The 979,164-nt window shown below is 41.4% G+C and overlaps 8 protein-coding genes and 1 pseudogene across 59 annotated transcripts; 5 read left to right on the forward strand and 4 right to left on the reverse strand.

Moving 5' to 3' along the window:
- Nucleotides 1–2,422: 2,422 nt before the first annotated feature.
- Nucleotides 2,423–30,887, forward strand: FAM241A (family with sequence similarity 241 member A). Its single transcript, XM_048846831.2, has 2 exons — nt 2,423–2,668; nt 26,953–30,887. The coding sequence occupies exons 1-2, from the start codon at nt 2,567–2,569 to the stop codon at nt 27,196–27,198; spliced, it is 348 nt and encodes a 115-aa protein (XP_048702788.1). The 5' UTR covers nt 2,423–2,566; the 3' UTR covers nt 27,199–30,887.
- Nucleotides 30,888–62,374: 31,487 nt separating this feature from the next.
- Nucleotides 62,375–97,682, forward strand: AP1AR (adaptor related protein complex 1 associated regulatory protein). Of its 2 annotated transcripts, XM_048846829.2 has the most exons (10): nt 62,375–62,796; nt 70,739–70,787; nt 72,817–72,843; nt 77,032–77,057; nt 80,745–80,841; nt 81,662–81,760; nt 84,884–84,945; nt 86,155–86,228; nt 87,225–87,353; nt 95,323–97,682. In XM_048846829.2, exons 1-10 carry the CDS (start codon nt 62,720–62,722, stop codon nt 95,586–95,588), a joined length of 906 nt encoding a protein of 301 aa, XP_048702786.1. In that variant the 5' UTR covers nt 62,375–62,719; the 3' UTR covers nt 95,589–97,682. The 2 variants fall into 2 exon arrangements, with proteins under 2 accessions (XP_048702786.1, XP_048702787.1); XM_048846830.2 differs by lacking the exon at nt 81,662–81,760.
- A 9,465-nt stretch (nt 97,683–107,147) lies between these two features.
- Nucleotides 107,148–115,160, reverse strand: TIFA (TRAF interacting protein with forkhead associated domain). Of its 2 annotated transcripts, none has more exons than XM_048847248.2 (2): nt 114,945–115,160; nt 107,148–109,443 (listed from the first exon to the last, which is right to left on the reverse strand). In XM_048847248.2, exons 1-2 carry the CDS (start codon nt 115,153–115,155, stop codon nt 108,863–108,865), a joined length of 792 nt encoding a protein of 263 aa, XP_048703205.2. In that variant the 5' UTR covers nt 115,156–115,160; the 3' UTR covers nt 107,148–108,862. The 2 variants fall into 2 exon arrangements, with proteins under 2 accessions (XP_048703205.2, XP_074983681.1); XM_075127580.1 differs by lacking the exon at nt 114,945–115,160 and adding an exon at nt 113,725–113,986.
- On the forward strand, nt 115,095–198,579 carry ALPK1 (alpha kinase 1). Of its 3 annotated transcripts, none has more exons than XM_048847247.2 (15): nt 115,095–115,272; nt 149,271–149,419; nt 156,158–156,337; nt 161,500–161,654; nt 175,213–175,411; nt 178,269–178,328; nt 180,666–180,752; nt 181,539–181,615; nt 183,504–183,599; nt 185,414–185,518; nt 185,873–188,054; nt 190,348–190,501; nt 192,085–192,247; nt 194,582–194,768; nt 195,562–198,579. In XM_048847247.2, exons 3-15 carry the CDS (start codon nt 156,217–156,219, stop codon nt 195,759–195,761), a joined length of 3,786 nt encoding a protein of 1,261 aa, XP_048703204.2. In that variant the 5' UTR covers nt 115,095–115,272; nt 149,271–149,419; nt 156,158–156,216; the 3' UTR covers nt 195,762–198,579. The 3 variants fall into 3 exon arrangements, with proteins under 3 accessions (XP_048703204.2, XP_048703203.2, XP_074983680.1); XM_048847246.2 differs by having other exon boundaries at nt 149,271–149,406; XM_075127579.1 differs by lacking the exons at nt 115,095–115,272; nt 149,271–149,419; nt 156,158–156,337 and adding an exon at nt 165,136–165,258 and having other exon boundaries at nt 161,528–161,654.
- Nucleotides 198,580–227,920: 29,341 nt separating this feature from the next.
- NEUROG2 (neurogenin 2) lies at nt 227,921–230,581 on the reverse strand. Of its 2 annotated transcripts, none has more exons than XM_048847903.2 (2): nt 230,240–230,581; nt 227,921–229,671 (listed from the first exon to the last, which is right to left on the reverse strand). In XM_048847903.2, exon 2 carries the CDS (start codon nt 229,668–229,670, stop codon nt 228,942–228,944), a length of 729 nt encoding a protein of 242 aa, XP_048703860.1. In that variant the 5' UTR covers nt 229,671; nt 230,240–230,581; the 3' UTR covers nt 227,921–228,941. The 2 variants fall into 2 exon arrangements, with proteins under 2 accessions (XP_048703860.1, XP_048703859.1); XM_048847902.2 differs by lacking the exon at nt 230,240–230,581 and adding an exon at nt 229,784–229,973.
- A 7,529-nt stretch (nt 230,582–238,110) lies between these two features.
- Nucleotides 238,111–287,183, reverse strand: ZGRF1 (zinc finger GRF-type containing 1). Its single transcript, XM_075127581.1, is given in 32 exon segments — nt 238,111–238,280; nt 243,509–243,560; nt 243,563–243,640; nt 247,228–247,489; nt 249,104–249,238; nt 249,392–249,568; nt 250,340–250,463; nt 251,335–251,462; nt 251,973–252,120; nt 252,790–252,867; nt 254,377–254,536; nt 255,803–256,056; nt 257,352–257,466; nt 260,742–260,888; nt 262,979–263,118; nt 264,899–265,086; nt 265,487–265,671; nt 266,432–266,570; nt 268,585–269,261; nt 270,239–270,379; nt 270,603–270,695; nt 270,781–270,886; nt 272,269–272,358; nt 276,568–276,647; nt 279,197–279,533; nt 279,729–281,561; nt 282,625–282,810; nt 283,726–283,782; nt 283,922–284,002; nt 284,097–284,173; nt 284,900–285,010; nt 286,466–287,183. Coding segments are annotated over 30 exon segments (6,252 nt in total). The 5' UTR covers nt 284,118–284,173; nt 284,900–285,010; nt 286,466–287,183; the 3' UTR covers nt 238,111–238,240.
- An 83-nt stretch (nt 287,184–287,266) lies between these two features.
- Nucleotides 287,267–323,360, forward strand: LARP7 (La ribonucleoprotein 7, transcriptional regulator). 3 transcript variants are annotated; one of them, XM_075127582.1, is made up of 14 exons: nt 287,267–287,519; nt 289,469–289,572; nt 291,438–291,653; nt 293,098–293,198; nt 293,300–293,383; nt 298,048–298,212; nt 299,439–299,547; nt 301,340–301,714; nt 303,860–303,995; nt 309,293–309,450; nt 310,552–310,670; nt 313,661–313,820; nt 316,113–316,204; nt 322,956–323,360. In XM_075127582.1, the coding sequence occupies exons 3-14, from the start codon at nt 291,446–291,448 to the stop codon at nt 323,034–323,036; spliced, it is 1,788 nt and encodes a 595-aa protein (XP_074983683.1). In that variant the 5' UTR covers nt 287,267–287,519; nt 289,469–289,572; nt 291,438–291,445; the 3' UTR covers nt 323,037–323,360. The 3 variants fall into 3 exon arrangements, with proteins under 3 accessions (XP_074983683.1, XP_048702814.1, XP_048702815.1); XM_048846857.2 differs by lacking the exon at nt 289,469–289,572; XM_048846858.2 differs by lacking the exons at nt 287,267–287,519; nt 289,469–289,572 and adding an exon at nt 321,362–321,393.
- Nucleotides 323,361–324,404: 1,044 nt separating this feature from the next.
- LOC125635373 (NADH dehydrogenase [ubiquinone] iron-sulfur protein 3, mitochondrial-like) lies at nt 324,405–328,499 on the reverse strand (annotated as a pseudogene).
- Nucleotides 328,500–357,026: 28,527 nt separating this feature from the next.
- ANK2 (ankyrin 2) lies at nt 357,027–922,460 on the forward strand. Of its 45 annotated transcripts, none has more exons than XM_048846724.2 (51): nt 359,157–359,255; nt 448,105–448,165; nt 693,946–694,047; nt 719,239–719,337; nt 721,830–721,928; nt 756,855–756,953; nt 764,055–764,240; nt 764,718–764,741; nt 766,958–767,056; nt 768,283–768,381; nt 783,585–783,683; nt 786,946–787,143; nt 789,803–789,901; nt 790,056–790,154; nt 793,033–793,131; nt 796,924–797,121; nt 799,797–799,895; nt 800,581–800,679; nt 804,646–804,843; nt 806,339–806,437; nt 806,545–806,643; nt 809,138–809,236; nt 811,895–811,993; nt 820,496–820,568; nt 838,881–839,025; nt 844,543–844,645; nt 845,326–845,429; nt 849,974–850,015; nt 850,944–850,979; nt 865,472–865,696; nt 867,423–867,521; nt 868,664–868,818; nt 870,509–870,720; nt 871,180–871,384; nt 873,661–873,757; nt 878,548–878,776; nt 881,967–882,092; nt 884,551–884,673; nt 887,970–888,002; nt 890,343–890,364; nt 893,702–899,524; nt 900,965–901,039; nt 904,313–904,444; nt 905,093–905,239; nt 906,413–906,689; nt 908,615–908,909; nt 913,523–913,615; nt 914,124–914,207; nt 915,142–915,306; nt 915,936–916,118; nt 920,304–920,467. In XM_048846724.2, exons 2-51 carry the CDS (start codon nt 448,145–448,147, stop codon nt 920,316–920,318), a joined length of 11,730 nt encoding a protein of 3,909 aa, XP_048702681.2. In that variant the 5' UTR covers nt 359,157–359,255; nt 448,105–448,144; the 3' UTR covers nt 920,319–920,467. The 45 variants fall into 45 exon arrangements, with proteins under 45 accessions (XP_048702675.2, XP_074983689.1, XP_048702681.2 ...); XM_048846723.2 differs by lacking the exon at nt 359,157–359,255 and adding an exon at nt 412,837–412,966; XM_048846718.2 differs by lacking the exons at nt 359,157–359,255; nt 448,105–448,165 and adding an exon at nt 357,027–357,498.
- Nucleotides 922,461–979,164: the final 56,704 nt, after the last annotated feature.

Consider the following 979,164-nt stretch of genomic DNA (forward strand, 5'->3'; position numbering starts at 1 on the left):
ACTGTGTGAACTGTGGCCAACTGTGGTTCCTTTAGGAACTATGACCTCGTATTTCTGCTTGTGTTTTATAATCTATTGTGTTTGAAGTTAAACTTTCTTTGAATTGACTGTATTAAAACAAATAACAGAATTCACTTTGTATCAATTACATAAAAAGTTGTTTACGTACTCATGTACTACAAAGTAAAATTGTGTGGGAAAAGAAATCAACAATGAACAGCCATGGCATATGACAAATAACTCTACTTGCTGCTTAGTTGAGTTCCTTGCAATAGAGCACAGATCATATTTTAACTCAGAAATTGTTTAGTGAATCACCTATTCTCCTGTTCAAAACTGTGCACTTATCGTGTGGAGGCCTGTAACTCTAAATTGGCCCCAGTTAACAGAAGTCCAATTCACCCTGTTATATAAAATTGTTCATAAAAGTCTGCACCAAATAGACTGGCACAAACTGGATTTATTACATGATTAAAAGAACTATGGTAAGTGGTCTACAAGACTCCTGGGAAAGTCGTGGGCTGGCATGACAATGAGCTGAAAGATTGTAGAAATTGGAGGAAGGGGACTGGTGGACTGGAGGAAGCAAGATTCATCATAATGGCTGGCAGCCCCTCTGTCTGCTGGGATCCACAATGACACTGTTGGGCCTTCATCATACTGATCCTGGAAGATGTCCTGACCAGACAGGGACAGAAAGAGGGAACCAGATGGTATCACCACTTTCATTTGTTTCTCCTTTTTCTTGTCACTCTCCTTTTACCTTCTATCTAAGGGTATGTCTACATTTTGAATTGGAGGTGTAATTCCCATCTTGAGGAGACATACCTGTGCTAGCTCTAGGAGGGGCTAGCCACTCCAACTATAATCCCAGCCAAAATGCTGAATACATCCCTGGGTGCACCCTCTGCTGCTGTGCTATATTTTTACAATGCTAGTTCCACCAGAGTTAGTGCAGGTATGCCTCCTCAGACTGGAAATTACACCCTCAGCTCAAAGTGTAGATGTACCTTAAGAGTCTGGCTTAGCCACGAAGACAACTCCACCTTTTCAAACAATGCTGTGAGCCTGTGAGTAGAAAGACAGCTAAAATCAGAAGCTGCATTTTCTCTTGTGGGGAGAGGTGTAAGAGAAAACAGGACTGGACTCCAACAACAACTGTTTCGGACCATCTAAATAATAGGTAATACCATTTAAAAGACTGTCAGAGTTTTCTCTGTATAAAAGACTATGTACAGCTAAAAGGAAAGGGAATAAGGAACATTGTTAAAGATGAAAGCTTTATTCAATACTTTACATTTCAAACCTTGTAACTGATTTTTCTTTTTCTCTGTCTAATCAAAAGTTTAAAATATTAATGGTGCTTGTTACAATGGAAGTTGCCATCAATACCTTGACATACAAGCCTGGATCATATATAACTGTTTAACGTTGTAAAGTGAGGAAGGGTTTCATTAAAATATTATCCTTTGCTGGTCCATAGACACTGACGCCCACTTGTCAAAACGACAGATCATCTCCTTTCTCATTCACCATCATTGTTGCAACTCCCTATAGCCAAGGCCAGATTTCCAATTAGGCATAGTAGGCACATGCCTGGGGCACCTAAAAGTTAAAAGTCGGTTAGAAGTTTCATTTTTTACTGAAAACAGGAAGGTCAATTGTAGGTGAGAAGGGGTGTGTCCTGAAGATGCTGTGCCTAGGGTGCGTAAACTGTAAATCTGGCCCTGCCTACAGCCATTGCTTAGATTATAGAAGGTGATAGGAACATTTTTAATATAGTTTTGGCTTTTACTGGGATTTAGAAGCTAGAAATAAGGAGTAGCATGTTGCACTATATAACCATTCAGCTCTCCAGCATATGATCTGATGGCCACCACCAGCAGTGCATGGACTACAGTTTGGAAACTCTAGGGTAGAGCATTACAACTGTGACAAGAAAAATAAAGAAGTCCCAGTGTGTCCAGTGGAGCATTCAGACGACAATATATTAAATTCTGACTGCGTCAGGGCCTCAGGGCCTCATTCTCCCGGACAGTAGGATATGAATAGCTTCCCCTGAAGTCAGTAGGAGTTAGCTAGATCCTGCAGGGAAGGGCTCTAGCGCTTTGTCTTTAATTCTGTGTTCCGACTGGCAGGGCTGGAATATGAAAATTCAGCCTCTCTTCAGACACACACGCCTCCAAAGAAACGCTCACGCCGCCGCTCAGCCTCGCCCACTCAGCCCCAGCCAGCTCCCTCTCCTCAGCTAGACGCACACCCAGGCGGGGTCCTCCCGCCCGCCCACAGACACATGCCGCCTCAGGCAGCCCGCCAGCCCCACGGGTCCCAGCCACACGCCCTTCCCCACCCCGCTCTCTCACACATGCTGGCGCTCGCCCCCGCCCCCCAGACCCCGTGACAGCACAGACCCGCCCTGCCAGGCAGCGGCCGCGGCGAGCATTGTGCGGCTGAGCGGCGCGCTCGGGGCTCGACCCTTCCCCCGGAGCGCGTCCCGGGCAGAGGCGGCGGCGGCGCTGCGGGCAAGGCTGCCCCGGGGAGCAGACGGCGCTGGTGTCGGAGGGGAATGGGCTCCATGGCGGGGCTGCTGCCGCCCGGAGACTGCGGGTGCGAAGGGGACGCGGAAGCAGCAGGAGCCCGGCACAGACACTGGCAGCCAGAGGAGCGGGTCAGTTTCACCTTCCCCGCCTGGGGCACAGGGCAGGGCAGCCGCGCCCCAGAGCCACAGGCACCAGCTGCTGACAGAGAAGGCAGCCGCTAGCCTCTTCCCCCAGCGCCGGGGGGGGGGGGGGTTGTAACCAGGGGGCTGTACCCGGAGCGGCGCCATGTGTGTGAGGGGGTTGTACCCCTTGCCTAACCCTGGTGCAGGTTGGTGTCTCTCCCCCCTGCTCCCCGAGCAGCAAGTGGAGCACAGGGCGCGGACAGACCCAGCGGGGCCACCCCATGCCGTGCTGGAGCGGGCAGGGGGCGCGGCCCCGCCCGGCCCAGGGGCACGGGGCGATGCGGCCTTCGCGCCGCCTCCTGCCCACGGTGAAGGGGGGTGGGCATAGCAGGGAAGCGGAGCCCCGGGGGGCGAAGCGGGGAGCGGCTTTGCCTTGAGACCTTTCCACCGGGGCGGCTGCTCGGTGCAGGGCCGGCGAACTGGTGGGTGTGTTGGGTGCTACGATGTAGTGTAGGATACCGCTCCGCGTAGTAATGTGCTACCGGTAGCACTTATTGATACGTGTAGATTGTAAGAAATCCTATTGTACGGAATTGCTACCTGATTACTACGCAGAGCAGTATCCTACACTACACCGGGCAGCCAGGGAAGCGTAGAGCTTGGAGCGAGGGTGGCTGAGGTACCGGTGAGTGTGCTGGACCTCAGTGTGCAAGTCACCTGGCAGCCTGGTGCTTTGGTCACCTGGTCTGGAAAAGGGAGAGGATGGGTGATCTTTCTGATGAGCTGAGGCTAGTTATTCAAGGGGTTTCAAGATTTTGGTATCTCCCCTGCAAATTTATAAATTATATCAGATTCATCATTTTTTATCTCCCTATCTCAAAAAGATCTTCAGTCACTCCATCTTAAGCAGGAAAACTGCAAACAAGATTTAATGGTATCCAGCTTTAGAGTATGAATCCTTAAAAAATAGTACAGCTTTTGTATTGTGTGTAAGCCATCAAAATCAATTTTCTGTGGTTCCTGCAGCTGTGCACACAACTTCCTCAGTTAGCAATTTCGGTTCGTGACTGGTCTGAACTGCAAGAGAAAATTGAGGAGCGACCAAATACATTAAAGACTCAAAAAGACATTACAATAATGCAAAGTGCATGGGAGGCAGTAAGAAAATTAGGTGATCTACTTGAAATTTATTCTTTAGATTGAGGCAAAAGATGATTATGAAACCACTTAAAGCAAACTTCTTATAACAACTCAAATTGTATATTATAGGACTGCAGATTTTAATCATGTCAACAACATCCTTTTATAAAATGCAGTTACATGGTACAGTAACATTTGTTATGCCCTCTAATAATATAACTACTTATGTGGTGAGGTGGCATTGTTTCCCCCATCACCTTAATAAGAGAAATCAGATTTGGTAAGGAGGAATGTTTAGAATAATTATTGATATCTTCACAATGGTTCCAGTCCTGCATCAGGCTCTGCTAGTACATACGCACCTGAATGTAGTGTTCTATGCCAATAGAATGGAGGCAATAATGACTTTAGATGTAGGTCCTGACAACAAAAAAGCTTTAAAACAAATGTTGCACTTCAGAAAACAGTCTCACATCAATATTTGGTTGAGCTGCCGCAATTAATTAAAAGGACTTTTTAAAATGGCAGTATTGTAGCCATGTTCTCTCAGGATGTTAGAGAGACAAGGTGGGTGAGGTAATATCTTTTATTGGACCAACTTCTGTTGGTGAGACACACTTTCAATCTTACACAGAACTCCTCAGGTCTGGGAAACCTATTTAAAGCGTCATTACTAACAAGGTGGAACAGATTATAGGTGGAATAAATGGTAACTACTCACCTACCTTGTCTCTCTGATAACAATGGGGTTTATGAAAACTGAATAATTATAAGAATTTAACTAATTACTTAGTTTGTTTACGCAAGTTATGCATTTAACATCACTTAGGGAAATTCTGTATTTCACTCAACTAGCCAATGAAAACAGACTGGTTAATTTCATTTTTGTTTAGAGTTACTTTCACAGTGGGTAATCACTAGTGCCCTACCAATTCAAGGTCCATTTTGTTCAATTTCGTGACCTGGAGGTTTTCAAATCAGTCAGTTACACGTTTTCAGATGTTTACATCTGACATTTCACAGTATTGGTAACTGTGGTGGCCCCGACCCAAAAGGTGGTCGGGGGAGGGTCACAAGGCTATTGTAAGGGGGTCATAGGATTGCCACCCTTACTTCTGCGCTGCTGCTGGCAGAGGTGCTGCCTTCAGGGCTGGGCAGCCAGAGAGGAAGGCTGCTGGCCGGGTGCCCAGCTCTAAAGCCAGTGCCACCAAAAGCAGCAGCGCAGAAGTGAGGGTAACAGAGTATGGGGGGTGGATTACCACATGTCTGGTTTTCCCAACAATCTCCTGCCCAAGGTAGGGGCTGACAGCTGGAGCCAGAGCCTCTCCACGAGGGGGCAGGGGTGACAGCTTGACCGTCCTGCAGCCACAGGTGGGTCTGACCCACTCTGAGAGCGGCCCCTGCTGGTTAAGAGGAAGCCTTGTTTCTCCCCATCCCTGGCCAGGACTAGTAGCTGGAACTCTGAGCAGGGTAGGAGCCGCCGGCTGGGCTCCAGATGTCACAGAGAAGATCAGATTTCACTGTCCGTGATGTGTTTTTCACGGCTTTGAATTTGGTAGGACCCTAATAATCACATTTTACATCGTGGCAAAATGTTTGGGTTGCAAGCTCTGCAGATGATTCAAGCAAAGAACAGTGTTCATTACACATTTACAATATTATGAATATATTTGTATTTACATAAGAGTGGCCCTACTGGGTCAGACCAAAGGTCCATCTAGCCTAGTATCTTGTCTTCCGACAGTGGCCAGTGCCAGGTGCCCCAGAGGGAATGAACAGAACAGGTAATCATCAAGTAATCCATCCCCTGTCGCTCATTCCCAGCTTCTGGGAAACGGAGTCTAGGGACACCATTTCTGTCCATCCTGGCTAATATCCGTTGATGGACCTGTCTTCCATGAATGTATCTAGTTCTTTTTTGAACCCTGTTATGGTCTTGGCCTTTACAACATCCTCTGGCAAGGAGTTTCACAGGTTGACTGTGTGTTGTGTGAAGAAACACTTCCTTTTATTTGTTTTAAACCTGCTGCCTGTTAATTTAATTTGGTGGTCCCTAGTTCTTGTGTTATGAGAAGGAGAAAATAACACTTCCTTATTTACTTTCTCCACATCAGTCATGATTTTATAGACCTCTATCATATCTCCCCTGAGTCGTTTCTTTTCCAAGGTGAAACGTCCCTATCTTATTACTCTCTCCTCATATGGAAGCCGTTCCATACCCCTAATAATTTTTGTTGCCCTTTTCTGAACCTTTTCCAATTCCAATATATCTTTTTTGAGATGGGGCGATCACATCTGCACACCATACTCAGGATGTACTGTGGATTTATATAGAGGCAAAATGATATTTTCTGTCCTATTGTCTGTCCCTCTCTTAATTATTCTCAGCATTCTGTTTGCTTTTTTGACTGCCGCTGCACATTGATTGGATGTTTTCAGAGAACTATCCACAATGACTCGAAGATCTCTTTCTTGAGTGGTAACAGCTAATTTAGACCCCATCATTGTATATGTATAGTTGGGAGTATGCTTTCCAATGTGCATTACTTTGCATTTATCAACATTAAATTTCATCTGCCATTTTGTTGCCCAGTCACGCAGTTTTGAGAGATCCTTTTGTAGCTATTCGCAGTCTGTCTGGGTCTTAACTATCTTAAGTAATTTTGTATCGTGCAAATTTTGCCACCTCACTGTTTACCCCTTCTTCCGGATCATTTATGAATATGTTGAATATGACTGGTCCCAGTACAGACCCCTAGAAGACACCACTATTTACCTCTCTCTGTTTCCTATATTTTAACCAGTTACCAATCCATGAGAGCACCTTCCCTCTTATCCCGTGGCAGCTTACTTTGCGTAAGAGCCTTTGGTGAGGAACATTGTGAAAGGCTTTCTGAAAATCTAAATATATCCACTGGATCCCCTTGGTCTACATGTTTGTTGACCCCCTCAGAGAATTCTAGTAGATTGGTGAGGTATGATTTCCGTTTATTAAAACTATGTTGACTCTTCCTCAACAAATTATGTTCATCTATATGTCTGACAATATTGTTCTTTATTATAGTTTCAACCAGTTTGCCCGTACCGATGTCAGGCTTACAGGCCTGTAATTGCCGGGATCACCTCTGGAGCCCTTTTTAAAAATTGGCCTCACATTAGCTATCCTCCAGTCATCTGGTACAAAAGCTGATTTAAATGATAGGTTACAGACTACAGTTAGAAAAGGAGTACTTGTGGCACCTTAGAGACTAACCAATTTATTTGAGCATGAGCTTTCGTGAGCTACAGCTCACTTCATCAGCTGTAGCTCACGAAAGCTCATGCTCAAATAAATTGGTTAGTCTCTAAGGTGCCACAAGTACTCCTTTTCTTTTTGCGAATACAGACTAACACGGCTGTTCCTCTGAAACCTGTCAGACTACAGTTAATAGTTCTGCAATTTCACATTTAAGTTCATTCAGAACTCTTGGGGGAATACCATCTGGTTCTGGTGACTTATTGTTGTTTAATTTATCAATTTGTTCCGAAACGTCCTCTAATGACACCTCAGTCTGGGACAGTTCCTCAGATCTGTCACCTAAAAAGAACGGCTCAGGTTTGGGAATCTCCCTCACATCCTCAGCCGTGAAGACCAATGCAAAGAATTCATTCAGTTTCTCCGCAATGGCCTTATCGTCCTTGAGTGCTCCTTTAGCACCTTGATTGTCCAGTGGTCCTACTAGTTGTTTAGCAGGCTTCCTGCTTTTGATGTACTTAAAAAAAAATGCTATTACTTTTTGAGTCTTTGGCTAGCTGTTCCTCAAATTCTTTTTTGGCCTTCCTAATTGTATTTTTACACTTCATTTGCCAGTGTTTATGGTCCTTTCTATTTTCCTCACTAGGATTTAACTTCCACTTTTTAAAGGATGCCTTTTTTCCTCTCACTGCTTCTTTTACTTTGTTGTTTAGCCAGTTGGTTTGCTCTTTTTTTAGTTCTCTTACTATGGTTTTTAAATTGAGGTATACATTTAAATTGAGCCTCTATTATGGTGTCTTTAAAAAGTTTCCACGCAGCTGCAGAAATTTCAGTTTTGTCACTGAACCCTTTAATTTCTGTTTAACTAACCTCCTCATTTTTGTGTAGTTCCTGTTTCTGAAATTGCATGCTACAGTGTTGGGCCGCTGTGGTTTTTTTCCTGCCACAGGGATTTGATGTTGTGTAAAATATTTCTGCATAATCAAAATTTTGAATTTAAACTATTTGATATTTCCCTTTGTAATTGCTTTAACAATTTCTCTGTTGAAATATAAAACAACCAATAATTCATCCATGTTAGCATACAAAGCTACTTCAAACCAAGATACAATCAATATTGCTTTTTGTTGATTTTTATGAAATTTCACATAATGGAGTGGTGAGTGCACTCAATCATGATTCGTCCTTTTCATCGGTAGAAGAAGCTTGCTTGATACTTATAGAATGTGTTCTTTTCTTTTAATCGTAACTTTAGAGACAAGTAGGAATATAGCACAACTTTGTTGAATTAAACTGACATCAGTGCACCTATCTTTTAAAAATGTTGATCAGTTAGAGGGGCCAATGCTTCCTTCCCATTCTCCTGTAAAAGAGATACAAACAAAACTATGGGTGGAACTGGTGTGTGGTAGGGAGGTATACAACAGAAAGAGTAGTGGGTCCATTGCACACTTCCTCCTCCTACCCTGTAGCCTGTGGAAGGTCCTTATACAGGATACCATAGAATAGGGACAGGAAATAGAAGGAACAGACAGTGGTTGCTATACATATTATGCTTCCCTGGTACAAGAAACAAAATGCCTCTGAAGTTAATGCTGCAGGTTCCAACATTAACAATTCCAGTGAGGAAGGAACTTCTTGCAGACTAGCAAAATAAACCACAGTGACAGAGCCAGTGGTAGAAAGCCAGTGGTAGGAGCAATGCTACCAGGAGATAGCAGAATCCCTTGTGAGAGCACTCAGGGAGATCATGTCCACATGTTTTATCAGGTGCCCATGGCATTTCATCATGGATCCTGAGCCTAAATGATTATGGCCATGCCCTTTCTACCTGTGCAAAGCTGCCATCCTGGAGCCACTAGAAGGAGAGTGTGATGACGACAAGCACATTTGCCTGTTTAAAGCATCTCTGTCCCTCTTTTTTTATGCAGTGATGATGATCTTCATGAAGGGACAGGAATCTTGTTAAAATGAATAGGCAGACGGGGGAGTTTTAATTGCCAGCTAAGAGAAAATACACCTTCATATTTTTTAGAAATATTTCATTCGCTCTAGAGCATGTTTTCTCATGTGTTCAAGTGCTGAACATTGAGCAAATAACAAAGCAGATGCAGCATTACAAAACGCAACAAAATCAAGGGCATCAGAGAGTTTTCAGTAAAATAATAGGAGGAAAAAAACTTTAACAACTTAAATGTTAATAAGCCAAAGAGTCAGCAATACAAATAACTATTTCATATTTTTGCAAATGAGTTAAAAATTTTCTTTGTTCAGAAGAGCCCAGCTGATTTTAAAGTGGGGTGGGCAAACTTTTTGGCCCGAGGGCCCCATCTGGGTAATAGAAATTGTATGGCGGGTCATGAATGCTCACACTACACTGTAGTGTAATGCCCCACGCTACAAGAAGGATGTGGATAAATTGGAGAGAGTCCAGCGAAGGGCAACAAAAATGATTAGGGGTCTGGAACACATGAGTTATGAGGAGAGGCTGAGGGAACTGGGATTGTTTAGTCTGCAGAAGAGAAGAATGAGGAGGGATTTGATAGCTGCTTTCAACTACCTAAGAGGTAGTTCCAGAGAGGATGGTTCTAGACTATTCTCAGTGGTAGAAGAGGACAGGACAAGGAGTAATGGTCTCAAGTTGCAGTGGGGGAGGTTTAGGTTGGATATTAGGAAAAACTTTTTCACTAGGAGGGTGGTGAAACACTGGAATGCGTTGCCTAGGGAGGTGGTGGAATCTCCTTCCTTAGAAGTTTTTAAGGTCAGGCTTGACAAAGCCCTGGCTGGGATGATTTAATTGGGTGTGGGTCCTGCTTTTGAGCAGGGGGTTGGACTAGATGACCTCCTGAGGTCCCTTCCAACCCTGATATTCTATGATTCTATGAAATTGGGGTTGGGGTGTGAGAGGGGGTGAGGGCTCCAGCAGGGGGTGTGGGCTCTGGGGTGGGGCCAGAAATGAGGAGTTCAGGGTACAGGAGGAGGCTCCAGGCTGGGGCAGGCGGGGGTGAGGACTCCAGTTGGGGTGCGGGGGCTGGGGATGAGGAGCTTTGGATGTAGGAGTGTGCTCTGGGCTGGGACCGAGGGGTTCGGAGGGCGGGAAAGGGATCAGGGTAGGGGCTTGGGACACGGGAGGGATAGGGGCTCTGGCTGGGGATGCAGGCTCTGGGGATGAGGAGTTTGGGGTGTAGGAGGGTGTTCTGGGCTGGGACCTAGGGGTTCAGAGGGCAGGAGGAGAATCAGGGCTGGGGCAGGGGGTTGAGGCACAGGGGGGTGGCTCGGATGCGTGGCTTGGGGTGCAGGCTCCAGGCACCACTTACCTCAAGCAGCTCCCGGAAGCAGCAGCATGTCCCCCTCCCTCCGGCTCCTATGCAGAGGTATGGCCAGGCAGCTCCGCTTCCTGCTGCCCCGTCTGCAGGCACCACCCCTGCAGCTCCCATTGGCCGTGGGAGCTGTGGGGCAGCGTGCGGAGCAGAGCACCCTGGCTGCCCATACGCATAGAAGCCGGAGGAGGGACATGCCGCTGCTTCTGGGAGCCACGCGGAGCGGCCCCCGACCCTGTGCCTAGTTGTGGAATATTTCATCAGGGAATATCTGCCCAGAATGCTTAGTTATTCTGAAAAAGCACAGAGCTGTGTGGACACAGTGACACAAGGGAAGTAGCTTAACCTAGAATAAACAAGGCAGGATGAACCCACTCTTTTACTATAGCTTTCTGCTTGTTATAGTGGAGAAACATGAAAAATCTTTCCCATGTAGATGAGGGCTAAATGTCATATTATGTTCTGTATGTATTGTATAAGAGAAAAGATGAGGATAGCAAACAAACTTTGTATTGTTAACTAGCATAGAACTATAAATGCCTGTTACTGATAAAAGTGTTACAGATAGGCAGGCACCATGTTGGTTTATCAAAACTGAAACTAAAACCTACATTAAGAGCTGTAGATTCTAAACGTCTTTTATCATCAAACCAGAAAAATACTGCTTTGTAAAAGGGGGGGAAAAAGTGTGTCATGCAGATTGTACCAAAAGTTCTTTATGTCTCCGCTCAGAGTAGTCCACATTTAAAGTCTTCCTTCACTAAGGGTATGTCTATACTACCCGCCGAATTGGCAGGCAGCGATCGACTCCCGAGCACTCTCCTGTCTACTCCAGTACTCCACCAGCACGAGAGGCGCGGGTGACAGGGGAGCGTCAGAAATTGACTCACTGCAGTGAAGACACTGCGGTGAGTAGATCTAAGTATGTCGACTTCAGCTACGTTATTCACATAGCTGAAGTTATGTAACTTAGATCGATTCGCCGCCCCCCCCGTGTAGACCAGGCCTAACGTATCTGGGATGAGATTCTGGCCTCATTTAAATCAATGGCAAAATTCCCATTGACCTCACTGAGACCAGGATTTTCACCCCTGGTTAAGTGTAGTGAGGTGTAAGTGGCTTCTCCTTTAGCTCAGCCACATGATCACAAGCCTGCATTTCCTCAGCCATCCAGACAGATAAGCCAAAAATCTGACTTCCTCCCAAACATGGTATGTGGTGTAGATGCAAGAATTAATGTATGGCATTTTTGCACATAGAGTAGTTAACTGATCCAGGCACACACCTGTACCAAATGTAGCGTGTCATTTTTTAACAGTATTTTATTTCCAAAAGCATGTTTCTTCTTGGTGTTTTCCTTGGAGAACTTTTTTTTTTTTTTTTTTTTGAGGCAGAGAGATTTCAGATTATAAACTCAGTTATTATTTGTTCAGCCTGTTTAGCTTTTGAAGCTCTGAAATTTTTAAAGAAGATTTCAACGAGCTATGCTACAAGTATTTTTCCAGTATGGAAAAAACAGAGGTTAAGTCAAAGAGGATAATTTCAGTGACTACAGATGTGGCCTTTACGTTTTGCCTTTGCGTGATTAGCAGCACTGGCAACTTCTGCCTTGCAGGATATTTTATAGTTCTCTGATGTTTTAAGTTCACTCTTATCTTGCTGTCTCCAACTCACATTAACTTGACAGAGGCCAGTGTTGTGTCAGCCCACTCTTAGACGTTTCATCATTCGCAGAACTGTAGGATCAATGGACACTAATAGTTTTCCTTTCTCTACCAGAGCCAATGACCACATCATTTAAATCATAAACTACCAGAGGATCAGCGAGTTTTCAAAAGCAAATTTCTACCATTAAGAATAGAAATTGTGGTGCCTCAAGTACTGTTTCTGGTTTATTCCAGACCCAGTTAAATATAAAACCTAATGGTCTCTCTATTTCTCGTCTGCAGTAAATGGGTTTATCTCTATGCCCAATTAATACTGTGTCTGGTCGGACATCTTTTAAAAGTTTTGACTGGAACATTTCCAATACACATTTTAAAGTTGTTTTTGGTTAAAGGGTCTATGGCTGAAATCCTTCAAAGGGGTCTTTCAGTCAACAGAGGACCTTGATTTCTTGGCAATTATGCACATAGAATTACAGCACTGGAAAATTGGTGAAAATGGTATGTCCTCATACATATTTTTCCACTAATTGAATGCTACTTAATTTTACAGAATTCCTACCAAAATTCTAGTGTCCTGATTACTTATTCTTAAAATGGGATTCAGCAGTGGCAGGGAAAAGGGGGAATTCACCTCACCTATTCACTAGAATTTATACAACTTTACATATTGGAAACTACACACAGTAGGTTATAGCCCAGTTTTGCTCTAAATTACATCAGTGTAACTGTAATAGTAGACAATTGTACAAGTATATCTGAGGGCAGAACTTGGCCTTTATATATTAAACAGTTTTCCAGACAGTAGTCCAGTATAGTTTTTTCCTTCTCTGAAATGTTTTTTTAATAACACTTTTTTTGGGGGAGGGGGTCTCAAGTGCTTAAAGGGTGTTTAAATCTGGAGGGTTGTTTTGGACATACAGTATTTCAATTTACTACAGAAAAAAATGGGTAGCAGTAATTTATTATAAAAATATATAAACACCTAAGTGTGGGATGATATGTACATTTCAGTAGATTCCCAAGCATGCAGAGGGACATCTGCAAACGGAGTGGAGGCTTCATCTGTGACTGTAATGGTCTCAAATAAGTTTGTGCTATCGCTATGAATGTCTTGGCTCCCTACTGAAGAGGCTGCCATGTATACAGTAATACAGTGCTCTGTAGCTTCCTCAACAAGGTTTCAGTGATTGTAGCCACATGTTGTTTACTGCAGTAAGTTGTTTTTTTTTCCCCTCACAACTGAATAGCGTGCTAAGTATTAACATGTTCTGTTCACTTTTGTAGTAAACTTCTGCAGATTATAGCTTTTTCCATACACTTAAGAAGTTGTCTGTTGTTCCTTTATAATTTGAATTTGAGAATAGATCAGTGCCAGGATACATATGTGCTAAATTGTAATTCTTTCCTTTAGCTTAGAGTGCTGCTGTGTAAAGTTGACTTGATTTTAGAAGGGGACATCGCTAAAAGAAAAACAAAATCCTGAGGTTATTAGATGCCTCAAGCATATCTGGACATGTTTAAATACAAGAAAAGGCTTTATAAAGAAAGGACCAGCGCAAAAGGGGCTGAAATCAAATATATATTTAAAATAATATGGATGGGATAAATTTCTAATGATAGCAATAGAGGCATCTTAGAATAGTTTGACAGAGAAGGAAGATGGATCTAAAAGAAACATGGAGCACAACTTCTAAAATGGTTTTCCTTCTTGCTGTCTTAAAATTTCCTGTGTTTTGTTTTTGCCCTATTTTAATGTTTTATTTGATGCAACATGATGATAAATCATAGGGTGAGGTGGGCAGGTCTAGCTTTGTGTTTTCATAAAATATTATTTTGATCTAAGTTCCTTTATAGTATACTATTTCACAAAGATCTGAATGCGCAGGAATTCAGACTTGTGGATAGTGTTCACTTGGTTGCTGTGCTCAGATTTCAGTTGCCATAACAACTTGAGGCAGTACTCTTAGATTTCTTTTTTCCTATGGTTTGCATCATCTTATTTGAACTTTAGTTGCCATAACAGCTGAATACAACTTTTGCATAGCAGTTGCTTTTCATTGTTTGTCAGTTTATTCCTTATCTCTTTGGTCAGCCTTACAAGCTTATTCTTGTTTGTTCTTGTTTTTCCTTCTATAAAAACAAGTCACTTATTGCTACTCAGACTTTATTTCTGGTTGTTCAGGCCTTTGTATCTTATTTCTTTTGAATTATATGTAAATTAAAAGCACAAATACTAAACTCTCGGTGCCTGTAACAAATTTTAAAGCACAATCTATAAAACAATCAGCAAATTTTGCAGCTAATCCAGCATAGCAAAACAAGGCTAACAAAAAGGATATTTTAAAACATAAAATAGCTCACGCCCAAATACTACTAACCTAGATTCATCTCCCCTTGGCTAAAAGGCAGAGGACATAGATGAAATTTGCAGAATTCTCTAACATCAGCAAATTCTGTTTGTTTCAGACCAAGGGAAGTGAATTCCAAAGCTGAAAATGCCTAGAGTTAAGAGACCATGATCATGCTATGCGCAGAGGCAAATTATTAGATATTTTAGGACTACTTAGGTCCCTGTCCTGAAAATAGATCCACACACAGAGAGGCCAAGAATTTGAATCAACATGGACTACATTCTTGCTCTTAAAGAGTGTTCTTTCCAGGTTAGGGCTGAAGTACATTTGTGGATGATGTATGGAAAGTTACACTACTCTTGTCAGGGTTGTACCTGTTACATGGATAGATAATTTCAATATCCAAGGCAGGCAACACATTAATACAAAATTTATTTAAAACTTCTGCTGGCATTTTGAAGCTTATTGCTGCTGCTGATGATCTTGTTGGCATGTGTTATCAAATGTGGCATCAACAGGGAGGTAGTATGATTAAGATATGATGGTTTTCATAGTGTGCTCAAGTAAGTCTCTCATTTTACAAAAATATATTCATTTTCAAAATATGAAAGATGTTTATATATTTTTACTGTGATGAATACTGGACCCAGATATCGTTCTGTGTTAATACCACAACATGTGCTTTGTTGAAATTCCCTGTTTAAATTTAGAAAAGAAATCTTTAATGGATACTATTTCCAGAAATACTGGGGGTCTTGGCAATTTTCCTATACAGGAAATCTTTGCTCATTGTTTGTTCTATCATCTGCAAGCACTGTTTAACTGTTCCTCATTTGCTTTCTATCTATTACCTTTTAATTTATATGCAGAAGAATAAATGTTCTAGGATAGTGAACCTGGTCATTTTGCCCAAAGCAGTTTAGATATTTACTGTTTTTCTGCCCAGTATTCTATTGCCTGAATATCAAAATCTATATTGTCACTTAGACCTGCACAGTCAAAGGCACTAATCATCAGTTTTTGAGGCTGCGGGCTGCATTCTGCCATCAATCTGCATGTTAAACTTCAGTGAAAGTCAGTGGGAGTTGTGCATGCGAATTCTTTGTAGAGTATGTTCCTGTGGCTAGCAAGATTGGTTTTATAAAGTATTTTGAGTGAATAGGATGCCAAACTTTCATAAAAGCTAACATTTGATGAAAGGTTACTACATTTCCTGTATGATGCTCCGTTCTAACTTAATGATAGAAGAGGGAGGAAAATAGGAAAAGCAAAAATATCCTTGCTGGTTAACTCTTAGCCAAATCCTGTTGTGTTTAACCAAGTAAAATAATAATAAGTAGTAGTAGTAATAATATTTTATTATTTTGATGTTGTTATTATTCAAAGTTATGTTTGGAAACAGGTTGAAATCCTGACCTTCCCCACAGCAGTGGAAAGCTTAAGAAACAGCAGAATTGCTCTGGTTTGAGAACATACATCATTAGTAAGCCGAGGGCCCATGCATGGCAACCTTGTATGCCACGGAGCAGAATTCAGTGGAGGTAGTCTTCAGGAATGCAGGCAGAGGCTATATGTAGGTAGCCCAAGCGATTGTCAAAGGGGTAACTGTAGCAAATGGGATCACAATCTAGCCAAACCACCATCTTGACCTATCTAGCAGATCACTCTGAGTGCCTGGAAAGTTGAGTATTCTACTCTTCCATTTGTTGTATTAGCAGCTACATATCCAGCAAACATCCGTTATATTTGTGCTCAGGATTCTGTTTCCCAGCCTTGATTGTTGTGTTGCTCTGAATACGTAGCCTGGTTACCTAATTTGGGTCCTTCCATGGGAGGTGAAGGTGCTCATGATTGATTCCTTCATGAATATCCCTGACATCAGCTTTCGTAATCTGTTTTCTCGTATTTTTGGTCTGATTTACACTTAAGAACTTCATTTTACCTTGTATTTTCTAGAGACCCTGCTTTGTCACATCTTTAGAGCTTCCTGTGTTTAATGTTTTATTCAAAAAATTCTGTTGAGTATTTTTCAGCAAATAACTATAAAGCTAAAAAGTCAAGTTTCATAGCATTTTTTTTTACATTAAAGTATGCATGCCATCAGCCATACACACTGCTTCTTGATGTGAAAATAACCCTCAGTGAGATGAAAATTAGTAGCTGGGTTATGTTAAGGCTAGAAACTGCAGGAAAAATTTGTGGCCTTGCTTGGTTTGGGTTTTTTTAATTTTTATTTTGCCATTTATTGGTGGTAACCTTTTTTTTCTTGTGCCTATTAGACATTTATTATTAAATGTCAATTCAGATTTAAATCCAAAGCTTTTTTTTTTTCACATTTAAGGTGAATGTGGTGATAATCTTAAGTGTGCTATTCTTTCCATTATTTCTTTCTTTTGGTAACTTTGTGCATGTGACTTGTCCTCATTTATGGTTTATGCCATGTCTTGACAGTTGAATCAGCTGTTCTGGAGATAGTGCTTCTTGTCTGTAATCTGACAAGAGCTTTTGTTTCTGGTGGAAATAAGGATAGCTCAATGGTTTGAGCATTGGCCTGCTAAACCCAGGGTTGTGAGTTCAGTCCTTGAGGGGGCCGTTTAGGGATCTGGGGCAGAAATTGGGGATTGGTCCTGCTTTGAGCAGGGGGTTGGACTAGATGATCTCCTGAGGTCCCTTCCAACCCTGATATTCTATGATTCTAATGTTTATCCCATTACTTACTGGCAGCTCCCCACCCTGCCCCTTTTTTTAAACTCCCTTTCTCTTCCCTCCTCCACAACCCCTAGTTCTAAGTTTTGCATTTCCTCCCTAACCTTAAAAATACAGTGGTTTTAAATTGGCAAAAGTTTATGGGAATCTTACATTTTCTCACACCACTATGTTTTTAGACATTCCCCCACTGAGGGAATTCACAGTTCTGCTACTGCTCCTTCAGACGGTGCTGATGTTGTACTAACAAGAAGAGAAAAGTGAAACTGATAGCATTCTAGTCAGTTCAACTCTTCTGCTCTTGTGGGACAATCACTCTGTGAGATTTTTTTTTCTTTTTAAATAACCCATCTTTCTGAAATCTGAGCACACAAAAGTGCACTTAAAATCTCTTAAAGCATGAAAAATCTTGGGATATTTTTGTTTTGATTTGTTTTGAAATACTCCAGTAACTAAAAAATGGCTGAGTTGGGTTTTATTTCACAGACTTTAAGGCCACAAAGGACTATTATAATCACCTAGTCTGGCTTGCGGAACACAGGCCATTGAATTTCACCCAGTAATTCCTGCACCAAGCTCAATGACTTATGGTTTTTCCCCATACAAAAAGTCGTTTTTAAACGAAGAACAGACATGGTAGAGGTTGGACCAAATCGTGTTTCTTCAGAAACTTACACGTCTGAAAACAAGGACTTTTACTAAAACTGTAATACCAACCATAATCATTGCTGCAATGCTCTGATTAAGTTAGTTATCTTAATTCATCTGATTTCTCTTCTGTTCATCGTTGACGCTGTCTAACAAACTTGATTTGTAGATAACAGAAAGTGAAAAATGAAAGCCCCTCTATATTAACGTACTCCACCCTGCAATGTGCAGTAGAAAGAACTAACTTCTTGAGCTTGAAAAGTTATATATTTCCTATATGTCCAATTCTGCCATCCTTATTTATGAGTTCGTGCATTACTTTGCAAGTAGTACCATTGAAACTCCATGTGACTTAACATTATAGGCTGCACCTATAATAACTTCAGTAGCAACAGAGGTCACACAGCACCTTACAGAATTGGGTCTTGGAAAAGAGATATTTGCAAACAACGTTGTTAGCCTTAGATTTATACAGTAATCTGTTTTAAATTATTTAGAAGTAAAAGTTCAAAGCTAAATTTCCTTAATCTTGTTTTAATGTTGCTTGAATCATATTATTTCATTGTGGGATTTTTATACCTAAGTTTTATTTGGGAGTTTATCATGTTTTAATGTGCTATAATGGGATCTAATGTATAATATTGACTTTTTAAGTGGCTAAAATGATGATTATCATTGGGTCCCTATTCAGGAGTAAATGGTGGCGAGAGAGACCATTTTAGTTAGAAACAGTGCATTGCCTACTAACAGTATGTAAACCACAAAGTTGTCATGTGGTTTCCTGAAAATAGACAACAGGCAGTCTTGTAAGTCTGTGAATGGCATGGCAAACCTGCCACAAGTAAAATGTAGTGAGACTTCAAATTATTTTTTATACTGAGCGGATACAAAAATGTATGGACATCCTAGCTTGAAAAGCAAGCACATTTGTGACACCAAGGTTAAGTGATCCGATTTAATCATTGTACGATCATCACCTACCTGTACTAGTCTTTATGTAAAGCAATTTCAGAATAGCTAATTAGATAAGGGAGATTTTCAAAAGTGCCTTAGTGATTTAGCAGCAAATGACCTATTGTAAATCAGTGGGATTTGTGCTAAACCCCTTCAAAGCAGTTTACATCAAAGTGCACAAGGGAACTTTTAGTATTTGGTGGCAGGGTCTACATGGACACTTAGTGCATGGCAAACTCATGTGGTGTAGATTTACACTTCAGCTTGCCACGAACTAATAGTTCGTTTAGACAAGCCCACAGCCTCTTAAGTGCCTACATCACTTTTGAAAGTGGGACTTAAGCTCCTAAATCATATAGGTGCTTTGGAAAATTTTATGCAGGCTGTTTTAATACAGTTGATCGCTGCCACCACATCAGATTAATAGCTGTAGAGAGCACAAAGCGAAAGGTTATACTAATTCTTCAGAAGCGTTTGACAGACCTTACCTGGATTACTGGGTATGCCAATATAAGAAAATTTCCTAAAATATTTTAACAGCATGTTTTTATAGTGGTGTTCTGTTCCCTAGAGATAAGCAACTGCAAAAATAAATCATAGACTGAGCTGATGGTGATGTCTATAGTTAAGATCCTGTTTTAAAACTTGACACAGAAATATACAGGTTTTAGGAGAAAATGTGTTATCTACTGGTGAAAATGTAATTGTGAAGCTCAGTTACTAGCAATAAATCGGTTTTTTAGGTGATTAAATGCTGAAGCAAGGTGAGTATATTCTACCACCATGAATATTGTTTCTACAATAAAAGACAAAAGATGGTTCAATAAACTGCAATGTACAACTTGGTTTTCTTAGTTGGTTCTCTGTTGGTGCTTTCTCTGACTTTCCATTGACATTACTTTGGGGATTGGATTCAGGTCAGTAAAGCTCTAATCCTCGAAAGACTCACGCATATTCTTAACTTTCTGTATCCTGAATAGTTGCACTGAAGTTAAGCACTGAAGTTAGTATCTGGGTATTCAGGCAAAAGAGGTAGTGAAGGATGCAGATCCAATGATGGATATCCTCAGCCCCTCTGGACTGGCACATATTTTGCTCTACCCCTCATAAAGGCCATTGCTGACACCACAAAAACCTTGTGGCAGATCCCGGCTTCATTGCCCCCTATGCCTACGCGAAATGAAAGATGCTTCTTTGTGCCGTCCAGGTGCTACGAGCACTTGTATACCCATCCTCCCCAGATTCCTTGGTCGTGGACGCTGCTAACCAACATTAGCACCAGGGCTATTAAGGTCCCTCACCAAAGAATTGGGAGGCAAAACGACTCGACCTTTTTTGGTAGAAACGTCTACTCCACTGGCGGCTTGCAGCTCCGCATTTCTAATCAGCAGGCCATTGTGAGCAGGTACTGCTACAATACATGCGGGGCAATGGCAAAGTTTGCAGAGCTGCTGCTGCTGCAGGACTCCCTTGCTGAATTCTCGGCCCTTGTGGAGGAGGGCAAGCTCATTTCCCGAGCTTCATTGCAGGCCGCTCTGGATGGGGCTGATGCAGCCACTCGGGTTATGTCTACCGGGATTGCCATGAAAAGCCGCTCCTGGCTCTAGGTATCAGGTCTGCCAAACGAGGTCCAGCAAACCATTCAGGAGCTACCCTGTGAGGGTGTGACTCTCTTTTCAAAAAGGTGGATAAAAGACTACATAGCCTAAAAGACTCAAGAGACACCTTCAAATCGCTGGGCCTCGACACCCACACCACGCAGTGGAGGCATTTTAGGCTGCAGCCTCCTCCACGGTTTTACCAACCGCAGAACCGGCAGGACAGCTCAAGAAGGAGAAACAAGAGCAGCAGGAAGAGGCCGCACACATATTCGGGCCAGGGCTCTGGCTCATCTGAACCTTCAGCTGGCCAGAAGCAGGCCTTTTGAAGGTGCAAATGAGGACGGCACACCAGAACTTGGACTGGATCCAAACCGCCTTACCTTCTCGTCCCTACTATCCCCTTTCTACACTGCGTGGACCCGTATCACATGAGACCGCTGGGTGCTCCACACGGTAGAAAGGGGATACTCCCTCCAATTCTCTGCCCTCCCACCCCCCTTTCCCATCCCTCTTCAGGGACCCTTCTCATGAGCAACTCCTCATACAGGAGGTGCATTCGCTCCTATCGCTAGGAGAAGTGGAAGAGGTTCCTCAGGGGCTGAAGGGCAAGGGCGTCTATTCCCAGTATTTCCTAATACCAAAAAGCGGGCTCAGGCCCATCCGAGAGCTCAACAAGTTCATGAGGAAACTGAAGTTCCGCCTGGTCTCTTTGGCCTCCATCATCCTTCCTTGGATCCAGGGGACTGGTATGCCGCCCTTGACTTGAAGGACATGTACTTTCATATAGCAATTCCACTGTCCCACAGAAGGTATATCAGATTTGTGGTGAGCAACAAACACTACCCAGTTCACAGTCCTCCCGTTCGGCCTGTCAGCGGCGGCTTGTGTGTTTACCAAGTGCATAGCAGTCATGGCCACATTCCTACGCAGACGCCAGGTACAGGTGTTCCCGTACCTCAATGACTGGCCGATCAAGGGCCACTCCAGGGCTCAAGTGGAGGCACAAGTCGACTTCATAAGAATGAGGTTTGATGAACTGGGCCTTATCCTGAACATGGGGAAATTGACTCTGTCCCCTGTTCAGTGGAAAGAGTTCATGGGGCGGTGTTGGACTTGACACACACCAGGGCATACCTCCTGGAAGCGAGGTTCTTGGGCTCTGGGTGACATCATTCGAAGTGTCAGGCAGTTTCCCACCACCACAGCAAGGAATTGCCTGAAACTTCTAGGACACGTTGCCTCTTGTACCTATGTGTTGCAACATGCCAGACTCAGACTCTGGCCTCTCCAATCGTGGCTAGCCTCAGTGTATTGGCCGGCTCAGGACAGTTTGGACAGGGTCATGCCTCTGCCTTGCCTGGTCCTCGATTCCCTCCTGTGGGTTGAGCCACCACTGGTAGTGTATGCAGGGGTCCCTTCACTATTCAGCTCAAGCCAGCTATCCCTCTGGCTAGTGTCGAACACGTCAGCCTTGGGCTGGGGAGCACATCTGGGAGACCTCAGGACACAGGGCCTCTAGTCTCAGGTGGAACTCACTCTCCACATCAATATCAGAGAGCTGAGAGCAGTACATCTGCCATGCCAGACTTTCCAAGCCCACTTGACAGGGAGATGATAGACAACACCTTGGCAATGTTCTATATCAACAAACAGGTGCACGCTCCTCTCCCCTGTGCCAGGAAGCCCTCACGCTGTGGGACTTTTGTGTAGCTCATTCGATGCATCTGCAAGCATCGTACCTCCTAGGAGTACAGAATGAGTTGGCGGACTGTCTCAGCAGGTCTTTTCACAGCCACGAGTGGTCCCTACGCCCAGGCGTCCCGAACTCCATCTTCCAATGTTGTGGCTTTCCCCAGATGGACCTGTTCGCCTCGCCACGCAACGCAACAGGAAGTGCCAACAGTTTTGCTCCTTCCTGAATCACAGCCCGGGCACCATCACAGACACGTTCCTCCTCCTCCCCTGGGGAGGCCGTCTCTTATATGCATTCCTGCCCATTCCTCTCATTCACAAGGTGCTCCTCAAGATATGGAGGGAAGAGGCTTCAGTGATATTGATAGCTCCAGCCTGTCCCCACCAACACTGGTACACAAATCTCCTGGAAATGTCCGTGGAAGCCTCAGTTACCTTGCCGCTCCTCCTGGATTTGATAACTCAGGATCATGGCCGTCTCCAGCACCCAAACCTCGAGTTGTTGCACCTCACAGCGTGGAAGCTCCATGGCTGAGCCCCACGGAGTTCTCCTGCTCAGACCCAGTTAAACAGTCATCCTTGGTGGTAGGAAACCCTCCACCAGGGCTACCTACCTTGCCAAGTGGAAGAGATTCTCAATCTGGTTGGCACAGCATCACCCATCCCCGACACTCACCTCTGTTCCACTCATACTAGACTCCTTTCTCCATCTCAAGTAGCAGGGGCTGTCCATGTCGTCAGTAAGGGTTCACTTGTCCCCCATCTCAGCCTTCCATCCAAGCTAAGAGGGCCGGTCGGTGTTTGCCAACCCTATGGTCAGCCGTTTTCTGAAAGGTCTCGGCAGGCTATATCTGCATGTTCGGCAACCAACCCCAACCCGGGACCTCAATCTGGTCCTTTCCAAATTGATGGGTACGCCCTTTGAACCGCTGGCGACATATTCCCTGCTTTACCTGTCATTTAAGATGGCATTTCTGGTGGCGATAACCTCAGCCAGGAGGGTGTCTGAGCTCAAGGCCTTAACATGAGAGCCTCCTTACACCGTGTTCTATAAGGACAAGGTTCAGCTCAAGCCACATCCAGCTTTTTCCCAAAGGTGGTCTCCCAGTTTCACATCAACCAGAACATCTTCCTCCCACTGTTTTATCCTAAGCCACGCTTGAATGCAGAGAGCAGAGGCTTCATTCATTGGATGTCCGCAGAAATGTAACCTTTTACATTGAAAAAACGTTTAGGAAGTACATTCAACTGTTTGTGGCTGTGGCAGACGGGATGAAAGATCTTTCAGTCTTCTCCCAACAAATTTCCTCGTGGATCACATCCTGCATCCTTGAATGCTATAACCTGGCAGAGTTGCCTGCCCCTCTGCTCGCAGCGCACTCCACTAGGGTGCAAGCTTCTTTAGCCGCATTCCCAGCGCAAGTCCCGACCCAGAAAATATACAGAGCAGCGACGTGTTCCTCCATACATACTTTCACCGCACATTATATGATTACCCAGCAGGCCAAAGACGATGTGGCCTTCGGTAGAGCAGTGCTCCAGTTAGTGGACAGCTCCGACTTTCTTGTAACTGTTCTTCAAGATGTGGTGTTCATGTCATTCCAATACCCACCCACCTACCCCTCTGTCGGAGTAGCTGGCAAGAAGGAACTGAGGGGCTGGCAGGTCGGTCGGGCCCGGACCAACCCGACGGGGAAAAGTCTTCCGGCTGCCATGCACACACACACACCTGGTTGGAATGGACATGAACAACACATCTCGAAGAACGGCAGTTACGAGAAGATGAGTAACCATTTTTTTCTCTCTTTTGAAAACATTGTTATATTATGGCAGCACTCACAAAGGCCCGGCCTGATTCAGCAAGGTACTTAAAGACATGCCTAACTTTAACCGTGTGAATAGTCTCATGGAAATCAATCGTGAATAAGGGTCTAAAACAGTGACAGATAATGCTAAGTGTTTGAAAGTTCATTTTTGAACAAAGATCATATACACTCACTAACACTGCAGTCCTACAAACACTGACAATTTATGTAACTTTATGCTGCTTAGTATTCTAGTTAAATTCAATGGGACTACTTATGAATAAATTTAAGCTTTATTTAGTAATATTTCTTTAGCAGTCTGAAGTATCATAACCAATTGTTGGAGTTTTATATTAACAGTACTTCCACTGTAGCTCCACTGGTAAAGAAAGTACTTGGCAAGAATATGGAATGATTATGCAGCATTAGTGAAGAAAAATGTGCCATCTATATTTTATGGCTGGTAATCTGTTTTCAGTTTCACTTGTTTTTTGATACTCTGCTGAAGCAAAATTGCTCATCTCAAAAGTCTTGGAAGCACATTTTCAAATTCTAATTTTAACTCAGATCTGTACAGAGACTAGTTTAGAAATATGTTGAATTACTGAGGAGAGCCCTACATTATTTCTCTTTATTAGATTTTTTCGGTCCAAGGAAAAGATTACTAACATGCTAACTGCTTTAGCAGCTTTCCCCTAGATGAAGAATCTCATTTTTGAAAGTTACTTTATAATCTGCCACAGATATTACAGTATCAGAAAAATGGGTGACATTTATTCTGCCATATTAAACATGCCATACAATGAAGGCTTTTGTTCTAGTTTTAATGTGCTTCAGTATCTATTTTACCTCAGAGATTCAGGAATACAAGATTGTTTGTTTGTATCAGTGCTTAAGAAGTGGGGAATGAAGTAAATGCCTTCATTTAAAAAACATTTCTAGAAGAGACTTTTAAATTTTGTAATATAGGCTATTACAGAATAATAGGATATTGTATTTATTCATTGTTCTGATGTAATAAAATGTATGTGATTTTGCTGGCTTCAACCTTTCAGAGTAAAGTAATACGAGAGAGGCAAGGACTCCAGGCTTTCCCACCAATGGCCTGGGACTAATTCATGTCACATGTATAAGACAAAAGTAAAACTCCAGGCGGTCCTGAACTAAGTTTGATATGTGCGTCTCCATCAAAAATCTGACAGTACTCTGTAGTGTTAATCTATGTTATGGGGAAGAATTCAAATCCATAAATTCAGGGGTGAACTATTATTTAGTGTTTTCAGTTGTTTCCTCCAGGCTATCAAAATTTGTTCAGTCCTCCTTGTGGAGATTGAAGATATTTCAGAACTGTTGGCCTGATGAGGTGATGGTTCACTTAAGGGTCTTGCTGAAGGTTTTGCCTTTGTCCAAAAGGCCAACTGAGCATGCTGTTGCCTGGATCCTGGCTGCTACCCTCCCGTAGTGCAAGTATCAGGGAAGTCATTGCATTACTTGTGGCATTGAACAAACCCCATGGGATGTGGCCCTATCCCATTTTGCGCTGGCCAGCTGTCCAAGACCAGTGTTGGGACAGAAGATGCTGTTTCTCCAGGAAGGAGTAGGAGTTACTCCTACAGGCACTCCCAGAAGTATTCTGTCTGCATCAGCATTGCACATGGAAAGTATCTCCAGCCACGTGTGTGGTGTCTTTCCATGCGTGCTCACTGTGATCCCTGGAGCTGCAATATAGCCCTTAAGTGCAAGTGCTTTACACTAATGGTAATTCAGCGTTTTAAAATTATAGGTTATCAGATTCTGTAATGGGGACCGGATCCCACTATCAGTTACCCAGGTAGTCTCCATCAGGCAGCCAATTACTATCTGCTGTACCCACAGGAAATAGGTGGACTTCTACCCTTAGATATAATTGAAGCTGTGGTTAGAAATTAGCTTTTGAATATAAATCCAGACTTGACACAGTACTCCCTCTTCCATAAACTTTGCTTTATGATGAACACTTAATAACTATAATTAGGGTTTACATCCAGCCTGTTGGAAATATTGATTTGTTGACGGAAATATTGATGCGGAGCTTCGTCTACACTGTGATAGCTACTAATGGAAGCATCAGAAAAGGCATGTGCCTGAGCTACTTTATCATCTTGAAAGTGTGCTTATTGAACATGAAATTCACCCCTCTTCACTCAATTCCCAAGTATTTAGGTTTTGCACAATGAATTCCATGGAGCTGCCCCAGCTCTGCAGCCGCTGTTCCAACCCATGTGATAGAATAGTGACTTCTGCCCCTCTATGGCTCTTGTACAATGGTGTTTGTACCACTGGATTTGCATACGTGAAGATCTGCATAAGTGAAGATCCAGTTGCCCCCCTCCAATCTGTCCCATTTGGAGCTAGTGTGGAGCCCCCTTTAATGGTGCAAAGGTTCTCTGGTACCACTGCTTCACCTGTGATTTTCCTCAACCCCTACTGCAGCCTACCGCTACCTCTGGAAATAGTGGGAGGTTTCCACAACTTCTTGCACCATGTATTCACATTAGTATGAATTTCAGCTTTCCCTGTTGCTAGCCTAGCCCATTGTCTTCCCTGGCCATCTTTCAATAATAAAAATCCCTTCAGTTTCTTTGTCTTGTGCAAAATACCTAAAGGTTTGTAGTCTGCTAGTAGAGGTTATTCATGCAGGTTCAGTGGTTCTAAAGTCTTACTGGAAATGACTTTTTCAATGAATCCACTGTATTCACTGTTGACTGTTAAAATACGTGACTCATATCAGGTATTGAATTTAATGAGTTCCTTTTTACATCTACTTTTTGGTAGATTTTATTTGACTTTTTTTTCCTAATTCTTGAAAGTAGAAACAGCTGAGATGTTTGTAAATTGTAAGACAAGGACAATAATAACAGTATCGTATATAGAAAAGGAGTACTTGTGGCACCTTAGAGACTAACAAATTTATTTGAGCATAAGCTTTTGTGAGCTACAGCTGAATGCATCCGATGAAGTGAGCTGTAGCTCACGAAAGCTTATGCTCAAATAAATTTGTTAGCCTCTAAGGTACCACAAGTACTCCTTTTCTTTTTGCGAATACAGACTAACACGGCTGCTACTCTGAAAAGTATCGTATACATATTCTATATGTCCAAACTATTTCCTGCTTTTGTTTTCTGTCTACAGATCCAGCAAGAACAAAGAAACCACACTGTAGAGCCTGTTATAGATGACTATAAAAAGATGGGGACTCTCTTTGGTGAACTAAACAAAAGCCTTATCAGCATAGGCTTCACAAGGATGTATTTTGGAGAACGGATTGTGGAACCTGTAATAGTCATATTCTTCTGGGTTATGCTTTGGTTCCTTGGCTTACAAGCTCTTGGACTAGTTGCTGTTTTGTGCCTTGTCATTATATACGTGCAACAGTAGAGTATGGTGAATGGCCTGCTGGATAACATATTACAACCATGTCACCTTTCAGTGGATTTATGTGTTTAAGCAAACAGTGGCATATTAAAGGCTGCAATTTTCCAAATCATGCTACACATTACATTTGTGAGACTAAAATGTACATACTCATTTTAAAGGAAGTCATCAGTCCTAGCACATATCCAAAGGGAATGAAAAGGATATGCTCTCAATAATGGTACTGTCCAAAGTAACTTACTCTTTCGAAGGCCTTGTCTACACAGTACGTTAGTACACAGCAAGCCAGGGTGTGAATCTACTGTCAAATACTAACTTGGTGTGGACAAGCCCTGAGTGAGGGTATGTGAGCCACTGCACCCTTGAGGGCTCAGTCCTAGGTTGTCTTTTTATTAAATGTGGTATAAAAACACCTCCATCCAAATGGGGTCAGCCTCTCTTCTATGGTGTGGCTGATATTTTGAAATGACAGGTTCTTGTGTAATGGAAATTCCTCTCTGTTTTGAAGAGTACAAATAACCATGAGTTTTATTTTCTGTTATTTTTACATTGTTCTCCTGTAAGCTTTTTGAAAGCTGGACCCTGAAATCTGTTAACTAAATAAAAATGTGTTCTTCCACTGGCTTGCGCGTGTGTGCACACACATTAGTTACTGTAATGCCAGGCCTACATTAGAAAAGGTTTGTCAGTCTAGCTATACTGACATAACTATCCCAGCTTATACTGGCAAAAAAGCACTGTTGCCAGTATAACTGTATCTACCCTAAGGCTTTTGCCAATATATAATTATGAGAGAAGAATCACACCCCTAACGGACTCTGCTGTGCTGGCAAAGTTTCTAGCGTAGACTAGGCCTAGGTCTACTCGTGTGCTTGGCTTTGGCCATTAATGCCTTTTTTAAATATCAGAACAGTTCTCTTAAAAGAAATAATTTGGGGACTTTTTCAAATTAATATAAATCCCCACCCCTGCAACTACTATTCCAGCTAATGTGCTTGAATACTGACCACAGCCCCTCTACACCTCATGCACAGGAGGGTTGAATTACTAGTATTAAATGTGAATCTATTAACTTTGATGGTGATTCTGGTTTACTGCAGTCTAGGCCCAGTCCTAACTTAGATGCAAGTTTTGCTTGTACAAGCACAGCAGACCCAGGCCCTAATGTAAGATATAAGCAATTACACAAGTAAGATAAGTATAGATAGATTTCAGCTGCAGTCTTACTCAGGAATTTTTGGTGTTTGATTTGGAAATATACCATCTAGAGATGCATGTTGTAAGCTGAAATATCAGAGAATAAGATATAATATTGTATAGAGTTTTAAAATAAATCTGTAAAATCCACTTTGGTAATATAGGATCCAATCCTGAGAAGTGCTGAGCAGAGGAAAGGCCAGAGAAAATCTTCACTTAATAGGCTAAAAATTTAGCACCTCTCAAAACATTGTATTTATTGTAAATACAGAATTGACCCTATCCATATGCATTTTATCATTATTACATTTGTTTAAATAAAGCAGTTTACAATTTAAGATATAAGCTTTTGAAATGCTACTTTACTTTTGTTTTTGCAAATATTTTTGGATTGACGGACCTTAACCATGTGTAGTTTTAGTTATTTACAAACTATGGGCTTCATTTAAAGACCATTGAACACAATGAAAACAATCTCTATTGCCCTGATCCTTTAGTTAATTGGGTCCTTAGGAATATTGGAGTCCATGGCCTGCACACATTGATCCAGTTGCAGGACCTGTGGAGCCATTCCTTGTAAACTTTTACAACCATTGAAACCAATTACTGTTTGTGGTTTTAAGCACTAAGGCCCCAATCCTGCAACATTTCATGTATATGTTTACCTCTGTAAGTAGCCCCACTGCATTAATGAGACTGTTTGCATGTGAGAAGTTAAGCTCAGCTGTAAGTGTGTGTTGACTGGGCCCAGGTTAAAGAATATATCAGTCTGTACATGAGTAAAATAAGTATACTGATGACATAGGAATACTGTACATCATAAAATATTCTCATATATATTTTACTCAAACATTGCTGGAAATCTGGATTTCCAAAAGCTAAGTATGAATACAATTTGAATGTAATGGAAGGAGCTCTGGACCCACAAGTGCCTAAGGATAAACATTTAAAAATCCTTTAAAAAATAATATATACATAGTATGTTTGTGTATTGTTTATATATAGTTGTGGTTTTGTGTGTGTATGTATATATGGGCTGTATTACAAAATTTGCTTATTTTTTACATGTCATGTCTTTTTCCTCCTATACAAGTTATTGTTCAGAGCATTTCATCTGAACCCTTTTGCCTTGTAGGGAAAAGGTCAATGTCTTGTAGGATATTCCCTGTTGCTGAGACTGTGTGTGCACAGACTGTGTGTTGTGATGCAGAATACACTAATTTCCTGAAGTGAAAGGAAACCTTCCATTGTTTTGGAATTTAAGGAATAGCTGGCCAAAACTGGGGCTGCTTGATCACAGACACAGAAATGAAGTAGGGAAGACAGTATAGTTATCTGCATATAATTTGTTGTCTGTGCATAGTAATGATCACAAACAATATGCATATAATCATCCCAGTAGCTCTCCTTCCCACGCGTCATGTAACACACATTCATAAAAAGGTGGTTCTTTCCTTTTGAACTAAAATCAAGTATAGTGTCAGCTATGTCTGTCCTCTTTTGAAGGATACTATATTCTGCCCTACAAGTCTTTCATATCTGCATTTTATGACCCTTTAAAAAAAAAAAAAAGCTCCCTCTATTATTGAAACTTAACGTGGAATAGATGGAGATGGACAAATCTATCATTTGGACGCCTCTCTCCCTCCCTTTTCCTCTTTAAACACCCCCCCCCCCGCTTTCTGTAATGTCCCCTACTTCATTACTTATAGTCTGTATTGTATACAGGATTGTCCGCCTTTAATATCTATATGTTACAGCATTTCCCTTCCCTGTTTTTCTTTGTTTTGGTTGGTTCTTTTTTTTTATTTTTGAGGGTGAACTGGGGAAGACATTCCATTATATTGAAAATGGCTTTAAATGAGCAACGTAACTGAACAAAGATGTGTATCAAAAGAAAATATGTTGTAAAATTGTGTCAAATATTGTGAGAAAATGTATGAGTACCCTTTGTATTGCTTCTTCCACCCACCCCCAAAGTACAGTTTGAAGTCATTGGAAGTTTTGGATATGCAAAGAGTGCAGAATAGAGACCCTACTTCAGAAATAAAGGGAGAATGTAAATTTTGTTTGGATACAAGGGGTATAGTCTCATGCTGAAAATCATTAAAATTAATACAGGCGACTCAGTCTCTCTCTCCAGTTCTAATTACATATCTATGTATGTTTGTATACAGTGATTGTATAAAAGAATTACATCACCCAAATTCTTATTAAATAATGAACTGTGTAATCCTCATTGGTCTTTGGGGCAGATAATAAGAACTGTGTCTCCAAAAGAGTCTTCAGATGCTTAAATGTTTGAATTACTATGTACAGGGAGGAAACTGCACATACAGCAAAGCTGATGGAACCTCATTTGTACTGAAAATTGACATATTGTAACTGTCCATAAGGGGGAAAATGTTGTTTCCTGGAGATATTTGTGTGACATAAGTCTTATTGAAAGAACTTTGTTACTCTTTCTAATAAAATGTATTCTGTCCTCACATGAATTTATTGTTTTTCCCCTCTGTGGTGTTCTGTCTTACATTTGGAAGCAGCTAACTGATTAATAAAATATATCTGATATGTCTTGATAATCCACTGATTTCAACTGAATTTAAAATTATTGTAAATCAGCTATGGAAAGGTCGACAGATGCTCATCAGTGGACTATAGCAGCTGTTGGTAACTGCATACAGCATCACATAACTAAAAGTTAAAATGTCAAAGAATATAAACTGTCTCATTCCAAAAATCTGTGTAATCTCGTTTCAGCTTCAGTGGCTGGAGGGTTTTCTGGTTAAGGGTGCAACCTGTGGAGGAACTAGATTTGGTCAGTAGCATGAGAGAGACTTTATAAGCCCATAATTTGTAGACCTCTAAATAGTCATCTTTGTTTAACACTCGTGAATGATACACAGCCCAAGATATACCAAAGTGTATCCACATCAAACTCTTCTTTCTCATTCATCAACCCAGAAGTTGTTTCATTTCAGGCCATTCCAAAAAATGCATGTGTCTACCAGTGGTTCTCAACCAGGGAGTATGCATACCCTATGGGTACACAGAGATCTTACAGGGGGTACAGCAACTCACCCTAGATGTTTACCTAGTTTACAGTAGGCTACATAAAAAGCACTAGTGAAGTCAGTACAAACTAAAATTTCATACAATAACTTGTTTATACTGCTCTATATACTATACACTGAAATGTAAGTGCAATATTTACACTCCAAGTGATTTATAATTATATGGTTAAAATGAGTCAGCAATTTTTCAGTAATAGTGGGCTGTGACACTTTTGTATTCCTTTGTCTGACTTTGTAAGCAAGTAGTTTTTAAGCGAGGTGAAACTTGGGGGATACACAAGACAAATCAGACTCCTGAAAGGGGTATAGTAGTCTGGAAAGGTTAACAACACTGGTTTATACCACACAAAAAGCCAGAACTGGTAAGGCAACATAGGGATTGATCTGCTTTAGAACAATTGTGTAGAAGGCCTTGGGGCCCAGTTCTGCAAATTTATGTGAATAGTCTTACTTGAAGTATGAGACCGCTCGCATGAGTAATAGGTTGCAGGATCAGGCCCATGGTCATTATTTTCCAGTAAAATTCCTTGCAATGTGGGATGCTACCGATTTCCCAAGCATCTTGGTTAACTTCTCCGTATAAGAATTTTTAGTCCTATGTACTTGTGCCTTTAAGAGTACTTTAGTTTTTGTTTTATATTCTATAGCTTATCTATTCAATGTGTACCTAAATTCCATTCTTAGAAAACTCTAACTTTCTTATAATGGGGACAGAATAGTTTCAAAAGGGAAGCTTACAAATACTCTAATCGGTCTGGTTATTTCTAATGCACGTTTATACTTGGTGTCTATTGTAAGGTAATAAAGGTGGAAGAGGTTCATGTTTCACAACAACACACTGAAAATCTAACTCTTCCTTTCCGTCCCAATGGTGAAAACACTTGTTCACACCCTGCTAATTTCCCATCTTGATTATTGCAACTTCTCTTTTATCTGGCCTCCTTGACTCTCCTTTGGACAGTCTCTCCAGAGTTATGTTCCTCACTCATCTATCAGGCTGTATCACTAGCTCCCTCTTGCCTACCACACCAGTTTTAAACTTCCTATTTCCTTGCACAACTTTGCCTCAGCCTACCTCTTGGATCTCATTTGTTAGCTCCTTTGCTCCATCAACAAAGACAGCCTGATCACCACCACCTTTCCTTCACCTGTTCCTAGCTTTGTCTTTTCTCCATGCTACTTCATGTGCATAGAACAACCTGATGAAAGTTCCACAGACACTAATTTTACTGTTTCAGTTGTCTTCTCTGCTCTAGCTTTATACCAGAGATGCATATGGAAGAGAGGACTTCTTACAAAAAGAACTGAAGTCCTCATTTCTTAGTGTGTTTGTCTTGTCTGTGTCTGCCTTATAGGGTGCAAACTCCATGGAGCAGCAACTGTATTCATTTGTGTCTTGGATGACCCTGATTACATGTTTGGTGCTTAGCAAATTAATGCTGTCAGGTGCAGTGTTTAAAAATGTTTTATCAAGTGCTTGCAAAACATTTTCTCAGAGTGAATAAAGTGAAGAAACTGGAAGAATAGAGTCATCTGTCCAAGGGAAAGTTATTTTAAAAGGTTAAAATGTTATGGGTCAATGGGAGAGAATACCTTTCTGGTGAGGCAGTTGCTGACCTATGTCCAGCTGCAGATGAATTAGCTTCCTTCCAATCCACCAGCTACCAAAGCTAATGGGGAGAAAGGACCATCTCTCCCTACAAGGCCCAAGGAATCAGTGAGGTCTGTTTTAGCAAGATGCTGATGGCAGCTTGGAGTGGAAGGGCATAAAAGAGGGGGGATTGCCTCTCCACTGGCCAGGAATTGGTCCAATGGCATTAAAGGGAAATAGAGGGAGAATTAATACAGGACTGAATGCAGGATCTAGGATTTGTTATATCCATTCATCTTGTATTTTGCTTTCTATCCTGGGTGTGAGAACAACCCGGTGGTTTTGTTGCTTGTCTTTGCTTCCCAGTTTGTGCCCACAACAAGCACTATTTGCAAGCAATTTGTGTGTCTGCCTTTCTAACTTGCCTTGCTGTGTCCTCTGTCAAGGTATTTTAAATATACCCCTTACTGTGTATCTATTTTAAAGCATTAACATTGATTGATCTAATCTCCCAAACCCCATTTTTAGGAGCTGGAGGTATCATTTGTTTTGTGCAGTAGGAGCCGAGTTCATCAGTGAGAAACTGCTCTTGGCTTCCCAGCAAGGGAGGGAACTGATTATTTCAGTATGCCTGTAGCAGTTTGGGTTTCATAGAGGACTTCTGAGAGTACTATGGAGAAGAGCCTGTTGGATGCATACGAGTATACCAGGATAGGAGGTGGACATCAGCCTTCTTCCTCCCTTCATTTACAAAGACTACCTGCTTGGGATAATTATTTCTGCTTTTTAGTAAACCTCTATTCTTTTTCTCTCAAAAAAAACAGCTTGTCTCAAAACAACACAGCCATGCCTCCCTCTGTGCTTGCAACAAAGGAAATGTTAGGAACCAAAGTCCCATTTTCAAAAGAGACAGGCAGTCAGGAATCTTAGGGCTCAGCTACACTAATATTTAATTTGTGGCAAGCGGAGGTGTGGATCTAACCTACCCTAGCCTGCCATGGTCCAACAGTCCATTCTGGTGGCTCACACTGACAGTTTGTTAGTGCATGAACTGTTAATATGTGCCAGCAGGGTCCACACAGACAGACTGTGGGAAGCTAATGTGAGGTAGATTCATGCCTCAGTTTGCCACAAACTAAATGTTTATGTAGATAAGCCCTTTGTCTTACTGACTTTCTGTGAGACTCAAGTGCCTAAGTTACTTTTGAAAATGGAACTTTAAACTCCTAAATAACTTGTTTTTGAAAATTTTATCAGAGTGAAGCTAAATCCACTGATTCATATCTCTTTAAAAATCTGTATAATCGTGTTCTTTTAGGATCAATACTTCCCCCTCCAAATTACTGGTTCTCGAAGAGTGAGAAAATCTAGACAGTGTTTAAGGAACACTGGTGCAGGTTACAGTAAAGCGTTCTGGCATATCTATATTAATGCTATCTTGCTAATGTCACACACTAAAACGAGTTCTCCAGCATTTCCTTTACAGTCACTTTGTGTATTCATGCATCTTGTAAAAGGCCTTGCTAGAGCTGACATCAGCCAAGTATCTGCTTTCTTCAGGCATTTTAGCCCTTTAAGCTCAGGACTGTATGTCCCTCCTCCCTAGCTGATCTTACTTTGTCTGTAGATAGCTGAGCTCCAGAAAATGGCCCTGCTTTTCCCTAAAGAGAGTGGAAATACAGTTTAGCAAACTGCATCCTTTTCCTGGTCTTAATAGGATTAGTAAAAGCATATGATGATGATAAAATTTTTCAGTAAGAATAAAACTTTCTCTGCCCTAAAGCTTGAATTTATTTCAATAAATATCTTCTACAATTGCACTGTTGCTGGAAAAAAGATTTAACAGCTTGATTCTATTACCTAACTCTGATTTCTAGCCCTCTAATTACTTATGCTAAGTGGTGCTGTTTAGTGTCACCCAACATAATTAAATAATATTCTAAGTTTGTACTCTGTTAATCATGATTCCTAGTTTCTCAATTGCCAGCAGCAATCAGAAAGGTAAAAAGGAAACTATTTGGCTCTGTTGTGTTTTCAGTGAAGCATTACCTAACGCCTCATGCTTGATTGATTCTTATTGCAGCTATTCAAAAAACAAACACAAGTTATTGCTAACTGACTCCTTTGTTAACTTAACCTTTAAATCACTCCCTTATTTTTCCTATCTTGTGCAGTAGCCATCACCATTCAGTCCACTTTACACTTGTAACATCTACTGTCTTGGGGAATTCAGTTCCCATACAGGGGCTGCATTTGTCATGGTTATAGAACAGTTGAATAAGGCAGTGGAGGCAGGATTGTATCATAATTTAAGTATTCCTCAACTGTGCTTCAGCATTGGACTTTATCATTGTTCTGTCCTGTCTACAATGCAAGCCTTAGCCAGGTTTTTACCTTTCTTAAATGAATTCTGTGTTATAAGCATGTGGCTGTTAATGTAAATAGGACCTTAAAACAGTAAGAACTTATTTGTGTATTGATTGCCATCTACAGTTTCCCATAGGACTGAGCAATGAACCATAATGGCAATTTTTGCAGGAATCAGCAACAAATAAGCTAAAAAATACTTTCAGGTGAAAAAACAGGGAGTATTTGTGGCACCTTAGAGACTAACAAATTTATTTGGGCATAAGCTTTCATGGGTAAAACCCACTTCATCAGATGCATGGAGTGGAAAATACAGTAGGCAGGTATACACAGTACATGGAAAAGATGGGAGTTGCCTTACCAAGTTGAGGGTCAGTGCTAATGAGACAATTCAATTAAAGTGGAAGTGGGCTATTCTCAACAGTAGAATACCAAGGGAGGAAAAATCACTTTTGTAATCAGGATCACCCATTTCAAACAGTTGACAAGAAGGTGTGAGTAACAGCAGGGGGAAATTAGTATGGGGAAATTAATTTTTATAGTGACCCACCAACTCCCAGTCTTTATTCAGGCCTAATTTGATGGTGTCCAGTTTGCAAATTAATTCCAGTTCTGCAGTTTCTCGTTGGAGTCTGTAATCCTTCACTAATCATTACACTCTGCTGCTCTATTCTTAAATTACTTTCAGGAAACTTAATTCTCTGTTATTAGATCCTTCATTTAGATGTCAAAGTTGGTAATATTGTATCTTTAGTGTTAAATAAGGTTGCCCTTGTCTTACATACAGGCAGGATGATACTTTCTCTGAAAGCTTCTTTAATGCCTTCTTATCCCATTTCCCACTATTCTCTGGGAATACAGACTGTGGAGGAAAATCACTTCAGCTCTCCTTCAGTAGAATTCAATCACTTACACCACCGGCTTCTGGTAGTGCTCATTACGTTCTCCTGTGTAAGAGCCCCAGGTGTCTCATGGGGAAACTCAGAAAGCATTCCACTTAGAATCAGGTCTGTGTATGTATAGTAGTATACTCTGTATATTTTATGTGCTTTATTACTACTATTTAAAAACTAATTTTTGAAAACATTAATAGTTGTTTGAGTTCATCCCCTGCTGCTTATTTTCTATATAAAGTCATAGGACCACATTCATCCCTTGTGGAACTCCCCAGAGGCCTATAGAGTTTTCTACCGATAATAAATTTGGCTCATAGTGCCTGATCCTGTAGCTGCTACTCAGACAAAATTCCCAGGGCCAAATTCAATCCTTAGTGGAAACAACATAATTCTATCTATAGCCTTTATTGGAGCTGCTGATAGTTAAACAGATGAAATTCAATGTTGATAAATGCAAAGTAATGCACGTTAGAAAACATAATCCCAACTATACACACAAAATGTTGGGGTGTAAATTGGCTGTTACCCCTCAGAAAAGAGATCTTGGAGTCATTGTGGATAGTTCTCTGAAAATACCCATTCAATGTGCAATGGCAGTCAAAAAAATGAACAGAATGTTGGGAATCATTAAGAAAGGGATGGCTAAAAAGAGAAAAAATATCATATTGCCTCTATGTAAATCCATGGTACGCCCACATCTTGAATACTGCGTCAGATGTGGTCGCCCCATCTCAGAAAAGATATATTGGAATTGGAAAAGGTTCAGAAAAGGGCAACAAAAATTATTAGAGGTACGGAATGGCTTCCATATGAGGAGAGATTAATAAGACTGGGACTTTTCACCTTGGAAAAGAGATGACTGGGGGGGATAGGATAGAGGTCTATAAAAGCATGACTGGTGTGGAGAAAGTAAATAAGGAAGTGTTGTTTACTCCTTCCCATAACACAATAACTAGGGGTCACCAAACGAAATTAATAGGCAGCAGGTTTCAAACAAAAGAAGTATTTTCACACCATGCACTGTCAACCTGTGGAACTCCTTGCCAGAGGATGATGTGAAGGCCAAGTCTATAACATGGTTCAAAAAAGAACTAGATAAGTTCATGGATGATAGGTCCATCAATGGCTATTAGCCAGATGGGTAGGGATGGTGGCCCTAGCCCTCTGTTTGCCAGAAGCTGGGAATGGATCACTTGATGATTACCTGTTCTGTTCATTCCCTCTGGGGCACCTGGCATTGGCCACTGTCAGAAGACAGGATACTGGGCTAGATGCACCTTTAGTCTGATCCAGTGTGGCCGTTCTTATGTTAACCCTAATTGAATGTGGCCTTGTCCTTGAGTAAGAATTTAGCCTGATTAAGAACTGGAAAGTTAGGTCCAGGACTCTGTTTGTTACTTTTATAACCCTCTCTGCAGCAACCAGTTGTGCAGTCACATACACAGCCGTATGACTTTAGACTGCCACAGGAGCTGATAAGAAACCAGGCTCCTAATGACTAATGCTTTACAAATTTTTCCATTAAGTATTGGCATTCAGTGTCGGAAATTTCCACTCTCTCCTCACTTGACACAGCTTGTGCTTTCATTACCATATTCCTAGTATTTTGTGTTCAGAGAAGAGAAGTTTGAGAAGTGCTGATGTTTGCGCTCTGAGTAATGTGCATCTGGTTCCAAAGCAGCCCTGGATGCATGGGCATTCTAGGGTGGGCAGAGTAGAAGCTGGGCATGGGTGGACCAGAGGAAGGAAGGGGTGTGGCTGGGACAGGCTTACGTCCTGGCTATTATGTCCTGCAAAGACCCGTGGTGGGTAATTGGGTCAGGGAGCAAGTTAGAGCTGTTCTCAGGGTTGCCTTAGTCTGTGCCAAAGGCCACACCAGCCTGCAGCCTCCATGACCTTGAATAGGAGGCACAAACTGCACTCCTGTCCCTTTGCTGGGGCCTAAACAGGAATGATTGTGGCTTTAGATTGGGTGTTACTGGGACTATAAAACTTCTGGCTGGTGATTTGGGATAAATCCTTTGCCAACTGCATATTTTCATGGATTAAAATAGAATGGAAGCTGACCTTTATGTAAAAACTTTTTCCTTTAAAGCTTTTTAAAGGACTTTTGAAGGCTTTGAAAACATTTTAGTTTTTCATATAAGGGAGTTACATTTAAAGTTTAAATTTTAAATGGTTCTTTTAAAACAAAACACAGGGAATCCTAAAATAATCCTACACCCCCAATAAAATCCTGAAGTTTCCATACATCTGAAATTTGTCTGCAGAGCCTCTAAAGCTACACAGCTACAGACTCCTACCTCTTACAAAATGACAGAAGAGAAGGCCAAATAATTGCATTTATAGGGTTCCCAAGTCTGTGTCCATCCCAGGTGTCCCAAACATAGTCTCTATACCCAGTTCATGGCAAACAGGCTCATTGGATTGATGCTGCACCTGCCTTGACAATTTTTAAATGGGCCTTGTGGTGCAAAGATGATATTTCATTGCTGGACTCTGAAAAGCATCTCACCTTAGAGAGAAAAGATGGGGTGCATTAGGCTGAAGAGGTACATGAATACACACATAGAGAATGGAAGGAAGATGGTGTCTCCCTATGCTGGGAGCCCCACGCCAACCCTCACTCAACAGTTTTACACCCCATTTTGAGCTCTGCAAGTTCCTGCAGAGGTCTGTTGTTAGTATTAGTCATGTACAGCCTGGGCTAATTCAGCTCACTGCACAGTCTTCTGAGGCCTGAGTGCCCCAGAGGGCCACATAGAATTTATTCTGAACCGGTTTCAGTTTTGAAATCGTCCCCAAAAAAATTTTTTTTAATTGCTGAGTTGTTCTAAGGTAATTTGAAATGTCATATTTGATCTCTTCTGTCATTAGATTTGTTTTTATGCATCTATTCATATATACTTTTGAGTGTCTTTTATATTCATTTTTAGTACTTATACAGCAACTTCTATTTTAAATATATGATCTTGGAATATGTGTGAATTAATTACTTGAATACCAAATTATCCCCCAAAACATTTGAAATATCAGATGGAATAGAAATTATGATTTTCACTCATCTTTATTTAGCGATTACTCTCCTAGCTTGACTCAACATCCACGTCTCCTCAGTTGGAGACTGTGTGAGGTGCAGCACAGGTTTCAGTGTCCTGTGATGTCATGTTTTTTGTCCTTTAAAGACTGCCAAAGTCAACCCACAAGAAGAGGAAAGCCAAGACCTGATACTCCGAATGTAAAAAAAACCAAAATAATCTTGAATAGTAAAAAATTAAGCTTTAAAGTTCTCTGTTGTCATAAAGAAGCAGTAAGTAGCACAACTCTGTTTTTTCATTATGACTTTGCAGTTCTCCTTGAAGATACTGTGTAAAGATCTGGATGAAGTTTTAGTAATAACTTCACTGACTCAGATGTAGAATGTCAGGTAGCTAAGTGAAGAATTCAAGGCCTACCATTTTAAAGAGTACAAAAACCATTTCACTGTTGTGGTTGTAATCTCAACCTGAGGAAGGACATGAGCAGTGGAAATGTCTTTGATTTTTTGCCCTCTCTGACTTCTGTAAAAAGCCTTCATCTGTGTTTTTTGGTCTTCTCCATTCTGATATTGTTGTGTATATGCTTAAGTGCTCTGGGGCTTATTGCAGCCTCATAAAACAGAAATCAAGTTACCATATGTTCTGTTTCTTCAGGAAGAAAAATGTAAATGAAAAACTTTATAGCTTATGTAGCAGCTAAAAATGACTGCAATGGTACCTTGGAGTCACTGGGCTCACTGATGATATGGAACAGTTGTGAGGCATGGCATGGAAACTATATAACAGTCAAAGATTGTTTCATAAACCCTATGACTTTCTGGCCAAACATAGGTACTCACACAGGTTGTGTTCCACTCCCAACTTTCACTGAGAGCATTGCTGGCTACAGTCCCATGATGCCATTGGCTCCGCTAATGATAAAGGTATGTACATGACTCCTCCAGTCAGGTTCACATGGCACATAGGTCTGATCAGAGAAGAATTAACTCATGTTTTTAATCCTGTAACATATGCTGGAATTTGAAGGCAACATGTTCCACAAAACTGCTGTTCCCCCACTGCTCTCACCATCCATACCTCTTGTAGTTGACATATTACCCAAGATAATGTACAGTTGCCAGGCTTGTTGGTGCTTCCCAGTGGGGATATAATCACATTTGCCCTCTGTGTGCCCTGCTTCCTTTCGCCAGGTGATTTCAGCCCAATTTTCCTATGTTCATTGCATAAGCATAAGGGTTGACAGTGTAAATACAAATAACTAAGCTTAAATAGCAAAATAAAACTGACCATAGCAGGAAATAATACTCTAGTGGCTGGTCTCCATTGTGCACATTAAGGACTGGAATTGGAGCCATAGTTCAGTTTCCTGATGATGTCATGTTGTGGCTTTTGAACATCGCTGTATATATTTAGTCCCTTGAAACCATCAGGGCAAGAGTTCCTGCCATTAGCACAACTGTAAACTGCATTAGCACATCCCCCTGGAAAAATCAAAACTGCTGGCTAAGGGTTAATAATGTTTCAAGGGTAGTCTGCTCTCTGCCATGCATCCTGATCATTATCTTTGTATACTTATTCCTTCTTCAATAACTTTATCAGCTGAGGTGTGCAAAATTCTAGCTCCACAATTGACAGATTTATAATATAGCTATGGCTGCTGTGATTAGAAAATGAATTGTAATATTTTTATCATGGACACAAAACTTTGGTGCAGTGCTCCCCCTTCCCCCCCAAAAAAAGGCTCACTTGCTGATTTTTGTTTCCATGGACTCCCAAACTGACTTAAATAAATCAAGACCACTGTGTTATTGGAAATGTTGACACATTAGCTCTCAATTCTGAATGTCTCCTACTTGCTCACCAAGGCTTAAAATGTAATACCATTTGTGTGAAATAGCTTGTAAAGTTCATGTAGGATCTTACTTCTTGCCTCCTATGTGTTGAAAATAATATGTCTGCTTTTGCATCTGTGCATCACATTTCCTAGTTTTTCATTCAAAATGCTTCGCCCCAGTTGTAAATTTGGGCCTGCACACAGCTCCTTTAATACATCTTCTCATCCCAAAGCATCTTTACAGACACAGGGAGAAGTACAGCACCACCGTTCGTTCCTGTCCATGGCTTATTCCTCCATTAAGCCCAGCCTGATCATGTCCCTACAGATGATGTCCTGATAATTAGTCAGTAGTCAGCCTCTAGGTCTGACTGACCTTGGTTGCATTTGCATTACTTTCTTTGGCATCCTATCATCTATTTGTCTTCTACAGTGTCCCCACCTCATAATATTTTCCATTGCAGTCAATCCCATATCCTGACTTCACATCATACTCTCTTTCTAACCTCTTTTTAAAAAATCATTCCACTTTACACCCGCTATCATCCAAAGAACTCTCCTCTCTACTGCCTCTAGCCTTCTGATGTTTCATTTAATATAACTGCTTCCAAACCATAGAGTAATATCGTTAGTACACAGGTTTGATAACTTTTCGTTTTGGAACCAAACAATTTTTTATCAGTCCATAATTTCATTAATTTCTGTGCAGCACTTGTAGCTAAAGCCCATCTTATTTAAACCTCATACTTGATGGAATCACCAGCACTGCTCAGTCTTCCTCGATAAAAATAAGATTTTACTTGTTCTGTGATGTCACCTCTGCTGCATTTCAACATTTATTTATTATCCCTTTTCCAAGATGCAAACCCTTTTGTTTTCTTGTCATTTAGTGTAAGTCCAAGTTGACTACACTCATTTTCCAAGGGACCAATGAGCAACATAATAAATTCAAACATGTCTGCCAGTTTTCAGATGTCAGATGCATAAGCTAAAGAGCTTAACTCTAGATCACCCAACGTCACACCCTCCAATTTGTCTACCATTCTTAATGTCCAGTTTAAGAACATGATGAAAACCCGCCTTGTTTTACACCAAACTTTGACTTGAACCAATTGCTTAATTTTCTACCAGTTGTTATGGCACCACAGGAGCGGGGAATGGGAGAAGGTTAAGAACTGCTGTGAGATGCACTGTCTGATTATTGGCATACTGTGTGTCCTCACAAAGATGTGCACACAGTTACATGAATTCACCAGGTGGTCAACCAAAAACCAGACTGACCATATTATTAGCAGTAAGAGGCATCGAAGGTCACTGTTGGATGTTAGAGTCTATAGGAGTGCCGAGTGTGACAGCAATCATGAGCTACTAATGGGAAAGATTAACTAAAAAGTCCAAGAAAAAGACAGGTGCAACTGGAGCCAGATTTGATCGTCATAAGTTAAAGGCTAGCTCTCTGAGGGAGGTATATAAGAATGATGCTTCGAGGGTGTTTTGGTCCATTAATTTGCAATGATAAAGAAATCTCACCACTGACTGGATTGGTACTGTTCAAGGAAACAATACAAAATATAATGGAGGAAGTTATTAGAAGGCATAAGCAAACAAGGAAAAGCTAGACAAGTAATTAAACAAGAACATTACAGGAAAAGTGTAAACAATCCAAGACTGCTGGAAAGATTGAAGAAATGAAAGTGTTGCATAAAGCAATGAAGAAATCACAAAGATTGCACAAGCAAAAGGTTTGGAAAGAAGTTCAAGAGCTAGAGGAAGGGTCAAGAAAAAAAATTAAAACAATGTACCAGAAAGTTCTATGGAAACACAGTCAGACCAGCAATACAAGCAGTAAGAGAGACTACCAGAGAACTGACAACAAATACCAAAGAGGTGCTGGAAGTATGGAAGTAGCATTTTGACCAAGTGATGAACCCTGCCATTCGCCAGATGCAAGCAGTCTAGACATGCTAGATGAACAGTGCAAGGCAAAGTGGTTATCACCACTGAACCACCATCAGAAAAAGAAATAGAAAGAGCAGTGAAGCACTTAAAAATGGGAAAGCTACAGGAAGAGACAATATAACAGCTGAGCTGCTAAAATGTGGTGGGACAAGCTCTGTCAAAGCATTAAAGAAAAATATATAAGGTATGAGAGCAGGAGGAGGTACCAGATGACTAACTAAAGGCAATAGTTGTACCAATCCTAAAGAGAGGAGATCCTGTCGATCCAAATAATTGTAGCAGTTTAAGCTTATTATCAGTACCAGGAAAAAATCATTATGATAGTAATTGTCAACAGATTAAGGCAAGTTTTAGAGGAAATGGTAGGCAAGGAGTACTATGGCTTCAGACAAGGACAAAGTTGCATTGATCGGATATTTGCTCTTTGACAAGTGATGGGGAGAAAAGTCAGAATCATAGGACTGGAAGGGACCTTGAAGGGTCATTTAGTTCAGTCCCCAGCACTCATGGCAGGACTAAGTATTATCCTGACCGTCCCTGACAGATATTTGTCTAACCTCTTAAAAATCTCCAATGATGAAGATTCCACAACCTCCCTAGGCAATTTATTCCAGTGCTTAACCACCTGTCTTCCCCATCTTCCATGACTTTTTGAAGATAATCACTAATGGCGCAAATATGTCCTCAGTCAGCTCTTTGAGTATTCAAGGGTATATTTCATCCTGACTTATAGAAGTCAGCTGTATACTTCATAGAAGGGTTCCATGGTTGGTTGGTATGAAGTCACCTGTATAGTCTGTACTGGGACACTCCTTAGAATGAGAAGGAATAATATGCAACAGGACTGAGCATTGCAGGATGTTGAGACCTCCAAAAACTCTAGGTACAATTTAAATTAATTATGTGACGAGTGGCCCACTTTTGAATAGAGAGGGCCAGATCTGCAGCTGGTGTACGTCCACTGAATTCCATGCTGACTGCTAATAATAGGCTTTTGATATTCATATTGAGAAGTCCCCTTTGTCATTTTGTTTTGTTTTTTAAACTCTGTTTCCCACAATTTTCACTCCAAGATCCTCCCTTCAGCACTTCCTGGAAGTTTCAGTTATTTATATTTATCCCTCAAGGTTCATATTTTACCTCTTGAACAGAGTTAGAGTTAATTGACATAAGCCCAGACTTTTATTTTGGGATTTAATAGGAGGTTTTCATGCTAATTTCCCTTTTATGAAGATCACATGTTTGAGACTTCCCAGATGTGCTTCATAAGTGCTTATTCTAGTTTCATATTGCAAAATATATCCACCTAGGGCCAAATTCTGTGCTGACTTCCAGCCTGTACATCATACATTGAACTCATTGGAATTTGCAATGTAAATTAGTGCAGAATTTGGCCCTCAGTGTCTGCTAGTTTATTGTCCTAACTATACTTGGTGTCCTCTTCTAATTGTTAAATCATTGCTACACTCTCTGTTCTGCTAAGAGGTTATCCAACCTCATTCTGCACTCTCATTTTGGCTGGTTTAACTAGCAGATTCATTGCCTATCTGTTATGGTTTGTAATTCTCTTATAATACTGTTCTCTATCTATTTCCCAATATCTGACTTCTCCAGCTTGGAGGCACATAAAGAAGGAGCTATAATACTTTCTACTGAGCAATCTAATTGATTTGATCTATAAGAGTGTGATTCAAGTATAAGGAGGATTAGAGTCATAAGCATTAGATACTTCAAGTCAAGTTCTTGCTAAATTCTGTTTGTCTGCTTCAGTTTCCTCAGTCAATTGTATATTACAGTCATGTATTTCAAGTATCCTGGATTTCAGACATTCAAATATTTGTGAACATAAAAACTAATAAATGTTTGGACAATAACGCAAATAAAAGGAGTACTTGTGGCACCTTAGAGACTAACCAATTTATTTGAGCATAAGCTTTTGTGAGCTACAGCTCACTTCATCGGATGCATACTGTGGAAAATGTAGAAGATCTTTTTATATACACACAAAGCATGAAAAAATACCTCCTCCCACCCCACTCTCCTCCTACCAGCAGGAGAGTGGGGTGGGAGGAGGTATTTTTTCATGCTTTGTGTGTATATAAAAAGATCTTCTACATTTTCCACAGTATGCATCCGATGAAGTGAGCTGTAGCTCACAAAAGCTTATGCTCAAATAAATTGGTTAGTCTCTAAGGTGCCACAAGTACTCCTTTTCTTTTTGCGAATACAGACTAACACGGCTGTTACTCTGAAACCTTAATAACGCAAATAAGTTACCCTTTTAGTTTAACAAAGCAATTGGTTAATATCTACTGATTCTTCCTTTTTTTTCTTTTTTTTTTTTTTTGTATAAACTTTAGTGATTGATAAGTGTTAGAGGAACCTTAATACAATTCAGAGTCTTTCACTTCTAATTTACCAGTTCAAATCTGATCCAAGTAATTTGGGAACCAGATATGTTATCATCTGATGTCTTATTGCAGGACTATCATCTATATGAATGAACTGGATGGGCCCAAGTCCAGTTCTTAATGAGCAGACGTGTATCTAACAAAATAACCATCACAATTGGCGTTATTTGACATGCTTGTCAGCAGTGTGAGCAAAGAAGAGCAGGATTAGAAGGACATGGAACCTGAACTATATATCCTTCCTCTTTCTTATTAATAATTATTTATATTACAGTAGTGCTTAGCAGACCCGGGATTGGGACCCCATCATGCTAGACACTGTAAAAACACATAGTAAGAAACAGTCCCTTCCATGAAGAGCTCATAATCTAAGAAGCTGAGAAAGGCAAAAGGTAGAAGAAAAGAAGTATTATTATTCTCTTTTGTTCCAGCAGGAGCTAAGCCACAGAGCGATTAAGTAACTTGCCCAGCATCACACAGGGAGTCTGTGGGAGAGGTGAGCATTTTTAACCCCAGTTGCCTGCATCCCAGTCCAGTGCCTTTAACTACATGACCATTTTCCCGTCAAATAATAGTGCCCCATGCTTATGCTTTTCTGCGGGTTCACACTTTAGGAGTAGGTTTTAAGAATTGGAAGAATCCGTTTAAAAAGAAAAGGAGTACTTGTGGCACCTTAGAGACTAACAAATTTATTTGAGCATCCAATGAAGTGAGCTGTAGCTCACGAAAGCTTATGCTCAAATAAATTTGTTAGTCTCTAAGGTGCCACAAGTACTCCTTTTCTTTTTGCGAATACAGACTAACACGGCTGCTACTCTGAAACCTGTTTAAAAAGAGTTAATTTTGAACAGTATTGAATTATTAGGCTCAGTCCTAATAATACTAATTAACTTTACCACTGAATGTGATAGGTCATACATGTTCCAGGAATATTCAGCTAGAAAGCACCTGCGGAGCAGCTGCTGAATGTGCCAGAGATAACCTAAATATTCCATTGTTTTCAACAGAATACTGATGAGGGGATAGGAGCACAGCAGGGAGGAGGATGTTAGTAAGTTACACATCATTAGCTCAGTGTAATTAAGTACAAAGTAGTGGGGCTTGCATTCCATCCCTTTCAGTTTTAAAGAGGAAGTTCAGTTCTTTAAGTGGAACATCAGTGCACTTTAGCATATTCCTGTTTCTGCTGAAGTGGTGCATCAAAAAGAGTAGGGATATTTTGAAATGACATTTGAAGAGCTTCACCTTGTATATGGTGATATTCCCTTGCTCTGCCTTTATATGAATAGGCAGAGTATTGAAATGTATATCCACCCTGCTCTCTGATTTAGGTCAACTCCATTATATTTTACAATGTTCATACTTTATCATTATATTCATTTTAAACTCTCTTGCTAATCAGCTCTTCATCTCATCTTAAATTCAGCTGAAAATGTATCTTTGCCTGTACCTTTTTAATTCCTCTCTCCCTCAACTGGCACACATCTCTGTAATGATATTTTATGCCATTAAACATTCATTTGTATTGAATTGGCTCTATTTATATCACTGCCCTACTGGATGGAATTGTATCTTTTGGTTGTATGTCACAGGCCCCATACTGCTAATGCATTATTATTTGGCTCAAATGGCAGGAGGTTATGATTTTTGGAGCAGGAAATTCTAATCCCCCTTTTTTTACTTCTAATTCTGATGTTACTGTCAAGTTCTGAATGGCCAAGATGTCAAGACAATGATAGCGATGGAGTCATCACAGGCCATGAAGTTGTCACAGTATGACTGATGCTATACAAAATAGAGTTGCACTGTTGCATGATTGTAAACTGAATGCTTCTGTTCTGACATATTTCAAGAGATTAACTCTCCAGTTTTCTGAGGACTGGTTACAATTTATAAATGCCTTTCAGTTTTGACTTACTACTAAAATTCTCTCCAGAGGATTAGTCTATGCTATGGTAAAGTGCTAATTCCACAGAAAATATCATCATGAAGGTAAATTCCAACAATCCCTTCTGAAATCTACCATACAATTCTCTTGAGTCATGCTGATGTCTCATCTTTTCTAATTCATTCTCCATCTCCTCTTCTCTTCCACCCTTCTCATTTTTGTATGCAATCACTGTAATATACCATCAAGGCTGACTCATATATCTAGGAAAAAAGCATCAGGGACCAGTTGTCATTATTTATTATATTCCTCCCACCTTCTACTGCTCATCATTATGGTAGCAAGTTCTTTTCCTAGAGTTCTGTCTCTGGTCAGCAGTGTTGACAGAGCTAACTTGGCAACCAGTTAATCCTTCTTAAGAAACACTGGCTTCTTAAGAGAACAACCATTCAAATGAATGAAATGCTAGAGCATATGTTAACTGGCAGACCATATACCCAGCCTGATTTGAAAAGCCCATTTTGTGGATGTACTTGGCATGTCCTGCAGCACTGAAAAGGTTAATTCCTGGCAGAAAATAATATCAGGTGCTGCTTTTGGTGTTGGGCATCAGAAAAAATATGATAGGTACTGTCCTGCTAAAAAAACCTTATCTGTGACTTGTGGGCTCACAGGCACTCTGTGGATCTTTCAAACAATTGCTCTCAGTTCTAAGAAGGTACTTCCCATTCGGTAGCAGCCATGTAATGCCTGATTAGATTACTTCCTGTCAACCCTCCTTCCCTGGTGCTGAGTCACTCTGCCCTGCTTTACTGCCATGCAGAATGGCAAAGTGGCTCATGGTAATGATATTGGGAGGGAGGCTGAGCATTGTGTGCTCTTTGCATGCTAATATGGGGCTGTGTTACTGAGCAATAATCGGGCAATGGAGCAGTGAGGCCTTGAGACCTCCAAAATGTGGGTCACGATGAGATGTTGACCTTCAGAAATAGATATGATATTTTCCCCACTTTCTCTGTTTCTGTATCCCATCAACACTATATCCCTATAAGCAGGGTCAGATTAATGCAGGGGCTTTATGGGCTGCAGACCAGGGCCTTGGGCTAAGGGGGGCCCTGCAGGCCCATGGGCCGGATGCGGCCCACTGCTTCTTTTCATCCGGCCCATGGCAAGTCTCTGTCCCATCGCCCGGACACCAGTCCCTGAGCCTCGGCACCCACCCCCTGGGGCTGTAGCTGTGAACGCCAGCTTGCCGATATGCCCCTGTGGCCCTTGGGTGAGGGGCATTCAGTGAATCTCTGCGCACAGCGCTGGCTCCGCAGCTCCCCATTGGCCGGGTACCGCGGCCAATGGGAGCTGCGGGGGCAGCACCTGCAGGCATAGGCAGCATGCACAGCACAGAGCGGCCTGGCCCCTCTGCCTAGGGACCGGACAAGCCGGCCACTTCGGGGAGCAGGGCAGCGTGGAGCCAGAGCAGGCAGGGATCCTGCTTTAGCTCTGCAGCACCACCAACCAGAAGCTGCCCGAGGTAAGCACCTCTCGGCTAGAGCCTGAACCCTCTCCTGCACCCCAACCCTCTACCCCAGCCCAGAGCCCCCTCCTGCATCCAAACACCCTCCCAGACCCCACACCCTCACCTGCACCCCAACCCTCTGTCCCAGCCCTGAGCCCCATCCTGCACCCAAACTCCCACGCAGAGCCTGCGCCCCAAACCTTCTGCTGCACCCCAACCCTCTGTCCCATCCCTGGCCCCACCCCAGAGCCCACCCCCCCAGCTGGAGCTGCACCCCCTCCCACACCCCAATCCCCTAACCCAGCCCTGAGCCCACTCCCCCACTCCAAACCCCCAGGAGCCCCACAAAATCTAATAGTCCCGGGCCCACAGGAGAGTTAATTCGGCCCTGCCTGTAAGTATAAAGTTACTAGTATGAGTGACTATGAAAATAAGATTAGTATGGGAGTGACTATGCTGATTCTTCTGCAGACCCTAGCAGAAGTGAATGGGGCTTCAGCAGCTTTGTTCTGCTCTCTCTCAGAGATCTTAGTAGGTAGTTGTGGGCAACTGCTCCTCTTCCTGAAGAGTTCTCAAGTGTTGGGTGCCACAAGATGCCATTCTGTCACTCCTCCTGTTTGACGTGTATGGAACTGTTAGAAGGGTTAGTGCAGAGTCATGTCATACAGTGTTGTCAATAAGCTGAGGACACATGCTGGTATATCTCCATTTTGACCAATTTAAGTGATGTGATTCAGCATCTCAGCTGCTATCTGGTTGAGGTAGAGGCATAGACAGAGAGCAAGCTGGCTGAAGCTTAAACCCAGACAAGACTGAGATGAAGACGGGTTGGTGAAAGCAACCAGAGGAGATGGTGGAGGTAATAATTCCCTTTCATTTAGGGAGTATGTTTGCCACTAATTAGAAGTGTTCACAATGTAGGAGGTGATATACAGTTACCATCCGATGATCATCTTACAGGAGTAACCCAGTTACCTCTATACCATCTATGGTGGTTAGGAGATTGCAATTGTTCCTTTTGGATGCAGACATTGCCACTGTTATTCTTAAATTTGTTAACACAAGATTATACTATGGAAAAGTGGCCTGTGTAGGCCTCCATCATAAAATCATTTAGAGACTGAAGCTGGTGCAGAATGAAGCAGTTTGCTTATTCAGTGGGGCTTTTTTGCTGGAGTTTGAGACACCAGTGCTCAGGGACACCCACTGGCTTCTTATTGGCCTTCAGGTGGAGTTTAACATGTTGATTATGACCTAGAAAGCCCTAAATGGCCTGGGACAGCCTACCTGAGGGACCACTTCTCTCCCCATGCCATAATGCCAAAGGTGTGGCCAGCAGTACCATTCAAGCTGGATCCCCTTCATTATAAAAGAAGGGGTGGCTGGGAGGGCTCTAGGACTCTAGAACTCAGTCTGATAATCTGAAATTGGTGACCTTCTAGGCATGCTGGAAAAAATACCACACATTGTTTGATAAGGACTTTGGAGAATGCTGAGAGGGATGATAAAGGGCCTACAAAAATTTTTCAGTGGCTAGCTGGCTGAGCTTTTGCTGATCATTTCAATGCTGTTGAGATTTAAATTTTGATGTTAGTGACTAGAGCCTTGGATAGACAGCTTTTTAGTTAGTTTAAAATCTAAATAAATATGCTAATAGCTTTAAGCCTCTAAGCATTCACAGTGTGAGCTAGATGTTTCCAGACTGAGCAGAGAGAGACTGGTCTGACTGCTACTGCGGTTAAATTGTTGTGCCTCCTTTCCTGACATGCATGATTCTTGAATTACTAAACATCACACCATCCACTTCTGTCCTATCCTCCTTTGTATTCTCATATGCCCCCTCATGCTTTTTGTTTTCTGTCCCTTCTTTCTCTACCCTCAAGCACAGTAGGAAAGCGTTGATATGAAACTCTCATACAGCCAGGTTCACACCCCTCTCTTCGATCAGTGTTCTATTCCTACACCTACAATAGGTGAGCAGAGTGGAAAGCGGAATGGACCCAAACTCCAGTGTTTCCAGCTCTTGCTAGTTTCAGTGAGTCTCATGATACTTAGTGTTTTTCTTAAAACCCTGGTTGGTTGCTAGAATCTTGGATTTCATTTTAAAAATAAGTTTCCAGTCTTTGTAATTGCAGAGAAAAGCTTAAAAATATGAAGCAAGTGTTCAGAAATGTTCAGAAGTGTTCACAAATGTTCAGAAACCAGAAGGCAAATAAAAAGAACTCAACCCAAGATTTTTATTTTTATTTTTTAAAACCTCATGGTTTTTAAGCCAGTCTCCTGATTTATTGTACTGTATTTTGGGTTGTGGGCCCTCATTCATGATTTTTAATGCATTTAGTTGGCAATGCACAAATGCACAAGATATATTGATGATGTAATGCATCACATTCAGAAAATTGGGATATACTGCCAAATGCAGAACTCTCAACAGATATGTGACTGTCATTGTCAAGCCAGTGAAGAATATTACAGATGCTGAGGGCCTGAAGATAATGCTATTTTTCTCCCTAAGACTGAAAATCACTCCTCTCACCTCTGCAATCTGGAAACCATGTCACTGGGTATAGGAAAAGCCACCCTCTTCCAACACCAGTTTTGAGGGTTAGTTTTTTTTAGAGAAAAGTAATTGAAGCTACAGTTGGTCCATGTCTCCACCTGATGGAACCATGCAGGGAGGAGATTACTCCAGCAAGTGCTATGGATTTGGGATCCTTTGAACACAAGGCAATAACCTTGTTTAAACATGTTATGATTCTATCCTAGTTGATATGCTAAATAGCTTGTCCCTGAGCTAAGTGCCCTTCTCATCTTGTTGCTCTTGATTCTGGAGAATTTCAGTTGCAACCTCATTTATGATTCCTGTTTGTTTGCAGGAGATTTTTTATTTAAACACCATGTCATCTATGAACATCATAATCTTTTAAAGCATTGCTGTGCTCAGTGCTGAACAAGACAAAGATAGTCCCTGCCTCAAAGATCTTACAGTTTTAAAAAATGAATCACAGAACTAATTATTCAGTTTTAGTATTTTTTGTAAGTAAATCTTCAATCAGTTGCAGAAGTTAGGGATCAAGTGGGTTGGTGCCTGGATAACCTTTTAAAATCACCAAGATATCTAATTTAGAAAATGGCTATATTTCACAAACTTCAGTGGTTTTTATTACAATATATACTATGTACAACCTGTACAGTATGTGTACCAAAATACATATTACACAATATAACCATTATCTTTGTCACAGACAGAGGTGAAACATTCAGACCAACTGACACAGCTGTTTATGTAAGCAAGTAGCAGAGACCACCAATTTGGTCGACTTAATGTACCCACTCTACACAAACATACATCATACATCATTTGAAAATGTATGTCTACTTTCCAGTGAGGTATAAGAACGGCCATAGTGGGTCAGACCAAAGGTCCATCTAGCCCAGTATCCTGTCTTCTGACAGTGGCGAATGCCAGATGCCCCAGAGAGAATGAACAGAACAGGTAATCATCAGGTGATCCATCCCCTGTTGCCCATTCCCAACTTCTGGCAAACAGAGTCTAGGGACACCATCCCTGCCCATCCTGGTTCATAGCCATTGATGGACCTATCCTCCATGAACTTATCTAGTTCTTTTTTAAACCCTGTTATAGTCTTGGCCTTCACAACATCCTCCAGCAAGGAGTTCCACAGATTGACTGTGCATTGTGTGAAAAAATACTTCCTTTTGTTTGGTTTAAACTTGCTGCCTATTAATTTCATTTGGTGGCCCCTAGTTCTTGTGTTATCAGAAGGAGAAAATAACACTTCCTTATTTAGATTCTCCACACATGTCATGATTTTATAGACCTCAATCATATCCCACTCCTTAGTCATCTCTTTTCCAAGCTAAAAAGTTCCATTGTTATTAATCTCTCCTCATACAGTAGCCATTTCATACCCCTAATCATTTTTGTTGCCCTTTTCTGAACCTTTTCGAAGTCTAATATATCTTTTTTGAGATGGGGCGACCACATCTGCACACAGTATTCAAGATGTGGGCATACCTTGGATTTATGTAGAGGCAATACGATATTTTCTGTCTTATTATTTATCACTTTCTTAATGATTCCCAACATTCTGTTTGCTTTTTTGACTGCTGCTGCACATTGAGTGGATGTTTTCAGAGAACTATCCACAGTGACTCCAAGCTCTCTTTCTTGAGTCGACAGCTAGTTTAGACCCCATTGTTTTATATGTATAGTTGGGATTATGCATATTGACAGGTTTCAGAGTAGCAGCCGTGTTAGTCTGTATTCGCAAAAAGAAAAGGAGTACTTATGGCACCTTAGAGACTAACAAATTTATTTGAGCATAAGCTTTCGTGAGCTACAGCTCACTTCATCGGATGTGAAGAAATCTTCCACTGAATGCATCTAATGAAGTGAGCTGTAGCTCACGAAAGCTTATACTCAACTAAATTTGTTAGTCTCTAAGGTGCCACAAGTACTCCTTTTCTAGTTGGGATTATGTTTTCCAATGTACATTACTTCACATTTATCAACATTAAATTTCATCTGCCATTTTGTTGCCCAGTCACCCAGTTTTGAGAGATCCTTTTGTAGCTCTTCGCAGTCTGCCTGGGACTTTACTATCTTGAGTAGTTTTGTATTATCTGCAAATTTTGCCACCTCACTGTTTACCCCATTTTCCAGATCATTTATGAATATGTTAAATAAGATGGTCCCAGTACAGACCCCTGGGGGACACCACTATTTACCTCTCTCCATTCTGAAAAATGACCATTTATTCCTATGCTTTGTTTCTTACCTTTTAACCAGTTACCAATCCATGAGAGAACCTTCCCTCTTATTCCATGACAACTTACTTTGCTTAAGAGCTTTTGGTGAGGGACCTTGTCAAAGGCTTTCTGAAAATCTAAATACACTATGTCCACTGGATCCCCCTTCTCCACAAGCTTGTTGACCCCCCTCAAAGAATTCTAGTAGATTGTTGAGGCATGATTTCCCTTTACAAAAACCATGTTGACTATTCCCCAACAAATTATGTTCATCTATGTGTCTGACAATATTGTTCTTTACTATAGTTTTAACCAGTTTGCCTGGTACTGAAGTCAGTCTTACAGGCCTGTAATTGCCGGCTGTGACACAGCAGGGAGTGGGGCGGATTTGACCTGGGAATGTTGCAGGGGAGTTTCATTGTGGATGGGAGACTTCCCTTTAGGGAAGATACCTGAGCCTGTAACCTGAGCCAGGAGGGTGGTTGGGGTGAGGTGACACCTTCAGCCTGGGAAACTGGACAAAGGCTGGAGGAGGAGCTGTGGGAAGGCTGGGTGAGACGGCTGGAGGGGTTTCCAGTTTTGGGGAGTTAACTGGGGAAGAGGAGGGAGCCCCAAGGCTGGGGTCTAATCTCCCTGTCCCCCAGAAGGGCCTGACTAAGGGATCCTGTTTATGCCTGCAAGCTCTGGTTTGAACTGTGTTCCTGTCATCTCTAATAAACCTTCTATTCTACTGGCTGGCTGAGAGTCACGGTGAATCGCAGGAAGTGGTGGTGCAGGGCCCTGACTCCCCCTCATGCCATGACACCAGCATCTCCTCTGGAGCCCTTTTAAAAAATTGGTGTCACATTAGCTGTCCTCCAGTCATTTGGTACAGAAGTTGATTTAAATGATAGGTTACAGAGGACAGTTAAAAGAAAAGGAGTACTTGTGGCACCTTTGTTAGAGACTAACAAATTTATTTGAGCATAAGCTTTTGTGAGCTACAGCTCACTTCATTGGATGCATGCAGTGGAAAATACAGTGGGGAGATTTTATATACACAGAGAACATGAAACAATGGGTGTTACCATACATACTGTAATGAGAGTGATCAGGTAAGGTGAGCAATTACCAGCAGGAGAGAAAAAAAAAACTTTTGTAGTGGTAATCAAGGTGTGCCATTTCCAGCAGTTGACAAGAACATGTGAGGAACAGTAGGCAGGGGGAAAATAGTTTTACTTTGTGTAATGACACATCAACTCCCAGTCTTTATTCAAGCATAATGTAATGGTGTCCAGTTTGCAAATGAATTCCAATTCATCAGGACACTAGGACTTTAGGTCGAATTTAGCAGTGTTAAATCGATGTAAACCTGCACCCGTCCACACGATGAAGCCCTTTTTTTCGACTTAAAGGGCTCTTAAAATCTATTTCTTTACTCCACCCCTGACAAGTGGATTAGCGCTTAAATCAGCCTTGCTGGGTCGAATTTGGGGTACTGTGGATACAATTTGACGGTACTGGCCTCCAGGAGCTATCCCAGAGTGCTCCATTGTGACCGCTCTGGACAGCACTCTCAACTCAGATGCACAGGCCAGGTAGACAGGAAAAGAACCGTGAACTTTTGAATCTCATTTCCTGTTTGGCCAGCATGGCAAGCTGCAGGTGACCATGCAGAGCTCATCAGTAGAGGTGAATATGCTGAGCTCATCAGCAGAGGGAACAGGGGGCCTGACGATATGTACCCAGAACCACCCATGACAATGTTTTAGCCCCATCAGGCATTGGGATCTCAACCCAGAATTCCAATGGGCAGCGGAGACTGGGGGAACTGTGGGATAGCTACCCACAGTGCAACACTCCGGAAGTCGACGCTTGCCTCGGTACTGTGGAAGCACTCCGCCGAGTTAATGCACTTAATGCACTTAGAGCATTTTCTGTGGGGACACACACACTCGAATATATAAAAACGATTTCTAAAAAAACGACTTCTATAAATTTGACCTAATTTCGTAGTGTAGACATACCCTCAGTAGTCCTGCAATTTCACATCTGAGTTCCTTCAGAACTCTTGGGTGAATACCATCTGGTCCTGGTGACTTATAACTGTTTAGTTTTCAATTTGTTCCAAATCCTCCTCTAATACACCTCAATCTGGGACAGTTCCTCATATTTGTCACCTAAAAAGAATGGCTCACATTATGGAATCTCCCTCACATCCTCAACTGTGAAGACCAATGCAAAGAATTCATTCAGTTTCTCCGCAATGGCCTTATCGTCCTTGAGTGCTCCTTTATCATCTGGATCATCCAGTGGCCCCACTGGTTGTTTAGCAGGCTTCCTGCTTCTGATGTACTTGAAAAAAAGATGTTCTATTACTTTTTGAGTCTTTGGCTAGCTGTTCTTCAAATTCTTTTTTTGGCCTTCCTAATTATATTTTTACGATTCATTTGCCAGAATTTATGCTCCTTTCTATTTTCCTCATTAGGATTTAACTTCCCCTTTTTAAAGGATGCCTTTTTGCCTCTCACTGCTTCTTTTATTCTTTGTTTAGCCATGGTGGCTCTGTTTTGGTTCTCATACTATGTTTTTTTTAATTTCGGGGATACATTTAAGCATTGAGCCGCTATTATGGTGTCTTTAAAAAGTTTCTATGCAGCTTGCAGGGATTTTACTTTTGGTGCTGTACCTTTTAATTTCTGTTTAACTAACCTCCTCATGTATAGTTCCCCTTTCTGAAATTAAGTGCTACACTGTGGGGCCGCTGTGGTGTTTTCCCTGCCACAGGGATGTTAAATTTAATTATATTATGGTCACTATTACCAAGCGGTCCAGCTATGTTCACCTCTTGGACCTGATCCTGTGCTCCACTTAGGACTAAATCAAAAATTGCGTCTCCTCTTGTGGGTTCCAGGACTAGCTGCTCCAAGAAGCAGTCATTTAAGGTGTCAAGAAACTTTATCTCCGCATCCCTTCCCGGGGTGATATGGTATGATGTGAAGCTGACAAATGGTGCTGTTACCACAGAACCAGGAATAAAAATACACCATCAACATGTTAAAATGACCACTTTGATACAGTTGCATTCATTTGTTAGTTTAATGACTATGTATTATTTCTAGATATAAAATCGGATTTCTTTGTGACCTCAAAGCATCACAACAAGAAGTGAAAGGATAAAACAAAATCTAATAATACATTTGTACTGGTATGATTGCACTGGAAAGCTCTGGTGACATTTCTGGTCAACATGTTTATCATCATCTTGTTCATCATTATAATCTCTGTCATCATCTTCATTGCCTTGGCATGTACATAGTTCTGTGTGGGAAAGATTGTTCTCTTTCATGGATGCAATTTCCACCAGCATGAAGTGGTACAGTTGTATTTAGAATAAATACACTTAACTGGAGTCTTTCTACTTCAGTTTTTGCAGCCCTAGTGATAAACTGCCTCACCTCACCAGAATCAGACTCTATGAAGGTGTAGTATGTCAATTAAATTGCAAGACCCAAACTCACAAGGTAGCTGTGCAGCAACGCTTATTTGCAGTGGTGTGATAGTTTTGGAACTGTAAAAATGCTATTCACTCTGGAATTGGAAGGCACTTCCTTTGGTTGTCTCATTTGTGGCTGAATTATATGCCTCTTTATCAACAAACTCCTGCATCAATAGGGGCACAAAAATGGCTGATCTCTGTAAACTATAACCACTGGCCTTTAGATACTATTCTGAGGCTTTCTTTTTTGACTATTTCAGACTGAAGGATTGAAGCGGCATTATACAAAAAACACTTGTTCATTTGAAAGCTATTCATCAGGCTCACTTGCCAGAAGAACATCCACAAAACATTTGGATGACTAAGTTCCTGCTTCAGATCACTAGCCGATGGTATCCAAGCTGCTAATGTTATTGTGCTGTATAGAATAACGGTAGACTTGCCTTGTCCACACTGTGCATGGAATGAAATTGGAGAGCCACCGTGTTTTTCTAATCTTTCCTGTAACTTCCTACTGGAATAGCTTGCAGTTCCTACATCTGAAGAAAGTAGGACTTCTATGTAGTAACTTGGACAGGAAAAGAGTTTGTACAAAAGATCATTGTCTATCTCTTCAGTCAGGTGATAAAATGCAGTGTCATAAGATGACTGTACTGGTGCAGTGTAACTAGATGGTTTTCTTTTAAGAGTTGTTATACTCAAGTAGGAAGAGAGGCATGTTGAGTGATAATCTGCATCCTTATCAGTTCAGCACGTTATCTCCTCTTTGAGTGCTGCCTTCCTTAGATTGGTTGCTCTCCAAATGTTTCTATTTTATGATGTTTCTTGTCTTGTGTGTGAGTTATTTCCCTCCCTTCCTCTCCCCCCCTCCACCCCCGCAAGCAAACAAAACAAAAGGACCAAACGCTGGACAATGTGCTTGCTCTGGTAGCTATAGAAGAAGGTGAATATGATGCTCTCTGATCAGGTTGAGTCTGTTTTCTTTCCTGGGTTCAATACAAATCTGAGATGTGCCAAATTCAACTTCCTTTTGTATGTCTGAAAGCAACCACTGTGATAGAGTATTGGTAGCACATCGTCTAAACCAGAAAACTCATTCAATAGCCCCCAGTACAATGAATCGCCCCTGGCTTCTGCTGCCAGCATCACAAAATTCTGTCCAACATTGGTGGCTTTTGAAAACTTTGCATTCTTTTGATTTTCTTGACAAATATTTTTGTGGAGTGTCTTTGTGGTTTGATGTAAGCTTTAGGGGGCTTGTATCCTTCAAGTTTTCGTACATTATAGCTTCCGTGTAGAGGTTAATTCCCAAAATATATTGTTAGCATTACCAGCACCCTTCACAAGTAGATAGTCGTGTGCTAAGTTAGATCTATATGTTAGTATCAAAATCACCATTTTTATTTAGGGAGTACTTTGATTGGAGCCCAGTATGAAGCTGTATATTGTCATTTCTAACACTAATACCATCCTGTTCATAACTGTCACTGAATTAAAAAGCTACTTTCTGGAATATTTCAAAGGTTATTACTGCATGCATAGGAAATTACAAATAAAACCTTCTACCAGGTATGTACAAAAGCTTACAACTGGAGAAGCATTACATTGGAAATTCATGTACATTTATATCTACCCACTATACAGTACAAACTATGGGCAGGTAATCTTCTGCTTATGCTGCACTGCCTTCAGTGTGATACTGATTTGGTCAGCAATTTTCAGTTGAAACTATAGAAGTGATTATAAGAGTTTTCTGAGATACTTTGACCATTAAAAAGATGCCATGTGAAAATGTTCCATGTTAATATATTGCAAAATGTTGATATTTGCCATTTTTGCCACTTGCTAAACAGCTTAATCACTTCTGGGGAAAAAACTTGCCCAAGCAAAACCAGTAAAAAATATTTTAATACGTTGTTGTTTGATAGCTTTGACCCATGCATACCACAATAAGATGTTGACATTAACTTAAACAGTAAAACTGTAGTGATAACCATGCTGCAATATTTCTGGAACTTTGCAAAAAGTGACACTTTCTCATTTTGGGTACCATTATTTCACCTTGCCTACAGATTTATGGCAATCCTTGACAGTGCTATGTCATACCTTATCTAAATGTAAACAAAATGAGCTTTCAAATTATATATGATGTGGGAATGTCTAGGTTGGATGCATTAAACTCCAGAATTATGGCCCTTTTTGAAGAATTGCCACATACTTAAATGTGGTGTTGCTGCACCGTATCCAGGACCTTGTAGGGCTTGTCAGTGTTGTAATAAGCTGGTTTCTTTGTTTCTCTCTGACAGATGCCAAAGCATCACGATGGACAGCTGCTGTTTCCCCGGCAGATATTTCACCTGTGAAAAATCAGGACGAGGGGAAGTATAGTTATGTATATAAGACAAAGCCCCTAATATTGGCTCGTCTGGTCACCCTAGTGGTACCTAGGAATGACAACAAGTTAGAGTCAAATCTGGGAAAGATATAGGAGGTACTATTGGGAAGGAGAAAGCATGCTGGAGAAATAACATGTATCATAGCCTCATAGCAGAGAAGCCATAATCAGAATTGAGTCCCCATCATGCAAAGTGCTGCATGAATACATAAGAAACTAGGGCCCTGACCTAAAGGGTGACAAACATATACAACTATTTTAATTTTGGTTTTGTAATTATATAATTAATGGCATTTGCCCACCAGTGCTCAAAGTAGCATACAGCCTTGGGGTAGAGCTGGATTCTTCATTTCTCCTGGATGCTTATTTGCAACATCAGTAAGCTTGCCTTCTTCCAGCTTCACCTTGCAAGAGAACAGCACCCTGTGCAGCAGTGCTTTAGTCATAATGACCCAGCCCGTTACCTCCAGGCTTAACTACTCCTCTACCTGAGATTAAAACGTAAGACCACACAAAAACTGCAGTTTGTCTACGCCAGAGAAGTCAGCCTGCTAAATCCAAAGAAAGTACCAGTACTCTGCAACCTACATTGGACTCTCTTCCACGTTTGGATCAAGTCCTAGGCAGTGGTCCTGATCTGTGAAGCATTCAATAGGTGAGGCCTGTGCTACCAGAGAGACCCTTTCTCCTACATTTTCCTTCCCCACCCCACACACACACACACTTTCATCTGCAATTGACTGGCACAGTATAGCTGAGGCTTCATCTTGAAACCCAGGCACTCTGAGGGGAATGCTTTAGACTAGGATTACCAACCACTGGTGATTAGGATGATCCCAAATGCTGTGATCACCCCTTGTGTAAGTGACATTCCATATTTGATGGCGGCTGTCCTATGACCCTTATCCAACTTGGAGTCTCAGCAAGCCAGGATTGTGAGTTCAATTCTTGAGGGGGCCATTTAGGGATCTGAGGCAAAAAATTGGGGATTGATCCTGCTTTGAGCAGAGGATTGGACTAGATGATCTCCTGAGGTCCCTTCCAACCCTGATATTCTATGATTCTATGATTCAATGCAACAACGTAAAAGTTCATTCACTAAGTGTGATTTTGTACTATGAATAAAGCATCCAGAGTATAGTCTCTTAAAGATGCATTTTTTGTAGTGGATCTTTATTTCCTTGAAAACTAGGAAGGTCACCTTAGCATCGTTGTCAATTCTCGCAGTTTTAGTGCACCTCTCACAATGTGGCATTTGAGACTCTCCTCTTTTTTCATTTCAAAAGGGTTCTTGTTCTTAGCCTCGGAGAGAAAAAGCTTGAAACCATGAACTCAGCTAACCTGAAGGAAGGCCAAATGTATTTTATTTTTTTAAAAGTCTCATGGTGGTTTTAGGCCTGTCTGGTGCCCTAACTCATGATTTGTTGAAGGCTTGGAGAAGGGCTGCCGGTTTTGGTTGGATGTATTTCTGGAGGTTTCACTACATGACACAATCTCTAATTAAAGATTCATTTTTAATTCCTGGAGATTCCAGGACAACCCTGGAGAGTTCCCAACCCTAGCTTGGTTTCAGAGTAACAGCCGTGTTAGTCTGTATTCGCAAAAAGAAAAGGAGTACTTGTGGCACCTTAGAGACTAACCAATTTATTTGAGCATAAGCTTTCGTGAGCTACAGCTCACTTCATCGGATGCATACTGTGGAAACTGCAGAAGACATTATATACACAGAGACCATGAAACAATACCTCCTTCCACCCCACTCTCCTGCTGGTAATAGCTTATCTAAAGTGATCATCAAGTTGGGCCATTTCCAGCACAAATCCAGTTTTTCTCACCCTCCGCCCCCCCCCCCCCCCACACACACACACAAACTCACTCTCCTGCTGGTAATAGCCCATCCAAAGTGACCACTCTCTTTAAAATGTGTATGATAATCAAGGTGGGCCATTTCCAGCACAAATCCAGGTTTTCTCATCCCCCCCACCCCCCTCCAAAAACCACACACACAAACTCACTCTCCTGCTGGCAATAGCTCATCCAAACTGACCACTCTCCTTACAATGTGCATGATAATCAAGGTGGGCCATTTCCAGCATAAATCCAAGTTTAACCAGAACGTCGTGGAGGGGAGGGGGGTAGAAAAAAACAAGGGGAAATAGGCTACCTTGCATAATGACTTAGCCACTCTTAGTCTCTGTCTAAGCCTAAATTAATAGTATCCAATTTGCAAATGAATTCCAATTCAGCAGTTTCTCGCTGGAGTCTGGTTTTGAAGTTTTTTTGTTGTAAGATAGCGACCTTCATGTCTGTGATTGCGTGACCAGAGAGACTGAAGTGTTCTCCGACTGGTTTATGAACATTATAATTCTTGACATCTGATTTGTGTCCATTTATTCTTTTAGGTAGAGATTGTGCAGTTTGACCAATGTACATGGCAGAGGGGCATTGCTGGCACATGATGGCATATACCACATTGGTGGATGTGCAGGTGAACGAGCCTCTGATAGTGTGGCTGATGTTATTAGGCCCTGTGATGGTGTCCCCTAGCGTGGGGTAAGAGTGCTGCCTCCGCAAGGGAGGCGGGGAAAGCGCCTGAGAGGGTCCAAGGGACTGGGAAGGGAGCAGGGAGGCGGAGCGTCCCCGGGCCGGAATCCAGGCAGGAGCGGAGTTGAAGGGGATGGGTAGCGCTAGGGGACAGCCTTGCATAGGATGAGGAGAGGGGAGGAGCAGGTGGGGGCGTAGGGAATAGGGTTTCCCTACTACGCATGCTCGCACCTGCCGGCTCCTCCCGCCGCGGGTCGCATGCGGCACGCAGGGGACGGGTGCACCAGGCCGCTGTTAGGGGCTGCGCGCCTGGGGAGCGGTAGCTGCGGGGCCATGAGGCTGGCGGAGGGGAGCTCCGGCCGGGCGCTCCTTCCCCCTCCGCAGCGAGCGTAGCCGCCGCTTGGGGCAGAGCCGTCCCTTCCCCCGCCCCGGCCATTGATGCAGCTGCCGTTGGGCGGCAGCGGTGGCGCGCGCCGCAGAGGGGCCGTTTGATTCCGGGCCGGTAACTGTCGGTACCGGCCGCTGCCCGTGGTCGGGCCGAGGCCTGGGGCTGCCCCCAGTATGCGATGGGGAACTGCTGGGCGCAGTGGTGCTGCGGCCTCTTCTTGCGGAGAGAAGCGGGGCGGATCCAGCGAGGCGGAGGGTAAGGCGGAAGGAGCAGCCCCCTGGGGCGGGGAGGCGTCGCACCGGCCTGGCTCCGCCCTGGCGCGGTCGTTACCCCGCACTCCCAACCCCGGGACCCCGCGGGGAGGAAGGGCCTGGCAGCTGCACGGCGGCTTGCCGGCAGAGGGGAGGGCGCTGGGCGGGCTGGTCTGTTCCCTCCCTGAGATGGGGCCGACCCCGGGTTGAGCCGGGGGGGCAAATGTGCAGCTGGCAGGGCAGGGCGCGGGGCCTGGCACGGGCGGGGTGTACCTGGGAAGGGTAGAGGGGGGCTGCAGAGGGAGAGGGAAGGGGGCTCGGTGAGGTGCCAGGTGGCGCTGTGGCCTGGCGGAAGCTCTGGGAGGTGACCCCGCACCATGCCGAGGGCCTCCAGCCTGGACAGAATCCCACTGAGTGAAACAGTTTCTTACGGCCACCAGCTGGCTGGTCTGTTAAGCCTCTGTCATACCTAGGGGTGCTAAAACTCACCTAACTTGTGTGAGCCTCGGTTCCCGCTTGTTTGAGCTGGCTGGTTTCCTCCTTCCTCTAAAGAGGTAATGGGAGAACTTGACACCCACGGTTTCAACTTGAAGGCTTAGCAAAACCTTGTGGAAGGCCTGAGGATCTTGTCTACATTTGAAATGCTGCAGTTGTGCCCCTGTAGCGCTTCATTGTAGACGTTACCTATACCATCGGTATAGGTAGTCCACCTCCCTAAGAGGCGATAAGAATTCTTCCATCGACCTAGCACAATCTACACAGAGACTTAGATCAGCTTAACTATGCCACTCAGGGGTGTGTATTCTTCATGCCCTTCAGCAGTGTAGCTTGGTTGATCTTATTTTCTAATGTAAATTAGCCCTAGGACTCTAATACTACTTATGAAATTAAACTGAAAACTTTCTATTGGGAATTGGATCCTTCTGGTACTTTCACAAGCTAAATCCTTTCTTCTCCTGCAGTAATTATGACCCCGGGAATAAAAGTAATCTCTGGTAAAGGTGATTTAGCAGTGTCCAGAGAGGGTGTGAATTTAGAATTCTGACATAGTTCCCAAGTGCCCCTTTGACTGCACAGCTACCATTAGTTTTCAGTAAATTCTTGGAATGCATTGGGGGCAGTTTTTTGTTTCAGAAAGTGGAGGAAGTAACCAGGGAGACAATTTTAGACACGATTCTGACCAGCAGGGAGGAACTGGTTGTGAATGTGAAGGTGGAAGGTAGTTTGTGTAAAAGTGATCATGAATTGACAGATTTCATGATTCAAAGGAAATTAAGGAGAGAGTAGCAAAATAAGGACAGTGGACTTCAAAAAGGCAAAACAAACTCAAAGACCTGCTAGGTAAGGTCCCATGGGAAGAAAATCCCAGGTGATAAAGGAGTTTAGGAGGGCTGTGAGTTTCTCAAGGAAACGGTATTAAAGGCACAACACCTGCAAACTATCCCAATGTGAATGAAAGATCCATATTGGCTTTTTACTATTTTTCATATCAGGAGCTCTTTAATGGACTGAAAATCAAAAAAGAATCTTATAAGAAGTAGAACTATGGATGAATTGCTAAGGAGACGTATAAAAGAATAGCACAAGCATCTCGGAACAACAAAAAAAAGGCCAAGGCACAATAAGGCCTTGTCTACACTGACAAGTTTCTGCGCAACAAGTTATACCACTTTTATTCGGGGTATGCCTACACTGGAAACTTCAAAGCTCTGCTGTGGGAACGCTCCCGCGGCAGCACTTTGAAGCACGAGTACGCTCGTGCATGAGCTTGCTCTCCCAGCGCTCCTGGTAATCCACCTCCACAAGGGGATTAGCTCCCAGCGCTCAGAGCCTGTCTACACTAGTGCTTACACCTAGCAAGGGACGTAAAAGGCAAAAAGAAGAGCTTCTTTACATACATTAGGAGCAAGAGAAAGATGAGGGAAAGTGTAGGTCCTCCACTTAAGGCTGGAAGGAGACCTAATACAAGATGACATCAAGAATGCTGAGGTGCTTAATGCCGGTTTTGCTTCAGTTTTTGTGAAAAAGGTTAATGATGAACAGATGCTAAACACAATTAACGTTTATGCAAGCCAATATGAGGAAAGAATGGGTTAAAGAATATCTAGATAAGTTAAACATACTCAAGTTGGGGAGGCCTGATGAAATTTGTACTTAAGGAACTAAAGGAAGCAATCTCAGAACCATTAGCAACTCATGGAGGATGGGTGAGTTTCCAGAGGACTGGAGAAGGACAAACCTAACTTTAAAAAGGGGAACAATGAGGACCTGGGGAATTATAGGCCAGTCAGGCTAACTTTGGTACCTGGGAAGATACTGGAACAAATTATTAAACACTTACTTTGTAAGCACCTAGAGGATAATAGGGTTATGAGGAATAACCAGTCAGCAAGAACAAATCATGCCAAATCAGCCTAATCTTCTTCGACAGGGTTACTGGTCTAGTGGACAGGGGAAAGAGTAATTGTGATATATCTTGATTTTTAGATTTTAGGCTTTTGACACAGTTCCCACATGATGTTCTCATAAGCAAACTAGGGAAATGAAGCCTAATGCAATTACTATAAAGTGGGTGCACAACTGGTTGAAAGACCATACTCAAAGAGTAGTTATCAATGGTTCGCTGTCAAACTGGGAGGATGTATCTAGTGGGGCGCCGTAGGGGTTAGTCCTGGGTTCAGTACTGTTCAATATTTTCATCAATGACTTGAATAATGGAGGGGAGAGCATGCTTATAAAATTTGCAGATGACGCCAAGTTTGGAGGCGTTGCAAACACTTTGGAGGAGAAGATTAGGATTCAAAATGAGCTTGACAAATCGGAGATTTGATTTGAATTAAACCAGGTGAAATTTAGTAAAGACAAGTGCGAAGTGATATTCTTAGGAAGGAAAACTAAAATGCATAACTATGAAATGAATAACTTTGGCTAGTACTGCCAAAAAGGATCTAGAGGGATTCTAGTGGATCACGAATGAGTCAGCAGTGTGATGCAGTTGTGGAAAAGGCTAATATCATTTTGGGGCATGTTAACAAGCGTTGTATGTTACCCATGAAAGTAATTGTCCCACTGTACTTTGCACTGGTAAGGATTCAACTGGAGTACTGTGTCCAATTCTGGGCACCACACTTTAAAAAAGATACGAATCAATTGGAGAGAGTCCAAAGAAGAGTAACAAAAATACTAAAGGTTTAGAAAACCTGACCTCTGAGGAAAGGTTTAAAAAAAACAAACTAGACACATTTAATCTTGAGAAAAGAAGACTGAAGGGGGACCTGATAAGTCTTCAAATATGTTAAGGGCTATTATTATTATTTATTATTAAGAGCATGTCAATCATTTGTTTTCCATGGCCACTGAAGGTAGGACAGGAAATAATGTGTTTAATCTGCAGTCAGGGAGATTAAATATTAAGAAAAATGTTCTAACGATAAAGATAGTTAAGCACTGGAATAGGCTTCCAAGGGAGGTTGTGGAATCCCCATCCTTGGATTTTTTTATTTTTTTTTTAAGAACAGGTTGGGCATGCACACCTGTGCATGCGCACGCACACTCCCCCAAATTCAATAGCTTTAAACTGACTTGGAATTTAGCTTGATCAAAAGTTAAAACATTTTATGTTTTTATCAACATTTTGAACAACTGTGGCTTTTGGTTGATCAAAAATTCTACTGTGCTTGTATTTAGAAAAAAGTTCATAAATTAATAAACTGACTGTTCAAATTTGTGTTCTTCTGGGGGTCTTGATATCTGCAATGTAAGCCAAATATGAATCAATTAGCATCTGTAAAAATCTAAGTGTAGTCTGTGGGGGAAGGTCTTTAATATATTTCTATAGATATTTAATAAATATTTTCCTTTAGTATATGCTGAACAAATATTTTGCCCAAAGATTAAAAATAATCACCTCTCTGCTGATATCCAACATGAAAGCTTTCAGTCTAGAAAGATTTATTTTTTCCAGTAAGATATGAGCAACTGAGAAAGGGAAAGGTAGACGTTAGAAAGTTGTAAAGACGTTAGAAAGTTGAAAGACTCTTGTAGATGTTTCATAGAACTGGGGGTGGGGAGAGAGAATATTATGGTATAAGTTGAGAAGGTTTAGGAATTCTGAAGACCTCTGTAGCAAATGCTGTGTGAAGTTGAATGTTAACTGATAAAATTGGCAGAAATCCCAGGTTCCAAACCGTACTGTTAATGTACACAGATCCATACTTATGGGATCTGACGCTGCTCTCGTTGAAGGTAATGGTAATCACTTCTGGGAGAAGGTTCAGCATCTCTGAGGAAATTAGTGCTTCACCTTCATTGTTGTATGCAGTGAGGTCTCTAACTATAAAATTGGAGAGATCTCTTGTAATACTGTTTACTTTGCACTTTAGTGCATTTATATATGAGGCTTGCAAAGACGGACACTAATCTAAATTGAATTTATCTTTGTATGAAATTGCAAATTGTATGAAATTTTAAAATAAAATTGCAAATTGTATGAAATTTTAAAATAACTTTTTAGCAAAATGTCTACTATATGAATTACTGTAGTAATTGAATTCTCAGTGGGAACAACAAGAAAGGTTTCTTAAGCTGCCTGCTTAGCTACAGAATTTGGTCCTTTTTAAAATTACCATTTTTAATTGTGTCCTGAAACAAATTTCTGTTAATATTGCTCTTCAAATAAAACTTAATGTCTGTGGCCTCCAGCTGTAATTAAAAAATAGGTCAGGTCTAGTTTGTCCCTGTCCTCAATCATAAGCTTTTTCTCTTTGCTCCTAGAGAGATCACATCGTTCATAAAAGGCAGCTGTGCGGAATAAGTATAATTGGAGCTCCTGGCATTCTTTTGCTGTCATTTCCATGATAAGATTAAAGTATAAACATTTTTATCACTTATGTAAAAAACAAAATCAGTTTAAATTTCCATATGTCCATGTTCTTGCATATCTAATTTTATTAACAAGATTTTAATATAAAAATCCCCCTGCATCAGTACTTAAATAGGATTGTATTTAGCTTATTTACTCCTTCTATGGAGTGTAAATGTGAACACTGTATGTCTTTTTCCCATACAGTATTTTGTCAACTTTAAAGTTTAATTGGCTAACCTGTAATGTCAAAAAGGTCATGATTTTGTATGAGCTGCAAGAGATGGAGAAGTGAAACAATACTGTAACCTTTTCTTTTAAAAGTTCTTTCAAGAAAATAATCAAATGTATCTGTATTTAAATATAGAATATCATAACATAATATACATATGCACACTAATGATGTACTAATCTATTCTTTAATTTCAGCTCAAATCCGACAAATGGTAAGGGGTGATGAAAGCAACATTTTCCCCACTCCTTCCTTGTTCACTCTGGGCCCTACCCTGAGAGGTGCCCAGTGCCCTCGTGTCGTCCATAACCTTAGTGGGATTTCAGGGCACTGAGTTCCTCAAAGGATAAGGCCCACACTTATCATTTCTGTAAATAAGAGGGAGCAACAGAGCCAAGTGACACAAGATGCTTCTTCTGTTGCTTGTTATCCATCCCTTTAGACCAGTGGTTCCCAAACTTGTTCTGCCGCTTGTGCAGGGAAAGCCCCTGGTGGGCCGGGCCAGTTTATTTACCTGCCCCGTCCGGAGGTTCGGCCGATCGCTGCTCGCACTGGCCGCGGTTTGCTGCTCCAGGCCAATGGGAGCTGCTGGAAGCGGCGCGGGCTGAGGGACATGCTGGCTTTCCCCGCACAAGCGGCGGAACAAGTTTGGGAACCACTGCTTTAGACAATTATTCAATTTAAAACAGGAGGTATGCATTCTGGAGACCGTTTTCAAACATGCTGCTATTGTGAGCTGAAAATGAAAGCAACATGGGGGAGCAATTTAAATGGCTTGGGGGTATTTTTTGTTTTCTTTTGGTTTTTTGGTAAAAACAAATCATTAATCTGAGTCTTTTTAAAAATTATTTGCAAAGTTGGTATTGGCAGAAATCAAAATTGAAAATTAAGACCCTGATTCTGGAAACACTTCAGGTACATGACTATGCTCATGAATAGTCCCACTGACTTCAGTCGGCCTGCTTGTGCTTAAAGTTTAGCTTGTGCCTGAGTGTTTACAGCATCAAGGCAAACATTGTATTTTTAGTTAAACAAAAAAAAAAACTTTCTTAGTGGCATAAAATCTTTTAGTTCAAAACAAAATTGCTTCCATGTTAACTATGAAAAGTTATTTAGACTTTAATGTTAAACTTAATATGAACTTTTTTAAACACACAGGCTGAAAATTTCAAAAACAGAAGGCTAAAGTTAGGCGTATAAGGATTTTCAAAGTCACTGAAGTAACTTAGGGCCCTTTGATTTCTAACTGCAAACCCTGATGGAGGCATGTAACCTAATTAATTTGTTTTCCTTCAATATTCTGCCTTCAGTGTGGTCAACATGACAGTTATGTTGCTGATACTTGACTGAGGAATCTGCCTCTTAAGGGCTGCACTCATGGGTGGGAGCTGGGGGTGGGGGTGGCTGGATCAATTACACTTTTTTTTGTATGCAAAAAAAAAAAAGTGGGGTTATGTGGAGTTCTGGGCTGCAGCATATTGTTTGTTCTTTCCAACCCGGTTACATCACTCAAGGAACTGGGCTTTCTTTGGGCCCTCCCAGACTTGTTACAGTCCATTGGGCTTGCTGTAACATAGCTGTTTTCTCACAACCCTGGGAGACTATTCCATAGCCTAGTACATCTCACCAGTCTGGAAGTTTTCCTAGTGTCAGCCTAAATTTTTCTTTTCTTAATTTCACCATTTCTTTTTTAAAGGTGTGGTGTGTGCACATGTGCTCTTTCTCTGTGGTGCAGAACATTTTGGGAGCTGAAGGTCTAGAAAAGCTCCTCTAACAATGAATAAGAGCAGTCACGGTTGGGTTACCCTGGAAGTTATTTCTGGACAGAACAGTAGTTTTTATTTACGCCTGTGCTAGAATTTATAATATATTGATACAACCATACCTAAATCAGCAGTGGTCTGCTATTTGAGAGCCTATATTCTGACTTAAGGGGTGATAGCCTGAAAAAAAAAGTCTTGGTTGAAAGGCTTGGATAAACTTCAAATTATACTCGCCTGACTCATTACTTTGGAGTGGAGAACCTCCTTAAGATATACTTAAGTCAGTTAGTGAATCAAAGAAAGGCTTGGGTTTCTGTAGTTGCTATGCGCAACCACCGTCTGCCAAAAATGTCATTTGGTTCCCAAACTGTGATCCATGGAGAACTGGCAACTCAAATGGTGCTGGTTTACCAACTTGTTTCTTGATGCTTTTTTGAATAAATCAGTAATCTTTCTGCAAAAACAAGGGGTATAAAATGTTAGCCCCTTAGCTACATCAGTAAACAGCTAAAGAATGACACTCTACAAGCTGGCATTTGTTACATAGAACACAGCTAGCAGGCATAATGGGTCATACCATGAGCAATGAGTTTTTCAGAGGCTGGCCAGAATCATCTGTCTTGCGGGAAATAGGCAAAATGTACTAAAACTGGTTAACACAGTTTAAAAATAAAAATGCTCAATGGCAGCAAATGCAAAGCGATCAGCATCCTGATACATAAACTCCTTTCCCAGTGAAGGAGTAATTCTTTTTACACCTTCCAATTTGAAAAAAAAAATTTACATCCTCAGACGCAAGTATTTTTCACACTCCAGTTTGTCTCCCCTGTAATATAGTGCATCAGTTAATATATAGCTCAATTAATAATTAACGATAATAAATTGGCTTAAGCCTTAACATTAAAATGAACTCACAATGGCTTTTGAAGTATTTTGCTCTTGAACTGCTTCTAATTTTTAATTAAAATGGTACTGATGTAACTATCAGACCTGATTTCATTGTGTCATAAATAATTTTTAGAATATTTTGAGAAGATATTTGAACTATAGAACTACTAACCTGCAATGAAATTATGGGTTTATTTTCTAGATCAAAGTATTTTAGAACATGTTCAACTGGAGAACACTTCACTATAGAGGTAAGTACTTTTTTCCTAAGCCTAGAAAACCTTTTTTAAACTTTGCACCCCAACCAGACTTTCTGGCACTTGTCATTGTTTGCGTAAAATGGAACCTCTTAACACTATATCAGACTAAAGCACTAAGTGAATCATAAAATAGCAATTGTCTTGCCACTTCTCTTGGTCAAGTAAAAAGACTTAGGCATGTCAGTATTCTAAACTGTAATGCATAGAGGAATCAAAGTATTAGTTTTCTGTGCCCTGTCCAGCAACAGATGAGACAGTAGCAAAAATTCTCAAGTCCTGACTTTACTCAGCTTCCACTACTGCTATACTGGGAGTGAAATGTATCACATTTTTGCCATTATAAATGCATCCTAATTTAGTCTGCTGGATCACAGAATCTGATCTGATCTCTCAAGATCCACCAACTGTGGAGGGTACTCTGTGTTGACAGGAAAATCCTGACTTTCAAGCAAGGAAGCGTCTCTATAGTTGCACAATCAAAGACTATCAGTTTAGCTGAGGGCAGAGTCTGTCACTTGCCTAATCTGTCAGCTTCATGGGAATAACAGAGTTGAGTGTGTTCATAGAACATGTCAATATAGCACACATGCCCTTGTCCTAAGAACTTGAGGATAGCTCTTTCCTCAAAGGTGGAACCTGGCATTGTTGGGGATAAATTTGTAGTAGCTACAATTGCTACCTTACTTGGTTGTCAGCAAGGGAAATAGAAGGTTATGTGGACCGAAAAATCTCCCCTTCTGCAGCATAAATCTGTCTGTGAGTGTTCCCTGCAGCAGCAGACTGATAATGGAAAGAAGGTTCTGTCCTTTTCATAACCTCCGAGATGGCTTAGACCAGTTTCTCCCTTCCCATTTATAGTAGTCATTTTGTACCTTATAGGAACTCCTACAGTCTGTGCTGGCCACTGATGCTAGTAGATTGACTCCATTAAAGATGTAGGAAACAGCGCTGGATGGCTTCTGTTGGTTTTATTTTGGTCTTTGTGTTAGGTCAATCTACTGCAGTGGCTTGTGCAACTTATAAGACTGCATATATTTTGAATTCAGCCTTCTGTGCTTAGATCCCTTTTTAAAGCATCCTGGTGTTTTTATGGGCTCTTATTCTTTGATATGCAAAGTTGTCATCTTGCTTAGAATCCTGGCTTCTGTTTCAAGTAACTGATTATTCCACCTGAATTTGTTACAGTATATCCCCAAAATGGAAAGGGATGAATCAAGGTCTCTCTGGGGAAGAGATACACCTATGCTTAAGCTTTTCAGGAGGCAGGTTGTGGGAGGGGAGACTGGGACCGTGTTAGGATCCATAACTGGAAGAGAAGATTTTCCATCTTTGGCTGAGGAAAGCTTGTATTTATTTCTTAAGAGATGTCAACAGTGCCTAGAGCTTTTGTATAGGCAATTTATTTGTTTTTATAAGTTAAAATAAACTTCATCATTTTTGCCCTCTGAATATTTTTCAGAAAACATGTCATGAATTTCATTTATTTTAATATTTTAGTGTTAGAGGTAGTTTGCGTTACAGCTTTTGGCTTTGGTGCACTTTTATACTAATACACAGTACTTCTGTGTCTGTAGTGCCTATGACTGATAGTTTTACGGCTCTTATTCATATCAGAATACATGACTGAGAGAATTCATCAGTCGTTAACTAATAAAACCGTAAATTATCCTCCCAACAGAGTTGCTTGGGCACTGTATAATATCAAATGCAACAAAACTTTTTATTCTAACTCTTATCCTCTTAATTATTACATTCTGTGTAGAAGAAAACAACTTACAAGCAGTGTTTGTAGGATAGCTGGTCACACTCCAAAAGCAATAGCTCTTCACAAAGTAGAAGATTTGATAATTGAATATTATTGTCTTCAGCTTTAATTGGAGCAGTGTTTCCACAAAATATGCCTAATAGGTAAAGCTGTTGTAATTATGCTGATTTTTATGTGTTCATTGAAGTGCAGTGTTTGTATCACAATGTCTGCTTGTCAGTAACCTTGTATACTCTGTGTTGTTTTTCTTTGCAGTTTGAGAATCTAGTGGAAAGTGATGAGGTAAGTACTTGGGTTTCACAATACAGCACTCAGTAATTCAACACACTTTCACACTTCTGTTTGTAGTCCCAGGATCCACATCTTGCTAACCCTTCTGGCTGCAGCTAACTTCTGCATTGGTCTCTTCATAGAAGAGTTGCTGGTATTTCTTTGACGCTATCAGGGCTTGATTTTCTTCCTCTAGGATAGTAGTAAATAATATTCCTCTGGTTGCGGGGGATGAAGAGAAGTGGGGCTGCAAAGGGAAGTGCAGGATTATTATAATGGGAATTATGAAAAAAATTATACATGATAAAGATTCAGTCTTTAGGTGTATCCTACATAAGAGTAGGAATACTTGGCTAACTGTAATCTTTTTGATAAACCACAAACATTCCCCATTCCCCAAAATTGAGTGGTGGCAGTACAGCATGCTTTTATACAGAGAATTTGAGTTTGGCACCTGAACTATTATAAGCTCTAACTTGAACTGGTAAAAGTGCTGTAGTCAGTGTCTTTAGTCCCATCTAGGAATGTGTGCATTGGAGTTACTCTTTGGTAATGCTCCCCTTCGTTTCTGAAGCCTAACACAAGGAAGTAGTTCACCAGTGCTACAATTTGTTGCTTTCAGCCCATCCTTCATTGCAACTTAAGGTTTTTGAAGGAAAGTAGTAAAGAGAGGATTTCTGTGTCAACAAGCCTCTTTTCCCAACTCCCTGGCAACTCCAAAAAAATAAAAATAAAGACACAATAAATACCATTCGGGAGGTACAGTTATAGAACTTCTCAGGGACCTGGAGGTAGTTGAACTCTGTCTATGTGACCCAAAATGCATTTGAAAACATGGCACAAGAGTGAAATTACTGCATATAGGGTATACAGACTACACTTGCTCTGCTAGTTTTTGCTATCTAAGAATGAACTTGTTCAGATTTTGGTAGTGCAAAATTTAAATAGTAACCCTTACTGGTCTCTTTTGCACCTTCAATAAACAGGATTGGCGTCCCTTATGGTTCCAATGTCTGTACATAAGCAGTAATCTACAAGGTGTGGGTTTATAATGGATACCAGCACAGTTCAAGTGTTCTGAGGAACTAGGTCAAAAGTGGCATTTTTCAACCATCTGTGAAGTGCAGATAGTTCTGTGACTGCTGCTTAGAAGTGTCCTTGCACAATGGCTTTAAAAAAACGTTCTTTAAAAAAATATGTGGCATGTGTCAGTCACTGGCTTCTGAACAGCTCACCAGTTTTCTCAAATGGAAAATTGGAAAATGGACTGCTTCTGGCATGGCTTAGTGTTTTTTCTTGTCAAGTTTTTAAAAAAAGAATTATAGACCTTTCTAAAATTAATCTAATAGGTTCTTTAGTGCCTCTTGAGGGCTAGTAGCCCTAGAACTTGACAAAACTTGTACGCCATTTTGACTGGAGCTAATCTCTCTCCTGGGGTACTACAGTGGTTAGCTTCACTGCCCAGCCTCAGTAAAGGTGTTATGCTGGACAAACAGCAAAGGAAAAAGCCAAAAAAAGAAACTTTGCTTCTGATGCAATTCTTCCCTCGTGAAATTCCTAGGCAGAAATATGCGCCTTTCAGTGACTGAGGGCAAGTCTACACTTAAAAAGTTTCAGCTGTGCTGCTGCAGTGCTTTAGTGAAGAGCTTCTCCTGTCGGCATAGTTAATCCACCTCCATGAGAGGCAGTAGCTATTTTGATGGAAGAAGCTCTCCCGTTGACCTAACACTGTCTACGCTGGAGGTTAGGTCAATATAACTGCGTCGCTCAGGAGTGTGGATTTTTCACACCCCGAATGACGTTATACCAAGTTAAGTTTATAGTGCAGACTGACCTGAAACAAAGACCCAAGTTGCTGAGGTCACCTCCTCCCAGGCTAACGCAGAATGAGGTAAACATATCACTGATCTGGTTGGTACAGAGTAGAAGATTCTGGTGCTGTATCCAAGCCAGACCAGAATATGAAAACGTGGAAGTTGCTGTCTGGGCAACACAATGGGGGAATGCCGATTCAGGTTTTATGCAGTTCTCTCACCCTGCTTGCATGTAACCCTTCTGCCCGTCAGAGTTGGCAGCAACAAGGGCCGGGTTCAATATCTAGGGGCTCCATTCCAATAACACAATGCAAACCGGCTCGAGCCCCCACCCAGTGACCTGGGACAAATATATACCACCCCCGCTGGGCGCCTCCAAGAGGCAATACTTCCCCTCTCGCAAGCACATAGTCTGAGTGTAGCAAAAGCCTTTTAATAACAGAGAGAAACAATGTGGCATTATGTTTGGGAAACACCACCAACAGGATTCATAACAAAACCCATGAGCAAAAACCCACCCCAAGCAAATTGGGGCATGCCCTTTTCCCGTTGGTTTTTGAGTCCAGCAACCCCAAATCACCCAAAGTCCAATGCCCCAAAAGTCTCTGTCCCTGGTCAGGGCAGCCCCAGAGTTCGAAAGTTTATCTGCGGAGCTTTACCTCCCAACCTGGGTGGAAATGGGACGGGGATAAGAGGCACCTTACATGATCTGAAGCTGACCACCACACGAACTCCTTCGCTCAGCTGCGCTCCGCTCCGCCCGCCGCCCCACGAACTCCTTCGCTCAGCTGCGCTCCGCTCCGCCCGCCGCCCCACGAACTCCTTCGCTCAGCTCCACGGCCCACAAGCAGCTCCTGCCATCCACAAACTGCTCCACCAGCCGGTCCGCAAGGCACTCCAGCCAGCCCGCCAACTGCTCCACAATATATCTTCCGGCTCCCCCACTACTTAACACAACACTCAGTGATTTCAGCTCTTAGGTGAATTCAGCTTGTAGTAGGGGAGCCCCAGTGCTGGTGCACTGTCAGCCCAAAATGAGCTCAGCAGCCTATAACTAGACTTCTAATGAAATCAAAATTAGCTCTGATATTCCACAGTGGAGAGAGGAGGAAGTGCAATTAGCATGTAAGGCCCTCACCAAGGGGCCCATGCCACCAAGTATTAGTACTTGTCCCCAGCCTCTCTCCATTCACACAGTTTTGGAACCCATGACCCTTGCATAGCGAGTGCTACTTAGTTGATGGTGAATCCCTCCATCATAACAAAAGGCCACGTACAGTTCCAAGCACAGTTCCCATAATCAGGGTAATAACAATTTATTCTTCCCGCCCCAATAACAGAGACACTGGGGATCCCACAGCAGCCAAAGTGACCATTTGGGCAGCTATGGTCTCATTCTAGGCGTGGTGGGTGTGCCTATGCAAATGAGATTGGCCCCTGAAGTTCTTTTCCACAACTTGCCACACCTCACCACCAGATGTCAGGGTGGAGCTCATCCTGACACTGCTTACATGTACATAAATTGGCTCAAGCCACAAACCATTCAAAGGACCAAAATAGGCCTCACAACTTCACTTCTGAACAAGCACGTGCTGGTGATGATGGACAATATGTTGGCCAGTCATGTCAACAAACACGGAGGTCGCTAGGTCCAAAATGCTTCAGAGGGAAACTAATGTGTTTTTCACGTGGGCTGAAAAACACCCTTTTCCAGCAAGAGTGCTTCACGTCTGGGAAAAGGGTGACGTAAGGGGAGACTAGCTAAGCTGACAGACTAGGAAGAATGGAATCTTCACCATGAGGTCTTCAGGAATCTGAAGTTTTTCAGGCAGCAGCTATGGAGCTGTCTTCATCCATGGACAGTACCAAAGTTGCCCAGGTTTTACTCCTGGATAAAGAGCAAAGGGTGGTAATAAGTTGTGCTACTTAACAAGTGGCCGATCAGCCTGCTCTGTATGTCCCATGTAGTTTCTGCATGTTGCTGCCTATCATGTAAAAGGGAAAAGAGGGTTGGGGGAGAAACCTAATCCCACAAACTCTTTAATGGCCAAAACAAGGTGGAGACCATAAGAGAGGACCTGCCTTGTGATCTACCTATACAAGAAATACCCTCCTTTCACAGACTGCCAGCATTCTATCACAGTGCAGACAGGCTGAAACTAGCTGCCTGTTACTCAGAAAGGTGAAGATGGAAAAAGAGGATGCTTGTAGCTCATTCTGTTGGATCTCTAATTACATTTGTGTATTGCTGATATTTAAACTGTTGTCTATGAAAGTTTGGTGGTGGTGGTTTTTTTTTTAAATGAATGTAGATGGGTTAGTTTATATATTAAGAAGTAGGTAATGGATTATCTTAATTACATTAATTTTATTTGTAATTTAACAGGGAGAAAGCCCAGGAAGCAGTCATAGGTAAGATGTGTTTCAAGAGCTTTTTTTAGTAGCTTATGTCCTCTTCCACCATGTCAGTCAAGTTACATATGACCAGCAAAATTCATGCTGACTTTTTCACTTAACTGATGCTTGAAAATTCTAATGCCAGACAGTTACCCAACTTCAGTGGATAACTGTGCACTTACAAGATATTAATACTTGTAGTGGTAATTTATTTTAATATAGTTTAAAATACTTTTTAATGGAATTTAGTCAACAATAAATCCCTTATTTTTTGTAACCCACCTGATTTTTATATTTAATTCTGAAATGATGAACCTACACCTTAAATCTACTAGTTTTGCAAAGTTTACATTTATGTGGCATTCACAACCACTTGGATCTGACTAAAACAACAAATAGCACCACAACCACAGGGGGATGTTCTTCTTCACTGCCTTTGGGGCACATGAATAGACTGTGCCATGAGGATGATAGGAAGCAAGACACAGTGATCTTGAATGGGCGAGGATGGAGGGTCCCAGAGCTCGAGCTCCAGCCCCAGCTCAAACATCTACATAGCAATTTAAGACCCACAAGCCCAAATCAGCTGACCTGGGTCAGCCACAGCTGTGCCATGGCTCTTTTATCCCTGAGTAGTGTACCTTTAGAGTGCTCTGTGCAATTGTGGCAGCCTGGAGCTTGGGTATTGAATCTAGCACCCCGGACTCTGCAGTCAGTCACCAGAGTTTGCCTGCTGTCAGACTCTCACTGCACAGCCTGCGGGGGAAGAAAAGCCAGAGAGGCAGTGGCAGAAGAGGACAGAGAGGGAATGCAATGGAGGAAGATCATCTTAGGAAGCAGGTCCAGGCCCAGGTTTGGCCAAGGTAATTAAGGACTTTAGGTAGCTTTCCCAAGACTGATCCTCCCCTTCTCCATGCTTGAGAGTGAGGGTAAAGAATACAATAAGGAGGGCTATAGAGAGGTCCCAGTTTCATGGAGGTGGGGAGGCAGGGTTAGAGGTCCTGGACTGGTTCTGGAGGTGGGGAAAGGGAAAGGTCCCAGTTTCTGGGTGGGGTGGGGGGACAGTCCCTATTGCTCTAACATTCACAAAAGTGTATCTAAAATTCACCACAAGCATTCAAAGTGCTAGACTCGACCCCCTACCTGTATTTACCTTTGGCACTGGCAGCTGATCCAAGCAACATCCTTAATTGTTTTCATAAACACCCCTAAAAAATCTCAAAGCAAGGTTGGCATCTGAGTTAATAGAAGGACTTCAAATAAATCGGTATAAAGCAACAACTTTTTTTCAGTAGTCTAGAACAAGATATTTAAGATTTTTCTGAAGTATCCTTCTAAATTTTAAAAGTTTCAACTTCTTTTAAAGGCTATGACACTTGGCTTTTCTTTTCCTCACAGGTATTCAACTTTGTTCACAGTGTAGATATTTTCTAAAAGTATATTTCAGTGATTATGCATAAAAATATTTTTAAACTTAAATGCATGTTAGTAAATTAATTGAAGGTAGATCTGTATAATATACAGCAAGATTGCTGATGTTTGAGTTTATTAAACATATACTTTAGAATCATAGAATATCAGGGTTGGAAGGGACCCCAGAAGGTCATCTAGTCCAATCCCCTGCTCGAAGCAGGACCAATTCCCAGTTAAATCATCCCAGCCTGGGCTTTGTCAAGCCTGACCTTAAAAACCTCTAAGGAAGGAGATTCTACCACCTCCCTAGGTAACGCATTCCAGTGTTTCACCACCCTCTTAGTGAAAAAGTTTTTCCTAATATCCAATCTAAACCTCCCCCACTGCAACTTGAGACCATTACTCCTCGTTCTGTCATCTGCTACCATTGAGAACAGTCTAGAGCCATCCTCTTTGGAACCCCCTTTCAGGTAGTTGAAAGCAGCTATCAAATCCCCCCTCATTCTTCTCTTCTGCAGGCTAAACAATCCCAGCTCCCTCAGCCTCTCCTCATAAGTCATGTGTTCTAGACCCCTAATCATTTTTGTTGCCCTTCGCTGGACTCTCTCCAATTTATCCACATCCTTCTTGTAGTGTGGGGCCCAAAACTGGACACAGTACTCCAGATGAGGCCTCACCAATGTCGAATAGAGGGGAACGATCACGTCCCTCGATCTGCTCGCTATGCCCCTACTTATACATCCCAAAATGCCATTGGCCTTCTTGGCAACAAGGGCACACTGCTTTATTTAAACTACTGATGCAAAGTTAAAAGCAAGTGGCCTTTATTTAGGCATACAAAGATAAAACAATGCAGAAGCTTTGTCTGCATTTCCTTTACCTGACTTTCGTAAATATTTTGCCTTTTTAAACCTGTAGCTTTGGGTTTTGTACTTTAGGTCAGTTTAAAAAAAAAAAACTCCCCTTCTAACATCCCACAAAAATTAGTTTATTGACAAACATTCCACTAGTTGTGGTGGAAAATCTGGACCACGTACAAGGTTCCAGTGAATTCTCCACTGCTCTATAATCCTACAGGTTTATAGCACTCACTCAATCTTAACTTGGTCCCCTAATATTTGCAAAAGTATATACAAAAGTTACAATAACAAGTTCCTAAAATTATAAAATCTTTCTATTCCATGAATTCTTATCCAACATGCTATAACATTTAATATATCCTGCAACATTGTCACTTGATTCTGCAACTTCATCGGGCGCAATGTTGGCACAACTTGTCTTCAAGAGTGGGACCTTGCTCCCTGTGAAACACAGTGTTCATTGCTTAGTTGCTACATAATGCAAAGTGCACATACGTTTACATAATTTTAATCAACATGAAACAGATCTTCCATTCCAGTTCTTTAATAAAAACATTGTTCTGCTTCTCCTACACTTTGATCTGAGAGAATATTTTGAGCTCTGATATAACTTCAGTTACCCGAGGATTACTTTCGTTTTGAAATCTTTACTATGTATTAAATAATGTGTAATAAAAGATATGTCCAATATTTCTATTAGAGATTAGAAAAAGGGGACATAATTAAATAGGATGGGACAGCAGTGAGTGAAAGGTCATACTGCACTGAGAAATTAGTTGGAATCTTTCAATCTTAATTTTGAGGCTTTTATCCTTCTCTTAAAAGGGGCATAATTTTTATAAAGGGTGAATTCTTTTTTGGGGGAACGTGATTTCATTTAAATACACTTAAATCACATTGCCTTCAATAAAATGTGTTTTCGTGGGGAATATATCTATGTATGTAGAGATAAATAGTAATGCTTGACAAGCTGGGGTGTAAATGTACCTTGCTGTGCATTAACTGTCTGTGTGGACCACACTCTAAAAGTTCCCTAGAGTGTGCTTTGGTCTACTCCCATTTCACTAGGGAAGATTTAATGCACAGTAACGGGGTCCACATGACAGTTAGTGCATGGCATACTAGTATTAGGTAGATTTACACCCCAGTTTGCTCTGCATTAACTGTTTGTTTAGGTAAGCCCTGTAACTTTAAACCTTGTTTTAGATATGAACTGTACTTTCAGCCTGCTCCTGTGTTTGGATTAACTGTGTCTGGCCAATCCAGTTAGAACTTCAGGTCAAAAGGCTGGCTGAACAATTTAGAATTCTAAATTAACTGCTTCCTTCTTTCCCTCATTAGTGTACTTCCATTTATTAGCCTTGTCTTATTAGTTCCCGGTCTAACTAATAATTTACTAAAGAGTGCCTCTGTTTTTCTCCCTCTTCAGACCTCTGACGGAGGAAGAAATTGCTGCTCTGAGAGAGAGACATTATGATTCCATTGCTGAAAAACAGAGAGCATTTGATATGAAACTTCAGTCAGAGGTAGATAATTGTGATGGTTCTATGACTTGGATAGTTTTATGATTACAAATAATGGCCTATTTAAAAATGAAGCAAAACAAGTTTTAACTTGTGGCAAATCATTGTTCTTGCATTTATCAGTTAACAGGATTTTTAGTTGTCCAGGTACTGTAGCTGTGCAATTAAGTGTGTGAAAGATGATCACTTAATTCTTTTACTGCTTAATTAAATGGAAAATATAATAAATAAGGTAGATAATCCTCTATAGAGAGCTATATTAAATTCAAACTATGCCAGCCTTTTTTCTTTGGAAAGGAAAAATGTGCTGTGTGTTTTATTCAGCTTATTTAGTGGAGAGGGGCGAAAACTTTTTTTTAAATGAAAGAACCTAATTCATCATGTCTGCTTTTAACATCCTATCCCATTCACTAATTTCCATATCATATTCCATTAATTGTTATCACTTCCAGATAAACACCTCTTTAAATACAAATGCATCTCATGTTTAAAACTATTTATATAATTTATATGGTCCTCGGTAAAACGCCCTTATTTATTTAAAACAGCTCACTATTTTCCCAGGAGTCTTTGTTTTAACAGGGAAATGTATATCCGACTCAATTTCAATAGTTGTTTGAAAGAAGAAACTTGCAGACTCTCAATACTTTGCATATAATTATGATCAAGAAAATGGTTTCTGACTATACAGTCTGATAGTTTGCTTTTTGTTTGTCTTTTTATGAGTAACTTTTTCTTTTAATTTAGTAAACTTATGTTTTTATTCATAGGAAGATAGATAGGTTCTGCTTTTGTTAACCCTTATTATTTTGTTCATATACAGTTAGCCTTACAAGAGGAGAAGTTAAGAATAGAAGAAGAGGCTTTATATGCTGCACAGCGTGAAGCAGCCAGGGCAGCAAAGCAGAAAAAGCTCTTGGAGGTGAGGGGAAAAAGACCCCAATACATATCAGAGCTTCTGTTCTATATTTTTTTGTACACAGACTGTCGTAGTTTCATTTATTTTCTCAGAAGTAATTTCTGAGATGCAGCTTGGTTTGTAGTAGTGTCTGTTTTCATGCATAGTCCCTGAAGTCTAATATCAAGTATTTTTATAGCAGAGTAGCGCATGTGTTGCATAAAACATTTGTGCCTGTGAATAGTAGCAGTGTTAAATGCCTAGTGCCTGTTGCTATTGAGATTGGGGTCAGCTGATAACACTTAGCCTGGATGTCTTAAAAAAGAAAAATGGCTTCTTGTTTTCTGTTTATCCAGTAGACAGTTGCTGGTCTGTCTTCCATGATACTTTGACTTCTTCATGCAAGTGTGATTATATGAATAATACTGTATTTTAACCCATAAGTGTTAGTACATATATTTTTCATCTCAATTCCTTAGCTAAAAGATGAGTATAAATTGTCTAATTATATGAAGTGTCTGCAAATTTAAAAGAACACTTAGAACTGTATGTCTAACTTTTTTCAACTTCCATTTAAATGCTGTTTGTGGCAGCAGTTACGGTATGCCCAAGAGAACAAAACTTCCCAAACACAGTGTACATGTTAATTACAGACAGTTTTAAAAGCCCCTCGGTAGACTCACTGAAGAAAGTAAAACTCATGAAAAATTAATCCCTGCAGTCAACAAGATATTAGGTCGGAGCCCATTTTAGGACTAACTACCATTCAACCTTTTCTTATTGAAAAGTTAATGCAGTAGTTCACTAAATGAACAGTGTTACCAGCAAGAGTCTGACATGACCATCATGGCCAGCTCACAGTGCATGGGACACTGTAGGGCAAAGATGAGATTTAGTTTTCTTCCAATATCAAATGTTCTCAGATCATTTCGAGATGCCTTTCTGTTCTGCATTTCTTTCCTATTATTGTGTTCGCTATTCTTTCTCAATGGGTTTTTCTCGCCTTCTGCTTTTTCTTATTCTTCTGTATTTGGTCTCTTTCAGGTCATCATCAGTAATTTTGTTTTATGCGTAGGACTGTAAAAGTTCTTTGGGAGAAACCCTACCAAATGCCCTATTCTGAAAACTGGTCTTTCTTATCCAGATCCTAGGACATCTATAATATACCTTTTTGTTTTTAAACAGACTACCTTGTTGAAAAAGGTTGAATGACATTAATCAACGGGGAATGGAGATGGGGAGGAAATTAGTTACTCTTCAAAAAGTCTCTAAATCTTATTTTTGTTTTTTTATTTAAAAATATAGTCATGTGGCTACAATTAGAAGAAAACAGTAGAGTTCTAATCTTGTTTTAGCCATCTTAAAAGCACATTTCAGGGATATGAGCTCAAGTTCTGACATGGTCCAAATAAACTAGAATTCAGTTATATAAAATTCACAATCCAACTCTGCCTGCCTGAAACTCCATGCTTGCGCCAGGCATCAGTCTGTTAATTCAACAAACAGGTGAATCATTGGAAATATGACAACATCTGAACCTGATTTTGACCACTGTTGCTTATGTTAAATACATCTTGTATAGTTTATTTGTTTCCAATAGAAATAGAAGCTAAGGTACTAAATTGAGTACAGGTGGCATAATCGAGTTCTGCAAAACAATAATTTTTAAATACTTGCATATCCTGGGACTTACCTACTAACTTATAGAATAAGTTTAAAGATGGACCTACTTCATAAAGTAGAAACCAGACATCCAGTTTGGCTTAATATATGTGATCCTTTCCTTCCTTCAGTCCACTTTCTCTCATTCACCAAGTATCAATAAGAAATGCACTTTCTCCGTAACTTCCCAGTTCATCACTGCATTCAGAATCTAGTTGTGCTAATACTTTACATGCAAAATACTCCACAGTGGGAAAATGCTTTTGTGCCAAGAAAAGGCATTGTCATATTAGAGTTTTGTATTAAATAAAAATTTTCACTAGATCCATTCAGCCATTCAGAAGGAGCTCTACTACAGCCATGTAGTGCTTGAATGAATCTTTTGTTTTACTACTTGCACTTTTTTGTCCTTTTTCTCTCCTTTATGTACCTGAGAAAATATATTTGCTACACACCAGGGCTCTAGCTACTAAAAATTAAACTTGCTCATTTCATTTCAGCTTTCAATATAATCAAAGTGAAGTCACACAGATTAATTTAATTTAATCCGTTATGAAACTGCCCAGCAGGTACCTGGATCACCTTACATTTTTATCCCCAAATTTTTCTCTCTGGGATTGTGGGGATGTAGATGTTAGTCATCTTAAAACCAAAAACTGTTCAAAAATGAGTGAAACCCTATGCCCATAACATATACATCTTGAGGCCATAAAAGGAATCCTATTACTAGGTTGTATCTCATTCTCAATCTGTTTACACATAAGGATACAAGGAAGGCTTTAAACTGTAGAATTTAAAGGAACCAACAAATAGTAACGTTTTTGTTCATGCAAATCAAACACTTTATCCTGGTATAGAAATATATGTGGCAATATTCCTTGTCCTGAGGTAATGTAAAGAAATAAAATTGCTTCTCTAAAAGTAGATTTTCTTTGTCAGATTAAAGATGTTTTCTATTGAACACATACTAAGGACTGAACAAAACATCCAAATCATCATATCTCAACTGCTTTTAGAAAGTACTATGCTGAGATAAGAATAACTAAGAAGGAAAGACGCTATGGTGAATAACCACTCCTATATTCATGTTTGCAAGTAGGATGGTGCCTCATGATCACATTTCTTGTGTGCAAAATTGGTTAAAATGAAGAAGGCTCTTTCCCTTCCAGTTAGCAGGGACTGATACTGCTGTGGAGAGAATATATTCATCCTCTGAGATTAGAAAGAAAAAGTTATTTTTATCTAACAAATACTTCACCTACTTAAGAATCTGTATTAATATAATCAAAGTCCTGTCTCTTTCACAGCTGAATTGGGGGAACCGGGATAACATTTTTAGGCCTTGTAACAGGGAGGTAGTCAATCACAGGAGGTTGAAACTTGTTTTAATATTTTTAACAATGATACGAAGGGTATTAAGTCTATTTTTTCAGAGTGATTCTTGAAAACTTCCTGATATATGATAACTTACACTTTGTTTGGTAGCCACATAGAGTACAGAGGATTATGCAGCGAGCACCAGCAGCTAATAATGGAGAATATCAAAGGTAAGATGTGAAACAAAATACTGGTTTTTTTTATTAATGACTAGTAGTGGGGGAGTTTTCAGCATCTGAGGATGTATTTTTTCCCATCTTCCCCCAAACATGTCATTTGCGCTCTTCTCCAGAGCTTCAAGATATCTGGCTGTTTCAAGTAAGGGGATATTTTAATTCTGAAAATGCTGTTTTCCGCTCGCCACTAAAAAGTAGCCATTCTTGCATGTCGTCATCATATTTACACGCCATATAGCAAGGATAGATTGCATTCCTACTGCCATCTTCTGGAGTTACTGGAATAATGCATTCAAAATGCTATTCCAGTCTAGAGTTATGCGAGTTATCCCTTCCTCTGATGTCTTTCGTGATTCAAGTTTGAAATCTGCATTATAAATGTAAGTTAATCAAACATTAATAGAATGGTGTCAGAGCTTTGTGCTCTCTGCTGTCACAAAACATTTTGTTTCTTATTAGCACTAGTTTGGGGAGAGGTATGTGGAAGAAATCAAAGAAACAATATTGGGAGCAAATGGGCAAAGAAAGTGAGCCACGCAGCCACATTTTGAATGGATCAGAGGGGAATTATATACTTGTTAAGGAGACCAGAGAGAATATGGTTGCAGTAATCACAGTGAGAGATGAAGAAGGACTGAACTAGTTTTAGTTTTGTGCATGGGGTGAAGGAGTGGGGATTTTTGAAATACCATGGAGGAAGAAAATGAGGATTTGGATACTGGATGTACAGGGTAAATGAGAGAGGGAGGAGTCAAAGATAAACTGCTAGGTTATGGGTCTGAGATGAGTGAGATGAAGGTGGTGACAGAGAATGAGGGAAGAGGAGTGGATTTGGGAGGAAGGTCCAGGGAGTCCAGATTTAGCCATGTTACCTTACCTCCAAATTATCAAAGGAGATGTTAGAGAGCAGGGATGCAGGATTGGAAGGAAGGAGACAAATATGGAATGGATTGTAATTTTGCAAGTCACCTGCATAAAGATGGTAGCTAAAACTGTGTGAGCAGACATGATTTCCTAAGGTTAACAAGAGGGTGCCCTCTACAATGCTCTGTGAGATATGAGAACCTATTGAAAGATGCTAATTCATATAGACTTTTTAAACTGGTGGACCTATAAATATGCTAGAAAACTGTAAATGCTAGGCTTTATCACTGATACATACCTCTGGATGTACCGGTAATAAGCAAAATGTTGTTTTTACAGCTCAGTGGCAGAGGAGGAGTTTGATTGGTCTTTGAGAAATATAAAGATCCACTATGAAGCTTTTCGAAGTAGCAGTAAGTGATTTTCAAAATACATTTTGAAATTAGATGTTCTATAATTAACTGTGGAGCAAATTGTGTTTGAATATCCTTCTCCGAAGAAAAATCTCCTTGTTTTCCCACGTTTGGGTCTATGTCTGTATAAGACAAGGTAGGAACTTCTGTTCCTCTTGGATTTTTGATCTGTGGAGGCATCTGGACATGTACCTCATATACCCTTCAGACAGGTGCCTATACTGTACCCAGTACTCAAAGTTGTTTCATCTAATAAAACGAGTTTTGAACTAGCACCCAAACTGAGCTCCTCAGGCTGACTTCTACTGGCTATCCAGGGTTTTCTAGGCACTGAAGCGGCAGTGTCCCACGGAGACATACAGAGAACACCTAGGTGTTGCAGGAGAAGGTCCTGTATATCGGTGGTTTTCAACCTGTGGTCTGCAGATTCCTGAGGGTCCGCAGACTATCTAAGATTTCCATTCCAAATTTTTTAGGGGTCCGCAAATGAGAAAAGGTTGAAAGCCATTGCTGTATATGGTACTCTCACCCTTGAATCAGTTCTGACCCAATACCCCCTTCTTATTAATTGGCTCTGCATTGTTGGAAGCGCAGTCTCTGAAGTATTAAAAGAGTATCTGGCTGCTTGTAATTCAGGATCCCGTAGAACTCTAGAAATCCTTGTTAACCCTGGCCAGATTCCAACTTGGATAATTGCATTCTACATCTAAATCCCTGTATAGTTTTAATTGGATACAGTATTCTTCACTGTCCTACCTTAATTGTTTAATGTTGTGAACAGTTAAAAAGCTGCTGTATGCCCTCCCAAAGGAGGATACATTTCATTAAATTGGTGGATGGAAGCGATTCATCGAATAGTGATGCTGAGGCTCAATTTTAGTTAGTTTGCAAGGTGCTTAGATTCTAAGTAAAAGTTGCTGTGGATGTGTGATAGTTTTGGCTATTAAATCTTGAACCCAAATACATATTTGAATTAAAAACACCTTCTTGATGTAGGACTTTCATCTGATGCTACCATTCTGACACCAAACACGGAGAGCAGCTGTGACTTAATGACCAAAACAAAATCAACAAGTGGAAATGATGACAGCACTTCACTAGATTTAGAGTGGGAAGATGAAGAAGGTACTTACTCTGTCATACAGTAGTGTTTGTCATACACTCTTATATAGGTCAAAAACTTTAACCATTTCAATGACTTATGCATTGTATGCAGTTTGACAACACCAAAAAATGCTGTCTCTTCTAAAGAAGAAAATGGCTTAAAACATTTTGAGCATGCTTTTTTAAATATGTGCTTTATTCTCTTTTAAGATCACACTGTTGGTGAAGATGATGATTTTGTCATAGGAAGATTAGCTTAAACAAGTTTATTAGAATAACTCTAATATTTTCACCTGTCGGAGCAATGAAAACTAAGTTCCTTAGAGTCTTTAGCAAATTTGCTTCAGGTTTCAACATTGCATGGTAACCTTACTAGTAGTAAACCTGCAACAAAATATAACAGTAAAGAAATACTGCCCCCTTGTGAGCAAGTAGCATCAGGAATCTATTACAGCTGCTTGCTTTTGTTGTTACACTACCTAGGATGTAAAAACAATTAATTTAACGGGTATGCACATGGGTATGCACTGTTTAAAGGTAAATATATTCCTTACCATTTACGTGGGGTTTCCATTCTTCACACGCAACCCAAAAATGTAGTGATCTGGAGAAGATCTACGACTTGGTCTTAAATTCACTTTTGAAAGGCAGAATTTTCTTTGAGCTCTCTAAAAATATCCAGGTTCATATTTGAGCATATTTCTGTATTGGGGAATTTCTGCTGAAGTAACCTGAGCCTAGATGATGATTTTTTTGTATATAGTATTAAGTACCTTGAACTTCATCCATTAGCGGATTGGCAGCCAGTGCGGAGAGTAGGTGTTATTTGCTCTCCTTGGCCTGCCCCACACAGAAGGCAGGGGAAAATTGCATTTTGGACTTCCTCAAGCTTCTGGGTTCCTTTTACAGTCTTTGGTAAAGCCCACTGCTATATCCAATCAAGTGATTACAAAAGCATAGATGAACAAGGTGGGTTACATCTGAAGGGGAGGTGCAATTTTCACCAGCTATAGTTGAGGGGGGAAATGCTGTTGTGGTGACTGAAAAAATGTTGGCAATCTCCAAGCAATAAATCTAACTAGACCACAAACTTGTGGACTGCAATGGTTGGCAGTCTTCAACTGATAAAGCAGTTACAGATTAAGCTCGCATTTTATTGCGACCCTTGCCAGAAACATCACTTCCATTTTGATTGTGTTTGATCTCTAGCCAGCTGGCTAAATAATGGAAAATTTATTCACATATAATTTGATGAAAAATTGCCAACATTCAAAACTAAGTATTCAAGTAGTTATAATTGAGATCCCACTTTTTGCCAGTCATTGAGTGATTCTGCCAATGGTGGTATCTGGAACATATGAAAGGGGAGCGTATATTTAAAGTTGAATGTGATGGCTGATCACACATATCATTGCATGGGCTCCCTAGTCGTGTTAAATCTTGAATAGAAAAAATGGCAGGGTGGATCCTTGAGAAATCCCTGCAAGGGAGAAGGCATAGTTTCAGTGCTCTGAAAACAATTAGAAAAGACTGAGCATGACCATCTGAATGGATTCTATCCACCCCGTCCAGGTCTCTCAGTTGTCAGCACCACTGATGCAGTGTGGATGAATGTCTGAGAAGTATCAGCAAAGATATCTGTCCATTTGCCCCGCATAGGCTGTTTAGGTACTGTGTTCATGGGTGCTATCAAAAGACGTGTGTAAGGGAGAGACTTGATCTCATACCACAAAAAGCCAGAAAGGTTAGAAGGGTATGGGAAAAACTTTGCGTGCTCAAGTTCTTATATATGATCTGGTTATACATTTTTGCTCTTAATGAACAAGGGATTGTTTGATTGTAGACCAAAAGTATACCAATTTTTAAAATGGGTCTCTGCCTAATGGCCACCTAACTAGAATAAACCTTGGGAGGGAATTACACTTTGCGTGACCAAAAGAAGTTTCCAAGTTAGGGAGCTCTGAACTAAGGCTTCTGGAAATGTCTAAGTTTGTCTATGTACCTTTTTACTTCATCTTCAAATTAGATGATTAGTGGTGGTGGTAAATATTTATATTATGATAGTGCCCAAAGACACCCATTGGGATTGGGGCAGCATTGTGCTGGGTGCTCTACAAACACAAAAGAGAGAATCCCTGCCCTATAGACGAAGAGTAGACCAAGGGAAGGAGATGAGGATACATCATAAATCAGATGAGTACCATGAAGAATAGGCAATATAGTAATGTTGTGGTATCACTGTATATATTTGCAGCATATTTAATCCTGTTTGGTATAGTAATTTGGTAAAGTGTTGCAGCCAACGCAGGGGAATTCTAGATAAAGAGAAACTGATCTCAGAAGTAAAAGTTTACAGCTTAGGTACAAGTGATCATGACTTGATCACATTTATAATGTGCAAACAGAAGAAAGTCCAGTCTAGTAAAAAATAAGAAACACACACACACACATATATATATATTTAGTTAGTACTTTAATAGGGTCAATTTCACAAAGCTGAAAACAACTGTGAGCCAAATCTGCTGGGAGGAAGAATTTAATTAGAAAAATGTGAATGATGATTGGGAGTCATTTAAGAACTTTATTAGATGCTCAAAAATCCACAACTGAGGAAGAAGGCTGTCCTGGTTAAAAAACCAGCGTGGCTTAATGGAGAAGTGAAGGCAGCTATAAAAAAAATATTTAAAACAAATGGAAAAAAGGGGGAGGTTCATAGTAATGGCTACAATCAGAAATTAGGAATTGTAGAAAATTTGATAAGGAAAGGTACGAAATTTCTCCTTGTATCCAGGGCCAGCAGAGTTAAGGAAAATAAGGAGTTTTTTAAAGTATATAAAGAATCCTGACAAAGGTATTAGTCCATTACTAGAGGGAAATGGTAGCATTATCAGTAATAATGCAAAAAGGCAGAGTATTCAAGAAATATTTCTGTTCTGAATTTTGGGGGGAAACAGATGATGCAGTTTCATCTTAAAGTTACTCCTGGGGGGATTCTGTGCCAAAAAATTAAGAAGTCTGTGCACAATATTTTAAAATTCTGCATATTTTATTTGTCAAAATAACACAATATAATCACACTAGTTTCAATTATTTTGGTAATTTATTTCAAAATACCTGTCAGCAAGTATGTCTGTAATAATACAGACAACAAAAAAGATTCAGGAAATGTTTTTGGACAAATAGATTTACTGCACATATTAATACAGAACTTTAAGTAATTAATTTAAACTAGAATACAGAAACTTATTTCCTGGACCCCTCAGAAGCAGTGCAAAGACTTAAGGGGAGTCAGGGGTAACGGAGGAGCTGATAGAGATGGAAGTAATTGCTGGGAAGGAGCCTGGAGTTAACCTGGAATGTTGTTGGGTGTGGGTGGGAGAAGTATGGAACGGGGTTTTTGTTTTTGGTGTTTTGGGGGGGGGGGGGGGTTAGGGAGTGGAGGATCCTTCTCTATGCAGACCCTGGCTGACCTGTAGCCTCTCCCATTCAATCAAGCACATCTTCTCTGTCCCCATGTGTCCCTGTCCCCCCCCCATATCCCATGCCTTCTCACCTGGCCCCACAGGCAGGGAACTGTGAGGAATGCAGCCTCTCGGCCTTCCTATCCACTGCTGCCTGTTACATCCAGTGAGCCGGCTGTCCTTTGTTCTGGTGCCACAGCAGCCCCAGTAGGCGAAAGATGTAACTGCAGCGTCTCTCCGGCAGAATGTATTTTCTGCAGGGGACATGAATTCTGCATGTGTGCAATGTTGCAGAATTCTCCCAGGTGTATACAGTGATGGTAACACGCTTTCCATTTCACTAATATCTTTGGAAGTTGTTAAAACAGAAGCTACTAAAGTTGGACATTTTTAAATTAGCGGGTCTAAATATCTTGCATCCAAGAGTTTTAAAAGAGCATGCTGAGGAGCTCATTAGACTGTTAATGTTGATTTTCAATGAGTCTTTGAATACCAGGGAAGTTCCAGAAGACTGGAAGAAAGCTAATTTTTAAAAAGGGTAAATGGGATGACCTAGGTATTCATAGGCCCATCAGCCTGACATCAATCCCAGGCAAGACAGAGTAGCTAATATGGAACTCGATTAATAAAGAACTGAAGGAGGATAGTGTAATTAATGCAAATCAGTATAAGTTTATGAAAAATAGATCCTGTCAAACTAACTTGACATCTTTTTTTGATGAGATTACAAAATTTGGTTGATAAAGGTAATAGTGTTGATGTAATATATTTGGACTTCTATAAGGCATTTTACTTGGTATCGCACAACATTTTGATTAAAAAACTAGAATGGTATAAAATTAACATGGCACACATAAAATGGATTACAAACTGGATAAATGATAGGTCTCAAAATGTAAGTATAAAAGGGGGATCATTGAGTGCGTATGTCTCCAGTAGGGTCCTGTGGGAATTGGTTCTCGGCCCTATGCTATTTAACATCTTTATCAATGACCTGGGAGAAAACATAAAATCATCACTGATAAAGTTTGCAGATGACACAGATTGGGGAAGTGGTAAAAAATGAGGAGGACAGGTCACTGATCACGAATGATCTGGATTGCTGGAGGCCAGTTTACCAAGCAAACAATAACATATAGCCATATTAAAACCCAAAATGTATATGACAGGTTCAATCACAGAAACCCTCTTGGGACTGTCACCTGATGTGCTGACACTACCTCTGAGCCTGTTTTCTCTGCCAGTTTGGGCTTCCAGAACCCTGCCTTGTCGAGCCAGACATGCCAGTCTGCTCCAACATTGTCGAGCCAGACATGCCAGTCTGCTCCAACACAGACCCAGGGTCTGAACCACATGCCCCAAAGCTGAGGCTTAACTGAAAACAGCTTAAGAAGTGCTCCTGTCTTTAGCACTCAGACACCCAGCTCCCAATGGGATCCAAACCCCAAATCAGTTTTACTCTGTATAAAGCTTACACAGGGTAAACTCATAAATTGTCTGCCCTTTATAACACTGATAGAGAGAGATGCACAGCTGTTTGCTCCCCCAGGTATTAATTACTTACTTTGGGTTAATTAATAAGAAAAAAGTGATTTTAGTAAGTATAAAGAAAAGGAGTACTTGTGGCACCTTAGAGACTAACCAATTTATTTGAGCATGAGCTTTCGTGAGCTACAGCGAAGTGAGCTGTAGCTCACGAAAGCTCATGCTCAAATAAATTGGTTAGTCTCTAAGGTGCCACAAGTACTCCTTTTCTTTTTGCGAATACAGACTAACACGGCTGTTACTCTGAAACCTTTTATTAAGTATAAAAAGTAGGATTTAAGTGGTTCCAAGAAATAGACAGAACAAAGTAAATTACCAAGCAAAATAAAACAAAACACGCAATCTAAGCCTAATACAGTAGGAAACTGAATACAGGTGAATCTCACCCTCAGAGATGTCCCAATGAGCTTCTTTCACAGACTGGACTCCTTCCTAGTCTGGGTCCAGCAATCACTCTCACCCCCATAGTTACTGTCTTTTGTTCCAGTTTCTTTCAGGCATCTCTTGGGGGTGGAGAGGCCATCTCTTGAGCCAGCTGAAGACAAAATGGAGAGGTTTCCAGGGCCTTTTATATTCTCTCTCTTGTGGCCAGAAACCCCTTTGTTCTTCTGTGCAAAGTCACAGCAACAAGATGGAGTTTGTAGCCACCTGGGCAAGTCACGTGTCCATAAATGATTCAGCTTTTTGCAGTCCGACTCCATTGTTTACATGTTAGTTTGAACGTTCTCAGGGAAGCTCAGATGTGGATTGACGTCTCCCGAAGTCCATTGTCAGTTAAGTGTTTCTTGATAGGGTACTTACTGAGAATAGTCTTTTCTCAAGAAGCTGACCAAATGCTTCATTGAGGCTACTTAGAATCCAACACATTGAGATACAAGTACATCGCCAATATTCATAACTTCAAATACAAAAATGACACACGCATACAGACAGCATAATCGTAACCAGCAAACTACAGCCTTTCCATAGACATCCCACTTGACCTCCTCTGTACAAGACCTGGTGCAATCATAAGACCCTGTTTGCAATAATCTATACGGTCACAGTTCATGTCAATAACGTCACAGTATACATCTGGAAACAAAGAACATAGGCCATATTTATGGGAGGGGGAACTCTATTCTGGGAAGCTAGGACTCAGAGGGATCCTGTGACTTTGAAAAAGATTTGTGTGTTGTGGTGGATAATCAGCTGGATGTGAACTCCCAATGTGACACTGTGGCCAAAAGAGCTAACATAATCCTGGAATGCATAAACAAGGGAGTCTCAGGTAGGGGTATAGATGTAAAATAACTTTTGTATTTGGCACCGGTGCAACCACAGCTGAAATACTGTGTCCAGTTCTGGTGTCCATAAATCAAGGAGATTATTGATAAATTAGAGAGGATTCAGAGAAGAGCCATGATAATGAAGCTCAATATATTTAGCTTAATGAAGAGAAGGTTAAGGGGTGACTTGATTACAGACTGTAAGTACCTACATGAGGAACACACATTTTAATAATGGGTTCTTCAGTCTAGCAGGGAAAGGTATAACATGATTCAATGGCTGGAAGTTGAAGCTAGACAAATTCAAACTGTAAATAGGGCTAAACTTTTAATGGTGAGAGTAATTAACCCTTGGAACAATTTACCAAGGGTTTTGGAGGATTCTACATCACTGATATTTTTAAAATCAAGGTTTGATGTTTTTCTAAAAGATTTGATCTAGGAATTATTTTGTGGAAGTTCTATGGCCTGTGTTATACAGGAGGTCAGGCTAAATTATCACAATGGTCCCTTCTGGCCTTGGAATCTATGAATTTACTGATATTTTCTATTCTTGCTCTGAATATCTTTATGGTAAACCAGTTATCATATACAGTTAACATGGAACTGCAATAAAGTTACACTGTCATTTCACCCTGTTAACAGTATAACTTGTTAAAGGGTATTGTGTATCTTTATTGATGATCCCTTCAGTGAAGTATCAGTAGCAAAGGAACAAACACATTGAAATATTGCTAAACTTCACAAGTACCCAGTGAGTGTATGTAAACTTTTTCCTGGAATCTCAAGTGATAAAGGATGTTTATTATATAAATAGCATACTGAAGCAGAATCACTGCAGTAATCCAAGTTTAAAATGAGAGGGATTTAAGTAGGAGGGTAGGGTAAACCTGACCATGATGAGAACGGAGGCACAGTAAATCTTGTATTGCCTCTGCAAGCTTTCACTTCTTTCCATTGGCAGAGGAGACCAGTTTATACACCTCTGGAGATGATTCAGCATTGCTAACATCCCTTTCTTTTGAAAAATCTCTAACATGTTATGCAGATTTCTGATCAACTTGGCTTAGTTTGTGTATGTATCTTGAATGTGTCCTTTTTGTACAAAGCAAAATGATATCTATGTCTAGGGAAACACAATTTCTGAACTTCAGAATCTGTTTCACTCGGTGAAGATTTCTTCTGATATCACTGTGTCAGGAAGCTACAAGCAGATACATTACTACAGATCATATGATTTAATAGGAGTTAGTAGCTTCCACAGAAATTTCATGGAACCAGAAAGTTTTTAATATGTTTGTATGTGTTCAGAATACATACATACCTATCAAGTAGAAAGGGCAGCAGATTGGTTAGTGGGAAAGACTGTCAACAAAACCTGATCCTATTTAGCCATTCTTCTTGCTTTCTTTAATTTAAAAAAAAAAAAAGGCTAGAAAATGGTTTCATTATCAAATAGGTAATCAATTTCCTTGGCCAATTAGCGACTAAAGAAGGTATTGATGCCCTTACTTGCATTGACATGAACAAGACTGCTTGCAGAGTGAGGTACTAGTCAATAAGAGCAAAAGTATCAGAATCTGGCTCTAAATGTGCTTTTGTTAGCATTTAATATTTTAGCAAAAATGTGGTGACACATTCTCCTCTTCCCATGGTGTCCTGCCCCCCCCCCCCCCCAAATAAAGTTATGGCTTAAAAAGTTATCTTAAATTGCAGGCATGAACAGAATGATTCCATTGAGAGAGCGCTCTAAAACAGAAGAAGATATACTCCGAGCAGCACTAAAATTTAGCAGCAAGAAGACAGGAAGTAATCCAGCCTCAGCTTCTGATGATTCAAATGGCTTGGAGTGGGAGAATGATTTTGTTAGTGCTGAGATGGATGATAATGGCAATTCAGAGTATGCTGGATTTGTGAATCCTGTAATAGAACTGTCTGTGTCAGACATAAATAAATCCGATGCTGATCAACAAGACAGATAGTGAAATTGTGTGGCTGTTATTAATGGCAAAATGTTTAAAGTTAAATGGAGTGTACAGAATTTGAGTCTTGTGTAAGAAAAGGAAGGAAACCATATTGTAATGCTCTTTAGCAAGGAATTGGAATGATTGGTTATCTGAATTACTTCAGAAATTAAGTGCAATTTTATCATCTACCTTATGTTTATGAAAATACTGGGTTGATTCTGTCTTGTATATTTCTGGAAATTTGGGATTCATATAAAATTATCTGCACTAATTTAAGATTCTCAGCTTGACATAAACTATATTTTAAGTAGCCACTTTGTTTCAATATATTTCTCCTGATTTTGTTTTACATGTTGTCATTGGGCTAATATTTATCTTGAAAATAAATATTTTACATAAGTTATCTTAATACTTGAATGTATTAAGTGGTGGATAAGGTTCTGTGGCCTGCAATATGCAGGAGGTCAGACTAGATTATCATGATTGTCCCTTCTGACCTTAAAGTCTGAGAATGTGAAAGCGGTGAGAGATTACTTTTATAAATTGCCTTTTTCCATTATCTATTTGATTTGTTCTTTAACATAGGGAGGCAGAGTCAATAGTTTATCACATGTGAAATTGTCTATTTGCAATTGGTTTATTACCTCAACTTATTTCTTACCTTTTTTTATTTGAATTATTTTCTTGTACCAATCATAATGATTCCAATGGCATATCCAATAGAAATTTTTTTTACAAGATTTATCATGTAAAATGATGTATTGTGTTTAGTGAAAGTATGCTACCTAAAGATTTTTTATAGCTGCTTTTCTGTACTTTAACAGAAAATTTTGAAATTTGAAAGTTAAAGGAAAATTTAGAGGACCAAAGGTTCAGTTTTTTTCACTTACAACTCATCAAATGCTGCTAGTACCAAAGTGTTTAGAGATATTTTTAACTTGTGGAATACTTACAATTTCTTCAGCTTTGTATGAATAATTCTTAAAGGCAGCATTATGTGAACAGACTTGCAGTATATGGAAAAAGAAAAGGAGGACTTGTGGCACCTTAGAGACTAACCAATTTATTTGAGCATAAGCTTTCGTGAGCTACAGCTCACGAAAGCTTATGCTCAAATAAATTGGTTAGTCTCTACGGTGCCACAAGTCCTCCTTTTCTTTTTGCGAATACAGACTAACACGGCTGTTACTCTGAAACCTGTCAGTATATGGAAAAAATCACTTCTCTGCTAGGTTTGAAAGAAAGAGATCCTAAAACAGAGTTCCCGTGGCTATATTAACACAAACAGGAATACACATCCTTTCCAGTTACAAAGCAGTACATTGAACTTTTCAAGCTTTCCTGTGCTTTGTAACTGGATAGTTACCATCGCTGATATGGGCTGAAACTTAAGCAGGCCTTCAGTTACCGCTGCCCATGTGGAATCTGATGCATAATTTCCCCTTACATTTTGATTATGAATTATATAAAACAAAAACTAACTGGAGAAACTGTGTAAAGCACAACTGTAAATGTGTTTTTTCTGAGCTAGCAGAAAAGCTTTACTCTCCTAATGTAAATTGTATGTTCCTCTATAGCGTCTTTCTGAATAAGGATTTTCATGTGTGGCTCTTTATTTTTAGCATAAAGGCAATGCACTTCCTCAAAGTTACAAAAAGCTACATCATCAGAAATAACTAAGTATATATTGTCTAAAGCGTGTCTAAAGCATTTAGATTTCTGAGCCCCTATAATATGGCAGGTTCATGGCAGTTTGATCTTCCTCATGCCTTTTATCTAAAATTAAAATACCAGACGCTTTGACTAAATATGTACATACAATGACACTTTAGGAAACAGCTAAATCTTTTAATGTATTTAACATTCCATTTCTTAATTTAAGTTGTAGCTATGTTGTTGGAAATATTTTAATGTAATATCTACATTTGCAATGCCGCTAATATGTTTTTTAAGAGTTTGTACGCATCAAATGTATATTTTTGTTTTGGTGTAAGCAACTACTGTGTAATGTTTTTCTTGACATATTCATATATTGAATTCTAAGGAAGGGCAACTTTCTCAAGCTGTAAATAAACTTTTTTTTTTTTACATGAAAACTAACCCACACAACCTTTGTCACTTTCTTCTCTTTAAAAACCCTGTTCTGCAAACCATGGTCACAAGAGAACTACTGTTGATGACAAAGGGTCTTGATTGCTGAGCAAGTAGAAAATCAGCAAGAAGGGGGAAGATATAACTTGGACTACAGATTATTTTATTATAGTGACACACATACTTTTAACCATGGTTATTAGTAGCATTCCACTTTCACAGTTAAATGAGTCACAATCATTTTGACTTAAAAATGACAATGGAGTCAGTATTATTCTTAAAATAATTTAAGAAAGATTGCTGAATGAGACAAACTGCTTTTAAACGGCCATTGAAACAGCTCTGCAATATGTATGCTCACACCCTTGAAACTGTATAAATTTACACAAGTATAATTTAAAATTGATTTTTGAAGGATGGAAATATCTTTACTTCATCATGTCAGTTACTGACTTCCTCCTTTTGTCTCTGTTTTAAGAGTGAAGCTGATGAAGTGGTAATGTATTTCTGCTTTTTTTAGAGAAGTTCTTTTTGTTTGAGAAAGTTACCAAAGTCATCTTTATATATGGGCTTTGGGTAAAAAACGGGAGAGGGAGTTTCCACTAAATTTGGAAAATGAAAGTAAAGTCGCTTTTCACTTTTTTCTTTATAGGTTATTTCAAGTCAACTTGAAAAACTAGTCAATATTGTAAACTTAAGGTTGCAACTAATAGTTTGTGGGGTTTTTTTTAAAAAAGTGTCCATGAGTTTTTATTGTAATAGGAACATTTCTAATAGAAGTCCTGAACTTGGAGTCAAATTTGAACTAGTAGTGTCTCTTCAAGATTCACCCTTCTTCCTGCAGGAAGTATTGTAGGTAAATTAGCCACTGCAGATTAAGAAAGCAGAGGGATTTTAGTGTGTTGCCCAAAATTGCACAGCGGTAGAGCAGTGATGATACACAATCACCTTGACTTGCAATTTCCTTTTGTAACTATTGGACAATACTGCCCCGCATAGTGAGAGAGCTGTTTGTGAAAGGAAAGTCTAACAAGATGCAGTAGTAGAGCAATAAGAGGGAACATGCACAGTCTTAGACTGCAGTGTTCCTTTGTTTTAGTCACTGTTAATACGTCTCATAATTGCTAAAATTCACTGTTGACCCCTTCCCATTTCTCTGATCTACTAAATTCTGCCAAAAGCTGTCATCTCTGCTATTACAGGGGATTAGAAGTAGCCAAAGCGGGTGGATAATCCTGATCTCATGATGCAAATATCACATTGTCCTTACGTTTTTTCTCAGTAGGATGTCAGGTTCACTGACTTAGGTGACTGCCTGAAAGAATTTATGTTGGAGATTAGTGTTTTAGTCGGAGGAGTTTTGTTTTCAATAAGTTAGGGCGCAGGTGATTGCAAATGATCACCACCACCCCAATTTTTGAAGACCATTTTTAGTTGGTGGTTCAAAGGTGGTAGATTTTTACTGTAGAACCACCCAGGCAGCCTCATCAGGACAGAGGATCAGTTGTGTCACTTTGTGGTCAAGTTGCTGCGCAGAATGATGCAAGCAATTCCACCAGTAAACCAAACAGTTTCCGTTCAAAAGGTTTATGCTATGTGCTTTAATAAAATCCCACAGATACCATTAAACCACTGGTCATGTGCACTGGACATATTCAGCACTGTCAACTAGACTTCATAAAAAGAAAAGGAGTACTTGTGGCACCTTAGAGACTAACAAATTTATTTGAGCATAAGCTTTTGTGAGCTATAGCTCACTTCATCAGATGCATGTAATGGAAATACAGTGGGGAGATTTTATATACACACAGAACATGAAGCAATGGGTGTTACCATACACACTGTAACAAGAGTGATAAGGTAAGGTGAGCTATTACCAGCCGGGGTGGGGGGGGGGACTTTTGTGGTGGTTTTCAAGATGGGCCATTTCCAGCAGTTGACAAGAACGTGTGAGGTGAGGGGGGAATAAACATGGGGAAATAGTTTTACTTTGTGTAAATGACACATCCACTCCCAGTCTTTATTCAAGCGTAAGTTAATTGTATCCAGTTTGCAAATTAATTCCAATTCAGCAGTCTCTCGTTGGAGTACATTGGCCAAACTGGACATTCTCTACGTAAAAGAATAAATGGACATACATCAGACGTCAAGAATTATAACATTCAAAAACCAGTCGGAGAACACTTCAATCTCCCTGGTCACTTGATTACAGACCTAAAAGTGGCAATTCTTCAACAAAAAAACTTCAAAAACAGATTCCAATGAGAGACTGCTGAATTGGAATTATTTGCAAACTGGATATAATTAACTTAGGCTTGAATAAAGACTGGGAGTGGATGTGTCATTACACAAAGTAAAACTATTTCCCCATGTTTATTTCCCCCACCCCCCTTACTGTTCCTCGCAAGTTCTTGTCAACTGCTGGAAATGGCCCATCTTGATTATAACTACAAAAGGTCCCACCCCCGCTCTCCTGCTGGTAATAGCTCACCTTTCCTAATCACTGTCGTTACAGTCTGTATGGTAACACCCATTGTTTCATGTTCTCTGTGTATATAAAATCTCCCTACTGTATTTTCCGCTACATGCATCCGATGAAGTGAGCTGTAGCTCACGAAAGGTTATGCTCAAATAAATTTGTTAGTCTCTAAGGTGCCACAAGTCATCCTTTTCTTTTTGCAGATACAGACTAACACAGCTGCTACTCTGAAACTAGACTTCATGTGAGCGAAGTTGTTTGATGTAGTGATTTTAAAAAGCTGCTAGCACTCAAAAGTGTTCAGTATTGGTATTCTTGATGTTGCAATCATCAGTGTAGCCAAACCAAGACAAGACTCAAGAAACTGTCATGTGGACCCCCTATGTTTCTGCATTACTAAGCCAAAAATGTAGGGCAAAGCTTTCCTTCAAGGGGCTTATGGCAGTCGTTAGGGACAAGGATAGGGAGGTTCCATGAGTCTTTCAGATCTCTAACAAAGCTTTTGTAATGTCCGTTGTTACTGTTTTACTTTCACTATTTTGCTCTGTGGAGGAAAAAAACAACTTAGTGTATTTCTAAAAGAATAGAAGAGTATCTTTAAAACAGCCACACATACTCCTCCAGGACAGAAGATTGCAAAAGTCCTTGGGAGTGAGGCAGGGGTGCCCTCGGGGTGGGGCCGGACTGGGGAGGTCAAGCACCCACTGGCACCGGGAGAAGTTGGCGCCTATGTCTGAGGGAGGTACAGCACACCCTTCAGGATTTGCCATTTGAGGGTCCCATTCTTCTTTTCAGAAAAGATGGATGATAGTCTGCATAGCCTGAAAGATTCCAGGACAACAGTGAAGTCGGGACAACTGGTTGGTGAGAGGCCAGTCCCAGTTTCAAGTGCTGTCCAGCATGGCTGTCATTCAATTCACCTTCAATGCACTGGGGCTTTTACTCAATCTGGACAAATCGATTCTAAAACCTGTGCAAAAAATAGAGTTTATCAGAGCACTCTGTGATGCTATAAAAATCAGACTGAGCCCACCTCCACGTTAATCTGCTTGAGTCACCCTCAGTGGAATGGACACGTGCAATCACAGTTACCTACCTTTGTGTAACTGTTCTTTGAGAGGTGCTGCATGTGTCCATTCCATGACCTGCCCTTCTTCCCCCCTCCATGAGAGTCTATCTGGTAAGAAGGAACTGAGAGGGCTCGGAAGTGGCTCTGCCCTCTTATACTGGCACACAATAGCACATGGCAGTTTGTCAGTGTTCGAGCCATCCTGATGGGTACCACTGAAGAAAAAATGTTCTCCGACAACTGTGCATGAGGCATGCACATGCCTACAGTGGAATGGATGTATGCAACACATCTCAAAGAACAACAGTTATGAAAAGACATGTAACCATTTTTTCTCTGCCTGTGGCACATCATAATCTAGTCTCCTGTGGGTTGTAGTACTTTGGTGTCATTTCAGTGGTTGGATTAGTGTGCGGCTGTTGGTGGCCTCTGCCATACAGGAGGTCTCTTCTGGCCTTAAACTCTGTGGAACAGAGGGACCAAGTGACTTGCCTAAGGTCATGCTGTATACCTGTTGTAGAACAGGGAATTGAACACAATTATTCAGAGTCTCAGGCTAGTGGTCTAACCACTGGGTGATCCTTCTTTGAGTTAAGATTCTAGTGAATTTGACTTAGCTAACTCAAGTTAAGAACAAACCATTTTTTGAGTGATCTAGAGACATTTGTGCAGGTGTTTTGACCATGGCTCTGGTTTTCCTTACTTAAATTGGTGAAACTCAGGTTTAACTCTATTGAAGTCAATAGTTACACTAGTGTAAAACCAGTGTCCAGGAAGAATCAGAGCCCTGGTCTCTACAGTGGGATTTTGCCATGACACCCAATAAGAAAATTACTTTCAGCTAATTTTTGTTCTTTAATATCCTGATCCAAGAACAAATGAAGTCAAAGGAAAGACTCAGAGAGTCCCTGGATTCAGCCCTGCAGGTACGTCTCCACTTTAGCTGGGAGTGAGCCTCCCAACCCAGTGAGATAGATTCATGCTAGCTCAGCTCAAGCTAGCACGCTAAAAATAGCAGTGTAGAAGTTGTGGGGTAGCTTGGGGGACACAAGCTGAGAGTAGCTTGCTCAGATGCAGGGTGCTGAGTGGGCATGAGAGCCTGAGATGCAGCCTGAGATGCAGCCCAAGCAGCAACATCTGCTCTGTAGTAGTTAGATCATTAGCTCAAGTCGAGCTAGCATGAGTTTTTCTACCCAGACTGAGAGGCTTGCTTCCAGCTGCAGTGTACACATACCCTAAGACAGGTGTGCTAAACTCCCACACTCTGCTGTGCACCCATCTTACCTATAGAGATGGAGGATAAAGATTTTTCTTTATTACACTTACGTGTTACATCTTTAGCTATTAGAAAACTAGTAACGATATTAAAGATCACTAGGGCATCTAGCAGGCAGAGGAATATGCCAGAGGTGAGCCCAGATTTCACTATGAGACTTCTGCAACTACATACACAGTGTGTGCACCCAAGAATGTGGATACTGCTGTGAACCCTGGTGAAGAATTACAGGTAAATAACTTCTTTTTCTTACTCATTTGGCAGTGCAAAAATAAATGATCAACTATTTTCTAAGTAGGTGCCCTTTTATTGAAGCTAAGTCATGTTCTAAAATCTGCTCACTTTCAAAATGGTTCCATGTTATGCATACCATTTTGTATTCTGCTAATGAATAGACAAGTTTGTTTATGATATTTCATGATTTAATACCAGTATCTCCAGTCTATGGCTAAACTACCAAAGTGCAGCCATTTGTTTTCTTGCTGGCATTTTTCATCCAATTTGTTCATGCAAACTGTTCTTACAGTAAGTTTCATGCAAAAGGTGCTAGGGTGATTTACAATCTTTCTCATGCACCACGGAAAACTTTTATTGAACTGGATAAGTTATGTAAAACCAATGTCATAAACCTAGACTTCAAATACAAATCATGTCTTCTCTCAGATCTTGCACGGTAATTCAAACTAGCCCAAACATTTCCCAGACCACATAGATAAATCTTCTCCACTGAATATTTATTTTATCTGAAATGGTTTGCTTACCTTTAATGTGGGTGGACTTTGAAAATTCACAGAAACAGCATGTGAATTTTGTGCACTGAGGAAAGGACACCAGACCTAAGACAGAGAAAGAAAGACATTTTCCCTGATAGAAGAACTCTCTCTCTTTCACTCTCCTATATCTCTCAAAATCTGTTCATATCATATTTTGTTTTTTTTCCCACACAATTCATAATGAAGTCTGAGCCTTGAGAATTTTGAGATTTTATGTGTACTAGCTGACAGGTGTCAACTAGTAATCTGTAGATGTAACTGTCAGTGTCGGTTGCCTGAGATGCACTCCCTCCCATTTGAAATTTTCTTGGCTAAAATCTGTTAGATAGAACTGATGATCTTAGATTACTGCAATTTCTCTACATTGGGGCCACCAAGTTTGCCTCACAGAAGTGAATATAATTCTTAGATTCTTTGGTGACCTATAATAGAAATAGAAAATGTCATTTTTTCCCTATGATCTGCAGTCCCATTATAATCAAGTATGCTAGCTTTCAACAGAGTAGCTCAAAGGGGCACCCGACCAGTTGAAAGTAGATAAGAAAGAATGGTGACTTTTGGTGACCTCTAATGTTTTTTAACTTGAATGTCCCTTTAGATTTTACAGTTATATAAACACTGAACCAAATTCTGCTCACACTGATGCTGACGTGAAGCCAGAGTGACTCTGATGAAGTCCAGTGTATGCAAGAGAAGGATTTGGACTCCTGTTTATAGTTTTCCTGCATTTTCATTAAAGGCCTGATCCAAAGGCAGTCTATGGGAATCTTTCCATTGACCTAGGATCAAGCTCTAAGACATTTTATCCCTGCTCTTCAGCAGTGGTGCAGCCAGGGCAAAGCAGAGTAGCCAACCACGAATGGCTCGTCCTGGTATAGAAAGATTCTTCAGTAGCAGAGCCACAATGGCGACCAGTGTAAATTGATGTAAACCTCAGGCTGTTCTCTAATTTATGCCAGAGCACTGGACTGTACAGAACTGGCATCTGATCAAAGGAGCAAAAAGATGGCTTTAAGCAATCTTTGCCCAGCACCCTGAATTTCATTGTGCACTCCTTGGCATGGAAGCTTTTTAATTGAATGGTCATAAGTAAATATAACTTTGGAATATTTGTGCTTCAATATTTACACAGCACTTGTATTTTTTGAATGTATTGGCATCCCCTTTGAAAGGAATCTTCACTGGCCACAAAGTGATCTTTAAATGGAACATTTTTCTTGTGAAAAAGTCAATTTGGTATTAAGGACATATTTCCATTTTGAGTCAAGACTCAGATGGCACTGACCAGCTGTAGCCATGAAGGGAAGCGTGTCTGCTACAAGATAAACTTTTTTTTTTTTTTTTGGTGGGTGGGATTCTCATCTGAATTAACCGAAACCTTACAAATTATTTGGATTTGGGAATTTTGTTTCTCCTAAACTGTTTTGCCTGTTTCGAGGGCTGAATTCTCCTACTAGTCAATAGAGCTGGATCTCGACTGAATATTTTGCCTCTGTTCCACAGAAATCAATGGGACTTCCATTGCAGAATGAGTGCAGAATATACAATGAAGCTCTGCGCTGTGGTTTACAGGTCTGCTGTGTAGATTGGAATGGAGAATTTTTATTGAGTCAGCAGGTTTTTTGTGGGGGTGAGGCCTCTCTTTACTCGTCATATAATCTATTTGAATGGTAGAGACCAGAATATCAAATATGAGTTGCCATTTTGTTGAGAATATTAACTTGGGAAATGTAATAAATGGTCAGGAACAATGCAACCGAGTTGAATTTTTCTATGTAACAGGACCAGTAAATAGTGAAGAAAGTAATATCATTGTACAATGCAAATTCTGGCAACCTGTTTTGAAGTTAAGTCTAAGATAGCACCAAACAAGAGTGTTAATATTGTAAATTACAGCTGTAATACATTAGTAGAAAAAACTAACAGGAATACAATTACTTTATGTGGGTAAGTACAAAACAACACTTTCAGGCAGCAAGCGAACACACTAAACATAGTAAATCATACGTATTTTATGACTAGATCTAAGGGCCTGATTTTGAACATAATTGTCACTACCTGGCCTTTCTGCACTCAAGTGCAAATATCTGTGCACAGTTATTTGCAAGTGCATTTGGGTGTCTGTGTTGCATGACTGTGCCCATATATCAAATACTTAGATGTTTAAACTGATAGCAGTTTTTCCTACAAGATAAGGACAAATAAAGCAAAGCTTGTGCCATAATTTTCAAAGATGAGATCCTGCAGTTAGGATCCAAAATCCATATTTATGGAAGCTGCTAGGTGCTCAGGACAGATGAAAATCAGGTGACTTATTTAGATGGCCTAACTGATGGCACCCATTTTTTTTTAAATCATTGTTCAGGTTTTAAAATTCTGCCCCTTAATGTGCATCTAAAGCTACATCTCACTCTTCTCCGGATAAGAGGAGTAAATTTCCTTTAGTATTATAGACAGTATCTGTATACTAGCTGTAAAGGCAAATTTATATCCAGGTGGATTATATATACAATTCTCAGAACCAAATGTTTATGGTTTAAAAAGTCCCTCTACTAAATAACAATGCCCTTGTGGGTCACACAGATTTAAAAACCTGAAACAATGAAGCTGTTAGGTGTCTATCTTCAATTTAGTGTTGAGTGATCCTCCCCACCCACCCAATCCAGTGTAATCCTAAAAGCATCTCTCTCAGTTTTTCTTGTAACATAGTGAGTTAGCATTGCTATGATTTCCAGCATTCTCTCTACCTAAATCCTTTTAGATGGTTCATTTAATCCCTTTAAAAATTAGGAATGTATTTCAATGTTATCCATAACTGTGTAAAAATAGAATCATACTTGATAAGATGGTGGTCAGGGCTCAGTTCTAACAAAGCCTTAGCAGTTTGATCCTCTCCACATTAGCAGACACAACCAGTTGATAGGAAACCCTGGAGGAGCCACGTTAGATCCTGAGGTCTGAATGAGATTCTATGAGGTGGAAGTACAGAGTTTGGCCCCAAGTTTCAAACAGGTTCAATTTCTAGCATAGACATTGCATGCTCTGTGGTCCCATCGTGTAGTCAAAAGAGCAGGTTTGAAATCAACATGTACCTGCTTAGAAATCACAGTTAGAAACTCTTTGCCACAATGATCTATAGTGCAAATTTGTAATTGTTTAAGCATTTCCTTTGCTGCTTCCCCAAACATTCTTTTACCTGGAAGTTGCATCTGAAGTGAGAGTATGTAGTCATTCTAGATAAACCCACTCCTCATATTATTCAGTGCTCAACTTTCTGAGCCCTATTCAATATTACCCTGCAGTCCCTTTGTGCCAGCTAAGCTCATGTAGAAGGGGGACAGCTTAGGCATGAAAGCCACCCAATGTAGGGAGCTTCTGTACCCCTTCCAGAGGATCCCCAGGCATGAGGGTATGCTGGGGATACAGAGGGAGGGGACTGGGATGTGACTGGGGGAGACCTCTGCTTTGGCAATTCTGTGCTCCTGAGGAGACCCAGAGTTTGTTACAGCAGGGGAGAAACTTGATGCAGCCCTCAGGGGCAGAACTGAATTGAATTAAGTAGAGCCAGAACCCTGAAGTTTGTGGGATAAGAGAGAAGCAGCTGTTGGGCAGGGGATTACACACTCTGGGTGAATTAAAATTAAAAATGAGGGTAAACAATGCATAGCTATATGGCTAATGTTGTTGTAGGTCTCCAGGTGGCATTATTTCAGGCACTCTTCTATTTCTCTGAAAGCATGATTTTGGAGCAATGCTCATCACCAGCTGTGATCTCATCACCATCTTTTTAGATGCTGAATAATTGCCAGTAAAGCTTGAGATCTCAGAAAAATTTTCCCTTATATATTTGTGCTTACAAGATATAACCACACAAGAGGACAAAATATTATAAGGCGTGCAAACATTTTTAATAAAACCTCACATTATTCACATTATTTTATTTACACTCACATCTTTGAAGATGTAATAGCATTTTTATTATAGCACATTCTGATCACTTTAGGATTAGAAGAAAAATTATGTTTCTGTGGGGCTACAGAAAATTCTTTCCTGGGTATCTGGCTGGTGAATCTTGCCCATATGCTCAGGGTTCAGCTGATCGCCATATTTGGGTTCAGGAAGGAATTTTCCTCCAGGGCAGATTGGAAGAGGCCCTGGAGGTTTTTCGCCTTCCTCTGTAGCATGGGGCACGGGTCACTTGCTGGAGGATTCTCTGCTCCTTGAAGTCTTTAAACCACGATTTGAGGACTTCAATAGCTCAGACATAGGTGAGAGGTTTATCGCAGGAGCGGGTGGGGGAGATTCTGTGGCCTGCGTTGTGCAGGAGGTTGGACTAGATGATCATAACGGTCCCTTCTGAACTTAGTACCTAGGAGGCTAAATATACCAACTAAATAGCTCTATTTTCACAAAATATGAATAAAAAAGTTTCAGAGTTTCATTTTCAACCCTAACATAGAAGTTAGGGTTGCAAATGGATCTCAGTCTGAATACAGATTGCACTTCAGTATCAAAGTTATTAATGCAATATAACAAGTTTGCATATTAATCTTGGCCATTTGTACTTTATTTATAAAGCCAGAACTTTGCACCGTGTTTTACAGAAATAATTAAACAGAAATATATAGCGAGAGACCCTGTGTTACTGGGGCTGTTAGTGGGACTGGCACTTTCAGCTCCTGAATCGGAGAACAAGCCAACTCAAATCCACCTGGAGGTAATGAAATCCCTATGTGCCTAGTTGACAACTAATTAGCTAATGACCCTGACAAAGGATTACCAGCTGAGTTGGTTTCTAGAGACAGGAAGTTCACCAGAGCCAGGAGCCTAGAAGTGCACTCCTAGACACGGGGAATGCTTAACTAAAGGCTAGGCTGTCAAGCTACATAGTGCTGCAGAGAAGAGCTATAGCTGACACATCTGACTCTGGAGAAAATTCTTCCCAGACAGTGGCAAGAGGCCTGAACTGAGAGAACTGCTGGAGTGGACTGGTGGACTCAGGTGGGATGGATAAATTAAGACTGACTGTCTCCTAGCTAAGACACTGGGGTGAAGGTTTGGATGCATTTTCAGTGGGGCTCCAGTTAATAAACTAGACCCCCTCAGAGGGATGCTATTCCCTAAATAAAGCCTCATTTAACTTACTGATAGCCCACTTGGGGAAAGTGAGGCAGGGAGCATCTACAGGACACCTGGCCAAATAGTAGCACTATAGGGCAGGTACACCCTGTCTGAAAGAGCTTATGATCTATGGCCCCAATCCTACAACTGGATCTGCTACCATGGGCCTTTATGCCTATGCAAAGATCCACTAACTCTGATTGGGGTTTACCACAGACAAACATAGAAGGTGATAACACAGTGGCAGGGAGGAGACAGGATGGACATTAAATAAAGATGATGCAGGACTAATGACATTTGTAAATGAATAAGTTCTGATATGTTTAAACAGAGTGTGCAAGAGGGGAAGAATACATAACACAGCAATGGCAACTATGGAAAGCAAAACAAATGCAGTCTGCTGAGGAGATAAGATTTGGTCCTCTGAAGTCATACTGAATTACATATTGGACACTGTTGAAAGCAACCTTCTCCCTTCTATCACAAATCATTTTCATCCATCTCTACTGGTTTTACTCCTTGGGAATAGACCAAAGAAGGAAAAATACCACACTCGGGTATGGGCTGCAGTGAAGGCAGGTGTCTCTCTTGCAAAAGTGAAGCTTGGGACAACTCAAAGCAAATCTCAAAATAATCCACTGATTCCCCATCTTGTGTCTGCATTAAGAGTTGGTAGTCTCCAAAGCGAATGATGCATTTCCATGGCAGGTCAATTTTATTTAGGTAGTCCAGTTCCACGTTGTCCACAAGTAGCTTGGTCTTTTTGCTCATGTTCTTTATCTCAAAACCAAGTTCTGAGCTGTTGAGTTGCCTGAAAAACTGCAGGGTAAACTGAACCCGGGAAACACGGGTATCCATTAAATTATAATGGCAGACGTTAGAATCTCGGCCAAATTTTGCCACTTCATCTACCCTGCACCGCTCTCGCTTGTGGAATTTTAAGCTGCGAAACACCTGCTTTTCTTCCTGGCAAGGATGGTACAAAGTTATATGGAGACAAGTTACTGTCTCTTCAGTTTCCACTTCTTCCATGGAGCTCATGATGATGATCCTTCTCAGAACTACAAGAAAGAAAGAAACATAGAATTATTGCAATACCAAAAAAATCCACCTGGAACAGCATCATTTAAAGAACTTTACATACTATTAATCAATTAATGTGTACTTGTTTTATAGAGAACCATGGGTAGTAAACATAGTCTAGCAGCTAGGGCACAGGACTGGTAGTTAAGAACTCCAGGTCAATCACAATCAGTTTTGCCATTGACTTGTTATGTGGTTCTGGACAGATCAAAAGCTTCTCTGTGCTTTGGTTTCCCATCTGTAAAATGAGAAACAGTACAGAGACAAGGTGAGTGAGGTAATATCTTTTATCGGACCAAGTTCTGTGTAAGAGCAAAAGTTTGTCTCTCTCATGAACAGAAGTTGGTCTGATAAAAGATATTCCCTCACCCACCTTGTCTCTCTAGCATCCTGGGACTGACATGTCGACAACAACACTGCATACAACCATAAGTACAGGCTGTTATGAAACTTCCTTAATATTTTTAAATGTTTTGAGATCTTTGCAGGAAACTACGCAAATATATTAACTAGTTCCGCCTCTATTATAAGTGTCTTACTAAATGGATTCACCTTTGAAGAAACATTTTGGTGAAACACCACTGGAAGCCTAAGCACTTGTTTTGTTTTGTAGACCTCAGACCCATATTGGAACTATTACATAGTATTTGTTAATTACTCTGAATATTCTATATCACTATATTATATTCCTTTGACAATATGAAATGTGACAAGTACCCTTTACAAGTACAGCTTGCCTGGGATGTGGGAAACTCAGGTTCAATTCCCCTCTTCCTGCCAGAAAGTGGGGAGAGGATTTGAACAGAGGTCTCAGAACTCTCTAATCACAACGCTGTGGGGCATTCTGGTGTAGGGTTTCCTTGGTCTCCTGTTTTGAAACAGTGGCACTCCAGCTAAATAACGGAAGTGTGATTGGACAGACCCCTCAGTCTTGCACTTCCCGGATGGGTTCCCTTAACCCTGGACTATAGAGTCATTCTCCCTCTCCTTCTGGCCTAATGACTATGTCAATATTTATCCATGGTAGAACAGTCAAGTAGGAGCTCAGAAGAACACTAGAGTTTTCAGAACTACCCACTGACACAAACTTTACCTTCTGAAATCTCATTAAGGAGTAGCTGCTGTATGTAATACGTTACAGATATCGAAAATGAATTTAAAGTGCGTGTGAAAATTCCTTTGCTTTCTCCAACAAAAATGGGGTACAGGATTTGCCATACTGCACCAGACCAGTAGTTCATCTAGCCCAGTATCCTGTCTCTAACAGTGGCCAACACTAGTTGCGTTAGAGGAAGATGCAAAAAAAACCTGTAGTTATGGAAGAGTCTGTCCAGAGGGAAAGTTTCTTCCTAAACCCCATTAATTAGCAGTTGGCTCATGCCTGGAAATATGGGGGATATATCCCTTTCAAAACTCCTTGTTATTGTTTTTAATCTGTGCTATTGTAATTCTGGATGTTCTTGTCCACATAAATGTCATATTTAACTCTTGGCCACATAGCTTGTGGCAAAGAGTACCACAAGCTAATTGTGCACTGTGTTTAAACGGTTTTTTCTTCTACATCCAAATAAGATCATCACTTAACTGATATGTACATTTGACTATGAGATGCGTAATCAACGTTATTCATTTCATCTGAGTCATTACTAAAAGCAGTTTACAGTTCAGTTTATTGTATTTTATTGCTACATGAAGCATCATTGTGATATGGACTGACATACGATTGCCTTTCCAAGCACAAGATTGCACAACTTTAATCTATAAACATACAAAGAATGGATTACTGGTACTATGACACCTTTCTGTGATGCCAGTATTTAGAGATACCATATAAATATCTCAAGACCTCTGGAATTATTTTCCTTCCTTGATTGATATTCAAAACAAGGCACAATGCTTTTTTCTTACAAAGCAACAGCTCAGGCACAGAACATCTCCCATTTCAGTGCTGGATAAATCTGGCCAGGGAAATCATACTAGTGAACTCTACTTAAGTATTACTTGCTAGAGTGGTGCTAATATGGTTTTCCTGGCCATTATAAGCAAAACCTAAATGTTAAGAAACAAATTAATTTCAAGTAGATTATGATTTCTAGGCTGTTTATAATACCTGTAAATAATTCTGCTTTTTCCCAGCCCATCTTGAAAACAATATAGTTGATTTTGGGTAAAATTATATTGCAGTTTTATGCAATTATAGTTCTTTCTAAAGTGATTTTGGTGCTTACGAAGAGCAACTTTCAGTCATGCCTGAAAAAGATCAAAACCTTAGAAAAGATCTGAACCTGTAACTTACAAGTGGAAAATTCTACATTCCATCACTCTACTCCTAAATCAGTTGGAGGTGCATCAGTAATGCTTACTGTCTTTCAATTACCAGAGAAGAGAAGTGTATTCGGAAGAATTTGCAGATGTTGTGAATGAGACATGTCAATGCAGGCCTGTATGTTTTGTTCAAAATGTTGCATGTCAAATTTTACAAATGACCATTTGCTTCTGTTAAAGGCCTAAGGCGGCAGGAGGGGATGTCAGGAAGTTCTCTCAAACAGAGAAGCCAGTTCCTAGATACTGGATTACACCTCAGTAAGTGGACAGCATGTAGATTAGACAAGGCTGCAATGGGAGCAAAATCTTTTCCACGGTGCCACAATATATTTTTAAGATATGGATTTTGTATTTTGCATGGAAATATGCACTTAATTAAACTCTTGCCCAGTTGGGGCCAAGTCCTGAAGGAAGCAAAAAGCCCCCAGCCTTTAGCAAGAGTTTTACATACAGAGGACTACAGTGTTGAACTCTTGGTGTCATTTCACATTTGGAATGTGCATACTTGGCTCACTTCCCCTTACATTCCACACAACTCCATCAGCAAAAAATCCACACAACTTCCTTGGGGCACTGACTGTTAACATCACCGTGCATGGGAATTTGTGGATCTTTTGCTGAAGGGTTAGGCTGCCCGTACACCCACCCCACAAAAGAAAATTTCTAACAACAAATTTTTCTCTGATATTCAAACTTTTTCTACTGACAAATAAAACAAGCAGCAAGAGGCCCACAAAGCCAGATTACAAATGTGAAAACACTAATGATACAACTGTTTTGAAAGCAATTCTGACTCCATTAAATCTCAAAACTTAGAAAGGGAACAAACTGGTTAAACCATCAGGTCTATCCTCCCCACGTAGAAGATGTCAGTTCCTAATAGAGGCCATAATAAATGTTTGCATGCTCATTTAACAAATAATTTCTCCACCATAAAAAATCCTGTAAATTCAGATTCTATATGACACATCTTTGGATACTGCAATGATGAGTGTAGACAGGCGGCTGCATTCCACCCTCAAATGCATCCTTGCAACTCTCATTGATTAGAAGGGAATTTGTAGGTCTGTCATGGGGCAGCTGCCCCCTCACTGGTATATAAGGGGTTAAAGCAATCCTGCCTGCATGGGAGGCAGCCAATAAGGAAAAGGCTTGTAGTGTCAGCCAGTTAGTGGAATGTTTATTGGAGGTGCTAATCAAGGCCAGCCATATAAGAAGGGGCTGCTGAGCTAAGCAGAGGCAGTCACTCCCTACAGTTTGAGGGAGGAGAACTGGCTGCTCGGAGCAGAGGTTCTCAACCAGTGGTCTGGGGCCCCCAGGGGGGCCAAGAGCTGGTTTGAGGGGGTCTCCCCAGTATAGCTGGTATTAGCCTTACTAGGGCCCAGGACAGAAAGCTGAAGCTCCACCATGGAGGACTGCAGCCTAGGGGCCTGAGCTGCAGCACCTGGGGCTGAAGCCTGAGCAACTTAATTTTGCGGTGCTCCTTGTGGCATGGGCTACTGCTCTGCTTCCTACCCCTTAATGCCAACCATAGATTTTATACGGAGAAAAACAATTATTGTGGTACAGGTGGACCTTGGTGTGTTTATAGCACGTCGTGGGGGCCACAGAAAGGAAAAGGTTGAGAACCCCTGGCTTAGAGGACTGGAGCACAATGGACAGAGCAGTGCTGGGCAGGGTCAACAGGCTGACCGCTGCCAAACTGAGGGCCTGATACACAGGCAGAGGAGGTACTGGGACTGCAGGGAAGGAGATGGCAGAGTTGGAGGAGGGGTAGCACATGGCTGCTGGCCATGGGATCCCTGGGTTGGGACCCAGAGTAGCGGGCGGGCCTGAATCTTCTCTCCCTCCTCCCTGACTTTGCCTCCACTTGCCACTGAGGGGCATGGCCAGTGTATGGACTGAAGTTTGCTACTGAGATAATCAGCTAAAACCTGGACTGCAGTTCACCAGAGAGGCAAGTGGTTGGACTGAGGACTGTTGGTCCCCTAGAACAGGGGATAGAACCAAGTGGGGCAGAGCTGGAGGGCTGTATCCAGAAGAGGACGACGGAGTCCAGGGAGTGACGCAGGTCCTGGATGCGGAGACAGTGGAGTGAGGATGGGCAGGACACCACCTGGCAATCCCGAGCTAATAGCCAGCAGGGGGTGCCACGGTGGTGAGTAGAACACCTGTCACAAGGTCCAAGAGCAGAATTTCCCATAATGCCTGGGAATTGACTAGAGTAAAGAACCCCCCCCCCCCCAATATCTTGCTATGTTTATTCCTTTGTGATGTTTTTGTTGTTGTTTTTTTAAAGTGAGTAAATTTACTGAGTTGACAGTGCAGCAAGATCTAGTAGAGGCATCCAGGGTCCTGACAATTAAGGGCTTGATCCTGCGCCTAGTAAAGACAATGGCAAAACTTCCACTGCCTCCAACAGCAGCAGGCGCGCGCCCTCACAGCGCGGCAGAGGTGCCCCTCCAAGCTCCATCCCGCCGCAGACCGGGAGGAGGCATCTCTTCACCCATGCAAACAAGGAAGCGACGCTAAATGGGTGAGGGCAGCAGGCGGATGCGCAGTCCCACGCACATCTCTGTCTGCGAACAAGAACCTGCCCCTCAGTGGCAACGGCAGGGGAAAGGTGGCGGCCAAGGGACCGGGCCATTTTTCTCCTCGCAGCTGAAAAACCCCAGACGCCGATTTCGTTGGCCCAGAAGCAGCAGCTGGCAGCGCATCCAACGGGAAACACGCCCACGCCCGGCGCCGCCGCTGGAGCGTCTGGCTCGCCTAGAACAGCGAGGGCTCGAAGGCGCGGCGCGCCGGGGCGGGCAGCTGCGCTACGCCACGTGCGGGCCAGCGGGAAGTCCCCTGCCTGGCGGGGTTACCAGCTGCCCCCCGCGCCAGCCCGCTCCGACGAGCAGCGACCCGCCGGCTGCCTGCCGCGGGCGCGGGTCACGGCACGCCGCCCTCTGCATCCGCAAATCGGCCGCACCCCACTGATTCGCTACACACCCACACACCCACCCCCGCGCGCACACACACTCTCCGCTCGTGGCGCAGCCCCTGCGGACGTCGGCCCCCCCTTTCCCCGCCGCTCCCATCCATCCCCTTGAAACTGCCCCCTCGGGAAAGCAGTAGCGGCAAGAACCAGCGCTCAGCTCTGTGCGCTCACCTCCGCCGGCGGGCCCCAGATCGCAGCCAGGCGGATCCCAGCGGGGTGTCGCGGGAGCGAAACGAGCCTCTCCCGCGCCCTGAGCTTGCTCCTCTCCAGGCTCGGCGTGAACACGAGACTGTTTATGCAGAGCTGGCAGAGGACAGGACTTTTCCCCGCACTCCCCTCCCGTTGCCTGCCCGGGGTGGGGGAGGGGGAGCAGCTGCACCATGGGACTTGTAGTTCGCAGCACTCGGGCGGCGGCTTCAGCAGTCCCAGGAGGGCTTCGCGTAGGACGGCCACCAAAACAAACCCGCTGGACCGGCGGCTTCTCTTCGGCGAGCGTCATGTAAGTGCCCAGCACAGCGGTCCGCAAGGCGGATAATCAAAGGGGCGCCAGCAACTTAAAAACCAGGCGGCGGTCCGAACCTCTGATTGTTGTGAATAACGCCTGCTGATCACCAGATCTGCAAGGGATTACAGAAATGTATTTCCCTCTTCTTTTGTCGCTGTGTTTTCTTTGCGCATTTCGCAGCCCTCTGTGTGTGGCGGACTCTACCGCTTGCTTTGTACACTCGTACAGTCGGTCGGTTTCCTTTGCTGGTGCTGTGGCCTTTCACACAGCAACGGAGCTGAGAAACATTTTAATAAAAACGAAAATGAGTGAAAAGCTCCCAGAAACTGTTATGGGGGAGGCAGGGCAGGTGTACTGCCTGAGACTACATTCCCATATAGGCAATGTCCATATAATCATATTAATTAAAATTGACCCATCTTGTAGAAGGTGTCAACATACCTGGCATGTATGTATTTAATTAAAGTTAAAGGAAGTGTTCTAGCTCCATTCAGATGTTTGTTTCTATCTGGGTTCTTGTACAGGATCTATGAGGGACAGAGTTTATCTAGGTGTATCCTACATGTTGTTTGCATTCTATCAGTGTAAGAAAAAAGTTCTCTTAACACTACCATGATCAGATTTCTGTGCCACTGATTATTTTATTTTGAGCAAAATCTTACTCAATTTACTGTCTCACAGCCCTCACCAAAGTTAGTGGTGATTAATGGGACTTTTGTGTAAGCAACTCTCAGTAGTCCATTCTAAATAAACATTTTTAGATATAAAAAGTTTTAAAGTTATATTTCTAGGCAGCAAAACAGGCTGAGTCAAATGGTCAGTTAATTGCTTTTGAACACCATTCTGCGTGTAAGCCACTGAAAGACACTTCACTAGTTCTCAAGTGTATTTTTCCCCTGTTATTAACCACTTGTCCCCACTAGACTTTATTTAGAAACAAACAAAATATCTGCTTATAATGTGGTATGCCGAATACTTGTCAGTGTTAATAAACTATCGATTTACGTTTTAAAATAGGAAGTAAATTGAAAACTGGGTAGGTTACATCAAATGAACTACCCAACTAAATTATCCTGTACATTTAGAAATGCAATGTGAGACAGGACACTGCTCACTGAGGAGAAGGAGGAATCTTTGTTCATGAAACTTTATGGTTAAGATCGTAAACCCATTGTGACACTGCACTCCATATTCTTCATAGTATAATGATGCATTTTATGCAAGACAGGTAATGTAAGATGTCATTGGAAAAGTTATGATTTGCTGAATAGGATTATCCAGTTTGTATGCATGTATCATTTTTGTATCTGAAGTTATGAATATTGGCTATGTGTCTGTATTTCAAATGTAGTTATACCTGGGTGATGCCTACTAGGCAAGATGCTTTCAGTCTAGATAGTGGGTGCTGAAGGGCCTATTCAGGGTAATGAGCCATTAGGGAAAACAGAAGGCCTCAGGAGAAGCTTATCCATCATTTGGTGAGCCTTCCTGTGAACGCTCCATACAATCTGTAAGTAATGGCTGCTATGACTCAGCAAGGTATGCAAGGGCATGTAACCAGGCCACATGATCCATCCTGGGATGTCGGTGTTTTTCCACAAGCTGAGTTTCAGACAGTTCCCTCCGTATAATAAAGGTATCTAAGGCAGAGAGTGACATCATCTGTTCTTCACTCCCCACATAAGAAGATTCCTGGAAACACCTAAGGAACAAAAACTGAACTGGGGGAAGTGCTGGACCCAGGCTAAAGGGATTTCTAGCCTGTGTGTGAAAGACCTGAGGATTCCAAGCTGTAAACCAAGTACAGCTTGTCCCTTAAGAATCTGCAAGCCTGCTTGTACCATCTCTCCGGGTGAGAGATTGGATATGAATTAGCAGTTTATCTAGTATAATCAGCTTAGTTTGCATTTTTGTTTACTTACTAAGTAATCTGCTTTGATCTGTTTGCTACCACTTAGAATCACTTAACTTCAAACTTACTGGTTTAGATTAAAACATAAAATAAATGTATTAACTACAAAAATATAGATTTTAAGTGCTTGGGAATCCTAGCTCAGCGGGGCTGTTGCATTTCCTCCTCACAGTGGGGGGGGAAGCAAACTGGATAATAAATTTATACTGGTTGGGGTTTAGACCAGGGCAGGACGATACAGCTCTGGGAACTAGACTGGGAAACTGGTTATTTTGGCCATAGCCTCTCTACTGTTGGTTCATGCAGTAGCTGGTCAGAGCCTGCAGGTAACTGCAGCTGGGTGTATCCCTGCCTGTGTAAATGCGGTGGAAGTGTAAGATTAGGAGCGGGTCTGCAGCTTGTCACAGCAGCACAGTGTGAGAGGGAGCCCAGGCTGGTGGGTCAGAGGGCTCAGTGGCACCCCAGGGGGAACCCATCACACCCATAAAAGTCAGTAAAAATGAACATTATATTTCCAAACAATCATTGCATGCCCTCTTTTATAAGTGAAGTATTTTGTATTACTCACTATGGTGATAGCTTTGATCTTATAGTAAATACCACATGTTCAGCATGACTGAATAACAGTTATCATTGTAATAAATATCTGAATTCCTTGACATCTGTAGGTTCAGAATCTCAGTCTACTGTTGCATTAAACAGTGTTTTGTCTTTAAGATCCTGTTAGAGTTGAAAGAAAAAGAGCATCTGTAAATACACGCATGCATATGTCTGAGTGTAGAGCGCATGATGAATGCCGAATTAGGCCCTCTGTACAGTTTTCAGTCTTCCCACATTCATTTCGTAGTACCTAGTTTTCAATCAGTATCACACTTAGTAAAGCACACAAGCTACTTTGGACTACATCTGGTTCAAGTTTAAAACAAAACTAATTTCGAGATCTCCAATCACAAAGGAATTACTGAACAATGTCTTTAAAAATGTGGAAATCACATTTTAAAATCCTGGGATAATTCAAAAACAGACAAAGAAAAATTGTACTAAACTTTACAGTGGGCGGGGGAAACAACAACCCACTTGGGACTGGAAGTGAATGTGCAAACATTAATTTCAAATGGCAATTTTTCTAAAACATTTTCATTTATAGGTGCTTAATGTCTCTTAATTCATAACAATGCTAACAAGCAGTTCCGCTGAAACCCTGGTAACCACCAGAGTTGAGCTTGGAACGTGAGATATGTATAGAGTCTTACCCAGTTTTCTTTATATGTAGTTGTAGGATTGTCTCCAACTTCTCCCTCAAGGACTGGCTTTGTCCATAACTCATGGAGTTGAGAGGATTTCTACATTCAATTTGTTGTTTTACCATAACTGATGGCCAATTTGGTTGTCTGCTTAAGTCACTGAATTTTTCAGTTGTGCCTCTTTCTTTAATAGCTTGTCTCAAAGATAGACAAAATTAGACTATGAAAGCAATGCTCCCAGCTGATAATGTGTAAAACATAAAGTAGATGTATTTATGCCAGTACATATTAGAATCATAGGAATTAATGTGATAAATAAAATTTGTAAATGTTACCCTAATATGATCTAAACACAGAAAAGGGAAACTCTCTTCAGTTCTTAGCTTACAAATAGATATTTGTGTCCTTAATTATGTGTAACTTTCAGCAATCACACCATGCTCAGATCTTCACATGAGGTTTCCTCCAATGTGTTTTCACTTCATTGGGGCTCCAGACAAGATCGAGGATGTATTGCTGTCCTTTAGAATTCAACCTGTGAGCTAAAGACTAAGCCCAGTCGTCTTGTGCTCAAGTCACCTTCAGCTGAGCTCCTAACAGTGTATCCTAGTCACTGGCCCACATGCCCAGTATTGAATCCCTACAATCAAAAGTATTCAGAACTGAACTGTTCTTTGGTGACACTCCAGTGTCACCTCTGCAATGTCTTGGCCACAGAGACAAATGCTCCATCATAAAGTGGTTACATCAAGGAAAACATATTTGTATTGTAATTCCTCTACACAGAAACATTTCCCCCACCCATCAGGGTGTTTATATTATAAGGACTCTGCTTGTTAGGGAAACATTTAGGTTTGTTTTGGTTGGGTTTGTTTGGTTTTACATTTACAGCTTAATTAAGGTATTTGCCAACCAGAATAAAGTAACTTTTCTTATGTTTTAAGGAACAAATGCTGAGTCTGATCAAATTTTACTGACTGTTAGAGAAGAAAAATCCTTTCTTGGCTGGCAATCCAAGTTCAGTCAAAAATAATATTTTATTTTGAGTCCTGATGCAAACTTACTGTATAATAAAAGTTCAGTTATAGCATCTTTCATCCAATGGTTTCCAAGTTCCTTACAAAAATGAGCAGGTGTTAATTACAGATACAGTAACTGATGTACAGAGAAGTAAGTTACTTTCACAGGATCGCACAGTGAGTGACAGGTTTCAGAGTAGCAGTTGTGTTCGTTTGTATTCACAAAAAGAAAAGGAGGACTTGTGGCACCTTAGAGACTAACAAATTTATTTGAGCATAAGCTTTCGTGAGCTACAGCTCAATTCATCGGAGTAAGTGGCAGAGTAGGAAATAAATTCCAGGTCTTTTAAATTCCAGCCTTAACTGTTAGACAATACTGCATCTCCCATACTATGTATGTGACAGTATGATATCTGTGTGCCAAATCTTGTAATCTATACTTTTGCAACATTCCCGTTGAAATCAATGTGTGTTATGCCTGAGTAAACTTTGTAGTATTTATTCACAAGGAGTCAAATCCTGCAATGTTATAAAACACATGCTTAGATTACTATAAATACACAAATTCCATACCACGGATGATTAAACAATACAGTATATTACTTCCTTTTGTATACGAAAGTGCTTAACTGCTTTAGGTACATTTGGCTGGATATGTTGCTTGTGCTCATTTAAAATGATTCTTGTGATGTAACTATTTGGTGTGTACAGTTTTTTGTTTATATATTTTTTAAAAAGCCTTACTTCAGAGAGAATTTTAGATCTTAGTGCTATTGCTTTTAATGTGATAATCCTGAAAAGGATATACTGGAAACAAAGTGAAGGAAAATCATCTCTGTCATACTGTTAGCCGACGGCCAAGGATGTTTGGTGAGATGCCAGCTATACCCGTTTATACCATCCGTGACTTTAACCGCTAGGACGCACTGTCCCTTCGCGGCGGGAAGCCCGGGCTAGGCTGACGGATGCCCCAAGGTCCTAACCACCCGTGACTTTAACTGCTAGAGCTCAGAGCTCCTTCGCAGCGGGCAGTCAATACTGACTGACAGGTGCCCCAATGGCAGCACTAAGAGCCTCTCCACACCTGTGACTTTAACTGCTAGAGCTCAGAGCTCCTTCGCAGCGGGCAGCCAGGATTGACTGACAGGTGCCCCAAGAGTTTGCCCCATGGAGGCGGCACAACTCAACGCTAGGCTCTTAGTACTCTCACCTAATGGCCAGGCTTTAGAGCCAAAACGGCTGAGGTTCTTTAATTGTGTTGGCTGCTTTACAGTAAACCAGAGAAAACAAGTCAGGCTTATGCATAAATGGTTACCAAAATTTATTAAGCTAGATTCTAATCATGTGGTTACAAAATTGCTAGTGCCTACTTATTTAAATGTAGAGATGTTACACACACAAACAGGTTACAAAACTGAAGCCACAATCCCAAAGAAAGAAAACAAAGTATAGAGCTCTATTTCAAAATATGTGTACACTAAAGATAGGAGATCAGGTGTGGGTGCTTCTTACCCTCCTTGCATCTCTCGATTCCAGCGGTGCCAAGCCAGGATCGGTCACTCAATTCCGCGGAAAGACGAATAAGGGACAAGGCGTAGGGACCCTCTTAGCTGCAGAAGCCTTGGGAGGCTGTCACTTATCTGACCAGCAGATAGATAGTGAAAAGCACTCAAAAATCATGATGCTGTAGGTCCCCTACTTATACCTCTGTACTCCTTTATTCTCTTTCTCCTTTCTTATGCCAAATTGAGGCTGGTCTGTCTAGGTGACACCAGCTTTCGCAAGAGTAGTTTACACTTGCAAGGGAGAGAAACAATAAGTTTCGACTACTGGACATTTCTTTTATCAGGGTAAATATTTTCCCACCTAGGATGTTGGTGTGTGTGCATCACGCTATTGAGTAGGGGCTAAGAGCCATGTCTGTCACAGGGCCTCTGCCTGCTGTGAGCTTAATCGTTGTATCTGTTCCCAGAGGCACATTGTAGCAGCACACCTGTGCTTTCACAGCTTCAAAGGCTGTGCTGGAATATATGTTAAGTGCCCTGTTCCGGCTTCCTCCTGTGTTTCCAGCAATGCTGGTCTGAGGGGGGGGCTGGCTGTCTGGCTACACATACATATCCCAGAATGTCTTTTTAGTGCAACAGTCTTGTATTGGTGTGTTTTTCTGTCAAAAAGTATCTTGTTACAGACTGATGGCGGGGGCTGCTGTGATTGGAAAACCCACAGTTGTGCAACTTTTATGTGCTTTTATTGTCTGTGCTGTTTTTCATGTCTCTTGCCTGCCTCTCATTTCCTTGAAACAGAACTAACTTCCAAGAACTCTGTGATGTTTCAGAGGAACAGCCGTGTTAGTCTGTATTCGCAAAAAGAAAAGGAGTACTTGTGGCACCTTAGAGACTAACCAATTTATTTGAGCATGAGCTTTCGTGAGCCACAGCTCACTTCATCAGATGTGTACCGTGGAAACTGCAGCAGACTTTATATACACACAGAGAATATGAAACAATACCTCCTCCCACCCCACTGTCCTGCTGGTAATAGCTTATCTAAAGTGATCAACAGGTGGGCCATTTCAGCACAAATCCAGGTTTTCTCACCCTCCACCCCCCCACACACAAATTCACTCTCCTGCTGGTGCTAGCCCATCCAAAGTGACAACTCTTTACATAATCAAGTCGGGCTATTTCCTGCATAGATCCAGGTTTTCTCACTTCCCCCCCACCCCCATACACACACAAACTCACTCTCCTGCTGGTAATAGCTCATCTAAACTGACCACTCTCCAAGTTTAAATCCAAGTTAAACCAGAATATCGGGGGGGGGGGTAGGAAAAAACAAGAGGAAACAGGCTACCTTGCATAATGACTTAGCCACTCCCAGTCTCTATTTAAGCCTAAATTAATAGTATCCAATTTGCAAATGAATTCCAATTCAGCAGTTTCTCGCTGGAGTCTGGATTTGAAGTTTTTTTGTTTTAAGATAGCGACCTTCATGTCTGTGATTGCGTGACCAGAGAGATTGAAGTGTTCTCCGACTGGTTTATGAATGTTATAATTCTTGACATCTGATTTGTGTCCATTTATTCTTTTACGTAGAGACTGTCCAGTTTGACCAATGTACATGGCAGAGGGGCATTGCTGGCACATGATGGCATATATCACATTGGTGGATGTGCAGGTGAACGAGCCTCTGATAGTGTGGCTGATGTTATTAGGCCCTGTGATGGTGTCCCCTGAATAGATATGTGGGCACAATTGGCAACGGGCTTTGTTGCAAGGATAAGTTCCTGGGTTAGTGGTTCTGTTGTGTGGTATGTGGTTGTTGGTGAGTATTTGCTTCAGGTTGCGGGGCTGTCTGTAGGCAAGGACTGGCCTGTCACCCAAGACTTGTGAGAGTGTTGGGTCATCCTTTAGGATAGGTTGTAGATCCTTAATAATGCGTTGGAGGGGTTTTAGTTGGGGGCTGAAGGTGACCGCTAGTGGCGTTCTGTTATTTTCTTTGTTAGGCCTGTCCTGTAGTAGGTAACTTCTGGGAACTCTTCTGGCTCTATCAATCTGTTTCTTTACTTCTGCAGGTGGGTATTGTAGTTGTAAGAAAGCTTGACAGAGATCTTGTAGGTGTTTGTCTCTGTCTGAGGGGTTGGAGCAAATGCGGTTGTATCGCAGAGCTTGGCTGTAGACGATGGATCGTGTGGTATGGTCAGGGTGAAAGCTGGAGGCATGCAGGTAGGAATAGCGGTCAGTAGGTTTCCGGTATAGGGTGGTGTTTATGTGGCCATTGTTTATTAGCACTGTAGTGTCCAGGAAGTGGATCTCTTGTGTGGACTGGACCAGGCTGAGGTTGGTGGTGGGATGGAAATTGTTGAAATCATGGTGGAATTCCTCAAGGGCTTCTTTTCCATGGGTCCAGATGATGAAGATGTCATCAATATAGCGCAAGTAGAGTAGGGGCTTTAGGGGACGAGAGCTGAGGAAGCGTTGTTCTAAATCAGCCATAAAAATGTTGGCATACTGTGGGGCCATGCGGGTACCCATAGCAGTGCCGCTGATCTGAAGGTATACATTGTCCCCAAATGTGAAATAGTTATGGGTAAGGACAAAGTCACAAAGTTCAGCCACCAGGTTAGCCGTGACATTATCGGGGATAGTGTTCCTGACGGCCTGTAGTCCATCTTTGTGTGGAATGTTGGTGTAGAGGGCTTCTACATCCATAGTAGCCAGGATGGTGTTATCAGGAAGATCACCGATGGATTGAAGTTTCCTCAGGAAGTCAGTGGTGTCTCGAAGGTAGCTGGGAGTGCTGGTAGCGTAGGGCCTGAGGAGGGAGTCTACATAGCCAGACAATCCTGCTGTCAGGGTGCCAATGCCTGAAACTGCTGAATTGGAATTCATTTGCAAATTGGATACTATTAATTTAGACTTAAATAGAGACTGGGAGTGGCTAAGTCATTATGCAAGGTAGCCTGTTTCCTCTTGTTTTTTCCTACCCCCCCCCCTCCCGATATTCTGGTTTAACTTGGATTTAAACTTGGAGAGTGGTCAGTTTAGATGAGCTATTACCAGCAGGAGAGTGAGTTTGTGTGTGTATGGGGGTGGGGGGGAAGTGAGAAAACCTGGATCTATGCAGGAAATAGCCCGACTTGATTATGTAAAGAGTTGTCACTTTGGATGGGCTAGCACCAGCAGGAGAGTGAATTTGTGTGGGGGGGTGGAGGGTGAGAAAACCTGGATTTGTGCTGAAATGGCCCACCTGTTGATCACTTTAGATAAGCTATTACCAGCAGGACAGTGGGGTGGGAGGAGGTATTGTTTCATATTCTCTGTGTGTATATAAAGTCTGCTGCAGTTTCCACGGTACACATCTGATGAAGTGAGCTGTGGCTCACGAAAGCTCATGCTCAAATAAATTGGTTAGTCTCTAAGGTGCCACAAGTACTCCTTTTCTTTCTGTGATGTTTGATGATGATAAGGAATGATCGTCTTCCTGAATCAGATTACATGCTATCATCAGTCGGGTAACCTGTTTTATCTTCCCACCATTCATCTGCTTATTATTTGATAAGCACTTGGGTGTAGGAGGATTTTTCTAGGAAAGTATTGTTAATATGAGGTTAAAGAATCTTTAATGACCAGGTTATGGCTTTTTAAAGAGAGAGAAAGTGAGAGTGTGTGTGTGAGAGAGAGAGAGAGAGAAACCCATTCCTTGGACAACAGCAACTGGGTCTGATTCTCCTCTCCTCCACACCAATTTTACACTGGTGGAACTCCACTGCCTCCAGTGAAGTTACTCCCAATTTACACTGATGTAAGTGAGAGGAGAGTCAGGCCCAGCTGATATTGTCCAAGGAATGGGTCTCTCTCTCTCTCTTTAAAAAGCCATGCTTTTAGGATAGCGTCATTAGCATTTACTGCAATAATACAAAAAGAAAAGGAGTACTTGTAGCACCTTAGAGACTAACCAATTTATTTGAGCATGAGCTTTCGTGAGCTACAGCTCACTTCATCAGATGCATACCGTGGAAACTGCAGCAGACTTTATATATACACAGAGAATATGAAACAATACCTCCTCCCACCCCACTGTCCTGCTGGTAATAGCTTATCTAAAGTGATCATCAGGTGGGCCATTTCCAGCACAAATCCAGGTTTTCTCGCCCTCCACCCCCCCACACAAATTCACTCTCCTGCTGGTGCTAGCCCATCCAAAGTGACAACTCTTTACATAATCAAGTCGGGCTATTTCCTGCATAGATCCAGGTTTTCTCACTTCCCCCCCCACCCCCATACACACACAAACTCACTCTCCTGCTGGTAATAGCTCATCTAAACTGACCACTCTCCAAGTTTAAATCCAAGTTAAACCAGAACATCTGGGGGGGGTAGGAAAAAACAAGAGGAAACAGGCTACCTTGCATAATGACTTAGCCACTCCCAGTCTCTATTTAAGCCTAAATTAATAGTATCCAATTTGCAAATGAATTCCAATTCAGCAGTTTCTCGCTGGAGTCTGGATTTGAAGTTTTTTTGTTTTAAGATAGCGACTTATCTTATGTCTGTGATTGCGTGACCAGAGAGATTGAAGTGTTCTCCGACTGGTTTATGAATGTTATAATTCTTGACATCTGATTTGTGTCCATTTATTCTTTTACGTAGAGACTGTCCAGTTTGACCAATGTACATGGCAGAGGGGCATTGCTGGCACATGATGGCATATATCACATTGGTGGATGTGCAGGTGAACGAGCCTCTGATAGTGTGGCTGATGTTATTAGGCCCTGTGATGGTGTCCCCTGAATAGATATGTGGGCACAATTGGCAACGGGCTTTGTTGCAAGGATAAGTTCCTGGGTTAGTGGTTCTGTTGTGTGGTATGTGGTTGTTGGTATTTGCTTCAGGTTGGGGGGCTGTCTGTAGGCAAGGACTGGCCTGTCTCCCAAGACTTGTGAGAGTGGGAGGAGGTATTGTTTCATATTCTCTGTGTATATATAAAGTCTGCTGCAGTTTCCACGGTATGCATCTGATGAAGTGAGCTGTAGCTCACGAAAGCTCATGCTCAAATAAATTGGTTAGTCTCTAAGGTGCTACAAGTACTCCTTTTCTTTTTGCGAATACAGACTAACACGGCTGTTACTCTGAAACCTGCAATAATACAGTTGCTTGGATTATTAGGGTGCATTTTTCTCATATTAACTTTGCTGCTGGATCTCTGTAGCTTCAGACTTTCCTTAGCTGAAAAGTGGGACTGCAAATAAATGTTGAATGGCAAAATTTTGGAAAGCTAGACAGTGTAGCCTAGTGGTTAGGGTACTGGACAGGGAGTCAGATGATTTGACTTCTGTGACCAGCATAGCCACTGACCAGGTGTGTGACCTTGGACAAGTCACTTCATTTTCTGTGCTTCTGTTTCCCCACACACCTTCTATCTGCCTTGTCTATGTAAACTAAGGTTTTGGGACAGGGACTTTTTCTAATATGTGTTTGGGGCCCTGATCTTAGTTGGGGCGTTAAGGTGCTACTGATACAAAATATCTTAATAGTAGGAACTCTGAAGGGAACCACACACTCAAGATTTGTTTTATGCTGGATATGGATGAAAACAGCAGCACATTAGATCAGAAAAGTAATTTTGAGTAATGGACCAAAGACAAAGTTTATTTGATTCAGACTGGACGTTATAGAATGAAAGATATAAATTTATGATATCTTCTGTTAATTATCCTTGAACTGTCATATTAACATAGTGGGACCTGACATAGATTTTCTGTGATCCTTGCCAGTAATTTTGGGTCCACAGAGAACACATTACTGAATGAGTGCTAATGAAAGGAGCGCTGGGATTCAAGCAATTTTTTTTACATTCATAACTGATGCGGCAAGCCCAGAGGTGGCAGGGCTATGAACTGCTAAGCATAGAGGTGCCAGGACTCAGCCTGACGCAAATTAAGCAGTGACCAGAACTATTCTGTCAAGGAATTTAGCAGCTTAGGGTGCTCTAGGAACTCAGTCCTGCACCCATTGAAGTCAATGGCAAATTCTGAAGTTATTTGCAGAAAAAGGCCCTCATTAAAGAGACGTTCTGGGACATGCCTGATCTTTTGCTTTGAGGACAGTATTGCTAATATCACTGGACAAAGTAAACTGTATTCTATAGGTGATGCATGGGGAGGGGGGTCACGTGCCCTGCAGATTTCTTCCAGGGTTTATACAATTTTTTTTGCAGGGAATGGGTTCAAAATTTTGCCCCCACCCATTATCAACAATTGTCACCTCTACTGTACTGTTAACTTTTATTCTTAGAAATAATACATTTGCATTTAGTTATATGAAATCTGAAAAAATATCTGCACGGGTATGTATTCGTATTGGGCACAGGTTATATATACAGAATGTTCATTTGTTATTTGAGCATTGCTTTTGAGCAACGGGCTGATATTAGGTGACTGCTCAGCCTTGTTTATTCAGATCAACAAAACATGCTTATCTTTGCCACAGATCCTCCAGCTACATTGGAAAAAAAACACAGGCTGTGTTTATCCTACCACTTATGTCAGTATAACTGTCGCTTGGGGCCACCCCACCCTCCCAAGTAACATAAATTACACTGACCTAGGTGCCAGTGGGGACAGTGCTATGTCAGCGGAAGAAGCTCTCTACCACTGCTCGTTGGGGGTGGATTAATTAAGTCAATGGGAGAGCTTCACTGGATTACAGCATGTAAAGAACTTACAGTGGCACAGCTGTTCGGTGCAGTCATAGCCAAGTATAGTCATAGCCACAATTTTGGTACCACAGATGTTATACAGTCACTATCAACTTCTTTAGATCTGAAAATGTGTTTTCCTTAATGGAAGATAAATCCAGTGTAGAGAGAGATAATTATAATCAAGGTACATGCAGAGTTTAGGGAAGGACTAGAAGACCTATCGCCTTCTTGCAGCAGCAAGAGGGGCTAGCATGGGAGAGGATAACCAGGAGAGAGAGCTGCTTCTCACTTCCACCACTCAAATCAGGCAGGAAGAGAGGCTCACATTTATCAGATTCCTATGGGCTTGTCTAAATGGTGCAGCAGTGTGCACTACAAGGATGTGAATTCTAAGGCACACCAATGTAGTGCACGTTAACTGGCTCATGTAGAACCTGCTGCATGCACTAGGGGACTTTTAGTGCACGCCAACAGGATCTGTATGGGCCAGGGTGTGCAAAACACATTAGTGTATATTAAAATTCACATCTTTCTAGTGTGTATTGCTACACCATGTGCACCAGCTCTCTTTCCTATTGGCTACTAAAGATGGAGCCCCTGAACATGGCATCCCTACATCTTCCCAGTGATGTCCACACCCGTACTTTATCTCTTGAGGCTAAGCAAGATAAACTCCCTTAACTTTTCCTCATGGTCTTATTTTCAAATCCCTTATTCGGTCTGGTTACCTTTTCTTTGAACCCTTTCTGTGTCCATGATATCATTTTAAAGTGAGGGCACTAATACTGATATGGTTTTGCTAAACAAATTACTAGGGTAAGTAATGTCTTGTCTCCTCATTATTTCAAAAGAGGAACTTCCCTTCTTGAACATCAGTATTTTGCAACACTCGCTTACAATAATAATTGCAACGAGGCATGTCTAGTGGCTTCTCCACATAGAAAATAAGGGTTGGACTCACAATGGGGACTTGGGCGCCCAACTGGCACTTAGGCACCGTAGTCTCAAAACCCCCAAGCAGCTGCTGTGTAATTCTGTAGGTGCCAAACCTCCCAAGATGCCCATGTTTTCATAGGTAAAGTTCCCTGGCTGCCTATATTTCTGCTGGCAGGTAGGTAAGCATGCAACCACCTCAGACCTGACACCACTGAAGACTAAATAATCTCTGGTTCTCCTTCAGATTTAACTTAATTCAGCTAGTGGGTGCAAAGTTCATACACTTTCAAAATGTCATTATACTCCTGCAAGCGAATACTGGCTGCACCAGCGACCACGTTTGTGTGGTGAACGGAGAGCAAACTGAACTAGAGTTGAAGCCCGACCCCTGAAGTGTAATTAGTGTGCCTAAGAAAATAAGGGCTTGGATTTAGCTGGTTCAACCGCTTGAGCAAGGACTGAGTTTTCTTCCTTGTTTCTCCAGTACCATGTGCACTCCTAATTGATGATATCTTTTTGAGAGATTTAATAAGATGGGTTGGCTTTGAGATGTAGAAAACCATTGTCTTAACTGAGCATTAATAACAGGGCTTATTCCTCACTCACACTGATCAATGAGACTCCGACTCAGTGGAAGTCGGGTGGGGCAGGTTAAGATTGGTGTTACACACAGAAGTGAGACTCTCCTGACTTTTCAGTATTTATATTCTCAACCTTAATTTTGCACAAAGAAGGATTTTTGGCATAAGGGAGTGGGGCTGGGACTGTCTCGTTGGTCCTTCATTGTAAATTAGATTTGGGAGAGTTTCCCATGGAAAATTCCAGCTTTTGGGGGGAAATATTTACTGCTATATATGGCATGGAGGAGATTTCTAAACAAATAGCTGTTGTTTTTTTTTAAATGATGTACCTGCAGTTGAGGCAGTTTAAATATTCCCATGAAATAGTTTAGCAGCCATCTTAAAAGCAAACAATGAAAGACATGTAGTAGGAAGAGAGTAATTACACTCACAATTGTCTGCTATCTCCTTCTGTATCTCACTGTTTACCAGGCACACAGTAACTTTCTTTTTGTAAAACACCACCTGGAACTCAAGGAAATCAAATATTAGACAATACTATTTTACTTGTTGGCTTTAGCTGTCCTTGTATAGCCTCTCTATTCATTTAAATTGCTTTTTGGTATAGAAGTATTGCCATACCAGATCAGATTAATGGTCTGTTACAGTATCCTGACAATGGCCAGCTCCTGTAGCTTCACAGGAAGGTTCAAAAAATCCCACAGTGGAGTAAACCGAGGATTACTGACTACAGCCCAGCCCTTTAGCATGACACCAGCACAGACTGCAGCTTCTAGCCTTGACCCACACCTTGCAGCCAGGATCCTGACACTAACTCATCTCCTTAGAAAGCAGCATAGGTGCCTAAGCCTCCTCACTCCAGGTGGAAGGTTCCCATTTGTGGATCACTAAGCTGATAATAGGCACTTTTCTGTCTCCTGACAGGTTCGGTCACAGAGACCCCCCTTAGGACTGTCACCTGATGTGCTGAGACTACCTCTGAGCCTGTTTTCTCTGCCAGTTTGGGCCTCCATAACCCTGCTTTGTTGAGCCAGACATGCTAGCCTGCTGCAACACAGACCCAGCGTCTGAATCGTGCCCCCAAAGCTGCAGACTTAACTGAAAACTGCTTAAGAAGTGCTCCTGTTTTCCACACCCAGACACTCAGCTCCCAATGGGACTCAAACCCTAAATAAATCCGTTTTACTCTGCATAAAGCTTATACAGGGTAAACTCATAAATTTTTCGCCCTCTATAACACTGATAGAGAGAGATGCACAGCTGTTTGCTCCCCCAGCTATTAATCACTTACTCTGGGTTAATTAATAAACAAAAGTGATTTTATTAAGTATAAAAAGTAGGATTTAAGTGGTTTCAAGTAATAACAGACAGAACAAAGTAAGTTACCAAGCCAGATAAAACAAAACACACAAGTCTAAGTCTAATACATTAAGAAACTGAATACAGGTAAATCTCACCCTTAGAGATGTTCCAATAAGCTTCTTTCACAGACTAGACTCCTTCCTAGTCTGGGTCCAATCCTTTCTCCTTGTACAGACCTTGTTAGTTTCAGCAGGCATCTTAGGTGAAAAGCAGGGGATTCCTTTTGTTCTGTTCCACCGCCTTTAATAGCTTTGGCACAAGGCAGGAATCCTTTGTCTCTCTCTGGGTTCCTACCCCTCCTTCTAAATGGAAAAGCACCAGGTTAAAGATGGATTCCAGTTCAGGTGACATAATCTCATGTCCTGTGAGACTTTATTACCCGCTCTCTGGCACACACATATACAGGAAGTCTTACAAGTAAACAGAGCCATTTACAACCAATTGTCCTGGTTAATGGGAGCCATCAAGATTCCAAACCACCATTAATGGCCCACACTTTGCATCATTACAACAGAACCTAGTCTTAGATACAAGAATAATACATTCATACAAATAGGATGACCACACTCAGTAGATTATAAGATTTGTAATTATACCTTACAAGAGACCTTTTGCATAAAGCATATTCTAGTTACATCATATCCACACTTATAAACATATTTTTATAAAAATATGGAGTGCAATGTCACAGTGCCTACCTCTGAGAGATGGGTGGGGCTTAGCACACACTCTTCTGGTCAGCGTCTCCCACTGGCTAGCTTAGACAGCAAGCTGCCTAGCATACTGGCTTTTGTGGCTGGCATTTGTAGGCACCTATTTCTCCCCAGTCATTGTCTATGGAGCCCAGGTTTCTAACTTGACTTTGTGGATCACAGTGTGGTTTGTCTGATTTTTTTCTAGGTGCTTAAAAGTTAGGCGTTGTGTTGCATCCCCTAAGTCCCTTGGGTATCCCACCCGTAGTATTTTACTGCCAAATATTATTTACTACTGTTAAAGGCCTAAACTTCCTCACCTTGCTCATATATGTGGTACCTATTTGATTCAGGGGAACTATTCCCATGAATAAGGCAAATAAGGTTTGACTTTTAGATGGTCTGTTAAGAAATGCACACTGTGCAAGCAAGAATTTTTATAGGTTTTTCTTTCTAGACAGAAACATTAAATAATTACCATAAGCTATCTTTTTTTGCCTGGGAAGTTCTCCAGCATAAACTTTTGAACCTCACAGAAGATAGGTAAGTTTTTAAGTACTCTTGAAATCAATTTATTTTCATGCAGAATAACCTGTAAATGCAATAAATTTGCTTTGTCTTTGGTGGAGAAAGAAATCATAGATCACATTAAATTATTTTAGAAGAGCGTTTAGATGTAGGGTTTTGTTTCAAAGCCTGTTTGATGAATAAAGAAATTGAATTAGATAACACTTAAACCTGATTATGTAAATTTAACATACTGCCAGCCACTAACTGACAGGGTTTAGGAAGAATCAACCACTCTGGGTAGGTTATTCCATAATTTCTTACTTTGCATTCTTGACTCTTCCTTTGGAGCAGCTGGTTCTGGCCACTATCAGAAACAAGATACTAGCCTAGATGGACCACTAGTCTGGGCCGAAAGGGCAATTCTTATATTCCTCAGTTATTAAAATAAATTAATTTTTGAGGTGAAATCCTGGCCCCTTGAAGCCAGCAGCAAAACTCCCATTGACTTCAATGGAGCCAGGATTTCACTCTATGTCTTCTTCCTTTGTTTGATTCCCAAGGGACTAACTTTGAAACCTGGCTATCTAAACTGCAAATGCAGAATTTACAAGCTTCTATGTGGACAGAGTGGGTGTTTCCTTGCACAAATGAGTAACTGTGCATATAAGCACTCATTTTGCAGGAACTATTTAGTTGACCACTTTGAATGTGTGTGTTAGCTTTCTGACCACTATTAAAATAGCCATTAATTTGTAGGTGGTCTGACCATTTGAGTACTAATTTAGAATAATTGACTGTAGTGACTCCTTTTACTCAGAATCCACCTTGTATAATGCCCACACCAGATTTAAGTGCAGCGTAAAAAGGGTAAATGTAAAGAGATACCATTATTCTGCAAAGCTGCGCTCTCACCACAAGAGGACAGAAATGAACATTAAAGGGCTTAACATTATGTGCCTTAAATATATAAAATAAAGACTACCTAGACTTTTGCAGAAAACCTATGAAAAATGTGATCAGTATGTGAGCTTTTTTCCCCCAGGGGTTGGCTCCACAAACATATTTCAGAAGCCAAGTATTCCTGCACTCCCTTTCACTTCCTCCAACCCTCAAAGACGCATGTCCTACATTATTCCCCTTCACACAGAGCATCTGGGAGTCGGAGACTGAGAACACCTTAAATTTTTCTCCCCTTGCATCTGTAGAGCCTGTCCTACAAACACACATACGTACTAACTTTACTTATATGAGAAGACCCATTAGCTTCTGTTAGGAGTACTCACCTGATTAAAGTTATGCATGTGCTTGTGTTTGCAGGATCAACCGCTGGATAGCCACCCCAACCCACCGAGTGAGCTTATTTTAATGTCTTAAAAATAGAATTCCCTTTTTTAAAGGATATTATTACTTTAATATTACATAGAAAACAAATATATAGTGTGATGGATTGCATTTCAAATAGCTATTTACTATCTGTATAATACCACAGTCATCATGATATTATATAAAAATTTGAACTTACATCACCCTTTGGTCTTAAACTCCTTGACAACATCCTTTGTTTGATTAGCCTTAAAATTGCTTGAGTAATATCCCCAAATTAGATTATTTTTCTGTGCCATTAATTAAATGACCATAAAGAGTGGAATACAGAATCATAACTGCCTCAGCACAGAAGGCTGGACTTGATGACTTTTAAAGGTCCCATACATACATACACTTCTATAATTATTAGAGATAGACTAGACCTATAGTTCACATTGTTCTCCCCTACTAACAGTATCTTTGAGTACTATTGCATTGCATCCTTTTCTTTAATAGGGCATTATTATTGTCTGTTTGGGAACCTTGTAGCTGAATTTCTTCAGTAACTCTCATTGCCATGAATTCCACAAGAATCCATTGAAGATGGGGTGATAACAATGATGAGATAAAGAGTAACTGGGAGCTTTGGGGGCACAATAGCCAGACTTGTGAATATCTGTATACTGGTGGCTAGATGATACCAAGGAATCATAGACAGCTTACATCTGTGAATATAAAGTACTATAAATTGAATTACAATTTTCGTATCTTCTTAGAAAAGAAGATACCTGCCCAAAATTATCTCGCTTTCTACTACTTGATCTAATTCTAGTCTGTATTGCTTCTGGTATGGGAAGTCATCTGAAAACAAATTGTATGCAACTTTACTGATTCCAGATGTATTTCCACTTTAATCGCTCGGGTATGTTCACATATCCCTGTTCAGGCAGGTTAAGATATTAGCCAGTAGGTGGCAATGTTGGGTTATGTTACCAAGTGAGCTGTGGCTCACGAAAGCTCATGCTCAAATAAATTGGTTAGTCTCTAAGGTGCCACAAGTACTCCTTTTCTTTTTTCAGAGTTGTAGTGTAAATCAAGCCTTTGTTTTGTTTTTTTAAAAGACTTTTAGTGCTCGTTAAGATCTTGTGAACACTTGATCCTGAAAACATTTGCAGACATGAGTAACTTTATGCACACGAGTAGTCCCATTGAGTTCAATGAGACTACTCGTGTGTGTTTGCAGGATCAGGGTCTAATGTGCTGGGCAACCTTGGAGACTGAGGGTGAGGTTTCCAAAGGCATACAGGAGAGTTAGTTGCCTAACTCTTTTTTCTGTCCTCAACAATCTCTTCCAAACTCCTCTGTGTATCCAAAGACAGAAGCAGCATCAAGAGCAAATATTATGCCATCTTCCCCTAGCATTGCCCTGCTGCTGTACCTCAAACTTGATAGTGGGGTAGCTATAATTTTTTGAATGTATGAATTAGAATTTTTGAATTACAAGAGCTGTAAACCTCCCTTTGGAAATATCTGGGGGTGATGATAGTGGACTGGAGTGTCTGGGGGTGATGATAGTGGACTGGAGGTTGCTTAGAGCTCACTGGGGAAGGCAGCAAAGCCCTAATAATAATTTACAGCCAGACACTAGTACTGTATATCCCTTATTTATTTATTTTGCAGCAGCCAAAGTGTGCTAATAAGACTTGATCCCTGCCCCCTAAGAGCTTATGATCCAAATATCAGACAAGACACACAGCTGATTCTAAATGGAAGAGGAGAGGGAAGTGGGGAGGAAGGAATAGGAGAGATGCATAGGAAGGAGATGAATTTGCTGAAAGTTTTGAATCCCAGTTCTGGAGCGAGTATCCAGAACCGCTCTAAAACCTGAAGTATTTGGGAGGCATTTCAATGCAAGAACAAAATGTGACTCTCTCCTTGTTTTACTTCCCTCTTCAGTCCTCCTGCCTTTACCTGGGGGATAGGATTCTTCCCTCTCCTGCACTGCTTGGTGCCTGAATCAGTCTTCGTGAGCTTGCGTGCATGACTGACAAGGAGAGCTGTTTCTGGCAAGATGGGCTTTCCCCATCTCTCTCTCTCTTTCGCTCCCCCATCTTCTCTTTTCTCTCTCTCTCTCTCTTTTTCCTGTGTTGTGCCTCCATTCCTGCTCCAGGCCTGTCTTGTTTCTCATCTGTCCTTCCCTCCCTGACTTCTCTTTTCTCTCATTTCCTTCTTGTCTTTTCGCCCTTTCTCCTCTTACTTGCCCTGTCTCCCTCACCTGCCATTCTCTGCTTCCTCTCACTGTCTCACCGGTTCTCCTAGCTGTGTCACCTTCCCCCCATCCTTCACCCATCCCTGTTCTCTTCCTTTTCTCCTCCTCTAGCTCATCTCACCTCTCTTCCTTCTCACTTTCTGCTCTTTCTTCCTGATTCTCCTCTGTCCTCCCTCCCTCAAAAGAACAAAGTGTTAGGGTGCCTTATGTGACAAGTTCAATCACACAGGTCTGGGACAGCAAGACATTTGTAGGGAGGCTGTGAGCTAGAAGGAGCAGATATTTGTTAGGTTGTATAGGGTATGAGCTGACCCTGCTACCATAAACTTGTACCTAGAAAGGAACTCTTCCCTAATCCTTTGATCTCTCCCCTGATTTGGCTACATTGTGGGAGCCACTCAGGCATTCAGCTTCCTACTTTGACAGAGTGGGTGCTACGGCAGTCCGCATCAAGAAGGGATCTGTAGTGGGGTTCTGCCACAGAAAAAGGGCCATAGCATCTCTGTGACCTGGAGGTAGCAGTAGTTCAGTTCCTTAGTCAGTCTTTAGCCTCTCTGTTGATACTGCCAATAAGTCCCAGTGGTGAGGGTATTCTTTAAAATAAGAAATGTTAAATACGTTATACATCACACATTTGTCTAGAATACTCTGCCTCTTTCCACCTTGTCAGAAGCTGTAGAATCACAAAGTTCATTTTTGGTGCTCAGCTGAGATCTACAAATGCACAAGGTCAACAAAAGCAGAGCAGCCTCTAGTGAGTGCCATTTTACATGCTGAGCATTTGCTGCACAAGATAAGTGTTGTAACAGCAGAACCTTCCTGTGGAATTCAATAGAGAATGGTAGAGTTTTCGGTAGAGTTTTAAACCAACTGATAAAATTCCAGAGCAGTGATATGATTCTTCATTATGGATACACTAGTTGCAGCTCCATAATAAATGCTGAGCTGAGTTTTGCACTTGAAGCATAGGTTCAGGTTAAATATGAAGAGCGGTATTACCAGCCCCAAGTGTTCAGAATCGTGAGTTAGGCCCCACAAAATTAGGAGCCTGGCTCAAAATTCATGAGATTTTTAAGAAATAATCAATTTAAAGGATTTTTTTTTATTTGCCTTTTGACTGGGGCCTTTGTGGTTTACATTTTCAGGCTTTTCTCAAAAATCGTGAGGATTAATAATTTTTTTTTCTTTTAAAATGAAAGCTGAAATTCTCACATACTCAGCGAACTCAAGGAGCTGGACTCTAAAATAAACCCCAATGATCATGCATCTAGTGCTCAGATAAAAAGAATTGGCAACACTGGAAGAATATATTGTATCCTCTTCAAAATTACAGCATTAGCTCTTTGGGCACAGAATGAATTTTCTAAGAATTTACAAGTATATTGGTTGGTTAATGTATGGGTTAATGTTAATTTTAAATGGGTCTTTTAAGAAATGTACTTCATTGTTTTTTTTATTTTTGTTTTTTGTGTCCCAAATGATCTCAGTTCAGGCATTGTCTGTCTGCACAAAAATTGACAGGTGATTCTTGAGTAAATTTAGTACAATGGGTAGGGTTTTTATTTTTTATTTATTTTTCTAAAATAAATGTTTAGAATTAATACTCCTCTTCCAATGTGCTTCGTAAGTGAAGACTTATCTGAGGAACAACGTTCTTCAGAGAAACTCCCCTCATTCAAAATGGCTGCCTTCACTCAGTGCTCTCAAAGGGACTGAAGCCACAGATTGCCCTTAGCAAAAATGGAGTCAGAACTGTCAGGGGTTCACCAGCTGATGCAGTTGCTGGAATAGCCTGGTTCCTGATACATATACCGTGTGGTGGAAAGACCACTGGCACCATTTATGCTAGCCCTTCTATCCCGACAGGCACGCTAACAATTTAGCCTAGAATGATCCAGGCTCAATTGGAATTAAATGTTGAAAAATCAGTCTAAATAGCATGGTATGTATGCTGGATAAATAACTGAGAAGACTGTATGTGAATACAGGGTGTTTTACAATTGTGCCAGGGGAACAAAAGTTAGTTAGCACAGTAAGTTTCTCGAGCCTAAGTGACGTCTGAGAATCTGCAAGTTTAACAAATCAGGAAAAGATTCCTCCTGCAGCTTCTCCTGGCGCATCATCCTCCCATTCTTCCTTTTCTCCAGTGGATCATGGTTCTTGTTGAAACATTGTAGAATCAATTCCTGGTAAAGTAGCTATGTAATATGACTGTAAATTAATCATAGCATAGAAGTGCAGAACCAGAAAGAAACAGATATGAAAGTGCAGCAGGAACGTTATGCTCAGTCACTGGGAAAAGGGGGCAACGAGGCATTATCATGTGGCTCTTGCTAATTAGAGTGGCGTTGACTGACTTTGGAGGAAGCCTCATGCAGCCCACAGAATGGGAGAGGTTCACTGTGGTGCAGGGTTTCGAGAATAGCAAAGGGAAGTGAATGATGGAAGAGACACCTTTTTAAAAATGGCAGGTTTCAGAGGAACAGCCGTGTTAGTCTGTATTCGCAAAAAGAAAAGGAGTACTTGTGGCACCTTAGAGACTAACCAATTTATTTGAGCATGAGCTCTGATGAAGTGAGCTGTAGCTCATGAAAGCTCATGCTCAGATAAATTGGTTAGTCTCTAAGGTGCCACAAGTACTCCTTTTCTTTTTAAAAATAATATCATTTTTTAAAATACGGTCTCCCACAGTATTCTTGTCAGCAAGTTAAAGAAGTACGGGCTGGATGAATACACTATAAGGTGGGTAGAAAGTTGGCTAGATTGTCAGGCTCAACGGGTAGTGATCAATGGCTCCATGTCTAGTTGGCAGCCAGTGTCAAGTGGAGTGCCCCAGGGGTCGGTCCTGGGGCCGGTTTTGTTCAATATCTTCATAAATGATCTGGAGGATGGTGTGGATTGCACTCTCAGCAAATTTGCGGATGATACTAAACTGGGAGGAGTGGTAGATACGCTGGAGGGCAGGGATAGGATACAGAGGGACCTAGACAAATTGGAGGATTGGGCCAAAAGAAATCTGATGAGGTTCAATAAGGATAAGTGCAGGGTCCTGCACTTAGGACGGAAGAACCCAATGCACAGCTACAGACTAGGGACCGAATGGCTAGGCAGCAGTTCTGCGGAAAAGGACCTAGGGGTGACAGTGGACGAGAAGCTGGATATGAGTCAGCAGTGTGCCCTTGTTGCCAAGAAGGCCAATGGCATTTTGGGATGTATAAGTAGGGGCATAGCGAGCAGATCGAGGGACGTGATCGTCCCCCTCTATTCGACATTGGTGAGGCCTCATCTGGAGTACTGTGTCCAGTTTTGGGCCCCACACCACAAGAAGGATGTGGATAAATTGGAAAGAGTCCAGCGAAGGGCAACAAAAATGATTAGGGGTCTGGAACACATGACTTAGGAGGAGAGGCTGAGGGAACTGGGATTGTTTAGTCTGCAGAAGAGAAGAATGAGGGGGGATTTGATAGCTGCTTTCAACTACCTGAGAGGTGGTTCCAGAGAGGATGGTTCTAGACTATTCTCAGTGGTGGAAGAGGACAGGACAAGGAGTAATGGTCTCAAGTTGCAGTGGGGGAGGTTTAGGTTGGATATTAGGAAAAACTTTTTCACTAGGAGGGTGGTGAAACGCTGGAATGCGTTTCCTAGGGAGGTGGTGGAATCTCCTTCCTTAGAAGTTTTTAAGGTCAGGCTTGAGAAAGCCCTGGCTGGGATGATTTAATTGGGGATGGGTCCTGCTTTTGAGCAGGGGGTTGGACTGGATGGCCTCCTGAGGTCCCTTCCAACCCTGATATTCTATGATTCTATGATCATTAAAATGAGGCCTAAAGCATCGTGTCGACCCAGGGGAGAAATACTCAGAACTTCCCTTTTTGCCTTTTTGCAATCAGGCACCAAAACTGCTAGGATTATGGGGTGGGGCATGTTTTTGAAGAGGAATTTCTAGTGGATTTAGTAGAGTTGGAAGGTAGAAATCACTAATATTACTTCTAGGGCAGCACTATTGTGACTCGTAATTGTGCACCTAATTCCTTGCTGTAATTGTGCCTCCTCACTCGCTGCTATACAGAAAGGGAGCCCCTTGCATTTTCTCTGTAAAACATCAAATTAGTTGATCAAAAAAGCAGGTTTTACTGGTGGCTGGCCCCAATGGATCTATGCTGATTTACATCAACTGAGGATCTGGCCTACACAATTTAAGGGAGACAACCACCCAGTAAACATGAGTGAAGTTACACTGATTTATTCCAGGTGAGGATCGGACACCATGTTTTTAGGGAGATTGTGTATTCTGTGACTTAAACCTGTATTGACTTAAGTTATAATTTTATGGAGGTTTCCTCAAACTTAAGAGAACACTGATCATATATTTAAGGTTTTCTCCTTGGTTGTGCTTGAATTCTAGTGACTAAAATATCAGAGACATTTTCATTTATACAGGATGAGGCAAATTAAATGACTGTCTTCTAAGAAGGGCTTCTAACATGGTTGCTGACCCCTTCATGGAATTGGACCCAGCTCTCCTGTTCCTGTCCAGGTGTGCCCTAGTCTGGTGTAATGAGGAGGGCAAGGCTCCTCGAGGTTATAAAGGAGAGACACCCCAAAGGCAAGAAAAAGTTCAAAACGCAGAGAAAGAATTCAGAACTCATTGTCCACAAAGCAGGAGAGGCCAGAGTCCTGAATAGAGAGAGCTCGGAGGAAGAGCAGAGCTGGGCTGAGAGCTTCAGGGTGAGGCTGCCACTCCTAAAGGAGGAAGCGGTGAAAATGCCATGGTTGAGCAGTGGTGCCAGATCAGGCTGGTGAAAGCAGAAGGCAAGAAAGCAGTCAGAGGATCACCTACAAACTTCCCAGACCAGAGAGCCATGGCCAGAAAGGGTGGAAGACTGAGAACAGCAAAGGGAGATGGCTTCCGGCTCTCTGAGCCGGAAAACTGAAGCCAGAAAGGGCTGAAGGCTGGGAATGATAGAGGAGTGAGCCCACTGATGTCTCCAGGCAAGAGCTGGGAAGGAAACAGAGCAGAGAAGCTAGGGGGGCTGGGGTGAGGCATAATGAGGAGGCATATAGGGGAGCTGGAGCACAGTGAGAGACACTGGAGCTGTACTTGGTGTGGATAGACTTTTGGGACTTGAAAGAGTGAATGTACCATTCAGATTGTGCTGGGGAAATCTGGATTATGGTTCTGGGACCTCTTGTAATAAATTAACCCCGGAAATGGCTATTTATTGCATGGAGTTACTGAGGACTCCAGAAGAAAGGGGAAATTGAGGCATGTGCGTCTGTCAGCCATGGCCTGCCTCGAGGGTAACTCAGGAAGGGGCCATCTTATCACATATAGTGGATAATGCAGGCAGGAGATCAGCCCCTTGGAAAAGGGGACTCTGTGCAAGGGAAATTGAGGCAGCGATGGGGGAAGGAATATCTTCATTCAGAGGTATTTATGTGAGTTATCACCAACTTCAGGGAGCTTCACTATTCATATGTGATTTGGACCATTTTTCTTTCAGAATGACAGACTGTGGACATTTTTGCATGTAGACCTCAATAATCTTTATACCACCTCAGACTACAGTCTTGTCTGATATCGTGAACTAAACAAAATAGGACCTGGCCAGTACTTGGCTGGGAGATGCCCAAGAGAATCCCATTAAACTGTAGGAAGTGATATTGGTAATTCAGTAGAGTAGATGGTATTCTTTTCCCTGAGTGGGTACAGAATAAGTACAGAAAGTAAGGGGCTCTGGGCTACTGACGGTTTCATCTTTCAAATGAGACGAAAAATTGAAGACCTGACTATAACAGGGACCACTGGAGTCAGTGGATTATGACCCATCATGTGACAGGGTATTAACCTTTGTAACCCTGCTGACTAGTTGTGATCATTAAAGACCCTATGGCACTCTTTGCAAGAACCAGAGTATTAGTCCTGGTGTCCTGGTCAGATTGCAATTTAAGAAATGTGTTCTGTCTGTACCTTCAAATGAATATCGTATTTTTCTGTAGTTCCTGTTCTAAGGTGTCGTGCTGCTGTGTACAGATGCCATATTCCACCCCAAGGTGGCTGCATTTCAAAGGCATATGAAGTGATCATTGTGTATAGTTTGTCTAGGAGTGGGTTACTTTGAATATCATACTGGGGTCCTTATTAATGAAAGGTTCTGGGTAAATGTAAGATATTATTTTTGTCACTTAAAAAAAACCCCTGTTTGGCTACTCTGAAGCAAATTAATTGTGCGTAAAGATAAGTCTTTGGAGTATTTAAAGGCCTGAAGAAATGTCACTGGCTTCAGGAGGCTTTAGAACAGGCCCATAAATAGCATGGTTTTCTTTCTAATTTGATTGTATTGTGTCTTGCGATGCTCACATAAGGTACCTTGTGCACTGTATTGTGTAACAATGTATGTTCTAGTCCACTATGCAAATTTTAAAGGGGCTAGGTGATGTGCATTAGTCGTCTACCTATGTGAGATGTATCTTGCCCTAGAGTTTAATTAATGGACATGTGTGGAATAGCCAGCAGAAGAGTGGCCGGTTGGTGTTGACCAGAAGTGTTTTACCTGGGGTGACTGCTAAGTGATGAAGCTTCCTGGGATGATGCAATATTGACAGTTTTACTCAGCAGCAGTCACTGATCATAAAGCTCTCTGGTGAATCAGTGAGGCACCTGCTGGACTCTTTTCTCTTGTTTTCAGCTGCCACCCTGAAAATAAGAGAAACAGATATGTGTGTGCGTTCACACACAGAAGGCCTGATTTAAAACCCACTGCAGTAAATGGGAGTCCTTCTACCAATTTCAATTGGCTCTGGATCAGGTCCACAGAAAGGGATATAGGAAAAGAAAGAAAAAGAATGTGGATGAAGAAAATGCATAGGAATGAAAAGGATGTAAAAAGGAGAAAGGGAAGTAGGGGGATGGAATAGAGAAAGGGAGAGAAGCATGGTTCAAAAAACATTTCCAGTTTACAACAGTATCCCATATCACTTTCAGATCATACTGGCCATTGCAATTTAGAAGGTGGCCATCAAAATTTGGTAAATTTTAGGTAGCCCACAGAAAACTGTGCTAAGACAATCTCACCCAGAAGGCTGGTTCTCAGTTCATCTCTGTAAATTGTGAATTGTTGTTCCAGCAGCCATGTCTTCTGAATAATTGCTTGCTGTTGAAAGACCAGGTCAACATTTTACTTTAATCTTGTATGCTACAATTATAGATTGGCAGTTAGAAGTAGTGACGGCAGCCTAGCATCTCATGTGCAGTGTGACCTTATTTGGGGGGAGGGAGGTTCTGCCCCTTTATAAAAAATTCTTCATGATGAAAACATTAGGATTTCACAACACAGAGAGCACTGGTTTATGGATTTGTGCAAAGTCTCACAAGGGAACACTGTTCAATAGGCTTCAAAGTGATTCAGCCATGGCATAACTGCGGCTGTGGCCACATGTAATATAGCCTGTAGCTCTTTAAAGAGGATTAGCCTTAGATCAGGGGAAGCATTCATCACTGGATTTCATGTAAAGTAGAATATGCTAATGAAATGGAAATGTCTACAGCAAACATTGCATAATATCGTAGACCCTCAAAATTGAGCTTAGTGTCTTGATATCTCCACTGGAAGTCCAATTTCTTCCTCTCATTATTACTGGGAGAAAAAGTAAAATTTGTGATGTTACAAAAACATCTCTTTTTAGTAAATAAGGTTCATTTTGTTACCTGATTAGCTCACCAAAGTTCAAACAACAGTAGCCAATATCTTAAGGTAACTTTATGAACAATAGTGACTCTTTTAATAAATGTACAGCATTGCCAATAGAAACCCTCCTCCTCTCCCCACCCCCCACTTTTTAATCTGTTTATTTTGATCATATACACATAAGCTTTGATCCTGAATTCTTTGTGTTTCTATACCTCCCATTGGTTTTACTAGCAGATTATGGTATGCAGGAAATCCAGGATCAGTTCTGCAGATGCAAAATAATTCTGTCATATAGATCTACTCTACTGCAGCCTTATAAGCCATTTCCTCCCTTCTGCCTGTACATGAATCTCAGTGCCCAGTTTTACAAAGTGCTGTGGGGTTGAGTCCCTCTCTCTCATATTCCACTTTTATACCAATGTAACTCCACTGACATCATCTGAGTTGTTCTGGATTTAGCCGGTGTTACTGACAGTAAAATTGGGCGCTATGTTTCCATTATATGTCTCTCTGCAGAGCATTTTGTGAATAGTTGGTAAAAAGACCCCATAAAAATAAAGCCCAAGAGTTTCAAAAATTACTAGTGATTCTGGTTGTCCAACTGGAGATGCTTTAAAGAGATCTGATTCTTAGAAAGTGCTGAGCGCCTGCCCTCTGAAAATCAGGCCCTTTTGTGTTGTCTCAAGTTGGGCATCCAAAAATCACTAGTTGCTATTGAAATTCTTGGCCAAATTGTATTTTTTTTAAAAAAGGAATCCATTCCTATAGTAGAAAATAGTATATTAATATACTATTTTCAAATATGTTTAACATTTTAATCTGATTTAATGCATATTATTTTTTATTAATTTGTAAATTTCACGCTGTATATTTTATCATGATGGAAAGCAGGCGAAGAGATGTGAAGCCTTGGAACTCTTACACGTGCAGGTAGTCTGTATTTACATGAGTAATCCCCTTGAAATCAACTTTACTCACATGAGTAAGCATGGGTTCACGTGAGTTTGAGTTGATCAGGCCCACGGTTTTGTATATACAGCCAGTTTTTTTCATACATGTGCAACACATTTGGTCAAATATTTGGTATAAATATAGAGAGAGATGCATAATATACCCCTATGGGGTCATTTAGGTTTTGCACATTTACACATGAAGATGTGAAGTGCTCTATAGGCTTCATCTCAATTTGCTGGGAAATAAAGGTCCTAGGAAAGGCTTTGAGCAGAGGGTTCCTCTGGCTTGATTACCAAAGCGTGAGCTTTCATTAGTTACTAGCATTTCACTCCGCTCAGCTCAGTAGCTTAGGATTTTGTTTTTTGTTGGTTGGTTGGTTGTTTGGGGTGGGGGGTGTTTTATTTTTTATATTGCAGTTTTGAAGGGTTTGTCTCTGCAGACACGGAGGACTGGTGATACATATTCATGAAAGAGAAGTCTTTCCAGCCGCTGTTAACAGTGACAAAGACTTAGCTGTTTCACACAGCAAGCTGACTGGAATTGTGTGTGGGGGGCTGCATGACCAGATTAGTGCAAACAGCAAGCTTATTTCTCAAGTCGTTAGGCCTCGCCTTCCTAACAATTTCCCCAATTGTCATTTGTGACAAAGCTGTCATTAGGTGATGGCTTCTTTTGGCCATTTTCAGATAAAGATAATTTCCTTAACTTCCATTTTATTTGACAACAAGTAGTTTGGAACAGAAAGGAAGTGCTTCAGTAGTTTATGGATTAGGGGTTTGTCACTTCAAAGGCATCTTTGATCTAAAAATATGTGCTGTACCAAATTCATTGTCTTTTTGTTAAAGATCTTTTAAATTTATTGATCTGTCTCTCAGTTATTCCCTCTTTTGCATCCAATAATGGTGTGTGAAGTGGTAGTTTTGGGAGAGGGGGGGAGAGCCAGAATTAGCACTTTTAAAATCACTACAAGAGCAAAACAACAGGTGCTTTTGTACACCAAGTCCTGACACTATCACAATTCTGCATTTAGCCAAAGATCCCTTCTGCTGTTAGCACCCTGTGTTATGCTAGAGGTATCAGTTGGGGGTGGAGGAGGTAAAAAGTTGGGACTTTTGGACTGTTCTTAAGGGAAGTAATGGAAATATTTACACACTTATGTTTCATGAGGAACAGCTTACAGTACACATTTCACATCCACCATCCTATCAGCCAGTTTTATCAAGCAACAAGAACCAATGGCCTATGAATGTGGAGTGAATATAGAGCAGTGTACTGCACAGTCTGTTGAAAATAGACACCTGAGGCACAGAGGATAGTCCAACAGGAGCAGCAGAGCACTTCAAAAATGACTCAGGTTGGGTTTGCTTGCTTGTTTGTTTTAACATTTCTGGTTAATAAGTAAACAAAGTTTGAACAGTTTAGGAATCAGTTTCTGCCCCAGAAGTCCCCTCTCCTTTACATCGCCTCGTACATAAAGTGGCCAATTGCTCTACATTTTTGGTTTACAGATCGAGGAGACAATTTTATGTTCTCCAGAATAATGCTGCTCATGCAAATATTCTTGCAGGCAGCCTTTTTTGGCTCCTATGGACAGTGCAAATGGCTGTGTGAAAGAAATGTGTACAAGTTGTGAAGTGTCTTTATACCACAGTGAAATTGTGCATATATGGCCAAATTCAGGAAAGAACTGCTATTGAGAAAAATACTTAAGTACATGCTTAAAGTTAAGCATCTCCCATTTAATTCAGTGAAAGTTGTGGTTCTCAGTACTTCTGCGTCAGTCCCTTCTTCCCTTATGTATCTTGTTTTGTGGATATAGCTATGGGTGAATTAACTGAAAAGGGAATATTTACATGCAACTGCAAGAAGGACAAGTCTTCCATAGACATGGAGAATTGAGGGAGATTATTTTAAACCCCCACCTATCTTAAAAATGCTAACTCTCAAGGGAAATGTTGAATGAGGATACATTCTGGAGAGCAATGAAATCTAAATTTTTTACTGACAACTTTTTTTTTAAGACCTAAAACAAAGTGCAATGTGAAACTTCACCTGTTAGAAGTTTTCTTTCTTAGGTGCTTATTAGTGTGGTGATGTCTGGTTTTCTCAAATAGAATCGTAGAACTGGAAGGGACCACGAGAGGTCATCTAGTCCAGTCCCTTGCACTCATCATCAGGATCAAAGTTTTATGTAAATGTCTATTGTTTTTAAATTTCATGGATGTTCCCCTAAAATTCAAAAGAATAATCTCTAATGCTTCATTCTGAATAGATCATTTCCCTTAAAGACTTTATTCCTTTAAAAGCCAAAACAGTTTTGAAATAAATCACTTGAGACTTTTTTTTGTTTTACTAATAAAGAACATTCTTGATGTTCTACTCAGTATCTGTACCACACTGAAAAAAATCTGAAGTTCTCTGAAGAACCATATGAAGGATCCTTAAATGTCCAGTGGATATATTTACAATCCATCCCCAAAGCACTGTTTTTCAATAATGGCCAAGGTAGGTAACAGGGATTCTGTCTCCAATCTTTATTACATTACTCACCTGAGCTCTTTTTCTCAGGAGCCCATATGGCTTACAAATAAAGTGAGGCCATGCTGAAAGTCCAGTTGTGAATTAGGGATGTTTGGATCCAGTTTCTGATTCACCCCACTACAGAGATAGGAAGCAGCCATCAAGTTTGGCTCCAGACCTGGATCTAAGCTTTCCCAAAGTATGGGTAAGTGGGGTTAGATGAAGTGTTTTGTTTTGGGCCCATCTCTGCTTATAAGACCAAATTCTGCTTTCCATTACACCAGAGCAAATCTATCTCAGTAACATTACTCTGGGTTTACACTGGTTTAACTGGGGGGCAGAATTTGTTCTGTTTTAATAATATCTAACCTATCCACATTAGCTTTTTCTGTAATGCTTATCTCTGTAGAGCCTAATAACAATTCCCTCACTGCTGTGGGCTGTTCCTGATCCCATTTCTAAACACAAGCACTTCTGCTTCAGTTTTGACTAGGGGTGGCTGTACAGAGGGCGGCTTCCCCCCCCCCCCCCCCCCGCCTTCTCTCCTTTTGCCTGTTAATTGGCTGAGACCACCAGAATTTGGAGGACACAGATGTCACTGATAGTTTGCCTAGGGAGCACATTCATGCCCATCTGTTGCAGTCTAGAAGGCTGTTCGTATATCCACAAGGCCTTCATTTAATTCTTGTCAGAAAGTAATGTAAATCCAGTTTACCTCAGAGGTCACAGCCGAGATTTATGCCAATGAGCCCCCTGCAATTTACACACACTGTAGTTGTATAGGATGAAAAGAAAGCCTTTCATGTTTGTGCATATTAACAAGAAAGCTTGCCTTTGGAGAGGCTTTTTTGATTGAGGTTCTTCCTTATTTTAATACAGCCAATGCCAGTTGGTATACCCAGCTTTACAAAAAGAAAACATCTAATCTTTAAACCAGAGAAGTAAAAAAATAAAAAGCCCCTAGCAAATAGCTTTGCCATGTCTCTTTCATTATCTCTGACAAAGCAAAGCTTCCATGCACCAGAAAAAAATAATACTCTAGTGAAACACAAGTGATTGTCGGAATATTCAGAAACTGAATTTGCCTGCTGCTGGGGTGATAGTAATACTGATCAGCTGAAATGCTCGCTGGTGATATTTTTTAAAGTCTTTGGTTGCTAGTGTGTTGCTTTTTCCACATGTAGAAAAATTCTAGGACATGAGACCAAATCCTCTGCTGCTGTAAATCGGCATAGCTCCATTGAAATTAATGGAGCAACACCATTTACATGAACGAGGGATTTGGCCCCAAAGTGTTCTGTGACAAGTGCATAAATGCATAGAACTAGTAGTATACATTTTCTACTTCTTTTTTTTTTTGTTAAATTGACTTTTCAATAGGAACTGGAAGACTGACAGTGCATATAAATGTGACCCTGACTATTCGGATCTGAAAAGAAAAACAGACTGCTGTAGAAATAAAACCACAACATCTAGACTTCTAAATTTCACAGGTGTGGGGCCCAATCCTGCTCCTGATGGAAGTCAGTGGGAGTTTTGCTACCTACTTCTAAAGGGGACTGGATGAGGCTCTTTAGATTTAATGGATAAAAAATGCAGCACAGGTAAAGACAAAGATTCACAGTGCTCTGCGTAAGCATCTACCTCCAAGTGCTAAAGCACAACCTGTACGTGACTTTGACCGCTTTGCACTTGTATGAATTAGAAGGGAGAGAAAAGTTAAAAGGTTGCATTCTACTAAATGGAATTTACATTTAACTTTAATGCAAATATATTAAAAATAACTATTTTCATATAAAAATAAAGGATCAGATTTTTTTTTAAAGTTCTTCAAGCAGTTGAGAAAAAATATCACCAAATCATGAACATACAGGGAAGAAAGATGAGAATGTTTTGCTACAGTGAGATGTGTCAGGGTGTCTGAGACAGTTATAGAGGGCCTGATTTTTAGAGAAGTTGAGTACATTGATTTAACTGGATCTAGATGAACGTTGAGGGTGGGCCTTTCATGTATATCAGTTTTAGACTGATGCAGCCCCACTGACCTCATTGGAGTTACTCCTAGAATCAGGCCCTAAGTCTGCTTAGTGTAGAAAAGGCATCTCTTCCCGCTCTCAGCAATGTGTCACAGCAGTGGATTTTGCTTTGGGGAAATGCTTTCTGATGTGATTGACATGAAGCTGAGTATCGTGTACACTCTGGAATTTAAACTCAGCTTGAATTTTCCATCACTAAGGAAGGGCATGAGGGAGGAGAAGGAGGCACAGCTGACACAAAAATTAAAACAGTGTTTGATTTCTGAGTTTCAGTGTAGCACTTAAAATAATTAAAATGTTTATTTGAAAGTCAAAACAGTCCCAGTCATAAATAACTACCCCATTTCTCAATTGACTGTGCTGAGTCCGAACTGAAATGCCCCTGGGATGAGGTTGAGTTGCTCCCTGTTGGGATTAATCCATAAACGCAGCCTCCACATGGAAATCATCAGGTCTTCGCTTCCCCTCCATTGGTCTCCCTGGAATTATAGCATGGCCTCAATAAGATCAAAATTAGGGTAATATATTTTCAGAGAAAAAAGGCTCAGAAACTCTAACTGGGATTTCAGGACCGTAGCACCGTGACCATTTTCTAAACATTGTTCACAGCTTCTCGAATTGTTATGATGTTTGCTCCATTTTTGGAGTGTCTGTGCTGATTGCTTTTCAAAAACAGCTTCAAAACTGATTGCAGTCTAGTTAGGCGAAGTCCCAACTTTCCTCCTACCCACAATATAACTTAAAATTCCTTTCTTTTGGCAGATGGTATGCTGTTCTAGCTCAGGGGTTCTGAAACCTTTTCACCGTGCAGTCCACACCTTACTAAAGAGATCATCTCCTGCTGGTCCCCCCCAGCCTCCTACTCTCACTCCTATTGTGTGGCAACTACAGCATTTGTGTAAGTACTACTGGTAGGTATTTTCTGGTGTTTTTAATATAAAAAAGGTTTTGTCCTCCTTGGGAAAAAAATTAATTACACTGTCTTCTTTTGCTCTTCAATTCATCTCCTTCTCCATATTCTTTATTCTCCTACCCACAGCTTTCCCTGGGGCCTGATTGTCTTCTCCTCTTGCATGTTTCCCTGCTGTCAGATCTTCCTTTCTTCGGCAGATGTTGTGCAACCCCCCAATTCCCTTCTCCTCTGCTCCTTGGCCACATTGCTTTTCTGCCTAGTCACTTTCTTCTCTGTTTTCTTGCCAGTGCTAGCCCGGCATTCTGATTCCCTTTCCTCCCTGCATCTTGCTCCCCTGAAAATGCTGCTGAGCCACTTGGTAGCTTCTCCCCTGGGCATTCTCGTTTGAGGCTCTTAAATCTGTTCCCAGATGTTGCTCCTGCTCATAACTGACCTCTCCAGTCCACCTGATGGCTCCAGCCTCTGGGACTGGCTTCTGTTTCTCCTCCTCCTCAGTAGCGATGGAGGAGGCTATAGCGCTGGCTCCTCCTTTTTGTGTTCAGCTGTTCCCAGGATCTTGGAGGAGGAGCCAGCACCTTTTGACCTGCCAGCTTTCTCTGCAATCTGCAGGCAGTCTGGGAACCATAGTTATCGAGCTGCTGGTCTAACGCTTGGGAACCTGATATAGGGACGGATACTGAAATATTGAAGCCAAAGGAAACTTTGCAACTGACTTCAAGGTGGTGCAGGACCGGGCCAGGAAAGAGGCCTATGTTTATAAAAATTAATAAATGCAATTGAAAAGTTTTACACCAGTGAAATATACATTCATAATCCTATTAAAGTCTCTCAGTTGTTCCGCTCTGGTGCCCTAAATCTCCTTCCATCTGCTCATGATAACGTTTGGTCATATACTGGACTTTAGGGTGTTGTATACATAACATGCAAGCTAGGAGTCCCTTTTTATTGGAGGTGAAGAGGTATTTATTTTATTTTTTATTAAGCTACGTAAGAAATGGCAAAAGAGAGCACCAGAATGAACACATGGCTGCTTTCACCCCGGGGGCCCTTCTGTCATTCACCAACACATGGAAGCTCATGATATACCAACAAATCATACAAATATTTCGTTATTGTACAGTATGTAGACTCACTTTGCGGTGGCATCCACCAAAGAAAATCGTGGTGGGTTTATTCTTTCTTGCCTTTCTTTCTAGCTACTGTGCCACTCCTTCTTGCTGGCGTGGCATGACAGGCCCAGATTATTGGCTAACAGTCTATACTGACTATATTTTGCATGGGACAGAGGAGGAATAAAGGGGAAAAAAATCTACAAAGGCCAAGTCAGCAAAGACGGTACCAGGTCACTGTATCAATATCTCAGCGATAGTCCAACGTGGCATGGGAGAATGGTTTGTTGTAGGATGGTCAGCCCAAACTGGGTAGAATCTAAAATGCCAGTGTTTTCATCCTTGTTCCCAATGGCCTGCAGGAACATAAAACATACTTACTCGGAGAGATGTGGGTTTGCAGGCTGATAGTTTACCAGATAAAAAATATCCTGATGCTATAGTTAGCATTGTTGCAGAGCAGCAAGTGGGAAATGTGAAGAAAAATGGATTGGTTTTCATAATCCTGGGAACAGACTACCTGTTGCCCACTAACAACTGAAGAGTGAGCCAAATTGTTTCCCAATAAAAGTTTTAGGACTTATAGATCAAAATCTACACTGTGGTGCTCAAAAACTCAAAGAAAACTTATTCTTCCTGACTATACTCTGCAGTTACTATCGAGGTGTAGATCTTTTATGGGAAACTATTTCTGAAGTGACTAAATATGGAGTTTGATTTTTTTTTTAACCCATCACTCTCCTTGGGGGCATCTTGGAAGTGGACAGCCTGGAAGAGGTGATTGAATTCCAAGGGGAAAAAGTGTTTTCTTGTATATTTGGGGTAGGATTTTGTGGTAACTAGACAAAAATATCCTCAAAACTACTGAAAATCACAGAGTGAGCTGGGGAAACCTATATACACGTTTCTCAAGTCTTACTTAAAGAATAATGGGCCAGATTCCCAAGTCCAGCTGCAATGTATGCAACACAAGTCGGACCATGTTTGCAAAGCTCCCTTTGATTTCCCTGTTCCTTGAACACTGTGTTTAAGGCCAGCTCCCTGTTCTTTCTTGCTCTAGTGCATTTTTAGCAGAAATTTTTTTTTCTGTGAGCATTTATCTGAAGTTGGGATGATGTGGCCCAAAACATTTTTTCTTCAACCAGCTGCTAATGCACGCTATTTCCAAGTCGGTGGGGTCTCTCTCTCTCTCTCTCACTACAGAATATATGTATAAGGAAAAGAGAGAGAGACTGTGTGTAAACTAATACTTGTATGTATGGTAATAAAGTGCTCCCCAGAAAAGCAAGTTTTTTTTTTTTTTAAAGAAATCTATTTACATGCAGGAATGGAACTAGGGCCATATGGCAGGGATGATTTGTCTTAACCGGAGATGTACTCATGGGACTGTCACATGCACCCCTTCACAAACAGGATTGTTTAGTCAGATAAATCAATTGGATGTCAGTGTCCCTAATGGTAAATGTAGCTCTGGTGTTTTATAGTAGCTTGAGTTGAGAGCTTTTTTTTTTTTCTTTGATTGACAGGTAGCCTGTAACTAGATCAATTTCTTTAGCCCTAATGGGACAAGGCAGAGAGTGCTTTGATACTATAAGGATGTACTTTTCCAGCAATGCTACCAGGTTTAGCAAACTGAAGTTCTCACTACTTATCCCTGTACAAAAGATGCTTAGGAAAAGGAATCTCTGTGAAGCGAAGTTGTGATGAGCCTTTTCCAGTGATCTTGACAAATCAGTTTGGCCTACAATTTCACTTGTTATTTAGATTTTAAATTTTTTTTGGAGCGGGGGGAAGAAGAGAGGGTAGGTTTTAACCTCAGGATAATTGTTGTTTGTTTTTAAGTTATTAATAGCTAAATTAGGGTTTAAACATGACTAGCTGACATGATGCTGAACAGGGTTTGTGCCTTATCTATGCTGGATATACTGTTGTGGTCAGTATCCTATAAGTTAATTGGAGTCTTCACTATAATGTTTTGTAGTGAAGACCAGGCCTCCAAGCTAGATTGTGTCATTTAGGTGTAGCCTTGTGTTGTGGGGTGATGCAGACCCTAGAGGGACCACAGTCTTAGGGAGCGTTATAGCTCCCTCTTTCATTGTCCCCAAAGAGCATCCAGCAGTCCCTCTGCCTGGGGAGCTAAAGAGACCACATAACCAGAAAGTAGTTCCTTGCCATTTCCCTATCTTCTGCTGGCAGTGCAGCTCTGCTGACTGGTCTGCATGCTTGGAAGAATGCAGAGAACTGGCTCAGGCCTATTTCGATTCCTACCATCACTGATGAACACTAGGGAGAAGACAGCACTGGTGGAGTGGGGCAATCTTCTATAGGCTTGCTGTGAAAAACCCATCCCTGTTCAGGGACAGCCACCAAATTTGTGAGCATCCCATCCTCCACTGACTCACTTTCAAGCATTAACTGTTACAATGAATGTACTGAAGTCATCATTCCTTCCAGTGGGTTCATGTGAAGTGAACAAAACTCCTGTTAACATAAAGAAGACTAGTGACAGGAGACTGTTCCAGAGGTATAGGATTTAAAACTGAGAATTTGCCACCTGTTTCTGTCCTGAACTGTAACTGCAAAAAGAACATGCTTCATAAATCAGTGAAACCCTGAGTAATGTAGGAGTGATTTAAAAGCATGTGCTTGTTCTTTGCAGCATTTAAGTGCTTTCACCACGAGACCATCCTTTCTCTTCCTGTAATCCCTTGCCTCATTCATTACTCATCTTCCAGCTTCTGCAACAAATGCAGATAAAAGGTTGCACAAGTAACTTTATTCTGGCATTTCCTGACTTTTGAGTGCTCAACTTTGCAACCTTAATAATGTTTAATTGTTTATTACACACATAGTTTATTGTGTGTAATTTCCAAATGGAAAAAAAAAACCCAGAAATTCCATCAGGTGGTATGATATTGGCACCCACACGGGTCATTGGCAGAACTGGAACCTTTAGAGCCACCACACTGACCTCGGCTAGAGGTAGCAGGTTGTCATCCTGTATGTGGACCAGCATTGGCGCAGAATGAGAGAGTTTGCCAGGGTTTCAGAGATATTTGCTGACCGCTGAGGAGTGGGGAGACTCGGAGATCTTGGGTTCCATTCCAGGCTCTGTAGGGCAGTGTTCTGCAGTGGGCACAGACTTTTCTGCTGTGCCCCCCCCCCAAAATGTGATCATTTCTGCCCCATCGTTTCCAATGTGGCCCTGCCCTAATCCTGTCTCTTCCTCACCCCTTGCTCCTTGTCCCAATCCCATTCTCCTCACCTAGCCAGTCCCAGTCTCCACTCCTCAGGGTTTGATACCAGTCCCAGTCTACTTGCCCAGAAAGTCCTAGATCTATCACTGTAGCCTATAGGTATAGGTATGTGCTAGGGGAAGCCTGGGTATAAATGAAGGGAGTAATGCAATGAGCCTACAAAGCCTCAAGGTCTGTAAAACAGTAGCATAGCCAAACTAATTAAGGTATAAGGCCCCAAAATCCTTGGCATAACGCATTATGAAAGTTGTACCCCAGCCTGTATGCTTTGAGAGGGAGAGACGTAGCTCTTGGGAGATACCAGGATGATGACCACTCGTGATGGTGAGGAAGAAGATAACTAACACTTAAGATTGTTTTGCAAGATATGGGGATAAGTATATGGATGCTCCATGCATTTTATCTTATTTCTGCCTGGTTTGGTGGGTTGGAGTGTTTGTGAATTTGCTAATTGTATTAATAAAACTGTTATAAACCAGAGAGTGCATGTTACATTAGGATGTACATGGTTGTAACAGTAGTTCTGATAATACTGGGCCTAATCTTGATACAAGAACCTACCAAACTTCAGAGTGCTAATTAGGGAAACTAAATTAGTAATATAATCAACATACAATTAATAGATCAGGCAACATCGCTTTGGACTTCCCATCCCTGTCTCTACCCTTCTCTTTATCCAGCCATTCCCAGTCACCCCATCTTTTTAACCCAGTCTCACTGACCAGCAAGTCCCAGTACCTTTCCTTCTAGCTCATCCAATCTGTCTGTCTCCCCCAAGTCTGGCCTCCAGTTGCCCCTTCCCCATGTTTTCCAGTCTCAATTTTCCTTCCCAGGCTCCTTGTCCAATCTCAGTGTTTGCCCCCCAACTCTTTGTCCCAGTTACTACCCAGGTTCCTTATGCCAATCTATCCCTCTCTCCCCTTGCAGGTCCAGCTCTTGTCCCCTCTGCATTGAATCAAGCAGCTTTGTCCTCCAAACTGCCTGGGCCTAACAGCGGGGTCATTGACAGGCTTTCTGTTCTCAGTTTCAGGACCCTGACCTGAACCTGGACTCAGCCCAGCCTGCAGCAGCTCTGAGATGCAATGCAGGGAAAGCCCTGCTCAGTCCTGAGTTGGAGCATGCCTGGTGCAACTGGAATCTTTGGGGAATTTCAGCGCTAAAATCAAGTGTCTTCTGAGCAGGCGTCAACTTCAGTTTTTCAGAGGCTTATAACTTGGCCAAAGTTTGGAATATTTTCACAGGGTCATCAGAAGACTCATCCCTGACACAAAGGCCACCCCATGCCAAACTTCAAGTCCCTGCTCCAAAATGGGGGGACACTAGAAGTTCTCAAAGTGAAGGTCACCAAAATTTAACAGGGGCAAAACAATGTATCTTTCTCTAATACGATTCTTGGAAATGGCCAAACCATTTCAGCTGAAATTTTTTTAAAAACTCCAGTCTGAAACAGACTCCCAACATGGAAAATTTCAGCCAAAATGGTTTACGTTCAACAAAGTTATAAGCAACTGAAAACAGGACCTTATAATGGGAAATGTCAGGCAATCCTAATAATAGGCAGTGCTACAAGCCCCACCCAAAATATAAAAAACAGTCCTCTTCCCCCTCTATGTTCTAAGGTGGCTGTTGTAGCTGAATTCCATAGTTTTCTGTAATTTCAGGCTAGATTTTTTGTGTATAGTTTGTCTACGTCACACTGTGTTGAGAGCCATTGAATCAAACACTAGTATCTCTAGATATAGATTCTGAAATCTTGAATGCTGGGACAGATTCCTTTCAAGATATTATTTAGAGAGAATATTGTATTGGGGGATTAGCAGCGTGTGTTGTTGATTAGGGAAGTTTGGTGGGAGGATGCATAGGAGAGAGCTGCATACTACGATGCCCATGAGTAAAAATTATACAGCCTAACTATTCCCTACAGGCTCCACTAAGCATATGCCATGTCACCCAGCAAGTGTTTGAAAATTCACTGTAATTCTGTGTTTAAAAGGTCTACAATTCAGTTCAAACTAAAAGCACTTGACTGCGTGAGTCTCCTAAGTGAAAAGGGATTCAGTACACCCTGGCTAGTCACTTCACTGCTTGTGATTTTACGGCTCCATTGAAAAGCAAGCCCTTTCTCTCTACTCTCTGGTACCTCTGAGATGTTTGCCTTGCACAGTTTGTCACAGAGACCCTGCAGTTATTTCACACACTCCTCTAATAAAGTCTTCCGGGGCTGTCATGTATTTCCCCTATTATCTCTCCCTGCTTGAGTCTCGCAGATAATTGATGATGCTTTAGTTAATCATCTTCCCTCTCTTTTGTTCACCAGGTACCTCAGCCTTGAAGGGATCCTTTTCATTTAGAATTTGTGTCTTCTCCTAGGTAATTGATCACTGCTCACCCAGGGACGCCCGATTCGCAGCAGAGTGGGAGCAGGCATCATGAATAATCAAAAAGTAGTGGCTACGCTGCTTCAGGAGTGCAAGCAAGCGCTGGATGTGCTCTCACCCAAGCTGTCTGATGCATCGGAGGAAGACAAGAGAGAATACCAGCAGTGCAAAGGTGAGGTCCCAACAAGAGGCCCCAGGAACAAACCAGCACATTGTTGTGAACTTCCTTGCCACAGTGACACATCCCCATCCCTGTCCTATTTTTCTTCTCTCAGAAGATCAGTGTCAGGAGCTGACTGGATTTCTAGGGCATGAATGGGATGTGGGCTACAGGCAGGCAGGGAAAGAAGCCCACTTTGTTGCAGTGAATTGCTGTCAGTTCCAATTTTAGGCTTCAGTAAACATGAGCCTATAAGGAGCAGTTTAGTTTGGGAAGAACAATGCCCAAAAGTTTGCTGATGCACATAAATTTCAATTATTAAAAAAAAGATGCAACTTCTGAATGCTAGCACTTATTTACTTTCCTTTCACGAGGAATTTGTGTGTTGCTTATGTATTTAACAGTTTTTCCTCATAAAAAAAATCTCACCATTTGAATCTCTTTCTTGTAAAACATTCAACACCTTTACAAGTGGTGTTCCAAGAAAAAACACTTGCAATATCCATATTGAAAGAATAACCTCTGCCATTTAATATTTGGAATAAATACATGCAAAATGAGTGCTAGGATGGAAGAGTTTTACATTGCCTGTCCTATGGAGAAGCTAGCATTTATTTCAGCATTGTGTGATGCTTGGTGTTTTGAATTATTTCAATTCCAGTGAAATTTAAATTTGCATTAGACACGAAAACCTGCAGAATGTTACGGTTAGTTCTATTCTCTTGTAATAAGCTTTCCAAGGGACTACCCAACCTTACACCATCGTAGCTTTTATTTTGCACTTGAGGAAATCTTTTGAGTTTTCATTACTGAATTTGTTTTCTGAGTGTCTTTCTTTCTGTCACCAGCTGGAGAGTATGCCTCTTCTGTTTTGCCACACAGAAAAATTATTCATGCAATGAATACGAAGGAAAATATTAATAGTTGAATCTGAGATTTTTTTAAAAGCACCAAAACCCTTTTTTTTTTAAAATCGGAGAGTGCACGTGCCTCTCGCCAACTAGTTCACTTGTCTGTAGTTGGTATTATATACATTCAGTGCATTCTCCCCACTTTGCATGAGTGAGTCAATCATAATATTATTTAGTCCATTCTTGACCCATTTTGTATTCTAGTCTGCTTGGAACAGATTTTCAAACCCATGCTCTTACTGGGAGGTCAGCTGGCTATCAAGCACCTCAGTTAGTTTCTGAGCATGGTTGTGTTTGAGGGTAGTGGATAGGTTTCTGTTATAGATACGGGAAGATTTTTCTTTTTCTACAAAGGGCACTTTGTTTTCTCATCACAAATTCCTTTAAGCTTTATCACTCTTTAGAATGGGCTGTTGAACTCCTAATCAGGTAACGCTTTCTTCTCCATCCTTCTCTTCTTCTTTTCTCCTGTTAAATGCCACAAAGCATGAGAAATAATCAGTTTAGTTCCAGATAAGGTAAATCAGTGCCCTTATAGTTACTAAATTAGACATGGCCCTTCAGGTAAACTGCTTCAGGAAGTGAGTGATCAGAGACTGAAGTGAGGCTCAGGCTTTTCTTAGGAACGGCTGCCATGGGCTGGCTAAAAGAAGAAAATCCACTTGCAATGGGGCAGTGATAATAATATTAATACCTAATCATAATTGCTGTCTCTGTGTGTATTCCACTGGAGGGCACAGACTGCAGGTTGGCTGGATGATCTCAGACTGCAGATCCCCTTTCCTATGGCAGGTGGCTTTTAAACAGCAGTAACAATCAGATTGTGATATAACTGATTCATCAAGCCCACATGTGCTTCCAACAGAATGGCATTAGTACAGGGTCACTTATGGCAGCAGTTTGAGCCAAGGGGATTCTCTGAACACAAACGCTGAGGGTTTTTCTTCTCTCCCCTCCCACAGACGTTGCCTTTGTCAAACTGGTTTTCGGACCAAACACAGGAACTGAAAACCAAATGCACACACAAATGGGGAAAAAAAGAATCCTCACCATACCTTATTTAAGGTTTTTTGTTTTGTTTATAAATCCTTCAAATCAGCTTCAGTGTAGTTTCATCTCCTTCTTCAGCCCTCCTAATTAGCAGTGAATTTACATTGCTTACAGAGATAACACAGCCAGGCCATAAAATCGGTGGTGCTTGGATTTTGGCTGAAGAGTACAATATTATTTATAGTTGCCACTGCAATATTTTATGGTTCCATAGATGATGTTCCAATGCACAACACAATACAATAATTGTATTTATTGCAGTCACATCCAGAGGCTCCAGTAAGGTTTGGTGCCCCATTCTACTAGGCACACTACAAATGCTTAAGAAGACCTGCTCCCAAAGACAATCGAAGACTCATTGACTTTCAATGAGACTTAGGTTCGTAAGGCCCAAATTCTCAAAGGTACTTGGGCACCTTACTCCCATTGAAAACTCCCACTGATTTCAGTGGGAGTAAGGCACCTAAGTACCTTTAAGGATCTTGGCCTAATTGCTCAAGTCACTTTAGAAAATGAGACTAAAGTTCCCAAGTGACTTAGGTGCTTTTGAAAATTTTATCCTAAATTCTTTTTTAACTAACACAGAATCGAGGACATTTGGTTAAGATAATAGGAAAGGATGAGGCCATATTCTATCCTTTGTTTTTTATTGTATCCAAATGGGAACAGAGTCCACCTGCAGGATTGGGGCCTAATTAAAATAAAATGTTTAATGCAAACAAACAATAGCAGGTTAAGGGTAACAGTAATACAGTTATGCTCTCAGAGAGCCTGCCTATGAGTGTCCCAAACCACATTATTTACTAGTTTTGTAATGCCTGGTGCTGTTACTGTCCTCTATATGTCGGTATTATTTAATTCAGTGTGCTTTTTTTTTATTGGGGAGGGGGAAGATGAGGAAGAAGAAAGGGAGAGATTGGCAGCATTCGGAAGTTGCAAGCAGTGGGGTGCAGCAAGTCAATATCAGCAACTGTTAAATCCATTAACTACAAATGTCTGAGTCAAAGAAGTCACTCTGGCAGAAAAGTTGACTCTGGCATCTCTGCAGATATTGCTTGCCTGCCTGCCTGTCCTCTTCCTTCTTCTGCTGCAGTTGCGGCTCTGGGCTGAAGGGGAAGCTGGGAGATTAAAAGCTCCTCTGCTGGAGGTGTCAGCCACATGGGACAGCCCACTAGCGTATCTGAATGGCACCTTCTGGGACTCAGTGTCTCCAAGCAGGCTCCACCATGCTCCACTGGGGAGGCGTCCAGGGGAAACTTCCTCTTCGTTTAATAAGGCTACTGTACATAAAAAGGCAGGATCTTAGTTCTGTCTTCTTTGTGGTCAGCCAAGCTTCCCTCAGTCCTATTTATGTGTCACCACAGTTGTTATCATAGAGTTGCTGTTGGCACTGGGAAGAGGTGAGCATGCTACATAGCTGTAATCCCCTCTGTCCATTCCATTGAGCCAGATTTCCATGCCTTTACTCTCCGCCATACTGTACAGCCGTGGGAATAATACAGTCAATGCCCAGACAGTGCTTCAGAACACTGGGGAATCCTGGCTGCTTGTGGGGTGGTAGCAACATATAACTGCAGTGCAATGTCACTTGAGTGAGATAATATGTGCAAGAATTTGGGCATAATTTTAAAGGCAACTTTTGAAAATTTGGCCCTGAATGTCAGGGCTTCCATCATTTTCCAAGGAAAACTATTCTACAGCCCAATACATCTCACTATCAGTAAATTGACTTTAATAAGGATAAGAAATGTAGGTTTTAATTTATTATCTCTAAGATATGATTTTGTAGAAATGTAGAAGTACATTTAGCTCATTATGTCATTAAGCAATGATGATCTCAGAACAGGATTTTTCCTGGGGATCAATGACCAGCTAGAGCTAGATACATAGCTGATGATTGCCATTAATCCCGACTGGTCAATAATCCCTGGTTAATCCACTTTTATTAGCACTGGGAGTCATCAAGTTCTGGTAGTTAGCATAGAGTCTGAGAGTCATGAGACCGGGATTCATGCCTAGTCTAGTCTATTCCTAACTCTGCCACTGACTCACTGTGTGATCTTTGGCAAATCATTGAGGGGCTGAGCGTGCAACATTCCACTTGAAGTCAATGGTAGTGTTGGGTGCTCTTCACCTCAGAAAATCAGGCCTTTAACCTCACTGTGTCTCAGTTTTCCCATCTGTACAATACCCATTTTAAATAGGACTTAGAGATCCTCAGATGTAAGGCACTGCCAATGTGGAATTCAAAAGTGTAAAATTGGCCTAATTCTGCTTCCATTGAAGTCAGTGGTCCATTGGCTCCAGCAGGAGCAGGGTTAATCTATGCACAACACTTCTGAAAATTCTACTGTATATGTTATGGAGTATTATTACTTCTAACATAAACTGAAAATGAAGCATAACAGTACAGGCACATGTTGCCAGATCCTCAGCGAGTGTAAATCAGTGTAGCTCCATGGACTACAAAGGAACTACCCGACTGCATAGAAGATTTGGTCCATGGATTTTCTGTATGGATGATGCAGTTTCAGCTGGTAAATACAGGGCATTTGTAGAGAATTAATTCCCTGTGCCATACATCAGCCATTCAAATGGACTGAATAATTTCTTCTTTGTTTTCCTACATAACTGAGTTTTATTACTCCTTTCATGGTGGTACTGGGAGTGTGTGTGCACGCGCGGGGGGGTGATCCATAATTATTTCTACTACTGCAGGTTGAATAATTCATTACCAATGACCTTTGTGGCAAATGTGGACACTGAAGAATTATTTAACAAACTCTCCCAGCCTTCTAATTATCTTAGTCCTTTTTAGTCATTAGCAGATTTCTAATACAGTCTTTAGCGAAGGGGATAGGTTTACCATGCTGTTGGATTAATTCACTCAGCCAAAAACCCTGTTCTCACTTTGGGGAAAATGTTTCCTACGTTTCTTTCTCTAGTTCTTCACGCATAGACGGCCACCAAAGTGTTTTACTTCCTGCTAAAAACCTTTTTAATGGCTGGCAGCCCCAATTTACCTGCAGGGCATAGCACAGCAACTGATGAGACGCACCCCTCTCATTATTACTCTTGTGACAAAAACCAACAGCTTGTAGTGACTGAGAAGAGGTGCAGGCAAGGGAATGCTTTTTGCAGGTTAAATGCTACATCATAACACTAGAGGCTGAATCGTCTGCAATTTCCTTACCTGCACTTTGACCTTTTCAGCTTCGCTCCCTGATGATCTAAGGACACTTATTGAAGAGGCAAAGGAAATGAAGTGGCCCTTCGTGCCAGAGAAGTGGCAATACAAACAAGCCATAGGCCCAGAAGACAAAACAAACCTGCAAGATATGATCAGTGCAAGCCTGCATGAATTACTGGTATGAAGTTCAACACACCTGTTCCTTTAAAATCTACAAATGCAATTCTTGAATGTATAGTGCCCTAGTCCACTATATTTACTGTTACACAGATGACGCCATTCCTCACTTTAATTTAGCAGACAATGATTTTGTTAATGAACTGATCAGCGGAAGCAGCTATCAGAAAAGGGCCAATCACATACAGACTAGGTATGGGACTCCATCACTGCCCTCGCTGAATTCCCCAGATGAGACGGGGTTCCGACTAGTTTGAACAGCTTAGAATCATTCCCGTTGTGATTTTAATGTATCCGTATTCTGGAGACAGTGGCTTTGTTTCATCACTCTCCATGGAGTACCTAATCTACAGATAGGGTAGACATAACGAAAGGTGGAAGGATAAAGGATAGTATTGCTGTTCAGAAACTGGGAGCCCAGTCCTGCACCCATTGAAATTAATAGTTCTTCCATTGATACCAGTGTGAGTAAAATCAGGCCCTACTGTTATATTTCTGGGCTGTGGGCTAGCTGGGACTCAGACTTGAACTTGAGATCTAAGATGATGTTCACTCCTATTCCCAGCTGGCAACCCAATGAGAGCCTTTATGTTGAATGTTAAGAGACTCTCTTGCTATGCCTGGTAGTGGGGGAAAATGGCCTAACTCAGAGCACAACACATAGTGGAGTAATGAGTCCCAGTGGACAATGCAGGAGATGGGCATCAGAGGGTATGTATATGCTGTAATTAAAAACCCATGGCTGGCCTGTGCCAGCTGACTCAGGCTCGTGGGGCTCTAGCTAAGGAGCTGATTAATTGCAGCATAGATGTTCGGAGCCCGGGCTCTAGGACCCTCCGACGTGGGAGGGACCCAGAGCTTGGACTATAGCCCGAGCCTGAACATCTATACTGCAGTTAAACAGCCCTTTCACCCAGGCCCCGCCAGTGAAAGTCAGCTGGCATGGACAAGCCGTAGGTGTCTAATTGCAGTGTAGACATACCCAAAAAGGCTCCAGGCAGGATATAATGGGTGGAAGCAGTGACATCTCCACGTGTACAATATTTTGCTACTGTATAATGGTACAGGAAAGAAAGTATCTCAAATATTAAAGGAAAAATGTTTGCAGAACCTAAAAGGACTTTGATAGTATTCCCCGTGGCAGGACTAATTATATAAATGGGCAGGAGTATGCCTACATGGAATGATTTGTTCATTAATACAAAACAAAAACATAAAAATAACTTTACTTCATTTATGCTGTTTTACTAATCTTTGTACTTGATGCATTTGGGTCAGGGATGGCCTTTGTTCTGTTTTTGCCTTGCACAATGGGGTCCTGATCCAGGACTGGGGCTCCTAGTTGCTATGGTAATACAAACAATAAATAATAATAATAATAGATTAGTCACTTTCACTTTATTAGCCCCTTTAACGTTCCAGTGATCTTGCACTACTGTGATGCTGTTGTGTTCAGGTTTCCAGCAACAGAGGAGAATGTTTAAATCCTCCCAGAAAACTTTGCATTGACATTTAAAATAAAATCCTGAAATACATATTTATATAATATTTTGTAAAACCTGATTTTAAAAAAATACAGAACTCTTTTAGTTCAATGATAGCACAGAGTAAGGAATCCTCTCATGAGTGAGGTCATGTGGGATTGGGCCCTCGGTTTTGGAACGAAACTCCACAACAGAAACCTGCAAAAATGTGTTTCTGCGTCATGCAAGAAACCCCTTTGATTTAAATGGGGTTTTTCACAAGCGTAAGGGTTACTCACCCAAGAAAGGGTTTGTAGGATTGAGCCCTAAACAATATCTGGTGCATAAAGACCCAAGCCTGGAAGGTGATGAGTTCAAGCTAAACAAACCGGATTAAAAAAAACACTTTTTCTCAGCCTTTTCCAGTTATAGAAATATTAAGTGTTGCTTGTTTGTTTATTTTAAAGTCAAGTGTGATATTTAGGTTCCTGGTGCCTGTTTAAAAACAGAGTTAAAACTAAAGATGAGGTGATGCCAGTTTTCCTCTCCCTTACTGTGAGGTACATCAGGACTAGTGAGCAGAATTACACTGGTGCAAGTGAAAGGGGAGTCAGGCCCAAGAGACCTGGGGAGAAATCCTGGCCGCTCTGACATGAATGGCAAAACTCTTAATGACTTCACTAAGGCAGGGATTCCATTCTTGATCTTGTATACTTCACTGGGAGCCAGGCCTGAGTAAAGCCGACAAGTTTTGGATCCAGGAACTTCAGTCATATTTTTTATACATCAGCGCAAGTCGCTTTAAAAAAAAGAAAATTGGAAGCTTGAGTTGAACACCTTACATGTTACTAATAAGTGGGGAGGGTTTGCTTTCGTACGCTCCACTGATAAGGAGGATTTTATTGTAATTCTGAATTTATTTTGGTATTTTCTTTTTTTCTGTTGGTGTGTGTGGCCCTAGACAGAAATTTATGGCAGAGGCCGACCTCCTTTACAGTCCTCACAAAGCTTTCTAACTTTGGAGCATTTGTCTGCTCTCTCCCAGGACAAACACCTGCAGTAAACTCCCCAAGAAAGCTGGATAGATAGGAGATTAATGTGGCTGTAATAGCGGAGCAGTGTTTTCAGCATTATGCCCGCTCCCCAGGTAGATGGGTCTTTTCCGAGATGATACCAATTATTTATTGCTGAAACATCTGTTGATAACTGCAGCTGCCCTTGTTAAACAAAGCATATCATGGGGTCACAGACTATAGGGACCTAAAATCCTACCGCATGCTAGTTTTAAACCATTCACCAATACCCCCTGAAATCAATGGGTTACCGTCTTCTTCAATGTTTCATCATGCCATTGAAAATACTTTGTAAACACTGTGCTGCCCTTCCCCGTGTGCTTTGAAGTATTATTTCATCTTCATCAGTAATTTATATTCCAGTACTATTGTACTGTGGGGAAAAAAGGGAAAACCTTTTTTGTTTTCCATTTAATTGTAGATCGACTGACATTTTGACCTGTATTATTAGTATTAGTCAGGAAAAGGGATTTTTTTCTCTCCTTCTCATCCCCCCCCTTTTTTTTTCTTAATTTTAAATAAAATTTCAAGGCAGAGCAAGAGCTCCTTCAGCTCTTTGAATCAAAGGCTGGGGGAAAATGAGGCTGAAAAGGAATGTTTACAGTTTGATGAGGAAAGATAAAAGTCTGAACAACTTCTTTATTCTTTTTAACATGGAGGGCAAAGAGATAATTAAATTCTCTGAAAGAAAAATAAGCCTTTGTAAATATTGAGGAAAACCTTTAATAATTTTCATCTCCATTTATGCTAAATTATTATGTTTAGAATAAGTTCTTAAATTTAATGAACTAAGTTTTGTAAAGTACTTTGCGATCTTGAATGGAAGGCGCTTTATTACCATAGAGCGTTGTTGCTATTATGAAGTGTCAGATTTTGATCCCTTTACTCATGTTGTGTAATGACTTATTTGGTGACTAATTCGTTGATTTCTTGGTTCTACTCAAAGGGAGTGAGTGTATTGGAATTTGGTCCTCAGCATTTGGCTTATTCTCACATTTTTAAAACTGGTGTATCAGTTCCTGGCTGCTGAATCTGGAGGAGGCACAAACAGTTTGTCTGACCTATCAAGGTGAGACGGCTTACGTCATCCTTTTAAACTGCTCCGCTTAGTATTTGTTTCAGAATTTTTGCTTTTCCAATGTGACTAAAAGATTATTTCCTTCCCCCACAATTTTTTTTTTTAGTCCTATTTGGGCCAAATTCAATGGGAATCTCCCCTGCATCTCTTAGAAATGTGTTCTGATGAAAATTCACGGGCATATCCAAATGACCATCCCAATTTAACTGGCTCAACAAAGCATTTCTCACTTTTTTTAAACAGACAAACAGGTTTTTAAAGGAGTGGTCAGCTAAAAGTGAGCATATCCGGCAGCTAGCTACAGTGGACCTCATTCTGCAGGCCTTCTTCAGCCAAAATTCCCACAAAGTGGGTATTTTTGCTGAGTAGAGACTTTAGGATGGAGCTCTTTATTTGTATCTAAAGCCTAAAAAATGTTCCAGTTGTCAGTGAGATCCTACTGCTTCCAAACCCCAAACATTTGGAAGCATTAGGATTTTTGTTTTACTTATATGACTGCTTTTGTTTTCCCTTGTCAGACCTTGGTTGCAGCCTTAAATCTGCAGATTTATGCCTTAAATCTGCAGGTTATGCCCTCTCCATAAGAAAATCACACACACACCTGCAGGACTAAGACAGGACTCCTGGCCCTTCTGTTCCAAAACCTGAGGCTTCTGCTGCTTATATTAGCTCTCTGAACAATCTCTAAAAAGAAAAGGAGTACTTGTGGCACCTTAGAGACTAACCCATTTATTTGAGCATAAGCTTTCGTGAGCTACAGTTGCATCCGATGAAGTGACCTGTAGCTCACGAAAGCTTATGCTCAAATAAATGGGTTAGTCTCTAAGGTGCCACAAGTACTCCTTTTCTTTTTGCGAATACAGACTAACACGGCTGTTACTGTGAAACCTGAACAATCTCTGTTAGCTGTAAGCTATCAAAATGTCCCTATGTTCTGCTATCAGCCTATAGAGGGCAACATGCCCACACACACACGTATGCGAGTAGCTTCATTGTGGAACAACTATATGCTCATGAGCAGTCATCTTGTGGCTACTCATGTCATTTAGTGATTTACTGGATTAGGGCCCTATCCTGCTCTTACTGAAGTAAATGACAAAAATCTCCCATGAGATTAATGGGAGCAGGATTGCACCCTGTTATAGGTTTCAGAGTAACAGCCGTGTTAGTCTGTATTCGCAAAAAGAAAAGGAGTACTTGTGGCACCTTAGAGACTAACCAATTTATTTGAGCATAAGCTTAGCTCACGAAAGCTTACACCCTGTTATAGTAATCGTTGTATTTATTATATTAAATATTTGTAATTATCACAGACCAGGATGCTATTTTGCTGGGTGCAGTACAAACACAGAACAAAAAGATAGTCCCTGCACCCAAAGAGCAAGAGGGCAAATGGGTACAGATAGAGAAGGAAATAATGAGATAATACTTGTCACCATAATGGGCAGTGGTCTCATCAGCAGCCTAGCCATTGACAAGTTTTTTGTAGGCATGAGGGCAAAGAAGAGTTACCCTAAACCATCCACAAGAATCATTAAGAACTTTGCTTATTGAAAATCTGTTTTCTTTTCAAATGTAGCCAGCATATGAAGTTTCAAGGAAATTTAACTACATGGAAAGCTGGAAGGGGTCAGAGTAAGCCAGTTTTGACTAGAGGGAAACCAGCCTTAAACAGAAGTCAATTTCAAGTAATGATAACTCTTTCTTATTATTAGAGTAGTGCCAAGGGACCAGCCAAGACTGGGTCCACACATGGTGCTAGGCCCTGTACACACAAGTAGACAGTCCCTGCCCCAAAGAGCTTGCAGGTTAACTAGATAGGAGAAACACAGGATGAGGGCAAGTGGTATAACTCACAAGCAGAGTGAACAATGTAAAACAATATTTAATGACTGTTAACTAAAAATACATTTTCTGCCAGGTTTGAAGAAAATATGTTAATTTATTTCTATGTCCTCACAGTAAATGTGGCAATTTTCAGACCAAAACAATTTTCCAAGGTAAAGTTATTGGGAGATTGTGGGGAGGCAGTCTAAGATAGGCTATTGTAATGGGAACTAGTTGCAACCTTAACTTCAGGAAAGCTTATTCAGTCCTTACATGGGCAAAATTCCATGAAGTTTAATGGGAATATTCAAGTCAATGAGAATTGTGCCTTAATGAGGACTGAATACGCTTTCCTAATGACTTTACCTAATGAAATGTTTAGAGGCTAACATTAGAGAAACAGTCCTGATTAAGATGCCACAGGTGTGCCTGACACTTTAGAGATGGGAACCTTTGAAACAGCAGGAAAGAGGGGGAGCTGAGTATTTAGCTTTCTCCTTTTTGTCCCTGTTGGTAAGGTAACAAAGAGCATTATAATCTAAAGCCCTAACTCTTGGCCCTAGGTCTTTAGCTGTCCAGGCTGACCTTTTGCTACCTGACTTACATTATAAGAGCTCCCTTAGGTAATCCAAGTGTAAGGGAGAGTCAGGTAACTGAGATCTGTAGTTTTGTTTCTGTCTGGTGCTGAGTACAGGGCAAGGAGGAATTCATGCCATCACAGGCTGCCTTTCATTTCTACCGATGCCTACATCCCTAGCATCCCCGATCTTTCTTTCTTTTTTAATTAAGAAATATCACAGAACTTTTATAAGCATCAGAGAATGGCAGCTCTCTAATTATAATCCATGATTTGCAGTGCTCAGGAAACTGAAATAGGTACAAAACCAAAACTTCCCATCTGATCTGTTGGATCAAAGAACAGTTTACCTGTTGGATCCTATGGTAAATTAGCCAAAGTTACTTGTGATAATGCTGAAAGTGTCTAGCCCTGTCTGGTAAATGGCCACAGTATAGCTGTCTATTAGTCTGAATGACCAATGACCATTTTAAAGTATTTAAAGAGAGACAAGGTGGGTGAGGTAATATCTTTCATTGGACCAACTTCTGGTGGTGAGAGAGACAAGCTTTTCAGCTACACAGACCTGAAGAAAAGCTCTGTGGAGCTCAAAAGTTCATCTCTTTCACCAACTGAGTTGGTCCAATAAAAGATATTACTTCACCCATCTTCTCTCTCTAATATTCTGGAGCCAACATGGCTACAACCACATTGTAGGAAACATTTTAAAGGTATGATATCTTGTGTACCTTAAGGGATATAAATTAACCCTGTTAATTCCCAGTTTTCAAATGATAGTATAGCAGTATCTTCAAGCCCTGGTGATTCACAAAACATTTACTGTATCTATTCTCACAACACCCCTGTGGGAAGTATTATTGTCCCCATTTTACAGATGGCCCAGATCAAAGATATTGAGATGCCTATTTCCCATTGATTTCAATTGGAGTTAAGTGACCAAATATCTTTGAGGATCTAGACCTAAGTGACCTGCCCAAGGTCACACCAGCACAGTAGGGAATCAAACCTGCCTCTCCTTAGTCCAGTGGTTAGGGCACTAGCCTGGGACTATCTTTCCTGTCATAGCAGGCAGAAACTTAGCACTTGCATAGCAGTTTACATTTTCCAAGTGCTCCGTGTACTTAGTAACTAATCTTCCTGGGGTTATGGTGAGTGCCCAAAGGGACTCAAGCTTTGTTTTCCTGATTCTGACATCCTCAGAATTCCTCAATGGCAACATAGCCTCAGAGATTGACAAATGAATATTTATCCATGTGTTGTCATGTGTATAAAGTCTATGTGCTGTTAAAGCTTAGAACAGGAAATGAAAAATATATAGTAAATGTAATTGCCAGAGAATTAAGCTGAAAAGAGAGAGTGAGTTTTTGATTCTTGAAAGCTGTAACTGTTCCAGAACTTAGTTCTCATCTGGTGAAGGAAGACATTTACTCAAAAAATAAAGATGTTCCAGGGCTTTTAAATTCCTTGGTATTTGGGGCTACTAATAACAGGCCCAATCAATCAATGGAAAAACTCTCAATGACCTCAGAAGGGAGTTGGGTAGGGCTTGTATCAGCACTCCCAGAAGTTACATAAGAAGTGAGGTAGTGGTGTCTACCAGTTTGAGCAGGGAACTAGATGTTCAGAATCGTGTTCTATTCCAGACTCTGCCACTGATTTGCTATATGACTAGGGCAAGTCATTTAACCATTCTTTGTTTCAGTTAACCCATATGTAAAATGTGTGTTAGAGAACATAGCAACCTCACAGAGATGCTGTGAGGTTTAATTCATTAGTTTTTGTAGAGGGCTATAAGATTGGCAGATAAAGGAACTATACAGAAATGCAAACTATATTATTCTACAGTTAGATTATTTACAAAGATTGACAGAGAAACCCAGTGCAATGCCACATGGTTAACAATTCCCAGCAGATCCAGTCCCCACTAGAGAAGATGGGCTTTGCTAACAGTGCATTATTCAAGTCCTTCAATGCCATATCCTTCAATGCTTTGGCCTTTCATTGATTGGCCCACAGCTGATATAGATGGATGGAAGAAATATAAACAAGTAATAGACAATTTCTTTGGATTTATATACATAGACGAGATGTAAATTGTGTGTAAATTTTGGAAAAGATCTAGGAAATATAACTGAAACCACTGGAAATATGCACCATGAAAATTCCTTCCTGATGCGTTTATTTAGGATCTCTGTGAAGAATTTAAATTTTCACTAACAAAATAAATGAAAGTTGAAGTGTTCAAACATGAGTGCCTACAGCTAGGCACATAGTTCCCTAGTTAGGCACAGAGATGAATGCAGGATGAGTTAATGGTGCTCAGCATCTTTGAAAATTAAGCCGTTTATTAGCTGCCTAAGTTTCTACCCCTTTTAGTTGCAAGGGCATCTTTCCCAGTGTGAACGTTCCTGAGTCTGCAGACGAACACTCTTTTCATGGGATGCTTACCTATGTGTTCATTGCTTTGTAAATAGACAGACAGGCGTGAACCAGTATTTCATTTATTTGTGCTTTTAATTCCTGTTAAATCAGTCATCACGTTAAGGGTTCCCCAGTCTTCTTCCCCTCCTCCTCTTCATTCATTATACACCAATAATATCCTTTTTACACAGTTCCTGCCAGGTCTAGTGCCAGATGGCTCTGGTTCTGAGTTTGTGTCCCGTCTTGGGAACAGCTGCCATTGTCAGTGCAAAGAAGGTGTCATGGCTTTGAACCCAAAGCTGGGACCCAAACTTGAAGCTCTATGTGGGGCGGAGCTATAGCAGTAATGCAAGAAGCCATGAAAACAGCACACACTTCCACTCACTGCTGTTAAGCAAAAGCCCTTCACTTTCAGTAAAGGCTCTTTTGCATTTTTTCCAATCAACCATGTATAGAAATCTCATGCAAACTTAATTCCATCACCACCTGACTCCGCTTCCCAGCCATGAGGTTCCTCTTTGTATCATAAACTCAATTAGACATATGCATTTCACTTCATGGAAACAGATGTTGAAACAAAGTGTATTTTATTTCTCTCTCCCTTTCTCCCCCTAGATCTAGACACATACAGACACTCTCTAAAATGATAACAATAGGAAATATAGTAAATGAGAGAGCCCCCCCAAAGAAGGACAAAGGGGCTTAAGTGTCCATGTCTGAGCAGTAGATCTGAATTTCTGATTGCTCTCAGTTAGGCAGTTACACCTTTGAAGTCAGTGGAGTTACTCTGGGTTTATAATGATGCTATGGAGAGCAGAACTGGGTCCTCTGTCTCAGTCTGTTTAAAAGTAGTTTTGAGAGTTTCTTTGTACATGATTTTGTTTACATACCCAGCATGGCAGTTATCCAGCACTGTCTTTGGATGCTAAGGAATTTTAAAGCCATGTTATTTGGCAACAAATGAAAGAAGTGAGTATTAATTTCTCAGTGTACTGGTAGAAACACAGGAACATAAGGACAGGGACTGACACCAGGCTATGTTACTATATGCCACACAGCGTGCAGCCGTTCCTTTTTTTAAAAAAATAGCGAAGATTCTCCCCCGGGCTTGACTTTTCTACATTTTGAGTCCATTTGGTTTTGGAGAGAGACACAAGAGGCTTCAGCTTTGAGCAGAGAGCTAAATTATGCAGCTGCAAGGCTGCCAGGCCCTCCAGAATAGGATGCTTCGTTTAGATTTTTCACAATGCTATTGAAGTGCTTATTTTCCTCCTGAAGAGACACAAACAGATGCAAACTTCTGTAAACACTTTAGAAATGAATTCAGTGAGTTTGGCCTCTCAGCAGTGCTCAATAGCTGACAGAAAAATGTCTAATTAGTGCAAGTGGAAATAATAGGGCCACTTGGATTCCTTCCATCCTCCTCCAAGTCTACTTTTCCTAGGAACTCAAAGGCCCTTTTGTTTGGCAGGTCACCCTCTCTCAGGCTTTTGTGCGCCAATCTATTAAGAGAAGAAGGGGAGAAAAAATAGATTAGGCAATGCTCTGTGCTTAAATATATGGTGTGTTCATGAGCATTTAGAATGGGTAGTTTGCAGGGTCAGTTTACAGGTGCTTAAAGAGAGGGATTCCTCCATTGTGAGCAGGCAGAAGTAGAGCATGTGCATGCAGGGAGTGGGGAATCCCTTTCAAGTGCCATCCTTTCAGCAAAGACCCTCTCTGGATCAGGAAAAAGTTAAACAAAAAAACAAAAACCAGAACAGCACCTTGAAGTGTGGAAAAGCTGGGAGATAGCAAATATGCTGCTATTGATTGGTTCCATTATCCTATCATATCCTATCCAAACCATCCCTGCCTTGCTTTCTTCATCGCCTGAGAGTTACATAGCAAGCTGTGAATTTAAAAACTGGACAGAGTGGTAAAATCCCCTCTGTGAGCCTGATCCTGATCTCAGTTGCATCAGTGTAAATCGAGGGTAACACTATTGATGTCATGGAGCTACCCTGGTGTAAAAACCCATATGAAAGGAAAATCCATCTCAGTGGCCCAGTTCTCAAAGGTAGTTAGGCGTCTAACTCTCGTGAGTTACATGTACACTTGCGGTGGCGTGTAGCAGACAGACACTGCACAGCCAGCTAGTGCAGATATAAAGATCCGTGTAGATGGGGAGAGAGAGCTTAGGCAAGTAGAGTGGCATGCCCTACAGGCAGGACCCCTAGGGTATATTCCCTACAAACTTTCTATAAGCCCAAGCAGTGCCTCTTATGTCAACAGTGCTGTTTTTAGCAGTGTCGTGGCCCACTGCCTCCCCACAGCCAGAGCCATGGTGAAAGGTTCCAGCAGTGAGGAAAGGCTCTGGCAGGTGGGCCTTTCCCTGCCTGGGCTTTTCTCGACGAGAGCCTTTTCCCCACTGGCTCCTCCCTGCCACAGCCTGTTCTTGCTGGGGAGCTGCTGGAGTTTTCGCTGCTTCTAGAGCCTTTCATTGTGGGGTATAGCTACGCACCACAGGGACAAGTGTCAATGCAGCCAGCCTTTCAGTGTGGCGGAGAGCTAAATGCGTGGTGCTTCTCCTTTATACACTGTTATAAGTGTAGACATAGCCATTGAGTTGGGTGCCTAAATACCTTTGAGGTTTTGGGCCAGTGTGCCTACGAGGAGAGCTAATGAGAGGGAAATGTTGTAAGCCGAGTACAAACATTGAGATAGCTGCCGAAATTTTTTTTTTATTTTTTTTTTAATTTTGCTCGTGATTCAGATAAAGTTCTCTCTTCAGTCACGCACTATCTGACAGGGCTTTGGGGACTGATTCTGCTCTCACTCACAGCACTTTTAACACCATTGATTTCAGTGGAGTTACTCCTGATTTACACTGGTGTGAGGGAGAGGAGAGTCAGGCCCTTTTTGGAATAGAGCTTGACATACTAGATTTTTCAAACACTCATGGCTCTGCACTTTTCACTGTATAGAGAGCTCTTTATATCCAAGCACCTCAAAGCACCTGACAAAGCTGGATAAGTAGCATTACGAGTCTCATTTTTACAAGGCGGGGTAATTGAGGGCTACAGGGAGGTTGTGGGCCAAAGACCTGGCTGGAAAGCATATTCTATGGCTGTGGAAGCACAGGAGGGACGGGTTCCCTGACTATACCATATTGTGAGAGTCTCTTCTTGCTTCCTGAAGTGACCTGCGCTCCCCCTTCTCCCCTCTGTGAAGACAACTCTTTTCACTTTTCTCTTACTTAAGACCGAGAGACCATGTGGCCCATGGGAATTCTATAGAATAGGATCCAGTTAAAAGACAGTTTGGACAAGAAGGAAGGGACAATAACTTCACACTCCTCTACATTCCTCCTACAACCGGTGCTCCCGGGGTGATTTTTTGAGATAGGAAAAGAGGCTCCTGCCATGGTGTAATGTACACATTTCAGTGAAATGATCATTGGATGCTACTCTCCCCATCACAAGACAGGCCCTCAAAGGATGTATGAAATTCCTAATTTGAGCTTGTGAAGCTCTTTTCCTCATTGCCCCATTGTGTGTGGCAGGGGACAATGACTGATCCCACAACTCCCCTGGAAAGGGCATGGTGTTTGGGCCCTAGCCTAGCAGATGTCCCAAGATCTGCATGGCTCTAGACACCCACAGAGTCTCTGTGCATCCACACTGCTACCCTGCTGGCCTCCCTTCCCCCTAACAGCATGCTCCTTCAGGAACTCTGGCTGATTCCTCATACCAGTAAGAAGGATCAGCCTCAGAGGGGACTCCAAGGGAGCTAATACTGCTTTAAAAATCATTAAAGGTGACCTGCAAAGGAAAAAACATTGGACTTCTGCCCTGTTTGCTTCTTTGTGATGTATAAAGGAGTGTTTGATCTTGTAATCTTAATGTTGCATTAATGCCAGTTATTTATATTTAGGGCTGATCCCGCAAAGAGCTGATTTGCCTCCTGAGAGGCCATAATTTCCTACGGGACTTTTAGGGAAAAAAAAGAAAAGAAAATCTGCAGTTAACACTGACCGCTCCCATTTAAGCTAATGGGAACTCCAGCAGTTCAGCAACACTGAAAATTTGGATAGTATTTGGGTAGTATTTAAATATTTATGCATGTGTAAATAAGTGGCCTGATTTTCAGAGGCACTCAAGTTTGAGTTTTCATCTTCACCTCTCTGTGCCTCAGTTTCCCAATTGCAAAATAGGACTAACAGTACTTACCCACCTATGTAAATTCCTTGAAGATTTATGGATAACAGCTGCTGCACAAACTAGATGCAGAGCTCTTGCAGCTCTCAGTGACATCAGATGGGAATTGAGGAGGTGCTCGGTACTTCTCCAGGTCAAGCAGTGTAAGAGCTAGACATTACCATTATGACTATGAATTGGTTTGTTGTTCATTTAAATTTACAAAGCACTTAACTACCATTCTAGGAGCAGTATAACAATTAAAAAGACAAAATAGGGACAAAATCCACATTACAAACCCATAAAACAAACTACCCAACCAGAAGTTTCCATGCTAAAAAACAAATCAGAAAATAGACAGAAGTAATATTTATAATGCTAATAAACTCTATTTAATCACTATCGCCCTTACCAAAAGCCCAGGAATAAAAGAATTGCAAGCAGATTGAGAAATGCATATAGTATTTCATCAACCAGCAGATATTTGTTTTTCCCAATGTCTATTTCTTCAATCTCTGTAAAATTGTATGACTGTCTGATAGCAAATAAGGAAGATTATTTGACTGAAAATCTGGTCTCGTGCATAGTGTTGTACAAGCAGCATCATTTGGCAAAAAGAAAAGGAGTACTTGTGGTACCTTAGAGACTAACCAATTTATTTGAGCATAAGCTTTTGTGAGCTACAGCTCACTTCACTGGATGCATCCGATGAAGTGAGCTGTAGCTCACGAAAGCTCATGCTCAAATAAATTGGTTAGTCTCTAAGGTGCCACAAGTACTCCTTTTCTTTTTGAGGATACAGACTAACAATGCTGTTACTCTGAAACCTGTCATTTGGCAAAGAGTTATTAAGCCTGAGTATTTTCTGTAAACAGTTAACTGAACTTCTTTTACCTCTCCTGTTTGTGCCTGGCTGTCTCCTGTTTTTGGTGTTCTTTTCAGGTTTATTTGAAAGCCTCCATCATGGTCAAGGACTGTGCAACAGCAGCTGCTATCGTGTTCCTGATTGACCGATTCCTATATTGGGTGGATGCCTCCAGCAAACTTCTTCGGATTGCCAAAGGCCTGCACAAGTTGCAGCCAGCCACACCAATAGCCCCTCAGGTGGTTATTCGCCTAGCTCGCATCTCTGTAAATTCAGGTAACAAAACCCTTGTTAAGCACTCGCTCTCTCCCTCTCCATTTTCTCTGCTCAGTTCTAATTAGGAGCTACTTGACTTTCAAGAGGATACTTTGTCCTATTCTGGGGATGACATTCCTATGATCCCAGTGCCATCTTTTCAAACGTAGATCCCACCCCCCTGCATCCCTCCCACCTCCTCTTGCCAGCACAAAGGGCCTGGCATAAAGGGTTTCAGAGCCAAAAGCAGTAGAGAAAATTGTGAAAGGGTGTGGAAAATACTAATTGGAGCTTTTATTCCTTCACAAATCTGGCCTGCTGGTTTCAAACAGAGGTATCTGAATTGCTGTACTTCTGACCGAGAGCCTTTAAAAAGTAGATTAGAACACCGGCATTTTCTCTGCACTGTCCCGGCCGTTTTTTCAGTAGGGCCACTTGACTACACAAACAATGCCGCTGACAGCCCCACTAATGTAAATTGGTGCTTCTTTTCATCATACTTGGAGCGTGGATGGTACCTGAACGGCTTTTAAAGTATCTTCCCTTATTTCAGGACCAAAGGTAAAAGGAGAAGCTGACTGAATCTACCCTGGTTTTAACAATTCAATTTAAATTACGTGATTTTTTTTTTGGTAAAATAATGACAATAGAAACTATAATTTACCTTTCAGAACCATTCTTGTTTCTATCCGTGTGTTTCGAATGCTCCCATTGCTGTGGTGTCTAAGCACCAGAATATTCATACTTTCGGCTGGTGCTGCAAACATATAACTCTACTCACATGAGCAGTTCTGTTGATTTCGGTTGGACTGCTTGTGGAGCCAAAGCTGCCTCAATATGATAAGAGTGGTAAAACAAGGCCTCACAGCATCTCTCTCAGCATTCAAACCTGCCAGTGTGTGACACAGGCCATTGAAACGAGTGACGAATGGCTGAGATGTGGAACACCTGTGTTTTGTTAAATGCTGTGCTGTCATTGGCAGCTTTTACTGTTTTTTTCCCTGTAAAGTCTGTGTGTAGGATGTTTCCTTGCTGCATGAATTCAATACCCATGTTCTTAAATCTGGTATTGAGGAGGGGTAGTTGTCCCAGGCTGCTTAGAGGAGTCGTGGGTTTTAGGAAGCCCTGGGTTTGTTGGGGGATCGTGGGGAGAGGGATTTAGGCTGCCAGTACAATTCAGGCCAGGCCATGCATTTCCCCAGTTGAGCTTTCCTCACCTCCTTCCATCTCCCCTAAAATTAAATCTGTCCTATCACCCTACCTCTCTGTAGCTCACCAGAGCTGCTACCCCTGCTCCTCTCTAGTCCTCCCTTCTAAGGAGCAGAGGGGGAGCCCAGGGAGCTGGTGTGACAACTACACGAGAGAGAGAATGTAGAAGGGCGTGGAGCCGCTCAGCCTGCAAAGAGACCAGCAGCTCAGGGCCTGTTCCCCAATCCTCTTCTGTGGATGATGTAGCAGCCTAACCTCCTCACCCCTCCTCTGTCCAAAACCACATCTCTGTGCTTGTGATCAATCCCCAGGAGCAGCTCCCTATTCCCTGAAGAGGGGTAGAGGGGATCAGGGAACCATAGCTGCTGGAGGACAGTCTTCTCCTTTCCTCCACTATCTGCCACTGTTTCCTGTCCTTGGAGGACACCATCTCAGGGTGGGGGAAGATGCAGGGTGGGTGGCACAGTGGAGAGCTCAGCCCAAAGGGCTTGATTATGCCTGTTCAGAGCAGCCCTACATTATGGGAAGGGTGGAGCACCACAGGCAAGCTGAGGCCTTTTAACGAGTTCAGCATACTATCCTCATTATGACCAGCCGAGTGGCCCATGAGGAGATCACAGCCATGGCACCCGCCTACTCCCTGCCCTCCTTTAGGTGCTGACCCCCTGTAGGGAGCATCTCAGAAGCAGCTCTGTGTAAGGTGCATTTCTCCCTCCCCACAGCTGGGTGGTTGTGCAGGGGCCAGACCTACATGATTGTAAGTAATACTGTAATATCTAGGTACTGGAAGGAATGAAGCAAGGCCCATAACTCTGCTAGGGGTTGTTGTTTCTTTAACAAATATTTTTTTATTTATTACCTCAATTCTACAAACACGTTGTACTGAGCATATCACATGAATGCAATGGGACTATTCGCAGCAGTAGTTCTGCACTCTAGTGTTGGCAGGATGGAGCTGTAGAGCAGGAGTTCTCAAACTGTGGGTCGTAACCCCGTTTTAATGGGGTCGCCAGGGCTGGCGTTAGACTTGCTGGGATCCAGGATCAAAGCCTGAGCGTTTCAGCCCTGAGTGCTGGGGCTCAGGCTTCGGCTTCAGCCCTGGGTGGCAGGACTGAGGTTACAGGGCCCCCCGTCCAGGGCTGAAGCCCTTGGGCTTTGGCCCCACTGATTAGGGCAGTGGGGCTTGAGTGGGCTCAGGCTTTAGTCCTACCTTCTGGGGTTGTATAGTAATTTTTGTTATCAGAAGGGGGTCGTGGTGCAATGAAGTTTGAGAACCACTGCTGTAAAGTAATACATATTAACTCGGCATACAGGATTTTCTAAGTACAAAATAGTGCAAGTGTTCTAGCTATAAAGTATCCTACTTTATCATTTCTTCTGTGTTTCTGTACATGCAAAATTGCATGTGGCATTCAGTATACATACAGGTGTCCTTTATTTCCTGACCACTAGTTCATGTCTAGCTGTGAGTGTTTAACAGCAGTCCTAATTTCAGAAATGTACTTTTATACATTGTATAATTAAAAACCACTTAAACATGAACAGTGAATGCATTAGGAAGATGGAGACTAACTAGAATAGACAGAGTTTTATTCATGAATAGTTCAATCCCATCTAGATTACATAATGCATTTTTATGTTCATCTATCTTTTTGGGTTCTTTTTTCAGGAAAACTTTTAAAAGCTGAGTATATTCTAAGCAGCCTTATAAATGACAATGGAGCAACAGGTATGTCTAAGTCATCGTTTTTGGCAGTTTTATAATTCTTTTAGCTAATTGCACCACTCGCCACACTCACACAAACTTTAAATATTATCATTCACTGCGCAATCGTTATTAAACTCCTGATTTTGCAATGACTTACACCAGGCATAATGCTTCCTACCAATATTAGTCAGAATTCAGTTGTGCTGCTAACAGTAGTAGCCTGATAAGAAATAATACTGATAACTAATATGTGCCTGCAGGATCGGGTCTTAAATTGCGATGTTCTCTTGCAGCTTGATCATGCGTTCCTTGTGCACCAAAAACTCCCGCAAAAGCCCCTTTGTTGTTAGTATTTATTTCATTTTTAATTATTTTATTTTTAATGCCCAAAAATGTGGTAGGCAAATTACATATTTCCCTTCTCTCTGCTCTTTACCATGAGAGAGAGAGAGAGAGATGTGGACAATGAAGCTTACTCTTTTCAAACTTCCCTAATTCATTCAGGGCCCAAACTCTGCGAACCTTTACTTAGTTCGAGAAGTACCCTGCACCTTTGACTGTATCACTGGCACTCTGCCTGCTGATTTCTGTCCGATTCTAAACCTTTGGCCAGTTTCAAACAGTTGACTGATCTTTATTTATTTTCTTTTTTAACTCAGATTGTCAGAGAAATGTTTCTCTCTTTCCTCCCATTCGGGCTTTATGCACAAAATGAGGAATATTGTGTCCTGTGCCAATAATAATTGTTTCTTTATATAGTGACCACCAGAGCTAAAAAATTGGGATTTGTACCAATGGAAAAGAAAGAATTCCATCTTTCACAGCACTGGTTCTAGCCTTGGAAAGGTCTGAAATATTGGACTTAAAAGTCATAATATTTTTGTGCTATTTTAGAACACTGTTAGAATTTTTATAAATACTTCTTTGTTATCATTACTCTCTCTCCCTCAGAGGTCTATACAGTTGGAGTCAGAACTTGCTTTACGGGTGGAAGGATGTGCAGTATTGCCAACTCCAGGTGCTCAGTAATCACGAGTCAGGCCCCAAAAATCATGAGATTTTTTTTTTTAAATTATAAATTTTTGGTGCTTTTTCTTTGCCTTTTGGTTTCTGAGCCTTTATGATTCACTTGGGTCATGTTTTCAAGCTTTTCTCCACAACAATGAGGGCTAGAAACTTCCTTTTTTAAAATGAAAGATAAGTCTCTCAAACATCCACGTAAGTCCAGGAGCTGGGGTTGAAGAGACATACCAAATATCAGAAGACTTGTGATTAAATCAGTGTGGGTTGACAGTTTTGAATATGAACAACATTGCCAGTTTTAAAAAAATTCAAACCTCTGAGATAAGGTTATTTGAATGCTGTTCAGCGAGAATAATTGTTTTATGTAACCATAATTTGTGATATTCATTCCTTAATTATTTTCAGTGATGTGTGTAAATGTATGTCTTGTTTTTAATTATGCCTGGCAAACTTACTTATAAGTTAATAAAGTTTTGGGTGTGAAAGTACAATATGTATGAAAGATGCCATATAACTATCAGACAAAAATAAGAATGTAGATGCCTAAACGTTATTTGATGAAATTATGAGCACTCTTGTTTTAAGATGCATGACATATTGATAAAAGAAAAGGAGTACTTGTGGCACCTTAGAGACTAACCAATTTATTTGAGCATAAGCTTTCGTGACCTACAGCTCACTTCATCGGATGCATTTCCACTGAATGCATCCGATGAAGTGAGCTGTAGCTCATGAAAGCTTATGCTCAAATAAATTGGTTAGTCTCTAAGGTGCCACAAGTACTCCTTTTCTTTTTGCGGATACAGACTAACACGGCTGTTACTCTGAAACCTGACATATTGATGTGTGATGAGAAAACATTTTTTGGCACAGGCTAAAAAAATGTGTTACGCTGCCATTTATACATTACCACAAATAATTAATTTAAGTAATCACTTCAGTTAATATTTGTGATATTTAAATATTATTTATTAATATTTAGCCACCCTTGCAAACCGCTCTGAAATCTTTAGTAGGATATTCCATAAAAGTGCCAAATATTATTATTATTATTTTATTTTATTATTAATATTATTGTATTGCTGTTGTTCTATGGTTTATCTAAAAATAATTGGTATGAAAGCTTTATACTGGTGTATATCTCTCTGAGTTCTTTTACTGTTCCATCACCTTTGTATCTCAGTACCTACAAGGTACCTAAAGCCCTAATTCAAAGCCCATTGAAGTCATTGGAAAGACGCCAGTTGATTTCATTGGGATTTGGATCAGATTTTAAGGGCTCAGGAACCACCAACAGCTGTCACACTCCAGTGAGTTTTTAAACTCTCGTTTCAGGCGTGTGGCTGTATGACAAGGAAAGTGATAGGATTCTTGTTCAGTCAGTCTGTATACAGATCAGAGGACAGATTCTGCAAAAGCTTGGTAAGATCACACTCTGCAGCCAGACACTTTTCCATGCAGTGATTTCACCATTTAAGCGTTAAACTAATTACCCGTGTTCACAACTTACTAAAAAGAAATTCCTGTGTTAAGTAAAGACTTGGCTTATCTAAAATTTCCCCCTGGTTTCCCTGACAGAGAAAGCCACAGAAAATTAGCTCTACTCACAACTGGCTTAGACAGAGAACACTTGCAGCTAGCAAGAGCCCATTTATCAAACAAATGTAATTTACAGATCGTCAGTCTGTTTGCTGAGACCACCAGAAGATATGCACTTGTAAATGCTGTTTCTTATGTTATTTTTAATATTCAAGCAATTCCCCCCTTTTCAACATTCTTTCCTGAATTGCCAGCCAGTAACTTACCCCCATAGAGCTGTCATGAAAATTCCCTGGGCAGACGCAAGAAGGCCCCAGGATGGTGGTTCAAAGAGCTGCTGTATGGAAGCTCTGCCCTTGGTAGGATGATAGCACAGCCAGCCTAATGCTATGCTGTGCCTTCCAAGTGAATTTGCATTTTCATGACTGCTAATCTAGGATCTTTCACAAGCATAAAACTTACATTTATGAACAAACCAAAGCAATATGAAATTAATAAATGTAATGTTGTAACTAAGCTGGAAAAGCGTGGTAGAATGGTTTTATACAGTCTTGAAATCTCCCAGCTCAGGTTAGGTGAAATAAACTCATCTGCTTTAAAGCAATATAGAGCTATGTTGTAACTTAAAGAAGCGGTCTGCTTATTGATCATTTCTCTGCTTTATTTCAGGAATGTGGTATGAGGCAGCGGAGCTGATTTGGGCTTCAATTGTAGGCTATTTCAAACTGCCTCAGCCAGATAAAAAGGTTAGTGTTTTTTTCACCCTGAATACTCTGACTAATTCCACGTTGATTCCAGAATCCATTGTGTTTCCCTCAGTCATATGTCCTGGGTTTATTCTTCCTGGATGTAGTCAGTTTCAGTCACGTGGGGCAAATGTTCTAGCTGAACGTTACACTATACTTGATTTATTTTTACATGCATGTGCATGCGCTTATTTGAAACCAGCATGTCTTGAGCTTTGTTTTGCTTTCTGCAAAGGAATAAAATGATCATTTTCATTCATTAGCATCATCAGAAGTAAATGATCAAATGAGACGATGCAATGTAGTTCTCTGATGGAGTGACAGACTAGTACCAAGATGCATCCATTGTTATACTTTTAGGGAGGGGCCTTAACCATTTAATTGGAACCAAACTTTCCCGAGCTTCAGGAGTGTTCAAATTCTGAACCAGGGTCTGAATATCTATCTATCTATCTGGGTAGTTATACAGTCCCCATCATTGACGTATCTGAATGGCTTACAGTATATATTCATCTTCATAACCCCCCCCCCGTGAGGTAGAGAAATGCTGCTATTTCCATTTTACAGGTGGGGAACTGAGGCGGAGAAGGGGTAAGTGACTTGCACAGAGTCACAAAGGAAGTCTGTGGCAGAGCAGGGAATTGAAGCTTGGTCTACTCAGTCTTATGTTAGTGCCCTAACCATCATAGGTCCTACAGCCATCCTTCATATATTTTGTTATTAACTTTGCAAATAGCGCAGATCTTTATAACACTTCCATGCTTTAGAATGTTTGGAATCTGGATCTCAAGAATCAGTCCTGTTTTTATAATGGACCAAACCAAAACTCCAGATCCCAAACTCCCTAAACTTAGTTTGTTAAAACTCTGGACCAAAGTTTTGCATCTTGAACCTTTGAATCAGAAATACTTATATGAAAGCAGAGGTGTGCAGGGCATTTTACAGATATTTAAGAAGGCAAAGAGGCATCATGTAATGGAATGATTTAGCTGTACTAACTGCAATCTTAAGGTAATCTGTTGGCTGGCATCTGTTTGGGAATAGTGAACAATTGTCCTGTTTTAGAAGGACACAAATGGCAAATTCACCTATCTTCATGACATTACAAATTCTTGTGGTTCACTGACCCCTATTCAAAATTGCTCATTCCAATCCCCAGAGTTAAATCGTCATTAACTGGAGCTCCTGCCTTTTTGTCAAAATCTGGGATTTTTTTAAGTGCTTCATAAAATAGTTCAGGGCAACATTAACTCTTCAGTATCTTGGTGCTCTATCAGCAGAACTGCATGTTGATTGCATTTGATATGGCGCTTGTCTAGACAATTTTTCCTTGTGCCTCGCAAATAGTTTGAGAAAAACTGATCAGTTCTAAATTATTGTTGTGCAGCTAAAGTTAGTAGAGTGTTAAAACTGAGCCTAAACAGATTAAGAACCTGTTTTCCAAAATCTGTTTAGTCAGGATTTAATGTAGCATTTAGTCTGAAGATATTCTTATGTCACATGATGCTGTGCCGTATTTGTCACACCTTGAAAGCTGACAGGCTGGAGAAAATAGGAAGGAAGAATGTAACAAAATTCCAATCCTCATTCAAATCCCTCCTATAATACAGAGCAAGTTCCCTAGTTGGTGTAAATGAATGCAGTTTAATTCAGTTTAGTAGAGCCATACAGACTTACACCAGCCTTCATTTTTTCCCCAATGCCCGCACATTTATAATAATCCAAAAAATATAATTTGGCTAATTTGTTTCCTGCTCTAGATTTCCCCATGTGTCCTCTCTTCTCTGTGTGTCTTGTAGATGTCTTTATCTTTGTGTCTTGTACAGCACCGTCAAAAATAGAAAATAAAATGGAAAAAACACTTGTTTGTTTGTTTTTTATTTTTCAGGGAATTGCTACATCACTGGGTATTTTGGCTGACATCTTTGTTTCCATGAGTGAGAAAGATTATAATAGTTTTAAAAACAACTCTCAAGTTGACCTGGTAAATATTCATATATTAGAAGTCTTTTGCTGATCCTTGTCTAGTTGCACCAACCGCAGCCAAACTTCCTACTCTTGTCCTTGCACTGAGTGCTTGGGGAAGCTCTACAACGCCAGCCAAAGAGTTCGTTATCTCACCTAAACACAAAGTGGGTGTCATTTCCCTCCAGGACAAATTGAAGGAACACTGTGTGAACATTGTTAAGACCAAAATTAGACACCTCTTAAAACTTCCAATGTGATGGGAAGGGTCTCCGGGACACAGGAATTGGTATTGATCAGACCATTAGTGTAGATAATCTAGTATCTTGCTCTGGCAATAGCCCAAGACTCATTAAAGAAAAAGCCTCTTATGGACACAAAACCTGAGAGGTGTTGAGCATCTGCAAAACCCAGTGGACTCAACTAATCAAATTCTAAGGACCGTGCTCTATCCTGACTGAGTCCTGATCTTCACTGAAATCAATGGCAATTTGCCTGAGTAATTATTATGTTTTAACTTCTTAAAGATCTCAGGATTCATCCCATAGGGAGTGGATCATGTTCAGTGCATCTCAGGATTTGTCCTATTATGAAGTCATTTATTTCACATAACTTGAGAGGAGAAATCAGTTTCCTTCTGAACTAGAAGTGCAATCTGAACATAGCATTGCATTGGAACAAACAGGGACTTTCATTTTCTTCCACAGTGTGTCAAGTCCTGTGGTCCTAAATCAGATCTTGCTCAGACAAAATTCCTGTTGAACTATGTTAATGTAAACAGTAAGGCTGCACAGTTAGTCAGAAGAAATCAGGATACCCAGAAGTTAAGGTTCACAAGGCAATTTAATTCATGTGCATTGGCTATATTTAGTATCTTCCTGTTTTCTGGTTAGATATATAGCTTAATTTCTGTTGGACATAAAATGACTACTACAAAATCCATGGCCAATTGAATGTAGTTATAGGAATCCTCAATTTACTGCTTTACCTGATTTTATTTGAATGAAGTTGTAGCATTTCATGACATCAGGCCAAATTATGACTCATGTTCTCAGCAGATGCAGCTGGGCTCTGCAGTCAGATCAGTCCCACTGATTTCAATGGAACTATACTGGATTACCTCAGTGTAACTGAGATCAGACTCTGCCCTTTTATTTCCAACTATTTCCCACCACATTACTATTACCCTCATTATACAGTCAAGTCTTTATGGGTATGCAATGCTACCAATGGAAGCCCAAGATTCAAACTCAGGCTCAAGCCTAACCCCGCTTCCATCCACACAAAAATCACTCTAACCTAGGGCTCAGACCCAGGACCCCAGGAGGGTGGAGGATCTGAGCCTGAGTCAAGCCACGACCCACAGTTCAAGCTCTATTGCTTTGCAATGTAGACACAGCCCCACTAGATCCGTGTTCTGGGAGTCCACCAAAAGTATTCCATGAGCTGACTTCCTTTGTCCTCTGGACCGTCAAGTTTTTCCACACTGTACCACGAATAAAGGGCTAGAGCGGCCACATTTTGGGAGGGTGCTAGGAAATCTGAGATATGGGTGGTTGGACTCAGGCCCGGATAATGTAGTGTAGATGCTCCAGGCCCAGGTTGGGACCCAGGGTTCAACAATTCCTAACCTAGGGTCATAGATGAGCGTAGAGACTCAAGCCCTATGTTAACAAATCCAGGCTCTGCTAACTCAAGATCTACTAACCCTGGACTTACATTGCAGTGTAGACATACCCTATAAGTGTTACTTGCCTTTGTCCACCACCACGAACATGACATTACAAAGATGACATAGTGTGTAAAGGAATTTTTATCCTGCTGTTTTAACAGCGCCTTCTCCAAGAGTTTGACCATCGCTTCCTGTCAGCTGCTGAAGCCTGCAAGCTGGCAGCTGCCTTCAGCCAGTACACCCCGCTTTTTGTGCTCACAGCAGTAGTAAGTATGATTTCAGTTCACATCTGGGACTTGGGCAGGATGCTGCACCCTTCCCAGAACTCCTATCTAAAACCACAGAGGAAGAAAGACAGGCGGAGAGAGAGATCCCCCAGAGTGATAGTGCTTTGCAAGTTAATACCTCACCCCCATGCAACTTTAAGCAAATTTAGAATAAAGCAGCATAATCAGATATATGAGACAATCCTTACCTCATTTCCTAGAAATGCAGAAACGAGCTGTAAGAGTTGGTATCTGTGCCTTGAAATGCATGAAGAAACAGCACTTTTTTCTTTTTATTTGGAACAGAATTCCAGATTTCTAATTCATTGACTTCTCATCCTTTTTCCTTTTCAGAACATCCGTGGCACATGCTTATTGTCCTATAGTTACTCCACACAATGTCCTCCAGAGAAGAGAAAGTTCTATTTGTCTGAAGCTAAGAAATCCTTTGAAATTGGTCTCCTCACCAAGAAAGAAAATGACCCTGTCACTAGCAGGCAGGAGCTTCATAGTTTCATTAAAGCAGCTTTTTGCCTTACAACAGTTAATCGGCAGCTCTACGGGCAAAGCGAGAGACTCTGTGTGGTGAGACAGCTATGTAGCGAAGCCATGGAGAAACTGTACGCTTACAGCACTTCACCTTTTACAGAAGATCAAGACAAAGAAACACTTGCCAAAGAGATCATGTCTTTGATCATGTCTGTCAAGGAGCATTTACAAGTACAAAGCTTCCCTAATTCAGATGCCAGATCTTATGTTCCTGATAGCTACAAAGGTGTAGTAGAAAAGCCTATCTTGCGTGGTGAAGTGAATTTTGAGAAAATCCTTGAAATGCATTCCCAGCATCATAGGTCAGTAAGTGAAGTGTTTGAAAGTACTTGCAGGAGCCAGGAAACCAGGCACAGAGAAGCCAAAATGGGAGCTTGCATCACTGTCTTAAAAACTGACACTAAAAATGTAGACACTATATGTAACACTGAAGAAAAATTATGCGGTGGCAAGGACATTGCCAAAATCTCTGCTTCACAAAACACAAGAAGAAGCCATGAGAGACTCCATGGGCAAACAAGAAGGAGATGGATTAGTTCTAATGCAATGAACGTCTCCCTTGTAGAAGAAATGGAGAGCAAGCCATTAGACAAAGTTACCAATGATGAAAATGGCATTTTCAGCAGTTTGCAAAGCAGGAGTCAAACCACTAGGTCTTTGAAGTCTTGGAGCAAGTTGTCAAAATCAAGTTCCTCTGCTAGCTGGGAGGAGCTAGATTGCAACGCCAGCAATACGCTTCCCAGAGATTGGCAACAAAGGGGAAAGGGCTCAGTGGATGAGCAGTGTTGCACAGTCTCAACTGAATCTACTGAGGGAAATGTTCAAGGCGGGAGCCTGCACTCGTCCTTCCAAACTCATCATCTCTCTCTCCAGGAGTCACCAGGTGGCTGTTCAGATCCTTCTCAGCATTCATTAAAGAATAATATGCTCTTTGCTAATAGACTAGCAGATGTGTCCTCAGCTTCCAGAGAAGGGCTCTTGCAGGGGACAGAACCTGAAAGGGATGCCTCAAAACAGAACGCAGGGGATGCCAATAGTATAGACTTCAGGAACAATGCTATTTCTTTCGTGGACTTAAAGGGTTCCCATTTTTCTGGTCCCAACAGACCTGAGAGGGAGATGATTTCCTCTTCCTTGGTAGAATTAGAATCCTTTGAAATGATTGAGTCCAGAACCGAGGATAGCAATAGAGACTTCAGTGTTATTCACAGCCCTACTCAGCGCAGCAGAGTGGAAGGAAATGTAATAGATGATGAAGCGTATAAAAGAATCACAGAGCCATTATCTAGAAATAGTTATGTGTGGATTGACCCGGAAGGAGATACTGTAGACAGTACAGATGATCTGTCAGTTGAGCCTCATATACCTATAGGTAAGGTAGGTACTACTACATCTATAAGCAACAAGTCAAAAATAGCAAGTGATTCCTTTGTACGTGATTGGATTAATAAATCTTCTGCTGGAAATGGGTCTTTTGAAATGCCTGAAGTTGACACCCAGGCAGATACAGAAGATGAATGGGAGTTTGCTTTCAGCAATAGAGGGAGCTCAGTAAACAACACTCCTGCCATGAATGCTCCAAGGCCTCAACTTAACCACAGGGTTGGGATCAGAATTTCACCATCAGGGAGGAAGAAGCCAGAAGCTGACAATTTTCATGACTGTGCTACCACAGAGGAAGATGAAGCGGAAAAGTACAGGAATGTTCTGAACAGCAGCCACAGCTCAAGCTCCTCTCTGAAATCATGGTACAAATCAGCGCAGTTTTCCAGCAGTTTCTCTGAACTAGAGAGTCCATCTTTTCTGAACTCCAGTGGGAGCTCTTTTGTCTTTGTGCCTGGGAGAACCAAAGAACAAATCCTAAAAGCTCGCTTTCTAGAGGATGATGACTATGAGAAGCTCTTGTCAGGTGTAGAGCATCACTGGCTAGTGCAGAGACTGGAGTCTACTGGAATATTGAAGGCTAGGCAGCTCCATAAAGCATACTGTAAGTAACATCTCCCCTGTGTGTATATGTTATGTGCCATCGTAATCCCAAACCCAGTTATAAGAGGGTAAGAAGGGATTTTGAACTACATGCAGGCTGGCACTCCTACTATGATGATGAACAAGGTATAAATCCCTCAAAGATAGATAGAAATCTAGAGTCTGATCTTGCAATTCTTATTCATATGTGTTTGTACATTGGCCCTCTAATTCAGAGGTTAGAGCACTGCCCCTGTAAACTGAGGGTCACATCTTTGATTCTCATTTTGACTTATGCCAATAATTTAGATGAGAGTAGAGTAGGGACTGGTCCTTTCTGGTCTTGAACATCTATGAAACTATGTCTGAGTAAAGGCTGCAGAATCAGGTCTGTACTTCTTACTAGGATTATATAGATCTCAAGAGTCTGGATATTTTTAGGCCCTCCTCATTTTTCAAAATATTTACATTTAAATGAAAGAAGAGCCAAGCCAGGGCAGCACAACATTTTGGCTTAGTTTACTGTTTTGCTTAATATCGTATCCAGTTTTTTCCTTTGATCCGTTAACCAAACCAAGTAAGACTGTACCTGCTGCCAGAATCTCTCAATTATTTTTAATTTGTCTTAAGGTCCTTGTGAGTTTTATATTTTGTTCATTTCAATAAAACTCTGTTCTCAATCTGTGAGTCTAGGAGCTCTGTCTGCTAGCTCACAAAGTTAATAAACAACTGAAGCGAAGCACTAGCTTAAAGTCTGGCTCTAATCCGAAGAGGGTAAGTTTTGATTAAACATTTTGATTGATCTGATCTGAAAAAAAAAATCAGAAGTTCAGTTTGTGAATATTGAGATTTCAATTTGTGATGGGAAAATTATTTGAAATCTTGAAAATTCTTGTAGAATCATTTCCTGCCCAGCTCTAAGTGCCATGGTCTATCTAGTACAGTATCCACTCTCTGACAGTGCCAGCACCAGATGCTTCAGGGGAAGGTATACGAGCCCTGCAGTGGGCAAATGTGAGAGAATCTACTTCCACATGAAGGTCTCCTCCAATCCAGGGGTGGGCAAACTTTTTGGCTCAAGGGCCACATCTGGGTATGGAAATTGTATGGCGAGCCATGAATGCTTACAAAATTGGGGGTTGCGGTGCTGGAGTGGGTGAGGGCTCTGGCTGGGGGTGCAGGCTCTGGGGTGGGGCTGGGGATGAGGAGTTGGGAGTGCAGGAGGGTGCTCCAGGCTGGAACCAAGGGGTTTGGTGGGCGGGAGGGCAATCAGGGCTGGGGTAGGGGGTTGGGGCATGGGAGGGGATCAGGGGCAGGCTCCGGGTAGCACTTACCTCACGCAGCTCCCAGAAACAATGGCACATCCCCTTCTCCGGCTTCTATGCAGAAGCGCGGCCAGGCGGCTCTGCGTGCAGCCCTGTGTGCAGGCACTGCCCCTGTAGCTCCCACTGGCTTTCAGTTCCTGGCAGCTCCTGGCCAATGGGAGCTGCAGGGGTGCGCTTGGGGTGGGGGCAGCATGCAGAGCCCCCTGGCTGCCCCTACATGTAGGAGCCGGAGGGGGGATGTGCCGCTGGTTCCGGGAACCAGGCGGAGTGGGGCAAAACCCCGACCCCACTCCCCAGCTGGAGCACCAGAGCAGGTCAAGCCCCAGACCCCGCTTCCCGGTGGGAGCTCGAGCGCCGGATGTGGCCCCTGGGCTGTAGTTTTCCCACCTCTGTCCTAATCCTAGCAGTACATTGGTTTTAACCGTGAAGGTTTTATATTCCTTCCAAATTTGTGTTAGCATTAACTAGTATAAGTCTAGATATTCTTATCAGTATAACTGTCCAGTGCCACACAATTTGGTGGTATTCAGGCTTATATATGAGCGAGAGGCTTATGACTGGCTCATAGCAGGGGCATTACAGAGCAGGAGTGAAATGCATTTCATTCTTCCTGTAGATATTTTGTGTTCTCTACTTGCTAATAGTTTTTCTTCTGGACTCCCTAATCATTTAAACTTTTATTAGTGTACAAGACGGGGGCAGGAAACCGCAAAGCAGCCCTACAGTGTGTCCTGCCAAAGCAACACATTTTGCCTAACTATCTTATATATTTCCACTTACGGATGCGCTTCTACAAAAGATGCTGTTTCAATACTGCCCTGTAATAGTTGAGTGTGACAGGGTAGCAGAGCTTTGTAACTTTGTCTGGGCATGGACATCAATCCCAACGAAAAAAACTGATAGCTCTTAGGTTTCATCCTGGGTTACTGGTATAGAACAACATTGCTAAAGAAGCTGTCAGTTTCATGTGTGGGGGTTTTCTTTTGGTAGCTGCTCTTCTTCTGAAATACTCCAAGAAATCTGGGCTGTGGACAGGCCAGGAAACAGCTGTGTATATTGGAGACTACCTGAGCGTGGCGAAGGAAGGCAAACAAAGGACTGCATTTTGGATACACTTTCTGCATCAAGAAGAAACTTTGGGAAGGTATTGATCAAGCACAAATTGCTGAAGTGAAATTTTAATCAGGGCTAATTCTGCACACATAGGAACATGGCAATTGCCATACTGGATCAGACCCAAGGTCCAGCTAGTCCAGTGTCCTGTCTCTGACAGTGGTCAGTACCGGGTGCTTCAGAAAAAGGTGCAAGAAACCCCAATGTTATAGGGGAATTATGGAATAACCTGTTCCCAGGGCAAGTATTTCTTCCTAATCTCCATTTGTTAAGAGCTGTTAATATCCTGAAGCAAAAGGGTTTTATAGCCCTTCCAAAGCTCCTGGCTATTTGATTGATCCTCACTGTTATAGCTCTGGATATTCTTGTTACCCAGTTTGATTCTGAAGTTGCAGCTTTCCATTGGGACAGGTATTTAAAAAGAACCAATTGCTTCATTATTGTTTTCTATGTTATCTGACACTGTGTTACATTTACTGTCCATTTTCCTGTTATGCCCTTGGGCTTGTCTACATAAAAACTTGTGCAGAAGTAAGTGAATGGATTTTATTTCACACCTTTTGTTGTTTCAGATTCTCTCATTTTGCATTCCTATTTCCGATTTAAATATAATCCAGATACAACACTCGTAATCTGAAATGAGAGTTATTCACACACAGACTTGCATAAAATAGGAAAATAGTCAAATTAAAACCAATTTAGTGATTTCAGTGCAAGCTTGTATGTAAACAAGGCACACAGTAGAGTGCAGGCTTGTTGTGTTTTAATATAAATATGAGTAGAGGTTGCTCATGGGCACAAGATTAATTGCCAAGTCTTGTCCTCTGCCTCGAGTTGAGGTCTTTAGGTCTTGCTGTGCTCAGTGCTGTAACGCCCAAGTCTGATTTTTTTTCAAAAATGATTTAGACACTTGGGAGCCTAAATCCCATTTACAGTCAGAGATTTTGGCTCCCAAGTGTCTAAATCACTTTTGAAAGTAAGATTTAGGCTCCTAAATCGGTTAGGCATTGCAATGCTGAGCGCAGCAACACCTAAATGGCTTTAAAAATCTGAGCCTAGCTGTCTTGTTCTCAAGAGGATAAGGAGAGAGCTGGGCGGGTCGGAGCATGGCATATCTGAGAGATGGATAACATTTTATTCTGTGCCGTGGCTTTGTGAAATGGACACCCCTGCCCTAAGAACTGGAATAAGTCTACCAGCTCACTTCACCAAGGCCACAGCACCTAGAGGCATTGCTTGCTGCTTGGCAGAGGGAAATGTGGATTTTGGATCATGAGTAAATGTGGTATATGGGTTATTAGGGAGTGTGGTGGTATTTTCAAAGATGCCTATGCTCCAGTGGAAGTCAGCTAGAGTTAGATGCCAAATTCATTTACACGCTTTTGAAATTCTCACCCTAAGACTAAGATCTTTCAGAGCTAACTTCTGTTGCTCCATCAAGAGGTACAAGACCAGATTTCAGTTGTTGTCATTTTAAATAAGTTACCAATAAATAGCTTTGCTCTTGAACAACAAAGTGGATTTGTGGTGATGATTTGCATCCCAATGAGGATTTTGCTTATTGCTATCTGCCTGAGGAATTGGCTATGCTGTGTGTCTGTTTTTCCCATGTAGGTATGTTGGGAAAGAGTATAAAGAAGAAAAGGGGCTTCTTAATCATTTCATTGATGTAGAGCGACAAATGACTGCCCAGTACTACGTGACAGAATTCAACAAAAGGCTGTATGAGCAAAAGATCCCAACACAGATCTTTTACATCCCCTCTGCAGTACTCCTGGTAAGAAATCCTGAACTGAAATCAACTGAAGCAGGGAACTTACAGAAGCCAGCAGGAAATGATCAGAGAATGTTTCTCCTGTAGAACAGTGGGTAGAGAGAAAGGTATAAAATTAGGAAAGTTACAAGATCTCTGCAGAACAATAATTATTATAAGCCACTTGTGTCCCATACACAGTGGATATGTAAACACAGCATTTTGGAGCAAATGGAAGTGAGCCTCCTGGCTAAGGGTAGACCGCCGCTTCGTAGGCTTCAGAGTCTGAGCTCAAGCCGTAACTTCAAAGCACTGTCTAAACAGCTGTTTTTAGAACAGTTGTATGATCCTCGCTAGGCCAAGTCTGTCGACCCAGAGAGGCTCGCTCGTTCACACTCCGAAACGCTGGGTAGAGGTCCCCTAAGAGGCAAATGCCATTACCTGGTAAACAAGTTTGATTATTTAAAGATGAAAAAACATCTAACATACAAGCACAGATTCTCACTAAAGGGTGCAATGGATGCACCTGTAAAAGTATGTATGTCCTGCCGGGCCACCAAACCCATACCTTTACGTGTGTAACTTGGGCAGGGAAGGGTTCAGTTAACCAGCTGGTAGGTGTAGTTGCCCAACTTGTGTTAGCACCTAACCAGTTTGTGCACAGAAATATGAGGGCTCATGTTTGCCTGCAGGTGCACGTACTATTTTAGTAGCTGCACCTTTAGTATGCTTCTTTAAAATTTAGCCTATACTTCTAATGGTGCTCTCGGAACTACCAGAATTTGGGTAAAATTCTGCTCCATTTATTCACTTAAATTGGCTCATTGATTTAAGTGGGACTGCTCAGCACTGGTGCCAGAATGGGGGGCAGGGAGCCGTGGCTCTCCCCACTTATAAAAGGACCATGCCCCCCACTTTTTAACAAAGGAAACATGTGCTGAGGGGAAAAAATGCAGTCCCCATGTTTAGAACTAAAGTTGCCTGTTTGTTTGTACTATAATTAAATATTATAATGTGGCTACATTTTGTATTGTGGTTATTTATGTTACAGTTGTATTCTGCAGGTTATTTAAATAGTATTTTAATTCCTCTGCCACTTTGTCCTTGGCCCACCCGCTTCGATGAAGGTTCCAGTGGCCTTGCTACTCAGATGAGCCAGGCAAGAAGGGTGTGGCCCTGAGATTGTCAATTCCTTGAGACAGGAACTTGTTTTTTCATTTGATCATTAAAATAATCATAAATAATAATTACTAATCGTAACAATGTTGCTGGAAATAACGGTTACAATAATGTGGGCCAGATCCTCAGGTCCAGTCAGTCCCCATTCAGTGCAGCCTGAGGGTTACCCTAATTTGCATTGATTTGTAATGGCACCCAAGGAGCAGATGGGGATCACCAGGTTGCATTACATCCAGACTTGCCCCCAAGACACTGTCCTTACCGAGAGGGATGGGAGGGGATGGCCTAGAGTCAACATAGCTGGCCATAAGCCATGTGGGGAGTCCTCCGTTCCAGGGAAATCTGCAGCTACCCTGAGACAGTGGCTTTCTGGCCCTCTTGCATCACCTGAATGGTGCACCGGGTCCAGAGCATTAGCCAACATCTATCCCTCTATTTTTTATAAATCTAGTTTACATATTTAACTACATTCTATTAGATTCCTGCATTTCAAATACAAATAGCCAAGTAGACTATTATACACAGTATCTATGTCCTCTATGTCTTTGTCCCTGCATGTGTGGAATATAATTTACTGCTCTGTTGTTCACGTATATGCTATAATGCAATATGCAAATGACCTTGGATCAAAGAGCTTTGCTTTACTGCTTTTGCTAAGTATGCTGTCATTGGTGCTGCTTTACACTGGAGCACTGGTTAGCAAGGCCTAATGCAGTTTTAGCATGAATACATTCAAGCGCTTGAATATGTAGACATAACTACGTCCGCCAACCACAGACCATGTAAAAGATGAACGGCTGCTGGTTGTTGGTCTGCCATCTTCTCATCTCCTTCTCCCACTTTTTATACTGACTTTCTTGCAATATATTTTTCATTTGCTTTACAAGGAAGATACCGATAGAACTTGTTGATCCCCGTGTCTAGTCTCACCAGGCTGAATTAACGTTTCCAGAGCTGATACTTTCTTCTCTCTCGCTAGATGTGAGCTCTGCTTCCAGATGTGTTGTGATGGGACCAAACAAATGGATGGCACAGTGTGGGGGCTCTTTACATCCTTTTAGTGCAGTGGAAAAAAGTAATAGTGCAAATAAGAATTCAGATAGCTGAGCTATAGGACTTCTCACTGTTTTCATCTCTACTAGGATTATTTTAACCTGTTAACATTCTGTTTTCTTTCAGATATTAGAAGGCAAATCTATAAAAAGATGTGTGAGTGTGGAGCCCTATATTCTGGGAGAATTTGTGAAACTATCTAATAACACAAAAGTAGTAAAAACAGAGTACAAAGCCACAGAGTATGGCTTGGCCTTTGGCCATTTCTCCCATGAGTTTTCCCATGGCACAGATGTGGTTGTCGATTTGCAAGGTTTGTATGATGGCTGGTTCTGTTTGTTGTATGTCCTTCCCATTTTCCAGCAGTGTGTGCTGTACAAAGAACAAAACCATTTACAGTGTCACTAAGACAAGGGGAGGCATAGAGAGGACTCAGACTCACATTGTGTAAGAAAATAGGCCATAATTTTTGGCATGTGAAATAAATAACACCTGGCGGCTCAAAGAGACCCTCTCTTTCTTCGTGATGTGAGAGAAACTGTAATCATGTTCCTGGGCCAGATCCTAGTGTGATGCAACCTTGTGTCACTCCACCCATGTGAAAGCTAAACTAAAGCTAACAGAAATGGACCCCTGAGGGGCTTCCCTGCAAAGGGGGCTCCTCAGGTAACACCGAGACAGTGTAGCAGTTCCCATGCCACCCTTCTCCTTCCCTGTGACTGGCAAGCCCCAAAATGGCTGAAAGCATTCATCCCCTCTTTAGCTTCACAGGCTCTCCTGGGTTAGAGCTGATGACCTGACCTTCCAAGCTGTTGACTCAAGTACCCTCCTCCCTTAGCAGGGTAAAGCCAAAAACAAGATGCTATTGGGACCTAATGTCATCTTGTGAATGTGTTCTTACCTGCATATCAGTACAGATGTTAAGGGCCTTATTCTGCTCTCACTTACCCTGGGGTAAATCAGGAGTAACTCCACTGACATCAGCAGAATTCCACCTATGTAAAATTGATCAGACTTGGGGTGGGTGGGGCTTAATTACAGAACACAATGAAGTGAAGGGACTATTGTATGTCATTTTATATTCAGATGTATTCTTTATTCTACAGGTTGGGTGACTGGTAATGGAAAAGGCCTCATCTACCTCACAGACCCCCAGATTCATTCTCTTAATGGGAAAGATGTTTCACACTCCACCAACTTTGGAGAGAAAGGAATTTATTATTTCTTCAATAATCAACACGTGGAGTGCAATGAAATCTGCCATCATCTTTCTTTAACGAGGCCTTCGGTAGCAGAACCTAACTAGCTTTGTGCAAAGACAGCCTGACAGGTGCTGACACGGGACCTGATCCCTCACACATTTATATACATTAATAACTCTGCTTGTTAGAGCAGAGCCATAGAAGTAAAATTACTTCTATTCCTAAGTGTTGGAAGGATCTGGGTCATTGTTCCAGGTTGGTAACACCACGTTACTGAATACAGCTTGTTGTGGAAATTAACAAAACCACATAAAAGTATATTCAAGGAACATCAAGGGTATAACAAACCCACAAGAGCCAGCAATATTGTGAGCTCACACTAGAACTTTGTCCTTATAATGATCAGTCTCATCTAGAAATCACAGCACCAGAAGGAGATACGATGGTACAACCTTTACTCAGGGCTTGACTTCAGTGTGGGTTTTGGCTGAGAAAGGACAGTGGGATTTGTAACCCCTGCTGCTATTAGGAGATACTATCCTAAGGAAGAGGGTGTAGTCAGGATCTGGTATAGTTATTTCAGGTATTTGGGTTTACTTGTATTTATGATTTTCAGAGACTTTTTTCAGTGTTGACATGCTGTGTTACTAAAACAAAAAGTGATAAAAACTTAGCTTCTTTTTTTCAGACCTGAGTGTGTAATTTCTTGCTTACATTGTAAAATGGCAGTTTTAACTGTGCTAGCCACAGAGCAAACCTTGCAGCCCTTATACAGGCAAAACTGCTGTTGAAGCCAAAGGAAGCCGTGCCTGAGGACAGATGGATGGACTTGCTCACAGCTGTGTTTAATGTGCCCACAGGACACTTTCCTATCAGCCTGGCAGTTCTCTCTTAAAAACAAAACAAAACTCCCACTGATGTCTCTAATGGAACTCTGGCTGCCACAAATCTAAAGGCCAGTCTTGCAACCCGTATTCATACAAGTAGTCCCGCTGAAGTGAAGGGAGCTATTTGCCTTTAACAAGTATACTCAAGTACAGTTATAAACTAAGGGACTGTCTATGCAGAGAATTAGTGTGTAGTAAGCTGGAATGTACATCTGCGATGCACCAGCCGACCGTGCACTAACTGATTGCGTAGATCCTGCAGTCGCTGCTGTGAAACTTGTACTGAACTTGTAGCATGTGGTAGTAGGATCCACGCAGTCAGTTAGTGAAAGGTAGGCTAGTTGAACTGTAGATTTACTCCTCAGGTTGCTGCATACTAACTCTCCATAGAGACAAGCCATAAGTAATGGCAAGTTGGTCTGTAAGAACATTGTTTTTGCTTTTTTTGGCTGTCGACTGGATGTGGGTAGGTTTAGGGCATTCCCTGCTGCCCTACACATGTGGAGGAACATTCTGCTCTGACTTACACTAGCTTTATGTGGTGTAACTGCTCCCGAGAGGCGGTGGTGGAGGAAGGTGGAACCTTGGCTGAGCTGGCACAGGGGGATGTGATTTGCTGCTGGTACCAAGGAGGACCCAGGAGAAATTGTTTGTTTCTCTGAGGGGTGTCTCTGGCTAGGTCTACACTATGAGCTAGGGATGTGATTCCATGTCCACGCGGATGTACTCATGCTAGCTCTCATCTGAGCTGCCGTGTTAATCAGAGGGAGTTGGCCGCAAAAGCACAGACAGCAGCAGCACACGCGAGCAGCCCCAAATACGTACCCACAGGGTTCAGGTGGTTTGTACTCAGGGCAGCTAGCACCGCGGTGCTGCCTATGCTCTTCATAGAATCACAGAGCCATAGGGATAGACAGGACCGCAAGGGCCAACTAGTCTAACCCCCTGCCAGGATGCAGGACTTGGGTCTAAATCATCCAAGACTCATGGCTATCCAGCCTCTTCTTGAAAACCTCCAGGGAAGGAGCTTCCACAACTTCCCGAAGCAGTTTGTTCCATTGTCCTATTGTTGTTGCAGTTAGGAAGTTTTTCCTGAGATCTTATCTAAATCTGCTATGTTGTAGTTTGAACCCATTGTCTCTTGCCCTGCCCTTTCTGGCTAGAGAGAACAATTTTTCTCCATCTTTTTATGGCAGCCTTTCAAGTATTTGAAGACTGCTATCATGTCCCCCACCCCTTAATCTCCACTTTTCCAAACTAAACTTACCCAGTTCCTTCAGCCTTTGCTCATATGGCTGGCATTCCATCCCTTTGATCATCTTCGTTGCTCACCTATGGATCCTTCCCAGTTTCTCTACATCCTTTCTATACAGTGGTGACCAAAATTGGACACAGGACTCTAGATGAGGCCTAACCAGCACTGAGTAGAGCAGTACTATCACCTCATACAATGCCTCTGTTAATGCAGCCCAAAATTGCATTTGCTTTTTTGGCAACAGCATTTCATTGTTGACTCATGTTGAGGTTGTGATCCATCACGACTTCCAGATCCTTCTCAGCAGTGCCGCTGTCAAGCTAGTTATCCCCCATTCTGTATTTGTGCATTTGTTTTTTCTTCCCTAAGTGTAGCACCTTACCTTTTGTCTTTGTTGAATTTTGTTGAAATGTTGAATTTATCTTTGTTGGAAGCGTTGTGGCTACACTACTGTTCTTAGTGTCCTAACTCAGATGAGAGCTAGCACTCCTATGGATATGTGAGCTGGGAATCACGCCCCCTAGCGCATAGCGTCAACATAGCCACAGAATAACAATGTCTCCTGGGGACTGCAGCTTACACAATTTTCAGGGCAGTGCCTAAAGTCACATTCTATACCCATGTGCTCATCTAGCATGAACTTATTCTCTGACACTTTGCACTCTTTTGTCACTGATGGTGTAAGAGCCTGTCATCTGTAGCTCATGTCATCTGGAAGTGCCTTCCTGTACATCACAAGCCCACGAAAGCGTATGCTCAAATAAATTTGTTAGTCTCTAAGGTGCCACAAGTACGCCTGTTCTTTCTACTTAACTCCTAGCTGTTTTCAAATCCACCCTGAAAGGATCTCTTTTCTCCCTTGGTCTACATCTGTAACTTCCCTTTTTCTTCTGTTTTCATTTCTAACATGTCTCTTGATTTAACTCTATAAAGAATGAGGATGCCAAACTCCCTACTTGCTCAATGTATCTATGCAGCCCATGATATATTAGGATTTCTGCAGAATATAAGAATATCATATAAATATTAAGTTTCTGCTCCTCATGGTTGTGAAAATAAACTTTCCAATGTACAGTGACCCTGTGCACTAGCCTAGATAAACCTGAAACACCAACTCAAAGAAAGTTGTGAACGGTCCTAATTCCGAGCAGTATGATGTTAACTCTGAACTGTAATGATGCTGGAAGAAACACATTTGTGGATAACTAAGGCTTGCTATTGCACACATTATTTGCACATATGTTTTCTGCAGTCATGCATGCAAATTAGATAATTCCATGTACAAATGATTAAATAAACAAATGGCAGACACAGGGACAGTCCTAAAAGTATCCTGCAGAATTTTCCCACTGACTGATGCTGAATGCACTAGCAATTTTACTAGCTACGTGTTTGATCCATCTCCAATTAATGCCAATGGAAAAATTTGCGTGGACTCCAAAGACTTGTCATAGCCTCTGAAAGTTTAATTATGACATGGTCATATTCTTGTTCATCCTTTGTACAATCATTATCATCAGCGGGAGCTCTGTTGTTGACTCAGGATCGATTCCTGTCCCTGATTTTGTGACCCTGACTCACAGACCATTATATAAAACTGTAATTCTCCACCGAATGGGTTTGATGCCTTTCATTTTGGGGTTTCTTCAGTCAACATAAATTATGCGACTGAAGCAGAAATGTCTGGTGATATTCTAGGGTTCAGGAGATGTAATTTCACACTAACTCCCTCAACAGCCAGTGTCGCTTACCCTGCTGTTCTGCCCCCTGAAAATACTTAATTTAATTCAAGCCACAATCCAAGGACATTTCTTGGAGCTTTTACATGTTTGCTGGGTGTGCTGGGGACATGTTTTAGTATTGCATGTACATGCAGCTGCTGCTTTGAACATTTCCTCTATTTCATTCATTTTTATCTGCACTTTTGTTATTGTTCATGGTTCTCTAGTATACTCCAAGAATCCCTGATTTTTAACACTCCGCAGTCTTTGAATGTCCTGTGGTATGTGTGCTGTCCGCAGGCTTCAATAGTGCTTACCCTGGGTAGAGGCAGCTGCCGCTTTTTACTTTTTATGAAACAATCTTTTGTTTTTTTTAGACCAAAGCTTGTAATTCATGGACATGACCTTCTTGGACTTTTGTGAGTTACCACCTGGAGAATTGGAAAGTAGCAAATGCAGTTATGTCATTCCCTTCTCAGAAACTCACTGGGGATGTATTCAAGGGGCAGAGAATGTCAGGCTTTATCTGCATTAGATTTCTTGTAGGGCTTCTCTTCACTGCAACAGATAGCTCGAGTTAGTACACTCAAGTTCCTGCACTCGAGCTAGCCTTCAGAACAGCACGGGAGTTACACGGAGTGGTTGGATTAGCAGCAGAGACTGATGAGTTGTAACTCGAGCTGTTATATCCCCACTGTGTGTCTAGCGGCAGCATCACTGGAGCTTCAACACACCCTCCTTAAGGGTATGTCTCCACTGCTCCTGGGTCGGGAGGGTGATTTCCAGGCCAGGCAGCCAGACTCAGACTAGCTCCGCTTGAGCCAGTGTGCTAAAAATAGCAGTGTGGATGTTCCAGCACGGCCTAGCTGTCAGAGTCCAAGCCTGCCCAACCCCCTGGGTCTGAGCTTGGGTGGTTAGTCCAAGCCACTGCCTGTGCCTCATTTTTTGCATCGTAGCTCAAGCTGAGCTAACATGAGTCTGTCTACCCTTGCTAGGTATTGCATCCCCCAAGCTGTGGTGTAGACATTACCTGACAGGGCAGCTGGCTTGAGTTTAAAGCACACTTTAGCTAGAGATTTTTGTGTGGGGGCAGGAATTGATTTAGTATTAACACTCTGATTATAGGTTGAGCTAACTGTGCAGTGAAGCCTCACGCTTAGTGCTACTTTGCTGGTGATGTGATTGACCTCGTAGAAAGCGCTGAAAGCCTCTGTCTGTGAAATAGCCAGACAAACTAGGTTCAGATGCATTCAGATCATTGTCCAAACTTTTTTTTGAGCTGTATGGTCTAGTGGTGGCAATGCAGGATTCAGACACGCTTGAGTTTTATTCCTGGTTCTTCCACTGACTTGCTGTATGGCCTTACTCAAGTTAATTAACCTCACTGCTGCTCTGTTTCTCCATCTGCATAATGAATACCTACCACACAGGTTTGGTGAGGATTAATTTGTTACTGTTCGTATAGCACTTTGAAGATGCCACTGCAATGTCTAGTAAGTGCTAAGTATTATCTAAACTGTACCTGGGAAGCAGCTAAAGGCTTTGATCTTGCATATGGTTCCATGCAGTTCAACCCTGTCTCCATGTGGCACCTCATCAATTTCAGTGGGGTTCTGTGTAGGTTTGGGGGAGGTCCACCCAGGGGGAACAACCTCTTGAATGGGGGGCAATATTTGTCACTTCTCAGGGAGCTGCCCCACCAGCTAAAATAGAACACCTCTGACTTTGCAAAGAGTGTGCCCCCTTGTGTTTTGTAACTACGTTTGATTTTCCTGCTAAATATTTAGTTCAAGACTTCCTTTAGCTAAAATACAATTTTTTACAAGCCAAAATAGGTCTTAAAGTTCCAATATCCTGTCCCAGAAAAGCATCTGGTTGATATTGTTTAGGGTATTTTTTTTCCCTCATCTTGAGGGGGAAGGAAACTGGGTACTAAAGTTCCATAAAAATATCGGACCCCCAGTACAAAGTTAGGCTTAACAAAACCATCAGCTTTTGTTTCTCCAGCCAGCAGAGAGTTCAGGCTTTTTGTTACTGTTGTTTAGTTCTGCTATTGTTTTCAAGGTGTTGTTTGTACTGAGTTGTTTGGATATACAGATACCCTATAATTGCACAGAGCAGGGGAAACTAGTTGTAAGGAGTGGGAAGTAAGAGAAAAAAATTAAATCTCTTTATTATGGTGCATAAACCTTCAGTGTTGGGGAGCTGTGCAGCTGCGCAGGGAAAAAATGCATTCAGAAATATAATGCTAGTGTGAATAATCCTTTCTAGAATGCTGTTTGCAGACTGCTCCAGCTTTGTCAGGTGAACTTGAACTGGGCCATCAGATTTGCTCTCATTCCCACTGCACACTGTCTATCACCCCAGGGCATTCACCGTCTTGCCTGTTGTTAAAAAAGAGCAAACAATCCATCATTGAGCCTGGGAGTCACTTTCTCATAGAAAAGTAAAATCGGCATGTGACAGTACACTCAGCTCCAATGTTTCGCAGATTAAAATGATACATGAAAACTCACGTGTTACGGGGAAGATTAAGTCAGTTATCTTGTACCACAGCCAATAAAGAAGAGGATTGTCTGCAACAGTAAAATGCTGGTTAACCTAGTGACAAAAATTGTGTGCACATGGGTTAGTGCTTCTGGAAAATACAGCTACAGAATTTAAAGGAAAAAAAGGTAGTAAGGTTTCAGGAATTAATAGGCTGCAAAAATGTTACATTAAAGCTTTTTTGCAGAACTCTATAGGGTGTTTTTAAAATTTTCTCAAATTAGTTGAAGGGTCCTAATAAATTATAAGCAACTAACACTGCCATGCCGAGTAACTATTAGCACTAATAACACTTTTAATAATTAAAGCTGACAGCATTTTAAATGGCTAATTTACTATTTATATTGTTTGTTTTACTTTTTGATTTCACTCTGGTAGACAGTGAAATTAAACTGATCATTTTCACTATTTTTAGTCAGTTTCACTTTTGGTTATCATGCATGAGAACAAGGGTATTGTTTTCTTTCACAATCTATCCATCTTACATAATTATATGCCCCCCCCCCCATTAGATTAGTATCGGAGTGCCTGACAGTCTTTAATGTATTTATCCTCAAAATACCCCATGATGTCAGCAAGTATAAATATCCCTGTGGGTAATTGTCTGCAGTGATTCTCCCAAGGACTTCCGGAGGAAGCCTGTGATGGAGCAAGGAATTGCACCGTAACCATTTACCCACCTTTCCGTTCTGAGGGGCTGTTACAGAGAAACCAAAAAAAAAAAAATTAAAAAACCTTTTCATTTACATTTTTACAAAATGATTTTTTCTATTTATGAGATTTATTGAAAAAACTTTTTTCTTAACAAAAATCTAAATTTTAAGTCTTAAGCAAGTTGGCAGTATCTCTTTATTCTAACAAATTACAGACCCTTATTATACCTGTATTTTTTCACCGTAAAAAGGCCCAAATATGCAAGTGTTTGTCATAAATCCTTAGGAAAATAAATGTGTATGACACCATTTTGCTGAGTTTTCCCAGTGCGCTATAAAAGATGGAATGCACACCAGATCATTACAGAAGGTTGTATTTTCATGTGTGTCTCTCTGTTGATTCCAACAGGCTTTGGATCAGGCCCTTTAACTGGGTCCCCAGTCTCTTCTGAGATGCTGTGTAACGTAAACCACAGAAGGCCAGAGTCTGATCCTATTAACAACACTGAATAGCTCATCGCTCCATGCGTAACCCCAATGACTTCAGTGTTATTGCTCTGAGGAGTAGAATACTGAGATGCTATGTGCTGTGAGGAAGGAATCAGAACCTGGCCCAAAAGGAGATGATCTAACATTTTAATATCCATTTTTTAACAGTTTTATCTGGTGAGTGAGGCCAAAACCAAAGTTTGGTAATTTTCTTCCTGTGCTTCCCTGGTTGTTCAAAAATAGGCTTTCTCTGTGCCCTGGTTAGCTCTGAGTGGGTTTCTGGCTTATGGTTGCCTTTGAGTTAGCAACAAACCAGACTGACTCAGCTCACAGTGAGCTAGCTTTAAGAAGGATAGCCTCAGCAGCGTGCTCTTTCAGCACATCTTCCTGGCAGTAGTTGTTTGAAATAAGGACACATTGTAATGGTCGGCCTCTGTTGTTTACTTTGGTGCAAGACTTCTGAGTCAGGGAGCTCAGGATTGTAGGAGTCAATGGATAAGCATCTCAGTTACTACAGCCCTTTAATGAGAAGCAGCTAGTATGTCACTCTGTAGTTAGTGGCAATGACCGTGTAGCAGAGCGCCTGCCAGACAAGCTACAACGGCGATTGGCAGCCTAAACAATAGTGAATCACTTGGATTGCCAAAATGCTGCTCAGTTGTGTTAGTTGGGTTCCTTTGGGCATTGCACAGCACTTTGTGCCTGGTCAGTTTTGCTGCTTCCCTTGTAATGTAATCCGGGGACTAGTTACGAATAACAAATACCCTACCAGAAATTAAGTCACTGCTGTTAGCACAAAGAGGTACAAATTGCTCCACTAAACCCAGGAGGATTCACCCCTGAGCAGGGCCATTATAACTTGTGACCAGGCCTCCAAAGGGGCCCTCCTGGTGGAGGCTGCCTGATTATGTGCTGAATCCTGGGTGCCCTGACCATGCCTACCCAACAGCGTAATGCTGTCCATTTCTGAGGCTGCACTGCCAGCCTCAGGGCCCCTCCCCTGTCCCCACCAGTGTGGGGGTTATGGGTACCTTGTGCTACTGAAACCTCCTCCAGGTGGATTTTCCTTTATTGGGAGATCTCCTTGCAAGGCTTCACTAGCCAAAGCCACTATGGCCTAGGACTTGATTCTGATTTCACACCAATGTAAATCAGAAGTAATTCCAGAAGTAACTCTAAATCAATAGATATATAACAGTGTAAGATCCGGGTGTCATCAGAATGAGGCTCAGAATGGCAGCAGGCAGCAACTTGAATCACAGGGAACTGCAACGATTCATTTTATTTATTTATAACATTAACAGGTCCTAAACAGGGGATTGGATGACTCAGGGGTGGGAGCTGGACACAGAGCATTTCAAGTCTATATCTAGATTTCAGTTTGGACGTAATGACTAAAAATCCCAATTCTGCTATTGACTTATGAGGCCTTGGGAAAATCACTTAACCTAATTGAGTCTCAATTATTTTCTTATCTATTAATGGGATGATAAATTACTTCTGTCAAAGGGTGCCGTGGGATTAGTTCGTTAATGTTTATATTGTACTTTGAAGATATAAGCACCATATAAGTGCTAGCATGATCATTCTACAAAAGCTGTTCTGTGTCCTGTGTTTTGGTCTCTATAGAATTTTGTCATTTTATTCATAAGGAAATTAGGTCTGAGTAGGGGGAGAAGAAAATGGTCTCTCTTCTCTGCCTGCATGTTGTTGGCTCAAGTAACAGACAAGGGCCTGGGTTTGTACTCCGTGCTTGCACTCTGGTGCTGCCAGGAGTATGCGGTGGGTGTGCTGGACCATTTGAAGAGATCTTTCTGTCCTTCCAAGGAGATGTGGTCCCTTCTACTTCTCTCTCTGAGTCTCTCTGGGGATCCCCTGGTGCTTTTTATAAAGTGTATGGGGCAAATCTAATAGCCTGGCCAACTAGGTTGTCCCAAATGCAGCAGATTCCAGGGCTTAGGAGGAACTATCAGCAAGAGAGTAGTGATGGCAGTGGACACTTTTCCAGTGCACTACCAGCATTTAACATAATTGCGGAGTACTGTAGGATATTTCCTGTGGAAAAAGAGCTCTGCAGAGCCCAGAGTCATTCTCTTCTAATGATTCATTACTGAATAAAATTGCCTTAGTAGCTTTATATAAATGTTTGCCCTCTACTCTCCTGGCCTGAGACATCACTCAGAGTACTTCACATTAAATGGTGTCAACAATGCATTCGGAGAGACCTCTCCAGGTCTGTGGCAGCCATATGCATTCTTGAATTCAAGATGGTGCACTCCTGAAGATAATGGACACTCGTTTCAATCCAGAGATCTAAATTTAGACCCTGATCCCTTAGACTCCTCAGATCTTACTTCTTGTAGTGGGGCAAATCCCCACTTCTGTCAGGAAGGGGTTAAAAAGCTCCACTGGCACAGTGAGCTTCAACCCAGCAAGCACCTGTGAAGCTCGTCACGCCTTAAAAGGGAGGATCCCTGCTTCGTGCTGCTGCCTGTAGCTGCTCTGAAGGAGCAGGATTGTAACTCAGCACCTCCCTCGCCCTTGGAAGCCGGGGCTGCTGCCTGGCGAAACGCCTTGAGAGCCTTGGCCCACCAGGCCCTCTCAGACAGGTGAAGGGCCGGTATTTTTCCCTGTTCCTCACCCACTCCCCTTTGGCTTCCCAGTGGTGTAGGATTGTGGGTTTTGTTTTGGTTTTTGCTTTTTTTTTTTTTTTTTTGCTTTTTTTTTATATTTCATGCCTTTTAGAAACAGGTCAGGTTAACCATTGTGACAGGGTCGGGCCACATGGCTACAGGAGAGGGATCCTATTGGGATCCAAAAAGTGGGCAGGCGGAAGCCCACCCACTGCTAAAGGATTCTCCCCCCCGCCCCGCTCCAGCCTAAGGGGGGCGGGGGATCCACAGGAACTGGAAGCCAAGTGATTTCAGGGGATGACTAATAAAATAACAGGAACAGGAGTGTGGTCAAAGGGAACCTGAGGGGGACACCGAGCAGAGACAGTGCCCACTGCTCCTCGAAGGCGTCAAGGGAGTCAGTGGACGCCGCCCAGAGGAACTCTGCCTGGATGCATGAATGGATTGAGGATCGGAAATAGGCCCCACAGTCACAGGAGACTCCATTGGCCGACCTCCTCTCCCTGGTTTTATAGATGGCCATTTTAGCCAGGGTCAGGAGGAGGTTGACCAGGAGGTCCTGTGATTTTGTGGGGCCATGGATAGTGAGTGCATAGATAAGGAGGTGAGGGGAAAAGTGCAGCCAGAAATGTAACAAAATATTTGTGAGGAGCCAGAATAGGGGCTGCAACCTGGTGCACTCCAAGTAATCTTGTGCCAGCGTCTCCCTCACGCCACAGAAGGGGCAGGTGTCTGGGACAGGGGTAAACCGCGCCAAATACACGCCCGTCCTCAAGGCCCCATGAAGGAGCCGCCAACTGATATCCCCAGCGGGCCTCGGGGCCAGGGTAGAGTATAGGCTGGCCCACCGGGGCTCCTCACCCTTTGTGTGGGCAGTGGAAGCATACTGACTTTGTTTGGAGTACTTTAACTCCCCCCTGCAAGAAGGCCGACACCTTGAACAATGCAGCAGGAGGGCTGTGCCGAAGACTCTGAGATCACCCCTGGGGGGTGCTAGAGTGGTAATATTACCCATCCGTAAAAATAATATCCAAAAACTCTACTGCAGAGAAGCTTTTTTTCATTGGCTCCTTGTGTCTCTGATAGATTGGTTTGAAATCACTGGAGTAATGTTGCTGAAATACTGAAAGTTTTTTGCAGATGAGGTTAAAAGGGTCCAGCTGGCAATATTAACTCCAGAGCCTGCATGCCACCAGCCTGTAACTGTCATTCCTCCTCTGAATAACACAGCCCTTCATTCTCCACATGGATGACAAACACATCAGTGCATGTATTGCTGCAGTTTCTCAGCAAGCAGGAATCTGGGGTGACAGTTACAAGGAAAGCTGTGTTAATTATTTAACAGAATAGGGGGCAGGATGTAGCTGGAGGACCTGTGTTCCCCTTTGGATTAAACACTGCCTCAGTTAAATCAGTTATGATGCATTCATCACGAAGTCCATCTGCGGGGATGGGAGCGGGGGATAAATGAGTTAGATCTCAGCAGCAGTGCACTGTAGAGGCACTCAGCGGCAACTGCTGCCTGTCTGAAGAAGAGCATCTCCAGACAAGCCTGCCTCGAACAATGCCCACTGTGCAGCCTCTCCATCCAATCCCCCTGCCATGTGACTCACTCCAACAGTGTGAAGGCCTGCTCCTTAACAGAAAACCGGGATCACGCTGGATGTTTATAATGGATTTGTTGAACTGGCCACAGGGCCGTACAGAGGATACAAATCCTTATCCCCTCCAGAATTGCAGAGCTTCGTGGAGCATGCTCTGGCCTCAGCACAATGCAGTTATTGCTCACTGACTGTCTGGTCTTAGCTACCCATTCAATTGACTTTATCTGGATAAGTCTCATATGGGTGCCTTTATGATCAGATTCTCATTCACAGGAGTAGAGGGAGGCGGGAGAGAGGGCTCAAAGGGAAACTTGCTCTCCTTAAAGACAATAGCAGTCCTCCCTTTGAATTCAATGGCAGCAGGAGCAGACATTGAATATTCACAGGAGATGCTACCAAGAGCAGAAAAATAATGTTTCTGCTGAGGTTTCCCATCATTTCCAATCACTCTTTTGTTTCTACAAAGAACGCCATCCCTCCAGAATGACCACAGCTGCACTGGAGTGGAACAGATTTTTATTTTAATCTGGTTTGCCTTCTAATTCCTTAGTTAGATTGTGTCTCTGGTCACTGATTATTCAAAGTAAGGGATATCATAGCCTGGGATTAATCCTTACTGAATGGATGAGCAGGACATCAGCTGCTTCTCCATCACCTCCATAAGGGCTAAGTCTGGCTCTTGGCTCTATATGGTGGTGGATACAGTCAGTGATTGAGTTCCTTTTGACATTGATGGGAGATTGGTATGCAGAGGGCAGGGAGAGCAGAAATAAATGTCAATATCTGCATACGGATCAGGGAGTAGAATTTTGCACTGGTAGAATATTTTAACATGGCAACTGCGAGGGCAATTCTGTCCTGACTTACTGTATAGCCCATAACCCTCCACTGGAATCAATAGTGTTGCACAGCAGGTGAGTCAGGCCAGAATCTAGCACCTTTATTTCACCCAGAGACAAATCAAATAGTCGCCAAGAAAAATACATGCTTTTTTAGCTATATTTAATGCTGCACACACCCACCATGCCACCTACCTACCCATCCAAAGCAGGTGGTCAGAGAATAAGAGGGGAGTGGAGTGGCCAGAGCCTCGGCTCCGCCTTCTTAATGCACCAGCCAGCACAGCAGAGCCAGCTCATGGTGGGTAATAGTTTACTATTTGAATAGATCAGGATCAAGTTTCTATACCTCACCTGAAACACGGGGAAGTTAGGAAGGAATCATGCCTCTGCCCATCCCTGTGCTATTTCTGGGGCGTGGGGGTGCACCAATGCATTGACCTGTGGACAGGGTAAGAAATGAAAGAAAAATCTAGCTGTCAGAAAGTTAAAGGAGAGTTTTCCCCCTAACTTTGCTATTAAGGGGAAAAAAACAAGACATCCACTGCAGGAATAAATGAAAGGCTGCTGTAAATTCTGCAGGGGAGGAGGGTGTAGAGCACATGGAGAGTTCCAGGAATATTTCAAACAAGGGTGGGATTAATATTACAATGCAAAAGACTGACTTTTCACAACCACAAAGAATGTTAATAATCTCTCCTATCTTTTAAATCCACTTTCCTCCCCTCTTTCTGTCCCAATCTATTTTTAAATTGGATTCAATAAATCCCACATAAGTATTATTTGTAGATTACACTCAATGTACATGTTTGAAATGCATCAGTGGGCCACTAATGCAGTTCCCTGCTGATTAAATTCATGCCACCTACTGCTGGATTAAGGTGTAGGAATTATAGGCCTGTGCCTAGTGTTCCAGTTGCTGGAATCCTATGATGAGCTCAGAAACAATTAAAAAAAAGAAAAAAAAAAGTCTCCAGCTCTCATGAATGCAAAGAAGAGTTGAATGTGAGCCAAATAGAAGTGATATCTGCCTGAGTCTGCAGGCAGCCTGAAACAATAGAACAATAGTTCCTAGAGATGTGAACTGCCCTATTCATCTTGATTCCAAAAGCTGCTGCCACCCCAAGGAGGGATGGGGGGGCCATTGCCTAAGCACCATTGTCACAGCGTGGGGGTGGGCCCATGGGAGCTCTAGAATGCGCTGTGCCCACGCTGCTCAGAATGCCTTAATTCATCCCTCCCTGAGACTTCAATCTTACGTGTGCCAGGCTCACCAAATGGGTGAATAAACAGTCTAGGAATGTATGTCTGATCATACAAAATACCGTACTGAAAGATGTCAATCTCTGGCACTGGGGAAGAAATGGTAATTTTGCTTGAGGGAGGCCTGATTAAAACCTGAGGGCCACACCCTGGTTGAGTCAACCATTACTCTGTGATTAGTCCCTTTTACTTCACTGGGACCACTATTTCAGTAAGGTGCCACAACCGGCCTCAGTGGGAGTGGAATCTGGTCCTGACTAAGGCCTTGTCTACACTGGCAAGTTTCTGCGTAGTAAAGCAGCTTTCTGCAGTGTAACTCCCGAGGGGTACACGCTGCCAAGCCACTCAGGGCACAGAAACTGCACAGTTGCAGCGCTGTAAAAAACCCACCCCGACGAGAGGCGGAGAGCTTTCTGCCCCAGGGCTACAGCGCTGCAATGCCAGTGTAGACTGCGTGACAATTCCAGCGCTGCGATTGGCCTCCGGGAGGTGTCCCACGATGCCTGTTCTCGCCTCTCTGGTCATCGACTTGAACTCTACTGCCCTGCCCTCAGGCGGCCAACTGAGAGCCCCACCCCTTAGATTCCTTAGGAATTTTGAAATCCCCTTCCTGTGTGCTCGGTGACGCGTACAGGGGTCTCGGTGCATCTTTCCAGGTGGCCATGCCTGCTCCACGCACCAAGCCATCCCCCGCTTGGAGCAGTGCCGAGCTGCTGGGCCTCACCAGCGTTTGGGGAGAGGAGGCTGTCCAGTCCCAGCTGCGCTCCAGCCATAGGAATTACGATACCTACGGCCAGAGTTCACGATGCAGGACAGAAAGGGGCCATGACCGGGACACATTGTAGTGCAGGGTCAAAGTGAAGGAGCTGCGGAACGCCTACCCAGGGGTGAAAGTAAGTCTAGGGACTTACTGGTATGGGGCTGGGCTGGGGCTGGATCTGGCCCCCAGAAGGGGCGGGGCCTAGGGCGGAAGGGGTGGGGCTGGGGGAGGTCAGAGCCAGACCCGGCCCACCCTGTACCGGCAAGTGCCTCCTTCCCCCTCCCCGGGGTAACAGCGGCAGCTGGGGGCTCTGGCAGCAGTTTAAAGGGCCCGGGGCGGTAGCGGTGGCCGGAGCCCTGGGCCTTTTAAATCATCCCTGGAGTCCCGCCGCTGCTTCCCCAGGGCTCCAGCAGCAGGGCTGCAGGGACAGGGATCCGGCCGCCACTACCATGCCAGGCCCTTTAAATTGTCCCCAGGTGGCTGGAGCCCCTGGCCCTTTAAATTGCTGCCAGAGCCCCGCTGCCGGAGCCCTAGGGAAGTGGCGGCAGGGCTCCGGGGACGATTTAAAGGGCCCAGGGCTCGGCTGCCGCTACTGCACTGGGCCCTTTAAATCGCCGCCCCAGCCCCAGCCCTGCCGCCACTACCCCAGGGCTCCAGCAGCGGGGCTCTGGCAGCAATTTCAAGGGCCAGGGGCTCCAGCCGCTGCTGGGAGCCACAGGCCCTTTAAACTGCGCCTGGAGAAGCCGATCCACCCCAGTACGGCGCACTGGCTCTTGCCGTGCCAGGGCGTACCAGCTTACTTTCACCTCTGCGCCTACCACAAGGCGCAGGAGGCAAACCGCAGCTCCGGTGCTGCTGGTCCTACAAAGAGCTGGACGTTGATACTCTGTGGCAACCCCACCTCCACTGCGAAGGCCACTGTGGATATTTCAGTGACTCGCCTGCCAGTCGAGAGTGGAAGAAGGAAATCTTGGATGAGGAGGGGGAGGGGAAGGGGGACCCAGAGCCAGAGCCAGAGGACAACTTGAAGGTCAGCGATGCATGCAGCCAAGAGCTCTTCTCTACCCCGGAGAAGGCTAGCCAGTCACAGCTGTCAGAACTTGCAAAAGAACAAACAGGAGAGGATGCCCCTGGTAAGTGGCTTTGATTCTGGGAATCGCTGAAGCGAGTTGTTGCGGGCAGGAGAGTTGCAGAAAGCAGGCTTGTGTCTGTATGATGCGCATACCACCACATGCCTAGTCTGAGCAGTGGAACAGGGTGTTGATTGACTCCCTCACTTCATGGGAATCTGCCTCAGAGATCTCTACGAAACTCTCATGGAGATACTGGGCAATCCACTGCCACAGGTTCTTTGGCAGAGCTGCTTTGTTTCTTGCCCCATTAAGGGTAACTTTCCCATGCCACTCTGCCATCACTGAGGAGGGAGGGCCATTGCTGCACACAGGCAAGCCGCATAGGGGCCAGGGCAGAAGCTGCCATCTTGGAGAAGAACCCTTGATTCCCTGCTCACCCTCAGCAGTGAGATATCTTCCCTAATGAACATAGCCTGTGGAAAATGAGGGGACAGGAATGATTATAAAGCCCCCCCCTACAGTGCTGGCTCTCCCCAAGAGCCACGTGTCCAGTGTACAGTACAGTCCTGGAACACTGATTTACCGTGGCCCTGCGGTTCATCACCATTTTGGGAGACTTGTGGCTCATGTGTGCTTGCCTGGGGTCAGCCAGTTAGTGACAGGTATGTGAATACTGGCTATGTTTTAAATCACTGAATCAGTGGTCTGTGTGTTGCAAACAATACTGCTTCTGTAAAATGTTGCATTTTGGTTTCATAGATATGACCTTGGGAGCCCAACTGCCGTCTTTGTTATCACTGGCTGAACAGCTGCGCAGAATTAGAAAGTGGACCCCATGAAAAACTAGGGAAGGACTTTCTGCGTGAGGTCATGATGCACTCCGTGGCCGAAAAACAAGAATCCAAGGAGTGGTGGGACAGCGAGAAGAGGGACTGAAGGGAGAATGCAGCACATCAGAATGAAGCCCTGGAACAGCTCTTAAATGTTATGTAGCGCCAAGCGGACACACTCCAGGTGTTAATAGCACTGCAAACCGAGCAACTCTGCACCTGCACTCCCCTGCAGCTGCTGTTGCAAAACTCTTTCCCGTGTGCCTCCCACGCCCTAGACACTGCCAACACACTCTTATCAACTGCCTGGCTCCAGTCGGTCCCTACTGCATTCCACTCCTTCCCCATCACCGTCCAGTACCAGAGACTCCCAGTATCCACTTCATTCAACACCCGTCCCTCTGCAGTTTAGCCCTGCTGAAGTACAGTACCCACTGCACTGTACTCCAAAGGACAAGGTTGCATATGATACTTGGACATACACAAATCTTTAACCGTCCCGGGACCCCACCTCCTCCTGGGCCCCTCTCTTCCCCCATCCCCAACAGTGCTGATGTGGTTTTTTGTTTGTCTCTCTCCTCCAGTTGTTGTTTTTAAATAAAAGAATTGTGTTGGTTTGAAAGCAATCTGTATTCCATTAATTGAAAGCAAACAGAGCCCTGCAAAGCAACAGGCAGTTTTCTTAAACCTTCATAGTGCATCGTCTGCACCAGCCACAATCATTTCCTAGCATTACAAGCACTGCACTCCCAAGCATAGCAACAAATATTAGTGGCTTTCAGCTTCAAATTGCTGCTTCAAGGCATCCCTGATCCTTATGGCCCCGCGCTGTGCCCCTCTAATAGCCCTAGTCTCTGGCTGTTCAAACTCAGCCACCAGGCGCTGAGCCTCAGCAGTCCAGCCATGAGTGAAGCTTTCACCCTTCCCTCCACAAATATTATGGAGCGTACAGCACGCGGCTATAAGCATAGGAATAGTGTCATCGGCCAGGTCCAGCCTCCCATATAGGAAGTGCCAGCGGGCCTTTAAATGGCCAAAAGCACACTCAACAGTCGTTCTGCACTTGCTCAGCCTGTTGTTGGACCGCTCCTTGCTGCTGTCAAGGTGCCCCGTGTATGGCTTCATGAGCCACGGCATTAAGAGGTAGGATCTCAATGGGCATTTCGACTTCCCCATGGCGATCTTCTGATCTGCGAAGAAAGTCCCGGCTTGCAGCTTCCTGAACAGGCAAGTGTTCCGAAAGATGTGTGTGCCATGCACCTTTCTGGACCAACCTGCGTTAATGTTCATGAAACACACACAGTGATCCACAAGCGCCTGGAGAACCACAGAGAAATAAGCCTTCCGCTTAATGTGCTCGGTGGTCTGGTGCCAGAATTGGAATATGCATGCCGTCTATCGTCCCCTCCTTATTTAGGGAAGACCATTTGTACAAAGCCATCCACAATGTCACACACATTGCCCAGTGTCATGGTCTTTTGGAGCAGGATGCAATTAACGGCCCTGCACACTTCCATCAACACAAGTCCAACGTTTGACTGTCCCACTCCAAACTGGTTAACGACCGATTGGTAGCAGTCTGGACTAGCCAGCTTTCACAGTGCAAACTCCATGGGCTTCTCCAATGACAGGGCAGCGCTCATTCTCGTGTCCTTGCGCTGCAGGGCTGGGGTGGGCTCCTCACACAATTCCATGAACATGGCTTTCCTCATCCGAAAGTTCTGCAGCTACTGCCATCATCCCAGACGTGCATCACGATGTGATCCCACTACTCAGTGCTTGCTTCCTGAGCCCAAAAGCGGCATTCCACTGTGGTCAGCACCTCCAGGAATGCCACAAGCAATCTCATGTCATAGTTACTACACGTGGTGAGACCATTGTCAAACTCCTCTTGCTTTTGTAGTTGAAGGAATAACTCCACTACCACGTGTTAGTCAGAGCAAGCCGCATACTGGTCAACAGTGCGGGATCCATTCCTGCAGACCAATGAGACAGAGCGTGCAGAACACAAACTGTTGAAAGATGGTGCCAAATGTGGACAGAAGCATAAGGATTGCTAAGATACATCACGGGACGGTGGGATAAGACCCAAGATGCCCCACACCCCCTCCACCTTAGCTGCAGAAGAGGAAGAAATGCTTTGTGGGATAGCTGCCCAGAGTGCACCTCTCTGAATGCCGATGCAAGTGCCGCAAGTGTGAACACGCTATTGCGCAGGCAGCTGACGGTGTAAACACACAACCGCGGTTTCCCTTCAGTGCTCTCTGAGCGGCGCTGTAACTGCCAGCGATGTAACTCTGCCAGTGTAGACACACCTTAAGGTCTTCAGGCGTTGGCTCCAGAACAGTAACTAATATAGCTGTTTTCAAAGCTGTATTGTCTGTCCCTCATTCCCATATAAAAACAGGACAATTGAGGATCTGATTTTTTTTAATTTTTTTTTTTGTCGGTGAGGCATCACTGATTATTATGTTGTTCAAACATGAATGTATTATTACTTCTGTTTTATTGTATTTAACCATCTCCTTCTTCCCATCCCCGTCTTTAAAAAAAATATAATCAACCAAACTAATGAGTCCAGCGACGTTAACAGTCAGTTGAGCTATATAACTTGCACGGTCATGCAAGAGGTGTTTTTTGTCTCGCTCCTTAGTTCGGGAGCACCAGTTGATATTAGCAAAGTTGAAGTCCAAACTGCTGCGCTTGATGCTAGAGGCTGAGGGCTGCAGTCCCCCTAGAGTAGGCCATCATGTTAATAAGGGTTGATTTGTAAACGGCGTCTATCCCCACCCCCCTTTGCCTGAGTCCCGCTTTTCTGCTCAATGGCACAGATGCTGCTTTGTGCTGTCTGGGACCAAGCAGCTATTAGCAGCAAATCTAGCAAGGGAAATTAATGAAGGGGACTACTAATAAAAGACAGCTCAGGACAGCCATCCCAACTTGCTCCAAGCGGTAATTAACTTTAAAAAAAAAAAACTCATGAAGGTAAATATGCCATCAGCTTTGGTCCAGTCTCTCTTTCTCCTTTATTAAAAGATGAGAGAGAGCAAGATTGTTCATGGGTAGCTAAGGCAATCAATATTCCTTTCCCGTAAGAACAACTTTCAGTAACTTGCTGCACTATTTCTCAAAATCCCTGGCATAGAAACATAGAGCAATCCTCAGAGACCCAAACCAGAGACTGTCTCTGATTAAAAGCGGCCAAATAAATAAATAGACTAAATAAAAAAACCCTCTGAAGAGAAATAGATTTGAGAGTAAAAATTATTTTAAAAGGAAGAGCATCTCTTTTGCCATCTAATGTTGTTGCTTTTCTTTCATCACATACTCTGAATTTAATACACCATGCTAACAGCTGTAGATATAAAAATGGCAGACAGAATAAAGCTAGATGCTTGCAGACAGATCTCAGAGACCCATTGGCAGTTCAGTTGAGTTTGGTTTTGACCATTCAGCATCAACGACTAGGGGCTAATTTGCCCCCACTTAGCCCTATGCAACCCCACTGAAGTTATGTAATCTTTTATGTTCACAGTTGAATAGACTTTAAGACCAGCAGGAACCTTTATGATTATGGAGTTAGATGCCTAAATATCTTTGAAGATCTGGGCGTTGGTGTCTAAATACTGGGCCAGATCTTGTGACTTATATTTGGATAAAACTCTCACTGAAGACAATGGGATTTTTGCCTCAGTGGGGCTGTAGAAATGGGCTCATTATACAAGAAGTGCACACAGTTGAGATTATGCAGGGGATATTTCTCTAGACCCTTTTAAATAATATACACTAACAATACTGCCTGGGCCAATCAGCTTACAGTGAAAGCTAAATTTTTCCAGGACCCAGTCGGTATAGGAGTTGTTTCTATGGATAGTGTGTCTCCAACTTTTGCATTTATTGATACCCTCATTGACCCATCCCTTTTCCCAACAGCCAAGTCCCTAGTTCTCAAAATGTTTCCTTTTTCAGAGTAATTCAAAGGGTTTATAGTCTATTTATTGTGTATGAAAATTACTGATTGAGGAGGTTATAAATAAAACATTTTCTGTTTGCTTGGGCACATGCGTACATTTGCAAATGTGACCCTTACACTGGGATCTGCATATACTGCCAGTCTGAAAGAGAGTGCCTGTATTTCTGAGTATGATTGTTGTCCTTACCTACAAAAATAAGATTAGGGAAAGCAGTTACTGTCTACTGTTCAACAGCTTGAATGTACTGGTGAATGCAGCTGCCTTGAGCGCTTTGCCACAGAGTCAAACTCTTCCCAATAAGCCTTCTATGCTTGCTTGAAAAACACAGGCTTAGCCTTCATTTAACCGTTAGCCTTGCTTCTGGCTCAGTTTTATTCCTTCACGCTGAGTTTATCTGATTACTTCAGCTGGGTGAAACAGAAGGCCTGTTGACATCACCAGTGAATACTCTGGCCTTGTATATGGCTCTGAAGCAGCCATCTAACATTTCATAAAGACGCAGAAATCAACTTTGGAGAAGCACTGGGAAAGCTTGGATGTAAAGCACATATTAAACAGATTCTACACTCATCTGGCACAAATGAAAGAAAGCAGCACACTTATCTGTATGCAGCAAGTGGCCTTTCAAAAACACACAAATAGCATATTACAAATAAAGCCCAATGTTTTGATCATTTAAGATCTACCTAGTCTTTCCATGCTGCAAACCTCTCATTTGTCAATTTTGAAAAGCACAGCATGCAAGACGGGCCTGAGATCCAAAGTATGGATCCATCTCTGAACTCTCACAACTTTTTGGGAATTTTTTGGATCTGAAGTTTTGGTTCCAGCCCAGTTCTAAACCTGATTGTGATGAGCTGCTTTTCCTATAACTTTATTAGTATTTTGCCACAGTTGGATGGCTGCTTGTGAATTCGTATTTATTAGTGTACTGGAGAATGAAGTTCTTTGTCTCACCACACCAGATGTTACAAAAGCCCCACCATTTCCCACAAATGTGCCTCAACACTTGACCAGGCAAGACAGCTTGCAGGAATAAGAAAGAGTGCAGTCTTCCTGACCATTTAGTCTTTGGGTTCTCTGCAGAGACTGCTAAGAAGGTTGCTGATTGTAATAGTAGTTTTAGCGGTGTGGATACATGCCCTGCTTACGTGATTCCATATCTATTGCTCTTTCTCCATCTCTGAGACAAGACACACCCCACTAGAGTCACCAACAAGGCACAGTTGTCAGGGCTCTGCTTTTTTCTGTCATCTTCTTGGTTGTGTTTTCTCTACTTTTGACTTTAACTACTGCTATAATGTTGATGATACAGAACTATACCTATCTTTTGACACCTCTAGTGACTCCTCCCTGACTAATCTTCTCCAAATAGACTCCCTCATCTCCTGTGCTGGGAAATCTCCTTCCCCCTACCTCAGCAACATCGTGTAACCTACTGCCTCAGCTCCAGCTCTGCTCACCCGTGTCTTTATCTCCTCTTCCCTTGACAATGCATTTCTCTTCTATATGGTCTCCTAAAATTAACACTTCCAGACACCTGTATGAACAGGAAGCGGCCGCTTGCTTTCTTCCACACAAACATCACCACATCAACTTCATCCTCATGGGCTCCTCATTCATTTCTGGGTCAAGTTCAAACCTGTCCTCCTAAAGCCTTCCATGACCTCCATGCAGCCTGTCTCCCAGATGATTAGCCCTCTCTAATCCCCTCCCTAATGCCCCTATTTGTTTTGCAGTGACATCCTCTCAGTCCCTCCCATCCTCCCCACTCTCAATGCAATGGCCTCTGGCAGAATGACCCTTCTGTACTTGTTAGATAGCCTATCCCAAAGGAAAATTCATGGCACCAGGCTACTGTCATCTCCACCAATCAAGAAGCAAGAGGTAAAAAGCCTGATCCGCCTATACCTTGTACAAGGTTAGCATTACCCTTTCCCATCAGCCTCTATACTTCTTTCATTTTGAATTGTACATGGGTTTTCAGCAGTTTGAATTCCTGCTACAGGAATTATTCCAGTAGCAGGCAGCTATCCTCCAGTGGACCAGCCATTAAAGAGGGGAGGAGACACATTGTCAGCTCATTTCAGAAGTGTGAAGAAATACTTCCCTGCCACTTCCTCTCCTTCCACAGAAAGTCAAAAGAGGAAGGAGGGAAAAAAGACAAAAGGAAAGACAGAAAGGGAGGGAAAAGCACTGCAGAGGAGAATACCTCAGTCTTAGCCAGGCAAACCACAGTTTCCAGACTTCTGGTAGGCAAGTGTCCCTCCCTCCTGTTATCTCTCTGTGTTCCAGGTTCCTGAACTCTCTACTCTTCTCCCTGCCAGCTACATCCACACAGCTCGCTGCCTCCCTCTTGCATGTGTTTATTATTAGTAGTAATTATTTTATTTTATTTCATTTATTATTATTCCCTGTCAGATGGGATAAGCAGAAGTCTACAACAAGCTCTTTATAACTTCTCTGTCACATCAACTCTCCGTCTCATTCCAAATATCATATGAAAAAAAAAATTTCTCCTTTGACTATTAGTTGTATGTATGGTTTTCATTACAATAGTGCCTAGAGCCTATTGTGCAAGGCACTGTATAAATACATGATGAGGAAAGTCCCTGCCCCAAAGACCTTACAGTCTAAATAAACAAGAAAGACAAAAAGGTGAGAAGGGAAACAAAGAAGATGAAGTGATTTGCCCAAGGTCACCCAGCAGGTCAGCAGCAAAACTAGGAATAGAACTCAAGTCTCTAGGCTCCCAGCCCAATGACTTGTTTTTGCTTTCCCCCTGTTATTTTAGGGCCCAATCCTGCAATGATTTACTTACATGCTTAACATTACACACTGTGAAAAGTCCTTTTGACTTAAAAGCATGTATACATTTTGGTGGGATCATGACCTTACTAACTACTTAACTGGACTTGTGTGTACAAGAACCCTGTAAATATTTTGGGATAGAGTTTGTAGGAAAGATGGTATGCAGAATTGTGGTGCATGCATATTTAATCACCGTCCCATGTACAATGCCTATGCTGATGTGTGGCATCAACTACACCATAAAGGGCCCCCAGCTTAAGCACACGCAGAACTTTACACCGCTGCCTAGTCCCAATGGAGTTAATGTCAATGGGACTCCTCATGTGTGCAAATTTCCACATGAGCTTTTGTCATTAAAGGACCTGGACCTAGTTTAGGGTTGTCTCAAAGTGACATTGGCACTTTAAGAAAGAAATGGTCTGTGCACCTGTGGCTGGTAAGTTGCTCACTCCCTTTCCCTCTTCACCCCAATTAGGCTTAAAAAGGGCACCTGGGCCAAGGCCTAAATGAAAAAGGTCCCTGTAGGAAGTCAGATGAAAGCTGCCTGGAAGGCCCCTGAAAGAAGTCAAGAGAAAACTGGTGAGTCAGAGCTGCCTAAAAGCATTGACTGAGAGAGATGGAGAAGGGCAGGTGAAAGCTGCCTTAGGAAGAGAGAAGATACCCAGAAAGAAGTAGCAGGAGATGCAGAGACCTGAATAAGGGGTTGGTCCTAGAGGGTGGTTCCCTGAGCCAGGAAAGGACTGCAGGCAGGGAGGCCTGGCTGACTGGAATACTGTAGGCAGTTCTGTCACAGGAGACCTGACCTGGGACTACCAGAGGAGACTTGTGGGAGAGAACTGAATCTTAAAATTCTCAGGGAGAACTCTCTGGTGGATGATGGTGGTGTAGGGGGAATTGGTGACTTTTGAATGGGATTGAAGAGTTGCTGCATTATAACTTAGTTTTACTTTGGGGTTTTGAGAAGTGTTTTACTGTGTGGACTGTGGCAGTTGAATTTCTTGCTCAGAGAGAAAATGTTACTTTGCACTGGTGGATTCCAAGGGGAAACTGAGGCAGGTGTGCACGTCATGCTATGGCCTGCCAGAGAGGGCACTCCAGGTAGGGCCACCCTATGCAAGGGCCTATGTGGATTTTCAGTATCAGTTCTGTCTTTCATGGGTTTGAGGGATCATTGTACAAGTTACATTCAAAGCTGTTAAATCTCATGGTTACAGAACTTCACAAACATTTTTGTGGACAAGTGTGTTGTTTTTTTATTATTATAGAGATGCTACTTTTAGTTAAGTTTTACATATCCTTTCTGAGGCAAAGAATTTTAACTTTGAAAACACAATGGTTGATCTTTTCAATGTAAAACAACTTTGAAGCTGCTGAAATATCAAATATTAAAAATCATGCAGTGATTGCATACCTGTTAATACTGCAAAAATTACAGTGCCATAATAACAATATACTTCCTAACTGATTTACTTGAAAGTACAATTGGATTACTTGTTTCCCTGGCATGATGTAGAACATTATGATAAGCTAATTTAAAAATGACAAATGCAAGACCTGATTTTTGCATTCCTTGTGTATCAAAAACTTGCATGGAGTGCAAGCTTAAGCCTACAAAAAAATGGAAATAATCAAGAATGCAAAACAAATTCCTTATCAATAATTACATACAAAATAAAGGAGTGGTGACAATTCCACAGATTCAATGGAAAATAATCTATTATTGGGAGGGAACGAGGGAGGGAGTGTTGTTCCTGGTTCTTAACTGCGAATTATGTCAGTTCAGATTTACCTGGGAAGCATAAATTGGTTGAATTTACAGTTCTCTTAGATTTTACTGTCCAGCCTCCTACACTTACTTTTGCAGAGTGATCAGTTCCTTGATGGGGCGAGGGTGCGGAACAGCTGATCAACAGCCCTAGCCATTCAAGCCCTAAAGCCCCACTTTCTCTGTCTTTGCTTCCAGACATTTGTCTAAGAGGACCAGGGAGAGGAGAGGATCTTTGTTTAAATTACACAGCCAAATTATGGCTGTATCAGGAACACTTTTAAGTTTATGATGAGATGTTGCAAGATTTATGCCTTACGTGAAAGAAAGCAAACACAGACCCTGGGGATTACGCTTTTGTCACACTGGCACTGCTCTGGCTTCTCGTTGCTATTCTGATGCCAAGGAGGGCAACAAACCCCCTTGAGAGTCCTAGAACTACCCGCTGAGCTCTGATGGTGCCATAATGCAATACACACAGGGATCATAAACTCGTTGTAAAGGGAAGATGACCTCTCTGTCACAAGGAATTACCTTTTTATGGCGAGGTGCTGCTATGGAAACCTGATTTTGAACTGTAGATATCCCAAATCCAGTACAGTATCTGCCTTCAGACGCATGGTGTTTCACTGGTGGGGCATTGTGTTTGCCCTGCTTACCCGCCACTAACTGTAAAAAGGGGCTACTCAGGGTTATTTTAAAATGGTGCATTTCAGAAATTAGAGCCGTGGTAGCATGAAGGCCTGTGTTCCCAGCAGAGGCTCTTTCAGCTGTAGCTACAGAGACATGAGCTGCTGTCAGGCACATGCCCTGCTGGGTGGGAGAGGGTCTTTTATTTGCACGTGACAGAGGCTGATAGGGCAGAGTGGTGATCCCTCCCTCCCCCCCGCCGCCCCCTCTGTATTTGGGCAGAGCGGCTCACATTGTATGTTTACAGACAGTAAATGATAAAAACAGACCTTTCCTTTCATGCTCTGAATGGCTGGATGAGTGGGGAATGCAAGTGAAACGAGCAAATCTCAATAATGGACAGGAACTGTACACCAACTGTAATGTACCGAGTAGGATCCGTTCACATCCCCTTCTCCCCAAGTCTTCCATGCAACCTTAGCTGTGGAGGAATGATTAGCTTTTCTAGCACATGCTCAGCTCACTTTCCAGGGACATGTTTTTGCTCAGTTTAATGGATCTGTGTCTCTCTCCTAATTCAGGAGATTCCTATTCATCCCCAGAAACCATAAATTGAGCTTTCCCCTGGAGCCGTGTTTATTAAAAAACAAAAAAAAAACCACAACTTCAAAGACTGTGTGGGCTACATTATGCCCCCCGATGTGAGGTTCAATGGGACTCATCTCAGCTAGGATTCTTTTTATTGTCTGAATCCAAAACTCAGCTGAACCCACAACGTTCTTGTCTGGATTTGGGTGGAAACCACTGAGCAGATCATAAAATCATAGGACTGGAAGGGACCTCAAGAGGTCATAGAATATCAGGGTTGGAAGGGACCCCAGAAGGTCATCTAGTCCAACCCCCTGCTCGAAGCAGGACCAATTCCCAGTTAAATCATCCCAGCCAGGGCTTTGTCAAGCCTGACCTTAAAAACCTCTAAGGAAGGAGATTCTACCACCTCCCTAGGTAACGCATTCCAGTGTTTCACCACCCTCCTAGTGAAAAAGTTTTCCTAATATCCAGTCTAAACCTCCCCCACTGCAACTTGAGACCATTACTCCTCGTTCTGTCATCTGCTACCATTGAGAACAGTCTAGAGCCATCCTCTTTGGAACCCCCTTTCAGGTAGTTGAAAGCAGCTATCAAATCCCCCCTCATTCTTCTCTTCTGCAGGCTAAACAATCCCAGCTCCCTCAGCCTCTCCTCATAAGTCATGTGTTCCAGACCCCTAATCATTTTTGTTGCCCTTCGCTGGACTCTCTCCAATTTCTCCACATCCTTCTTGAAGTGTGGGGCCCAAAACTGGACACAGTACTCCAGATGAGGCCTCACCAATGTCGAATAGAGGGGGACGATCACGTCCCTCGATCTGCTCGCTATGCCCCTACTTATACATCCCAAAATGCCATTGGCCTTCTTGGCAACAAGGGCACACTGCTGACTCATATCCAGCTTCTCATCCACTGTCACCCCTAGGTCCTTTTCCGCAGAACTGCTGCCTAGCCATTCGGTCCCTAGTCTGTAGCTGTGCATTGGGTTCTTCCGTCCTAAGTGCAGGACCCTGCACTTATCCTTATTGAACCTCATCAGATTTCTTTTGGCCCAATCCTCCAATTTGTCTAGGTCCTTCTGTATCCTATCCCTCCCCTCCAGCGTATCTACCACTCCTCCCAGTTTAGTATCATCTGCAAATTTGCTGAGAGTGCAATCCACACCATCCTCCAGGTCATCTAGTTCATTCCCCTGCACTCCTGGCAGGACTAAATATTAGACATCCCTGCTCTTAATCAGATTACAGCCTCCCTAGGCAATTATTCCAGTGCTTAACCACCCTGACAGTTGAAGTTTTTCCTAATGTCCAACCCAATTGGGCTGCAAATTAAGTCCGTTGCTTCTTGGCCTATCCTCAAAGGTTATGAACAGTTCTTCTTCCTCTGCCTTGTAACAATCTTTCATGTATTTGAAAGCTGTTATGTCCCCTCTGTCTTTTCTTTTCCAGACTAAACAAACCGAATTTTTTTCACTCTTCCCTGGTTGATCATGTTTTCTAGATCTTTAATCATTTTTGTTGCTCTTCTCTGGACTTTCTCCAATTTGGCCACCTCCTTCCTGAAATGTGGCGCCCAGAACTGGACGCAGTTGATGGTGGTTGCTACTGAAATCCATATCTGTTCTCGGCTTTGATCTGACTTATTGCCAGAGTGAACGTGGATGACTGTGGAGCATTTTGAAGCCCCTGAAAGACCCAGCTCAAGTTTCTGGTTTATAAGGAACCCCCAAACCAGGCTTTATAAGGTAATGTTTTCTCACTTCCGTAGCTCCACCAATAACCAGTGCTGGTGTCTATTCTCCCTACTCCTGTTAGGACAAGGCACTCTCTAGTCTAGCCCATGAACAAGGCACTGGAGACTGGAAATAAACAGGGAGAAGAAATGTCCTGCTCCAAGTCCTGTGCTGCCTTGCTGCGAGCTGGAAGGAGCCCGGAAAAGAATAATGAAATGCTAATCACCTTGGCGCGTTGCTCATCATACCTGCGTGGTAGCCACATTAGATGTCCAGGTACAGCCTTTAATAGGAAGAAAACTTCGCCTTTGGGGGCATAGGGCGTATTACCGAGCCTTTTAAAAATGCACGTGGGAGAGAGATTTGGTGGGACAATGGAATCGGTGGGGCCTGGCTTGGAGAGAGAGGAAAAGCACTATCCCCCCCCCCCCTTTTTTTTTTTTTTTGCATTCCTAGAGGTTGGTTATTAAAAGGGGTGGTTAAGAAGAAGAAAGTGAAGCTGGTCTCACGCGCTAGCCCCACACGCTCACTGGCGTGAACGAGTGGGTCTTGTTTTGTTCCTTCAGGCCACTGGCAGATTTGGGGGGGACCCAGCCTGAGATTGCTGGCCACATCAAAGCAGTGATTATGCAAATACCCACTTTTCTTTTTTTAAGGAATTATTTATCCCACAATAACCCCCTGCCAGGGTGGGGAACAATAGATCTGGCCAGATAGGCTTCTAGCCCAAGGCTGCCGAGGAGGGGTTGGGAGGGGGGGAAGAGAACCCCGCAAGTTTTATTGGGCTAACCTAATTTCACTAATTCTCTTTTCACACGTTTTTCTTTCGCGACTGCGCTTTAAGGGCCCGGGTTTCACGCTCCCAGGATCTCCTGGCACCGGGCAAATTCATGGGCTGCGCATTTTATTTAATTAATACATTCAACCGCGCCGAGTCCTTGGTGGGGGATTGGCGCTTTTGTAACGAGTTCCAGGTGTTTGTCCCCAGAAGTCACCCAGTGCTCTCGGGCGGATGATGAAGATGGGACCGACTGATTGCAATTAGTGACAGCGCTATAAATCTAGAGGTAACGCCACCGAGGTCAGGGGACTTAGCAGGCTTTACTGAGTGCGAGCGGATCCCCTCCTGGGACATTTAAATAGGAGGAGGACGCTTGGCTGGAAGTGTGGGTGATTACCCAGCCTGTATCCGATCCCCCTCTCTCCTGGTCGTACACGGGCTGATGAGAGCTTGGCTGCTTAAGTCTGAAAGTGAACCAGGGCTATCGCCCTGTGACTACCTCCGGGCTCTGGCCTGTTGCCCAGCGGCTCCTCCGCCTATCCCAGTCGCTATCTGTCTGTCCCTGGCGATCTGAGCTGAGATTGGGAACGATTCCCCCTGGGCATACGGCCCTCGTGTAGATCCCGTCCATGTCTGTTCCGTGGCGGTTCGCCCCCCTCCTGTCTCCTCCCTGCTCCGCGGCTCTCTGAGCAGACGCTTGTCAGGCAGGGGTGGCCTCGCACTGCGGGACTCGTGTGCTCCGACAAGGGCTCAAGCTGCTGCTCCCACCCCCCCTTCCAGGGCCGTTCAAAGTCGATGAACGAGGAGCGAGCGAGCTCGGGTACCTGCCTCGGTCCACTTCTCCATCCTTCGCCTCCGGCTTTCGGTGGAGAGCAGGGGCTGGATTACTGCCTGTTTCTTGGGGCCCCAAGGCTTGCGTATCGTAACCCCTCTTCCTTATAAAAAGGGTCGCGTGATCTGCCCTCTCCACTTCGTTTCCTTTAGCTTCCCGAGAACAATAACCAAGGACCGGGCTCTGCTACTGCCGGAGACAGGCACGACCAGGGGGCAGAATCTGGCCCGAAGCCTCGCACTTGGTTTAGATCCCCCCCCCCCCCCCCACACACACACACACACACCCCGATTTCTGTCCAGGTTACTTGCTTTTAGAGAAACAGACCCCTAACATGGCACTTCTTGGGGAAAAACCCAGTCGCCTTTCTAGTCATCTGCACACAACCAGTTCCTTCAAGGGCTCACAAGTGAATAAAAAGCCCTGCAAGGGTGGTGATCAGCCTAAAACTCTGGCGTCATGAACGGATCCCGCTGAGGACCTAGACATAGATTCCAGAGTTGTTCCGCCACAAAGGAAAACATCCTTGTAACCACTCCCCAGACTGTACTTTTCTTTTCTTTTTTTTTAAAGCAACTTCAGCAGTGAATAGAAACGAAGCTTGTGCACGCAAAAAGACCAGGATGTCTAGACCCGAATAGTTATCACATAGCTATATGTTCCAATGCACATCTCTCAGGTCTACATTCTGGGTGTTCTCTCTCTCACACTCACACACACACACACACACGTATCTGACATGAGGGTAGCATCAGGGTGGCAGAACCTTCAGTCGCATCGCAAGTGGCCCTACTATTTCACACTATCCCTACGGTGATCTCTCCTTCTGGCTGAAATCCTGCTCAGTGCCACAGAAGGCTATATGTCCGTGTTGGTGTGTGTTTGAGTATTTTATTGTAGTGAGGAGCGAATCAGATTTAATATTTAACGATTTTAAATGGGTATTTCCTTGGTAGGCCTTGGGGGGGGGGGTGTGAATTAAATGAGTGGACGTGATTAAATGAGGGATAAGTGATTGTCGGGAACATACAGAACGATGGCTGCCTTATAAATGCAAGGCCTCGGCAACGCAAGCAGCTGTTACTGTGTCTTAGGGGTGTCTTTTCTTTGAGGATCATCGATCCGCTAGAAACCTCCATCAGAGCCTTCACAGTGCACTGGATGGAGGTGATAAAACTTTCAAACACTGTTCCGGGTGAAGAAAATTTCCTATGCGTGGCCAGCAGCCATTTTTAAAAAGCTGTAATAAATGAATTCTTTCCCCATTTTGTCCTTAAACTAAAACATATGAAGTGAACAAAACATTAGTTAACTTCTATCGATGTAGGGCAAGAACAGGCCTGAAGTCATTCGATTATGCACACCTGGTCACTTAAAAAACCACCACGATTTTGTTCTAAATGTTCCGAGTGTCATTTCCTGGGCTGAGGTGATGCTGGCCTACGATGCAGGCCCGAGCGAAGTTTTGAGTGTTGTGACCGGAAATGATCACTAGCTAGCGCAGATGCTTTGGGTAAATAATCGTTGTGTGTAACGGGCTCTTATGTCCTCCTGAGCCTTACCTGCGAGGCTCTGTTTGGTAAATTCGGTTTCCGTTGGAAACCATAGTGATAGTATAAAATCATAAACCTCTGAGAGGCACAGAGAAAGAATCGTCTTCATACGAATACATTTACTTTCCATTTAACCTGAGGGAGTGATCGGATTAAACGGCTATTTCAACCAGTTTATCTCACTGGATTGGTACAGATGAGAATTTGTCACATTACTCTCTTCTGTGTCCATTCTCACATAGAAAGACACAGCAAATAGCAGGGCAAAAATCTTCAGTACACTTTCGCTGAATTTGAATCAACTGCAAGGTTTAGTAAAAGAGCTCTGTTCTCGCCTTCCTCAGCGTTACATCATGACCGAGTCCGCTCCCCGAGCAGCCCCAACTTCACAGCATCTCTGGATTTATATACAGTAAAAGGTAGTGGATTTATTTTTATGACCCAGAGCCCACTAAAACTGTGAAGATTTAACGTTATGGAAGGTAAAGGCAGTATTTCTAGCTGTACCTTTCAAGTTCTTTGCAATCGTGGGTTAACATTAACTTTGTAAAATCATGTAATTTCGACTGAAGTCTTAAACCAGTAAAATTTATTTTTAGAGCAAGACCAAATTTGATTTCAGGCTTTTTATTTCGAAAACGTAAGCCATTTATTTAAAAGTAGCGTTCAGTTATTTATGGTCTCCTCGTTCACATCTACACCTTGCCTCTCTTTTTAGGGAACTAACTATACACGCTTCTTCTGGGTGTTTTTGTGTGTCAAAGCACTGCAGTCGCTTTGTCATATGTTTCTCTACATGTGAACACGCAAATATACCTAGGGTTTGTATTAATGACAGCGGATCCTATTCTACCTATTCTGAGCGCCTTCGATCGATTGGCTTTCTGGGGGGTTAAGTCACTTAGCACGTCGTAGGATGCCCCCTAAACTTTCGTGGTTACAATAAATGACTCGCCCCTTTTGCTGCCAGATGATACGTAAACATTCCAATCAGAAACGGTACACAAAAGTTATGAAAATTATATACTTTATTTATCGTATCATAAGAACAATCCTTCGCTCTTCAGCTGTAAAGACATACTAGAATAAACTCTGTAAAATATACAAAAAATATACATATCTTCCATGAAATCTTTCTTTTATAATAAATAGATGTGAACACGTGTGTGGCTGATCGCTGTAATGCTCCGTGTCTGTTTAGGTTTTCAGTCTGTTGATTTATTTTTAATCTCTTGAAAGAATGGGGGAGTGCCTCGTCCCCTAAAAGGTCGAGATAAATAATGCATGAGGTAATCCTCCCTCCTGATTCCCCCCCTTTTCTCTACATTTCCCCCCCTTTTTGATAGAGAGTTCAGCCTAAATTTCCACGCTTGCATTCAATCATTACAAAGCCTACAAATTATACAATGACTTCTAACCTGGGCCTCGAACAAAACAACTTTTTCCCCTCTTATAAATCATAAGAGACAGATGGCAAAATAGGGGGAGGGAGCAGGAAAGAGAAGGACGGGACAAAAACGCATTGTGACAAAGCTGGGAAACTGAACAAAGTGCACATCAGAGAGGAAAAGTTTGGTTTGACAGGTGAAATTCCCACAGCCTTGAGGCAGCACTGGGAAGAAAGCAGATGCCAGACATCGCAAATCTGTGGCTAATATGGTTACCGGCCCTATAGTTCAGCTGCGAAAGTACTTGTCCGTCAGACATTAACATGTCAGTGAAGAATCAGAGGTGAGGAGAGCCCATCACGCAGTGGCGCTTCCTTAGCAGATTCCCAGGGCCCGCAGGCTCTCAGCGTGCCCGACGTGTTCGCACCCCTTCCCTCCACTCGGCCGCCTCGCGTGTCTCTGCCCGAGGCTCGCTGGAGGCTCTCCTGCGGGGCGGGGGCTCTTCCTAACCGCAGCGTGGGTCAGAGCCCCTGCGATCTTCCCCCGTCTCTCTCCAGGCCTGCCCGGGTACTACGCCAGCTCTCCAGCCCCCGCGCACCTTATTGCACCAGCACTAGGCGAGCGCCCACCCCCCCCTCCCCGCCAGCAGGGCCCGAGCTGCTGGCCGGGCGACGTTAGATAAAGTCCCTGGCCTGCGGGCGAGGCGGCGCGTAGCGGTGCTTGTCTGGCTGCCAGTAGTCCATGTCCGAGGCGGAGCTCCCCGGCGATAAAGCGCAGCTGTAGGAGGAGGCGGCGGAGGACAGGGGGCTGCCGGTGCAGCTCCAGGAGGAGGCGGGCGAGGGGCTGCTGTCCGTGCTGGCGGGCGCGCCCCCGGGGCTCAGCAGCACTGCCTCGGGGAAGAGGGCTCCCGGCAGGCCGGCGGCGGCGGCGCCGCAGTGGTCGGCCAGGCGCAGGGTCTCGGTCAGCGCCCAGATGTAGTTGTGCGCGAAGCGCAGCGTCTCGATCTTGGTGAGCTTGGCGTCCTCGGGGAAGGTGGGCAGCACCTCGCGCAGCGCGTCCAGCGCCGCGTTCAGGTTGTGCATGCGGTTCCGCTCCCGGTTGTTGGCCTTCAGCCGCCGGCTCTTCTTGATCCTCTGCACCGTCTCGGCTGTCTTGGTCCCCCGGGAGCCGGGCCGGGCCCGGCCGGGGCGCCGCTTGCACTCGTGCCGCCTCAGGCTCAGCTGCAGCCGCGCCGGCTGCTCCTCCGCCGGGCGGGCCGGCGACGGCGCCTGGAGTTCATCGTCCTCCTCTTCCTCGGAGCTGGAGGAGAGCGGCGTGAGCGAGGAGGAGCAGGGCGAGGCCGGGCCCAGCAGCAGCAGGTCTCCCTCCGCCTTCAGCTCCAGGCTCTCCGGCTTCACGAACATCCTGCAACGAGAGCGGGAGAAGCCCCATCACGCCATGTCCCCGCATCGCCCCGGCCTCAGGTGCTGCAGCCCGCCCGCCCCAGGGCCAGGGCACTCCTCCTACGGGCGCTCACCTGGCCTGGCAGCACCGCGCCCCGTTGCTCCCTGCCCACCCTTGGCCGTGTAGCTGCCATGCGCCTAGAGGCACACGCTGTGATCTGCCCACGTTGTGCCCGCGGTCTCTACAGCGCTTCTCCTCGCCCGCTCTAGAGCTAGCCCGGCAAATAGACGCCGAGCAGCCAGCCCCGCTGCAGCGCTGCCATAGAAACGGCTGCCACCCCAGGCTGCTCTCTGCTGAGAACCTGACATCTCTGCCTTTCAAACAGCTGGAGCGGGCCATGCCGGCGCGCAGGGAGAGGGAAGCGGCCGCGGCCGGGCTTAGCAGCAAGATATTTTGCTCTCAGCAACTGGTTTTGTTTTTTTTGTTTTTTGTTTTTTTTTTTTTTTGCGCCACCGCGAGGGAGGGGAGGCGGGGGAGAGAGGAAAATAAAAACTCCAGCAACGTTTGAAGCAGAGACTCGGTGACTTACTTGGCTCCCCTTTACAATGTTTTTGTCTCTTTGCGGAGTGCTCTCTCCCTGCACTGGCCCTCTCTGCAATCGTCAGGGGCAGACTTGCGGGTGTCCCCCGCCCCTCCCTTCTCCTGGAGAGGGTCCCACTGTTGCTGGATAAGGGGTGGGGGTCCAGCTGCCTTTGCCAAAGAGGAGTTGAAGAAGGGCCGGTTGCCTGCTGCCTCTCTCTGTGTTTTGTTGGTGGGGTGTGTGAGAGCGAGTCCTGGTGGGGCCAGCTGCTGGCACGCGCCCCGGCACTCCAGTTAAAGTGAAGCGGCTTGAGGTTCAGTGGCTGCGTGTCTGGCACACGACTCTCCTTAAAACCCCTTATATACCCCGCAGAAAACAATCAAATCTACCCCCAGGGCCCCTTGAGCTTTCCCCTCCCCCTCCCAGGGTTTATTCTTTCTTTTCATTTCATTTATCATCACTCATCTCATTCTTTCTCTCTCTTTTAAAGCCCCCTGCACCCCTTGCCTCCCTCCCCCACCCTCCTTCCCTGTCTTCTTTTATCTGATCCCCATAAAGTGTGTGGTGCAGCCCCGGCTGCTCTGCGGTGTGATTGGTGCCTCGCGCTCGGTTGGAGCGTGCCGCTAATTTATTAATGAATGGGGGTCGCGAGGCGCAGCTGGCCAATCAGGGAGTCCCGCTAGCCACGCGCGCTGGAGCCTGCTCCTTTTCAGCAGCTCATTAGGCTGGAGGGCAGCGAAGGGGAGGGGGACTGTAGTATCCAAAACTCAACCCCCCTCTCCTCGCAGACTCAGATGCACAGAGAGACAGACGTACAGGCCGGGACACACAGACGCACCTATAGAAAAGCTGAAGCATGAGCTGATGTATCAGATTCCAGTGAGAACAAGGGCAGCTCAGTGGTTGATACTCAATGAAATTCTGTGACGCACAGTTTACACCCTACATGGACAACTGAAAGATACAATGTTGGGAAGCACGTGTGTCCGTATAGGTCTATCCAAATAATATCGTGGGCGTGGTGTACTACTATCTTGAGCAAGGCGGGTGGGGGTGGTTCTGGAGAGGTGGTGTGGGGGGGGGGGCGGGGGGAGATGCGGAGTAAGCGACCTCTAGTGTGTGGTAGTGGATGGGGGTGTGGAGGAGGAGGTTTTTAGCTGTGCATGGTGGAGGGCATGAAGTAGGGTTGTGTGCGCGTGTCTGACTCCGTGGGCAAAGGTGTCTGTGTTGCTGGATAAGGGTTGTGTATACAGGGGGTTGCAAGCCTGGAGCAGGATTATCTACGCCTTTCTGGGGAGGGGTGTGTGTAAGGGTAGCAGGTGTGGAGCAGGCTGTGTCTGAGTAGAGGGGGGGGTATGTGGCGTTGGAAGCCCACATCTGGTACATGTTGTGTGTGGTGGGAGAACTCTTGTCTCCAAGGCATAACTACCAGCTCTTCAGTGAATGAGTTGCATTCCCGCTCCTCATCATGTTTACTTGCCCATTTTAGCTTGCTCAGTGTGTTTCGCATGAAGTGTAGACCTGCCCTGAGGAAAGGAGCTGTCCAGAGTCCCCTCAGCTAGCCAAGTGCTCCTCGCTTGCCTTCTTGCAATAAAAACAAAAACAGCGAGGAGTACTAGTGGCACCTTAGAAACTAACAAAGCTCAAAGGTGCCACTACTGCTCCTCGTTGTTTTTGCTGGTACAGACTAACACCGCTTCCACTCCGAAACCTTCTTCCAATAGTTCCCTTCTGGCTTGCTTGTCTAAACAAATCCCTCCCTTCTCTTTCCCTGTGCCTCGGAGGGCATTCGAATCCTGTAGCCAAAAGACACCGGTGACAGGATGCCTGTGTGCTTGTTGGAGGAAGGAGGATCAAAGAGACTGTGGCTACGGATTCAGGGGGTTAGGGGTACACGGAATCATTAGATAGCGATCCCTCAACAACAGAATTGCCAGGAGGACTGGGGGATTTGTAGGGGAGGATTCGCATCTGTAAATGTCCTGAAATGAAATAATTGACACACTATAGCTCAGATGATAAATAGCATTGAAAGTGATTTACCCAGGCTAGGAGAGGGGGAACTTTGAAAAGAACATATAGAAGCCATTGCCAGAATAGCGGCCATTTAACTTTTTTTTAAGGCAAGGAGACTAAAGAGTTTTTGCCATACAAAGGAGGAGAAAAGGGCAGCTAATGTGTCTGTTGAAATTGTTGGAAGGCCCATGCGCGGATAAGAGCTGTACCTCGTGTTCTGGAGGGATCTGAGCAAATGAAATCTTTCTTGGCAACCCATGACACATACGGGAAATAATAAATCCACGAAAAATGGCTTGCGCGAGATTCATCCTTTTTTTTTTTTTTTTGCAGCCTCTTTTTAAAATTTCTGTGCTAACGTATTTTCTCTGCTCTGTGTCCATTCGTGTAGTTTAAGGCTCTAAAACAGATAACAAAAATAAAACAAAAGGCGAGTTATGATTAGCATTGTTTGAAAACTCGGAACAACTTTAGAATGAATATGAGAAAAGGGAAGCCTTTTAAAAATTGTCTTAAACACACAACATTTAATTAATGCCAGTTTATGATGGGGAAGAGAGAGGACAGATTAAGAAGGAATTTGCCTTATGTACATTTATGCTGGATTTTGTGTTTGAAGACTAACAAAGAGAAATCCTTTCCTAAAGAAATGAGAAAGAAAGGGAGAAAAATGATTTGGGGAACAAAAAAGTACATTGGAGATGCATAGTTTTTATTACAACATACTGTAGTAAGATGCTCAAATACATATCTGAAAAATCTTAAATCTGCCTCTCTCTTTTTTTGGCCAGAGTTTCAGCATGCTGAAAGAAATAAACAAATACAACTGAAAACAAGAGGGTTTTCTGCAGCTTTAGGGAGATGTTTCACATACACTTCATAGTTGATCAGATGGTATATCTACTTTTGCCTTGTATTTCCCTCACCCTTCTAAAAGCAGGGAAATTCAGAGGAATGAACGGAAATGTAATTTTTGGCGATGTGTTTATTTTATAATGTGCCATTCGTTCCATCGAGTGACATATTCACCAATTTTAAAACAACAATGTGGAATACAACACACTGACACAATATCCCCTCCAAAGGACTTAAACAAAACAAATCAAACAAACAAACAAAAAACCCCTCATCAGTCCACGACCAAAACTCACCCCCCACCAGGGTGAGTTTCTCCAGACCACCCTCTGAGGCAAAAGTCTTGAGTGAACACATAGGCCTTGCAACATGCCCTGGAGGTCAACAAATTTGGTCTCTGTCGGTCCAACAGGGGAAACGAATTGTGCTAAAGACATATACAATCAAATGAAGACCACAGCATATTTTAGGGTGCAAAATCAATTTCTATGAATATTGTTGTAAACACGATTATTGCAACTTGTGGGGGAGGAAGGAAAACCCCCAAATCTAAAAATACCTAAAGACAAACCTAAAACCTAGATGTTGATACTATCACACACAGAGATACTGTACTTACTTAAAGCTCAATGCAGCTCAACTAACTTCATATTCAACAAAGATATATTTCCAGATTCTACGTGATTTGGTCCTTCATAATGAGTGTGCCCGAATTTCTTTGTGAAAAATGCTTTTTTTATCATTATTATTTTAGCTTTCATGTTTTAGTGCTGAAACCAAATCTGAGAGTTAATGCCACTTTTTTAAAAAAAGTTTTACATTTAAATTCAATTGAATGTAATACACACAAAGTTTCAGGTACCGGTGAAAGACTTCCCATACAGTCCTTGTACATGCTCTCTTAAGATCAGTAAGATAGTGACTGGTTTCTTGCAACTCCAAAGTATTATTAAATGTAGTGGACTGAATGGAAAGTGTCTGCGAATCTGGCAAGTGATTTAAATGAACATTTTAAATATGGTTCATTAGAAGTATGGAAAATCTACATGCTTTCTTAACTGTATGCAAGAGTAAAACAAAGAGAAACTCCATGCAACAGCCCTTAGTTTCCTTTCTCGACCTTATGAAAAATCTTCAATGCAGACTAGAGTCTCCTAGGCTCTCAGTTGTTCCACATTCTTGGATTTCCCCCCCCCCCGCCCATTTACCGAGATTTATTTAACTTTGTCACTGATGTAAAAAGTGATAGACTGGATATGGACAGTATTGGGGTTTTGTTAGAAAAATTAGAAATCAAAAGGCCTTTTAAAATTTTCAAACCCAATCTTTCTCCATGGTGTCAAGTTATCAGAAACAAATAGTTATGGGGGATGCTACAGGGAAAGAAAAATTTGGAGGAAAGAACCTTCATAGCAAAACAATTTTCAGTTGCGTGATTTAAATGCGGGAACGTGGATGTTTCAGTGCTGCAATAAGAATGACTGGAAAGTGTATGTTTTTCAAACTAGTTGAGTTTAACCCAGCCTCCTCCTTGTTCAGCAACTTAGCCAGGTCGTGATGGCAAAAAGCGATTTCAGTTCGTCGTCGATTTTGAGCCAAACGTGACCAAAGAACTAAGCTAGGGCTGGGCTTTCTAGCACTCTTTTAACGTAGCTAAATTCAAGAGGCACTTGTGTGGTCTAAAAAACTGGCCAAATGAAACGAAGCTGAACTGTTATGCAAAGAGCGCTGAATAGCCCCGGGGGGTGGAAAAGAAGTGTCGCCTACTGCCCACGGCATGAACTGTCCCCAAAGGGTCAAACTGTTCAGCTTCAGCCCCTTTGCCAGGCTCAAGCCTACTTTGCAGGAACAAAAGCCCAAAGCAGGCAGTGATCAAGAAACAGGAGCACAATGATTTAAGCTCATCACACAGCCCAGAAATAAAGGGCACTGAGCTGGCGTGTGAGTGAGTGAGAGACCTTTAGAAAGGCTTTGTTCGTTATAAGAAGCTTGAACTCTGAGGCGACCCAAAAGTCCTAAAAGTTTAGGGTAGGTGTTGCTCAGGGACCTTTGGCTCCAGCCCGTGCACGCTTCGACCTCACAAGTTGCGAGCGAGCATTAATGGCTCGCTGCTGCCCCAGGTGAACAGGGGCCAGGGCGGGGGCCTGAGCAGGGCATGGGGGCTCAAAGTGTGTGTGTGTGTGTGGATGTCGCTGTACCGTCACTGAAACCTAGGGCGCTCTGCACGTGCTGCGGATTGCAGGGAGGGGCTGGACGGCGGGAGAGGTGCCGCGAGCCCATGGCGCTTAGCTGCAGCTCTCGGGCCCCTCTCCTGTGTGGGGCAGAGTTGGGAGGCGAGGGCAGAAACTCAGTTCCTGTTGGCATTTCTGGTGTTGAGAGAGGCAGCCCGGGGCACCCCCCCCTTCAGTGTGTTACAGGGCCAGGGCATCGAAATACACGCCACCTCTGGGAGCAGCCCCCGCCCCCCCCCATCCCAAAGACTCGCTTTCCTCCCCCCTCTTGTGTCTGGGGCAATGAAGCAGCGGGCCAGATTGATGTATTGGTTGGGTTTCACCCGGAGCTGTCCTTGCCCCTGTGGCTTCAAGGCTCTTTTCCCTCTAGCACAGAGCCCCCCCGGTGTGCCTGTGCCCCCGTTTTAGGCCGATTGTTCCCTTCCAGATTTGCATGGCAGGTGCAGGCCCGCGGAGTGATTTTTAGACCCATGGCCCCTCCCGTCTCCCCCAAAGGGTGTCTGCGTGCCTGTGAAAAAGGCCGCCGGTCCCCTCCTTTCCAGAAGAGAAGACTCTGCAGCCCGCGTCAGCATGCTTCAGTTTTCTTATTATTTTCTATAGATCTGGGCAAAAGAACAGCCGATTGTGTGGAAAAACCCGGTGCCTGCAAAAGGGACATTGGCCATCCAGGCGAAGGTGCGAGAGCGAGCGAGCGCTAATCACTGAACCAGGAGACAAATACGATTACCAGCTTCGAGCCTTGAGTCAGAAAGTCTCATAGACTTTAAGATGTTAATCCCCAACATAATCCTTCCTTTGGCGTGTCGGAATAGTGCAGCCACAAGAGTTGTTTTGTTATTTATATTGGCGTTTAATAAAACTCAGCCAGTGGTGAATGGGCTGCCCACTCTCCAATGGTAATTAATTCCCTATTTCAGTGACCCAATTGTGCTGGGATAGAGCAGTGGGACAGTCCCGCTGCCCCAACCCGCCTTTGTGCCGCTACACGGCTCTCGTGCTTCAACAGCTATGGAAACTCGTTCTTTTGATGTCATTCAAGGAGTTTTCCTTGGGCATCTTCTAAACTTCAAGGACCCTTTTCTTTCTCAAATGCATGAAAAGCAGGGCTAGCTTGACCACCTCTGTAGAATTTAATGATTTGGTGAAAGGGCCTTTTGGGGGGTTGTGTAAGGGGAGAGAGAAAGAAAATTGGGCAGGGGGCTATCCAAACTTGAGCGCACCCACCTCATTCAGCTCCTAATATATACAGATCTTGAAAGCCATCCTTCCTTATTGCACATACTTCTGGGCTTCTCTTGGCCAAGCCATTTTTTCAAAAAACGATCTGCTGGGAAACGTGTATTATTTTACACTCTTGCCACACATTCGAATAGGAGCACGTTGGCATTGTGCACTCTCAGCCCTGGGGAAAAAATGATTAAGACGGAATTTTCAGCCCTTAAAAGGGAAAGCTAAGATGGGTGGAATCAGTTCGGTTCGTGTTATAACCAAGGATGCGCTATTTGCTTTTATATGTTGGGCTTACGCGGAGCGGAAGAGAAAGTAATAGCTATTCGGTGGCTGCAGAGGGAAGGTGTGAAATAAACACGTGAAGAACATGCAGGGGCGCTGCAAAGCAGTCCCAGCACAAGCAGCTCCTTCTATGTCTTTATACACACTTAAAAAAAAAACACCCACCTTCGCAAGTCACAGAAACAAGTCCTGAATTCAACTAAGAAAATACAGAGTGAACCATATGGCCAGGGTGGCTCGAGTTGGCTGCATTTTCCCCCAGACAAAGAAGGGATTGAGAGTTGAAGGAAAGGAGAAAAAAACCAACTTTCCGGCTGATGAAGCTGTTGTCTGGAGGCAATGATCCCAAATCTCAAGGCTTTATTCCAGGCTCCGACTGAGACGTGATATGTCATATGATTAGCATCTTTCATATTTACAAGAGTAGTATAGGCTGCCAGTCTTTAGAGAAAGGCGAGAGAAAGAAGGGGCATATGCTGAAATGGATTTAGCATTTGAAAGAGTGAAAAGAGATCGGATAAATACACTTAAACGAGGATTTAGTTTTACTCCTGTTGAGTTCTAATGGATTGTTGATTGAGATTTTAGGGAGCCGTAACAGAGGTGTCAGCAGTAATTTAAAGGAACTATTCAGTCGTCTACTGTTTCTTCTCCTTCCACACTTCACTTATTAATGTCTTCAGTCACTCCCTGGGCCCGAAACACTTATCAAATATGATAGTGCGCGCGCTCTCTCGCAAATTTAAGAAAATGGATAGCTGCAAAGTTTAGGCTGTGTAATGCAGTTCTGTTTTTCACTCACAAAGAACAGCACTTCAGCTTCTGCTGGCAGCAGACTTGCATCAGATTTAAGTCATTATCTGTACTGATGTCGTGTGATTATTCAAATGTTCTTTCTTCACTACCTTTCTTTCTTAAACCTTTGATAGTTCAAGAGGATATTCAGATTGGCCTAGCAGAAAGCAAGAGTACACTGGCACCACCTAGTGGACAATCTTTATTTTATCACAAGATCATTTTTAGGCTCTAGAAGAACGTACAAGTACAATGAACAACACATGCATATTATATTAAATCACATTGCAAAACCAAGCTTTCTATATGATATACAAGAAATACCAGTTACTGGTTTCAAGTTGTTTCAGAAACTAGGAAGATTGGCTTGAATATCTTAACTAAGTGACTTTTTTCTAAACAACTAATACTTTCAATATAAAACATTATTAGACCTGGGGCCTAGACTTATTCTTTGATTAAAATATATTTTCAAGAAGCTACAAGAGGCTTCTCTGGTGTTCTTTTTTTTGATCATTTTATAAGAGGCTGTTCTGGTTAGTTTCCAGACTTCTTGCACAGGTTTCCTCTTTTATGTCCAGCTCTGTCATGGAATACCATGCTATGAAGTTGTATTCATATCATTCAGGTGGACAGCAGCACTGAAGAGAAAGAATAAGTATTTGTGGGTGGCTAAAGACACATTCTTCTTTTTCAATTCTCACCATAGATTTTATTTTTAATGGGAGTCACGGAGTGTTTCATTTACTCATGAAGGAAAAAATAAAAAAGCTTCAGTGTCTTATATCAATGGATTTGCAAGTAAGCCAAGTAAGAACTCTTCTAAGATAGGCCATGCTAAATGATGATGTAATTCTAAAGATCAATTAAATACTTTTCAAAGGTTATTTTTAAAAAAAGGGAAAAATGCATTTTTTTTCTTTATAAAAAGCTTACCCAAATTTTGTAGGATTGGCTGAAAGAACCCATGTTCTCAGAGAGTGAAAACACTTTAGTTTTTATTATTGTTTGAAATACTGTGTCTAAAATTTTTATCCACACACCAAAACCACATTTAGGTTACATTCTTATACCCTCAGTCACAATGATTAACATTTCACTCCACAAGTGGTCCCACTGGAAACAAAGCTGCCATTTAATGTGAGTAAGGGTATCATCATCTGGCCCATAAAGAAGATGAGATAATCAGCTTATGAAACAACCACTTATTAAATCATAGTGAAAATCCCTTTGAAGTCACTGGAAGCAAGAGTTGGCCCAAAGTAAAGACTTACTCCATCCTTTGTAAAAATTCATAAAGGGCTGCCAGCACATGTAATAGATTCAGGTGGTGGCTATGCTTTGTTTCCTGGTATTTAGAGCCTGGGATGATGGCAGTAATATCTTAAGTTTTCCAGCACGGCTACATGAAAAATGCTTTTATCACACCAACTCCTGATAGTCACGGTCACATAAGAATGCATATAACTATCAGCAATTAATATAAGGGCAATAGGAGAGGGGAAGACACTGCATTAATGTATGGTCTGCGAATATACCATCTTAACTTAAAAAATTATGTTTTCAGCAAGTATTTAATATCTCAACTACAGCATCAGATAAGGCCGGAAAGGACTTCTTGGATCTACAGAACCTATTCTGCATTACACCCATCACTACGTTATTTGAGCACCCAGTCCAACCTATATGTGTGGTAAATAGCATAAAACACACCATGTGTGAGAGAGATGAATGTTTTCTTTTTCTCCATTAATGATATAGCCATGTGGTATTGCTGGAGATATTGCATATTCTCTCTTCACTAGGTATATTTCCCTCTCAGTTAGTCCTAAACAATGGCTCAGGTCACCAATAACCTGAGTCCTATTTTCAGTGTGTATTTCATTTTGCCCTCTTGCTCTTACCATTGTAATTACTTTCAGTGCTAGATTAAATTACCAGGAATGTATTTAAAACTAGGAAAACAAACTTTAAAACTTCTATTAATTGTTATGTTTCAGAATAGCAGCCGTGTTCTTCTGTATCTGCAAAAAGAAAAGGAGTCCTTGTGGCACCTTAGCGACTAACAAATTTATTTGAGCATAAGCTTTCGTGTGAATTGAGCTGTAGCTCACGAAATGGGCCCATGAAAGCTTATGCCCAAATAAATTTGTTAGTCTCTAAGGTGCCACAAGGACTCCTCGTTGTTTTTGCTGATACAGACTAACACGGCTACCACTCTGAAAACTAAAAAGCCTGTGTGTTGCCAAACCAGCCAGAGCTTTCTCAGGATGCATGGTTTCATTCCTAGATATAAGTGGCAATAATTAAGCCTGGAGGTCACACAGACACAGATAACCAAAGCTAGATCTGTGTTGGATAGGATGGGGTATAATCTTGTGACTATTTGTAAATGGAAATGGTTGTAGTTTGCTGACATGTCTATTTGAGCATCCCACAGCAATAATTTGTTCCGTGTAGGTAGTTACAGACTGCAATCAAATCACCCCCTTAACCTTCTCTTTGATAAGCTAAATATATGTGTGTTACAATTTGTTCTGAAAACACGAGTCCTTCTTCACCCTCCAATCCCTATAGGAATTGTCTGATTTATGGTACAAACTATTTCTTATTTTCAGGTTTTTAAAAAGGCTGAAATTGATCAGGAGTATCAACAATACATGTGGCAAAAGCATATCCACCATTAGACAGATTCCAGAAAATCCCAAACTTGATATTTATGTTAATAAGGAACACATACGATCAACCATAACTCAGTGCCCCCAGCTACTGGGCCTTCTGATTTTGTGTATAAGAATTACCCCATAGGCAAAATCCCATATCCGGAGTCTCCAGGCATTTCTTTTGAAAGGAGGAAACCATTCACTGTAATGTATACAGGATCATGGTTCCAAGCCAAGTACTAGACTCAAATGGTGGACAATCCCAGAGAACATCTGCAGGGGTCTTCCAATATTCCTTCCAGACTCATGGGTACACATATCAGATGCCTGATGGGGTGAGGAGCAAACTTGGGGCACAGAACAGAACAGGGCACTTTGAGCTCCACAGGGCAGCTATGAAGCTCCTAAAGGTTACTTTCTATGAAGGTTCCAGAGACACCTCTAGGGTGACCACATTTTGTTCCAGTCAGACAACACTACCACTGTGGCTTTTCTCAACAACCCAGGGGGAATTTGGGAGCTCGTTTCTACATGTAGAAGCAATGGAGATAATGAAATGGCAGAGAAGAATGTATTTTCCATAAGAGCAATATACATAAAGAGAGAACGGAGTCAGAAGGCAGATGGCTAAGCAGACATGCAGTCAACAGCTCAGATTGGTGTATAAATCAGGACATTGTTAACCTGATTTTACAGAAATACGGCCTCCTGTCAATCTGTTTGCCAGTCAGAAGAACAGAATGTCGACAAAGTACAGTACTTCACATCGGGGGAGCGGATGCCAGGTCCCTGGGGACAGATGCTCTCTTGCACAGATAGCCACAGGACCTGTTTTACACAGTCCCATCTCTTCTACTTCTAGGGAAGGGAATTCAGAAGATAAGGTGAGAAGCAGCAAAAGGTGATAACCCTGGTCTCCTTAACCAGTATGGAGATAGAACTTTCTTGGCATTAGAACTCTCCATTGCATCTACCAGTGAGACTGGTTATTCTTCACCAAGGTCCTATCCTCCATCCAGGCCGTCTACTCAGACTATCTACCAAAGTGATTGGGACTCTCCTCTCTTCCAGAAAGGATTAATTAGTAAAGGATTTCCTCCTTTGTCAGGAAAAGATATAGCTCAAAACAAAAAACTCAAGTACCCTGGCATCTCAGCTATTCTGGACTTTCTTCAGGACCGTATAGACCAATTACTTCAGCCAACCACCACAGTGCATCAGGTGTCAGCCATATGTAGTATCTTACATCCAGATACTTGGCAGGGAATCCTCAAGTATCCAGATTTCTCAGGACTATCAGATTTGTTAGACCTGCAGTTAGCCCAATCTCTCCCAAATGGGACCTACCACTGCTGCTGAAAGCCCTCACCCACCTTTTTGAACTACTGACATCCGTCACTCCCTTCTATTAATTCCATCAAATTGGAATTCCATAATTCCATATTAATTCAATTAAAACCTATTTCCGGTCACTATCACATCTGCTAGATCAGTCTCGGAGTTGGCAGCGTTATCCAAGCACTGATTCATAGACTTTAGACTCTGATGACAAGGTGGTATTAAGATTCACATAATCTTTCTTGCCAAAAGTGAGCTCATGTTTCCATGCCTCACATTAGGGCATCCTACAAAAAACTGTGGCATAATCAGGATGTTTGTAGATCCCTAAAGAGCTATCAAGCATATCAAATGGACAATAAGATCGGGCTCCTTGTTCATCTCCTTTCATCCGAAGTGTGAATGGCTCCAGGTACCCATTTCCAAACCATTTCTGGTCAGACGGATCAAGTTATGCTTTGTAGAGTTGTACAATGCATCAAGAGCACTTGTTCCTGATAGAATCAAGGGACGCTCCACACGGTCCCTATGGTGACTTCATGGGCAGAAAGAGCCTATACTTCCACTGAGTTCTGTAGTGCAGCAACATGGTCCTCTATTAATGCCTTTATTAGACACTATAAGGTGGAATTTCTATCTTCCACAGAGGCTTCCTACATAGCCTTAATCATTCCCATAACTTTCTCTGAGCCCCTTATAATTCTGTGATATGGTTTTGGAGATGGGATGGCCAGTACTGCACACAGTATTCCAGAGGAAGTGACACCACTATTTCACATAATATCATTATAATATTTTCCATCTTATTCTTCATTCCATTCCTTATGCATCCTAACATCTTATTTGTTTTTTATTTTTTCTGACTGCAGCTGCACATTGAGCAAAGGTCTTCATTGAGTTGTCCACAATTATGCCCATGTCCCTTTCCTGAGCTAATACAGTTAATTTAGAACCTGTATGATGTATGAGTAATTCAAATTTCCCCTTCCAATGTGCATCATTTTGCAATTATCAACATAGAATTTCATCTGCCATTGTGTTGCCCATTCACCTACCTATAGTAGGTCACTACGGAGTTACTCTATCTTCCTTGGACTTGACTAGCACATAAAATTTTGTGTGGTCTGCAAATTTTGCTACCTCGCTGCTTCAACTCTCTCTCTCTTGATTGTTGTTAAACATATTAAACAACACTGGACCTAGTACAGAACCTTGAGGCACCCTTGTATTAATCTTTTGCGATGATTAATGATTTATTCCTACTTTTTGTTTCCTGCTTCTAAGCTAGTTTTTGGTACATGACAATATTTTGCTTCTAAAACTACATAGTTTTTGAGTAGTCTCTAAAATCTCTGAGAGATTGTCATAGGCCTTTTGAAAGACTAAAGTAAGTGTCAACTTTTCTCTTCTGTCCACTACCCACTAACATCTTTAAAGAATTCTAATAGATTACTGAGAACATTTTTCTTTGCAGAAACTGTGCTGGTTAGACCATATCTGATGTTCCAGGTGTTTTGTTATTCTCTCTGTAATTATTGTTTCAACCAATTTGCAGGTATTGATATAAGGCTTACTACTGGCCTGTAACTTCCAGGATCACTCCCAGGGCCTTTTAAAGTTAGATCTATCATCTAAACTAGGGAGTTAACAGAGAGAGACAATGCAAGTTACAGTGCTCTTAAATTTAAGGACTTCAGTTATCAAGCAATTAGATGTAATTATTTTAGTGGTTCATATATGGAGTAAATACAGAGATATGCGTGCACTGGAATATAAAAAAATTATGTTACAAATGCTTATTTATTATATTATACTATCTATTTAAAATATTCTTTGGCGTTACATAGAAAAGCACACAATTTTTATACCTTTTTCCTGCTGTGAAAGAGATTTTTTTATTTTTCTTTTGCTTATTCTTTCTTTTTTCTCCAAGTAATATTTAAGAATGTTGTTCAGTTGTTCCTCATACTGGCTTACATGTTGCAATCCATTCTCTCTTCCTAAAAGCAGTCACACAGGACAATTACACCTTACGTTGCAACATCTATCATACAATCATATTGTCGTGATGAAAATATCTAATTCCCAAAACACACCAAAAGGAAATGTTTCCCTAACCTTGAAAACTGGATTTCTGCAAGGAGCCTAACCATTATAAATCAATGGGGCTCTTCTTCTAATGTCAACAGGTAGTTAACTAATTTAGTGGGTAGAGTTTTGGCATCCAACTCTTCTCTTGCAGCAGCTCCTACCTCTTTTCTTTTTTTTTCCCCACCAGCTGAGAACGGCTGTAGCACCTCCTAACATGCTAACTCACTGTTTCTCAAAGTGTGTGGTGTGCCCCACACATGGGTGTACAAAAGCCTAGCTGAGGGTGTCAGTTGTACTTTAGCTTTCAGAGTAGCAGCCGTGTTAGTCTGTATTCGCAAAAAGAAAAGGATGCATCCGATGAAGTGAGCTGTAGCTCACGAAAGCTTATGCTCAAATAAATTAGTTAGTCTCTAAGGTGCCACAAGTTGTATTTTAAAGTCTCCGTTTTCATTTTTAAAAGTCTCTGGCTGTCACTGTTTCAAGGAAAACTTTAAAGATCTGATGATGGGAATATGGCCTGGTCTATGGTGCTCAGGGGCATGAAAAATCCACATCCAAGTGCTGTAGCTATGCCAACCCAACCCCAGGAGGACACACAGCAAAGTCAATGGAAGTTTGTTTCAGTTGACCTAGTTATCGTCACCTGGGAGGCGGTATTCCTACAGTGACAGCATTTCCATTGCTATAGACTGCATCTACGTTACAGGGGTTATACTGGCATAGCTGTCGTGTTGTAGTTATGCCACTAGAGTTTCCATAGTGTAAACATGGCCTATAATTGATTCAGTAATGTCTGCCTGAGTTTGCAGAGAGCCTGAAACAATAGCTTTGAGGTGTGAACTGCCTCGTTTATTTTATTGGGACTAACTCAGATGCCAATGATATTTCAGATGTCAACACAGAATCATAGAACTGGAAGGGACCTCGAGAGGCAATCTAGTCCAGTCCCTGCCCTCAAGGCAGGACTAAGTATTATCTAGACCAGTGGTTCCCAGACTTGTTCCACCGCTTGTGCAGGGAAAGCCCCTGGTGGGCCGGGCCGGTTTGTTTACCTGCCGCGTCTGCAGGTTCGGCCGATCGCTCCCAATGGGAGCCAATGGGAGCCAATGGGAGCTGCTGGAAGCAGCGCAGGCTGAGGGACATACTGGCCGCCACTTCCAGCAGCTCCCATTGGCCTGGAGCAGTGAACCGCGGCCAGTGGGAGCTGCCATCGGCCAAACCTGTGGACGTGGCAGGTAAACAAACCGGCCCGGCCCGCCAGGAGCTTTCCCTGCACAAGCGGTGGAACAAGTTTGGGAACCACTAATCTAGACCATCCCTGACAGGTGTTTGTCCAACCTGCTCTTAAAAATCCCCAATAATGGAAATTCCACAACCTCCCTAGGCAACTTATTCCAGTGATTAACCACTCTGACAGTTAGAAAGTTTTTCCTAATGTCCAATCTAAATGGGCTGCAAATTAAGCCCATTGCTTCTTGCCTATCCTCAGAGGTTAAGAAGAACAATTTTTCTCCCTCCTCCTTGTAATAACCTTTTATGTACTTGAAAGCCGTTATGTCTTCTCTCAGTCTTCTCTTCTCCAGACTAAATAAACCCAATTTTTTCCATCTTCCCTCACAAGTCATGTTTTCTAGACCTTTAATAATTTTTGTTCCTCTTCTTTAGACGTTCTCCAATTTATCCACATCTTTCCTGAAATGTGGCGCCCAGAACTGGACACAATACTCCAGTTGAGGCCTAATCAGCGTGGAGTAAAGTGAAAGAATTACTTCTCATGTCTTGCTCACAATACTCCTGCTAATACATCCCAGAATGATGTTTGCTTTTTTGTAACAGCGTTACACTATTGACTCATATTTAGCTTGTGATACACTATGACACCCAGATCCCTTTCCACAGTACCTTTTCCTTCATAAACATACAGATAAGGGTAGCATAAAATCCCTCCTGGGCAGCTGTACTAAATCTTTACCTGTAAGGGGTTAAGAAGCTCAAATAACCTGGTTGGCACCTGACCAAAAGGACCAATAAGGGAAGAAAATACTTTAAAATCGGGGAGGGGGGGTTGTTTGTGCTCTTTTTGTTTGTTCCCTCTCCAGCCGGAGAGAGAAGCCAACAGGGACAACATCTCCTGAAAATATACCTGGAATAATCCATCTAAGAATTACAAAAATTGTAAGTGAGGCAAGGAAATATGTTAGGTTATCTTTTGTTTTTAGCTTGTGAATTTTCCCTATGCTAAGAGGTAGTTTTATTCCTGTTTTTTTGTAACTGTGAAGCTGAGTCCAGAGGGGAGTCCTCTGTGTTTTAAATCTTTTTATTACCCCGTAAAGTTACCTTCCATGCTGATTTTGCAGGTGTGATTTTTTTACTTTATAATAAAGCTCGTCTTTTAAGAACCTGATTGATTTTAGTGTCCTAAAGATAGAGGGTTTGATCTGTGCTTACATTGTAACCAATTGGTTGGTATATTATTCTCAAGCCTCTCCAGGAAAGGGGGTGAAGGGACTTGGGGGGATATTTTGGGGGAACAGGGACTCCAAGTGACCCTTTCCTGAATTTTTGTGTAAAATCACTTGGTGGTGGCAGCAATACTGTCCAAGGACAAGGAAAGGAATGTGTGTCGGGGAAGTTTTTAACCTAAGCTGTAGAATATAAGCTTAGGGGGTCTTTCATGCAGGTCCCCACATCTGTACCCCAGAGTTCAGAGTGGGGCGGGAACCCTGACAGCAGTCATTTCCCAAGGAACTGGAGTAGACTCTGGGGTAGGAAGCTCCCTTTTCATCACTAAAACTTTTTTTCAAAATCTACAGCTAGGGAATTAGAGGGAAGACAGGGAATATAACCAAAGAGGAAAGCTGCAAGTTTTAGCTCTAATTATGCTGCTTGTTGTGTTGGAGGGGAGAAGAGCCTTAGTTGCCAAAAGGAGAGATTTCAGTGAGTGAGGAGGGAAGATGGACAAGAGGAAGTCCCTGTATTGATAAGAGAGAGCTAAGTGGAGGGACTGATGGCTAAAAGGTCAAATTCGACGGGTGCATAGGGCTGAGGTTTGAACTGCAGAGTCTGTAAGGACTTCAGGCCCCTAACCATATTGTACCTTGTGCTGGGTTTCAGCTGTGCACCCACAGGCCCTGAGGGTTGCCTGGTGTTGGGTAGTTTGGTGGACCTCACTTCTTGAGGATTTCACTTCCTCTTTTCACCTCACTTGACTGAGTGATGTGATTGTTACAGGGGTAGAGAAGACCAATGAGAAGATGGGAGCTGCTCCATTAGAGGAGCTGGCTGTTAATACTTTTGACTTGTTGGCTACCTGCTGATATCAGGAAAAGAAAGAGCAGCCTCATACCTGCAAACTGATTACAGGCTGCTAAGCATAAATAACTGTTTGCAGATACACTGCAGACATTTAAATAAGGTGCAATACAGTTTTATTACAGCCAGAAAAAAACTATACCAATTAAGAGGTGGTTTTAAAATTAAAAATATTAATTTTTACCTTCACAGTGGTGAATTACGCGTCCCCATAGTTTGTTCTTACGCAAACAGGCCAGATTTCCCACAATCAACAAATGCCTCTTTCCTCTTGTCAGAGCAACATTCATTCTATTTTCTGAGTCTATGAACCCAACTTGTTTTGTTCTCACACACGACAAAACAATGATTTCCTTTTCTGCTCCTTGGAATGCATCTACAGTAGACACTTGGATGGCTTTAATCGCAAGAGCATCTGAGTGTACAGCACTAAGTAAATTATAAATCTGTGGACAAAAGAAGTTGATGGAGAGTCATTGGTTTATAAATATACTAGTTACATAGTCACACTCATTCATGTCTCCAATAAAAATACTGATGAGGAGTCTTGAGTCTACTCACATTAAACGAACTAGCAACTCTATTGATTATATATTACAGGAGTACCTCCATCAAGTGCAAACACAAAATTTTGCATTGAGTCTATCCTGACACAACATCCATACGTCTAATGAGGGACAGCATTCCTTCCTGGCAACCAGACAGCGCAACGTAAGACTTTGAGGACAGAGTGACAGGTACATATGACATACAACTCCTCATTTGCTAAATAGAGAGCACCATGTTAGACACAATGATTCCATTCCTGGCATACATAATCAATTCACAATGGGCTTCCCATCCATTAGTTAAAATTAGAGAGGTTCTGATGTATTATCAGTCAGTTTTCTATAACGCTGATTACACCTGGGGGAGGGAATGAACCAAATTTCTGAAACAGTGAATCTCAGCTGTATGAATTAACACAATCCTTCTGAGCAAAGTTATGCAAATTTATGTAAATGTGTTTAACAGCAAAGTAAATGCAAACTTTGGTCTATCTATGATCAAATGTTGTTTAGCGCTCCTTCCTCACTATTGAGGTTTTAAAAATCGTCATTATATTAGTCATTCCGCAATTTCATATTTGAGTTCCTTCAGAACTCTTGGGTGACTACCATCTGGTTCTGGTGATTTATTACTGCTGAATTTATAAATTTGTTCCAAAACCTTCTCAATCTGGGACAGTTCCTCAGATTTGTCACCTAAAAAGAATGGCTCTGGTGTGTGGATCTCCCCCACATCCTCTGCAGTGAAGACTCATGCAAAGAATTCAATTAGCTTCTCCATAAGTCTTCCTTGAGTGCTCCTTCAGCATCTCAATCATCCAGGAGCCCCCACTGACTGTTTAGTAGGCTTCTGATGTACTTTAGGACTAAATCAGAAATTGCCTCTTCCCTTGTGGGCTTCAGGACAAACTATTCCAAGAAACAGTCATTTATGTTGTCTGAAATTTTATCTCTGCATCTATTCCTGAGATAACATATCCAGTCAATATGAGGATAGTTGAAAACCCTAATTATTTCTGAGTTTTCTGCCTTTGTAGCTTCTCTAATCTCCCTCAGCATTTCACAATCACTGTCACCATCCTGGTCAGGTGGTCGCTAGTATATTCCTACTGTTATTCTCTTATTGTTCAAACATTGAATTCCTATCCAGAGAGATTCTCTGGTGTAGTCTGATTCATTGAGGAGTTTTATTATATTTGCGTTAATGCTTTCTTTCACTTATAGTGCCACTCCCCTACGTGCGCAACTTACTCTGTCATTCCATATATTTTTATATCGTGCTATTACTGTGTGCCAGTGATTATCCTCATTCCACCATGTTTCTGTGACGCCTATTATATCAATATTCTCGTTTACTGCCAGGCACTTTAGGTCACCGATCCTAGTATTTAAACTTCTAGCAGTTGTATATAAGCACTTGTACATTTTGTCAATATTCAGTTGCTTGCCCTCATGTATTACATTTCAATGGGACTCATTTACAGTTGACTGTTCATCACTTCTTGTACATACCTTATACATCTGTGACTTATATAGTGTAATCACCCCAATTATGGATCCGTCTATTCCACTTGCAATCAGAGACTGGATAAGCTTGATTATAAAATAAACTTCTGCCATATTATAAAAGCTATTATCTCTTTCAATCTGGAGATGGGAAAGAGATTTCAAATTATGCTCTGCTGAAAGGCTATTTAAAAAAAACATTTAGCCATCCAAGGATAATGCAAAAACCCTAACAAGTAAAATCCCAAACCAAAGATATCTATTGACTACTTTTGAAGTTATTTAAAAACCTACCTGCTCTGTCCCATTAACATTAAAGAAACATAGTGTTGGAAGCCAATCCAATAGTGGACTTCTGTCCATCTCTGAAATGCCATCCAACAGATTTCCTTCATAGAACAGATCATTGACTACAGCACTAATAGCAGGGTGACAGCGATACTGTGTCCTAAGAAAGACTGCATCATGTCCCTAAAGAAATGCAACACAAAAAATATGAAGAAAATGTAAATAGTTGCTAATCACTGGGAAATTGCTTAATAATTTATATCAATCAAGCAACTAATAGAAAAGAGTTATTTAGATCAGTGGTCCCCAACCTTTTTTGCTCGTGCGCCCCCCCCCACACATTTATCTGGTCTGTGTCCCCCCAGAAGCCAGAGTTGGGGGCCTGGAGCAGGACCAGAGCCGTGGTGGGAGCTGGGGCCAGGGCCAGGAGCAGAGCTGGGGGCAGCGTGGAGCTGGGTGGCGCTCCCTTACCACTCCCACGTGGGGGCTGACCCGGGCCTCCCCGCGCACCATCCCCAAATGTTCCTCCACACCCCCCTAGGGGGCATGCCCCACAGTTTGGGGATCACTGACTTATTCTATAGTAAAAAACAAATAGAGATTAAACTATTAAGATCCAGTTGTGTCCCTGGATACATTCCTGAAGCTCTCACTGATGTTTATGGAAACTGTACCTGCATAACTGAGGACAGAAGCTGGCAAGTATACTGTAATTCACTCCCATTTTATTCACACACATGATGTTTTCAAGCTTCTATGAGGGGTTCAATTATTGATAAGTAATACTTATAGAAAAAAAAATCTGGACAAAACGACAAAAAATCACTCTCCTACTAAGATGCATTTAGATTAACTGCCTCAGAGAACACGGGAGTGAAATCCTGGCACCACTAAATTCAACAGGGCCTGGATTTCATCCCATATCTTTTAAAAGATGTGTTTAGCAGCACATACCATCAAGCAAAGCCGGTCAAAGAGAGTCTGCTCCAATCCATTATCATGAGCACCTTCAGACCCTGGAATAATTGGTGGAAGCTGCTTAGGGTCTCCAACTAGAATCAGCTTTTCACACTCAAACCTGCAATCAGTATTCCAATGAAAATCCAAAACACAAACTCTAATTGTTGTTAGTACTGTAATTAATTCATTTTACAATGTGGTTCACTTTATAATTAGCAGTTTGCTTTGTACTGGGCTCCTCTTCTATTAACCCCTTGTGACAGAGTGAACTGTCACATGGGAGAAAAAACAAAAACAAAAAAAACCCCAACCCCACAAGCAGGTGACTCCAATTAACCTCTTAGGGCTGCTAAGAGTGGGAGGGGTCTGGGCCAATATAAACCAGACATAGCTCATTCCAAGGGAAGTGAGAAGGAGAGGTAATATCCAAGAAGACTGAGATGCTGAAGGAGGCAAAACAGTGTCAGAAAGGGGAAGGGGAAGAAAACAAAATCACCTGGGCGAAAATGTTCCCAATTTAGGAACAGTTGGGCACAGGCTGGGGCTTGCCTGAGAGAAGATAATTCATGGGAAATGGGGCTAAAGACTTTGGGTGTAGATGACGGTAAACTCAATAGTGATACACCTCTTTTAAAAGTACTCCCACATTCTCTCTAGTATCTTTTTTCTTCCCCCACCTCTTCTGTGATGGTGAGATCATCCTGGCCCCTCAGGCAATGGCTTAGTGACATGTGGAATTTGGGGCTTAGCTGGCCAAGTCATATTCATGATTAAATTCCTGGAGCTTTTAAGAATCCACCAATTCACACACCTCCTTTGTCAACTGAATTAAATGGGTGTCCACTTAATGCATACTAGTCCAGACTTTGTTTTCTTGATGAGTGCAAATTAATTATGTTCTTAAAATACCAAAGTGTGATCGTTATTTAAAGTTGTCAGTATTAGCTAAAAGTCATTGCTAAACCGAAATCTAAACAGTTGATTTGTACCTTGCAATGGGAAGGAGAGAAACAGGTTCTGTCATCTGACTGCACTCATCCAGTACCACCACAGGAAACTTAAGGTCATTCATGGAAGGGAATGGGCAGGCAGCACAGGTTGCTCCAACCACTCTCACCTTTGTGATGGGGTGTGTGGGGAAGAGATTTAATAACCTACACAAATACATTGCTACTGATTCCATGATAGCATAAGTTACATAATTAAATTTCCATCTCTCTAGGCATTTCTAGTATACCCATCACTGTGGTATACAGACACCAAAAACTGAAGTTCAACTTCTATAACATCTGGTACACATGCTTCTTCAAAGCTGCATTAACAGTTTTGCCCCCTCCCCCACAATTAAATCTTTTATATTACATTTAAGGTTCCAGCGGACACCTCTTATCTTGTGATTCCCTTTCTTTAATACATTTAAAGTAGAACTCAATCATACAACCCTCATTTACTAAAGTATATTGGAAAAAACTTGTCAGGGTCTAGGATATATCTCATTCTATACGAGTATAAGGCTTTGGCAGCATCAGACATCAGAGGGGACTGCCAGTTTATACATGCTTGGCCTCTCAAGTAAAGACTTCTAAACTGTTTATTCTCTCTTCTTTCAATCACTGTGTTTAACTACCTGTTGCAGAATAGCTTTATTGGTTCCCAGCTTATGATGATCAATACTTTTCCTCACATATATTTTTTCTGCTGGAGTTAAATCTTTTTTCATCAAGGCAAGCAGTTCTTTTAATTGTTCATTTTCACTTCCAGAGCCTGCATGTAAGCTTTAAAAATATTTTGAAATGAGTTATGAATATTGAATATAACTGCTTTTAGCACTCAAATACAGGAAGTATATAAAATAGTCATATTCACTACTTCAGTATGATTGATTTAGTTAATGTTTGTAAATCTTCACAATACCCATGTGAGATATGTTTGTTTCTTCCATTATACAATGGAGAGAATCTTACCTAAGTCATGAGTGCCCAAAGCCACGTAGCAAGTTAGCTGCAGTCTGGATTAGAACTGAGGAGCTTGTTTTTCATTCTTATGCAGGCATGTTTATATATGATATCTGAGTGTAACACTCAGCTGGCGATTCTGAGTAATTGAACACTTTTCCAAGCTCTTTAAGTTCATGCTATGCTTTGTTAACTTAAATTGCACAGAAAATGCTATCTAGATCACTTCTGCTTAAATCATACCAACTTTTAAACAGATGTCTAAAACCCAAACCATTTTAGATTAACACAGCCATATAAGACTGTTTGATTACAAACTATAAGCCATTACCACTATTACATTTTCTGTAAAATCAACTGCTCTGCAAGAGATGTTGAAAGACACATTAAAATCATATTTCCATAGCCTTCACAGCCATCACCTTACAGTACCACTTACTACTATCAATCATGTGATCTATTCAGTCCTCTGAAGATCTTAAGCCTTACCTGTAAGGAAGAACTGGCTTGGCAATTTTTCTAACACTTCCAACTCTGATAAAGTCCTCAAATCCAAGATCCAGTAGACTTTGAAAAAAGATGCAAGACACTTATTGTAGAAATGGAACAAAATGCAAAACTTGCATGGAAAATGACTACTCTTAAGAGTGACAGATAATCAAAACACAAACTTTTTTACAGCCAATTTATCATGTGAAGTAAAGCCATGTACTACAAAACATGCACTGGTCATTTATTTTGACAAGAGTAGATTAATGTTGATTACATTTCTCTCAGTGATACTTGATACTTTTGTAATAGTCCTCCCAAAAGCACTCCTCACCTGCATCTTGTTCCTTACTCCTTATCCCTCCTTTCATCTCCATCACTTGCTTCCACAAGCTGCACTAAACCTTAACCTCTCCAACTTCCTTCCCATGCTGGCTCCTCTTGTTGATCCTCTCAATCCCACACTCATGCTCACTTCCTTCTAATACTCATCATTGCTGATGATGTCTCTTTTTAACCCTGTCCCCTTTTATTTCTGACTTGTTCTCCTCTTGTCTTCACACCTACCACCTAACTTCATTCATTCTCTTCTCCCTCTTCCTCCCAACTCTTTTACTCCCCTTTTAGGAGTACTTGCTCCACTTAGCAACAACACGGACTTGGTACACAACTCTTAATATTCTGCTACCTATTTATGTTTGACATCACACAACCTGGCTGTTTTCCTGCATCCATATCTGCCCTTTCCTGCAGTGACCTTGCCTTCTCACACGCTTTGTGTGCTAGATGCTGCTGCTCTCTCCTTTCTATTGTTTCCAGCCCCACGCTCACACAGGGTCACTTCCTTTTGAAGTCTGTTGTGTAACTTCCCCACCTGACTTTAGGTTGCAGTGAATCATTCTTTGACTCTGGATGGTTTTCCCTTTTCCTCAGTCCCCTTGTCTTATTCTTCGTGACTTCAATACTCATACTGACTTCCCCCTCATCCACTTATCCGAAAGCCTCTTGCTGCTCCCACTTCCTGCTGATTTGGTCACTCATTTGACCTGGTGTTCACCATGAATTGTTTACACTCTACCTCTTCTCATCTCCAAATCACCTCTCTCTGACCATCAACTCATCTTTCAGCATCACTCCCTCTGCCTCTTGAGACTCCCAATCCATTAGCCACTCTGGGCCAATAATAAAGGCATAGTGCTTCCTGAAGCTCCCAGAGCACAGGGGAGCTTCAGGTATGGCTGCTGTGCCACACCCCAGGAGGGTGCAATGTGCCTCTCCTCCATGACTGACCATCTGCTGGAAGTTAGTTTAAACTTAGCCTTGCACAGTTAACACTGCTGGACTTACACAGTCCTTGAGCTCAGGTGAGCTGCTCTGGGGAGGAGCAAGAGCCATTACAAGAGAAGAGAAGGACACAGTCTAGCCCAAAGGGTCTATACTGGAAAAAGTAACACAATTAAGTCTAACAGGGCAGATGTGCCACTATAATACATACATACATACAAACATACACACAGACAAAAAGAAATGTCATTTGCTACCTATGTAGCAAAGAGTCTATAATCTTTTTAATTCAATGTTCCTTACCCAAGAAGTACCCTGTCAACAGCAACGTTAGTGGAAGAAGCAATCAGAAGTTTCCATGGGGTTGGTCTTGAGCCTTCAGCTGCTTCACTGTTTTCAAATAACTGTACCAGGAACAAGACCACAACAGACAGCAAATAGCTCTTTCCAGCTCCAAAAACACCTAGTTTTGGGAGAAATTTTGGGAGAAAACCCAAGGTTACAAATGAATAATTTCAAGGAAACATAATTTTATATTTATTGAAATTAGTTTTTCAAGTATTATGGCTTGCTTTTTTTTTTCCCAGTACTTCCTTTGGAAGCAGACAGCTACCCGAACAACCAATAGTTGTGGGGAATCTTGTGGACCTACAATTTGCATTAATTATCTGGAATGTTTAGAAAAAGAAAAGGCTTGAAAGTTGCTAAGGCAGGAATCCCCTCAGAAGCAAATGCAAAGTGACTGTCCACAAGGTGTGTATTATGCCCCGAGGGACAGCATGCAGATGTTTAGAAAGGAGAAGAGAATGGTGACATGGGTTACTCTACAACTGGAATAATAAATTATAAAACAGATGCATGTGCTGACAGCATAACACAATTTTTTTAAAAATAGGCAGCTGGATCCAAACATTATTATAAATGTATTTATTTTAATAGGACCCAACACTAAGAGGTGTGCCTCCCAATACAGATTAAAAATAAGATCTCTGAACTAAGGAATTTACAAACTGTTTGGATACAATACAATGAGAGGGCAAAAAGACTGTAGGGAAAAGGAGATGATCAAGGACAAAGACAGCAGCAAGCAGGTTCTGTGGTTATTTAGCAAGGCCAGTATACAGCACGATGGAGCAAAATCACTCTATATTAGATTGATTGAATGAATAAGCGAAAGAAACAAATCCCGACTCTTCAATTGGATCTGCTAGAATGGAACCCAGAGTTCATGCAAAGTCCTACAGAATTTAGTGGGATGCTGCAAGGGCACAGGTGACTGTGCTGATAATCCTGAAATGGAATCAAAGCCTTAATCAGCATGTTTCCTGTAGGCCTCATGGAAGAAGTGGATCTTCAAGAAAGATTTGCAAGAGGAGAGGGCAGTAGTTTTGTAAACCAGCTGAAGAAAGACATTCCATGTATATGGGCTTCCAGTAACTTCCACTTGGTTCACTTTGAGATTAACCAGCATTAAACTGGGCATAAGGATATCCTGCACTATGGGGTATTGCAAATGGAGTGGAGCCTATGATAACTGTACAGTCTATTATGTTAGCATTTAAAGAATTTAGACATGAATATTCCACTAACAATAGCATCACGTCAACTTGTATTCTTACACAGATCAAGTCATCTAGCATCTCTTTGGGTGCTTGTGTGTACAGTAAAGGGGCTCAAAGGATCAGTCAAAAATAAGGGCTGTAATTTCATGATTTTATTTGCTTTTTACCATGTATGATTGTGATAGGGAAGGCCTGTTTTTCCATTTCTGCATCATTTTCAGGTGATGCCATCATCTGAGCTATCTGAATCAGTGCTGAAGCTTGATCTGGGTTCAGCTGGAATATCTGGATCATCTTTCTGGCCAATCCCAGTGTTACTTCTGGACTGAGAAGTCCACACATCATTGTGCTCTTGGTATTTAAAGCTGGCGGAATAAAGTTTCTTTTGTTGACTCTGTTAGCATGTTCAACTCTGAAAGGCCTAAGAAACACAAGAGTTGACAGATCAGTAAATTCAGACCATTTGCAACGCAATGCATCTATACGTAACTTATAAACACATGATTTTAGGTGTGCGTGCATACATGTAAAATTGCTGCTCTAAGGGGACGGAATCAAAGTGTACTGTAGTTTTGAGTTACTTTCACCGGATTTTCAAGTAAAAAAGGAGAAAATATTTTCACTTTCATCTCTGTATATTTAAATATAATCCCAAATTCATACATTATTTTTCTGAACTTCCTTCTATTTTGAAATATAGTAAATCTGTATATGGCTGCCAAATATTTTCATATTCTGTTACAAATAATCTAAATACCAATTTGGTTTAAAAAACCCACTGTCCTATTTGTTTTTTTTAAATAAACCATACCCTCACTGCTTATCTGGGCCAAAGATTTCTGTTTGCTAAACATAATCTCACCAAGTTTTAAAAGTTACTGGTATGCTTATCAATACAAGCCACCTCATGAGTCTAGGGTTATGGCTGTTAGATTGGCTCTCTTTCCTCCCCGCCCCTCCACCCCTTCTTTCCCACCAGGGAATATATATTTTAAATCTAATCTTCCTGTGATTTCTTAGTCCTGCATGTTTTTTCTGACACTTCTCTTGAGTGAAGGATAGTTATTTGAAATTTGTGGCAAGCGAGTTTGCATATCTATGCATTTGTACTGTACATGTGATTTATAAGTTTATTATTAAAGGTCTATATTTCTATATGGTTAAACAAGTCATTATACATGTGAATGATAACTTTAATGAGATCATTGCAATTATCTTATACACTGAACAATTACTTTGTGACTACTCAGAATATTTTTTACCCTTGGCATGAATTTGTTCCTATGTTACAAATGTAGGGAGGAAATACTGGAAGATTAATTAATGGAATATAAAGGCTGTTCCCATTAAATTAGTATGGTTACTGACTTTGACATTAAACTTGTATTATAAAGTTTCACAATCCAGAAATCATTAAGAAGTCTAATATTAATCTCCAAGTTACAAGAGGTGGGGCACAGGTGTATGTAAATCTAAACAAATACTTCAAACCCTTGAATGAGATTTAAGCAAGGAATTACTTGCATCATAAATTAATGAAAACTGAAGTGTGTCATTAGGTGCTAACTATACTTGATTTATAGTGCCACATTTTCCAGCTTTTTTTTTCACACTTACTTTTTGTCCAGAAAACACAAATGAAAGCTTGCTTGTTCCTGTCACATCTATATAACACACATGAGACAGTGTGCAAGCACAGAGGTTACTTATACTTACATTTCTAGTAGGTACTTCATTAGTGGTAGAGTAGCTGGATTGAAGTACTCCAGCATATTTCTCAAAGTTGTGAGCTCAGTACCAGCATTACAAACCAGCAAGGCATAAACAATCACTGGAAAGATTACAAAGCAGGTTACAAAGTGTAATCAGCCACAGAAAACAGTCTAGTAATTTATTTCTAATGTTGAGTAAATAACTTTCCCTGTTGTAATGGAAGCCAAACTGAGGACTTTACAATGTCTAACCTATGATTCTAGAGCAAAAGATCAATGAGAATGTCCTTTAAGCCCATTATTTTGAGGGATTTCTAGTTCTGGCATGAAAATCCTTCAGGGATGGAAACCTGGATACAAAATCTCAGCATTTCCTCTAATATTTTAAGGAAATTATTTCATTGTCTATGGAGTTTAGGAGATGAACTTTTAAAGTATTATTTGTTCATCAATAAACCAGCTTCATTTCCATTTTGTAAATCTCTTACAGGTGGAGTTTTCTTTCAAAGCATGAATTACAATACATAGCCTGCCTGCCTTATGTTGATTTTATCTAGTACTGTTCTTAGCCCTTTGTTTTAACCCTCAAGAATTAAAATTTATCATACATAGCCTGCAATCTTTGGTCAGCTACATAGCTCGTTCTTTTTAGAATGTGGTGGCGGTGTTTGTGCAGAACAATTAAACTCAGGGTATATCTCTACCACAATTAGACACCTGCAGCTGGCCTGTGCCAGGTGACTCATGCTCATGGGGCTCGGACTAAGTGGCTGTCCAACTGCAGTGTTGATGTTTGGGCTACGGCTGGAACTCAGGCTCTAGGCCCCTGCGAGGTGTGAGGGTCCCAGCCAAGCCTAAACTGCAATTAAACAGCCCCTTAGCTCAAGTCAACTGGCACGGGCCAGCCATGGTGTCTAATTGCAGTGTAGACATATCCTTAGTTTGCAGATTATTTTTAGTGCCTACCTTACTACTATAGACTCAATCTGAGGTGTATTTTACAAACTATGCAATGAAAAACTTTACCCAACAAAAACTACAATAAAATGATGGGAAGATAACAAAAACAAAAGTTCACATTTAAGCATCTTCCAATGTCTTCTGACAGTAGCCCACACAAGACCTGAAAGTTGTTCTATTTTTCTGCAGTAATGAATGCTGCAATTAAAGTCACAACACCTATTTTTACTTTAGTCTTTCTGCAGTCTTAAATGATGGAAAAACATTTTGTGTTTGGTTTCAGCTCAAAAGTGTTTAAGAACTAGAAAATTCATTAAGCTTTTCTGAATTAGCCAAATGGGAAGGAAGAACTACTTTTTATTATGGGAAAATGTAAACGTTGTTGCATATGGATAATATAAAAATAGCTAAACCTTAACATTTCAAGTTTATGTAGCTAGACCTCCATGAAGAAAAATTTGTTTTTTAAATCTAGTGTCTTACAATAACATTATGGGCTATTTAAAAGTCTCTTTAGACATGCTTAATCAGGACCGGCTCTAGGCACCAGCAAAGCAAGCACATGCTTGGGGCAGCACAATTCCAGGGGCAGCATTCCGGCCACCCTTTTTTTTTTCTTTTCTTTTTCTTGGGCAGTTGCGCTCTTAGAGCTTGGGGAGGCAAATCTTTTCCTTGGGGCAGCAAAAATCCTAGAGCCGGCCCTGTGCTTAATTTAACATCGCCATTAGGGTTTTCAGCTTTGTAATTGACCAAAGTAGTATGAAATAGCCCTATTTCAATGCCACAGATAGGGTTTTTTATCGTTTTAAAATCTAAAAGGAAAATAAGTGTGAAACCTTATACTAAGACATTAAAATTGCAAAGCTAGACACAATAGTCAGGGAATGGAAGAGTTAAGGGCCCAATCCTGTGGTTCTCACTCCAGGCAAAACTCCCATTGAATTTTGGGTGCCTGGCTATGATAGAAATGTTTGCTTGGCCACATTGCACATATGTACAGTGATATTTCTTCTTAATCTTCAGTCTATTAAATGAGTAACTTGGTATATAAAGCATGTGCAGTGTACCTGTGTTAACAAAGCTATTGAAAACATAACTCTTGAATTCTTTGTATTTGTGTAAACTCTTAAAGTTGTATCAAAATAGCGTCAACAGGTGTAGGCCTCTATCCTGCTCCATAAAGAACATACGCTGCACTACAAAGAGTTCCTACTTACTTCCTCCTTGGCTTATACTCCAGCAACCAAAAACCATAATCCTCAACATAAGCTTTCCCCCGTGTTTGGCTGTTCCTTGCGTTTCTCTGTAGGACCGCCTCTGCTCTAGCACCCACTTCCCTCTGGTCAAGGAATGCTCCAAACCCTCTAGTATCACTTTCCAAAATGACAGGTTTCAGAGTAACAGCCGTGTTAGTCTGTATTCGCAAAAAGAAAAGGAGTACTTGCGGCACTTTAGAGACTAACCAATTTATTTGAGCATAAGCTTATGCTCAAATAAATTGGTTAGTCTCTAAGGTGCTACAAGTACTACTTTCCAAAATACCACCACAAAATATAACAAACTGATAATGAGTGGGTCTAAATGAGGCTGGGGTGGAGTGGAGAAGAACAAAACTAAAAGAAGGAAGATGGCACTAATTTACTTTTGAAATATTTGGCAAATAATAAATGTCACTGTGTCACAAAACAACTCCAACTCTCTCTCTACTGGCAGTGTTCACTTTCCGAAACATTTACAAAAATAACTCAAAACTGAAAGTCCTTTAAAAATTTATCCAACTTTATTTTTCTGAACATTCCAAACACTTTGATTTTCAAGGTGTACCAGGGTGTGGGAATATAACAACACAGGAAGGAAGATCAGCTGAGCCACAGAATAGATTACAAGAAAAGGAGGACTTGTGGCACCTTAGAGACTAACAAATTTATTTGAGCATAAGCTTTCGTGAGCTACAGCTCACTTCATCGATGAAGTGAGCCGTAGCTCACGAAAGCTTATGCTCAAATAAATTTGTTAGTCTCTAAGGTGCCACAAGTCCTCCTTTTCTTTTTGCGGATACAGACTAACACGGCTGCTACTCTGAAACCTGTCAGAATAGATTAAATAATTCCAAACTTTATTATGTAAAAATACATTTTACCTAGCAAGTTCTTAAAACACTAATGACATACTTCCTCAGTTGTAACTGGTGAGATAATCACTGTCTACCACTTTGCCTTATGGGCCCTTAACTTCTTCAGCTGCTCATTGCTCAACCAGTAAGGAATTGTTTAAATGATTGACCTGAAAATAATACTTTGCACAGTTGGATAATCAAAAAATAATTCATAATAACGTTTGAGAAATAGTCACCCTATTCCTCATTCCTACTCAGATACTTCTCATAAGTATTGGTCTATTAATGTATTAAACAATTCTTTGGGATAAAACTTACTATTTGAGCACCAATTTGAGGGATAATAGCCTTTAAGAGGCAATAATTCAACTTCATTGCTAGATGATGGTCCAAAGAAAGCACTACATGCAATGAAAGTGTCCAGGGATTCAAAGTATAGAGTCTTTGAAACAACCCAAAGGTCATCTGTCAAAACAATAGATCAATTTATTTCACTCAAGTTTCTGCTATTGCAGGCTTTTAAAAAAACTTAACATTCATTATTTTGCAAATTAAGCCATTAATACTCTTTAAAATAAAGAGGGGGAAGGTAGTACAAAATTTAAAAGATTTGTTGGTACACTCATTTGAAAGGGAGTCATCAGATAATTCACAAGCTTCTTAATACCTTCTTTACTTACCGTGAATTACAGTAAGCACACAACTAATGTACTAAAGGTTTTTCCCTATGGTAACTAGTATCAAGTGACTTCCGACTAATCTAAAACATTTTTTTAATGCTTTTCACGCTATTTGGATTTCAGACAAATTGTTTAAAAGAACAGTAATCATTGCCAGCCACTAAACCAGATTACAATTATACTTAGCAGCTATTTTGCTAAAGAACAGTAAAACGCTAAACACAAAAAATCCTCTTCACACTAGATTCTGATACCTTTAGGCTATGTCTATGCTGTGCACCTTACAATGGTGCAGCTGTGTCACTGCAGCTACACTGTTGTAAGGTGCGCTGTGTAGCCACTCCTTATCCACAGGAAAGAGCTCTCCCAGTGACACAATAAAACCACCTCCAGCGAGGGGCAGGCACTCCCGCCAACGAAGTGCTGTCCACACTGGTGCTTTTCGTCATTAAAACTTTTGTCACACCCCTGAGCGACAAAAGTTTTAACAACGAAAGTGCCAGTGTAGACATAGCCTTGGTAATGTTGGACAATACTTTAGTCCACATGTAGTCCCAATGAGGTAGAACTTCGTAAGTAAGGTGCTACTCATCATGGTTTAGGTTGTCAAAATCTGGTCCTTAGTTTTGTATGGTAGACCAACATTTTCCTCTGCTCCCATAAAGGGTACTGTGCTGGCAGAAAAGAGTGATGCAGGATGAAGCCTGCAAAAGCTCTATAAATTCTTTGCCATACATTATGAGAGTAAAATGTAATTACATTCTCAATTTGCCATATAATGGAGAACATAGAAAGGGGGATTATGAATTGTGTTAAAAGTCAAGTTTTCTGAACTGTGCAGGAATAGGCACATAGTTGCCCACACTCAGTTCTGGCACAAAGTACTTCAAGGTGTGCAAGTCAGAGGTTTGTCCACACAGAGTTTCAGTATCTCTCTGTAAATGCAAACCTACACTTCAGAGTACTGATGTACCTAGTGTGCGCAGAGGCAAATGTGCATGTACGCTTCTGAATTGTCCTATAGTTATATTCTACCTTTCAATTAGAAAAATCTCGAAGTGCATAAATTATGTAGATATGAGAATCACCTCATCTACCACTGAAGTGCAGCCACTCGAGTGGAATGCAGTAGCTGTCAAACAGGGGAATACAACACTAAATTTAAATCAAGAAGTGAAAAATACCTTTTCCAAATGAAACTGCAGAGAACTTTAGGTAGGCAGGATGTAATTATCAAAAATGGAATATGATTGTAGCACTAGGGCAGACAACTTCCTTGATCTTGTGAAAAGTTCTTTAATGACCACAGTGGTCAAGAACCTTGGGGTTTTTTGTGTTTTTTTTTTTAAATTAAACGTCTACATTGACAGTTCCTCTAGCAGAACACTAATCCCTAACACGGCAATGGGTCACTAGGTCAGAACCAGTTCAGAGAGAAGAGTGATACCTATTGAATAACCTACACTAATTTCTATGACCTGAGCTTTTCTTAAAGGCTCTCCATTCAAATTTCTTAAAGGCTGACCATTCCTGACTCTACATAGCTTGCTAAATCTAACAAAATCACAGCCCAAGGTGGCATGTCTGTAGACCACAAATACTATAAAATCACATAAGCTTATATTAAATATTTTTACTTTGTACAACATTCACTTTCTATTTTTCTGAACATGGTTTTCAATGTTCATGATTACAAAAGCAAAAGCTGACAATACATCTAGCTACCTTTCTAAAATCAAAACTAAGCATCATTGCTTGCCAGGATTGATGGATCTGAGGTTTTTCTCTTCTGTGATAAATGCTTTAGAAGATCACTTTAGAGACAAAACAGGAACCTGTATTAGACCTGACACTGAGATACTCAGATTCACTTACCTTTGCTGTACACAGAGGAGTATTCCTTTCTGCTCAATTTAAGATATAACTTGCTTTTAGAATCCCCATCAAATCTGTCATTTGCAATCATTGATTTCTTTAGCTTACTACAATGTTTTCTTCGTACATCAAAGGCTCTTCTGTTTTTTTTTTTAAAAAAATCATATTACTTCGAGAGTCAGCATGTAATCTAAGCAAAAACCTGGCAGATTTCTGATTCACAATAAGAAACAAATCAGTCTTGTCAAATAACAGCAAAAATATGAAAAGATTTTAATGATTTTTTCAGTCTTTTCTCTCCTTTGAAGAGTTTATGAAACATTTATACCTACTAAGAAATACTTTCTTACCTTCCCACCTACTTAACCAGGCAAGAAATGGGAATGTAAAACATTTTTCCCCTTTGCTATTAGTTGAGTAGCTGAATATGAAAGCATTAACTTCGAGAACACAAACATTTAGTGTTTAAATTTGTTTTCCTCTGTTATACTACTTCAGTAGCAAGGAACGCATGACATATTAAGCCTAATTTTTAGATCTGTTTGGAAAACTTTAAACATTTTGCAATTTCTACAAAAATGGAAAATATTTTTCACTTAAAATGGTTTGTTTCAAGACTAGCCTTACTAATTTTCTATTCATTATCAAACCTATACATTTTACCTGTAGAGTAACCATGAACTTCCTGAGCAGCTGCCTCTGCTGCTGCCCATAAATTGCAGCAGCAGCAGCATGAAACTTTGACAATTGCCTGCAGGATTTTAAATGGATTGCTGTGAAAGCACTAGAGTTGGCTGTCTGCTAATTCAGAAAACACCATAGAGTCATTTTTTACCTTCAGTTAATATCAGGAAGTTTATCTCCAAAGCCAGGAGGACTAGTTTTCGGTTGTTTTTTTTGTTTGTTTTTAAATTGACAGTGTGAGGTCTGCAAAAACGTATGGCTTAGACCCCCACAACTTCTTAGGGAAAGTTTCACATTCACCACTGGCAAATGGCCAGGTGGAGTTTCAAATGGTAATGACTTTTAGTTACTACCAAGCTGGGCCACAATGAACTTACTGTTCTGAAAACGAAAAGCTCAATATACCACTATTAGTCACCCAGTCAACACTGGGAATTCTTATCTGGTGAAGAGGCTGCAGCAAGTTGCTGGCTAGTGAATTATCCCATTTAAATCACTTTAATGGAGAGAGCACTTGTAGAGGAGCTGTTAAATAGAAAATGCAATAAACTGAGGTGGAATTTTACTTGTCCCACCATAGTCACACTGCTAGGGCAAAGATCTGGGATTCAGGCAATTCACACCTTTATTGCTACACTTTGTTGTAGATTCATGTTAACATTCAGAAGTTTTTCTTTGCTACCTCTCTACTCCTACTCAAGCTGCCCTGTTTATGCATCCCTGATGCAGCTCTTCTGGCCATAGCATACCACTGAGAGCTCTGTTCAGCTGATTATCCACCACAGCCCCCAAAGATGGAAGCTTAAATTCTGGAGAAACTGAATGGTAAGCATGCTTACCAAAGAACATTTCCAATTTGGCTTTATTGAGTGGATTTTTGTCAAATCCTGCTCAACAGAATGTATTTATGGGAAAAGTTACACAAATGGTAACAAACGACAATCAGAAGGGGCTTAAATGATTTATCAGATAGCAGGTACGCAATAACATTTTCACAAGACTGATGAAGAAAGCAAAGTCCTGATACTGACAGTATCTTTCTCAGTCTGAACTTCTGAAAATTTCCCCACAGAATCATTATCTCATTAGAAAAGACGGTGAACGCGGGCTAGATTCTCTGCTGGTATAATTCCACTGAGGTTAATGGGATTACAGCAGCAGAACATTTATACCTGGGTATTTACAAATGTTAACTCTTATAGTGCCATATGAAGTATATTTTGTACTCCACTATACCTCACCAAAAGCTGGCATTGCTCATAGATAGAAATCTTTTGACATCTGAGGTAAGCTCCAATACTCTTTATATCATGAAGCACTAGACTGGGTCTGGATTTTAGCTGTCCCGGGTTCACTTCTTCTATCCACTTGAAAAACTTACACTGGTCAGCTTTTGGGGCATCACAGGTATAAAAAAGGCGACCCTAGAACAAAGATAAGTCATCCAAATTTTATTTTGAAAATGAAAATCTGTAAATTTGCTAGCCCATATTGCATGCTATTCATATAAGAGAACAAATCTGCTTTTTCAGTATGCTCCATAAACCTGCTGGAAAACCAAGCAGCTTCGCAGAATACTCATTTCTGTAATTGTGTACTAACTGTGTTTCACCACTATCCACAGAATCTGATATTTAGCAAATTTATAGATTTAGAAACTCAAGTCTCAACTTAACTACATATGTGTGTAAATAAAATGTTTATAGATAAAGATGTATTAATAATTAAATTGATACTAACACTGATCTTCACAATATTGTAATCCATTTTGATTTGTAAGTGTTAACAGAATATAATCTAAGTACCATAAAAAAGAAACAGCACCTTATTTTGACCTTCTTTTTTAACCATAACAAGCTTTGCTGGATGCTTGTGATTGCAAAGTGGAACACAGTTTTCCTTTCTTTCCTCTTGACCATCTTTCACTGAAGTGCAAAATGATGTGTTCACTTTGGAAAGAGCCTTGTGTAGCCTTTGTGACAGCTCAAAAAGCAATATGTTTAATTGTTCTTTACATAAAAAAGAGAAGGGGGAATTAAGATTACCGTTAAATAATACTTGTGTACATAAATTAAGTAAACAAATGCATCTAAATTTGTTACTATCAACCTCAAATCTAGAAGGCCAATTTTTTCAAAGGTGTAAACCTGACGTCTAAATATGATACCATCTTCTGAGTGTGAACAATCAGAAATTTAGTTCCAACTACCTTATTTCCACAAGTCCCATTTAGGTGTGTAAATTGAAGGATTTACATATTAAAATGATTGCACTTGAAAAAAGTTAAGTACAAATTTTGATGTGGGACTTAAGTGGTATGTGGGCCTTGGGCTAGACAACAGCACAGAGGTGAATTTCGCCCTTAGTCTGTTTTTTTTTAAAAATTGGATAAAAACAGCAATCAGTTTGAACCCACTGTTGTCAGAGTAACTAAGACACAGTCAAATCAGATAGAAGTTACTGTTCCCCACCATGAAAACGCACTACTTTGAGCAAAGCTACATATACCAAGACATGGCATATGACGTTCTTTAAATAAATGGTCAAAAAGTGAAGAGGCAGAGGAGCCTAATAGTCACAACAATAACTAAGTATATGTCAGAATTAAGGTGTGTGGCCAGGAGAGGCAGTCGGGTGCCAAAACAGATAGAAATCTAATATTAACATAACATGGATACCACTTCTTCACTTTGTGAAATTTTAGAAATAAATTAATAGGTTGTAATTTTTTTTTTATTTATTATAGTTTCCAACAGATGTCAGCCGTACCTGTCAAAGCAGCTGTAAAGATCTGTTTGTAATGAACATAAGACTGAAACACAGTAGGTATATATGTCTGCCTTTTAGGAAGATTAGTACATTTTACTTTATCCCCACTCGGAAAAGACAGCTCAGAGATAGATATATCCTGCAAAGTAACAAAATGAGGCATTAAAAAGCCTTGCCAAACCCTGATTCTCCCTTATTCTTTTTATAAAATAAGTAATCCCGAATGGGAGGAATTTTGATTCCTAACTGATATGCAAAAGTGGTCCGATTCACCTTCCGTGGGACTACCCACGTGTGTAAAGATAAGCACATACAAGTTTGCAGTACTGGGGCTTTGGACAGCACTTTACACAGTACTACCATGTTCACTTCCAGTATGCTAAACAAAGTGAAGTTCACCCCTGTACTGAGGGCCTGCACAAAGTCTATGCACAATCTAAGTGCTATTTTGAGAGCTTTAGTGGAAGTGAGGCATAGGCATGGTACAGTTCTTAGCACAGAGATGAATTCCACTCAATCCATGACAAGTACAATTTCTGCACTACAGCAAAACTAGTTTCACTTCTACAGTTCAGAAGACTTTTCGGCATTTCATTGTGCATATACCTTATTATCTGGGGGCTGAAATATGGCCTGCCAGGTTTGTACCTGGAAACAAATATTTTCACCAGTTCTCAAACATCTATTTTCTTGATCTGTAAACTGTAAGACTTTTGTTTTTGGTCCCCCTCCTCCCCAATTCAATCCACTTTTCACTTGTTTTAGACACTGCTTTTTGTTCCGAACTCAAACATCTCTATTTGTATTTCTCAGGAAGTTCTTAGTTTATTATACATGACTCCTAATTGGTTTGCTTTTAATGCTAAAATGGATGAGAACTCATGAAAATTAACTACTGCATTTTGAAATAATACTTTTCAAGCCTTAATATTCTCACTTCTGTGAGCAGTCTATATTAATAACCATAACCCTCAAGCTATAACTATGAAATATTAACTTTAAATCACAAAAAAAAATATTTTTATCTTTCACATTTTCCTATTTTCCCCAATGTTCCTCCCTCCTTCTGCCACTGCTGTGTCAAATGCAGGAAGAAAATGACTAATTATACGGGGGAACGATGAAACTTACTATGCATTTGACTGTATTATGTAGATAAAGTACCCAAACCTTGTTTTAAACAGATGGAATCTTACATTTGTAGTAACCTTAGCTGTCACTTACTACAGTAGTAGGTAAAGTGTGACTTTTTTTTAAGTTGACTGTCACTAAAGATTGCAAAAGCATGAAATCAGCCATTATAGTCTATCAAGTTAATTTCCCCCCTCAAAACATTAACTTCTTTAACAAACAAACTAAAAATGGCTCTTTTCTCTGAAGAAAACATGAATTTAAAAATAAATTTGAAGGGGAACAAAACCGAGAAAAATTGGAGACAATTTTCATAAAGACCACCTGAAATGTACCTATAAGTCTGCTCTGTGCAAAAGTCATATGTTCATGCACAAGGAAATATAGGTACAGCTAAATATCATTTGCCTATAGAATTATGTATTTCCACCTGGTATGTGTGTGCTTGCTACAAACATGTTTTCACTCAGAATAGCCAATTTTTGAAAGTGGCCTTGCCAATTCTGGACAAGACCATAACACCACAAATGGCTTCTTGTCATCCCCCGGCATCAAAATTCAGAGCGTACAAGTCTATATCTGGCAGTGGATTAGCCAGGAGTTCGTCATAATACAGTTATCAGAATAAAAATGTTTGTACCATAAACTGTCTTTGTACAGCAGCTAAAGATATAGGAAATAGTTCAATATTTAGCTCTAATATCCCAAAGGAGATCGACAAATGCAGTTAGAATGCTCAGTAAAATGTTTTTCTATCAACAATAAACATATCACACCATTCAGCCTTGCAAGTTTTTACATGCCAGGACTTTTTTTAAACATAAGTAACATGTCCTTGATCTTTTCTTCATCAAAAGTGTGGATAAGTAGGTGTGTTTTTTGTGCTTAGAATGGTGAACTTTCATGACTATTTTGCAAGGATGTTTTTGATAAGACCTGCTCCGGATAGTACAGCCAGACATGCATCGCCAGTGGATCAAACATGTAGTAAGTGTACACAGTCTGCTTGAATAGTTACACACCTGGGTGCCTCCTATTACACCACGGTGAGTCAGCTGACCTAACACCTTTTGTGCTTCTTCAGCAATAGGAATCTGGTTTAAGTGCAGAGAAAGTATCTTCCCTTCTGAAACAGAATCTTGGCTGCTAAAATTTCGGCCGTGTTTACCAAGTATGCCTTTTATCATTTGCAGATGCATAGAGTCTGGAAGGCTTTTATTCATGGCATCACTCTGACTCTCTCTAGTGTCAGCAAGTGGCATTCCAAAGACATTGTCAGCACAGAAGTAATCAGTCACTTTCACATCTTCTCTGTTTTGAGTTATCAAATCACATTGAGCCGTGTTTTGATATTTCAGCCACTTGCTTTGTCTGTTTTGTGAAGTTGCATTAGAAAACACCGGCTGTATAAACTCCCCTTGTCTTTCTTCCAAGCACTCTACAGGCACAGAAGTTTCATACTTCTTGTCCTCAGGCCCAAAAGCACAGACAGGAAATGATGCTGACTTGTCATAAAAGTTGACTGTTGGAGAACCAAAGGATTGCTGGACTTCCTCACAGTCAATTACACCTGAATAATAAACTTCTGAGTCAGGAATCTCCTCAGTGGCAGGAACAGTGATAAGTGGCATTCTTGTTCTAAGTGTGGACGGGAGTCTTGAGAGGTTGCCATCTCCTGAACAGAAAGACTCCTCTATTCCTATAAGGCAAATATGTCTTTAGCAACCTGCTGCACCAATCCTTCAGACACCATATTAATTTTAAAGACACACAGAATAAGCAAAGTATTCCAATTTCCTCATGCATCTTGACTTTATCATGTCTGTCCTCTTAGGCAGCAAGCCCTTCATGCTGGTGTACCCTGAATCGTACCAAACTAAATGCCAGCACTTAAATAGTCATTTCAAATGTGATTCTTACATAATTTAAATTCCTATTTTCAAATAAAAATTTAGAGGAGTTGCACTTAAGAACTATATTCCCTAAAAATTGTTTTAGTACTCAAGCAGGATAGCCTCTACTACTGCAGTTACTAATAAATATTTGGAACTAATGGCTGGGTCAGCAGCATGCTTTCAAAAAACATTATAGATTGCAGCTTTAACATTTGCAAGAAATAAAACAATACCACAAAGTTACTATTGTCCCATGTGAAAAATAAGGTTCTGGAATTACAAGAATCCTTTTGCCCAAATTCAATATGAGAAGAAATAGTCCAGGTGTTAATATAGTCACTAAAAGTAGGTTCAATGGAAGAAAATTTAAAAGCCAGCAAATAAAAAAAATTACTAAGGGTGAAAGCTTGGTTTTCAGCTTTTTTTTTTTTTTTAAATGCCTTATTACAAAAGGCATTTGATTTGTTGCAGTTTCTTACTGGAGGAAATACTATTTCGGGGAAAAAACAGAGTACATCATTGCTCTAATTAACTTACCCAGGCCAGAGAGATATTTTAGATAATTGCTATTTACAACTTTACAAAAACATACATGAGACCTGAAACAAATGACAGTTGAAGGAGCTTGGCATTTGCCAGGAAGCACTCAGAACATTTCAGGATCTAGACCCAAGCATATAGTAGCAGGTTTATGCAATGGAATTTATTCTGTGTCACAGAACTTCAAAGCTCTGCAGGCAAAAGTAGCATAACCTGTAATTATAAAGAATATTTTTCTCACTGAAAAAGTATGCTGAATTTTCTTTATCACTTGATAAACATCTGGATGTGTGGGACTTCTGTTCTTGTATGTATATCCTATTTTCTTCACTCCTTGGAGTTGGGGACATAGAATCAGAATTCAACGAAGGAACCTGCTGCACTGATGAGAACACCTACATGCAAGGAAGCAATTTGTAAAGCTAAGTTAGGAAGAGAAACAAACGGGAGATAGTAAAAAAAAACAGTAATACTCAAAACATTGTTTACAACTACATGAAACACTTCCTCCAAAACTTTGAGGAAAGGCATCTAACAAAATATAACATGCATATTAGATACTACTGTTATTTCCATTATAGGAAAAGAGACCTAAAATAAACAACCTATTCACACCTTGTTGGGCTCCCAGGAAGTCCACTGTGTCAGTCCCAAATTAAAATCGGAATGAGAAGATGATGTAAAATTCAACATCGCTGCTGGGGGGGAAAAAAGAGGGAAAGACAACATTCAGACAGAATAATCATTCTGGGGGTCAGTCACTATTACTTCATATTTACTTACGAGATGCACTGGGGATTGCGTTTTCAATAAAGTCAAATTTCTTTTGAAAATTATCTTCTGTAATAAAGTTCAGATCATCTTCTGTAAGACTTCTTGAGCCTGGGGACTTCAGAAAAAACTAACTTTATAAAGCTGATAAAATATTATTCATCTTTCAAAATAATCATTTTCATTTTAAATGGGAAGAACTCATTTCCAATCAAAAACTTTCAATCAAAAGCAAAAAAATTTGCGTTAGCAATGTTGCAGTTCTGGAAATAAGACATATAAATGGCTTTCCTCCAGTTTCTTCAGTACTGTAAGGGACACTGTTCTGGAGAAAAGGATGGCACAATATTCCAGGAATCTGAGACCAGATATTTAAGTCAGGACAATATGATCCAGACAGATTTTTTTTTCTTCTCCTTGATTCAGGACTCTAAAGTACATCATATATTGTAACAGGACTGGGCAGTTACAGGTGCCACTGTCAAGAACAGATCAGAATAGAACGTTACACTCCTGATCCCCCCCAAATGAGTGAATTGTAAAAGGCCTTGGTTGCTTTCCTCCAGGAGGAATGTATTCAATTTAATACCCCATGTTACAAATGTGTGTGTTTCACTGATCGGAGACCTTGATTAGAATAAAATTAGAAATTCAGTCTTATAAACTCTTACTCATATGAACAAGGCCTCCAGCAAAGTAAAGATTTGTAGGATCAATCCTCATTATTACTCTTAAGCAAACGTTGTGAACACAAACTAACTTTTTTAGTTCTTAGTGATATTGATATATTTATGGTGGTTTTAATAAACATTTAGGAGGAGAATTAGCTATCTTCACATGATGTTTTCTTGGATTAGACTAAGGAAAGGCAACTAGAACAAACCTCATTTTACCTGTATTAGGCCAGTCACGATAGAACTGCTTGGTAAGTGGGGTGACAATAAATAATTGTCTGTTGTGAGGCTTTCGTGCTCAACAGTATCTGGGTATTGATTCCATTTTAGCTGTGAGTAGGGAGGTCTCCTCACTAACTCACTAGCCGCTGATCCTTGTACCTGGTGCCCTGGAAATTCAACTGGCTATACAACATATTGTGATATTATTAAATGAAAGCAAAAACTGTTTAGCAACAATATATTTACAGATAATCTGTTTCCGATTATAGAAAGGAAAACACAATTTGTTTGCTCTTACAATACTGTATAGGGCAAGCATTCACGCATGTCTCTGCAACTCAGCACAAACTATTTTCCACATCTTTAATTCAACAGAAAATTGTGACATTCTTCTTTCATTTAGTGAACTATGAATTTGCAATCCACAATAAACTGCATACAGAAAGTTATATTAAAATGCGAACAAATTGGGAGGCCTAAGATGAATGTTTGTTAAATATTTTCGATTGGAACTTTACCCAGCATTCTATTGAAAATGGTGAACCATTATCTTAAATTTTAAAGACATATGGCATTGTTAGCACTTGAACTCCTTAGACTGTACCTTTGGTTGGTGGACAAAGGTTTCCTGGCCTGGTACTACAGCTAGGAGAGCAGCAACAGATTTCTCTCCTTTGTTGTTCATGGAAGATTGCTGGATACAAAGCAACAAGAGCAAATTGGTCAGACAGTGCGATTGGCTATTCTGTATATAGTCACTTTTGCAAAGGAGGACCTATTCTGGCTTGAAGTCAAAATTTGTTTCATGGAAAAAGTTCTGTATTTAACATTTAACCCGGATATAGATCTCAAGAGTTTTCTGGCAGCTAATATGTCTATACACTGGAGAATACTGTAACTCAGGCCCACTGTTTGGAAGCCAGAAAACTCGTGGCCCCACTGTTGACTAACTTTAGTACACAACTTGTATGGGGAGAAACAGAAGAATGTGCTTAGAAAGATGCCTATTTCTGTCAGATGGAAGAACATGATAAATTTTAATTCTTGAGGGTTAAAACAAAGGGCTAAGAACAGTACTAGATAAAATCAACATAATGCAGGCAGGCACTGAGCAAATGTCATCACACAGTCTAACCATGAACCTCAATTCAATCAAGCATTGCAGCTCTTAGTAAAGTATGCTAGAAAGCAGTAAGAGAACTCTTAAATCGTGAAAATTAAAAAAAAGTGGGAAAATAGCAACAACAACGAAATGCCAGTAATAATACCAAGAGCTTGGGGAGTTGGGGGGAGATATCAGCATACTATAGCAATGGGAGTAGGCAGTAAGTATTTTGGAATAGGAGATACTTAATCCCAGATTCAGCTCCACTAGAGATCCTTTAACCATTTTAAGAAGATATGACACTTCTTTTCTTCAAACTGCAGTGGGACCACTGGGGGCAACCGTTACCCATCTTTTTGGGCAGGCCCTATTTCATCACACTGTAGTATCCCATTAAAGATTCTGGATATGGAATTGTTAGAAACAAAAAAATCAGTCATTGAGACCGCTTTGCCCAGGCTGGGAAGGGTCAATGCAAGAGAATGGCTGATGGATAGGAATGTAGGAAATAGGGCAGTGTATGAAGAACCTTAAAGAAATATTTATCAGAATGATTGCAGCAAGCAATGTTATGACTGCCATTATTTTCAAAATTTAATAGCATTCTATAACATTTTGCTTTTCAGCTTCCCCATTCTAATTTCCAAACCAGACTGAAAATATTCACTTGTATGCCCAATCCCATTAATCTCTTACTAAGGTGGATGGGAACTTTATCAGGGGAGTGTGGGACTGTAACTATTGTTTGTTTTACAGCACTGAAAAGGGTGCCAGGCACCTCCCACTAGATCGACAAAATAAATGTGCTGCTGTGCTTAATGCCTTACAATCTAGTTTCAGTCAAGACAGAACAAAGCAGGCCCCAGAATAGTAGGGTGTGAAAGAGGAGGATTACATGAACAAGATCCCATGGTTAGCCATCAAAGGCATGTAAGCAGAATGATGAAACAATTGTTCTTTTAAATAGTCCTTAGATCCTTTATATATCAAGAACTGGAGCTGTAAGAGCATGAGATACATGTGTGTATACATGTCATTTCAGAGCAGAACCATTTGGTACATCATATTAAAGATGATAATATAAATGCAATGACATTTTTAAAATATTGAAAATTCTGGAATTTGTGTGTAGAATATTTCACTGTTTGAGGCTGAAACAAGAAGTGTGTTCTTTCACCCTGTAGGGCCAAACTGGTAAATTAATAACAATATCCTCTCCCGCTTACCTTCTCACCCTTCAAAAAATTAAACTTCAACATTATTCTGCCATCACTGATTTATTTGGTATGTTTTTTAAGGCAATAATGATTCAAGAAGGGAATTTTTACTAATACAATCACAGCTCATCCAAACTAAGGCCCCAATCCAACACACACACACACTCGCAAATGTGTAGCTTTAAGCATGTGAGTAGCCCAGCTGACTTCAATATAAATATTTACGTGCTTGATTCTAAACACAAGCATGAGTATTCTCAGGTTTGAGCATAATATCTTACAATGGAAAAACACATAAATATGCTATGAAGAACATATCTTTTAGCCACTCTTATTTTTAAAGACAATCAACCTGTAAAGGTTTAAATGGTTCATCCACTGTAAATAAAATGTCATACTGGTTTCCTTGCAGAAGCAATGGCATCTGTGCAAATAAAAACAGTGATTATCTATTGTTTATTTAATCCTTCGATATGAGATATATTTCAGTGGTTTGTCAGGTGTCTAGTATTCATTGCAGTTAAATTGTACAAAATATAGTTAATTTTTAATAAAATTTCAAATGACATTCACATTTTGTAGACTGTAAACAGGAAAAAAATTGAAGCAGTTTAAGTTTTCCTTAGATTAACTGTGGTAGGAAGGGCAGAAGTTCTCAGTACATTTACAAGAAAACTTGGCGTTATTAGTTCCCCATTTAAAAATTAAACTCGGTAGGAACATAAGAATCACCATACTAGATGGGACAAGTGATCTATCTCGACCTGTGTCCTTCCTTTAAAAGTGGACAGATGCTCTAGAAGAAGGTGTTAAGAGAAGTTAACTTTCTAATCCTAGGCATACTGCGGTTGGCTTTTCCCTTGAAGATGTAGCACTTTTATGGTATCGAATACAACTCTGAATATTTTATATAAATGTCCTGATAAGCTCTTAACCTAAATAATATAGTACAAAATGCAAGATCATGTATTTAGGGTCTAATCATGAGCACAGTTTATATCAGAAATTCTTATCAGTTGGAAGCAACAGAGGAGAAACCTGGGTCTGTAGGTCAATCCCAAGAGGACTACAAACCACCCATGAAGCTGTGAAAAAGGCAAATGCAGTCTCAGGATGTATTAAGTGAGGCATTTCCAGCACACACACACACAGAGAAGTCTTAATGCCATTGAACAAGACACTGTTAAGACCTCATTTGAAATACTGTGTATAATTCTGCTGATCCATATTCTAGAACAGTAGTTTTCAACTTTTTCATTTGTGGATTGATAAATTTCGAATGGAGGTATAGACCCCTTTGGAAATCTTAGACATAGTCTGTGGAACCCCAGGTGTCCACGGACCACAGGTTGAAAACTACTATTCTAGAAAGATGAATTTAAGCAAACAGGTGCAAACAATAGCTCTAGGATGATCAGGAAAATGGAAGACATATGAGAGACTGGAAGAGTTTAGCTTATATAGTCTAGCAAAAAGAAGACAGAGGGGATATGATTACTCTTTATAAATACATCAGAGGAGTAAGTATCAGGGAGGTGAAGAGCTATTTAAGCTAAAGGGTAATGTTGGCAGAAGAACAAATGGATATAAACTGGCCATGAACAAATTCAGGCTGGAAATTAGAAGGTTTCTAACCATCAGATGCTTGAACTTCTGGAACAGATGCATAATAGGAATTGTGGGGGCAAACAACTTCATTAGTTGTGAGAGAGAGCTGGACAAACAGGGTTGCTTGTGACGGTACAAGACAGAGGTCAGAATCCCTGTGGCTCACTTCCGGTTTGTCTTATGTTCCTTAAAGCTCATGCTTCATGGCTTCAGCTAGCAGAAGGTGTCAGGAAAGGCTTTTTTCCCTCCTGTGTATTCTGGGAGGTGTGTGGGTTTTTTTGTTTTGGTCTCTTTCCCTAGAAGCATCAGGGGTTGCCATGACTGGAAATAGGATATTGGACAGTGAGTCTCAGGGCTCTGAAGTGGCACCAAGCATTCTCTCTCTCTCTCTGATACTTGGGCTGGCTGTTTCTTCATGTGCCCAGGGTCTAAGTGATTGCTATACATGGGTTCAGGAAGGAATCTTCCTCCAGGTCCAACTGGCAGTGACTCTGGGGTGATTTCGCCTTTCTCTGCAGTGAGTGGGGGTGGGTCACTTGCTAGGATTATTAGGGTTATCTCTCAATCATTTTCCTGCCATTGTGAGTGTCCTGGTCACTGGCAGACCTCGGTCCCTCCTATTCTCTGCTTGTGACACATAAGAGTCTAATCTTCTGTGGCTGTAATACTATGGTCTAATTTTGGTTGTTGGGTTTCGTGTGTGTGTGGTATTGGTGGCCTGATATACAGTTGGTAGGACTAGATGGTCTGGTGGTCCCTTATGGCCTTAAACCTTATGAGCAATATATTTTGGCAATGAGGATCACAGGTTAATAATGTGTTGAATTAAAAGTATGTAGGTATATTACATTATTTGTTTATATTCCATCCCGCAGCTCAACCACTGTGGTTTCTCAAAGCATCAAGTGGATTTAATGAGCAGCATGGGAGCTGATTTTATTTTGTATAGGAACATGTACATGAACTTTATTACCATCAATTCAGGAGAGTCAAAGTAGAAATAAGATGTCTGCATATCTTCTGAATAAGAGACTTCAGCTAACTGTTGCCTAGCTACAAAAGAAGGAAAAACATAAGTCTTAGTTACAATTTCAATTCAATCAGAAAAAATCTGAACGTTTATACAGTCTGATCCTGCAACCCTTACTCATGTAAGTAGTTATCCCCTTGAAGTCAATGGCACTACTCACGGAAATAAGATATTCAGGTTTGGGGCACATGTTTAAGAAAGTTGCTACCAAGTACCAAAAACTGCAGAAGGTATTTTAGCACACATACTTCTTGTACATGCTTATGTCAGTGGTGTATATAAAATAGTCTGACAATACCACTCCAAAAGAGGCTGATACACTGTCGATACACATTTAAATCTGCAAATTACTGTAAGAGGTCCACTGGAGCTGTTACTACTTCATTCCAAGCATGTCAAATTTTTTTTAAAGCCATTTCCTAGGCTATTCAATGATCATATAGGAAAAAAAAACCCAACATTACAGCTTAATACCCTATCCCTGAAGACATTGGCAACTGCTCATATAAGTAAAGTTAAGCCTATGTCTAAGTCTTTGAAGGATGAGGACCTTACTAATTAATATTTTTCTTCATGTAGTTTTGATATAAAAGCAAGTATATGAAAGTTTCACATGGGAAGAGACAAAAAAAATTGATTGACAAAAGATCCTAACATCTTTGGAACTAATCCAGTGTCAAAACACGCAGCTTCCTTTAAAAAAAAAAAAAAAAAGCCAAACCCAGTGCTTTTAATGTAACCATTTTTTGATGTGGGGGTAGGAGGGTTGGGTGGAACTCTTCAAAAGGAACTGAAAAAGGACAGCTACATTAACTGAAAACTGCCAAAGTAAATGTTTCCGCTAAGGACCGAATTTGTATTTTTCTTTTTTTGTAATACCTCCTTAGATATTTGAAAAGCTTAAAGACTACTTAAACGATATTTAGCAATATCCTTTTTAAATAACTGAAAACAAAATTTAAATTAATCGAGGCCAGCAATTACAGTTGTTGGCACTTGAGGCTTGATATTTGCTAACGTAGTTAGCATAAATTTTTTTTTGGCTGGTTATACCTTTATGTCTGCTTTTTTAAATTATTTTCAGATTGTTATACCACACTTTTCAAATTAGCATCTCTAATTCACCACTGAGTAATCATGTTATCAGGGCCCACTGCTAGAATGGGAAATCTGAAATAAAATTGCAATATACAACAGATATTGCTTTCAGGTGGCTCAAGTATACATTCTCCTACCTGGTTATACATTTTCCAGGAATTACATCTGTTCACCCAGTTGTAAGAGTTGCTTTGTTTCCTCAACTACCACTAAGTTCAGAATTGATCCCCCTTATGTGTTTTCTATTACATATGCGGGGTCTGATTTTTATCATTTTAAATCTTTGTTTAATATACAAATGACAATGGCTTGAGGAAAACACTGTTTATTTTAAATCTCAAAATGAAAGGAAGCCATCTTCAAAAAAAATCTTACTTCTGGAGATTGCTCTCCCTTCACATGTTGTGCTGCTCACTTTAAAAACATATTAGGGCTAAATACTGTCCAATTAGTTTAAATGGCAATGCACAAATAACTGCAGACAGAATTTGACCCATAATCAGATTTTCAATTTTCTTTCAATAATTTTAATGGTATACTTTGATAAAAATTGTCAAATGTCAATGCTTACAAATTACCATGTTGATAAGTTAAATCCTTACCACAGACTCAAATGTTAGTGGGCCCTGCTCTCAAATCCACTGAAGTCCATGTAAAGACTTCAATGAGCTTTAGGTCAGGCCTAGAAGCCTACTCACTGTAGCCAATCACTGTGATGTTAACTAATTATCAGTACAAAATGTTACTCTATTTGTCTTTTGCAGTTTTGTGTAACAAATCATCCATCTTCAATCCTTTTATTTTCTAGCTGTTCCCGCATTCTCTGGCTTGGGGTGGGGGAGTCGACCTCCAACTTTCAGACAATAATGAAGCATAACATTCTGCTTAGTCACTATTATGGTCATCATTTTTCCTACAGACTCTGTTAAAGGGCCCAATCCTATATCCACAGGAGTCAATGGCAAAATCCCATTGTGTTCAGTGATGCAGGACCAGATCCTACATGAAATTAACTGTAAAAAAAATTAAATTGTGAATTTTAATATTAGTGAAAAGTTATGACTAGCAGTTCTGGAAACGGAAGCATTTTATTTAACTACAGCACAGGTACAGTACAAAGTGATAGTGAAAGCTTCCCCTGCAGTATGTTTCAACATGACCTACAATGATGACTTCTAGGGTTGAAAGGCAGTTCAGTCTCCATGCCCATTCAATCCTTGTCTCCTCTGTTGAGACTAGATAAAAATAAGTTTGTTTGTTTATCTGTGCCAAGATACTCATGGAAAGTATAAGATATCATCTGTAGAACATATAAAACTCATACCAAAATTCAATTTTCTGATTGGAAATACTTTTTTTCAATAGAATTAAATCTTTACGGGAAAATAAAGCAGCCAGGTCAAACACTAATGTAGAAATCAAATATTTAAAAATGTAATGCCATAATCCAGTGACAAATGGAATTTGACCTAACCTTCCAATTCTTCAGCTTGTTCACTTTTCTCTTTAGTAGTCTCTCGTTGATACAGCAAACCATTATTTTCCTCCATCATTTGTAAGCTTTCTAATGCTGTCTTATGTTCAGTCAAAGATCGTAAAAGAATAATGCCATTTGCCAACTCAGGAAGCCCTGAGGAATTATCAATTTGAGCCAAATGTTTCAAGCAATCAGTTCCCATTCTTTCACCTTCCCTGGCTTCATGGATAGAAGACATGATGCTTGATCCATTTTCAAACTCCGTTTCACCTATTCCGGCTCCCTTTGAAGATGAATGCCCTTTTGTTAAAGGATAAGTGGCAGTTCTGGAAACCTGAGTATGTTCTTTATCTAATGTATCAAATGCAATACAATATTTACTTGTAATATACTGGCATGGGTCATTGGAATTGCAAGCCCTTAGTGGTAAGGCTAGTAAAGAACTAACTGGTTTAATGTCATCACCACTAGCACCCAAGTAATTTTCTAAAGAATTATCCTGGGAGTTTGTGCCTCCAAGATGTAGAACATCTCTTTCAGGATTTTTGTCCATGACAGAAGTTTGTAAAGTAGCAGGAATATATGAAATAATTTCAGTTTTCTCAAACTTGTTGTTCTTAGTATCACATTCATAATTACTGACTCCACTGTGCACAAAATCATCAGAGCACTTTTTATTCACTAGTAAGTCACTAACAGTACACACTGGTGAGAAATCAAAGCCTCTCTCACTGCCAGTGGTTTCAATATTTAATGTACTTGCACTCATCCCTTTTACAATGTTTTCAGCCTCTGAATGTCCCAGTTCAATCAAAGAAGGAGTTAGAGCATCTTTCACACTCTTGTCAAAACCTTCATAGGTTTCATCACAAAGTTTTAATGGCAGAGACTCTCTGATCTGATTATCATCTCTCTCTCCCAGCATTGCTGAATATTTGACAACTCTTTCCTCATTACTATGTAGCATTACTTCACAGTTCCTGTGAACCCTCCTCTCATCATTTTGTGCCATAGCTCCCTTTGTCAAGCATGCTGAACCCTGTGAAAACATATTACTTTCACATACTACTTTATCTTCTGTGTCACTAAAATCAAAACCATCCAACAGATTGAAGTTAATTTCCATGAACTGTCCAGCTTGATCACTAACATCTCCACATACAGTTAATTCCTCATTTATAGCTCCAGGACCAGCCCATGTTACGTCCCCAGAAATCTTAGACTCATCAACTACACTTCCTGAATTTATTCTTGGCAGAGGTTGACTTTGTGACTGAGCAGAAGAAACTGCTGAATCTTTAAGACTCTCAGTTACTGCATGTTCATTGGATTTGGGGAGATTTATTTCAAAGGTAGACTCATTTGTGCTTCTAGAATAAACCTCTTCTGAAGATGAGACAAATTGAATGTTACTCTCTTTATTTATGTTTGATTCAGATAATACACAAGTATTTGGTTGGTCTTCACCAGAACTTTCATTAATAGTTGACAGTTGAGTTGCCCAGTCACTTCTGCTGGATGCAGAAGCTTGAGAAGCTATTTTACAATCCCAGCTGTATTGCCTCTCATGATCTGATAGTTTCATGCAACTGTAATTTAGCTCTTTTTCAACAGGCTGCACAAAAGCTGTCTCGAACTGTGAAACCTTTGCGTTGCAAGGGTCTTGTAAATCCAAACCTAAATTACTTGTTTTGTCATGTCTCCTTTCTGTGACTTCTTCATCACAAGATAGTTCCGTTGAATTTGGCAGCATATAAACATCCCAACAATTATTAGTTATAATTTTCTCTGTTGTATACTGGTGCTGTATATTCTTGGTGCTTTCTCTGTCAGAGTTATCCATATGTCCAGATAGAGTTTCACTCTTTTGTTTAAATAAAATGCCTGTGCTTTCTGATGGCTGATATCCAGAAAAACACTCTGTGATTTCAGAAGGTTTTTGCTCTTTGCACAGTTGTGTTGGCTTGGATTTCAGAAGTGCTATAATCTGTGCTTTGCTCCTGATGTTCTGTGAGACTGCCTCACCATTGATTATCTGACAATTTGATTCCATCTGTTCAGAAATGGAGATGCTGTGGTTTCTATTGTGTATCACTTCTTTGGGAATGCAAATATAAGAAGTGGAAACCAGTGAGGAGACAGACATACCGTCTCTATCGTTACTTGCGCAAGCATCATTATTAGAGTGAGACGGTAAATTAGTTTTTGCATCCTTCTTGCAAGTAGTAGAAAATAAAGGAGAGGTGATATGCAACTGAGATGGAAAGGAAGACTGAGACCACTTAGATGAAGGGGATATTACTGCTGCATCATCTTCCATTGGCACCATTTTCTTTTCAACTTGACGTGGCCCCTGGAAGCCCTAAGAGAAAAGTTTTTAATTTTAATCTTATTCATAAATCAGCTTTTAAATTTGAAACCTAAACAGTAAAAAGCAACAGGACACCTTTTATGCTGCATGTTCTTATCAAACAATTTGACACATTCATTGAACAATCCCAAATTATGCTTCTTTTGTATTGCACCCTTAAGAGCGGCAATGCTGCTAAACATAACAAATCTATTAAACCAGGAAAAAATAACTCTTGATAATATTACAGTCCCCCCAAAGCACAAAAATGTATCAGTACATTTAATACTGAAACTCTGGCATTAAGCCACTCTGTTCCCAGGCACTGCAACATATACATTATTGTGCAAACCATGTAATGTTTTGAGCCCCTCTGAAAAAAGGTGGTAAGAGAAAAATTGATAGACGTTTAAGGAAAATGGTATGAACAGAGACTGCTGAAATATACATGCATAAAAATTCACAGAATGATATGTATCAAAACAATAGACTTGCTTACATATGCTGAGCAAGGTAGTTTTGTTCATCTGCGGCAGCACAAATTTTAATTACATATTTTCTTTCCAATACATCTTACTTATTTCATTTGTACTACCCAAATATGTACTAATGCATCCACTGGAAGTTTAATACTCTTCATTACTACTTTAATGTTAACGACCTGTAACTAAATCGAACCTAACATGCTGTAAAATAAAGCTGGCTAGGATGACATATTTAGTGTGAATTCAACAAGTCACGGTTCTAAATAATATACTTATATTAATGTAGTTTGCTGCTGAGAATTATACTCAAACATTTTATTTTTATTTTCTTGTCTACACACACCTCACTTGATTTCACTCCACTGGAATTCCTCCCTTACATGCCCAAAACACAGCCTTATTCCTTGGATAAGCAGAAAGCACTAGGAAAGACATTAAGTTGGATGCAGGTACAGGGAATACACAACCAGGAGGAGGGAAACTGAGTACTCTGAAATTGGTTTTCCCTGACACTAGTGCAAATTAAGAAGTTCCATTAATGTTTTAAATTGTATATGAATGTCAAATATACATAAGAAACAAAAACATACAGTATGCTTCCTTTTCAAGCCAACAGGTAGATGTGGCAGAGATAGACCAGTGGGCTTCAAACTATTTCTGTTCAATATAGGAGCTTCTGTTTTCTTTGGCTGCTCACTACCACAGTTTTCAGTAACTTTTGCTGCTTCAATTGTGATCAAATATCGGTCACTTTCTAAGTCATCTCCAGGTTTCACCTAGTCGAGACAAAGAACAAAAGGGATAGTGTGTGTAATGGCCAGTGAAAAAATGACAGTTTATCCTAAACGTTGCAAAACGTATGCATACTGAAAGAATTTTTGTTTACAATATTGTCATAAATGAAAGCATAACACACAATATTCACTCTATCCTAGACAACTGGAGCAGACTAGATATGAAAGCAAACATTAGCCCTTAGTTTCAAATTATGTTTGTATAGGTTTTAATGTAAAAACTCCAATTTGCTCAGACTACTGAATACTGTAGTTTAAAAACTTCATTTTTTTAAAGCATCTAGCTCCTTAAATCCTAATTATTTATATAGGTCCATCAGTGTTTGGCTGTACAATAACTCAGTAATACCAAACAAACAGCTCTCCACCTCAGGAGCTTGCAACATGAAAAGGTACTATACAGATCAAAATCAAACATGTAATGGTGAGAGTACATTGTAGTTGTAATGCTTTCTAGAATAGGTAGGTCTATGAAGGATGTTTTTTTTCTTTTTGTTTTTAAAGAAATGGTGTGAAAGAATTACATACTTTAGTAGGAGGATATTCCAAGCATAGTGGGTTGCACAACCACATGCAGTGAAAACTTACTGTACGTTACTATTCATTATCCACCATAAGCACATTTGTCAGTTATCCACTGAATACATCTGCTATGTACTGCTTTGTACTGCTTTACATATAGTGACATACAGTGACATACAAACAACCTGTCCAGATGATTGTTTTCTAATGCAAAAATTTAACAGCTGCAAGGATCAGAACATTAGCAACGATAAGCTAGACAAAACTGTAGTGTATGGAATTTTGGATCATGTGAAGATAAAAGATGCTGCCTCAACTTACTATCCAAACAAGGATAAAAGCTTTTAAATTATTATAAAAATAATAAAGAAATACCTGAGATTTAACAAATACACTCTCCAAACATTGTCCTCTGTCATCAAATAAGGTTGCCTGTATCAAAATAGGATAATTTTAAACAACACTTGTGTTTCAAAAAGCAAACAGAGTGACACAAATAGAAGATGCAAGAGTAGTACTATATATGATATAGTATTAGAGTATCATACTGTATTAAACCTGAATTCTTCACCTTATTTCCTCCAATACTGGTCTTCAAAACTCCATCTTGCCATACTTTTGATTTCTTTGTCTTCTGATGAGTGTACAAGATCTTATTTTTTTTAAAAAAATGTAAATACAAATTATTTACAGTGGTCCTACATGCATATTTGAATTTTATATACAATTATAAAAATAAGACTCACAGTAAACTCCTGACAAGCCATTGCTTTGGTGAAACAAAGCAATCCAAAGGCTTACTGCAGATATTCAGATCTTCACCCTACCCAAAAGAGAGAAGGGCAGATTTGGAATTCAACTCCGCTGCAATGCAAGTGTCAGACAAAAGAGACACACATCCAGTACTTTCCCTATAAGGGAGTGGGAAGTAAGACAGGGTAAAAACTGGGTGGTGGTTCTAGTGAAGGAATTTTGAAGTTCTAAATACTCATATGGTGAAAATAAGCTAACAAAAATAAAAAATATTAGCAAAAATAGCATTTTTAGTACATATCAAGAAGAGGTCTAATTTTCAGAGGTGTTGAGCATCTTTAACTCATATTCATTTTAATGGAAGCTCTAGCTGATAATATTAGCACATCTCTGAAAAATCAGTTTAATTAATGTTTATGCACACTTTGAAAATTATTAGGCTAATAATTTTCAAACAGAAAACAACATATCCACTACTAACAAATTAAGAAAGACTTTCAAGTCCCTAGTGATTTGGTGGGGCTTCATTTTTGGTACCTAATTTTGAACACTACAAAGGGACCTGATCTTCTGAAAGTGCTGAGTACACATACTGCAAAATCAAGCCTCTTTTAGGTGTCTCAAGTTGGGCACCTAAAATCACTAGTCTCCCATGAAAATCTTGGCCTAAGGCAGTCAACAGTAATCAAAACTTTATAAAACATTTCCTCATCTTCAAACACTGACACACCAATAGAGTAGAAAAGTAAATGTTAAACATAATAACTTGTATTTATATGTAAAGACTTGCACTTACATTGGGATCTTAATCATCATTATCAGTTGCTGAGACTTCAATTAAAACACAACCAAAGGAACACAGCTAACACTGGCAATTGCTCTAACTTCTTGAAATCACTGGCTGGCTCTGTAGACAGCAATATAAGTGTTTAAAAGTAATCAAACATAAGAAAAGGCACATAGCAAGACATAAAACATGGGAAAGCTGTAGAGATTACAGAAAAAAATATGATGATTAGACTAGCTATTAAAACATAGATGAAGGGATAATGAGAATACTTAGTATATTTTAACATTCAGGTTAGGGTTGTTATATTTTAACAGTCAGAGCAGTAGAGACAAGTTGAAATATCTCATAGAATACTTTTCTAGTTGGTCCCCAAAAGGTATTTTTGAAAAATCATAATATGCTGATTATGCTGTTAGCAGATAAACAGATATTAAATTAGAATATATTTTCTTTCTATATAAATGTATTTACAACTGAATCAAAAACATGTATTAGAAGATAAAATATATTCATGCTTTTTCTCATGACAATGTCTCTCAAGCTGTGCTACCTTTTTCATTATGAATTCCAGTTTTAAAGTGTCTTGTCTTTCAACTTCTTAAATTCTACACACTCACCACAAGGTGGCTCCGAACCTTTACCTATAAATTTATTCTTCTCAGTCTTTGTACTGTTTAGAGAGATATATGGAAAATCATGTTCCCAACTGTGCAATTCACAGATTCTGTGGCCCATCACCATTCTTGTAACAATACTAGAAGTCTGCACTTTCCCCTTACTTGAGCTAATAACAATGCTAAATCAAGCCATTTTACACAAAGATGGTTACTTAAGAGCAGAATGGGAATTTTCAGATAGTCTTCATCTCATCCCAAGTAACAAAATGGAACAAGAATAAGAATGGAAATTATAGAATCTGTTGGTGAAAGCCTTAACGACCTAGAATAAATCAGCAATATTGATAATGCCTAATGTTAAAAATAAGACCGTACTGCATAGTTTCTATGAAAGACAGTATCTTATAATGTTTTCATAGTTACAAATTTAACAGCAGCAGAGGAAGAGAGAAATTAAAAGAATGAAAAATAATCAACTTTTCTTTCTGATCCAGCACTAATTCCTAGAAAGTATTATGGTTCTGAAAGGATTTGTACCAGAACAAACTGTACTCATATTTCTGGCAGGGCATGAAACATTATTATTTTGCTCTCATATCACTCCCTTCATATTAAAGGTGATTAACAGCCACCATCTCAAACCATTTACAAGGGAATTTTCAAAAGTATTCCATGTTAGCTAAACACTGATCTTACTGAAGTCAATGGGACTTTTACCACTGACTTCAATGACAGCAGAGTTCAGGCAATACTGAGTGCTTTTAAAAATCCCAATGTTAAAGACTAATACTTTTTACCCTTGAAAGCTGGGTTATTAGTGTAACTGAAGTTCTTAACATTTCAAAGTTATATATTATTTTTTCCGTCTGATAGCAAGACATTAGGTGCTTCACTTTTTAGTGGTTTCTTTGATATAGCAGAGCTTTAAGAAAAAAAAAAGTGAACCAGGACTGACTTATAGCAAATCCTGTCTCTGGGGCAAGCTGATGGGAAGCACTAAGGTGACCTGCAATGGAAAGAAGTTGGGCTTCTGCTCTTTGCCTCTAGAGGCCAGAGTACTGTACAAACATCGACCAGAGGCAGTCCCTGCTCTGGAGAGCATGCATGGAGCAATCCACCCATCAGCAAGTCAACGCTAGCTAGGCTGGAGGACGCGGGTGCCGGAAGGACGAGACAGGAGGCGAGGGTAGACATGCTGCCACGGAGCGGACAGAGGGGTACGCCCCGACATCCGGGGGCTCTTGTTTTCGTCACCAGACGCGTCATGTCACTGACTGACCGTTTCTATGGAGGCGGACGAGCCCCTCCCGAGCCCACAGGGCGAGCGGGCGCTGCACTCCTGCTAGTCCTGGTGTAATAAACAACAAGCAGCCCGAGCCGGCCTCCCCCGCCCCGGTCTTTCCCAACCCCCCTGGCACGGATCGCGAGCCCAGCAGCGCTGAGCCTCTCCGGTCACCCTTAAAAGCGGCGGGGGAGGGAGGGAGGGCTGGCGACGTGAGACCGGACGCGGTTGCGCTAAGGGGCGATCGCTGTGCTGACCCCGATGGGGCCGGGTGGCGCCTGGGCTACGTCCGAGAGATGCGGGGCCGGGGGTGTCAGAGCGCCAGGAGCCGGCCCTCCCTCTCTCTTCCCGCACCTCTCGCGATCTCCGCCTTTCTCCCATGTTCAAAGGTTTCCCGCGCCGCCCGCTGTCGATGACGTTGTTTTCCAGCGCGACAGCATGGGAAGCCCCGCCCCGCCTGGCGGGCGGCGCGAGAGCCGGTCGCCAAGAGGTGGCGTGCCAGCGGCACGCGCTCACGAGCGCCCTTCGGCAGAGAACTGACGCTGGGATCCGGCGGAAGGGCAGGCGGGGGCCTTTCCCTGCGGCCGAGCGTCGCGCGCTGGTGTCGATGCTGTGACTGCTGCTGCGCCAGGGAGGGCAGGAGCCCGGGGAGGAGGCGGGTGTGGGTTCTCTGGCCGCGGGCTTCTGCGTCACGCCGCCAGAAGCCCGCAGGAGTTCGCGGCGGCAGGTGAAAGCCCGGCTCTCCGGACGGGGTGGGGGAGAGACATGGGGATTTAGGGCAACGTGTAACCCCTTCCGCCCCGCGGGCAGGGGGCGCTGCCAGGTGCTTTCTCCGCGCATGCGTCAAGGCGCTTCCGCGCGGCTCGTGCGATGGGAAAGAGGCGTTAGTGGCGTTGGGCGCGCTGGGGCGGGGGGCGCAGCTCGTCACTGGATCCTCCCTCTTGTCTGTCAGGGCTTGAGGGGGTGACTCCGAAGTGCTGTTGCTGTCCCCTGTGTCACCTCCTCCTAGCACTCCGGAGTGAGGCCATTGGCACGGGGAGGGGCAGTTCCTTTGCCATCACTGCAGTGGTGTAGCGAGGGAGTTGACTTCTGCCCTGCTGTGGTCTGCCCTCGCCTCTCTGGCCATGTCTACACTGCATTGTAAACCCGACCCACGCTTGTGCATTGGGTTGAGTATCCAGGCTGTATTGTAAACCTGGGCTTACAGTTGCTGGAGTTGGGCCCACTTGTCCAGGATGTGATACACCGATCTTCTGACTTGGGTCTGTTGCTTGAGCTGCATTCACCCTACAAAATGATAGGCCTTGGACCTAAGTCTCACGGAGTATTAGGCTCTTCCCTCCCCCCCCCCCCGCACTCCTTGGATGGGCTGATTAGTGTTGTGAGTGAATGATAAGGGGGTGGGCTCAAACCTGAGTCTGAGCCCAAGTTTCCAGTGCAGTACAGTATAGAACATACTCTAAATGACTGCAATCTAAGTTCAGCTCTGCAGCCCCCAATTCAGTTTGGTAACCCTACCATACTGCATTTACACCTGCTCAACATTATAACAAAGCTGCCAGTTCTTTTTACATGCAGCACCTTGCACATGTGAGAGTAGAATAGAATCTGGCATTGTAAGCGTTAAACATATCTCTCAGTACCACTGTGACTCGTGAACCTCTGACCCATTTCTGTTGGTTAAAAGAGGGCTTTTTTTCCTGACAAAACCACAGTTGCTTGACAGTCGCTTACATCCTGTAATTCTTGTAAATGTCTAACTTTCACTGAAGTTAACAAAAGCTTATCTGAGGAAGTATAGCATTGTTTGGCCCATAGCTTTTACTGATAAGTTTTGTTATTGTTTGTTCTTTCTATTCTTTGACTCTTTGTACATAATGTGCTGCTCCATTTAAAATCTTTTCTATTTAAATTATCTGAGCAGCTGGTGTGCATGCCAGTTGGAAATTGAACAATAATTAGAAAATACTCTCTAGGTAATAGATGTTAACTGTGAAAATGTATTAATGCTGATTTTAATATAGTTATGTAAAATCAAGTAGTTCTGACCGTTGATATTGTGCTAGAGCCGGATATTGCTATAGCTACTTTGAGTAAGAAAATAGAAAAAATTGGAAAGTACTTTGGTGAGTGCCCTATTCATAAGACAATGATTGAGAGTGCTAGCTTTTTTGATCTTTGAGCATTTTCTATGACTTCACTATGGTTGAAACCCAAGAGACTTTTTTGTACAATCCTTTGTTTTTAAAATACAAATCCAATGAATGTCAATTGTTTGACTTAATGCTGAGGCCAAGTAACCTAAACCTCAGTGGTGAATGACTCAAAGGGAATAATATGAGTTTCTTCTTCCACAAATAATAGTGTTGGTTTCCACCAGTTTTACAATACAGTGTCCAGGTTGTGACCCAGCTAATTCAAAGCATTTTCTTGTGCTGGCTACCAGAGTCATGACTAGCAATGAAAGAGGGAGGATTTCCTCTGTTGCAGGGGTGTCAGTTATTTTTTGTCACAGTCTAAATTTCTTGGTCAAGATATAGTCACGGTCCAGATTCCAGAGAAAATAATAATAATAATGATTATAATAAGTAAATAAAAATTTCTGGGTCTATTCAAAAGCGTCTGGTGGTTCGGATTTCGCCCAGGGTCCACCTATTGACTACCCCTGTTCTGCAGGATCACTCCTCCTCCTACCAGAGCTGTGGCTCTCCCTTGTCTCCCCACAAGTACATCAGCCAGTGCAGCTAAGCTGGCATGTTGAAGAAAGGTTTCTTTGCAAGGTAATAGAGCATTCATCTTCACTTCTCATCCCCTTTCTTCCCTTGAGCATCTTATTGTGACTCTGAGTCCTGGGGCAGTGCATCTTCAAGCTAGCCTTGCTCAGGACTTCTGGCAAAGTCACAACTTGGGACCTGGTTAATGCTCCCAGCGCAATCTAGAATTTGCCTAAACTAAAAGTTGGTTTTCTAATGTCCTTAATACTTGAAGCTTCCTAAATAGTTTACAGATTGGTTGGATACTGATAGTTAAGTGCTGGTGTAGACAAGACAAGCACAGCTGTCATTATGTGATGAGCTGTAGCTTTCAGAGACTTGGGATATTAAGGGGGGTGGGTGTTTGTTTTTCAGAGAGAGGATGTTGTCTGGAATACATCTATAATGCCTGAATATTTTATTTAGAGAATTGGCTTGCAGTCTTTAACTTCTAACTGGATATTCATCAGAGGCATCCTCTATCGGGTGGGAAAAAGTACCTCTAATTAATAGTACAATTTTTCCTTTAGCCTCCTTCCAAGTACTGTATTGCATTGCTGACATTTGTCTTGCTGTGTGACTTGAACTCACGTTGAACTTCTGGCTCAGTGGTCAGAGTATGACCTCACTTATCCTTTCAAATTAATTGACAACTTGTTGACCTTAAATCATCTTGAATGGTCAGATCACAGCAGGGAGATAAACTGGAATCTTGCTAAGAGGAGCCTGATTTACACAATAATCTGAAAACCATTTCCATTTTTATGCCATCTTGTTATAAAGATGAGCTTCCTCTCTGATGTTTCTTCTTACAAGCACCACTTCCTGGTATATTGTATTGCAGTACTAACCATTGGCCAAGCAATGGGAAGACTTATGTAGCTATCATGCATAAAATATTTCAACCGTTGTGATAACTTCATTTTTAGACAGCTTCCCACTTTTTCCAAGTTGTATCTGTTTTTATTTTACACATACAGAATAAAGTAGTCTGAAAGACTGGTCATTCTTAAGGTTGAAAAGTGAGCAGGCTCAAAATGAATTAGAGTTTATAGATGCCCAAGACCAAGTTTGATATTTTCTCTCTAATTATATAAACCCATGTAACTTGTTATCTTTGCTCAAGTTACATTCTGTTTTCTAAGAGCTTTATTTTATTAGTTGCCAAGAGCCCTCAATTTGCCGGTTAGGTCAGTGGGAGTTGAGGATGCACAGCACCTCATAAGATCAGGCCCCAAATAACTGAGAAAAAGGAAAACATTATTTTTAAATACAGCACATCCAGATTATAATGTAGACTTGAAAAAAACAGTATTCATCAATGAGCCCAAAAATATGGTGCTCTAAATCTTTGACAGAATATTAACAATGTAGTGAAAATGCATTTTACTGTACTCAGAAGATGTCGTTCGAAAAATGTTGGCTCGCCACATCCTTTCCTGGTATAAGTACTCGCAGAGGTGTGTTTTAGCTTTTTGATGATCTGGCAAGGACCATTTTCTTACGTGCATCCCATTTCCACCACAAGTCCAATTGTGCTGAATACTACCGTCAAGTGTTAAAATTCATTTTGGTGTGGGATTCCTCTACAAAGAGACTGTTTTTAAACTTGGGGTTCAAACCAGAAACTCATGCAGCCAGATCCTTAGCTGGTGATAAGCAGCATAAACTTCTGGAAAGACAAGGAGGGTAAGGTAATAACTTTTATTGAACCAACTTCTGTTGGTGAAAAAGATGAGGTTTTTGTGCTTATGCAGCTCTTCTTCCTAGGACCAACATGACTACAGCAACACTGCAAACATAAAGCTCTTGGAAATTATTGGATGGGAGGTGCAATAGAAGAGCAAAGCAGTATTGCCTACTATTTTTACAAAGTTATGTTTAATTTTCAGATGACAGAATGACTGGCATAGAGAATGAAACTGTAAGAGGCAAAGCCATGGAAGAGGAAAGCACTGAACAGAAAAAGGAACGAGAGAAAAAGAAAAGGTCCAGGGTTAAGCAGGTGCTGTCAGATATTGCAAAACAAGTAGATTTCTGGTTTGGAGATGTCAACCTTCACAAAGACAAATTTCTCCGAGAACAAATAGAGAAATCTAGAGATGGATGTAAGTTTGCTCTTAAATAATAGAAAAAGTGGTAAACAAATTTCCGTTTTGAATTGTAATTTCATCTGCAGTGGTGGTGGTCTGAATTATTGCATATATAAATTATAGAGGCATTCTGTATGTGTAGCTGCTGTGGAGGAAAAAAGCCCATTCAAGCAACTGGAGCAATGACAGTCCATTCATAAGAGAGATATGGGTACTGCTCATATGAGGAATCTTATTTATTCTTATTCTTTTCCTTCCCTTACAGCCAATTATGATGGTGCTTTTGGAGAATCTTCATGGGTGAAAATTTGTGGTTCTTTTGATTTTGTTTTTGTTTTGGTTGTTTTTGTTTTACATCAGTGAAAATGATAGGAAAGCATACAATCTCACTATTAATATTTGGTTTATAATGTAGCTGGTATGGAATCATGGAAGCTCCCACTTTAATTTTGCTTTTGGTTTTGTTCCAGCTTTTTTTATTTTGTGTTTTAGATATGTTTGGATGAGCGAATGGTTGTTTCTTTGCATGGCAAGGAAGACTAGTGAGAGTTCTGTAGTCTGTCCTTTGATTTTTGTTTGTGTGGTTTATTTGACTTTTACCTTACAAAAGCAAAAAGCTACAGGTGTGTCAGATTTTTTGGTTAGGCTTCTTAAAGAACCACAGAATACCTGTCATTTAAGATGGAAAAGGTTCTTTCCGCTGTATTGTGCTATGTGATGTGATTTTATGATGCTAGTACAGGCTCAAAGGTCCTTTGATTTTTTTGGTAAGGTATTGTGGACATCCTCCTAAGTGGGATTGTATGCTAAATGAATGTACTAGAGTTACTTTATATCAAATGCTATGCAATCTAAAAATGATGTTAAAGCCCTCTTCCAAATGGCTATATTTTAACCTTTTTTCTGCATGTTAATGTTAAATAAACTTGGTAAAAAAATTTACCAGTACATATATTGCAACAGTTTCTGTCAAACTTTTAGCAACATAACTCATTGCTACTAAATAGAGGGAGTGAAGGGATCTTTTGTAATGGAAGCATTGGGTTGAATCTGAACACTAAGTGAGTGCTTGGAGGAAAGGCACCTCTTCAGTACAAAAGATTTTTACATTATAAAACCACAATAGAAAGGGGGTTTTCTTCATTTATTTCCAAAGAGAATAGTTACCAGTGGGAGCTGAAAGAATAGATCAAAATTCCTTTGGGAAGAAAGTTAATGGGGAAGAGAAATAAAATCTAAGCTTACTGAAACCCTAAATTACAGATGGTAAAAATCTACTTTTATGTAAGTTCTTGTCAATACTCAAACCAGAGGTATGCTCTTGCAGTTCTTATGCATGGAAATGGTCCCAGTGGCTTCTATGGTACTTTAGAACACCTAGATAATACTGATCTGCTGCTCATGTGAATGAGACCTAAATATGCTTTCCTTTTGAACTTGTTTTTTTTCCCTCCTCCAGATGTTGACATATCACTTCTTGTATCATTCAACAAAATGAAAAAATTGACGACTGATGGGAAATTGATAGCCCGAGCAGTTAAAAGCTCATCTGTTGTGGAAGTGTGTATTGTTTTTTCATTCTTTTTTAGCTGCTATTACTGTAGTTGGGGTGGCAGATAAGACTAGAAAATGCTGCCCTAATTTGTCTTTGTTGCTCTTAGCTGGATTTAGAGGGAACTAGAATCAGAAGACGTCAGCCACTGGGTGAGCAACCAAAAGATGTGGATAGTCGTACTGTATATGTGGTAAGGTTGCATCCGTTACATGTCTCATGTGTAGAAGGTTAATGGACTATTTTTGTTTTTTATGAAGGTTAATTTTAAACTTATTTCTTACTGAATTGTAGACTGTAAATTCCACAGCACCTGGTCTGTTTCTGTCTTGTAAAGTGCCACGCCATGAGAATGAATAAAGGATTAGAAAGCATGCCTTATAAATATAGACTCAAGGAGCTCAATCTGTTTATCTTAACAAAGAGAAGGTTAAGAGCTGACTTGATTACAGTCTACAAGTATCTACATGGGGGAACAAATCTTTAATAATGGGCTCTTCAATCTAACAGTGAAAAAGGTATAACATGATCCAATGGCTGGAAGTTGAAACTAGACAAATTCAGACTGGACATAAGGCATACTTTTTCATAGTGAGAGTAACTAACCGCTGGAATAATTACTAAGGGATGCATGGATTCTCTGTCACTGATAATTTTAAAATCAAGATTGAATTTTATTCTAAAAGATATGCTCTAAGTATTATTTTGGGGACATTCTATGGCCTCTGTTATACAGGAGGTCAGACTAGATGATCACAGTGGTCCTTTCTGGCCTTGGAATTATGAATCAGTGAACCAGTTAGGATAATGAACAATAAATAATGAATACTAGCTGGTACTTGAGGCAGGTTGTTAATGGAATTAGAAGACTGGAGAACAATGCAGCTTTGGTGAAAGGAAATGATCTTCTTCATAACATAAATATTCTAATGTCCCTTTTACTACTGCTTTTCTTTTGCTGTTAAATCAAGATGCAGCATATAGAGTGAATGATTGAACTCAAATTAACTGTTAGCAAGATAAGCAAGATCTATTTTAACACACAAGGGGTTGTGTTATATTGGAGAAATTTTCATGTATTTTCCTGCACTATTGCTTCCACAGTTTGTAACATAAGAGGAGCTGTGCTGATACAGACAAGTGCTTAAATATATATATATATTCTCTGAGAGTAAACAAGGCTTTAGGATGATGATAAAGATGAGCTGGATGAGTCTGACAGATAATCTAGACCTATTTTATAGGTCATTTATAGAGCGTACAATACAATAGTAGTTATTAGTTTTAGAAGTACCATCATGTTTGTTGCAAATCTGGTTTGCCCTATAGTATCATCAGTCTTTTGATAGCAGAAAGCTCCTAAATTGGTTGGTTTCAGTGTTTTATTTCTGGAAAACCCTTCCAGTATCTATGCACTGTGTCTATACTGAGATCTTTCTGAAAATCGCTATATTGCTACAGCACCAACATACCAGCAGTGCTAGCAATGGCAGTAAAAAATGCTGCTGGCTGATGTAAGCTAGTGCTCCCTCTGAGGAGCTGTATTCTTGGAAGATTTTCAGAAGGAGCTCTGTGTAGCCAGTTCCCATTTCACTGGGGCATTACCTAGGAGTCCCTTGGACTTCAGAGAGCTTTTATGGCTCGTATCAAAGTAGGTATGTAGCAGGAGCCATTAGGGGAATTGAGTTTTCATTGAACTAGCATTTTTTTTATTTGTAGTACCAACTTTTTGTGATGGCATGTATTCGGTAACCACCATGTCGGTATATACATGTGCAAAGTACCACAGCTCTCCAGATCAGTAAATAACGTGGGTTGCTCTGATGATTCTAGAGAATAAAGTATTTATACAGCAGCTCCTTTCTTTAACAACAAATAGTGATGGCTGGGCTTTTGTTAAGTGTGGTGTGATAGTGCTAATAGAATTCCCGAACGCAGTTGTAAGCTCTCCTTATTCCAAAGCTCTTCAAATATTTTGAAACTTTTCTGTCAATATTATTTGAAGTAAGCCTATTTTAATAAGCTATTTTAATAAGCTAGTTAGTTAGGCTTTGATTTGAAATTGTTGTAAAAAGAATCATTGGTGTATATTTTGTAGACCACCAAATTTCCAAAGTTCTTATATGGAAAGTAATTTACAATATATATCTGATCCTTCTTACCACCTACAGATTTTTTTAAAAAGAGAGAGAGACCAATGGTTTTTTTTTTTTTTTTTATACAGAGATTAAGTAAATTTCAAACCCTGCTAAATCACTTCTTTTGAAGCGCAACCATGGGGCGGTATAGTTCTATTAGGGTATGTCTGCACCAGGGGTTATCAACCTTTTTATTTCTGAGGCACCCCCCACCCAACATACTATAAAAATTCCACAGCCCACCTGTGCCACAACAACTGTTCTTCTGCAAATGCAGTAGATTAAAAGCCAGAGCCGGGGTTAGGGAACAACAAGCAGGGCAATTGCCCGGGACCCCACAAAGCTAAGTTGCTTGGGCTTTGACTTCAGCCCTGGGCAGCGGGATTCGGGCTTCAGTTTTCTGCCCTGGGCCCTAGGGAGTCTGACGGTGGCCCTGGTCTCTGATTTATGTCAGTGAACCCCCCCTGAAACTTGCTCGCAGCCCCCAGGGGGCCCCGGACACCTGGTTGAGAACTGCTGGTCTACACAACAATAAAACATCCTGCGACTGGCTTGGTTTGCGGGGCTCAGGCTGGAGGGACTCAGGCTTCAGGGCTGTAAAATCTGTGGTGTAGATGTTTGAGCTCAGACTGGGCCCTGAGCTTGGGCTCCAGTCCAAGCCTGAACATCTGCACCACAGTTTTACAGTCCTGCATCCCAAGCCCAACTCGCCTCACCCCAGCCAGCTGCAGGTGTTTAAATGCTGTGTAGGTATTCCCTAGGGCTATGTCTATACTGCAGTGAGACACCTTCGACTGGCCTGTGACTAGAGTTTTGGGCTAAGGAGATGTTTAATTGCAATGTAGACATTTGGGCTAGGGCCTGAGCTCTGGAACTCTCCCACCTTGCAGAGTCCTAGAGCCCAGGCTGCAACCTGAGCCCAAATGTCTACATCACAATTAAACAGCCCCTTAGCCTGAGCCAACTGACACAGGCTAGCTGAAGGATTTTTAACTGCAATGTAGACACACCCTTAGAGTCCTTGATAAGTTCTGCTTCCATACTAGAGAAGGGGGGAGAGAGGTTTTTGTGCAGGATCAACACAAAGGCCGCTTTTGTAGCTTCAGATGAATAGGAACACATCCTTTGCATATCACAAAAAAATCTGCTACTGCACTTGGGCTCACGGGGACAATAGCGTATTTTTCAGCGTATGCACAATGCACAGCTCCATTTTTGAAACAAGAATAAAGTCCATGTAATGTATTCCTTTAAGGAGTCGCTTCATTATCTTACCTATAAAAAGAAACTTCCCTTAAGGCTTAATTGAAGTTTAAATTTCAAAACAAGTTTTACAAAGATAATCTTACGGTTAATAAACTTTCTCTGCTCTACTTTCGACTCCCTAGCAGTGCGTAATTGTTTCTGGTGCTGTACATATCCCATTAAATATTTTATGTAGTTTTAAATTCACTGACATTTAGATTGTATCAAAACTATAATGGAATGTGCTGCTCAGGCAGGCAGAGCCCATACTAAACCAATCATTTAACAAGAAGTTTCTCTCTCTTTTGGAACAGTGTAGTGTCTTGTCACTAAGTTCTTCAGTTAAAACCTTTTGAGAAAGATAAACCCGTTGGGAGACTAAATAATGCTGATATTGCAATTTTTGTTTCTATAAGTGTTCGAAGATGTATCTTGTCAAAGGGGCCACCCATAAGGGCATCTTTAGAAAGGTATAGGAAGCTATTCCTGAACTAGAAAGAGCTAATAGTTTGGACAAGCTTCCACTGTCAGCAATAAGGGGAAGCTAGTAGGAACTGAGGCAGGCTGTCTGCAAGTTGCCAAAATGTGTGGCATAAAATTGTCAATTCATATGTGCCTATTGCCCAGGTGACTGGCTGAAAACCCCGCACTGGTCATCACTACAGATGGGCAATTAGCATACTAGTGCTCATCATAAAGTTTAAAAACTAAAGAGCTACCAGGTTTAATTTACCAGTTCTTTCACTAGTGCTTGTTTGTTGTTGCAAATGAACACCTATTTGTCTGAACTGTGAGTTACCCAAAGTCAAAAAAACATTGTGTTGTGAACTGATTGTTTCAAGCCAATGAGACTGCACTGGCTCAAGGTTCCTTATGCATGGATGTGATTGCAGAATTGAGTTTCTGGTACAGGAAATGAGAAAATAACATCTATCAAATGTACATTGTTGTTTTTACCAAGGGTACAGTTTAAAGTTGTGGTGGGTAACCTGCGGCCCGTCAGGGTAATCCACTGGCGGCCCGTGAGACAATTTGTTTACACTGACCGTCCGCAGGCACGGCCGCCTGCAGCTCCCAGTGGCCAGGAATGGCAAACTGCGGGCGGCCGTGCCTGCGGACAGTCAGTGTAAACAAACTGTCTCGCAGCCCGCCAGTGGATTACCCTGATGGGCCGCAGGTTGCCCACCACTGGTTTTAAAGTGACATTTCCAGATGAATGCTAAAACCTGCTGTTCCCCATACTGATTAATTTACTATTATTTATCTACCTATTTCATTCAGTAAGCAAACTTGTCTAGAAATGTGAAAATATTTCCTAAATTTTTTTTAGGTATTTCATTGAAAACTCTTAAATAGCTAGCAGTACTAGGCTACGTTGAGCCTCTGATACTGTGATAACTGACTATATGGGAACATGTATATTATATTGCTAAAAGAGATATGTTTCGTCTTTTTTTTTTTTTTTTTTTTTTAGGAGCTGCTTCCCAAAAATGTCAACCACAGTTGGATTGAGCGGGTATTTGGGAAATGTGGTAATGTAGTTTATGTCAGTATCCCACGTTATAAGTCCACTGGAGACCCAAAGGGATTTGCATTTGTTGAATTTGAAACAAGAGAGCAAGCAGACAAAGCTATTGAGGTAGGCCCATCTTTAACACTTCTTTCCAGGTCATAATTAAGACTACGATTTAGTCATGGGTATTTTTAGTAAAAGTCACCGACAGGTCACAGGCAATAAACAAAAAGTCGGAGCCAGTGACCTGTCCATGACTTTTACTAAAAACACCCATGACTAAATCTTAGGTGCTGGGGGAGAGGGGGTTCTCCAGCAGACGCTGCTGATCTGGGGGAGGGTGCTCTGGTGGCCGCTGCTGCTCCAGGGGGGTGGGTCCCCACCACTGCTTCTCTAAGGATGGGGGCAGCCCAGGGGGTCCCGCCGCCACCACTCCTCCGAGCCACGGGGTGGTGTCTGGGACCAGCTGCCTGGGGCTGCCCAAGCAGCGGCCGGTGTGGCTGGTTCCGGGCCAGGCACGGCTGCTTGGGCAGCCCTGGGGTCAGCAGCTGAAGCTGCAGAAGTCACGGAGGTCCTGGAAAGTAAAGGAATCCATGATTTCCGTGACCTCAGTGAAAGACTCACAGCCTTAGGCATAATAGAGTGGCAAACGTGAATAGTCTCTAGTGCTGTAAAGGGAAGTGGAAGGGAAACTTAAATACAGGAATTCTCAGAAATAATATAATTTCAAAGCCTGGATATCACCTTGATTTTTTTTTTTGTCATTTTTTCCCCCCAAAACCTGCAAATAGCTTTACAAACTGTAAAGTTTTCTAATTCAATTAAATTAAGTGAAGCAAATAAGAGAAACACACACTGATATTTTCTCCCTTAATTTAATTGGGCTATTTTTTAGCTCCTTTTGAACCCAGAATAAAAGTGTCTGTTTATGACAGCAGCAAAATGGGAATGAAATGGCCTCGCACAGCTCACTGGAAGAGGATAGTGAAGGTATTAATACTAACTTTTATCATAGCTTTGTGGTGTGGTCTTAAGGTTTTAGAAATTATCATTCCATAGCCCAACAAAAACAAAAGTAAAACTGTTGTATTGGCCAAAGGAGCCAGTAAACTAATGACTTGAAGACTAATAAACTTTTAAGCAGTGCTTGTGGACCAATTATCCAAAAGAAGGTGGTTCCCCCTCGGTTGGATTCTTCAGAGACCACATCTTTCTAGAATGAGTGTAGGGGCAGTATATATTTTTAGTAATTATTTCTTTTTGGGGGGAAGGGTATTCCGCTGTGAATAAATTTAGTTTTTAAATAATATTTTGTTGATCTTAAATACTTCCTATTTTTTTTTTAATTTAAGTTTTTGAATAATCCACCAGAAGAAGCACCAAGAAAACCTGGGATGTTCCCCAGAACAGTAAAAAATAAGCCTGTTCCTGCGCTGAATACAAGTGACTGCAGTGTAGTGGGTAAGTATTTTGGGAGGGGAATATTTTGGGCATAGTAATTTTTAATTCAGACATCTTAAACTCCTTTTGCGTAAACTCCTTAATTAATCTATTAATTTAAAACTTTATTGAAACAGAAATTTGTAATTTTTTTTGTTTTCCTTGGCAAATATGGGTTTAGGAAGCAAAACTGGAATACAGAGATGAAGCATCTCTGTTTTCAGTAGTAAATTTCTGCCTCTCTTTTCTTCCTTGAATAAGGATGAAAATGTCCTTTCATGCTAACCAAGAAGCAACATTGTTTGCTTTCATACTAGCAAACTAAGCTGTACTATTTATTAATCATCATTTAAACAATCACCATGAGTCCCAGTCAAATTTTTCACACTAGCATAAAAACATTTAGTATTGAAGAGAAGGCTATAAATTACAATAGCAAAATTACATTTAAAGATTGTTAAGGCCATTAAAACCAAAATGTGACCACCTAACAGATCTTGGATGGCAATCATCTGGCATTTTTCTTTCTGTTGAACTTGTTAGCTGTATTTCTTTACCAGTTCTTTCACTAGTAGAACCAGAGAAATTTGCCAGAATTTTACTGTCTGAACATCTCACTGAGGATCCTTCACAGTCTTCATAACTCCATTGCCTCTGAGCAGAGACTTCTAAATGTCAGTAGAATGTTTGCTCACAGAAACATGGGAAAATTGCCAAGGGAAAGCCCTTCAATATGCTTGAGCAGTGGTTCTGTAAATGATCTGTAGATTAACTTTGATAGCATAATCTTTCAAGGAGCATGATTATAGTTTCAGTTGATTTGCCCAGCTCATTCTTACCTTGTTTTTGACGGAGGAGCTCACTTTGTCTCATAAAGGGTCTTGAGGCTCCCTCCATTCATACAGTGAGTTTCCCCATCACATCCATCATTTTTCTGGCCAATGACTGACTACTCTTTTATTAACAACAAGGCTTTGCTCCTTAATCATTTGTAGTAGTGATTGGTGTGAATCAAAAGGTGGAGGTGCCGCTTCTATGTCAGGGCCTGACTGTGCTGCTTCTCAGTAGTGTTCCCAGCCCGTGCCAGTCTGGAAGCAAATAAACAGTACTGGGTATCAGACCTAATTTTCCCTCATTACAGTACAGATAACCTCCCTATTAGGTAATTTGGCAGGCATGTAATTCTTGCTATATACAAATTGTGATAGATTCAGTGGGTTCATAAAAGCAGTTATGACATTTTCCCAATATCTACCAAAGGTTGGGTCTCCCCAATAGAACTCATAATTTGTCAGCCAGCTTTCCTATTTACTTGTCCATCTTGACTCAGTAAGGACCCTTCTCTTTCCTGCCAACCTCCAAAAGCAGCCAGTTCCAGGCAATGTTGTAATCACATACAAATCGTGAGGAAGAGCAGGACTTTACCTCCAACCCTTTCAGGCACTCTTGATTCTCTCTGCTAACTCAACAGGAAGCATTCTAGGAAACCTCTTCTCAACCTTCGCTTGCAAGACCATGCCCCCCCTCTATATTGGGAGATTCCAGCAAAAATCCCTCTAGTTTTATCTCATCTCCCTAAAATAATCAGTAAAGCCTTCTGGGACTATCTCTTGCCTCTTTCCAGTAATTGCAAAGAAGTTTTACAGGATGATCCCCATCCCAACTTTCCCAGGAACTGAAAATTGAACTTTGATCTCTTCATATGAGGGCATGTTGTGCTACCTCTATGTAGTTAGGCTCTCTGATCTAATCTAAACTTTCATCAGGAATGCTAATTGACAAAGTTTTAAATGTGGTGTTTTGCTTTATACAGAAGAGAAGAAGAAGAAGAAGAAGAAAAAATCCAAAATGAAGAAAGAGAGCAGTGTACAGTCAGCTGCAGAAATGAAAGAATCAAACATGGACACTACTGCAGATCAAATAAGCAAGTCAAAGAGACACAGAACAACATCTGAGTGCTTGGAAATGGAAGTATCTGGAGTCCATAGGCAATCTTCTAAGAAAGAGAGAAAAAAATGGGATAGAACAGAAAGCCCAGAATTAACTGAGGAAAGTAGGCTAGGGAAGAGAAAAAGAAGCAACTCTGGAGATGTAGAGGCATTAGGTGCAAAAGTCAAGAAAACTGCTCAAAAAGATGATGTTCATTCTGCAAAAGAAGAAACGACAGAAGCTCAAAAGGATTCCAAAGGTAAAAATATTATTGAATTTTGTAACTTTTGTATTTCCTTTTAGCTGCAGAAAAGCAAAATTAAAGAGAGATGGATTTTGGCAATCTTCCAGAGATAGTGAAAGGTGGGTTTGCAGAAGAGGAAGAAGTGGGAATTGGGGAAGAGATTGGGAGCCAAAAAAGAATTTCCTTCTCAGTGTTAGAAATCTTATTGTTAGGGTGTAAGTAAAGGCAAATCAGTTCCTGAAAACCCACTTCCTTATGGAAAGGTGGAATTTTGGATGAGTTAGTACCTTGTGGCAGACAAGTGAAGGAGTGGGGAGCCCAGTAGGAGTCTAGGCTAGAGAAGAGCAGGGTTCCATGAAAGGAGGAGGGAGTGAAGGAGCTGTGCATAGAGGGAGGTGGGGGGTACATGCTCATGGCTTTGGGAGGGATGGCTTCAGAGGTTACTAGGCCTAGTACTTGGACTAGTGTGTATTGGGTAAATTTATGTGCTAAGGAGAGTGGCAATGGATTCAGACATTGGACACCAATTACTTTTTATCAAAAGGACTTTAGTCTTTTGAAGCATTATTAGTGGTATTTGGGCCAATAGCTGGCAGATACATAAGGGTTCAGAGAATGAGTTGAGGAATATGTAGAGTTGGATGTCATTGCTCATAGAAGTTCTGTCAAGTTTAAAGCTAGCACAGAGACATTCCAGAGAGATGAGCTTGATGGAGAATAGCAGAGCGACTAGATCAGATTTGAGGCTCTTCTCAGAAATTAATACGGTTTACAGGGAAGGCTCAGACCTGGTGTGGGCAGCTGGAATGCCATTGAAATTAGGTGTAGATTTAAAAACTCAGACTATGTTGAAAGGCCCCATATAAAAACCTAGATGGGTAGGTTTAAAATCAGAAAAGGAATGTGTTGGAGACGCTTTTTTCTTTTTCTTTTTTTAACTAGAAATAGGAAAGATCTAGTGACACAAGATATCAAAAGCTATGTCAAAATTACATGTGAAGATAAGGATCCATGGTTAAAGCTAAAAGTAAATAGCTAATCACTTAGACTACAGCAATCTTAGTTTGGGGAAAAGGTTGACATCCGCAGGTCAAAAAGTTTGTGTTGAGAAAACAACTTCAGAACAAAAGTCATAAAATCCTGGCAGGGACCTTTTGAGGTCGAGTCCACACACTGTGGCAGAGTGGGTTGCGACCCCGTTTTAATGGGGTCCCCAGGGCTGGCTTAGACTTGCTGGGGCCCAAGGCCAGAGCCAAAGTCTGAGGCCCACCTCCCTGGGGCCAAAGCTGAAGCCCAAGCCCCTCCCCGTCTGGGGCCGAAGCCCGAGGGCTTCAGGTCAGCGGGGCTTAAGTTACAGGGTTCCTGCTGGGGCGGAAGCCCTTGGGTTTCAGCTTTGGCCTCCCCACCTGGGGTGGTGGGGCTCAGGCTTTGTCTTTGGCCCCCCACCCAGTGCGATGGGGGTCGGGCTTTGGTTCAGACTTCAGTCCCCCACCCTCCTGAGGTTGTGTAGTAATTTTTGTTGTCGGAAGCGACTCGTGGTGCAGAGACGTTTGAGAATCCCTAGGCTAGTGGCTCATGCTACTGATGAGGGGGAAAAGGTAGGGAGACAGCAACTATTGTTGGAAATCCGTTAATTAGTTTCTCTTATTCACAGAGCTGGCGATGGTTTTGATGTGAACTGGAAGGGGTGTGGAGAGGAAAAGAATGATGGATTATAGGTGGATTAAGGGAGAATTAAGAATCTAAAATGAAGGAAGCAATGGAGTACAATATCTTTTCAATTTTGTAAAGGATAAACCGAAAACTCAGTGCTCAGTGTAGGAAGGAGTGAGGGGTTGGGGATGAAACAAAGTAGAGAATAATAATAGTCTAAAACAAGCACCATTGCATTCTGCATTGTTTTTCATGTTGGCTGACAGAGACAGTTTGTACTTGTCTGTACTTTTTTAAATATACTGTGGAAATAAATTAGAAGAGACCTCCCTACATTTCACTGTGATATTAGCAGGAAAAATTCAAACGGAAAAAGTTGATCATAAATGTTGTGTCTCAGCAGTGCTTCTTAGAGCAATGTAAATGAAGGAACATGCCATTTCAGTTATGTTTGTCGCTTTAAATATGATATGTCCAATTATCTTTCTTTTGGGGTTTTTCATTTAGAAGTTACTACAGAAGAGGAGAAAGATGGTGATAAGAAAGATACATCCCTTTCAAAATCAAAAAGGAAGCATAAGAAAAAGCACAAAGAAAGGCACAAGATGGGAGAGGAGGTCATTCCATTGAGAGTACTCTCAAAGTACGTTATGATACGAACTAATATGTTTATAACATTCAGAGTAGGTTTCTGAAGTTAGTAGTCCAATTTTTGTGCTGATTGCCATCTTTTTGAATGGTATGGTATATAGTCAATGGTATTAACCTGCTTGAACTGTAGGGCAGTAAAATTTTTTCCCCTCCTAATCAGTTAGCTGCTATAAGCTCTCAGTCAACATTAAGACTGCTGTTTTAGGAGTAGTATTGGGGAAAATATTATTTCCACCATATGGTGGGATGTTAGCTATATTCAGACCATGAAAAATACACAGAACCCTGCTGTCTTTGTGGCAAGTAACTTTCAGTAAAATTTTAAGGGCTACAGTTCTCACAGCATATGTTGATCACAATCAACCCTCCTTCTCTTCCCTGCAATTAGGTTCATTATGGAAGCTTCTTAAACCTAATTAAGAATCTCTCATTGACCACTGTTGGATACTGAACTAAATGAAACTCTGGTCTGTACTTTGATGGCATTATGCAGTTTGCATGAGGCAGACAGGTCTACTTTTTCTTCATGTAAACTGAGAGGACTAAATTACACCAGCGTTGCATAAACCTTTCAGTTTATGGACCATGCTTTTTTCCTTCCTATTAAAGGAATTAAAGTGCCTGAGATAGTAAAAAGAAAAGGAGTACTTGTGGCACCTTAGAGACTAACCAATTTATTTGAGCATGAGCTTTCGTGAGCTACAGCTCACTTCATCGGATGCTCACGAAAGCTCATGCTCAAATAAATTGGTTAGTCTCTAAGGTGCCACAAGTACTCCTTTTCTTTTTGCGAATACAGACTAACGCGGCTGTTACTCTGAAACCTGAGATAGTAAATGTTCAGGATTGAACTTCAGGCTTTCAGTTAATTCTTCCAACAAGTTAAATATTGTTTTTTGCACTTGTTTTCCAATTAATAAAAACTTAGCTTCAGTTATGATTTTACTATCCATGCAGACTGTTGGGTCAGTCATGGCACCAAATCTGCTATTAGAAAGTCACTTTTCTCCTGTGTAGTCCCATGATGTGTGTAGGTAATGTTTCATATATTTTACGTGTTTGTTTGGAAACCATATTATGATACTCTTTTATAAAATTTAACAGGCAGAACAAGCTATGTAGCTTATCTTGTAACTAGCAATAAGTTGAGTCTTGTGTGTGGTAAGTATTTATGGGATAAAAGCATTAAGTTTCCATTTTAAATGCTGCTTTTTAGCCAAGCTGTGTTGCCAGGCCCTTTAAATTTAATGGGATTCTTTCAAAAAGGATACTTTTAAAGAGTTGTGGATAACTATGTTGTACTTTCTTAGATCCTTCCAAGATCAAAATTTGAATTGTTCATGATTGTTGATTAGTATATTCTACAAGTGAACAGACCAAATTAATCCCCAGAAACAAGTTTATAAGCAGGATCTTTTACATGTTTAAACTGTTACCCAAATTTAAATGCCTTCATGTTTTGTCATAATGGTATATGTGAATGTGCATACTACTTTTACACCAACATGCCACTGTTAACTTTGTGTGACATTTTCAAATAAAAATAACTGTCCAATAAAATATCACAAGTTTCTAAAGTTTTACATACTTTATTAAATATTCAATATACAATATACAATGCATCTTTTGATATTTATCTGAGAACATCTTGTTTCTTTCACTAATTTGTCCAGTATTACATTGCTATTTCCTGTAATATCTATTTGTATGTCTTACAGTCCATCACCATTGCTAAAGTGCAATTCCAGCTTTTACACAACAGAGTTGCATATTAGCAACAGTAGTGGCCTGCAGTTAAGATATTTTACAAGAGATATTTACAGCGAACTTCAGATGAAAATGTAAATTGAGTAGTTTTGTTTATTTATATTCCTTCTAATACTCTTAATACCAACATCTCATTGGATTTAAAAAACAGCCATCTGTTGCTCTTTGTGTTGTATGCTACCTGGAAAATACAAAAAATAGGTAGAAAAGCCCCAAAATACAGTACTATCAAATACAAACAACAAACTATCAAACACAAACAACATTCCAACTTGGGGGGCCTCCAGATAATCAGTGTACTTTTAACCAGTGTACTTAAAACAGCATTGATCTGTAAATAAGCAATTAGGATTCACCACAACTAAAACATGGAAGCACTTACTTTTTCAACCATCCAGCAAGTACTTCCATGTTAAAGTAGAGGGGGTCCTTTACAACAAAGACTTAACTATTTTTGCAGGAAGGAGTGCATAGCTGTTATGAAAAGAGAAACTAACCTTGTATATAGAGATGCATTAGTGCTGTGGAGAAAAACAGAGCATTGACTTCCCCCTGCCCCCCAGAGAATTTCAAATTTATGTCATGATGCCAGTCTAAGCCATGGATTCTGTCTAAGTGCTACTTACCTCATATGGGCAGGATTTCTCCCTTAGAGTATGTTTTAAATTACTATGGTAGGGTATTTTTGTATAGTTGAAATCTACAATGCATGGAATGTTTTTGCTACAGATTAATTACAATACTGTAAATCTGTAGTCCTCTTAGGTTTCCACATCAAATGTTTTCTGTGGAAATGGGCATTTTTTTCAGTGTAGATGTTCTGCAGTTGAAAAATCAGGATTCACCATCACTAAAACATGGAAGCACTTACTTTTTCAGGAGCAAAGCAAGTACTTCCACATTAAAGTAGTGGAGGTCCTTTAAGCTGAGACTGCAGACTTCTGTTATGCCTCTTTTTTCTGTAAAATATAACTACATATACGAATTTGTTAAAATATATATATAGCATGCACATTCAGACTGGTATTTTCTAATAGTAGAGTAATATATATAATATAAAATGTAATCTTTAGGCAGCATTATTGTTGTGAAAAATCTGAAGTTTGAAGTACAAACAATAAGGGTTGATATTTTAAAGGACAGACTTGGTAGCATTTGTTACTTTCTGCACATTTTAGTTTTCTTTCTGAGTTGTGATCAGTCTATTTTCTAGAAGTGTCATAAATTCAAGACACTCAGATCCACCACCACTGAAACATAGAAGCACTTTTTCTAGGCAGCAGGTACCCCCATGTTAAAGCAAAGAGGGTCCTTTAAAAGTTGTCAGTAAATACCTCACTTGTAATAATCATTAATATTAATTACAACATACTCTCACTTAAATAAGTTGACCAGCAAAATCATACTAATTTTTTAAAATATAAATATAATTGTTACCTGACCCATATACTGGTCTTGTCTGAACACCAACTATTGTATAATAAGAGATTTTACACAATAGGTAAACATGATTTCTTATTTTTCCTCTTGTTGTGTTTATTTCCTTTTATGGGTTAACAAATCCTGTGACACAAGAGCAGAGGCGAGGTTCCTGTTTTTTCCACATGCATATTCCAGGACTGAGATCAGGATTCACCTCTACTAAAACATGGAAGCACTTACTTTTTATAGTCACAGAAAGCACCTCCATGTTAAAGTAGAAGGGGTCCATGTAAACCAGTACTTTGCAGTGTCTGCTATCCTTTTCCACCAGTTCAGTACACCTGCTGCATGAAATATAACACAAGAATATTACATTTCTGTTCATTATTGCATAGTAGAAATGCTTCAGAAGAACATTATAAACATTGAATTACTTGCCTGGCTCATTCCCCATGGTCTTCTCTTCCTTTTCAGTCTAGTTAACAGGGAGTGCCTCCTCAGGCTCTTATTTATACCATACCTTACTACAGAGTGGCTGTTGCCTTTTTATCTCAAAGAATCATTACATGGCTCTTTTGTTATTTTAATGTCTTTGCTCTGTGAGAACAGTATGATCCTGGGTGAGCTAGATGCTTTTTTGAAGTATACAGTTGTCAATGTTAACAGCTAAAACCATTACCACAAGATATCCTCCTCTTTAAAAATCCCCTATCAGCTTGTTTGATAGCACAGATTAGGGTAACAATGAGTCGTTCTCACAGTGGCACTATAGGCATTGTGTTTCTTTGGAGCAAAGCTCTAGCTGTTTGCAGAAACATCTCCATGTTAAATGTATGTAAATATATAAATTGCTTCCATGCAGTGTGGATTTTTTTAAAAACTCTAATGCATTTGAATAGTAAGGAATGTTCTTATCTCTATAGATTTGGGGGGAGGGTGAGTTTAACCAGTTTTTTTTAATCAGTGAATTTTCTAGAGAAAAGTGACTAATTTTTAATATAGTAAAACTAAAGAGGGCTCAGTGAACTAACCAGTACTGCATTAGTGTCTGTGCTCTGTGTAATTCCAGTTCCAAATAATATGTCTGATTTACCAAAGCATTCAGAATGCTTTCTGAAGAAGATGTAATACATATGGCAATTTTTCAGTAATTTTGTTCTCCTGTTAGTATTTATTGAGGCCATTTAGAAGATAAAACCGAAGTGGTAATTTAGTCAGATAACCATCAGACCCTAGACAGCTATATAAAAAGATGGGGAGGCCATTAAGCGCAACAGGGGAGAGTCTCAGCTGGTATATATTGCCATAGCTCCAATTTACACCAACTGAGCATCTGCCCCCTGATGTCAGCTATAGTTTGTGTATTTTATTTGCAAGTCATTTTGACCATGTCAGCCTATCCCCACTCTCATTCGCTATCAAGATGTTGACTGTCACCTCCAATCAGTCCATGATGCTCCATTGCCTCCATTGCCCACTTGTTAATTTTTCAAACAAGCACCCTTGTGCCTTTTCCATACTGTGCTTTGCGCTTGGGGGGCACTCCCCATAAACAGCTTCAAAGCTACCTCATTATCCTCCTTCAAAACCCTCTTCAATACTTGTCTTTTTCATCATGCCTACAAAAATTTGCTAAGTTAGACTGTTGATATACTGAGACCATGCCTATCATGCTGACCATTGTTTCATGTTCTCTATGTATATAAATCTCCCCACTTGTATTTTCCACTGAATGCATCCGATGAAGTGAGCTGTAGCTCACAAAAGCTTATGCTCAAATAAATTTATTAGTCTCTAAGGTGCCACAAGTACTCCTTTTCTTTTTGCGAATATTGTCTTGTTCTCTTGTGCTACCCCATCTGTCTCTATCTGTTGTCTCTTGTCTTATACTTAGATTACGTTTTTGGGGGCAGGAACTGTCCTTTTGTTCTGTTTGTACAGCACCTAGCTGGGGTTCTGGTCCATGACAAGGGCTCCCAGACTCTGCAGTAATACAAATAATATCATAATTTTGTCTTCATGTTTGCAATGGCTTTTTTAAGTCTAATTATTTTTGCACAAGTATTGACATGTTTATTCCTAAATCTTTGTTTTACATAGGAGTGAATGGATGGATCTGAAGCAAGAATATTTGGCCCTTCAAAAAGCCAGCATGGCTTCCTTAAAGAAAACAATGTCCCAAATCAAATCTGAGTGTGTGGAGAAGATGGAAACAGATAGTGGTGTACAAAAGCGTCCTCAAACAAAAAATGTCAAATGTAAAGGTTTTTCTGATCTTTATATTGTGTGTTTTTATGATGGGGTTGTTTTTTTTTTAATGCAGTTGGTGGTCATTAGAGTTTGATATTCTAATAGAACTGGAGACTAGATCTATATCAAAATAGTTCCACAGTGTACTGACTTCTCTGAATGGAAAAGGCAGAGTGAAATAAAGTTTTTACAACACTTCATATTAAAGGAGCTATCTTATATAAAATAAATTGTATTAATATTGATTATGATTTATTGCATTATCTGAATTAATGAATAATCAAATTATTTAGAAAATAATCCAAGATTACAAAATGATCTTTGGTTTTGAGACGTTTAGTTTAATTTAATGATAATAGTTCATAGTAAACTAACACATGTATTGCGGTAGTTTCCATTTAAGGACTGTCTATATAAGTAGTGCCTCCATGGTAGTCAGAACCATGTTTCAACTCAGTTCTTGACAGTACAATGCTAGCAAGGTTTCTGTGGTGAGTGTAGATGGGATAAACGGTGTTCCAGACAGGTTTACAAAACTATATGGTAGAAACAGATCAGGTTATGATTCACCCTGTTTAGTGACCAAGGTACTGTACACTGTTTGTACCTACTAACTCACAAGAACTACACTAAAACATTTTTCCAACAATAATAAAAGTGCCTTACGCTGTTACTGGGTTGCACTGGATCCCCTGAACGTCTGTCCACAAACTTCTAGCCTAGGAGTGTTAAACCTTTTTCAGCACTCTTCAGGATTTGGGGTGCAAAGATCCTTACCATAGGTCGTGTTTAAAACTGCAAAAGGACTTGTATATGGCCCTTTTTTAGGAGGGATTTCTAATTGATTCATTCATTATGCCTGGTATTGTCACTTTGGTTTTTATCCTTTGAAATACTAGTCACTGCCATCAATAGCCATATATATATAAACTGATCCAAACTAAGTATATATCCATTACAGCAGTGTTTGGTATCTGTTGTTTCATTCAATGTCTGAACACCACCACAAGATTTATTGCATTGTTTGTGTGATTTTTGTAGTTATCTTGTGTTTGTCAAGTTAATACATGTGAACTTTCATTATGCTCTTTTCCTCTTCAAATTAACAGCCACCAGTGAAGATTCTGGTCCCCCTGAGAAAGCTAACACAATGGGACCACAGTTTGTGAATGGAGTAATTGTGAAGATCATTAGCACCGAACCCCTACCAGGCAGGAAACACATCAAGGTAATGCCTTTGTAACCTCAGGGCAGCTGTTATCTTTTCCCCTTATACCATCCTGAAAATGATTGCCATTTAAACAAGTCATATTGAATTTCTATCTGGCAACTAGCTGTATACATATTTCTGAATAGTACCCATTAATGGAAGATTTCATTAAAGCAGAACCAGTTTGAGAGAACCTATATCAAAACCAAAAGGAATAAAAGCTTTGGGCAGAGGAAAGCGCTCTTCCAGAGAAGTCAAGTTTACCATGAAAATAAGTTTTATAATACAGATTTACTTTTTACTGGGGGTGAGTTGTTTTCTCCTTCCATCACCAGCCCTGACTGCTCCACCCTTGCAATATAGGTATGACAGACATCAGTTGAATTCTGTATTGTTAAGAAAACAAACAAAATAACTATTTAAGTTACTGGTAAGCTGTTGTTACTTCATATAAAGGCAAAATGGATGATAGTTGCTTAATATAGAATAATCTCTATTAAAAATAATATACTGTGCCAGTCATTTTTTACTGAACTTTTTTTTTACTTAATAAGGTTTGCTCATCTAAGAGGAACTTGAGGCCAATAAAGTGCTGCCTGAATGAGAGTCATAAAATATTTCCCTAGGTGACTCACAATTATTCTAAAAATGCCATTTATGTTGCATGTGGCTGTATGTAATTTGATAAATGAAATAACATGTAAGTGTTACTTATTTTTGTGCTTGTCAAATTGGTATTTTGGCCTTAGTTTACACAAAACTTGATATAAATTTGCAGCGCTGTGACGTGATAGAGGACCAGCATTCTTTTTTTATTATTTGCAACTTGCAGCTTCTTATGTATTTTTGGTTGAGATAAGAAAGAATAAATAGAGACATGAATTTGTGCCTGTTTGGGGAAACACAGAAACTGATGGTCATTTTTATCACTTGCCCCTAATTTAAATAGGAAACCTCCATTTCAGAAGCCCCGGCACAGTACTATATGAAGTATTAGTGTATGCTGGTTCTTTTTGTGTAGTTAGGGCTCTGAATTATTATATGGACTGAATCAGTTCTTTTATGACACTTAAATCAGAAGGTTTAACACTTGTTTACTGTTTGAAAAGCATTCATTATGTTATATTGGAATGAATACTCTGTAGATCATTTAAGGCAATGAGAAAACTATTTCAGCCCTGGTCTTGCAAAGACTTATGCAATTGCTTAATTTTACAATCCTGTGAATAATACAATTGAAGTCAGGGTGGCTAATCATAAGTGTCTAAACTTCAGCATGTGCGTAAATTTTTGCAAGATCTGGGCCGTATCTCTCTCTCTGAAAACAAATTGGTGATATGCTTTCAACTGAATCAGTCTTATCTATTTAGGTATTTATAAGCAGCTATCTAAGATCCAAGAGACATTAATGAGAGAATGTCTGACCTCCTCCCTCCCCCTCGCTCACTCACCACTTGTAATAGCTAAGCGCTGTTCAATGTTTGTCTGCTCTTACATGTTTTATTATGTCAGGGTTTGTGTTACAACATGATATATATAGTCAAGGGGATAACAAAGTTTTGGTCTTGTTTGTGTAGATGAAATCAAACTGTATTAGACCTTGGTATTTTCAGATATGTAAATCAAATTACTTGCCTGATTTGCGTCAGTCTTAAAAAATAAATGATCTGACCTGTGACTTAGCATGAAAATTCTCAGGGGAAAATAAAGAACTGTGAAAATATGAATTATAATAGAAAGTCACTCCCATCTTAACTGTGGAGTCACACCATGACTAGAGAATAAACAGGGTAGACATAACATTTTACAAAATGTTACACAAAAATATTACTATGTTTTGGCTTATTTTAGGAAATTATGGAAATATTCTGTTGCTGGTCTGGTCACCTCTATGTTGTAAGTCTAGGTTTCAAAGTACATTCTTGACAGATGTGCAAAATATCTTTTGCTGGCTTATTGCATTATTTTTAATGTAACATTATTGCTTAAACATTTCAATTCTTGTTACCAAAATGTTGTTTCATGCTACTGAGTGGAGGCACTTTTCAGAGATCAACCAATAAGCAAATATTCTTGTAAAATTAATTTTGGTGGTCTGAATAATTTTCTGTGGAAATGTTAAGTGGGAATACCAAACTTAGGGGTGAAAAGGTTTTGTTTGGATCACACATGGTCTTATCAACCTAGGTGCTGGGGGAGTTTAAGATTCAGCCTTGCAGCTGGAGGGTTAAAAGTAGTGCCTAATTCTTGCATAGAAACATTTTTACTTGAAGTAAGTACCTGCTGTGAATGAAATTGACTAGGAATGAGTGATACCAGTTAATTTCCCTCACAGCAAGTTTCACAGGTAAGGTATTTGATTGAAAGAGTGTGTGTGACTCTCTTCCTTCTTCGGCTGCTGGTGTCAGTTTTCAGGCGGAGATCATTTGATATAGGAGAAAAGGAACTCCAGTATCCACCGTAGTGTTCCATGTACTGATTTCCTAACTTGTTCACCATTCTTGAGCTTTTTCTTTTCATTTTCCACAGTCCTAACCTTAAATAAAATATTTAGGTGTGGAAGTAAATATATTTTTGTTGGACTAACATATGAAATGGAAATACTATTGCATTACATAATTCTTCTGCTGTCATCCCTCCTAATGACTGTAAAGAACATCAACAAGGGTTAGCTGTTGTGTGGATTCATAACAGATGTAGCCTGAGCTTGGGTTCTTGAAACATACAACTCTGAGGTAAATTATATAGTTCTCGATCTAGTAAAAATTGACTGTTCATGGATTTTCTTCTGAAAACTCAATAAATGTTAGCCAGAAATTATTTGACGTCAGATTCGTTTATTAATGTAATAAAGTTCCACTTTCACTTCCTTGTAACTGACTTTAGAGAATATTTCCCAAGCCATTTCTCCTTTGTGTACATCTTGGATTTTCAAAGGACAGTATTTGAAAATACTGCAGTTTATTTTTGTTCTGGCTAACCTGTCTGAGTTCTCTTTTGTGCCACAGGATGCTCTGGCAATGATAGCTAATGTTGCTTATGTTGACATGCTGGAAGGAGATACAGAGTGTCATGTTCGGTTTAAAACTCCTGAAGATGCACAGGTTGTAGTGAAAGCACATAAAGAAATTCAGATTAAAAACAACTGGAAACTAGAGGTTCTAACTGGTAAGAGGTTTATTAAAATATATGCATAAGAGACAGCTCCTAGGAGCCAAGAGCAGGACTGTTGCTGCATTTTAACTGTATTGCTGATATTCAGTTAAGATACTTTTCTGCGTTGTGTATAAATTACAGAATCAATATTTTGGTTTTATATCATTTTTTCTTCTTGTTGCTATTCTCCCTTTTCTACAAAAACTAAAGCGTCGAAACCTCAAACATAGTATGTCAATTTTTCTTTAGTCTGAGTAAAATGTGTTGGTATTTTAAATTGGTTGCCTTAACCAGGCCACTTAACTTTATTCTTACAAGAGTGGTCATTTGACTTTACATAACTTCAACTGGCAGATCACTTTTTGGTTTCAGTGACAATGGACAATTGTCACTGCGGTGAACCATATTCCTATTCCACTCTTCAGCCTCATAATTACAACGTGATGGTGAAATGCAAGAGTGTGTCCCTAGGACATTTGGAATAATGAATTTTATGGAAATTTTTTACTAGACTTGCTGATGACTATACAGGTATAGTTAAAGTAATAAAACTGTCTTAGTTTGGATGCAGTTATACTGGTATAAAGATGTACTATAGCGTATTGCAGTTAGGGAAGTGGAGCAGATGTATGTTAGTTCTATACTTCTCTCTGCTAGACAGAAGAGCCCATTACTAAAGATTTGTTCCCGCATGTAGATACTTACAGACTGTAATCAAGTCACCCCTTAACCATCTCTTCATTAAAGACAAACAGATTGAGCTCCTTGATCTATCACTATAAGGCAGGCGTAGCTATGCCGATGTAAGTTCCCGGAGTAGAACAGACCTAAGAGCAGAGGTGGGCAAATTATGGCCCACGGACCACATCTGGCCCAAGGGACCTTCCTGCCCAGTCCTTGAGCTCCCGGCCGGGGAGGCTAGCCCCCGGCCCCTGCTGTCCCCCTTTCTTTCCTGCCATGTGGGCAGCGTGGCTGGCTCCTGCTGCTCTGAGCATCGTGGTAAGGGACGGAGAGTGAGGGGGTTGGATAAGGGGCAGGAGGTTCTGGGGGGCAGTCAGAGGACAGGGAGCAGGGGGCGGTTGGATGGGGCAGAGGTTCTGGGGGTGAGGGGGTTGCATACGGGGCAAGTCAGGGGACGGGGGAGGTTGGATGGGGCGGAGGTTTGGGGGCGGTCAGGGGACAGAGAACAGCAGGGGAGGTTGGATAGGCATGGGAGTCCCGGGGGGCCTGTCAGGGTGCGGGGTGTGGATAGAGGTCAGGGGACAGGAAGTGGGGGGGGGGGGTTGGCGGTCCCAGGAGGGGGCGGTCAGGGGACAAGGAGCCAGGGGGGGTTGGATGGGTCGGGAGTTCTGAGGGGGGCGGGAAGCGGGAGGAGGCGGATAGGGGGCAGGGGGCCAGGCTGTGTGGGAAGGCACAGCGTTACAGTTGCGCAACCCCGATGTGGCCCTTAGGCAGGGGTGGGAAAACTTTTTGGCCCAAGAGCCATAATGTAAGTGTTTATTTGTTATGTTAATTCTTAAGCAGAGTTCAGTTGGAAGTTTGTGATCTCCTGAAGGCAGCAATATTTCATTTTGCGATGAAGCCTTGCATTTAAACTGTTCCAGTTCTGAGATCCAAAGACAATCTGAAGAAATACAGCATTTAGTTTTCAAGTTATAATTTTACTATTCTTTATTTTTACTCTGTTTTTTGCCTTCGGTATTTTAGCATTGTCAAGTAAGACCAGAGTATTACAGTTGGGGTTGATGGACCTTGGCTTTGCGGGGGAGATTCTTACTTTACCATAGATCCCTTTCTGGGTTTGTAGTGCTCTCCAAGTCCTGGCTTAGGATTTTTTTTAAAAATCAGCTAATTGAAATGAAAATAAGTAACTTTTAACCATCAAAAAATTTCCCAGACTTGACCTCAAAACAAAGATGATTTTTGGGAAGCAAATTTTCTCTGTTTTTTTTTTTCCCTGGGCCTTCTTCCCGCACATAAAAATATTCTTTTAGATTAACACAAAGTCAGTGGTTGAAGATTTATATGTATGCCTAATTGTGTATTTAAAACTACCTTTATTGCAGTAAGCAAGCTTCCATTTTAAAATAAGGTTTTCCCCCTCTCCTAATGAAAAGCGATTAACCTGTTCTTACACGGAAGTTCCTTCCGTACTGAGAACTGAAGTGCCAGGTTTCATCCACAAATATTGTTCACATGGTTATACATATTCAAATAAGTTGACCTGGCCATGACAGATGAAATGCTGCATTCTTTATATTGGATAACCTTATTAATACACTATCGCTTCATGTGTATGTCAAGGTGATCATGAACAGCGGTACTGGCAGAAAATTTTGGTGGACAGACAAGCTAAACTTAACCAACCTAGAGAAAAGAAGCGAGGCACAGAGAAGGTAAAATAAGTTTGAATAGTGGATTGTCTGAATTTATGTTTATTTTTGTGCAACAGTGATTGAAATATGATTTCTGTGATCAAAAGCCTGGGTGGAAGGGAAATATCTGTATTTTTCCTAAACTTTGTGATCTTCCACTCCACTTTCATCTCTTATCTAATCCTGGTGACTTGGGAGTAGAGTTTACAGTCAAATGCAGCAGTAAAGTAGGGAGCACTTGGTTACTGCAGAGTCCGGTCCAGTTGCTACACATAAAAAATAAAAATGAATGATTTGCCCACCTAGACACAGGTGTTCTGAAGCAGTCACTGCTAATGAGTGTTGTGTTTGCATGTAGTTAAAGAATTCTGATTTATGGTTCTAAGAGATAAGACAGCTTTACATTTAATGGAATAAACTGATTGGTCCGAATAGTATTTTAAAGCTGCAAAACAATGCATTTCAAATGGAATTTAAAAGGATTTATGTGCTCTTCCATGATAAAGTTAAGGGGTCTGATTATACTAGCATTGCCAACTCCTATGGTTTTTATTTGGTGTTTTCCTTAAACCCCTAGCTCATGGTGTCAGGCAATTGCATGAGAATCTCGGCTTTTATTTATAAGTAAGCTCACAGCCCTCATGGTTGTTGAGAAAACCCTTAAAGTCTCAAAAACCAGATGGTAAAAAAAAAAAATCAAAACCTTTATTTTTTTTAAATTATTATTATAATTTGGAGCTTGACTCCATTTTTAAGATTGAACAGTTTGGATTGCATACACTGTGTTGGAGACCAGCGCATGAGGAATACTCCCTGCTACATCTGTGCTCTTGTATGTGCACAAACTCGCACATTTGCTGTCTATGGATGAGATTCTGTGCTACATCAGAACTTAGAGCAACAGGGCATGGAGGGGGCGTGTTCGGAACCCTCACAATTCTATGCTGCTCTGAGGGCCAGAGTGGTCCCAGTGGAACCTAGGCTCTGCCCATAATAGCTATTCTTGCATAACCCCCTAGTGCAGACACAGCATATGCCGACAGGAGGACTTCTGTCAGCATAGTAATACAGTACCATCAGTACCATCTTCCTGAACAATATTAGCTATGCGTACAGAAGCCCTCTTCTGTCTGCATAGCTGTGTCTATGTTGGGGGTTTTGCCAGCACAGGTATATAGCCCAGGGCACGGCACAGCTAGATAGCCCAGCCCTAAGGCCAGGTCTACTTTACAAGCATCTGCCACAGTCCAGTATTGCCAACCCCAAATGATGAAAAGGTCATGAGTCAAGCTCACCAAAAATCATGAGATTATGTAAAAATAATAGATTTGGACTTTATTTGTCTTCTGCTTTTTGAGTCTTTAGGATGCACTGGGGTCACATTTTGAAGCTTTTTCCACAGCCACAAGGTCTAGAAACTTACTTTTTCTTTAAGAATGAAAGATGAAATCATCACATATCCACTTGACTCCAGGAGCTGGGGTTTTAAGAAAAACAACGATTATCATGAGAGTTGGCAACACTGTGATCTGGCAGAGGTGGGAAGAACTGTGTTCCCTGAGTGATATAGCTGTGCTGACAAAAGCCCTTAGTGTAGACACAGTTATATTGGCAAAATTGCACTTTTGCTGGTATAGTTTTTCGTTTGCAGAAGCCGGTATAAGTTGTACTGGCAAAAGTTGAATCCATACGAGGAGTGCTTTGCTGCTATAGTGTAATAGTATAACTATACTGGAAAAGCACTCCAAGTGTACACCTGGGATAAGTTGCTGCCCAGAATCTTTGTAGAACTGGGCACTGGTGCTCCACCTAAAACTCTCCTCCCACCCTGTTGTACCCCTTAAACCCCTGTTTGTTAAGGGGTTCTTGGAAGACTGCTTGTAGCTGTCATCTTCAGTTCCTGCCCTGGGGAATTTCTCCTTTGCCTAGATCTGGGGCTTTTAGAGCCCCTTTACACCGCTCTGTCCCCTTTATCTGGTGTACAAGGGCTGGAGAAGGGGTGAAAATCTCCCCTTACTTCTCTTTTGTCTTGATCCCCATATATCCACTGCAAGTAAAGTCTTGTGTTTGAATTTTAAAACAACCCTTTTGTTTTCACTTGTAAAACTGGAAAATCATCTGGTTTTCTTTACCAGTCTTAGTTTCCCAGTTGCATATATAGATGAAAAGGAAAAATCTCATGTGGCTGTATTGCTGCTTCCTTCTTCAGGTAAAAATGCTATTAGAAGCAGTATTTTTTACATATAATTAATTACTGATGTTCTCTGAGCTCTCACATAGATAAAACCACCATGCAGGGATTTGTTGTTGCCATTTTTGATTAAATGATAGATTTTTAGTTTTATTTTTTAAATCAAGGGTTTGATTTGACTTCAGCTGGGGTTGTGGAAACTCAGCACCCAGGTTTCTAGCACTTCTTGTTGTGAAGATAGTACAGTATTTGCTGTGCAAATTGATGTAAGGTAGCCTGTAATGTGTAACTCATCTAGGATTGCAAAAATAAACTCTCAGTTCTGCCTAACAATAACAGCAGCAAAAGGTGCAAACTCTCACTCCTCCCCCTCTCCCATCACCTTTCAACCTGGAGAGGTGTTAGCTTCAAAGCCTAGTCAGGTCTATTTAAATGCTAACATTAGTAAGCAAGGCTTTTTGAGAGGAATGATTAACGGAAGTCAAATAACTTTAACTCTTTCACTGCTCTTTGATAGTCTGTGTTCCAACTGCAATTTTCAACAACTCTAATATCTGTTTTTTGCCATGCTCATCATTGTTCATTTATAACTGTCAAACCTTTGTTAAAGATCCTTCAGAATTAGTTATGTTTTTTTTCTTTAAAGTCACAATTTAGGAAAGCAAGAAAATTATGGTAGTAAAAACTTTCATAATTAAGGCTGTACAGTTCAAGACATTACAGTTAACTAATATTGGGAATGGGCAACAGGGGATGGATCACTCGATTACCTGCTCTGTTTATTCCCTCTGGGGCACCTGGCAGTGGCCACTGTTGGAAGACAGGTTTCAGAGTAGCAGCCGTGTTAGTCTGTATTCGCAAAAAGAAAAGGAGTACTTGTGGCACCTTAGAGACTAACCGATTTATTTGAGCATAAGCTTGTAGCTCACGAAAGCTTATGCTCAAATAAATTGTTAGTCTCTAAGGTGCCATAAGTACTCCTTTTCTTGTTGGAAGACAGGATACTGGGCTAGATGGCCGTTCTTATGTTCTTAGCATTAAAGGGATTTAAAATCCTATTTCTTTTGTAATTTACACATACAAAATTACTCTTTGAAGATGTTTCTAAAGCACTTTATAGATAAGTGTTAATCGTGAATCTTGTATACAAATACATGCACTTTATATAGTCTGCATAGGATCATAATTCTAGTTGGAAACTCATCTATCATAAAATCAAAATTATCTTCCAATTATATGAATGAATCTGAGGGTGACAGGTTGAATACTTAGAGTAACAGCCATGTTAGTCTGTATTTGCAAAAAGAAAAGGAGTACTTCCGATGAAGTGAGCTGTAGCTCACGAAAGCTTATGCTCAAATAAATTGGTTAGTCTCTAAGGTGCCACAAGTACTCCTTTTCTTTTTACATTGAATACTGAAGATCAGGATATATTGACAAGAGTATTTGTCAGACTTACCTGGTACTTGGCTCTTCTCTAAAGAATTATGCAGTGTTCTTTTTGCTCTACGCTCCAGCTTAGGCTCTGCCTACATTACATAAATTTGCCCCAGTGTAATGTTTGAGCACTGATGTAAAGTGGGGCTTACAAAGCACTACCATCAATTCAGAACAGGGCTGTGTGCTCATGTGGTTTCTACTGCAGTACAAGCATTTGGTGCAAGCACAACAGTGTGAACATGCACAATTGTTTAGTTTAACAATTTTATATTCATATAAGCAATATAGGTGCAACTTTAAATATAGGTAAAGGCTTTACAGTGGTGCCCCAAAGTTAGCTGCATTGGTGTAAGCCCTGCTCTACATATGTGCAGTGTATCTACATTAGGGAGTTAGGCTAGGATAACTGCATCAGTGTCGTAAGTGGTGCAAGTTTCCCTAGTATAGGCTGGGTTTTATTCACAAGAACCTCTGTCTTCTTACACACTTGCTACCTAGACTTGAAAGAAATTGAGGTACTTTTGTCTGTTCCTTGTTTCTTTGCATTTTCTCTGCTTCCTTTACTATAGTTCATCCTACGTATCTGCTATGACATGACATCTGGATTGTGTTCTGGAGGATAGTGAGGGTGCCATGGAGTGAGTTTATACTTCTGCTGTTGCAGTACACAGGGCCTATCTACATACAGACTTGCACAGATTTAGTTAAATCAGTGCATGCCCCAGTATGGATACTAAATGGCATATATCAATTTTGACTCAATATCCTCCAGAACACAAGCAAGATGTCATGTTTGTGTGGACAAGACTGCAGTTTTTTAAAGTTGGTGATTTGAGATAATTGATAAGATTCTGTGTCTTGGGGTGAATCTCAGCAGAACTTGTCATCTGTCTTTTGCAGATTTATTAAAGCCCTAAATGTGTACAGTGTATATATGTAAGATTACTTTTTTTTTTTAAAAAAAGTACATTTCTTGAGGGGAAAAAAAAAAAAGTTTCATAGATGTGAGTCACCATGGATCCAGTGATGGCAGAAATTTCCTGAAATTCTCACTTTTGTTTAAAATAAACAGACTTTTAGGTGTCCCATTTAATTTCTTCAGAATGGGGACAAAAAAAGCTGAATCTGCAAGTTGTTAACTTAACTAGTAGTGCAGTTTGCTTCCCACAAGGGTAACACATGAATATTTTTGCATTTCATACTACCTTGGACTGAGAGCTTTTCCCAGCTATTGTTCTTAATCTCCAACGAGTGAGGGGAAGTTTGCTTTTGAGTTATGTAGTGTGTGCTGTGATAAAAATAAAGGGAGAGGGGTTGAAAGTATATGAGTAGAAATGGAAGAAAATTTGCAGCTCACATGTTAATTGTGGTTTGAAAAACTGAAGACCTCTCTTGGACTGGCATAATATTTTGAGCCTGTGTTGAAGAAGAAAGAGGGCCCTCTGGTCAGCAGCTGGACAGTGGGTGATAGAATTGCTTTTGTAGTGGGAGAGTTCCCTGTGGCAAAACAATATCCAATATTTATTATTATTTATTTTATTTTTAAGATTCCAAGTTGTCCCAGTGTCTTCATGGTGAGGTCTGTGTGCTGCTGTGCAAGAGACTTGGTGTTGATTTCCTGGCTAGGCTCTCGAGGGCTGGGAGTGCGGAGGATATAGCATGCTCAATCTGTAGGGGAGCCACTGCCTCACATTCATTACTCTGCACCAACTCCTGTGGCTCAGCTACCAGTGAGGGTAGAGCTCCAACAATGGCGCTGTCTGTCCTCCCTCTGCAAAGGTGGTAAGATAAGTTACCATGACAGAGAGTCTCAAGGTTAGGGGAAAGGTGCAAGGCCCTTTGGTCAATGATGCAAATAGTTGTTAGGCAGGTTCTGTTAATGCCAGTTAAAATGGGACTCCTTCCCTGGGAATGTTTGGGGTGTGTTTTTTTTTTTTGTTTGTTTGTTTTTTATTATACTATATATAATGTAATATCCTTTTTAAAATTATACAGGCAGCCTTGGATTTTGAGGTTTGTTTGATTCACAGTTTTTAAAAGCTATAAATGGTTTATTTCTAAAATGTACAATCATGTCACATTGAAGGGTTGAGAGAAATTGTCAGTAATACCACAATTTAACATTTATAATTTCAGGTTTCAGAATAGCAGCTGTGTTAGTCTGTATTCGCAAAAGAAAAGGAGTACTTGTGGCACCTTGGAGACTAACAAATTTATTTGAGCATAAGCTTTCGTGAGCTACAGCTCACTTCATCGGATGCTCACGAAAGCTTATGCTCAAATAAATTTGTTAGCCTCTAAGGTGCCACAAGTACTCCTTTTCATTTATAATTTCATACACCTTACAAATATTAACTAATCCTCAGCCCCTATCTTATCAGGGTACTATCTCCATTTTACAGATAAGGAAACTGAAACACAGAGAGGTCATTGATAGAGCTGGCATTTGAACTCAGGATTCTTCTGTCCAAGCTCATCCCTGTGGCCAGTACTGTTTACATTCAGATGAGTAGTTATCTCAATCTAGAGGATGGGCCTCCTTCTGCATTTCAGTCTTTTGTCTCTCCAGAAACTGACTCTAGAAAATGACATAGCATTCCTGACAAATTTATTTCTTTAAGGTTTGATCCTGCTATAGTTAAGTAAGTAAGAGTTTGAAGCCTCAAAGAACTAGTCCATTTAAAAATGGCTATGAAGGTCGTGTTTGAGGTCTTTCCTCCCTCTCTCCCTTCCCCCACTTTTGATGGGACACTGGGATGGAATGTTGAAGGAATGTTAAAGACACTAATCTGTCCAGAGATTAAGGGAAAACTTTGTGCTATTTGTGTACTTTGTGATGCTACTGAGCAAAATAATATCAGGAGCCTCTTCATTTTTGCAAAAAGAAAAGGAGTACTTGTGGCACCTTAGAGACTAACAAATTTATTTGAGCATAAGCTTTCATGAGCTACAGCTCATTTCATTGGATGCAACTATCAGAGAACTATGCTCTGTGCATGTTGGTTCAACTGTTCAAAGATTAGTTATCTTCTGTGAGACCTGCTAGCATGATTATGACTTTGATATAAACCTGTAATCTGAATGCAATTTTTCTTTCACCTTTACTTAAATGTTATGGTTTTTGTTTTTGTTTTTTTGTAGCTGATTGCCAAAGCTGAAAGAATGAGACTTGCAAAGACACAAGAGACAAGTAAACACATCCGCTTCTCTGAAGATGACTGACCCAAAATTGATTTTATTCTATAAAAGGATATTTAAAATAGTCACTGGATATTTTAACTAAACCATAAACTGTTCTTATGAAGAAGTCAAAAACAGTCCATTTGCTTCATAATTCTTCAGTGTGCAATTTTATTCCAAATCCCATTTTTAAATATGCTGAGTGTTTGCTGCTCCTGAGCCTGTAGGTAAAGCTTTCTGGGAAAATGTATCGAACAAGGTCTTGCTTTGTTTTACATTTAGTTTTTACTTCTGATGAATTTTTGTATATTGCAGTTTTATAAACTGAATTACAGAAAAGACCAAATAAAACGTTTTAGAAATTGACCATATTAATTTGACTTTTGTTTTAAAAAGGTCAGCAAAGAGTCATGTGAATAATAAAGCTAATTTATGTTAAATAAATTGAGGTCTCTTTTTCCTCCAGAGTTTGATGGAGGAAGCAAAGTAGAAAGATTGAAATTATAGTAAAAACTGGATAATTATATCATCTAAAATCATATTTAAATACTTTAAGGCTGTCAGAATATTGGATTGTCACAGAGATGGTGGGCAGGCTGAAAGGAAACCTACTGAATATGCCAAAAATTAACTTAACACCTCCTTCCTTATAAAGATCTTCTTTGGAACAAGTTTTGCAAGCATATCTGTGAGGAAGGTAAATAAGAAAACATTTACATTTGTTATTTGAGAATTCTAGTTCCATAAGTAATTCCTATTTATAGCTAAAAATTTATATATTGTCCAATTTATGAGTTAAAGATGCAATCTAGTGCACTTAAATATTTCACATTGCATTGTAGGTTGACAGTATGAAATATTTTATAGCATAATTTTATTTCTGCAGCTTGAGCTATGGGTTTTGGGTTTGGACAGAATAATGGTTAAACGTATGAATGATCAGCCCTACTCCTTTTGAAATTATCTCTCCATTAATGTAAAGAGAAGTTCACACCTTTGTTTGTGCTTTATTGTTGTCTGATTGCAGAGCAAATAAGACACGAACTCGTTGATCTATAAAGTGTGAACACTGCTAGTTGCAATCAGAAGGGTGAACAACTTGTTTTAAAAATAGATATTCCTAAAATATCAGCATAATCTATTTAAATAAACTAAGCCAGTGAAACGCATTGATTTTCTGTGCCCATAGATTGTGTTGTTGGCAAATTACAGGAGCAGTGTAAGTGTTTGTACTAGCCACACACACTGTGCTGGTGATATCAGTATATTTCTACTGTATGTAGCAATGATAGTTCACGGTGCAACACCAAGCCACCCAATTCTGCCATTATTGACAGCCAGTATTACACAGCCATGGATAAGAAGGAACCCAATAAGAGAAGAGCATGGGGAAAATAAAAAGGAGGTGACATTAGATAATACAGAATTTACCAATCGGGGGGGTTTCAGAGAGGAATGAAGCAGAGCAATAGAAGCAAGGAAAGTTTCCTGAACATAGAACGCCACAATTTGCTTTTTCATTGCATGCTTCCTGTGGCGTCCTCTAATGTGGCATACTTGCTCCAGGAGCAGTGCTGGCCTGGTAGTGTCAGGCAACTGTGTTTTTGTTTGTTTGGTTTTTTTTCCCTCAAGTCAGGTTTTATTCATATAAATATTAAGGTAGAACAGGAGGGTCAGTGCCACAGAGGAAGTTCCCAGTATCCTCTCGGTCCTGCTGCTATTTTGCATCTCCTTTCTTGTCTCCTGCTTCTAGTTTCAGGGTCTCTGGAGCTGTGCGATAGGCAGGAAATGTCTCCCAGGGACTATTCAGATCGAATTTGCAGAACTCCTGAACCAGCTCCACAGGCTCTGCCACCACCCGTTTCACCTCATCATCGTACCATACCTCTACATATCAGGAGGGTGGAAAGTCCTTCCGAAATGGGTGGCCCTGAAACCTGTAGTCTGTTAGGATTCGCCTCAGGTCAGGGTGGTTGGCAAAGAAGACTCCATACATGTCCCAAACCTCTCTTTCTTTCATACCAGTTTGCTGCCTGGTGCACTGACACTGCCGAATCAGCAGGAGTCGGCTCATCTGTGTACGTCTTCACACTGATCTGAGAATTGAAGCGCAGAGACAGGAGATTATAAACAATCTTAAAACAATATTGTCAGATTGGGACATCAATAGCAGTCAAATCAGCCAGGGATTTAAATTGGGCATTGGTGTGATCGTGAAGAAAAGTCAGAATTGGAACAACCCCATCAGGAGGGATAAATATCTCCAATTCATTGGAACAGGTCACCTGGTCTTGCTGGATATACTTGGGCAGAATTTCAGCCACATACTCCAAAAGCACATAGCTGGTTCTGGGCCATTTCATCCTTTAGAATCATAGAATATAAGGGTTGGAAGGGACCCCAGAAGGTCATCTAGTCCAACCCCCTGCTCAAAGCAGGACCAATTCCCAGTTAAATCATCCCAGCCAGGGCTTTGTCAAGCCTGACCTTAAAAACCTCTAAGGAAGGAGATTCTACCACCTCCCTAGGTAACGCATTCCAGTGTTTCACCACCCTCATAGTGAAAAAGTTTTTCCTAATATCCAATCTAAACCTCCCCCACTGTAACTTGAGACCATTACTCCTCGTTCTGTCATCTGATACCATTGAGAACAGTCTAGAGCCATCCTCTTTGGAACCCCCTTTCAGGTAGTTGAAAACAGCTATCAAATCCCCCCTCATTCTTCTCTTCTGCAGGCTAAACAATCCCAGCTCCCTCAGCCTCTCCTCATAACTCATATGTTCCAGACCCCTAATCATTTTTGTTGCCCTTCGCTGGACTCTCTCCAATTTATCCACATCCTTCTTGAAGTGTGGGGCCCAAAACTGGACACAGTACTCCAGATGAGGCCTCACCAATGTCAAATAGAGGGGAACGATCACGTCCCTCGATCTGCTCGCTATGCCCCTACTTATACATCCCAAAATGCCATTGGCCTTCTTGGCAACAAGGGCACACTGCTGACTCATATCCAGCTTCTCGTCCACTGTCACCCCTAGGTCCTTTTCCGCAGAACTGCTGCCTAGCCATTCGGTCCCTAGTCTGTAGCTGTGCATTGGGTTCTTCCGTCCTAAGTGCAGGACCCTGCACTTATCCTTATTGAACCTCATCAGATTTCTTTTGGCCCAATCCTCCAATTTGTCTAGGTCCTTCTGTATCCTATCCCTCCCCTCCAGCGTATCTACCACTCCTCCCAGTTTAGTATCATCCGCAAATTTTCTGAGAGTGCAATCCACACCATCCTCCAGATCATTTATGAAGATATTGAACAAAACCGGCCCCAGGACCGACCCTTGGGGCACACCACTTGATACCGGCTGCCAACTAGACATGGAGCCATTGATCACTACCCGTTGAGCCCGACAATCTAGCCAGCTTTCTACCCACCTTGTAGTGCATTCATCCAGCCCATACTTCCTTAACTTGCTGACAAGAATACTGTGGGAGACCGTGTCAAAAGCTTTGCTAAAGTCAAGAAACAATACATCCACTGCTTTCCCTTCATCCACAGAACCAGTAATCTCATCATAGAAGGTGATTAGATTAGTCAGGCGTGACCTTCCCTTGGTGAATCCATGCTGGCTGTTCCTGATCACTTTCCTCTCATGCAAGTGCTTCAGGATTGATTCTTTGAGGACCTGCTCCATGATTTTTCCAGGGACTGAAGTGAGGCTGACTGGCCTGTAGTTCCCAGGATCCTCCTTCTTCCCTTTTTTAAAGATTGGCACTACATTAGCCTTTTTCCAGTCATCCGGGACTTCCCCGGTTCGCCACGAGTTTTCAAAGATAATGGCCAATGGCTCTGCAATCACAGCCGCCAGTTCCTTCAGCACTCTCGGATGCAACTCGTCCGGCCCCATGGACTTGTGCACGTCCAGCTTTTCTAAAAAGTCCCTAACCACCTCTATCTCCACAGAGGGCTGGCCATCTCTTCCCCATTTTGTGATGCCCAGCGTAGCAGTCTGGGAGCTGACCTTGTTAGTGAAAACAGAGGCAAAAAAAGCATTGAGTACATTAGCTTTTTCCACATCCTCTGTCACTAGTTTGCCTCCCTCATTCAGTAAGGGGCCCACACATTCCTTGGCTTTCTTCTTGTTGCCAACATACCTGAAGAAACCTTTCTTGTTACTCTTGACATCTCTGGCTAGCTGCAGCTCCAGGTGCGATTTGGCCCTCCTGATAACATTCCTACATGCCCTAGCAATATTTTTATACTCTTCCCTGGTCATATGTCCAACCTTCCACTTCTTGTAAGCTTCTTTTTTATGTTTAAGATCCGCTAAGATTTCACCATTAAGCCAAGCTGGTCGCCTGCCATATTTACTATTCTTTCGACTCATCGGGATGGTTTGTCCCTGTAACCTCAACAGGGATTCCTTGAAATACAGCCAGCTCTCCTGGACTCCTTTCCCCTTCAAGTTAGTCCCCCAGGGGATCCTGGCCATCCGTTCCCTGAGGGAGTCGAAGTCTGCTTTCCTGAAGTCCAGCGTCCGTATCGTGCTGCTTACCTTTCTTCCCTGTGTCAGGATCCTGAACTCAACCAACTCATGGTCACTGCCCCCCAGATTCCCATCCACTTTTGCTTCCCCCACTAATTCTACCCGGTTTGTGAGCAGCAGGTCAAGAAAAGCGCCCCCCCTAGTTGGCTCCTCGAGCACTTGCGCCAGGAAATTGTCCCCTACGCTTTCCAAAAACTTCCTGGATTGTCTATGCACCGCTGTATTGCTCTCCCAGCAGATATCAGGAAAATTAAAGTCACCCATGAGAATCAGGGCATGCGATCCAGTAGCTTCCGTGAGCTGCCGGAAGAAAGCCTCATCTACCTCATCCCCCTGGTCCGGTGGTCTATAGCAGACTCCCACCACTACATCACTCTTGTTGCACACACTTCTAAACTTAATCCAGAGACACTCAGGTTTTTCTGCAGTTTCGTACCGGAGCTCTGAGCAGTCATACTGCTCCCTTACATACAGTGCTACTCCCCCACCTTTTCTGCCCTGCCTGTCCTTCCTGAACAGTTTATAACCATCCATGACAGTACTCCAGTCATGTGAGTTATCCCACCAAGTCTCTGTTATTCCAATCACGTCATAGTTCCTTGACATCACCAGGACCTCCAGTTCTCCCTGCTTGTTTCCAAGGCTTTGTGCATTTGTATATAAGCACTTGAGATAACCTGTTGATCGCCCCTCATCCACAGTATGAGGCAGGAGCCCTCCCCTCACAGACATTCCTGCCTGTGCTTCCTCCCGGTATCCCGCTTTCCCACTTACCTGTGGTCGAACAGTGGGATGGGTCTCTGTTGTGGAGCTCCTTTCAAAACGAGCTTGCAACAGCACTGCAGGGCATGCAGCAGTTGTAAGGCCAGCCCCAGCACTGCTGCCAACATCCTGCCCCGGGCAGCGAGCCGGGGACACAGACAGACAAGTCATTGGCACAAGCTTCTGTCCTTTGCTCCCACACCATTCAGCTCAGCCACAAGAGTGAGTACATGCCTCAGAGCCAGCGTGGATGTGGCCATACCCCAAGCAGTATTTAGAGATAGCTATCTGGGGAATAAGTGGGGAGAGTGGAGAGGGAGCAAAAATTAGGAGGTCAAAAAAGATTTAAATTAGTTACCAAAAATATGCAGGAAAAATACAAGATAAGTGAAAAATTGAGACTAGAGAGAGAAAATGGACAGAGAAGAGAACATTACTAGTGGTTCGAGGCTATTGCACAGGGGAATATAAGGAGATGTGCTAAGAACCACTGTGTTTTAAATCCTCCTCACACAAAATCAGATCAGCCTCTGAGGTTTCACCAATATTCAGAAGTTCTCTTATTTGCAGCTTTCAGACTATTAAAAATCCTAACAAACATATAAAATGTTTAATTTTCTGCCTGGTAACACATTTCATTCTAAAGCAGGGATATTCTTTCACACAACCTTCCATGTCGGAGATCAGCAACCTTTCGGAAGTAGTGTGCCGTCTTCATTTATTCACTCTAATTTAAGGTTTCGTATGCCAGTAATACATTTTAATGTTTTTAGAAGGTCTCTTTCTTTACGTCTATAATATGTAACTAAACTATTGTTGTATGTAAAGTAAATAAGGTTTTTAAAATGTTAAGAAGCCTCATTTAAAATTAAATTAAAATGCAGAGCCCCCCGGACCGGTGGCCAGGACCCGGGCAGTGTGAGTGCCACTGAAAATTAGTTCACGTGCCGCCTTTGGCACACGTGCCATAGGTTGCCTACCCCTGTTCCATGTTTTGCACAGGGCTGAGATGGCGATGGTCTGTAAAATAAATCATGTACCCATCTTTAGTGCCACTGATTTTTTTATTTTTTTTTACAAGTGGAACCTTCCCTACCCCTTAGTTCCTCTACATTTTTACATTAGACCAAGTGCTTAAACAAGGAGTAGTGTTTTTTCATTTTCTTTATTTAGAGTCCTGCTTATGTATATCATATGCCTTTGTTGAGCTCCTAGCCCCATTGAAATCAATGTCAAAACTCGCATTGACATTGACTTCAGTGAGGGGTGGGGGTGGTGTCAGGATTCCATCACATGCTCTTTTTCTGAAGAAATCAACAGGAATTTTGCCACTGACTACAAATGGACCAGGGCTCATATGCACAGACCAAGTGTGAGCCACCTGCTCTTCCATGGGAAGAATGGATGTAAGTTTGTCAGAATGGCTTACATATTTTTTTAAGATTAAATTTTATAATAGTTGCTCCATTTGTTCTTGTGCCTTGCCATTTCAATAAGAGGATTCTGTCAGAGATATATTTAGCAAGACTATCCCAAAACAAAGATGTAGCCCTCCTTTCACCTTTTTGTCTTACCAGGGAGTGTACTGTCTAACTCCTATCCTACCCAAGGTTGTTTTGGTTTTTTGGTGGAGAATATTACCATCTAGATAGAACTTCCGTGTCCTCACACAATGCCTTTTATTATTTAGAATAATTTGTTCATGGTTCAGCCACACATGGGGCAACTCTAAATTGTGGGGTCGGGTGTTTTCGTTTGGGTTTTTTGGAGCTAAAAAACACTGCCAGTCCATTTTTCAAAAATAATACAACTTGACTCAGAAAAAGAGAAGTCCCTGATGCTTCATGCTGCAAAGTAATCCTTGATCTTTGGTTATTTAACATTTTGTTGAGTCCCCCATCTCCTAGAGTATCTGCTTTTTAGAAGAACATAGTTATTCCGTGTTGTGCCTGGAGCAAAATCTTTAATGGAAACAGCTCTTCTTAGTTCATGACCTCAGTAGGCTTAGGAACCTCTTTCCTTTTACGTGTTCTTTACAAGGCAGAAATAGGACAGTAAGGGCATGTCTACACTAAATCATCCACCAAGTGCTCTCCCGTTGACTCCAGTACTCCACCGGAGCGAGAAGCATAGGCGGAGTCGATGGGGGAGTGTCAGCAGTCGACCTAGCAGAGTGAAAACTCTGCGGTAAGTAGATCTAAGTATGTCAACTTCAGCTACGTTATTCACATAGCTGAAGTTGCGTAACTTAGATCAACAACCCCCCCAGTGTAGACCAGGCCTACGTATGAGTTAACTGAGGCCACTAAGCACTATCAAAATACAAATGTTGTTAATCACTTGGTTCTTTACTCAGAATTAAAGGATGGTAAAAATATGAGTTATTCAACTATGAAACAATTGGATAGTCTTGAATTAAGAGCTTGGATCTTGGAGTCTCTGATGCCTTATGGAGGATTTCTTACAAGCCATCTTCTCTAGGTACCAATCCCTTTCAGACAGTTCAGATTCAACAGACTTCAGCATGGAGGTGGGTTTTCCAGCTACACCATTTGCGGCTGGGGAGCATCCTTTTTCGGAAGGCTTCCCTGTGTCCGGAGCTGTTCAGACCTCCCACGTCAGGACTCCTAGGCACTGTCTGGAAATGCTTTGGGGGCATAGTGGAAAAGGTCCTGCACACAAAGCAATTCTTTGAGTAGCCTTCTCCCTAACAAAGATGGTTAATCATGTTTATTAAAGTAGTGCCTGGAGAACAACCAAGATTAGGGCCTCATTGTGCTGGACGCTGCACAAACAGAGCAATAGGTGGTCCCTTCCTCAAAGAGTTCACATTCTAAATAGACAATATAGTCAAAATATAGGGAAAGGGGTAGAACAGGCAAAGCAGAACACCCAGTGTGATGGCAACAAACAGCATGTTCGTTTTGCAATTTCTTGCTGGGATGGGGAGGTATGTGGAGTAAGGCTGAGGTTAAGAGACTGGAAGGGGTTGTTAGAGCAAACAGCTAATCAGCAGAGGGGAAAGTCCAGTCAAAACTAGAAAATACTATCCATGTCTGTTGGTCTCTGCATAAACTGCTTCTGCAGCTGCTCTGCTGGCCTCAGTCTCTGGTTGGGGCCTTTGAGCAGTTTCTTTCCCCTCTGGTCACATGGCAGGGGGACAGGAGGCACCACCTGGGTGCTAGTGGTCCTAGAGGTGGGGTGCACTCAAGCCTATCTGAGGCAGGAAATTTAGGATAGGAACCACAGCTTCTTTGTCAAATCTGCCATTAAGGTTCAGATTTGAAAAACCCTATGAGCTGAATAAGTTTTTCAAAAACGCACTCCTGACTTATGCTAAGTGAACCTAATATTTGCTCTTGTGGATTAAGGTCAGGGCTCTGAAGGGAGGCAGTCTTGTCATATTTAGTCCTTCAGACACCTATTGATTTGTTTAAATTCCTTCTCTTACATTTTAGAGACGAACCAATTTATTTGAGCATAAGCTTTCATGAGCTAGCTTATGCTCAAATAAATTGGTTAGTCTCTAAGGTGCCACAAGTACTCCTTTTCTTTTTGCAAATACAGACTAACACGGCTGTTACTCTGAAACTTCTCTTACACTGATATTTTAATTCATTATCCTCTTGAGTTCATGACAAAGTAGTGGTTTTCCAGAAGAATTCCATATTGCACAAGTAAGCTACTCAGCTACAGCTTTTTGAGTTTGCCCAACATTGTTTCCAAAAACAGAGCTCCAAAACATCAGTGGATCTCTCCTGTACTTCATAGTTATTAACTGCCATTCACTTATTCATGCCTGCTGTTCTTGAACAGACTGCATACGTATACCTTCACAGTGAATGTTTCACAGTCTGGTCCTTATCAGACAGAAACGTGTGACAGTTTCCAGCCTCTATTTTAAGTGAGTTTAACAAATGCTCATATTTAACTTTTATGTAGTGGTTTCAAGCAATCATTGAACAGATTTTGTTCCTAAATATGAATTCATATCGTACTGGCTCATTTGTTATTTGTAAGCAAAGAGCCCTGATGAGGCAGAGCTGAAGCAGTGGGGCCTGCATGTTCTCTAGTAGGCAGCAGAGGCTCTTCATGTGCACACTTCATGTCTTTTGTCGGATTTTCTGTCTCACATTGTTCCTACTCTTAATGGTGTATCAAAGGCTTTTTATCTTCAATTTTTTCTACCTCACGAATATTCATTTTATAGTTTCTGTTTTTATCTTGTTCTTTATTACTGTATGTACCTTCTGGAGCAATCATGGAGTCTTAAAATTCCACCTCTTCCGTATGGGATTTCCATTGAATAACACTGAGTTTCTGTAAAAAGACTTCCTTGTGTGGAAAATGTGTACTTTGCAGTGAAAGAACACTCTAAATCATTAGTTGTTTCCTGAGTGTGTATTCAGCATCCCCAAGGACTATTTCACTGTCTTTATTATCTCTACTTAGTTCTTTTGCTTTTACTATCTTAATGTTGTTTTTCCCATGAATGCCACCTATTGCCACAGTGTTTTATCTTGCACAGCTAACATCAGTGTTTATGAGTTGTGGTTACAAATTGCATCAGTTACACTAATTTTTAAGAACACACTATGTAGCCAGCTTAAATTGGGATTTAAACTGGTTCTTGAAGGTTGCTAAATAAACTAATCACATTCTCACAGGCTGTCTCCTAAAGCAAATTAAAATATTATCACTATGACTGAAGTCCAGGGGAGTTTGCCCACATAGGAACTGGAGGATTTAGGTCTATATTCTGATCAGTTATTTGTATCACTAGTGCCCAGTGGCCCCAACCAGGATTGGAGCCCATTGTGATGCACCTAGTACAAACACATAGTTAAGTCCCTTTCCCAAAGAACTGACAATGAGTTTAATTTAACTTTCCTGTGAATGTTCCCCACACCCTCACTTCTCCATACAACACATAAATAACGTTATTTTTTCTAATATTAAAAATGTTGCTAAAGTTCTATGAGCATCTCTCCTTGCTACAAATGGGTGATGTCCAGCATAACAAAATCTGACTTTATTTAAACTGATCAAGGTCAATAACACTAGTAACATTTTTTCAGAGGGGGGGAGCTTATTAAGCAATTCACTTGACAGCCCTCAGAAATTAATCAAAATTCCAATCTGTCAGGCCACACATCATATCTTTAAACATTAATATAAATGATGCAATGTATTAACGGTGCTCTAAAACTATTATAATTCTGTGTCTGTAGAGAAGGCAGGATTGGGGTCTAAGTCATGTATTGTATCTAGGGATTCGATTCCTAGGTCTGTTACAGCTAAGTGTTCAGTTGGCCCTACTTGTTCTCTATCCCACTGTTTGTCATCTGGAGGTGCTACCCAACTATGTTGATCTCCATCATTGCTGTAGCTGAATGTTTCACAGATGTTTATTTATCCTTGCAGTACCCCTGTGAGTTAGGGAAGTAGTAATATCCCATTTACACATAGGATATGGGGGCACAGAGAATTTAAGTGAACAGATGTGGCAATACCAGAAAGAGCACCAGATCTTCTGAGTCCCAATCCAGTGCATCCACCACAAGACCATCCTTCCTCTGTATTAATACATATCCACATATAGAATGTAAAATGACAAGCAGTTGAATAAAGACAGGGATTTTCTTTCAGCCATGTATAATCTGCTCATTCTCTGTGATAAAATGCAATAAATAAAGAACCCATTAATCACATATAGTCAGACTATTGATCATCTGCACAAAGCAGTTAGACTATCCCCCATAATAAAATTGTATATTTAATTTTAATACCGTTCTACAGAACTTTGAATACTTTGGTAAATTACCTGAATTTTTATGAATGCTTTGATATGTCCCCAATTTGCCAATATAATGTAGCTAGAGGCACAATATTTAAATATCTGTAAAACTGGTGATGTATAGTGGTAAAGCAATTCAGCAAAAATGCAGTGGGGTTAGTCAGTCAAATATCACAAACTCCTTTTCTCAGAGTCGTATTTTAGTCACAGAAATAAGTTAAAAATCTCAAAATGTAACACAATATTCCCCAATTTGAGGGATCTTAACTCAGACCTGTGGCTCTGGGTTCAGAAGGCCAAACAGTTGCTGACTTCCTCTTCTTCATGCAGCTACTTCTGTGGCCGCTTCCTGGAGCACCTGTGTGAGCCTGAATTCCTTTTAATGCCTCATTTGCCTGGCACAGTGCAGGGATTCTACACCCTACTACAGACCTGGAATCAGGAACTCCAGAGCTTTAATCTCAGGTCTGAGGAAAAAATGCCCCTTTGTGACTTTGAGCAAGTCATTTAGGGCTTAATCTGGCTGCTACGCCTGTTGATTTCAATAGGAGCAGGATCAAACCCTTAAGCTCTTGATTTCTCCATCTGTAAAATAGGGGTGATATTGCAGAGGAATTTGTGAGGATCAGATGGTGTTCGCTTGGAAAAAGGATCACTAATCAAATAAGGGAGTTAAAAATCTGCAAGTAAGATCAGCACAGAAAGTGATTTTTTTAAAGGTCCTATTGATTGTATCTAAAGTTCTCTATAAGCAACAGTCCATTGTACAAGCCAGCAAAGCCATTTGATTTGTAACAATTGCCAATTTATTATATAAGAGTGCTGCTTTGTTACCTCTCTCTAGGATTGTTCTAGATTTGTACTATGTTCCTAACAATCCTGTTACATCCAGATACTCCTTTTTTGGACATTTGTTTTTGGCATGTATTGGAGGATGTCTTAAATGCAAGCACACACACAGTTTTTATTTCTATATTATAAATATATTGGCATATACTTTAGGAATGCATGGAGGACAAATGGTTAGAACTATTAAGTTCTCCCTGTGCTCTGTGAAACTAATCATGTCACTACATCCTTTGTGTTACATTCTGAGTAACTGAATGATGTACATGTAAATTATCTGTATTATCATTCATTCACCAGGAAACTACAAACACACTAAATTATTTATTACTTTGGTTTTGCATAAAGTAGCCGTAACTAATCATGGCCAATTGCACAGCACAAATTGTTGATGTATATCAGATACTGCTTGAACATATAAGAAAACTAATAATATAAATCTTTTAAGTGAATCCCAGTCCTCAAAGGGTCTCTGTTTAATGGAGCTGTAAGTGGAACAGAAGTACAAAGTTGCAGATGTCTGACCATCTCAAAATGCAGTGATTGCTATTATTAGTAGGGCTACAGTACTGTATTGTAGATGGTGCGATGGTACATGGACGCTTTGAATTTAACAAAGGTATGTTGTCAAAGTGCCTGTCTGTTCTTTGGGGAGTATTTGGCAACTCATAGATTTTTTTTGTTAGTTTACAAGCAGAACCAACCCTACTTTCTTATTCACTCAGCTTCTAATTTGCTGGAATCAATATTGATTTGAATACTTAGTATGCATATCTATTATCCAAACAACTAAGAACACAAGAGAAAATGAAGGCAGCATAATATTAGAGCACTTTGCTTGCTGTTACTAAGGTAACCAGTTCCTAGGTATACACGTGTTCAGTCACATCTACAGTTTTACTGCAGCTGTGGCTTTTTGAGAAGCAAACTGTAAAGGGGGTGGGAGAAAGGTAAAGGAAAGAGGGAGGAAAACAACCCAAACACTTGAAAATTAATGACCATTCTGTGAGCAATAGTGGCTTCTTACCAATTAAATGGAGTTCTTGTTTGGGATTTGGGTGACAGTGCTCTGATGTGTGTGCTGGTCAGTTGTAGAGGGCTGCCAGAAATGCAATTGAATTGTTAGAAAAGATTTTTAAGTGGATAATTTTCTCATGCTTGGTGATGTTGATTTTGTGCAAAGGACGAGAGTTGGAATGATGAGGTTACATTTGTTTGGCATCTGTTGAGTCCATCCAGCTTGGGGTGATTTTATTCATGCCCATTTAACTTCCTTTATTTCCACCTACCCTTCTGCAGAGATGGGCCAGACATTAGTGCTGGGGTGGGTCTGTGGCTGGTTCACTGGGCCCTATTTCTGACTTTTAAGCATTGGTAGAGTTTTATATACAGCATCCATTTGGTGATGGGCACATCATGTTTATTTATATGGGCCAGGATCTTCCAAAGTAACTAATAATTTCAGATGACCAACTAGAGACATCTAAAAGGGGTCTGATTTTCAGAGGGCAGAATTTTCTGAAAATTGGGCCCCTTTAAAGGTGTCTGAAGTTGAACACTCAGAATTGAGGCATCCCAAATCACTGGTCATTTTGGAAACATTGGCCATAATGTATAAATACATTGCTTGCATAAAATTATCTACAACCTCTCATTAATGACTCAGCATTTCCAATGTTAATCTAAAGTAATAAATAGGGGCAAAACCTGACTCCCACTTCCATGGCCATAGAGAGCCCCTATGCAATGGAACAAGTTTCGTTCCATGCAACACAGGAGTTAGGAGGTGGGAGGGAGTCTGTTCAGAGTGTCCATAACACATGCACACTATGGAGCTCAGTTCTATAGGGGCTTTGTGCACTTCCACATGCTGTAGGGTTTGGGAGTGGGGCAGAGATGATTCAGAAAGGAGAAAGGCCATGGGCAGGGATCAACTGCTATACAGATCCACTTAGCTTTGCAGAAGTGCAAAAACTTCTGCTAAAACTTTGAGTCTGTGTAATGGCTGTGGAGCAGACAAAGAAGGATCTCCAATAGATGTCTTTGGCCAGTAGAGGGCAAAACCGCTATATAATTCTCCTCCTGAAAAGGTGACATGCAGAGTTATATTTTGAGGTAGGCACCGGTTTCTGTGTTTAATGCCCTAACTAACCTGACTAGGCAGGCCATTCTATATGTAACTTAGAGCAAAAAAATCTGTGAAAATCCACTGCCAGTCTAGTAGTTTTAGAGATCCCCCAAGTACATCATTGTCAGGAATCCTAGATACCAGAAGTCTGCTACATTTGCTGACTCACCTGGTGTCTGTGATCTGTCAGAATGATGTATTCTGGGGCTTCTGTAGTGAATACAGGAGAACAGATTTTTACAAGGAGAAAAAATACATTGTATAAACATTAATCAAAACTCATGTTTGTGCTGAATGCCCCCATGATTCCCCCCGGACTATCAGAAGAGAAATCTGGGCTTAACTCAACACTGATTTTTTCACTGCAGTTCACCTTCATTCAACTCTGAACACCCAAACACATAAGCAGCTGTACATACTTGATGTAAGCTACTGGACGTATACAAAGCTGCAGCGTGGTCAATGCTAAAGGATGCTTCTCTACACAAACCGGACACCGGTTCTGGGAGTTTCATCCTATTGAAACATTAAACTGAGCGTCATCCTATCTCAAAGCAGCAGGTCTACCATTTGGGGGGAAAAAGACGAAGGGCACTAGTAACAACTACAGTGATATATAGGATGTATATTATGTACATTCTTCACTTTTACTCTCCTACTATGAGAGGGCAAAGCTATTACAAAAGCATGGAATTCTCTGAATCCTTACCTCTGCTGGGAGAGTGTATTGTTGTTCCCCTCTTTCCATCGGTAGTATGTGTCTTTCCTCTATATAATACATAAGATCAACAGGGTGCATACCCATTTGCCTAACTAGTTGCTACGTTTTGCTGTTTGTTCACCTTGGCAGACCTTCCCGTTTGTTTCTCTTCTCCTTTCCTGCTGCACTCTTATGTGGTTACAGTAGGAAGAGTGATTGTGTAAAACGGGGGTCTCAAACTCAATTTACCTTAGGGCCAGCACCAGTCCTCAAATCCTCCCAGCAGGCTAATAATCTCACTGAAGATGGTGTTCAGAAAAGAAAACATTTATATTGTATTTTTATTTTGAATTTCTTAGAAATAATAAAATTGTCATACGACTTTATACAATTCTTCGCCTGCCAGAGAGTTTTTAGTGTTTGCCAGACACCTGGGAGCGCTTCAGCTCTGTCAGTTTGTTGATGTTTGGCCTCAGTGACTGAGCAGTTGAAACCTTCAGGATTGCAACAAGGTGCACCTCAGACAAGTGTGTTCGGTATTTTGACTTGTTTATATTCATTGTGGAAAAAAGTGATGCTGCCTCCATGGCTGACTCTGCCCAGCGACTAGTGATAGTATCTTTGTCCCTCTCCCCCAGCCAATGGGAGCTGCAGGGGGGGGGCAGTGCCTGCAACAGACATTGCTGGCAGCATGGCTGCATGTGTGTCTCTTCCGTGGGCCGCAGTTGGGAGGTTCTTGGGCCACAGATGGCCCACAGGCCGGAACTTTGAGACCCCTGGTGTAAAACATCACTCTCTTACTAAGTATGTCTCAAGGACACAGAAGGAGCAGATATATCTGGTTACTTCTCTGAGAGCCTGCTTGCCTTACAAAACAAGTTAGTAACTCCAATGGGATGTCTTGCAGGGGTTTGCCCTAAAATAAGACTTTACTATTGTTGGAAGCACTGAGGTGGTACAGCTCTGGAAGAATAAACTTGATTTTATTCCTCTTTATGTACCATCAAGAAAATGGCAGTTATGTTGCTACCAAAGAATCATTTAATTTGTTACTAAGGCTTTTTCATCAGATCCCCAATTGTATTTTTTTCCAGGTTGACTGGTCCAGGCCAAGTGTTCCAGTATTTCCCTAGTGGGAAATTTCCTTTTGGATGTCATCTCAAGTGGAGATTGTATGAAATAAGGCTTATAGCAGGTGTTTTTATCTCAGTATAATTTAAGGTCTGATCCTATGAAGTGCTAAGGACTCTAAACTCCTTGAAGGGTTGGACTCATAGGCTCAGTCCTGACAGGCAAAACGGGTGTGTATTTCAATCACCTTAACTGAGCTAGCTTAACACAGCTGGAAATCTCTATCCAGATGCAAACTAACAAATTGGAAACCATATTAGTTGGCAGTGTTATAAGCTATGTCCACACTGCATACCACTGGTGTCAGTATGTAAGGTACGTGTAGCTACGTGCTGCAGTGAAAGGCTCTGGCAGGGGGAAGGCAGAGGGGAAAGGCTCCGGCAGCTCCTCCCTGCCCAACTTTTCCCCCTACCAGAGTCTTTACCTGTGTCAAGGAAAGGCTCGAGCAGCAGGCAGCTGTCAGAGCCTTTCCCTGCTGCTAGAACCTTTCCCTGTGGTGGAAAAAGACTCTGGTAGCAGGGAGGTAGTGAGACACTACACTGCTCCAACTAGCCGTGTAGATGGGAAGGCACGGCTTGGGTGTATAGAGAGCTGTGTAGGATCATACCCTAAGTGTTCAGGTGTGTTTTTACTTGCCTCAGCAGTGCCTGTCTTCACTGCTATTTGTACCCATGCTGGGGGGTGTGCAGTGTATGTACTTTACATGCCACCATGAGGCATATGCAGTGTAGACATACCCTTAATCTAGGCTAGAATATGGTCAGTTAATATGGCTTCAAATGTGCCAGCCTACATCTTGAGGCTTTTTATTCCTGTTAAGCTAACTTGATTCATCTAGCATAGTGGCTAAGGCTTAAATCCAATTATCTCCAATTTGTATAATATGTCAAAATATTAATATTACAAATCAGGATTGAATGTTCTTAAAATTATGACTGGCAATGCAAAATGCATACTTTACTTTTGAAATTGTTTTTAAAAGCTTCCCTTTTAATCCTCAAATCCTCTACTGTTGTTCAAGCAGGATGCCCTCAACTGAAACACCAAATGGGATGTTAGATAATTTATTCCCATTTATCCTCCAATATCTATATATCTAAGCAACACTTCTGAAATTTCTTCTCTTGTAGAGGGATTTCACCTCTCTAGCTGGTAATGTCAGACACAGAAGAAGTAAATCATCTCTAGGGCCTGGGACAGTGAACACTGTGTACAAACTAGTCAAATTTTACGGATTTTCCAATTGATTATCGAGTGTTTTGATCCTATAGGGGCTTGTAATCACATGGAAAGCCTGTAATTTATAGGCAAAGTGTGTTTTACATCCCCCTCTAGTGGCTGATCCATTAGAGGATAACCGTCTCCTACTACAACCAAGTTTCAGAGTAACAGTCATGTTAGTCTGTATTCGCAAAAAGAAAAGGAGTACTTGTGGCACTTTAGAGACTAACCAATTTATTTGAGCATAAGCTTTCATGAGCTACAGCTCACGTCATCGGATGCATACTGTGGAAAAAACAGAAGATGTTTTTATACGCAGAGACCATGAAAAAAATGGGTGTTTATCACTACAAAAGGTTTTCTCTCCCCCCACCCCACTCTCCTGCTGGTAATAGCTTATCTAAAGTGATCACTCTCCTTACAATGTGTATGATAATCAAGGTGGGCCATTTCCAGCACAAATCCAGGGTTTAAAAAGAACGTCTGAGGAACAGTGGGGGGGAAAGGAGTAAACAAGGGGAAATAGGTTACTTTTTATAATGAATCAACCATTCCCAGTCTCTATTCAAGCCTAAGTTAATTGTATCCAATTTGCAAATTAATTCCAATTCAGCAGTCTCTCATTGAAGTCTGTTTTCAAAGTTTTTTTGTTGAAGGATAGTCACTTTGAGATCAGAAATCGAGTGACCAGAGAGATTGAAGTGTTCTCTGACTGGTTTATGAATGTTATAATTCTTGACATCTGATTTGTGTCCTTTTATTCTTTTACGTAGAGACTGTCCAGTTTGCCCAATGTACATGGCAGAGGGGCATTGCTGGCACATGATGGCATATATCACATTGGTGGATGTGCAGGTGAACGAGCCTCTGATAGTGTGGCTGATGTTATTAGGCCCTGTGATGGTGTCCCCTGAATTACCAACAGGAGAGTGGGTTTTGTGGGGGGGAGGGAGAGAAAACATGGATTTGTGCTGAAAATGGCCCACCTTGATTATCATACACATTGTAAGGAGAGTGATCACTTTAGATAAGCTATTACCAGCAGGAGAGTGGTGTGGGGGGAGAGAAAACCTTTTGTAGTGATAAACACCCATTTTTTTAATGATCTGTGTGCATAAAAACATCTTCTGTATTTTCCACAGTATGCATCCGATGAAGTGAGCTGTAGCTCATGAAAGCTTATGCTCAAATAAATTGGTTAGTCTCTAAGGTGCCACAAGTACTCCTTTTCTTTTTACTACTACCAAGTAATGGAGTTACTCCTTTAGCTCAAGTGGCAGAGGTCTGTGCTACAGTTTCCAGGTCTAAATTCTGCTGATGACTTGTGCGGGTTTTGTCACAGATGCAGGAAACATCCATGGTTGAAGTTAAAGGGGAGACCTGCTGTTATAATGCAAGTGGAAGTAGCAGATATGGAGAAAGGGGAAAATAAAATACTTTCCTGTTAGACCATATTTTCTTTTGCTTATTTTCCCTTTCCATTCTTCAATTCTCCTTTCCCCTTTTTTCTTTCCTTGCTTTGGTTACTGTTCTCTTCCTTTCTGCTTCCCAATAGTAGTTTTCCCCTCCTTGTCTTTCCTGTGTCCTTATCTCTTAGCATTTTTCTTCTACCCTTCCCTTCTAATCTACCACTTCTAGTTTTGATTAATTCTCTTTTCCCCCTGCATATTAAGGTTCCTTTCCCCAAAAAACTCCTGCTGTTACTTCCTTATGCTTGAAGTCCTAGGGCTTGATTCTTTACTCCATTACACCGATTTTACCGTGGTATGAAACTAGGGTAATATAGTTTGGCTCTTGGTCCCTGATTCTGATTTTTAAAGTTATGTAGGCATCTAAAGCTGCAGAGAGGCAATCCCAGTAGGTATCCATCATAATCTTTAGACCCCCCTTTGCCCCCGAATCACCGGTGGGAGAGGATGCGACTGCTGTGGCAGGATGGAAATGGCGATTAATTTACATACACAACTTCTAGTGGAGGAAAATATATTCAGCAATTTTACAACTATGAAGTAGGTGTTTGTCACAGTCCCACTTTTTATATGAGGTGGGCCAGTGCTGCATTTGGTAAGGTCTGACTGCACGTGGACAGCGTTTTACTTAAGGCAAGGCCCAAAACCAGACATCATTAGTCTGGTTTGGAGTCAAGCCTCAGAATGTGGCTTTTTTACCAGTATTTTTACCAAGTTTTTAACCAATGTTTTGGTTGTTGAAGAGACCCTTCATCTATTTCATTTTCTTCTTAATTATGATATTCACCTTTTTAATCTGTGACACTTTGAGCTCAGAACACTTTGAGCTATTTATGACCTCATCAATGGGTGTTAAAGGATCCCATGTAAGAATGACTAATAATTCATACTTGCTCAAAAATGAATGCAGGATAGCTAACCAGTCCATAGTAGGCTTACTGAAAATTCTCACTGGGGACTTGATGTCTGAAATGTACACATACAACTTCCGTAAATATTTCCACATTAGCTGATGCTGGAAGCAGACAGATAAAACACATTTAGATGATGATTTGGCCGTCAGAAGAAAGGCAACAGTATTTTTGGGAAGTGGATTAACTGGTATAGAAGCTGGTAGTAGATTTCTAGAACAATGTTAATGCTGGAAAAAATGTTTTGTTTCTGTCTTCCTACATTCACTCTCCATAGTATGAAACCAGCGTGACAGCTGACAAATTGATGCCAAGCAATGAGGGCATAATACAGGCATCCTGCTATACTTGGTAAAAGACATCTCTTCTGGTACCAATTATTCCTCTCTGCCAGCACCGGTGACACACAGCCCTCTTTATGATAGAGCATATTTGTTCAGATATAATGGAGATGCAAGAACAAGCCTAACACTGATTCTGTCGAAGCAATCTTACTTCACTTATTCTGCTAATGGGAATCTTCCCAAGATAACAATTGCTTTTCCATCACTCACCTTTCACATTTGTTAAAGAAACACTGATAGGTTCCAAGACACACGTACATTCAGTGCTGCGTGCTGAAAAGTAGATGAAAACACTCCAGTCTTATCGACCTAACTATCTAGATTTTTACTCCACGCTCACCGCCATGGTATCTTCAATCCTGGCTCTCTTAGAAAGATACAAAAGGCATCACCGAAGAGAGTTCTTGAAACAGGCGGATAAATGCCATGATCTCAAGGACTTCTTTAGAGATGCCTGCTCCTTTCAGCTGAGCCCCAGTTTCTCAGGAATGAATTCCCTAGACGGAAGGTTATACTTGTCTTCTCAGTGATCTGTGAGGATAGCCAGAATCTGAAGGTGAAACTCCCAGATCTTTGCACTTTTTCTCCACTGGCACACTGCAGCCTCCTCCTTCATTGTCTGCTCAGACCAATACAATAGTTATTCCTTCTTCAGTTGCAGGAGATGAGGGATTTCAGCCCTTCATTATTCTCTCTGCCATCTTTGCTGGAAGGCTCATGTTGTATGGCAAGTATTCTTGGAAAAGCTGGAAAGAAATACAGTGTAACAAAAAAAGTATAGTACGCTTCGTAAAGACGGTCTGAAAGTGGGAGTAAATTCTGTTTATACATCCACTTTAATACCCCTTTAAGTTGCTGTAGTGATGTAAAGAGCCTTCGTATTAATGAGAATCAGGCCTTAGTCTTTAAGATCCCAGTTCAGCAAGGTACTTAAGCACATTACTAACTCTTTACGCGTGTGAGGCATCCAACTGCAGCAAATGCTTAAAGTTAGGCCCATACTTGAGCATGTTGCTGAATCAAGACCTAAATGTCCATGTATTGCATTTCACCACAAGATTCCAAATGACACTGATGATACAAGAGTGAATGCCAAGAGGGACTCTACAGATTCTTTGAAACTCTTCTGATCTCAAGGGTGAAACAGGAAGAAATGTTAGTGATACCTGATGATTTCTGACCATATGGCGCAGGAGGGATCTTCTCTCTCTGGTACAACCTTAAGTTGTATGGTGAAAAATTATACCTGCTGTATATAAGCCTCATGTTCCAGAGCCTGTAAATGACAATAATGCTGACAGGAAGATCGACATGACCCCAGACACATGGCTGGAGAATCCACAGTAAGGGGCAGGTCAAGGGGTGGTGTTGGGGAGTTGATTGGTGCAGAGATTCCATTTTGAAGAATCATTCTGATGGAATTTATTTTTTTGCTGACTCAGAAAGACACATGAATCTTGAGCATCTGGCCAGCACACTTAGGATTCTATTGTCTGACAAAAAGATTTCTTATATATCTTCTCTTAACGTTTTGTTTCTTGTAGGTGAGTGTATGTAGCAGAGGAGGGGGGATGTAGACATGGATGCGTGTATGTATATGTATACAACATGTCCTGTTGTTCCCCATAATAGATTTGTAGGTTTGTATTTTGTACAGAATATATCTTGTTTGTGTTAAACAACATTTTATAATACAGTAGGTGTGTAAATACAAGATTTTGTTAGCATCATTATTTATTATTTTATTATAGGAGCATGTAGTGGTTACAACCGACTGGGGACTCCCATTGTGCTAGGCACTGAACAAACATTGTAGTCCCTTCTGACCTTAAAGTCTACGAGTCCCTGCCCCGAAGAGCTGGAGTCTGGGTGAGAGCTGGGAATAGAACCCAGATATCCTGAGTCCAGGTGCACTTGTCTCCTTGTTTTGCATATTAATAGATACTATGGTAAGTAACAGTGGTATAATTCTGTTCTCTCCAGTAAAGTTACACCACTGATGAATTTAGCTCGTCATGTAAAATTCAAAATGTTGCTCCAAATTAATAAATACACATACAATAAGAGTTATATGAATAAAAACCTCAGTGATGGCCTCCAAAGCAGCTGTGTATTTTGAAAGTTAAATATGAATTTAGCAAAATAGATAAGCAAATATATATTTATATCAGACTGGAATTACTTGGTAAATTATTACCCTAATACATCGTCAGTCACCTCAGAGATAAATATGCTTTTACTATGGCTTCAGAGTGATGAGATTCTCTGCCATGCAGTAAAATAATGTATACTTTCCCTTTAAATATTTATTTTCTTAAGGGACAAAACAATAGGCCCAGTCCTGCTCTCATTTTTTTTGTATTTCTTCATTGGCTTCAACAGGGTGTAGAACTTCTACCACTGTTACAACTGTGACAGAACAAAAGCCAGGCAAGTCTAAATTAAAGGCTGCTTCCCCCTTATTAAATCACAGCCTTGCGGTGTTTTTGCAACCCCAGCAATGATTTTTCAGATTCTGCAAGTTAAAGGTCACCTTCAGCAAGAATTTTGTTAATACATATGAATGCATAGGAGCCTGTCATTTGCATCTTTATTTGGTTTAAAATCCAGGATCCCCTACATATGACATTGCTATTTCTTGTTTTGCCAGCCTCCTTTTTCTTCTGAGGACAGAGCTACCAAACGAGTCAGATCTTGAGCATTTCCAATGATAGGGATGACCACTAGCAAACAGAGGAAATCCCTCCAGTCCTCACAAATGTGTATCTCTGTTGAAGAATCAAGACTAGAATGAGAGTCTGCAGCTGCAGAGCACACAACAACAATAATACTAGCTCTTTTGGAGTGCTTTTCCACTATAGCTCCCAAAACAGTTAGCACTGAGCTATCAGCACGCAGCCCTGGCTACCCATCACAAGTTGTCAGCTTCAGAAGTCAGATAGAGAAGGACTTGAACCTGAGCCCCCTCCCTCTTTGCAGTGAAACTGAGGTGCCAGGGAGGGGGAGGGAGAGTGAGCACTCCCCTGCACTCACCCCACAGCGGCAGCTTCTGTCCCATGAGGATGGGGCTAGTTTCCCTCTCCAGGTGTTGCGACCCGGTACATGGGGTTGCATCACCACTCAAGCTTGGCCCAGCTGTTCCTCTGTCATGACGGGGCGGCACTGGGCCAAATTTGAGTGAGTGGCATTGTGACCTGTTCGTAGGGTTGCAGTGTCACTCAGCACTTTCAGCAACTGGGCCAAACCAGAGAGGGGTTGTAATCCTGTGCACTAGCACACAACACCACTCACTCAAATTTCATTGGTTTGGGGGCTCTCTCAAAGGAGGGATTCAGAGCAAACTACCCCTTTTGCCACCGCTACCCTGGGGCAGCCCTATAGATATATACATGATTGCTTTGTGTTAAGATTATAACACATTGTAGCTGACTCCTGAAATTGCCAACTTGTATTAAGATTTCAAAGCACAGATGTATGCGTACAGTGGTGCCATGTGTGTATGGACCCTGTCTCCCCTGGAAAGTATCAGGGGATGTGCTGTGAAGTTCACAGGCATTAGTGGGAACAGGCAAGGGAGGAAACTTGTGGGTTACTGCAAATTAGGAAAGGTGGAGGCAATTTAAATAAGATAAGAACCTACCCAATGCACCCTCCAAAACTATGGCCGAACCCTGTTTCAAAACAGTTAATTTTGAAAACAGGTTTTTGCATGATGTCTCCGCGCATTCTGGCTTTAGCCATGATGGGAATTGGAAGTGACAAAATATCGCAGGGAAGGCTGTTCTTGTGGCATTTATAGCATGACCAGAAGTTGGGAGTACCGGAAACCTCATGAGAAAAGCTGTTTTTGTAAACTACTTGAACCTATTTTGCAGATACCAAGAAGTGTTGGTAACTCAGTTCAGATAAGCACCCCAACATTTGGAAGCTTATCTGAAGGACATTTCCAAGCCTGTTGAGGTTCATGTATCCTTATTTATTGCAAATGCCTACAGCCATTTAGCAGGCTAGAGAGAATGGATGGTGGAAGAGCTGGTCAGAAAGGGCCCATCCCCAGATAAACCTGGGGCTGTTTTAAGCCTCCCAACTTCATCCACCTCCTAGGAACAGCCCAGCTCAGCGGGGGTAAAAACAGGAAACCAGCAGCAGCAGAGGACCAGGCAGCAGCACGCCAGTCCTGCCCCAGCAGCCTCACTCCCAACTTCTGACATCAACAGAGACTTCCTGCGGGAGCGACATATTAGTGCGGAAAAGGCCCATTTGCACCATAGATGGAAAAGATGATGGAAGAACCATGTCAGGTCAGGAAAAGGGGTTGGCAGGGAGGGTGGGAATTATATGTAGGAGACAGTTTGATTAGGGATTGGAATTTAGAAGGTTTAATGATAAAAACTAAACAATTTTTGAGAATGGTTATGGTTTGTTTGTTTTTTAAAGCAAGAATAATGATCTTGAAATCTCTTTGTTTGTTTCTTGATTTATTTTTTTAAGGTGAAGGTTTAATTCAAAACAAAGTGAAAAAGTTTCCTAGCATCACATCCTCCCTCTCTGTGCTCAGATACTGTGGTGATGGGCACCTGTAAAAAAATCTACTACCTAATATCTAGCTAGCATTTTCATGTTGTCGAGGTACCTCCAGTTCTGTGTACTGTATCTCTTTGCTATATACTTGTCGCAAAGGCAACATAAATGCATTTTGTTACTATTACAGAATGAGAGTAAGGTGACTTGGGGCTCAATCCTGCAGAGTGCTGAGCAACTGCTGGAGGTGTTGAGTGCCTCAAACTCCCAACGCAAGACAGGATTGCGCCCTTTGTGAATGACTGAATGTGCTGTAACAGGTCATGCAGAAACTGAATAATATTCTTGGCCACAGAAGGCTGACTCATTTGTGAGACTACAGTATCTTTGGAAACATCCCATGTCTATTGAGGAAAACGCAAAGAATATTTTTTCCAGGAAGAAAGGGCATTCATTTGAAGTGGCTCTCTCCTTCCCTCTAGATGCTCTGAGAGTAGCTCAGTAGAGGTCCCCAACCCAATGGAAAGTTTGGGTGTGCTGCTATGATTAAATATAAGTCTACATTTCTAAAGCAACTAACACATAGTTATAAAAAGACCATACACATTAATAGCAAAATCTAAAGCATGCACAATAAAAATCTGGTAAAGGCAGACAGTTGCATCAGCTGTTAGTCTTTTACCTACTTGCTTTTCAATAAAGGCCTAAAAGCTCTTCTGAGTGAGAATAAGTAAGACTCATTGCTAGGGAATTGCTCATGCTAGTGTTCTGATATGTTCTGTGCAAACAATAAGCACTGAATTGCCATATGTAACTTGGGGTAGGGAATAAATAAAAGCGATGTTGTTGTTCAGTTTATTTAAAAGAAAAATAAGTGTAGCCAATTTGAAGCATCATGTTAAAATTAAATTTAGAAGCATAAAGACAGCTAAAATTGCACACACGGCTGCAATATATTTTGAGTGAAAATAACCAGGTTTGCCAACTACAGTTTCCTAACAGAAAGAGATATTGCATATCAGCTCCCAGTTCATGCAAGCTGATTCTGTAGGCCACCTTTATAACCATTATAATCCTTCTCAGTATTAGCTAAAAAGATAAGGAGCCAGATTCTCAGCTGGTGTAAACTGATGTAGCTCCAGAAAGCTATGCAAGATTACACCAGCTAAGGATCTGGTCCACCATGCATAATAAGAGAGAGAACAAATGAATTTTCTCTTCTGTCTCCTACTTCATTATCACCTCCAATAAAGACAGGTTTCAGAGTAACAGCCGTGTTAGTCTGTATTCGCAAAAAGAAAAGGAGTACTTGTGGCACCTTAGAGACTAACCAATTTTGAGCTGTAGCTCACGAAAGCTCATGCTCAAATAAATTGGTTAGTCTCTAAGGTGCCACAAGTACTCCTTTTCTTTTTACCTCCAATAAATTCTCTTTTGATGATAATATAATATTTACAGAAGAAAGCATATTCTTGCTCTCCACTATATGCTGCACCTATCATCACACCATCAGGGATGATGAAATCAATCTTTTGCAGAATCAATATTTGCAAAGTCTGATTCTTACGTTGCATCATATCAAAGAGCAACAAAGACTAGGGCTAAAATCTTGGTCCTCTTGAAGTCAGTGGGAGTTTGGCATAATTTCAAGTCAGGCCAGGATTTCACCTTACGTGAATGGACTCAGTCAAAGTTATTTTCTTGCGGTATATTGCCCATTTCTCAGGTTAGTTGCACCACTTGTGCCTTATCCTGTCTTACTGTGAGTCCTTTGTTCTTGAGCAATTTCCTTGGGGCCATTGCCTTGCCTGCAAAGAGTCTCTGCAGGCTGTACTCTCATGCAACACAATATACAGCGGGATTTTACAGTGTTGTCTTGTAAACCCATTATATTACATTACTAAGTTGTGAAGCTACAGTACAACAGTCGAGAGTTCCTGTGAACATCTTGTTATTTTTTCTAATAGGACCAAGATCCTCAGCTGGGGTAAATTGCTGTTGTTGTATTTAAGTTAATGGAGTTTTGTAGATTTACACCAGATGAGGATTTACTCCAGCCTTTAGCTCGTTGACTTTGGCATATTAAAGTAACAACAGGTGTGCTCATATCTAAGGGGATTTGTGATGGCAATGTAGCTTTGTTGTAAAGAGAATAGGAGAGATAACAGAAGTGATGTCTCATGTTGAATGAGGCAGTCCACCCTACTAATCCCATCTTCGTTTGGCATCTTTAGTGAGGTGAAACTAGCATACCTTAGTGAGCACAGTATCATCCTCTTCACATGAAAGCATGCAGAGAAGACATCTGTCTCATTTATCTAGCTAAAGTATTTATTATCTGATTATCAGAGGTATCTGAGCACTCAGAGCCTGCATTGCCATCAAAAGGTGCTTGTTGAGGACAGGATTCTTGGTGATATGACTGTCCTGAGCTTCTGAACAAGGTCAAAAGGGTGAAGAAATCAGTGCAGCCCACTTTTGTACATGGGAAGCCCAGATAATAACTCTGAATGAAAGAACCCTTGAGTGTTGAGGTCACACAGAGGAACATGCAGAATGAGAGAAGGAACATTATTTTGCTTATATAAATCTGTTGTTTCATGCAAGAAGAAATGTGGAAGTAACTGGTAATGATGTAGAGTTATTATGGCCTGATAATTGAAATGTTTCAGAGAGTAAACTAGCTATATGAATGTTATTGGCCACTTATCCAAAAAGAACAACTGGAGTGTGAAATCACTGCTCAAATAAAAAAGCAGGCAAAAGGGCAGAGTTGTATTAGTGGGAGATTTTAACTCCCAGGCACAGAGAGGAGCGTACATTAAATGGAGGAAATAAGGCTGGAGGTATGTTAGTGGTGAGAGTACAGAAGTGCAATTTAATTCAAAATGTGCAACTAACGAGAAGTGGGACAATATTGGAGTTGGCATGAAAAGATAGACAAGATATAATTGAGGACAGAAAGGTAGGGGGAAAATATGAGATATCATTACAAAGCTCCTTAGGTTTTATTAAAGCTTTCCTAATTAAAGGGAAATCTGAATTGTGTATATTATGGATGGAATAACCCCCTCCCCAAAAAGAAAAGGAGGACTTGTGGCACCTTAGAGACTAACCAATTTATTTGAGCATGAGCTCTAGCCACACAAGTGACTTGTAGAGGATGACAGAGATTTTCAAAGCTGCCTAGGGGATTTGAATGCCCAATTAAAATTAATGTGAACTGGGTATCCAAATCCTCTAGACTTCTCTGAAAATCTCAGCCATTCTCTACACTATAGCTAATTTGTTCTTAAACTTTTTCTCTCTACCTACCATCCATAGCTGCTTTTTCCACAGGCTCTCCTAGGTGGAATATGGTCCCAATAAATGTTAAGAGTTCAGGCTCACCTGTCAAACCCACGATGTTCAAGTGGTCTCGAATGGAGGCAAAAAGAGTTTATCCATCCCTGGATAAGCAATGTTAAGTAGTATCTGCAGAGTTCCAACATTAGCAAATACATATGAATGGGAAATGCCAGGTCATCAGCGGGTGGAACTGCACCAAGCTCCACTGAAGGCAATGCACTGCTCCCATTCATACCAGCTGAGGATTTGACCTATAATATTTACCTCCATTTCTGATACCATTTTCAGGGCTACTGTTAAAATCACAAATTACATATAACCCTGCAATGTATGCATCTGACCAATGCATGTTGCAACCTTCAGGTTACAGGGCTCTCAAGTCCACTAAGGCCACTTTGTGCCATGTAAGCAGGGCAAAATGGCCTTAAAATGGCTGGAGATAACCAGCGCTGTACTCCTCCTTTGCAGGGGAACTCTCTGCTGGCGGAAGTGTGGCATGTGCTAGCCATCTCATTGTCCCCAGTGTAAGGGCATATTGAGGGCATTCTGTTGGGCAGGGCATCTAGGTAACGGGGAAGAGGTGTGGTGAAGTGAAGCTCAATTATGCCTGTTCCTCCATTGATGTAAGATCCCTCAGGAACCATATGGCAGTGGCATAAATTAATTGCCCTTGTGTACCTTTCAATTGCGCTGAGGCTGGGCAGCTCTCAATCAGGGAACTGCAACCAGCTCAATGTGACACTCCCCCCACATCCTTCCCCTTCCACTCCATCCATGTGGAATGTGAACAGATTGGAAAATCAAACCCATGGCATTATTACATCAGGAACATTGCAGGAAAAAAAATCTGGGGCTGATGTTGAGAAGAAATCCAACCTCCCCCATTACACTTTGTATATTTCTACAATATATGGCATTCCTTGACATCTTTCTTTCTTTAACACATTGGGATATTTTTTCCTAAACTAAGCAGATTAAGAGGATCTTCTACCTGGAAAATATCTGGGGGGAAAAAGTTCAAAATTAAAATTCTAAAACACAGTAGAAGAGAAAACAGGAGGGGAATGAAAACATTTTCTGAATATGATCAGATTCATTGGAACACCAGACCATTAACTCTTGGAATCACCCTCCAATAACACCATTAAACACTGGAGAAACAAAGGGGAAAATTACTCAGATGTTATCATCTCCCAAAACTGAGTTGCTGCTTCAAATAATTACCTTTCTCTGAGATACCCATCTCTCCCACTTTAGCATTGCCTCTACCTTTCCACCTGAATCCCACCCGCGCCCCTCAGCCAACCTTCTGTATACTTGCTTCCCAGTCTTAGTCTCCTTCTGTCCCAAAATCCTATCCATAGCCTTAGAGTTCCTGAGCCTCTTAGTTCTTTGCCTGCTTGCAACAACCCTGATAGACCCTTCAAGTCTGTGACTTCACCAACTGTAATTATTAGGAACAAAGCCATCTGATGTGCATTCCATACTTTGGTGATGGGCATTATAAAAAAACCTGAGACAGAGAAGTGCCGATCCATGAGGGCAGGTGGTGTATGGGTTCAGCAGTTCTAGGGATGTTAATGATGTTGGAGGCTGAGAGGATGCTAATGGAATATAAATACAGGTAAGTAGGATGAAAAGAGACATAATTTTGTTCAGTTAAAATTTGCATTGGTGCAAGGTGGCAGCAATGGCCCCACAGACTTCATGCCTTGTAACGAAGGGAAAGTCTATCATGAGCTGTCTTATTGGTTGTGATATGTGATATAGACTGTGGCATGGGGGCTTATTCAGATCTCCCACTGTTTTACACTCATCAAACTGCATGGAATTCAATGGAGTTACTCCTAATTTACACCAGACTCAGATTACATTTGTTGCCTTCTCTCACTTTTCACTTCACACCTTCTTTCATGTCACTCCTACACTTAGAGAAGCTGCCTTCTTTCATGCCAAACAACCTTTAATCTTCTTTCAAATCTGCCCTGAAAACCCAAGTCTTTAATGAAGCCTTCCAACTTTGATCACCATGCCAAGGATAGTCATTCTTCCTCTTCCTTTTGAGTTATTAGCCTACATTTGTCTGGATTAGATTGCAGACTCCTCTGAGCAGGAATCTTCTTTTGTAGGTGTCTGTAAAATATGATGTACACTTGCGGTGCTCCGTAAATAATAACTCATCTCAGTCAACATACCAATGTGTTACATGGCTTTCCCTTCTTTGCTGAGAGACATTCACAAAATCCTTTTGTCCCCTCTCATAGATGATATGAGCAATTTCCATTCTGTGCTCTCACATGTGCTGTTCTGAAATATAATGAAGAATATTTCAATCTTCTATTTAGTAATAATGTGTATTGAATTGTTTTTGAGTGAATTAAATGAGGTCTATTACCAAGACCATACTCTGTCAGTTAACAAGAATGCATATGAATGAGTGTAATTCATTCATTGATTAACAGAGCTAGTATCTCCAAGCATGTCACAAATCTACATTCCTGAGGGTTGGATCTCTGATTTAGCTGAAAGATGTGTACAGCGACATGTAGTTCAGAGAGTTCCTTGCTCTACAGGCATTCCTGGACATTTTTCCTCACTAGCCACTTTCAATATATTACACTGAGGAAATTTGCTTTGTTGTTAGTTTCAGGCACGAGAATGTGAAGAACAGGTGTGTAAGGTTAGAATGTCCCAATGTCAATAAATTAGTGATAGGAAAATCCCTAAAAAGGTGGTTTGCTCAGGATTTTTCCCAAAATTTCTAAACCTGTGAGGACCGCAGCAGGTCCCAGGGACTTCCTTCTCCATGCACCCACTTTCTGAATCGCTATCTTAGCCCATCCTTTACACACAACTATATGCTTCCCTCTAAAAGTTCCTGATTCTCCAACCAGCTGTGTTATCTACTTGTGGTGAGGTTCAGCAGCCCGTTTACACCCTTTGTGGATCTCCTTCCACCTCAAGAAGAGGACTGGGGCATGCTATCCTATTTGTAGTATTATGTTTTCCTAATTAGGGTGTGACTAGGTGTCCCCCAAATCTTCTCTGGTTTATCCCACTTCCCCAACTTCAGTCAAGTGGTCTTAGCTGGATGTGGCCCATTTCCTGTGCTTCTAGTAATCTCTCCAATAGGTCCATTAATAATTCACACAGTATGTAGTGAGGTAGAGGTGTTGGGAAATTCAGAGCCTGCAAGACCACTCCCTCCATTCCCATGAGAGCTGTTAATTTTGTTCCTGAACCAGACGTCTCTGAATCTGCACTAGCAAAAGTCTTCTCCAACTCTAATTTTCAGTCTGTCCTAATACAGCATCCTGAAACAGCAAGAGTTGAGTGGAGGCCTCTCAAAATTAGACACAGTGGCCATGTTGACACAAGGAACAGCTGAAATGCTAAAACATGTTAAAATCCTAGTGTAGCAAAGTTATTTTAACATGTTAGCTGCTAGAGATAATTTTAATGTTAGTTAATGCATATTAGCCAACACATTAAAAAGCATACTTTCTCCCACTGGTAAAAACATGGTCAGTATGTAGCACCAAAAATGCACAAGTCTGAGCTCATGCACAGAGAGAGTATAACCTAACCCAGCTAAAGAATAGTACTTAGGAAAAGAATTGAGAGGCTGCACTACAGTTATGTACATAATGTTTTTGACAGCAGTATAACAAAATAGTGTGGGGGAAAGACTTCTGATAGTAGAAAGCTCTTTAATCCAGCAGACATAGGTATAACAAGATCCAATGGCTGGAAGCTGAAGCTGGACAAATTCAGACTAAAAATAACAATTTTAAAAATGTGAGGATAATTAACCATTGAAACAACTTATCTAGGGATGTAATGGATCTCTATCACTTGAGGTCTTTAAATCAAGATTGATTCTCTTTCTAAAATTTATGTTCTAGCTGAACCAGGAGTTATGTGCTTGATGCAGGAATCACTAAGTGAAATTCTATTCCATAACAATTCCTGTTTTACGCAAGAAGTCAGGCTAGATGATTATAATGATCCTCTCTAGCCTGAACATCTATGAATCTTTGGGGCAGGGTATGTCTTTTATTTTATTTTATGTTTGTACAGTGAGGGCTCCTGACAATACAAATAAATAGTGAAACCAGGTTGTAATATGCATACACATGTTCTATGATAAAGATATACCTAAAAGACTTGGATGTACCATAAGGATAAACGCCAAAACCACTGGTGTTCAGCAAATGAGAAATATAGGCATTCCTCAGCAATCAGACTGTGTTTGTGAATATAGTAAACCCATATGAAAATATGAACTTTTTTTGCATCTTAAAGTAAGTAATTTTATTTACATTTTTATTTAGAGCCTACTTGGAAGGTAAAATTTATCCTTTAGTATTTAAAAATAATATATTTAAAATAGGAAATAAAATTTCTTCCCTGTCATCTTTGGTTTCTTCTTGATATCCAGCTTGAGATGAAGCTGCATCAGTTACAAAGACTCAGTGAACACACAGTTGAAATAAAACATCTGGTATACGACCTGCGTATCACAAGCTTTAGAGTCCTGTGGCCTCCAGAATTATTTTTTCTGAAGAAACCAGAGAAGGAAAATAGCAGAGAAAAATAAAGCTTGAAGATCACTCTCATTGACATCAAGGCAGTTATAAGTGGAGTGGAAAACATTTATATCCCAATATACTCAACACTACAGTAATGGCTATTGATCTCCAGGAACAGAATAAGGGATATTTAAAATTATCTTGATTCAAGTGGTTCTGGGAATCTCCTTTTCTTTGCTGACCCAAGCACCATCTGACGCCACATCCCCAGTTGCCTGCCCTTCTTTCTCTCTCTCTCCCCCCCTCACTCTCTATTTATTTTATTTTACACTTTACTTTATTCTCTCGCCTTAGCTTCTTCTCTTCCATCTCCACTTTTTCCATCTCTCCCTCCCCCACTTCCTTTTTTATCTGTGTGATTGATATGGTACATAGACAAGGTACATGTAAAATAATCAGAATTCATGGACTGTAGCATACAGTGCGTTCTTGTGCCTATTATAGGGAAAGAGACATACAATAGCTTTGCAGTCTGACTGGCTGATAAATTCTACTTTCAAAGTAATAAAAGCTTAAGTGACCTGTCTCTGGCTGAAATATATTAGCCTCTAGAGCATTCAGAATTCTAATGTAGAATCTTTTGAAGGTACAAAAATGGTCACCCTTTAATGAGTGCTCTAGCAGGGACTGAAAAGACAAGCCTGCCAAGGAAGATATGCATTCATTCTTCATTACTTTTACCTAATTAATGAAATTCTGTTAATCCCTCAGTGAGGTGACATGTCAGAATGTAAAGTTTTGGTCTATTATAAGGATACTTAGGGCTTTACAAACAAATATTATAAACACAAAAATATTTATGTTTGCAAAGTCCTAAGTATCATTATTATATTTCATATTGTCTTGATCAATGTAAAGTTCTCAGGGGGCTGGCCTGCTCCCTGCAATGCATAGTACAGCATCACACATTTAAACGACACAGTTCCTCAAAGGTCCTCTAGGCACAGAATTGTATAAATGTGTACCTGTGCAGGACGCTCCCCCGTCCCCCGGTCTTTAATTACAAACATGCTCTGGGTAGACCCAGCCTTATCATGAATGCATTTGTGCTGATTATGTTAATTTCCTAGCATCATTTCCCCAGGGCTCAGAGACAGAAAGCAGAGTAAATCTATACAAACACCCGCTACCCCACCCAAACGCACTTCTCTTTCAGTCCGGTCACCAGAAACTTCACGAACCCGGATTTCTGTAGCTTTGCACTGAAGTACCCTTGCCGTGATGAAGCTCCCAGCACCCAGCTGGCCCGCTAGTGGACTCACGGCACCTTCACTCGAAAGAAAGATCAACAACGTTTTTGTCTCTCCCAAGGCTCACACTCCCCTCCCCGAAGCACGAGAAGGCCCCCAGGCACTTTTCCCATTGCCCACCAGCAGGAGACCTGCTTCCTAGGCCAGTTTGCCAAAGGGCTAAAAGGGAAGCAAGTCACGTATCAGCTCCGCACTGCCTGGGTGAATTCCTGGTGCGGGGCTGCGGGCTGGTAATGGGGTGGTTAGGTGGGGTGCGCGTGTGTAAGTAAGGGGGGGGGACGACGACGACGACTCCCTCTTCCCACTTCCCCACCCTCGGCTCCAGCCAGCAGTGCTGCAGCGAGACGTTATTTCCAGGAGCTGTCCATGAGCTCAATCAGCGGCCCAGCCTGCTGGCTGGCTGGCTGGCTGGCTCGCCGCTCTCTGTGAGGGCCGCTAGAATAATCCCAGCGCTCGCGCCGCTCCCCACCCCCTCGCTCGCGCACACACACACACACACACACACACGGGCTGGAGGAGACTGGAGGCTGGTGTGCGCGGCTGCCGCAGAAGCCGCCCCGCCGCGGAGCCCGAGGGGAGGCACAGCCGCACTGCCGCGGACTTCCACGGGCAAGGTCATGCGGTGACCGGCTTCCAGCCCTTCCCACCCACCGCTGCAGGGCGCGCCGGGGGCCCGGGTTGGCTGGGACGGCGCTGCGGCCAGGGGCGGCAGAGGGGAGGCGCGGGGCTCTGGGATGATCAGAGCTCCCTCCTCCTGCCCTTGGCGCTGTCAGAGGAGAGGCCGGGAGGCGGCTGCGGCGGTCGCAGGCGGAGGCCGGGCGGCAGGGCTGGGGAGAGCACAGTGACAACGAGAAGGAGCCCAGGAGCAGGAAGATGGCTTCCCCCACCTCCCCCGGCCCGGGAGGCGGGTCCTCTCCCCCCGCCAGCCAGGCACGCATTCGCCAGGTGGGTGCACCCTGGAGAGGGCACATAGCTTGGGACTGACGCACACCGCTTCACAGGACCCACTGCACGGCACTGCCACACAGTGCCTCCCTCCACTCACTGCATGGCACTGCTACGCGCTGCCGCACGATACACTGCATGGCACTAGCCTCCACTGTCTCACAGTACACTGCGCGGCTCTGCCATGCAGCCACACAACACTCACTGCATGGCACTGCCACACAGTGCCTCCCTACACTCACTGCATGGCACAGCTACACAGTGCCTCCCTACACTCACTGCATGGCACTGCTACGCGCTGCCGCACGATACACTGCATGGCACTAGCCTCCACTGTCTCACAGTACACTGCGCGGCACTGCCATGCAGCCACACAACACTCACTGCATAGCATTGCCACACAGTGCCTCCCTACACTCACTGCATGGCACTGCTATGCACTGCCGCACGATACACTGCATGGCATTGCTACACACTGCCGCATGATACACTGCATGGCATTGCTACACACTGCCGCATGATACACTGCATGGCACTAGCCTTCACTGTCTCACAGTACACTGCGCGGCACTGCCATGCAGCCACACAACACTCATTGCATGGCACTGCCACACAGTGTCTCCCTACACTCACTGCATGGCACTGCTACGCACTGCCGCACGATACACTGCATGGCACTAGCCTCCACTGTCTCACAGTGCACTGCGCGGCACTGCCACACAGTGCCTCCCTACACTCACTGCATGGCGCTGCTACACAGTGCTTCTGAACACACTGCATGGCATTGGCACAACAACACGCCCTGCACGGCATTGGTACAACCACACATTGTAATAACAGCCTGGCGCACACTGACGTGATGCTGCACAATACACACATTGCAAGGCACTGGCACACAACTCAGTCTGCGTGGAATGCATAACGCAGAGTAATGTATGCTCCCTGTACAAAACAAACACACGCTCACTTCACACTGACACCATGTGTCACACACAGCAGACACACGTCTGACATAGAGAGCACTGAACCAAATACCACAGATGACACTAACCACCACGTGTGTTAAAACATCACAGACCCACACAAAGCCTGACTCATTCATCTCACACACAAAACACTGCACATGAGAAACACCACATAAGCTGGAAGAGTCAAATAGCAGGACATTGTATGACAGACAAACACCACTTGTCTCTTTTTCTCTCTCTCACAGACACAGAGTTTATCATTGTATTCTAGAGGAATGTGGGTTTCGATTTGCACTGTGTCATATAAGAGGGGCTGAAGCCATCTGGGTGTCTAAGAGCTGAGTGGTGTATGCTTGTGATCTGCAGATGCACTGATGACAGGAAGGGTAGCACAGAGGCGGTATGTCAATGTGTGTAGGCGTGAGTGTGATCTTTCTTGGCTGTGTTATTATTGTCATGCTCTGATGAGACACGGAGATAGCAAGGGTGGCTCTGATATAGGAGGAGGCAGGCTGAGGATGAAGTTTGGAGTTTTCCTTGGTTACTGGCTCAGCTAGGATTGGGCTTCAGGAAATGAAGTGGGGATATGTGAGGATAGCAGATGGCAGGTTTTTTTCTCTGTAAATGATCAGAGCTGCAGTTGTTGGGAAGGGGTGGGGGCGGGTGGAGGGGAAATTCAATGTAAACATGGAAAAGTTATGATAACATCTAGAAATGCTCTCAAGTGTTATGCTCACCTTCGGTTTACATCGCTTTCCACATCAGGATCTCCAGGGGTTCATGATTCATGTAAGTTGTAGTATTATAAGGACTCTCAGTTTCTTTTCCCTTCATTCCACTTGTTTGGCAACTCAGTGAAAAATTAAGGGGTTATAGATCTACCTGTTTGTAATCTAATTAAGTTCTGGTGATTATGCTGTACTGGATCTTTCTTTTGACTGCCATCTTGCTGCCTCTGTCTGTTGCTTCTGTTGATTTTGACATGCTGTGTCAAGGGCAAAGATAAGATATCTATACTGTTGAAATCTAATAAATATGTTCTTCAGTGACATGCACTAAATTTTCTAAAATGAATTCAGTTGTAGAAAGCAAGACCCTATGTTGTGATGACGCTCACTTTGTAATGTGGTACCACCCTGTTAAAAAAAAAGAGAGAGATCTGATAGCAATATTCCTATATAATGTCTCTAAATAAAATTCACTGTTGCAATCATTGTGTATTTTTGATATTTACATGGCAAGGATTTGTAAACCTGTTAATACTTCCTAAATAAATATATAGAAAGTAGGACCCTAGTTGCTACTGAATTACATTAAAATTATGACAAAAAACACATGGGCCTTTCCCATCAGTGTGTACCAATCATATAAAACCCCTCCCAACTCAGTGAGCTAGATGATGTCATTTTATGAACATTGATGGTGAGGGATCCAAAAACCAAAGTATCACTGAATTTTAACAGGCAGAAGGACTGAAAGGTAAAGCACTGAAAGCAAACAGTTAATTATTAATCTGTTGACACATCTCTCCTTACCTCTTCACATTCTAATATAAATATACAAACAAGACTATTTCAAATACTATGTAGGTGTGCATGTGTAATACATGCATGTATGTTAAATATAATACTCAAATGTATATATATTGAATTATATCAGGATGCCAAGAGATTAATACAAAGTTACATTAAAACAATTTGAATAACAGTAGCTATACATTCACCAATATTTTAGGGTGTGTTACTATTGTGGGTGAGACATGTTTATTGAAGCACATGAATACAATTCCTAATTAATATAATGCAGCAATTTGCAAAAAAGAGCTGTAAATTGTAGTGACTGGTGCATTTTTTGAATTTTGAAATTGTTTTTTAGAGTTATTTTGCCATTCTCCACCTGGCCTGGTCTTCATCCACTCAAGTAGAACAGAAATACTGCCAACTTCTGACTGCAGGGAATTACAGTGATTCAGACTAACACGGCTGTTCCTCTGAAACCTGTTCTGCAAGTGTTTTTGAACATACTAGAAATAGAATAGATAATAATGGGCGTGTCCTGCTAAGGTCTGAAATGTTGAGATTGCTTTTTATATTAGGACTTCAAAAGTAGCATGATTAAGATGATAAAATTAGTAAATTAAAAACTGTTCAAAAAAGGATTCTTGGTAAGTAATCAGATTAGTGTGCCACATATCTAGTCTTCTTTGTATCTTCTGTTGACAAAGTAGTGATAGTGTTTATGGGGAAATCTCAGCTTTTGGAGTTCAGATAACCCTTCAGAAGTTTGGATGATTATCTGAACTAGCCAAATCTATTATGTATTGAAAGGTCAGGCTGGAAATCTTGGGTAACAAGGCTTTTGTGTGAGATTTCAAGACACATTTGCTTCTGGCCCCAGCTGGAAATACCACAAGAATAGTCTTTTTTTCAAGTATTTTGGCACTTCCTGTTCCTTCCCAGCTGGAAACTGAACATGAGGAAGAAAGTATCCGGGCTTTAATAGTTCAGTCTGAGTTTGATTCTAGAAGTGAGCAAAGTGAATAGGGGACTTTCCTGAATTCATTTGACCCTTTCTACACAGTGAAATCAGCAAAGACTTGGAGTATTGGGACAAAAAGAATTTACAGTAAAGAGCTAGCAAGGACCTGACGAAATCAGACCTTGAAGAAATCAGGTCCCAAACCTAAACACTAGGAATCTTTGAGAAATCAGGCCATAGAGAAACTTGTAGCTTGTTTGCTTATAATTTATTCAGTATGTTTATTTGAACCAGATATGCAGAATCATCCCTTGTAGTGACTGAGAGCTGCTATGGCGACTCACCTCAATAGAAATTTGATTTGATCCTCCTGCACATTTCAACCCTTTGGTGCATTTCTTAGATCTATGGTCAGAATCTAAGTCATGAATATGACTTGAATATTACGTTTCCAGTTATTTATTTTTAATAGCAAACAGTTGGGGGTTGCTGTTGCCACAGTCCATAGAGGGAAGGGAAAAAGAGAAGCCATTCTAGAACCAGTGAGTTGATCTCTACATGGTAATATTAAAAACACAGAGACAATATTGCATTCCATCCAAAAGAAAAGTGAGATGTTACATACCGGGGAAGTGAGACAAATACCATAGGCTTCACTGGGCTGTTACGTGTGCTCAAGTGGCTAGTGGCAGGGGTGGCCTTACCATGAGATGAACTGATGCGGCTGCCTCAGGTGCCAGACCTTGGCGGGGTGCCACTAGGACCCAGAGTGTAAAAATTGTGTCTGCTGCTGGTGCATATGTATTCTCTCTGCTCTAGATGCACAGTGATGGTGGCGTGCTGTGCTGGAGGAAGGAGGGCACAAGAGACATAACAGGCAGAGAGGAAAAAAGGTGAAAGGGAATAACAGAAAGCAGCAGGAACTGCAGGGAGAGAGAGGAGGAGGATCCTCTTATATACCTCCCTAGCACCCCCAGGAGCCTGGACTGATTAACACCAGCTTCTCAGGGAGCTTCCTGTTTCCTACTCCTCCCCTGAACTCCCTTGAGGCGAACAGGCAGTCAACTGAAGTAGTAGGAGCCAATTAGGCCCTTAAGACACTGATATCTTCTCTCACTCAGGCCCTGCTCGTAACCTGCTTATTTGTCCCCTTCAACTGAGTGTAGAGAGCCACTATAGCTGGCACAGAACAGCAGTCATGAGTGAGAGAAGAAAACACCCCTCTGGGGCAGCATTCAGAAAAAGCAAGCAAGCAAAGGAAGCTTTTCTATCTGAGCAGGAAGGAGCTCTCCTGAGCTACACAGACACCAATGTTCACGGTGAGCCTTCCGGCCCCAGTGAGGATGTGAGTGGTGAGGAGATGCCTGATCTTCCCGTTAGTCAGAATGCAGGTGACCTAGCAGCTACTGCAGCATTCATATCTCCATCTCAAATGGATGTAACCATGCACATTCTTGAAGAAAAGTGTAGATCAGAGAAGAGTGTGGTGGAAGCACAAGAAACAGCTGCTGCTGAGTTTAGTTCCTTAAGTCTAGGACTGTAGACCCACTTGAGCGGTAGCCTGAGGGACTTCCTCGTATTGCATGGGCCACAGCAAATGAAAAACTTCATGTTCTCCGAAGACAATGAAAATAGAAGTTTCCATCCAACGCATTACTGGCGTGAAATCCCCAATGGTGACAAAGTGGAGAGGCCATGGCTTATGTACTCAAAACCCCAGAATGCTGCATACTGTTTGTGTTGCAAACTCTTCCAGTCTAATGTTCCAGCCACATTGGGTTCTACAGGAACAAAGGACTGGAAAAATCTGGCAAGAAATCTGGCATGCCAAGAGAAGCAAATCACCAGAAAGCATTCCACAGATGGAAAGAGCTTGAGATGAGACTATGGTTAAAGGCCACCATAGATGATCAGCATCAAGAGAAGATTGCATCAGAGTCTCTTTACTGGCAAAATGTTCTGAAAAGGCTCATTGCCATTGTGAGAATGCTTGCTACCCAAAACCTAGCACTGCGTGGCACTTCAGATCAGCTGTATGTGCCAAACAATGGAAACTTCCTTAAAATTGTGGAGCTGATGGGTGAGTTTGATGCTGTACTCCAGGAGCGTCTAAGAAGAGTCACCACCCAAGAAATGTACACACTCCACTACCATGGAAAAACAATTCAAAATGAGATCATACAGTTACTGGCAACAAAAGTCAAACAGAAGATTGTGGCAGATCTGAAGTCAGCAAGATATTACTCTGTTATTCTGGACTGCACACCTGACATCAGCCATACGGAACAAATTACTTTAATGGTGTGCGTTTTGCAACAACAACAGAACCTAGTGAAAATGTCCCTGCAATGGTGACGGTCAGAGAGCATTTTCTAGAATTTATTGACATTGATGATACTACAGGAGCTGGTATGACAAATGTGCTTCTTAAAAAGCTGGAAGATACGGGAATTGCGATAGCTGACATGAGAGGTCAGGTGAGCAAGAGACTTCAAGGTGTTGACCTTGATATATCTGGAGCAATGGAACAACTGGACAAAGCAAAGTCATACCTACAGTCTTACCGGTCAAATGAGGGATTTCAAAATGTTCTGAAGAGTGCACAGAAGTTGGCAGAAGAACTTCACACTGAGGCTATTTTCCCACCCATTCAAGAATACAAGAGTCACCGAAGAAGAAGACATTTTGATTACGAGGCACGGGATAATTCCATAAGAGACCCCAAACAACAATTCAAAGTTGAATTCTTTAACCAGGTGTTAGGTTGTGCAATATACTCAGTTGAAGAACATTTCATGCAGCTCAAGGAACACAGCAGTATATTTGGGAAGTTGTATGATACTCCCAAACTCCTCACTATACCTGAAGAAGACCTACACCAGCAATGCAGGGCACTAGAGACAGTGTTGACACATGATGACATGCATGAGATTGATGCAAGTGATTTAGGTGATGAACTGAAAGCCCTTTCAAGATACATTTCATCAGGATCAACTCCAAAGGCTGTTCTGGAATATGTGTGCACAAATAAGGTGACCACCCTCTTTCCAAATGCTTTTGTTGCTCCGCACATACTTCTAACACTTCCTGTAACAGTTGCCAGTGGAGAACGCAGCTTCTCCAAACTGAAGTTAATAAAAACACATCTACGCTCCACAGTGACACAGGAGAGGCTGTTTGGCCTTGCAGCCATCTCAGTAGGGCATGAGCTGGCCCAGACTGTGGACCTTCAGGAAGCAGTTCAAATCTTCACAACCAAGAAGGCAAGGAAAGCACCACTTTGATTATTCAAACAGATAAAAATGCTAGGGTTTACTATGCAGACAAAAAAAGTTACATTTACTGTTCAGGCGTTTGAAAGTTAAGTGTTACTTAAAATTTTTGAACAAGGCATTTTAAGTTGTTAGTTTTCCTTTATTGGGGTAGGTAGCAGAGCAGTACCATGAGAGGAGCAGAACAGGAAGAAGGCAGAATTGAGACCTTTCAAAGTTTTGGCCCAAGTGAGGGAGCATGGGGGCGTCATTTGAGCTTCCCGCCTCAGGTGTCAAAATGTTGTGGGCTGGCCATGGCTAGTGGAGTATTCCATGTGTGTAGGAGGATCTTCTAATGTAAATTCCAGTACCATACCCCCTTCCTGACCATTGTCAAAGGGGCATGTGTAGGGTAAAAGGAGTATATGGTTGGGGCATCTCTACACCCTGGCTGTCCTTGGTTACCAAAATGGCTCCTGGGGGTCAGAAGCAACCAAAGGGAAAGGAAAGCAGTCTTCAGACTGTAGCAAAATTAACTACTAACTAGTCAGATGTAAATTTAATGACAAATTTTAAACCTTATTTTTCTGTGCATATCTTTATTTTACTATTTTAGAAAGAGTTATTGCAATGATTTACAATGTTACCTAGCAGTCAGTTTGTTAGCTGCCACAGTTACATGTATCTCCATTAGGGGTCTGATGGATTATTTTTACTTTCAAATCAAGTACTTTTTAGCATTCTGAATTAGTTTTTCAGCATTCTGAATTAGTTTTTAATTCAGGTATTTATTCTGCAATGAACATGAGACAGTGACACAACATTCTGAATTAATATGTAGGGATGAATAATGAAAGAAGTGTTTCATGGCTACAAATGCCTTACATGCTTAATATGCATTTTGTCTACTGTATGTTTAGAATTATTTTTAATTACACTTGGAAAGGAGCCACTCAGCAGTCATGTTTCTGATCTTTGGATATGAGTTTGGTATTTCTTATTTGGACTTTTACTAGGCTGCAATGAAACAGCATCTATACAATGCAGTGGATGCCCCTCACAAACATTTAATAGTACATATACAAATATATAAGCCCCAAGATGAAATCAAATAACCCAGGTTTCAGAGGAACAGCCGTGTTAGTCTGTATTCGCAAAAAGAAAAGGAGTACTTGTGGCACCTTAGAGACTAACCAATTTATTTGAGCATGAGCTTTCGTGAGCTACAGCTCACGAAATAACCCAAATACAGCTAAAATTATTGACTCTCCTTATGTAACCACTACCAGAGTCCCACACCACCACATCTCTCACAGCTCCTTATGAGGAAGGGAGAAGAGAGGCCTTGCAGCATGGCAATAAACTCAGGATGTTGCAGACCAAATGAGTACGTTAACAAGAAGCCATTATGCTGATTACATTTTGATGTACTTATGTTATCACAAAAAGAAAAGGAGTACTAGTGGCACCTTAGAGACTAACCAATTTATTTGAGCATAAGCTTTCATGCATCCGATGAAGTAAGCTGTAGCTCACGAATATTGTCGCCCATACTTCGGATTCTGCAAGTTGGTATGGAGGATGCCAGATTGACATTGAAGATTGAGGAGGAGAGTCCTCTGTGATATTTGGATTAAAATATTTTGAATGAAGAGAAAAAAATAGGAAACAGCTCTTCCTTACTATCTTCCAGGATCTGTTCATCATCCATAAGAAGTGAAGACTGCCTAATACGTTAGCAGGAAAAGAATATGATTTGTAGTAAAATTTAAATTTAAGGGAGAAAAATGGAGTGTTCAGATTTGAGCTGTCTATAAATTTAAAGAGAAACTACTATCGATACCAGAGCATGAAAATACGATCAGACATCCCTTTAAATGGCACTGTTTAACTTTTATTCAAGAGACCAAAGAATAATCTTGGGTAAAATTGGTGGAACATCCTCTTATCAGTGTTGCTGATTCTCTGGAGCACTGAAATTGTAGCTAGTGACTTTTGCTGCATTCCAGAGGTGAAAGTGAAAACAAAACTGAAGCAAGAAGCACAGGTGTCAGAATGTATTCTATAGTGTGAAAAGAAAAGGAGTACTTGTGGCACCTTAGAGACTAACCAGTTTATTTGAGCATAAGCTTTCGTGAGCTACAGCTCACTTCATTCACTGAATGCATCTGATGAAGTGAACTGTAGCTCACGAAAGCTTATGCTCAAATAAATTGGTTAGTCTCTAAGGTGCCACAAGTACTCCTTTTCTTTTTGCGGATACAGACTAACACGGCTACTACTCTGAAACCTGTCATTATATAGTGTGAGAAATTCAGCATGCAGGTGAGAGAGAGATAATAACATGATCAGCAATAGCAGTGAAGTCGGTATTAGAGGTGGTGAGGAAGTAGTTTTCCCATTCAATGAAAATGTTCGCGATGACAAAGATTTTTCCAGTCTATATCAGGATTAACCCAAGACCTTTAAAAATATTTCATAAAAACAGAGAGAAAGAGTCCCCAGAGTACTCACCTGGGATATGAGAGAACTAGGTTCAAGTTGCTGCTCCAAATGAGGGAGAGCAGGGGTTTGTACATCTCAGGTGAATGCCCTAACTTCTGGGGTGGGTCTCTGTGCCTCATTTTGACCAGAAATTCTATACTGGACAAGAGAAACCTTCCTGACAAAAGTGTCATCGGTTCCTATGAAAAGTTTTGGTTTTGACAAAAAAGGGTTTTGGTAAAAAAAAATTGCAACTAGCTCTAGTGAGTATGCACACAGAGTAAATATGCCACCTAGGAATGTGGGAGCCAATCATCAGTAGGAAAATCAGGTTAGCAGCAGTGACTGAGTAATCTGAAATCCTTCTGAAAACCTCTCTATGTTTTTCCTTCTTTTTCAACTGTCTTCATTTTGGTATCTGTAGGGTTTTTTAACATACATATTTTTAAATTTACTGCTCTTGCTGGATGCCAGATTGACAGCCCTGCAGGATGGCATTCTCTCTCTACGGAACAGGTACAGCCAGGCAGTAACTGAGAAAACTTCCTTACACTGCTTTGCCACTTTGCTTTATCCCTGGAGGGCTTCAGTTCTGAGAGTGAGAATAGATGAGAGTTCATGGTAACTCTTCTGGGACAGCCAGCAAGGGTGCCAAAGAGTATTAGTGGCTTTTGTGATGTGTTAACTGGTCTGAAATTACTAGACACATTTCCCATAGGGAACAAACAGCAATCATATGGTAACAGTGCTTGTTCACTACTGAACTGGGCTGGATTTAAACCTGTGATCCAGAGGTGGAAGATTCTTTAATCCATTAACAGTGTCCTAATTTCCCTCTTATCTACATTTTTGATGCAAGTATTTTACTGTATTAAGGAAAAGAACTGCATCTATTTATTAGAAATTAGCCTAGTTGCAAAATTTGGATATAGGTCTAGCTTCCCCCCCCTCTACCCAGAGTCTGAGAATGTTATTTTTTTAGGGATTCAACTGAGGCCAATCTCAGCCTTTGCTCTATCTTTAGATGCAGAATGTGGAATTTTGGACTAGTTAAAAAAAAAATTGTGCAGAGCCCTATTATTATGTACATGCAAGGGATCAAACTCAACCTAGACCTGTGCTGGCTACTACTAGCATAGACCTTTACCACGGCCTGCTGTAGCCAAAGATCCACTGAGAGGAGGTTGCACTGGTATAAAGTGGTCACAACCTCTTCTTTGCTAAAGACTCCACAGGTTGCCAGTGTAGTTGCATAAGACATCCCAGGAAACCCTGTTATGTGCAGAAGCAATTCATCCCCTAGCATTCTGGGTGTTTGTTTGGCTCCAGTCACAGATTAAAGCAGCCTACGTCAGGTGGAATATCCTAAGGGAAGGCAGCAGCAACACCTGTGGCCTCCCAGGGGTGAACCCTGTCAGGTGCATGGGGGATCAGCTGGTGAAGGGAGTTGTAAATTGCGCCTGCTTGTTCCAGTTCACATGAATTTTGGCCAAAGGGGACAGAATTAAGGTTAAGGTTGTTTGGCTATAATCGCCACTTTAATGATATGTTAACTGTTGTTGTTTGTATATGATAAAACACTATCCACAGACGTACTTGAATATATTCATATTGAGAATAATACTGAAAAGTGGAAGATGATAAATAAATAATCCAGTTGAATGAAGCCTCTTTAGAAAAGTCAGGGAAAGATGCAAAGACAATCACCAGAATATTTACATTAACTGATATATTATATGATTTACCATGTGATCTTTATAAATAAACCCGTTTCATTTAATCATGAACAGAGATGGACCCAAACAAAGTTTCCAGTTCTAAACACTTTATCAGCATCCAGAGTTTTGGTTCAATCTTATCTTTAATTTTGACCTTTTAAAGCTATTAAAAAAGTAAAAGTGGTGACATATGAGCTTAGGCAGCACAACATTAAACAAAGAGAACGTCTGCAGAAATGAACAAATATGAATTCGTGATTTCAGTAAACCACGTGTGATTTATTGGGAAAAATGCATGCCAATACAGAGTCTCTATTCAGCATTTTAAAATAATCAAACATAATGGGTAGTGAAACTGTTTGTATAATAGGTGTAAGGAAGGTATAATAGGAAAAGGTAATTATAGTTAATGCATAAATAAATCAGTGTAAATAACTACATTAAAAATATTATTCAAGTTGCAAAGTTAAACACTCAAAAATTCGGAGATATTATATTTAAGGTTGCCCATGCAATCTTAATTCTAACCCTTTCTGTGTCTCTTCCATGCACTTAATGAGGCAGCACTCCTATGGAAAAATAGCATTTGATCATGTAATTAATGACTATCATAATATACAGTAACACTCTTTAGAATGTTCATGTTCAGTATTACTGTTTTGGCATGCTGCTAATATTTTTAAGGCAATGGTGATTTTCAAAAGTTTATAATTCAACCAGACCTAAACAGAATTTCATAGGACAAATAAAAGGCATACCCCTAGCCCAAGGGCTTTGTCTCTGCCAAGCTTCAAAGTCTTGCAGCAAATGAGATGTTAAAGCTTCTAAAGAAAAAGGTTGCAAAGATTCTTTATAATGGAAGGTGATAGGCAAGCTAGCTATGGAGGGCACTATCAGCTCTCCTTATATTGTATATAAAAATACAGGGCGTATTGTATAGACACAAATGTGTACACTATATACTATCAGAAAACAATTTTTTCTTGGATGAAGGCCCAGATCTTCAAAGGGATTTAGATGCTTGACTCCCATTGATAAAAAAAAGAAAATGGGCATTATGATGTTGTGATATTAGTATTAGAATTTATATCACTTAAAAATGGACAAAGTTATAAGCAGTATTAATAAATAAAAACTGTTTGTAAACATAAACTTCTGATTGAAGTTGCTTAGGTCTCGTACTATATGTATATATAGTAGCCAGCGTAATGGGGCTCAGTCACTTTGGGCCTGTAGGCCATAGTGTAGTACAAGTAATAATAAATAAAAGCCTGAGTAGGAAGATGGGAACATCCATTGCTAAACTGCATTATAATTTTATCCTGAAAAAGCAAACCAATTAAAATACAATAGGACTGTAAATTACACTCCACACTAATACAACAACAGTGTCTTCTGGAGAGGCATTCACAATCCTAGTGATATCTCTCGAGGGAGATTAGCCATACCAAGCCAGACTCTGGGATGGGGCTCTTTGAGTTAAATTGCAGCTGAGGTTTTCAGAGTCTCAGCTGGGAATGCCTGCCTGAGCTGAAGCAATCAGGTACAGCTGAGCCTAATTAGGTGCAGAGTCTTAAAAAGAGCTTTGTGTGTAAAAACCAGAATACAGAGCTCAAGAGAAAGATGACCCCCCCCCCCCCCATTGGGACTGTTTAGAGCTGGTTTTGGTGTTTAACCCACATGGAGGCAATGTAGCCAGAGATAGGAAAGAGAGAACTGAATGAGAGAGGAACCCTGTCAAAATAAACCTGAAATCCTAGAGAAAGGGTTTTTGCTCTAAGTTTTCTGTGAAATTTCTTTCTAGCTGAATAGTTCCCTGGTCTTCCACAATGATGAAGTAGATATAGGACACAACCAGAAGTGAGAGGATGTTTGTAAAATAGGGTTAATATAGTTATCACACAAACCCTATGTAAAACAATAGGTGAAACATACCATGACACCAGTTTATAAATGGTGTCAGACTTAATGTGTATCTCCCTCTGATGCTAATTGAAGACTGGTAATTATCTGCAGGACTCATAATCCTTCAGTTTGCTAACAACCTGATGCTATAATCATCTCTAGCTTAAGATGTAGTTATAGACAAACCAACATGTGAAGCACTTGAAGTGGAAAAGAGACAATTCTTAATTGCATGGAAACATTACTATAGCTGGCAATACTGCTGTGACAGTTGCTAAAAATAGGCGTGCACATAGAATATCCGAGTTGGAAGGGACCTCAGGAGGTCATCTAGTCCAACCCCCTGCTCAAAGCAGGACCAATCCCCAATTTTTGCCCCAGATCCCTAAATGGCCCCCTCAAGGATTGAACTTGCAACCCTGGGTTTAGCGCGCCAATGCTCAAACCACTGAGCTATCCCTCCCCCTCAACTGTCCTTATCCTTTGATACAAAAGCCTGAAGACAAATGCAAGTGAGGAGATCTGGATTTGGTGAGTTTTGATTTTGCTCTTGATATTCCTTAGTCATTATAATGTTCCTTGTCGGGAAAGTCAGAGACTTTGGGATAGGCCTATTTTTCCATAGCATTCCATTAACTTACAAAGAATTTATATACGTGCATTGAAGAGGCTATACCATGTTGATGGCTAGACCGCAGGGCTATAACCTGCAAATGCTGTTGGAGGTGGATATGATTGCTTAGTGTAGATTGTTTCACTTGCTGGTTTGCATACATTAGCAGGATGATGCAATGATTGGGTTTTAAATCCCATAGGACAACTCCTATAAAGATAAATTGTTTCCCTTACAATAATATAAAATTTATGGAAACACTTATTTTGATAAACTTTGTAGGTGCTTAATTTTCTGAAACATAATTTTGCGGTCTCAACTGACCTGATGGTATCCTTTTTAAGTATGTGTATGCAATGAATGGAGAATAAACCCCTGGGTTATTAAAGTAAGTAAACTGTGCTGATCTATTAAACTGGATGTTTTGTCTCCCAGTGGAATTTTTTTAAAAACTTTTTAAAAATAGCAACTTGTAAATGGACTTCAGAAGTTGCCAATAAGCTGCTAATTTAGACTGAGAATTGACTTAAACTGAGAAACAAAAAGGCTTTCACAAAATGTGGAACCCATAGCTATGTACAATGCTATGAAATAGACTCTTCCTTATGTTGTACTTGCTTTCAGCCATATCCTGCTTTCCTTGCTCATGAAAATCTCCCCTTGTCCTTAGTGGGCATTTTGAGTGAGTAAGAAATACAGGATTAAATCCCATGATTTTAAAGCAGAAATTCTGTGTGATGTAGCAGATGTCTGTATAATGCTTCAGTAAATGATAAATATTTAAAGAAAAAGGAAGGGAAAAATCAGCAGCCTTTGTTCATTTTCCTGCAGAATCTTGTAAGCCCAGGAAAGATGCAAGGTATTTTCATAATCCATTGTTACACCAAAAGAATCCTGAAACAAAGTCAATGAATGTGTGGATTAAATCATATGAAAAAAACCTGTCTGAGAGCTCACCACTAGTTTAAGTAAATTTTACCCTCTTTCAAAGTATTAGGAATAATATTGAAAGGCAGAGGGGCAATTAGAGATGAGACAAGAGAAGAATTACTGAGTGAAAAAGAGCTAATTAAAACGAATGTTGCAAATTAGCTGTTTTCAGAACTAAAAACTCATTGTTAAGGGAAGCTCCCCTTAAATTTAAATTGTAATGATAGTCTCCTTTTTGAATCATAATTTTAAATGAGACACTATCCAAAGAAATTGAAGTATTGTGAATGAATGACCAGCTATATCTGAAGGTTATGTCAACTGATAAAAAATATTGCTAGTTACCAACTCGTATGCAATATATGATGAGTGGTTACTAACCCTTGATGGACAATCAGTGTGATAGCTATGCTAATGTCAGAATTGCACTTCCCCTGCCAGCCTCAAAATACAACTCTCAGATCTGAAGGGTTTGTCAAAGTCGCTCTGGGGAGTAATGTTTAAAAATGTTCTTCTAGTAAATTGTCTGATAATGCAGTGGATAATATTTATATCTCTTTTTCCTTCATCTGTGACACACACTGCTGGTCCCGGTTATGTGCAACTGCTCTACATTTTTGGATGTAATTAAATCAAAGTCTTAGTCAAGTCATACATCATAGCTGTGATTGCCAATATGAAGAAAAACCCGACCGCTGATACTGGACAGTAACAGAGCTTTAAAAAGTATCTTTCACTGCCTCCAATTATGCAGCTCATTTTTAAAAGTCGATGTGGTTGTCAAGTATTTGAAATTATCTGTGGGACTTAATTACTCCCATAGAGTATCAAGAGTACAGTATATAATGGGGCAGTGACTTGAAACTTCCTATAGTAAAGGAATCTTTGTTTATGCAACAAAGATTCATTCATCAAAAATTCCTTCAAAACATTTTGGAAGAGTGTTTGCTTTGTTAATCCATTGGATCCAGTTTTGCTTCTGTGTCTGAAGTGTGGCCTACAGCAGATCAGGCTGCTGACCTTCCTATATGGCAAGGGTTCCCAGTCAGGGATTTGTGGCCCACTCTAGTCTGTGGAAAGCTGGCTAGTCACATGGTGGTGTCTCCTCATTTCTGGCTGCTAAAAGCCATTATGATATGTTAAAAATGCCTTCCTTTCCTAATGTAAAAAGAAAAGGAGTACTTGTGGCACCTTAGAGACTAACCAATTTATTTGAGCATGAGCTTTCGTGAGCCACAGCTCAAGTGAGCTGTGGCTCACGAAAGCTCATGCTCAAATAAATTGGTTAGTCTCTAAGGTGCCACAAGTACTCCTTTTCTTTTTGCGAATACAGACTAACACGGCTGTTCCTCTGAAACCTTTCCTAATGTATTACTTTCCCATTCAGGCAATAGCTTTAGTCACAGGAGAGGTGCCTGGGTATGTGGAGGGGTATAGCCGGAACGAGCCTCTGGCTTTCTGAGAGATCTGTACCCTCCTTTGCCCACCACCTCTCTTCGTTTAAGGTTATGGGGTGGTTGCCCTAAGTGTGCAGAAAGCCTGAGTCCAGGATCCTGTTGGAATAACTCAGTTGTGTCATTATTCTTCATTGTCTTAATACTGTATCTTCTGTAGGAATCCATCGTTATCATCCTCATACAGTTCTCCCCGCAAGCAATATATTCATCAGTACTGCCAACCCCAGAGATTTTAATAAAAGATTGAATCATGTGGGTTTGTCTCTTTGCTCTGCCTTGTGATTATTTCTTGTTTTAACTCCCCCAGCATCCAACAGAAATTTGCATGTGGAAATGTTCTGCCAAACATATCACGAGTAATGCAATTTTGACCTCTGCTACAGGAATGTTTGCTAGAGGACCCAACTAAGATCGGGGCCCCACTGAGCTGGGCACAAACACATGGTAAAGAGACAGTCCCTGCCCCTAATAACTTGCAATGTGTAGTGCAAAGCATGGCTGAGAGTTTGTTATGGGAACTAGAATTGTGACTCACCTAACTCTTCGCATCGAGGTACTACAAACATCCATTAGATGGGAACAACTTTCAATCTCTTCCAAATTATGCAGGATTCAAACTGATGGCCTAAGGGGCAGAGGTTCTCATATTCTCTATAAAGCAATGAGAGAGCTCAGCTGCTACTCTGAAACCTCTCTTTACATCTGTTTTTTTCATTAATATATGTACTGATTTAGTTTAATTTATGGGAATCTGCCTGTAAGGATTTGGCTCTTCCTTTCCTGCAAATTTTACGTATGTTTTAAAAATTGCATACATTTTTTGGACATTAAGTAGTCTGTTTCCCCCCTAAATTAAGTAACATTATCTCAGTTAAATACAACCCCCTCTACCTCTCAAGAAAGCAACAAAGGCCTGATCCAACTCTGAATGATATCCATGGCAAAACTGCCCCTATAGTGTAGGAGTAGGTTGAGTATGTGTAATGTTGTTCAAGGACAAACTGAAAAGGAGTACTTGTGCCACCTTAGAGACTAACAAATTTATTTGAGCATAAGCTTTCATGAGTTACAGTTCACTTCATTGCTTCACTTCAAGGACAAACTGTTAGCTCTGACCAAGAAATCCCTTTCAGCTAAGTTCTGATTTTTGCATGTTGGGGATTAGTTCACAAAATGCATCTCATTGTTTGTTGTTTGATCTCATGACTAGGATACTTCTGAGCCACCCTTTTATATACTGAGTGTAGCTACATGAATCCTCTGAGGCTATTTTTTGTTTACCTTTGCTTCTTAACACTCTAAAATCTAGCTTTCCCTCCCCACTCTGGGATAGAAAGAGTATAGAAAGCCTGCTAACGTGGTAGTCTGGCTGCTGCTCTGTTCAGGAAGGCATGCTTAGCTTTAGTAGCAGGGTAAGGCTGAGATTGTAATTCCCTGTGTGTGTTGGGGGGGTGGGGGTTTCGGGGAGAGAAATGTTTTGTGTGTCATGAATAGGAAAGGTCTCATGACAGTGCAAGAGAGATCTATAAACTTGCATCTATATCTTTGGAACATTCATATCTTTGGTTCAAGGTACTGTAACTTTCTCGGGGAACAGATGATCAGTGCACAGAAGCAAGAAGCCAGTCCGTTCACTTGGGATATCACACCAGCCCATCAGCTGCTTAGATGTATGCCAGCCTTAACCTTCTTTTATTATTTTATTCATGATCATGTGATATCTTCTGAATCACCGTGGGTACTCTCTTGTCATTGTGGTGCTGCTAGTTATCAGGACCATCTCTGAAAACTTTTTTTTAGTGGCAATAACATTGAAACTCTGTAAACTCTAACTTTTTCTCGGCTTATTCCTGGGATATTGTTGTGTGCTGGTGCACTTTCTCAATTAAGCCGTTTGGTAGACTGGGATTTATTTGGCAGAAGTTCCTCATCAGTTTTAGAGTGTGGGGAAAATAAGCTTGTCTGATGTCAGAGGTAGGCTTAGGGAACACGAGAGGTTAGGACCTACTCTGTTTCCATGGAATAGCAAAACTCCCACTGATTTCAGTGGAAGAAGGATTGGGCCCTTACTGAGGGCTTTTCCACATTCTATCTTTGCAAGAAGGTCAGAGACTTGAATCCAGCAAGGCAGAAATGGAGGGCCAAATTCGCCTCCCCCGACCCCCCCCAAGCTCAGATTTAGTGGCCAATCACATTTGTATATGTATCTGTAAAAACTCCCTACTATGCACAATGTGAACCCAAGACGTTTAGCCCTGAAGCACAGATCTCTACCCCTTGAGCTAAAGTAGCACCATTAGCAGTAGCAGTAAGCTATCTTCTGTGTGGAATAGCAGTTAAAGTGGAGCACAATGAACACTTTGCAAGTGTATGACATATACATAAGCTAAATTGACATTTGTGCATACAGATAAAACCATCAAAGGGGCCTGATCGGTTGTATTCAAGGGATTTCAAAGCATTCAGCACAATGAATCAGTCTCTTTGGTTGTAAGTTTCCTGAACCAGGATCATAGCTTACTGTGTACATTTATGGTGCTATATAAATAATTTGAAAATTATTGCCAAAATTTTGTTGGCCAGCTCGGAAATTTGGCGCAAGGGATTTAAAGAAATTAAGGGACAAAAAGTCCAAACAGCCACTGATTTATGCATAACTATACACTTTTTTGCATTACTCTCGGAAGCTGATAACTATCCAGCAGAAGGGTGGTAAATGAGATAAAATCGTATTCCTAGAGCTGTTGATAGCACTGATGTTATTGAAAACAAAGTGGTAAACAAGAGGTTTAGAGGAAATCAGTGTTTATTCGTGGAAAAGAGCAAGAACAGCAGAGGGAAGAATGTTTGAGTTTCTAAGCAGACTTTAAAAACAAAAAGGAAAATTAAAAATAAACAAATGTTGCAGCATTTCTTTAACAATGACAGTGAAACAGTCAGAGTAAATAGAAGATAGTGAGTGTAAAACCTCCAAAGCAAAGTGCTCCTACCAGACCTCTCCTGCAAAAATCCCTTTGGCTCCAGTGGAAACAGGCTCGTCCTCAATATATTCAGTTTGAAGTGAACATATTGGAACTTATTTTGTGTAAATTTTCCTCACTGAAGTTTTTTGTCTGAGAAGAAATGCTTCACTGAGAGGTTTAGAAGTTTACATACAGGGACCATTGGAAATCAATAAATGCTCTATTTTTGTAATATGAAGTTGCATATTCAGCTTTTGCCAGTGGGTAATGGCAACTTAGCCCAAGGCTAATGATGATGATTAGTTAGCAGGGTACAGGGAGCTGATTTAACTGATTTCCTGCTGGTCATATTGGGAGCTACACTGAAGAGGGTTTACATCAGTAGGAAGGAAATGGTTGGGGCTGACAGAGGGAAGCCAGTGGAAATTCTTGGAGTAAAGAAAGAGAGAGAAAGTAGCAGCAGGAGGAAGGGAGTAGTCAGGAGGGGACACACTGTAGAACAGAGAGGAAAGGCAGAAGTGGAGGCCAAAGGTTGGAGGAGTGAAAGTTTGAGCCCCTAACCCTGTAGTCTTAAGGCAGAATAACTTGCCAAATGCAAGGATTGTGTGACAGTCAAATGTGTTGATTTGATGATATAAAAACATATGAGATCACTGCTAGGGTTTAGTGATAGAGTACGAGTTTGATGAAGAAGGGGTATGTATTGCTTTTTTGGTGTCTGCTGAAGATGGAAGTGGAAATCTTGTAGAGTACTGGAGCGTGTTATCAATAGCATTGTAAGCTAGAGTGAGTGGAGCAGCAAATGGAATTTTGCAAGGGAGGTCTTCAGGTAGAGAAGCAGTATGGCACCCTTGCCTGGTTTAGTTTATCTGTAGTGCTTGCTTGCCATGTGCCAGCTTGATTAACGTTTATAGTGTGGTCATTTTGGGGGCTGTGTGCTAAGTTGAGTAACCTACTAGGCAAGACTGAGAGCCTCCTAATGAGGCTCTAGCCTGCTATCTTTTGACCACTAACCCATTTAGGATCCCTTGGCAAAGGGGTGCAGTTAATTCAGGGAGAACAGAGATTGAAAAGGCCAGCTTGCAAGCGACCAGAGGAGCTAGCAAAGAAGCAGTGAAGAGGGAAGTTTTGTGACGGAGTTTAGAGGGGGAGCATGAAAGACAAATACACCTAATAAACATTCTCTAAACTTAGGCTAATAACCACCTCCCCTGCAAACCACCTCCCCCACAAGGAATGAGTGAACAAACCAACCCACGCACGAGTATAAACAATTCAGGCAGAAGTCCATCAGCACAGTGTGGGCTATCCAGGTGGTGTGTGTGCTTTCCGGGCAAGCAGCTCATGGCCCTTAGAAACTGAGTATGAGCTCTTGAGACCAGAGTGGCTAAACTGGAGGCACCAAGGGAGACAGAGAGGTACATACAGGAGACTTTCTAGACAGTAGAGCAGTCTCTCATCCAGTCTGACAGCCTCTGTGCTGTTAAGGAGGATGAAAGTCTCAAGGAAGGAGAACATTAAGCTGGAGTGGAGGGAAGTGATCCCATAGTTGGGACCCACCTTCCAGATAATGCCATAGTATCCTCTCTCACGGAAGATACCTCTATAGGGAGGGGACCCCTGTTATTATGAAGAGACAGATAATAGTAATGGGGGATTTGATTATTAGAAATATAGATAGTTGGGTTTGTGATGACTTGGAGAATTGTCTGCCAAGTGCAACGGTTGCAGATCTCACAAGACTAAACCTAGACTTATGTGTAGTGCTGGGGAGGAGCCAGTGGTTATGGTACATATAGGTACCAATGACATAAGGCGGGGTGGGGAACCTTTTTTCTATCAGGGGTCATTGACCCACAGAAAAAATCAGTTGCTGGCCACATACAGCCCCACAGGGTGGGAGAAGGTGCAGAGGGGTTGGGGCCAGAAATGAGGGGTTCAGGGTGTGGAAAGGGGCTCCAGGGCAGGGGGTTGGGGTGTGGGAGGGGGTGAGGGCTCCAGCTGGAAGTGCAGGATCTGGGGTGGGGCTGTGGATGAGGGGTTTGGAGTGTGGGAGGGGGCTCAGGGCGTTGGGATGCAGGAGGAGGTTTGGGGTGCAGGCTCCAGGAGGGAGTTTGGGTATGGGAGGGGGCTCCGGGATGGGGCATGGGGTTGGGGTGCAGGCTCTGGGAGGAAGTTAGGGTGCGGGAGGGGGTTCAGCCTGGAGCAAGGGTTTGGGGTGCGGGCTCCAGCTGGGTGGTGCTTACCTCAGGCAGCTCCCGGTCAGTGGCGCAGCAGGGCTAAGGCAGGCTCCCTGCTTGCCCAGGCTCCGTGCTGCTCTCAGAAGTGGCTGGCATGTCTGGCCTCTAGGCGGAGGGGGCAAGGGACTCAGCTGCCCCCGCAGCTCCTGTTGGCCATGGTTCCCTAATAAAGAGGGAGAAGATAGATGATGATAAAGTACAGATAGGAACTTTAGTACTAAAGTACAGTCAGATGAAAGAGTCCCATTCAATTACATCATTTGAAGGCAGACAACGAAATATTGACAAATTTTATAAGAGTTTGTAAACAGATGCAAGAAGTCTAAATACTAAGATGGGCGAACTTGAGTGCCTGGTATTAAATGAGGATACTGATATAACAGGCATCAAAGAAACTTGGTGGAATGATAATCAATGGGACATGATAACACCAGGGTACAAGATATATAGGAATGACAGAGTAGGTCATACTAGAGGGGGCGTGGCACTGATGAAAGAAAACATAGAGTCAAATATAGTAAAAATCTTAACTGAATCAAACAATGCCAGTGAATCTCAGTGGATATAGAGTACTTGGGCTTTCAGAAAGCCTTTGACAGACAAGGTCCCTCGCCAAAGATTCCTAAGCAAAGTAGGCAATCATGGGATAAGAGGGGAGGTCCTGTCATGGATCTGTAACTGGTTAAAAGATAAGAAATAAAGGGCAGGAATGAGTGGAAAGAGGTAGATAGTGGGGTCCCCCAGTGATCTGTACTGGAACCAGTGCTGTTCAACATATTTATAAATAATTTGGAAAAAGGTGTAAACAAAAATGTGGGAAAGTTTGCAGATGATACAAAATTACTCAAAATAGTTAAGTCCAAAGTTGACTATGAAGAGTCACAAAGGGATCTCACAAAACTGGGTGACTGGGCAGCAAAATGGCAGATGGCAAATGGCAGACTATACGTACAAGATGACAGGGTCTAAATTAGCTGTTACCACTCAAGAAAGAGATCTTGGAGTCATTGTGGATAGTGCTCTGAAAACATCGGTTCAGTGTGCAGCAGCAGTCAAAAAAGAGAACAGAATGTTAGGAACTATTAGGAAAGAGATGGAAAATAGAAAAAATCATAATGCCACTATATAAATCTATGATACGACCATACCTCGAATATTGCATGCAGTTCTGGTCACCCTATCTCAAAAAAGATATATCGGAATTGGAAGAAGTACAGAGATGGGCAAAAAAATAATGAAGGGTATGGAACAGCTTCCAAATGAGGAGACATACTGGGACTGTTTGTCTTATAAAAGAGATGACTAAGGGAGCATATGATAGAGGGCTATAAAATCGTGAGGGGTGTGGAGACCATGAATAAGAAAGTGTTGTTTATCCTTTCACATAACACAAGAACCAGGGGTCACCCAATAAAATTAATAGTCAGCAGGTTTAAAACAAACATAAGGAAGTACTTCTTCACACAATGTACAGCCAACCTATGGAACTTGTTGCCAGGGCTGTTGTGAAGGCCAGATATATAACTGGGTTCAAAAAAGAATTAGATAAGTTTCTGGAGGATAGGTTAATCAGTGGCTATTAGCAAAAACGGTCAGGAACCCAACCCCATGCTCTGCGTGTGCCTAAACCTCTGACTGCCAGAAGGTGAGACTGGGGATGGATCACTTGATAAATTGCTGTGTTCTGTTCATTCTCTCTGAAACATCTGGCACCGGCCACTGTCAGAAAATAGGATACATTGGTTCTGACCCAGACTAGCCATTCTTATGATCTTAACACAGAGGGGGGAAGAAATGCACTAGTCATTCCCCTTAACTTCTTATTTCCATGCTTTTCAGGTTAGGGTGCATGGAATGTTTTCCTGCTGCAACCTTAGTTGTCATTAACCACAGGGTTTTTTTGTAGTCATCACCATAGGTATTTGAGACTTTTTGTTATTGTGCCCATTTCTGAAAATGTGTGTGCCGATATGGACCTTTGTCTTCTTGAGTCAACCATTAACACACAAAGGGCTGATCTTCAGATGATGGAAATTGTCATAGTTCTATTTAAGTCAGTAAGTCATTTGGAAGTCATGGAAATCAGGGGTATGAAAAAAACCATATTATCCTGACCAACCTAGCTAGGCCAACATAACCCTACTGTACATGCTGCAATGTCAAAGAAGAGGGCTTCCATTGACCTAGCTAACTTTATTTGGGGAGGTGGTATTCCTGCACCAAAATAAAAAACGTCCTCTCGGTGTAGGCTGCATCTACATTACTGGCATGGGTATACCCCCATAAAGTCTCCACAGCGTAGACATACCCTGCAGATTGTAGTGGCTCTATTGCCATTAAATAAGGATATCTTCTTACTCATCTCTGTAGTGAAATCTGGCATGAAAACTCCCATTGACTTCAGTAGGGCTAGGATTTCACCCTGTGTCTCTGAGACACATTTGCTTACTAAAAAGAAAAGGAGTACTTGTGGCACCTTAGAGACTAACCAATTTATTTGAGCATGAGCTTTCGTGAGCTACAGCTCACTTCATCAGATGTTTACCGTGGAAACTGCAGCAGACTTTATATACACACAGAGAATATGAAACAATACCTCCTCCCACCCCACTGTCCTGCTGGTAATAGCTTATCTAAAGTGATCAGCAGGTGGGCCATTTCCAGCACAAATCCAGAAGTCAAATCCACAAATCCACAATCCCAGAAGTTACCTACTACAGGACAGGCCTAACAAAGAAAATAACAGAACGCCACTAGCGGTCACCTTCAGCCCCCAACTAAAACCCCTCCAACGCATTATTAAGGATCTACAACCTATCCTAAAGGATGACCCAACACTCTCACAAGTCTTGGGAGACAGGCCAGTCCTTGCCTACAGACAGCCCCGCAACCTGAAGCAAATACTCACCAACAACCACATACCACACAACAGAACCACTAACCCAGGAACTTATCCTTGCAACAAAGCCCGTTGCCAATTGTGCCCACATATCTATTCAGGGGACACCATCACAGGGCCTAATAACATCAGCCACACTATCAGAGGCTCGTTCACCTGCACATCCACCAATGTGATATATGCCATCATGTGCCAGCAATGCCCCTCTGCCATGTACATTGGTCAAACTGGACAGTCTCTACGTAAAAGAATAAATGGACACAAATCAGATGTCAAGAATTATAACATTCATAAACCAGTCGGAGAACACTTCAATCTCTCTGGTCACGCAATCACAGACATGAAGGTCGCTATCTTAAAACAAAAAAACTTCAAATCCAGACTCCAGCGAGAAACTGCTGAATTGGAATTCATTTGCAAATTGGATACTATTAATTTAGGCTTAAATAGAGACTGGGAGTGGCTAAGTCATTATGCAAGGTAGCCTGTTTCCTCTTGTTTTTTCCTACCCCCCCCCCATATGTTCTGGTTTAACTTGGATTTAAACTTGGAGAGTGGTCAGTTTAGATGAGCTATTACCAGCAGGAGAGTGAGTTTGTGTGTGTATGGGGGTGGGGGGGATGTGAGAAAACCTGGATCTATGCAGGAAATAGCCCGACTTGACTATGTAAAGAGTTGTCACTTTGGATGGGCTAGCACCAGCAGGAGAGTGAATTTGTGTGGGGGGGTGGAGGGTGAGAAAACCTGGATTTGTGCTGGAAATGGCCCACCTGCTGATCACTTTAGATAAGCTATTACCAGCAGGACAGTGGGGTGGGAGGAGGTATTGTTTCATATTCTCTGTGTGTATATAAAGTCTGCTGCAGTTTCCACGGTAAACATCTGATGAAGTGAGCTGTAGCTCATGAAAGCTCATGCTCAAATAAATTGGTTAGTCTCTAAGGTGCCACAAGTATTCCTTTTCTTTTTGCGAATACAGACTAACACGGCTGTTCCTCTGAAACCTGTCATTTGCTTACTAAATTGCCCTAATCAAATGTTACGATTCCTGGCACAGTCAATACAGCTAGAGAAAAACAGTTTGATTCTTAAGGCAGCAGGATTCTACTTTGCCTCATGAACTCATTGGTAAAAATTATCAGCTAGGTTCTAATAGCAGAATCATCACCGGTAGTGGTTATTTAGAAATATGCAGACCCCAGGCTGAGTTTACGTTGCAGCAGTGACAGGTAGAAAAGTACTTGAGCTGTGTATGGTGCAAACATAGTTGTTGAGAGAGTTAAAATGCTATCACAAAACTCTCTTCTGAATACAACAGCATTTCAAATGGAATTGCTAATGCAGTTTTTCTGTACTGGTAATTCATTCAACGTAACCAGAAGAACTCATTAATTTATCTCAATATGTGGGGGGAGATTCACTGCTTTACTCTGTGTATCCCTTATTACTGTCTCCAAACACCTGGTGCTTGGGTTAATAAACCTCCCTGGAGAAATGTCTATATGTATGCACACAAGTAACATTCTGGAGGTGAGAATTTACTCTCAAGCTGAACCCTTTTTATATTCTGTTAAAAAGGGATATCTCAGTCATCTTCAACACAGTATTTTTGTTTTTTAGTTGCAAGATGAACAATTCACACATGGTGTCTAGTTCCTCTTAAACAAAAATGAGCAAAGCCCCAAATCTAATATGAAATTTACCTATTAAAGTCTTCCTGGTCAATGGAGCGATTAAAATAATCCCTATAGGCTTCTGATCTTTTTTTTGAGAAGAAATGGATTGGTGACAAGTAATGACATATTTACGTGAAAGTTGAAAAACGTTTGGATAAAAGTACATCTTAAATGAAACACTTCCATAGAATTCCAGACTGTACAAGACCGGAATGTAGGGATTGGAGAAGATGCTCAAAACCCCCCAAACAAACAAACCAAGCAAACTTCTGTAAATTATTATGTAACTATAAAAGATAAAAGGGTAAAATGCAAAACACAGTCAATGGAGTGGCTAGTTCATTGAACAGTATTTTAGTGTTCACACTGCTTTGTAACAGGGATGATTAGAGTAAGAGTTGTGACTAGGTTTTTTAATATCTGACACCAAACTGTTGCCTTTTTTGAAATGCCAAATTTAATCAACTGATGATGAAAACAATAATATAATCCATGCCTAAATAAAATTACAAAGGTAGACATGCATTCAGGGCATTATTTCCTCTTTAGAGAAGAAATAAAAATTTATGTTTTTGGACTTATGCAGAAAGATGAAAATGTGTATGGCCTATGCCATCAAACACCACAATACCATAGGGTAGTTTATTGTGGCAGAAACATTTGATACATTTTGTCTGATTATTTTTTTTCAGGGTCCAAAGGTAGCCAGGGTATAATTGTGAACTAGAGAAGCTATTAGGCACTCAAGCCATGTTCTGTCATAACAACATGCACCACTCAAGGGTGCCCATTTTATGTGTAATTAAAATAATCAGTTTTATGCAATTTAAAAGTCATATTTAGAAGAGCATAAATATGCATATAGAAATCCACAAGTGTAAAGAGAAATGCTTCTGTCTTTAAACATACAAGTACTGAAAAATAAGGTTTAGGTCCTTAAGGGTCAAATTCGACCCTCAGATATGTGCACAACTCGTATTGAAGTCAGCGGAAATCCCGCACAAATGCAGCTGAGAAAAAAATGTGGCCCTTGGGTGATATCCATGAAGCAACTATTGAACTGTATCCTCCCGCGAGCAGAAATGAGCAGTGATCACATAAGGTCATACTTATATGCGTATTATTAGAGCTGGCCGATTTTTTTTTTGACAAATAGTGTATTTGCCCGAAAAAGCAGTTCTGGATTGACTGAAACTATTCACAAATTTGAGTCCAATTCAGAGAATACTTTTGGCTGCGGGAAAAACAATTAAAGTCAAAATGTTATGTTTTAACATTTTCTAAATAAAATGTTTTGACTTTTCATTTCAAAATGAGTTTGTTTACAAATTAAGATTTATTTAACAACATGAAGGATAAACACCCAAAAACAAAACAAAATGAAAAAAACAAAAAAAATCTTGTTTCAGGTTGAACAAAATGTTTCATTTGACCTGGCCCAAAGGGTGTGGGTTTGTTTGTTTGTTTTTTGGTGTGAAAAACCAAATAACTACTGTTTTGAGTCGATCCCAAACAATTTTTATCTCTGTATTTTTTGGTTTGGCCACTGACCTGAAAAAGCAATCATTCACTTAGCTCTACATATTCTACATATTTGAAATAAGGGGAAAGAACAGATAAATTGTGAGAGGAAAAAAATAATAATGAAAATTCAATTTCAGTGATTTCAGAACTGTTGAGAGAAGGGACAAAGGGAAAAGGGGCATCCGTTTCCTCCCTTTTGTGTGATCACATGGCCAGGTCTCCAAAGGTTTAGGAGGAGATGGCCAGATGGACGGGGCATGAGTCAGGCTATGTCTATGCTACGTAGCTTTTAGTGACAAGGCTGTGCCATTACAGCCAAGCCCAGTGATGAGCTGCCAAAAGCTGAAGAACCGCTTCCTTCACTCGCTCCTGGTCTTTGGCGGCACTTCGGCGGCAGGTCCTTCAGTCGCTCCGGGTCTTGAGCAGCACTGAAAGACCCACTGCCGAAATGCCGCTGAAGACCCAGAGCGAGTGAAGGACTTGCCGCCGAGATGCCACCAAAGACCCGGAGCGAGTGAAGGACCCGCCGCCGAAGACCCGGAGCGCTGCCGGATGAGTAGAAATTAAAAAGGGATTCTCAGGGGAGCCTCCCCAGCTGAGAGGTCAGGCGGGCCGGAAAGGATGGAGTTTGCCCACCCCTTTAACAACCAGTTCTAAACCGGCTTCAAAATTTAACAACCGGTTTGTGTGAACTGGCTCCAGCTCACCACTAACCATGCCCACAGGCCCCAATTTTCTAATGTGCTGGAGGGGGTGCTCTGACCTAGGCCCCACCCTCACTCCACTCCTTCCTCCAAGGCCCCTCCCCACCTCTATCCCTGTCCCACCCCATTCTGCCACCTTCACCAGCGTGCCGCACCCTTGCTCCTCGCCCTCCCTACCCAAGCTGCTTTCACACCAGCGCCTGTCATCGACAAAACTTTTGTCTTTCGAGGATGGGGGGGGGAATTTTTTAACACCTCTGAATAACAAAAGTTTTGTCTTTCACTTGCCAGTGTAGACAAAGCCTAAGAGACAGCTGTGGCATTATCCTGGCATATGCATGGGAATGTTCCTGTGTGAAATAATGACAACGGGCTTGATTCTGCCATCCCCTTCTCATATTAACCCAGGAACCTGTCCTTGCGACAAAGCCCGATGCCAACTCTGTCTACATATTTATTCAAGTGACACCATCGTAGGACCTAATCACATTAGCCACGCCATCAACGTGCAGCCATGTTCACCTGCACATCTACCAATGTGATATGTGCCATCATGTGTCAGCATTGCCCCTCTGCCATGTACGTTGGCCAAACCGGACAGTCTCTACGCAAAAGAATAAATGGACACAAATCTGACATCAGGAATCATAACATTCAAAAACCGGGAGGAGAACACTTCAACCTCTCTGGCCACTCAGTAAAAGACTTAAGGGTGGCAATTTTGCAACAGAAAAGTTCAAGAAACTGACTCCAAGGAGAAACTGCTGAGCTTGAATTAATATGCAAACTAGATACCATTAACTTGGGTTTGATTAGAGACTGGGAGTGGCTGGGTCATTATACATATTGAGTCTATTTCCCCCGTGTTAAGTATCCTCACAACTGTCTGAATGGGCCATCTTGATTATCACTACAAAAGTTTTTTCTCTTGCTGATAATAGCTCATCTTAACTAATTAGCCTCTTACAGTTTGTATGGCAACTTCCACCTTCTCTGTGTGTATGTGTGTGTGTGTGTATATATATATATATATATATATCTTCTTACTATATGTTCCATTCTATGCATCTGATGAAGTGGGCTGTAGCCCACAAAAGCTTATGCTCTAATAAATTTGTTAGTCTCTAAGGTTTCAGAGTAACAGCCGTGTTAGTCTGTATTCGCAAAAAGAAAAGGACCTTTTGTGGCACCTTAGAGACTAACCAATTTATTTGAGCATGAGCTTTCGTGGGCTACAGCTCACTTCATCGGATGCATACCGTGGAAACTGCAGCAGACTTTATATACACACAGAGAACATGAAACAATACCTCCTCCCACCCCACTGTCCTGCTGGTAATAGCTTATCTAAAGTGATCATCAAGTTGGGCCATTTCCAGCACAAATCCAGGTTTTCTCACCCTCCACCCCCCCACACACAAACTCACTCTCCTGCTGGTAATAGCCCATCCAAAGTGACAACTCTCTACATAATGTGCATCATAATCAAGTTGGGCCATTTCCTGCACAAATCCAGGTTCTCTCACCCCCCTCCAAAAAACACACACACAAACTCACTCTCCTGCTGGTAATAGCTCATCCAAAGTGACCACTCTCCCTACAATGTGCATGGTAATCAAGGTGGGCCATGTCCAACACAAATCCAGGCTTTCTCACCCCCCCTCTTTTTTTTTTTTCCGGGGGACACACACACACAAACTCACTCTCCTGCTGGCAATAGCTCATCCAAACTGACCACTCTCCAAGTTTAAATCCAAATTTAACCAGAACGTCTGGGGGGCGGGGGGGTAGGAAAAAACAAGGGGAAATAGGCTACCTTGCATAATGACTTAGCCACTCCCAGTCTCTATTTAAGCCTAAATTAATAGTATCCAATTTGCAAATGAATTCCAATTTAGCAGTTTCTCGCTGGAGTCTGGATTTGAAGTTTTTTTGTTTTAAGATAGCGACCTTCATGTCTGTGATTGCGTGACCAGAGAGATTGAAGTGTTCTCCGACTGGTTTATGAATGTTATAATTCTTGACATCTGATTTGTGTCTATTTATTCTTTTACGTAGAGACTGTCCAGTTTGACCAATGTACATGGCAGAGGGGCATTGCTGGCACATGATGGCATATATCACATTGGTGGATGTGCAGGTGAACGAGCCTCTGATAGTGTGGCTGATGAAGGTCGCTATCTTAAAACAAAAAAACTTCAAATCCAGACTCCAGCGAGAAACTGCTGAATTGGAATTCATTTGCAAATTGGATACTATTAATTTAGGCTTAAATAGAGACTGGGGGTGGCTAAGTCATTATGCAAGGTAGCCTATTTCCCCTTGTTTTTTCCTACCCCCCCGCCCCCCAGACGTTCTGGTTAAACTTGGATTTAAACTTGGAGAGTGGTCAGTTTGCATGAGCTATTGCCAGCAGGAGAGTGAGTTTGTGTGTGTGTTTTTTGGAGGGGGGTGAGGGGGTGAGAGAACCTGGATTTGTGCAGGAAATGGCCCAACTTGATGATCACTTTAGATAAGCTATTACCAGCAGGACAGTGGGGTGGGAGGAGGTATTGTTTCATGTTCTCTGTGTGTATATAAAGTCTGCTGCAGTTTCCACGGTATGCATCCGATGAAGTGAGCTGTAGCTCACGAAAGCTCATGCTCAAATAAATTGGTTAGTCTCTAAGGTGCCACAAGTACTCCTGTTCTTTTTGCGGATACAGACTAACATGGCTGCTACTCTGAAACCTGTCATATTAAATAGTACCTCATTTTCAAAACAGCCTTCAGCTTTGGCTTAACTGTGCTCCCACTGAAACAAAATGGGAGTTTTATCATTGACTTCCGTGGGAGCGGAATTAGGCTAAAGCTGAGCATTTTGAATATCCCATCCCTACTACATTGTTTATATTGCAGTAGCACCCAAAATGTGCTAGGCATTTTCTAAACCTCAAGGAAGACATGATTCCTGCTCCAAAGAATTTACAGTCTAAATTTGGACAAAGTGTTGGAGGTCGAGAGTCAAACAGTAAGCAAATGTGGGTTGTGTGGGCTTTAGAGGGTTCCACAGACTATTTATATAGACTCCCTAATAAACTGTCCTCCGAGGTAGTTATTATTTTGGGAGTGGGGAGGGAGTTGTAGTTGGGATTGGAGGAGGAAGAGGGGATGAATGGTAAGGGAGAGAAGACTGGATAGACTGGAGGGAGGAAAACTTTGTATTTTTCTGTAGCGTTTTAGCCACTTCAAAAGTTTCACATCCCTAAGAGGCAATCATCACTTATGTATGAAGAATGATACCATGCAGGTACCACAAGTTGAAGCAGTTTGCATAGAGCACCTTTTCTGCAGCATGAATAACATTTATTTTCCTGACATTTCAGAAGGTGAAGCAGTGATATAATGCACCTTGTCCAAAAAGAACTTCTTACCCACAGGAGAAATATTTTAAAAGGATGCTGGCAGGTGGTTTAGGCTCTGAATTTCCCTTTAAAAGACAAAGTTAATAAACAAAACTATTGATGTTTTCATCATTGTATTAATTGGAATGAAAATAGGCTTTTTGTTTGAATTTAAATATTCCTTTGCAATATTCTCAACATAATTATCAATTATTCAAAAGGCCCCTTAGAAACAAATTTTAAAAAAGTCCCTGCCCAAAGAACTTACAATGTAAGATTCCAATCCTGTAAACAAAGTCACATGCACTTCATGTTAAGCACATGTCAATGTTTGCAGGCCCCAGTCCTGGTTACTGGCATGGTTCCCTAGGTTCATTGGAGTCCCCGGGGTAAAGCTTCTTGTTAGTCAATACCTATGTAAGATCAGGGTACAAGAATAGATAGGATGGACCATGGGGGAAGTGAAGGGCAAGAAGGATGGGGAAGATGAAGGTCACAGTGATATGATGTGATTACAAGTTAGGTTTATCTTGCATGTTTCATGGTGATTGCAATTTTCATTTTATGTAGATAACAGATATGTGAAAGAACTAAAGTGATGCTAAAGTTTGCTGAATGTACATGTTTAGATGTGGGTGGGTGTATGGGAGGAAGTGTAGGAAGGTAAATGGCGGCTCGGAGGAAGTGAGAGAATGATATAAAGTAAAGGGAGATTAGGAGGGAGGAAGGAACAGAAGTGGGTGAGAGCAATGGAGGGCAGGGAAAGATGAGGAAGGGATCATGCAGTGAGATGGATAGAAATTAGAAACTACTTGTAGTGGTGTGAGGAAGCTGAGGTTGAGAAGACTCTTTTGGGTGCTGTTGGGTCAGTAGCTGTTGGGAGAGATCTCTGGGAGTCAGCCATCTTCTGTGGCTGCCTTTGAGTCTGCAAAGGACTGATTCTGCTCTGTCCGTGTCAGAGGTAGTGGGTGTGTGTGTGTGAGAAGCAACTGTGATCAGGCCCTCTCAGAGGTCCAGAGAGGCCCAGGCCACTTCCAGCTTTTGAGGCCCCTAGCCATAATAAAAATAAAAAATGACGACACATGAAGGTGATCTTCAGTGGGATTCTGCCTGTTCCTAGAGAACGGCAACAAAGGTGTGACAAGATTATGATGCTTAACAGATGGCTCAGGCACTGGTGCTATAAGGAGGGCTTTGGGATGTATGGCCACTGGGAAGCATTCATGGACAGAAAACTGTTCTCTCGGGATGGACTTTGCCTGAGTAAGGAGGAAATAGACTTCTAGGATGGAGGATGGCACAACTGATCAAGAGAGCATTAAACTAGGAATTCGGGGGAGATGGTTGGGAGATGTCCAGATAATCTCCATGCCAGGTTTCCTCTGTGAGAGGGAAGAAAATGAAGTAAGAAAGGATATAGCCGTGGGTAGGAAAATGGACATAAGGCGGAAGGGCAGTGTACATACCAATCTAATAGGTGATACTGGCGGTAGAACGTCTGTGCCCAATCGGGTAAAGAATGTGAGTGAGGCCAAGCAGCAAAAATTAAGATGTTTGTACACTAATGTGAGGAGCCTAGTAACAAAATGGAGGAACTAGAGCTACTGGTGCAGGAAGTGAAACCAGATATCATAGGAATAACAGAAGCATGGTGGAATAGTAGTCATGACTGGACTACAGGTATTGAAGGGTATGTGCTGTTTAGGAAAGACAGAAATAAAGGCAAAGGTGGTGGAGTAGCATTGTATATCAATGATGAGGTAGACTGTAAAGAAATAAGAAGTGATGGAATGGATAAGACAGAGTCTGTCTGGGCAAAAATCACATTGGGGAAGAAAGCTACTAGAGCCTCCCCTGGGATAGTGCTTGGGGTGTGCTATAGACTGCCTGGATCTGATCTGGATATGGCTAGAGACCTCTTTAATGTTTTTAATGAAGTAAATACTAATGGGAATTGTGTGATCATGGGAGACTTTAACTTCCCAGATATAGACTGGAGGACAAGTGCTAGTAATAATAATAGGGCTCAGATTTTCCTGGATACGATAGCTGTTGGATTCCTTGCCAAGTAGTTGCTGAACCATAAAGAGGGGATGCCATTTTAGATTTGGTTTTGGTGAGCAGTGAGGACCTCATAGAAGAAATGGTTGTAGGGGACAACCTTGGTTTGAGCGATCATGAGCTAATTCAGTTCAAACTAAATGGAAGGATAAACAAAAATAGATCTGTGACTAGGGTTTTTGATTTCAAAAAGGCTAACTTTAAAAAATTAGGGAAATTAGTTAAGGAAGTGGATTGGACTGAAAAATTTGTGGATCTAAAGGCAGAGGAGACCTGGAATTACTTTAAGTCAAAGTTGCAGAAACGATCAGAAGCCTGCATCCCAAGAAAGGGGAAAAAATTCATAGGCAGGAGTTGTAGACTAAATTAAGCTGGGTGAGCAAGCATCTCAGAGAGGTGATCAAGAAAAAGCAGAAAGCCAACAAGGAGTGGAAGATGGGCGGGATTAGCAAGGAAAGCTACCTTACTGAGGTCAGAACATGTAGGGATAAAGTGAGAAAGGCCAAAAGCCATGTAGAGTTGGACCTTGCAAAGGGAATTAAAAGCAATAGTAAAAGGTTCTATTGCCATATAAATAAGAAGAAAACAAAGAAAGAAGAAGTGGGACCGCTTAACACTGAGGATGGAGTGCAGGTTAAGGATAATCTAGGCATGGCCCAATATCGAAACAAATACTTTGCCTCAGTCTTTAATGAGGAGCTTAGGGATAATGGTAGGATGACAAATGGGAATAAGGATATGGCGGTAGATATTGCCACATCCGAAGTAGAAGTCAAACTTGAACAGCTTAATGGGACTAAATCGGGGGGCCCAGATAATCTTCATCCAGGAATATTAAAGGAACTGGCACATGAAATTGCAAGTCCATTAGCAAGAATTTTTAATCAATCTGTAAACTCAGGGGTTATACCGTATGACTGGAGAATTGATAACATAATTCCTATTTTTAAGAAAGGTAAAAAAAGCGATCCGGGTAACTACAGGCCTGTTAGTTTGACATCTGTACTATCCAAGGTCTTGGAAAAAATTTTGAAGGAGAAAGTAGTTAAGGAATTGGGACAAAATACAACATGGCTTTACAAAAGGTAGATCGTGTCAAACCAACCTGATCTCCTTCTTTGAGAAGGTAACAGATTTTTTTAGACAAAGGGAATGCAGTGGATCTAATTTACCTCGATTTCAGTATTGTATTTGATACAGTTCCACATGGAGAATTATTAGCTAAATTGGAAAAGATGGGGATCAATATGAAAATTGAAAGGTGGATAAGGAACTGCTTAAAGGGGAGACTACAGTGGGTCACACTGAAAGGTGAACTGTCAGCTGGAAGGAGGTTACTAGTGGAGTTCCTTAGGGACTGGTTTTGGTACCAATCTTATTTAATCTTTTTATTACTGACCTTGGCACAAAAAGCAGGAATGTGCCAATAAAGTTTGTGGATGACACAAAGCTGGATGACCTTGTAAACTGGAGTAATAGTAATAGGATGAAATTTAATAGTGAAAAGTGCAAGGTCATGCATTTAGGGATTAATAACAAAAATTTCTGTTATAAACTGGGAACGCATCACTTGGAAGTAACAGAGGAGGAGAAGGACCTTGGAGTACTGGTTGATCACAGGATGACTGTGAGCCGCCAATGTGATATGGCTGTGAAAAAAGCTAATGTGGTCTTGGGATGCATCAGGCGAGGTATTTCCAGTAGAGATAAGGAGGTGTTAGTACCGTTATACAAGGCACTGGCGAGACCTCATCTGGAATATTGTGTGTAGTTCTGGTCTCCCATGTTTAAGAAGGATGAATTCAGACTGGAACAGGTACAGAGAAGGGCTACTAGGATGATCTGAGGAATGGAAAACCTGTCTTATGAAAGGAGACTCAAAGAGCTTGGCTTGTTTAGCCTAACCAAAAGAAGCCTGAGAGGAGACATGGTTGCTATTTATAAATATATCAGAGGGATAAATACCACAGAGGGAGAGGAATTATTTAAGCTCAGTACCAATGTGGACACAAGACCAAACGGATATAAACTGCCCATCAGGAAGTTTAGATTTGAAATTAGAGGAAGGTTTCTAACCATCAGAGGAGTGAAGTTCTGGAACAGCCTTCCAAGGGAAGCAGTGGGAGCAAACAACATATCTGGCTTCAAGACAAAGCTTGATAAGTTTATGGAGGAGATGATATGATGGGATAGCCTAATTTTGGGAATTAATTGATCTTCGACTATTAGCAGTAGATATGCCCAGTGGCCTGTGATGGGATGTTAGATGGGGTGGGATCTGAGTTACTACAGAGAATTCTTTCTTGGGTGTCTGGCTGGTGAGTCTTGCCCACATGCTCAGGGTTTAGCTGATCGCCATATTTGGGGTCAGGAAGGAATCTTCCTCCAGGGCAGATTGGCAGAGGCCATGGGGGTTTTTCGCCTTCCTCTGCAGCGTGGGGCACGGGTCACTTGCTGTTGGATTCTCTGCATCTTGAAGTCTTTAAACCATGAGTTGAGGACTTCAGTAGCTCAGACATAGGTTAGGGGTTTGTTACAGCAGTTGGGCGGTGAGATTCTGTGGCCTGCGTTGTGCAGGAGGTCAGACCAGCTGATCATAATGGTCCCTTCTGACCATAAAATGTGTGATTCTGTGAAAACAAAATAAGACACCAAAAAAAGAGTGAGACATAATTTGAATATTTTTTATTTAACAAATGCTTTTCTAGCCTTTTTCTGTACAATGCACTAATTATTGAGGAAAAATCGAGCTTTTGTGCAGTGTCACAGTTGATATTAAGCATGGTGAGCCCATTCAAAGGCTCTTTGCCATCAAAAATGATATATTTTTAATATTTATGAACATTTTAACTCTTTAATATGACAAAATCTATACCAGTTAACAGAAATACTATGTCTTTTACCAAATCACATCTCTTATTTGCTTAAATTTGGAGCTTTAAGCTGAGTATGTGTGTCACATTTTGGTCCGATAGGGGTGAGCATAAAAACAAGTCGTGAAACTTATCAAATGCCAAAAAGTTAACAAGTATCTAAATTTGAGGCCCCCTTTGAGCTTGAGGCCCAGGCCAAATGGCCCTCCTGGCCCCCCTCTGATTGGCCCTGACTGTGACCCACTGTTTTGAGCCTCTATTGGCTGGTCAGGTAGTGGGGAGACAGCAGCCAGTTCCTTCCGTGCATTTCTGCTTGATGTCTAGAACCGGTGGGAGGAGTCACTGAGTGGGTCAGGTTTTGATGACATGAGGACAGGAATGTCTATGAAGATGTGCTTCTGGTGGTGGTGAGTGGCTGGGCCAGGATGCTAGGGACATCATGTGGGGACACCATTGTGCTAATGCATGAGAAACAGAAAGTGACATAGTCTAATCCAGGGATCAGCAACATTTGGCCCGCGGCCCGCCAGGGTAAGTCCCCTGGCGGGCCGGGCCTGTTTGTTTACCCTTGGCCCATGCCACTTCCTGCAGCCCCTATTGGCCTGGAGTGGCGAACCACAGCCAGTGGGAGCCGCAATTCGCCGAACCTGCAGATACGGCTGGTAAACAAACCGTCCCGGCCCACCCAGGGGCTTACCCTGGCAGGCTGCGTGCCAAACGTTGCCGATCCCTGGTCTAATCTTTGCCCAAACTGAGCAAAATATAAACACAGACCATAAATAGTGAAAAGTAGATAGAATTTTTAAGCTTCTTTCAGTTTAATTAAAGTACCTTAGGATGTATTTGATAATATAGATAAGACAGCTTATTAGTCCAAATATGCTTTTAGAAAATATTCCTGGTGCAACTTCACTGAAATCAATGGGAGTATTTGTGATCTGCATCTCAAAACCAGGCCCCAAGTATCTGAAGTTGGGCACTGAAAAACCCAGGCACCCAAAACCAGTGGCCACTTTAAAAAACGTTGGCCATGGCCACGCTGCCTCATTTTAGTTATCTGCAAAACTGGCATCATAATACTGCCCTGCCTCACAGGACTATTGTAAAATTTGGGTCCAAAATTTGGGTCCAGCCTCAGCCGGCTGAATTTGGCATAGCTCCATTGAAGTCAATGTACACAGATCTACCCTTGCTGAGAATTTGGCTCTTATGGTTTAATTGTGTGCAAATTGTCTGGTGAAAGGCTCTACAGAAGTACAAATTGATATATAAACACTTACACTAGCAGGTAAAGCAGTCTACATCTTGTGTTAAATGCTGTTCTCAAGATACTTATGTGCACCTTTATTTTTCCACATAGTTGTCCACTGTCTGGGAAGAACAGCCTGTATTTTTGTTTACAATTTTTTCTCTCTTCCACATTTCCTTCCCTGCAACTTGCACACATACCAATCGTCACCATTACATATAAACACTCCTACACAGTGGCATTAATACCTGCTATCAGTAGCAGCTGGAAATGACAGAACAGGGGCATCTGATTATGGCTGCTACTGAAGGAGTGGCATCGCATTGTACTTAGAATGGACAATTGAAGCTCTATGCTTTTCCTTGCAGTCTGTCAGATTCAGAGTAAACACAAATTGTCTGGATTGCACAAAAAATAAGCTAATGTAAACCTTTGCATTGTCTGCCAAAACTGGAATGTATTCTTTATTGCAGTAATACCTGAGGACACAGTTGGAGTTGTGCCTCCATTGTGCTAGGTGCTGTACAAACAGGGCTGAATTGCCAACAGTTGATTGTCAGAATTTACATGTTCTGAGTACTCCAAAATGGGAATTTTCTTTAGTACCCTCAGAGATTCTGTTTCCTACTGCTTGAAAAAGAGCTATATTAAAAAAAAAAAAAGACAGAGAGAGAGGAGGCTGTGGGATGCTGTATTATTTGTATTTCTAGGTGAGGTACGTTCATAAATTGTAAGGGCTACATCATGTGCTCTCTCAAACAAAATCGTGGGGTTGGGGGGCAGAAGTTAGGCAGAAACTCCATGGCCTTGAGGTCAAGGACTTACTTGCAAATCATCCTGTAGTATGGGGGAGAAGAGAGGGAGGAGGTTACTCCTCCATGTAGTGGGCATCGGGTGTAGCTCTCCAATCCTGCACATGTCTTAAGAACGCTGAGGAAATTCCACAGATCTCAGGGTAGCTGAGGAGGGATGAGCCATTTATGCAACTTGTGTAAATCATCTCCAACCCCCTTCCCCTGTCCCTCTTGGCAAAGCAGTTCTCTCAGGAATATGAGAGAATCTACAGAGGTTTGCACAGGGATGCCTCTGTGGAGATAGGTTCTTCTCTGGTTCTGCTTGTAATAAAAAGTAGTGTAAAGTAATGTTTTGTTACTGGGACTCTCAGATACTTTTACAGTGCAGACTACAAATTTAATACATAAATTGTCTCCTGGATAGGGTCCTACCAAATTCACAGTCCATTTTGGTCAATTTCATGGTCACAGGATTTTAAAAATAGTAAGTTTCATGATTTCAGCTATTTAAATCTGAATTTTCATGGTGGTGTAATTGTAGGGGTCCTGACCCAAAAAGAGTTGTGGTGGGGTCACAAGGTTATTGTAGGGGGTGTGTGTGTTACCGCTACCCTTACTTCTGCACTGCTGCTGGCGGCGGCGCTGCCTTCAGAGCTGGGCAGCTGGAGAGGGACAGCTGCTGGCCGGGAACCCAGCTCTGAAGGCAGAGCCACCACCAGCAGCGGTGCAGACATAAGGATGGCATGGTATGATATTGCCACCCTTACTTCTGTGCTGCTGCCTTCAGAGCTGGGCCCTAGGTCAGCAGCCACCACTCTCTGGCCCAGCTCTGAAGGCAGCAGAACAGAAGTAAGGGTGGTATGGTATGGTATTGTCACCCTTACTTCTGTGCTGCTGCTGGCGGGGTGCTGCCTTCAGAGCTAGGCACCTGGCCAACAGCCACCACTCTCTGGCTGCCACGTTCTGAAGGCAGTGCAGAAGTAAGGGTGGTAATACCGCAACCCCTAGAAAAAAAACCTTGCAATCCCCCTGCAACTCCCTTTTGGGTTAGGACCCCCGTTTGAGAAATGCTGGTCTCCCTGTGAAATCTGTATTGTATAGGGTAAAAGCACACAAAAGATGAAAATTTCAGGAGTGGAAAAGAGATTTCACGGTCTCTGACACTTTTTTAATGCCCATGAATTTGGTAGGGCCCTACGCATGGGCATATTCTTGCCTATTGATGACCCCGTGCACCACCTCCGCTCCCATAACACTAGTGACAGTGTCAGCAATTGCTTTCATGGCATGGTAATATTAGGAAAGTATTTGTGTTTAACTGTCTTTAGTGCTTTGTTCTTTTTAAGGTATTTACACAGTCTCCTTTTGATGTTACCAGCCAGCTGTCCAGTCCACTAAAGGTCCACTGACCATAGGCGTGAGAACTCTGGTGCCTTAGCTTAGTATAAGAGCTCCTTCTAGTGGTGATAATGTTATTATATTTGTGTAAATTTAATGCTGCATATTAAAGACGTGACTGAAAATAGCACAGCTTCCTGGGTTCACCAACTCTTACTAGCTCAGCCACATACTCTGTCCCACAATGTGTGTAGGGACTTCTGTTGAATTGGAGGAAGAATAATGTTATATTGTCTCAGCTAACACTTTACTGCCCCCAAAACCACAGAAATTTGGCTAAAGGAGCAGATTTTCTGATCTGTTTAGGTTTTCTGATTTCGGTTCTTGTCAGCAAGACTAGAGGATGGTAGGGCCCAAAGAAATGATGATCAGATTAAACAATACATTAAACATTTTTATATAGAGAAGGGATCTTTAGTTCCTGATGCATATTTGATTTCTAGCTTGACAAATCAAAGATTCTGACTTGGAAATATTTCAGATTGTGAGCAAAGAAAAAAAGCATGATATTGAGAATGGTTTTCACTTCGTTAAAACACACTACTTAGTTTTATTTTTATATTCCTCCACAAGTGTATTTGGAATTAGAGAAAAAGGAATTTCTCTACAATGTGTTAAAAATAAATGTGATCTGATTTTTTTTTATAGCTTTGTTAGAATGGATTCAGGAGCAAAATGGTAAGGAATATAGACAGAGCTGATGGGGAAGAATCAGTATTATTTATTAAACATTTTTATTTGAAATAAATGAACTTTTATCATTTGGTTTGAAATTTTGCATGATTTTGGCAGGGGTTGATTAAAAGTTTTGTTGAAATGGGAAAACAAACACTTTCTATCACAGTTTTACTTTTTTCCTCTGGAAAAGCAAGCAAGTGGGGGTGGAGAGAATAAAAATGTGAAAGAAGTATTTTCCCCCCCCCCGTTGAAATGAAATAAAATTGTTTACTGAAAAAAAAATTCAAAATGTTTCATTCCAAAATTTTTCACCTAAAAATTAAAATTTTCTACTGAAATTTTTGATAGACATTTTCATTTGGATCAAAACGCATTTTCTATAGCAGGAAAAAATTGTAAGTAAATTTTCAATCAGCTCTAAATATAGATCCATTTCTAAAGTCCATCCTCAGGCCAAACTATCTTCTTCATTAAAGGCCAGATTATAATACCTTTCCTCACACTTAGTACCACTTTACTCCTCAGGTAGTCCTCTTCAGCACAGGCAAGGAGGTCACAATCTGGTCCTAGGCGTTTAGCCTGAGCAATGACTTCACAAATGGGCCTTATGCTGCAGAAAGGAAATGAGCCCTTTCCCAACGTATGAATTAATCTTTGAATTTGGTTAACTTTTCTACTCACTCATCCATTATCAAGCAACTCTGCACTTCCAGGTTTCAGATGAGGTCAAAATTTTATGTATTAAATTGCTCAGAAAGGCAGTTTTTGTGGGTTTTTTTTTATCTTGGGAAACCACAGTTTTCTATACATTTTCTTTGCCTCATCATCCCAGAGGAGTCCAGATACTCTTTGAATACATGTTTGAAGTTTTGTATGGTTATCTGAATCAAACCTCTGAAACTTGTTGAGGTTCACAAATCACTTAAAACAAGATAAAAACTTCACTGTTGTTCTCCCTTCTGTTATAGCTTTTAGGATTATTAATTGAGGCTTTCAGTGTATTTTATCATTGAGACTAAATTTGGCGTATTATGATCTATGATTTCCAAAATTACTCACTAGAACCATATCGAGGCCTTCCTTGGACAATACATATTAAAAATATTGAACATGATTTATATCCCCACTCCGCTCCTGTTAATGATTGCCAGTGGTAGCCTTGTGTGGCCCCATAGTCCTTATTTTAGGAAAGAGTATTGTTAAATGCATACTGGCCAATAGGGGAAGGATCAAAGTGAGGTTGAAAAAAAATCCTTAAGAGCTTTTTGTAAATCTCCCCCTCACAAATTATTTCAGATCAGAATGGCAGTCAGGAACTCTGTAGCAGCCCCTTTGCTGTCCGATAGTGAGGATTAACTTTTCATTAAGTGCCTTTATTTTTGGCCTTTGACTACCCCAGACAGCCCTTTTCCTAGCTATCTTCATTGTTTCCACAATAAAATAATAAACCAGTGGTGTTGTAATTAAAGTAGTGTTGAGAGACCGTTCCAGCAAACAGTAAATGGGGAGTTTAATTCTAAACATGTGGGTTTATTTAGAACAAAATCTGTAGAAACAATCAAGATCACACCCCAACTTCAGATTAAGTGGAAAGGCTTGTTGGCACCTGTTGAATGTATTAGAAGAGTCACAACCAATTTGTAAATTATTAAAACTGGGACCAAGGTTATATAAACTTGCACACTAATTAGCTGGAGAAAAAATAAAATCAGTTTTGTTGAGGACAGGAGAGACAGACTGGACGTAGTAATTGTAATCCCCACTAGCAAAATGTGGGTCTTGATTTGCCCATATACTGGTGAATATGAGGCTATCAGTCTACTTACAGATCCCAGCTAAGGGAGTTACACCTCTTTAGCTCAAGCAATAGTGGTTCATGCTCTTTAGCACTTAAGATACTGGTTTGAAAAACCACAGATGACCAAAGTGAGGAGTAGTGGAATAATGATGATAAATGGTTCTTGAAAAACCACAGATGACCAAAGTGAGGAGTAGTGGAATAATGATGATAAATGGTTCTTGAATGATTCATATCCTTATGGTTCCTTTCCGTTGTTTTGAGGGAAGAGGTGGAATATTTTGTGAATAGGTAAATGGTGAGTCCTGAAAAGACATGAGTTTAAAGTACAGAGCCACCAAGAACAAAGAAAAAACGATCTAAAGGGGAAGCTGTTAAGTACAATCTGATGTACTTTAAAATGGAGTGAATGTTTTCTGGATTTGAAATACTTATTGGTTGTTGGCTTTGCTTTTGGAAATCCACAATTCCCAGGAATAGGGGGCAGAGTGTTGCTGTGCAAGGCTTTGAGTCTGGGAGATGTGTGTTCAGATTAAGATTGGCTCACTAGTGAAGGAGCCAGGACTTTAGAGGGAGTTTTTCAAAAGCACCTAAGAGACACAGATGCACAAATCCTATTGGAATGTCAGTAGAGCTTGTTCTCCTACATTTCTTAGGAGCTTTTGAAAATCTTCCTCTTAAAATATATTAAAAGGAATCTGACCCAAAGTGATGGGATCAGTACCATCAACTGCAGTGAATAGAGCCTGCAGGTGCAGGGCCATTAGCAGAGAGGAACCTGCCACTCTAGGTCACAGATGAAGATAGTTTTGCCTCAGTTTAATCCTTAGAATTTTCCAACTGTAAAAAATAATGCAAGGTAAAACTGGTGAGAAAACCATTTTTGCTTTGAAGCTTAAAGTGTACTACAAATAATAGAAAATGCAAAAAGTAGAATTTATTTTTAAAGATAGTTGGTGGAGTCGTAGCTGTTTTAATAAGAAAAAAACAAATAACAGTTTGCTTCTATATTTGAGATGAAGTGTCATCAGTCATGATTTTCTGTCAGGCAGAAGGACTAACCTGTGAAACAAGGGATGTACAGTAATGCTCTGTTGTACCTGACAGCCACTCTGCTCAGCTGCTCTTGATCCTCTGTGCCAAACAGAAGTTTGAGCATATTGAGTGTCAAAACTACCTCTGGTAAGTGAAGAAAGAGCAGCAGGTCTGTCAGCTGCTAACTGAAATGCAAGCTCCAGATAGGACATTTCTAATTAAGGATGCAACAGGGAAGCCTGATTCTTTAAAGCTTTGAGTACAGAAAAACATTGAAGGTTAATGGATGATTGATTTTTTTTTTTTAGTGATCAAAAATGGTTTTAGAAAGTCACTTCTCATAGTCACTGCTTGATTACATTGTCAGAACACTGTAAAGGGCATGATGATAATCTGTGCATGTGGTGTGAGACGGTAACTCTTGGATTGTCATCCCAAGATTACCTCATTTGAATTATTGGCTGCCTCATGAGTCATTTGAACACCGCAGCAGAGGTCTGATCAAGTGCTTCTATCAGACGCATGAACATCAAGAAGTCATATAATTCAGCTAGGTCAAACCTAGCAATGTACGTACTTATAAGGCACAGCTTTTAACCTAAATTTCAGCTATGCAGTGTACACATGTACTAATACATAATCGATTCTATGTTCCATGACATCTCCAAATCTTTTCGTATACAAAGGAATGGTCTATTGTTAGATAGGCAGCTCTATTGCATGAGGAACCCTCTGGCATATGGATAAGATTAGGTTTGTTCATGCAGTCAGGGAGTCTCTGAAGAGCTTAGCTTTTCAGTAGGAAAAAATACATTCTGCTTCTGAGCTGCGGAAATTGTGCATCTGGCCCTAAATGCTTTTAAATCTCATTTACTTACAATTAGTACACACTTTCGTATATAGTGCACTGATATGGGAGTCCATTTGAAACCATCAAAATCTGTTATAAGCAGAGCACTCTGAAAATGATCCTGAGATATTAAAATAGTGTCACAGCTATTAGCTGGGTTGCCAACTTTCTAATTGCAGAAAACCGAACACCTCTTCCCCGAAGCCCCACCCCTTCTCCAAGGCCCTGCCCGCTCACTCCATTCCCCCTCCCTCTGTTGCTCACTCACTCATTTTCACCGGGCTGGGGCAGGGGGTTTGGGTGTGGGAGGGGGTGAGGGGTTTGGGATGCAGGAAAAGGTTCCAGGGTGGGGGCTGGGGCCAAGGGGGTCAGAGTCTGAGAGGGGGCTCCAGGCTGAGGCAGGGGGTTGGGGAGTGCGAAAGGGTATGGGCTGTGGGCTGAGATGTGGGAGGGGGTATGGGCTATGGGCTGGGGGTGTGGGCTCTGGGGTGGGGCCAGAAATGAAGGGTTCAGGGTGAAGGAGGGGACTCCGGACTGGGGTAGGGGTTTGGGGTGTGGGAGGGGGTGAGGGGTCTGGTTGGGGATGAAGGTTTTGGGGTGCAGGAGGAGGTTCCAGGCTGGGGCCAAGGGGTTCAGAGTTCAGGAGGGGGGTCAGGGCAAGGGGTGGGGTGGGGTGGGGTGGAGGAGGGGATGAGAGGTGTGGGCTCTGGGCAGCGCTGACCTCAGGCGGCTTGCTGGAAGCAGCGTCCTTTCTCTCCACTGCCTAGTTTTCCTACAGGAAACCTGACTCTAAGAACTATCTAATCTAATCAGAAGACAGAAATATGGCACGTGACCTGTGGGGTCTAATAACTGCTCCCCCAAACTTTAGACTTCCAGTCCAGAATATTGATGATAAACTATTCATAAAAGACTTCAGACCTAGAATTATTTGAGGAACTAATGATCAAATAGTAATTGTGATCACTGGCAGACAATCTGTGAACAGAAAATGAGTTGTAATTCATTGAAAAAATTGTTAATTAATGATACACCTAGCTGTACCCCAGATAATGTACTCAATTGCCATAATCACACCCTAACTTTTTAGTTCAGTTAGCACTTAATAAAATGGGATGAGACGCATTATATAGTAAGAACTACTATGAACCTTTCAACAATAAATAAAGAACTCCCACTGGAATGCTGGGAAAGGTTCCATATTATGGGCCCTATCCTGCAGCCCTTATGTGTGTCTAACTGCACTGAAGTCAGTTGGAGTTTTATATGTATAAGGGCTGCAGGATTGAGTCTAGTATAGTTTTGGACCTGCACTTGCTTTGTGTTTTTTCATTACTTTCATTTAAACAGGTTGTTTGTTCACCCTTGCCCTTCACTATTCCCCAAAAAACTGAGGTCTGAAGAACTTTCATTCAGTAGATATAAACTGGTTTATCTCAGTGTTCATGCAGCAGACAACTAAGCAATGGATTTCAGTTAGACAGGAACACAGAGAGGGTGCCTCCAGATGTGAATCATGTTGTCATTCAAATTACGGAAGCAATTCTACTTTAAATGATTTGTTTGAGGGGAAACTGTTTTTGTAACTTCTTCCTGTTTCTGATAACCCTTTAAGTGCTTAAAATGGCAAGTGAGTTTCTCCCAGGTTACAGCCTCATGGGACACAACTGTCTGAGACAGGGCACCATCTCGCCTGTGGAAATAGAACTTTTTTGATCTGAGAGGTGCATGTAAATTAAATGAATTAAACAAAACCTCTTAACCTCTGTGAGCACCCATCACGGGAGCCCAAACAGGAAGATTTGGGATTCAGAAGGGGCCAGCATGCCACAGTTCTTTGGGAGGGAAACACCAGCCATTTGCAAAGGAGCATTACTGGAGCCCAAATCTTTAGAGTGAAGGGAGATGGTTTTGGAATGCTTTCACGAGGCCTGACTTGTGCATTATGACGGAACAAGTACATCTCTTCTTGCTCTCCGTACTCAATCTTGGACCTGCATATTGCACCAGCAGCAGACATCTGACTGTCATTGCTCAGCATTACACACAATTTCGGATGGATAGGTGTAATTATTGGCCTTAGTGGGACCTAGGACTTCCAGCACTAGCGTGAACTGTATTGCTAACCCCGTGCATTCAAAAATCATTATATTTTGAAAATATTTTTATTGTAATTATTTGTCTTCTCTTTTCTGACTTTTATAGCTTCTTGTTTTCATGCTTTTCTCCTCAGCCGTGCAGGCTAGAAACTTACCTTTTTAATGAAAGCTGAGATTCTCAGGTAATATGATTCCAGCAGCTCAGGCTTTGAGACAGGCACTCATGATATTCATGATAAAATCACAGGAGCTGGTGACATTGAATAGCTCTCTCCCTCTGTTACAAGCCTGTAGCTGCACAGCCAGCCAGCAGCATGGACAGTACAAAACTGATTGCTGCAGTCTACAAGAACTGGGGTGGGGAGTAGAGGCAGGCATGGGTGATGTGGGTTGCAGTTTGAACATATCCAGTATTCAAGCCCAGAAGCAAGAGGCGAGGGAAGTTTCCTCGATATCTTCTACAGAGTACTTACGAAAGCCTAGGAATTTTTCTGTATTAAACAAAAGAAACATGGGTAGGGAGAGAAGAGAAAAGCAGAAGATAAATTGGAAAAAAGAATGGGGATGGGGAAAGGTATGCTGGAAAATAAAATGGAAGCAAAACATTATTTATTAACCTGGTAGGTCCTGTGACTTTTTTTAAAAAAAAAATCCTAGATGCCTATTTAGGTTCTTAAAGTGCAACTTTGCTCTGAAGAGTAACTGTGTGGAAGTGACACAGAACATATACGTTCACTTGGTGTGTTGAGAAGCAGATTAGCTGACTTCATTGACAAACATACACTTCCACTGGTTTTTATCCCGCCGATAGCGCCGAAGGACCATAAAAGTTTCGTTGTGGTATTAGAGCTTCCTTGTGAAGTGCTTTACAGTCTAAGGCTGACTAGCACCATATAAAAGCTAAGTGTTTTTTGTGAGTTGATGTTTTGTTAATTTTCATAAAGAACAAACAAAAATTTCAGAAAGGTAAACGATTTACAGTTTGTATATGTTACCAAATACTGCATGTTCCATGAATTCTCAAAGATAATTGCTAACCATTCTGAGATTGCTTCAGCTGATTCCTTAAGTACCCAAGGATGCATTTCATCAAGCCCTGCCAACTTGAATATATCTAACTTATCTAAATATTCTTTAAACTGTTATTTCCCTATTTTATCTTGGGTTCCTTTCCCCTTGTTTTGTTTTGAGTATCTGATCACCATTAACCTTTTTAGTGAAGACTGAAGCAAAATTGACATTAAGCACCTCAGCCTTCTTGATGTCATCCATTATCATCTCTCCTTCCCCCCTAAGTTTAGTTTTAACTATGCCTATATCTAGACTACCACTTATGTTGGTATAACTTATGCCACTCAGGGATATGAATAAGCCGCTCTCCTGAGTGACATAAGTTATACCGACCTAAGCACTATGTCATAGTTGCTGTCACTCGTTGGGGATGGATTAATTAAGTCGACAGGAGAGCTCTCTCCCTTTGGCTTAGAGTGGTTACACTAGAGATTTACAGCAGCACCGCTGTAAGCTCTCTAGTGTAGCCATAGCATTATTTGGCCTGTGGAATCATTATTACTGGTGATGAGGTGTGAATAGAAAAGAACCAAGACACTCTGAGCTCAGGCTGAGTATGCAGGGTTGGCATCTTTGTAAAACATCAGATTGTCATTCAATACAAAAATCACTGAAATAAAATAAACATGGAATCCCATGATGCCATGTTTTCTGGAGTTACTTTTCAGTGTAGAACTGCACTTTAAGAACTGACCAGTTCCATATTCATTCTTACTGGTCTGTACGCTTGAGCACTCCAAGGTGTAGTGCAGGTGGGCCTTGCAAATTCTGGATGCAACCTGGGCAGAACATCACTGTCAAATCTGGAGGCCCTGTTCAGTGTACCCCTTAATAAGATGGGCCGGGAATATGGGGACAGAATTGTTAGAATTAACTGCAAGCTTCTAGTGCTTTATTTAAATCATGTGAACGTGATATGTTCTCCCACATTGCTTTTTCTCTTTTTTTTTCCCCTGGGAACACAAATTCTTCATATTAAATAAGTGTGTATTAAATTTAAAAGCTAGACATGTCAAGCATGTTTGCTGATGCACAGTGCACAGACGTGTGCAGTGATAGTTCCACTCAGCTGCCCTGCCCTCCACCCCTAAGTTCATGCTCTGCCCTCAATGTGAACCGTACATGGTGTGGAGGGCATCCATGCCAGCAAGAATTTCACCCCAGTGATTTATTTGTGAGTGTTTATGTATGAATCATCCTTAGTCTCCACACTTAGAGACACACTAAATACATCAGTAAGAGACGCGTGAGTGAGTTTGCTGTTCCAGTTCACTGTCTGTGCTCCCTCTCTCTTTTAGTTCAGTCCCTTGAACAATCACAGTCCAGTAGTGTGTGTAGTGGAAAGGGAAAAATCTGAGATTTATTGTGTAGCTCAAGTTTCTGTTTTCACAGAAAAGGAGCTTTCTTTTAATTGCATTCAGCATGTTCCCTTTCTCACAGGAACCATGCCAGAAGATGGCATTGCTGTGCACTAAGCACCCATCTCCATTGCAACAAGTCATTAAGAGCGAGTGGAAAAACTGCAGTTTGATAGTCCATTAGTGTGAGTCAGGCTGACAGGAAATAAATGTCTTCATATCTCCCATCAAGGACAATCTCATTAAAGGATCCAGAACACACAATGTTCTGGATAGTGATATTTGCTTTTTGTATTATTGGTACACTAATAAGAAGCTCATATTACAAAATACAGTTTAGCTCTTAAATAAGCTGAGCAGAGTGCTTTAAAAACTATAGGAAATGGAAAACAAACACAAGCTGTAGATGCTATAACCTTTCCCTCCATCTTTACTGCATGGCTTCAGCATCTGCAGATTCCTGCCCCAGAAAACTCCCCCTCCAATCCCCACCAGCCCAAGAGGAAGAGGTATTCAGTAAAATTCTAGTTTTTATGAAGATCTTTACGGGCAGTGGCATTTGAAACCTTCAGAAAATATGGAGTTCTTAAAATCCAGAACTTCCCTCCAAGGAGATCTGTGTGTAGGAGTGAAGATTCAGTGTAATCCTAAGTGATATTAATCAACTTTTGGTAACTGGAGTTCTGGGGAAAAAGCAGGACTGCAATGAACTGGTATAAAATTTCATTTTCCTTTTTCTGTTTCCTATCATTTTCTAGGGTAACAGAACATGTTAGCTCCCACTTCCAAATTGCATCAGAACATCTTAACAATAATTAAAATAGAATGACTGATCTTTGGTCAAAATTTGTTAATCTCTTTAACTTTTGCTTGATTCAGTAAGGCAAAGAAACCATACATTGCATCAGTCTATCCTGTGTGGAGCTGTGTACGTTGCAATCAGAATTTTATTGGTCTGCTGCTTTTCTGAGATTGATTAAAGCTACTTGCTGTGTTTGGAGTTCCTCACTGGATCACTGGATTCCTTAGAAGGCTCCTGGTTACTGTCTTGATTCTTGGAAAACCCTTGGCTGGAATGTCCTTGCCTCATGCTGGTGCCTGAACACTATGGAGCACATTTCCTAATTATGTCCAAAATACAAAGTAGAGCTGCACAGAACTGTAATAATAATAAAAAAAATCATACTGCCAGAAATTAACAAATACCAGAGAACTTCATTCTGTCTGTGCTGAAAATAAGGTTACATTCTTTAATAAATTTTGTAAAAAGAGACGTGGCAATGAGACTGTTCAGAAATACAGGATCACTTAGTGATCATTTAGTTATCACTTTAACCAGCAAAGACAGTGCTTGGTAACTCTCTCTCTTTATAGTGGTCCAGATCATTGTCCTGTGAGACTTACCGTAGAATCCCATGTAGAAAGGAAGAGGTTCAACTTGGTTGCACCATTTCCGCCCTCCTTCCCAAGACATTGTGCATGGCGTTTGTATCTATTGAGGGAAGAAAGGGTACAGGCTTGGTTTGGGGGAGTTGGTAGCATTTTATTAGGTGGGGTCACAATGGACAGGCACACATCGAATGAATGGACAGACATATATCATTCTCCTTCCAATCCCATGGAAGCTCCTTCAGGAACATAATGCAGCCTGGGAATCTATTATCTTTCAAAAGGAAGTCCTCCTCCATGGGTGGGAATACCCCTTTAAGAGGGACCTTGGAGGCAGCTGTGCATAGGGGAAGTCACTGGTAGAGGAATTTGTTTCTATTGGTAACATGCTCTAAGGAACAGAGGCATGAGGGCCATCAAGGGCACAGAGCCATTATGGAGGCACCTGGCCAAATTAATGTTTGGCATCCTGCCGTGGCTCATTCTGCAGAGTAGGGACAAACCTTCCCTTATGTGACAATATGGGAGTCACTCCACGAGGGACTCTGGTAGAGTTGTCCTCTCCTTGAGCTCCCTCAGCAGGTGGTGTTGTGGGAAAAGGCATTCTGACCTGACGTTTTGTTTGCTGCTTAGAAAAACAAACCTCTAGTTTTATGGTGAAATCCCCATAGTACTATTCTTGTCTGAAGAAGCAGATTGTGTCTCTTCTGTCTATTCTTAATATTGATTTTTTCCCCCTTTTTTGCCTTTTTCACTCATTAAGAAATCTTAGAATAGTTTTTCATTGTTACGTCTGTTTAAAGTTCAGCTAATACAAATATCCCCTTTGAAACCAGTTATGTTTGGATAACATTCTGATTTTTCATCTCTGATGCTGACCTGAATCTTACTGTATCACTTTTGAAAATACATAGGACCCAACTCACTGCTCCATTACTGTAGTTTCATACTTGTGTAGCTCCACTAATTTCAATGAAACGACACACCCATAGTCAAACTGGATTAATCTGATGATGAGTCTGCAACTATCACTCAACCAAGTCTCGAGGAACAACTCTAATAGTAAGATAAGCATAATGGCTTGCTTTCTCTTTAAGCAAAAAAAAAAAGAGAGAGAGAAGATAGCCGCTTGCCCAACACTCTCACATAAAATACACTTTGACAGCCTGCAGGTTCCTTGGGAACTGTTACAATATCACCACCTACACCTACCTCCATTGTGGTACGACTGGATTATGATATTGCCATTTTGAGCATGATCCAGCATTCCTTTGGCGCTCACTGAACTCAGTGGGAACTTTGGCTGTGCAAGGAAGTTGAATCAGGATCAACTTTGTTTTTACTCTATACAGCTAAAAGCATTATTGATTTCATTCGCAATGATTGAAAAAAGTGATTTTTAGGTGCATCAGAAAAAATGGGAGCAGGAATGGGGAGAAACAAATAAGAGGTTCCATTATAGACATTTTCTAGGTTTCCTCCTCACTTGTCTTGCTTGTGCATGTTTTGCATAGCAAGCTCCCAAATACTCATGCTTTCCCAGCTGCATAAACAGTACTGGAGTCTATAATATATTCTGAAGTCAAACTGAGTGATTTTAAATCCACGACGGGAAATATCAGTCATGTTGTTAAGTTGGGGCAAACCATGTTCACTTATCTATCTTCTCCCACAGAACCTCAAGGTTTCATTCAAGAAGGGGTCTGTATAACAACTATGCACAAACTCCAGCAGCCATAACTGTATTTATTTTTGTTGTTTTTTATTTAATTGGGTTGATATTTAGCATGATCATTAGAACTATGTCAAAATGAAAACCCCCTAGATCCAAATACCCCTTGACTGGCAAGTGAAGCATGCGCTGATGTGCAGTGTCCCAGTATAATCTCCTTATATCCTTTTATATATTTCTGCATACTAATTATTGTCCTTTTCCTTTTAATAATACGTTATAATATCCCACCTTCTGTCAGTTTCTCAATTTTTGGGGTAATACTTCCCCACTAAAACCTCCAAATCCAGTATGGTTATAACAATTAAGGGCCCAGTATGCAACGTGAAAGGACTACAGGATTGGTTCCTTTATGTAGAGTTGCTTTTCTAGTCTTCCTGTAAATTTTCACTTGAAGAAAACATCAAATTCATTTCACTCTTAGATGTTGTTACAGTGAAGAACACTATAATGACGAGAGTCTTACTACTCTAATGTTAAGGCCGCATTGAATTGTCTATTACTACGTAGAAGTGCCATTGGCATTTTCTCTGAATCACAACACAGTGCTGTGTTCCTAGGCATCTATAGAGAATACTGTCTGTGTTTTGCTGACTTACATTTTTTTATTTACAAGTTTTTATTCCTTAGCCGGTTTCAGAGTAACAGCCGTGTTAGTCTGTATTCGCAAAAAGAAAAGGAGTACTTGTGGCACCTTAGAGACTAACCAATTTATTTGAGCATGAGCTTTCGTGAGCTACAGCTCACTTCTTCGGATGCAAGGTGCCACAAGTACTCCTTTTCTTATTCCTTAGCCAATATCCTACAACGGTTTGCGTTGGTTTATTCTTTGGTGTTCCCTCATTTCTGAGAAATGAGGAAGGAAAGGAGCAATCTGCACATGTACTGTGAAGGGTCAAATAGCTTAGTAGGTCTACCTGAGACGGGCACTGATTTCAGTAGGTGTACCACGTGTGGATTTAAGGTCCTGGCCTCAACACCTATTGAAATCAATGGAAAGACACTCTTACTTTGAATAAGGCCCCGAGACAGAACTGGGCCAGAATGTGGTCTCCAAATAATCCATGCAGACACTCAAATTAGTTTCTGCCTTTTATTAAACTTGGTCCTCTAATCCTTTATAAACTCAGTTCTCACTAAAGCTTATTGGACAAATGTGAACTTGCAGCAAGGCATTACAAAATTTCCATTGCAAAGAGTTACCAACATTGAAAGGACTCCATTCAAAGCCTCTTTATAAGATTAACCTTCCTTGTAGACTGCAGATGGCATCTGAACTTGCTATGCTAAAAATGTGAGAGGAGGGTTTAAACTAGTTTATTCTTAAGTATCTATTATGCTTGCTTTGTGATAATCTAGGCAAATTACAGTATGTATTTTCACAGTCCATATATATTTAAAAAATATATTAAACCACAGATGGCAATTACATTTTAACATAGATATTTAATAAATAGTTCCAAAGGTACTTTTTAATGGTATCAAGGATTTTGTAGGGGATCTCATCAGAAATGCTATCCAGATGTACGTCAGAATACCTACTTCAATAATATTTTGTAGTTTGGCCAGACTCAGCCTGCAGTATTTGAATTTCACCATGCAATCGAGTGCATACCTTAGAATTTGGTTAAAGTATTTCAAAAAGTAGCAAGTCATCACCTTGTACATATTTTTACTGTTCATACAACGTTATTCATAATTTGTATTTTCTACTTGGAATTAATGCTATCCTAACCCCTGTCGATGCGCATGCTAAAGCCTTGGGGCAATAAAATCATCTGGAACATATATACATATTACTCAAAGATTCTGAACCAGCTCCCTCTGAAATCAATGGCAAAACTCCCATTGGCCTTTTAGAAGGATGATTTTAAGGGTAACAGAACCTAGCTTTCCACTTTAAAGTGTGTGGGTTTATTTGTTTTTGTCTTTAACATATTGCTCCATCCATAGGAATGAAGTACCAAACACTCTCCTGCTTTTTCATTAGTTTTTACCCATTTAATTTAGGACAAAAAAAGTCAACAGAAAAAGAACTTTCAATTTACCTGAGGTGCTTTGGTTACTATGATATTCTTGTGTACAGTTTCCATGACCACAGCTGTCAAATGAATCTCTTACTGTTTGCCAGACTGTGCTGTGTTGTGCATACATCCTATCTTATCTTACAGCAAGAGTGTCCAGTCACAGATGGATCCCAGCAAACATGCCCATACTCTGAGACTATGCTGGGACACCATTCAGATCTTAGAGCTTACTACTCTGTGTGTGTGTAAAAATCCTTGATGTTATTGTTCAGTAAGTCTCAAGTCAACTTTACATCTTGTACCCGAAAGAAATCAAATAGGCCCAAGGGGATCTGGCAAGGCAATGCGGTCTAAGAAGCATAATCTACTCACATATTTTGTTTTACCAGCTATGCCAGCTTTGACCCTTCCATTTATTTCCTTCAACTGCTGTTGCTGTGGATTTTTCCATTCTTCCCCTTCCCACCCCTCTGGCCATGTTGTCAAGCCACCACACTCTTTCTTCTCTCATTCAAAAAAACCCCTCATTCTCCTCCAATAGTGCCCACCAGAAGCAAGTTTATAGATAATGGACCTGATTCAATACTTCGTTACTCCAGTTTTACACAAGTGCAACTTCGCTGATTTCAGTGGATTTGCACTGCCATAAAAAGCAGTAGTGCATTGGGTTCTCAATCATTTTAACAAAACTAAAAGTCTCCCTTCTCAGCTGGCCACCTGGACTAGCAGTTTTCCTCGTAATTCTGAAGCAGCTGCTTTCCTCCAGAGGCTCCTTTTTGCAGCAAAAACATTACCACTGTAATTTTGTTTCAGTTTTTCTTTAAGGATGGTGATTTTGTGTTGGAGGTTGTTTGCATATGAAACTACATGTACATTCCTGAAATCATCACCTTGTGTCTACTTTACACGTCAGTCAGGAAAGAGAAGCTCCAGGTGCTCCTGTTCACATAGTGGTGGTGATTATTCGTATGATCCTGGCATCCAGAGGCCCCAGTGTGCTAAGTGGTTGACAGTAAGAGGTGGTCCCTGTCTCAAGGAGCTTATATTGTACATAGAGAAGGCTGCCAAGGCTGGCACAGGGAAGGGGAGTAACATGCAAGTAGAGTGATGCTTGTCACATGATAGTTACAGCGGCTGTGAAATAACTGTGCTCCCTGGGGAGGCTTCAGGTCAAGAACGTCTGCCTCCCTCAGCTCATCTGGCTGGGGGAAGGGTAGTGCTTCATCTGGGGATTGCCACCCGTTGGGTCCAGGTCCAGTGCTGTGTGAAGGGCTTCACACATTCCCTGCCACTGCTGTTGGTCCCCTGGGCTCCTGCTAGCCAGGGGCGTCTATCTCCCACCAGAACGGTAAATTCCTGACATCAAAGGAACTGTAGAGTCATGCTGTTTGTTACGCTCCCAAGGGGGATCAGCAATCTCTGGAAGAATCTGTACAAACTCATTCAGAGCCCATGTTACCTACCAGCTGTGATACCCAGGAATCTAAATGCAACTGAGGAGAGCAAGTTCTTGTGGGCAGATGGCTTGGAGCATTCAGGAGGTGGGGTTGTCAGTTTTGGTTGGACGTATTCCTGGAGTTTTCATCACATGATATCTTTAATTAAAGATTAATCTTTAATTCCTGGAGACTCCAGGGGAGTCCTGGAGGTTGGCAACCCTACCAGGAGGCTCTAATATTGCCGTAGTGATCATGTGGTGCTGTGTGGGCTATAGGCACTGGCCAGCAGCAAGCACATGGATTACAGTCAGAAGGCTGTAATCGGAAAGTCTGTTCGAGCTAGAAGAGACATCAGTTTGCAGCAAAGCTTGGAGGCTCGCTGACTTGTCCCCTGTACAGGGAGGGAGAGAGCCTGGTGTTGGCTGTGAGTGGCTGTATTGTATCGTTCTACGACAGGGATGCTGTAGGGGGTTGAGGCTCCTTAGCTGAATTCCTTTTGTGACTTGCAGCAGGGAAGTGCTGTGTGTTACCAGTGGATTTGCAAACTGCAGGAATTGATGCAGACAGATCCTCATCCTTATCACTAATGTTTGTAACATCCATGTACCACAGGCTCACGGCTGCTTTGCTCTGCACTTGCTGTTGTAGTTGGATGCAGAATTATGACTGTTCTTGATTTATTTCAGATTTCCAAACTAGTCTTGAATGGACTTAATGATTCTCTTCTCTTCGGAGGTTTCCTTGCAAAAAAGCAGTGTTGTCTCTTGCAAGAAACAGTGATAGGATATTTGGATTTGTGTCTTAGAGGTCGTGGCGAAATGAATGGTAGTTTTCTTGTGGGGTGGAGGGGAGAGAGTTGGGGGGTGGGGAGGTAAGAGTCTCTAAAATGTGTTACTGAGAAAGAAAAATGTATGTGTATGTGTTGGCCAGACCCTTCCTCTGTCCAGAACAGTTGTAGGGTTGTTAGTAGAAACCCTAGAGTCTGTGTTATATTGTGTGAAAACTATTGAAATGCAGAGCTGCAGAGAAGGGTAGGAGGACTGTAACCAGTGTTCTTCAAAGAGAACAGGAAATCTGCCTTTTGGGAAAAGATATCTAAAATAAAAGATTTCCCCTATTGCTTGGGGGCATCAGAAAGTAAATTTCCATTTTTATTTGAAGGCAATGGTTTGAAAGTGAGTTTTGCCCCAAGGTGCAACTGCTTTTCTACTGAAGTGTTTTTAAAAGGATAAGAAGAATGAGCTTTTGAAAAGACACACTGGGAGGTTTATTAATAAAATCCTGCATGATTTCTAAAAGGCCCCCAACCCAAAGGATTCTTGTGTACAGGTTAGTAGGGAGTTTTATTTCTTCCTCCCCATATAAACATGTGTTTTGGGGTAGAAAGCGGCTGCTCTCCATAAGATTGTTTTCGAGCAGTGCAGAACAATAGACTATTGTGAGGTGACTCCACCCCTGATTCCACTTTCTTATCAAGATAATGAAGATCAGTTAGTAACTGACCTTTTTTAGTGGTGAGCTATTGAATTAAGGTAACCATACTTTTTGTTAGAAATGATTAGTCAGAGAATCACAGGTGTAGGGCACTGCTGAATTTTATCTGAGTGAAGTATGAGTAAGGAGTATTAAATAGGGTCCTTGGGTGTTTCAGCTGTTTACAAATCCAGATTGTAGTTACCTTGCTTTGGCTCTGGTTTTATGCTTTTCACAGGAAAACGGAAATCACCAATATTACTTCTTTATCTCCCCTGAAACAGTCTCAGTTGTGCTAAGGTATCTGATGTATTTTTAGTTGCTTATTCTGTGGGGGGAAATGTTTCAGAGAAATAAACCACACCAAAGTACACATTAAACTCAAATTATTACAAGTAATTTTATTATGGGAAACTGGGCAAAAATATTTTAGCTGTTTCCGATTTTGTTTTCCTAGGGCAGATGCATGTGTTTGATCTTTATAGCTGAGGTATGGAGGAGGCCTTAATACTTGGATCCCACTTTGGTTACAAATAATGGCTGCTTAGAAGATGTTTACAGTCATGTTCTATTGTATTGTTTTTGTGGGATGATTCACTTTTACTGTTAGCACATGTTGAAAGAGCAGGTTGATACAGTATTGTATGCGTGCAGAAAAACAGATATTTTAAAAAGTTCTTTGCTAAACTGCATTTCTTTTGCTAAGCTATGTTCAGGTAGCTTTTGTGTTACATTTTTTTAATCACTTATGTTCGGTCATGTTTACTTCTCTTCATCCCCCATATTTTCTTAACCATTCAGATGAGTGAACAGAATTGCAGTGCCCTCTAGTAAATGTAATGTGATTTCAAAAGATAACCTGGTATTAGTAGTCTGTTCAGTGATGGTGATAGAGGGCCTGATCAAAAGCCTCTTAAGCCCCCCCCCCACACACCCTACTCTCCTGCTTATGCTCAAATAAATTGGTTAGTCTCTAAGGTGCCACAAGTACTCCTTTTCTTTTTGCGAATACAGACTAACACGGCTGTTACTCTGAAACCTCTCCTTACAATGTGTATGATAATCAAGGTGGGCCATTTCCAGCACAAATCCAGGTGCTGGAAATGGCCCACTTTGATTATCATACACATTGTAAGGAGAGTGATCACTTTAGATAAGCTGTTATCAGCAGGAGAGTGGGGTGGGGGGAGAGAAAACCTTTTGTAGTGATAAACACCCATTTTTTCATGGTTTGTGTGTATAAAAACATCTTCTGTATTTTCCATAGTATGCATCCGATGAAGTGAGCTGTAGCTCATGAAAGCTTATGCTCAAATAAATTTGTTAGTCTCTAAGGTGCCACAAGTACTCCTTTTCTTTTTGCGAATACAGACTAACACGGCTGTTACTTTGAAACCTGAAATTTTTTAAGGTCACTGTTGTTGTGCATAATGACTCTCTCATGGTTCTGAAAACAAAAACATGATTTTGAAGTGTAAATGTAAATTGATGCCCATTTGGTTTTGTCTACAGTGGATAGCTTTTGTCACATACTGTATATTGCTGTGTACAATGTTTGAGTCTCTTTAACTGATACCATTTAGTCATAAAACACAAGCAGATATCTCATGTAGTAAACAAAGCAGCAGATTTAAGTTAATGCTAATGTGTTCCCAGTCAGAGCCAAAAACATTTCAGGGTTGTTGTAACACACTAGGCGCACATTCCGTCCATCTAAATGTCTGAAGGAGACTAAAGATATAGATTGCCCTGTTGTACAAATCAGCTCACATGAGAGCCAGATGCTACTGTTTATTGTTGTTAATAAGTTAGCTGAGTGAGTCTGGGAGTGGAAGGATGATCCTGTGGTTAGGGTGGTAGCCTGGGACTCGGGAGTAGGACAGAATGGATAATTGATATTTTTGGTTTGCTGGCCATTCAAAACAATTGTTTAAAAAAACTGGTTTGGGTTGAATTGAATGGAGGAGGAGGAAGTGGGTGACTTCCTTATGAGCTTTAGATTAGTAGGGCACTCACCTGGGATGTAAAAGACCTGCGTTCAATCCCCCTCCTCTGCCTTGCTCTCTCTTTGGCACCACTAATATTTAATTGTTTAAGCACAGTGGAACAGATTCAATAGGAGAGATTGAGAGCAGGGGTGCAGGCTCTGGGCAGCGCTTACCTCAAGCAGCTCCCGGAAGCGGTGGCATGTCCCCTCTCCGGCTCCTACGCGGAGGCGCGGCCAGGAGGCTCTGCACGCTGCCCTGTCTGCAGGTGCCGCCCCCACAGCTCCCATTGGTCACAGTTCCCGGCCAATGGGAGCTGCGGACCTGGTATTTGAGGCAGGGGTAGCGCATGGAGCCTCCTGGCTGCCTCTATACCTAGGAGCCGGAGTGGGGACATACCGCTGCTTCCGGGAGCTGCATGAAGCCATGGCAGGCAGGGAGCCTGCTGTGCCACCGACTGGATTTTTAACAGCCCAGTCAATGGTGCTGACCGGAGCCGCCAGGGTCCCTTTTCAATCAGGCATTGCGGTTGAAAACTGAACACCTAGGTAGGTGTGGGGGAAACTGATCCCTGTAAGTGCCTATAGTGCCTTGCCTATGGGGGAGCATGGGGTTGAACTTGAACTACTAACCTGAGTTCATTGCCATGTCTTCACCGCTATTTTAACCCAAAATAGCCAGTGCAGATTAGCTAATCCAAGTTAAGAACACACCTTTTTGCAGTGTAGACACCCTCTGTTTCTCTGTAAAATGAGGATAATAGTATTTCCTGACCTCACGGGGTTTTGGTGAACATAAATATATGAAAGAATGTGCAGTTTTCAGAGACTATGTTAATGGGGACCAAATAAGTACTGTAATAGAATATGAAATTGATATTTGGAGGTTGGTTTTAGATGTATTTTACTGGTAATGTGTTATGTCCAATTTCTGTCAATAATTCTTAAATATAGATTTGGCCAATTAGTTAGCATAGACCTTGAAACCACTTGTTGTATTAAACTGATTGCCTAACTTGTGTTGATGCAGAATTCCAGTTACTGAACATGACATTGAATATTTGTTGCCATGGCTGTGGTTGAATTTTATCTGTTTCTTAACCAGATCAAGGAGCAACAGACATTTTAAAAAGTATGGTCTTGAGCCATCAGCCTCTATGCTCTTGGGTCACAATCCTGCAATCCCTAACCCTGCAAATACATATTAATGTGAGAAGTCCCATTTTAATCCACCATTGTTCAGGTGCATACATGTTTGCAGAGTGGCCCCTGAATGCCAGTGGTCCCACTTGAATGGGACTGCTCGAGTTGGGGTCATTAGTACATATCAGTTTATCATGAACTAGAACAAATAATAATCTGGTATTTGGTTTCATGTTTAGGCTGCTAAGTACAATCAGTATTGAAGTTATTACAATGTAAGAAGTTAAAGTGACATCTGTCTGCTCAGAAGCTACTTGTAAATATATGGCTCTGTTTTCCTAGGACTACCGTAATGAGATAATCAATAATTTGTTAAAAAAATAACAAAAACTAAAATCTTTCTTGAAAACAGTACTCAGCGTTTAAATGAAAGTAGACATGGATATGCTTATTATGCACAGCAATTAGACATAACTTTTAAAATAAACTCTTCAAGAAAGTTTTTTTTCCTTTTAGTTTTAAAGACTCGGTTCTTGAAATATGGATGTCTGCATTAATGTGATACAGTAGTAACATCACCATGGTGCTAATGTTACAGTTTTCAGGAAATCAAAGCAGAGCAGGTCTGTATTCTATCAGTTCTGCAACATCTGCTTGCAAATCTATAGCAATTCTTCATACAGCAACATCTCTAGGTTCTATTATGTGAGTAAAATACGTTTATAATAAATCAACTATGTGTTGAGCTTCATTGGGGAGAACATAGTTCAGTTTCTGTGGTAGAAAACATACACAGAAATATTGAAATATATTTTAAATTACTTTGCACACCGCCTAAAATTTACTTTTAATTGGATGTTGAATACTGTGAGCATTCATAATGTATGTTTGCAAAGTTACAGACTTTAGGCCCCCGTCTCCGTTACCCTGCACTTCATGTATTTATTTATGCAAGAACCAAATGGGTATGAAGTGCTACCAAATCAGAATGATAGTCTTTTAGTCTCACCTCGTAGTCATGAAAATAACTACACATGATGCAGAGCAATGGCAAATCAGGCTCTCTTTACATTCTATTTTTGCCTGTACTCTTAATTGTATTTTTCAAAATGTTCAGACAATTATAAAAATATTATTTAGAAATTATTCAGCCAGATATCAGTTTCTTAAAGGGTATGCTGAATGTGATACACACTGCAAAAGACAAAATGGCCAATCGTTAGTAGTAAAACCTCCAGAAACAATTCTGATGGTAATAAAATGATATTTCCTATGAAATCTCATATATTTTTTTATATGCTTGCCCACCCACATAGGGATTTACAAAAACAAATAAACACGTCTTCTATTCTATTGACTAAGTCTGAAGAGAACTGAAGTACACCGGACCCTTGCTAGAACGCGGGATTTGGGATCCATGCAGGTACTGCATTAATGCAGGGACCGCGTTATAGCGGGGACCGTGTTAAAATGAATTGCAATTAAAGTAATTAAATTTGGGATCCATGGCCACGACTGCGTTATATGCGAATTCGCACTATATAGACGCGCGTTCTAGCGAGGGTCTGGTGTAATTAGAAACTGAACAAGAAATTGAAGTTCCAAATCATCTGGTACTTAATATTCGCAATAAAAATAACTTCTCAGACAAAGTTCAGAACCAGTACTCCATCCTCATCGTCTGAAAGCTGCCTTTGACATAGTCAACTGCGCTCTCCTTGAAATCTTGCCCTCCCTTGGCTTTTGTGACTCTGTCCTCTCTGAGTTCTCTTTCTGCCTCTTTAATTGCTCCTTCAGTGTGTCCTTCTGAGGATCCTTCTCATTCCTGTTCCAGCTTTCTGTGGGCTCTGTCCCACAGGGCTCTGTCCTTGGTTCTTTTTTCCCTCTACACCACATCTCATCAGCAAACGCAAACTTAGCTGTCATCTCTATGTTGATGTTTCCCTTTGTCCAAACTAAAATTTTGTCCTGTCTCTCTGACATAGATGTGCAGTCATCAACTCAAACTCAACATGACTAAAACAGAGCTTTTAATTCCCTCCACCCCCCCCGCCCACCCCGAGACCTCTTCACTATCTCCTTCCTCTATCACTGTGGACAACACCGCCATCCTGCCTGTCACTTGGACTGATAATCTGGATGTCCTCTTCAACTTGGACCTCTGGCTAGGTCCTCGCATCCAGGCTATGTCTAAATCTTATCAATTTATTCTGCATAAAATCTGTAAAACACAGACTTTCCTATCCATCCCCACAGTTAAATCTATGTCCAGGCTGTCATAATCTCAAATCTTGATTACTATAACATTCTTCTCTCTGGCTCAGTGGTGGAGCCAAGATTTGCAACAGAGGAAGAGGCAATGGGTCACTGATGGTGCCACCTGCATTTATACGTATTGGCTTTCTAATTACACGTTACCATGCCTGCTGCATTCTCTGCCCCAGCACTGCAACCCTAATCCTGGCCTGGTGTGGAGGGGAGGCCCCAGCCAGGGTGGGGTGCTGGAGCTGGAGAGGGAGCCTGGCCTGCACTCACCCAGTAGTAGTGACTTCTGTCTCACAAGGATGGGCCCAACTCCCCACTCTGGATGTTGCAACCTGGCATATGTGGTTGCAGTGCCATTCAAGTTTGGCTCGGCTGCCCCTCCATCAGGATAGAGGGGTCACTGGGTCAAATTTGAGTGAGTGGTGTTGCAGTAGGGTGTGCAGGGCCACATGACTCTGTGCACCCTGGTTCAACACCTGGATCTGGGAGCTGTGCACAGCCCTATGGAACAGGAGCCACCATTGCTGAGTGAGCACAAGGCAGGCTCATTCTCCGTACCCGTGTGAACGTTTGTGTCATGCACCTCCTTTAGTCAATTGCATAATATATTTGAAAAGGTGCTAAGCATACACCTAAAGGCCGCTGAGGGTGGGGTGATGATCATCCTCCCCATCCCACCCCCTATTAGCTTCACTGCTGCTCTGGCCTTGACAAATGCAATCTTACGCGAGACATATCATTTCAGAATGATGCTGCAAAGATCATGTTCCTAGCCCGTCTCTTTGACCATGTCATTCCTCTTTTTGCATCCTTCTACTGCCTCCCCCTTCTGTATTGCATTGAACATAAGCTACTTGTTCTTCACTTTCAAGGCCTTCCAAGGCCTATCCCTACCCTGCCTATCATCTCTCATTGTTAAATTTTCCAACAAGCACCGTCATACTTTTTCCAGTGCTGCCTGTCATTTGAGAGGAGCTCCATGTAAATAACTGCAAAATGAACACATTATGCTCCTTCAGAATCCTCCTTAAAACTCTCCTTTCTATGATACCTACAAAAAACCTAACAACAGTTAGGCTGCTGGTGTGCTGAGACCACTGCTTAACGTGCTGACTAACGTTGTCTCATTATTTCCTTGTACTGTCTGTCTTTTTTATACTTAGATTGTTAGCTCTTTGGAGCAGGGATTGTCTTTTTGTTCTATGTTTGTACAGCACCTAGCACAGTGGGGTCTTGGCCTGTAACTGGGGTTCCTAGGCACTACTTGAATACAAATAATAAATAATATCTCATCCAGCGTAGCCTTTGTTATAACATATTTAATACTATTCATCCGGTTGTGCTAATTGTTAATAATGGAGTGTACATGGCTTATATTACTCCTCCTTAAGATTATAGCTGATCAGTAGGCCTGAAAGCAATGAGAACTTTGCCTGAGTCAGAACTGGGGATGGGAACAAAGGAGGTGGTTTTCTGAAGCCACAAAATATACCCTGCTCCTACGAAAATGATTCTGTTGCACTGTATTCCCATTTTTGTAATGAGGGTCAGAAATGCAACCAAGTGCTTGGTTACTCTGTAGAGATGTTTTCTCTCAGCTTGAGTTAATGTTAACGCGTGCTAGGCATTTTGAATAGCAGGTGAAATGAATACTACTACTGTTTTGGGGGATTTTTTTTTGAGTGGCTGTCATATGCTATTGAAGTATGATTCAATTCAAATGAATGCAACAGTGTGCTAAAGGGGGGTATGTGGGATCTTTCCAGCCTTCTACAGAACTGTACTGTCTCTTCACTATATTGCACACTATGCAAGCATAGAAAATCACTGGAAATATGAAGATTATTTTATCTTTTAGAATTAAGTTTATGACTGAACAGAGCAAAGTCAATTTTCTACCAGGGTATTTGAGAAAATACTGACAAATTTTGTGATGAGAAATTTATAGCCTAACATTTTTAAATACTCATTGTACAGTGTGTGAGTCTAGTTATTAAACCTGGCCATAAGACTTCACTGGAGCATCTGCCTTCACTTTTGCTGCAGCATTTTTTGTTCTCTCCTATTCCCTCCTCCCACCCCACTGCCCATTTTCACTTGTCGCCATGAAAGCAGAAATTGAAAATTTTTGTCTGCCTGTCTTCCTGTATTTTTTTCATAGGTCCTCCATCTGGAAGCACAGGCCAGGGATCTCAAGCATCTGTAGGGCTAGACAAAAATTAGACTTCAGTTTTCACAATATTTTGAAAGAAATGGGATTTTTTTTCTTCAGTTTTTTTCAGGAATCTTTTCATGGTTTTGATGGAAAAAATAGAAAAGAAGCATCGTTTTTATTTTAATTAAAAAAAACTGGTTTTCATTTTTTGTTTTGGTGGGGCTGATTGCAAAGCCATTTTTCGTTTGAAAAATGAAAACTGTGATTTAAAAAAAATCTTGACCCTAGTGAGCACTGCTTCAGCTCAAGCTGTCAAAGATACTACAGGAGTTCATTTGTTGTTCAGTCCTCTCTCACTCATTTGTGGTTTTAATAACCTTGCATAGCTATTCCCTGGTTTCCAGATGTAGCATCTTCTGATAGTCCTATGGTAGTTATTGAGCTCATCCACTGCATTTGCAGCCATTTGTTTTTTGTAAGGCAGTGGCAGGAGGTTTCCAGGTCAGATATTGTCTCCTCTACTGTTTTGAAGCCTTGGAGAGAAGGCTGCTAGTTGGTGTTAACTGGCAACTACACATTTTTACAAGATTGAACTGGGGAGGATGTCTGCAACACCACTGAAATCAACTGAATATAGTTGGGCACAACCAGGACGAATGATCCTCTGTTTTTTGCAGAGCCAAAGGCAGTACTGCAACGAGGGAAATGACAGTTTCTTTGAGGACAGATTGCTAAGGGACATAGTGAAAAGCAATTTGAGGTTGGTGGCATTCATGGAGCAGCAGCATCTGGTGGAGAACCACTTCTAGGCATGCAGAATGGTCGGATCACATTGTAATGCAGGTTTGGGATGACAAGCAGTGGCTGCAGAACATTTGGATGTGAAAGACCACATTCCTGGATTTGTGTGCAGAGCTCACACCAGCCCTCCAAGGTATGGACATCAGGATAAGAGCAGAAGAGTGGCCATACTGGGTCAGACCAGTAGTCCATCTAGCCCAGTATCCTGTCTTCCAACAGCGCCAGATGTTTCAGAGGGAAGAAAAATAAAAGGGCAATGATTAAGTCATCCAGTCCCTGCATCTGGCAGTCAGAGGCTTAAGGACATTCAGATCATGGATCCCTTATGATCTTGGCTAATAGCCATTGATGGACCTATTCTCCATGAATGTATCTAATTCTGAACTGATGGGTGAGAAGTGAGTGATGATCGCACGGTAAATGCTTGCAATTCTGGATTGCTACAGGCAATCTTTTAGGAAATCTTTTAGGAATTGGAAAATCCACAGTGTGGGCTGTTGTCATGCAAGTGTGTAGGGCCATTCATTTTATCCTGCTGCTGAGGACTGTGACTCTCGGCAACGTGCAGGACATCATGGATGGATTTGCAGTTCTGGGGTGCCTGAACTTCAGTGGAGCGATAGATGGCACACACATTCCCATTTTGGTCCCAGCCCACTTTTCCGCAGAGTATATCAACAGGAAGGGTTACTTTTCTATAGTTATGCAAGAGTAGGTGGATCACTGGAGATGTTTCACCGATATCAATGAGGGCCAGTCAGAGAAGGTGCATGAGGCTCGCATTTTTAAGAACACAGGGCTGTTCAGGAAGCTGCAAACAAGGAGATTTTGTCCTTACTGGTGGATGCCAATAGTGACTTTTGGGGACCCAACCTACCTCTTGCTTTCCTGGCTTATGAAGCCATACACTGGCTACCTTGACAGCCCCAAGAAAGGATTCAGCTTTCAGCTCAGCAGGTGCAGAAAGGCAGTTGAATCTGCTTTGAGCAGTTGAAAGGGAAACTGGCAGTGCTTACTCACTAGATTAGATTTCAGTGAGAAAAATATCCCAGTGGTTAGAACTGTTATGTCTTGCATAATCTGTGATGCAAAAGGGTTCAGCACACACTTGCCCAAGGTTCCTTCCCTTGGATCGGGCTCATCCGGGCTTGGCTGTTGGCATGGACTAGAGTGTGGTGGAATCTCATACAGATCCTGGTTTGTGGCATAGCTGGACCTCTCCCCACCCCACTGTCTCATGTCTCTCTTCCTCCTTGCTGTTCTCAACAGGGGGCTCTCTTTCAGGCTTTGCTGAGCTATCCGTGGTGGTCTGTGGAGTGCTGGTGGAATCTCCACCAAGTGTGGCATGCAGTTCATTGTAAAAATGGTAATTCTATGGCTCAGCACCAGATTGATTGACTGACTGTTCACCTCCCTGGCTTTGCAATATGCCTGCACAGTTCCTTGGCTTTCATACAGCACTGCTGCTGATTGCTGTCATACCACTTTGACTGCATCCCCTATGCAATCTTTTCAAAGGTGTCCACATTTCTATGACTGGTTTGTAGCTGTGCCTGCATGGCCTCTTTCCCCCACAGGCTCAGGAGGTCCAATATCTCCTATCTACTTCAGGCAGGAGCATGTCTAGTTCACTGAGCTGGAACGGTTGGTTGAGCGGTAGCAACTGTCCATTGTTGTGCAAGGTGTGCTCACCAAGCTGGGAAATCAGGAAAAGGCATTTCAAAAATATGTGGTGGTTTTAAAGGGAGGGATGGCTTCCAGTCTCCATGACCCTTGGGCAGGGGAGTTCACAATTGTGACCAGAGCGGTCGTTATTGAGGAGTGCGGAACAGCTGCTGGAGGACTGTTAAGGTTGATGTAGGTCATGCCGGTTCTAGACTTGCACTGCATTGCCGTAACAGGGCACTTACATGCGGGGGAGACAAATTTAAGTGTATAAACATGCATAAATAAGTCGATGCAAGGTAACTTTGTAGTGCAGGCCAGGCCATCGTCTCTCCACTAGGTGTATAGTCCAATCCCCAGTGGACATTGCAATATAGATTGGAGCCCCTGAATAGAAAAATGGGGTTCACACTTGGAAGTTTTCTACTCTTGGCTGTGCCTGTCCCCTTGATGTCAGAGAATCTGCATATGATAATGTTCAGGGCATACTGCAAAGTCATCTCTTCTCTCTGGCTTTTCTGAGGCCGTGGTTTGATGGATATGGAGTGGTTAGAGGGTGACTCTTTCTGTGCCATTATGGTTTTATATTTTTGGGGTAAATATATTGTGTATGGATCAGGGCAGACTATTACAATATATTGTGATCTGTACTTTTTTGCATTGTACCTTTTTAATGCTGTAAGATTGTCTAGAGCTTGGGATAGGTGCTGTAAAATAATAAAATATTTTTTATATATAGCTTTGGGAGTTGAGGCAGAGATGGAGGACCTGATTCTGATACCTTTACTGACAACAAGGAGCACCTTACTCCACAAATTGTCCCGTTTGCTTCAATAGGGCCATTTGCTCAGTAAGGTACTGCCTGTGATACCTGGGGACTATGCCTTTGAGGGTTGAGCTTCCCAGACAATCTGGGTTGGAGTGCTGTGCAGCTGTTTTTGCTATGCACTGCCAGTTGGAAATGGATACTGAATAAAGCAGAACTCTTGGAAGTACTTTAAACACTGAGTGATCATTGAACGCCACACTACCCAGCATGAGTAAGGGCATTCAAAGGTGTCCTTATGTGATTTACCAAAGACAACATGGCATGCCTGTCAACAGGTGGGGCTAGAATAGTAATCAGGACTCCTTACTTTCTGCCTTAGCCACAAGGCCCTCTTTTGCCTTTGTTTTTAAAATCAATTGCAGTATTTCCCTCCATAATGACTGCAACATTTCCCCCTCATTCCCCTGCCAGGGAAGCTAAGAATCATAGAATCATAGAATATCAGGGTTGGAAGGGACCTCAGGAGGTCATCTAGTCCAACCCCCTGCTCAAAGCAGGACCAATTCCCAATTAAATCATCCCAGCCAGGGCTTTGTCAAGCCTGAGTTGGTGTTGGTGTCCAAGAGATTTGGAGTTGGTGATATATGATGATGATATATATAGGTGATATATGTTTTAAGTGGAGTGCTACATTCATTTTAAGGAGCTGGGGGATAGGAGACTTTAGGTAGATAGGTCCCAGGTCTTCAAGGAATTGAGAATTTCTTGTGGCAATGGAAGCTAGGAGAGCACAGCATTTTGTAAGATCAGGCCCTGAATAAAGTGCTCAATAAGGCCCCAAGCCTGAAACTGGCTCTGCACGGGCGTCCCTGCACCCACAAGGAGCCCCACAAAGGGCTCATTTGCAGGTTTGGGGCGCAAATTAATAACATGCTAAAAGGTAAAAGGGACTTGGATATTATTGTGATGGATGAGAAACCTACATGGAGAAAGAGTTCACATATAAAAAGCAACATTTCCTTCACAACTGTTTCTTTGACCAATTTTTGTCTTGTGGTGGCATTTTAGAACAAGATTTTTTTCAGTGTTTGTTCTTTTTAAACTTTTTTTTAAAATTTTTTGAACATTCAGTTCAGTTTTCAACCCATCATATTTATCGTAAAAGAAAGCTTGAGATTTATGGGCATTCCAACTTTCAAACTCCAGTCTTCTTTGCTGTAGCCTGGTCTTTTTAATAACCAGATTTCCCCCCCCCCCCCTTTTTAACATTTTTTTAAAACAGTAAATGTGTGGGGTAGAATTTTTTTTCCAGGGGTGGGAGGGTGGGGTCAGGGAAAATCCTTTTCATTTAACATAAAAATAGATTGAGATTTTAACTGAAGTTTAAAAATAATGTGTCTGTCTGACATTCAACCGTGGAAAATGGTGAACTACCTGATAAAAGCATGGAGACACACAATTGTGATAGCACTTTCTGTTTTATGTACTGTGATTACCATTAAAAAGTCAACCCCACAAATTACATCTGTGATACTGTAGTTATTCCGTGTACCTGCAATAGGAAATAATTGTTATCTCAGATACTTGGTGTGATAACTGAGGTATATGATGACTTTTCACATGACAAATACTGCAGTATTAATAATGCATATGCTGTGAGATACATGCAATATATGTAGTATAGTTTACTAGAAGGAAAATAAAGGTACACATACAGGTATGGAATTTCATATTACTTTGACAGAGCTCCATAAGCTTGCTGCAGACTGATCTGCTCTTGTACCTTTTAGTAATGAGGTTCTCAGGTTACAAAAGCATGGATCCCTCAGCTTTGAGGGAAACACAAACGCATGTTAAAAGGAAAGGAGTACTTGTGGCACCTTAGAGACTAGCAAATTTATTTGAGCATAAGCTTTCGTGAGCTACAGCTCACTTCATCGGATGCATTCAGTGGAAAATACAATGGGGAGATTTATATACACAGAGAACATGAAACAATGGGTGTTATCATACACACTGTAAGGAGAGTGATCACTTAAGATGAGCTAATACCAGCAGATCCATCGGTGATCTTCCTGAAAACACCATCCTGGCCACTATGGATGTAGAAGCCCTATCGCAAGTTGTAGAGGCTGTGGATGGCATTGTGTTCTGCACGGCTGAGGTTATGGGGCAAGTGATGCTGCTTTTCCACAATTTCAGCCCGTGCACGCTGGCGAAAGCACTCTATGTAGAAGTCCAGTCTGTTGTTTCGACCTTCAGGAGGAGTCCACCCAGAATCCTTCTTTTTGTAGTGTTGGTAGGAAGGTCTCTGTGGATTAGTATGTTGTTCAAAGGTGTGTTGGAAATATTCCTTGAGTCGGAGACATCGAAAATAGGATTCTAGGTCATCACAGAACTGTATCATGTTCGTGGGGGTGAAGGGGCAGAAGGAGAGCCCCCGAGATAGGACAGATTCTTCTGCTGGGCTAAGTGTATAGTTGGATAGATTAACAATATTATATATTATATTATTATTATAACATTCATAAACCAGTTGGAGAACACTTCAATCTCTCTGGTCGTTTGATTACAGACCTTTAAGTCGCAATAGTACAACAAAAAGACTTCAAAAACAAACTCCAACGAGTGACTGCTGAATTGGAATTAATTTGCAAACTGGATACAATTAACTTAGTCTTGAATAGAGACTGGGAGTGGATGGGTCATTACACAAAGTAAAACTATTTCCCCCTGCTTTTGAAAATCCCCATGAGGTTTCTCTCTCTTCCTCCCCCCCCCCGGCATAAAAGTGAAAGTGTATTAGTATCTTTATCTTCAGTCGACATTAATAATATTGGGAGAATCTACTGTAATTCTTTTCTTGAGATTTAATTGAAGAATGTAAAAGAACTGTCTGAGAAGAGACCTGAACAGTCATTTGTGTTATACTCTCTGAGTGAAGGCAGGATTTGATTATTTGTATAGTTTTCCTTGCCAGTACAGATTAGAGCTTCAGTTTCTGGAACATTAACAAAAGCAGCTGTACTCCAGAGTCCCAGTTGTTTTCCAGTTGTCAAAAAATATATAAGCTAAAATTATGAACATGTTTTTGAGGCACACTGATGAAAACCCTCCCTTTCAAATTTTAGAAAAGAATCTATTTTGAAACTATATCTGTACATACAATTAGATTTTGTGCATAGTGCTAATGCTAAGGTGAGAAGGTATATCTTAAATTTATTCTGCATATTGATTCCAAACATTTTTAAAGCATGAAATAAATGTTTCTCTTCTAGATAAAAATGGTGATTAAAATATTTACACAAGAAAGTGTGGCGTGTTCCCAGTCTTGCTTATAAATAAAGTCCAGATTCTCTTCTCACACCAGTTTGGTAAAACTATATGGACTTGAGCGGAGATACTCCTGACTTATATCACTAGAAATGAGATCAGAACTGGCCCATTGTGGTTAAAGATAAAATTTTGCCAACTCTTCCCCTTCCTAGGCTACTTTTTTGAGCTTGTTTCTTTTCATATTCTCCCTCCTGCCTTCTCTGCTCCACCAATAATGCCATCCTAGATCTCTGTCTGCTTCCTGCACAGCCTTCCTCTGGGTTTTCTTCCACATTGCCCCTTATGCTTGGGATACCCTTCCTGAGCTGGTCTGTACTCTTTGAAATTCTTTTTCTAAACCTATTTCTTCTGTGACACCTACAAGAAATTAGCCAATGCAGCCCTTGATGTGTTTTATTCCGCTAATACAAGGAAAACAAAAATTTCTCCATGCTGTGCAGTAGCACTCACTGAGTTATCACATTATCTTACTGATGTTACTTCCGCTCTTCCTAACCCAACCACTTCCCTACTGTCTCATGTCATGTTTAATGTTGGCTTGTAAGGTGTTTGCGGGAGGGAACATGTCCTTTATTATGTTTAGAGATGTGCTTTGTAAAATTGTTGTGATGATACATCATACATTTTTAGTAGTGGAGTAAAGCATGGAGAAGAGGTTCAGCTTTCAGTCATCATTTTCTTTGTTTTTCTTCACAGCAGGTCAGATTCCAATACTTACAATGAGTAGTACCTTACTCCATGCTAAGCTCCATTGGTGTCAGAGGCTTCTTGCTGGGTACTACACATCATGAGTAAAAGTATCAGGTCTCTCACTGTAATTCACATTTTTGTTTGTACAGAACAACGGAATAGGGATTTATCATGGACTTCTTCGCTCCATTGTCTCTTTGTAAAAAGCGACTTTTTTTCAAAGCACAAAGACTGATAATCATTCGATTAAGAACTTTACAGATTTTTATCTAATTGAAAAGAGAATCCTTGGAAGCTGGCATCTGAACGTCTATTTAGAATGTATCAAATAGTGAATCTCCAGTGTAAGTAATATGCCAAACTATAAACCCAGATGCCTGACCAGTTCAAATTGTGAATTTTAGTATTTCATCATTTATTTTTATATACTGGTTATGCTCATTCTAGGGACTGTTTCACATTGTAGCTTGGTAACTCTTTAAATTTTTGCTCTTTTATGTAAAATGACACTGCTGCTTATCTATAGAACATGCAAAACCCTCTACACTACATTTTTTTAAAGTTTCCTTTCAAATATCAACATAAATTGTAACTTTTGGGCATAAAATTGCTACTGTATTAGTGATATCATATTAGCTTATTTACATAAGAAATGAGACTGGAATATTACTCTAGAGGCATCTAAATAAATAGCACAATTAACATAACCTAGTGAATGATGTAAAAACACTGGGTAGAGCACTTTGATACCTATAACTAGGCAATTCTTAAATAAAACAATATGACCATGAAATCTGATTGGGATTTTGTATATTTATAGAGAGCAGTAAATTTTCCTAATGATGGTAAAAGTTTAAGAGTTATTCTAGATCCCAGCAAAGTCAATGGAAAGAGCTTTGTTAACTTAAGTGGTGATTAGATCAAGCTCTCACTCCTATACTGCTGATCCTTTGGGTTTATCTGTTATGCTGTCGTCATGCAACTCAGATCAAAGAACCACCTGGTACTGTACATTCAGAAGCACAGCAGGTGTACGGGTCCTGGATGTATATAAAACATTTGGCTTTATGCAGTTAAGATCTAATCCAGGAAAAAATACATCTGGTTTCCACATTGTGTAAGTCAATTGTAAAAGTTAATTTTTAGGTGTCTTCCTGGATGTTCAGGCCAGATGTATTTTTGGATAAATGAGTCCTTCAGCAGTTATGAAGCAGTTTTGCCATTTCTCCTAGGGCCTTATTCTCCCTTCATTTACACAGATGTAAATCAGGAGTAACTCCAGTGACATCCCTGTGTCTGCTCTAAGGTATGTCTGGTGCCAAAATAGCCCCCAGTTGGCCCCAGAATTATGGATGTATGCAAGTGTGTGCCAGGCAAAGCTTCAGTGCATCTGAGGTTTGAACCCTAAAAATTGGTGTTTGTGGTTCAGGGACTGAATTTTACAACTCTCCTTCAAAGAGCTATTGTTTTAAAAATCTCAGGTATTTAACTGTGTTCTGTACTGTCAGAGTACACTTAAATTGGATTTCCTTGTGTGTAAAATGTATGCCAATTTTTTCAAACGTAGTTGCTTATGTTAAGGACTTAAGCCCATGTTTAGGCACCTAAATAAGTGGTCAAACTTGCAGATGTACAGAACACCCACCAGCTTCTCTAATTCCCGTAACTCTAGTCTGGATGTAGGTGTTTAACTTGGGCACTCAAATTGGAAAATGTTGGCGATTTGTATATAACTTTATTAAAGTTTTTACATACGGTCCAATCCTGAGAGATGCTGAGTGCCTCCTGAGGGGTTCTAAATAGCCCTCAATTCTCATTGACTTCAATAGAAGCTGAGGGCACTCAGCACATTTCTAGAGGCTGCTTTTTGTGCGATCAGGCCCATAATTGGCAGAAATAAACAAATCAGAAATTCCTTTAGCAAAGTTGGAAAGAATGTCGAAACATTTCACACCGTGCTGAACTCCTAATTCATTAGTGCACTGCAGGCAGCTCTTAATACAGCCGTGCTAGAAATTGGCTGCTGTGTGTGCCAAATAACCTGCTATTCAGGCACATTCTCTGTGTTACACAAGCTAGGCCCCTCCCATTTGGCCAGTGATAAATAATTAATGAGTCAGACCTTATATATATTGAAACTTACACATCAGAGTGATGAAAATGAACATGAATGTCACTAATGCAGTCACACCGGTCACTCTATCACTTACTAAAGACATTTAGGTTTCTATTCTCCTTTTGATTTCATGTATTAATTCATTTGCCTCCATTTTCAGAAGTGTCTGCAAATTTTGGGTGTCTTGATTTCAGGGTTCCCTGTACCCAGGACTTAATTTTCAGAGGTACTGAGTACCCAGAGCTCCAGTTGACTTCACTAGGGGTCTGAATACCCAGCACCTCTGAAAATCATAGAATCATAGAATATCAGGGTTGGAAGGGACCCCTGAAGGTCATCTAGTCCAACCCCCTGCTCGAAGCAGGACCAATTCCCAGTTAAATCATCCCAGCCAGGGCTTTGTCAAGCCTGACCTTAAAAACCTCTAAGGAAGGAGATTCTACCACCTCCCTAGGTAATGCATTCCAGTGTTTCAGTCTCTTTATGTCTAACAGGTTACCCCAAATTATTGGACCCTTTTGAAAATTTAGGCCATTGGAGTTATATGCAAGGAATGAATCTGAACTCTTAATGTTTTATATTCTCCACTGGCAAATTAAAGGTTCTTCACGTTACATTAGTAAATGTTGGTTTTACTTAATTCAGCCTGTTTTTGGCACTAATTTTAGGAAAACATTTCAATGGGACTAATTCTTACCTGTAATTTCAGTGGGATTGTCTCAGGCTTTTATACTCACTTCATTACTTGTTGGGAAGTTTCCTAGTATCAAATAAATTGGTTAGTCTCTAAGGTGCCACAAGTACTCCTTTTCTAGTATATAGTGAGAATTATGAAGAAAATGGCACTGCCAAGATATAACAGAGGGCAAAATTTGAAGACAGTGGGGTTGCAAGGTGAAACTAAGGAAAAAAATTGGCTACAGACTCTGTAGATACAAGAGCAAACAATAGAGCAAAATAGAATCCAGCTTATTTTCAGATCCAGAGAGAGGTCATAGGACTGGCAGTCCTTAAAGGCATCTTTTTATGTGTAGAACAAACACTTTTGCTGTAGAAGTCATTGAGATTCATGTTTTAAGGATAAAAATGGACCATAATGATGATCTAGTGTGATCTCTTCTCAGTTAATAAACCTTACTCAGTAAACTCTGCATCAAGTCCATCACGTATTTGAGTCAAAGCATATATTTTAGAAAGACCTTCAACTTTGATTTAAAGTCTTCAAGTGATGATTCATTGTTCTGGCGACAGAAGGGACCATAGTGATTATCTGGTCAGACCTCCTGTGTAATAGGCCATACAACTTCTCCAAAATAATTCCCAGAGCATATCTTTAGGAAAAACATCCAGTCTTGATTTAAAAATCAAGTGATGGAGAATCTACCACAACTCTTGGTAAATTACTCCAATGGTTAAGTACCCTCACTGTTAAAAATGTATGCCTTATCTCCAGCCTGAATTTGTCTAGTATCAGCTTCCAGCCATTGGATTGTGTTATACCTTTCTGATAGACTGAAGAAACTATTGTCAAATATTTGTTCCCCACATAGGTGCTTATATACTGTAACCAAATCACCCCATCTTCTCTTTGTTAAACTAAACAGTCTGAGCTCTTTGAGTCTATCACTATAAGGCATGTTTTCTAATCCTTAATCGTTCTCATGGCTCTTCTCTGAACACTTTCCAATTTATTAACATCTTTCTTGAAATGTGGGCACCTGAACTTGATGCAGGATTCCAGCAGCAGTACCAAATAAAGCGATAAAATAGCCTCTCTACCCCTATTCAAGAGTCCTCTGTTTATGCATCCCAGAATCCTATTCGCCATTTTGGCCACAGCATCGCACTGTGAGCACATGTTCAGCTGATGATCCACTACTACTCCCAAGTCTTTTTCAGAGTCACTGCTTCCCAGAATAGTGTCTCCCGTCCTGTAAGTATGACCTCCATTCTTTGTTCCTAGATGTATACATTTACATTTAGCCATATTACAGTGCATATTGTTTGCTTGTGCCCAGCTTACCAGGTGATCCTGATTACTCAGTCAGTGATCTGTCCTCTCCATTATTTACCAGTCCCCCAATTTTTGTATAATCTGAATACTTTAACAGTGATGATACTGTGTTTTCTTCCCGCTCATTGATTAAAAAGAGAATCAGCCACAACCCTAGAGAAGTTGTTCCCATGGGTAGTTACCCTCTATTAAAATTTGAACCTTATTTCTGTTCCAAATTAGTCTAACTTTAGATACAAACATTATTATTAATATTACAGTAGCTCCCAAAATGTACTAGGTGCTGTGGAAACACAGTGGAAGACAGAGTCACTGCCCTGAATTGCTTTCAATCTAAAAAGGCAAAAAACTGACCAAAGGCTGGGGAAAGGGAGAAACAGACAATGACTGGTATACACCTAGTTAGACCCACAGTTTTTTGTTGGCTGTATAAACTATCTCAGTTGCTCTAGTACCTAACCTCTACTTATTATGTTCATGAAGTAATTTTTTATAGTCACTTTACATTGTTGACTTTAAAGATTCATAGAGACTGGTTTACTCTGGTCCCTGTTTTTCTGACTTGCATTTCTTAGTACAATATGACTAGGGCTGTGAGTTTGTCATGGAAGTCATGGATTCTGTGACCTCTGTGACTTCTGCAATGGCCGGTGTGCCTGGCTCAGAGGCAGCTCCATGCGCCCAGGCACACCGGCCGCTGTTGCGGCAGTCTCGTGCCACTTCCCCCCTCCCTTCCCCCCGGTACCCTTCCCCCCGCAGCAGCAGCAGAGTTTGGGTGTGGGAGGGGGCAGCGGATTGGGGCATGGGAAGGGTGAGGCGGACTCTGGGCGGTGCTTACCTGGGGGGCTCCCCGGAAGTGGCAACATCCCCCTCACTCAGCTGCTAGGCGGAGGCATGGCCAGGCAGCTCTGTGTGCTGCCTCTGTCCAGGGCACTGCCCCTGCAGCTCCCATTGGCTGTTTGGGGAGGGGAAGCACAGAACCAGGTAGGGGCGGAGTCAGCACCTATGAGGTCACGGGAAGCCCCCTCCCAAGTTTTAGTCACAGGTATTTTTAGTAAAATTCATGGACAGGTCACGGGCTGTGAATGTTTGTTTACTGCCCGTGACCTGTCTGTGACTTTTACTAAAAACACCCGTGACTAAAACATAGCCTTAAATATGACTATTTAGCCAAATCTCCAGCTGTTGTAAATCAGTGTGACTTCAATGGATCTGTACTGATTTTCACCAGGGGATGATCTGCCCCTAGGTCTGTATATGAACTTTGAATTACTAATTCAGTTTGCACAGGTGAACTCATTTTCTTTCACTGAAATTAAATATGTCCTAAAGAACTTTTCCACTGAACTGACAGTATCCAGAAGGAAGAAAGGAAGGCATGGGAGAATGAAAGGCCCCACATTTTTCATGACCAGTCCAGGTAAAAGGGTGAAAGCATCTTGCTTTTCGGTCTTTGCTTAAACTCTTTGACATGTTACACCTCTCTTGGCACTTCTCCTCACTAGCCCCTGATAGCTGTTCAGTGAAAAATTATCACTGAAGAGCTCAGCTGGCATTGATGGATTTCGAAGGAATTTGGAGCCATAAAACATGTCCCATAGTTTGAGGTCTCTTGTCTACTGAGACCAGTGTTCTGCTGCAGCTTTGTTCCTGCACGTGATCATGCATTAGAAGATGATTATTCTAGAAGTTTAATTAGACTCAAAGAGCTCAATCTATTTAGCTTAACAAAAGAGAAAGTTAATTACCATCTGTAAGTATGTACATGGGGAACAAATATTTAGTGGTCTCTTCAGTCTAGCAGAGAAAGGTATAACATGATGGAAGTTGAAGCTAGGCACGTGCAGACTGGAAATAAAGCATAAATTGTTAATGGTGAGAGTAATTGACCATTGGAACAATTTACCATGGTGGATTTTCCATCACTGACCATTTTTAAATCAAGATTGGATGTTTCTTTAAATGATATGCTCAAGGAATTATTGTGAGGAAGTTGTATGGCCTGTGTTATACAGGAAGTCAGAGTAGATGATCACAATGTCCCCTTCTGGCCTTGAAATCTGTAAATTAGGTAACAGTTTTAATTTAACATGCATACTCCTCAATTGCTCATCTTACCTCTACTTAGAACGGTTTACACCTTTCTTTTGCTGATGCTGGGGGCAACATCTGCAAATCATGGGATGGGATGGGAGAGAGCGCAACAGAGGTAACTGACCTTCCCATCCTGAGCAGGAGGTCGAAGATCCTTATATAGAGAGGACCCATTCTACGTGGGTTGTGGCGGGAGCAAGGAGAATATTTCCTCCCAAGGATCTTAGTAAAAATTTGTTAAGAAAATGAAGGTTTCTTATTACTTCAGCACTTCATGTTTTCAAAATTCAGACACCTGCATTCTGAGCTGGAGCATGCACCTTGCCAATCACTAGCACAGAGTATTTTTCTTATTTAAGAAATGTGCAATTAACTCACCTAGCATCTAAATACTTTCCCATCCCTCCCCTCTCCTGATTCCTTCTCTTGAGTGCTCACAGAGATATACTGTCTCTACTCCTGCCAAGCTCCCAGAGGGACAGACCCAGCTTTTGTGCTACCAGATTCTTTCAGTGTGGCACTGACAACACCAGTGGCCCGGATGGATTAAGTCTGATCCAGTGCCATGCACCATAACAAATGCTTTATGGGTCAAGTTAAATGGTGAATCTTTTGCAAACAGGAAAAACTGGTGCCACAACAACGATAGCTGGCAACTAACAGGTATCATGTCAGGACAATCAGACAAAGAAGTCCTGAGGCATATAGCATATAAAACAGAGAGCTAACTTTAGGTACATCCAGATCCATTAAGACTTGAGTGCATTTTTATGATGACTTGTTCAACAAACAGTGGCCAACATAAGAAGGGAGAGAATCTGTCATCTCTTCTTAATGGGGAGAATATGATCTCTTGGTTTATGGAGAAGCCTGTAAACTGCAAAATTACTCTGATGATGTATGATTTTATGATGGTGTAAGATTTGCAACCAGATCTAATTTTTAGTAACTTTGATTAAACACAGGTGTGACTTCCACTGTGTTAAGAGGAAGGATACTTAAATTTCTTGAGAACAGGTGAAGTGACTGCATTGATGAGCTTTGAGGAAAGACCCCCTCTGTTCCTCTCAGCAAGAAAGACTGTGGCTATGATGAGAGTGGGGGTGAAATGGGATAGATGGGGATCTTTGAGAGTCATAGCATTTCAGGTTACTGGGGGTGTTTTCAGTGCACTCATTTACTTTGAGATCATGTGCATTAACTGAGCGTGTGCATCTCACCTGGCAATACATAGGGTCCAGTTGTGCAATGTTTGTGTCTTCTTGCAATGTGCTAAGCATGCTCAGCTCTCAGTGAGGCCAGCACCTCACACATTACTAACTCGGATTCCTAAAATCCTGTCCCAGCATGCACTGGGATCACTGTTAAATTCAGGATCTTTAGAAGCAAATTCTTCTTTGGTTATTCTAAAAACTTGGGCCAGAATCTGGAGGGGAAGGTGGGAATCTTTTACGCCGCTCTTCCCCTGAGAGAAGAGAGAGAGGAGGGGAGTTTGAGAAGGTTTGTTTTAGAGTTGGATTCACAACCCTGTATTGGTGTCAAAAGTTTTTCATTGTTTAGGCCTTCATCTTTTCTGCAGATTCTCAGTCAGCTGTGTTATTTATTAAAAGATGATCGGGAAAAGAAATCAAGAAGCAAATTTGGTTGTTTTTTCCTTAGATAACTGAGCTTAAAAAAAAAAGGCAGGTGATTTCGTCCTTATCCTCGTCTTTTTTCCTATCTTTTTGAAAAAGGAGAATATTGTGGGCCAGATTCAGTACTCCGCCAAATTTATGCTCAACACAGAGAGGTGGCAATTAGGGAGCTGGTTATAGCTGGCCCTGGTGCAAGGTAGAACAGCTGAGAAGCCCGCAGTGGCTCCCAAGAGACCAAACAACGGCCGAGCATAGCCAGAGTGCAGCCTCCTCCCCTCCCCTGACATGTCTTTGTAAAGCAGATGGTCTAGTTGAATCACTAGTTGTTGGGCTTGATGCCGAAATCACTGGGTGAAATTCTATGGTGTCCCTTGTGCAGAGAGTCAAACTGGATGATCATAATGGTCTGTGCTGGCCTTAAAGTCTAGGGGTGAAATCCTGGCCCTATTGAAGTTAATGGGAATTTTGACATTGACTTTTGCAGGGCCAGGAATTCACCCCATGAATCTACTGAGCTGACCGAAGGATGACAGTTTCATTTTGTCAACTTCATAGGTTTCAGAATTGTTTTAATTCTGCACTGGAATAAAACAAACTCTTTTTTGAATATTTTTGTAAAAACAGAATTATGTCAAAATATGTATTTGCAGATCAAAACCTCAGCTTTTTAATTCTGGAGGGAAGAGGAGATTTGTACCTGTGTCCATATCCATTTGGTTAGGGCACTAGTCTGGGATGTGAGAGACCCAGGCTCTAGTCACTGCTATGCCTGATTCGGAACAGAATTTTTCATCCCACATCATTCTGATCTAGGCAGATGAGGGACTTGAGCCTGGGTCTCTCACATCCCAGGCTCATGACCTAACCAAATGGACATGGACACAGGTGCACATTTCCTTTGTCTTCTGGAAATAAATGAGTGCCCTCACCACTAGGCTGTAGAGCAGGGATCTCAAACTCGAATCACCAGGAGGGCCACATGAGGACTAGTACCTTGGCCTGAGGGCAGCATCACTGACACCCCCCACTCCGCTGCCCCCGCCCCCACTCCACCCCTTCCATGAGGCTCCGCCCCTGCCCTACCTCTTCCCACCCCTTCCCTGCCCCCATTCCAACCTCTTCCCCACCCCAGCTCCGCCCCCTCCCTGCCTCTATTCCAACCCCTTCCCCAAATCCTCACCCCTGCCCACCTCTTCTCCACCTCCTCCCCTGAGTGAGTGGCACCCCACTCCTCCCCCCTCCCTCCTGGAAAGCTCTAAGCGCCACTAAACAGGTGTTTGGCAGCGGGAAGCATCTGGAGGTAGGCAGAGGAGCGGGGACGCGGCATGCTGCAGGGGAGGGGGGAAGGAGAGCTTGGTGGCCCGCAGGAAATAACTCTGGGTGGGGGAGGGGTGCAGGCGCTTGGTGGGCCGCAGGAAATAACCCCGTGGGCCGCGTGTTTGAGACCCCTGCTGTAGAGTGAGAGAAAGCTAGTGCACGCTCTCTCAAATCTTCCTGCTGAAAACTGTGTTGAAACAGTCTCCTTTAAACGATATTCTGACCAACTCTAGAACCCATAACATGGCCCCTATACTGAGGATATAGGGAGAGTAGCACGGAGCTGGCTACATTGGTTCTTTGCCCGCTGGGAACTCCTCTATGCCAGTGAAATCCTCAGCAGTGGAGTTAGGAACAGGTTCCACCCTCTTTGTGCTACAGGAGTCTCACAAAGGAAACAGAGGAGGGGGCAGAGAATCTGTATATTTTGTGGGTCTGATTCTCTGTACCACAACATACAAGTAACTCTCACTTGTGTCCTTTTGAGGAGATGTGCACCAGGTATGTGTGTTCTTTCTCTTTTCAAATATAACAAAAACTGTGAAAATAAAATGTTGGATGCCAAACAAATGAGGTAATGCTTTAAAAGTGCAGTAATGGCTCTGGCCAGCTGGACTGCTCTGCCTCATAAGAAACCTCCCCAGACAAATAAAAGCTTCTTTAAGCATATCATATTGAACAAGTAAATGAGCAGAAGAAAGGTCACAGGTGGCTTGAGCCCTCAAATTGCGTTTTCTAGAGCTGCCCTTGTGATTTTAATTTCATAATGTGTTAATGGCTGTCGGATTCTACTCCGCTGGTCAGTGAATGGATGAGAAATTTAATGCATCTCAGACAGGAGAGCACTGAAATGGTCCTTAACATAGCACACCACAATCACTGCATGCTTTAATTACGAATGTCTTTTCCTAAGCTAGAAATGGCTATGTGACTTTCCATTCTGCATCTCAGCTGTCAGGGAACTGCTGCAGCTACAAAAGTTTTGGGAATTATGTAACTGACACAATTTCTCCCCTTCTCTGCACAGCCAATATTTTTGGAGGCTATCTCAAAATATTTGCTGGCAGGGCTCTGTAGGGGGACAGTGTTTTCCAGACCGCATTCATATTTGGATTCTTTTTTTCTTTTTCTTTGTTTTTAATTGGATCAAAATTTTAAAATTTGTGAGAGAGGAGGAGGGGGAAAATGATTTCATAAACAGGTAGCAAAACTTGTTGGAAGGAGGTTAAGCAGAAACTGTTGAGCCAGATTTTCCAAAGTGCTCAACATCCACAATTTTCAAAAATGCTCACCTCCAGTTTAGCTTTCTGAATGAAGCGGTCAGGTTTTCAAAACTGTTCAACAGCTCCCACTGAGAACAATGGGATGTGTTGCGTGCTGAGCACTCTCTTGGAGTGTAAGGGTATGTCTACACTTTGAGTGTGATTCTGATTGAGCTAGTGTGCTAAAAGCAGACGAGTAACTGTGTGAGCAGCAAGAGGGGCTAGCTGGGGATCTTTTAGCTAGCTCAAACCTCTACATCCCTTTCATAATGGAAACTTGTACTGAGGTGAGTATGCATAACTGCTATCACATGATTTAATTGGGGATGGGTCCTGCTTTTGAGCAGGGGGTTGGACTAGATGATATTCTATGATTCTATGATATTTGTGTCAAAACACAAGCAGCATTGAAAAGGCATATTCTCATAAGGCCACAGTCAGTGGATGACATAAGTACAGTATTTAGAGAAACCTTGATATCCTTTGCCATAAGGTTATTTCCACTTAGTCTGTGGTTTTCATTGCACAAACTTACATTTAATTAAAATAATGATTCTAAGCAGAGGCAGAACTCTCACCTGGATTTTTCATATATTTAGTAAATATATATTTATATATATTTAGTATATATTTATGATTATCTTGGCTGGTAATTTCACAGAGAGCTGCTTTTTAAAGAAGGATGCAGTGGGTTTCTCTTTTTATCAGAGAAGCAGAAATATTCTCTCTTTGTTCCTACAGGGAATTAAATAGATTACTGCACCATTAATGCTCGGATTTACTTTTACAGGCACCTTGGAGACAGATGATATAGACTTTGGCACTTCAGTGCTTTTAAGAACACTGATGTAATCACAGCAAATGAAAATATTGCATTATAACTTATAAACAATCAGGTTGTATAAGGCTGCATCAGATTGCCACTTGGAAATTCTGATTTGAAACTCAGAAAAATCAGGATTTCTTATTCACTGTTAAAAAGATTTAGAGTCTGATCCTGCATGGTAGTATGCACCCGTAACACATTGCAAAACTGACCCCATAGGAAGGTATTTTGCGTATCTTTTTTGGGTGATGAGGGTGAGAGGAAGAGAGAAGAGACCCTGGGCCCAATCCTGCAAATCCTTACATGATGAGTACCAATGATTTCAAAGGCTTTACAGGATCAGGCCCTATGAGATGTCAGTTTAAGCATTTATTAAGCTCCTACTAAATAGCAGATCAAGAGTGATTTTTTGTGTGGTACTTCTGTAATGAAAACCTTTCAGAAGACTTTTTGACTCCAAGAACATGTGTCAAAGTGAAAGAGTTCATGCTGTCAGTGCTTTAATATTGGACATATTGTGTAATGTACACTGTCTCTAATTGTATTATACTTATGAGTCAAACTCTCACTGTGTTCCAGAAAACCTGTACAAAGGCAGCATTTGTTCTCCTTCTTTCTGACCTTTGCTGATTCCGTTCCAGGCCAGTATGCTGCAACTATCTGACAGAAAAAAGGAGCTAGCTTTAGAAGGGGAATATCCAGTGCCAGCTGGCCTGCAAACTTTAAGCAAAGAAATAGGTATATAAAGGCTCTCCCTTTAATTTAGGATCCTAATTCCGTAAAGACTGCAGTTGGGTACTGCATTATTGTGTTATAGCTAAAAGCTGCAATTTATATTCAGTGGTTGTTGCTCCGGGTGGTGTTAGTGCTGTACCAATATTTTATCCCATATATTTGAAATGGGCAGCAGGTGAGAATGCTGAGTGCAGCGGGCTTGTGGAGAGAGCTGAGCAACACTAGGATAGATAGAATCTCACTTGTCTTTAAAAAAAAAAAAAAAAGTGTTGTGAAGTCAAAGCAAAATGTTTTGATGGCCAATCTACCCTGTCTCTCATGTACAAATATGGTCAATACTTTGTTTGAGCACAGGCCCAAACACCAGAGAGTCTCTCCAGGAGTCAGCCAACCAATCCCAGAACCCTACATGTAACCTGTGTGTTTCTCCTTGTAGGTTTATCACTCAGGTTGGTGGCTACTGACCTCGCTCTCTTGTTTTAGCCACTGACCTTGCTACAGATGTACGAGCCCTTTGGAGTTCAGAGTGAGAACCCTTCAGGTTTTAAAGCAACCTGTCTGAGCAAGCCCCACTACTCCTGTGCCCACTACAGGGATATACCCAAGATCAGTAGAGGTAAAGAAGTTGTGTGCTCCCATTTACCCCCAGAGGGAGGCCTATAAATAGGCATGGCAGAATTCTGTTTTGATTTTTTTATAATTTTGCTCCTGTATAAGAATTGTTGTTAACAACGTTTATCAACAAATTGTAAATCCGGACAAGTCACTGGCTTTGTTGCTTATCCGGATCTGGGCATCCAAGAGATACTTTTCCAAATGATTCACTTTGATTATCAAATCCCAGAGGGGTAGCCCCCTGCTCAATAGGTTTAGGACTCTTTTCAGTGGGGTGTCTTCCTTCACTGAGTCTGTGGTCTGAGTAGGGTCACATAGCAATTCAGCCAGGTTTGGAAGTAGCTGAAGATGCCACGTATACCTCCTGTACTGAAAACCTTGATCCATCTCAATCATATAGGATCTCAGAATATAGACAATAGCTGGTGTTTCCAATATTTCCCCTCATCCAATTTTACCAAGACTGGGTCTCCTGATTTAAATTTGGTGAAGCTTGAGGTTGCATTCTGACCATGAATGAAAGACAGCCAAGACATCTTAGGCATGGCATCTCTCAGCTAGGAATGGCCCTAGCCATTTGGCCAGAAAACGTTTTTGATACTACATCCCCCCTTCCTTCCCGCAGCTGCTGAGACAACCCTGCCCACCTCCCCCAACCCACAACCACTCAATCTCCCACCTGCCTCTAGAACAGGTTCTACTCTCAGCTTCCCAACCTTAAGCAGGGCCACTTAGCACCAAGTTTTTATTTTACCTGTAAGATTGGTAGCATTCTGATCTGTTGACTTATAAGAAGCTGAGGTGGGCTTCTGTAGTGACTTGCCCTATAGCTTGCAGGCTTATTTCTGGGTTGCTCTGTAGTACAGCAGAGCTGATAGTTGGGTCTTTTTGTTGTAGAATTATCTTAGCCATCTGCACTACTATCTTTGCCAGTACATTCCCTCATGGATGGTGAGAGCTAGAAATTAGATGCTTGAAATCTCACTTTATCCCAAAAGCTTGGAATTCAGAACTGGTAATCTGTGTTAGTGTTTGTCTGTTTCTTTTGGAATGCTGAAATGGGAAAAAATGCCTTTTAACTTTTCTATGACCTTTTCTAAACCAGTTGGCTTGTTGGTTTAGTGAGAAACAGAATTTTGGACTCAAATTTGCTTATGGTCCATAAAAATTTAGTATCCTTTTGTTGCTGCTCTTGTAAATAGTTCACATGAGAAATGCAAATGCATGAAACTGATGTTATATAATATGTTCTATAAACTGGCCATATCACAGTGGTATCTAAGATTTGATAGGGTTTATGATAAAGAAATTAATCCCACATTTTCTGGTGCTTTGTGACTTGTTTTATGTTAAAACCTTTGGGGGCAGGGTCTATTCTTTGTATTGTACATGTGTGCACAGAGCCTCACACAATGGGGCCCTATTCTGATTTGGGGCCTCTCGGTGCAGCTGTAATATAAAATTAATTTTCTTTAGACCCTAATTTTGGGTGGCTTTTCTTATTGTGGGTCCAATTCTTTGGAAGTTAGCAGGTTAATCACACAATATATGTTGCTGTTAGTGTTTCTGCTGATGTGCCTTAGTTCCATTTTATACCTTTTCACCTTCATAGTGATCTGAAATTGGTTCTGATAAAATGAGCTTTATAAACAGTTGGCCAGATTTATCCCTGGTGGAACTCAATTGGCTTAGTGTGCTTAGACCAGGTCTGAATGTAGCTGATTATTATTATTAAAACAAATTGCTTTTCTCTTATACTATAAAGAGACAGTGAATTCAAGTTCAAACTGCAAACTGTGACCAACTTAATCGTTATAAACTTTTGGAAAGATGTCCCTTCCTTCTCCTTTTAACTTATTGTTCTTTGCTGGAAAAAAAAAAGCTAGTCTTTTATAGGCCTATCCCACCTTTCATTGAAGTCAATGGGAGTTGGAATGGAACATAAGCGAGAACACTCAAATATGTTATATTAGCTCCTTCAGCTACCCTGCAATATGGTGGTCAAGTGCAGGTGAATTAATACCCACTTCCTCAGAATTGTGCAGGGAACTGCAGACCTTAGTGCTGGCTGTGTTCCCACATGGCAGTGCTTGGGCAGGGTGGTGCACTCGACAGCTTTCCAGAATTTTGGCCCCCAATTCAAGCACTTGCTTCAGTGCTTTCCTCAACAAAGAAGAATTTAACATGCTTAAGTCCTATATAAGCATGTGCTTAAATGTTTTCCTGAATAAGGATGCTTTCCTCAATTGAGGCCTTTAAAACGATGTCATTGTCCTTGCTAATAGAGGCCTTGACACTGACAATACCTGACATATGCATAAGGGTCTGAGGAGCAATAATGTAAGATGGGGGTCTGCCTTCTGTACAGGTGTGCTGGTAGAAACAGTGCTTTAGGATGTTTTTGGCTTCGTGCTGTACGAGAGGGAGAGGCCAGAGGAAATTGTCTCACTGAATACAGCCTGATGGGGGGAGGAGATTACATCTTCTGCAGCCCTAACCAGTTTGAGTCATGTGCAAAGCCATACATCTCAAATTGCCTACACCCAATGTGGAAAGTGTTGTGTGACAAAGACCCAAAATGAAGGATCCCACAAAATTCTATATGTAGGAAATGCTGTAGGATTCATTCCATTAGTGTGAATCACCTTGTCTGCATCCTCAAGTTCACAATTCTTCGTTTCCCATGTACATAAATGTCAGTGATAAAATGTGTAAACAGACCAAATTTGTATAGAACATTTGAACTTTGGGACTAAAGTAAGTTATATCACTCAAAATGAGGTATGGATGAGAGAGATATGCATTCCTGCTGACACAATGATTTCTGTTCGTGGACAATGAAAGACATCTCTGTTGGTTGCAGCTTCATTAGAAGACGATCGGGGTGAAGAATCAGCATACTGTTTGCCAAATGGCAAAGGACAAAATTCTTGAGGAACTGAATTGTATTTTCTGAAGCTTTCTTGAGGATAGAAGGCCTTTGTACCAGTGCTTTTTGGTTTTAGGTGATCTCTAATTTTTCCAGCTTCCCATAAGGTGTTGAAAACAATGGAGAGAAAAACCACATGGGTGCAGATCATTGCATTGCTGTTCTCATCATCTCTACACTGAGTAGCTATTTATTAAGGTCAGGGAAAGAAGTTGTAGAGGAGTTTGCTCCGAGGGGCATCTGTGCCATACATTTTCATTTGGTAGACAGAAAGGAGTTTAGTGTTGCCTCTCTGCTAAGCTTGAGGCACACACTCCTTGAAAAGCGGGGAAGGGGAGAGGAGGGGGCAGAAAATTAAAAAGTGGTGCCTTTCATCACCAGACAGTTGTTCTCAGTCAGATGCCAGGAGAACATTGAATTGTCAGTCTGAAGACTGAGTACAAAGAAGTACACTTTAAATCCAGCTAAGTACATTGCACAGTTAAGATACAATAGCGTTATAAAATTTGAAACTGATCCAGGCACTGGAGAGGTCCGTGAACTGTAGCTGGCAGTTACGGTTCTCTTGGAGAAGACTAAACATGGGCATGAGGACCAGAGGACTAAAGTTTTCTTTTTCAAAAGTGGATAATACAAGTTCTGCTGGCGGATCTGAGCTTATTCAGAGGCAGAACAGAGCAGCCCAACGGGAGATGGAAGCAACGGAATTTGTGCAATAGATGTGTGATTTTGGCAGTGATGTGAAATCCGTACTAACATAAAATCAGATGAATGCAGGCAGTTTTACAATTCAGCTTCTAAACTCTTCTCAGAATGCAGTGAAGAACATTTGATTTTTGTGTTTCTTACACCACATTGTGTGAGTTGTTCAAATCCATTTCCAACTTTGCAGAAAGCTTAGGAAAAGGTAAATCTGGAAAACACAACGCATTGGTCCTGGGAACAACCCTTCTCTAAGAAATTCAAATGCATTTTTGTGTTGAACGAAGAAGCCGTTGAGCAGGCTTTTTTTGGCCTGCATTTCTTTCATTCTGAATTTGTGATGTTCCATCTTCCTAGGTCAGGTGGATGGGGAGAGCTCCCAGAAAAACCCAGCATGTTGCAGAAAGTGGTGCTGCTGATTCAGTGCATAGCATTTTTCTCTTGGAACCTGTGCGCCTACTACTTCTATTATTGTGTGTTCATACAGTGGCTAAAATGACAGAGACATGTTATAAAATGTTTTGAAGATATAGCCCCTACTCTAAGGAGTTTATGATCTAAGTATAGGCAAGAAATAGCAGACAGACTGTAAAAGAGCAGGTGAATGAGAGGACCAGGATTATATCCACAAGATTGTCTATTTTTGTTGTTAATGTTCTGGGATTATGCTATCTAAGATTGTTTTTGTTTGTGTGTTTTTTTTGTTTCTTTTTTATATGTGGTGAATGTGTAGGGTGGGAGACGTGAGATGTTTGGGAAAGTGGTGAGTTGGTAGGAGGAAAAGAAAAGGGGAAATGAAGAGGAGAACGGAGGCAGCAAGGAAGAGGAGAGGGAGTAATGGATGAAGGGCACGGCTAAGAAGGAGGGGTAAGGCAAGGAGAGGTGTCATGTGGTAACTGGAATGAAGGCTTTTATCCAAAATATATAGACCAAAAATGTTCATTGTCCTGGTTCTGAAGCTGCAGGTACCGGTTGGTTGGAAGTCCATTATAGGCTGCCCTTCTGGTCTGGGTCCTGCTCTATATAGATAGTCAGACATTGGCATCTGGGGCCCAACTGCCACTGCTCTTGGGTCTGATGGGGGAGGAGGAGAAGTGTTGAGAGATTCTGTACTCACCCTTTGTTGGGGGGAGGGATAGCTCAGTGGTTTGAGCATTGGCCTGCTAAACCCAGGGTTGTGAGTTCAATCCTTGAGGGGGCCATTTAGGGATTTGGGGCAAAAATTGGGGATTGGTCCTGCTTTGAGCAGGGGGTTGGACTAGATGACCTCCTGAGGTCCCTTCCAATCCTGATATTCTATGATTCCTCATGGTATTGTTGGGTGGCTAGCTGGTTTAGAGAGGCTTCCATGAGCAAGGGCATAACTTGTGATGCTGCTAATGTAATTGTTTCTGGGGCATAGAGTTGATCCCCATGGTGCTGCTCCTGCAGTCTGGCTACATGCCTTAGAAGTAGTTGGTGATGCACCAAGCAGTCCCCGGCACTTGTTGCCTGTGGCTGTTACTGGCTGGGTGTTTTTTTTTTCTCCATTATCAGTGTTGGAGGGCCTACGAACTCTGTGCTACTGAAAGCACATCCTCAAGATGAGACCAAAAGGTCAGTCTTGCCAACTCTCATGATTTTATCATGACTCTTCTGATATTTGGTGACTTTCTGAAAGCTCCAGCTCCTGGAGTCATGTGGTTATGTAAGACTCTCAGGTTTCAATTAAAAATGAAAAGTAAGTTTCTAGCTATTATGGCTACAGAGAAGAACTTGAAAATGTTAACCTTAAAGGCTCAGAAGGAAAATACAAACAATCCAAAGCTTATTTTTTTAAAAAAACTCTGATTTTTGCAGTATAGATTTGTGAGTGCTTGGATTGGGGTCCTTGCAATATTCCAGTTTGGGAAATTAGTTACTTCCAACCTATCATTTTAATTGCATAGGTTGTGATATTCTTCACTTTTTGATCTAAATGGTTTTGTACTGTTGCTAAGTACTTTTAAACAGTGTCAATATTCCACCACGAAAGTAGTTACACTTCAGTTTTGATATAATTCCCAAAAATAGTGTGTAAGGTTCTTTTGGATTCATCTTTCCCTGATAATCTATGAGAGGTTTGTGTACATACATGTATAGGGGATGGTAACAGGATTGAGCAATGGGTTATTTTGTTTTATCATCTAAACAAAAATGGTGTATAATTATGATTTGTGAAAAGTTCATCTGAACTGTTTTTGTCCCTCTGTAAGTTTGGCCATAGCTAAATGTTGTCAAAATTACCAATAATGAATGTGAAGTTTGAGTACAGGTAATTCATCATTAAACAGTACATTCTTTTAAGCACTAAACTAAATTAGTTTAACATAGATGTTGGAGTGTAGTAGCCATATTAGAAACTCTTTTGTTGGGTTGGGAAATAAAGGGGAAGGAGCAACATAGCAGAGAGGGGAGAGAAAAAGATAGTTTACCTCTTCATATGTTTCTTGCTAAATAATATAATGGTCAGCAACAGAAAATATTTTCTTCTCCCAATTCCTCATCAACAACCTATTCCTCAACCACAAATTCTAGCCTGCATAATAATACTTAGCTCTCATTTAGCATGTTTTATCCCCAGAGCTCCAAGCACCTAAGAGAAGTTGGATATTATTATTCCAATTTTATAGATAAGGAAACAGATGAGGGAAGTGACTTGCCCAAGGTCACACTGGAGGCTGGGTTCAGAGCAGGGAACCAATGGTTTGAAACGTTGGCACTATTGAAGTCAATGGCAAAACTTCCATGGACTTCCAAAGGGCTGGGATTTCACCTCAAGTCTCCTGATTCCTGGTTTAGTGTCCTATCCACTGGAACATATTGACTCTAATAGATTTTTCTGAAGTATCTATTAAAAACTTGAACAGACACAGAGATAGTGTTTTGTAGTGTACCTATTATTAAGGAAGACTTACTGAAGGGGAATCCAGATTTGTGTTCATGTTAAATGTATTGATGATGAGAGGCATATTTAAGGGTATTGGAAAATTCTGATTTTTTTCCTTTTCTTTTCTAGGTAAGTAACTGAACAGGGACATGAAGAATTGGCATTTCAAATGACCACCATGTTGCAAAAGGTACTTTGGTAATTCACTTTAGTAGAAAGGGCAGTGTCTGAAGAATTCAGTTGTATGCGTATTATGGTTAAATTTTTATTTTTTAGACACTAGTTTGCTCTGAGGAAATGAATTAAGCACAGATCAAAAAGCCATTTTATGGTTTTCTTAGTTTAAATGCTATTCTTAAATTAATTTTAATATTTAAGGGAGTCTACTCTCTTCTTAATGCATGTATATAACTCATATTAATGGACCAAATTTTATCCTTTGTTAGTGCTTTCCAGACCTGTTGATTTCAGTATATTAGTAAACACTGAGGTCAGTGCACAAGTAGAATTTGGCCCACTATAGAAAGCTGTGCGATTACTGCAATGGTGTATCACTAGAAGGAGTCAGATGGTTTTAAGGAAGAGTGGACTGTTTAATTAATGAGAATCAGTTGTGGGTGGGAAGCCCTTTAGTACACTCAGTTCCCCGCCCCTACTTATGGACCTCTGTAAGCTTCAGTGTGCTTACCCGTTCTGACTCTAAACTGAGCTCCAAACTGACTTTTAATAGGGCAGGAGGTCTGCTTTGGGTTGTCACACTATGGAGAAGAGAATACACTTTTTCAGTATTTTTCTTTATTCTTTAGCCAGTATGTTGAAATGGGTTAATTTGTGATAGTTGAAAGACTAATAGGAAGACGGGAGTGGTGACATGAAAAGTGGACTGTTTAAGCTTTTGTTTGACTTCTTTTCTATCTTTCAAGATTTTCTTTCATTTTGAATGAGGTCATGCTGTATTGCTCCTTTGCTGGTACTCATTTGAAAATCTGTCTTATGCTGATTGTAAAATTGATAGACATGTCATGTCTGACTCTCTAAGAGATGACATCACTGAGTAGTCTTGAAAAAGCCAAATGGCTCCTTGTTCTCTAGACAGTTCTGTGCCAGCCAGATGGTTATTAAAGTGTGTAAGTGCTTACAAAGCGATGGAAGGAGGTATCTGGAGAGATGCTGTTAACAAAATGATGAGATTTGTTCATATAACTCCCCTCCACAGGTTTGGAAGCCTACTCTGCTATATTTTGTTTGCAGCATTTGTCCTGCTGGTTATCTTTGAAATAATTCAAAGCAACTGACTTTACTTGCATAGAATGTTTGTTGTCAAAAGTGACAGTCTGTGGAATCCTCCAGAAATGAGAGCCTGGATGCTGAGGAAACAACTGTCACTCAAAATAAATCAAGTTGTTATCCTTTTATGAATGCTAATGTTTAATTAATTGGCAGACTTTTTAGGCATTAAATGCTGGCTGCAATTAACCTCTTTACTTAGCCGCACGTTTCCATTAAGCCCCATTTTTCGTCTTCTGTTTTACCCTATTGGGCCTTCATTGGGATGTTCATCTTATACAGATGTGGTACCCTGTGTGGCCTCTTCTGAAACTGATGTCATGGCTACCTGGAGTTGCTTTAAGAGGAGTAGTTCAGCTTGCTTTTTACCACAGCTTTTCCTTAGCTGGAAATTAATTGCCTTATTTTCCAAAGTGCTGAAGAACCCCAGTTCCTGATTATTCCAATGGGTGTTATAGGTGCACAGCACCTCTGAAAACTAGGACATACAATTAGATTTCTACAACATGAGCTGAGAAAGAAGATGAGTCAAATTTGTTCCCCCGAGACTTGCTCTTTCTTAGGAACACCAAGAACCTTTAGAACAAATGTGTATATGTGCAAAAGTGGTAGGGTGACACTACCTAGTTCCCAGTGAACAAATGCTCAGCTTCCCCTTCTGTATGAACTGGTGTTCAACTCCACTGTTGTATACTAACATATGAAAATGGAGTATGAATTGAAGGTACATGCTTTCCTCCCATTGATAAAGTCTGCAGATAAGACTCAGTTGTTCAGTTTTGCTCTGTATTGAAGTGTGTAATATTTTCTGATTAATGTATATTTCAGTAATGGTAGAAAATAAATTGGAGAAAGTAGAGATGAGACACACAGCTAGACCTTTTCATGAAATTAAATCTGTATTCAGACAAAGTAATTCCTTCTGCTATATACAGACAACATACGGTAATTTCTTCTGGTTTGTGCATGGAGTACGAATCCAGGATGTGGGTTAAAATGTTCAAAAGTGCCTAAATGATTTATAAGTGCATCCCCCTAAATAACACTGTACTGACTGGAGCATTGATTGTATTTATGCGCATCAGAGGATGTTAGAAGAAAGGAAATATAACAGTTCTGACAAAATGTGTGTACTCCTCCTCCAGCAAGAAGAGGAAGAGGTTAATGAACTGGCTTGGTAGGGAAGGAAAGTATGTATCGTATCATCCCTTCGGGGTATAAGATATCTTTGCTAGAGGGGGTAAAGCTGACAATTGGGCCTCTAAAAGGAAGGGTTTTGGCCATGCAAGAGCTCTTTGGCCAAGATTTTCAAAAGTGACCAGTGGTTCAGGGATCCTCAGTTTGAGAAACTTTAAGAAGAGTTGGGGATGATATTTTGGCCCCACTGAAGTAAATGGCAAAACTTGATTGACTTCAGTGGAGGAGGATTTCACCCTTCATTTTAAATGGTGGGTTCTCAGAGTAACCTTTGGATGGGCTAGTATTTACTTTACTACTGCTCTCCCAGTGCCTCAACACAACTCGTATAGAAAGGTACGTGGAGACCCAGAAATCAGCCATTGAGGATTTTCAGCAATGATTGCACAGGGTCAGCCTCCCCACAATCAAGTCTAAAAAGAACAAGAGGAATTAACTTAAGTACCAACTTTGTAAAATTTTATAATAAAAACCAAAATAATAGCTTAATTGCTACTAAATAACAAGGCGACTTCATAATCCACATACATTATCTTCAAAGTGAAGCGTAAATATAAACAAAAGACACAAATTAAATCTAAACAGGTCAGTTCCCACAGAAATACAGTGAGAAGTAAAAGAGTTCCGTTAGCTTTAGGTTGAGTTCGTTAGAGTCTCTGTTCATCACCTGAGTCAAAACGTACTGCAGTGGTATCTTTCCTTCTCTTGCTTGCAGAAATATTCAAATGGAACCCCCACACGGACTTTCTCCTCCTCTGCTGGAGTGTGGAATCACTTAATTAGCTAGTCAGCTAACTAATAACCAGCGTATTGGTATTAATTGTGTAAGTGAATAATTCTGCTGCAAAATGCTTCAGAGTTAGAGGAAAACAGCCTCTTTCTGTTCCTGTGGCTGAGCTTCTCCCGACCCATCACACAGATTACGTGTCTTTGTAAAGCAGCTGCCCTGGCTACTTTTCCTCAATTAATTCTTATTAATCCATCTATAAGGAGCCTACTGAGCATGCCAAAAACTACCACAAGCAGTTCCAGAAACTTTTGGATATGGAACAGAGCAACAGACACCACTCATTCCTCCTCTATCCCTTCTCTCTAGATCTCTTAAAGATATATCTCTCCCTGTTAGGCATGCGGGTTACATCAGCACTTTCTGAAAATCAGACCTCTTTAAGATGTCTAAGGTGAGCATCCAAAATCCACTGCCCACTTTTGGAAATCTTGTCCCTTGCTGGACTCAGGGAGAAACACACTCTGCATGAACTCAGACTTGGGGGCTCTGCCTGGGGAGAGTGGGACACTGGCAACATTGTTGTGAGTTGACCTTTTCAAAGGGCTGAAATAAAATCCTGTTTGACTAAAAATGATGATTTGCCTTTGAACCCTAAATTTAGTAGAACACTTGGTGGCCCAATACAAAAGAAATGACTATGGGAGGACCACAGTATAAAACCTCACATTACTGTGCCTGTCTTAAGTGTGTATTTGGGAATTATATCATCTGTGCAATGTCAGTGATGCTATTAATTTATTCTTTAGTTTTATAAACAGAAGAAAAATATTAGGACAACTGGTACAGTGTTTGCATGTTGAATATCCCTTGCAGTTGATAAGTGTAAAATTAATAAAAGTTTATCCTGGATAAGGTTTGTGTCTCATGGGTTAAATTAGGATCAACTGCAGGGAAACAAATGTAATGATATAAAAAATGAAATTACAGTGATTCATTTCAGACAATTTAATCTATTACATCTGACATGTTATCAGAGCTCTGAAATGTAACTACAAGCTTCCTGTTGGAAATGTATTTTGTCCTGTCTCTCTGTGCTCCACAATGATACTCTGCAGTGAATTATCACTACCTCACTGCAGCTGTGTACATTCTACTAGAAGCCAGTGCAGACTGTCTGCTGATGAAGAAAACAAAATTCCTTTAATATTTGTGAAACAAACTAGCCAACGTTTTATTATTGTATCTTTAGAACTAGGGCTCAGTACACTCCTTGCTGTTCCAATGGTGGACTGTGTCATAGTCTCATGCAACCTAGGATATTAATACTTGATATTTTAAAAGCATTGTTTCCTTCCATAGCTGTTCTGTGACACTCAATTCTGTCCATCAAGCCATATACACTAGACTAGAAAGGTTACATTTTAAACAATATACCAAGGATATATGCTACATTCCGGTTGTGAAACTTCAAAGGACATACTGTAGCTCAGGGGTTGTCAGCCTGTGGGTTACAACCCACTGGGAAGTCATGAACAGGTTTCAGGGCAGTTGAGATGCTCTTATCTTCTCCCTTTCTTACACTTCCATTTAAAAAAAAAGTGTTTCTAGCCCTTATAATTGCAGAGAGAACCCCCCAAAAATGACCCAGGTGTAAACTGATCTTGTGACACCTGCCTGAATCTTCATACAGCCTAAAACAACAAACCTAAGAGGTGTATCTTGCCCCATTTATCATAGTCAACATCCCAGAGAGGCTGCAATTCTGCAGCCATGGAATCTGGCAGCTTCTATTATTTCATAGAATGGAACATGGTAATTATTTGGCATTTTGCTTCCGTCAGCCAACTAACATTTTCAGTTGACTCCTTGCCCTGCTGGGACCTGTCTGCAGCTGCCTCTTGCTCTCCAGCTTCCCCCTCAAAGGGAAGATAATTAGATTTTATAGTGCATGCTCCCTGCACTGTTTCAAGGAGCCAAGCAGCGAAGCAGTCCTGACCACCCTCCTCTTCTCCTCAGTCTATCTGCTGCCTTGCGGCCTGACTTTCCTCTCTGGTGGACTCCGACCAAAACACGAATGAAAATGTTTAACTACTGCAGTACTTCAACATGTTGCATTAGGATTCTGCATAGAGCCATTAGAGCAAGAGCCAGTTGAAGGCCAAGCATCCATCTTTACAAAAAAACCTACTGAATTATTGAAGCAAAGTTCGTAGTTTTTCAGAATTGTTTTATTGACTGGCCGTGCTGTAAACACAAAAACATTCCCAAGTACCACAGTTGATGTCACTGCGAATAGTAAAATCTGCTAAGCCTTTTAACTGGGAAACATTGATTGTGCCTTATACCTTAGGTCTCATTATAGTTAAATTGGGCTCTGATGTAGCAAGTCAACTCAAAGCAATTGTTGTCTCCAGTGATGCAGTTGCTTCATTGACTTAAAATGTTTAGTGTTAATAGAAATTCTCTTTGGCATATTCTTTGTGACATCTTTACAAATCTAAATGGATATTAAAGCTGTCTAGATGAAGAATTATGTCTTGTTTATAATATGGGTAGCCAACTAGTAAACTGCTATTGTTACATCATAATTTAATAGACATATTAGGAAATGCTGACGGTTCTAAGAAAAAATATACAATTTTAAAAATACTTGAAAGGATAGCAAATCTTACTAGAGTAAGCAACTTGGCTTATTCTCCAGATGCCAAGGATTCCAAAAGAGGTACTTGTTGAGTCCAGAGAGAATGAGTTCTTCAAGGGACAGAGAGTACTGAGACTAACATCATGAAAGAAGTTGTGGGTGTGCTAATGGGCAGAAACTCTGAAACAGTGTGGAAAGAAGATATACGTTTGTATTTAACCATGTGGTTTGCCTTTTGGCACTGACCTAGTCCTTGAAGAGCACTGCACTATAACTGGCAGACTTGACAGGTGTACTTAAAGTCACATATCTGAGTACTAACAGTAGAACAAGGCAGGAGATTTACTGCCTAAGAGCACATTTCTCAGAGAAGAACTGTCTGGAAAAACCATGCACGGTGTGTTCTTTCTACAGCCACTACTTTGAGCAGAGTGGTCACCACACCCAGTTTGTTCCTCATTCATTCTCTAAGCTGAAAGCTATTTCAACCATAGCTACATAAGTATCTTAAAGGGCCTAAATATCCACTCACTGGGCAAGTAATACACAACTCCCACTCATAACAAGGGCATTGTGGGTCTAACCCGACAAGGTGGTGATCATTTCTGAAAGGTGCCTTCAAGTTCCACTGGCTTCAGCACCTCAAAGAATCAGACCTGTTGTGTGCATATTTATTTTAGGGCTTTTTACTGCTACCCATCACCACAGTTTCTGGCAGTCTTCCACATAAATCAATAGCAATAGTTAAGTCCTTAATAGACCTCATGGAGCCAGTGGCTCGTCTCTTTTTCTGGGGTCAAAACAATGCTTGGGGGTCAAAGGCAGTATACCACCCTATGGTTTTTCCACTTGCTCATTTTAGTTAAAGTGAATATATATATTTTCTTACATTTTCTTTAGAATTTTTAATGCAAATGCAATGATCATGCTAGAGCCCTGCAGAATGAAGTCCTTTATATAGCCAGTAAATAAATGCCAACATGATCAAATTTCCCCATCCTGTTTCAACCCTGACTATATGGTTCAAAGGGTAATTTATTCTCCATGCCCAGTCAGACCTTCCTGTCTTCTGAAATTGCCAAGCAAAGTGCCAATTAATATAAAATGCTATGGTGGTTATTCAGATTTGGACACCCCTCCATTGGAAAATGAAATAAAATAATTGCAACAGCCAGCATATGGTAAGAACTTCATGTGATGAGGTACCTAGTACTTGTAATCAAATTCTTGGTGACGATAAGCTACCAACTCCCTACCCAAGAAAAATCTCCAGGCCAGAAAAAAACCAAACACACACGCTTTCTTCATTTTATTATTCTAGTTTGTGGTCATTTCGTCATGTTAAAAAACGTTTTTGTGATCATCATCATCTTCTTAAGATCCAACGCAAGTAACCCAGAAAAAACAAACTATGGCAATACAATAAATGGAAATTGGCAAGATAGGAGTAATACAACAACAAGCCACCACCCGTTACAATGAAAAAGAGTAAGAGAAGACAACAATGATCTCAAAGTACAATCCTCATGACTGCCAATTGAAGTTATATTAAGTTTTAATGTAAACAAAAGGGAAAAGAAAACCAGAAGTGCTATTTGCACATTTCAAGAAGGAGAGAAATCTAATTATAGAACGATAAAGATAAAAAGTGCAGACATGAGATCATTCTGTCAACTCAGGAAGTTTAGTTGCTGACTGTACTAAATCATTTCTAACACAAACATACAGGCCTTCTACTTCTAATCTTTGTTACTAGTGCGAGAGCTTGTTTATCTACAGCAGAACACTACCTGCAGAGTGGTGTGATATTTCAAAACAAACTGTAAAAATATTTCGCATCAACCTGAATTAGTGTTCAACCCTGACTCAAAAATGTTTGGCAAATAGATTAAGCTTGTTCATGCAGTTGAGAAACCAGCATGTTTCCCCATTCTTATCCCTAGTCAACCAGCCAGTTCCTTACCTCACCATTCCCATCAATCTCACCCCTGAAGCTAAGCAGCTGGGTTGGGAGTAGGGAGAGACTGTCCGGAGCTTGTTGGGTTAGAGAGAGAAAAGTGCTAAGCTACAGCACACTAACAGGTGAGTACATCAAAACCTAGGATAGATATGGTAGGCACAGTAGTTTGTGGAGGGCTCTTCGTGGAGATTATCATTCATCAAACATGAACTCCAAGTGAATCTGCAGAGACTGGGTCAGTTCTAAATCCTCTGAATCAAACGGAAGGATTCAGTCTCGTTCTGGGTCTCTGAACGAGATCCTGCAGGGCTCTCAGTCCTCATTACCCACACCAGACAATGATCCAGTCTTGGGGGCTAGCTACATGTACTAAGACTCCTTGCTCCCCCCGTCCCTTTCTTCAAAGAAGAAATTGCTTAGGGGATTGACTGTAACGGAATGGGAAATGAACTGATTATTTTTCCCCTTGGCTCAAGCTTACTGAAGTGCAACAGGTTCCAGAGCTGTCGTCGTCTTGGCATGCAAAGCCACTTTGCTGGCTCCACAGGAGCTGAATCAGTCAGGCCCATTTCCTTTTTGTCTGGCATCACATGGAGCAAAGCCCACTATACCAGAGCTGCTTTATTAAAACTAAGTCTTTAGACTCCTTCAATTTGAACAGGAAACAATCGCAAGTTGTCTCCACCACACACATGCCTGTAATAAATGCTTTACCCTTTTAAAAAATGAAATGTACATGATTTTGAAAGATGTCCTGTCAAACTCTACAGCATGTGTGTGTGAATTGAACATTTCAAAAACCAAAACACAAAACGAACACAGTTGTAACTTTTAAATGACTTTTAGAAACTAGTATAAGCACTTAGCCTTTTAATCCTGTTGTCTGGATGCTCTGCTGTAATTTTCCATTACTGCCAGCCATTAAAATATATACATATATCAATCCTTCCCAATATCAAATTACCCAGAGAACATCTCTTCTAGACTATCAATCTGTCTTGTCTTTAACACCATTTCTCCCAGTGGACAAAAGGGATTGTGAGTAGGATCTCCATCTCACACATGTATTATAGTGCACTGACTGAATTAACCCATTGTGCAGGAGTTCCATGCTGATATATAGACTATATAACTGGTATACAAAAAAATACCTTTCAGCTTTAGGCAAACGTCAGAGAGACAATCCGAGTAAAACATGTCAACATGCATTATACTTGCTTTACATCAGAGAGCATGTCACTATCTCCATTGCTATGTGTTGTCAGTCCCATTGGTTATGGGCATTAAACGAATGTGGAAGTGTAAATGCAAGGGGGAGAAATGAAGGAAAGGACTGAGATAGTTTTAACTAGACACAATAGCTAGATTTTCCAAAGTTTGCCTTTGAAGCTTCACAGTAGTGGAAAAACACCAATTTTCATTTGAAAAAGTTAAGGGAATTATAATTATTTTTTCAGTAATAAGAATCAAAAGGCAGAAGAAGCCATTACTGATGGGCTGAAAGCTACCAAAATTACTTCCTTTCTCCTATATAAAGAGGTCTATAAATCTAAAGGGAAAAGCTGATAGGGTCTTAAAACTGTCCATGGCTCTCTTTTCAGTCTCCAAGTGAAATTCCACATGTGAACTGTTGGCTGCAATGAGCAACGTGCTAGCTGCCAAATTTTCCCTCTTTTTTTTTTTTTTTGTCTGTCTTAACCTTACTGCCAACAATGTGGGGTTTTGTTGTTGTTTTCTGCATTAACCTTGCTGCCCAAACCCCTATTTTTCTTTTATTGCAAGTATGGCAGTCCAAAGGGCATTATCGTTATTTGTCTCGAGCTTGAGAATGGGTAGTTCTTGCCAGCCAAATACATTTTATAAGGTACTTGTAAGGAATTCTGGAAATTTATGTCTGAGAGTGAACCATTTTCCTTAAAGCAGTTTTTACAATTTTTCTTTATAACATCAGAGGGGATGAAAAAACTGTTCTGACCCTGTCTTCAAAGCCACTTTTAAAGATGTTCTCCTTGCATTGATATTTCTCTTAATTACAGTCTTTCATCTTTTTCCACACTTGATTTCTGAAGCTTCCCACATATGGCTGCACCAATAAAGGACCCTTCCCAAAGCAAAAGAGCACTTTTGTAATAGGCTTTGTACTGACTTGGGAACTAAATAGGGACAGGAAAAGAATGTTCTTTTCAAGTGCACCGATAAGCTACCTAGATAATAGTAGATTTCTGGTATTCTTTATTTCTTTAAGTTTAAGCACTAAAAAGTAGCCTGTCAGTCTCTCAACAACATAATAATAACCACCCAACAGCACTAAAAAAATCTTACATGGATAACACACAAACTCACCCCACTAGGGGCATTGGGTGTGAATGCTTTTCCAGTTACCTGGAGGAGTGCAGTGATCAGGCATGCGTGCACGGTTGCAGTGAGAAGCAGTATAAGGACATGACAAGAAGACCAGGGGCATGAAGCTATCAGAATTGTTAACTAATCAACTCAGACAGGCAGTAAATCAAAACATGAGTGAAATCTTCTTTCCACCACTCCCATTACCTTCAGGAATCCTCGAAATTCCTGTCAAATAAATGGCTTTTGTAGAATGGCTGCTGGAAGGTCATGATGTTTGGGCTATTTTAGATTAAGAGATGGAACAGTTTTCAGAGTTCCAGAGGCCAATTTTCTAATTTGTGAAAACCAAAAACTAAGCGTCAGAAGCTCTCCCACCCCCTGCTCCACCTCTTCCCCCTAAGGCCCCACACCTGCTTCACCTTGTCCCTCAAGGCCCCATCCCCACTCCTCTTTTCCCCCTCCCCCATCATTTGCTGCTCTCTCCACCTCGGTCCCCAACCAGCTGAGCAGGGCTCTAGGTATGGAGGGGGTGACTAGGGCAGGATGTTTGAGAAAGAGCCACTTTCAAGGAGTGGGGGTGGGGTGACTGGGGCAGGACAGGAGGCAGCACATAGGGGGCTAGGCATAAAGGAGGCTGAGAAGGGGGCCCAGGCAGGGGGCCCAGCCACCGGCCCCACTCCTCAAATGCCATGCGCTTCAGGATCCCTCCCCCAGGTGCCAGCTTCTGGTACCTCTTTCTGCTGGAGCCAGGCAGTTCCTGAGTGCTCCTCCAGCTCCAGCAGCAGCAGCTCTTCCTGCCCTCCCAGCAACAGAACAGATGGTTACTCAGGTAACTGGACTTTTGGTGTCAGGTCAGTAGCACTGACCGACGCTATCAGGTCCCCTTTTTTGACCAGTCTTTCCAGTCCAATACTGGACTCCTGGCAACACTATCCAGGACCCTCACCAAAAATTTTATAATGAGAGGATTCATTTTTATCTCCTTTTGCTTTGTGCTGTATTTGTGGACAATAAGATTAGTAACAGCTGAAAATAATCATGATTAGTAGAGCAGGTGGAAGTATTTTTGAACATTTTCCTTTCAAAAAATGGGGTTTTGTCAAAATTGAAATTATCTGCAGGAAAAGATTTCAAGTTGACATTAAGCACTGCCTCTGCCTTAGCTGCCCCAGTGCCTCATGGGAGTTGCAGGTCTGGGTCCTTAGCACCCCCATTCTCCCTATGTGCCATTCTCCCTAGCTCGATTACATCTCCCATTATGCATTGCAGTCCCTCCGCTTGCTGGTATATATGCCAGTGGTTGGGAACGACTATTCTAACATATCAAAAGTCTAAGGTTGGACTGACTGCTCTGTTTATGGTACAGGTGCAAATTCAAGACGGTCTAAAGCTGTGAAATTGGGATCTGGATTTCAAACACCACCGGAGAGTTTGGGATGTTCAGAATCAGCATGTTTTATTTGAACTGCATCCTACTGGTGCTCATTACTCTTTGAGTCCTACTCATAAATGTACATCTCTGTTTTGCCAATGCCTTTAAGTGCTTCACCAGTGTACTCTTTATCTCAAGAGATAGTGGTTTCACTGGCAGTATTTCAAGAACCAATGTGGAATCAATTTGAAGGGAGATTTGTGTTCTAGCTAGTAGGCTGAGCAGTTTGCATTGGACATAAATGCTAATGGCTTTTTTTCAAAATACCGGTTGTAATCAGTTATCTTGACATAAACCACTGGGTTCTCTAGGCTACTGCTTTGGGCAACCACCAGTTGTGAAATCAAATGATTTGTTAAATTCCCCCATATTATACCAAATCACTTTTCTCCTGTAGAAACAACATCAGTGAAAGCTGTAGAAGACTATCCTGTTTTCTTTTCAAATTAGGCATGCGGAGTTTTCATGAACTGCCACGTAAAGGATCTGTGCTCTCCATTATGGGATCTATTCTGCAAACTCCCAGGCTTCTTTTGAATTTAGATAAAAACTCTTTTTACATGTTTAAACATAGTCATTTAGTTGGTATTGATTTAATTTTTGTCTTTTCTATTGGTTAATTTATCATGTTGCGATTTAGGGTAAGGTTGTAAAACATGGCAATTTCCTGTTTCCAAAGAAAAAAGTGCAGTCAAGAACAATTGTATAGTCTTTGTTGTAATCACAGCAATTGTTTCTAAATTCCTGAGAGGCGAATGCTGTCATCTGTGGCCCAGTCCTTTACCCGCAATGCTTCCAGTGGCCAAGTAAATGGTCTTTGCACAGGGAACTCACTGAGTTTGGAGGGGATGTGGGGAAACCCTCTCCACACCTCCGGCATCAAACCCATTGGCACACTGTAGTGGCTGCAGAGCTGCTATGGGGTTAGTAGTGTAGCCCACATCTATAGTCAGATGGGAGTCCTTTCACACGCCTCTTGTGGGGGGTGTGGGCTGGTGAGTGCGCATCGCTGCAGATATTCTAGTCAGTCCTCTCTCAGAAACACCCTGCACTGCAATGGAGAGACAAGGGTGCAGACTTCCTGTGTCACAAACAATAATTCAGCATTTCTTCTTAAGGAAGACTTTGAGGAGGTATTGTTTCATATTCTCTGTGTGTATATAAAGTCTGCTGCAGTTTCCACGGTATGCATCCGATGAAGTGAGCTGTAGCTCACGAAAGCTCATGTTCAAATAAATTGGTTAGTCTCTAAGGTGCCACAAGTACTCCTTTTCTTTTTGCAAAGAATATTATGCAACTCACATAATATGCATGCATAGTTGTTTGAGGCCAATTTCCTTAGGAAATTCCTCGTGTTGTTTTCCATGCCCAGAGCCATTTTGCCTAGCTAAAAGCTGGGCCTCCTCCTCATCTTCACTTTTTTGCTTAGACCAGAATGTCACTGTAATTTGTCTATGAACAAATGTCGCCATGAGAATGAACTATAATCTGTTGAATCAGACAATTACTTTATTCACTCAAAAGGTCGTAAAAGATAATAGTGGAGGAAGTTCTTGTTTTTTCCCTGATATCTGAGTACTATAATGAGCGTATTTTCACAAAAGAGTTAGTAAAAAATAATCAAAGGATGTCTAGTTAATTTAAAGGAGAATGAAGGATATGTTGTTTGAAATTAATGAATTCCCATTCCAAATAAAGAATTGGACTTTGGTACAAACCAGCATGGCTTTCGTAAAGGAAAGCTGTGACTCTGCTATTCTAGGAGAATTCTTTCAGGGAGTCAACAAAATAGTGGAAAGAACAAAGATGGTTGATATTGTTAATGTGGACTTCAAAAAATCTTTGACAGACTTTCACAAGAGGATGTTAAGGAAACTAAGTAGTCTCTGTATGCAAGTGTTAAAATGTCTGTCGTTGGTTAGGGCCAAGAGAGAGTAAACAAAAAGAAAGAATAAATGGTCTTTTTTTTTTTTTTTTTAAGGATCCAAATGGAAGGATCCATTCCCAATCCAACCTAGATCTGGTATTTAACTTAATGGTTTGAATAAGGAGGTAAACAGTGAAGTAGTAACAGTCACAGGGGGAGGGATAGCTCAGTGGTTTGAGCATTGGTCTGCTAAACCCAGGGTTGTGAGTTCAATCCTTGAGGGGGCTATTTAGGGAACTGGGGCAAAAATAATTGGGGATTGGTCCTGCTTTGAGCAGGGGGTTGGACTAGATGATCTCCTGAGGTCCCTTCCAACTCTGATATTCTATGATTCTAGATGATACAAAACTCTTCATGTTAGTGAATGCTGTGAGGAACTACAGAAGACCTGTTGATTGGTATATCTGAGTACTGTGGCAGAAGAAAGGAACTGTAAGTGAGTGTAAGGTGATCCATGATGAAAGGAAAGGTTTGAGCTACTTACACATGTTGATGGGTGTAAATTGGGTAACTGTTAAGGAAAAAAAGATGTCCATGTCACTGTGCACAGCTCAGTGAAAACAAGCAAACAGGATGTTCGGGTATATTAAGAATGGGACAGCTAAGACTCAACATATTATAAAATTATATAAATGGATGGTACATCCTGAACATGAATCATGTGTTTTAATTCTGGACACCCATTTTAAACAAAAAATATATAGAATAGAAATAGAAATGGTCCAAGAAGGGCAACAAAACTGATTAGAGGCATAAAAAGTCTTCCTCAGGAGGAGAGATTAAAGGGATTCAACCATACAGTTTAAAGAGGAACATGAGGGGAAGTGCTCGAGGTAAGTAAGGTAATGAATAGTGTAAAGAAGGTCAACCAGGAATTGCTATTTCTCATTCTTGTAGAACAGGGGTTTCTCCATCAGGATGGTCACAAACAGATTTCAAAGTATTCCAGTCACCCTTTCATATCTTTTCATTAAAAAAAAGTGCTTCTGGCCCCTATGATTGTGGTGGTAACTTCTAAAATGTGAACTAAGGATAAATCAATGCAGTGCTGCCTGCCTGAATCTGCAGACAGCCTGAAACAATAACTGTAAAATAGGGGTTCTTAAACCTTGGTGTTGCCTTGTTCTCCACTGAGTATATGCAAGCTGTGATTTTTTTTGGAGGCTTGTGTCTTAGTCAAATTTGCATAGGGAAGGCAAAAAGTACATCCCTGAGACTAGGGTGGGTGACCTCTTGTGCCAAATTTCAAGTCTCTATTCCAAAGCGCAGAGGTGCTAGAGCAGGGGTAGGCAAACTTTTTGGCCTGAGGGCCACATCTGGGTGTAGAAATTGTATAGCGGGCCATGAATGCTCACAAAATTGGGGTTGGGGTGAGGGCTCTGGCTGGGGGTGAGGGCTAGGTGGGTCCAGCAATGAGGCGTTTGGGGTGTGGGAGGAGGCTCCGGGAGGGACGGGGGAGGGCTCCGGCTGGGGGTGTGGGCTCTGGGGTGGGGCTGGGGATGAGGAGTTTGGGGTGTAGGAAGGTGCTTCGGACTGGGACCAAGGGGTTTGGAGCATGGGAGGGGGATTGGGGTTGGGGCACAGGAGGAGACTCAAGGGTGCAGGCTCCGGGCAACATTTACCTCAAGCAGCTCCCAGAAGCAGTGGCATGTCCCTTCTCCAGGTCATACGCGGAGGCATGGCCAGGCGTCTCTGCTGTGCGATGCCCACTCCGCAGGCACCGCCCTCACATCTCCCACTGGCTGCAGTTCCCTGCCAATGGGAGCTGTGGGGGTGGTGCTTGGGGCAGGGGTAGCTTGCAGAGCAGAGCCCCCTGGCTGCCCCTTTGCATAGGGGCCGGAGGAGGGCTATGCTGCTGCTTCTGGGAGCCGTGCAGCCGCTGACCCTGCTCCTGGGCTGGAGTGCTGGAGGGGGCAAGCCCCAGACCACACTGCTAAGTGGGAGCTTGAGGGCCAGATTAAAATGGCTGGCAGCCCGGATCTGGCTCACGGGCCGTACTTTGCCCACCCCTGTGCTAGAGCTTCTTAATTAAATGGATGTAAGAATATTATTTAACATGGGCAATAATGTATTTTCCCCTAATCTTGTTCTTGAAAATAAAAATCTCTCCTCCCCCCCCAAAAAAATCGGCCTCAGGTAGATACCCAGCATGGAAAATTTCAGCATGAACATTTAAATTAGGCAACATTATAAGCCACTGAAAACAGGATGTGATGGGGTGTTTAAGCCCCACACTGGCTACCAATAGGTTAGCAGGCCCCTGAGCCCAATTAGACCCTGGGTGGTACTTAATTAGTGATGAAACCCAGCTGTGAAGGAGCTTGGTCTTCATAAAGGAAGGAGCTCAGGGCCATGGGAAAAAGGGTCAGCAAGAGTCCTATTAGAGAGAGCATTCTGCATTTCCTCTCTCTGTCTAAAAGCAGAGAGGAGCCTGGAGGCAGAACCACAGGGTTCTAAGTCAGGAGGAAGTCTGGGAGGCTGGGGGCAGTGAAGCCCGGGGTCAGAGGCAGGTTGTTCTGAGCCAGGAAGAAGCTGGAAGCAGTGAAGCCCAAGAGTCAATGACAGTAGAGGCATTTGGACTGAAGTTTGAGGCGCTACAGTGACTCTCTTGATACTAGGGTAGTAGAGACTGGAGAGACTGGTGGGGAACAGGGAAGGCTCCTGCAGGGCTAGGAGGAAGCTTGTACAGGGTAGGGGCGGAAGAAAGGAAGACACAGGGTTGGAGGAAGCAACTGTGGCTGACTCTGAACAAGGGCTGGAACCAGACTCTGGGCAGAAGCATGGGGGTGGGGGGGTGTTGCTCATTGCAAAAGGCCCAGGAAGGGGCTGTGGAAAAGGCCAGATGAAAGACTAGTGGTGAGAAGGCGTCCAAGGAGCCAGTGGCAAGATGTCTGATGGAGCAGAACGTGGTTGCTTTTCCTAGGGTCCCTGGACTGGAACCCAGTGTAGTAGGGCAGGCCTGGGCTCCTCTACCAGCCACTGAGGAAGGTGGTAAGTAGAGGTTTCTGAGAGGGAATAGATGAATGAAGATCCTGAGAGAAGAATGTGAGGACTACAGGGCCCAGAGTTAGGGCCAAAACTCTGTTGAAAGGATGTTGGACCTATTTGGAAAGAGCTGCTATCCTACATGCAGCCACAAGGTGGTGCAGCACCAGTGGGTCGACTCTTCTATCTAGCATCTTATAATATAAGATTTTGGACAACCTTAACTTTGTGTTGCTACTTGTGCCACCTAATGCGTGTGACCTTTAAAGGACATTGTGTTTATAGATTTATAGCAGACTTCATGCATTCTAATGCTGTTCAAGAGGCTCAACTAATTTCTGCTACACAGATATTTATATAACACAGTATGTGTTTGGCACAAAATTCAGAGGCTATTACAAGGTTGCAGTGATCTCATATGACATACCTATAGAAAATAAAATTCTAAAGAAGCCTCTTCCCAAAAATACATGAAAAATATTATGAACTTGTGGAAACTGCTAGCTTTGTATGTAATTCCAGTCCATGATAACAGGAGAGGGGAAATTTGGAGGTAACCATCAAGGGAGTTCGGACAGCAGGGAAAAACATGGTGGTGTTTTAATCCCCAGCGAGTGACACCTGAGAAATATTCCGAAGAATTACTGAGTTTTCTGTGGGATTTGTTATTTTCATATAAATAGCATTGCTTGTTGCCAAGAAACTGTAATGACAGGTGATGCCATTATTTGTCTCCTTCCTTTTCCTCTAAGGGCACAGTTTTGTGCAAGAACTTAGCACAAACAGTTTGCAAATAACCTGGAACAATAGCTTTAAGAGAAGTGTTAATTGCTGCGATTCCTCTCAATGGGGTGTTAATTCTGAATCCCACCTCTGACAAGTCAAATCTCCACATTAACTATTGCATTGATAATCACTTTAGTAGAAACATCAAGCCACTGTGCTTTGCCCGTCATTGTTGGAATTAGCGGGAAGGGGCAGGTGGCACACATCCTAGCCTGAGGCAGGTTGATCAAAATAAAACAGGACTGGTAATTAAAGTAAGGATCTGGAAATCATTAGATTAGCCTGTAAAATAGGAATCCCTCTGTGGAGGGAACGCAGGGGACTCAGTAAAAATACAGCCAGTCCATCTTTGCCAAGGTTACATTCAGAAAAGAAGAAGATACGAGGGGGATAGGTGAAAAGAAGGGGCCAAAACTAAGGGAAGGGATAACAGTGGTATAGAGAAGTTCCTACTCTACCTGTGGTATTTATGTGGCCCCATCACCATAGTATCTGAAAGCCTCACAATGTCTAACCTATTTCTCCTCAGAGCCCCTCGTGAGGTAGAGCAGTGCTGTTATCCCCATTGTACAGATGGGGCACTGAGGCACAGAGAGACTAACAGCCAAAAGGTATTTAGCTAAAAGGTATTTAGGCACATAGTGGGATTTTCAAAAGCACCTAGAAGGTTAGATGTTTTGTAAACACCACTAGATGCCTGGTTGCATCTTTGGGTGCCTAAAAGGCTTTGAAACTCTGAAACTCTGTCCCTAAGGCACTAGCCTGAGGTGATACAGGAAGTCCATGGGCAGAGCAGAACCCAGGTCTCTCGGGGCTAGCTCCCTACCCACTGGATCAGCCTATCTCTCTGCTGCATGATGGAGAAAAAAGAGGACTCTGACAGATGGGAGCAAAACCAAGAAGGCCAGTTCTCTGAGACTCCAGCAAATGGTCCCAGGCGACTGGGAAGGAAGTCATGGTTGAGAAGCATGAAAAGCAGCACGGGGGCAGGAAGGATGAAGAACGAGAGAACAAGCGTCAGATGAGAGGAAATCACTTAACCCCCAAGGGTTGGCAGGTTCTGCCCAATGCTGGGTGGAAGCTGTGAAATTTTACATTTTAACTGAAAACCATTTTGTTTTGTCATTTTTTTTTTCTGAGTTTGAGAATAGGAAGGAATGAGAAAGTGTTGTATGAGTATCAGATGTGTTTATGCCTCAAATTCTTAGGGTTTCAGCTGTATTCAGGCCAATTCCAGAACAAAGATCAGAAATTGCATCCACAGCATCCTTAAAGTTGACAATTATTGTCATGATTTGTATTATTCTCTGGGCACCATCTGTGTGCTCAGCACTCTTCAGAATATGCCAGAAAATATAGTCCCTGAGCCAAGGCATATACAATGTGTAGCCCTGGATAAGACTGCTCAGATATTTAAGTATGAAGTGTATAGTTATAGAGCGCATGTTAATATCTATGAGTGGAAGTGGTGATGACAATAGAAGTTTTGCCTGATTAAGGACTGGAAGATTTGACCCTCCCAACTTTTTTCTGAGCTGCCCAGAGCTCCTGTGCCTGTTTTGTTTTCCTTTCCCACCTGCTGTGGCCCTGATATATCTCAGAAAGCTCATTTTTTCCCTCAACTTTAAAATGTGTAATTTTCTAGGTATTTAGTTTTAAATATTCTCTTGTGAGAACTGCAACTCAATCACTGTGTTTACGAGCCTTTTGGAAAGTAACTAGCCTTTAAACAGAAGTGAAAGCAGTGTCGCCAACTCCCATGAGTCTTGTGATAATTGTTGTTTTCCTTAAAGCCCCAGCTCCTGGAATCAAGTGGATATGTGATAATTTCAGCTTTCATTCTTAAAGAAAAAGTAAGTTTCTAGCCCTTGTGGCTGTGGAGAAAGCTTCAAAATATGACCTCAGTGCACCCTAAAGTCTCAAAAAGAACACCAAATCTATTATTTTTACATAATCTCATGATTTTTAAGCCAATCTTATAATGTTTGGTGAGCCTGACTCATGATTTTTGAACATTTGGGGTTGGCAATACTGTGAAAGTGACTTGCAAGTTTCATTCCTGTTTAAAGTCAGTTTCTAGTCCATTATTTATAGTATGGTAACACCCATAAAGCCCCAAGTAGGTGCAGTATAAATTCACAGGGCCTTGCCCAAGTAGGATGTTTCCAAAAGCTAAATGATCTATTCCTTGGTGAACTGTAAAAAGTAAGTAGCCTAAATGATGGAAAGTAATCTAGATTTTTTTTCTACAGTTGTTTCAATTGTTGTGTTCAAGAGTCAGTAACAAAGAATATACATTAAAATTTTAAACCTAACCAGTGTCCCTTAAATGACTTGACACAAGATGTCAGAACATGCTAGTTTTAGAACTGAGTGGGTCTAATATTTATTTGTCTTTCTTTATACTGGATTTGGATACAGTGTTCCTGTCAACTAATTTCTAAGTTATTATCTGCAAAAAACCTGGAGTTTTCAGGAGCCTAAATGGCCTCTGGAATCACAGTTAAAGTCCATCTCTTCCCCCCACTTTACCAAAGTCTGAAATGGTGCCCCTGGGATTTAGTAGTAGATTTTGCAGTGAAATGCAGCAGGTCAGGTTGTTGGAGAAGATGGAATTCAATCCTCTCTTCCCACAAATGTAAAGTTACCTTCACCCTTGCACATAAGGGGAAAAGGAAGAGGAGATTTATTCTCTCTCTGGTATCAGAGTCTTCATTGCTTGGTAACCAAATTCTCCTACCATGCCTCCCCTAATGCCAAAATCCCTAACAGTCCCCTATCCTGCCGTCAAACCTCCAACTTCTCTTTTCTTTTCCCCAGCAACTTCTGCAATGCACACACATTCAGTTTGAAATAGAATATCTGGGCAGTATAAAATCTCTTAAATTTGATTAAAAAATGATCAATCTGAGGAATATTGTACTGATTTAGGGGTGTGTTGGAGGGCACAGTGAAGAGCTATTGTCCTATATAGCATAGAAAATGTGGGCCATGACCCAGGGTTGTAAGAAGTGACTAGTGATTTTGCATGATCCAATTATTGGGTTCCCAACTTGAATCACCATGAAGGGGTCTTATTTTCCAAGGCTGTATGCTTAGCACTTATTGAAAATCAGGCCACTTCATGATAACTCAAGCTGGGCATCCAAAAAAACAGAAGCATCCAAAATCTTGCACTTGCCTATAGCCTGTATGGCAGGATCACTTCAATGTAGACTTATGGCTGAATGAAATGAATTGATACTCATGAGAGATGGGAGATTTAAATAGAGTAAGGTTTCAGAGTAGCAGCCGTGTTAGTCTGTATTCGCAAAAAGAAAAGAGTACTTGTGGCACCTTAGAGACTAACCAATTTATTTGAGCATAAGCTTTCGTGAGCTACAGATGCATCCGATGAAGTGAGCTGTAGCTCACAAAAGCTTATGCTCAAATAAATTGGTTAGTCTGTAAGGTGCCACAAGTACTCCTTTTCTTTTTAAGTAGAGTAATAACTTTCACACATAGCTTTCTAGATAGATGGGTGACAAGTATGTTTATGTACATTCATTTTCTCTGCCCCTCTCTTATGTGTATCTAAGTTGACTGGAGTTTATAGTTAATGTTGCTCACTGAAGTGTGAAAAGGACAACACGGAATTAATTTCTATTAGAGGTCATTCTTTCAGCTCAAGCATAGCTGCCAAGTTTCATGTAATATAATGTGTGGCATTTCTAACTAGTAAGAACAAGTTGATGATTTCCTCCTCAGAGTTCCTTGAGCAGTGGAAGCAGGTGTGCATGTGGATGGCCCAGTCAGAAGCCTGTCTCCTGCACCCAGGGGTGAAAGTAAGTGTGTACGGGCTGGTACGGCATACCGGTAAAAGGTAGCCGCCAGTACCAGCCCGTACTGCTGACTTTAAAGCACTGCCTTGGCAATGCTTTAAGAACTCTGCTGTTTTAATGTCACTGCCCCTTTTGCCCCCCCACCAGCAGGGCCACCAATGGAAAGGCACAAAAGGGGCAGCGACGATCCAGCAGTGCTGCCGATGGGGGGGTGCAAAAGGGGCAGCCCTTTAGTGTTGCTGCCCCTTTTGTCCCCCTGCCGCCGACAGTGGGCTGGGGGGGAAAGAAGTAGCTGCCCCGGGGCTGAGATTTAAAAGGGCCTGGGGCTCCGCAGCGGCCGGAGCCCTGGGCCCTTTAAATTGCAGCTGGAGACCTGGGTGGTGCGGGCCAGGGAGTGCAGATGGACTGGCTCGGGGACACTGACCCCTCAGCCTCGCCCCTTCCACCCGAGGCCCTGCCCCTTCCGAGGGGGAATGGGGGGTGAGCAGCCCCGTACCGGTTAGAGCTGCATTTTACTTTCATGCCTGCCTGAACCCCTCATTGATAGAGAAGGTTTGGAAGAGAATGGCAGCTGTAAAGAGCCAAGGTGTTGAGGGGAGTGGTAGGGGATAGGGTTGATCAGGAAGCCTAGGACAGACAAAGGTTGGGTTTGTTGGAGATGGGGTAGGAACCTATGTGGGTAGGTTGGGAGGGGTTAGGAGAGCCTGGAATAGCCTGGTTGGGGGATAGCTCACCCTCTCTGCCCCATCCCATCAACATACAGCCAGGGAAGCAATGAGAGTGGAAGAAAAAAGGCAGCGTTCCTCCCTGCAATTTCTGCACCATGTACTCCTGCGGGAATCCTGTGCCAAAAAATGAAAATTATACACACAATATTTTAAAATTCTGCAATTTTTATTTGTCAATAAATATGTCTCCAGCATGGCATTGGGGAGCACAGGCCACCACTGGCTGTACTGAGGTGGGAGATCACCCTGAAGCCTGCACCTACCCTAGTACAGGGACTTTGCAGTGAGGCTGCACCCAACCCTAACACAGTGCAAGGGCAGGGCCTGGCCCACAAACATCCTGGGGCCCTGCCTCTCTGCGCCAAGTGCACCAGGTGTGGTGGGCAGGCTCAGCCCAGCAGGATCCAAGTGTGGAGAGGCTTAGTGTTGGGGGATCCAGGTGTGGGGCACGATGGGTGTGGGTAGCTCAGTGGGAGATCTGGATGCACAGGGTCTCATTTGGGGTTGTGGGTGCAGTGCAAGGGGACTGTGCAGGGGATCCAGGTGACTCTGATTGGAGCTCCGCAGGGGGGTCTGGGTGTGGGGAGATGGGGCTTGGCAGCGGGGGTGGTCTGGGTGCTGGGGGAGTGGGACTTAATGGGGTGGGAGTCCAAGCGCAGCTGGTTGGGGCTCAGTGGGGTGGCAGTCTGGATGTGGGGGGCTCGTCTTGGAAGTTGAGGTATAGGGGGTTAGATCTTGTCAGGATGAAGGTTTGATGGGCCCGCTTAACAGGGGAGCCACAGCTGCTGCCTAGGGGGCGCTGCATGCCGGGCTCCCACTTCCCTCCGTGATTCCCCTATCCCCCTTTCTTCCCATCTCATCCCCTATCTCCTTTTTTTCCTCCATCTCATCCTCCTGCCCCCTCCCTTCACTTCCATTTTTCTTTCCCCCTACTTTATTCCACCCCTTCCTTCCACATCCCACTTCCCTCATTTCCCATGCCCCTGCTTACCCAGCCCTACTGCAAGGACTCACTGTTGCACAGAAAACAGGAAGGCTTCCAGCACACAGAAGGGGAGCATGGCTGGCACTAGGACCCAGGAGGCGGTGTTCAGCTGCAGAGTCAGTGGAGCCCTGAAGCCACCTCTTTCAGCTGGGCAGCTCTGCACTTGCAGAAATGAGGGGGGAGCAGGGACATGTAACCTCATGTGCCCCCCATGCCTTGCCTCTGTTGTGGGGACAGTCCCCCGCAAGAACTGCGCCCGTGGTTGGCCCCCCGCCACGCGCTTCCTTTTGCTTCCCTGCCATTTTCTGCAGGGAAGCACAGGAATTCTGTGGAGGCGCACAGTCCTGCAGAATTCACCCAGGAGTAACCATGGCAGGCCCTGTGGACGGAAGGAGCAAACTTCATGGGAATATCCATTGTCTTTCTGCTTGCATGAGAATCCAGCGGGGGTGATGATGGTAGATGCAACATGGCTTTGAAATGTGTGATTATCAGGCAATTGCATGAAAACAAGTGAGGGCTGCAATGAATTCAGATCTAGTTTTGATTTTTGTTTTTTTTAAATGTAGATCATATTTGACTCTCTTTAACTCTTCTATTCTCTCCAGTTGTAAGAAAAAGTCCACATACCCCCAATAACTCACCTGACTAGGAAAAGTGAGTTTTGTTACCATCAAGCTACTCACAATGACTCTTATGCAAAGTGGAGATACTATTTGAGGTCACATGATCTGATTTCTGGTCCTATCTGAGATGTAAAGTAGCTAGCTTTTCAAGGGAGAAGACCTGATAGAGAGCAACATATCTATGCCAACAGGGTTGCCACTAATAGTGAGGTTACTCTTTCAGTGGCTTTTAAAAAATATTGTAAAAACAGTTTTCCTTTGATAGAGGATTGTTATTTCCAGTGGGGAAGATGGGTACAGTGCTCCACAGAACATGTTTATAAATAGTATCAGCTGTATCAAATCTATTTTCCATAGAAGACTCTCCAGTGTCACTAAAGATTTTACCTATGTCAGGTCACTCAAAAATTTTGGGATTTCCAGACCTTCATAATAACTATTTCCAGATCCGCAGTAGAATGCTACATAAAATTAATCACATACCTGTTTAGTTACCATGTGAATGAAGTATGCATGAAAAGACTGCATGCTGTGGCTGATATTTTGCTGAGGGACATATGCAGCATCATTCCATTGCCCAAATTGGATAGATTGTTTGTTACTATTTTAAATTCATAACTGTACAGCTATTGCTCCAGTTTGTGCAATGACGCTGTTTGATGACTATGTAATAGTACAATGCAGAATCAATTTTAATATGCTAGTGTTATCTAAAAAGGTGATCTAAGGTATGTGCTGGTTATAAACATGGATAAACAATAATAACATAGATAAAGAATGATGGTCATCCTGGAAGTGGACTTACATTTTCGGCATAGCATATAACAAATAAAATAAACAGGTTGTACCAAACTTTTAGCCTGTCCTGGTCTCATGTATGCTGGTATAAATCAGGAGAAATATCACTGAAATCATAGGAGTTACAGTGGTACAAAACTGATATAAATGAATGGACAGTTAGGTCAATTAAGGGGGACTAAATCAAAGCTCAAAATAAAAGAAGCATTTTTTTTGCTTAATACAAATGTAATCTCGTGCAGCACAGTTCATGACTTCAGATACCACACTGAGGCGTTGGGATACCTTGGTATACAAATCCATACGGATGACCTGTCTAAGTCGCACCTGATTCAGTAAGATACTTAAGCATGTGCCAATACGACTAACCAAGCTCAAAATTAGGAACATGCTTACGTATCTTGCTGAATTAGGGCCTAACAGTTAGATCTTGCTATAGAAAAGGGTTAGTCCTAAATCGAGCCTGTTGAAGGCACCCCAGAGAATAAAAGGTTGCTGAAATTAAAATGTTTCACAATCAGTGTACTAAGCAAAAAAGTCAGTATCCAGAAAACTTCTCCTGAGCCACTAGTTGTGTTTCTGATATAAAATATGAATCCTTCACTAAGATATTGTCAAAAGGAAAGGAGTACGTGTGGCACCTTAGAGACTAACCAATTTATTTGAGCATAAGCTTTCATGAACTACAGCTCACTTCGGCTTATGCTCAAATAAATTGGTTAGTCTCTAAGGTGCCACAAGTACTCCTTTTCTTTTTTTGCGAATACAGACTAACACGGCTGCTACTCTGAAACCTAAGATATTGTCAGTGTTGTCTTTTTTTAAAAAATAAATAAATAAAACTGTGCCCACAAAAACCTCCACTTACGAATCAAGGGCACAGCCCTAAGAGAAAAGGACAGTCATCTAAACATAAGCAATGTAGAGAGAAGCTTAGTGAACATCTGTTGAATTCCATATCTCATCTGTACTCAGCTGTAAATCATTTAACAGCACCTGTGCTTTAATGTCTTTGAGGAAAGCTGGCAACACAGAGGGAAGGATCCCTTGATGTGCAGTAAGCAGATAAGTTTAAAAGCTAATGCCCTCTGTGCATCTCCACCTCCCCCATCCCTTTAAAGACGTTTTGGAACTCTTTCAGTCATCATGAGACAGCTTTCCTTTAGCTGAATAGTGTTTTAGAAACAAATCTGGTGCTTTGTCAGCACTAAGTAGGATGTGAAACCAACAATTTTATTAACAAAATAATGCAATAAAACAGAGCCTAATTTTATAATCACTCTTTTATCCACTGGGTTCTTTTTAACTCTGGTAAACAAGGGAAGTACAAGGACTCAGTACAGTATACACAAAGGGTCAAATTTTGCTTTCAGTTAAATAGCTTCAACCTTACTTGAAGTTAATGAGGTGGTACCTGTGTAACTGAGAGCAGAATATGGCACAGTCTGTATACGTTATCGGGAAAACTTTATCTTCTGTACTTCTCTAGTACTCAATATGTTTCTGCCTCATATCAACCATCTGTGTAAGAGCTGCACAGTCTATTTGCATGCAGCCTCTTTTCCAGCAACATAAATTTCCCCTTTCAAGTTGGCTGCCAGTATCATAAATGCTGTTGACCATGAATTAAGCTTTGACACATCTGCCAAGAAAGTTGGCTTCCACTGAGTTTGTAAATTAATGATTTTGTAAGTAACAACTTAAAATGAAAGCTCATTTTACAGTTTGTCTGAGACACTTAAGTCATTTTGTTTGTTTGTCATTTCTATATTAGTATTATTACCACAAGCCTGGACAAAAGATTGTCCAGAGGTTTGAGAATAGACAAAGGAAGACCTCTTACTCATTGACTAAAGATTATCTTCACTACTAAAATAACGTGATGTGTTATGACTTCCCCTTGCAAGTTTTTAAGTTAGTTCTTTGAGCTATTTAGCATGTAACAGTTTGGAAGCTAAAGGAAACATTTTAAATTTACAGCTCCAGAAAACAGTTTCACCAGCTGGATGGAAGAACAGAGTCTCTAATGGGCTTTTGTAAAGAAGGAAGGGGAATAATTGAATTTGCAAAGTGTAAGAAAAATGCAGAAATTCCCTTAATGACAGAGTCCTCTTGTCCTCTAGATCCTTCAAATTGACAAAGGCCCATTGATAGTCATATGGGGTAAAACTTCCAAAAGTGCCGCAAAAGATGTCTTCGCTGCAGAGTTAACTCAGGTGATTGGCACCCGGATTAGCATAGCTTGGGTATGAGCCGCTACACCTCAAAGCTATATCTGAATTGCTGTCCTTACTGGTGCTGCACTCACCTGTGTGTGTTGCTAGGATTTCTGGGGGCATATCCCATGGTTCTTTGTGCTCCAGTAAGCTGAGACACTTTTTGATTCTTTCCCAGAGAATTTTGGGTAAACACCTGTCCTCTGGCATGCAGGGGGAATGGTGGGAAGGCACTGAAGGACTATCAGCACTCAAATGGTCTAGCCTGTGTTCTCACTGAAAATGGAACGAAAATGAGAGAGAGCCTGTATCCACAGATGATTCAGATAGCCTGGCTTGAAAGCCCCATCAAACTCAGGTGAGAGGGCTAGAGCAATACCCAAGTAAGAGCCAGAGTTAACTCTGCAATGAAGACATACCCTCAGAGTATGTCTACACTGCAATTATACACCTGCAGCTGGCCCAACTGGGGCTCACAGGGTTTGGGCTAAGGCACTGTGTAATTGCAGTGGTGTTGTTCGGACTCAGACCTTGCAGGGTCCTAGAGCCCAGGCTGTAGCCTGAGCCTGAGCCTGAACATCTACGTTGAAGTTAAACAGCCCATTAGCCTGATTGCTGGCAGCTCAAGTCAGCAGGCAAAGGGCAGCTGCAGGTTTTTAAGTGCAGGGTAGACATACTCTCAGTGACAAAGGTGTCTAAGTCCCATTTTTAAAGATGACCTTTGGCTGTCAATGAACCTCCCCCCGCAGATTGGATGTAATTGCTGCCTTCAAATGTGAGGAATAAGCATACACTGTATACATTGTGTCATAGAAAAAATTAAAATAGGCTTAACATCACACTTCTATGTGAAAAATTTGGATTTTTTTTTAATATTTGACAGCACTTTGTGTATAATCCGTTTCACTGCTTCCACGGTCTTGTCAGTCACTTTTACCCTAGCTAAGAAGAAACTTATAAATACACAGCGGGGAAGCAGAAAAATCCTAGATAAATTTTGTGTGTGTTTTTTAAAGGAAATTTCTTTAAAAAATGGTGGTCCTACTATTTAGAGGGTGCCTGAACAGAATGTAGTTTAAAAAAAAAAAAGTCTTGAGTGTCCCTTTAATTTGACTCTGATCTTAAAATGATCAGATCATCTGAACATATGCCTTTAAAGGCATTGCCTCAAGGATACTTATGTAGATTCAAGAGCAACTCTTCTCTCTGACAAAAGCCCATATCCTGGGATGAAGGTTGAACAGGAATTGACTATCCCCTGCCAATCCGCCTGTAATGGAAACAGGTCTCTAGAACTCTGTCACTAATCCAGGCAACAACCAAGGGCAAAGAATAGTTTCTGAATAGTCTCTCATCTGTGAACCAGTTGGTAAACTGCAGCCATGATACCAGTGAGGTAAAGTTATTTAAAAACGAGTGTTAATTAGATCAGCAAGTGTTGGCTGCGGAAAGTACATCCCTCCAATCTGTGTAGCTGACCTTTAGGTGTAATATTAAAACATGTTCTCGAGTGAACAGTTTCTCCTTCTTACTTTTAAAATCTTGTCGTCATTGCTGTGTATTGCCGGATAATGATAGAAAATAACCGACATTCGAAATGAGTCAGAGTATGCTTTGTTCTGAAAGTATCTGTTAATATTTTTTTCTTCATAGCCCTTGGGGTTTTTAGATGGTTTCTTTGTATGTAGTTTTTAGCTCACCAGGCCAATGGAAAAAGAAATCTCTCTGGTCTGGGAAGGAATTTTAAGGTGAATGATAACAGTGTGATCTTGAAATATCTTTTTCCAGCATTAATAAAGATATTGGTCTGAATGATTTTGTCATTTTTCCCTGATGCATGTTGTTCTGATTTATCTGAAGACCAAAAAAAAAAAGTTTAAAATATTTTATAGATTTGAAAGCCTTAGATTTAAAGTAAAACATTAAAGGATGTGAAACTGAGAGAGCAGCACAAACTTAGTGGAAAATAATCCAATATATATGCTTTGGACTAAATCCATGAAACTATGCAGATTTATAGCAGCTGAGGATTTGGCCTTTTAATTCCAGAATACATGTACACTAATGCAATGAGAATGTGTAACAGGTTTATGAAAGAAGAAGCTTGAGTTATTTGCAATCTGATACAAGTGACTCTGATTGAAGTCAGTGGGAGTTGCTGTGGTGGAAGAATAGGGCCCTGCACAAATGAATTTTCATTTTCAGAAGTGCACAGCACCCATCATTTCAGCTGAAGTCAGTGGAAGCTGCAGGTGCTCAGTTAGGGTGGCCACCTGTCCAGGTTTTCCTGGGATTGCCCCTTGTTTGAGGTAGCTCTCCTGGGAAATCTGTAAGAGTGGTCAGTACGCTCTGCCAGCTGTCCAGGTTTATAGGCTCAGGATCATCCCAGATGTCCTTTTTCTTTCCTTTTTTTTTTGTGCCTCAAAGGAGCAACCCTATGCTCAGTCAGTACCTGTGAAAATCAGGATCTGAATGCCTTCACCCATCAGATATCTAACATAACAACTGCACTTCTTACTGTGTTTCATTTAAGCTTATATATACATTTTGTTACATTAGTTTAAAAATTTTGTTCTAAAGTGCAATTACTAACAGAAATATCTTACATTAAAAAAAACCCCATGAGCATATTACATAAGAATACCTATTTGAAATGTTTAGATATATTACATTTTCTTCCAACAATTGTTTTATGAGCATGTACCTGTATTTTATTTTTATATAGAATAACTGCATATTTAATACGTTCATCAGTTAATCAAATGACTCTTTTTTATGAATGCCCAGTTTAATAACCATAATCAGTCCATATGTTTGTGTTTGAAATGTAATATATATCATAGCTATACAAAGGAGAATCAGCTTTCACAAATACACTTAATTGTAAGAGCTTTCTTGGTTGCTTTCTGGTATATATCATGCTGTTTTCAGAGTAGCAGCCATGTTAGTCTGTATTCCCAAAAAGAAAAGGAGTACTTGTGGCACCTTAGAAACTAACACATTTTATTTGAGCATAAGCTTTCGTGAGCTACAGCTCACTTCATCGGATGCCATGCTGTGTTATTGTTTAATCTCAGCTGTTAATGTGTGTTTGAGTACATTATACATTTTTAATTTTAAATTTATTTGAATTGGGGATTTTTTGGCTGGAAGAAAAACTTTAAACAACAAACAAACATTTAAAGAAATCCCTAGCATCTGCAACCTAGCTAATAATCAGTTTGCTATTAACAAGCACACAGTGCCACCCTATGGACATAAAGTAAATGAAATCAGAGCTGGTATAATCACGGTTTTGAGGTTCACCACATTAAGGGAAGTTTTGTTTACTTGCCCTTTTGTGTTATATTAATGGCGAATTATGCATTTCTGAGGTTTACTTCAGCCCAATAAGTTTATACAATGCTCCAGCTTTCAAAATGTTTGTGATTAACTTTTTAAATTATATTTTCTAAATGTTAAATTACAATGCTAAAAAGTTTGTTAAAATCCTTACCTTTCTTGCAGATGGTGAAAACATTACAACTGAAAGAATCTTTAAAAACCCAATTTACTTTTATTCTGGTTGTTTTACTGTTGTGCATTTTCCCCGTGTGAGATGGGGTGTTCACCCCACAGAAGGCTTGAAAGTGGCTAGGTGGGCCAAGTAACAGCCTAGGCTGCACTTGAGGAAGAACCAGGGCGTAATGAGGGTTAATTAAAGAGGAAGCTCAGCTGGACAAGAACAGGAGGGCCCTGTATAATGGCCGGTAGTTGAGAGTAGAAGGGATTGGCAAAGAGATTGCATTCACTCTGAGGTGGAGAGAAGGTATGGTAGGAAGTAGCTCAGGAATACAGCAGTAAGATTCAGGACTATGCAGACCTTGACTGCTTGTTGTAGGGCCCTTGGGCTGGAACGCAGTGTAGTGGTTGGGCCTGGGTTCCCCTACCCTACCATCCACTGGGCAGTGGTGCCGTTAAGGAGCAGTGAGAGGAAGCATGTCTGGGACAATGGGTCCCGAGAGACTGATACCCTGGTATGGGTGCACTGTAGTGATCTGGCTGGAGGGCCAAGCCATGAAGGGGAACAGTCAAGTCCCAAGCGAGCAAGACAGGGAGAATGGTGGAGTGAGCCACCACAGGAGGAATGTCGGCCTGGAAGAGCTAATCCCCAGAGAAACCAGGAGGCAGGTGCCTTTCAGTGGTGAGTAGAGCACCCCGTGACACCATATCAGAACTGTAAACAGATGGTCAGGTTGTTTTTTATTCATAGACAGTTCAGGTTCTTATTGTATTGCCATAATACTGTGGTGTTTCAGTTTCCAACTCTACAGGGGGATGTTTGAATAATTAAAAAAACAAACAAAAAACCCCCCTGTTTTCTTTGACATTTAAAAACATTTAATGAAAGCTTTTCTCTTTATTTTGGGCCTAACCTAAGTTAATAGTGTCCCTTTAGGACATGCTCTTTGGAGAAACTTCAGTTCAGTTCAGACTGAAGAGCCAGGCTTTTCAAAACTGAGTGCCTAAGGCTGGGCTCTTAAGGGTGAGATTTTCAAAAGTGCCTTATAGTTTGGTGTCTACCTCCTGTTGACAGTGGGAGTTTAAGCACCTAATTCAATTAGGCATGTTTGAAAATTCCACTCTGTCAGTATTTACACACCTAAAAAAAGTGGCCTGATTCTCAGAAGTGTTGAGCAACTTTTGAAAATCAGGCCACTTGCTTATGTGCTTAATTATGGACTTAAAACTAAAGTTAGATACCCCTGACTGAAAATTGTTTGTGCGTATGTTTATATATGGTGCATGCATGAGCTCTCTTTGCATATATATTTATACAACTTATGTGGTGGTGATATTCTTGTAGTAAATTGTATTTACCATGCAACTTTGACCACCTCACCTGTATTCAGCCTACTAATCCACCTCAGCTGGGACTATTTTTTAAATATCACACCTCTGAACACCTTTAAAGAGCTAACATTTAAAACAAACAATTATTTCACACAAATGTGGAGTCCTTCCCACCATTGATCTGAGTTGCAGAAAGGACAGCATATTTAGTCTTGGAATAACGATAGGTTTAAAGTCTGATATTTCATAACTCACCAGGATTAGTTATAGCAGCTTTAGCTATTGGAGAGTTGAGAATTCATCCTTTCTGGTGGGTATAAAATACTTTCCCCAAGCCCTGGTCAGAGGTACTGAATCACAATATTATTTTAATAAAAGAGGTATTTAAAATTATTTTTAGATATTTACAAACAGTGCACTTGGTACAATACATAAAAATAAAGACAGTCTGTAAGGTTGGTAGACAAACAGAAGGTGAGACACACCAAGAAATCTAGAGGCACGGCAAAATTAAAATGTTGTTTTCCAAACTATAACAGACTCACTTCTTACAGGCATTGGGGGAGGAAGTGGGCTTTTCAGAAGGGACTTGACTGAGAATAGGTTGGTCTTAGATAAAATATATTAATTACAATTCTCCTTTCCCTGCAAGACCTCTGGAGTTGGATTTATGCTACTCAGGCAGTCTAGCTTTACAAGTAAAGGGATACAGAAATTGTAATTGTTGTTTATTGGTAAACTCTTTAAAACTCCTTTACAACAGTTTTTCTGTAAAATACTGACATAGAAAGTACTGACATTCCCTGGTATACAGAGAATTCAAAAAATGTCTGATTGTCATTTGCATGGTGGATGACTTGCATACTTGTCTTTTTCACTTGACTGTCATGAGCAATGTGGTCACACCAAATTCATCCCAATAAAACTGTTAGACCAAAGTATATTGTATTTTGTTTGTACGTATCTTGACACCTGCATTCTCATGCTTCCCTGCTTTTTTTTGGTGATGGCTAATACTGAATTTCCAATAGAATCTGATACATATTTTGATTGGGAATTCCATGGGTCCATGACACATTTTAATATTACATTTTACCATAGAAATTCTAGTAATGGTACCAGTTGTTTATGCAGTGATTAAAATCTCCGTGTCAGATGAAGAGAAAACAGTGTCGACTCCTCTTATGAGTTCTTGAATATAAAAGCCCTGTTTGAAAAATACACAGAGAACTTGAAATATAAGGAAGATCCATGGCACATTTTTTTTAAAACTGAGATTTAAGCTCGCTCTCCTATGTGGAGTGACTTTGGTGTGACTTCAGTTAGCTTAAAAGTCCCTGAATCAGTAAATTACAAATGCAACTAAATGCTTAGTATTTGTGAACCACATCAAGAAACATAGGGTTTATGTGACTACTCTACTCTAAACCTTTGAACATTTTTATAGGGAATAGCAGCAATTTAAATTCTGACTAGTTAAAGTGTATTGACTTGTCCTGAAGGTTTCCAGGTGGTGGTCTCTGGGAAAGCATGCCAATAAAGATTTAGTATGCCAGCATTCATAATTTATTTATTACCCAGGACACTGCCTTTAATGCTTGCAGTTCCATTAGGAACTCAATATCTATTGGCAGTAGAGTGGAAGAGATACTTTAAACTACTTCGCAAGAGCACAGGGAAAAATCTTGCTTTTAAAAAGACTAGAATTTTATATTGCACAATGAAATTGTACTAAAAGAATTAAGGGGCATATTATACAGCCCTGTAGTAAAACTTGTGTGGGAATAGGAACAGAAAGAATCGTTGTAGTGTTCCTGACAAATGTGCTCATCAGTGGGACAGGTCTCAAGGTGGCTATAGTGTAGGAAGGAGAGGGGCTTCCGAACTTCACAGATCCAGAGATCCGCAAGAAAAGGGATCTGCTGTCCCCTTGTGTGACAGTCTCCTCTTCTACCTCCTCCCTCTTTCATTGTGGCTTCCTTAGGCCTTCCGTATTAAGTTCTAATCCCTAGACGTGCACAGTACCCTCTCTATGGGAGAGAAGAGTGTGTGGAACCAGATGCAGAGAAAAAATTAATACTGCAAGAGCAATGTCCTGGATATATGGCTGGTTCAGAGGGAAGCATGCCACAGAGAGCGGCTGCTCCCCAGCCATGTTCTACCCTGAGATACAGATAGAGCAAAGTGGGGTCAAAAGGGCTTCTGTAAACTCAGCGTAGGGAGGAACAGGCTACAGGCGTTGCTCCCCATGCATTTCCAGCTGTGCATGTGCCATCTCCCTCTACACAGGGAAAGAGGCTCATTGATTCAAAGCAAAACATGCATGCATGCAATGATAAGCATGTGAATAGTCCCACTGAAGTTAATGAGGCTATCTGTGCTTTAAAGGAAAGGAGTACGTGTGGCACCTTAGAGACTAACCAATTTATTTGAGCATAAGCTTTCGTGAGCTACAGCTCATCTGATAAGTGAGCTGTAGCTCACGAAAGCTTATGCTCAAATAAATTGGTTAGTCTCTAAGGTGCCACAAGTACTCCTTTTCTTTTTGCGAATACAGACTAACACGGCTGTTACTCTGAAACCTATGTGTTTAAAGTTACTCAATGACTTCAGTACTTTGCTGGGTAGGAACCTTATTTAGGTTGATTAAAACACTAAAATGGATCTCCTTGACATTTAAAATGGTAGAAGCATATATGATTCCTCATGGCCCTTGTTCAGCAAAGCTTTTAAACACATGTTTAAGTTTAAGCATGTGCTTGAGTGCTTTGCTGAATAGCGATAACTCCATATATTTTGTGAAGTGAGTAGTGTGACGTGTAACATATAATTGAACTTGATTCACCAAATTGCAGAGACGGTTTAATCTGAAACACTTTGTTTCTGAAATAGAGTTAGAAATAGCTGTTGCCTCAGAGTTGAAATAAAACCTATAATTATTGGTATTAATTAATTGGCTTGCACATGTTTTTGTGGGAGGGATAAGTACTGGTGTAGTTTAAAAAAAAAAGCCATGGTAACATCTATATTAAAAGTCTAGAAAAGAAGGGGCAAGAACAACTTAGGGGGCAGGGGAAAGAGGATTTCTTTCTTGGCTGCTATAATATCGTAAGAAGTGTTCTGCATACTTAATTAAGCCAACCAGCTGCTGAGTTCAGACATATTAATGAGTTTCTACAGTAACTCAGAAGAAATGTGGTGGAAGCACATGGGCTTTGTCCATGTCACCAAATATTTGCAGATAGTTTTCCACATAGTCCCTCATAATGATTGCCATGTTAAAGGATCATCAAGTTTTAAAACTACAGACAAAAGATGAAAGGCAGTACCTTCTTACAATTAAAAAGTGATAAAAGAATTTGGACTAAAGCAAACTCAGTTGTTTGTATTAAAATATTTTTACTGAAAACTTGGAGCCTGATTATATGAGGGGTTTAGTGCCCTCAACTCATTGAATTTGCATCCTTTCAAAGGGACACTTCTCTCTCACAGTCAAGATCACCTGGTGTTTTTTAATTTAAATCTGACATCTGCTTTTTAAATTCTGTCCTCTGACAAATAACCTAGGAAGACAAAGGGATACTAATACAAAAGCTGAGGCATAACTGAAGTATATATTTGAGTTTCTATCAGGACAGAAGCTGGACTAAGTATTGACATCAGTGGGACTCACCTCTTCTTTTATCACTTAAACATGAAGTCGATAACATTTCTCACATACTTAAGTGCTTTGCTGGGTTAGGATCTCAATCACTTCTGTCTAATCCAGGTTTTACACAAACTTGCACCAGTTTAACTAAAAATGAGTTTTTAAATTGACCTAATTAAATTGGTGCAAACAGATTTAAATATGGTTTATATTAAGTTCCACTGCATGCATCCGATGAAATGAGCTGTAGCCCACGAAAGCTTATGCTCAAAAAAATTTGTTAGTCTCTAAGGTGCCACAAGTCCTCCTATTCTTATTAAGTTAGCTTAATTCTGTTACTAACTGATTTAAATTGACATAGAACTTCCCAAAATAATTATTGTGTGAACTAGATTATATCTTTTAGAAAAATGTCCAATCTTGATTAAAAATTGCCATCAATCAGGTTTGCGTCCATTCAGAGGGACAGTTTCTCTGTGAGAGAATTTCTTTCCGGGGCAATACTCTGCTTTTGAAAAGTTTTTTTTAAAAATTCAATCGTAATGTTTGTAAGGAATAGATCAGGCCTTGTGTATCTATGCTCATACATGGATGCTAATATCTGTTTGGGATATGCAGAGCTCTCCTCATGCTGCACTTCTTTGATTTCACAAAGTCTGATGGTTAATCCGTCCAGGTGTTTATATTACCTCCTTGTAATGTGCCTCTCCTTATCCACACATCCCAGTAACTGGTATGCAACTTCTACCCAGCCAGTCAGCACTCAGCATGAGATCCTCTTTGTGACAGTTGGTGACAGTTCCTGCTCTTGTTAGCCCGGTTCCATCTTGTCCTCAGCCTGCTGTGGTCTCCAGTGCTTTTGTTTACCCTAGCCCAGTGCCAGCCAACTTGTCTCTCCTATTTTTCAACTCCCAATCATGTATCTCTTCTGCCATTACCTGGCTTCCACCATCCACCTCCTGCTCCCTGTCTCCATTCCTGTCCAATCTATCATCGACTTCCCTCATCCTACCTCCCAAAGGCCCTTCAAACCTCTTCTAGTGCTTCTCCTATCTACCTCTCCCTTCCACTTTGGTTTTTCAATTCCCTTCATCTTCCTCCTGCCTGAATCCCACTTTAGGAGCTCCACAGCCTAATCTCTGCCCCATTCCCTTGAACATGCAAAGGGCAGTGAAGAGGTTAATTCATTCATGTTTTCCGTAACTAGCAGGTATGTAGTATGAAAGCAGCCAGACTGAAACAGCATATATTATAAGTATTAGGTGTTGTGTTGTCAAATGCTGTTAAAATAATTAGTTGTATAATGTTACCAATGCTTCACTTTTGAAGCTGTTTAGGATTCTAAGAGGGTTTACAAGATATTACACAGAAGAACCGGAAAATAGGTCAGCGTCCAAGACAGGCTGTTAAGTGGGGAAACTGGACTCCTAAAAATACATGTGAGTTTTAGGTATTTGTGCGTGTTTCTTATTTGGTTTCTGAGAGACTCAAGGCTTTTATAAAGAAACTTGGTGGCTTTTTGAGTTTACTTGAATTATTATTTGGTTTATTATAATGTGCAGTGAAACTGAGAGAAGTATTTTTATAAATATGCTCAAACAAAGAAATATATTACTCATCAGAATCTGTTGCACTTTGTCCTTGTCAGTTTCACCTCCCATCCTTTCACATACAGCCTTGTATTTGCAACAGCCCAGAGACTTGAATCATTGTCCCATAAGAAGGGGAAAACCACAGTCTTTCTTTTGCATCCTGCACAATGTTATGCTTGGAATTCTGCTACTTTCTTTAATCACTCATTAATTAGGAAAAGTATTTATTATTATTAAGACGTGCAGCATTTCAAATGGACAGCATTTCAAATGCAACTTATTTTTCTTATGATATTATATTTCAGGGTACACTGTCCACCTAAAGCCTGAGCTAACACCAAATGAAGTCAATAGGACTATTTGAATGGGAATTGGATCAGATCCTTAGGTTGTTTGTTTACTGAGATACCACCACCTGATGGTGCTGCAGTTTTAAAATGTAAATAACTTCTCTCTTCTAGTGACCACTATGTTTGTTTATACATTAAGCTTATCTGTGAAGTTTGTAGGTCTTCATGTCTCCTCTTTTTTGGGGAATCCACCAAGCCACCCAGGGCACAAAGCTGCGGGGGTGGAAAAATGGGGTGGAGAAATGGAAAAAAAACAGTGGGGGCTGCAAATACGCTTGCTCACCCCACGTGCTACAATGCTGTAGTTACAGCTGTGCAGGAACCATGGATGAACTTGCACCAGGGAAGTGGAAACCATCTTGTGAGAGGTGATGTGGAGTCTCCTTTCTCTGCAGAAAACTTCTGCCTATGCAACAGCTTCCGGTGTTGACAGCCTTCCAAATATGGCTAAGGCTTCAATCACATTTTCTAGGAAAAGAGGAGGAGAAGGACCAGTGGTGACTGCCAGTCAGTGTGGGTACTGGAGTAAAATAATGAATGAGGAGGAACAGAGAGACAAAAGAAGAATGGGGTGTGGGACCAGCCCTAATAATGGTGGAAAAGAGAGGGCATGCAGTAATTGGAAGTAGGGCTACAGAAATTAAGTTGGCTCCAGAGGATTGTGCAAAGGTGGGCTATTTGGAAGCTAGGATGACATCCATGTGGGGGATTTTAAATTTCTCCAAGCCACAACAGTTGAATCATATTTGTCCCCTGTCCTGTACAGATCCACCAGAGACCCAGAGCAGAATATTGCTTTTCTCCTCTAAGAGATGTATATCCTGAGTGTACTGCTTTTGCACCGTTCCAGAACACTGTTTTTATAAAATTAAATGATCAGCCAGACATACTCAAGTACAGTTCAAAGTTACACACATTGTGTAGTATTCAACATGAAGCTTTGCTGGTCAAAGAATCCTTTGACAGAAGGGGCTTATTTGTGTATGTATTACTTTGAAGTCCCAGTGTCTTTAAAATTCCATTAGATTCACAGGGTAGTTCTTTCCCTAAAATGTGAATTCCTTGAATAACATTGATGAGTCCTTTTGGCACCTTAGAGACTAACAAATGTATTTGGGCATAAGCTTTCGTGGGCTAAAACCCACTTCATCAGATTCTCATAAAAAAAGATCCTTCCTTCCTATGGGATAGGTGGGATTTTATGGCTCCAGAAATGCAATAGTTAAGGAAGATGCTAGAGTGTGTGTGTAAAATCTACATAACTTGCCTCTTGAGCGGTGACAGTCTGAGCTTCTGCAAACAACCTCATTAGAATCCACCAAACCTGAGTGGAGCACCTCCAGGCCTGAGAGGATAACTCTATTTCCCTGCTTCCCTACTCAGACCACCAACAAGGGTACCAGCTGTGGAATGTTATGTGATATTCACACCTGTTCACTGGGACCTAGAATGAACCATTAAACATGTAGGCCACAGAACAGCCTGTCAAATGGTAACACGAAGAACATTGTTGCTTGACATTTTCTTCTTCCTTTTCTGATTTCCCTTCTCTTCCTATTGTATCTTCTCAGCAAATAATCCTTTCTTGGGTGAAGAGGTTAATGAAACATCATTATTTAACAAATAATACTTAAACCCTCAAAAGGTTTGGAGATTATCTTCCATTACTCACTCATGTGTGAATTGTGAGCGCCTTAGTTATTTGTTTGGTGAGAAGGGATTACAGATGTTTTGTTTATATTAATTATGGAGCTATGTCACTAGTGTTTCTCATATGGGACTCCTTTTTTGGCTATTAATTTCCTGCTAGCGAAATTAAACTTTTGGTGCTCTTTCGAGAGACAAATAATTGATTTTGTCTGCCTCCATAGTCCACTAGACAGTACCCTCTTAATCTGCCTATCATTGAATGTTTCCAGGTGAATTTTATGTTGAATCACTATTCTTGACATTTAAACCTCACAATTTAATTCGACTTGAGTTTGTCACAAACTGTAAAATGAATGGGGATCACAGAGAGAAATGTTGGTACATACACCCCCTTTGGCAATATCTGAGGTCTCAGAGGACTATCAAGGGATGTGGGTTTCATTCACATAATGGATGATGGTATTTTTTTTCTCTCTTCTAATTTTGAAATGTAGCATCACCAAATATATTTCAATAGTTAGTCGTCACTTCCTTGGTTTTTGCAGGTTATTCTGCCCTTGAACTTAACCTGTCACAGTTTAATGGAGGGGTGACATTTAGTCACGGTTTGACATTTTTCCACCAGTAGAAGTTAAACCATAATTTGTGAAGGTGCATTTCTTTGTATCACAGAGTCTGTTAGAGGGTCAGTTTCATTTCCAGTGGAACTGATTGACTTTGTCAGTATAATTACATCAGGGTCGAACTGATCTCAGCATGGGGATGAAAGATATCCCAAGCATTTTGATACCCCAAAATGGCATTTTGCTTTTAATTTTCACACTTTAAATCTTTTATCACCAAAGTAGAACTCTGTGCAAGAGTCCTTATTGATCCTCCTCTAACAAAAAAGAGGAAGCATTTTTGTCATGACATATACCTAATGTTCCAATCAGTGCTGTAAAAATACAAAGAGCATTGTCTGGCTTTTAAATTATTTGGCATGTCTCTTTTTTTCTTTATTTAAAACCCAAATAGTGTTGTGATCTAAAAGGCCCAATCTATCAGAAAATATATGCAATTTCATGGACTGATGGAGTTTGGCTCTGGAGGACTCCCAAAACCATCATAACCCAGTGCGTGGTGGAGTTGTGGATTAGCTTGTTGAGAGAATTTATGAAAGTTTGTTCCTCACTTCCTGCATCTCACATGTACATAGTATGGACATATTCATCTCCTTGGGCTATATGCCGTCCCAAGACAGAGAACAGTCCACAACTTTGAATGTCATCTTTATTTAAAAAAAAAAAGAAAAGAAAGAAAGCCTTTTCTAATTAAATAACAAAACAGAGAAACTCGTGCAAGCCCCTCAACTCCCAAGGAAGGCTGGTGAGTGCAATTCTCAAACAAGGATAAGGGGCTTATCTCTGCGATAGTGAGGGCTATCTGTAATCATTCAAGGGAAACCCTCCCTCTTTATCACTAACTTTATCACACTGTTTGTGTAGTGTGTGAATCTTCAGTCCAGTGGGGTTCTTTCTGTTCCCTGGCTGAATAGTACTAACAGACGGTGCACCAAATTATAGTGTGGTGTCATTTGAAATGGCCTCTGTAATGGAAACATGAGATTTTAACTATAGTAACGCTATCAAACACCTCAATAAAAATAATTTATGTAAACAACTTGAGCTGGAGGAAGTGAAACCAAAATGTTCACAAAGGTGATACGGTACTGAAGCTTTTCCCTATATTGTATGCAATGGTCAGGGTATGTATTATTCTAATGAATTAAAGAGGGAAAATAAAGAACTCCAAGAATATGCTTACTCCTGGGGGAATTCTACGCCAAATAATTGAAAATTCTGCGCACAATATTTTAAAATTTTGCAAAATTCTGCATATATTATTTGTCAAAATAACACTATATAATCATGGCAGTTTCAATTATTTTGGTAATTTATTTCAAAATACCTGTCAGCAACTATGTCTATAACAATACAGACAACAACAAAAATTCCCCCAGGAGTAAAGTTAAAGAGATCCCTATGAAAACCCAGTTCCTGTTTCTCTATATCCTCCCCCCACCGCCAAGCCCAGCCCTCCCCACCACCAGAGCCCAGCCATTGGGCAGCCTCTCAGCCCAGAAACTCGTACCTCTTCCCCCTAGAGGCTAGGGAGCTAGAGGGAGAAACAGTCTGATGCTGGGTGTTGGGCTTATACAGAGTTTTCTGCACGCCACCTCCTTCCTTCAGGGCATGCAGGGAACTTCAGCCGCATGGAACCCTCCATCTCCCACAACCCCCACAGTGTCCTATATTTTGCAGTTGGGGAGTTGGGCTCTGCTGGGTCCAGTGACTCCTAGTGGTGGCCAGCACCTCTGCAGAATCAATTCTGCAGAGAATAAGGTGCAGAATTCCCCCAGGAGTAACATACTGTAGATAACTACTGTGGGCATGGTCCCTATGAGCTTATTATAATGCAGAATGCACCAATGGCTATATGAAAACATTATTTTGGGGCACAATAGCAGGGATCTGATGGTCATAGCTAGAATTTAGGCAGATCTTCATTAAATGAAGTACTAGTAGCTTGTGCTGGCTCTTAGTGCATTTCCATAGCACTCAAAAGAGATGACAGAAATGGAGAGGTGAGTTTACAGCTGTTTCTCTTCTTACATAACCATTGTGTGAGTTATTTAAAAATAAGATTATTTCAGCGAGTTGAAGAATACACATACAATAAGGGATGTTAAATAAAATATAATTTAAATAAAGACTCCCTAAATAGCCTGGGATTGGTAATGTGATATGCTTCTATATTACTGCTTTGAACCTGTAAACTTCAGTAATAAATTAAATTAGTTAATATCTCATGACTGTTTAATGGCTGAGTTTGCTGGTCTCAGTTCAGTTCGTAGTAGCCAGGTGTCTATATTACAAAAGCCACCATCACAACAAACTCGGGATAACTATTTTTTCCTGTTGTAAAGGAGGGTTGTGAGGCTTAATCTTTAAGTGCTTGGAAATCAGGGTTGGTTTTGGGTTTTTTTTATTTCAGTTAAAAAAAATAAAGAAAATTTAAACTCTAAATACTATGTTAATGTAATGTCAGAGTTAAGAATTCAATCTCCCCAAAGTGTAATTTATCTACATTGCACATATGTGCTAAGGCTAGAGTTTTCACCATTCAGTTGTAACAGAAAAACAAAACACAAAACCAACGCACCCTACAGTATTATCAGTTGTAACTGATAAACACTGGAAACTCACACTGGCTGTATCAGCAAATATACCAAGTTGCAGCCAAGTTCTAGCAGAGCAGGCCACATCTGAGCATGGATGCTGTGGAGATCAAAAGCAGCTGATGAATAAACTCTCTTAAGAGCAAAGAATTTCTTGTAGAGAAGGTGCATGGTAAGCACCATACAATTGTTACATTTTACGTTTTGAAAAGTGACTGTGCCAATAATTATTGGAAAGATTGTCAGCCAAAATTGCTGTAAGTGTTTTATCTAAAATTTGCATTAATTTATGGGAGTTGGTACAGAAAGATTAAACTGGCCTTTAAAGATGTATCTTGTTGCTGACATGACTTGATTCAAATATAAAAGAGAAGATGAGAAAGAGAGCACCCGCATTCAATCCAGAGTCAGTTTAAAATATGGCAGGTTTCAGAGTAGTAGCCGTGTTAGTCTGTATTCGCAAAAAGAACAGGAGTACTTGTGGCACCTTAGAGACTAACAAATTTATTTGAGCATAAGCTTTCGTGAGCTATATAGCTCACTCCAATGAAGTGACCATGCTATGACCATGAAATTGACCAAAATGGACCGTGAATTTGGTCGGGCCCTACTGATAGAGGCTATTGCCGGGCCAAGGAGTAAACTGCCACTTCTTTGACAATCGCTCCAGGGCCATCCCTATTATAGCAACTAACAGGAGCAGCTCAGTGGTACTCCAGCCAAAGCTTTTGTCTCTGCTCTCACCACCCAGCTCTGCTGCAACAGAACAGTGGACACCTGCCCCTGAGCTGTATGTAGCTGTGGATGAGTGAGGGGGAAGGAAATAGCAGAAATCAGTAGATATGGAAAGAAAAAACAAGAAGGGGGGAAAGAGCAGAAACAAAAGGAAGAGGAGAGAAAAAAGTAGATAAAGGACAGTTGTGCCTTGGCATCATGCAAGAGGATACAGTGCGGGGTGGGAGCCCCCACACCAGTGCATCACAGGATAGGCCTCCAACAGAAATAAAATGGGGAGCCATTGGATTAGATTTATGTCAAGGCTTGAGAGCAAAAAGAAAATATTTTAACTCGGAGGTTGTCAAACTGTGGTCCGTAGACCACCAGTGGTCCGAGAGCTCCATTCAGGTGGTCCATGGATAGGTCCCTCTGAGGTGTGAGCCTGGGCGGCCGCACACAAGAGAATGAAGAGCTACCCACCTAATTAGTGGAGCTGGGGAGAGACCGCCCTCCTTCCCAGCCCTACCTAGGGGGCTGCCGTGGCATGGGAGAGAGGCCACCATCCATCGCATTAGAAAGGTAACCAATATTAAAATATGAGTTGTGTGCTTTTATTTGTAGAACCAAAAAAAGGTCAATTATGTGTGTTTTTTTTTTTATATAGTGCTTTTATCCAAAGCGCTTTCCAGTAGTTAGCTAACATTCCAAACAACATTTGGAAAGATCATTAAGTGGTCTGCTGAGACCCTCAGCAATTTTCAAGTGGTCTGCCGAAAAAAGAAGTTTGAGAACCACTGTTTTAACTTGTATCTTAGTATAACAGTTTTTAGATGCAATTTATAAACCTACATAAATTAAAGTATTTTTCTACACTTTATCAATGTGATGTTTTATTGGGTTTTGGGCAAAGAGTCCCAACTTAAAGTGAATCATCATTACAGTGATAGATACTGTGCTGGCAATCTGATGTAAGCCTTAGAGAAATTTGTACCAAGCAGAATGAATAAAATGAGATCCCTGGAAAACTGACTGCAGCAAAATACATCTGCTGTCAGCTGTTACAGTGCAAATATATTCTTTTATGGCTATGAACAAGTCCTTTCCTTTGTCCTCTGTGTGAGTTCAGGTCAAGCAAATCACTCCATTTCCATAGATGTGATTCCCAACTTGACTGTCAAGATTGGAAATCAAACTGTATACTCTCCTGGGCAATTACAACCATTTGCCTTAAGAGGCTCTATGTGTTGTCGTATTTGCTGAAACCATGTGCTGCTGGTGAGTTCTCCCGTTTTTGAAAGCAATATGGGCAAACAGTCATCCTACATTTTTACCAGTGAAGCTTGTTTTTTTATCCATTAAGAGTCAAACAGTGCATGTAGTTAGTAATAAACTCTGACATCTGTTCTTAATCTGTGTTGTTTGATACTGTTGAGATTTAAAATATTTTTTCAGCAACATGGATGGGATTTTTTGGTACAATGTTTTAATCTGTAGGTGGATTTACATATTGCACTGCAGCTGTCTACAGCTAGCTACAGTAATGAGTCTGCAGTTTAGAGGAGCTGCAGAAAGCAGACAGCAGGAGAAGAAAGGAGTGGCATTATTTCATTATACTTGGGAGTGACAGAGACCAAATGCTTTATAACCTCCACTTTCCACTGATCAACTGATCATGTCCCTGAGGGGCGTGGTTAGCACCAGTTAGAACCTGGCATACAGTTGAACACAGTTCCAGTGCAGCACAATCCCAGACTATTCCTTCTTTGCAATTTCAGCACAAACCTCCACTTTAACTGAATAGACCATTTTTGTCCCTGATTGTATGGTTGACAGCGTTTTTTCTTCTTCAAAGCTGAACCCATTTCCTTATTCACAATCTTAAGTGTTTGAAAAATACTTGATTCCTCATTCCACAAGCTGAATTTTTAATGATTCTGGGATTGTTTCTCACATTACAGCTTGTGTTTTGTAAGCCAAGAACATTCTTTTCTGGGAAGTCAGTTGGCTCCGTATTCCTTTTAGCCCTTTACAGCTGCCAGCAGTCAGATTATTGTAAGTGAGATTGTAGGTTTAGTGTCAGGTGGAATAATTTTAGCAAACAACATGGGGTCTAAGCCCCATGTTTAAGTTAATAGCAAAACTCCTATTGACTTCAATAGAAACAAGACTATACTGCCATTTAGTTTTTTCTGCCTTGATTAATAAAAATTACTTAAACTAGTTTTTGTGTAAGCAAAATGTTTTTATACAAATATTTGTACTGTGTCCAAACTGAGATCTACAAATATGCATTCCTAATATTTTATGTTTCCCGCCTCCTGTACTTGGATATCTTTTTTGTGTTCTCATGATCTAACTCTTCAGGGTTACTTAAAAATATTTTTTCCCTTACCACTGGGCAACATTCAATTGCCATAACACTGATATGGAACACTAAGATATGCTAGTTACGTTGCCTTATTCGGTAGCTATATTTAGAAAGAATATTTATTCCTAATGAGCTTAATCATGCACCAGTGTACATGCCTGCACGACGGAGTTAGTGGGTATAAAATACTTTCTAAGAGCTTGATCCTGTGGCCATGAAAGTCTGTAGTAAAGCTTTTATTTACTTTAGTGGTGCAGGATCAGCTCTTATTCCCCAGCACTGGCAACCTGCATTGCAGGTCACAGTGTTTTGAGAAGAACAGCTGTCACTGGACCATTAGTTCCCCACTTGTGTCGGACAATGGGGACTGGGTGCAACTGAGCTGGTGTGGAAGGAGCAGTAAACTGCACCAGGAAAAATGTTGGCACAGCTTAATCTCTCCAGGGAACAATTCATTTCCTGCTCTGCTCCTGGACCAGTGCAGCTGTTTGCTGTCCCCCACTCAGGACAGACTGCAAAGTGCCAATCTTGGCCATTGTATTTTTGCAAAACTGATAATTTTATTTATCTATTTTCATATGAGAGTATCTTTTCGAGTGGAAAAACATCTAATGTCATCAAAGGACACTTAATCTTCCACTTGTGATTTTTTTTATTAAAATCAGACCCTAGACAGACAACGCTGTTGGATCTGAACAGTATTCCTCGGTGGTTACATTTAATTTTGGCTGAAGGTATTTGATTTTTTTTTTTTTGCCAGTGCATTACAAAAATAGTTAATTTGTTAATGAATTGTTAATTTGTTATCAAGATTTAAGATTCTGAAATGCTTCTGTTAAAAAAACTAATATCGATGCCCTTGTAAAGTTTATTTTAGTTAAGTTTTTTATTAATCTTTTACGAACATATGTGTGAGACTAATGGCCAGAAGCTCGAAAGGGGAAAGAGCTTTCTACTCCCACCATTGATGGAAAGTACTGCCAGAGAGAGCTTCATTGCCTAGTCTACAATCCCACGGTTCCTCTAGTGACACATGGAGGGTCACTGTGATACTTGAATTTTGGGCATAGTAGGCTCCCAGAAACTCTTGGATAGGTGAAAGAGCTCTCTCACCTTTATTTGCATATATATTCAGTTGCTGGATTTTCCCAAGTTTTATGACTGTGTTCCCTTTCTCCTAATAAAGATTTCCTTGTCTGTATGCAGTCTTGGAGTGCTCGCGACTGGGGAAGTCTCTCTTGTAAGGGCACCTAGAGGGAGTGAGTTTAGTTTCCCCAGGTTTCTGGGTGGGGGCTCAAGTCAGTTTAGTTATTTCTCCAGGGGGACCCTAGATATACTGAACCCAGCACTTTTTGCTGCCGCTAACCACCTGGCAGAAGGGTTACATAACGTCACGCAACTTTAGAAGTGATAGCTACCTTAGTGTGCCCTAAATATGTGTAGCACTTGACTTCGCTACCTATCTAGTAAACAAATAGTTTACTAATGTTTTGTGCTATGGGAGGTCTCAACACACTTGACAAATGTAAGTTATTTAGCCTTGTTACAGTCTCTGTGAGCTAGGTACATAATATCTCCAATTGGCAGGTGAGGAAACTGGGATGTGGAGCAGCAGCATGCCCAATCTGAGGCAAAGAACTTGGGTCTCCTACCTCTGGTCTTGTGCCTTTACCACGAGGCCATGCACCACCCTCTTAATTTTGTGACAATGGTAAAAATGTTTAGATTCCACAAATAAATAGTAAATGTCATGTGTAAAATGCAGGTACAGATGCTGGACCAGAATCTCATCCTGTTGACACCTGTGGAAACTCAGAACTATTCCACTGAGATATTCAGTGAAGTTACCCTGGATTTACGTGGTATAACTGAGATCAGAACCTGGGCCTCTGAGAACAAAATGAAAATAAACAAAGAAAGGTCCCAATTCCAGATATTATTTTCAACTTGGATGAACAGCACCAGTAATGGCAGGATACATTTCAGAGGATCTTCTGAAGGAAGCATTAGACAAAATGCTGGATTTCATTGGGCCCATTCATCTTTTTCAGGATACATTTAGCTGCTTTGAGAGTTGTTTGAGGATGAGGGCTGCACAGAAGGAGTGGCTTAAAATTTTCAGAGGCTGTCAGCATAACCCATCCATGTATATCAGTTTGCTTCTGTTATATTCAATATACACCAGGGGTTGGGAGATGCTTGTTTCTGTAGCATCTGGGCTGAAGTCACTGCTGGAGCTCTTGTTTTATAGGCATGACATTTGATAAATGGGCTATCCAGAAAGGGGGATATTTGATTAACTCTTAATTGTCAAATTCTCCAGTTTTTTCTGATATCTATAATGTAAAGTTTATACTTGACAGGAAAAAAATATTGTTGTAAAAATGCTAAATGAATAGTCATGTAAAAGAATTACGGTTCAGAAAAGTCCAGCATATTCATTGTATTGTGGAAGATTTATTTTTGTTTAATAATTAAGAGCTTTACTCTTGTTTCTTTCAAAACACTTTGAACGGTTTTGAATGCAAGAGACCTACTATGGAAGGTGGTAACAGGAGGACATGGTGGCATGTATATTTGTTGCTAATTTTAACCTCTAGCTATCTTCTCTCCTAGGATGCACTATGCAGACAGCAAAGCTTGTGGACGGTTAGGGAACGAGTGTTCTTCACCAAGAAAACTTGCCTGGTTGGAATACATAAATCCATCATTCTAATGTGGACATTTGTGTTTGGATCCACACTGTATATTTCTTCTCACAGAATCACAGGGTTAGATAAGACTGCAAGGGTCATCTAATCTAACCCCCTGCCAAGATGCAGGATCTGTTGTGTCTAAGCCATCCAAGACAGATGGCTATCCAGCCTCCTTAGTCTGTTCCATTGTCTTACTGTTCTTACAGTTAGGAAATTTTTCCTGAGATTTAATCTAAATGTGCTATGCTGAAGTTTGAATGCATTGCCTCTTTCCTGCCCTCTTTGGCAACAGAGAACAATTTTTCTCCATCTTTTCTGTGGCAGCCTTTTAAGTATCTGAAGATCAGTATCATATCCCCTCTTAATCTCCTCTTTTCCAAACTAAACATACCCAGTTCCTTCAGCCTTTGCTCATATGGCTTGAATTCTGTCCCTTTGATCATCTTTGTCACTTGCCTCTCGATTCTTTCCAGTTCCTCTACATCCTTTCTATACATTGATGACCAAAACTGGACATAGGACTCTAGTTGAGACCTAACGAGAGCTGAGTAGAGCGGTACTATTGTCTCCCATGACTTGCATGCTATGTCTCTGTTAATGCAACCTAAAATTGTGTTTGCTTTTTTGCAACAGCATTGTTGACTCATGTTGAGGTTGTGATCTGCCAAAACTCCCCTGATCCTTCTCAGCTGTACTGCCGAATAGAGCCTTACTCTCTGAGTAGTGTCACTGAAATAAGATGTGACTTAGTGTGAGCAAGGGTGTTAGAACCGAGCCTTTAATCTGCATAGTTTATACCAGGGGTCATAAGTGCCGACTTACCAAGTTGCTGTGGGGTGCTCGACCCACACTCTGCCCCCAGGCCCCGCCCTCACTTCACCCCTTCTTCTAAGCCCCCACCCCCTCCAGCTAGCACTTACGGCTCAGCAGGCACGCAAAGATGAGGCTGCCCGGGGCACACAGGCTGTGGAGTGTGCCCATGGGACCTGGGGGAGCCCCCTGGGGCTTGAGTTCCGTCCACCCCTCGCGACCCCAGCTTGGTGTCTGGCCGTGTCCCTCTCCTGCTGGTGCCGCACACTACTGCCCTAGTCTCCAGCCTCAGCTCTAGCTCCGCCCAGACCCGCCCCCACGAGGCACACTCCGGGCATGGGGCTGGAGACTGAGGCAGCAGCATTCGGCGCCGGCAGGAGAGGGATGCAGGCGGGCAGACAGACACAAAGCCAGGGTCAGGAGTCCTAGCCTGTGGATTCAGGGGGCTCCAGCCCCAAATTGGGTGGGCCTTGTTGGATTCTAAGTGGGTGGGCTGTGGCCCATCAGTAGCTATGCCTCCCCGGGCCCCCGCCTCTTTCCATCCCATCCCCCGGCCTCCGTTTCTTCTCCACCAGTGCCATGGATCAGCTGATCAGCGGCGGGCAGGAGGTGCTCAGGAGTGGGGAGCGGGAGGCACTGATCAGTGGGGCCACCGGTGGATGGGGAGGCGCTAGGGAGAAGGGGAGGCACTGACCCGTGGGGGGCTGCCAGTGGGTGCTGAGCACCCACTGTTTTTTTTTCCTGTGGGTGCTCCAGCCATGGATCACCCACGGAGTCGACGCCTATACCAGGGGGTTCTCAACCTTTTTCTTGCCGAGGCCCCTCTCAACATGCTATAAAAACACCAGGGCCTGGCGGGGAGGGAGGGATGTGCAGGGCTCTAGGCCTTGGGGTGGGACCCTTGGGCATAGGCATAGTTTTACTTCTATTTGGGGGTGGGGCAAGGGCTGGTGGGGCTCGAGCCAGTTTTACACAGTGGGGTCCAGGGAGGGAGCGCAACCTCCACCCCCAATTCACTCAGGAGGCTACCCAGACTGTCTGGGCTGTGGGGAGACGCAACCAAAAAATATAACTCAAAGTGGTTACTCAGTTCAAAAAGTTTAAAAATGGCTCAGGGTGCAGGCAGAGGGTAGCTAGGGGCTGTGTGTGGGCAGGGAGGTAGCTCAGGGTACAGGCAGGGCGTAGCTAGGGTCTCTGTGAGGGCAGGGGGGGTAGCTAGGGGGCTGTGTATGGGTGGGGAGGGGCTCCCAGTGCGGCTCCCAACTTCAGCGGAGGCGTGGTGGTGCTGGGGCTCCCGGCTTCAGCCCCACATCGTTCCCGGCTTTGGAGGCGTGGGGGGGGCCGCCCACTTTAGCCCTGTGCCACTCCCAGTTTCAGCGCTGGGGCTTGGGGCACTGGGTTTCAGCTGCGTAGCTCTGCGGCCCCCCTGAATGTGTTTTCGGACCACCATGGGGCCGCAGACCCCCGGTTGAGAACCGCTAGTTTATACCATACAGTGACAAACAGATACTGAGTTCAGTCAGAGGAACTGCATATTCCAGGTGTTAATTGCTTTCTTTCTAATACTGAACTTCATTTGTTAAAGAGAATTATAGAATATCAGGGTTGGAAGGGACCTCAGGAGGTCATCTAGTCCAACCCCCTGCTCAAAGCAGGACCAATCCCCAACTAAATCATCCCAGAATCTATGTGTTCTATTATTGATTCCATGGATAATGTTCCTACATTAAATTTACATTCTGGGGGAAATGGATAATTTAGAGAATTTCTGTTGAGCTAAACAATAGAGCCTTTTCCCACTAGGTTACCTTTACCATAACCCTGGTTAGTAATTATTAGAGCTGGGGAAACCATTTTCAACGAACAATTTACTTGGTGAATTAGTTCTTCTTGATTTCAAATTGTCTGCAAACACATTGCAACGTAAACAAACTTGTTTGCCATTTGTAATCATTTTTTGCATACTAATTTCATTCTACAGACTGCTTATTCGTTACTGGTTGCATGAAAATCACTTCCTACAAAAATTTAAATTAATTTACTACTACTGCTACTACTTACTCTTAACTCCTCATCTGAGGTCAATTCGTCATGCAGGCATCTGCCGTCTTCATCTGAGGCAGCTCTGAGGTACACCTGCTTGCCATCTTCTTTGATGCAATTCACCCACTGTTTCCTACCACCCTTATCTGATGCTGAAAATTAATTTGCTTTTGTTGTTAAATAAATCTCAGATGCATTACTGAAATTCGCTCTCTGCAAGCCATGTATGAAAAACAAATAAAAAAGGGGTGGAAACATAGCTGAAGCAAAATTATGTTTAGAAGTCACCAAAATGTTTGCGTATAATTTTCCACACCATATGCCATGCTGTGACAGTGAGTGAAAGTTGACACTATCTGATAGCTGTTCAGTGGCCTGTATAAAATGAATCTGGTGGTCTCAGGTGATTTCCCAGTTGACAGGTACCCATCGCCAAAATCATCACCCCAGTGTATGGTAATTGACAACCTTGTCACTTGCTGAAGAGAGGGTAAGTAATGAAAGGGCATGGAAAATCTGATCAGTTTTGGATGTGATTTCCTTCAGGACTAAGATGGGGCACAGTGGGGGTTCAGTATGGGAAAGCTTGTACTACTATACTTCCTGCTAAACTAGTATGTGCTCGTGCAACAGTCTTTGGGGATATCAGTATGAAACTTTTCACGATCAGTTCAACTTGCGCGCGCGCACAAGAATTCTGTTTTCAACATAGGGATCATACTTGCAGTATTCTCTAGATAAAACTGCATTACAATGACTTTTTAATGCTTGTGATTGGTGCTAGATTGACAGACTTGAAGACTCAGATGATTCCACTATTTATCTGCAGAACAAACAGCTCACAAAGTCTTGACTTGGCAGGACTACCGCAGAGGTTAGAGGGTAGTTCACTTTTTATGTGATCTCCCTGCTAAGCCTGCCACTAGGGCACTAATTGTAATGGAGTTTTTATGATATGGTTACTCTGCTAGTAGTAATTGGACTGAGATCACCAACTCATCAGAGGGTAACGAGTGTCACTATGTTCGTGGGAGCAGCTTTGACCCAGTCACCTGGAAGTGGAAGGCTCTACATCTAATTACTAATTTGCTGAAGTATCCAGTCTCTCATAGATTTTCTTTTTTTAATCACTGTTCTCCTGTATGAGGTGTCAGCGAGTCAGGAATGACTAAAATTATATTAGGAAGGGTATGTTTTGTTATACTCCCTGAATCTTGTTAGATTCTCAATTTGGGTTGTCTTGATAGACAACCAAAACTATGGACTGAAAAAAGGCTAGGAGACCCATCTGCTAAAAAGAGAGTTATCTGTTTCTAATTACAGTCTAGTGAGCAGAGCCTGGGGATAATGACACACCTTTCTTCCAAGTGAATATTTTCATGATCTTTGCCTGTCTCTGGAGACTCCTGCAGTGCTCTGCTAAATGGGGTCATTTGTGTGTATACAAAGGAAAGGACGCAAGATGGGGTGTATGGTACAGTATTACCTTCAAACAAATTATTGTAGAAGAAAAGGGACCTTCTTCACTCATGATTAAAATAAATACTAGAGCAAAAGACCCTCTGTACTTTGCTTTTTTTGTACTTGTTTGTATTTTAATGTAGTATAGAGCGAATGGGACTGGAGAATGGGAGGGTTTTTTTAAATGAGCTTTCTTGCTTAAGCCTCATCTTATTAGTTCATTTAGTGCAGACACAGTTATTTTAAAATGTCTTATTAAGGTATTAAAAATTCTCACTAAAATGGCCATTACTACATATTTCTCTCTGTCTATCCATTTCTAATTCATCCAACTCAGTACTATCTACATCTAATGCTGTTTTAATTCTAGCTTCAAGCAAATTTGCAATTGCAGGACACCTGCATTTCAGCAGTGTAATCTAACAGTTCAATACTGATAATGACTAAAACAAAAACAAGAAAGGGATTTGGAGTGCATTTTGACCTCTTCGTTTGTAGTAATTCCCACAACTCATAAATATTCTACTACAGGCGGAGCATCATGAACGTATAACGTTTCTTCTAATGATAAAAACAAAATAAAGTAGCCATGAAGCATTATCTTTTGATTGAAGCAGTCAGTTACCTTATTTTGTAACAGGATTAGTGAGTGGGTCAATTTAAAGAGCCCTGGAAGCTAACTATTATTGACATCAATGCTTCCTCCTAGGATGCAGTTGCACTTGGTGCTGATCAGTTGGGGTATGGTTTTAGCTTATCCCAGTGTTACTTAAAAAGAGTCACAGCTGCAATAAAGCAGTTTCCAATCTTCTTGTGTTAATGGATCAAATACTTAGATCATATGATCAGAATAGCTAATCTGTCATCCCAGTTTGTGTGCTCTTGATTCTTGCTCTGTTTCTGGCATCCTTCTGCTCATGTCTGCTCCTGCAAGAATACTCCCACAGCAGCACTTTGGAGGATTTTCACTCGTTTCCTCTCCACCCAGATTCTAAGTGTTAAGATTTTCTTGTTGCGCACGAGAGGAACACACTTTGTATTTTGTAGATGCCTTTATAATACTGATTAAAAGAAGGGAGTGATTAGAAATGCCCATTGAAAATCTGTCCTAATCTTTTTACCAGCTGAGTTGTGATTGACGGTGAAAGGAGTTTAGTCTGTTTCCATTTTAGCTGTATTGGTTGTATGACTCTAATATTTTATTCATCTTTTGGTCTTCTGTGAAATCTAATTCTGCAAGTTCCTGCTAATCTTATTATAAATGTTTGCCTTTGGAATAAAATTTAAAATATAAACATATTTTCTATAAGAGTTTTATACCTTTCCACATATTTTCCTTCTGTTTTTATTTCCTGGTCACTTAAAATTCAGCAGACATTCAGGTCTGTGTAGCAGAAAGGGAAGGTTTTTTTATTGTTTTAAAGTTATTTATAAATCATTTGCATCTTGAGGACAGATAAAAAAGGGTAAGTAGAATACATGGAAATTCCATAGTTTTACTTAAAAGCATCATTGTTCTATATAGTTAACACAATTCTAATTGAAAAAATGAGCTATTTGACTGATGAAAGTAAAATGAAGAAAACAAACAATAGTTTAGAGTAGTATAAACAGATTTCCCTAGTGTAGGGCCAGCATTTGGGATTCCACATCCCAGGACAGTACCTTAACCACCCAGCAGTAGTGTCTCTTTCTTTCTGAAACTTGCCCAAGAAAAGTTTCATCAAAACTGATACGGGCTTGATGAAACAGCATAGTTTGACAAAAATGTTCTGACCAGCTCTGTTGTATTATAATGTCCCTATTACTGAGGGTCTGATACTGCACAGCTTACTCACGCTGAATAGTACTTAAGCAAGTAGTCCCATTGTCTTCACTAGGGCTGCTTTCTTCAGTAAGTAACATGCAGCATATGTAAGGTTGCAGCATTGAGCTCCTAGGCCCTGATTCTGCAGCTAGCTATCCATATGGACCCCTATTTCCATGCAGAGCAGCAGCAGGATTGGGCCTATGGTAAGTGAATCTGTTTACCCTTCTTTAGTCTATCATCTGTTTTTTTCATTTTCCTCTCATCAGTCACATCCTATGCTAAGTCTAGAAGACTTTTTGAGGACAGTCATCTCCATTTTCCACAAATTAACTGCAGTCTTGAGTGCCTGTAAAGTTGCTGATATAGCCACTGGATAAGGAAGTTTGAGCACACCTGCCAAAGATGGTGATGCTACTCCATACTTAATTCTGCTTTATGGACAGCTTGCTGAGAAAAGGAAATTTAGAATCCTGGGCATCCGAACCCTTTCTTTTGAGCACTATCTCTGATGCAGAAATATTTCTGAAGTATGAGTGTGCACCATGGTAACTGGTGCGTCAGTCTCTCTAGTATTTCACAGAAAACCATCTGAAACGTAGCAACACTATTCAGTATACAGTAATGCCAATTTACAGCAGTGGCATACCTGACCTAGAGTTTCTAGAGTGTCTGTTTATTACAGTATCTGAGTGCTGAAAATAATATTTTGCAGTTTTATAGGGATTTTATGTTCATAAAAATTAGCTTTATGTAGCACCGCACCTACACTTTAATGAAGAATCATACAGCCCTTCTGCGAGGTAGGTAAATATTACCCCCATAGTTTTAACTGCTTGGAAAACTCTTGCCTGATGCCACAGCAGGAATGATTGTCAGAGCCAGGAGTAAAACACAAAAATTCCTGCATCCCAGTTTTGTGTTTAAACCACTGGCCCATGCCTCTGTGTCCCACCAGATGACACCTTCCCCTGTGGCAAAGAACAATCATGCACACCTGCCCTACTCTTCAAAAAGCCTGGTTTTAGGAGTTTTTGAATGACTCCTTAACCCTTCAAAAACACGCTTGTCTTGTATTGCAAGAAGTTACAACAAACTGGAAAGAATAGCTAACTTTTTTAGTATTTTAAACGTAAATAAACATTCAACCACAGAAAATCTACAAATGTTAAAGTAAAGCACCATGTTTCCTAGACTGAAAGGTTCTGCTACCTGATGGGGAGAAGGAGGTGTGGATGCAAGTGCAGTGACTTGGATGTGACAGTTCTTTTCAGGGTTTCTCTCTCTCTTTTTTTTTAAGGTGGTAGTAGGGGGCTAATTAGTTCTTTCCGGGTTAATGAACAAGGTGCAACAGACTGTAAACATGCACTCAGTCCTTGTTATAGAGAACAGGTTTGATATTTGTACACATCTTTTTGTTCAGATGAACTACATGTCTCGATGCTCTACTTAATTGGGCAACATTTTAAAAAATATGAATCAGGGAAAAAACTAGAATAATAATAATTAAACCTTTTGAGTATCAATATGAAGAGACAGAAGCTCTGAGCTTCCCCCTACCATGGAGAATGGGGGAATGTGTGGGGCTCTGGGAGCTCATTTTAATTGTAAAAGAGTTGCATGCAGCTCATAAGCTACAGCTTGGCCACCGCTGGACTAGTCAATGTACTGAAGTCTATTGTGTATAAGTAAAACTGAACTTTCAATACATTATCTGCTTGCTGAGAAGTGGGGAGATAGCTTTTTTTATTAACAAATGATAGTGATAACAAATAGAAAATGCAGATTAATGAGGTTCTACTGTATTGGGTTCTAAATAGGGCATTTTGAGGACTGGTTGCTAAGCTTGAGCTCCCGTCAACAGCCATGAAAGGACGTGACTCTGACCACGGGTTAGATTAACTCCAGGGTCTGTAAAGCTTAATGTGTGGGTGTGGGGTTTTGAGGGGGAGGGGAAAATTAAGAATTTTAACCTATCAACTCATCACCCCTGAGAAGGACCCCATTGTCAGCAAACCCATTGGCTCCACAAGTTTGTGAAGCTTGGTCAGTCTTCCTTTATTTTTTTTTTCTTAAGGGACTTCCATAGGCTGGTGAATTTCTGAAGGAATCAGCGCAGCAATTTCTGTAATCAGGCAGTAAAGTGGAGTGCATGTCAATTACTTAAAAGAAAAACGGCAGTTGCAAATCTGAAGAAAAGAAATTCTACAGGCACGTGCTTATGAAATAATGACCTAAAATATATGAGCTACCAAGAAGATGGCACTGAGCTGCACAAGCCTCTCAAATTTCCTCTCTTTTTAGTTTTGTACACATAAGTAAACTTGCTTATGGAAATAGAAAGAATAAGCAATTGTCTGTCTAGAAGAGGCTACAAACATGGACTTTTATGGTTCCTGTTATAAAGCACACCACTGTAGCTTTTCAAGTGTTTAAAAAGAAAACAACAACAACAAGAAAAACAGTAGTACAACACTTTTAAATGAACAATGCTAGCAGAAGTCTTGCAGCTCTGTTAGGGAATCTCTCAACCTTGTGTAATGACAAAAATTCAGTCAGGGGAAAGAGGCCTGGCATACTTTTGTGAGATTTTAATGGGACATTTCTTTCCACTGTGCATTTAGCCCTGCCATGAGGGAACTGGAAGAAATGCAATAATAGGTCAGAGGGCTTTGGCATTTTGTTCTAATTTAGAAAAGTCACACAAGTCCAAATTTGACAGCCAAAAGAAAAGACTTTGAAAAAGTAAGATGGCCTATGTGGATGTATTAAACTTTGAACATCCCAGAACATAGCATGTCGAGGGCTGAACATTTTTGAAGTTAATGTAGAACATAAGGGTTTGGAAGGTGATAAAATATTAATATATAAGGCAGGCAGAGGAAAACAGAACAAATTAATATTCTACCTTTAACTGATTAGACTAATACATTTTTTTTAAAATATAATCAATATCGATTTATACTGGCTTTTTAATCCACAATATTTTAAAGCACCTCACATTGGCATTAGGGCCAGCTTTTCAAAGGTAGTTAGGGCATCTATGGTGCCTAAATACATATGAAAATCTGGCCCTAACAAGTAGAGGAATGACTTTGTAGATTAATGCAGCAGCTCTTATGTGACTCAAAATGATGCACAGCCTTAGACATTGCTAACTGATTATATGAAACCAAGATTATCCAAAAATAATAGAATTTAATAATTTTGAATTCAAATTGTATAATATAATTAAAATTGTTTAATGAATATTAATTAAAATATTGCTTGGTAGCCAATAAGCTTAAAGCTGTAAGTATGAAAGTGCTTTGTCTTACATCTCAAAGCTTGTCTCAATTAATTTCGAGATGGCATCTCGATACTCAGGAAGACTCTGCATCCCAGCATGGGTCTCTCTTCTTTATAGGAAAGCAGGTTCCTTTGTTATCCAGAAAGTCCCTTTTTTCAATCTGGTATCTAAGAAGCCCATTTACACATTTTGTCATCTTCTCAAATCAGTTCAGGTCAGCCTAAACCTTTATCCCAGCCCCCAACAGTTACAGACAATAAACACTATCTTGCTGATTGCCACTTCACAATCCTCCATGCATAGCCATTATTCTTAATGACTTTTCAGTAACATTTTTGTGTCCCTACGGAGCACTCCCAGTGGGTCGCGGGGGAGCGTATGTCTGCATACATTAGCTAGGAAAGTCTTTGTGAACAGCTTGCCCCAACCTACCAGTGAGAAATGTCCAAACAGAAAAAACACAATGTGCAGATATCCTGCACTGTATCACAGCCTCAAATAGATTAATTTGTCATGCAGTGAATGAGAAATTCAAGGCCAGGATGGCTTCTTGCATCGGTTGCTGAATAATGAATTCTTCTTAGAAAGTGAACATGTTATGATTTGTTCCTTGAAGCGAAAAGAAAAACAGTTGAGTTTTCCCCTTATTATCTTACGAGAATCTGGTGTAGTTATGAAGAGTTCATTGATTAGTACCATTGGTATACAACATCTTTCATTTACTCTACAAGGTTTCACTTTACCTTTCAATGTAATGGGGATGCACTACTATTGTGAGGCATGTGTAAAGGATCAGGGGATTTCTTGGAAAATTGTGAGAAATTGCAGATGGATGTTAAAAGGAGAAATACAGAGCTTTTATGACCTGTTATCAAGCTTCTAGTGAAGTTTCTAGTGTTTTGTTTCTAGTCTCTGTCCAGGTCTGCACTAGAAAATTTCACCAGTATAGTAATGGTGATTAGCGGTGTGATTTTGTTTTTGGGTTTTGGTTTTTTTTACATTTATTTTATCAGCATAAGCCCTAGTTGGAAGTTATACTGGCAAAAAGGGCATTGGTCTGTTTTTTAGAGTGGACTTTGTTGGCATGTAAAAAATACATTGGTTGTTTGGGCACCCAGATGGCAGTTGTTGTCCTGGGTCTGACTTGGAAAGAATCAGACCAGATTCAAAGTTTAATCTTCCCTCTAGCAGCTCCTTTTTCTATTGGGCCCAATATAAAAGGGCAGACAAGGTGACCTTGAGGTTTCTCTAATTTAGGGAAGTCACTGGTCAAGCTGTGCATAGGTCAAACAGCAGCAACAAGGTGTCAGCTATTTACGGAGTCTGGTGGCTGTGTCAGAACTCAATTTCAGCAATTAAAAATATGATACTTTACAGCACTGAAAATCTCCTGACTCTACTCTTAAACGCAACTGAAAGTGCAGCAGAAGTTCCCTAGAAGGAAATGCAATTCTAGACAAACCCTGAGCAGAAAATGAGCACAGCCTTGGTGTAAATCATAGTGCCTTATATCACACAGCTGGACATGATACAAATAGCCCAAGGTGAAAGTTTATCAGGATAAGAAATCAGAATTAAATATACTGAACTACAGCTACAAAGACAAATAACTGTACCACTCCCACAGATAAGGGTCTTATTTCTTAACTCAGTCTTTTTTCAACTGGGCATGTGAATTCTGTGTGGAAACATTAGAGAGAATGTTTCTAGTAGAAATGGATTCAAATCAGGATTTCTGATCCAGACCATACTAAACTTCGGGGATATTCAGATCCAGAATGGATCCAATCCACAAAAGGCTAATTTCTACGTCTATGTTTCAAAGCAGAAATTGGGCAGCCTCCTCGCCCTTGGAAAAGCACAGCTTGAACCAGTAGCAACATGCATGGGACTTGGACGTTGGAGCATAGGTTGCAGGTGGGAAGAGTTTGGAGGAGGTACCAGGAAACCAGTTTGTGTGCACATTGCTGAATTGTTAGCTGCAACTGCAGCATCTCTGTAAATAGTTTTCTTAATGTAAGCGGGGGAATAGTCCCGCTATTGTGGGGAACTTTCCTGGCTTCTGCACTACCCTGGTGAAGTGGGCTAGAGAAAGGATCCGAGTCCTCGCTCCCACTTCCTTTACCCAGTGGCCTCTCTGCCCTTGAGGACTCCCCTTCCACTCTCCTGTCTGGCAGAGTCCTCGTAACCCCAACAAGGCTGGGCCCAGGATTCCTGGGGGGCTTGACCCCCCAACCCTGCTGCGGTCACCTAGGACAGGGGCTAGGGTGTCCCCACTTCGGGGTACTCTCTCTGCACTGGGCACTTCTCTGACCCACTGATTATTACATACAATTTGAAGCAAATGCAAGTTATTTAATCAACAATTAATTTTTAAAAAGAATAAAGGGAAATGGGAAAGGTTAAAGGAAACACATCAACCCGCTCTGTGGCAGGGAACATCACAAACAGTGTCTCTGGAAAGTCAGGGCAGTTCACAGTCTGTTCCTTGTAAGTCCCAGGCCTCCTCCTCAGGCTCTGGCTGTGCTGCAGGGATGCTGTGGGTTGGACACTTGCTCTGGGGTGGCCACAGGCTCTAGGTGGCAGGGCTCTTCTTCCCAGCGTTGCCCCCACCCTATCAGGGTTACCAATCCCCTTTCGAGTCTGGCCTGCAGAGCTTCCTGGCTGAGGCATCTCCCTGTGCTGGGCCCACTGCCCAGAGTCCCCCCTCGCTCTTCCCAGCTGCTCACGACACCTGGCTCCAGCTCCAGCTCCACTCTGCCTCCAGCTCCCTGGGCTGTTTCTCTGGCCCCTCTGGCTCTGGTTGCTACAGCTCTGCTCCCAGGACAGGTCTGCTCTGCAGGCTGCTTCTGTGACTCTGTACCCAGCACTGACCTGCTTCCTGGGCTGTTTCTCTGGCCCCTCTGGCTCTGGTTGCTGCAGCTCTCCTTCCAGGGCAAGTCTGCTCTCTCTGGGCTGTGCCTCTGGTTTTGGGGCTGCAGCTCTGCTCCCAGCACAGGGTCTGCTCTCTCTGGGCTGCTTTTCTGGTCCCTCTGGCTCTGGCAGAGCTCTGCTCCCCAGCTCAGCTTGGGCCCCTGCTCTCTCCTTAGCTCCGCCCCACTCTATCTGACCCAGGCAATTCCAGCTCACACAGAGGACGGGACCTCCCTGGCCCCCGACTCCCTGATTAGCCTGCCCGCCCTGTCATTCAGGCTGACTTGGAACATTGGCCTCTCCCTATTGTTCCTGGGGGCTGTCAGTCTCAGGGTACTGATTCCCCATCGACCCTTCGCCTTTGAGTACTGGGAGCTAGCAACTAAAACACCCCCACTGAATGTTAGTAAGGGGGCAACAGTTCCCTTACATTAATAAAGAGCCAGTTTAGTTTTATAAGCATACGGTCCTGTCACAGAGCACATGGTACAGAGGGTTGTCAATTTTGGTTGCACATATCCCTGGAGATTTCGTCACATGACATCTTTAATTCCTGGAAACTCCAGGACAATTCTGGAGGGTTGACGACTGTACAAACAGTGCCCACCTATTCCCAGCCCCAATAACCACGATTTACATCTGAAAGAGGGCTCCGTTCCCAACCCATACTCTTTTAGGGATACCAGCTTGTCTCTTCTCCTACTGCCCCTTTATGGTGGCTGGCAAATCAGGCCGCTTGAAACTCTGAAGAGGCCAGAATGATGGTGGAAACCTGCAGACTCTCTTTCCAGAAGATAGAAATGGCGAATGAAAATCTGGGATAGTGGGGAAATGGGATGTAGAGGAGATAGAACAGCCGTTCTCAAGAGACTTCCATCATTTTGGTTCAAATGCCAGATCTGATTTCAGACCTTGACTGATTAAAAACTAGAACATGAAATTTGATTCTGGTCTCGTTTCTGTTGAGATGAATAGTCTTGCCTTTGGCCCTATCAGCTCACCTACAGCTTGCAAACCTTCCTACAGATAGTGTTTTGCTGCACTCGCCCAACTCCCTTCTGACCATCTGCTATCTGAGCTAGCCAGAGGTGACTGGAAGAGAGCAACAGCAGGCCTGCAAGTGAGGGTGTAGTCAGTGTTATTGTTACTTTGGAGACTAGACCATGGAGAGAGCTCTTGTGCTCCCTCCTTGTCTGTGTGCGTTGAATGTGAAAGCTTTGCTTAGACCTCTTTTAGGCAGTGAGAGGGACAGCCTAGTGCCCGTGCTCCACTGTCATTTACATAAAGAAAAGGAGTAGTAGTGGCACCTTAGAGACTAACCAATTTATTTGAGCATGAGCTTTCGTGAGCTTCAGCCCATTTCAATGCATCCGATGAAGTGAGCTGTAGCTCACGAAAGCTTATGCTCAAATAAATTGGTTAGTCTCTAAGGTGCCACAAGTCCTTCTTTTCTTTTTGTGAATACAGACTAACACGGCTGCTACTCTGAAACCTGTCATTTACATAGGCTCATTCTCAGTGGGAGCCCAGCACAGTGGCAGAGCCTTCTGAGGTGGGTACATATCAGAACACTGTCCTGGCTCCAGTTTAACTCCTGGCTAATGGGGGCAGTTGCTGAGCAGAGCTGGTTGACATTTTTTGCACAACATGATGTAGTTTAAAAAAATGGTCTTTTCACAAAATGATGCTGCATGAAAAATTGTCAGCATTATTAAATTGTGTACATTTTGCAAGATTTTCCTTGACATTGTTGCCTTGATATTTTAATTAAAATGTTTACTGAAATTTTTCATGTGCCCCAAGCCCTCGGTTTGCAATCAGAATATGTATTTTTTTGTAAACAGTAAATGTAAATAACAGTTTTGAAAACAATTTTGATAAAAATTTGAATAAATTTTTGATTAAAAATACAAATTGAAAATGTTGTGGAAAATGGGTCCATTCCAAATCCTGTGAAATGGAAACATCTTGGAAACGTGACATTTTTTCAGCTAAAGCTGCTGTATGTAGTTCATGGTAGGGAGCAGCAGGGGTACCAGATTAACTCCAGTTCTAGGTACCTCATGTGTTTTTCTCCCTGTCCCAACACATGAATGCTCTATGTGGAGATTAGATGAATTGCACAGTCCCTCTTCATCATGAGCAGGATGAATGGTGAGGAGAAAATCACAGTCTGCCAGAAAAAGGTGGTGAACCGTCAGGAGGGAACCAGGTATCTGACATTCAGCTCCTTTTCTTCTGGGCTGTGGGGAGAAAGATCCCCAGCTTCCTACAGGGTAAAGGGTGTGTAAGTTAGGTGGAAAGGGGTTGGTGTATGTTGGACAGCTTGACAAAGTGAGAGGAGTGAATAAGATGGCAGGGATGTGGAGAGTGAGGCATGAACAGCTGTGGTGCAGTGGATGGAAAAGTCTACACCCAAATGGACAGATCTGAGCCTTGGTGTTGGGTGCTGGTCCTGTTTCAGTTTCCTAAAGGCTTGACTTCAGTGCTGCCCCGCGCTGAGTCACCTCACTTTGGGTCAGATGGTGAGATTAATTGGAATACAATCCCCCAACAGATTGCATTGGTTAGAGAACTATTTTACAAACCTAGAATTAAAAAAGAAGAAACAACAAATTCATATAAATAGCTTAAAAAAAAACCAAAAGGCAATGGACCAACCACCTGGGTGGGCAAAAAAAAAGAGGAAGGAGAGAGTTGTTGGAAATTTTGGAATGGGGGATGAGGCCTTCTCATTTTGTCCCAGATCCTCGAAATCCTGATTGTAGCCTTTAACTACAGCTCCCTCTTGCTGTGCTTCGAAGATCTCCTCCTGTGCTGCTCTAGTCTATTGTACCTCTCCTGACTGCTGCTTCAAGGGAATGAAGGAGAAATCCCCCTTTCCCTCTTTTCATTGGCCACCTCACTGATCCCTGTGGCTCCCATTCTGAAGGGCTAGTGGGATAAATCATTTAACTCCAAACTGATTTTTTAAAATGTTTTGTTTTAAAACTGTCTTGAGCTTTGATGTTGGTTATCTGGTCTCTTTCACATACTATGTGCACAATGGTGCTGCTGTAGCAGGAGTATAAGAAGGTGATGACAGGGGTGGTGGTGGGAAGAATAGATTGTTCAGGGGATTGTAAATGAGGGGTGGGTGAAAGGAAAAGAAAAATACTATTGATATTTAGGTACTCCCATTTTCTTTATACAACGATTAACGTACTGTACCAGCACCTGGTTTTTTTTCCCCTAGTTCTGGTCAGTGGTACAGATGTAGGGTGTCTTTTGTAGTCTTTCTAGGTCCTAGACCTGTTGCCTGTCTCTTGCTAAAAATATTTGCCATCTATACATTAACAGCTCTCAGCCTCAGTTCACTATGGTGTGGTTGCTCACATCAGTATCTTTGACCTTACTTACACAGAGTCAGTTGGAGTTATGCCAGGTCACACCAGCTGAGAATTTCAGCCATTACCTTTCTCTACCATTGTCTTATAGCACTGAAGTTAGCTATCTTTTTTACATTCTTTCACTCTCTGATATTAACTCTCATTCTCTTAGCAGGAATGCAAGAGATAATGCAACATTCTGTGAGCTACTACTACTTAGTCTGTATTGGTACTGGAGGAGATGAGATGTTTTGTCTTGGGTTTTAAGAACGTTTAATGTTCAATCACTACAGCATTAATGTAATGATATAATACTCGACCAGTGTAGAACCATGATGGAGAATAACCTTCTGGCAAAGCTACAGGGAACATAGGCAGCCTAATGTTACCCTTAGTCTCCACTGAGCACGAATGTATACAGTCAAAAAACAAACAAACAAAAAATACATGTGCATTAACTGAGGGAAGGCTCAACAGACACAGAAATGGGGGCGGTATCTGCCTCTTTTTGAGGAGTGAGCTCGTTGAACATTTAAAACACACACACACACACACAAGCAGAATGTAAGCAAGCAAACAAGATGTCAATATTATGTGCAAACCACATTGTTCTTTGTATATGTAGGGTCTTTTGCTTCCAACCTTGAAGATCTGGTTTTGTAAACAGGAGACACTGCCCTTTTGAAGGGCTGAAGCAGAGAAATTTGCAATGATTTCAATGATATATTAAAGCTTACAGTAACGATGATTAATACTGGGTGATGTGAGGTAGCTTCTGGCATTAAATGATAAATTATACCCAGTTGTTAGGTTAATACTTGCTTATTGGGAGATGAAATATTGTCATTTTGCTTATTTATTGATCATCACTTTATTCTTTATTACTTGTCTTTCTATTATTTATTCCTATTTTTATGGATTTATCTATGCTGTAAGCCAGAGCCTGTTTTTCTTCTCTTCTCCATTTTTTATTTTATGATCCATGCCGGTAATCACTCTTTGTGGGTGAGCCAATTAAATGAACAGCACCAGCTCATGGTTCGGCCCGCGCTGCTTCCCACAGCCCCCATTGGCCTGCAGCGGTGAACCGCGGCCAGTGGGAGCTGCGATAGGCCGAACCTGCGGACACGGCAGGTAAACAAATCGGCCTGGCCCACCAGGGGCTTTCCCTGAACAAGTGGCATCCCAAGTTTGGGAAACACTGCAGTACAGAACTACATGTGCCATTGGGAACAATCCTGCCAGCTGACTGGGAGATGGAGTAGATGAGCTAAATGGCCTTCTCCATTTTTAATTACTCTGATTTTGTGGATTCATAAATTGTTTTCTTTCTGCGGACTTCATCAGACCGTCTTCTCCTCAGTAGTACATTTATTTCTTACTATTTGCTTAGTTCACAAAATTCTTCATTCTGCAGACCACCACCAAGAGCTCTACAAACCACTGGAGGTACAAATAGCATACTCTGAGAACCACTGCTGAAGTGTCTGGTCCTGGAACGAAGTCCACATGGGCAAAGCCTTGCACCTGCGTAAAGGCATACTGGCTTCAGTGGGTGCAAGTCCACCTGCACGGATATAACTGCAGGATTAGTGCCTTTAAATTTAACTATTTCCACTCATGAATAGCGAATAACTTCAGCCAACATCTCCTACCTGTTCACATTAGTTATGGTATTGATAAACAGTCTGCCACTCTGATTTCTTATGGTCGAAAGGGACAGCAGCAGCAGTTCTGTTAAAACTGATGGACCAGTGGGTTGATCTGGTATGGGAAAGTCTATGCTTCTAATTGGCTGTCAGATTCTGGTATGTATGAACACTGTCATCTTGTCAGCTTATATGCAGCAAGTTCTTCCCTCCCAAAAGAAACTGAGAGAAAGCTTGTACCGTACTCCATCAATAGCCCCATTGGTTTAAATGAGGTTACTTGAATTGTACAGTGCTACTAACATAAGTAACAGTGGTAGAATCTCTCACAGGGTCTGACCCTACCCAGTTGAAATCAGTAGGAATTTTGCTGTTGACTTCAGTGAGGCAGGATCATGATCGAAACAAGTGATAGCAGTGGGATAAGAAATCAGTTTCTGACTCTCAGTTCTGTATGCTTTTAGATCCATGGGGCCAGTTGCAGATGGCATAAGTTAGAGTATGAGGGATGTTCTAAGTTACATGGGGGTACCATCCTAGAATGCAGCTGACATAGGGACCTATTCTGCATGCCTCTGGCCAGAGTGGAGCATCTTGCTTTAGAAAATGTGAAGGTACTTTAATACACCTTTAAAAGACTGGTATGATTTAAACAATGTGAGTCATTATGGGAGTAACATTTTCTGTAGAGAGTTTTACAGAATGATTATTTACAGTATTCTTGTCAGCTAATACTATAGTGTGCAGGTACGTGAATTACAACCTTGGCCCATCCAAATTAAAACTTAGCTTGCTTCTTACATATATAGTACCTGGAGATAAAGAATACTTTTAACTTTTACTGTATCCAAGTTTTATGCACCAGTCTATGAATCCATTACATTTCTTAATTAGGACAACTACTGCTGGAGTTCAATTTCACTTTAGCAACAAATAACAAAAGAACTTGGCCATCTGCTTATAACAACTTAAATTCTCAAATGCTGTAACACCAGTGTAAATCAGAGTAACTCTGCTTACTTCAGTGCAGTTACGCCATCTTTACTGGATTATGAGAGCAGAATTTGACCCTCATGCTGGTTACTAATTATGTTTTCTGCAGCACCTTTTCTTACAGCCACTGACTGGCAAGAAGACTCAGAAAGTGAAAAGAACTACCTTGATGTGAGTCTCTGTCCCTTTAGAAACATCAGAAAATACCCATTAGTATGCAGAGGTAGACCTTCAGGGAAATGAAGAGTAGTTTAATCTACAGCAGAAACGTCTGACCCAAAACCAAATAGTCTTGCCATTTAACCACATCAACTGCAAGCCTTTTGAGTGTTTTGTGATATTTCAATGAGATAGCTAAATGTGGGAGTGAGGAAGCATGGATTACATTTAAAGAACAAAGGATGTCTTTGGAAAAGTTTCAGTAAACATTCAGTTTAGAAAATTATTGCCCTTTAATATCATGTCGTTTCTTTTTTCATAGCTGTTCCCTTGTAAGAAAGTCTTTGGGTGTTACTCCAGACAAAATGGGTTTGTTGATATGGAGTCAGATTGACATCGTTACTTGCACTAGTACTTACACCATGAATAGTCTCACTGTGGGGTAAGATAATTCTCAATGTAAGGATATTACAGCCTGTTCAATGGATACAGTTAGTGGACCAGATCCTCAACTGGTATAAATTGGCATAGCTTCACTTAGGTCATTGGAGCTATGACAAGGTACATCAGCCGAGGATCTGGCTCAGTATCTCCAGATTAGTCCAGTGGTGAAAGTAGTTTGAAGTATGCTCAAGGAGAACCCAACTCCACTGATCTAAGCATCTTCCTCTATCTCTATCCCCTTGTGAGTTGGAGGAATGTGCTACTCTGGTGCAGCAATTCAATCCCTCAGACGCATTTTGCTGTTTTGCTCTTGCGTCCGTCTCTGTGTGATATTGCAGAGCAGTGGCAGCACAGCAGGATGTGCCTGCAGGGCATCAAGCTAAAGGAATCGCAGATGTTAAAACAACATCAACATTAATTGACTTCAAGACAGATTTATTCTTCTTGTATTTCCGTAGAACAGCAAGGGAGCATCGTATCACTGTTATATCCAGTGTTCACATCCTTATACATATAACTTGTTTACGATATCAAATGCAAAGAAAATGTGTTTCAAATACTAACCAATAAATAACAAAAGCAAACAACATTCTAGCACAATGGTTTTCAACATTCTCATTTGCAGACCCCTAAAAAATTTCAAATGAAGGTGCGGACCCCTTTGGAAACCTTAGACATAGTTTGCAGGTCCACAGGTTGAAAACCATTGTTCTAACATAAAGAATCACCGTGATATAATTTAAGAAATCCCATCATGAGGTTCTCTGTACCATTGCATTTTAACAGGTTTCAGAGTAGCAGCTGTGTTAGTCTGTATCCGCAAAAAGAAAAGGAGGACTTGTGGCACCTTAGAGACTAACCAATTTACTTGAGCATAAGCTTTCGTGAGCTACAGCTCACTTCATTGGGTGCATTCAGTGGAAAATACTGAATGCATCCGATGAAGTGAGCTGTAGCTTACGAAAGCTTATGCTCAAATAAATTGGTTAGTCTCTAAGGTGCCACAAGTCCTCCTTTTCTTTTTACATTTACTTGGTGAATTACACATATTGTCTGCTCTGAAAATTTACAGTCTGAAGAAGGCTAAAGGCAAGACTTAGGACACCCACTTAGGAAGGGAGGGGAGAGGATTATTAATACTGAGAAGACAGGAGGAGGGGTTGCTTAAGAGATAATTTATGCTTGCTTTTGTATTATTCCTAATAGAGAGTGCCACAGATACCCACAAAATAGAATCTGTTGCTCTTATTGCATAACAAGATGTGGTGACTAAACTCTGTTCTCTTCAGCATGTTTTATAATATTCATTTTTCTCTATAATCAACTTATTCCTCTGTATCATTTTATGTTTTTATATTATAATTTTGGGGGTTCTTTCTGTTAATTCTTCCCCACCTTATATACCATATCTTATGAGTGGGTGATCTGTGATGTTGGTGTAGTGTACTTATTCATGGGAGTCCTATTATATTTATCATAAAGATTGCTTTCAAAAAGCAGACCTTTATGACTTTACTCAGGCAATAGTCCCTGGGAAGTCAATGGAAGCATTGCCTGTGTAAGGGGTTAATCTTGCAAACCTCACTCAGGGGAGTAGTTCTTTATCACCCGAATAAGGCTTTCCAGGATTGGACTTTATGCCTTTGGTCTCTTAATTTATCCTTTTAAAATTCAAAATGTTGAAACATTTGCAAGTTGCTTGTACTTTAAATGCCTGTTTAAAGTGTTTGGCATTGGGCTTGATTCACCAATACATTACTTCAGTTTTATGGCTGTTAAATGGTAGTTGATAGCATTATAGTGGCATAAAATTGGAATCATGCAGTGGTGTATCTGGCCGTTTATCTTTTAAATACTAATAAATATTAAATGCTAGAAAATGACTTGTTACACGATCTTTTCTTCAAGAAAAAAACCTCAATTGGGATCAAAATGCTGTTGTAGAATTATTGCAGTCTTTCCAGCCCATATTGTTACTCCTGAGGGCATTCTGTGTCAAAAAATTAAAAATTCTGTGCCAAAATAAAAATTCTTTGCACTATTTCAAAATTCTGAAAAATTCTGTACATTTTATTTGTCAAATAAATGTGGAGGCTCCAGCATGGAACTGAGGAGTACAGGCCACTGGCTGTACAGAGGAGGGAGATCACTGTGCAGCTCCCCCTGGGACATGGACTCGTGGTGAGGCTGGACCCAACCGTGATGACACAGTGCAAGGACCAAGCCTGCCCCAGAAACACCCAGGGCCCTGCTCCTCCATGCCAGGTGCACCAAGTGTGCAAAGGCAGGATCCAAGTATGGAGGAGTTAGTGTGTGTGTGTGTGTGTATGGGGGGCAGGGGGGAATCCAGGGTTGAGAGGGTTTTGTGTGGGGCAATCTGGATGTGGGTGGCTCAGGGGCTATGGATGCACAGGGGCTTGTTGGGGGGTTCTGGGTGCAATGGTAATGGGACTCTGCTGGGGGGGGTCCAGGTGAAAGTGGTTGGGGCTTAGTGGGGGGTTTGGTGTGTGTGGGGTAATAGAGCTCAGCAGGGGAATCTGGGTGCGGGGGGCTTGCTGGTGGAGTGGGACTCAGTGGGGTGGGGCTCCAGGTGCAGCTGGTTGGACCTTGTAGGGTGGGGATCTGGGGGCGGGTGGCTTGTTGGGGTGGTCCAGGTGCAGGGAGAGTGGGGCTTATTGGTGGGGAGGCTTCTGGGTGTGTGTGTGGCAGGTGAGGCTCGTGGGGGGGTGAGGCTCGTCAGGAGGGTCTGGATATGAGGCGGTCTGAATGCACGGGGGTTGGGCAGAGTGGGAGCAGCTCCTGCAGAGTGATCCCTCCCCCTGCAGCTGAGGAGCAATGGGTGCAGGAAGTGTGTGTGGATGAGTTTGCAGAGCTTCCTACAACTTGTGGAGACATCTGGGGGTGGGTCTGACACAGCTCCAGATGCCCTGCAGGGGAAGAGGAAGTCCTGTCCTTTCCAGCCTAGCCGGCACTGGCAGCTGAGTTTGGCAAATGTTAGGAAGCCACCAGCCGCGTCTTCCCAAGTCCTGCCCCCTACCCCACAGTTATTTCCCTCTCTGTCTCCTGCCCTGGGCACCTGAAAAATACTGCTGGAGAGGGTCTTGTGGCTTCCCTTTGCTTCCCTGTCAGAAAGCCATTTTTCTGTGGGGAAGCAAAGAAATCTGCAGGAGACATAAATTCTGCGCATGCACAGTGCTGCAGAATTCCCCCAGAAATAATATTGTGCCACTGTTTTTTTTTAAGCATAATTCCCCATTTAAATCAGTGAGGAGTTCTATTTAAAGTCAATTAGCATGATTTGGCCACCTGTTAGCAAGTATATCTAACTGTGATTTTAAAAAACTCTTCTCTGCACTTACTGTCAGTGGCAAACTGCACTTCAGTGCAGCTTGCCTCCCTTACATCTCTCCTTATGATTCATTTCTATCAGGAGGGAATGCACACTAATTAGCTGTTCAGGCTTCTCTCTCTATTTTTGGTATTTTGCCATCTGTTTCATGTTGGGTTTTTTTTGCCACTTGTACGGTAGAAATTTTTCAAACATTTAAGTTAATTTCAGAAAAAAGGAAAAAAAAAGTAAGAAGGCTAATTTTTTTTAGATGGATTTTTAAAAAATGTCTCTCAGAATAATAGGGGCAAACTGAATATGCATTTGTTTCCAAATCTCTGTTTTTAAACCAGGACAAATTTGTTTATCAGTTTACATTGTAATTTTTATTATTTTAACATCTCCATTTTGTATGCTAATTATTGAGTTAGGGCCAGTTTCTGTTGCATTTTACAAGGGTTAAATGTTTTATCCTGGAGTATTGAAGTAAATGGGAGTTTGGCAATTGATTTTAATGATGTAGAACCTGGCCCTAAATTTGGAATTACTCCAGATTTACACTAGTGGAATTGAGAGCAGAATCTGAGCCATTGAGATAATTCATTGTAGTATATTGTACATTTGGCCTGGTGTACAAACTATATAATTTTAACAGGTGTTTTCCTTTTAACAGAATTTATTTTAAGTGGCCTCTGGTATTCAAATGTTTGCAGGTGTTCTAGCTTAGAGTCACTGCACACAGGCTACATATGAGCTTGACACAGAGATAATTTTCCCTTTCTGTGTTAATGATGTGTGGAATCAGTCGTGCTTTTTTGAGAGAGCACTTTATAGCTGCTTGTGTGCAAATAGCAGTGGGAAATATGCTATTGAGGTCCAAATTTGGGTTGCTTGAATTAAATCTCTGGAACCTCATGTATGAGATCTCTGTGGTTGTTTCTTCTGAAAATAAGCACTCGGATTTAATTGACAAATATCATATTGTCTTATAGGCCAAGTTCTGCCCTTCTTCAAAATGGTGTACCCTTACTATTGTTGGTGACAGTGCATATGTGTGAATGAGTCCAGACTTTGGACTTTGTCTGCATTTAAACAATAATACTGTGTGCTCAGCACTGTGCAAGACAAAAAATACAGACAGTTTCTGCCTCAAAAAGTGTATTATGTAAGGGCTCAATTATGACATGGCTGGGTGCCCACTCAGAAAAAGTAAGGGGAGGCATAAAGAGTCCCTTTAAATCTCTGCATACAGTACCCACATCTCCAGACCCTGTACGGGAGTAGGCGAGCAGCTGCTCTTTCTCCCCTACTCATGCAAGTGCATGGAAGTGGTTGGGCAGTAGTGGGAAATGGGAGGGGCCTTGGTATCGCCCACCCCAGTGTATTGGCCAGATCAGATGTCTCTCACTTGAACTAGATGTTTAAAGGTGGGGGGGGTGTGTGTGTTTGTGTATGTATACACAAGCACATAGAGAGAGAGAGAACTGGGTACAATAAGAAGCCTGCAGAAAGAATGACTGAATTTTTTTTAAAGCTTATTATAGGTGAGGCTGGTACCTTCCCATTACAACACCCTGTTTCCAATTACTTCGTGCCGGTTGTCTGCCTCAGGCTGACTTCTTTTTTTTTTTGGTAAGTTTCAGCCAAAATGGTTCAGCTGTTTCTGAGAATGAGGCTAAGGAAAAATACATTGTTTTTCAATGTTAAAAAATATTCTGGCAACCTTTCCTTTGAACAGGTCTATTGGTTCATAAGCTGATTCTTGCAATGAAGACGTTTTCCATTTTTTGGTAAGAAGGATTAATTTTTTTTATATAGTAACAGGGTTTACTCAATTAGGAAAATTATCTATGTTCAGTCAGAATTTTAATTACTTAGTAAATAGGAAATCTGAAGAATGACTGATTTTACTTACCCAGAGACATAAATGACCTGAATAAATTAGATCAGAACTCTCATGATGACACTTCTGGCACAACAGCAGCATCAAAGAGATATCAGCTGTTAAAGCCTCCACTGATTGGCATGTCTTTGGTGCAAAATCTAAATGAGGGCCTTCATGTTCATCAACCTGATATGGCAACACATACAGAGTTGTCTTTGATTCTAGGTTTGAAATACTTTTTTTTTAAAATGACCATGGTTGGGATTCCTACTGATTTGATTTCTGATTTGCATTAAAAATAATAACCTGAAGCACTCACATTCCTAGCACTACACCCTTTATCAACCATATTTTTTAGTTTCTGTGTTGGTAAACACTGCACAAATATGTGCAGTCAGACCACCTGTACTACAGGACCAGACTGTTTTTTCTTTTCTGTGGGAAGGGATGAGATCAAGTGCTTATAGGCAGCTGCTGGGAAGAAATCGGTATCTGCTGTGATTTTCTCTTTATAGGCTGCAGAGAAAAATAATCAGTTATATTTAACCCACTTTAAAGAAATCACAAATTCTATCCAAATAAGCATAAATACAGCTAGATTTTTCACAGCATCATGCCTTGTATCCTCCCAGTATCCACCTTTGTAATAGACACCTGCATTTACCAAAGTACTGTACTAGCTTGCACTCATTGAGTCATCCGTGTCAGTAGCTAAGTATCTAGGAGAATTTTACTTGAGATCTTGATGCCTATAGCACTTGATAGAGGCTAGCTGAGCCGAGATATTGGGCCTAATTCTCATTTCACTCTCTCTGAATTTACCTTGGTGTTTCTCTAGAGACCTCCATGGAATTACTCTTGATTTGTAAGGGCATGAGGTCAGAATCAGATGTATTGCCTTTGTGTGTGTGTCTACTCTGTTTCATTACTTTCAGGTCATGGCTCATTTCATCATGTTAGATGGGAGGAGTTTATTATTAGTGATGGGGAACCCTTTGAAAGTTTTGGTTTGGAAAAACAACTAAAAACATATCTGAACCTTTCTTGTTGGGATTCGGTCAGAATTGCTCCTTGGGCGCAGAGATTGTCTTTTATTACATTTTTTGTGCAACACATACACATGGTGCCTTGGTCTTGAGTTGAGGCCTCTAGCAGTATAAAAAACAGTAATGCCAGAAAGGAAACATGCTTTTGTCAGAGTTGCACTGCTTCTGCTATTAGAAATATTGGCATAAGAACTCCCTTACTGGTATTTCCTCCCAGTTCCATTCCTTTATTCCAGAGCGGTAAGGAATTCATATTTTGTTTATATATTGCAAGCTTTTTGTGCACCTCACAGAAGGTTCTCTTTGGGGGCCTCATTTCACAACCATTACAGAGCAGCAATGTACTCACTTTGAGTTGTCTCTCTGATGTCACAGCAGATGTAGATTTAATCTGAGTGGTTCCTGTGATTGCTAGTTAATGATTCCTTCTCCAGACAAGATCAGTCTCAGATTCAGTGATAGAGGTGGTCTGTCAGTGGTGCCAGTGGGACTACTTGCAGAATAACGTTATGTGAATGAGGGTGGCAGAATCTGACTCCGGGTTTTGCTTCTGAGCAGGGATTCCAAATGTTTTCAACCAGTGCTTGTCTTATCTTAACTGGTTTACCCACCCTTTCTTACAATTCTGGGCCTTATTCTGCACACTACTCCTTTCACAAGCAAAATTCCAATTGAATTTAGTGAAACTTCAGTCTTTATTCTACCTGAGTAAGGAGTGCTGAATCAACATGACACGACAGAATATTGCTTTGGGATTGGGCATCCAGTGCTGATATTTGCCACTCTACTTGTAATGAGTAGCCCCTTACGCCACAAAGAGCCCCCGACAATAGTAAGAGTGGCAGAATCTGGCCCTAAATAAGCTTTTGGAATTAAAGTAAACGAGAGAGGTAACTGGAGTAAAGTAGATATTGTCAGCGATGCTTTTGTATTGTCAGCTACTGCAGTTTGCCTCATTTCCTGTTTATTTTCCACTTGTTCAGTGAGTCCTTGCCTTGTAAGCACGTGTTAATGCTATTAGCATAGCCCATCACATTCTAATCATTCTTATCAAGATCTCTATATTTTGGAAACCAGATTATCTGGTTTAGACTTTTTGGAAGAAACGGCGGAACTCTGGGGGTGGAGAGTTGTGGCTGGTTGCTAAGAATATCTCATCAGATTGCATTACTATAGCAACAGTGTTGCCAAGACTGAAAAGTTTCACTGCAATCAGTTGGAATTCAAAGTGAAAGACATTGTTTATCTCAGTAGCATTTCAAAAGGAACATAGATAGATATACTTAGGCAAAAATCCTAGGATTTGGAAAACAAACCATGTGCTAATTTCTCAGTGATCCATATTGGGTACTTGTTGAATACTGCAGTGCCTGTGAGAAAGAGAATGCCTACATTAAGGAGGTGACTTAAAGGGATACTCAAAAAGAAAAGGAGGACTTGTGGCACCTTAGAGACTAACAATTTTATTTGAGTATAAGCTTTCGTGAGCTACAGCTCACTTCATCTGATGCATTCAGTGGAAAATACAGTGGGGAAATTTATATACACAGAGAACATGAAACAATGGGTGTTACCATACACACTGTAACGAGAGTGATCAGGTAAGGTGAGCTATTACCAGTAGGAGAGTGGGGTGGGGGGAGGGGGAACCTTTTGTAGTGATAATCAAGGTGGGCCATTTCCAGCAGAACCTGTCATTGAAGAGGTACTGTTTGCAATGTTGTAGTCAGGGTGCTCCCAGGATGTTAAACACACAAGGTGGGCGAGGTAATATATTTTATTGGACCAACCTTGAATGCTTGTCTCTTTCACCAACAGAAAGTGGTCCAGTAAAAGATATTACCTTATCTCTCTTGTCTCTTTAAAGCAGTGGGGAGCAACCTGCGGGCTGCATGCAGCCCATCAGGGTAAGCTGATTGCGAGCCCCAAGACATACGTTGGCCATTCACAGGCATGGTCTGCCGCAGCTCCCATGCGGCTCTCCTCACTCAAGCAGGTAGTTCTACTAAGTCAATCAGGATTTGGCTGTGTACAGATTTCATTTCTTATTATCGGTTTGTTCAAATAAAAAAAGTAGTTCACATCTGAAGCAGTGGTGTCCAACTACGACAGCCCATGAGGCAAACATATAATTTCAGAAAGGCTCGCCATCAATGCTTTGTGGCAAATATTCCATCCTGTTTTGCTTCACTGATATCTCCTGTTGGAGGTTCCACCTCAATAGCGGGAGTCCCCTGATGGGTGGAGAGTCACTGCAATCATGCAAATTGTTGAGTTGAATGTGAGGTGGGTAGTGGCCAGGAAGTTTTACACTTCAGCTACCTCTAGCTGGCATATAGTCCTCTGGGAATCACTGGCAGCTTTTGCAAGTTCAAGCAGAGACCCTAGGTTCAGGCAAAGCCAGCTGAACTGCTATCCTCCTTCTGTCTCTTCCCCCTTTTCCCCTGCTAGGCTTCCACAGCCCAGCAGACAATGGAGCAATCAGAGCTACTCTCTCCTCCCTCACCTGGGATGTGCAGTAGCTGGCCAGAAGTTGAGCTGCTGAGCATTGGCAGTAAGGAAGAAACAGCATTTGTTCAGAGCACTCCTGGCTCTCGGCAGACATTTGTGGAGGGGGCGGCAAGAGAGAGAGTGAGAAGTGGCTGGGGAGAGGGTGATGATCCCAACTGCTGTAGTGTGTCTGGTGAAGCCATGTTATGCTGACGGGAGAGCGCTCTCCTGTCGACATAATTACTGTACCTCAACGAGAGGCGGAAGCTATGTCAGCGGGAGACACTCTCCCTCTGACGTAGCACAGTGTGGACACTGCTTTAAGTCAATGTAACTTATGTCACTTGGGGATGGTGGTAGTGTAGACATAGCCTCAGGGGCAATGTTTCAGTTCATAATAAAATACAAATATTCTTAATGCATATGTCTTATTCAATGACCAAAAGTGACCACAAGTGGGACACCACTGATTTACAGGTTGATTCAATTAAATATTGTTTTCTTACTAACATTTACTTTCTTGATCTTTGTTCATGATGGGCTCAATCCTGAAAGGTGCTGAGCACTCTGCCACCAATCCTGTAGAGAGCACTTAAACTGGGCTTAAATTGCATAGGGACTTAACTTCAGTGGTATTACTCATGTGCTTAAAGTTAAACACGTGGTTAATTGCTTTGCTGGGTTGATATCTGAGTGCTCAGCATCTTCCAGAAGTTAGGATTGAAACGGTTTAGGAAAAAGCCTGATTTATTGTGCTTGTTTCCATTTTTTTTGGTGCAAGTGTGTGCGTGTATTGCATAAGAAAGCAAGAAACATGGTTGTGAAAAGAGGCAGGCTTGGGGCAGGCAGGCACTGTACAAAGCAAATTTCCACTATCAGCTCTGCCAATGCACCTCCATCCTGACTTGCAAAATCTTCCTCCTGTTCAAATGCTGGGCCTCTACTGAGCACGAGCTTCATATCATGCTGGGATTCTGTGATATGAACAAACCTCCATGGGGGAAAGAAAGAGACCACTAAATCTATTGCTCCTTGTAAAGAAGAAGGATTTGAACCCATGTTTACATGGGGGAGAGGCTAGCACACTGATCTCCTGAATCACAATCCACCCCCAATTTTAGAACTGTGCAAATGTACCGAATCATTAACTTTATGTCAGCGTCATTAGCCTGCATTAGTAACTGTTAGAAAAGAGGAGCTAGCTGAAAATAACAGTAGAAACACCTACACAATGTCAGGCCCTACTTAGTCCTGAAATGAGAGGTTGAAATTTCTTGATGGTTTAATTTGTGGAATGAGCAGTGGTGGCAAGAATAAGCTATACAGCTTGGATGCAGTTTAGTGCATAGAGGACATGTTGAGCTTCTTAAAAATTAGAAGTTCCAGGTAATTGGGTCAGTTTTTCATACAGTTGTTATGTCTCTTGAATGGACAAGTCTTTGAACTTACAGATTGTGTTTCCTTGGATTTATGAGAGATTCTGAGGTTTATATTGTGCTTACTAGTCTTGTCTCTGCATTTTAGTTTGATTTTTAAAACATGTTTCCAGTAGCTTTTCTCATGATGCAGTTTTGCCATAATATAAATTTGCCATAATATACAGAGGCACTATTAATGGGCGTCCCTTTGGAAGCTCCTTGGCACTAATTAAAAAAAAATGGGTGGGGGGGGGAGAAGAGAGAGAGAAATATAGTAACTTCATTTGGTGGAGGGTTGCCCAAGATCATTGTAACATTAAAACTGAAAAAGGAGAAAAGGTTTTTATATTTTCATCAAATGACCCATTATGAGAACGTACCATAACATCAATTAATGAAGAGTTGCGCTCACATAAAATACTCCTAGGAATTCCTACTTCAGAGCCATTTACCCAGACTAACAGAATGCTTGTTTTCAGTGAGGTCCTGAAATTGAAGGAGCAATGATGTAAACCCTTCAAAGACTAGAGAATGAGGAGATTTTTTCCCATCTCCTAATGAAAAGAAGCTTTTGTTAGTGAAGAGAGAATTCAGAATGTTTTAGTGTCCAAGAACATATCATTCTTTCCACTTACTGTTATTGTCTTCATTACACCAGTACTCGGATTTCAATTTTTATCAATTTGCTGCAAAGGTTCAGTTCTCCTTCCACATCTGCATGTATAATTGTCAATAATGTTAATAGGTTCTTTGCACGGTCTCTGAGAAAAGATGCTCATATGGTGACTAAATAAGTTCGAGTTAAATGTTTTTCTTGTCAATGTTTTGGATGGTTGACTGTGGTAGTGGGATAGCCAGAATCAATTTTAGCTAAAGCCTACTTCACTCAGGACAACTCCTGGCTTTTCACTTGATCAGAACTCCTTGATCTTGAACTTGTGACAACATTTTAGTCTGAAACTATTTTTATTTTCTCTATACAACTGGAAGTTCTAGTAGTTGTTCATTATGTAGAATAAAAATAATATTAGAAGGTTCTGGTAAGTTTCCTTTGATCTCTAACTAATCGCACTGTTAATAATAGAATACCATTTATTTAAATATTTTGGATGTTTTCTACATTTTCAAATATATTGATTTCAGTTACAACACAGAATACAAAGTGTACAGTGATCACTTTATATTTATTTTTTATTACAAATATTTGCACTGTAAAAAACAAAACAAATAGTATTTTTCAATTCACCTCATACAAGTGCTGTAATACAATATCTTTATCATGGAAGTTGAACTTACACATGTAGAATTATGTACAAAAAATAACTGCATTCAAAAGACCTGTCTGCGGTTAGCTCTGTAATAGTTCCTGCCACCTTCACTCTGACTTTCTTCTTTGCATTCAAGCACAACTGTAGTCTGTTTTTCTTTATTGGAGCTCATGATAATTCTTTGGGTTTTGAAGGCTTCACACAAATATCCATTCAACGGACATCTTTAGGTATCTCATCACTGAAGACTGCTTTCATCAAAATATAAAATGTAAAACTTTAGAGCCTACAAGTCCACTCAGTCCTATTTCTTGTTTAGCCAATCGCTCACACAAACAAGTTTGTTTACATTTGCAGGAGATAATGCTGCCCATTTCTTGTTTACAATGTCAACTGAAAGTGAGAACAGGTGTTTGTATGGCACTGCTGTAGCTGGCGTCGCAAGATATTTACATGAAAAATGCACTAAAGATTCATATGTCCCTTCATGCTTCAACCACCATTCCAGACGTGCGTCCATGCTTCTGCTCGATAACTATCCAAAGCACTGCAGACTGACGCTTGTTCACTTTCATCATCTGAGTCTGATGCCACCTGCGGAAGGTTGATTTTGGTTTTTTTTAGTGGTTTCCACATCAGAGTGTTGCTCTTTCTAGACTTCTGAAAGCATGCTCCACACCTCGTCTCTCTCAGATTTTGGAAGGCACTTCTGATTCTTAAACCTGGGGTCGAGTGCTGTAGCTATCTTTAGAAATCTCACATTGGTATCTTCTTTGCATTTTGTCAAATCTGCAGTGAAAGTGTTCTTAAAACAAACAATGTGCTGGGTAGTCATCATCCAAGACTGCTATAACATTAAATAAATGGCAGAATGTGGGTAAAACAGAGCTGGAGACATACCATTCTCCCCCAAGGAGTTCAGTCAAAAATTTAATTAACACATTTTTTTAACCAGCATCATCAGGATGGAAACATGTCCTCTGGAATGGTGGCCGAAGCAAGAAGGGGCATGCGAATGTTTACCGTATTTGGCATGCGAGTACCTTGCAATACCAACTACAAAAGTGCCATGCGAACACCTGTTCTCACTTTCTGGTGACATTGTAAATAAGAAGCAGGCAGCATTGTCTCCTGTAAATGTAAACATGCTTGTTTGACTTAGTGATTGGCTGAACAAAAAGTAGGACAAAGTAGATTTGTAGGCTCTAAAGTTTTACATTGTTTTGTTTTTCAGTGGAGTTACGTAACAAAAAAAAATTCTACATTTGTAAGTTGCACTTTCAGGATAAAGAGATTGCACTATGGTACTTGTATGAGGTGAATTGAAAAATACTATTTCTTTTGTTTATATTTTATTACAAATATTTTTACTGTAAAAATGATAAAGTTAGCACTATATACTTCGTATTCGGTGTTGTAATTGGAATCAATATATTTAAAAATGTAGAAAAACTTCAAAAAATATTTAATAAATTTCAATTGGTATTCTATTGCTTAACAATGCGATTAAAACTGTGATTAATTGAGATGAATTTTTTTAAAGCACAATTAATTTTTTTGAGTTAATCATGTGAGTTAACTGCAATTAATTGACAACCCTAATTTTTATCTTAAGAATTTATTGAAGAGGTTAAAAAAATGGTTAAAAATGCAAACATTTAAAGTGCCTAAGGAGTAACTGAGATTGGGACCTCACTGTGCTCGGCACTATACCAGCACAGAATAATAGACAGTCCTTGCCCCAAAGAATTTACAATCTAAATAGATAATTCATGGGAAAGGGATAGGACATATAAGCAGAGTGTTGGCTGGCAAACAGCTTGTTAGTGCCACAATATTTTTAAATTCTTTGTGTGGGATTTAGCTAGAAAGGGATTAGTTAAATGGAAAGACAGAGGAAAGGAGGGAGAAGGGGGACTAGAACAGGGAAGAAGAGAGAGAGGAAAGGAAGGAGGGGAGAATATAGGGCAGCAAGAGTGAGGGTAAGGTGAAGAGACTGTGAAGTGGAACATGGGGGTGGGGAAGGCTGAAGCAAAAAGCCAATCAGCACAAGAGAATGTCTAGACTGCGTTCTGCACTTTTGACTGAGAACATCATCCATATCCACTGGTTTCTGCTGGGGATACTTCTGATGCTGGCTAGAGTTTCTCTGGCTATTCATCCCTGGATTTTTTTCTTTCCACAGCCAACATGACTCGAGGAAAAGGGGTGCCACACAAGTCCTAGTGTTGCTGGAGGGCAGGGATTCACCCATACATAGTGATAGGTCTGGAGGGAGACATGGCCCCACCCTTCACCCTAATATTGTTTGAGACTATCCATGCTTTCAAAGGGTCACTTCCTGTGTCCACATCTCAGTCTAATAAAACTCTTCAGGAGCAGAGTGAAGTAGCCTATTAAACCCTCAATCTGTTGCTGTTTCTCTCTCTTCCCATAAATGTCTGCCTATCAGATCTGCAGGGCCACTGCATCTGTGGGTACAGGGATCCTCACAAAACCCCTGATGGCTGGTTTGTGTCCCAAAGCTTTTAGCATAATAGTGTCTGAAAAAGGCAAAGGATGGTTTTGTGGAGAAAGCACTGGACTGAACTCAGGAGATCTGGGACCATTTGCCAGATCTGCCACAGACTTCCTCTGTAAACTTGGGAAAGTCACTAAATCTCTGATCTTGGTTGCAAGTGCCTCCCTAATACTAATAAATAATATCACATCATGAGTGTAATATTCAAGCCTCTGAGGTATAAAAGGATGATTAAATGTGCAGGCAAAAGGGAGATGTGGTGTGTGACAGTATGTGAACCCTGCTGCAGACAGGAAGGGGTTAAAGAACAAGACATAGGCTCAATTATCCCCACCTTGTTACACCTGCACTGGTGAGTGGGCTTAATGAGAGGAAAGCCCTGCTGTTGGGGGCCTGATGAGGAAGGAGAGCAGCCAGGCTCAGATAGTGAGTCAGGGCCAGGAGTTGTCTGAAGACTGCAGCCTGCCCAAACCTGTTGGTAGTAGCAGGGGTCTGGACCAGCTTGTTGGTTTGACTGAAGCCCCGAAACTAGTTATTGAGTGTTGAGGCAGGCCATTGCAGCTGGAGCCATGCCTGCAAGGAAAAGGGTTTAAGATTTTTTTGTTCTGTGCATGTTGGATTTGAACGAAAGGACTCCATTACCCTGAAAGGAGCTGAACTCCCTGAAGCAACTTGGCAGGAGGGTTAAGCTACATCTATAGCAAAGTGGGCTGAAAACCAGGTGGGGAAACTGAGGCAGAGGTTCTGCGTGGCTATGCCGCTCCAGGTGGGGGAGCGCTGGTATGGCACCTCTATTACATCGTGAGTATTAAAAGTTTTTGTGTCTTGCAATTATGTTAGAGAAGGGACTGCAAAGTCTAGTCCCTGGGGCATCATGTGTATTTGGGAAACTATCCGAAGGACTTTGGACTTGATTTTCCACTCAGTTACACAAGTACACCACTGTGTTACTCCAATTTTACACTGAAATCAATAGAGTGAGACTGGCAAAAAAAAACTGGAGTGCCATAGTAACAGGCCCCTAATTTGTTTTTTACTGTTTATGCTCTTTGTTTCTTTCAGCCATTTTATTCAGCTTGCATAATACGAAATTGAGTAGTCACATAACACTTTCTGGATCTCGGACATTATCATAACACTGTGAAGTTTTCTGTTGCAACACTGCTGGGAAATGTTTAAATAAAAAAACAACAAACTCAATAATTGAATTAAAAATTACTGAAAGCATTTCTGCTGACACAGAATGTGTTAACAAAGATAGCTTTAAAATGCAAAAGGTACACTTTGGGACTAAGCTTAACCTGATAATACCTCTTTTTAGTTTTCCTTGTAAAATTTAGTATGTATATAGAATCTTAAAATAATGTTAATTAGTAGCTTTACACTTAATAAATCTGACTCCCCTTCTCTTATTTGGAATAACGGACCCATCTGGTTAATACCAAGGATTCCAGAATCCTAGGCACCTGGAAAAGCTATTTAACTATATTGAGATCTGATTCTGATCTCACATAAACCAGCAGGAAATCTGCTGAAGTCAATGGTGTAAAATGAGTGTAAGGTTAGAATTTCTTCTGTTGGAATTAAACCCCCCAATTCTGCAGATGTTGAAACTGACATCCTGTGGGAGGCAAAAACCAGAAAATAAACCCTCCAACAAATGAAAGGAATCATGTTTTTATTGGGCATAGCAACTGGTGGGTAAAGTTAGTACCGCTTTGAGGCAACGTGAGGCTGCTGCATGATAGATCTTTTTGTCTATGCTGTGGTGTTGTTTCATAGTTTGATGTCATATTGTGCATTAAAGTACATTTTAGGCTTTTCAAATAAGGTGAATTTCTGAAATATTTATTAGCATTTGAGACTGTTCCAAGAAGAGAGACACTAATGCTTTCTCATTATGAAAGGCTTATCAGAATGGAAATGTAACAAGTATGGCTGCTACTACCCAAATTAATATGCCAGATAACTGTAAACCTGAATATTTCTCCTCTTCCACCAGTTTCCAGTCAATATATTTGTTTATTGATCTTGTTTGTTTTGCATCTAAAATCTTTTACATTACATCATAGTGAAAACTTTTTGAAAACCAAATTTAATATGATTAGCAGTAACCTCTCTTGCTTACTACAGTAGTACCTTGAAGCCTCAAGTGAGATCCTGGCCCCATCTTATTAAGTGCTGTGTTACAGTTAGTGGGAGACCTGAAGAGTTTACCATATAAGTAGACAAGACAGAAGAGAAGTATTATCATCCCCATTTTACAGATGGGGAGCTGAGGCTAACCTGGGTTAAGTATTTTACCCAGGGAAGTAGGTGGCTAACCTGAGAATTGAACACGTGTTTTCTGAGTCCAATCTAGTGCCTTAATCACAGACAGTTTTCTCTAATTCATCCCTGCTGTTGATGACACTAAGCTGAGGGGAGACGTAGATACAATGGAGGTTAGGGATAGGGTCCAGAGTGACTTAAACAAATTGGAGGATTGAGCCAAAAGAAATCTGATGAGGTTCAGCAAGGACAAGTGCAGAGTTCTGCACTTAGGATGGAAGAATCCCATGCACCTCACAGGCTGGGGACTGACTGGCTGAGCAGCAGTTCTACAGAAAAGGACCTGGGGATTACAGTGGACGAGAAGCTGGATATGAGTCAGCAGCATGCCCTTGTTGCCAAGAGGGCCAACAGCATACTGGGCAGTATCAGTAGGAGCATTGCCAGCAGATCGAGGGAAGTGATTATTCCCCTTTATTCGGCACTGGTGAGGCCACACCTGGAGTATCGAGTCCAGTTTTCGTCCCCCTGCTACAGAAGGGATATGGACAAATTGGAGAGAGTCCAGCGGAAGGCAATGAAAATGATTGGGGGCTGGGGCACATGACTTACAAGGAGAAGCTGAGGGAACTGGGCAGAGGTAAAAGTAAGCTGGTTCGCCCCAGTATGGCGTACCGGCAAGAGCTGGTGCACTGTACTGGGGCAGCCCGGCTTCCCCAGGGGGCAATTTAAAGGGCCTGGGGCTCCCAGCAATGGCTGGAGCCCCAGGCCCTTTAAATTGCCTCCAGAGTCCCGCTGCTGGAGCCCTGGGGAGGAAGAGAAGGGGGGGGGACTTACCTTACACGGTGGGCTGGGGCTGGCTCTGACCCCCTCATCCCTGCCCCTTCCACCCTAGGCCCCGCCCCTTCCGGGGGCCAGAGCTGGCCCCAGTGTACCAGTAAGTCACTCAACTTACTTTCACCCCTGGAACTGGTGTTTAGTCTGCAGAAGAGAAGAATGAGGGAGGATGTAATAGCAGCCTTCAACTACCCGAAGGGGGGTTCCAAAGAGGATGGTGCTAGGCTGTTCTCAGTGGTGGCAGATGACAGAACAAGAAGCAATGGTCTCAAGTTGCTGTGGGGGAAGTCTAGGTTGGATATTAGGAAACACTATTTCACTATAAAGAAAGGGTAATTAGTCTAAATAGAAGTTAGTTACAATCAGAGTCCAGATGGTGCTCAGTAAGATATTTCTGGTAGGGGAATTAAATTTGTTTAAAGCTCTTTGAATCTTCCCCCTGGAATTGTTGACCAGTGTTTCAAGTGGGAGATTGCCTCTGAGATTTCGTATCGCTTCAGAATGTGTTCTCCTTTCCGTGTGTGTGTGTGTTTGGTGATCAGATGAGGAAAATGGCCTAGTAATAAAGCCACTGAATTGGAATCACAGACTTCCTTTCTGATGTTAATCACTTATGGCCAGATTTTCAAAAGCATTAGTGGGAATTACTGGGTGCTGAGCACTTCAAAAATCTTTATGCTCTCTGTTGCTCATCTTTAAAATGGAGATAATGCTTCCTTTGTCTATATTCAGAGTAACAGCCGTGTTAGTCTGTATTCACAAAAAGAAAAGGAGTACTTGTGGCACCTTAGAGACTAACCAATTTATTAAATATGAATTAAATATTAAATAAATTGGTTAGTCTCTAAGGTGCCACAAGTACTCCTTTTCTTTTTGTCTGTATTGTCTATTTAGGGGGGTTATTCAAAAGTGCTTAGCGCTGGTTTAACTCGAGGTAGCTGTTCCACCTCAGGCTTCCCTACAGGCTTTAGCTCAGGACGCTAACCCAAGTTAAAAGATAAAATGCCCTGTCTCCACTGCTATTTTAACCTGGGTTAGCTAATCTGAGTGAAGAGACAGCTTTGTTTTGCAGTGTAGACAACCCTTATATTATAAACTAGAGTTGGGGCAGGGACCGTCTCTTACTATAAGTATGTACAGGATCTAGCACAATGAGGCCCTGACTTCCACTGGGGAATATAAGCATAATATAATACACCTAACTAATGTGAATAACAATTGATGTAATTTAAAAGACAAAGCTTGTTTCACCACCGGAAATTGGTTCATTAAAAAATATTATCTCACACACCTTATGTCTCTAATATCCTGGGACCAACACAGCTGCAACACCACTGGATATATATAAATATACCATATAGAGATACAAGCCTTGATTATGTTGGCAGTGTAATGACAATTAGCAGACCAATTCATAGAGCTCTCTGAAGGCTATACTGTTTTTAGTTGACATGGAGTCCGATCTACAAACACTTGCACTTATGAGTAACTGCTTTCATAAGTGAAATTACTCACCTGCACAAGTCTTTGTGAGATGCTGGCCTCAGTTTATAGTTTTCTTACCAAAAAAATTTTCTGTAGAGGGATTCTGATTTAAGAACTTATCTATTTTAAAATTAGGAACCTAGACAAATTCTAGTTTGTGTATGTTTTAACAGTGAAATTATATGCATTTAAAAATGACAAATACTATTCTCCCAATACTTACACAAATTCTGATGTTTCAAATTGGGGAAAAAGCAGTTTTGCAAACAAACCTATTGTAGCTGATCTTCCAGGAATAACAATAAAAAAAAACCCTGATATTTTAAATGCTCAGTATTGTCGTTGAAAACTCTAAGTTTATTTCCAGTATAGGAAGATTTCCTTATTAATAAACGTTTGCATGTCACAGAACTGCTGTAAAACAAATACTAATCCTCTGTTGCATATGATTATTGATGGATGTAACTTTTCATCAGGCACGTAGCAATTGTGGCATCTTTTAGCAATCCCCAAATGTAGCAGACCTTATATTTTCTGAGCTAAAACTGTGCTAACTACTGATCTGAAAATGATTATCATATTTAAATCCCATGGTTTAAAAATAAAGTAATCTCTTATAGTTTCCTTTTCCATCACCCCATCCTGTTGATTTCAGTGTGTTTTTTGGGGCATATGTGAGGGTAGACTTGTGCTTCTGGTGTTAGATTTGTTTTGGTTTCCTTTTTTTCCTACTTAGCTTGCTCTCTGAGCATTAGTGGCTGATTCCTGACACTGGTGATCCTGGCACCAATATATTTGACACTCTTCCCTCAAGGTTAATTGTATCAGAAACTCAAGTGGTTGCATCAGAACCATACCTATATATAGTAGGGGCAGAGTGACTGTCTCATCAGATTGCCTTGCCCTGGCCCAGAGCTTAGGCTTCACAGCATTAACTCTAGTCTTCCCAGTTCCCTAAATGGGGCTTTTAATAATGAAGTACCACCAAGTTTGCACTGAAAGAAAACAAATCAGTTAACGTTCCAAAATTACTTTAAATCAGCATCTTATTAGATGTAGGGGTTTTGATCTACAGAACATACTAGCTGTGGTGGACAGTAACAATTGTCATGGTGAGATTAAGAATTATGGAGGTGGTAAAAGAAGTGTTGTGGGTGCTATTAATATCACTGGATCAGTTCAGCCCTATTTTTTGGATGCTTACTTTTCTAAAAATGAGATTTAAGCAGGTTATGGTACTCATGAGGCCTATAAAAGTACCTAGATATATGGAGTATGATGACCTCATGGGCAATGCTGATTAGAATTCTGCACCAATATGTACCTATCTTAAAAAAAAAAAAAAAAAAGGGAACAAGAAACACCCAAGGACTTATAGACAGTCAACCTAACTTAAATGCCTGGAAAGATACTGGAGCAAATTATTAAACAATCAAGTTGTAAGCACCTGGAGGATAATAGGGTTATAAGAATAGTCAGCATTGATTTGTCAAGAACAAATCATGGAAAGCCAACTTAATTTCCTTCTTGGATAGGATTACTGATTTAGTGGATGGGAAGGGGGGAGCAGTAGACATGATATACCTTGATTTTAGTAAAAAGAAAAGGAGTACTTGTGGCACCTTAGAGACTAACCAATTTATTTGAGCATGAGCTTTCGTGAGCTACAGCTCACTTCCTTCACTTCACTTCACGAAAGCTCATGCTCAAATAAATTGGTTAGTCTCTAAGGTGCCACAAGTACTCCTTTTCTTTTTGCGAATACAGACTAACACGGCTGTTCCTCTGAAACTTGATTTTAGTAAGGCTTTTGACACAGTGCTGCATGACATTCTCATAAGTAAACTAGGGAAATGTTATCTAGATGAAATTACTATAAGGTCATAGAGTCATAGACTATCAGGGTTGGAAGGGACCTCAGAAGGTCATCTAATCCAACCCCCTGCTCAACCCCCTGCTCAAAGCAGGGCCAATCCCCAATTTTTGCCCCAGATCCCTAAATGGCCCCCTCAAGGATTGAACTCACAACCCTGGGTTTAGCAGGCCAATGCTCAAACCACTGAGCTATCCCTCTACCTGGTGCACAGCTGGTTGAAAGACCATACTCAAACAGTAGTTATCAGTGGTTTGCTGTAAAACTGGGAGGGCATATCTAGTGCGGTCCTGCAGGGGCAGTCCAGAGTCTTGTACTAGTCAATATTTTCATTACTGACTTGGATAATGGAGTAGAGAGTATGCTTATAAAATTGGCAGATGACACCAACTGGGGTGGGGGGTTACAAGCACTTTGGAGGACAGGTTGAAAATTCAAAATGACCTTGACAAATTGGAGAATTGGTGATGAACAGGATGAAATTCAGTAAAGACAAATGCAAAGTATTTTACTGAGGAAGTAAAAATCCAATGCACAGCTACAAAATGGGGAATAACTGTCTAGAGGTAGTACTGCTGAAAAAGATCTAGGGGTTATAGTGGACCACAAACTGAATATGAGTTGTCAATGTGATGCAGCTGCAAAAAAGGCTAATTTGATTCTGGGGTGTTAACAGAAGTATTGTATGTAAGGCACTGGAGGTAATTGTCCTGCTCTACTCAGTGACTGTGATGACCCAGTTTGCATACTGTGTCCAGTTCTGGGCACCACAATTTAGGAAGGATGTGGACAAATTGGAAAGAGTCCAGAGGAGAGCAAGAAAATGATAAAACACTTAGAAACCTGACCTATGAGGAAAGGTTGAAAAAACTGGGCATGGTTAATCTTGAGAAAAGAAGCCTGAGGGAGGACCTGATAACAGTCTTCTGCTATGTTAAGGGCTGTTATAAAGAGGATGATGATCAATTGTTCTCCATATCCACTGGAGGTAGGACAAAAAGTAATAGGCTTAATCTTCAAAAAGGGAGATTTAGGTTAGATATTAGGAAAAATTTGCCAACTCTAAGGGTAGTCAAGCTCTGGAACAGGCTTCCAAGGGAGGCTGTGGAGTCCCCATCACTGAAGGTTTTAAAAAATAAGTTGGACAAACACCTGTCAGGGTGGTCTAGGGGTTTACTTGGTCCTCCCATAGCACATGGGGCTGGACTCAGTGACTTCTTAAGGTCCCTTCTAGCCCTATGTTTTGATGATTCTGTGTATTAGTTGAAATACAGTGACACCCGCACTAATGAGCACCTCCAGTAGGTGAACTTTAACAAATGGTTTAAAGTACCTTTCATGACTTTTTTTCAACATTCTGTTAAAGGCCACTTCATTGCTAAGCAACCAATTCTGGCTAACTCCCAGTGTGGTCATATAGTAGATGTATCCAGTCATATTGGTTAATACATGTGAAACCTGTAACTTTGAGACACCAGCAATTGTCTGTGATACTAGACAAACTCAAAATGGAACTCCGCATCTCAGTCCCCTCAGACACTAAATTCCGATCTGCATTCAAACTCTGGGCCACCTCTCTCCTGATCAGGTACATTCCTTTATTGGAGATTTGCTGAAGGGATGTCAATTAATGCCTGTAAAGTTCGTTCAGATCCTTGTATGATGTAGAGGCTGGGTGGAAGGCTATGAAAGTGCAAAGCCGTTCCAGTGAGAACATAAACTGTTGCCAAATAATTGTGAGAATTTGTCCATTTGAACCAGGTAAAATATTCCTTCTTTGACCAGTAAATACAGAGGATTGCTGAAACATTAGGAAAACTGTATAGTTTCTCCAAGAAAAGTTTATTTTGTCATAAATCACCTCATAGCAAGAGTGCTTTTACATGAACCAAATGGCAGAATGTTACCTGCTGAAACTGCTTGCTTTGGCTTTGCAGAAACCAGGAAAAATTCTTTGCTGAAAGGTGTCAAACAGTTCACTATTGGGGAGAATGATTTTTTCATAGCGCTAACTGTTATTAAACATTGATATTTCAGTGTAGTCAGGATCAGGGTCTCATTGCACTGGGCACTGTGCAAACACAGTGAATATGAATACACAGTCTCTGCCCTAATTTTAACAATCTAATTTTAATTTTAGAAAAAGTTTTGGTTTTGTTTGGCTCTAATCCTATGTGCAGATGGAAGTGCTCTGTTTGATCTAAACATGTAGGTGAATGAAAGTTCTGGAAACAGAAATGGATTTAAGCACCTGGCTTCAACTACTTAGTGCTCCTTCCCATTGTAATCTGTTTATCCCCTCTCAAATACCAAGCATTTAATTGGTCCACTGAGGGGTTACAGGGCACCCATCATTTAACTCAGGGAAGACTCTCTTCAGCCTAACCTGTAGGATTTAGGTTACTTCTGAATCCTCTCACTGCGCCGCTTGCTGCCCTCTCCTTGTGAAGTGGGGTAGAAGGTACCAATGGGAACCTCAGTCTGTGAAGACTTTGGGTCTCCCTTTTGTCTTACAGGCCAAATGTCCAACAAACTTATTCTGGGTCTCACTTACCTCTGGGAGCTGCCTCTTTTAGTCTTTCTCCACACTGGACACTGCAGTCTTATAATCCTTCGAGCACTATCTTCCTATTCTGACTATTTTTAACCTAAACTGGTTAAACCTAAAATGCTGAAAGGAAGGTGAAAAACACGCTGCACTCCTGCCAGTTTAACACAACAGGGAGACAAAAACCTTTCCTGGTCAAAAGCAGGCGATAATCACAGGGAACGCAGCTCAGTATAAGGCAGGGCAGACACCGGGGTGTGTGAGAGAGCCAGTCAGCCTCCCTAATCCTCCCCTCATTGGCCTATGGGAGGCAGAGAAGCCTTTTTTTGTATCCAAGACACATACCCATTTGCACCTTAAGACACACTGAGGGGCTGGCATCCAGTAGTATGGGTTGGCACAAACTCTCAGGAGTTAGATCCCCCTACTGGTCCAACCAAACTCTCTTCCCCACTCCACAGAGATGTGGACGGGCTTTTTAAAAGGCTTCATTCATTTCTCTATATGCTTTAGGCTGATATACTGTAAACAGAATTTATTTATGTCGCTGGTGTATTTGGACTATTCACAATACAGCATATGAAAGGAGGCCCTATTTTAAGCAGGGAGAATGTACTGTATAGCAATTTTCCCTGAACATTTGTTGCTGTTGCTAGAATGATTCACCATTTTACACGCAGTGGGAGTGTTAATCTCCATGTTCTATCAGAGGTGCTACCGCTGCAAAAGGTAACTTAGGGAATATGTGACTGTGATAAACTGTACACCAGGAATAACTTGGAAGAGGTATCAGTTATAAATATTGATTGCTGCTTTGGTTTTTGAAACAGAGCTATATATTGAGAAATGCATTCTACTGCTTAAAATACAGTTTATGCTTATTACTTAAAAATTAGAAATCATCTATCATATATACTTATGTTACTGGCAAATCCTATACATCCAACACAGAGTAGAAAGTGTGACAAAGTTCCTGCTCTACCTTGGTGGGTCTTGCGCTTATTGGCAGATTTGCTTGCCTTGGAGCTTCACGGCAGCCCTCAGCTTGGCCGTTTTTCTGAACCCACAGTCCAGGTCGACTCCTCCTGTGTCTGACCAGGAGTTGGGAGGATTTGGGCCCGCCCTCTATTCCGGGTTCCAGCCCAGGGCCCTGTGGAATGCAGCTGTCTAGAGTGCCTCCTGGAACAGCTGTGCGACAGCTACAGCTCACTGGGCTACTTCCCCATGGCCTCCTCCAACATCTTCTTTATCCTCACCACAGGACCTTCCTCCTGGTGTCTGATAATGCTTGTACACCTCAGTCCTCCAACAGTCTGCGTTCTCAATCTCAGTTCCTAGTGCTTCTTGCTCCCAGCTCCTCACACGCACACCACAAACTGAAGTGAGCTCCTTTTTAAAACCCAGGTGCCCTGATTAGCCTTCCTTAATTGATTCTAGCAGCTTCTTGAATGGCTGCAAGTGTTCTATTCAGCCTGTCTTAATTGTGTCCAGAAGGTTCCTGATTGTTCTGGAACCTTCCCTGTTACCTTACCCAGGGAAAAGGGACCTACTTAGCCTGGGGCTAATGTATCTGCCTTCTATTACTCTCCTATAGCCATCTGGCCCGACTCTGTCACAAAAGGTTAGACCCATTTATATGTTATAAATGGCAACAGATTTTCACACACCAACATACATCCTCTTTGGGCTTTCCTACCCATTGTCTTCATTCTGTCAAATCACATTTAATCACAGGCCTGAGTTTTCCCAATGGTAATTTGGAAGACTTTAAAAACTGTTATTGATGTTGACTTTGTTGAACTATAGGCTGCTTGCAGAAAGGTTTGGCCAGTAAAACACACTCAACTCTACAGAACATTGAAAGGCAGGTCCAAGGAGCCCTGCTAAAGCATTAGAAATTTGCTAGAATACTGGGAATGAATGGCACCAGTATGCCTAATCCTAGTGAGTTTTGATTTCTAATTTTAAAAAAATGATGTAGGGGCAAATCAGTGTCTGGGTCAGGTTTTTCCACACTCTACTCAAGTTTGATATGCAGCATAGGTGAGCCCACCAGTAATACTGTACATGAAGGCCCCACTTCAGCACGAGTGTAAGACCATCCCTATTAGGCAAAACACTTAAGCATGTGCTTAAATGCTTCACTGAATTGGAGGCTAGGGACTGAATCCTCAGCAGCACCAAAGTAAAGACCAGACTCTGCTGAGGAGGAAGATGCAAAGCAGCTACTTGCTGCTCCAGAGTCTGATGCTGGTTTTCTTCCATCCCCCTCCCCATCATAGTTTAGAGCAGCCTCAGGGACCATACGGTCTGTTATCGTGTCCAGTGATCCATAGAGCACAGTGTGCTCTGGCTGAATCCATTTGCTAGAACAATCTCTTCTTGGAGTAGCACAAAGAGAGCTTAGCATGGGCAAGGATTGGTCCTAAACTCACATATCTGAGTATGATTCAGGACTTGCACATAAAAAGGCCTGTTTATGCACAGAAACTAATCTGTGTGTATGTCTACAATTTATGCACTGTATTTTGCTAATGTAGTTGTGTAATTGTGTGCTGTAAAGGCAGTTCTCATCAAAATTAGAACGTGTTACTTACTTGGCAACAGCCAAGGTGAAAACTGGAAACATTATTTATGTTCATTTATTGCTTCAAATGTGTATTTTGATACAATTTTAAAGGACACATCATTTTCTGAAATGATTGATATCCTGTGACTGTACAATCAATTGTTTGCATATATATAAGGCTTCTCCTGGAAGTGCATGTTCAGCTTCCATTGAAATACGGAGGAGTTGTATATGTCTGTCTAGAGGTCAGAAATTGGCCCAGAGATTTGAGTAAAGAGTTTGAAAACAGAGCAATAACACATTAAAGGGGTGAAGATATTAATCCGTTCAGACTTCGGTAAACCTGATCAGTGGAGAACGGGACTAGCTAGGTGAGGAGAATAGGACTGGGACAAGGGTATAAGTGCGCAAGAGACAGCATAATGGACATGCTCTGGGGAAAAATCAGACACTTGCTTCATTTGTTGCAGGAATTGGAAAGAGTGTAGTGAATGAGGCAGGAGACTGCAGGAAGGCAAAGGCAGTTGAATGGTACCCTGCAATTTGGATTCTATCCCTGCCTCTACTACAGAGCTTCTGTGTGATTCTGGGCAAGTCACTTAAACCAAACTTTTCACAGGTGGTCACTAATTGTATGTTCCTCTTTTTCTGGGTGTCTGACTTGAGATCCTGGCATTTGATTAGCAGAAGTGTTGAGCGTTCAGAGCTGCAACTGAAGTCAGTGGGAATTGTGCTTGAATATATAGAGTGCTATGTAATGCTGCATACACTGAAAAATCAGATGCTGGTATTTCAAATTGGGCACCCAGAATTAGTGAATATTTGACCCTTAATCTTTTTGTATCTCTCTATATAAAATGGAGGTAATACCATGCCCTCACCTCACAGGGGCATTGTGAAAATTAATTAATGTTTATGAAGCACTCGGTAACTGTAGTGATGAGCACCAGAGAAAAGCCTGTGAGGAAATAAATTGTCTGTTCAGTGCAAGGTTTTTGATAATAGGCAATAAATAAGACATGGGACCACACGTTGAAAGCTGAGGAGAAAACAAAGTATTGAATAGTAAGCACCATCCATTTTGTGCACTGAATGAGGCAATGGTTTTATGGAAAAAATAGTATGTGATCATGTAGTGAAAGACTAATAATACATATTCACAAAGAGGCCAAATTAAGGTTGTACAAATTACTTTCTAACTTTTGAGTGCTTGGCGTTGCAGTCTTAATAGTGTTCTTCTAACATACTTGCTTGTGTGTAATATCTTAGCTTTACAAAAAACAAACAAACTGAAAAAACAGAAATTCTAAACATGTGGCAATATACTGACACCTATATGGGCCATCAGCAGGGTTGGAATATGTACGTCCTTCACGCAGATCTCTGCCATTTGAATGAATGGAGCAAGTGATAGCAATCTTCTTGCTGCCATCTTCTTTGTGGCTCAGCACTAGAAGGAGATGGGACACATTGCCAGGGTTTCACAGATATTTGCTGACAGCAGAGGAATGGTGAGACTCTGGAATTTAGGATTCCATTCCAGGCTCTGGAAAGGAGTGTCCTCTAATGGGCATAGACTCTATTTTCCCCCAAGAATTCCTCTACAACTTGCCTATCTCCTTCAACCTGTCCTTGACCCAGTTCTCTCTCTTCCCTACCCAGGCTCCTCATCCCAGTACTATTCTCTTCATCTAGCCAGTTTCCACTGCTTGATCCATTCCCAGTCTCTCCCTGTCCAGCATGTCCTTGTCTTACCCCTCCAGACAGTGTCAGTCTCTTTGCACAGCCATTCCCAGCCCCGCCCAGCCCCTTTCTGGCTCCTCATTCCCAGTCCTTACCTCCCCTCACTCATGTTCCCCATCCCCACTGGCACCCAGTCCCAACCTCACCATCCTCCCTCCCAGACTCCTCTTCCAAATCTGTGTCCTTTGTCCCCTCTTAAGTTTCCCAGTCTCTGTCAAACTAGTCCCAGTTCTCCCTCAAAACCTCAGCTTCTTGTCAGTTTTTCTCCTCTCCTCCATCACACAGTTTGGAGTGGCTCACGTGAGTGCCAACCTCTGGGCAGACTGTCAAGATGCAGGGTAGACACCCCAAACTGGTGATATGTTCTATAATTAGATTTCACCAACCCAGTAACAAGTGTGAACTCCTAGAACAGTATACCAGTCTTACCACGGAGTCACAGACAGTCCCCTTGGTCATTTCAGTCCATCTTGCCACTCAGGTAAGCTGGACTTAGTAATAGATGGTTGCTATACCCTAAAGCTCACAAAATATTCAGGTTACTCCCAGTTTCAAATGACCAGTCACTTACCTCAGGTTGATTTGTACCTTAGATTTACACCAAAGACAATGCTTTGTTGCCAATCCCATATAGTAAACTATCTAAGGATTTATTAACTAAGAAAATAAATGAGCGTTAGTACAAGGTTAAAGCAGGCAAATATATCTACACAAATGAGTTAGTCTGTGGTTTCAAAAGGTGACAGAACTGTAGTAATTTGTCAGCTTTGAATGTCTTTTAGGGCGACCCTGTGGATCTCTGCTTCTGTTTCATAGCTCTGGCCCTGAGAGAGTCCAAACAACAACAGATGAAAAATTTTCTTGTCAGCTTGTCTCGCAATGGCGTATTTAGTTTTGATAGGGAAAGAGATGATCCCTCCTGACTGTGTTCACAATTTCAGCAAACATTTTTTACAGTTACAAAGCAAAAATGAAGCAAAAACTATATCAAGTGCTATAAACTAATATTTAAGATATTGTAACTGAGATTAATGCATGCAGCAACTTTACAAGCATTTCATAAAGTCTAAACACATTGTTATAAATCCAGTACCCATCTTAACCACACTAACACACAGGTGAAAGAGACTGGTTTTCCGCAATGAATTTGTCAGTGCTCAGCTGAAGCCTAAGCCTTGGCAAGAGCTGGCACCTGGTCTGCTAGTGTCACACCCTCTTTCCCTTCCATCTTACTGGTTTTGACTCCCAGTCTCCCTGCCCAGCTAGTCCCAGTCTCCCCTCAGTCCAGCTGCTCCCAATCCCAGATTTACTCTCTCCCCTATCAGCCTCTAGTGCCACTTGCCACCTCTTCCCCCAAGCTTCTTGTTTCAGTCTTTTTCCCCCTTCCCCTGGAGGTCCAGCTCTTATGCCCTCTGTATTCAAACCATTCAGCTTCTTCCTTTAAGCTGCCTAACATGTGAGTCACTGAGTGCACAGGAGAGACAAGCTCTCCATTCTCAGTTCAGGTGATCAGACCCAGACCTGGCATGGTCCATTGCAGTTGCATGAAAAGTCCTGTTCAGCGCCAGACTGGAGCAGTGTGGATGGAACCTTCTGGGAATTTAGCTGCTAAAATCTAAGACATCTACTGAGCATTAGCCAATGGCAATTTTTTCAAGGCAAAAAAATTTGGATACATTTGTCAATTTTCATAAGGAAGCAAAAGGCACTTTATAGCACATTTCAAATCCCTGCTCAAAAGCAGTGGGTGAGATAGAGCTTTTCAAAGAAAAGAAAAGAATTTTTTAACACAGGAAAAACAGCATATTTTTCTTAGCATTGTTCTTAGTAACAGCTGAACTGTTTCAGCAGAAATTTCCCTCCCAAAATTAGCCTGAGACAAACACTTGGTATGACAAATTTAATCCCAAATGGTTAAAGTTTGACAAAATTATAAGCAACTGAAAACAATCTGGCAATCAATAATATGGGCTGTTACCAGCCCTTCCTGTAATATTTATATTTTCATTCTGATAGGCTTATTATAATTCATGGCACAGAGACAGAGCTTAATATAAACATTGTTCATTATTTTGTTGTGGTCCTTCTGAGACATTGTTATAAGACAAGACACACTTTTCTCGTAGATAATGTAAATCCAATGAATTGAGATCCTGTGACATAAATGATGTTTTTGCCTCATTCTTTTGCATTAAAACTGGTTTCTGAATTCACTTCTGGTAATCTTTGCCTCCCCAGACAAACACAGTCAGTTCTTGTTCACCCTGAAATAAAACATAAACAAATTAACTAACTGAAAAACCAAAAATCCAAAGCACTTGAGGGAATGTTTCTAGTCCGAAATTATCCACACCAGGTGTCTGGTTACCATAGCAATCGCCAGATGGCATGTGACCAACATGATAATTTTAAGGTGCTTGAGAGCCCAGTCTTTTGCCTCTCTAAAAAGAGAGGCCTATAAGTTTGTCAGCTAAACAGTGGTGTCATGTGACATCATGTAAATTCAACTACAACAAGTGACAGAGGTGGTGCTAGCCCACTGGGGGCTCTAAACAGGAATATTTTGGGAGGCCCCCACACAACACACAAAAAGCACATAGGGGACCCTCTTGAGCTGCTCCGGGTCCTAAGCAATTGCTTAGTCTGCTTACTCCTAGCTTTGGGTCTACTGAAAAGAGTTTATGGATGGATGCTTGATGCAAATGGTTGATTTGCAGCTCTCCCTGTGAAGAAAATGGTGCATTCAATTAATAGGTTTTAATTTATTTGAAGGACAGAATATTACAAGCCCTGAAAGAATTTCCTTTGCACTTTTATGCATTGCAACATGCTTATTGTTTTTGTCTGGATTTTGCCCGGCAATTTAATTGTGTGGGAATCTGTTGTGTACATGTGTTTGGAGGATCTGCAATATATTCACAAACAAATGTTCTTCTGAACAACTTGGCAGCAGTCAGATGCAGCTAACTCTAAACCAAGATCTGATATGTGTAAAACAAATGAGTAATTAATATTCTACTGCAGAGTGACTGGGGCCTTTGTAAAAAAAACAAACAGATCACATTTTACAGTCAATATCAGAATTATTCGAGTTGGTCTAGTGAATCAGGTGGCTTGGGTACTCTAAATTACACCCATCTCTAGCACAGAAGGGACCCAGGTTCCACAATATTTGTCTGCATTATCTGAAGATGGATAAACTCTTTTATGAATGTTGTTACAATTATTTCAATTTATAGCTTTGTTGAATTCGGCATTCATTAAATTGTTTATACATGCTGAGAAGAATCTTATATAAAATCATAGTCCTTGATGGAAAATGTTTCTTTAGAAAGGTTCCTTGATATTTCTGTAGAGTGATATTTACTGTAGAATTAAAACCTACATGCATCAATCCTTAGCAATTCCAAAATAAAAGTTAAATGCCAGTAACAAACTCACAAGTGAAATTCTGATACAGATATGTTTTTGCTTTGTCTTAGTTAGTGACCTCCTCTCCTGCCCCTGCAAATAGTGCAAGCATAATTGTAATAAAGATCAGTGTGAAAGAGAGGGTGTGGGCTAGTGGTAAGAACAGTGGGCTCGGAGAGAGGACTCCTGGATTCTGCTCCTAGCCCTTGCCAATTACTCACTGGGTTTGTCACTCTGTGTTTCTCCAAGATGGAGACCAAACCTGTGGGTTTCTCACAACTGTTGCTTGTTAAATGCCTGTGTTTGCATAATAGCTTTGGAACAACTCTTTCTCCCTCTGATTTTTGTTTTGTGTAATTCAATCTCTGTTCTATTTGGCTAATGAAAACAGAAAACAAGCACACGGTAAAGGGTTAATATACACAAAGAACAAAGGGTTACATACCTTTGTGTTGAGGTCTCCTGACAATAGCAGATACACAGCTGGGGAGATGAGTCACCCAGGTGATGAAGTGAGCTGTAGCTCACAAAAGCTTATGCTCAAATAAATTTGTTAGTCTCTAAGATGCCACAAGTACTCCTTTTCTTTTTGCGGATACAGACTAACATGGCTGCTACTCTGAAACCAGGTGAATTTGTCACTGAAGATGTTTTCTGGCTTTTTAGCATGTTGATAAATGAAGTGTTTGACTCCTCTGCTGCATGACACATCATCATGTAATTTTTTTGTGATTCTGAAGGAAACAAAGGGTGAACAGGTTACATTTAAAAATGTACAGGGAGACAGTTTTTTTCTGTGCTGCTGTCCATTACTTTTGGTGCTGACATAAACAAAGAAAAAAATGCAGACCTGACCAGCATTATTTAACCTACTTACTTTAAAAATAAGTGAAAAGTATATCTAGACAACTTTACTTGTATCTCTTTAGAGAGTGAGGATTGCTGTAAAATGGGGTATGATTTATTGTCTTGAGTTGGATGCACCAGAAGGTTATTCATATCAATATGGTATAAATCCAGAAGGAAAATCATTTCATACCAAACCTTTCCAAGTGCAAGTTAGTTAGGTATGAAATCCAGTCCTTAGGTTGCTTTAAGTTGTGCTGATGGCTGGCCCCAGAATTTGCAAGGTCCAAAGGGGCCTGAATATTCCCACTTCACCCATCCTTTCCTGTGCTGGGCATAGAAAGGAGCAACATGGAATCTGCCCTTTGTGTCTGTATATGGTGATTCACTTGTACCTTTTGATTGCTTTATAATAAAGCCTATTTAATTACTGTTTTTAATGGCTATTTTGCATACCTACTCCTGCATCTCTTCTTTACCTATAATCTACTTTAGTTCTTTCTGTTTTCTGTCTCCTTTTTATTCTATAGTTTTTCTTTCTGACTAAAAGAAATCCACTCCAAAGCCACCTACTTGATCTCCTTTTCTTTCTGTCTTTTTGTGGGTCTGCTATTGGTTCTGTCTGTGCTTCACTTATTGTGGAGAGAATGATTATCGCTTAGGAGACTCTTACATAACAGTGCAGAAGTGCTGGTTTATTAGGTATTATGTATAGTTTAACTTCAGCATTCCTCTTGAGGGATAGAAATAATTTAAAATGCCATTTGTCCAGTATTGAAGATATAATTAAAAATAAAAATAAATGCCTTACCCTTTCCCCTTCTCTCCTACCTCCCATTTTGGCCTGGTTTGATGATTTTAATGATAAACCATAGTTGGTCTGGTCTCCTATACCCCCTAATCCTTCCTCTCTCCCTCCCTCCCTCCCCCTGTGATTTACTCTATTGTTCTTTCCTTATCATTGTGGGACAGATGCAGCCCTCAGGGTTGAGATCAAGGTAACCAGTAGAAACCTCTCAAGGGAGACTCAAGAAACCCCAGAAGATCATCCTGTACAGACCATTTAATAAGTGCAGAACAATTAATGAATATTAAATACAGACACAATTAACAAAATACAACTATCTGCCTTTTGAGAAAGCAAAACATTTGCATTTATTCAAGTGGAACACACAAGTGCTTTAGTGATAGCAACAATTAAATGCATTTTTATACTTTAAATGACAGGTTGGATTCTGAATTCAGTGAAAGATTGATCAGTGGGCTGATATGTTCAGTGTGTTAGGAATTACTCCCCCCTGCCCCACCCCTCTCCAAGAAGTGGCATAAATGTGGATGAAATAGCCCAGTGTTGGCAGAGGAAAGTCCTAATCTGAATATGATATATCTTTCTAATGTTTCTCCATTTCACTATTTTTCTTTGTAATGGCTGAATGCCTGTCATGTGGGATTAAATGGGTGTGTTGCTGTTGACTTCAGTGGGAGTGGATTTGGCTTTACAGAATGATTATTTGTATTGTATTAGTGCCCGATTGCAGATGAGTAACCCACCATGCTTATGTGCAGTATAAACACATGACAGATAAAGAGAGTCCCTGCCTTGAGGATCTTAAATCTAAGTAAGATCTGCATGGTGGGTCAGGAAAGGCTAGGTGAAAAAGCTGTTGGTGTAGTTTAAGCAATAAAACCAATAATATGGATGCAAATAAATCTCTTTAATCTAATTTGCTTTGGAAAAGGGGAGCATCAATTAGTTGATTAATCCTTTGTCTGAATAACTTAGCTAATGAAAGCTCAGCAAATTATTGTGGGTCTTTATCAAAAATACAAAACCCACTTCTTTTTCACATCCTCTGCACCAATGATCTTCACTGTAAATGAAATCAACATTTATTTGATGTTGAAAGGTGGAGTGGAAAGCAAATTAAAAGCCAAATGGGAAATGTCAGTTAACTCAATTGTTTGATCTTTCTTGACTTCATACACATGGGGCCCATTCCTGTTGTTCTTGCTCATGTAAAACGTGATGTCACTTCCTATGTTTTCCCATGGTCAGAGTAAGTGTGGGGAAGGCAGCTTGATCCATTAAAGAAAACAATGGTAAAATGTCTCCTCTTCGAAGTTTTTCTAGTTTGGTGATATATGTAACAGATTGTTTATTCTTTTCTTTATTGCAAAAGAGAAGTGTAGGTGGGGGATGGGCAGGGGGGAGTGAAAAAGGCTTGAGGGAAAACCAGAGAAAATAGTTTGGGATTGTTTCTAGCTTGATCACACGATGATCTCTGCTGCTTGTTGTAGAATCTGCTGTAGAATCTGATTTTTTCCTAAATTCTGTAATAACTAAGACTAGGGATATTATTTACCTTATCTATTCCGATCCCAAAGAAGTTTTTGGTGTTTGCCCATGATTTCCAGGGCTGTGTGAGCTATTGCTTAGTGCACTAATGATTATCCTGTTTGCTTACACAATCTCATTATAATATCGGTTCCTAAATTGTATTATACTTTAAAACACATTGAGGTACACTCTGAAGCAATTCCTGTTTTCAGTGTACTTTGAGAGCAGCCTATAATCCAAATTAAAAGGAGAAGCTGGTAAAAAGTACATTCAGGAATCAGATGAGAACAGTGGTCCTCCCTTCTTAGATTCCTGATTCAAAGAAAACATGCCAACTTTCTCCTGTGTGGGTGGCTGACCTAGTACTCTACGTAGCAGACTGTCATGGATAAGGTTGTCAGCTGCATGCTAAAGATTATTAGTGTGAAAGAAAAGATTCTTTAGCAGGTGAGTAGAACAACACGTGAAAAGAGCTTTCTGACAAGTACTAACTCTCTCACCTTCAAGAACTATCAAAATGCTTTTCAACCATTATTACTATTTTCATAAATTCCTCTCATGCATCACATTTGTCTATAATCTTAGGCAAATCGTCAGATGACTGGCTCCCAAATTGGGATGGATTAAAATGGAAAAACAGGATATATCTGAGAAACCTGATTTCACAGTAAACAAGGAGGATGCAAAGTTGGCTAATGGAAAGCATCCAATTTGCTAGTAGATTCAGAAGAGGCTAAAGTCATGCCCAGCAGTAGACATTCCTGTTGTATCTCGGGCCAAATCTTCTGCTGGTGTAAGTCACTGCAGCTTCCTTGACGTCAAACAGACTCCTTGTTTACTTATTCTTGACTACTTATTTTAAGTGCCTCTGGAAACTGTTCGCTGGCTGAATGATTTATCATTCTTCCATTCTGACATGGATGACATTCAGATGGGCCCAGTAGCTGGTTCTTGGTGGCCTTCTGTTCACTAAAAACCTGACTGAGACCACCCATTTAAAAAGGTTAGCAAACACTGATCAGATGCCAGTGACTTGATCCAGAGGTGAAAGTTTACATATTCTTGTGCCAGTCCCATGAGTCATCCAGTCCCTTTTTTCACCTCCTATGTCTCCATCAATGGTGAATCTCATCTGTTGATATGAAGTCTTTTGTTTAATCCAGTTTAATAACAGAAGCTTGAGAAGGTAGACTTTTCTCTTGCCCTGTTCAATGGTAGTGGTTTTTTTCCTTTGGGTGCTACTGTTGTCATCGATGCCTTAGTTGAAGTAAGTTCCCTTCCTTACTGCAAAGAAATTAAAGTATACTTTAAGCTTTTACTCTCCCTGACCTTATTTTCCCAAACTAAGCATTTTTGCCTTCAAATTCCATGATAGAAAGGACTTCTAAGTTGAAACTTCAGAACTCCTTTTGTAGCAATTGGGTTTCCTTGGGCATATAGTTGGGTTAGTAAATTGCTTCTGAAATGTGTGGCTAATATATTCAAACCTGCGTGTCTGAAGTTAGGTTACTAAAATCATACATAGACAACTAAATAGCAGTGGCCTGATTTTCAAAGGTGCTGAACCATCTGCAGCTCATGTTGACTTCACTTGGAGGTGGGGTTGCTTGGTGCCTCTGAAGATTAGGCCACTTCATATTTAGGCACCTCATTTTAGGGACCTAACTATGAAAATTTGCCCACAATCACAGTTCTGAGAGTGTTGGTGAAGTGTACTATGCCTCTTAAAAGCAGAGATGAAATGGGACTTGCCATATATGGATGTGTTGATATGTTGGACACTGCAATATTTAGCAATAGCCATTTGCGCTGTATCAGGACTACTGTTCCTGACAGCTGTTGGAAATTCTCCCTCAGCTCAAGTAGCAAAGCAAATGTTTTTGGGCATGAAGTTCGTAGCATTGAAAACAAAACAAGCAATTCAGTAAGGAAGCATTTCTCACAAACTAAGAGAGCACTTATCAGATTAAAGGGATTGATTTAATTCTGCTGCAAGAGGATTCTTGAACACTTTCATGGGGACTAGCTGGCATGTTGTTAAGGAACTTTCAAAGAACTGTTCCATAATTTGCTTGCTGTTGTGTGTTTTTAGGGACTTCTGGATGTGTAATCCTTTGGCAGCTTTGTGAACAAAATTGAAACCAGGATTTATTCATCCCCATTAAAGTTGTTCGAAGGGAGATGATTTTATACTGCTCCGTCTCTGTGGAGTACTATTTCCTTTAGTTTTTCATAGATAATTCCAGATTGCATAGGGACTAAAGTTAGCTATAAGAAGCCAACTAGCTAAGTTCTCCATTGTCATAATTACTGGTTTGGGTCCATCTCAAATTAAATAGATCAAAAGACTAGTTACAAGGAGATACGGACAGGAGAGTTTCCTTTCACTGTTCCATCTGAACACCTAAACTCTCATTCATGGGATCTTGGTGATCATGTATTACCAACCACTGATCTCATAATTGTTTTGTGGTCAGACTTCCTGTTGGAAGCTGATGGTTGTTTATCATGTATGTGATTGAACCATTCCACTGTTAGTGAGTTAACTTTTCAGTCCCTGCACCATATAATTTTAAGGGCCTCCAATGTTAAAAGACTGACAGCTTGTATAGCATTTTGCCAGCTAATGCATTGTGCACTGGGAAGTGGACCCCATAAGATATAAACATGGGACCAGCAAATCTCTCCCACCTGGGGCTTCTTCCAGCCATCTGTTATCTAGGAGTATATTAAGCAGGCTGGCAGTTTGAAGAATACTGAGGAATAAGTGGGACATCCAACATCCTTTCTCTTTGACTTTAAGTTATCTGAGCCAAGTGAGGCATTATTAGTTCACATAAAATATGTTCAGTGATAAACAGTTTGACTCCCTATTTACTAAGTTTCATATTCTGTGGTAACAGGATATAAGAAATTGTAACATGTCAGAGTGTGAACATTATTTTCCATGACTGCATGTAAGATCCTGTAGCCAAAAATTAATTCCCAGACTTAGAGAAAACAGGGAAACAGGAGTTAAGGTTAATGAGGATGTCGTCCTTCAGCGAGTTTGTACCCTTCTAGCATTGTCTGTCCCATTAGTAGGTATTTGATATGCTTGTCACAACAAGCTTTTCAATTTATTCCTTTTGGAATATTGTCACAGTATACCCGTGATTTCCCATAAGGGTGATGCTGCACTGCTGCCATTATAAGTTAACAGAACAGGGAAAACATCTGAGAAGAAATGCACACTGTCACTAGCAAAACACCTATTCTTAATATCTAATAATCCTCCTTTGTTTGCAGTCTGGTCTTCTGGCCAGAAGTGGCTGCTTCCCCCTATATTTTTGTGTTCTCAAAAGCTTATGTGAGGGCAGAGCTGTGAGAACTTTTTAAAGCCTACCTAATCAAAGTGAAAATCTCAGAAACCTGCTTCATGCACCCCTGATCTCACAAGCTCTCACTGATGCCTGGCCACATTGCAGTGAAAGTAGCCTTGTTTTTTCCCTAGTCTTTCTCTTTTATCTGGCTTTAGCCTTCCACCATGAATAACTCTTGGGACTTCCTGCCTGTTTCCTTGGCTGTCAGAGTTCTCTGGCAGCCATGTTTTCGTTTTCCTTTTCCAGCTGGAAGATCACAGTAGATGTAGAATATAGAGTGAAATTTGGGATAGCAGCTTCCATATTCTCGGGGGCCTGAGGCAAGCCTCAGAGTTGAAGAGAGCGGTCTTTCTAAGTCAAGCTGCATCACTGCAATACAATATAGTCAATGATTCTTCAGTGATGCAGTGTGCTGTTTTTTCCAGTGTCAATATTTTTTTCTGTCTGGGATTCTCATAGTTTAAAAATCCATGTTTTTAAATTTATCCAGTTTTTGTGAAGTTTGCAAGAGAAATTCATACAGTAACAAAACAAACACTAAGTACCTCATCCCAAGGCACATCAAGGAGCAGTTTTGTAGTTGAGATATAGATGTAAACAGAAAGTTTTAAAAGTTTAGGCCTACAAGGGAAAGGGACCGAAAGGGAAAACAGCTGAGCATTTAAGATAGAGCATTTAAAAATTACTCTAGCACACGGGTATTTTGCTTATGAGTTAAAAGCACGCCCATGTCTTTCTAGGTTTCACAAATGATTCCTGACACTAATAACAAACGACTTCTCCATGATTTCCCCAAACATTTACCATGACAAATTACAGCTCTAATTATGGCATAACAGATGCAAAGTAATATTGTGTCTGCCTTCTTTGAGTTATCCCTCTCCTTACTTCAATATGAAGATTCCTACTTCTACTAAGAAAAAAGTCACCTCTAAGTAGCTCTAAATAAAGAGTTGCAGACTGCTGTTGCATATTGAACATATTGTTGTTATGATGCAGATGTTCATTGTGTTAGCAGCTGATTTAGTCATGGAACTGCACATTCATGCCTTATTGGTTCCTTTCCACTTTCTCACCCCTCCTCCTCCTCCTCCACTGAGTAAGCAGTTAAAGTGACTTCTTCCTTTTGTTTCCCTCACCCTAGCTACTGTTAAGGAAGGAGGGCAAGTTTCGCTGTTTCTTTGTTCAGTAGTAAGTGGAAGAGTATTTTTGTTAGCATATTCACTGGAAGAAATAAAGAACTTTCTTTGCTATTCCTACAAGCATTTACATCAGTCCTTTCAAAACAAGGTGGGGGTGATTTAGTTTAGACTCTGAACTATTTGTTCACACTGTGGAAACCATTTTAGTATGATTTGGACTTAATCTCAACAATTCCACATGTAGTTTTCTTCGTCTATTGATGTTACAGCAGTGACTTCACTAATGTGCATGGGATTCAGGACAAGGGTATGTGTGTTTCTACTGCGCCTAGTACAACATGGAACCTATCTTGACTGGGGCCTCTGTCTGCTACTGTAATTGAAATAATAAATCTTAATTCATGAATTAGAGAGGTTGGATAGAATACTGGAAGGCTATTCAGGGCTCCAGTCCTAACACAGGCAGAAAACTGTTATTGAAGTATTATGGCACCTGGGAATGAGAATTTTGCCCACTTAAGAATTGGATCCAACAAAATATATTCATAAATTTGATTTAGATTCTTTGATTAGAATAAAACAAATCAGGAGTCTGTGCCCAGCAGGCATACCAGGTAAGAGAAGGTCTAGCTTCTAACATTCATTTCTTCCTTTCACACTATCAACTTTTCTTTCCACTGAAAGTACTAGTTAAATATGACTTCCATCTTTGTGGGTTTCTTTTCAAGTGGAACGGAATAATTGTAATCAGAATTTAATGTTCCAAAATTAGAATGCTCTTAGTAACCATGCTGCAAATCTGGAGTAAGAATTAGATGTGGGTTTACACCAGTATATAACTGAAAGCAGAATTTTGCCAAATGCATCCTTCCTTTGCATAAAATGTAATGTACCCCCTTGGGTTTAGGAAGCACTGCAAATTTGCTATAGTGATCTTATGTGCCTTGTATCCGCTCTGCGTTGAAGTGCTCTCACATACAGGGATTCTTGTGCAGCCTTTTCCCCACATCTCGTAAAAAAGGAGATTGTATCAAGCAACAGCTAGTCATCATGCTGATCCCTGCACCCTGTGCTAGACCCTGGCATTCTCAGTTCAAGGCTTTCTTCATTGTAAAGCATCCAGATTCTGTTGTTAATTGGTTGAATCAGATTTAACAATGCAGTCAGATAAACAGTTGTGGCAGCTGCTGCCATGGCAACATCATCATGCTCACCCTCCCAGTGCGCCCTCTTCCCTCCCCCACCAACACACACACACACAGACGTGCACACATACACTCCTCCTCTTCTCCAGCAAGTGACACACTCACTAAATGGTCTGTACAGTTGGGAGGGTTTAATGGCAGAGCTCTTTGCTTCCGAAACTGTTCAAAATGATGAATGGAGAAGCAGCCCAGAAAAGTGATGGTGGGGAGAAGTACAACGGCAGTAATCAGAGGAGGAAAAGACCCAAGAAGGTAATGAGAACAGAGACAGCAAAAATGTTGTGTGAAGAAACAGAGCGAGACTGTAGGAGTGGTTTGGAGACTAGGGATGCTGGAGCATCGAGCTTTGGTTGAAGTGCAGCGATATGTCTATAGCTTTCCACTTTCTCTTCCTCTGTAGATGAGGGAAAGGCAAGCAGTACTGTTTGTTGATAACGTTGTAGTTTAATGTAGAGCTCATAATGGGTGAGCTGGCTGAGATTCTGTGATGTGTATACAGCTAAGGTGTGTGGTGTACATGAAGCTTAGAGAGGGATTTTGTTGCTGCCACTGATGGATGGCTCCATAGCTAACCTGGTGAGAAAGAAAATCCTAGGGTTTTTGGTGTGTCTTGAAAGTGAACTAATAATGTTATGTTAACCAATCTGGGCAGTGAAGTGAAAGGCTTTTTTGACAAGCAGCAGCCTGTTTTGTTGCATTAGTCTTGACTTCATTAGACCGCAAATGCCTTTCAGCACTGGATTCAGTATGTCCCTTTTCGGATAGAGGCAATTAGTTGTGACAGAAGAGATTTTTACACCTGGGCATGTCGTCTCTGACTTAACTTTTATGGGTTTTTTTTTTTTTTTGAATGACTGCAAATTTACCTGCAAATGAATTTACCCACCTTTCATTTAATTTGCCAAGAAAGTTCTGTATTTCTTATGTTTGTTTAAGAAAATGGCTAAACAGAAGGTATAAAATTAATTTAAAAAATACAGTTCAGCATTTTGTATAGATCCCTGTAGCACTTCAGTGGTGAAAACCAATAAGGTAAAACTATACAGCCACACCCAGTTTCCAAGACACTCTTTCTCTACAGCCAGGCTGAGTGACTGATTTAATTTTTACAGCTTCCAGTACCAAACAGTTGATCCCCTGACTTGAAGTAGTGTCCTTGTACAATTAAGACCACTGATTAAATCAACAAATTGCTCTTGACTATTTTTCTTTTCTCTTTCTTTTAATGTGAAAGAGTGCAGATGATCCTGCAAAATTGTAAAATGGCAGGTAAGGCAAAAACTTATCTCAGCCACTCACCCATGTTTTATTTATTAAGGGCTAGATTCTGCCTCTCATTGAGTAACATCTTATCCTCCAAGTAGTCTGATTTAAATTGGACAACCTGTCTAGTAAGGTATTGCTCAAAGTGAGGCAGAATCTGGCCCTTAAAAACAGCTTGCAGTGAATATTCACTAATATATTTTGCAGTTGCCTTTTTTAAACCTGTATAGACTTTATATTGTTATAACATTGTGTTCCAGGAAAATAAACCACTATATTTTTAGAAATTGGATCGTATATGTTGGGTATAATGGAGACTAATTAACACAGGCCTTTAGAAAAAGAAGTTTGAACCGGTAAAGGAAGTCTCCTGATGAATAATAAATATAATATGTACGTTTATATTTCACAAAGCCTGTGTTTGAATAACTACAAGTATGTGACATAAGCCAGCCAAAGCAAGAAAATGGAGAGAAGGCTGAAACATCCCCACCCCACTCCACTGTGCCTGGAATATTGCCTGAGTCTCCACACAGTGGGGAATTTTATATAGCACGTCAGGTGTTAGCATTTCTGCCTCATCTTAACTCTAAATTTTAGGGCCAAATTTTCAAAGGGCCTTTATCTGTGTGTATGTATGTAAAACTCATTTGTGTGTGCACCTGTGAGTATGTACATGCAGAAACGAGGTAATCAAGTGCAATTATATTAGACATTATTACTAGGGGAACTTGGAGCAGTCCTGCATTGGTAGAGAGATGGGCTAGAAGATCTAATAATATAGTTAGGTCTTTTCCATCTCTAACTTTTATGAGTTACATCTGTTAGGTTGTTTTAAAACCTAAGTGTGTCAGACACTTCTTGTCCCTAAAATGCTAATATATTCCAGTCTGCTGCTAGCCAAATGAATGCATCAAAATGTGTGTATTTAAAAAAAAAAAGGTCCAGTGTCTCCCAAGGGCTAATATATCTACATCTTTCAGAAATATAATAAGTGGCCACACAGCTCTTTAAAATAATCTTTTGATAATTTAAAAAAAATAATTTGAGCTATTTCAATTCAAGTACAACAAAATAATCTTTAAGCCTTATCTTCTTGGTAACTTTCCTTACACATATTATAACAATGACTTGCATGCATTAGACATTGAGGCTTCAAGCCTGCAAAGGGTCCTGCCTGCATCCTGGACCCTTGCTTCCATGTGGAGTCTCCATGTGGCAGTATGGCTCAGCACATGAAGATTCCTTTGTCGACTCTGGGGATACATTGCTAGGACTTCGATTCAGTCAGATCCATGCAGGTGGATCTTCATGGCTGCCTGGAGTCCTGCTAAAGTTCCTGGGCCTCCTCATAAGCTCAGGAATCTGACTGTATGGCTAAGTGTGCAGGATTAGGGCCTAAATAGATTTTAGAATTTTTTTTACTCTGCCTAGAAGAAAATATTAATACTAAGAGTTAACTGAAGTCAAAAGCTTATATCAGAGAAAGATGGGATATATTAGAATGGTGGTGTAGGGGCAGCATGAACAGTTTAGCTCCTGTATTCAGCGCAGTGGGATGATTCTTAATGTAAAGTCAGCACTTTAGTAGTAACATACGTCATACGTGGAGCAGCACCTGTTGTCACTGGGCCTGTGCACCTGGTGCCTGTTGTAACACCCAACCTGTACAGTGCCATAGTGCTGATTAATTCCTAAAATTACCCTGATAGCTCCTGGGGTGTCATCCTGTGGCATCGTGAGCACGTTCTGGAAGGTGTGCTAAGGGCAATGGTGAGTACTTACCGGAAGGTCTCAAACTGCCGCTGGCTTCATTGGAGTATGCTTGGCTTGGGCCATGAGTTGTGGGATTCTATGAAGTTAATTTCTTATTATAGTACATTATTGTCCTGGGAAATGAGTCTTTTGGTTTTTTTTAAAATTGTAACACCTCTCTGTTAGGAAAAGCCTGTGGGCTTCTTTGTGGCAAGTTAACTTGTTTCTGTTTCCAGTAATACAAACACAGATGGCAAGAGGGTTTCTAAAACCCACGGATTTTTATTAAACTGGTGATCATAAAACACACAAAATGTATCATTGATGGATGCAGAAATGGTCTGTCTCACTTTAATAAAGACTCCCACTCTGAACAGATGCATTAGTTGCTCTTCAAGAGTGATTAACTATAGGGACTGCCTCTCACTCTATGCTTGTCGTGTCAGGCACAATGAAGACCCAGTCTCAGCTGCGGCATCTAGGCTCCACTATAGTATAAATAATAAGAAAAAAATGTAATTGTTAGTTTTGCTTGTTGTTGTTGTTTTATTTAAACAACCTAGGTGTAGTGTAGAATAGGGAATAATTATTTTGCAGATTGGCCTTATATTACTTAAGAGGACAAATCAATAAAGAAGACACGAAGTCTGGTGTTTGCATTGCAGACCTACATGCAAGGCTCTGGGAGTTCTGAGAGAATGGCTTTTGCAGTTTGTTACATCAGAGTAGCAGCCGTGTTAATCTGTATCCGTGAAAAGAAAAGAAAAAAGAAAAGTACGTGTGGCACCTTAGAGACTAACAAATGTATTGGAGCATAAGCTAAATCTCCCCACTATATTTTCCACTGTATGCATCCGATGAAGTGAGCTGTAGCTCACGAAAGCTTATGCTCTAATAAATTTGTTAGTCTCTAAGGTGCCACAAGTACTCCTTCTCTTTTTATCAAAAAATGGTTATTTGTTTATTTGAAGCTAGCCTGGTGTGATTAGTGTGTTTATTTTTCTAAACCTGAATCTTTCACCCTATTTTAAGCTTAGCCAATAGTTTCACATTTGCCATTTTTCATATTAAATATCTCCTGCAGGTTTGTGCTTGCAAACATTGTAGACTGGCTTGCAGAGGTTGAATTATACTTACAGGCTGTTCAGTTTTAATGACTATAAATGTAGCTATTTAAACACTTACTGTATTAGCTTTGTAAATTACTTCATTTTTCCCTCCGCCAAATTCAGAGGAAAATTCTGTATCGATTGATCTCTATATTTGTGGAATACAAGCTAGTGAGATGTCATAAATATTTATTAGTCAAAGCTGTTGTGAGTGCCATCAGAAGTAAATTTTTAACCAGTGGTCAGTCTTCCTGTAAAATCAATATGGAGATTTCTAAAATAATAGTTCCCATCTGCTGCGTTTTGTTTGCGCTGTTTGTTGCCTTTATTTTCCTTTAGCTCTGCCCCATCCGGTCTTCATCAGTTGATTCTATCTCCCAATCTCTGCCATTGTTCCTGGAAACGGACAGGGTCTACACTACTCTTTGCACCAACAGATAGGCTCTTGCCTGGTTAGTTTAACCCTTTCCCCATCCCACCATCCTAGGAGAGGGTAACCTCTGCTAATGTCAGTGGAATGCTGGATTTTACTGCAAATTTAAAGGGCAGAAGGAGCTGGTGAAGAACAATTATGTTAAATAAATTATTTCTTTTTCTCATCCACATTTGAGTGGCTAAAATCGCTTGTACTAAAACTAAACCAAATTTAGCAGCTCTAATTTTAAGACCACTCACCAGTCTAGTGTGCTGATGAACAATTCTAGAAATAAAAGTACGTTCTTATACTCAGTGGTTCGAATTATCCTCTCTCACCAGTTTTTCAGATCTGTACTTCCATTGGCTTCGGTGGCTCCCACTTTTCATAGGTGTAAGCAAGAGGAGAATTGGGTTCAGTGTTTACAGTGGTGTTACTGAGATCAGAATCTGGCCCCCATCTCCTGTTCTCTGACAAGCTTTACAGTATATTAGATTCTTGGTATGAAATTAACTGCATGGTCACAATTTCATTTCGGTCATATTTTTTCTTCAGGTTTGATTGCTGTTTGTAGCAGATAGAAACATAAAATGAAGAGAGTGTTGTGTTTGTCTCAGTAGGCACTAAGGACATTCACCCATTGCAACAATGAAATTGATGATCATAAAGTTCCCTATTAATTACGACGTACTGTGGATAGTTTAATAACGGAAGTCAACAAAAAGAGAAACTGTAGTCAAGTTTGGTATATCCTTGGAGGTAGGTATGTACATGAGGGGGTTAAAAGAGAACTATATTTTAATTTTAATGTACTATTTGAAAACTATTATTAGCTTTTGATTTTCTCTCTAGGGATGTTATGCTTAAGACAGAGTAAAATTCTCCTCTCTGTTCCACAGAGCAGTTCAGCTCAACTATGATATCCTATTCTCACTACTTGATCCAGTTTGAATTCTGTGCATGAAAGGAGAGCAGAATATTGGCTGAGATCATCTGCCAGGTGAACCTGAGAGGAGAAAATTGTTTAAGTAAAATCAAAGTGACAGAGTTCAACTAATGTTTACTTAAGCGTAAATGGTGCTTTGCATTCAGTGATCTCCAAGTTCTTTCCAGTCAATCCTCCAACCCTCTGTTAACCCCATTTTAAAGAAGGAGAAGCTGAGGCACATTTAGTTAAATGATTTTTCCACAGGTCATGTTCTGGCAGAGCTGGTAATAGAACTGTGGTGTCCTGATCTCCAGTCTCTTGATTTCACTGCTAGATCACAAAGCTGATGAAGAGCATATGATAGGGAACACTTTCCCTTTTGTGACTTTATTAAGAACATCTTACGTTAATTACAAACCCACCCCTTATACAGTTATTGCTAGAGATGAACTGAAAACAAAACCACAATACTCCTGGACTGTTTGATCAAGATTTGGACTTTGCACATCAGGCTCACCTCTAGTTATAGTACACCTCATTTTAGGTACCTATTGCAAAACTTTGTATAAAAATACAAATCTCTGTATACAGTGGGCTTGGTTCTCATTCATACCAAGGCCAATGAAGACCAATGCAGCATTGTGAAGTGGCCTTAAAATAGATGTAAATGTGGCCTGAGAGTAAATGTGTATCAGACCTGTAGTGACTATTGAAGTTGAATTACGTGTAGCTTAATACACATTAGAGAAATTGGCATTGGTGTAACTACATCAGTGGGCAAGTTTCACAGGTATAAGCCCCACTTTGTCAGAGCCACACATCTACATTAGGAATTGGTACTCTTGGCAGCATATTGATATACTTATACCAGTGTACAGAGTCTCTGGCACCAAGGACAGGAACACATGCAGAAGGTAAACAATGAGGACATATGAAGAACAAGACCTTGTACAATGCAGTTCTGGGCACTGTATAAATCATTGACAGCAATGAAAATGGTTATAGCGGAGTTGTACAAGATGCTTCTGCTACTGCAGTCAGGCAATGGGTGTGATATTACACTTTAGGAATGAGAGCATTAGCATGTAATGATCATTGTTAGCACTAATGAAAAGGGGAAATGACAATGGACAGCACAGCTGATGTTCTGACTTAACTCGGTTGTGTGGGAATGCAACACCTGCTACCAAAGAGAACCTAATGGTAGAACCTGCCACCATCTAGGGACTACCAAAGGATAATGATTTAAATCAAAATTTTTTTGTTTAGTGACAGGCCAGATCTTAGTAAAGCATTCCAAAAGTCTTAACCTGCTTCCACTGAACCTATTGGAGTTTCATTATTGACTTCTTTAGATGTATGGCTGGGACCCAATCTAGTAAAATATTTAGGATTACATGAAAATTTCTTTCAGTGCTTAGCAATGTGATATGAAATGCATAATATTCCATATCTAATGGAAAGCAACTCTTTTAGAGTTAGCATTACACTATTCAACACGTCCTCCTAGAGAGTGAATATTTCAACCATGCTACTCTTGCTGCTAGCAGCCTCAGATTGTTTAACCTGGATACTTTCCCCCATAGCCCCATGAGCACTGTTGCAATCTTGTCTTTAATAAACACAAAGCTCTTCTGATGAGCAATACTTTTTACAAACAGTAGAAAAAAGTAGTAAATTTAGTACTGTATATCTGTCTTTGTATGTTTCCAGTCTCCATGTTGTATCTGCCATTTGTACGCTCAGGATTTAAAAATATTTTGTAGTAGTTCTATGCAACACTTTTCACTTTTTACTCCCTGCTTTTATCCTTGTGCTAACTAATTAGTATTATTAATTAGTCACCACAGTGACACATGTGGCTGTAGCATGCCTTTCACTGCGGCATATAGCAATGTGGCTCGCGCTTGTACTCTACATGCCATCATAAGTGTAGACTTAGCCTTAGACAATCCATCCACCTAGATATCCCCAAATATGTGCACCCATTTTGCTCCCCAGACAGCCCCCATTCAGCATCCAGTTACCCACACGCACAGGTCCCAGTCTCAGCCTAGCAACCTCTACATACCCTACAGTATCCCCATCAAGCTGCCAAGTTTTGTGCAGCTCTGTGACATACCCTGCCGCCCCCACAATCGCTACTTGGGGAGGGTGTGCTGACCATAAGGTGAAGTTTGTGGCTCTATGCAAACTTGCCAGTGCATGAATTGGCACATGTATAGCAGGCAAATGTTTAAGGAAAAAATAAGGAACCCTGGACCTTACAGGGTGAGAGGTGCAGAGGGAAGCTTGGGAATGAGAGCTTTTACCTTCTGGTTAAACTGCTGCAATTAGATATTTTCCAGTCTTTGCAAACTAAACAAGTTTCTGGTCTCGGTGAACAGAGGTGTTTTAGATCTACATTTGAAGTCATTGTGACTGCTTCTGAACTGAGTTGTTTGTTATTTCAAGTGCAATGGAAACGTCCCACTATATACTGCATGGATGCATGTCATAGATCATACGGCACTCAGTCACTGTTCACAAACATCAGAATGCAGCCAGAAATGACCTCTACATGATAGACCAATTTTTCAGGTGTATACCAGCTCCTGAACTGCATGGACAAGACTTAAATTCATTGACATAGCCCACATGGTCACATACAAATCTAAGAGTTAGAAATGCAAATACCCAGTTCGCATTTCCATTTTCCCCTTTGCGCATTCAGTAGAAATTGTGGAAATGAGGCCCTGTGTGTGTATTTATTTAAGATTATGGCATTGCTGACTTGTAGGTATTTTAAGCCAGTTGCCTGAACATTGTCCAGAAAATAAAAGATGCCCCTCATAGACTTCTGGAAATACAAAAACGGTCCTTCAGAACAAAGATAAAGTACTTTGGGCAGGGCTGATTTAAACCCTAATGGATGCCTGCTTGAATTCTCTCACCTTTTGTATTGCTGCATCCCGCTGGCTAGCCCCTATGCTTACATACAGGTAAGTAAGCTGTGTCCAAGTTACCTTTGCTCTACAATTTAGCTGATGTGCACATGTGAGCATACACAAACATTTAAACATTCAGTCTCTGTATGAAGTGCTCTCTAGAGAGAGGGTCTATGTTGGCAATTTAGGCTCCGGAGGAAACAGCTAAATAAATTGCCGTAATTGTGGTTTGAAATGATTGTCTAGGTTAAACACCTTACAGGTTTCTACCATATGCTATGTTGCTCAAAGCATAACTGTAGCTTTTATTTACTCCTTTGAGCAATGAATAGTATAAATAGCCTTGCATGACATATTCTTATATACAGTGCTGTAATTGTTGGATCTGAATAAACTGCCTGTGTGAACTTGTGTATTGCTCTGAATCTACAGAATCATGTAAAATTGTGTTTTTTATGTTAAATACAGTCTGTTCACTGTGATAACCTGAAAGATGTGGCAGAACAATGTTCAAAATATAGTTAGACCATATAATCACTGCACATTAGTGTCTCAAATAGTTCAAAAATACGTAAGTATAAGAGAAGGTTAGAAAAATGTTGTGAATTCGTATTCTTTTCTACAGAAACGATTCTGGTCTTTTTGGTGATTCACTGTTATGTTAAAAAAATTGCTCTCATGTAGTTAACTTGTAGTCAAAAGGGTCTGTTATTCCGGTATTACAGTTACATGCTGCAACTACTCCGTGTCTATATCAAAGGAAGAACAGACACCAGAATATGGATTAAAGTATCATGAGTTTATAGCAGGGGTGGCCAAATTAACTGACCCTCTGAGCCACATACGATAATCTTCAGAAGTCTGAGAGCTGCAAGATACAAACAACCTTTACACATCCATTTTAAAAAAATATTAACATCCTACTTACTGTATCACGGCTAATTACTGCAAGAGCTAGAGGCCTTGTGGGTCTCCGTCCTGGTCATAAGTCTTTGGAAATCTGGTTGATATGTTGTCAAGGCGGTACAGAGGAGCTTGGTCAGATGTTGATTTGTAAGGACTGCATGATGTTTTGATTTTACTCACAGTGTCATGGAGTATGGCAATTCACAGCAGTATATTGGGCCAAAAATTGAAATGAGTCGCACGCTCATCTTTTTGAGTTGAGAATACTTCATTCCAGGCCTTGCTTCCAGAACTGGATTGTAAACTGTGATTTATGCAACATCTTTAAAGCCTGGTCTTTGTGGAGTTCCAGTAGTTCCATTTCTACAGTAAATGTTTCTGTAACCACAGTTTGGGAATCAGACAACTGTCGTTGATCACATTAACTATGAATGGGGATTACAAGAAAGGCGAAGTCTTCAAACATGCTCTGAAAGTCATCAAGCAGTCATTGTAATTTACCTCTGTGTTCCTCGAATTTGTCTCTACTTTGATGTTCCAGGGAATGTGTTTACCCTACTCTTGAGATGGGGAAAATGGTTGAAGTCTCTTGACACTGTCTCTTTGCAGAAGCTTTAACTTGTTCTGGAAGCTGAAGATTGTCTGAGTAAGGCCAGAAATAATCTTATCCTTCGCTTGGAGCGCCATGTTGAGAGTTTGCAGATGTTGCCAAGGGTGAAAGTAAAATTGAAAACTTACTGGTACAGGGGCCAACTCCGGCCCTGCCAGAAGGGACGGGGCCTTGGACAAAAGGGGCGGGGGTTGGGGGGCTCTAAATAAAGTCAGTAGGGGCCAGTACTGGCGGCCACTTTTTACCGGTACACAACCGCCTTACTTTCACCCCTGGATGCTGCATAATATCAGTGAAAAACATCAGATCCCGCATTCATTGCTCATCTTTCAGTTGTGGATAGGACTTTTTTCCTTTTCCTTTTCTTCAAGGAAAGCACTGATAGGCTCCAACTGTTCCACAAACCTATTTAAGACATCAGTGGTTGATAACCAGCTCCCAATACAGTAGAAAGAGATGTCGTTAGGTTTGTCTTCAAGATTCAGCTCTTCAATTAAATTTTTGAACTGTCAATGAGTCTTCCCATTCGAGCGGATGAAATTGACAATTTCCAAGACAGTTTTCATAACATTTTCATACTTGAAGTATCTGCCTGTGAGATGTTCATGATGGATGATGCAATGAACAGGGAGAAACTCTGGAAATTTGGGATTGCTTTTCAAAAGTCCGATAAAGCCTACTTTCCCCCTGACTGTTGCAGGTGCTCCATCCATTGCACCACGGTACATCGGCATTTGTCAGTGCTTTGTCAAGTGTGTTCTTTATCAACACCACAGGTTTTCTTTTAGTGCCACTAAGGGCAACATTTCTTCTTTCACAATTAATCTGCAGAAACATAGTGAACAAATGTTGCTAGTTGTGGTTTATCTTGTATATCTGTGGATATACGGATGTGTTGCATGAGCGATATTCCATACCATAAGAAAACTAGTTTCAGTCGTGTCAGGTTCCTTACTGAATGTCAAAAGTAGTGTCTGTTGACTGTTGAGGTGTAATTTGAATGGGGTTAGCTTGTTTTTCCTTAATTCTGATCCAGGAGAGTATTTAGAGGAAAAGTTGTTGTTGTGATTCGTTTTGTAGTGACGTTTTAAGTTGCTCGTTTTGTAGTGAGAGAGCGATGCATTGCATTTATGAGCGATGCAAGGCACTGGGGTTTGCCATCTTTACTAGTGCATGCAAAATCTTCCTCCCATTCTGGCTGAAAACTTTGATTTTCTTCTTCGTACTTGTGCTTTTACGGTATGAAGATGTCATTGTCATCCATAAAATTAACGTAGGGTTAACACTTAAATCTAAAACCATTCCGCTGCGACTTATAAACAGTAAACACAGCCCGTAGTGTGCAGCATGCAAGGAGATCACAGTGCACGAGGTCTGCACAGCACTGCAATGTTACAATTTCCTGTTATAATAAGCATCTGCTGCTGAAGCTGGAGCCTAGGCACCACCTGCAGGGCTGAAGCCCCAGCACCAGCTTGCCTCTTCCTGTGGGGCTGAAGCCCCCAGCAGCAGCGCCTCTCAGCATGCAGGGCTGAAGCCCCAAGCACTGGATTGCCACCTCCTGCAGGGCTGAAGCCCTGAGCATCGGCTCTCCACCTCCTGTGGGGCTGAAGCCTAGCCTTGCCACCCCACTGCAGGGTTGAAGCCAAGAGCACCAGCCCCAATGGGGCTGAAGCCCAAGCTTCGGCTTACCCACCAGCTGGGATGAAGCCCTGAGCCATGGCCCCCACTAGAGGTGAAGCTGCAAGTGCCGGCTCACCCTGCTGCGGGGTGAAACCCCGAGCCTTGCTGCCCTACCGTGGGGCTGGAGCCGCAAGTGCTGGCTCTTCCCTTCTCTCACCCCGCCCCCACTGCAGAGTGAAGCCTGAAGCTCTGCGAGGCGCAGTTTGGCCACGCCTGGTTTATAGTATAGTAGTATAGTTATTTATCATGGAAACAATTATTAAGATTTGACTGATTGCCCTGTTACTTATACTGATCTGGGTCAAAGGAGTTACATTGATGTAAAAATAATATAAATGAGAGGAACATCAAGCGTGCTCTCTCTGTGTAGGTATATGTTGTAATTATAATATATTTCTATCTGCATATCTGTCCATGTATTTTTTTTGGCTAGGCAACTAACCAACCACAAAGGACTAGATCCTCAGCTGGTGTAAATCATTGCAATGGGGACACTGCCAATTTACACCAACAGAGGATCTGGTCCCATGTTGATACATATGTATATATTATAAAATATTAAAATGAAACATGTTAAACATTGGGAAACAGAAGCACTGGAATGCATAGAGCATGTCTAATCCAGATGTGATTCATACTCATTAGCTTTGAAACACTGATGAAAGAAGCTTTATGAGCTGGCTTTTCCATCAGAGCTTTAACTGTTTTACTCAAATTGATGACACTCCATGACTACAGCCTTCTCAAAATAAGCAAGAGTGTAAGCAAAGATTGGAAATACATTCTGTTCCTACTCTAAAGGTCAGTGCTTTATCAAAAGGCTTAATGCTCCAGATAAAGAACAGAGGCCTCCCATTCAGTTGCTGGGAATATCAAGCAACAGGTTTCTGTATGGGAAATGTAACTTCCATTCATACAGTGTAGGTCTGAATGGTGCTTGGCCTTTGCTTGGGTACAGTGCTGAGTGTGGGGAGGGCTGGCACAAGATTTCCCCCCGGCCTTGGACTCCCTGCACAAAGAGCCGGTACTGTTGTTATTTTTATATGTATTAATTGCATCTGGTAGCTCCCACAATGCACTAGGCACTTTCCAAAGAGGTTTCAGTGCTAAGGAGCTCTCAGTAGCAGTCCCTATGCTCCAGTAAGACAGGGACTATTTCCTGGAAGTGCCCCAAGAGGTGAAAGCCCTCGCTGCAGCTAGGAGAGCATGCTGCATCCTCCTGGGTAGTACGGCAGGTGCACTCCCTGGAGTTCTTGAGATGCAGCTCCTCCCAGAGCTCATTGCTGGGGGGAGTGGATGCTCTGTGTCAAACCAAACACAGCTCTGAGGAGAAATTACTAAGTTTGGATTGTAATGTGGTCGGGGGAAAAACCCCCCACAAAACTATTGCTGAAAACCTCTTCTGAATAATGTGACTGTATCCAAATGAACACCAGACAAGGCCAATTTAAAAAGTCATTAAATGAAAGTAGTAAAAGTAATTAGTGAAAGCTGACCTTTTCTTGTAATTAAAGTGACTGAGATACACAATGTGTACAACAGTATAAACAAGTCAACATACTTAAGAGTCAATGAAGCGTCATCTGTTTGGGTTTGATCCTATATAGCAAAAGGTGAATGGACTACGCACGTGGGTAAGAGTTCTAGGACTGGGAACTTTGCTTAGATTCTTCCATCAGTTCTTTTCTGGGTATTAATGAAATGGTGCAATACATGAATAAATAAAATTTAAAAAAATGTTTCTTTATAGAAGGAGGAAAACACGTGACATGTTCTGCTGATGTTTTTACAAAAAAATTTTTTTTTACCTCCCAGACAAAACTTATGTACCATTTAATGAAGGAGCATGAGGAAATGAAACACTGCAGATTGAGATGACTTCTACTCTGTATGCCGTTAAGAAGATAACATCTAGTTTCATGATGCAAGAGTTTTGAAATTAACTTTTGAATGAGAATGAAAGAGATCAGGTTCAGTGCTGGATTTTTTTGGCGTCCAGGATTTAAAAGTGAAATTCTACTTTATGTTATCTATCAGGAAGAACATATAAAACCCATTTAATATTACAATAATTTGAAAATATATATGTAATTGTTTTTTTTCCTTCTAAGAATATGATCCGTAACTATTTATTTATACATACATACATACATACATACATACATACATACATACTACAGAAGTGCATAGTAGTCCCAACTGAGATTGGAATTTCATTGTGCTAGATGCTGTACCAATGTATAAAATACTCTTAAATAGCAGTAGATTTTAAAGCACTTTTCAAAGGATGTCTGTATCATTCTCCCCATTTTACAGACAGGGAAACTGAGGCACAGAGATTAAGTGACTTGTGAAAGGTCACTTAGCAAACCATTAGTAGAGCTGGGAATAGGTCTCAGTCCTGTCGTCTGTCCATTAGGCAACACTGCCTCCCCATATAGTAAGAGACAGTCTGTCCCAAAGATTTAACACTCTAAATAGACCACAGATGTAAGGTCTGAGAAAGGAAGGATTATTAATGTTTATTACAGCAGAATACAATTCTGTTATTAAAGGAAATATAGCTTACCCTCTTCCACCTTTACAGGTAAATGCAAAGTAGGTCTTCCTTCCTGATGATCATCCTCACAGAGTTCATCTATGTTAGTCCCAGGCGCCTTGCAGATTCTTGAAAGATAGTGTGTTCACAGCACTATGAATTTGTGCTGTTTCTCATATGTGTGCACATATAAAAGCAGAAAATGAGGGGACTGGATAGTTGAGACTGATCATGGGATATGGAGCTGTTTACCTCCAGGTCACCAGTTCAAATGTGGCTGAGTTTAATGGTGTTACTGCTTTGCCAAGTGTAGCAGGTTTTGGGGTGCTGAACTGGGCTTGCTTCCCACTAGGACAGGAATTCATGACATAGATTCAGGGTATTTTTAGTGTCATTTATTTTCAATATTTTCACAAATTCTGTTAACTCTGAACAGAAGTGGTCAGAAGTGCGCATGGCAATTCCACATGCAGAAACCCCAGGTAATGCACTGCTGAGTCATTTCTGTTGCCAAGAAACAGCTCCCTTGGCCTTTGTCCCTTTTGCTTTCAGTACCCTGCTTGTTCTCTCTTGCCTGTGCCCTGTACTTTTCCCTTGGAAAACCTCTTAACCCAAAGTCACTAACCTTTGGCAACGTGGCTTCCAGGGATAGTTGAGGTAGACTGGGGGCATTAGCCCAATATTTCTGTGGCTGGTCTGCACAAAGAAACTATATCCGGTGTCCACTGGAGCTGAGTACTTAACCCACAAATTCCCCTTATGGCATGAGCCAAAAAGCACGGAAGCAAATGGAAGGCCCTCATTGACTTCAGTGGTTTTTGGATCTTGCCTTGCATGGCTTTGGGATTCAGTTCAAGGGTAAGCTCAACCTGTGCAAATTGCATCTTTTCTTGTCCTACTGTTAAGGTTTGCAAGACTGCAGCTACATTGATGGCTGAACTGGGGCTAAACATCAGTATAGATAAGGCTAAGGCCTCAGTTTGAGGGCTTTAGCGATCTGTCTCTTGGGCCAGGCCGTCTGTTTAACCCCTCAACAGGCAACTTTCATGTGGAAAACTTATATTGGTAATTGATATCAGGTATTTCATTAACACCTTTACCGCAACAGTAATTACCCCTTGATTGGCTATTCATGGTCATTGGTGAATTCGGCTAATGATGTCAGTCCAGTTCCCAATGAACGGGGGCCATAAAACAACTGTCATCAAAACCACAGATACCTGCAGAAACATACTGGTACATATTATTGAAGCATGTCAGTTAACCTTTAGAATAGTATGATTGCAGCACTAAGCAGTACCACACCTGAAAACATATCCCAGTCTGAAGGGTAGAGTTAGTCCACCTTGTGAAGGCTGGAGGAGCAGCATACTGGTGAATTATTTATGCTAAATAGCAGTAAGAAAAGATCTTCTGGGAAGGGCTGATTTTTTTTCATTGATTTCTGTAGACCAATAAATCATTTCAAACAGCCCTCTTCACTTTTAGCTGCCTAGCTAGCATCGAAGCTTTGTTTTGTATTTGATTTTATGCCATTGTCAAGACTTGGGGATCTGTTCCCCCTCTATGGTCCATATTAAAGCATGCCTGCAGTACTCTCATGTGTGAGGGAGAAACAGCACTTGCCTCTTCGAAGGCATTACTAATCTGTGCGACTTGGCAGAAACACAATTTTAAATTGCACATTGCGAATGTTGTTTGAATGTAAACAGTTAGAAGAAAGCTGGGATTAGGTATGGGCGAGTTTGTTGGTCAACAGAGAAATCGGCTTGCCAGAAATGGTTCTTTTATGGCCCAAGGCAATAATACTTGGACACCTAAATATGTGGCCTGATTTTCAGGGGTGAGGTGCACCTCCTGACCTCCATTATTGAAGTCAGGGAGAGCTGTGACTGTGTAGAACCACTTACAATCAGCTAAAACCTCTCCAATGCATCATCAGTGATCTACAACCCATCCTGGACAACGATCCCTCACTTTTACAGGCCTTGGGAGGCAGGTCAGTCCTCGCTCACAGACAACGTGAAGCATATTCTCACCAGCAACTACACACCGCACCATAGTAACTCTAATTCAGGAACCAATCCATGCAACAAACCTCAATGCCAACTCTGCTCTCATATCTACACGAGCGACACCATCACAGGACCTAACCAGCTCAGCCACACCATCACTGGTTCATTCACTGGCACGTCCACCAATTTAATATACGCCATCATGTGCCAGCAATGCCCCTCTGCTATGTACATCGGCCAAACTGGACAGTCCCTACATAAAAGGATAAATGGACACAAATCAGATATTAGAAATGGCAATATACAAAAACCTGTAGGAGAACACTTCAACCTCCCTGGACATACAATAGCAGATTTAAAGGTAGCCATCCTGCAGCAAAAAAACTTCAGGACCAGACTTCAAAGAGAAACTGCTGAGCTTCAGTTCATTTGCAAATTTGATACCATCAGCTCAGGATTAAACAAAGACTCTGAATGGCTAGCCAACTACAAAAGCAGTGTCTCCTCCCTTGGTGTTCACGCCTCACCTGCTAGAAGAGGGCCTCATCCTCCCTGATTTAACTAATCTTGTTATCCCTAGCCTGATTCTTGCGTGCATAGTTATACCTGCCTCTGGAAATTTCCACTACATGCATCCGACAAAGTGGGTATTCACCCACGAAAGCTTATGCTCCAATGTATCTGTTAGTCTATAAATTGCCACAGGACTCTTTGCCGCTTTTACAGATCCAGACTAACACACTACCCCTCTGATACTTACAATCAGGTAATTTAATTAGGTGTCTAAATGTGGATTTAGGTGCCTAATTTTGTTCACCCACATTTGAAAATTATGACAGTAGCTTAAACAGGACCTCAACCTGTGAGTGGTTTAGCATTATTGAGCTACAGTAGCTGTTTTACCAGACAATCAAACTGAACCTAAATTAAGCTGAATGTAGATTCCATTTTGCACTGCTGAAAATCTTCATTAGAGATTTTTGGTAGACAAATATCATGGAGATGAGCATGGTATAAAAACTTAGATTTGATGTTTCAAGGACATTTGGAGGGCACAATAACTGCAAGAAGTGTTTGAAACAGCTTCATTTATCATAATGATTCTCTTTCGAAAAGCAGATAGTGCATTCCATTTAGTGCATGAGTAATTTCAAGCGTTGTGTCTAGTTTTCTGGTGCTTGTGCTAATTGAAATGTAGCCTGTATTTTATTGTACATCATAAAAATTACAATGATCATTTGCCAGGGTCAGGGAGTAGTGGGAAGGCAGCACATACTAATGTTGGGTGAAGACAAACCTCAAAAATCCCCTACCAGCAGAGTGTGCTGAGTGGAGCAGGACACTCAGGCTCCAGGAGTCATCTAGTCTTGTCTTCTTTATTCAGAAGGTTGGCATCTATAAAGCAGGGCCTGGACCCAGAGGAATGGTGGGGAAATATTCAAAAGCTCATTAATGGTAAAATAGGTTTTTTTGGGGTGTGTCTGAGGAGGGAGGCTATGTGTGTGTGTGTGTGGGGGGGGGCATGTTGATAAAACAAATATTTTAATTCTTGTCCAATATATTTTGCAAAATGAATAGCACTTTTAGACAGATGACTCTGTTAGCCATTTTTGCAGAAAAATTTGGTGATAAACTTCCTCTTGAAGTAAACTCATCACCACATTCACTGTCCTGACTTTCACCATGATTCAAAGGGAGGCTGAAAAGCCAAACTCCTACCCACCTGCACTCTGCCTCCTATTTAATTTACAAATAACAAAAAAATGCCCTTTGTCTTTGATCCTGCTAATGTGCTTATTTGTTCTCTGAACCCAAAAATTCCCTGAACAGAATTGCTCAATATTATTTATTAGGACTGTCGATTATTTGCAGTTAATTTATGCAATTAACTAAAAAAATTAATCACGATTAAAAAATTAATTGATTAATTGCTGTTTTAGTTGCACTGTTAAACAGTAGAATATCAATTGAAATTTATTAAATGATTTTGGATATTTTTCTACATTTTAAAATATATTGATTTAAATTACAACACAGAATACAAAGTGTACACTGCTCACTATATATTATTTTTGATTACAAATATTTGCACTGTAAAAGTGATAAAATAATAGTATTTTTCAGTTCTCCTCATACAATTACTGTAGTGCAATCTCTTTATTGTGAAAGTGCAACTTACAAATGTAGATTGTTACATAACTGAATTAAAAAAACCCAACATTGTAAAACTTTAGCACTTACCAGTCCACTTAGTCCTACTTCTTGTTCAGCCAATCGCTAAGAGAAACAAGTTTGTTTACATTTACAGGAGATAAATGCTGCCCACTTCTTCTTTACCATGTCACCTGAAAGTGAGAACAGGCATTTGCATGGCACTTTTGTAGCTGGCATTGCATGGTATTTACGTTCCAGATATGCTAAACATTCGTATGCCCCTTCATGCTTTGGCCTCCATTCCAGAGGACTTGCTTCCATCCTGATGATGCTCGTTAAAAAAATAACGCGATAAGTACTTAGTGACTGAACTCCTTGGGGGAGAACTGTATGTCTCCGGCTCTGTTTCACCCACATTCTGCCATATATTTCATGATATAGCAGTCTCGGATGATGACCCAGCACATGTTGTTCATTTTAAGACCACTTTCACTGCAGATTTGACAAACGCAAAGAAGGTACCAGTGTGAGATTTCTAAAGATAGCTACAGCACTCAAATCAAGGTTTAAGAATCTGAAGTGCCTTCTAAAATCTGAGAGGGACGAGGTGTGGACCATGCTTTCAAAAGTCTTAAAAGAGCAACACTCTGATGCGGAAACTACAGAACCCGAACCACCAAAAAAGAAAATCAACCTTCTGCAGGTGGCGTCTGACTCAGATGATGAAAATGAACATGCATCAATCCGCAGTGCTTTGGATCGTTATCAGGCAGAACCCATCATCAGCATGGATGCATGTCCTCTGGAATGATGGTTGAAGCATGAAGGGACATATGAATGTTTAGTGCATCTGGCACATAAATATCTTGTGCTGCCGGCAGTAGCAGTGCCATGTGAATGTCTGTTCTCACTCTCAGGTGACATTGTAAACAAGAAGTGGGCAGTATTCTCTCCTGAAAATGTAAACAAACTTGTTTGAGCGATTGGCTGAACAAGAAGTAGGACTGAGTGGACTTGTAGGCTCTAAAGTTTTACATTGTTTTGGTTTTGAAGGCAGTTTTTTTGTACAGAAGTCTACATTTGTAAGTTCAACTTTCATGATAAAGAGATTGCACTACAGTACTTGTATTAGGTGAATTGAAAAATACTATTTTATTTTTTACAGTGCAACTATTTGTAATAAAAATAAATATAAAGTACGCACTGTACACTTTGTAGTCTGTGTTGTAACTGAAATCAATATATTTGAAAATGTAGAAAATATCCAAAAATATTTAAATGGTATTCTATTATTGATTAACAGTGCGATTAATTGCAATTAATTTTTTTAATCGCTTGGCAGCCCTATTATTTATATTAAAAATTTCCTCTTACAAATCTTTGAAAGAACAAAGGAAGAGAGAGGAATTTTCCTTGATTCATTTAGGGTCTGAATAAGTGTTTGTTGCAGTCTGTGTAAAGATTCCATTTGGATCACAGTCCCAAATGGATACTAACTGTTGCTTGATACCTTTGTCCAGTGCATACAAAACTGTGTATAAGTCCTCTCGATACTCAGTAAGTTGTTTCTATACATTGTTAAATGTGTCCAGTGTAACAAACTGGCTGAATAAAGAAACCATTGTTTAGCTGCCCTGTGTGCAGAAATGTCACAGAAGCCACTGGGATATAAGTAGTTGTAAAGTGTCAGAATTGGGCCCTTTGGCCCAGATTTTTAAAGATATTTAAATGTTGTGAGTATTGCAACACTTAACAGACTTAGCAGCCTAAGTCTAACTTTCAAAAGTGACTTAGGCACTTAGCCTCCAGAGTCTCGTTGCAAGTCAATAGTACTTTGGCTGCTAGAGCCCAGATCCTCAAAAATATTTAGGTGCCTAATTCCTATTGAAATCAAGGATTTGGATTAAGGATCTAGGCCCAAGTGCCTAAGTCACTTTTGAAAATAAAACCTAGGCTCCTAAGTCTGTTAGGTGTTGCGACGCTGAGTGGAGCCCCACCTAAAATACCTTGCAAAAATCTGGGCCATCATACCTTGTTTCTGTATATGTTAGAATAGCTTCTTAGGGTAAATAACATGAAATCAAGAAGGGAAAAAACAAATCTTGGCACAGAGTTACATTTTATTATAAACAATAATTTAGTTATCAGCAACACTGTTGTTTCCTCTTTGTTCATTACATGTGATTTTGAAAATGAGATTCCCTTTACTTCATCTCTTCCCCTGACTCATCTTAAGAAATCTGCCTAAAATCTCCATCCCGACAGATCGAAGTGTTTTGTGCAGATTTTATTATGGGCTTTCACTCTTCCATCAGTCATCTTCCCCTTGTGCAGGTGCAGTGCGTCCTCAGATGCACACAACAGCAGGTGGTGGCGGGCAGGACTCTGATAACCCCCGCTCTCAGGATTAATGAGTAATGGCTCAACCATCTGACAATAGCGACCCAGCAACCTTTTGTTTTTTCTGTGACACAGCTTCCCCTGCCCCAATCTTACATCAACTCTTTTATGCTGAGATCTTTATAGACGTAAAGATCTGTGTGACAATCTGTGTATTATATATATGTATATATATTTATGCACACCTATTTATATGTTAATTAGCTCATTACATACCATTTATATGAAATATATTGGGTGTAATAGTGTAGGCTTAATCACTGGTATAATAATGGCATAATGTTCACAGATTGCTTATTGTTGCTCTTCTTGTTTAATGTTTATGGTAGTTTAAAAAACGATACAGCAATAAACATTAGCAGCAGTAAGCCATTCCATTTGTATTATGATAATGCCTGTTGCAACTCCATAGTTAAGGCTGTGCTGAGATGTCTACTTAAAGCAGGATTTAAATCCCTTTGTTTTATACTTTAATGATTAGCACTTCACCCGTATTACTACGAAGAGGTATAGGAGCATGAGAAGTATTGCTACTTAAGAGGGTGACCAGATGTCCTGATTTTATAGGGACAGTCCCGATATTTGGGGCTTTTTCTTATATAGGCTCCTATTATCCCCCACCCTCTTGTCCCGATTTTTCAGACTTGCTGTCTGGTCACCCTACTGCTTAAGAGTTGTATTCCTCTCAATCTATAAAATAAGGGATGATCTTGTACCATGGTGAGCACCTGCCACTCCCATTGACTTCAGTGGTAGTGGGCAATGCTCATCATTTCTCAGGAGTGGGACCTAATTATGCAAGTCATTACTGGTAGTGTACATGAGCTGTTTCTGCAATGGAGTGAGTTTCCAGTAAAGTGTGAAAAAGTTTTTGAATCCCAGGCACAAGACTGAATACAGTATCAGAAACATGTTGTTGTAAAAGTTTCAGGGTCAATTTGTCAGCAATGACAAATCGTGGAACTCTTACGATTGTCAGGGCAATGCTTTCAGATACATATATTTTAAAGAAAAGTCCTTTATTATTCTAACCACTCTGTGCAGTTGGAAGAAATATGGGAGCTGTCAATGCCAAATGTACCCATCTTTACCATTAAGACACTTCTCTTGTCTCAGGGAGAGCCCAGGATACTCTTTTAGTCTGCAGCACTCCTTGAAGCCCAATATATTATGTATTTGTAAATACAGAGCTAGCTAGGATTTGTCTGCACAGCTGGGTATGTGTCATTATCCCCATCTTGCAGATGGAGGAATTGAACCTCAGAGAAATTAAATGACCTGCTCAAGGATACACAGCAAATGTGTGGCAGGAATAGAAACTAGTTCCCCTGACTTGCAGTCCAGTGTCCTGATTGTTGGATCATTTTGCCTCAAATATGTTGGAGAGTCAGAAGGAGTTTTATGGTTTTTAGCGGGGGAAGGAACACTAAACACAGGTTTTAAGTCCTTGTGATTTGAGGGCTGATACTCTTATTTGGTGATAAATATTTATTTTATAAAGTGAAAGGTCATAAGTCCTCTGGGAACACACAGACTTAGCAGAGTGAAGCACCCTATTAAGGTTTACACTTATGGAGGAGAAGACCTGCAGGCCGGTAATGCCACTCTTCATTATTCTTATAACAATCTGTGAGCAGTTGTACAAGGTAATGTTTACTTACACAGGCTGATTGGGAGGCCTAACTCATTAATATTTGTAAAACTCTTATATCCTCAAATGGGACGATCTTTTTTGTACGTTGGATCCACTGCTGTGGACAAAAGTAATAATTCATGCCTATTTCTGTCTAATTCAGCAGAGTGGAGGTAAAATCCTTTTTTCTTAGTTAGATAGAAATGAAAATATCCTGCTGCTGGCATTTTTGCTGACTTAGCCATGCCCACCTGAGCTGCTCAGGTGAAGAACAGTCTCTTCTCCAGTTTGTGAGAGAGAGGCTTTTGAAAGGCATAATTTTGCTTTGGAAAGCAAGGTTCCTTTTATATTTTTCCAGGAATTTTCCATTTTGAGATGGAATGGAATAGAATGGAGTGCTTGAAGTGGGTTCCTTTCACACCAGTCATTTCCCAAATGCTCATTCCCAACTGCCATTGATGCCCTGAAGTATTATTCCTTCTCTTTTCATCACAAGAGTTATCCAAAAGCTCTTAATAAAATAGTTATACCAACTGTGGGCCTCCATCTCCCCACCCCCTGAAAACAACAACACTGTCTCACAGGGCTGATGTGGCCTGTTGAGGTACTACTTGGGTACCCATGACAGATTTTGCAGTATTCAAACTTTTTTGAGCAAAAAATGTAACTTTTAGTCACTGTAGTTGTGGAAAACACCATTGAAATGTTTCTAAACTGATGCAAACCTAGGTGATAATCAGAGTTTTTCTTTTGAATGTTTGGTGTTAGATTTGTAATATTAAAATTAACCTTCAGGAGATGCAAACCCAGGCAGGTCAAAACAGAAAAAGGAAATTAAACCAAGGAACAATGAGTTTTGCCAAGCCCTATATATGGATCTAAGATTAATGTAATTCCTTATAGTTAGAGGCTGTTCATGGATACTGGTAGCTTATTGTACTGGTTTTTTTCTTTGCTCTTCCTCTCTCATAGCCAACCAGTTCACCCTACATAATCTGGAAGGAAGGAAAATTCTTTCTCCAGTATCTATAACCCATACTTGTGATAGAAAATGGTTACAGATGCTGATTACTTGTGTGTATAGTCAAAAAACACTACAGAGACACAGTGTCCAATGTAAACCAGACAGAGCCCAAATGCTCTATTGAGATACAGCACCTCTGCACCACTCAGGAGGCACAAAGAGGTTAATAACTGTCTGCAGATAGCCAACAGAGAATTCATCCCATGGAGGGGACTTCCCTGCTAGTATAAGAATGCCTGGCTCTGAGCCCTGCACCTCTGTTCTCCTCCATTCCTTGTGACACAGGGACAAGATAGACATTTTTAAATCCACAGGGTCAGATAACTTGCATCTAGGAGTTTTAAAAGCACTGGCTCAGGAGCTTGCTGAACTGTTAATGTTGATTTTCAGTAAGTCTTGGAGCACGGGGAAAGTTCCAGAGATTGGAAGAAAGCTAATATTGTACCAGTATTTCAAAAGGATAAATGGGGTGGCCTGGGTAATTATAGGCCGGTTAGCTTGACATTGATCCTGAGCTGATATGGGACTCAATTAATAAAGAATTTAAGGGGCGGGGGGAAATTAATGCAAATCAGCATGGGTTTATGGGAAATAAATCCTGTCAGACTAACTCCATATCTTTTTTTGATGAGAATACTAGTGTAGTTGGTTGATAAATTAATAGTGTTGATGTGATATATTTAGACTTCTGTAAGACTTTTGACTTGGTACCACATGATATTTTAATTAAAAAACTAGAGCAATATAAAATTAACATGGCACACATTAAGTGGATTAAAAACATCCTAACTAATAGCTCTCAATGTAGTTGTAAACAGGGAATTGTTGTTGGATGGGTTTGCTTCCAGCGGGGTCCTGCAGGGATCAGTTCTTGGCACTATGCTATTTAACATCTTTATCAGTACCTGGGAGAAAACATAAAATCACCACTCATAAAACTTGCAGATGATGCAAAAATTTGGGGACTGGTAAATAATGAAAAGGACAGGCCACTGATTCAGAGCGATCTAGATCATTTGGTAAACTGGATGCAAGCAAACAATATTAGTTTTTAATTTCGCTAAATGTAAATGCATACATGTAGGAACAAAGAATGTAGGTCATCCTTGCAGTATGGTGAACTCTATCTTGGGAGGCAGTGACTCTGAAAAAGATTAGGAGGTTGTGGTGGATAAGCAGCTGAACATGAGCTCAGCATGACACTGTGGCCAAAAGAACAAATGCGATCCCAGGATGCATAAGCAGGAATATCAAGTAGGAGTGGAGAGGTTATTTTACTTCTATATTTGGCACCGATGCAATCGCTATGGAAAACTGTGTCCCATTCTGGTGCCCACAATTCAAGAAGCATATTGATAAACTGGAGAGGGTTCAGAGAAGACACACAAGAATGACTGAAGGATTAGAACAGATGCCTTATAGCAGCAGTTCTCAAACTTTAGCAACCTGAGGATTTAAATTTTTTTTTGTGGACCCTCAACCCGCCCGCTCAGCCCAGCCCTTCCCCCCACCTTTCTGCCCCCACATAAAGCATAAACATCTCTGTGACCTCCCACTCATGAGAATGGCAGTACATTACATCAAGGTTTTTAGGGCCCACTCCTACAGTCTTACTCAAGCAAAACTTCCATTGAACTTAGCAGGAGTTTTGCCTGAAAAAAGAATAGAGGATCAGGCTCTTGGTGTCTGTGCATTAGACTGAAATATACATTTCAAAACAGATGCTGAGATTTTTGTAAAGTAATAAATTATGGAAGAGTGAGCCTTGAAGAGCTGCTATATGGCAGAATGTGCTTCCTTCTCCACCTCTAGTTTCATCTGTCATATGATTAGAAACCTAAACTTCCTGAGGTGTTTGTGGGCCGTGTCTGTGCTTGTTTAACCAAAGAACTCAGAAATGTGGAGAAAAAAAGGGCAAAATTTCTAAAAAAGCATTTTAAAATGTTACCTCTGCAAGCTAGTAAATATTTCACTAAAATTATGTAGAATACTATTATTCTCTGAATATTTATTATGCCAGTTGTGAAGATTCAGAGCAAGATTATCAGATCCTATTGATGTCAGTATCAGAGGGGTAGCTGTGTTAGTCTGCATCCACAAAAACAACAAAGAGTCTTAAAGACTCCGGTACTCTACTGGAATGAGAGGAGTAAGGTAAGTCGACGGGAGAACATCTCCCATCGATGCAGCACGGTGTAGACACCGCAGTAAGTCAACGTAAGCTAAGTCGACTCCAGTTACGTTATTTATGTAGCTGGAGTAGTGTAATTTAGGTCGATTTACCCTGGTAGTGTAGACAAGGCCAAAGATGCACAGTAGATTCCTCTAGATTTGCTTAGACTCCCTCTACCCCCTTGTCTCAATACACATCCCTTCTAAGTCCCAGTTGGGGTTCAGAGAAGAAACTAGCAACAATCCTAATGAACAGGAGTTTATAAGAACATATACTATGTAGGCTGCTTCACGTTTTATCTTGCAGCTTCTTACACCTTCTTCCAGTTCACAGTATGTAAGCTGGACCAACTGAGACTCTCTTACGCATTGGTAAATGGGTATAAGTGGGCTAAAGGGGTCAACTTGTACACCATTTCTCAATTTGGCCTGTAGTCTCCATTTCCCTTCCTCTAATCATACGGTGTAAAAAGAAAAATAAGGAAGTCCTCTTTTGTAACATTAGAAAAAACACTACACGAACAGCTTCCTTATTTCAGGTTTGTCGTACCGGCCAATTTTTTATTACAAACATTCATATCACTCCAGCAGCATCTAGTGCCCATGTACCATCTACTACCCCTCCAAAGTAAGTCCCATATTTATACTGTGGTATGCTTTCTAGTACCAAGCTAAAATTAAATATGGCACATTATCAGTGCTTTATTTTATTTTAATAAAACATGCCATATGTTGAAATTTAGCACATTCAGTGAGTTGTCTGTTTTAACCATGTATCCAAAGCTGGCTGTATAAATAAATACAAGACATGAATTTATTTTCAGAGACTTTCATGAATGTTTTTGAAGAGATTTTATTGTTGAAAACTGAGTTTTCCTAAACAATTTGGATGAACAAAAAAAAATTCCATCGTTCTCATTTAAAATGGACACACTTAATCAGGGAAAGACAGTTGGATCAGCTGTCTAAATTTTTTTAAAATTTAAATTAACATTTTATTGCGTTTTATATAAAGATACATAAAAGATTAAAATACTATACAAAAGGCACATATACAAAAATATACAAACAATACTACAACATACGGCCATCTACTGCATTAAGTCTGGTACATTATAGCCCTGATTCTGCAACCAATACTAGTATTAGAGCAGTAGTTATGTAAGTTGTCCCAGTGAATATAGGAGGATAAAACTGAACTCATGGAGACTATTTTTGTATAAGTTACTGTTCAACACGAGTAAGGTTTGTGGAATTGGACTCATTAATGACCCAATCCTATATCACTGAAGTCGAAGGGAGATTTTTTTCTGTTGAGATGATCAGGACTGGGTCACAAGTTACTACTTTCTGCTACAGTAACAAACATTTTTAAGGTACCTCTTTTCCTAACACTGCTTCTGTAGTGGAGCAGCGGGTCTTACTCTGAGTTCAACACCACTTTTGTTTGTTGTAATGTTTTCTTTCTTATAGAGAATTTTGTTTTTTAAACATCAGTTGTAGAAGGATTTGTATTGTTGCGGCGCATTTTTAATAGCGGATCAGCTTTTCATTTTGAGTAGTAAATATTTAGTATGATGTTCAAGGAAAATTGGCAAAGCAACTCTAATAAGGTTACTTTCCTGGTGTTCCAAGAAGTAACTGATGAATAGCACTGATTGGAAACAGGCATGATATGGCTAAGTACTGTGTATGTACATAATTTTGTAAAATCACTGCACTCTGACAGTTTCAGTCCTGCATACGGATGACATAACTGTAAGCTGTATACTGCTATTGTCCCATTCATACAACTCCTGTTGAAGTCAGTAGGACGTTTTTGCATTAAAATCAATAACAGAATATGACTTATTGTGCCAAATAAAGAGACATAAATAAAAACCCAAAGCAAAAACAAATCCTCTTCATACCAATCACAGCACTAGAAAACTGGAACTAGAAAACTAATGACTGCAGCATGGGAATTTTAGTTTTTGTCTCTTCATCTTTAGAAGAGTGAGGCACTTGTGAAAAGGTGGCTGGACTAGGAAATTTGATAGATTAAGCTGTTTGATAGATTAAAGATGAATTTTGCTAATATGCAAAAAGAAAAGGAGTACTTGTGGTACCTTAGAGACTAACCAATTTATTTGAGCATAAGCTTTCGTGAGCTACAGCTCACTTCATCGGATGCATACTGTGGAAACTGCAGAAGACATTATATACACAGAGACCATGAAACAATACCTCCTCCCACCCCACTCTCCTGCTGGTAATAGCTTATCTAAAGTGATCACTCTCCTTACAATGTGTATGATAATCAAGTTGGGCCATTTCCAGCACAAATCCAGGTTTTCTCACCCTCCGCCCCGCCACACACAAACTCACTCTCCTGCTGGTAATAGCCCATCCAAAGTGACCACTCTCTTTACAATGTGTATGATAATCAAGGTGGGCCATTTCCAGCACAAATCCAGGTTTTCTCACCCCCCCCCCTTTTTTCCAAAAACCACACACACAAACTCACTCTCCTGCTGGTAATAGCTTATCCAAAGTGACCACTCTCCTTACAATGTGTATGAAAATCAAGGTGGGCCATTTCCAGCACAAATCCAGGTTTTCTCACCCCCCCCCCCCCACCCAAACACACACACAAACTCACTCTCCTGCTGGTAATAGCTTATCCAAAGTGACCACTCTACAAGCCGTCAAGAACGCTATCCCCGATAATGTCACGGCTAACCTGGTGGCTGAACTTTGTGACTTTGTCCTTACCCATAACTATTTTACATTTGGGGACAATGTATACCTTCAGATCAGCGGCACTGCTATGGGTACCCGCATGGCCCCACAGTATGCCAACATTTTTATGGCTGATTTAGAACAACGCTTCCTCAGCTCTCGTCCCCTAACGCCCCTACTCTACTTGGCTATATTGATGACATCTTCATCATCTGGACCCATGGAAAAGAAGCCCTTGAGGAATTCCACCATGATTTCAACAATTTCCATCCCACCATCAACCTCAGCCTGGTCCAGTCCACACAAGATATCCACTTCCTGGACACTACAGTGCTAATAAACGATGGTCACATAAACACCACCCTAAACCGGAAACCTACTGACCGCTATTCCTACCTACATGCCTCCAGCTTTCACCCTGACCACACCACACGATCCATTGTCTACAGCCAAGCTCTGCGATACAACCGCATTTGCTCCAACCCCTCAGAGATAGACAAACACCAACAAGATCTCTATCAAGCATTCTTACAACTACAATACCCACCTGCGGAAGTGAAGAAACAGATTGATAGAGCCAGAAGAGTTCCCAGAAGTCACCTACTACAGGACAGGCCTAACAAAGAAAATAACAGAACGCCACTAGCGGTCACCTTCAGCCCCCAACTAAAACCGCTCCAACGCATTATTAAGGATCTACAACCTATCCTGAAGGATGACCCAACACTCTCACAAATCTTGGGAGACAGGCCAGTCCTTGCCTACAGACAGCCCCCCAACCTGAAGCAAATACTCACCAACAACCACATACCAGACAACAGAACCACTAACCCAGGAACCTATCCTTGCAACAAAGCCCGTTGCCAACTGTGCCCACATATCTATTCAGGGGACACCATCACAGGGCCTAATAACATCAGCCACACTATCAGAGGCTCGTTCACCTGCACATCCACCAATGTGATATATGCCATCATGTGCCAGCAATGCCCCTCTGCCATATACATTGGTCAAACTGGACAGTCTCTATGTAAAAGAATAAATGGACACAAATCAGATGTCAAGAATTATAACATTCATAAACCAGTCGGAGAACACTTCAATCTCTCTGGTCACGCAATTACAGACATGAAGGTCGCTATCTTAAAACAAAAAAACTTCAAATCCAGACTCCAGCGAGAAACTGCTGAATTGGAATTCATTTGCAAATTGGATACTATTAATTTAGGCTTAAATAGAGACTGGGAGTGGCTAAGTCATATGCAAGGTAGCCTATTTCCCCTTGTTTTTTCCTACCCCCCCCCCCCCCCCCCCAGACGTTCTGGTTAAACTTGGATTTATGCTGGAAATGGCCCACTTTGATTATCATACACATTGTAAAGAGAGTGGTCACTTTGGATGGGCTATTACCAGCAGGAGAGTGAGTTTGTGTGTGGTGGGGCGGAGGGTGAGAAAACCTGGATTTATGCTGGAAATGGCCCACTTTGATTATCATACACATTGTAAAGAGAGTGGTCACTTTGGATGGGCTATTACCAGCAGGAGAGTGAGTTTGTGTGTGGTGGGGCGGAGGGTGAGAAAACCTGGATTTGTGCTGGAAATGGCCCAACTTGATTATCATACACATTGTAAGGAGAGTGATCACTTTAGATAAGCTATTACCAGCAGGAGAGTGGGGTGGGAGGAGGTATTGTTTCATGGTCTCTGTGTATATAATGTCTTCTGCAGTTTCCACAGTATGCATCCGATGAAGTGAGCTGTAGCTCACGAAAGCTTATGCTCAAATAAATTGGTTAGTCTCTAAGGTGCCACAAGTACTCCTTTTCTTTTTGCGAATACAGACTAACACGGCTGTTACTCTGAAACCTTTGCTAATATGGTGAAAGGGAACTGGTTTTGTTATGCTTTTTCATTAATAATATAAAGTTGAACAACACTTTAGATTAATGCACAATTACTATCTATTAGAGTTAGAAGAATATACAAAAAACTGTTGTATGGGTGAGTGCTAATTTTGGGACATGCTCTGATTTCACTTATACGGGTGTAAAACCAAAGTAGCTCAACTGTGGTCAATAGAATTATTATTGATTTATCCAAAGTGAGATGAAAATCTGGGTGGGTGGGTGGGTGGGTAGTGGTGGTGTCTTAGAGAAACAATTGCTCTCTAGTCTTGCCAGCGTTATAAGCCTGATGCCTTAACTGCCAATAGAGAAGTAAATAAAATGCACTTAAAAGTTCTTGAGAAAAACATTATTTCATAATTTGACACTCAAATTCACGGAAGAGTGATTTATGGGGTGAACATCAGATGATTGTCCCCTCCCTCTCCTTTTTTAAAGTGCAAAGCATTCCACCTACATCTTAGTTTCAGAACTTTTGTGCTTTGTGTAAACTCACGCTCCTCTCCTTTACTGAGGTTTTCTCTTTAGTCTTTTTCACTGATCCAGTCCAGCCTTCTTACTTATTCTCACTCCTCAGAGGGAATCAGTATCCAGAATTACCAGATCATATTCCAAATGAATGTATGGCACACTAGGTCCTTTCTGAACATTATCTTCCATGGCTGTAATTCAGTTATTCACATTGCTGTGAAATCTGTTAGGTAAGCAGCAGAAAGCTCTCAGACCTTCAAGGACCTCATTCATCATCAATATTCACACCTTTGGCAAACTAAATATACCACTAATCCTATTCCCAGTGCATTATACATTGGATCATAAAAGCTAAGGTTCAGTTCTAGTTGTAAATAGAAAATAAGTTTTATGGAGCTATTCTTTTGAAATATTTTTTAACTGGAGGGTCTGATCTTACGTTCAATGTAAATAACCTTATCAGTAGAACTCATTTTTTTAAAAACGTTAATTCATTAAATTAATAACTTTTTGCTGATCTGTATGCCAAAGCACAGGTTCCCTGTGTATGGCTTGAATGAAGAATATTAATGCCCTGGCACTTTGATATCAGAGCTCTCATTGTAAATGTGCAACTTACAAATATAGAATTATTTTTTAATATAACTGCACTCAAAAACAAAACAATGTAAAACTTTAGACCCTACAAGGCCACTCATTTCTACTTCTTGTTCAGCCAATCATAAAACAAACAAATTTGTTTACATCTATATATGGGAGATAATGCTGCTTGCTTCTTATTTATTTCACCTGAAAGTGAGACCAGGCATTTGCATGGCACTGTGTAGCCAGGGTTGCAAGGTATTTACATGCCAGATATGCTAAATATTCATATGCCCCTTCACGCTTAAACCTGTAGGCTCTAAAGTTTTACATTATTTTGTTTTTGAGTGCAGTTATATATAAAAAATTCTACATTTGTAATTTGCACTTTTATGATAAGGAGATTTAATAGGCAGCAGGTTTAAAACAAATAAAAGGAAGTATTTCTTCACACAATGCACAGTCAACCTGGGAACTCCTTGCCAGAGGATATTGTGAAGGCCAAGACCATAACAGGGTTAAAAAAGGAACTAAATAAATTCATGAAGGATAGGTCCATCAGTGGCTATTAGCTAGGATGAGCAGGAATGGTGTCCTTAGCCTCTGTTTGCCAGAAGCTGATAATGAGCGACAGGAGGTGGATCACCTGATGATTCCCTGTTCTGTTCATTCCCTCTGGGGCACCTGGCCACTGTCGGAAGACAGGATACTGGGCTAGATGGACCTTTGGTCTGACCCAATAGGGCCATTCTTATGTTCTTAAGAGATTGCACTACAATACTTGTATGGGGTGAATTGAAAAAAATGATTTCTTTTTTCTTTTTTACAGTGCAAATATTTGTAATAAAATAATACAAAGTGATCACTGTACATTTTGTATTCTATGTTATAATTGAAGTCAATATATTTTAAAATGTAGGAAAACATCCAAAAATATTTATTATAAATTTAAATTGGTATTCTTTTATTGTTTCAGTGTGATTAAAACGGCAATTAATCACATTTTTTAATCTCATGATTAATTGTGATTTTTTAAAATCTTTTGACAGCCCTACATATTATCTTTATATACTTTATAAAGTTAAGGACAAAATTGAAGTATTTCATGAGATGTGGGAAGAGTGAAGTGCGGTAGCATTCTGGGGACACCCCTATTTTGTTTGTTGATTATATTTGTTGCTCATTGTCCATAGTTTTTTTTTGTGTATCATTTTGTAGCAATTTTTGTAAATCAGTAGATATTTATTTAAAAGAAACCTACAACCAATGCAGTTGTGCTTTCTGTATGAGAAGCTGCAGAACTATCTGTATGTGATAAATGAAGAAACGTAGTAACAACTATGATTTTTTTTTGTATCTTTTCCAAAAGAAGGAATCAAGAATCAAGGCACTGCAAAGGTCATCTAGTCTAACCCCCTGCCAAGATGCAGGATTTATTGTGTCTAACCCATCCAAGACAGATGATTAGCCAGCCTCCTTTTGAAAATCTCCAGTGAAGGAGTGACCATGACCTCTCGAGGCAGTCTGTTCCATTGTCCTACTGTTCTTACAGATAGGAAGTTTTTCCTGAGATTTAACATAAATCTGCTATGCTGTCATTTGAAGAAACTACTCTGTCCTAAATCTAGCCCAGTGGGCTACTGTTTGCATTCCTCTTATCCTATTAAACACACAAGCTAGAAGGCAGGGACCGATGAGCCATGTTGACTGAACTACTCTTTCATCCCCCTCTATTGAAGTATAACTGAAAATTTCAAACACCTCCAATCGTTGTGGACGTTTAAGGTCAGAACCAGACTTCACAGCTTGGTCCATAACTAGTTCCCTAGAGGTCAGGATTGAGGCACGTTAATAAGATGGCAGAAGGAAGCTGTCACTGCCTATACTGTACCTAGTGTATTTTCAAACAGAGAGCTTAACTCTGCAGGGCCATCAGGGTGGTATCTTTCACCAGCACTAAATTCAAATGTGTAGATACTCAAAGTTAAATAAAATATTTGGTTCCTTTAGAAAGTGCAGGGCTAAAATCTGAACTGTCAGGCTTGTGGTTCTTTTTAAAGATCTGATAGCTGCTGCAGAGAAGATTTTCTGCATTCGGCTGGTGCTGAATCTGGAAGTGCTTTGTTAGTTCCAGCACGCCTGATACTGGATGTAGATGTGTACAGGTTAAAACTCACAGATTAGAGCCTCATATGTTTTGTTAATGCAAAAATCAACCCCAGAAGTTTTTTTGTGGCTTTTGAAATATAATTATCCTTATGCATCTCTGTCACTAAATTGTATGTTGGATTTCCCACGAAGACTACGAAACACATTCTGTGTTCTTATTAAAATGCAAATTTAAGATAAAAGTCAACCTTCCGCTTTTTACTACACCCAAACTGTAATTGGAAGTATCTAGCTGCAGTATGAAAAATAAGCCAAAAGAAACAAATATCATGCAGTAGTTGCTCTGCGTGGGCAGGCCTGACTTAGCAGTGCAGAGAGACTGTACCCTGAACCTTGCTGTCAGTCCATCACTAGTTCCCATCTCTAGAAACTCTGACACATCACCAACACTGCAGGAGATGATAGTAGTTAGCCCAATTTCCAGATAAAACTATTCAACCTAGTACAACAACTTGAGCAAGTTGCAGGATTAATGATTCTGCCACTCTGACATAGAGGTAAACCATGAAGACAGTGTATCTCCATTAAATTTATAAGTAACCAAATGTAACTAAAGCAGAAGTAGAATTGTATATTTTGTAGAAAGGTGCTGTTTTAGTAATTCTGCCATTCTTACTTCATAGAATCACATCTAAGCGACAGATCTTCATCTGGTATAAATCAGCATAACTCCAGTGATTTCAATGGAGCTATGCCAATTTACACTAAGTGAGGATCTGGCCCTAGGTGAGTTTCTGGTGCAATATGATTTAAGAATACATGTGCAACTCCATATGTCTCAGCTCAGATTGTAATGCTACAAATGCTTTGGTATCTTGGAGCTGCATCTTCATCTGTGAACACTTCACTTGTCTACCTAAAGGAACTGTGGACTGGAGTGGCTCCCCAGCAAATTACTGCAAAAAGGAAAATCAGCAAAGAACTTTTTCTTCATATTACTGAATATTTCAGAACAGCTAGCAGTGATTTTTAATCACTGAATTTTAATCATCTTTATAATTGTAAAAGAAGACAACCTATGTGCTGTGGTTAAATAAAGCACCCCAGCGTGGGCCAAGTTAGGCTTGAAAAGTTTAATATTCTTATCTGATGAGTGAAAAGTAAAAAGGAAATGAAAGTGGTTTAGCTGTAACACACTACCAAAAGTTTCCATCTGATGGGCCTTTTGGAAATAATGTGAGCACCCCAAAAACTTTAGATTCATGGGATGGCATGCATAATTTCAGGAAGATCCTTTTTTCGTGTGTGGCAAAGTTAGGTGGAAAGTTCGAAGACTGAGCTTCTAATGAGGAGCTAGCTTCAGCTTTAGCTGTGGGGTGACTACAGCTGTCCCAGAATAATTGCTCATGCATAATACATGGGTGCAAATGCACAAACATGGGGACTAGGTTTACCATGTTCTCTCTCACGGGGATCAGCACAGGCTTGAGTGTGCTCTATCTTACATCTCCAAGGCAAAAAAGCTCATGTATTAGAGTTGCCAATTATGTGTTAATGACTTCTTGCTGCTTTCTCACCTCTATGAAATGCCCTTGGCTTTTGACTGGCACCTCTTTTATATGGCCAAAAACCACACTCCTCCTTGTACTCTTCCTTTTCACTTCATTTCTTCAGGGGCCTCGTCCAAAAACCACTGAAATCAGTGGAAAGACTGACATCAGTGGGCTTTGGATCTGGCCCTAGTAGGGAATGTGTTTTGTCATTTTGCTTCTGTGCCACTTTTTGGGGTGGCTTGGCCCTGTGGGTGCGTACTTGTTTAGAAAAAGATATACCAGGTCCTGGTCTACTGTATGAATGGCTGTGGCTACTGTTACCAGGCTGTACAGGGCATTTTAATTGGGAAAAAAATACCCAATAGTCCACTAAAACTTCCCCCATGTAGATAAGCCCTAAGAAGAAGGATGGAAAGAGGTGATTTTTATTTACTAATAATTTGATAAATCCTTTGAAACTTGGTTAGTGAGCGTATGGAATCTATATTGCTGTTCTTTGTTAATTCTGTTTCAAAGTTATTTTTCTGAATCTATATTCAAATGCTACGAGATTTGGAAAGAGCAGATGAATTACCAGCAGTTATGCTAAACGATGGCACTATAACATTGTAGCCTTAGCTGAAAGGCACTTACCACAACTGGAATGTCAAGGCAATTAAAGTAAATTGAAATAGGAAGAGGAGCTCTCACCTCACCACAGTGCTCTGAGAAACACTGCTCCCCAAAGGTAAGGGAGCAGAGAGCTCTTCCTCTGGTTTTAGTGGTGACGGTAGAGCTCCATTTTCCCTGCAGCCTTTTATTTTGACCTCTGCAATAACATGCAGACTCCAAGAAAGAGAAGAGGAAGTGGAGTGGCTATCTACTGTACGTGAACAGTAGTTACAAAATCAGTGTTATCCTTTGATCAGGAAGAGGGTGGTGATAAGTGTAATAAGCCACCCGTGCTAAAGAAATGAGAAATAAAGGTGAAACTGCAGTTGGGTATAGACTACAGATAAGGGAAAGAGAAAATGAAAAATAGACTAATTCAAAGGAGTTTCAACCACAGGATATTGTGTGTTCTGTACTGTTTTTCAACCCCAGACATTTATTGTGACACATGCAGCTAAACATGGTGCCATCAGAGATGTATAATATATACAGAATCAACAATGTTCTGCAGTTGTACCACCTTGAGGTGTGATCTTATTAAATCTCGTAAGCTAATCAGGGTTTGTCCTGATTAGTATGGGGATGTGAAGGAACACTTAGATTATTCAAGAAGTAGTATTAGGCCCTCAGTAGGTTGCGCTCACACTATTAATAAACGTGGTGCTAAGGAACACTGATACTGGCAGTAAAATCATACAGTTGAGATGTACAAAAGAGGTCCCGAATGCTCATAATCATTTGAAATTCTTAAGGCACTTTCACAAGAGTAGGACTGTGCTGGCAAGGTTCCAAACGAATAATTACATTCTGTGGATCTGAAATTCACCTGCAGTTTCAGCTGGTGAAGGTATTCTTTTACTTTTTGTTGCTTTGTGGTGCAGCCATATTATGTCCCTTGAGTTAATAAAAGTTAACTAAACACGATCCTTGAAAATACAGTGTAGGGAAAAATCCTGTATTGGCGGAGTATGGACAGGATGACTTAAGCAGGAACTTTGCGCTTCTAAATTCAATGATAAAAGTAAGCATATGAAGCTACAAAAATACATCTTGAAAGAGAAATTCGAACACTTTTCTTTAAACAAAACAGAAACTTTAATGTGCCACTCAGATAAATAATATGTTGATAGTTGTTATATATACAAGATGTTCATGATATCTACATAATCAAGACTGTAGCTCAAAAATGAATGTAAAAGCATAAACACAATGGACCTTATATCTCAGAAGGCCTTGGCATGTTTATTGGTTTCTCAGGAGCCTGTCTGGCTGCATACATCCAAAGGAGACAGGTTTTCAATTATTCCTAGTGAACAGGGAGGCCAGCAGTGCAGCACTGCAACATTGATTCCTAGCCAAAATTAGGCTATCCCATCATATCATCTCCTCCATAAACTTATCAAGCGTTGTTTTGAAGCCAGATATGTGGTTTGCCCCCACTGCTTCCCTTGGAAGGCTGTTCCAGAACTTCACTCCTCTGATGGTTAGAAACCTTCCTCTAATTTCAAGTCTAAACTTCCTGATGGCCAGTTTATATCCATTTGTTCTTTGTCCGCATTGGTACTGAGCTTAAATAATTCTTCTCTCTCCATGATATTTATCCCTCTGATATATTTATAGAGAGCAATCATATCTCCTCTTAGCCTTCTTTTAGTTAGGCTAAACAAGCCTAGCTCATTGAGTCTCCTTTCATAAAACAGGTTTTCCATTCCTCGGATCATCCTAGCCCTTCTCTGTACCTGTTCCAGTTTGAATTCATCCTTCTTAAACATGGGAGACCAGAACTGCACACAATATTCCAGATGAGGTCTCACCAGTGCCTTGTATAACGGTACTAACACCTCCTTATCTCTACTGGAAATAGCTTAACTGATTCATCCCAAGACTGCATTAGCTTTTTTGACGGCCATATCACATTGGCGGCTCATAGTCATCCTGTGATCAACCAGTACTCCGAGGTCCTTCTCCTCCTCTGTTACTTCCAAGTGATGCGTTCCCAGTTTATAACAGAAATTCTTGTTATTAATCCCTAAATGCATGACCTTGCACTTCTCACTATTAAATTTCATCCTATTACTATTACTCCAGTTTACAAGGTCATCCAAATCTTCCTGTATGATATCCCGGTCTCTCTTTAAATTGGCAATACCTCCCAGCTTTGTGTCATCTGCAAACTTTATTGGCACATTCCCACTTTTTGTGCCAAGGTCAGTAATAAAAAGATTAAATAAGATTGGTCCCAAAACTGATCCCTGAGGAACTCCACCAGTAACCTCCTTCCAGTCTGACAGTTCACCTTTCAGTGTGACCTGCTGTAGTCTCCCCTTTAACCAGTTCCTTATCCACCTTTCAATTTTCATATTGACCCCCATCTTTTCCAATTTAGCTAATAATTCTCCATGTGGAACCATATCAAATGCCTTACTGAAATTGAGGTAATTTAGATCTACTGCATTCCCTTTGTCTAAAAAATCTGTTACCTTCTCAAAGAAGGAGATCAAGTTGGTTTGACATGATCTACCTTTTGTAAAGCCATGTTGTATTTTGTTCCAATTACCATTGACCTCAATATCCTTAACTACTTTCTTCTACTCATGCTAGCTGATTCCTTAATCATTCTAACATGGAATGAACCGACAAACCTACTTCTTTTCTTCTCCCCAGGAAGAAAATATGCATCCAGAAGTCATCTGGCCTTTATCACACTTGTAGGTGGTTTTATTGCTTACATAATGTATCATTTCACAATTAATTCTAATGACTGATCTCCCAGATTGCGACTTCTTGCAATGGGGACTTTAGTAATGTGGAAAATAATAGAACACTGAGGAGAGTTTTTAATAAAGTGATGCAGGTGCAAGATGAGCATAGAAATCTGATTACCAAGTGAATGTGTCTTGCCTTCAATGCATGGTTTTGGTTTATTTATAAAATACATGCAGGGAGCTGTCTGGAGCTTGAAGTTTTACCTTTGGATAGAAATTGTTCAGGGATGACTTCCTTGTGAGCTACATGTAAGATTTTGAGAAGGATTCCATTAAAATGTGTACATGTTCCAACCGGCTCTAGCCAGGGATCTTAGTGCTGTGATACCAGTTTATGAAGTTATCCTTTTCCTCTAGTAATCCATTGCAGTTGTATTACTTCCAGGGGCAGAGAGTTTACTAGAGAGTAAAAAAAGCTGGTTCTAGACCTGAGCCCTTCTGTGGAACTTCAGGGATCTGCCTGGATTTCCAGGAATCCGATCATTTGAGTATCTTCTCAACAGCTAACTCCAGCAAACCCCACCCCCACTTCCTAGTGGAACAATTAGGGAGGACTTGAGTTGGGGACTCTTGTGGAGATTGCTCCTCCCTCCAGGGTTTTCTTCATGGGGCAGGGGGGAGAGGATGATCTGGGCAATGGTCATTATCAGTAAAGCTGGTTTACTCTGGAAACATTCTAGAGATCATACCTTTTTGCTTTATCTCTATAATCACCTTTCACAATTCTTTTGATCCTTCTCTGTATTGGAGTACAATGGGTTTGGAAAAAGGCACGTAAGCTTCTCTTCCCCAGTGTTAAGGAAATGTTGTTAAACGTAAGCTTTATTTTTGTCAGTGGGACAAAGTACATTGTTCAATCACTTGGTTGCCACATTCATTCTTTAATTCTTTTCAGTTTTAATCTCTTCACACTCGAGTCTTCGAAAGGGTGAGTCAGAATGCACTAATTAAAACCAAGCTTTGAAAGCACACTCTCTTCACTGGAGAACTGAATGGCATAGGAGATCAGTAATGGAATATAGAGCTTTTCACCTCTATGCCACTTGCTCAGTTTCAGTCTGGATCAGTAATGACTAGCGCTCATTGGGAAATGGGTTTTTCTATGCATTAAGTTTTGGTAATAATAGTCAACATTGTTCTTCACATTTTTGGCGGTTTTTATCTATATACCAAATATCCTTTGGCGTTTTTTTTTTTTCAGTGAAACCCTAACTTCTTTCCCTTTTTTGACAAAAATGGACATTTCTCATAAATTCTGTTTTGGCAAACAAACCATTTTTTTCAACAAAATATGTTTCAGTGGAATAGTTTTGGCTAGCTCTAGTGATGACAAAAGACCATTGTGATTTAACAGTATGTGTGAAATGAGCTGGTGGTCTCAGACCACCTTCTCATAGATAAGCCTCTGCCATCACAATGAACTGCCATCTTACCAGAGCTGCCATCTTACTCCTTTCTTTACTCTCCCCAAACTCCTCAACATGAGCTTTCCAAGTCAGAACTGAGGCATGTTGGCAAAGTAGAATAGGAAAGGTTTTCATTTCTGCCTCCCTGGTTGTAACTATACTTTGGCTTTGGTTTATAGGGCTGTCAGTCTGGTTCACAAGCAATGAAAAATTCTCAATTTAAAAATATATTAATTTTGCATACCTTCTTTACATTACAAGTGTGACTGTGACACAAAATCTGTGTTACAGTGCAATCCTAAATGTTGTTGTAAGATAAATGATCACAATAAACTGGATCATAGTGTTCATTGAGCTTTCTGATAGTCACAACTAATTTACACCACTGAAAACATCTATCGTTTTCATCTTCTCCAATTGCAGTATCCAAGACATTTCCCAAGCACATACATTTTATGCAATTTTGTATACATGATTGTAGCTTACATAGTTGTGAATGGATTTCTGGTGAAGAAAGAGATTGTTCCTTCAGAATTTGGACTATTGACTGTATTTTCCCATTAGGAAGTGGAATATTTACAGGATGTTTGACAGCCAGCATGCACTCTAAAAACATAGTCTCTTTAACAGCAAATGAATGTCAGATGTCATGTGCCAATCATAAAGAATGCCAGAAAGTCACTTTCTTTAACATTGAACTAGGAACTCTCTTACAATAAAGAAATCAAGTACTCTTTCCACTTTGCTGTAGAATTTCTGCATAGATTCTTCCCCAGCTCCTCCTTGGCTTCCTCTTGCAGATGTAAATAAACAGTACACAAAACCTTATGGCATGGGTGAACTGACCAAAAGTTCCATTAAAAAGTGGCAGATTATTTATTATAAATTATGTTGTTATTTATTCAGATCCCCGTTATCAGGAATTTATTTGTACAGTGTGTCTGTATTTGCTAAAAGTGGAAAATGTTTTGAGAATAATTCCTCATAGTAAAAATCAAATGGTCCATGATGCAAAATTTTGATCTGGGTTTGAGTTACAATACCTCCCCCCTTCCAAAGTGTGTAGGGTATTCCTATTTGAGGTTCTAATGCTGCCAATTATAAAGGGAAGCCTGAATCTCAAAATCCACTTCAGTCAGAACTCTAATTAAAATATCCTTATAAACTAATGTGATTTTATGGATTAATAGAATTTCTGTCTATTAACATTGCTGTAATAGCCATTTCACAAAAATTGCACACGTTTCTCAAACTATTACTTTTGTGTTTTATGTAGAGCCTTAGAAAAGGCTAGAACATTTCCAAGAATGTTCTAATCCCCAAATAATATACAGTTTAAGGTCCACATACTCCTGAGGGCGAGAGGGAGAGGAGCTCATTTAGTGTGTGGATGTATGCATTTAATTTTTAATTCAATTAAATATTTAATATACCTCAAAATCTCACATGTGTATCTAAGACGATTTCTTTGTAACGAACATTGACTTAAAAACAGAATCTAAATATGTAAAAGGGTTTACATACAATGTTGCAGGGCAGAAGTCAATATAAAACTAGAATAAACATAACTTTAAAAATCTATGATGTATTTATATAGTGCCACTGAAAATTTGATCTATAGCATCACTGTAGAGGCCTTTAAAAAGGACCATTTTTGCTTTCATTCTGGTCATTGGAAGTTCTCTGAGAGCAATCAAATTCATATTCTCCCCCAGAGAGAGACACACACACACACAATCTCTACTAGCATAATTGAGAATTGTAGGCCTGATTCGAAGCTTAAATTATCATTTACAAATACCTTTATGAATCTCAATACAGTGTCTTTCTATAGGTACAGATTGATAGTGCTACCTAAACTATAAAGATTCCTATTCTCCATTTTGAGCATTGAGTCAATTTGCAGTTGACAAATAATGCCTTGCTGGCTTGATGTAACTGATTTCTTCAGTTGAAGTCTGCTGATCATGAGATCAATTTAAATACTAAATACATTTTAATGGGCCAGGAAGTGAGTTTTTGCAGAAGTGGGAACCTTGGTCTTCTGCTGAGCCCACTGTATCAGATTAAAATAGTGTATGTCTTAGCTTCCCAATGCAAACAGCTGTTCAAGAGAAACTGAATTGATTAAAACAAGCAAAGTTTGCCTCCTGACCTTTGCAGTGTCCGGCTGCCTCTGCCTTATTGTTGGTGACTGTTTAGTAGAAATTTTGTGAGGCTACTGGGGTTGTTCTGGGAGGTATCAGAAAATGAACTGTACATTCATGTTCCCACTTTAATTTTGGAATGAAGAAGTGGATGGCTTTGTGTCAGGGGTCATTTGTGTAAAACTCAAGAAAATATCAATAAGTGCCATATACTCCAGTGGGAGATAGGGGAAGTAGTTCATTTCCCTGGCAGTTGGCAAGCATTTAATTTTTAATTCTATTAAATATTTAATATTCCTCATTTAGTATTCCACCGTCTAACATTCAAACTGAGTTTGTTTAAAAATGCATGTCTTCTTTGTACATGCTTATGTTTAAGCATGTGAACAGTTCCATTGCAGATAAGCATAGGTTTAAGTGTTTTGCTGGCTCTAGACCTTAGGGCCAGATCCAAAGCCCATTAAATCTCTCTGCTCTCCACTGACTACAGTGGCCTTTGGATCAAGCTCCTGGATTCTCCTTTATACAATTAATAAATAAGTATTACAGCACTGTACAGTAATGGTCTAATATTATAGTATTTTGGGACATTATAGTAGAATTCTCTGTTTGTTTTAATAAGAGCCTTATTGGGCAGGAGGTTGGTGATACTGGCAACATGCACTTCAATGAGGCCTGCAGCTGCCTGGCAATGTTTTCTTAAAAACCTGTTAGCAATGTTTTAATCCTGCTGGAAAATGGTATGTTTTGCTGACTGACTGTTGCACACGGCTCTTATTCCACCTGAAGATCAGAGATTTGGGAGTGACTCGCTAAAGAGAGAGAACTAGGATTTGGGAGATCAATGGTCCTAGAGGGCAACTAACCCTGTAGAGAAGGCTTTAGCTGGATTATGTGTTTCATCTTGATTTCCTTTGTGAGTGAAAGCAGACTTCAGACAGATGGTTTTGACCCACTACAACTTGGACCAGGATGGGAAAGCCACTCACAGGACTTTCCTTATCCCTCCTGACATCACCACCACTGCATTCAGTAACCTCCACGTACATTGTCTCTCTCCTTCCCCATCTCAGTTCTAGGTGATTTAGCATGTTTCAATCTGTTGGGCTGGTGATGAATTATATCAGGGGTGGCCAACCTGAGCCTGCGAAGGAGCCAGAATTTACCAATGTACATTGCCAAAGAGCCACAGTAATATGTCAGCAGCATCAGCTCCGCCCTCCTGCTCCCAGTGCCTCCGACCCACCAGCAGCCCCACCCCCTCCTTCCCTCCCTGCACCTCCTGATCAGCTGTTTCGTGGCATGCAGGAGGGTCTGGGGGGAAGGGGGGAGGAGCGAGGTCATGGCAGGCTCAGGGGATGGGACAGGAAGGGGTGGAGTGGGGGCAGGGCCTGAGGCAGAGCAAGGGGTTGAGCAGTGAGCACCCCCTGGCTCATTGGAAAGTTGGAGCCTGTAGCTCCAGCCCCGGAGTCGGCGCCTATACAAGGAACCACATATTAACTTCTGAAGAGCCGCATGTGGCTCCGGACCTACAGGTTGGCCACCCCTGAGTTATAGCATATGGTTATTTAATTTTATAACCATGCCAGACTGTTTTAATGATTGCAAACTGCACTTGCCAGATTAGTTGCACATTTTTATCTGCACCCTAGTTTAGGTTACACAGATGTCAAAATCTCTGATTTTGTTAAATCATTACTTATATTAATCCTTACCCACATTAAAAAGCCCCCTGAAGTGAAGAATCCCTTGGGCTTTTGAAGGCTCAATGGAAAGTGTGACCCTTAAATTATATTTAGTGAAGATATGTGGAATTCTTTTTTTGTGTCACAGGGTGGTGTTGGTTCTCTTAACACTTATAATGTAACAAACAATTTGCAAGAGAGAGGTGACAGGTTAAGAAGGGAGGAGATTCATAATGGAAAAAGACAACTTAGACAAGCAATGTTGGAGGAAAATTTTTCAGAATGGTTTGTTTTATTTTGGCTTCTGGGTTTGATTTAAGAGCTCATGCTTCTGGTTTTTCCTACAACTTCATACTTTATGTATTAAACTGATTTAATTAAAACACCAAGTAAAGAATTTGGATGTAGATTTTCAATTTGTCATAATAATAGTTCCCTGAGCAGCTGTTATAAAGAGCTGCTACTCAGTGTGACATTTGATTTTTTAATATATAGTCAATGAAGTTAGTGGAATGTTAAGATCTAGGAGACAGATAGGAAAAATCATGAACTACATTTCACTCACAAACCATACTTTTTTTTCCAAATTCCACTGCCTTTTGACATGATCAGCATAAGCTTGATTGCAACAATCTGGCTCAGTTTGATTGGAGTCCATATTACCCAATGCATGAAAGAGATTTTTTGCTAAAGCAAAGGAGCATTCTTTAATCTGGTGTTATGATTTTTCTACCTGAAAATGCGTGAAGTAGTTTCATATAGCTCAGCTACAGTACATGTACTCTTCCCACATATAACCCACAGAACAATGAAGTCTCAGGAGATATGCCTGTTTACACCAGATTCAAGTGCTTACTTCCAGTGATGAGCTGCCAGAAGCTGAAGAACCGGTTCCTTCACTCGCTTCAGGACTTCGGCGGCAGGCCCTTCATTTGCTCCGGGTCTTCAGCGGCACTGAAGGACCCGCTGCCAAAGTGCCGCCGAAGACCCAGAGTGAGTGAAGGGCCCACCGCTGAAGTGCTGCCGGGTGAGTAAAAATTAAAAAGGGATTCTCAGTGGAGCCTCCCCAGCCGAGAGCTCAGGCGGGCTGGACAGGATGGTCCTGTGGGCCGGATGTGGCCCGCGGGCCGGAGTTGCCCACGCCTTTAACAACCGGTTCTAAACCGGCTTCAAAATTTAACAACTGGTTCGCATGAACTGGCTCCAGCTCACCACTGCTTACTTCTCTTTCTTTGTAATCTTGATATTCTACCTTTCATGAATACCCTTCATAAGAACTGCCATACTGGGTCAGACCAATGTAGGGTTGCCAACATATTTCAAAAATAAGGGACTGTTTTCCCAGCACCCCCAACCTACCCTTTCTCCCAGTATTAATGTTGTTGTTATTATTTATTCATAATAATAATGAGTACTCACCTACATTTGCCACAGGTATTTCTTGCTGCTTTTTGCAGCACTTAGCAACTCTCAGTGTTGTTGTACAGAGATGAAAAATAAGGGACATCCCTTGTAACAAGGGACTGTTGGCAACCCTAGACCAATGGTCCATCTAGCCCAGTATCCTGTCTCCAACGGGGGCCAGTAGAGCTTTAGAGCAGTGTACAGAACAGGGCAGTTGGAAGTGCTCCACTGTTGTCTTCCACTCCTGGCTTCTGGCAGTCAGAGGTTTAGGGTTGCCCTGAGCATGGAGTTGCATCCCTGACCATCTCGGCTAATAGCATTGATGGACCTAAGCTCTGTAAACTTATCTAGTTCTTTTTTAACCCAGTTATACTTTTGGCCTTCACAACATCCCTTGGCAATGGACTTCACAGGTTAATTGTGTGTTGTGTGAAAAAAATACTTTTTTTGGTTTGTATTAAACCTGCTGCCTATTAATTGCATTGGGTGACCCCTTGCTTTTGTAGTATGGGAAAGGGTAAACTCTTCCACACCATTCATGATTTAATAGACCTCTATAATTTCCCCGCTTAGTTGTCTCTTTTTTAGAAAAGCCCTAATCCTTTTAGTCTCTCCTCTTATGGAAGTAATTCCATACCCTTGATCATCTTTGTTGCCTTTCTCTGAACATTTTCCAGTTTCATTGTATCTTTTTGAGATGTGGCAATGAGAACTCGACACAATATTTAAGGTGTGGGTGCACCATGGATTTTTGTAGTAGCATTATATTTTCTGTCTCATTTTTAATCCCTTTCTGAATAGTTACTAATACTCTGTTAGTCTTTTTGACCTCTTTTGATCTCTATGTTGAGTAGTAACAGCTAATTCAGAACCCATCATTATATATGTGTAGTTGGACTATTTTTTCCATTGTGCAAGACTTCGCGCTTATCAGTGTTGAATTTTGTGTGAAAATTTGTTGCCCAGTCATCCAGTTTTGTGAGATCCACATGTAACTCTTCATAGTCAGCTTGTGACTTAACTTGTATATCTGCAGTTAGGCTTTCCGGCTGCAATTGTCAGGATTGCCGCAGGTACAGAGGCTTGTTTCAGCATTTGGTTACATACTGCAGTTAGAAGATCTGCAATTTGAATTCATTCTGAACTCTTGGGTGAATAACATTTGTTCATGGTGACTTCTTATTAAATTTATAACAAAGGAACTATGTCAGGCCATGTGCCATCCCTGGGGCTTCACAGGGGTACTGCTGAGGTTGGACCTCCCAGCCCAGCCAGGGATCCACCTCTGACTCCCAAGAGTGGCAGGGGGCCCTGGCTTCTTCCAGGGCCCTCATTGCCTGAAGCGGCCCCGGTGGCTAAAGAACAAGCAGGTTGACTGGCACTGCAGACACTTCTCCAGGCTCGGCTAAGGCCCTAGCACCTAAGGGCAATCTGGTCATGGAACTGCCCCATAGGGCAGTGGAACACCCTCGGTCTCCGGACCCCAGGTGCAGCTCTCCATCTCCGCAGCCTAGTACCCCAGCACTGCATCTCCAGTCAGAAGATCCAGGTCCCCGACACCGCGCTCTCACTCTGAGGCATGGGACACTGGAGTCTGGACACTGGTCTTCCTGCCAAAGATCACCACTGTACAGGACACGCTTGCCCAGACGGTCTCCCACACATCAGTCCCCATTGGGGCAGGGTCCCTCCCTGTCGTGACACAAGTCTCCATGCTCCCAGTACTGCTCGTCAGGCAGACACTGATCCTCACCTCACCGGTAACCGACCAGGGCGAGTCAGCAGACTCAGGTCTGAACAGCTCCACCATGGTTGGCGGAAGGGAAATGTTTGGAGTTGGAGTGGGAGTTCAGCCCCTCGCCAAGGAGGAGTGATTCGCCACTGACCCATGAAACTAGGGCAGCACCTTCAGCGATGGCATGCCAGAAGGGATAGTGGCCCGCTCAATGGCTGTACTGGAACCCGGGGGTATGCCCATAATGTCAGCCCCATATTCCCACCTGTCCTCCCTGGCCGCTTCTGACAAACCGCCATTGGCACCGGAGTTGGAATATGGTACCGAATCCGATGCGGGAGCAGCACATCGGACTCCAGCACTTAAGGACCCATCCCCGGAGAAGGAAGGGGAAACGGTCCCTCCTCAGACAGTGCAGTCGTTGTCATCGTCTCTGGACGAAGTGGTGGCAGGTCCCTCCCAAACCGGCAGCTGCCCCCCGCCCTCCCTATGACTTCAAGGAACATCAGGCCCTCCTTAAAAGGGTGGCAACTAACCTGAACTTAAGAATTGAGGCTGTTGCAGAGGAATCCGACAACCTCTTTATCATTATATCCTCCTCCACCGTGGCCTGGGTTGTGCTACCCATCCTCCCAGGGTTCCTTAAGATTGCAAAATCGCGGTGGCAGACCCCCCTCTTCAATTCACCTGCTTCCAAGAAGGTGGAAAATAAGTATTTCATCCCTGCAAAAGGGTTTGAATATCTGTATACACACATCCTCCAGCGGTGTCACTGGTCGTGTCTGCTGTTAATGAAAGGGGTAAGGCAGGGCCAAGTCAGTGGTATGCCAGAAAACAAAGACACCAAGAGACTGGACTTATGTGGCAGAAAGATTTATTCGATGGCAAGCCTGCAATTTCAGGTGTCTAAACACCTGGCCCTGTTAGGCAGGTACAGTTTTAACCTGTGGGATTCCCTGAACAAATTCAGGAGGCCCTCCCACAGACCCGAGCCCAGGAGTTTGCCGCTTCAGTGGACAAGGGCACAGCAGTGGCAAGGGGAGCCCTTCAAATGGCCTGGGACGCTACTGATTCAACAGCTAGAGTGGTCAGCTCCATGGTGGCCATGAGGCGCAGCTCCTGGTTGCAGTCGTCCAGGTTATCCCAGGTGATGAAGGCCACTGTACAAGATCTCCCATTGGAGGGGGTGTTTTTCTTCTACAAGCTCACGGGCTTGAGACTCCATGGCCTTAAACACATCCCGTGCCACCTTCTGCTCCTTGGGCCTCCACACTCCTCAGCAGGCCAGGAAGCTGTTCCGCCCTCCATCTCCACAGTGCAGGTCCTGGGGGACTCTCCGGCTGGGCACCTACAGGAGAAAAGATAGAGACAAGGGGTCTGAGCGGTGACACCTGTTGTCTTCCCATTTGTCTGCTCAGCCTGGCCCTTCCAGGAACCAAGGAAGCCAGAAACAGTCATTCTGAGTGTGCGTTTGAGGACGATGCCCCAGTCATTTCCCAGGATCCACCCTCCTGCTCTTTCCTCGACTGCCTCTGCCCTTTCTGGTCAGCCTGGTTTCAGCTGACTTTGGACCGTTGGGTGCGCAAAGTAATATCCTCAGGTTATGCCGTGCAGTTCATGGCCGACCCTCCTTCCTATCCCTCTTCTCCATCCCTCTTCAGGGACCCTTCTCATGAACAACTCCTCATCCAGGAGGTCGAGAACGTCCAGCGCCTGTGGGGTGGTGGGTGAGGAGGTCCCTTGAGACATGAAAGGAAAGGGGTTCTACTTCCACTGCTTCCTAATCCTGAAAGCAAAAGGGGTCCTCAGACTCATTTTGGACCTGCATCGTCTCAACAAGTCTCAAAAAGTTGAAGTTCTGCATGGACTCCCTGGCCTCCATCATCCTCTCCCTGGATCCAGGAGACTGATATGCTGCCCTCGACTTGGAAAGATGCTCGATTCGGGGGTTGGACGCTTTTCTGCTCCCATGGTCTGAGGCTCTGTTGTATGCCTTCCAGTGCCATTGATTCACAAAGTCCTCATGAAAATCAAGCAGGATGGGGCAAAGGTGATCCTCATAGCTCCAGGTGGCCATGCCAGCACTGGTTTGGCAGGCTGCTGGACCTTTCTCCAATCCTCCTTTTCCCCTGATACATTTGTATCCCCTCTCTCTTCCTCCTCAAACTGTTCTAGATCTTAGTTTTGGCTGACATTAATTGATAACTCATCTTTTGGTGGCCTTTATTTTTTCCGTGCACAAATCTTCACTGACAATGCCTTCCTTTTTGTATTTCTCGCACCTAACTTTCGCAGCTATCTTATTTTACCTATCCTATATTCATCACCACGGTATGTGAGCACCTCAGATCTTAATTCAAGATTTTAATTTAGATATAATCTTGTTGGGACGGGGACTGTGGCTTCTGTGTTTGGATAGTATCAAACATATTGTCAATATTCAATAAGCAATAAAAGATATTGCAGTGGTCCCTAGTGAATTTACATTTAGTTAAAAAAGGTTTCTTTGCATGCACACTCCTATTTAGACTGTGTATGAAATATGTTATCTCCAGTTCAGTGTTTCATCCTGAACACACCGAAGTGAACTGGTTTACAGTAAGTACTTAAAAAAAAAATCAGGCTTTGATTAAAGCAGACTTGTAGTTTTATTTTTCTTAGGTTCAGGGACTCTGATACAGTAAAGCACTTAAGCAATAGCAGTGGCGGATTAGCCACTGGGCCACAAGGCCTGTGCCCAAGGGATCTCCACCAACTGGGGGGCCCCCGGAAAAATGCCCCCACCCCTTCCAATCAGGGTCCCGCCCCACTTGCAGTCCCTTCCACCTGCCTGCCTGGTGCTCCTGCCAGGGAGCAGGGCAAGCCCCCGCACCCTGACCCTGCTCCCCAGCAGGAGCACTGGGGGTGTGTGGAGGGGACTGCACGTGGGGAGGGACCCTGATTGCTTTGGCCTAGGGCCCCACAAACCCCTAATTTGTCTCTGAGCAATAGCTTAAATTGAACATCTGAGTAGTTCCATCAATGCCAATGTGTATTAAGTATGTGCTTAAATTGCTGTGCTGGACTGGAGCTTTAGTTAGCTTTTCTGTCACTGACTTCTGCTCTCTCCCTTTGTTGATACATTTGCAAAACCTAGCAGCTGTAGCAGCTTCTGTGCTGGTCCCAAGGTGCTTTGATGAGAAATCTTGTATGTTCTCATACACAATGCTCTGTGATGCATTGCTACCAGGGAAAGCATCAGACCACATGATATCTGAATTCAGAGATTCTGGCTTGGAACGGGAAGTTTGACCCAGTCAGTTTGAGCACAGACCCTGGCTGTGTCTTCAGAGCAGGGCTTGAACAGTGTGAAGTTAATAAGACATGGGTACCACACATTGAATAATGAGGTGAAATCAAATGATTGAATAGCTGGTCATTAAGTGAGTACTGCACATTCTGTGCATTAAACGAGCTAGGTGTGCTAGGAAAAAATAATATGTGATCATGAACTGAAGACTATAATAATTCATACACACAAGGGGGCCAAATAAAGGTTGCACAGGCAATGCCTTTTGACTGACTTTGCAACTTTAATGTTCTTTAATGTAGTTTGTGTGTGTACATGGAGAGAGTGAGCAGAATGCCACAGGAATTGCCTTTAACAAATTCACAAATTCAATACAGAATTTCATATGCTGTGGCAGTAGTAGTAGTTTGGATTTCATAAGCTCATACAAGAGGAATAAAGAGCAGAAAAAATTACTATTAATGACTGGCACTTCTGACCATACTCTTCACACTAGCAAGGCACAAATGGAATTTGGGCTTGCAATAAATCATCAGTTTTGTTCTGCTATTGTCTCTTTGCGTTTGCAAAAATGCTTTTAAGAAAGCTGCCAAGAACATCTGTTGAAGCCTTGTCATGATGCTTCATTGCTCTAATTTTTCACTTAGAGCATTCCACTATTTTGCTCCCAGCCAGTCGGGGGTATTATCCAAGAGGAAATTGTATTGATGCAAAGTTGTCTGAGATCACAAAAGAAAAATAGGTCAAGACCCACCTCTTTTATACCCCTTACAACAAAGAGATTTTTATACAGTTCCCCACACAACCTTTTTATCACAGTTTTACTCCTTTCCTGCTCTACTGTGACACCCCTCACCCTCCAAATACTCATTTTCTTGCCTTTGGTGCAACTGTGGTAATCTGTAAAATACAGATTCTACAGTTAAATTTTCTAGTAGGAGGCAGGAATATGTAGAGAGTACTGCTAACTGATCATTATGCTTGTGTCACACTCTTCTGCTTTTCCCAACACGCTAACCGGTTAAAAATAAAAACAAACAAACAAAGACAAAAAACAGAGTTGAAGGACAAAGTAACATTAAGAAGATCGCTTGGACTCTCTTACATCTAGTTAGTTGCATAAACTTTGTAAGAACTCAATCTGTGCATGTAATCTTAGTATGTTAAACATGCACATGTTAGCAGTGCAGTTGTGTGGTATTTTGCCTGCGCAGTTGTGTACCCGAGGAATTGAAAATTATACCTTTATTACATAAATGCACAGTAGCACCAAAACTGGTCAGAATGGCTCTGATCCAATGCCTGTTGAAGTCAGTGGGAATCTTTCCAGAGACTTCAGTGGCTGTTGGATCAAGCTTGTGGTTTCTTCTCTCTAATGGGCAAACGATGTTTTCCTTGTCTGTAGAAGAATTTGTTTAGGCACCTGTGCTTATGGTTTATAACAATAATAATATTTGGTGTTTTGAATAAAAGTCCTGTTCTCCTTGCGTGGTAATAGAGACACTGAACACAAAACACATGATCCCCGAGAATGAAAGGCAAGCACCTGGTGGTTCTTGTTAATCTGGGAGCTTTCTCCTCAATTTGTAATGCACAAGGCACTCACCTGGGATGTGGGAGGCTCAGATTCTAATCCTTGCTCTGAATCAGGAAGAGCAGGAAATTGAACTGTGTTCTAGGGGAGTGGCCTGACCACATGGCTCTGTGGGGTGACTTTTGCGATGTGACTCTGGTTTTCACCGGAAATTCCTTCCTGGACCTGAGAAACCTTTTGTGACAAAAGTTTAATGGAAACCGACCCTTAATCATGAAAAGATTTTTGGTTTCAACCAATTGGCATTTCCCCACAAAAACCCATTTGGTTGAAAAATCTCCTACCAGCTCTAGTGAAAACTCCTTAGAAATTTAATGCAGCTGCTTTCTGATTCACAGCTTCTACCTTCCTCTGGGGAGACAGACCAATGACAGACCTACCACCTGCTGTGCTGCCAGGGCCCTATGTCTGTGGGAGGCCAAAACACCATGCAGTGAGGCATCTAGGTGCCTGGAGATCTGCAGAATTGATGACAGGATTCCACACAGTCTCTGTGTTTAAAAGGCTGTGCCCCTCCTGCCAACACTAATCCCTCTGCCAAGGGGATAATATGTCAGCTTCTCTGTGTTTCGAAACTCAGAGGTTTTTCATTCTGCACACTTTTGCATGGGAGAAAGATGGAGACTGATTGGTGTGTGTGCGTGCCTCTGATAAGCTGTATTTGGAGAATTATGGGAACACAGGAACTGCCATTTCAGATCATATTAGTGGCCCGTCTAGTCCAGAATTGTATCTCTGGCTATGGCCAATACCAGATACTTCAGGGGAAGGCTTCCCCAGAGAAAGTTTAAAACGAATTAAACACAGTTAATTTTTATCCCATTATAGACAGTGAAACCTACTTAGGTTAACAAAAATCAGTTGCTCGATAGAGACAGTCTTCTAATGTAGTTGGAACAAAATTGTAATTCTAACTTCTGGGACTGAGGTGTTCTCTTATGACAGGCTGCCTAATAAAGGTGGTCTTTAGTTCAGGTTTCGCCGTATTCAGAGCAAGTCATGTTACATTATAGGTCCAATTTACAGCCTATTGGACCAAAATAGATGAGAATCTAAAAATGCTGTGGAGCCACATTGGTCGTTGTTCAAAACAAACAATGCTTTCTGCCCTCAAATTGTTTAAACCTTCTTCTGAGCTGGAGAGAGAAAATTTGGAGAAGAAGCCCGCCCCTATGATCACTGGTGCAACGTGGTCCCATTTTATTTACACTTATTTGAAATATCCAATTACTGTTGAGACAAGGTGGGTGATGTGATATCTTTTATTGGACAAACTTCTGTTGGTGACAGAGACAAACTTTTATGCTACACAGAGTTCTTCATTTGGTCTGGAAAACACACACACACTGTCACAGGTAAATACAAGGTGGAACAGATTGTTCAGCATAAATAGTTCCAAGAGACCATTTGAGGTGAAGTAGCTCGTTAACTCCTCTGCAGTCATAGGACAAAAAAAGGGGTGGGGGTTAGTGGGTTACAGATTGTTGTAGTAAGCCACAAATCCAATATTTTTATTGAGACCACAATTTTTAGTGTTTATCAAAGTTGTTAAATTAAGCACCGAGGCTCATCTTTTGAAGGTGTTATGCAGGTTTCCTTTTGAGGATGAGGACAGAGAGGTCAGGCATGGAGTGATCCTTTTGTGAAAAGTGTTTGCCCATGGGTGATATGGAGCTTTTGTGTCTCATAATTTTCTCAAATGAGCTCACATTGGTTGGTCCAATAAAAGCTCTGACCTCAGTCACCTTTTCTCTCCAATATCCCGGGACCAACACGGCTACAGCAACAATAATACTACTGTTGACTTATACAGAGGTTGAACGTTTGGAAAAAATGCCTCCAAAAAGCTCAGTTCTAGCTGAGGCCATTACATTAGTTTTCCATAATATGTTCATGTAACAATTGGTTGGTTTTCTGAATGATTACAAGATACACTTTATCCTGCAAGTTTTTTAGTTAAGGTGTGGTTAGTAGTCATATCTGTAGCAGGAGTGCCCTCTGGTGGTGGCTGCGACGAACAGCATTACTAGACACTACAGGATGGGGCTGGCAAGTTTAGTTTGGAAAATATAGTCTGACAATTATTGGGCAAGTTAAAAAAATGTGCACTGAATAAAACACTAAAGAAATTCACATTTTAAATAGAATAAGAGAGAAATATTCTGAAACTCTACAGTGCAGTCCTGAAGTTAGCTTGTTACTTGTAGTAGTCAAGGACCACAGAATGTTCACTACCAAAATTTCCGACATTGAAGAATAACCAATAGCCTGGTGATTAGAAGGCTTACTGGGGATGTGAGAGAACCAGGTTCAAGTCCCTGGGCACTTGTACCTCGGTCTTCCACGTCACAGGTGAATGCCCTAATCACTGGGCTATTCTGGAATTGGGTTTCTTTCTCATGTTGACGAGAAATTTTATCTTGAACCCAATGAAAAATTCCAGATGAAAAATTTGTTGAAACTGTTATATTCCCAGGAAAAGTTTCGCCATATCAGTATTTTTCAATGAAAAAGCGTTTCCCCAAAAATTCCTGATCAGCTCTAGTAAGAAATTCCCCATAATTGCCCTTTCAGGATGAATGCACACAGCAGTAGATACATTTTAATTAGTATAAGTGGCAACTAGGCACTATGGATATGTACACCCTAAAACTGCCTTACGTAGATTAGTTTAAAATGGATAAAAAGTAGAACTGTTTCAGTGCTGCAAAAATGCATTGTGAATATTCACTTGAATTCATTTACTGTGCTGTGCCCCTCCGGAATGTGGTTTTACATGAACATTCAAGAGATTTGTGCCAGAAAAATTCATTGTTCATGGAGGATGAGACGCTGACTGTGTACCAGTGACTGCTGAATCACCGGGTGGCACTGTGATCTTACAGAAGGCAGATACATCTTTCAAACCAGTGCCATGCAGGTGGAGGATTGACATTCTGGCATCAAAACTGAGGTAGGGAGAAGCTTGATGTATCACAATAAATATTTCATGGACAGCTCTTCCTGTGGACATATGGGATAAAGACATGCGTGCACAGCTCCCAGAGACTACAATAGTTACTGCCTGTTTGTATCTGGCGGTTTCATTGTGTGTGTGCGTGTGTATTAATTTGCACTAAAAGATAACCAGCTCAACCCTTTGTTACCTTTCTGATAAGAATCTTTTCTCACTTTAAAGTCTCAAATATCTGTTCTAAATCTGTTCATGGGTACAACGCAGTAGCTATTGTAGTCATTAAGGACAAATGCAAAGTACTCCACTTAGGAAGGAGCAATCAGTTGCACACATACAAAATGGGAAATGACTGCCTAGGAAGGAGTACTGCAGAAAGGGATCGGGGGTGGGGGAGGGGGCGCAGAGGGGTTATAGTGGATCACAAGCTAAATATGAGTCAACAGTGTAACACTGTTGCAAAAAAAGCAAACCTTGTTCTATGTATTAGCAGGAGTGTTGTAAGCAAGACATAAGAAGTAATTCTTCTGCTCTACTCTGCACTGAGTAAGCCTCAACTGGAGTAGTGTGTCCAGTTCTGGGCATCACATTTCAGGAAAGATGTAGTCAAATTGCAGAAAGTCAAGAGAAGAGCAACAAAAATGATTAAACATCTAGAAAACATGACCTATGAGGGAAGATTGGAAAAAAAATGGGTTTGTTTAGTCTGGAGAAGAGAAGACTGAGAGGGGATATAACAGTTTTCAAGTACATAAAAGGTTGTTATAAGGAGGAGGGGAAAAAATGTTCTCCTTAACTTTTGAGGCTAGGACAAGAAGCAATGGGCTTAAATTGCAGCAAGGGGAGGTTCGGTTGGACATTAGGAAAAACTTCCTAACCAGCAAGGTGGTTAAGCACTGGAATAAATTGCCCTGGGATATTGTGGAATCTCCATCACTGGAGATTTTTAAGAGCAAGTTAGACAAACAGCTGTCAGGGATGGTCTAGATCAGTGCTACTCAAAGTGGTGGGCCGCGGACCGGCACGTCCGCAAGCCATCGGCTGCCGGTCTGCGTGCACATTGGAAAAAAAAATTGCCGGTCCCCCGCATCAGATGGCTTGAGAAGCACTGGTCTAGATAATACTTAGTCCTTCCATGAGTGCAGGGGACTGGACTATATGACCTCTCAAGGTTCCTTCCAGTTCTAGGATTCTATGATTATTACACACAGTGCTGTTCTCTGTTGTACCCCAAAATCCCCATGCATGGCTCCTGTTGACAGTAATGATAGTTTTGCCCAGGGACACAGTGATGTGTGTGCAACTGATATTTATAGCTCCTTTCGTTTTTAAACCCTACTTAGATTGTAAACTTGGTGGGGCAGGAACCACTTTTTTTATTACATATTGTGACAAAGCTCCTCCTCTGCCTTGGTGGGTCCTGCGCTTATTGGCGGATTTGCTCGCCTCAGAGGTTCACAGCAGCCCACAGTTTGGCCACTTGCGTGGCTCAAATCTGCTGTTTACTCAGTTATCCTCATCACTGGCCAGCATGGGGAAAAGGAAGAACAACAATCCCCGCAGTCTCTGCTGATCCACCTAGTGGATCGGGGAACAGGCCAGAGACCTTCCCCCCCGGTGGAACCCACAGTCCAGGTCAGCTCCTCCAGTATCAGGTAGGTAGTTGGGGGAATGGAGGGATGGGGGGAACCCTGGACTGCCCTCTACTCCAGGTTCCAGCCCAGGGCCCTGTGGATTTCAGTTGTCTACAGTGGCTCCTGTAACAGCTGCGTGACAGCTACAACTCCCTGGGCTATTTCCCCATGGCCTCCTCCCAACCTTTATTCTCACCATAGGACCTTCCTCCTATTGTTTAATAATGCTTGTACTTCTCAGTCTTCCAGTAGTATGCCTTCTCACGCTCAGCTTCTTGCGCCTTTTGCTCCCAGCTCCTCGCACGCACACCACAAACTGAAGTGAGCTCCTTTTTAAACCCAGGTGCCCTGATTAGCCTGCCTGTCTTAATTGATTCTGGCAGCTTCTTGATTGGCTGCAGGTGTTCTAATCAGCCTGTCTACCTTAATTGTTTCCAGAAAGTTCCTGATTGTTCTGGAACCTTCCCTGTTACCTTACCCAGGGAAAAGGGACCTACTTAACCTGGGGCTAATATATCTGCTTTCTAGTATCTGGAGCAGTTTCACACTCAACACGAAAACTGGCTAGTAAAGAAAACTACCGAGGTCCACTTTGAAAACCTGAGGAATGCTCCAGTCCTTGTGCTTGATGTCAATAATGATTTTGAGGATGACTCAGCTGAACAAGAAGAGCTCATGAGGAAAGTAAAGGCTTTTATAGAGACTCTGTAGTTTGAAGCTTTGCCATCTCCCTCCACTACCAATCTAGGATTTCTTATTTATTTGCTGCCAGCTTGGACCTGATTATGCTGCTTGCCATTAAAAGAACAAACAAAATAATCAGCAAATCTGTGTGTCAAACCTGGAAGGCCAAAAATGTAACTGAGGTATTTTAGTGAAGAGAAAAAAATCACTCTCCTGTAGCCATCTGGCCTGACCCTGTCACAATATGTATACAGGGCCTATCACAATGGGGCCCCGATCCCTGACTGAGACCTATGCATACTACTACCATTCAAGTAATAATAGACACACGTTATACACATAAATTATTCCTCACAAGCCAACCCCGTGGGGTAGTAAAAGTAGTATTGCTTTCATTTTACAGATGGAGAAACTGATGCAGACAAGTTAAGTGCTTTGTCAAGGAGCACTGAGGAAGTCAGTGTTAAAGCCAGTAGAGATCCAGGCTGGATCTGAGACTAGAACTTTGCTTATCCTGAAAAGTTCACACTGCTAATTGTTCCTTGTTTTGCATGGTGAAAAGTCATGCTCTTACTCACTTGGCCTTTTGTGTTGATGTAAATGTACTAACATCAAGAGTCAAAGCTGGACTTGTTTTTTCATCTAGCTCAAAACATGCGTGTATTGGATCTGTCAAGCCACATCACAACAGAGCCTTTGTTAAGTTCTTAGCAGTGCTGCTTTTATGGTGTGATACTTTTTGAAGCTCCAAGGATCTGTTTCTATTAACATTACACAAACGTAGCATTAAATCGTAAAATTGAAATGGCAACATAAATGTTATCCAGTGAATATTATTAGTTTGAATTTAATTGAATTTTATCCAGAAATGAGGCTCACTCTCAGTTGGTGAGATAAAGACTGACTCTTGCAAGAAGAGTACTTGCAGTCTATCATCTGGGAGTCTGAAGGGGAGAGAGAAAGGATTAGCAAATCCTTTCAGGGAAGAGGTGGAACTAAATTCTAAAGTATTTTCTTATTTTATTTGATCATTTTGAAAAGTGCAAATAGTTTTGCTTAAACACCTAATGGTTCTCCAATTCCTAGCAAAATAGAGTTTACTGTGACTTCTGTTGCCTTTAAAACCTTACCCCCAATCAACATAAAAATCAACTTTCAGGCAACTGAAATTGTGAGCCCCTGCTGAGGGAGGCAGCGAATAAACTATGTTGCCTGTTTTGGAGTAAGGCCTCTGATAAGGATGAGAAGATTTGATTTTAAGTGTTTACTGCCAAGAAGTAGATTTGTGCCCTTTTCTGTTGCAATAAATCCCATAGGAATAAAATACCAATAATCTGAAAAGAAAATACAATATTATATGTATAATCTTCAGGTCAAACTTCAGCATGAATCATAGAAGTTTAGCATTGGAAGAGACCTCAGGAGGTCATCTAGTCCAACCCCCTGCTCAAAGCAGGACCAACCCCAACTAAATCATCCCAGCCCAGGGCTTTGTCAAGCCGAGCCTTAAAAACCTCTATGGATGAAGATTCCACCACCTCCCTAGGTAACCCATTCCAGTGCTTCACCACTCTCCTAGTGAAATTTTTTTTTCCTCATATCCAACCTAGATCTCCCCCATTGCAACTTGAGATCATTGCTCCTTGTTCTGTCAATCCTTTGGAATGAAGCTCAAAACCATTATTACTAACAGGAGTTATAGGATTAACTCCCCTGTCCTCACATATGGCGCCATTTCACTGAGAATAGAAACAATGAGGATAGATTTGACAGTACAGATTTAAAATCATAATCAGTTTGGACCTCTTCCTAAAATGAACATAGTGAAACATACCCTTTTCCAAGCACATTTCTAAAATGGTGTGTGTGGGGAGTGGGAGAGGGGACCTGTGTTTTACGCAGTTTATGTGGGAATAGAGTGTGATTGCAATACCACCTTAATAAAGAGCAAAACAGAGGTGGAAATTCAGTCTGATTCTGAAAATGTAACATCCTTCTCCTGATTTCTGAATAATAAACTGGCTATTTTTATTTTTGGGTTTCTGAAGAATTCAGGAGTGAATATTGAGTCATAGATTTTAAGACCAGTAGGGGCCGTTATTATAAACTAGTCTGACTTCCTGCATAACACTGGTCAGAGACCCTCATTCATTAACTTGTGGATCAAACCCATAACTTCTTTGAGTTACAACATATCTTCTAGAAAGATAGCTAGTCTTAATTTAAAGACTACAAGTGCTGGCGAATCCACCACATCCCCATGTAATCTACCATGCTCCTTGGTCTGTTGTTGCATGGCACATGTACATGCTCTGTGCATGGGCTGAGATTTTCAAAGGATCATAAGGGAGCTAGAAGCCCAATGCTTATTGAAATTCAACTAGGTGTGGTTACTTGACTTTCTAGGCTCTCTTGAAAATACCTGTTGCATGTCAGAAGTACCTGACCACTGTAGGCCAAGTCTAGCCAGCTACAGCTGAGAGGAAATGGGATCTTAATATAAAAAGCAATCCAACTACATTCAGCTTCAAAGCAAATACATACGATATTGGCAGGTGGCAGGGGTGATATGACACATGAAAATATACCCAGTGTAAGTATGTTCTATTATCCAAATGATGTGACGATCAGGCTACTTCAATCAAAATTAACCAAATTTAGAATTACTATTTGTTCAAAAAATAGAATTGGTACTCTGTTGTGCTAAGCACTGGACAAATACACAGGAAGACAACTGCCCTGACCTGAAGAGCTTTCTTGGGTACTCATCCGTGGAAGAGATGTTTAACATCATTAAGCTCCAGGCCATGATATAGATACAAGTACATCTTTAGGAGTAGGAAGCCAGTGACTAAGGCTGTTGCTAATACCCTTATTTAGGGTAAAAATTCAGATGAAAATGTATATATAACTCAGAACTACGCAAGGCCTTGGCCTACTAGGACATATGCTTTTGGAGAATATATTTAAGTGCTAAGACTACCATAAAGAGCCTGAAAAATCCCACACTCTAGGTTTTATGCCATAAATCCCCTCAGTTGCCTTGTATTCTAGTAGTAAGGGCTTGTGTCTTTTTCATCCCTTTTACTTTCCTAACTTGTTTGTGTTCAGTCCTTCCACGTTTATCACCTGGATGGTTCCAGTGGTTGCCTGGAATGGAGTTGACTAGCATGACTTCAACTGGAGCAAGTTTTGATCACACCCAACTTTCTTTGTCTGCTGAGGAGCACTGAGGACTATACATAGGTGATTGCCATATATATGTGTGATATTTTTCCAAGATAATTGTATTTTGATCATGGCATGGTAACTATCACAATAAAAAATGAAGTAAATGTACAGTGTAGAAGTCTGACTTCTTTCTTTCCACACTGTGAAATAGTAGCTTTTCTTATGCTAAAATGTTTGAAAATTGTAAAGAACTACAAGGTGTAGATTGAACAAAAAGTTTTCATATTTCAACGATTCTTAGCTTTTAAGGGCAAAATTATTCTATAAATCAACATAGACTTAGTATAACTAAATGCATAATTTTATTTCATTCATGGTTGATTAAACAGAAAAAGTAATTCATGTAAGGAACATGTTTTGAAATATATATTTGATAGCTGTTTTGTTTTTAATGTTTGTTTTGACTGACTCATCTCAAGCTCATAACCTGTAAATCAGCCCACATAGGAGGACCCGTATGGACAAGAGGAGCCAAGTGATTTCAGTGGAACTGCATGTCAGCATAAAAGTGGACCTGTGTGCCCTTTGTAGGATCACAGCTATCAGCTGTGATCATTTTAGGCAAGGGTATGTATCCTAGACTGTATTTGTAATGTGCTGTGAAATATACGTCATATCTATAAAGTAGTGTTTTAAAATAACCCTTATTTTAACTAAACAATTCTGATACCTCTTAATTCACCATGAGTTTGAGCCATATCAGTGATTGAAACATAATTGATCCAGAATGATGGAAGACAGTGCAAATGAATATACAACTCCAGAATTATAGATTAGGCTTTCTGGTATAAGTGGAAGTCAAAATGGCTGCTGACTTTTCCATTCCAAGGGGCCAGTTCTCCCCTTGATACATATGCTCCATTATTTATATCATCAAAAGAAGAAAGAGACCATGTGTTTTCAATCTGGTGTCTCTGTGGATAGGAAGGATAATAGTTTCCACTCAGCTGTCCAGCCAGTGGTGCTATTGCAGGGGTCCCTGAGTCATGGGTGCCCCGCCCTAGTTGAGATGCTGCTCCTCTCCAGTGCCACATGTTGTGGAGTATGAACTCACTTTGTTCTGACTGAGAGCTCTGGTGTGATGATAATTTGAGTTCTCTGAGAAACCAGGAACTGTATCCCTTATCATGGCCCTAGGGTACTTTACAATTTAATCATCTCCTCCTCTTTAACAGGATACCTCCATTCACCATTTCTCTCCACAAACACACACTGAAGTTTGAGACATTCCCTAAAGTCACTTCAACCCATGGGAGTAAATCTGCCTGTCTCCACCCACCCCCATGCTGGCATAGCTAGCACAGGCTGAGGAAACACAATGGGCGGGGGGGAGGGAGGGGGGAGAATAAAATCACATTGAGCCTGGCAGGTGGGGAGTGGGGGAAGGAGGGCAGATTTACTTAAATCTGCCATTGAGTTATTTCAAGTCCTTTTGTAGTCTTGGGTCACTTGTAAGTGATATGGTTCAGCTATAAACATAAAATCATGTGTCTGCTGATCTGCATTTGTTTAGAGTTAAAGGGAGTTCCGTTCCCACAGTTAGGGGATAACAGATTTTACTGACTTGTAGACTTCCTTGGTTCATGTGATTCAGTTCCATGGGTGCATGTGTTTAGGGCTTCTGGAAAAGAAGCAGAAGCCTGCTCTGGCATTCAGAAGAGAGGTGAGGAGGAGGGAGAGTGTTAGTGTACTCTTGGTTGATCATTTTTAACACTAATGACTTGATGAAATATGAAATCTCTGAACATATAGTCACAGTCAAAGGGGAACATTTGGAGAGCTCAGCTGAATTGCAATAAGGTTTCCAATTATTTCAGACTTGTCAAATGGAGTATCCTTTCGAAAAGCTACATTTCTTTTGTAATCTCGGCAGTGCACTTTCAAATCTCCATAATAACAAGAGGTTTCTTTGGAGAGTGGTTCAGATGGTGCCACTTTTTGTTGTTGCAAGATTTGTTATTTCCCAGGCTCCCAAGAAGTTGTGTAGTGTCTTTCTCAAATTATTCCTCTCAATAAATCCCTGTTCTTTAACTAAAGATGGTAGTTAATGGTAGTTAGTATTTTCATTTTACCAATGAATTAGGGCCCAGCCCTGCTAGATGTCTGACAGGACCTATTGAGTACCCTCAGCTCCCACTGGAGTTAATGAAATCTAGGGTGCTCCTCTCCTTTTCAGGATCAGGACCACAGTGATTTATATATATTTGGATATGTCAGGCACTCCTCTTAGTGCTGGGGAGTGCACTTTGCTGGTGATGGCGATTTGAATGTTTAGTGCAGCAGTTCTCAAACTTCGTTGCACCGCAACCCCTTTCTAACAACAAAAATTACTACATGACCCCAAGGTGGGGAACCGAAGCCTGAGCCTGCCTGAGCCCCAGGTGGGGGGGCCAAAGCAGAAGCCCAAGGAATTCAGCCCCGGGCAGGGGGCCTATAACCTGAGCCCTGCTGCCCAGGGCTGAAGCTGAAGCCTGAGCCCCATTGCCCAGGGCTAAAGCCCGTCAGCTTCAGCTCCGGGCCCCAGCAAGTCTAATGCTAGCCCTGGTGACCCACTTTGGGGTCCTGACCCACAGTTTGAGAACTGCTGGTGTAGTGTATACGTATGCATGTTATTTTGCTTCCTATAGCAGAGCCAAAGTGAGCAGGACAGGTTCCATCTTAACAGAGAATACTGCGCCCTCCCCATTACACTTCCCTTTCCCTAACGCCTCTTTATCTTGCTTATTAGATCAAATGCAGTAACCTCTGTTCTAGAAGGCTGTTTACAATATTTTTGTCTTAAATACAGACCCAAAATAAGACCAATTGCTCCAATCTGATGTAAACACAGTATATGACCAGCATGCTGATGCAGGAGCCTGTTGTCATTGCCCAAGTCATTTTGATCTGACTCTATAAGAAAATAATGTACTCAGGGCTGCAGTCCTGCTTCAGATGTAGTGCTCTGGAATTGATCAAAAAAGTCCCTTTGACAAGAAACCAAGCTATTTCTTGACAAAGATCATTCAAAATAATCTAAAATTAAGTTCTTAAAACCCAAAGTGGTCTCTTAAATCACTGAATGTTGTAAAACTGCTGAGATAATTAAGAATTCTACTCATCAGTGGGCAGCAGAATCCAGATAAAAGTAATATTCCAAAGTCTTTGAAATCCACACAAGTATTGGAAATTCATTAGTGTGCGTACCAGCACTGTTCCCATTTGCCTTTTAATTGTCTATGAGCAATCTTTTATTGTAAAATCCAATATACACGGAATTGGAACTCAGCTGTTTTTAAAAATTGCTGTAGTCTGGAATTTAGCAAACACTAGGCCAAAGACAAATTTTTAAAAATAGAATCTCAATGCACTTATATATATATAGGAATGCAATAAATCAGACCTTCTGTGGTTTCTGATGTATTTGTGCCTTTATGTGACTCAAAAATGACTTTGTCTTTAAAACCAATATTTCACAGACTAGTTTATAAAGATTACTGAAGGCTTGAAAATATGACCAGGCATCTACTAACCAGAGGACCCAGCCTACTAGCCAAAGACTGTTTAAAAAAAAATGAAGTGAATCCCCTCTAGCAAAGTCCAAGAACAACACTGCCCAAGACCTACCCTTAGACACCCCTGTTCAGTTGCTGGGAACAGTAGGGAGCTGTCCTTACATCCAGCTTAGGGGGAGTTATTTCTGCCCGGTAGGTTTCTGATCAATTTGAAAGCTCCTTCCCATACCTGTCTACCTCTGGGTGCTGGAAGGGGGAAGGAATTTTCTCTATTTCCACCACCCCAGGTACCTCTGGGTGTTACAGGATGTACCTCCAGTCGTTCATGCCACTCTAAACCTTCTGGCTTGTGGCAGGATGGTGGTGGTATTCCCATTCTCAACCTCATCACAAGCCTCCTGATTGCTAGCAGAGGTGGTCTCTGTCAGAACTAGATAACTCATGAAATGGATGCTGGGTTAGAATAATCTCCACCTGCCCCTACTAGTGAATAGCTCCAGTATATTCTCTCCTGTTTTCAAACGGGTAACAGCCAAAACACCAGTGCATACAATTTTAGTCTTGATGATGTAGGTCATTTAAATGTAATTCTTCATGTGGACAGGGGAGCACTCAGATTGTATTTGTATTTGCAAGTGTTCCATGAAATAACTGTACAATCAAGTCAACATATGCAATTGCATTTATCCAAAGCCATATTTCTTTAACAACAACAACATAATGAATGTGTTTGAAACTTTGTGCATACCACAATCATTTAAGTGAGAGTAACTTTATCTTGTGTTCAGGCAGTTCTTCTACCTAGGATTATGTCAGCACTTGTATTTTTAGTTGTGTTTTAGGTAACAAAGGTGTAAAATCTAGTGTAGACAGTACACAAACATTTGTGCATTGTCCTCACTAGAAGTTACTATCATATTAATTAACAAACTGTACTGCTGATGAGATCTCTCAGAACTCTCTTAAAGTTTTTCATGTGGGTTGTGACTAGGTATGTAAATTTACCAATGGGATCCTGGTTGGAACAAACCCTTTCACACAGTTGAGCTACTGATGACAGCACTTCCATCAAAAATTACACCATACGTTAGCCTTGTTATAATCTGCCCCTAAAGGTCATATTTAAAGTGCAGTAATACTGCAAACAGAAGTACCTGCATAACCTGTAACTGAAAAAGCCTTTACTGCCACCAATGTAGTATTCTCTTTACTGACTTAACAGGACTTGCCCAGTAGGGGGCTGTCATTCTCCATTCATTTCCATGGACACATACCAGAGGAAATACACTGTGTTTGTACAGTTTATGTGAAATCACATTTCCAGTGGAGATGGGTTCATGCCACAATATTCAGATATGGATTCTAAACAATTACATTTTCAGGAGGTTTGGATTTGGGATTTCAGTTCAAGTTCATCTTTAATGTCCATGTTCCAATATTAATTTCTATTGATAAAATTCCAAAGACTATTCTTATTCTCCTTGGTCCTTGCCGTTCACAGTGTTTGAGCAGTGAACGATATGGATGGTCAGATATCCAGTGTTCTTTGGGTAGAACAGCATTGTGTGCCATCCCTTATTAATGCAGGTTCTGGTATAACAGGGCCAAATTCTTCACTGTAAATGCAGTCTGCTGAATTCACACAAAGTCAACTACGGTCAGAATTTTATCCCCCTAAAGGGTCAGTTATGCTGCAGTTCAACTTTCTGAAGCATTTTTCAGTTTTCTGTTTGTGATGTTTAACTCATTATATATAATATTACTGTAGAGCTTAGGGGCCCCAATCATGGACCAGGACCCCATTGTGGTAGATGCTGTACAAACACAGAACAAAAAGACAGTCTCTATCCCAAAGCATTTACAACCTAAGACAAGAAACAACAGAGGGACATGGAGAGACAGGGAGTACAAGGAAACGGTGAGATGATAATGGTCAGCATGATATGCAGTAGTCTCAGCACATCAACAACTTTAATACATTTTTATTTGATGGGATTGTGTTTTGTGGGCTCGATTGTGGTTGGCCCTTTGAGGTTGCACAGAGCGTAGGGAAAGGTTTCCCAGGACCTTCTCTCTCTTTCTGTCCACCCCACGCAGGAGCCACTACACCATACTAGCCCTGTCCGTGGTGCTAGCCTCCCTACCGGATAGGTCAGGATGAGGCCAAGCCTACCCAGCAGAGCTTGATTATTACGAAGGGCAACATGTGCTGCACCATTTCAAAAGGTGGCGGAGCTGCAGCTCTAGTGTGAACTACCTGAGAACCTCAGGAACACAGTTCTGCTGAGTCAGCCATATGCCAACCTGGGATTCCCTGTAACAAGGCCATTCCATCCAACTACTGTTGTTCCCAATAAAATGATGTGCATTGAAGGCACAGTCCAGCTATCTACCTTTAGTGTAAGGGAAAGCAAATGAATTCTATATAGTAAATCTAGTCTTTCTGTAGGCAGATTCAGTCTTTGGGGCCTATGAAGCCCATGACCACAGGCCCTTGTGCTTTGGGGGAAATAAAAATGTTAAGCAGTCCGAGTTTTTGTCTTTTTTAAAGTAAGTTTCTCCTCCCATTTCATTATGAAAACTTAAGCTGATACATGTGAATACCTCCGTTCCGATGAAACAAGAAGCTGGACACTTCTACCTACCTACTCACCCATCAACCCACATAGTCTGTATGTGTAACAATGTGGTTAAGTTTGGGGTGTGTCTCAGAGAATCACCTTGATAACTCTCCTGTTCATATGGGTATTAGTAGAAAGGCTGTGCTAAGGATTCTCAGGAATGTGACATAGCTGGGGTTGTGGTGAGCAATGGCAAAAACTTGCTTTGAAAGCAATCCCAAAAATGCTAAGGCAGGCTTTGGCTATAGATATCCTGCAAAGTATTGCAGTACAGCATTTAATCTCTGTTTCATACAGCTTTGCTTGCACTAAACAGGAAGAAAGATTTAGATGTACTGCTGGCTTTAGATCAGGCTGTTCTAGCCATCCTGGATTTATAAGTAGCTTCTGGTACAGCAGACTGTAAATTGTGGCTTTGGCTGCTGAGGGCATGGAGTTGCTGGTGTGTTTGGAACTGCTTTCAGTATTTTGAGTCATACCTACAAGGTAAGAGTTAGTGAGAACTGGTGGACAATTGTGTATACTCTCTGAGGGTGACATCCAAACTAACTACAGAAAGCTCAAATACTCAGACTCTATACGAGTGGACTGTGGAGCAGTTGGGAAGGTAAAATCCACCCCATCATAATCTCCAGTGTTATCCAGATTACTGTGACTGTTACAGTTAACATATGTATAGAGATCACAGACTAAATAAAAGATGCCTCATATATTTGCACTCTGCATTTTTACACATCGTAAACTATAGAAAATTACTAGTTATTTTGTGTCGTCATTTCCTTATTTGGGGAATAATCACATTGGTGTGAATTTAGGGCCAGATTTTAAAAAGTGTCTGCCTGAGTTGTGTGCACACAAATCCTGATTTGCATACATATGTACCGATAAATACTTATTTCAGGGTTTGAATGGACTCATCTGAATGACGTGAGTAGGTCATGTGCAAAAATGCATGCACATTTTTACATGTACAGCCAGGGATTCTTGAGTAATGCTGCCTATGTGAATTCTTCCAAGTTCAAACTGAAAGGGTTTCAATAATCTTTTTATGAGATCTGGGTCAAATGGATTCCCACCTCCTGAAATTTGACTTGGTTCCCATTTGAATGAATCCAGTTTTCCCCTGATGTGATCTTGCTGTGAAGGCATAGGTCAGTTTCAGGTTTGTGACCATTTGTGTGAATTTCCTGGTTTGTCTGACCCTGCAGGACTCAGCTATGAGGTAACAGAGCTCTGGCTTCAGAAAGATAAATATTTCCTGCTAAATTGGGTTATGCTGTACTAACTATAGTCTGAGCCAAAGTACTATACCTGGAGGAATTTCTGAAGATAATTGAGTACTGAGCCACACAAATCCAGGTTAGTCAGACAAACACAGGGGTTAGGAAAAATATTTATTCTGACTTTTCCAGCTTGATCAGACAGTTCAGTTGAAATGCAGCCTCCTTTCTCTGGGAAATCAAATAAAATGGTTTCTTTTTAATCACAAGAGATTGGTTGAGTCAGTCAGGGAAACAGGTGAAATACATAGAAACGACTTTCAGCTTCACTTGCCTCTCATGATCTTCTCCAACCAGTTGTACTTGAAATTGAAATACACTATGTTTCAGCAGGCCTGACAAAGTTAATGGGCATCCAGCTAGGATGCAAAAATTCACAACCAATTTTTGCAGAGACAAGGTGGGTGAGGTAATATCTTTTATTGGACCAATGTCTGTTGGTGAGAAAGAGAAGCTTTCAACTGTCACAGAGCTCTTCTTCAGGAGCTCAGTATAGCTCAAAAGCTTGTCTCTCTCATCAGTAGAAGATATTACCTCACCAACCTTGTCTCTCTAATATCCTGGGACTAACATGGCTAGAACCACGCAGAATACACCAACTTCTGCAGATAGTTTATAGACATAGACAGCATTTACATAGCCACCTGAACCCTCAAATACGTCTCATTATTTGGGTAGGAAAATTGCAAACACTCCTCCCTGCTAGGCTCATGCTCTTGATTTGCTGTCTAGCCGGTCCCTGGGAGGTAACCAGTGTGACTGGCTCCTGCTTCCTATGACCTAAAAGCAGTAGCAGTGAGTGTGGTTGAAAGGACCTGAGGAAAACAGGCATCCATGAAGGGGATGAGAAGGTACATTTATGGCAGTGGTCCTGATCCAAAGCCCATTGAAAGCAATAGAAAGACTCCCATTGAATTTGGATGAGGTCTTAGTTGATTAAGTTAAAATATAATTCAACATTTTCATTGATATGAAAACAAAGAAAAAGCCTAGTTAAAGCTACATTTATAGGCAATGCAATTTTATTGCGGTAAGAAAATTGCAAAATGTGTACTATTGTCAGTGGTATAAACCTACAATTAGATGTGTACCTGGAGAAAAATGATTACTGTATTGTCCCTTTGCTATGCATTCAAAGGTCTTTACTCCACATTTGGGGTAGGATTTTCAAATGCACTTAAGTGACTTACAAATGCAAGTCCTGAACTTGTGCTTCTAAGTCACTGAAATGCTTTTGTAAGGCCTAGTATACACTTAAATATTAAGTTGACATAGATATGTTGGTTAGGGATATAAAAAATCCACATCCATGACCGACATAGCTAGGCCAACCTAATCCTCAATGCAGATGCAGCTGTGTTGTCAGAAGAATGTTTCCATCAGCCTAGCTACTGTCGCTCAGGGAGGTGATGTTCCTACACCAGTGGAAAAACCCTTTTTGCTGGTGTAGGCTGCATCTATGCTATGGGGTTATACTGCCATAATTACAGTGCTGTAGGTATACCAGTATAGTCCCTGTAGTGTAGATATACCCTAAATCTCACCCATGGTGCTTAGATTGTAGGACAGGTATGGAAATAATTTCTCTGTCAGGGACACAGTTTGAATGCTAAGCAAGGTTGATTTTTGAGCACGTTTGTGGTTCGAGTCTAACAATTGCCATCTCATCCCGCTCTCTATTCCTCAATTATATAACTGTGCCTGTGACACTCATGCTATCATTGGCTGGGGGAAAATCATGAAATCACTATCTTAGTTGTGCCATCTATGAAAATAGAAGTAATTTGGAGGCCTAATTAGTTAATGTTTGTTTGTGAGATGATGATCGCTAAGTATGTATGTATTTATTTATTTATTTGGTAATTATTACTATTAAAATGACTGTGCTCTGGTGTACAAGAGATATATCTGTGACTGGTATTAAAGTGAACATTCACCAAGGCACGGCTCACTTACAGCACTGTACAAAGGGAACCTGTGGAGTTTCAGATACCACTGTGGCCAATTATGACCTTTTAGTGCTGACTACTGTAGGTTAGTACCATTAATTGTAGCCCTGTTTGTATCTCAGAGAAGGAGGAAGAGAAGGTAAGACAACCTAATTTCTGTTAAAGATTGTGACATATAGTTTTCCATTAGGCAATGAGTTTTTCCATTTCATGTTCTCTATTGTTTCTGTTCAATTAATAACATGGATTTGATTAAAATACTGAAAAAATTTTGGAATATAGTTTCACATTTACTCTTTTCAGTACATGTTCAGTGATTGTGATTCACAGCCCAGAGCCTTCAGGAACATTTTATGTCTTCACATGTTCAGTAATGTGACAGTGAGAGAGTGAGCCTTGTTTTCTACTTTTAAATATTGCTCTTCCATAAAACATCAAACAATAAAATGAAGTGTCTGCAGGACAATATGCTTGCTAATTCTCTCACAGAGTTACTGTACTTTTAAAAGATGGCACAACTGTTGTGTAACTAACAAGTACATTTATTTATTAGTTTTGTAAGAGTTTGGGTTAAACAGTGGGAGGGGAAGATGGAAAGGAGGCAGTAAACAAATGTACCATGGTGGGCTTCAGAGTCCAAATTTAGACACATTTTTATACTTTTCATTAGAATTAGTTTGAATTTGTCTGTGAAAGCTAGTGGCCATTTGAGTTACTCAATGTATTGATGTATATAGTTAATCAGAATTGCTTTGAATAGCTGAATTAAATACACTGTTAGTATCTAGGAGCCTTCGGTTTCATTAAAGTGCTGTGCACTGGTTATGCTGGATTTCTTATTTAATGCTTCTCCTCCCCACCCCCACAATCAAATGTGTTTGGTTATCTCTTGATTGTGCCTATGCACATTCGTCTCCAAAAAGGAGAGTCCACAGAAGTATCATACCAGTGTTTCTTGATCAAAAGGGGTAAGAATGTCTATCTGGTAGAATAATAGCAGTTAGGCCATGTCTACACTAAAGGGAAAATTCGATCTAAGCTATGCAATTTGAGTTACGTGAATAGCATAACTCAAGTGGACGTAGCTTAGAACTACTTACTGCGGGGTCCTCACTACGTGACGTCGATGGGAGATGCTCTTCTGCTGACTCCCCTTACTCTTCTCGATAAGGTGGAGTACAGGAGTCAATGGGAGAGCGATCGGTGGTTGATTTAGTGGGTCTTCACTAGACCCGCTAAATCGACCACCAATGCATCGATTGCCGCAGGGTTCATCCTCCGGTAAGTGTAGACAAGCCCCTAGTTAGCGGTATGTGTAAGATGTATTACTGCACTGTATTTGAGAGCAAGTCTAAATTTCATGGAGAATTACATTTTACCTTTTTTCTAAAAAGTTGCCAGTCCTTTTTTAAGCCACACCCCTGTCAGTTATTCATTGTTTTCACCCAAACCTGCTTTTTGTCTCTCTCTCTCTCTTCCTGGGTGCTAGGAGGCCAGTGGCTGGGGGGCACTATCCCCATCCTAGTTGGCAGTTGGTGGAACAGCTTCTGACTCCATCATCCCCCCCTCCCCCCCCGTCCCTCACACAACCATTAGAACATTTTTCAGCCCCTCTTCGTCTACCCCACCAGTCTACTTGGCCTCTAGACCCTTCCTCCTCACACTCATCTCCATGATTATTGGGGAGGCAGAGGAATCTTTGATGGGTCCAAATTCTTCCCCCCACTAATATGTTTGGTGCTATGCCCATGTTGATAATCAGGGGATCAAGCCAGGAGGCTAATTATTGGTCCTTGGTTCTAAACCATGCAAGGGGAAACTCTAGCTATAATTAAGTACTCAGACAACCAGTGTATCCCATGACACATCTAGGATCTCTGAAATGCACAGTGCATGCAAAAAACATACAGCAATGTGAACTCTTGGAGCCAAATCACGCTAGGTGAAAACCTATTGAAGCCAATTAAATTATCCCAGAGATGTATCTGGCTCCTAAGTTACGGAGTTAATGATGAGAAATGTGTTTCAGAAAAGACATATTTTTCTCTGGCGTTCTGTTCTTTTTGTCTTATTGTGCATCTGCCTACTCTCCCACTCCCCTCCTACAAACCATTTGTGGCAGAGTTGTGGTATATGCTGTTGTCCTTGTGCAGAAGCCTCACAGTGCATGCCTCCTATGAAGAAATATGTGGAGGAAGATCACCCTATGTAGGAGGTAACCAAAGTTTTATTGAAAAGGATCTGTAATATCCAATCTTTTGATTGATGTCTGCAGAGGGGTTTTTTCTTTTAAGATCTATGAATGCTCCATACAGAAGGCAGTGGCTGATCATTTTCTGCTGTAGTTAGGGAACTCTCCCTACTGTAAAACAAAACATTTCCTCTCTTTAGGGGAGCCAGGTCATGTACTTTGTGTTCCTTCCTTCAGAATTGGATACCAGCATTCGTTGGTTTCAGTCACGATACTCTGTTGAAGGACATGTTTTTGGCATGAGACAAATACAAACTCTGACCTTTGCTTGAATTAGGAGAACTGTTTTTATGGGGTGTGTAAATAATTTAAATGGCAATGAACTCACAGGGTTAGTCTTAAGCCCTGCTTGCTCAAAGGTGAGCTGGAGAATGTGCACTACCCTATTGTCTCTCTCCTGGCATCAAAAATTCTAAACATTAGAGCAGGAAAAGACCTAAATCCTCTACCCGAGTGCTGAAAACTTTTGGAGTGTGCAGCACATTCTCTTGCATAGATTGGATCACAGCCCATCTCCCTCCCATTCACAACCTCTTGACAGCCTGGTACTGTAATATCATGTCGTAATCAGTGCTATGTGCTCTAAAAATACATAGGAAGAGACAGTCCCTGCCCTGAAGGGTTTACAATCTAAAATGTCAAAAATAAACAAAGGGTCGGGGTGGGAAAGGCTACAACATACATATTTGGGAGTTTTATCATTTTTCTTTTAATTTAACCCTCACTGCTTTTTCTCTACTTAATTGTTTTTATCAATGTAATCGTTGCCTTTACTATCTTTGTTCATTTATTACCAATCCCACCTTTTATTAAGATAGGTAAATTGACCCTTATTTATTTTGTGCCCCCTGCCACACACACCCCAAAACCTTTAGTTAACTACTGTGAGGAAGGTTATGGAGCTATCTCCAGCACTCATTTGCAAAAGACCGGTCCTGAGAGTTGTTCCTGGTGAACTGCAGGTTGTCAGCAGTCTTGTTCTGCAAAGTGTGCCCTATCTGCTCTCTGCTGCCTCTGCCTTCGCCTTGTTGTAGGCCATCTCTGGGTGTGGAATCTCTTGTCTAGCATTGTCTGGAGTCTCATAATCTTGAGGCTGGGGGGAGTTAAGGGAACCTGCTTAGGATGTCTCTCTGCCCTCACTGCTTCCTATCACTCTCCAGCCACCTTCCCAGTAGAGCAGTTTCCTTTTTATAGGCCATTTCTGAGAAGGTGGAGATAGGGCTTCATCCACTTCCCTTCAGAGATTATTTCCACAGTCTTATAGATTTTTCTGTATTAATTAGTGTCTGTTTTTCCAGCTTCCTGCAAACAGGCAAGAGAGGGTTATCACCAGAATGAAAGCATATTGAAGGTTTTCTTGGGGAAAAAAGTCTGGTGACTGGATTGATTAGTATTTATACAATCCATAGCATCTTTCATCCAAAGGAGCTCAAGGTCCTTTGTAAACTTTAAGCCTCTAAACATGTCCATGCATAGAGCAATGTCACTTGGTATGCCCAGAGCTTAAACCATTTGCCAAGATTTTCAAAAGTGGCTAGTGCCTCTGATTTCAGGTTTCCTATTTGAGACACCTTGGAAGGCCTGATTTTCGGAGGATGGGTGCTCAACACTTTCTGAAAGCCAGACCCCCTTTTAGGTGCTGTCAGTTGAGCACCCAGAAATTAAAGCAGCCAAAATCACTAGCTGGTGTTACCAGTCTTGGCCAGGATATGTGCTGACTGGTTTCTATATGCTTTCTCATTTATGCTTTCTCCTGATCTGTTTATTGTTTTACCCATTCCCCTTGAATGCCACTTAATTTGCAATGTTTATTATGTCTGAAGGGTTGATGGCTTCAAATTTATTATTCCAATAGCTCAAATTGTAGTAAGGGGATTGTTCTCTCCTTGCAACAGCTCCTGTCTTGCTTTATAAGTAAGGCTATGATTTAGTCATGGAGGTCACGGCAGTCACTGATTCCGTGACTTCTAGGGCTTCAGGAGGAGGAGGTGGAACTGTGGGCTCTGACTTGCAACTGGGGCTGTCTGGAACCAGGACCCTGCAGCCCCAGCCCCGGGCCTTGCGCTGGGTGCTGCAGGCAGGACCTTGTGCACCCCAGCCCCGTGACTTCCACTGGGGCCTACAGCTGGGGCTGTACACCCTCACCCTGCAGCATGTAAGGCTTGGTGAGGCTGGAGCCAGGACCTCACCTCAGCCCTGGGGCTGCGCATCCCAGCCCCACGGTGTCCTGGGCTTGGTGGGTGCTGCAGCCAGGGATGCGTGCCCCAGCCTCGCAGCTTTCACCAGGGGCTGCAGCTGGGGCCATGTGCCCCTGCCCGACAGCTGCACCGGGGCCATGTGCCCCTCTGTGGCTGTGCCTGTCCACTGTGGCTACTGGAGCTGGGGCTGTGCTCTGCTTGTCGGTCCCCGCCCCCATGGGACTCCATTCCTCCCCGCTACCTAGCCCTGCCCCCCATCCACGGTTATTTTTATTAAAGTACCAGACAGGTCACGGGCTCTGTGAATTTTTGTTTATTACCTGTTCGTGACTTTTACTAAAAATAACTGTGATAAATTCTTAGCTTTATTTATAAGCAATGCACTGTTGGTGATATCTGTGGTTTATAAATGTCAAAAAGGAAGTCTAGATTCTTTGCAACCTATTCTCTCCTTTCTTTTGCCTCGTTAACTGCCTCAATGTTTCTCACCCTGTTGGCGGCTGTCGTTGCTACCTCTTATGGTCCAGTTGTGAAGCTACAAAAAGCACTTCCTATGGGCCAGTGTTATGGACAAGGGCTGGGGCTGCAGGGTCCTAGTGGGAAGAACCCAGGAGGGAGTAAGAAAATAAGCCCAGGGTGGGTGGGCCTTGGTTACGTTGCATTTTCATTAAACACAGGGTAAGTGGACACATGTTTATTTTGCACTTTTTGTCTGGGCTTTAAAAGAGAAACTGGGAATTCACTATAGAAGAGGGAGGCTGAAGAAGAACCTGGGTTTTGTGTTATGGTGATGGAATATATTTTGTGACTTGGGGTTATTTTGGAAACATTTATGTTAATAAATTAGCCCCCAGTAAGTACATAATTGAACTAAAGTGCAAAGATGGAGTTTGAGGAACCTAACGATGGGGAAACTGGGGATGGGATGCTTGTGAGGTCACCTTAAGCCACGAGAGGGTGCTCCAGGAAGGTCTGCTCTGTTACACTGCCAGAGAGAGGGATTAGCCGCACGCAAGTCCCCACTGCCTGCTGGCAACTCTTGCTGCGCGCAAGGAGAAGGAGATGCAGTGGGGCCAAGCTGCAGCTGCCCTGAATTGTGTGTGGTTTCAGGAATCTTACAAGTGCTTGTAAGAACTCTGCTTTAATCTCAGTCCAGTTTCAACTGGCTGTACACAGCAATAAGAGCATCACAGTGCCCTGCCCAGAAACTTCCTCTGGGAAGTTCAGCTTTTTTAAAGGCACAACCTCCAATACCAGAAGGGGAAGTTTTACAGCAGCTGCAGCGTGCCTTTATCCCCACCTGGCTGTCCAGGCACAGCCTGAAGTTTGAAGAGTTGGCATTGTGAGGGAGCATAGATCCTCATTTCCTTCCCAACCTCCTACGATAGACAGGGGAGAGCCACTCCCTAATCCATCTACCTGCACAACAGTTAGGAGAGACCTGTCTACCTCAAGAGCCAAGGGTATCCCAAGAGACCATCCACTCCACATAGCCAGAAGGCACCTGATCACCCTCCTGGCCACACTGTTGCCAGCAGAGGATGAAGGATTACCCAGCATCGCTCTTGCTGTGAGGAACAGCTAGAGTTGCCCTGCAGGACCTTCATGAGATAGGGAAACATGGTGCTCTGAGAGTAGTGTGTGAATATTTTTTTGGGAGGAGGTATAAGAATGTTCCCCCCCACCCTCCGAGAAATGTCAGGTGTCAGTGGACCTTAGATACTCTTGTGGGGACCAACTTCCAGAAATGTTGACAGCACACTGCTGATTTTAGGGATGGAAACCCAAACCTTTGTATCTTATGGGCCAAATACTTAGTTGGCTTCAGCTCTGCATCTAATTTGTATTCACAAGTTTTGGATGCAGTGATCATATTTGCATACACACATTGCATATTTAGGCATCCAGCTATATGACTGGCACACACAAATTAATACCTGTTTTATATAGGCATGCATGATAATTATATATGGAAACTATAAAACAACTTTTTGAAAATTTGACCCTTAATATTTGTGGGATCATCAAAGTTAAATGTGGCATATTAGTTCTGCTGTAATAATACTCAATAAACACAATTGAGTTAGAGGGGTATAAACCTAGTGTAAGATTAGGATTAGGCCCAAGATTTGAGCCACTGTCATATGTAACAGATCACAAGACATCTGTTAATGTTTTGGTCATGCCGTTTTATCATTAATTTATAGTGTCTAGTTTTAGTAGTAGTTGGGCCAATTTCATCCTTGGTGAAAACCCACTCAAGTTAGAGGAGATAGACCAGGGATTGATTTGGGCCATCTTGTAAAGAATATTTGGTAGATTATTTCCTTTTCCGTCTTTAATTTGGTGAGTTTTAGTGCTGATGTGAGTGAGTTGCAATGTTCTTTACATAGCCGGCATGGTCTGAGCAAATGCTATGCAAAGATCTCTACTGCACCTCAATGCAGCATCCCTGTTCTTCCAACCCAGCCCTGGGGCCTATCTGGCGCTACCAGTTCTGTGGTGGGTTTGGAATGTGGTCAGATGTCCACAAGAGGTTGCCTGCTCTTTTTCACTAGACGTCTGGAAGTTTTAGCATCTCCTGTGCTTAATGTATTTATAGCAGCAAACTACACACCAGAAGATGGGACTAGTATTGTGAGATGGTGCTTTAGCTGGGTGATAAGCAGCCAGGGGATGACAGACCCATCTGTCCTTGATATTAAAGCTATACATTACTGTCTGTGATGTTCGGGGAGGAGATGATTTTTTTTTTTTTTTGGAATTAACAGGATGTTCTTTCTGTTTGTTTCTTCTTGTCTCTCTCTTTTAGTCCACAACAGTAATCATCCCTTTTTATCCCCAGCACAGTGCTTTGTAAGTCATCTTAGCAACTGGCTGAAAATAGCCTCTGGCAGTGAATAATAATGACCAGTATACGCTCTATTATTATTATTTTTTTTCCTCTGTAGAGTTCAGCTGGCTGGGGCAGGCTGAGCTGTGTGCGCACCTCGCTAACGTCCCCCTCAGAGCAGGGTTTGGTTCGCTGCTTAATGCTGCTCTCCTAATGCAGTCTCACGTGGATCCATAAACGGCACAATGAGGGGACTTGAATATTCCTAGCCTTTTTCAGGCTCAGGCACCCGGAGTTTAGTACACAAGTCGCTACTTGCAGGTGAGCAGGCTGCAGCTGGTCTCCTCTGAACCCAGCAGCTTTTGCTTCGGGTTTTATTTTAATTTCAATTTAAAGCAAGGGAAGAAGGAAAGGAAGAGAAGGGGGAAAGACATATCGTGTGCTCTAGCACAGGCAGTCGCAGCAGCAGCAGCAAGAGCAGCAAGTCATTAAATCAGACTGCACCATTTTATTCTCACCCTGCGTAGAGGTGATGCTGGAAACTGGAAGAAGCTGTCCACCCTTCTCTCCACTTGATGGTTACACAGAGGTGGCTTCTACCTGGCTCTAGTCAGAAGAGACAGTCTGTCTGGAGGAGTCCCAAAACACCTTCCTAATTTGGTGATGTGTGTTTAAAGGATGGATTTTTTCAGCTGATCTGAAGCTTGTCTTCACTGACAATCACTGCAAATGTGAAGTGGTTTCAGGCTGGTATTAGGCGTTCATCTGACTGCTATCTACATATGTGTGTGTGGCTTTGATTTAGAACATGTTTATGTTGTGCTGACTTATGAGTGCTGCAGAGGCTGGAGCAGAGCTGTGACCTATCACAAGATGCTGAAGGAGGAAGAGCTGATTATACTGTGAAGTTTTGGCTCACCAGCAGGGTCCCTGCGGAAAAACCCCCACAAATTCTCTGGATAGCCTTCTGGTGGATATTGATGCTTTGGAGCTGGTGTTTCCCGTTCCAAAATGGCTCATGCTGCTGCGTCTATTAAAAAAGTTCGGGAGGCCGAACTCGATGAGAGGGAGAGAAATCTCGAGAAGGAGAGGAAAAAGCAGCGGAAAATCCCTAGGGAGCGGGTAGATCGAAAACGCAAGGTATGAGGAATAATTCCCACCCATGCCCTTCCCTCTCTATGCAGGACATGGACACAGGTGTCCACCAGCAGCACTTGTAATACTCTCTCCTTTGCTTTTCTCCTTTTTTGGGATCATATTTCCCATTTGCCTCCTTCCCATCATTTCTGCACTCAGACTGCACCTAGGCTAGCTGCAATGAGATGAAAGTGCTACCAGACATGGCAGCCCATAGCCACATAGATATGTGCAAGTAAAGATGGCCAGGGGCGCTAATATTGCCTTCCTTCCTCAATCCCCCAAAGATCTGGAGCTCTGTTTCATCATTCAGGGACCAGGTGTTTCATGTCTCCAGCTGATCTGAAGCAGTTGTCAGGGAGGGAGTGGGTGCTGATTTTGTGCTTTGCAGTATTAAGGTGCATTTTGTGCTTTGTGATATCCCTTCCCCCCTTTTTCTTCCTATTTTCGTTCCATGCCTCCTAAATTATTAGCATACAGCCTTTCAATCAAAGCTGGATGCTACATACAGACTCTGTTCCAGTGCTGGAGCTATAGGATGGGTTGTTATTCAGTCAGGCATCAGTAACTGGTACTGTGTTTCAAGCTGTAATTCAATGTATTTACACTGTACACTGCAGGTGTATTTTTTTAGCTTTGGTTTAAAACACAAGTCTGCAGTCTGTCATTTTCTCTTCCGCTGCTGATGAACATTCTTGAGTCTCTGTGGGAAATGGCTTTGGCTACTCTTATTTCTGATTTTGGAAGGTTTCTATCAATTCATAGTTAGGTACTGTTATTCTTAAAAACTGTATTAGAAATGAGGAGCTAGTCTTAATTGGTTGCATTTAACACCCTCCCCTTCCCCCCCAATCCAAACAACAACACCCAGAATAAGAGATACAGGTACATGATTTATTTGCCAGATCTTTGTATAGTTTGCAACATTTTAGAGAAAAAATTGTGAGAAAAAATAACAAGAATTGAGATTTAAGTACCTTAACAAGCTGTTGTTAAAGATGCCTTTAGGACTAAATTGTACTGAGGATGCACCTGCTGTCAGTCTTTTCTTGACCATTATTCTTTTCCTGCCATATCAGAAATCTCAAGCTTATTGTTGTGTGCATTTTAACATATTTCTGACATTGCCTTTTGATCCATTCCTAAAAAATTGCTTACTGCATCATACCTAAGATGGATAATTTTCTCCCTTTCTTTTTGTATTGCATTTCATGTATATTCTCTTGAGACCCACAGGTTTGTCAGTAAACAGCAAAGAAATAGGATCTCACAGTAGTACATTTTGATTTACAGCTTCTTTTAGCAACCCTTTGGGGTTCCAAACCCATCTATTCCAATGGCCAAGCTGAGAACTTTGGAATTCATCTTATTTCCATATCATTAAGTAGTGGGATGATTTTTTTTCAACGGCCTGTATTAAAATAAATAAATAAATAAAATTACTAGGCTGTTTGACACCTTATGGGACACACTGATATAGTCTCCTAGATTTTAAAAGGGTTTGTTTACAGAGTTCATTAAGTTGCATTAGAATTCTTTTTATCAGAGCAGGAATGTCATTTCTAATATACGTAGTGTTTGGATGCCTGGAACAGAGCTGCTTGGGGCAGATTGTGATTATTTTACTAATCCCCTAAATGGGACACTACAGCATAAGCTAGTTTTTATGATTACATTTTTGATTGTGGCGATTCCCGAAAAATAGCGTCCTTTCTCTGCTTGGTGGGGGGTGTTTGTCCTTGCTGGAGGGCCTTTCCACGTATACCCATTCCTCACACTCACTCATGCACGTACATGGCCAGAACATCCATTATTTTCACTGACTTGCCTTTCAAAAAGCCTTCCCTGGTCTGTACATTTGTTTGTTTCAAACATGGATACTCTGACCTTAATTAAAGCTGGACAGAATTAAAGCTGACCTTCCTGGCATATCCTTTCCCAGAGTGCTGCATAACCCTGATTGGAACCAGGCAGACTCAGGGCTGTCCGCATGTTTGTAATATGGTAATAGAGTCGGTTGATCAGATTTTCATATCTCAGAAGCAGCAGTAGGTCACTGCTTGGGAAATACCAAGCTGCTGTTTGCTTTTGTTCCTTGTTAATATTCAGCCACCGACCTCACTTCTATTTTCCTTTTACTGCAGCTGCACACTCGCTGCTTAGGTTGTGAAACAAACTTGTGTTCAAATGGAGTGGGTGTGGCTTAGATTAACAAATATCTTTTTCTTGTTCTTTTTGTGTGAGATACATAATGACAGAAGCATGATTGCTATGCCGCATGTATATGATGTACGGTATATAATAGATATTTATGCATTTAAATTGACGAAGGAATACAAATCCCTCTACCGCAAAGTGATGAGCATGTCCTGCCATGTGATGAGCCCCCTCAGTTCCCTTCACTGGGAGATGAAAGCCATCAGCATATTGCAGGTCAGGCCAATAATGGCTACAAATAAACGAGTGGTGCTTGATTACTCTCTAGCATCTGGTACTTTGGTAATGGTGAGGATACTGTTTTAGCTTCACTATCTATTTAAATTCCATTTTGTCGGGTTGGCTGGATTTTAAGTACAACAGGGGTCCATTTTGTTTGTGGGATCAGTAGAGGGAGAGAGAATATGATGATAATAAGGTGTTGGAAACTCTCTCTGAAATATCTCCTTTAAAGATTATTGTATACTGGATATGTGGGGCAGTGCTCCATTAGCCCAGAAGGGAATTTCTCTTACTTTCTCACTGGCCCTGAAGCGTCCTCATTTTGCCAGAGGAGCAGGATAAGGTTGACTAATTTAGCTCTCCCCTGCTACCAGGACATGGGGTCTTTACTACTTTACTGTACTTCCCCTGTCTTCCAGGATACTGCCAGGTATGTGTTGTTTGCTGCTTTACTCCATCCATAGCCCTTTTTTTTTTTTTTGGCGGGGGCGGAGAGGAAGGGAGGTGTTGTTGCATCCTCATGAATAGTGGTAGTGTCTGCTACTGCTCATAAGTTTCCCTAGTAGCAGCTGAGTAAAATGATTCAATCTTCTCAGTTTCACCGTGTTTACAGGGTTCTGAATAGCAGAAGTGAAACCAACCAGAATCTTCTTAACTTCACTGTTGCTGTAGCTTGACATAGCTGTGAACAATAACAGAGGCTCTGGAACTATCTGCCTGCAGAGTAAGGAAGATGATATTGCATCAGTGTTCACACTTCCTGTAGTGCAGTTCTTGTTCGAAGGCTTTCTTCACAATCATTGAGCTAGAATGTTAATTTTGAAGAAATTGAAGCTTTTAATTCTTTAGAAATTGATGGGTTAGCCAACATCTCCCCTCACTGGAAGAAACCTCAATTTAGCGCTCTCAGACAAATGAAAACATTTACCCCTCCTCCCGCCAGAATCTACTTTTGTGCATTCTGCTCATCAGTTCTGGGTCTGATTCTCCTCTCAGTTGTACCAATTTTACCCTGGTTTAGCTGCAATGACGCTAAGATTTACTCTTGCTTCACAGTAATGTAACTGAATCAGATTTCTCAGGGTCTTCTGTATATAAAAAAAGTAGATAAGTAGAGCCTAATTCTGCTCTCCTTGTAGTCAAATGGAAGCTTTTCAGTTTTCTATATACAGTGCTTATGTATAGTATAATCACAGATACTGGTATATGCAAATACTGTATGAAATATACATAGGCAAACATGAAAAAACCAACACATGGTTATATTGGATACCTAAATGTCTCAGGTGCATTAAAAGCTCAAAGCCATTACAGGTAATATCTATTATTGGACCAACTTCTGTTGGTGAGAGAGGCAAGCTTTCGACACAGCTACAGTGTCTAAATCCTATTTTCAGAGGTGTCTTAGGGTGTTAAGGGCCGAAGTCCCATTCACTTTCAGTAAGACTGAGGACTAGTCTACACTGGCAACGCTAAAGCCGCAGCCGCACTTTAACATGGCTTGTGTAGTCACAGCAGAGTGCTGGGAGAGAGCTCTCCCAGTGCCCTAAAAAACCCACCTCCATGAGAGGCGTAGCTCCCAGCGCTGGTGCACTGTCTACACTCGCGCTTTACAGCACTGAAACTTGCTGCGCTTGGGCGGGGGGGAGGTGTTTTTTTACACGCCTTAGCGAGAAAGTTGCAGGGCTGTAAACTGCCCGTGTAGACAAGCCCTTAGGCACGAGTCCTTATTTTGAAGTGTTTACAGTATTGTCCCTTTCATCCAAAGTTCTCAAAGAATCTGCAATCATTAAGGCTGTCTCTACACTGCTCCCCCATTTGGACTACAAGGGTGTGAATAGCAGTGTGCACCAAAGTGCTGTGCTGCATCTCCACTGTGTGGGCACTGCGGACGTGAACTAAAAGGTTCCTACTTTGCATTAATGTAGTTCTGTTCGAAAAGGATTACAATCATGTGCACTAGGAACCTTTTACTTTGCACCTGCAGTCTCCATCCTGGGGAGTTACAGTGTAGCACTTTGGTACTGGCTGCTGCTCACACTCCCATAGTTTGAATTGCACAGCTGTATGTGTAGACAAGCCCTAAGCTTCACAGTGCTTTTGCAAGATAGGTGAATATGATCCCCATTTTATAGAAGGCAATCTGTCCCTGGCATTAACCACTACGCAATACTCAGCCATCTGTCTCATTCAGAACCTCCTGCTTTTTCACATTCCAAGCAGTTCTATTTTTCCGTAGGTGTTGTCTGAAGCAGCTTTCCTTATGCCAAACTGTCGAAGGGGGAAAAACACTTTATACTGTACAAATATAATAGTTGATCTGATTCAAAAATATACCTCCAAAAGGCCACCTATAGTGGTTCTGTTGACCTGTTTGACTTTGACAACCTGTCCTAACATCTTCTAAGGCAGCTGGAACATCCACCACTTTTTAGTCAAAGAAAGGGAAATGAAACAGAAGTATCTCAATGGTCCTGTCTGCTACCACCTTCAATACCCTAAGGGATGTAAAAACTCGCATTCTACTGCTGCTAGACAATACACACAGAAGGACAAAGACAGAGGTAGAATCAAAAGTCTGCTGCTGTCAGCAAACTTCAGAAGATGTGTGCTTGCAGCAGAATTTAGCACCACATAGGTAGTCATAGTCCCCTGAATATTTGCTGAAGACAGTGGCCTTGAATTTCCAAGCATTCTCTGCTTTCCCTCAATATCAAGGAGTAAAGAACATGTTTTCCCTTCATTAAACTCCTGGCATGGTGCAGTTTTCGAAACTGCAGAGAGAAATCATGTTTCATGAAAAGCATGTCACTGGAAGGTTTGGAAGGTAATGCACTTATATAACGCTATGCTTAGAAAATCATGGTTCTTCTTTGAGAGATGGTCCCTATTGAATTTCACTGAGGGTTATGCGCATACTCCTGGAGCCAGAGCTTTTCAAAATAGTAGTATCCGTTGGTCCTTTGCATTGCCTTGTGGTTTCGCCTGAGATGATAAAGGGTGGGGCGGACCGACCATGTCTTCAGTTCCTTCTCACTGCTTCATGGTCTGAGTCAGAGCTGCTGGTTGTTTTCGTCCGAGGTGACACACTTTCCAAACTTCCCAGAAAACCTTTTTATTTTCATACATATTCATACATATTTTGGGATTTCACTGATTTTGTAGTAGTTTTAGTGTTCGTAGTAAATTTTATAGGGTTAAGGATTTTGCAACACCACTTTTGGTGGTTTTTCGCCAATCTATTATCCCCTCCCCGCCTTCTGGGTCTGGATTATGCCGAAGATGCCAGGATTCAAGGTCTGCCCTGCCTGCCCTTGTTAGTTTTTTGAGGTTTAGGAACTTGCTGGGCCAGGAAAATGGTAACTTGTCATGTGATGTATAGGCTTCATCCTGGGAATGGTCAGGGAATAGTTCAGTCTCTCTGGAAAGGGCCTGCATTTCCATGCCTTTCCTGTAAGGGTGTGCATGGTAGTGGGATAGTGCCCAATTAATGAATTCCCCAGCATTCTCAGAAAGGGAAGAGAGATTCAGAATGATATGGCAGCCTGGGGAAGATGTATACTTCAGGGAGAGATCCGGGAGTAGGGCTTTCCTCCTTGTTCCTCAGAGTCTTGGCTCATGACAAGACAAGATGCTTATTGCCTCTCACACAGGTGCAGTAAGCTGCCTGGTTGGTGTGTTTAGGACTTGTGTTTAGCTCTGAAAAGGGAAGTGACTTTTCATCATTTGCAGCAAAACACACTTCCCATATGTCTGAACCTTTCTCAGGCACCAGAGTCTTTGGACTAATCCTGTTTGGGCTGGTCTGTTGTGGCATTTACTATGTGTTTTTTCTCCAGCTCAGTGGCTGTATCTTCTTTGTGTCAATGTTCAGTTGATGACCACAACAAACTTCCTTTCTATTCCATAGGATTCCAAGGGGTTCATCTGCTTTTTCGTCAGAAGGAAAAAGCTTTTGGTGTTTAATACTTGGTAAAAAAAAATAGTAATACACCGGACCCTCGTTAGAATGCGGGATTTGGGATCCATGCGTGGTACCGCGTTAACACGGGGACCGCGTTAAAATGAATCGCAATTAAAGTAATTAAATTTGGGATCCATGACCGCGACCGTGTTCTATGCGAACTCACGCTATATAGACGTGCGTTCTAGTGACGGTCCGGTGTATCTTTTTATTTAGATGGCACCATCCCTTAAGGCCTTCGAGCTCATAACTATTTATTATATATTACTTGTTATTATATACTACTTGTAATTGACTTAGTACCTGCAATGTATACGGCATATTACTGCATATCCTTTCCAACAATGTATGAATAAACCTAAATTAGGCAGACCAAACATAAACAGCTAAGTTTCAGGAAAGAGAAAGGGAGGAGACCGTGTCAGACAGGAAATCTAAGTTGAAGAACTAAGTGAAAAACATAACACCGCCATCAGCATCATCCTGAAAAAAGAAACAAGGCCCAATACAGTATGGAAATGGCATAAAACCAGGACGGGAGAATGAGATTGACCTTTTCTGTATCCTCCCAAACTGTATAAAATAAAAAAGGAAACAATAAATTATTAGGCTTTGTCTGAGAGGATGCTGTGTGTGTATAATAGACAATTAAGGAACACACAGTGACTACCTGTGTTTAAATGTACAATAAAGTCAAGTAGTATTATTGCTTATACTAGTTTTTTCCAGGAGAGTTTCATGTTGTCTTTAGCAGTTAAACTAGGAACAACGCACACAACAGCAAGAAATAATAAAAGCCAAGGAATGTAGTTAAGACTGACGATTACTAATTCCCTTGACTATGAAGGAAAAGGAAGTAATTTCCACTTCCACTTGGAATTTCCTGGCCTTTTTATGACCTTTTTTATTGGTTTATAGTCCAACCATAACGGTATTTAAATGTAGTTTTAAAATTTAATTTCCTTGGCTATTTTTAAAGATAAGGTTCATTTTATTGTGACAGGAACATAAATATATGTGGTCAGCTTTTTCAAGATACATATCTATCCAAGTGAACTACTGATCTCTTGGATAAATATGCATTTATGCATCTTTTAAAATTAAATTATTACATATTCAGGCTCTTTCAGAAGGTATTGTGGCAGTGTGAAAGTTTGCAGTAGACTGGATAGTCTATTCACTAATGATATTGAGCCCTGCTATTGGACTCTGCTATAATGGGCCCTGCTATTGACCCCAGGCCTGCCAGGTTCTTAGGCAAAAACCTTAGCTGCTATGCCAGGGAACTGCACTGAACTGGAGCTCCTGACCAACAGCCTTAGAGCTAAAGGCCTACGTGCCCACAGCAGCCGTGTCCCAGCTCCTGATTGGAGGGACGGGCAGCACTGTCATTGGTACCTGAACTATATAAAGATCCCAGCAGGAAGAGGAAGCTGTCTGAGCAACAGTCCAGTACTGCTGATTGCTCCTCAGATGGCTATGCCTTCCTTTTGAGGCCACTTATGACTCTTCCTTGTCGCCTTGCTGCCTCGTCTGACCCTGCCTTGCACCTCATCTGACCTTGCCTCCCCAACTCACTGACCCAGCCCATTGGATTGGATCTTTTGGCTATTGAAACCTTGGAATAACTCTGACTATGCCCTGGACTGCCTCCAATATGTACAGACCTGCTGGCTACCTGCACACACGAGACTACTGCTCTCGCTTGTCCCCTAGCCTGCCTTGGTCACCAGTTATTACAAATGGCTAGATTGTACCTTTGCCTTACTTACGCAAGTAGGGTGATTGTCCTGGGCATGAACTTCCAAGGGATGGTGAACTGCTGTGCAGCTCAGCTTTTTCCCCCCTCTCCACTCTTGATTGGCTGTCTTTTTGGGGCGTGTGTGTGTGTTTTTTCTCTCCTAGCATGCTTATTTGGCTGAGTATGGGAGTGAGGCCTCAGCCCACATCTCTTCTTGGCTGAGTAAGACATACTTGGGCTTTGGGTCCAGGTAAGGTGTGGAGTACAACCTCTGCTCTCTGATACTTTGTGCGATAATGGGTGGTGGGGAAGCGCCAGGAGTAGGCAGATCCTTGTCTTCCGTCCCAACTCCCCAACACAAACCCCCACTCCCTTCCTACTTCTGTGGGAAGGCTTGGAGGAGAAGTAAGCTGCCCCCTTTCACAGGGGTTGCAATGACTCCCCCCACCACTACCCTCAAAGCAAGAGGGGAGCAAGGGAGGAATTGTGCCTCAGAGGGGTGCGTCATAAAGTCTCCTAGAGCTCCTGGTGCAGCTCAAGCACTGCTCCTTTCTTATAGCTTGGCCTAAAGTCATACTCTAGCCATTAAGGTGTAAAATGGTACAAATATCTAGCAATGGCTCCATATTTCATTATTTTACTTCAGTAACACCCAGAGGCACTCAGTCAGGCTCATGGCTTCATTGTGCTAGGCACTGTACAGAGGAAAAACAGTCCATTCCCTGAGGAGCTGAATCTATAGGTTTTTGCAGTGATGATATCCAATTGAATAATATGCCTTCACATTTTGTTGCAAGATTGTTCCATAGTGTTAATTGTTTCCATAGAGAAATATTAGGAAAGAGTTGAGTAATGGAGTCCAAATTTTCCACTCATGTTAATTTCTTTTCAGTAAAGGGAACTTTTGCTATAATGTTGTTTTATAAAAAAAAGAGCCATCAAAAGAGGGAAAACCAGCAATGTGTTTCTTGCACCCGTTGTCCCAATCCATTCTGGGGCCTCTTTGCAATACTTTTACAGATATGGATTCCACTTCAGTAGCTACAAGGTGGTCAAGAATTGAAGAGAGGAAATTTTAAACCTATACAAGAGGCATTCCCTGTAACCTTTTTTGTTTTGTTTTTAAACGACCTTAGCAGAAGTCTTGTAGTGGTAGCATTGTAAGCCAGACTCTACGTTGCCAGAGAAAAGCATCATTGCAAGAAGGTTTATTTCATGCAATTTTTGATATGACATTTTGTGTTCCACAATTAAAAAGAAACATTTTGAAACCATATTAGGAATGAAGTGTCTCCACCTAATAGTTAACCAATCAAATAGTAAATACTGTTCTGCAGTGTTAATTGAATAATATGAATCCATATAGTTAATAATGTTCTATGGACCTTGAGAGATTACAAGGCCCTGGTATACATCTGACAATAAAGAGGGCATCCAGAGCTTGGAATCTATCAGTTGTGTGTTTGAACAAAACATGTAGGAAAGCCATTTTGTTCATAAAACGTGGCTGTTTTTTAATACATATTTTAATAGCACCCTCACTAAGTAAATACTTGAACGTGTCTTCTCTATTACTCAGTGAATAGAGGCGTATTGAAAACAGTACTATTTGTATACAAAGTGAGGAGTTGTCCCATAGCTAAATTGTTCACAGTAACTTTTTAAAACAGTCTGGCAATATTTTATTACTATTGTACATCGGAATAAAACCATTTTAGCGTAAATGCAATAACTGAATGTGTTATTCTGCATAGCGTAGGTCAATGAGATCTACATGGTCATCCCCACCAGCTTCCAGTCATATTCCAATACCCAAATGCAAATTTAGATACAAATGTCCATTAGTGCATACAAAATAACACTAAAAATAGCTTAGAGAATAGGACTGCACTGGGGATAAATCTGCTATCAATAATTAAATGTTCTGCTTTCTAACGTAACTGAAACCTTTTACCTTGAAATATATTTCTTTACTCCTTTCCAATGATTATTTAGGACTTGCTTCTAAATAGACACCTCAACTTCAGTCTTTGCTTAGGGAAGTTTCTGTGACACCAGTGGGAGTTGTCTATGATGGGGACTGGAAGATCATCCCCATAAATTTGTTACCACTAACTTCATGAATTAAGTGATTTTGTTTTTCTTTTTTTATTGATTGTGAAGATATTTTATTTTACCTTACTTTTTTCTCCTACCTAACAACTAACATTTTCTAATTCCTGAAATAATTTTTTAATATTTTATCAGATATTCTGCCTTTGTTATATGCTCATGGCCAACCACATCCAAACTGATTTTTTCAGGTTAGATTTTTACAATTTTATTTTAATACAACTCTAGAGCTAAATGACTGATTTAAAGTGAATTACTTACTTGATTCATTTAGCCTCTTTGCTCACAAATTATCTGAGCAGCTTACAATTTATTAAATAATTTTTTTGTTGCTTGAAGCTATTTTCGATAATTCTTGGTCTGTACATGGTTCATGAGAAGTTCCCTTTTGAGCAAGTGTCATTCTAAATTCAGTCTGTGTTGGTTAGTTTTGTTGAATGTGTGATATGACTGGATAAACGTAACTCGTGGAATCTAGTCTTATGAGGATATGTACCATTTACAAGTTCAAATATCCCTTTCTGAAAATATATTTTAATATGCACTTAAAGGCTTAGGGCCTAACCCAACTCTCATTGTCATCAATGGAAAGATTCAACTTAAATGGAAGCTGGATTGGACCCTCTGTGAACATTCCTGTCAGTAAACTCATTCTCTAGACTATTTACAAAATGGAATCAGACACAGATAAAGCAAATTTTTTTTTGTTTGAGTAAATATTTGCACACGCCTTTCTGAGGTGCTTGTCCATCTCTGTACTATCCAGAAAGAGTGGAAACTAAACCCTACAAACATGGAAGGCCAAATTTTGCTCTCATTTACCGAATTCAATGGGATTTTGCATGTGCAAATGAGAACAAAATTTGCCAATGTGTGTCCAATATAGAAATGGAGATCACACAGATATAAGTGGAAAGGAACAAGAATAACAACCAGACACTTCCTTTGCGACATAATATATAAGTTGTCAGTGCACTTCTATTTCAGAGATTGAGAAATCAAGAAATAGATCTATGAAGATGGGATGATACAGTTAAGGTCAGGAGTCAGGACACACTACGGGTATGGGACCAGCTTCTGAGCTTAGTTACATAGTGGCAAATTCACAGAAGCAAATGAATTTATTTTGAATTTACAGTGGTGTACCTGAGCTAAGTATTGTTATTGATCCAAAGAATGTTTCCCTGTCAGATGATGCAAGTGTTATAATATATGTTTGTTTGCAGTGTTGTTGTAGCCATGTTGGTCCCAGTGAGTTCATTTGTGAGTGTAGCGATTTTCTGGTTTCACCCACGTAATTGACTATGCTCTCCAATGAAAAATGATAAAAGACAAAAACTTTTCACAAAATGTTCACTCCACATCTAATCTTTCAGTCCTCATCTTCAAAGGAAACACGGATAACACCTTCAAAAGTTGAGCCTAGGAGCTTAAATTCATAATGTTGCTACACACTAAAAATCATTTTCTTAAGAAAAACACTGGATTTGTGGCTTATCACAACAATCTGTAACACACTAGCCCCCCACCCTTTTTTTTTTTAAATTTGCCCTGTGACTTTAAGGGTGTCAACAGGCTACTTCACCTTGAATGGTCCCATAGCATATGTGTTAACTATCTATGGTAAACATTTGTACAATTATCTATGGTAAACAAATGTACAATTTGTACATTTATCTATGGTAAACATTTGTATTTAGCTGTCACACTCTTAAGTACTTTTCCCAGACCGGAAGAAGAGCTCTGTGTAGCTCGAAAGCTTGTCTCTTTCACCTCCAGAAGCTGGTCCAATAAAAGATGTTACCTCACCCACCTTGTCTCTCTTATAAAATATTAGTGTATGAAGTATAATATATAGTGCAAACCCTTACTCACCTGAGAGGTCCCATTTCACTTGAATAGGCCTGCTTCCATGAGTAACTGTTCACAGATCCTTAGCAGTAATAGTTATATGAATTGCGTGTGTCAAAGTGAACTGTTAATTGGGGGCAGGTTTCACTCCTTCAGGAGTGATGAACCAGATGAGAAAAGTCTGAGTGTCAGGTAGTTAAGAACTTGGGGGACAGATTTTGGGAGATTTGGGACCAGAAGGGCTATTGCAGCAACCCTGGAAGGAATACCTAGGCTGGAGAAAGCCTAGGTGAAACATTGTGCCTGTAGGCTGGCTGCTGGTATCAGAGCTCTGAGCCATAACGTTAAGGCACCCACAGTTATCAGGCAGGTGGTGATCTCCTAAACCTCACAATGGTTGCAGAAACATTTGTAAATGGATTGTTTGAGACTAAAAGTGAATTATATTTGCAAAACAATCAGCTTACCCAATGTTTTCACTAGCAATGGCATATGGTATGTAAATGACTTAGAGTTTTGCCTGAATAATGCGTGCAGGCTCCATAGCAACTCGATGAAATGAATGATACAGCCTCATTATAGCTACAGGTTTCAGAGTAGCAGCCGTGTTAGTCTGTATTCGCAAAAAGAAAAGGAGTACTTGTGGCACCTTAGAGACTAACACATTTATTGGAGCATGAGCTTTCGTGAGCTACAGCTCACTTCATCGGATGCATTCAGTGGACTGTATGCATCCGATGAAGTGAACTGTAGCACACGAAAGCTTATGCTCCAATAAATTTGTTAGTCTCTAAGGTGCCACAAGTATTCCTTTTATTATAGCTACAGTGATCTCTCTTGAAAAGCCAGCATTTAGCAGCTGTTATCACACCATGACACCTATTCTAAGTATACTAAAGCACTCCAGATACCTTAGTGTGGTAACTCTTGGTAAATGATTACTTTAAATGGTGATCACTATGCTAGAATTGTTTTTAAGAAAACAAAAAGGAATAAAAAACTTTGAAAGACTTACCTTTGATTGTCACAGATGACAAGCAATGGAAAACGGTCTGTAGCATGGTCCAAAAGGTGCAGAAACCCATGTGTACATTTATTTCCTTGTAGTAATTTCCTACCTAGCTCTTTTTACCTGAGAGACACTAATAAAGTCGAGTCTAGGTAGGACTTACTCCCCTGAAATGGTACCAACAAAGAATCCTCAAACAAACGGAGTCTGAAACACTTTATTCCAGGAGTGGGCAAACTTTTTGGCCTGAGGGCCACATCGGGGTTCTGAAACTGTATGGAGGGCCAGGTAGGGAAGGCTGTGCGTCCCCAAACAGCCTGGCCCCCACCCACTATCCACCCCCTCACACTTCCTGCCCCCTGACTGCCCCCCTCAGAACCTCTGACCCATCCAAGCCCCCCTGCTCCTTGTCCTGTGACTGCCCCCTCCCGGGACCCCCCGTCCCTAATCCCCCCCACAGACCCCACCCCCTAGCCAACCCACCCTGCTCCCTGTCCCCTGACTGCTCCCTATCCACACCCTTGCCCCCTGACAGGCCCCCTGGGACTCCCACGCCTATCCAACCCCCCCTGTTCCCCGTCCCCTGACCGCCCCCCCAGAACCTCCACCCCATCCAACCACCCACTGCTCCCTGCCCCCTGGGGGCCCCTGTCCCTTATCCAACCCCTCCCCGCCCCCTTACTGTGCCGCTCAGAGTACCAGGAGCTCGCAGCCCGCTGCCCAGAGCGCTGGCGACACAGTGAGCTGAGGCTGCAGGGGAGGGGCCGGGGGCTAGCCTCCCCAGCCAGGAGCTCAAGGTCCCGGCAGGACGGTCCTGCGGGCCATAGTTTGCCCACCTCTGTTTTATTCCAATGCACAGAACTGAACACTACATGGTAGCAATGGAGAATAGCCTCAAAGAATCCTCATCCATAACTGTCTTTCCAGGGTTAATTTTGAAACCTGAATGGTTACCATAATCTTTCTGGGAATCAGTTAGTGCCTGTCTCCCCCTAGTGGAGAATTACATATTTTATTATTGTCCAGCCATGCTGGTGGATGTGATTTAATTAGGCTGCAACTTCATTCACTTAAAATACCTGGGAGTATCTGGCATCAAATGGTACAGTGTCGGTTGTCATCCTTTCCTGAATCATTTCACATAAACTCCACGCTCCCTTCTCTTGCCTCATCCCAGTAAAAGAGGGCCTCACTAAGGCTACATGGGGTATAAATACCTCTTCTAGTCAGCACCAAGGGCAGTGCAGTGTCCATCCCTACAAAATTCCCCTCTTCTTTTTGTTGCAAGATAGCCCTTAAAGGGCAATGCTCCTGTTCCTCCATCTAGTTGGACAAAACCCCTTCCATGAAGGGCACAGTTGGGCACATTCTATTTTTTTTTTGCCAATTTTTGTACATGAAAGTTTTCCAAAATGGAGCATCTCTGTGGAGGGGGGAAAAAAAACTTTGAACATCTGAGGATCTACTCTACCAAAACAAAAAACTATCTGCCAGATTCTCATAGCTGGTATCAACTGCTGTAATTCCATTGAGTTCTGTAGAGTTACACCAGTTTACAGCAGCAGAGGGTCTGTCCCAGTAAGTTTTGTTTTTAACCATGGGTGCAGAGTTCTAGAGAAGAATTTGTTGCTTGTTCTTGGCCCTGGATATGTGGAATAACTGCATTGAAATGGAAGAGAAAAGCTTTGAGGTAATCTAAGAGAAGCAATGTATTGCTTGTTTTTAAATTTGTACACAGTAAGAAGGATAAAGTAGCCTCAATTCTCTATTTAGGCTTAATTTAACCATATTTGTAAGTTATTTGTGGTGTACTAAGCAGTAAAATGTTCTTTTTGTTCTAGCAATACTTGATATTTTCAGCAATGAGCCCTGGTGCAGTCTAAATCACTGGTGTTTTCTAGCAATCTTCATCAATCCAGAATATAGGAGGAGATCATTGATCACTCACTTTGAACCATCTCTGATTAAACTACCGTAATTGTAATATGCAAGCATGATGCTACAAGATCAAAACAGTTGAGAAGCAATTTTATTTTTAGAATTGATCTTGGAGATAATAACATAAGATTATGGCAAGAAAAATTTGTGATTTAAACAACTGTCAAGATAGGACACACTTAATTAGATAAATAGAAACATAAGGGTGAAATGCTGTCCCCATAGGAGTTTTTTGTCAGTGTTTTCAAAAGGGCCAGGATTTTATCCAGAGTGATTAAAAAGCTGTAGATAATTAACCTCAAGTTTTGTAAGAACTTCACAGTATAATAACACTTTGCACTTTACATCTTTAAACTGCTTGACAATATTAGCTCACGCCTCAGAACACCTTTGTGCAGTAGGTAGGTAAGTATTATTAACCCACTTTATGGAAAACAAAATTGAGATGCAGAGAGGCTAAAAAAAACTTGCCCAAGGCTGCAAAAGGGAATCGGTGTGAGAAACTGATCTTTTGAATTACCGCATGCAGATTTATAGGAACTATAGTGCTACATCGGATGATAATAGCATAACAAGTTATATGGTGAGAAATATGAGACAATAAATGTAACTTTAGTGCCAGGTCCGGCAAAACTATTTTCAGGCAAAACCTTATTCAGCCAACCGAATACAAGTAGTGCCTCTGAAGTCATTGGTACTGGCATGAGTAATGATTTTGCAGGACCAGAATAACGTTTTGTATAGTCCCATTTATACTTACTGTATTCCAAAATCATTTACAGATTTTGTATAGTTACAGAACTAAAATGGTTAGCAGGGGGAGAAAGAGATTAAAAGTTTTAAGGAGAGAGATGTGTGCAAATGAGATGGTGTCCTTGAGGCAAAGAAACACAGGATGGCTATTTCCAACATCAGGAGCTGCAGATATTCATATACTATGAATTTAATGCCATTTAAGAATGTGATTGCTTGTCTCAGCATTTACAAAGAAGCCGTATGTATTTTGAACTCCTTTGAAGATACGTTTCAAATATTCTGCCTTTGTCGGTAGTGATGATAGTTTAAAAAGTAAAGTTCCACGGGTTAAGCTTCCCCCGTACCATGTTCTCTCATTCTTAAATTTGCTCAGGTATATAGGATACAGAAGTCAGCACTAGAATAACAAGAACAAAAGGGATGTTTTGGAAGAATAAACATCTGATAAGACAGGACATGAATCTGAAGACTAAATACTGACTCTTAAAAACATACATTTGGTCTGTGTTAAATTATATCTGTGAAATATGGACATTAAAACAATTAATAATAAAGAAATTACAATCTTTCTAATTATGGATTTAGAGAAGAATTCTGAAAATATCATGGATAGACTGAGTAACCAATGAAAAAGTATTGGAGATAACTGGAACTCAGCAAACACTAGTCAGAGATCTGATGAAAAGAAAGATTCAGTTTGAAAGGCACATTATAAGAGGTTCAACAGGTAGTGCATGTTTACAGGCACTGGACCATAAGAATGGCGATACTGGGTCAGACCTAAGGTCCATATCTAGCCCAGTATCCTGTCTTCCGACAGTGGCCAATGCCAGGTGCGTCAGAAGGAATGACCAGAACAGGTAAACATCAAGTGATCCATTCCCTGTTGCCCATTCCCAGCTTCTGGCAAACAGAGGCTAGGGACACCATTGATGGATATCTTCCATGAACTTATCTAGTTCTTTTTTGAACCCTGTTAAGGGAAGGTTGATTGCAGAAGAAATAGTAAAGTGAGATGTGCAGTAATTTTTAAAATGTGGGGTGTGAAATCCTGGCCCCTTGACTTCAGTGGGACCAGGATTTCACCAGTAGTATGTATGTAAGTTATAATGGCACTAGTGCTTTGTAGTGAAGAGTCCACCTACTAACAGGGTTTACTCAGTATACTATGAGCAAGTTATGGGTGGTCTGCATTGATATACATAGTCGTTTAGTAGTATATATAGTCAGAACTCTACATTTCTGTGCTGAGTTGTTTCTGCCTCCTCAATTCTGATATGAGGCCTTGTGTTCTGCTAACATGTTATATATGTGAGCTGTCCTGTTGGACTGTCCATTATAAATGGTAAAGAAAGGGGTATTTTTTGAGAAACCTGCTTCGACAAATATTGTACCTTGTTGAAATTAAGTTTTCGACATTAGCGTGTTTTGTTTTGTTTTACTTGTAACCATATCTGTCTCTTCTGTTTGTACCTATTATCACTTAAATATCTATTCTTTGTTGTTAAACTTAATCTTGTTTTATTACAAAACATCTCAGTGCTGAGTATTAAAATGAAGGGTGAAGTCCTCATCTGGTGTGTATTCTGTCTCTTTGGAGGCAGTTTACTTAACTTCAGGGACTGGACACTACAGGGGAGATGGTTTTGGGGAGACTTGCTCAGGTACTGAGACTTGCCTTGGGACTGGAAGGGCTGTTCGTGTCACCCTGAAAGAAGTAACCATGCTAGTGGAGACCACTGTGAGGCCATTGTTCTGTGAGCGTGCTGCTGGTATTAGGGCTCTGAGCCAAAGCTGCACAGTACAGAAGCAGAGGGTTACAGGGTAGGTGGTGACAGATCCTCCTCCTGGTCTTGGTGAACCCACAAAGCAACACAGCTTGTTCTTTGGGTTTTTGTCTGATAGTTTATTTCAAAGAATCATAGAATATTAGGGTTGGAAGAGACCTCTGGAGGTCATCTAGTCCAACCCCCTGCTCAAAGCAGGACCACCACCAACTAAATCATCCCAGCCAGGGCTTTGTAAAGCTGGGCCTTAAAAATCTCTGAGGATGGAGATTCCAGCACTCCCTAGGTAACCCATTCCAGTGTTTCACCACCCTCCTAGTGAACTAGTTTTTCCTAATACCCAACCTAGACCTGCCCCACTGCAACTTGATACCATTGCTTCTTGTTCTGTCATCTGCTACCACTGAGAACAGTCTAGCTCCATCCTCTTTGGAACCCCCCTTTAGGTAGTTGAAGGCTGCTATCAAATCCCCCCCACACTCTTCTCTTTTGCAGACTAAATAACCCCAGTTCCCTCAGCCTCTCCTTGTAAGTCACGTGCCCCAGCCCCCTAATCATTTTCATTGCCCTCCTCTGGACTCTCTCCAATTTGTCCACATCCCTTCTGCCACTGTTTTCTTTTTTCTTATCTTGTCATTCTTTTTCACAATAAAATATTATGGGAGTATAAGAGTGAAAGATTTTTTTCACTCCATAAAGGTAGTTTTCTTATAATTAGCTCGTGTAGTACAAGTGTGAAGCCATATTGTGCAGTATAACTCATGGAAGGAATGTGAGAAGAGAAGAGATTAAACATATGCTCTAAATTGAGTGCACTTCTGTCCTTTAGAAAATCCACTCATATCATTTCATTTTGGTTCCAGTTCACCAAGGTGCTGAGCATTTCTTCTCAGATGCTGATTGTCCTTGGCTTCCCTTTGCAATAGAGGACACTTGCCAACACATTAGAATAAGGCCCTAAGCTAGCAAATCTCTGCGTAGGAGGTGGATAACAGAATTTATACTGGGTTCTGCCACTTTTGTTTCTGCTCTTCCTACTCCTATAGAATGTGACTGAATTATGCTACTTAACTCTGAAGTTATGTCTACACAGCAAAGAAAGTCCTGTAGCTGGCCCGTGCCGGCCAACTCTGGCTTGTGGGGCTTGGTCTGCAGGGCTGTTTCATTGCTGTGTATATTTTGGAGCCCGGGCTCAAGGACCTTGGGGGGTGGGAGGTTCCCAGAGCTCAGGCTCCAGCCTGAGCCCAGAAGTCTATCCTGCAATGAAACAGTCCCATGAGCCCTAGCCAGCTGGCACAGGCCAGCCGCGGGTTTTTCTTCACTGTGTGGTCCTGACCTGAGCGGTCAAGGGAGTCTTATCTCTTCTAGGGCCCAGCCTGTTCCAACTGAAGTCCAATTGCAAAAATCCTGTTTGACTTCAGCGGGAGCAGTAGTAGGCTCATAGAGAACATATATGAACAATCAAATATTCACCTAAGCAGGCAGCTACTTTCCAGATATACAGTGGCTGCTATCCTCCTTTTAATGAGTCATTCCTCTGCAGTAATAAAAAAAAAAGTTCTTTTGTCACCTTAATTGCAATAAGGCAATAGGGCTTTATAAAAGTTTCACACATGATCTATTTTCTTGTATTTAACATTTCATTTCATTTACTTAACTTCAGCTCATTAAACTATTTATTATATAATGTTCCTTTTATAGAATAACTTCCATTACATAATATGCATTGTCCTTCATTCTACTTGTCTGCTTTTTTAGCTACAGTTTATAGGGTTGTATAAATGTTAATTTACTGGCATTTCTACTATATCTGTAATATAAAATGGAGAAGTTTATACAGGAACTGGGGTCCAATGGACAGAGCATTGGACCAGGAGTCAAGATTCTAGCCTCTGCCTCTGAGCAGTTGCATTACATTAACTTTTCCTGTACATAGGCCAGTTTCCTCCACTGTAAAATGGGAATAATTATAATTACCTTCCTTTGTAATGTGCTTTAAAATCCATGGACCAAAAGTACTATCCATACAAAAGCCAAGTAGTATAGTAATATGTTAACATTTATAAACTATTATTAGTATTTATCACTATTATTATTTTTCACAGTGTAGTTTGTTGAGATAAACCAGTTTTAAATTTTTTGAAGTCTGGCATGCTGATTTTTTTCAGAATGTGTAGGATGAAGAGAATTCTCATTCATTAATCTCTGTTGCCATAAAGTATTACACTGATAATTACTGTTTTTTTAAAATTTATTTATAGAAAATTGGCAAATGCAGTGCTGTCACTTTAAAAGACTGGTAGATTTGAGGTTCTCTAGGTACTCGTCTCAGGGAGATTGTGCTTTCCATAAATCTTAGATTTCCTTTAGCTGAGGTGGGAGTCTAGGTAGTTGTTTTTAATTTATTATGTATCACAGCTAGTAGCAAACATTCAGTATGGACCAACATGCTAATTTGAAGTTTTAACTCAAATAGTTGGCTGTTAAGGACCCAATTCTTCAGTCCTGTTCAGTCTGATTAACACTTAATCAGGTAATCCCATTGACCACTTCAAATATGCTACGCACCTTAGTAAGTGCTACTCACTGAAGGTACGTCTACATTGCACACTCCTTATGGCAGTGTGTAGAGTACATACATGGGTGTAAATAGCAGTGTAGATATAGTAAGGCATTACTTAGGCAAGTACAGTAAAGACGTGTGACCCCTAGGGTATATACCCTACATGGCTCTCTACATGCCCAAGCAGTGCCTCCCACATCTACACGGCTATTGTGTCCTGCTGCTGGAGCATTTCCTCCACCGCCTCCCCCTTGCCAGAACCTTTCACTGATGCAGCTACACACATGTAGCTACACATTGCAGTGTGGACGCAGCTTGATTTTCACTGCAGTGTCGATGCCAGCGATGTGTACTGTAGATGTACTTTGAGAGTGAGGATCGTAGACTCAGTCCCCAAAAGAAATTAAACATAGCTCTAATTCTGCCCACTAATAATGACAATCATCTAACTGGAAACTTACCCATTTTCCATTATCTGAAATGGAAATTTTGTGACTCCCACTGGGCAGAAGTTCACATCTCACTGGATGCCACTATAAACGTACTGATGGGGAGAAGTCACAAGTGCAGTGTTAAAGAGGTAAAGAAGAATGGTGCAGTGGTAAAGAGGAATGGCTTGTGGAACTCTGCGGCCTGTTTTCACATTGCAATTCCCATGGGCCAAATTTTGGTCCCCTGCCATAAAGTCTGACTAAATCAGTTGTAAGGTTGGTAAATTTGCGCCCTTACAAATCCAGATAAAACCTTAACTCTCCAAAATGGAACACTGCTATAAATTATGAACTATGAACATCATCATCTTAAGCAAGTTATCCTACCCAACCCCCACCTCTACCCACCTGCACATCAGGGTCATGCCCCTTTGGAAAGAAATATATTCAATAACCTTTGCGGGATGGAGGAAAGAAATGTCAGTGCTAAGAATTTCAGGATTGTATTTAAGCTTTCTTCATTTCTGGGAAACCTCAGGATTAATGGAGTAAAAATTTAGTGTCATATTTAGTAATGATCCATTATTGTGCATATCCTAGAGCTTAGAGTTTAAAATATTACTATCTCTGTCCTTTCCATAGGAAGTTAACATTTAAAATTGGAAAGGGTAAAACATATGGCTTGAAGGTCATTTATGAAAGGCTTCCTGCTGTATATACAGCAAGGCCCTAACTTTCCTTAGCAAATGACTCTTAACGTAATTGGGTCCCAATTGGGTTTTATTTATTTATTTTGACCTTTCATTAATGGAGAGAGAGATTTGCGACTAAATTTGGGTTTTTTTATCTGCTTTGTGAGATAGTGGAGCTATGTGTTAAACTTCTTTCAAAGTATGCAGACCAAACTAATGAAAGAAAAATGTTAGTAAAGCTCAAAAAAAAATTGACTGGAAACTAAGGGTCCTGTTTTGCCTCTTATAGATGCACTCCCACTGAAGTGAATGAGTATCTGTTATAGATTCAGAGGACAGAATTTGACTTTGGCTCATTTAAACTCTGTTTTCTGTGTGTGGAGTTATCATGGATCATTTCAGTTGCAATGATTAGTCTTGTTCTGAGAGTGAACCAGGCCACAGAAAAAAAAAAATCTCTTGTCATGAGGAACTATCAAACAAGAAAGACACAATGTGGTTGCAAGGCATGGAATGTTCCATTTAATTAATCATCATAGTATTGCTGGCAGATCTGGAAAATGTTATTTGGTGTCTTTAAAGCTTGATTACATGTAGATGCTTGACTTACTCTTAAATTCATACAGCACAATCATAATTAATTTCATTTAATAAATTTACCTAGGAAATTATAGTTATTAACATTTGTCTACAAATGGTTTGGTAGCTTAGGGTATATCTTTCCTGCAACAATTGGCTGGCCACACTCAAATTGTTCCTGCTTTATTATGCTGGAAGTTTATCTGTGGTCCTTCTTTTCTTTACTGTCAGGAACTGTTTATTTATGTATTTATTTATATATTTCACACATTGCTTTGGGAATGACTTACATTTATTTAAAATGATACAATTTAGGTGTGTGAAAATGTGCATTCATCATCAAAAGTATTTTTTCTGTTTGAAGAAAGTGTAAAAAAGAGGGATCATCCTAGAATTCCTAATTCGCTATGTTCATAACCTTAGCATTTATCTTGCTCCTCTATTTTAGACAGTACTCAATCCAGTGTGTAGATTACACAAAGTGAAACTTGCAAGATTTCCTCTGAAACAGGGATTGGAGCAGAGATTAGAAAACATTGGTTCGGGATTGTACCGGTGCATACCAGATCACTACAATACTGGATACTACATAGACACAGGGGTCTCTTTGGTTGAAGGTATAAAAGATATTAAGAACAAGAGTTTTACTAGGTCAACTGTCCCTAAGCACAGAAACACTTTGATATAGACTGAGACTGTTCTGATGATATCAGTCTTTGGAAAAGAATGGGGTTATTGCTACAGAATGTCTGCAGATGCTGTAGGACCCCAAAACAACAAACTGGCTCTTAAATGATGTAGGGAGTTACGTAGGGAGAGTAAAGAAGTGGTGTTGGTCATTTTGCAGCACTGCCTCAGGGCAGGATGGGTTAAGGTGAGTAAGCAGAAGAGGATGCGTAGTCAAGGATCCAAAAAGTTTAACTGAGGGCCTGACAAAACTCTTGGAGGGATGACGCGTTGGTGGATGTGGTCCTCCTAAAAGTGCTCTCTTGGGAAGTTGGTCAGAATCCTGTTCTGGAGCTATGCAGGTGCATTAAAGGGGAAGAGGCTCCATATTTCCTCTACGTTGCCTTGTGCCGCCATACATCCCAAGTCAGAATTTTCTCCTAAACCTGAAAGTGTTTCTCATAGGGCTGAAACATTTCAGTTACAAACCTATACGTTGAAATCTCAGAGTCTGCCTTGCATAGCAAGAGGCTTACCATAGCAATGAATGAACTTTGAAATTATAGTATAATTTCATATATAACACAAAACACCTCCGCTGTTTTGTGGCAGTGGGCAAAGCAGGAAAAGGCATTCTTCTCCTTGACTAATGTCCTGTGCCCCAGTCGGCCAGCCCAGGAGCTTGTACTGCCCAATGAACACCCTCTTGTTAGAATCGTAGCCTCAGTGGCTGACTGTTGCCACAGGGCAATACAGGGTGTACAAACTGCCTTTCTGATTCCACCCCATCTTGAAGGACGACTGTGCTGCTTCTGTGCTTAGTCCTGGGCTTGCTATACTTTGTCATGGTCAGTTTAGTAAGCATTTAATTCACAGTTTAAGTCTTCATCCTCCTAAATATTTTTAAAATATAGATTTGACATTTGGATTTTCTGTGCTCTGAATGGGCATTTTTTGCTGTAAATCCCACACCACTAGATGCTACTGCTGAGCTACATAATATGTTGATTGAGGATGTTTTTTGAAATGTCTCGTACTGTAAATTCAATGAGACAAAGTAGACTGTATATTTTTTTAACTTTCATTCAAAGGATAGAGGAGGAAAGACCCAGTTCAGTTGAGCAGCGCCTCCTAAAATTTGTTTGATACTCAATTATGCTAATAACTGTGTTAATTGAAATGATCTTAAAACTAATATTTCTTTGTTTGCCTCTGCCTTTTGGGTTTCATCAGTTCCTCCTGGGAGTGCAGAAGTCAATATTAAAATATTTATTCCTTTACCTTTTGCTTAATAATAATGGTGCATACCATATTAATACAGTGCATATCACTTCATCATTAATAACTCGTAAATGGCAATTGTAAAGATTTGTAGTAGCATCATTGTATCTGTAAAGCCTATGAATTAGGCTTGATAGGAAAGTAACATTTTGCCATGTCATTACTAGGGTCCTGGTCATGGATGGGATTCAGCATCAGTCAAGATAAACTTTTTGAAAGATCAAAGGTGTGAAACCTCAGGCGAGAAACAAGACTGAAAGTTTATATTTTCCTCCAGCACCTGAGTTAACAGATTACATTACACATCTACATTGCCTGGAATGTCTGCTTCCATTTAGAAGCAGTACCATTGACTCTGAACAGAAAGTAATTAGCAAGAATAAGTTATGTTCCAAGTCATGCAGTACTTGACCCAACGTGACACTGATTAATAGTTTGGTAATCCTATTCAAGTGTCTTCTCCGTCCTGTCTACTTTACAAATATCATTGATTTAAATAGAGTTGAGAGAATAATTCATAGCAAATACATTTTATTTTCTGTTTGTAAGTTGTCCATGAACAGACCTTGAAATTCTCAAATGTATTCAGAATTACTAGTGAATTTTGTCAGTGACTACTCCTTGGTATACAGATCATTCATGAATTGCACATAGGTTCAATTTGTGCTCTGATATATGTATTCATTTTATATGCATTTGTTCATTAATTCTTGTTCTGTGAATGTGTATGCATCCTCATACAGGAGATATCCAGTTTTAGAGACTCGAGCTTAACCAGGGGAAGAACAGCTCCCTAAAACAGATTACTAAACACAATAGAAAATTTCTTAGTTTTGGATATTAATGGAAACCCTGCTTACGCTAGACATATTTAATGGACCATGAAATAATGGATAGGCACATGAAGCAAAACAAACTAGAAATCATACAGATGAAATACTGCTCCTTATCAGCAAACGTTAATGACAACAAAAGAGTAAAAGCTTACATTATTGGCTGCAATACTTGCAGAAAAATACGTTGTTCTGTATTGACTCCTCAAGAGTGCTCTTCTGACATTTTTGATTGAGTACTGAGATGAAGAGGATAGTGAACATATAATCTGTCTGGTCCTTTTTTCCCCTTCCACTGCTTAAAATGTGACTCTGATAGTACTTGTGTTTGCGTATCAACTTGTATCCCCAAATTTCTTATTAGCAGGACATATTTGGTCCTGATGTGACGAGTGCCAGAGACTCCAGAATTGCTGTTGATGTGGAGAGAACTCCATAGGTTCACCTGACCAGATGTAGCCTGTTATGACTTCCTGGCCCAAAAGACCCTCCCTAGTTTAGATTGACTGCATCAGGCCATCAAATAAAGATTTGAGTATATCCTTGAAGCCTAGTTAATGGGAAAGGGGCTTTCAAAACATTAAAAACTGTACTATTGATCTATGATGAAGACAGATTAAGCAGAAAATTATATTTTGTTAACACTTGTCCCCATGTCGGTTGCAGGGGCCTTGCTAAAACAGACTCCTCCTGGAGGTGTGGGTCTCACAGAGCCACGCTGGCTTACGTGTTTTGGGAGCATCCCAGGATTCAACCCTTTTGGCTAGAAGTAGGTAGGAGGATTAACATGATAATAGCTGCCTCCTTAAAAATTACTTCCCAGAACTGTGTTTTTGGATACATCCCATTATCTGGGAAACCATCCAAAGCAAGGAAAGCTAGGTTCTCTAGGGCAGTGCTTGTATCCAAATGATTCTTGTTGCTTAGATGGAAGAGCAGGCTGCCTCCAGGCATAGAAGCTTGGCACTGCGACTTTGCTGATCTGGCAGCTAAGGAGCAGGTAACATTTTGGAGAGGAGGGACCTCAGAATAGATTAGAAAAGATTTGTTCTGACTTTTTAGAAATCTTTGATAAATTTCTAGTAGATGGAGACTGAGACATCACTCTCCATTAGTCTCCCTGTCTCCCTTCTTTTCTTTCCTTTACTTTTTTGTTCTTTCTTGCTTTTTGTTTGTTTTGTTTTTGTGTTCTCCTTATTTTGGGAAAAAATAAATATAAATAAAAACGTTCTTAGGAGCAATTCTTAAAAGCAGAAGTCCTTGATATCTCTCCTTATCCATGACCAGTAATCAGAATGTCACTCTCATGTCACTAAGATTTCAAAGAAGTTATTGTCACTGGGTGGCAAGGTCTTTTGGGGAAGGCAGAATATGAAGTTCACATAGTTCAAATAATAGAGCAGTATATGAGGGTATTTCATTCAAACTATATTAAAAACCAAGACGCGCCACGAATGCACAGTATGGTTCTAACCACGGGGAAAAGGCAACAATGATTTTTTTTGAACAGCTACTGCCTGTTAATATAAATAGTAATACTATTGTAAGCATTCAGAGAAAAGGTGCAGATTTTGTCATCTTGAAATTTATTTCTGCATCTAGGAGGATTGCGAGTAAAATATTGCTTGCTAAAATCTTTTGACTGTTACAAAGAGCCTTGGCAATTCTGTAATACTCAGTGAATATGGATGAATAACATTTTATTGTAAAAATACTGCTTAGTGACTAAGTAGACTTAGTTGGGACTAAGGATATTATTTATTTTTCCGCTGTGCTTAGGAAGACCTAACGAATTGAAATCAGTAGTATTTGAAACCTTTTTGCACACTGAAAGGCGATGTGCTTACACAGTCTCGTAGATACAGTCTGTTTTGAGGTAGACACAGGTTTTGCAGGAAAATACGAAAACAGTATCTGTGAAAAGCACATAAAATTTACAAGAAGTCAAATTCACCCTTCCTATATCTCAAACAAGAATAAGTTGTTCAGGAAAATCATCCATATCCATATGACATAAATGTAATAGAAAAAACTACCCTACAGGGAGCCTGGTTAATTTTTTTTTCTAAAATAGTGTTAGCAACCATACAGAGAGAGAAGGTGGTGATGGAGGACTACAGCAGTCAGTACTGGGACCATTTTCTTCATTTTACTTCAAGAGCCTGGAAGAAATAAAGTATAATGGTTTAGGCTGGGATTTTCAAAGGGAGTCCAGCACCCAGCTCCTACTGACTTGTCATGCAAGTTGGATGCCTAACTTCCATATTCCCCTTTGAAAATTCCTTCCTTAAGCAGTTCATTGCAGAGAAATATGAGGCAGAGGAGAACCTAGGAGTGAATCATGAAGTAGTCTTATTTGTGCATAATATAGGAACCCGTTTTATTCAGAAGAAAGGCTAGGGTGACTATCTTTGGAGAAGAGGATTTGAAGGTTCCTTACCAAGGTATGCCAAATTCTGGAGGAAGTAGTTTGAAGAAATTATACAAAACTTTTAAGACAGTATCACAGTTATATCATGGAGCAAAAATTGGAGCTAATGAAGGGCTAGGGTTTTGAGGAATGTTTTTAATATTGCATAATATTGCATGGAATTGCATTTAATAGTGAGCAGCTGATTGCTATATATGAAGTGAATTGCCACCGAAAGCAATAAAAGCAACAAGTTTCCAATAAAATTATAGTATTTGATGAACAATTTATTGTGTGTATAGGGGATGGGAAGTGATGTTACATTTATAACTCTGTTGGCATGATGGGTCTGAATTTGATTACTGGCTTTCCCATCGAAATTTCCCTGAATTTCAGTGCAGTGAAGCCTTTGCTGCAGCCATGTTCTTAGATTACTGCTCTTAATAAGATCCAGCAGTGTTAATCAAAGTGAAGTAGGGCACAGTTAAACAGAGCTAAACACTTGTATGTGTTACATAAGTACAGTAAATCTATTTGATACTGCTAGCTTCCATCACTGCTTATGAATAGCTTATGTATGATAAGAATGTACATACATTTTCTAATTACTTATTTAGTGATCAGCTGTACTTCAGTCCAACCACAACCCATTCTCTGTATACACAGCAAACAGAAATATTGTTACATGCTTTTAGGTGAATACCTTTCACGCTAGGAAACAAACTTGATGAAGACTCGAGCCCATAAAAACACGGAAGTTCAGAATGAAGGCTGACATTTTAGCCGCATACTCCATCCTTAGCTCAGATTGTTTTGCTTAGGATTGTGGCATTGTTCTTACAGTGTAACATATTTCAATGCATTTGCTTAAGATTTCTGCAATATGTGAACATTGCACAGTGAATTAAAGAAAATTAAGGTCAGTCAATTAAGTTACATCAAAGTCTGTTTTTTCCCAAAGATTCAGCCTGGAGTTTGTCTTAACTGATTTTTGCTTGTTTTGTGGTTTATAAGTCAGACTGTTTATGATTGCAGTTTCTCTTACGGTTTAATCACTGTCTGAGTCTGGAGTTAACAAGAATGTTTAAAGATTCAGTGAGCCAGGGAGGAAAGAAGAGGAAAAATAATGTATTGTCAGTATTATGATAAACTATATCAAATAAAACTTACAATATGGTTGCAATGTGTGGAATGTCTTACCAAACTAATCATAATAGTGTATATGACAGGCAGTCTAGGAAAATATTTGCACTCCTGTAACGCCTTTCACTCCAAAAGCTCACCATTTTTTACAAATACTAGCTAAGCCTCACACCTGTCCTGCAAAGTAGTATGCATTACATCCATTTTAAACATGGGTGAAGGGAGGCAAAAGCAGAGCTGGGTAAATAACATTAGCATCCGATGAAGTGAGCTGTAGCTCACGAAAGCTTATGCTCAAATAAATTGGTTAGTCTCTAAGGTGCCACAAGTCCTCCTTTTCTTTTTGCGAATACATACTAACACGGCTCCTACTCTGAAACATGTCATTAGCAGTTCAAACTTCCATTATAAAATTAGCTCATACTGAATGATTTTTGGGTAGATTTTTAGTAAATTTACTCTATAGTTTCTTGGAATTCTTCAAATAGCAATATATATATTTTTAAGATGGTAATTTGCTCTTTGTGAGTGGACACATACAGAAGCACAAATGTGGAGCAACATACATATTTTTGAACTTCATGAGAAAAATAATACATCTCTTTTAGTTAATATTGTATATTTGTAGATTGTATGTCCACGTGCTATACATCACTAGCCACAGAATCATTTGATGCAACAATATTTATTAGATATCAAAAGATGCAGCAGGCCAGTAAACTATACCTTTTGACTTGATAGAGTTCAAACGTAATCATCCTCACTTGGATTCTCTCCTTTGTCTCTGCTCTGTTCTGTGAAACAGTGGACACTCCACGCCTCTTCCCCAGGGACGCTCAGTTGCCGTCATATTTGGAAGGGGGCTCCTTGAAACTCATGCTAGACCTTTGAGATTGTACATTTGTATTGGGTTTAGTTTTGAAAAAAGTTATGTTACTGAATGGGAAATTATCTTTCTCTCACCTACTCTCCTTCAGTACTACAGTATCTGTAGATGCAGTGAGTAAAGGAGCAGGTTATCTGTTTTCATATTCTTATTAAGGGTTTAGAAACATATGGTGCCTTCTGGATTAAAAGATCTGTCAAGGTCTAGAGAGGATTATTATGCTTAATATATTGAGTGATTTAGTGTATGGAAAAGAGTGGAATGATCCTTCCTTTTCCAAATGGCTCAGAATAGACCTTTGCAATTCATTGGCTAGTGAACTTGAAAGGATTGTGGTTGTGGTCATTTGATGATTATCTGTTTATAAAAGTAATTGAATCTTCAGGGGATTTGTTGTTTCTATATGTGTGACTAATTATTAATAGGCACCAGAAGAAATATGCAGCTGCATCTTTGGGAGGACAACGATCACATCAGAATCACGATTATAAAATATAAATCTCCATAGCTTCATGATTATCTATTTTAACAGAAGATCTGACCCAGTTTGCTCCCCAAAAGCCCATGAGCCATAGTGTACTGGATCTTTCTACAGAAGAATCCAGAGGAGTGGAGGACTTTGGGTCCAGTAAACTCTGCGTGTTCATCTTCCGTTGATTCCAGCAAATCCTTCTCTTATTGTTGACTTGGGTGGCTATGCAGTAGGCAAAGGATATGTGGCCTTTCCATGGATCCTAGAAATTCATGAGGAAGCAAAACACCAGTGAAACAGAGCTCTTCACACTGTCACTTACCTCATTTTTGACTGGCTTTCTTGACTATAAGAAGATTAACAGGAATTTGCCACACAAGGAAGATACTTCAAAAATAAATGCTAAGGAATTTTATTGATAAGTTTAGTATTGACCGTACTCTGCTGCTAACTTTCTTTCCCTCTCTGTATCTTTATTTATCTCCCTTTCTCTGTCTATCTTTATGTAAATCAGCAACATATATTCATATACATACACTCCTGTTAAATTAGCCTTCTGTGTCAAACATGTCTTGAACATGTCTTGAAATATCCTCAATAGTACAGGCAATTAACCTGTAACAAGTATAGTAGGGAAGATTTCTTCATAGCAGTACAGGGCAGCTTGATTATTCTGGTGCTGTACAGATAAGTGTGATGGTCTCAAATGCTGTTTGAGTTTAGCAGACAGGGAGCTTTGCCCTTCTGGGGCTGACTAGCAGTATTCTGGGAAAGTAAATCTCAGTCTGGAGATTAGATTATGGGCTTGATTTCACTGTTTCTCGCTTATAAGTCTTTGAGTTGCAAGTGTAGAGCTCTAAAAGTAGCCTCAAATCAGTGGTCTCATACGCTGTTCGGGGACTGGAGAGCCAGTGTGAACGGAGATGCCACTGTTCACTAAGAAGGTCTTTGGAAAAGTGAAGACAGAAATCTGTGTCAGTAGAAATACTGGAATTAAAAGAGTAAGTGTTTGTTATTGGCAATAATACATTTTATATACATTTTTTCTTGTTCACATTGTATAATGAAGAATAAACATGAGTCTAACATGATGCAGTACAGTAATATACATGTATGTAAAAGAAAATTTCCTTTGCCTCGTCAGTTTTTTAACCTAAAGAGAGATCTGCTCAAGCACAAAGACATTCTATTTTTTTTCATCTTTTACAATTGCTTTATAGACTCATAGGAAATATCTTCTATCTTTATTGATGTTGCTTTTTATTCTCATTCTTGGAACAATAAACATAAACCCTTTCATGTTATATGCTGTTTATATCTGGATTATATTACATGAAGTGACTGAGGACTAATGTTTCAAATTATGCAATTAGTGTAAAAATGATCTTGGTAATATAAGGAATGCAATAAAAATTGTTATGATGGTTTTAGTCAGGCAAGATTCTTTGTAAATATTAGAAAATATTTGTGACTGAATTTCTTAGAGCAGGGTATGTAATGAGTTCATTTCATACATAGAAGAAGATTGCATGTTCAATGGGTTATAAATATTCTGACTTTAGCATATTAACTAGTGGGTCATTTGTCAATGGAAAGTAGCTGGTTAATAATCACTATTAATAAATATTCATAATAAATGTAAAGAATGTTGGCCCTCAGTCTCCTTAGTGTTCTAGTTGCCTTAAAAAAAGTTAACTGTTTTCAAATGTAGGCAATGTGATTCTGCTCTGTCTTTGATTTTAATGGGAATAGGATCAGCTATATAAGTTAGATTCACTATGCATATTCTGTAAAATACACTTTATAAATTAAAACCATTACTGAAACAAAAAACTGAGTTTTTTTTAAATGAAATATTTGCAGAAAAATGTTTGCAGAGGAATTTAATGTAGCTAATTTGGCAGAAAGCAAACAAGACTGCCCTGCCTGCCTTGGATTGCCAATATTTCCATCAATGTTAAAGTTTGAGGTATACAAGGAATTAAAAATACAAAATATTTACCAGTCTACTCTGAAATCTCAAATTTTTGATTTGGGTTCAGTCTTTTCAGATTTCTTCTTTAAATTTTTATAATCCAAACCTGTTCTCTTATCCCTAATGTATACAAAGCATATATTAAGTTACTACAGTTTTATTATACAAGACCCATCATGATTAATATGTACAAGGAAAAGATAATGTTCATGTTTGATATTTTTGTACTGACCTGTACAGCACTGCACATGTTCTGCTGCTGGATGCATTTAGTAATATAAAATGTAATGATATAGTAGGAGATTGAAATAAACCAAACCATAATAAAATCATAGATTCTGTTGAATGCTGTTGGCTAACTTGCGTAGCTGCTGCTTTTCCAGAAGCTGTCTAACATGAACAACCGTGGTAAACAAGAATGGTAGATGAAATTTCTAACAGGACTAAGTCAGGTTCATTTTTGCCATAGCTGTTTCTCACATGAACACCATGATTCGGAAAAATTGTCTTTATGTATTGTGATTTTTCTGAATTTCCTGGCTGGCTGCATAGAATGTGAATTGACACATTGCTGTTCTTGATCCACTAAAAACTGTGAGATGAAATTCCCAAATAGGCACTGCTCAGGATTTTGCCCATTGTTTACATTCTGGTTTTGGGTTTAAAAGCAATATTAATATAATTGCCCAAGGCTTACTGTGAATTAGAGACAGAAATAGTCTGGTTAGCAAATCCTATAGCATGATTTAAAATAGAACGAATATATTTGATTGATACTAGTCTCGGTGCATTTTCATATTCTTCTCTTTTACCTGAGAGGCACTTACATTAGCAAGACTCTACCCTGGCTTTTTGAACTCTCTGGCCCAGATTCTCTGGTATGATTTGTTCTTTACACTACTCCGTGGCGGTGCCAGTGGGATGGAAGGGAATTCCCTGCTGGCATACAGCTGTTGAAAGCATTAGAGCCATCTCCTGCACCATCCCTGTGTAGGAGGCATGCCACAGGTGGGAGGAATGTGCTAAACTTTGGAGTGGAGCGGAGCTTCACTATGCTAATTGTTCATTGGCATACTTAGAGTAGCCCCAGGGCTGTTTTAAATAATGCTGGACTGGTTTTAAATCAGGGAGGTACCAGTTCCCTGATTCCTCCCACCTTTGTCCTGAACTAAGCAGAATTCAGACATGTGGGAAAACTGAGTCTCCATGAGTCTTTTTCCGAGAGTAGCACTGCTCTCTCACGATCCTACAGTCTGAGCTCATGGACAAGTTCACATGAGGGGCATGGAGTGAGGAGGAAGTGTGCAACGTACACTAAAATAAGATTCCTGTTCTAAATAACTACCTGCTTTTTCAGAGCAACACATTCATAAGCCCCTTGGCAATTCATCCTGACTCCTCTCCAAATGGACAGAATAGATCTTCCAATGCCAAAGGGAGAAGTGACTGTCAGCCAATTACATTGAGGGAGCTCCTGTTTGAGCAACTCAACTGGAGCTATCACATTGGAAGAGAGGTGGCCTCTTTGGTAACCTGTTTCAGAACCATATAGAGTTTTGAAGGTCAAGACCAACACCTTGAATTCCATCCACCGGCTGCCAGTGCTGCTCATGGAGTATAAACAATATATGTCCTCAATATTATATCCCCTTTAATATGTTGGCCTCTAAGGCTGCACCTGTTTCAGTTTCCAAGTAGTCTGTGGTGCAGGGGTTCTCAAACTGGGGGTTGGGACCCCTCAGGGTGTCATGAGATTATTATATGGGGGGTCACGAGCTGTCAGCCTCCAGCCCAAACCCCGCTTTGCCTCCAGCATTTATAATGGTGTTAAATATATTAAAAAGTGTTTTTAATGTATAAGGGGAGGTCGCACTCAGAGGCTTGCTGTGTGAAAGGAATCACTAGTTCAAAAGTCTGAGAACCCCTGGGTGTAAGCCATGGATAGGTGTAGCAAAGTCTGTATGTAAAACACTCTTTGTACCAAGAACAGATGGAAAAAAGTGCTCTTAAGCACAGCTACAACTTTAACATCCAACAGCAGTTTCATGTCCAGAAAAACCCTTATACTGCACACCTTAGTCGCAAATTCTGTACTTTTATGAATGATGGTGACATAATCTTTGCTAATTCTTCTGGTTGCTTCTCCCATTTTATCATCATCATCTTAGGTCAGATCTTAGCCAACAGCTTTCCTTCTCAGCCCTAAACAGCAGAATATAATATAATGGGTTATATTTATATGTGGTCTGGTGTCCTCCCGGTGGGAATGTCAAACACATTCCACTGCTTCCTTAGCTTACTGAGTGGTAGAGGTCTCTCTTTTTCAGCAGAAGACCATGAGTCCTTTTTTCCCCATGTTCTGAACTAATATACTTATATGTGGCCACATACACAGAGATTGGAATAACAAGGCTCTATGAATGACCTAACGCGTTTTCAACCTTTGTGATTTCATTAAAAAAAAAACAAAGAAAACTAATATTTACAGAGGCTGTAGTGTGAATTATTTAAACTGGTTATGCATCTGTTATGCTAGCTACAGAGATATTGAATCAGGTTCTGTCTTCATCTAACAAGGTATAAATCTGGAGTAGCTTCACTGGCTTCAGACAAGTTACTCTGGATTTACACTGGTGTAATTCAGATCCGAGTCTGGTTTATTATTCAGAAACAGGGACTAAGATACTTTAATGTCTACTCCAGAGCTTCATAACTGAAAACCTGGCCTTTGTTTTTGGTTTGCTAGCTGCCGCCTTAGATGATAGTTTTGAAAAACAATAGTACAGTCCATAACAACAATCGCAAAAAGAGTATGGGAACTTACAAAGATATTGCAAATATGTCCCTCCATGAGGACTTTGAATCCTACATCCCAAGATACATACTTTGTTTGACTATCATGCCCTAACTAAGTTTGGCAAAACATGAAAATGTTTGCTTTCTGAGTAATTTGCCCTAATGACTTTGAACCATTTTGACAAACAACAGTAATATTGTTAAAAGGACTCTGGCAGAAAGCTTATCCCTTGCTCTGTCAGATGTCTACACAGATTGTAACTGTCTACATGCGTTATTTCTAAGGAATGCATGCTGCTCAGTATTCACCATCTTTTCCCCTCCAGCTGATACACTGGTCTTTCTTTTTCTTTTTTCTCGTCTTCTATTAATTGACCACTTTATGTCAGGAACTAGTGGAACAGAAAAGCTACCATGGCCAGGGGCTGCATTAAGCACTCACAAGGATGTGTGACAGGAAAGGTGCTAGTTGGTCAAATAGGCTCTTTCGTGTTTGGGCTTTTAATATGGGAAATGAGGCAATTTAATCTTGAAAAAATGTCTAACCAGCTGTCCAGTGAATGGATTGGTCATTTATGTGAAGCTGCTCCTTGGAAATCCATTGTTTTTACAGCTGTAAAATTGATTTCTGAGGTTGTTTATTCAAATCTGTTTGGGCAGAAATCACCATCAGCAGTAAAGCATAATGGATTTAAGCCTTCACACTTCCCCATTTCCAGCCCTCTACAAAAATCTGTGATGTGCTATAACTTCTCATCACAAGTAGATCTTTTAAATCAATACTTAATGCCTACATCCTCTTGGGATCCCTTGGTTTTGCAGATGTTCTTTACTCAGTGAAATGATCTGCCCATGCAAATGGGTCACCTCCTCACACAGCAAAGTCCCAGTGTGTGCATGAAACTATAGAGGAACAATTTTTGTGCTCATTTTAGAACCATTTCCTTTCTCTGTAAATGTAATTGTCTTTCAGACATTAATGACTGTTTTTCTTAGCATTACCACATCCATGCAGTTAGGAAATGAGACCTATGAAAAAGAAGGAACAATGGTCTGCACCAGCTGAGGAGGCCAGCTGATGGAAGAAGGCCTGAAGAAACTAAAGGTCTGAATAAAACTGGGGACTTGTGACAGTACATAGCACAGTCAAGATTTTAAAACAAGATGCCATTGCCTCTGTATGCTGTTCTCATTGACCCTGATTCCGGGGTTTAAAATGTGGAGCTGAGCTGATTGAGGCAAATGGCTTGTTAGTATGTCAGCAAGTTGTGTTATTGCCTGAGAATGTTTTACTCAATATTATAATTAACAGCTAAGGGTGATCTGAAAGGCATTAAAGAGACAATAACATGTTTTTCTGATTTTTTTTTTTTTAAATGTTGCTCTATTTCTGCATTTGGCAGAGCTTCACAGGCTTCCCCTGTTTGTATAGGCCTTCCACACAGCAGGAGGGAGAGAAAAGTTATTTATAAAAAGAGAGGTATGTTTGTGCAGCTAACACAAGGCGACCCATGAGAAGGTGTAATCCCTGAAACCTACCTATAACTCCTTTTTAAAAAATGAATAAATTTCAATTTGACAGTGTCCCTTTAAGATGAAGAGATGCTGTATTTTCTCAGTTTAGGTCTCAGTCTAGCAAAACACATAAATAGCTGCTTACCTTTAAATAAGCATGTGTTTGTGTTTTACTGGATCAAGACCTCCATGCACATGGATTTGTTGCACATATTTATGAATGAGAATCTGTAGAGGTAACTCAGTGAAGGAGAAAATGAATTTATTTACCAACAACTGGAGTACTTAAAATATCCCAATATAGAGCAGATAATGTAACCATAAGAGGTCTAACCTCAATTCCTGAGGACATGATCTTTGTTTAAAGAAATGGTTCGGTGCCACAAATGAGGGAGCATGACCTATTGATTTGGTGTGACTGGATAGGAGGAGGCAGTTCATTGTAGTAAAAAAGCTCTTTTGTACACTAGTTATGTAGATACCAGAATATATACCACACATGTGGTGATGATCTTCAAGTGATAAATTGGAGATCTATGTGAGAAATGAATTTTGCATACAGCTTAATTGTCCCACCTGCCCTCTACCTATAATATCTGCCACCCATGGGCTTAAGTGAACTTTCCCTGAACAATTTCAACTAACTGCAAGTTCTGTTTTAAACCTACATGACGTAACAGTAGTTCCTCTTTCTGCCCCTAATTGTGGGGCAGCTTTTAAGTATCTGAAAGTTAGACTAAAATAAAACCTGTAACTGTCACATCATAGCTATGTGTTGTGTTGTGTTGTGAGCTATGTATTGTACCTGAGATTTAACTCAGTTTTTTTTTTTTTTGATTGGCCTGATTTCAAGTTGACAGTGTCCTTTAAAAAAAAAACCCAGATATGTGGGTGTCAGCGTGTGGGTGTGTTTCTTTTTACGTGTATAAGCCTTGGTTATATGAACTTTGTCTGAGTCAAGGATTTGGCATTTTCTGTTTTTGCTATTTTTGTCATAATAGATGTAACAGAAGGTGGGAGTTATTGTCTGAACCACAACAGTTTATAAATCTTAAGAAGGACAGGACTATGAGAAAACCAAGGCGAACATGAAGAGAATGAACCCGAGACAATGAGGAACAGATTACCCTTGCACATTTATTAAAAGTCCTTAAACACCATGGATGACAATTACCATAGTGTTGTGGGAAATAAATTATGCAATTTTATACCTGGGCTGTACGTCATGCAGTTACTGAGGTGTCAGAGGTCACTCTAATACTTACTGGAGCTTGAACTACCAAGAAACTGCTCTTAGTGTGATGTGTGTGTGTGTGTATATATATATTACGTTATATTATTACAAGCTAGATATGCTGAAAGCTTTTTTATTCATACATTTTTATACTTTAAATTCAGGTTGTTTGGATATGGAGTTAAGAATTTAATCATTTAAACTATTTTCCTACTGGGCTTAAATGGCTGGCAGAAATGTTGTTATTGGGGACATTTTGTGAATCAGATTTTATCTACCTCTGGATAGGTATAAATATAGCTAGGTAAGTTGTCAGGGTTCCCTCCCCACTCTGAACTCTGGGGTACAGATGTGGGGACCCGCATGAAAGACCCCCTAAGCTTATTTCTACCAGCTTAGGTTAAAAACTTCCCCAAGGCACAAATCCTTCCTTGTCCTTGGATAAGTATTGCTGCAACCACCAGGTGAGTAAGACAAAGATTCAGGAAAAGGACCACTTGGAGTTCCTGTTTCCCTAAAATATCCCCCCAAGCTCCTTCACCCCGTTTCCTGTGGAGGCTTGAGAATAATATACCAACCAAATAGGTTAACAAGGTGAGCACAGACCAGCCCCTTGGGTTTTTAGGACACTAAAAAACAATCAGGTTCTTAAAAACAGAACTTTATTATAAAAAACAAAATAAAAGAAGCACCTCTGTAAAATCAGGATAGAAGATAATTTACAGGGTAATCAGATTCAAAACACGGAGGATTCCCCTTTAGGCAAAACTTCAAAGTTACAAAAAACAGGGATAAATCTCCCTCTTAGCACAGGGAAAATTCACAAGCTAAAAAGAAAAGATATGCTAATGCATTTCTACGCTATTACTTACTATTTCTGTAAGTTTAAATGTATCATTCAGTAGGAGCTAGATTACTTGCTTGGTCTCTCTCTTTGTCTCCGAAGAGAACATACACAAGCCCACAACAAAAACCTTCCCCCACAGATCTGAAAATATCTTCTCCCCTTATTGGTCCTTTTGGTCAGGTGCCAACCAGATTATCTGAGCTTCTTAACACTTTACAGGTAAAGGAGGGATTTTATGCTACCAGTATCTGTATGTAGTAATATACTGTTAGCTCTTTTGTACAGAGGTTATCGCTCAAGGGCACTAGTGTATAAATAATACTGCCCAAAGTTTGGTTAGGGAACTGAACCAATCCCATATGGAAAGGCTTATCAATCAAGGGAAAAGTAGAGTCATAAATCAACCTGACATAATGAATCCTATATGGGTCAATATCCTAAAGGGGAAAATATCACTATCTGTTTATAACTCTCACAGATACGAAGGATAACTGGGTATAAATCAAGAGGACACCATGGGGACTGCTGTGGTATTTTAATACTGCAATAGTTTGAAACTTGAAAGAGAAAAATGTTGGGTTAATGCTTCTGGCTTTTGAGGAACATCATTCAGTTTCTGAGGAATTTCAGACCAAGTTCATGTGGCATATACACATTTCCACTCGTGGACTGAATGCATACATCTCAAGATGATGTTTTAGCAAAGATACAGCATGCTCTACTACAAGCCAATATTTACTGATATACTGGCTTTACAGATGCATTTGCTATCTGCTATATTTCCTTGTTAGTTTTGCCGGTTTCAAGCTCTGCAGGGAGTTTCTTAAAGTTAAGGAATAGTGGGCTAGTTCCAAAAGGGGATGCTCCATACAGCTGTTATTCTACCTGATACGACCCTGAAGGTCAATACAAAGGCAGAGGGAAAGCCTTTATATTCTGATTTAAAAAAAAAATGAAAATATGGTCTAGACAAGATTTAACATAAACAAAAGGGTCAGAAACTATTGCTTAAATTACAACTGAATATCTATAAAACCATATACAACATACAAATCAATCCAAAATGAGCTCATCCTGATTAATATATGAGTGAACTTTAAACAACAAAAGAATGATTAATATAAATGGTCATGAAAAATGTGCTTATACATTTTGATTGTCTTTTGTTTTGTTAAATACCAAATAGATGCCATTTGAATTAATCAGGGTTTTCTTGTGTTGGAAACTTGCAAGACATTAGCAACATTCTGAAATTTAGTGCTTTGTATAAACACAGTTAGACGGAGAGCGGTAGGAAAAGAATCAAAACAGTCAAAGGCATGCAACTGGGTAATTCAATAACCCTCACATGTAGAGGCATTTCACACAGTAGGACTTCAACTCTGTGCTAGGCAGGCTGACTGTATGCTGGAAAGCAGCTCCCCCCTCAACTCCATTTACATGCATAGCTGGCCTAGTAGGTGTAAAAATAGACAGGCAGCGCCTGAATTGGAAATGGTCAGTGAACGCTGTCTGCAGTTGCTGGGGTTTCGAGTTCTCTTTGACACAGGCCAGCTAGGAAGGGAGGGAGGGAAGATATTCAAGGGAGCACAGCATAGGAGTGAGTGATCATCTTTCTGCATTGTCTAAGTCAGCTGCCCTTTGGGAACACTGGGCACAGTCCATAGTGAAGGATAAACCCACTTGCAGGAATTGATAGAAGAACTGATATGGGCAATGCACCCGTTTGCCAGTCTTGTCACACAGGCAAGAGTATAAGAGCACAAGGGAACATACAGGATTTGGATAAAATTCCTGATTACTATGGATACAACAATGAAGAAAGCAAAGATCCCGAGGCTCAGGTAAGTCTTAACTGGTGAAAACAGACGAAAGACAGGGGAAAAAGTTAAGAATGCATGTAGAACTATATATCTTAGACTTGAAAGGGACCTCTTTGCTCAAACTCTTTTGAGGCTGCTGGATAGTAGCCTGCCCAGTTAAGCAGTGTGGTAGAAGAGTGTGTGTGTGTCTGTGTGTGTGTGTGTGAGAGAGAGAGAGTGTGTTTTTAAGCTGGTGCTGTTGCATTTGCTATTGTGGCACTAAGAGTAATGAAAAAGATGGCACTATGCTGAGCAGTAGCTTGAATATATTTTCAGGTACCAAGTAGTCTAGGAATGTAGGCAGCAGAGAACTTCATGTGATCTTAAGTGCTATGAAAGCATGGATATACTATAGTATTTTAGCCTACCTTACTGCCATAATCATCCTGCATTGATAGATTAGTCACAGATTATCACTGGTTTCACTGTTCACTAGAAATCTAGCAACATTATTTCTGGGTTTGTGGTTCTACAGTAGGGACCCTTGCCTGCAAATCCTTAATCCCATAAGTAGTCCCATTGAAGTCAATGGGACTACTCAGGCACGTAAGGACTATACAGATGAGTGTTTGCAGGAGCTAGACTTAGGTATACTTATTTCTTGCAAATTATGACTATCAGATTAAAACATACGAGTAACTTTCCTGTATCTAAGAGGAAAAAAGTAATGTGAATTGAATTTCTGTGTTACTTAAGCAGCAAGTGAAGTGCCCTTTTCCTCTGTTGCTCTTATTCCCCATGCTCAGTGTGAATAGAAAACTACAATCAGGGCCAGATCCTGCCACCCTTGCTCTAACTAGTCTTTTACTATACAAGTAATCCCACTGAAACAATGAGAGCAAAAGTGTACTACTCACTGAGTGTCATGCAGACTTAACACCTGAGCTGACTGAGTTACTTTTGCAGCTAGTGCTGTGGTCACCAAAGCTAAATTGCCTTGAGGGATTTAATATTTTTACATATTGACTCTGTTTCACTGATTTGTGTCATGGCCTTCATGACAACTGTGGGATTATCTCAAATGTCTTTTGGGTCGACTCATTCACGAATACATACTCCGGATAAGTTCCTTGGTGTGAATATACCTCTGTCATTGTCTGCTCAGGTTTTCATGGTGAACAAATGACCTACAACGGATGAAGTAGGAGAGGGGAGAGAGCATCCTTGTCAGAAGATCACTGACTCTGACCATATGAATCATAGAGAGGTTTAGCTCTCCTATTCCATGGATGTGATAGAACTCTCAGTTCCTGTCATAAATATAAAGGGAAGGCTAACCACCTTTAAATCCCTCCTGGCCAGAGGAAAAAACCCTTTCACCTGTAAAGGGTTAAGAAGCTAGTATAACCTCACTGGCACCTGACCAAAATGACCAATGAGGAGACAAGATACTTTCAAAAGCTGGGAAGAGGGAGAACATCAAAGGGTCTGTGTCTGTCTGTGTGATGCTTTTGCCAGGGACAGAACAGGAATGGAGTCTTAGAATTTAGTAAGTAATCTAGCTAGATATGCGTTAGATTATGATTTCTTTAAATGGCTGAGAAAATTAAGCTGAGCTGAATAGAATAAATATTCCTGTCTGTGTGCCTTTTTTGTAACTTAAGGTTTTGCCTAGAGGGATTCTCTGTGTTTTGAATCTAATTACCCTGTAAGGTATTTACCATCCTGATTTTACAGAGGTGATTCTTTTGTACCTTTTGCTTCTATTAAAAGTCTTCTTGTAAGAAAACTGAATGTTTTTTCATTGTTCTTAAGATCCAAGGGTTTGGGTCTGTGGTCACCTATGCAAACTGGTGAGGTTGTTTTTTTTACCAAACTTTCCCCAGGAAGTGGGGTGCAACATTTTGGTGAGGATTTTGGGGGGAAAGACGTTTCCAAACAATGCTTTCCCAGTAACCCCAAGAAACGTTTGGTGGTGGCAGTGGAAGTCCAAGGGCAAAGGGTAAAATGGTTTGTACCTTGGGGAAGTTTTAACCTAAGCTGGTAAAAGTAAGCTGGGGGACTTTTCATGCAGGTCTCCACATCTGTACCCTAGAGTTTAAAGCGGGGAAGGAACCTTGACAGTTCCAATCTTGTCATCTGCACAATCTCCTACAGCAGAACTGTTCTAGGGTTTGGGCTATCATTCAGCTGTACTGTCTTCATGAGATTTCAGACAAATGTTTCTTAGTGCAGGGAGCTGTCAGTATAAATCAATGTATTTGGCATAATAGAAGCAGTGGCAAAGAGCAAGGAGCAAACTCACCTTCCCTAATTTACAGCCATTTTCAAGATCAGAGGTTCTGGCTTCACTAGGAGTGTCCAGCCAGCCACCTTTGTGATGGATTCATGCCACTTGTGATCGATGAAAATTACTGAGGAATGCCTAACCCTTTATAGAGAGAGATTGGTAGATTCCTCCTTCAGAGAGAGGAAGCTGCCTGAAACCTTTAAAAACCTTTAGCCGGCGATTTAAAAAAAATCCTTTTTTGCGGATTCTGAACTTTTCCTACATAAGGTGAGGTCATTGAGAAGGTGGTAGCAGGCCAAAAGCAGCAAAATTGTTTTGGATCCTTATCAATTAGGTTTCAGAGCTGCCTGTGGCATGGAGGCAGCACTACCTTCATTGGCTCTTCAGGGCAGTGGACAGAGATCGGACATCCAGGGTGACACTGTCTGTAATACTATTAATCATGAGGTTCTTTTGATTTCTGTGTGGCACTGGCAGGGATGGAGGGAGTCACTTTAGGGCAGGTTTCTCATTCCACTTGTAAAGGACCCAGAAAATTACAAAGGGCAATTGCCTTTCTTGGATTGGCTTGTGGAGTCTCATTGCATTCACTGTTGTCAGTTCTTCATACAAGATAAAAAGACAGCTCTGTAAAAGAAAGTGTCAACCAAGTTTTGTGGTGATGTGGGAAATACAGTGAATATATCATCTCTTCTGAAATACAGGTATGGTATCTGGCACAGTATCTTCTTGTCTTTTTATGGTATTATTTGCTACTTAACCGGGACCTTGTTTACTGTCCTACTTTCAGCAAGATGGAATGTGGGTCTTCGTGACCAATGGAAAAGACTAGCATCAGGCTGGGTTTGGTGGCTCAGTGAAAACTTGCAGCAGATGCAACATCCAAAGTTTAATTCAGTTGGTGTACAGCCATCTTGAACAGCTAAATTGTTTTGATTAATCTGATCCCTTCTAAATTGAAATTAAAAACAGCTTTCTCTGCTACTTCAGGCCCCACTCACTAAAGAAATCATTCAGTGTGTTGGAAACAGTACTTTCACTCAGCTTTCCAGAATTGTCTGTATTGTGCAAAATAACTTTTTCAGGTGAGATGTCAAACTGCTGGATATGGTGTTTTTTTGTTTGGTTGTTCTTTTTAAGCAAGCAGGGCTCATTTTTTAAAAGGCTATTTAAAAAAAATCAAATAAGTCTGTTAAAGATTTTAAGAAAGTAAACTACTCTAGAGTGATTTTTATTTTTATTATGAAGAGATTGGTCTCAAATGGCAGAAAACAGGAGTTTGATGGACTCACAATAATTTTTCTCTCTTCCTTTCATACCCTCCTGGCCTAATCATGCTGCTACTTGGCAGTGTGGTCTGATCAAACATGTGAGTGTTTGAGACTAAGGAGAACAGACTGCTTTCTGACCTTTTTGGGGCATGGCTTTCACTGCATCATTCTAAGGAGGAATGTCTCCTTCCTGTGGTCGGTGTATTGGACTTGGTGCAACACAGCCATTTCCCTTAGATCTTGCTGTGAGGACAGAAAATGCCCCTGGGTAGGCTTATACTGAAACATGTGACAGAAACCCTGTGTGACAACTAAATCCAATGCAAGTGAAAGTGAAACCCACCCTTCATGACACTTTAATAGGCAAATACAAAGCCATAGATAAAAGCATTCCCAAAATGCGGGGTTAAAAATAAAGGTCCAAATCAGAACCAGCTCACATTTTGGACTATTCAGATTTTGTCCATTATAGAGAGACTTGGTGATTTGGATCTGACTTTTTGGCTTGTGGTCATCCAGCTTATCTTAAATATTCATGGTAAATAGGCCCAATGGCCTGTGATGGGATGTTAGATGGGGTGGGATCTGAGTTACCCAGGAAAGAATTTTCTGTAGTATCTGGCTGGTGAATCTTGCCCATATGCTCAGGGTTTAGCTGATTGCCAATTTTGGGGTCGGGAAGGAATTTTCCTCCAGAGCAGACTGGAAGAGGCCCTGGAGGTTTTTCGCCTTCCTCTGTAGCATGGGGCATGGCTCACTTGCTGGAGGATTCTTTGCTCCTTGAAGTGTTTAAACCACAATTTGAAGACTTCAATAGCTCAGACATAGGTGTGAGGTTTTTTTTGTAGGAGTGGTGGGTGAGATTCTGTGGCCTGCGTTGTGCAGGAGGTCAGACTAGATGATCATAATGGTCCCTGTTGACCTAAATATCTATGAATCTATGAATCTGAATATTGTATGTAGCTCTATGAATCTGTGAATCTGAATATTGTATGTAGCTGAAGGAAAATGTTATTCAGGCCTGGGTATGGTACTTGAGATTTGGGTACCATTATGTGCTTGGATAAGACGATGAAACCTAACTTTATATTTTAAAACCGTATTTGGAAATCTGACATGGCACAATGTAGCAGCCTCAGCTTGGGTCAAGCAGCAAGTCAAAATACTGATTCAAAAATTTCACAGGGCTGTCATAGGGTGACACTGATTGGCGCACCTTCCTGCTGCAGGCTATGGCATGACTGGCAAGCCTGCCTCAGTTTCCCCTCTGAGTCCCCAGTAACTCCATGCACACTTATCCTCTAGTCCATCAACAGTATTTATTACCAGAACATAGTTTATAAAAGTCTACAATAAAAGTTTCAGACATGGAGTTCATTTCTCACTCCTGTGCAAACAGTCATTAAAGATCACCTGATGCGTCATCCCACGACACCCCACATATCACAGACCATCACCTTCCACCATGCATGGGCTCTCTATCAGTCCTCTCCTGTTCTTGTAGCAGGACAGCTACCCCAGCCCTTCCAACAGGAGTGCAACCCTGCTCTTTTCGATGGGAATTGCTCTCTGGGGATGCATCCTGGCTAGGGAGCATACTTCATTTCCCCTGGCCCTCTCATAGTTCCCTTGAGTCCTACTCTCCATTCCTGGGGATGTCAGCAGGTAAGCTTCTCCATCTTTCCCTGCCATCAGTCCTCTCTGGCTCCAGATCTCCAGGAAACTCCCTCCGCTCTTGCTAATGCTCCTGCCGTCAGCCCTCAGCTTGGGGAGGCCAGCCACCAAACCCACTCTTACTGCTCTCTTGCCTTCAGCCTTCTCCCAGGAACCATAATCAATTTCTGGCAACTTTCATCTCCTGGCATTCCTGACTGAACCAGTTTGCTCAGACTCACTGGGACTCTCCCTAATATTTTTTTTTTTTTAGCCTCTAGGTGCTGCCCGGCCCTCTTAATTAGCCAAGTGGGAAGGAGCATCTACTCTGGCATGTGGGAGCTGGATCTGCTTCACTTACAGCGGTCAGCCTCCCCGGAACAAGTGCTATATCCAGATTTTTCTTTGCTCTCACAAGTCCTTCATTGACTTAGGGAAAGGCAGCTGGCAGTGAGTCCACTATGCCAGACTAATGAATATGGTGGGAGGACTCCTACAAATATCTGTGGCAGCTAGAGAGCTAAGTACCACAAAGGTTTTATAGAAGACTTTTGCAACTTGGATTCAAACCAAGGTTGATTCTGATGCTTAACAAGTTTTTGCATCAGTGTTGCCTGCTGGTACTGATGATGATATTGGCCCAGATTCAGCAAAGTAATTAGGCATGTGTTTAAGTCCATCTCTATTCAGCAAAGAATTTAAACACTTAGTATAATGAACATGTTTCAGTTGAAGTCAATAAGACTTAAGCAGATGCTGAAAATTAAGCACACACTTAAGAGCTTTGCTGAATAGAGATGGACTTAATTGGTTTTGGAAACACGATTGGGTTAGCATCTATACATATCAATAGGAAGGCAATCTCAAGTCTTCTTGAAAGAGGAACTACTGATGGCTAAGAAAAATGTAAAGAAACATAAGAAAAATATAATCGTTGTATGGTTCTGGAGTCGTGAAGGAGCAAAAAAGTCAAAGGTGTGGAACAATGCCATATATCATTATTGCTTTGAGAGACAATAACAGGGTACAAGGAAACTCAAACATTAATAGTGAACAAATGGGATTTTTCATGTCAGAACCACAAACCATAGCAATTGAAACCTAGATTTCCCCTAAAATATCCCGATGGAAAGCTATTCAGAGCTCCAGAATCCTGAAAAAATCTCCATGCTGAATGCATTATCTCTACCTTGTATAACCTTGTAACACACCAGGAATTATTAGCAAGACTTAAATTTCCCCATTAGTTACGTTTGTTGAAAGAAAAATATATGTGCTGGAAGTTAGAGGAAGCTCAGTGTGTCGAATACAACTTGCTGTGGACCCCTTTATCTTTTAAAAACACAAATCTATGATGAGACCTCGTATGACCTGTTATGAAAGTGTCACTTACACATATTAAAACTACTTTGAAAAAGCTTTAAAACCAGCATTAATTAATTTATCCCCCAAAAGATGCTTGAGATAACAGCATACATGAAAGTTGTACCTTGTTCTATTTTCTCAGCTCCTTTTCTGCAATACCTTGCTAAGCCTATTCTCTTTCATAGCTAAAAATTAGACGAAGGTTTTTAACCATCAGAGGAGTGAAGTTTTGGAATAGCCTTCCAAGGAAGCAGTGGGGGCAAAAGATCTATCTGGCTTTAAGATTAAACTCGATAAGTTTATGGAGGGGATGGTATGATGGGATAACATGGTTTTGGTAATTAAATGTTCATAAATAGGCCCAATGGCCTGTGATGGGCTATTAGATGGGGTGAGATCCAAGTTACCCAGGAAAGAATTTTCTGTAGTATCTGGCTGATGAATCTTGCCCATATGCTCAGGGTTTAGCTGATCGCGATATTTGGGATCGGGAAGGAATTTTCCTCCAGGGCTGATTGGAAGAGACCGTGGAGGTTTTTTGCCTTCCTCTGTAGCATGGGGCCCGGGTCACTTGCTGGAGGATTCTCTGCTCCTTGAAGTCTTTAAACTACGATTTGAAGACTTCAACAGCACAGATATAGGTGTGAGGTTTTTTTTGTAGGAGTGGTGGGGGAAATTCTGTGGCCTGCATTGTGCAGGAGGTCAGACTAGATGATCATAATGGTCCCTTCTGACCTAAATATCTATGAATCTATGGTAATATTTTTTTCTTAGTGACACACTAAATCTTAAATATAATTACACGCTTTATTTCTTCGTGGCTGCAACTTCTTCCTCTAGTAGAAGAGAGCTATAATCACCTCATATACCAAATAAAGGCAAACTATATTCATTCTTCCCATCTCCTTAGGCGATGCATAACTTTTGGCTCCTAGCTATTCCTTAATAGTACTTCCTATGGTATTCAGATTTTTATTTGTAAGCCAATATTAATTTGATACAAATGAATGTAATTTTAATGACTACACAGGTCCATCAAGAAACTGCATCTAATATAGTACACAACACAAATGCAAATATTTTTTCTTGTATCTATTTTCCCTGCATGCTTTTATTATAACAAACAATGTTTTTGTAATAAGTAGCAATAGGCCTGGTACCAGAGTTTGGACCCATATGCCAATCTCTGTGATGGCCAGGGTGTTCAGATGCAGGATTGTGATTTAGACCCAGATCAGTTGCTGTATTGCAAAACTAGCTCCACTGAAAGTTTTGTCAACTTTTTAGTCTACTTCACAACATTCCAAGATGAACTGATCTAATGGCTGCAAATGCCTCTCCAGCGCATCATCAAGTATCTACAACCTATCCTGCAGGACGATCCCTCACTCTCACAGACCCTGGGGAACAGGCCAGGCCTCACTTACAGACAGCTCCCCAACCTGAAGCAAATACTCACCAGCAACTACACACCACAGAACAAAAACACCAACCCAGGAACCAAACCCTGCAACAAACCCCAGTACCAACTCTGTCCACATATATATTCAAGAGACACCATCATAAGACCTAACCATATCAGCTACACCATCAGGGATTCGTTCACCTGCACATCTACCAATGTGATATATGCCATCATGTGCCAGCAATGCCCCTCTGCCATGTACATTGGCCAAACTGGACAGCCTCTACGCAAAAGAATAAATGGACACAAATCTGACATCAGGAATCATAACATTCAAAAACCAGTAGGAGAACACTTCAGTCTCCCTGGTCACTCAATAACAGACCTAAAAGTAGCAATTCTTCAACAAAAAAACTTCAAAAACAGACCCCAACTTGAAACTGCAGAACTGGAATTAATTTGCAAATTGGACACCATCAGATTAGGCCTGAATAAAGACTGGGAGTGGTTGGGTCATTACAAAACCTAAACCTAATTTCCCCAATACTAATTTCCCCCTACTGTTACTCAGACCTTCTTGTCAACTGTCTGAAATAGGCCACTCTCATTACCACTTCAAAAGTTATTTTTCCTCCCTTGGTATCCTGCTGTTAATTGAATTGTCTCGTTAGACTGACTTCACACTTGGTAAGGCAACTCACATCTTTTCAAGTATTTATACCTGCACCTGTATTTTCCACTCCATGCATCTGATGAAGTGGGTTCTAGCCCACAAAAGCTTATGCCCAAATAAATTTGTTAGTCTCTAAAGTGCCACGAGGATTCCTTGTTGTTTTTACCAAAACCTTTTCTGACAGCTGTCACCTCCAGCCTCTATAGAGGGGTAGTAAGTATTAATGGGTCAAAGCCACTGAGATTAAAGCAATAGTTAAATTGTTCTCCAAAGAGAGACTCAATCAGCTGCATGTTGTTAAAGAGGCCTTGGCTTGTGCAAGGACTCCCATACAGGAAAAGTTGCCATTCCATTTTGGCCATCTTTTCAGTAATTCATATGGTTAAGTTCGCGTGCTGGTAATTAGGTTTGAGAAGATGAGATAATTGCAAAGTTTTGTTGTGCCCTTTCCTTATACATGAATCCCATTCAAAGAATCTTTAATAATGTACCTATTTGTTTATTCAGATTGCTGTTTTAATTTTAAATTTTTTTAGCTCTGAATTAACTAATTCTGTACCTTTTATAAGGAAAAGGCATATGCCAGGATGAGTAATAAGAAGATACCTGTGCAACTTGCGTGTACAGAGAAATTTGCACAATTGGTTTGAGCACAGAAATAGTAATAAAATTACTGAGTTATTTGAAATTGACACCTTACATGATAATTGGGCAAGTCACTTAACTACTCTGTAAAACCTATCTCAAAAGAAAGTGCGCTGGAAATGAAAAATGCTACTATATATATAGTGCATATATATAGTATATATAGTTAGTTTGCGTATGAAATCTGCCTACTCTTAATAAAGTTTGGGAAATAACTCTTCATCTCTGATATCATTACTTCTCTTTACTCAGCCGTTTACAGACCTACCAGTGTCAGATCACTGAGCCTAATCTACTACAAGTGAAAGACATAGCTTTGCCAGTAGCCAGCATATCAGAAAGTTTGATAATGTGTTGTGATACTCTTCTCAAAAAATGCCTTGGCATTCTGGCTCACAGCTCCATTTTAGGCTTGCTATTCACAAAGCCATGTCACTGTTCAATGGTGATGCCCTCTGGAGAGCACCAGCACTTTGAGATCAGTATAGAAGATTGTTCTGAACATAGAAGATAAGATGCAAGTGGCTAAGAAATTTGTAGCTCTCAAGGTTTTGCAGCAAAGGTTCTACATACAAATATTTTCTTTTCGAGTCTCATTCATTTGAATATGGTGGCAAAAAATCTGCATATAAAATATGCAGTGTAAGGGTGCAGCTTCTGTGCAGTTTTATAGAGTTACACCCAATTGCATGCTGTCTGGTTTTAAACAGATGGTCTCTGAAACCAGAGATTAATCACATCAGTTGGGACAAAAATTTAGTGGTTGCCCCAAGGATATGATGGTAAATTTAACACTATAGGAAGTCTGGCATAATAAAAAACTAATGAGAAATGTTTTCATGTTATAAAGTGTGTGTGTGTGATATATATATATTCTATATAATATATATATTTCTGCATCTTGTAGCTTGGAAACATCAAAAAAGACAGAAACTGGATCTTATACCATGTGGCTTTACTATTGTGGATGGCTGAACCACATATATTGTGTTTTCCAGACATAACTTGTATATTTTAATGTGATGAACAAGCAAAGAATGAAGGGATTTTTAATGGACTAAATTCCACATTAACAGAGTTAACAAGCCATCAGCATTGCACTATGAAAGCAGCTGGTTTACAAACACTTCTTTGCCATTCTAAACATTGTGAGTGGTTGTAACACTGTCAAATAAAACCAGAAGCTCTTCACAATGACAGTTTCTGTGTTCCTGGACAGAAATGGTGTATATTTGATGATAATACAAGGCCAATTTCATCTGAACATTTTTAGGATTGGTAATTGATTGAATCTGCTGGCATATAACAGAGACAAGTTAATAAGCATATTTTGTTGCTCACCTGTCCATCAGGATCAGAGTTCTTTATCCTCCAAGGTCATATCCAACTAAGTGGATTCCATAAGATCAGATCTGTGTTTTATAGTCAACATTTTAAAGGTGAACTTAAAAGGAAAAAAAGAAAAGTTCTTTGAGATCTAAGATCATCAGTAGAATACATATTTAGACATAAAAGTTAATATATAAAATACATTATTTGCTTAACTGCACAGTACTTCAGTTTTGAATTTCATGCTTTCCCCCTTCAGTTAACACACTGTGTTTAAGGCACAGGAATAGGTCAACAGGCCTGGCTTCTAGTTGCCATTCCTTCATCCATTTCCTTTGTGATTTTGGACAAGATAGTTATTCTCCCTCGTTATTTCTCATTTTCCTTGTTTGAAACACAGGACCTAACTTGCAGGGAAATGGTGAGATTAAATTCCTTAATGTTTGCAAAGTGGTCTTGAGGATGCCATATTTACTGTAAAAGATTGTAAATATTACCTTTAAAGCTGTGCATGGAATGCAGTTCCCTGTGCTATTTTATCTGTTAGTGATGCCATTAACTGTTGCTCTATGCTGTAGTTATAGCAGGTAAAAAGCTGTTAACTTTTATAAATATTTTGTATATAGAAAGGGAATTTTGAACCTCTTTCCCAGTCATAAAATTCCAACTTGGTCCCTATAATAATACATTTTGTTTTGCAATAAAAATGACTTAACATGGTAGACTGGATGGCTTTGGTAATTTAATAGGAAGCCTGTCACCCTGTAACTGAAAAGTGAATCCACAAAATCTATAGGATTCAGACATAAAACTGAATTTTTATTCTAAACTCACTTGATCATGCCCAGCATTCCACCGGGTTCTAAGACAGGGTAGTCCCTCACCATACGTGCGGCAGTTGATAAATACAGGAAGGTGGATTGAGTAGAGAGTTTCACTTTTAACTATGACTTTCCTGGCTGTAACATTTTTAGAATGTCATTTTGATAAGAAGAAGCATTAATAGAAAGCTAAGTAAGAAAATAGGAATCTGAACAGAGCATATGAGACCCAAAAGGAAGACTGCTAACTATTCAAATACGGGATTACTTTCAACAATAGTGTATAGCTCAATTACTAGGAGTCCCTAAATTATATGTGGTTTAACAAGTGTTACATGCAGGCAAAAATTCTGGCATTGGTACTAGTCCTCAAGGTTGAAATCACAGCCAGTGTCAGCCATTCTTTAGCAAATATTATTTCTCTAAAATGTTTTCCTCTTTGCCTTCCTGTGTCTAATATCTTAAGAATTACAGTAGATACTGATAAAAGTAAATTTGTATTTAACCAGTCAAACTGGTTGCCACTACTGTAGTTAATGTTATGTCAGGAGTTTCATAATATATTTATACATGTTCATTGCTTTTGGAACATGTCTTCATTCTGGCTGAAATTCTTCAAGTTCAGTCACAAGCAAAAAGTAACTTTAAAAAAAATCTAACTTTTTTTATATAGAAAGATTGGAGCAAGATCACATCAATTGTTTTTGCACTATTTGACACTGGGTGAAAAACACTTTTCCCACTTAAAGTAAATTTTAAGATCTTTTTTAACTCATACATAACTCAAAACCAACTCAACATTGCACTATGACCCTTTTTTTGTATGAGTAAATAACAAAAACAAAACTATGAGATTTTAAAAGTTGGTTTTGCACATTGTGGCAGTAACTTGTTAACATCAGAGCTAACATCATCAGTTACATGTTATGTTAATTGGGACTATGGAGAGAGTTTTCAACATAACAAGCTTCCTCTGCAGACAGTTTTCAATACAGAAAAAGATTCTGAACGGAAATCTTTATGATCCTGCATAGCTTATAAATTTTCCAAGAATGAATCTTTTTTCTATAAGAGCAGAAAAAACATCATGAAATATTATTGGGTATTGTTTGAGAAATAGTATGTGTTCATGAACATTTACTACATATATATATATATATATACTGTCGTTCATATATATGGGGGCAGAGGTAAAGTTATATTTTACATTTCTAGACTTCTGAACAGGACTATTTCTGAAGCACACAGGGCACAAAATGAGACAGTTTGTGCTCCAAAGAGCTTGCAGTCTAAAAAGAGAAATAGAAGTTGGAATACAAAGGGGAAAACAGGAAAGAAATGTGTCTTTAGTAGAGACTTGCTTGAGGGTTGAAAGGTGTCTTGGCAAATTGGTATGGAAGAGGGTTGACATAGAAGAAACGAGATCTTCAAAACTGGCATAATTGTTAAATGATTAACCTTATTGTTATGTTAAAGAATTTTTTTTTTGTATTTTAATGAAATAATAACGTGGAAGTCACCAAAATATAGGAAGCAGATTTATTCAAAAGTAGTACAAGGAGTGTTTCTATTTACAGAATACACGATACCAAAGCATAATGTACAAAACTAAAATATCTGTTAGTATTACTATTACATTGCAAATAAAGAGGAGAATTAAACAAAACTATCCCAATTTCCCAGTTTTCTAGCACCACAGTTTTACTGGAAGGCCTTTTGTAGTGAAGACCTGGTTTGGGATCAGCACTTGGGAAATGTACCGCAGGACTGTATGGTAAACAATACTGGTTCTATCACAGTTGCTGTAAAAAATACACGTTTCTTCCAGGGGCCGATGAAACATTACAGTAACTACCTGTGATAGAGTGTATTTCCCCACACTGGCCCTAAAAGGGTAAATTAGGACAGGCAGGCCTAATTAACCAATTAAGCAGCAAGTAGGGGAGAGATGTAGGCTGCAAGGAGGCCACTAATTAGAAGCAGGCTCAGCTGGACAGGAACGGGAGGGGCCTGTATAAAGCCCAGGAGCGGAGAGCAAATGAGAAGGAGTCTGTAGTCACTTCCTGAGAGGAGGGAGAGTAGGTTGGCAAACCCAAAGAGGGAGGGGAGCCAGTTATGTAGGAAGAAGCAGAGGGAAACAGCAGCAAGGGCTAAGACAGTACAGGCCTTGGCTGCATGTTATAGGATCCCTGGGCTGGAATCCAGCGCAGAGGGTGGTCCTGGGTTCTCCTACTAGCCACTGGATAGTTACACAAGTGACACAGGGCATTGGAGATGTCAGCCGGACAGCTGGTCTGGGAGGACTGCAGTTTCCCCTGAAGGGGTAGAATTTAGTGACCTGGCCAGAGGGCCACACCGCAGACCAGAAGCTGCAGCTCGGAGAGCAAGAGAGGCTATACGCTGAGAGAAGATGATGGGTAGAGAGACTGCTGAGAAGTGTGCAGCACCTGGCGGAGCTAATTCCCAGAACAGCCAGGAGGAGGTGCTATGAGCGGTAAGGGAACCCCAACACACTACCACTGTATTTTTCACCTCAGCAGAGACCTCTCAAAATAATACGTGTTAGAAGAAAAACATGTTGATGCACCAAGCTTGTCAGTTTGTTACTTTCTACTGTAAAATATCAGTTGAATATTCTTTAATGGTTAAGTTCTACACAAGAAATGCAGCATAGCATCATTCATTTTCATAACATGGGATGACCTATAGCTCCCATGGTCTTATGTTTCCTTTTAATGGCTATAACTGTGCCTAATTCTTAATGGCCAAAATCTCTGATTTGCATGTGCAAATACAGTTTGAGTGTGTGCAAATGAAAGTTTGGGGGCACCTAAAGTTGGGTGTCCATAAATACAAGCTTCTTGGCAACCCAAGACTTTGCTGGTAAATGCTTAAGGCGCCTAGTTTTCTTCTTTTCTAGAGATGGCCTTGATTTTTGTTGGTGGTACATTTTCTTTTATAGAGAGAGTGGAAACTTGACTGTGGTCTGTGAATTTCTACCATCTATTAGAGAGCTCAGAAGGATGTGCATAGGTATGGAAAGTGCATTTGGTAACAAACAGTACAATAAATTCTCTGGGTTTTTTAATCATTTTTCCCCCTGCCCAAAAAAGTCACAGTGACAGGTGGTAACATCATGTAGTCAACCAAAAGTTGAAGAATCAGCTGGACTAATATTCTCAACTGCTGTGCCATTGAGAGGTGTCATGAGTTCTAATGAATATCTGCCCATAGGGAAACAAAATACTTCCCCAAGGATTATTCAAGCGATGGAGAAAGCCTGCAATAACCAGAAACCATGGTTTCACAGAACCTCAAACTACAGAAAACCCTGAGATTGATGAGTAGTAATAACATTTTCAGAGAGTAGATCTGAATTTATGAGAATACCAGTTGGTAAATTATATAGACAGTAGTATTGGTAAAAACTTGCTTCTTTAGACCTTGACAGTTACAAGGAAGGAAAAAAGATCTTGCCTTAAAAAACTGCAGAGTTGGCAGAGCAAGCTGGCACAGTAAATTACACACATTAGTATTCTGACTTAAGTGCGACCTGTTAGGTTGTCCAGGCTTTGAAATGTAGTACTGCATCTTTGAAAAGCTCATGAAAGTGGAATATTTCATTGGTATTTGTGAGTTTATAATTAAGAAATACATAACAATATACTCCATGTTCTGTATTACTATCATGTCTAATATCAGTGTAACAGGGTGGCTCACCACTTAAGGGCTGGAGGGTTAGGCAAGCCTGATTACAGAATGAGCCATACCTGGGAGAGACCAGGTGACTGCAGGCTCCTACTGCTCTAGGGCAATGGAGACAGCTAGGACTGAGCAGGCTCCAGTAGAGAGTCCTGGGAGTTAGGACAGCCAGATAGGGCCCACTAAAGCAGGAAGGGCCCCATGCAGCAAGGCCTGGGAGGAGGATGAGAAACTTGTTTGTGTGGACTTTTGGATGGACTTGAAAACTTTATTTAATTAAGTACAACCCAAAAAGTGATGGGAATGGACCAAAGAGTTTTGAGTTTCTTGAACAGCTCAAGAGAGGAAAGTGAGTTAGGCTGCCTGTAGCATGACCCTAAGCCACATGGGAGGTGGCTGGACCTCTATAAGCAGCTTTCGCTGAATTGCTGCTTTGGATCTTTGTCCCTTGGATGTTGTTGTGAGATATATGTTTCAAATGGATTTAAATGAAGAACATCATTGCTTGCTTCTCCTCCTTTTCTATAATGAAAAATATATTGGCCTACACAAGGGGTGGGCAAACTTTTTGGCCTGAGAGCCATATTAGGGTTCTGAAACTGTATGGAGGGCTGGGTAGGGAAGGCTGTGCCTCCCCAAACCCTAACCTCCCCCTCCCACTTCCCAACCCCCCTACTCCTTGTCCCCTGACCACCCCCTCCTGGGACCCCCTGCTGCTAACCGCCCCCCGGGATCCTACCCCCTATCCAACCCTCCCCGTCCCCTGACAGGCCCCCAGCTAAAGGCCTTTTCAGAATGTGGCCCTGCAAACATGGGCAGAGGACTCAGGAGGAGCCGGGGCAACTGTGCAGCCGGAGAGAAGCGGCAGTTTCCCCTTCAAAGCACCACTTCTCTCCAGCCGTCTGTGTGGCCACTGGTGCTCCTGCTGAGTCCTCCGGTCGTGCTCCCGCCACCTGCACCGCCCGCCTGCTCCCCGAGGCTGCAGGTGAGCCTCCATCCCTGCTCTCCCCTGCCCCTACAGTGCAGCCCCCTCCTGTGCTGGCGGCGCGGCGTGCTGAGGTTGTGGGGGAGGGAGGATAGTGGGGGAGGGGCTGGGGGCTAGCCTCCCCAGCCGGGAGCTCAGGGGCCAGGCAGGACGGTCCTGTGGGCCATAGTTTGCCCATCTCTGGCCTACACCAACAATATGTTCTGTTCTCTTTTCTGAGTGTACTGAGTATAATGCACCTGAACGCTACAAGGGTGTGTGTGTGTGTGTTTGTTTCTGACCATGTTCAAAGATCCACAAAGAGAAGAACGGAAAAATAAACTTGGATAATGTATTGGGGGAAAAAAAGTCCAACCAATTAATTTAGAATTACACTTCAGAATGCAGGGGAGCTCTTAAAGCATCATTATGGTTCTTATCAATGCAATAAATGCCAAAGATGTCCGTGATGGATAAGTCATTAATTTACAAAGCTACTGAAACTTTATTTGACTTTGAGATTCTCCTTATGCTCTTCAGTTGCTTTCCCCAATACCGGAGAACCAGATTCCGTAAGCACTCTCAGGCCCTACTTCCCAATGAGGCAAGTGATGCAGGAGCCATGGGTTGGGGACTTGAGTCTCCTCCCATCCTCTGGAAGGAGGAAACCTGGCAGCAGCAGAGTTGTTTTCATGAAAACAGTAGACTGATGATGTCGTCTAGCTTTTATTACTGTAGGGAGATCAGGGTGGATTTGATTTAAATCATGATTTAAATCACTAGTCAGGAAGACTTGATTTAATCATGGATTTCTACATAAAAGTGCATTCTTGTTGGTTGTTATAACCTTAATATATATTCTTCACAACTCAGAGATAGATGAGACCCAAAGTGGGTCTCTTTTGTGGCCTGCTGCTATTATAAGATTTCCCTTCTAAAGTGAGAGAATGGTATGGTAGATCTCAAATCAGTGAAGGCTACACTCAGAAAGACCTCAAGACTTCTGGAATATGCTGCTCAAACAGTTTCACTTTTGTTTCTACTGCCTGTCCCTCCCTTCTCACATTATCTCCAGACTTCTTCTCCTTGTCCAGATCTATTCCGCCCCTAACAATCTTCTATTCATTGAACTTTTTGAAACTTTTCACTTTTAGAAAGAGGTAAGGGATTGACTCTGTGTTCACAAATTTGCAGAGAGAAAATAGGGTTGAGGTCTGTTATTTCTCACCTCTATATATTAATTATTTATTTTTATTTAAAAACATATTTTGCTGTTAACAATCATGTTATCTCTGGAGACACAAATCCACATTTGAGAACTGCAAAACTAAGCATCTCTGATGGTGTCTTCTAGACTGAGCACTGAGTCCCATTGGTTAGAGAGAAAGATTAACCTAAATAATCTATACGGAAGCCCCTGGAATCCCATAAGATTAGGTCCATAATCCACAAACTATTGGAACTCATTTATAAAACTTTTCTTAAATATTACATGAATATATTGTCTCTTTGAGCTACAATGTATCTTAATTAAAACTATCTTTAGATGAATTTTTTTTATTTAAATCGGATTTTTTTGAGGAAAAAACCTATTTCAGGGTAGGCAGCAGGGATATTTGCTAATTTTACAAAGAAAAACAGGTGTTTTTTTAAAAGAAATTAATAAAAAAAGTTAAGAAAATAGTCAATGATTTTCTATATAGAATAGGGAAAGGAAATTCCGTTTTATGTAAGAAAATTGAAAACAGAAAAACGTAAAAGACAAAACAAATAAAAGAAGATAACAAACTGCCTGTGACTACAGACATGTGTCTTTCAGTGACCTGAGCAGTTTGTCCCTGGCCCTGCAGTCAGACCTCCGTGGCAAAAGGGTCTGCCAGTGTGGATCCACTTGCAGGACCCCGGCCTATGTCTGTATGTTGTATCTGTTTTCCCCCCCACATCTGTTTTTTCCTTTTTATATTGTAAGCTCTTTGAACCAAGGAATGTGTTTGTTGTCCTGAGAGAGCATGAAGCCTGATCCTATTTGAGGTCTTTGGGTGCTACGGTAACACAAATAATTAACTAATTTGTCTTGTGTAGATTAAACCAGGTCTGCTTCCGGTAATTAACTTGCCTTTGGGTATTCTGGACCAAATTCACCTACGATGTAACTCCACTGAAGTCCACAAGATGAAGTTGGCCCATTATTTCAAAGTTTTGGTTGGAATTATATTTTTATTGATACTCTGGAAAACTCTTATTAAAAGAAGAAACTAATTTTGATTCTAATGGGATTCTAGAAAATCTAGTGACCATACTTTGTTGATGGAACTAGCCAGAATTTCATCATTTCCTCCATTATAAGTGATTAAAAGTGATTCTTTCCCCTATTTAGGAGAAATGTGTTCTCACTCTGTAAAGTTACTGTGAAGCCATATCAATTTCCTTCTGAGCAGATACTCTGCTCTACCTGTTTTTTTAAAAAAGGGAGGAGGGTTTGAAAAGGAGAGAATATCAGGGATTTCATTTGAGCTCAATGGGCTTTCACATCAGTGACTTGTAAAGCGCTGAATGGATTGTAATCAACGTACGATATGGTTCCGTGGCAAATACTATTTCATCTGTTTGTGTTTGTGCGTTGACACTATAGGCAGCAGTCACATGCATCTGCACTCACAACCTGTACTATCGTGCTGTTCCATACTTGGCAGAGCCAGTGATAGAGAAGATGTTTAATAACATGAGAGGGAGTACCATAAAGAGAAGGGGAAATAATGTACGTGCAGTGCGTGTGGCAGTGAGGAAGAGGTGAGGGGGGGAAATTAAGATTAGGCTGGGGCTTTCAAAGGGCCTGAGAGATTTATGTCTCAAACTCTCATTGAATTACAGTGGAATTTGAGCAACTGCTTCTATTAGGTTCCTTTAAAAATTTCAGCCCTAATATTTATAGCTGAAGTACATATTTTCCAGAGAGAGAAGTTTTTGTGGTTCTTTCCACGTCACTCAGGACCAAAAACTAAAGTGGCAAACAGTTGGTGGATGGAGATTTTATCTGGCTTGCTATTGTGCGAGCAAAGAAAACAAACTGCAGTTGATCCTTTTAACTTTCAAACTAAAATACGTTCACTACCCTTTGACTAATGATTTCACACTGTGCTTTCACAAGTATGTCCTACAAGGTGTAGAAACTTTTGGTCTGCTTGATCTCCCACTTGACTGGCCAGCCCAGCTTGTCAACTGGTACAGAGAGTACATTAAGCACTGGTTCGTCCTTCAATCCAAATTCAGCGGTAGTACCTGCTCCTTTTCTCTCTGCTGAGGTTTTGATATAAATCCCTTTGATATAATAAATTCCAAACATGTCCGATCACAACCTCTTCTTTTACCATCTCTCTGTAATAAGAGCAGGTCTGTCCCAAAGTGCAGGTGTCACCCTTTAAAATATTTATGCACTGCAATCAAATCTTTCCTATTCTTTTTTTTTTAAAGGCTAAATATGTTCAGCTCTTGAAGTTTTGCCTCATGGTGGAGACCTTTGTAAGGATCTGTAGCCTTTCTCTCTATGCTTGAATCGATACATATATTTTTTTTTCTTAAAGTTCTGACACAAATATAAACCTAAATGTTAGCACTTCTAAAACTTTAATTTAGATTTGTAACATACAAACCCAACACCCCTATTCCAACATCTGGGCAGCTTTGACAATTGTTTAAAATCACAACTAAGCACAAACCAACAGCAAGCAAGCAAACTTTTCATTAAAAAGAAAAAATAGGGGAAAAAAAACCCCCACCAAACACCTCACCCTTTCTAAGAAATTGCTCCTCAACCAACCTCCTACTCTTCAGAATCTCTCCTACAAAGCTCAACCCTGTAGTATGACCTGAAGGTCAACACATCTAGGATATTTGAGACCAAGTGGGTGGGGAGCAAATTCTGAAGCCAAGTGATGCTGGCAGGACATTCTCAATGGCCATCTTTTAAACTCTTCTACACTGGGGGAGGAGGCTTCAGCATGAGCACCTCTCCTGCTTTTAACTCCAGCAGTATCACATGAAGAGATGCAGTCATTCAAGGAGGCAGGTACCACACCAGTTAGGGTTTTATGTGTTTAAAACCCTTTGTCAATGCTTCTACTTCAAGACAGTTGATTTTTTTCAAGGTCAAGTAAAAATTACAGTATAATTTTGCTGTGTGCACACACGTGTAATACAGAAGATGCTGCACTGCTCAAGATCTCCTTTGATATGGACCAACGGTTGTCAAACTTTTTTCATTTCTGGACCCCTAAAAAATTTCAGATGCAGGTGTGGATCCATTTGGAAATCTTACATAGTCTGCAGACCTCCAGAGGTCCACGGACCACAGGTTGAAAAGCACTGTTTTTGGTAACAACAACCTTTTGTGGACCCCTTTCACATAGTCTGCCGATCCCCAGTGTTCCACTGATAATAGGTTGAAAACCACTGATACAGTTTCAAGCATGTGGCAGAGACTGCTGCTGTGTCATGCTTCATCCAATGCCTGATTGGCTCACGCCTCAGGCTCTGTAAATCCAAATTCCTATGCTACCTTTCTTCTCCACCCTGCTGTGTGTAAGAAAGATCGTCTGTTTTCTTAACACCATAAAAGACGTGGAAAATGTACTGAAATTTGCTGAAAGGAATTTGGAAGGAAATTTTTTGTCTTGGCATGAAATACAGTTGCAAAAAGAATAGTTCTAATGATATCCATCTGCTGTAGATTAAAATAGGTAGGAACCAGTGATGTAAATTGATCTCTTATGGAGGGATGAAGAACAGTGGTGGTTGAAATAAATGGATCAATGTGATTAGTATTATTAAGCTGCACAAAAGCTGGCTTTGAGTATTGTGGGGCCTTCAGGAGAATGGGCTTCACAGTCTTGCTCCTAGCAGGGAGATGGGAGTAGATGGAAAATGTGTTTAATGTAAGTGTGAGATATTTCAGCAAAACTTTAAGTAGCAGACCATTCTTATGCCTATTCTTCTGCATCACTATGATCCCAATAATTTCCTCCTGTGCTAGAAAGAATGTTACCAGTCAAAAACATACTAGTAGATTTTTTTTTATTTAGCCTTTCCCTTCAAATTGCATTTTCTGTTCTGCCTGCAGAAAGTATAAAATAGCAAGAATTACTCTCTCTTTCGTTAGGTCCCCAAATCTTCATACATGACCATAATCATACTGATTTAACCCTGCTGCTATAGCACTCCTTTCTTCTCTCTCTGCTGACAGCTGTATTAATTGGCAATTGACTTAACTGCAGGCTCACATATGTGCATCATTGTGTTTGTGTCTGTTGGCCAATCTGAATTCTGTGCTCTAATTAAAGACAAAGGGAGCTGGGCTAAAAGCATTTGATACTCCCTTGGGTTACTGGCAATAAACCTGTTGGACTTTAAATGTGAATATATGAGCAAAAACAGCATAGGAGGGGAATGATGATGGTTTCAACATTATCTTCGATATAGATACTTCACCTGAGTACTTCATCCCCTTTGGGTCTGTGGCCCAAGGTTAAACCTACCTGCAGCACTGTTTTCTTGGGAAACATGTTAGGGCTGTCTGCCATGCCACATTTACACACTCTGTTAATAATTGTTCATGTGTTCAAGCTGTTTTAGTCATGCTCATCTCCGCTGATTACGGATGTCTGCTGGGGCCTTCTCTCATTCAAATATTTTTACTGGGTGTTTTGAGTGAGTGAGTGTTAGCCAGGCACGGTCAAATAAGAGCCCAAACTCTAGTGAGATTTATCTCTCAATAATGGAAACAACAGCAGAAGAGATGATTGGTTGCTTATGACCCAGGCGAAATGTTAGTAAACTACCTTAGAGTCATCAGAGGTTCCTGCTGAAATGTTAGTAAACTATCCTATATGGACACATATATAGATAGAGGGATTCTGTGACTGGCAAGTTGGTTGTACTTAGCTAGACTCTGTTCCTTTCAGTACTATTGTTAATGCTAACTATTAGGATTTTTACTCTCTTCCTTCAGGCTAACTAATTTTTTACCTTTGGCAATTGTTGCAATATTTTGCTCAGTCTGAGACTCGATAGGTCCTTTGTGCCAATTTTGTACTGTTTGGGGTGTATAGGAATCAATGAAGGTAAAATGTATGGACAGTTTTCTTTGCACCATATTGTTACAGCTGCAGCATACAATGTGGATACCTATTATTGTATCAGTGCTGTATTCTCTTTAAAGCAGTAATCTGAATTTTGTTTTTTTCCTCCTCTTGTCACAGTCTGACAGCAATGCAAGCTTCCTTCGAGCTGCCAGAGCTGGCAATCTGGACAAAGTAGTGGAATATCTGAAGGGTGGAATAGACATCAACACATGTAATCAGGTAAGAGAGACTACATGGGCATCTGTTTGCTGTACACAAGTATTGTATGTAACAGATAAGGACCCTGCAAATAGGAAAACCTTACATGGCTTTATGGTTTAGATCAATTTAAGACCTTCACAGTCAAGTTCTGAGTCAGTTTGGGCTACATTTTCAGCCCTGGCCTTTTACTTGGAGCATCCACTTTGGCACAGATGACTACACCCACAGCACATATTTAATAGAACATCTGTATTGTAAGCAAACAAGCCTTTCTGAGCCCCTTATTCCTGGCAGTACCACAATTCAAACCACACTAAAAAAGTACTTTCTAGCTAAATAAATTGGCTTTGGGTGTGAAAAAAATGTTATAATTTAATGTAAACCTTGGATTCCCAGTCATACTAGCTGGGAAGAGTTTGTTCCTGGGCAGTTCTTTCTCATGGATGAGTGCTCTGCAGCTGGCTTACTACTTTTTTCTTCCAGCTCCTCCTCTCGTGTCCTATCTATTGTGGTAGCAGAGTGTAGTGAGGTTCAGCTTCCCAGCTTTAACAGTCACCTATGCAAGCTACCACCCCACCGATATCTGTCCACTAGTTATCCCAATCCTCCTCTTCACACTGCTACTCATGCACTCACTCTTTTTCAAACAAATAAGAGGAACTGATATTTTTCATATTATATGCAGTGGTGTTTAAGGCATGTCTGTCCTAGGATATTAGAGACACAAGGTGGGAGAGGTCTTCAGGACCTGAAGAATTCTGTGTAAGCTCAAAAGCTTGTATCTCTCATCAGCCAAAGCTGAGATTTACCTCTCTCCCACCTTGTCTCTCATTTTTCATATTCTCGTTCCAGCAACCCTGTGTGACTTACAGTGCTTTGCTACTGTAGCTCACAGCATGAGACACTTAGCCAACCTACAAACATGCAGGTCATGCAAACATGCAGCCAGTATGTATTTATTGTTATTTATTTGTACTGCAGTAGCATCCTCATGACCCAACTGGGGATCATGACTCCATTGCACTAGGGATTGTACACACTTAAAATGCAAAGACAGTTTCTGCCCCAAAGAGCTTGCAGTTTTAGTATGTGATCAGACACAATTTGGGAGAGCGGCACAAAGTAATAATGAGACGACTATAATGAATGTAAAAAGCAACATTCACAGCACACCAAGTGCCTAGCCATTGTTAAGTGTTGTGTGGGCATCTTTACAGAGAGCTCCTCACATGCAGAAGAGAAGAAAGTGTGAATGTGCTTGTGTGAAACTTTGATTAAAGAGCAATAAAGGCTGGTAACACTAGCAGAGCCAATGAGGAGGTTGATGGCTCTAGGCCATATAAGAGAGAGGCCGTAATATGGTTTTAAAAGTGAAAAGAAGTAATTTGTCCATGATGCAGTGGAGAATGAGGAACCAGTGGAGGAATGCAATTCAGTTGAAGCAACAAGCCAGGAAGATGATTTCTGCAGCAGAGTTTTGAATAGGTTTAAGGACTGTGGGCTATAAAACTATTTTTGTGAGCTAAATAAATAAGATAGAGGAGGAGATCTGAGAAAGTGAATGTTTGTTTTACATGCATTAATACCATAATTAATAACTCTTTGGGGCAGGAACTGTCGTTTTGGTCTGTGTTTGTACCGAACCTATGACTAGCCTGCTAGGTGTGACAGTAATTCAAATAAATAATAATTAATGTAATTATTATTATTGGTCAAGATTTTTAGCAAATTTGCTATTTTGACACACAGTCCAGGAGAAATGAACCTTGCCAAATTGCAATATATTGTGTTTGTTTATTAAGTACACAGAAATAAACATAAAGATCTGCATGAATCTAATTTACTAATAAGCACCCCAATTTGAGTCCGCATTTTCTTTTTTATATCAAGTTTTTTTTATATCTAGTTTCCCATGATGTTTCCCTAGGATGATCTGATTACATTACTGCAATTTGATTGCTCAGGAGGTGTGGCAAGTAAACATGAAAGAAGATAGAAACAATGTGTTTGTACAATTCACAGCTGTTGTATAAATGCCTAAACTAAATAGATACAATAACTAAAAAATAAAGCTATATAATTCTGCTGTTAGGGGAATAGCATGTTGGTACCAAATTGTGAAGTTGGCAGGGGACCTCTTTACTTTTATGGTGATTCTGCTACGTCCCTAAACCCCCCGTGCACATCTTGCTTTGAATTGCCGTGAAGTAAATTTTCCCTATAAGGCATTTAACTCCTAGAGCAGAGGTGGGCAAACCACGGCCCACGGGCCACATCCGGCTCGTGGGACTATCCTGCCTGGCCCCTGAGCTCCCGGCCGGGGGGGCTAGCCCCTGCCCCCCCCCGCTATTTCCCCTCCCCCGTAGCCTCAGTGCGCTGCGCCCACCTGTGCAGGAGGGGGCTGCACTGCAGGGGCAGGGGAGAGCAGGGAGGGAGGCTCACCTGCAGCCTCAGGGGAGCAGGTGGGTGACGGGAGCACGGCAAACGTGGGTGGAAGGTTCGGGAGGAGCACTGGGTGGCCGCGCAGCTGGCTGGAGAGAAGCGACGCTTTGAAGGGGAAACTGCTGCTTCTCTCCAGTTGCGCGGCTGCCTCTGCTCCTCCTGAGTCCTCCGCCCATGTTTGCAGGGCCACATTCTGAAAGGGGCTTTAGAGGGGGGCTTGGATAGGGGGCAGGGTCCCGGGGGGCCAGTCAGGGGGCGGGGGTGTGGATAGGGGTCAGGGAGCAGGGGGGATTGGATAGGGGGTGGGGTCCCGTGGGCAGTTAGGGGCAGGGGGTCCCAGGAGGGGGCGGTCAGGGAACAAGGAGTGGGGGGGGTTGGATGGGTCGGGGGTTCTGAGGGGGGCAGTCAGAGGGCAGGAAGTGGGAGGGGGCAGATAGGGTTAGGGTTTGGGGAGGCACAGCCTTCCCTACCTGGCCCTCCATACAGTTTTGGAACCCTGATGTGGCCCTCAGGCCAAAAAGTTTGCCCACCCCTGTCCTAGAGAGTCAGGTGGAGGATCTGTGGATGTTTTCCATAAGCAGGGCATTGAGAATCCACTCAGGCAAAAGAAAGGCAATTTATAAGTAGGTTGGGACAGCTACAAAATTAGCCCATCTCTCACCAGGCCACATAGGTGAAAGATGGATATTGAATCTTTATTTCTCAATTATAACAGAAGATGTATACTATCACAACGTAGGGTGCAATCCAGACCAGTGAGGGATTGTGTCACTACTTGCCCAGCAACCCTGTGTGACTTAGTGCTTTGCTGCTGTAGCTCACAGCCTGAGACACTGAGCCAACCTACAAACATGTAGGTCATGCTCTGAGTGTTTGTGTGCTGTGTAGCCAATCCAGGTTCAGCAGCTCTGACCCTAGTAGTATGTCTATGGCCCCACAATCCACTCAGGCTTCCACCAGCCTTGGTTACATCAAGGTGACCCCAGCACACTTCCAATCCTGAATTTTCACCAAATCATGTGCTCTGTAATGTGAAGCCCTCTTCTGGACAGTTCAGAGAAATAACAGAGTAGTTTTATAAAGCACATGACAGCTTATTAACTTAACCATGGTAAATAACCCTTCTCTGTATGGTTTATGGTAAAAAAAAAAATTAAAACAAATATTTTAACAGGACATAGGTTAAGTGATGCCAAATAAAATGAATAAAGTTAGAAAGCGTTACATGTAAAAGTGAAAATATGCATCTAAAAATTTAAAACTGAATCTAGCAAGGTACACGCTTTGTTCAAGATGGTTTCTCACCTATATTCAGTTTCCAGAGATGACTTCCCCACCATCCCCTGTGGTTGAAGGACCCATCTTTCTCAACTTTCAAGAGCTCTGTTGCCTTGTTGGTCTAGTGATGGATGCCAAAGATGGCTTCTACCTTTTCTTATATCGTTCAAAGACTTTGTTTTAAGAGGCAGGATGACCTCATGCTGTTTTTCCTTTCCGGTGGACTTCCCATCACCCCTTTCTGATTTCTGTGTAAATGGGGCTTACATTGTTTTGATTCCACTGTGCTGAATTTACATAGGAGACAGGTAGATAGCTGCCTCCTCTCTTGTCTGAGAGGGAACCTGTTTCCCACTCTTTGGCCACAGACTTTAAAACCTAATATTAAGTATCCTTATTTCCTCATATAGCGTTAGTACATACATTTCATCATGGTATCAATCACCAGTGTGTCATTAGCTTTCAGAAAAGACCTCACTCTGTACAGTTTTATAATACAGTTATATTGTATACAATCAGTTGACACAATTGCTTATCATTTGAGGTTCAACCCCTCTTCCTTTATAAACCATTAAATGTTTGAAATGGATTCTTCTGAGGGTTATCCCTCAAAGTAAAGTTTATTCAGGCTTTGAGGAAGGTGACATGGAGTCTGGTGGTGAAGGACACTTCATGCTCTTTCTTCCCCCACTTGTTAGATTAATAGCTTTGTTTACCTAATGTGTAGAAATGGACCTTCATTGTCTTTGCCTGAAGACAGGGCTGGTCAGAGAATGAAATATACATTCTGTTGTCAATAGCAGACCTGTTTACTGAGGTGGCTGATTTAGTCATAATTCCACTATGTCCATAACTCTTAACACACATTGTGTACTTACCTCACCCAAGAATATTAATAATCAGTGGTGACTTTAGTTTTCAAATGAGACTTCACAAGGCATATTTTATAAAGATTATTACAATAGTTTGTAGGGTGTGAATACAGAGGTGCTTCTAGAAGGTTGGTTCTTCTTATCTGCACTGGGTTTCTAATGCATCTCCAACTTCAGTGGTTGTCATGTGCTAGCGATGACCTCCTTGTTTGCTAGAGAGAAGGAGGCTCCTTTGATCATTTAATTCTCAAACTCTAACCTAGCATCTAAAAATTCAGAAAGCATCTTTTTTGTAATTTTATAGTCAGTGCTTGACCCTCAGGTAGTTTTATGTGGGTCCCGAAGCACTTCATAATTCCAGGGCAGTTTTAAATGGATTCAAATGAAGTAATGGGAGGTTTTACAACTATTGGTGCCACTCCTCCCTTGGGAACAATTGCTGGAAACGTGGACATGATTGTCCCACTACAAGAAAGATAAAACTCCAGTTAGAAAATGTACATGAACACAGTGGAAAACATTCTAGAGGTTCCATGCAATATGTAGACATCCCTTTTTACTGTGGAAAGCAGTAGGATCAGCCACCCCCTTCTTCCTGGCCATCTAAAGTATCATCCCCCACAAAGCATCTGATTGCTATTGACCCAGAGTGCAGAAGTCTGCGGTTTCCCTGGCTATTTCTGTGTGGTATCTGGCTGTAAGCAAACACTCAGTGGATTATTTTTAGCTGAAAGGCTTAAGTGTGTCCAAGCAGATTAAAATCTAGTTGCTCACAATCACCTACAGTAAACAACGTCCCTAGTGCCGAATGCCAATTAGTGCTGTTATTAGAGACTCAAATGACTGGAAACGGGCCAAATTTTTTGGATTTTTTTAACTATATCTACAAAGAGTTGCAAAAAGACTTGTAAATATGGAGTATATGAGAGAGGCCCATTTATCACGTTTTAGTTTGTTTTCCCATCAGTGGTTGGTTGTTTTTACAAAATAGTTGTACAATAAAATTAGCATAAAGAATGTTGAGATCTAGTTTTTCTCCTTGGATTACTACTCACCTTTGGAAATGCTGTTACTGTTACAAAGGGTGCCACTGTTATGCACAGCATCCAGCCCGAGGCCCTCCCTTCCCCAAAGCCTCCCCCCCACTCATTCCATGTCCCTCCCCCTGCCGCTCACTCTTCTCCCACCCTTGTTCACTTTCACCAGGCTGGGGTAGGGGGTTGGGGTTCAGGAGGGGGTGAGGGGTGCAAGCTCTAGGATGGAGTGTGGGTGCAGGAGGGGGCTCTGGGCTGGGGCAGAGTGTTGGGGTGCAGGAGGGGGTATGGGGTGCTGGCTCTGAGAGGAGGATCAGGGCTGGAGCTTGGGATGCAGGAGGGTGTTTGGGTGCTGGCTCTGGGCAGGGCCTCAGAGTGCAGGAGGGGGTTCAGGGTGCAGGAGGAGGTATGGGGTGCTGGCTCCAGGAGGGGGCTGGGGGTTGGGGTGCGGCCTCCCACTGGGCAGCACTTACCTCCGGCGGCTCCCAGTTGGTAGCGGGCTCAGCAAGGCTGAGGCAGTCTCCCTGCCTACTCTGGCCTCACACTGCTCCCAGAAGGGGCCAACATGCCCCTGTGGCCCCTGGGGGGGTGGGCAGGGAGCATGTGGCTCTGCATACTGCTCCTCTCTGCAAGCAGAGGCGGTGCTTGCAGGCAGGAGCAGTGCGCAGAGGGAAACCCTGCCACCCCCTCCTACTCTCAGGGCTGCGGGGCTGCACTAGCTGCTTCTGGGAGTGGCGTGGGGCTGGGGTGTGGAGTCTACCTTGCTGGAAATTGCGATCGACTGGGAGATCCTCTAGGATCGACCAGTTGATCGCGATCAACAGTTGGTGACCGCTGCCTTAGACTTTGGGTTGGGTTTTTCATCAATAAGCCTGTTCCATGAACCCAGTTTGCATCAAATAGTGACAGAAGACCTAATCTTGCAAACACTTAGACACATGCTTAACTTTTTGCAGTTGAGTAGTGCAGTTTAATTTAATGGGACGACCACTCATGCATATGGTTAAGCATGCATATAATTATCTGTAGGAGTTGTGCTCTTTTGGGACCAATACTGCAAGTCTAGCACCCGTGGTTCTCCCACTGAAGTCCGTGACAATTCCATGTACTAAGAACTTGCGAAATCAAGTCATGTATGTCTAATTTGCTGAGAACGTCTAATGAAATTTGGGAAAAATGACCCCTGAATTTGTACAATGGCTGATAGTTTGCAGGAAGGAAGTAAAATTTGCATAAAAGCTGATGTTTTAGATTTTTAAAAAATAGGTAAAGAAAAATAGCCAAACACAAATGTAGCAAATACTTCAACAGAAATTTCATCCAGTTCTGTTTCGGGACTAAAACCCTGCAAGGTGAACTAAAATTCGGTGCACAGACTCCAACAGAGGCTAAAAAAACCAAAACCCCTACTTTTAGAATGATCAAAAACAGCTGCAATGTATTGGCCATAGGACTGGGCTCAGCTTACTGCTGGCAGAACTCACACTGTGGTGAGTTCCCAGTGTCGGTGAATCCGCACGAAGCCGGAGTGCAGTCTTGAATATTGATGGGGCAAGCTAGGAAAGGGTCAGGGCCAGGGCCAGGTCACTGCTGAGTTATTGTGATCCTCTCATCTCCCAGTAACCTTCTAATATCTCCTAAACAGCCTCACTAAAATCTCTTGTTCCCTAGCTGTCCATATGCCAACATTCAGCCCAGAAAAAAAGTCTTTGTGATATACCATGGTCATTGTAGAAAGCTCAGATAATGAAGGTTTAGAAGGAAAAAATTGTCAAAACTCTAACTAAAATTTCACAGATGAGGCCATTATTTTGTTAGAGTGGTTTTAAGAATGAGAACCAAAATAATCACATAGCTCTTCTAACTACTTCAGAAAAGTATCTTGTCTGCCAAAGTAAAATAGGAGATGATTAAGTAGTCAAGTGTCACATCAAAATTTGAATAAAAAAGAGTTGCGGGGGGGGAGGGAGATCCTTCTGCACTTCAGAATCTAATGTTGTACACTCTGTGTTATTGAGAGCATAAAGAGAATTACTGGGTTCTTTTTAAAAGTATTATTTGAGGAGTTTCTATTTTTTTTTTAAAGAAATGGCTTGTTCCAAAGAATTGTCAGTATAATAGGTAGAACTGGGTGAATGCTGAAAAAAAATCTGCAGATACTTCAAAAACATTTTGGCTATGTTCCACCCCATTAGTTACTTTTGAGAGGATTTATGAGAAGCAAATTCTAAATTTAAATATGTGCATCAGAAACCTGCTTCTAAGATTTACGTTCATCCAGTTGGGGAACTTTTGTTCTTTCACATTTTAAGAGGAGCCATGTGTCTGTTTTGTCATGAATTATAACTAAGGAACTGAGATTCTGTGCAGTGACAACAAATAGACTGTACCGCCTAGGCCTGTGGTTCCTCATGAGAGGACATAAAGTACCACAGACATTAAGAAGTGGAATAGTTGCTAGTCACAGTCTAATAGATCATTTGGGAAAGATGGAAACACTTTTCTAAAGACCATGATAGTAGCACTGCAATTACATCAAGATGAGAGTGCAATATTTTATTACTTTTGACAATGTCTAAATGCTGGGGCATTTCTATTAGTTAACGGTTCCTATTCTACTACCAACCATGACTACTGCTGGTACTGTTTTATCCATTCCATGAAGTGCTTCCTTTCTGGAACTGGTTAGACAAAACTCCTCTTTTCTAAAAGTATGTTAACGATATTGGGTGAAGCACTGGATCCATTAACCACTGACAATGAAAAAAGCAGGTACAGTGTGACCTGTACATGTAAAATAGAGAGGTCAAAATAAACACTGCATAATTTTGCAGTTGCTTGAAAGAGATTTGACTCCTGTGCAATACACTGTGGTGACACCAACTTTCAGCATCAGTGGCTTAGGACTGGTGTGAAGGTCTAAACTAGGTTTATACCCACACATGCTATACAACATCAATGGTCAATTATTGTGCAAAGTACTGTGTTTTATGTGTATTAACATGGTCTGATTCAGTAAGTCAGTTGGAAAATGATTCAGAGAGTAGTTATCAGTGGTTCACAGTCATGCTGGAAGGGTATAACAAGTGGGGTCCAGCAGGGATGTGTTTTATGTGTATTAACATGGTCTGATTCAGTAAGTCAGTTGGAAAATGATTCAGAGAGTAGTTATCAGTGGTTCACAGTCATGCTGGAAGGGTATAACAAGTGGGGTCCAGCAGGGATTGGTTCTGGGTCTGGCTCTGTTCCCTATCTTCATCAATGATTTAGATTATGGCAATGTGGATGATACCAAGCTGGGAGGGGTTGCAAGTACTTTGGAGGATAGGATTAAAATTCAAAATGATCTGGACAAACTGGAGAAATGGTCTGAGGTAAATAGGATGAAATTCAATAAGGACAAATGCAAAGTACTCCACTTAGCAAGGAACAATCAGTTGCACACGTACAAAATGAGAAATGACTGCCTAGGAAGGAGTACTGCGGAAAGGGATCTGGGGGTCATAATGGGTCACAAGCTAAATATGAGTAAACAGTGTAACACTGTTGCAAAAAAAAGCAAACATTCTGGGATGTATTAGCAGGAGTATTGTAAGGGCAGGTCTTCACTACCCGCTGGATCGGCGGGTAGTGATCGATCTAATGGGGATTGATTTATCGTGTCTCATCTAGACGTGATAAATCGATCCCCAAAACCACTCCCCGTCGACTCCAGAACTCCAGCTCGCGAGAGGCGGAAGTGGAGTCGATGGGGCAGTGGTCAACTTGCTGCCGTCCTCGTGGCCAGGTAAGTCGACCTAAGATACGCCAACTTCAGCTACACTATTAGCGTAGCTGAAGTTGCATATCTTAGGTCAACATCCCCCACCGCCACCTGTCAGGGATGGTATAAATAATACTTAGTCCTGCCTTAAGTGCAAGGGACTGGACTGGATGACCTCTCGAGGTCCCTTCCAGTTCTAGGATTCTGTGAAGTCATTTTTCTTATATTGGCAGGAAATAGTATAGGAATTTTCTATAAAATGCAAAGTATCTTAAGTGCTTGGAAGGCAATTAGTAAAGACAGCAGTCCTTATAGGCCTATTATTAAAATGAATGTATTTGATTAGCATATTGTTTGGATTCTCATAGTTCCCATACGCCATGGAACTGTTTCCCCATGCATTGGGTAATTTGTGTCCTCAAGACAGTCTGTCATCTGGCTTTGGGACTTTCAACTACAAAGAATTAACTGTGACAGGCCTCCTTCATGGTCAGGAGTAAAGAGTACCATTTTCTACTTTTAGTTTCTTGGCCATGGTCATCTGACAATGTGTGTTCACTCTTTTGCCTGCAGAGATTCTCGCTGTGAGAATGAGTGGTAGTTTATCTTCTTTGAACCAGTCATCTGGTCTATGTTCTGTTAGTTCTGATTTTGAAACAAAATTGCTTGTTTCCATCCTAATTTCCCCCTGGAATGGATTTGTAAATAAAGAAGCATTAAGATAGAGCTGAAAAGGTAAATACATACCTGTTAATGGGGGGGGGGTGGGGAGAACCCCAGAAACCAACATTATTAGAATCTTGAAGTTATGTTATAGTACATAGGTGCAATATTTTAATCATGCTCAATTTATAGTTCTGCCCTGTATAAGAGATAACCCTTGTTGTGGCTAGACTGTGTATGGAGAATAACATGCACCTTTTGACTTTGCCTCATCTCAGCTCCCAAAAGGGTCAAGTCTCTGGTCCATTTCATAACAGGTGGGTGAACTTGAGGATGGTGTGTGTTTGGATCTGCAGCCAATAGAGGGTGGTGGTTGGTGTCACAGAAGTGTACAAAGGGAGGAATATTTAGACACCTTTCATGCACACTGAACTTGGAGTGTAGGGTTTGAGACTCACAATGCATGTGTTTATAATGAAGGTAGAGTGTTCACTTTCCTAATGTGTTTTGTAGATGTGACCACATCCCATTCTAGTTTAATGCAATCTTTCCCATCCTCATTCATCAAATGTCCAGTCTCCCAGCTTCATCACCACAAACCCTCCAGGTGCTCACTATAGTTCCTGTAGTTCCTCCCCTCCATTGCCTTCAAGAGAGGTGGGAGGTGTGGTAAGAAGGGAAGGAGAATCAAGGAACCTTACTAGGTATTCCTTAATGAAATCTAGTTGTGCCTTCAAGGTTCAGGTTGGGTTTGGTTCAGGGATAGAAAGGTTTTATGACATTTCCTCCAGGTTGCCTATTCCCATCGTTTACTAGGGACAGAAGAACTAGCTTGAATCACATCCATCTTTCTGAATGGACTATGCCTAGACAAATATTAATATTTGGAAGTTGGTTCAAATAAATTTATTAGTACTTCTGGTAGTAGCACTCCAGAATGGCACTCCATTGTGTGAGGCACTGTACAAACAGAAGACATTTCTGACATGAAGAGCTTACCATCTTACTAGACAAGACAGATGGATATAGACAAATAATGAAGAGGCAAATTGCCTAATGTTAGCATACAATTTCTCCCCATGGTCCACTCTCTCAACAACCACATATCCTACCCCACCTCTCAGTCCAGTGAAAAATCAAACTCTTTACAGCTCTTATTCACCTCACGTTGTCCTTGCACCCTACTTTGCTCTCACAGAAAAACATTCATTTGAAATTCTGGCTCTGTTGAAGTCAGTGGCCAGTACCACCCTCAGCCTCACCCTGATTGAAGGACTTGAAGAAGAAAAATCCACAAGTGTCTGAATAAGGGGCATGGCCTGGGTCTTCTCTGATGCTCCCAAGCAATTTCTTCCTGTCCCTCTCATAAGTTTGAAAGTGGCATTTGGCAGTGTGCCAACCCCAAGCATTCAAACGTTATGAATTCGGCCCCAAACTCCATAAGATTGGCTTAAAAATCATGACATTAAAAAAAACCTTTTTATTTGCTTTGAGGTGTTTTGAGCCTTTAGGAGTCTTGTTTTTTAGTGTTTCTCTATAACCAGGAGGGCTAGAAAATCACTTTTCTTTTTAAAATGAGATTTGAGATTCCTGAGTAATTGCATGACTTTTGAGAAGCAGGGCTTCAAGAAAAACACCAAATATTATGAGACTAGCAAATAAATTGCAGAAGCTGTGAACACTGTGCAGCAGACTCATTCCCAGTGAAATCCCCTTGCCGTGAGATAGTTTCATCGTTCTCCCTCATCCTCTGTTGCCCTATTTGTACTCAGGCAAATATTGAATCTCTCTGAAGAGCTCTCTCATTTTAAGTCTCATGTAGGACTGGAGCTTGAATTTTTGACATAAGCTTCTTTCATTGTATCAGGGCCTCCAGAATAGTCTTGAAAGGAGAACTCTTCACATGAATCTTTCCCTCTGTGGATCTCTGCTGTCCTGGTCCACTTAATTAGATAAAGTGCTTTTTGGATGCCAGCCAGCCTCTCTTTTGAATATGTTGGACTTTACCCAGCTGACCTTTTGCTGTTTCCACTGATCATTAAGACTGAATAGAGGCTCTAATGCCATCTATGTATTTTTGGGTTATGCTCATTCATTTTATACTGACTTGCACAGTATGCAGTCATACGTAAAGTAAACCAACACTTAAATTAAATCGGCAGAGTGCAGTGGGGAGAGACATGGTCAACTGGTCTAAGCACGGGATTGATCCACCCACTTCTGTGTTCTGATTTGAGCTCTGATACTTACCCATTTACAGTAGTCCCCTTGATCTACTGCTGATTAAAACAACAGGTTAGAGCATTGTAGATTTACTCCCTGGCTTGCTCACCAAGTCTCTCTGTAGACATACCCTCATTGTCTCTCTGTTCTTAAGACTCTGAAAAGCTTACCATTTGCAACATGGTGACGGGCTGGGGTTATAGCCATTAACTAGATTCTTGAGGTTAAGAAAGACAATGAATAAAAGCTAGAATTATACTATTGCCAAGGTTACCAAAAGTTCTGGTAGACCACAAGTTCTAAATTTGTATCTTTTAATTATTCTGTTTGATTTCTAATTGAAGCCATTTGACTATAAACTGTCAGATTCTGCCATCCTTGCCCTATACTGAGTAGTAGCTTATGAGGCAAGTAATCCTAAATTTGACAGAACTGGACTCAAAGTGAACAAGCAGCTGTGGCCTAACATGTGACAGACTTGTAATGTGGAGGGAGACAATACACTGTTTACCATATTTGCTGCATAATGGGCATGGATAGGACCACTGCTGCTTTCAATCAACTCACTGTTATTTAATGCTGTCATTTCCTAGCATCACCATGCTCTCATCTGTCGTCGTACTCTCAGGCGCTTTCCTTAAATATCTATTTGCTCTCTTCAGTCATACCAAGAATAAAACATTTCCTGTGGGTCTCTTAAATGACGGAAGTCATTCCTAGCTAATGAAAAAATCCTACGAGGGGCTAATTCCTGGGTCTTGCACACAGCTAAAATGAAAAATGTGCTTAGTGGAGTTCTGTAGGATCAGAAGGGATAGAATCCTGCTCTTTCAGACTAGGGAATAGTACAGGAGTCATGCTGCAGCTGCTACTTCAGCCTTGATGGTTCAGCAGCTATTTAGCTTTCATTCTGCATGCAATTTGGATGGTGTATTTATATAGTCATGGATCTATGAGCCATATGCAAGCCCCACCCCAACCTGCTTGGGAAAAGGTGTGCCCCCATGCACATTGGACAAGAAGGTATACATTTGACTTTAGGGAGAAAAGCCTGTGTACTGCTTTGAAAATTTAGTGTCACATGTTAAATGCACTGGTGCTCCAAATTTGCCTTTTCCTTTCTTTAAAATGGTATGCTTTGTTGTTGGATAGAGAAATAATTCTTGTGGGTCTATGCTTAAGGTTAAATGTGCTTTTCTGAATAGAATAGACTAACCCCTGGTAAAGTGTTTTCTTGACTTGGAGCCGTTATTTCTCAAGTACTGTGATTTGAATTAGGGAAATAACTAGCTAGAGAATCAAATGTATTTCATTGGTTTTTAGTATTTCCAAAGTTTGATAACAGCTACTGTTTCAGAATATATTGACAGTAGCATTTATTTAGCGTCTTTATGGTGCTTTATTGCATGCTTAAATTATTATAGAATTGTCATTGCTTCCTTTAATGTGAACAGGAGTGCCCCAATGTGTTGTGAAAATCATAAATTACTGATTATTTCTTGGTTTCTGAACAGAAATTTGGAAATGTCAATGGACAAGATTCCGGTTCTTTGCTAAATTGTGCAGACAAAGTTGTCATGTTGCATTCTATCCCTATGAGCTGATGACTGTCTTTTTGAACTGCCAACAACCCCTTATATACCACATGTTTAGGATGATGGCTTTTAAAGATGAACCATTCATTTTCTATTCTATATGAAAAAAGTAGTGGTCTACAGTATATCCATAACCTCCTAATAAGCTACATACACTTTTTTGTTCACATTCATTATGTTTAGTTTAGATATAGTCTTCAGTTTTCTTTACAAATGTTATATTTTCACAGACTATAAATTTTTCTGTTGTGCCCATTATTAAAAGTAAAATTATGTTTTCAATAGGATGGATTCCTACTAAATATTATCTGCTATTTGAGTGTATTTTAAGCACAATTAGGTAGCCTAAGCTTTGCTCAGTTATATGCAGTAAACTGGAGCATAATAGTCGCTTTGATAACTTCAAAGTGTCCTATTACTCTAATGGAGCCTGGAGGAAATTCTTTCTGTGTCTGGGGTGTCTTGTACTGCTTGGGGAATGCTGGCACTGTTTATATAGGGACGATTCTGATGGAGAGCAAGAGGTGTCTATATCTCTTCAGATCATCCATGAGCATGCCTACCCCAGGAGGAAATGCAGAAAAGGTGGGGTGGCTTGTTTGGGGGTTTTCTGAGTGTGGATCTCAGAGTTGAGCAGATCTCTTGTAACTATAAGGTCCGCTGTGCAGGGAGAGGTTGGGTAAGCTGAAACATGGGAAACATACCCAGCATGGTCAACTCTCTGTTTTAACTCCATTTATGTGATTTTTGGCTAGTGCTGTAGCCAATTTTGCAATGAGACAACAAGCGCTAGCCCTCGTGATGTCCATCTGGGTCCAGGGGAAAATCCTCTCTGATTGGCCGCCTTCTCCTCCTCCTCCTGGGGAAGAGCAACCAATCAGAACTGCTCCAGGAGGTGAACAGAGCTCTCTCACCCTCACCTCAGGATACAAGATAAAATTTTGGGTAGGGGAGATGGGAGGAACTGACGTAATTCTGCTCCTCTCTCTCACCTCCCCTGTTTAAGAAACAGTACAGCTACTAAATTTGGCTTGTCCCCACCTCCGACCCGTCCTATAAACAATGGGTCAGTCTGTTGTCCCCCTCTGCTCTTCACCCCTTTCTAGCCTAGGAAGGGAAAGAGGGGGGTGAATAACCCCTGGATCTGCCCCCTCCAGGCCTGGGAAGGGGACCCCATCACAGCTTCAAACACCAGGGCTGGGATGGTGGGTGAAGAGCCCTGGAGCTGCAGAAGGGGCAGAGATGCACTAATGCTCGTGACAGGGGGGAACTGGAGGGACAGAGCTGATGTGCATAAATAATTACTGGGCTGGGAGATGGGCAAATGTGGGAATGGAGTGACACAATTAATTCAATTAGAATGTTAGAGCTTGGAGAGAAGCTGGCAACTCCATACCATAGTGCAGTCAGTGAGAGCTCTTGCAGAGAGGCCAAAATCAATACTGTGTGCGTTTGGGAGAACTGGAAACAGTTTAATTATCACACGTATTGGGAGTGGGCAGCAGACGTTAAAGACTGAAAGACAGACCAAAAACACAAGATAGTCTCAGGGGAAAAAAAATTAACCTCATGACTCTTTTTGGTCATTCTCATAATTTTGGGGGGGTCAGATTCATGACAGAAGGATTGCTAGTTATGATTTTGGCATCCCGTTTTTGTAGCTACTGTGTGAAGTTAGAAAATAAATGTTTTGATTTATAAATATCCAGCATTGACATTTCTCTGAAAATTGCATGGGTGAATGGCAAAGCATGGGGGATGAATGGTGATGTGTTAGTGTCCTTAATAATGTGACTGCATCCATAGACTAGTGGTCATCACTGTTGTGATAGAGTGAAGTTCCATATGGAACAGCGAAAAGAATTAATACATTTTTCAGTTCACTGCCCCCCCCCTCCAAAAAAAAATAAGTTCATTTTGGATCTACCCAATACTAAACTTTTTCAGTTTTCTCAACTAAACAAAACAAAATAAAATAAAGAATAAATAGTTTTGATTTGGGGGAATTCCTAACTGCTGTTTGATTAAAAGCAAATTTGGAAATGCCATTCATGGAGGAGGTGGTGTCCTCTTATATCCTATAGCCCAACGGGGTTAAAGCACTCACCTGGGATATGTGAGACCTGGATTCATGTCCCCATTTTGCCAGATTGGGAACAGGGATTTGAACTTGGGTGTCTCATAGTGCAGGTGATGGGCCCTTCACACTGGTCTATAGCGTATTCTGGTGTGGTCTCTTTCTTGCTCTTGCTGAAGATGTTCTACTTTGTATATATTCTTAAATATTTTTTGAGCAGGGAATTGAACCTAGCTGTCCTTCTTCTCAGGTGAGTGCCCTAACTGCAAAGCTATAGTTATTCTCACCCTCTCTCTCTGGTCTATGAATATTTAATTTTATAAATTACAGGGGCAACCACCACTGGGTTTGTGAATGGCCCCTAAGTCTCCTTGTGAATCTAGTTCCCAAAAATGGTTTTGGATTAAACTGTTTGGTGAATGTATGTTGAATTATTGAATAATTTCAGTCAACCCAAAACTCTGTTTTTCAGCAAATAAACTATTTGTCTAAAAAGTTTCACCCTGCTTTAGTTACACAGCCACATGAAGAGCCTGAGTCCCTACTTTGAGAATAGCACACAGGAATAGCACACATAGCATTGAGTTAGTGTCCAAAACTCAGTCCCCCTTCAGAGGGTTTTCTTTACTCTTAATTTAAGGTCCACAGATGAAGACCTCAGCCTAAGCTTTCTCCTAAGTTTTACTGTCCTCTGCAGGAACTCTCTGTCCCTGCTCTTTTCTTCTAGCTCCTGCTGGTTCACACACAGGCTCAGAAAACTTCCATAATTCTGAGTTGAAGTTAATATGACTAACTTGATCTGGCCATGATGGTGAGTCAAAAGAAGAACTTTTGTTCTCTGTCCAGCATCCTGGCACAAAATGTTGTCACTTCCTCTCACTGGCAACTTTAAATTGTTACTGTTTTGAATGTTTGTATGGTTCAGTTTATAGATAACTATTGCCCCATATACATTAATAATACATTTTAAAACATTTTTATAAACTCTTTCAACAATGAACTCAATAGGATTCCGAGGCCACCTCAGTCTTAACTGGAGTCACTCTGGATTTACACAGGTGCCTTGCATTTGAGATATATGAATGAATGTTAAAAATACTGAATATCAAAACATTATTTATAGTTGGGACTGTAATTTTACAACATAGCTTTGAATGGCACATCAGCTATCTTGACATAGGACAATTCTATCAAAAGACAAAAACTGTAAAATCTGCAAGCACTTGGGGTGTATCAGTTGCCTGACAGTCTTTAAAAGAGATGATAATTCAAAATGGAATATATAAGAATAATACCTGGTTTTGGCCTGAGCAGTTAGCCAATATTTGAGACCTTACAGGTTGATGCCATTAGAAGAAATGGATGATAGTCTGATATTTCTTTCATGCGATCCTGTTTATTTTCAAAGAATGCACACAAGGTCCTGATTTCCTGAACATAATTGGAATGAAACAGGAGGCAGTTTCTTTGCTCACAGTTCTAAGTCTTTTCCTGGCCAGTATTCAGTCCAAAAAGCTTTTTCTCTCAAGGCCATGTTACCAGTGCTGGTCTTGTTGTCTGCTTGGCCTGCTGCCATCTCTGGCTGCTTGTGACTCTCACAGCCTCACAAAACAGCCTCCTGCCCTTGCTTTGCATTCAGACTCAGAGAAAACCCTTTCATACCATATGGCTCAACTCCTACACCTGCCTTGGCATGCAGGCCAGTGATTTATGTGGTGGCTTGTGTTGTTTCAGCTATTACTAAGCAAAGAGGCATTTAACTGCTTCATCATTTAGCCTGAATTGAAGGGAACTTTCAAACCCACCAGCACAGCCCATAGATCAAACACACACTCACTGAGAGCCACCCACCCTCCAGCATAACAATAGTGGTGATAATGGTAGTGTTGGGTATGAGTGGTAAGTCAGTAGGTTCACATAGCTTCATGAATTCACTGGCTGCAAAAGGATTAGAAGGGAGATGTCTGCACTTTCACAGCTTCATACAATTTCCCCCCCCCCCCTTTTTTTTTTTTAGATTTTTCTCCTTTATTTCTTTGAGGTATTTTTGGGGGAATATCCAGGCGGTTGGGAAGCCATGTGCTCCTGTCTACTCTGTGCCTCTCCTTGAACCTTTCCCTCTAGAGGGAGAACTTCTGCACGCTTTGTGCTGTTCCTAACTCCTCATGGCTTTCTCCATGGGTGGGAATGCATGTGTAGTCTTTTCAGTTTTGACCCAGAATGTAGGAAGACGTGTTTGTGAGCAAGATGGTGTTTATATAGATCGTGGACAGAGACGAAACTCATTAAATTCCATAAGAATTATGCTGTGGCGCTCTTCACGCAGCCACAGCATTGAACGGAGTGCAGCATCTGCATGTGGGATGAGCCACAACAGGGTCTTATTTTCCACTGTGTTTACAACTTCTTCAGAATTGCCCTGGTAGTACACAATCCCATAAGCACATGGCTTCAAGCTTCAGTGCATGGGTCACATTCTCCACTGACTTACACCCCATTGAACCTCACTAACTACAGGAGGGAAGTCAGTGACAAATTGGGCCTGATTCTTCACTTTGTCATTCTGGTTTAACACTATCATAACTCCATAGATTGAAATAGAATTGCAAGAAATAAACAGGAGTAACATACAGTGCTGAATCAGGCATAAGTCTTGCATTCTCTTTTGCCATCCCAGGCTGAAACTTGAATTGCAACAGAGCAGGACGTAGACTTTTAATTTTCACACTTTTTTTTTTTTTCACAAAAGGAGAATTTGTCTGTGGTGGGACCAATATCCAGCCAGCCAAATTCCCGCTGGTTCATAAGTGACCAAACCAAAACAACCATTATCAGTGTCTTTTGAGCACATAAATAATAATACCTTGACTTTCTTTAACAATTTTATTCCAAGGATCTCAAAGTACTGTATAAATTAAATAAGCAAGATTCCCAAACACCTTATGGAATATTATTCTCTATATTTTACAGATGGGGTAACTGAGGTACAGAAAAATTAAGAGACTTGTCACAGGTCACAGAATATCAGTGGTTAGATATTGAAATCCAACAAAAGAACTCCCAGTTGGGTGCTCTGACAACTAGACATTTCTGCCTCTGCTGGAAATCTTACAAAGTTTCTTTCTGTTTGAAAAATTATAAAGCCATTTTCATATGGACTAAGTTCACCAGGTGATTCATCCTGTCCTGTTCTATTGGAACCAACAGAACTGCAGTAGTACTAAAACCCTGTTAATATCATACCCAGCAGAGACAACCAGAATGAACTGCAATATATTAAAAGTTAAATGAGAACATCTTAAATGATCAAAATGTTTTGGTTTTGAAAATAGATTTTAGTTTCATTGTTGTTTGCAGTGTTTTTTTAGCTGTGTTGGTCTGAGACAAGGTGGGTGAGGTAATATTTTTTTTTTTTATTGGCCCAACTTCTCTCTCTCTCTTTCACTGACTTCACTGAGGCTTTTTCCACAAATCCTTTCAGCCTTTGACTGATTCTGACTTTGAGGATTTGTCTACCAAGAGACTTAGTGTGTGGCACATTAGCTTGTTAAGTACTAAGTGGCTACATGGACCCTGCACACTAAACATTCCATAGTTGCTTTTTGAGACAGGAGTATGCCAAAGTGCATTACAGAACTTTTAGTGCACAGTAGCAGGGCCACACAGCAACGTAGTGCTTAGCAAGTAAGTGTGCTGTAGATCTACACCCTGGCTGTCCACACGCTAAGTTTCCATGCAGACAAGCACTGAGTGTCCTGAGACAGCAGTGGGCAGTAATAGGGGCCCGAAAGATCCTGAACATCACCGACAAAGTGCCAAACACCCACTGCTTCCACTAAAGTTAATGGGAGTTGCAAGTGTTCATCATTTTGTAGCATGTCAGGAAGTGAAAGGGGTACGTCTATTGAATTACATTTCTGTTTTCTAATGTCATGAAAGACCTAAAGCAAAATGTGTACTTTCAATCTGAAATGAGCACAAAAAAGTTGTTGTTCCTTACGGTAGAAGTAAATATTTACTTAAACCACATAGGCAAATATTCACAAATGTAAGGATGTTTTCTACACTTCATTCAAACTTTTTTTTTCCACAGAATGTATGTTTTGATTTTGGTGACACCTGTCAGTAAACATCAGAAGAGTGGGACTTTCTAGAGTTACCAAGCAACCCTCTGCCCTTCACAGTTGCTCAGAGACATGATTGTTTCATTAGTAAAGAATGATGCTGAATACAGGTTGTCAAACAGGGAACTTTTTTAAATCCTGTGCACTGCTCTGCCCATGTGGCTAAATTGCTTCCAACCTAACCATCCATTCCCAAGTCCCTAATAATCCCTCCAGGCAACACAAACCCTCTGACTCCAGTCCCACTGACCGTGATACAGCGGTAGTTAAACTACCTGTGCCCCGTCTACACCAGTGCTTCTAGTTTGCTAATGCCATTGGAGTTGTACTGGTACTAGGCCATCGCTGCATGAAGTGCTAGTTCAGAGGAAGCCTAAGTCCGGCTGTGAAGAAAGCTTGTATCAACAATCCTTTCATTTGAAGGGTAAAGCATATTCTACAAGGGACCGATTCTACTCCCATTGACTTTGGTGGGAACCATTTCCAGCCGAAAGCTGAGACTTCAGAGCCAATCTCCTTTTTTTAAAAAGGACGACGTTCGGCTAAGTGTTGGAACAGGGTGGCAATTTCTAAGGCTTTCATAGAAACGCATGGGTTCCTTTGTGGATGTAGGGAAATTACTTAAGTAATCACTGCTGAATAGTACTCTTGCAAACTCAGCAGGAGATAAGGGGTTGAAACCTCTTTCTTATAGATAGAGGGAATTAGAATCTAGGAGAGAAGGGGTTGCTGCAGGAAAACCCTTGTACAGCCAAGTTTGAGGAGAAGGTTTAGGGTTATATTCTTTAATTATTGTGAGAGTTAGCAATGAAGCCAAACCCCAGGAAAGAGGTAATTATGCTGTGTACTTACTTTGTCAGGATTAAGACAGAACTCCTTCTGCTTTCAAATATTGTTTAGCATATGACTAGTTTAAACAAAATCCCACCCACTTTTTTTTTTTTTTGACCAGAAGGCTGCTTGTTCATTCATTCCAAGCCTTTAGCACCTCCAACCAGCTTAGAAACGAGAAGTTTCAGAAAGCGCTGTTGCTCCAGCATGCTGGAATTCAGCTGACAGGAGCAGGGGAGCCACTTTGATTTACAGACCTTCCATCGTAAGAAATAGCAGGGATCAGTCCTGTGGGGAGAAGAATAATTACAACATTGACTCTGGATGGGGCGGAACAAAGCTCAATTTAAAAGTGTACAGTTGTGCAGGTACTACTACAAAAGATGCAGTGCTTTCTTCTGATATTTTAGTTAAAAAGAGAACAGAAACAACTGAGCTATTTACGTTTGTACAGCAGATACTGCATAGTCTTTCTCTAATCTTTTCACTGCCCCTTAATAAAGCATTTTATGTTGCAAACATTTTAAATGAATGTTATGCGAAATCCCATACCTTTCAATGAGATTTCACATAACCTATTCATTGTATTGGGGCTGAAGGACCTAATATAATATGGTTAGGCGTGTATCATAAGGTATACATTAAAATATTTTAACCTAGAGTGGTGTAGCTTTTTGTGTGGTGAAGCTGCTGTCCTTCCACTCTGTAGAGTATTAAAATATAGGATATCTTGTTCCTGGCTATTTGCAGTCACAGGAACGTATGGACATATGTCACAAGCACTCACATCACATTCTTTTTGCCTATGCTACTACTTCACTCTTTTTTCATTGTGTGAGGATTGTAGAGGGTTAGCCATTGTCCGTATACTAAGACCTTTCGTTGTGATAAAACAGTTGTATACAACTGTAAGGGACAAAATCTCAATTTCCATTCCTGCACATAGAGTCCTATTGATTCTGAGTCTGTGGATCATACCCAAGTATAATTATCTGACCTAAAATAATTAGAAGAACACTATACTGTCTACTTACAGAATATGTTTTTTAAAACTTTACATTACTGTAGGTAATAATATGGTCCCATGATACCCAGTAGTGTTAGAAAGAAACTGGTGTATATGTAAAATCAACTTTGTGACAAAAGCTCAAGTCACAGTTTAATAAGAAGGCATAGTACCTGCTGCTGAATGTGAGTTAAGTAAACACATCTATCAAGTCTGCAGATCAATTTAGTGTAGCTTCTTCTGACTTTCAGTGCAGGACAGTATATTTCAATGTGCTAAAAGAATTAATGAAACTTGTACAATGCCAGCAAACATCACAAATGTACAGGGTACATTTCCAAAGCTTAAAATCAGTACAGTGGGCCAGATTCATTCCTGCTGTAACTCCACTGAATATAACCTCAAAATCTGCTCACCATCCTCACCTGAACACAGGATCCAGTGGTGTTACTTCAGAAATGAATCTAGCTCTTTCTGTTTACAGCCACTAGGCCTAGTGCCATTAAGTGTCTCCTCTCAGGAGCTGAGTGCTGTCAAATTCCAGCAGGAATTGCAGACCTGAGCTGTCTGTGATTGATGAACGAATAAAGACCAGAAGGCTGCTTGTTCGTTTATTCCAAGCCTTTAGCACCTCCAACCAGCTTAGAAACAAGAGGTGTGATGAATATTATATAACTCTCAACTGACTGTAGACTGAGTGTCGTTTATGATGCTTGCAATATGGCAAAACAGCAGAGTGCTTGAGGGCAGTGGCAGTATTTATATCTGTCACCTGGCTGATGTACTGTGAAGATCATCATAGGACTGTGAAAAATAGGTTTGCAATTTAAGGGGAAGGTTTGGGGGTGAGATGTGGGGTTTTGGAAGGGTGATGTTTTATGGGGGGCATTTATTTGGGACTTGAGCCACGGGGTGGGTTTATTTGGGAAGATGGGGGTTGGGATGGTGGGGAGATGAATGGGGGACTGTGGCAGGAGGAGGTTTTATGGGGTTTGGTTTTACTTATGGGGTAGGGGGCTATGGTGTGTTTATTTGGGGACAGGGTTGCAGGGAGTTGGCGGGTTTTAAGCAGGAGGTAGGAGGGTTGGGGGTTGGATGGGCACTGTGGGAGAAACGGGTTGGAGCGCTATGGCAGGGGCAGATTGAGTGGGGAGCTGTGGGAGGAAAGGTATCTGGGGAAAAGGGGCGGTATGTGTGTGTATGTGAGTGCAGGTTGCTATGTGGCAATGTGGGTGGCCACAGCTGGCTGTGGCTCTGTTTTGGCTCCATCCTCCTCAGTCGCTTTCCCCATCTGCTCTCCTCCATCAGTCTTGCTTGCTCCCTCCCGCCCTTGCAGGCACCAGCCCCGGCTCTGCTCATTGGCACTGGAGAGGGATGGACTCGCTGCCACACTAGGGCATGAAAGAATGATATGAGTTCAGATAATATGGTAATGGGGGCCAAAGAAGTATCCAAGGTAGTCCTGTTAGCGAATACAGAGTTATCAAAGAGGGGGATATTTGCCTGCTGCAAAATATGGTTTGTAATTATAATTATCTGACCTAAAATAATTAGAAGAACACTATACTGTCTACTTACAGAATATGTTTTTTAAAACTTTACATTACTGTAGGTAATAATATGGTCCCATGATACCGAGTAGTGTTAGAAAGAAACTGGTGTATATGTAAAATCAACTTTGTGACAAAAGCTCAAGTCACAGTTTAATAAGAAGGCATAGTACCTGCTGCTGAATGTGAGTTAAGTAAACACATCTATCAAGTCTGCAGATCAATTTAGTGTAGCTTCTTCTGACTTTCAGTGCAGGACAGTATATTTCAATGTGCTAAAAGAATTAATGAAACTTGTACAATGCCAGCAAACATCACAAATGTACAGGGTACATTTCCAAAGCTTAAAATCAGTACAGTGGGCCAGATTCATTCCTGCTGTAACTCCACTGAATATAACCTCAAAATCTGCTCACCATCCTCACCTGAACACAGGATCCAGTGGTGTTACTTCAGAAATGAATCTAGCTCTTTCTGTTTACAGCCACTAGGCCTAGTGCCATTAAGTGTCTCCTCTCAGGAGCTGAGTGCTGTCAAATTCCAGCAGGAATTGCAGACCTGAGCTGTCTGTGATTGATGAACGAATAAAGACCAGAAGGCTGCTTGTTCGTTTATTCCAAGCCTTTAGCACCTCCAACCAGCTTAGAAACAAGAGGTGTGATGAATATTATATAACTCTCAACTGACTGTAGACTGAGTGTCGTTTATGATGCTTGCAATATGGCAAAACAGCAGAGTGCTTGAGGGCAGTGGCAGTATTTATATCTGTCACCTGGCTGATGTACTGTGAAGATCATCATAGGACTGTGAAAAATAGGTTTGCAATTTAAGGGGAAGGTTTGGGGGTGAGATGTGGGGTTTTGGAAGGGTGATGTTTTATGGGGGGCATTTATTTGGGACTTGAGCCACGGGGTGGGTTTATTTGGGAAGATGGGGGTTGGGATGGTGGGGAGATGAATGGGGGACTGTGGCAGGAGGAGGTTTTATGGGGTTTGGTTTTACTTATGGGGTAGGGGGCTATGGTGTGTTTATTTGGGGACAGGGTTGCAGGGAGTTGGCGGGTTTTAAGCAGGAGGTAGGAGGGTTGGGGGTTGGATGGGCACTGTGGGAGAAACGGGTTGGAGCGCTATGGCAGGGGCAGATTGAGTGGGGAGCTGTGGGAGGAAAGGTATCTGGGGAAAAGGGGCGGTATGTGTGTGTATGTGAGTGCAGGTTGCTATGTGGCAATGTGGGTGGCCACAGCTGGCTGTGGCTCTGTTTTGGCTCCATCCTCCTCAGTCGCTTTCCCCATCTGCTCTCCTCCATCAGTCTTGCTTGCTCCCTCCCGCCCTTGCAGGCACCAGCCCCGGCTCTGCTCATTGGCACTGGAGAGGGATGGACTCGCTGCCACACTAGGGCATGAAAGAATGATATGAGTTCAGATAATATGGTAATGGGGGCCAAAGAAGTATCCAAGGTAGTCCTGTTAGCGAATACAGAGTTATCAAAGAGGGGGATATTTGCCTGCTGCAAAATATGGTTTGTAATTATGTCCTTGTTGCCATAAGAGAAGTGTTGTTACTGGAGGAGCTTTGTCACAGAGTACTTGAGCTCAACTATTGTAGTAAGAAATATTGGGGCTTATGCCGACAAATAACTAGAAGGTGAACCAATATTCTGGACATTAATCTTCATTTTTTACTTGGAGAAAGTGTGCGTGTGTATCTTTACAAATGTGGTGTTTTTGACTGGTATGGCCCTTTTGCTTACAGAATGGACTCAATGCCCTACACCTGGCTGCCAAAGAAGGCCATGTGGGACTGGTACAGGAGTTACTGGAAAGAGGGTCAGCAGTGGATTCAGCTACTAAGGTAATCTGTGCATGTTTGTATAGTTCATTTACAAAGCAAAGAGTTGAAAGAACTAGAAGTTGATGTTTCCCCTTGTTATCCGATGGACAGTGCAAATAGTCAGGAAATTTTCAAAAAATTGCAATATAAGAATATAATATTAAGATAAATACCTCTTTGATAAAGTATAAGGTGTGAATTTCTTCCTAAGCCAAAGGACCAGATCTTCCACTGATGCAAATCAGTTTACCTTCATTGACTTCAACTTACAAGTTTGATACAGAAATTAAAGGGTTGAAATTATGTGGCCTGTGTTATACAGGAGGTCAGGCTAGGTGATCGCAATGGTCTCCTCTGGCCTTAAAATCTGTGAATCTATGAATCAGCTGAGGCTCCTAGACTATAAATGAAGATGAGGACTGAAAAGTATGTGTACGGTGGGAGCCCTTAAAGTTTCACTATCATGAAAAAATTTACCCTTTTTTAGTGGCGTTTCTCATTAGAGAGACCAGGAATATAGCTGACCAACAGTAGACTATTTCAGAATAGTGAAAATGTATAAGAGTAACATCTGCAGGTCCCTATGTATGCTGCAATACAATGGGACCAAGTTCTGCAGCCATAACTTCTATAGTATAATTCATCAATGTTATTCTCAGTAATGACTAATTCTAAGGAAGGGTTTTCAGCTGTGCTTTGTAGATACCTGAGCTGTATGGCCTTCAGCATATGTTGTTGTTGTCTAGGTGGTCTGGAACAGAATCTCTTTTCCCTATCCAGTGCGTGCCACAGAATGGGGAACATTGTAGTCAGCTTCAGCAGTTCATTTTCTCAGTTCTCCGGAGCTGCTCTATTCTCTAAGCATCCCAGCTGACCAGTCTGTACGTCTGATTACACCTGCTCCTTTTCTGCAAGCTGGACTCTAGCCCTTTCTCCCTGACCCCTTTCCTATCTGGTTCTGTAGAACAGTGAAAGGAGCATACACTGTAATCCCATAACTCCCCTGCAAGCACGTCCTAGCGGGGCAAAGAGAAAGTAAACAATGCTGAGCACAATAATCCATTCTGCAGCAATAATGCTGAATTTTGTGGATTCTTGGGAAAATGCCCATTTCTACAACTGTACAATAACAGGGTTGTTATTGTGAGTTGTGGTTGTGAGTCAGATGAATGGGGAAGATCCCTCCTCTCAGAGCTATTGTTTCTGGCTCTTCGCAGACTCAGATGCACATTAATTATGCTCGGTTCATATTTCCATGGTTATCTTTGCAACTATTAGAGCTAGAAATTTAATTTAAGAAAAACCAAAAGCTGAAATTCTGGAGCACTATTCTGTAGCAAAAAGTGAATTCTCTGGCACTGCAAATTATGGAGATATAGTGTAACATGGTTATTCACTTATTTTGGCTGATGAGTTGTGACATATAGGGTAATGTTTCTAGAATCTTTGTTAAAATAAGTCTAGGCCCTCACTCCATGCTGCTTCTCCCCACCCCTGTGGACACCTCATTGATGGAGACCTAAAGATTCCCTCATTTTACCTTTCTTTAATCCACCCCTCTGACCCTGAGCCTTACATTGAACCATGTTTTTTTCTAGCCTAGATGGGACTCTTTTAAGAGTACATTAGCATGTAATTCTTCAGTGAAACGATGTTAGATGTGGGATACTGCCTCCCCCAGGAACACCTTGGCTCACAGTGGGGCTGGGAATGAAATGCAAATCTCCAGCAAGGCTCTACTGCTCTAGCTATTTGTTTGATTAGAGAGAAATGGGTTCTCCAGGAAGCCTCCATTGCACTTTCCCCCTCGTAACAGCAACCCTGCCTTCAGCTGAGAAGGGCTGTCTCCAGTGCCATTAATGCCAGTGGGAGTCCCTTGAGGACAATACGAGGTGCTTCCTCCCTGCTTTGCCTGCTGCCTCCACCATTCTTCTAGCCCTGGTTACAGTCGAGTCATTGTGTTCTTTCCTATGCACACTTTACTAAGTGCCAACAAGTAGAAAACAGAGTAAATTCTCTTCTCATTACTTTCACATTTAGGTTTTTTTTGTCTCTGGTAATCTGGTTCTTTCAGCAAAGTACTCGGTATTCAGACTGTTCTTTCAGCCGTGTACAAGGAGATCTCATTTATTGGGTCATGTAGGATGATTTAGAAGGCTCCTAGATCTCTGCTCTCTTTTGGAGAGCACAGCCACTGAGCTGAAGGAAAAACCTAGCTACTCCAGTTCTTTGTTAAACATGAAATAAACCAACAATTTGTTCCATGCACCAGCCAACTCCTATTCCAGAACTCCACCCAAAAGGTTATAAGACTATATCCAGGGGAGTTAACATGACAAAACCCCTTTGGAATGCCCTTTGGTGGCATATCCCAGCTCTGCCCCATGCAATGTCCACAATGCTGTGTACACTATAAGGTAGAACAGTGGCCTATGAAGTAATGCATGGAAGTAGTATTGTGTTCTGAATATCATAATGATTGTTAATGAAGGATCATTTCTTTTACATAACAGAAAGGGAATACAGCCCTGCACATTGCATCCTTGGCTGGACAGGCTGAAGTTGTCAAAGTTCTGGTTAAGGAAGGAGCCAATATTAATGCACAATCTCAGGTATGGTGATGTTTTCCCTCTATTGTAAGTATAATTTGGTGAAGTTTTGTAAAACAAACTTAAGGCAATAGGCAGGCACAATACATGTTTCCCCTGAACCTAATCCTGACAAATCAACCCAGCCTTGACCTGTGTCATGGATGGTATTCCTTAGTATGTGACTGTGAGTATAAGTACCCAACTGTATAGAAAGAATATATACATATATACGTCTGTTGTTTATGTGATGCATAAATTAGGATTGTTGTTGACTGAGATCACCAAAGAGAATTTTTCCTATGTGTTCTAGCAAACCAGGAGCCTCAAATAATACCACTATGCTAAGATGTTTTAAAATAATGTTTGTCTTAAATTCTGGCCCTGTCAAGCTGCCTGGAATGGTTCACAAGCAAGAGTACCCAGCTCAGGGCAGACGGTGAAGAAGCAGGGCACAAACTCCAAACTGGTTGTGAGTTCTATACTTCGATTTCACCAACCAAGAATCAAGTGTAAACTCCTCAAGCACTATAACAGCCTTAACATGGGCTCACAGACAGTGCCCTGGGGTACTCTGATCTATCTTGCCACCCAGGTTAGCTTGCCTTTGTGATAAATGGTCCCTTACTCCGAAAATCACAACAGTGTTCAAGTTAGTCCCAGTCCCAAAAGACTAGTCACTTACCCCAGATAAATTGCACCTACACTAAAGACAATGCTTTTAGCCAATCCTATAATAAACTAAATAGAGATTTATTAACTAAGAAGAGTAAATGTGTTATGTACAAGGTTAAAGCAGGTAAACATACACACACACGGGTTACAGTCTCAAGTTCCAAAAGGTAATAGAAGCTGCTGTAATATGAAAGCTCTGTATGTCTTCTAGAGCTAAAAAGCAGACTAAGCAGCCAGGCATCCTTTGCTTGTGCTTAGAAATATTTTCCCCTCAGAGTCCAGGTAGAATAAAGAAACCTAGTTCCTTCTTGTCCAGAATTTTTATTCTCTTTCCCCAGAGTTAAAGCTGATGAGATGAGTCCATTTGCATATCTCCTATTCGTGGGTATGGGGTGTGTGTGTGTGTGTGTGTGCGCGCAATCAACAAAGGCTTTTGTCCTCTGGTGTTCCACAGTGGCTTATCTGGTGTCTGTGGGCCTTCTTTTGTTGGGCAGGAGATGACATCTCTTGTGGAAAACTAGTATTTCACACATGGTAATGCTTCTCTCATGATGGTAGGTTTCAGAGCAAACACTTAAATATTACCTTGTAACATAGGATATAGATATTATAAGTGAAATTAATGCCTGGCAACTCACAAGCAGCAACTCACAAGCATGCAGCAAGTCACAAGCATTTCATAAAGTCTGAACACAGTCCTATAACTCTAATATACATTTTAACAATACTAACACACAGGTGAGCCAGCCTGGTTTCCAGCTATGCATTTGTCAGTGTTTTTTGAGGCCTAAGGGCCTTGGCATGAGGTGTCATCCGGTCTGCCAGCATGACAACTCCAATACTTACTTTTCGGACACAAGGACTAAAAGCATTGTTTTTCATTGTTAACTATTGGTTAAAAAAGTTTGTAGATGGATTAGTTTCCATTATGATAGGTCTCGGTATTCATTCTTCACATAGAAGGCATTAAATCAAAGATTTGGCATGCACATTTGATCTGGGAAAATGCACCTTATTTTGTAATGCAATCCAACTGTAATAAAAAGATCTATTAATCTCTGGCATGAAGATTGACTACTCTTCCAAAATGTACCAAAGATCATAATGATGTCCTTACAGAATCTGACCAATGGTGAAATGCTTGAAGGTAAACTTCTCTCCACATTTGTGCAAGGCTGTAGTAGCAATGGCTGTCTCGTTACTGCTATTTCAGACTTATAAACAACATGTGTTAGGTTCTCAGTAGAAAAGAACAGACTGCAAGCCATATAGATGGTTTGTTTTCAGAGCTAATCACCTCCACCCCCACAAACAGATTCACCTAGTGGTTATCGTTATATTTTTTTGTAGCAATTTGCAAAGTTATCACAAAACAGTATTTCAAATACTGCAATTGTTTGGAATCCTAAACAGAGGGAAATAATGAATATCTCAGACAGCATTGTTGGTAAATGTTACTCTTTAACGAAGACCATTGTACATAAACATGTATAATTGAAGTGGTGGGGTGGGTGGGTTGGAAATTGATATTCTATATGTTAAAGAATATGGCATCCTTATGCATAAGATCATTATGCAGTGTATAGTGAGCCAGTGGCATTCTCTGAAGTAGGTCATCAAGCTAAATACTACTGCTGAATTTAAAATATGGCTGGTAATGTTTGCACAGTAGCTTTACAAGCGAAGACCATGAGAAAAATGAGTCATACTTCAGAGGGTTAAATTAAAGCCATGTTAAATTCCGCCTCGCTCTTAGTGAACATGGGCTAGATCAGGGGTCCGCAACGCGGCCATTGCGCCCGCGGGAACAGTTGTGTGCGCCCACAGGACACTGCGCCGCCGAAAGGCCGCTGTCAAGCATGACCGCCATGAGAAGCATTGCCATTTGTCTGCAGTATTTTGGCGGTGGCACTTCTTGCCACTGCTGCTTCTCAACAGCATTTCAGAGGCGTGGTGTCTGGCACCCGCCACAGTCTTCTAGGAATAGGAATATGCTCTTCCCACAGAAAGGTTGGGGACCACTGGACTAAATAATGGCCCTCACCTCCATTCCTTTTGTGCTGCACAAGGTGAGGGGGATGGGGACAAAGAAGACAGAGAGCTGCCTTAACAAAGCAGCTGGGGATTACCAGGTGAGTACCCCAGGAAGTGTAAAGCTGGCACAGTTGCCTTTATGCTACATGCTTCCCCTCACTCCAGCACAGGATATGTTTGTGGGCAGGGAGGTGCATAGGTAGAGTCAGAGGTGTCAGTGGATGTGGCCATGTAAATGTTATAGCTAGCGTTAATTAGAGAAGCTCTAAACTATCCCAGGGTCCAACCAGTCCTTGATCGGCTCCAGGATCTTCCCCTGACTGCCCGAGTCGCACACTGAACACAGCTTAATCAGACCTGGAGATCTGGCATTTCATTGTGTGTAATATCCTGTCTGTTGCAGGAGATTGTAAGCATGCAATGACCAGTGATGCAAGCAGAAGGCAGTAGACTAACCGATGTATTTATAAAATGAATAGCTCTGTCCCTACCTTCACAACACTCGCAAAAAGATTAGGTATTTGTTTCTGTTGTTTTCTTCCTAAAAGCTTCTTTGCTAAGGAGCTCTAAGGACAACTGATTATCAGCTACACCCCATACTTCAATTTCATGTAATTGAATGCTGAGGAATGCTATAATGTTTCTCTAATTCAAGAAATGAACAAGTTGCTTTCACAGAATCGTAATTGGATAATTATTACACACTTTCATAAACTTTCATAAACTGTTGGTTCTAAAATTAGGATTTCAGCAATGCTAGGAGAGATCAGGTTGGAAATATAATTGTTTTAAAAATCAGGAACACTTTTTAATATGAAAAAAAAAATGTTTTCTGCCAAATCAGGTAAACATTTTCACAGTGAGCTTATAACAGCCATTGCAGTTTTATGTTCCATATTATTGTTAGCACATGAATGTATCCAATCATGCCAACAAGCATTTGCTCCTTGAATTCTTATTCAAATGGAATTGACTCAGAGGATTAGGACAGGCAATCTGACATGCTTTCATCTCCTGCCCACTGAAACCCTTATGTATACGACAGTAGTTTCAACATTCATAATAATGGTGAGAGGGACTGTTTTACCAAGATATCTGCTGGAAAATCTGTCCAACAAGACATTTACCACTGAAGTCATTTTCAACTTTGTGGAGGATAGCTCTTAGAGTAAAAGTGAGAGCAGCACCAAAGGGATAATGCAACCTGAGACCAGACAAAACTAAGAAAGAGGAAAAGGTAATAAGCGGAGGAGGAATTCACAAACTAGTGATCATAAATAAGGTTACATTTTAGACACAGGTATTTTTATGGTCACAGGTAAAATTCATGAACAGGTCATGGGCCATAAGCAAAAAATCACGGCCCATGACCTGTCCATGACTTGTACGATTTACCCGTGACTAAAACTTGGGCCGGGGCCCTCGGTGCTCTGAGGGGGGTGGTCTGGGGGCACCACGGGTGCTAGGGGGGCTGGGCCAGTACCCCGGCTGGTGCAGAGGGGGTGGGTTGATAGGGCTGGTAGACTCCCTACCTGGCTTCGCGTGGGTCTGCAGCTCCTTGGGGGACGGAAGGCCAAGGGGGCTATGCGCGCTGCCTCCACTGAGCTCTAGTTCTGCAGCTCCTATTGGCCAGGAACCAGAGCCAATGGGAGCTGCAGGGATGGTGCCTGCAAGCAGGGACTGCACCCAGAGCCCCCTGGCTCCTCCACCTACATCAGGAGTTGCAGGGTCATGCCAGCTGCTTCTGGTAAGCCCGCCCTCTCCCTCCAGGTAAGCACCGCCATACACCCCAACCCCCTGCCCCAGCCTTGAGCCTACTCCCATACCCAAACCGCTGCTAGCCCAGGGACTGCCCGATTGTTCAGGCAGCCCCTCACCCAGCCGCACCGGCTACTGCAAAAGTCATGGAGATCATGTAAAGTCACGGAATCCGTGACCTGTGACAGACACACAGCCTTAATCATGAACTAATTTGGAGGCTAGTTATCATGAACCAATCAAATCTTCATAGAAAGAAAGTTAATGGCACTAAAAGATTAAGGGCCAAACCTTTCTCTTCTCTGTAGGTTCTTATATTACACTGATCACTGCATTATTTGAGTGCCTTCCAGAGTCAATATTTGGCACTGGTGAGGCCTGAGAGGGAGTACTGTGTTGAGTTTTGGGCACCACACTTTAAAAAAGATAGGGACAAACTGGAGAGGGTCCAGAGGAGAGAAACAAAAATTAGAGATTTGGACGTATGAGACAACATGACCTATGAGAACAGGATGAAAGTATTGGGCATGTTTAGTCAAGAGAAGAGAAGAAGGACCCTATAAGTCTTTAAATATGTAATAGGTTGTTACAAAGAGGATAGTGAGCAGTTGTTGACCTATGGCTACCAAGAGTACAACAAGAAGTAATAAGCTTATTTTGCAGCAAGGGAGATTTAGTTGAAATATTAGGGAAAACTTTGTTAACTATTGGGATAGTTACCAAGGGAGATTGTGGAATCCCCATCATTGAATGTTTTTAAGAACAGGATGTCCAAGTTGTATTTAATGCTGCTGAGAATGGGGAGATGGAATAGATGATATCTTGAGGTCCCTTCCAGTTCTACTTTTCTGTGGTTCTGTGAAAGCATGAATAACTCAGGCCAGGTCATTGTTGGCCAAGATGAAATGGTGTCTCCTAGCCAACCAGAGATGATAGAAAATATTACTCATTGATGCTGCTTTCTGAGAGGTCAGCATCAGCAAGGAATCCAAGAGTATTCCTAAACTATGAACTAAATCAACCAATTCTGGGTGTACACCTTCAACCAAAGGAGATTACACCATGACGGCAAGCTCTGCCCATTAGCATCACCTCTTTCTTCCTCAGGTCCAGTTTCAGCCACCTGTTTCTTATGCATGAGCATATCTCATCCAAGCACAGGGCCATCTTGGTGGTGGTCATATGTGGTGAAGGATGGGTACAGCTGCTTATCTGCTTGTTGCTGGCACTTGAAGCCATGTCATCCCACCAGTTCACCTAGTGTCTTCATGGAGATGTTGAAAAGGACTGGAGAGAAGCACGAGTAAGGGATCTAGTGAAAGAGTTTCCCATCACTATTTATTGGGTGGATCCCCTCCAAGAAGAACTCAAACCATTTTAGTGCATCACCCTCTATCCCTGCCATCTCTCCTTACATTAACAGACATCCACTTGGTTTGAATTAGAGGTTGACTGTCTCAGATGTGCACATCATTTCCTTGATTATCTACAAATAGACGAGACAAAATACTGAGAATTACACAATAGGAAAGTAAGAAGTAAGAAAGAAATGGGGTAGATGACGTAATAGATTTTTCCCATTGCTAGCAAATTCTTATTATATCTGTGTGTATATACCTCAAGCAGTTAGTGTAAAATAGACTTAAGGATCACCTGGAAAGTGGGTAAAAGGGATGGATGGTCTTTTGGTTAAGCATTGAACTAGGACTCAAAAGCTTCGGGTTCTCTTCCTAGGTTTGCCATAGACTTCCTGTGAGACCTTGGGCAAATCACTTAATTGCCCTGTGCTTCAGTTCCCCGTTAATAAAATTGCTGTGAGGTTCTCAGAAGCATACCTACACATAAATAAAACAGAAGAAGCTAAACATTTAATGAAAGACCTAAATCTCTGGCTAAAAGTGTAGGTTTTGTGGAAAAAAATAAGATTCTTATCTAGAGAATGGAAAAGAAGGTGATTGGAGAGAATAGTACCAAGAGTATACTGAATGATTTGTATCTAAACTTCCCAATAGGAAATACAGACAGAAAAAGGAAGGGGCTAAAAGGACAATGGAACAATTATCTCTAGAAAAGTGTTTTTAATAGACGTATTCAGAAAAAGACAAATCAAGAAATAAACAGGATGAATACAGTGAGTAAAGAGAGCCAGGTTATGAGGCCTCTGTAGTGGCTGAAATTCTGGGGCTCTGGTTCTTAGACTTACCCTGTACTTCATTTTTAAAAATAGGCGCCACATTAGTAACATCTAAGTCTTACTAAGTTGCTGTTATTGAGGAGGGTGTGTAATTCATCCTTAGCATCTCTGCTATTTCACACTTTGTCTTTCAAACCTCTGGTGAATATGATCCAGTGGTAGTGACTTCTTGCCATTGAGTTTCTCAAGTTGCTCCATAACTTCCTCTTTAGAGACATCAGTGTCTGACAAGGTCACACTCCTATACCATAAAAATTGCCTTAGCGATGGAAATTTCCCACTGGTTTCTATATAGACTGATAGAGAAAGAGAGGAACTTTTCAATTCTCTTTTGTCCTTTTTTTCTTTTGGTTTATAGAGTGGCTGCCATCAAAAATGTTTACACTTGCCAAAATTGGTATCTGAAATACTGTAGTTATTTCCTTAAACTTAGAATAAGGCAATAACGAGAGTATCTCAGGAAAATGCGGATTTTTGTTTAAATAGTGACCACAAAAGGCACGCACACAATCTATTGTCCCCCTATCTGGTAGTGACTGAGTCTGTGATTCTAAAGTTTTTGTTCTGTTTTGCCCTTCAGCCTTACAGGACCCATTTTTTTCCCCATGAATTTTTATGCAGAACTTCCAAATTTTAAAATCTGCTACTTTAAAGTTAATAACCATGGCTGTTAATTTTAGAGAAGTGCTCCTCTATTCTGATAAGCCTAATTGTGAAGTAATTATTAATGGAATGCTTATACTCTGACCCATGCATAGTACTTGAGGAGTAATAGATACTGTCCTATAAATACTAAAATGAGTGGCTCTAAAATGCAATCGTTTAGGATATAAAAATTACTAATCCAAACTATGTCCAATTTGTGCCATCCTGTCAATATAGTGTGCAATGGAGTGATAAATTTGCTCTTAATCATACAAATGTACTTTTCCCCCCGGCTTCCTCCCTTGATTTGTAACCATATTCCCCCCGCAGTCAGGATGAAGTCATCCTGCTGACGTTCACATGTGTCAGACCTACTCTCTCCTTGATATGCTATGGGATGGTGTGATCTTTAGTAATGCACATTCCTTTCTCTTGGTGAGCTCAGTGACACTTGCCTACAGCTCTTCTTGTAAGCATAAAGATAGACAATGGTTCATCACTTAATAGCACAGACGTTACTTAGTAACCATCCTTCCAACTTCCCGTCAGTTCATGAGGTAACTGCACAGGGAGGGAAATGAATGACTTCTGATCCAGAGTCTAGTCAATCCAGTAGAAAGATTTCCATTGACTTGGATCAGGTCCTTTGATTGCATTCTAAAACTTAACAATATACTTTGACTTTGCATTGATTCTCAGACTGGTGTTGGAGGCAGTGGTTGCTTCATGGTTATAACAAGGTACATTTTCCTGTTTTATTGTCATGAATAATTTGTATCCAGTGCCAGTAAAGAATGAAACTCTGAGATCAGATAATGTAACTGAATTCATTTGAATTAAAAAGAGAGGTTGCATAAGGTAGGGGATGGAAGAGTTTATACCAGAAAATTGTATATAGCAATACAATAATTGCAGACATAGACAAGTGCACTTTTCATTCGCCAGCACACAAGTGCCAGTTTGAAGAGCTGCAAAGCCAATCTCTAGTTCAAGGTTTATCAAACTGAATTTCCTCCTAAATTTAGAAAAAGTGCCCTGGGTTATGGCTGAATCAGGAGCATTCTTGATTCAGAGCCATGTAAACAGCATGGGCCATCCATTGCACAGAATCGTCGATACTGCCCACCAATTTGCTTCTTCCACAGCTGGAGCACTTCCTCACTCTGCTTCCTCATCTTCAGTTGTTCTTGTGCTTTGGGCATTGCTGAACACAGTAATTGTTTGTCTCTCTCCTTCTATCAGCGAGTGTCTGATTTTCAGACCTATGAGTAGGGCCCTTCCAATATCACTTTCCATTTTGATCAATTTCATGGCCAGAGGATTTTAAAATTAATCAATTTCACGTTTTCAGATGTTTGCATCTGAAATTTCAGTGTTGCTACCTTGGGGGTCCTAACCCAAAAGGTGCCTGGAGGTGGGTCTGATCACTCCCTCTCCTCCCCCAGAGTAGCCGTGCAGGGGATGGACAAGTCCTGTCTCTTCCCAGCCCAGCAGTGACTTGCAGCTAGGAGTCCCCTGGCTGGTGCCTCCTGGCAGCAGGGGGAGATTGGACCCACCTCCACAAGCTACCTCCAACTACATGAACCTCCAGGGCTGCTGCCCAGCATCAGAGCTTCCTGCAGCAGGGGGATGCACTTGGAGATGGGTCTGATCTCTCCCCAAGAGAGGCTGTGCAGGGGATGGACAAGTCCTGTTCCTGCCGAGATATGCAGCTAGGAGTTCCCCCAGGTAGGGCGCTCCCAGCAGCACAGCAAGATCAGTTTTCATAGGGAAGGGCCTATTTCATGGACCGTGACACATTTTTCACAGCCATGAAATTGGTAGGGCCCTACCTATGAGAAGTGTTAGCACCATTTCTTGGTCTTTGTTCAGGTGGCACAGAAGATAACCCATGAAAAGTGCCAGTTGTCTGAGTCAGTTGTGCTTCTAATTGGTAAGCTATTGTAAGCCTCCCACTACCTTCCCGTAGGTCATGTCATGTCACGTGACCTCAGAGGGTCAGAGATAGCGGATACGCATCCACTTCTGCCTGTCCTGAGTTAGTCCTCACCCTCCTCCATATACACCCTGCTCCGAAGAAGAGGCCTCCTCAGGGGCAGGTCCTGGATGCCAGTGCACTGGGGAACTGGCTTTAAATTTCTACATCTGAAACTCTGATGGAAACATTTTTTTAAAATATGAACTGCCAGGCAAAGGGCTTTTATTGGGGATAATGTTGTGCATTTGGAAAGTATATTTTAGTCATGCGGAAAAGAGCAGCTGATTCTAAAATGGCTACAGTTCTTGGCACGTATTGTTCCCCACATGGGCTGAGTTAGAGAGGTTTGAATTTTAGGTGTCCAGTCTTTTAAACTTCAAGGAACAAACTTTCAGCAGATATTACTTGTATATATGCAAATTTCTGATTGTCACCTTTGTAATAGTACCAATTTGAACTAATGGGCATTTCTTCTACATGTGACAAAAAGGCAGATGGACCTATCCAACAATGGACTCTTTTCTTGACAAAACAGTGCCCTCTAGGCTGACAGAGGGACTACCCCAAGCTCTGTTCTGCCGAATGGAGTCACAAATATGTAAAGGGAAACGTATCTCTCCTTTCTTCATTTGTGGATGATTTCTGGCTCCAGTGTGATACAAAGTATGCTTGACAATCACCCACGTTAGCAGCCATTTTGGATTAAGTAGAACCTCACCACACCAAAGAGCCTGGCAGGTCAGTGGAATGATTAACTTGCTACGGCAATATTCCAGCATCTGGTCCTATTGGTCTATCAAGACCAGAGTTCTGACTACAGCAGAATTCACAGTGCACCTACTGTTTCTCTTTTAATCTGATATTAGCAAAATGCTTTCTTTTTAGGAAGGAAACAAGTTTTTGAAGGTGACCATTGCCTTTCTGGGCCTCATATCTTCTAGGTCTCTTGGTATCGTGCAGAAAGAGAGTCCTGTGGGCTCACATCTACGTGAGAAGCCTTCAGGCATAGCTCCTGTCAGGGTGCTCATATTTTATTCAGAGTCTGTTGCATGGGGCCAGTAGTCCACTAACTGTGACAATATCCCTACTGCAGTAGTCCTGATAGATAGATTGATTTTTTTCTGGAAAGAACTCCCCTGGAGCAACAACCACGGATGTCAATCTCCTGGACTGAGGAGCTCATCTTGATCATCACATATGCCAAAGGGGAAAATAGTTTGTCTCAGAACGATGAAATTCCACATCATTATACAGAATCAAAATGAAGAGCTTAGACTTGTGTCTGGTATGAATAGGTAAGGAAAAGCCAGGAATGGAAATAGTGTGTAGTAGCTACAAAGGAATTGTCATATTTCAGAGCCCTTCATCTGATAGGAAAAAGCATCACCTCAAATTTTAAAATTTCTGTAGCAGAGTGTAGAGAAAAAAGCAGACAAGTAGTTTGCTTTAAATTTATAGAATCTTAAAAATGTAGGGTTGAAAGGGTCCTCAAGAACTCATTGAGTCTGGTCCCCTTCACTGAGGCAGGACCAAGTAAACCTATACCATCCCTGATAGGTGTTTGTCTAACCTGATCCTAAAAATCTCCCATGATGGGGATCCCTTGGGACCCTATTTCAGATCTTAACTACCCTTATAGTTAGAAAGTTTTTCCTAATATCTAACCTAAATCTCCCTTGTTGCAGTGTGAGCCCATTACTTCTTGCACAACCTTCAGTGGACATGGAGGTCCAACTGATCGCAACCTGTAACGTGTCTGAAGACCGTTATCAGGACCCCCAGCCCAGTATTCTTTTCTCAAGACTAAACATGCCCAGGTTTTTTTAACCTTTCCTCATAGGCCAGGTTTTCTAAACCTTTTATAATTTTTGTTGCTCTCCCCTGGACTTTCTCCAATTGGTCGTCTAATCACTAGATTATTTAGAGTGACCCAGATACTGAAATTGAGGATTAAGCAAATTGTTCCTCTCCAGAGCCTGATCATGTTGAAAGCCCTCCAATCTCTGCCCTTCCCCGGTCTCCTTTGAACTCACATCAATTATTACTCTAGACCAGGAGTCGGCAACCTATGGCACGCGTGCCAAACATGACATGCAAGCCAATTTTTAATGGCACGCTGCTGTCTGCCGGACCCGGGCAGACAGCAGCATGCCACTAAAAATCCGGCCTGGCCCGCTCTTTTCCGCCCACCGCTCTCTCCTTGTAGGGCAGGCAAGCTTCCCCCTGCCTCTTCCCCCAGCATGCTGGGTTTCTGCCCCTCCTTCTCTCCCTCCCTGCAGCCGATCAGCTGACGGCCCTCACTACGAGGAAGAGGTAAACTGGAGCTGCAGTGTGTGATCTGCTCGGGGACCTTGGGGAAGGGGAGTGGAATCAGGGCATATCCCCTCCAGCCCTTTGTCGTGAGCCGCTCAGGGCAGGGGGCTGGGAGCACCCCCACGACCCCAGCCCATGACCCCAGCCCTCTGCCCTCACCCCTGAACCCTCCTCACACATACCCAGCCCCCTGCCCTGACTCCGGCACCCTTCTCACACATACCCAGCACCCCCAAACCCCATGCTCTGACTCTTGCACCCCCCACATCCCCACTCCCACCCTGAGCACCAAACGGGAGCTCCTGCACACACACACCCCCGACATTGCCACCTGCACCCCTCCCATCAAATGAGGGCTGCCCAGGTAAGCACTCCACATCCAAACCTTCTGCCCCAACCCTGAGCCCCCTCCCTCATTCTAGCTCCTGGCCAGACCATGCACCCCAAACCCCAGCATGCTCCTTCACCCCCAGCCCTGTTCTGAGCGCACTCCCACCCTCATCTCAGTGCAGAGAGAGGAATAGAATGGCTAGAACCAGGGAGAAGGTAGGTACCTACTCTATGTGGACAGGGCCGGGACTCCAGACCGGCAGCGGGCTGAGTGGGGCCAGCAGCTGGGACCCTGTCTGACAGGAGCCGGTGGCCAGAACCCTCTCAGCCCACTGCCAGTCTGGGGTCCCGGCCACTGGCACCGCTCAGCCCACTGCTGGTCTGGGGTTCTGGCTGCCTGCCCCTTGCCAGCCGGGGTCCTAGCCACAGGCCCCGCTCAGCCTGCTGCCGGCCTAGGTGAACAGAACCCCAGGCTGGCAATGGGCTGAGTGGGCCGACGGCGTAAGATCAGCATTTTCTTTAAATTTTAAATGAAGCTTCTTAAACATTTTGAAAACCTTGTTTACATATGACAATAGTTTAGTTATATAATATATAGACTTATGGAGAGAGACCTTCTAAAAACATTAAAATGTATTATTGGCACGCGAAACTGTAAATTAAAGTGAATAAATGAAGACTCTGCACACCACTTCTAAAAGGTTGCCGACCCCTGCTCTAGACATATTCTCATCTAAGTTTGCTGCCCTTATGGTGATCTTTCCAATTAAAAGCATTGGAGGAATAGCTGCCCTAGTCTCTGAATCCCCTTTTCTTTATAAGGACAAGGGAATCCTTAGGACAAAATGTCCAACCCAAGGTGATATCCCAGAGATAAATTTAAGGGGCTTGCTGGAGGCCCATATTAAATTCTGTCATCAAATTGAAGACATGGTTTAGATGATTCTCCTGCCTGTGATGGAGTCACTTCTCTCAGGATACTCCTGAATCTTCTCTTTGAGAGGTTACTTCCCCCCTGAGTTTATAAACAAGCTCTTGAAGCAATTATCTTATCTTTTTTATCTTTGGAATGGACCAGATTGCACCATGTGTTGGCAAATCCTGGTCACTCCACAAGGTGTTAACCCTTCTCCCCCTTTTCTGATTGCACAAGTTGAACAATGTGCTTTACTATCAGTAAACTCAGTGGGTCCACTTCTCAAATAGTGTAAATCCAGATAGATACTTTGATTTCAGTTTAGCAAAGCCAATTGACACCAGCTGAGGACCTGGCCCATTGTCTTTCAGTTTATTTTTCCAGCTAAAGGAGAAACTGGGAAAGTCCCACTGGCAAACCTGAGGATGCTTTTTACAGTAGGTAAAAGTTCAAGCATCTTACTGTTTCATTTGCTTGTCTGGCATGTGTAGAAGATGGGTACATTTATGCAAGTTATTGTACCTGCTGACTAGAAACCCAATTTACCACCAAAAGGTTTCTATTTTAAGAGATTTAAACAAAGACAATGCATTAACAGTGACAAAAGGAGAGATTTCCTCATTCATCCTTTTTTCAATCTCGTCCAGGTTCCAACTGCCTTTTCTTCCTTGCAGCACTTATTGGTTTATACAGAACAATGATCACGAAGGTATGATCTCAGCAAGTAAGGAGGAGGGATTCATTAGAATGCCTGTGAGTAAGAGATACCATGAATATAGGAAATGATGGAGAAAGTGCAGATGCTGCTGGCTACAACAGTACATAGTGGTGGTAAGATAGTGACTGTCACGTAGTGTTAGAGTATTTACACAGGGAGACTGTGAGCCTAATGCAATTCTGCAAATAGCTAAGATATTCAGAAAGCAGCTAAAATGCTAGCTTATGGTTTCATCCACATAACTACCATGCTGATCTGAACTGTGGGATTGGTTGGCTCTATCTCAATTGGACATGAAGATCTTAAGGATAACTGAGGGCACTCAGCCAGTTTTAGTGTGTCTCCATGGGGTCTCCACTGCAGCCTCAGCAGGATTAAAACTGCTGCTAGGCTGGATTTACAGTTTAAAATAAACCATGGGCAAGTCCCAAGTTATTGCATCCAGGATCAATAGAAATCCATAGAGAAGCATCGTGTAACCATCCCTGATGCTTCCTCATTCAGCCTGTGAAATTTTTTTTAAAACTGAATTCTTCAGCGAGTCTTCAGATATACAGTAGCATAGTATTTAGCCTGCTTCGTGAAAAAATGCTTGTGAAAAGATGCTGGTTTATAGTTACACCTTTACCTATATATTATTAGTTACAAGATTCATTTTTTACAGGGACAGGTTGAGGCAGTTTGGGGCCCTTGACACCATATTATAGATCCCCTATGGCCCGGCACTGCTCTTGGGCTGGGAATGGCAAGGGCTTCTGTCCCTTCCGCTGGAGGCAAGGAGAATGATATGAGGTCCCTTTCTTCAATCCTGCAGTAACAGGGCTCACCGCTTCCCAGAAACATCTGGGGTTGCAGCAGAGGGTCTAAGACAGTGGTTCTCAACTTATTTATCATGCGGCCCACAATGTGTTACTTGGGCCGCAGGGGTTGGGTGATGGGGCAGTGGCAGCCCAAACCCAGTCCCCCGACCTCACAGGGCCGGCCAGGAGCCCCGGACCTCACTATGCAGGCCAGCCTTTAGCATACAGCTGAGCTGGGCCACAGCTGTGTGCTAATTGGGCTGCATGCAGGCCATGGGTTGAGAACCGTTGGTCTAAGATATAACACCTAGAGTTGGTGTTGAAAATGTCAATTTATTGAAACAAAAACTTTCCACAAAAACATATTTGTTTTGATTAAACTTTTTTCAGGAAGGTTTTTCAGGTTCAGAATGGAATTTCTGGTTGTGTGTTTGTGAGAGACTCCAGAATAGCAAACAGACCAGTGGCCAGGGTACTCATCAGGGATGTGGAAGAATCAGGTTCAAGTCCTTCCTCCATATCAGGCAGGACTTGGATCTTTCATATCTCTGATGAGTGCCCTTGCGACTAAGCTATACAGTCAATCTCTTTTACCCAATGAATATTTAACTATTTATACAAAGTGGAGCAGCTCCAACAGGAGAGACAGACTCACTGAAGACCCAGGTTCAATTCGCTACTCCAAATAAGGCATAGCAGAGGCTTGAACATAGGTTTCCCACATCCCAGGTGTATGCCTAATGATTGGGCTAATGGCTATTCTGGGATGTGTCTCTCTCTGTTTCATTGTGAAAAATTTCTAATGATCAAAATTGCCTAAGTTTCACTCCTCATCGAAACAGAAACAAATTATGAAACCTTAAAATTTTTCGCCAAATGGAATTTTTGTCCTTTTGGCCAGCCCTAATAACACACCAATCAGACGCATGATACAATTCTCTACTCTCAGAGCAATCATTTCAGGCCACCTGCATACTCAGGTAGATGTTACTATGTCAGTCAAAAGGACTAGTAATTTTGGTTGCTTTTTGTTTTAATGAAAGCTTAGATTTTTATGTAATCATGTGACTCCCAGAGCTGAGGTCCCAGACATAGGCCTAGAGTGCTTACATCTTAATCTGCCCAGATTCTGAATTGTGCTCAAAACATCTATGGAAATACCTGAGACGTATATCCTGGCATTGTGCCTGCAAAATACGCACATGCTCTGACCATCCTAAAATAAAGGCCCACTCAGACCATGCTTGAATAAAGTTTCAGGTTTAATTCTCTACTACAAGTGAACATATGTATTAGTTTGCAGATGTAAATGTACAGTTATATGTTCATTAATTTATTTTGCAAGAGGAACGTAGCTACCTAAGTTGTCTTTTTCAATAATATTTTTTACTGTTTGTAAACAATGTATTGTAGTATAATGATAAAATGTTTATCAGGCTCAAATTATTATTATTATATTTATTATTTAGCATGTATATGACTATGTAGTATTTATATTACTGAAGCACCCAGCGATCCAAATCGGGATTAGGATTCTATTGTACTGGTCACTCTCAGCACACATCCACACAAAGACACCGTCCCTGACTAAAGAGGACAAGTGTCTTATGACTGTCTCCCTTTTCCACCACCAAATATAAACATGTTATACACTTGCAACTTTTTTATATACATGTTATACATCTGCAATTTGGAGGGGGTTGTTATAACTAAAAATGAGTGCCATCTGTCCCTCAGTATAGCCATAATTAATTGGCTGAATGGTCTATGGCAAGCAAAAAGTTAAGTTATATATCTGACCCTGTTTTGGTACCTTATAATCACCTCTGATGACTTAATTATTGTAAGAGGATGGGTTTCAGAATAGCAGCCGTGTTAGTCTATATTCACAAAAAGAAAAGGAGTACTTGTGGCCCCTTAGAGACTAACCAATTTTATTTGAGAATAAGCTTTCGTGAGCTACAGCTCACTTCATCGGTTGAATGCATCCGATGCAGTGAGCTGTAGCTCACGAAAGCTTATGCTCAGATAAATTGGTTAGTCTCTAAGGTGCCACAAGTACCCCTTTTCTTTTTGTAAGAGGATGGAGAGTCTTTGGAAAGTCTTCCATTAACTTCAATGGGTTTTGGATAGGTCCAGAATTACATTAATTTCAAAGTAGGCACATCTTATACATAGATTTAGTAGTTTGTAGATCTCTTCAGTGATCATGTGGCAAAGAGATAGATAGCACATTGCAGTTTTTGTTGTTTATTTTTCTTCCACTTCATTACTTTGCTGTCGCTGCTCTTCCATTGCACAGATTTCAAGCACCTGGATAAAGCATATGAACCCAGTAGGGTTTTTCACAGACCAAAATGGTGTGCTTCATCCTGGGGTAATGTCTGTAAATCAAAGGTATAAAAAATCTAAAATCAAAATACTGTGTGTTCGCATAAGTTTATGATAATATGCAAGTGGATGAGTTAAAGCAAACTAATCCTGTCAGCAAAGAACTTGCCGAACAGTAGTGAAATAAATCAGAACCAAATAGTATAAAAGTCTGTGTGTTTACTTTTTAATCTTATCTTTGTTGCCTCCAACCGCCATAACCTAAATCTAAAATTGATGCTTCTAAAATGCTTTCACTGCGGATCTGAATTAAAACCAAGGATAAAGAACAAATACTTAGTGATATTAATTCTGGATGCTGTCCAGCCTGAAAATCCTGTTCTTTGGGCCTCTGAGTTGCAGAGGGGAAAAGCCAGTACCCAGGGCCTGCTTCTTTGTGCATGACTAATCCATTCTCTTCCTAGTGCCCACCCCCATCAACTGAATTTCTGCTAAAAGGTTCAATCTAGTAAAAACAACATGTTTTCAAGGAGTGGAATATCTTGATTTCTGGTTGGCTCTATTTTAGTGTCTCTCATTAATCGGCTGTTCTGGGGGAAGTAGGAGGGGGATGCAGTTGTGATATTTGAAGCTGCTAAAATTGATGCTTGCACATTTCAAACTGTTCTTTATAAGCCAGAAAGCTCTGATACTGTTGAACACTTTTTAAAAAGTGATCAGTTTCCTGGAGAAGGGTTCTTGTAACCAAAGAGTAGCAGCTGTCTTCTAAGTAGTGCTGCTTGTACCACTTTTAAGGTTCCCTATAAGCCGTGAGGAGTGAGGTCAGTGAATATATCATACACTAAATCTAGTTTGTGTAGACTTTTATATTTATTACTATGGTATAAAAATGGAGCGTAAGTGTACAGGATGCTCATTTTATCAGTAAATTTGTGAGACCATTGAAGAATGGTATTTTCTATATAACTTTCTCTGTCATGGCTTATTTAATTTATTACAGTATAACGTTATTTACATGATCTGTCATCTTAAAAAGACCAATATTCCTTTTATTTTTTTCTTTTAATAACCCAACAACATTAAGCTCTAGTGATTTAGAAACTCTTCCCTTACTAAATCCTCTGCAACTTTTCCTACATGCAATACATTTTCCTGACCTGTAAGACCGAATCCTGAATCAATGGAGCTCCATATGGGTAGTGCATCTGGGTGCAATGAATTAGAGGATTGGAGGCTAAATTCTTAATGAGTAGCAATATCCAGTAGCACTCCAGGATTTAAGAATCCTTTCATTCATAGTATTTAAAGAAACTGAAGGTTGATGGAGAAAAGAGATCATTCTGCAAGTACATTTTTGAGAAATAATTTTTGATCAAATATTGAACAAAAATTGCCTCTGTAAGAACATTTAAGTAGAAGCTTCCACTTATATCATTTTATCAGGTGGATAGTGCCAGGTCTTCCATGTGTTGTAAGGATAAGCAACTTGATAGACAATATTACCCAATAAATGCATTTGGAATACTGGACTGTGCATTCAGAATAACCAAGGCCGAGTCCTTGGTGTGTCAGTACAGTGATGCCTCATTTTAGGGAATTACACTGCACGAAAAATAAACTGCCAGTGCATAGTTATGTAAATGTTTTCTATTCCACTGTCTATTTAAATTCCTGCAATTGCAAGTATTGCACACATGCTTCTAACCGTTGGAACTGAATCTGTGTATAATGTCAGGTTTCAGAGTAGCACCCATGTTGATCTGTATCCAACATAAGAAGAAGAAAAGGAGTACTCGTGGCACCTTAGAGACTAACAAGTTTATATGAGCATAAGCTTTTGTGAGCTACAGCTCACTTCATCGGATGCATGCAGTGGAAAATACAGGGCCTAATCACATTAGTCACACTATCAGAAGCTCGTTCACCGGCACATCTACCAATGTGATATATGTCGTCATGTGCCAGCAATGCCCCTCTGCCATGTACATTGGCCAAACCAGACAGTCTCTACATAAAAGAATAAGTGGACACAAATCAGACGTCAGGAATTATAACATTCAAAAACCAGTCGAACACTTCAATCTCTCTGGTCACTCAATTACAGACCTAAACAATAATGGCAATATTACAAGAAAAAAAACTTCAAAAACAGACTCCAACGAGAGACTGCTGAATTGGAATTAATTTGCAAACTGGACACCATTAACTTAGGCTTGAATAAAGACTGGGAGTGGATGGGTCATTACACAAAGTAAAACTATTTCCCCATGTTTATTTTTCCCCCCTACTGTTCCTCACACATTTTTTGTCAACTGCTGGAAATGGTCCACCTTGATTATCACTACAAAAGGTTTTTTTCTCTCCTACTAGTAATAGCTCACCTTACCTGATCGCTCTCATTACAGTGTGAATGGTAACAGCCACTGTTTCAAGTCCTCTGTGTATATAAAATCCCCCTACTGTATTTTCCACTGCATGCATCCGATGAAGTGAGCTGTAGCTCACGAAAGCTTATGCTCATATAAATTTGTTAGTCTCTAAGGTGCCACAAGTATTCCTTTTTTTTTATATAATGTCAGTGTCTTCCAACTTCCACAATTGGCTATCCAACAATCCAATTTTCCTCTAATTAACTGATGACCAGTATGATACCATATGATACCATACTTCACCTTCCGTTGGACTGTAGCTCACGAAAGCTTATGCTCAAATAAATTTGTTAGTCTCTAAGGTGCCACAAGTACTCCTTTTCTTTTTGCGAATACAGACTAACACGGCTGCTATTCTGAAACCTGCTATTATGGGGGGGATTCTACACCAAAAAATTAAAAATTCTGCATATTTTATTTGTCAGATAATGCAATATAATCACACTGGTTTCAACTGTTTTGGTAATTTATTTAAACTACAAAACAGAAAAAAAGTCACAGTAACTATTCAGCATTTCCTAAACACATGAAAGTTAAGTTACAAACACTTGGTAACCAATACCCGCATTCCAGTTATTATCCTGAATTTTCATTTAAATTACATTACAGAACACCAAATAGCCACACCCACAAAAAAAGTCATTTTAAATTGCTCAGACTTACACACATGACAGTCAGACAGTTTTGCTAATCATTGTTCTGGACCTGGCTGGGTACTTTGGGACGTGCTTGGTTCAGATTGTCCTGACATTTTATTGACTGCTTGGTAAATGTTTTATTTACCCTTAATTTTTTTTTAATGGCTAAGTAAAATAAATCCTGAGCTGTAATCTAACCACATGGGAAAAAAGTGAGAGAGAACATAGATCTTCCTAGCTGAATCCCTTACTGTAATTTATAAGGCTTTACATCACTCTGGCACTGTAGGGGCCTTAAAACTTTTACAGGTTTTATGTTCCTGGGGGAATTGATTGAGAATGGAAACAGTTAACTAACAATAGGAACATTAACAATGTTACTAGGCAGGCTGCTACATTTCTGCCTCACTGACAGAGCCTGCCTCCTGCATAATAAAATAATAAAAAGCCCTACCCCCTCCACCGAGCCAGAATAGTAAGTCAGAGGGACAGTCTCTCTCTAGCTCGCTGGAACTCGCACACGCCCAGCTCCACCCCCTGACGGTGATCAACATCTCCCATGCAGGCACACATTCCTAGCCCCTCTCCCTCTGCAGTGATTTGCATCTCTGAGTCTGCTCCAGGCACACTGGAACAGACTTGCTGCCGGGGAAGAGGCATGTCCCCTCCGCCCCGTAGATTTCTTTCGCATTTTTCTGTGGGGGGAGGGGGCACAAAATATGCGGATCATATGAATTCTGTCAGCAGTACAATGCGAATGAGTAGGGTATTACTCTTTGTGAGTTTGGTTATGAAAATCTAGTCTTGAATTTATGAAGACTCACCACTCAGAACATAAATCACAGAATAACGATAAGCAATACTTCAGCACTAGCTTCTTAGGTTGGAAGCTATGGAATAGATTCCCATAGTCGTACACTGAGTGGTACCTTCTTAGTCCTCAAGTAATTGTTTGAAATTAGTGGGACTCCCTGAGGTTTTAGGTATTGCTCAACATGAATAAGGATATGAGAATTTGTTACCTAATTTTTAAGTATAATTTGTCCTTTATCTGAAGTGTTGCATCAGGTGATGTGTTTAAAATTCAGAGCTCATTTAAAATCTTCTGACTGTTCAGTAGAGAGGCCAAAACTGCACCATTCTTAGGGACAGATCATGACTTCAGGTGTGCTCCCACATGGGGGGAGAAAAACGTGTAGCAAGCCCACTTACTTCCCTATATGTCCTATCCATACCACAATGGAAGTGCAAAGGAGAGAGAGGGGAGAGCCTTTATGCATCTGCTAGTTCCACTCCTGTACAGATATGTGAGAAGGGTAAAGGCCAAAAATAGGCTGATGCATATTACTTCACCTGGAGCAAGGATAGAGCCAGGAATCAGATTGTGCCTCTCAAAGTCGCAGTCTGGTTCCTGGTCTGCGCTGGGGCCGCTCAGCTACACACATCCCATTACTCTGCTCTTGCGGCAGTGAGAAATCCATACAGACTTAACGCCCACAAGATAAAGTAGGTCACTGGATCAAAAATCACACAGAACTTCCAGCAGCTGCAATTTCAGGTCATTGAACACCAACAGGGTCTTAAAATAAAGGATTAAAAGTTAAAATCAGACAATGTGAGTACTTATTCCAAGGAGCAAATTATTCCATTAGTTTTGGTGTGTAAGACCAGAAGGCCGTCTCTATAGTCAATTTTGGACATAGTTTGTTTGTAATTAATAGATGTTGAAATGAACTTAAAAGAAAACACAATTGTATGTTTCTATATGATGCTTTTAAACAACAACAATATAAGTGAATGTGTGAAATAGTTTTTCTCCAAATTTGATCAACTTTGAAATTTTTGTGAATCTTCCACACACTCTCTAATTTTTTTAAATCCACGACTGTAACTAATTTTTAATTAGTTGCTGAGAGTGCATGCACTGATTCTTGTATTTAGCTCTCCTCACATCCCCTCTAAAATTCAAAATACGTATTTGATTTCTCACTTTTTATTTCCCAAATGCCAGCCTATAGCTTATCAAATGTTAATTTAACTTGTGGAATATGATAGCCTAAGGAAATAAAATTATACATGTTTAGAGCAGAGAAACTCTAGGAAGAATGAGAAGTGCTGTTATTACAGTGTCAGTATGCCCTCCTGTCATACTCGGACTGTGATTTAATCATGTCTTGTAAACTAAACAGGATAAGACCTGGTCAGTACTTGATTTGGGGGACTTCTGAAATAAAACCCAGGAAATGGTGGCATAGGTGATTCAATATGTACATTCTTTTTTCTGGCTTAGTACTGAAGCAGTGACCCAATATGCTGTTTAGTGAGTTTAATGCTGCTAAAATGAGAGTCTTTCAGATGAGTTTTAATACTGAAGTCCAGACCTTTTCTCATCATCAGAGAACCCCCAGTGCATTTCACAGGCATGGTCATGCTAGCCCAAGTGTTATGCCTGAATTTCAATTTAAACAATTACATTCTCCTTATCTGAAACACCTTTCTGTTGTTTCAGTCAGATAAGGAATTCTGGTTTGCTTCAATCGTGTCTTAAAAAAAATTGTGTTAGGGTACTCTGTTAACCATCTGTTACATTGTACACAATGACATATAAGTCTGTGGAATGCTTTGTGGCCCTCGTGGTGGAAGGCGTTAGCTATATAAATGTATAGGGTGACCAGCTGTCCTGTTTTTAAAGGGACAGTCCCGTATTTAAGCCCTCCTGTAGGTGTCCTAACTTCTTCTTAAAAACAGGCAAATTGTGCCATATTTTGTGTCTTTCTCCCCCTCCCCTCAGAGTACTGGCTGGTCTTGCTGCTGGCCAGATCCCTGCTGCCCACCCAGCAGTGCTGAGTGGAGGGGTGGGTCCAGACGCCGACGATGAGGATGGGTGTGCAAGGCTGGTGGCAGGGTGAAGATGCAGCATGAGGGGCAGGCCACTGCCCCCCGCTGGTCCGTCAGTGCTTGCCAGCTCTCGGCCAGCAGGGCCCTGTCCCATTTCCAGCCAGCACTGGCTGCGTGCTGCTGTGGCTGGTGAGTGTGGGCAGGCACCAGGCGGCGGCCAGTTACATGTCACCTCTTCTGCCACACATCAGCCCGTTACCTGCTCCCACTCTTGCTGACCTCTCCCTACTTTGCCCCTTTGCACCCCCTACCCCCCACGCCCCACAGACCGGCTGCTTCTCCATATCCCCACCGGCGGGATGCATCCTGCTCCCAGTGCTGTGCAGACACCAGCAGCTGGTCAGAGTGCTCAGCTCACCAACAGCCTGGCCGGCAGGTTCCTTCCTCTCCAGCCCGGGGCACTGGCCAGGAGGAGCTGAGCCCTGCATGTGCCAAAGCCCCGCGCAGCCACTTCTGCTCCTCAGCTAGGCCGTGACTCCTACCCGCACAGAGCATGGGGCTGCTCTGTCCCCATGACACCCTCCTCTGCTGAGCCACCTCTCTGGCCAGGTTTGCTGAAGCCCCTGTAGTCAAGTTCCCTGGGCCCTGGTGCACATGCATCCTTAGGGCTTAACCCCTTCCTGCCTGCGCTGTAGCCGGGGTTGGGGGAAGGAAGGGAGAGGAGGCAGCTGGGTTATGTCAGTGTCGGTGGCCAGCAGCAGCCCGGAGGTGTTAGCTGCCTTTTGACACTGGGAGGGCACGAAGGAGCAAGCTGCTTCCAGCCACAGAGGGGCGGGGGGAAGAGATGAGCTCTGCGAAGACACGGGCCATGTCATGCCTTCCTCCATACTCCCACAGGTGGAAGCAGCTCCTGTCCCTTCCCTCCCGCATAGTGCCAAAAGGCTGCTGGCCACCTTCTGGTGTGAACCCTGGCAGAAATCTGGGGAGGGAGGGTATGTGACCCTGTGTGCCCCACCCTATGTTGCCTCAGGAAGATGTGGTGCCAGGTACCGGGACAGGCGGGTCAGTTGTCCCGGGGGCGCAGCCAGGTATGGTGGGTGGAGAACGCCGGCAGGGAGGGTGGGATTGGTCGGTCACCCCTCCCCATGTGAGAGAGATGTACGATTGTATGTGTCACCTCTCCCCAGGTGTGTGTGGGGGTATGGGCGGGTATCACCCCTCCCTGTGTGAACCCTAAAGCCTTAAAGATCAGAAGGTAAATCAAAAATCCAACTATTCAGTATTTCTTTTTAACAGGGGCTCAGTCAACTTGATGTTAATTTGAACTGCATAGTTTTGAATTGCATAGTTCCGATTGATTGCCGTTGAACTCACTTGAATATGAGTAATTTTACCAGGTGTCCTGTATTCAGCATAGGGAAATGTGGTCACCCTATAAATGTAAGATGTTATGATCTAAATGTGTTTTTTATTTGCATGTCCTTCATTCTTTTTACCTGGCATGGTAACAGAATGTATAAGAAAACATCTTTTCCACATCTCATTTCTTGCTTTATCATAGCAAATGATTTTCATTCCTTGAGGTTGAGAGAAGCTGACTAAGGGCTTGTCTATATGGGCAAGTTTCTGCACAGTAAAGCAGCTTTTTTGCACTCAGATTGTACACACTGCCACGCCACTTTGTGCACAGAAACTCCTCAGTTGCAGTACTGCAAAAAAAAAAAAACCCACCTCAATGAGAGTCGTAAGGCTATTTGCACAGATGCACAGAAGCTTCAGCGCTCCTTTGCCAGTGTAGACACTTGATTGCTTTCTGCACTGTAATTGGCCTCTGGAGCCGTCCCATAATGCCTCAAGTGACCTCTCTGCTCATTGTTTTGAACTCAGCTGCCCCGAAGACATGCACCCCTCTACTGTCAAAGCTCCCTTTCTGACAGCCATTGCATGCTGTGCTGATCTGCTCTGAGATGCAGGTCACCCTATAAATGTAAGATGTTGAACACAGAGGCAGGGGTGTGTGTGTGTGTGTGTGTGTGAGTCTGAATGTGTGTGTGAGAAAGAGAGATTGCTGTGCAGAGAGCCCAGGGAGGGAGGCGGGGGCTGATGTCGGTGTTTCCCCTCCCCCTACCTCAGGATTGGTTGCTTCCTGCTGCTGTCTGAACTTACAAGATAGCATGCTGACACTCTCTGTCCCTCCCAACACATTGTCTCTCTCCTCCTGTATTTGTAGGTTAATGGGAGTTGCTGGTGCTCAGAACTCTTGAAAATCTGTCCACTTATCTAAATAGCTAAGTGTGGATTTAGCTGCCTAATTTCAGGGACTGAAAAATATTTCCTTAATTTATATAATTTACTGTAGTGTTAATCTGTGTGCAGAACTCTGACAGTAAATATGACTGGTAATCTTAAATGCATATTTATCCATAGAGATAATGTGTATTCACAAATTCACCAATTATATATTGGTTTGAATCTAAATACATATCCACTAGTCAAAATGAATATTTGCCTGGGAGATCATTCTCTTGAAAAATAATGTAGGTAATATAACATTTTATGAAAAAAATGCCTTTTTAATTATGGAAAAAGCAAGGAAATAGAACAGTAAAACCCCTGGTGTATCAGATATCCAGATTTTGACATAAACTAATAAAACCCAGGAAATTGAAAGATAAAGTGGGTTATCTGTCCTTAATTCATCCTTTAAGAGAAAGAGAATCTGTCCTGTTGAGATAAAATCTTCTTATGAGGAATTTATTTTTAGATTGGCTGAGAATAATGCCCTAAGTATAATGCAAAACAAAAGTTATCAGAATTCTGAGCATTTTGATTCTTTCATGGAGCCATCCACCACCAATCCCCTGAGTCTATTAAAGAACGCAAAAAGAAAAGGAGTACTTGTGGCACCTTAGAGACTAACCAATTTATTTGAGCATGAGCTTTCATGAGCTACAGCTCACGAAAGCTCATGCTCAAATAAATTGGTTAGTCTCTAAGGTGCCACAAGTACTCCTTTTCTTTTTGCGAATACAGACTAACACGGCTGTTCCTCTGAAACCTATTAAAGAACGGACTCTTCATTTGGCTTATGGTGACATAACATCTGTAGGACTTGTGTTTATAGGTCAAATCGTGCACTCAGTTTTTCTATCAGTGATGCCATGGAGTTGAATGGATGCAGGGTTTGGCCCTACATTAGCATACATACGTCATTAGCATATAATCCCTTCATTGGGATGCTACACTCCCTCCCATGCAGGTGGACAGGAAATGGGCAGGAAGGCATTGGGAATTGGCTAAGCCTTGGTTCTGCCCTCTCCCTACACACACATACACACCCGCCAGCCAGCACAGTTGAGCCAACACACAGTGTGGGAGTAGCTGCCACTAGTATACAACCAGAGCAGATTTCTTCATCCTGTAACTAGGGCCCTACCAAATTCATGGTCCATTTTAGTAAATTTCATGGTCATAGGATTTTTAAAATCTTAAATTTCACAGTTTCAGATATTTAAATCTGAAATTTCACAGTGTGATAACCGTGGGGCTCCTGACCCAAAAGGAGATCGCGGTGGTGTGGGGGGACGGGACACGAGGCTATTGTAGGGGGGTCATGATACTGCCAGTCTTATTTCTGCGCTGATGCTGGTGGCGGCTCTGCGCCTTCCGAGATGGACATCAGGAGCGGCAGCTGCCAGGCGGGCACCAAGCTCTGAATGTAGCACCACCACCGCCATCAGCACTGCAGACATGAGGGTGGCATGGTGTGGTATTGCCATTCTTTCTTCTGCGCCACCAGTGGAGGTGGGGATCTGACCCAGCCCTGGGGCGCCCCCAGTCCTGCCTCTCCCTAGTGCTTGGAAGTTAAAGGGGCCTTGGGCTGCTGTGTGTGTGTGTGTGTGTAATCACAGCACCCCCCTGACCACAGTGCCCTGGACAGTCGCCCACATCACACACCAGTAAGTCCAGCTCTGACCCCCTGAAAAGTGTCAACCCCCCGTGCCACAGTCACTTCTGTACTGCTGCTGGCGGTGGCATTGCCTTCAGAGCTGGGTGCCTGGCCAGCAGCCACTGCTCTCTGGCTACCCAGCTCAGAAGGCAATGCAAAAGTAAGGGTGGCAATACTGCAACCCCTCCCCCCTCCCAGCCAGATTTCATGGGGGAGAGCAGATTTCACAGTCCATGACACGTTTTTCACAGCCGTGAATTTGGTATGGCCCTACCTATCACAGTGTACCAGTGAGGTGCCAGGGAGAGAATTGTGATATATTGAAGAATGGTGCCAGTCAGGAAAGTAACTTACATTGTGAGGTGCAGCAAAACCCTAACAAAATTGTCACAGTAGCAGTTACAGGCCCCAAACAAGATCAGGGCCCTGTCAGGCTAGATACCGTCCGAAACCCATACTGAGAGTCTCTACCCGGACAACATTGTAATTTAGGGCTTGTCTACACTACCCGCCGGATCGGCGGGCACCAATGGATCCATTGTGAATCAATTTATCGCATCTAGTATAGACACGATAAGTCGACCGCTGAGCACTCTCCCATCTTCTCCGATACTCCACCAGAACAAGACGCGCAAGCGGAGTCGATGGGAGACGGTCAGCAGTGAAGACACCATGGTAAGTAGATCTAAGTACGTCGACTTCAGCTATGCTATTCACGTAGTTGAAATTGCATATCTTAGATTGACCTTGTGCGGTAGTGTAGACAAGCTCTCATATAGATACGACAAGTATAGGAAGGGAAATAGGCACACAGAGGTGAAGTGCCCAACTTCACACATCAGGTCTGTGGAAAAGCCAGGAGTAAAACTCCAGTCTCCTGACTCCTAGTGCAGACCATCAGAATACATCAGACATGCCTTTTCCATAGGCAGTATTATGTGGATTGCATCCTTCTTTGAAAATTGTTTTAAAATAGAGTTAAACAGATGTGGTAAAGGTTTTTCTACAGAAAGGATATCATTCATTTTCATTTGAGAGTTTGTCTCAAAGACCTGTCATTAGTTTGATATTGAGCAAAGAACTGGAAAAAATATGCAGTAAACTGGAGAGGCAGAGAATAAGACTAAGCCGAAACATATTACACAGCAGGAATTCTGTTTTATTTGTTTGAATTGCAGCTAGTCTGTAAAGGGCAATCCGATGATCACATTGACCTGCAAATGGGTAATTACTTTTTGAGCATTAATTGAGGAGAAGAGCATTCATTGTAGGCAAACAACTGCATTAGACAACAGTCATCTCCCACTCCCCCAGTGATGCCATTGATCTGCTGTTACCATCTCATACAGAGTCTGTAGGCTTTTAAAGTACATCAGATACATTCATTAGTACTGACAGCATTGGATATTTTATTATGAGAAATGTTATTAACTCTAATATAATATCTCATCTTAAAGGAAACATCAGAATTAGCACAGAAGAAATAGACTTTCCCTCTCTCTCTCTCTCTCTCTCTCTCTCTCTCTCTCATATATTATCACGTGTATAGTTATAATGAGGTGGTAACTCCTCTATAATTACAATTGAGACAAGCTTTCTGGTTAACAGCCAGTTTTCCTAAGTGCTCTAAAATCCATGTTTACTCAGATTGCTTGAACATTGGTGTTCTTCATCAAAGGCATGGGGCAGGTTTAATGGTGCAAATTTAGAGACATAAATATAAAGCCTCAGTAATTTCCATGAGTGACTTAGAGAGCTGTAGGGAACTACTGATTTTCTCAAATGAGCAAGCAAGCAAATATTAGGGGGAGAGGGAGGGAATCATCCAAGCATAATGTATAACAAAATGTACTTCATTTATATAGTTTTAATTCTTCATCATAACTTCATGTTATACTAGTAAATGTCCTATCTTTACTGTCTTTGTAATGATAATGTCAACGCAAATGAGACCACATTACCTGTATTCTGAGAAGTTCAGGGATACCATTAATTTTTGTACTGGAATTATAGGGTATGCAGATTAGCAGGATTCTGTTACGTTTGTGTGCGTGTCTGTCACAGACCTTTCTAATTATCTCATTACCACAGGGTCTAGACACCACATCCCCACCTGTTATTGCATGTAACACATTGCCAAATGGCTGGCCCACATAGAAATGGTAGCCTGAATCCTGGTATCATTGAAATCAATGGCAAAACTCCCATTGACTTCGTTGGTGCAGGATCAAGCCATCAGAGAATACAATTCAAACCTAGGGGAGAGAGTCCTTTGTTCAAGTGGTACTGCCTTGTGCTTTTGCTGCAGGAGGTCAGGGATCTGTCCCTGTTGACTGTTGTAGTTTTGCTACATATGCATCTATTAATATTGTAGAGGTCAGGGATCTGTCCCTGTTGACTGTTGTAGTTTTGCTACATATGCATCTATTAATATTGTAGAAAATGTAGTATGATGTTTTATTGTACTGTTTGAGAAATAGTGTGTGACCTTGTGATATATGACAAAGGGAAGTAGATAAGTTTGTGCATGCTACTTTTACTGTGGCATGTCCTGACTTTAAATGGGAAAACCCCTACATTAAGATTTAAAGCTTCATGGATAAAGACTAAAACATCCAGATATACCAGAGTTAAAGTGAAACCTTAGCTCTGTCGCCTTATGCATAGGCATTATGATTCAGTATTTCATTTCAAGATCACAGGCTGTTTTTTCAAATACCAAAACTAAATTTACAAAACACAAGACCACATTTCAGGCCTTCACAAAGACACAAAATGAAGTGCATTTTCCCCCTTTCCAGGTCATTTTTAAATGGTTATCCAGTTTGGGGGCCAAATCTTGATATAGATTATGCCAGATTAAGGGCCTCATAAACCAGAGACAAGTTTCTTAAAATATGGCTTTATTTCTAAGGCTTAATAAGACATTGGTCTTTTAGAATCCACACACAGATCTCCCATACCACATACAAAAAATGAGGTCCACAACACCATCCTCCTCCCCACCCCCCAACCTCCATGTATAACTCTCCCTGGTGGCTCTGTGGATTGGAGGTTGGGGCAGACCTATTTCATTACCCTTGCACCTATCTGAAACTGCAGAGGAGAATGAATCTATCAAGGGACTATACCAACTTTCCTATAGAGGTCCATTCTTGCTGTGGAACTTCCTTACACGGGAACCCCTTACAGGGATACAACAGAACTGTGGTGCTAGGGATTTAGGGCAGAGATGCAAGAGACTCAGATAATATAGAGGAATATAGCCGGGATACAACAGAACTGTGGTGCTAGGGATTTAGGGCAGAGATGCAAGAGACTCAGATAATATAGAGGAATATAGCCACCCAGCGGAACCTCAAGATCCACAGGGTTTAGGGTGAGATCCCTCAATTTCTTCTGTGAGAGGGCAAATCACACCTAGCCTCTGTGTGATCTCTAAACAAGCCAGGTTTAGAAGAAAATCAGTGCAGTAGTTCTAAAATTTTGAATGTTTAAATGTGACAAACCAGTTTTCAAAACTCAATGGGAGTTATAGGTACTCAGCACCTCTGATGATCAAGCCCTGAAGTGCAAATCCTGACCTTAAGTGAGCTAAGGGCCCTTTACAGCAGAACCAGAGTAAGGCAAAATTTGCACAAGGGGATACCCATATATAAATATATATAACTCTGTCTTGTATTTTACTTACTGCATATTATCTCTGCCAGCTTAGATAATAGCTTTCAAAGCAAGTACTCCCTGTTACATATTGGAGCTGTGAAACATTTTTCATAAACTCTTTACTGGCCAGTGTTTTTTCCAAGGGAATTTATAAAACTGTAAAATGAAATATTTTATATCATATTAAGGCACCATTGTAGTCCACTGCCATGTCTATATGCACAGAGAAGTGGCTAGAAATAATGACCACAGAAGTTAGCACTAAATGTTTCTCTAAGAAGCTCTGAACTTTAATCATATTTAAGGTATTGAGGGTGAATGACACTAGGACTGTCGATTCATCTTATTCAATGGAAGCTTAAGGAAAAAACTAATAAACATAATTTAATGTGTAAGTATTTCCTTCCCCACAACCCCTGTGGCTTTAGCTATGATTATAGCAAACTTACTGCTATGAATGATAGGTTTCCTCAGTGTGATGGAAACTCTGTAGGTCATCAGCAGCAGTATGTGGAGATGTATTATATACCTCCTGGTGCTAAATGACCAGGTCGTGTATGGGATGACTATAGCCTCCTCTAATCCAGAGTTTTATTATCCTGGTTCTAGTCCAGAGCTTGGAAACTTAGTTGGCAAAACCCTTCTGCTGAGCTTTTGGGCAAATCGTTTCACTCTCACTTTAAAATCCTCTATCTCCACACATTTCTAGGAATGTGCATGATGCTGGTGTACATATTTATTAGTATTCCGTAACAGTAGGATTTTACAAATGGCATAAAATCCATGAAAATAAAAAGGCAAGAGTATAATTTTACTGTGTGGGGCTTTAATAAATATTAGACACTGATCCTAGGGTGTGGTAAATTTCCATTAGTTACACCTAATAAGTTGATGCTGTGCGTTTATCCAGGTCTGTGGGGACAACCAAAATGCTTACACAGTATAATCCCCTGCTGCTTTCTTTTGCTGTTTTGCCAAATATAAGTTTTTAAAAACTGTTTTAGTCCCCGTTGCCTGCTCACTCCAACTCTAATCAAGGCCCATTGTGTCATACTAAATGAATGCACCAATAGGAATGACTTCATTTTACTCTGTGAGGTTCAGAGCAGGCTCTGTATGGTGGAATAGGATTGTCAAACAATAGAAGCCAGGAGCAGAAGAGGCTGCTGAGTTGCAGGGCATCTTCTATAGATTATTGTTTGAAATCCAGCTGTGATTTATAAGCATAAGGGATTGCATATCTTCATAGTTTGGCTTGACCTAATGAAGAATGACCATATCCCCAGCTTTGCTAGTTGGTGGACAAAAAGTATACATGTTTGTTATGGTGCAGAGGTCAGGATGGACGCTTGCAAAATAGGAGATGAAAAGGTCAGCCAGGAAATACCCTAGGGTCTCTTCAAAGTATGTTGTAAACTGTTCACTCAAAATTATTTATCTTTAGCCTCTGCCTTTGTTCAGAAAATAGAGAGCTGTAGACTTGTTTCTTGTTACTGGGCTGAATTCTCCCCTTCATTACCCCCTGGAAACATCAGTTAAGTGAATGATGATACATGGATGTAAGTGAGTGGAGAATTTGACCTAGAAGCGCTGTCACTGTTGGTTGCTTGATCCGGAGCATCTGATGCCAGGTGGGACTTCAAAGAAGAACACTATGTTCAGTATCAAGAGAGGTGTCCTTTATTTTTTGAATGAGTTTCTGTTAAATCACTAACCATGGAGAAAGGTGCAGCATAGCTGCAAGACAGTTAAACAAAGTATACCTGTGGTTAGCCCCAAGAAACTTTCCTAAAAACAATAGGAAATACAGGGCTGTAATAAGGGTGAAATGTGGCTCACAATCTAACACAGATTTTTTAGAAGAGCTCTCAAATCATGCTTCCCTTTGCAAGCGTTTTTTATCCTTTGACTCACCTAACCATATGGCATCCAAAGATATAAACTGCTATATGACCATTTTCAGAATATGGACTGGTCACAGGATTTGCCATAACTGATCAAACCAAGAGCACACTGATTATGGTATTCTTTTCCAATGGTGGTCAGTACTTAGTACTAATACTGATCTGACATCCAGATCTTTAATGCTTAGCTCAAAAAATTGAAACCACTGTCACCATGGTTTTCCCCAGCAGCTATGTAAATCTTGAGTCTTGTCTGCAGTAGGAAGCTTACCCGGATGGAGGATGTTTTCATCATGGTTTTGGAAGTGCTGAAAAACTTCTCATTTATACTCTGATCAGTATCAGTTTAGCTATACCATCACTGAAACCATTGCCAGCAATAGGTAATTTTCCTAGTCCAGACAAAGCTTATATGTCTCTAAGACATCGTCATTGTTGGACAGTTCCTAGAGATCCTGTATTTTAGAGCTAAATGTTTCATTTTATGAAAGAGCAAATTCCACTATGTAATCACATCTTAGATCATATAATGTTCAGCGCCTAAATTATCCTGAGCTGCTTTCAGGCAGTCAGTGTGCTTTGCAGAGCAATGTTCACAGAAATTTCAGGTAGCAGTGACAACATCATTTGCTACCGTGCACTTCTTTAAGGCACTAGCCATAACTACATTTAACTTGATTGCAAATCAGCAGATTGGATTGTGGTATCCTTGGCTGAATGCTTTTACCGTGTAGGTCACAAAGATACAAACTTTAAATGAAGCAACTGGAAGGCAAGTAGCATTTCACTAAAAAAATCTTCCAGGATATCAGCTGAAATAGGGATCTGTTTCACAGTGGCCATGTTAACGGACCCAGAGTATAACTAGGAGAGAAAACAATAGAAAAGTAGAAATATAAAAGAGAGGATGGCCAACTGAGAAGACCCTGAGTCATAGTTGTCTGCTCTTAACTCTATCACATTTCTAGTGAATTATGCCATCTTGAATCTCTTTGCTTTGTCTACATATGGGAAGGTTTTACCAGTGGTACTGATATAGTTGTACAGATTTAATTTGTTTGTTTTTTAACCCTCTTCCCAAGCAACATAAAATAAATTGGGAAAACACCCTTCTAATGGAATAAAAATGTCCACATAGTGTTTATATGTGTATAGTTGTATTGGTTTAAATTCACAACTTTAGTTAGATGGCGAAAACTTTCCTGTAGAGACATGACTTTTTACAAGGTTTTCCATTCCCTTTTTTATACCTCATACTGAGCAGAAAAAAGTAGCTCTTTTGGGGATCTGGTAACGGATCAAGCAGATAAGAATCCTTGTTCTTCTCCAATAGAAAAAGCATAGGGGGAGATTGAAAGCCATCAATTCCAGAATCAACTGTACTATTGCCTCTCAGTGGGATGGGCATGTATTTTGCAGAGATTTTTTTGGAATGTTTCCATATGAGGTTTACTGGAAAGAATAATGATAGGTTCTGATACAGGATTCTGAATATCACAATATTTGTGGTACTTCTAATTCATTGTACACATGCATAAGTCTATAATCTAAGGTAATGAATATCACAGCAAAAGTCTTGTGGCTGAAATCTGATTTATGATTTATATTCTAGTTAAAAGTGTTATAGAAGGATGATGGAATGATTTATGAAAAGTAGGTGATCAGGTCCTCTTAAATTACACTGTAATTTACAGAGCTTGAAACGAGCGTTGGGCCTATTTAATGATCCTCAAACAATAATATACATTCACTTTTCACTCATATGAATTTTGAAACTATGCTGAATATTAACATTCAATGTATTTTGTTTATATGGAGGCCTGGTCTAACTAGAAAATTAGGTCAGTTTAACTATATCGGTCGGGGTATGAAAAATCCACACCCCTGAATGGCATAATTAAGCTGACCTAAGTCCCTGTCAGAAGAATTCATCTGTCAAAGTAGCTACTGCCTCTCAGGAGGTGGTTCTATGCTAATGGGAGTGTGTACACTGTAGCGTTTTAAGTTTAGACAAGCCCTGAGATATTTTAAAGTGGAGACAAAGCATATATTTCTGGTATATCAGCCTACAATTATGTGGCCGCCTTAGCTACCAACTGGAAAAAGCCATCAAAAAGACATGCTATTAGCTATCGTGGTTTCTTCTGAGTACATTAGGGCATTTCTAGATGACTTTATACCTGGGCAGTCTTACTGTGTAGTCAATCGGGGCTCTGTAGTGTTGGGTTATTTATGTTTGGTGGTTTGCATTATTTTATATACTGTGAAATTATATGTATTATTTTAAAGCTCTGCCATCTCTGCTTGTCTTCTTTTGAGGGAGGGGTTTTATGGTCTCTGGTGGGAAGCCTTTTGTTAAAAAAAAGTAGTAAATAAAGGAATATTCTTGCTTCCTTGTCAGCTTTCATAGAACTTTATTGCTAATGTTACATTCCTGTTCCGTAAGAGGGGCGAAATAGTTGTGGTAATAATGAAGAGTCCCAATGTATACTGAGTTGATTTAAGAGTATGGGAAAATATTCCAAAGTATGCCAGCTGTAAAAGGATGTATAGATTTTCAAAATCATTGCAAAGCAGCAGATACTTTGATGTTTTAAAATTCCTTCTTAATACTTGTTTTTTGCAGTCCAGACAGTGAAGCCTTTTGACTTTTTAAGTGACCTAGACAATGCATTCTGTGCCCTCTGTATATGCCATTAGTGCAGAAAATGCAACCTTGTTTCTTTTTATCAGTAGAAAAAAGTGTTGTTCTCAGAAGATACTTTTGCTGTGTGGGGTCTTTAACTTGTTTTATGTACAAAGCTCACTACAATGTTTCCTGTTGTGCTTTTTCCTAGAATGGTTTCACTCCTTTATACATGGCAGCTCAAGAGAACCACATTGATGTGGTAAAATATCTGCTGGAAAATGGAGCCAACCAGAGCACTGCTACCGAGGTAAAGCACATACTTCTTTTCTAGAGACTTTCTGTTATTTTTGTTTCCCTCATGACCCAGATGGTTTTAGAATGAGCATGATTTTCAAACCAAATATTTCCAAACTTTGGACCAGATTGTGCCATTGTGATCTGTATGTGAATTTTTCTCTTTCCATGTGTGGGGAAGGGCGAGGGGGGGTGGTGGTGGTGGAGGAGAATCAGTTGTCTTCACAGTGCAGTTCCTTCTTCCCCATGCTTGGAGTCGTGAAAAACCCTTTTTGAATCTAGGTGTGAAATTATGGCCCAATTGAAGTCAATAGAAAAATTCCCTCTGACTTCCATGGGGCCAGGATTTCACCCTACAATCTATATATTGGTCATGCAGTGTACTGTCCCCCCACCAGCCCCAGAGGGAAAATACAGAAAAGTTAATTAGCCATTTTGGGGATGTTCCTACAGCAGCATCTAGGAGAGGAAGATGTGGCAGCTTGGCTTCACTGGAGCTGCACAGCAAGAGGGCTGGTCTGAAGAGTACAGAATGCAGAAGTACAAGGTTTTTGGTGAAACTTTGTGCCTCCAGCAGATTCTGTGACATGCCCACCCTCTTCACCAAGGCAAAAATGCCATGCATGCTTTTCTACCCTAATGACCACATGGTGTGATCTGGGGAAGAATCAGCAAGGGGAACTTTGCAAAGTTTTCCTTCCACTATACCATGTAGTGGGTTTTCATTGGGATGGAGTGGTCTAGAACCTTGATTCAGTCCCTTTCTGAGCTAGAGCAAAATGTGTGAATGTTTTGTGTGTTCCATAACTAGGACTATGAGAAACATGTCTTGAAATATATATAGCAAGTCTTGTGTTGACAAAGAATAGCATTGCACCTAGGCTGTCAGATCCTGCCTCTCAGAGCTAGTTCTCCTTGTGTTAGGAGTCTCCTGAGTTCAGCATGTGCTCATCTTGGGTTCTAATGGGGTCTCACAAAATGAAACCAAGAAAAACAAACAAATATACAGAAAAATAACATTATGAGACAAATTATCTCCTGTGAGTTAGCTCTGCTCAGGGAAGGATAGTGCAGAATGGGCCTCACTGAGCCGATCAGGGTTCTCTGATTCTGAGGTTTGTGCCTAGCGTGTTGAAATAGTCAGTGTTTCTAGGTGTGATTTAATATAACTGGGAAACCAGATACACAACTCTAATGAGGATACAGACTCACCAAGCAGCATGCTGCTTCATCTTCAGATAATACATATTTGCCTAAAGATCACAAGTATAAGTACACAAAAGTCTGATACTCGAGCCCTGGTTCTGAGCTCAGTTAAAGGGGTGTAAATCTGGATAAACTCCACTGATTTCCGTACAGTTACTGCAGATTGACACCAGTGCAACTGAGATCAGAATCTGGCCCTAAGAATATAGAAATTGAACCATGGGACCCTTCACTTCTTTCCCCAAGATCTGTAAATCAGAGAAGTTTTAGGCAATGAGCAAAACTCATATATAACACACTTTGTGTTCACTTTATTTCCCATTGTTCTCTTGATACCAAATACCACTTTCCTCTGTCTCAGAAAACTAAGTGGACAGCTGTTCTGTAAAGCCTGTCAACTTTATTACTGTTCTTTCATATATAACTATTGTGCAGTGTGAAACAGTAAAAGGAAACCTTCCCTTCCCCCATTTTCATTGCTTTTCTCACCCATTCCTTCTTTTGCTTGCACTTGTTACCTTTCTTCCAATCAGTATGGAAACTCACCCACTCTGGGTTACCTCGGCCAATGAACTGATTTGAAATAGTGTTGCATTTATGCTTGCTTACTTTGCGCTATAGCCAAACAGCTGCCTTACTATCCCTTCATTCAACGGATACTGTATCACTTGACGATGGCTCCTAAAATTATCTTTTCTGTGACCTGCATTGATTGAGATCATGTTACCATTGCAGCTTTTCTGAAATATGAAATCCTGTGCGATTGCCAGGCAACTTGGCAGAAACAGTGTTTCCAAATCACAACAGAGTTTTGGGACTCTCAAGATCTAAGCCTAGCTAAAAGTTCCTAATGACCTGCTTTCAGTCCTCCACAGAACTGCTTTGTATTTTCTGTGATCAGGTTTGTTGTAAATTCATTACCTTAGGGGATCTGGAGGCCAGTACCGTTACAATTAATCTACAGATGGGCCTGAACTCAAGCTGTGGATCAAAATATCCTTGGAATTCATAGATAGGTTTTTATCCAGGGTTTCATATCTGACTCTCTTCTGGCTTTTGCATTCTAAACCTGGTAAATGCCAATTTCATCTTCTGGAGTTTGGAAGGTGAAGTCATGCTCAGTTCAATCCCGTGGAAAGGTTCCCAAGATATTTAGTTCCAGCAGAGAAGGCTAGTTCACCCAGGGAGTGGACTGAGTTCCCGCCTGCTCCCTCATGTGTGTTGATTCTGGCTGGTGACCACCAATGGAAAAAAACTAGGGCTGTCGATTAATCACAGTTAACTCACCCGATTAACTAAAAAAAAGTAATCATATTTAAAAAATTAATTGCGATGAATTGCACTGTTAAACAATAGAATATCAATTGAATTTTATAAAATATTTTTGAATGTTTTTCTACACTTTCAAATATATTGATTTCTATTACAACACAGAATACAAAGTGTACAGTGCTCACTTTATATAATTATTTTTTATTACAAATATTAGCACTTTTAAAATGATAAAATAGTATTTTTCAGTTCACCTCATACAAGTACCGTAGTGTAATCTCTTTATTGTGAGAAATGTAGATTTACAAATCTAGATGTATTTTATTATATAACTGCACTCAAAAACAAAACAATGTAAAACTTTAGAGCCTACAAGTCCACTCAGTCCTACTTCTTGTTCAGCTAAGACAAACAAGTTTGTTTACATTTACAGAAGATAGTGCTGCCTGCTTCGTATTTACAATGTCACCTGAAAGTGAGAACAGGCATTCGCATGGCACTTTTGTAGCCACCGTAGCAAGGTATTTACATGCCAGATATGCTAAACATTTCGTATGCCCCTTTATGCTTCAGCCACCATTCCAGAGGACATGCTTCCATATTGATGATGCTCATTAAAAAAATAATGTATTAATTAAATTTGTGACTGAACTCCTTGGGGGAGAATTGTATGTCTCCTGTTCTGTTTTACCTGCATTCTGCCATATATTTCATGTTATAGCAGTCTCAGATGATGACCCAACACATGTTGTTCATTTTAAGAACACTTTCACTGCAGATCTGACAAAACACAAAGAAGATACCAGTGTGAAATTTCTAAAGATAGCTACAGGTTTAAGAATCTGAAGTGCCGTCAAGAATCTGAAAGGGATGAGGTGTGGCGCATGCTTGCAGAAGTCTTAAAAGAGCAACACTCAGATGTGGAAACTACAGAAACTGCACCACCAAAAAAGAAAATCAACCTTCTGCTGATGGCATCTGACTCAGACGATGAAAATAAACATGCATCGGTCCGCTCTCCTTTGGATCGTTATTGAGCAGAACCCATCATCACCATAGATGCATGTCCTCTGGAATGGTGGTTGAAGCATGAAGGGACATATGAATCTTTAGCGCATCTGGCACATAAATAACTTGCGATGCCAACTACAACAGTGCCATGTGAACGCCTGTTCTCACTTTCAGGTGCCATTGTAAACAAGAAGCAGGCAGCAGTATCTCCTGAAAATTGTAACCAAACTTGTTTATCTGAGCGATTGGCTGAAGTAGGACTGAGTGGACTTGTAGGCTTTAAAGTTTTATATTGTTTTATTTTTGGATGCAGGTTTTTTTGGTACATAATTCTACATTTGTAAGTTCAACTTTCATGATAAAGAGATTGCACTACAGTACTTGTACTAGGTGAATTGAAAAATACTATTTCTTTTGTTTTTGTCATTGCAAATATTTGTAATAAAAATAAGTATAAAGTGAGCACTGTACACTTTGTATTCCGTGTTGTAATTGAAATCAATATATTTGAAAATGTAGAAAACATCCAAAGCTATTTAAATAAATGGTATTCTATTATTGTCTAATAGCGCAATTAATGCGGGGGGGGGGGAGGGAAGAGAGATGGTAGTCTGTCCTGGTAGTCCCATTGAAATAGCACTTGGAAGCAATCAGCACTGGTATTAAGTAGAGCACTGTGGTGCTTAGTAATGCTCTCTTCTGAGACAGAATGAGAACCCCAAGACTGGGAGGATGTTGTAAGAAGAAGCAACACAGAGGGGAGGTGCTAGGGAAGAGGCAGAGGCAGAAGGGTGGATTGCCATAGTTTTGTTTCAGGTTCAGGATTCAAATTTGAATCCAGGCCACAATGAGGTTTAATTAAACACTGTAATCCTGGATACTAACTTTGACACGACGCCATCCAGATCTAGATCAGCAAGTGAGGTGTATACATATTTAAAGTGCCAAATTCTGTTGTTGGTTATAACCATGTTGCCCATTGCCTTCAATTACTTAAAAGCCTAATGATTCAGTAACATTGCGTGTAGTCAACCCAGGACAAAATTTGTCCCTATAGCTTTAAATGTTTCAGTGAGGGAGCCACACAACTCACAAATAAGTATTTTTAAAGATACGGGATCCAGTCCACAGGACCAGTCAAACTCTCCTCAGATCAGGACCTGAAGGAGGAGTGAGGTAGCTGTTATATCACCTTGCTCTTCCCCAATCCTAATGGTGACCTAAGGTTGGTTTGGCCCTGGGCTTTATTTAGACCAACCTCCGAATTGCTCCAATTTATGGTAACAGCCCCTAAAGGGCTTTATTTTAGCTGGAAACTGCCAGAGCAGAGCGATGTCTTAGTCAGAGCCCTCCATCCCTCCAACGCATCCCCTAAGTTGGCTCTATGTCACTTGGGGATTCGACTGTACCGAAGGAGCTCTATCAGAGGGTTGGCTCTGGTTGATGGATAAGAAAATATATTTGTGATTGACTGTATTTTTTGTCCACATGGGTTTTGAACAGTTAAATAAGAGATGGGATTAGTATTTCGCTACTATAGAAAAATACAAACAAATCTCTTTCTGTGATGACCTGCATGAAACTTCAGTTTTTTAAAAAATCAGGTGTCTGGCTTTATATGATAGAACTGGACAGATGCTCATTTTATATTTAAGGATGTTCATCCCTTCATCCAAACTTTCAGGAATTTCTAGTTCTTGTCAGTTTTCAACCCTTCATTTAGACATTAATTTTTCTCTTTTTTTTTTCAGTAGTTGTTCGCTTTCTATCTATTTGATGTTAAACTCGGGTTAAAATTAAAAAAATCCACTATTCTGAAATTTCTGTTCTTCCAGTCCAGAGGCTCACTTGAGTAGATACAGCAATATGTATACATGAAATATGCAGTGTTTTTGTGATATTTAGGAACAAGGATGTGACCACCAAACTCAGTTTCAGATGTGTCCCCCAATCCAGGATTTGCTCTCAAGTTTCCAGAGGGGAAAGGTTCCTGCGCTAAGCCATCTCACTACCAGATGTAGCCCCAGTATTAGACTTATCTTTCTGGTTCAGCTGTTTCTTCAGCTGGTCTCCCATTTTACTTACCAGTACAGAATGTAGTCTCTTGAGAGTAAGCTGCTATAATAGTGTAGCTATTGCAAAATCTACTCATAATTTTACACAAAAGGGATTGAAAGGTATTAGTTTAGTGAGGTGCAAGCTTGGTTTGGTGAGTCTGGGCAACACCTCCAATATCTGAACAGGTTCAGGTCTTTACCGTCTCTGATGTTCCCCTTTCTCACTATTCCATCTTTCTCTTTCCCGGCTCCCAACCCAACCAAATTCTTCACTTTCCTGACCCCATTACTCTGTTTCTCTCAAATCTATCAGTCTGCTTCCCTCCCTCACTCCTTATGAAGCATAGTTTGTTTTCCACACTATCAGAAATAACTCTCTAGTTGAACCTTCTCGCCTGGGCATGGTAACGTCCTGTTCTCCATGCCTTTCCCAGTGCTTCTGTTTTCAGTTAATCCTTGTCTATCTTCCTTCCTATCCCCTCATCCATCCATCCATGACCCAAATCACGGTCTCTTTTGTCCATTAGTGCCTTCCTAAGAGTGGGATTTTCAAAATTACTCAGCATTAGCCTAAGTCTGTACCCATTGATGTTAATGGAAGTTTCCTCATTGAGGACAATGACATTTCACCACTGACGTCAATGGGAGCAAAGTTTGGCCAAAGCTGGACGCTTTTGAAAATTATATATGACCAGGTTAGAAAAAAAAACATAAAGTTCCACACTTGCTGAATATCCCTTCCCCTCTCTCTGCTTGCTTATGTAATGAAGTTAAATTATTTCCACTTGGAGGAATGCCTGCAGCACCAATATTTGTAATAGTCAGACTTGATTACATTTCAGCATTAGCAGAACAGGACACCTTTTAGTGCCTGAACATTTCCATCTTTAACTGAATGTAAAGTAAAACTAGAAATGTACTTGAAAGAAAAAAAAGATTTATTTCTGAAATTTTGTTTCCAGAAAGAACAGCTATTGTGATGCTTTGCTACCTAGGATCAGAGTCAATAAATGACACCCAGCTACCTGACAGAATCACACAGGCAGCAAGTAACTTGGGAGAATTAGAAGGAACAATAGTAAATGTATCTGGAGATGAAAAAATTTGAGACACTCTCTCTAAAAATGGTATATTGTGAGATGCACCCCAACAGGGGCTCTCCATCTTATTCATGCCAATACCAACAACTGACCATTTGTTACCAGTTCTTGCAAGTATATCTCCAGAATCATATGATGCACAATGCTTTTAAATATGGTAAGCATTAAAGGAGATAACATAGGAGTCAGTGCAATGACCTATATGAAATGTACTTGACACTGGAAAAGGACCAGTTTGAAAGTGACTAAGTAAGTGCATGTCACAGATATTTGAAGACATGTCTGAGATAAAGTTTGTGACTCCTGTGCCATTGACAGTTGCTGGCCATTAGGTTGGTGGTCACAACCCACAGGCTGAAGTTGACTGCTATATACATTTAACATATGCTTATGAGTGTACAGTACTTATGGGATTGATGATATGTGCCCTTCTCCTTATGAAGTGTATTTTGTTTTCCACTTTATCAGGATGGTTTCACCCCACTAGCTGTTGCACTACAGCAGGGACACAATCAGGCAGTGGCCATCCTCTTGGAGAATGACACCAAGGGGAAAGTGAGACTGCCAGCTTTGCACATCGCTGCCAGGAAAGATGATACAAAATCAGCAGCACTCCTGCTCCAAAATGACCACAATGCTGATGTTCAGTCCAAGGTAAAAAGGCTTTGTTTTGGAGGCCTGGGGTAGTCATGTGACTGGGTGCCTCTGGGAAAGGGACATTAATTCCATAATTTAAAAATAATAATTTAAAGTAACTTCTGTGGTGTATGATAAGTTACTAAAACCAGTATCACCAATAAAACATCTGCTTTTGCAGTGTATAGCTGCAAGACACAATAAATACGAGCTGTGTACTTTTTGACACATCTTGTAAACCCTTTTAAAATCTGTTCTCTTTCATTATTTATGATCACAAAGAAACAAGAATGGAAGCAGAGTTACTGAGTTCTCTCAATTAAATAGGATACTGGTGTGGCCCATGCGTGCATGGGTTGTATTTAATGTTTAATGTATGCTTGAGTGGCTTTTCCCATAATAGCAACATAACTCATTTCAACAAGCAACGTAGTTTTCCTTTTCTTGGGTGATCTGTAATATTTTTCCTCTTTTTTCCAAACCACGCTGCATCAGATGATGGTGAATAGAACAACTGAGGTACCGAGAGCAACATTTTTTTTAATTAACTTTTTCTGCTAAATAGTGGTTACTGCTCTTCCTTATGCTACTGTATTTACTTTCTGTATTATTTAGCACTAGAAGTGAAACTTAAGGAACTTTTTTAAATACCTGCCAGTGACAGTAAAGCTGCAACCCTTTTTTTGTTCTCCCTTTGTCTTGTAATTTCCTCCAGCTTGTGAGTGTCATTGTACTGAGGTAAACTAGAGACTTCCCATGTGGTCAAAAAGAGTTAAGGACTAGAGATGGGGGTAGGTGGATGGATATATTTTTGAACTCAGTAAAATTAATTATGCAAAAGCACTCATTAGTCAAAACTAAATGAAAACTACCAGGGTGACAGGCTAATCCAAAATCCTGGCAAAAGTCAAATGACAAGACCATAAAGATTCTGTCTTCAGTTATATCCATGCCACCCCATTAGCTGTAGTGAGATTGCATAGGTGTAACTTGGCCCAAAGTGTTTTGAATCTGTTTAAAAAATCTAAACCCATTAAGGGGATAAATTCCTCATGCACCAAAAAGTAAAATACAATAGATAATTAATCTGTCACATGTATGCATTTTCAGCTTATCAAAGCCAAACATTTAATACATAAAATAGCATCCTCCAAGATGAATATTTGTTCAAATCATATTTTTATTTGGAGTCACCAGTAGAATGGGACAGTTTGTTTTAACAGAATGTTCAGAAATCCATGCAGGGCAGTGTGTGGGTATATTCTTGCATAATCAAAACGTACCCCTGGTGGGGCCCCATCATGTTTTTCATGTTAATTCTGGAAGTACCAACCCTGAAAACACTACTGTAGGGCATGCAACTGGCTATAACTCAGATATCAACCCTAAAAGTATCACCATCCTTGAGGGAAGAGATTGTTTCCAAGAATCAAATCATTAAGTAGTGTTATCAAATGCCTTTGTTTAGTCAGTTGGGGATTTTACAAGGTGGAGCAGATGGATTTTGGATGCATATGTGTGCAAGAGTGTCTGCCGTTGTTAGGTATTTTCTTGGTAGCCTAAGTCTAGCAACAAGGCCATGAATTTAATGAGTGTTTGATTCTACTTAGACCTTTTTCATCTTGGGGCTGACATTGACGTAAATGGAATGAGATTAAAATAACAGGCTGAGTGCTTTGGGGAACAGTCTTTTGGGAAAAAAGTTGTTTCCAATATGTAACATCTGAGTATGATTTGCTAATGGATGAACAGTTTACTGTGCTGATCCCAATGCAAAAAAAATGGAATCAGGTTTAGAATACAGTATGTTCAGAAACAGAAAATATTTCACTGTTCCTTCCATAATTGATGCAGTGTTGTAAGGACATAATATATGCAACATTAAGGCCTTTCAGAGGAGAGCTTAAAACACCAAGATTTGATCGGCTTCTCGTGAACATTAAAGATTCCATGGAACTTTTTATAAGGCTAGAAGTTTGTTCATTATCAGTATTTCAAATAAATTACCTTGTCTTACACTGTTGTGCAGCATTCTGTACCCTGTGGCAGAAGCAGGGTGTCACACTCTAGCCCACAGCATTGTGACTACATTTTAGTGGGGTTTTTTTTTTTGTTTTTGTTTTTCGGTCAGTATACGGTTTGGGAAGTGCTTTGGGATCCATCAGGATACAGGGTTTAATATAAATATAGAATGTTGTGGTCATTAAACTCTGTCTAATAACTAAAGTATTTTGATGAACCTTGAAGATACTTGCAATACAATATGAACATTTGTTGCTTTCCCAAACCAAAAAAAAAAAAAAAAATGGAATTCTCATGCTGAAATTTGCCATTCTAAGAGAAGATCAGCAAGTAAGAGCCCAACAACAAAACATGATAGGTTGAAAGCCCTGTTTCAGTGTTGTGGAAAGGAGGAGAACACCATTTGTTTGAATGTTTTCTCTGACAGTGTCTGGCCAGCTCTTTCACGTTAGTGACACAGATTCACGAGGAATAGCAAATAACACAAATGACCAAGAACTGAATGGGAAAAAAGAGCTTTTTGTAATCCACAGTAGGGAAAAACTGCATTCATTCTCTGTTCAAGACCCTATGCTATATTGTAGGTGTGCGAGGTTAGAGTAACATAAGACATTTGTTTGCCAAAAGCTGTTAAAATCAGAAGCTCTCTGAGGAGACTGATCATATAGCATTGAAGAAATTCATTCCTTAACTAGGACTGTTTCCTTTTGTAGAGTGGCTTCACGCCTTTGCACATAGCTGCACACTACGGAAATGTCAACGTGGCGACACTTCTGCTCAACCGAGGAGCTGCGGTGGACTTCACAGCCAGGGTATGGATGAATCCTTTTTTCTTCTTAGATGGGATAGTCAGTGGATGTGGGAGTGTATCTTTGCTTAAAATTCCTAATCAAAAGCAGAGTGGAAAGCAAAGTCCTGAGGAAATTTCAGCATTTGCCCAAAGATATCTTTTTGCACAAATCTCTAAAGCATGCTTCAAGGCAACTCAGAACATTCCTTGTGAGCTTAGAAGCAACCAAATAATTATTCCCAATTAGAGAGTAACAGGCCCCTTTGAAGATGTCCAGAATGCAAACACTCTCATGTGCCAAGTCATTTAAGAGTCCTTGCCACAGTCAGGCATACTATAAAAACAAGTATTATTATTATTTGGCTTTGCTCTTTCTCCTTAGTTTTTAAGATTTACCCAAATAAGTTTATTTATCTTTCCAGAATATTATTATATGTGAAAATATCAATATATTAACATATGTTGTGAATATATAAAACAGAATAGGGGTTCTGATTACCTGAAAGCCATCTTTGCATGAAAAACCGCAACCACAGGGCTAGCTAATACAGTCCATTTACTATTTTTTGTCACTTAACAACTGATTGTGTGCATTGCTATAGCTATCTCCACTGGATTAGGAATTTTTTTGTTTCATTTTTTCATTGCCAGAGCCTTGCTGAATTGCTTTATGAGGAACTGCCTTTCAGAGGATTTTATGTTCATGCTGACACTATTATCCTCACTAATGTATACTGATTTTCCCTGAGAGTTTTCCACCTGATGTGCCGACAAGGGCATCCTTGCTGAAAATGAAATTTTAAACACCATCTTCCAGCCTAATTAGGGCCTGGTTTTTGACACTGACTTCTGTTATGCTAATGAGCTTCCTTTGTATCCAAACCACCATGCTGTGTATGTTGTGTGTATGTTGCAGTGATTTAAATACATAAGTTTGCTGTGAATATTGACTAACTTGGGCTCTGATATATGTTTTGTCTTACTGTGTGATCTTGATGTTTGGTGTTTTGGCGAATGTGCTTCTTTGTTACTTAAGAGTAAATCAAGATACATGTCTATAAGAAAACCAAAACACCAGAAGTTCTGTATCTCAAATGACAAGTGCACCTAGCTCTGATGCTCAAAAACATGCTTGTTTATCTTCTATACTGTATTGATGTTCCTCTTTTTGTGATCCAAACGCAAAGGCATCACCATTATACACTTTCAAGTCCATCATGCTCTTTGTTTGTTCTTTTCATGGTGTAGAATGGAATCACCCCACTGCATGTGGCTTCCAAAAGGGGAAACACAAACATGGTGAAGCTTTTGTTGGATCGTGGAGGGCAGATCGATGCCAAAACCAGGGTGAGTGTTTCTATCCCTGAATATTGTGTTATCACTTCTTGGTTTTTTTTTTAGCTGGAGGCTTGGAATGTCAACGTTCATAGACGGGAAAACTCAGCTTCAGAGATTGTCTCTTTCCTTTCTTCCCTTCTGAAAGTGAGTGCAGCTACTGCATATCACAGGAGAGAAAATGCTCAGCTGAACACGATCCCAAAACATTGAGCATTCTCCCCTCACAAATAACACTAAAGCCATTTTTGATACTGTGGGTCAAATTTTCAAAGGCAATTCCATAAAACTATTCCACGCAGCTATTTGCACATGTAGAATCTTCTATGTTTATAGGGAGACAAGATAGATGAGGTCATACTTTTTATTGGACCAGTTTCTGTTGGTGAGTGGGTTCAAGCCTTCAAATAACTCTCCAAGCTTATCAGAAGCAAGCTCCCCACAGACCACGACACACCAACTCAGTGCACCAGACCCTGCCAAAACAACAGATGTAAAACCTGCAGACATATCTCCACTGCTACAATGATCAACACCCCCACAACACCCCTTTCAAGATCCAGAGGTCCTACACATGCCTATCACAAAGTGTGGTGTACCTCATCCAGTGTACTAAATGCCCCATAGCAATTATGTGGGTGAAACTAGACAATCACTACCCTCATGAATGAGTTCACATAGGAAAATGATAAAAGACGTGGGTAAACACTTTTCACAAAGCAGTCACTTTATATCTGACCTGTCAGTCCTCATCCTCAAAGGAAACCTGCACAACACTTTCAAAAGAAGAGCCTGGGAGCTTAAATTCATAGAGGTGTACACTAAAAATCACAGAGAATTGAACAGAGACACTGGATTTATGGATTATTACAACAATTTATAACTCATTAACAACCCCTGCCCTCAGCTGCCTGCCCTCCCTTCCTTTCCCCCTATGATTGGAGGGCTGGTAACAGGCCACTTCACCTTGAATGGTCCCTTGAAATATGTGTTAACTACTTATGCTAAATAATGCTAAATAATCTGTTCCACCTTGTATTTAGCTTTACACTCAGGACATTTACCAGACCTGAAGAAGAGCTCTGTGTAAGCTCAAAAGCTTGTCTCTCTCACCAACAGAAGTTGGTTATATAAAAGATATTATCGAATCCGCCTTGTCTCTCTAATATCCTGAGACTGACATAGTTATAACAACACTTCTGTGTTTATAGAAAATTATTCACCCTAGGGCTAGGATTGTACGCAGCCCTTAGTTATGATGCCATAAAAGGGACTGGGGGCAAAAGATGACCCCTTATTCCATTTTGCAGTCTACCCACATTGTGTGTCACCCCAGGGGAAGGAGAAAACAGATGCTGTGGGACCACTACACTTCTCTTTCTGTGCAGGTGGGCAAGGGGTAGGTGGGAAAGGGTGAGGAATGGTTTGAAGTATTGGCTCAGCTCCCAAAATGCTAGCCAGCAAAGCTGAGTCAGCATTGGAGAAGCAAATAATTTATTGTTGGTCTGTACCAGCAACAGGTTGCTTCCCAACAAAGTATGGAGGAATCACAGAGGTAAATGTGACTCTAAATCACAATTTCTTTCCTGATCCACTCACATGGCTTAACTCTGCCCCTTCGTTGATTGGAGTTACCTATATGAGATCTAAAATACATACGAACCAGCTTATGTGTGTATGATGGGATTTTTTTTTAAGTTGCATTTTTGGAATGACCTCTGAAGATGTGCCTCCTTGTGCTAACTGATCACTCCTTTCTCACACAAGTTGCTCCTTGAGACAATTGACCTGTTCTTAAAGAGCTGTTCATTTTTAAGCCTTGATCCACTTAGTTATTAATCTTAGCCATGCCCACAATTAAAAACTGGTTCAAACTGCAATGTTCATACATGGCTCTAGGTTTTGAAATGACAGCAGTTAGAGTGTTTGAATTTGAGGTTTTGGTTTGACCTGTTGCAGAGATAGGGGATATTTGCATTCAGTTCCAGGGTTGTATTTCCAACACCATCTGAAAGTTTAGAGGGTGTTTGGATACTGGTATTTGATTTGGGTCTATCTCATCAATAGTGTGATAGCACTGGAAAGTCTGAGAAAGTGGCCGTGACAGTACATTTCAAAACCTGTATAGTCCTAATCATCTCTCTTGCTTTTTAGCATGTAGTACACACAGTAAACAGCTCTTGAGATTGACTCAACCCTTCTGCTTCAGTTTGGCTATTAATTAACTAAATCAGCTTTCTATTGCTTCATATACTACAAAGGCTGTAGAGATGATCCCTTAATAGAATCAATCATATGATTGTATGATTAGCATTTGATTTCTTATTGTGCAGGGAAGAGAAATACAATCATCTCTGTTAGTCTCTAAGGTGCCACTAGTACTCCTTTTCTTTTTGCGAATACAGACTAACACGGCTGTTACTCTGAAATCTGTTTTTTTTACTACACCTTATATGGGAAAATGCTGCCTTTCATGAAGCGAGCACTAAGTCACAAAAGGCTAAATTCTCCAAAAGTAGTGGCTAAAATACATGCGTACAATATGCAAATGAAGGCACAAACAGCTAATTGTGCACCGTACACAAGATATTCATGTACATGCACAAGTTGGGAAGTTGTGTGTAGGTGGCCCGTTTTGTGCATGCAATTATAGTTTTGCATTAAAGGTACAGACCCCTGGACATTTTGTGTTAAAAATTCAGGCATCTGTTTTAGAAAAGTTGGCCCAAAATAGATGTAAAAAGAAACTTATGATCTCTTTGAGAGTTATATCTCATATATCTCATATATCTCATATCAAAGTACAGTTCTGCAAGCCAGATCAAAGCATAGTTCTAAACCAAACTAGAGGAACAGGACCACATACTGTTTGTATCAAAAGATCTAATTTTAGGAGACCACCCATTGTCTCTGTTTATCACCCCTCATCAGGTGGTAGATTAGCTCAAAGCTATCAGAGACAAGGATGGAACCTGCAAAGTATCACAAAGTATGCACATTCTGATTTGCACAGACTCAACAGCTTCTTCTTGCTTTAATATTCTACATTCTCTCTGCTAAAAGACACACTGTTGAGGGCAGCTGTGTGCACTTGACAGTGTGGGAGATTCCAGAGCTTTGATTTTATCTGTTGATGTCTCGCTGTGATGATGTCTTCATGCCAGCATTTTATATAGTCTTGGTGTCTTTTTATTTTTCCTTTACTTTGTCTGCATGTCTTGTGTTTTGCTGTGGCTGTGAGTGTGTAGGTAATGAAGAGGTAGGTTGTGTGTCGCATGCCATGCATACATGTGTTTTGCATTTTAAAGGAAAGACTTCTGTCTCCTACTTGATACTAACAGCTTATTTTTCTCCAGCAATGCAGGGTAAAAATGGGAAGCAACAGAATGAAATACATTAGGATGTTTGTTCTGTATTCTGGCAGCTCTGACCTTTATACTTTATTTCTTTGTCACATTAGAATCAGCACTTGGGCCAAGGAAGTATTCATTGATGTCATTCTTTTTATTTTTAACCCTCTTCACTATGTGGCATTTGATGATGCATACATCAGGACAATGTACTTTAATGTATTTTAAATAATAGTTTAATGTATTTTGAATGAGTCTTAAGAACTCTATACGCTGTGCAATAGACACATTATAATCATCTCATTAGAGCTTTATATGTTTGGAAATGTTCTCTAGGATTGATCCCTCTGGGAGTTTTTTCACCTTCTGTCTTAAATAAATGGACAAACCCCAGTTCTCAAAAAAATAGTAAATTATGGGTGCGCACTCACAGCTCTATAGTTAAAGTTGCACTGGCATTTCTATTTAAAGCAGGGATTAAACCTCTTAGTTTTGTATGGCTAGGGTGACCAGACAGCAAGGGTGAAAAATCAGGAGGGGGGGGCGTATTAGGTGCCTATATAAGACAAAGCCCCAAATATCGTGACTATCCCTATAAAATTGGAACGTCTGGTCACCCTATGTATGGCTAATATAAGGTGTCCTATCCAAGCTTAAAGCATTTATTCCTAGAGTTTAGAACCATCTGAGAATTTGCAAGTAAATCTGTTGGTTACAAGTATGAGTTATAATTAAGGTTAAGATTTTGGCACTGGGGTGGGGGGGTATTAAAATTCACAGGACTTGGGTAATGAACCGTAAATCACGGAAGCCGGAGCCCTGCGGTGTGGGCTGGCAGCTGGAGCCCCACCGGCCGGGGCTGAAACTGAAGCAGAAGTTACAGAGGTCTGTTAAAGTCACGGAATCTGTACCCTCCATGACCAAATTGTATCCTTAGTTATACTCATTTAAAAACAATCCCTTTTTGAATTTTATAGTGAATCTTACCATTTTCCAGACCTCTCTAGAAAATAAATTCTTTAAAAGATGTGATTTGGATACTTAACCCACTTACAGATAATTCCAAAATCTAAAATATAGCCTACTTGCAAAGCTTACTAACAGGAATATTTTTGTTAATTAATATCATTAGTCATAAGCAGTTCTCTTTAGATCATGATGTTTGTCATGAGATCTGTTATCTAAAGATCTGTTATCTAGATGATAAAACTTCATATCGTAAAAATTGTATGACTAGAACATTACATGGCAGAATGGATTGTCTCTAAACCTTACATAAATAATGGTTGCAATGACATCAAATTGTCACCTAACATTTTAGATGACAAAGTTTTAGATAACAAAACTTAGGACTTCTAAAATATCATATAATGAAAAGATCTAATGATATATGAGTATATTGGTTTCAGAAATAATTGGACAGATAGTGGGTTATTCTTGGATCTGATGGGCACATGATGATTATCTAAAAGTCCATGGCAATTCAAATTTATGATTACAGGGGGGTCATGTGATCTGGGAGGGTAAGGGAAGAATCAGGTGGCAACACTTAATTCCAATTTTGTTATAAAAAGACTTTGTAACCTTTCCCTCAATGACTGTTTACAGGGGAAATAATCCTAGCATTAGAAAGGAGGCAATATTTGGCATATCAGAAAGGATATTTCTATTAAAATGCATTTCTCTTATATGAAAGAATAGTGACACTGGAGATATGCAAATGATATATTTACTACAGTGAAATGTCACTGTATTGTTAGTAAAGAGTTTGGTAAGACTGGTTGGATCTGAGTGGGAAATGGTTGCCTCATACTGAATAGTTTCAAGAGTTCAACATTTTTTCATATCCCAAATTGTGATGAAAAGTCAAAATCTTAAAAATTTTCATGAACCTAAAAAACAATTGTTTTCAATTTAGGCACCAAAACATTTTGTTTTGATAATTTTGAAATGGTTCATTTTGATTTTGACCTTTTAAAAAACTTTTAAAAAAATCTAATTAGATTAAATGTCTAAATGAAGTAATTTCAAACAGGAAAACACTTTTTTAGAGTCACCTTTGTGTAACAGAAAGGCAACCGCAGGTTCTGGGACTTGCAACTGAAAGATAGCAGGGATTGGAAGCCTGTTATAATGGAGAATACGAATGATACCATGGGACTCCATATCTAGATATGGGGGCGGGAGGTAGAAGTGACGACCGTAATAGACTGAGAGCAGTTTAAATGAGAGGGGAAAATTTCTGCGACTCATTTGAAGTGGAGGGAGATTGTGGAAGGGAAAAGAGACTGAGATGGAGCTGGGAAAATTGACAGGCTGGTCACAGAGAGCTATGAGACTGTGAGGAGAGGAGGAGCAAGGAAGAATCCACAAGCTGAAGAAAACATAGTGAAAGGAACTTGTACAGTTTGAATTTAGAGTGAATAAGCTTCAGACTGTCATTCACACTTTCCTTGGTTCCTGTCCTTAGAACCTGTTTAGATTCCATCATTCATAATAACATTTCCTTTCATAAGCATAGAGCATCTTGATAGATAAGAAAAGGGTTTCCAACATAGCAGGATTATATGGGTTTCCTATCATAAAACCATTGTGATGGGATCTCCACACAATTTCTCTCCACTATACTAGGAGTATGGTGGATTTTCTGCAATAATGGTACCATGACACATTCTCCCAATATAATCTCAGAACAGAGTAACAGCACTAACTCATTGAGTGGCTGTTACCATTTTGAAAACAGTGACAAACTATGAATACCTGACATTTATTTATTTATCCATCCATCCATCCATCCAAAGACCTTCTTAGGATATTTAAATAATTTTTTGAAAAAGGAAAAGAAAAAATATATGTAGGGTGACATAGCTAGTACTGCATACAACATAAATAATACTTTGATATAATTCTACAATTATTTAAGTATAATATATTGTGTCATATTGGTTGGGCAACCCCAGATAAGATTTTTTTCTTTATCTTTTAGATCTGTGTTTTGAAGAGCATACACTGTCGATTACATTAGAGTGTATTTAATTACAACAAGAGAATGAAGGCTTAAAGCTAGAGGCTGAAGTTACATTGACTGTTTTTAATTAGATGAAAATTGGCAGTAATAAATAAAATAACTGGTTTACAGCCAGAAAAGATAAAGTTTAAGCAAATTAAGATGTCCCACACAAAGCATAATAAATGACAATTAAAAATATTAATACCACTTTCAAAGAACAGAGTAATCTGTTTAATGCAAAGTAAATTTAGAAGAAATTTGAATTATTTATTCCACAGTGCTGAGTTAAATCTGTTGCAGAATTAATAATACATGAAAATATGGTGACTGATGCCTTATAAATAGCTGCACCTAATATTTACTCCACAAATCTGGATTAGCACTTAATTTTAATACTGAAAGAGATTGACTGATAAATAAAAGAGGACCTATACAAATGTATTCCAGTGGATATCTTAAGATTCCATGCTCTTAATGCATAGCACATTTTTGCTATTGTTTGTTAGATTGTATTTTAGCATAGAATCTGTATAATGGGCCTAATCTTGTGAGATGCGGAGTGTGCTGAACTCCCATTGAATTAAAAAGAAAAAGAGTGCTCAGCAATTTGCAGTATTGAGCTTAGTATGCATCTTCATAAATGCTAATAGTTTTGTTGATTTCCAAAATTATTTAAATTGGTAAGATGTTTTGGAATACCTATAATATGATTTTTTTTTAAAATTAATGTGTTCAGATGTATTGCTTTCCCTTATCTGGCAAGGAAAATGCATAAAGAGTTCCTGATGCTTCACATACAATTAAGAAATCTGGGTTAGATCTTTAGCTAGTGTAAATCAATGTAGGTCATTGAACCAACTTGACTTACAGCTGCAGAAAGCATGACCCTTTGTTGCCATATAAGCCTATTCATCCACCACAGGTTTTTGGTGTTTTCCTTCTCTCTTTTTTTACTATTGTAGACATCTGTGTGAGAGCCTGATCTTTCTGTTTGGAGGAGTTCATCTATTCTTCTTGCTTCTTTCTCATTTGGAGTATGATCGGCAAGATGCTGAGTGGCTCCTAGAATACTGAGATCTTAGAAGCTGAAGGCATTCAAAACCTAGCAAGATTGTGCCCTTCAAGTCACAGAACTGAATTTTCAAAGGGATCTTCTAAATTTTCCCAAATTTCCATATGCAAACGTTTTATTTCAGGCAAAAAATTGACATTGAATAAAAAATGCCATATGCAACATGCAAATATGAGTTCACTCATGTGCTAATGAGAGTTTTGCAGGTGCAATTTAGAAGACTCCTGTGATAATTTGGCCTATAATATTCATACAATATCATCAACACTTCATATGTATGGGATGAAATGTGCTCTACTTCTTTTAACAAAATGGTGCTTCTTTTCCCCCAATACGACCCCCCCCCCCGATTCCCTATGTGAATGCTTTGTAGTCACAATTTCTTATTTCCAGTCTTGCTGTTGCGTTGGAGTAAAGCATTTAAATAACTATGAAATGACAGAATAATTTGTCATAGTGAGCCTGCAGTGAAAAGCTAATGCAAATGATCCATAATTCATTTACGGGTTAAATAATGGGCAGCAATATCAGCGAGGGAGAGAGAGGCTCTCTGAAGTTCATTTTCAGTTTAGACAGCCAATTAAAAGGGAATGGAGAAGTTCTGGAATTTTGTGGCTGTTAGACTGATGTGATCGATCTTGATGTCATTTCTGAAAGTGAACCTGTCCTGTTTGCTTGGTTACAAAAAATCCACAAATAGAATATGGGACTGATAGAACAAATAGTTCATGGATGTTAAAATATTTATGCACGTTACTCCGTTACTCTCATGAGAACAATATATACAATAGGCCTTAAATTCATCATAACATACATTATTGGGTGATGAGATGAGTATCAATCCTTTAATAGAGACAAATGCATTGTATTTCTTCACTTCTGTTAACCGTTTTATGGGAGCTTTTGTGCTGCTGGAGAACCCGCTGGCTTTATTTCAAAGCCATGATGTTTCAGCCAAGACATGGTGTGTCAAAATGACATGCTTAGTATTTTGGGCAGCACCTTCATGTGTTTTCCCAATGTACCAGGTACACTATATAGTGGTAGAATGATTAAGAAAGATATAACAGGTGAACTCCCACGCTACACTGTAGAGTGTTCAGAACCACCGTAGCTTGCTACATGGTGCTATGGCATACATATATATTATAGGCTATTGTGTCTATTTTAATTACAATCCACTTCTTGGTTAGAAGTTCCTGAAATAAACAGAACAGTTCAATTGCACTGTGGTAGTCCTAATTGCACTATATACTAGTTTCTCTAGTGCAGTGTGCTTTTCCCGGTTCAGTTCTCCTCACTTTTCAACAAAACATAAATAAAAATATAGTTAATTTTTTAAAATAATAAAATATCAATTTAAAAAATCCACATGCAGTTTTCCCTCTGCAAGAGGAAGAAAGAATTGAGGAAAAAGCAACATAGGAATGGATTCTAGTTACATTGCTTAATCTTAATGCATATGGAAGGCGCTCAGATACTACAGTAATGAGAGCAGTATAAGAAACAGGGTAGGATAGAGATACCAATCTTTTATTTGTAATTATTTTTCCCAAGAGGTTAGATCCTGGATAAAAGACAAAAAAGGATTTTTTTAAAGGCTCAGATTTGTTCCTATTTTTCTTTTCACTAAAATTGACCTTTTTAGCTATGGAATTGAGCATCGTTTTGTGAACATATCTACAAATTATTCATCTCTTTGGTTTGAGTTGCTCTCCTTTTCTTCCCTCTGGGGATTTGTCTTGCTTTCTTGAATGCTTCACACCAATCATTACCTTTGTTTTGCTATTTTACAAACTAGAACAATATTGAAGTTGGTAGGCAAGCAACAAATGTGAACCACCCATTCTGATTAAAAAATACAGCACAAAAATCCAGACATGGGAGAGCAATACCAATTACACACCTTTCTCCTGAATCCCTCAGGGATGTATTTTCACTTCAGTACTGCTAATGGGCGTTAGGTGTGTAAATCCCTCTGGCACTGAGATAAGAATATATCTCCATATATGCAGCTGCAGTAGGATACACTGGAACTTCGGAGCAATAAAAACCCAGCTAACCCAGTTATGCTGCATTCCTTTGTAAGGATAAGGAAAAAGAGTACTTGTGGCACCTTAGAGACTAATCAATTTATTTGAGCATAAGCTTTCGTGAGCTACAGCTCACTTCATCGGATGCATTCTGTGGAAAATACAGAAGATGTTTTTATACACACAGACCATGAAAAAAATGGGTGTTTTTCACTACAAAAGGTTTTCTCTCCCCCCACCCCACTCTCCTGCTGGTAATAGCTTATCTAAAGTGACCACTGTCCTTACAATGTGTATGATAATCAAGGTGGGCCATTTCGAGCACAAATCCAGTATAGGGTCGTCCTTCAGGATAGGCTGTAGGTTGTATCCTGAAGGACGATCCAACACTCTCACAAATCTTGGGAGACAGGCCAGTTCTTGCCTACAGACAGCCCCCCAACCTGAAGCGAATACTCACCAGCAACCACATACCACACAACAGAACCACTAACCCAGGAACCTATCCTTGCAACAAAGCCCGTTGCCAACTGTGCCCACATATCTATTCAGGGGACACCATCCCAGGGCCTAATAACATCAGCCACACTATCAGAGGCTCGTTCACCTGCACATCTACCAATGTGATATATGCCATCATGTGCCAGCAATGCCCCTCTGCCATGTACATTGGGCAAACTGGACAGTCTCTACGTAAAAGAATAAATGGACACAAATCAGATGTCAAGAATTATAACATTCATAAACCAGTCGGAGAACGCTTCAATCTCTCTGGTCACTCGATTTCTGATCTCAAAGTGATATCTCAAAGTGACTATCCTTCAACAAAAAAACTTTGAAAACAGACTCCAACGCGAGACTGCTGAATTGGAATTAATTTGCAAATTGGATACAATTAACTTAGGCTTGAATAGAGACTGGGAATGGTTGATTCATTATAAAAAGTAACCTATTTCCCCTTGTTTATTTCTACCCCCCCACCTCCCCCCACTGTTCCTCAGACGTTCTTGTTAAACCCTGGATTTGTGCTGGAAATGGCCCACCTTGATTATCATACACATTGTAGGGAGAGTGATCACTTTAGATAAGCTATTACCAACAGGAGAGTGGGGTGCGGGGAGAGAAAACCTTTTGTAGTGATAAACACCCATTTTTTTCATGGTCTGTGTGTATAAAAACATCTTCTGTATTTTCCACAGAATGCATCCGATGAAGTGAGCTGTAGCTCACGAAAGCTTATGCTCAAATAAATTGGTTAGTCTCTAAAGTGCCACAAATACTCCTTTTCTTTTTGCGAATACAGACTAACACGGCTGTTACTCTGAAATTTGTAAGGATACAATTTTGTGAGATGCTGAGCACCCACAAAATCCATTTAAAGAATTGATCCTGCACCTATTGAAATTAATGGCAAAGCTTCCATTGACTTTAATGGTGCAGGATCAGTACCTTAATTGGTGGGAGTTGAGGTACACTTAGCATTTCATGGGATCTGGAAAAATCTCTGGAAGCTAGCAGCTGAATACTAGAGCAAGAATTCTACCATGCATATTTCAGCTCCTGACTCCAGCTGAACTGTTCTGTATTTTGTGATATTTAAAATTGAGGGCTGGGAGAAACAAAATAATTTTAAAGTATATTCCAGAATCCACCACTGCCCCCATCAGGTTATAACTGGAATAATAAGGTGCAGTGGTTTACCATATATTTATTCCTGGGGGAATTCTGCGGGACTGCACGCCTGCAGAAAACACCCTCCCCCCACAGAATTTCTATGTTTCCCTGCAGAAAATGGCAGGGAAGCAAAAGGAAGCTATGTGGGGGTACGGGTGGGGGGGCTGACATTGGCTGCAGTTTTTAGGGGGATTGCCCCCAACAGAGGTGAGACACACAGGGTTATGTACCACAGCCCGCCCCCACATTGCTGCAAGCACAGAGCTGCCCAGCTGAAGGAGGCTCAGCTCTACTGACTCTGCAGTTGAACACTGCCTCCTGGGTCCTAGTGCCAGTTGGGCTTCCCTTTAGTGTAATGGGAGCTTTCCTGTTTTCTGTGAAACAGTGAGTGCCTGCAGTGGGGCTGGGTAAGAGGGGGCGTGGGAAATGAGGGAAGGGAGAGTGGGGGGAAGAGGCAGTGGGGAAGGAAGGGGGTGGGAGTGAGGGGAGGGGGTGGGGGATGGGATGTGGAAGAAAAGGTGCGAGGGGATGTGGGAGTCCGGCATGCGGTGTCCCCTCAGCAGCAGCTGGGGCTCTCCCATTAAGCAGGCCCATTGAACCCTCACACTGACAAGCCCTACACCTAGACCCCCCCGATGAGTTCCCCACACCCAAGCCCCCACCGCACTGAGCCCCAACCAACTGCACCTGGAACCCCACCCTATCAAGCCCCACTCCTGCAGCACGTGGACCCCATAACTGAGCCCCCCACATCCAATCCCTCCCGCTGAGCCTCATCTCCTCACACCCCGACCCCCTCTGCTGAGTCCCAACCACCTTCACCTGGATTCCCTGGAGAGTCCCATTGCCCCTGCACCCGAACCCCGCAAAAAGCCCGTGTGCATCCAGATCTCCCACTGAGCCTCCCACACAGAAACCTCTCACCCCACACCTTGATCCCCCACACTAAGCCCCTCTATACTTGGATCCTGCTGGGCTGCCTGCCCACCCAAACCTGGTGCACCTGGCAAAGAGGGGCAGGGCCCCGGGTGTTTCTGGGGCAGGCCCAGCCCTTACACCGTGTCAGGGTTGGGTGCAGCCTCACTGCCGAGTTTCTATATTGGGGGAGGTGTGGGCTTCAGGGTGATCTCCCACCTCAGTGCAGCCAATGCCCTGCCATGCTGGAGGCACATTTATTTGACAAATAGTATTTGCAGAATTTTGCGGAATTTAAAATATTGTGTGCAGAATTTTTAACTTTTTGGTGCAGAATTCCCTCAGAAGTGAATATATCGAACAAGTCAGTTGGTGTCACAATGGCGTTTTCTGTTACTTTAAAGTCAAAGATAACATCTCAATCTCAATTACACATCTATATTGAACAGGCATTCAGTGCTCTTCTGAGTACATGTATGGTAATACAGCATTGTGGTCTGTTAAGGTTAAAATTCTCTATATTTGGGTTTACAAGGAAAGTGTGGGCACCTTACTGAATGAGGGAGGCAACCTAGTGACAGACGATGTGGAAAAAACTAATGTACTCAATGCTTTTTTTGCCTCTGTCTTCACGAATAAGGTCAGCTCCCAGACTGCTGCACTGGGCATCACAGCATGGGGAGTAGATGGCCAGCCCTCTGTGGAGAAAGAGGTGGTTAGGGACTATTTAGAAAAGCTGGACGTGCACAAGTCCATGGGGCCGGACGCGTTGCATCCGAGAGTGCTAAAGGAATTGGCGGCTGTGATTGCAGAGCCATTGGCCATTATCTTTGAAAACTCGTGGCGAACGGGGGAAGTCCCAGATGACTGGAAAAAGGCTAATGTAGTGCCAATCTTTAAAAAAGGGAAGGAGGAGGATCCTGGGAACTACAGGCCAGTCAGCCTCACCTCAGTCCCCAGAAAAATCATGGAGCAGGTCCTCAAGGAATCAATTCTGAAGCACTTACATGGGAGGAAAGTGATCAGGAACAGTCAGCATGGATTCACCAAGGGAAGGTCATGCCTGACTAATCTAATCGCCTTCTATGATGAGATTACTGGTTCTGTGGATGAAGGGAAAGCAGTGGATGTATTGTTTCTTGACTTTAGCAAAGCTTTTGACACGGTCTCCCACAGTATTCTTGTCAGCAAGTTAAAGAAGTATGGGCTGGATGAATGCACTATAAGGTGGGTAGAAAGTTGGCTAGATTGTTGGGCTCAACGGGTACTGATCAATGGCTCCACGTCTAGTTGGCAGCCGGTGTCAAGTGGAGTGCCCCAGGGGCCGGTCCTGGGGACAGTTTTGTTCAATATCTTCATAAATGATCTGGAGGATGGTGTGGATTGCACTCTCAGCAAATTTGCGGATGATACTAAACTAGGAGGAGTGGTAGATACGCTGGAGGGCAGGGATTATGATAGAGAGGGACCTAGACAAATTGGAGGATTGGGCCAAAAGAAATCTGATGAGGTTCAATAAGGATAAGTGCAGGGTCCTGCACTTAGGACGGAAAAACCCAATGCACCGCTACAGACTAGGGCCCGAATGGCTAGGCAGCAGTTCTGCGGAAAAGGACCTAGGGGTGACAGTGGATGAGAAGCTGGATATGAGTCAGCAGTGTGCCCTTGTTGCCAAGAAGGCCAATGGCATTTTGGGATGTATAAGTAGGGGCATAGCGAGCAGATCGAGGGACGTGATCGTCCCCCTCTATTCGACATTGGTGAGGCCTCATCTGGAGTACTGTGTCCAGTTTTGGGCCCCACACTACAAGAAGGATGTGGATAAATTGGAGAGAGTCCAGCGAAGGGCAACAAAAATGATTAGGGGTCTGGAACACATGACTTATGAGGAGAGGCTGAGGGAACTGGGATTGTTTAGTCTGCAGAAGAGAAGAATGAGGGGGGATTTGATAGCTGCTTTCAACTACCTGAGATGTGGTTCCAGAGAGGATGATTCTAGACTATTCTCAGTGGTAGAAGAGGACAGGACAAGGAGTAATGGTCTCAAGCTGGAGTGGGGGAGGTTTAGGTTGGATATTAGGAAAATTTTTTTTACTAGGAGGGTGGTGAAACACTGGAATGCGTTACCTAGGGAGGTGGTAGAATCTCCTTCCTTAGAAGTTTTTAAGGTCAGGCTTGACAAAGCCCTGGCTGGGATGATTTAATTGGGGATTGGTCCTGCTTTGAGCAGGGAGTTGGACTAGATGACCTCCTGAGGTCCCTTCCAACCCTGATATTCTATGATTCTTTGTATATCTTATGTGTTTTCCTTTCTTCTGTCATTCAGCACTGATATTTTATTCTTTTTCATCATTTTTCCCCCCTCTCTTGCATTTGCTATCTCTTTCTCTCTAAGGGAAGGACCAGACTGTTGCAGCGTTATCTAGAATGCACTTCCCTTTCTAAGTGTTTCATTGACACATCTTTCTCTAACACTGCTTTGTTCAGTGACTGAGCAGCCTGAGCAAGTGTTTTGGGACAGAATGTTCTTCTGCAATGGAGAGAGAATTTCAGAGTCAGTGCAAGTTTAGCAAAAGATTATTAGATCTTACTTGTCATTGAGCCTCAGAAAGAAGAGTCTTTTCTCTGTTAGTTTCTCTCTTCTGCTCAAAGTCTTTCCTCTCCTCCTGCTTGTTAGAAATTTTTTGGAATACGTTTCCTGGCATGGACATCTCCTATTTCATCCCTGTATCAAAAGCAATTGAAGCTCTGTGGATAGCTGAGCATCCTTCGGCCATCACACAGTATTCAGGGAGAGGCAGCACAATTTCAAAGCCATGCAGGGAGTGAGAGAGGGCAGGAGATGCATGCATACAATCTCTTCTTTGATAATGGTTTTGCATACACAATGTGTTTCCGTTCCACCATTCTCAGAGTGTAACCTCAGAATGTTCTTCACTGATGCAAGCGTGAGCTGGGGTTAAAGCTTCATTCTACTAAGTCAGTTTCATCTAGACATTAATAAAAGGGACAGCTTTTGCTGGAGGTTTGCAAGATTTGCAGGTGCTCAGCACCCACTCAGTATCAGGAACGTGTGGGCTAGATTTCTGAATGTTTGTTCCATAGAAAGCAGTAAGATGGACAGTCTGGATATATGCTTAACACTTTTCTTTTGCTTAAAGGATGGACTGACTCCACTCCACTGTGCGGCACGAAGTGGCCATGACCAGGTTGTAGAGCTCCTCCTGGAACGGGGTGCCCCACTACTTGCAAGGACCAAGGTGAGTATCTCATTCACAGAACAAATTAATATCCATGACAACGCTTCAAAGCAATTACTAGGTACGCTGGAAGGGTGAGGAGGGATATAGGGACATGTCAGTAACCCCCTGGAAACGCTTTAGACTGAATAAATATTTTGGATAGAGTGATCCAAAAGTAAGGTTTTTCTCTTGAAAGTAGGGACTGAACCTACCACATAAGGAGAATTGGCATACATGAACAAAAGCATTCCATTTTCTCTTAGGAGACAGGTTACATGTGTGATATAGACAGTACTTTTTCAGGACAAGTGACCTGTTCTCATCCCATACCACAGGAATTTACTATTGTGGTTTCATGGAATCATAGAAGTTAGAGATGGGAAAGATGGGTCATGTATCCCATTCCTTCAGTCAGGGTAAGATCATTCCCTTTATATTTTCTGATCTTTTATCTACTCTTGTTATATCTCATGAAGCTTTTTTCACTTCCTTTAGTAGACTAAACAATTCCGGAGTATTCCCATTAATGCATAACTATACAACCACCAGATTGTTTTTTAAATTTGTGTAATTAAGGTAAAGCCATTTAATATAAAATCTTTCTTTATTTTGGGTATTCCCTCTTCCCTTCAGTAAAATTCTCTCTGCCAATCAGAGGATACATTTCTCATCCTACATACTGCATCAAAGGCAGATGGAAACAGGTGCTGGACAAGCATACTTATTAAATGATGTGGCGCTCCGGCCTATCCAGTATCTGAATAGAAATGGAGAATGTCACTTTGCCTTTGTGTTCTTAAGAGATTGATATGGTCATAACATATTGCATCCTAAATACGCTAAGCACTTTGCTGACAGAGCTAAACAGAGCACCAAAGAGTTAAGTCTAAAATTAATGTATTAAAATTAATTACTATTAATGTTCCTTAGTTAAAGTTCAGTTAACTAGTAACTAATACTAACAGTTACTGTTTGAAAAATTTTGACCAGCTCTAATCAGCACCTTTGAAAAGCAGGTCACTTTTTTTTAGGTGCCTACACGTGGATTTAGGAGACTAATTGTAGACACCTAAGTTTGAAGATATCAGTCTTGTGATCTATTTTAAATCAATACAAGTCTTGGCTATTTTACATTAAAAATAGCTTCCTTCCTTCACTGCTCTCGGTCTGTGGGCTGTGCCATGGACATATTTGCACTGTGTAACTTTGGATCCCTGTGAGCATCCCGTGTAGGCAGGTTATACAAAGGGTGTCTGTATAGAAGCTGGGAGGGGGTGTGCAAAGGAATCCTTATGGCTGCACTGGTTCCTTTGGCTGGTGTGCTCTTCGTCTGCTGGAAAGAATGGCTGGAAGATACATGCAGTGCTAATAAAATTGTAAATATAAATAAATATTAAATAATAAACATCTTTGTGACTCCACTGCCCCTCTCCCAAAATCTCTCTTGCACTGAGGAGCAGGGGGCCCCCAATGGAGCCAATGTCTGTGGTACAAAAGAAGTCCACACTTCGATTGCTGGATTCCCAAATTTTGAACATATATGTTCCACTGAGTCAGAGCCCTCCATTATGGCAGGAGCTGGTTCAGGGTCTTCCAGAGATCACTTGGGCAATTGGTCTGAAGCATAGCCACAGGTGTGGCAGGGAAGATCTGTACAGCGAATGGATCCTACATGTTAAATATTTCGGTGATGATCAGAGGGCTCCATTCTCCTATCATCAATACACAATTCCTTCCTCCCTTTTGGTACTGACGGGGACTGGGACTCTCTTCAGGAAAAGTAAAGGGCAAAGAAGCAACCAATTCAAGAAGATATTTTGTAGCCTTTTAATTATATTTTAATTAAAAGTAACTTTCAACCATCTGAACTGAGAGACACTCTTCTTCCCCACTGCCAAAATCATACCTCACCTGTAAATTGAAATCTGTGTTAGACAGCTTCCCTTCTAGTCCCCCAGCCCCAGTGGAGCTGTTCCAGATTGGAGACAGAATGAAAAATAGAAATAAGTCACGTTGCTTCAGTTCCTTCCCAGGAACGTCAGTATTTTATAACATTTTCTCTTATTTTAAAATGACATATATAATGCTGAGAGTGGTACAGCAGCCTGCCTGGCGAAGCTCCACCGAGACCCCACTGTATACATTTGTCAAGAGATGGATCAAAATCCCCAGCAGCTGATCAGGCTGGAGCTTTCATCCAAGCCACTTGATGATAATTTCCTAAAAACTAAGCACATCAAAGTGTTACCATATTCAGATACTAGAGCCTGATTAAGTAAACACTAGGAAATGCAGCAGGATTTTTCCTGGTTGTGAGCACTACACTTGCTAGTAAGTGTTTTCAGGATCAGCCCTACATTTGTAAACTCTTTCTTAAGTACCCTTGCCCTTATTTTCAGAGATACGAGGTACACTCAGCTGTATTGACTTTACTGGGAACTGTGGGTGGTCAGCACCTCTGAAAATCAGCCCACATGTCTTTTGTGTGTACTGTAACTTGTGTGTACAGTACCATTTACAATGTTTAGGGCAAGGTTTATTAATAATACTCAACAAGCCTTTTTTCTGTAAACTATGCGGGAAAGCATAAATCATTTGTGTTTAATTCCTAAAAGGCCTATAGAAGGTTCGTAGTTGAGTTCCATACTATTAATGTATAATAGTGTACTTTATGTATTTCTTTTAACCAAGAACCTAAATATGATTACAACTGTATTGTATAACTCCTTGTTGACAGTTGTAACACAGGGTCCATGACATCTTCCCACGTTGGGCTGTGAGAGTATCAGGTCTCATAAACTAAAAAGAGTTTGGTTTAGTCAGTATTTGTTGTTGGGGACCTTGAGGAAAAATAACATGTTCTACAGAATGTTGTTGGTGATTAAGTAGATGCTTTTCCCTCTGAATGAATACATTGCCTAGCATAGGTTTGCCATAGCCTAGGAAAGCACAGTCCTGATGTTAAAGATACCATGAGACTTTTCTCAAGACAACGCACTATAGCTAAATTCCATATTTGGATAACTGTATTCTGCCTGCCTACATTTTCCACGGGTTTGCCATGAGTTTATGGCATTCTTTTTCACTCCCTTTTACAATCTGTGATGTTGCTGTGAACTGTTAGTGTTGTGTCCCATAGGTGGCTGCTTTTCAGTGCTTGATGAAGTTAGTCCTATACGTTTGGTAAAGCACATTGGGATTCTTCTGAATAAATGGCACTATATAATCATGAGTTATTTTTACTGGAAGTTTGATACACTTGTATTTTCTGCTGGCACAGAATGGACTCTCTCCGCTTCACATGGCTGCTCAAGGTGACCACGTGGAATGTGTCAAACATCTACTGCAGCACAAAGCTCCCGTTGATGATGTCACACTGGATTACCTGACTGCCCTACATGTTGCTGCACACTGTGGCCATTATCGTGTCACCAAGCTTCTGCTGGACAAGAGAGCAAATCCCAACGCTCGAGCCCTGGTAAACTTGCCTCACCCCTCTAATGCAACACTGCTGCAGATGGTAGATGTGTGTCACTGTGTAATAAAACTGACTGAAGACCCCATCCTGCAAATACTACTGAGCATAGTGCTTACTTCTTTGAGTAGTCATATGTCAGTAGGATGTAGTGCTTACTGTTGTAAATGGCAGTTACTGTTGGATGTAGGACTTCCACTTCAATGGGTCTACTCGTGGTAGTAAGCACTGTGTTCACTAGCAAGTGTTTGCATGTTCAATTCCTGAGGCTATGCAACCGTTCTCGGAATCACAGTCATTGCCAGCTGACACTATTACACGTTCCAGTGTTTTAATGCATTTTCCATTTGGCCTTTCACCATTTACTGCATGGTGGTGCAGTTCGTATTTGTTACCACTGTAAAAGGCTGATTGGTGTGGTAGGCTTTTTAAAATAAATTGTCCAACATTTTTGCTAGATGGCAGAAAATTAGTCTTTTACACTTATTGAACTTCCATTTTTCAAATATCATTAATCATAGCATATCCATTTTTTAATTTTTCTGAAGCATAAATAAAAATATTATAAATAATTCCTTGTGCTCAGGACCTGACCATTATCCCTTAAACAGGAAGAAAAAAATTCATCTTTGACTTTATGAATTTCTAAGGTCTTTAAGACTTTACAAAGAGCCTGTCAAGAACACTTTATATTTTAATAATCCCTCCACTAAAAGGCACCTCACTGCAGCAAGGTCAACAAGATGAAGTAAAATGAACTAAATACAATAAAATTAACAATGGAAATTTCTGAAACACTACAGCTTCCCGGAAAATGTATCCAGTAATTTGATACAGTATGTGAAATTTGAAGGGTATAGATTTCTTTTTGGGGAAGTTGGGAGGCTTAATTGTTGGGCTTATAATGGGAAGCTACTATCACCCTTAACTATGGAATGACGATTGTTCCTCCATAATATTCATCACAATAAACATTGGTCATCATAATTAATTTCATTTATAAAGCTTCCCCGTCCTTTAAGAAGAACAGCAGAAAAGCAACTGACCAGAGCCTGGTTAAATGACATACTATAGAATTCTAACAGTTAGAGATGCCCGTTTGCAGGGGTGGTGATGTTGATGAAGACAGAAATAACCATTGGGATGTTGTAGGCAAGGTGTACATTTAACAGGGAGACATAATTTTATAACTCAAATTTGTCAACCACCAGACTAGAGGGCAACTTCAGGACATCTGAGCAATGCCTGCTAGAAGCACCGACAAAGCTTGTGTTGAGCTATATCTAAGCCTAGCTATTGCAGGCTAACATTTAAAGCTATCTGGACTAGTTAATTTACTATTCTACACAGTATCTCTAGCAAGTAAAGTGATGGAATAAGCTTTATGAATAATTCATTTTGAAATATATATTCTTGAAGCACTTAATTAGTTAATGTTTGTGCAACACTTTGAAAATATAAAGCCCTACATATATTCTCAGTTGTTTTAATTATTGTGTTGTAAAACATATTAATGTCAACCTATAAGTAACATTTATTTTAACAGAGACTAGCCATGGAGTAAGATGCCACTCTAGCAGCTGCTCTCCTTCTCTCTCTCAGTGTTTAACCAGCTATACTTCTAGTTGAGCACTCGCAATTCTGACCATTTTCATTAGAAAAAAACAATAATTATCTAACAAGTTCTTGCTTTGCATTAAAAAAATTCGTATTTGTATTTTTCAGCAAGTGTCTACTTAAAAATGTAAACACTGTGGTCCTGATCTTTCAAGGCTTTGTCGTCCAGCCTAGGTCCCAATACAGCATCTATCACTACTCAGCAAAGACCGTAAGCATTTGCTTAATGTTAGGCACATGCTTATGCCCCATAGACTTTAAAGGGGCTTAAACACAGGCTTGAAGTTAAGGATATGCTTAAGTCAAATAGGGATGTACTCAAGCACATGCAGAAATGCTTTGTTAAACCTGGGGTCCTAGATCCTTTTACCAGGAGTAGTTCCATGGAAGTGAATAGATCTCTTAATGGTAGTAAGGACTATGCTCAGTAGAAAGTGTTAGTCCAAGCTGCCTCTTAGTGAATGCACGTAGGAAACCGCATATAAAATATACGGTAGATATACTGCATAAATATGGACATACATAGATATAGACACATAGGTCAGAGTGTCTTTTTTTAAAGAAGAATAGAAAAATCAGATGTGATCTAGGAGAAAGGTGAACAGTTAAATATCTTGCCCCATATTTTTTAAATTACTGCAGATAATTTTGAAAGCATCTGTTGGTTTTTATCACCATCATTTTTTAATGTATGTTTTTTTTTTTCACGTGAGGCAGGCTCCACAATATATGTAAGCTGTTCCCAAATGGATGGTTTTATATTTGCTTTCTAGTATGTTCTTGACTGTCAAAAGGAGAAAGTCTGTTTTGTTAGTTATATGTTTGTCTCTGATATGTGGGCAGAAAGCCTAGCACGCTGTCGTGTATTAAGGAAATAGCAGCCCATTAAGATAACTTGGGTTTTTTATCTATGTCTCATACCCTACTATGACTGAGGAACAATGGCATCTGATATTCTAACACTACTGCTTGCAGTGTGCCAGCCTGGAGCTGTGTGGGAACGGTAGCTGCATGCTTTTAGCTAACAGAATTGTTTTTTGCACAGAATGGTTTTACTCCACTGCACATTGCCTGCAAGAAAAACCGCATCAAAGTCATGGAACTCCTGGTGAAATATGGGGCTTCAATCCAGGCTATAACAGAGGTAGAACAGTGTTTCAACTACAAAAAAATTTCCTTCTGTTCTCCCTTTTCTTCTTCTTCCTCTCTCCGTGTCTTCTTATTCGTGTTTTATTTAAATGAAGAAGCCCGTCAGCCCCTGTGCAGAGGAGTAAAACTGCTATTGCTTTGTTTCACAGTCTGGCCTCACACCAATACATGTGGCTGCATTTATGGGCCACTTGAATATAGTCCTCCTCCTGCTGCAGAATGGAGCCTCTCCAGATGTCACTAACATTGTGAGTATGGCTTGGATTAGAATAATCACTGCATCAGCTCATACACCACAGGACTGAGCTGCCATGTAGCCCAGCCCAAGGTCGCCTTTTAATGGTTATTTATTACTAACTGAACTTCTCTGAAAAATAACCTCACATATTTCTCAAACACCCATAAAAGGCGGAAGCTGGCTATATAACAGGCACTTTAACCCTTTTGTGGTAACAATAGTTTTAGGGGGTTTCTCAGCAGCACTGGGACCCTGAATAGTTTCCTCTGAAAATGACCCTTACCAAGGTTTATCAGGGGCACACTGAAGGGAAGATTTTGTGTTTCCATTTTGAATACTGCAGTTCAAATCCAAAAGGGTAAACATTTTGCTGGTGTCAATGGGCACAGCTACATTGACTTCAACAGAGCAGCGCCATATAAACTGGCAGGGAATTTTTAAAAATTTAAACATAGCAGTTGAAACTAAAACCTAGAAGTTTTAAACTAAAACTGTTCCTTTACCAGGCCACGGATGTATTTCCCATTTAGAAGTAATGGATTTACAATTCTAGAGAACATCACTTTTATTTTTAAAGTCCTTAAAATATGACCTTTGAGAGGTAACACCAAATGCAGGACCTGATTTGCCATGGAAATGAGTGTTTTGTGTACCAAACATCCCGCTATTCTAGAATAAATGAGACCAGGGACATTTCCTGGGGTTATATTACATGTGTTTCTTATTGTTTGAGTTTGTTAATATAACAAACTCAAACAATAGTTACTTGCAAGTGTCTGCTTTTTAAAGCAGAATTTTACCAGTAAATAATATTTTAAACTGCTAAATAGAGGTTCTGAGCTAAATTAGTTAGTAATCCATGTACTCTGGACTCACCACCTTTTCTCTACTAGAAAGGTAAACAAATCTACCAGGAGGTTCCATTAAGTATACATACTGTACTATATTTCTTTTTTTATTTGTTTAATAAGACAAATTATTCATGACACAAATGGTCTCTGCTTTTATACTTTTTATATGGAAGCAATATTTATATAACTATTTTATTAACTGTAAAAAAGCTAACAAGAAATTTTGGAAAAGAAACTAAGTCAAGAAAGGATCTGAACTGATAACAGATATTAATAAATATTTGGATACAAAGTTTAACATTTTACAATTGTTTGTGCTTGGCAGGTGTCTTCGCTTTTACTTAGCAAATCTCACTAATTGTTTTCAAAAGTTAAATTGCTTCACTAATACAAGTATAGAATGGTCTTTATAGAAATCTAAACCTGATAATTTGCAAAATGAAAGGCTTATTCACAAACAGAATTAAAACTTTTTAACCGTACATTCTTCAAATGATAAGATTTTTATATGATCAAATCCTGCAATCAAATCCATTAGGACTGCAAGAATTTGCCCATTATCTCTTTACTAAACATAACTGTTGACCTTATGTAGATTTCAAAATTTATATAAACTGGTGGGTTTATATAAATAAATTAACTCCCAATAAGGAGGGTTTAATTACCATATACGATCATCACTGTGAGTAGATTTGGGTTACTTTTTAACTATCTCAGTAAACAACAACAAAAATTGGTCCTTTTCTGGGCTTGATACATAGACTCAGCTCCTAGGTGAGAGGAGAGAAAGCCAGTGGTATAGTAATTACAGTTTAATCTGACAGAGTGTCAACAATAAGAGCCTTCAGCTGGTAGGTATGGTCCATCCATGGTAAAAAGATGAGGCTCTTCTCTTTATACAAGATTATACAAGTAGGTGGCAAATCAAATGATACTCTGTCATCTGCAAGAGTTCATGTGTATGTAGGACGAAAAATGTTAGACCGCACATTTATCCTGCTGTGCTGTCATAACAGAGAAGACAAAATAGGTCTGTCTATTGCTGCACTATGCCAATACCTGGTATGTCCCAGACTAGCCACATAGAGACTCTCTTGGTATATTTTACAGTACTGTCCATAAAGAAGATGGTACAGTGCAAGATTAAGCCAACATCTCCAACAGCAGGGATTATTTATTAATTTCTAATGTTGCTTTGCAAACATAGGGAAAGAAAAGTAACATCCAGAGCTTTTCATATTCACTTTCTTACCCAGCTCTTTATACTCTAAAACACTTGGACTTCCTGAAATTCATGTATCCATCTCAAATTGTGTGGGCTATAAAAGGATTGAGAGGGACTAGCTAGCATTCATTGCACACCCAGTGCCAGGGACCACAGTTTTTAGAACAATATCCAGGGATTCATATATTGCCTTTACAATGCCCTCTAAAGCTGTCAGCTCCACACAATGCATAGGAAGAGGCCATCTGGAAAAATGTCCCCTTCCATTTTGAAGCTCAGGTGCTCAGCAATCCCTTGAGAATCCTAGGCTCAGTATGTTCTTATCCCCTGGCTATTTTGAAGTTCAAGCTAAAGCACCATTATGTAGAAAACCAGGGAATACCTATGATCAGGAGGGAATTTCATGTGGAATGCCATTTAAAATAATTGTTTGGTGAATATTCCCAGGCAGCACTGGTGGGTTGAGATTTATTTAACATGTTGTAAGACTCTAAGTGTCAACTCTTGATTCCATTGAAGTCAATGGCAAAACTCCCATTGACGACAATGGGGCTAGGATTTCACTCTGACCCTCAATGATGCGGTTACCGTTGTCTGTGGTCACTGGGGTGCCAAGTGAAATACAGTCTCCAGTCCCTCCGCCACCCCCCGAAAAAGACATGTATATACACACTCTTCTGAATTTGTTATTATAGTCAGAGCCTCAGCTAGTGTAAGTGATCTTCACTCTACTGACGTCATAGGCATTTACACGAACTGGAAATGGCTTATTTCTCATGACTTGGGACTCTAAAATCTCTGCTTTTCTGCAGCGTGGGGAGACTGCCCTACACATGGCAGCACGTGCTGGGCAGGTGGAAGTGGTCCGCTGCCTCTTGAGAAACGGTGCCCTGGTCGATGCCCGAGCCAGGGTAAGTGTTTCATTGCAACTTCCATACCTTCTCTTTTACATGTAAACCACAATCAAAACAATGGGTTTACTAAGGAAGGATGTTTTTTCTTCAATAGACAATAAAAGGCCACATGTTGCGTATTTATTTGTTTTTGGGGCTCCACCCTAACCAGTTCTTAATCCAGTTCTGTAATGTAACTTGTTTAGTTGTATTATTACTCTCTTCTAAATAGAGCAGGTCTGACTTAGAATTGGAGCGCCCAGGTTCTAACTCAATAACAGATTCCAGAGCCACATGCTGTAGATTTATAGCCTGCTGCTGTGAGGCAATTCTATTACAGGCAGGGTCTTTAGCTCTGTTTGCACTGGAGCTGAAGGTGTAATTTCTAGCTCGGGTAGACATACCTGCTCTAACTCTGATCGAGCTAGTGCACTAAAAATAGCAGTGTAGCCGTGGCGACGTGAGTGGCAGGATGGGCTAGCTACCCCAAGTACAATCCCATCTGAAACCCTGGGTATGTACTCAAGGCGGCTAGTCTGTCTTGCTGCTCTCACTGGATACACTTCTATGTTTAGCATAGACTCATAGACTATCAGGGTTGGAAGGGACCTCAGGAGGTCATCTAGTCCAACCCCCTGCTCAAAGCACGACCAATCCCCAACTAAATCATCCCAGCCAGGGCTTTGTCAAGCCTGACCTTGAAAACCTCTAAGGAAGGAGATTCCATCACCTCCCTAGCTAACCCATTCCAGTGCTTCATCACCCTCCTAGTGAAAAAGTTTTTCCTAACAGTCAACCTAAACCTCCCCCAATGCAACTTGAGACCATTATTCCTTGTTCCTTCATCTGCTACCACTGAGAACAGTCTAGATCCATCCTCTTTGGAACCCCCCTTCAGATAGTTGAAAGCAGCTATCAAATCCCCCCTCATTCTTCTCTTCCACAGAGTAAACAATTCCAGTTCCCTCAGCCTCTCCTCATAAGTCATGTGCTCCAGCCCCCTAATCATTTTTGTTTAATCAGAGCTAGGATGGGTGTGTCTGCCCAAGATGGAAATTACACCTCCAACTCCAGTGCGCACACACCCTACAGCATGCCCCGGGACCTATTTCTGCACCATTATTGGATTCTGCAACACTACATTCTGTTGTGGAATGATAGTTAGTTTTCAGTTTACCTAGTAAAGGGAATACCTGTAATTCCATGTTGCAATATTTACTTTTGAATAGTAAATGTGCAAGATAATTATTGGAGATAGCTTGTATTATCTGAAGTTTACAGAAAGAATAGATAGAAAAAAATGCAGGTTGTCAAGGGAATGATTCTAGCACATCAGGCAGAATTTCTGTACTGTCTGTTTGTTTAGCTCTGTAACCTCACACTGTGCTTTCTCCCCAGCTCCCTTCAGGGCTCCAGTTCTAAAAGACATTTAAACTCTTGAGTTTAAAAAAGTACAATAATGTAAATGCTGAAACAAAACATCAGAGGATTCTGTCTAATCTAACAGCTGAACTTCCACCATTGTTATATATCAAGTGCAATTCTCCCACTGTACACTAAAATCAATCACATAGTCCTGATTTGTATATGCGTAATGTGGTTTTAAACATTTAATCCTGACAATGCATTATAAGATCTAGATGGAACCAGTTAACACACAAAAGACCAAGCTGTCTAACCACTGGCACTTAAAAGAATTATGAGCCAGATGCTCCTTATGTAATCACTTACAAGGTTTTGTGAATATTTTTTCATTGGCTTTAATGGAAGTTGCATAGGTGTGTAAGATGCATGCAAAATGAGTGTAAACCATTTGCAACCAGGATGAGTGGAAAATTCTGGTTTAGTAGTATTTTACACCCACTTTGCGCAGTATAAATGACTATACTGAGAGAAAGAATGGTCCAATGGTTAGGGCACTGGCCTAGGACTTGAGAGACCTAAGTCCCATTCCCTGCTCTTCCTGTGTGACCTTGGGCAAGTTACTTAACCTTTCTGTGCCTCAGTTCCCCATCAGTAAAATGGGACTAATAGTGCTGCTTTTCCTCAAAGCGGTGTTGTAAAGATAAATACATTAAAGATTGTGAGGCACTTAGATACTATAGGGATGAGGGCCATATAAGTACCTGATGTAGGTAGAGAGATGTGCAAGGCAGTGGAAAATATATCTGAACATGCAATATATCTGAATATATGTGATCACGCCTTAAGAACTTTGTCTTTGGTTATTGGGGAATTGTGTTCTGTTGCCATTATTTGGAAAACTGCAAGCAGACAACAACAATACTGTACTTTTACTGGTTATTCATTACCCCTACCAACATTAGTTATATATTCTTTCACAGGCAGGTCTTTCAAAAGAGCTCAGCACCCAACAGTTCTCTCTGTGCTTAATATTTTGAAAATCTGGCCACTTCATTTAGGTGCCAAAATGGAAGCTGATCTTTGTAAAAATCTAGCCCCAATTATCAGTACTGAACACTTGGAAAATCTGTCCCTCTGTGTTTAAAAGAGCATCTATTTTTAGCCTAGATGTTCCTACAAAAATTAAAATTCCTACCACAGAAACACATTAAAGCAGTTTCTGTGGCCACAGTCAATTCAACAAGTCCCAGGGACATCTTTTTGTTTGATTTCTATATTAGATGATGCATATTTTTGACAATATTGAAAAATCAACTGTAGTTGGCCACATGCAAAATGCTTGGTATATATCAGGTGAAAATATTAAGACTGGGTTGTGCTTTAAATGATGGGAGCAGAGGATTCCTGGGGTTAAGATTCCTACTCTGACATTAAACCCTTCATGCAAAAGCAGAAATATCTTTGGATGGTTTAGGGCACTCAAATATTGTGATTTTTTTTGGTGTATCATTAGTGCACATTTAACCTCAGTCTATACAAAATCTATCTTTTGGAAATCAAACTGAAAGAATATTATACAATAAAAGCAAAATATAATGTCTCTGAGAGCCAAACTCATACAAATGTGAAACATTTGCTTTTCACCAGGGCAGTTTTGTGCATATTTTTCATGCCAGTAAAAGGCAAATTTTGCACCAAGAATAGAAATTTCGCTATAAGTTTGTGGGCTTTAGAAAAATACAGTCAGAAAATTGAGGTTAAAAACAACAGCAAATGTTTCTGAGATGTTTCATTGGAAACTGTTCTGTACAGCAGAATCCTCAAATTTGGCACAGCTCCTCTGAAGAATTTGGCTGTTATAGGGAAGGCTTCAGTTACCAGATTGAGGACTTTTTATGTTTCCTCTGCTCAAATGTTGGACCCAGATCTATGGATGGACAGCATGTGAGTGTATCACTGCAGTGCTTCTGGGATTATTAAATATCCAAGGACTTCATTTTATGATGACAAATGATTGAAGAGTTGCATGTAGTTAGTTTACATTTTAAAATACACCTGGAAAGCAGCAAGAAGAGAAGGAATAGCGAGTATCTAGAAATTGCTTCCATAGGGCCTGACTCTGAAACTACTTGTGGAGTAAGGTGCTACTGAAGGTGAGTAAGGGTTTCATAAAGTAGTAATACAAAGACAGACAAGTAGACTATGGTGCAAGTTATCTACAGTCATATTTAAAGAAGAAAAGAAAAACAATGTTCCTCCCTACATTTCCCCTCCATTTGATCTAATAGCAGATTGTTTAATCGCTGCATTGGTACTGAGCATTCCACTGTGTCCCTTATTCTTTTATATGTGGTGAATGTGTAGAGTCTTCCACTGGAATCCATTAGGATGGGGTATTCAGGTTGCTTCTACCGGCATTAACTGTTCACCTGATTTGAGTTGTAGGAGGAACAGACTCCACTGCATATTGCCTCTCGGTTGGGTAAAACAGAGATTGTCCAACTGCTGCTACAACACATGGCTCACCCTGATGCTGCAACCACTAATGGGTACACTCCACTACACATCTCTGCCAGAGAGGGGCAAGTTGACGTAGCGTCGGTTCTCTTGGAGGCAGGTGCTGCACACTCTTTGGCCACCAAGGTAAGATGAGATGCATTGTGCTAGTCTCCCAATAGGAGAGAGAAGACTGTGATGTGGTTACCAAGCAGGGAGGCAGCTGTATAGTGAGGGAAGCATTTTCACTGAGAAACTGACCTGGTTTTATTATAAACAATAGTAAAACAGATTAAAGCAATATACAGGGAATTTTTCAGATTTCTGACACATTTTGTCTTTCTCTGAAGCCTCAAGTTTTGGTTTAAACTGGAGACAAAATACTGGACTTGATCAACAAATGATCTTAACAAATTTAGAAAGTACTAGGTTCCTATGACAAAGGAACCTCTCTTGCCTACAAGGTGCCCTCTGTGTATCCAAATAAACACGTAAAATCATCATCCCTAGCATTCTTTAAACAAACAAGCCTCCTTAAAGGCCGTATTTCTTTTAATTGTTTAAATTAATGAAAGAACTCTGGTATCTAACAGCTGAAATGAAATTCGCAAAATAGACGTTGCGTACAAATCAGAGTATTCTACAACCAGATTGACATTCAGCGTCTTAGTAAATTAGTAAGGTATTATATCACGTCATGGCATAGTTGATTATGTCAAAGATTGTCCTAAAATGTTCTACAGTACTAGTTTTGTTTGCCTGCCTATTAAAGTGTTAACAGATTCCTAACAGAAGTAATATAAAGGAAAAGGGATATGGGGGATAGAGCGATGAATCAAGAAGTCTTTTCCAAACCCATCATCTGTGATTATGCGATTGCAAATATGGTATCAGGTGGAAAGAAGAGCTCCTTATTTTATAGTTGGAGCTTAAACCTTATATCTTCCAGGGTTTAGAAAATTCTAAACCAGTGGTTCTCAAATGAGAAGACCTGGATTACTGGTGGTGCTGGCTGTTTCCAGATGCTAAATCAATTAAAACAAAGCTAAAACTATACTAAATACTTTCCTAATTTTCCATGTAAGCAATTGCTGCAGGGATGTTGTGTAATCATCGCTAAGAGAAGAGGCAATCTGGAAAGTAATCTTCCTTTGTTAACATGTGATCCATGCTATGGAAAACTTGGGGAACCCCTGGTCCAAACTCTATGCAGGTAGCGTAACATAACTTAATGGCAACTAGAATAAACACCACACATTGTCAAAATGTCAGGCAAATATGTGATGGTGGCTCCTTGGTGATGTTTCCAGGACAACAGTTGCAGATCATCTGCCACCTGCTGTCCTTAACCCTTAAGATTTTCTTATCAACCTGACTTTAACAAATTATTTCCTCAGTAGTTTCTTTTTAAGACAGACATTTTGTCAAAGGTCTAGTGAATCCATATTAACACTTAATAGAAAAGGTGTTTTTAATAAGACAACTTTTCACCCCTACCTCCACAAATGTATGTGTTTACAAAAATTAACTTGATACAGTCCTCCTGTTAGACAATATCTATTTCAGTAGAGCTGCAGAAGCTGTATCTGAATGTAGTGGCTATATAGGAACGTGTGTCTTAACATAGTATCATGCTTCTGGGGAGCTGCTACAATGGTAACACCAAGTTCAGAGCTGTTCTCATTGGATTTAGTTTCTTGCAGATTGTTTGGCCTTTCATTTGCTTCCAGGGACAAATCAATGTAGTGGATAAATAATTAAAAACTCTGTCACCTGTGACAAAGTTCCTCCACTACCTTGGTGGGTCTTGCACTTATTGGCAGATTTGCTCACCTCAGAGATTCACGGCAGCCCTCAGTTTGGCTGTTTTCGTGAACCCACAGTCCAGGTCAACTTCTCCTGTGTCTGACCAGGAGTTGGGAGGTTTGGGGGAACCTGGGCCCGCCCTCTACTCTGGGTTCCAGCCCAGGGCCCTGTGGAATGCAGCTGTCTAGAGTGCCTCCTGGAACAGCTGTGCGACAGCTACAACTCCCTGGGCTACTTCCCCATGGCCTGCTCCCAACACCTTCTTTATCCTCACCCCAGGACCTTCCTCTTGGTGTCTGATAATGCTTGTACACCTCAGTCCTCCAACAGTATGTGTTCTCACTCTCAGCTCCTAGCGCCTCTTGCTCCCAGCTCCTCACACTTGCACCACAAACTGAAGTGAGCTCCTTTTTAAACCCAGGTGCCCTGATTAGCCTGCCTTAATTGATTCTAGCAGCTTCTTGAATGGCTGCAGGTGTTCTAATCATCCAGTCTGTCTTAATTGTGTCCAGAAGGTTCCTGATTGTTCTGGAACCTTCCCTGTTACCTTACCCAGGGAAAAGGGACCTAGTTAACCTGGGGCTAATATATCTGCCTTCTATCACTCTCCTGTAGCCATCTGACCCGACCCTGTCACACACCATAAAACGAAATAAAAAATTGAGCTAGTGAAAAGCTAAGTTTTGGATAAAATTTGAATTGGAGCCTCACCACCCATGCAATGGATATTGCTTAGTAAACTTTTTATGTGGTAAAATGTCATACTGTGGACATATGGAAGACTGAAAGAGAGGATATTTTCTTATATGACACACTCCTATCAAAATATTTCAGAGTGAGTAGTGCCATTACTACTTGTTAAGTCTTATTAGTTATTAATGAATAAAAATGGCAGGTGGCTGTAATTTGAATTGTAACCTGCTAAAACATTCAAAGGTTGGTAGAGAAAAAAAGATCATTACGTGAAAGATCCCAGAGACTTACACTAAAATTTTTGTTTCCTAAAAATTTTTCAGAAGGGATTCACACCACTGCATGTGGCAGCCAAGTATGGAAGCTTGGATGTGGCAAAACTCCTCTTGCAGCGTCGTGCTTCTCCTGATTCAGCTGGCAAGGTACAGTCCTCCACTACAGGGAATCACTGGGTGATTGAATAGCAAAAAAGCAATTATGCTTGGTAATTTGGTGAAAAAATAATGTAAAAGAAGGAAGAAGTTGCATTCACTGTCCAACTTAACTATATTAAAAAAAAAAACGTCTCTCTGGAATGATTTTTACATATACATGTAATTGAGGTTACCTTGCAGTGTGTTTAATTTTTTACTTTTATTACAGCAGGACATGTTGGTGCACAATTATAAAGACTGATATGTTACTGTGGAACAAGAAGTGCCCATTTTGTTAAATTATTCAGGTCATAAAAATCACTATGCAGAAATAATGGGGCAAGACCAGAACTATTACTTTTTCCCATGTTGCAAAGGTTGCTCATACTGATGTTTCTCTGACTTGGCGATTTCAGAACTTGGTTCATGATAAATAATAAATACTGGCCAAATAAAATTCATCCTCAGTTGCTTGCCCTGTTTTAAGCAAAGTACATCATACTAACTGTTGGCTTACTATTATTTTCAGTTTCAGTAAAGTTTCTAAAATGAAAATAATCCAGACTGAGTTAAATGTCATTTTGTTTATGTATTTATTGGCTAATCAATTAATACATTTAATATATATTGATTTGTGACTTAATGGTTGCTTATGCCCAGCTAACAACTTAATTCGGTAACACGCCCTTTACAGAATGGCCTCACCCCACTCCATGTAGCTGCTCACTATGACAACCAGAAGGTGGCTCTGCTGTTGCTGGAGAAAGGTGCCTCTCCCCATGCTACTGCCAAGGTGAGATTTCACAGCCAAGCACCGGCAACGTTACACTCTGAGAACCAGGGGAATAATTTTAAAACCACAACAAGAAACAAAGCAATGAAGGAGCTGAGTCAGCTGAAGGCTGGAGCCACAGTTGTGAACTCCTGGCACCCCAGAAGGTGGATATAGAGGCCTCTGCTGGTAGGAGGCTACAATTGTAGCTGACTCCTGCTTGTTCTTGAGCCTCTCAGATAAAGAGTTGGTGGGTGACCAGCAGGGGAAAGGGAGAAAGAATGCTTGGGAGTTGATGCACAAAGAAGCCTCATACTTTTTCTTCTGCCTCCTCTGCTGCCTCCTCTTCTTGCCCTTCACAGCCAGCCACAGTTTGGAGGGAAAGGAGTTCTCCTCCCCAGATAAAAGCTGGAGGAGAGATGCCTCTCCTTTTGCTTATAATTGTCCCCATCATTAGAATTCTCTTAGAGATATTTTACAACCTCATAGCTAGTTTTGTATCTATAGTTTTCAGGATTTTTGAAGCTATGCACGAATTCTGAATAGCACTTCTGAGACTATGCTCAAGCCTATGAATTGTATCTTCTATGCTCAGGGTTTTTGTCTTTTTGATACTCTGTCTCCTCTCCCTGCTCATTCTTAAAAATAGTGCTGTTTTTTTCAATAGAGACTGTAAGAGTTGTTTTTTAAAGTCACTGTAGAGCGTTTTAGGTGCATATTTGCTTTATAGCATAGCCACTTATAGTCAAACCTTGTTACTGAAATGTAAGGACTGCTGATTATCCAATGTATTGAGAAATATGAGGAACTTCAGTCCATGAGGACACCAGATCAGGATGTCCTTGTGTGATTGAGTTCCTGAGTAAACTTTATGGATCACTCACTTGTCTATTGTCCTAAAAGAGACCCTATTCTGATCTTACTGAAGCTGCCCTGTTGCCTGTTCCAGTTAGTGACCAGATGCAAAAAGACTGATTTTCCTTTTACAGATATCAGTCAAGAGTAACTCCATTAAAGTCAGTGAAATTACACCAGTGTAAAATCAACATGCAAGAAAAATCTGGCCAAAGAGTACACAGCCAATTAGAGTGGCATCTCCATCTGATAGCTAGGCTCAGTGTGTGTCCAATATATTATTACAGACTCAGAGTAGACCCCATACAGTCTAAATGCTTTGGTTCTACCAGGTAAACCCATGGTGACATTCCTTGTGACTGAGTAGAAGGAGCTGTGCTAAGCTTCTCTCAGTCATTCTTTGAATATATTGCATATATGACTGTCTGAGTCCAACTCAATTTTAATGAAAAAGAAGCATAATTTAGAGCTTACTTTAGTACTGCATAGCAAGAAACCTGTATTTGAAACTGTGCGTGTAAAGAGGTTTGCCTGTGTGGCAGGATTAGGGCTTGTATCATTCTCTGATATGTTACAGGAGACTGAAAAAGGAAAAGGGGGGAGGGATATCTCAGTGGTTTGAGTATTGGCCTGCTAAACCCAGGGTTGTGAGTTCAATCCTTGAGGGGGCCATTTAGGGATCTGAGGCAAAAATTGGGGATTGGTCCTTCTTTGAGCAGGGGGTTGGACTAGATGACCTCCTGAGGTCCCTTCCAACCCTGATATTCTATGATTCTATGAAAACACCCACACACGTTTTTATTGATTTAAAATTTTCTGGCTCCTACACTCTGCTCAAACTTTCCTTCAAGAAGTGGCCCTTCTTTTCATTGATGTACAGGGGCGCTGCTTTTGCTGGTGTGGAAGCAGAAGCATTGCTGCAGTAAGAAATTTTACCAACCCTCCCCCCAAACACAAATACTACAAACTTAACAAGGATTCTGGATGCCCTACCCCTAATTATGTCTTTGGAAATGAAATACAGGGAATTAAGTGGAACACCATCCTCTTCTTTCCAAATAAGACAGTATGTCAGTGCACTGAGACTGTACATTATGGTTATTTGCTCATGAAAGAACTCCTCCCTCTGACTGTATTTGCAGCCAGTTGCATAACTGACACAGCTATCAAAGTCACAAGTGCAAACATACATCCACCTCTATACTTTTACATCCAAAGAGCAGAGTGCAGTGCAGAACATGCACCCATCAAGCACCAAAAAGTTATAGCTCATCAGTCAGAAGCAGGGTATTTACTCATTTAGCGGGGGAAATTGCGTGAACTGGAGCCAGTGACAGGAAAATTCTAATGTGTGAAGGCTAACGCATAGTTAAATTCCAGCTTGGGTGGAGGAGAAGGTGGATAAGACAAAGCAGTTGCAGAGCAGGTCCTAGTAAGCTCCAAAATACAATTAACTCTAATCTGTGAGAGTAGAAAATAATACTGGCACCTTATTCCAGGCACCTTATTTTACAGTGTACTGGCTTTTCCTCATTTTTGTGTAACTTCCCTCTCTTTTCTCTCTCCACCCACACTCTAGGACTAGATCCTCAGCTTGTGTAAATCTAAATAGTTCAGTGTCAATTTGTATTAGCTGGGGATCTGGATCTAAGTTCTATTGACATCTGCTGACTACAGTATTCTTGTCAGCATCCATATGGGTCAGCCGCTACATGCATGCATTTCCAAATCATTGCATTTCTGTCTCTATATTCCTTGGGACATCTTATTCTTGTAGAATATGTTCTTCTATATATTACAATACTCAAGATTTCCAAAATTTAGAGTTTGTTGCAGTCTCTCAGTCTTCATTTATTAATCAACAACCACTTTGGTATGTGGAGGACAAGATGCACTTTTTTTGCATGATTACAGTTTCACACATTGAAAAGAAAAATTGGATTTAGAGAACTAAAACCAAACTCATTGTAGGATATGCCTTTGAGTTAAACATTAGAACTGATGGAAAATGGAATTTCCCTCATGAGAAAATTTTGATTTTTTTGGAATGACTTTTCATCCAAAATTTCAAACTTTTTCACAGGAGGAAAATATCTGAAAAATTCCATTTTGGAATAACCAAAACAGTTAACTTTCCAGCTGCCTCCAAGGGGTGCCCAACTTCTCAGGCAGCCAACTCCCTTGGGGAATCAGGCACTATAGGGAGACAGCTGCCCAGGGAGCCTCTTCATGTTGTTCAGCTCCCCAGGGAGCTGGCTTCCCCAGGAGGCAGCTACCCAGGATACTGGGCAGCCAGGGAAACCCAGGCTCTCAGGAAACCTGGCAGGAAAGCACTTTGTCCTGCTTTCCTGGTTTCTGTCGAAAGTTTCCATGGAGTTGACAGATCCAGCTGAATCTTTAGATTCTGTTAGTTCAGCATTTTCTGACAGAAAAATGTTCTGTCTGAACATTTTTGACAAGCTCTACTAAACATAGATTTTAACATATTACTTTATAATGTGCAGTTTGCAATTGGAAAAATTAAAATGGCACTCATTCCCACCAGATAGCATTGAGGCAAGGAGCCCAGAGGTTTAGAAAAAGGACTAGATATGTATGTGGATATTGAAAACAACCACAATACACCAGATAGCATGAGGGTTTATATCCTCTTTATGCTAGTTTGGGGCATAAAGTAACTACTAAATGGCAGGACTTAGGAAGAGATTTCCAAATGCATAGGCTATTCCATAATTTTCCACTTCCTTTGAAGTATCTGGCATTGTCCGCTGTTGGAGGCAGAATACCAATCTAAGTGGACAGTTGATCTCATCTGATATAAGAATTCCTATGTAAAATAATTCTTAAGATAAAGAAATGTCGCAATAGTTAGTTTTTAATGGTTTTTCTTTTCAACATTCCTTCATATTTCTCTTTGCCACCATAATCTGAAAAGTGGACATTTTCTATTCCTCCATAATTATTTCCACTGGAAACTGACTGTAGGATTGTTAAGAATGGGAAAAATAATGACACAGGGTCTAGAGACAGATTGTTCCAAATATTTCTATGAAATAAAATGGAGCACTATTTACTGTGTGATGGATTTGTAAACATCAGAAAAGACTATTAACATGTGGAGCCTGGTTTTAGAATGGATATACCCCTCTGCACATTGCTGCCAAGAAGAATCAGATGCAGATAGCTACCACGCTGCTGAGCTACGGAGCCGAGACCAACATTCTGACCAAACAGGGAGTGACCCCGCTGCACCTGGCCTCTCAAGAAGGTCATGCTGACATGGTTACCTTGCTCCTGGACAAAGGATCCAATATCCATGTGGCAACTAAGGTAATAGTTTATCCCCAGTGGTGAAGGGCATCACGGGGAGGACATCCAATGACTTGCAAGGTGCAATACAAGAAGAGAGCCAGCTGCTCAGAAATAGAGTCCAAACTATACATCCCTATACACATGCAAAAGCTCAAGATATGAGAAGTGTTAGGAAGCAAAGGCAGGTGGGTGAACAGCAGTAGTGAAGGTAGCTGGGGCTGGCAGAGAGAGTGACCCTGATCAGAGGCTGTCTTAAAAGCATATCATTAACAGCTGTGTTGGGTAATCTAAGGAGGATCTTCAGTGGTGTGCCATGTTCAGTGGAAAACGATGTGTGCAAGCTCTGACTGAAAGGTGGGCTTGGAGAAGCAGGCAAGCCAGGGGAAGTTGCTGCAGAACCAGCCGTGGAGAAAGGGTTGTAGTGTTTCCACAGTCCTGCAGTCTTGTAATCTCTGAGCTGTTTCCAACATAATACGAAAGTTGTACATCCTGTCTAAAGGATTAAGAAATAATAGAAGGGAGGTTGCACAAAGCTCTAGGTTCTGTGGGTCATTAGGTTGATCCAGCCCTGTGTGACACATGTCAGAGAACAATAGCTTGAGGGATGAACTAGTGGAGTGCTTATGGCACTTATCCCAATATATTGTGCCATCCAGCTTCCTTGCTGGGATGGAAGAAACTAGTAATGTTTGGCAGAGAATAATGCAGCTTTACTAGTTGCGAAAATAATAAAATAATCCTAATGAAAACCATTCTGATCCATCAGGTTTTCTATTGGAAGTGTGCCAAATCTTTCCTAGAAGTACCTTGATTCCCTCCCAAAAACATTACATAAGACTTTCTGTGATGCAGTTTTATCCAGCCAAAAGATGCTGAACAAAATTTACTCTCACAGGCCCTGGTTCTGCAGCCTTTGCTCAGGAGTAAAAGCTGCATGATGAGGCTCTTGATGTATGAGAATAGTGTAATGCGCCATTCTAAGAAATGGGAAACAAACTGCTTTTCCATTCTCATACTCAATGTATATATTTATATAATTTATTTATATAAGCTGTTACCTATTTCCTGTCCATGCGCTATCCATGTATGCTTTTTTAAAGGTTTCTTAAATTCTCTTTTTGGGCCTCAATTCTCGTCTACAGTTTCCTTTATTTTGACTCCCACCCATAATTGTTAAGGCCCATTCTTCCCAGTTGAGGAAGGCTACATATGGCTTCCAGGGGTCATCCTACTTCATTAGCTGGCACTTCAATTTCTCCAGTGACATTACTGTGTAAAGTCCAGGTGTGGTAATCACTAGCTGAAAGCACCAATCTATAGTTACGATTACAGTTTGCTGTGATGAGCTATTTGCTAGTTTTACATGGATAGAGACCAATTCCCATCTTTGCTTAAAAATCTCTATTTTTGAAATTACAGACAGGATCTTGCTATATTTAAAAAATGATAAACTTGCAAGTCCCATTTCTTTGTTTTTGGTAACATTATAGTTCTCTTTCCATTTCATTTGTAGAGTGGATTGACATCCTTGCACCTTGCAGCTCAGGAAGATAAAGTGAACGTAGCTGATATACTGACAAAGCATGGTGCAAACCAAGATGCTCAGACAAAGGTAAACCACATAATGCTACTGCTTTCCATGTGAACAAGGATGTTATTGTTATAATGGAACATCCCATTGACTGCATAGGTTTACTTTTTTGTGTTATTTTATTGTAGCTGGGCTACACTCCTTTAATTGTAGCTTGTCACTATGGAAACATCAAGATGGTGAATTTCCTCCTGAAACAGGGAGCCAATGTCAATGCTAAAACAAAGGTAAAGAATTTTTCATCACTTCTGGTTTTTTTCTTCAGTGACCAAATGATACTAATTCATACTCCATATGGACAGCTATAGGATTGTTTTCCAAGTAGATCTTTTTACAAATTACGCATGCACGCTAGGTGTCAATATCTGCTGATTTGTGGCTGTGGTGGAATGAGTTCCCTCTGTTCTGCTTCAGGATGCCTTACTCACTAAACTGAAGTCTGGTATATTAACTCTGTGTGTGAGAAGGGAGATCTGTTCTCTTGAGTTTATCCTTTATTTTATTTGTACTGGTAACACATCTGAGCCTGATTTTGATCACATTAGTGTAATTCCATTGACTTCAGCAAAGTTACTTCTGAATTATACCAGAATAAAGCCCTCCAAGGTGTGCTATGTGGAGACAACTCTGCCTCTCTCAACCAGTGGTTTCTGAATCTGCAGAATATATGCTTACACTGAGGGATTTGTGACCACAAAGCCTTGTTGCATCACAGATGCCTTCACATCACCTGCACCAGGAGAAGGCCAGCCCACAAGGGCCCAGCACTCCCTGGCTCCAATTCAAACTGGCTTCTTGTTGGTGGCCTGTAGTCATAGCACTACTGTTCACCTTCAGACTCACACAGTTTCCCTGGTGTTTTGGTGTCAGTGCAAACAGCTAAGCTCCGTTGATGGCTCCAACAACACCTCTGGTGTCCTTGACAACTGATCAGAATCACACAAATTTGTAATTCACTGATCATTCCTGCTGACTCCTCTGTCTCCAGCTGCTTACTTATTTGGTCAATCCACTCCTCAAAGTGGGACAGCATCATGAAAATGAGCCCAACTAAATAGCGTGAACTCCAATGCACAAAAAAACACAGAGGCAGGGGTAGTGTCAGGACATTTCCAGAGAAGACGTAGCCCAGACTCAGTAAGTTAAAACCATAGATAAGATTGTTCAAAGAGCTGGTAGGTATAACACAAGAAAAAAGTTGAAACCCATAATAAAAGCAGACAGCTAGAAACTGTGTGCTACCAAGATGGAATTGAAAGGAGTGTCCTAATTGCCCCTTATCTGTTAGGTGTCACTCTGTATCTAAATGTGTGTTGAACTCATTGGGTCAGGTTCTGACTTCAGTTTCCCTGGTTATTCTAGTTATCTGAAATAATTCCATTTAAAGTTAGTTTAGAGTAACACCAGAGTACCTGAAATCAGTATCTGGCTCATTGGCTTTTTGAAAACATCATAAATCTTGGCAGCCTAACAGATAACCAGCATTGTGGATTCACTCAGTTTAAAGAGCAAGTCCCTCCTGGACAGATTTATAGCTGACAGAACATGTTAGAAGCCGAACAACATGCAATATCCTGAACCTTCAGGATATTGTATGCCATGTCCAGCAGAAAGGTGCTGTGTCTGGACTCAATCCCAAGGGACAGCACTGATATTAAAGTAATGGAAATAATGTGATTGTCAGTATAAAACACCACAACCTATAATAAACCCCTGCTCTGTATCCTACCAGATAGATGAATGCGTAGCCTAAATGTCACAAGGGCAACTAGCATACCAAGCTCATTCTCACCCATCTGTCCATATGAAAGATACGTCATAGTCATAGTTTAAGGCACACACAATTCCAAGAGATCAGTAAGAGTCCTTTAGGCTCTCTTATACATACATAAATGGTACAGTGAAATCAAATTGCTATTTTCCCCCAGTTTATTCTCTGCCTGCTTTCAAAGTCAAGTGCAGATAATTTTGTAAATTAGTTGCCTGACTAGATCCATACAATTCCCCCTCAGATCAGCTTGCTGAAGTGCAGTCTGGCTCTGCTTTTGTATTGTAGCATATCATGAATGGATCATTGGAGTAGATAAATATACAGAATTAAAATATATTTATTGGTACGCAGAACATGCAGACATTTCTCACTGTATCTGTGACACAGTTGGGACCTTTTGTAGACCAACAGAAGATGAACTGCACTGACATTCATAATCAGTGAGACTCGAAGTCAAACAGCTGTTTCATTTAAAATGGACTCAATCAGTGCTGTTAGAATTTACATGGCTTTAGAAATTAGCCCAAGTGTTTTAAAGACAGACTCTTCAGGTACCCATTAAAAACAGAGGGCTGGGAGTCAGAAGACCTGGCTCTGTCCCTCTCCCACAATTGCTCTGTGACCTTGGGCATGAGCATTATGTTTTCTGTGCTTCATTGTTTCCATCTGTGAAATGGGGACGGTAATGTTTGCCCACCTTTATAAAGACTATTAATATTGTCCTATGAAAAATGCTCCGCAAGTCAAAATATTATCATGATTTATTATTTCATTAATCCCTAGAGGGTTTAGAGAAGGTTGCTAAGAATTATTGTATGTGGGTGAAAAGCTGGCATAAATGTGGTTTTAAATAAATTAAATGTCTTGATTAGAGGAAGTAAATTGAAATGTATTTTCTAATCACTGTATTTTTCTCTCCTTAAAAATACGGTAATTACCACTAATAACAGAATGGCTACACCCCTCTGCACCAAGCTGCTCAACAGGGTCACACTCATATCATCAATGTTCTACTCCAGTATGGGGCCAAGCCCAATGCCATCACTGCTGTAAGTCTGGAAACTGTCTGTAGTACTACTGCAATCTGCCACCTGCATGCAGCTTGTTCTCCGGATGGCTCCTTTCTTTCCTGAGTCTGATTGACTCATTTGATTCCTCTCCTCTCTAGCCTTTTGCCGTGGTGAATGTGCTTCTCATACAGCTGGTCATCAGATGTGTGTGTGTGACTTCCTGCCTCCTTTCTAGCCCCTTAAGGTAGCTCTGTTTAGTTGCAAAGCTCTTTCCAGATGGAGAGTTTGTTTGAATAGTGAGTTGAGCATGGGATTTGGAAACAGTAATTCCTGAATTATAATTCCGGGTTGGCCACTGACTGGTTGTGTCACAGGCACTCTGCATCTCAGTTTCTCCATGTGTAAAACAAGGGTGGCAATAAACATGGAAGTCTTATTATTCTCCCGGTGCCTGGCCAAGATGAGGATCTGGACGAAGGCAAACGGACTGCAACCCTATTGTGTATAAAATGAAAGGGAGGCTTACTGCCCAGGATGAAGCACTTAGTCCAGACCCAATTTACACTATCCTTCTACCCATTTGTTTGCCACCTCCTGGATTGAGTTCACTGCCACTCCTGGATTCTTAGGTAGCAGTTATAGCCTGTAGCTTCTAACCTCTACAGACAGCCAGGAGTCTGCAACTGTTTTTCTTTAATGCCATTGTTGTAATAGCCATCTATACCACTGACAACTCCAGTGAGCTCTGTGTACCCAGAGGTTCCAGCTGGTTAAAAAAAAAAAAGAAAAAAACAGGCCTCAGCCTAGCTCCTGAGTGGGTCAGACTTGCCATGAGTGCATAATACAACTGCTTAAATCTGCACTGGCTTCTCACTCAGTCCCTGGAACAATACTCTGGGATTGAGTTATCCAAGAATCCATGTCTTAGTTTATATCCTACATCATCAGCTGGGAGGCTTTTATGGTCAGTTCCTGGGGTAAACACCCCATCAGGGCTTACTTAGTTTGAGGGTATGTTCATTTGATTTCAATCACCTTGTAGAGCCGTCACAGCCTGGGTCCATCATACCTCAAAGCACAGTCACTCCAGAGGTAGCCTGGGCTCTTACTCTGGCGTTACCATCCACACAAAAACATCTCATCCAGGTTGAGTGGTGCATTCAAGTGGGACTATCTGGCACAGTTTGGGGAGGTTGGGAGTTTGGTCTGGGTTAGAGCCCCAGTTCAGCTTTCATTTGGGACTTGCCTGAGTTGCAGTGTTAGCTAGAGGTATATGTAATTCAAGAGTTACCCGAGCCTGATTCCTGTCTACACACAAAAATCTCTCACTTGGAGTAAGTGATGCTTTAAACTTGAGCTAGCTGGACCATCAGGGGATGTAGGTTGAAGCTCAAATGCATCTGATGGTTGAGTAAATAATGCAGTAAAGGTATTCTGTGCTGCTAATCCAAACACTGTGCAGCTCAGAGTGTCATTTTGCAGTATGGCTGCTCTCAGTCAAGAGAGCCTAACTCAAGAGGAGTTAACACTCAAGTGAAGCCAAGGCTTTGGGCTGGAAAGTCACCCACTTTGCAGTCGCTAAAACACTCGAGTGCTTATAGTCCGTCCATGTCTTCCCACAATTTTCACCAAGTCCCCAGAAGGACAGACAAGTACTCCCATTATTACTGCTGTACGAAGAACCATGGGATATGTCCTCAGAAGTCCTAGTGATACACACAGGTGCATATAGCAGCAATAAGGACACAGTAACTTGGATAATGCTTTGCAGTGTGGCAGCTCATACCTGGGGCTGATCACCCAGGTTAACTCTGCAGTGAAGACATACCCTCAGACATTCTTACCTGATGTAGCTTGTGTCTGATTTTTTTTTCTGCTTCTCCTGACAAAAAGCACTGATTTTTGGCTACACGTTGTGGATGGATTTATGCTGTGCTGCTGAGCACTTTTGAAATAAATAAACACAGACCAGATTTTGATACTCCTATTGAGTAGCTTCATTAACTTCAGTGGCGCAGCTCCTGATGTAAGATATGGTTCAGTGTGAGTGAGAATATAACAATCTAGCCCTATATAAATAAAGAATACCTATCCACATCACAAGGGTGTTCTGGGGTTTAACTAGCTAATTAATTCTTTATTTGAAGATTAAAAGGACTATCTAAATACTAATTATTTTTAAGGCTTAGATAGGCATTGAAATTAAAAGAATTCTCCCCAGGTCCTAAACTTGAAGCTTGTTTTGTTTTGTTTCCTGTTGCATCATGAGGTTTTGCATAAGTTATATATTCCCAGAGAGAGCATTGTACCTGCTGCAGATGTGAACTGTGTCTGTCAGATGTTAGACCCTAAAACTTTTTAATGGTTTTTGAATAACCTCCCAAATAATAGAGCTTTTGGAAAAAATGCAGTCAAGGCACATAATGTGTAGTGAAATTTGACAACTTTAGGGTTAAAGCATGCAACACATTTTTATGAGGAATTGCAGGCAGATGTAAGTGTGTTGTGTTACCATGGTAATCAGGGCTATAGTCTTAAAGAAGTTACAAAGACAGATTCAGATGTAATGGTAAAACTCAGTGATTTTCCTAAGCTGTGCCTTGTTTTGGATGGAAATGCTGGCTCATGCAGTGCTGAGAGTGATCTCACTGATTCAAATCACAGTCCTCCCTCTCATTTCTCTCTCTCTCTCTCCAGAATGGTAACACTGCCTTAGCGATTGCAAGGCGTTTGGGATACATCTCAGTGGTCGATACTCTGAAGGTGGTAACAGAGGAGGTCACCACCACCACAACTGTGAGTACTAGATGTGTTTTAATGCTTCCATTCTCTATTCATAATGTTGTCTCTGCTGTACTGCTTCAGACTCCCTCTGCCTCTCTCTTCCTCTTTTTAGTTTAAGTTTTTAAGGCCCTCCTTTGCTTGGTTGTTGCAAATGTATTGATGTGCATATAGATGTGCATACAGTACACAGAATTAATATAAATAGCTCTATAAATCTGAGTTTACACTGTTGAAATAACAGGTATTCAAACCAGAATATACTTTTTAGAGAAGGGCCTGAGCGGCAAATCTAAACTTTCCTGAAGTTTGGGAGTCTTTGTATAGGTTCTGGCCCATTTCTCTATTTTTCTTTTCCATTATCCTAGTTCCTTCTTTTCTGTCTCTCCTTATACTTATACGCTTTCCTCTGTGACACCTGCTGATGCAGAACCACCACAGCAGGCTTCTTAGCAATCAGGCTATGGCAGTCCATGAATGGGTGCCAGACTTAGTGGTGCTCACTAGCAGCTCTGAAGCACATAAATCCTCAGGTTGCTCAAATCACTTCCAGAACAAATAGATCCAGTTTTATTGTAGTGTAAAAAAATCCCAGCTCACTTCCTCAGCCCTCAAACTGACTGGAATCAGGATTTTGATTCTCGGGGCTCATGAGTTGAGCCAAGTTGATGCCTGTGGAATAGTTTCATTTTTCAAAACTCTGTTTACTCTTTTTTTAAAAAAATAATTTAATTTTCGGGAGGACAGTGGTAACCAGCCACTTAGTTACCTGGTCAGAATAGATGCAAACTGTTGTTTTTAACCAGAAAGACAGCTATATTCTGATGCCAAGACACAAGGGGGAGGGGTGGTCTCTCTCACTGGTCACATATTGCTACAGCCTGCCACTGTTTTAGTAAGTCAGAAAAGAGGCCTTCAAAAAGCTGTGTATCACTGAACGCAGTAATGGTACCATTTTATGCATGAATTTGCTTTACTGTCTTTTACCGTGAAAACTTATAAGGACAATGTTTATTTTTTAAAGCATAAAACATTATAAAAATAGAAAGGCTATAAGCATTAGGCACCCCATACAGGCCCCATAATGATAAATCCAAAAATTAGTGAAAAGATGCTACCATATGTTATAAGCCAAGAACACGCACCACAATGGGGATTGGGCGGGGGCAATGAACAAGAGAGAGGAAAATAATTTTGCTTTTACATCGCATGCTGACAGCAAGTCCCTGTTGAAATAAACAGAGTAAGATGGAACAAAATTGGCTTGACATGATGTTATAAATAGAGTGAGCTATGGTTTATTAATGAACTATGAGAAACAGGCTTAGTTTTCTTCTCCAAATTTGAGTCAATTTCCAGAAGAATCTTAATAAATATGGAGTATTTGCTTTTGCTGATATTTATTTATTTACTCTTGTAACAGACATACAAGTACATATTTGTATGGTGTGTGAGTTTATTCTCCCTCTCTCTGGGTAACATTTGTCAAAAGTAATTAAGTCCATTTTCAAAACTGACTTATGTAGCCTGTGTAACCCCCCCCCCTTCTGTTTTCCTCATCTTCCTTTTGTCATTTCCCTTTCATGTCTTTTACATCCACTTGTTGAATCTTCCATTGTATTTATATAACACCCAGCAACACCCTGCTATCAGTGGCTGTCCAGATACCACAACAAAGTAAATATTAAATAATATGAATTGCAGTATGAAAAAGGAAATTTATAAACACTTTTGAAATACATAACTTTGATTTAGTTATTTTGGATAAAAGATTTTTAAAAAACCGTATAATATATATGTGAGCAGTGGACTTTTCCTCCAGACATGGCAGATGCTTGAGGCATTTATCTTTGGGCTGAATCAAACATTTGTTGAACCTAAAGGTTTCTGTACAAGAAATCCTATTTCTTTTAGTGTATCTGCATACGCAATATGCAAATTCAAACAAGAGAGAAACAGTGTTTAAAAAGTCTTGTGGGCAAATTCATCCCTGGTGAACTACGCCTGACATAGTTAGAGTTTGCCAGAGATGAATTTGACTCGGCCCTCAAATGCCGCTTTGGTGTATGCAGGTAATGTGGTCTCTGCATCGTCTTAAAGAGATTATTTGGTTGGTTAAAGAGCTTTTGGAACTATTGCCAAAAAGGAAGGATAAACTGTGGTTGCCCCCTGCAATTGAGTTTTCCAGGTGGTGAGGTTGATATTGCTAGTACAATATAACATTCAACACTGAAAAAGATACATTGCCATTACAGTCACAATAGGTATTTTATTCTTCAAGGCCCTGACTAAGATCAGTGATACAACTGAGTGCTGCACGGAGAATGTTAGACAATCCAATGCTCTATTAATATGCAAGTCACTGACATTCCCAAAGAAGAGGAATCTCCAATCCTGGTTTATATATGGAACAATTGCTTCCAAAGGCCCTTGGCCTACTGTAAATGTGCAGAGTCTCATTTCCCTCTCGTTTACATCAGAATAACACTACTGACGTGAGTGGGGCTCCCAGAATATAAAGCAATGATACCGAGAAGAGAGTCAAGTCCCCTGTGTAGAGAAGGATTGACATATATAATGGAAAGCAGGTAGCATGGAAGCACGGTTGGTTCTTATGCTACAGAACACTTGTGATTTCTTTTAAAAAAAATGTTTGTCCTGCCTTCTGATTTATACTTTGCAGGTCCCAAAGTGACAAATTTAAATTGTTAAGCTGCTTCAGAGCAACGGTTAATTTGTGTACACATTTCAATGTAGTTGGTAGAAACAAATATTTTGTGATACATAAATTAGCTTTAGGTAGTGTATGATTTACCAGAGCAATACCATATCAGTGCAACTACCGCAGAGACCACATATGCCTCAGCATTTTAAACTCCACGTTTTACTGGGGCCATTAAACTGTCCACAGATCCTCATCCTTTTTAAAACTGGGTGGTAATTAATGGTTCTTCATTCCATTGTTAAATATAGTGGCAACTCCAGGTAGAAGAGTTAGAGTCAGGGGAGCTATAATTGATACGTTGTAGGATGTCAGAATTAACTAATATGTTTGTGCCAAGGAGACCCAGAAACACAAAGGGGGCATTGCTGTGCAATACTGATACTCCGTCTACACATCAAAGGCAGGATTTGGCTCACTATTTGAGATATTGTGCAATGCTCAAACTTAGGGGTTTACATTTAAAATAACCAATTGCGACATGCAGTGTATAAAAAAATAAACCTGATTTTCAGATGTTTAACTCTACAGTGAAGTTTGGAGGCACATGTACCGGTAAGTACAGTCTGTGTATGGACAAATGATCATTTACACACAGTATCTAGAACATTTGATCTGTATTCCTGTTGAATATGCAAAGCAGGCGCACAAATATATACATGTATGTCTGTGGTGAAGCTTCTGAAAATCTGGTCTTACAGCCAAATTTTCAAATGCAGATGTCTAATGTTAAGTGCATACACAAGTGGCCAGATTTTCACAGGTACTAAGCACCCAATGAGTTTTAGAGGGAGTGGAATGTGTTCAACAACTCTAAAATATCAGGTCACTGAGGATGCTAAATATGGATTTGGGTGCCTAGCTTTAGGTTCTTTGAGCTTATATGTCTCACTAAGCATTAGGGTTGCCAACTTTCTAATGGCACAAAACCGAACACCCTGCCCTGAGGCCCCGCCCCCACTCACTCACTCCAGCCCCCCTCCCACTGTCGCTTGCTCTCCCCCACCCTCAAGCGTTTTCACTGGGCTGGGACAGGGGGTTGGGGTGTGGGAGGGGGTGAGGGCTGTAGCTGGGTTCCGGGGTGGGGCCAGAAATGTGCAGTTCAGGCTGCAGGAGGGGGTTCCAGGCTGGGGGAGGGGGTTGGGGTGTGGGTTCTGGGAGAGAGTTAGGGTGTGGGAGCGGGTTCTGACATGGGGCAGGAGGCTCGGGTTGCAGGCTCTGGCTGGGCAGCACTTACCTCAGGCGGCTCACGGTCGGCGGTACAGCGTGGCTAAGGCAGGATCCTTGCCTGCCCTGGCTCAGCACTGCTCCTGGAAGCAGCTTCCATGTCTAGCCCCTAGGTGGAGACGCGGCCAGGTGACTCTGCATGGTGAGTGCTACCCGCACCCACAGGCACCGCCCCCACAGCTCCCATTCGCCGCAGTTCCTGGCCAGTGGGGGCAGGGAAAGCACACGGAGCTTCCCTGATCACCCCAGCACCTAGGGGCTGGACAAGCCGGCCGCTTTCGCAGAGCTTTGCAGAGCCAGGACAGGCAGAGCCTGTCTTAGCCATGCTGCACCGCCTACTGGACTTGTAACGGCCCGATCAGCAGAGCTGACCAAAGTCACCAGGGTCCCCTTTTGACTGGGCTTTCCGGTCGAAAACCAGACGCCTGGCAAACCTACTAAGTATAAATGTGGTTGTGAGTGCTAATGCTGGTGTTGTGTAAGAGTAATAAACAGACAAATATATAGGTATTGATCATGTTTATGCACCATGGCCTATGTCTCAGGCTATATATTGATAAACTTAACATTGATCTGATGGGATTTTTTCCTAAGTAAAACAAATTTTAGAGCCCCAATAGGCTGTCACCATATTTTGTGTCCACTTATCTGATATAACTAGATATTGGCAGGGGTACCATGTATACAGTATGCTATTACTCTTATACTGTATATTAACATACTGATTCTATTTTGGTATTTTAATTAGTTGTCGTCCTACAAACACCACTGGCCCTATCCCAAATGGGGGGCATTTTGTTTAAATAGATTAAATCCCATCTTGAATTATGATTCCTTCTCCAATTAATGTTGACACTACTGAAGTGCTGAGATCCAGAAGCTGTTGGCCAGAGAATTCTAACTCTCACCTCTGTGTTGTTCTCCTGTGCTTGTCTCTTATTCCTGAGTTCAGTATGAGAACTGGGATTTGGGCCCAATGAATGAATGGTCTGTTGCATTTATTGTAGACAGAGATAAACTTCTTAAGAGTTTTCATATCTGACTCTTACTTAATTTTTTTCTAGGCAATTCCATTTTTTCTCTTTTCCTCAGAGCTCTCCCTCTCTGTTTGTTTGTTGAGTTCTTGGCTATTTTATTCAGTGCTCATACACAGCAGCAGTACAGCATTTGGGTTACTTTCTCGTCTTTTTAACAACTGAGGTACACACACAGTGCTTTGCCCATCACTTGAAGAATATACTGTCCTCCTTCTCACCTTATTCCATTTGTAGAGTGTCAGTCTTTTTGTTTATTTAGCACTTAGTTCTTAATTCATTGCTTTTATTGCTACAAAGAAGGAGGTTGAGGTCACCTGCACTGCTGTGTGAGTTCAGTCTGCTTCAGCTGGCTCAGATTCCCTACTGCTGTCTGACCTTTCTAGGGGAGTGATAAAAAGAGTCGAAGAATTGGCTGAGGAATGTAATGAGTACAAAAGAGCTTGGAACACGTAACACATGCATTGAAAACCATACTTGTTAATTCCTTGAATCATGGTTAAGATGTAATTAAAGATGAATAACTGAGATTGCAGGCAACCAGTTTTGCCCACTCTCTGTCCTGCCCACGTACAAACTGTAGGAAGGTAAATTGAAACGGATTGTCTGCAGTTAATGCATTTTAGACACTTAAACTTAGACAAATTACCAGTATTCACAGATTCAGCAATGATGAGACGTGTTGATATGTATAGAAAAGCATCATAATAATGAATAGTGCTGTCTTCTTCACTGGCTTGCTAGAAGTATGGAAATACAGCACCAGATCTGGAAGTCCTCACTCAGTTTTTACTCAGGCAAAATCGCCATTGACCTCAGTGGGAGTTTTGCCTGAGCATGAATTGAGTAGGGGCTTCAAGGTTCATCCCTCAATAAATATTACAAGAGTTATATGTTGTTTTGCTACTTCCACGTCTGGGGTTCATTTATGCTTTTTAGGGTACTGGCCAGAACTGAGAGTGGAGCAGTGGTGAACTATTCCTGTGAGCTGTAGCTCACGAAAGCTCATGCTCAAATAAATTGGTTAGTCTCTAAGGTGCCACAAGTACTCCTTTTCTTTCAACAGACATACTGTCTCCTGACACTCCCCTGTGTACAAAGGGGTTACATTGGGGTGGGCAAACTTTTAGGCCCCAGGGCCATATTAGGGTTATGATATTGTATGGAGGGCCGGGTAGGGAAGGCTGTGCCTCCCCAAAGAGCCTGACTCCTGCCCCCTATCCGCCCTTCCCACTTCCCACCCCCTGACTGCCCACCTCAGAACCCCCTACCCATCCAACCCCCCCGCTCCTTGTCCCCTGACCACCCCCTCCCAGGACCCCACCCAGGGTGAAAGTAAGTCAAGTGACTTACCGGTACACTGGGGCCAGCTCGCCCCTGGAAGGGGCAGGTCTGAGGGGGTCAGAGCCAGCCCTAGCCCACCCTGTAAGGTAAATGCACCCCCTCTTTCTCATCCTCCCCCCCCCACCAGGGTAGCAGCAGCAGTGCAGGGCTCCGGGGGCTATTTAGAGGACCAGGGCGGCAGAGGCAGCTGGAGCCCCAACCCTTTAAATAGCCCCTGGAGCCCCCGCTACCCCAGGGCTCTGGGGGCTCTTTAAAGGGCCTGCGGCTCCCCTGCTTCTACTGTCCTGGTCCTTTAAATAGTCCCCGGAGCTCTGGAGTAGTGGCAGCGGGGCTCCAGTGGCTATTTAAAGGGCCGGGTGGTAGAAGCAGGGGAGCCCCGAGCCCTTTAAATAGCCACTGGAGCCCCACAGCTGCTACCCCAGGGCTCCAGCAGTGGGGCTCTGGAGGCAACTTAAAGGGCCTGGGGCTCCAGCCACTGCTGGGTGCCCCAGGCCCTTTAAATTTCCTCCTGGGGAAGCCAGGCTGCCCCACTACGGTGCACCAGCTCTTGCCGGTACGCCATACTGGGGCATACCGGCTTACTTTCACCTCTGACCCCACCCCTTATCCAACCCTGCTGCTCCCTGTCCCCTGACTGCCCTGACCCCTATCCACACGCCCGCCCCTAACAGCCCCCTGGGACCTCATCCCCATCCAGCCGCCCCAGGCTCCCTGTCCCCTGACTGTCCCAACCCCTATCATCACACCCCTGCCCCCTGACAGGCCCCGCGGGACTCCCACACTTATCCAACCCAGCCCTGTTCCCCGTCCCGTGACGGCCCCCCCCCAGAACCTCTGCCCCCTGTTCCCTGCTGACTGCCCCCCGAGACCTCCTTCACCGTAACCAACCCCCCTTACTATGCTGCTCAGATCAGCAGGAGCTCGCAGCCACGCCACTGCGCTGCCCGGCAGGAGCAGCGGGCCAGAGCACTGGCAGCAAGGTGAGGCTGCGGGGAAGGAGGACAGCAGGGGAGGGGCCGAGGGCTAGCCTCCCCAGCCAGGAGCTCAGGGGCTAGGCAGGATGGTTCCATGGGCCGGATGTGGCCCACAGGCCATAGTTTGCCCACCTCTGGGTTACATCCACTGTTACACACCTTAAGACATGAAGTGTAAACCCTCCTTCACAGATATCCAGTTCTACAGGCTGGTTGCAGAGTGGATTGTGGCCATGGAGTGGTTGTATATTAGCTAGTGCTGTTCTGACCATGGAATTCCTCTTGAATTCATTGACTTGTCGTCTTGTCTCCATCCATAGAACATACCTGCTGTCATTTCTCCACAGAACCCTTTCATGCCCCACTCTCCTCACAACGCTCTCTTCTTATTGCTTTCTTCATGTCCTTGACCCACACATGACCTTATGCTAAGGTGATGCTCCCTTTGTTGAATCAGTCTCCCTCACTCTCCCAGTCTCACTGCATGGCCAAGTACCTTCTATCTTCCTCTTTGAGTCCTTCATGCAAAGTCACTGATTCTAAAAATCTGTTTTCTAATAACCCCCATGCTCACCCTTACCTGAACTGTTGCTATCATGTATTGTCTCTGGTGGTTTTGCCTTGTATAACTAATCTTGTAAGCTATTTGGTGCAGGTGATATGTCTGAATTTGTGTGTGTGTAAATCACCATGTACATTCACTCCAAGATATAGGGTGATTTGTAATAATTATGAAAAGAGTAACATTAATACACATTGCTATTTCAAGTAAGAAATGCATCATATGCTCTTTCTAAATACTCTTCATCTTTTTCAGTTTAAATATTTCACATCATTCATAGCTTAATTTCCAAATGCTTTACAATAATTTCCATATGTCCCATACAACTTTCTATGGTTCTTCTGTAGACGTTACCTAATTCAATTTAGAACCATCCTGGAAGCATTGATCTGAGTTACTCTACATACATCATCTATTTATATATGTGCTTTTTGTATGTTTTTTTCAGAATAAATGATCATTTGCTGTAGCACAAATAGAAAGCAAGAGCAACAATGGTAAAGATTACACCCTGAAAAATAAAATCAGAGGGAAGAGACAGCATTGTAAAATGTCTGAACAGATTGAACTGCAGCTGTTGTTGAAAATACCCTGATAAATGCCTGCTATTTTTCTTGATGCTTAACTTGAGAGATGATTATTCTGTTTCTGCAGACTGTGACTGAGAAACACAAGCTGAATGTACCTGAGACGATGACCGAGGTCCTGGATGTTTCAGATGAGGAAGGTGAGCAACTTAAATTTCCTTGTTTAGTGTCTTTTACGCCACCTACAGTATAGAATTAAGCTGCTTCAATTCTTGAAATCGTGTGCTGTTTAAAGTCCTTGATTTAATGCCTTTTTGGCTACAAGATTTGAATAGAGGCATTAAAGATGACCCCAATCCAAAAACTCTAGATCCAAATGTCTTGTATGTTTGTAATGGTCAGAACCAAATTCTGAAGTCTAAACACTTCCAAACATGGGAGTTTAAAATTCATATATAAAGCTTTTCCAAAGGTGCACTTACCCACTATAAAGAGAGGTTTGAGGCGCTGAACATTTTGGATCAGGTCCACCTGTATCAGATATGCATATCAGAGAAATAGACAGGGATCTTTGTTTAATTGGAAACATTAGGTAAAGATGCATATGTCTGAAGGAGACGAAACTGTTACCTTGAAGGCCTTTTGGCACTTGCTGACCACAGATTCATAGAGCATGACATAAAGTAACAACACACTGAGGCCATTGGCACCCTTTCAGATTTAACCCCATCTGCTGACTGAAGGTGTATGTTATATCACTTAGCTTAGTCCCAAGAAAACATCTGTGAAATTGATCTGGGATTATTACCTTTGGGCAGTTTATACTGAATAGAAATAAGCAAGCTAGCTTTGGGGGATACATTTTTAATAGTTTATGAAAGAATAGTTGACAAATTTAAAATACTGTGACTTCTGGACTAATGGTGGATATACTTACAGATGATACTTATAGATTCTTTTTCTATCTGAAATGCTGAATAATTCTATAGTAATGATATTTTATGCATGGCATATCTGCTGATTCTTATTGTCTGATGGGAATTGTCCTGATTGTGAGTGCCTAAGAGATTTAGGAACCTAAATTACAATTTTAAAAGTGACTTGAAAGATTAAGTCTCATAGAAAGTCAATAGGATTTGGGTTCCTAAGTGCCTAGATACCCTTTTGAGATGGCTTTTAGGCTGCTAAATTACTTAGGCAATTTTTAAAATTTATCCTGTGTCTAATTTGTGTGTTGAACTACAGATATTTGATTTCTTTTGTCAATTTGCCCATGCTTAACAAGACAGCAGGCCATAAATCAACAAGCATTCAAATCTATATGCAGTCAAGAATATGTTAGGCTTCTCTGCAATGTAATCAATGCAATTATATCTCTAGGGCCTGACTCTGCCACCTCTATTCCCTTTGAGCAGCACTTTACTCCTTGAACAATCCGAATGGGACTACTCATGAGTGACAAAATAAGGCCTTTAACAATTACAGCATTATGTTTATATTTTTCTATCCCCTTTGTTCATGTAAGCTACCATTCAGTCCTCTTTTAATCTGCAAAGCACAGCATGGCTTTCCACTGCTGTATCTGGAGGAGCTAGTTACTGGCTATCCCCTTTTCTCAAGCTAACTTGTATGTTGTGCAGCCTTTAAACACTCTGATGATGAACGCCTCAGTGATGGGGAAGCATATAGTGGCACAGGTGCTGTTAGAAGGAGTTCTTGGAGTAAGACACAAAAACTTTTCTGTTTCTGTTTAATTTGGTTTTATGTATTTATTTTTGTGCTGAGACGATCTGCATCTGCATAATCTGGGTGCCTAATACTGATCCATGTTAAAATAAAAGGAGTACTTGTGGCCCTTAGAGACTAACCAATTTATCTGAGCATAAGCTTTCATGAGCTACAGCTCACTTCATCGGATGCATGTTGTTACTTTTGAGAGCATGTCTGTGTGTATTTTTCTGTATGGAGAAGCCAGAAAATCCGAAGGCAATTTTACCTGTACCATTCATTATTTGACAGCACTTATTGTGGCCTTTTGGCATGACTAATTCCCTCCAGATTATTATCTTAGCATTCTGGGTTTTCTTGTCACCAGCCAACAAACAGAGTTTATCAAAAAGCTAGCAGACTGGAAATCAGCCCTCTTCTACATATCCTCTCAGGGCATAGGCGCTATACTAAGCATTTATGCCAATGCTGCCTCTGTGATCATACTGCTGATCACTGAGCAGAATGATCACAATGATTGCACTTCATGTCACCCTGCTTATAAAATCCATTCTTGGGGGCAAAAGCATTTTGGGGGTATGCAAACTTGTTGTTGTGGGTGGTGACTATAAGAGGAAATTAAAGTCGCTGGAGGCCAAAAGACAGAGACCTTTTATTACAGAGACTCAGCCTTTTCATAATTGTGGATTGTCTGTAAGAGACTAGCAGTAAGGTTCTTGCAGATCTTACCCTTAGTTGTATTACACTGACAAGATATATTTCTGAATAAATAAATGTGACACACTAAACCTTCTAACTTTAATCATATAGTTAAAAAGTTGAACATGACAGGAATACTTGAGCAAGTTAATATTTCAGAGCCCCACTGTGGAGCCTATTTATGGGAGGAGTTTGTTATTTGGTATTTTTCCTGTGAAGCAGTGGTTTTGTTTATGACTGTAATACTATATTAACAATATAATATTCATTTATGAATAATAATTCAGATGCAATATCCAATGTCAATGATGTAAAATCAAAAAAGCCATCTAGTCCATTCATCTCCCTGGATTGTTTCCTGGAGGATGTTTGCTATTGTTCAGGTTTTAAATGTCTCAGTGATGGGGCGAGGCTTCCACTGTATGTGGGTCCATTGGGCTCCCACTTGGTCTTTGGTAATTTTCACCCAGTAGTTTGTACGTTTAGCAGCAAGAGTCCTACTGGGGATCTTTTGCTCTTGAGAATATCTGCAAGAGTTTAGTGCTGAGGGCAGCATTGTTATTCACATAGAGGCAGTAGGCTCGGTATTTTGTGTTTGTATGTTAAATTGGTTTCTGTTTATTTTTAAATAAACATTATGGTTTGTATCATGTATTTTTAAGCACCGGAAATATGTGGTTGGTGTTGTATAAAACAGAGCGAAAGATGGAAATGCAGACACGTGTGGTGTGATGACTCTCAGATGGGTCGCCATCAATAGGTTTGGCAGAAAGAGTGAATGTTAGGCAAGAATTGAATGAAGAAAGGTAGTCATCTTTTGCATCAGAAGGCCAGGGAGTTCCAAAGTCAGGCTAGCATGGCAGAAAGTGAAGTCATGAGTGGAAGATAGAAAGTGGAATGGATAGAAAGGGAGCAGTGAGAGGGAGGCACTGAAGGAGCAAAGGGAGTGACAGATGGAAACTTTTGCAGTTGATAACACTATTACATCAAAGAACAAATCCCACTACATTACCACAAAGGGCCCCGTTACATAGACCTACACAGGCAAAATATCCATTGGCATCAGTGAGTGTTTACCTGCCTCACAAGCTTGATATCAGGACCTAAGACTTTTTGTTACAACCCAGGTTGAAATCAAGTATGTTGCATAATTGAATTGTAATCTAAAATAAGGAATGCTTCTTAAAGACTAATATTAGTTGCTCCATATTTATTATCATTACTATTTGTTTAGCACCAGCAATATGATCAGTGCTGTACATACTACAGAAATAGAGAGAGACTTTCTAGAAGTTCAGACAGATCAAGGCCCTGATCCTGGAAAGACTTACACATGTGCTTAATGTTATGTGTAATCAATGGGGCTACTCATAACTGTAAAGTGAACCATGTGCATAAGCTTTTGCAGGACTGGGTCCTTGAAGATGAATGTTGATGAGGCAAGACATTCTAGACAACTGAGAAGAGAGAACTTTTTTTCCCTTCAGATAATTGATGAGTAATGTCATTATTACTATGCAGCCATTACTTATATGTTATTTTTGCCCCACTTAAAGTAATAATAATTATAATAAAATACTTAGCACTTATTTTAATGCTATACATGCTTAAATGTTTCTACGGACAGTAATTAATTTATGCTCAAAACTCCCTCGAGACAGAGATTTTAACTGTTGTCATCCCTATTGTATAGATAGGGGAACTGAGGCGGAAAAGTAAAAGAACTTAAACCAAGGAACTGCAGTGAGTTTATGTCAGAGAAAGCAACTCCTAATTCTCAATTCTGTTTCCATTGGACTAGATCATGGCATCATTTTGTATTTTGACATTGATTAAATAAAGTTCATTTTTGTTTGAGGAAAGGGGATAAGAAAATATAAAATGCCAGGGTATGATTTTTTATGTGTAGAAGAAATAGTCCCAGAAATCAGCCTTAGAATAACAGCACTCAAAGAGGAATAACCATTATAAAATAAACCCCTAGTGTTTACTGTCTAACAAATTACAAAAGATTCTATCCCATCTTTGCTTTAGAAATAAATTTGTGTTGTCATTGTGTCATTCTTTTAAACATCAACAAATACTAGTCATCTAAAGAAGAGGATCATTAGAATAATGAATTTGCTAAAGCATTGCTAAAAACAGAAATAGCTTAATCATATAGGCTGAAAGTAACATATGTCCTCTACATCTATAAGTACCGTAATATGCATTAAATCGCTACATGTTTTAGTCACTAAAGGCCAAATTGTTCCATCTGTACGCACACAGAGTAGTCCCTTACTCTCAAGGAGTCCTATGGATTTCATACTTACTCAAAGTAATAATAACCATGGGAGAGTGGGGTTTCATATCCCTTCATGAACATGGATTAGTGATAAAGTGATTTCATGTAATCTGTAGAAGTAACTCATCATTGAAGCACAAGAAAAATGTGACTTTAGATTTCATAAAAGCTCAGAGTTAATCCATAACCTATTCCGCCAGATTCCTGATTAAAAGAAAAGTGGCTTACTAGGAATTTATAAACTGAAAATCCTATTTCTCATAAGAGAAACGCACCAATAAAAAGGTTTCTTCATTCGTTTTTGTAGCATACACTAAACTTGAGTATGTGAAATATTGAAACCATTTAATGAACATGGCCACAATATTGCCATATGCAAGAAGAGTTGACAAGAGCTAATGAGGTATTACTGTTTTGTTTAGGCACTGAAGTGGGAATCAACAACCCTGGGTTCTATTACAGGATCTGCCACTGACCTATTTGTGTGACCTTAGGGAAGTCACTTCACTTTCTTGTGCCTCAGTTTCCCCATCTGTAAATTGGGAATAGTGATATATTCCTTTGTATGGCACTTATAGATCTATGGATTGAAAGTTCTATGTAAGAGCAATATTATTATTCATAGATTCATCTATTTCAAGGACAGAAGGGACCATTGTGATCCTCTAGTTTCTAGTCTGACCTCCTCTATAATACAGGCCATAGAACTTCCCCAAAATAATTCCTTTTCAAACGAAGCATATTATTAAAAAAAATCTTGATTTAAAAATTGCTAGTGATAGAGAATCCACCACAACCCTTGGTAGATTGTTCAAATGGTTGATTACTCTCAATGTTAAAAATTTTCATTGTATTTCCACTCTGAATATGTCTAGCTTCAACGTCCAGCCATTGGATTTTGTTATATCTTGGTCTGCTAGACTGAAGAGACCATTACCAAATATTTGTCCCCGATTTATAAACTGTGATCTGGTCACCCCTAAACTTTCTCTTTGTTACACTAAATAGATTGAGCTCCTTGAGTCTATTACTATAAGACATATTTTCTAGTCCTGTAATCATTCTTGTAGCCCTTCTCTGAGCTCTCTCCAATTTATCAACATCGTTCTTGAATTGTGAACACCAGAACTGGATGCAGTATTCCAGCAGTAGTCACACCAGTGCCAAATATGGAGGTGAAATAACTTCTCTTCCCTTACTCAAGATTGCCCTATTTAAGGCAATCCCATTCAAGGATTGCATTAGCCAATTTGTCTACAGTGTTGCACTGGGAACTCATATTGAGCTGATTATCCACCATGACATCCAAATCTTTTTCTGAGTCACTACTTCCCAGGATAGAGTCCCTCATCCTGCAAGTATAGCCTACACTCTCTGTTCCCAGATGTATACATTTACAGTTAACCATAGTAAAACACATTGTTTACTTTAGCCCAATTTACCAAGTGATCCAGATAGCTCTGTATCAATGATGTATACTTTTCATTATTTACCAGTCCTCCAATCTTTGTGTCATCTGCAAACTTTATCAATGATGATTTTAGGTACTCTTGCAGGTCATTGATAAAAATGTTAAATGTCCGAGGATCAAGAACTAATCCCTGTGGGAACCCACTCAAAGCTCAGTGATGATTCCCTGTACAATTACGTTTTGAGACCTATTAGTTAGCCAATTTTTAATCCAATTAATGTATGCCATGTTAATTTTGTGTTTTAGTTTTTTTTATCAAAATGTCTGTGGTATCCAAGTCAAATGCCTTGCAGAAATCTAAGTATATTTCATCAACACAATTACCTTTATATACCAAACTTATATTCACATCAGAAATTGAAATAATCAAATGTTAGTTTGATTATGACATGATTATTGTAATTATATAATGCTGTAGGTATATTCTTTGTTCAAAATACATTATGGCTGCACCTGCCTGGAATTGCGCTGTGATAAACATATTGAAAGGTTGCCTAGTACCTTCTATGACCTTTTCTGTAAACAATGCTAAAATGTTGCTTTGTAGCTTCTTCTGAAGAATGTTCCTCACTGAATCACATCAGATATTCAAGTGCCTTCTATAGCAGCATTAAAGTAATGGGAGTATTATTTGATTATGTGTAGGCTTGGCAGAATTAGATTTTTACTTTTTTATCATAGTGTTTATTTTAAGCAGTTTTTTCTATTACTGATTTAAATTTTCACAGTTGTGAGAAATTGTGGAATGGGTCAGACATTGGGGAGGGTCAGACAAAAATTGCTTAAAGACCGTAGATACTGAGATTCAAATAATTAAAGCTTTAAAACACAACTTCTCAACATCTCACATCAAAATATACAGAATACATATCCTTAAACTCTGATAAGTTCTCAAGCAGTATTTTTCTTAGTTTGCCTGTCTGTAAATGTTGATTATCAGTACTGGAAATATTTTTTCAACCATTTTTGTGTGTGTGGAGAAATGACATGTACTAATAAAAATCTAATCTTTCCAAGCCTAGTTAATGTGTGTGAGAAAAAGGTTGAGCAGACTAGTCAGGGCTAAATTCACTGCTGACATAAGAGCCGCTGTGTATTACGTAGTGGAAAACATAGGGCCTTCCAAAATTATCTAATAGCAGGAGGTGGAGGATGTAAAATCTTGGTTAGAATGAAGAAACACAATTTATAAATACTTCATTATACTTTAAAGCCACATGGCCAAATTCTGCTGTCGCATTACACCAGTGTAAATCCAGAAAACCTGCACTGAAATGAATGCACTTACCCTGGATTTACTATTTTATAACTGAGAACAAGATTTGGCTTTCTGTATGTAGCCAAGTATGGATGACTTACAGAAGCAGGTCAAAAGCCTCAATGAGAAAGAGAGAGAGAAATGTACATTCATAGGAAGTATTTGGTAAGTATACCAAAGCTAATTCCTAAAATCTTATTGACAGAAAGGGAACAATAATACAATAATACCTTTCTTCTGTGCATGCTGTGATAGGCATTGGAAACCAGCAGAGAAATTTAGCCAATATCTCCCCCTCATTTCAAAATGATCTCCATACTCTAGATTTCACACTCTAGCTGTGAAAGAAAAAATGGTTAGCTATTAAATGATCTCTTGCTTGGGCCTATTGAGACAGAGCTATTTGTGTTAAAGTGCAGTACTCTGTATAAATGGCGTTGTTGGGTTCCATGTTTGTAGTCTCTTAATGACTTCCAAGTAAAATGATATTTTTTTTCTAAGTGCCAGAACAAACTCAGTTGTAAATTTGAAAGTCAGGATGGATTCTTTCTGGATGACGCACTGTCAGCGATAAAGATTCTGCCGTCAGAATTTTTTTTGACATGTGAAGCAGATGATCTCTCTCTCTTCCATAGTTGCATTGGCTCTGCATTGCTAAGACAAGCCAAAAATAACAACTAGATCTGGTTGAAAAATTTCAATTGAAACTTTTTTTTCTGACAGAAAATGACATTTCTCAGGAAAATAGAAACCTTCCCTGACCATCTTTAGTAATAACCATATATGTTGGCCAGTAAAATCAGCAGGCATGACTCAAAACACAAGAAACACATTGATTGCATAAGAAAGTGTCTGTTTTCCATAGCTGTTTTGCAGAGCAAAAACTCACTTTCAAGCCAAGAATGATTACTCTACTCTTTCGCAAATGGTCTCACTGCATCTTCTCTCAGTGGAAAAGGTAGCAATAAGAAAAGGCTGGAGAATGATTAAGAGGCACTTATGACATATACCTTTAAAATCATTGTAACAGATGACCTTACCAGCAATTCTGGAAATGGAATTCTTTTTTTCACAGGATCTAGCAGGACCTGATTATATATTAACATAACTGTTTATTGAAGCAACTGCTTATAGTTGGTCTAGTTCTTTTTCTTTCTAAACCAAGATCAGAACATTACAGGAAGGGGCATGATTTCTGTTGAGTCTTACCCATCTGAACAACATGTCTGAAACCCATCTTTAAAGAACAGTAGCTGTCCGAAATTATTTCCACTCTCCACAAGCTTTAGAGTGTACTTTCTTATCTTTCCTGCATGGCTATTCACATGTTGTTTTTTCATTGACATTAATCATCTTAATTAATGGCAGGTTCTCTGGATGCTAACAGTGCCATAAGTCATTAACAGTTAATGTAAATCCCACAAGTCATTAGAACATGGTCCCTGTGTTGAAATAGAGTGTCATGGATGTTTTTCCTTTACTCTCCTGTGAATGAAGCTTTTAGAGCACATATTAGCATGTAACTTTTTTTTTATTAAGGCAAAGTTACAATAAGACATTAACATACTACATCACACATTACTTATTCAGGATCAGGTTCATAATCAAAGAAGCTGGCTAAAGATATTGGCTTGCTGGCTGGGGAGCTCTCTTCCTTTGAATACACTAAAAAGGGTGACCACATTTCTAAATACCTATTCCTTTTTTGGTGCTTCTCTTGTGTAGTACTTAAAGAAAGGGGTTGAGTGAAAGACAGACATGCATTTATCTATCCTCTTGAACTTAGAAGGACAAATGATGCAATACTTTGTACCACTGAGCTCAAGGCAAAGAACCATTTCTTTCCTTCCACCCTAGTACCCACAAAATCTCTGTCAGTGAAAGTATTTGGGTTATAGATGGCCTGGTTAATCCAAGCTGTCTCCACTCAGTGGCTGGCATGAGTTCCTCATGTCATGATAAAATTTCTTGTTTTGTGGATAAAATCAATGAGATTTGGAGTGAGCTGTTTACATCCATATGGTCAGAGCAACATTCTGGTGGGACGTATCTTCTCGCAGTGACCCTTTTCCCCAGGTGAGTTTCTTTTTAAGACATTCCCTGCCCAAAATCTATGTTTAGGATCTGTTCTATCTCTCTGCTGGGAGTCACGCAAAGGAGTTACTAACACCTGAGGCTTCTACTGACTGAATGGCCCAAGGGGAGGAGAGGCATGGAACAGGCGTGGGATCAAACTTGTAGAACAGAAACTTTTGGTGCTTGGGAGCAACTTACATGAGCTTTCTTCTGTTGGCAGCCCCCTGCTGTAGCACTTTATTCCCTTTTTTGGCATTGTACAGTAGACCTACTTTGGATTTGTCAGCCTGCCATTCAGTCAGCATCCATTACTTATCAAAGCTTCTGTGGCATGGAGGGTTGTGAATATTTTATTCTGGTTCACATCCTAAAGAGGCAATGTTTATTCTCTGTCAGGTGACTGCTTGGCCACCTGCCAAATACTAGAATTCACTTTACAGTGGTCTAATTCAGGAGAAGACACATTTCAGTCATCCTCCTCGTCCCAGAATCCCGGGAGGGCAGATTAGGGCTAGTGCACTTGATTACCCTCTTCTCACCAGACAGTAGGGGCATGTGCAGACTTCCATTTGCTCCATTTCCTATCTTTTTGTAAGTGCTTTTCTGAGTGACATATAGCTGACATGATGTGATGTGCATCCACAATCAAGTAGCTATAGAATATTTGGGGTTTCAACTGGCTGAAGATGCAAAAATCTACAGCTGTGTTATGGCAGTTATATTCATTAGCTAAACCCATTGTAGTGCAGATAATTGTTTAATGGGTGTAATACACTGAGTGGAGCATTGACTCTGGGGAATCAAAGGTTTCCAAGCAGATTCTCAGGGGGTGATCTTTAATATATTTGCCATTAAAGATACTTCAGAGTTGAATAAAAAATTCATACTTGCCTTAGGTGCCTCGTCTCCACCTGTTACTTCTAAGATGCACAGCCCACATAGGGAACTGTACAGCATCCTGTGGACCTTACCAACATATAGCAAGGGAAGACAATGTTTTTGGCAAACTAACATAAGTGTATTCAGCTTTAAGAGCTTACATTAAAAACAGTTTTTGGCAGCTTTTTGCACAGCCCCCTTTCTCTTTTTTAATTTATCCCTTTGGCCTTCTTTGACGAAAATATTATGGGAAAAAGACTGGAAGAACAGTTTTTCTGCAGTAGTTTTCCACAGTACAGTTATGTTGCTGGGAGGGGACTGTGATGAGTTAGAGCTTTCCTATTGCATTAAAAGTAATACCATATCCCCCAAATCAGCTGATTTATAGAGTGAATTTCCAGGGTAGCATGGAGAAAATTTCACAGAGCCCCAATCCTGGCTGAAGATGTGGGCATAATGACCAGAGTACCATAATGAAAATGCATTCCAAGCTGATCCGGCTTGTTTTAAAAGCCGTAATTAAATGCTTCTCCCAGAGCCATAATTCCCAAACTAAGAACTGTATGTGGCTTCCCAAATTCTGCTCTCTGTATAATGATATGTTGTACTTAGTGTCTTTCATTTGAGGATCTCAAAGTGCTTTTTTGTTGGTTAACTGATTTAAGCCACACTTCGAGGTAGGAAAGTATCCACCCCCATTTTAGAGTTACATATAAGGAGGGTCAGTGTAATTAGGTAATTTGCCCTATCACTCAGTAAGTCATTAGAAGAATTAGGAATTAGAATATAGGAGCCCATTCCCAGTCTCCTACTCTAACAGTTAGGCAGTATTGCCTCCATGTTCAGCCGGGCTTGCCAGAGAGGGACAGAGAACTATGGTCTCTACACATGGCCAGCCTCTTTTTCAGTCTGTTCACTGATAACCACATTATAATGGTGTCTGAACATGTGAAATCACCAGAATAAAAATTATTTTTGTTTTACTAAGACCCACAAGTTATTAGCAAACATTTTACTTTTTATTCTCTCTCTTTGCAACCAAGCACCAAATCTAGTCCCAAAGCACTGTCAAGATGTTTCCCCTACTGTTTATAGAAACTGCCTTAGCAATTTGAAATTGAAATCTGTTGCCTTATTTTTTAAAAAGAATTGTGATATTGCGGGTTTACACTCCTGTTGTTATAGGGTTATTCAAAAATGTTGAAAATAGGAAATTGAATATATGTTCACAAAACACAGAACTATCAGAATGATTATGACAGAGTATTATTGGCTTAGGCAAAGAGATTACTTTTTTACTTAACTCCTGTTTGAAAGCAGTTTCATGTGGCTGTAACAGGGGTGGGCAAACTTTCTGGCCCGAGAGACACATCTGGGTAGCGAAATTGTATGCAGAGTTATGAATGTAGGGCTGGGGCAGGGGGTTGGTGTGCGGGAGGGAGTGCGAGGTGTGGGAGAGGGTCCAGTGTGCAGGAAGAGGCTCAGGGCAAGGGGCTGGAGCGGTTTGGAGTGCAGAAGGGGGCTCAGTGCAGAGGGTGGGGTGCAGGAGGGGTTCGGAAGTGGCCAGCATGTCCGACAGTGGCTCCTTGTGGTGTGGTAGGGCAGGCGGCTCCGCCGTGCGCTGCCCTCACCTATAGGTACCACCCCTGAAGCTCCCATTGGCCGTGGTTCCCTATTCCCGGCCAATGGGAGCTGCGGGGGGTGGTGCCTGCAGGCAAAGGCCATGCATGGAGCCCTGTGCCCCGCCTCCCCACGGGCCCCAGGGACATGGTGCCGGCTGCTTCTGGGAGCGGTGAGGGGCCAGGGCAGGCAGGAAGCGGTGAGGGGCTGGGCGGTAGTTTGCTCTCCCCTGGGCTATAACAATGGTTGGCAATGGGATTTCCCCTCATTCCTCCACCACCATCAGGCTCTGGACAGACAGAAATCTCCTAGGAACTGCATTTTCAGAGCTGACCTTTGCACCTAATGTGACATGCCCCTTTATCACCATAATGTCAACTCTTCACCACTTTTAATAACACTAAGCACACCAGCAGAAGTATCTACTGCTGGCTTCTCTTCATAGGCTAAGCCAGCTACCCTCCTACTCCTCCACTGTGGTAGGGTGTCTCTCTGCAAGTCCTGGGGGGAGTTCATCAGACCACTAGTATTATTATAATTATGTATTATTTTATTAATATGTAATTAAATAGTGTTCAGAGGCCTCAGTCAGAATGGGGGTCTTACTGGATTAGTCATGATCAAGTGCATCTGCTGATTGTAACAGTATTGATCTCATGTGCGGAGAGAGAATCTCTCAAGTAATCAGGGCCACAGTTTAGGGCTTCAGCTGTGAAAGCTGACCCACTGAACTCCTCCTACAAGTTAATAGGGAGCCAGCAGAGATCATGAAGCACCTGTGTCAACTGGTCAGTGCATCATGATTTGCTTAATAAGTGGTGTAAATTAAATGTCATTAATTTGACAGGTAACATGATGGCACAACTTAATAGAAAATGCTGGTAGGTCAGATTAATCACTTCTAACATGATAAAAGAGGGCAGTTTTTATACGACTACAAAACTACCATCTGAGGTGATTTTTCTGTGGAAATGCACTCATGGTCACCTGAACATCAAGCTCTCCTGAGTCTGTCTTTTTGTATGTTTTTGTGTATCACAATTAGACATCAGTCCTATCGTGGCCCACGGGTGGTGTTATATATATTAATAGTACTGATGTGTAAGATGGAATGTCTGTTTATTACATACAATTAAGTAACTCTCTTTGCATACCTGTAATCCTCCTGCCATGAATTAACACATTCAGGTAATCTCAACTGTATGAGAAGTTGCTTTAAGTTAATCTGTAGACTGTAGTTAGATATGATAAATTAAATAATTTTTATTTGCTTATACTCTAGGCCACAGTATTCTTTCATTGTTATTAAGGGCATGTCTACACTGTCCCACAGTTCCAACAGCCAGACTATGGGGTGTGTGAATAGCAATATGCACTAAAATACTGTGCAGTAGCTCCCCCATATGGTGCTGTGGGCATAAACAAAAAGGTTCCTACTTCTCATTAATGTAGTCCTGTTTGAAGAGAACTACTTTAATGCGAATTAAGAACCTTTTCTTTCATGCCCGCAACATCCAGACAGGGGAATTACAGCACAGAACTTTGGTTTCTATTGCTATTCACACACCCATAGTCTGGCTGTTGGAACACTGGAACACAGTAGACATGCCCTTGGTGTTGTGATAAAAGAGATGGGATGACTCAAGGGATTGGTCATGGTGCCTTGCCCCTCAAGGTCACTGCTTCAAGGATAGGCTAGGTCAGCTGTGTTATGACTGTTCATTGGCGATTGTGAAATGTGTTAATGGTCTCATTACAGTTCACAGTGTACAAATGTCCACCCTAAACAATTAGAACTAATTGGTACCACTATTGGCAGTTGCAGCTCAGACACCAAAGTTTGAATGAGTACGGAGATGGGTCATATTTTGGAAAGGATGCTAGGGGGATGAAAGCTGGTAAGGTTTTGCCTTTGTTTCCATTATGGATGGAATGCTTGGCATGATTGTAAGTTTTTAGTTTATTTGAAAAATCATTTGAAATTCCTTTTAAACAGCTTTCCCTTGATATCTTCCAAGGTTTAAATAAGTCTTGTGGTTTATATTGTCACATTCTCAGGAAGCATTGTTTGACAAAAGACCGGAAATATGCAACAATTAAATGCATTCTCTTGTTTTCTGTGAAACAATGCCCAGACTCTTTTTCTTTCAGTATTACAGATGGCGTTTTAAAAGACTTTGTAGTTACCCTTTAAAGATTTAGGTGTGCATATAGATTAGATGGAGACAGACAGATTATAAAAAAGCTGATTTTATTTGTTTTTGGATGTCGAATTTTCAAATGTTTTTATTTAACAGCTGGAAATAATGCTTGACCAAGCTAGAAAAGTTCAACTGAAATCAAATGTTAAGCTCTTTATGAAAACAAATACCAGCATTTCTGTATTTATGATTAAGCAGTGTTCATTTAGCCTGCTGTCCTAGTTAAATTGAGCAGAAAAGATGACACATTATCTCAAGTATAGATGTTAACAATAATACATTGTCACTATATTTTCCTCTCTTCTTTGCCTTTGTTAAACTAATCAGATTTGCATATTTGGACTGCATATGATAGAGGCATCCAAACTAAGGCCACATGGCAACTTCACTGAGCTCAAAGAAAATGTGCAGAATACAGAGCGCATAAGAGTACTGTCTCCTTTGGTATTAAGTTGTAGTCTCTGGAATGTTGCAGTGCTGCTTCTCGAGCTGAGCAAATTAAGGTGGAGTATCACAGCTAGGACTGGCAATTTTTGCAGGTCCTATCTCGGCATTAGAGTTGCCGTCTGCTTCATTTGATGCCAGTGCAGCTCTGAAATGAGAAAACTTGGAAACTTCTGCAATTTGTAGACTGGTATTACTGGTGAGGGCAACATGGTGGATCTCTGTGGCCTGCATTTAACACACAGAGACACAATGTAGTCATGGAATACCGCACTAAGGAGTTGGGAAAGAGGATGGAAAGATGTCAGGTTAAATGAGTATCTTCACTGAGGCTGGCAGAAACCATTCTCTCCAGTATGGAGATGGATCACACTGGAAATTTATTAAAAAATGGGGGGGAAACTTCCATGTGTCACGTAGCACTGTAAGTTCAGTTATGGTGATTCTCCTGAGAAAAAGAAGTTATTCCTTCATGCATGCATTCTGTGTGAGGGACCCTACTTTCTACATCTCATTTGGTCCCAAAAGCACAAATTTGTTCACCTTCAGGACATGTTGTAAGGTCCATCTGTTTACCCAGCCTTTGGGAGAGAAATGGGCATGGTAATGGCCAATACTTGTGGTAATGGGGGCTAATTTAGGTTTTGATTTCACCTTCGGTGAACTATTTTTTATGATGAGTAGTCGCTCCTGGTTCATTTTTCCACCGCCTGTGTGATTGTATTTCCAATTTATGGCAAATGCGCATGGAGCTTCTGAGTATCAGTTACCGTGTTTTAAAAATTTGAATCTTACGGGTGACCATGCAAGGATGCTTGTTGTCAGGACTGACACAATGTCCTTTGGAGTGCAGTTTGAATGTCTGAGAATTCAAATGAGGACTGACTTGTACCTGTCAGGCACAGGGCCAAAAAATGTACCTTTCTGAGTTGAAACCAACAGTTTGCAATCAAAAGAGAAATTGTCTCAGCATCCACTGTCAGTCCAAGCATCTAATGTAGCTGTGGATAAAGGAACTGTCACACTGTCTGGAGTGGCTTACGACCCTGAGTGCCTATTTCAGGCCAGACTGTCAGAAGCAGGGCCGACAACCCAAACTAGTGGTATGTTCTATGATTAGACTTCACCAAGCCAGTAACCAATGTGAACTCCCAGAGTACTGCAGTAGTCTTATAATGGAGTCACAGACAGTCCCCTTAAACACGCCAGTCTATCTGGCCACCCAGGGAACCTGGACTATGTGATAAATGGTCACTTACACCAAAAATCACAAAATATTCTGGTTTCATCCAGTCCCAAGAGACAAATCACTCACCTGGGTAGATTTGCATCCTAGACCTCACTCCAAAGACAATGCTGGTAACACATTATATAGTAAACTAACTAAAAGTTAGATAAGAAAAAGGAATGAGAGTTACTGAGAGGTTAAAGCAGGTAAAAATATATGTACAGGTGAGTCATAGTCTGTAACAGTAGTCCCCAAACTGTGGGGCACCCCCATGGGGGGCACACAAGAGGGTCAGGGCCAGCCCCCACGGTGGGGGAGGGCAGGAAAGAAGCACCTCGGTTCCAGCTCTTCTCTGCCCTCAGATCAGCTATGCCCCTAGCCTCGCTCCTCCGCTAACCCTGGTCAGTCCCCAGTCCTGTTCTGCCTCCAGGTCCAGCTCCTCCCTCCCTCTTCCTCCCCAGCCCAGCTCTGACCCCAGCTGTTGCTCCACTCCGCCTCCTGGGCAGGACTGCCTCTCATCCCAGCTCCTCCCCCATCTCCAGTTCCACCCCCAGCTCTGCCTTCAGCTGCTGAGGAAGCCTTGGCTGTTCAGTCATGGGGGAGGTGGGCATGGATGGATTCCATTACTGGTAAGGGAGGGTGCAAAAGTTTGAGCGCCATTGGTCTATAATTTCAAAAGGTCTCGGAGATGTAGTAGTCTCCCAGTTTCCCAAAAGTCTATTAGGACTACATAAAGGAATTCTGGAATATCTGTCTTCTTGTTCAGTTATTCTGCCCTGTTAGAATCCAAACAGTTCAGAGATGAATAATTTTTTCCTGACAGGTTTCAGAGTAACAGCCATGTTAGTCTGTATTCGCAAAAAGAAAAGGAGTACTTGTGGCACCTTAGAGACGAACCAATTTATTTGAGCATAAGCTCATCCAATGTAGCTGTAGCTCACTTCATTGGATGAGCTTATGCTCAAATAAATTGGTTCGTCTCTAAGGTGCCACAAATACTCCTTTTCTAATTTTTTCCTGTGTCTCATAAAAAAACAACTTGACAGTTCTAACCAAGTGTTCTCTTTCTTTGATGATGGAGAGAAGGGAATGCATTTAGGGTCTTTGATCTCTGATCATGATACATAATGACCATTTGCTTTGCAAAGCACAATAATTAGCACCTTCCTGTTACTGTCCTTCATTTGCATTACACGGCTTCTTTCTGTTTGGTGAGTCACTTAGATATAGGGATATACAATGTCAATGTGTGATACTACATTCTAACAGTATTCAGATAAGTGATAACTACGCATGCGACATCCCATTAGTTTTCATGAGGTTTAAACACCAAACACATTTGAATCTATTTAACAACCACTTTGATCTATACCAGGGGTGGGCAAACTTTTTGGCCCGAGGGCCACACTGGGTTTGCAAAACTGTATGGAGGGCCGGGTGAGGAAGGCTGAGCCTCCCCAAACAGCCTGGACCCCGCCCCCTATCTGCCCCCTGACTGCCCCCTCAGATCCTCCAACCCATCCAACCCCCCTGCTCCTTTTCCCCTGACTGCCCCCTCCTAGGACTTCCCGCCCCTAACTGCCCCCCCGGGACCCCACTCCCTGTCCAACCCCCCTGTTCCCCATTCCCTCACTGCCCCGACCCCTATCCACATCCCCGCCCCCTGACAGGCCCCCCGGAACCCCACCCAGTATCCAGCCCGCCCTGTTCCCTGAGTGCCCTGACCCCTATCCACACCCCCGCTCCCTGACAGGCCACCCCAGAACCCCACCCCATATCCAACCTGCCCTGCTCCCTGAGTACCCTGACCCCATCCACACCCCCACCAGCCCCGCTCCGGGACTCCCATGCCTATCCAACCCTCCCTGTCCCCTGACTGCCCCCCCCAGAACCTCTACCCCATCCGACCGTCCCCTGCTCCCTGTCCCCTGACTGCCCCCTGGGACTCCCTGCCCCTTATCCAAACCCCTCCTCCCACCCCCTTACCAAGCTGCTCAGAGCAGCAGGAGCTCGCAGCCCCGCTGGAGCCAGCCACGCCGCCTGCACTGACGGGGAGGAGCGGCGGGCCAGAGTGCTGGCAGCGCGGCATGACAGCATCTCTGCAGGGGAGGGACTGGGGGCTAGCCTCCCCAGCCGGGAGCTCAGGGGCCGGGCAGGATAGTCCCGCAGGCTGGATGTGGCCTGCAGTCCGTAGTTTGCTCACCTCTGACCTATACCAATACACAAGTGAATTGGCCTGGCTTCCAGCTGTGAGCGTGTCAGTTTGTAGCTGACACCTACCACCTTGGTAGCTGGCTGGCATCAGCGTTACAGGAACCAAACTAAAAGATAATCTACAGAATGATACAGAAATTAGTCCTTCAGAAAATCTGTAAAATGGCAAAAGATAGAGGACAAAAACTGATTGCTTACTCATCTTGATTTTGATGTGGGCTTTATCCTGCTTGATGTGCCGGTTTTGTCAGTGTATATTAATTGCTCGTAATTTGCAGTGTGGTGCGTGTGGGAATTACCTTCCAGTTATTTGTGCCATCCCGCTGACATGCTACCCCAATCTGTAAATAATGTGGAACTTGTGAGTATACTGATCTGTGTGGATTGTGTTTGTGTTTTGTTTCAAGGTGATGACACAATGACTGGAGATGGAGGAGAATACCTTAGGCCAGAGGACTTGAAAGAACTAGGTGATGACTCTTTGCCCAGCAGCCAGTTCCTAGATGGTATGAACTATCTGAGGTACAGCTTGGAGGGAGGCCGATCTGACAGGTATTTTACCTGAAGATTATATGCTTGTATGATGAGTTAGAGCATAATTTTGTTGAATAGTTAAGCTCTCTGCACAGACCTTCTCAATGTCTTTAATTCAAAATAGCTATGTGATACGCCTATTCTCTCTCATTTCTATAATTATTGTTACTTCTTAGAAGAAAGGAGTAGTCAAAAGGAAGTCATGAGAAGAAAACTACCAGGAACCAAATATATTTGGTACTGGGGAAAAAAGTTTACAACTGGCAGTGACCTAATTTTCTTGTACGCTAATACTGTACATGGTCCTAACAGACCAGAGGGCTTAAGGAAAAGTCTGTCCATGATTCATGGTAGGATGTTAACCAAAGGCATGGTTTGAGAATAAAAGCAATGTACCATCCTTCCTTGTTTTACCCACGGAAAGGAGGAGTGATATTGGCTATGTGGCAGGGTCACAGAGTTATCCTAACCTCCAGTTGGCACAGAACAGATGGCTCAGCGTTAGGGGATAGTTGGCTGAGATATTTTAGTGCTTCAGTAGGATGCTCTAGCCTGTGTTACCAGCCACAGCACAGAAGGAGAAACCTCACTGGGGCTATCTTGCACAGATGGGTGTTGTACCTGGGGTGTGCTAGTGCTTAGGGAAGTGTAACATTATATTGTAAAACCAAAATCAAAAAGAGCAATAGCCCTTTACACTTTGAAAGGGTTTATTGTAATTCACATCAAGTCAGTGTAGTCTACATTACAATACAGGGCCCAGTTTTCAAACTTCGGTATTTAACTAGTGAGCGTCAATGCATAATCAGGTCCCCAAACTGGCAGACAGACATCCACATTTCTAATTCAGAGTTAAGTGCCCAAAGAGGGAAATGGGTGTCCAAGATTAGGCATTTAGGTTTGAAAATTACAGTGTCTAGTATAAATTGTTCATGTCATTTCCAAATCTAGTGCATTCAGAGGTGGTATTTCCTTCAATACTGTCTGCGTCAAGATTTTGGCCACACAAATTGCAACCCATGCCACTGTCCAATGTAGTATGTTATTCCAGCACCAAACAGGATCTGATCCAAAGCCCAGTGAAATCAGCAGAGTTGTTTCAGTTGACTTAAATGGTCTTAGGATCACTCTTGGAACAAAAGAAGCCAGGAAATGACTCAGATTGTGTCATAAGATATCTAAACCCCTAAGCATTTAGGCCTTCCAAACTTGGAACCTTTGCTGCTCCAGTAAATCCAATGAATCCTACAACACAGTGGTTAAAAAAATCAAAAAGCGTTAATAATAATCTGCTGGTGGTGATGATTTTTTTTCTTTTTGATTTTCAATGAGTTGTATAAGAAGGCTCACATAGATTGATGCTGGGCTAGATTCAGTTCTCATTTATGTCAGTGTTAATCTTGAGTACATGCATAGATCTCAGGGGATTTACACGAGCATAGTTGAGACAAAAATCTGGCCCCCTGTTTGCAATATGAAAATTATTTCCTGGTCCTGTAGCAGATCTGTTTAAACTGAAATGCAGCAAAAGGACATCCAGGAAGAAGAATCAAACAAAAATGTGCATTTTCCCATGTCCATCTTTATGCTGCTCTTTCACGAATACAGTAAGGTCATATTCATGGGAATTACCACTAACACTGCCCAAATAAAGTTGCTTTGCTGCAGTACCTGAATCAGAGACGATGCAATGCAATAGAGATTTCATTTTTTTTCTGCTCTAACAAATGCAGCACAGCAAATCATTTAAGCTGCCCATTTTCATGTATTATTATGCATTTAAAATTATATTTAAAAAGCTTATACTTTTCTTTTGTAACCTTATTCCCTGTTTATTATTTCTCTCTCCCCATCATTCTTTTTAATATGCTTTCATTAGCACTATGCCCAGGTAGGTATTACACAGCCTGTAAACAGTGTCATCCCCAGTACACTCGTGCAACACCGATCACTATCCATCCATTTTGCAGGCCTGCTGATGACATATGTGCTGGAGTTGTTGTTTTTCACAGGGCCAAATGAATGGCATTGCTATTGGAGTTAGGTATATTCTCAGACAAGAGAGATGACCTGGTATATAGTAGCATATAATGATCTGTCAGCTAACCTAGGTTCAGGAAAGGCTCAGGTTTGAGATTTGGTGTATGACCTCCACTCCTCAACTTAACTCAAACGTATCTGCCATGTCAGATGGGAAAGATTTCTATCCATAAGTGGGGATCTATTAGGGAATGTTTCCAAGACTGGTTTATATAAAGTTGCAAGGGGCTCCAGTAATTTTCACAGAGTACTCAGGCAACAGAAAACATTTTGTATTTCCCACACCAGGTGTCACCAGTGGTAAGTGCTACATTTATCCTCTCAATTGGTCACTAGCGGGGTGAATGGAGTCCCAGTGATCCAGTGCATCCTGCAATTGTGAATTTGGCAACATTATCTGAACAACCCATGCAGAGAATCTATGTTTTAGTAGATTTCCTAGAGTATCTTGCCTCTTACTTAGTGTAACTTTATGTGACAATATTCCTAAAAGCCTAGCAAAAATAATAATTAGTGTACGTGTCTCTTAATCAGTTCTGTTCAACACCGCTTCCCATTAATAATGAGGTCTTGGTTCCCATAAGCACCCTTGGTTCTAGGTTTACACCACTTAGTGTACTTCAGCACCAGATGCTTTAGCAATCAGGTTGTTCCTTATGTATGCAACTGATATAATCCAGAGAAAATGAGGAATGCCATTTCAGTGTTTGTCTTAAACAAAATTTTAATGGAAATGTTATACTCCTAATTCATCACAGACCTCAGTCACATTTTTGTAACTATCATGTCTCTTAATAATGTCCATACCTTCAATGTACTGGGCATGTATTTATGAGCATGTACCATTCACTGGGCATGTTGTGGGCAAATTGTAGTGCTTGTAATAGTAATGTCTCCTAACCACAGGAGAAAGAGGACCAAATCACTGCAGGATATGTCTCTGCTGCAGCTAGGAGCCTCCCAACCCAGGTAGACAGACTCACACTAGTGGGGCTTGGGCAAATGCTCTAAAAATAAAAGTGTGGACATTGCAGCTCCAGTGGAGACTCGGGCTAGTCAACCAAGCTCAGACTCAGGGGTTGGCAGGGCTTGAGAGCTCAAGCTGCCAGCTGAGCGGCAACATCTATGTTGTTATTTTTGTATGCTACTTCGAGCCCCACTAGCGGAAGTCGATCTACCCAGGCTGGGAGGCTAAATCCAAGCCACAGTGTAGACATAACCTTAGAGACTAGCAGTAGAGCCTAGTACATGTTTCTTTTCACTCAGTAGTGGTCTGGTGAAACCTCACGTTAGCTGAACAGCAGGACCTATGATCTGGATGGCACTGTAAATCAGCTGTGAATGTTTCAAGCATTAAAGCAAGTAAAGGATAGTGGTAAAAAATGGGGTCTGCTACTGATGTTTAATTTCTGATATAAGAATGAATATTTACTGAAGTAATGTTATTATGGAAAACAAGGTGTAGCACTACAAAATATCTGCCAAAGTAACATACTTTGTCTATTCAAAATGACCTACAACCAAGGCTTTATACAGTACATTTTATTCAAAACAAGTTATACATGGACTAAAATGCATGAAATCCTAACCCCATTGGAGTCAATGGATGTTTTGCCATTGCCACTGCCTTCGGTGGAGTCAGAATTTCATCCAGGGAACATATAATATCCACAAAATGCCATATATCACCCTTGCTCAATTCTGTTTGCCCACTCATCGGGGTGAGTAATATTTGATGACGTGCAAATGAAATATCATTCGTTTTTTCACCATCATTATCCTGGTCAGAGTGGGTGAGAAGGTATTCTGCACTAATTTTCATGGCAGTTTTCCAAGGCTGATATTCATGTAATATTTTCATCATCTTTGTTATGATCAATTTTGTACAATCCATTCAATATGGCAGGCATGCAAAGGAAGGGCATTGGTAGCTCTTTTAATTTTATGTATCTCTAATGTAAATGCGCCAGGCCATTTATTTGTAAAATACAGATACTGCAAGAACCGATTGGATGAATGTAATTATATACAGTGTCATTGAACAGGAGCTGTTGCTGCACTATTTTTGTCTGACTTCCAATACGTTTACATTTAATAGTACTTACTTCAATCTGATGTATATAATGCACACTTAATATTTAAAATACTTGAAAATAAATTATCCCATTTTAAACCTACAAATATATTGAATTCTTATGGTACATCCACAATTAATTAGAGTAGAGCTCTGATTAATAGAGACAGATGTAAATTAACCACTAACCAACCAGGAGTAGAAGGAAGCTTCCCGTACGGGCATGTTATTTCAAAACTATCTGTTATGGGGTTTCTTCCGTCTTCCTCTGAAGCATCTGGTACTAACCATTGTCAGAAAGTTTATTGGGCTAAGTGGCCCACTGGTCTAATCCAGTTCGGCAGTTCCAGTGTTCTAATGTTTCTACATTATCATGGACAGTACCCACGCAAGTGCAATCCATGAGAACATAGCTAGTTCCTAAACTTACATGTAATGTGTCCTTAGCTACATAGAATAATAACAAGAAGTACACCTACATGAATGTACAGTGATACCTGTAAAATCTGAAGGGGTGTGAGCTGTTGATTTTTTGCAAAAAAAAAATCCCCCCAAAAATCCTGTATTTACTGTTTTTTTAATATGTAAAGGGCAAAATTAATGGTACTGTGAGGCAGAAACTCCATATTAGCTCGATATGTCTTTGTGTGCTAGGGTATCTTTGTTTTGTTTTGCTTTTTTGGATTTTGTTTTGAGCTAGCAGATATTGCAATTAAGTTCTGAGCTGGGCGCTTGGAAGCAGCTTATTATTGCCTTGCATCTCTCATTGCTACAGCAACCAGTTTTCTGTATTGCTGTGTGTACATACAAAGGAACCTGTGCTCACATTTTGAATTGTTGTTTTAGAGATGCTGCAGGCATGCAGGAGGCACTTTGTTTTACACAGGAAGCATGTGGCTGGCCACAGTTCACCTTGCTGTGTACCTTCCAGGGGACAAAACTGAACCTTACTCATTTATAATTTGAGTCAGAGAGAATGGATCAGAATGAAACTTCAGAGGGACTCATTTTGCTTCTTGTCAGATATTTGCATCTATTTTTTCCTAGACAGTTCACTTGTATTATGGAGCAGGAGAGAGAACTTGTTCAAAGAGCCTCAGCAGGAGTAACTGTTTAGTATAAAGGAAGCAATTAAGTAACATAGCTAATTTAAAGCATTGGTGGATAGAAAATAAAGTAGATTGTGATATAGTTTAGTCTCTTGCGTTCTCCTTTTAATTAAATGAGAGGAGTCAGTCAAAAGACTTTGGTTCAGTGCTCAATCAGAGACCCACAAGACTCTATTTTATACTCCCCCTGGAAGTTGCATTATATTTGCTAATAGCATGCTTTTTTCACTCTTCCGCTTGGTCCTTCATCCCATTTTCACAATACCTTCTCTACTGCTGATATATTGCCATGGCATCCTGCCAACCTACCAGCCTGCGGTCCTTCAGTTCAGACAGGTCCCACACGTTGAGCCATGCCTCCTACCTGAGGGACAGTGCCATGATTGATGATACAGTCATAATACCCAGCCACCAGGTAAGACCTTTCTCTTTATGTTACTGATCAGTTGCACAATATGCATTTATTTTAAACATTCAATTTTGGAAATATGAAAAAGAATCCCTGTGTGGATTCTGTTAACTGTACGACGTAATGTGTGCTGCAGTATTAATTGTACCATAAACTTGTCTAATTTCAAACTGCTATTAAATGAACTAGCTTATTGTATAATACTAAAGTATATTCTGTATGAACCAGAAATGTGTGAATGCATCTACAGTACATCTTTTTAGGGCTTTCCATTGTATCTGATTTTTTAGCAATGTTAATAGGCATGGGGTCACATGTTGAATTGCTGTGAAATCGAAGGAGCTTTGCTGATTTACACCAGCTGAGGATCTGGTCCACTATTCAGAGGGAAGATTTTTGAAGAGATAATCAAGTCATTGAAAGAGGGGTAAATCTGGTCTCTCCCAGTATTCCTGTTCACTGGGGCCAGTAATATTTGTGGTTGTTTAGAAAAAGCACAAGATGTTACAATAAGATGCTTGTAATACTTTGATGTCATTATTGCTCATTTTTATTTGTTGCCTTTTTTAAAGTGTTAATCATTTGCAGCCCTGCTATACAAAAATAACTCTTACTTATGGTTCGTTTGGCTCATTGCTTTTAAATATGAAAATACAAATTAAATAAGAGTTCTTTCGCATTCCCAGGTATCAACTCTGGCCAAGGAAGCTGAAAGGAATTCGTATCGCTTAAGCTGGGGCACTGAAAATTTGGACAATGTGGCGCTTTCTTCAAGCCCTATTCATTCAGGGTGAGTAACCCATTGATATGTACTATGAGGGTCAGAAAAACAGAGAGAGAATAACTGAGGTCCCAGCTGCTTGAGCTAATGCTTAACTTGGAGTTGAATAATACTTCATTACAGTCTAGTATTTAAAAAAATTGTTATAACCATTCAAATTCAGCCAGTCAGAAGAATATGAATATGGGCCCGATCCATTGGCCACTGAAGTCACTGAGAATCTTTCCATTGACTTCAGCAAGCATTGAATCAGGCTTTACATGAGGGATTTTGACCGATTACTACATAAGAACAGCCATACATGGTCAGACCAAAGGTCCATCTAGCCCAGTATCCTGTCTTCTGACAGTGGCCAATGCCAGATGCTTCAGAGGGAATGAACAGAGCAGGTAATCATCAAGTGATCATCCCCTGTCGCCCATTCCTAGCTTTTGACAAACTATTAATACCCCATCCCCACCCTCACCCCAAAAAATGCTTGGGGTTTTTGGAGAGAAAAACATATCATGCCTTTTTTGTTTTCACTAATAATGGAGAGCAAGGGCCTGATCCTGCCACATGATGAGCACCTCTTGTGAGGTCATTTGACATCAGTGAGAGTTTGAGCAACTTTGAGCCCTCAGCACTTCACTGTGTCAGGCCTTGACAGAATGAAATTGCAAAGTGAGAGAAGGGAGGCTGAGTGAACTGTGCAAGTGCTTTTTACAAATATAGTAAACTATGCCCCAGAACAGCAATATGTAATGAAAGCTGTGAAAAAATTCTAGAAATCACCAGTGCTACAACCAGAATCTTGAGAGACTGTCTCTTCTAATGAAGATTATCTTTCTAATAAATAAAGTGAATAGTGGTTGTTTGTGTGATGCAAAAATCCAGCACAGTAAGTTATGTTTATTGCTAATCAATTAATGTCCTCCAAGTAATATTCAAGCAGCCTTATGAACGTTTTGGTTTATACATTCCTGACCAGTTGCCTTCAGCTATCCCCACAACTGAGTATTTTTTGTTAGCATTTTTATTGGCACCAGTTTGGTGAAACATGAACAAGACAGAAACTAAATAAACCAGACCTGACCAAATCAGGGTTTATAAATGTTATCCTGTGTGGGCAAAAAATTGGGGGCTTGTTTGCTTATTTGCATTTTGGAATCAAAAATGAGTAACTCTGAACACTTATATCTAGAAAGAGAGTGTGTCAAGATTTAGATTTGAAAATTATTTTGGTAGATAATTCTAGCAATTGGTGCCAGATAAGTAAAGGTCTTTTTTCCAGATGATGTATATTACTTTTCGCTACACTACAATTGGACTGTCCAGTGATTGCAGGTGATAAGTTATTTACTTTTTATCTTTTATCTTATCTTTTTTACAGTGTTTTCACATTCTCTGGGGCCTGATCATTTCACACTTTTGTTCAAAGATTAATCAGTGATTCCTTAGATCTTTTGTATGACCAAGTCTGAGTTCCAGGGTCAGGCAATTAAATGTAATAGAAGCAACTGCCTCTGTAAAGCCATGGGGAAAATAATTGTATTTAACAAAAGACAGAGGTAATATTTGGTATTACTATTCTGTTTTTGATTTATACTGTTAATATACCAATAAAATATAATACTAAAGGAGCCTTCAAGAACCAAAATCCAACCCTTGAAAAATGTCCCATGAAAGTATATTCTTACCTTCCACTGACTTATCGAAAGAATTAACTTATCTTTTGTATGTTAAAGGGACACATTGGATTAAATCATAGTGTTTAAGAACCATGTGTGCTTAACTGAGTTCTAGGATTAACATCTTATTTTAAAACTGAAGCAAATTTAAAACTCTGCTTTTCTCTCTTAATGCTGTTTGTTTAATTATTGCATTTCACTTAGTTGGAACAATGAAAACAAATTTGGCATTTACATGATTTTCCCACTACCTGAAGTCATTATTAGGCTATCATACACTGGCTGATTGCTGCAATATATGGCTTGCGAACACTACAGGGAAATGTTTAAATCACTCAAAAAAACTTTTTGTTTGCAATTGGAAAACAAGTGTTATGGAAGCATTGATTTTAGGTTGTTTAAAGCATGGGGCTTTGTCCCAAGACACCACAGAAAGAAAGACAAGACACCAGGAGTGTGATTTAATTAGGCTATAACTTTATTAAATAACACACTGGGAATTATCTGGCAATAACTTGTCCAGTGCAGGTTCTTCCTGCTTTGTATGTGAGGGAGGACTGCGGTCAGCCCTCTACTCCCCTCCCCCCCCGACACACACACACACACACACACACACTGAACGTAGACTCAGGTGATGGGATTCCACCCTCCTTTCATATGAGGATTAAGGGGGTGTGAAGAGTTGTTCTGTCCTTGCTGTCCGGGACATTAGGAGCCCCAATCTCATTCCCACATTCTCCTATTCTGCTTGTAATCGTGAAAACCGAACTCCTATTAACAAGCACCTGTACTGGCTATCCGTCAAATTGTGACAATGTGAATTTTAAAACTTACCCTACCCACCAGATCCCTGGGCTGCAGTGGGGAAGGCAAAAAGCCCATCACATTGCCCAGGCCAATATGGAAGTGAGGGAAAGATTCCTTCTGAACACCAAAAAGATGACTGGTATGCTGCCCACACAAGCCTCAAAATCCACAACCCAAAGGAGGGAGAGCTGTCCTGAGGGTGCAGAATGGTACTCTTTAGCAAGAGGAAGGGCTTATAAGCCCTACTTTGGGTGCATACGAGACAATAGGTTTATATTGGGCCCTTCTGTCTAGCCAGTCAGCCAAGAAGCCCCCCTCCTCAAGATGAGAGGCTGAGTGCTCACAGCAAGGAGAGGAAAAGGGGGTGTGGGGCATTCCTTAAATAGCAAAAGGTTTTTTCCCTCCTGGCCCTGATAATGTATCTCACAACTTAGGCGGTGGAGGGTGTGTGTATGTATTTTAACCATACATTTGGGGTACATTTACCCAACTCTGTCCTTTTATAGGCTCATCAATCATATGAGTAAAGAACAACAAAACAAAGGTCAGAGATTCTGATAGCCATCTTGGAAACAAGAAAACCTCCTCCTCCTCTGGGAGCTGACACCCCAATAGTGTGCAATAATTTAGTGTAGAACATTTCCCAATTATTTTGCAGAGTTAGTATTCTCTTTATATTTTAATAAACCGGCTTAAAAGGGAAAAATATTGCCACATTATAATTTTCCGGCAGAAGGACATCTAACCTCCATTGGAGACAATCACAGTGTCCTTCTCATTAGGAGACATGCATGAGATGACATGCTCAGCAAAGTTAAGATTGTTTCAATATGTTAGAGACTCTTGGATGCTGTAACCGATGAGAAGGCAAAGACCTATCGCTTTTCTGGAAATGCCAGAAAATATAGTCTTTATTTTTTTTAACTTCCTGTCTCTGTGTTAGGAGAGATAAAGGTTTTGGACAGGTTTATGCAGGTCTCTTTAAAGAGTTTTAGTCACACAGTTTACAGTGAGTTTGTAATCTCATTGTGAAAGGGGCATAATGTTTTCATTAGGTTGGAAAGTGAAACACTGAATTTGAAGATCTCTTTCCATTTGCAGTTTTTAGATATTGCTTGTCAATAGCACATTTTTGTATCTTTTTCAACTATCAATGTGGTTTGTAGCATTGAATGCAACTGGTACAGTTTTAAGGCATGGTACATATGCAAAATTGTTACATTGTACTTGTTTTGTTGGGTTTTGGTGACATGCAAGCAACTCCAGCTTTACTCTTCTGAATTAAGTGATTACCAAAAATCTTCAAGACAAATGTGTATTTAACAGTTGTCTGTTAAATTTAGTTAAATTTATATTACAAACAAACAAAGAGGCAATGTGATCAAGTGGTTAGAGCATGTGGTTAGATCCAAGAAACCTGGATTCTATTACCTACTTTGTTATTAACTTGCCCCTGTGATCTATGGCAAATTTCCACTTAGGGTTTTTCTACCCAGCAATTTAGTGCACTGCAAGCCAGGGTGCGAATCTACGGTGCACAAACTGACCATGTGGACCCTGTTACAGTGCACTAAAAATTCCCTAGTGCACTTTGGTCTACTCCCATTTCAAATAGTAGTACGGTAAAGCACATTATAGAACTTTTAGGACATGGTAGCAAGCTCTACATGGCCGGTTAGTTCATGGCAAGCTAGTGCACAGTAGATTCACACCCAGACTTGCCACACATTGAATCACTGTGTAGACAAGCCCATAACCCCTTTGTGCTTCAGTTTCCTCTCTGTAAAATTGAGATGATAACGCTTACATTTTATATATAAAAAAGCAGATCCTCAGATGAAATGCACTGCATAAGTAAGTGCAATGTATTATTTTTATTATTACATATACACATACATTTATTAAATAGATATTCTGAAAATAGAAGTCTGATTGGTTAATAGACAATCCAAATGCATGTGTGGGGTTGTGTTGATGAGTTTACCCTCCTGGAAACATTACTTCCATCAGTGGGACTAAAAAACAATAGAGAATCACCAGCTGAAATTGACAAATAATTAGCATTATCATTCTTAGCTGCCTGTCTGCAAAAAAGGAGATTGGATCATTGCTAACAAGGTAAACTAAATAAATTTAAAGTGTTGTATTTTGAATCCCTTAAATTGTTTCCCTAGTGTGACATTCACTTCCTGGAAATAGTTGTGAAAACAGGACATGGCAGGTAGCAGCTGAGAGTCTTTTTCAAATGTACAAAATTAAATGATATCAGAATACACTGATGCCTTTAACAGGTTATTTAAAACAAAACTCAGGTGTGTTTCATTATAGGCAAAGTTTTGCTGATGTCAAAAGAAGTAAATGACACTGGAGACATCCATAATAAGAAAGTGATGTCAGAAAAGTACATAATTGACCATATAATGTATTATCGGGAACATAAATGGTTAGAAGAATAAGTTTAAAATGTATCACTCTGGAGGGGGAATGAAAGGAGGACCAGAAACATGCTAAGTTGGGGTAAGATGGAGGACAGAAGGTTCATGATAGGAGACTTGAGAAGAGAGGGTTGCGATGGAATCTTAGCTCCTATGGAATTGATGTCACCAGAATCTCTTGATGAAATTATATTTGAGACATGTAGATACAGAGTTACTCATGTTATGCTGTGGGCCCAATTTTCAAATTTGAACACCTGAACTAGGGAGCACAGTCCCTTATCTGGGTTTCAGATAAGTATTCAGGACTCCAAATGCCCAATTTAGGCACGTGAGTGCCAACCTGAACACTCCAATTCAAAACTGGGATTAAGGCACACATGTACCGAGGATCTGATGACATCCTAAATCATTCTAATTTTGCTGTTGTAGTAACCCGTGGTGCTTGGTTTATGCTTATATCCCAAACTTACTTTATCCTCTCCTCATATATACTATATATAGATATATATACAAAGTTATATATTTAAGTCAAAAACCTCTTCTGTTTTCTTCTTATATTTCACTTAATCCATTCTTTTTTTTATGCTAAATGATCTATTCTGTTGCAGCCGCTCCTCTCCATGTCTTGATCATGACAACAGCAGGTGAATGTCTGCATAATTCTGTTAATATGTGGCTCCCCCCCACCTTTTTCATCCTTCTCCTTATTTACCTCACTTCAGGATGCTTTAGTATGTTTGTCCACTCACCCTCGGAATGGCAGTTAAACAGAGCCCTATTTTCCCCACCTACAATGTGTACCTTTTCTCCCAACGGCGTTACTCCCCTTCATAAGAAAAATGCTTGATACAAAAAGGGTAAAATTGGTCCTATATTCTTAATTCTGTTTGATTTTATTGATTTAAATTGAATCCTTCATGTTGGTGCCAAGTGCTGCACTAGGTGACTGATTAAATTTTGCTGAGCCACTGATGTGTTTGGTGCTGCACAGAGAATAGCAAATGATGCAATCTCTACCTGAAGGAGATTGTAATCTATTAATAAACTGAGGTCTGATATATTCATTGGAGATATATTCCCTTCATTTTTTTAAAACATCACTGTAATGGCAGTTGAAAGATACTTCTAAATTCTCAGATGAATAAAATTATTAGGAAAGTAATGAATCACAAAATCATTTTTAAAGGATGCACACCAACAGTCCTGCTCTTTGTTTAGCATAATAAAAGTATTATCATCAGTGAAGGGTACATTACTGTATGCAAATTCCAATTGTTTCCAGATGCCTTGCAGCTAGAGCCATGTTTTTTGTCCTCCCAGAATGTATTTTCCCCCCATACTATATATAGCTCAGTTTTGACCTGATTCAGCACTCACTGAAGAAATTGAAAAGTCTCCCGTTAACTTCAGCAGGCATTGGGGATCAAGGCCTTGATTCTTAGTATCTTTGAATGTGACCTTTGGATCAGTTTTCTTGTCCAGTTTTAAACTTGAGAATTGCTGAAGCAGCCTGATAAAACTATTTGTTTCTACTTTTTTCACGCTCTGACTAACTCTGAATGCTGCTATCTCCTTGTTTCCCTGTTTCTTATATTAGTTAAGATGCCTTAGAAAATTTCTTAAATGTACCTACGGTGGATATAGTTCAGTGATGACTGTTATTGTTTCATGCTATATGATGAGAAGCATGTGCCTTACTAACTCAAGTGAAGAATCATTTCTGAACTGACTGTATAATGAGGGTGTATTGCTTTTGCATTTTCAGTTTTTATGTTCGTTTTAACATTAACCACAGCCTGTTTTAGAAAGACTCTTCAGGGAGCTGTGTTTGCATGGCTGTTCAAATGGTTCTGCAGACAGAGATGTGCGGCTGAGCCCCAGCAATCTGGTATTCATTGCTATCTGAAGAGACTAACTCTTAGCAAACAGTTTACAAAACAATGACACTTAGCAAAGCCCCAAAATAATGTCTTCTCTTCCCCCAAATAAAGGTCTAGCCATTCTTTATTTCGTTGTTTATTTCTCTGCTGTATTTTTAAGTGGGCACAGAAATAGTTCGTTTACATGTTATTGGCATACCAAGAAAATCAGACCAGGAAATAACTTAGGGGTTGTTTACGTGAACATTTAATTTGCAGCAAGCCAGGCTGTGAATCTTACCCCACACTAGTCTGCCATGCAGACCATGCTGATGGACACTAACAGTTCCTTAGTGCGTTTTGACCTACCCTGCTTTGAAATTGTTAGTGCATGTCAGTAGGGTCCACGTGGGTAGTTCTTGTGCAGGAGGCTAGTGCAGGGTAGATTTACCCCTGAGCTTGCTCCAAACTAAATGTTCCTGTAGACAAGCCCTTAGTGTCACAGCAGAAGGTGCGCAATACAAAGATTCCTTGGAACCGCATCTCAGCTCTTCATGTTCGCAAGGTAGATACATTGAACACCATGCATTTTGTATGATTCTTGCAAATGAGACTATAAAAAAAACCAACAAGCTGACAAAGGTTTGGTCTGTTTTGTGTGGAAAGCTTTGCAGACATCTTGTGAGAGTAATGGGCTTGCTCTCATGGGCTTAGCCAAAATGACTGCTCTTCCTCAGTGGGGTAATATGTATATATTTGTGAATTGCTATAGGATCCTTTGGAATAAAAGGCCTTATGTAACTGGTAACTACTATCTCTTCCTTACACCACGTTAACATTTGATTATAAAATTTTGGCCTACATTTGTATTTGCATAATTTTGTTTACATAGACCATTATTTGTGCCTTTTTAAAGCACGGTTTATAGGTAGGGGACAGAATTTACATACAGAAATCCCATTAGTCCCAAAGAGTTTTGTATGTAAATTCTGTCACATTTGCCTGAGTGATAGTGTTTGAAAATGGTGTGTGCAGAGTTGCAAGCACAAAGATGGAAGCTTCATTGAGGCAGCTTTAATGATCTGGACCATAAAGCTTGAATATTATATTTACACAATACTATGACCTACCTCCATGAAGAATATAAAATTACCTTTATGGCTTTCATGCATCTCACATATCAACTCCTCCCAAATATAGTTCCAGTCAATTAGGACCTACATAGTGGACAAAATTTAGCAGTTAAACCCCTGTATAAGTGAGGGCAACTTCACTGATGTCAATGGGCTGAATTTGATACATTAAGTAGAGTGGACATTGGTTGGTCTCACCTGTAACTGTTCTTGCCAGAACAGTATGTCTTAGCCTCCTCCCATGGAATACCCAACTTATATCATATTTCCTGAAGAGTATTTGCTTTTCGTCCCTTTAATTGCTTTTCATCTTCTCTTCATCTTTTCATCTACTACAACTCCCCCTAATAGGGAGAATTTCACTATCTTGCCCTGAAACTTCCTTTTCGCTCTGATTTGGGCCATAACAAGCACTTGACATTTGTTTGCAAGCATGATTAATCCTAAACTCTAGGAAGCACAGCTTAGTAACTGTGCTGGTTGATCCAGTCCTTCAAGACTATATAGACGTTAGGGTCATAGCCTACGTTTGCTAAGCTTCATTTCCAGCTTTTTTCTTTAAAACTTTGCCAGAAAATGAAACATATTCAAAAGTTGTCCATCCCTACCTCCAGGAAAGTTTACCTTCTTGTTAGTGCAGTCACTCTTGAGACATGTATATTTTGACTTCATTGCTTTAACTTCTGAATTGCTGCCATCTTGGATCAGGACTCAATTAAAGTTTAAATAGAACATAATTCTAATAAAACAAATACATCTACCCAAACTTAAGAAATACAGTTCCATGAGATGTATTTATTACAGGAGGGACCTTTAAAACATGGTGTGTGACAGATTTCTTCAGCTATATATAGAGATGTAAAACTAGAAAAGATTCATCTAGCCCATTGCTGTGTTGATACAGGTATGTTTCTTTCAGTGTTTTGTGTACTCTAGGGCTCAAAAGAAGGCATTCCCATCACTCACTTGAGAGAGATCTTTCTGAAAGAGTCTTCATGGTTAGAAGTTTCTCTTATATTTGTATTAACTTGACACCATTCAATTTCATCCCATTGCCCCGGCTATACCCCCCAATACCATCCTAATACCTCTCTTTACTGTTTTTACACCCTTAAAATGACTATAGATATTATATCTCCCATATTCATCAGTTTCTGTAAATTAGTTTAGTTCTTTTGACCTTTCCCCATAAATCAATCTCTCCAGATATTCTCTGACTTCCCTTTTACAACATATCTATGGTACTGAATAGGCATGGACCCCAGCCATGAAATTCAGGTTTGGGTATGAATTTTGACCCAACTCCTTTCAAGTTCTGTAAGCTTGGAATTGGGGTACCATTGTGCAGAGAGAGAGAGAGAGAGATTACTAAATGTGGATCTTAAGTTTGATCCAGATTTTGATAGCTCTGCCCACTTCAAAACTTAGGACTCTAGCCCATCTCTAGTACTAAGTGTCCAGAACTGTGCATAATATTTTAGGTATGATCTCACCATAATCATACAGAAAGGTACTATTAACTCTCTAGTCTGTGAAATAATGCATGCATATGTCTAAATTTGCAAAGGCTTTTTATTTTGCTGCGATAACAAATAGCAAAGTCATACATAATTAGCTGTTCTCTATTACTCATAGTTCTCCTTTGGTGTACAGTATTCCAGTTTCTTCCTTCCTATTCAATATCAGTTTCAGATTACTCTTCCATAGATACACTGATCATTAGCTTGCATTTATCTAATTTTGTTATTTCCTGCTCACAGTCTTAACCCTTATTTTATTCTTATGTCTTCACTGGTGTTTGAATCACCTTCCAATCTAGAATCATCTATGAATGTAAATAATATGCTGTTTTCTCATCCTCTAGATCACTAATAAAATATCAAATTAAGCACCATCCCTGCAGCATCTTCCTCCAACTCAGTACATTGCTGTTGATCATTAACTTTTGTTCACAGTCCCTCAGAAAATGTTTAGTCAGTATGACACCGTTTGACTTTTTATGTAAAAGTTTCTGAATCAGAACATTGAACACATTATTAAAATCTGTTACTTTACAGCTTCACCCACTAGTTTGTAATTAGATTTTGAAAAGCAATTAATTTTCCATCATGATTTGTTTTTATTCAACCCCCATGCCTTTGTTTTTACCAAACCCATAATTGCTTATGACTATTATAATCTAGAAGGTTACTGGGTTTTCTTCCTCTTAATATTTTTCCATGATTATACTCTGGATAGAGGTTAGCCTTATTTGATGTAATTGTCAGGGTTGCTTATTTTATTCCCATTTTTAGAAGACTGGTATGACATTTGATTTTTAATATACATCTGCTGCCTCCTTCGTTCTCCAGGATTTTTTTTTCAAAATTATTTACCAGTGATTTAATAAATTCATTGTTTCATTACTTTAAAACTCTTAAGCCATGTAGGGTGAAATCCTGGCCCTATTGAAATCAATAGAAATATCATCCACACTTGCTGATTTGCATATATTCCACTTACCATGTATTCTTGGACCGTTTTAGGTCTGATCCTTTACCATTGAAATAAGTGAAATGTTTCTCATCGACTTCAGTGAACAGGGCTGGCCTTACCATGAGGTGAACTGAGGCAGCCGCCAGGTGCCAGACTGGAAAGAGGGGGGGGCGCCACTAGGACCCAGAGTGCAGAAAATTGTGTCTGCTGCTGGTGCATGTGTATTCTTTCTGCTCTAGATGCACAGGGATGGTGGAGTGCTGTGCTGGAGGAAGGAGGGCACAAGAGACATAACAGGCAGGCAGGAGAAAAGGTGAGAGGGAATAACAAAAAGCAGCAGGAGCTGCAGGGAGAGAGAGGAGGAGGAGCCTTTTATGTACCTTTCTAGCACCCCAAGGAGCCTGGACTGATTAACACCAGCTTCTCAGGGAGCTTCCTGTTTCCTGCTGCTTCCCTGAACCCACTTGAGGAGAACAGGCAGTCAACTGAAGTAGTAGGAGCCAGTTAGGCCCTTAAGACACTGATATCTTCCCTCACTCAGGCCCTGCTACCAGCCTGCTTATTTGTCCCCTTCAATTGCGTGTTGAGAGCCACTATAGCTGGTACAGAACAGCAGTCATGAGTGAAAGAAGAAAACGCCCCTCTAGTGTTCAGAAAAAGAAAGAAAGCAAAGGAAGCTTTTCTATCTAAGCGGGAATGAGCTATCTCCTATCTAAGCAGGAAGGAGGTCCTGGGCTACGTAGACACAAATGTTCACGGTGAGCCTTCCGGCCCCAGTGAGTAAGTGAGTGGTGAGGAGATGCCTGATCTTCCAGTTAGTCAGAGTGCAGGTGACCTGGCAGCTACTGCAGCATCCATATCTCCATCTCAAATGGATGTAACCATGCACATTCCTGAAGAAAAGTGTAGATCAGAGAAGAGTGTGGTGGAGGGGCAAGAAACAGCTGCTGCTGAGTTTAATTCCTTAAGTCTAGATGATCCAGGACTGTGGACCCACTTGAGCAGTAGCCTGAGGGACTTCCATGTGCTGCATGGGCCACAGCAAGTGAAAAACTTCATGTTCCCCAAAAACAATGAAAATAGAAGTTTCCATCCAACACATTACTGGCATGAAAACCACAATGGTGACAAAGTGGAGAGGCCATGGCCTATGTACTCAAAAACCCAGAATGCTGCATACTGTTTGTGTTGCAAACTCTTCCAGTCTAATGCTCCAGCCACATTGGGTTCTACAGGAACAAAGGACTGGAAAAATCTGGCTAGAAACCTGGCATGCCATGAGAAGGCAGCAAATCATCAGAAAGCATTCCATAGATGGAAAGAGCTTGAGATGAGACTAAGGTTAAAGGCCACCATAGATGATCAGCATCAAGAGAAGATTGCTCTTGACTGGCAAAGTGTTCTGAAAAGGCTTATTGCCATTGTGAGAATACTTGCTACCCGAAACCTAGCACTGCGTGGCACTTCAGATCAGCTGTATGTGCCAAACAATGGAAACTTCCTTAAAATTGTGGAGCTGATGGCTGATTTTGATGCTGTACTCCAGGAGCATCTAAGAAGAGTCACCACCCAAGAAATGTACGCACACCACTACCTTGGAAAAACAATTCAAAATGAGATCATACAGTTGCTGGCAACAAAAGTCAAACAGAAGATTGTGGCAGATCTGAAGTCAGCAAGATATTACTCTGTTGAAACAATAGTAAAGAATAAAATTGTCAGACACATAGAAGAACATAAATTGTTGTGCAAAAGTCAACATGGTTTCTGTAAAGGGAGATCATGTCTTACTAATCTATTAGAGTTCTTTGAGGGGATCAACAAACATGTGGACAAGGAGGATCCAGTGGACATAGCGTACTTAGATTTCCAGAAAGCCTTTGATAAGGTCCCTCACCAAAGGCTCTTACGTAAATTAAGTTGTCATGGAATAAGAGGGAAGATCCTTTCATATTGAGAACTGGTTAAAAGACAGGAAACAAAGGGTAGGAATAAATGGTAAATTTTCAGAATGGAGAGAGGTAACTAGTTGTGTTCCCCAAGGGTCAGTCCTAGGACCCAATCCTATTCAACTTATTCATAAATGATCTGGAGAAAGGAGTAAACAGGGAGGTGGTGAAGTTTGCAGATGTTACTAAACTGCTCAAGATAGTTCAAACCAAAGCAGACTGTGAAGAACTTCAAAAAGATCTCACAAAACTAAGTGATTGCCCAACAAAATGGCAAATGAAATTTAATGTGAATAAATGTAAAGTAATGCACACTGGAAAAAATAACCCCACTATACATACAATATGATGGGGGCTAATTTAGCTCCAACTAATCAGGAAAAAGATCTTGGAGTCATCGTGGATAGTTCTCTGAAGACATCCACGCAGTATGCAGCAGCAGTCAAAAAAGCAAACGAGATATTTGGAATCATTAAAAAAGGGATAGAGAATAAGATGGAGAATATCTTATTGCCCTTATATAAATCTATGGTATGCCCACATCTTGAATACTGCATACAGATGTGGTCCCCTCATCTCAAAAAAGAGATATACTGGTATTAGAAAAGGTTCAGAAAAGGGCAACTAAAATGATTAGGGGTTTGGAACGGGTCCCATATGAGGAGAGATTAAAGAGGCTAGGACCTTTCAGCTTGGAAAAGAGGAGACTAAGGGGGGATATGATAGAGGTATTTTACGGGAAGACTTTGACAAACCAGTAAAGTGCCTGAAACCGCTATGGCTTATTGCTAAAAGCAGCCAAGTCAGCAGGCTGTAAATTGATCAAGTCAGCAGGCTTAGCTTAACCAAGGCAGGAGGGGGGGTCTTTAGGTGCCACAGAGAGGGCAGCTTGACCCCGTGTCCTTCCTGATAAGAATTGTGTTGAAGTGGCTGATACATGCATAGAGGAGCAGGATGTGCCCCAGGAATATCTATTGGGGGCCTCAAGGCTGCAAACTCTGGAAAAACCCACACCTGGTTAATCAATAATCAGAAGGAACCTTTTGTTGGACCACTGAAACTGCTTGTAACAAGTTTTCTTTAAGGGGCATGTTTAATGTATAAATAAGGGGAAAAAGTTTGAGGTAGTTGGACTCTTTTTGGATTCTCCCTCTGGATACATCTTGCAGTCCCCATTGTCAGACGAAAGATTCGGCCACCGGAAGCTGGCCGCTGTGCCAGTCGAGAGGCACACTCAGCTTTGGTAATTATCAAGGGTTGGGGGTGTTTTACTAACCTTTTGCGGAAGTGTGTAAGTGCTTGAGACTAAGTAAAGTTTAGCTTTAAGTGAAAGCACTTTTGCGTTGTCCTGTTTGTACTAGCCGGCTATTGGTCGGACGGCCATGTCTCCCATGATTTATTTCCTGACACCACCTCGCACAGAGTAAACGTTACCAAGAGCTTTGGGTTGAAAGAACCCCGGGTAACAGTATATAAAATCATGAGTGGTGTGGAGAAAATGAATAAGGAAAAGCTATTTACTTTTTCCCATAATATAAGAACTCGGGACCACCAAATGAAATTAATGGGTAGCAGGTTTAAAACAAATAAAAGGAAGTTCTTCTTCACTCAGCGCACAGTCAACCTGTGGAACTCCTTGCCACACGGATCCTTGTGAAGGCTAGGACTATAACAGGGTTTAAAAGAGAACTGGATAAATTCATGGAGGTTAAGTCCATTAATTGCTATTAGCTAAGGAATGTTGTGCCTAGCCTCTGTTTGTCAGAGGGTGGCGATGGATGGCAGGAGAGAGATCACAAAATCATTACCTGTTAGATTCATTCCCTCTGGGGCACCTGGTATTGGCCACTGTCGGTAGACAGGATACTGGGCTGGATGGACCTTTGGTCTTACCCAGTATGACCTTTCTTATGTTCTATTATTCTGGACTGCACAGCTGACATCAGCCATACGGAACAAATGACTTCAATGGTGCGTTTTGTTTCAACAGAACCTAGTGAAAATGTCCCTGCAATGGTGACTGTCAGAGAGCATTTTCTAGATGTTGATGATACTACAGGAGCTGGTATGACAAATGTGCTTCTTAAAAAGCTGGAAGATACGGGAATTGCGATAGCTGACATGACAGGTCAGGGCTATGATAATGGTGCCAACATGAGAGGAAAGAACAGAGGAGTGCCGACACGGATCCGAGAGTTAAACCCTCGAGCTTTTTTTGTCCCATGCAGTTCTCATTCATTAAACTTGGTGGTCAGTGATGCAGCATCAGCATCTAGTGAGGCTGCTAAATATTTTAATGTAATTCAAAGCATCTATGTATTTTTCTCTGCATCAACTCATCGATGGCAAATTTTGAAGCAACATCTGGGAACATCCTCTCTGACACTGAAACCACTGAGTGCCACACGATGGGAAAGTCGAGTGGAGGCGAAAAAGCCTATCCAACACCAAATTGGGAAGAATGGATGATGCCATAGTTGCCATTATGGAGGATAATGCTATGACAGGAACTGTTCATGAGAGAACAGTGGCAGAGGGAAATGGAATCACCAGAAACATACATAACTTTGAATTTCTGTGTGGTTTAGTGTTGTGGCATGACATACTGTTTGAAATAAATGTTGTAAGCAAAAGACTCCAAGGTGTTGACCTTGATATGTCTGGAGCAATGGAACAACTGGACAAAGCAAAGTCATACCTACAGTCTTACCGGTCAGATGAAGGATTTCAAAACATTCTGAAGAGTGCACAGAAGTTGGCAGAAGAACTTCACACTGAGACTATTTTCCCACCCATTCAAGAATACAAGAGTCACTGAAGAAGAAGACATTTTGATTACGAGGCACGGGATAATCCCATAAGAGACCCCAAACAACAATTCAAAGTTGAATTCTTTAACCAGGTGCTAGGTTGTGCAATACAGTCAGTTGAAGAACGTTTCATGCAGCTCAGGGAACACAGGAGTATATTTGGGAAGTTGTATGATATTCCAAAACTCTTCACTATACCTTAAGAAGACCTACACCAGCAATGCAGGGCACTAGAGACAGTGTTGACACATGATGACATGCGTGATATTGATGCGAGTGATTTAGGTGTAGAACTGAAAGCCCTTTCAAGATACATTTCATCAGGATCAACTCCAAAGACTGTTCTGGAATATATGTGCACGAATAAGGTGACCACCCTCTTTTCAAATGCTTTTGTTGCTCTGCACATACTTCTAACGTTCCTGTAACAGTTGCCAGTGGAGAACGCAGCTTCTCCAAGCTGAAGTTAATAAAAACACATCTGCGCTCCACAGTGACACAGGAGAGGCTGTTCGGCCTTGCAACCATCTCAGTAGAGCATGAGCTGGACCAGACTGTGGACTTTCAGGAAGCAGTTCAAATCTTTGCAACCAAGAAGGCATGGAAAGCACCACTTTAATCATTCAAACAGATAAAAATGCCAGTGTTTACTACGCAGACAAGAAAAGTTACATTTGCTGTTCAGGTGTTTGAAAGTTAAGTAAAAAGAAAAGGAGTACTTGTGGCACCTTAGAGACTAACCAATTTATTTGAGCATGAGCTTTCATGAGCTACAGCTCACTTCATCGGATGCATACCGTGGAAACTGCAGCAGACTTTATATACACACAGAGAATATGAAACAATACCTCCTCCCACCCCACTGTCCTGCTGGTAATAGCTTATCTAAAGTGATCATCAAGTTGGGCCATTTCCAGCACAAATCCAGGTTTTCTCACCCTCCACCCCCCCACACAAATTCATCCAAATGGGCTATCACCAGCAGGAGAGTGAATTTGTGTGGGGGGGTGGAGGGTGAGAAAACCTGGATTTGTGCTGGAAATGGCCCAACTTGATGATCACTTTAGATAAGCTATTACCAGCAGGACAGTGGGGTGGGAGGAGGTATTGTTTCATATTCGCTGTGTGTATATAAAGTCTGCTGCAGTTTCCACGGTATGCATCCGATGAAGTGAGCTGTAGCTCATGAAAGCTCATGCTCAAATAAATTGGTTAGTCTCTAAGGTGCCACAAGTACTCCTTTTCTTTTTGCGAATACAGACTAACACGGCTGTTACTCTGAAACCTGAAAGTTAAGTGTTACTTAACGTTTTTGAACAAGGCATTTTAAGTTGTTCGTTTTCCTTTATTGGGTAGGTAGCAGAGCAGTACCATGAGAGGAGCAGAACAGGAAGAAGGCAGAATTGAGACCTTTCAAAATTTTGGCCCAAGCGAGGGAGCATGGGGGCATCATTTGATCTCCCCGCCTCAGGTGCCAAAATGTTGTGGGCCGGCCCTGTCAGTGAAAGCAGGATTAAGCATTTTATTAATGGCTGTATTAACAAAATCAGCTATTACTTCTGAATTGTCAATGTCCCTAGTCCGCTGATGCTTTTTTACTCTCGTTATCTTTATATCCTCTCTCAAATGTGCCTTTCTTGGCCTATTTTTTCTGTTTTTGAGGATAATAGCTGGCCTTACTAATAAATATTTGGGATCTTTCTCTTGCTTATTCCAGCTGCTAGATACCCTAAATAAACGGAAGACTGACAAGTTAGTTTGCTTCATGCTTTGATGTCTTTGGCTGAGAAGGGCTGAAGTTAAATAGCTAGTATTTTGCACCTGTGACACTCATTAGAGACACAGACCATACTAGAATTGTAAGTTGACCTTCAGTAGATCTTGGATGTTCCAGTGGATGGAACACAGGGGCTGCTACTATATTACTTGTGAACATGCTGCAAAATTCCAGTATAAATAAGAATGTTGAAAAAAGAGATATTTGTCCTATTTCTAACTTCACTTTTACACCACTGATTTGTTGTCTAAACAAATATCCTCTTCCAGGGCTACTTCACAGGTATACAGGCTGTCTGTTTCATGGGAAAGCATCATAATTTCAGTTCATTTCTCATTTTTTAGCTTATCTGAAAACTTTCACTCCTTAGAAAGCTTCACTTAAAAAGAGAGTACCACCTGTGAAAATAGCAGAGGCCAGTATTGCTATTGTAGCAGGGATTCCTTGATTGGGTACTATGCCATATGCATTATTAGGGATGTTGAATTATTATTTATGGATATTATTATCTATTTATTTGTATTTCAGTAGCAGCCCCAGTGTGCACAGTGATGTTGACACACAATGTGCGATGAATTGCTTAATTTCTAAGAAAAAGATTTTCATTGGGAATAAAGTATTCCCTGAATGAAAGGAAAAAAATTGTTGACTCCATTATCATTTACTATTAGTTGACCATCTTGAGCACTTGTTGAATAATGAAAAAAATTGTATTAATGATTAGTTCACTTGAAAAAAAATGCCAAAATTAATTCAGTAAATTATTTGCACCAAATAATTCAGCCAGCTCTAATAACAGTGGTAGCAGTTTCTGTAGTTGTTCAAAATATTAACACCAGATTGTGAACTCCTTATGCCGTCCCAGAACTTAGGCTGTTGTTAAATGCATTTCTAAAGCATTCTTCATCATTGAATTTTAGGCTGATTCTCAGAGACAAAAGTCACAAACATTTTCATTCATTTATTATAAAGGTGACACAAAAACTGCATCTAGATAATGACTTTGTTTTATCTTGGAAAGACAATCACATAGCATTATTGTAAAAGTTGAGCAACTAGCATCCTTGATTTCCTCTTTCATCTCTATTCATAAATATATATATATATAACACTAAACTATATCTAGAATGGATTAAGATAGGTAGAGTCCTTTCTTCAAAAATGAACCCTAAGGAATTAAAGCTGTAAATACTTGTTCATTTTTGTTTGTTTTTTGTTAAAACCACAGAAACCATCAGTCCCCTGAGGAATGAGATAATAGTTGTACTCCATAGGGTATTACACTAAACAAAATCTAGAGGTATATGAATGGTGGTAGACTAGGAGACTGCATGTGTGGGAAGGAGTGGGAAGTCTCTTCATATGGCATCCATGGTGCATGGCGTGCTTTAGATTGGCAGGTTGTGGCTCCTTCCTCTCGTTCATTTTTATGACGTGACTTGCACGGAGTGTTGGGTGTTCTGTTTTAACAGCATGTGGAATGAATTGTAAATGTTTTGATAATGAATGGATTCAAATATTTGTAATACCAAGTGACCCCAGAGAGTGAAAAATATCTGTATTTGTCTCTCATGTGGTAAGATTTTTTTATTGCAGGTCTCTCCGTGCAGATGTTAGTATTTGTGTGAATCCCTGTCTGATGACTAGTGTAGTCCTAAAAGTAGGTCTGGTATTATCCTGCCTCATGTACTTTTCCCTACTCTCGCTGCAGCAAGCCGGCCTCTCCACCCCCAGGGCAGTGATGATGATAAGTCATGAAACTGAACAATATAAAATTTAAAGTAGCCATTTTTTCTAGGGTTTTGTACGTTTCACAGAAATGGCTTTAATTAAGCTGTGTCCCAGATCGCAGCACAACTATCAAAATCAGCACATTGTCTAGTCATGACTGGACAAAGTGGGCTATAGGTAGGAGAAAGGAAAAAAATAAAGGTAATTTATCTCAAGCCATGAGGGACCTCCTTGCCACAGATGTCTTTCTGCCACTGTAGGGTGTCCTACAGAGACGTATTAACATTGTGTATATATAGTAAGAGAGAAAAAGCAGAAATTTATAAATAAACCCATTACAGAATGGTTACCACCTGCTCACATCTCCACATCTTTCTGTAGTTGTCTTATCCTTATATAACAGAGGCACACTGGGACAGTATCCTAATTGACAACAATCCCATCTCACATTCGATTATATGCCATTCTCTCTGTATAAGGAAATGATTTTAGTGGAAGAATCCCATCCTTATTTTCTCCTGTCCTGTTTTGTCTTTGGAAAGGGTAAGGAGAAAAGTGGGCATCTGAAATGTAGTAAGAAGTAGTGTTTATCTTGTTAAAAGTCAATATAGTCACTTTTTAAAAAAAGCGAATTGAAATCTTGAAGATTATTTTTCTTCTCTCTAGTCAGTTTGTCATGATATCATATAGTGAAAAGTTTTTAAGAAATGCTAAATTTTAAAGAGATAGGGAGACATTTATACTTGATATAAAGAGGTACAACTCCCACTGGTTTTAATAGGAGTTGTAACTGCTTACTCCAGAACAAAATTTGGCTCATAATCTGTGAATTACATAATTTTAGGAGTTTTAGTTACATCAGACTACTAAAAAATTATACTGATCTTTCAAAAAATCAGAATTGCCTTTATATTATTGCATTAGTAAGCCATTTTCTTTTAATAATATATATTAAAATTGTATACTATACATGTGTGTGTATCATGCCCATCTTACATTGCAATGACACTAGTGGTAGAAATATGCCAGATAGCATTGCGGAAAAATATATAATATGAAAATGTGTATATCGATATATATATGTATAAAATAAAGACACTTGGTCGTGACGCTATATTTTATATATGGTATATTTCTTCCATCAGTTGCATTGCAAAATAAGAGTGTTGCTATGAAAAGCTCTTAAGATAAATATTTTTAGTGCAAGCCATCAGGGATGTTAGCATGAATTAGTGCTACATATACAAAAGGGGAGTTGGTTTTTTTAACTGTACGTATTAAGAAAGTGCCATAGATATATAGTTTGTTACATTTTGGAAGAAAACCATTTGGAACAGAACTGAAGTGATTTTGCTTTGGCTAATACACTTTCCAGTCATATCTAATATAAATTTATTTTCAGCTTCCTGGTTAGCTTCATGGTGGATGCCCGTGGTGGTGCCATGCGAGGTTGCAGACACAACGGGTTAAGGATCATTATTCCTCCTCGGAAATGCACTGCCCCAACACGAGTAACCTGCAGATTGGTCAAACGTCATAGACTGGCCACCATGCCGCCGATGGTGGAAGGAGAAGGTCTGGCCAGCCGCCTGATTGAAGTTGGACCTTCTGGTGCTCAGTTTCTTGGGTAAGACTTTCTGTTTGACCTAAATGAAAATGATAGGTATAGCTCCATCTGTTTGCAGATTGCACTGGGGTAGCCCCTGCTTCAAGATTTAAATTGAAAATGTCTGTTTAGTATACTGTTACATACTGATCATGATGTTATAGGGCCCCTAGTGCAAATCAGCGATTAGTTTGTCAGCAATTCACTTAGCTTGTATGCCTTTTCATTTGAAAACACTGATTTTTTTAACCACTAACACTAAGGTTTAGTGTGCTTCCTCGAATAAGTTTATTAATCAGTGCCGTGCTAGTAAAATGGAAATCGCATTGCTATCAGTGTTAGGCAATTCATACTCTATTTATATCATCCACAGTTAAGGCATGAATAACAAATAGCACAGCACTGATCTAAAACCAAATTTAAAGCCTGCTACAGATACAGCACAAGTTAAAGCTACTTATAGTAGAAACTTGTGTTTTGTCTATAGGCCTGCTGTCAATAATTTGGACTATCTGGGAAGCACAAGCTTTTGATTTTTCTGGGGTTAAAATTGCAAGTTCAAACAATAGGACAACTCAGGAATTCTTTAGCAGTTTATTTTGTCCTATGTTGCAATACCCAATAGAAAGATCAGAACTGCAACTACTGCTGTGCTTGTTTTAGCAATTTTCAGCTGAAACCAGCCGTTCTCCACACTTTTGTTTGTTTTACCAGCTACTCTCCTTATCAACTGTAGCATCCAAAAATGGATGATTGAAGGAACCCCTCCAATAGAGTGAATGGCTTCAGTTGGAAACTGACGAATGAAGTTATGAAAAGCAACAGTTTAAATCCATTTTGAGACAATTCAATTGTAGTTAAGTCCTGTCATGTAAAGGTAATCAGCAGAGCCACCTTCTGAAATTATATCTGGAGGAATGAGCTTGAGGAAGAGTGAGAGGTGGTTTGATGTTTTTTAAAAATACATTGAATCAAGTATGAGAGGGGAAAGTATCCATGCTTGTTCCCAATATTTTATTGATGCTGTTCTTTAATAATGGATCAGGAAGGGTTATGAAACACTGGGAACATAAAGCTAGAGGCCAGTCCTCTTCTGTGACAAATAGGGTGCTCCTAGGTTTCAGATGCATCAGCAGAAAAGCTGCCAAACAAAATACTAATTTGATATTCTCTTCTGATCTAGGTCAGTTCTTATCAAAAACCAAATTTAAAATACCAGCAGAATACCTCTGCTGTCACAATCATTATTTCTGTAATCTTCTCTCCTTCCCCACATTCACACTAACATGCAATACCTTTTATTTTTTTAAATGGTCCCTCCATCCAATGAGGAATCTCAATAAAAATTCATTTGAATAACACACATGCATACGTTAGTCAGAGTTTTTGTGTCGCTCCTGATAGGTTTATCCCCTACTAATGGGCATTTTTCTGGGTGGCGTCCTGGCAGTGAAATCAGGTATTGTGTACTGTACCTGCCAACACAAATATTACTGTACTACACTGACACATCCATTCTAAGAGCCGGATTCTGCTCCCATTAAGTTCAATGACAAAACTTCCATTAACATTAATGGAAGCATTTCATTAATTTCTATCAGCAGTGGGACACAACTAGGGCAGAACCTTATTCAGTGTTTCACCTAATTCTACTCTGTTGACCAGACAGTGGCACTGGGGTTCTGAAAAAAACATACATAAAGCTTATTTATGTTCTTTCTTTCACTGCTGCTTTGGATGTACTCAGTAAACTTCATCTGCCTACGGCTCCTCCCCCACTTAATGAGGGAGAAAGCTTGGTCAGCCGAATCCTTCAGCTGGGGCCTCCTGGGACCAAATTCCTTGGGTAGGAGAGACTTAAAACAAATTGATGGATGCTGGCCTCCCCTTTCTTCTCCTTCTCCTGCAATATGATTTATTTTTTTATGTCATTGTGCCCATGACATTGTCCCTTTCTATGATTTGAAATTTTGTATATCTAACCTTTAGTGGACCATTTTCCAATCCTTGTGGTATGTGGTTTTTGTTTTGGTGGTATGTTTATATCTTTTTTGTAAAGTTCTGTGACCTTCATTTTTGTTTTAGCATGAGATCTTCCTAGCTGTAAACTGTGCCAGCTGTTTTGTGCTTGATGTCTGTAGCAAAGCAACCTGGATTGGAAGTAAAAAGAATCTTCTGTGCGTGTGTCTATTTTGCACCCATTGCTACCAAACCAATAATAATATGTTATATGTTGGATATAATATAACATAGTATGAATAAGCATGACACTTATCAAGTACATGATGGCCTATATCATTATGCACTCGTGAGGTATATGTATAGTGCATATTTATATTTTCTTACAGAGTGTAGAAAATACCAGAGTTATGAGTGTGTGTATATATATACACACACACACACACACATATATATTTACGTGTGTTCATAATGAAACAAATTCTTATCTCCTCTACACTAGTAGAAATCCAGATTAATGTTGGTGTAAAATCAGCATAAGTGAGAGATTAATCAAGCCCATTGACTTCAGTGACATTATTCTGATTTTCACTAGTATACCAGATTAGAATTTGTCCCACTGTCTGTATATACTGCAGTGGATTCTCTTTGAAATGAGATTGGACAGGTTAACACACATGGTGGCGACAGCTAAAATGAGCACGAGTTTTAGTAATTTTATCAGTTTGTAACAACACTCTAAAATCTCTGTTCAAACTACTGCTTCCTTACTGAGTGCTGTCAGTGTGTACCTTCAGTGTGTAAAGAGATGTATGCACATCTAAACTGTCCTACCGTACATAATGAGTCCTTATAAAAAGCGAAGATGCTCTAGTGACCCACTGATATGCTGTTCAGGATTGCACCCAACTATACTGGAGAAGTGGGTAGAATTCCAGGTTACTTTGTAACAGACTGAATGGATTGCTGTTACTTCTGTTTCTTCCTTTCTCACCCATATACATTTAATGTGCTGTGTTGCTGTGTCAGGCCTGTGATCGTGGAGATCCCCCATTTTGCAGCTCTGCGTGGGAAAGAGAGAGAGCTGGTAATCCTGCGCAGTGAGAATGGGGACAGCTGGAAGGAGCATTTCTGTGAATATACCGAGGATGAACTGAATGAAATCCTCAATGGAATGGATGAAGGTACTCAGTGCTGGGACAAGGGTGAGGTGGGGGTTGAAGAGGATAACAGAGGAATTAAAATGATCCTTTGTATTATTTCTGTATCTGGGGAAGACCTAGTTTATCTCCTCTCTGATTGACTGCCTCACTACTGACCTTCTCTCCAGAGGCCATGTTGCCACATTCTGCTGATGTTTCACAGGAATCACAGTGGAACATCATAACATGCTTAGTATACATGGCAGTGCTGGGAGTATATGTTTGCTGACATCCTAGCACATTTACAAGCATCAAAGAGGCAAAATATGTCTGGTATTATCTGGTAAAGAGCAGTTCTTCTTTGGGTGCTGGTCCTTAAGTGTATTCTGCATGTGTGCACGTGTATACATGTGTGCCATGCGCCTGAGTCCAGAGGTTGGCCACCACATATGCGCAGTAGGTCTCCTCATGCTCCCAACCGATGGAATAAGAGCCAGTGTGGGCCGATGCCTCTTCAGACCCTCTTTCTCAGTTCACGCTTCTGCTGTGGATGCAGCAATGGTATCTGCAGTACCACAAGCATCTTTGCCTCCGGCTTCCTGGCTCACTCCAACCTCCAGTCTGAGCGCTGCTTGCCAATAACCCCAATGTGGAATGGACATAAGAATCAGCACTTGAAGAAGAAATGGAGGTTACTTCCTGTAACTGGAGGTTCTTTGACATGTGTGGTCTCTATCTCTGGATTCCACTTCCCACCCTCTGTCCCGCTGCTTCGAAACCTGTTGGATTTGTGGTAAGAAGAGGGACTGGAGAGATTTCAGCCTGCGCTGGCTCTTATACCTTCAGTCACAAGCATGAGGAGACACCTACTGCATATGTGGTGGCCAATGGACACTACTTGTAAGAATTTCTGGATTCGGGTGCATGCATACCCACATGTGGAATACACATAGGGACCACACATCTCGAAAAACTTCCAGTGACAGTAAGTAACCTCCATATATAAAACTTCTTAGTGTTTAACTCCCTTTTGGTACATGAATTCCCATGCCCTTTTCACAATACTAAACTAAGAGCTTCCTTCGCAAATATCTCACCATGCTGTATTTTATTACCTTTATGGAAGGCTACTTGTTTGGAGGGGCTGAGTAATCACAGATACTATTGCAACTTGAGGGGATAGTAATAACTCCATAGTGGCACTGACCATGATCTATGGCAGGGAGATGGGCTTTGTGCTGTCGTTGAGGATGTACCTGAAGGATGCATTTTAGTTTTTAGAAAGGCTACTTAGATCTTCATTCAGTGTGGTACTTGAGCATGTGCCTAACATTAAGCTTGTGAGTAATACTGTCGAACTGAATGGGACTGCCTATGTGCTTAAATCACATACTTAAGTAACTCACTGATTGGAGCTTTGTGCTGTTGATGTTATCCTTGGCCTTCAAGTAGGTACATAGTGTAAAGATCAGCTCAAATCAAAGTTCTTGATTTATATGTCCCCCACATTACAGGAAAGTAAAGATCTTGTTCTGAATTAGGTGTTTTGGGCTATCTCTAATTCCCCACTCCCTTCAGAATTCTGACTTTTACTGTTTTTGCTTTAAATTTCAAAGGTCTTTAAAGCTTTTCACCTTTAATTGCTTTGTATGTATAGCTTTTCTTGTCTGGAAATTGCTGTGTTGGCTCTATGAAATTCTCGTTGTGTGAACATGACTCATTTTTCACTTAGTACTTGACACACCAGAGGAGCTTGAGAAGAAGCGTATCTGCCGTATCATCACCAGGGATTTCCCACAGTACTTTGCAGTGGTGTCCCGGATCAAACAGGACAGCAACCTCATTGGACCTGAGGGAGGTGTGCTTAGCAGCACTGTAGTACCACAAGTGCAGGCAGTCTTTCCAGAGGGCGCACTAACCAAGCGAATTCGTGTTGGCCTCCAGGTACAGAGAAGCAGTGACAAGGCTTATTACACCTTCCTCATTGGCTTTTCATTTGAGCCATGACCCTGGTAAAACAATACATTTTCTATATTGCATAGTCAGCAGACAGCTGAACCATTACATCAGCTCACCATTTGCCCACTGCTATCTAAAATGCCACTACAGCAAAATAAAAATTGTGGGAGAGAGAGTCAGGTCTAGAAGCTAGAGCAAGATAGTGAGAGTCAGATTTCTTGAGTTTTATTCATGACTCTGTAACTGACTGACTGTCGGATATTGGGCAAGTCACTTAACCTCTCTGTGCTACAATGGTAATGCTAACGTAGTTCACAAAGGAGTTGTGGGATTTAATTACGACTTGCTATATAACACTGGCAGAGGTCAGATACATTCATTTACATCTTCATTAAGCTACATTTCCATATTGTTTATTCATTTTTGTCTTGTTACTTTGGAAAGGCCCAACCTATGCACAATGAACTTGTGAGGAAGATTTTAGGGAACAAGGCAACCTTCAGTCCTATAGTCACCCTGGAGCCAAGAAGGAGGAAATTCCACAAGCCAATCACAATGACTATTCCTGTCCCCAAAGCCTCGAGTGATGGGATGATGAATGGTTATGGGGGAGAAACACCCACTTTAAGATTACTATGCAGCATAACAGGTAGGCTTAGTGCACCAGAGTTTTGTATGTGATGCAGACTCTTGAGATCACAAAGTGTTGTTGGTCAAATGTATTAAAAGATTACATTGACATAAATCTCTGTAAAATCTTTGCTGGTGGCTGTGATATGAAAATAAACTGCATTCATTCCACTGGAGTGGAACTGATATTTCACCACTTGGGAGAACAGCAGCAGTATTGTATATTTTTCTCCATGCTGTATAGCCCCATGCTTTTCACTTCTTAGCATTTTCTTCATTGGTTCTGTTTATGGAGCACCATATTCTGGTCAATGATGTCCAAACATTCATGACACATAAGGAAACACAATCAATGTCCCAGAGAGTTTAGGGCCAAATTTGGAACCCCTGATTTTCTTTGGTCAGCTCGTCCTATTGAAATCAGTTATGAGTAACTGCTCATTAATATGAGTGAGGGGTTCCCCAACTGGCATATAAAATATAATACGACAGATTTTTCTATATGTGCAAAATATTCTTCTGCAGAATTAATTCTGCTGAAATAAATAGCAAAACTTTAACTTGAGTCTAATCAGAATAATTGGAAAAGGAAGTTCTATACACTAGAAATCACAAATTTATTATGATAATTTCTTCCTCCCAAGTACAACTTCAGCAGAGTTGTTACTGGGATAATTTCCCACTATATGGGTAAAGAATCTGGAATGAGCAGAAGTTATGTTTTTCTCCTTCTTAGCATTTGCACAACATGCCTCAGGTGGCACGTGATCAGGATTCATTACTGAATTTGGTCTGCTGGTTAGATCATTAGCTTTCCTGGCTTGGGCTGGGTACTGACAGGAAGTGTGACATGAATGCTGATCCATGCCCCCGTTATGTTTAGTTATGACATACAGTAACTCCTCACTTAAAGTTGCCCTGGTTAACGTTGTTTCGTTGGTATGTTGCTGATCAATTAGGGAACATGCTCGTTTAAAGTTGCACAATGCTCCCTTATAACATTGTTTGGCAGCCGCCTGCTTTGTCCACTGCTTGCAGGAGGAGCAGCCCACTGGAGCTAGCTGGTGGGGGCTTGGAACCAGGGGGGGCGAGCAGCTGCCCTATCAGCTTCCTGCTCCCCTAAGTTCCCTGTGCGGCAGCTGCCCATCATGCTATCAATTGTCGGCAGTTCAGCTGTCCCTCAGCCCACTGCCATGTGCTGCTCCTGCCCTGTGCCTTGGAGCTGCTCCCGGGAGACTCCTGCTTGCTGTGCAGGACGGGGGGACAGAGGGGAACTAATGTTACGGTGTCCCCCCTCCCCCCGCTCCTGTCCCCCGCTTACCCCTTCTCCATATAGAGCAGGATGGGGACATGACAGGGCTCAGGAGGGAGAGAGCTTGCTGGCCGCAGCTGCTGTCTCAACTTCCTGATATACTTCAAAAGGCAATGTACTTAGAGTGATGTCAGCATACTTAAAGGGGCAATGCGCGTCTCTCTCTCTCTCCCACACAAAGGGTGTGTGTCTCTGTCTGCCATGCTGTCTCTCCTCCCTCCATTCGTGCTGCCTTGTAGAGTGTGAGGCTACATTAACAACAATGTGTTAACCCTTGAGGGCTCAGCCGAATGCTAGTTCATCATTTAGCCATAAGGCATTCCCTGGGAAATATCTTACGCCCTCTAACTTCACCACCTCAACCAAGCTTCACAGTCATCATTGCTGTGTACAGTATTAAATTGTTTGTTTAAAACTTATACTCTGTGTGTGTGTGTGTATATATATATATATATACACACGCATATATATAATCTAGTTTTTTGTTTGGTGAAAACAAATTCTCTGGAACCTAACCCCCCCTATTTACATTAATTCTTATGGGGAAATTGGATTCGCTTAACATCGTTTCACTTAAGGTCGCATTTTTCAGGAACATAACTACAACGTTAAGCGAGGAGTTACTGTACAGAAAATTTTAGCCTCATCTTTTTGCTTTACTATGTCAGAGGTTTGCATTTAGCTGTAAGTCCCATACAGTTTCAGATGCAGTTTGAAAAGATTGTTTCCAGAGCTGTGCTTCAGCACTCATCGTTTGAGAAAATGAATATTGGTTTATTTGGGCAAACTCTCTCCTTGGCTAAATCCATGCAATCCTGTTAACATCAGTGGCGTAACATCAGGTGTAACTGAAGGAAAAACTGGGCCTATTGTTTACAACAATTTGAAACATGCTACAAATTTCCTACAAAAAAGAGGGCTGGGATTTTGCTTGTTTTTAAACTATTATTTTTATTTATTTATTTATTTATTTATTCTTTCAGGTGGAACTACCCCTGCTCAATGGGAAGATATTACAGGAACAACACCATTAACGTTTGTCAATGAATGTGTTTCCTTCACAACAAATGTGTCTGCCAGGTACACACACAGCAAAACATCTCTGTTAAACTGAACCCTTTAAATCTGGTCCTTTTTTCTTCCATGCATTTCTCACTTATATCTAACATCTCTTTTGGAAGGGGTTTAGTTTAGTTTAGTTTAACCATTATCTTCTATATAGCAGAATAAACTGATTATTTTAAACTGTTTAGTGGCAAAAGATAGCCACAGTTCAGCAAGGTACTTAAGCATATGTGTAATTTTACCCATTGAAGTCAATGAGACTACTCAAATGTTTAAAAGTACGGACGCTCTTAAGAACATTGCTATAGCATGAATGATTAGACCCAGAGTGCATCCATCCAACTGGGATGTGAGAGGAGATTTTATAATTGGCCCAACTGCATTCATATGATCTTTTATGCCTGAAGATGTTTTTTTTACAGACATATGTGGGATTTTCAATGTTGTACTTGCTGAATTAAATGGGAATTTTATTGTAGATTTCAGTGGGTGCAGAGTTGCAGTATCAATGAACCCCTTTGAAAACCTCACCATGGTTTTGCCTGATAGGTGCTCCTCGACTGGGCAGCCAAAAGTCTTTTGTTTAAACAGTTAATTGAAGATTCATCCAGGGAAAACCCAGCAGGGGAAAGAGGTTGCTTCTGTACTTGGTTTATAATTTATAAAATAATATGTTACTTCCAGCAAGCTCCAAAGAATCAGAAATCGGAGAGGGAGAACTTGTATAATGACCTGGAAGTGGTCCTGTATGTAAATCACAACATGAGACACAGTCAACAAACTGAGTGAAGCTTACATGAAAACGAACCGCAGTAACACATCCTTCCATTTGCAAACAAAGCAATTGCACATTAACTCATTCTAAATTAATTCAGCTAGAGTATCTGCCTATCTGCAGATTTTGCTGCATTGCAGATACAACAGAGACATGATTTTAGCAGCTGCTCAGTGTCACCGAGATTAAATACTTTCCTGATCAGATTCATCCTTCTGAATAACTATAAACAGAATCTTCAAAAGAATCTATATTTTTTATTAACATGTGGTGTTTATTATTATCTGATATTTATATTACAGTGGCACTGAATCAAAATCTGGTAGGCCCAGCAGTGGAACATTTTTAATAGTGAGGGTGTTGAAAGCCAGCCCCCTTACCTTTGTCCACCGCCGCCTCCCCCGTCCCCCCCGCCCAGAGTTGAGGCTGGCAGCCGGGACACAGGCCCAGGGCCAGCAGCATCCCCCTGCATCCCTAGTTCCCGTGCCTTTGAGGCCCAGACACACATCTAGGAAGATACAGCTCCTGCCCTGAAGATTTTTTAATCCGGTCCTTCAAATTCTTGTGAGTAACTTCACTCATGCAACTTGTCCCATCAGGTTCAGTAGAAATATTTGTATGAATAGAGGTAATAGAGCCACCCTTGCTTCCATCCCGCAGTATAAAGGCATATATATATATAGCACATGGCTAGGGAAAGGGGGGATGACAAGGGAGCAAAACAAAATGTCTGCTTTTCACCAGCAGAGGGCCGGACAGAGCTCTCAGCATCTAACACCCTTTCTACTGAACCAGTGTTAAAATTGGTGGATGACATAGACAAACATTTGGTAGCCAGACCAGGTGCTACCTACTATTTTAATTAAATGAATCTACTGACAAGCAAGTCTAAGCAAAACAATGGTAAAATTGAGTCAAGCTTCTGGAACCTTGTCTAGACAAGGGCTCTGTTGGTAGAACTGGTGAGACATTTCCCCAGTGTAGACAGCCCCACTTGCAATGAAAGCCCAGCAGTAAAGCTTTAAAAAGGTAAGTACCCAAAATTCTCAGTCTCAAATGGATGGGGAATAAACACTTTTCACTAGAGACCAAAAGAGAGACCTCTTCAGCTGTATTTTGTGTCTCAACAGCTGTATGCAGCATTAGTTATGTTAAAGGTCATACATTAAAGACTTCATTCAATAGTCAGCATTGCAGATTAGACACTGTATTTGAGAGATCCAGGTCTAGAGCTGCACTAGGGTTATGGCATCAACAGCAAGCCCAGATGTGGAAGTTGTTAGTGTGTGAACAATGAGTCACAATTGTTTGACGTATAGGCCTTCTTAAACAGGGGTTTTCAAACTTTTTTTCTGGCGACCCAGTTGAAGAAAATTGTTGATGCCCGTGACCCAACAGAGCTGGGGATTAGGGGTTTGGTGTGTGTGTGTGTGTGCGGCTCAGGGCTGGGGTAGGGATGCAGGAGGGGGTCAGGGCTCTAGGCTGGGAGGGTGCAGGCTCTGGGGTGGGGCTGGGGATGAGGGGTTTGGGGTGCAGGAAGGGGCTCCGGGTTTGGGGGGGCTCAGGGCTGGGTAGGGGATTGTGGCGCAGGCTTACCTCAGACAGCTCCCAGTCAGCTGCACAGCAGGGGTGCTAAGGCAGGCTTCCTACATGTCCCAGCACCGCAAACCGTGCTGTGCCCCGGAAGCGGCCAGCAGGAGGTCTGGCTCCGAGGTGGAGGCGCGCAAGCACCACTCCCCTAAGGTCCCATTGACCGGGAACCAGCCTATGGTAGTGCAGAGCCAGTGTTCAGGTGGGCGCAGCGCGCAGAACCCCATAGCTCCCCCGCCTAGGAGACGGACCTGCTCCTGGCCACTTCCGGGGTGCAGCGCAGTGTCAGAACAGGCAGGAATCTGCCTTAGCTGGGCAGCACTGCCGACGGGACTTTTAACGGCCCGGTCAGCGGTGCTGACCACAGCCACCGCGACTCAGTGCCTTACATTCCATGACCCAGTACTGGGTCATGACCCGCAGTTTGAAATCCACTGTTCTATAAGCTCCACCTGCTCTCTTTTCACTCAGCAAGATATTTAAACCTGTGCCTAAAGTAAAATACATGAAGTCAGTGAGCAGTACTGCATGTGCTTTAAAGATAGCCACAGGCATATGTACCTTTCTGAATTGAGGCCTTAAAATGGTTTTACGAGAATCACACTCCCATTCACAGGATTAAGTCCTTCCAGACAATGTTTGGGAAATCGGTACATTTCTCTAGAATACTGAAGAAGTTGATTGGAATCTTGGCCAATTTCCATTCCATCAGACACAAATTTAGTCTCAGATGTACTTTTTGTCTGCTGTACAGGCAATCAAATTTTAAAATGTTCCTCTGTTTGAGCACTGTGGAGGCTTCTCAAGGTAGGTTTGCCTCCCTGGTTTGAGTCAGATACAGTACAGTCTTTCCCCACTTCTGTAAATTAAGGACCTTTGAGTATCAGATTTGCTTCCCCATGTTCAGATGTCATCAGTTTCCACTGTTTAATCAATGAACACATTCAGTGCTGTAAAGAAAGGCACAGAATGAATATCCATTATTGTTCATCTTCAGTTGAGTAAGACCAGAGTAATCACGTTTCAAAGTGCATGGTTTGTGGGACGTTGTACCATGTGATCTACAGTAAGTAATAAGCCCCCTGTAGATTGTATCAACTCTGAGGAGTCTTTGACCCCTCGTGAATTCCTCCTCCTTCCTACGGGTGTCAAACTCAACCACGTTTTCCACCCACTCATCAAATTTTATTTAAATGAAATTCCATCAGCTCCAGAGATAAACTAAATGAAAATAACAGCTTTTATTCCTTTCATTTTAAAATATATAACAGGGCATTTATGCTGCTTCAGCTCAGAACTGTACAAGATAGGATTTTTTTTTTTCACTGCCTTTATTACACAAAGAGCACTCTATTTGTCTCAACAAAGTGTATGGCAGTTGTAATCAAAAATGGTAATATTTCATGTTCTTGCTTTTTGAGAAGGGGTAATGTTGCTGTCTACTGACTAGCCAAAAGAGCAGGTGGGAGGTAAGGTAGTTGGGAAGTAAGGGAAGTTTTCCTTCTGCTCAACTGGTAGAGGCCTGTTTTTGGAGCTGTAGTGCTAGTCCTGGTTTCTGAGGTTTGCATGCAATTTATATAGTGAGCTGTGTCTACTGTCCGCGATACATGGGTCTGTTGCAACATCACATGAATGAAAGCTGCTTTGTGAGAAATAGTGAGGAATGTTTTCAATGAACTCTGCTGGAGGAAAGTGCTAGAAGTTGGTATTCTCTTGTAAGCAGTTTAAAGTAAGTGGTTGTTGAATAAGTGAAGCCAGATAAACGATGGCCTCTCATTGATTTAATCAGTTTATAGGCAGGCATATTATCTAAGAAACTATGTCAGGCAGTTTCGTTTGTAAAATCCAGATAATACCTGAGTTTCCAGGCTTTCATTTCTTGCTCGGGTAAATCTGCCTGGCCATAGTGCAGGAGCTGGTTAGTACTGGGGGATGTTCTCTAGGAAAAGAGTTTCCTTTCATGTCCTATCAGCAGATCGTATGTTCTGTTCACTGCTGTAAAATGCAGTTTCTTGTCTAGTTGACATGGAGATTAGTAGGGCATATTTTGGTTTACAGCTAAGCCTTAATGACAACAGGTTAGGTGAGCAGGGCTTTAATTCAGCAAGTTACTGTTTATTGTCCTGACCCTGCAAAGACTTCCACATATACTTCACCCAAACTTGAAATCTTTGCTGGATTAGGATCTATATCATTTGTTAAAATTTCCTTTCACCAAGAAAAAATGCATTGTGGGTAGCCTGACCCTCATCTCCCAAAATTGATGAGTTTTAATTTTCTATTTTTTTCTGGTTTTTTCATGAATAACTGTGGCTGTGTTACTTGATGTCAGAGGGGAATGGTACCAGGACAGTGTCTACACTACCAGCATGGAGATTTGCATTGCTTACATCTTGCTAGACGGCCAGTTCCAATAACTGCTGTTCATGTTCCTTCACAGGTTTTGGTTGGTAGACTGTCGACAGATACAGGAATCTGTTACTTTTGCCTCCCAAGTGTACAGAGAGATTATCTGTGTGCCCTACATGGCCAAATTTGTTGTGTTTGCCAAATCACATGATCCCATTGAAGCTCGATTAAGGTGCTTCTGCATGACAGATGACAAGGTGGATAAAACGCTAGAACAACAGGAAAACTTTGCAGAAGTTGCCAGAAGCAGGGATGTAGAGGTACAATATAAGACTATAGAGTATCATTTTTTTTGTCTTCATTCACAGTGTCTTGCCACATCTATTTCTAAAATCACAAATTCTGCATGCTATCTGATATAGGAGGCAGACATTAGTATTTAAGAAATGTTTTGTAATTGGATTCAAAATCAAGCTTACATCCTCCAAACCTAAGAATGTGATGGTATATTTTTGTGTGTGGAAATGTATACTGGCCTTTTGAGTCTGCTTTTCTGTTCATAAAAATGAACAGCAATTGCAGAAAACTCTTTTTATACTTTCAAGTTGTATGCATAGTTTACATACCGAGTTGGTTATGTTTTGTAAGCAGAATACTCTGATCTCAGAGCAAGGTGTAAGATAATTCAAAACGAGCACCAAGTTTCAGGCCAGCTCTGAATTGATATGAAACTCTCATGTCATATCAATGGGAGCTAAGGTAGGCCATCACTGAGTGCTTTGGAAAATCCCAGTTGTAATCTTTAGATTAAAAGAAAGCATTGGGACGGTGCTGGAATGAGTGGCCTGTAGATGCTTCATTCTGGAGGCTCAGAGTTCCAAGCCCTCGGGTAAAATTTTAAAAAAACATCTAAGTGGCTTTGGGAGCCTAGATTCCATTTTTAAAATTGACTTAGGCACCTAGAAACCTAAATATTATTGACATTCAATGAGACTCAGGCTCCTAAGTCTCTTTTGAGGCATTTTTGAAAAAATAATCTCTAAACTCATTCCTTTACTACTCATGCCAATAGGGTTAGAGAGTATTATATAGGTGGCACTCTCTATCGAATCCAGGGGAGGGGAGTCCTCAGGATACTGTGATGATCACTCCTATACAAAACAGCAATATGGAAAGGTAATGGGTCCTGCCTTCATCAAACGAACTCTGCTGTGGTGTACAAACAATGCTGAGGGAGACAGGAATACTCCTGCTGAAAAGCTCACTTTGTTTCTTGTCAAGCAAGAGTAATGCTAGTTTTGGGGGGAGGAGGAAAGATTACAGTGGGCTATTTCCTGTGGCCCTTAGAGAGGCAAAACTGTCACTGAAGTTGGTAGGAACGTTGGCTATGAAGGACTGCAGAATTTGGTACACAAAAACAGAGAAATTAGGTCGCTGGGCAGCTACAATGGAGGGAGATCACCCCAAGGGCAGGTGTAGCAGTATTGCACACCGATGCACACACCTTACAATTTTCTCAGAGGAAGAAGCAGTTTTAAACCCACCTGCGCACTCTGTAGGAACCCTGTCTGTGGAATCTGCTTGGAAGATGTTATAAATCAATGCATCTACCAGCCTGCCTCACCCACTTCCTTCCAGCCCAGGGCTGCTCACTTTGTAGCCTGTGCTTTCTGACTCCAAGACCTTCAGTGGAATGGCGGGATGAAGGCAGCTGTGCACTGCCAGTAGACATGGGAGCTGCAAGCTTTGTTCAACACTAGGAAAAGCGCACAGTGACCCTTTCTGTGGTGGTCACAGGAGAGCGATTTAATTTTAATTAGCTTTGCGATGTAACCTGTCAAGACAAAATCTTAAATTCCTTGTTATTTAGATAATCTCCCACTGACTCCTTTAGAAGTTTGCCTGAGGAAGGAACTCGAAAAAGCCAAGTAACCACCTCAGGATTCATTCTTTTGCACTTATTAGTCATGTTTTTGATGTTTAAATGATTTAAGCTTTGTAAGGCACATCAAATTTTATAGAGGATGGCGCTCTGGATTTTCAAAGGCTCTAAGAGCAGTTAGGTGCCCACCTGCCACTTTCCACCGAATACCTATTAATAATCACAAAGATCGTCAACACCTTGACAGCAGTAGTTGGATTTTGTCAGCATGTTTACTGTTGACATCAGTGAGAAAAGCCGTGTTCATCCACCAACACCAAGAAGTTAAATTAGCAGGTTTGATATTCATGTTTCATATTGAACACAGAAAAGCCTTTCTGTGTGGATATTAGCGCTGTTTGTTAAATGCTCTTTTACTGGCTGAGTCAACTCCTTCAAATTTGATGACAAGCGGGAAATGGATAAAGCACAGTGCATTCTGCCTCCTTACAAACACATTTTTCTACTCTAAATCCCAGCATCCATAAATGATTTCTCAGGTTCAGCGTCTGGTGCTAAAGGCGGTGATAGGCAATCTTTTGCAGAGAAGACAGATAAAATAGATGCTCATTACATTGGCATGGCTAAATTCTGGGGAGGTAGAGGTAAGAAGTGCTCTTTGAATGTGCTGATAGTTTGTGTGGGGTGACTCCAAAAGCTGTGATGAGATGAGTTCCCTGGGACTGAGGAAGGGTCATATAAATAACTACCAGGAGATAGAAGCAGTATCCTAGAGGCATCCTAGACATTCACTTGAGGCCTGGTTTTCAGAGGTACTGAAGGCTCATAACTTTAGTGGGAGCCAGTGGGATCTACAAGTGCACAACCCCTCTGAAAACTGGGCCTATGGAGCCCAAGGCAAAAGCCTCAGCTCTAAGACTATTCCAAGTAGATTGGACCGTTACGGTCACCCTGCTGCAGAATAAACAAACTATGGAATTATTTGAATTGACCAAGAAGGTAAAACGTGTAACCTCACGATACTCTCAGCCAAATTTGCTACATGCTAGCTCAAAATTGGGATCCTGAGTTTGCTCATGTACTAAGATCTTTCCTTCAACTGTAGTGGTGAACACAGAGTGACCGACTGCTTGAAGAGGGAACAGAGTTAGTCAGAAAAGGGCAGGTGAGAGCTGAAAAGAAAACTGGGGTAGGTGCACTTGTCGTGCTGTGGCATGATGCTAGCGGGTGCCCTGGGTGAGGGCCACTGTATGGTAACCAGTTTAGTGCAGTATGCTGAAAAATGCACACGTTCTTGTAAATGGAAAATCTGCACAGATTTACGGAACACAAGGCATCGTTCTCATTTATAAGCACTTCTCACTACTCTTAGTAGATGAAACTAGTATGATATTCAAAATTAGAATTGAAGTTAATCATCTGAAATGTGTCTTCACACATTCTGGAAAATGATAGATGGCAACACTAATGCTGAGTGTTGAGATAATTGTATTCTGAAAATTTTAAGATTGGTTCAAATCAATGCAGAATTGTGCTTTCGTAAGGATAAATCAAAATGTGGTAGAAATGAATATTGAATATGGCCATTCATATGATTTGGGGGGGTTTCTTTTTTTAACTCCACATAGGTATTAGAAGGAAAGCCTATCTACGTTGACTGCTTTGGCAATCTGGTGCCACTAACAAAAAGTGGGCAACATCATATATTCAGTTTTTATGCCTTCAAAGAAAATAGACTTCCACTGTTCGTCAAGGTAATGGAATAACTTCAGTTATGGACTGTGGTTTTATTCAGGGCTGGCTCTGGGTTTTCAATACACTTGTCAGTCTGGAAAATGTCCATCCCACAGATTCCCCACCTTCACATGTAAGAAATTCTGAAATAAGTATTTTGTTGATATGAGCAACCACTGCCTCCTGTTGTCTGGTAGGGCAAACCAGACTTTATTGAATGGTCCCAAATCTGGGTAAAAATGCACGGTATGCGTACTAATCTGTGGCTATATCACTCTCATCAGTGCATGGCATACTTACAGTGATGCATTTCAGTCGTTAATGTTGTCTCTTTTGGAAGACTGCTCTCTATCTAATGAGATGAAGGAACAGCTCCGTCAGTCCTTATGTTTTATTTTTCATCCTTTGATTGGTCCATTTGCAAGTGCAGTCCTCTGTTTACAGAAATACATTGTGACAGAAGGAAACACTTGTGCAAGGCAGCAAGTGGATTTACATAATTGGGAAAATCCTCTTAATACTCCTGTATTCGAACTCTGCTATTTATAGTAGCAGATAAGCCTCCGGAGCGCTGATACTAAGTGGTTTGACTGTGGTTCACGAGAAAGCTGCAAATACTGGTCTGCATCACAGACAGGTTGGCTGAATTGTACTGTGCTGGCCTTACTACTTATCACGCCAAAATCATATAAATACAGGTGTAGTTCTTCAATTGTGCCATAGGTATTCTTCATCTCTGGGCCCAAACTTACTCCGACTGAAGGCAATGCAAAACGTCCTTTGACTTTAATGTGAGCAGGAATGAGTCCTTTATGTGTATTTCAAATTATGCTGCTCATTCACTGCCTTCATAGGGTCTCAAGTGGAGGAGCAAGCTGATTGTGATAACAGCTGTAGACCTACTGGCATGGATCTGCTGTGCTTACACCTACCTCTGACAAATGCACTTCTCTCCTTTTAGAGGGAGAGGTTCAGAGGGCTTCAGGTGCAGTTATAAGGTGACTCAATTACTTTTGAAAATTGTCGTATCAGTGGCACTAGAAACAGCCCATAGAAAAGCACTTTCATAGGCAGTGCAGAGCAGATTTTCCCCCAATTCTCTACCAATGGGTTTCAAAGCCATCCCTAAATGACTGTGCCTCGGAGTATTGGGGTAATTCTGTATCACCAACAGTGGTGCCAGGGCCTACTGGGGCTGAGATTGCTAAACCAGTCATTTCACGTCCTTGTTTAACTTAAAAACGTTTAATGATCTCTGTGATGTAAAATTAATTTAGCTAGTCAGCGGTACAAAAGGGGATTACTTGAGAAGTGAATTTTGAGAAAGCACCTACAATTCTAGATAGGTTAGTCATAACCAAGGAACGCCCTTGTGTGTCACCTCCCCCCGCCCTCCAACCCAGCCCACTATTGGAGGAATGTGACTTCTTTCTATAGAACTGATTCAGCTGTGTTTGTCACATACTGCTGGCTTCACATGGTTGTGACCCATCCTGAATTTTCTAATACAGTCCTGAAAGTATGTCGTGTGGCTCTCCATCCTGTAGATTCAGGTTAATAGATGCGTGTAACCACATGGCTATATTTAAGATGAATTTTTATCATTTGGCCTTGGTGAGGAAACCCGTAATTAGGTATAATTCTTTTATTTGTATGTACTTCCCAAGACTATTTACAGAACCTAAAAACACTTCATATTTGAAGTCCTAAATGTTGCATGTCCAGTTCTGCCTTACAGATGTGATATATGGGGATCTTCCAAGGTTTACTTCGAAGTCTCAGAACATCTCATGATCTCATAATCATTTTGTTTCGTTTCAGGGGTTATACATGGTCACACTTAAATAACTTGCAGTTTTTCAGAGATATTCCAGCAGTATTCTCAATGTTAAGTGCACTGATTATGGCTTTAATTGATAAGGTATTTTGAAATGGAAGAAAACTTTTAAGTGTGACCTTTGTCACTCTCTGCCTATAGCAGAGGCTAAATGATCAATTACTGTCTTTTGTTACTAATGAAGTCAAAGAAGCAGCAATTGATGATAATCTACCTAGGAAGATACAAAGGCATGTATAGATTATGGTGGTAGTATGTGTGAATTTTGAAGGTTTTTATTTTATAGATTAATTTTAAAATGACCTAGCATCAATATGTCAATGAAAAACAGAGTTAGTGCCGGTTACCATGAGAGCATAGTCACAGTGCAATTACTGTCTCAAACTGCATTGTGTGAATAAATCGTTATTACTGACTTCAAAGTGTCTAAATTGTTTAGCTGATCTCTCCTGTTTTTCACATATATACACATACTCAAATATATAACAAACAGAAACAACAAGACCATAAACATACATCCACATACATGAAGAAGCTTTTTTCCAGAGCTAATCTCTTCCTGTAACTAGTTTTGACACTGCATATGGAATACAGAGTGCAGCTAAAGTACAGATTAAACTTTTATATCTTTGCTGCATTAGGTACGAGACTCCACACAAGAACCTTGTGGGCGACTATCATTTATGAAGGAGCCAAAATCTACAAGAGGGCTAGTCCATCAAGCCATCTGCAACTTAAATATCACATTGCCACTTTACACAAAGGTAATGTTAACTGTACTATATCAGAGCTTTATAGAAGTTTTTGTCTAGGATCATCAGTATCACAGCACAACCAGGAAATAGGCAGGAGGGCAAAAGATTGTTAAAGACTTATAATTTAGGGCATGTTTTCTATAAACTCAAGTCAGTCTATGTCAGGCTGACATACAGCTGCAGTGGTTCATGTCCACACTGCCCTTCTGTCGTTAGTGCGCATCCTCACCAGGAGCGCTTTCACTGATTTAAGAGGGGCAGTGTGGGGGACTGAAAGCCAGGGCTTTCAGCTCGATATGCGGCTCCCTGCTCCTCACTGGGAGCCTGGCTGCCCGTCTCCTGGCTCCCTTCTCCCCATCAGGAATGGGACAGCCGCACTGGGTTTCTCGATTCCCCGCTCCACACCAGTAGCACGGCAGCTGACCAGACTCCAGGCGCGGAGCTTCCTGCCGGGCACAGCCATACTCCCCGTGGGGAGTAGGGAGCCAAGAGACCGGGGAAGGCAGCCAGGCTCCTCGTGGGGAGATCTGTGCTTGGTGTCCAGTCGACTGCCCCATTCCTGGCAGGGAGTGGGGAGCCAAGAAGCCCGGTGTGGCTGCTCTCTTCCTGGTGGGGAAATTAGAAACCCAGGGGGGCATCCGTGCTTCCAGCGGGGTGATCTGCACCCGGATTCCGGTCATCTGCCATGCTCTCAGCAGGGAGCAGGAAGCTGAGAGCCCAGGCAGCAGCCCAGATCAGAGCACGGAGCTGGGAGCCTGGGCAGCAGCCTGACTTGGAGTGGGGAGCCGGGACCCTGAGGGGGCAGCACGGCTTCCCATGGGGAATGGGGAGACTGGGCAGCAGCCTGAGCCAGGAGCCTGGGTGGCAGCCCAGCTTGTAGGGGAGATCGGGTAGCAGCCTGGCTGGGGAGCCAGGAGCTGGCTTCTTGTCAATTTCATGGCTCCAGTGGACAGAATGATAGCCAGTAGATATAAGTAACGCAGTGTCTACAGGGACACTGCATCACCCTAACTATACTGCCATAAGCCCTCTGTCTCTCATGGAGGTGGAGTTTCTATGTTGGAGCAGTAGGACAATTAAGCTATGTCTACACTACTGCGGTAAGTCGACCTATGCTACGCAACTCCAGCTACGTGAATAACGTAGCTGTAGCCAACATACCTTAGGTCGAGTTATCACAGGTATACACCGCGGTGAGTCAACGGGAGAAACTCTCCCGTCGACTTACCTTACTCTTCTCATCCGGGGTAGAGTACAGGAGTCGACTGGAGAGCAATCTGCTGTGAAATTGGTGGGTCTTCACTAAACCTGCTAAATGGACCGCTGGTGAATCGATCTCAGCTATAGTGTAGACCTGCCCTTACATTGGTGGGAGCAAGGCGATAGTGTGTACACTGACATAATTAGGTCGACATATGCTGCCTTAGTTGACTTAATGCTGTAGTGTCGACCAGGCCTAAGGGTTTTAGTATTAGCAAGGGAAAAATAAATAGTATTCAGAATCTATCAGTTTATTTGAATATTGGCACAACCATTCTTTTGAGAACACACAATGCATATTTGACATATCACTTTGCATGGGGGGAATATATCAGATTTGAGGCAATATATCTTTCTGACTGAATTTCAAATGACATTATTTCCATTCTTTAAGTTTTTAAACATACCCTTCATTCTGGAGATGGAATAGTCCAAAAAACAAAATCTGGGTCACAAGGGATATGCAAAGTGTGATGTGAAGCCCATTGAAGTTAGTGGAAAGACTACCATGGACTTCAGTTGATTTTGGAATGGGCCTAGGCTAAGCTTGATCTCCATGCCAAAATTATATTGAAGCTAATGACAATTCTGTACAGTGTTAAAACACAGAACTGGAAATCAGTGAGTAGACTTAGGTTCCATTCTCATCTTTGCCAAAGACTTCCTATGTGATCTCGAGTAAATTGCTTGACCACTTTGTGCCCTAATGCCTTCTCTATAGAAGTGGAGTTCCCATTCAAGCCCACCTCTCACAGGGTTATATAAGAATAAATTTGTTAATATCTATAATGCATATTACATTCCTCATATATAAAGTGCCAAAGAAGTTCCAAATATATTTTTATTATTTATTACCTGGCCATAAGAGGCTTGAAAATCAAAGTATCTTGCAATGGCATTTCCATGTCACTGACAGAACGATTTCATTGTTCATTCATATTGTTGGACAGAAGTGAAGTTGCAATAGTTAATGTGCTCTACAAGTTACAGTAGTTATAACAGCATCAAAGCTAACAGAATCAAATCCTAAATAGGATTCTAATACAGCAGGAACATTTTTTGCCATCTGTTCAAAGCTGTCAAAAATCTGCCACAGTGTGCTTAACAACATCATACTTTGCAACTGCTCTCTAATCAGAACCTTCTCAAAGGTTTCCTTCACCATATGATATACCTGGTGAAGGAAAGCAGCTAATAGCAAAGGCAAGTAGGAACAAGTCAGTATTTGCTAATATTTATAAATAGTATATTTGAGCCCAATTGGGGTTCCACTGAAGTCCATAAGTCTTTTCATTCATTTCAATGAGAGCTGGTTCAGGCACTAAGAGGAATTCACCTGTGCAGAGGGCCAGCACAATTCTATTCTATCCTCCTTGTACCTCTCTAATAACCACAGTACTTGAGTGCCTTCCACGAGTGCATTAAGCGAGACTAATGTCTGTCTTGTTGCCATTCTTTCTTACCAGATGGGCAGCCCCCTGCCCAGGGGTGAATTTCACCCTTGATTAAACATGATTAGAAGAAATACATTACGTTATTGTGAGATGTGTTGTAACCTGCTGTAGAAGGTGCCTTGTAATAGTCAACTAGAGCACCATACTTTTATGTATATGCTGCATGTCTCTATCATATGCCTTAACACTGCTCGTAACACTTTAGTTTTGAAAGGGTTATTAATTATTAAGTAATTATTAAGTATTTTTAAGTATTTACCCATGCTCCCTTAATATACACAGTATGTACGAGTTCTATGGTGTATACCTACATTCCATCACAGGATTTAGGACACATTAGAAGCCTAATATCCCACAAGCAGCTTTTCTGTTTATAATTTGCTTGACACTGCCACCTTTTATATTTAAACTGACCCTCTGCCATTTTTTATTCGTGACAACTGACTTGCAAAAACTGTGCTTTTTACCTACTCTTTGCCTGTTGAATTTTGTCAGAAACAATACTTTTCCTATCCTTTTCTTCTCAATAGTCCGTATTTTTTCTCCTCTCTTTTTCCCCTCTCTTGTTGCATGGCATTTTGGGGCTGAAAGGAATCGGAATCAGACCAAGAGCAGGAAGAAGAGGTAATTGTGTTATAATGCCACTTCATCATGGCTCTGCTATTGGTTATTTCTACTAACAAGTGAGCACTAGCATAGGTCTTAGAAGACTGAATGTTTTGTCCTTTGGGGCATATTATATTGTCCACTGACCTAGTGCTAATGAGATGGTTCAGTTAGGAGCACCATTCCTTATAGGTTAGTCCTGTTTAAGTTCCATTTTATGAAGTTCAGTGAGATTCATGGTTGCTTGCAAAATTGATGGGTAGAAGGGTGCAAAGGTTTGTTGTTTTTACCTAGGGAAAAAAGGGTGTTTTATCCAACAATAAATACAAAGGACCTTTTTTTTTTTCGGTATTGAAAAGATTTCAATAGTTTTTTGTAGTCTCAAAGCAGTGGTGCTGGAACAATTTGTATAGTGGGGGTGCTGAGAGCCATTGAACCAAACTGTACACTCTGCATATGATGGAAACCACTTCAAGCCACGGGGTGCTGCTGCACCCCCAGCACTTCTAGTTCCAGCACCTATGTCTCAAAAACATGTGGCCTGATTCTCTCTTGTCTCAGAGCTGCTCAGTGCAGAAGATAAAGGATGGTGTCTAGGTGCTAGTTACACCTTCCTGATTCTCATACAGTTTAGAATTGCTACTAGGCAATTCTACAAGACCCCAAGTGCCAATGGAGCATGGCATAGCAGAGCTGTGCTCTGACCCCTTTGGAACAACCCTGACATGCTCTACAACACAGGCACAAACCCAGATCCAGCATAGTTACATCCAGCAGACAGTTCCACTACACCAGGGAAATTCTTGGTGAGGAATTGAAGCCAGATTATGGCCCTTTGTGCCACCTGAATTGCACAAAGGGGCTGTAACCCACTTGAGAATCTGTACCTTTTATGACAAAGTCCATGTATTTGTCTGATGGGTCAGCTCCTCTTATATTTGCAATCACATTATATTCTTCTGGCAATTACAGATATTTCTTAGGCTCTGAGCCTTACATGGAGAAGTAACATCAGAAAAATATTTATGTATTTTTAGTTGTGTTGTATTGACGGTTACCAGCTGGAAACAGAAAGAGAGAGCTAGAATCATATGACCAGCCAGCACCCTATGAACTATTAACATATTCTCCACGAATCACAGAACGGAGTTTGGAAACTACTATTGCAAGAATTTTAGATAACACAATTATTCAGGTTGCCATTTAAAAAACTAAATATTAGGGATTGGAATGATTATAATAGAACACACCTTAGGCCATATATTCCTCTGCCATTTAAATAATTGGGCCATATTTTCAGAAATGTTCAGCACTTGGCAGGTGGCAGGTAAAAGTATGGCCATATTTTTAAAGAGCCTAATAGCGGCTGAGCTCTTTTGGAAATCTGGCCCAGTTATGGGTGTGGAACATTTCTGAAAATCTGTTTCCATTTATCTATCTAATCTGATATCCTGCTTCTGTCAATTGCTGATACACATAGGAGTTACAACTCCCTTCCCAACACCCAACAGTGTTAGACCCTGAACCATGAAGCTAATTGTTTCAGTTTTAAAAATGACCTGCCTGGGTCAATATCCCAACATAGAATTAAAATAGTAGTTTTTACTGATTTTGTATTACTAAAATTCATTATTATACAGACATAGAAGAACACTTGGGGAACTATTGTGAGGTGAATTGTCCAAAAATTAGACCAATTTTAGGGAGTCTGTATTTCCCTTTGTTCATCTGTGGGATTTCCACTAGCAGTGCAGTAATTACACAAGGACATTGACATTAAAATAGTTGCTTACATTAATCTGTAGTTGTTCACCTAAGGTTTACCAATAGTAATGTAACCTACAAGTGATCATAAGGCAGGTGTGTGTCACAATTCGTAATAATGTATTTCTGTTCTGATCACTCCCTTGAAAAGCAAGAGATAGAAGATAAAGATAATAGTTTGGGGCAACATCTTGCATTTATCCACATATAGAATTCTTATTGGCGGATATGGGAATTCTTCACACTTACTGAAGACAAACGGTGGGCCCCAGGGTTATATGCAATATGGTTTTAGCATTACCCAATTCCTTTCCTTCCATTCATTCTACCAGTAGAGTTGACTCTCAGGGTTAAATGTTCAGAATGTAACCCCTAATTTTGTTCACACCATTTTGGATGTGTAAATTCCATTTACATGTGAGATTCTTTTATTTGTGCACAAATAATAGTGCTGTCAGAATTCCACAGACAAAACTGTGAAGACAAAACCAAAGGCGAACTTTGAAAATTTACCCCATATGACCTTATATATACATATATATACATGCACAAGTGTGATATTGTAACCATTTCACTTTGTGTGTTCTCTTTCAGGTTGACATGACCTCAGAAAAAAGTAAGATTAAAAAAATTATAACAACTGTTTGTGTGAAAGCTGATTAAGAATAAAGAAAAGCATGAAAGAGACCGCAAGCTCTAATTGACATTACTAATAATTATAATAGTTTAAAAATGTAATAGTAAGCAATATAATAGGAATGCAGCTATTCAATTAAATACATTTTTAACTTATAAATTTATAAATAATACCATATTAAGACAATTCATCTAAGCATTCACTTTCCTTCAACATCCCTAGAAATCCTGCTATTGCTGTTATGCTTGTATAAATATCCATCCCTCCATTTTTATGTTTTTGTATGTTTGCTGGCATAGTATTGTCACCTCATTTTTATCAGAGAAATGACAGTATCACTTTTTAATAAAAGCATCACTAAACTCCCCAATATACTTCATTACCTTGATTACAAGAAACACAGGCATATGTAAAAGTGATACTGTCCAAAGTAATCAGGCTGTGTAATCCCCATTACTGTGGTGAAATATGATTGGCTATATGGCTTTAATTAGGGCCGTCCCCCCGCCATTATTACTGGAGCCTGACAGTTATTAGTTGGAGTGATAGGGATTAATGGTGGACTAGTGAGAGTGGACTGGCTTGGTCCTAACCCATAACAAACAAAAACAACACGGAGTCTGGTGGCACCTTAAAGACTAACATTTATTTGGGCATAAGCTTTTGTGGGTAAAACACCACTTCTTCAGCTGTTTCTTCAGCTGCACTATAACAAACAAGTGCTCTGCTAAATGTCTCCCTTTAATGAAGATGCAAACCCAGACAAATTTATCTGCTCAATTTGAACAATCCTGTGAGGAGAGCTGAGAGCTTTTGTGTGCAGCAATTTTTCTTACTAACTGCATTTTGGGGGAAAAAATGACTTTTGACTTGTTTCGGGGTTGCAGCCATCTTTAAAAGTGAATACAATTTAATACAGAGGAAAAAGTTCATTTCTGCATGCTGTCTTTGGAAGTTTTGCTATTGATCCATGTGGCACTACACACCAAATTAGAATTAGTTATTTTTAGCACCAAATTCCTGAGACATTAATCTTTCCCATTTCCCCATTTTTTAAAAAATTATTTATTTAGCGCATGGTGCCACTGTGTAATAAACTCCTTTCTAGTGTGAGGGTTTTACAGGATTTAATGGTAATTATTTGCACAATGGCAAACCGATCTTTTCTCTTTTGGGGTTCATAGCCGAGGCCCTGACCCTGCCAAAAGGTCAGGCTCCTGTGCCCATGCGGAGTTACACTGAAGTTAGTGGGGTTCCATGCAGACACAGTGCATCGCAAATTTTGTTTTTATTTACTAGATTAAAAGGTTAGTAGAAAGAAATGAAGCATTTGGAAATCCTAACTTAAAGGATTTCGAAAACAAAAAATAAGAAAAAACTCATCCCTGATGTACCAACCCTCTTCTTTTGTTGCTGAAACGGAGTGATTTTCATTAGAACAAATAGGCTTTTCAAAGAGCCTGGATTCTTAAAATCCCAGTAAAATTCCATACCAGTCAGAAGCAGCTAACTAGACCTCCAAACCTGTATCAGTACCCACTAACCTGGATCCCTGGGCCTATGTGGAAATCCATAAGAATTGTGGCTGCTCTACATAGATAAAGGGGTCCACACTACCTATTCACATTGGACAGTTGAGGGCTTAATGCCAGTATTTCCCATGAACTGACAATTTGTCAAGTATTATGAAGCGTGCACAATGTTGAATTTGTCTCAAATGTCTCCCAGCAGTTCTGGAGATTTCACAAGCTTTCCTTTATTTCCCATCAAACCTTAGTTGCTCTGTTAGCCCTCTCGTTTACCATAATGGGCATTTGGTAATACTATAAAACAACACAGAAATGACCTGTTAGTCTGGGAAACAAAAAAGTCCAGTTTTACTATGCCTACTTCCCCAGTGGAGGAATACTCTGAATTCATGAAATACAAAAAAAGTATTGCAACAGGGTGAATATTTTTTTAAACAAATGCAGATATTTGGTTGCACAGAATCTTTCATTTTGGTTTACTCCATCTTCAATTAATACCTTATGATACCGAAACATATCACTCTTAGTATACTGTAATATTTTTAAAAGCAAGAAAAATTCATTACATTACAAATAACAGTGGTGCTCTGGACATAACTGACATTAATCCTGTACTATTTTATTCAATCAGATGCAGATTTCTTAATAATCCTTGTTCGAATTGGGCCCTGTCACAAAATATTCTCCACAAGCAACTGTGCCATATCCTGAGCTGCCTACAATCCTATACTTTGTATATTGGTTGTGGAGAATAGCTAATACTTCACCACAGTATGTTGTGTTTTATTTTCATGTATTATTTTAATTTATAACCATTCTCCACCTATTGCTTTTAAGTAAGGCTACATACCCAACACCTTTGCTTTGCATGGAAATAACTTGGCTTACATAAACTGTATGTGTGTCCAGTGTGAATGTCTGATTTTTGGTTGCCATACATTACATTTTTTTGAACCTTTAAATTCACATTTAAGTTGATTCAAGGTTATTTTTATTTCCCCTTCTTTTTTTTCCTTCTCTTTTTTTATCCTCTATCTATATGTTATTTGTCAATGAGGATGTTCCAAGGAAAGGACCATACCTCTAGAAGCAGAAGAATGTTTGTTTCATTGTTTAGGTGTGAGATCCCCTTAGATGAAATGCCGGTTTGCAGCTGATTCAGATCTCTCTATATTTGATCATACTTTAGATTACTGCAGAATTAAATACACATAAATATTTTTTATTTTGATCATTAAGAAAAACAAATGCATACTTCTACCCAAATGTTACTCTGACAGTTTGCTACCACTGGCTTTCACTTAGAGGAAATCGAATTTTAATGGGTTTTTTGTTTGTTTGCTTGCCCCCCCCCCTTTTTTTTTTGCTTTTTTCTTGGTTTTTTTTTTACATTGATCTATAACATCAAACAATCTTGAGATGTCTATCTGTGTAATTTCACTGTGTTCCCGCATTGTTTTTTATTTTTAATTTTTGTTGTTGTTGTAATTTTTATGTTGTCCTGATAATTTGGTTTGTTAAGCTTTGGTGGTGTTGTATGTGTGGATGTGCAATAGTGGGAAAATTAAGCAAGTTATTTCCTGCCCATTTTCCTTTTCAGTTTTTTTTTCCTGTTAGCTTTGCTTTGCTCTTGTATCCTCAGATCTTGTGGATCCACCATGCCCAGCCCATTTTGTTGACCTTCCTACCAATGCAACCAAAGACTGTCATTTGCAGTCCTGATTACATTTTTCAATCTCTATTTTTGATTTCCATTTTACTTTCAATGTTTTTCATTCACATCAAAGATGATGACGAGACAGAATCTACAGAAACATCTATCCTGAAAAGCCACCTGGTTAATGAAGTCCCAGTACTAGCCAGTCCAGACTTGCTATCTGAAGTTTCTGAGATGAAACAAGATTTGATCAAAATGACTGCCATCTTGACAACTGACCCTTCTGATCAGTCAGGTTCCATTAAGGTGAAAGATCTTGGGAAAGCCCCTGAAGAAGAGCCAGGGGAGCCTTTTGAAATTGTGGAAAGAGTGAAAGAGGACTTAGAGAAAGTAAATGAAATTCTCAGATGTGGAACCTACACAAGAGAAGACCACATACTGCCGAGGTCCCATTCTGGACGAGAGCTAGTGGAAGAGGAATGGGTTATTGTCAGTGATGAAGAAATTGAAGAGGCCAGACAAAATGTTCCTTTAGAAGTCATTGAACCTGCCTGTATAGAACTTAGGATAGGAAAAGGAACAACAGAGATAAGAAAGACAGACATGACAGGAATGGTAGACTATCTTATCGAGGACTTAAAAACGTATGTGTCTCTTCATGAGGTGGAGCCACAAACATTCCAAGAAGATTTAGTAGGAGAGAGATTTGAAGCTGTTGTTATAAGCAGGGGTTCTGAAAAAGGAGAACAGGGCTCTCCAACAGCTGAAACTCAAGGTACACAGGAACAACGCAAACCAGCCCTGGAAATTAAAAAACCAGTTAGGAGGAAACTAAAAGATAAACAAAGGCAAAAGGAAGGAGAGGGAGAGACACAAAGCAGTGAAGAACAATCAGGACTAACAAAGTTCAGTTCTGAGGAGTCATTAGATGATGAGCCAGGTTTAACACCTGCAGCTGTTCCTGATGTTAGCGCTGTATCCCCTGTAATAGAAGAAACGCCTATTGGCTCCATAAAAGACAAAGTAAAAGCTCTTCAGAAGCGAGTGGAAGATGAACAGAAAGTACGTTCAAAACTGCCTGTCAGAATCCAACCAAAAGAAATCACTACTGAGAGGCCTGTTACAAGGCCAGTGCAAGCTAAAAAAATAGTGCACAAAGCACAGCCACCTGTTTCACCCTCAGCTAAAACAGAAAGACTTGAAGAGACTATGTCAGTCCGGGAGCTGATGAAAGCCTTCCAGTCAGGGCAAGATCCATCCAAGAATAAATCTGGACTGTTTGAGCACAAAGCTATCAAACAAAAGCAGCAGCTCTCTGACAAAGAACCAACTCAGAGAGAAGCAGTTTATTTAGAAAGTGAAACAGGACAGGTACCACCACCTAGGAAAACAAACAAAAAAGAGAGGCTGACAGTCAAACAAACCAAAGTCCTTAAGATAGATAAAGATTCCCCATCAAAAAAAGGACCAAAAGCTTCTTCTGATTACGCTAAAGAGGAACCTGTAGATAGAGGCCAGGTACAAGAACAAAGCTATAAAAGAACTGAACCTTTCTCTCCAGTATTTGATGAAGAAAGTTCCAAGGAGCCAGCAGTTGTGAAGGAAAGTACAGCTGAGGATGACCAAGGAGATACTGACTTCCAGATCAGCCCAGACAGAAAAACTTCAACCGACTTTTCCGATGTCATTAAAGAAGAGCTTGAGAGTAATGACAAGTACCAGCAGTTCCGACACCTTTCAGTCACTGAGGAGGGAGAGCTTCACTTAGAGCAAGTACTGACCAGTCCTTTCAGTGTTACCATCCCCTCAGAATATGTGAAAGATGGCTTCCTACCTGCTCTCTCTTTGCAAAGTGGTGCTTTTGATGGAAGCTCAGAAAGCCTTAAACATGAAGGTGTAGCAGATTCTCCTGGTAGCCTACTTGATGGAACCCCTCAGATCAGCTCTGAGGAAAGTTATAAGCATGAGGGTCTGGCAGAGACTCCAGAAACAAGCCCTGAAAGTCTGTCTTTCTCACCAAAGAAAACTGATGAGGAAATTGGAGAAACAAAAGAATCCACTACAGTGCATAGAGCAGCAGAGACATGTTCTCCAAAGGAACTCTCTCCAATGAAAGGTGAAAGAGGTATTGCTGCAGAACAGCTAACTGCAGATATTGAAGCTATCAAATCTCATCCCGATCATTTATCAGAACAGGTACCTTCAGCCCCTGAGAAAGGGGCAGGCAAACTTACGGATAGTAGCTCAGCTTCCATCATGAAAGATGTTAGCAGTGCAAAAGAATCCAAAAGCACTGAACACACACATGTAACTAAATCTTCTGAAATGTATGACAGCTGTTTAGAGAAAGAGATGACCTGTGAACATCATGTTGTTATTAGAAGTCCCCAAGGGTTGGAACTTTCCCTTCCTAGTCATCACAGTGAAAGCTTTAGCCCAGTGGCAGATGAATCCCTGGCTATAAGTCATAAAGACTCATTGGAAGCAAGCCCAGTGCTGGAAGATAACTCATCACACAAAACACCTGATTCCCTGGAGCCTAGCCCTATGAAAGAGTCGCCATGCCGTGATTCGCTTGAAAGCAGCCCTGTAGAACAAAAAGCAAAGGCTGGCATTCTTACAGGACAGGTTCCCCTTCAGTCTTTCCCTACCAGAGCAGAAATGTTTCCAGAGCTGGCATCTATGCGTTCCAGAATTCTCCGTGACCCTGATGGAAGTGCTGAAGATGACAGTTTAGAACAAACATCCCTCATGGAGAGTTCTGGGAAAAGTCCTCTTTCACCTGACACTCCTAGCTCTGAAGAAATTAGCTATGAAATTACACCCAAAACTGCAGACTCGCAGGCACTGTCAAATATATCTAAGTCAGCCACAATCACTGAAGTCAGTGAAGAGCCAGAGGATGATTCAGAAAGTGAACCAAAGAAGAGGTTCACTCCGGAAGAAGAGATGTTTAAAATGGTGACCAAAGTCAAAATGTTTGATGAATTGGAACAAGAAGCAAAACAGAAAAGAGAATACATAAAGGATAAAAAGCAAGAGGAATCTTCTTCAATTCCTGATTCAGGTGCTGCATATGAAAATGAAGCAACAGAGCCAACAGCCATTGAAGAAAAACATATACCTACAGTAGTGATGTCTTCTGCAGACATTAGGAAAAGTTCTTCCTCTTCTGAAAGTGAGCCAGAATTGACTCAGCTGAAAAAAGAAGCTGACTCAGGCCTCTTAATGGAACCTGTAATTAGAGTGCAACCTCCTTCACCACATCTATCCGGGGTAGACTCCAGTTCCAGCCCTGAAGAAGCAGGATTTCAACCTATTGACCCCAAACAACATGTTTTCAGGATGGAGGAGTACAAAGGAGAATCCGATAAGCCCACAAAGGGAGACAAGGAGGAACCACGTGCGTTTGGTGATAGCTGTAAAGCTTACACTGAAGAATCAAACATTTTTCACTCTGATACTGGTATCATAGCAGAAACAGATGAATCAAAGTGTTGTTATAGTACAGATGAAAGTGAGACAATTAGCCCTAATGGCCCAGTGACACGACTTGATGGTGCTTTCTATCATGCAGTTGGTGATGATGCTCAAAAAGAAGTTTGGGTTCATCAGCCATCCCCAGCACTACAGCAACACTATGCTTCTCAGAAACAGACTGATGCAGCTGGAAAGTTAACACATGAAGACCTCAGTGCTTCAGGGGATGTGTCTGGGAAAGTATTTGGTCCCTTTGGACATGATACTTCTCAGAGTCCTGCATCACAAGATGATGCATTGGCTGAAGATGTTTCCCCTGCAAGCTCTGCTTTGGGAAGTGCTTTGACAAAATCAGACAAAGATTTTGAGACATGCCAAAGTGTTTCTTATAGTGAGACACCTTCCAAAGAATATTCATCCCTTGCCACTAAAAAGGATGAATTTGAAGGCTATGCAGCAGATACTGATGAAAGTGGTGCTCCACATATAACAAGCCCATATGAAAATGTCCCTTCTGAACAATTTTTCACTAGCTGTGAAAGTAGGATAGAAACTGATACAAGGCAGATGACCAGTCCATCACCCAGAGATGCTCATTCTGTTGAAGTAAAAACAATGATTGAGGACACATTAGTGGCAGGTTCCCTTAACAGACATGCTCCTCCAGGTGAAGATCAAACTTCAGAAGAGGTATATATGGAAATAGAGTCAAAACAGAAAATATCAACTTCAGTGCCTTCAGCAGCAGACCCCATACCATTAGATCAAACTTCCCTTCAGTATATAAAAGATGAAGCTGAAAAACTGATCAGCCAAGTAGTCATCACCAAAACAGATGTGGATTCTGACAGGTGGAGTGAAATACGTGAAGACGATGAAGCTTTTGAGGCTCGAGTAAAAGAGGAGGAGCAAAAGATTTTTGGTTTAATGGTGGACAGGCGGTCACAGGGTACAACACCTGATACCACACCAGCCAGGACACCCACAGAAGAAGGGACACCAACTAGTGAACAAAACCCTTTTCTCTTCCAGGAAGGAAAGTTGTTTGAAATGACTCGAAGTGGAGCCATTGACATGACCAAAAGGAACTATGCAGATGAAAGCTTTCACTTTTTCCAAGTGGGGCAGCAGTCTCAAGAAGAAGTTTCGTTATCTGAAGAAATGAAAGAGGCCACAGAGATGGAATCTGCTAAACTAGAGAGATCACCGGATCCATTTGCACCTTCAGAATCAGATGAAACTGATATAGAGGAAAAAGATGCACTTACCCTAGCATCACCAGTATCTGAGCTTTCTGATAAATCAGAGGAAATGAGGAGCACAGGTGTGAGTGTGGGCACTACAAAAGCTGAACTTAAATCTAGAATTCCCATTAAAATGGGTATTTCAGTTTCTTCAAAATCACCAAAGAAAGAGATTGCTGCCTCTGAAGCTTCTGAAGTAGATCCCTTCTCCAAAGTGGAAACTGATGATACATTTGACAGCAGTCAGGTGCCTTGCCCTATCTCTCCAGAGAAGTCTGTGATAGATGTGCAGTTAGATTTTTCCACAGTCACTAGGTCTGTGTATTCTGAACAGGATGATGAGTCCCCAGACTCTTCACCAGAGGAACAGAGATCCGTGATTGAAATCCCTACTGCTGTCCTGGAGAGCAGCGTGCCTTCTTCTGAAAGCAAATCCAAAATTCCTGTCAGAACAACTCCTGCTGCACCGCAGTCATTGCAACAATCAGAATATGAGATCCTGCCCTCAGATGGCTTTCTGGACAGCTTGCAAGATGAAATAAAGGATGACCAAACAAAACCAAAGTCTAAAATTCCTGTCAAGGCAGCTTTCCAAAGAGCCGAGCAACAGTGTGCATACACAGAAACATCTATCAAGAAGCCACAGTCACCCAAAGCTCTTGATATGACATGCAAACTATCTATGAAACAAGATAATCGAAGCAAATCTGAATCTGATGCAAGTGTTCCCATGGATCCAAAGACTAGGCGTTCAATAAAAGCTAGGAGTTATGCTGAGGTGGAAGCAGAGACCAGAGAGAGGGTGGATGAGATGAAGCTTGAGCTAGAATCAGATGATGTGACAACAGCAAGATCAAAGATATTTTCATCAAGACTGCCAGTTAAAGGCAGAAGCACTCCAGCTTCCCACAGTACTGGTAGTCCCACAAAAGAACATAAGGACCATTTTTTTGACCTTTACAAAAACTCCATAGAGTTCTTTGAAGAGATTAGTGATGAAGCTTCCAAGTTAGTGGATAGACTTACCCAGTCAGAAAGAGAGCAAGAATTAATTTCAGATGATGAAAGTAGTAGCGCCCTAGAAGTTTCTGTTATTGAAAATGTGCCATCCATTGAGACCCAACATTCAATTTCCGAAGACATCTTTGACACCAGGCCCATTTGGGATGAGTCCATTGAGACTCAGATTGAGCGTATTCCTGATGAAAATGTCCATGACCGTGCTGAAGGTATTTGCCAGCCACTGGGATTCCTAGTGCTACGCATGTCATGAATTTTATAATTCTTTTGTGTGTGTGTGCGCGCGCGAGTGTGTGTGTGTGTGATTTGTGCATCATTTTCTTTGAGCTTTCTGTGATTGTTAATGTGTTTGTGTAAACTGTGTTTGTTATTGTATTGTGTCTATATTTTCTTATCTTGGAAACAGTCTCAAGATTGCACACTGCGAATGCTTATGGAAAGTGTTAACACAATAAGCAGAAAATCCTTTGCTAAAAACATGATATTTTGCTTTAACACAACTGATTCTTCAGGCCATGTGAGTTTTGACTTTTGGTTTTCCTTTTGCTTTCCTTGACCTCCTATTTTTACTAATAAAATAAAATTAGTAAACTATTTTGCAAATAAACACGCACTGTTGTTGAAACTGGAATAGGTGTATTTTTTTTCTTTTGCAGTTTGAGGCCTCAATACTGTTTCACATCTTAAAAATCATTAAACTCCTTTTGTTTTTTGACAGCCAATTTCTCAAGAATGCTCCACATATCACCAGTAACTTAATATAGTGCATAGTGATTGGTGGTGTTGTTTTCCCCCAAGAAATTTTAACGTTTATATAATATCATTGAGTAGCCTCAAAGAAAATCCAATAGTTAAAACTTATGAACATATACATACATCTGTATTCCTGTAACTAAATATTCAGATGGTAATTTCATGAAATCCATGGGAAAACCAAAACTTAAACTCTGCTGGTCTCAAATTGGATGTGGGGATGGGTCTTTATACTTTTATCACTGAAATATATAAACACTGACAAGTGGAATCTTGTCTTTCCCAGGCTTTCTTTGTAAATATCCTGGGTTATTCTTTGAATTCAGTTGTAATAATCTTTTATGAAATAATCAAATAAAATATATTGCTAAATAACAAATACAAACTGTAATTTGAAATTCCTTGTGATTGAATAACATTTCTTTAAAATAATAATATATCAAAAAGAACAAATTGCAGTACATTTTTGACTTCTCTTTGGCATTGACTAAAGAGAGCTTGGAAAACACAGTTTTTATCCCAGTAACAGTTTGCCCTCTCCTCTTTAGATCTAGATATAAGGGGGCTTATTGTTAAATAGAAGCCTAAGAATAACTTTTTTGGATGAAATGGGTACAGTAGACATTTATATCCTATTTTGGCATGTACATAAGTAGTCTGATTTTCAAAAATGCTGACCAGCCAAAAGCTCCAATTTGAAAATCAGGCCTTTTGGGGCACCTAAATAGGGCTGTAAAAGCCTAATGTTAGGTATCTATTTTTAAACACCCACAGTTTATGGAGCTCCAGAGCAGTTAGAAGAAGAATGCTTTCCTTTCTTGAGATACATCAGTTTTGTAGCTTCTCCTTGACTTGTTCGTAGACAACTTGTGGCTGTTCTGTTTGACCTTATTTAGATCAACAGGATGATCAAGGAAGAACAGAGGAAAGACTGGCACACATTGCTGATCATCTTGGATTCAGCTGGACAGGTAAACTGCATGTAATCTCTTTCAGATAAAGTATGTTTATTCAGAATTGGGTTTTTCTTCCATTTCTATGCTTCTGCCAGATGTCTTTATTAATGAAAGACAATTCTCCAATAGCTTATAGAAACTAGTTTTCTCAGGATATTGATGAACTTACGACCTTGCAGTAAAGAAAAGGAAGAGTATGGGCCAGATACTAGATTCTATGGCCCTTCACTCTATGGCCAGCATAAGAATGACACAGAACCAACATACATAAAACAATATCTCTCCTCCTTGCAGCCCCCGAGGACTCTGGTTAGAGGCCATATCAGGAAGGTGGGTGTGTGGCCAGAGCTGCCTGTACGCTGGCAATTCTGGGCTGCAAAGCAGCCACAGGCAGCTGAGTAAGTCTTCCATAAATGAGAGCAACCCCTTTTTTTTTTCAGAACTGATGGCAGAGTTGGAGGGGATGAAAGGGACCATATTTGCAACAGTGATTTTATCTGCAGAAACCCACACCAGGGTGAGACAGATACATCATTGGTGGAGAGGCCAAATTGGAACTGAGTGAAATTAGTAATTCTACTGCTGGAAATCAGCTGACAACAAGAGGAATTTAAAGAGAATGAGCTGTGCATAGTTCTCTGTCCTGCATTTGGTTGCACATTGTCCAACAAAAACTTCAAACTCAGCTTCCCTTGATATCTATGTTTGCAATGAACTCTGCACCTTTTCTCACTCAGTCCACTGTACCCGGACCATCCTCCCTGGCCCTATGCCATGCAACCCCACTCCCCTCTTGTCATACCTCTAGTCATTTCCCCATGAATTTAGAGAATAGAATCCTCAATCACTTCCAGAGGGTACGCAAATTTACCATGGTCCTTGATGGAGGAATTCCAAAGAAGTCCCATTTTGCTGTAACCCCCTAGGGCAGTATGAAATCCCTGACAATAGGGTTGAAAAGGGAGTTACAAACTGGAGAAAATTTTAAAATCCATCATACAAACAAAATGAAAGTTAATCTTCTGTAGTGGGTGTTTCATAATTTTCCTCACCATATTTGCAAAACATCAGAGATGCTTTTGTTTCAACAAATATCCCCTATCCCTCTACTTTGAACCTGCAGGTAAGTAGATGACTCGTGCCTCCCCATACTGAGGGAGAACAATCTAAAGGGGAGGACATGTGACCGCCCCATGTGTGTCCTCTGCCCAGTGACCTCTCCCCGTCCCATGTTACTTGTGGGGGGACGGACGGGACTCTGTCCTTCTCTCCCTGTGCCTCCCCCCCCTGCACATTGGGCCGCTCTCCCTGGCATCTGGGTGGGGAGTGGGATGGAGTCACTTCTGCTTGAGAGAGCCTGGCTGGGAGGCAGCGTTGCCCCCCTCCGTGCCAGGCTGCCAGGGAGAGCAGCCTCTCTCCCTCCCTGTCCCGGCAGGCCAATCTGGGGCGGGGCACTGGACCCTCCATGCCCCCCCCTACACATTGCTAGAGCTACTGCCATGACTTTCCCCTTCCTCTTCCTCCTCACTGTTCATGGCTAAGTTTCTGTCTCAGGCCCTCTGAGGTATCCACGGTGGTCTCTGGGGTGCTGGTGGGGCCTCTGCCGAGTACAGCATGTAGCTTATTGTAAAAGCAGGAGGCCTGTGACTCTGCACCAGATCTATTGTTGGCCTCCCTGGGCTTGTGAATATGTGGACGCATTTCCTAGGTGTGTGCTCACCAAGCTGGACAATCAGAAAAAGGCATTTCAAAAACAGTTTAAAGGGTAGGTGGCTTCCAGTCTATACAACCTCTGGGCAGTAGAGTTTACAATTGTGACCAGAGCAGTCACTGTCAGAGGGACTGGGGCATTGTGGGACAGCTAGGGTCAACAGAAGTCTAGCAGTGTCTACACTCACACTGCATCGACTTCAATGGGTCGATCATGGCTCAGTGCCATTTAGGGAGGTGGTTTTACTGCATTGTCATAATAGGGATCTTACATAGGCCAGAGACAAATCTGAGTATAGGCGCATGCAACTTTATAGTGTAGACCAGACCCAGTGTTCTGCACAATCCTTGCCCTCCTGCTGCACAGAGAGGAAAAGGGACACTTCGTATCCCAGCGTGGTATTGTAAGGGCAGCTCACCATCTTGCCTTTAATTTGGTCTTTTTCTCATCACAAACTTTGTTTTAGCTATACACAGCAGTGACAAACCTGAATCCTGAGTGGTTAGAATATTCTAATGATGGCAGCAGAGCAGAATGCCTGCCTGAAACCTGGAGGTACACACACAGATAGTGGCAAAGGTTCTTCTTCCCTATTTTACTTTGGGGGTACAAGGAAATTGTTTTTAGAAAAAAGTTCTGCATGACTCACAGCTCTAAGTCTAATTTGTAGCTAAACTGCATTTGTAAAATTTGTTTTTCAATATGTATTCTAGCTGCTTACATTTTGTTTCAAAATTCCAAGAAGGCCTGAATTTACAAAATGGATTCACTCAGGGCTAGATTACCCAATCTGGGGCCTTTGGCACATCACTTCATGGGACCCCCTATGGCCCTGCCATTCAGAATTGCAGTGGCAGGAGGTCCTCCCAAAGAGACAGGGGCATTGATAAAGGCCCCAGTTTTCCTGCCAGGAATGGCAGTAGAGGTTCCCCAGTATTTACTCCAACAGCTGAGTTATATCAGCTTGGATGAGTTGGCTGAAACCCATGCCTTCTTCTGCTACACACTGTCTTATGTTGAAGTGGTATTGGCAGGAGCCTCCCACTAATTCTGGGTGTAGTTCATGTTTCATTGAGAAGAAAGGAGTAGTTCCCTCTCACAGAACTATTATTTGAGGCTATCTGTCAACACAAGCAGTCCTGGCTACACTGATTACTCTCAGTTCACATGTTCAAACTTTGCTTCCAAACTGTAAGCCCTAGAAACTTTTTTTTAAAAAAATCGGAATGCTAAGATTCTGACCATCACATGTCCGTAGAGGCCTCTAGCACTTACACCTTAATCCAGCCCTGGATTCAGTGCCTGCAAAATGTGCCATTATTTAAAATTAACCAGTTCTTCAACTAGATTCAAAAAGCTTCAGATACTAAATGGAAATTGGGAACGATGGATTCTGGAGGATTTGGTGGTCTCTAAATAAAAATGTGTCACCCTAATGTCTGTAGGTATGGCACATAAAATGAAGAGAAGTTTGGTGTCAGGGAAAGTAATCTCTGTGGTTGCAGCTGCCAGCCTGAAAAGGGGCCCACTAATGACAAATGTGAAAGTCTTTACAAAAAATGGCTTCTTGTTCACAGAATTAGCAAGAGAACTGGATTTCACGGAAGAGCAAATTCACCAGATCCGAATTGAAAATCCAAATTCACTGCAGGACCAGAGCCATGCACTTCTGAAATACTGGCTTGAAAGGGATGGGAAACATGCTACAGGTAAATTTTCTGTTATTGCATGAACTGTACTTTCCCAGACTAGTAGGCTAGACACGTGCTCACCCACAGTCACACAAAGGAAATATAGATAGAGTTTAGAAGAGTACGAAGGCAACTGACCAAAGAATGTACTTTCTTTTAAGCAATAGAATCTGCATAATGAGGAATAGCACAGGATTTTGTGTTTAAGTTATTTATTACAGCGCATTTGGAAGGCAAAAGCATAACATCTCACAGAAGGCAGAAATCCCACTTTGTAAGTACCTTGGCCTAGATTTGCAAAGGTATTTATGCGCCTGCCATTGATTTCATTGGGAGTTAGGCACCTAAATATCTCTGAGCATCTAGGCCTTAAATCCTACATTACCCAGCCAAGCAGAAAAATGTGCATTAGCTGAGGCAGCTTTCCAGCCGATGAGGTTAGAATAATTCATGCATGAAACCTTTCCAAAATATCAGGTTGTCTATAATAACGATTTTTTCATTCTGTCCCTTGGTTTTTTTCACATATGAGGTATTTGCATTGTATGTATGATAATGCTGTTTGAATATCTTATGCATTTCTGTGATTTGGGGCATCGGTGGCCCAGGAGTGTATTCAAGACAGAGCTCTCAGCTCAACTAAATGGTCTCTTTCTAACATCACAGATACAAGTCTTACCCAGTGTCTAACAAAAATCAACCGAATGGATATTGTTCATCTAATGGAGACCAGCCATATGGACTCTGTGCAGGGCCATGGCACTCGCACCTATGCAGAAATTGAACAGACAATTGGACTGGATCATAGTGAAGGTAGATGCTTCCTGATGTTAACCCTTTACCTTTTCCAGCAAGTTACTTACTGACAGAGTGATCTCATCTGTGCACCAGATTCCATTCTCAAATGGGTAGTTAGGAGACTCGCCTAACTCTATCATTGTACTTGTGTAGTAGTGGCATCTAACTTTAAAAACAGGACAATTTAATAATGAAGAATGTAGATGAAATAATATGTTTTTATCAAACACCTGCCATAGCCAGTTCTTATAATGTAAGTAAATTAACCTTTGCAGAAATTATTGTACACTGTGGGCCAATCTGCTCACAGTTATATAGGTGATTCCATGAAATCAATGAGGTTGTGCCCATTTAAATGAGAGAAAAGTTTATCTCACATTTAAAAAAATACTTTATGTAGAATATTAAAACTATATTTGTCCCATAGCTTGGAAGGCCTCTGAATACAAGTGGCCATGGTAAAAACTGCATTTGGTGCTGTGATTCTGTTGGATTTCATAAAGAGTTGCAGTCGTTAGATGGAAAGACATTTAAGAAACACCAAGATGTTACACAAAGTGGTTTTCTCTCACCATTCTTTGGGTAAAATATGAATATAAGGTCCTTATATTATTCCACTATTCCACTTTTCATTAGAGTAAGGATGTTAACTACAATGTCTTGATCAAATTCCAATTCAAGATGTTAACTACAATGTCTTGATCAAATTCCAATTCAGGTAATTACATTCTTCTCACCTAAATTCCTCCTGCAGTTTTAGTTAGCTAGAGTATTCTTCAGTCTTCAAAACATTGATACTGAGCACTATAGGACTTGGTGAATGAAGCAATAATCTATATATCCCTGATGTACTGCAAAGGGCTATTGTGGGTCTGAATTAAAATTTCTGAAGTGCTTTCAGCTCATTCAATGGCTGATATTTTAGATAGGGAGCTCATTTGTTTTGCAGGTTACTGTAAAGCCAGCTGTGTGGCAATCCTAGAGATAAGTCCAACATTTCACCAACTACGTTCATCAGTTTCTTCATCTTCCACCCAAATTGTGCACTATAAACCATCCACAGCCCACAATACATTGAGGCTTTGAGAAAATGTGTTTCTTCTGCCTATTGAACCTCTGACTTAGAGTGGCAAGATCATCTTGTTTCCCAGGGAGCATTCTAATTGTGTTTTTTTAACTCATTCCTAGGATTTTCTGCACTGCAGGAGGAACTGTACAGTCCAAGACACAAGAAGGAAGAGGAGCATTATAAAGAGAGTGAGCCATCTGATCACCCTCCCATTGTCTCCGAAGAAGACACTTCTGTCAGTTACTCTTCCTTTCAGGAGGGCACTCCCAGGACTGAGACAGACATATCAGTTGCAGAGCTCCTGCGACAAGCACACAAAGAGCGAGTGCAAGCTGAGTTCTCAGGGAAACTACAGGATCTGCCAGAAGATTCATCACCTGCACAACAGGAGTACTTGTAAGCATCAAAAGATGGCTGGTCAAATCCATAACCGATAGCATGTTGAACAGAAATGCACTTTTATTTATTTTGTATATCTTTAAGAATATGTTTCAGGGCTTACGTTAATCTCTCATTATTTGAAAACAGGATGAAATCTATGTGGGGTTCTTATACAGGAGAGAAAACTCAGTGACGGATTGGCTCATTATTAGTAATAAGGAATAATTTTGTCTCAGTAATTACAAAAGAAAAGAAGATGTAGGCATGAATGGGTGGAATTATTTTGGAGGGCTGTTTTATTGATTGGGGTGCCAGCAATTTTTAAATGACAATTTTGCAACACTTAATACAGTTGAGTTATATTTTTGATGTTAAAACTAATAGTAATAATTTCCTTAATGGAAAGAGTCAGTGACAGAGGGGTGACATTGGTTATTTGCACATTGTATCTTTTACTTTCAGACAGGAATTTTAATTCAGAACGCTAACCGCTCTTCCAAAATCTTTATTCGCTAAACTCAGAACTATATATGAGTAACAGGAACTGTATGTGAAAGGTATACTTCAAATAGTTAAAGAGAAAAAGATGTTTCAGGACTACTTAAAGTAACAATACACTTTAAAATTATAGGCCCAGAGGGAGTGCACAGCACCGGTTGGTAGTGCGTAAAGGTAGCTTTGACTCACATTTACACTCCTTTGATCTTGGTCTGGCTCTGTGCTAGGAGGGCTGCTCTAACTTATGCTGAGAAGGACAAAAAAAAAGGACTTGGATTTGCTTAGAGATAGTAGACTGGAAACATTTGCAGAAGACAAAATGCTCAAGTACAAATACTTACAGTATACAAAATGTCAGTAAGATCTTACATTTTCTGTACATACGGAGTATGAAGTGTAGATTTGTTGAAGTTATTTTGGTGCTGCTTAAGATGATTTTAAATATTGTGTTCAGTGCCAGTCATCATATTTTGGAGAGGATAGTGTTGAGATTGAATAGATGTAGCAATGGCCAGGGAGAAATTATTCCAGCCTTTGATGCATGAATGTGGAAGAAAGATTGACCAGACTTGACCTAAATAGAGTATGAAAAAAAATAAGAGAACCAGGGGTAGAGGAATCATGTAACGGTACAAATGGTACTGAAAGGGAAAAAAAAAACTTTGAATTAACCACACTCATCTGTAAGTTATATTGGGACAGTATTTTGTTAAAGCATAGCCATTTGGAGCCAAATTGTGTAACCTTTACCAATACTCATAAATGTTTACTCATACAAATAGTCCCATTGACTTCACTTGGACTGTTCATATGTAACTACTCACAATGGTGAGTAGGGAGCTTAAACTCTGGGACTTGATTTGTAATTTTTCATAATCTTATTTTTCCAAACCCAGAAATGATTAAGTTTTAAGGAGAAAACTCACAAATTAAAGTAGTCTATGGGTGTTCGCTCCCGAACATCTTAGTAGCAAAGGATTGGATTCTGCTCTGACCTTTTCTCCCCTGTGTAACTTCACTGACACTGATGGAGTTGCTCTTGATTTATATGGATGCAAATGAGGAGAGTCAGCCCCAAAGTAACATTCTAGAAAATAAAGTGCCTGATCCTGCTTTCCAAGTGAGTGAGTCCCATAGATGTGTGTGGAGTAAAATTGGGGGGAATGGGAGGAGACTCAGACTTGAACTGTTTCCATAATGTTTCATGATAAATATTCACTAGATGATAAGCAGAACTAAACCTCCGAAGTCACCATTATTCCCAAGTATACGACAGCACAATTTGCATATGTGTAGGTTTCAGTTTTATTGTTAACTCTTTTTAGTTCTTTGTTTTAAATGGTTTATACTAGCAACTAAACAACAGCAGAGAAATTAGTTCACGGAGCATGTAACCTCATAAAATGCTTTGCAGTTAGCTCCCTTGAATCTGTAATCCACAGTGTCACAACTCCAGGAACAGAAGAATCCATAGCACCAAAGGCTGAAAAAGCAGCAGGCTTTGCAAAGGAAAAATCTAAAGGCTCCACCACAGGATCTGAAGAGCACGAGAGGCCATATCTTCAGACGCCATCATCCAGTGAGCGAGGTGACTCTCCCATTGCACAAGAACTTGAAGACCTCCAGCTCTCCCAAGAAGAACTTTCCCCAAGGAGAACTAGTCTGGTTATAGTGGAGTCAACTGATGAACAGCCAGCAAAGTTTGAAAGACATTATGATGATGAATCTTTTGAAAAGGTAAATACCAACCTCCGTCCCCCACATCATAAAATATTTGTTAGGAAGAGCAAAATTCCTTTGTCTGGAGTCTTTGGATTATTTTATGTTTGTTTTATTTTGTCTTAAGCAGATGCTGACAAAATCAGCTCTCATGGGTATCTTTCAGCATGATGTGACAAATTTAGCACAGATGTAAGCATCAACAACTTGCATTGATGACAATGGGAGCTGTGCCCACTTACATCAGAATTCAATATGATCTTTAGAATAAGACGCATTTTCTGAGTGCAGGCCTGTGAGATAGGAACTCCTGTGTTCTAACTCCAGCTCTGCGGTGACTCACTCTGTAGCCTTGGGAAAGTCACTTAATTGTTTTGACTCAGTTTCCCCATGAGTTAAATGATCCTTTCACATGGTTGTTACAAGGATTAAGTATTAATCTATATGGAGATTTTGAAGATGAGAAGCACTGATCTGATTATGCAGTGCTTATTCTTGTTCAGCACTTATGCAAGTGGTGCCACTAAAGTCAATTGGACTGCTCATTTGAGTGAGAACTACTCTATCTCAATAAGGGTTGCAGAAATAGGCCCTGCACAGGGGGGAGCTGAAAAAGAGAAGACAGTCATGAAATCCAAAGGAAAGTGTCACTGACAGTGTCAAAAGCAGTAAAGAGGTAAAAGGGCCGTAGTGACTCTGAAATTTGACCAAGAAAAGGTTGTTAGGTGATTAGACAAAGGAAACGCAGTGGATCTAATTTACCTAGATTTTAGTAAGGCGTTTGATACCGTGCCACATGGGGAATTATTAGTTAAATTGGAAAAGATGGGGATCAATAGGAAAATTGAAAGGTGGATAAGGAATTGGTTAAAGGGGAGACTACAACGGGTCCTACTGAAAGGTGAACTTTCAGGCTGGAGGGAGGTTACCAGTTCCTCAAGGATCGGTTTTGGGACCAATCTTATTTAATCTTTTTATTACTGACCTTGGCACAAAAAGTGGGAGTGTGTTAATAAAGTTTGTGGATGATACAAAGCTGGAAGGTATTGCCAATTTAGAGAGAGACCGGGATACCCTACATGAGGATCTGGATGACCTTGTAAACTGGAGTAATAGTAATAGGATGAAATTTAATAGTGAGAAGTGTAAGGTCATGCATTTAGGGATTAATAACAAGAATTTTAGTTATAAGCTAGGGATGCATCAATTAGAAGTAACGGAGGAGGAAAAGGACCTTGGAGTATTGGTTGATCATTGGATAACTATGAGCCGCCAATGTAATATGGCTGTGAAAAAAGCTAATGCGGTCTTGGGATGCATCAGGCGAGGTATTTCCAGTAGAGATAAGGAGGTGTTAGTACCATTATACAAGGCACTGGTGAGACCTCACCTGGAATACTGTGTGCAGTTCTGGTCTCCCATGTTTAAAGAAGGATGAATTCAAACTGGAACAGGTACAGAGAAGGGCTACTAGGATGATCCGAAGAATGGAAAACTTGCCTTATGAAAGGAGACTCAGGGAGCTTGGCTTGTTTAGCCTAACTAAAAGAAGATTGAGAGGAGATATGATTGCTCTCTATAAATATATCAGAGGGATAAATACTGGAGAGGGAGAGGAATTATTTAAGCTCAGTACCAATGTGGACACAAGAACAAATGGATATAAACTGGCCACTAGGAAATTTAGACTAGAAATTAGATGAAGATTTTTAACCATCAGAGGAGTGAAGTTTTGGAATAGCCTTCCAAGGGAAGCAGTGGGGGGCAAAAGATCTATCTGGCTTTAAGATTAAACTCAATAAGTTTATGGAGGAGATGGTATGATGGAATAACATGGTTTTGGTAATTAAATATTCATGGTAAATGGGCCCAATGGCCTGTGATGGGCTATTAGATGGGGTGAGATCCGAGTTACCCAGGAAAGAATTTTCTGTAGTATCTGGCTGGTGAATCTTGCCCATATGCTCAGGGTTTAGCTGATGGCCATATTTGGGGTCAGGAAGGAATTTTCCTCCAGGGCAGATTGGAAGAGGGCCTGGAGGTTTTTCGCCTTCCTCTGTAGCATGGGGCACGGGTCACTTGCTGGAGGATTCTCTGCTCCTTGAAGTCTTTAAACTACGATTTGAGGACTTCAATAGCACAGATATAGGTGTGAGGTTTTTTTTGTAGGAGTGGTGGGTGAAATTCTGTGGCCTGCGTTGTGCGGGAGGTCAGACTAGATGATCATAATGGTCCCTTCTGACCTAAATATCTATGAATCTATGAGTGGAGACGAGGCCATGGAGGGCAGATGAGAGTAGGTTTAGGATGGGTTGGAGAGAATCTCAGGGCAGTAATGGTAGGTGGTGTGTTCAATAAGGTTAGAGGTATGGGGGAGAAGTGAAGGTTGGTGGGAGTCTGAGAGGCAGATGGCTCATTGGTGTGTTTTTGTTCATTTGTTAATATAGGGAGCACTCCCCCCCCCCAAACCCAACATGTGTTGCCAGGAGCATGAGGAAGAATGAGAGTGAGACAGGTTGAGGGACATGGTAAGGGTGGGAGGAGAGCTGTCAGTAGGGTCTGGAGGCATTGAGACCAGAGGGTTAGGGGAGAACAGGTGAGAAAGCCATCAAAGTCAGAGGAGGAGGAGAAAAGAATGATAATGGGGCAGAGGACAGATCTCATCAGTATAGTTGAAGGAGGGAAATACAGCTCTGGATTTGTTGTCTTAAGCTAATAATGTATTTTGCATTTTCACATCCAGCTAGGGCTGGGAAGTCTCAGACTCAAGATAACAGACATTAAGTAGGGTAGCAGTGAGAGGGCTCAGCATAAGGGAAAGTAGGCCCCGCCTCTCGCCTGCCACTATACCAAGAGGAGGAGGAATAGCCTTCCTGGCTCTCCTCAAAGACAGTCTTGAACTGGAAAATAATTAGTGAGTGTTCATAAGATCAGATTTACCAAACCTTTTCTGAACAGCCTAAAAAGGTATGAGTCATCAACGATTCAAAGGTTTGGCACTATGCTTATTTGGCTTGGAGTAATACATCCAGCACTACTAAATGCATTACCAATGTGTCAAAAGGCAACCTAAAAGCAAGTTAGAGCACACTTGGATGGGTGTATAGCTAACTTGCAGTGCAGAATTAATTAGTGAAGAATTAATTGCAGTGCAGAATTAATTTGGCATACCTTGGCCTGAATGCCATTTTTTCAGTTTGAAAAAACTGAACACACAGGGCCAGATCAGCTAATATAAATGTGCTTGACGTCAGTTATCTCAGTGGAGCTACACCAGCATCTGGCTCACTGAGCCAAAGTCTGCCCTCGTTTTCAGCTTCTGCAACTGTGTGAACTTCTGGGGTGTTGAGTGGAGGTGTAAGTGATGGCATAGTCTTGCTGACTACACCCCTTCCCCCACTGAAGGTGGTGGAGGAGAAGAAAAGAATGCCATGCCTGGTAGGTTACACAGTGAGGAAGTCACACGTGGGGGCCATGAGTAAGAGCAATGCTGAACAATGTACGTAAATGGGCGGGAGCGTTTCCAAAGTGAGGGCGTCTTTGGAATTAATAGCACCACACATTTCTGTGGGAATTTTTAGTGAGCATTAAATCTGGTGTCATATGTTGTGTATCATCTATCAGTTTGACTACCTAGTTGTTCCTGGGTTTATTGCGGATGCCACTAGATAGAGGGCTGAGCTTGGCATTTCAGTTCCATATCTAATTTTAACTGATCCATGTGTCATAAGAGACATTTCTGACTTCATGAAAAGGCCTTTGTTCTCTTTATGCTTGGTTTATTCAAGATTAAATAAGGATTTTTTAATAAATGGATGTCTTCACCTAGAAATCATTAAAATATTTAACATACTTGCTAAGCACTAAAGGAAATTAAAATCTGCATTCCTTCATTCCTATTGTTCTTTAATCTTTTCTTTTTTACCATCATATTAATTGTTTCCATATGCACTGATATAGTTGATGATTGGTAGGACTACGGGAGACTGCAACAATTTCCCAGTAGAACTCCCAGTACACCATGCACATGTACTCTCTCTGCATTTAGAAGTGCTGTCTTATGCAGGAGAGAAAACTTCAAGACAGGCCACTAAATGTTGTTTTTGACATTCCCAAATCCAGGTGGCAGTGCTAGGAATTAAATAGATGGTTGTTTTCCCCCTAGCTAAATGAGTTAGGCCCAGAATATATATGCCGTGCTGTGCTGTGCAGCTGTCAGAGGATAGGAAACTTATTCTTATATTATTGGTTTTGTAATGTGTCATACAAAAGAGATCTGTATTCAGCACTGATATGAATGGTACCTTATGTCCTAGATTCAGCAGTTTTATACAGCAACACTGCTGCTAGCCAGGTTATCGCAACCTCCAGTAAGTTAGAGTAGGTTAAATATGTTCACCTAAGATTTGTCATCCACTCTAACCAAACAGTGAATTTTATTAAGATAAAAGAGAGACGGCGAAAGGAAAGTGGTGATATGCTGTTCATTGTCCACATATATGTTTCTCAAAAAGGAAATATAGTAGTCAAAAACCTTGAATCAAAACTTTCAGAATAGATTATAACTATGGTGGAAAAGTCATAAATACATCAGTTTGATAAATAGAGCAATGCTTCCATGCTTCTACTAGGAGCTAGCAGAGGAATTAGGTGAGCTAGAGACCAGCTCAGATGAAGAAGAGATGGTAACTACCAGGGTCATTCGCCGCCGGGTGATTATTCAGGTACTGAGTGTTGAACTACTGCACGTGCCACTGGCAATTATGTCCTGGTTACATCTGTAGAAAACCCTCGTAAGGTCTGCTGCTAAGGCAACCACCTATGAAGTTGCCAAGCTCCTGAATAATGCATGGCCATTAAATAACTTCAATAATATTATTCTAATACGTTTTAGGGCGGAGGAGAATTACAGTAAGACTGTCAGCTATAGCCTATATTGTGGAGATGCCTCAGTAAGGGAACAAGGACTTTGTTTTGCTTTTTTTTCAGTCCCACACATGGCCAGGTGAACTAATATTTATTTGCCTGTTGGTTGTGGTATAACTTTCCTGTGCATGTCTTTAAATATTAATTTGCTGAATATTGTATGGAGTTTAACAACTCAGCATTGATGCATCTTGACTGCTTTTCAAATTCTTACTTTAACTAACTAATAATTTTTATACTGTTTATTTAAAGCATCCACTTATATTAAGGCATTGCCTAATAAAGTTCTGTTTTCTTGTCATGCAGGCCGATGATATGCCAGAAATACCACCGGAAACGGTGACAGAGGAGCAGTACACAGATGAACATGGCCACATTGTGGTGAAGAAGGTATTGTCAGTCATACGCTCTGGTGCATTCTTACTGTCCTTAGGTAAAATGTTCAAAACTGCCTAAGGTACTTAGGAGCTGAAGTTCTATTTTCAAAAGTAATTTCAGCTGTGAAGGAACTGGAATGTCTGTTTTGCAGAAAATTCCACTAATTCAAAGTTTGTTATCATTCCAAAAGCACAGCTATATTTATTTGTTATATCTTTATTTTATGTTTGGGGTTGGCGGGTTTTTTTTTTTGTAATTTCACTGACATTTTATTGCAATCAACAATTTTCAGGAATCTTCATTTTCCAACAGAAGAATGTTCTGTTGGAAAATGCTCTATGGAGGAGCATAATGCCAATTCAGTTTCCATGAGACGTAGGTATCTAAGATTTTTCAAAATGGGACTTAAGCTCTTAAATCACTTTAAGGTGCTTTTGAAATATTTTACTTGTCTTAGTGGAGAAAGCACCATCGTGTGGTTATTTTTGTACAGCACTTTCATCACCTAAGGGTCATTAATTACTGTGGGCTAGATATTGATACCTTTTATTCGCAATGAGTAGCACCAATGGGAGCATGATACTATTCAGGTGTCAATATGGATGTCAGAATCTGTCCCCATGGGAACTGGGCAATCAAAATGCTTGAGGTGACAGATTTGGGTTTTGCATCTGCTTTATCATTTTTCAGCACTTAGATACTACTGAGATAGGCACTTTAGAAATAGATGATAAGAGTGTATGTGCTAATAGCAAAATTGCTATTGAGTTCAATGAGGCCAGGATTTCACCCTCAGCTTATTAATGTTTGCGAAGTGCTTTGAGATCCTTGAATGGGAAGGTACTACACATAGTATAGAAGTTTAAGGTCTGTTTTTTATTGTTAAGATAATTCTGTACCTAAATGTTGAAGTGAACCAAAGACAGAAGTAAGTTTATCCCCTTAGGTCACCAGAAAGATTATCAGGCGATATATTTCACCAGATGGCACAGAAAAAGAGGAAGTCCTAATGCACGGAGCACCACAAGAACCTGTTATGATTGAAGAAGGAGATGGGTATTCCAAAGTCGTAAAGCGGGTTGTGCTGAAAAGTGACATTGAACAGTCTGAGGTGATACTTTCTAAGATTTCTTTTCATGGAAGGAAGAGAGCTAGAAGAACAGTTCTCTTATCCCTCCCCCCACAACCTATTCTGTGTCACCACAGTCTATGACTGAAAGTGCTTGACTAGGTGTTTATCTTGGCTTTCGGTGTACTGTTTTTTAAAAAAAGTACTTTAAAGGGCATCAGTAAAAACCAGAGGCAGACTTTCAACCTTGTGATACAAATGAAGATTACATTTTTCTGGCTTGAGCCCCAAAATGAATTCAATAAAGCAACTTTTTATAGGTGGAGCTTCTGTAAAATAATCTCTTATCAATCCATGCTCTATGTTTTGTTTTTAAATAAAGTAAATGCAGCGCTTTCCTGGAGAAGGAATTCTTGTGTTTATCCATAGTCCAAACACACTGTGGGTAGTGACAAATACATTTCCATTCCCCTGCAATCCTTGATTTCTAACAAAGATGTCTGTCAAAGACCTATTCAATTCACCTATGAATTATATTGATTTTCAGTCTCCTTTTATGGATGCACTGAGCGATCTATCTAAGTAGAAAGTGATTAAATAAGAGTATGTAGATTGTGTTAAGGATTTCCCTAGGCTGAAATGATGATCTGCAATCCATATCTTCTTACCAGGTGACATTCTCTGAACCCAGTGTTCAGACGGGTGCCTCAGAATTTCAGGCTGAACCAGTGGAAGGCCGGAAGGTCAGTAAAGTTGTAAAGACCACAGTGGTACAAGGAGAGAGAATGGAGAAGCACCTGGGTGATGCTAGTTTAGCCACTGATCTTCCATCAGCCAAAGAGGACTTTGAAGAGGTAAAGTGCCTTCATTTGGAATTCACAGAAAAGAAATTTAAATCTGGCACTGTGGCTGAGCATATACGGACAAAATCTACCCCCATTGCAGTCAACAAACTAACACCTGGCAGTATCAAGCCCCCACTGTTAGGGAATTTGCTGCTAAATGCTTGAAAATAGCTACCAACCGCTAGGGATATCTAGTGGGCTATAGTTACCGTTTCCTAATGAGCTGTAGCTAACCATGGATATCAAGCTATACCTGCCTACCACCACCAGTTGCTACAGCTAGGTAAGTATAGCTGTCGATATCCATCTACAGCAGGGGTGAGCAAACTTTTTGGCCCAAGGGCCACATCTGGATACGGAAATTGTATGCAGGGTCATGAATGTAGGGCTGGGGGGCAGAAGGCAGCGCAGGGTGTGGGAGGGGGTTCAGGGTGTCAGCGGTGTGAAGGCAGGCTCCCCTGCCTGCCCTGGCCCTGCGCTGCTCCCAGAAGGGGACAGCACCACAGCCCGGGTTCCCCGTTCCCAGGCAATGGCAGCTGTGGGGGAGCGGTGCCTCCAGGCAAGGGCAGTACACACAGCCCTTTGCCAACCCACAGCAGGCAGGGGGCCTGCTTTAGCCCCGTGGGCTGGATTGAAAGCCCTGACAGGTCATAGTTTGCCCTCCCCTGATCTACAGCTAGGTAACTCTATGGATAGCATCCAAAGCTACAGGTAGATATTGTTCCTTGCTGATAGCTCCCAGTTACTATGCATATTAATGAATAGCAAGAGACAGCTACCAACCGCTACAGCGTAGGGTACAAATAGGTATCTGTAGCTAGCTTCTACCTATAGCTACAGCTATGGAGAATTATCCATAGTCACATGTGGCTATTCCTAGGGATAGGTCATTGTTTATAGGAACAGGAAACATTAGCTCTGGCTAGTTAGGAATGAAGACTGCTAGACAGCCACATCGCTATAGCAATCTATACCTACCCAAAAAAAAAAAATTAAAAATGGAAAGCTGGTGTCTTCTACCAAAATCCAGTACAACCACAGAAGTGATCCTATTAAAAAAAAAAGAACTAGGGAACAAATTAATATGTTGAAAGCCCTTGGGGAAATTAGAAAAACAGGAAAATTTCATGCAGCCATTTAGAAAATTGTTTCCCGTATGGTTGTCTCCTAATATTCTATAAGGCCAAGGGTGGGATCCACACAGAGACGTAGGCTCTGTAATGCTGAGCATCACAGAGGCTAGGCCCCAGTTCATTGGACAAGGAGAGTTATGCACCTTCAACTGCAATCCACAAAGCCAGCACATTAGGCAGGAAGCTGCCCATCAGTGTGTCCTAAGCCCTGCCCCCTCTTGTGGGGATGGGTGCTTCAGTCCAGGCTGCAAAGCAGTGGCACTCTCTGCAGGGCCTGAAATAAAATGAGGGCATACTACCTCCCTTATAACCAGCCACAGTATGGGCGACCCCTAGTGCAAGTTCCCCCTTTTCCTGAGGGGGGAGTTTAACAGTGGTTTCCCTGCATTAGGTGAGTGTTTTAGAGTGATGCTACACCTAATGAGTAAGTCTTTCACTGGCCTACTTAATTATTCTGTTCTTTATTCAGAGTGGAACAACTGCAGGAGGAGAAATGGTGGGAGTCCCCCGCCCCAGAATATTCCTTAGCCTTGTAGTTAGGACTCTCACCTGAGAATCAACCAATGCCATTTCAAAGTTAAAAGGGTACACTGCCATACATCTGTAATGATTAACTCGAGAGATTTTTAAGGGCACAAAGGGCCCCTCACTCCCACTCAAAGTCAACAGGCATGTGGCAGTTCAATGCTTGTCATGCCTTGCCTCTGATACCCCTTACAAAAACAGCCTAATGCAGAAGTATTAAAGTGTGCAGTACAATTAATTACCTAAGGTTGTGTTATGTGTTTCACTTTAGGCTTTGAGTTTTACAGGTAACCAAATGAAAGTCCAACTCCCCACTTTAGTAGAGAAAGAGATCATGAAAGAGGATGGATCAGTTATTAAAAGGTTTGAGTTGGCATGGCAGTGAACTTTTAACAAACTAACACTGAAAAAAGTGGACGGGAGATTAAAATGTCTTGAGCAAGACCCTTGGCTGGCAGTGTCTAAAGCAAGGGTAGTCAATAGGTTGACCACAGACCAAATCCAGACACTTTTGAACAGACCCCTGGCCAAAAGTAGAACTGACATACTAAATGATGTAAGCTAATATACGGAGTACAGTGAAGAAAAAAAATAATCAGGCATTGGAAAGCTCCCCTCTAAGACAATGTATAGCTGATTTTACAGGAGATGAGGAATAATGGATTGTAATTAGTCATTTTGAAATTAATTTACACAGCAGCTGAAAACTCAGATTCCATATTCCTTCCTTTTTAACCATTTAGTTTGATGAGTATTTTCAAACATTTGAGTGTGTGTGCGCAAGAATGAGCTGGTTTCTGAGCATGATTAGAGTTGTTACTCTACTATGTAAATCAGGTGCAGAGATGAGCTGTTCAGAAGTATTTGGAATCCAAACCTGGATCTGACTTTTTAACTGAGGGGTTATAGTACCTTGTTCTGAAGTTCCAGGTAGATGTCATCTCTAGAAAGTATCATATGGAGGTTTTTACTGCATAAGGCAGTCTTTGTATATACACCAGTCTCCTTGTGACTATTTTTTGGAATAGGTTAATATTGTGATATTCCCACAAAAGAAATAGAATCTTCAGTTCTAGAAAGTAATCCTATTATATATTTTTGAAAAGTATATTGAGAGCAAAATATGTTTTTAAAAGCATTTTATACAGCATATTCAAAATTTTAGAGAAAAGTCATAATGAATTGTCTTGCTTTGTGACACTTCCCCTATCCCCTAAGAGACATTATGCCCACTGTTACATCCAGAGGTCCAATTTCACTAGATGCTTACTGATGCTAGCAGTGAATTTGGCTCCACCTGGGGTTTGACAAAAAGGTTTGGAGTTATTTAAAATTACACAGAACATGTGTATGAGAGGGAGCAAGTAGGTTGACTGGGCTTAGAGGAATAGATGATAGTAGTAACGGGTCTGGCCCAAACAAGTGACACTAAGTCTGAAATATTTACCAGATAACCACAAAAGCAGATGGATACTGAAGAGAGGGTGTGGGGAGGGAAGGAGAACCACAAGACCATGAACTTCAAATGCCAGCTTAATAAGTCTGGCAGGCTCATGTAGGCTGATTTACTTTTACTGTAAATTTCTCTCTCCTCTTTGCAAAGCACACTGTCCCTGCTTCTGTTAAGAGTGGCCACATAATATTTCCAAAGTATGAATGCAGTTTATGCATAAAGTGTCTCCCAAATGTTTGCTTACTTTTGAATGGGTGGGGACATCAGTGAACATGATTTATAGCCTAGGGCAAATTACTGTCCTTTTGGAGACTGCTGATAAATACACATATATCTCACAAGCAGCTAACTTGGCTAGAAGATGCAAGCATTGAGAGCTAAGTTTATTTGTTCTGTTTGAGAAGGAAAATGAATTTAAGGCCAGAGGGACTCCCAGGTCTACAACAGCACCCGCTCGCTGAGCCCAACAACTGAGATTGTAAAATACCATTATAATGTTTTATAATCTTTTTGTAGCAGGTCATTCATTTAGTAGTGAGTGCCTGTCTGAAGTAGTCAGTGAAAGATGGAACAGTTGTAAGAAGGATAAACAAAACTTATAGTGGGCTTAACTTCAGCATACAGAGCTAAGTAGGAGAGTCCTGCATGGATTTCAAAAGCTGTTGCATGTTGGTGCATTAGAGCATATATTTTTTCAGGCATTTGTTATAAAACTGCATGATGTAATCCTTGTGAAAAAAAATCCAACAACTGTTTTGAGCTGTTTTTTCACAACTATACAAGATTAAATTTAAAAAGCAATCTGGTTTTGGTTTCTCAACTATTTAAGTTTCCAGTCACTGTTTGTTTAGAAACTCTGAGCTCAGTATTTGGGGTCGTCAGCTACAGTTCTTTACCGTCTTGCTGCCTTAAAATTCCACCAGTCCTACTCAAAAGGCAGAATGCCTTTTACAGAAATTCCATGCTATGTAATAATTAATTCTGCAGGAAAGGGGGAATTTTAGCACTTCAGGAGGAGTTTCTAATGCTTTGGGGGGGAGGGGGGCAGAAATGCCACATTCATTTACTTACTCTCATCTTTAGGACAACAATGAATAAATGCAGCTCACAGAAGAGGACCGTGGTGAAGGACCAGTATGGAAAACATGTTCTTGTAGAACAGCTGGAGAATAGACCAGAAGCACAGGATGACCTCCAGCATGACCTCCAGCAACTTCTTAGACATTTCTGCAAAGAGAACCAGAAGCAAGAGGCCAAATGAGAAGCTGCCACATCTCACTACCCCCACCACCTATCCAATATGCGGCATTCACTCTCATCGATATAGACTTACGTAATCTCTGGAAGTCACTGACATTTCTTCTTCAAGCACCTACAATGAATTCAATTTTCCTTTCTTTTCTTTTTGTACCTGTAAGCTAATTTGTGACCAAAGATAGCATCCTTCGTTCAGGATGGTTTATCCACTAATTCATCACCTTTGTGCTGTACTGGGAACTTGTGAACTTTGCCACGTTGCTGTTCCTTTGCTTCTGCACTAGCTCCAATTTCATCCACAGGCCTCTTCAAGTGACTATGTACATGCATCATAAAAAAAAGGCTATTAACATGTAAACTGTACATAGCTAAAGTGCTTGGACTTAAAGACCTCAAAAAACCCCACTGCCCATTAGGACTACTTTTAGCATCGTGGATTACAAAGTCTATTTGAAACTGCTGAACAGCAAGTAACAACAAATATTGCTAACACAATCGACTAAAGATACTCTGGGGAGGAAGCACTGCAGACCTTCTGCATCCATAGGACTTCCAGTTTAGTGAGCTCTTAGGAAAAGACTCTAAAAGTCAGTCTGATTACAGCTGACTGTGGCTATCAATACTTCTAAGATTCTTGGACAGCCACTTAAAGAAGGAAAAAATACCCAATTAGGTAATCAACTTGCTAGCAGCTATATCTATGGCTAATTTGCATATGGTATTAGAATCTTTTAGATCTGGACATGTGGCAGGGTGTATTAAACAGCTACAACTACAATAGTTTCCTGTTTTCATCACTGCTTTAGCAAACCACACTGTCTTACTGGTGGTACTTCCTGCTGGCCACTGCACTGTAGATAATTCTGGAGAAAAGACTTACCCACTATACAAAAGAAAAAAAGCTTAGACTAATGCACCACATTTTATCAAAATTGCCTCTTATCTGATACATGCATGTGGCATTTAAAAATCAAATCCTCTTGTAATCATGTCAGAGACTTGTTAACCCTCTTAGCACTGAGCGAGCAATTTTTATCTTCCAATTAACTTTTCTTTTTTTCAAAAAAAAGTCACTGACTAGGGCCTAAAAATGCTTGAAACATTAAATTTTGTTATTTGATTTATATTTCTAAACTAACCATCTGAGATTAACAGCATCCCTGCACTTTTATTTTGAAAGAAGGGAATATAAAAATCCGAAATATTGTGTGCCCTATTCTTTATTCTACTAGTGGTTGGATTGCTATAGCATTTTAACATATATAATATATATACACACACACATAAATGTACATTTTGAATCTGTTATTTGATAAAGAAAAAGTATATTCACAGAAGATGAAAATGAGTCAAATCCTCCTCGGATTGATATTTTTCCAAATGTATCTGACCTTTTACTCTTGTAGAAAAATGACTCACTCAGTGCTCAGAACGTCCAAAAAAAAAAAAACCCCACCCATCAAACAATGGTACTTCCTCATTAGAGAGAAAACATCTTGGGAGATTTGGCTTCCTGCAAGCAAAGCAACCCAGGGCACCGTGCTAATAGTTTTTTGGCAGTCAGATGGGAAACAAGCATTGCTGGCAGCCAAAATAAAAGAAACCCATGATGCAACATTTCAAGACACACCATGGCTTTCTAATTGTCAAGGACAGCACTGAATGACATTCAGGAACAGGGCTGTAAAGAAATGCATTTCTGTTGTGTTATTTGCGGTGCAGATGATGTTCAGTGTAACAACATAATGGTTATTCACCTTTTGGTTTTTTGCTGTGTTATCAAAGAACTTGAATACTGTGAGAAGAAGTGATTTTTAAGTTGATGAATCAGCATCTTGTTCCCATGGTGATAACACTAATTGAATATATCTATGAGGGCATGTATTAGTTAAATAAACCTACAGCACTAACAATACATAGCTGCAATGTGTACAATGGCTGATTTAATTAAATAAAATGTACAAGTGTTAAATGTAGCAATAATGGCTTGGGTTTTTTACTACTGATTTGACATTCTCTATCTTGATTTTCTGGTTTGACCACCACAAAAGTCACATGAGGAGTATTTTTCCCCTTTTAAGTTCATTTATTTTATAAAACTGTATGGTTGCAGCCCTTAGTGGTGAGCCTGTTACCATAATATGCAATGCAATTATCACTATTTCCTAAAATAAGTACAGGAAACGATGGTAAATGTTGGCTTTAAGAGTGACCATTTTACTGTATTAACTTCACTGAGCATCTGAGGGCACAATTTGCCCTTAAACTGTGCAACATTTATCTTTAATATGTACAGCTGTGGGCCAAAGTATGCCCTTGAGTCCCATTGACATTACATATGGAATTGTAGCAAGTATTGGCCCAAGTGACTTACCCTTAAAAGATTCTGTCCCATCTTATTCCCCTGCCACCCATTGAAAATATGGGGTGTGGCTGAGTTGGTGCAGAATTTGGCCCATAACAACATGGACACAGAGTCCAAGTCTGCTAAGGACTATGTCTGGAGTAACTGTATTGATGTTAGACCAGTGTAACAGACCAGACCCGAGCCTGAAACTTCAGCCCTCACGCCTGACTGATGCCATAGAGAATTAGTTTACATAAAGAATGCAGGACTGGCCAATGCAGCTCAGGTAATTACAGTGCTAACTACTTGGTTAAACACACAATTTTCTGATGCATGCAAAGGAGTTTTGTTCTGGGGAAAAGTGACTAGTGATCTCAAAACAAATTCTGTGAGCACAGCTTGTGCACGATTTCTGTAAATTCCTTTGCTGAGATAAGAGAAAAAGTCTGCCACCAGGGGCTAAGTTTCTTAAAGGATCCAGTTTAAATAATTTAACTCCTAAATTAGTGAACTACAAGCAAATCTGCTCAATGTTCTTTGAGAGAAGAGAATATGTGCTGTAATTTTAGGGAGGATAAGGTTTTTAAAAACAAAAACAAAAACACATACACGAAGAAGTGGAATCCATGCTGTAAGTGCTTAAAAAAAATAAAAAGTCTTCACTATGGAGCTGCTACTCGTGCCCCTCTGGTCACCTATTACAACCAACCAGAAATTTAGCCCTTGAATGTACTGACTTCTTAGTTTATATCTGTCAATTTTAAACAGAAAAGTTTCTCACAGAAGATTCATTTAAAGGATTAAATATACTTGTTAAACAGTCTTATTCCTTCCCCATTCATGTTACATGGCTTCATTGTCAAGTGATTAAATGTAGGCTTTGTACTCTTATCCTTTTTTTATGCCACTGTTTATTTTAAAAAGACTGTGAATGAGATTAATGTACCCTTTTACTCACCTGTATTTAGAGCCACTTGTTTACAAGGTGTCCTCTATCTTCAGTACAATTCCAAAACAAGAAGTCAGTGTAAGTTACCTAGAAGTCCATGAAGCAGCCCATAGTTAAGCAAAATGCAGATTCTTATTGGTGTGAGTACTTTATATTGTTGTAGCATCATTTGGTTATAAGGAGGCTATTGGGGGAGGTCTAACCTGGGTGCTAGAAATAACATTAGCATGCTGTTATGTTTTACAGAATATAAAATCCTGACCTTACTAGATCTCATCAAATACAGGAAAAAAATATGTCCATGGTGACTAAAGCTTTCAGGTGTTCACAATCCTTTTATAACTAACTCTGAACAAGCACAAAATGTTCATTGGAAGAGGAAACATTTGCTCAAGCAACCTGTTGCTTGTACCCTTTAAGTAGTCAGAGACAGAGCGAGCAAGAACACAGCAGAAGTGTTTTGGAGGGAACAGAGTGCGGACAGACTCCTAAATTCTCCTTTTCACCTCCCCATGCCTTGCTCTAAAGTCTAAATACCACTGATGTATGCAACCTGACTGGTTTATAGACTAGTGAAAGCGGATTGTAGGTTATGCTATATCCTGAAATTGTTCCTGGAAGCAGCTCCAGCCAGGCCAGAGACATCCTCCCCTGGCCCTCCCCAGATAAGGTGGGAAGGGATGGGATGGGATGGGGAGAGTGTGGGGGTCCCAAAAAAAGTTTCCCCACCAGTTGCTGTCCTGGCCAGTCAGGGTAAGCAGCTGGTGCGCCAGGACACTTTGTTTACGTAGATTTACCTCCGTGCCTGTGGACGCTTGAGGTAAACAAACCATCTCAGTCCTCCAAAACTTATTCTGATGGCCCAGGAGCCAAAGTTTGCTGACCTCTGAATTATAGGGTCAGCTTACGAATAAGTCATAAAAATTTTCCATTTTTACTTATCCATCTTGGGGGGTCAGCTTATAAATGAACCGGCTTATGATCGAGTATATACAGTACATTGCCACTAGAGAAGGAGTTCTGACATCAGCAACTGGTTATACAAGAACTAGTAGACAACAATTGACCCAGATCAACAGTACTTGCGACTGTGAATCCTTGCCCCTCACATTCATCCGCTTGTACTTCTTACTAAAAGCATAGACTTGTAAGTTTACTTCATGCATTCAGCCAGTGAACAAACATTTAACAAAACACACCAGTTCCCCAGACCTTCACCGATTCACGAAGTAGAGTGTGTATTGCTGGACATCTAGCGTCTTTCCAAGCTCCCTGGTTAATTTTAAGCAATTAAATGGAAAAGGATGTGGGTGTATACACACTGCAGTCCACAGTTAGCAGAACTCAAGTTAGCAGACCTTGGGTTTGTTAACCTAGGACTTGAGCGTCTACACTGCATTTTGTGGGCCTGAGTCCAACCACTCATATCCAAGACTTCCTAGCATGCTCCCAAAATGTGGCTGCTCTAGCCCTTTATTCGCAGTACTATGTGGAAAAACTTGAATGACCACCTAACTTTACACTCCAAAAAACAGTCAGCCCACGGGATACTTTTGGTAGACTCTTAGAACATGAGTTCAGTGGGGTTGTGTCCACACTGCAAAGCAATAGCGCTTGAACCCTGTGTCCCAGTTCGACTCAAGGTCCGATCCTCCATCCCCTTGGGTTAGCACAATTTGTATGAGGACAGAAGCAGTTCAAAGCCTGGGCTTCCATTGTAGTGTAGGCATATCCTATGACCACTACACATGTGCTTAGCATTAGAGAAAATTGACTAAAAGCTCAATTATACACTGTAGCTACATAATCTGTTTTATGCTTCTCTCAGTCAGGAAGGAACCCAGCTATATAAAAGTTTGGGCTCCAATAACATATATAATGTTCTCTTTTGTGTGTCAAATAAGGAAAGGAAATGTTTCCCCAAGCCTTGTTTTCTCTCCTCCTTAAATGGCTTACCATTCATCTCCTCATGAGGATCAACACCCACTCATTTCTTCAGGTGCTCAGTATGTTTTATAAAACATAGGTCATCCAATCAGAGAGCAGAGATTCTGACTTCAATCATAGTGTAAATTCTAAATAATGAATACTCATAGCAGAAAGTTTACTCACAATCTATTGAACGTTTACAGAAAACAAATTAATGAGCTGTTCATTCATAACATAAGGGGACTAAATCCACTGAATAAATTATTCATTCCCAGTTGATCAGGGAGACCTAGAAATCAGCAACAGTAATAAAATTCACTGCAGAGACCTACATGATCTTAGCTGTGACATGACTCTTAATATAATTATTTATCCAGGCCTTTCTGGGCTCTGAAGAGCAAGGAAACATGACTTATGGTTCTCAAATTGCTCTGCTCCAAGGCCCCTCCCTCCAGCAGAGTTATTTTCTAGTCATTGCTGTAATGGGGTATATTTGAGAAACATTTTAGCAAGTGGATAAGCAACACTATCACTGATTTGCTGTCCAGGATTTAAGGAAGCCATTCTAGGATGGATGAGGAATTCAAGTCTGTCTTTCCCGGGGCAGTTTACGCACTGGTTGATAAAACTTTCTTTGATGCCACTTTCAGTTCTACTAAATCAGCCCAACCCACTCCTCCTCCCCACTACTAGAGCACAAACTTTGCTGTTATCAGGCTGCTAGTTCATGCATTCCGCCATCTACCTCTAAGTGAGGAGAGATGGGTTACACAGCTAAAAAAAGACAACATATAAACTGTAAATAACTGGCTGAACTCCCAAGATGTAAGAGGATGCCTTTCATAAGGGCCCTGACCAGCCTGCCAGAATGGAAGGTGTCTGTACTTAAAGGCATTTTACACAGCTGATTTGAGTATATGGCTCCCCTGGAGGAAAACCTGTCAGGGCTAGTCGACACTGAAAGTGCTGCAGCTGCTTCATTGTAGAGCATTTAGCAAAGATGCTCAATGCTGAGCAAGCGCTCCAGTTGGCATAATAAAAGCTACCGCCCCTCACACATGTGGCAGTTATATTTGTGGGAGAAGCTTTCCCCCTGACGTAACAGTGTCCACATCAGCAGTTAGGTCAGAGAAACTTATGTCACTCGGGGGAGGGGGAATGGCTTATTCACCCTCCCTCCCGCCCCCCGAGCAGCATAAATTATACCAATATAAGAGGTAGTGTGTAGAAGCCCGTAGTCTGGTTAATCAGCACCATGCCCATACTGTCAAGGAGTAGGAGGGCAGACATCACTGCAAAGAGATCAGGAAATGAGAAGTGATTTTAAAAATGAAAAGAAGCGTGTTCCCCGCCCCCGCCTTTCTTCTAATTTTCCAGTGAGTTCCTGATCAAAACCTTAATTTTCTCTTTATAATTTTACATGGTCAGGAATGAGAGTCATGCATAGGCTGGGTTCCTCAGATAGCTGTGTTCTGCATATAAATATGGACCCAGGAGACAGTACTTGATAGTGTTGAAATTAAAACACACACTGGACAGCTACTGCACAGTGAAGGGCAGAACATTGAGCACCCACAGGTCCCACTGATCTCAGCTGGAGTCAAACCCAATCTGCATTTCTGACAAATCTGGCCTTAAGGGCATCAAGCAGATTAGACAGGGCATACAAAGATGGCACCTGAAAGATACAACACAAACCCCTTGGTCTGTTTCAGCAACAATTTAAACAAACTGAGTTCAATAAGGGAACGGCAAAGTGAAACCTATTAGCATGCACTCCCTTCCTGCCATCCTTGTATGTTATCAGACTGAATTATCTGGCTGGCATTCCTCACAGAGACAACTTGATTCACATTTGTACTAAGGCCCCTAACCATCGTCACTCTGGAAGCACAGTGGGCCTTAAAAAGGTGGTATGTGGCCCTTGTATAAAAGAGAATCAGGCCCCTCCAATACCTTACTCCCTCCTTCCATTCCTTGCTTCTCCAAAAATATTTTACACTGTCGACCTCTGGGAAAGCATTTGCAGATTACTAGTGAACAACGTAGAGCCATGGTCTCACATAGCGTTAGTAGGGCTGGAGGGTGGGCCTAATCAGTGATGAGCTGCCAAAATCTTAACCGGTTCCTGATAAAAAGTTCTGGTTTAAGGGATGTGCCACAGTATGTATTTTTCGTACCAGTAGGGTTACCATACATCTGTATTTTCCTCACAGACAGCGACTTAAGAACCAAAAAGTATGACCTGGCCGGGAAAATAAGGATGTATGTTAACTCTACCTGAAGTTCTTTTTTAAAACTAGAAATGACCTCCGTTTCACATGTGGGGGTCCTCACCACTCCCTGGGGGGTGTGCTAGGGTGACCAGATGGCCTGATTTTATTAGGAACAGTCCTGATTATGAGGGGTCTTTTTCTTATATAGGCTCCTATTACCCCCACCCCCTGTCCTGATTTTTCACACTTGCTGTCTGGTCACCCTGGGGTGTGCACATGTGTGGGTCCCAGCTGCTCCCTGCCCCCCTCATTGAAGCAGGTGTGCAGGGTTACTGCCCTAGCAACTGCAGGGCACCAGTTCACGTGGGGCCATATAGGGGAGTGGGGCAAGGCTAGCTGGAGGCAGGGTAGGGGGGTGCGGGGCTGGCTGGAGGGAGGATGGGGCTGACTGGAGGCAAGGCAGTGCTGCGGGGGTGGGGGAGTGAGGCAGGCATTGGCTGGAGACGGGGGTGTGTGGGGCTGGCTAGCTTCGGGCAGGGGGGTACGTGCGGCAGGGGCTGGCTGGAGACAGGGGGTGAGGGGGGGGTTGGCTGCGGGCAGGGTGGTGGGTGCTCATGGGGAGAGCGGCTCGGAGCAGCCCGAGCAGAAGGACGCAACCCAGCAGAGCAGCTGGGGACCCACAAGGCCAGGGGAGGAGCAGCAACACCAGGGCTTGTGCCTAGGGCCAGGCGGCAGCCCACATGGCTCCTCAGCGCAGCGCCCCCAGCGGCCGGAGGAGGCATTACATCACTTCTCTGCCGGAGCCCATCAAAGCCTCAGGGCCCCCTGCAGGGAAGCAGGTTAATGACTGGTTCGTGTGAACCAGCTCCAGCTCACCACTGGGCCTAATGGCTAATATTGTCCTTTCCTTGGTCATGGCTTAGCAAGGAGACCCAAAATTGACAGGCTTGAGTACTTTAAAAAAAAAAAAGAAAAGAAAAGGTGCTTGTACCCAACTACCAGTAGCAACTCCAGAAAGTGCCTTTTCCTGCTTCACTGCCCAGGAACATGAGGGAATACAAGGGAGGTACTTCCTCAAATTATCAGGCATCCTAAAAGATTTCTCATTCAAAGCAATGAGGAAAAACTGTGCCCAGAAGAAACTAGAAAGCCACAGAGACAGCTCTGTGCTGCATAAGAGCCTGCCACCAGATCAGGAATGGACAGTCATGATGACAAGTGGATGCAGGGATCAACCCCCTAGTCCAACATCCTTCACCTGACCAGATCATACCTTCTTCTGATGCAGCTGAGGGGGGGTGTCTATCATTTTTGTTCCACTTTGGCAACACCAGTGGTATCAAACTGAACTGAAAATTCTCCTCCTCCCACTGCTATTTCAGGCTGCCAGGGGATCATCTTGGGACAGTGAAAGAGTCTGGAGGAGGATGCAGCACAGAGCATACTAAGAAACTTGCTGAACACTCCCCTCCATTGGTGTGAAGAACCAAAGGGGAATCCAATTTTCCTCCCAGCTTGCTAAGATGGGAAAAAGAAAACATCCAAGGTGACATCTTGATTCTATTGAGATCAACCCTGGAATGATATTGACTTCAGTGAGGCCAGGATTTCAGTTAATTTCTCCCTGAATCTTTCCAGGAAACAGGATCTACTACTGTAAATTTCCTGACCAGCAGGGACACAAGAAGCCCCAGATCACTGGGAAAGCTGACCACATATTTCAGTCTAGAGAGGACAAAACATAGAGCCTTGAGGCGAGACATTAGATGGAGGAGAGGCAGTGAAACACACACAAGAAATGCAACCAGAGGACTCTTTGAGGGACGTGGGAGAGCCTTCACCTTCTCATTGTAGAATTTTTGATGTTTCCTCATTCCAGAAAGTAGTCAGTACCACCCCACTTCCTATTGGCCAACTGCTTGCGTCATACAAAACCAACATCTCAACTGGTAATAGTCTCAACCCTGCTGGAAGTCTCATGAAAAACAAAAATGCATAGCCTAAGGACTTGAAGAGGCAGGAAGAATTACTGTGATTCCTTCTATACAGGGCTGAGGCTGTACCAATGCTACATTATGGTCTCCACTTCTGTCAATGCAACAACTTTCAGAAGCTCCAAAGTCACTTGAAAAATACCAAACACAAACATAGGCAGATTGCGGTTGCACCCAGACTACTAGCATCTAACCTATTGTGACCACCATTATTAAGGGAAAAGAGCTAAAGTTGTTACTCTTACAGATCACTGATTGTACCATAGGAAACAGATCTACACAACTGAAAACTAAGTAATGTTATTTTACAAAATAAAAAACCAAAACAAAACAAAAACCCACACCCACAAATTGTGCCATTCTGGGGACAAAAAGTCAGCCTTAATTGGAGACTGGCCAGGATTCTGTGAAAACTTCAGTTTTACTTGTCAGCCACTAGAGGGGAGCAGTTCACAAACTTTAAACAGAACAGCTGAATAGATCAGATTACTGTTCTCTAGGAGCTAAATGTTTCAGTATTATCAATTCATATTTGATATTTGGTTTGTAAGAGATTAAGCATAGAAATATAGGTCTGGAAGGGACCTCAAGAGGTTATCGAAGTTCTGCCTCAGTGCAGCAGGAAGGACAAGTATACCTAGGTCATCCCTGACAGATGCTTTTCTAACCTCTTCTAAAATGCCCCAATGACAGGGATTCCACAACCCTTGTAAGTACAGTATACATCTGATTATCCAAATAGCAGTGGGGACACAGAGGTTATTCAGCTAATTGGCAGGGCAGGAGTCATTCAGCAGCAGGGTGTCCTCCCCACCCTGGCCAAGTGCTTCTTCCTTCTCCTCATGGTCCACAAGCCCAATGACACCCAATCCCTGCACGTACAAGGAATGGTGAAGGAGGGAGAGAAGGGGAAGCTGCATTCCAGGTGGGGCAGAGCAGAGAACCCAGACCATGAGTCTGCTCTGTCCCACCAAGACTGCAGCCTTCCCTGCACCTCATTTCTGCAGGGAGCCCTCTTCAGCTCCACCGTCACGGCACCACTTATAGACTTTAAGGCCAGAAGGGACCGTCATGCTCATCTAGTGCAGTGGCTCTCAACCTTTCGAGATTACTATACCCCTTTCAACAGTCTGATTTGTCTTCCATACCCCCAAGTTCACCTCATTTAAAAACTACTTGCTTACAAAATCAGCCAAAATACAAGTGTCACAACCCATTGTTACTGAAAGATGCTTAAGTCCTCATTTTTACCATATAATTATAACTCATGTGGCATATAAATATTGTAGTTATATTTCAGTGTATACTATATAGAGCAGTATAAACAAGTCTGCATGAAATTGTAGTTTGTACTGACTTTGCTTTTTATGTAGCCTGTTGTAAAACTAGGCAAATATTTAGAGGAGTTGATGGAAGACCTCTGGTTGAGAGCCACTGATTTATTCTGATCTGCACATTGCAGGCCAGAGAACCTCACCCACCCACTCCTCTAATAGAGCCATAACCTCTGGCTGAGTTTCTGAAGTCCTCAAATCATGGCTAAGGACTTCAAGTTACAGAGAATCCACCTTTTACACTTGTTTAAACCTGCAAGTGACCAGTGCCCCATACTGCAGAGGAAGGTGAAAAAAATCCCCAGGGTCTCTGTCAATCTGACCCCACGGGAAAATTCCCTCCAGGCCCTAAATGTGGCAATCAGACACCGAGCATGTGGGCAAGACCCCCCAGTCAGATACCTGGCAAAGAATTCTCTGTAGTAACTCGGAGCTCTCCCCATCTAATGTCCCATCACTGACCACTGGAAATATTTGCTGCTAGCAGTTGTAGATCTGCTACATGCCATTGTAAGCAATCTCACCATACCATCCTGTCCATAAAACTTATGTTCAGTTTTAAAACCAGTTAGGTTTGTTGTCCCCACTGCTCTCCTTGGAAGGCTGTTCCAGAACTCCACTCCTTCGATGGTTCATCTAGTTTCAATTTGTTCTTGTGTCCACATTGGCACTCCTCTCTCTCCCTGGTATTTATAGAGAGCACTCATATCTCCCCTCAGCCTTCCTTGGGTTAGGCTTAACAAGCCAAGCTTTTTGGGGCATGCTCCTTCCCTGCCATGCCAGTGGGGCTACTGAGGGCTCCCTACACTGCCACAGGAGCCATTCAGCAGCCAAGCCTTATTCAGACAAAGGCGAGAGGAGGGGCTGGAGAGGGTTGCAGTTTGGCGCTGGCTGGGGAAACAGAGGGAGGCCCAGCACCAGGGTCTGGACTCCCAACACCCCTCCTCCCCCAAGATGGAACTGACTGAGGGGTCCTGTTTTCTGTGCCTACAAGCTCTGTTTTGGACTGTATTCCAGTCATCTAATAAACCTCATGGCAGGAGGCTGGAGGATTCCACCCCCTTCCCAAGGCCCCACCACTGCTTCATCTCTGCCTCCTCCTCCGAGCAGGCTGCTGCCCCGCTTCTCCCCTCCTTGGCGCCAGCAAACAGCTGTTCAGCAGCAGGGGAAGCACGGTTGCAGGAGCCTGCAGGACCAAGCTCTGCCCCTCCCCCCACCCACCCTCGAAGACGGCGGTGGGCAGAGAAGAGTGGGCCGGGCCAGGGCCTCTTTGGAGCATGGGTCTGGTCCCATGGTAAACCCAGTACTGCTTAAAAAGGTTTCCATATTCTTCAGTGGGTACTGAATCAGAGTAGATTCAGACCCTTTATTTGATTTTCACCATTCGTGCAACTAGCTCTTTACCTTGTATTCAGGTTGAATGATAAGACCAAATTATGTTCGTGTAGCCGTGTCCATCCCAGGATGTTAGCGAGAAGGTGGGTGACTTGCTGGCATGAGAGACAAGCTTTCACGCTTACACAGAGGTGACCTGAAGAAGAGTTAAGCTCGAGAGCTTGTCACTCATGCTAACAGAAGTTGATCCAATAAAAGTTATTACCTCACTCCCCTTGTCTTTCTAAGAACAGACTGGGCAGTTATGTGTAAGTTTACAGTCACTTTCATTTCCTGAGACTTATGTAGTAGTTCTAATGTTGACATGACAGATTTAAATCCGGAACCAAAAAGTCATTAATTGGTAACCATTGTACAGAGTGTCAGGGTCCCTCTACTATAACATTTTGTAAGCTTTTTTGGTGGACGGTCACAGAATTTACCTCCAATGTGGCCTTAATATATTATATTATAGTATTTGTAGGGGTATTTACAATATCACCTAGAGTCACCAACTGCAATTGGGTACCTGTTTTGCTAGGAGCTGTTCATGCACTTGGAAAGGGACATTCCCTTTCTTGAGGAGCATGAGCGATGTCGGTTTCAGTAACAGGAATTTAAGCCAGGTCTCCCAAGTCCCAATCCTGTGACTTAAACCAGAGAATATGACTGGTCCTGTGATTATCTTTGCAAATAATTTTTTTTCTATACAAGTGCTACAGAATACCAAACACACACAAAATTGTTAAAATATTGACTTGCAAACAGTATAATATTTACTAGTACTAGCCTTTTCTTTTTCACACTGACTCGAAGGATATATATCAGTAGGTAAAGACACTGACCTTGAAAAACCTATATCATTTATGTAACAGAACTGAATATTAAACATGGTACATATGGAGCAGACTGTGCCCAGGCCTGTGCATTCATGGAAGGTGGGAAGGTACTTTATACCCTCACACAGATGTTGAGCACAATTGCAGTCCATGGGCTGAGGGAAGCAAGTTACACCTTTGGTCACTGATCATTAGCCACATTTAGGGTTGCCAACTTTGTAATTGCAGAACACTGAACACCCTTGCCCCACCCCATCCCTTCCGAGGCCCTGGCCCCACTCACTCCACCCTTCCTCCCTCTATCGCTTGCTCTCCCGCACCCTCACTCACTGGCTCATTTTCACTGGGCTGGGGTGAGGGGTTGGGGTGTGGAAGGGGGTGAGGGCTCCCAGCTGGGGGTGCGGGCTCTGGGATGAGGGATTTGGGGTGCAGGACAGGGCTCTGGGCTGGGGCTGAGGGGTTTGGAGCGCAGGAGGGGACGAGGGCTCTGGCTGGGGATGCAGAGTTCGCGTGTGGGAGGGGGGTCCCAACCTGGGCAGAGGGTTGGGGTGTGGGTTCAGGGTGCGGGCTCTGGGTGGTGCCGACCTCAGGTGGCTCCTGGGAAGTGGTGTTATGTCCCTCCAGCTCCTAGGCTGCAGTTCCTGGCCAATGGGAGCTGCAGGGGCAGCACACGGAGCCTCCCTGGATGCTCCTTCGCCTAGGAGATGGAGGGACTGCCAGCTGCTTCCTGAGGCCGTTCAAAGCCAGGCACAGAGCCTACCAGTCCTGCTGCAGCCAACTGGATTTCAGTGCCCTTTTTGACTGGGTGTTCTGGTCAAAAACTGGATGCCTGGCACCCCTAGCCACATCTGCAATTGCCCCTCTTGCCAAACCTCCATGTTATAGTGGGTTGAACTCCAACAACAGAGCAGTGCTGTAGGATGTATGAGCTCAGTATATCTTGCCTTTCATTTTATTCTGCACATTGCAGATATGCAAAGTACCTGTTCTACTGCCTTTAGAGATGCCCCTGCCTACATGATTTGCACTATGATATTACTCATATGACTAACAAAGTAGTTCATAGTCATACTTCACTTGGCCATTTTGTTTCATGATTACAGCTGTGTGGAAAGTAGAATTCAGGTTTTACAAGAAATTCTGCAATTTTGAAATTTGCTTTTTTCCTAATTGCTCCATAGACTTAATAGAACATTTCACAAAAAAAGACATTTCAATATGAAAATCCATTTAATGCAAAAATTCAAAAAGTGTTATGTTTCAACCTTATTGAAATACTCTCCCGCAGCCCTCTCCACCCCACCCCCCCCTTCAAAAAAAACCTAACTCCATAAAATTTCATCCAAGTCAACATGTTTCCATGGAAGTTTGTGATTTTCCAATGGAAAAATGGTTCAGCAGAAAAAATTCCAGCCAGCTATACTATTGACACCTGATTAATTCCTTTTCTTTGTGGCCAGATTACCTCACCTCCTCTGTTCACAGGGCTGCCCTTCTACACCTGGGACCGGTTCACCTCCAGGCTTGACCTGCCCCTAAAAGCTATGCTTGTTTTCACTTTTGTAATAGAGTCATTGCAGATGGGGTTGTATCCATTTGTCAATATTTCTACTATATTCTAAAATATTTCTACGCCTTCATGAGGAGTGCATGACAAAAAACAGTAACCTACCTCTCGTAACTGTTGTTCGAGATGTGTTGCTCATGTCCATTGCAATAGGTGTAAGCGCGTGCCACATGCATGATTGTCGGAAGATTTTTTTTCCCCCCAAGCGGTACCCGTTGGGTCGACTGTGGAGACCCCTGGAGTGGCGTCTTCATGGCAGTGTATATAGGTCACTGCCTGCTCAATTCCTTCTTGCCGGAATACTTCTACAGCGGGGAGGCGGGGTGGTATTTGGAATGGACATGAACACCACATCCTGAAGAACAACGGTTACGAGAGATAGGTAACTTTTGTCTTCCTCGCGTGATTGCTCATGTGCATTCCAATAGGTGCCTTCCAAGAAGTTTCCCTGGGGAAGATGATGGAGTTCACCTGGTTGCTGAATGCAGGACTGCCCTGCCAAAGGCTGCACTGTCCCTTGCCATATAGTGTGACATGAAGGTGTGGATGGAAGACCACATTGCTGTCTTGCATATGTAGTGGATAGGGACCTGCGCCAGGAATGCTGCAGATGATGCCTATGCTCTCATGGCATGTACTGTAAGGGGAGGGGGCTGGAATTTTTGCCAGGTTGTAGCAAGTCCTGATACAGGACATGAACCGTGATGAAAAGCGGGACGAGATCAGGAGCCCCCTCATCCTTTCTGTGATTGCAATAAAGAGCTGTGGTAATTTACAAAATGGCTTTGTGCACTCAGTGTAGAATTCTAGGGCATGCCTAACATCCACGGAATGGCACATGTGTTCTCTGTTACTGGCATGGGGCTTAGGGAAGAACACAGGTAAAAATATGTCTTGGTTCACATGAAACTGGGAGACTACCTTTGGCAGAAACGCAGGGTGAGGACATAGCTGCACCTTGTCTTTATAAAAGACCATATAGGAGGTCAGTGCTCTAAGCTCAGATATCCTTCTGGCTGAGGTTATAGCCACCAGAAAGGCCATGTTCCAGGAAAGGTAGGTCAGAATGCAGGTTACCAGAGCTCAAAAGGGAGCCCCGTGAGTACGGACAGAACCAGGTGGCGGTCCCACTGGGGAACAGGCTGTCATACCTGGGGATAAAGTCTGTCCAAGCCGTTGAGAAACTGGCCCAGCATGGGATTACTGAAGGCTGACCTACCCCCAGTCCCTGGGTAAAAGGCTGAAATGGCAGCCAGGTGTACCCTGAGAGAGGATATTGCCAACCCCTGCTGCTTAAGGTATAACAGGTAGTCCAAAACAAGGGGAATTGGTGCTAGCTGCGGTTTGGTTCCCCTTTGCAGAGGCCAGATGGAAATACGCTTCCCCTTTGCCAGGTATGTGGCAAGAGTGGAGGGTTTCCTACTTCCGAGCAGGACCTCCCTCACTGGGTCTGAGCACTGAAGCGCAAGAGGGTTCAGCCATGAGGTGGAGGGACTCCAGATTGGGGTGCTGCAGACAGCCTTGGTCCTGTGTGATGAGGGCTGGGCACACAGGAAGGGCTACTGGTTTGTCCACTGAGAGGTTCAACAACATGGTGAATCACTGCTGGCGGGGCCACACTACTGCTATGAAGATCAAGGAGGCTCCCTCCCGGCAAGTCTTGAGGAGGACTCAGTGTATGAGAGGGAAGGGTAGAAATGCATACAGCAGGCAACCCGTCCATGAAAGGTGAAAGGCATGCGCTATGGAGCCTGGGCTGTTGTTCAGGAAAGAGCAGAACTGGTGGCACTTCCTGTTGCTCCGCGTCGTGAACAAGTCTATGTGGGGAGAGCCCCACCTCTGGAAAAAAAAATCGCATGTGCGATGTCCGGCCTGAGGGACCATTTGTGACCATGAAATGAGTGGCTGAGGTGACAGGCTAGCTTGTTTTGCACTCCCGGAAGGTGCAACACCTCTAGGTATATTGAGTGGGTGATGCAAAAGTCCCACAGCCTGAGGGCTTCCTGGCACAGGGGAGAGGAGTGAGCACCACCCTGTTTGTTTAGGTAGAACATTGTTGTCCGTCAGCACTGACGCACATGCACCCTCCAGGCGGGCCTGGAATGCTTGACATGCCAGACGAACTGCCCTCAGCTCCCTTGCATTGCTATGCAGTGATAGTTCTGCGTGGGACCACAGGCCTTGGGTTTTGATATTGCCCAGGTGTGCTCCCCAACCAAGCGTGGTGACTCGGGATAGCATAGGTTGGGATTTGGCAAAGGGTACTCCCACACAGACCACTTGTGGTTGCAGCCACCAGTGGAGAGACTTGAGGATATTGGGGGGCGGTAACTATTGTGTCCTTTGGGTCCCTGCCCAGCCTGTACACCTGTGCCAACCATGCCTGGAGGGGCTGAAGGCATAACCTGGCATGCAGGACCACGTATGTGCAGGTCACCATATGCCCCAATAGTTACATGCAATTTCTGGCTGTGGGGAATTGATGGAGGTTTCTGAAAATGTCCAAGAGTGCTTGGAAGTACAGCTTGGGCAGAAATGCCCTGGTCTGTGTGGAGTCCAAGAGAGCTTCTATTAATTCTATTCTCTGCATCAGAGCCAGTATGGATTTGGGCACATTCAATATGAGGCCCAGCCTGCGGAAGGTGGCCCAGGCCAGAGATACATGCTCTGCGGCCTGTGCTTGCGACTCGGTCTTGATGAGCCAGTCATCCAGGTACAGGAACACTTGCACCTGATGTTTGTGGAGGAAGCCTGCCATACACTTGGTGAATACCTGGGTAGGCCACCAAGAGCCCAAACGGGAGCACCCTGAACTGGTAGTGCTGGCCACTCACCACGAATCTCAGGAATCGTCTGTGGGCTGGGATAATGGAAGTACACATCTTTCAAGTCAAGGATGGCGTACCAGTCCCCCAGATGCAAGGCAGGAACGATGGCATCCAGAGAGATCATGCAAAACTTCACTTTCCTTATTAATGTGTTGAGGTCTCCCAAATCCAGGATAGGCTGGAGCCTATCCTTGGCCTTGGGGATGAGGAAATAGTGGGAGTAGAACCCCTTGCCCCTGAGCGATTGCACCTCCTGCAAGAGGAGCTGTTCATGAGAAGGGTCCCTGAAAATGGATGGGGAAGGGGGGGCAGGAGGGAACAGAATTGGATAGAATATCCCTACCATGCTGAGGGTCCAGCAATCTGATGTGATCTGGGACCAAAAACACAGTAGAAGTGGGAGAGTCAATACACAAAGAGGGTTTGGGGGGGGAGGGGGAGGAAGGAAAGGATCAGAGATTGAAACTAATGCTCTGTCCTCAGGCGCATCTTCAAAAGTTTGGCTTCGGGCAAGGGGGCTGTTTGGCCAAACCCCCACCTTGGCCTGAGGAGGACTGTGGTGGGTGCCTCCTATATTTTCTGCCCTGTTTCCTCGACCAGTCTTGCCTGGGAGGCCCGGAGTAGAAATGGGACAGGGGCTGAGGCTTAAAAGCCTTTCTTTAGGGTACGGGGGTATGGATCCCCAAAGACTTCAAAGTCAGCTGTGAGTCCTTAAGGCTGTGCAGGCCAGAGTCCAAATTTTGGGTGAACAGGCCTGCAGTCAAATGGGAGGTCCTGAATTGTGTTCTGGACCTCAGGTGGTATCCCCGAAACTTGGAGCCATGCACTGCACCTTATTGTAATGGCAGTGGCCATGGTCCAAGCAGCTGAGTCCACCGCATCTAACGCGGCCTGGAGGGAGGTTCTGGAGACCATACTGCCCTCCTCAAGGAGTGTGCTAAACTCCTTGCACAAGTTTTCCAGGAGCAACTCCTGGAACTTTGCCAATGAGCTCCAAGAGTTGAAAGCATGGCAGCTGAGTACTGCTTGCTGGTTGGCCACTCGAAGCTGGAGCTCCCCAGTCAAATAGACCTTTCAGCTGAAAAAGGTCCAGCTTCTTCACGTCCTGTGACTTAAGCATGGAACCTGGCTGTCCTTGCCGCTCTTTGTGATTTGCTGTATCGACCAGAGTCCCCACATGGGGGTGGGTGAAAAGATGTTCATACCCTTTCTGCGGTACAAAATAGTGTCTTTCCACCCCTTTAGCAGTGGGTGATATAGAAGCCAGAGTCTGCCAGACCACCTTAGTGGTGTTTTGGATTGTTCTTATTAGGGGCAAGGCCTCTGGGGCAAGGATGTCCACCAATGGGTCAGACTCCTCCGTGACCTCCTCTGCCTGGAGATTGAGGTTTAGGGCCACCCTCCTAAGAAGGTCCTGGTGCTGCCTGGTGTCCATTGCCAGAAGGGTGGTGGTGGTGTCCGCCACTGCCTCATCTGGTGAGGAAGAGACCCTTCAGACAGGATCTTCCTGCCTTTCTGGCTCTCTGGAGGCTGGGTCCAGTACCTCAGAGCTCCTGTGACTGGAGATGGCTCTAGTGTCACTGATGGCGCTGGTTGGGTTGCCGCGCCTGAGCATGAGAGCCCAGAGTCCCTATCTTGTGAGGGGCCTCAGGAACTGCGGGGGTGTGGTAAGCCAGTGACATTGCTGAGTGGGGAGCATAAGGTGCAGATGACACCAATGCCAGCCTGGAGCCCGACCCTGGTGGTAGGCCCACAGGGTCTGTTAGGGGGCTTATTCCTTCACCCGCTTCCTTCCCTGGTCCTTCTCGCATGAACACAGAGCAACAATACCCGAAGTCCAAAAGGTGCAAACAATTCGATGTTTATTGGGGTGAACTTCAAGCAAGCAGGATTCCAGTTTCCTTCCTTAGTGTCCTCCTTCCCAGCTCTGATACCACAGAGCCTTACACCTGTGTCCTTGTTCCCATTCCTGCCCTTAGCAAAACATGATTCCAATTTCCTTACCCCCATTCCCTGTTCCCATTTCCCCCACCTGCATGCCCACCCCCACCTCCTGACTGACTGCAGACTATATAGTCAAACTTGAGTTCTGCTTAGCTATACCTTAACCAATCATTTTCCTGAAATTTAACTAACCAATCCTAACATGATTATGTAACCAATTATATCCTACCCCCTTAATTAGTTTACACCCAGCAAAATTAAATTATACAGCAGACAGGAACAATCACAGAACCAGACAGAGATTATACAGACAAACAATAGTAAAGTGGGAACTATAATGACAAAACAATACAGAAGTGGGGATTTCACATCCCAGCTACTGATAAGTGAGTTCTTGCCAGACAGGATGCTATCAAACTAAAAGAAAAGGAGTACTTGTGGCACCTTAGAGTACTCCTTTTCTTTTTGCAAATACAGACTAACATGGCTGTTACTCTGAAACCTATCAAACTAAGTTTCCTTTTACATTTTCTAGGCACTTCCCTTGCTCTGGAGGGGATAGGAATACTATCCTGTCCTGATAGTGCCTAACAGCCCAATAGCACCTTCTTTCAATGTGACTAGTTTGGAATGTGAGGATGTGACTGTTCACTTCCCAGCTTATGGCTGCCTCTGCTGCTTAGCCTAAGAACAGGGCCTCAGACTGTCACGGTAAGAGAAGGCCCTTACACTGGCAGACAGGGATTTTGATTCTCTTTTATACCTCTATAACTAGCCAAGTGATAAGAATACACCTAAATTCTTAAAGTACAGGCCTTTGCAGACAGGCCTGAATATCTATATCCTAACACTCCACCCCTTTTTCCCCCCCATTTTTCTTGTGGGATCCTCCTGCCCAGGTATCCCTGGAAAAGCATAGGACATATGGCGACACATTTCCTGATAGGGCCAGGCATCAAGGTGGAAGGTGTTGATATTCCATTTGTCCCACTGCCCCTTGTGTAGTATATGCCCGTACGAGAGAAGGTGCAGGGCACTATCACACCTATTCCAATTAGTGTTCCAGACTTCCCATTAGAGTGGACCCGAGAAGGTTGGGTCTGGGTTGTCTAGTACACTGTAGGGTTTGGAGGGCTTATTACATTACTTATAGATTATCTCCGTATGCAACGTAACACAAGTACAGTTAACAATACAAAATCCACAGCACTGAGTCCTGACCACTGCAGTATGGTCCAACATCCGAGACACCCCCAAAACACTGCCTCTCCTCCTTTGACGGGGTGACGATCTTATGTGTCCAGTTGCAACAAGCTGCCCCTGCAGGTTTTGCTTGCTTTTGTCCATATCATAAGTCCATTGAATGTTCAGAGAAATGGGATATTGTCCAAACCAGCTTGACCACTTGGGTATGGAATCAGGCAGTAGGCAGTGGCTTATTTACAGCAATAAGATTCACAGATCCATTTGTGCACCAAAGTCCATATAACAGCATGTAGATGTGTGTAGTTTGGTTATGAGCTGGTGTAATTGTGGCCCCAGTAATATGTACATTCCCAGCAAAACACCTTATACACAGTACACCCAATTGTCCACCCCTTGCAGAGGCCATTGATCCTGCTCCTCTATAGTCATAGGAGATGAGCACATCCAAACATCTTCTCTTGATTTACATTATTTTACACACCCCTCCATTGACTCCCAGTGAGCTCCTCCCCTTCTCATTATTTCCATAGGGCTTGTGGGGGCCACCTTAGTTGCCATTCCATTTCCAGGTACCACAGTAGCTATTACACCTAGCCTCCTAGTTGAGCATTTTGCATTCCCATACACATCCTTCCCCCCCCCCCAGGTCAGCCCCACCCATGTCATGAGGTTTTCTGTTCATTAAAACACAACAATGCTAGTAACAAGACAAACACCACAGACAAACAAAACACAGATCCATGGTATTCTGGGTTATTTTTCCCGCTGGCGCCAGCTTGCTTGTAGAGTGTGTCTGAAAAACAAAAGAAACAATTTCCGTCCCCATGGTGGGGACAGACTATTGCTTAATAATACCACTTTCTTTTACAAATTTCCTTGCTAATTGCAGGAAAAACAGAAGAATTACCTCCAGGCTGTCCTTATTTTGTTCTATAGTCAGACTAGTGAATTACCCCACTCACTGGTCATTTATGAAATTCATGAGGTGGTGTACCTCAGTTTCCCCTCTTGTACAACAGACCAAGTTTGCAATAGTTTCTCTACTGTACCAAGCTTTAAGTTTATTCTCAGGTAATAGCTGAGACAGCTTCAGATTCTAGCACTGTACACACACACCCACCCCCCTTAAGGTTAACCTGTCCCTTATTTTCAGGCTTGACTTGTTTTTTCACCTCCCTTTCCTGGAGGAAATGTGTTGCCATAGTCTTCTAGTAGCTTGTTTGCTGACCAGATGTATTTGTTATTTGCAGCTCCTTTGTGCCCATAAGCTAGGTAATTTGCATATACACAGAGGCTTACTAGCTTGCTTTTGGATCCAAAGCTGTTGGCAGTTTATAGAGTGTCTTAAAAGGGAAACATTCCACTTCCACTAGAGTTCGATTACTTTCCACTTTCATCTCCTGCTCCAAAACACAGATCTGAAAAAGAAAGCACAAACTATTGTGGCTCCTTTTGGAGCCCTATTAGGATTTTAATGAAGTACCATGTTTTATTTGCATTTCTTTTACCCCTTCTCCAATATACACTGCACACATCCTGGGAAAATGCAAATTCCTTCAATATAGTTTAACCTCCATAACATTATATTAGCCATATTAATTCTACACAAGGTGTAACTGCCTCCCCCATGCCCAAGTCATACAGGCTGCCACTCACCTAGTGATGATGCATCTGAGTCAGTCACGGCACCAAGATGTTTGATAAAATCCAGTTAGTGTTAGGATATAGATATTCAGGCCTGTCTGCAAAGGCCTGTACTTTAAGAATTTAGGTGTATTATCATCACTTGGCTAGTTATCTGTGTGTAAATGCAAATTACCTTGGGGGTGAGGAAATAGATGTTAGGGGGCTTATTCCTTCACCCACTTTCTTCCCCGGTCCTTCTCGCATGAACAGAGAGCAACAATACCCGAAGTCCAAAGGTGCAAACAATTAGATGTTTATTGGGGTTAACTTCCAGCAAGCATGATTCCAGTTTCCTTCCTTAGTGTCCTCCTTCCCAGCTCTGACACCAGAGCCTTACACCTGTGTCCTTGTTCATCATTGCACTGGCCTTGCAACTGGGGAGGACAGGCGACCGTGGGTGCCGATGATTCCACTGGTGCCAGGACCAGTAGTGGCTGCATCAAGAGACAGAAGACTAGGACAAGTTGTCTCTGCCTGACCATGAAAGAAGGCAAAGCCCGCATGTGCCAGGGAGTGGTACCGGGGAAGATGGCGAGTGGCGCCATAAATCGTAGACTTGCACAATGATGAACCAGAGGCGGTGCCGCCATTGGTGCCATAGAGGGTGCTGAGCCACATGCAGCACTGGGATAGATGCTACAGCTGGTGCCGCTGACGGTGCTTGGGCTTGTGGTACCAGGACCCACACCTGTGGGGCTGGGGACTGTGCCATCATGGCAATGGGGTCCTGCACTGCCACATAGGTACCCTCAAATCCTCCCGAGTTGGGGAGTCCACCAGGACTGGACTCGATGGGCCTCCTGTTGGCGCTGGAGTCAACAGTGCTGGGTCTTGAGGCCCAGACCGTGGGTGCCCTGCTGGAGGACACACCCCACTGGAATCCCCATGCGGTTTCTTGATGGGGGTGGGGGGGAAATGACCCCTGTCCACCTTTTTTCTTATGTGGCACTGGGGACTGAGTGGTGCCGCCTGGTAGCACTGGCCTTATGAGTTGGGGAGGAGCGTCTTTGCTCCTTGGAGAAGTCCTTTCTCAGGGCTGGGACATCCCACACTGATGCTGCTTCCGGTGCAGACTGTGGGTGGAAGGCTGACTCCATCAGGAGGAGCTTCAAACGATAGTCCCGCTCTTTTACTCCTGGGTCTAAAGCTCCTGCAAATTGGGCACTTGTCTGATGGCCCTCTAAGCACTTGACAAAGGCAGTGTACGGACTGCCTGTGGGCATAGGTTTTGCACTCCTTAAACCCCTGGGACCGAGGCATGCCCCAGGGCCTGGGGAAGGGGAGGGAAGCCCCCCAAATCCAATCCAACTAACGATGTACAATAAAGAAAAGGGAACCACCGGGTAGGCACTTTCAAATGCAAGAGACTGAGCTGCTCCAATGACTGGTGGTAAGAAGGAACTGAGCAGGCAGCGGGTTGGCAGGGACCCGATACACACTGCCATGAAGGCGCCACTCCAAGGATCTCCAGACCCGACCGCTACCGCTAGGGGAAAAACCTTCTGATGATTGTGCACGCATCACGCACACACACCCACCCACCCCTTTTGGAATGGACATGAGTAATCACTCGAAGAACTAAACAACCCACACATAATAGTAACCTTAATGTTCTTTTGAATGTAAGTTAAGAACTCATTGTAATGATGCTGGTTCTGGTGGGACCCAACTGAGAGTGCCAATTCAGGATAAATTGCTTAAAGCAGGGCAGTTACAGCCCAAGGCTGGGGTTTCTATGCACACCAAGGCAAACTAAACCACCCAGACAGAAAGGACTTTGGGTTTTACCCCACTGGTTAACCACAAGTCACACAAGCAATTCCCTTAGACGCTCCAGTTTCCCAGTATCACCACCAATGCCACTTATTATGGGGACAAATGGTTATGAAAACCAGTACCCAAGTAAAAGAAAAAAAGGTTCTCTACCCCAAAGGGCCAAGCCCCAGACCCAGGTCAATACATAAATCAGATCTTACCCACAAATCACGCTGTTGCCAATCCTTTAGAATCTAAAATCTAAAGTTTTATTCATAAAAGGAAAAAAGAAGATATAGATGAGAGCTAGAATTGGTTAAATGGAATCAATTACATACAGTCATGGCAAAGTTCTTGGTTCAGGCTTGTAGCAGTGATAGAATAAACTGCAGGTTCAAATCAAGACTCTTGAGTGCATCCACAGCTGGGATGGGTCATCAGTCCTTTGTGTCAAGCTTCTGTTTGTAGCAAAGTCTCTCCAGAGGTATGAAGCAGGATTGAAGACAAGATGGAGGAGCTGCAGCAGCTTTAAGAGTCTCTTGCCATGTGGTCTCTGCTTTCTTTGTCCCAAGGACAAGCTGTCCATCACATGGCATGGAAAAACCTCAGTGTTCTGTCCATAGGCATGTCCCTGCATACCTTGCTGAGTCACAAGGTGTATCTGCCTTCTCTCAATGGGTCATTGTATAGTTGATGGTTCTTAGTGGGCCATCAAGAAGGCTAGGCAGAGCTGGCACCAACTCATCTGGGGTGTCACCCAGAAGCATAGCACAAGTTTGAAATACAGACAATATAGAGCCAACACTTATAATACAAAAATGACATGCATATAGCTAGCATAATCATAACCAGCAAATCATAACCTTCCCATAGACACCACACGGCAACCTTTGTACAATATTTACTGCAAATATATAACAGTGGTTGCAACAGTGACCTATACTGTTACAGATTGTCAATATCGTCACACTCAAAAGTTAGAAAAATGCCAGAAATAAGGTTGTCTGTGCCATCTTAATTCAGCTTCCTTGTGTGAATGCATTATGATACAGTCTTTAATTACTTGACCACAATGAACTTTCCCACAGGACTCCTGCCTCATTCCAGGGCTTTGGAGCTGTGCTCTGGCTTTGCTCCAGCTCCAGGCAAAAGCCTGCAGCTCCACTGCTCCAGGCTCTGCTCCAAAGCCCTGCCTCATTCAATACACAAGATAGAAGGTGCACACTTAATGAGCAGGTAGATATTCTCTCTTAAAAAAATCCTCCTCATTTAATTTACCACACACTATTCAAACACTACTCTTAAGACAAATATTAATTTCCTCATGGACTTTTCTATGGTGCACTATAGTAGCTGACTGCTTCACTGATATTAATGAATTCATTTTCAGAAAGCCCCTGTGAGATGATGGGGTGGTATTATTCCTGTTTTACATCATGGCCCAGTGAAGCCCAGAGAGTTAGATCTACAAAGAGATGTAAGCCCAGATTTTTAAAAGTATTTAGGCATTGCTGCACTAAACTGTCCAATGCTTAATTGATTTAACAGCCTATAGCTTATGCCCAGAAAAATGTGTTTTGAAAGCCTAAAATCTGTTGGGTGCTGTAAAGCTGAATACAGTGAAGCCTACATACCTTGCTCTCTGTATTTTTTTCCAGAAGAAAGCCAGTTCAGCCCTTAGGCACCTAACTCCAGGAGCAGGTTCATAGATGAGAATCCTAAACAGAGATAAGCATCTAAGTCCCTGGCATTTCTACTGGCTAGCTTAGGCAGCTCCCTGCTTAGCTTGGTGACTTATACAAGTCCTGTTCTTAGGCACACAGGAGGAGCCTGGGTGGCTAATTCAGGACTGAGGATTCTACTGGGAGGCAGCACACCTAAATGTTGGGTGTTACAGTACTGCAAATGCTTAAGCCCCTTTGTGAATCCAAATACACATATTTTGGATGCTCTTTCTATGTTCAAAGCACAGCTTCCATTGGCTTCAGTACTTCTACAAATCAGAACCCAGGGTCAATTTCTACACCCAGAAAACAAAGAGTACATACTTAGTGACCACAAATTAAAAGCTTGGTTTAACGGACTTGTCCAGCATCACATAGGAACTCTGTTGCAGAGGCAAGATTCAGTTCCCCAGGGCAGCACTGAACTGCCTTAAGCCTGAGACCATCCTTTTTCTTCCGGCAAGCCCCAGTACTTCAAATAGTACACTCTTTCCTACACACCTCCAGGGATCTAACAAAGACAATATTCTCTTTTACTACACAACCTTGATTGATCCCTAGAGTAGGTCCCTCTTGTGCATCAAAGGGACAGGTATGCTGTGGAAAAAAATAGTACATAATTAAAGACACTTTCATAATGCACAGGCACAAGGAGGCTAAAGTTAAAGATGCACGTGTAACCTTAATATTGGTATGTAACTTCCAAGTGCTTGAAGTTTGTACCCTTAATATTTAACATAGTGTGATACTGCACCCCATAATACTTTATGGAAATATGCTTATGAATGTATATATGACATAACTGAAACAGAATCATAGAATATCAGGGTTGGAAGGGACCTCAGGTCATATGGTCTAATTCCCTGCTTAAAGCATGGCCAATCCCCAACTAAATCATCCCAGCCAGGGCTCTGTCAAGCCTGACCTTGAAAACCGCTAAGGAAGGAGATTGCACCACCTCCCTAGGTAACCCATTCCAGTGCTTCACCACTCTCCTAGTGAAAAAGTTATTCCTTAATATCCGACCTAAACCTCCCCCACTGCAACTTGAGACCATTACTCCTTGTTCTGTCATCTGGTACCACTGAGAACAGTCTAGATCTATCCTCTTTGGAACCTCCCTTCAGGTAGTTGAAAGCAGCTATCAAATCCCCCCTCATTCTTCTCTTCTGCAGACTAAACAATCTGAGTTCCCTCCACCTCTCTTCATAAGTTATATGCTCCAGCCCTCTAATCATTTTTGTTGCCCTCCGCTGGACTCTTTCCAATTTTTCCACATCCTTCTTGTTGTATGGGCCCAAAACTGGACACAGTACTCCAGATGAGGCCTCACCAATGCCAAATTGAGGGACATGATCATTCGCCTCTATCTGCTGGCAATGCCCCTACTTCTACAGCCCCAAATGCCGTTGGCCTTTTCTGCAACAAGGGCCCACTGTTGACTCATATCTTGTCCACTTAACCCCTAGGTCCTTTTCTGCAGAACTGCTGCCTAGCCATTGGTCCCAAGTCTGTAGCAGTGCTAAGTGCAGGACTCTGCACTTGGCCTTGTTGAATCTCAGATTTCTTTTGGCTCAATCCTCCATTTTGTCTAGGTCCCTCTGTATCCTATCCCTACCCTCCAGCGTATCTACCACTCCTCCCAGTTTAGTGTCATCTGCAAACTTGCTGAGGGTGCAATCCACACCATCCTCCACATCATTAATGATGATATTGAACAAAACCAGCCCCAGGACCGACCCTTGGGGTACTCCACTTGATACCAACTGCCAACTAGACATGGAGCCATTGATCACTACCAGTTGAGCCCGACAATCTAGCCAGCTTTCTATCCACCTTATAGTCCATTCATCCAGCCCATACTACTTTAACTTGCTGGCAAGAATACTGTGGGAGACCATATCAAAAGCTTTGCTAAAGTCAAGACCACCACATCCACTGCTTTCCCCTCATCCACAGAGTCAGTTATCTCATCATAGAAGGCAATTAGGTTAGTCGGGCACGACTTGCCCTTGGTGAATCCATGCTGACTGTTCCTGGTCACTTTCCTCTCCTCTTAGGAATTCAGAATTGATTCCTTGAGAACCTGCTCCATGATTTTTCCAGGGACTGAGGTGAGGCTGACTGGCCTGTAGTTCCCCAGATCCTCCTCCTCCTCTTTTTTAAAAAATGGGCACTACATTAGCCTTTTTCCAGTTGTCCGGGACCTCTCCCAATCACCATGAGTTTTCAAAGATAACGGCCAATGGTTCTGCAATCACACCCGCCAACTCCTTTAGCACCCTCAGATGCAGTGCATCTGGTCCCATGGACTTGTACTCATCCAGTTTTTCTAAATAGTCCCAAACCACTTCTTTCTACATAGAAGGCTGGTCACCTCCTCCCCATGCTGTGCTGCTCAGTGCAGCAGTCTGGGAGCTGACCTTGTTCGTGAAGACTGAGGGAAAAAAAAAAAAAAGCGCCTTGAGTACATTAGGTTTTTCCACATCCTCCGTCAGTAGGTTCCCTCCCTCATTCAGTAAGGGGTCCACACTTTCCTTGGCTTTCTTCTTGTTGCTAACATACCTGAAGAAACACTTCTTGTTACTCAACATCTCTTGCTAGCTGCAACTTCAAGTGTTATTTGGATAAAATATGTTTTATGTTACATATGCCGTGTAACGTCTCTGCAAAGGTTATGATCTACTGAATATATTCATCCTATTTCTATGCATCATTTTTGTATTCACAGTTATGAATATTGACTATGTACTTGTTTAATTTTAAGTTGCCTCAGTGAAGCAGTTGGTCAGCTTCCTGAGAAAAGACTATTCTCAATAAGTGCCCAGTCAAGAAACACTTAAGCCACCAATGAACTTGGAGACACCAATCCAAATCTGAGCTTTCGCAGGAATGTGGCCGGGTTGGTAAGGAACTCAGTCATGCATGGACATGTGACTTGCCCATGTGACTCCAAAAACTCCATCTTGGAGCTGAATTCTGAATAGGAGAGTGGAGGGGGTCTCCACACACAAGAGAAAGTCTATTGAAGCCGCTGGGGCCCCCTCCCTTTTGTCTTCAGCTGGCTCAAGAGGTAGCCTCTGCATCCCAAAGGATACCTGAAAGAGACTGGAACAAAGGACAGTAACCACAGGGGTAGGAGTGATTGCTGGACCCAGACTAGAAGGAGGCTAGTCTGTAAAAGAAACTTATTGGAACATCTGAGGGTGAGATTTCATCTGTAATCATTTTCTTACTGTATTAGGCATAGACTTGTGTGTATTATTTTATTTTGTTTGGTAATTTACTTTGTTCTGTCTGTAATCACTTAAATCCTACTTTTTGTATTTAATAAAATCATTTTATTTATTAACTCAGAGTATGCATTAATACCTTGGGGGGGGGGGGGGGGGCAAACAGCTGTGCATCTCTCTCTCCATCAGAGTTAGAGAGAGCGAACAATTTATGAGTTTACCCTGTATAAGTGTTATACAGGGTATAATGGATTTATTTGGGGTTTGGACCCCATTGGGAGTTGGGCATCAGAGTGTTGAAGACAGGAACACTTGAGCTGTTTTCAATTAAGCCTGCAGCTGTTGGGGGATGTGGTTAAGACCTGGGTCTGGGTTTGCAGAAGGCTAGTGTGTCTGGCTCAAACCTGGCAGGGCACTGAAGTCCCAAGCTGCCGGGGAAACAGGCTCAGGGATAGTTTCAGCCCATCAGTTGGCAGTTCCCAAGGTGTTTTCTGTGATCCAACCCGTCACACATAAGTGGGTGCACAATGTCTGAGGTTTTCAAAAACAAAAAGAAAAATTCCATCATCATGTGACAGCATATTGACATTCTCACGGGTCATCAGCAGGGTTGGATCCACCACCATGCAGACCTCTGCCACTTGAGCTAATGGAATACCCAAGGCAATAGTAGGTTGTCGGCTTCTGTGTGACCTAGAAGAGGATGGGGCGCTTCACCAGTGGATTTCACAGATATTTGCTGATAGCAGAGTAATGGCGAGACTCTGGAACCTTCAGTTCCATTCCCAGCTCTGAAGGGGAGTGTGCCATAGTGGGCACATACTTCTGTTTCCTCATGCCCTGACTTTGCTGGCCTGTCTCTACCCCATCCTTGGCTCCTCCTCCCAGTCCCAATCTTTACACAGGCTTCTCATGCTATTCCCAGCCTCTGCCCAAATGGTCCTACTCTCTACCTCTGGAGTCCTAATCCCACTCCAAGTTCCTCTCTCCTGGTTCCTCATCCACTCTCTCACTCCAGCTCCCAGGGCCTACAGTCACTCCTCCTCCCCTATTCCCCATCTGTACTGGCTCCTAGTCTACCTCCCCAGACTTCTCATTCAATCCCCCATACCCTGTCCCCCAGGGTCTGTCTCTTGTCCTCTCTGCATTTAAGTCAGGCAACTTTCTCCATACAACCTGGGCTAGGGTTGCCAACCCTCCAGGATTCTTCTGGAGTCTCCAGGAATTAAAGATTATGTCATGTGATAACCAAAATTGACAACCCTAACCTGGGCCCAGCAGGGGTGGGGGGTTATTCAGAGCACAAGAGCTTTCAATTCCTTTGCCCAGCCCCTGCCCATAGCATGAAGACTTTCCAGAGCCAATATGAATTTACTTCAGTGCCCAACAATGAATATTTTCTTTAGAACAGTAAAAGCCCTAATTACACACACAGGATTTCAAGTCCCATGTGCCCATTCCCTCTTCATTTATCTTTGCAAGCTGCTTCTACATTGTTAATCCAAGACAACCACTTCTAAACTCATTCTGTGGAGATTTTAATCTACCCTACTTCTACACTGAATAGAACTTCAACTGTAATTGACGCCCAGTGGTTATGCCGCCAACTGGCTTCAGAGTCTCCATTTCACAGAAGAATCTGACATTAGTGCCAGCAGTGAAGACCAAATGGTTAATCTCCTTTTGCTGCCCATTTTACAGGTTCTTGCTATTCTCTGACTCTCCCCTCACTTGAGTTATTTTGTGACATTCACAATAGACATTTTCTTAAATCACTGTAAAATAAACCCATTCAGTGAGCAAGGGGGTCTCGGTGAGATACCAAATTAAAGTGCTGGTACGTGGGTGGAAAGTGGAATAAGTGATGTGTACACAAGCCTTTAAAGCACTGTGTCTGAAGCCTGAGAAATTAAGATTTAATTTGTCTTTTGCAGTGACTCGTTTTTGGTCACCAAAATGATCAAATTTTACATAAAAGCAGAGGTAAAAGTAAGCCAGTACACCCCAGTACGGCGTACCGTCAAGAGCTGGTGCACTGTACTGGGGCAGCCTGACTTCCCCAGGGGACAATTTAAAATAAAGGGCCTGGCTTCCCCAGCAGTGGCTGGAGCCCCAGGCCCTTTAAATTGCCTCCAGAGCCCTGCTGCTGGAGCCCTGGGGTAGCAGCTGCAGGGCTCTGGCAGCTATTTAAAGGGCCTGGGGCTCCCCTGCTTCTACCGCCCGGGCCCTTTAAATAGCCACTGGAGCCCCACCACTGCTACTCCAGGGCTCCGGCAACTATTTAAAGGGCCCGGGCGGTAGAAGCAGGGGAGCTGTGGGCCCTTTAAATAGCCCCCCCAGGCTGCTGCTGCTACCCCAGTGGGGCAGGGGGGCACTTATCTTACAGGGCTGGCAACCCCCTCAACCCCACCCCTTCCACCCTAGGCCCCACCCCTTCTGGTGGCTAGAGCTGGCCCCAGAGTACTGGTAAGTCACTTGACTGTCATAAATAAAGGAAAGGGTAAATCCTTCCTGGCCAGAGGAAAAATCCTCTCACCTGTAAAGGGTTAAGAAGCTAAAGGTAACCTTGCTGGCACCTGACCAAAATGACCAATGAGGAGACAAGATACTTTCAAAAGCTGGGAGGAGGGAGAGAAACAAAGGGTCTGTGTCTGTATGCTGCTTTTGCCAGGGATAGCACAAGAATGGAGTCTTAGAACTTTTAGTAAGTAATCTAGCTAGGTATGTGTTAGATTATGATTTCTTTAAATGGCTGAGAAAGGAACTGTGCTGAATAGAATGACTATTCCTGTCTGTGTCTTTTTTGTAACTTAAGGTTTTGCCTAGAGGGATTCTCTATGTTGAGTCTAATTACTCTGTAAGGTATCTACCATCCTGATTTTACAGAGGTGATTCCTTTACTTCTATTAAAAAAGTCTTCTTGTAAGAAGACTGAATGCTTTTTCATTGTTCCAAGATCCAAAGGTTTGGGTCTGTGATCACCTATGCAAATTGGTGAGGATTTTTACCAAACCTCCCCCAGGAAGTGGGGTGCAAGGGTTGGGAGGATTTTTGGGGGGAAAGATGTGTCCAAACTAAGTTTCCCAGTAAACCCAGTTAAAGTTTGGTGGTGGTAGTGGATCCAGGGGCAAAGGATAAGATTAATTTGTACCTTGGGGAAGTTTTAACCTAAGCTGGTGAAAGTAAGCTTAGGAGGTTTTCATGCAGGTCCCCACATCTGTACCCTAGAGTTCAGAGTGGGGAAGGAACCTTGACAACTTACTTTCACCCCTGCATAAAAGTAAACCTGTGATCTGAAACACCTAAATCTGACAACATTCCTCTTGCAATGCTGAATTAATATGGGATAGTTAACAGTTGTGGAATGCATTTAATACAGCTGATGGGTCAGACTCTTAGCTGGTGTCAATGAAGGTACACAGATGTATACTGGTAGAGGATCTGGTTCATGTGTACATAGAGCACTCATCCTCAGATCATTAACTGTATAGATTTTAGACCTCCATGCCACAAGCTCCATAGCATGTCCTAAGAATCCTTTTACTGATTTACTCCAGGCTTTCCTTCAGATTTCCTCACCTTATCTAGAGAATCACTAGACAGCATTCATATGAGAATCTTCATGGTTCTGCTTATTTGCTATTATTTGACAAATGAAATTTGTTTGACAAGTTATCAGAATCCTGTATCCAGTTTTAAAGATATTGGATGTACAGACAGCTCCTATGCTGGTAATATACTTTAAAACCAGGTTGTCAAGGTAAGATCACTGCTTTCTTCTGACTAAGAATTATGGCAGCACGGGAGGGTTCTTTCCTTTAGTACCTGATTCAGGAAATACCAGTCTATATTTGCTTTCCAGAAAGAGCTGATTCTACACAGTCGCACTTAAGATCCCACAACCACTTTGCTAGGGCATTTGTTTTGAATCCCTGGACTTGTTTTAACCAAGAACAGCATAAGATGCTTCCTTGAATAATTTCTGGTTGTTTAAGAAACTCAGTTTGTTCTGCTTTTTAAAAAAAAAAAAAAATTCCCCTCCCCCCCACCCTTCCTCCTTTGGATATACAAACTGTTTGCTAAGGTAGAATTGTAAAGTTTGCCTTGTTACTAAGGGTAATAATCTGGAACTCTTCTTGTAAATTTGCCCACTTCCCTTCCCGTTTTCCTTTTAAAATCTTTTAACTTCCGTAAAACCCTACAAAATCTCATAAAAGTATTCTAGAAATTAGGCTAAAATCATACAGAATTTAATAAAAAATGAGCTCCATTCTATAGAATTTAGGCCCCTGGAATAAGGTATCACACTACAGTTCTACCATATTACTGAACAGCATAATTGACCAAAAAAATGGAATTTATGGTACAGAAGGCACCTTGAACTCCCTCTCTTGTCAATGGTGTATAGAAACGAACTGTGACCTCTGGTATGGTGGTATTACTTTTGGAATGAAACACCATTAGAGGAAAAATGGTATTTCATCAGTGTAATCTGTTCTTTTCAACTACTCCATTACAGTACTAATAAAACTATTTCCAATAGCAAATCACTTAACCTTGCTACCAGGTTGCTAAATCACCAATTAAAGCATACACTAATATTCGATTACATTTTAAACAGTAAAATATGGGTCCATTTAGACCCTACACACAAGAATAGGAAAGACTACCAAATTAGAAAGGTCATGGACCCACAACTTCATAAATGTCCAAAAGGAGCAAATAAATGCTGCTAATTCCACACAAAATTGGTCCCAGGGACAAGTGTGGCTGATTTGCCTAATAGGCAAAGGCCCTTGGTGAAACAGCCATCCACAACCCATAGGTAGCTCAGTAGCACCTTCCTTGTGTTAGGCGGATTCTCTTTTTCTTAACTTAGCAAATCTGAAATGTTTCCTTTTGTGATACACCCAGAAGATAGTAATGAATACTAAACAAGCAACTCCTAGATCTCATGGGGGTAAGCTCATGGCTGTGCCCGACGAGGAGTCTGGTGAAAGCCCAATTAGGATCCAGAAATATTGAACTACACCTGACATGCAGCAGTTTGTTTTTTTTAAAGCTCTAAGTTATGCAGAGCAACTGCACAAGAGCTCATTATATGCAGGAAGCATCTTTCACTGTCCTGGTGAAACTCTAGGGTTTTGAGGAGAGCAGGAAGAGGTTTAGCCACACAACTGTATTTTCATGAAGGAACTGAAGTCAAAAATCTAGGTCAAGTATCTTTTTCTTGGAGAGAGTCTTTAATTTTCCAGGCAGAAGGAAGAAAAGTTCAGATGCCTCAGTCTGAACCAGACTATTTAAAAAAAAAAAAATTTAGTTGTTTAATTGCAAGCTCAGGAACATAGAAAAAGTGTTATTCTCCTCACATGCTTACACTGATGTGAATCAGAAGTAACACCGAGCTCAATAGAGTTACAATGGAATTCAGTTGACACAAGGGAGAGGAGAATTCAGCCCAAGAAGTGTATTCACTTCTTATACAGAGAGCAAAGTATAATTTTCCAGTACCTTGCCAGTGGAAACAGATTACTGTGTAACATGCAGAGTCTGCTTAACAAACAGACTAAACAATTTAAGACTAGATTGTGCAACCATTAAATCCATTGTGAATTTTGCACATACTCTGAATGGGTGAAGGGACGGAAGAGCCCAATCCTGCTCCCACAAATAGGTCCCAATCCTATAAAATCCTGATCAATCCCTGCCAAGGGCTGAGCACCTCAGCACTCTAACTTCACTAAGAAGAGAGGATGTTACAGACACGCTTAGAGGCACTCACCACCTCCAGGGTTTGGGCCCAAGTAGCAATAGCTTAAGCCACCTGACATGCATATTATGCTGCAAGCTGCCTACTGTCAAAAAGTTTGACTCAGACTCACAATTTATCAGACCACTCTGTTTTATTAGCAAAGCTGCTCTCCTAATACATTTAGGAGTGAGCCCCCCCCCCCCCGAGTGGGGCTTGTGTCTTTTAATTTATACAGTTTTTTGGAGAACAAGTTACAGACAAAAGAAAAAAGATTTTAGTCGCCACCCTTCGAGATCCCTGAGACCAGTCATGTATCTTCAATTACCTGCCACCCTTAACAATCTCCTTTAACAGCTTCCAGTTAACTTAACTAATTGCCCTTCACACCTTCCATTCAAAAGCTAACTGTCCCTAGGTGTGCTCCCTCAGATACTTTGTAACATGTTTTGGCATGCCCTCTCATATACAATGTATCCAGCATGTCCCCTTATACAATGTTATACTTCCACAATCCCCCCTTTTGGTCAAGGCTACGCCCATGACCAATGACTTAGTGGATTCCATACATCAATTGTTCTTTTTCATTACTTTCACTGGTGACATTTAACATTAGATTAGCACCCTGGTTAGGGGTAACCTGATGGATGGTGTGTCTTGTGCAGTCTTGGATACAAAGATTATTAGAATTCCAAATAGGATAGTCACTCTGGATTCCCCAGACCCTCAGGACACAGTAGCTGAGGATTAAGCTTCTCAAAGGACACATGTTGGAAGCAGGACCCTTTCTGGTTCCGACAACCCCTTTCGAGGGAACCGCAGTCATGGTTTTACGTCCACCAGGCAGCAGGCGCTAGGCTCACTACTGCTTCTTGTTTGTTGGGTCCTGCTGTCTGCTTACCTTCTGCTTCTGGCAACCCTTAACGAGAGCGCAGATTGTAACGTATTGCAGGCTGTTCCTCTTTGTCTTCTGGGGTTGAAGCTGGTTCTGTGTGGTCTTGCAGAGGTGCTTGGTCCCCTTGAGGTGGCACTAGCTTACACTGTGAGGCGTGGATCCATGCAGTGATGCTGGATAATTTCACTGCTGTCTGGGTGGTGAGCAGTACCTGGTATGGACCCTTCCACCGGGGTTCCGAGACGTGCTTCCGAAGGTGGTGCCGCAGGTAGACCCAATCACCAGGCTCAAGAGTGTGACAGGCAGCAGAGGTGGGTTCTGTCGGCCAAGCTGCTCGCACCTGCTAATGGAAGGAGCTCACAGCTTGCATTAACCCTTTGCAGTACTGGAGGAGCGTGCTGTGAGTTAGGTTTAGGTCTGGGGCTGGGGTAATAGTAGCCATTGTTCGCATAGGGCGTCCCATGATGATTTCAAATGGACTCAATTTGTGTCTCTGGGATGGGGATGACCAAATTTCCATAAGGGCCAGTGGTAGAGCAGCTAGCCAGTTTAACCCTGTTGAACTACAGATTTTTGCCAGCTTATTTTTAAGCACACCATTTCACCTTTCAACTGCCCCTGCACTCTGTGGATGGTAAGGGCAGTGCCTCAGGTGGGTGACATGTAATACCTGGTTTAGATGTTGAACAATTTTTCCAGTAAAACGTGTTCCCCAGTCACTAGACAAAGTGGCAGGAATTCCCTTGGTAGGGATAATGTGGTTTAACAGACATTTTGCAATGGACAATGTCTCAGCTTTGCGACAGGGAAAGGCTTCAATCCAACCCAAAAACAGACATAACTAAAATGAATTCATGTTTGACACTTTGGCATTTGTGCAAAATCAAGTTGCCAGTGTAGGAAAGGTGCTTAAGGCAAACCCCGGAACCCTTGTGTTACTTTTACAGATTTGCCTACATTGTGGCTTTGACAAGTAACAGAAGCGGCACAGTGGCAGGTTGCAAAGGAGCTGAAATGGGGAGCCCACCACCCAGCCTTACTCATAGCAGAGACCATCCCCTCCTTGCCGACATGCAAAATACCATGTAGCAGGGCTGCTAGAGTGAGAGGGGGGCTACAAAGTTACCGGTGGGTGATCCCCAAAGGGAATCAGAATGCAAAGAGCAATCCAAAGCACTCCAGGAGTCTCTGTTTCTGGGGCAGAATCCTGGAGCTGAGTGAGATGAGACAGGGATGGTGGCGTTAGAGACAGAGAGGGGACCAAGAAATGCTTCTGGTGAAGGTTTTATAGTGGCGGCATGTTTTGCAGCAGCATCAGCAAGTGCATTACCTTTTGCCACCTCGGTGTCTGCCGCTGAGTGGCCAGTACACTTAACAATTGCCAAGGCAGACGGTAGTAAAACTGCATACAGGAGGGCGGCAATGTAGGGACCATTCTTGATAGGGGTACCAGTAGAGGTAAGAAAACGTCGAGCCTGCCAGAGGGTGCCAAAGTTATGCACAACCCCAAAGGCATACTGAGAATCAGTAAAAATAGTGGCAGAGAGCCCCTCGGCTAGAAAGCAGGCATGGGTTAGAGCAATTAGTTCAGCCACCTGGGCAGAGGTCACAGAGGGTAAGGGCGCAGCTTCTATGGTCTCAGAGAGACCACAGTGTACCCTGCAAGAAGGTGGCCTTGGTCATTTCTATAACAGGACCCATCAGTGATTAATACCAGGTCAGAGTTAGGGAGAGGTACATCTGAAAGGTCGGGGCATGGGACAGTGATAGCGGAGACAGTTGCAAGGCAGTCATGGGGTTCACCATCACTAGGTAAAGGAAGGAGGGTAGCAAGGTTTAACCGGGAGCAGCGCTTAATAGTGATATGTGAGGCTGAAAGCAGCAAAAGTTCATACCTAGTGAGGCGAGCAGAGGAGAGGTAAGCAGTAAATAGAACAGCCAAGTTTGCATAGCAAGTCCCGTCCCAGAAGGTTTGCAGGGGTGGAATCAGAGAGGAGGAATGCATGCTCCTCAGAGAGGGGACCGACCTGAACAGACAAAGGTTTTGAGCGGGGAAGAGAGGTAGGGATCCCTGTAATGCAAACAGCAGACACAGATTTTCCAGATCAGGGAACCTCAGGCAAGTCAGTCAGTGGTGTGGATTGTAGAAAGAGAAGCTCCAGTATCAACAAGGAAAGGGAGAGAGAGATCATTTACAGTCAGGACACATTCTCCAGTCAGGGACAGAGGTAATAAGGGAGCTAAAAAACTTTGTGAGGTTCCCCAGCATCCCGTCATTGTTGGGGTGCAAATAGGGTTGGGGGATCAGCTGGAGGAACCAGCGGGGGGTTCACTTGATTTCCCATACAATTATTAGGTCGTCTTGGACACTTTTTTCAGTGTCCAGGCTGTTTACAGTAGTTACAAACCCCAGTTAATCCAGCCCTCCCGCCCCCTTCCACAACCCCGTCCCTGTCCCTTGTGTGGTCTGCTTAGTCCTGAATAATGCTGTATCTGCAGAGCCATTAACTTTTGGGAGGACTGTTCCTCCTTTCCTTTTAAAGTGCGGTGGCAATGCTCTGCTACTGCCAGCAATTTGTCCATGGTTTCAGTCTCCCATCCCACACTTATTCGTTTTAACATGATGCCTGTGGCAGGGAGAAGACTATCAACAAATGCATGTGCCAAGGCCCCCTGCCCATTTACGTCGGGCTCTTGTATTCCTGAATGTTGTAGGAAAATATCAGTTAGCCAGGACCTATAGTTGCCTGGGCTTTCTCCTTGCCCTTGCTTACGACAACGTATTGCTGTCCAGTTTTAGGAGACCACACTTTGGGAATGGTTTGATGCAGGTGCTTCCAAAAAGCCATACACTGGTCTCTGTATGCCAAATCTGGGCCAGTACTTTTTATGGTTGAGTGGCATGCCTCAGGTTGGCCAGTCTGCGGCAGCCAACCATTTTTCATAATAACTGGCAGGAGCTAACAAGTTACACAGTTGGAGGAGATCTGTCTCAGAGGGTTCATAGGTTTCACAGATGAACAGAAACTCCTCAGCAAATTTGACAGTTTTCCTGTGGTTTGGGAAAACTTTTATCTATAGTTAAAAGTTCCGTACGAGTCCAGGGCTTATAATCCCATATGGACTCACTTTCTCCCATCTTAAGGACTCGTAAGGGTGCCACAACAGTTTGATCAGGTTCTCTTTTCCGAGAAGAGAATCTTTGCAGACTGCTTTGGATTTCTTCATAATATTTTGCAGAGCTGCGAGGCCAATGAGGGTATCTTCTTCACTTTCATTATCTGTAGTCAACTGAAGATTTTCTCTTTTCTGATTTCTTATTTGCGCAGAAGTATGGTGGGGGTCGGGTTTGATCCAGATCATTGCATAGGACTGGGCAAAGGGGAGCTCGGACTAGTGGTGGGAGAGACTGCATCCAATTGAACTGTTAGGGTTTTTTTTAGAATTTTTAAGAGAGGTGAGTTTTGACTCAGTCCATCTATGATTTGCCTCTTCCCAGCACTGCATGAAGCAGTCTACTTCTCCTCTCTCCAATTTGGTTTTTGGGAGGACGAGTTTGCTTTTTAAAGCATCCACTCGATCCTTGTCCCAAGAACCTAACAGTGGCCACTGTAATTTGGGGTTCGAGCTAATTTGGACCATTTTTCAAGAAACCTACAAGAGTCCAGACCCCTCCTAAAATACATAAAATAAGCTGGAGTTCCCTTAGGGAACTGTTCTACCTTAGACTTCTGATTACCCATCCAGGAGGACTTCACACAGCACTCACACAAGAAGGAAATTCAGACTCAGCAGAGCGGTACCTGGTGCAACACACAGAAAGGAGCCCACAGGCTACTGCCTCAACTGCCCTTGCTTTCACGCCAGGGGTTATACCCAAGGCGTGGTGCGGCTGCAGCTGTGCAGATTCCACTTATTCAGACCGTGGGGACGGGGACCCCTTGGTCAGCCAGTCTCCGGACAGAGATGGTTCCCAGATTCATACACACACCACAGGGAAGACAGATAGACACAAAGACAAGACAGTCCTCAAACCGGTTAAAGCACAAAAATAATTACCTGAGAGGTCTGATTCCAGAAGCTGGATCCAAAGACCCCTACCCGAACAGGGTGGGAACCAACAAGTTCAATGGCGTAGACTGCGCTGCTGCTGTGTACCTTTCTGTCTTGTGGAGGATTGCTTGGATTAAGCATCCAGGCGCCGGCTGCCACGATTGTCCTGCAAGGCAGTCAGGGAATCACACAGCCACAGTGAAGCCGCTTGCCATCTTGGTGGGACCTCCAAATTGTCAAAGTTTGACTCAGACTCACAATTTATCAGACCACTCTGTTTTATTAGCAAAGCTGCTCTCCTAATACATTTAGGAGTGAGCCCCCCCGAGTGGGGCTTGTGTCTTTTAATTTATACAGTTTTTTGGAGAACAAGTTACAGAGAAGTTAGACAAAAGAAAAAAGATTTTAGTCGCCACCCTTGGAGATCCCTGAGACCAGTCATGTATCTTCAATTACCTGCCACCCTTAACAATCTCCTTTAACAGCTTCCAGTTAACTTAACTAATTGCCCTTCACACCTTCCATTCAAAAGCTAACTGTCCCTAGGTGTGCTCCCTCAGATATATTGTATATGAGAGGGCATGCCAAAACATGTTACAAAGTATCCAGCATGTCCCCTTATACAATGTTATACTTCCACACTACTTAACATCTAACCAAAATAGTAGTCAGCCATAGGTACAAGTACATCCCCACTCAAGATTAAGGAGTTCAGTCCAGTTGTGGTATCTCAACTCTGAGTAAACTTCAGATTTTTAAATGGTCACCATTATATCTAAAATAATTTAATGTAGGCTGAATCCACAAACAATCTCAAACAAGTACAAATTAGTTAAACCATTTAATATAGAAGAAAAAAAGTGTGTATTGATTGTGTGGGTGGCAAGGTACATACATGTTTTTTCTACATGATCCCTAAAATTACTACATGTGTTTTCCCAATTGTCACTGGATTACCTTCCAGACATAGGGCCAAACTCTTCTCAGAGCAGAGTCTGAGTGGAGAAGGCAGCTTAGGCCATCAGTTCAAATAAAAACCATGAACTTGCACCAGTGCAACTCTCAACCTTTTAAATAAATGTTTCATGAACATCCGTCCAAGAAATTAGTTTGTTCACAGAAGGCATTCTGGGCATTGTGTATGTAACCCCCAAGGAGATTACCTAGATTCCTGGGGCTCTGTCTGCTGGCACACTGTCCCTGGTAGGGAAGGGGTACCAAGGCAAACTCAGAGTCTGCCCAGCAACCAATAGGGAGTAAGATGCCCCTCCCCAGAGTTCAGGAAAAGGGAGAAGCCATTTTTTGAATCAGTCTGGAGCCAGCCAGGAGAAGGGCAGGACTGGCTGTGTGAGAAGCTGGTGTGTCCCAGGCCTGCATGCAGGGTTCTCCCTGAGAACTGGCCCATAGGGACCTGAAAGCAAGATCCCTCAGCTGGGCTTTTCCTTCTCCACTGAGGATTCCCAGTTTGTAGAGTTTTGCGGGGAATTTTTCCCAGCCAGGCTGAGTTAACCCTCCAGCTCCCTAGGCGAGGCCAGTCACCACATGGTCAGCTCTGCTCTGTCTGCTAGTTCAGGGCTGCTGCCTGGTGTGTGCATGCTGGGCTTGGAGGCTACCGTTTGGATTTTAGTACATGTTGTGTAATCTGCACCTTGAGCCCTGCACCCCTTTGTGGTGACGGGAAATCCTGAGACCGAAGCAGCCTGACTCCTGCCTGAAGAGGATCCCTGCCAGCAGAGATCAGCCCCTTTGCAGTGACTGAGGAGTCCAGAGTCATCTCTGAACTGGAGGATCATTCATGGAGTTTGTGAGTGCACCATCTTTTAGTCAGTCAGGGAATTTGTTTTGGGGACCCCTACTCCCTGAACTGAGTCCTCAAGCCAGGGAGTAAGGTTTGGGGATTTTATAACCTGCTGCATATTAAACCTGTGGAGGGATTTACCACCTTCTTCCACTTGTGAGTCCTTTGGGCTGCACTTGAGTCTTTTAGCCACACTGCTAAACCACTGCAGAGAAGAATTTTTGGTCATAGGTCATCAAGGGCCCCAACAAAGTACACGTACCAACAAGACACTAATTTTACATTTGCTACATCAAGTCACATGACTGGGGAAAGTTGCAGGTATTTGCAGAGTGGGCACCGGTGGACCTAAAGATAGTGTTTTACTCTGTTATGTTATATTTGTCTCCTCTTTAATAAAATTGTGTTAATATATTGAATGTGTTAGTGTTATTTCTTGGAAATCTCCAATTATCTGGAAAGTAAGTGGGGTTTGGTTTTTTCCTTTTTTTTTTTTTAACCCTGTGGTTAGAATTTTCCTCCCAAGCTGCCCTGGTGACCCTGCCAGGAAGGAGCGAGGGGGAGTGGAAACACCACCAAATAAATTTGTAGGAAAAAAATAGAGATACATCCTGCTGAGTGGGTGGCAGGATCCAGAAGAACCCAGACCTGTCCATCAAACCCTGTAAACAGATTGGCATTAAAGACAGTAACCGGGTAGAGATGGGGCGCTACATCTATTTGAACAGAACTTCATCTCCAGAAATAGTCAAGCAGCTACCTTCAAATCACTTTGCCCTCCTCTGGAGTATAAATTGACCAAGACATCCAGTCATGGTGTCAAAAATAAAGAAAAGTTTGACACTCATAGAGTACATTCTTAATACTGTAGTTCACAAACAACCCATACGCTGAAATATATTCACGTAAGTGCCCACTGAAGAATTTTTAATAATGAACAGATTTATCAAAGTCAAGGTTTGTCCATGAATAGTTTATCATCAGAAACTAGAGGATTCAATTCATCTGAGAAATTGTTTTGTTAATAGTTTGTCAAGCTTTAGCTAAGTGCCTTGCCAATTATTCAGTGACAGATTCCAGTCTTCTTACTTCTCACAGAGTTGCACATTAACATCAGGCATAAGGTATTAGTGTAAGCCAGCTCCCTGACCTGTCTGAAAAACTTGACGCAACCAGCACCTCTTGTGGTACCATAAATACCATAGTACTCAACTGCATGTGTAATGCTGACATACCCCAGCCGGGATTAAACTGGAGACCTCTGTAGCTTATTGCATGAGCATCTACAGCATAAGCTAAAAGCCAACTGGCTGTTTGCTAACACTGTAGAGCAGACTCATTTTATCTCTTTCTCTAAAGTGATCTCAGTGCCACTACACGGGACAGAACACCACACCCAGAATATGGGTGGGTTACATATGCAAATATTGGTTTTGGTTGTTGGAGTTGGGGGGGGGGGGGGGGAACGGCTGGATAACACTGAACCCTGGAGAATCAAACATTACAGGTATGGCACATGAAAAAAAACAAACACAAAAAACCCCACACCTCACCAAAAAAAGTTACTTCTGTACTTTTAGTATCTTATTAGTAAAGTTCCCCCTGATTTCAGTGGGATGACTCATGGAATGAAAGTACTGCTCAGTGAAAGTAAAGGAGAGAGGAAGCCAGCTCTTAATGCACAGAATGTGCATTTTCTAGTTTGGAGTTTAGTTATTGTTCCAAGGCAGCACAATCTATTTAGAGCAAAACAAAACCACCCACAACCAAATTTGGGCTCAGCCAGGAGTTAAGTAAATTCAAATCTAAGCAGCACAGTTATTTATATAACTTACCAGCAATACTTATCCCATCCAAAAAAGAAGGTTCAATTAGGCAATCTTGGATTTCATTTTGTAGGAAATTTCTTCCAAAGGACAGTCAGTCATGTACTGCTTGCCAAAGGTGCTATTATCAGCTGGATGTAGACTAGGGCTGAGATACGGTGCTTGCCATGAGGTGTAGGAAAAGAGAGAGTGGACAAGCAAAACTACAAAAGTGTAGTCATTTCAGACATGCTGCAGTTAAAGTCATGTAAGAAAAAGCATTGTAACAGGGTTAACTCACCACTCTGTACTTCCTCATGGCCAGGCATGGCATCAGTGTCCTTGTGGGGTAACAGCCCTTGTCAACAGTTTCTTTCAGAGAACTCATATCCCTCCAGCCAGGGCACAGTCTTTAGCCTGTTCCTTCCAGGGTCAGCTACCCAAACTAAAGTACAAAACTATCTTAACAGAAATCAAAAGCTTCCACCCTCTCCACAGCTCTTCTTCAGCACAGTCACATTCAGCCTGCAGCCCCCGCACTGGGCTCACCTACCCTTGTACACCACTTCCTTGAGGCTGGTAGGGGAATCCAGTCCCAATCTCAATTCTGGGTTACAGCCCAGGGCCCGGCCCTGCCCTGCCCAGCACAGCACAGCTAAGTCAAATCCTCTACCCATAGTGCAGTGTTCCCTGCACCATTTCCTTCCTCACCTCTTTACTTGCCTTCTCAATCTCCCAATCTGCTCCCTGGGTGCTCACTCAAGACCCTGCAGGCACCTTTTGACTCCCTGCATTCTCTTTCCTCCAGCCCTTCCTCAGCTGGGCCCAGTCAGTAGTTAAACCTGAAATCACCTAATTTCTCTCAGGTGAGGCCCATTCTGTAATCAGGGCTGGCTTAGTCAGGGGCTCTCTATTATTATCTCAGAGCTCTGGATGATCTCTGAGTGTTGATCTCTCTCTGTATATATATATATATATATATATATATATATATATATTTATCAATTTTATTGTCAGGCTCTGGTTCTGACCCTCTTACACCAATCCTGTAACTGACTTCTACTCTGGGTTATCTGTTTTCTTCTAATGAGATTGGGCCAGCCAATGGTGCCATGCTGAATTCCATGAGCTGAGGATCTGGCCCATTGTTCTCATGTTGGGCCAGATTCTGCCACCGTTATGTTCACTAGTATAATACCCCACAAACAAGCCCCATTGAAATCAGTGTTCGTAGAGTGAGGTATTACTCAGTGTGAGTAGGAGTGGAAGAATCTTGCCTATTATGTCTAACTATTCTTTCTACATGTAGCAATGTAAATTAAAGGCTGTTTTCTAAATACTACACTTTTAAAAGTAGATTTTCTTCCTGCCTAATGCAGCTGCCATCTTGTCCTTAAGATGCAGCATGTTGCAGTCACTGTGTTTTCTCTGTCATGGAAAATTTCTATTTGTTCAGTCTTTGGGCCCAATTCTGAGAAGTGCTGAGCACCCACTAGTTCAGTGGGAGTTCAGGGTGCTCAGTACCTTGGAGGAAACGGTTAGTGCCTCTTAGGGTTAAGCCCTTTCTTTGATGTTTTTCCTTGACCTGAAATGAAAACAAATCTAGACTGAAGAGTATGTTTTACTCTGTGACTATGAGCATGAAAAACATCATTCCTGTGGCTTGGTTTAGTTTAGTTTAGGGGTTTAGTTGATGACCCTTACTGGTTATCTAGCACCGTTTTGGTCTAATAGGGAGATGAAGCTGTCCATAAAAGGAAAAGTACAGGCAAGCTTGACGCAGACCAAGAGAGAGGAAAAGGAGGAGAAATGATGTGGGAAATCAGCCGTGAATTTTGTTGTCGTGTCGTAATTGTTAGATGAACAGTAGGAGTAAGGGAAATACAGAAGAAAATTATTTAGACCTAATTGGAAGATCTGTTATTTTCCAAAAGGTATTTACGGACTGGACAGCCCAACAGCGTTTGGCATTTTATAAAACCTCTAGCTTTGTGAAACAGTTTTTATAATGGTGGCAGGACAACAAACATAAAAGTGTCTAGTAGAATGGAGAAAACATCCTCCCCAAAACAAAAATGATGGAACAGTAAACTGGGTGTCTTGCATAAATAGACAGGGATGAACATGAAGAAAAAAGACACTAAAAATTGTGAAAAGAAACCACCACAGGAAAAATATGTATCTCGCTTTCTGTGTTTTTGACAGGTGGGATATGAATTTGGTCCACAGTGAAGAATCGAAAACAGATCCAAAAATCAGTCGGTGTGCTTCTTCCAGGTCTGGTTATAAAGTAGCCAAAATCTCATGAGCGGGTCTAAAAATGGGATTCCCCCCCCCCCATGGAAAGAGTCAGTGTCAGCCCTGGTCTTGCTGACTTTCTTGGGTTTCCTGTAGATGCCAACAGAGCTGGCAACAACAGTCTATTTGTATGATCTACATCTGCTGTTTCTATCCTATGCTTTTCCCAGGTTAGTCATTACTGATGGGGAGTTTACATAAAGCCTCTGAAGACAGTATGTAAAAGTGAAGAGTTAAAATGGCCTGCTTGAAGAGAGGTTACATCAAGTTGCTTCTATCCTTTGGCTGGGCCAATATTTTTCTTCCGATTCTGTCAAAGTAAAGTGTCTACACTTTATATGCTAATCTCTACTGTTGTCATTAGAGCAATTTTCCTCCTCAGCAGGTCATCCAAGTTTGGGAAATCTAGAAAAACCATGATGCTACTTGTTTGTATTATAGCGTAATATACCACCATTTTCAATTCTGTGTGGCACGTAATCGAATGCAATAAAGTATGGGATCATATCTGGATTAGCCTCACTCCATATCTGTTTTGCAATTGTGACATCAAACTGATTTACCTTGGTGCTTCAGAACAGCTAGTGTGCACTCTGCTTGATCTTTGCTTTAGAATTTGGCAAGGAAAAGTGGTTAGACAAAAGGATAAAATAAGATGACTTGGATATGGAATTGACAATTTTGCTGTAAGTCAAACAAGCATCATTTTGTTCATAGCCATGAACATACATTGTGCTTCTGTGCAGAAGATGACAACTATGTATTAGCAACTTGGAATGCACTAGCTGGTGCATAGCTTTGCCCCCTTGTTGGTGAACCACATTTCCTTGGGCAATATAGTAGGGTGAGGTACCTGGACTGCACCTTTTAACATTATCTTGAGTGCTGTACTTGGGGAAAGGATCACTACACCTTATTCTGGCCCTGTATCTGCCTAGTCCTGAGAACTTCCAGGTTATTACTTTTTGTTAGGTGGAGCACTTGGTTTCCATTACTATTAGTCATTAAACTACCTAATTATCTAAGGATCCAGGATTGTTCATTCTAATCCAATGTGTTCAAATAAATTTGAAAAATTTGGTAGAAGGTTGTAAATGAGGATTAAGAACAATTCAGTACTCTGGCTTTTTTTCCCTTAAGCTTGAGGACATGCTATACATTTCAGAGTAACAGCTGTGTTAGTCTGTATTCGCAAAAAGAAAAGGAGTACTTGTGGCACCTTAGAGACTAACTGTAGCTCACGAAAGCTTATGCTCAAATAAATTGGTTAGTCTCTAAGGTGCCACAAGTACTCCTTTTCTTTATACTATACATTGTACATCTTAAGTTTATCTACTGCTGCTTATCCACCACATATTACCACTGCTTATGACATTAGAAACAACTTGCTATGGAAGTTAGGAGGTCACAGAAAAGGGAAGATTATGGTATGCAAATATCGTTAGCAAGAAAACGAGGCAAGAAACACAGAACACGTGGGGCCAAATGGTGCCACCTCTCATCAAAGCTCAAAAATCTGGCTTTGGGTGGACTATTTTGCCCCCTAGCCTACTGGGTTGGCATGGAATAGCTGCACTGGTGCTCTAGTGGAAGAGACAAATGGGGTTCCTATACACCTCATACACTGGTTGTCGCTACTGCAGCACAGACCTGTCTAGTGGCTACCCGCAGCCCTCCATTCTGTTGTAAAGAAAGGCACGACAGAGTCCAAGGGGCACAGAGACTTCCCAGCACACACCCTGCTCTCAGCACAGTACATCTATTCTGCTTGTATTGTGGTTTGGTATATAAACAGAGGGTAGGGCACCACGTGTGACTTAATATAGCGACTGATTAGTTTCTAAAACGTTTGGGAGGTTTTCTACTCTAGGAGGTGCCAGCTTTCAGTCTTTTACACAGCAAAAGTGAGCAAAATTGAAGGACATGTCATCTGATCTTATGAGGTCTTGCCCAAGAAAAGCAAGTATGTCTTAGACCACTTCACCTATTTACATTGTAGAGACAGTCTCCCTTTGTACAGCTTACAGCCGGTCTAGAGTGTCTTTTATCCTGAGATGCAGAACTGAAGGAGATAGGCCTGGGAAATACTTCTCTAACCACAACACATGTTCAGTGTGTATATTTTCCTCACATAATGGGCTTGAACTGTTTTAAGCATTTTGCTCACTTTTACATAAGGTGGTTACAACTTTGCAAGAGGAAATATGATCTTATGTATAATGTCCATGTACAGTGTAGCATGTGCAATATAAAGTGATGCTTCCTGGCCACTGCAATGTTATAACAAATATATACTTGTGGTACTTAGTTACAGCTCTAAGAGTGGGAGGGGGAACTGCACTGCCTCAATGGTGGAGGTACAGAACGTCACACCATGAAAATGTTACATTTCTTCTGGGATGATTAGATCCTCAATAGCTGAACACATCTTTATGAAACTCGAGGCCACAGTCGGTGCTGGCCCTGGCCTTGCAGCCACAGTCGACACCAGCCCAATGAGAGTCCATGAAAATGTTACATTTCTTCTGGGATGATTAGATCCTCAATAGCGGAACACATCTTTAGGAAACTTGAGGCCAGAGACGGCACCGGCCCTGGCCTTGCAGCCAAGCAAGTCAGTATGTATAGCTTTCCTCTGGGTGTCTTCTTAGGGAAAGGACACAGAATATCCACAGCTACATGCTGAAATGGAACCTCAGTTATTGGAAGTGGCTGGACAGGGGCCTTGACCTGGTCATATTGCACCTGGGAGCCATACAAACTCTTTCTCAAAGTCTAACTTCTTCATTACCCCTATAGTGCAGAGGAGAACCTCCTGAAAATCATTCCATTGCATTGTTTTTAAGCTGTGCTAGTGGAAGAATCTTTTAATCTGCTTAAGAGCCATTTGATGTTATCCATCATCTATGTATTCAGGTCTTCCTGTGGGAAAGCCAACCACAGGTGGATAAAAAAGGAGGAAAAGACCACTAATACATCCCCATATAAGCTCACCATTATCATCCCAGTAGCAGGCAGGAGGAAATAGTTTGCCCCACTTTCATCGTAGAAATAGATGACCAATGGCTTCTGCACAGAACACAAAATCTTTCCACATAGAGCACCTGAATGTCTGCATCACTTCTAGGGCTTTGTCAGACCTGCCTTCCAGTCCCTATCAGCATGGTTCCATTACAGCCACCCTGCCAGGGCTGCCCCAGGCTGGAACAATGGGTGCTGGAAGCTTCAAGTAATAAGAGAGACCAAAAGCATGCTCTCATTCATATTCTGCATTTGCAGTTTTGTCCATTTGCTTTCAGTACCCTGCAACATCTTCCCCTGGGATTTCACCCTGGTGTGGAATACAGAAGCCCAACATCCCTAGAAAGTCATGGGAGAATGGGGAGCATAGCCCATGACAATCTGGGGGCTCTGGTAAGTCTGCTTTCTCTGCTTTGCAGAGTGTCTTTCAAAAATGTGAAGCAAAAATCTCAAATTTCTTATAAAAGTGCAGGAATACTTGGGAGACTCTAACCAAATTAATAAGCACAAAATGTTTTCATGGTTTCTTCAGGTGATTTTTCTTTTTTAATTTCAGTGAAAATAGTTTTCTTTTTGAATTAAAAACACATTTCCCTGCCATGATGGAAACTCCAGCACAACTGTCTACGCTAGGGCTTGAGAACCAGAAAATGAAACATGACCACAGGAAGTGAAGAGAATTAAACAAACCAGAAGAATTTCCCTGCCCAGCCGAGGGGAAGGCAAATGTTAAAAGAGAAGGAACCAGCAAAACTGGTGAACGCTGAATTTCATTTAAAAAAAATATTTGAATTCTTTCATCCCAGGACACACTTGGTAAAAAAATACATAATGTGACTTCTCTGCATAACCTCCTTCTGACCACATTGTAAATCATAGTCATCCGTGTGGCTACCTCTCTAGCATGTGTTACTATACTAATTGCTCATCCTGTTTTAGGAATTATTCTCAATTTTTCACTACTGTCAGCTACTTGGAGTGATCAACAGGACATGATGTTCACACCTTTCAATGGCATCTATTACTCATCTCCAGTATGTATGTAAAGACATGGAAATAACCAATGAGTTAAGGTTTCATTTTCTCAGAGCACTTTCTCTCCTGTGGTTTCACAGAAGGAAGATACCAATGGTTTCTGCTGTCTACATTTTAAATGTGCCTTCTAAATTGGAGGAAATGGTTAAAGTTGAGATTTGCCAATATTTTTGGGATGCCTAACCCTTTGCTCCCACATTTACTTCCTCCATGCACGGGCCGAGGGACATACTGGCCACTACTTCCAGCAGCTCCCATTGGCCTGGAGCAGTGAACCGCAGCCACTGGGAGCCACGATAGTCCGAACCTGTGGATGCAGCAGGTAAACAAACCAGCCCGGCCCATCAGGAGCTTTCCCTGCACAAGCGGTGGAACACGTTTGGAAACCACTGCTTTAAACCATACTAGAGTTACAAGGGAATTCTGTTCTTTATTCCCCCTGAAGAAATAGAGTATAAAGGGTTTGTATGTGTGTTTGAATCTTTAGTGATGATTATCCCAGTAGATAGCTGGGAAGAAGTGTTTGCAGAGTACATGTGTAGATTTGTTTATGTAATGTTGGCACCCTCGTGGCCAACATGGAGTCTGCTCTGCAGGCAGCTCTGGCCAAGAAAAGGGCTGCGCAGGAACGCAGCAGGGAAAGATCCTTCTACCCCAGGGGCATCTGTTCCAAACCCCCCAGAGTGAACACGCACACACTGGAAGAATGTAGGAAAAGGAAATATTTATTTCCATAGGGATGAAAGAAGTGGTAAAAGAGGGTTGCATTCATCACAAGGCCCCAGATGTTTTATCACAAGTGTTTGAGAAGTTTAGCTAACTTTACACCAGGTTAACTAGCAGCAACCTATTCTATTGAATAGTCAGTCCTGGCAGATCTTTTGTTTAGCTGTAGAAACCCTTTCTTTTTCCAGGTACGCATGATGACACTGGCTGAGGTATTCTAGAATGGTACTTTGCTGAATTAGAGCCCTCATCATCATGCCATCAGGTTTCAGGTCTCTCACAGCATGACATTCATCCTCTAAGAAGGAAGAGGCCAGTGCACCTGCGACTCATCAGCTGCCTCTGAATTGGGTTTAAGTGAAGGTGGAAAGGGGCAAGTCAGAGTACCTGTAAACAGAGAAAAGACATCTATTGAAGTCATGGAGTTCCCCTAGTGTAACTGCAGCTGCTGCACACTTAGACTTTGTTCACCCGCTTTTTCAACAGCAGGTGAACAATCACCTAATATTGTGTATTTGCTTTCCAAGTTGCCCTCTTTTGAATAATAAATCATAGGGCAAGGGTAATAAATAAAAAGCTCATCCACATGCATATTTCAATGGAACAAAAAGTATCTGGTATAGTAGCAATGAATTAACAAATGCAAAGAGAGACAGGCTGTTTCAATTAATTATTCACAAGACAGTTTTCTTCACAGCATTAGCAAAATTAATACCTACATAGTGAATTATATGTTCATGCACCCTTACCAAAGTTAATCTCTGGTTCTCCCCCACCCCTATAGAATCTCATTTTTAGTAAAAATTCTGTTTAATGCTTTTCTTTAGTAGAGCTCAAAACACTTTACAAATGAGGTCAGTACAATCATCTCCCCTCCCCTCTTTCTTTTTAAATGGATGGGGATACTGGCACAGGGAGGTGAAGTGACAGCCAAGTGACCCAGGGACAGGCAGTGGACCAGCAGCAGAGCCAGGAATAGAAACCAGGTCTCCTGAATCTCAGGCCAGTGCTTTAAACTGCTAGACCACACTACCTCACATATATTAGCATACTGAAAATTTAGTACACTGTAAAAGTAAATTTCTGAGAAACATGAAATTGAATTAAATGTAAAAATATTACATTAATCTACTTTTTTAAAAATTTCTGAACTGGAAAGGTGCAGAAACCAGAGGACCTTGCTAGTTTTAGGCCAATCTTATCATAGCCACAATCATATATTGTGCTCAGGAAGTGAGCTCTAGGGCCTGCAGATCTCAAGCAATCTAAAAGCTTGTGAACATTGAAGGAACCAAACAAAGTCCTATTCTTGTGCACCTTAGATGCTTTAGGAGGGCAACTTTATGCACCTAAGTGGCAGTAAGATTTTCATCCTCAAGGTCACACTGCAGTCTGCCAAAAATGTGTGATTCAAGAGAAAAATCAAACTGCACCACTACAGGGTAGTTACTTTCAATGACCACATGAAAAGGGTAAAAAGATGTTAATTAACTTAAAAGTAACAATACCAAAATTCTTCACAAGTTTACCAGATTCCTTTTTGTTTAGCCAAAGAAAGAACTGAGACTATACTTGAATGTATACATTTTATTAATTGAATTACATAAATAGTAATAAATACATTCATAAATAAGGAGTTACAGAAAGCAAAGCAAGGTGATATGACAGTCAAAGTTCAATCCATGCATTTAACATGGAGTAGTCCAACTTTTATCAAGTAGGTATAATCAGACCTAGTTAATTCATTTCACACATCATAAAGTGGCGATTTTAGCAAAATCATCTTAATACAGAACAGAATTAACTACCAGTGTAAATCTTTTAATACAGGTCATTGTTCAACACTTAAGTGGCAGAAGTAGAAGTTTTCCACAATTATTACACGTTGAAAAGCTCAATAAGGTTTAAGGGATCCCCTAAAGCTTCAGAAATGCTAACCTCTTGAAAGTCTCTGGAGATATCTTTATTCTGCCTGGTCATCTTCATCCAAGATTTTGGAATTAGGAATGACAATAAGAACTGAGGTAGCCAGGTGAGTCCTCTGACCCTGTTGAAATTAAAATTCAAACCTCAGTGCTTTCAAACACCTACCCTAAATTAACTTTCACGCCAATCAAATTGCACCAAACAGGCAACCTCAGCTTTGCCCTCTAAATACATCTACTAACGTACGTATACAAAACATCTAAAATTGCCAACAATTCAGTACCTGAAAAACAGTCATAATCACAAAATACTGCACCTCTACCCAAATACCAAGACTTAACAGAAAAATACCTACCTAAAACATCCACATCATCATCCTCTGAATTCAACAAGCATAAAAAACTATTAAAACACCACTATTGCCACTTACTTCAAGAGACACAACTGCTAAAAATACTCTAACTTCTGACATAATAGGTGCACAGTTAAAATTGAATGTGTGGTACACTTTGGTTGGTGTGACTGTTTAAGTAGAGTAGGTGTTTGAAATTTGTGAAATGGGGGGAGTAACTGCCAGTTTCAAGAACATTTAGTTTTGTTTGCTTGTTTTTAGAAATGTGTGAGAAATATACAAGGTAGGTGTTACCTGTAGTAAATGTTAATCTTGTGAATCTTAACTTTATTTAAAGAGTTTTTTGGGGGGAATTGAGGGTGAGTGGAGAATAGAAATGCATGCCTTCCCTTAAGTCACATCTTTGCACTTCCAGTAGGAAATGATGATTTATTAATAAAAGTAAGCTATAATTCTATAGAACTTGTGTGTTTAAGGTCTCTGAATTTCAGATTCACAGTTATGCCTTGATACAGGGCACTCACACTCACTAGCCAGCTAATGGAGACCCAAAGGGCCTCGGAGACACAAATCCTAGTTACAGGGAGGTCAAGCTGCCCATGTTACGGAAATGATGCTACTCCCCCAGATTTCAAAAGCGAGATGCAACCTGTACCCTGATTACAGGGTACTCGCTGGCATTAGGCATATAGCAGAGACCATAACCTGAATTACAGGAAGGTCAATCTGTACATTGAGTTTCAGTACAAAGAGTTCAGTACATCCCATTTCATAGAGACTTGTCACATGTACCCTAATTACAGGGTTGTCATGCTGACTAGTGGGGTAGAGCACGGCGTAATGCCAAATGAGCAAGTGGTCAGAGACCCGGACCCTAGTTACAGGGTGGTCACATTGCTCTATTTAACAAAGAACACAATGCCCCTCCAAAGACAGGGGGAGGTGACCTGCACCCTGAGTACAGGGCAGTCACACTCATTAGCCAACTAACAGAGCATAGTTTCAAAAAGACACAACGGCACAGACAAGGACCAAACTTATAGGTCTGTCATGCTGCTCAAGGCATTAAAAGGCTCGAGATTCCCATACACTCTAATTACATGACCTGAGGCCTGATTTAAAGGGAGGTTACTGTGCCCAGAGTCCCTTTCCTTTTCCTCCATCTTCTTTTCTCATGTTTGTGGCATTCCTGACATTTCCTTCCTCTCTACTTGTGCTTCAAGATGCCTGAAACAGAGAGAGGGAGTACAAGGCGCTTGTAAGTGAGAACCCCTTTTGACGACTCTACGTCCCGGACGCAAACTCAGTGTACACTATTGATTCAGTGTTCTTTTCCTGGTCTGCAGATACCCTGGATATTTAGGTCCCAGACAGTTCTAGGTGGTACTCAGAAACCTCCACAACGATTTCCCCCTCCTTCCAAGCCACACTGGGTGAGGAAAGTACTGAACCCATCCTTCTGTAAAGCCACAATCTCTAGATTCCCCCTTGACAACTATTACACGAGGCAATCTCCACACAAAATCAAAAGGCATTAAATGGTTACGGGAAGTAAGGAATTAATTGACAAGTATTCCTAAATGCATGTGACAAGGTATACTGCCTGGATTGACATAGTCCAGAACCGCCACAGGACACTCCCTTTCGGAACTTACCACCAATAGCGTGCAAGGTCTCCAAGAGAACAGCAAGTGAATATAAAGCAGGAGACTTGGCTGCAGAATTCCAGGGAAGTTGGAACCACTGCTCAAAGGGCCAGAACTCTGGACACAGTCTCATGGGGGCACCATAAATAGTAGCTGATGAGACCTGTACCCTGTTTACAGGGTGCTCATTCAGGCCAGCGGGCTGCATTTGGCCTACTGCCAAGAGACTAGAGGGCAAAGACCCGATCGCTGATTACAGGGCAGTCGCTCGCAGCAAAGATCGTAACCAGAATTACAGGAAGGTCAAGCTGTCAAAGTACAAAAGAGCTCGATATTTCCCATTCTAGAGAGACTTGTGACATGTACCCTAATTACAGGGTTGTCACGCTGACTCGTGGGGTAGAGCACGGCATAATGCCAAATGAGCAAGTGGGCAGAGACCCAGATCCTAGTTACAGGGCGGTCACATTGCTCAGTTTAACAAAGAGCTCAATGCCCCTCCAAAGACACGGGGAGGTGACTTGGACCTGATTACAGGGTGGTTACTCACACTAGCCAACTAACACAGCATAGTGTGAAAAGGACACAATGGCAGAGACCAGGACCCTGCTTATAGGGCGGTCAGTTTACTTAGGTTTCCACCTAAGCTCAATATCCCCCAGAAGACAGAGAGACTCGGTCTCTCCCCTAATTACAAAATCAGGACTCCCACCAACCTGCTGATGTGGTATGGTGTCAAAAGAATGAAGGGCAGAGACCAAACCCCTCGATACAGAGTGGTCACATTACCCAAGTGTTAGGAGCTGCTCTATTTCCTTTGACCTAAATCACCCTCATTATAGGCCAATCATTGCCATCAGCCCACTAAAAGGAACTAAACCCGAAGAAAGCAGAAGTGGAGAGAAACTGTCCTTTGCACTAAAAGATGATATCTGAGCTCTTACTCTTCCCTTTTGTGGGGAGGAGGAGGATAAATATATTAATACATTTTCAGCTCTTTTTCCAATTCTGAGGAGAGTAAATAAAAAGCACTGCAGTGATTTAACTTAAAGAACTCAAAATAAATAATAAATAAAGAAGTTCATACCCATTTGTATCACATGCTCTCACATACACATACATACAAAACAAAGGGGGACTTCCCAGAACAGAAAGAAAGCTCATTGCAATAGGTCACTTGACCCACAGTGTTAAACTTGACCAATCTTCCTCCCCTACAAAAAGAAAGGGAAAAGGCATAAAACCTGGACCCTGCTTACGGGGCAGTCACACTGTTCAAGGGATTAAAAGGCTTGAGATCCCCATATAGTGTAATTAGATGACCGGAGGCCTTATTACAGGCAGGTTACTGTGCCCAGAGTCCCTTTCCTTTGCTTCCATCTTCAGTGACTGTCTTCTTTCTTCCCCTTTGCTTGACATTCCTGAACCTTTCTTCTTGTTCACTTGTGCTTAAGCTGCCTGAAACAGAGAGAGGGAGCAAAGAGGCATGTGTTAGTCAGAGGCCCTTACAACAACTCCACATACCTCAGATGAGGATTTTCCCCTCCTGAGTGAGAAAAGTACTAAATCTTTTGCGCTAAGCTCCTCCTCCTGCATCATCTCAGCCTTTGCCGCCCAGGCTCCGACCCACCCCCTTCAGAGTCACCTCAGCCGAAATTTCCCGTCCAGGCTCCAACCCTGCACCTTCAGAGTCACTTCAGCGTTTCCCACCCAGGCTCCGACACCCCCCTTTAGAGTCACCTCAGCTTTTCCCGCACACGTGTCAGACTCCTCCTCCTCTGCCACCTCAGACTTTCCTGCCCAGAGGCCGGGCTCCTCCTCTGGCATTACCCAGGCTCTGACCTCCCCGCGTCAGAGACACCTTAGCCTTTCCCGCCCAGGCTCTGAAACTGCCCCTTGAGAGTCACCTCAGCTTTTCCCGCCCAGTCTCCAACCCCCACCCCGCCCTTCAGAGTCACCTCAGCTGTTCCTGCCCAGTTTCTGAGCCCCTCCCCTGGTAGCACCTCAGCCTTTCCTGCCCAGACGCTGAGCTCCTCTTCTGGCGTCACCTCAGGCTTTCCCGCCCAGGTGCCTAGCCCACTCCTCTGGCGTCACTTCAGCACTTCCCCCTACCTCATTTGATCTACCTCAGACATTTCCTGCCTCAGCCCAAGCCCCATAGACCAACTCGTGCCACCTCATCTCTTTGCCCAGCCTGCTGCCTCAAATCGCGTTCCTCACCCCCTTGTGCGACGTCAGCATTTCCCTTCTGAACTTGAACCCTTCCCTCAGCGCTTCCTGCCTCAAGCCCAACCCTTCCCTCTGCTCATGCCCCTTCTGTGGGGGTTTGCCCCCAGCTTCCTCCTACCCTCTTGGCATCGCCTTTTCCCGCTCCAAAGCAACCTCTGCGCCTTCTGCCTGCCTTGTGTTGCAGTTTCCCACCCAACCCACATTCTGTCTACCACCACCTCAGACTTCCCACCAGAGCCAGCTGCTTCCCGCCATCTCATCACGGTGCTCCAGCCTCGCCTTTGCCCCTCCTGCCACCTCACAACCCGGCCACCCACTCCCCTTTGCTGCTTCTCCCCGTTGAGCCCCCCCTTTCCCTGAGGGCCTGGAGGAGCGTTAGTGTTTCGAAGACCAGGGCATGTGGCCCTCTGCTCCTAAGCCCTGCCCCCCGCTCGTGCCGCCTCAGAGGTTCACTTAGGCCCACCTCACAGTCGGCGCCCGCTGTCCTCTAACCTGAAGTCTCACGCTGACTCAGCCTCTCTCTCACACCGAACGCCCTCCCTCCTGAACCAATACTCGCCCAGTCTGAGCCCTGCTCCCTGGTGGAGCCCTTTGTGGGCTCCATCCAGCCCTTGTGGCTGGGGCTAGGTTTTGGAGTCCTGGTGCCATGGTGGCAGCAGGGCTCCAGAGGTGTGAGGGTAAAGTGCACTTGTCAGGCCACTTCCCATGGCAGCCCCTGCCCTGAGCCTGCCCTGGCCTCTTCCTATGGGGTAGGGGGAACCAAACCATCCCCTGCTGTCCCTCAGCAGTGTACAGAGCCTGCCAGCACCTGCTTCCCCACGGTGCCAAACCTGGCCCCATCCCTGCAGCTCAGGCTCTAGCACCAAGCCCACCCTGGCTTCCCTCATCCCCAGCAGCGTGGTGCCATCCCAGGCACTTTGGTAGAGCCCACCACCAGCGCAGAGAGGAGTTGGGCCTGTCCCAGCCTTAGGTAGCGACTTCCCATTTGCACTGCCCGACTCTGCTGATGGGAAACAGAAACCAAGTGAGAGAGGATCCTCAAAGGTCTTTAGGCCCCTCACTCCCATAATGGCTAAATACCTTGGCGGATCTGGGCCAATATGTAAAGAAGATACAGCAAAAGCTTCTAATGTAGAGAGAGAGTTTCAGGCCCAGACATCAGAAAGGAAATGACCTGCTCACTGACATGTGCTGAGGTGCTATCTACACATCAGGCAAAGGACTTTCAAACTTGATTTAATTATATGGATGTGTTTTATAGTATACAAAAATGAAGAGCTTGTAATTTATAATTATATTCTGTTGTGTATTCCTCCTGAAGAAATATAATATACAGGGTTTTCAGGTGTGTGTGAATCTTTAGCAATAATAATCACAGTAGATAGCAGGGAATAAGTATTTAAGAGAACATACGTGTATGTGTGTGTGCAACTTGAGTGCCCTCGTGGCTAAGATCGAGTCTGCTCTGCAGGCAGCTCTGGCCAAGAAAAGGCACGCGCAGGAACGCAGCAGGGAAAGATCCTTCTACCCCAGGGGCAGTGGTGAGCTGGAGCCGGTTCGCACCGGTTCGCTGGAACCAGTTGTTAAATTTAGAAGCCCTTTTAGAACCAGTTGTCCCGCCTTAGGTGCTGACTCCGTTGGTGCTCCCCTCCCCGCCCCAGCTTACCTCTGCCCCAAGTTACGCCCCACTCCCCCGCTTCCCGCGAATCAGCTGTTTGTGCGGGAAGCCTGGGAGGGCTGAGAAGCAAGTGGCGGCTTCATGCTCAGGCCCAAGGAGGTGGAGCAGAGATGAGCTCGGGTGGGGGGGCGCGAGGAGGGCCTCCCGTGCCACAGCAGGTAACCCTGGGGTGCAGGGGCGCGCAGGGGAGCCGCTCCCCGCCCCAGCTCACCTCCACCTCCCTGGGCCTGTGTGCGAAGCCGCCGCTTGCTTCTCAGCCCTCCCAGGCTTCCTGCGCGAACAGCTGATTCGTGGGAAGCGGGAACGGGGGGCGGTGAAGCAGAGCGGGACGGTGGGATCAGGGGCGGAGGCGGAGCGGCGGTGAGCTGGGGCTGGGCACGGGGCGGGGAGCTGCCAGTGGGTGCTCTGAACCCTCCAAATTTTCCCCAGGGGTGCTCCAGCCCCGAAGCACCCATGGAGTAGGCGCTTAAGGCGCCACTTTTGATGTGATCAGTGGGTGGAGTGGCCGCTCCCCCTGCTCCCCCCCAGCTACGCTACCCTGCCCCTAGGAG

This window comes from Caretta caretta, chromosome 4 (assembly GCF_965140235.1).
Source record: "Caretta caretta isolate rCarCar2 chromosome 4, rCarCar1.hap1, whole genome shotgun sequence".
In the NCBI taxonomy this organism is placed as follows: Eukaryota; Metazoa; Chordata; order Testudines; family Cheloniidae; genus Caretta; species Caretta caretta.

Excerpts from the sequence above, each read along its gene's own strand:
- ALPK1 (XM_048847247.2), top strand. The coding sequence starts at position 156,217 with ATGAATAATCAAAAAGTAGTGGCTACGCTGCTTCAGGAGTGCAAGCAA. Across the intron at positions 175,412-178,268 it reads TCGCATCTCTGTAAATTCAG|GAAAACTTTTAAAAGCTGAG; the intron begins GTAACAAAACCC and ends TTCTTTTTTCAG. Across the intron at positions 192,248-194,581 it reads TCCCCTCTGCAGTACTCCTG|ATATTAGAAGGCAAATCTAT; the intron begins GTAAGAAATCCT and ends GTTTTCTTTCAG.
- ANK2 (XM_075127604.1), top strand. The coding sequence starts at position 671,481 with ATGGGCAATGCACCCGTTTGCCAGTCTTGTCACACAGGCAAGAGTATA. Across the intron at positions 865,697-867,422 it reads TCTGGTGCTCAGTTTCTTGG|TAAACTTCATCTGCCTACGG; the intron begins GTAAGACTTTCT and ends GGATGTACTCAG. Across the intron at positions 906,690-908,614 it reads CCTGCACAACAGGAGTACTT|TGTCACAACTCCAGGAACAG; the intron begins GTAAGCATCAAA and ends TGTAATCCACAG.
- LARP7 (XM_075127582.1), top strand. The coding sequence starts at position 291,446 with ATGACTGGCATAGAGAATGAAACTGTAAGAGGCAAAGCCATGGAAGAG. Across the intron at positions 298,213-299,438 it reads AAGCAGACAAAGCTATTGAG|TTTTTGAATAATCCACCAGA; the intron begins GTAGGCCCATCT and ends TTTTAATTTAAG. Across the intron at positions 316,205-322,955 it reads AGAAGCGAGGCACAGAGAAG|CTGATTGCCAAAGCTGAAAG; the intron begins GTAAAATAAGTT and ends GTTTTTTTGTAG.
- FAM241A (XM_048846831.2), top strand. The coding sequence starts at position 2,567 with ATGGGCTCCATGGCGGGGCTGCTGCCGCCCGGAGACTGCGGGTGCGAA. Across the intron at positions 2,669-26,952 it reads ACTGGCAGCCAGAGGAGCGG|ATCCAGCAAGAACAAAGAAA; the intron begins GTCAGTTTCACC and ends TTCTGTCTACAG.
- NEUROG2 (XM_048847903.2), bottom strand. The coding sequence starts at position 229,670 with ATGTTCGTGAAGCCGGAGAGCCTGGAGCTGAAGGCGGAGGGAGACCTG.
- AP1AR (XM_048846829.2), top strand. The coding sequence starts at position 62,720 with ATGGGGAACTGCTGGGCGCAGTGGTGCTGCGGCCTCTTCTTGCGGAGA. Across the intron at positions 62,797-70,738 it reads CGGATCCAGCGAGGCGGAGG|ATCAAAGTATTTTAGAACAT; the intron begins GTAAGGCGGAAG and ends TTTATTTTCTAG. Across the intron at positions 87,354-95,322 it reads AGAGTGGGAAGATGAAGAAG|GCATGAACAGAATGATTCCA; the intron begins GTACTTACTCTG and ends CTTAAATTGCAG.
- TIFA (XM_048847248.2), bottom strand. The coding sequence starts at position 115,155 with ATGGTGCAGCTGCTCCCCCTCCCCCACCCCGGGCAGGCAACGGGAGGG. Across the intron at positions 109,444-114,944 it reads TCTGGGGCCCGCCGGCGGAG|TTCTGAGAAGGATCATCATC; the intron begins GTGAGCGCACAG and ends TCTTTCTTGTAG.